The sequence below is a fragment of the Lycorma delicatula genome, chromosome 6 (genome assembly GCF_047948215.1).
Source record: "Lycorma delicatula isolate Av1 chromosome 6, ASM4794821v1, whole genome shotgun sequence".
Taxonomy (NCBI): domain Eukaryota; kingdom Metazoa; phylum Arthropoda; class Insecta; order Hemiptera; family Fulgoridae; genus Lycorma; species Lycorma delicatula.
The window spans coordinates 149,651,613-150,805,045 of NC_134460.1; the positions used below are offsets into that span (position 1 = coordinate 149,651,613).

General features: G+C 32.4%; 5 protein-coding genes and 1 long non-coding RNA gene across 13 annotated transcripts; 3 read left to right on the top strand and 3 right to left on the bottom strand.

Moving 5' to 3' along the window:
* The first annotated feature begins 53,498 nt into the window (after positions 1 to 53,498).
* LOC142326375 (ATP-binding cassette sub-family G member 4-like) lies at positions 53,499 to 169,464 on the top strand. Its single transcript, XM_075368832.1, has 13 exons — positions 53,499 to 53,685; positions 103,958 to 104,108; positions 117,883 to 118,037; positions 119,769 to 119,886; positions 127,792 to 127,981; positions 135,738 to 135,883; positions 144,652 to 144,890; positions 149,215 to 149,364; positions 152,667 to 152,824; positions 155,738 to 155,906; positions 158,387 to 158,487; positions 163,467 to 163,622; positions 167,030 to 169,464. Exons 2-13 carry the CDS (start codon positions 104,023 to 104,025, stop codon positions 167,372 to 167,374), a joined length of 2,013 nt encoding a protein of 670 aa, XP_075224947.1. The 5' UTR covers positions 53,499 to 53,685; positions 103,958 to 104,022; the 3' UTR covers positions 167,375 to 169,464.
* On the bottom strand, positions 139,461 to 148,106 carry LOC142326376 (uncharacterized). Of its 2 annotated transcripts, none has more exons than XR_012756766.1 (3): positions 147,587 to 148,106; positions 144,185 to 144,463; positions 139,461 to 139,918 (listed from the first exon to the last, which is right to left on the bottom strand). It is a non-coding gene; the product is annotated as an uncharacterized LOC142326376 (long non-coding RNA). The 2 variants fall into 2 exon arrangements; XR_012756765.1 differs by lacking the exon at positions 139,461 to 139,918 and adding an exon at positions 139,992 to 140,900 and having other exon boundaries at positions 147,587 to 148,105.
* Positions 169,465 to 239,987: 70,523 nt separating the features above from the next.
* On the top strand, positions 239,988 to 939,216 carry LOC142326377 (uncharacterized). Its single transcript, XM_075368833.1, has 6 exons — positions 239,988 to 240,623; positions 727,659 to 727,773; positions 803,827 to 804,065; positions 915,790 to 915,959; positions 919,878 to 920,009; positions 924,245 to 939,216. The coding sequence occupies exons 1-6, from the start codon at positions 240,129 to 240,131 to the stop codon at positions 924,360 to 924,362; spliced, it is 1,269 nt and encodes a 422-aa protein (XP_075224948.1). The 5' UTR covers positions 239,988 to 240,128; the 3' UTR covers positions 924,363 to 939,216.
* Positions 939,217 to 942,991: 3,775 nt separating this feature from the next.
* LOC142326957 (uncharacterized) lies at positions 942,992 to 1,029,555 on the bottom strand. The gene is made up of 29 exons (XM_075369690.1): positions 1,029,515 to 1,029,555; positions 1,028,815 to 1,028,977; positions 1,021,884 to 1,022,272; positions 1,016,041 to 1,016,191; positions 1,012,020 to 1,013,059; positions 1,005,153 to 1,005,365; positions 1,003,060 to 1,003,149; positions 995,068 to 995,189; positions 992,560 to 992,662; positions 990,010 to 990,167; positions 988,746 to 988,898; positions 984,876 to 985,023; positions 979,729 to 979,821; positions 976,542 to 976,751; positions 975,702 to 975,813; positions 974,011 to 974,135; positions 973,762 to 973,882; positions 971,048 to 971,149; positions 968,528 to 968,675; positions 967,402 to 967,751; positions 962,669 to 962,820; positions 961,426 to 961,535; positions 960,816 to 960,945; positions 957,961 to 958,209; positions 957,551 to 957,691; positions 955,708 to 955,826; positions 951,550 to 951,658; positions 947,328 to 947,467; positions 942,992 to 944,024 (listed from the first exon to the last, which is right to left on the bottom strand). Exons 2-29 carry the CDS (start codon positions 1,028,957 to 1,028,959, stop codon positions 942,992 to 942,994), a joined length of 6,156 nt encoding a protein of 2,051 aa, XP_075225805.1. The 5' UTR covers positions 1,028,960 to 1,028,977; positions 1,029,515 to 1,029,555.
* Positions 1,029,556 to 1,036,160: 6,605 nt separating this feature from the next.
* Positions 1,036,161 to 1,124,528, bottom strand: LOC142326378 (mitochondrial thiamine pyrophosphate carrier-like). Of its 7 annotated transcripts, none has more exons than XM_075368838.1 (9): positions 1,124,193 to 1,124,348; positions 1,086,564 to 1,086,640; positions 1,070,772 to 1,070,915; positions 1,054,407 to 1,054,562; positions 1,053,605 to 1,053,787; positions 1,050,311 to 1,050,470; positions 1,045,373 to 1,045,551; positions 1,042,168 to 1,042,379; positions 1,036,161 to 1,039,018 (listed from the first exon to the last, which is right to left on the bottom strand). In XM_075368838.1, exons 3-8 carry the CDS (start codon positions 1,070,901 to 1,070,903, stop codon positions 1,042,203 to 1,042,205), a joined length of 987 nt encoding a protein of 328 aa, XP_075224953.1. In that variant the 5' UTR covers positions 1,070,904 to 1,070,915; positions 1,086,564 to 1,086,640; positions 1,124,193 to 1,124,348; the 3' UTR covers positions 1,036,161 to 1,039,018; positions 1,042,168 to 1,042,202. The 7 variants fall into 7 exon arrangements, with proteins under 7 accessions (XP_075224953.1, XP_075224952.1, XP_075224954.1 ...); XM_075368837.1 differs by having other exon boundaries at positions 1,086,558 to 1,086,640; XM_075368839.1 differs by lacking the exon at positions 1,086,564 to 1,086,640 and adding an exon at positions 1,093,229 to 1,093,386.
* LOC142326958 (hatching enzyme 1.2-like) lies at positions 1,076,553 to 1,116,360 on the top strand. Its single transcript, XM_075369691.1, has 7 exons — positions 1,076,553 to 1,076,679; positions 1,083,215 to 1,083,315; positions 1,086,053 to 1,086,149; positions 1,090,760 to 1,090,889; positions 1,110,719 to 1,110,915; positions 1,114,045 to 1,114,144; positions 1,116,115 to 1,116,360. Exons 1-7 carry the CDS (start codon positions 1,076,553 to 1,076,555, stop codon positions 1,116,287 to 1,116,289), a joined length of 927 nt encoding a protein of 308 aa, XP_075225806.1. The 3' UTR covers positions 1,116,290 to 1,116,360.
* Positions 1,124,529 to 1,153,433: the final 28,905 nt, after the last annotated feature.

Here is a 1,153,433-nt window from a genome sequence, read left to right on the forward strand (position 1 = left end):
GTACAGAATTCTAATCAAATTTTATGTATCCTGCATTATCGATACAATTTCCATGCATCATCTAATCCTAAATCTTCCGTAAGAAAGTCACGTTGTATGCTACTCCTTAGTTTCAACTAAACGTGTCATGAAGTATACCTTGCGTATTTACAATAGTTGTAGATGCGCGGGAAATAAATTTCTGAGTGCAATTTATTTTATTACCTCTAAAATTATTGCGCACACCCGCGCAGGTTAGGCGGAACTACGCTCAAGATCCAATACATGCAACCTTTTCAGTCGTCTCACATCCTCACTGTTATCCGGTAAATTAACAGACGATTTTCATACGCGTTAAGCTTAAATATGTACTTTGAGCTTAACCGGTGATCCCTAGGTAATCGTGGATCTTCTTGTTCTTCGCAAACCACGGCGCTTCCGATATGTTCCTCAGCACTTTTTTCTAGAACTTTTAAATGGTGTCGATATTACTATTGCTCGCCGTACCCCAAATTTGTATCCCGCAGGCCCATATCGATCTTAAAAACCCCTTATACAACAACAGTTTATTACTTAACAACACGGACCTCCTTGCTAGTAAGCAGTTCAACCACCTAAGCTTGATGTTTAATTGCTTTCTCTTCTCTCTCCTTGTGATTTTTCCTTGTTAGTGAAGTCCTAGGTATCGTATGTTGTCCGAATGAGGAATGTGAACTCCATCTAGGTTGACTCGTCGGCAGACTCCACTCTTCATTGTAAAAATAAATTAAAAGATCGATAAAAACTGCCAGATCCTTGTCGGGAATCGAATATAAGATCAGTCGATTTAAAGGTTAACATTCTGTTACACTAACAAATAACAAATATAATCGGCCGACCGGTAGAGTTTGATCAATTATTTTATCACTTCTATGCCTCTCGGTTAAAATTAAAGTGTTGCATCCGTTCTTATCAGCGCAATTTATTATTTTTATTTTCAAATTATATCGGCCGTTCCCGATAAGTCTCATAATGTTAATTTTTCATATTTACTGCATTTGCGATCGATGTAATTAATCCTTTATTACCGTAACACCTCTTTAAAATAGATGCGTAGAATTTTTATTGAAACGTGTTATTATTTTTCATCAGATTTTCTATTTCAACTCCATTCCATATTTTAAGCCGATAACATTTTAACTGCTTGTTAAAAAATACCCGAATTGCTTTAAGAATTAATTGAAATGTTACATACATGCTTTATCGTATTCGGTACTTTTATTTAATAATAAAAACTTAAATACGTATTTATTATAAAAAAGGTTTAACTGAAATTTATAAATCCATTTAACTGCGTCTTGTTTTGCGACGAGGTCAAGAAACTTCCACATATTTTTCAATAGAGACTTCCGGTTAGTTTAGGTAATTTAAGTTATTTTTTATTCCTTAGATTGCATAACTGTATATATACTATATTTATCTTATTATAGCCTGTAGTAGTTTAGCTGTGTTCAATTAAAGTATATAAAAAAACCGTTGAAAACAAATTAAAATTGTAACATCAATTTGAAAGGATTGTGAGAAGGCACGTGTGTGATTTACTTTTAAAAAAAGTAATAAAAAAGATTTATTCTACTTTAAAAAAAAAAAAACTCACAAATTAAATTTCCTAATCGTAAAAATTAACAACATAAAAAAACTTTCTATAAACACAAATTGAGAAATTACAATACTACAGTGATATTTTACAGACTTGAAACAGTAAATCTGACCGTCCCAGAAAATTTTATCAAAATCGAGACGAAATCCTTAGTAGAATCTATGGTCCCAGATAAAGAGTAAAACTAAAATAAAATAAGAAAATTTTTTAAACCGATTTGTAAATTACAAGTAAAAATAGAAGATTACATTTTCTCGAACAGATTATCCGAATGAATTCATAAAGAGTTACTAAACAAATTTTCGAAAAACTTTGGAAATTAAAAACCCAAATAGAATACGTAAAACGGATGAAACAAGAATTTCAAAACCCATAAATAAGAGAAAGACTGTTTAAATAGAATAAAGTTTAGAGAAATAATCTATAACTCAAAGATTCTTTGGCTGAAGGATGAAATAGTACCAGAAGAAAATGGACAGATGAAAAAAAAACTGGTGCGATTTGAAAAAATAAAATACGGAAAATAAAAAAAACAGATAATATTGGTGTGGTCCCTAGTAGACAGTTGCGGAAGTTCAGAAGCCGTTACCGAAAATATTTTGAGCGCATATTTATATAGTATTTATACCTAATTCAGTGACCTTATAGAGTTGAAGTTAACAAACTGCGCGTAAGATTGTTCAGGAGGCCGATTCACAAGCATCTCAAAATTGAACACGAGAACAAAAGAGCCATCGTATGAAAAGATGAAGGGTTTTAATAGAACCGAAAAACCTAATATTATAGATCTATAAACGTTTGATTACACGAGTATATGACTAATTAATTATACGGTGATTATAGAGTAATGATTATTGTGTTGTGTATAGATACAGCCGCGTTGTGAATCGGCACCGATACAAGGGACGTCACACCAGAAACATGATGAAATCACTATCACAAACCCAACGTTTGTTTGTTTTTCACTCTGCAACCTAAGCAAATACAGTATAGGAATTCACCTAGATGGTTGTCTAACATGGAAGATTTGAATTAAGGAAAAAAGGAAACAACTAGATATCAAATTTAAAGAGCTATAATGAATATTAATGAGGAAATCGCAACTAGTCCTATTTAACAAGCTACTTTTTATAAAGTGATTCTAAAACCGGTTCGGACATAAGGAATCGATTCTGGGTTACCGGCAGTACAGATATTATTTTGCGTTTCCAGAACAAATTTGCGAGATGTATCACACAGGCGCCATGATTCGTGTGGAATAACGAATTTCACGAGTACGTAAGATTACCGTGTGTTCGAGTGGAAGTGGATGATCGTTTGGCAACTAAGTACAAAATAAAACTTAACGACCACGTAAACTGTCTAGCTGTTAACCCCTTTGACAACGCGGAAAATGTACGGTGATGAAAGCGGATGTTTTGGATCTTGGAACCTAATAGTGTTACTCAGAACTGGAAATTATTATTATTTCTAGTTCATTTCTAGCTGGACTTTATCAATGCTTACGCTTTTCTTTTTCCTGTTTAGCCTCCGGTAATTACCGTTCAGATAATACTTCAGAGGATGAATGAGGATGATATGTAGAATGAGTATAAACGAAGTGTAGTCTTGTACAGTCTCAGTTTGACCGTTCCTGAGATGTGTGGTTAATTGAAACCCAACCACCAAAGAACACCGCTATCCACGATCTAGTATTCAAATCCGTGTAAAAATTACTGACTTTACTAGGACTTAAACGCTGGAACTCTTGACTTCCAAATCGGTAGATTTGCTAAGACGCGTTCACCACTAGACCAACACGGTGGGTTCACAATAGTGACTTAGCATACACATTCGCACCAATAAAAATTGTACTGGTACCAGAGTATTTTAGGAGTTTATCCCAGATCCGTGCAAAATCCTAGCATTCGCTTCCAGGAATGCGTTCGTTCGAATGGCCATCATCGTGTGGATATGTTTTTTAGAAATTGAAATTTTTTGTGTCGGTACACTTAACGGTATGTAATTTACTTTGTGTTTTCAACAATAAAACTTCTAAATTCATATTTTTTACTTCTGTGAGAGTTACTTTAAAATGTCCCGTTTCCTTGTGTCGCACAAGAATAAGTTAAGGTATCTATTTTTTAAATATCAATCTATTCTAATCGCACTTTAATGCGAGATGCCAGATAATGATCTGACAGACATATTTTGTACCTGAAAAAGTTGTTGTGATTTTCTGAGAGAGTCGTTCCACGAGATATCATTTTATTTTATACGAGAATATATATGTAGACATAATAAATATTTAATAATTATGACAAGCTTAGCGTTTTATTCTATATGCAGGCGCTACAGAGCAAAACAGTACGGTTTGATTCTGTGACAAATAATATAAATTTTATAATTTCACGAGAATTTGTCATCTAATAAAACACCTAGAAATTTCGCTTTGCGAGTAACAGAAATAGTATCGTTATAATTAATCCGATTTCTATCCACGCGATCAGCGATATTATGTCTATCAGAGAAGCACAATAAAAACTTTAGGCGTTTAATGTAATATACAATTATGAACTCATACGTGGATAATTACAAATACGGTAATAAATTATGATAGCTGTGTATTATTATTTTCATTTATTAAATTTGATTGTAATGTTAATTACTCATCGAGCTGTTTTATACGTAATGATATACTTTTCATATTATTCCTAATTATAATTATTTTATGATTACGAGGAATACATATTTTCATATCGCGATTATTAGATTACTTTTTAAAATTTTATCTAATTTACTTGATCTTTACAGGCCTTTATTAGGCTTTTCTTATAAGCAAGAAAAGCTACGAAGAGCTTTAAGCGGGAACGTTTTCTTCATTTTTGAACGCATTAAAGATACCCTATTGTCTTGATTAAAATCTCGGTACTTTTTCGTTTTACGCCTCCACTTTTTTCGCATTTTTCTCGTAAAAATTACTTAATATAGTGTATTTTATAACAATCGATGAATAAAACATAAGAGAAATACCGTAGTAACACTGTAACTCTAAAATAACCGATAATGCATTAAAGAAAACATACTAACATACTGTTTTATACCGGTCATTTTAAACATTCTCCGCATTAACATATTTTACAAATTAAAAATATAAGCATTATTGGTTTAATTATAAATATAATCAAACCAAACTTAATCTACCCTCGCATCGCTCGCTAACCTTAACTAATTAACAGTAATGTTTTGATTATGTAAATAATAAGTAATTGCAATAATTATTGAATTTATTATTTACATAATCGAAACGTTACTGTTAATTAATCAAGGTTACGCGAGTGAAGCGAGGGTAGGTTAAGTTTGCATAGATTATATTTATAATCTCTTTGTAAATACCCACCGATTTGGAAGAATTCTATCTCTGTTGTATTTTCTTTTTGAAAATAAGGACTCGTCTATTTCTACCATCATTTCTGGACCAGCTACCTTCTTTGGAGTTTTAATAAACGAACAGCACACACCTCTCTCAGATATATTTTCCGATCCGTATCGCTTCACTTCACGTTTGCAATTCTCTCGTACAAAACTTAGTCGTCGTTTACAAACCGTAAACAGCACGATGTGCTGTTTACATACATGTTTCCTTGCTTCGTAACATGCGATACTTGATTTTAATTTGTTTTTTGATGCTGAAAACGAATATGAACTCAGAATCTTTCTATCGCCCACCATTTTTGGAAAAAACGTTTAATTTTAATTAAAGGAACTTTTACATTTTTCAATGTATAGTTAGCATTTTAAGCTCCTATATTGTATTTTGTTCGCTCATTTTTTATCGTTTAATTTTGTTAACGTAATTTGTAAACTATAATAAACAATACTAGACAAAGAATTAAATCATGTCATAATCACATATTATGATATCATATCTAATACTTAAGAGGGAGCCTTCATGGACAAGATTAATCATGTCTGTGCAAGTCAAAGCATGTAGATGAAAACACAGCTGTGCTGTATGTATTAAACACTGGATTTAGGAATGAATTAATTTTGTTCAGTCTTAAGTTTGTTAACAGTGCAGTGTCATAATACCTCGAAATTGTGTAAATGATGTGGATGTCTGAGGCTATTTTACTGTAAAATCAAATAGAAAAAACATTACCCTTTAATTAAAAAAGCATATCATTTGTACTTTCAGTGTTAAATTGGTGTTTAGGAAAAGACGTGGGCTCCTCATGTAGTATGCATTAATTGTTCTGTATATTTAAGAGGATGGCTGAAAGGTACACGGAAGGCTTTGCCATTTGGTATACCTATGGTTTGGCGTGAACCAAAAGATCATGTAATAAATTTTTACTTTTGTGTGTCTGAAATTTCTAAAATATCTAAACATACTGTAAAATATCCTTCGTTGTAATCTACAATCAGGCCTGTACCTTACAGTGAAATTATTCCGGTTCCTGAGTCACCTGTAAATGTACGTTTCGAAAGCAACGTTGAAGAATCAGGCAATACTGAAGAATACAACTACGATTTTAATTTTGAATTATTTTCCAATAAGTCGCATCTTATATCACAAGGTGAATTAAATTACTCGGTTAGGGATTTAAATTTATCAAAAAATCAAGCTGAACTGACAGGATCAAGACTGCAAGGTAGGAATTTACTTCAAAAACATAAAAAAGATTCGGACTTTCGAAGCCGACAAAAAGAACTTTCTCAGTACTTTATTGATGAAAATAATTTGGTTTATTGCACAAATTTTGATGAGCTTACGTTGCACTTAGGACAAGCTTATAAACCTGAGGACTTGCGCCTTATCATAGATTCATCCAAGTATAGTTTAGAAGCGGTACTAATACACAACGGTAACAAATATCCTTCGATACCGGTCGCGTATGCTATTAATTTCCAAGTGATATACGATGTGATGAAAGACGTTCTTGAAAAAACAAATTATAAAAAACATAGCTGGAACATATGCGGTGACTTGAAAGTTAAGACTATTTTGTTTGGCATGCAGTTAGGCTATACAAGTACATGTTTTTTTTTTGCGAATGGGACAGCCGAGCTAGGGATAAACATTATCTTATCAAGAGTAGAAGGAACGAGACAACTTAACTCCAAACGGGAAAAATATAATTCATGAGCCCTTATTTGAATCCAAAAAGAATATCTTTACCCCTTTTCCATATCAAGCTGGGGCTAATGAAAAGTTTTGTAAAACAATGAAGAAGTATAGTCCCGGATTTTTGTACATCAGGCAGAAATTTCCGAATATAAGTGAAGGAAAAATTAAAGAAGGAATATTTGTTAGTCCTCAAATAAGAGAGAGTCTGTCAGAGATGATGTATTTAAATCATATTAAATAATGTAGAAAGTGCAGCTTGGGCTTCATTTAAAGACGTTTGCAAAAACTTTATCGGCAAACAAAAATCCGACAATTTTCAAGATATTATTAATCAACATTTTACTTAATACAGAGCTATGAGATGTAATATGCTTAAAAAACATTTCCTCCACTCGCATCTGGATTTTTTCCCGGACAACCTCAGAGACGTAAGTGGCGAACACGGTGAACGTTTCCACCAAGGTATTTGGGTGATGGAAAGCCACTATAAAGGAAAATGGAATACTAACATGCTAGCCGATTACTGTTGGACGTTAATTCGGGGTGTGCCTGAGGTTATTTATAAAAGAAAAGCATCAGCGAAGTCATTTTAACACAGGTATGGCCATGCAAATTTAAAAATTTTACAGATTTCAAACGTATTTTCCCTTAATTTTTTTTTGAAGCGTAATTTATTTAATACTAAGAGCAATTGAAAAATTGTATTTACAGATCTGTAATATACACAAAAAAGCAATTCAAGAAATGGTATCACACTTTGAGAAACAGTAATTTTTTTTTTATCAGTGTTATTAATTAAATAAAATTTTATGTACTCTTCATTTTAAAAAAATGTGTATTTTAATAAGCATACAAGGAAGTCATGTGGTGTCCACATCAGATTTTTTAGATGCAGCGGATAACTTTACTACATTTTTATTCTTATACGTTTTCCCTAAACGCAACCGTTCAGTCTGATCTTCACCGTACCTACTAATAATATGTATGTAATCTTATAGACTGAACCTAAATCCAAAGTACTGTAATTCGACTCTTTTGTTGTTTCAATAGAGTTTATTATTTTTATTTATAACTTTTCATTTAACATTTTTACACTTTAAATCAGCGGTCCAAATTCTTTATTAATTTTTTATTCTTAACATTTCTAAATTCTGCATTATAAAATATTATTATTATTTATCATCGAAAAAATAAAAATACAAAATTTAAATACATTATTAAGAATAAATTATTGTAATTCTGTTAAAAATACAATAAATTTAAAAAACTAGAACTAAATAATTTCGTCACAGTTACCGTAACACAATAACTATTTCTTATTGAAATTGGTTATAAAAAAGGAGTTAAGATGTATTGAATTTCATTTTCAAGGTTATTTGAAGGTTATAATGTATTAAGTTTCTATAATAATTGTAATTTTTTCCCCAGATTTTGTTTTTTTTTTTTTTGCGTTATTTTATGTTAATGTAATTTTTTATCATTACTACTCTGTATTTATTATTGTAGATCTGTTATTTCTTTGTTAATAAGACTTAATATTAAGATTTTGTTTGGAACTTTTAAGGAGAGGGTTTTTCTTTCTTTCTTTTGTTAACGATTCAATGTTTTTTAATCGTGGTATCTTTTCATTCTTTAAAATTTTTATTGCGTTTTTTTAAACTTCGTTAAAATTATAAGATATTCATTTTCACGATCGCGTGTAGAGCGGAGTAATATAATAGATTCTGTTAATTTGTCGAGATAAATCAAATTTTTATGTATTTTCTCACTTCATCATAATATGTTCAGTCGTTTATTTTTTTTAAATTTATTTACAATGGAGTGATATTTCACTAAAATAAATAAATATATTTATCGACCTTTATGACGATCACAAAGAATTGTTTATTACATACCTTTAATTCGTAGAACCGATTGGAAGATTAGTTTTGAACGGTTTTGAAAGAGTAGTACTTCATGCACTACTAAAAATTAGCGAATCTCTAGGCTGTATTTCTGACGTCGATGCGGTTTTTTATCTCTCATTGAATTTCTGTATAAAGAAAAATGAAATCCTTGTAAACCTCGAACGAACACAAAGGATATCTTTTTATCCTTTTCCTTATTTTTTCTTTCCTTTTTCTGTTATATCTCTTCTAGTTAATTAATAATTCTTATTTACGATTTAAATTTTTATATTTATTTCTGATTTGTCTAAATGAAAATTTACTAATTTTTAAGTAATATTTTTGTAGAAAAAAAATATATATATACAGTGTATATCGTTTATAGTGACCTCCAAGGAACCGACGATTTTAGGTCATTATAACCGATGTTTAGGTAGCTTAGTGGTACTATTGTATGTCATCTACACGTGTATTGTAAAACAATAATCATTAAAAATAATAATAATTTATTTCCGTAATAAAATAATATAAAATAACAAAATAACATTATGCAAAAAAATATATATAAATATATAAATATAATAACATTATGCAAAAATTAATGCAAATACAGTAGAGTAAAAGAAGAGAGCGAAAAATTGTAAAAAATAACTTTATCTCCAAAAACTCGGTTATTTTGCTTTGTTTAGAACATTTCGTGTTGTAATAAAGTTTTTGAAGGTTCTTTACTAAATCAAAACAAACAGTCTTTGTTTCTTCATTAGCAATTTCTGTAAAACTGAGAAACCGGCAAACGGTTTTCATTACCGCTAAAACTTTTGGAAGATTTGGCCGGTTGATGTCTTCATCGTTACCTTCGCCCTCGTCTATCTCTGCTGATACTGAAGCCACTACATTACCATCTGTTACAGTTTCATGCGTTTCTAAATCTTTGTTGACGATTGGTTTTGTACACTATTGCCCCGTTCTGCTAAAGATTCTTCTTCGCATACGACCTCAGTAACTTCGCCAGCCTACAGCAACAATCCTGCTTATCGAAAGCAATGTTTTACTAATGTTTTTATTAGGGCCAGTAATAGGGATATCACTAGTCGTCTGGTATTTAAACAATTTTAGCAGCGCTTGGTCTACATCATTATATTGACTAGGCCGTAATTCTTTTGATTTCATAGAATTTGTTTCAAAATTGTATTTAATTTTTTCACGGTTCTTCCATATCACCGATATTGTTGAATGACCTACGCCTAATTCTTAGGCAATGTCCTTATTAGTTTCACCATTTTGTAACCGCGTAATAATATGCGTCTTTTCATATACCGTGAATGTTTTTCGCGAAGTCATAATTAAATGAATTACACAGGATACGTAAAATAAAATACTGTATCCGCACGATATGATACGCTCACAGCAAAATATTAATAACAAATGAATGCGGCTGCTTCAGCTTACAATAATCTGGTACAGGAAGAAGACTATAGTACATCAGTAGTGTAAAAACCTTTCATTTAAACTTCACTTTGCTTTCTATGAAAGTAATATTCTGAAGTTTAAATGTGTGGTCATGTTTTCCAGGATGAATATGTGTTTCTAGTTAAATTTACAAGCTGAAAGAGTGGATTTACTGCAAAATACATAGTAAAACACGGGTTTGAGATGACCCCAAAATTATAACAAATAATCAATAATCAAATGAAGTTTGAATGTAAGGGTCTCTTTTCACTGGTTTATTCGATACATTAAAGAACGACTACTCACAATGATGAATGTGTATTCACGTTATAAAATAACAGCGTATATCGAAAACTGTCCGTCCTAGACGATTTTTAACGTGATTTTGAAAGGCTTACTCGAAAAGCAACTTTCCATCTTCCTGGAACGATAGCTGCTAATTTCATGCGTCTAGGTCCAACCGTTCTCGAGATACTAGTACGAGCGAAATTCGCATATATCAATTAACCTCAAACCTACTTTTCGCTATCAATTTTTCAATAAATCTACTCCTTCATCTTATAAATTTAAGAAAAATTATAATGAGGTTCTGCATCAATCGGTCATCATTACTTTCAGCGAAAACGGGGTACAAACATCTGATTCTTTATTGTATATGTTCCTTCAGATTTTCGAGACTAAAATAATTTCATATAAAACCGCAAAATACAGTAAATTTATCGATGAAACACCTTCTACATCACAATTCGTAGTTTGTTATAAATGTATTTTATTATAACATACTATAGACTGTCTATGACGTCAGGGGATTCCCTAAAGATGCTGTAATTATTCATAATTAGTTGTTTTTTTTATATATTGGTTTAGGTAGATATTACAATAGCATTGATTTTTAATTTCTACTTAATGTAAATTACAATTTTTCTACGCATGCGTAGTAGCATATGAATCTATGTATGTTACGAACAAATAAAAGAAAACTATTCATATGGTATTTTCACCGATTTTAAGCTAATTGTCTATTTAAATATGGTTTTTTTTTTAATACAATAAAATTATGTCAAAATGCTGGGAAACAAAAGATAAGTTGAATAAAAAAAAGAAAAGTTATAAAAATTGGAATTTTATTTAGAAACAGTACACGTTACTACATTTGTGAGAAAATTATTTATTTAATGTAAAAAAAAAAAAACAAATCCTTTTCTGGTGACGTGAAAAATTTGTTAAAACAAAACTTATTGTTAAAAATTGTTGTTAAAAAATTAAAAAAAAAAAAAAACTAAAAATTACTCAACAATTGTAAAATAGAAATAAATAAATAAAGATTTCTTAGATAATATTTTTTTTTGTTAACGACAGACATACGTAAATTATTTGAAAAGTTATTATTTCAAAGTCGGCAATAAAATAACAGCTGATCAACAATGCGCAATACTGTATTAGTGTTTAAATAATTCTGTGAGGTACATTAAGTATATCGGGTACTGTAAACTGGGCTGTGGTTACGGTTTTCATTTTGGGTGTGTGTAATGTTACAGCTGCTGTAGTAGAATATGATATGCGTTTTCCGAATGGCAGGATTCCAGATCTCAAAACGATTAGCGCGACTTTTCTCATCTTCGGGAAACAGGTTCATTATCTAGTATTCGTACCTACGACGATCTGTCCAACACGACGCTGTTGTAGATGAAATTATTATCGATGCAGTTCAGCGCAGTCCAGGCGTCAGTACACGACGTCTTTCTAAGCGGATCGGAGTTTCGCATTCAATGTTCGGGAGGATAATTAAAAAGCACAAGTTTTATCCTTACTATAAACAGTCACTTCAACATCTAAACCCAGGAGACATCTCCTAGGAGAAAGAGGAGGGCTTCGCTTGGAGTTCTGCAACCGGTGAGATACAAATCAACATCTGTACAATTTGTTTATTGTTTTCTACATTTTGTTTATCGTAGTGATAAATATTACTCGAGATTGCGTCATCAGATTACGCAATGAGCAGAAATAAATCCTCAAGAAACGGTGGAAGCCAATTTTCAACATCGATTTAGCGTCAACGTATGCGGTCTTCTTCACAGTCAGCTGTTTGGATCGTTGATATTACCTGGCCGCTTAAATTCTTAGGTCTCCTTGCACTTTCTTCAAGAAGAATTACCACAGCTGCTTGAAAATGTTCCTCTAGCGCTGAGACACAAAGTATACTTCCAGAACAATAGCCTTCCCGCTTCTCTTGTGCCGTTTCCATTCACTTAAATCATTATTTCCTGGAGAAATGGATCGGTCGTGGAGATCAACATTCCTGGCCACCAAGATCGTCTGATCTAACAGCTTTAGAATTTTCCGTCTGGGGATGGATGAAAAATATTGTATACAAAAAAAAAGAAGTGTATTCTCGTGAGGAATTAATTGTCCGTATTATGGTTGCGGCTGTGCAACCTAAGAACAGGAGTGAAGAACTAAAAATAGCAACGAAATCAGTACAGAAGCGTACCAAGTAATGTGTTGAAAACGGCGGGCTCATTTTTGAACATTTATTATAAACCGGTACGTATAATGCGCTTTGGTCTGGTGTACTGTCTGTAAATAAAATTGAAATTATTCTAACTTTTCTTTGTTTTATTTAGCTTATCATACGCCATTTTGTTCAGAATTAAATTCTCTATAAGGTTTTACGTGTGTAATAACCGTTTAACAAAATGATTGTACGTCAAACATAAATAACAGGGCTTTTTAACCCGGTTTATTGGTTTCATAACAGATTTCTCAAAAAATACTGCAGATCATTCGATGATTTGGACCGATTTTATTCAACTTCTCAAATAATTAGCTATTGGAAATCACTAATTCTAACACTTATTTAACGTCCTAAAAGTTTCAGTACTACTTTATTTTATCCGAGCGAAATATTTCACTAGCCGTAACTCGCAAACGAAGCGTTTTAAGACATGTATTTGTATTAATATGTTCCGTTATTTTCACGAGTAAAATAGGTTATGAAAGTCCCGGGAGAACTTCGTGGTACACTCTGTATATAGATCTATTTTAATTACACGTAAGGATCATTAACCAGTTCTAAACGACTTATACGTACCTGTCTATTTTAATTACAGGCGAAATATTCATGACGATAATAATAGTCGTAAAAATAAAACCAATAATAACCTCTATTCTACTTTAAAGGTAAATAACTCGTGCATAGCCTATCTAAATGAAAATGTGTTATTAAAACTACTGGTAAATAGATTTTAATAACAGTATAGGTCGTTTAACAACCTCTTCCAAGTACATGTAGTCGTATAGGTTACAACTTAAAATTAGTGTAATTTTTATTTTCTTTGTTTTTATTTTTTTATTATTATAAAATAAATACTCAGATTGAAAATATTGCCGACAGATCGTAAAATACAAATAAAAATTAAATTAAAAAAAAATTGAATAAATTGAAGGACATTTTTTGTATGTTATTATTATTTTCGTTTTATTTTTAAATGTAAAACCTGCTCATCTTATGCCTAAATTTTAAACTACTCTTAAATTATTTTTTTTATACGCATGTTGATTGTCATTATCTGTATTTAGTAACACTATTTAAATTTTAACGTTTTCGAAGTAATGATTTTAGATATACATCCAAGAAATATCCATTACATGTATGCTATGTTTATATTTTTCATCACTTAACGTTTTTTTTCTCTTTTTTTTTTCAATGGCATTTCTCCCGCCACCACCACATTCGGTCACCTAAAGTAAACGACCAAATGTCTGTGCCAGAAACGGCTAGTGAGCCTCGAACAGCTTAGCGACCAGTATCCTAACATAGCTCTTAGAGATTACCTAACTGCGTGAGCGGACTAAGCGCGGTGCCATACACCACCGGCTTACGTGCCCCAACCGCTCACTTGTCATATATTTGCTGAAATGGGTAGGCGCACCTCGTCAACTACTAAAAATATATATGACATCCATAATAAAATTTATATCGTCTAGGCAGCAATTCGCTGCCACACCTAGATCGCTGAAAGCCAGCGAGTACCTGTCCACCATATTAAAGAGCTTGGAGCCTTAATTACTTAACGTTTAGTATTTTTGTATAATATTATATATAATGATTATTATTATTATTACTTCCGATCTCGGTGGTGTAGTGGTAAAATCTCAGCCTTTCACACGGCAATTCCAGATTCGAGCTTCGGTCAGACGTAGTATTTTTCACACTGTACTGTATTCAGTTAGTTTGTAGAGTGAAACCCACAGGGTTGGTCTAGTGGTGAACGCGTCTTCGCCAATCAGCTGATTTCGAAGTCGAGAGTCCTATGGTTCAAATCCTAGTAAAGGTAGTTGCTTTTATACGGATTTGAATACTAGATCTAAATATTAAATATATGAAAAGTGAGCTTTTGGAACACGTACTGGTGGTGTATGGCACCGCGCTTAGTCCGCTCACGCTGGTAGGTAAGCTCTAGGAGCTATGTTAGGACACTGGTCGCTGAACTGTTTAGAGGCTCAGTAGCCGTTTGTGGCACAGACATTCGTCTTATGCGTTAGGGCGACCGAATGGGATGGTGGCGGGAGAAAAGCCAAGCAAACCAATTTCCTTCAAGAAACCTTTTTTACTTTATTAGCACTTCCATTGGGGCGTCCTTATTAAATCACCAGTCAGGAATAATTTCCAATCATTTATTATTGAAATAATCTGAATATCTTAAAAAAATAACCTAACAAGACGGTCTAATCAAATTAAACTAAATTCATTGCTATAAAATGAATGTTTTAAAATTCGAATTAATTCCTTAATTTAACTTTAACACTATATCTCTGTTCAAATTCATTAAATATTTTAATCTATATCTAAAAGATTTTTTCTGTTTCTCTAAAATAATCCTTGCTAATAGAAAGAAGCTGACAAAATCGTTGTAAGACTTTCCCGTCATGCGGCCAAAACCGAGTTTCGGAAAGTTCTAACACTGTGGGTCGTTTCTGATGCACGGCTTACACGCACAACTTAATTTAAAATATTTATCATTTTATTTAAATACAATATTTATTGTTTATTTAATTCAGTGATTCTATCTAACGCGCGCGCATACCGTATTCAATTCACGCGGTATGGCGGTACTAGCGGCGACGGTCGACATTAACTAAATTAATATAATTTCAGAACTTGCATAGAAACCTGTACGGTCGGCAGACCGGTGTAGCCGCGAGGCTTAATGCACCAGGTACCGAGTCGACCAGGCGATCGAGTTCGAGACCCGGCCAGACCGAGTTACATCTTTACGCTTTAGATATTACTCATTTATTTAATTCTACCACGCACCTGTGATGTCACAATACAGCAGACAACTGCATTTTTTGGGGTGGATAGCTATTTTGCAAAATTTTTTTTACAAATATAATTATTTTTTAATCGTTAACATATGTGCCTAAGAAAAATATGATTTTAATTAGGAGAAATCTTGAGACATTGAGGATGACCTTTTTGTTTCCCCCCTACTCCCTCGGGCCGGTTATCCATTTAGGTATACGCAGCCCGAGGAAGTGTCCTTTTACTCAAAGGAGGCCTCCCCACCCACCGACTGTATGTCCGGCACGGTAGGTCAGCCCCCCCGGTCGGATCTTTTCTTTTTGTTTTCTCTACATTACCTGCCTCAAATCCCCAGGGCAGGAACCGAGTCCGACTATGCCGTCCCCAACCCCAGCTCCGGGAACCGGGTCTCGGTCTTTTGGTGTTGCCTGCCTCTAACCCCGCAGAAGGTAGGCCAGGCCCGACTATGTCGTTCCCAACCACCAACTACGAAGCCGGGTTTCGGTCTTTACATTCCCAGTCCGATCTCGTAACGCCTACTCGCGGTCGTAGGTTTCATAAAGAGACAATACTCATGAATATCCTAGTTCTACAATTACTTCAGTCTTTATTAGTACCCCATACATCTTTCAGTATCATTTTTCTCTTTTAAAACTAAAAAGGAGAATTTTTCAAAATTATTCCAATTTTGTCTAGAACTCAATATGAAGCCGATTAGTTCCTCGGGTGTGAGATTCTGTATTCCCGTGCGAAACCTATGTGTTGTCCATTTATCGCATTCAAATATTGTATGCTCAGCTGTGTCACGCGTTCGCAGTACCGACAACGTGGAGAGCTTCTTTTGCCAAAGCGGTATAAATATTGCTCGAAATTACCATGTCCAGAGAACATCTGAGAGACATAGTAGCTGACCTCGCCATGCTTTCGTCTGACCCATTGGCTAATGTCTGAGATCAACCTTTTTGTCCACATAGCCCCCTCATGTTGACTCCATCTACGCTGCCATGCCTGCATAACCACTTCAGAAGCATCATCCCGTTCCATGCCCTGAAAGCGAAGCCAGCGTTCCAAGACCTGGAGTTCTATGGGTTTTGTGGTCGCCAGAACGCACGCCGTCTCATAAGATATTGTGCGGTATCCAAACATCACCCCAACTAGAGCCTGTCTGTGTAGACTCCTCAATCGTTTAGCATTCCTTTGCATGAATATGGCTCTATACCAAACAGGTGCAGCATACAATAAAGCCGAGGTGCATACGGAGACTAAAACCCTACGTTTAGATGATCTTGGGGTATCTCGGCCAGCTAATAGCCTTATGAGGTCTTGTAGTAATCCTTCGACTCTCTCGCATATATATACTATATGAGCACTAAAGCTCAAGGTTTTATCAATTATCACTCCCAGATATTTAGCCTGATTGACACGTTCAAGCCTATGTTCCCCTATCTTAAGTTCAAGATCTCGCAGCCGTCTCCTTCCCGCCAACATAATATATTGACTTTTATCTACTGAAAGTGTTAATCCTTTGTCGGTTAGCCAGTTCATCATTGCTCCTTTGTTCGAGGACATCTTCTGATCTCGCAGAGGTGAGTATCGCTAAATCATCAGCATAGGCCACTATTTCCGTCTCTTCAGGTAGCTGTAGTCGTAATACATCATCAATGACTTCATATTGTGTGAATCGACCTGCATCGCATTCAACCAGCTCCGATAGACCCGATTCAGCCACCGGAAAAAGTGTTCTCAATTGTATACCAGCAGACTCAGCTGTAAGGACAGGCAAACGTCTATCCAGTCTTCCCATGATGATCTGAAAAGGACGTCCCCACGGGTCCGAGTCCAGCTCCAAGCATAACTCCTTCCAACGTGCTCTCTTGCTAGATTTTATTAGGTAATTTAGTAACCGCCTGGCATCAGCAAACATATTTACAGCATGCTCATACACAGCACCTACGGAGTCTAAATTTTCTCCTTCGCCTGTACTGCAGAATCCGTCTTTGGTCCGCAATCTCCGCAGTCCACCAGTAAGCGGGTTGATACCCCCTGATATTTTGGGGAATCCTCGCTATCTCCGTGACTATTAATTCCTGCAGAACAAAAGGCGTAACCTCTCTGCCATCCATGAGCTTGCGAGCAACTTTGTCAACCGCTACTTCTACCTGTCTTTTAGTCAATCTCAGCGGCTTTGATGAACTCCCGATCACCGGTCGTATACCGTCAAAAGAAAATAACGTGGCAAAGTGATCACTAGCAGTTTCTGACCTCAAAACTGTCCATTGATAGAGCGAAGGATCCCAACTATTGTCAACCAATGTCAGGTCTAATACAGATCTATGACCTCTGGCTTCAAATGTATAAGAGTCGTCATTTAGACAGATCATATCAGTCGGCATCATCGTTTCTGTAAAGATTTGCCCTCTTCTGCTAGTATAACTGCTACCAGCAATCGTGGCCTTGCAGTTAAAATCACCCATAACCACGGCTCTTTTCGGTGACTGTAAGATGACCCGTTGTATTTCGTCAATGTAAAGTTCATACTCAGCAATTCCAATATTAGGACTCACGTATCCAGCCACAAGGACAAAATTCGCCAAAATAATCGCTAAAATCCCCTCTCCTCTATGATGCAACTGCCATCCGATCCTATTACTGATGTTTGTTATAGCGACATCACCAACAGCATCAGCCAGCCAGTCATGACGAGCAGCAGTACCAAGTTCGGCTCAGTAGTAATCACGATGTCAACATTCAATTCCCTGGCGGTCTCTCCCACTAAATCATGGGACAGAATACTCCTGTTGGCATTGGACAATATTATACTAATCATTTCTGGCTTTGCCGCACTTTACGCCTCCGGTGCGATGGTCAGTCCCATTACAATCGAGGCATTTGGACGCCGCTTTACAATCACGTATGAAGTGGCCTGTACCCCCACAGTTGTAGCACAAAGCCGACCTATCAGGACCTCTGCACTCAAAACTGGTGTGTCCCAGCGCCCAACATTTATGACATTTGACAGGATCCGTTCTGACGTATGAGCGGCAGTGCACCCAGCCAACTCTTAGTCTTGATGCAATAAGTTTTACTGCATTCTTTTGTGTGGTAACCACCGTGGCGTTCATTGTGTTTCCATACGCTGCCCTGAGAGATGTAATCTGAAAACTTTCCCCCGTACCCAATACTTTTTCTACTGCCTCCTTGACCTCACATTCCTTGGTGTCGCACAGCATATCCTTTACATGAACCACCGTTCTGCGGTCCCCCTTTGTTCTAATATTAACTTGTAGGTCCTCTGCTCTATTTTTTAGTAGGGAGGAAAATTCCCCCGCTTTCTGCGATCCATTTATTCTGACTTCAAGCTGCTGATCTCTACCCTTCCTGATAGACAATATTTCACCAGCTTCCTCCACCTTGACCTTCTCTTTCATTGTCTTCAGGAGGTCAGCATAAGATTTTTCCGGAGCCTTAACTATCACAGTTTTACTTTCTATAACCGGTGGGGTTCCCCTTCTCGCTGAAGCAGACCTGGACCTCGCTCTTCCGTGATCTCCCAGATTAGGGAGTATCATTCTAGGTAGTGTCTTATTTTTCCTCATAAGGTATATAACAATTTTTCTAACCAGAACACCCGACGGTCCAGTGGGCACGACGAAAACCGCTGACTCAGTCCTTCCCACCACTCTTCGAAGAGCTTTTATGATGTGAGAGGCCATAGCCTTCTCACCCTCGCTGGAGTCGTAAATCACCACATATTTTGTAGCATTAGTAGTAATTTTCTCTTCCTCAAGGATCGTAGATTCTTGTAACACCATTGCTCCCGGTGTAGTCCCAGCATACTGGCTGTTCGGCCTCAGTCCATTCAAGTCTACGAAGATGCAGTTATCATCTCCCGGTTTCAAAGTATTTTTTTGGGTGAGTCGATTCATCACCCAAGTTGACCATCGAGTGGGCAGTCTTTCTATTATCTGTTCGTCTGATAAGTCAACGTCCAATATATCCGACATCTCATTCCTATGATAGCCCTCGGTTTGTGTACCCTGGAAATTCGTGTCAGGTGCTTCCTCACTTATCCTTTGTAGTTCCTTGTAAATCTCTGTAAGTTCTCTCTCATGGGCCTTTATCGCTGTGGCACTTGCCTTGCCGGTCAAATGTCTTAGTTGCAACAGTGCATTTCCCAATCTATAGGTGACGTCTTTTAGATTAGGAGGGGCCTCCTCTTCTTCAGACGATCCCGCTCTTGCTCTCTTGGCACCTCTACCCTCTATTGTCTTCCATTTGGCCTTGTCTTGGCTGAGTGTTGTGGTCTCCATGTCTTCTGTACCCTCAGTAACGCTCTCCCTCCTTCCAGAACTTCTCCGCGAGTGCCCAGCCACTTGTGAGGCTGTATCTTCCACGGGAAGTGAGCTACGTCTCCTCATTGTATGGATTCAGAATCAGGGGACGATTCCGAATCCAACGACGCCCCACACGGGCAGGTGCCCCCCAAAATAATTTGCGGGGGGGGATAAGTAAAATGTATCTGTCGAAATCTGAGGTCCAAAAATTTGGGGGGGGGATTGGGTCAAAGGGTAGGTAATCTTTGGGTTCGGAAAGAATTTAAGGAATTTTTCTTCTATTGTATAAACTGTAGGAGATATAGAGGAAAAGGAATTGCCCGAATAAAGTGCTTCCAAACACTTAGAAAAATTCTGACAGTATACTATAAAGTTTGTGAAAATTCTCCAAGTCCTTGTTTACTAGCTTGCCGATGACGTAACGAGCAAGACAAAGCTTGTCGTTCGACTTCTAAAATTTTCACTCTATATAAGCTAATATATGTAGACTTAAAACACTAAAAAAAACTTATTTAGAATGTTTTTTAACTCACTCTACAAGTATGAATTGACTTGTTATTACTCTTACCAGCAATTCCACTACACTACGGTCCTTCGCTGTTATCCAAAAATTCTACAGCACTGTAAAATCACTTCACTATTCTCGAAACTTTGTTTTTTAAGAAAAAAAAGTCTAATAACTTAATTAATCCGTGACCAAAACTCAAAATATTTCACACATATGTCCGTTAACCATACCACTAAAGATTCCAATGTCCAAATCCAATAATATATCCAAAAATACCAGTCAAAAAGCATAAAAACGCAGAGCTAAGAACACACGTCTGTACTCAGTGCCGTCCAGAACTCGACAATTGAGGATGACCTTGCTGTAGAGCAAGGTCACCCTGAGACTGTATAGCCTCACCCCCTTAACCTTTTAAAAACATAATGAACTTTCGAAAACTTAATGGCATCAATGCCCCATATACAGAGGTAATCTGATTAGTTTGGTCAAAATCGGTCCAGTTATTCTAAAGATATAAGTTGATTTAGAGGCCGACACCAACACGCGCGCGCACACACACACACCCAAATACGAACATTAACATCCGGAAAATTTCCATTCGATTTTTTGGGGTTTTTTTTGGATAGGCGGCGGTGAGGTCCCAATTTCGCGGATTAAAAAAAAACAAAAAAAAAAAAAAAATCAATTCTCCGGGTCAAAATAAAAACGACCGAGTCCCGGCCGTGGGGGGAGCCCCGGAACAGCATACCTGGGTCTGGCCACCCCTGCCCCATCGGTTAGAGACAGGCAAGATATGAGGAAAAAAGACCCAGAACCGGCGGGAAGAATTGCCATGCCGAATGTACAGCCGATAGGTGAGAAGTCCCATTAGAGTGAAAAGGACACACCCTCAGACACCCCGTCGGAACGACTAATGCTTGAGTGCCGAACCGTCTTGGAGAGGAGGTAGAAGGAAAAAAAAGAAAAAAGTATATAAACAGCACGATGTTTTGTAGCGATAGTTTACTATCCGCGAACCGCGTGTTTTTTCTCAAACCAAATTCTTCTCTGCATGATTTTTTCTTACGCATCCGACACGAATGTTTTAAATGAAATTTCAGTTTCATTTGAGGTTTTTTTTACCGATTCTTACATTATGTATTATTTTTTTTTATTGCAAAAATTTCGCTGCACTCTTGGTCATTTATATCGGGAATAAGAGAAATAAAAGTGTGTGATAGTTCCATGACGTTTATGTTTACACTGATCTAATAACATAAAAAAATATTATTTTTATTGAGTTATTGGGTTACTACGGTATTTCTCTGATATTTTATTCATCAATGATTATAGAACCCGGTATATAAGTAATTTTTATGTGAAAAAAGTGGGGGTGTAAAACGAAAATGTACCAAAGAAATAATAATGTAAATTAAAAAAAAAAAAAAATACTAATAACTTTTCAATATTTTTTAACAAGTTTACTAAATTTATCTTTATGAAGTACATACATTTGCACTATACTTAAGTGAAGCAGCGATGGATACTTATTCGCTGAAGTAAATATATTTTAATTAGACTGAAGCGCAAGTGTATACAAAATTTTAAACAGCACTTAAATTATGAATAATATTTTTAATAAAATTTTGCATTACCGAAATAATGTTTGATACGAGATTTAAGATTGCAGAATATCGAATAGAAGATTCAAATTATCGATGATATAGTTAGAATCTGGATTTAAAACCTACCGATGTGAGTAATGATTCATTACTATTTGGAGGAATTGAAATAACATAATGAATATTTACTTAAAACGAGCTTAGAATAAAAGGAAGTTGTGGGATAACTTTATACAACGAAGTCGTGAATCGGGAAATTTTACGTTAATAATACAGAAGATTATCTTGGATTATCTCATCTTACAGATGAGAATAATGGAAACAACGTTTCATTAAAGCTATCTGAAGGAAGTAATTGTTTTCAAAGGATGCTTGTATTGATGTAGTTGCCTCACTCAAACAAATGAATCATTATTATTGACGATTACACTTAATTCTAGCGGTAAAAGAATTCTAATTAGGCAGTTGGAATTCAATTAATTTTTTTTTTTAAATAAGTGTTTTTATGTGTTTTTAGGGATATTGAAATCCCTAACTAAATTGAGCATCTGAATTAAAATTACAGTCTTTGAAAAGAACAATTAAATATAGCATAACCCATAACAGTTATTTTTGGAATTTATATAAACAAACCGTTTTGTGGAGGTTTGAGTCAGAAAACTCATACATACCCTGACCGATAAACCACGGTACGCATTGTTAGGTGTCAGTAATGAAACGCGTACGTGAATACAAGAGATTTATAAATAAACTAGCAAATACCCCGTTTGAATTTGAAAATCGGAAGATCGAAGATATAACAACATTTCTGAATAACAGTAATCTGTTACACCGAGAGTGTACCTGATGCACGCAAAAGTTAACCTTCAACCTACTAATAAATACCCGTTTGAATTTTGAAAATCAGACGATTTGCAGAGATATTATAAGAGCATCCCATTACACCTCCCAAAATACCGCCGCAGGGGCACTCCGATTGTTACCGGTTAATGTTGATGATTGTTCTAGCCTCGCACAAGGTTCTCGCATCACTCTAGCCTCACACGCAGTCCGTCATAGGAAGCCCATTATTATTAAACAGAATTTTATTTAATGTAAATTTAATTGTATTATTTTTGTAATATTACTAATTCGATCGATTCGAATCATTCAGTTCAAACCCGGCTCACACAGTGGTAGAGGTTCACAGTTCACAGTTCATTAATGTTTGTACTTCAACCGGTAAATCTCCTAGAGATTTAAAACTTCTCATTTATGTCAAAATTTGGTTGCGATCGATCGAATAGTTTTTTTCCGAACAAACACCCTCTTCTTTTTTTTTTTGTTTTTTTTTTTTTTTTTACTTTTAAGGCCGCAAAGGACCACTTTAGTCACAATAATTCAAGTCTTTTTTGCCGACCTTTTGGCCTTTAAGTTCTTAGCTTTTACTTTCTTCCAATATTTTGTCATTTTTAATGATCTTGCTTTACGATCCTCTTCTGAATAAACCCTTTTTGTATAATTAAAAGTTCTTACTTTAAAGTTGGTATTCGGACCTTTAATAACAAATTTTAATCTTTCGGATTTATTAAGTAAATCTTCGTAAGTCAAATTTAATTCTTGCACGTCTTCTTTAATTTCTTTGATCCATAATGGCGGATTTTTTAAAGATCAAAATCGATCGATAATTCTCTTAGTAATCCTATCCTGCGGTAATCTTAACAAGGGTACGAAGAAAGAAATTCGCTTCTTTTCATAGTATCAATTAAGGATTCCAAGTTTTCGTACAGAAATTTATTAGGCAATAATAATCTGTACTGATTTTCGTGTTTATTTTTTTTTGTTTATGCAGGTTCTAAGAATCCTGCGTTCAACTTTAAGCAAAGGTTCAGTCCTATTTTTCTGATTGAATGTAAATAAAGTCTCGCTCGCGTAAGTAATTACTGGTTTAACCATAATTTTGTAATGTCTAATTTTAGTGTTAATCGAGAGCGATTTTTTGTTTTAAGTATTTTTGGTTACTTGTAGCACTTTAAATAATTTATTAAGTCTTTCGGTCCAATTTTGTTTTTCGTTACAATTACAAGTAATGATCTCTCCAAGATATTTAAATTCTTCTACAAGTTCTACTTTGTTTCCGTTAATATTCACAGAATTAACTAAAGGATCTATAGCCATCATTTTAGTCTTTTCGTAAGAAATTTTAATTCCAATTTTATTCGCAAGTTCTTCTATACTTGTTATTTGTATTCTGGCTTCTGCGATATTATTAGCTAATAAAGCCAAGTCGTCGTCAAATCCTACGCAATTTAAATTTAAGTTATCTCTTTTGTATCCTATGTGAATATTTTTTGGATTAATTTTAAACCGTTCGCTCATGAGAAATTCTACTGCACAATTAAATAATAAAGGCGAAAGTTCGTCGCCTTGTCTCAGTCCGGATTTTATGTAAAAAGGTTCGGAAAATTCGCCACGAAACTTCACTTTAGATTTTGTATTTGTCAGTGTTAAACCGATCATATTTACCAATTTAGGATCCAATCCGAGATTTCTCAGAATTTAAAACTTTATATAATAGTAATGGTAAAGATATATAATCTTTATGTAATAGTATAAGTCTATTATAGTATAGTCTATTGTGTATCTTTATATAATAGTAAAGCTATGCAAATAAATATGTTTTATGTTACTTCAAAGTCAATAAATTCTAAATTTTACGCTTATCCGTGAGTTTCTTTCAGGTTAAAAAAAATATTCAGATTATTTTATTTTGCTTGATGCATCTTATTCAGTTTGCTAATTCATCCACTCGGATAACATTGAAGTCATTTTTTTTTTAATCTACCGTTTCATTCTTGAGTATTTAACTCGGTAGTTTGTTTAGCTTGAAAGTTCTTTATTTTTTAATCGTCAGATGTTATTAAAGTTAATGTAATAAAAATACATTATCTGATAGCATTAATAATTAAAATGTGGAATTCATGGAGTTAGAGTTAATACCTTTTATGGCTAAGGTAGCCGTAAAAAGGTAACAAAAAAAAATCATGTGAAATGTGTTTTTATTTTAAAAAATTACTCCCCAGGTGATTTTGTAAAAGACTTAGCGGACTAAGTAGTAACAAAACTAAATCGTTGCTTTCCCGAGTATAGCGATGTATGCTGTTGTGGCAACTACGGCTGTAACGTTGAAGTACATAGATCGGTCAAAATTAATCTTAAAAAACTGCTCCTTTTTTATGGAGACATTTAAACAAATTTTAACAAAAAAATACATTTAAATAAATAGTGATTAATCTGTGAAAAACTATTTTATTCCAGCGCTCCCCAGTCTAAAAAAATCATTGTTGTCAGACGGAAATGTTTGTGCGTATTACGTATGTATGTTTGCCTGTTTTTGGTTGGCTCAGGAGCCCGTCGGCCGATTTTTTTCAAACTACGTAGACAAGTACTACCTTCTACAGGAAATAATATATTACATTGAAACATTGGAAAAAGAGGTCGGGAGTCGAGGTGTTATGGCCAAAATTGAATTTCAATTCTTAACCGGGATAATTTAGCGTAAAATTGTTCTTACAAAAGTTTAATTTTTTTTATCGAGGTCACAAATTACCAAAATTTTTATTTAATATTCACTCCCGTCTCCAAAAAATGACTTATATATATATATATATATATATATATATATATATTAGCTACATCTTGCTTCAGAAAAGGAGTTAATGAAAGTTCTTAGCACCTATATTCTCTACATCGATAGGACTTCAAATGGTTATAAAAACGTTTTGTCCGTCCCACTCCAATGAGCTGCGGTACAAAAACTATTTTTAATCTAAAAGCATTTTTAAAAAAATTAAATCCATTTCGCAAATACGCATTGCACTTAAAATGTAAAAATCGTAATTTTTTTATAACCTTACTGTTTAATATTTCTTGAAAAAAAAAATGAGCCAAAACTTTTCACCCTTTCCAAGAGAATTAAAAGTTTGTTTATTTAGAACTATGACTGTATTTTCTAAACGATTTTAACACGTGTTTTTTATTAAATTTATTATCACCGCCTATGGTTCTTAAAAGTTAATTTTACCCAAAAGCTTATTGAGTATAAATCTCAAAAAAAAAAATTTACAATTTCAAAATCTAAATGCTCAATACTTATTTTGTTAAACAATTAAAATATCTAATTACCCCCTCCCTTAATGGGAGGAGAGCTTCAAAGGTTTAAAAAAAAAATCGATAATTTTTAAAAAAAATTATTTTAAATCAATTTTAGTAAATATTTTTAATCATTTAAAAAAGCCTCCTGATGCATGAGCCCCCAAATTTTCAAAAAGTCGAAAACATATTTTTCGAAATTGTGATAGTATACTAATATTAAACATTTTGGTTATTTCTTATTTTGTTAAACATTTCGACTTCAAAAATTAAAATTAAAAGATCTAAATATTATCAAACAAGTAGTTTATTAACCTACCGGGTTGGTCTAGCTGTAAACTCGTGTTAAATCAGCTGATTTAGAAGTAGAGAGTTCTCATGTTCGAATCTTAATAATGGTAAAAAGCTTTTATTCGAATTTGAATACTAGATTGTGGATACCGGCGTTCTTTGGTGATTGGGTTTCAATTAGCCACACGTCTCAGGAACGGTCGGCCTTGTGTCTGTACAGGACTACACATTAACCTGTACATTATACAGATAAGTCGCTAATGATTTTAACTGTTGATGCGACTATAACTATTTTTTGTTATTTTTTTAATTCCGTGGGCTTCAAAACGAATATCGCTGGTTTTTCAAGCTATATAATATTTCTCAAGTTTTACATGCAGAGTGTTTCACGTACACATTAATTATACGTAAAATGAAAGACCAACGCAAACAGTTTTAGCTGTGCACAAGCTCATAAACATTTTCTTTCCGCTTGAAAGCGCTAGTAGCAAAGTTGACGAACCCCCAACAGAAAGCGTTCTGTGTTTTGCAATTTGTAAAGTGTGAATCTGTAATTACCGCTCAACGTGCGTTCTGTTTGAAGTTCCGTTGTGATGCCTGAATGACATTAACATTCGAAGATGGTGCAAACAGTTTGAAACTACCGGCTGTATTTATAAAGGAAAGAGTACAGGATGACCGAGTGTGTCCGAAGACAATGTTGAACGTGTAAGAGAGTCTTTTGTGCGTAATCCTAGGAAATTCGTTAGCAAGACTAGCCGCGAATTAGCGATTCCAATAACGTGTGGAAGAGTTTTAAGGAAACGCTTACAACTACGTCCATATCGTTTACAGCTGCTACAAGCTTTAAAGTTTACAGATTACGGTGTGCGTGCTAACTTCGCAAATGAAGTGATGCACCGTGACTATAAAGACTTCATTTATCGCGTCGTATTCAGTGACGAATCAACATTTCATGTTAATGGAAAAGTAATCACTCATAATGTGCGTATCTAGGAATCAGAAAATTCTCACGAAATATTGCAGCGTGAACGAGACTCCCTAAAACCGAATATTTCTCGTGCAGTATCCCGAAAGCAAGTTTACGGGCCGTTCTTTTTTTTCGCGGACGCACTTGCTTCCGCGAAAAACAACATATCGAGAATAAACTATATCGATATGCTACAACTACGAGTCTTTCCTCTACTGTAATACAAACCACAGAAGTTCTTTGGGAACAAGATGGTGCGCCTCCTCACCGGCATAATGCTGCACGTGATCGGCTGAATGAAATTCACCCCGACCGCTAGATCGGTCGCCGGGGACCAGATGACAGGGCTTGTTAGCCGTTGCCTCCACGTTCGCCCGATCCGACCCAGTGCGATTTTATTCTTTGAAGGTTTATAAAGGATCAAGTGTATGCGCCACCGTTACCGGCTGATCTACCCGACTTCAGAAACAGGATTGCGGCTAAAACTTAATAAATATTACATAAATTTAATACCCCGTTATTCATTTTAAAATACACGGTGTACCGATCAAAAATCACTGACGCTGGCTGCCTGAATATTTTTGGTTCTGCAGTTACTTGCTGTATACCTTTAGTCTCTGTAAACGTTTGGAAAAGAACAAGAACACAACAAAATAGTTCCACCTTTCAACTTTTATTAAATCCTCCATAAGTATACAAATAATCACTCTTTTTGTATTTAATTATACATAATAGAAATAAATATTTTTACATAAAAAATGCGAAAAAAGTTCATAATTTTGGTTATTATTTTCAATAAAAAGGAATTATTTTATCTTAAAGATACTAATAGATCTTAAAACGGTTGAATTAAAAACTGAATTATGCGATTCATCGCCGGCTTTTTTATCGCATTGAATGAATTTTAATCTTAAAAAGTTTATACGAACTTCCCACGGCGAATAATTTATTCTTTAATGTAAAAAATGAGAATTTCTTTGAATTTCATTTTCGTCAAAGCCATTAAATCTTTCCGTCGGTTTTCCCGATTTATCGATGTCGGTTAAACGACTAACCGGATAAGGACGAATCATCATCTACGGTGGATAAATGTTAACATTTGAAAATGAGGATAAAAACTCATGAATGTGAATAAACCTTTATTTCCCTTGTACAAAAAAATAATTACAATATATAATTAGTAAACAGGATCTCAGCTATTATCCGCTTTATATAATATTTATAAAAATGAAAACTATTTTTAAAATAAATAATAGAAACTAAAGGTTCCTACATAAATAAGTTCTTAGAAACAAAAGCTTAATCGTTAAAGATTGAGATCGATTAAAATTATTCTTATTACCTTAGAAAAACGACGAAAGATTAAAAAAAAATTTGAACATAATAATATTATAACAAATGAATAGATTGCATTTAAGTGCGTGCATTAAAGTTCGACATTATAGATTTAACAATATCAAGAAGATAAAGAATATAAGATGATTTATATTGTACTCTTTTGCGATTAGTATATTGTATAAACTGGAGTAAAATGGATATTGTCATAATTATTTCTTGTTAACACTACTTTCTAACAGTATAAAATACTACAAAGTAATGATAAATAATTTTAGTATTAATTTTATGAATGTAATTATAATTATAAATTTATCCTTAATAATTTTGTCTTCCTTAATTTGGATTAGCTCCATTAAACGATTTGATATAAAAAAATCCAACGTTATTAACATTGATTTAAAAAATTAACTGATTACGTATCATTTAGACAGGATAGCAAGAACATTTTTAGAATATCGGTTAGTAAACATTATTTGTCATTATCCACTGATCTATTTCTTTAAGAAGTTTTTTTATTCGGTCTGCTATAAATAAATTTAGCAGGAATAAGATTAATTAATTTAGCAGAAATATACACGACATGTCTTCTGCAGACCGATCGGTCGTTTGTGGTATTATAAAGGTGATAGTAGATGGTCTCAGATTATATGATGAAAGCCACCGGGTTGGTCTAGTGGTGAACGCGTCTTCCCAAATCAGCTGATTTGGAAGTCGAGAGTTCCAGCGTTCAAGTCCTAGGAAAGACAGTTATTTTTACACAGATTTGAATACTAGGTCGTGGATACCGGTGTTCTTTGGTGGTTGGGTTTCAATTAACCACACATCTCAGCTACGGTCGAACTGAGAATGTACAAGACTATACTTCATTCACAGTCATACATATCATCCTCATTCATCCTCTGAAGTATTATCTAAACGGTAGTTACCGGAGGCTAAACAGGAAAAAGAAAGAAGATTATATCATGAATCGCTGATATTACAGAGGTTTGTATTTTTGTTAATAAGTGAAACGATGCTTTTGACGTAGAGCTGTCTCATTGTTAACACTCTAATTCCCGGAACAGGTCAGCCGTAGGTAGGGTAAAGTCTGGGCCTATTTAAGGCTGTTTTTTTAAAAGTTTTGTTGAAACGCATACGCTTTATTAAAAATCACGTTTCTTCTCCACCCCACGAACCTATTCCATACTGCAATATCGATTGAGCATACGCAAAATATACCAATCTAGCGATACTGTTATCTTTTCGTTTACTAATTTGGCTTAATTTAAGGATTAATTGTTTAATTTTTTTGCACGTATTAATATGCGCGTCCCATTTAAGGTGAGGGTCTACCCAGACGCTAAGATATTTTATTTTATTTACTTTTTCTAGTTCGGGATCAGACACGGAGTAAAAGTTGGCCTTTTGCAGTTTATTAAATGCACGGTTAAATTATTTAGGTTAGGAGTCGATTACCGTAATTCGTATAAAAGTCATAAACACGCTTTTTTAATTTATATAATTTTTAACTTTATATAATTTTCTAAAACAAATCTTTCACGCGATTAAAAGATCTGATTTTTTGTTACGTATCTAGATAAAGAATTTTGTATAGATCTAATACGGTTAACGTTAACCGCGATTGAATTTTTTTTACACAGAAAAAAATTATACTTATTTAAAAGAATATTAACGGTTTATAGAACGATAAATAATCGCGAGTAACGGGAAGCTTTGCGATAAGCATTTTTATTGAGCTTAAGGATACCGCTCTTCAATAATAATCGGACATAACCGATGGGTTTTATGCGTATTATATAAATATGAGGGACGATAAATACCGCTCGTCACAAAATGTTCTCATCGCACAAGCTTTTGTGCCGTTTCCCGAAAGACGGTGACCGTGCAGACAGTTAAAAATTTAAAAAAAAAAATTATCTGCGTATTACAATAACTTATTCGATAATTAAATATTTTTATTAAATTAAGTTCAACCGAACTTATGCCACGGTGTCCCATATAAAACGCAACCCATCAATCACTCATCCATGAAATTTCAAAAGTCAAGCTTACTCCCTTACTCGTTACTGAAATGGACTCGTCCAACATCTGAACATCGCGGCGACGCAGTAGAACACTACCGATAGTAACAACAATGCAATCATAACGTGTAGTGTATTGTTAGAGACAAGATGGTGTTTTCGCTAGATGAACGTGTTTTCATTGTCGAGTCGTACTTCAGTACGAAATCAGTGGTTGCAGTGCAAGATTTGTTTCGCCATGTGTACCCAGATAAACCAGCTCTTAACAAAACATCAGTATTTAGGTCAGTTGCAAAATTTAGAGAGACTGGTTCTGTTAATAACAAGGAACACAAAAGATCTGCGTCGGTGTTGAATACAGATACAGTCGCTGAAATCAAAGACCGATTACTCGCCTCGCCAAATAAATTGATCAGACGTTTGTCTGCTGAAATTAATTTGTCTAAATCAACCGTTCATCGGGCGACCAAACAATTACAATTACGACCTTATACATTCAAACGGTTCATCGACTTCTTGAGCCCGACAACGAAAAACGGCTACAATATTGTCAACGGTTCCGTCGATTTCTGCGTGAGGGAATTAATATTATGGATTCGTTATTTTTCACAGATGAAGCACGGTTTCATTTGGATGGCTACGTAAACAGCCAAAACATTAGAATTTGGAGTGCTGAACTGACGGTGCGACATCGCACTACGCGGTTTCAACTTCTGATTTCGTCTAGGAATTCTTTGGTAATCGTGTTATCGGTCGAGGCTTGTGGCCACCAAGATCTCCAGATTTATCTGTGGCGGATTTTTTTCTACGGGGTTACCTCAAAGAAAAAGCCTACGGCAACAAACCACGAACACCTGAAAGTCAATATTGAACAAGCTGTATTAAATATCCAGCCACAAACTTTTTGAAAAATGTTGCAAGAAACGCTGTAAAAAGAATTGAAGCTTGTATTCAAGAAGATGGCAGCCACTTCCAACATTTACTCTAAATTTAAGGTAATGGTTGGTAGTAATAAAAATTGCATTTACATTTACACATGCCTTTTTATTATTTCAATACCTACCAATATAAGGTTGGGTTGCGTTTTATATGGGACACTCTGTAGTTTGTTTTTTTGTTTTGTTTTATTAACTATTAGAATAAACAACCAAATACAAATCGATAGTTTATTTCATTTTTACAGTAAGTAATTTATACTGTATTTCTGTAATTAATACTCGTAAGTAATGGGGACATCGTACCGAATTTTTATCTATACTATTTTTATTGTCTTAAAGAGACCTTTAAAATGATGTATCATACAAAAGGTGTTACCATATAAAACATTTGAGTTAAAACCGCAGGGCCACCACCCCCCTCACCACAAAGTGGTTGAAATTTTTATTTTTCGTTAAAAGGTAAAGTAGTTAATCGATACCTTATCCTGTATACTATCTGAAACGGGTTCTGAAGTAGTTGAGGGGTTTTAATATTTTTGACTCGCTCTGTATAATACTTTCACAGTTATTCTTAAAATACTGTAACGTAATAACAGTAAATAAAATAAAACAATATTAAAGCTCTTTTTTTCACTTTTTTCTTCATTTTTTTCGGAGGGAGGGGCGGAAACAAACTTATTGTTGTATTATAAGAATTCTGGGAACGAATCTTTATAGCTTTTATAAAGTGCATAGTGTTAAAGTGTATCGACACAGCTGAGTACATCGACTAGATGTTATGATTATAACCGGCTAGATAACTTTCTAACCGGGCGATAGGCTGGACGCACCTATTGTATGTACCTGAAAGTTTCTTCTTACCCGGCACTCCTCCGAACAGTCTATTTTAACACCGTAGTTTTTTTATTTGAATTTATATTAACTCTACATCGGAGAGTCGAAGCCGACCGATGAGGCGAATATTACGAATATTCGCCTCATCGGTCTATAATATATATTATATTAGAGATAGGACGAATGAAAATTACAAAATAAGTAGCTATGATCGTAATAAGAGTTCATTGCTCTCGCATAACTTGTTCTTCTTCCTTTAGACTGGCCTTCGACGATTCGTGAGCCTTGAAATTTAAAGAACTCTTCCTTATTAACAGAAGAAAAACATAGTCTTATTTGAGATTCACTTATTTTTTAAATCTGGGCGCTTCCAATCCGAAAATATACCCTCCTACTACACATCTTCTGATACTTAGCGGCTTATCCAACAATTTTATTAACGATTGTTCTACAGTATACGTTTTCATGAAAGGTATACTGCTAGGTTTCCGATCTGACAAAATAATCTAGCGTACAGAATTGTAATTTTGCAAGAAAACCTTGTAGAATTTAACAGGGATCGCTTCCATTTTGTTCAAGAAAATCTTAGATAATTTTTTTTTTTTACCGCAGCGTTTAATTTAAAATCTGATGCCAGTTTAACGGAACCGTAAATAAATTTGAATGTAAAATAAAATTAGTGCAGTGAGCGGTTTCCACTGAAATCTTTCAAAGAGCTGTATATGCGTATGTATTTTATGCAGTGTAAATAAATATGTATTAAACAACAATTAGTACGTACAATTTGGACGCGAATCGATCAAATTCAAAGTTCCGAACAATAAAAGCTAAGAAAACACCAAAAAAAATAGTTTTATCAAACACAGAAAGAACTGATCAAATAAATAAACGGTGAAACGAATCAAAGAACCGACAAAAGTAAGCGGCGAAAAGAAATGAAGAATTTTGACGATGTACAACACCCTAGGGTAGCCGACTCGCCTCAAATCTAGGAGAACTTACAGATTTACTATATGCAGTCACTTTATGTGCCTTACGTCCCCGCTGTTACCCATAAGATTAACCGCGAATCAGTTTATATGTTTGTTACTCATTTTGTATATTGTACCAAATCGCCGTATCTAATCTCGAAAGGTTGGTAATCCCAAATAATCGTCTGTTTCAGTGTTTTTCGCGAACCACGGCGTTTAAAGGCTTCTATTACACCTCGGTCTAAAGGATGGATGAGTGCTGTCGTTTGTGCGGCTAAAAATCTTACAAAGAAATCACCGTCACTCAAGTCATCTGCATCTGGATTCCAAGGAGTATTGTCGATAAATAAAACAGCTTTTTGTAGTAGCTCTTCTTCTTTTACAAATCTTCTCATGTGAGTGATGAAGAATGAAGAAAACCGGTCTTTAAATATTTCGCAAGACACCCATTTTTGTGACCTGTATACGCATGGAGATGCATTCAAATTACTAATATTATGCAGTACTTGAGGCTTAATCGATACTTGTATCACAAGAAGTGGGAGTTTCAACTTTCCTGAAGCATTACTGCGTAAAAGAATCGTCACCCTTTGTTATAAACTTTATGCCTCTTAGCAGCAGAATCCAATTCTGAGGCGAGAGTTTTTTTAGATAGCATTTTAAAAATCAATCCCGTCTCATCGCACTGTAATTCTGAGATGGTGATAAATCCTCATCTTTTATAAATTTCGAAAAAGTAATTTTATAATTTTCGCTAGCAGAATGATCCCCTGATAAACTTTCCTCTGATATACTGAGCTGTATTCCGTAGCGAGCCTTCCACCTATCTAACCAACCTGATCTTGCTGTGAATGACGGATCACCACCTAATTTGTCATTTAAAATTAAAGCCTTAGATTGTAAAGTAGCACTTGATATAGGAACACCGTGCTCCCTCTCTTGAGTAAGCCACATGAATAAACCTTCGTCTAGCTGACTATTTTTTACCGTTATGATAGTCGTCTTATTGCTTCAACTATCTTTAGCCACCATTTTTAAACAGAAATCTTCAATCACTTTTCTGTATTTTTTCCAGTGCGAAACAGTTTGGTTTCGTACACCAAATTCATCACAATTTTTTTTTACAGATTCCCTTTATCTATACGAAATAGCGCATTAAGTTTTTCTTCCATGGAAATTACTATCTCTTTCGTTTAGTTGCCATTCCACTAAGTTACACCGCGCAGAACACAAAATTTCAATCACGATCATTACTGTATCAAACTGCACCTTATGATTACAACGTTCAAAAAATACTGGTACCATACTGCTTTTCTGAGTATTAGTACAGGCAATTTGTCATCAAAATAGGCTGTATTTGAAAATCCTTACCTACCGATTGATCTTTTGTCCATGCGTTAGGGATGATGAGGGAAGCTTTACTCCAGATTTTTAACATCACTCCTCCCATAGATTTTTGAAAAACTCAAAAGGTTTTTGAAATGCGTTTTTCGCTGAATCTATGAATTTTAGAGATAAGTTTTTCAAACAGAAAATGTAGAGGACATTTTTCTCTATAATTAATGTCTTTGAAGTTATGCCGTATAATTTGAGATTGAAATGCTAGGTGGCGCTGAAGTTGTAAAAACGTGTGTGTTTTTTCGGTTTTTTCACCGGAAATAATTGTTTTTCCTCTGTATTGCATTTGAAAAAGTTGTTAATCTCAAAAAACAGACAACTTTTATTTAAACAATTTTCTTGTACGACTTAGCATTCAAGAGTTATAGTGGTACAATGGCAACGCAACGGTCCTATTGTTACTGTAGCCGGGAAGATCGGCATTGTTCAGAGACTAGACCGGTTTCGAACATGTACCCAATTCACAACATTTTCACACTTTCACAAGCTACAGTTCCAAAACGGTAAGTCGTACAAGAAAACTGTTTAAATAAAAGTTGTCTGTTTTTTTGAGATGATATATACATTATATAACATGATATATACATTATATATATATTATTTACCTAGTCTATTCGGCAGACCTGTTATTTACATAGGATTTACTAATTATTCAATTTTTTTTTAGTTCGTGTCTATTTTATAAAAAAAATAGCGTTTATCAGATATTAAGTGTAAAAGTATATCTAATAATTAACAAACTTAATACCTTAATTAAGAAGAAATAAAAGCAACCTCAGGTAACATGAAACAAGCAGCGATGTGAAATTTATGGGACAGAGCAAAACAGTATATAGAAAATGGTTTAAACGTTTGGTTGATACGTTATTTCAAAATTGATGTTAGTCAATAAAGGGAATTAAAAAATACATACTTCCCTTAATAGTCACAGTATCGAACCGGATTAAAGTTGTCGATAGTCCTTTAAACATTACCTAAAACCTTTATACGTGAAAAAAGTTTTGATATGACCAACCTTTACGGCAAGGATGACCAAAATTTTGCTGGAATTGTACGAAGATGGGGCTTGTCGTATGCTGAACATGTGAAACGTTTTTTCACATGCAACCATTGTCGTTTTGAGTAAATTTAAAGTTTTTCTTAATTTTAACCTTTTTTCCCCTAATTAGCACCGTTGAAATCTAACTCCGCCTTCCGGCGTGCCGAAAGAGATATTTTTGTTGTTGTAATTATACAACAACACCACCCAAGAATGCAGAGACAACTAAAACATTTTACATAGAAATGTTATCATTGTGGCAAACTATTTTAAAAGAGCACTGAAAAAATATTTTGATGCAAAAAAATGTATTACAACGCAAACTAAATGGTGACAATTATTCATAGCACGTTCAAAATGTGTCTTTATTTATTTTTCAGGTAAAGCACGTATCCACCCTGAATTCTATTACCGCTTAATCTAATACAACAAGAAATTGTTAGATTTTATGACAAAAATAAACTTCCCTATCCAGGTAACAAGTAATTTTAAGTCCTAAAATTACAAGCGAAAAAATATTTTTGCAACAAATAATATAATCTCAGAATATTGTATACAAATATATAATGCTTTAAATACTTCATTTATATGTTTTTTTATAATAGTGCAATTTGTTGAAAATCTTTTTTCATTTTTCCCATACTACAAAAAAAAGAGTTGGGCTCTTCTTCACGTCGTTCGGTACAATGACGCCGGGTAGTGTTTAACCGATGGCGGAAACACCGAAGACATATGTACTCTGACCAACTCGCAAATCGACATTTCAAAATTTTTAACATTGTTTAAAAGATAATAATTTTGATGAAATAAATTTTACATTCATGCCGGACACTTAGTTTTGTCTGTATGATTTCTAGTCTTGATAATTTTATAAAAATTCTCCTACATGATATATATATATACAAACTGGTTTGTATATATATATACAAACTGGTTTGTATATATATACAAACTGGTTTGTACATATATGTACAAACCAATCATCTTTGATCGCAAAAATGCCCTAACTTGTATAATTTATACGAGTATAATAATAATAATTCTTTCCTTATTTAAATATATGCGGATTCTGAATTAACTTAATTCAGAACTATAATTAGGCCTAAATATTTAACGGGATTAGTTTTTCGTGTACATTCACAGCCACAAAGAGTGTTACAGGGCACTTTACAGAGATGTACTTCCTCCCTATGTAGGAGATTGAAAAAAATTAGGTTTATTTGTGTTAATAACTAATTTATTATTGTAGAATCGATTTTTGATAATAATGAGATCTTCCATCTGTATTTTTATATCTTTCCAGTTATCGCAGCTATATTTATAGCAGTATCATCCGCAAAGAGTCATTTTCCTCTGAAATTTTCATTGCGGAAGTTATTAATGAATATTTAAAACGGAACAACGAAGCGGAAAGTAGCCAGAAGAGTGTCACATGATACTACAGTCCAATCGCTTAAATTGTCACCCGTTCTGACACGTTGTAGACGATTTGACAGATAAGATCCAAACCGGGTTAATACTACACCCTAAGCCCTACTTTCTCCATTTTAGATAGGAGGATTTTCTGATTAACTCTTGTATCAAATGCTATTTGGTATAAATAATTAATTAATAATAAAGATTGTAAGACAAACTGAGATTTTTTTCCTTACATTTATGCGCTTATGTACGTCTTTAAATAGTTCGCTTAGTAACATTTCGGAACTTTTATTCTTTATGAATCCAAATTGATTCTTGTTAGAAAAATTATTTTTACAGAGAATATTAATTAAGCTTTCTTTCACGATTCGTTCTCTTATTTTGGATAAGACAGAGGCCAAAGATATCGGTCAGTAGTTTTCCATCTCTCTTGAATCATCTTTTTTGAAAACCGGGATGACTATAGATATTTTGAGCGCTTGCGGAAAATACCGGTTTCAAGATTTTTATTAATAATAAATTCCAATATATGCACAATATTTTTGACACATTTTTTATAGAATTCGATGGATACGTTACCATGCCTCCTTGATTTTTTATTTGTATAGGATTGAAAACCCCTTTCAGTCTCCTATTTACTGATCGGAGATATAAAAAAAGATCCACAGATCGGTTTTATCCTATCGCCGACTTTATAATTACGCCGTAAATTTTAGATATTAATCTGGTATTACCGCAAAATATTCACCGAATACATGAGCTATTTTCGCTAAAACTATATATATATAATTTTCAGATAAATATTTTTAATTATCGTGAACCAAGATTTCATCCAATAAAACAGCCTTTGATGTATTTTTGAAGGACGGCAATAAGAAATAACAAAAGTCGAGAAGTATTTAAGCAGTCCGTGACTGCGATAATTACATAAGAAGTAGAGGGAAGTGACCTTATTACGATCTCGTCATCCTTTTATTAAGCGTGAAAGAAACCGCTTTGTTCATTCATATATTTTATTCAACTGTTGAAACTGAACGCAGGTCTCCACGATTAGCTTAACTGGGAGAAATTAACTCTTCATGTTGTTTTTACTTCTATTTTTTTTTTCAAAGTTAGATTGTAGTTAAGAAATGTTAAATAACAGACTAAATGTTTAATTCGTTAACGCTTGAATTGTTTTAATTTTGTAATTAAATTCGACTGTGAATAATTTGTTTAAATATAAGAATTTTAGTCAGATTACTTTTTTCCAACACGAAAAGTTATCTCTTGTAAGAGCTTTGCTCATTTATGCCAGCTCTCTGTAGTTTTGTAATAATATTCACTATAGGACGTTCTATCAGTGCTAAATTACACAGTCGGACTCGTCTTAAACATGTAAGCGTATAATCAAAACCTGTTTCGTTGATTTGATCTAATCATCAAAATACACCGGTTTCACGGGTACAAACATTTAATTACAGGTAGTTGTACTTAAAATCGAATTTGAATCTTTAGTCCGTTGTATTAAATGACTGTAGTGAATAACCGAACATAATATTATAAAAATCGGTGTCACTGTTAAACCGACCGGCAAAATAGGTAAGTTTTCTTTCTTTATAAAGTTAGAAATTAAATATTAAAGGTAAATATTTGAAGACAAAATAACGTTCGAGTTACGGCAAAGATCGAAGTGATTTTCAGTGTTCGGATAATTTTTTACATTTTAATTTAACTAAAAATTACGCGGAAACCGCTTCCCGGATGTCTTGTCGGTATTAACGCGATTGAAAGGGAGTTTATCCTTCCCCTGAACACCGCAGATTAAAAATTCCTTCGGTGAACCATTAACTTAAGTTAATGGTGAAAGAAGTTTATTTAATGCAAGTAAGTGTTAACCCAAATGTAGTAAACGGATGATGACAAGAGGCATTTTTAATGTCGATGGCCCGATAAAGAATCATTCGAGTGCCTGAACGTTCATCAGCGGTGCTGATGCTTACTTTAATCGGTTTATTCAAGAAAAAGTAATTTTGTTTTTTAAATTTTGGCTCGCCATCTAGCGAGTAAAAATCATCGTAGTCGCCAAAATCATCGGGGTCAAGCGCCCGACATTCTGTGCATCCAGGTTCTTCCGCGTCTTTCTTTCCAAAGGCGCAACGCTTTATCGTGCAGGAAACTGTTCGACCGGCTGAACTCCTCCGACGGGAGATTCCTAATTCGCTGATTCGGGCTACGGCATCAATCAGAATCATAATTATTCTCGCTTATTGCCGTAATAATCTACCGCACATCATCTGTCAAAATAACGAGATTTCCAAACGCCTGCGTCGATTAGTCGATAGAACGAACAGTAATTTTATGATATCAGCAGCCGTAGCAAATACTTCTTCGGCACCTTCATTCCTCGTATGAAATTTAGGAGACCACCAGACATACAATCCCAACGATTTTACCGTGAAACTAGGACCCGAAGAAAAACTTTCGTTCTTCTACGATCGTTTTACTTAAGATGAACTCTGATACCGAGTGAATACGTAGAGCATTTATTTCGGAACAGAAAGAGGTGCATTAATTTGTTAACTCGTACTTTTTATCTCAGACTTTCGTATACCTTTGATAAATGTAAACAATCTCAGATATTAAAGGCGCCAGTTAGAGTTGCTTTCTTTGAGAACAATGATGTTTTTATACAGCCCGTATCACTTTGAGCAAATTGTAGGTCGTACCGAGTAAACTAAGCGTGATGTTATACAACTGTACATTTCGCTTATCGAATATGACGAAACAAAACTACTTCTCTCTTCATTTTATCTTGTTAATTTGGTTTGAAATTTTGTTACGCTTGGAAATGGAGTTGTAATTTTTGTTTGTGTATCCTGTCTCATATCCGATCGGCTACAACAGTTTTCTTATAATTTTGCAAATAAAGTAAAATTTAATTTGAATACTTTCATTAAATAATATTTACATTATTTCTTCGGTAATCAAAATGAACCGTCTGTTTTTTTTAAGGAAATAGATTTTTTTAAGTTTACAACAAACAGAAAACGGGATAATATTTTTTTTTAAATCTGATGTAGACACCACATAACTTCCTTGTATGCTTATTAAATTACATGTACACATTTTTTGCTGCACTTCATATAAACTTATTTCATTTGAAAGTGAGATACGATCCTCCAGTTCTTTAATAACGTAGAAAATTACTTAATTGCTGAAACTAGAGAAGGTGTACACAAATTAAGATCAGAAGAATTATATCAAACCAAAGAGCGATTAAATGATTGGCAATAAAAAACAAATAATCGAAATGATGATCAACTCCGACTTAAGGAGAATATCGTCCGACAATATCAGAGGAGTAATGAACTAAAAGATAAGAATTTTTTTCAATTCATTAAAGATCGGGCATGTATGCCCCGGTGTATATGTTGTTCTTGTGAGGGTCTGTTTTTCAGTCACTCTGTAGTTAACTTTAATGTAGATAAAATTGAACAGAAATTCCAGTATAATTAAACAAGAAAATCAAAAAATAATACGATTCTAAATTATAATTTTCAATTCACCGATTTCGAATCCCGGTCAGGTATGGCATTTTTACACGCTACAAAAAATGTCATTCATCTCATCCTCTGAAGAAATACCGGAGGTTAAAGGTTTCCGGAGGTTAAAAAAAAAAAAAAAAAAAATTCAATTAGTATTAAATAATCAGATGTTTCACCAAATCTGTTACATACACAAATATGTAATAATAACTAAAATTATTACATATACACACTTTTAAAAGTATATAAAATTTTATTTCACTAATAACTTCTGATTTTTTTCATTTTTTAAAATTTTATTGTTATTATTGAATTATTAGTTAGAGTAAAACATTTTTTTTTAATCGCAGGTTAATAATTATTAATAAATCAGTATATTTAAATTAAAAAAAGCTAAAAAAAATAAATTAAAAAAAAAGTAAATGAAGTCTGATTCGAACTGGTGTGTGTCTTCCCTTGTAAAATCCAAATATTACATTAATGAAAATTTTATTTGGCTATAACTCTGGAAACAATGAAAATAAGTACCATTTATGATACGAGTATATCGTTGAAAAACTTTCAATGAGGGCTTATTACTGCAGTTAAGAATATATCCAAAGTCCAAAAAAAAAATTGGATTTTGGGCTTTTTGAACACTTTTGGTTCAGTCGATACAAAATTTCAACATCCTACGGCTAATCGTTTTTGAGTTATGCAAGATATACATATACGTACATACAGACGTCACGCCGAAACTAGTCAAAATGGATTCAGGGATGGTCAAAATGGATATTTCCGTTGAAATCTGGAAACTGAATTTTTTTGCGATCACAATACTTCCTTTACTTCGTACAAATAAGTAATTATTAGATTAAAATAACTAATGCGCGCGCGCGTGTGAGTGTGTAAATAATTGAAGTTAATACTGAACGCGGAAACAAAAATGAAGTAATCTTATATGCATAATAGGAATTTTCCACAATTATTTTCTTTAAACGCGATTTCAAATTTTCTCCAGTAAGTTTTTTTTATTATATTTTTAATAATTTTACAAATACTAAGCCCAAGTAAGTCGAATGTATTTTCTTCCCGATAATTTAGAATTGATGAAATAGTTTTGTAGTTGAATTGTACTTTTAGTAAAATCTGAGAAAAATAGTTCTGTATAAAAATACAGTATAGTAAGTAATTTGTATATAATTTTACATTAATATCACAGATTTATATAATGTTTAAATGCAAATAAATAGGTAAATCTATCGAAGCTTCAAAAAACTGTTAAAGATATCATAATTGGGCGAAGAGTTAAGAGTTAAGAGTTAACTGTGAAAATATTCGAGATAGATACCTCATCTTATACGATTACCAAATAAAATAATTTTTGTGGAATTCGATGTAGTAATATCGCTATAGATAAACACTCAGAAGTTATGTTTCTTTACATATTACACATTTTAGATTTCTCTCGCTTTCTCAGTCTATTTTTTTATCATAGTAAATCAGTAGTTCTAATATAAACATGAAAAAAATATTTATATATATTAAAAAAAATAATTTTATATGCTTAGCGGTTCTGATATTAGTAATGTAATGGTGTAAAAAGTAAATATTGAGTAACTTGTTTTGATGTCCCTCTTTAGATATACTTCTGCTTTCTTCTGGTAGTTACCTTGTTTTAAATACTTACATAACTTTCACTTTTTAAAAAGGATTTCGCTACTATTCTAACATTAAAATACACTTCCTGGAAGTTAAAGTAATACAAAAGATTATAAAACGTTTACTTCTGAATTATAATATTAAATATAAATAACATTTTATATTTACTCTTAATTTTTTTTGGACCTACTTATTTTTTTTTTATTTATTATTACAATATTTTATTGTACGTATTATTTTACTATGAAGCATTCATTGTTTTTATTTTAGGCTTATAAAGGAACAAGAGCTGAAATCCGAAAAAAAAATTAATAACTTGAACGTTTTAAGACATTTGACCTATCAAAACTCATTCCAACAAAGAAATAAAACGCTTGTTTTTTCTTTTACTTTCCCGTCTAGATAGCGCTGTAGCTCTAAAAGGGAAAGTATTGTAATCGGTCCGATTTGGGTATAAGCGGTTTTCACCGGATCTTGACATTTTTACATTTAAAAAACCCAAAAAACTGGATGGAAATTTTCTTATGCGCGCGCGCGCGTGTGTGTGTGTGTTTTTTGGTCTTTTTGACCAAACTTGGTCAGATTACTTTTAAATATGAGGATGCCATTAAATTTTCAACTTAAAAGGTCAAGGGGATGAGGCTGTAGAGCAAGGTCACCCTCAGTATCTCGAAATTTTGACTAATTAAGGTCATAACCTTTCTTAAGCGCATTTGTTTAGATTAAAAAATAACAATATTACAGCGAATTTTTTTTTTTGTAAAATCGCACCCTCACCCAAAAAATGCTCTAAACTACTGCTATGTTCTGACGTCACAGGAGAGCGGTAGAATTAAATAACTGTATAATATCTAAAGCGTAAAGAAGTAACTCGGTCTGGCCTGGTCTCGAACTCGATCGCCCGGTCGACTCGGTACCTGGTGCATTAAGCCTCGCGGCTACACCGGTCTGCCGATCGTACAAGAGAAATTTGTTCTTTGTTCTATGTAAATTATGAAATTACATTAGTTTAGTTAGTGCCGACCATCGCCGCTAGTACCGCTACATCCGTGCGAATTAAATACGATAAGCGCGCGCGCTTTAATTTTAATCATTGAATTAAATAAACTAAAAAATTTTATATTTAAATAAAACGATAAATATTTTAAATCAAGTTGTGTGTGTAAGCCGTGCATCAGAAACAACCCACAACTGTGTTTTTTGCAAAAGTAAATTTATAATATCCATAAATAAATTATTGATTTCATAAATAAATGACTGAAAGTAGTTTTTTTATGTACGTATTAGGTCACATAATCATTAAGGTTGTAGGCGACCTGAATAAATCACAAATCACTATGAAATATTTATTTAATTTTGAAGATAAACATTTCACGCTACGATTTCTAAGGAAAGCGAAGAGTGAAGCAATTCCTTTTTTCTTTTTTTAACCGACAAACATGTATAAAAGGCCCACCGAAATTCTAGAAAAACTGGCAATTTGTGGAAAACATTAAAAATGATTATTTAATAAGTTAAAAATCGCTAATTAATTAGAGAATATAATTATTCTCGGACAAAGCAGCTCTGAAAAGTAACCCACAGGGTTGGCCTAGTGGTTAAACTCGTCATCGCAAATCAGATGATTTCGAAATCGAGAGTTCTGAGGTTCAAATCCTAGTGAAGACAGTTAATTTTATATGGATTTGAATACTAGATTGTGTATACCGGTGTTCTTTGGTGATTGGGTCTCAATTAACCACACATCTCAGAAATGGTCGACCTGAGACTGTGCAAGACTATACTTCATTTACATTCATATATATCATCCTCTGAAGTAATATCTTACGGTGGTTTTGGTGGCTAAACGGAAAAAGAAAGAGGTGAGATACAACATGACTTGTAAAGTCAGCAGATACTGACTTTACCATAGACATAGGAAGGACTGAAACAAGTGGTGCAGAGCAATTAATTAGTCTTCCATCAAGAAATAATAATAACAACTTATACTCTACTCGGTAGGGGAATGTTCTGACAACAGGTACATCGTTGCTACGTAACGTCTATAGCTACTGTCGCGTGTTCGCGATTCAATATTTAGAGACTGACAAATGTAAAATTTTTTATAAATACAGTTTAATAGTTTATAAAATATATAATAAAGTGTAACAATAAAAATAATAAATATTTAACGTATAAAACAATAATTCAAATTAAAAACAAAACTGATTTAATGATAATTAAATTATAACTACCAAGATACAGTCCGGTTTACTAAACGCTTTTGAATTTTCAATTAACAATTCACCTTCTGCATTATTCACTTTTTCTGTTTACCTTTATAAATGAATAGAATACTTTCACTTTCACTCTTAATTACAAATAACCAACGAACAACTTCTTGTTTGCAACCGCTGTCCAAAATGAAATGCTAGTGACGCAGTTTTCACCCTATGTTATCGAAAACTTACTGTTATTGCTTTTATCTCACGCTTCAGCGAACTCGAACTGGCAAAACTATTGATTCTGTCCGCCGTTCACGGTAGTGTTTATACCTCCTGGCCTGCGGAACCGGTACCCGACCCGTCCGCTTGATTGTTCAAGTGTAATATTTTTTATCGTCCGCACCTTCTACGTTTTAAATATATGATATCTTATTATAATTATTATTAACGTACAGGGTGTCCCATATAAAACGCAACCCATCAATCACTCATCCATGAAATTTAAAAAGTCAAGCTTACTCCCCTACTCGTTACTGAAATGGACTCGTCCAACATCTGAACATCGCGGCGACGCAGTAGAACACTACCGATAGTAACAACAATGCAATCATAACGTTCAGTGTATTGCTAGAGACAAGATGGTATTTTCGCTAGATGAACGTGTTTTCATTGTTGAGTTGTACTTCAGTACGAAATCAGCGGTTGCAGTGCAAGATTTGTTCTGCCATAAGTACCCAGATAAACCAGCTCCTAACAAAACATCAGTATTAAGGTTAGTTACAAAATTTAGAGAAACCGGGTCTGTTAATAACAAAAAACACAAAAGATCTGCATCAGTGTTGAATACAGATACAGTCACTGAAATCAAAGACCGATTACTCGCCTCGTCAAATAAATCGATCACACGTTTGTCTGCTGAAATTAATTTGTCTAAATCAACTGTTCATCTGGCGACCAAACAATTACAATTACGACCTTATCGCATTCAAACGGTTCATCGACTTCTTGTCGATGACCCGCAGAAGTTGGGCGTGTGGTGCGCGATATCGCGGAAGAAAATAATCGGTCCTATTTTTTTCGAGTACACCATTAATGCAAAACGATATCAGGATATTTTATTTCAGTTCATCGCACTCTTGGAAGAGGAAGACAGACACTGCTAGCTACAACATGACGGTGCGACATCGCACTACGCAGGTTTAACTTCTGATTTCGTTGAGAAATTCTTTGGTAATCGTGTTATCGGTCGAGGCTTGTGGCCACCAAGATCTCCAGATTTGACTGCGGCGGATTTTTTTCTACGGGGTTACCTCAAAGAAAAAGCCTACAGCGACAAACCACGAACACTTTGAACGATTTAAAGTCAATATTTAACAAACTGTATTAAATATCCAGCCACAAACTTTGAAAAAAGTTGCAAGAAACGCTGTAAAAAGAATTGAAGCTTGTATTCAAGAAGATGGCGGCCACTTCCAACATTTACTCTAAATTTAAGGTAATGGTTGGTAGTAATAAAAATTACATTTACATTTACACATGCCTTTTTATTATTTCAATACCTACCAATATAAGGTTGGGTTGCGTTTTATATGGGACACTCTGAATTTGATTAATTTATTATTTGTAGTATTTTTTAAAACAACTTTTCAATTCCTAGACTAAATGGAGTGTATTCATTTTTTATATATAGTTTTTCCTTTTAATCTGGTAATAATTTTATATTGTTAGTTGTATTAATTTTATTATTTATTTTGTCGCTTAATTTAATTATAGTGTTAATATTAATAACTATTAGTAATAGCAATAGTTTTTATTATTTCTATTTCTTTATTTAAAGAAACTTTATCACGATTGAGATAATGTATGGTTCTATATAACAGTGAATTAAAAACTGCCATCTTTTGGGACCACGGACGAAATGAATTGTAATTAATTAAAAAAAGTAAATCCACATATAAGAAATATGTTAAAATTAAGTTAATAAATAATATAGCACATATAGTCAAAACTGATAAAACAGGTACACCCGTTATTATACATAAAACATTATATTGAAAAAATTAAGCAATTTATTAACGATAATAATTTTACAAAAATAAAACCCTCATAAATATTGATATAAAAATATTTAAAATTTTAATCAATAAAACTAAATATGTAATACCGAATGATAAAATAAAAAATTAATTTAACAAAAAATTTTAATACATATACACCATATATGAAAACTTTACCAAAAATACATCAAATTAATACGCCAATAAGCCCATTAGTTGATTTTATTCGTTCACCAACATATTTTTTAAGTAAATTTTTAGCAAATACATTAAAAAATTAAATTAAATTAAACAATACATACACTTTAAAAAACGGTTATAATATTCTAGATCTTTTACATAAAATAACATAAATAATAGTTCAAAATGTATATCTTTAGATATTTGCAATATGTACTGTAATGTAGACGTAAATAAAACTTTAACAATCGTTAAAAAACAATAAAGATTTAAATATCCATTATATAAACGAATTAATTGACATGATAAAATTGTGTTGCGATTGTAATTTTTTAACTTTCAATAACCTTCGGTTTGGCGATGGGTGAACCGTTATCGGCAATTATGGCAGAAATATACCTACAATTTTTAGAAGATACTGATTAATAATATCCTAAACCGACATGATATTATGTTATACAAACGTTATGTTGATGACACCGTAATCGTATATAATGAAAATGAATCGGATACAATATTAGATAAATTTAATAAAATTGATAAACACATAAAAGTTACCGTGGAAATAGAAAATTACACTCGTTTAATTTATTTTAGAATACACGGATAGTATAAAAAAAAATAAACCAGAAAATTCTAACTGCTAAATATATAATAGATAATGGTCATCCGTACAACCCAAATACTTTTATGAAAATTTTAGACAAATTATTATAATATATCTAATTCAGAAAAATATCACATTTACAATAAACATAAAAATTTAATTAATGAGAAAAAATTCTTTAAAGATGATAAATTGTTTAAACACGCCCTATATAGATATAAAGAAATAATAATTCAAATAAAATATCATTCTTACAACACGGTTTTCGTTGGTTTTATTTTAATCCACCAGATTACAATGTACATTTCAATCAGTATACTGATGACTAGCTATCAGTCACGACTGTTTAATATTTTAATTCTTTAACTGTATTTTATAATGATATTTGACGACGGTCTAAGGACTGAAAGATCTCGAGAAGTCAAAATTAATCGCTTGTAAGGTGGATTTGCACTTTTTAATAATATATTTTTCTTTATATCCGACTATTCTTGAATTCGATATTAACCAAAGTGGATCATTTTTACTCCGAATATGTCGATCTGTTATTTCATTTCATTTTTTGGTGTTATTTTTTAAAGCTTGATCGAAGTAGTTTGATTGGAGATATGAGTTCTATTAGGATCTGTCCATAACGGAAAACGTAATTTCAGTATTTTTATTGATTTCAGTTTCAAGGTAATATTTTCTTTCGTGCACGAGTGTATTTTAAGCGAGCTGAGTTGAAGAAATCGTTTTCTGAAAAACAAAACAGCTTTTTTATTACACATTCACAAGAAAGTTGAACTCCACGGTGATGTGAAAACGTCTCTATTTTTCAACCGGAAGGTTTTAGGTTCGGGTCCCGGTAAAACATAAAATCCATACTTCATAAAATTCCACAAATTCTTTTCTCACGTAATTTATTATTTTAAATTATTAAATTAATGGAGGATATAGGAATTAAAAGAAAAACTATTAAAAAATTGCTATAAAAAAGCTCTTGGTTGATCATTTCTTCGATTTTCCCGGCTGGGATCACGTCAAGCAACATTTGTATTTCTCTTTCCTGGTCTTCCAATAGTGCTTCACTCTTTCGCTTTTTTTTGCATTCTCTCTTATGACCAGACGTTATTGGTTTCCTTTCTTCTCCTTCTCTTGGAAAACGTTGAAATCTAGTGCTTTTCTTAAAGTCGTTTTACCTTGTACTCTTTCTTTATCTTTAGACATTTTCATTTATTTTCGATCTTTTTTAAGCGATGAGGTCCATTGATTTCAGTTGTTTATGTGGTAAATCTGGTTGAAGATTTATTTTGTCAGCCTGTTATTAAGGTGGCGTTATTAGATTGGCTCTTCTTTTTCTGATGGAATGTAACAATTTCTCAGTTTCATTGTATTGTACAGATCTTTATTATCTATGAAATTGTATTCGTTTTAGCCTATTTCGCTAGTCCTAGGATTTATATCAAGACATTTCTATCCTTTTTTTCTATTTCATTTAGTTGCCTAAACTGAAGATGCATACTGATGCTTACAGGCTTTCTAGTTTTATTATTGTACTAGCCGACCGTCTAGCCAGAACCTGGATCCTCGAGGCTCAGGTCGGCCCAGGCGAATCCCGGAGCCAACTCAAAGGCTACTCGGGGCCTCCCGCGTCCAAGGAACCTACCCCGTAGCCTTAGAGCTCGCTTTGCCCATCATTCCCAATTTTCCAGGAGGATCGGCGCTCTGGACACCCGCAGAGCTTGCTTTGGTCGCCATTCCCATCTATCTTGAGGGCTCCAGCCCCTGGACCCTCGCACCGTCGTTATCCTCACCGTTGTGAGAATAATACTGATAAATAATAATTATATTATTCAGGCTTTATAGAAACCTAAAAAATTAACTGAATTACAAAAGAGAGAATAATAATAACTATGATAGCTAAAGTACACACAGCTTTGACTACGAAAAATTCAAAGCATTTCTTTGCCAAGGTAGTTGAATATAATAATGAAGTAGAAGGATTAATCTATTTTTTCCTTAATGGATATCTTTGATTCACAACTTCACCCTCCTTAAGGAAGAAGAAATAATGAATATTTTTAATATCTTAACCTTCAAGGGAGCTGGAGCCTCGGTTGATGGCTTAAAACCTTCCCTGGAATAACACAAACGTATCCTGCAAATTTGAAAGTAGTCTGTCGGTCGGTTCCCGCGTGATGCAAACAAATAGACAAACTTTATATATATATAAATTTCCGAATAACATATTGAGAGTGTACCTGATGCATACAAAAGTTAGCCTTCAACCTACTAACAAATATCCCGTTTCAGTTTTGAAAATCAGACGATTGTTTGCAGAGATATTATAAGAGCACCCCATTGCACCTCCCAAAACAGCGCCCCAGGGGCAACCCGTTTGTTACCGGTCGATGGTGATGATCGGTCTAGTTTCTCACGAGGTGCTCGCATATCTCACCACTCTAGCCTCACAAGAAGTCCCAGGTTCAGTTCCAACCCAGCTCGCACAGAGAGAGACTCACAGTTGAAGTTCATTAAAATTTGTAATATATATTACAAATATATATTTTTTTTTCGAGATAATATATCTAAAAGCCTTCTCAGTTATGCCAAGAAACATGTGTAAAAATTTGGTTGCGATTGATAAACTCTCTTCCTCTTTATATAATAGTATAGATTGATTTTGGCTTTTATTGTTGACTGTGTGTTTGTTCAGTTGTTGAGTAACCACGTCTGAAGCCGAACTGATGGTTAGCAATAACATCCCCTTGCCTCAAAATCGGCCGTAACCTCAGAAGAAGTAGTTTTTCAAACACCTTTTATAGAATAGGTAACAGGGTATGAAGCTACATCACGAGAATAAAATACTGTTAACACAATATTTACGCAATTTATAATATTATTTATACTCGCAATTTAAACATTACAAATTCATTTATAAAAATATCATTACGTAAAAAAAAATATATAAATAATTTATCGTAAAACTGTATTGTTTTTTGAACAACTGAAGCTAATAAATATCAGTAGAAAGTTTTCTATCGGATTTACGCATGATAGTTATATTGCAGAAAGTTCAGTGGTCCGTATTATACGCACGCCTTCTTAATATTGCGATAATGTTTTGTTGTGGAATGTTTACAAATGTAAACATTGAATGAAACAATTTTTTTTTTTTTTTTTTAAGAAATACTGAAATATTCTTTTTCCTTTTTTTTAGTTTCAAAATAAAAATGTTAGTAAAATTTATTTTTTGTAATTGCACATTTTTAATGTGTATGTACACATTTTTATTACATTACAACACATTGAAGTTATAGTAATCAAAACGTACGTATGTAATGTATAAGTTTTTTTTGTAGGTAGGGAGGGTTGCAAGAGTTGTACTGTAACTTTTCAATTACAACTTTTTATAACTCGTATCTTAAAAATATTTGTTATTTTGCGAAAGGTTATGTTTAATTATTTATTAAATATTATAAAATATGCAAAATGATATCGTTCTAATTTAGATTTCCACCCGATCAGACGCTTTTAAGAATACTGAAGAACCGAAATCAGTTGATAGATTAGTTACGGTTTCAGGTGAATAGCTTTTACACCCGTTTCTGAAATATGATCATATCTGTTCGCGTAACTTATCTGAAAGCAATCAATTTTACAGAATACTTATCATAAAATTTCGTATCTTTTGTAGATTTACATGAAGATAATGAAATTTATCAAAAACGTTTAATATTTCACCGATGAAAAGGTGTACAATTGTTTACACTGCTACAGAATAAACATCAGATTCTAAAGAAAACAAGTGACGTGACTGAAAATTTCTTGATATATATTATTTTTTGGGATTCAATTAACAGAATTATCACAGGATTAGTTAGTACCGGTACAAGTTCTACGCTATACGTGTGTCAACATTCTTCTCATTTAAGCTGATGTAAAATATTGACAATATATTGTACGTTCGTTTTCTCAAAAATGTAAATGAAAGAAGATATATCGTACGGTTTTCCTCCCGATCTTCATGTGAATATGTAATTCCGAATTTAAAGGTTTAGATGGATTTTGATTTTTTTTTAAACCCGGCCTTTTTTTAAATTTTTTTGTAACAAATGAAGATATCAACTTGATTTTTGGTGTGGGTAATTTTCATATAAATATCTAAAGACCGGCCTCCGTGGCGCGAGTGATAGTGTCTCGGCCTTTCATCCGGAGGTCCCGGGTTCGAATCCCTGTCAGGCATAGCATTTTCACACGCTACTTGTCATTCATCTCATCCTCTGAAGCAATACCTAACGGTGGTCCCGGAGGATAAAAAAAATCTAAAAACCAATCGCCAGATTTTCGAAATTTGACCTTGAAAGGGGTAAAGAAAGGTAAAAAAATTGAATAACTGCAAATTTTCACCGTTTCCGATTATACTAAACGAGATAACGATAGACTGTAACGATACTAACGCTAGACTGATAACGCTATACTAACTAGATAACGTTAGACTGGGGCTCGTAAATACTCTTCAGATAAATATCTAAAAACCATTTTCGGCTTTTTTTTAATTTCGATTTCTTAAAGGGTGCAAAGTTGTATGTAATGTAAGGGCTGCTTAACCGACACCCACTGCTATTGCATGTGCAACGCGACTGGCTGCAGCTGCCTTCGGTTACTCGACTAAAGAACATAAAATAAAAATATTTAAAAGATTTTTTTAAAAAATGAGAAGTGAAATTCGGTCACTTTCTAGCGGTGTTTGTCGGGTAACGCTAAGAACCGGGCAAAATACATTTTTACCCTACGAAGGACGAGTAGACTTTCCTTTCTTGTGAAAGTCCTTTCCCTTCTGATGCGCGGTTTCCACACAGAACTTAATTTAAGATACTTATTTTATTTAATTCAATAATTCTGACTAAAATACGCGAGCATACCATATTTAGTTCGCGTGGGTGTGGCAGTACTGGCGGCGACAGTCGGCACTAACTATTTAACGTAATTTCACAACAACAAATTTCACTTGTACCGTCGAAAGACTGGTGTAGCTGCGAGGCTTAACGCACCAGGCACTGAATTGACTGGGCGGTCGTGTTCGTGATCCGGCCAGACCGAGTTATTTTTTTACACTTAAAATATTAATAATTTATCTAATTCTGCCGCTCGCCTGTGACGTCACAATATACCAGTTTTTTTGCAAATATTGTTATTTTTTAATCGTTAATAAATATGCCTAAGAAAAATATCACATTAACATTAACCTTAACATCCAGAAAATTTCCATCCGGTTTTTTTTGTTCCTTACGTGTCAAAACGTCAAGATCCGGTGCAAACTGCATACGCCCAAATTTGACCGATTACAATACTTTCCCTTCCAGAATTATAGCGCTATCTAAATGGGAAAGTTAAAAAAAGAAAAATTAAGTTAATAAAATTAATTAAATTAAACTTGTTATTGCTTTTTACATGTATAACACTATTTGTAATATATTATTGTATTATATTATATGTATTATGTATGCATTATTATTATTATCTTTTTATATGTATTACTATATTTTTATGTGTACGCGCTCGCGTGTGCGTGTGTGTGTTTTTAACTATTTAAAAGATAAAAGATAAAAAATTAGCTAGCAAAACTTTTTTATTTACTTCTTGGTCCAGATGTTTAGCTCCAGAGACGTCTCTGTAAAATACGCTGACCCATTACCTGACACAAAGATTTAATGCGCCTGTGCACGTTTCTACCAAAACGATGCGGTTACGTGTCAACGCATGCCCCACCTTCTTTTATACAATAAAAGATGCTTTTCATACGTCATGTATGTCATAATGATTCATTAACGGCTTACATTTTTATTAAACTACATTAAATGTAATCTAATCGTATTTTGCTTATTATTAATTTATTGTTTTACTAATTGTTTAAACATCGACTTGTTTATTTATTTTTTAATTAAAAAAGCAAATTATTAGGTAATTAAAAATAATTATTTTAATTTTTTATATATGTATATATTAATAATAATATTATGTCAACGTCACAAAAAAAATCACAAAAGATGGAATGTGGTGGGGGATGTTGTTTCTCTCCCGAGAAGAAATCGATTCGCGACTCCAGCTCTAGTGCTTCGGAATCAGGTGCACGGAGCACTAAGGTCGTCAGTCCCGTGTCAAACGAGCGTGAAGTGGACCTTAACGTTAAACACTCTCTTGTTCTCCGTATCGTATCATGTTTATTCATAGTTAAGGAATCGTTAGTTTTCGGACGATTTATTAATTTAAATAATCTGTTTATACCGAACACCCTACTACGTTTAATTCTTTTTAACGACAACGTGAGTATATCGTATACGACTACTTTGTATGCAAATAATTCATCTGTATTATTAGCTGTATCGAGATATAGCTTTAATTAATTAATAAAATTAACTTAATTCTAGCCTATTTTACTTCTATTATTCTATAATGCATTTTAAAAAATAATTTTTATCGTAATTTTCCTACTGTTATATTTTCGATTAAAAAAGAGTTGTTTCTTATTTATTTCTTATAAAAAATTAAATTACGATTTAACTTTTATAGTCGTTTAGCTAATTTTAAAGTTATTTAATTACTATTTATAATGGGTACGAGTCGAATGTAATAATTATGTCGTTTGATTCGAAACTGATAAAATAAGTAATAAAAATTAGTTTTTAACTCGTTAAAGAGTTAAAGGTTTTTTTTATATTTTACGAGAAAAATTATTAATATTGAGATAAAGATCGTTTAAAATTTAAGACGCGGTGTAAATTTTCTTTTTCTTTCTTTCATAGCTTCTGTTTAAAATTTTAAAAAACCCAAATTTTATTTTTTTGAGTAATATAAAAAATAAAAAATTGATTATTAGAATAATTTTACCTTATATTTTGATGTGAATATTAATATAGTTTTACGTTGATTTATATGAAACAGCGTAACTGAAAGCAAAGAAAAAACTAGTTTCGTAAATCTTTAAGAAAAATTCGTTTCCAGCGTTTAATATTTATAAACGGACTTTATCATATCTTCAACTACCGACTGCTGTCGTAGAAAAAATTACTTAATTTAATTTATCTAGCTTGAATTATTTCAAAATAAATAATAAATTTGTTTTAAAGCCGCTTTAAGTTTTACATTTAAATCGTTTTGAAAAAGAAAACATAACGCTCAGAAAAACTAGAAATATTTAGCATTAAATGGTAAAAATAAATTGTTACGTAGAATATTAAGATGTTAATAATTAAAACTTGTAAAATCAACTATAACCCCTTCCGTGTTCGTAAACTTGTATACTACTGCACCCAGTCGTTATTAAATGTTCAATAAAAGACCCATTCTGTAATAATTGAAAAGTAAAATCTAAAACCGACCGATTTTTGTTTAAAATAAATGGACCGATTAAATTTTTTAAACGATTTTTAATAAACGTTCCTTTATTCGTTCTAAAACATTAATCAAATTTATCTTGATGGTTTTTTGCCGTACAATTAATTCACACCGTGGTAAATCCTTCGATATAAACTAGTATTCGAAGTAAATTAATAATTAATAAAGTAAATTAATAATAAACTTTAGTCATTGGTATGCGGCTGTCGCATTACATAGTTGCCACGAATAAATTTTATCAAGAACTGAATACATTTTTCCTCTTTTTTATTGTAATATGATCATATGAAAACCGATAGTCAGTTCTATATATGTATTTAATGTAACACAAAATTTATAGGTAATGTTTTACTTCGATCAATCTATGAATTTTTTTCCTATTATTAATAAAATTGACTGCTCATTAGTCACTAATAAACGTGATCAGTATGTAATGAAACTACAGCCGCTTGAATGATCTCCCTGATTTATTAAATGCAGCAGCAAATTGGCTGTTGGTATTTAATAATTTCTCTCAGCTTTAATTTTAAGGTGAAGTATTTCATAAAAAAACTAGCCGACCCGTCTAGGCAGAACCTGAACCCTCGGTGCTCAGGTCAGCGCAAGCGAATCCCGAAGCCAACTCACGGGTTCCTCGAGGCCTTCCGGGGCCTAAAAAGACCCAAAGCTCGCTTGGCTGGCCATTCTCATCTTCCCAAACGGCTCCATCCTCTGAACACCTGCACTCTACGTTATCCTCACGGTTGTGAGAATAATACCGATAAATAATAATTACAGTATTCAGGCTTTATAGAAACCTGAAAAAGATAGTAAATTTAATAGTAATTATGGTAACTAAAGTACACGCACCTTTGATGACAAATTCATAACATATCTTTGCCTTGGTGGCAGAAATATAATAATTAAGTAAAAGGGAATCATTTATCTTTTCTTTAATGAATAGGGCCACAGTCGATGGCTTAAAACCTTCCCTGCGGTAACACGAAAGTATCCTGCAAATTTGAAAGTAATCGTCAGTTGCTTCTCGCTGATCCGATAACGTACTACTACTTACATATAAATATATATATATATTTATATATACATTTCCGTATGTGATCTGTTAGATCGGGAGTGTAGCTGATGCGTTCAAAATTTCGCCTTCAACCTGCTAATAAATACCCCGTTTTGAAAATCGGACGATTGTTTGCAGAAATATTGTAAGAATATCCCATTGCACCTACCAAAACAGCGTCCCAAAGGAACCCCGTTCGTTACCAGTTAATGGTGATGATAACTTCCCACGAGGTGTTTGCATACTTCACCACTCTCGTCTCGCACGCATTCCCCACGGGAAGCCCATTATTGCTAAACAGAAATTTCTTTAATTTATTTAATATTATTTTATTTAACGTAAATTTAATTAGATTATTTTTGTAATATTATTCATTCGGTTGATTCAGTTCAAACCCGGCTCACACAGTGATAAAGATTCACAGTTCATTAATTCAATTCACTAAAGTTTGTGCTTCAACCGGAAAACCTCCGCTGCTACTTATATACATTTTTTTTCGAGTACCTTATGTTTTGCCAAGAAACATTGGAAAAATTTGATTATGATAGAGTAGTTTTTTTTTACCTCGAATAAATAAAAACCCTCTCCCTCTTTGTATAATAATGTAGATTTCCAGGTGTAAGTAAATCATTAATTTTTTAGGAATGCTACTTATTTATTTAGCTTTTTTAGATCTTGTTTAGATCAATGAGAGTTACAGCGTTCAAATCCTAGTAAAGCCAGTTATTTTTACACGGATTTGAATACTAGATCGTGGATACCGGTGTTCTTTGGTGGTTGGGTTCCAATTAACCACATATCTCAGGAATGGTCGAACTGAGAATGTACAAGACTACACTTCATTTACACTCATACATATCATCCTCATTCATCCTCTGAAGAATTATCTAAACGGTAGTTACCGGAGGCTAAACAGGAAAAGAAAGAAAAGAAAGATCAATTCGAAAGAAAATGTTTACCGTTTTGTTATATTTAAATCCCGATTATGTAATTCTATACCCTTTTGATTTTATTACTTAATTTAAAAATAATATACAGTCCCTAAATAGAACGTACAGGCATATGTTTTAGCGTATCAAGTAGTCTTCTTTCATTCTAATCTTTTTTTGTTATTAGATTTTACTTAAATTAATCAAATATTTTGAATTAATTTTGAAATGTCAACAATTGGTGTTTCCCTCTCCTACAATCACGGTAAAACCTGTAGGAAGATGTGTAAATAGAACATTTTAATATAAAGCGTTTTTTTTTTTTTTTAGTAAATATTTATTTATTTTAGCGAAAAAATTCATCAAATTATTTATTGGAAAGCGAAGAAGTAAAGTTTTTAAGTAAGTTGGTATCAAATGATAGGATATGAGGGGATTTACGTAGAATAACTTTATATCTATCAGATATCATATCTATAATGAGGGTAGAAGACCGTGAAAAGTAAGCTGCGATTCGGAAAGCAGTGAAACAAGGATATCGTCTGTCTCCTTTGTTCTTCAGCTTCTATTTACTAAAAGCTATAAAAAAATTATTTTTGAACATAATACCGACCTAACAAAGGAAAATAAAGATAATCGAATTTACCGGATGTACTTTTATTTTACAGAAAACTAAAAATGCAGTAATTTTTTTTTTTAACAGGATTATGTAAATCCGCAATCTGTCCCTCGAAACAACGAATAGATGTGACGAACGTCTATAATTAATCGACTTTAAGGAGAGAAAACCCAGCAGCAATTAGTTGCTGTATATTCTATTTACAGAGTTTTCATAAAAGAACGCTGGGGGTTTGAACGTAAATTAAATTAACACAAAAATACTTACAGTCGATGTTGTTTATTTATCGAATTTCTCATCTGAAACAGTTTTTTTACATAACTAATAAATTTCAATATGCGTATCATTAATCGCTCGGCAGATGTCCAATCGATCTCGGTTTCTGCTTATACCCGAATTAACATATCTTCTTTTACGGTTATGGTCGCTTCATTAATCCTTTCCTTTAAGTGACGTAGGCTGCGTATTTTATGCGAATAAACGATATTTTTAATATATCCCCACAAGAAAAAATCGCAAGGGTCAGGTTGGACTTCTTGGAGGCTAGGGTATAGGCCTATCCATCAGCGTTCAAATTTTCCGTTCAAAGCCTTGCTGTCGAATGTATTAAAGCGCTGGGACGCGCCATCTCGTTAGAAATGAATTCGTTGTATGTTTTCGAGTTCATCCCGGTCGATGAAAGCGATAACCGTTTAACATCTCGAGGTAAACGTTTCCATTAATAATCTTTTCAGCGAAGAAAAAAGGCCGGATTACACGATTTTTCATCACACCACACTAAACATTAACGGTGGTGGGGGGGGGTTCCAAATCCTCAGTATTCGTGAATCGTGTCTGTTAACGCACCCGTTTATACGGAATTTTGCTTCAAACGTAAAAAATACATCGTCTAAAAATAATTAGTTTTCATTCATTTTGCGGATAATTTTCAACAGGGAAATCGAAAGGTTTTACTCCATCATCAGTTTCAATTCATGCAGTAGCTGGATTTTATGTGCGTGTAATTTCAATCTTTTGTGGAAAATTTTGTGAATTTTTGTTTTCGGAGTATCTAATCCGAAGTTTCAACGAGATATGGATTTGTTAGGACTTCTGATCGCAAATTGTTTAATACTAGCGGTCTGCCGGTTGATTTTTACTTCACAACCTTCGGATGAAAGGTAGAGATGCTGCTAATCCACCGCGAAGATCGGAACAATAATTTAAAAAAAGAAAAAAAAAAGCAAAGACATCGGTAAAAAGAAGAACATTAATTATAAAATAAATAAAAATAAAATCTGATAAATCGGTGAAGTGGTAGTATCTCGGCCTTTCATCCGGGGATCCCGTATTCGAATCCCGGTCAGGTATGTCATTTTACATACGCTACGAAATCCTATACTCTTACGTAGAAGCTTGTCTGTAAGCTTCTACGGTCAATAATTCATCAAACAAAAAAATATAGAAATCTTGAATTTTCTTATCTAGGCCGTAAAATTGGTAAAAATAAAACGTTTGTAAGAAGATATAAAAATCAATTTACGACAAGCACGAACAGCTTTCTTTCAGAAAAGAAAATGTTAAAATATTTTTATGTCACTCGTAATATTCGTATCTTGTTTGTAAATGTAAACGTCAGTTAATTCTTTTATAACTGCAAATTTTATTGACGTATAAAGGTTTTAAACATAAATTTATTTAGTTAACGCCCTTACTTGGTGTGTAGTAATGTTTAACATAACAGTCGGTTTTCATATTTGTTTGGAGCTGGTTTACGCTTCTCTCCTTAGTTACTAGTAATTTCTTGATTGCTGTTTATTTTTTTTTAAAATACATTTTTATTCTTTTTCAACTGTTAAAGATTTTATATCCAGTTCGGTTTCATTCATTCGTTAAGTTTTATCTGCACGTTTCTTTTTTTTTTCTTTTTTAACTTTGGTTTTTTATCTTTACTTTAAAATGAAAAACATATTGGATGCGAGTCATTGTGCCGTTTCGGTTCTTCAAGCAATAGCAATCTTTTTACTCCCTTGTACGAAGTAAAGGAAATATTGTGATCGCAAAAAATTTCGGTTTTCAGATTTCAATCGAAATATCCATTTTGACCATCCCTAAAATCCATTTTGACTAGTTTCGGCGTGACAACTGTTACGTCCGTACGTATGTATCTCGCATAACTCAAAAACGATTAGCCGTACAATGTTGAAATTTTGGATTTGGGACTGTTTTATCATCTAGTTGTGCACTTTCCCTTTTGATTGCCATCGACTAGACCAAAAGTGTCCAAAAAAACCAAAAATCCAAAAACATTTTGATTTTGGACTTTTTCTTAACTACAGGAATCAGCACTCATTGAGAGCTTTTCAACGATATACTATCATAAATGGTAGTTATTTTCATTGGTTCCAGAGTTATAGCCAAATCAAATTTTAATTAATGAAATATTTGGATCGTACAAGTGGAAGGCGCATCGGTTCGAATCCGACTTCGTTTCTTTTTTTAACTTTTTTTTTAATTTAAATATATGGATTTATTAATAATTATTAACCTCTGATTATAAACAAAATTTTTTAACTTTTTTAAGTAAAATTTTTTTAACTTTTTTGAAGCTAAAATTTAATTTCACTTTAAACTTAAAATTTAATTATTAAGAGAGTATAATAGGGCATCAAGTTGTTGTTTCTAGAGAAAATAAATAAATAGTTTATTAAGTTAGGCGAACAGTTTTCGTAAACTACATGCTGTGTACTTGACGTTTTGACACCTAAGGAACCCTAAAACCCCAAAAACCGGATGGAAGTTTTACAGATGTTAATGTTCGTATGTGCGCGCGTGTGTGTTCGATGTCGGCCTCTAAATCACCTTATATCTCCATAACTACAGAACCAATTTTGGCCAAACTCGGTAAAATTACTTCTATGTTTCGGGCACTGATGCCATTAAATTTTCAACTTAACAGGTCTAATGGGGTGAGACTGTAGAGCAAGGTCACCCTCAGAATCTCGAGATTTCGCCTAATTAAGGTCATATTTTTCTTAGTCATTTGTTAACAATTAAAAAATAAATAATTTTTTTGAGAAAAACATCCCCATCCCAAAAAATTCTGCTGTAGTCGTTTGCTGTGTTATGACGTCGCAGGTGAGCGGTAGAATTAAATGAATAATATTTAAAGTTTTAAAAGTAACTCGGACTGGCCAGGTCCCGGTCGACTCGATACCTGGTGCGTTAAGCCTCTCAGCTACACCAGCTGCCGACCGTATAAACGAAATATATTCTATGTAAGTTGTTAAATTACATTATTTTACTTAGTGTCCACCACCGCCGCTAGTACCGCCACACCCGCGCGAATTAAATACGGTACGTGCGCGCGCTTTAGTTGGAATCATTTAATTAAATAAAGAAAAAATATTATATTTAAATAAAATGATAAATAATTTAAATTAAGTTGTGCGTGTATGTGTGTGTGAGAACCGTGCATCACAAAACACCCCACAGTTGTCAGGTTTTTTCTCGTTATTTTTGCGTACCTTACAAAAGTTATGCGAAAACGTTTTCTTTTTCTTTTCAGTTTGTGTTATTATCATGTTTGTGTCTGTTTTTCTCGTAGTACGGAAATACTTATTTACAAAGAAAACCTGGTTTTACCGAAATTGGAGAATAAACTGTTGTTAAGCTAATAGTAATTTAACTATTAAAGAATTATCTGCCCGTTGACTTGATTTAAAATGTTTAAAAGGGATTATCTCCTCATGATCAAAAATTTTTGTTTGAAATTTAAATAAGGGGAAGTCTAATGTAAATTATAAATAAGGGATTTTCCCTTTTTATTTTATTTTTTTTTATTAACAGGGTTAGATTGATGGAGCTAAACGAAAATAATGTTTGAATCGACTTTCTGAGAAAGTTTTCTTTCGTATTTCGGAGAACGTGTGTTTCAGTCTACTTTAAGAAAAATTGTTTTGAAAATTTAAAATAAAGTTTTAGCAACTTTCCTACAAAATACTTTTGAAATTTCAAGGTTCTAAGAAGTTCTAAGGATCTTCTAAGAAGGTTTTTGTGATTTACATAGAGCTGTATTTCAAAAAATTATTTTAGAAGCAAGATTAAACATAAAATAAATTTTTAAACAATTTTTTTACCAAACTGTTTTTTCCCAGCGGTTCCCCTTTCGGTTAGCAGATAAGATATCATACTCGAAAATAGTTTAGCCGATTAAACTCGTCAAATCTATATTATTTATTAAAATTCAAATTCAAATTCTTTTATTTCTTTCACTTTTACAGAATTAATAATTAATGGATAATCCTATAATTATACTCTAAGGTTATCTATTCATAGGTTAGAACCAATATTAACATTATTGTATAATACAATTTAATATTCATTACTTAACTTAACTTAATCATACATAATTTATAATCGGAAGTGAATTTAGTAAAAGATGAAAGATTAGGTGTCCACAAGGGTCTTACCCGTTTTGTGGCACCATCCCTTTTATATTAATCTGTTTAGTTAGAGTAAGGGAACAAAAAGGAAAGTTTTATCTTATATAGGAGAATTAGGTTTGGTTCAATTCATGATTTACTCTGACGGAAACTTATCTTTTTTGCAGTTAAGTATAGAGAAGATCAATCGTCGTCAAGTATTTATGTATACTAATAAAACTTTCATCCAGCGCTACTCATTAAGTTATATATGTAAAAAATTGATTACTATGTTAAGACCAATAGTATAAAAAGCATTATCATTAATTATATATATAATCATAAATCATGTAATTATATGGAACATACAAAATGGCATCCCCGTCACGATTTCGCCCGCGCTCGCGCGATACGGTTAATTGCGTTTCCTGTTGCGGTCATCTTTCTTTTATTTTATATTTTTTAGTTAAGTAATCGGAGGCTGGTGCAGCAAGTCGCGTCACACGTACTGCTGTGTCGGTCGAGCCACCGCACCGTACACCGTCGCCCCCGCAAAAAAATCAAAATTAAAAAAACCGAAAATAATTTTTAGATATCTATCTGAAGAGTATTTACAAGACCAAATCTACTAAAATCTCTTTTGGTGTAGTCAAGAACGGAGAAAATTTGCAGTCATCGTTAAAAACCTTTTTACCTTTCTTCGCTCCTTTCGAATTTTAAAAATCTAGAAATTGGATTTTAGATATTCATATGAAGATTACACAAACCGAAAATCAAGTTGATATTTTCATTTATTACCGAGAAATTAAAAAAATAGTCTGGTTTAAAAAAAAAACAAAAAATCAATTTTAACTCTAAATTTCAAAAACTCCTTTCATCGTTTGCACTTACCGCCAGAAGAACATTTATACAAATTTTTATCAATTTATCTCCAGTAATTTTTTTAGTGTATATATATATATATATATAAAAGTTTTTTTTAGTGTGTGTGTGTATATATATATATATATATATATATACACACACTAAAAAAAAACTTATATATATATATATATATATACACTAAAAAAAAACTTTTAAAAAATTTGTTAATTTTAGCAATTTATGGTAGTTAAACTTGGACAAAGGAAAGTTCAAGAGAAAAGGAAACGAATAGAGACTGTTGAATTGTAATTTTACAGAATAATATTAAAATGAATTTAGATACGGTAGATAAATGTGAATTGAAAAAGAGAAATTTATGAAGAATTTCATGAAAAACTTGATTTGTTTGGATCAAGTTTTAGGTCATTTAGAATTAGAATATGTCTTACTAAAGATAAAATCAAATCACTGAGATAATTTAACGTAAAATGTATTTTAATATTAATAAATATTTTTTAGATTAAATGATAAACCCGGAACAAAGAAGAATGGAGAACTGAATAAAATTAACAATTGACTTTAACTATTAACGCAGACGTTAGAGAATAATAGTAATAGATTATACTATAATAGAATAGAATAGAATAATAGTAATCATAATAATATTTATTTTAATTCTCAACTGTTTTTATTTCCTTATTATTTTTTTTTGATTTACTTACACATGTTATATCTGTCATGTATTTATAGAGAACTCGGAAAAAGGCGCGAAAACGTTACACGGTTTATGTTTCATTACACGTGATTTTGTTAAATGTTTTTGCCAATTGTAACTAAATAACCTTCACGAATTTAGCGTACTAACAACAACAAGTTTTACAACGAAAGCTTCAAAATCCTAAACATTTTTAGCTGTTTCTTGAGTTGTGATTTTTAACACAGCTCTAATCCTATGTTTCCTTTTTTGTTATCCTCAAAACACAAATATAATTTTAGACATTCGTTCGAACGAATGAATAGTTCGTGCGCTGCGCGCAACCGCCCGGCGAATCACCAATGGTTCGCTCTGCGCCAATAGCAGCTAAAATAAAAATGTGTGCCCACACAACAAACGATCAAATGAATCTGAATCATCCTTTTTATGGGAAAGGTTATGGTACTGATCAGTTTAATTTCAATTATTTACTGTAAATAGACTGCATCTTTATTAATGTTATCTAAAATTAATCTCATTAACGATTTTATTTATTTATGTTTTTTGTCTATTCTACTTGGTACCAGGCCTTCTTTGAACACAAACGTACCCGGAAGGAAAATCTGGGATAATTTACCCCTGTACTTCTTCCGTCATCTGTGTGCAGATGGTTCTGACCAACGCATGCCATGCCCGTCCAGTCAACAGCATAGTCTCCAAAATGTTATCGAGGGTATGCTAAATAATCGAATCCTCTCCAGCATTTTTCCCTGAGGCGCAAGTACCGTCCCCACACGAAACCGTATGTTCCGCGGCGTCTTATATAATCTTCGATATACTCTTCGTTCATAAGTCTCCTACCGCTTGCTGTAGGAAGCTACCCTCGAGAAATGGCTGGCTTCAATATTGCTCCAAGCGCTATAATATGGTGGAAAGATACTTGCTGGCATTCAGCGATCTAGGCGTGCCTAGTCCTTTGGACAGAAATTTGCTGTCCTTGACGAAATAAATTTTAATTTATTGACAAATCATTTATTTTAGTATGTAGACGATGTCCGCCTACCAATTTTAGTAATATATGACATGTTAACGGTGGGACACGCAAGCGAACAGTGTAGGGTACCACGCTTATTCCGCTCATGCAGTACGGTAAACTCTAGGAGCTAATTAGGATATTGGTCGCTAAACCGTTTTGAGGAACAGTAGCCGTATGTGGTATGCACATTCGGTCTTATGCTTTAGGGCGACCGAACGGTGGGAGAAATGCCAGACAAACCGTACTCTTCGATATGCCTCTCTATTATCGAGGGTATGCTAAATAATCGAATCCTCTCCAGTATTTTTCCCTGAGGCGCAAGTACCGTCCCCACACGAACACCGTATGTTCCGCGGCGTCTTATATAATCTTCGATATACTCTTCGTTCATAAGTCTCCTACCGCTTGCTGTAGGAAGCTACCCTCGAGAAATGGCTGGAGCTACCCTCGAGAAATGCATGCCTCTCTCTTCCGAAAGAGAAGGTCTAGAAGTGTAAGTCCAGTTACTACCCCGGCGGCATTGCCGGAGATGGTTTTGTAACCTCTCAGTATACTCAAAAGGAACCAGTTCTGTACACCCGGATAAGGGTTCCACGGGCTCTCTCCCTTTTTCAGGGCGAAAGATCAGACTGTGCTCGGTTTTTTTTTATTAGCTGAACGATTTAGTGGTTGTGTTTTAGCTGTTAGTTCATTTTATTTTGTTAATTTTGTCCTTTAATTTGTACCCAGCCCATCCTAAAAGCAAGTTAACTAAAATAATGGTGCTTTCAAATTAAATTGTACTTTAGATGGTGTTTCTTTTTACTTCATTGTACGAAGTAAAGAAAGTATTGTTATCACGAGAAAATCTCGGTTTTCAGATTTCAACGGAAATATCCATTCTGACCATTCCTGAATCCATTTTGACTAGTTTTGGCGTGACGTCTGTAAGTAGGTACGTACGTACGTTTGTATCTCAAAAACGATTAGCTGTAGGATGTTGAAATTTTTGATTTAGGACTGTTGTAATATCTAGTTATGCACCTTCCCTTTCGATTGCAATCGGCGTGACCAAAAATGTCCAAAACAGCCCAAAATACAAAACATTTAGATTTTGAAACTTTTCTTCAGTGCAGTAATAAGCCCTCATTGAGGGCTTTTCAATGATATATCGTAAGTGGTACTTATTTTCATTAGTTTCAGAGTTGTAGTCAAATAAGATTTTAAATAATGAAATATCTGAATCATACAAGGGGAAGGCACATCGGTTCGAATTCGGCTTCATCTTCTTATTCTTTTTTTTTGTCTTCAGTCATTTGAATGGTTTGATGCACCACTCCAAGATTCCCTATCTAGTGCTAGTCGTTTCATTTCGGTATACCCCCTACATCCTACATCCCTAACAATTTGTTTTACATATTCCAAACGTGGCCTGCCTACACAATTTTTTCCTTCAACCTGCCCTTCCAATATTAAAGCGACTATTCCAGGACGCCTTAATATGTGGCCTATAAGTCTGTTTCTTCGTTTAGCTATATTTTTCCAAATGCTTCTTTCTTCATCTATTTTCCGCAACACCTCTTTATTTGTCACTTTATCCACCCATCTGATTTTTATCATTCTCCTATAGCACCGCATTTCAAAAGCTTCTAATCTTTTCTTCTCAGATACTCCGATCGTCCAAGTTTCATTTCCATATAAAGTGACGCTCCAAACATATACTTTCAAAAATCTTTTCCTGACATTTAAATTAATTTTTGATGTAAACAAATTACATTTCTGACTGAACGCTCGTTTCGCCTGTGCTATTCGGCATTTTATATCGCTCCTGCTTCGTCCATCTTTAGTAATTCTACTTCCCAAATAACAAAATTCTTCTACTTTCATAATCTTTTCTCCTCCTATTTTTACATTCAGTGGTCCATCTTTGTTATTTCTACTACATTTCATTACTTTTGTTTTGTCCTGGTTTATTTTCATGCGATAGTTCTTGCGTAGGACTTCATCCGTGTCATTCATTTTTTCTTCTAAATCCTTTTTACTCTCAGCTAGAATTACTATATCATTAGCAAATCGTAGCATCTTTAACTTTTCACCTTGTACTGTTACTCCGATTCTAAATTGTTCTTTAACATCATTAATTTTTTATTAACTTAGATATATTGATTTATTAATTATATTATTTGTTAATTAAATATGTTGATTATTAACCTCTGATCGTAAAAATTCAATAACATTAAATATATATATATTGGAGAGGCGAGGAGATTTGTCAGGGATTCAACGTTTTGTGCTTCACTCATCTTTACTATTACAAGTGGAGAATATATAAGATTATAATAAAGTTCAATTAATAAAATGAGCAGACAACTCGCACAATGAAACAATTACAAATGATAACCATCACTCATCAATAACTCAGTAGTACACGAACCATAATATAAGACTAATTCAATTTAGAATTCAAATAATATTAAAACAACTTGCGATAGACCGAGGCTCAGGGAAATAACGAATTCGCGACCACCAGGACGTCTGTTCGATCTGGGTTCCAAAGCAAGACTACCCTTTCACCATATTCTCAAATAATATACCTACTGCATATTTCCTTTTCCTTATTAATTTTATGATACCCCTATCGTCCTGGGATCCCGACTACGTTGACAACCATGTGCCTACCTAGGCCTAAGCCTACCGCAATAAAACAATTTAAACCTTATTTTACAAAATATTACAAGTAATAGTACATTTCTTAAAACTACTAAAAATACCGATATTCTAAAGAATATTCTCATCGTTTTGTCGGAAGATACTCCACTGTACTTTATTCTCCGACATATATATATATATATATGAAAAAATATCAGAAGTGTTTCATATACTTTTGAAAATGTGTATATCTAGTTTAATAGGTGTAAAAGGAAGTTATGTGGTGTCCACATCAGATTTTTTTGTATATGATTATACTATACTAGTAGTGTTTTATATTTGTGTTGATGAATTTTAAGATTAATATAATTTGCATAACTGTAAAACATGGAGGGTGATAATGTATGATTCTTCTTTTCTTTTAACATATTTAAATTTTTATTGATATTTTCCTTCTAAAACTGAAGAGTAAAAATCTCTTAATTTTAAACAATTTTTTTTCATCTCGCTGCCGTCAATTTACACCAACGTTTTTTTTTATTATTATCCAGTTAATGGCAATTTTGAAAGATATGAGTTATTAATCGCTACTGCAATCGGGTTATTTTTAAAGATTCTATTGACGTTCTAATTAAAATATATTACTTATTTATTAATTCAGTCGAAAGCTGATGCCTAATTATATAGTTATTAATTATAGCGTGGATGATATATCTAGGATGGATGGTATTTATAGCGTGTGAAAACTGAAATGTCTAACCGGAACTCGAACCCAGAACTGCCATGAAAGGTTAAGGAGTCGTTTATCAGTCCGCTACAAAGATCGACGGAATTGTGAAATGTATGCAATGAAAAAATAAAAAACAAACTATTATTTGGTCACGGATAAAGAGTGTGATATTTCTAAATAAAAAAAATCGATCAAATATTTCATTACAATGCCGGCTATCTACTGTCACTTTTACAAGATAACTTACCTGGCGTTTTGTCTCGTGAATAGCTACTAATTATATTTATTATGTAATATTTGAAATAGTTATCTTGCCGCAGCAGTTAATTTGGTCGTTATTTTAAACGAATTTTTTCGAATACCGTTCAGGTCTGTTCGTAATAGCGATTTCTTTTAGTTACAATACGCATTATTCGGATTACCAAAACCAAAAAAACATTTTTAAACCTTCTAGTTTGAAACAGCTACTTCTTGAAAAATAGATAACTGTTGTACCAAAAATATCAAAACTTGTCGAAGACAATGTGAAAAAATCGGTTGCCAGAAAATCAATAGTTTCAAATTGCTTTAAAAAATAGTCAAAATTTTTATTTAGATTTTTTAAGAACATTTTCTGTAATTTTCCGACTAGGGCTTTCATCCGGAGGTCCTGGGTTCGAATCCCGGTCAGGCATAGCATTTTTCATACTCTAAAAAATCCCATTTCCATTCCCACGCACAAGCTTCAAGTTTATTTGGCGAGATCAAGCAAAAAAAAATAAATAAATAAAATACTACGACTCGAGATTTTTATCTTAAATATGACGACTATGTACTTCTTTTCATATGAAACTTACAAATTTTGTAAAACAACGGATAATATTATCAATAAAATAAATTATGATGAACTTAAATCTAGCTTAGATAAAGAAAGGTGGAACGATATATGCAATAATAACACTGATACTATAGATACATTAGTAACGAATTTTATTGATAAACTTACTGATTACTTAAACATTAACAGATTATTAAAATGTCACATAAGAATAAACCACTAAAACAACGGGTCACTCCCAGCATGGTAGCTGCTATGAAAAGAAGAGATAAAGCGCACCGTAAATTACTAAAACAACCTTTTAACACAAAACTAAAAGATTATTAAAAGAAATACAGGAACGCATTAAACAACACAATAAAGAAAACAAAAATTGATTATTTTAAAATCAAATAAAAACAACGTTAAGAAAACCGGGAATGTATTAATGAAATATTAGATATGAAAAAAGAAATTACACAACCGAAAATTGAACCTAATAAATTAAATAAATACTTTATAAATGTAGGGGAAAATTACCTCTTTCGTTAACCCCACCTTCTAATAATAGCCTGTTTCTCAACCCAACAAATATTACGTGTAATAAAAAATTTTTTAAATAACTCGTCGACTGAGATCGATAGCTTTAATGCTTCTAACTACACAGCAAAACCACTTGAACACATAATAAATGGATATTTCATTGAAGGATATTTCCCTACTAAATTTAAAATAGTCAAAATAATCGCAATACACAAATCGGAGATAAAAACAACCCGGCAAATTACAGACCTGTAAGTCTGTTAAGTAACTTTTCCAAAATAATTAAAAAAACGAATAATAAAGTTTCGTTATTAAGTTTGTTCATAAAAATCAGTACGATTTTCAAGCTGGAAAATCAGCAAAAGATGCGGTTTTACATTTAAATAGAATAATTAACAATAATTTTAATAAAAATAATAAGACTATAGTAATATTCCTCGCATTTGACACGATTCCTCACAAAATTTTAATACATAAACTAAATAACTGCGGTATACAAGGACCAGTAAAAGAACTGTTTAAAAACTACCTTGAGGGTAGAACTCAGATTCTGATCTTAAATAATGTCAGTGATCACAGAAAATCCTCAAAATATTACAAATATACGTCAACGATCTTTTAAAACTGAACCTTCCTAACGGCCCCGTAGTATCTTTCGCTGATGACATATCACAACCCCGTAGGAGGAAGGCTCTCAACCCCGTAGGGGAAGACACCCATCTAGTGATGCTTCAGGGCGCCACACCATGTCCTCCGTTCCGAGCCCTGAGGGGCTTTACCGGCGTTCGTCTTTAGACCCTCTAACTGATTACACCTCACAGTCATCAGCCAGGCCACAGTCGGGATGCCACTGATGTAAATGCCTCGGCAGACATTTGCATCGATAAAATACAAATCAAATTTTCCCTTCGCTGATGACACAGCTTTGGTTTTTCGGGCGAGACGTGGGATGCAGTATTTAACAGCGCTACCCGTGGATTGGTTATGGTAAAATCTTTGTTTGAAAGCCATATTCTTACGCTCAACCTAAATAAGACAAAACATATGTCATTCTCGCCCACTGAAACCGGCAAGCCCCTCGTTAATTTCAACTAAAACTGCATACCTATTCGATAAATAATAACGAATCGATAAGCAGTAACTGCCGTTGTCAATCAGATGAAGTCAAGTCAATAAAATATCTGGAATAATATTGGACGATCGATGAAGTAGAATGTCCACCTACAATATTTAACGTTAAGACTAAAATACCTTATTCATACTTTTTACAAAATAAACAAAATTAAAAGATCTTGAAATAATAAAAATTATATATTTTGCATAGGCTCATTCGCTTTTTCAATATGGAATCGTGATAGGGGGAGGAACATATGATACCCATCTTAATAAAATATTTACGTTTCAGAAATATTTAATTAAAGCTTGGTAGACCAAGGTTATATCCCGTTACACGCTTATTTGAAGAATTTAAAGTACCTACTTTGAGACGAATATATGTCAAGAAAGTAATACCACACGTAAACAAATATATAAACGAATTTTAATTTAAAAATACGCAGTACAATACTCGTTTAGCAGAACAAATACTTATATCGCATTCTTTTCAAAATTAACTGTTTTCAAACGTCAATTTTCGTATTACGCCAGTATATTTTCTAACAAACTCCCCGATCATTTTAACTTCCAAATAATAAATAGTAATCTAATCAAAGAAATAGATGAATGGGTGAAAGACAATATATATTTTAAATTACCAAATTGAAACACAAAAATAATCCACATTAATAACAAATTTAACATATTATTATAATAAATAACATAAAAAATAAATTAATATGCTACTTAAAATTAAAGAATCTACATACACAAAACGGTGGATCTTTAAGTGAATGCTAAGGCAGTATAAATTCATAATAGTATTCAGTTGTTCTATCTTAATATTTCTTGTTGAAAATTATTTTTTTCTCATTTTTTTTTCAGATTATGAATTTATTTTATTTGATTTTAATGATAATTGAGCCTTCAGCCCGTTCTTAAGAACGTTGGTTTCCAGCAACCCGCTTTGCCTTCTGCTCATTAACAACCTCCAGCACGACGCCATTTTTCCTTGTTTTCATGACCCCGGAAATCTGGAATCTTTCTTTCCTCCGGTCCAGGACCTTTTTCAGAGTTAGCTCAGCCATTGCTAACGAAGCCTCCGGACCAGGTGTGATCGGGACTACCTTGACAGTAGCCCTCTTAATTTTGGCAGCTGGAACCTGGACTGGCAGCGGTGGACTAGGCCACTTAGGCCCAGGAGCGTCAGTTATCGCGGTAAAGGAGATACCCTTCTCCACCACCCGTTTAATGGTTTTGTGAAGTTCGCCAAGAGCTTTACCCGTCACCGGCTTGAAACCCCTGACCTTCCACCACCTGGTCGACTTTTCCCTAGAGCTTTGACACAACCTTATCAAGGGCCCGGTTGGCGTCTTGGAGGCTTTCGCACTTTCAAGCCGGCTCAGCAACCATCAAACTGCACTCGGACAGGTAGGAGTCGACTGTCTGCCGACCCTCCACCGAAATCCGGAACTCCTTCTTTGAGGAGAATTTAGTCCATGCAAACCGCATCTCCTCGATCCTCTCCAAACCATCAGCCCCAGAGCTAGAGCTCCCTATAGAAGGCTTCGCCCCAGAGACCTCCGGCTTAGGGCCGACCACCGCTCCACTGTCTTTCATTATCCTTGACTTCGTGAGGAGGCGCCCTTCAGATTGATTGCTCCTTCCACAGACTAGCTCCCCCTGTACGGTTCCGACCGAGGTTTTTCTTGCAGAACTCGACGCTGAGACTTCGGCAGGAGTTTTTGTGCAATCCGCCGGTGCACAAGGACGCTCCACTACCCTTGTGGAAACCTCCGATATCCCTTTCGGAATACCGGGGTCTCGGTGAAGACCTGCCGATCGACCTTCTCTCCTTAAAGGGGTCATCGGCCACCAAGTTCTTGGCAAAACCGTCCAAGTCGTCCAAGCAACCTCCTCCGGATTGCTCCATCGTCGCTTAAAAGAATGAAACACCGACTGTAACGTCAGGCACTATTTTAACAGCCTGAATGAATCTATCACCTAACAACACAATACCAGGTGAGCGTTCACAATTTCTTCTTCGAGAAAAGCCATCCGTTCTCACACAACCCGCTCGAGAAGTCAAAAGCTAAAAGATCCTAATGTAGACCACCGGCGAGGTCGGAGCGAAATCGCTTCCCGAACCTGCCAGAAGATCTGAAAAATTCCTTGGCCTCACGAACTACGATATTGAGGACACCGAAGTACAAAAGGACTTATTTAGCCGACGGTGGCACTACTGCAACACACTATGCCGCTGTTTTGTATAACACTCCGCAGCAACGTAGGTTGACTAACCGCCACCGATCGTTGTACAGCTACAACCACGAGAACGTAGAATAGTGCTCTTACTGAAAAAGGAACCAGTAATGCAATGCAAGTTTGTAGTACGGGGCCAGAGGCCGAGAAGCGATCAATTATAGCCTAATTAAGTTATGATTTTCTTTGATGTGGCGTAGTTATTTACGAAAATAATTTTTAAATAGCACGTACGCAATACAAAAGTTTGTTTGTATTGTTTGGAATACTACTTTTGTAGTATTCCTCATACCGTGTTTAAGGTGGATGGTTAGAAGAGGCAAGTAAGTAGAGGCAGCTTGCAGAGGGGAACCGCCTTTACATTTCACATACACTGTAATAAGCTATTGTGATATTACAGATTAAAAATTGATCAGATTTTAATCGATAGATTTATTTTAATTAAATTTTACAGGATAATATTTCCTTTTGTTCCCCTTGACATAATAATTATAAAATTTATTTTCAATGAATTTATATAATACGATTAAAGTGTGAAACTAAGTAAATTAATTACTCTGTTTAGGAAAGCTAAAAAAAAAAAAATATTAGTGTCGGTGACAGCCTGAAGAAATTTTTTATGCCCACGTAACAATAGTTTTATTTTTCTAACATATTTTTTCATCGTATTTCTTTTTAAAGCAGTTAAAAAAAATAAATAAGAAACGGTTATTTGTAAGTGCCTGTCTAATCACGCATAACGTGACGTAACGAGAAAAAATCATACGACTTGCGAATTGGTTCCGTATAAAGAAGATAATTAATTGTAAAAGTAATGAAGTAAGCCGTCTCCTTTTAAATGAATGCCTTCAAAGAACAAAAATTGTTGATTAGACTACATTAAAGTACAGTTAGTCTCTTTTTTTATTACTCCTTTTTTTTTTAAAACGCAGTTTTGAAGATAAGTAACCATTTTTTTCGGACAGCCGTGTTTAAAAAGAAACAGCTTTTTAATAAAATCATTAAAGGACGACTATTAATAAAATGAATTTGGTCTGATTTATACCGATAAAACAATAATCAGACGTTTTATACCGATAAAATAATAAACCTGGGTTAAAATTTTGTTGTAAAATTATATTGTATTGGTGAAAAACTGTCGTAAAAGTGAGTCACACCATTTAAGGTTTGTTTTCTTTGTAGACTTACATTTTATAGACCTCGCATTTTATTTCTTTTTATCTTTAGATTCTTTCTTTCCCGTCTAGATAGCGCTATAGCAGACCTACACCTCTAGAAGGTAAAGTATTGTAATCGTTACGATTTGGGCTTATGCGGTTTTCACTGGATCTTCTCGTTTTGATACCTGAGTAACCCCCAAAAAACCGGATGGAAATTTTCCGGATGTTAATGTACGTGTGTGTGTTCGGTGTCGGACTCTAAATCACCTTATATCTTCAGAAGTATTGAACCGATTTTTACCAAACTCGATCAGATTACTTCAATATATGGGGCGTTCATGTCACCAAATTTTCACCTTAAAAGGAGGTGAGGCTGTAGAGTTAGGTCACCACCATTAAGATCATATTTTTCTTAGGCGCATTTATTAACGTTTAAAAAATAACAATATATTTCAAAAAACCTTTTTGCAAAATTACACCCCATCCCAAAAAATACTGTTGTAGTCGTTTGCTATGTTGTGACGTCACAGGTGAGCGGTAAAATGAAATAAATAAATAATATTTAGTGTAAAAAAGTAACTCGATCTGGCTGGGTCTCGAACTCGATCACCCGGTTGATTTTGTACCTGGTGCGTTAAGCCTCGTGGCTACACCGGTCTGGCGACCGTACAAGCGAAATTTGTTCTGTGTAAGTTGTGAAATTACGTTAATTTAGAAGTGCTGACCGTCCCCTGAAAAGGAGAGAAAACCCGACAGCAATTTACTTTCCCTATATTCCGTTTTATTCTGTGGCCTTTCCAGTAGATTATAGACATTCAACACGTCTATTTATTGTTCTAAAGGAACAAGCATATTGTATAAATTTAACCGCGTCCAAAAACCGGCTCCAAAAAATTATAATAAATAAAATAAACTAAAACAGAAATTGAACTGAAAAGGAAAAATTAATTTTTCCACTACGTCCGCGACTCAATCTTTGGGGAACTTATTTTTTTAAATCGGCGCCGTATTTTAAACGCATTACGAGTACACGATAACGGATTACGAAAATATATTTAGCCGTTTTGAAATTATAGTTCAACTTTTTAAAAAAATATGAACATAGTTACGACTCGAATTAAAACGTGATAACACTCTTATTTAAACTATTTTCAGATAAATGTAAACTTTTGTTCCGAAGGCCTTTCTAACCGTTTATCGGTTAGCTCGATTAGAGATAATTCTACGTAATAGAGTATCCGGTAACATTCTCGGTGTAGCACAAGCCGTTGACAACAATACTAGCAGTTATGCCTCTGCAGAAGCCGACAGTTAGCTGCGAAAAGCCTTTGAAAGAAAAATTTCCACTAATTTCAAAGCGAATTGTTTAATTCTAAATGATTTTATATAGTCATGAATTTCCTGGATGGTACCTAGAAAAGTAATGTACCGATGCGGTTTATTTTTGACGCGAATCATATACTCGATCGAGTACGGAAAGATATATATATATATATATATATATATATATGTGTGTGTGTGTGTGTGTGTGTGTGTGTGTGTGTGTGTGTGTGTATGTGATTATGTGTGTGTGTGTGTATGTATATATATATATATATATATATATGTGTGTGTGTGTGTGTGTGTGTGTGTGTGTGTGTGTGTATATATATGTGTATGTGTATATATATATCTGTGTGTGTGTGTGTGTGTGTGTGTGTGTGTATTTCAGTTTTTTCAGAAGGTTTGAATTCTACTTACAAATAGTTTTGTACTTTTAAGTAAAAAAAAAATTAAAATTAAACATTAACTAAAAATTTAATAAAGGTAAACCTTTGAAAAAAGAACAGATTTTTCTGTAAATAGACCCTTTTCTTCACCTTTGAAAAAAATTTGATTTATCGAAGAATAAGAATTTCCTTAATTTTCATTATAATAATAATAATTGATTTGATATTTTGATTTTGATACAATAGAACATTGACATACCTCGGGCATATACTAGTATAGCTAAAAAATCTTTACAACACAACCTTACAATTCTTCACGTATTTTCATCGACCTACATAAATCGTTATCAAAAAAGACATTCAGGTACAATTTTGTAATTCATCTTCGTCTTTTATTTAAAATTTATCATTCGATCATAAATCGGAATCGGCGAGGAAAAGGTATACTCCCTTCTTAAAGACTCTCGACACTATTTAACAACACTATTCAACGAGTTAAGATGTTACACATTTTATTAAATGTTTCTCTAGACATCTCGCCGAAGGAGCTAGCCGACTGCGCTGAAATAAATTAAAATTTTCTGTTAGACACCTGATGTACCCTATAACAACGCTCGAATTATCAATTTCTAAATATTTATGAACAGACTCGTAAGCAAATATCACATCCTGAAGTGAAGCTCTCTTCTTGCCTTAAGATCATGATAATGCATGTCAGAGAACTGTTAAAAAATATTATTTTCTTTTACGCAGCACAAACGCTGGAGAAAAGCCCTAAGCTTAACCAAGGCATGGCGGTTAACATAGGAAGTTATAGATCAAATATTTCAGCGCTGTACTGGCAACTGTTCAGTTCAGAAGCGATGTACTTCCTCATCGATGTGTGAGTATCCATAATTACAGACTTCTGCAAGATACGCAGGTGAAACACTTATGTTTTGTGACCCGTGAAGAGTGTTTGGTATTTCACCTATCGCATCGGTAATTACGGCTACTACTTCATCTTATTTCGACTCCAGATCCCCGTGATCTCATTTTCTGAATAATTTGGACATTTTTTAGAATGTTTTTATAATTATTATTATTATTCTAGTTTATCGTTATAAGAACTTTGGAGTAAATTATAGAAATTGGAAAGCATAAGAAAGCATACTTTACATTAAAGATATCTTGTTAAACTTAAAAATAATATTTAATGTGATTACCAAAGTTTAATTTGCATACTTGTCGATTTGTTTAGTGTTCATCAGTCACTCGATGGACTGACTGACAAGTCTATCTAATCAAATAGACCTCACATCGCGTCACATCAATCAGTCACAACCAACCACATAAACACCTCACAGGCAATTGAACACTACAGCATACCTCACGAGTCACCATCGGATGCGGCAGCTGAGCACCCACGACCTCATCGCACCCTTGCGATCCCCACACGTACGGGAAACCCCCTAGGCTTTCAGCCGTGCGCCTGTCCGCCTCCGCATCCTCCTCCGACCCCTTCTTGGCTTACTATTTTCCTCGATGGTGCGTAGTTTCGGCATCACCGCTCTTGCAAATCCGGAGACGGCAGACCAATATTCTTCACCATACAGCATAATCCCCATTAGTTCCTCTGGTTCAAATATTACGTCTCTTCCAATGGCATCTAGACTCTTCTTTTTTCTTTCTTTTTCCTGTTTAGACTCCGGTAATTACTTTTCAGATAATACTTCAGAGGATTATATGTATGAGTGTTAATGAAGTGTAGTCTTGTACAGTCTCAGTTCGACCGTACCAGAGATGTGTGGTTAATTGAAACCCAACCACCAAAGAACACCGGTATCCACGATCTAGTATTGAAATCCGTGTAAAAATAACCGACTTTACTAGGACTTGAACGATGGAACTCTCGACTTCCAAATCAGCTGATTTAGGAAGACGCGTTCACCACTAGACCAACCCGGTGGGTTACGTTTAGATAGACTGGACGCACATTAATCCACAGATACAAGGACCATATTCTAGCACCTAAAAACAGAAAATAAAACCAAATTTTATAAATACACAAACACACACACACACACACACACACACACACGTATATATTATAATTTTAATATTTTCGAAATGGGTGCCATTTAATAGTAACACAATTAAACATTTAATCACTAGGCTAATTAAATAATTCTGAACAATCTTTGGTATAAAATTTCCAGTATATTAAATCGAGTTTTTTTAATGTAATTTTAAATACAGATTATCTTTATATTCCACCGACTTCCATGGCGAAAGGGTACATATCCCGATTTCATCAGGAAATTCTAATCCCAGTAAGACATGAAATAGAAATGGTTCAAATTTTTCTCACGCGCTAAAAATAAAAAATAAAAATATAAGGAAACCTTATTTTAAGTGAATGGTATTTTATTTACCCCTTATATCTCAAATCGTAAAGAAAATTCGTTCCCCCCTACTCACACCATGTGACCAAAAACAAGAGATAAGTATTAAAAATTAAAAAGCACGACTGCTGGAAAAAAAACATCGCTGACAAACATTGCTGTTTTTGTTCTGGTTTGATTCCAACGTGATTTTGTATTATACTAGCAAATACACCGTTTGAATATTGAAAATCGGAAGACCGGTTGCAAAGATTTCCGAATAACCGCGGATCGGATAGATCAAGAGTGTACTTGATGCGTGCAAAAGTTAGCCTTCAACTAAGTAACAAATACTCCGTTGAATTTTGAAAATCGAACCTATTGTTTGCAGAGATATTATAAGAGCATTCCAACGCACCTCTCCAAACACACCCCCAGGGGCACCTCGTTTGCCACCGGTCAATGGTGTTGATCGGTCTAGCCTCACCTCACCGCTCTAGCGTCACACGGAAAACCCGTTATTTTCAAACAGATTTTTTTTTAAATTTATTTAATATTTTATAACTTTAATCTATTATGTTTTTAATATTATTCATTCGATCGATTGGAATCATTCAGTTCAAACCCGGCTCACACAGCGATAGAGGCTCACAGTTCATTAATTCGATTCATTAGAGTTCGCGCTTCAACCGGCAAATCTCCACTACTACATAAATATATATACACTTATTTATATAGCTTATGACACTCCCGATAACGTAAGGATTGCAACGCATCTCATACACCTGAATCTGTTCAGCCGCTGAGTTGCTGGTGGAACAAACTACATCCTAAATACATTACACTTCTTTTCCAGCAGTCGTCTAATAATAACGTACTTTTCTTCGAAAAGTCGGTAAAAGCCGATTTTCTTCATCGGGTACTGTTTTATTGTTACTGGTTTTTTTTTTGTTTTTTTTTTTTGTTATTAATCCGCTTTCTATAAGCCAAATCGAGGTCAATGATTTATTATAGTAACTTTTACTTTTTTCTTTTTTTATAATTAATCAATCGGTTTCAGTATATGATGCCATATAACTGTTTATTTACTCGTACGTAGTACGCTCTAATTTACCTTCCGTATTGCATCCGTTCAATTAATATAGGCTATATTTTAAAATAGACTGTATAAACGCGTATACCGTCGGCCCTGAAATATTATTCACCCTACAATTACACAATGAGTATCGTATAAGAGACGTTGTGAATAGCTCGAGTAACACTACGTACTTCCTCTAACGTTAGACCGTCACTTGTCCGTTGTTTGCTCGTTTCCGCTATTAACAGAAAATGCGTGACTAAATAATAAAACTATTCAGGTACGCTGTTATCGTTATTATATAACGTTACTTGCTTAATTTCGTATAATAAATAAAATCATATTTTTTGTTAAGCTATACTTACATTCCATCAAACGAGCAACACATTAGTTAAAGTTATCGTTTGTATGTTTGTTTCTTAAAATAAGGTAATTTTTATAAACAATTTATTATAGGCTAAATTAAATATATGTTTGAAAGCCGATAATTGGACTTTATTTTATACATTAGTCTTGATTTTTTTTTGAGCTTAGCTTAAAAAAAAAGTTTAGCGATCGCTAAAATTTTGGGTATCGATATTTTGGGCGGAGATATTCAACATTATCTGTACTGTTTTTATCTCGAATCTTTAAAACTTGTAAACCAAATAAATTAAAATTTAGCTACAAATGTATTTCTGCTTTGCCCTGATCTTCGATCACAACGGAAATTTTTTTTGTGAAAAACGTTTTCGCATTATCGCTAGCAAAATCGTATAAAAAAACCTAAAACTAGATTAAAGCACCCGGATACATATAAATATTTAAAAAGAACGATTAAAGCTAAACAACAATAATGTAAAAACACGGCGTAGATGGAAAGAGCCGTGACGTATGTTAAAAGCGAAATAAAACCGCAATAAATACAACGTAAAAAAGTAAATTAAATGAACCAGATTAATATCAGGCATTCGTCAAACGGTACACACAGACGATAAAGACCGTATGAATAATCAATTTTTTTAATCAAGATACACGGCCTTGTAAATCGCAAGACATTCGATAACATCTTTATGTCGTTTCCCGACGTACTTCGCATATTGGTTTGCTTGGAATTTTTTCCGGCCACTATCCCATTCGGTCGCTCTAAAGTATAAGACCGAATGTTTGTGCCGCAAACAACTGAGCCTTGAACAGTTTAGCGACCGGTATCCTAACATAGCTCCTAGAGCTTACTTAACAGCGTGGGCGGACTAAGCGCGGTGCCATACACCACCGGCTTACGTGTCCCAATCGCTCACTTGTCATATATCTACTAATACGGGTAGATGCACCCCGTCAACTACTAAAAATGTATATGACATCCATAATAAAATTTATTTCGTCTAGGCAGCAATTCGGTGCCACGACTAGGTTGCTGAATGCCAGCAAGTGCCTGTCCACCATTTTATAGCGCTTGGAGCAATAATAATTGGCTAGCGGTCAGCCTTACTCAGGATTAGCTTCCCACGGCAATGAGGTAAGAGTCTTTCCCTTAAGCAAACTACGGATGCCGGTTGAACAAAGCAACCGCATCTAGATACTCCCACACGGTCCGACAATGCGGCTCTCGCCACATTGACTCGCCGCTACATATTTTGCATGTCAGCCCCTAGTATAAACTTGCGACGCGATGCCGCAAAACAGATACAATTCACAAGAATGCGGTGAAAGGTTAGTTTTCACTCACAGCGAGCACAAACTACTGCTTCTGTTTAGCCACCAGGTACCGTGAGTGAGCCGAGTGTCCTCTACTATTTGCAAACGTCAAATAATAACCTGCTCACGACGGTAATTTCTGAACGAAGAGCTCCAGGGTGACGCAGTTCCCTTACTCGGTCGAAGTTTATTATTGACGGTAGCATTCCGTTCAACCTGCCCCTCATCATGAACCACACTCTTCAGAAAACCGACGAGATCGTTCGATACAACGCGATCGGTAAAAGAAGGCTAAAAACAAGCCTCTTTTGCCCCACGATCAATGCGCTCATCGCTTTGCGAAATAACACGCTGAATCTCACAGCCCCCTTGTCTGCTGGGGGGCATCATCATACCCGTATTTACTGTTTTTTAATAAATTATAAATTTTTCTTTGCTTAGTCGAATAACAAGTAGAACCAAAACGGGACGATTTATTGAAGTAAATAATTACTTCGATAAATAAATTTTAAGCTCTAAAAAAACAAGGGGCTAAACGGGACCTGTATTAGAAATAGCAAAGACTGAAAATGCAATTATATTAAGTATTAATGTAGACAAGGGACTTTTTTTCTTTAAAAAAAAAGAATGGGTCCCACGAGACCCGACATAAAAATTAAAAAACGTTTGATTTTTTTTATAATCTTTGATACTTGGCTGTCATTAAAAACGCTATACGAGGCAAATGTCGAGCAAAAAGATCTAACAGGACCCAGATTTTTTTTTTTAAACGGAAAGAAAAGTTAACAAACGAGGTTTATTATCAATTTTTTTCTTATTTAAAAATATCTTCAGATATTGTAGTGTACGACATGATAGTCAAATGATACAATTCTACGCTATAAAAACAGCGTAATTATTTTTATTATTAACATAATTTTTTAAGCTACATAAGAAGTATAAACATATATGATTACTTAATAGCTAACGCAAAGGTACTTCCCGCATTTGTTACTCATATTATGCAGGAATAGATTTTTACTGCCAATTTTTTAATCGTGGTCCTTTTTTACTTCCTTGTACAAAGTAAAGGAAATATTGTGATCGCGGAAAATTTCGGTTTTCAGATTTCAACAGAAATATTCATTTTAACCATCCCTGAATCCATTTTTATTAATTTCGGCGTGACATTTCCACGTACGTCACGCCGTGAACTCAAAAATGATTAGCCACAGGATGTTGACATTTTGGATTTAGGACTGTTGTAACATCTAGTTGTGCACCTCCCTTTTTGATTGCAATCGATTAAACCAAAAGCGTCCTAGAATTTTATCGACTGAAAATCCACGTTTGTTACACGAAAACATCTTACGCTATCAGAAAATGGGAGTGTGAAATTACAGAAAGTAAAATAGATGTACAAAAAATTGAAGTTAGTAATTTTTTTTAGAAAATCGGCAGCCGATTCTTAAATTTTCTCGCCAAATGTATGCGTATCAATATTGAATAAGAAACACATCGTATCAGAAAAAAAACGAATGAAGCTAGATTTCAAAAGAGGTGAAAACCTGTACACGTCCCGTCTAATCTCCCGACCCGTCTCTATCACTCCTCCTACTTTTTTAAGATCCTGACTTTGATAAAACTAATACTCTTTAAAACTTTGAAAAGATTAATACTCTATACATAGAAGTGTGGCGATGCCATCGATCTTCTGCAGTTATTATCTGTTTTCCGTTTTGAATCCAAAAAAAAATCATATTATATGTAAAGGTGATTTTAATACGACTACTGTACTTTTACCTTGTTATATACTTTTTATGTCATTTACTACGCGATAAGAAGGAAAACTAAACAGGTAATCCGGATTAAATCAAAATGAAAAAAGTAAATAGCAATTCGAGCCGCTGATTGCACTGTTGAATTTTAGCTGTAGTATAACGTTAACTATGATTGTGTGTGTGTGTGTGTGTGTGTGTGTGTGTGTGTGTGTGTGTGTGTGTGTGTGTGTGTGCGTGTGTGTGTGTGTGTGTGCGTGCGTGTGTGTGTGTGTGTGTGTGTGTGTGTGTGTGTGTGTGTGTGTGTGTGTGTGTGTGTGTGTGTGTGTGTGTGTTACGCACTTTCAATGTAGTGTTCAGCATTAATAAAACGAGTTAATTTCTGGCTTAAACTGTGTAAGTTACTTTAATTTTAATAATTTAAACGCTATTTGGTTGAAAACAATTTTATTTATATCTGTCCTTCAGAAGCACGAAGGAGTTGTTTACCTTTTAAAAAAACTATTCTTCTTTTTCCAAGAGATTTTTATTGAATTATATTTAGAAATGTACCGTTACTTTTTATTATTTGTTAATAAATGTTCGTATTTCTGCAAGAACAACGATTTTTAGCGTAAAGTTATTACGCATATTATTACGTCATATGGCTTAGTATAAATATATGAGCAATAACTGACATTTGTTAGCACTCATAAATCAATTTTGCGCTTAGAATTAACTATTAAATTACAATAGAAATAGTAAAAATCAGCTCGGGAATAGTTTTATCCGGCTGAAATTTTTATCAAAATAATACGATACCAACTTTTTGAAGTAAAGTACGATATTACTTTTGATCACACGGTGTGTATGTCGTGGCGGGGGATGAGATGGAATTTTCTTTACGTTTAGATACTGATGTTCAAAGAAGTCGCTACTTCATCGACGGTAACTCGCCTATTCGCCAGAACCATCTCTCGAGCTTGCTGAATCTTGTCCGTAGTGGTGAAAGTCACCGGGCGTCCTGCTCCCACTTCGCGCGTCACACACGTCCGGTCACTTATAAATTTCTCAATCTACAAAAAAACACTTTTACGTGATAAAGCTCTGTCACTGGATTAATCAATCCTTGGTGTAAACCGCTAGCCGAGCGGACATGTTTACAATGAAATAGCCGGAAAGATAAATGACGCACTCGTGACGCACCTTACCAAATCTAAGGACGCATGTCCAGAAGGCAGTATGACATTCCGACCCCGCCCCCTAGGGGAAGACAGCCGCCTTGTGATAAGATTCCGGTAGCCACAACTCTCTCCATTCCTAACCAGGATTGGCATTACCGGAGGTCGGCTTTTGAACCTGATAACAATACAGCCATCAGTTTGGTCTCTGTCAGGATTCCACCGATATAAACGCCTCAGCAGGCGTTTGTTACAACCCTCAGTTATCAAATTAACCGATTCGTGGAAGCGTGTTCCCCGCGCCTTCCTCTAGCAGCGAAGGAATTATGTCAAGTAATCCGGTTGCCAGCTTTTTAATCGATTATTTCTATTTTACAAGGGCGAGTCAAAAGTTTCATCATTATCAAAGTAAAATGTTGAGTTTTTGAGCGACAAAGGAAAAATGTTCATACAAAATTAATGTAGTGGCTTCTAGATCAGCCGGTCTTAACTTTTAAACCTGACACGTATTCATCGTTCACGTTAATTCTAAACATTTTACAACATTTTTTGGACGTTTCTTTCATTAATTACATTATCAACGTACACACCAAGATTTAAAAAGATTTGACGAGATCAAAGAGCTTTTGGTTTTCACCATCTTCTGATCAACTAAACCGCTTTCATATTCCTTCCACCGAATAAAACGGAAAACGGAACAAACAAAGAATATTCCATATTCGGTAAAGTAAAAAAAAAACTTCGATCAGCTCGCCAGGACCGGTACTGCGGGAGCGACAGTGCTCTCTCTCCTTTTCATGTAGCTTCCTATATGCGGATGCGTACATAACCAAATAATACGACGCTGGAACTGTGAAGCGCATAGTTCCATTTTTGTATCTTTTTCATAAACTGGATGATGTCTACTGATATTAAACTTAAGGTTATATATTGTACAAGTATAAAAAAAGAATTAATGGAAAATATTTATCGATAATATCAAGGAGAAATACAGAGTGCTCCAGTGTTACAGTGCCTATATGCGAAAAACCGCTGCTTTTGATATCGAACGAGTCAAAAAATTCCTATAACATAAGCAGCGTTTCATTACCAGTACGAAACATTGCATTATCATGCTATAACCGAAATTCTCGTTCATGTAAATCTACCACGACGATAAACTGTTTGCCTATATATTCCCCTACACCTTTTATTGTATTTCTCAGTCTGCGGGGGTACAACAGGACCTCCAGTAAAGCACATTTGGGGCTGTTTAGGGGGGGGGGGAGGCGAGGCGACCGAAATAGTCAAATGGGGTATCTTCCCCTTATTCGGGATCAAGAAATCCAAATATTAAAAACTTTAGGCCAGATCAGTAACCATAACTGAAATTATCGATTAATTCATTTTGATATAAGTAAAAATTGTACACTGTATATAAAAATAATAATTAAAGAAGTAATATTAAAATTTTTATAAATACTGTTTCATAGCAACAGTTCAAAACGGATAACTAAAATAAATTTCATATTTCGTTCTTAGAGCTTGTCGATGGGTGGTTTGTGCCATGGAACCATGACACGCCAATGAGTGGCTGGGCACCAGTTGAGACACTGGGTTCATAATCCTCGGCTCTCTGAGACGAGGACGCCATTAGGTGACAAGCAGCATGTTTCCAGTTTTTGACAAGTTGTTGGTTGCCAGAGAATATGACTAGTGATAGTTTGAAAGCCGCATTAGATTTAAGTTCTAAAATATTATTATTTAATTAATCTTCGACAACGACGAACAAAGGCTTGTATTTACTTCCTCGCTATCACCGACTGGGAAACAACTTCTTGTCAGGAACTGGTTTCATGCTCTTTGTCAACGGGTGACAAGCCTAAAATGAGAATAATAATAATTAAAACTACGGTTGGTTGAGCCTCGGCTCACCCACAGATTAGCGACAAATATTTTATTTTTAAGATAAAATGTTTAAAATGATTGGTGAAAAATATGGAACCCTTGTCACGGATTAAATCTAAGTCCAGATGACTTAGAAGCCTATATATATATATACACACACACGAGGTGAAATACGGAATGCTGCAGTTGCACAGGTCCTATACGCGCACCACCAATGATGATAAAGAACTAGAATCGAACGAACAATATAATATCGTTGGTATTTAATCGAATATCGTAGGTGTTTTAATAACAACTTGCTTTCACTGAAAGTACATTTCTTTTTTAATTCTCCTTAATTCTAAAATCATTTCTTTATTTTGTAATAGACGTAACCCATATTATGCCAAACTGTCAAGAAATTATTCTAAAATTATTTTAAAACAAAAAAAGTAAAATAATTACGCTCTCTCTCTCTCTCTATTTGTATGTGTGTGGTAAATATACACAGGGTGGTATATATATATATATAAAATAATTATTCTCTTCTCACTGTCTCTCTTTCTCACTCTCTCTCTCGTTCACTCTCTGTGTGTGTGTTTATGTACGCGTGTATATACATATATATATATAATATATATATGTAATAATTTTGGGTGATTTAGACCCTACTTTGCACATTCTACGGGTGTACTTATTTGTGACTTACGTGCAATCATGTAGCGGTCCTTTTAGAACAATCTTGTTTTTATTTTGTTTTTTTTTAATTTTTGAAGTAAACCCTAAGGCGCATGATAGTGCGTTCAGCCGCATGAAATTCTGAAATTCTCCGACAGATGTTTTTTTTAATGTCATTTATTTTAATAAATATTATTTATTTTTAAACTGAATTATATTTCTCAATAATTACATGTAAAATGTCTCTTTCAACTAAAATTATGTGCTAACATCATCAATTTACATGTAACAATTTATCATGTTTTATAAATAAAACAACATAATATTACAACAATATAATACATTTTGTGAATATAACATTCTATTCGGGTTAGATTGAATTTTATGAAATACACAGGCTATTATTATTGAGGTCAGCGACCTAATTCGATTATTACACTAATTCTCGTCAGTGTACCTCAGCAAATTAACATCGGACATATAAGCGGATGAAGGGACTGTCTATTTACATCATCCGCTGTTATTGTGATTTTCTTTTGTCGTCTTTGAAAAGGATATCCAGACGTAAAATAAATTTGCCAAATCGACCTCAGAAAAATTTAGATAAACGGACGTGAAATTATGAGAAAAATACGTACGAAAGCCAAATATAACTAACACGAACCCAGAGTTTTCGTTTGATTTGTTTTACATTAGGCTTAGTATATTTATTTTGTTCCCTGCGTTACTCGGGCATCGATTTCAAAGGTCATTAGCCCTTCTCATATTCCTTTAAAAAAGAGATTAAATCACCAGAAGGATCATCAGATTTAAGGGTGTATAGAACCCTTACGTTTAATTAAAACACTATAAATAAACATAACATGAAACATTTAAACAAACAAAACACACACATATAACACTTACATGGTATAAAGTGCCTGACATTTATATAAAAACGTTAAAAAATAAATAAAACTAAACGCGCAATGAAATAAAATAAACAAAATATTTTGACGAAATCGTGAAAATTCACAACTTTATAATCGCATTTAATTTCGTATTTAGACTTCTCCATTTAAATTATATAACCGTTAAATGAGATCTCAAAATTAAATTTTTATACATCTTTCATAGCTGCTGATGATCGGCGAAAATTCCTCTTGGGAAAATAGTGCCGGTTTCTCTTATCCGTAAGAGAGATTCAATCTTTTGCTTACACCTGGTAAAACAGATGGAGGTATTTCTCTCGTAGAAATCGCTAAGTATTCGGTAAAGCGATTCGGTGTTTCGTTGCCGATTCACGTATTCTGACCGGTCCGGAATAGGTAGCGCTATGTTCACGTATTGCAGCCAAAAGATTGTTATTAAAGTTTTATACTTTATACGGATAGGAAAGGGATATTTTGAAAAGACATGCGTAGAGATATTTGCCGCATATCTTAATGTACTGTCACATGCCGAATTCAGACACTCACCGGGCGCGTACGGAAAGCGCATGCGGCATATTTGATTCCGTTATTATGTATTACGTCTAACTTTCTTAGATGCGACTTTCTAGCCGGCTGAATATGCAATATAATCGTAATCGAGCTTCGATTGAACCAATTCTTTATATGTCTCTATATGAGCCCCGATATTCGATCCGACCCGCAAATAGGATTGTCAGCATCGAAGTCCACCCGGATCTAAGGGAACCCGGGTTCCCTTAATCAGCCGCCTCCCGCAGATTTAACCCGGGCCGGAGAGTCAGTTGCTGGCTGGCCCGTTATACCATCATAACAAGACTGCACGTAGCAGTAAGGACTCCGATACCCCTCCCCGTGGGACATCCCGGCCGATGGCCGAAGCGAGTGACTCACGCTGAGCGGCGCAAGTTTCGGTACAGCAAGCTCACATCAGCACACCTTCAACTGGTTTCCACCACAGGGAGGAAAGATGAGCACTCCACGTCCGCACTCCGCCCAGTATCGGCGAAAAACAGATCACGGTCATACCTCCCGCGCCGTCGCAAATAAATTACAAAAGTCTTGCCGGTAAGAGTTTTGTAATATATTTTTTTCTATTTTTTTACTTATTATATGGAACGCTTAAACAATATTTATTACCTATTATTGTATATCTACTATCTATTACAAATATTTAACATGTATTTTCTTTTTTTAAATTCTAAATTAATAACAGATTTTGATAATAGAAATGTAGTGTGTTATATTTTTTAATATGAGTATCGTTTTGTTAAAAAGTTTTATTTATATTACAGAAAATTTTGTTTTTTGAACGGAAGAAATGATATCTGCGAGACTTACCGTGCGGTTTACAATTTCATTGTATTTTTTTTGGATATCACTGCGTTTTTTTATATTATTTTTTTATTTTTTTTTTATGAATTACTGATTGTCATCTTATGGATTTATTATTAAAATTTATCGCCTTTCTAGAACAATGAAATATACATTTTTTGAATTTCACGGCCAATTTTTTGTTTTTTTTTGATAGTAATATTCACTTCATACCATATTTTTCCTTTCTTAATGAAACTAGTATATAATGACCTTCACGAATCGAAGATCCGTGATGTAAAATTGCACTTATTACTTTGTAAGTGTAACACCCTCGGATTGTTATCGTATTCGTAGAAACACTTTTTATATTATTATTATTAAATGAACTTTTTTTATTTCTCCATCAATTAGTTCAAATAGTTCTGATTGTAGAATAAAAATTTTACCGATCGAATTTATTTCTGTTTTACGAAACAAATCTTTGTTGCCACATTTGCAACCGGTTTCCTACTGTTCGCATTATTTGTGTTTTATTAGCAGCTATAATCTCTTGTAAACTAACACTTTTTTTTCTTATTTTAATGAAGTGATGGGAATTAAAAAATATTGTTTCAACTTCAGTATATTCATTTACATAAGAGCATTTACAATTAAAACAAGCTGTAGAATATTTTCTTTCATATTTTATATTTAAAGTACATTATCAAATTTTCGTACGCTACCTAGTACTATCAAGTACTGCTACCTAGCGGCGCGATTCGTAAACACACCTTTTTGAGGAAAGACTGACATATTCGAGTCCCACGGTTCATCAAATGGAAGAATAAAAATCTAACAAAATTCTAGATATATTTTGAAAGTATTCTTATTACAAATCTAACTGAACTGAAATATAATTTTTCATGCTTATTTTTTAATTTTTTTTTTCCATTTTCATTTCACTTTTAGGTTAGGTCATGTTTAGAACTGTAAGCATAGTTCGTTGACTTCGCCGTGTCGTCCAGTTCTGCGGACTCTTAACGATGAAGTACTAACGAATTTCTTGATTAACTGTACGTATTTGTCAAACGCATCTAATAATCCTATATTACGTTAACTACTCTCTTTTTCACTCCTGTAACATTCCCTTTCTATTCTTTTATATATTTTATTATTTTTACTCAATTTACCAATTTTTTTATTTTATTTTTTTTAGTCAAGTAACCGGAGGCAGGTGCAGCCAGTCACACACACACAGTAACGGTGTCAGTGGCTGCGTCGGTTGAGCCACAGTGCCGTATACATTCGCACCCCTTAAAAAAAATCGGAATTCAAAAAACCTGAAAATAAAACCTGAAAGTATTTCTAAGCCCAGATCTGCTGAATATTTCGTTTAGTGTATCGGGGATTTGGAAAATTTACAATCGTTTTTCATAATTTTTAACTTTCTTCTCCGCCTTTCAAGGTCGAATTTCAGAAACCTAGAAATTTAGTTATTAATATGAAGATTACACTCACGAAATGAGGTTGATTTCTTCATTCTCTACCGAGAAATCAAAAAAGTAAGCAGGGTTTCAAAGAAATTCAAAAATCCATAAACCTTGAAATAGAGGGTTTTAGATAACCCTTGAAATTCGGATTTCAAAAAATCTAGAAATTTGTTTTTAGATATTCACATGAAGATTACACACACTAAATTCAAGCTGATATCTTCATTCGTTACCGAGGAATTAATAAATAGTAAATCTCATTGTTACTCCATTTTATCTATTTAAACTCGGAATTTAAAAAATCCTTTCTTAGTGTGCAGTTACTCCGTAAGAAGAACATGGATACAAATTTTCATCGCTTCTTCAGTAGTTTATGCTTGGCGTTAATTACGAAATAAGATCTCTATTGAAATATATCTAGCGAAAAATATCTTGGGAGTGACTCGTTGTAAGAAAGAAGCAAGAAAATTTAGCAGCTCGCCATATAGCGACCCGAATGAGAAATGACAAGTGCAGCACCGTAACGGATTATTTATTATTTACAAGTTTTAGTAAATATATTTTCATTTTTAGATAATATTTCCAAATAACCGTGATCTGTTAGATCGAGAGTGTATCTGATGGGTGCAAAACTTAGCCTTCAACCTAGTAATAAATACCCCGTTTGAATTTTGAAAATCGGATAATTTTTTGCATAGATATTATAAGACCACCCCATTGCATATCCCGAAACAGCGCCCCAAGGGGATCCCATTTGTTACCAGTTGATGGTGACGATAGGTCTAACCTCCCACGAGGTCTCGTATACCTCATCGCTCTAGCCTCACACACATTCCCAATGGGAAGCCCATTATTGTTAAACAGAAATTTTTTTAATTATTTAATATTTTATTTAACGTAAATTTAATTCTATTATTTTTGTAATATTATTCATTCGAATTATTCAGTTCAAACCCAGCTCACACAGTGATAGAGACTCACAGTTCACAGTTCGTTTATTAAAGTTGATGCTTCAACCGGAAAATCTCCACTACTATATTCTATATATTCGAGATGAAATGTATCTAAACCCTTCTCAGTTATGGGTACCAAGATGGGTAAAAATTTGGTTGCGATTGATCTTTTTTTGTTTATTCCGAACACACAAAAGCCCTCTTCCTCTTTATATAATAGTATAGAACAGTGTTTCTCAGCCCGCGGGGAGTGCCCTCATAGGAGAGCGTAAAACATTAAATGGGGGGGCGCTAGCATATAAAAAAAGAAAATGTTATTTAAAAAAATTATTAATTTACTGAAAGGAAAGCAAAACACAATACATTCTAACATAATCTTCTGTATTCATATATATATATATATATATATATATATATATATATATATAAATGAATGTTTGCTTGTTTGTCCAGTTTGCGTTCTTATACCATTCATCCGATTGCAATGAAACTTTGACGAGTTGTTGCGCACACGCCCGCGAAAGTTTCTAAATTAGTTTGGTCCCGCTCGGTGGACTTAGGGTTGTGATATTTAAAAAATTGCATTTATGGTCCGATCTGGCTCATATTGAGAATAAAGATTAGTTACGTGAAAAGAAATATTTTTTTTGAAAAATGAATCAGGTAGGTGGCGCTGGTGTCGAGATATTTACGAAACAAATACACAAACAAACTTTCTTCTTCTATATATATATATATATATAAATTTCCTCTCCTGTATTAAGCATTGCAGTGCTTCAGAGATATTTACGTCGAGATATTTACGAAACAAAGAAATATACAAACAGACTTTTTTCTTCTATATATATATATATATATATATATATATATATATATATATATAAAAGACAATGTTCGTATGTGTGTCCGTTATAAACTAAAAAGCCACTGGGCCGATTTAGGCGTTGGTTTTTGCAAACCGCGTTGTCCGGAGAAGATTTAAAGCTAATCAAATCCTTGATCTGACCAGTAGAAAGAAATTTGGGTATTTTGAACCGATTACTGTGTTTAGAGAGTAGTTTAAATTAAATCCGATAGGTAGTGCTGTTATGACAATTGGATTTATTTACATTTTGACTTCTGTGAAGTGGAAGGTTAAATTTTGTGAAGTTCCATAATGCTGATTTTGTTATTATTTGATCAAACTTTCAATTGTGTTAATTAATTAATATATATATATATATATATATATAATCTATCGATAGCGAAGCAGTGCCGGATCTGCTAGTAAATAATAAAATACACATTTATAATTATATAATACACTTATAAATAGGATTGTACCAATACTCCACAATGTATTTAATAATTAATTTATGGACGTACTAAATTAAAAACAAGTTTAATAATTATTACTGACTCCCTTGGGCCTGCTTGTCTTCCAGGGCAAAGTTTTCCGAAGGAAGGTGTAATATTAGAAACAGACACTAAATTCTTTTTTTTATATTTAGCTGAGATGTATATTTTGTCTTCAAAGCAGCCACCGCAAAATATCCGGTTTCGCAAAAGTAGGACGTTGAAAACGGTAATATACGAAATGCTCTTGTTTACAGTGCAGAAAACTCATCATCTATCCCTACCCAAAAATGCAATTTATTACTAAAGTGTCTTTTGATTTTGCCACTTGCCGTGAAGTCTATGAAGATTTCTTCTTCGGCAGTTGAGACCCTTTCGGGAGCATTTTGATATGGATCTTTAACCCGCTCGGAACTTTCTACCGAGTTGTCAGCAAGAAAATACTTTTTTAAATTCTTTGTCGGCATGGCTGAATGATGTTCTCTGAAACAGATGTTTTGGGGTTTTTTCACGACAAACGGCACCGGATACTTGGTTCCTGTTCAAGTCATGATGAATTCAACCGAGTACATATAAATATTACGACGTAGAATCGTTCCATTCTTGCAAACCTTTGACGGGACATTTCAACACGACTTGGCCCCTCGTCATAATTCAAAACCAATCGATACTTTCACGCTGGAAAATCAATTTAATGTGCTCAATCGGCCTGGTAGTTCATCAGAGTTAAATCCCTTTGAGATCTTGTGAAATATTTTGAAGAGACGTTTAGGTGAGATGGATGTATGACAAAAGAACGCATGATAACTAACGCTATAAAAGTGCGGTTCCACGATGATGAAGTCAAGAACGTGGCCCTAATCCAGTGGATTCGATGCCAAAATGTCTTCAAGAGGTCATTTCTGCTAAAGGAGGGACACTTCATACTAATGTATGTATTTGGCAGTGTATATAAAGGCGTAGAATTAATAAAAACGTAGTTTTTTGAAAAAGAGCGTTTGGTTTACTTTGTCCTAATTAATTTTCACAGTATAGTAGATAAACATGATTACTATATATTTAAGTACGCATGGATATAAATAAACGGAACCAGACAAACCTTTATCTGATACGAATACATATTTATAAAAAGATTTTGATTAGAGCGATTAATCTGATTAAAGAAAACGCAATTAATTATAAAATAAATAATATAAACCGTTAACAAAGCCCATATTTATAGCTTAAAATATAAATAAAAGAAATAATACTAAATTAAAATACTGTATGTGAAGATTCACTCTAGTACAGTCAATTTGTATTTTTATTTAAAAAACCTTACCTACCGATTGATGTTTTTTCCGTATGTTTGTGGTGATGAGGGAAGCTTAACTCCAGATTTTTAACATCCTCCCTCCCATAGATTTTTGAAAAACTCAAAAAGTTTTTGAAATGCGTTTTTCTCTGAATCTATACATTTTAGAGAATCATTTTTCAAACAAAAAATGTAGAAGACAATCTCCTCTACAATTAATGTCTTTGAAGTTATGCCGTATAATTTGAAATTGAAATACTAGATGGCGCTGAAGTTGTAGAAAACGTGTTTTTTCGGTTTTTTTCACCGGAAAAAATTGTTTTTCGTCTGTATTGCATTTGGAAAAGTTGTTAATCTCAAAAAAACAGACAAATTTTATTTAAACAATGTTCTTGTACGACTTACCGTTTTGGAGCTGTAGCTTGTGAAAGTGTGAAAATTTTGTGAATTGGGCACGTGTTCGAAACCGGTCTAGTCGTTTATAACTTCAGCGCCACCTAGTATTTCAATTTCAAATTATACGGCATAACTTCAAAAACATTAATTGTAGAGGAGAATGTCCTCTACATTTTTTGTTTGAAAAACTTTTCCCTAAAATGCATAGATTCAGAGAAAACGCATTTCAAAAACATTTTGAGTTTTTCAAAAATCTATGGGAGGGGGGTGTTAAAAATCTAGAGTTAAGCTTCCCTCATCACCCCTAACGCATGGACAAAAGATCAATCGGTAGGTAAGGATTTTCAAATACAGCCTATTTTGATGACAAATTACCTGTACTACTCTATTGTGAAGATATAAGTGAAAATGATGTACTCATCAGAGGTGCAAAAAACTAATGGTTTACAGGCTTTTTTCTATAATTTTTTAGTAGGTGTTTATTAAAAAATAGTTGAAAGAGCAATACTGTTTCTCTAAAAGAAAATATTTATTGTATAAAAAATACATTTTATTTTAAATAGATCGGTGGGAAAATATTGATATATTGGTCAGTTATTTGTTAATAAAAAGACTGATGATTTAACCGTAACAAAGATCTTTCTCAAAAACCTAATTATTGTTGTTTGATTATTACTGTTTATTAAAATAGTTTGATAGAGGCAGAAACTATTATATTTAAGAATAGGTGGTTATTGTTTTTAACTCTAAACTATAAGAGCACAGAATGCTTAAAATTTTCCGAGAGAAATTGTTGATTTTAGAAGGGAATAGAAAACTCTTCCCGATCTATTCAGAAATCAATTTTACTAAAATTCTCGGGAATCATAGCTTACTAAAGTTTTAGTAGTTGCATTAAAAACTTCATTTTATTTTTTAAAGTTTTAGTTGTATTACAAAGTTTTACAGAAATTCAATTTTTTTGTTGTTGAGTAATTTTAAAATATTTTTTTTAAACCATTCATTATGAACTCTGTTCATAATCAGTACAAATCTTTGTACTGATTTTCCTTTTGTCTATGATCTTCACAAAATTGTTAGAAAGATTATAAAAAATTAACTTTGTCACTGTTTAAAAATAGTTACTGCAGTAGAGCTGCAGAGCTCCCGCAGTTAAAAACCACTCCTTGACTTCCGATAATGTGAATGGAAAGTCAGAGACAAAAGAACAAATTTTTAAGCGTGAAACACAAATTATCTATGCGATTTTAAAATCGTAGTTTTATATTTATATTTTATTAATAACATCACACTTTAAAAGGTTGAAAATTTTACACTATTCTCCTACAAAAAAAACTTTTCCATTTTTTTTTTTCTTTTCAATGAATATAATCTATTTCATTCTATCTGAAACTCTGTTTAATTTTAATAAAAAAATAATAATAAATAAGGAGTAGATTTGTACCTGAAAGCATTTTAGTGAGAGAGACGTAAAGCGGTGCCTCAAAAAAAGATAAATCTAGCGAAGATATAATTACATCACACTGAATCATTTTTATGTAATCGCTTATGTAATTATCTGTTTACTACAGAAACAGCATATGTGAATCGTATGATTTACCGCAGTTCACAGATCATTCTATATCAAGAGCATTCTAATATCATTCTTAATCGGCTGTTTGATGATATCGTACACAGTATACGGAGGGAAAAAATGAGAAGACAATTCTTTCCCTTCCCTCCATTTCTTTTGGTTTCTAGATTACGTGTTCTTGTTAATATGTTTAGCAACGCTGTGTAATAGTTTTATAGTCATTCTAAAAATTAGCAATGCCTAGCGGTAGAGAGTCAGAAAGTTAAGTAGAGTTGAGTAAAAAAATAAAAGGAGTTTCAAATGTACAACAATATCACAAAAATGTAATTCGTACTGTTAAAGTTAAAGGGTTATCGCACAAATCGTATAAGGAAAGAGAAGTTTCTGCGAAAGTTCAGAGTAGTTATGCGTGAAAATGCGCTGAAAAATGTTTTTCTTTATGACTAAAACTACTCGTAATATTCGGGGAATAATTTCTAGTTTTTACCGAATAAAGATGCCCAGAAATGCTACTTGTAGAACTTGATGTAAAAAGGTTAGGGGATGTAAAGCAACATTGTAAAAGAAAGCAGTCCGCAAGTACTAACCGTGCCGGCGCAGTCGATGTGCCTTGTGTTTACACGAATAAAAAAAATAATTTTTTTTAATTATAATGTTAAGGTTGATGGAAGATTTCAGCAAGTTCATAAAAATGAATTCATCTATTATTTTCGTATTAGTAACAGAAGAGTACCCCGCTTATGCCAGTTACTGATATCTGACAAGAACCCTGAACATTTACGTGGGAAAAATCGTAGTGTCAGTGTCAAACCGGTTAAATCACTTGTCAAAATCCCGATCATATTTCAAAATATTAAGTTGGGAAACCCGTTACGGAAGGTCAAAAACCATAAAAGATCATCAATTCTACCCCTTAACGTCCTAAAAATTTCAGTACAACCTCATTTCCGGGAAGAGCGAAATCTTTCACTAGCTGTAATTCGCAAACAAAGCATTGTAGGACATTTGTTTGTAAGAACTTTCTCCTTTATTTTCACGAGTAGAATAGGTTATGAAAGACCCGGTAAAACTTAGTGATGCACTCGGTATAAGAACTCTTGTCAAAGTATTAATTGCTTATCTAAGATTTTAACTTTTTTTTGTCTTCAGTCATTTGACTGGTTTGATGCAGCACTCCAATCGTCTCTATCAAGTGCCAGTCGTTTCATTTCAGTATATCCCCTACTTCCTACATTCCTAACAATTTGTTTTCCATATTCCAAGTGTTTCCTGCTTGCACAATTTGTCCATCTACCCGTCCCTCCAATATCAAAGTGACTATTCCAGGATGCCTTAAGATGTGGCCTATAAGTCTGTCTCTTCGTTTAGTTATATTTTTCCAAATCCTTCTTTCTTCATCTATTTGCCGCAACACCTCTTCATTTGTCACTTTATCCACCCATCTGATTTTTAACATTCTCCTATAGCAACAACGTATAACAAGAATTAAAAGTTTGTAAGTTCAGTTTTTATATATTTCTAACATCCATCATATTTTATTCAGTGTTGGACTTTTGATTAGGTTACATTGATTATTCTTCTGTATTATTCTGCCAGTTCTGTTATCTTTTTCAGTATTTGTTAAACAGTTCATCAATCGGGTTATTGATAGCTGTTCCATGATACAGCAAAATTCAGGTGTCTCTTCTTTTAACTACATATTTCCAAATGCTTCTTTCTTCATTGATTAGCCGCAACACCTCTTCATTTGTCACTTTATCCACTCATCTGATTTTTAACATTCTCCTATAGTACCGCATTTCAAAATTTTCTCTGACCATCCAAGTTTCATCTCCATATACAGCTATGCTCCAAACATGTACTTTCAAAGATGATTTCCTGACATTTAAATTAATTTTTAATGTAAAAAATTTATATTTCTGACTGAAAGCTTGTTTTGCCTGTGCTATTCAGCAATTTATATTGCTCTCGTCTTGCTTTGTCAATCTTTAGTAATACTTCTTCGCAAATAACAAAATTTTTCTACTTCCATAAGAATTTAACCATAACAATTTAACTACTGGCTTCCACAAAAAGCCAGTATACGAACATTAATTAAGACTATTTACAAGTACAAAAATCAAATAAATTTTTTAAGTTAATATTTCAAATTATCGAGATTTTTTTCTTAATTCTAAAGCTAGACCTTGGACAAAAGGTAAATTGCATTTCCATGTGACCTGATAATTTCACAACACCAGAATACATCACAGTAAGCACTATAATGTGTAAAAGAGGAAATTCCAACGACTGATTAATGAATTGGTTCCTGCATATTTTGAAAGTTAATCGATGCTGTTCTCTTGGCAGAGTGGTGTGGTAGTGTCTAAGTCTTTTATCTAGAAGATTCTGGTTTTGAATCCTACTAAGGTTTATCCCATTTTTCATGCTTCACAAAATTAATCTCATGAAGTATTTGTGATTGGGTGTAAGCCTATTGCTGCGTCGAGAATAAATAAATACTGTATGTGGTTTTGTTGCATGTTTTTATAAATAATTGTAGCAATTGAGCCGCTAAATAATTGAGTAAAAATTTATGAGTAAAAAGTTATGATCAATGCTAGACTGTTTTTGAATCTAGTTATTCACACATACAATGCTGATATACTTTCTTTTTTTTTTTTTGTCTTCAGTCATTTGACTGGTTTGATGCAGCTCTCCAAGATTCCCTATCTAGTGCTAGTCGTTTCATTTCAGTATACCCTCTACATCCTACATCCCCAACAATTTGTTTTACATACTCCAAACATGGCCTGCCTACACAATTTTTCCCTTCTATCTGTCCTTCCAATATTAAAGCGACTATTCCAGGATGCCTTAGTATGTGGCCTATAAGTCTGTCTCTTCTTTTAACTATATTTTTCCAAATGCTTCTTTCTTCATCTATTTGCCGCAATACCTCTTCATTTGTCACTTTATCCACCCATCTGATTTTTAACATTCTCCTATAGCACCACATTTCAAAAGCTTCTAATCTTTTCTTCTCAGATACTCTGATTGTCCAAGTTTCACTTCCATATAAAGCGACACTCCAAACATACACTTTCAAAAATCTTTTCCTGACATTTAAATTAATTTTTAATGTAAACAAATTATATTTCTTACTGAAGGCTCGTTTAGCTTGTGCTATTCGGCATTTTATATCGCTTCTGCTTCGTCCATCTTTAGTAATTTTACTTCCCAAATAACAAAATTCTTCTACCTCCATAATCTTTTCTCCTCCTATTTTCACATTCAGCGGTCCATCTTTGTTATTTCTACTACATTTCATTACTTTTGTTTTGTCCTGGTTTATTTTCATGCGATAGTTCTTGCGTAGGACTTCATCTATGCCGTTCATTGTTTCTTCTAAATCCTTTTTACTCTCGGCTAGAATTACTATATCATCAGCAAATCGTAGCATCTTTATCTTTTCACCTTGTACTGTTACTCCGAATCTAAATTGTTCTTTAACATCATTAACTGCTAGTTCCATGTAAAGATTAAAAAGTAACGGAGATAGGGAACATCCTTGTCGGACTCCCTTTCTTATTAGGGCTTCTTTCTTATGTTCTTCAATTGTTATTGTTGCTGTTTGGTTCCTGTACATGTTAGCAATTGTTCTTCTATCTCTGTATTTGAACCCTAATTTTTTTAAAATGCTGAACATTTTATTCCAGTCTACGTTATCGAAAGCCTTTTCTAGGTCTATAAACGCCAAGTATGTCGGTTTGTTTTTCTTTAATCTTCCTTCTACTATTAATCTGAGGCCTAAAATTGCTTCCCTTGTCCCTATACTTTTCCTGAAACCAAATTGGTCTTCTCCTAACACTTCTTCCACTCTCCTCTCAATTCTTCTGTATAAAATTCTAGTTAAGATTTTTGATGCATGACTAGTTAAACTAATTGTTCTATATTCTTCACATTTATCTGCCCCTGCTTTCTTTGGTATCATAACTATAACACTTTTTTTGAAGTCTGACGGAAATTCCCCTTTTTCATAAATATTACACACCAGTTTGTATAATCTATCAATCGCTTCCTCACCTGCACTGCGCAGTAATTCTACAGGTATTCCGTCTATTCCAGGAGCCTTCCTGCCATTTAAATCTTTTAATGCTCTCTTAAATTCAGATCTCAGTATTGTTTCTCCCATTTCATCCTCCTCAACTTCCTCTTCTTCCTCTATAACACCATTTTCTAATTCATTTCCTCCGTATAACTCTTCAATATATTCCACCCATGTATCGACTTTACCTTTCATATTATATATTGGTGTACCATCTTTGTTTAACACATTATTAGATTTTAATTTATGTACCCCAAAATTTTCCTTAACATTCCTGTATGCTTCGTCTATTTTACCAATGTTCATTTCTCTTTCCACTTCTGAACACTTTTCTTTAATCCACTCTTCTTTCACCAGTTTGCACTTCCAGTTTATAGCATTTCTTAATTGCCGATAGTTCCTTTACTTTCTTCATCATTAGCATTCTTATATTTTCTATGTTCATCCATCAGCTGCAATATATCGTCTGAAACCCAAGGTTTTCTACCAGTTCTCTTTATTCCGCCTAAGTTTGTTTCTGCTGATTTAAGAATTTCCTTTTTAACATTCTCCCATTCTTCTTCTACATTTTCTGCCTTATCTTTTTTACTCAGACCTCTTGCGATGTCCTCCTCAAAAATCTTCTTTACCTCCTCTTCCTCAAGCTTCTATAAATTCCACCGATTCATCTGACAACTTTTCTTCAGGTTTTTAAACCCCAATCTACATTTCATTACCACCAAATTATGGTCGCTATCAATGTCTGCTCCAGGGTAAGTTTTGCAGTCAACGAGTTGATTTCTAATTCTTTGCTTAACCATGATATAATCTATCTGATACCTTGCAGTATCGCCTGGCTTTTTCCAAGTGTATATTCTTCTATTATGATTTTTAAATTGGGTGTTGGCAATTACTAAATTATACTTCATGCAAAACTCTATAAGTCGGTTCCCTCTTTCATTACTTTTGCCCAGCCCGTATTCACCCACTATATTTCCTTCCTTGCCTTTTCCAATGCTTGCATTCCAATCTCCAACTCTTATTAAATTTTCATCTCCTTTTACGTATTTAATTGCTTCATCAATCTCTTCGTATACACACTCTACCTCATCATCATCATGGGCGCTTGTAGGCATATAGACGTTAACAATCGTTGTCGGTTTAGGTTTTGATTTTATCTTTATTACAATGATTCTATCACTATAAGTTTTGAAATACTCCACTCTCCTCCCTATCTTCTTGTTCATCACGAAAACCTACTCCTGCCTCCCCATTATTTGACGCTGAGTTAATTACTCTAAAATCACCTGACCAAAAGTCGCCTTCCTCTTCCCACCGAACCGAACTAATTCCTACTATATCCACATTTGTCCTACCCATTTCCCTTTTTAAATTTTCTAGCCTACCAACCTTTTTTAAGCTTCTAACATTCCACGCTCCGACTCGTAGAATGTTATTTTTTAATTTTCTGGTGACCCCTTCCTTAGTAGTCACCACCTGGAGATCCGAACGGGGGACTATTTTTCCTCCGGAATATTTTACCAAGGAAGGCGCCTCTATTATTGTTGCTATGTGAAAATGCAGAGAGCCACATTTTCTTGGAAAAAAAGCAGCTGTAGTTTTCCATTGCTTTCAGCTGCGCAGTACTCAGAGGACTGAGTGATGTTGATACGGCCGTTTAAGTCATTGTGACTCATGCCCCTAACAACTACTGAAAGAGTTGCTGCCCTCTTTCAGAAATCATTCCTTAGTCTGGCTCTCAACAGATACCTCTCCAATATGGTTGCACCTTCGGTCCAGCTACTCTGTATCCCTGAGCACTCAAGCCCCCTCACCAACGGCAAGGTCTCATGATTCATAGAGGAGGGCTGATATACTCTGAATCACTAATTTTAAGACATCATCAAGTTAGATAAAAATCCAGTAACATTCTATTCAGATAATTATTATATTATACTTTTCATTGATCTAAACTATACTGCTTGCAGAAGTTAGAAAAAACAATGGACCAATGAGTAGCCAAGTAGACTATTGTAATGTTCATTTACTCGTGCATGAAGTTAGCAAGCAACATATAGAATAGGATAACTAGTTACGTTAGATAATTAGTTTATTCATTTCTTTTCCAGCTAGCAAGCGCATTCATGCAGATACACCCACACACACACATACACACAAATACATATCTCTAGTGTTATATAAAGAGGAAAACGGTTTTTGTTTGTTCGAGATAAACAACAAAAACTACCCAATCAATCACAACCAAATGTTTACCCACGTTTCTTGGCATAACTGAGACGATTTTTAGATATGCGTATAATTGATTTCAAAAATTTGCTGGTTGAGGCACAAACTTTAATGAATTAAATTAATGAACTGTGAACTGAAACTATGAACTGTGAACAAGTTCTCAAAGGGATTTAACTCTGGTGAATTTCCATGTATGCATGCGTGTATGCGTGCGCGCGTGTGTGTGTAATCTTGAAATTTTAAGGTTATTGTTTCACGTAGTCTACTAGTTGTAATAGTGTGGATTTTTACCCAGTATAGTGTTTGTTTTTTTTTTAACTTTTTACTTTAAAATGCCTAAACTTTTTTTTAAATTGAAGAAATTACTGCTAATTAAATACTTCTGAAGATTTAATTACAACTGTAGAAAGACTGTCTTCAGAACATAAAGAGTCTGAACAAGAGGACATTATTGAAAATGATGAGATCTAAGAATGATCTTAAGTAAAATCCCAATGATGTTTTATCTTTGGTAAAATTGCTGGAACAATGTTGTTAAATGCTGCAGGGATTAATAAATTTATTACATGGACATTTTGTAATGTAGCTTGAGGGAATTTAAAACAAAAGAGATTTGGTTTTCTCCATGAGCTTGGAATTCAACTAGCCATACCTTTTATGAAACAAAGATTGATTACCAAAACTTTAAGACTTACACTTTGACAAAAGATTGAAATGCTGCCAATGGAAAAAGGAAGGCTTCCAAAATCTGAAGAAAGGGAAGAATGGCAGTGAAAAGGAGGACCCAAACAAGGAAGATGTACACGGTGTAAACAAAGTGACAAAAAGTATGCAGTTAAGTGCTCAAATTGCCATCATTTTGTTTGTGGTGAACATAGTGATATAATTTGTAATAGATGTAAATAATTGTCAATAAATCACATGTACTTACATAATCATTTCTGTCCTTGATAAACAATTTGAACCATTGGTTCATTTTTATTGTGACAAAAATTTAACTCTTTTTAGAATAATAGTTTGTCATTTGATTTTTTTAAAACATTTTCCCATTATTTCTTTATAAAATAAACATTTCTTAAAATTTTTTTTTTTATAAAATTTACTGTTTTTTCCTTTTAATTAACCAATAGGAATTTTCACCCTGTATAATAACCAATGGGGTAAAATAAGGTCTAATATTAAAGGGTTAATGTTTGTTGTCATTCTATTAAAAATTTATGTAGAATTGGATAATTTTAGTAAATATCTTATCTTTTGCTTTTAGTTTTTGTACAACAACCCTTCTGCCTACTCAACCTCTAAAATTAAAGAAAAAAATGAAGCTTTTTAAATAAACTTAACTAGTAATAAGCCATAAACTAGTGATCCCAACTTTAGCTGTAGACCATGATCTCGATCTTTTTCACACATCTGTTTTTAAATGCACAAATAATAATTTTACACAAGTATAAAATTAAAAATTTTAAAAACCCATGAAGCCATTTTGAAGAAATATATCTACTACTGCAGCATCCCTGGTGACTTATAACTGTAAAACTAATCTAAGAATCTGCTCTGAGGTGACACCTATATAATGCAATGAGGTGAGGTGATACCTGTGTAATGCATTAAAATCGGCCCAAACATTTTAGAGAAACACATCTACTGCAGCGCACCCTGGTGGTGGCTTATAATCTTTAGACATCTATTATCTCTATTCTATTATGTGGTTTTTTGCATACACAGGTATGCAAAATACCACATCAAAATTGGTCCAGTTGTTTTGAGAAAAATAGTAACAGAATACACGCATACACACACACACAACCTCTAATCCCAAACACATACATCGTGCATAAACAGTGTTAAGAAGGTAAGTAAAAGTAAGATTTTGAGTCACAAAATTTTAACACATTAAGATTTTATTTTCTGTGATTTTTTTTATCAGAATAGGACATTTGAATATTAATTAATTACTGTAACACAATCATTGGCTCTTTTCTAGAGAGTTTTTTTTTGCTTTACAGAACCTGAAAAAAGTAACCTAAACTGAAAAAACAAAAGTAAACAAGTAGCATAAAAATAAATTTAACAAACAATTTACCTCTGCTGAATTGTTTCTTATGTAGAGACAAAGGCAGTATAACCAACAGATCCTATTGTTTCATAGAATTTACAGCTGTATAAGTTTTGTTTGATATTAAATTTCATACCTATCTTGTTGTAAACATAATATTTTTTAATCATTTCATTAATTTATCAAGGGCACAGAGAGTAGCGAACATATCCTTTCCATAGATAAGGTTGAGAGTATAATCCGAGGTGAAGCGGTTTTTAAACACTACCTGCTCCTTGGTACCATTACCCATTTATCAGTTTATTGTTAGGTTCTAATTAACGATACATTGAGGTACGGTAATTCAGACCTTTAACCAGGCATACTCAGCATACAAATAAGGGTTACAGCTACTAACACTATTGATTCAACGAAGTATGAATTCTTTTTGTTTTTTTTTACAGAATAATTTACTTCATAAAGATGGTATAAAGAAAAACATAAATACAATATCATCTTATTCTGGAACATGGCAGATAATCCGAATTGCCATGTTGACATGGAAGATCAGCCCAAAAGCAGCGAGAACAATGGAAATTCAGCAGGAAAACAAAGGTAGGCAAAATTTTTATGTACATTTCTAGTTACTTGTAAATTCTATTAAAGGATCTGTTGTATGGAATTATAAAGTCTCAACAAGGTATTTTTTTTGTCATCAGTCATTTGACTGGTTTGATGCAGCTCTCCAAGACTCCCTATCTAGTGCTAGTCGTTTCATTTCGGTATACCCCCTACATCCTACATCCCTAACAATTTGTTTTACATATTCCAAACGTGGCCTGCCTACACAATTTTTTCCTTCTACCTGTCCTTCCAATATTAAAGCGACTATTCCAGGATGCCTTAGTATGTGGCCTATAAGTCTGTCTCTTCGTTTAGTTATATTTTTCCAAATCCTTCTTTCTTCATCTATTTGCCGCAACACCTCTTCATTTGTCACTTTATCCACCCATCTGATTTTTAACATTCTCCAATAGCAACAACGTATAACAAGAATTAAAAGTTTGTAAGTTCAGTTTTTATATATTTCTAACATCCATCATATTTTATTCATTGTTGGACTTTTGATTAGGTTACATTGATTATTCTTCTGTATTATTCTGCCAGTTCTGTTATCTTTTTCAGTATTTGTTAAACAGTTCATCAATCGGGTTATTGATAGCTGTTCCATGATACAGCAAAATTCAGGTTTAAGTCCATCGTAAGATATAAATTCAATTTAATTACATCACATCTCAGTAGTTATGTTGTTATTGTAATACACTGCTAGAGTTTACTTGATATTACAATAGCGTTAATTACAATTCAATGTGAATTAGGCTAACAAATGTTTTTGAGATAGTATAATCAGAATCATAACTAAATCAATCATTTATAAAGAATAGGGAAAGACATAATTGCATAAGTCATTTATGTAAATTAAAAAATATTTAAATGTTTTAAAATCAGCATTCAAACATCATTTTTTTTTTTTAATTAATTCTTGGATTGTCCAGTTTTTAAATTTAAACTTACTTAAAATTATCTGCTCAGAACATGTGTCCAAATGTTTAATTTTCTGTTTATTAAAGGGAATTAACAAATGAAAACTGTATGGTAAAATTATACATACACTTAACTTTCATCAAAGTTTCATTTTTTACGATAGTCAACAAAATTAGAAAACAATTGCAAATTTTTAATATTAATAATGACTGTAGAAATCAATAAACCATTAATTGTATGGTTACAATTATATTATTTGGTGTTACATTACCAGAATGATCACATTTCACAGAATTGTTTTTTTCAAATTTTATTTCTGATGACTATATTTTCAACAAGAAAATATTTTATCTTCTCTTCAGTATATGTGCAAAGTTATAATTTTATCTTCAAATTTATTACATTCAAATAATAATAACAATATAAAAAAATATTTAATACTTATATGTTTAAAATAATATGACAAAATTCTGTGTTCTTTCATTATAAATTCTCTAAACAAATAAAATATAAAATATTTTATTTTTTCCCTGGAAACAAATTCGTTATAATTCTGAATTATGTATTGCTAATGTTTTTTGAATACCTTTTCTTTGTAGGGCAAAATACACTATTTATCAATTGTTTAATAATCATTTACAAAAGAAGATTGATACTATAACAGAGATATAGTGTGTTAAATTTGTTGAACCTGGGTAAGACAGTAAACTATTCCAATCTGCCTGATGGGTACATCATCTTTTCTCAATACCCATATCATCCAAGATTTCAACTTCCATCAGGTCTAACTGTGCTAGATTCATCATGCTGACGGTGCCACCAGAATCTAAGAACCAGTGCATCCTCGCTATCTAATAGAGTGTTGCCTATGGGTGAACTTTGGAGAAACTGGAGACTCTGTTTCTTGTCTGATAACCATACAAAAGCTTAATGGCAGAGAGTGTATATTAGATAAAACGACATCTTTCTAGTTCCAAAAAATATTTAAAAAATCATTCCTCTCTAACAAAACAGGATTTTGAGGCTAAAGTCTACACCCAAGAATAGCCTACAATAGAATTATACTAAATTGATCGACAAAGATAATTTTATACATTTAAATTTATTCATCAATATACAGATATTTTTTGTTTAACTAATCAAAGGTTATTTATCATAAGACATTTTTAGAGTAATGCAGAATATAACTTCAGTTATTATGCAGCTAAATGTAAGATTTAAATAATATCTTATTACATTTCTTAAATGTCTCGTAATTAGAAAAAAAATTATATATTTAATTTTTTTATATTTCTTGGTTTAAAGTTGGTAAATTATTTTAAAATATTTTACCTGATTTTTTATTCGATAAACTATCAATTAGAGGATTTTTATTGATTCATGGTAATGTATAATTCAGAGTATTTGGAAAGTTGCTGTGCAGTAGACATTATAATTATGTAGTGCATTTTGTTCTTTAGGTATTAGGTTGGTTGCTCTGTGGGTTCGTTTGGCATTGCTCAATAATAAACCAATACATCAATTGTGTTGAATTGTGATTGAACATGCTTTATTTTGTTTCGTGGTAGTTCGTTTATAGGAATCAATAGTTGGGAGAAACATAATGGTTCTTTCAGTAGAGGACACATTTTTCTCATTGACATGTCTTTCGTGAAGGTGACATTTATTCTGATTTAGTGAACCACAGGTTTTCTAAAAGGTTTCCAAATACTTTTGTTCCACACTGCGATGCAGTTTAAATTGTTATCAAAACATTTCAGGCAACAGGCTCTATTGCAGATAGTAATAGAAGTAGAAGATCACCTAAACTAAATGAAAAGAAGCTACTTGATAACTGAGATGCTACGACCGAAAGTCCATCAAAGTCGATGCGAAAACTAGTACAGCAGCAAGATATTGGACTTGCTACCACACATATAAGTGTCAGAAAAGAATTGAAACTTTTTTCCTACAAAGTAATGTGCGTTTAAGAACTGAAACCCACAGAACATGCAAAAAAACTAAATTATTGTCAACAGTTTAAACATTTTATCGACCAGAATTGCATAGGTATCCTTGATATGATATATTTTACAGATGAAGTGTGGTTTCATCTGGAAGGGTTTATTAAGTCACAAAATATACAACTGTAATCGACAACTAACCTCCATAAATTATACGAACAATCTTTACACAAAGTGAAAACTGGAGTCTGGTGTATGTAGAATGTACATTATGAGTCCAATCTTTTTTTAAAATAGTTATTGTGCTGTTTTAACAAACTTCATTAGATGATTAACGAAAATGGAAGTCAATCACGGTCAGTTCCATCAATGACACCACAGCACACACAATGACTTTTTTATTAAATATCTTTGGTGAATGAATCATTTTGAAGGATTTGTGGCTTGCATGATCGCCCAATCTGACTTCCCTAGATTACTTTCTATGAGGGGCAGTGAAACTTACGAGACATTCCAGTACATGAGCTGATTAAAATGTTTGAAAATAAATTGAAACATATGTAGTTCTATTAATGTTGGATAAGGTCATTTTCAACACCTTTTATAAATCATTCAGATTATTGTAATATCCATTTCTATAAAATAATGAAATAACAATACAAAGTAATAATTAAGAAAGTCTCATCATTACACTTCCATAATTCCAGTGCCCGGCAACTTTACAAACTCACTGTATTATAGTATTATGTCAAACTGTACCCCTTCAACTTCATATCCTCAGCGTTCTGCTGTATATAAACATCTGATCTTTTAAAGTATCACGGGTTGGAAACTCATTTTTAGTCTGAAATTAAATGAATAATTATCTTAGAAATTTGCAGATCAAAGAAAATGAAATTAAATGGAAAAATTAAAATGGAATTAAAGAAAGTTCAAATAAATATGAATAACGGTATTTTACTTAATGTTTTTAACTTAATCGTATATAATATCTTTTTTATTAAAATATACATAAAATCAACAAGATTTTCCAGAGAAATCATTTTTTTTTCAACAGGGGTGCGTTCACTGATAATTGTCAAAAGCTAGGTGCATATTTTATTGAACACACGTCGTCATTACATAACGGGAAACTTAGTATGCATAAATATAACTTAAAAAACAAAACTTATAAAGAATGTATAAAATAAATCGGTTACAAAAGAAATATTTACAGTATGCACACTTTTTCTGTAAATACCCAACCAAGAAAAAAAGAAAGGGAACAATCTACCCGCATCCTGAGCCCGAAGGCAAGACACTCTCTGTATCTAGCACTGAGGGACTTTACCGGAGGTCATCTTCAATACTTCAGCAACAGACATCTTTTAGTCTCAAATGCCTCAGTCAGGATGCCACCGATGCGATGCCGCAAATAACATTTCCATCGGTGTACTACCGCTAACCTAATTAACTACGAGGGTTATTTTTTTTCAAGGTTCGATCGCTCATGAAATTAAAATCATAGTGAAAATAAAATATATTTTATTTGTAACAAGTAATTACATAGTTACGCTATTTCTCTACATAGTCGCCACGCCATTTAGACATTCATCGTAGCGTGGTACCAACTTTCCAATACCGTCATCATTGTACGAAGCCGCCTGTGTTTTCAGCCATGTTTCTACGCTTGTCTGCAGCTCGATGTCTGTGTCAAACTGTTGTCCTCCTAGCCAGCGTTTCATGTGAGCAAAGAGGTGAAAATCGGATGGAGCCAAGTCCGGGCTGTACGGTGGGTGATCAAATACTTCCCAACGAAAACGTTGACACTCGCTTCCTTCCCTGACCGCCTGCATCATAAACATCTGTACGTCCTGCTTTCAAGTTCCTGCACCATTGTCGCACTTTGCTGTTAATCATTGAAGTTTCACCGTACACATTACTTATTCGTCGATGAATTTCAGCTGCATTACACCCCTCAGCCTGAAGAAATTGAATTACCGCACGCACTTCACACTTGGCGGGAGATACTATTGTAGACACGGCGTGATTGACGGCCATACTAGAGACGCTGCGCAACACATATGCGCAAAAATTCATCCGATTTTTGCGCGGGTTTTTATTTCGCGACCGATCGGACCTTGAAAAAAAATAACCCTCGTACATTTCAACGGTCTTAAGCAAGACCGTACCGTTCGAGCTGAACTAGTCCTAGACCCTTTTCTTTGTTTTTAACAAAGAAAACACAAAACTTGAAGAACGGTAAAATAACAAACGCTAAAACTAATCTAAAGAAAGCAAACAAGAAAACAAAAACTCTAGCGATCGCTATCGCTAAAACTAACCAAAACAAAAGGAGAAACACAGAACGCTAAACAAAGTTAAATATAAAAATAAAAACGTCAACTGTCGATCATCAAACAACAAAACGTAAACATGCAGTAAACATACAAGTTAACGTAAACACAAAAAAAAGTAAAAACACAAACACAAACTAATAAACCCGAAAATATTAAATAGTCTTGAAAAACAATCTACCCTCAGAGGGACAGCCTCTGATGTGCAGGTGTAGTACTTCATTCTATCCAGGCTAAGTATTTAATTGTTGTATGATGTTGAAGAACCCAGCTTTACTTGTTACGAGCCTCAGCCATAAGCCGGGACTACATCTCCTTGAATGGAAATGCTTCCCGTAAAAGCTCAAAGGTAGAGTCCCCCATCATTAAGTTTCAGTAAAGAAACTGTCAGAAGAGCTACTTCCTTATCGGTAGAGGGAGCGGTAGCCTTCTCAGCTTTGCATCAGGAGCCGGTACGGTCGTTCCTGAAGCTCATCCTCCAGGAAAGAATGACTCAAACAAAAGGAATGGGGATATACAGATCGAGAGTTTCGTAGGACTGCGGAAGTTAAAGTTGTTTTCCTAGGATGAAAACTGTGCCTTACAGCACAGCCGAAGATTATTTCTGTAATTTATGTAGGTGGTGGTACCAATGAATTCTATCGGTAACATTTTTATTTTTTTTATATTTTTTATAAAGAAATGAGAAGTGCAGAAGATCGATCTGTTCTGAATTTATTTTGTAGGTACTTAAGTTATAGAAAAATATATGAATGTCGTACTTTGTGTGCTCTAATAATGGTAGCTAAACTTATGAGAAAGTTTGTCAAATTTTACCGGACAGATTTTTTCCTTCTTGATGTTTCTTCTGAGTGTACAACTTTGTATTACTAATCGTAGATTTAATGCAAAACTGTATTGTTTTGTTATAAATATGAATAAAACAAAATCTTTAAACTATAGCACATAGATTAGAGATTAGCATCATTATTGACCGACTATAACAGTTATTGTTTACGCTTCGATGTATAAGTTCAGAACTTAAATTGTCCGGTAATTTAATTAAAATTAAATTACCAAATTAACTGGTTGTTTTAAATGTACGTATTCAATCGATAACTCTGCATCCATAATAGCTACCCTGAACCTGAAAGTCTTTAAACCGAGTTCGGTAAACTATTCCGTTTTTAACAAAAACTATATTATTACATTAAACTGTTTGGAGACTGTTACTGAAAAAAAAAGTTCTGAAGGTGTTTTTGTAATTATTACAATAAGAGAAATAGCCGTAAAATGTCTTCCATTGCGATTAATTTTTTTAATATTTCTTCAACGTACTTTCTCATCTGTCAAAAAACGAGGAAAAGCATAATTACAATTCGACATCAGCCTGCTCTTTCTGAATAAATAAATAGTTACTTAACTTTACTGAAGCTCAAACCGTTACGTGTAGATCGTTTGTTTTAGTACGAATTATTAACTGATTGAAAATTCAGTCGATTCTAAACGATATGAATAAGTAAACACATTTTTACGGTAACGATAATTGAACGTTTAAAAATCACCGACTTAAAAAAATAAATAGTTAAATTACTGAAATTTTTTAAGACTCAACTTTTAAGTATTCAACTCTTGAACAAAACGAAAAGACTTCTTTATTTCTGAACATCAATGTAATTTATTTAGTCGAAGATGAAGAAGCTTGACCTCGATTCAGTAACTTCTCCTTTTTTCTCTCTCCCGCTCTAATTCTCTTTTCTATACTTAAATAAAAGGATTCCGCTTCAGTAGAAGGAATTCATTTAGGAACCTTCTTATAAAACTACGATTGCATTTAACGATGACGTTCAACAGTTTTGTTTTTCTGCTATAAACTATAAATATAAAATAAAAAATCCACACGCGCATTCGCTTCTTAATTAGTATCTTTATATATTAAATTTTTTCCCTATAATTTTTTTTTCTAAATAAGTAACTCGGTTAAACAAATTTTATAAAAGTTGTAAAAAAATTACGAATGCAATAAAAATGATATCGTATTAAAATCAAAATAATTTTATTTTTGAGCGTTATATTGAGGTACACAAAAATAACTTGTTTAGAACCAAAGTAACATAAAAGAATATATTATATTTAATTATGTATTTACAGTAAATAAATAATAATAAACTGGATTTTTGCTTAACTGACAGTGTAAGTTCATAAAATATGTAAAAAATTGATCCTTAGTAAAACGATCCCATAATACCTGGAAAATCTCAGCGAATGTTAATATCAAAAGTCCTCTTTAATAAACTGACTTCTACAATAATAAAAATTAATCAACATGTATCGGCGTTTAACGCGCGCCGCTCATATTTAAATAGCGGCTATCGATGATAGGAGGAGTCGACTTAAAATTTAATGTCATCGAATTAATAACTACAGTTTTATTTAAGCAGATCGTTCTTATTTTTATTAGTAGGAAACTTTAATCGTGATAATATCGTATATTACAAACGTATTTCAAAATTCATCTTTTAAGTTTGTGAAAGAAGAGTCCAGCCGATTAGCGCCTTCCAGATTAAAAAATTGATAATTGAAAACTCACGAAAGACTTTGACACCGACATCTATCCGATACCGTCTCTGTTTGTCGTTCTGTTACGTTCTAATTAACAAAATATCCTTGTCTGACGATCCATTAATGAAACAACTTAAAGTAATACTCATTAGATGAAGGAATCCGGCCGCCTATGTTACCCCGATCAACAAAGATGTACTAATTATGCAGAGACATCTAGATTGTTAAAGAAATCTAGTTTTAAAAATTCAAGCGATCTTTTTACAATCATGAGATATACACACATACACATACATGATATATATACACACACACACACATACAAAATTCTGTTATAAATCTCATTCCTTTGTGTCGCTTATGAGTTTTTTAGTGTACATGTTCAATGCAATTCTATCATTCCAAACTTAACAACAATCCTATTAGAATAGAAACTATAAATCCCACCGAGTTGTAAGTTACATTTTATTAATACGAAAAAACTGAAACGATACCGATTTAATTAACGGATCAAGATGTAATTTGGTGGTGAATTAAATTACTCGATTAATGAAATTACATGATTTTCATGCCATGCCCCTTTCTAAACAAATACCAAATCTAGTATCGTTAATTTAATAATTAAAAATTGACGTTAAAGTAAGCATTGAAAAATACGATTAATCTTGTGGGATTCGGCTCAAATTAACGTTATTAACTTCTCTTAGAAGATATTATCACTAAAGAACTTCGATAACAATATAGGTCTGAACGAAAATGAAGGTACGTATGAACATTACACGTATAGATAAGTAATCGGTCTCGCGTAATAAAGTAGTTTCTGTTTAATTCTTGCGTAGAGTTGATATATTTAGATTATCGTTTCGTGAAGTTCCTTTTACGGTAATGCTCACCTCTACGGAGGAACAGTAGCATCTTTGTCTTTCATCGGAAAGATTCAGGATAGGTCGCTTTTCATTTAGATATTTCGTACGCTAAAGAGAATTCACTCGTCACAAAAATATTGGATAACAGTAATCGAATATCGTGCTTCTAGATGTTTATAATTCTGTACGTAAATTAAGTATTCTTTTTAGTATTTTTTATAATATATTTAACTATTTTTATCAAATTCTATTTGTTACGTAACATTCTCTAACTCAAATCGTTCAGTTCAGTAATCCAAACTACCCTTTCACCGGTCACTACGGATTAACAAAGTTAAATGGTAATGTATTTTGTACTGCAATAGCCGATAATCATTGTTTATTCATATCGCCTATTCGAACCGTGTCGGTATATTATGCCGTTACTAATCGTATAAATTGCGTGACCGATCCCCATTTAACAAGGCAGGAGGTAACCGCCTAATTCGTGCGAAATGAGATAAAAATATATAAAGTTTCATACCTTGGTTACTTTTTTAAGGAAGAGGCTTATAATCGAATAGGCCGTGATTCTACCGCTCCGCCGATCTCCGTGACGAAGCGGTAGCAAATCAGCCTTTTATCTGGAGATTCTGGGTTCAGATCGCAGTTGAGCGTGGCATTTACATTTATAATGCGCGCAAATCATTACATCTGCAGCTAAATCGTGCACGGCAAGCCGGTAATAGTAACTGCATTTGTCTATACACTCACCCGGACCCGGCTACGGATAGTAACTGGAAAACTTGTTGGAGAAAACGTAACAATTTGTATACGGAAATAATAAAAAGCTTTTTTCTATTTGTGAAGACTTTTCAAGTAACGTAAAATCTTATGAAAAAAATTGCGTTCCTATTTTATTTTAGATCGGCATACATTAACGATTCAACGTTTGACTACCGTTTCGGTTATCGAATATAAAATGCTTCAATATTATGCAGAAACATTTAATCGCATTTCATTAGCAGCAGTAGTTTTTTTATCGATATTTTATTTAATTATTAAATAAAATATCGATAAAAAAATACAGTACCTTTTCTGTAATGAATTTTAAGCGTGCATGTACTTTTATGTTGCGTACAACGTATACGTTTATGTTGTTTTAACGTAAAAAGCTTGTTTTAAAAAAGTAGGAAGTAAACTTACCGACATGTAAAATAAATTTTTGGCTAAAAATAAAACTCTGTACATTTTAATAAAAGCCAACATTTGTCTCCAATTATAAGGTATAAATGTAAACTTTTAGCATCACCTACTTTTTTCCGTATTATTCATACGATTTTCAAAGGTCATATATTAACTTGATTAACATATGATACGTTTATTTATGAAAGATTTTCTGATGCTGTAGTGTAAAATAAAAATGTTAGCAAATAAATCTTTCATAAAGGATATGCTATGCCGCTTGTAACACGTAGTGTATGCTACGTGTGTCGTTATCACTGAAACGGTTAATTTTTAATGTAATAATTGTAAACCACATAACACTGTAACTATTACCTAATTATACGCATCGAGTAACAATAATTAAGTGTTTATTTCATCATAAAATTATATACAGAATGATATTTGAGTATGAAAACGGCTTCCATACTTAAGATATATTATTCAATATGGCGGACCCAAGACTGCCGACAACAATTTTAAACACACCATAAAGTAGTAACTTTTGTAACTATGTAGGTCCGCACTTGTTACCTACTAACATCCCTGGGTTTTGAAATACGAAGCCGTTTCCGTACTTTATTATCGTTCTTTATAAATTATTATATTTTATAGATTATTTTCAAGTATCATTCTGATGATAGATAAAAAAATTATGAAATTAGAATGAGTTTTGAAATTTAATGTGCTTTTGTTCAAGAATACTCTAGCAAAACCGTGGTTTTTTATTCTATTGGAAAAAATAGAGAATTTTCTTATTTAGGTAAAGGATGAAATAAATAACGCGTAATAAAAAAGTCTGCTGCTATCAAATTTAGATTTAAAAACTGAAAAGATAAACTTCCGAAATATTTACGTGGAGTATATGTATAGTGAAACACGGACGATATGAAAAACAGGAAGGAAAAAATGGAGGGTTTTGAAATATCAAGTTACAAGAATGATTTTTTGAAGACTTGATGAAATTTAAAATGAAGAGTTCTTAAGACAATTAAGGGAAACAATTTGTGACAAAATCTGGCAAAGAGACAATTATTGGTCTCTAGGTCGGTAGGGATTTATTGAGACATCTGGATGTCTGGGTTGTCTACATCTGGATGTAGGCAATTCGATAACAGGAGGGATATGAAGTAGAACGTAAGAAGAACTGTAGAGGAAGACTACAATTAGTATACAAGTGAAACAGACAGTAGAGTGTGTACATAATGAGGTTAAAAGATTAGTAGCAAACAGAAAGGAATGTAGAACGATATCAAATCGGTCAATTACCCGAGAAGTAAAAAAAATGATATTAAGTGTACGAGTAAAAAAAAAAACTAACTTGTTAATACAGTAAAAAAAAACTCACAGCACAGTTGTTCTGATGCATGGCTTACACACACAACTTAATTAAAAATATTTATCATTTTAATTAAATATAATATTTTTTCATTTATTTAATTCATTGATTCTAAGTAAAGCGCGCGCGCATTCCGTATTTCATTCGCGCGGGTGTGGCAGTACTAGCGGTGACAGTCGGCACCGACTAAACTAATGTAATTTCACAACTTACATAGAAAAAATTTCGCTTGTATGGTCGGCAGCCGTGGAGCTTTACGCAGCAGGTACGGTCAACCGGGCGATCGACATAGAGACCCGGCCAGACCGACTTACTTTTTTACGCTTTACATATTATTCATTTATTTAATTCTACCGCTCACCTGTGACGTCACAACATAGCAGCTGCCTACAACAGCTTTTTTTTGAAAGGGGTGCGAGTTTGAAAAATCTTTTTTTGCAAATATTGTTACTTTTTAATCGTTAACAAATGAGCTTAAGAATAACGAATGACCTCGATCAGTTCAGATATTGAGGGTGAACTTGCTCTACAGCCTCACCCCCTTGACCTTCTAAGTTGAAAATTTAACGGCATTAGTGCCCCATATATAGAAATAATCTGACCGAGTTTGGTCAAAATCGGTCTAGTAGTTCCGGAGATAAAATATGATTTAGAGGCCGACACCGATATACACACGCGTACATATGAAGATTAACATCTGATATTCTGGGTTCCTTAGGTGATAAAACGTCAAGATCCGGTGAAATCGCCATATGCCCAAATCGGACCGATTACAATACTTTCCCTTCTAGAGCTGCATCTTTGCTATAGCGTTATCTATATAGGAAAGTAAAATAAATGAATACGGATCGATTTGTTTTTTAAAAATGCTTTAAGGATACAATTTTAACAGTTAAGAATGTTTAATTTGACTGTAATATAATCAAAAACGTGTATTATATATCTGGTCGTTAGAATACGTAATCGACAAGGAAAATATAAATTTTATTGTTTTATTCTTAACTTTTATTAGCTTGTAATAAAATTTTAATCGTAAACTTCTTAAAAATAGTCATATTAAATGCGAGTTCAATTTTAATGTAGACTGTCGGTTGAATTATACTAACTTTAATCGCGGTAAAATTTGTGTAAATTTTATGTACTACTACAAATTACAGTACTTCATTCATTATCGATGGAAGGCCAGATGACAGCACGTTATTTTATTTTATGCAAACTTGGATATGCATTTAGATTTACTGGATGTCTAAAAGTACGATAAAAATATATCTTTATCGCACATTAACTTTCTTTTTTGAGCAGAGAATATCAATACAATTTTACAAGAACTACACAAATGTTTATAGAAATTCAGTTAACTTAAATTAACATTTTAATTTATTAATATAATAATTTTATAATTAATTATATTGCACAGTCATCGGTTAGGTCTCTATCAGGACGCCACCGATGCAAGTATCTCGGCAGATATACCCATCAGCTTATTTACACAACCTATTATCGCCTTCGTACGTACTCTTTCGACCACGACCACCTATAACTTACGCGTACAACCCTCAACTATCAAATTGACCGACTCGTGGAAGCGCGATCCCTGCGCCTTCCACTAATACCGAAGTTTCACACAAAAACTCTTTTGTTTTTAAGAAAACAAGTGTTGATTGTGACAACCACAATTTTGTCCTACAATTCAGTTTACTCAAGACATACAATAAACATTTAAAAGTAACAACAGTGTAAAGCCAACATTTTCTAACTACATCGTTGACAGAGATTCATCAATATTAAGCACAGCCTTGATATGCTACACCTCAGAAAAATGACCGTTTCTTAACACCCTTGAACATTATGAAATATGTAAAAGCAGTTAGCAATGATATGCTAAACGAACACACACTTTCATCCGCATTCTTAAATTGTTACTTAACAATCACCAGCTGAAATTTCAACTGACATGACTGTGAAAACAGCAAAACCGATCGTTAACGATGATCAAAAAAGGAACTGAAATTGTTATGAACTAAATTATTTTAAGATATTTTATTTTACCGTTTGGTACTTTTTTGTGTCATAAAAAAAAAATTTGAATTTCAAATTATCAATAAAGTAGTGAAAAAAAGTAAAGACCGTTTACAAAATATTGTTATTTATTGAAACGTGTTATTAATTTTCACTCCTGAATAAAAGTTAATTTTAATTGAAGAGTGATTACTTTTGTTTCGTTTTGGTTGCTCTGTTTTTTTAATTTTTTGGCTCAGGTTACTAATTTTTAATTTACCGCATGATAATTTTGGTATATTGAAGCTACAGAAATATATACGCTATATAGAAAGCCGTAATCTTAACAGTCTTTCTCGTGATATGTTTTTATTTTACATTCTTTATTTATTAATAATGTAAAATAAATAACAGAGAAGCTGAAAGCAATACGCATTGTACTGACTCCACCTATTCATACCATTTCATCTTGAGGTTATATTGTAATAAAATACTTTGATGTTAGTTAAACCATGTCTGTTTTGGCTGGTGTTTTTTATAGCGATTTTATTCACAATAAAACTATTCTTACTATGTTTTTAGAACTTAATTTCTTTTAATGTATTTTTTTTCTTTCAGAGTAATTGAACTGTTTCATATATCTGGGGCTCAAAATTCATTGGGAAGTAAAGATAGTATTTCAATATGTCCTCTAAAACATCTTCCAAAACGGCCTGCAGTCGACATAGAATTTTCTGATGTAAATTATTCCGTTTACGATGGAAGAATAAAAGGTAATAATTAGTATTTTAAAAAGTAATTTTGATTCTATTTATTTAAAGCTCATTTTTGTTTGTAAAAAAGTAGCTTTAAATATGCAAGGAGTTTACTTTCAGATGACCTCTTCGGAAATGTGATGCAGTTCCTTCCTTAAGGTACCGATTGTCTTAAAGCAGTTAGTAAACCCGAACTAAATCTAGGTTTCTTACTGTGATTTAAATAAATATTACATTTTACTGCTTTAACATTTTTTTATAAAAGTCAAACGTACATTTAATTATTCTCATCTACTAGAAGACGCATTAAGAAATTATTTTTTATACAACCTGATAACCAAAGAGTAGAAATGATCCCAAAGAATAAAATAACAGTAGACTGCTGAATGATGTGCGTGTAAAATAATATAATGATTGTTAGAATATATGTAATCCGATTAAAAATAAAAATAATATTGAAGAGATAGAACGACTTAAATTTATGTCAGTTTTGTACTGAATATAATTTAAAGCAATACATTAAGGTGTTTTATCAAACGATTCGATTAACGAATTTTATCATCGAGTCATCGAGTACTCAAAAGTATTATTGTGAGTAGTACAATAAATGAAAAAGGGAAACTAGAAATAAGAACGGGCACCTACCTTACTCAGAGAGCACTTTAATCACTAATTCAGCTTTTAAGGCATATAGGGGTCACAACTTCATCAACCTCCAATAAAAAGAAAGAAGTAAAAGTGTTACGGGAAAGGAAGAAGAAAATCATTGATTATAAAGGGGGCTACTTCTACGGAAGCTCATCGAGCTATACTATTTATGAGATTTTTAATAAATATTTTTCCATTTTTTTGAAAGTTAAAGATTTTTCAATTTTTTACAACTTATAAATTTGTTACAAAGTTACATTTGTATATAAAAATAATAATAGTTATACTTGTGAATAATTATGTATTTTATACAAATTAAATAAAAAAATTAAAATATTTAAGTCAAATATTCAGTAATTTTATTTTAATTTTGTTTGTATATTAATGTAAAAATCATAATAAAATCGACTTTAAATTGATATTACATTTAAAACTATAAATCATCAATATGTGAGTAAACGTTATATCTAAATCCTCTATTTTTTTTCCTGAATTATCTTTTCATCTGGTAATTTAAAAGAGTATTTCTTTTGATGATCCTTTTTCAACGAACATGTCTGTTCACACTGTGCTTCACCATAAGCTGTGTTTCACCACCGCGCTAACACAGTGGCAACACAGCATGGCGAACCACCGTGCTTCACTTCAGTGGCTGTTATCTGCAATCAATTTTTTTTTGGTTTAGTGAAAACTATTAAAGCAATTCTAAAAATCTTATTTTATTCTATATATATATATTTATATAAATATATATATATACACATATTTTGGAGATATATATGTGTGTGTGTGTATAAAAACATGTAAAATAGATTTATAGAAAATAAGATTTTTAGAATTTTTTCTAAAAAATGTTTATCATACTGAAAGCTAAATATCTATATAGAAACCCAAATTATCAACCTATGCTACAAATAAGGAAACATAATTTCATAATACATAACCTTACATCTGTATGGACATACTCGGTTAAATTCATTGTAAATTTTTACCTTTTTTTATTATTCTATTAGGAAGAATTTATTCTATTAATAATAATTCATGAAACTAATCTAATTTATGTAAATTTAATTATTAAATCGTTATCTCTTTGTTGTTTAGGAAACAAAACGATATTACGTAATTTAAAAGGGAAATTCAAATCTGGTGAACTTGTCGGTATTATGGGGCCTTCAGGTGCAGGAAAGAGTACACTCATGGATGTTTTAGCCGGATACAAGTAAATACGATCGATTATGTTATTTTATTTCTAGTTATTCTTAATAAAATAATCTATAATATATATTTTTACGTTTTTTTATATCGATTAATTTTTCAGCACCATTTCATTCAGGAATAATTTAAATTATATTAAAAATTGTTAAATTATACATTTAAATTCTATTAATTTACCAAGTACAGAAAATTGAGATTAGATGACTGTACCCGAGAAAGTGTCTCCAACACGAACACGGAACGTTCGGTAATTTAAGAAACCCCGAATAAAAGCAAGCATATTGCCCTTGACTCCCCATTCTTTGAGGGCGTTTAGAATGCCATGTTGCCAGGCCGTATCGTACGCCATTCTGATATCAAAGAAGATAGCGACGAGGCGCTGGCGAAGAAGGAAAGCGTTTTGAATAGCTGTTTCCAATTATACTAATTTGTCAACGGAAGATCGTCCTTGTCGGAAACCACACTGTTCTGAAGCCTGCGGTTCACCATTCTCTCTTATCACTTTGCATAAAACGCTTGTCAAGAAGATAGGGCGGTAGCTTGAGGGGTTTTCTTCGTCTTTACCAGGTTTAAGTACCGGTACGACAATGGCTTCTGACCACCGGGTGGGAAGACTTGTTCGGCCAATAAACCATTATATATGTTCAGTAGATATAGCGCCGAATTAGGAAGGTGTGACAGCATAGAGGCGAATGTTGTCAGGTCCAGGGGAAGTGTCACGTGAGTTTTTAAGTGCGTGTGACAACTCATTGAATACGAATAGGGCGTTTAATTCGCCAATCGTATCACTAATGTTTAACGATAATACTTCCATCTGCATCTTGTACCCATGAAACTCATTATTATATGATGAAGTGAGAGACACTGAGTGGAAGAATTTGCTAAGATATTTGCCACTGAAGAAGATGAAGAAAGGAGTTCTCCTTCATGAATAAGACCGAGAATAGATTGTTTCGGTGATCTGCAAATTGCACGGATCTTTTTCCACGAAGCGGGAGTAGTGCGTGAGATAGTGTTCACGTATTTCGTCCATGCCTTCCTCTTAGCGTCCAAGTATACTCGAAAGCATACCGCTTTAGCTGTGCGGTATAAATTTAGATGTTCAGTTGTAGGCCTGCGTTTAAATTTGCGTACTGCCTGCCGTCGGTTACTAATAGCATTTTGGTAATCATCATTCCACCGTGGAACGGAAGGACGTCTAGGTTTACCCGATGTTTGTAGGATATATCTGTCAGCATTTTCAAGTATCATGGACGTAAAAGAGGAAAGTTGATTAAGGATGTCTGCGTCATCGTCATACTGATGGGAAGGCTTTATCATAATCGTTCCGCGTTTTCAACAATCCATCTCCGTGGCCTTTTTTCCCACCTCGCGGTCGACACCAAAAGCAATAATTAATTTGTGATCACTGCCGTGAAAGTCATCACAAACAGACCGATTAAGATGAGGGAGTAAACTCGGTGAGCGTACGGAGAGGTCGATGTTGGACAATGTACCAGATGATAAGGACATGCATGTGTGTGACCCATCATTCATTAGACAAAGGTCCAAGTTTTGTTTACTCTTATTATATTTCCTCGAGAGGAGCAGAAAGATGAGCATCAGTAAATACGGTAGGCATTGAAGTCTCCTACTATTAACGACGGCGATGGGATTTGCGCAAGAAGATTTGACATTTCTAGAGAATTGAACTCAAGAGTTTGGTGACAGATACAAATTGCAGATATGCAATTTGAAGGGAATGGAGACCTTCACAGCAACAGAAGGAATAAGGGTGGCTAGTGGAATCCTTGTAGCCGACACTTTCTTCATGAAAATAGCAATTCCACCACTCTCTCTAGTGTCTACTAGACAGTCGTATCTCTCACTAGAATTGCCTCTGAATGTTAGTTACTGTATCCTGTTGTAGAAGATGTGTTTCTTGGCAACACATGATTAGTGGTTCATGTGCGCGCGCCAACACTCTAATATCCTCAATGCGGGACCGAAGACCTCTAAAGTTCCACTGAATAATGTTCATAAGTGAAGGTAGTTATAAATAATTTCAGGAAAATATAAAAGTTAGTTGTATGCGATTCGGTTTTTCTTTTTCAAATTTTAGGAAACTCCGATGCCCTGGGATCGGGCGGTTTCTCTACCATATCCTCCAGTAAACGTGGTGTTGGAGGGGGAGATTTTTAAAAATGGGACCTTGCACACATCCCAGGGGTGGTGGTTGTATGAGCTCCTTTAATAGGAAGCTTATTTGGTATTTTACCACCAGCGGTATTTACCCCTGTCCGAGGTTTTAAAGGTAAACTTCAGGGACAGGAGCTTTCAGAGGGATTGCACTGTTGGTTTCACTGGTCGTAATTATCGACTTTTTATTCATCTTAGTAAACTCTGAAATAGTGGCTGTAAGTGATGAAATTTGATCAGATAACATCTGAAAGTTTTTTGGCCCGCTGCAGGATTCGCATTGTTGGTTACCTGCTCTTATTGGTGCTAAATGTTGCGACGGCGAAAGAAAAAATATCAGGTTTAAAAAAGTTATATTAGTTTATTAATTTTTTATATTTTCTTCGTGCAGCTGGAAATGATAGTTTTTGTTCCGTACAGATTCTGAGAATTGCCTTCTCGAGAACGAGCTGTATGTGAACCACTGCAGTTAGCACATTTTTCATCTTCTTGGCCTTTCTTTGCACATTGTGCACAGATCTCTGTTTTCGAGCAAGATGTTGGAGTGTGACCATACCCTTGACATTTAAAACATCGTCGTTAGTTGGGAATGAAAGGTCGTGCACGAACTGAAAGATAATGAATTTTTATTTTTAAAGGTCAGTACAAGAGAAGGTATGGGTTCTTCCATTCCGCTCTGCCTTTCCGTTATTCGCTTCAGTTCTACATCTTGGGGACGAAGCTCACTAGCTAGCTATTTCAGTGAAATTCATATCCAAAAGATCTCGGCAAAAAATTACCCCCCCCCCCCCCGTCGGGTTGTATTTAGGGTTTTACGGCATTCTGCACTTATATTTATACCACCCATATTAGTCAGACGTAACAGAGATCGACTCTGCTCGTCATTATGTGTTTCGATCAGAATCAATCCGACTCGTAACTTCTTAATGTTCTTTGGGGAACCACCTAAACCCGTTACTACTTTGTTAATTAGGAAAGGCGAGACTTTATGAAGGGAGCCGCCCTCCTGACTATTTCTAAGAACTACAAATCTGATGTTCTTGCATTGCAGACTTGATTTGTCACCATTTAAATTAACACTGTGTTCTGGACTGTTATCCTCGTCAGACAACGCCGAGCGATGTCTTTTCACTAGACTGTTTTTTTCAGATAGACCACCAACCATCATAGGATTTTTTTGTACACTTTGAATTTTGTTCCCACGAGTACCGTAAACTCTACATGTGGTAGAGAGTTCAAAGTCGAATGACGTCGCAGGTCGATATAGAGATATTGCCTCGGGCAAATGACGTCAGAAGTGTATTGGATCGAAGCGGTCGATCTATTTAGACGTGATCGATGGGTCCGATGGAAGCGCAATTCGATGCCATATGACGTCACGAGGTGTGATGGGCTAAGGCCGGGGTCCGGTGGTTTCATTGAATTGATGTTGGGAAGAAGCGAAATATTCATTTTATATTTATTTTTACTTTCTGGGGTCGTGAAGCTAAAAAGATTGAGAATCATTGACCTAAACGGATCGACTGCACCGACGCATCCCCAACTTCTGACGTCACACGCCCGAGGCAACATTTATTCACCAACCTGTAGCTTCATATGACCTTGAACTGCGCATGAACCTCCGTATATTATCTACTGTAACAGCTTCTAATTGTGAATTATATTGTAGTAATTTTTTATATCCATTATTTCATGTGTTTGTATTTAAATAACTAATATCCACTTTAAACACTTCTATTTTTTATCTAATAATTATTTTTTATATTTATAATTTATTTTATACTGAAATGGTCTGTATAATGTATTTTTAAGTACCTGTCAGAATTCATTTAAATATTTTTTATTTAAATAATTATTGTTTCTTTTGTGGTAATAATGATTATTTCAAAAATTAAGGAAGTAAAATATTTTTTTTAAATTTAGCCCAATGATTTTCAATTAAAAACTGATCACTGAACCATTAGCGGCACTGATCCAGGAGACTGGGTTTTATTATTGATACATATTTTTGACAGACATTATTTTTCTTCTGTGTTATAAAAATTGTGCACTTACTAACTTTTTAATCACTATACAGAGTAATTCATGAAGTCTTGTCCCTACACCTGGAGATCATTATTAGGGGTATTTGAATCAAACAGTACGCCTGGAAATTTTACTTATTTCTTTCAGTTAAGGGCTAGTGAGGATTTTCTACTCCATTTCTGCTCCAAAGGTTAATTAATACTAATTCTTGGGAAACAAATTACGAAGGCAAAGTCTGTGGTTTATATATAACTTTTACCTAAAAAATTAAAAAAATTATTATAAGCTCAAAAAAATTATAGTAAAAAACCTTTTGGTTTGAAGCAAATTAATTTTGTTAAATTGCCAAAACATATTATGAAAAGATTTTTAGATAATTTAATTCTGAAAAAACCTTATATAATCAGTCAATCATAAAAAATACAAGTTTAAGAAATATGTAAAACAAGGAAAACACATGGCATGCTTGAAAATTATGATTCAAACCAAACCAAAACCCAACATTACTATTGAATAAACTTTACTAAACGTATGATTGATTTACCTTATACTGTTTAAACTAAATTCTCTGACTGTCTATGTAAAACCCATTGTAACAACAACACTACAGTACACACATAATTATTCTAAGTATAGTTTGTTCAAAAAGTAACACGCTTATTATACAATAGTACAACAATATTTAATATCAATTACCTTTAGGTAGTTACTGGAAATTGTCTCCTTGAACATCCAATTATATCTTCAAGCGTTTCTTCTTGTTCTTGAAGACTCTCACAAGTTGTTCATGTGGAAAGTTCTAGATGAAATCAGGAATAGCAGTTTGAAGTTCCTGGAGGCTGTAGGGGTTACCTCGATAAACATTACTTTTTGCAAAACCCCAGCAGTATAAATCTGCTGGGATAAGTCTGAAGAATAAGATGGTCACAGGCCATTAGAAATGATTCCATCTATGAAAACCTCTTGCAGTAATTTCATGCACTGTCTGCACAGTTACGCCCTTGTTTAATCCAAACATTATTAATTTCATCCTTGGTTAGCAGTCCCATGAACCGTTGAATGATTTTACAATAATAACCTGAATTTATAGTTTCTGTGAAGAAAATTAAGCCAATTATTCTTCTCCTCTCTTTTTTCTGTTTCACCTCTGGAACCTCCGTAAGGTATTACTTCAGAGGATGAATATAAATGAAGTGTAGTCTTGAACAGTCTCAGGTGGACCATTCCTGAGATGTGTGGTTAATTGAAACCCAACACCAGTATCCATGATCTAGTAGTCAAATTTGTATAAAAGTAACTGCCTTTACTAGGAATTGAACCTTAGAACTCTCAACTTTGAAATCTGCTGATTTGTGATTGACGAGTTAATCATTAGACCAGCCAAGTGGGCTAATTATTCTTCTCCTGGACATTGCAATCCACACGCCTAACATTTTGGTCATGTAGAGGATTTCTTATACAGAATGTGGGTTTTTGGCAGACGATAAACACGAGTTCAACACTTGCACATACCCTGATAAACAGAATCATGTCTCATCAATATAGAAAACATAGTCAAAAATATTATCAGAATTATCCACTAGAAACTGTTACCACTCACAGTTTGCTTTTCATCACTTTGCTTTCCACTGTCTGTAGCCAATAAATTTTGCACTGCTTTCACTTTACATGGAAATGATTCTTACGAACTGTCTTGTGTGCAATTGTTTTTATTGTTGGACTAATTTTTGTATGACTTGACAGGACTATGTCACATATCAATGAATATGTCTTGCAGTTTTTCTTCATCATTAACTAATGGTTTACTGCTTTGCTCATAGTCCTTTACCAAATCCTGTCTCCCTAATTACATGATTATATCTCTTGCACTATGTCAATTAGAAACCGGTGTACCTGGAAACAAAAAACAGGTCTTTCACTGTGAATCACGGAAAGACATGCTCTCAATTACTCAGAGGCGATGAACATACTATTAACAACAAAGTACTAACACATCTTCTCATCACAAGGTAACAGGCATCACCAATCTGCGGAAACAAACTGCACGTAATGCAAAATTCTATATCTATACTTTAGCAGAAAATATTACTAGCAGCGCACAGAGAATACAAGATGACGCTGTGGTTCAATTATTCTTAAATAAGTGCAAATGCTTGCAAATACTGGTAATATTATTTTCTTACATCTTGATTGACCTTACTGATAGTAATTTATCAATATTAAATATTAAGTAAATTTAATAAAATATGTATAGTACAGTAATTACTTGAATTTTTGTTTCAAATGTATCCCAAGAATGTGCTCCTAGGGTTGAGGTAAAATTTCATGACTCACGCACATGTTGTATAATAAGTGTTATCAATTTTATTAAAAAGCTTTTTAAAAAATTGACTACAATATAATTTTCTAAGAATTTTATAAGTTTCATTTAAAAAAAATTACTGTAGTGTTTATGTCATGGATATCAAACTAAATTCAAACTTACTTACTGTTCAGTGTTGTAGCCCATGAAAGACCTTGGCCTCTTGCCCTACACTCAAACATCCCAGTCCTTAGCTATCATCCACAGTCTCTTATTCTTATAGTAATTTCCTTACTCCCATCTTTCTCAAATCATCTATCTCCCTCTCGAGCTTCCTCTCCTTCTTACATTTGGTTTTTCACTAAAAACTTTTCTTCATGTTCTATCCTCCTGTATTCTTAGGACATGTCAGACTCATTTAATTGTTCCTTGCTTCACCAGATATTCTAATATCTGAAGGATAAAGTTGTATTGCAGGAAAATGACTTGATAGATTCAGAACTTTCTAATACCTGTGTTCTCATATACCAGATGACAGAGTAATGGAATGGAAAATTATACAGTATAAGCCTATGGAAAGAACTGGAATGAGGGTTTGGTATGTAACACAAGCATCTGGTATTAGGAAAATACAAATAGTGGTTATAATGTTTGACTGAAACCTGGTTTGTTTATGTTGTGCCTTCTTCTGATCTTCCTTGGTGTTTTAACCACACCTTTTTTCTCTGGAGTATCCTAAACATTTGGCCTCTTATTCTGATTAAGCTACTATTTTTTTAATCTAACCTCATTTCATTTTTCTCTTCAGTTTTCACCTTTTACGACCACTTTTACCAGCATTTCAAATACCTCTAGTCCTTCTTTCACTTTTTTTCTTAATGTCTATATTGCATCAGTTCAGAAGTACAGTGTACATGTAAAATTATGTACTTTATGCAAAAAATATAATGTATTAAAAGGTTAATAGGTTAAAGGTTAAGTGATTTAATCGTATCTTCTTTTTGATTACATTTGCAGTACTATTAAATGCTATTTAATATAAAGAATCTTCTTCAGCTGACATCAATTCTTGCTTCTTAATTAATTCTTAGTTTGGCATATGATGCCTTTATTACATGGTTATTATTGTTATTCAGTTATGGAAGAATCTATTCTTAAAATGACCTACATTTAATAATACTGGGTAAAAATTTCTTATTGATATTTATCTTGCTACTATCTTATCAGGATGTATTTAAATTGGGAAACAAAATTACACTCCCAAAACCATGTGGAGGAAATTTGAATAATTAGATAATTCCAAGAAACTTTTGTAGCATAATATTGTTCTAGTTACTTTAACAACTATTTAACATATGTAATTAAAACATGTTTAATAAACAATCTGACATTGTTCTTTCTTAGAACTAGTGGCCTAACTGGAACAGTGATGATCAATAAAAAAATACGTAACTTAAGACCATTCCGTAAAATTTCGTGTTACATAATGCAAGCCGGTCAATTACTGCCACAACTCTCAGTTTTTGAAGCGATGACTGTTGCTGCAAACTTAAAGCTGGGAAAGTCAATATCAACCAAACAAAAAAAACTTGTGGTAAGTTTTAATATCCAAATATTTTCATTATTTGATTATTTAAAAATAGTTTTATTCTAAAATTAAATCTAAGTTAACCCATATACAGCTGAAGTTGAAATAAAACAACATAATTTGTTTTGCATTATTACATAATATTTGTTTACTGTTTTAATAACAATTATAATAAATATTATTATAATAATTATAAAAAAAAAACATTTTTGTTGGTAATAAGTATTTTATGTTATTGTTCACTAAGTTTAATAATTTTTTTGCTTCTTCTGAGATGACCTATACATAATTAATGTATGAATAAACTTCAATGTACAATATTATTTTAACTGATTATCACGTACTCAAAAAGAGAGATAGTTTTTCTACGTAAACTTATCTTATCATCAATTATTTATTACATCTATATTTAGACTGAAAAAAATTAATTTTGCGTTTTCGCAATTTCAGCAGCAATGAATATTATTAAGGAAAGCCATGAACCACCAGCAGTATGGAGATATAAAAAGAAATTTACATTTGGCTGACAATATGTTAAATACTACAAACAAGTTTTCTAAAGAGCAGCCTTCTTCTGAATAAAAACTTTGGCAAATACAGTGTTTTTGTTCAACATAATATTTGGATGTTTAATATGCAATCCATGTGAGGAAGGTTGTGTTTATGTAGGCTCTGATAATTTGTTTTACAAAAAACATTATTCAATAGCAACTTTATAATTTTAATAATTAGTGATTACTAGGGTTAGATTTCATTGGTTTTGTTTTTGTTCAGAGTTTTTATTGTACCATTACTTATTTTCATTTACCTAACTGCATAGGCTGCCAGCCTCCGTGGTGCAAGTGGTAGTGTCTCGTCCTTTCATTCAGAGGTCCCGGGTTCGAATCCCAGTCAGGCATGGCATTTTCACATGCTACAAAAATTGTCATTCATCTCATCCTCGGAAGTAAATACCTAACAGTGGCCCCAGAGGTTAAGAAAAGGTAGCCTAACAGTCTTTCTAGGTTACCTTGGTGGGTGGTTTGACTTCTTTAAAACCAATCTCCGGGTGCAATTACAGTTTCTTCTGTTGTTTTGATGTTGGTTATATTATTTTGTGGTCTGTTCAGTTTCTGACATTTATTTATTTTTAATTTTATCTTAATTAGTGTTTTAGTGGTTGTTGTCATTGGCAACCACCTGGTTTAGGTGCAAGTGACTTGCTACTGGCCGATTGTTTTTCATTGGTCTATAAACAAGCATGTTATTGGTCAGTTAACATTTATATTAAAACATTTATTTATGTTAAACATAACATTTATATTTATATTTTCTTAGTTGAGTTTTTTTTTTAGTGTTAAGTGTAAATGTCAGATACTGTGGGAAAGAGGGCTGGTAGGCCCAGGCATGGTAATCTTCCTCAGCCTATTGCAGAGGTGGGGCTCAGCTACTCCTGTGCCTCTTCTGGAGAGGATGAGTCTAGACCAGGGATCTCAGGAACCTCTCAGACTGGTGGAGTATGAATAATATTAATGAATTGAACGTGGCGGCTGGGAAGGTCACAGGATCAGTTGCATTAGTCTTTGAGGAAAAGTAAGGGAAATTGATGCAATTCCTTGAAAACCCAAAGACTACCTTGTCAACGATGAAAGGTTCCATCCATAATTAAGGATTTTAAGTATTGTTGTTGCTCTGGCTAGTGGGTACAAAAAGTTGGCTACTAAGCCTTTTGAGATTAGAAAAGCTGTAGTGAAAGAGACTGTTTCCATCTCCATTCTGGTTTCACAGCCAGTGCGGTCTCAGCGGAAAAGTTACAGAGATGTTAAAAGAGAAAAGGGAGGCCAGTCTGTCCCAAAAACAGCCAAAGGTTGTGTTGGTCAACTTCAAGGAATGTATAACTGAGAAAACCAATACAGAGGACCCAATGAGGGACGGATTTCAGGTCATCCTTCATCAGAAGAGGTCGAGCCTGAAAATTCATGATAAAAAGGGCTTAGTTGTCATCGCCGATTACAAAGAGACTATAAAGGTAATCTTTGGCTCCTTCAAGGTCGGTAAAACTGGCATGAAAATCGCCCAAAAAGGAAGAGGTGTCCCAGGGTCATTGTTTATGACATCGATCGGCGATTGTCCGAGGAGGAATTAATGACTTTCAAGAGTGTAAAATACTCAGAAGATTGAAGTGGCATTTAAAGATGAATGTCAGTTATTTAAATTGGGTAGGCGCAAGGCTGAGAACTACCATGGTGTGTTTGAAGTTACTTCTGATCTTTTCAAAAGCTTCATTTCAGAAAGTAGATTGTTCATTGACTTCTCTTCGTGCAAGGTCAAAGAGTATTTAGATGTTCAGTGATGTTTCAAATTCTTCTACCAGTATAGACATAGGGCAAAGTTATGTAAACAGTCTGTGGCAGTGTGTTCTCATTGTGGGAATGAGGGACATAAATGAAATGAGTGTCCCAAAAAGTCAAAAGTTTCGACTTGTGCCAATTGTAATCGTCTTCGGAAGGATTCCGAGAACTCTCAATAGTAAAGACTGTGAGCTGTCTTTATGTACTTGACCTCATTAACATTAAATGGTTAAATTCAGGCAGTTAAATGCACAGGGTGTTTATATAGTTCAAATTGAGCTCTGTGAGTTTGCTCTACATATAGGGTTGGATGTTGTTTTATTGCAGCATCCATAAGTTGTGTCTGGTGAACTGCCAGGTTTCTCTGTTTGGAAGAGTTCTTTTGTAGCTCTGAAAACATAGTGTATCTTCATTCGACAGCTTTCAGATAATCATGTTTTTGTCAGTATGGATGTTCAGAACTTGCATCTATATGCTGCAAGTCCTCCTGAATGTCATCTTCAGATCTGGGATAAACTCCTACAATACTCTGGTACCAGTCCAATCTTTATTGGTGCGATTGTGAATGATAAGTCACTATTGTGAACCCATCGGGTTGGTCTAGTGGTGGGTTGGTCTTCGCAAATCAGCTGATTTGGCAGTCAAGAGTTCCAGCGTTCAAGTCCTAATAAAGGCAGTTACTTTTATACAGATTTGAATACTAGATCGTGGATACTGGTGTTCTTTGATGGTTGGGTTTCAATCAATCACACATCTCAGAAATGGTCGACTTGAGACTGTACAAGATTACATTTCACTTACACTCATACATATCATCCTCATTCATCTTCTGAAGTAATACATGACAGTAATTACCGCAGGCTAAACAGGAAAAGGAAGTCATTATTGTGGCATAGCGGTTTCACTGATGATTGCGCGGTGAATTAATAGAGGGCTTTTTAGCCCAATATGATAGATATACAGGTATTTAATGTACCTGGTATGATAGATGGGCATTGACTGTTTGGTGGAACAAACATCGATGTTACCATTGGTAGGTTTTTATTCCTGCCAATGTTTGTGATTGAAAGGTGGTGGACGACTGCTTAAGCAATCATCAATTGAATGTTTATGAGATTATTGGTGGTTCGAGTGAACGCTACTGATGTAACTTTCCAGTTCTGCGGGAACGTTTTCTGTACAGGCATGCAGACTGGTGAAAATTTGTTAACTTTCTATCGCTCAGACTTTGAGTTTTGGATCGGAGTCTTTGAATTTGGAGGACCTGGCAGATAGTCAGCAGCTTTCATTGATGCTGCTGAGTGTTCGATTCCCCGCAGTTCAGGTCAAGAGAGGCTGGCCTCATGGTGGTGTAGGGAACTGTCAGCTTTGAAACAGGCTGTTTGTCTCTTAACGAGAGCGTCTCAGTGTAAGGGTGATCCTGAGCAGCAGGCAATCCTTGTAGCAGTATATAGAGATTGTAAGTCACAGTACTTTGTGTCTGCAAAGCAATTATCCTATATGCGAAGCCAGTCTGGGCGGATAGGCTAAAATTCAAAAGATATCAGCATATATTGTTGAGGACTCAATGCCTGATATTGTTAACAGTAGTGGTTGGCTACCGCATGATTTCATGGGAAGTGATCTTGGTGATTGCCAGACATGAAACTGATACTGCTTGCATCAGAGAGCAACAGTGTTGTGTTGCCAAGAAGTTATGCGAGTTAATTTCTGCAAAAATCTGTGAAATTGAACATGGTAATGCTTTGTGGCAGACCAGATGGGATGAGGCAGGGAGCGGACGTTATACCCATGGTCTCTTTCCAGATGTTGGTAGTTTACAGGGTGCCTCTTGGGTAAACCTGAATAAGTACATAGTGCAATATCTTTCTGGACACGGCGCTTTTAGGGACAGGCTGCAGAGGTTTGGTCTGATGGACTCTGGAATGTGTGTGCAATGCAGATAGTTGGATGACGTTCATCATGTTTTGTATGAATGCTCCAAGTACAAGTCGGCATTAGATCTTTGTGTTAATTGGCAAAACCAAGCCAAATAGATCTCGGTGGAGATTTTCATAAATTACTTGTCAAAAAAAAAGGATTGCTGAGGGGGTCTAGAGTGCCTAAGCTTGGGCTTTCCCGCTTTCTGTTTTTTTTTGTTACGTTTTTTTTTTTTATGTTTGTTGTTCTCGTATTCTTTATTATTGTGTGCTGAACTCGACCCTTTATCTTTCGGGTAGGTAGTGGATTTTATTTCCTTTTTTGTTATTCATTCTTGTCTGAGACTTAGTTTAGGTGTGTTTTGTTTTCTTTCCTTGAGAGTTTCTAATGATATTAGTACACTGATGGGAATGTCACATGTGGCATTTGCATCAGTGGCATCCTGACTGAGGCAAGAACAAGCCTGAGAAACAAGATTTTGAGGATGACCTCCTGTAAAGTTCATAAGGGCTAGGTATGGAGAGGGCGGCATGGAGACTGAAACTGCCACATGGAGGGCGTCTTCCCCGATGGAGTATTTTGTTCCCATCTTTCAATAGATGATCAGATAATACTGTACTTTGGTCACCATTCTCGTAAAATGTTTATGAAAGGAAAATCTGTGTGCTTTGACTACAAGGTGTGGTGTTTATGTTCTTCACAAAGCTAACTTTTCAACTTTTCTCTTTATCAAAGAAAAGAAACAGAAGTAGATTCTAACCTTGGATTAGGTGTTTCAGTTGTTCAACATTTATTGCACATTGTAGACAATCCTGAAAAGCACAGCATTTACTTTGATAGATGTTTTAGTTCGCATAAATTAAGTTACTAAAGAAGGAAGGCTTTCTTGCAAATGGAACAGTCAATGAAAATAAAATTCAAAACTGCCCTTTAGAAGATTCTTGTTCTTTGTGTAAGGAACCTCACTGGACACACGATTATCAATTTGAAACCAATTCAATTTTATTACAAAATGGAACAACTCTCCCATTACTCTCTCTATTAATTTTCAGTCTCCCTCTAAATAATGTCAAAAGATATTCTAAGGTGAAAAAACTGAAGATTTCATCCAACAGCACGATCTCATCAAGCAATACAATCGCTAAACGAGTGGGGCTGATTCACCGAACAATGGTGTCAGCAACTATCGAATAACAATTAAAAGAAAAAAGTGGTGGTGGGCCTTTGTTTTCAAACTTTCTTGATGTAGCTTCAGTAAATTCATGGAAGCTTTATCAATACATTCACAAACAACAAATTGAGCAACTCAAATTTTGAAAACTTGTAGTTGTCACATTATTATCGTCAAGGAGAATAACACGGAAGAAACTGCTATTTATTCCACAAATGCACAACCCAGTGTTTTCAACTGCAACAACTCAGACTCTCACTTGATAAACATCTGCCTGAAAAAATGTAAATAATAGAAGAATCCACTGCCAAAAAATGTAAAATGTAAAATACAATGGAATTTTTGTGTAATAAGTGTAAGGTTGGACTTCACCCAAGATGTTTCATTCATTACCATAAAAAATAAACTTTATATATTCACTGTACACTGAAATAATGAAAATATATACATTTCATTTATATTTGTTATGTTCCACTTTTGCTGTCGAGTGCTGCTACCTAGCAAGGGCTAGAGCTCTCCGGCAAGCTATGGTCATATGATGATCATACTATGTCCTAAGTCATAATACCGCAAGGAGTGGTCATTATGATGTAGTGACTTCTATTCATTCGGTGCCAGAATCTGACCCAGAGCGGTCATGTTGTATATTCAGTCTGGATGGACGCGCATAATAATGTTCGGATGAACGCTATTTTATTTGTATACTTATATGTTATTAAGATCAATTATATGTTACGTTATAAGTTAGATGTTCAAGAAATTAAATAACAATTTAATAAGCAACAAGGCATTGTTTCAATTCATCACCTATGCATCTATAGTTCATACTCGCTCTAAAACCCACAAAGGTTTATTTTATGGTTTAAGGTTTATTATATTTTATGGTCATCCACATCGCAAGGGATCTAACAATATTGTATCCTAATTTCTGATCTGTTTACTTTTTATTTAGAATCATAAAAATATAATAAAATATTAAGCTAAATCAATTTGTGTTAATTTAAACACCCTTTCCTATTGAAGTTGCATTTTCGCAATATTTCATAAATTGATAAACATACCTGAGGATCAAAAATCATACATACTCGTATGATTCAGAAGCATCTATAAACCTAAGAATCATTTTACGACTAGTGCTTCAGAGCACAGAAAAATATGGGTTAATATTTAGGGTAAATAGTAGTAGAGTACAATTAAAAAAATTATATCGTCCAGAGTCCTGAACAAGACATAAAACTCTACATCAGAGGCAGTTCCTCCAATCATCTTGATAGTTTCTACTTTCTACTTACTTTATTCCTTCTTCTTTACATAATTTCAAACTGGACCAGCTCAAAAAATCTTAGATCTAATAAAATATAATTAAATTTTTAATTTTCCTTATTAACTGACTATACTTTGAATTTCTCATCCAAGAGCTTTATCAGCGACCACATCAAATACTTGATTTTTCTGTATTAAAAACACAAAATTTAAAAAATTTTAAATAGAGAAATCTATATAACAATGTATACTATGAAAACACTGCCAGAACATACAAAAATTTATTCAATGTTATAACGTACATTTTTTAATTTATTACCTAATTCTGCTGCTAGGTTACATTTTAATATACTACCGATGTAAATAAGGTGATACCTATGGAAATAAAATTTACCCTAAAACTACATGCTTTGTTATGTTAAAATAACCTGAGTATTGTTCAATTTTAGATCTGTGAACATTGATTTCACAAAAAGAAAATCACCTAAAAAATTATCTTTATGTCAACCTGCAACTATGCTGCTGTTAAGTGTTATATGATTATAAGACTTAAGTGGAAGTACTTTATTGAATCAAATAAAATATTTCTTTCTTATATCTGAGATATATTCCCAGACTTAGTTTCAACCGATTCAGTAGTAATTAGGTTGTATATATCAATAAAACACTGAAAGTTTCTAGTAAAACAAACTTTGGTTGATTTATTGTTAGGACTCCTTTGCTTTGATTAATTTTTAAAGTACAGATTTATATCAGATTACTATTGTGAATGTGGTAAGAATGTATGGTAAAATTTTAGAAATTTTCAATAAAATTTTGTTATTTCTTATATGGCATTAGTGCTTAATTATTTTGCTACAATATATAATCATCTTACAAAAGGAAAACATTTTACTGTTCTTGGAGGTAACTTAAATTACTATTTAAATGTCATATTAATGTTCATTTTTAAATAATTAGTAAGTTTTGTCATTGGAAATAAGACAAATAATTGTTTTTAGAATTGTTTATAACATAATGTAATTTAATCAGTTCAAGAATGGAAAATTTATCTCAAAATAAAATTTTTTCTTTCTAGATTGATGAAATTTTAGAAACGTTGGGATTAACAGATTGTATGCATACTCGTTGTTGTCATCTTTCCGGTGGCCAAAAGAAGAGAGTTTCGATCGCTTTAGAACTTGTGAATAACCCTCCAGTAATGTTCCTTGATGAACCGACTAGGTGTGTATTTTGAATTTTACATATTTGCTTTAAAGTTAGTATTTCTGTTAATTTGTCATTAAATGGAAAGAAATCAATATGATTCAAAGTTAATTCTATATTTATATAATGATATGTTATAATTTATGGATGAATATATGAAATATAAACACACTAAATTATATTGAAGGTGAGAAACTGGAACATAATGGAATACAAATATGTCAGGGATATGTTATCGCCCTCCTTAGAGACTGCAAAGACTAGACATTTACATTTTGCCAAAACGAGGTGGTTTTTAGGATGGTGGTTGTGTGTTTTATCATGACTGGTACTCATGATTATTTAATGGACATAAGGTAGGATTGTGTTCCAATCCTAGTTTATAGATCTTTTTGAGATGCAAGGAGGGTCGTGTCTGCTGGGTGTTGCATAATTGCATCATTTCAGTCCAATCTCTGAAAGCTATAACAGTGTACTAAGACTGAGGTTGGTCTAGCAGGATTGTGCCTGGGGTTCCTAGTTCTGGCTGTTTATACATTCTTTATATGATGGCTGATGGCTAATAATTGCTACAGTTTGGTGGATTGGTTAGGTAAACTAGAAAAAAATTCTTGTCTTCAAGTGTAGGTTGGACAAGTCTTCCTGTTTCTTAGGTTGTTTTTTTCTGTGGGAAAAAGTATGAACTGTTCAGATATGAAATTAATAAAAAAGCAACAAAAATGAATTGAATAAATGTGTAAGAAAACATAATACACTAAAATTTTCAGAATTTCATTATTTACAGGTAACATTAATAATAAAGTTGAAAAGACATCAAAGGAGACTGGTATAAACTTCATACCAATTTTGGAAAATCTATGAATATTATAGAATGTAAGGGTTCACTCTGAAATTTTTCCAGAAAAATTTATAAAGTCAGGAAGGCTAAACCGACAAAAATTAAGTAATTTTAGGATTTTATGATTCGTAAACCATAACTCTTTTTGATTATGAGCATCATAAAAAACATTCACGATGCATACATCAAAAATACAAGTTGTTTAAGTTAATTTTAAAGTAGAAGTTTTAAGTGATAAAACTATAAAGGAAGAACTGCAAAAATAGGATTAGGTGAATCAAATACCTAACCCAAGATATGTGATATAATAAATATTTTGTACTGAAGAGAAATCATACTGTAAAAAGGAAAGGAAAATACCAACAAATCAGAATTGAGAATGACTGATAAAATAAAATCATGTACACTAGTGAAAGAAAATTTAAACAATTTTCTAAATAAACTAAATTTAATGTTACTTTGAATAAAGAACTTAAGTTCCATTATTCTGATATATTTTTACATTTTCAAAAATTAAATATGTACTTAAGGATTTTATTTTTTATGATATTACCAAAGTGCTTTCAATGAAGTGAGCTATCATACACGAAGGTAAATAATCGATTTTATATTCCTATGATCTGTTATAGTGAAATTTAAATATTTTTGATACTAAACACTCATTGCTATATCTATAGTAAGCGCAATTTTTCTTGAAATATAAACCTCCAAAATACAATAATTAGACAAGTTAAAATATCCTATTAATTTCCAATAACTAGTTTCACAGTATCCCACATCCTCTTTTGGTATATTAATTCTTAATTGTTTTTATTTTTTGTTATCTTTTATGATCGCACAGGATCACTTTAGTCAGTCCATTATCAAAGTCTCCTTGATGGTACTGTTTGGGCATTGCCGTCCTCCCAGTATATTTTCATACGTTCTGATCTTTGTACCCTTTCTAGTGTTCAAAATGTTCGTGTTCTGAGTTTTTCTCTTGTGAGTGTGTTTGTTACTGTTTAATTTTATCTTATCTGCAGTATCTTCTGGTGTTAGGCCAATTTCCTTCAGATCCTCTTATTTCTCTGATCCACCTGCATCCTGTTTTGTTGTTTTTCAAGTCGAGATTGTACTTTACTAGTTCTTTTAAGAAGTTATGAATCTTGCATCCTCTTGATATGTTCAAAGAATCCTAGTCTCCTCTTGCGCACGGTATCAGTAATGGGATCTTAACTCTTTGTACATGACTGTCAGGCACGATCCACCACTACCCATTTTTTTGGTACTTTTTATTAATCCATGTTCTTCAAATTCTTTTGATTTTCTGGAGTCTGTCTGTCTTTGATTACTCATCCAGGTAGAAGAGTGTTTCTGCTGCATAAGCAGCTTTTGGTTTTATAACTATGTTGTAGTGTCTTATTTTTGCATTTATTGACAGGCAATTTTTACTGTAAGTGTACCAGGTTAATTTTTCAGCTTTAGCTAGTTTGTTTCTTATTTGGATCAAGGTTTTTTTCATTTAGGTAGTTTGTTATTATTTCTCTCTGTTATTATTTAAATTGGGTTATTATTTTGATTTTATTACTGTTTACTTCTTTTAATCGTGTTGGTTTTTGAGGATAATTTCAGTTTTTTCGAATGACATTTTGGGGCCAACTTTATTTGCAATGTTTTGAAGTTCTAATATCTGTGATTTAGCTTTGTTGATGTCGTTTGCTAACAATGCCAAGTCATAGGCAAACCAAGACTGTTTGTTTTGATTTTTCTGCCTATTTTTACTTTTAGGGGGCATTTTTTAAACCAATCCCTCATTACCATTTCTAGAGAACAGTTAAATAATATCAGTGAGAACCCATTGCCTTGGTGTAGTCCTGTTTTTATCTCAAATGGTTTTGAGAGCTTGCCTCTGAACTTCACCTTCAACTTAGTTTATGAGAGTCAGTATAAAGTTCATTAATTTGGTATGTAGTCCAAGGTATCTTAGAATTTTTAGTAGGGATTTTCTGTGGTTGCAGTCATAAGCTTTCTTGAAATCTACAAATGTTATCACCATGTCTGTTTCTTTGGTTCAGCCAGTGGAGTATTCCTTAAAAGATCTTTCATGATTGACAATCAAGGGGTCACCTGTGGTGGGACTAGCTCCCGAGTTACAACTCTAGATGCAATTAATGAGGTGTGATTTGATGATAAATCTATGAAGTTTGTTTAGATTCAGTTCACCAGACAAACTTCTACTTGTTTCGGATATATCCAGGCACACCACGTGGAAGCTCAATCCAACATTTGTTAAAGTGGACATTTTGGAGAAAAGTTACAAAGTCTGATTCTAAACATTACACCCAATATTATATCTATTATATTAATCCAAATTATTTTAACTTTTTGTCATTTTATTTGAAATTATCTAATACGTTTGAATATATTAATTTGAATATCTTGTATCATGTATCTTTTAATTTCTTTGTTTATCTTTATTTGAATATGTTTTAATGTAATAGATATAGAATTTAATACCAACTATAGATGCAGGATACTATAAAAACTAGTTGGAATTGGAAATTAATATGGTAATATTAATATTTAATTGCTGTGTTTTGGTGTTATTTCATATAATATTAAATTATATTAACACAGTGGACAATATGTCAAATTATTTGCATATTCAAAAATATATATATATATATAATTTTTTACATATTTAGTTATATACTTATTTTCTTGTATACGTTTCTCAATTACAATTGCATGATATGATTACACTGATATACATAATTTTTGTTTCCTAACATGTGATAATCTGTTTTTTTATGCTGAAAATGAATATGAACTCACAATCTTTCTATCACCCACCATTTTTGAAAAATTTTTAAATTTTAAAAGATTTTTCATTTTTCAACATACAGTTAGCATTTTAAGCTCCTATATTATATTTTGTTAGCTTATTTTTTATTGTTTAATTTTTTTAACATAATTTGTAAGCTCTAAATAAACAATACTAGACAAAAAATTAAATCATATCATAGTCACATATTACTGAAGAGTGAGCCTTCATGGACAAGATTAATCAGGTCTGAACAGGTCAAAATACGTAGCTGAAAACACAGCTGTGGTGTTTGTATTAAGCACTGGATTTAGGAATGAGTTAATTTTGTTCAGTCTTACTGCTGTCTTAAATTTATTAACAGTGCAGTGCAATGATGTGGATGCCTTTTGTTATGTATGTGGTGAGTTTACTGTAAAATCAAACAGAAGAAACAATACACTTGTTGGGTAAAATTACAAAATAAAATGACACACAGCTCATATTTGCCAAAAGAAATTGGACTTTAATTAGAAAGAGAACAACTTTTTCTTAAATCATAACCTTAAAAAATTAAATGAAATTACAAAATAAACTTAACTTAATCCTAAACAGAACTTATACAAGAAATATCAGCTGAATCAACATATGAATTATAATATTAAATGAGAAATACATAAATATACATTTTTCAGATAAATGTTTTGAGAATATACAATTTAACAAAGCCTGAAAACAAAACAAATTAAAAATACCTTTTTTTTTACAAATATATACTTAAAACATAGTGTAACTGGAAAGCTGTCGCATTACTGACATATTCTGTAATAATGAAAATTAGCAAAGAACAAATGTCATTAACTTAGGAAAATAAACTACAGTAATTCTTATCATTGGCACTGGCATTTTCTGAATTATGAACATCATCATACTTAGCATTAAATAATTAAAACATGTAATTCTAGTTAGTTGTAGAAAAAAGGCCAGGATAATATTCCAGTATAAAAAAGAGTTAATTACAATATAATCAAATTGTGCTAAGTAATCATATAAAAAGAGTTCATTTAGTACGCAAGCTTTCTTGAAAATATTAAGTTTCTTAGCCATTCTCATGTTAATGACTTCTTTTTTCTAATTTGTAAAAATAATATAATACTTGATTGAGCAAAACAATATTTAACATTGATTAAAATTATTAACAACAGCAAGAAGCTAAAATATTGAAATTATGTGAAATATAAGAAGTTTGAATAGCAAATTTTAGTACTTAAAATAAATAAAGAAATAAAATTATAAATAATTGTTATCAAATGACTATAACTGTCTCATTAAAATTGTTATTTTCCAAATTAAGTCAAGAGGTTGTGCAGTTACAAGAGTCAATGGAGTACAATAGAAAACATTCTTGAAAGTTGCTAAAATGTATATAAAATGTTATTAATCAACACATTCATGTTCATTAATGTTTGTGACATACATATTTTTATAATTCTGAAGTGGTATTTAATTACAAGTAGATTTGATAATAACAATAGTTGGCAATAATAGCAGATAAAATATGCTACACATGAAAAATACTAACATAACCTTTATCTAAGCCAACTTGCATGACTATACTTGAGTGAAAAAATGGTTTTTAAACCAATCTTGAATTTTAAATTCATAAAGTACAATTAGTTGCGTATTTCACTAATTTTACTAAAAACATATCTGTATAATATAAATTAATAATCTGAATTTGCCTTAATTACACATAAATACAAACAGTTTATCCTTGGCGTAGTCTTCAATGGCGTATCAAAAAAATACAGAGGTAAAACTTTGTTTAGAAATTGAGTAATACGGAGCGTCTCAGATTTGTAGTAATGAGTTTGGAGAGAATTCTGCATCGATAAAATTGGCTGGTTTGTAGCAACTGAACCACTTTCAATACTAGACGATATCTACTGAATTTGAAAATTAACTTAACAAAGAAACAAGGCAAAACAAAACATAGAAATCGGTGAAATCACGAAACACTGACGAGTAGAACAAGAAGAATATGGCAACAGAGAATTACCAACGTTTATGAAGGCACGAAGATGATGAGAGTATTAACACATTAAGCGAGAGAACCGCAATCTGGTCCTCCGGGCCGGAGGACCAGCCCGTGCATCCAAACAACATGAAGATCTGAACTAGAATGAACAAAGCTGCGTGGTGAGAAGTAGGGGAAGCGAACAAGGCAATGGACAGAAGAGAGTGTGTGTTGACAACAAGAGTAGTGTTTAAGTGTTAGTATGAGAACGATTAGGGAAAACGTGTGGAATTTGGGAACGATGACAAAACAAAAATAATTCACAAGTAGTACAACAATTCACAGTACGCACAAGTAGAAGAATGACATCATAGCACACAAAGAGAATTAGACTTCTAGGAACTATGACAATATTAAAATTGGTGAGAACAAAAAACACTTAAGACTAATTTGGCTAAATAAATGAGTGAAGAAATATGCTGACACTATTTAAGATGACGCAACAGTCAATCAAGCTGGAGCCGAGAGAAATTGATAACGAAAACAACAAACCAACAACCTATTTTAAAAGTACACATAAGATAAGCCTTACAAAAATGCAAAATAAATTTACCAAGCCTGTAATAACTACAAGACTCAACCATAATCTCGAATTTATTGGAATAAAACTACTTTACGCATTGGCGTAAACAACACTTTTAATTAAAAAGACATATCACTTGTACTTTCAGTGTAAATTGGTGATCAGGAAAAGACATGGGCTCCTCATATAGCATTCATTAATTGTTCTGTATATTTAAGATGATGGCTGAAAGGTACATGGAAGGCTTTGCCATTTGGTGTACCTATGGTTTGGCGTGAACCAAAGGATCATGTAACCAATTGTTACTTTTTTTAACAAGTGTGTTTGTAATATCTAAACAATCTGTAAAATATCCTTCATTGCAATCTGCAAACAGGTCTGAACTTCACAGTGAAATTATTCCAGTTCCTGAGCCACCTGTGAATGTATGTTTCGAAAGCAAGGATGAAGAATCATGCAGTACTGAAGAAGACAGAATGATTTTGATTTTGAATTATCTTCTAATAAGCCATATCTTATATCACAAGGTAAATTAAATTCTAACTTGGTTAGGAATTTAAATTTATGAAAAATCAAGCTGAATTGTTAATCAAGAATTGTTGATCAAGACTGCAAGGTTGGAATTTACTTAAAAAAAAATAAAATTGCAGGATTTCAAAGTCTACAAAAAGAACTTTCTCAGTATTTCATTAATGAAAATAATTTGGTTTACTGCACGAATATTGATGACCTTAGGTTGCACTTAGGACAAGTTCATAAACCTGAGGACTTGCGCCTTTTCATAGATTCATCCAAGTATATTTTAAAAGTGGTTCTATTACACAACATTAACAAATATCCTTTGATGCCAGTCGCTTATGGTATTAATTTGAAAGAGAATATGATGTGATGAAAGACATTCTTGAAAAAATAAATTATAAAAAACATAGCTGGAACATATATGGTGATTTGAAAGTTATAGCTACCTATTTTGTTAGGCATGCAGTTAGGCTATACTAAGTACATGTGTTTTTTTTTGCAAATGGGACAGTCAAGCTAGGGATAAAAATTATGTTACCAAAGAGTGGAAGAAAGGAGACAACTTAATACCAGATGGGACAAATATTATTTATGAGCCCTTAGTTGAACCCAAAAAAATATGTTTACCCCCTCTCAATATCAAGCTAGGACTAATGAAAAATGTTGTAAAAGCAATTAAGAAAGACAGTCCCCGATTTTTGTATATCAAGCAGAAATTTGTGAATGTAAGTGAAGGAAAAATTAAAGAAGGAATATTTGTTGGTCCTCAAATAAAAGAATTGGTCAAAGATGATATATTTAACTCAAGGTTAAATAATGTTGAAAGGTGCATGTTGAGCTTCATTTAAAGACGTTTGCAAAAACTTTCTTGCCAAACAGAAATCTGACAATTACCATGATATTGTTAATCAACTTCTTACTTCATACAGAGGTATGGGATGTAATATGTCTTTGAAATACATTTCCTCCACTCAACCTTGGAGACGTAAGTGACAAACACTGTGAATGTTTCCATAAAGACGATTCGGTGATGGAAACCCTCAGCATAAAGGGAAATGGATTACTAACATGCTAGCCGATTACTGTAGAACATTAATTTGGGATAGACCTTAGGCTACTTATAAAAGAAAAGCATCAGTGAAATTATTCTAACACAGGCATGGCCATGCATTTTAATTAACCATACATCTCAGGAATGGTCGAACTGAAACTGTACAAGACTACACTTCATTTACACTTATACATATCATCCTCTGAAGTATTATCTAAACGGTAGTTACCAGAGGCTAAACAGGAAAAAGAAAGAAAGAAAGGTATGGCCATGCAAAATTATACATTTTATAGATTTTAACTATATTTTCCCTTAATTTTTTTTTAAACTTTATTTATTTAAAACTAAGGGTGAAATAAAAATTGTACTTACAGGTCTGTAATGTATACAAAAAAGAATTCAAGAAATTGTATCATACTTAGAAAAATTTTTTTTTTTTGTCTATAAGTGTTAATACAATATTATATTTACATACAGTAAAATAAATTTCTTTAATGGAAAAAACCAAATATAGTACATTTTTACTTACATCCAAAAATTGTCAACTGCTATCACACTCTTCACCAATGTCAGTCACTGCAAATGAGATTGCAATTTTTCATTTAAATTTACCATTTTGTGAAATTTTTACCGCTAATCACTTTGGAAAAGAGTATCATCATACTATTTTTATTACTAAGTTTGTTTTGAGTGACTTTTTTTTAATATTCCACAGTATGTTTGATTTTCATGTTCTACGTGAGCATCTCTTGTTCATGTAATAAATTAAAATCTCACTATTCTGAAGCTCTAAACAAGTAAATAAGATCTGTAAAACAAAAAAATCAAGAATAATTTTATAATCTTAAAATTACAGTACCATATGTTAAAAAAGGTAACAAACATATGTACTTAATTTTTTTAGTAATATTTTTATATTAAAATAAACTAATATTATTATTTATAAATTTATTGTATTATATTTAAAAAATAAATTTTAGATTGTTTGTATTTCAGCGGTTTAGATAGTTCATCATGTTTTCAATGTTTAACTCTATTAAAGTCGCTGTCACATGGCGGTCGCACAATTATTTGTACAATTCATCAGCCAAGTGCTAGATTATTTGAAATGTTTGACCAAATATATACATTGTCTAGTGGACAATGCATTTACCAAGGACCAGTGCACTGTTTAGTACCATTTCTTGGATCTCTTGGACTTCAATGTCCTAGTTTTCATAATCCTGCAGACTTCAGTAAGTTTTTATTTTTTTATTTGTTGTAGTAGTAAGGTTTTCTTGAAGTTTTGTTTGACATATATGTACTTACTGTTCTTATTGACTACCATTATTTATTTTTTATGAATTTTAAGATGAAAACATCAATTTATATTTATAGAGCCTAATTAATGTTAAAACATTTTACAGAAAAAAATAAAGATTTTAATAAATGTTATTTAAAAAATATATAAAGGTACTGAGTACGTTCAAATAAAGAATATAGAGTTTTATGTACTCATGAAAAATAACTGATATAAATGAAAATACAATCCACAATTTAACTTTAGTTTATAAAACTACTTTGTGAAACAGTGTGATTAAATCATTTAGCTCAAACAGAGATTTTTTTAGCCACCAGACCACCACCATTAGGTATTGCTTAAGAAGCCCAAATAAAGTTACATAAAAATGTCTATTTTTTCTGTACCAAAACTAAATTTAAATAAAATTATAACAATCCATTTACATATGTAAATTTATATATATCTTCTTACAGGTTGTGTCATAAAGAGCACCCTGGTTTAAAATATTTTGCCAAATTCATCTCACCTCCCAGAAAAACTGGGTGACAAAAATTTTAGAAAAAAGTTACACATATGTTATTTTGCGTATTCTATGTTATTAAATATACTTGTCTTGCAGAATATGTGCTAGAATACTCAATAATTAACCTTTACATTAATCCATAAAAAAATACCAAATAGGTGTAATATAAGAACACTTGTTCTTTAACACATAATATAAGAACACATCTTTGACATGTTTAGCTTTACTTACTTATTAAATCTTTCTAATCCTTCATAGTGAATAAGTATGATCTATAAGAGTTCTGGGATGGAAAATAGTTTTTTTTTATAAATATCTAAAAAATTATTGATTTTACAAAGATGTTATCTATTAGAACTTCTTCAAAGATTATAAAATTCCCTGAAATTGGCTTTTTGGGTCCTTAATGATAAAAAATTATCAATTTTTGACACATTAAGCTTTTTTGTATTTTTAACCTTTTATGAAAGACTTTTTTTCAAGTCTTCAATAATAATTTTATCACTAAATATCTAATTAATTAGAAGTTTTAGAAAAATTATTTTCCTACAGATTGTGACCTCATTCTTTGTAACACCTTCAAAGTTGGTTGAGATAAGGACAAAATTTGAAGAAACAAATAATCTCTGAAAAGATATGTTTTCTGTGGTTAACACCTCAGTTATGTAAGTTTAGAAAAAAAATCCATATGGTGTTCATTCATTTTTAAATAAGGAATAAGATTATGCTTTTTTTAAATATATTAATATGTGTATTACTTATATAGTGTAAAATTAAGAATCATGAAAATATAATTAATAATTTTTTTACAGATTACATTTGACTCATCTATTTAGGCAATTGCAATACTGCCAATGTGAGAGTTGTTATGTATGTTTGATATTGCTGTGAACAACAATTTAATATTAAAATTTAATTGTACAGCTTTTTCTATGTACAGTTTTTGTACATATTCTTTTTATATTTGTATAACAATACTAGAATTTTTTGTTAAATTTAGATGCATAATGGAAAATTCTTTAGGCATTTAATACTTTAAATTCAGAGAACAGTGACCATAATGAAGTAATGTAATGTAATGTGAAATCAGTTTCTTTTTATAAAATATGAGCACTATTTTTTAGTACAAAGGATAAAATTATTGTCTAGATAATAAGTTATAACATATTCTGAAAGGAAAGTCTCTCTTCTGTCAAAGTTTATATTAAGTTGTTCATAAATACTTCTATCAATGTAAAATTATCCTTTTATAAGTGACAAAAATAAGTGTAGAAACTCTATTTTTAAGGGCAACAGTGTGTAAAAATTCAAACAGTTAATTTCAACATACAGAATTCAAAGGAAACCCAAATTAATGAAAATTTTAATGAATTTTTCGTCCCAAAGTTGGCATAACTATATTCATTAACATTTCTAGGCTTCTCGGCACATGGTGGTCCATCTGAACTGGGCAATTTAGACTGGTTTAAAAAAATTTATATTTGTAATATTTCGTTACATGAGTTTTATCACCCGAAAGAAAAAACTATGCAGATTTGTTCTATGTAAAAAAAAAGGCAAATATGAGTTCCCAGAGTTTGTAATGTTGAAATTTCCCTTTCAAACACAGAAAAAAATAGGTTCACTTACTATTTTTTTAATTATTATATGTATTTTAAGTTATTTATACCGCATATAACACATTTTTAGAAACATACTCTTTCGATACAATATAAATTCATTTAGATATCACTTTGGAGTGAATGGTTATAACACTTGAAAAAAACGTTTTTTTAGTAAAATATAGCACAAAACCAGAGTCTGTCTGATGTTTTACTTCCACTGAATACTAGTTTTACACTTTAATTATTTACACTTGAGAACTAGGTATAGATAGGAACATTATTATTCTTAAAAAACTATTTTATAATAAAAAATAAATAATAATTATAAGAGTTGTCACAATGTTACGAAAGTGTAATTGAGAGTGTAATATTGCCGATAACAGAAGATGAAGTTGAAAGTAAGCCTAAAGCTAATTTGGTACAAATAAGAATTCTCAGCAGAAATGGAATTTCAGAAGAAAAACCAAAAATAATAGCACTATTAAGCCTAGAAGTAGAATCGTTAGAAATAATATCACTTACCAAAGGTTCAGTTACAGAAACAACTTTTTTTATTTTTGAATGCCGGTGGTCATAATTATCATTCGATGAATAAAAATCATGATAATAAAAAAAAGATCTTTGTACGTCAGGTCCCTATCATCACCATCTAGTTTCCCTACATTAATCAGTTATGTACAACAAACACAATCTCAATTTATTCATCAGAATTAAAATTTTCTCCATCGCTATCATCCAAGATATTGTACAATTCAACTAATTTAGGTTCATAAATAATACTCATTATGTTAATTTTTAAACAATAACAACAAAAATAATTTTGTCAATAGAATAAATACAGAAAATAAATCAACACACACGGCACGTATACATACTTGCGCCACAAATATCATTTCACTGAAACTAACGCTTCCAAAATTATCCAATAGATAGCGAAAACAACTTCATATATGAATTCAGTAAGAAACACTGAATATCTACAATCAACAAAAGATGACCTGGAATCGTCTTAAAAACAAGGACGACATATACTTGTCCATCGTTCAACTGAGCGATTTTGGTCGGACGATATACTCATCAATCGTATACAATGTGTTATTAATGATACGCATTGCATTCAGCCATGCAAGAGAATTCATAATTGAATTTTTTTCACTTTTTGAGTTTAGTGCATTGTTAGACATCAGAATTAAGCCAAGCTCAATCAAATGCATATCTCTTCAGTGATTTAGATTCTAGTTGGCAGTAGAAGATTTGGCTTTACCAGATAAGCAATTCTGCAGTTCTTCGGGTTATTTTTAGACAACCACATGATGGTAAGTAGAGTTAAGGGATAATATTTATAGGTTCATTAAGGGTCCCTCGAATGATTTGGAATGAAATATTAGTAAATGTAAAAGGGGATGATTAACAACTCACAAAGGAATTACCTTTGATTAAGGTTGATCATACTGATTATATAGGGATTATCAAATTAAGTACATAATAACTTTTATTATTTTTTAAGAAGACAATTCTTAACCAATTTCTCTTGTACCTCAGGTGCATTAAATATACTTCAGCCAATGAAATATTAAAACAGATTATGTAAAGCAATGAATTGATGAAATGTTGTTTATTTAAAAATATAAAACTTTTAACTACCAAAACAAATTTTATAATATAATACAATCATGACTGATTGGTACCAGTAAGTTTGACGTATTGTTTACATCAAAATTTCTTCAGTCATATTCAGTGACTATTATTTGAAAAAAGTTATTAACTCGCTGATGAGCTATTTTTTTAACACATGTAATTTTTGTCCAGTACAAGTCACGATGTCTGGTATTTGTAATGACATGATACAAAGGCTTTATATATATAAAGATCCCTTTTATTAACACTTCATAAATAAAAAAGTAAAAATATAAAAAAATAATGCTTATCCATCAGAGCAAAAAAGCCATTGCGAAATAGATTGGTGATGATAGGGACTTTAGTATAAAATCTGATTGCCTTAACTTTCAATGTACCTGTGTATTCCAAATTTTCACTAATATTAACAGAATTTCATCTAATTTCATAAAAAGTGGCATTGTACTTTTGTTATAGTTCTTTAAAATTACATTGGATATTGCATTTATTTATTTTTTTTGTTATTCTTTTAGTGATGGAAGTGGCAAGTGGTGAACATGGGTGTGTTCAAACGACACTTGCTGCTGCTGTAACAAATTCACCGATTTTAAAAGCTGGAGTAATCAACAATGATGGACCAATAAACAACTCAGTAAATATTCCAAATGGAATTTGCAACTCAGGTTTGAAGATTTTCTTCACTTTATATTAATTACACTTTTTTAAATCATTGTTTCTTTTCAGTTAATTATTTTTAAAATTGTTTAAAGCCAGAATATTTAATGAATTTGAAAAAAGTGCTAAATTTAATGGTTCAATGAAGGATAATAACAACTGTAAATACTTATAAGCAAAATTTGTTTAGATTATTATTGGTGTTCCTTGTAGATTGCACTTCATTGATTAACACTGTTTTAGAGGAACATTTTCTAGTCTGAAATCAGAGATCATTATTTGTATTTATTAATCTATTAAAATGAAAGAGCACACAATTAATGACTCATTTAAGAACATTTATAATGCTAGTTTCAATCTGTTCTAACTTTTACTTCACAATTTCCTTGCTATTTGTAGTAATACGATGTGTTGCCTTTGACCTTTTTTTAGTTGTTCATGAAATGGCTTTAAATGATTGTATATCCTACATCCTCATAATTAAATGAATTTTATACTTATTTGATTTAATAAGTTACTTTTGTTTTGGACCTTTTTAACCACTCAGGGGCAAACGGTAATCACCTAGAAGACGCTGCCTCAGTCGGCCCTGAGTGACGTGGCTGCAGATTAACCTACCCTGTGTATGCAGCTAATTGCTGTCCTACCCATCGGGGGTCCCTCCTGGTTCATTGAGACATCATGACTACAACTTCTGGTTGCTACGACGCTCCTACACAGAAAGGCTACCCTTCCTGTCCCTATAATAATAAGTTACTGGACCTAATTTAAATATTTCTAGAGATTTAATTTATTTGAGTATGTTATAGTTCTGAAAGCATTTGGGTAACCTCATTTCTGAAAATATTGATTATTTTACAGAAATAATGGTAATTTATTATATGATAAGATTTTTTGACAATGAATGTTTTTTTTTTATAATGTATCTTAAGATTTTGTGGTACCTTCAGGTACCAAATGTATCTTGTTGAATTAAGTACCAAACAACAGCATGTCATTTTGTATTTTATTATGTAGAATCCTTGGTTGTAGTCTTTAGTAGGTACGAATAACTACATTAGCTCACTGTTAAAAATCTAAAAGAAAGTCTGAATATTTTTATTGTATCATCGGTTAGATTTGTTGTATATACATATTTGTTGAAGTTTGCTTTGTATTTTGTGAGATCACATCTTTCTTTAACTTCTCCATACTAAAAGCATCACATTACTAACAGAATTTTAGCTGAAATGGTAGTTCATTGAAGAAAGTTTACTGCTGAAACATGGGATTAAGTTAAGTTTTTGAACAAATGAAAATCAGATGGGACGAGGTCTGGGCTGTAAGAAGGATATGGTAATACCTCCCAACCCAACTTCTCAAGCATTTCCCCCGTTCTCTGAGCAATGTGGAGGCATGCGTTGTTATGCAAGAGAATCACACCTTTTGAGAGAGCGCCCTGATGTTTTCGCCTAATTACAGGTCTCACTTTATGTTGAAGCATGTTAGAATAGTACTCACTGTTCACAGTATGTTGTTCTTCTAAATTGTCACTAAAAATTAGGCCTTGTGCGTCCCAGAAGAATGTCAACATCACTTTACTGGCTGACACGTGAGTTTTGAATTTTTTTTGGTGGGTGAATCTGGATATTTCCACTCAAGACTTTGCCGTTTGGATTAGGGCTTGAAATAGTGTACCCACATTTCTTACATTGAAAATCATTAGCTTCCACTTCAAACCGTTCTTTGAGCTCAGAACAAATACGAATCAAGGTGTCTTTATGGGCTAGATTCGACTGTTTTGGAACCTATCTCAAACATGTTTTGCAATAATTCAGCACATCATGATTGATTGAATGCATGGTTCCAACATTCATATTACACATACTAGCAATTTGGGAAATTTTGGCTCACCTGTCTTCACAGATAAGATCATTTATGCGATTTTGCAGTGCAGTGGTCTAAACCTAAACCATTCTTCCTGAGCGATGGAGATTAGTCACACTTGTTTTGCTTGAATTAAACTGTTCTACCCAGTTATACTCGCTACAGCAGTTTAAACAAATTTCACCATATTGTTTCAACATTGTTGAGTAAATTTCTGCTGGCTGCACACCTTCTGATAGCAAAAATCTTATCACTATATGTTGCTCTTCCAGCACAAACATTTCAAGCGGAGCTGACATTCTGAAATCCACAAAAAAGGTTATGTTTAGATTAATTATGATCAAACAGCTGATTAAATTTTTTCCCAAGGTTGCCAAGTGGCCTTCAAAACATTTCAGTGTCATTGAATGAACTGTTTTTTCTATACATCAATTTATCTCAATTATTGAACATCCCTCATATATTATTATATAACACAAAATGCAATTTAAAAAGTCTATAATCTTTTATTCTTTATCTTCCACATACTTCTAGTTTCCTCTTTAGCCAATATTCTTGTGCAGAATATTCATGATTCTATTCAGTTACATCTTCAGCCCAAAATATTGGTTATAACTTTTCAATAATAAAGATAAAAAATACATTGTTCATAAGTAATACACAATGTTAAGAATGATAAGACCGTTTATTGAAATTGGAAAAGGAATTTTTTTTTATACAAAAATGTCAGAAATTATCTTTATTTACAATGTTTTGATGTTGCTTCAATTTTTGCTTAGTTGACATCAAATAGCATTTAATTTCAATCCAAACAAGTTCAATAATCTCCTGGACAATTATTGCAATTACATCATTTTGAATCAATTTGTTTAACGTTTAACCTCTTGTGATAACTTTATGCACAGTAATGTTAAGAATTAGAAGATTTAAAGATTTCAACAAGAAAGACATTTTCCAAGATTTTTCAGACAACTCACAAATGTTCTTTCCTTTACTAATTTTAAACCATCGAGGTGATTTCCTTCGTCTGTACTCTATTTTTTTTTTTTTAATTTATTTTACATAACATAATTGGTATATTATGACATACTATCCAATGTAAGCTCAGTCAAATAACATTAGAGAGCTAATTTCTCATATCATGCTTAGTTTGATCTTAGACCCTAATGACTGATTTGGATTCTGCATAAAACTGTATAAGATTATATTATATGCCTTCTCCTGAATTGCTGAATATGAAAAATCTTGTTACACATCAACATGTTCATGAACACTCAGTTGATACAAAAAGAAAACAATCTATACCTTTTGCCATGATGATGGTTAGTTAACTTGGTTGTGAATAAAATACAGAATATAACATCATGCTAAATAAATAAAATAATATAAGAAAATCAAAAGAATTTTGATCATAAAAGAGAATTTTTTTTTATCCATTTTATAGTAAAACGCACTTCTGTAATATCACCTATGTCTCCAACTACTCTCTTTCTGCAGTCAAATGACAGTCTAAGTCCAGCAGTACCTGATGTAACACCATCAACTCTCTTTCAATTTACTATTTTACTGAAAAGAACACTTCTTTCTACATCAAGAGACCAAGTAAGTACAGCTTATCTTTTAACTTATTAATCTTATATTTGAAAACAATTATTAGTGTAGTTAGTTATTTTTTACAGCTCTGTACCAGTAAATAACTCTGTACCAGAAGTTGCAACTCACTGTAAAACATTAAGATAATCTTGTTTATGATCTTTACATTGATTTTAAATTACAACCTTGATGCAATGCTCTTCAATAAAAAATCTATAGTATACAGCTGTTAATATGTTCATTTGATTCTAACTTGTGAAGATGTTTACTAATGAAGAAAGAGCTTTTGCTTTAAAAACCTGGTACAAAGTGGGTATAATTTAATAATGAGTAGAATTATCATTTCTACACTCTTCCACCAACATGGAAGGCTGTCTACAATTTGCAAAAACATTTTGAGAGAAATGCAACTGCAGCAGACTGCCCCATGTCGGGTAGGCCATCATTAAGTGATGAAACTAAACTTAAAGTTTTACAAGCATTTATCCAGAGCCCTAAAAATTCTACTCATAGGCTATCTCTCTAACACAATATTTCAGAATTTTTCAGGCTAAATTCAAACATTACATACCTCGTCTCATACATGGTCTATCGAAAGATGATCGTGATTGCAGGTTTCAATTTTGGGAGACAATGTTAAATGAAGTAAGAGAAGGTGATAATGAGTTGTTTTCTAAGATAATTTTAAGTGATGATCGGACTTTCAAATTAACAGACCTTGTCAACACACACAACTGTACCTATTGTTATTCAGAGAACCATAGAAATGTTTTTGAGAGGCAGAGGCAGCTAAATCATCCTAGTGTTATCATTTGGGGTGGTATCTCATTTTGTGGAGTAATTGGACCTTTTTTTGATGGAATAGGAACTGGAGAGAAGTACCTGGCAATGTTGGCAACCTATGCCATTCAGGGGCTACAAATGATTTACGACACTCTAAACTTACTTTATTTTCAATATGATGGAGCCCCACCCCATTATGCAAAGTACATTGATGAGTTATTTGATGGGAAAGTTATTGGATAGCGAGGGGCAATAAAAATGCCACCCAGATCTCCAGACCGTACACCCATGGAATTTTTCTTTTGGGGAATTGTTAAAGGTAAAGTCTATGCTACAAAACCGCAAACAATTGAGGACTTGAAGGATGCTATTCAAAACACTTTTGAAGAAATGTATTTCAATACACCACTGTGCTAAGAAGTATGCTTAAGCATCCCAGTTGTCTGCAGAAATGTATCGACAAAAATGAAAAAACAATTCAAGAAACAATATATAGATAATCATCTAGCTTCAATAAAGGATTAGTTACAAATTCAATTTGTTTTTGTTTTGTATTTAAATAATGATCTTTATAACAGGTAGTGACTTTTGGCCCACCTCTGGTATAAAGATGGTTATACCAAGGAATTAAATGAGGTTTATAGATGAATCTATGGCAGCTGATTTTATTCAGTACTTTTTTCTATATTTTTATGTTACTATTCTAAAGAAGTAACCCGCATTCAGCATTTTCTAACATCATGAAACATTCTGTTATATCATAAAACAGAGCAGGAGTTACTTAACATTTTACACAATTTTGTACTGTTAACCAAGTAAATATCAGGACAATATTTTTTTCTAATACTCTTATTTCGAATTGTTAGACATGTATAATGCGTTGTACTTTCTGCAAGAATACAGTGCAATATTTTAAATAAAATTCTTCAAATTTTAAGTACCTATTTAACATTTAAAAAGAAAAGAATATTTGTACTTTAAATCATATTTCACATTGTCATTTCACCATTAAATTAGGTATTTATTTATCTGATTATTAGGCAACTAATTTTTTTCATTCATTGCTTATGAATCTCCATACATTACGTTCATTGAATATTTGTTTTTTAGTTATTATTCATTAATTTTTTATTAGGTTTCCTCTTCATTTCAGAATGCTGTAAACATATGATTAGAATTGGGTAAGTACCTTGAAAATTGTACCTGCTTTTATTTCAATATGTTTAAACAAATTTGGGTTAGAATGCCTTGAAAATTTCACTTGAATAAGTCATTCTAATTCTACTGAACTACGACCATCCAAGAACTGCTTATGATCTGGAATTGTAATAAGTACCGTATAAGTAAAGCAGATCTTAGAGGGCAAGTCATATTATGACCTTCCAGATAACTTCGGCAGTAATGAATGATGGTGATACAATCTGCTGAAGAGAATAGATATTATAAACATCACAGCACCGACTGTGTTTATTACTTGAACTTGTTTTTTTATTATTTCATTTTACATTTTTTTATTAAGTTTCTTTTTTCACTTTTGTCATAGAACTCTGCTATTTTATTATATATCTTTATAATGGGCTGTTGTAAATATGAACAAACTAAGCATGTCTAAGTATTAAATATTTATTATGTCTATGTATATTTCCATTTAAGATATAACATCATCTCTTGGAAGTCTCTCAAATAGTCATGTGAGTTTTTAAACTACAAAACTGGGTTGTCAGACCATTATCTAGCACCCATAATTATAAAATTGTAGATCGATAAATAGAAAATTAAATATGTTAAATATTTAAATATTTAAATTAAATATTTTAAATATTTAAATTCTTTTGCCAAAAAGAATAGTCACTTTCATATTATGATAATAGTCACTAGGCATTATCATAAAATCAAACAAGTAGTTGAGATTTTATTATAAAAATTAAGGGTTTATTATACAAAATTTTTAATAAAAAAAAAATGTCAGTCACTGACATTCAAATGTCATGATATTGGCATTATGACATATATAAAAGTATTTTCTGTGCTTTAATTAACTATTAACTAATTTTTTACAGGATATGAATGTTAAAATTTTTATATTTTATTCTTATAATTTACTTTTCAGCTGACATTTTGCATTTTCATTTTTTTCAGACTCTTACACAGCTTCGTATAGTATCACATGTTCTGGTAGGCCTACTAATTGGAATGTTATATTATAAGATTGGTGATGAAGCTTCAAATGTGTCAAACAATGCAGGATGCCTATTTTTTACAGTACTTTTTCTTATGTTCTCTTCAATGATGCCAACAATATTAACATGTTAGTAAATTTAGTTCATATTTATAATAATTTATAGGTCAAGAAATTTCAAATAAAGATTACAGGAAAAGTAATAAATAGGTAACATATTACTGGTAGCTATGATTTTTAATTTTAAAACACTCTCCTTTAACAGATATACTTAGAGAATAATATACGCACTCACATAAGTTGTTGATAATACAACCTTATTGTTCTAAGACAAGTAAAATGCTCATTATCCATAAGTATTAAATTAACAAAATTCACCACAAACTAAATTTTACAGCTGAAAATAAATATAGTAAACAAACTTTTTTCCTTGACCTCATCATCATAAAAAACTATCCACAAAAACACACTTTTAGTAGATACTCTCATTCATAATATCACAAACCACCCAACCTCACAAAAGTTATTTGTATACACCCATATCACCTTAAGACCATGTGGACACACAAATAGATACAAAAGTACATTCATTTAACATACTTCTATAAAAATAAAAGTAAAATAAACAACACAAACTACTATATCCATGGGTAATAAATTTCAAGATTTACTTAATAATTCAAGTACTTAAAGCATACCAAGGATATAGGTTAATGCAGGATAAATCAGACTAAGAGTCTTGATAATTAATGCAATTTTAATAAAAACTAAAATTATTTCTTCACATCTGAAGAAATTTTCTTGAATTTTTCTTCAAATCTGTAAGTAATTCCCAATATATTCAGTTATTTTAAAAAGATATCAATCATATTTCTTTGTTAGATACTGATCACATTCAAATTAAAATGCACAGAGATACATCAACACAGCTCACAGTACCAAATATACTTAATATACCTTACAAAATGATATAAACACTAATGCAGTATTGCACATTGTTGATCAGCTGCTGTTATTTTATCGCCAACTTTGAAATAATTTTTCACTTAATTTATTGTATTTGTCACCGATAAAAAAATTATCTCAGTAATTTTTATTTATTTTTTACTTTACAATTGTTACATAATTTCCAGTTTTTTAAATTTTTATAAAAATTTTTAACAGTAAATTTTGTTTTTACAAATTTTTACATCGCTAAAAGAATTTTGTTTTTGTTTACGATAAATAAGTTCTTTTCTGACAAATGTAGTAATGTATTGTTTTTAAATAAAACTCTAATTTTTCTAACTTTTCTTTGTTTTATTCAAATTATCTTACACCATTTTATTCAAAATTAAATTCTGTATAAATTTAATTTAAAAGTTTTACGTGTTTACTAGCCACTTAACAGAGTTATTGTATGTCAAACATAAAAAAACAGGGATTTGTACCCCAATTTATTGCTTTTTACTCCAGATTTCTCAAAAACTACTGCAGATACAGTTTGGGATTCAATTTTTCAGCTCAAAAACCATAATAAATCACTAATTCTGCTCCTTAATTAATGTCCTAAAAATTTCAGTACTTCCTCATTTCACCAGGGTAGCTGAAATCTGAGTAAAATCTTTCACTAGCCATAACTCACAAACAGAGCACTTTAGGAAATATGTTTATATGAACTTTTTCCATTATTTTAATGATTAGAGTAGGCTGTGAAAGTCCCAGGAGAACTTCGTAATATATTCTGTATATTTAATTTTATTAAATATAATATACAAAAATAACATTGAATTAACTTAACGGTTAATAAAATTGTTTTTAAAATTCAAGTTTTATTATTAATGCACATGTTAAACATAATTTTTGATATTTTTATGTATTTATATTAGTAGATTATTTGTATATTTATTAGAAAATTGTTTATATAAACCATCTTTACCACACTAGACAAATATTTTTAAATTTTTTTGCTTATTTTTTTTTTTTAATCAAACTACATAATTTTTATGTTTAATTATGATGCTAAATTGTATAAATTAGATAGAGAAGACCAACTAGTTTAAGAAATAGAGATAACTGGAAAGGGCAGGCATGAAACTATGGAAACACTGGGAGAACTCAAATAAATATGCTACCTCACCATCTATATAACCCAGAATTAAGAAATAGAGCTAACTGGAAAGAGCAGACATGAAACTATGGAAACACTGGGAGAACTCAAATAAATATGCTACCCCATCCTCTATATAACCCAGAATTAGCATTATCATCTGTTAGGCCCACTGAAGTATTCTTTTAAGAGAAGAAATTTAACATGAATAAGGCCACCTAAAAACTAATTCTCTTCCAGGCTCAAGAAGTTTTCTGATTGTTGGAATAAGTGCATTGCAGTAGCTGAAGAGATTACATTGAGAAATAGGTATCACATCATTATAATCAATAAATAAATTGTAGCTCTGAAATTCTTATATTTTAATCGACTTCATAAAATTGACAGTCATTGTCGCCACTCTTGGCTATGACAATGATAACCAATAGTTTGTTTTTTTAAATTAACCTGCTACAAATCTTGTTTAGTCATTTGTTTAACCAGTATTACATTCAAAATATTATTTAATAATTTGTTTTAGTTCCAATGGAGATGGCTGTGTTTATTCGAGAACATCTCAACCACTGGTACTCTCTGAAGTCTTTCTATTTGGCTAAAACATCAGCAGATATACCATTTCAGGTAATACATACTAACTTTTCAGTTATTTATTTTATTAATTAAAATGTGCTTTTCTTATAATAGTAATAATACCCTGAGGTAGATAATCACCACATCCAGAACATACAATCTACATTACACATCCTGGGCAGTAACAGCTGTACGTAGTACAATATGTGTAGCTGGCTAACATGGCTCCGAGTATTTATTGGACATGTAATCATTAGTGATAACAAACATTCCTACTCTTTTGAACTTCAGGTCACTATAGAACTGAATCTTTTGGTCACCAGATCATCCACATTTGCCGACCTCCATGGCATGAGTGGTAGAGTCTCGGCCTTTCATCTGAAGGTCCCGGGTTCAAAGCATTTTCACATGTAGCATGTGAAAATGCAAGTCAGATGTTGCATTTTCACATGCTACAAATTTCCATTTCATCTCATCCTCTGAAGCAATACCTGGAGACTAAAAGAAAGATTTGGATACTTGGACTTTAACCTCTTTAGAGCTGGCAATGTGGCAGCCGAGGTCATCTGATCGCAGGTGTAACAGAGATCATTGTGTTGTCTACATGCCCTCTGCAATGGCAAGTATGTAGTAAGGTGGCCATGTGCATCACCCTGAAAGCTTCGGTGAGTAAGGGCCTGGAGTCAGCGCAGAAATTCTGCATTTGCTCTCTACCGGGAGATATGCTGGTTACTTAGGAGTACTGGGTTGAACCTCCAAGGTTAGTAGCCATGAAGTGAAGCTTGCTTTGCTACGGAAGGGATCAACATTCATGCAGAATCTTTAACAAATAAATGTGGCAGATTGTATATAAACATCCTCGTCTAGGAACAGCTGATTCACCAGAAGCGAAGAGGGAACGAAGTAAGGATATTGATAAACGTAGAAAAGAGTTGAGAAGTCTACAAGCATTTTTAGCAGTAGTGTGCCCAGAACCAAGGGATCTTGTGATTACGAGAGAGAATGGCAACTTTCAGAAAGTTAGCTGATTATTGTTTGCTCGGGAGATAACAAACTGTGCTGGTGGTACTGTCAAGGAAATACGTAAGACTTTCAACGGTATGTACATCAAAACCGTAAATAACAGTCAAACCCAAAAAGTTCAAGCCTAAAAGTTCCCTAAGTTTGTCCAACCTCATAGCATTCACTGAAAGGAGTTGTTGCTGGCCACAGTCTTCTTTATTACATGGAAGAAGAAATAGTGGAGGAATTGTCAAGTTAAGCAGTGACTCAATACTACAGGTTGATCATGAGGAGAAATGGTGAGGTTCTTTCTTTTGATTTGCATGTAAAAAATTCAACAGACCTTTCTTGCCCAATAAAGTATGTATTAGCATACATCATGTAGATGTACGAGCTTTCATTCTACAACCTTGTTAAGAACCAGCCGTGTCACAGAAGTGAAACAGAAGAAGAGTAATGAGTCAGGAAGAATATGACATGAGGAAGAATATGAAGAGTCTGCAGAGAGCTGTCTTCACGGACAGATCACCCAGACATAAGTATCTGGTAATTGTGAAAGATGATAAGTCATTTTCTTATCGATAGTGAAATAACTAATTGTGCTGGAGGCCCAGTAAATAAAATAACAGAAAACTTTCAACAGTCTTTACTCGACCGAAAGAAAATAGGTGAATTTGCTGTAGGTGTAGATCCTCACAGCATTTTCAATACATCAAAGGGTGTTGTTTGTCGAGAGATCTACACATTGTTTTGAGCAAGATTGTGGAGGAGTGGTCACCACAGCGCAAAATAGTGCCAAAGGCTAAACATGATAAGGAATGGTGAAGTTCTACCTCCACCTCATTTCGCATGTCTTTATCATGATCTCATGTTCTCACTTTTAATGTGTACTGGTATATACCGTCTAGATGTGCAAGCTTTTGTGCCGTAACCCACGTGATGCTTCAGGTGCCAGCAATATGGCAACACCACGATTCAATGTGAGAGACTGCAAATATGCATGTGTGGTGAACAGGCTCATGAAGAGGAACCACGCACGGATCCTTCTGTCTGTGTCAGCAGCAAAGGAGAGCATTCATGTCGGTCAGAACTACTCTTTTTACAAAGATGAAAGAAAAGTTAAAACCTTACAGGTCAGTTATCTTGAAACTAAAAAAATTTTAAACAGCCGTAAACCTAGAGCAACAACAACTTATGCTCAGGCACCAGCTACTGTTTCTACTGCAACTTTGGTGCAAATCAGTTCCTAATGGCCTTACTCATCTTTGAATACTGTGATAGAGATAATCATCAGCAATAGAATGAAGTTGCTCTTTCAAAAAGAAGCTATAAGACCATTCAAGCCACCAGATAATGCATAGACTAAAAATAAAAGTCCATCTTAGTAGAACAAGAAAGAAAATAGATATGAGGTTCATGTTCGTCTACATAGTCTGTCAGATGACCCTGTCAAGAGGATGATTGCTTCAGAAACCTCTAAGCAGATTCTGAAGCCTTGTTCCTAATAGCTCCTGGAGCTAACCCAACTGCGTGAACGGTATAAGCATGGTCTATTACACCAGCTGATTTTCTGTCCAGCCATGCACATGTCATATATTTTCTAAATGGGTAGACGCACCCCGTCTGACAATAAAATATATGAACCTTATAAATTAAAAATTTATCACTTCAGAATCAATGAATAAATAAATAAGGATAGCAAATCGCTGTCACCCCTACGTCACTGTATGTCAGCAAGTAGCTGCCCATTATAGCTGATTTGAGCTAACAATTGATGGCCGATCGTTACTCAAGGATACCTTCTTCCAGCAATGCAGTCAGAGTCTTCCCTTAAGTAAATTACTGATGCCGGTTGAACAACACAACTGTATCAAGGAACTCCACACGGTCTGACAGTGTGATTCATGTCACACTGACTCGCCATTAATGTGGCCAATCTTTCCCTTGCCCTCTCTAAGTTCCATGATGGCCCGAGCTCTACCCTCTCCCCCAAGAGCAGGGCAGTCATACGTAATATATACATTCGACTGGAACTTTTACACACATCAGTTGCCAGGCGGAACCTGAACAGATAGTGTTTCAAATTTACATGTCTGTATAAAATTATACTAAGATCTTCCCTTAGTCGTGGTGTTCCACTCAAGCTGCTATTCCATCATGAGGGTCTGAAGCCTCATCCACAAGCAGGAGATGGGCAACTATATGACATTTAGATCCGGTGTATTGTGATCACCATTCTGCTTCTGTATATGTCGGGCTCAAAACCACATGCCAAATACCTCAGCCAACCAGCCTCTTCGCAACTTCCACATGGCTGCTCAAACTTTCACCACTTAATTGATTGGGAGAGCCTTTCCTAATAAGATAGTCTTGTAGGAGGTTGTTTTTAAAACATAATTCATACAATTAAGGCTCTGGGGTTCATGATGCTGCTCAAAACTAAGAAGATGGGATTCAACAACATTAAGGTTGTACCACATTTATGCTTCCTCCAGGGGTGTTGTTGTGTGTAGGGACTTGCTAAACTGCACAGAGTTGCAGTTGCACAAGTTGCTAAACTTGCTAAACTAAAGTCGTCAAGGAGCTTCATCAACAGGGAGTTGTTGCAAATCATCGATTAAACACACAATGGAGAAGTCTTACATTCCACGTCACATGACCTGACTTTTAATAAACCTAAGTGTGTGGAAAACGTAAAGGCTGGATGTTTGTCTGGTCATCCCGACACCGTTACGGTGTTTTGGATCTCCGAAATTCAAACGTACAGTAGTGCAATGAACGAGAAAACAAAACTGTGCTTGTGATGACTTGTTACACTTGGATGACCCATACAGTGATTCGCAGATTTGTATCAACTGCAATGAAAATCACAATGCATGATCACGTACGTAACTGTCCAACCTATAAGGAAGAAGTGGCAGTACAGGTGGTAAAGACCATTCAAAATGTCAGCTACTTCGAAACCAGTTTAGCAGTTCGCCAAAGATCACATCATCTTACGCAAAGGTTGTTGCTGCACCTGCAGCGTCCTTTAAACCGAGAATGTGATCTCTAAACTGGCACCAGCCTTAGCAAATATAGTCAATGCATCATTAATCAGAAATTGAAAAATCAACCTTTAAAGGACAGCAGCCTGAAGCCATCAAAGATAGAAACAGATATGATTAAACAAAAGAGTTCGTCTCCACTGAAGAATGAGCCTTTGACCAGTTCCAAGGTGAAGGAAAGTGAAATCTAAATTCAGAAGCCTGAAGCCGAAGTAAAGATTGAAAAAATCCCCATTCAGGGAACTGAGCAGAAAGAGATTAAAATATTCTAATAAAGGATATTGGATGACCAACAGTGGAGCCCTTGAAAGCACGGAGGTCTTTAAGCGAGAGAGTGAGCTTTTCATCCACCTTACATGCTTTGCTGGGGAGTCCATTGAGCCTCGACTCTGATGCATTGCTCACCACACCATCTGAGCCAGTATCATCTGATAGCGGCAGCAACATCCTCCATAATTTACAGCAGAGGATCAGAAGTTTCCACTAGACCTAGGCAGTAGGAATTAAGAATATAATAGTTTTACGAGCTTTTGACAAATTTAATGAAAGAGTGAGTTTTTTTAACAATTGTACGATTTAGCAACTTTAGAAAGATCTGAAATTTCTTTAAAAATGGATTGAAGTTCCCATATAAATGCATTATTTTGCCCTAGCTATTAAATGGAATACCTTCTATTCCGTTTTCATCTTGTTCTTTTACTGATGTCAAGAGTCCTTGAAACCAATGCCTATGATATTGCTTATATGTGAAGATTATTTTTTTGACTGACTAAACCTTCCAGTGTCAATTACAATTAGGAATCTCATTTTGTACTTTAATTTTTTCTTTATTAAATCAATTATATTGTAGAATTAGATTGATAAACTCAGAACAAAGTGAATGACGTTACTTATTTGAATATATTATAAAATATTTACTGTTAATTTGAAGAAAATTTATTCTTTAATGCTTAAATGATTTTATCAATTTTTATTGAGCAGGTGGTATTCACTGTTGTATATGTTTGTATTGTATACTGGATGACCAACCAGCCACGTGATATGAATCGTTTCTCAATGTTCCTAATAATAACAATACTGACCGCACTTGTTGCTCAGAGTGTGGGTTTGCTAGTAGGAGCTGCAATGTCTGTTGAGGTTAGTTTTTTAAATGTTTTATTTTATTTTTGATATTATGCTTGTCATATTCTACCCAAAAAAAGCTTTCTTTTTACTTTTGTGATCTATTTTGAAACTTTAATATTCACCAATTATTATTCATGTAAAATCAGTTATAATAATTAGAATAAGGTAAATTAATAGTGGTATAATGTGGCTCAGTATTAAAAATTGAGTTTTTCATAATAATTTGCTTGTAAAGTTTTTGTTACTTGACATGATATAATTTGCAATACCAGATTGCAGGATCTTCCAGCAGTCTGAGGATAGAGCTGATACATTCCTCTAAGAATGAGTAGTTTTACTAAAAATTTACAAATTTAAGAATAACTAAGTTGCAGCGTAAAACTAAGATAACAAAACCATTATGCCAAGAAAAATTCCTCGGTTTGGTAACTGCCTGTAAGAATCCTACATTCTTTTTACAACTTTTACACAGTGCTGGTTGTTCAGGCAATTCTTGTTAGTGTAAAATGTCTACAACAAAGCAGTAATCGACCAAAACATATATTTGAACATATCCAAAAATAATGTCTGAAATGGTTTTTCATAAAAATAGATGAAGTCTACTTACTTAATGTAAAAATCATGCAAAAGCAATGGAATTCTGTTTTCATATGAAATAAAAAATTAAATCTTCATTGTACAGATTCCTTCATTTGTATATTGTACATTGGGGCGCAAAATTGAGGGAATCAAGATGGCAGATAAGTAACAAATTATCTTAAAAGTCCACTGAAATGTAACCAATTTTTTTTTCAAGAAAAATTAGCCCCAAATGCACTGACTAAGGCAGTAAAAAACTCAACATGAGCTAGTGCTTGACCTCTACTTCTCTGAGAAGTACTTGATAAGATTCACTCTAAAACTTTTGGATATGCAGATTAAGTAGTTTCTTAAACAACTATGAGTGCTGTCCAGAAAGTAACTTATGTTTTGAAGTAAAAAAGCAACCAAATAAAAAAAAGAAATTTTATTATATATATTTGAAAGAGACAATTTTAAACTATTTTTCTACATAGTCGCCATTTAAGTAGAGACACTTATCATAATGATGATCACAAGCTTTTCAATTCCTCTCTGTAAAAGTCTGCCACTTTAGATTTTTGGCACCCATCTTGCACAAAAATTATGATAACCAAGCTTCCCCGACACAATTTCACTTTATGAAATTTGGGGGAAATGAAGTGAGAGTTCTGTAATCGTAATGTGGTGATTTTCACAAATTTTATCACTGATTTTCATCATCAGTTCATCAGTCACAAGGCTAGGCCGACCCCTGTGGTCCTCATCATGACAATCGGTGCAGCCATTTTAAAACTGAATGCACAATTGCCTCACTCCACCTTCACTCATTATTACATCTCCGTACACCTCACAAAGTTGTCAATGAATTTCAACTGGTTTGAGGTTTTTTCCAGTAAAAACCTAATCACTGAACGCACCTCACAACTCGCAGGATTTTCTATTGAACCACACATTTCAGTAATTCACAATGAACAAAGCATAAAAATCACAGTCCACATGCTACGACAGCTTGATGCATACTGAGTGTTGAAACATTTTGATATCAAGATGGCGGCTCTATTCCCATCCATCTTCATGCTAGGCAAAACATAACTTCCTTTCTGGACCGCCCTCATATTATTCGTTATTTTTTAAAATAAATACATTATTATCAATTATTGTTGTTGCTGTATTATTTTAACATTATTCTAAGTATTATTGACTGCTTCTGGTATATTTCAAGTAACAGTAAAAGTAGCATTTTAAGTTGCAGTTAAATAAACCAAAATTGCACTGGATTTTACCCAGCTTTCTTAACCTGAGTGAGAATTATAGGAAATGGTTCAATTAACATCACGTTGCTTTTGATATTTTACTTTACTTCACAACCTTCAGTTTCTATGATACCCTCTGAAACATTCAGGTATTATGAAAACATCAGGTTATAAGGAATAGTTTATCATCTTTCACACAATTTCACAATAGTTTTCATTCATTATTCTTTTTTTTAACAATAAGTAATAACAATAATAATAAAAAATAACATATTCTTTATTAAATTTTTAAATGATACTTATTATATAAATATAATTTTATATTCTTCTTAACCTATTTGTTAAGTTAAACTTAATTATCTGATTATTATAATTTTACTGTAAGCTTTAGGGGAAAATATAAAATATTATACAATAAGCAACACTCAAAAAGATAAAAATGAATAAATGAGTGCTGCTTCAAATTGATTTCTAATTGGTTACAGAATTAAATTGGTTTGCCATAGCAACAATCAACAACAGGCACGTCAGCAACTTATAAATGCTTATATATTGAATTTTTATATAGATGCCCATATATAAGTTTGTATATTTTATGTTGAAATGCTTTGGGATGTAGATTTCTAGGTTATTGTTTATGTTGGTAAATTATTGTGGCTTTTTTTTATGTGATCACCATCTCAACCAGCTGATATGTTGATAAATAACTTTACAATGAAAATGGACCTACTTTTGTAGCAGTTTCTGTGGAACTACCTGTGTTCTCCATGTCACATCCACGGCCATCCTATTCAACAGACTTCATTTCTTGAATCCTTAACTCTTTTCTCTTGATTAAAATTAGATTTAACTTAAATGATACAAATAATCTTTATTCTAATTGTTATTTAAAATAACTTCAGCTTAAATCCAGACAATCACAGCTAAACAACTTAAAGCATTCTATGAATGAAATGAAAATGTAAATTAAATTATATTCTGCATTTATATTAACAAAAGTTTACTGTTCAAATTGAATGCCCTGTGCAGTGATTACTTTTATGCCTGAGTATCATATTGAGATCAACTGATGCAAAATATTATTGTCAATTTTTTCCTTCAGTTGATCGATAGCATGGAAATTTAATCACATATAGACAAATCTGGGAAATGTGGAGGCCATTGCTTTGCTAACAGTTTGTTCTGTAAAAGTCACATGAACGCTGACTAGTGTGACTCTTTGTTGTACCATGCTCAGTCTTGTTGAAGCCATACTTTACACCGCTTTGTTATGATACCTGATACATAGATTTTTTCCAGACTAACAGAAATTCTTCTTTGTATATCAATTACAGCCTCTGGAATCCTAATGGAAGTTGCCTATTTAATTTTGCATTTTAGACTGACATTAAACATCATTTTTTAACCAAATCATGTATGCTATTCTTTGATGGGAAATTTTTCTGTGATTACTTGATGAATTTTGTTAAAGGATCCAGAAATGCACATAAGCAACATATAGCAACCCTTTCCTCAATCAAATAAGGTACTTTAGAATAACATAACTGCAAAGAACAGTTATTCTTATATTTACTAAACTATTATGAAAATTACATTATGTTTCAGAATGGAACTTATTTTGGACCGGTGACTGCTATACCTTGTGTTTTATTTTCTGGATTTTTTGTAACATTAAACGCAATTCCATCATATCTTCAGTGGTTATCGTATCTTTCATATATAAGGTTTGGTTATGAAGGGTGTATGCTTGCCGTTTATGGTTTCAATAGAGCCAGATTAAAATGTTCAGAACCGTATTGTCATTTTCGTAATCCAGAAAAATACCTTGAAGAATTAGATATGGCTGATACATTATTTTGGGTAGATGTTGTCGTTTTAATAATTTTTTTTGTAGTATTACGTATTGTAACATATGTTGTTTTAAGATGGAAAATTCATTCTTGGACATGAAATGTTGATTAACTGTATTAAAAATTAAACTATCAGTTACTATCATTTGCTGTGCAAATGACATATTCAGTGAAATCTGTCACATAAATCAGGAAATATTCATTATATGAATACCGATGAAATGGTTGTAACCGACAGATTTTTTTTCTGTAAATACCATACTTTGATTTCATTTGTAATTCATGTATTAGTTAAAAAATTTCACATAAATAATTTTATTTATTAACTTTATTTTTAAAAATTTATTTATCAATAACACACATAAGGTTTATTAAACCTTATTAATAATGCAATTTCTTTTGGAAACATTGCATTACATTTGTTCTAATCAATTTTTGGAATTTTATAATTATATAACATTCTGGCTACTTTTCTCTCTACACTTGAAACATGTTCTGTTTAATACAGATTGTTCTATTCATATTTTGAAGCTGGATTGTTGTGGATTAATTATGGTGAATAAATAAAATATATATTCAATACCAACAAATATATAACATGAAAAAGTGGTTATCTGTAGAAATTTGTATTCTCTGTGCAACCTGATGGTCTAACTTTTAAACAAGATACATTAGTTTATTAGATGCATTCTATTATAACTGTATTTTTGTGATATAAAAAAACAACATATGAATTAGTACTTTGTGAAACTAATAAGTTCAGTTTTAATTATAGATTTATTATTTAATAATGTCTAATGCATTAATACTATTATTATTATAAATGTGTTTTTATGTGTTAGTGAATGATTCATAGAAATAATAGTGAAATATTAAATTAAAAATAATGTTAAGTAATCCTAGATACCAGTTAACATTACATAATATTTTGCTGGAGTTTGTGCGATGAAGACTCAGTGTTTAAATGTGCCCTATCATTCAGATAGTGAGGAATCTCTCATTCAGTCAGATGAATACAATTAAAATTATTGTAATTGAGTGTAAAGTAGGTTTAGTAAGTTAAAAATAATATATTAAAAGAATCTTGTTCATGCTGTATAATTTACATAGATTCTTTTAGCCTGTTATTCAATAGGTACACAGAATTCAATAAAGTGTAGGTATGCACAGAGTCATATAAAACTTTCATTTTATTAAAAAAGGAAAAGAATTTGTTAATATTTACATTTTGCAAAATATGTCCACATGCATGTCATAAAATGTGTGCAAAAAGATTAAAAAATAATTTCTGAATTTTATAAGTTATAAAACTGGTAGGGCACAGTTTTCAATTCTTTTTTAAAAGGAAAGATAAATGTATATGTAGGTTTATAAGTTTTTAAAAATGTTTAACTTTATTTTATTATTATACATTTTCATCAATTTATTTGTAACTTTGATGTTTTTATTGCTAAGATTGATACCATTACAATTATGTAAATATTTTTTAAGTTGTTCCTAGCAGTACAGTAAGAACCTGTTTATCCTGTTTGATAGGCCAGGACATATGGCCCACCAGGCTGGTCTATCGGTTAACTCATCATCACAGATCAGTTGAATTCGAAGTTGAGAGTTCTAAGGTTCAAATCCTAGTAAAGGATACCTTTATACAGATTTGAATACTAAATCATGGATACAGATGTTCTTTGGTGGTCAGCTTTCACTTACCTGTACCATCTGAGGTGCGGTATACCTGAAACCGTGTAAGATTACATTTACATTCATACATATCATCTTCATTCATCCTCTGAAGTAGTACCTTACGGTGGTTCCGGAGGCTAAACAGAAAAAGAGAAAGGCCAAGACATATTTGGCTTGACCACGATATGGTAAAGTAAAAGTGCATTAAATATATAAAAAGTTTTTTATAGATGATTACATGACTTCATTAATATAAAATAACAAATAATAATTTTAGTAGAACATGTTTCTAAAAGTTAAACATGGAAGAGGCTTACAATCTTTTAACAGTACATAATATAAAAGATAATCACTCAGTTTTAAACGTTACAAGAAATAGATATATTGACTTAAATTATATCCACAAACACATTGTGTGTGTGTGTGTGTGTGTGTGTGTGTGTGTGTGTGTGTGTGTGTGTGTGTGTGTGTGTGTGTGTGTGTGTGTGTGTGTGTGTGTGTGTGTGTGTGTGTGTGTGTGTGTGTGTGTGTGTGTGTGTGTGTGTGTGTGTGTGTGTGTGTGTGTGTGTGTGTGTGTGTGTGTGTGTGTGTGTGTGTGTGTGTGTGTGTGTGTGTGTGTGTGTGTGTGTGTGTGTGTGTGTGTGTGTGTGTGTGTGTGTGTGTGTGTGTGTGTGTGTGTGTGTGTGTGTGTGTGTGTGTGTGTGTGTGTGTGTGTGTGTGTACATGCAAACATGTAATAAAAGTTTTTAACTTTTGGAAGGGTTAACAATAGTATAATAGCTGAAGAGCACACTGCTCTTCAGCACAGGTTAGGCACACTGCCTAACCTGTTGAAAAAGCTCTTTTGTGTTCAAAATGCATGTATTGTACGTTTAGAGATATAGTAAATGAGTTGTTATTCAGTGGTAGGCACTTGTTAATGGACAACAATGTTCATAAGTACATAGGTGCTAACACAGACAAGTAGTTTATTACAAAGTTCTATTTACTTTATAAATTTATTAATTTCTACCTGTGTCCTGTGCTACCACATAGGACATTATTATCCCACAAGAGATCTCCTGTTTCAGAGACAGTCTTTCATTATAGCTCCCAAATTTTTATCATAAAAATATTAAGTTCCAAAATGGCGATGATCCATAACTTCTGAAACCCTGTTGATCTTCTAATTTTAATTAATTTAACAGATTTATATGATATGTAAACATTTTTCTTGTTTATCAATTTTTTTTCTGTTTTGGTGCATTTTACAAATCAAAATGATTAAATACATCCACAAATATTACCAATTACTTTATTCAGCATGACAAGAATTACTTTTTCATATATTTCTATGTTTATATAGATATAATTTTATGTGTAACTTTATATAGATTACAGATAAAAAAAATATCTTGCAGAGATGTTATTGTACAATGTACAGAATACTGGCAGAAGATTTTTTAATTTGTGTAATTCAGGAATTCTTACTTGGATAAACTGGTTATTAACTGTATTTAATTTTTTATAAAACAACCATATAATTCTGGGAAAATTTACATCCTAATCCGTTTTAATTCTATACCCCAGAAGTATAATTATGGTGAATGGTTACAATTCCAAAATCGTTTATTATTATCATTCTGAAAAAGTTTAATATTTTTGAAGTTTCAGTTTAGATAGGTTTTGATTTTGTTTTTTTTAGTAACAATTTAATTTTTATGCCAATATTCTTCTTGCGATTAATAAACATAGTATTAACATGTAACAAATTTTCATGTTTGTTAAATAAATTTCTGAAAATAGGTAGGTTTATGTAATGTACAAGTTAATATATTCTAGTATGTTAATGCTAGTTATAATTACATTTTTGTAAATATTTTAATATATTTGTGATAACATTTTTAAAGGTAATTAAATGTTTTTAATTATCTATTGCTTGTTTATACAACTGAAATAAAAAATTATAAAAATTTGTTACTTTTATACTAGTGAGCTGAAATAAAAAAAAATTTGGTATTTTGTAAGTAAAAATTTATTTATCTATTTTTTGTGTATTTTTACAATTTTAATATTTAACATAGAAATAACATATTTTTAAAAGAAATTATTTTTGTGATAATTTTATGATAAAATATTTTTCAATTATGCTAAGTTTTAATTATGATGATACATATTATTTTAAAGACTGCACTATTCACATTAAAAAAATATATATATATATTTATATTTATAGATGTATATAATTATTTTAAATACTAAATTATATTATTAATTTTTTCTTTAAGAATTAATCGTTTATTTTTATACTTATTCAATAAATTTAGTCTAGCAACTGCAATATCAATTTGTGAATCATTATTATTTACTGTTATCTATATTAATGTGTTTGTATAAAGTGTGTATAAATGTATATGAAATATATTCATTACACACAATTTTATGTAGTTATATATAAAACGTTTTCTTTATTTTAGAGTTATACTATATTAAACCCTTACTATTGTAAAAACTAAGTCTAGCTAAAGATTAAACTTACTGGTGAGACATTTTAACACCATAATTTGCAGATATTCATAATTTTGTAAAATTATAAAAGAATTTTTTGTAAGCTTCTTATAAAATATTTTAAACCTGGCAACACAAATTAACAGTGTTAATTGTGAGATTACTGCTCTTCTACCACAAGAAGAAGCTGGAATTTCAAAGAATTACTCCTGATTAAAATGAAAATTCAAAGAATTGCTCCTGATTGAAATGAAAATAATCTTTAATAAATCAACTAGACCAGAAGCCTCTTGTCCTTTAAAAAAGAATTTCCACTGATATAGTCTGATTTAAGTTAAAAGTCTGATTTAAGTTATTTATTGTATATTAGAAAATTTTGGAAACTGTTAAATAACTAAAATTTATATTTATAATAAAAAGAACAATCTGGTTATAGTCACGAGGGAAAAGAAATGTCCAAGATGGCGGACTGTGACACTAGTGCCTCAGATACTGAGGGTGACCTTGCTCTACAGCCTTACCCCCTTGACCTTTTTTGTCAAAAATTTAATAGCATCAATGCCCCATATATATAAGTAATCTAATAAAGTTTAGTCAAAATCAATTTGCTAGTTGTGTAGATGCAACCTGAAAATTTCCAGCCGTTTTTTGAGTTCCTTAGATGTCAAAACATCAAGATCCAGTGAAAACCGCATATGCCCAAATTGGAATGATTACAATACTTTCCCTTCTAGAGCTACAGTGCTGTCTAAACAGGAAAGTAAAATTATTAAAAAATCATTTGTATAATAAAAAATAATCAAAATCATTAATAAAATATGTGTATAATAAAAAATATTGTTTAATAAAAAAAAAATCATTAAATAATTCAAATAGGCAAAATTATGACTAAAAAAATTTTGCCATAATTGACATTTTACCTGCTTGGAAAAAGTGATCAAGTTCTGCTAGGTAGTAGATCACAAAATACAAATTTAGTAATGAAATGCCTACTTAATTTTGTTTTTATAAGTGTTCATGTTGCTAATTCATTAATTATTCCTGGTGATGTATATTAATGAAAATAAAGAAACTAGTATTTACCTGTAATACTTCCCCACTAACTCTTGGTTGGTAATGACAAATTCTCCAGTATACTAAAAGGTTTTTTGCATCAATACTTTACTAATGTTCATGTCCATTCTTCTATTTAATTTAACAAAAAATAACTTTTCAAATGTGCTTTAAAGAAAGTAAAAAAGCTTTAAATATTTTCACCCATAATATAAAACTTTGCACTTGGTAAAAATTCCCCCCAAAAAAAAATTAAAAGTTTTATGATGATACACACTGTTAAAATTCTCAAGTTTGACAGAGATTTTACTCTCTCTCTTTCACCTCCTATAAAGTTTGTAAATTCTTAACATCCTGGTATTGATAGAAATTAACAAAAGTTACAAAAATATATAAAACTCAGTGGTACAGAGCAACTTATTTACATTCAACAAAAAATAAAAATACTAATTCACAGATGTTATTCCCAATGAATTTCAAGATAAGACCTTATCAAATAGCTACCCAGTCCATAAAACAACTTTTACAAAAATTTAATAGAATTAATTACAATATACAATCCTCAATACCAAACCATACGACTAAGTAAAATGATTCACAAGATCCGAAAGCATCTTAGATATATATAGATATCAATATAGATGTCATAATATAAGTGTTATTCAAAAAGAAGAAGCAGATTTTTTAAATATTTATTTCTAATGAACAACAATAGATAGAGAGACTTATGTTAACTCCTCTGAATAGAGAAAAGTTCAAAGTTTTTAAGTATTAGTTCCATTCAATCCCTACAGCAGCACTGTAGTTTGTTTATGAGAAAATAGAGCAGGAAAAGTCGTTTTGTGTGCTGCAGTAAGCAAAAAGTGGATCCATTGTTTCAGTGCAGCATGCATTTCAACAACGAGCCACCTTGTCATAAACAGACTTATAGTTGGTACAAGAAATTCGTAGAAGATGGTCACATAAGCGAAGGGAAAAGCATTGGTCATCTTCACATGTCAGATGAAAATGTTGAGTGTATCTGAACTGCTTTCAAAGATTTAGATTACACTTTTCTGAAAGGCTAATTTTTTCCGATGAAACAATATTTCATATCTCCAGTAAAATGAATTGTCACAACGTCAGAATTTAGGGGACTGAAACTCCTGGCATAGTCATCGAACATGAAAGAGACTCTCCGAAGTTGAATGTATTTTGCACCATTACTGTCAACAAAATTTTATGGCCATTTCTTTTTTACAGAGGGAACTATGACTGGAATTACATATCTGGACTTGCTCAAAATTGGCTGTTTCCACAAATTCAACAAGATCAGGATGGTTTTATCTTCATCCAAGACGGCGCTCCAACCTTCTTCTAACCTGGGATATGGTAGTATCTGAATTTCACAATTATATGATGGATTGGAAAAGGTGGGCAACATGATCTTGTTCATCTAGGTCACCAGATCTTATCCCTTGCGAAATTTATCTGTGGGGGTTTTATCTGTGGGCAAATTTTACCTATGCCTGCTACTGTTCTCTGCAAAATCGAATTGTTACAGCAGTGAATTCAATAACCAGGAACCAGTTAATTCATGTGTGGCAAGAAATGGACTATTGATTTGACATCTGTCGCATAACAAATGGTGTTCATGTTGAAGCATAAATAAAACTTTGAACTTTCCTCTATTCAGTGATGTATGATATGTGTCTATCTACTGGCCATTCATTAGAAATAAATATTTAAAATCTGCTACTTCTTTTTGAATAACTACATATATATATATATATATATGCAGTTATTCACACACACACTCTCTCTCTCTCTCTCTTTCAATATTTATAGATGTGGAGACTTCAAAATTTACAAAAAATCTGGGAACAGACAAGAATGTAGAACTTAACATCAAAAATTTCTGATGTAAAAGAAAAGAATTTGATTTTGATTTTAGGAAAAGATTTTTGAAAGAATATGTTTGGAGCATAGCTTTATATGGAAGTGAAACTTGGACAATCTGAGTACTTGAGAAGAAAAGATTAGAAGCTTTTGAAATGTGGTGCTACAAGAGAATGTTAAAAATCAGATGGGTGAATAAAGTGACAAATGAAGTGTTGTGGCAAATTGATGAAGAAAGAAGCATTTGCAAAAATATAGTTAGAAGAAGAGACAGACTTACAGGTCACATATTACGGCATCCTGGAATAGTCGCTTTAATATTGGTCGGACAGGTAAAAGGAAAAAATTGTGCAGGCAGGCAACGTTTGAAATATGTAAACCAAATTGTTAGGGATGCAGGATGTAGGGGGTATACTGAAATGAAATGACTAGCACTAGATATGGAATCTTGGGCTCTCCAAGATTCCCTGCATTAAACCAGTCAAATGACTGGAAAAGACCATGGAAAAGAAGGTAGAAAATTTAAATAAGTTTGTAATTTTTAGGAAGTAATCATTATAAATTATTAATGACTTAATGATTACATTATTAGGAAGTAATTATTTTATTAATTATTAAAAGATAATAAACAAAATTTAGGCTTAAGATAAAATTCTTGAACAGTTGGAAACATACCAAAAAGAAAACTATTGAAACAACATGACCAAAAATTTAAGATATATTGGAAAAATAAATTCTATAAAATATATGAGGTTATGCAGAAACTATAATTTTTGTTTTTCAGATTCCAGAGGGCCTAAGATGTGTTAATATTACAAGAAAAGGAACTTATATTTAATTAAAAGGTGAACAAAATGGTGACATATGCTAACTGTAAATACTGGCTATAAAAGTTCTGCCTTAATAGAAATGGAAAACAACAGTTTGACGAGGAAGAGAGAAAACTTTTCCTGATTTGATACAAAGTAAACCAAAATTAGCTTCCTTTTGTATTACATCTATTATTAATACTGAGTGTTTTCTGGTTTATAAATTATGGTAATAGTACACTTTATTACTTGATGTTTCAAATGTTCCAAGCTGATATCTTTCCCAATTATCTTAGTCCCTATTCTATTCCTAATATTTTTTTTAATAATTATGTTCCACATATGTATTTAATAGCTTTATACACTTTACATTACATAAGAATGTTTTTATTTCAAGCATTTATTATTTTTATTCAATTTTTTTAAATAAAATTTTACTTAAGTCTACTCTCCAATTAGTAATATTTATATTCAATCAAATTAAGAAAAAGAAATAAATAAGATTTTCTTCTTAATTGAAATTATCAAAAATCTCTATTTATACTACAATAATTTTAAAAGAGTAATTATTATTTGATTTAGAATCTGAGATATAGTATTTAGTGTATCTTTTTTCGGGTATGTTTATAATAAGATGTGGTGAAACTGATAACAAAAACTAAACTTTTGGAGACAATAATTATGTGGTACATTGACGATTCACATATTTATTAATCATGTAACTAAAATGTACATTTCTTTACTGAAGCAGCAAAAATATTTTATGTATTATGTTATTGATATTGTAATAAAAGGTTTTTTCAATTTTTATTACACATAGTCATCCGTACTCATGTTGGACAAAGTGAAGATTATGAATTATAGTAAAACAATACAAAAATATTTAGTTCAAATTTGAAAAAATAACAATACTGTATATTAACAAAAGTTTATGGATAAATAGAAATACAGTGATTTATACAAGCCAGCTGGTAAATATGAAGAAATATATTTCATAAAGTATGTATATTATGCAAACGTTTTTTTTACAATAAACTATAAGTACAAAATTAAAAAAAAAATTACAATTAACAAAGCTAAAAATAAGTTTCAGGAGCGTTGATTCTGGTTTTAAACTGCTTGGTAAAAAAAACTTTTTTTTTGTAGGCAAATTATTCAGTATATAAGCATTAAGTTTTTGCTTGAGCATATGATATGGAAAACTTGTAGTTTATAGATGACTATGCCTTATTGGAATTTAAAATTTGGGACTATTTAGATGAAATGCTAAGATGCTATCGCTCTGTAGTAATCATGGCTTTGAAATGGAGTTTCGTAAGTTATTTTCATGAAGGATGAGTAAGGTATGATTTTGACCTGTGATTTGTCTGTATAAAGTATCCTTTGGTTTTAATATGATAGTTTTCTGTAGTAGCTAGTGAATAAACATGTAATTGCATCCGTCTCAATGAGCAGTGTAATTTATTATATTGAGTTAATCTTTGAAATAATCTTTAGTCATAAAGATGACAGTGAGGTAGTGTAAAAGAAGTAAGATAACAAACTTGGCTCTTTTGACAAAGGTGATTTGTGTTCTAAGGGTTGCTTTGATGTGTTGTGTTTGATAGAACTTATGATTTTGGGTTTTCAGTAAATGAAATAACGATTTGTTATCCTTTCTGTAATTAATAAGAATTATTACATTAATATAAATAAGTTGTTATATATAAATTTTACTAAAGATACAGTGTTTCAAAAAAATATATACACACTTTGAACTGTTATAGAAAGTTTATTTTCTTACCTTCAAGGTTAAATTTCTTGGAAACGTAAGACTAGAATCAAATTTGAAAAATAAGTATACTTTCTAGTCAGACTGAATGGAGACGTGTATGGGACTGATCCACCTTCTATGAGAAAAATTTGAGGTCCATGGAACAGTATGTGATGTGCAGAAAGGCCGATCAGAGCAACGTCACTCAGCTGCAAGTGATTAATCTCCAGGTGCTGGAACTGTTTCAGCGTTCACCACAAAAATTTGTAAGGCAGGGGTCACATGACAGCAGTGTAGGTTTTAATAGTGTGCGATATATTTTGAAGAAAGCTAAGTTGTGTGTGTACATTTCCAAGGCTAGTGAAATAGCTAAGTAACAATGACTCAAATCACAGGGTTCAATTTTTTTGAATGGATTCAGGGGATGGTTACACATAAACCAGGATTTATGGGTAGATTGATTGATCGGATGAAGTGCAATTCAAACTTAATGTAACTATCAATAAGCATAATTGCATGTACAGGGCTGAAGATAATCCCCACATTACTGTTGAAAAGCTGTGAATTTTCCTTGTGTGAATCATTGGGCCTTTCTGTTTTGAAGATACTATAAGAATATATTGAAAATAACTGTAACAATGCTTGCTGGTTTCATTTTCCATTCCATTCAATGTAAAGTAATGACAGGTGTTATTACCAACAAGATGGTACCCCTTGGTTGCAAGCATACCTTCATCAAAATGTACCAGGCCAGTGGATAGGATGCTGGGGACCAATCGACTTTCCTGCAAGCTCTCTCCAGACCTTACACAGCTTTATGGGGGAACAGTAAAAGAAGTAAATCCTCATAAACCATGTAACTGGACACACTTTTGGATGAGATTCAAGCGGTGAGTACAAAAGTTTCATTGGAAACTTTGGTGGAAGCTACAGAATCAGTCGTGACTTGTTATATTGATGCTGAGGCCACCATTTCAAACATGCAGAAAGTTCTATTTTTCAAATTGGACTGTAGCCTTATTTTTCCTGGAAATTTAACCTTGTAAGTAAGAAAATAAATTTTCTATGACAGTTCAAAGTATTAATACTATTAATACATTTTTTTGCATCACCTGTATATAAAGATTGTTTCATATGTATAAAATTGATATATATAATTGAAATACTTCAGTTAATTAATTTTTCGATTAGCCAGATTTCAGTTCACCAAGTTTAAGAAAGTTGAGTTAAATTATATTCCTCAAAATTTTAGGGAAACCTTGGCAAAATTTTACATTTATAACAGTCTTAATCATTTTTCAAGTTCTTTGTTCATAAAACATTAAAAAATTTTATAAAAATGAAAATTAATTAAAAAATTAATATTATTAAATTTACATAAGTTACATTACTTTTTTTTTAAATTTATATTAAATATTATTTTTTTTTTGTCTTAAGTCATTGGTTTGATGCAGTTCTCTAAGATTCCCTATCTAGTGCTAGTCATTTCATTTCGGTATACCCCCTACATCCTACATCCCTAACAATTTGTTTTACATATTCCAAACGTGGCCTGCCAACACAATTTTTTCCTTCTACCTGTCCTTCCAATATTAAAGCGACTATTCCAGGATGCCTTAATATGTGGCCTATAAGTCTGTCTCTTCATTTAGCTATATTTTTCCAAGTGCTTCTTTCTTCATCTATTTGCCGCAACAACACCTCTTCATTTGTCACTTTATCCACCCATCTGATTTTTAACATTCTCCTATAGCACCACATTTCAGAAGCTTCTAATCTTTTCTTCTCCAATTGTCCGTTTCACTTCCATATAAAGTGACACTCCAAACATATGCTTTCAAAAATCTTTTCCTGACATTTAAATTAATTTTTGGTGTAAACAAATTATATTTCTGACTGAAGGCTCATTTTGCCTGTGCTATTCGGCATTTTATATCACTCCTGCTTCGTCCATCTTTAATAATTCTACTTCAAATAACAAAATTCTTCTACCTCCATAATCTTTTCTCCTCGTATTTTCACATTCAGTGGTCCATCTTTGTTATTTCTACTACATTTCATTACTTTTATTTTGTCCTTGTTTATTTTCATGCGATAGTTCTTGCGTAGGACTTCATCCATGCCATTCATTGTTTCTTCTAAATCTATTTTACTCTCAGCTAGAATTACTGTATAATCAGCAAATCGTAGCAACTTTATCTTTTCACCTTGTACTGTTACTTCGAATCTAAATTGTTATTTAACATCATTAACTGCTAGTTCCATGTAAAGATTAAAAAGTAACGGTGATAGGAAACATCCTTGTCGAACTCCCTTTCTTATTACGGCTTCTTTCTTATGTTCTTCAATTATTACTGTTCCTGTTTGGTTCCTGTAAATGTTAGCAATTGTTCTTCTATCTCTGTGTTTGAACCCTAATTTTTTTTAAATGCTGAACTATTGAAATATTTATTTATTATGATAAAATATTTAATAAAAATCTTTTCTACTAATAGATTTGTGAAAATTAACAATTAAAATTGTGTTGAATACAACATATAATTTTGTTTCCACCACACTTTTATCTAGCTAAATAAGTTATGTTTTGAGCAGTTATTCAGAACATAGTGGAGTTTAATTAATTCTGCAATGTAAATATATATATATATTTTTGTATTTTTTTTTTTTATATCGTCAATAATAAATAAAATCATGTACAAGTTTAATCGAGGAGGAAGAACAGGGCAATACAAATAATTTTTGGCCAAAAAAACTTTGCTAGTCGCAAAACCTTTTTACAGCATTTGAAGTTAGCAATGGATAGAGTTACTGATGCAATAAATCAGCCTTTCAACTGATGATCATACATGTATTCATTTATATTTATGCTGTAAATTAAAATAATATGATATAAAAATTATTGATCATTTTTTATCTTTACTGTATAAAATTAAAAATTAAATATTTTTTTTAATAAGAAATGCAGTTCTGCATAATGCTTAGTTCTTTATCTATCAATGGACTTGAAATATTATAACACAGAGGTAAAAAAAGCAATACTATGTACACACCCTACACACACTTTCTGATAATTTACTTTCAATGAAATTAAATGTATTTTTTAATTAAATAAACTTCTATTACTAGTAAATAATTAATGGAATTGTTAATAATAAGAATATATAGAAGTCTCTGGGATAGTTGGTTCCTACAAGTAGGAACAAAGGTTGTATTCCTTGTTTATAAAGTACCCAGGTGTAGGTAATTGTATTCCATTAATTGTGTTTCTCAGGCCAAGATGCACTGGTAATTCAAACCTAACAATAATGGCAATAGCAAAACAACAGAGGAACAGTTTTAAGTTATGATCTTTCATAACAAATAAAAATGTCTTTAAGTTACATTGATCTTTCATGGAAAATGGGAAGCACTTAAAATTCAATGAGACTGATAAGAAAAAATAAAAATAAGCTGTAATAAGGTTACTGTTCAGGTTACCTTGCCAGTTTTGCTACTTCATGTATTATACTTTTTGGCTTCTCAAAGTATTTTTGATTGTGTTATAAAGATAAAAATAAGTTGTTTAAGAGTGTTAAATTAATTAAGAACTTTTCCTCACTTTTTTCTTTTTTGGTAAATTTAAAGTATAATCGATAATTAAAAGTACTATCGATTGGTACAATTGATGGATTTATAATTGATAGCTCATAATAAATGACAACATGTAGAAAATTTACACAACTTTGATAATCTGCAGAACTAGTCATTAAATAAATGTATCCTTGGCTGTGGAATTTTATCTTAATTCACAACATTCATTTTGCTCTACAGTTTTTGTATAGATAAACTCTTGGCCAGTATCAGATACACATCTGCAATTTGTTAACAAAAGTAAGGAAAAAATAGAAATGGATCCAGTAAGACCTTCAATAAAATTTCCAGTCAGTAGTTGAAACGATAAAACAAAACAGTAAATTATTTCCTATTAATTATATTCTTTCACCACTATTCTCTAATATTCTGCATAATTAGAGAGCTGAAGAATTCAGTAATAAATGAGTAAACATTAGTGAAACTGTGCATCCAAAGATAATTCTCACCTCTTCAATATTCGATCAATGAAATCACATCGATTTTTATGTTTCATTACTACTGAAGACTGTCTTACCACGTGCAGTTCTCCTGCTGGGATGTACAAGTTCAATCTTTTCCTATAAATACTCTACCTTAGTAGACAAACCAAAACATCCTGTCAGCTCCTGACTTCCTTTGCTGGATTTGTGGTAAGCAGTAGCAAAGCATATAGCCCACTGGGCTGGTCTAATGGTTAACTCGTCATCGCAAATCAACCAATTTAGAAGTCGATAGTTCTAGGTTCACATTCTAGTAAAGGGTTACTTTTATACAGATTTGAATTCTATATCGTGGATACCATTGTTCTTTGATGGTTGGGTTTCAATTAACCACACATCTTAGTAGTGGTCGAACTGAGACATTAATACATATCATCCTCTTAAGTAATACCTAATTGCGGTTTCGAAGGCTAAACAGAAAAAAAAGTGTTGCAACGCGTATCACTCCTGACAACCTAACCTTTAAAAATCGCTTCCGCCTCACCGCTTTCTCAAATACGAGAAAAAAAGGCAAAAGAGAGTTGTTTTAATTATTAATTTTTTACACTTTAATGGATTTTATTCTGTAAAACTATCAGCAATTTGTTTTATAAACTTTTATTGTAATGGTAATGGATTTTATTCTGTAAAACTATCAGCAATTTGTTTTATAAACTTTTATCGTAATGGAGATGAATTTTAAAAATTACTGCTGTTAATTTATGTTTATTTTATTTACCACCAGGTAGTGTTTAAGTCGGTCAGCTATAAAGTAATTCGTGTGGTATGTTTTGAACATGTTAATGAATTTTGTGTGATTTTCTTATTAGACGTTCGAAGCTTAAAGAACTAATAGGTAAATATTAATTTTAATATTTGACTATTATTTTAACTAAAACCAGTTAAATCCAAGTTATATCTTTTGTGCACTTGTGAATCGTTGCATGTTTTTAACCTAGATTAACATTTTACTAAATTTGAAGTTTACTATAAATATTTTTGATATAGTATTTTTACTAATATTAGGTTTTAATTAAATGTTAGGAAATTATTCGTGTAGATCTGTTATTCTTTTATAAGGATTTAAATAGTTGATCGTGTATACCGGTGTACTTTGGTGGTTTGGTTTCCGTTAACCACCATACTTCTCAGGAATGTCGCCGAGACTGTGCAAGACTAACACTACATTTATATTCATGCATATCATCCTCATTCATTCTCTGAAGTAATACCTTACGGTGGTTCCAGAGACTAAACGGAAAAAAGATCTGTTAATGAATCGTCACTGCTAGTGTTTGTAGATGGTAATCACAGCACGTGGGGTAGGCAAATTTTTATAGCTGGTTGAATCCTAACAGCCACGGAGGCCGGATGGCCAGCCTCCATGGCACGAGTGGTAGCGTTTCGGCCTTTCATCCAGAGATCCCGGATTCTAATCCCGGTAACGCATGGAATTTTTTACTCACGCTAAAATCATTTTATCCTCTGAAGCAATGCCTAACGGTTGTCCCGCAGGTTAAAAAAAACAGCTCGTTGAAGTTCGTTCCGTTTAACAGACAACATAACATCTCAACAATTTATTCTCTATGTAACAAAATATTTATCTTCTAATTATAACATTCTTTACATCAATTGATATTTGACAATATTTTCTCCTTTTTTATTATTACTATTATTTTGCTTCATTTAAATTAATTGGTTAATTTAATTAATTTTTTATACTTATGAAACATTTAAAACAACTATTTGAAAATAAATAAAATTACATAATTAATCTAAATAATTAAAATGCTGTAATGAGTAATTCATTGTTTAATTTTATATTCAGAACAGTTAAATTTTTTAGCATGTTGCAATCATGAAAGAATTATTGTATGTTATATCAATTATTTATTAAACATTTTAAAATTATTATTATGTACCATTTGTAAATAAATTAATTACTAAACAACATAGTTAAAAGCTAATAGATATTTAAATTTTCTAACTTACAAACTAATTTTTTTAAAAAGAATATCAAGAATTAGTTATTAACTTGTAAGAGGCAATTATTATTAAGTTTGAATACCCATAAAGCTGAATGATAGTGTTTTTGTCTGAACACAGAGATCTTGGGTTCAATTTCTACCTATTGTTTTCCCATGTATTTTATTTCTGTTTAGCAATGTTATAAAAATTTACCCACCCTTTATTATAACCTTTTTATATTATTGTTGTTTTAAAATAATTATTATGTATATATCATTGAATTATTTGTAGAGGTGGCTTATTAAATGAAGCTTATTTTTGCTTCATGGAAAGATAATGTTATTGTATAACATTATTTTGTAGAGTAGGCAAGATTTAAGTATTAAAATTATGTAACTGGAACAGACACTATGTTCCTAATAATGGAATATAAAGAAGGAAAGTAAATCTTTTATTTAATGAAAATGAAAAATACAATGACAAAATTAAATTCATTCAGGCAATCATTAATATAAGCAATGCAATTTTACTCAGAAATTTAACTCCATCATTTTCCTTTTTTTAATCTGATTTTAAAATGTTGCATTTAAATTTGTGTTCTTCCAACAATTTTAAAGATTAAAATCAACTTAATAACATGACAATTGGTTTAAAAAAACAGATATTTTGTCTTTATTAATATAATAGTTACAGAATAACTTCCAGCGCATGCGCACACACACACAAACACACATGCTAGGTACACTTCTGCTGTTATGACCATCAAAGGAATTGTAGAACAGCAGCATTTTCATAATTAACAAAAAAAATAATGAGATATGCAATAGACAACAATAATCACCTCATAATAGAGATAGGAAAAGTAACAGTAACTTCATAATTAATAAATTAAAAAAATTATAAAATATTAAGATTACTGATTATTAACTAGCGAAAAATAACAATTACAAAAACAGCAATAACTTCCAATTAGCAAATTATAATAAATATGAATTAATAATTACAAAACTGGCAAAATGTAATTAATACAGTAAAACAATATGTTTGGAATTATTTTATCAAAAATTAATGTCAAGTACAACAAATAACAATTAGTTTGTAATTAACAAAAATCAGTGGGAAAGATAAAAATATAAGTTCATAAAAAATGAGTAATTAAATGAAAAAAGTCTCCTCTAACAGTCAAGCTGTTATTTCAAACTAAACCTGCAACATAATGTTTTCTGTCACCATTTATTCAAATTCAATTCATCTATCTGTAGAGTTTCTCAAGTATAATATTGAACACTGAACTCGTGCAGCACTAGATAAAATGTTTTACAACCTCTTCTTTTCCCATTTTATCCAAAGAACAAAAGTCAGAGGTTCCGTGGGTTATTATTTAGATAAAATAGCCCTGCTCTTGCTCTAAAGTATCAGTTTATTAAATTACAATTTTCCTCATTAAACATAATTTACATTTAAATCAAGTTCCTTAAATATTGAACTGAGGCTATTAGTTAACATTATTTTGAAATGAGATTTTTATTTGTTCTTGATTAATTCTAAAATTTTTTTTCTATTTTAAAATCTGGGTATAAATAATTGTTTTTTTTATTGTTCAAACTACAGAGATCGTTCCACTCTTCAAATATGTAAGATGTTTTTTTCTATGATAAAATGTGTAGATAAGTGGAAGTAGACAGTTTCAAACAACGTTGCATAAAATTCAAATTAAATTTTTAACTGAATATAAATAAATTGGTTACAGTCTTGTTTCAAGATAAAAACAATAAGTTGCTGCATTACGGCACAAATTGAATATTTCTTTTTTTAAAGAAATGCTGCAAACATTTTCTACCTTATTGTACATCTTGTGTTCCTTGTACTTGAATATCAAGTGCTAATCTAGAAACCGTATTAAAAGTATTGATTGTCACACTTAATGTCATTGTTATGCATTATGTTATTAAAAATATTCAAAGCAGATTTTGCTACAGATAATTTTTACTTTAAAACCAGGAAGTATTATGTAATATGTTTTTGCAGAAAAAATTAATATTTTTAAAAGTATAATTTTTTTGGATGTCCAGTTTATTCATTTAACACAGGTCGCTAAGTTATACTGTTGGAAGATGAAAAGATTTCTCATCAGATAAGGGAAGAAATTCTTCAATATTATGTACGTAGTCTGTTTCATTTCTAGATTGTTCTAGCATTGTCAGATTAAATGGTGGTATGGATACAGATATCTTCTCTTCCTGTGGTACCAGCTTTAGAATTAAGGATACATCTGCATGTTTTACAAACTTTCTATTTTTGAATGAAAATCCAAATATATTTCTCAAACAAAAGTAGCAGTCGGTGAAGCGATCCTTAGGTTCATGACAAACCAGCAGTATAGCAAACGGCATGGCTCGTCATTTCCCCTTCAACCATTAACCTGGTTATTGAGCATGATATGCAGATAACATGAGGCGCCTGAGTGCATAATGAAAATAAAATTTATAAGCTGTTTTTATCGATTAACAAATAGTCCTTCTTTGAGATTTAGGCGTAAATTTACCACAGACTTAACAAAAAGTGTCATGATTTGAATATCCATGAATTATATTGCAGAAACCATGTTGTAACAAATAAAAACAAGAAAATTTACTTTTGTATTATAAAGTATCGATGAAAATGTAGCAAAACACTAATAACTGTGAAACACAACACAAGTATAGACAACCAAGACCGAATAAGATTTTAAGCTCTGCGGTAGGCAACAACTAGATATCATGTTTGTACTTGTCTACTTCCCACGATACAGTGTGCGTATTTATTTATTTTCCTTTATTAAGCTTGTATGCGTATTGCTTAAAAGTAAAAATGCAGAAACTATTCTTAATTGTAACCAGTAGTTGATCAAAATGAGTTTATAATAAAATGTTTACAAATTTACAATTTACATAAAACGTTTACGTGGTAACAATTTCAATAGCATATTTGAAATCAGCACCCAAATTACAGTGAAAAAAGTGGTGTAAAATGTTAGAACAACATAAATTTTATGCGACTAGTGTAATCAACTTGAAAGGTAAATAAACAAAACACAGATTTATTATTATCGTGGGAAATATTACTGCATTATGATACTTATTGCAATGTATTTTATTCCTTAAAAAAGGTTTCTGAATTTCAGGCTTAATTGCATGAAACATTATTGTTTTTTTTCCTTCAGCCATTTGACTGGTGTGATGCAGCTCTCCAAGCTCTTCCCTCTCTAGTGCTAGACGTTTAATTTTGGTATATCCACTACATCGTACATCCCTAAGAATTATTGTTAGCAAAATTAATTAAATGTTATTTCCCATAAGTTAAAAAAAAAAGTTCAAACTATAGTAAGTTAAAAATTTTCCGTAAAAAAAAAGTTTGACATAATAAGCTATTTATTTCCAGATTATAGTTATCAAAACGTCCTTATATAAAATCAAATTTCTTTATTTTTTTACCTTTACTTTTAACAGAGGAAAAATAACAATATCTGGTATTACAGAAAAGATGTATGAGAATCAACTACCGCATTATTAATTCATTTGCTTGTATTCATGTTCAGAATTACTCTGTATTAGTCATATGCTATCCGTAGCATGTATTTGAAGATTAACAACTCCCTATATCTGTATTATTATACATGTACTATATGATAGTATGTTAATACTATAGTATTATGTTAGTATAACGTGAAATTGGTATGCTTGTTTGTTTGTTCATGGTAATCTCAAGAACTAATAAAAAATGCCAACACTGTTTTAAAGCTTACACATCCCGAGTGTAATAGAGTATACAACAGTTACATAATATAACTCCTCAATATTTTTCCCCCCTATTGGTATACCTTTAAGAATTAATAACAGATAAAAAATAAAGTCTCATCTTGTGAATTTCATTATATATCCAGCAAACTTTGGAATCAGAAACATATCATCGCTTTTTGAAATGATTTTAAATTGCTGTAACCCCTTCAGATAAATGAGTAATATTTAAGTGTAAAAAAGTAACTCGCTCGTCCGGTCAACTCGGTACCGGTGCGTTAAGCTTCGCGGCTACACCGGTCTGCCGACCGTACAAGCGAAGTTGTGAAATTAGATTAGTTTAGTTAGTGCTTATCGTCGCCGCTGGTACCGCCACAACCGCGCGATTTATATATGGTATGTGTGCGCGCTTAAGTTAGAATCATTGAATTAAATAAACGAAAATATATTATATTTAATTAAAATGATAAATATTTTAAATTAAGTTGTATGAGTAAGCCGTGCATCAGAAACAACTGTGTTTCAGCTGTTTTAAATGGTCTATCGTAAGAAAGTAAATTAAAATACGTAATGATAATTAACAGTTTCTCGCTCCCTTACCCCGTCTCGCATGCCTTTAACCCTCGGCGTCTTAAATTAGTTAAATGAAATATCGCAATATTTCAACCTTTTATATTTCTTCAAAATATGTTTTATCATTAGAAAAAAAAATAAAATCAATATCTGAGTTTGTCACCGTCGACCACCTTTCTTCCTGAAGGCCTCTAGCCTTCTAGACCTCCCTGTAAAATAAAAATAATTAAAATGTTGTGTCATCCAAGAGTATCAAGCTGTTTTATCTAAAACGCCTCTCAATTAATAAAACTTGAAAAATTTGAAATTTTTTTTCAAAATTTGTTTTGTCATAAGAAAGAAAAAAAAAATAAATAATTTAATCTTGTTCAAGAGGTTTTGGCATCCCTGCCCCTCTCCCATGTATCTCTGTCCTTTAGCCCCATAAATTTAACAAACATTGATTTATTGAATTATTTGAACTGTTTTTTTTTTTAAATGTAATGTACCTTAAAAAAAAATGTTAAACTATTTAGGAAAATAAATAGTTCGCGCCTTTCTACCGTTTAAATAAACTTTATAAAATAGTGTCCTTCTTTTTTAAAATGTGCTATACATTCAAAAAAAAAAAAATCACTAATTCAATACTGAAAGTTTGGATGTATAAGCTCATATTTTTCGAAGAGTTATGTTTCTTGGAGGTTAGTAAAAACTTCATGAAATTGAAAGTTTCGACACTGTTGTTCATCCAACTGTTCTTTAGTTCTTATAGCCGTCTGTTAGCAAATGAAGGAATCGTGTGATATTCTACATTCGTTTTCAAATTACTTCATCATCAAGGATCCCTTTGCATTTTAAGCATTCATTTATATAAATTTAATAATTAATAAATTTTATTATTCGCTTCAGGTGATGAAAATAAATATTCTTCCACGGTTCTAATCATTCTTATTCAATATTTCTATTTTTAGTGCAGTAAAAGATTCAATCGTGTCGATTATTCTGATCCTCCTCGGGTTCCCTCAGCACTCTCCAATTATGGAAACTCAATCGGCGTAGGAGTTAAAGTTATAAAAATAACGTTTGAAAAAATTATTGTTAATAAACTTTCGTATACGTGTTCTCATTAATGTTTAAAAAATACCCAGTGCAAAGTACATATTGGTACTTAACCTTTTGGTAATCTTGCAGATCTGGTAATCTGCTTGGTAATCAGCAGATCTTGTTTTACTTTCTATAGCGATGTATGCTGCTGCAGAAGCTTTAGTTTTAGCTGCAAAGTGTGTGGATCAGTAAAAAAAAAATCTAAAAAAAGAATTGCATTTGGTCTTTTATACATCGATAGGCCTTCAGACTACAATAGAGAGGTTTTGACCGTTTCGCTCCAACGGTCTGTAATAACAAAAAATATTTTTTTTTATTAAATAAATTTTTTGTTTATTTATTTTAAATTTAAATCCATCTGGGAAGTTAGCCTTTGCATTTAAAATCGTAATTTTTTGTTAATTGGTTTTTTGATTCGGCTACGAGGCCGAGGTATTTGGAATTTGGTTTCGAGCCGGGCCTATATATCGGAGCGAAACGGTGATAAATTTCAATGCACCGGTTCTAAATTTCGAACAGTTGCCCATCTCCCGCCTCACGATGGAAGCATGGCAGCAAGAATGGCACGCCACGACCAAGGGAAGATCCATGTATAGATTTATACAGGATCTGGGGGATGGTATATCTCTCCTTCGTTTTTAAGGGCAACGGGAGCCCGAGTGATCCCCAACCATGTAAATTTAAACCGATATTTGTTTCGGTTCCACCTTTTTTCGAGGAATTGGTTTGCTTGGCATTTCTCCCGCCACCACCCCATTCGGTTGCCCTAAAGCATACGACCGAAAATCTGTGCCACAAACGGCTACTGAACGACGAAAATAGTTTAGCGACCATTGTCCGAACTAGCTCTTAGAGCTAACCAAAAAGCGTGAGCGGAATACCATGCACTGAGTACCATGCGTGAGTGGTACCATACACTACTCGCTTGCGTGTCCCATCCTACTTGTCATATATCACTAAAATGGGTAGGCGCATCCCCTCACCTACTAAAACATATGACTGACTATCAATATTTAATTTATCTTGTCAAAGACAGCAAATAGCTGCCACGCCTAGGCGTGGCAGCACAATATCAACAAGTACTTGTCCACCATTAAAGCGCTTGGAGCCTTAATCTGACTGGTAACCAGCCATATCTCTTGGTTAGCTTCCTACAGCAGCGCGGTAGGATTCTTTTCCCTTAGATGAACTACTAATGTCGGTTGAACATAGCAACCGCATCAAGGAACTCCCGGATGGTCTGACAATGCGGTTCTCGCCACATTGACTCGCCGCTTGTGAGTGGCCAATTTTCCCCTTGACCTCTTAAGTTCCAGGGTGGCCCGGTCTCTGGCCTCTCCTAAGAGCAGGACAGTCAAACATCAGGTGCTCATTTGACTGGACCTACCCGCAGACCTTTTGTTATCAGTTACAGGAATATAACAGAATAATTATTTCTTTCTATGTTATCACGTCACGTTATTCAAACCGCTGAATAACGATTTGTTATCAGTTACAGAAATATAACTAAATATTTCTTTTTATCTTATTACGTTTTTATACAAAGTTGCAATTAAAAAATAACATTTAATTGATAAGTTTTAACGGACGTGTATACAGAGATAACACGTTTTAATAAAATAATTATATCTTTGATATCATATGCAATATTTTTTTCTTTCTCACAGTGATAGTAGTAATTAAAATTATTTTTTTATTATCATATGTATTTTCTCTCTCTTTCTCTCTCTCTCTCTCTCTCTCTCTCAGTGATAATAATTAGATTTATTTATTATCGTGGTTACACAATTGCAATTAAACCCGCGTAATTGTTATAACACTACAATTAAAACTGCATATACTCTCTCTCTCTCTTTTCTGTTTAGCCTCCGGGAATTACCGTTCAGGCATTACTTCAGAGGATGATATGTATGAGTGTAAATGAAGTGTAGTCTTGTACGGTCTCAGTTCGACCGTTCCTGAGATGTGTTGTTAATTGAAACACAACCACCAAAGAACACCGGTATCCACAGACTAGTACTCAAATCCGTGTAAAAATAACTAGCTTTACTAGGACTTGAACGCTGGAACTCTCGACTTCCAAATCGGCTGATTTGGGAAGATGCATTCACCACTAGACCAATCCGGTGGGTAAAACTGCATATACTAAAAATTGGTAACAAAACAGCCAAGTTGTTATCATACACTGCAATTAAAACAACAGTTTTTTTTGTTATCACACTGCAGTTAACTTAGTATTGAGCTATATATATATATATATATATATATATATATATATATACATAAAATATATATCTTATAAATATCGTTCTATCATTCTCTCTTACTATTTCTCATGATTACACCTACAGTGGAGCGTGTTTTTACGATGGCAGCGTCTACTGTGGAGCCATGTATTTATGGCTGCGTTCCGTGATTTCTTTGAGATAAGGGAACGTGTATTACGTTCGATCAACAAGAGGTTGAATACGCCACAAATGATCTTATGATGGCGATAATGCCCACAAGACGTCGGTCTTTACGTTTTCTGTTTAGGCTATAATGACCGTATGGAATAGTGTCGATTTTGTTTTCTAATTGTAACATTTGTCGTCGTATGGTGAAAGCGATTTTTTAGACTGCTTCATGGAATAGATATTGTACAGAGTGCTTATGATTCCGTACGTGCTTGTAAACGTAACGGAATCATTAAAAATACTTTTTTTTAAAGGTTGTGCCTAAGATCTTTAGCAATGGATACTCTAGGAATACCCTTTGCTACATTTGTCTTGTTCTTATTAAAGTCGAGAATGCTATACATCTTGGCACGAAGACCAATAAATTCACGAATAACTTTTCCATTCATTTCGTCTTTGAACTTTCCAAGCCGTTTCTCATTGGTATTACTAAAACATTTATGGTCGCTGGGGTAATCTGAAGTGTCGAATCGATCGATATCGTGTAAACGTTATAGGTCACGATATGATACATCAAACTATCCGTATCGGTCATTAGAAGCTTTATGTTATGATCGTACTTTTCCATCATGTAATCATGATGGAATTCGTACATGATCATTTTACTAATGTCCAATACGGCGAATCCGATGTATATAGGACGATTGAGAAATATTTCCGTGTGCAACTTACTCCGATCACCACCGGGGTATAGACATACCAATCCTTAACTCTCGGTTTTGCAATCACCGTACACCGCGTTATTCATCAACTTAAAAAGGTCCTTTACAAAACTTTCGTGCTTGTGCACGCTTTTCAGTATTAAAGTCGATGTACCGTTTAAGCCAAGGCGACAAATTCCAGAACTCTGTGAACCTTTTTCACTTTCAAACCAAGTCGGGTGTACAACTTGAGGTTGTGTAATTCTTTCGTATACTCAAGATCCACTTCCAAGATAGCCCTTTTCACCGCGATCGTCTACAATGTTAATGTCGAGACGTCAATCTCATCAACCTCAACCACCTAATGTTGCCATGGGGTAAGGCTCAACCATGGCTGATCTATATAAGTTGTTGCAGTCATAATATTGAAGCCAGGACGTGGGTTTTGATGGGTCATACTGGTCTGGAATAATTGGGTTGTTCGCCTTGGCGTATCGGATAGATGCCTTTACGGATTAAACAATCCCTTTTATCGGGTAGCGGGAAGCAAGAGGTGAGTGTTTTAAATACGGCGTCTTTATCTTGACAATGTTTTACCAGATTCTACAAGTTTTTCGAGAGACGATGAAAGAAAATAGTATCAAAGAACTTCAACGGACCGACAGACAGTGACTGCAATCACTCGGACGTGTTGACGATGTAGTTTATCTTTTTCATCGCCCTTGTATTTTCCCAAAGCTTGAACTATATGATGGTTATCGTAGCCGCGGATGTTATGAAAAAATACCGAAATATGCTCGATGCGTTTACAATTTTTATTGCACTCGTTATGACACGCACCAAGAAACCGCCCTGTTGTATGCGAGTGATGTACCTGATCGTCGTTCAACTCGCAATGACATAGAAAACACTCGGTAGCCCTGTGAAATGTTTCAGTGTCTTCGGGCGTCATCACTATCGGTTTTTCGGTAATCATAATTTTGTACAATCTATTGGCGTGACCGAGCAATTCATTTAACATCTTTTCAACGATTTTTTTTATCACTAGTTTTCGCTCGGTAGACTACAAGACCTTCACATATCTGCCATTCCTCATCGACGATTACGTAGGCGTAACCGGACGGAAGATGTTGGGCTACCTTATCAGTAAAACAAGTGTTGGGTTTAGGGGTGCCAGTGTCCATCGGATGTACAAATGATTCAAAATCTGCATACACCGCATAAGGCGTAGTGTGGACGAGTAGTCCCTGAACTTCATCACACATTCCTTTTCTTTACTGGGATTGGGTAACCTTATCCGTTGTGCACCGTGGTGTCGCTTACATTCCACCAGATGTTTGTTTAAATTTTATCTAGCAACAAGTGGATCCGATGAACCGAAGGGGTGCAAGCAGTACGGACAGTATTGACTGCTACAGTGAGTCTTTGTGAGACCCGTAAGGAAGCGAGATAACCCGTTTTTACCAGGTTTGGAATTAATAAGGCAATAACGAAATTTATCCATCCATTACCCATCCACTGCCGTTGTTGATGAACTTTGTCAGCGTCTCTACGATTTTCTCCATAGATTCGATCCAAAGTTCATCCACGACGACGATGTTTTCCTCCAAATTGATCACCGTCCTGGTTTTTCCGTGCAAATACAGATTTGTGAATGATGTTTCTACTCCGTCTTCGAGACGCGTCTGCTTCATCAGTTCGATATTTGCGGCAATATACCTGTAGAAACGAAAGAAAACTAATGTTAGTACATATTGTATTTTTTTTCTTTATAACTGAAAAAAGAGATTTTTAATAACACATACCATCTTCGTACACATAATGAATAGTAATTTAAGTAACATATTTATAATAGTTACCATTTTACGTTGCCGTCAAACGCCTACCTTCTTCCTTCAAACGGTTCAGGATGTTGGTCTGATACCGTAGAAGGATTGAGTGAAGGTATAGCTCCTCAAAGTTAGACAGATCCCATCAAAGATGGGATCGCGTCGGTCTGTCGATTCTTCAGTCGAGCGCCGCATCCCGCACGGTAAACATCCCGCGACATTGTTGTTTATTGCTCGGATAACTGCCGGTGATGCCATTTCTATTTTTATGGTAATATCTGAAACAAATTAAAATATATTGTAACATTGCTTTTTTTCAATAAAAACATGGTAATTATTTTATGTTTGTGTGAGTGTTTCAGGTGGTGGTGGTAAATGAAGATATATTTTTTCTATTGAATTGTTTGATTTATTTTGTTGTTTTTTTCTATTTAATTTTTTATATTCATATTATTTATTATTTTTAAAATTTTTTTTATTATATACTAATTTTTTTTAATAATTAAAGTATTTTTTTTTAATTTTTATTTGTTTGAAAGTTATTTAATAAAACCGTCACATTTTAAATTAAAACTTACCTTGCTAATTAAGATGAAATCGCGTTTAGCAATTGACGTGAATACATGAATCGATGTATTCACGTTCACCGTCAGATTGCGAATGATGAAATCGCGCAAAGTTTTTCACTTATATCCAGACACGGCTGGTTTTAACCGGATCAACCACACCCATCCAGTCCAAAGTGTGTGTGTGTGTGTGTTTGTAGGCGAAACGATAAACACGCAATCTACTTTGTTGTCACGACCTGTCGAACAGGATTAAACATGCTAATTTCCTGTTACGATTGTCATCCGTCGCTCTGTCTGCGCAAGCGCGGCAGAGGAACGGGTTCGAGGCGCGCGCGCGCCACCGACCCCTCTCTAACGGGTTGGTCACACGTTAGTCAAGCACCGCTTCTCGCATGGTGAACATCGTCGCTCCGCGCCACGGGACGAGCGCGCCACGACGACTAGGATCATCCTCGAGGTACGTCTTCGGCAGGGCCGTCGTCGCTGCAGCCGCCGCCGCGCTCTCTAGGTATGTCTATTTTTGGGGGTATCCTGTCAAACAGGATTAAACATATTCATTTCCACCACCGTCCCGTCGGTCGACGCGCCGCACGCACGCGCAGCCGCCGCGACCAGGCCTCCAGCAGGGCGTGGCCGGCCTCCCGGATGACGACGAGATCTTCGCTGTGACGTCCGCGTCGGTCTGTCGATTCTTCAGTCGAGCGCCGCATCCCGCACGGTAAACATCCCGCACCGCTCCGCCGACGCACGCATGTGAACAGCCATCGCCTCCCGGTGCGATCGCCTCGACGACAAGGAACATCCTCGGCGTCTAAATATTTACTCACACAAAAACACACACACACACACACACAGACTAGTGTGACGTTAAAACTCAACGTCAGTGACTGCAGCGGCGGTTACAGGTACTAACATCTCGATTCCCCCCGAGGGGAGAAGATCCCAACCTCGTAGCGTGTCAGGTCGCTACACCACCCCCTCCGTTCCTAGCCAGTAGTGGCTTTAACGAAGGACATCTTCTTGCCCTCAAACTGCTACACATTCCACAGTGTACAGCCCGGCCACGGGGAGATGCCACCGATGCAGATGCCCCGAGGGACATCTACATCGGTAATTCGTCACGAGAGATAGTATGAGCTCCGACTTCCAAAGAAGACGGCTGACACCTAACGCTACCACGTTGCCCTCAAGAACTAAGTAAAAGCCTAAGAAAACCACGGAGGAGAAGACCCCGCGCCTACCACAATCAGCTAATCTATTCCACCCCGCTACAGGTACTAACAGCAAAAATTTTTAAATCATTTCACCGCTTATGTAGAACAAATTTCACTCACTCTACCGATCATCCGCCGTAACCGAACGTCTAAGGCGTCTGTCAACTACTCACACAACCAACCGTCCCCAGTTCGAAACCTAGCCGATCCATATTTTTTTCACTTTAAATATTATTCGTTTATTTTAATTCTACCGCTCAACTTTGACGTCACAAATAACTGCTGTTCAACAGTGCTACCAACCTTTGAAATATTACTTTAATCATTTATATTTAATACAAAATATATAACCACGTTGGCAACTCTGAGGCTACGGGCGCTACTGAAGTCACAATCCAAGATCCACCGCCATCTTGTATTCGTGACGTCAATGATTTGGCGCTCGTATGCTTATTTCCTTACTACTGCTAAATAGGTGTTGAAAATTCCATTCCTCCGTTTCATTAGGATTTACTCCTTTTTATGTATGCTCATTGCGCAAGTTGTTGATGCCATCTCGAGTGAACTTTGCCTCGTCGATTAACAAAACATACTTGTAATGTTGTCGATTTGTATTCCTTCAGTGACAGAACTCCAGGTGAAGTGGACCGTCTCCTGGTGTAGATGTTGAACTGACTGTTTGTAGTAAGTTACTGATTGTTGATAAGGGTAAAACTTAAGCGAAAGACGTGTACTAACGCCTGGACGGCGCTGAACTGCATCGATAACAATTTAGTCAGTAACAGCGTCGTTTTGGACAGATCCTTCTTAAGTGTTAAGCATAAGATGTAGTGAACCTGTTTCCCGAAAATTGCGAAAAGTCGTACTAATTGTTTTGGAATCTGAAATCCTGCGATTTTGAAAATATATCTCATGTTCACTGCAGTAGCTGTAGCATTTCCATTACACACACCCAAAATAAATACCGTATCATCGTATTCCTCTGTTGTAAATAAGTTCGGCATTACTTCAGTGGCAAACCGGGTTCAAAATAAAATTCACGGAAAACCTTCATAACGACAGCGCAGTTCACATTATCCGATAAACTTAATGCCTTACAGAATGATTTAAACACTAATATTGTATTGCGCATTGTTGATCTGCTGTTATTTTATAGCCAGTTTTGAAAGAATTTTTCAAATAATTTTTTGAATTTCAGTCATTAATAACAAATTATTTTCTAAGTCATTTTTATTTCACGATTCTGGTGCAATTTAGTTTTTTTTAATAGCGATTTAAAAAAAAATCTTTTACAGATTTTTCATATCACCAAAAAAGAATTTGGTTTTTGTTTACATTAAGTTTTCTGGTAATTGTTGTAATTACTGTTTTCTAAACAAAATTCAAAAACCTGAAGATTCAACAAAAGGTTTAAAAACCTGAAGAAAAGGTGTCAGATGAATCGGTGGAATTTAGAGAAGCTTGAGGAAGAGGAGGTAAAGAAGATTTTTGAGGAGGACATCGCAAGAGGTCTGAGTAAAAAAGATAAGGTAGAAAATGTAGAAGAAGAATGGGAGAATGTTAAAAAGGAAATTCTTAAATCAGCAGAAGCAAATTTAGGCGGAATAAAGAGAACCGGTAGAAAACCTTGGGTTTCAGACGATATATTGCAGCTGATGGATGAACGTAGAAAATATAAGAATGCTAGTGATGAAGAAAGTAAAAGGAACTATCGGAAATTAAGAAATGCTATAAACAGGAAGTGCAAACTGGTGAAAGAAGAGTGGATTAAAGAAAAGTGTTCAGAAGTGGAAAGAGAAATGAACATTGGTAAAATAGACGGAGCATACAGGAAAGTTAAGGAAAATTTTGGGGTACATAAATTAAAATCTAATAATGTGTTAAACAAAGATGGTACACCAATATATAATACGAAAGGTAAAGTCGATAGATGGCTGGAATATATTGAAGAGTTATACGGAGGAAATGAATTAGAAAATGGTGTTATAGAGGAAGAAGAGGAAGTTGAGGAGGATGAAATGGGAGAAACAATACTGAGATCTGAATTTAAGAGAGCATTAAAAGATTTAAATGGCAGAAAGGCTCCTGGAATAGACGGAATACCTGTAGAATTACTGCGCAGTGCAGGTGAGGAAGCGATTGATAGATTATACAAACTGGTGTGTAATATTTATGAAAATGGGGAATTTCCATCAGACTTCAAAAAAAGTGTTATAGTTATGATACCAAAGAAAGCAGGGGCAGATAAATGTGAAGAATACAGAACAATTAGTTTAACTAGTCATGCATCAAAAATCTTAACTAGAATTTTATACAGAAGAATTGAGAGGAGAGTGGAAGAAGTGTTAGGAGAAGACCAATTTGGTTTCAGGAAAAGTATAGGGACAATGGAAGCAATTTTAGGCCTCAGATTAATAGTAGAAGGAAGATTAAAGAAAAACAATCCAACATACTTGGCGTTTATAGACCTAGAAAAGGCTTTCGATAACGTAGACTGGAATAAAATGTTCAGCATTTTAAAAAAATTAGGGTTCAAATACAGAGATAGAAGAACAATTGCTAACATGTACAGGAACCAAACAGCAACAATAACAATTGAAGAACACAAGAAAGAAGCCCTAATAAGAAAGGGAGTCCGACAAGGATGTTCCCTATCTCCGTTACTTTTTAATCTTTACATGGAACTAGCAGTTAATGATGTTAAAGAACAATTTAGATTCGGAGTAACAGTACAAGGTGAAAAGATAAAGATGCTACGATTTGCTGATGATATAGTAATTCTAGCCGAGAGTAAAAAGGATTTAGAAGAAACAATGAACGGCATAGATGAAGTCCTACGCAAGAACCATCGCGTGAAAATAAACAAGAACAAAACAAAAGTAATGAAATGTAGTAGAAATAACAAAGATGGACCGCTGAATGTGAAAATAGGAGGAGAAAAGATTATGGAGGTAGAAGAATTTTGTTATTTGGGAAGTACAATTACTAAAGATGGACGAAGCAGGAGCGATATAAAATGCCGAATAGCACAAGCTAAACGAGCCTTCAGTAAGAAATATAATTTGTTTACATCAAAAATTAATTTAAATGTCAGGAAAAGATTTTTGAAAGTGTATGTTTGGAGTGTCGCTTTATATGGAAGTGAAACTTGGACGATCGGAGTATCGTGAGAAGAAAAGATTAGAAGCTTTTGAAATGTGGTGCTATAGGAGAATGTTAAAAATCAGATGGGTGGATAAAGTGACAAATGAAGAGGTATTGCGGCAAATAGATGAAGAAAGAAGCATTTGGAAAAATATAGTTAAAAGAAGAGACAGACTTATAGGCACATACTAAGGCATCCTGGAATAGTCGCTTTAATATTGGAAGGACAGGTAGAAGGGAAAAATTTTGTAGGCAGGCCACGTTTGGAGTATGTAAAACAAATTGTTGGGGATGTAGGATGTAGAGGGTATACTGAAATGAAACGACTAGCACTAGATAGGGAATCTTGGAGAGCTGCATCAAACCAGTCAAATGACTGAAGACAAAAAAAAACAAAAAAACAAAATTCGAAATTTTCCAACTTTTTGTTGTTTTAATTTAACTAACCCCAATTTGTTCTGAGTTAAATTCTCTACAAGTTTTGTTTAAAAGTTTTATTTGTTTTAATAAAGTTATTATACGTCAAACATAGAAAACAGGTTTTTTCCCACTATTTAGTGGTTTCCACTCCAGATTTCTCGAAAACTACTTATGGTTCTCTGACCTATTTTATTCGATTTTCCGTGCCAAAAAACTATAAGAAATCACTAATTTTGCTCCTTAATTAACGCCCTAAAAATTTCAGTAAGACCTCACTTTACCGGGATAGCTGAAATCCGAGGTAAAGCTTTCACTAGCCGTAACTCGCATACAAAGCATTTTAGGACATATGTTTATGTGAACGTTTTATATTATTTTCACGAGTAGAATAAGTTACAGTCGCGGGAGAATGTCGTGATTCATTCTGTATAAATGCAAAAGATTGTGGGATCTGTCTATTTGCAACACCACCACGCGAGCTCCCGTGGTTTCTCGAGAACCAACCGACCGATTGCTTTCATTCAAGTTTTCAGGATACATTCGTGTTATTCCAGTGAAGGTTTTAAGCCGTATATTGAGGCTGTAGTTCCCTTGAGGGCTAAGATATTAAAAATATTGTATATGACGTAAAATGATTAATAATTTTTTCTTCAATGAATATTTAAAATACTTAATATTCTTACAACCGTGAGGATAACAAGCACGTCGGAGGTCCAAGCAGCGGCGCCCCCTGGCTAGACGTTCAGGCAGGCGCAGAGAGCCCTGACCGGCTAGTATATGGTGTAATATAAATTAATTATTCTGTAGCACCGTAGTCATTTGTTTTAATTCACATAAAAATAAATTTATTTATTGTACATTATGAAATGAATCAGGATATTTCACCCTAAATTATGTCAAATCTTCTTCCCCTAACATGACTCACACACTAGAAGGGTACATATATTGCAAAAGGGCGAACGTTATTGCATTTGCGATTCTACTTTTCAGGAAACAGTATCGATCGGTCGGGCGTAAATTCTATTAACCTTTCGGTTTCATTTGTAAATTGCGTTTTCATTGATGTCAAATGAGCTAGCTAGATTTGTTTTTATATCAGATTACAGATTTTTTCCTTTAGGCTATGCATTCGTAAAAACCTCCAGTTTGTTTGGTAATGTTTTCTATGATCGTCAGTATTTCCACATTGCACCTATCTCTACCGATATTCTACAAAATTTAGATATTACTGGAAAAGTATTCTCACCCAAGAGTTACGTTGTATTTGCCAGTTCCATTCATCGATCGAAGCATATAAGTTTTATCGAACGATCGGTATGTTACCCTCTCTCACCATGTTCTGACTGATACACCCGTATCGTTATTCGTTGAAACTCCCTAGAACTGTTAAATTCACTTCGTATATTTTGATAGTAACCGCACAAAAGCTGTACTTATTTCACATGCTAGGTTGCAGGTGACCTGACACGAGTTACAAGTCGTTCTCAAAACTGGCATAGCCATCTTCATGAGTAATAAGCATGCTATGAAACCCTTGAAAAAAGTTGTTACCTGTTATCTTTTTGTCGCTTTTTCACAAATCCCAATGTAGACTTAACACGCGAAACCTAAGGAAATGCAGGTGATATTCAGTCTTGAAAGGGACAATCACTCTGTTCAGTAAACATCATTACTTTCAAAGATAGCAGATCTGACCGTGTCTCTCGTACTTGAAGCGCTTTACATGCGCCACCAGTTGTATGAAAGATTCCCTGTACAGGATAAAGTATTATTATTGCTTCCTTAATTGGTACTCACACTTGAATCTAAAAGATGAGTATCAGTTTGTACCTTTCATTCATAATTTTTCAGCGTATTATGATCCGACGATATGTTGTATCGTACCGTAAGTTAAATGTGATGTTTTGATAATAAGGCGTATATCAACGAGCAAGCCAACATTGATAGGCCATTTTCTCTCTACAAGTCAGTTTACTTCGGTTGCTTCACATCATTTATGAATTTTAATTATATTTTTATTTTACGTAATTAATTGTTGTTTCCTAAGAGTCGAATTTTTTCAATTTATTGTTTTTTTAATTACCGTTTTCTGTCACCGTAGAGCAAAATTATGTGGAAAAAAATGAATATTTCATTGACATTTGTATAAGAAATGTACGTACTGCTTCGGAATCGAAGTACTCAAATCTTTCAGTAAAGGTTTTATTGGGAAGAAATAAGCTCTGGAACGAAAAACAGCGGTAGATGATTGTTTTTCTATCCGCTCTAAATTGGGAAAAAGTGGAAGTGAAAAAAGTATTGCGACTGGAAAAGGTGAGTAAATAAATTTAAAGGGTCAGCGGAATAAAGATTTTATGTGACAAAAGTAAAGTAACGAGCTCCAAGTTTAGCTTTTTTCTTATGTAAGAGGTCTGTTAAGAGAATAACCGAACCTTTTTAATTACGTGCCAACTGAGATATTTTGTGACATGCGGTTGGCAACTAAATCTTCTTCCGCATAACCCTCCTCTGTAACGACATGTTCTTGGATTGTTAATGTCTCGTTTAGTTTTCGTGAGTAACGATAAAACGAACATTTTGCGTGAAACCGGAGAAAACTTTCCCTGATACGGTTCAACTTTTGAAATAAGCTTACGGAGGTGCTGGGTCGTACGCAATGTTACGGATAGTTTTCACGATTTTAAAGTGATCGAAAAAATAGAAGATAACTCTCGACCAGGAGGAACTTCGACTTCAACTTATGAACCCGGGAAAATCAACTATCTGTTGCGTGTAAATCGTCGGTTGACTGTCAGCGAACTTACAGAAGAGGTTAGAATCTCGATTGGATCGTGCCGTGACAGTTTGTTTGAAAAATTAAACGCGCATCGAGTTGCAGCAAAGTTTGTTCCTCGTTTGATGACCGAATAGCAGAAACAAGATCGAATGGTCGTTTTTCGGCGACTTCTTGAATAAGCCAATATGAAACATTCATGCAAAGGATCATAACGGGAGACGAAATTTGGGTTACGACTACGACATCGAGACAAAGGTTCAGTCATCACAATGGATCGGCAAAGGATCTCCACGCCCCAAGAAAGCAAGTCAATTTCCATCCAGTGTAAAAGTGATGCTCTTTGTTCTTTCGATTTAATGGAAACGTGCATTTTACGTTCTTGCTTTAAGGTGAAACAGTGAACCGTGCGTACTATCTAGGCGTTTTACAATGATTACATGAGAAATCTGCAAAAAGAGACCGGAGTTGTAGCGACACGACTTACGGTTTCTTCACTACGACGATGCGCCTGCACACTCAGCCTTGTCAATTCGTCAGTTTTGTGCCAAAAATCAAATGACTGTCCTCGTTAGCCTCCCTACTTTTCAGATCTGGCTCCTTGCGATTATTTTTTTATTTCCGAAATTAAAATCGGCGATGAAAAGATGCCGTTTTCAGACTATTGAAGACATTAAAGCAAATTCGTCACGGATCTTAAACGCAATTTCAAGTAAAGATATCCAGAACTTATTTCGCGTCGGTCTAGTGATTGACTCGTCACTCCAGATCATCTGATTTCTAAGGTTCTCCTAGTAAAGGCATTTCCTTTTATACGGATTTGAATACTAGATGGTGGATACCGGTGTTCTTTAGTGGTCGGGTTTCAATTAACCAAACATCTCAGGAATGGTCGATCTGAAACTATACAAGACTACACTTCATTTACATTGATACATATCATCTTCTGAAAAAAATACCTTACGGTGGTTCCGGAGGCTCAACAGAAAAGAATGAGGACTTGTTTTGCGAAGTGGAAATACCGCTGGGAAAAGATTGTGAATAGGGGAGGGGAGTACTTTGAAGGATTCAAGCACCAACAATCTGTAACATTAATAATAAAGATTAAAAAAACAAAATTTGGTTATTTTCTAAACAGACTTCATATATCTTTAACAATCATTTTTGTTTTAACTAGCTGTGGTTTTGGTATGAGAACGACTGTAGTAAAAGAAAATTGTCATATTAAACACAGCAGGTATTCAAAACATATCGTTTTGTGCGACTTTTATTCTCCAGTTAACGTTAAATTTGTTCTGGTTTGCGTTAAATTTCAGCCGTCCGTCGTATTTTAAGTGAATATTGGATAAAAATGCAAGAAGCCGCTACTAATTGCAAAGACTAACTCATTTTTGTACTCTTAAACGAACCGAGTATATATTCGGACGGCTAACTGATACAGGTTGTTTTAAAATAAAACTATTTAATGATTCGTTATAAAAATATGAACTAATGATAAAGAGGAAAAATCTCGCATTCACTTTTCAGTTTGTCGCAGGTGATACAGCTAAAAAAAAAAAAATATGAATGGTATGATACGAACTACAGAAAATGTATATCCATCTCAACATGTCTCCGTGTCGCTTTATTGTTTGCGAATGAGATCGGGGATGATGATGATGCAGATGGGTTGTACCGTAATAATTTGTTAAGTATAATACGGCTTATGTAGGTAAAGACGGTTTGAGGAAGGGAAGATGATTGTTTAAATAGTCTGTTTTATTATAGATCGTTTGATGAATCATTGATTTTTGATACGATGATATGTAGATTTAATACAGCAGTAAGAGGTAACTGTTCAAGTTTATTTTAGTACAGTTTATAATAATGTACGCCTTTTTTTTATATAACCGATTGAAAGAGGCGTAGATGATAAGCGGATTGAAAGACGTTTCATTCATTCCTGCCTAATCCTTGAAGTTGCTCGTTATCATTGTATCAGTAGATTTCTATGCCATGTAGTCCTTAAGCCTAAGAGATGATGGCATAAAAGACGGCTATTCTCTCATTACACTTTCTTTATTTCTATTCGCTGACAGTGACGATGTTATTGAAAACGCTGTTTGTACGATCCGAATTTCTTGAGCAAGATATCCTAATTCGTTAATGTTATATTTGTTTCTCGACTATTTATTAAGCCGATAGATTATGCATTGTACGCGGATAGGCTGTTACATGTCCTGAAATTGTCAGTCCTCTACTCGTAAAAACAGAAAGCATTATCGAAATAATTCTGAAAATGTTAAAAATTGGCGCTGGTATTGTCGAATCTCTTTATCATCTATGTTATGTTATGGTCAGTAAAATATTAAAATCTGCGCACGGAAGTAACGTTTGAGTATCCCTCGCCGTAAGAATAATTTCAAAATGTTAAAATTAAAATAACTGATTATACAGGGTCATTCACGGGAACCGGATGTTTTTGAAGTGGGTTGTACTCGGGCGTTCGTGGTGGTAGGGGCACGTGGCTGGTGTCTGACATTTCCTTTGTTCATAGCATTTACATTTTAGTCGTTGAGATGCTCCATCTCAACGTGATGGCCATCAACGAGATGGCGTTGGTCTAGCGTCCACGCCTCCCGTGGACGCTAGACCAACGTCTGTACGCGTATGACAGTTTTGTGCGAAATGACGAATCCGTAACTGCTGTTCAGCGAGATTTCCGTCGTCAGTTTAATATCCATCGTAATGCAAGTGTCCCTTCTCGTAACACAATATCGCGACGGGTAAACAACCTTCGAACAAGCGGTTCAATATTGAAGAAAAAACCACCTGGTCCCCGACGAACTGCTAGCACTCCGGAGAACATATAACGAGTAAGGGAAGCCATTGTCAGAAGCCCACGCCGCTCTATTCAGAGGCATTCAGCAGCCCTTCAAATGAGCATAAGTACGGTAAGACGTGTCTGCATACAGACCTGCATTTTCATCCTTACAAGATAGCCGTCGTGCAGCAGTTAAACGAGCAAGATTTCACGCAGCGATTACAATTTTGTCGACAAATGCTTACCGTTTTTGAAGAAAATGAAAATTTGTTATTGTTAATGAGTGACGAAGCCCATTTTCATCTGAATGGGTTCGTCAACAAACAGAATTGCCGGTATCGGGCAGAAAGAAATCCACATCAGCTTCACGAGAGACCACTTCATAGCCCAAAGGTGACTGACTGGTCGGTGTTATTGGACTATATTTTTTTGAAGAAAATGACGCTGCCGTAACTGTAACAGCCGATCGTTACATCGCGACGTTGAATACGTTTTTCATCCCTGAGTTACGAAACCGGGGAATCGATTTTCAAAATGCGTTATTCCAGCAGGATGGAGCTACAGCGCACACAGCGAGGGCAACGATGGCTGTTCTCCGTAACTTGTTTCCGGGACGGATCGTTTCCAGATTCGGCGACATTCCTTGGCCCCCTCGGTCCCCCGACTTGAGTAGTTGTGATTTTTTTCTGCGGGGGTTTCTGAAATCGCGTGTGTACGGCAATAAACCGCGGACATTGGAGGACCTAAAGATCGCAATTCGTCATCACGTCACCCTGATTGATGTAGACATGCTGCAAAGAATTGAGGCCGGTTACCGTGAAAGGCTACAACAATGTATTGCCGAAAATGGACATCACTTGCCGGACATAATTTTTCGTTTACGAGTAAGTAACAAATGCTTTGATTTAACAAGCGTTTCAGTTCCAATTTTTATGATTATTTACTTTTTTAGAGTAAATATTCAATTTTTTATGATTATTTTAAAAACATCCGGTTCCCGTGAACGATCCTGTATTATATCCTTATTTTCATCCGATAGAGAAACTTTTTTAATTTTTGTTTTCTTTAAATAAATGTAGCAAAATTGTACGCTATAGAATACCGGTGGAAAATATTTAAAATCTGTTTCTTTTCAGCTATCCAAAAAGAAACTTAGGTTTCGCTATTGTTCGCGAAGAAATAGGGATAGCGGAGCCATCTTTTGGTGGTCGTTGCTACCCTGACTGAGTACCTATGTAAAGGACCTGTACTATGTAAAGGTCTGTGACATGTCTTACTGATTTTGCACAAGCGTTTAAAATATGTGCCGATATAAAAAAAATCCCGCTACTTATAAAGTGAGATCGATTATTAGATTTCTTTTGGCAATAAACTACAAACCCGTTGAAATTTAAGATGCTATGAGTGAAGGTGCAGTGAGATGTACTTCGTGTTTAAAAATTACCGTTTAGATGTTTACGGTGAAGAACGATGTGGCCGGCCTAGTGTTCTGTCTGACGAACGGCGTTCCAAAACAAGCGATGTGCCGTGTTGACTTCTGGGATTTTCTTCATCCATGACAATGCTCGTCCGCACTCGGCTCGCCGTTCTCGAGAATTTTTCGGAAATTTTAGATCATCTTGCGTTCAGCCCAGATCTGGCACCTAGCTATTATCATTTGTTCCCTCGCGTGAAAAACTGGCCGGCAATGACAAAGAGAGGCTCCAGAAAGGTATCGCTGTGCGGCTGAAAAACCAGGAAGCAGAAGTTTTTGTTAAGGGATACAAAAACCCATCCGCAGGTATGACAAGTGTCTCGATTTACATGGCGATTTTCTACAAAAAGTTTAAGATTGTACTTCCAAATTGCATGTAATAATATATTCCAACAGCTGTTATTTTTTATACCAAAATTTAGGTTACTTTCTTGACAGTCCTCGTATTATAAACTGAAACAAACTGCTAATTTTGTTTATGCAATTAATTCTATAACTGATTTTCGTTATATTTCAGTTTTTAAGTTATTCGAATTTTTCTTTTGTAGTTACATAGAAAGTCATTTCAAATTTTTATTTGATAATAAAAAATAAAGTAAATTCGTTTCTGCCTTTATACCTACAGATTTTGTTTTGTACATAAAAGATTTTACTGATGTGACTTCAATCTGTGTTGTTTTGATAGAATTTAAGTTTATACATACACTAGCAGAAACCTGGACCCTCAGAGTCCAGGCGAATCCCAGAACCAACTCAGGGGCTTCTCGGGGCCTACCGCAGAGCTCGCTTCGCTCGCCATTCCCGTTTATCCAGAGGGCTTCGCCCCCTAGATCCCCGCACTGTTCGTTGTCCTCATGATTGTAAGAAAAATACTGATTAATAACAGTTAAAGTGTTCAGGGGGCTTCGCCCCCTAGATCCCCGCACTGTTCGTTGTCCTCATGATTGTGAGAATAATACTGATTAATAACAGTTAAAGTATTCAAGTGTTACGGATAGCTGAAAAAGAAACTAAATTACAGAGGACAGAATAATAGTAGCTATAATAACTAAAGTACACACACCTTTGACGACGAAAAATTAATAACTTATTTTTTTTGTCTCGGTGGCAGAAATTTAATATTGAAATAAAAAGATTCATTTTTTCCCTTAATGAATATCTTTAAGACTTCACCCTCCTTGGGGATAAAGAAGTAATGAATATTTTTAATATTTCAACCTTCAAGAGAGCTAGGGCCTCGGTCTGTGGTCTAAAACCTTCCACGGTATAATACAAACGTATCCGGAAAATTTGAAAGCAATCGATCGGTTTTTTCTCTGAGATTTTTTGAGATGAAATATAATCTAAAAATCTTCTAGAAACACGGGTAAAAATTTGGTTGCGATCGATCGAGTAGTTTTTCGTTTATCCCGAACAAACAAAAACCCTCTTCCTCTTTATATAGTAGTATAGATGTGAAAATGATCGCAAAATTTTGGACAGTTTATTTTTTAAAGAGACTATTTTGTTTAGCGTCGAATAACCACCAGTATAGCCCGTTCAAACTTTTAATTTTTCACGGATCTGTTTAATTTATTTCTCATTAGATTCTATTTATTCTTCTCAACGCTCTAACTTCTGAATTATCCCTCTTAATAATAAAAATAGATTTAATTATCTCGATGAGAATAATATCGATTAATGAATGATTTTGTATTGATGTGCATTAAATTTAACAGATTTTTTATGAATATTCTACTTAACTACTGTAACATTTATCTTACCTTTAAACGTTTACAACAAAAGCAATCGATACAAATAATTACATTCGTTTTAATTTTACTGATATTGGAAATCTAAAAGCACATCTCCTGAGAGTCAAGTGTCTCCCTCGGCTTATTTAACTCAGTTCTGTTTTATATACAGTAGAGTAACATTTAATCTAATAAGTAGGGTTTATACTCCGCTATAAAAAGTAAGTATCAGCAAAACAGTAGCAGATCCCTTCAAAAATTTAGGAAACTGCCAAACTAGCTGTACGTAGAAGATCTTTGAAAAAGGGAACATTTTGATAGAGTCGAAGAATACAATTTATTTTATGCTCAAAAAAATAAAATAAACACGCTCCAAATTTAAAAACGGGTTGATTTTATGAGCCGTAGAATACCTCTAAAGTTTTCCTTGCTCGTCTTAAGAGGCGATTAAAAGAAATGGAAGAATAAGACATAAATCAAAATAACGAAACATTCGACCCACATCGATACAAAAAAAATAATAGATCTTTTATTTTCAAACATAAACTCTGATATTACAAACAATCGGTTTGGAAGCTGTAAAGTGGCACTGAAATTTAAAAGAATAAAAGAAAACGGAGAAGTTACAGGAACGGAATTTAGGATTAAAAACTGAAAACATGTTTACGCGTTTCTTTTTGGTAGTGGGATATTAGAGAAAACTAAATAAAAAAAATCCCTTTCGGCACGCCAAAAAAATAGAGATAGATTTCACCAGTCCTAAGTAGGAAATAAAAAAGATTTCCAACTGAAAGTTAAGAAAAACTTCAAATTTACTCAATATAGCAACGGTTGCATGTGAAAAAAGTTTAACATGTTTAGCATTCGACAAGCCATCTTACAATTCCAGCAAAATTTTGGTCATCCCTTTCTGTAAGGGTTGGTCATATCAAAAAATTGTTTCCGACAAAAGTTTTAGGTAATATTTAGAGGACTAACAACCGCTTTAAAACGATTCGATACTGTGCCTATTAAGGGAGGTACGATGTTTTTTGTCTTCGAAACCCTGTGGGCCACCCCGTGAGCCAATGGTTGGTGATATCAAAAAACTTTACTGAAATAACTTTACTTTAAAGTTTTAGAAACAAATTTAATTTTTTATTTTACTTAATAAGAAAGTTATACCGATATTTTTTTTTGTACGAAAACTGACGGGGGTTTTGGGATCTGAGATGTGAAACGCAAAGATATGTCGAAATTTTCCGGAAATGAATGAATCATGGTACCCATTACAATAGGTAGCTTTCTTATGAAATCAATCAAAAAAATTAGACTCTCCAAAAATATAATGAAATTATATTGTAAATTATTTTGTAATTCGGGGGGTTTTACCCATTTACAACCCTTTAAAATTGGATAATTCATTCGGTTTGAAAAATACATATTTTACATAAAAATAAAAACAAATAATTTATTTTTAATTGTTTAAAGATCTTTTACTGATTTTGAATAAAATTTCATTTTAAACCATGACCTGGTTTATATTAGAGTAAACGTCGGACCTTTAATTATTTAATACGACGTTATAATTTTCAAATGATTTAGATATTAAATGATTCGTTGATATTAAGGTGTGAGCTGCCCTATCCTATTGTATTGTTTTATAATTAATATTAAATATAAACTTATATAAGCGTGTCATTACACGTGTATTATTCGTATTTTTTTAATAATTTTTCTTTTTTATAAATTAGGCATTTTTAATATTAAATGTTTACTATTTAATATTACCTTCTATGAAATGTTTTATCTCTAATTTTTAAATATTTTTTTTTTAATTAGTTGATATCGCCACGTATGTTTCCAGATACACGAAAAAATTGTTTTTTGTTGATTAGTGTAATTTATTCATAGTGAATGAACGGTTTTTGTATTGTAACGGAACATGCAGCCAAAAATATTTCTAAAAATGTAGAAACCATCTCTGTTAAAGAACACCTATAAAACTCATAAAGGTTTACAGTGCGAGACTAAAAAATACAAACTGATGAAAAGATTTTTAATATCGTATATTGCTTATTTCATACACGAACAAGAAAATTGTTCTGTTTATAAATGTAATAGTGAATCGGTTGTTAAAATTTTGTATCTGTCACAGTTTTATAAAGATGTATTTTATTTTTGGCCGGTATTTTAGTGTGAAAAAATAATAAAGATTTAGTTTTAACGAATTTGATTAGATAATTTAACGTGCGGAAGTTGTATTAAAAGTAGGTAAACGCTGAACAGACACGAGACGACAACAGATGATTTTCCGTATTTAGTAAGGGTGGACTTCCAAACACAAAAGGAAATAATCGCTGTTACTCTTTCTCTCTCTCTTTTGGTCTTTTGATCCGGTGTAAATATCGGCCATTACTACCGACGCACCCAGTGGCATATCATTAATGGGGGCAAAAACGATCTTTTTTTCTTTTTTTTTTATATATATATATTCTTAATAGCTCAGTTTTGAAATGTCAAGCGGACAGTAGGGTGGGACACTATTGATATTCTTTTCTCCGTTTCACTTTCCGACTTTTGCTGTTCCTGTAACTAAATGGAGCGTTCAGTACAGCGCACGGTATCGATATTACGATGACTAGTCGCAGTCTTGTAGCGGTAATACTAATACATGATTTAGAGGGGACGAGTTCTCTGCCCTCTCGGTCGACCGGAAAATTGATGGACCGTGATCACATTTTTAATAAATATACGGCTAGTATATGTTACTTATTTTGTACTGCGAATGAAACGTAAACGTTTTATCTAAAGGAAAAAACAACGTTTGTTGTTTAGAAAAAAAATAACTGTCTTTTTACTTTTTCGACAAAAACAAATCTATCGAAGAAAATTGATTCGTCTTTTAATGTGAAATATATTAAAGAAAAATAAGAACAAATTTTAAAGTAATATTCTTTTTTCTTAAATGACCTTTTCTTTAACCTATACATATTTTTACTTTCCCGTCTAGATAGCGCTATAGTAGAGTTCTAGAAGGAAAAGTACTGTAATCGGTTCAATTTGGGCATATCCGGTATTCATCGGATCTTCACGTTTTGATATTTAAGACACCCAAAAAACCGGATGGAAATTATGTGGATTTTTTTTTTGCGAATAAATCGTCACCGTATTACGCAGAGATCATTTTTTTAGTCCTCTTTCTTTCTTTCCAGAATTTCCTCGTCTGTTTGTTTTGATTCGGTGGTTTTTTCTTCAGTCCATTTCCTACAACTGGGCTTTTGTTTTTCTGTTGCGCAGGTATGTTTGCGCTGTAATTTATCTGTCTTTGAAGAAGATTGAATCTTTACATTTATATTTTCAAAATTTGATCCGAAATTTGTTTGTTCAGTTTCATTCGGGGTGAATTATTTATTAATTTGCTAAATTAAAATTTTTGCAAATACTTTACACCGTATTTCTTATTTTCAAGAAAAGTAAATTTAACCGGGAATATGAATAATTATTTTGATGTTTGGTGAGTAATGTGTTGTTAAAAATAGACGTGATATAATTTGAATCGTAGGGTTTTTGTTTATTCCGGATAAACAAAAAAAATAACTATTCCATCAGTCGCACGGAAACTTTTACCAATATTTCTTGACGTAATTGAGAAGGCTTTAAGATATATTTCATCTCGAAAGAATGTATATATATGTATGTAGTAGTGGAGATTTCCGGTTGAAGCACAAACTTTAACGAAATGAATTAATGAACTGTGAGTTTCTATCACTCTGTTAGCCGGGTTTAAACTGTGAATGATTGGAATCAGTCGAATGAATAATACTACAAAAATAATACAATTAAATTTACATTAAATAAATTTAAAAAAATTCTGTTTATTGATTGGTTTCCCGCGGGGACTGCATGTGAAGCTAGAACTTGGAAACTTAATCGCGTATAAAAGAGCACTCAAACTTTCAAATGCATTTTCTAAACTTTAAATCGGGTAATTAGGAGAATCTAGGGAATTTTTCGAACATCTTGCAATTTTTTTTTGCTTTATAACAAATTGAATATCCTCACGAATTTTTATCTAAATTCATTTTAAAAAGCACAAAAGTACTCTGGACGCTTCGTAAAAAAAAAAAAAGTTTCGATTCGTCTTACAAGACATCGATTCAAAAAAACAATTTGTTTGTTAAAAATGCTATTAAAAAACCACTTCATTACTGCACGCTGTTGACTGGCGCCTTAAACCGTTTGGCTTAACTGGCTTGGCGAGGTATCCGGTGAAAATTATCTTTCATATGTTGTAGGTATCTTTTACGAATAAATATATATACAGTGAATGTTAACAGCAATATCTTATGATCATTACAACTGTTGTATTATATGCGTTTGTTTTACCTTTAGATCCGCATCCCCATATACTCTGTTCCAAGTACGCAAAGAAAGACCGTCCCGAACGGCCGAGTTGTTTCACGCGGCTCGAGCGTCCTAAGGCTTAGTTCACACGATACGGTTTCGGTTCGGCGTTTTGCCTGATCGTTTATTTCGCCGAATCGAATGCTGAGTTCACACGATACGGTTTGGATTAGGTTTTTTGCCTGATCGTTTATTCAAACGATTGAATTCTGTGTTTTCCACACAGATCAGTTTTCCTTCATGCGTTCTTTATCCAGTCGTGATTTTAATATTGTAGAAGATGGATGTAAACAATATAAACATTTTTTTTCTTTAACTTACAATATTGTTGTCTTTGATTTTGCTCCATAGCCTGGAACCCTTCATTCAACGCCATACATATTGCCTGCCGAGCTGATTCTTTAATATGTTTGTCTTTATAGGATTCTAAAAACTTATCCCGTATTGCAGGTCGTTCTCGTAACAGATCAATCAATAATTCGGTATTTATATTATTAATATCTTCCATAATATAAAATGGACACTATTACACAAAACTAATGAAGCAGGAGTTATCAAACTGCATCAACACAATGCAAAACGGCTACTGGTCTGTCCTTGCCGTACAGTACAGAAACTGTGGTGTGAACAGCGCTACTGAGATACAAGCGCCACAATCAAACGATTCGGTTATTTTACCGAATCGGTGAATACGGTTTCTGTTGGCAAAACCGAGTGTTAATTCCACTGTATACAATGATTTTACCGTATTCAGTTAAAAACCGAATCGTGTGAACGTGCTCATGCTTAATACATGCGCCACTACTATAGACCGTGAAAAAACCTATACGAGAAAACTACCGAAACTGTATCGTGTGAACTAAGCCTAAGGGATCGTGGAACGGATAGAGTTCCAGCAAAGAAAGTTCACACTAAGTTACACGTCTTGTGAACACTTTAGAGCGCCGCGCCCATCGTAGAGGCGCTACAAACGCCAACCTAGAACGAGAGCGTGCAGTTTAGCGTATAGATCTACATCTATATAGATATATATGTCTCTTTTTATGTTTTATATATATATATATATTTTTTTTTTGTAATTATGTGTATATTATAAAAAATTATATCTAAATAGTGACCTTGTTCGTCATAACAAAATTAAAATATTATTTAAAAAAATAAACGTTCTTTTAATCACAGCAGCATTTTTCAAGTTAAGATTCTTTATTTTATATGTTCCTGAAGATATGCGAGACTAAAATGATTTCATATAAAGTTGCAAAATACAGTAAACTTTATCGATCAGACAGTTTATACATTAAAAATCATAGTTTGTTGTTAACCGTATTTTATTATAACATATTATAGACTGTCTATGACGTTAGGGAATTCCCCGTAGTCATTCATGTCATTCATTCATTAAATGAAATAATAATTTTTTTTGTATATCGGTTTAGATAGATATTACAATGGCATTGATCTGTTTTCTATACTTAATGTAAATTACAGTTTTTCTACGCGTGCGCAGTTGCATATTAATCGATGTATGTTACAAATAGATAAAAAATAACTTTTCGTATGGTATTTTAACCGATTTTAAGCTAATTATCGATACAAATACGGTTTTTTTTAACGCTACAAAATTATGTCAAAATGGTTGGAAACAATTTAAAGCACAGTATCGTAAAGAAAAGAACAAAAAGAATTAATTGAATTTTACAATAATAAAGCCGATTCTCAGATTTTATGAGGTTAAAGGTGATAATAAAGAGGAAACAACTAAAATTATTACCTGTACGTATGTTTATAAAAAATTATTACTCGATATTGCTTCGTGGTTATCAAAATAGTTTTACGATAAATATTATGATACAACAAAAGATTATTTCATCAATGATTTTAACAAAGATTATAATGCTCGGTTACAAACTTGAAAATATTGTGCAAACATTACGAATAAAACACAATCAATTTGTACGTAAAAATTGAAATTGTATATTACAAAACGGTCAACTAAAGGATAAAGTGAAGGCGTTTAAAGATATAGCGGCGCCGTACCGCTAATGACAAGCAAAGGTAAACAGTCTTGTAATCGTGAATAAAGGTCGACCGAATGCTAGTTTTAAATATTACGCTGTTTTCGTGTAAATAAACATTGTCGGCGGCAAAACAATAAACTAAAGAAAAGATATCCCGATTATGACATTTTATACGAAAAATTAAAAGATCCGAACAGCGTAAAACTTTTCACAATCTCATCCAAAACAGCGTAAAATTTTTCAGTCTCATCTAAGAACGTTCTACTTTAAAAATAAATCTAATCGTTTTCACACAAGAATGAACGTTAACAGTTTAAGGTGTGAATTTGACAGTTTATTTGACACTTTATTTATTTATTTATTTTATTTGACACTTTAATTTGTAATGTGAAAAAATAAATCTTGTATACACGTTTTTTATTTATGTACACAGTGAAAATGAAAAATTTCTCTTTTTATTATAATAATTTAATTTTTCCATAAAATTTTTACAATAAACAGCAATAATTAACGACAATATTATCAGGGTTAATGATTCTTTAATGTATCTAAATTTAGGTGATGGGAAAAATCCAATAAATTTATCGAAAAAGAGATTATTTCGCGATTGATTTTACTAAACAGGTTGAAATATAAAATACACTATGTTTTATGCTATTTTAATTTTGTCATTTCGTTTTCCAACAATAGATATAATCTTGCGTTTGATCATCGTTTAAACAACAACGATAAAATTTATCGATACCGTTTCTATAGCGACCTTTATTTTTATCGATAATTGTAAAACTGTAATGGTTCGCGTTTTAAACATAACCGCACAATGATTTAAATCGTCAAAAGACATGTCAAAGTTTACATGTTCATTATAAATGTGTTGTAACTGTTGACCGTTTTGTCTGAGTAATATTAAAAAACGGTTGAATGCTGATCGAACGCAGCGTCTAACGCGAATCTTTTGAAATTTAATTTTTTTCTATGATTTATTATTATTATTATCGTTATGATATTCCTGAATATCATCATATTACCGATCTATCGTCTTTAAATTTGTTTTAATGAATGAAACTAGTGAAGCTGCAATTTTTGTACAATATAAACATACGCTATGACATATACAGTAATTTCTGCTCCGGACCGAATGCGGTTCAGTCAGGCCCGGATTACCGTGTTTCTAATGTACGGTTAATACGTGTTCATATAACAGCGCGTTAGGCTCTTACAAACGACTAGGTGCATATTGTTATCTGTTTAGTACGAATTAATTGTGAATCGCCTTTCTTCAAAAAAGGTATTTTTCATTATTTTAATTCGGCGAGAAACTTTCTCCTCTGATATCAGAGTTATTTTATTTTCCCTCGTCGTATAAATTCTTTTACAATGTCTCGCATAGTGTAGGAAAATTAAAAATAATTTGGTGAAAAGCGCAAAAACATTGTTTATAATTTATTTGCATTTTCCACATACGATTCGCTTACGTAATAACTAGCTTTTATTCGTCGTTATAATTTATTCTAATGCATTTGTCGATTCGATCATTATTTTGCGATCGTTTTATATTTTTCACGTTGGAAAAAGGAAAATAGTTCTTGACACGATAGTTTATAATTTACCTTGCCGTCGACGTTTTCATTCTGTTATTTATATACGATACTTAACTTTTGTTAAGTATTTGTCATCGAGTTTAATAATAAATAATATATTCTTTTGTTTAAAATAAAATAAAGATGACGTAACTCTTCAGTTAAATAAACGGAAAGTGAAATAAAATAGTAATTTTAATATCAATAAGCACTGACCTGAAATGCGAGATGAATCGTCAAACAAACAAAAAGCGCTAGACAAAATGAGATCCTTATATTTCTTGGAATCGTAGCGATTAACATTCCGGTATATATTATAATGAATCAAAGGACTTAAATTATGAAATTGAAATGCATGAATCATCGTCACCGCTGAAATTAAATTACCGTGAAATAACAAAACCTAAAATAAACTATAGAATAATAATAATGCGTTTGCGGTTATATCTATAGAGCGATTACACGACCAGCCTAGATGAATTTTACATAATAATTATTTTATCATATTAAAGCGTTTATCGAGAGGTGTGTACAAGAATAAGCTGTCTTACATTTAATTATGATTGAATATCCTCGGCCGAACAAGTTGCATTTTTTTTTTTTAAGGAGTCATTCACGCATCGCGTAGTGGAATTTTTATCGATTTTGTAGTACCGGCCTCCTAGTGATAAACCTTGATGTTTTCTTGCATTAAAGACTATTTATTTTTTTTAAATTTTGTTTTTAATAAAAAATAAAATTAATATTTTTCAAATTACGTAAAAAAAAAATCATTACAATTAGTCCAAATATATTTTAAAAACTGTGACAACTGTGAATTGTTCCTGATGCACGGCTTACACACACATAAAAGATTTATTTTTTTTTATTCATATATAATATTTTTTCGTTTATTTAACTCTGTGATTCTAACTAAAGCGCGCGCGCATACCGTGTTTAATTCGTGCGAGCGTAGCGGTACTAGCGGCGACGGTCGGCACTAACTAAACTAATGTAATTTCACAACTTCCATAGAATTAAAATACCTACATAAATTAAAGTAATAAAATTATCATCCGCTAGCAGCAAACGGCATGAATAACGCACCAGGTACCGGGCGATCCATTTCCAGACCCGGTCAGACCGAGTTACTTTTTTACACTCTTCAATATTATTCATTTATTTTATTCTACCTTTCATCTGTGACGTCACAACATAGACGTTTACAGCAGAATTTTTTTGGGGTGGGGATGCGATTTTGCAAAAACGTGTTTGAAAATATCGTTATCTTTTATTCGTTAACAAATGCGCATAAGAAAAATGACCTTACTCTACAGCCTCACCCCTTGACTTTTTAGGTTGAAAATTTTTCTGCATCATCGCCCCATATATAGAAGTAATGTGATAAATTTGGTCAAAATGGGTCCAGTAGGTCTGAACGTATAAGGCCATTTGGAGGCCGAGAGCGAACACACATGTACGTATGAACTTGAACATCTGAAAAATTTCCATCTGGTTTTTTGGGTTCTGAGTAAACGTCAAGATCCGGTGAAAATCGCATATGCCCAAATCAGAACGATTACAATACTTTCTAAAGTATTAATAAATGCAATTATTATTTATTATTTTTTTTAACGAAAAAGGGGTAAGTTATTGAACGTACTATTTTATACTACTTGTCCCAATTACTGTTGTAACTGTAACGCGCGTCAAGGTACGAGAGAAATTATTGAGGTATGGTATCGCTAAAAGTAACGTGTTCATTTTCAAGTATTTTATTCTGATCGGTGCGTATACGGGGATGATAAGGTTTGCTTCTTTACATGCTTGGATGAATTAACCGTGATGAAACCTTTATAAGAGCAATGTCACAAAATACAAAATTAATTATAATATAAAAAAATACAACCGATTTAAATCCGTAATAATGATTTAACGAAATAATGTTGAATTGAATGCACGAAGATACCAGATAAATAGATAAAAACGTTAAAAAATAATTATAATTTCAGAAAACGTTTCAAATGACCGACCGGGTATCTCTGTAAAGGAAAGATAACGGACGACCGAGAACGACTGAAGAAAGTCCTTCCTGCGTAATGCTAAAAAATCTGTTTAGAAGGCCGGTCGCGGCGGGTGATGACGGTGTGATATATTTTAAGGAAACGTTTACATATGCCTACCGATTACGCTGTGCGTGCCGACTTCGCCTTTACGGCCCGTTTCGTTTTCGTTGAAGCGATCGTAGCAGGAGTCACTTATTTGTTTGCGTTGAGAACATGGCTCCTTCCTCGACTGCTAGATGGACCGAAGAATTTTATTTTGTGACAAGACTGTACGATTCCTCACCAACGTAATTCCATACGAGATCGGTTGAATAAATCGCCGTGGACAGAGCTTGTTTGCGCGCCCTCCAAGATCGATCGAACCGACCCCGAGTGATTTTTTCCTTTGGAATTTTTATAAAGAATTTCGTGTATGCGCCTTCGCTATCTCTACTGATCTACCCGATTTCAGACCCAGGATTGAAGCTCCCCCTTTTATTCCAGACAAATCGGTTAAAGTATAGGACAAACTTTTCTACCGGTTGGATGTGTGCCACGTGACGACTGTGAAAAATTCAAGATAGTGTTTCGGGCGGTAAGAGGGATAGTGCTGTTGTGTACTATATAGTGGAGTGTGATAAGAAGATAAGAAAGGAGCTTGTTGAGGATTACGGTAGAGCATTCGTTGAGTTTCACTAATGTAAGGCTCTAGGGACCACTTACAGCTGAGTCGTTGCTTTAGATGTTTGGGGTTAGGTCATGCGGCCAAGTCTTGTAAAGGAAAGGAGCTATGTTCCTATTGCGGTACAAAGGGTCATCTCAAAAGAGTTCAGTACTGTTTTGATGATTAGTTTTGTTGTTGTTAGATATACGTTTTGTTGTCTGTGATGGTGCAGTTGTTCTAGATTCGTCTTATTTATTATTTTATTTATTGTTTGTAGGTAGTTATTCTGGGACCAGGTACATTACCGGTCTTACCTCGCATCTTTTGTGTTCTAGTTAGTGTTTTTGCGGTCGATGATCGTTTTGGTTGTGTAGTATTATGAATTTTTTTTTATTTCTGTTTATTTTTTGTCTCGTTTACATTCTTAACGTTCGGTTGTTGGGGTTTGTTTATTGTCGGTAATGTTTTACAGGCTAGTTTGATTTACTGGCATTTCACCAGCCACCACCGCGTTCGGTCGCCTAAAGCATGAGACCGAATGTCCGTGCCTCGAAGGGGTACAGTTTCTTGAAACAGTTTAAGCGACCTAGTTCCTAATAGCTCCTGGAGCTAACCTAATCGCGTGAACGGTATAAGCACGATCTATTACATCGGTTGCTTTTGTGTCCAGCCGTTCACATGTCATATATTTTCTAAACGGGTAGGCGCATCCTGTCTTACAATAAAATGTATGAACGTCGTAAATTAAAAATTTATCTCGTCAATGTAATTAAATAAAGATAGCAATTCGCTGCCGCACCTTGGTCGTTGTATGCCAGAAAATACCTGTCCGTCCTTTGGAGCTATAAATCGGTTAGAGTTCCCCCTTAAGTAGACTATTGATGCCGGTTGAACAATGCAGCTGCATCAAGGAACTCCCACACGGTCCGATATTACGGCTCACAACACACTGTCTCGCTGCTTATGAGTGGCCAATTTTCCCCTTAACCTCTAAGTTCCAGCGTGGTCCGAGCTCTGGCACCCCCAAGAGCGATGCCAGAGCTCGTACATCATATGTACATTCGACAGAACCTCTCGCAAACACACATCTCATCAGTTTACTTTCATCAGTTTAAAGACATTCCTTTAGATGTGGTGTTTCATTCAAGTTGCTGTGCTTCCATCGCGAGGCTCTGAAGCCTCTTCAAGCGGGAGATGGGCAAATGTACGAAATTTATATCCGGAGCATTGTGATCACCGTTACGCTCCAGTACATGCGCGGCTCGAAACCCCATCTCAAACACCTCCGCCTCCCGCCCTGTTCGCAATTTCCACATGGCTGGAACGTTTACCACTAGATCGATTGGCAGAGCCTTTCCCAATACGGTAGTAGCTTTGTAGGAGGTTGTTTAAAAAACAGTGTATACAGTGAGAACTCTTCCTGGGCATTCCTTAAATTTAGCATAAGTGCTCTATTTTTTTCCAACCTTTGCGCCCGTACGGGTCCGCGTAAGTGATCGTACTTTCAAAAACTTTTCGATACACCTTCTACAATTCGCGGCCCGACAGCTCATAGTCCCTTAAGCAATTTTCTTAAGCTTGTACATCACAGAGACGGCGTCCGCCGCTACTTGTTTGATATGGTTGCTGAACAGCAACTTTTCATCAAACGGTACACCTAGTCCTTGTGAACTCCTACTCAGCTGATTACACAGCCTTTATATTTAATGTGGAGGTTACGACTGTATGATAATTTGTCAGTACCCTTAAGAAGCATGTACTTCATCTTGAGCACAGAAATCTTTAAATTTTGATGTCAATCTAACCTTGCAGATGACAAGGCTGCTTGCGCTCTTTTTTTAGCTCCGGTCGGAATCGCCACGAACTAACAGCATACAGTCATCGGCGAAAGCTTGAACCGTGATCCCTTTTCGGAACGTCAATCCCAGAAATCTGTCAAAAGCGGGTTCCACAGCAGAGTACCAAGAACGGAACGCTGCGGGCTTCCCCTGGTCACGGAATTTTCCACAACTAAGCGCGCATCTTTAAACAGAGTCGTGCGGTTTGACAAATAGTCGCGCATAACGGCCTGTAGGAGTTCGGGAACATAGTTCCCGAAGCCCTACAAGCCCGAAGTCGGCGTTCCAACTTGTAGAGGACAGAACTCCAACACAAGGAAGGAAATACTACCTTCATGTCAGTAAAAATTGCCAAAATATATTTACAGTCTGAGCATTCCACCTCGGTAATAGCGTTTAAGATGCATCCTCGGTGCCAGCCCCTTCCATAAAGTCATATTAGCCTCAATTTAGAAAACCGTTCACATCGATGTTTTCCCAGAGCCGTTCCACAACCAGCCTTTCAAGCAACTTACCTAGAATTGGCAAGAGACTGTTGGGTCGATAATTGCCGACCTCAATAGTATCCTTTTCAGGTTTTAAGAGTACCCTTACCAAAACCACGTCCAAAACCAAGTCGTAAAGCAATCCCAGCTAAGGCACTTATGACAGGCAGCAAATGGTAAAAAATATTCGGTCAAGTTGGTCAACACAGGTGTCTTGACTACCAAACCCGCATCAAACACTGGTAGGAAGTGCAGTGGCTTTGGCCGGTAACATGATTTTGCGAGATAGTTAGAGATAGTAGAGATGATTTTACGGGATAGTTTGGTCAATAATGTTTTACGGGTTTGTTTAGTCGGTTTTTGTTTTCGTTCAAGTTTTTACGTCTTGAATTACGGTTTTGGTGTTAGCATGACGTGACGGGTTGACGTGTTGGACTTATCTTTGGGTAGGTAGTAGTCGGCTCGATCGGGACGGTCTTATTTGAGACTTTTGATTAACGTTTGTAGGATCCGTTTAGGTTTTAGTACACCGACGGGAACGTCACATGCGCCATTAACATCTGCGGCCAGACTACAAGATGTCTTGAGGCTTATAGAAGATGACCTCCGGTAAAGCCCCTAAGGGCTAGATACGGAGGGAGTGGTGCGACGGACGGATACGTTACGTGGCGGGTGTCTTCCCCTTCGAGGTTCAGATACTCGCATCGAACACAACACAAGTGTAAGAATTACTCGTCCATTTTATTTGATGCATTAATGTAAGGCCCAAAGTCGGATATTAAATATCTTTAAAACACCGACATTCTTTTTTATACATCTGTATATATTGTATAATTTTGTTATAACCTAAAAAAAAAATCGTTCGATAATTATATTTTCAACACAGTCGTGTTTCAGAATGTTTTAAACTTTCAAATTTAATACTTACAAATACGAAGATTGTCAAAATTATCTTGATTAGAATTAACGAGAAATTTATTAATTTCGTTTCAATAACAGACAGTATTCATTACTGTTAAGCGATATTTAAAATAATATTTACCGTTTATATTTTAAAAGGACTTGTATTATTTTTGAATAATTTAACTTCTTCCGTTAGATCGCTTTTAAATTAAATCGAAAACAAAATATAAAAAGTGAATAGCGTTTTATGTAATCTCTAACGTAAACATTTAATATATAATTAAAATAATTAGAAATTAGTTCTTCGTTGAATCGTAAAATATTTTTACTGTACCTTACTAGTTGAAACTTCAATTGCGTTCTTTTCTTTTTGATAATCGGATAATTTAATTTTTAAATACGTTACCTGAAATCGAAACTGAAACTTAACAATGAACAATGAACATTGTGATAACAATGGACAGTTGGATGGAAATACAGTACTAACTTATTAACATAAAATAATAAACCGTTCCTTCAGGTTAATTTGTCATTCGTTTAATATCATTATGTAAATGATTTAAATTAATTTTAATAAGAATTTTTATTTCCATAGTGAGTACATATTTAACAGTTATCATTTTTTTTTTCATCCTATTATAAATAGATCAAGGAGGTGGTCTGTATTCTTAATATTATTATTATTATTTGTACTAGTATGACTAAATCTGTAATCGTTGCTTCTTCATGAGTGAATCGCTTATGTATTTGTTCATCGCTAATTATTTTCATTACTATGACAGCTCAAATCTTACGTAAGAAAATGAAGTTATATTTTTAACTGTCATAAGGTTTTAATCTTGCTTTTATGTATTTACTTTACTCTTAAATAAGAAAGAAAGTTAGTTAAATGTTTAATTCGCCGATTTTTACGCTTTAACTTTTAGTATCGCTGAATCTTTTTCAACGAGCGATGGATTTTACACCGATTTCTAAAATTGTTTCGTTTAAGGGGCTCTCTGCTACACCAAACCGCTTGCAATTTAACGAGTGGTTAAATTGAACGAACAGTTTTTTCGATGCTGTTCGAATTAATCCTTTAATCTCGACGTATTCACTGTATCCTACGCACTTAATTTTTGTTTTACATACCGAATCTCCGAAAAAGAATTCCGATGTTTTAAATTAAATTTATTAATATAAAATTAAAAACATATGTATTTTATTACATGAAAGTACAAAATCTAAATTTTTTTTTTTATCTCTTAATGTCACGCGCAATAAGCAGAGTTTACAGCGCTGCATATGTGGAACCGCCTACCTCATTCCGCACTCTATAGAGTGTGTCTACAAAAATCGCTTCCACGATTTTTCTTATTCTTTGGACGAGTTTTTCGTGGTAAACGATGTCTTTTACGTAGCCGCTAAAGAAGAAATACTAAAGAAGAAGATTTGAAATTTTATTTCGGCTAAAACACTCTACCTCTTTTTTCAATTTTTTCGAAATTTTGATACATTCTTTCGTCTACCCCGAAGGTATTAACGTCTCCTTAAGGCACAAAAGTTAAAAAATACAAATTTTTACCTACCTGAAGTTTTTCCGTTATAACTATAGTAGCATTATCGCTATAGTCTTCTTTTTCTGTTTAGCCTCCTGAACCACCGTAAGATATTACTTCAGAGGATATGTATGAAGGTATATAAAGAGTAGGTCTTGTGTGGTTAATTGAAACCAGATCGACAAAAAACACCGGTATCCACGATTTAGTATTAAAATCTGTATAAAAGTAACTGCCTTTACTAGGATTTGAACCTTAGAAATCTCGACTTCGAAATCAGCTGATTTGCTTTGACGAGTTCATAGCTAGAACGAATCTGTTATTTCGCTAAGGACGGGAAAGTAAGAGGTAACGTTTTGTCGAGTTTGGTACGCGGATGTAATTTTGGATTAAGTAAAATTTAATGAAGGGTACTTTTTTCAATTTTTCTTTTGTTAGATTTTAAAGAAAAACTTCAATATTAAAATTAAAAAAAAAATAACTAACGGTAAAAATAATCAGAAATTAAATAAGATAAATCGGGTTTTATTTTTTACCTTTATGATGATGCTTTGATATAAATTAACAAAAAAAAGTACGTTTAAAACCACATTCCATTATTAATGGAGATGTAATTCCTTCATTATGAAAAACAATTTACCGCAATTTCTTACTGCAGTCAAAACAACGGAATCGAATAAGTTTTGTTCCGGTTATGTCTTGTCGCCTGTAAAATAGATAATCGGCGCCAGTCACAGTCAATTATATTATATATGAGCTAAAGACATGAAAATTTATATGGAAAATAAATTGCTGGCAACAGTCAAAAACAATGACTGATTAATTTTTGTTTATAGTTTTAATATTAATCGTGGGAATAAAATGTAAGTACTTCGACACGGATTAACGTAAGGCGAGCCATTCTTGGTACAAGCAATTTGTCATCAAAATAGGCTGTATTTGAAAATCCTTACCTACCGATTGATCTTTTGTCCATGCGTTAGGGGTGATGAGGGAAGCTAACTCCAGATTTTTAACATCCCCCTCTCATAGATTTTTGAAAAAGTCAAAAAGTTTTTGAAATGCGTTTTTCTCTGAATCTATGCATTTTAGAGAAAAGTTTTTCAAACCAAAAATGTAGAGGACATTCTCCTCTACAATTAATAACTGTGAGGTTATGCCGTATAATTTGAAATTGAAATACTAGGTGGCGCTGAAGTTGTAAAAAACGTGTTTTTTCCCGGTTTTTTCACCGGAAAATTTTGTTTTTTGTCTGTTTGCATTTGAAAAAGTTGTTAATAAAAAAAAAAAACATCGTAAAATAACCTAACAAGGGGAACGTAACCTCATTCCGGTCCGAGCGGGAACCGGGGACAACCCCGCACTCCTACCAGGTCCCATCATAAAGTCTCGCGCGGCATTACCAAGCACAATCAGGGACCGCCACGGGGGGAACGAAACCACGCCCCCGGCTGCACGGCCTACCATACCGCCCCCGCCAGTGGGAGCCCCAAATCGAATCATAAACGATACCAGTATAACCGGGGCACGATACCAATGCGCTTACCTCCAACCAACCCGCAGAAAAATATTCGCGTAACACCTAAAAGCCAAGCGGTGAGCCCAGACAGGTGGAGCATATAGCCTCACTGACACCTTTGTAAAGGATACGCATGGTACGGTAGTCAATCGAGATGATTGACTACTGATTCCATAAAAAGCATCAGCGACCTTTTTTGTTACATATTGTTCATGTTCCTTGAACTGAAAATTCTTATCAAGGATAACACCCAGGTACTTTTAAGCCGTAACGTACCGAATGGGGAGACCAGCCTTCCGAACCCGTTCAAGTCCTAGTAAAGCCAGTTATTTTTACACGGATTTGAATAGTAGATCGTGGATACCGGTGTTCTTTGGTGGTTGGGTTTCAATTAACCACACATCTCAGAAATGGTCGAACTGAGAATGTACAAGACTACACTTCATTTGGACTCATGCATATCATCCTCAGTCATCCTTTGAAGTATTATCTAAACGGTAGTTGCTGGAGGCTAAACAGGAAAAGAGAGAGCCTTCCGAACCCGGATTCGTGGGAAGCAGTCAATTGCCGTAAGCAACATCATTGTGGTTTTCTCTGGGCTGAAAATCATTTTATGTTGGAGACTCCACAGCCGGAGTGTCTCACAAGCATAAGCAGCTCAGAACTCTACTAAGTTACGCGAATCCCCTTCAATCAACAGCAGCGCGTCGTCAGCATACGCTATGACACGACAGCCACATGACAACCTGAAACGCAAATACGGAATCGATTCTTTAATCCAAAAAAGGGGACTCAGAACACTGTCCTGAAGACATCCTTTAGTTAGGGTCTTACTAACTTCCGAGCTGCCATCACGCAGGGAAACAGTCCGATAGCTGAAATAACTTGAGAGCACTTGTAATTCATTTCGTGTACATTTACGTTTTTGCATCTGAAACAGGGTCCAGAGGGCATAAGTTATTAAATGCCCCGGATATGCCTAGAAAAATCCCCAATATATATTTGCATGAACTAGAGGAAGCTATGTCCATCACCGTTAGTATGACATCCTCAGTGCTCTTGCCCGGTCGGAAACCATACTGGTTATCCATTAGCAAATGATCAGTGACCAATCTAACATTAATATGCAGATATAGGATCTTCTCAAAAACCTTCCAGTCACAGGCAAGAGCGTCAATGGACGGTAAGAAAAACTAACAGTAGGATCTTTGTCGCCACCTTTGAACAATAACTCGCTTCCAACGCTTCTGAAAAACGCTTCCAACGTCTCCACGCTTCCAACACGCCTGAAAATGGCCGGCGAGGAGCAACCTATTATAAATTCTAGTTAGAGGACCAAGAAGTACTGGAAGCGCTCGGACGAGGATATCCACTGTGGTACAGTCATATCCGAGGACCTTGTGTCGTGCCATACTGCAGAGATCACCTGACACACCTTTGCCTCATTGATCTCAGAAGATTGTAAGTTGGCCTCGAAAGCCGCGACTTTCCGTCTGACACGCCGGTGGTTTAAAACCTCACCCACCATAATCCGGAAGCAAATCATTCAGCAAAATATTAAGGACACGGTCCTTATCAATTATCACACCCTCGCGGGTCGACAAAGCTGACAAGAGGACATCTTACCTGCGCTTATGCCCAAGGGCTCTGTATACAACGCCCCAAGGATCTCTATTCCCTTGTTCCTGAACAAAGGAACGCCAGGAATTACTCTTGAAGGACCTAATGCTATGACAGTACCTAGCCCTCCTTCTGCGGTAATCCGCAGTTAGGGCCACACGCCAATCGGGATCTCCCTCTCGTTGCACAGCCCTTCTGTGTCGATTCACAGACTGTTTCATTGCTGTCAGATTCCGAGACCACCAACCAGATGTACTTTCCCTGCCAGTGCCTCTAGGAATAGCGGTTTCAGTCGCCGCCATCACCGCAGAACTGAAATGTCTAGTTTCGACGTCACGTTTATACGTACTTACGTATGTATCTCGCATAACTCAAAATGATTAGCCGTAGGATGTTGACATTTTGGATTTAGGACTGTTGTAACATCTAGTTGTGCACCTCCCTCTTTGATTGCATTCGAGTGAACCAAAAAAGTCTAAAATCAAAAAGTATTTGGATTTTGGACTTTTTCTTAACTGCAGCAATAAGCCCTCATTGACAGCTTTTCAGCAATATATCATAAGTGGTACTTATTTTCATTAGTTTCAGAGTTGTAGTCAAATAAAATTTTAATTAACGAAATATTTGGATCGTACTGAAGGCAACACGGTTCGAATCAGACTTCATCTTTTTTTTTTTTAACTTTTTTTTTTAATTTAAGTATATTGATTTATTGTAATTATTAAACTCTGATTGTAAAAAAATATTTACGACGAATAATAATTCAATAATAAAAAAAAAAATAAAACTTCAGAAGTTTTTAATAAAATAAAATTTTATGTACTTTTCATTTAAAAAAAAAAAAATGTGTAAATCTAACTTAATAGGCGTCATGTGAAGTCATGTGTTGTCCACATCAGATTTTTTTGATAAGAATGAAAATAACTTGATTTTTTAAGTGACATCACTTAAAAAAATGTTTATATGTCTTTACTTTACTATGTGTTTACATCGCCTGTACTTTAACAGGAAAGAAACTATATAGAAAGGAAAAAAATAAAAGTAGAAATCCAAAAAGTACTAAAATTTCTAAGAGTGCTTTTAATGCTACAGTTGTGAAAAAGAAAGATTACAGAGAAAGTGTTGAATTCGGGATAAAAGGAAAAAAAGCTCGGTGAAGCTAAACTCCTTACACTAAAAGCTACTATAAGAAGCTATACAGTAAGATCTAAATAACTTTTTATTCAAAAAATTTCTATTATCGTTGAAATAGTAACAATAACTATTTTCTTTCTGTAATAATTTTTTTTATTTACTTATTTATTCATTTTATTTTACTTTTAAATCGTTATTAAATATCCTGTGTTTAACCTATCTAATTTAAAATCTTGTGGTATTCTCTCACGGTATACAGATAAAATACAACCGGAAGTCGATATCATATTTTATTCTGGATCTTGAATACAAGCAAAGTATAAAATGATTCATCCTTCAGTCAGCGACTGTGTTAATTCCTATTATAAAATAAAAAGATAAGAAATTGCACAATTAGAAGTTAAAAATATATTAAAAGTGATATCGTACATATATATATATATATATATATATATATATATATATATATATATATATATATGTACATATATATATATGTGTATATGATATCACTTTTAATGGCATATATATATGCCATTTTATTTAAATATTTTATGTAACTAGAAGTAAAAACTTTTAGATATTATTATTAAGGTATCGTTACATCTTAATAGAATACCGTTAGAAGTGCTTAAAAATTTGGTTCTAATTTGTATTTTATAAACCCGTCTGATGCTTTTTTTTTTCATATTTAGATATTTGGTTCTCTTAACATAGAAGCAAAAATGAATTGTTTTACTTTTAGTTCATTCATTTTACTTTCCCGTCTAGATAGCAGTATAGCAGTTCTATGTAGCACTAGAAGGGAAAGTATTGTAATCGATCCGATTTCGGCATATGTGGTTTTCACCGGATATTGACGTTTTGTCACCAGGTATCCAACAAACCAAATTAAATTTTTCCAGATGTTAATGTTCATATGTAAGTGCGCGCGCGAGTGTTTTAGGTGTCGGTCTCTAAATCACCTTATGTCCCCAGAACTACTGGACCGATATTGACCAAACTTGGTCAAATTATTTCTATATGTGGGTTATTAATGCCGTTATATTTTCAACTTAAAAGCTCATGGGATGAGGCTGTAGGGCAGAGTCAACCTCAGTTATCTCGAGATTTCGCCTAATTAAGATCATACTTCTCTTAGGCGCATTTGTTAACGATGAAAAAATAACAGTATTTGCACAAGAAAATGTTTGCAAAATCGCATCCCCACCCAAAAAATGCTGTTTTAGTCCTGCTTTATTTTGACGTCACAGGTGAGCGATAAAATTAAATAAATTAATAATATTTAAAGTGTAAAAACGTAACTCGGTCTGGCCGGGTCTGAAACTCGATCGCCCCGTTGACTCGGTACCTTGTGCGTTAAGATTCGCGACTACACCGGTCTGCCAACCGTACAGGGGAAATTTGTTCTACGCAAGGCGTGAAATTACATTAGTTTAGTTAGTGCCGACCGTATCCGCTAGTACCGCCGCACCGGCGCGAATTAAATACGGTTCCTTAATATATTAATTAATTAATTCAATTATATTAATTAAGTAATATAATATTAATAAATTACTTCCTTAATATAGCATGTTTTATAATAATTTATGAATAAAACATTAGAGAAAACACACTAACATGCTGTTTTATACCGGTCATTTTAAACATTCTCCATATTGACGTATTTTACATATTAAAAGCACAACTAGAGTAAAAATTACTGAATTTTTTGTTTATAATAATCAAAACATTAAAAGTTAGCGAGCGCAGTTTAAGTTTGGTTATAGTATATCGATTCCGTGTACTGACGAATAGTACGTTTATCAACATAACCGAACCGAACATGTTTGGGTTAAACATAATAAGCACACTAACTTGCTAAACCGAAATATAAATAATGTATGTCAAACAAAGAATGTTCATTTCACTGGATAGGATTCACTAATGTATTTTAATATAGTATTAAATAAATTTTCATTTTTATGCCTAATACGCCATAAGAATTCGCATTAATGCGAATCTAACATTTTTCGACCGGTTCCATTTTCCCTCTTATTACGTTTTTTGGAACAAGCTTACAGATTTTTGATATTTTGTGAACGAATTCCAGTGATGGAATCGAAAAATTTTTTTGAGAGATTTACAGTATAATGTTGAAAATTATATCCATCCAAATAAGAAATACCATCATAGGATTTCCATTTATCAGACTTTATCCTTTTTCAGTGCTTGCTGTTATCATCTCGATTAATGTATTTATCTTTGGTACGATACGGAACAGCGTACGTGAAACAATCGTGCATTTCTCCGCAAATACGTACCTCCAAATAATCACCGATTTGGAAGAATTCTTCCCCCTATTGTACTTTCATTTTTGAAAATGAGAACTCTGTCTATTTCTACCGTCATTCCTAGACCACCTTTTTAGTTAATGATCATCACACACCTCTCTCAGGTGCATTTTCCAATCCGTTATCGCTTCACTTGACATTCTGTCGAACAAAACTTTGTATATTCATGAGTCGTTGTATATTAATGAGCTCGACAGTATATAAACAGCGCAATGTTTTGAAGCGATAATTTACTACCCGCAAGCCACGTGTTTTTTCTCAGACCAAATTCTTCTCTACACATCCGACGCGAATGTTTTAAATGAAATTTCAATTTCATTTGGTGATTTTTTTTTACAAATTCTTATAGTATGTATTACTTTTTGTTTATTGCAAAGGTTTCGCAGCACTCTCTTCGTTATTGATATCGCGAATAAGAAAAATAAAGGTGTATGATAGTTTGATAATGTCTATGTTTACACTGATCTCTAATAACACAAAATAGTATTATTTTTATCGAGTTGTAGGGTTATTGTGGTATTTCTCTAATGTTTTATTCATCGATTATTATAAAACATGATATTTATAAAAAAATTATAAAACAAAAAAAAAGTAATATTTTGTGAAAAAATACGAAAAAAGGAGGGTTTAAAACAAAAAAGTAACAAAATTAGTATTATTTAAATAAAATAGACCCGCTTACGTGTAAACCTGTTTAATTTTATTTTACTATTTTGCTAAATATTGTACCTATTTCTCATTTCACGTAAGAAAAAATACACGTGTCAACGAAAACTCGTTTGATTAAATTACATGTATTTCCAGTGTTTGGAATGAGGATTAGATATTTAAAAAAAAAGTGAATAAGCGTAAACCTAGGCATTCATCACTTTAAACTCGATGAAAGTTAATCCTTTCCTTAATGTTTTTCATAGAGTACGCTAACAAACATCTAATTTTCTCCAAACGTTTTTTAAATCAATCGAATGGAAACAAGAGTGATACATCGGAAGGACCGATCGTCGTGCAGTCAAATTTAGGAAGTGTAGTTCAAAATTATTGTTGGATTAGTGGAACAAGAAATCATTCTATATGTGTACTATTATGTAAAAAGAAAGAGGATTTTTCTTAGTTCGGAGTATACAAAAAAAAAAAAAAAAATACACGATTCATCGCAACCAAATTTCTAACCGTGTTTCTTTGCATTACTGAGAAGATTTTTAGGTAAATTTCGTCTCGAAAAAATATATATACATCGTAGTGAAGATTTGGTGGTTGAACCACTACCTTTAATGAACTGAATTAATAAACTGTAAACTGTAAGTCTCTATTACTGTATGAGCTGGGTTTGAACTGAATAATTCGAATGAATAATATTACAAAAATAATAGAATTAAATTTACGTTAAATAAAATAAAATAATTTAAAATAAATTTAAAAACTTCTGTCGAACATATCGAGCTTTCCGTGGGGAATGCATGTGAGGTTAGAGCGATGAGATAGGCGAGCAACTCGTGGGAAGCTAGACCGTTCATCACCATCAACCGGTAATAAACTGTGTGCCCCTGGGACTCTGATTTGGGTGGTGCTCTTATAATATCTCTGACATAATCGTCCGGTTTTCAAAATTCAAACGGGACATTTGTCCCGTAGGTTGAAGGCTAACTTTTGGGTAAATCAGGTACCCTCTCGATCTAACAGATCACGGTTATTCGGAAAAGTATATATTTAAAGTTGGTCTGTTTGTTAGTTATCGCATCACGCGAGAACCGACCGGCCGAGGCCGTAGTTCCCTTGAAGATTAAGATATTAAAAATGTTGTGAATCAAAGATACCCATTAAGGAAAAAATAGATTAATTCTTTTACTTCCTTATTATATTTCTCCCAGCGCAGCAAAGAAATAATAAGGGTACTTACGTATTAACGCCACCGTAGCTACAGCTGTATTTAAAAACAAAGTAGAAATAAATAGTAATTTATATTTATTTATTTTATAAATATAATTTAACCAAACTTAACCTACGCTCGCTTCGCTCGCTAACCTTGAATAATTAACAGGAGTATTTTGATTATTTAAATAATAAATAATTGCAATAATTACTGAATTTATTAAATAAATACTCAAAAAATTACGGTGTTAATTAGTCAAGGTTAGCGAGCGTAGGTTAAGTTTGCTTAAATTATATTTATAAAATAAATAAATATAAATAACCATTTATTAAAATTAATAAAGAGACTGTTCATTTTCCACCGAAATCCGATTGACTACTTTGTTTTTAAAAAAAGCTGCGGTGGCGTTAATACGTAAGTACCGAAATAGGTTATGAATTATTCGTCGTCAAAGACGTATGTACTTTACTTACCGTAGTTACTATTATTCTGTCTTTTATAATTTAGTTTTGTTTTCAGGTTTCTATAAAGCCTGAATATTATAATTATTATTTATCAGTATTATTGTCACGACCGTGAATATCACGTACAGTGCGGGGATCCAGGAGGTGGAGCCTTCTGGGTAGATGAGAACGGCGACCGAAGCATGCTCTGCGGGTTTCTACAGCGCCGATCATCCTGGAAAATCGGGAATGGCGAGCTCTGCGGCCATGGAGTAAGCCCCTCGGTCCAGGGAGACCCCGAGGAGCTCCTGGGTCGGCTCCGGAATTCGGTTGGACTGACCTGAGCCCCGAGGATCCAGGTAGACGGGCCGGCTAGTCGTTCATAAATATGTAATTATTAATTGTTTATATATTATCGATAAGTCGCCCCGCGCTTAAATAAAACAGTAGACGAATGCGGTAAAGAAAATATGTAGTTTTCATTCGTAGATGAATTTTATAAAAGAAATAATTTAATATTTTGATTTTATTAAATTTAAATCACGTTGTATTATCCCTTTTTTGTTCATTACTTTATTCAATTTAAATAAAAATTTATTTAAAAAATCTTTGTTTTTATTTTTTTGGAAGTTTAAACTTCCTGTGACTATATCCTTTTTACTATTAACAGAAAATAGAATTTTTTTTCTTTTTTATAGGTCTATCAATAAAATCTTTACAGGGCCAGTCGGACTTGAGTAATCGGTTCATCGGTAAACCGCAGAAATAAACTTTAAAAGTTTCAAATTTTGAACATTTTCCTATAAAAATAGGTTAACGATCTTGATTTATTTACAACCGCCGACTGTATACTATTTTCAAATATACAGCTCAGTTTTATCGAGTTGTTAAAAACCCATCGAGTTGTTTTACACCTCCTGTAACGTTTAAAACTGAAACATTTTCTTTCAACTCTTGCCGTATGGCAATCTGCCGGGTACCGCGTACACTGTCGTAATTTATCGCTTAATGTTTTTATTGTTCATCAACAGATTTCTTCCCGTTTGTTTTTTTGTTTTATATAACTCATAAATTTGTAAAACGATACTTTTGTATTTATTTAAAACAAGAAAAACTATATATTACAAAAAGGTCGTTAATTTAACAAACTAATTTACTTTTTTATTTATTTTAGTAATCGTAAATTTTTGTTAACTTTCTTTTAAAAATGAATGAAACTCTTCATCGAAAAAAATTGTCGTAATCGATTCTACGTTAAATATCTGAAATATTTGTAACGATTAAAAATAAATTACTCTATAACACGAAGTAATTTTATTCAAATCGGTGCGACAAAATAAGATGCCGGTATTCATTTTTATGCAAATATCGGTATATCGTCGTGAATATTTATTGCATTTTCTACCAGGAACAATATGTTGCGGTTAGTAAAACACGTAGTTAAATATAATTTACTTTAAATGAATGTTTCATTCTTATTTCTAAACGTGTAATCTATTTTTGACATAGATTTATTTATTTAACCGGTATATTTTCTTAATTTCAATTTACAGATTACTGGGTTAGAGTTTTTACAATTTTTTAGCTTAGCTGGGAATCGGCCACAGACTCGAATACGGGACTTTCAGTATTACAGACAAGTTTGATACCGTCTGTCTGTTTGAAACTGTGGGTGATGGAGAAATTCCGAATGCATATTTGAAAACAGGATAAAAACTGCATTAAGTACACCTAAGTGCTCGTGAGACAAAAATCGTGTTGACCAGTGTAATTAACAACACAACAACAAATTAAACGGCTATATCAACTGATATTATTTACTTTAAATATTACAATATTTATTTTAAACTTTAATAAAAAATATTTTCCACCGCAAATTACCAATCCAAAAAGTAATATCCGTTTATGACTTGTATCATCTCTGGTGCTAAAGGTTGATTCGTCGTCGATTATTCTTCTTCTCTATTCATCAATGTTTGCAGGTTTTGTTTTGTTGTAAACCTTGTATTTCAGGTACCCCCAAAAAATGTAATCCAGAACAGACAGGCTTGGGGACCAGGCATACCATTCTATAGCTTTTCTATAGCTGGATAGGTGGTAAAGAATTACGACCTATCCGGCGATTTGGAAATTGTTCATTTAAAATTTGCTTTGTTCTTAGATAACAATGAAGTGGTGCCCCGTCTTGTCGAAACCAAACGTTATTATTTAATTCTTGTCCATCATTTTTTCGGATATTTGGTTAAATCCTATCGGCTAACAAGTTGTAGTAAGAATATCCTGTAAGATTGTCATCTAAAATAAAAGGTCCTGCAATACAGTGATCGACGATTCCCGCCCAAATATTCAATTTCTGAGGGTGCTGTGTATGAGCTTCCGACATCTATGTAGGATTAGTTTCGCTCCGATAACGATAAATTTACTTAATCACATGTTATTTAACATAAAAGTCGCTTCATCAATAAACATTGAATTCGAAAAATTTGCGTTTATGTCAATTTTTTCACAGTACTCACACAAAACTCAACTCGGCAGTGAAAATCATCTTCCGAAAGTTCTTTCACCAGGTGGATCTTATAACGGTGAAATTTATTTCTTTTAAGAATTTTTTGAATTGAAAAATAACTGATGTCACGTTGGACAACAACTTTCCGAATCGATGAATTGAGGTTTCTTTGCAGACCATTCTTCCACAAAGGTCTTCTTTTTTCTTTTTTCCTGTTTAGCCTCCGGTAACTGCCGTTTAGATAATACTTCAGAGGATGAATGAGGAATATATGTATGAGTGTAAATGAAGTGTAGTCTTGTACATTCTCAGTTCGACTATTCCTGAGATGTGTGGTTAATTGAAACCCAACCACCAAAGAACACCGGTATCCACGATCTAGTATTCAAATCCGTGTAAAAATAATTGGCTTTACTAGGACTTGAACGCTGGAACTCTCGGCTTCCAAATCAGCTGATTTGGGAAGACGCGTTCACCACTAGACCAACCCGGTGGGTTCTTCCACAAAGATCTGGATTGCATCTAATGACTTCACATAGGTTGTGATAGTTTTCGGTCTAAGGGTGTGAGGATGATTCTTTATCGTACCGGTTTCTTACATCGTTGTACTGTCTTGATTACTTTTTATTTGCTTATCGATTTTACGTTTGGAAATCTATTATTAAATAAATCACATACCTCTTGTAAAGGTCGAACTCTATCACCGTACCCGTACGTCATCGACAAAGTTATTCTTTCGGTTTCAGTTAAAGAAGGCGTAGTTATTTGAAGATTTAATACTTAAGAAAACTAAATAAATGAACGAGGAAACTAATAAAACTTGCACCGAAAAACAAATTTGAACAGCTACGCCTACAACTTAATTTTTATTAGCGCTATAAAATTTTACAGTTACAAATATCTTGAAGTAAAAAGGTGAAATGAGGAGTTAATAACTCGCATTGTTTCAACGTAATAAAAACTACATCGTTCTAAATTAACAACCGATATTAACACTGGAAGTTAATTTTTATTTAAAAAATTACATCAGTTGATATAGCCGTTTAATTTATTGTTGTATTATTAATTATTAGTTGTTGTTTGTTATCAATATTATAGAGCTGTTTAAAGTTTTTATTGTACGCATTATGAATGTAAAATGGAATAAGATTGTTCATTCAGCGCGTTTGATTGTTAACACGATTTTTCCGTCGTTGCAACTTTGAATGCTTATAGCTCGATAACGAAGGCATTTGCAGAAAAACGGGTTTCACAGTTGTCTTTCCTTTATAATTTTAAACTGAAATCGCGTGTCACATGTCCACCTTATTATTTAAAAAGATTAAGTTTGATCCAATATGGCAGATCCAAGATGTACAAAAAAAATGGCAGATGTACAAAAATTAAAAACCCGTCATAATGCAAATTTTTTTGTTATTTGTGTGGAACCGTATTTCTTTCTTTCTCCCTCCAAATATCCCTTAGGTATGCAGTATAAAGCTGTATCCATATTCAAATATCACCCTATATATATATATATATATATATATATAATATAAATGATACAATGAATGATACAAATAAAATGAAAACACGTTCATCTAGCGAAAACACCATCTTGTCTCTATCACTACACTGAACGTTATGATTGCATTGTTGTTACTATCGTTAGTGTTCCACTGTGTCGCCGCGATGTTCAGATGTTGGACGAGTCCATTTCAGTAACGAGTAGGAGAGTAGCTTGACTTTTGAAATTTCATGGATGAGTGATTGATGGGTTGCGTTTTATATGGGACACCCTGTATATATATATATATATATATACGGATTATTTTTAATTTTTAATTTGGTGTTTTAATTTTTTCAGGATGAATTGCATGCACGAGAATTGAATTAATTTGCGAAAAAAAATGATATCTTCCAAATTAATTCCAAAGGTACGTATGAAATGGGTTAAATTTTCTTTTTTTCAAATAATAAATAAAGGTTTCAATCCAGTTTATTCTTATATATGGATTGTTTGTAATAATTACATAGTCGTTCGATTTTGTCTCGTGATTACGCCAGATTGGTTTACGCACTCGTTATTTATTAGATTATCTGTTTTAAATATAAATACATTAACAAATATGTAACCGCAACTTAATTGTTATATTTTTATTATTTAATTTCATAACAAAATCATTTAAATTTTAGAAAAATATCTCAAATCGAATTACATTTAAATTACATCTAGATTATAGAATTTTATCTCAGACTTTACGTTTCAAATAATCTTTCAGTTTAGCAATTTCACAAATGTAAAACTACGTCGGATTAATGAAATTTATGAACTTGTCTACTTTTATAAAAACTAATTTTATGAAGTGATTTTTCTCGTTTATTTGGAGAAAAATGAAAGTAATTTGTTAAATTCAGCCTTTTAGATTACTTAAACTTCCTGATTATTATTATTTTTTTTTTTTTTACTGTGTTGGATTGAATTTAACGTGACCGAATAATATTGTTTTAAATGGATTATTTAACTGCCATTACGCAGTTTTTCTAGCCTGCTAATTAGTTTAATTAATAAAAAAAGGGTATCAAATTTGAATTCTTCTACTACCAATTTATCTACTACCTTATGGAGTTAAATACCAGTTACCATTAAAAGGGAACATTTTATGGGAATTAGCTAGATAAACAAGCCTACTATTATTATTATTATTATTATTATTATTATTATTATCTTAGCATCCGGTAGCGTAAGTAAACTAAACTATACAGAAAGGTTATAAAAAAAATTTCTGGGTAAATAAAAAATAGCGCCTATTTAAAAGTCCCTGGCTGGGATAAAATACTGTTTAATCGACCGACTGGCTTTTACAGTAATAACCACGTTTAATAAAAGTTAACGATCTCTTAAGAGATGGAAAATCTTTGCCGTGGGCTGCAGTTTCATTGTTCAATTAAATATGGTTATAGCTTGTCCGTCTGATAAATATTCCAGTTATGTTACGAAACTTTTTAATTATTTTATTTTTATTGGTTAATTTCAACCGTTTCATAAATTCCCTTTATGGTTGTATTATTTATTGTAATCTTTTAACAAATAACTTCATTAATTTCGTTATACTTTATGTATCTCGGGTAAAAGTACAGGGCCGGATTAGCCGACAAACAAATAAGAAAATGTCTAGGAAATAAAGATATTTCTCGTGTACGGTGGGCAGACCGGTGTAGCCACTAGGCTTAACGCACCAGGTACCGAATCGACTGAGCGATCGAGTTCGACACCCGGCCAGAGCAAGTAACTTTTTAACACTTTAAATATTATTCATTTATTTAATTCTACCGCTCACCTGTGACATCATAACATAGCCGGTGACTGCAACAGCATTTTTTGGATTGGCGGTGCGATCTTGCACAAATTTTTCTTTGCAAATATCGTTATTTTTGTAATTGTTGCCTAACAAAAATATGACCTTAATTAGACGAAATCTCGAGTTACTGATCTTGCTCAGACCTTGCTCTACATCCTCACCCCCCTCAACTTTTAAGTTGAAAATTTAATGGCATCAATGCCCCCCCCATATATGTTGAAGTAGTCTGACCTAGTTTGAAAATTTTTCGTTTTAAATTCACGTCTCAAGGTGAAACGGTGAACCGAGGTGTTTTATATAACGGTTACATGAAAAAATCCGCAAAAAGAGATCGGAGTTAAGGCGAGACAACTCACAATTCCTTCACCACGACCATGCGCCCGAACACTGGGCTTTGTCCATTCGTCAGTTTTGTGCCAAAAATCAGATGACTGGCCTCCCACAGACTTCCTGCTCGCCAGACGTGGCTCCTTGCGATTTTTTTAATTTTAGAAATTAAAATCGGTGATGAAAAAACGCCGTTTTGAGACTGTTGATGACATTAAAGCGAATTCGTCACGGAACTTAAAGACCGTTTCAAATGAAGCTATTCAGGACTGCATCGCGAAGCGGAAACACCGCTAGGAAAAGTGTGCGAATAGGGGAGGGAAGTCTTTTGAAGGGGGTCAAAAACAATCTGTAAAATTAATAATAGAAATTTAAAAAATAAAGTTCGTTTATTTTCTTAACAGAACCCGTACGGTGGAAAATAAAGTGCCGGTACAAGGATGAAACGTTCGGGTTCACTCTCAAAAGGCGTAATTTTTCTACACGATTACTCCTTCCCCCGTTCCGCTCAAAAGACTCGTGAAACTATTCAAATATCGGATCGGCAGGTGTCGCATCCATTTTTATATAAAAAAAATGAAGTCCATTTTGTCGATTCATACTTTGTTAAAACGTATTAAAGCCTCGAAATAACTTATAAAAATGAATTAGTAATAAACAAACGGGAACGCAATTTTTTTTTAGGATGTGGGATAGATGAAATTCACCTAAGGAATCTGAATTTATGCTAATTAACGCAAAGAAGATATAGACTATATTATATCGGTTTGTTTATTAATTTGCTGTGTTACTGTAACCGCAAAACGGGTGTGTTGAGTTTTTTGCGGTAGGAATTAAACGATTAGTCACTATCACGCGAGTGAAACCGGAAATAACGTGAACGGGGAAATATTCGTTTCATTTTTATCTTTATTTTTTTCATTTATTTATTAAATTAAAAATATGAATATTTTAGTGGGAAACCGTCGTTTAGCCAATTTTAAAATCTGGCTAAGAAAAGTTTAGGCGAGATTAATTATAAATCGGTAAAAGAGCATTTTTTTACTGATTTCAAGCTCTTGTAAATTTGCGGTAAGTTACGAGATCGTAAAAGAAAGGACTTTCTATAAATTGTAATTTTTGAAGAAAACTTTAAATAATGAAAAAAAATTCATAGGTTCATAAAAATTAACGACGTGTTTTAATTTAAGCGAACGGAAAAATTTGAGTCGACTTTAATTTTACGTAGGATATTTGAAATTTCGATTGAAAAATTACAATTTAAAATACTTGTAAAAGATAATAAAAAAAAGAATTAAATAATAAACATAATGCGGATTATATTTGTGTTTTTTTTTTTAGAATTCGTGTAATTATTTTAAACTTTTATTTGCAGGTAATGAAATTTAATATAAAAAAATTGTTATTAAGAATGAATTATTTGTTAAATTTAATTAGGCGTAATATTTCATTTAAGCGTTAAGTTAACCGCGTACGTAGTGTAAGAGCGGTAACCGTTTCTATCTATTTAGTAGAATAGTGCAAGTACTTGGCACGTGCCTTCGGTAGGGGGAGTAGGGGATTGATGAGATGCGCTCGCTTGCCTATGTAACCGCCTGACTCGACTGCATTCAGTCGCTCGCAGACGGCCACAGCGAGAGCTAATCGTATGCGGTTTTGTCTGTACTGTGGTCGTTGTAGGTATATACTGCTGTTACGAATATCCGTTCGGATTTTTCAATAATATATATCTATAATTATTTAATTTTGATAGTTTTTAAGTTAATTTTTTTGGAGAAATTTCTTATTAAACTTACTTTTTATTATTAATTTTTTTTTAATAAAATATAGACATTTCTTAAGAGTTATATAAAATTTCTTTTAGATAGCCGTATTTAATTTCTGGGTTTTTTGTTTTAGCTTTTTTTTATACAAGAAATTTATTTCTAGCAGATTTTATGGAAATATTTTTTTAAATTTTTAATTCCTTTTTCAAAAAATTGTTCAAAAGATGATTATTTATTTATAATTAATAAACGTTAATTAGTATTTTTGTAATTCAAGTTTTAGATTTTTTCTAATAAAATTTATTTATTCGAAATTAGGTTATGTTTTAAGTGATTTATAAGTGTTGAAAAAATGTCGGTCAAATTTGTGTTTATTTTTGTTACATTTGTGTTATACATATTTTACGACAATACTATATCAGTGTCGACCCACAGTTTACACCGTAATCGCGGCCATCGTTATCAAAATCAGTATTATCGACACTCCCATAATCATAATCACCGTCTACAACAATTTGAATCTTATCAGCCGCCGCGGGCAAATAAAAGAGTGCGGACAGGTCTCGACGATTTAATAGATAAACTGAACGTAACCGATAATTATCACGTAAACGATAATAATCTCGATGCGATATTAGCCGCGGATCGGTTCGGTAAGAACGATAACGAGTCTGTTACCACGGAACGATGGAAACAGTCTTTGATTTGGCCTTCGGAAACCGAGAAACCGTACGAAGGTGACGGGTACGATGACGTCGACGATGATACCGATGATGATGATGATGATAACGACGAAGAGGATGAACCGGCGGCACCCATAAATTTTGACACTCAGGCCGATTCAGAGGTTAGTAATTTTTTTTTATTATCGATGGTATTTATAATAATTACGTACAATTATTTGCTCGATAACCGTATTTTTTTGTTTAATGATATCGCCGCGTAAGCTTCAAAGCTTGTGCGCGGGATATGCAAATTGAATTTTGTAGCGTATGAAAAATGCGCTGATGTCTTACATGGAGATCACTGGAAAATACCGTGCCTGACCGGGATTCGAACCCGTGACCTCTGGATGAAAGACCGATACGCTACGCTCCGCCACGGAGATCGGCATTTATTAATGTAATCTTAAACCGACGGTTTAATCGTAAAAGTATGAGAATTTTCTATTTGTAACTGGTTGAGCTTTTTTTTTCTATTTTACTGTGAAATTTTATTTCGTTGTTGATTTTTGTCTTAAAGAACTATAAATTCATTAAAAAGTAGTTTTTAACTACTTTTTAATGAATTTATCCCTTGTGGAACGTATTTACTTCCTCTTTGGTCTATGTTATTAATTAATATGTTCTCATTTTCCTTACGGAATTCTAGTGTTTTTCGATCACCCAAGTAATAATTATATTTAAAACCGGTGTGATTTTTAAGAATAAAAAAATGATTTTCGTCTTTTAATTATAAGATTCGTAAAGAAAACGTTATTGAAATAAAGATATTACTTGACGAATGAAGTTATATTTTTTTATTGGAAGAAATTATATATTTCGTCTACAGAAATTTTTGGAAGAAAATGATTAACCGGTACGTTATCTTACAGGATAACATTCTAGAACGGTAGTTTACAGTGCATGTTAGTATGTAGAAATTACAGTGCTTTTTTTTTTCCGCAACGATTTTATTATTTGTTAGATTTAGCGTCAAGCGCATCGTTAAAGATAAATAGAGCGACTCGTTAGACGCATGACCTTGAAATTTAAATGACAATAATGTTGAGGTTAAATAATATCCGCACTCTCATCGCTAGCGTTCCTTTAAGTAAGGTGTCTTATTTCACGAAGGGATGGGCCATTTTTTTTTGCCAATTCCTTTATAACGGTAATTAAAATAATCGGGTTCTATAAGTTCTATTCCGCATTGTACGATAGTTTATAACGCCTCAAACCTCTCTTATAACACAAGAAACCTGAAAACGTAAAGGTGTAAAGTAAAGATAAATCGATCTGTATGCATTTTTTTAGCGGCTGATTATTGTTATAATTTGTGAAATGTAAAAAAATAAATAAAAAAGTAGTTTATAAAAAAGAAATAATAATGTCTTATTATGTATATAAAAAGATAGATTCTTGGCAATAGACGCACATATTTAATCATGTCTCCTCCAATTCATAGAATGTTTATGTTTTTACATCATTTTTAGGTCATCGTGACAATTTCCTTATGCGATTGAGCTCGCACATTTTTTTCTTCAGTTAGTATCTAATTTTTACCACCCCCCGCACATACATTAGATTAGAAAAAAATAGAAATAATAATAATAATATATATATATAAAAAATATTAAAAAAAAAAACAATTCGATGAAAATATATTAAACACAAAGGTTAAAGTTCATTTAAATATTTATGTCGGCTAGCAAAGTATAGTTTTTTCTAACATTTTTTATCAAAAACATCAAACAGAACAATTAATTATATTTCATCTGTTAAATATGAGAAACATTTGGATATATTGTAAATTTAGTGACCCGTATCGTATTTTAATTTTAATGACGATGTTTGCAATCGATTGATGTTCATAAACGCTTGAATATTTATAACGCGATAAATACGAGTTAGTCCGATTAATGCTCTTGAATTATCTATTTTCACTTTTTTTGGGCGAATTTTTTCGCTTTCCTCTCTCCTGGACTTTCTTAATAACGTATTTTATTATAACTGTTTTTAATTTCAATATATTTAACGTCACGTCATATTGTTTGTTATATGTATAATATTATAAAGTAACGAATACATTTTTTAAGCCGCAGAATTTTTACGATAAAATTTCATTTTCTATTCTTAAAACACGCGTAATTGTAAATGTTATTTGTTTCATTTTGAAATGATAAATTAATGTATGTAAGGATTTTTTTTTGTCAAGTGATGTTCATTTAAGTAACCGTTTTCTAACGGTTAGTCACATTTTCTGAACCGTGTGTGTTATACGACATTGATTTCAAATTTGATATTTTTTTACGACGATACATTACCGATTATAAAATTATTTAAATATTTGAAACCGATTAGATTAACCGTCGAATTCTTTTTCAATATAGATTTTTTTACTTGCAAATGAAATCTTTTTTTTCGTTCGCCTGAAATAATTTTTTTTGTTTATTACAAGTTTTAAGTGAATTTTACATTGCAAGGTAAATTAATAATCACGATCGGATCGTACAAGATTAACATTTTACTTCCTTAAAATTATAATAGTAATAAAAACGCTTTGTTACGTTGAAAATCTTACAAAATAACATTTAACACATTAGCACATTTCTAACGGTCATACGAACATCTGAGAATTTTACTCTTTATATACGATCGTTATTTTCATTTCGATGATTTCAAAATCATTTTTTATTATTTTGTGTTTAGATTTTATGAAATATACATTGTACGTTTTTAATTTCCTGGCAATAGATTATCGATTTAACCGATAAGGTAATTTGGTTAATTTTATCAAAAAAAATCTTTATTTTTTTGGAGGGGCTCACAGGATCTTAAAACTTTTCACTTATAAAAATAATTTACAGTTAAATTCTTGTTGTCATCTTTGGCAAATAACTTAATAACGTAGAGATAATACACCGTATATTGATGCTATTTAAGTTGGAGTCGGGTGTTGTTTCAAACCTGTGTAATGATTGGTGGTCAGGGAGTTTTATCTTAGTTAGGGCTAGGCTTAATGAAGATTTTGTTTTACGAAATTGATCCCAGTAAGTAAAATGTTGTTGCCGATCAGGTATTGTACTATTTTCTTCATCACGTGCGCGCGCACACACACACACATTTATTCATTTATTAAGCTAAAAGATTAATAACTAAGGATTCGGTGACCAAAAATCTTCATCTAAATGTAAAAGTTGTAAGTCAACTATAATAAAATATGGGTAAGCGGCAGAAACTTACGTAAAGTAAAAACGTTTGATAGGAAAGGTTATCAACATCCTGTTTTTTTTTATAGCTACTGTAAATATATAAAAACCCTTAATGTAGATAAGTGAATTTTTGAGGGTGTAATGCTTTTTTAAGGGACACATTTTGGAAACCCACTTAATAAAGGGGTAAAATGGGTGGGGGGTAAATTTTAAACGAAGTTGTTACAGTCGTGAAAATTGGTATGTAGAATATTCTTTAAAAAATGCAAATTGACACGTCTTTCACTATTTTCAGTAATTCAATCTGGGGGTCTCAAAGGGGATGGACCAAAATTTTTATTAAAAATTATAAGTCTGATCAATATGTAAATGAATAATTAATGTAATGAATAATTAATTTGACGACTCCAGTCAACATCTTTCAGAGTTAAATATTACTTACTATTAATTATCGTTCGATTAAAATTTAGACCGATTTGAAGTAAATAAATCGATTTGCCGATACGCCCATTTATACAACAATCTAGAATTTTAACAAAAATCTACTGTTCCTTTTAAAAGCTTACTCTACATAAAAATCCAAAATTCAGGTGAGTGAAGCCGCGAGCATATCCGGTTTAAAAATAATTACGTTGAACTTATTATGTATGATTTTGGTATTTGAGATAATTCTTTTTTCCCAATGTGTATGTTGCAATCTGTTCAACTATTGAACAAATAAGCAACCCCCCTCAACCTCACTGCCCGATGAGATGAGGATGATAAGTATGACTGGTAAACAAACTAGTCTTGTACAGACTCAGGTCTCGTACCCGAGATGTGTGATTGATTGAACCCCGACCGCCAAAGTACACCCAGTATCTGCTGTCTGATATTCAAGCCCGTATAAAAGCGATAAAAAGTTTACTAGGATTTTAATCTCAGAACCTTCGACTTCAGCAGTTAAACAGGTGATTTTGCGACGATGCGTTTACCACTAGACCGACTCGGTGGGCTAGAGCAGCGATCTTCAAACTTTTTTTGATCGCGTAACCCTAAGACGAAAAATAATTATTACCACATATAATGTATATATGCGTGCGTGCGCTTGTAAGAAATAAAATTATTTGTTATTTATTTTTTTTGAACAATATACAACATTTAAATTAAATTATAAATTTATATTTTGAATTAGAATTTAACGTGAGCACTGTGATCGTATTTGTCGACTAATATCGGAAAAATCTGGTTTGATGTCCTCTGTTAAGGAAATTTTAAGATGGTTCTAACTTTAATTTATTTCTTTACTTGTCATTGCAGAAAACGTTACTTCACACCGGTGTGTAGAACCAAACGGTAAGATTGCATTCGTCGCTGCGCTTGCTAAATCGGAATATTCTGTTTTCAATCCCATCCACCATTTACGAAGAGATTTTTCTTTATATTCGGATTGTAACGTTGATCTTATTCTCGCGTCAAATATGTGTTCTCGAGCTGCAGTCGAAAGATGTTTATTTTTACATTTTCAGCAAACGGGTTCACGACCCGTTGAAAGTTTGTTTTAATACTAGAAAGATCTGTAAATAGGTTACAACATTTTGTCTCCGGGACGTGAAACCACGGACACTAGCGTCTGGGGAACTCCCATCACAAATGAACCGGCTTTAAAGAGATGCGCACGAAGATAGCAGTTTCTTGTCGAACATTCAGAGGTCTCTTCCCTCCAACGGCAGACCGCTTTGCTTTCCGTAAGTCTTCGTGTGCATGCACTTTAAATCCGGTGAATTTATGATGTTGAGTTCTCCAGACGCAGCGACCGTTGAGACTGCGCGTACTCAGGTGATACACGATCGTACACTTGCAAGAGATCGTTAGCGTGGCGTACCCAACTTTGGAGACCGCTGGATTTAGATCGTGTTTGGGCTAAGGTTTCATCGGGCATCTTTGCCCTGCGTATACTCGCATCTGCTCTTTAGATCTGTTGAAAATGGCCTACTACGGGCTAATATTTCCACACTTGTCCTACGGGATTCGAATTTGGGGATACTGTGGTCGGAGCTTGCTGAGAAGGGTGTTTTGGCTGCAGAAGAAAGCTGTTAGAGTGATTATGAAATTAAAATTCAGTCATCTAGGGACGCCTTCTCGGAGTGGGATTTCTGGCTTTGTCCTGTCTTTATATTTTGGATGTGTTGTGTTGCCGTTGGAAATAAAATTTAGTGCGGAACAGGGATGTACATCTTTACGATACCAGAGGAAGGAACAACTTGCGTGGCCAACAGCACAGAACAGTTGCTTTCGAACGTTTGCCGTCGCAGGTTGGTATTCGATAAATTATAGGCTCTCAGAGGATTTCAAACAAATTCCCATTCTGAGTCGATTGAAATCTCGACTAAGACGCCTTTTGGTGTCTAAGGCGTTCTACTCTGTTGACGAGTTCATGGATGGCCGCTGGGATAATTAATCAACATTTTATAAGAACAGAGCCTGATGTCAAAAGATGTGAATTGTGCATGAATGATACGTTTCTAACCGCATTTTCTAGTTATTGGTTGTTTACGATTTTGATGCGTATTATGATTGTGGTGTGTGTTGTAAATGAATCTAAATGTACCTTAGCCGGTTAATCACTTTGAAGTTGTGTCATTATAATTATTATTCAAACAGTGAGATGAAGTTTTAATTTTCTTCTTTCTGTTTCATCTAAAACTGGAGTATTGAGACGACTGTTTTTTAATGAACTGTATAGTATATGAAGTATATCAGATATTTTACGACAATATCGGTGAGTATTTTATTAGAAGTCTGCGACACGGATTCGCCTACACTATATGAACCGGTCGTGATGAATGGAATGCAATCGCATCGGTAACGGACCGGTTAGTACATGTATGTATTTACCATAACGCTTAACCATTAAACATATGACATATCAAACAAATCCAGTTTCTATTCTTTTTGTAGCTTTAAGCGTGTTAACGTTTTTTTTAATCGTTTATTTCTTTACTTTATTTATTCATTACGTAGACTTAAAGCCTGCGGGTGACAATTCGGAATTGTAATTTTTTGTAGCGTATGAAAATGCCACGATCGACCGGAATTGAAAACAAGGATCTTCCGGATGAAAAGTTGAGTCTCTGCCGCGAAAATCTTTGCGTTCTTTTGTTTACATATACCTATAATAAATGAGAGGTCAGCGGTGAAGGTTATTTAATAAAATTAATTTGCCGCCATCTAATTCCGTTGTCGGAAAATCGGGTTTAGATAATATGTGAATATCGCTGACGGTCTCGAATTAAAATTCTTTCGTTGTAATTATCGGCCGTCAGTTAAGTTAATAACAGTTTTTACTACTCCTAAAAAGTATAAAGGAATTTCATCGGTTAATTTGGTCGTTTACTGCAAACTGCCTTATTTCTCTTCGGGATATTAGCGCATCGGTTTTTATCTTAGCCCTAATTCAGATTTAGTTTATTCTGTATTTAAAAATAGGTCGGAAGGGTGTTAAAAGTTTTTAGAAGTGTTTTTAATCTAATTATTCCGTTTCTATAACGTCACGGTATACGGAATCTTCCGGGACCTATTTCCCGAACTTCAGGTACCGATTCAGGACACCAAAACGTGCAAAAAAGTTCATATCGACGTAACTCCTATTTTGCTTTGTTTTCCTTCTGGATGCCGTTTTATGATTTTCAATTCAAAATTTATTTCTCGGGAACGGTTAAACCTATTTCAATTAAATTCGGCAAATCTAAGACTAGCGTGTTATTCTACAAAATAACAAATAAAACAATAAAACGTAACCTTTAATAATTTAAAAAAACGGCGGCCATCGTAATATTTTACTCTTCAATATCTCTGTAATAATTTTTTCGATCAAATTTTGACGTGAAAAAGATTTTATTGAGCGTTTTATTTTGAACAAAATGACATCTTGTTTGTAAAATTCCGTTGGCAAACAAGAGTATTGCAAACAATTAACCCGGCAGTCCGCATGCGCACTGTAATGCAAGCTGATAGTTTTTTTTTAATTTAGTACTATTTTGTTTATTTTATTATTCTTATTTTTTATAAGTCATTATTTTGTTGAAAATCACAAAACGGCGTCCGTTTTGGCGTCCTGAATCGGGTACTGAAGTTTGGGGAATACGTCCCAGAACCCTTTCTATAATTAACACCAAAAATAAATAAAACACTCGTTTTATTTAATATGAGGAAGACCTGTATAAAATCGAATGATTTTTTGATGCCGGATTTAAGTAGACCGGTTTACGGGTGTCGGCGTACTACGTATGTTAAAAATAGTTATTTATGAGTTATTCATATTTTCTTTTCGTTTAAACGGTATTAATTTCACTCGCACGATCGATCGATTAGAATTTTTATACTTAATTTAAAATTTGAAATTTTTTAAAATAATCTCTCAAACTCTTTTTCTTTTGCATTTATTTCGTACAGGCTTTTTTTTATGATTTCGTCGTTTTATTCAAGAATTTTGAGCGTTTCATTCTAATAATAGACAAACAATCGAATAAACGCATTTATTAAATGCGTTAAATATAAAAAACCTGTTTTTTTTAAATTAAATGTGTTGTTTTTTTTATCGTTCAGCGATTAAAAAAATTGGAAACTTAGTAATATTAAAAGAAAATTAGTGATATATATGATAAAGCTAGTAATTCATTTCCCGATGACCACAATACACATGTGTGGCATAAGTTTATGTAAACAGATTATTAAATTGATTTTTTTATTCGGCCCTGTATAAAAATTTTATACAAATGGGCCGATGGAAAAAATGAAAAAAAAAAAACATTATGATTCGTGGACCACCCACAGCTGGGGCTTGACTTCATAATTTATTGATTTTATCATTGTCGAATTAAAAGTTCATAAATTAGTAATTTAATACAGTTCTATTCGAAGCTCTTTTCAATCGTTGTAGGGGGATTGTTAGAAATGTAAAGATTGTGAAGTTGGCGAACGGGTTGGTGTTTCTGTTTTGTTTTGTTTTTTTACTTTTATGGCATTACTTACAAAAGTATTTCATTCCTTTGGTACTGCTAAAACCGTTTGCGTTGTTTAATTTCGTATATCTCATGAATTGCAAGCGATTACAAGAAGAAATTTGGACCGAGGTCCTGTTAAGTGAGTAGTGATAATTTTACCGGTGGAGCTACAAATTTAGTTTTTCTCAAGAACAACAGACAAGATTATCGTTCGTTAAGGCTACAAATGCACTTTATCGATTTAAAACGCGCTTGGCGTTTTGATTTAATACGCTACGGCCAAGTATTTCGATTCTATCGATATTCGGTCGGGAAAACAAGTTTTGTTGCCCGATACGAGGTCTGCTCAGAAAATAACCGAACTTAATTTTATTAAAGTCTATTATTAATTATACAGATTATCGGTCCTCGTACCCTTCAAAGTACTCCTCTCCCTTATTCGCTCACTTTTCCCAGCGGTGTTTCCGCTTTGCAAAACAGCCCTGGACGGTTTCATTTGAAACGGCCGCGACGAATTCGCTTTGATGTCATCGATAGTCTCAAAATGACGTCCTTTCATCGCCGATTTCAATTTCTGAAAAAAGAAAAAATCGCAAAGAGCCAGTTCTGCCGAGTAGAGTATGAGAGAGACAGTCGTTTCTGATCTTTGATACAAAATTGACGAATCGATGGCGTACTCTGGTGGAGAAGGAACAGAGTGAGTTGTCTCGTTACAACTGTGTTCTCTTTTTGCGGATTTTTTTCGCGTAACCGTTGTAAAATGCCTCGATAGTTCGCACGGTTTACCGTTTCACCTCGAGACGGGAATTAATAACGCACGATTCCATTAAAATAAAATAAAAAATTTAAAAAAATCCTTCGCGTGAATGTTTCATCGCCATCTGTTTTTTGTTCACGAAGTCGCCGACAAACTTGCACTCGATGTTCTTTCTGCCGTTGGGTCCTCAAACGAGGAACAAACTTTGCTGCGACTCGATGCGCGTTCAATTTTTTAGTCGAAATGTCACGGCGAAGTCCGATCAAAAGATGGTAACCTCTTTTGCGAGTTCTCTGATAGTCGAACGGCGAGTTGCACCCGCCGAATCTTTGTTTTCCTGAACGCGGTTGTTATCGGTTGAAGTCGACGACCGATGGTCATCTTCGATCGACTGACGTCGCTTTTAAATCAATGAAAACCGTTGCGTACGACCCAGAGCATCATTTCCGTAAGTTTCAAAAGTTGAAACGTTTCTGTGAAGGTTTAACACAAAATTTTTAAGTCGTGTCGTCGCTCCCGAAAATTGCAATTACAAAAGTTGCTACTAACAGTTGTTAAACGCGTCGCACTGAATTAACAATTACAAAAACTAAACGAGATGTCAACGATCCAAGAACGTGGGGTTACATAGGTCGTTATACGGAACACTATGCCGCCGACCGCACGTCACCAGATATCTCTGTTAGCGCATAATTAAACATGTTCGGCTATTTTCTGAACAGAATCCTACGTTCGTCCTTTTTTATTTTAGATAAATTACGTATCGGATGAAAAAATTCAATTCTGATCGGGGTTTGAACTCAGAACCGTAATGATGAAAGGCTTAGTGCTACCGCTGCCCTACTATCGGTTCAATTTATTAAAATTGATCAAAATTTCAAAAATTGTATTTAGTCTTTCGGGGAACTCGGTGAAGCCGACTCTTCTTATGTTGTTATGTTTTTTTTTGGTTTTAAAAATTACTTACTTAATATAACTTTTTAATCGATTAATTTCTATTGGTACTCGAACGTAAAAACATAGTCGATTTAGATGGATTGTGAGAGTCTGTATTATTTTGAAAGTTTACGCTGAAATTAATATCGATAGAATTAAATAATTAACCGTGTATTTTCATTTAATCTTGTTAAAAGAAAAGATTTTTTTTTACCCTAAATATCGATAATATTATGATAAAAAATAATACTTAATTTCTTTTTTTCAAAGAAGATTTTGTTTTGTAACGGATCCTCTTTTTTTTTTAAAGAGAAAAATTTAATTGATTACTTTGATATATTTACCTTTAGGCAGGTTATCGGTTAGGTAGACCATGACTGGTCAGAAGTATGTAGTTGTATACTACATTGTATACTTCATTTAGTTGTATACTTCATTTAAGATCTGAATTGTCATATAAGTCGTCAAAGGCTTCGTTACCAAATTAAAAATCAATTTTATCATTGTCTAAAAATTCGTGAAACGTTTTCACATTATAAGACACGTAACAAACGTTTAACTAATTTAGTATTAAATATATATATATATATGTGCTTATAAGTATCAGGTTTATTACCGTAGTGCAAACTAACTTCGCAAAACAAATAAAATAACGCGACAAGAGTAAGAAATAAGCAAATGTAATTAATGCGGTGGTCTGTGTTGAAGTTTGAAACGACCCCTGGAGCTCGTCACGCAAAGTTTTTTTGATTTGAAAAATATGTGTTCGATATTTAATTATCTCCTGACAATTAGTCGTAAGAATACTGTAATATCTATTTTTTTGGGCTAATATTAAAAATAAATGTACGTCTGAACAGAGTACAGTAGATTAGATTTAGATTTTATATACTGCTTAGTACACGTTAAATGTATATATTTTAGCGAACATATAATTAATATAATTTTTCTTTGAATACAGTAATTTAAATGCAGGCTGATGTTTGTAACCGATATCATATCTTCTTAGAATCCGTTATCGTATTACATCAAAAGAATATAAAATAGCTATTCATACGGTTTCCAGTAAAAGCTTAATCGTTAACGTATTTTCTACTTTCTTCGTATTTGTTCTTAATATTTAATCGAAGGTCGGAATGTCGAATACATAAACCGTTAATAAATTTTTTATTGACTATTTTAAATAGATAATTTTATTTATTTAATATAGCGCGTTTTTTTTTTTTTAATAAATAGCCTAACTTGATCGGATATGTTTATTCAATCGATCCTTTGATTCGTACTTTAATTACAAAACTTGTTTTTTGCCTCCGGAATCCCGTAAGGTATTACTTCAGAGGATGATATATATGAATGTAAGGAATTGTTGTCTTGTACAGTCTCAGGTCGACCGTTACTGAGTTAATTGAAACCTGACCGCCAAAGAACAACAATATCTACTATGTAGTATTCAGATTCGTATAAAAGTTACTGCCTTTTACTAGGATTTGAACCTGAGCACTTTCGACTTCGAAATCGGCTGATTTGCGAAGACGAGTTCACCGCTAGACCGACCCGGTGGATACTACAAAACATCTAACCATGCTGATCGCGCAGTGCGGACTACGATTAGTCGGTTAGAAGTATTGAGCGATCGTTGTGAAGAAGGGCCTTGTCGGAAAGGTCTCGACTTGACAAAGAAAAGGCAGAATATTTCAGAAATTTTTTGTATATTTTTCTTTACAGTCGATTTGCGATTCGATACATTTACATCGACTGCTTTCCGACTTTTTGATACCCTATCCGATGTAGCCAGCCCTACAAAATAAGCGGTCGGCACAGCCTTGTCTCGTCATTTGAAGTGAATCTTTGTCCGGCGAGAACTTTATTTGGGTTTGAAAATAGGAAATAATCGCCGGGTGCCAAATCCGATGAATACAGCGCACGTGAAAGCGCTTCGAAGCGTAGGTCGTAAAGTTTTGCAGCATTAATCGGAGTGGTGTGTCCAAGCGCAATATCGTGGCGAATTTCTTTGCAAATTTTCTTTTTGACCGGATGTGTGGACGTTTAGGTTGGTTTATTTGGCATTGCTTTGTCTGGCTGACGTTTAGGCTGGTTGGGTTTTTTTTTTAGCCGATTGGTTTGCTTGGCATTTCTCCCGCCACCACCCCATTTGGACGCCCTAAAGTATAAGACCGAATGTCTGTGCCACAAACGGCTACTGAGCCGCGAAACAGTTTAACGACCGGTGTTCTAACTAGCTTCTAGAGCTAATGTAAAAGCCTCAGTGGAATAAGCGTGGTACCATACACCACTCGCTTGCGTATCCCACCGCTCAGTTGTCATATATCACTGAAACGGGTAGGCGCACCCCGTCAACTATTAAAACATATATGACTATCAATAATTAATTTATCTTGTCAAAGACAGCAATTCGCTACTACGCCTAGGTCGCTGAATGCCAGCAAGTACCTGTCCATCATTAAAGCGCTTGGAGCCTTAATCTGGCTGGTAGCCAGCCATATCTCTCGGTTAGCTTCCTACAGCAGCGCTGTAGGATTCTTTTCCCTTAGGTAAACATACCTAATATCGGTTGAACATAGCAACCGAATCAAGGAACTCCCACACGGTCCGACAGTGCAGCTCTCGCCACATTGACTCGCCGCTTGTTAGTGGCCAATTTTCTCCTCGATCTCTTAAGTTCCAGGGACGTTTAGGTCGAATAGCACCTTTCAATCGGTCCAGTAGTGATACTTTATATTCCTGCGGTGCTATAAGAGCACCGCATCTCGAAAATCCTCCCAGAAATACGTAGTCGTGATTTTTCCCACACCGTTTTTACTTTTTTTGATAGATATTTATCTGCTCGTTCCCATCGTTCGGTCCCAGGCGTGAAATGATGAATTTATGTGGCATATACTGTCGGAAAACACGGATAAAACTCAGCGTAATTGCGCTTAAATAGTCTACACGCCGGAGGGAAGTGTTCGGTCGAATGCGTTTTCGGTGAAAACGAAGCGGTTTTAGAATGTTCCGAGCGGTCATCATCTTGCATGTACCCACGACCGCGTTTAAATTCAGCAGCCCGCTTTTGTTGCCGTAGAAAACGAAGGGAAAGAATCTTTAAAGTGGAATCGTAATTCCTTTTTTTACGTTCCTCTGGTCAAACGTTTAAAAAGTTCTTTATAATACCTCGAACTTCAATTTTATTCGTTTTCATTAATGCTTTACTGCAGTTCCATATTATTAACGCGTACGACAAAAAAAGAAAACATTTCTTTTTTTATAACATTCATTATAACATCGGCATTTGTTTTAAGTTACATTGAGTAGAAATAATAGCAATAGGTTTTAATACAGAAAGGTTTTCTCTAAATTTGGAAATTACCGTTACAATTTATTTATTTATTCTATATTTAGTAACACTGGTTTTTAATTTCTGTCAAATACAGTTTTATTTCTCAACAAAGTCTCCTTTCAAGTCGATACACTTTTTTCAGCAATGCCTGATAATCTCTTTAACCCTTCCAAATAGTAGCCGGCGTCTTTCTCCGTAAAATAGGCATTTATGGATGCGATAACCTCTTTGTTCGATGAAGTATCTTTCTTCCAAGCGAAACTTAGAAGCGACCTTTTCTTGTTTCCTAAACAAAAGTTTAGGAAACAAGAAAAAGTCGCTTGGGGCCATCTCTGGTGAATGCGATGAGTGTTCGACCAATTCAAAGTGCAATTCGTGAATTTTAGCCATGGCGACCGTCGTGTGTGAACAGGCGAATTATCCTAATGGAAAAGCGCTTTCTCTTCTTCAAATGTGGTCATTTTTTTTGCAGTTTTTGCCTTCAACTTACTGTCCCGTTATTTTTTTACCTTTTCGAAGATAATGGATAAACAAAATTCCATTACTATCCCGATAAACAGTCACCAACACCTTTCCGGTCGTTGGAACTGTCTTCTTCTTTTTCGGAGCAGGTTCACGCTTTGCAGTCCACTGTTTTGAATGTGTTTCGTCTCAGGAGCGAAGTGTTGGATTTACGTTTCATCTACAGTTACGAATCGACGAAAAAGATATAACTCGTTTTGCTTAAACCTCTCCAGCAGGGCCTTGGAAATTCATTCGAATTAGTTTTCGGTCCAAAGTGTGCAAACGCGGCACCCAACACGCGGATAACTTACGCATATCCAATTCTTCAGTTAATATATCACAAACACGTTCTTTCGGTATGCCCGTAGTCTCTGCTATCTCTCTAACGTTAATTCGTGGTCGTACAGTACCATCTGTTGAACCTTTTCGACGATATCGGTGGTGGTTGCAGTTTTTGGCTGTTCCCGAACGTTCATTATCAACCAAGCTGGTACGACCGTGTTTCAATTAAACTACCCGTCTTTTCACGGTGGCAAATTATGGGACATAGTCCCTGTAAACAGTGTCCAACTCGGTTTTAATTTTCGTAGGCGTATTACCTTTCAAATGCAAGTATTTAATCGCAGCACGATATTCAATTTTTTACATTTTCACAAAACAGTCACAATGACGTGCTCAAACGATTATCAAACAACTGTGTACAAAACGGTTGAAATTTTAGTTAGCATCTTTCAACGCATGCACGAGTGCAATCTCTAACTTTTGTTGACGAGTACTGCCGCCTTCATGTCGAGCTCAAAACTTTTTAGACAACCTGTGTAATTCCAAATTTGGAATAACCTTGCCCTAAAATGTAAAAACAAATCTGTTTTTATAACCGACTAATTGTAGAAAAGTCGATGTACGTTTACTCGTTTTTCGATAGACTGTCGAGGGCTTGCGTGCGTTGGGTTGTCGATAAAAAACCTTATCGATATAAAATCATCGGTATTTAAAAGCGGTATTCCAGTTGCATCTTAACTAGACTCTACCTGTTTACTTCCCCTGTTAGATCAAGGTTCGCTATTCGAATCGAAGCGTAATAGTTGCCGACGGGTTTGATGCGTAACTCGCTTCCTATTAACAGTAAAAGAGATGCAAGGTGTCTTTATTTGATTATTCCCCCATAAATTCTGTATTAACATTACTGAAATTTCTCTTTCATTTTACACTTTTCTGTAGAAAAGTGATATTTCTTTTTATTGTAACATAAAATTTTATCGCTGTGTCAGACGCGCAAAAATTCTGAACATAATTATATTAATTATGTAATAATTAACCTTTCCTCATTATCCTCGCCCAATTTTGATCGGTGATGACAAACTTAACTTTATTAAAAAAAAATTTTAACAGTATGAAATAACTAATTTGGTCCGTAGGTTGGAAATGACAATTGATCATTTATTTACTACTTTTTTTATCCGAATGAATTAATTTTTATTTGTTTTCATAGGTTGGCATTATAGCCAATCGACTAATGTTTTGAGACAGCGTTTGAATAATCTTAATGACGGTTTGTTTATTGTATGAAGGTGTCCGTGAGATTCTGTATACGATTCAAAAAACAGTTTTTACAAAATTTAGTAAATTTAAAAAAAATACATAATGGATAACGATACAAACTTGTATTTATTTGAAGAGTACACGGAGATGATATTAATTTACGGTAAAGTAAACAAGATTGGTTTGTCTGAGGTTCAAGGATTCCGTGGTACTTATCCGCAACAAAGAGCACAGGTTCGCAAGACCTTTGAAGCTGTGGAGAGACGACTTAGCGAAACCGGCAGTTTTAAACCGAAACCAGTACATACTGGTCGTCAACGAAGCGCAAGAAACCATAATAATGAACAAGCAAAATAATAAATGGTGTACTTGTCTCCGACTGTAAGCGTCAGACGGGTACCACGGTATTTAAATATTTCACAAATAATCGTATGGCGGGTACTTCAAGTCGCACAGTTGTACCCGTTCCGTGTAACACGGGTAGAAGACTTATTACCGTAAGATCATAATAAACACAAGATATTCTGCCGACGGTTAACTAGAAAACGGGTAAGAAATCACAATTTTTCAATGTCATTTTACCTTGTTTTCAAAGTTAAATTATAACATTTTACGTTAAAATCTGTTACCTCGATATCGACCAAAGTAGTTATTTCATGGTTTAAATTTTTTTCACAATTCTGTCTGTTGTGTTTTTTAATGAAATTAAATTTCAATATCCTGTATTCAATTTTTTCAAAAGTCATTTACACGAATCTTTTCAGAATTAAATATGCAACTTAATTAACCATTTAATAAAGTTTTCTTACGTTAAACCCAAATACGTGTTATTTTTTTACCCCCAATTTTTGTGTTTTACGTCAGATATCTTTAAAACTATTGGAGATACAGTTCTGGGACCCGTTTTTGAATATTTTCAGCTTAAAATCCATAAGAAACGATTAAATTCGCACCTTAATTTACCTTCCCAAAGTTTCAGAAAGTCATCATTTCCGCGGGGAACCGAAATCTGGGCGAAATCTTTCGGTAGCCGTAACTCGCTAACGAAGCGTTTTCGGTCCTATGTTTATAATGAACATTTTCCTGCTTTTAGCCATAGAATCGACTTTCAAGAGATTGCCGTATAGTTTTGAATCGCTCTGCATATATGTATATATTTTAAATTACGCTACATTACTGGAGTGTAAAATAAAAAACTCTATAGTAACGATGTTGTCTTAATACTGTATGTAATGCGGATAATCATTTTGTTTCGGGGTATAATTGCTCGTGTTGCCAAAACAAGATAAGTAATCGCAATTTCCTATACAAATATTAATTAACGTGCGACTTTTCGATTGTTTTCAATTATTTTCATTTTCTTATCCAGTTTATCTAGTTAACACACTTAACCGGTTTTATTATTTACTTTTATTAATAACTGAATTAAGGATTACTTTGATAATGGCGAGTGGCTGGAATTTTGTTTATTTTATTTTTTGTAAATATCCTTAATCGTGTTAGGTCAATAAAAAAAGTTTAATTATTAAGCGACGAATAAGATATCTCTTTGAATGGGAGTAAATTGCCGTTAGGTTAAAAAACTAAATAATGAAGTACGTTTTCGATTCTTTGATTCGTTTAAAATCAAATTTCATTAATGAAATGAAATTGAAAAGATTAACAGATAAATGATTGAGGATCACTTATGACCACGTACTAATTTTTATCCTTATTTTAAACCGAGTTATGCTCTAACTCATCGGTAATTGTAATAATTATTAATAATTATTATTAAGCTAAGAAGTACTAAACATATACGCTATAGGAATGTTAGCATACAAGATAATCGTAACTATTATCTTAACAACTTCTGTATATTTCTGAATAGAAAATGTAAATCTATGTTTTTTATTATGATAATTTTTGAACGTTAGGCGACTATTAAAAGTTAATTCCTAGTACGATTATGAAAATAAAGTTGTTGGCAACCAGATATTGTTCATGATTCTAGTCTGTGTAGTAGTTAATAACTTACTCTATCTAATCAATTGCGTTTAATTTGTTTTTCCCATTAATTACATGACATTTTATTTTATTTTTCGTATCGCGTATGAAAATGTTTTTTTTTATTACAGTAAAATCAACGAAACGGCAATTTACTTGACAAAGATGAAAAATATATTCGTCCGGCGAAATGAAAAAACGTGATCGATTAATAGGATTTTATCAGTAAAAATTGTACTATTCAAGTATAAATGATCGTTTGTCTCTACAATGTTTTAGAGGAAATGGGTGTAATGTGACCGCAGAAAATAACATATTAAATAGGTCAGTTTAATCTTTGAACTTTAAACTTTCTTTTTTGTAACGAAGTTATTCTTTTAGTTTGTCTGCGAGTATAGAAAAAATATTTTTTATAATGTTGTATCTTATCGACGAGCGGAGATTTCTAAATGTAAAATTTTTCTTTATTTTATCGAAAACTGTAACTGCGAATTTTAACATATTTATTCAGATTATATTCTAATTTTTATTACAAATTATTGTGTGTAACGATACTAATTTACTATAAATATAATTTTAAATTAAATTAATTAATTCGTTTTATATTTCCATTAAATCTCGTTAATAGGAAGCAATGTTATCTACGCTTTCAAAGGGTATTCTTCGGCGGCTGTACATTTGCTTTTAAGGAAGGAATTTACGCTTCTATCACAACTTCTTAGAATTTTACTTTTTTCTCTCTCCCCCTTCACCATTCGCTTCCCTTTTTCACTTTCTCTGTGTGTGCGCGCGAACGAAAGAGTTTTTGTTTTTTAATTATTTATTTATATCTTGTTCAGTTATACTTATAGAGTTCAAATAGACTGCGCGTGCGAGTGTTTAGGCGGCCGATTCACAAGCATCTTCTATAAATCTTGATGCATATAAAAAAAAAACTACGCGACGTTAATATTCAGTAACCACGCGCTATGATATTTTACAAAAATGATACATATATATTTTAAATTTAAATAAATTATGACATTTTATTTGAGTTTTTTGTTATGAAATCGTCATTTGTCCGCAAACAGTAAAATTTCATTATTATCTTAAATTAAATTTCTATGGTAATCAACAAATGATAAATTCAATTCGGTTTTCGTCATCTGATTGGGAGAAATCCGTAACGCTGTCAGTATTCAGAGATACAACGGGGGTCTCAATCTTGTTTTCTATTACGTTATCCCGTTCCCAATAATTTGGTTCAATAGTATTCGTTACATGTTTTATAGTTTTTCCATTCCCGCCGGCCTCTTTTGTTGACGGCTTTTAACCGTAAATTTTTAACATCATATATTTTAAAAGCAGTATTTTCTGACGCTACGTAAGTTTTGATTCGAAATTAACTCGATCGGGTCGACTACACAACGGTAGGGAGATAATCGAAGCACGGTTTTACCAATGCATGTTGTTAACTCATCGTTTTTTTACACATTAAATAGACTTTTAATACGCGAAACCCTTTGCAATAATCGGACCTTAAGTTTAACTTCTTCAAAATCACTCCTTTTCAACTAATCCACATTTTGATATTCTTTTCCCAAGACGAGAGTGGAATTTTTTTTTTTTTTTACACGAATGATAAGGGACATTGTCTAAGACAACAACAGAATTATCTTCCAGAAGAAGTAACACATCTCTAAACCATTTTTCAGTAAATAAAATTCGTGTAGTTTTTTACGAATTGCGTTTTATTGAAATCTTCAACAACCTTTTCTTTAATTGATCTGCTGCGGGGTTTTGTTTTTTTTTTCTTTAGAAAACCGTAATTCATTAGTAGATTTACCCGCGAATCGCATTGTACAGTGAAGCAGCACAGCTTCTACTTAGCAGTTTATTAACATCTGAAATCAACGCCGTCGGATTATTTTGTAATTCACTTTTGTAATCGTTTAAAATTATGTGTTTTTTGCGGCCTTTTTTTCGGAGGAGGATATCAGTAATCGTGCACTATTATCGGCAGAATCGGTATCGGACACGGTTCAGAATAACTGTATAACTCAATTCGTTCAGACACAAATCTAGGAATACACTACACTAAAGTTCCAGTGAACTTAAACTAATGCATATATTAACTTCAAATAACATTAGAGTAAATAAATAAGTAACAGAAACACAAAAATCGAATGCGATAACAAAAGAGTGATCACATGAAAAGATCAAGGATTTTAATAGAACCGAGAATACATAACGTTATATAAATATAACGTTATATTTAGATTGCATCTACTATATGATAAATTAATTTGTACGGAGTCTACATATGAGTAATGATTGTAGTGATATGTGGATATGGATGCTTTGCGAACGGGAGCTGATGCAAGGGACGTGATTCAGCAGAATCATGACGAAATCACTAACCCTAACGTTTATTCTTCTTTCTATAAGGTAGTCGAATGCAATCTAGTAATTGATTTTTGCGTTAATTTTACGAGACGAGACTCGTAATTCGTTATTAATTCACGTGTTTGTGGATCGATTAATTAATTATCAAATACGTTTTCCTTTTTTGAAAAATTATGAAAATTTCTACTAAGATCCTTACTTTTTGAGTGAAACGACAATTTATATTTAAACAATCTTGATGTAATTTTCCGTTTCAAATCGGTGACTTTTAACCTTTGTAAAGAGTGTCGACCGGTGATTTGGTGACGCATTCACCAAATCGTGACCTGGCGGTTGCTCTTTGTACAAACTAATGTTAAAAAAAATTTAGAACCCAAAAAAAGTTTTACAGAAAAATAATATTGAGAATTGTACTTCTTCGACAGAGGAAATCAATGATGTTCGTTATTTTGGTATTATTTATAACAATAACATTACCGGTTCATGTGTGACGATCAATTACGATCGACAGTTACGTTTTGAAATTTATTCAGTTTTCTATTTTAATAATAGAACACTATCTGTTAAATACAGTAAAAAATAAACAAGCTCTACCGATCAAAACCGTATTAGCTATTTTTTGAGGGGTGATTAGGAAACGCGATGTTATACTACAGGTGCTTCAACGGACAGGTTTATCGTGAAACTTTTGTACAGGAAAGAGAATTACCGAGTCTTCCATAAATCGGTAATATCCCCTCCCTTTTCCAGGAATACACACATCGGTTCTACAATCGAAGTGTTAACATCTTCAACGTAAAAGGTCTAATAGGGTTAGAATTGTACTCAAAATAGAAAGGAGGAAATAGGAATAAAGAATCGAAAAGGGGTGGATGGTGAAAAAAGATAATCTATCCGTCAGGGTAGTTGACAGTCTTTACCAGGCCTAAACGTACACAGAAAGTTGTTCCGTTATTGTTAAATGATTAAACTGATTTTTTTTCATCCATCTTAATTCGTGCGGATCCATTCTTGTAATAATCCGTTATTGTTGTTTTTATTATATTTTTTTATGTATGCTGGTAATTGTAAAAAATATGTTTGTAAATTTTTGTCGTGTTTTTACATTTAAAAAAAGTTTTGATAGTACTTTTTCTACGCGTCTGCCCAAAAAGAAGTGAAAGTGTAATGTACTTAGGGTGTATGTATTTATATGTATGTTAGTTCCACCGTAGCAGCTCAACGCTTGAACCGATTTACATGTACGACCCGCGTTGGAATCCTTAACGGTACCGGAAGTGTCAGTATTTTTCGGGCAAAAGCATATCGAAAAACATTTTTACTGACGTAAAATTTGTAATCGGGTAGAACAACTGTCGTTTTTAGGAAGTCATGTAACGAAGGAATTTTTTCTTAATAGGTTAATTATAAATCCATCGTCTTTTTTGTACCGATTGTGAGTTACTTTTCGGTTTGTATATTTTCTGGTAGTCGTACAATATTTAAAAAAAGTTGAATTATATCCTTGCCGATAAAGTTAATTATTGTAGACGAAATTAATTTATAGCTTTCTAATAAAAGTTAATGTAAATTTCATTAATTTGAAACGTTTTGAGTTTCTAATTAAAAAAATACTTAAGTAAATAATAATATTTGTTATAAATATATAACGAATTTAATATTTGCGACCTTAAACTTAGTTATAAGTTTTAAATTGCTTATCTAGTATTACTTAGGAGACATTATCTTACGTGTGAATGAACTCCGTTCCTTAAAATCTTTACCGCGTATTATTTTTTTTAAGGTTTGGTTGTATGATTATGCGTTTCAGCGTTAGTGAACGTGTGAAGGTAGAATGTGAATCTTTATTTACTTATTTTAAGTAGCGCGGAATTTAAGAGGGTATTAAATATGATGTATTTCTCTCTCTCTCTCTCTTCTCCACCCTCTCTCTCTCTTTCTATATATATATATATATATATATATATATATATATAGAGAGAGAGAGAGAGAGAATGTGTTGTTTATATTCTATTCTATCCTATTCAATATTCTAATGTCATTCATCTATTATCAAACTACTTCATAAATTAGAAATTATATTTCTTAAGTTTGGAATATGCTTTGATAATCATGATTGTTCTCTCTCACGGTTCCTGATGTAATTTATTATGAGATTCTATTCCTTAATGGAATATCTGACAAGTTTACTTCGGTCTTTTTTTTTAATTCATTAAAATTATTTTTTTTTCATTTAATTCATTAATCTTCTTTACTACATTTTTATTTTTCTCGGTATGATTTCTTATAATACCTTTTTTTCTCAATAAAAAACAAAAAAATAGTATAATTTTTTATTTTTTTTTTATTTCCATAAGTCTTAATTTTATTAAATTTTGAATTTTTTATTTAGCATAGCCGTTATGAAATTATTTAAATTTATTATTTTACGGTTAAACTGAATGTTTTTTATTATGTGATCGTGAACTCCAAGAGAAGACAAAATGATCTCCAGCAATTATTATTCTTATAATTCCCGTTTTTACCAGTTTTCTTATATTAGTCGAATGAGATTCAGTTGGACTTATACGTTTCGTAGTTCTAATCTAACAGGAAAGGTAGTACGATAATTATTACTTTACCATCTAGGTAGCGTTTTAGCAGAGTTATAGCTCTAAAAGTCGTTTTGACACCTAAGGAACCCAAAAACCGGTTGGAAATTTTCCGGATGTTAATGTTCGCGCGCGCGTTAGCCTCAAAATCACCTTATATCTCCAGAACTACTGGACCGATTTTGATCAAACTTGATCAGATTACTTTTATTTGCGGGGGTTGATGTCGTTAAATTTTCAACGTAAATGATCAAGGAGGTGAGGTTGTAGTGCAAGATCACCCTCAGGATTTCAAGATTTCACCTTATCAAGGTCACATTTTTCTTAGGCGGATTTAAAAACTTAATATTTCCAAAAAACCTTTTTGTAAAATGCACCCCCACCCCAAAAAACATCTGTTGAAGTCGTCTGCCATATTGTGAGTCACAGATAAGCAATAGAATTAGAGCAATGAATAATATTTAACTTGTAAAAAACTAACTCGGTCTGGCCGGGTCTCGAACTCGATCGCTCGGTCGACTAGTACCTGATGCGTTAAGACTCGCGGTTATCCCAGTCTGCCGACCGTACAAGCGATATTTGTTCTATGTAAATTATGAAAATACATTAGTTTAGTTAGAGCCGACCGTCGCACACGCTGTCACTCACGCGGGCGCGAATTAAATACTGTATGCGCGCGCGCTTAAAATTAAATAAACGAAAAAATTATTATATTTAAAAAATTATAAATATTTTAAATTACGTTGTGTGTGTAAGCCGTACATCAGAAACAACCCACAGTTGTAGGACGCGGCTAAAGCCATGGAACGTGGCTTTAGCCGCGTTCAATAGAAAAAAATCCCGTTTTCCGTTTTTATCTAACCGTTAACTTTTTCTAACCGTTAAGCTTTTTTATCTAAAGAATTCCAACCGATCCGTTCTCCGAGATATTTAAATTATCGCTTTTTGTATTTTTTTATTATTTATACTAAGGAAATTCGAGCAGTTTTTATCATCGTTCAAAATTTTCGTTTTCTCTAACGCGATTTTTAGTCCCATTTTACCAGTTTGTATTTCTAATTATTTCATTTGTTTTTCGGCTTCGTTCCAGTTTTTAGCTAATTATGCCATCATCAGCGAAAGCTGAACAGTTAACCTTTAACCCTTTAGTTCCCAGTCTTATTCCAGTATATTTTTCTAAAATTTTGTTCCGTTCTCTTAGTACCTCTTCAAGAGCACAGTTAAAAAGTAGTGGAGAAAGTCCATTTCCTTGTCTTACGCCGGTTTCTATCAGATAATTCTCCCAAAAAATTTATTTTAAGAGTACGTGTTAGTTAATGTCGCTTCGATTAAGTTTGCCGTTTTGTTATATAAACCTAATGATATTAATGTTTAAAATAGTGATGTTCTATCTGCTGAATCGTTTAATGAAAGTTATAATTTACGTTCTATTTTGACATTTACAGTATTCCATAATATTTTTGAGATTTAAGGTGCGCTCTCCGCAAGATCTATTTTTTCAGAGTCCATTCTGATATTCACTCGGTCGTGGATCCGGTTGAGGTTCGGTTCGATTAAGAAGAGCTTTAGATGGAGTCTTGTATGTAACTCCCAAAGGCAAAATTCCCCTATAGTTACTCGGGTCTGTTTCGGATCCTTTTTTATGAAGCGGGCGGATAAGTGCACTCTTTCGATCTTCGGGAATTTTTTCGTTATTCCGTATTTCGCTAAAAATTATGACTAGGGATTCGTTTGCATTTACGTCGCCTTATCCCTAATTTCTGCTACAATTGAACTTTCCCCGGACGCTTCATTATTCTTAAGACCTTTAATCAAGTTTTTAATTTCATCCGATTCCGGAGGTGTGGAATTTTCTGCATTCTGATTGTTAATTTTGAAATTAAAAGTTTCTTTTGGTTTCTCTCAATTTAATAAATTTTAGAAATATTCGGCTAAGATTTTACCGTTGTCTGTGTTACGTCCTTTTTTACCGTCCTTACTTCCGACTGAAGACTAGACGGATTATGTTTAGTTAATTTTTCTTTAAATGTTTGATGGAAGTTGCGAGAATTATTTTTTATGATATTATTATACTTAAAAATGAAATAATAACGATTTTAATATTATTTTCTCCTAGAATGCGTACTTGTATTTTTATTGTTCGTGCGTTCTTCAACGCGGCAACAGTAATATTCAAACTATCGATTAATGTAGTTTGCTCGAAGGCGGTGAATTTTGTTAATTTTTCCCCGTCTGCGATCAGTCGTGTTGTAGATCGTGCATAAAACAGTTGTTAAATACTATGTCGGCTTATCTTCAAAGGTTTTATTCTATTTCTTTGTTCGCGAAAAGAAAAAAAAAATATTTTAGCGTTAGATCAATATTATTAAGACATCTTTTATTTTAATATCTTTAAATGTTATTTTTACATCGTTTATGCAACTTCTATGTAGTTAAAGAAAGGCGGAAAAATATGTTTCGTACACGGGATCGCTTCGTATTTTCAAAAAGAGGGGAAACTACGATATATATTAGTACCGTGACGTTAAAATTTTCTGACTATTTGGGTATCCTCATTCACGCTCTGAAGTAATACGGTGGTTCCGGAGGCTAAACAGAAAAGAAAGAAGACAATTTGTGTAAAATGCTGCCTTAAATTATTTTATATTCTGTGCTTAATTTCTTAGCGATAATCATTTAGATGACAGGTTTTTTTTTTATTACGGCTAACATATCTTGACGCACGCGTATTTGAACCGAGTTCGTATTAGGGGTAATTACCAACCCTAATTTAATTGTGCGTTTATGTTGTATGTTTACACACAATTCTGTATCTCTTGTATTGTGTACCGATGCGTGTGTGTGTTTTCGTTAATATAATAGCAGCAGTGATTTCCGTAACTAGACCTTTTTAGTTTACCCCCGAGGCGTCGGTTGTATAGCTGTAGCCGTTCCATCTGCTGTGTAAAACGATATTGTATGTCGGTCTAACCTAGCTTGTGTACAAAATGTTCGTTTTTGATTCAACGACCCTAAAGTTTCGGTAACTATCATCATTATGTTGTGAACTACATCGGTTATACGGCAGGTGGTGGCTGTTTTGAACTTAGGGTGAATTGTTGAAAACATCCCCCGTGCGTTCTTCCACCGTCGTGCCGTTTTTGAATATTCTAAAATCGTTAATATTATTTAAAAATAAGGTGAATAGTTTTTAGATTTTTCACTCGGTTTTGTTATTTTTTTTTAAATTTCAGGCGATCGATCAAAAATGATATAAAAAAAATGATATATATATATATATATATATATATATTTCTTAACGTTATAATTATTTACAGCTATATATAAGTATAAATTTCGGATAGGGTATTGTATAATAATATTACTGTTTACAATAACATTGTTACATAAACAGGAATTTCACGAATATATTTTTTTTTACGAATAGGGTATTTTGTCAATACAGAGATAAAAATAAAACTATATTTATTTATTTTCCGATGAGTCTAATGCGTAATAACTCGCTTCATAATTAGACTAAAAATTTACGGTTATCTTATTTTAATATTAGTTCGTTTTTTTTTTTTTAATTACTTAAAATCGTTTTGCATTAAAAAACTAAAACTAAATGCTTTCTTGTGACTTTTACTTAAATGTCATTCGATTTCGTATCCGGGTGATAAGCACAAAAAATTCTAATTATATATGTCCCGTAAAAATAAAAGCGCCCCGGTAAAGATTTGTTATTTTATTTCTACCGAAACATCCTCAACCCTTTTCCCAATAATTTAATACATTCATTCCCTTCGAAGGAAAGCTGCCCATCGAGTTTGAAAAAATCGATTGACGGGGTCCAGAGTTATAAGACTAAATACAGGCCGATGTGTACACGTATACACGCACACATTTCCGTTTCAGAAAAATAGATTTTTGGGGATTCGGAACATCAGAATAAAAAGTTTTATTTGCGGATTATTTACGATTTATTTCAATATATATATATTTTTAATTTATTTTAATGTCTTTTTAAGGCCCAAAACTTAAAAAAGACGATTATTTTTAGAATTCTTTTTGATTTATCCGTATACTTTACTGTACTCGATTCGCTTTAAGAGCTATCCTGCTGTAAACAACCTCCTGACGTCGTAATAGAATGTCTCGAAGGTGTGCATACGATTTGCACGTTCTGATGTTTTATGTTTGACTTACGATTTTATTTATGTTTTCATTTGGCACCGACCGAATCGGAGTTATTTATACTAATTAATTACTCGGCAGTTATATTGAAAATTATATCGCTGTTGGCAAAACCGCATAGACGATAAATTACATATTATTTAAATACCGGTGAGGACTAACTAATCGAGTCACCCGGTACAGTACATTCATTTTCTACTTAGCCTCCGGAACCACCGTAAGGTATTACTTCAGGGGATGAATGTAAATGAAATTTAGTTTTGTACTTTCTCAGGTCGGCCGTTCCTGAGAAGTGTGGTTAATTGAACCCCGACCGCCAACACCGGTATCCAATATCTAGTATTCAAATCCGTATTAAAGTAACTGTCTTTACTAGGATTTTAACCTTAGAACTCTCGACTTGGAAGTCACACGATTTGCGATGACGAGTTCACCGCTAGACCGATTCGGTGGGTACCCGGTACATTATTCTCTTCTTCCAGTTTAGTCTCCGGGAGCCGTTCAGGTATTACTTCAGAGGATGAATGAGGATGATATGTATGAGTGTAAATGAAGTGTAATCTTGTACAGTCTCAGTTCAACCATTCTTGAGATGTGTGGTTAATTGAAACCCAACCACCAAAGAACACGCTGGAACTCTCGACTTCCAAATCAGCCGATTTGGGTAGACGCGTTCAGCACTAGACCAACCCGGTACATTACTGCACTAACACAAACGCACACGCCACAATAAAATCTCACGCTATAAACAACAGCTACGATAGCAGTTACGCTGAACTTATACCGCTACAGCCGGGGAAAGAAAAAATATAACGTTTTGCCAGGTTTGAAACGCGGGTATAAATTTGGATTACTCAAGGAGGGTTCATAGATTTTAAAGAAAAAATGTTGGTGTTCTGGGGGTGCTTGCGCCCTTGGTGCTGGCACCTTTGGTTTGAGGCAAGGCATAATGACCGCGACCCGGTTCCTGGTTGGGGGGCGGGGAACGGCATAACCGGGCCCTGTTTCCCCCGCTGGGGATTAGAGGCAGGCACAAAAGATCCAGAACCGGGGGGGGTTGACCTGTCGTGCCGGATGTTAAGCCGGTGGATGGGGAGACCTCCTTAGAGTCGGAAGGACACGTCCCTAGGCCGAGTATACTTAATTGGATGTCCGGCCCAGGGAAAAAAAATCTGTTAAACTTGGGCGCCAGTCATATTCAGTTATATTATATATGAGTTAAACACGAAAATTTATATGGAAAACAAAACAAATTACTGGCAATCAGTCAAAAACTATGATGTGATTAATTTTTGTTAATATTGTTTAATTTATTAAATCGTAGGAATAGATTCTAAGTACTTCGACACGCATAGGTAAGGCGAGTCATTCTTGCGTCTACGAGTACATCTATCTCATAATTTGTGATATTTCTGTAGCGATCGAAGATTTGTGTCGATGATAAGGCTCTGTATCATTTGTGGTTGAAAAAATGCAACCGACATGTATCCATAAAACAGCCTGTACTGTTTGCTTGAAATATAATGGCTGACGCGCATTATGCGGCTGCGGCTGTCGTAGCCGCGCAACATGGATGTTATCGAGGTGACATCCATATCATCCCGTGTGTTTATGTGGATTTTTATGGTGTATTTGTGCATTTTTATGGTTGTGTATTTATATAATCGCTTCAAACGACAAGGGAAAATGTTTCGGGTACATCCCATTTTTCGAAATTGGTTTTCAGAAGGGAAATTTTATAATTTTTTTTTGATTTTCGTCACCAAGAAAATAAAGTTTATTTCACAAGAATCTCAGTCAAGAGTTTTGATAATTTATTAAATACAATTGTAGACAATTTAAGAGATATAAACACACCATCGCGTCTGCGCGTAGGAAGTTTTGTTGGAATATTCATCGGAAGAAGATCCAGTAAACTTTGTCTTTCCAAAATGAATTTTTCTGAATGGAAATCAATTTCCGACATTAGATCAGTATTTTTAAGGAAGAGTCATGAGAAGAAAACGATTGGAAAAATATTCGTTTGAACCTTTTTGCTAAAATACGCACACAAATTACAATTTAATAAAATTTTTCATACGTTTGCGCAAAACCGAACAGGTCGCTGTCTGATCGCATACTGGCCGCCTGGCATGCGCGTTGTCTCATTACAATTAATACAAATCTTGGCCGCAAGATTATGGTTGGTCGCGGCGGCCTGAACGACAAACCTCTGGCCGGATCGGCCGCTTGCGGGTTCATTAATACGAGTTCCATGCAATTGGCCGCTTGCCGCCAGCTGCTTTCCTGGCCGTGGCCGCCGCCGCGTCAGTGCGCGTTAGCCCTAAAAGTTATTTATCGATTAATACCTCATAAGGATGTAAACAGGATATTCCTTTATAAATAACCGAAATCTTTTTGATAATATCGTGTTTCACAAAGCTTTTTTAACATAAACATAGCCTCTGTTTTCGCATTTCTTGAGTCGAGTTATTGATGAAGCATTGCAACGCAGGCAAAAGATATGATTCTGCTGAATTATTCAATAAAATAATTCGGTATAAGTATATGTAAAAAGTATATTATATAATTTTAAGTATATTTATATGTAAAATTTGTATTTGAAATTTAAACTGATGTTTACATTCTTATGAAAATTTACGAATAAATAGTAGAGTAAAAGATCGTCGTAGTCGTACGTCTTCTGACAAGTAGTATAATAATTTTTATAAAACTTGAAAGAATTTTTCTTGAAAACGGTTAATGTGATTTCTCGCAAACAAATATTGATCGATCCATCATTTATTTATGGCAAAAAGGTAACATAATTTTTCAGACTGTTTTACGTATTCTGTCTCGCCACGCGTTACTGCATACATCGACTTGAAAAATAAATTGTTTCGAGCATTTTTCTAGGAATTTCTCTTGTCATTTTTATTATTTCCAGTCTTTTCCCGTCAGTGGCTTAATGTAATCGTGGAGTTATGTTATATTACAAATGAACAAAAGAGCGTTTGTTTGCGATTGAAAATTCGGAGAGATCAGCGCTATTATATAAATGATGATTATAATTTTTGAAGGTTGCGTATGTTTTCGTGTCGTTTAACGATACAAGTTTTCTTTTTTTTTTTTAGAGAAAATTTTCTGAAATTATTTTTAGATTTTGTAATCGTATTTTTTTATTCATCGAACATTTAATCTGTAATTTAAAAAAATAATAAAAAATAATATTAGTGGACCGTCCTAACAGACGAAACGGGACGAAACCGACACCACCAGAAAGAGTTAAGCAGATAGAACTGACATAAAGAAATTTTTAAACGGGTGGAGATGTCATTCTTTATGTATTATAATAAAAATTAGCCGAGTGAAGGTAGCTCTTGTTTTAGAATTTTTTACTTTTTCTTCTTGTGTTGGCGAAACACATTTCCCTAGTTTCATGAAATGTTACAGTAAGTTTCGTAGCTTTATTAGACGGAACTAGTGTTTTTTTTAATCAGAAGTTTAATTAAATGTTTATTGTTAAAATGAAAATGTATTGTTATTGTTTCGATTGTTAAATTAAATGTGTTTTTTTAAACAAAACGGCAGTCATTACAGATTTTGGAAAAGAGCACCTACTATTAGCCCTAACTTACCGAGTCACCTCCTTTCGGTTGCACTATGTTTAAGGTATTAAATTTTTATGCAGCGTAACTCTACAGTAAAATTTCCTTATTCGCGGGGGTTAGAGACTGTAAAAATGTCGCGAATACAGAACGGAACTAATACTCTTTTAAGAAAGAACGGTGGTTAGATTCTATGTAAAAAAAACAAAAAACATGCGTACTTACGGCGATGTTATTGATGAAATACAGACGACAACATTAATTATACTGGTTTTTTTTTTTCTTTCCCCGAGCCGGAGATCCAATTAACTATACTCGACTCGGGGAAGTGTCCTTTCCGGATCTTTTAATTGCCTGCCTCTAATCTCCAACGTAAGAACCAGTCCCGGCTATGCCGTTCCCAGCCCCCCGCCAGAGACCGGGTCTCGGTCTTTCCTTTTGCCAGCCTCAAACCGACGGCGCAGGAGCTGAAGCCGCCAAAGCGTATCGGGGAACCCACACCGCCGGCCGGGTCTCGGTTTTTTCATTCATTCGCACCTAACGGACCCCAGGAGTCCCCGCTTCATCACGGGAATCCACACACCAGGGCATGTGAGCCCTCAGGAACGGGGCTGTCCGCCCAGCTCTACTATAAACTACACCCCTCAGCATCCCAGTCGTCTTGCCTCATCTTCTTTTATTCTGATAACTGTTCTTGCAAATATTGCAAAATTATTCCAGTTTCCGGACATAGCCAAGAGCCACTTCGAGAGCTGCTCCGGTCGGGTATGCATCAGTCCTGCATTTATACGTTGTTCCTCCCATCGTTTGCACTCAAAAATAGTGTGTCGGCATCGTCAACCGCATCGCAGTAACAACAGATCGGTGACTCTCTCCTGCCAAACCTATGCAGGTATTGCTCAAACGTACCATGTCCCGACATGAGTTGCGTTGTGTGGTAATCTAATTCAACATGAGAGCGATCTAGCCGAGCATCCAGGTCCGGGATAATTCTTCTTGTCCATGCGGCCACTGCTGAACCCGCCCGTGCCACCTTCCATTGTTCTCGTATAATAGAACTGGCCTCATCTTTGGCTACACCGGACGCTTTTAGTTTTCGTCCTTTAATCTGCAATTCTATCGGGGGCACCGAAGAAAGCACGCACAGTGCATCGTACGATAACGTTCGGTACCCCAAAACTACCCCCAGAAGCGACTTCCTATGACTGCTAGTCAGTTTTCTTCTGTTGCGCTGGACATTAACCGCATCGGCCCATACCGGGGCGGCGTACAACATAGACGACGTTATCACCGAGGTGATAAGTCGCCTCTTCGACGCACGTGGAATTCCTTGTCTCGCAAAGAAACCTCGCATGGCACGGATTGTTGTTTCCATTCTGTCGCAGATCATGGCCACATGGCTGGAGTATTTGAGGTGTTTATCCAGTAACATCCCCTAGATATTTAGCCCTCTCCACCTCGACAATTGCCTCTCCTCTCAGGCGCAGATTTAATCTTCTGAGTATCCTCCTACCAATGAAGAGGATACCTTGCATTTGGAAGGAGAGACCTACAAACTGTTGTTGACGAGCCATTCATTCACTATTTCTAAGGTAATATTCCCCTTGTCCACCCCTTCATTTAAGGTACTGGCGTCTACTAGCAGCGAGATGTCGTCCGCGTATCCTACGACATTCAGCCCCGGCGGGAAATGAAGTCGGAAAATTTCATCATAGAAGATGTTCCAAAGTAGGGGTCCGAGTACAGACCACTGCGGGACTCCACCGAAGATCTGATGACTTACCACACCATCCACCGTATTGATTTCAGTTCGTCTCTCGAATAGATAGCTGGCTACTTGCGTCACTATGTACTCGCTTATATTTTTTCTTTGAAGTGCCCTCAATATAGCTGGCCAAGGTACCAATTATACTGGTTTAGTACAGTTCATAGGTACACTACACAAAAAATATTTAACGGAGTACAGTATATTTCCTAATTTACTCGTAACCACTTACGAACTGTTTGATTTAAAAACTTACTACATACAGTACGTAGAGTAGGTACTGTATTAGAAAACGGTATTATTTGTAATCGTACTCTGTAATCGCCTTAAAAAGTCAAGAAAACAACATTACAGTATTACGTACACTAAAACTAAAATTACTGTAAGGAAATTTACAAACTTAACCCGTTTACGAAATTTACCTATTAGATTGCATTTACAAATGTTTTTGTAAACATTTTACCTATTAGATTTTGTTACGTTTCCTTTTCTCGCTCTTGTTTTTAAATCCGTGTGAAGTAGTGTGTATTCTTGCACGGTAGCTTCTATTTTACGCCTTAAGATTAAGCTTCTATTCATAGATGGATCAGCTAATGTAAAAAACCGAATAAGATCACGGGGTTGTTTTAATACCTTCGGTAAGCGTTTTGAAATTTAACTGTTTTCCAGGGATCGTATCTTCTACCTGCGTCATTAAATCTTTTAATATTTTTATTTATCAATGTCACTGCATAATGTAATGTACGCGAATACGGAAAATTTTAACCCCGAATATGGAAAAGACATCGCAAAATATTTCACCGCGAATATGGAGATTTCACTTTATATACACAAATATATATATATATATATATATGTGTGTATATATTTGTATATTAGATATACTGTAGTTGAAAAATTTCAATAACGCAGTTTCTTATTTTAGTCGTGGTATTACAATGGAAGTACTTCCTCGACAGTCGTCAGTTACGTCCGGTGTCCTTGGAAACGTTTACCTTAGTGCGCTAATATACTTAGATTATTTTTTTTATCGGATAAACCCTCCGCGATAAATTATAATAGATTACATCATTTTTCGTCGTATTTAATTAATTAAATTTATATTTAGAGGTCTCTTTGTTAATTTCAATACAAAAGGACTCCAAGGGGGGTCAGCTGTTCATAGAAAATTACATTATTGTTAATATTACAACTTATCGCTTCGTACAATATTGAAAGGTTAAACCTTTATTTCCCTCGTACAAAATATGGCGTAAAAAATAATTACAATATACAGTTTGCAAACTTAATACGTGCAAAGAACAACCTATGTGTAGGTGTAAACCTCTTTATATAATTGTAAAACGGGAATATAGAAATTAAAACTATGTTTAAAATAAATGGTAGTAACTAATAGTTTCTACATAAATAAATAGAAGTCTTACAAAAAAAAAAACTTATCGTTAAGATTGACATCGATTAAAATTTGAACTTATTATCTTAGAAAAACGACGACAGAATAAAAAAAAATTGAATATAATACTATAACAAACGAATATGTTGCATTAAAGTTCAACATTTTACATTTAACGATTTCAAGAAGATAGCAGAATATAAGATGTAAAAAATATTGATAATGTTCCACACTTTTACGCTTAGTGTATTGTATATATAAATTGGAGTAAAATGGATAGTTATGCATCAAAAATCTTAACTAGAATTCTAAACAGAAGAATTGAGAGGTGAATGGAAGAAGTGTTAAGAGAAGACTAATTTGGTTTCAGGAAAAGTATAGGGGCAAGGGAAGCAATTTTAGGCCTCAGATTAATAGTAGAAGGAAGATTAAAGAAAAACAAACCGACATACTTGGCGTTTATAGACCTAGAATAGGCATTTGATAACGTAGACTGGAATAAAATGTTCAGCATTTAAAAAAAAATAGGGTTCAAATACAGAGATAGAAGAACAATTGCTAACATGTATAGGAACCAAACAGCAACAGTAATAATTGAAGAACATAAGAAAGAAGCCGTAATAAGAAAGGAGTCCGACAAGGGTGTTCCCTATCTCCGTTACTTTTTAATCTTTACATGGAACTAGCAGTTAATGATGTTAAAGAACAATTTAGATTCGGAGTAACAGTACAAGGTGAAAAGGTAAAGATGCTACGATTTGCTGATTATACAGTAATTCTAGCCGAGAGTAAAATGGATTTAGAAGAAACAATGAATGGCATGGAAGAAGTCCTACGCAAGAACTATTGCATGAAAATAAACAAGGACAAAATAAAAGTAATGAAATTTAGTAGAAATAACAAAGATGGACCACTGAATGTGAAAATACGAGGAGAAAAGATTACGGAGGTAGAAGAATTTTGTTATTTGGGAAGTAGAATTACTAAAGATGGACGAAGCAGGAGCGATATAAAATGCCGAATAGCACAGGCGAAACGAGCCTTCAGTAAAAAATATAATTTGTTTACATCAAAAATTAATTTAAATGTCAGGAAAAGATTTTTGGAAGTATATGTTTGGAGTGTCGCTTTATATGGAAGTGAAACTTGGACGATCGGAGTATCGTGAGAAGAAAAGATTAGAAGCTTTTGAAATGCGGTGGTATAGGAGAATGTTAAAAATCAGATGGGTGGATAAAGTGACAAATGAAGAGGTATTGCGGCAAATAGATGAAGAAAGAATCATTTGGAAAAAAATATAGTTAAAAGAAGAGACAGACTTATAGGCCACATACTAAGGCATCCTGGAATAGTCGCTTTAATATTGGAAGGACAGGTAGAAGGAAAAAATTGTGTAGGCAGGCCACAATTGGAATATGTAAAACAAATTGTTAGGGATGTAGGATTTAGAGGGTATACTGAAATGAAACGACTAGCACTAGATAGGAAATCTTGGAGAGCTGCATCAAGCCAGTCAAATGACTGAAGACAAAAAAAAAAAATCTTAATTATGATTATAATTATAAATTTACCCGTAATAAGTTTGCCTTCCTTAGTAAGGATTAACCCCGTTTTACGGTTTTATATGAAAAACCAAAATGTTATTACGTACGGATTAGAAAATTAACCGAATGCAATCATTTAAATAGGATGGCAGAAACATGTTTAGAATAGCGATTCGTACACGCTGTTTGTCATTATCCACTCATCTATTTCCTTAAGCGGTTTTTTGTTCGCTCTGCTATACTTAAATTTAGCAGGAATAAGATTTATTACTTTAGCAGAAATACGCGTGAAATATGTTCTGCAGACAGACAGGTCACTTCGAGGCATTATAAAGGTGATACTACACGGCCTCACATTATACGATGAATCACCGGTGTTAAAGAGATTTATATATTTGTTAATATATTAACTGCAGGGCGTCCCTACAGCCGCCTCCGCAGCTAGACCCTGCGGGCGGGTTGCACTGGCGAGCAGTATCTCGTAAAGTGTCCAAAATTAATTACCTCTTGTGTAAAAATATTTTTTTTTGATGATGAAAATAGATACGACGAAAGTTAAATTAGAAATTTAACTCTGGAAATTGATACTAACGAATTAGGATTTTCCATTCGTGATCGGTAAATATTATTTTATGAAGAAAAACAATCGCATAAATAAATAAAAATATATAAAAAACAAGTTTTAAAACATCTCTATTAAATTAAACGTGCTAAAAGGTAAATATAATTTTAGGACGGTATCTCAGATTGGATTTGAAAACAAGCTTTTGATGATATGTAAAATTATGTGAAAGTCATAGCTTCATGTTAAAAATTTGATGTTTTTGCCAGTTTTTTTATGCGTGTTTGCACCCTACTCTTTAAGCCATCATCAGCATGGCCTAAAGTTGAGGTTTTTTGAAATTTTTATAAATTATTATTATTCTTTTTTTTAACGGACAGTTTTTTTAACAGTAGAATTTACTATGTAGAAATAAAAATCGAACTCAGGCGTACAAAGAAATCAGTTACGGTATGTATTTTTGATGTAGGTTACGGGTATATGTATTTATGATGTAGGTGACAGGTATATATAAAGAACTATTTATTATTACATAATCTTGATTTATAGTTATTTCCAATAAATTTATCAGTAAACCGAACTGTTAGTCGTCGAATCGGTATGAGGCTTTTACTGACTAGTTATAATTAATTTTACGGTTAAATACATAATCGATACATAATCGATTTATACTGCGATTGTATTTTCTATTTAGTAGCGCTTAAGATTAAATAAATATTGTTTTTTCTTTCTTTACAAGATTTAAATTTCCCGTCTAGATAGCGCTATAGCAGAACTGTAGCTCTAGAAGGGAAAGTATTGTAATCGGTCCGATTTCGGCATATGCGGTTTTCATCCGATCTTGACGTTTTCACACCTAAGGAACTCAAAAAAAACCGGTTGTTAATGTTCTTATGTACGTGTATGTGTTCGGTATCGGCCTCTAAATCACCTTATATCTCTAGAACCGATTTTGTCAAAATGCGGTCAGATTACTTCTATATATGGAATATTGATGCCGTAAATTTTCAATTGAAATGGTGAGGAGGGATGACTCTGTAGAGCAAGGTCGCGCTCAGTATCTCGAGATTTCGTCTAATTAAGGTCATATTTTCCTTAGACAAATTTGTTAACTATTAAAAAATAACAATATTTACAAAAAAAAATTGTACAAAAACGCACCTCCACCACAAAAATTACTCTAAACTATTGGTATGTTGTGACGTCACCGGTGAGCGATATAATTAAATAAATGAATTATATTTGAAGGGTAAAAAAAGTAACTGTCTGACCGGGACGCGAACTCGATCGCCCGGTCGACTCGGTACCTGGTGCGTTAAGCGTCGCGGCTACACTACTCTGCCGACCATACAAGCGAAATTTTTTGTATGTAAGTTGTGTACATTAGCTTATTTTGTGCCGACCATCGCCGCCAGTCCCGCGTGAATTAAATACGGTATGCGCGCGCGCTTTTGTTGGAATCGTTGAATGAAATAAACGAAAAAGTATTAAATTTAAATAAAATTATAAATATTTTTAATTAAATTGTGCGTGTATACGTGTGTAAGCCGTGCACCAGAAACAACCCACAGTTGTAGGACAAGCGGCTTAAGTCCTACAATCGTGTTGTCAGCTTTTTTTTGATGAAGTTATGTTGATTTGTAACATACACAAAGCATTATTCAGCAAGTAATAAGTATTTAATCGTAGGAAAATTTCAGTTATAAAATCTACATCTATTATACCTGGTATATTTATGCGGTAAAAGTTTTTAACTTTTACATTATTGATAACTGTACAGATTCATTTGTTTTCATTATTGTTAAAATTATTAACGCGTGAATTTTCACTTTCCTTTAAAATGTTGAAGAAATAACATTACTAAATTCTATATCTGTTCTAGCTAGACAACATATTTAATATATGTTTAAAAATGTGAACTTAACTAAAAGTATGAAACTGTTGTAACATAATGTAATAATTAATTCGGTGTAAATTTAATGTAAGTAAAGGAAGCGCTTAACAATAGTTGGTTATCCGGCAATTCACTTAATGTATACAGTTAACCCAACCGACGAATTACTCCGCGGCTGGAATTGTATAATTACCGTTTAATATTTTTCTCACGATTTTAGTTCACGAATTAGACAAAATTCTTTTTGTACCGTATCGTTTCAGTGTTGTTATGTGTACATAGTTCTGACACTAGATTGTCTCTCGTATTACTCAACTTACACTGTTTTTCGTTTTATTGTTTTAATCATTTGTAAATAAATGCGATAACAATTTTGTTGATAAGCAGTCGGTGGTAAAATTAAGCGTTTAACCTTTCTCTAATAAGAAATTATTATTCTCGTAAGTTTTAATTTAAATATAATCTTTTTTTATCTGAATGATTACATTTTTTTTTCAATTTCGGGCGAAATTATAAAGAAAGTTTTTTAGTTTTGTTTCATTACTTCAACTCTTCTGGTTCCTTAACACTCCCGAAATGAAATTTAAACTGTTTAAAGACGTTTGTAAAGTACATCGATTGATAAAGTTGTAGATATCTATGTAGCTCGATATTACCTGTATGCTACCTGTAATGATATTACAGGTTGCCCGTTAGTGACCGATTTACAAGAAACTCCTAATCATCAGAGGGAAATCGAACGATGATTTTTTTTTCGAAATCGAAATGATATTGTAATCTTTCATTCGTTTCATACATCGCTGGTAATTATTTTTTTTTTTATTTGTTAGCCAACGTTTTCAATGTTAAATTTACATCGCTAATTCATTTATCTATTTATTTGTAGTAGATGTCGGATACGTATTTGTTACAAATTTTTTTTTAGTTTGTAAATAAATTAAACTTTATAATAGTTATTAGAAATAACGTTGGCAGCGAGTCGCAGTCAGAAATGTTTCAAAGTAAACAAATTGCACTGTTATCTCAACAAAAAATACAGTGTTCAAAAAGTGACGCAATCTTATGGGAAAACGAGTGCGTTACAACAGTTGAAAGCGATCTTCATTATGCGATTCACATAATTTAATTGAACACGACGCAGCACGCACTTAAACGCATGTTGTAACTTTGTTGAGCAATTGCAGCGACACATCGATCGATTTCGCTCTGCATTTCGGGAACGGGATGACGATGAGTTCTGTAAGCGGAATTTTTAAGGTATCACCGCAAGAAAAGGTCAGGAGGGGATAAATCAGAAGACCGGAGGGGGACCAAAACCCCTTCAAAATCACTTTTCCGTGAAAAAATTGATCCGAGAAAGTCATAGTGTTGTCGGCTGTATAAGCCGTAGAAATTTCTCCCTGAAACGACGTGTGCTCTCGCCGGTCGTGGGGGTCTGCAAATCGTTGCATCGTCTGTATGTAGCGCACACTGTTCACTGTGCCGTGAAAGAATGTCGTGAAGATTCGCCTACGTAAATGTACACCAAACGCTGACTTTTTGTCCGTTCAGCTGATGTGGATTTTTCGTACACCAAATGCGTGAATTTTGTGCGTTCGCGTATCAATCGATGCGGAACCGTGCCTCGTCAGACCGAAACCGATCGAGTTCTTCCCGATTTGGCGTTACAAATGACATCAACCGCTTACAGAAAGCTGCACGTTTCCCGGTGTCTGCAGGTTATTGGTGTCGTGAACGACACCAATTCTGTACGGATGGATCTGTAAACGCTTGCGCGATGCCGTGTGAGCACTACCGACGGAGAGACCAGACTAGACCGGCTAGATAGGCGTCTCACAGACTTCTTGTTACTGGCAGAATATGCAGCTTGCATGTCGATCAACCTTTCTGGTGTCAAAACTTTCGGTCGACCGCTTTTGGCTGTATTCTGCCACATTCCTTGTCTCTTGGAACTTGTCGTACAGCCGCTTGATGGAGAACTTGTTTAGTGCATCCGCACCGTACATTTTAGTTATTTTAACAATACATTTTTGTATCTGTAAGATCCTCAAAACCATCAGAAGTACCGTCCCGTATATCGACCCCATACTGTAAATTAGATTGCACAAAAGCAAAATATATCGTTCTGAAATAGTCAAATCCTATTATTTTGTTTATTTTATAAAATTTACAGATCGTAAATATAAGTTTCCTACATACAAATTTAATATGTCGGTTCCATTTCAAGTTTTTCATCCACCGTAACCACATCACAAAAACAAGAATATGAACTATGGGACTTCAAAATATTGCTCAAAGTGAATTACGAGAGAAGATAACATTTTTTTTTCTTATTATAGTTAAACATTATATAGTAAAAAAATAAAATCGAGCAATGTGATTTCACAGTAAAAATAATTTTTTTTTTTTGCAAATTTCTTCGGTTAAGAAGCATGATGCGTTGGTTTGCTGCGTGTGCTCACATTTTTATTTTGAATGAAGCGCTTCTACGCTAGATCGCAATCTATTAAAAGTAGGATTTATTAAATCTTTTTCTAAAATGTTTTACTACTTTTTTTTTATTTTAAATATTACGCTATTTTTCGTACCATGCTAACAAAAACGCTGAAATGCTGGCCGCGAAACGTTCAGGGGGCTGAACTCCCTAGTGTATACTAAATTTCACGATGATGCATTAAAAATTAGTGCGGTATCTTCAGCAAATTAAAAGAAACTTTACCATAATTGAAAGTTTTTGTTTTCCCAAAAATTACTTAGTTAAATAATGTTTGCGTGTTACGTCATAAACTTGCCGATCGGTTGAAAATTTTTCTTACTGCACTTTGTTATTAAAACTTGCACAGAAATCGTTAAAAAATATAGTTTTGATATTAGTATTGATAAAATTTTTTTTTTTTATTTAATAATAAATATTTTCTAGATTTTGTATATACCTAATAAATATCGTTAGTTTATTGTATTTATTCAATAGAAATTTTAGAGGTTAAATGTAAAATAATGGTAAATGATTTAACCTATTCGAAATTTTATGTTGTGCGTGACAAGCAATAGGTAAATTAATGGTATTATCATTTGAAATTTAAAATTTGAAATAATTTATTGGGCACGCCATAAATCATTGCATCCGTAGTTCGTCATAATAAAAAAAAAAATTAAACCTTTGGTGATTATCATTGAAGTTGGTGTCATTTCTGTTCGATGAAAATGTAGATTTAAAGCTTACCGTATTTATATTTTTGGGAAAAGGGATATTCTATCGGAAAATTTTCATTTCATTAAGACAAAAATCATTTGATGGTTTTAATTCTTACTACGTAATCACGAATTACCTTCTAGAAAACACTCGTGCTCGATCTTTCGTCCGTTCTAAAGTCGTTTGTTTTTTAACGTGCAGTTAAGCGCATTTGTCATACCTTTTGAAATAGCGTACGTAATACCTGAAGGCGGGTTCTTTGTACATTCCTTCCACTGCTGTTAACATCAATCGGCGACTTCTCACGCCAGCAGCCAAAAAATTAGTGTATTCCGAAAGTCGCATCAATTAATTTGCATCGACTTACGCCGTATCTAATTATGATGTCACTATTGTAGTAACGAAATAAGTTCTGGTAATTTGTTACTACAAATAAAACTATTTACGCCTAGTGTTTCGTTCAAGATAATATATGAAGTAATGTATTTATTTATTTCTTGAAAGTATATATTTTTTTCGAGTACGTTTAACCGTGGTTTTGCTATAAATAAACAGTAACGATGACGTAATGCGGTATTTTTGATTGATTTTCTTCGACGTGGCGTAGTTATTTACGGAAATTTTATTTTAAATAACTTGTACGCATTAAATTTGTGACGACCAGTAGCACATGTTCTGCATGCCGGGTTGTATGAGTTATTAACCACACATCTCAGAAACGGTCGACCTGAGACTGTACAAGACTACACTTTATTTACATTCATACATATCATCCTCTGAAGTAATACCTTACGGTGTTTACGGAGGATAAATAGATAAAGAGGGAGGTTTACAGGAGTTGGATAGAAGAGGCAGCTTGAAGGGAGGAGACCCCCTCCATTAGATTTTATATGTGCTATAGATTAGTTATTTCTCATCTTGTAACGGTATACATTTTTTTGTTAGCTTCAATTTCCCAGTAGTAGATCTCGCCCTACGATTATTTGAATCGTGTTAAGTTTCATTAATCTGAAAAAACTGCGGGAATGTTTCTTAATTTTTGTATTTGGTTCTATGAAAATTATATATGTGTGTAAGTTCGATGATTACAAAAGACGGTATCGTCGTTTAGCTATATGCTCTACGAACAAGAAAATGTTGACATCATTGATCTGATTTTCCTATTAGCTGTACAGGTCCGCCTCCTGGTATACAAAATCCCCAAATTATAACGGTACTTTTTTATTATAAGATACTTTTTTAAGAGACGTTGAATCTCCAGGTTATCAGAATATATTTTTCTCGCCGTCGAAATAAATTTTATTTACATTTCTCTAGTAAAGTATGTTAGATACCTAAATTTTTCAGAAGTATTGTAGTTTTATGATTACAGAAATTTTAATATTTTTTATCGTAGAAATAATTGACGAAACATAAAATAAATTTTAACAGCTTCGATTTGTGGTAAACGATAAGTTCTACGAGAATCAATTTTTTTAAAGATTGTTATCCAGATCTACACGTCACTCTTGATAATACGTTTGAGTTTTTAACATTGACCGTTTTTTTTTTTTTTTTTTTTTTTTTTGGTTTCCTCATAATCTTTAAAATTACTTGGAAATTATAAATAAAAATCAGTTTTATCTGCTTTAGCGAGATGCATTATGTAATAACAATATTCGCAATGATAGTATTAATTGTTTCCTTTTTTGGCATTTTAAATCAGTTATGATATAAAAACGTTCTTAAAATAACTGTTACAATAGTGAATTTCTTGGTAAAATCGATGTGTCATGTCAGTATCTCAGTAATTATTTTCCCCCCCTAATAATGAACTCTAGATATTCCAATTACTGAACGAAATAATTAATAAACAAATAATGTAAAAGATAGTTAAATATTGATAATTTTATTTTTCTTATTTTATTAGTTCACTTTGTTATTTATATTTAATTAAACGGTAAGTCTATTAGTAAAATAATTTCATACTGTCCGTCAAGATTTGAACCTCAACGGCAGTTTTCCACACACAAGGTGTTCCTTTAAATATATATATATATATATATATATATATATATATATATATATATAAATATAATTCTTTTATTAAAAAATAATCAGAGAAGATAGCATGCTAATCGCTAGTCTATTCTATTTCTGTTTTATAGAAGAATTTAATTTCGTAGATAATATTTTACGATAAAATTTATGAAATAGATTTTTAACGAATAATATTTTTATTTCTATAGGTCAATCTATTAATCTGTTGCACAATCTAATGGATATTTCATGTAATTAACGTACTCGTATTTTGTTTTTATATATTATTTAAAAGACATTCTATCGCTTACGATAGTAATAAAACATACTGAAAAAAATGTTACGCCGATTTAGTAAATATTCTTTTGTTTGTCTTACTTTTACCTAAACCGTGTCAAAACGTCACGGAAAAAAGGGACCGGGCTGAAAGAGTCGGCGCCAACCGTTATCATCGTAGCAGTAAACTGCTCTTTGATAAAATTATTATAACTAACCAAACCTTCTTTGTTTAAGCTTATAGAATAAGTAAAAAAATAAGTATGATCCTAACCTAGTTAAGGTTAGAAAAAGTAGTTTTTACCCTTTACCTATTTCAAATTGTAATCTACGGTTTAATCGTTATTTACTTAAGGTTTTATTCATGAAAACTCTTTCCAACTAAAGAGAAATGTTGTACTCTTTCCAGGTACATAAGTGAAGTAAATCAAAATGTGTATGTTTTTTTACTTTATTTTATGAAAAAATTATCTTTTCTTGAAAAAGTCAGGTGAGCCGATACGTTTAATACTTCGGAGGTTAAATATTTAAAAGAACTGAAATATAATTTTTCTAAAATTACTAAAAGATTTCATACATATTTTAATGAATAAGTAATTTAGTCTTATTTAGTTGTGTGTGTGTGTGTGTGTGTGTGTGTGTGTGTGTGTGTGTGTGTGTGTGTGCGAATTTCTGCAATTTCTTTGTACATTAGATCGTTTATCTTTTGTTTTTTTTTCTATTGCAGCACACTTTTTCTGTATATTTAATAAATCGCTATATATTTATTAAATTCTCCAACATTGAAGGCGATTAATCACATATATCGATTATTATGCATGATCACCGGATTAATCAAATTTATCGTAAAACACAGAAACGCGCATGCATATATATATATATATTTATTTATTATAATTCTGTGTAATTAATTACGAATATTTTTTTTTAATTATTTATTTTTATTAAACATAAAACCAATAATAATGAGCTGGCTTTTTAACATTGAAAAATAAGTTTGTGGTGTAGCAAAATTTATATGCCCTTCAATTTTATTTTTCAAGTTGCTAGAGATCCGTAATTATCTTATTAAATATTAATTTTACTATTAAGGGTTTTTTATATTCTATTTAACTAAAGTGTAAGAGTCATTCTTTTTTACTTATAAAATACAATTTTTTTATATAGTCCTACATAAAAAAAATAAATGGTTTGGGTCGATCATAAAATTTTAAGAGTAATTTTATTGAACGCTATTATTATTAATAATGATTTGTTACGAATTATTATTTCACTAATAATATTACTTTTTAAATATTTAAGTTATATATTTTTGTTTAAAAAATTAACCAGTCTGTCTACAAATAATTTTCTGCTAACCGCTTATACTTTGTTAATGTTTATCGAAAAAAATTCCGAATTATTGATGTTGTTAGCCAAGAGATTATTTATATTTTACTATACTATTGTTACGTAATTTCTTTATTAAATTTTTGAATAAGTTAAATCTATACGTTAATAATAAACGATTTAATTTTATTGCCGTCATTACAAAGTTAATAATTTACTCGTATCACTTTTTTTAATGTAATTTTATATTTATTTTCAAATTAACGGTTGTAGAATTTATCTTACATTAGTAATCGTTAAAATCAATTCTAATTACGATTAATTCGTAAACCGGTTTGGTTTGGTTTTACTTTTAATTTCTTTAATATCCGATTTTCGTACGGTTATAATTTAATTAAGATTTTAACGTAACTTCTGAGTATGCAAATAAAAAAAGGTACTAAGCCTTCGTGAAGTACTTAATTAGATGGTGATTTTTATTATTAACCGAGCTGTTATATCGCCGACCCGTATTTAATATTTACGTATCCTGTTAAATGTATATCATACAACTTATGTAATAATTAATTTTATTACGCGCTTAAATTACGAAATATCTTTTTCTCTCCCCCTTTCTATTTATCCACTTCGTCGATTCAGGATGATTCATCGGCAATACGCAAGTCTCTCTTCTGATTCTATAGCTAAAAATAGGAAAAGAATACATTAAACATATGTCCGAAAACGCTTCGTTAGCGAGTTACAGCTAGCGTAAGATTTCGCTCGAATTTCAACACCCCTGTGGTAATGAAGAATTTTTAAAATTCTGGGAAGGTCAATTAAGGGCGAATTTAATATTTTCTTGTGGGTTTTGACCGGCAAACATTTAAAAAATTCGTCTCAGAACTGTACTTCCATTTGTTTTAAAGATATCTGACGTAAAGCACAAAAATTTGGGGTAAAAAATAACCCATTTTTGGGTTTAACAAAACAAATCTTTGTTAAACGGTTAAGTTTGTATATTTTGTATTTAATTCTGAAAAGATTCACGGAAATTACTTTTGAAAAAATTGAATACAGGATATTGACATTTAACTTTATTATAAAACAAAACAGACTGAATTGTGAAAAAAATTTAAATATTTTATTTTTCAGTTAGAAATGTAAAACATATAATTCTGAAAACATTCATATAAATTACTTAACAAAAATTGAATATTAACGGCAACAAATTACTAATTTTGTCCACAGGTTACAAATAACAGCTGATCATTTATTTACTACTTTTTTATCAGAATGAATTAATTTGTTTTTGTAGGTTGACAATATAGCCGATCAGAAATAACGTTTTGAAACAGCATTTGAGTTATCTTAATGGTGGTTTTTGTATTGTACGAGGTGTGTAAGAAAAGTAATGAGACTGACTTTTTACTTACCAAAGTTTTTATTTTTTTCAAACAACAATATTATCCCCTTCAAAGTAATTCCCTTGGGCAACTATATATCGGCGGAGTCGTTGTTCCCACTCCTGGTAGCAGCGCTGGAAGACTGGTAGGGCTTTTAACCGGTCGGTCACAGTTGTTTGAATGTTCTCCAGAGTTCCAAAATGACGTCCTCTTAAGACTCGTTTCAATTTCGGGAAAAGGAAAAAGTGACAAGAACTCAAATCAGGCGAATAGGGATGGTTGAGGAACCGTAGGAGTAGGTTTTGTGGTCAAAAATTCCAAGATGGAAATGGCCGTGTAACACGGGGCATTGTCACGATGAAGCAACCACTTGTCTGCAGTGTCTGGTCCCATGCGAATCACTCTTTTCCTGATCCTTTCAAGGACACCTTTGTAAAACACTTGGTTTACAGTTTGTCCTGGAAGAACAGATTCTGTATGCACGATACCCCTACTGTGAAAAAAGCAAATCGGCACGGTTTTGATCTTTGATTGTAGCCAGCAGTGTCTGTCTTCCTCTTCCAAGAGTGCGATGAACCGAAATAAAATATCCTGATATCGTTCTGCATTAATGGTGTACTCGAAAAAAATAGGACCGATTATTTTCTTCCGTGATATCGCGCACCACACCCCCGACTTCTGCGGGTGTAATTGTTTTTTGTGATAAACGTGGGGATTTTCAGCGCTCCAAATTCTACTGTTTTGGCTGTTTACGTAGCCATCCGAATGAAACCGTGCTTCATCTGTGAAAAATAACGATTCCATAACGTTAATTCCCTCACGCAGAAATCGACGGAACCGTTGACAATATTGTAGCCGTTTTTCTTTGTCGGGTTCAAGAAGTCGATGAACCGCTTGAATGCGATAAGATCGTAATTGTAATCGTTTGGTCGCCCGATGAACAGTTGATTTAAACAAATTAATTTCAGCAGACAAACGTCTGATCGATTTATTTGGCGAGACGAGTAATCGGTCTTTAATTTCAGCGACTGTATCTGTATTCAACACTGACGCAGATCTTTTCTGTTCCTTGTTATGAACAGAACCGGTCTCTCTAAATTTTGCGACTAACCTTAATACTGATGTTTTATTAGGAGCCGGTTTATCTGGGTACTTATGGCGAAACAAATCTTGCACTGCGATCGCTGATTTCGTACTGAAGTACGACTCGACAATGAAAACACGTTCATCTAGCGAAAACACCATCTTGTCTGTAGCAATACACTGAACTTTATGATTGGATTATTATTACTATCGGTAGTGTTCTACTGCATCGCCGCGATGTTCAGATGTTGGACGAGTCCATTTCAGTAACGAGTAGGGGAGTAAGCTTGACTTTTGAAATTTCATGGATGAGTGATTTATGGGTTGCGTTTTATATGGGCACCTGTATAATAATATAACAAGTATACACTCGACCACCACGAGACATGTACTAATGAATCGGGATTTTCCGCTAGTGATCGGTATATCCAGGTGCTAAACTAACGGGGACGCACTCACAGACACACATACAAATGCCGTTTGGTAGGATAGGATTAATTGATAAAGTCAGGTCTGGTCATCATGAATTTCTGAAAGTTCTGATTTTTTAAATCAGACAGCCGTATACTAACATTTTCTGAAGTAATGTAGACATCAAAACGTCACGATCTGTCATATGCCCAAATTGGACGGATTACAATACTTTCCCTTCTAGTGTAGAGCTATAGCCTATCTAGACGGGAAAGTAAAAACCGTATGTTATATTGTTTTATACGAAGTAAGAAAAACCTTTCGATCATATAAAGAGAGCGATGTTATTTAATTTTTTCGAAAGAAAATTGTCCAGGATTTACGCTCTTGAAAACTCTAGGAAAGTATGGCCGAATGTAAATCAACATAAAACCCGACTCGATTAAATTTAATAAACAAAATGGATAACAGAAGAACTTGTACCAGTGGCAGCACTAGATCTTAAGATTGTATCTGATGTTATTTTTATGGAATTTTCGATAATTTAAAAAAAATTTAAACGGATTAAGTCAACAAAAATTAAATTCAAATCGTATGAATAATAAAAACACAATTTATTAAAAAAAAAAAAAAAAAAAATTGCAGGTAGCCAATTTAACGCAATATTTTATTACCCTATTTTTATAGATGCTAAGATGCAATTGAATGTCTAGTAAACTACTCCGTTTTGCGTTTTATGTTCTGTTAATCTGTTATAATTATGACGATTATTAAGACCCGCACATTAAGTCTGTGTGTAAAGGTAAAATTAAAAATTCTCCTTATAGTTTACAGTTATCTTTGAACAAATGTTTAATTCTTTTAAATGCGGCATTTATTGATTTTCTCCGTTAATCGATCAAAGCTTACTACACTAAGAAATCCACTTAAATCTATCGTTTTTGCGAAAAGAAAATTAAATCGAACAAGAAGGTTCAGTACAATATCTTTAAGGCTATTAATACACGTAGAAAACATTAATAAAAAGAATATATAAAGGTAAAAATAAAATAAAATAAAATAGAGTACAACATACGCGTGAAACTTAAACAAAACACAACAAATTTTACGTAAAAATATTGCTCGGTTCGATTACGAAAAATTAAAATCGAAACTAAAATTGTAATTAACTATAATATAAATTATTATATTATAAAGCGAGTGTTAAGTATCGTTAGGTTAAACAAAGCATTAATGAAGCGTCGTCAAAAAAAATTCAACTGAAACATTTCAATCCTTCATGCTTTTATTAAGGAACCACAATTTTATAAAATCTTTAAACTAAAGCAAATGGAAAAAGAGTATATGACGGTTCATAATCTAAATGATTTATAGCTACAATAAAATTTTATATAATTCATATATACACTGGTTTTTCCCGCTTAATGTCTCCAAGCGTTTCACACGATTCTCAACCGCCTTGAGGGCACACCACACTCATTCAATAACCGTTCTCTTATTCTAGACCAGACACTCTCAGGCTAATCCTTGTACACAGAGAATGTCTGTTTTTTCACGTTGTTCAAATCTATTAATAAGCGGGTTATGCTTCATTCATAAAAAAAAAAAACATGAATCTATTTTTTTCAATTTTTTCAATTTAGGATGATAAGCAAAACTATAAATACCAATAAGAAAAAAACAGCAACAGCCTCTTTAAATTGTTGTGGGAAATATTTTTTATTTTACGTAAAAATCGTTCAACTTCTACCCTACCGTTTTCACTTTATATATATTTACACTTTTGGACACTTTCAGATTCCCTGAGACCAAAGCGATTTACCATTTCCTTGACTGAAGATAAAATTTTTGGAAAATTGATAACAAACCGGTACCTTTTTAAATTCTTTTAGAAGGAACGTATACTTTTAACTCGTTTTGAAACGTAAAGGTTTTCAAAAAGTCCATCGAAGAAAAAGACTGATTTCTGGAATTTATATATAAAAACGCAACGAATTGCATATAATCAAAACTAAATTAATAAAAAAAATTCGGTTTCCGCAAAAAAAGGACCACTGTTAACAGAAGCATCGAACTTACACTTCGGCAATAGAAATTAAAATCAACGTAGTGTAGTAAAATTTAACCCGGGATAGCTTACAAGAACCTTTTGAGGAAACTATCTATTTTCGGGCACAAGAAACCTCCAGGCGACCCAAAGATATTAAACGGAAAAGAAAGGATTGTGAATCGTTTTAAAGGGCGATTAAAAACAAAACTTTTGACGTAAAAATCTTCGAGCTCCGATGTCCGTGACCAAACTAATAACATGTAATATTTTTTACAACTATTTTAAAAAATAAAGGTTTCTGATGTCACTTATATTATCTCTGATAAACTGAGTCGTGGTGGGGGTAAAATCTACGCTTCCACCCGACCGTAACAAGATACTAGATTTCGATCGACTGCTCTACCTTTCTTTCTTTTTCCTGTTTAGCCTCCGGTAACTACCGTTTAGATAATTCTTCAGAGGATGAATAAGGACGATATGTATGAGTGTAAATGAAGTGTAGTCTTGTACATTCTCAGTTCGACCATTCCTGATGTGTGGTTAATTGAAACCCAACCACCAAAGAGCACCGGTATCCACGATCTAGTATTCAAATCCGTGTAAAAATAACTGGGTTTACTAGGACTTGAACGCTGTAACTCTCGACTTCCAAATCAGCTGATTTGGGAAGACGCGTTAACCACTAGACCAACCCGGTGGGTTTTGACTGCTCTACCTAGGCAGATAGACCGTCTCGAGGCACCCCGCCTGTGACCACACTTGTGGCAGGCTGAGGCGTCTGGGCCTTCGCGCATGCACACTGAACAGGCGCCTGCAACCTCACGCATGCGCAGTGAGTAGGAGCCGTGGATGAATCCCTCTTTTTCTTACCTACTCTAGTAAAGCATTACTTCAGAGGATGATATGTATAAACGAAAATGAAGTGTATTCTTGTAAAGTATCAGGTCGACCGTTCCTGAGATATCCGGTTAGCTGAAACCCAACCGCCAAAGAACACCGTATCCGCAATCTAATATTTAAGTCCTTATAAAAGTAGCTGCCTTCACTAGCATTTCAACCTTAGAACTGTCGACTTCGAAATCAGCTGATTTGTGATGAGTTCACCACTAGACCGACCCGTGGGTATTTTCAATTACCTTTTTGATTATTCTATCAAAAGAAGTAAATTGCTTTAAGCGTACAATCGAGCAACTCGAAGCAAAATCACTTTTTAGAAATATTATTACGGGTAGAAATAAATACCCTGATCTTTCAAGGGATTATGAAGTTGTGAGAACAATAGATACGACCGGAAGGAACGGTAAGTCCTCCTCATGATTTTTTTTTTTTTTGCTTTCTTGTTTGCGATTTGTTTGAGAGCAGATCCTGCTTTTGTCAGTGAACACCAATGTATTACCCTACCTATGACCATTTCTCATCGACGGTTTTACACATGAATTTTGGCTACACAACCTGGAACGGTTTCAATATAATGTAACTAACCGCATTAAAAAAAAAAGTAAATAAATAAAATACTTAATACGATTTTTATTGATTTATAGAAATTGTTTAACGCTTTAATGTTAAACTATTATTAAATATACGCTTACTAATGAGATCATAAGTATTTTAATCTGCTCCTGTTGTTAATAACTTGGTCTAGTTTTAAATGCCGCTTTCTCTTTCTTAAAATTGATTTATTGCCAAAATTACAATCAGCTTACCTCTACAATCTTATTAATTAGTTTATTGAATAATCTTATTATAATAAAAGGAGCTAACGACAAACTGTTAAAACCGTTTTATCGAAAAAATATGTACACGTTTAATGATGTATATCAAACAAGAATAAACGATGCATACTACAACTGCGTAAGTAATTAGTTTTACTTACTATATATAATTTCTACATTTTTTCCTACATTTTAATATTTTCAAGGTTTATAATATATTACGTACGTATAATAAATCGGTTGTAGAATCTAATTATGAAATTTAACTATTATCGAATATAAAATAGCGGTATATGTTAGACAAATATAATTACAATAAAACATCAAAATCTTTAGATACGAATAAAATATATTTACAATTAATTATAATATATATATATATATAAGTTGGTTACATCATTTATTTAGTTAGTTGTATGAACTTATAATGCAGCTAAAGAAAAAGATGACAAAAAACCTTGAATTATATCGTATACACATACGAATAGAAACCGGTCATTATTTATGACATAAAAATTTACAATAATTTTAATAGCCGCTGATGATTACGAATACAATAAAAATTAACGTATTATTATGAATATTATTACGATTAACTTATATTAATGATTTAATGAAAAATTAAAATAAATCTGAACATAAAAACCTTAAAGAGCTTCACAATTACAATTATTATTAATTATAGAGTATTATAATATAATTAATATAAACATGTCCCTTTCCGCGCGTGCATACACATACACAACAGTTTTTTGAAGATTGTAAAAGCGTTTGTTTCAAAATTTATCGTGTAATTATTTAGCAATTTATAAGATTAACATTTCTATTCCATTCGTAGATTTTTTCTTTTTCCCCAAAAAGAAGGTATTTACTCGTGCATTAATAAACTGTAAAAAAAAAGACAACGTAAAGAAAATAGAAATATAATGCAGAAAAATATACGTAAACTCGCTAAAGTTCTATTCGCTTACGTTTTACAAAATAAAAGTTGACAGAAGTAATTTAGACAGCCGTAAATTATTATGTATTTTTAATTATCGGTAATAAATTGTAGGATAAGAGAAATTCATTTAAATATTACGTATATTTAAATAAAAAATTTCGTTTAAAACATAATAAATAAACATGATTTTGAAGTTGAAGGGAGACCTTCAACTTCAAAATCTGACGAAAACGTTGAGCGCGTGAGGGTTCTTGTACGATCAGACCGTCGTTTATCAATAAGGATGATAAGTAAATGGTTAAATTTGAACGCTTTCACCGTACATCAAATTTTGATAGACGATTTGGACATGCGAAAGGTTTGTGCGAAATCGATGCCGAAATACCTCACAAAGGAACAGAAGGGCGATCGAAGAAACGTGTGAGTTGATCTTCTTAAGAGGATTGACAACGACCAAGAATTCTTAAATCGTGTGATCACAGGTGATGAAACCTCGATATTTGAGTACGATCCTGAAACAAAGCGGCAAAGCGAAGAGTGGCACACTCCATCAACTACACGGTGCGACATCGCACTACGCGGGTTCAACTTCTGATTTCGTTGAGGAATTCTTTGGTAATCGTGTTATCGGTCGAGGTTTGTGGCCACCAAGATCTCCAGATTTGACTGCGGCGGATTTTTTTCTACGGGGTTACCTCAAAGAAAAAGCCTACAGCAATAAACCACGAACACTTGAACGATTGAAAGTCAATATTAAACAAGCTGTATTAAATATCCAGCCACAAACTTTGAAAAAAGTTGCAAGAAACGCTGTAAAAATAATTGAAGCTTGTATTCAAGAAGATGGCGGCCACTTCCAACATTTACTCTAAATGTAAGGTAATGGATGGTAATAATAAAAATTACATTTACATTTACACATGCCTTTTTATTATTTCAATACCTACCAATATAAGGTTGGATTGCGTTTTATATGGGAAATCCTGTATATCGATATACCGAATATATATATATCGATATATATGTGAAGTACATATCAAAGGTTTTGGGAAAATTTAGTACTTTTTTTAACCGGATTCGAATTATTGGACGAAAAACGCAAATATCTCAAAAACGGTTGGTCCTAGCGCTCTGAAAATTTGTTCGATCCCGCGAAGTTTCGGGGTGGGGGGAGGGTCGCGGGGTTCCTAGTGGTCCCCGTCGAAATGTAATATTTTCATCTGCTTCCGGGGCGCCGTTCAAAAATTTGTGAGGTGATGCAAGGGGTGCTACCGTAATATCTCGACAACCGCTCCTTCGATTTTCACGATTCAAACGGTGTATGTATCAGCAAGTCGAGCGCTAACTGTTTAATGCACGGGGTACACTCTTGATCGACCGGATCTTGGATATCCGGAAATAAATCGTTTTGTCGTTTGTTTTGATTGCACTCGCCCAGCATAAAACTTACCGAACATATCTTTCGCTAAATACGCTCAAACCTGTGCGCTAGCGCCGCTGTAAAGTATGACCTTATGAAGACTAAAAAGCAGAAAATAAGAAATATATAATTTTTTTTCTTTTTGGGTGGTGCAACGGTACCCTACTCTTTAGGCCATTCATCACGCATACAAAATATTGGCAAAAACATACAATTTTTAATTTGAAGCTTATGGCTTTCACGTAATATCACCATCAAAGCTTGTTGTCAAATCCATTCTGTGATACTGTCCTAGAATTATTTCTTGATATTTTAGTGCGTTTAATTTATTAGCGGTGTTTTAAAACATTTTTTTTGTTTATGTGATAGTTTTTCTTCATAAAATAATGAACTATAACCAAAAAGTAGGCATCGATCACTAGCGGAGATTCCCGATTCATTAGTTTCAATTTTTAGAGTTAAATTTCTTATTTAACTTTTTTATATCACTTTTCATCAATTAAAAAAAAATATATTTTTACACAAGAGGAAATCAATTTTGCACTACTTATAATCCCATTCCGAGACGCCGCCCGCCAGGGCAACCCGTCTGGAGGGCCTAGCTGTGGAGGCGTATGACATTTTCGTGATAGTGGGGCAGCCACTTTGCCACTATCAGCGGATATTTAGTTTACTAGTGGTTATTACCTATTATGCGGTGTGTATTATATGTTAAACTGTGTTTTGATGTTTAACAAAAAATCACACGAGTTCGGAGTACGAGACGATTAACGATTATTTATTTATTAAGCTTTATTTGTACGAGTTCACATCTCACTCTTCACCACGTGGTGAACCTAAGTTTAATTTTGTTTATAGTACTATAAGTGCATATATTTTTATTTAGAATATATATAAGCATCATTTCTGAGTGATAAAAATATTAAGAATAATAAGATTAAATTAAAATATTTTATTTAAATTCAGAGGTTAAAACTAGGCCTGTTAACGTCCGCTTGATTTGGCGCGTAAACAACCACGTTACAAGAAGTTAGGTTAATTAACACTGATAGGTTAGTTCACTTGGCTGGTAGCATGTGTAGTTTACGAGCGTTATAAATCTCCATTTTATATTCCTAAGGTACCGACTGCGAGGTTCTACGGTAAATTAATCGTCGAATAAGTGATTAATATAAGCCGGATTCCGACAAATGCCGTTATGATTTTCAGTTAAAACAGTTTTAAAGTTATTCGACTACAAATTTTAAAATAAATTTTACCGGGTACTTTTAATCTCGTAAAGTGCACGAACAATAATTGTTTACGCTTATTGGTTTGGTCTATTTTGAAGCCGCTTCTTTACAATACAAAGGGTACTTCATTTTTTAAAAGAAAAGGTATAAGCGTGCCGATTTGGCACGCTTATAAAAATTTTTCTTTTTTTTAATTGTGGTAGCTTTAATTGAGGTGTTCTTTTGAAACTCTCTCCTAATCCTAAATCTTTCAGCTCCTTAATCGTTAAGTGCTAAATAAAACTTCTGAATTACGAATACAGAGACGGTACATCACTTTTATTTATAGGTTATAGATATTTAATTGCCAAGGTCTTCTTGTACATATCTTGTCTAAGATCGTCTTCGTTTATCTTACAAGGTTACGTCGAGTTATTTTAAGCCGCATCGATAATAATTTAATTTCTTTAAATAATTATACCGACAGATATTTAAAGACATGTTAATCTACTGCGTGAATCTGCTGAAGGAGAGATTAAAATACGTGGACTACGTACTAATTATTATACTACTTATTTACGCGATGTCTGTTTTTATTTTAAAAATTTATCAAGATATGTTCTTTGTGATGAATCCGTAATTACCAAACAATCTACGCACCTTTCTTTGTGTGGAATATTCAACTTCTAATTTGAATTTAGATTTGTATGTATATATATTTCAAAGGCCATTCGTAGGGTGTTTATGACTACAGTTTAAGACTTTAGAAATCATAAAATCGGAGTATGTAAAGCGAATATATTTCGTTGTTCAGACGGGATGGGAAACGGAAAAAAGTTACTATCTTATGATTCAACTAGAAATGAAGTTCTCTATATTAAATTACTGATATATTTAGGAAAAAAATATCGAATGGATAATCGATCGGGCGTAAAGTAGGGTGAAATATGACCGACATTGAAAACATATGGTTTTGCTGCGGAAATTAATTAAATAAAAAAGCTACGGGCATAATTCTCTTGAACGGAAATATTACTACTTGTTATCGTTCTCAAGGGAAGATGCCGCTGTTATAACCGCTTATCGTTTGTATAAAATCTATATTTAAAGGACGTTTTATATGACGCAAAAGAAATAATTCGGGTCAAATCAAATAACGGTCATGAGTTTATTTTAATGCCGTGGGGCGGTAGTCCAGGAGAATTAAGGTTCAGAAATCTTTTACATTTCTTTTGTTGCATTTCAAACGTTTAGGTGGCATTATTGACGATATTTTGTAACAAATATGATACCTGTTTTGTTGTTATGAAAGAGCGGGCAGCAACAGCTTTGGTCGTTAACCCGATGGAAATCGGTAGCGTATGAAAAGATGCCGTCTCTGACCGGGATTCTAACCCGCGACCTCCGCACGAAGTGTGCAGTCGCTACCTTTTTTCTTTCTTTTATGTTAAGCCTCCGGAACCACCGTAAGGTGTTAGATGATAAATGAGGATTTTTTTAGCCGATTGGTTTGCTTGGCATTTCACCCGCCACCATCCCATTCGGTCGCCCTAAAGCATAAGACCGAATGTCTGTGCCACAAACGGCTACTGAGCCTCGAACGGTTTAGCGACCAGTATCCTAACATAGCTCCTAGAGCTTACCTACCAGCGTTAGCGAACTAAGCGCGGTGCCATACACCACTTTTTGGACACGCTTGGTTTGGACACGTTTGGACAAACCGCTCACTTTTCATATATTTGCTAAAATGGGTAGGTGCATCCCGTCAACTACTAAAAATATATATGACATCCATAATAAAATTTATTTCGTCTAGGCAGCAATTTGCCGCCACACCTAGGTCGTTGAGTGCCAGCAAATACCTGTCCACCATTTTATAGCGCTTGAAGCCATAATAATTGGCTGGTGATCAGCCGTATTCAGGGTTAGCTTTCCACGGTAATGCGGTAAGAGTCTTTCCCTTAAGTAAACTACGGATGCCGGTTGAACAAGGCAACCGCATCTAGGAACTCCCACACAGTCCGACAGTACGGCTCTCGTCACATTGACTCGCCGCTTGTGAGTGGTCAATTTTCCCCTTGACCTCTAAGTTCCAGGGCGGTCCGATCTCTGCGTTCCCCAAGAGCAGGGCAGTCAAACATGAGGTGTTCATTTGACTTTTTTTTAGATTTTCATTAAATTTGTATCAAAACTTTACAATAAACTAAGCAAAAATATTTATTTATACCGTATTTGTAATTTCTATACGAATGAGATTGTAGCTAATGTTATTATTTAGGCTCTCCCCTAATATTTAATATTTATTAATTATTTTAATATTTATTTTAATATTTTCCCGTTCTCTTGTTTCAAAAAAAGGATCGTGCCACTGTACGAATAAACAGGGTATTTTCAACGAACAGTTTTTGCTTTCCATTCTAGATAGCGCTATAGCAGAGCTATAGCTTTCTCTAGAAGGGAAAGTATTATAACCGGTCTAATTTGGGCATATACGGTTTTCATCGGATCTTGACGTTTTGTCTCTTGAGGATGCTCAAAATACCGGATGGAAATTTATCGGATGTTAATGTTCGTACGTACATACGTGTGTTCAGTGTTTGCTTCTAAATCACCTTATGTCTCCAGAACTACTGGACCGTTTTTGAGCAAGCTCTGTCTGATTACTTTTATATATGGTGCATTGATGTCATTTAGGTTACTAAATTTTCAATTTAAAAGGTAAAGGGGGTGAGGTTGTAGAGCAAGGTCACCCTAATTACGGGCATGTTTTTGTTAGGTACGTTTGTTAACAATTAAAAATAACAATGTTCGCATTCCCATCTCAAAAATGCTCTAAACTAATGGCTAAATGGGTATACTGCGTCAATAGTATTCTCTGTCACCAGAAGATCTTGGAATTTGAATCTCGTCATCTTGGAATTTCGTCGTTTCCCTGTTGGAAATTCTCTTTTCCCTCGTCCTCTTGGACCTGAAGATTTGAAATTACACAGGTTTGGCTCCCAAATTATTTTCTTCGCCATAAATATTAATTATTTTTTATAATTTTATTTAGTTAATATTTCAGTGCTTGGTAGCACTGACGTACAACTGTTGTTGTCATCTGCTATGTTGTGAAGTCACAGATGAGCTGCGGAATTAAATAAACGAATATTTAAAGCGTAAAAAGTAACTCGGTGTGGCCAGGTCTCGGAACTCGATCGCCCGGTCGACTCGGTGTCTGGTACGTTAAGCCTCGCGGCTACATCGGCTGTCGACCGTAGAAACGAAATTTGATCTATACAACTCGTGAAATTACATCAGTTTAGTTAGTCCGACCGTCGCCGCTAGTACCGCCACACCCGCGGGAATTAAATACGATATGCGCGCGCGCGCTTTAGTTAGAATTATTAAATTAAATAAACGAAAAATTATATCTAAGTAAAATGATAAATATTTTAAATTAACTTGTGTGCAAGCCGTGCATTAGAAACAACCACATTTGTAGGACTTTCGCGAAACTTTAGTCGCGTGACGGGAAAGCCCTACAACCGTGTTGGTTTTTTAAAATGTTTGTTATATTACTTTTATTTTGTACATTATTTACAGTGTTCAGTGCACGGTTATAATAGTGTAATTTAAAGCTTGATCAGCCTACTTTTCTATGAAGTTTTAATGTAAATGAATGATATAAAAATTAAATCATAATTTTTCATTAATCATCACTTTTGTTACTCATGAATTTATAATTGTAATTAATCTCGACATTTTTATCCAGTTGACACCATTTAATTTATTAATTATTATTATTATTTTTACACATGACGTCTATAGATAATATATAATAATTTTAATTCTTATGTACGTATTAAAGAAAGATTTATTTATTTTTATTTTAATTATTATTAATATAATTATTGTTACTTTTTAACCTTATTTATCATCTATTAAATTAGGTTTAAAATTCTATCTTTCGATAACCTTTTATTTTTGTGTTATCTTATTTATTTATATATTTTCTTTATAGGTCTATAGGTACAAAAAAAAAAAAAATAGAATATATTTGAAAGTAGTATTTCGGTGTTATTGTAAGTAATAAAAAACAATATTGTGCTTTGCATATTCGTGATTGTTAGGTGAGGTTAGTGATATTTATTATTATAATTATAAATTCGGTTTATGTGTATAATAAATAATTTAATTTTTAAATAGCAGGTTGCTATAATGGAACAACTTTTACGTTGGTATTTATTCGTTATTTTAAAATAATATTAATATCCGAACGAAAATATTAAATAGGTTTAATATTTACAAGGTATACATATTTATTCCAAGGTATATCTTGGAATTATTGTAACGGTCTTTTTTTGTCGCTGTATTCTTATTACAATTATATCAGTTATTTAATAATTAATTAAGTATATTTCCCTTTAATATATTAATGTAGCTTCCTTCATTTTTCTTTAATAAAAAAAAACCTCGCCCAAATTTAATATTTTTGTTATATTATTGTTTTAATATTAAGATCAAGTTTAATAAATACGAATAAAAATTTGTCCTCCGAAAAAATCCTATGGTCCTTTTCCATTATTTATTTAACCACATTTTATCAATAATTTTATTCTTTATTTTAATTATTTATCTTTGTTTTTAAATAAATCAGTGAAACAACCATTCCATTCACAAAAATAAATTTTTACTTATTGCTTTGTTGTGTGTACGTCTAATATTTTGATTATGATATATCTAATTATTCATCTTCTTAATGTCGCTTATTTAGAAAGGATTTTCTGCGGAATTGTCCTTGTAGTATATTATTTCTTATGAAAAAAAAATTGAAAAAAGATTTTTATTTGTTAATTAAAAAAAAGTTAACGACACAGTTGTTTCTGATGCACGGCTTACACACAAAACTTAATTTAAAATATTTACCATTTTATTTAAATATAATGTTTTTTCCTTAATTTAATTCGATGATACTAACAAAAGGGCGCGCGCATGCCGTATTTAATTCGCGCGGATGTGGCGGTACTAGCGACGACGGTCGGACTAACTAAACTAATGTAATTTCACGAGTTACGTAGAACAAATTTTTACGGTCGGCAGATCGGTGTAGCCGCGAGGCTTAACGCACCAGATACAGAGTCGACCGGGCGATCAAGTTCAAGACCCGGCCAGACCGAGTTACTTTTTTTTCACTTAGAATTAAATACTGTGACGTCACAAGATAGCAGTAAATTAGAGCATTGCTTGGGGGGGGGGGTGCGAATTTACAAATTTTTTTTTGCAAATATTGTTTTTTTTTTAATCGTTAACAAACTTCCCTAAGTAAAATATGTTCTTAATTAGGCGAAATCTCAAAATACTGAATGAAGGTGACCTTTCACTACAACTTCACCTAGTTGACCTTTTAAGTTGAAAATTTAATGGCATCAATGCCCTTAGTTGTTCTGGAGTATAAAAGGTGATTTATACGCCAAAACCGAACACACACTCGTACATAGAATATTAACATCCGGAGAAAACTTTAAACCGGTTTTTCGGATTTCTTAAATGTCAAAACATCAAGATCCGGTGAAATCGGTTGTGCCTAAATTGGACCGATTACAATGATTTCCCTTCTAGAGCCGTAGCCCTGCTACAGCGCTATCTAGACGGGAAAGTAAAAAGCTGACAAGGTTTTAATACTTTTTTCACGGGATTGGTTATTTATCCTTATATAGTGGAAAAATAATGATACATGAAAAAAGTTACCTAATTTTTCCCGAGAGGGTAATTTTTTATGATGTTTTATTGTAAAATTATCATTATATGTTTAAATAAACCAAATAAAGTTAAAACATTTTTAAATATTTTTTTCTGTTCCCTTCAAGAAAGTTTGTTCGATTTTTCTACGTTTACTTTGTTAAATGGAAGAAATTAAAAAAATTTCGCTGATAACTTTGTTCCGAGACACAACAAAAAAAAATTAATTTAAAACTTCTTTTTTGGAGATGGAGGGAGTTTTGATGAAATTTTCTTTTAATATTAGATTTATTATTTAAAGTTTATATATAAAGTTTATTTAAACTTTTAATATTTAAATTTTAAGTAAACCAAAAAACGTATTAAAAAAATTCAAAAAATTGAAATTTTTATTCATCGATCGGCTTCCCCCACCCATAATATTCCCTCCAAAGTACTTTTTTTGGGGTCACCTGCTTTACTACTATGCCTAGGAAGACGTAAACAAAATTCGGTTAAGAAATATGCGATGAATAAAAAAATAACTTTAATTTTTATGGAGAAAGGGAAATTTTGGTGCAAAATCTTTTTAAAAACGGAACTTAAGCACGCACTCAAGCGCTGTGCGTAATATAAAGTTTGTTTATGTTTGCAAAATTTTGATAAAATTGATTCCAATAAACTTTCTACCCCACCTGCTGGCGATATTGGCCCCAAAAGTTTACCAAGAAATTTCCCCATGTACACAAGTCTACAAAATTTCATCAATATCGGTTAATCCAGTCGAACGTTAAGCTTCAACCACGCCAACACACGTACGTACGAATATTACCCCCAATTTTTGTTTTTTGGGGTCTGTGGGTCTATGAAAAGTCGAGAAATTCAGGAAAGATCATATTTCATTTCTTGATCGATTACTATACTTTTCTTCTTGCCAGGAAAGTAAACATTTTTGGGGTTTCTATGATACCGTGTATCAATGAGGAGTCGAAGAACAAAAACAGATTGCATCGAAGGGGATCGTTCAGTAAGTCGGAAAAAAATGCTTGCTATTCAGTTTTATATTTAAGGTTACTGTAATATATGTATATATATATATATATATATATATATATTCCTCAGATTAGGCACGATAGGTAGTCGGTCAGGGATGTCCTCCTCCCGTAGGAATTAAGAAGATGTATGACTAAGCCTTTTTTTTTAAAACTAAATGTTATATTAGGAATATAAATATAATACACCCATCGTTTGTCTGGTATGACTGCCTGTATAGATATTAAGGAACAGAACCTTTTTCGAAGGTACATTTTAAACCTTAATGACACAATATAATGTCAGAAGCTCGCCCCTCGATTCAATTAGCCGGACTGCGGTTATCCCTTGTATTCTCTTTATCGAACGAAAAGAGCAAATATTTTATAATTTTATTACGAAGGTATTCCAGATGTGAAATATAACCTTCCGGTCGTATCTGACGTAAATATAATTCAAAACTGAGATAAAAATTTCTCATTACTTTTGGAACTGTTAAAAAATAGCGGCACTATAAGAATAATTAATTTATTATTATAATTATCCATAGCAATTATCCATTAGTTATTATTCATAATTTTAAGTTTATAAATTTTAAAACACGATATATTTGAATGTTTTTTTTTTGTTTTACTTTAAAAATTAGAATAAAATTGTTTTTAAATTTCTGATTAATTTTATGCGTGGAATGTGAATTGAAAAAAAATTGTTCTTCTCCTTTCTCTACTGTACTATGAAAATAATTAAAAGAATATTAATAAAATATAATAGTTGAATAAAAGTTTATCAAAAATTAATATTTGTTTTACAAATTATTTATTAAGTGTTGCTGCTGGTGGCATTGTTTTGATTATGTCAATGAAAACAATTAAATTCATTAATTTAAATAAAATATTTCAATCGTATTAAATGAACGGGAAAATTTTTTTTCTTTCTGTTATCCGGTTTGGTAAAGATACATGTTGTTATAAGTCGCTAATCTATTAACAAAAATTGTACATCGTAAGTTTAAACGCAAAGATAAGTTAACGTATCTAATTTTCTAAATATCGGTCCATACGATCATACTTATAGACGCCAAGGATCTTTTTGTGGGAGCCGCAAGAGATGATGACATTATTAAAACGGGTGTACGAATATACTCGTATGTAGACGTAAAAACCGATCACGGATGACGGACAAATCTTTTAGAAAAAATTGACTGTGTTGCTGGCTTACAAAAATTATCGCGAAGGATTTTTGTTTCCTTGACGTGTTGAACTCTTCCTACTCTAAAAAAAAGTCATAATAAATCCTTAGTAAGGGAATCGAGTATACAACGAATCCACCTTCTCTTTTCTTATATAATATGTAGCAAACGGGAAGCAGGGTGTATAATATATATAGAACATAGTTACTCATGTGCAGAAATGGTTTCGGGGATAAATATTAAACCGTTAAACTGCAGCCCGTTACTTACTAAATACTCTAATTTATGATACGGGGGCTTAGCTCAGCCGCAGATTATGTTACACGAACGTGAAGCATGTCTGTGTGTGTGTGTGTGTGTGTGTTTGTGGCGTGGCCGCTGTTCGGCTTTTATCTTTTGTCTGGAATAATTTAATTTTTAAGTAATTTTGTGCACTACGGAGTTCGTTTTTATTCTGTTATTGTTTAAATCAGAATTTTCAAGGGTAATGGGGAAACTCACTGGGTGCTATACATAGATATAGTGAATTTCACCAAAATCACTCTTCCGTAGTTTTTAGGTCTTAAAAAAATTATAGTATTACCAAATGAAATCAAATTTTTTTAAAAAAAGTTTCATAAAACTTCTTATACGAAAAATATACAGAAAAAAAATATTTAAAGAATATAAAAAAAAATGATTTTCTAAATTGACATTTCAGGACTGAACAGTTTTAAATACGACGGTTATTTTTTTTCAACGTCCGATCGGTCGCGAAATAAAAACCCTCGCAAAAATCGGATAAACATTTGCGCATATGTGTTGCGCAGCGTCTCTAGTATGGCCTTCAATCACGCCGCGTCACTTCGTTTAGTTTTGAACACGCAGCTAACACGTAAACATGTCTACAACAATAGCATCTCCCGCCAAGTGTGAAGTGCGTGCGGTAATTCGATTTCTTCAGGCTGAGGGGTGTAATGCGGCTGAAATTCATCGACGAATAAGTAATTTGTACGGTGAAACTTCAATGAGTGACAGCAAAGTGAGACGATGGTGCAGGAACTTTAAAACAGGACGTACAGATGTTCATGATGCAGCCGGTCAGGGAAGGAAGCGAGTGTCAACCGATGATCTCTTTGAGCGAGTGGATGAGGCGATTCAAGAAAATCGTCGGTTCACAATTTCTGTATTGAGCGATTCGTTTCCTGAAATTTCAAGGTCAGCTCTCTACACTATTGTGAGTGAGAGACTTCAGTATCGCAAACTGTGTGGGAGATGGGTTCCCAAGATGCTGTCCGACCATTCACACTGTCCGAGTTCTCTTGATGGAATTCATGGAACGTGGCACGACCATCACTGCAGCCTCATACTGCGTGACTCTTCAACATCTACGAAGGGCAATTCAGAATAAGCGGAGAGCAACGTTGTCATCAGGCATTGTCTTACTCCATGACAATGGTCGGCCGCCCACTGCAGCTGTAACAAAGAAGCTCCTGCAGCGTTTTCGTTGGGAAGTGTTTGATCACCACCATACAGCCCAAACATGGCTCATCTGAATTTCACATCTTTGTTCACATGAAACGCTGGCTAGGAGGACAACACTTTGGCACAGACAACGAGCTGCAGACCAGCGTAGAAATGGCTGAAAACACAAGCGGCTCCGTTCTATGACGAGGGTATTGGAAAGTTGGTACCACGCTACGACAAATGTCGGAGTGGCTACTATGTAGAGAAATAGCATAACTATGCAAGTAGTTACATAGTGTTACTATGTATCTATGTAAGTTAGAAATAACAATTTTTTTATTTTCACTGTGGTTTTAATTTCGTAACCGATCGGACATTGAAAAAAATAACAACCCGCGTATCATAAGATGAAAGTAATTCTTATCATTATCAGGCACAAAATTCCAACCAATCGTATTTTATGTTTTTTAACCAATCATATGTGCGAGAAATTCTTAGGCACAAAATTCCAACCAGTCGTATTCTTTGTTTTTTATCCAATCATAAGGTGAGTAACACTTATCAGTATGAGTCACAAAATTAAAACCAATCGTATTTTTTAGTTTCTTAACCTAGTAAAATTCTTATCAAACTGATCGGAGATTTTTAAAACTCACTTTAATAATCGCAGTCGTTTTTTAATTATCTATACTTCATCTCATTCTGTTTTATTAACAAATGTGGAATACTTTTCTAACTTTATACTTTGAATGGTCGGTGGAGGGGGTAATAAATCCATCTTTTCACGATCAATTGTGATATATATATATATATATTTTTTTTCAAGTTAGTATAATTAATGATATGTGATGTAAATAATTATAATCCATCAATGTTTCTGAGGATGGATTACTAATCCGAAAGCGCTCGAACATACTATTAAAGGTTGCTGATAAGTGGAAACTATTATATAAATAATATTTATATTTTTGGAGATGAAATATATGTAAAAATCTTCTCAGTTATGCCAAGAAACACGGATATAAATTGGTTGCGATTGATCGAGTAGTTTTTTGTTCATCCCGAACGAACAAAAACCTTCCTCTTTATATAACAGTATAGATATAGATAGTTGTGGAAATCATATGGCCGTTTATCGTAAGCGGAATTATCGTGTTAATTATACGAAAATAATTTCACGATTTGGTTTGTTAGAGGTGCATATTTTTTTTACGAATAAACGAATGTTGATTTTGGCAAAGATTGTACATTCAGATATATAAATTCAAGGGTAAATTAACATATGTAGGTATACGAGGTTCACACGTACGAGCGCCAAGCAACGATCTGAGAATTCGCGTATCATATAAACTAATTTTGATTCTTTAATTGTCAGAGTTTCTTCGTAGCCTTAAGCGTATGACATTTTATTTTAGAGAGGAGTGTACGAGGCATAATAATAAATATTTAATAATGATGAGAAGCCTTACAGTTTCATTAAGGCGCTTTAAATAAAAAAAGTACAGTTTTACCTTGTTACAAACGAAATCCGTTTCATTATCCCGAAAGAACTTGTCTTCTAATCTGATGTCAAGTATCTGAAGAAAGTAAAACCGCTTTTTTACGGTATCTTAAAGCGGAGTAGCTTATCTGTGTATAGTTTTATTTATTGTTTTTCTTTAGTTAATCTAGAATTTCGTAATGATTCATCTACATCATCGGTAGTTATTTTATTATCTTTTTTTCAGCCTATGAAAAGAAAGAAAAAAGGCGAATAATTTTACAATACAAATAGAAAGCCAATTTCCGAACATTAAATGGGGTTTACCTATATTTTCTGTTATCTCTATCTACGTAAATGATAATTAAAATTATCAAATTAGTTTTTTAAGACGTTTTTAATGGAAGCCTATACTAAGAAGTATGCCACAACTAAATAAATATTATAACTGAATGAAAATAAATGAAAATAACGTTAAAAATATTTATTAGATCTTTTTAGGCCTCAAGCGGAAGGTCATTAACATTTCTATCATTTCGAAAGAAATAATAATAATCAATAATTAAACACTTTGATCAGTTATTATTAACTAGTATTATTAATTACCCGATTATCTAATTAGTGTAATTTTCTTCATAGCGTTGCATAATTTTGTTTCTCTATTGTTATTATTAGTAATGTATTTTTGAAAAATAATTATTTAATCGTATATGTTTATAAGTAATTAACAATTTATCAAAAAAATTGATGAAAATTTGTATTGTTGAATAATGTTTAGTTAGTTTTTCATTTTCTTAATTTAAATTCCGTAATACGAGTATGACACTAATATGAGTCGATGCATATATAAACTTTTAAGGTACGGTAAGCACCGGTAAAAGTTGTAATCTCTTCCTAATTATCTATTTTGAGCTGAATGACGATGTTGCTTATAGGCCTGAATATCGTTGCGGTCTTGCAGTAAATGAATATATTCAATTCGGCAACAGGAACCCGCTTAATGACTTATCTTAGTCGTCTGAGGAAAATAGAGATGTTGTTTTTTTACTAGACTGGATTGAGTTTTCCCAAGTTATTTTCAATTATTGTAAACGCCATCTTTTATAAAAAAAAAATTAAATATTCTACGAAAGTTTTATTTCTGTATCTGTAATGGTTTTCCGGTATTTTTTTTTGAGGGGGGGAGGTTAAATGAGTGGATCTGAGACTGTTTTTTGTTCGAGTATGGCAGAAGAGCGGAGACTGTTAGTCCTGGTTATCTGAGTTCACCGCCTAGATGATCCTTTTTTTTTGTTTTTCTTTTTACATATGAGGTCTGTTCAGAAAATAACCGAACTTTATTTTTTTAATCTTTATTATTAATTGTACAGATTATCGGCTCCTCTTCCCCTTCAAAATACTACCCTCCCTTATTCACAGACTTTTTCCAGCGGTGTTTCCACCTCCTGAAGCAGTCCTGGATAGCTTCACTTGAAATAGTCTTTAAGTTAGTGACAAATTCGCTTTAATGTCTTCAATAGTCTCAAAACGGAGGCGTCCTTTCATCGGTAATTTTAATTTCAGAAATAAGAAAAAAACGCAAGGAACCAGGTCTGAAGAGAAGGGAGGCTGTGGGAGGATAGTCATCTGATTTTTGGCACAAAACTGACGAATTGACAAAGCCGAGTGAACGAACGCATCGTCGTGGTGAAGGAATCGTGAATTGTATCGCCCCAATTCTGGTTTCTGTTTCGAGATTTTTCACGAAACCGTTGTTAAACGTCTTGATCGTACGCACTGTTCACTGTTTCATGTGGAGGCAAGAATTCAAAATGCACAATTCCATTAAAATCGAAAAAAACAGAGAGCATCGGATCGAGACTGACATGGTTTCTTGAAGTGTGGGGTTCCTTTGCCGATTGAACTTTTCGTCTCGATGTAGCCGTAAACCCGGCTTTCCTGTCCCGTTATGATCCTTTGCCTGATTGTTTCATCGTTATCGGCTTGTTCAAGTAGTTGCCGAAAATGTCCACTCGATATTCTTTTTGCTGTTCGGTCGTCAAACGAGGAACAAACTTTGTTGCGACTCGATGCGTGTTCAGTTTTTCAGTCAAAATGTCACAGACGATCCAATCGTGATGCTAACCTCTTCTGCAAGTTCTATGACAGTCGATCGGAGATTTGCACGCACCAGATCGTTGATGGTCTGAACGCGGGTGTCATCGGTTAAAATAGAAAGCCTTCCTGGTCGAGGGTCATCTTCGATCGACTGACGACCACTTTTAAATTGTGAAAACCGTTTGTAACATTGCGTACGACCCAGAGCGTCATTTCCGTAAGCCGGTTTCCAAAATTGAAACGTTCTGTGAAAGTTTTCCCCAGTTTCACGTAAAATTTTACACGTTCGTTGCTTCCGAAAATCGTACTTTAAAAAAATAGCTACTTACATGTAATCGCGTTGGTCTCAAATAACAAAACAAGTAAACTATCAGGAAGTTGCGCGGAACACCATGCTACCAACCTCATGTCACTAAATATCTCCTTTGGCGGGTAATTAAAAACGTTCGGTTATTTTCTGAACAGACCTCGTATGTACACTTTCCTCGATCGAATCTAGCGTTTTAAAAAAAGACAACTCCAAAGAACAAAATTATACTGCAGTAAAGCACGGACAGTTTACAATTGACAACAATAGACGAGAGAAGTGTAAAATACACGGCCAATATTAACACTAGTAGTAGTAGTAGTAGCAGCAGCAGCAGCAGCAAGAGCAGCATGGTAAAGGTGGTACGGTGCAGTCGCCGCCAAGTAACGACGAGCTTGGTGTGTCGACGATTACTAGCCAACGTAAAAGCATGTTCCTCGCTCTAAGTAATCCCCTTACCAAATAATTGTTTATTTTTAACAAATGAATACAACAATTTTGAAATGAAATACAATCGTCTAATTCTGTACTGTACATTTTAAAATGTAATAAAGGATGACAAAATATTACACGGTAAATATTACGATAGATGGTTATTACTGTAATTTTAATTACTTACTGAAAAATGAATTATCCGTTTAATTCCTGAGGTATAACGTTCTCCTTAATGTCATCAGTATCTTCAGTGTAATTTTCGCTATTATCACTATTACTTCATAAAGAGACGATGAAAGATGATGTCGGAGAATCTATTAAGGATTCTTGGCTCCATGTCATCTTCAATTGACTGTTTTAAACTTTTCACAGTAAGGTTTACAGTATTTATCTCTCATCTAATTCATTTTATCTTAATCGTTATGTTGTGGTTCGCATTGTGTCGTTTTACCTCTGACCTTACCATCTCGATTGCATTTAAATCAGGACGGTACGATGGAAGCCGCAAAACTTCTTTCAAGATATCTGTCAAATTGTTGTCGTTTTCTGTTACTTTTGTAGTTTAAGCATTTGAGACGAAAATGGAACATGATGTTTCTATAATCAATCAGTTTTCAATCACGTTTTTCAGAAAGGGTATTATGATACGGAGCATTGTCGATAACTTACAGACTCAAGAGGAAGGTTAGGAACTAATTTTTCTTCAGCCCGTTTCAAATAATTTTTAGTATTCATGCTATCATAGTAGTCGTCGCTTTTCGATTGGGCTGTCCAAGTTAACAATTCGTATGTAATAAAGCCCATTTCACCTCCGACGTGAATTATAATTAAGCGGTTACCTTTATTTGTTGTCAGACTATGATACAATGTAGGATTCATCTAAGTATACGAACGCCCGGTTACATTTCCCCAAATCACTGATTGCCTGCAAATATGAAATCCTTTTCTGCCTAATATTATTTTTTTTTTACAGTTTTTATTTCGTTTTGCGCCAATTAAAACCTAATTCTTTTAAAATTCTTCTTAAACCGGTTTCACTGCCGTTAAAATTAATTTTAACGTCAATTCTTTACAGAGTTTGTTAACTGTTGGCAGCTCCCCTATCTTTCAGTGAAATTCAATCGTAGTTCGTCTACCTACACCGTTATCAAAATCATCCAATCCGGTAAACCGTTTGGAAGGTTTCTTTTTCATTTTTGGGGTGATCAACAAACATTGTGACCCGTCGGATCGAAGAAGTTCTGTTTTTTCTTTTCTTAGGGTTTGAACCTGAGTCCTGGAAACGCCACAGACGGCTGCAGTTCTCTCTACACTTTTGTATAACGATTAAATGTTTGTTATTTTTTAATTTACCAACAGCTAAAATTTTTCTTAGTCAAATCATACGCGTTGTTTAAAATTTCGCGCCCTGTCTTCGACGTTTTTTATCTTTCACAACAGACTTAAATTCAGCCGTAACTATTCGCACGTGAACGAACTACTTTAAAAAGTTTGAATCAAAAACCGCGATAATAACCTTTTGCTAAATATTACCACAGAACTGGAATTTATTTACCTGGAAAAGCAAAAACGCATCAAAAATAAAATAAAAATAATTTTTTTGCATTTGAAATACGATGTCGCTTTCTTAATACTGTAAACACAAAGAATCCATCGCTTCTTAAGCAATAATTGCTAATATAAATGAATTATTATCTATTACTCAGTAATTCGCTTTTGTAAGCGTTTTAAATGTTTTTTTCCGCACCACTTAAGGGGTTTTTTCGGAGGGAATATTATCGATAATCGTACGCTATTATCTGTGGAATCGGTATCAAATGGTGTCAAAATATAGGTGTAACTCAACTCGTACAGACACAAATTTAGAACCCACCGGGTTGGTCTAGTGGTGAACGCGTCTTCCCAAATCAGCTGATTTGGAAGTCGAGAGTTCCAGCGTCCAAGTCCTAGTAAAGCCAGTTATTTTTACACGGATTTGAATACTAGATCGTGGATACCGGTTTTCGTTGGTGGTTGGGTTTCAATTAACCACACTTCTCAGGATTGGTCGAACTGAGAATGTACAAGACTACACTTCATTTATACTCATACATATTATCCTCATTCATCCTCTTAAAAATTATCTAAACGGTAGTTACCGGAGGCTAAACAGTAAAGAAAGAAGAAAGAAGAAAACACAAATTTAGAGCCAAACTACACTCACATTCCAGTAAGCTTTAAAAAAATTACATTATATTTAGTAAATAAGTTAAAGAAACACAGAATTTAAAGACGAGAACAAAAGAGTATCGTATGAAAACATCAAGGGCTTTAATAGAATCGAACGTTATATAGCGTGTAATGTTTATAACGTTATATAAACATTTGATTACATCGAGTACTAATCGACAAATTAATTTTAAGGTGGCTAATAAATGAATAACTTTTATAGTGTTGTATATAGATATGGCCGCGTTGTGAATCGGCATTGATGCAAGGGACATGACAAATTAACTCACACAAACGCAGCGTTTGTTTATTCTTCACTCTACAAGTTAACTGAATACAGTAGAGTATTATTATTATTTGATCAGTGTCCAGGCAGTGCTTCGCTAAATCCGGATTTCTCTGGTCTTTAATAATAATTATAATGAGCGAATTGCAGCTTCATTTAGTGTGTTCTACATATCCTAAATTACAGTTGTTGTCTTTAGAGATTCGATTAATAAATCCCCTCCCGTACACAGATTTAATTTTATCTTATGCTTTTCCGAGGATATAAAATAGGTACTAAAATATAAGGTTATCATAAAAGAATGGTGCGGTTTTGAACATGGTTTAAATTAAAACAGAATTACTTACAGTTTATGTTTTTTATTTTTCAAATTTGTCGTCTCAAACATTTTTTTACATAATTAATAAATTTCAATATGTGCGCCCTTAGTCGCTCGACAAATGTTCAAACGATACTCAACTTCTCTCCAAACATTAGTTAACATTTCTTCGTTAACGGTGGTCATCGCTTCATTAATCCTGTTTTTTAACTGGTTTAGGTCGCGAATTTTTTTGTGTATAAACAACGCTTTTGATGTACCCCCACAAGAAAAAATCGCAAGTTGTCAGGTCTGGACTCCTTGGAGGCCAAAGTACGGGTCCTTGCCGGCCTATCCATCGATCTCCAAATTTTTTATTCAAAGCGTCCGTGACCAATGCATTGCAGTTTGGGGGAGCTCCATCTTGTTGGAAATGAAGTTGATGAATGTTTTCGAGTTCATCCGGCTGAGGAAAGCAATAATCGGTTAACACGTCAAGATACGCGACTCCATTAATTGTTTTTTCAGCAAAGAAGAAAGACCCTATTACACGATTTTTCATCACACCACACCAAACATTAACTTTAGGCGAATCGCGTTGTTTCTCAATAATTGCGTGTGGGTTTTCAGAGCCCCATATTGGTGAATTGTGTCTGTTAACACATCCATTCACACGGAATGTAGCTTGTCTGTAAAAATTACATCATCTAAAAATGATTCGTTTTCACTTATTCTGTCCAATATTTAAACAGCGAAATTGTAACATTTTACACCATCATCGGGTTTCAATTCATGCAGTATCTGGATTTTATAAGCGTGTAATTTCAGTTTTTTATGTAAAACTTTGTCAACTGTTGATTTTGGAATACCTAATTCGACGCTTAGACGGGGGATGGACTTCCCAGGACTTCTAATTGCTGATTGTCTAATTATATAATTAGACAACCTAATTATATAATTAGATAATTATATATATAGACGACAATTATAATTAGTATAACCGTTTCGTCTGGTACACTTGGTCTACCGGTTGATTTCTGTTTCTTAACTGATCCGGTTTCTTCGAATTGTTTGAACCAACGTGTTATGTTATTTTTGTGTGGTGGATCTCTTCGGAATTCACGTCGAAACGAACGTTGAACTAAAATTACGGATTTTGATTCAGCCATCAATAAAACACTTTGCTTTGTCTTTATCCGAGAACATAGTAACTCACTAAACTCACCGCAACAACAATACAAGAACTCACGTTGTGGTTACAACTGCTGATAAACAAACTTTTGGGTTGGAGGCTTTCAGGGATACCTATATAACATCTAGAAATTTCCCTACAATCTCCCTATGAATTACTGAAACCGCACCATTCTTTTATGATAACCTGTATTTTATTTCAGAATAACAGTGGACAAACAGGATAGAATAACGCGTGGAAAAAACTGCATATCGTCTGTTTTATAAGCGATAAAGTAAAAAATATTTTTGCCAAAAAAGTCACAACCTCTAAGTTACCGTAGTTTCATTTAGGAAATCGGGCTACAGTACTGGTAAAGGTGTTTACCAGTACGCGTGTATGTAAACCGCGTCTTATATTACGACAGAAGGGACACGTTTAATCGTCTCTCTAACTGGAATAAATTAAAAAAAAATTAGATTTAACATTTATTGTTTTTAATAAAATAAAACATTTTGAGTTGTAAATAATCAAGAAAAAGGAATTTTGTAAATTTATATTAACATAAACACGGGCTCATAAAATAAGCTTTCACAATTTTTAACACCTACATATTTACTGTTCATTCATGTATATAATTTTCTTATTTGAATACTTCTATTTAAATTTGCATACAACAGTAAATTTTAAAGTAATGTAAAACTATTTTATATTTTATTTCGTAGTTTGTGAAAAGCGATATGTAAGTTTATTTTAAAAGATTAGCGCGATTAAATGTCATAGATAAAATAAAAATTATAAACTGTGCATAACTGGTCTGTATTCTATTATTTTAATTTTCTGAGCTAACATCACATTCGATGATAAATTTTATTACGTCGTTCTCATAGACCGGTGTGGGTTTTCTTATTATAATATGCAATTTCGATGTCGATGTCCTCTACGTTAAGCCGTAAGAGGTTGTCGATTCACTAAAATTACCATGATTTGTAATTTCACGGCGGACATTTAACTTATTGCAAATTGTCATATTTTATTTTTAATTTATCATGATATATTGCGGTTTTTGTGTAGGGAGGGTTCCAAGAACTTTCGCTGAAATCAGAAGCAGGCCTACAGGAAATTTGCCGAAGACTTCTGAATCGATCTCGACGACAGGGGAATAACGTTTTTGCGTACAATAGTCTTATTACGATGAAGCACGGCCATCTGTACAGCTTCCCTGTACAATCTAAATTTAACCCCCTGCGATTTCTTATTGTTTGGGGGCACCGAAGGAAGTACCGGGAGGACTTTGATCACAGAGCGAAAACGAAGTAGAGATGTTCGCGCGCGATTGGCTCGTGAAGCGGCCTCAAACTTTTTATTAAGAAAGGATTTACAAGCTACCCGTTCGTTGGGAAAATTGTGTAGTACTTCAGGAAGACTAAAGCGATAATTATATTTCGTGTTTTTATTTTGTATTAACAAATGTTAAAAACATAAAAGTCCGGTATTTATTTGACCGACTTGACTTAATATTGTAAACGATTAAGTTTGAACGTAGATTATCTCCGAAATAAATCGTTAGATTTTCATAAAATGTAGATAAATATTTAATCTGTTTACGATTGTCGATTATCTTTAAAAAATTTCAGCCGTTTCTAGTCGATATGTTTTGTAACGTTAATCGACAAAATAGTCCGTTTTAAGAGCCATGATTCTGAAGGCTTATTTTGGGATTAGCCGTATAAATATAGAAGAAATCCATTTAAGTGATACCAGAGATCGTCTAAAATCTTAATAGTTTTTATATCGAAATGCCGAATCTCAAATTAATTTTTATTTTTCTGCAAACTGATACGGGAAACACTATACCAATTTCGTAACTAATTAAATGTTTTAAATAAAAGATTTGTTGAAGACAGTGTAACTGGCAATCTGCATCGTCAAAACGTACTAAAAGAGAAATACTATGTATTAAAAAAAAAAGTTTTGACATTATAAAATTTAAATACAAACAGATGAACTTAAAAAAATAATAAATTATAAATTCACTGATCGTGAATATTTATTGTATAATTAGATGTATTAAATGTTTATAATATATACACATATTAAATTTATTTACATTTAAAAAATGTTATTTCAAACAAGATTTTTTGTGAACTTTTCCATTTGAGTTGCACATGAAATATCAATTTGTTGACGATTCATAAAAATGTCTTATAATTTCTCCGGTTGTTTTACGTCATATCTACCTCCCGTAATGATTTTGAATATTTGGACCTATCTTCAACGTTATTATTATCAAATGTTTTATATTTATGTTAAAAGATTTTTAAAAAAAAAAGCAGATTCAAAATCCCGTGCTTTCTTTTACTTGAAAAGATTAAAGATTTTACAGAGTTCTTAAAGAGTAGATATCTGAAATACGAGTATATTTACCGCCGAAATAAAATTACGAAAAGCGATATGAACATGTTAAGTAAAGTCACGCTTGAGTTGGGGAATTTTCAAAATCAGTATGATACGTTTAATTTCTCGATTACATATCTGTCATTTGAAAGTCAGTATCTACACAAAAAGTGTTAAATTTTTTTTATCCTTTAATTTTCTTAGAAATATTAGGGTAAAAACTTAATATTGCTGCCTAAAAATCCGTTGATAAACAGTAGAGTTATTGCAGACAATTAACCCGGTAGTACCCTTGCGCACCGTAATACGAACTGATAATTTTTACAATTTTTTAATATTATTTATTATTAATAATTTTTATTGCATTTAGCAGAGGAAATATGAACAGATAAAAAATTATCAGCTTGCATTGCGGTGCGCAAGCGTACTGCAGGATTAATTGTCTGCAATAACTAGGTTGGTTGGCAACGGATTTTTACCGATAAGATGTCATTCGGTTCAAAATAAAATTCTCAATAAATTTTATAATAAGTAAAAATTCGATCAAACAAATAATTACAAAGATATTGAAGATTAAAAAAACTAAGATGGCCGCCGTTTTGAAATTTTTGAAGATGACGTTTTCAACATTTTTTATGTTGTAGAATAAGACGCTAGTCGATTTTAATTTGTCAAATTTAATTAAAGGTTTACCCGTTCGTAGGAAAAAAATTTTTGTTGATAATCACAAAATGGCGTCCAGAAGGAAAACAAAGCGAAGTAGGACTTATGTCGATATGAACGTTTTTGTGTCCTGAATCGGTACCTGAAGTTCGGGGAGTACGTCCCGTAAAACTCTGTATGTATTCTTAGAAGGAATATTCCGTAGTCCTCCTGTAATGTAGACCCTAGAAAATATTTTTGGACTTGCCGGTTGAAATAATAGGCTTTTCGTTTCAATTTGTCGAACAAAGTATTATCTACATAATTTTTTTATGAACTACATCGCTAAAATAATCCTGGTAAACGTCAGTCTTATTTAGAAATACGATGTAAAATATTTCGACAGGATAAATTTGTTGTAGGCGCAATTAATTAATCGAATATTTTGTTGTCTTTCATTACGCGAATAAGACGTAATATTTAGATGTATACCCGGTGGCATTTCTTTGTCAGCCGAATCTTTTTATTAAAGTTCCCAGCTGAACAAGACGTTAATTAACTTTTATTATTATCCTTAGTCTATAATCAATGCTACTGCTGCCTCTCTTTGCCGCCCGGATAAGCTGTACGTAGCACCTTTAAAATTTCCTATAAAGTATACCTTAAATATTTTTTTAAAAATTAATGGTTTAGAATGGACGTTGGGGGTAATATTGTGTTGTTTTTACTCTCGAAGGGAGTAATTTATTTTTAAAAAAATCATCCCGTTAAATGTGTATACTATTAGAAATATAATTATTTACCTTTTGTTTTTAATTAATATTTGCAGTGAATTAAGTTTTAACATTTTTTGATGTAATTACATTACCAAATATTTAATATAAACGCCTGAACTTAAGTAGTAATTATTTATCCTAATTTCTAACTTAGAATACTAATTGCAAGACATGTCTTTCTTAAAAAAGATTCATCGCAAGATGCAACCGCTTATAATTATTTTCAACAAACAATAATAATTGTTGTTGTAAATGTTTTAGGCGCTACAGAATCATTAATTAGTAATATATGTTGTCGGCAGCCGCTGTTTAGTAAAAGTCATTCTTCCATCTAGATTTAATTGTTATTCTGGTATTGCGGATCCTCTTTTGATAAGCGGTCCTTATCCTTGATATCCCTACTTCCCACTTTCTCTTCGGTGGATGTAGATAAAAATCCTATTAAATCGACTTTGAGGATGTCGAAACCTGTAGAACCGGTGTTGTCATCGATAAAATCAGGTAGAGGGTATCTATAGAACTGTTCAGGAATTGAATTTTAAGAGATAACATAAAATAAACGGAACCTTCTTATCGAAACGTTTATTAAAAATAATTTTTTCAAAAAAAAAAAAAAAAAAAAGCTGACAACACAGTTGTAGGACTTTGTCGTCACGCGGATAAAGCCGCGATCCGGGAAAGTCATAAAACTGTGGGTTATTTCTGATGAACTGCATATACATACGTAACTTAATTTAAAATACTTATCGTTTTATTTAAATATATTATTTTTTCGTTTAATTCAATGTTTTTAAACAAACCGCGCAAGCATACCGTATTTAATTCGCGTGGGTGTGGCGGTACTAGCGGTGACGGTTCGCCCTAACTTAACTAATGTGATTCACGACTTACATAGAGCAAATCTCGCTTACACAGTCGGCAGACTGGTGTAGCCGCAAGGCTTAAAGATCAGATATCGAGTCGACCGGACGATCGAGCCCTGGTCAGATCGAGTTACTTTTTTACAGTTTAAATATTATTTATTTATTTAATTATACCGCTCACCTTTGACGTCACAACATAGCAAACGACTACAACAGCTGTACGTCTGCTACCTATCTTCGAAATATTGATCAGATTAAATAAAATAATTAATATTTAAAGTGTACAAATACAATTTAGGTGGCAACCCTGTGGAATTTCAAATTTCCCGGCCAAATAGGACGAAGAAAAGGGGAAGTTCCCACAGGGAAAAAGGGAAATTCCAGTTAACGGACTGCGACACTAGTGCTCTTTGTGATGACATGACGTACTATTGACGTAGTATGCCCACTTAGCCGCCAGTTTGGAGCGTTTTTTGGGGTGCGGTTGCGATTTTGCAAAAAAGGCGAAATATTGAGATACTTAGGGTGAACTTTCTCTACAATCTCACCTGCTTGACCTTTTAAGTTGAAAATTTAATGGCATCGATGTCCGGTATATAGAAGTAATCTGACCAAGTTTGGTCAAAATCGGTCCAGTAGTTCTTAGGATATCAGGTGATTTAGAGACCATCACCGAACACAGACACGTACATACCAACATTAACATCCGAAAAATTTCAATTCGGTTTTTTGGGTTCCTTAGATATAAAAAGTCAAGATCTGATGAAAACCGCGTTTGCCCAAATTAGACCGATTACAATACTTCCCCTTCCAGAGATATAGCTCTGCTAAAGTGCTATCCAGACGGGAAAGTAGAAATGAGTGGTTGCAACGCCTGTAATGGTAAGACAAAGCTACTTAAATCAAAGTTGTAACTTAAATAATTTGGTGGTTATACTGATTCAAAACAACGTCAGCATTGTTGTTTTCATAGTATTCGACCTTGAATTCAGTGCATCATCTTATAGCGTCATTCGGAAAGTTGTAGGCCTGACTCGGAGATGCCAGAAGTATGATCAAACGATTATGACATAGGTCAAGTATGTTCCTTTAAATGCTGTGCTGCGAAATTTCAAACCTTGAGTTTAGTTTTTGTTTGTAGCGATCGAATAAAGCGAACAAGTTTTGCTTTTTCTGAAAAACGGATAAAATTGAAGTTCGAGAATTATGAAGTACTTTGTTTTGAAAAGTTCAAACCCGACGGACATACTAAAAGTTAGATTCATTTCCTTTAAAGGATTCTTCCACTTCGTTTTCGGCAGTTAAACAGTTGGGCTGCTACAATTTGGCCTACATCTCTCTCAAGATAATGAACGCTCGGGAAACAATCGACCGAAAACGCAATTAACTGAACAGTTATCAAGGTGTTAGACGACTTATTTAAAATCCGCTGTGTTTTTCGATGTTTTCTAATAATAGATGAAACGTGGAGTTTCCATTAAACGCCAGAGTTCAAACGGCGGTCCAAACTGCGGTTGGGAGTTTATAAAAGTACCCGAAAGAAAGCGAAAAGCGTTCTGTGTTTTTGCTTTCACGGAAAGGTCACGGCTACTGTTTATTAGGATTTTCGTGGTGTGGTGCTCATACACTTACAGGTTAAAAGAAAGCCCACGTCGGGGAATGTTACTCTTCCCAAATGTACTAATTAAACGGTGCTACTTCGGCAAAACGTTCACACCTAGCCAAACAGAAAGTGCTCTTTCACCACCAAAATGCGTGCCTACACATGCGTCTCGGATTGCTGCTGCAGAACTCCATGAGCTACGTTTTGAAGTTCTTCGCATGCACTGTAAACGCCGGATTTGGCTCCCGGCGATTCTCTTCTCGTACCTGAAGAAATTGCTCGCTAGACGAAAAGATTTACTTCAATTTATGAGATCGATCCGGAGATAACTGCTTATTTTGCAGAGTTGGACAAGTGCATTATATTGAGTATTTTAGAAAGTTGGAGACCGGTAGGGTCTAAATGTATAGAATTGCAAACTAAATGATTATTTGAAAATTAAAAATTTCTGTTTTTTTCGACAGGCCGAGAACTTTCCGAACGATTTTCGTTCTTAATTATTTGTTTAAAAGATGTTTCCCTGTTCAGTTCGGTGCCCCGTTCCACAAATTCGCCGTCTTATTACGTCTTTACTTGATTTCTTTGTAAATAAATAAAATAAATTTCCGTGGCTGTCCCGTGGGCCTAATGGTTAAATTTTGTAATTGGCTTCCAGTTACAAAACCGGTTCCAGTTTGTAAATTGCAATACAAATTAAATTAAACAAAAAAAATATGGAAAGTAAGCATAATGAAAGTTATTTGAATTTTTTATTTGTAGTAAGAAAACCCGACCCCTGTACAAGGTTATCGTCAAAGGTACAGCAATTTTTAAAAAATCATACCTCAGAAACCACTAGAGATAATCAAACAAGTAATTTTTTTTTTTTATTCACCAACTGATAGTTTTTTTTCTACATACCTTAGAATGTTTCAATATGAGGTCCGTCGGTCGCTCTGCAAACACCCAGACGATATGAACTTCTGCTCAGATCCGCTGGGTCATCGCAGGCGTAATTGTGGTAATAGCAGCGGTGATCCGTTGTCTTAAATGTTGTACATCCCTGATTTTTTCACTGTAAACAATGTTTTCAACGTATCCCCGTAAAAAAATCTAGGGTTATCAAATCTGGGCTTTTCGGAGGCCAAAGCACAGGACCGGCCTTAACAATTAAACGATTAGGGAATCTTTCATTGAGAGCGCGTCGAACACCTAGGCTAAAGTGTAGGGGCGCACCGTCTTCTTGAAATATTACAGCAACGTTACTTTCTTGTTTAATTTGGTCAACTTGCGGGAGAACGTACAATTGTAGCAAGTCTAAATAAACATCCCCTGTGATAATAAGACTCGTGAAAAAAGAACGGGCCGATCGCATCATCGGGCATCAAACCGCACCCCACTTTTATTTTTGGGGTATCTCTGACATACTAAATAATTTCATCGGGTTATTGAGATCCCCATGTCCTAAAATTATACCGGTTAACACAACCACTAATGTGGAAAGTCGCTTCATCTGGAAACATAACTCGTTTTAAAATTGTTTCGTTACCGTCGATGTTAATAAGCGTTTACTTACGAATTCATCACGTTTAGAACAATCCGTAGGTTTAATTTGATTTTTATATGTAAAAAAAACGTTTTTGAGTTCGTGAATTACAAAAAAAAAACACGTTTGATTATCTCTAGTAGTTTCTGAGATACGAATTTTTTAAATTGCTGCAACCATTTTCGATGACTGCTTAATTGACGATGAAGGCTGCAGATCGTAATTACAGTAAAAGAGATCCACGCAAGCAAAATAGCGTGTGTTCCTGTTTTATAACTGGTTGATACTTGGAGAAAATGTAATTGACAGATAAGGAATCCGAATTGTGGATAAGTCAACGTACATTGATATCAAGGATATTTTCTTATTTTTTAAATTATTGATTAAATTTATTTTTTTATATTGTTATCGGATAGGAAACTGTTAATTTATTAATATTCTTTTTTTTTATTCTGTATAATTTAAAAAGGAAATGATTTTTGTAACTTCTTACATTACCATTTTCATTTTATTTAACCCTCCTTGTAACTTTTAGTCCATTTCTGGTTTATTTATCTCATTTTTACTTTTAATTATTTTGTGCTTCCTCCTTCTGGCATTTAATCAGAAGGGTAAGTATTGCAATCGGTCTAGTTTGGGCGTATACGGTTTTCACCGGATCTTCACGTTTTGACACCTAAGGAACCCAAAATACCGGATGGAAATTTTACGGATATTAATGTTCATACGTACGTGTATGTGTTCGGTGTCGGCCTCTAAACCACCTTATATCTCCGGAACTACGGACCGATTTTGATCAAACTCTGTCTGATTACTTCTATATAAGGGACACTTATGCCGTTATATTTTCAACTGAAAAAAGGTCAAAGGGGTGAGGCTGTAGCGCAAATCACCCTCAGTTTCTCAAGATTTCACGTAATTAAGATCATATTTTTCTTAGGCGCATTTATTTACCATTAAAAAGAAAAAATATTTACAAAAAAAATTGCAAAATCGTATTCTACCCCAAAAATTGGTCTTGTAATCGTCTGCTATGTTGCGAGTCACAGGTGAGCGGTAGAATTAAATAAATGAATAATATTTAACGTGTAAAAAAGTCATTCGGTCTGACCGGGTGTCAAACTCGATCACCCGGTCGACTCATTACCTGATTCGTTAGGCCTCGCGATTACAGCAACCTGCCGACCGTGTAAGCGAAATTTGTTCTCTATAAGTTGTAAAATTACATTAGTTTAGAAGTAGAACTTTCCCGCTTGACGGGAAATTCCTACACTTGTGTTGTCTGCTTTTAATATCGACTGCTTAGATCGCATTACAATTTTAGGGGTGATAATCTAATAATCATCTAGATAATGTATCTAGGCCATTATAATCCTCTTGATTCCTTTCTGGACCGTCGGAAAAGGATGACATAGGAATAAATTTCGTTTTGTGCCCATCAAACCGGTTGCCTTTGAAACAAACAATTGCATTCGAAATAAATAAACTATATACTCGTATATATTTAAGAGTTTATAATATGACTTGGTGATTTTGCAGTTAACTTTCTTTTAAGATATCTTTACGTAATTATGCATATATTTTTATAACATCTATTAACTTTTTCAAGCGGTATACGTTGTCTGTCATTGAACTATTTACAACAGAGGTTCTAATTTATTATCTTATCTTACACCGTATGTTCTATTGCGTAAAATTATTTTCTTATAATTAATAAGTTTTCTTTTACTTTTTTATTTTAACGACTGCATTATTTAAAATGTAAAGAGTCCATTTTTGTAAAAATATTGTGTTTAGCAATTTTTATGCGTGCTAGATACATAAATTAAATTGTTCGTTATTTCACCCTATTTTATTATTTGTTAACGAACGGGCGACATTTGTAATCGCAAACTAATACCGACCTTTCAACAATTTGCAAAGGAATGACCTTTTCACAACGTATTTAGTGTTTTTTTTTCTGTAAATTCAAATTAAAGTTAATAGAATCTTAATTATATTGTTTTTAAGTAAAAAAAAGATATATGTGTAATAAGTAAAATAAAAGAGCTTCTATAACGAATATAAAAAAAAGTAATTAGCGTGTTTCGTGAAATTATTGTAATGGTAATATTAATAAGCAGCTTTCGCAAATTATAGTAATAATACAGTATTTTATTCTTTCTCTGAAGTGCATTTTTTAAAAGTGTTTATTCTTGCGACTAGATTTAGAAATGACTTCTATTTGTCTATTTATGAAAAATATATTAATCTATATTAAAGTTATTTGTTGAAATGAATCTTTTCGCTTTATGTATTACCTACTTACCTACCATTAGTAGAAAATTCAAGTATTTATCATTTCAAGAGAAAAAAAAGTTTATTAATTATACTAATGGACCTGAACGTAAATAAATTTCGATGCGTTTGAAATGTTTAGTCTATTTAAGTTAATTACATTTTGTACGTACTACCGTTTATTCAACTCGTTTAACGTTTACTCAAATCGCTAACCGATCAGGGCTCACTTCGCTCGCCCGACTGTCTAGCCAGGATTCTAGACGGGTATCCTCATGTTTGTTACAATATTAACTGTTTTACAGATAATCGCTAAAGAAATAACGAGAAGTAATTTTACTTAATGTATTTCTGTTGCCATGGTGATAAAAGTTTAATGAAGTAAAAGGATTAATACATTTACGTATTATATATAAGTATATATATATATTGCATCGTACGCATCAAGAAGCATGGTGCTTCTATAGTTATTTATTACTTGCTTGTACGAAGTAAAGGAAGTATTGTGATCGCGAAAAATGTCGGTTTTCAGATTTCAACGGAAATATCCATTTTGACTAGTTGCAGCGTGACGTCTGTATGTACGTATGTATCTCGCATAACTCAAAAATAATTAGCGGTAGGATGTTGAAATTTTGGATTTAGGACTGTTGTAACATCTAGTTGTACACCTCCCCTTCGATTGAAATCCACTTGAAAAAAGTTTCCAAAAAAGCCCAAAATCCAAAAAATTAGGGTTTTGGACTTTTTGTTAACTGCAGTAATAAGCTCTTGTTGAGAGATTTTCAACGATATATCTTAAGTATTACTTATTTTCACTGTTCCCAGAATTACAGCCAAATAAATTTTAATTAATGAAATATTTGGATCTTACACGGGGAAGGCACATCTGTTCAAATCCGACTTCATTTCCTTTTTTTTTTATTTAAATATATTGATTTATTAATAATTAATTATTAACCTCTGATTGTAAAAATTTTTTCGATAAATAATAATTCAATAATAATTATAAGAAGAACAAAATAAAATAATATCAGAAGTTAATAATGAAATAACATTTTATATACTTTAAAAACGGTATATATGTAATTTAATAGGCGTACAAGGAAGTCATTTGATGTCCACATCAGATTATTATTTAATTTGGTTTTTTAATAATAAATTCTTCTTATTTTTTTTATATTTTGTTGGACATAAGTTTTTGAAATTGTTTTATTTATGTGTATGTGTATATATATATATATATATATATATATATATATATATACACATACACATAATATGAAATGTATTTTCCTTTTACTTATTATATATCTGTTACCTTTGCAACAGAAATAAAATTAAGTTCTATAACTAATCTTTATTTCTTTTAACAATATCTGTAAAATACATAATATTTCCGCAGACGTGAGGATATAAACACATCGTGTTGACTGTCGGGAGAGTTAAGCGAGCCCTGACCGGCTAGTTTATAAAAAATTGAAATTAATTTATAGCTTATTAATAAAATTTAAATTAATTTTAATTCAGTTAAACAATTTTTCAATGAAAAAAAGTTCTTGTGATACAAAGGTAAATATAAGAACTATTAAAGTATATTTTATTGTGTAGAAATAAATAACTAAAATCGTTTTAAAAAAAGTGAAAAATATATTTTCAGACAGATTTTCTATTGTACGGTAACCTGAGAGCTGACGGAATATGAAACCTGTATTTTTATACTTAAAACAAATAATTCCTCTTTATAGACTTATTTAAATATTACAATTAATGTAATATAATAAAGATATTATTATAAGTAATGCTTTAATTTATTTATTTATTTTTTTGTAAGTAGCTTTCATTCATACTTGAATGAGGTGAGTGTTTTTACGAATATAATAGAAAATTAACTGATAATTTATTTGTCGTAGGCCTGGTAAACGTTTGCGATATATCAAATATTAAAAGAATTAATTTTAATTCTCTTAATTAAATTAGCGCATAAATATAATTTATTACTAAATTAATGTTATTTATTGTTTATTAAATAAACGTAAGTATTTGGCAATCGGAATACAAATATAATTAGTTCATTAATTGAATAATTAAAGAATAGAAGTTTCATTCATTAATTCTTAATTGCCGTCTCGCTACTACGGTGTCATATAAAAATCGCAAGTGAACGATGTAGACTGGAAGCAAAAAAACTCGTGATTGTGTTCAGTATTTCACCGGAATCGCTGTCATTGAAAACTAGTATAGATTTTTTTTTGTCTTCAATCGTTTGACTGGTTTGATGCAGCTCTCCAAGCAAGATTCCCTATCTAGTGCCAGTCGTTTTATTTAGGTATACCCCGTACATCCTACCAATTTGTCTTACACATCCCAAACGTTGCATGCCTGGACAATTTTTCCCTCCTTCCAGCATGCCTTAATACATTTTTCCAAATGCGTCTTTCTTCATCAGTTTGCCGCGTCACCTCTTCATTTGTCACTTTATCCATCCATCTGATTTTTAACATTCTCCTATAGCACCGCATTTCAAAAACTTCTAAACGTTTCTTCTCAAGTACTCCGATCGTCCAATTTTCACTTCCACGATACGCTCCAAACATATACTTTCAAAAGTGTTTAATGCGCAGTACTCAGCGTACATTGTTGTACATTGAGTACTGCGCATTGATGTTGATATGGGCGTTTAAGTCCTCCTGACGTACCCCTTTAACAACTAATGAAAGAGCTGCTATCCTCTTTCAGGATCATTCCTTAGTCTGGCTCTGAACAGATTCCTTTCCCGATATGGTTGCACATTCATTCCAGCTACTCCGTCTCACTGACCACTCAAGCCCCGTCACCATCGGCAAGGTTTCATGATTCATAGAGTCAGTCGTGTAGTTCATGTTTTTTTTTTATTTTGTTAATCGAATGTTTGAAATAACTTAATTTACTACTACTACCGACTTGTAGATTATTCGTAGTCGTCTTATTAGTTCATAAATTTATTTTTTTACGTTATTAAAAATTTGGTTTATTAAAAAATACCTTTATTTTATAAAACTTTCTTCTAGCACAAATCTATTATAGTAATTTTTACGTACTAAAAAAAAGGCTCAATACAAACATTTCTAATTTACAGAATAATAAATGTTTAATTACTCTTACCAGATATCAAGGATGACTTGGCTGCAATCTATATGATTAAAAATGTCGTATTATTTATTTAAATTAAAAAGAAATTAAGAGTTTATTTATCTGTTAAAGTAAAAAATCGATACAATAGTATCCAGTTGGATATTCGAAACTAAAGCATAAACTGATTACGAATAAACCACGCCTACCAGACGTTTCCGGATGACCAGAAACTTGCTTAATCATGAATCTCCTTTCGTTTTCTAAAACAGAAAATAATTATATTATTTTCGTAAAAATTATTTGTCAATGACATTCTTTTTTATTACATTCGTATTTATTACAAGGTTAGAGTATTTATCAGCGGTTCACAAGCCGCGTCTACTAGTTACTTAAGATGACCCGGGTGGAATATAATTAATCAAAATTACCATTTTATTTATCGAGATGTAAAAGAATAATAAATATTTTGATTGTTTCATTTAAAGTGGTATAACATTTAATGGATAAAAATAAATGAAATTTTGTTGGAATATTCACAGCAGTAATTGTGATTTACGTACTGCGTACTAACCCCGCCAACGACGTCTGCTAGTGAAAGCACACCGTGTATAAATTTGATCCATATTATCCCTTAGTAAAATGTAATTATATTTTTAAAGTGTTGCACGTGGTTTTGAAACTTTTAATTTAACATTAATCATCTGTATGCATATTTAAAAAAAAAAAAAATTATATAATGGAAATTTTAAGACGAATAATTAAAAGAAAACTGATAAAATACAATCATGATGATATTTCTAAGGAAATTACTTTTTAATTTATTAATGAATTTTAAGTTCATGGCAATTTTCTGCCACTCTTAGAATGGCTTAGATACTAATGGTAATTCATTAAATGGTAATTCAGCAATTATATATATTTTTTTTTTTCAAAGAAAAATGTAACTTTTTAAATGTTATGTATCGACTGAACTATAATTATTCAACCAAACCTTCACGGAAAGCAAAGTAAAATTCCTAAAACCTAATTTATACATGCCACTCCATTACCGGGATAGGCCAATATTTTTTTTTAATCCTGCGCCAGAACTTCCGCGTATAACCGATCTTGTGCCTTTGGTAGCCTGTTTACTTATTGCAATTTGATATCCGGATGAAAAATAGTTGAAGATTATGACTTGATCCATCATCGATTAAAAAAATTTGTGCTTTCATCCAGGTTAAAAAGTCCTGCTTTCGGGATAGATATTGTAAGTTACGTTTTAGAATGGGACCGTTTATTTGGTAAATACTCCGCGGGTAGATTGCTTTTTTATCACTGTATACTCCATTCAAACAGTATCGCATTACACAGTACCGACATTATATATTTTCATAAATTTTATCTCTTTTTCCACGTAATGTGAGAAATTTAGTAGATCAACGCTAAGGTTGCCGAGTCCAGTAGTGCTACTTTATCTTTGACGTTATCTGATGATTTTGTTTTCTGACATCGAGATTAATGAATGGAATGTCTAATCGAATATAGAAAAATTAAATTTAGCAAATGCTTCTACGTATCTCAAAACGGTCTATTTGTTCGATATGAGACCATCACACCCCTTAGGGTATGACTCTCACACCTCTCTTAGGAAAGGTCTTTGGGCTCTCAACTCGAAGATTTTAAATGGAAAAGCACTCGTTTAAAGGAAATTCTAAAAATACAATGTTTGACATTACCAAAATGGTGGCAGTTTAATATTTTTCATAGTTAATTTCAAAAATGGCATACAGTACTCTCCAACTAGTAACCTCGTACGTACCGAACAACAGTTCGCTTTGAAGTAGAATTATTTCCTCAATTTATTTTTTATTTTTTGGTTTTTCACTGTTATTTATAAGGAACTAAACAATTTTTGAAACCGATTGTGAAAAACGTTAGCCGTGTAGATAATTTTTTTGTAGCCCGATGATGTTTACATTAAAACTTTTGTGTTTCACCGGTCTGTAAAATGATGTATCAAATCATAATCTTTGTAGTTTAACATTTTTTGAGCCGGCCTTCATTGCATCATATGAAATTCAGCATCTGTTGAATTTCATATTTCTATGTTAAAATGTTAGAAAACTATTTAAGCCTTCTCATACTTTGTTAACACACTATTTATAATGTTTGTTAATACACTGAATATGTATATTTAAAATTGGAATGCAGGTAAAGCTCATAAATTTTGCAATGAATCGTTTTCAAAACATTTTTTAAATAAGATAAATCTATGTTTAGCGAAAGAAAATAGAAAGAAATTTAGGAAAAATTATTTTCCTGGATTTTCACCGGGAGACGTCTCCTGATAATAGATAAGGAAAATTTAAATGGATTTCCTCTAGTAATTCGTTTATAGAATATATAATACTGATGGATAAGTGTATAATTATAATAAGCTCAATTTTTAAATTCTAAAAATCGAATATAATTTTATTTTCATTCGACCACGAAGAATCAAGTTCTTCGTGGTCAAACAAACAACAAAATGAACTACAAAGTTTCATTGTTATGTATTTAATGAAATATTAATCGCGTTACTAATAATCATTGAGTATTAAATAATGTTGCGTAGAATAGACAAAAAGAAAAAGTAGTCTTAAGAAAAATGACTTACGAATGTAAATTTAATGACTTCCTTAAAGAGCTGACCGATTCAACAATTGATCAGTAGTCTCACGATAGACGACTTCATGGAACGGCAACTATCCTGTTGCTAATTTTGTATTATACAGTATGAATAATTTTAAAGAGTCACTTAGTTCCACTACTGTTACCTCTCATCCATATATATATAAATGGTTTCAATGAAGGGCTCGGTAGATATAAAATTTGAATGTGTTTGCTAGATTATTTATATTTGGCGATTTCTATTATAATTTTTATACAAATATTGTACCTATTTTAAGGTTTGAATTTTTTTGATTCTTTTATTAGTGTAAATTGGGAGTTAATAATTTAATTAAAAACGTTGATAACAGAGTTATCAACGTTTTGATAACTCTGATTATAATCCGGGAATGTCCTACAACTGTGGGTTGTTTCTGATGAACGACTTAATTTAATATTTATCGTTTTATTTAATTATAATATTTTTTCGTTTATTTAAATCTACGATTCTAACTAAAGCGCGCGCGCATAACGTACTTAATTCGCGCGGGTGTGTTCGGCATTAACTACACTAATGTAATTTCACTACTTACATAGAACAAATATCGCTTGCACGGTCGGTAGATCTGTGTAGCCGCAAGGGTTAACGCACCAGGTACCGAGTCGACCGAGCGATCGAGTTTGAGACCCGGCCAGACCGACGTACATTATTTCACTTTAAATATTATTAATTTATTTAATTCTACGGCTCTCCAGTGACGTCACAACACAGAGTCCACTACAACAGCTTTTGTTGGAATGGAGATGCGATTTTGTAAATATTGTTTTTTTTAATCGTTACCACGTGTGCCTAAGAAAATTATGCCCTTAATTAGGCGAAATCTCGAGATACTGAGAGTGACCTTGCTCTACAGCCTCATCTCTTTGATCTTTAACGTTGAAAATTTAATGGCATCAGTACTAGATAAATAGAAGTAATCCGATAAAAATTGGTCAAAATCGGTCCAGTAGTTCTGGAGATATAAGTTGATTTAGAGGTCGACACCAAAAACACACGTTCATACGAACATCAACATCCGGAAAATTTCCATCCGGTTTTTTTTGAGTTCCTTAGGTATCAAAACGTAAAGATCCGGTAAAAAAGCAGCATTCGCTTCAATCGAACCGTTTACAATACTTACCCTTCTAGAGCTGCAGGTCGAGCTACAGTCGACTATAGTGCTATTTAGACGGGAAAGTAAAAATTCAACACCATTTATAGCATTTTATACATTTCGTATGATTTATTATTTAATTTAAAGTAATATGTTCTAAGAATTTTTAGAATCGGCTATACGATATTATTGTTATTAATTAATCGAATCAAAAATGTAAGTGGTTTTTTTTCTGTTAATGTATGCGTTGCAATGTGTTCAACTTGTGAGCATAAGCAACCCCTTGGCCCAGTGAGATGAGGATGTGATAACTTTGTCGTGTATAATCTTGTACAGAATCAGATCGACCGTAACTGAGATGTGCGATAATTAAACCCGACTACCAGAGTACACCGGTATGCACTGTCTAGTATTCAAATTCCCATAAAAGTAACTTATCTTTATTACTATTTCGACCCTACAACCTTTGACTTTAAATATTTAGTTAATAAAAACAGCTGAAAAAAAAATAGATCGACCCGGTGGGTTAATAATGCGATAGGTATTTTATTATTTTTTGTATATATTAAAAAGTTATTTATTTTTTATTTATTAAATGCCCAACTTTACTTGTAAATACAGTAAATATGATGTTGCCGATGTCATAAATAACTAGTATGACATACTTCACGTATTACGGGAAAAACAAGCGAAGCTATTGTTTCTGCTTGCTTTTTTCAGCGAGCTGAATATAATGTTTGTCACTGCATACACCCATTCTACCGAAATAAGTTGGTGTTCAGCTCTACGAATGGCAAACAGGTTCATTCTTTATACAAGTAATACACGGAACCATTTTCTATAATGAATTATGAAAAAAAGGCATTCTGTAGACACGAGTTAATATGTAAATATTTTTTTGTTAATATATATCTACCACCATTCGTCGTAAACGGTTCTTAAGAAGTATATAGGGTCAAGATAAATTTATAATTCATCATTTATCTTTTAATTCTTTAATGAATTTAAAAATATATCGATTATTTTTTGCATAGTTCCGTGTTTTTTTTTTACCGCATTTTGGTACACGTATCAGCAACTAACTAATTGTTTTGCTTTTTTACAGAAAATTTTGTGTTCGTGCGATAACATAAGGTTATGCGCATCCGTGCTATATTTGATCCAGAAAGTTCACATAGATCGTTAGAGCTATTTGTTTATTTATTAATTTTTGAGGTTATGCGTAGTTTTTATCGTGATAACAGCAACCGATTTAATCGTTTGAATATTTTGTCAGAAATCGTTTCCTTTTATCTTTTTTCTAAAAATAGTAAGTTTTAAAATTCGAGTATACATTGAAATAAATTTTATATTGAATTGTAATATATCGAACGAATTTTAATATGTTGTTTCAAATTTTGGATCGATTAATTACAATAATTTTTCTAACACGATGCATTGTTGAAAAAAATTATGATTTAATTTCAGTTTTTTAATTGTTGTACAATACTTGTGGTTTTCTGTGGAATAATAATAATAATTATTATTTTCGATCTGTTATTTTTGTTCTTATTTTTAATCGTTGTAGATTTATATTATTTCTTGCTGAGGTGTAAAATCACCGAACGCGAAACAAGACCGTAGCAATGACGCTATTTTAAACTGTGCTTCTTTCTGGGTATTGTTTGCTACACGAATCTCAAATATTTAACGGTTAAAGGTATTTTAAAGTAGGCTTTTATATAGTTCGAAAAATCCACTCGTCCCTTGTTTTAATGATTCAAATAAGATGTCGTTTAAGTTTTTAAGTTTTTTTTTAATATTTTACCGTCAACGTACGATATAAAATTAATTACTTTAAAATAATTAGTCGATATTAAACGATATTTCAATAATAATTAAACGTTTGAAACTTGAAAGATTCGTAACAACAGAATTCGTCTTGTAATTTTTTATTCTGGTCGATGGTTTAAAAACCGTGGATAGAATCGGGTATGGTTTTTAATATTTAAACGGGGATAAGATGCTATTTTAAGTATGAAAAATCTTACTTACATAGCATGACAGAACATACATTAAAATTTAGTGGAAATATTCTCTATGTTCGCTCCATTCAAACGGAGCAGTAATTAACTTTCGCATCAGCCTGTCGGTTGTCCTCACGTACAGGTTTTCAAGGACATAAATCATCTTAATTTTTGTAGGTCATGGTTAGTTATTTATTAAATAAAACTCGTTAAATGCTTTCAGGACATCCTACAACACTCGTCTTTTTAACATATGTGATTCATATGACGGACTAAAATTAAACCCCCAACATAATGGAGATTTTTTTTTAACTATGTAGAACCCCATTTCTTTCCGCCTCCATATACCTCTCGGCTATGCAGTATAAAGCCGTTTCCTTACTTAAATATCATCCGGTATATGTAAGAGTAAAATGAAAATTTACGTTTAAAATAAGGTAAGTTATTGAATTAATACAGCTTCTCACAAGAAGTGAGCGAGCAACGTAAAACCAAACATGTACAGACCAAAACAGTTGTGTCATGTAACATCGTATGAATTGAATGTAAAAAAAAAAATTAATAAAAACTTAAATTCTTTATTTACATTAACAAAGTTTTATATATTTACCATATTTTTACATAAGATGGCGCAAAGTTGACGCCCTGCGCAGTGATGCACTTTTGGTGCTCTAGTTATCATACTGATAGTCACCGGACGAAAGACATTATAAAAGCGGTTAATTTCTTGTTGAATTTTCTCCTTCAGTCGATCGATATTGTGCGGATTTCATTCGTGAAATCCTATAATTCAGACAGACCGAAAAGAAAAACGCTGATAACACATTTGTAGGATTTTCCAGAACGCGGCTTTAACCTCGGGACAACTGTTAGTTTTTTTGATGCACGACTTACATATACGAGGTGCGACAATAAAGTAATGAGACTGATTTTTTTTTGCAAGATGTGGCAACCTTGCAGCTTGCGTAGGCACACCATCTTTGACCTTGGTCTATAAGCTACTTCTAGTCCAAGCGGCACATTGATGCAACTGCTCGGTCGTAAGTTGTGCTGTAATAAGTGAACACGTGTTTGTGTCTCTCGTCACAGAAATGAAACCGCAAAATATTGCGCAACGGTATGCCATTTCTTTTTCCGTTAAATCGGGTGAAAACGCAACAACTTATGGTAAGCTTCAGAAGGCTTTTGGAGAGGAGGTTATGTCGAGAGCTCAAGTTTTTCGGTGGCATAAAATTTTTAGTGAAGGCAGAACGAATGTTGAAGTTGAAGACCGCAGTGGACGAACATCAACCTCACGGACAGATGTCAACTTGACCATGGTGCGTGAAATCGTACGATCTGATCGAAGATTATCCGTGAAAATGATTGCAGAAGAACTCATCATCGATCGAGAAACGGTTCTTCTAATATTAACTGAAGATCTTGGTACGAGAAAGATTTGGGCAAAAATGGTCCCCAAAAATCTCACACAACAACAGCGAGAAACACAGAAATATGTAGCAGCCGATCTGTTAGAGCAAACGGAAATCAATCCAGATTTGTTGAGCCGTGTTATCACTGGCGATGAAGGTTGGTTTTTACAATACGATCCAGAGACAAAACACCAAAGTTCGCAACGGTGCTCAAAGGGATCACCCAGACCAAAAAAAGCTCGCATGTCAAAGTCAAAAGTGAAATGCATGCTTGCGTGCTTCTTCGATTCCAAGGGAATTGTTCATAAAGAGTGAGTGCCTCCTGGACAAACAGTTAACCGATATTCCTACAAAGAAATTTTAGAAAGACTTCGTAAACGAGTTCTTCGTGTCCATGCCAACATTGCTGACAATTGGATTCTGCATCACGATAATGCGCCATCCCATACTGCTCTGTCAGTACAGCAATTTTTAACCTCAAAACAAATTTCAGTACTACCACAGCCACCTTATTCACCAGATATCGCTCCGTGCGCCTTTTTTGTATTTCCAAGAGTCAAAATGGCGGTCAAGGGACACCATTTTCAAACAACACAAGATGTCCAAAAAGCTGTGACGAGGGTCTTGGAGGATATTACAGAAGATGAGTTCCAGAAATGTTACCATCAATGGAAGCGCTGGAATAAGTGTGTGCAATCAGTGGGGAACTACTTTGAAGGAGACAACACTAAACATGACTAAAACGGTAAGCAACATTTTCTTTCACATCAGTCTCATTACTTTATTACCTCGTATAAGTAACTGCATTTACTAGGATTTGAACCTTAGAACTCCGACTTCGAAATCGGCTGATTTGCGATGACGCGTTCACCGCTAGACCGATCCGGTGAGTTACAATTTTCCACATGTTAGTAGCAATATGACCAGTATAGTTATTTGTTTGTGTCGTACACTTTTTTTTACTGCGTAATATTTTTGGACTTTTCGATTTGTTGAATTTATGACGTAAATTATTTACATTAACCACTGTTTTTATTTCACTTTTTGTAATTGTTTGGGATAAATAAGGTGCCGTTTTTTAAAACGTTGTTCACATGTGATTGTAGTATTTAGGTTATGTTTCGGTCATAGATTATATGTATTGGTGATTATTGATACAAACATTTGCTTTTCTTTTTTTTTGTTTACGTTTGTTAAAAATTTTGTATGATTAGTTTATAAAGTAAATTATACTTCGGTACCGACAAAACAACGTCCTTCACAAAAATAAAATATAAGAGGACGAAAATAAAAACATTCAAATTATGAACGATAAACGTCTGGCAAAAAATCTAGTTGCTCTGGTACCTCCCGAGATTCAAGATTCCCTTCTCATGTAAGTACAGGTGATATTAGCGCAGAAAATGTTAGTATACGGCTGTCTGATTTTCAAAAATCAGAACTTTAAGATAGTCATGATGTACCTGATGTCATGATGTACCTGATTTATCGATTAATTACGTATTTAAAATGTTGTTTTATATTTTCCACGATTTTAAAACGCTAGAAACGCTAAAACGTTATAATAAAGTAAAATTTTACAAGTACTCTTTATAAGTAAATTTGTATGCGTGATATGAGTCTGTGGTGTGTAGAGAGGTCATCATTTTAAGATGACCTCTTATTCGCATGAAATTAAATAAAAAATAAAATATCAAGCAAACGTTATTATTTTTGTTAATTTTAGCCAAAAAGTTTTTTTCTGACAAGACTGAAAACTGGCAAACAAAAACTGTCTCTGCACATCACAAAGCAAAACTTTCTATGTATATCGGTTAAAGAATTAGGTTTCTAGGATAAATCGTATTTGAGTTAAAGCGTTTCTCGTAAATGATTATGTACCGCTTTCTCAAATTTAGGGGTTGTAAATTATATATGGGTATGATTTTTTGTAGAATAATTTTTATTGTGTATTCTCAGACCAGAAGAGCAAAAGAATCCCAAAAACTAAGACAAAAAAAATAACGCTTCACGAAGCAAAGCGATTTTAGTTAATTTTTTAAAAAAGTTCGTTTGGTAGTCCCGTTAAAACTTTTTTATCGAATAACTTCATTAAACGGAATGAATTTTTATTAAACAAAAAATTACATTTTCTATATAATCAATTTAAAAAGTAAACCACCGTAATTCTATTGTGATGTAAATATTTTAGGCCAAAAGCAACATTTTCTTTCACATCAGTCTCATTACTTTATTGTCGCACCTCGTACAACTTAATTTAAAATAATTATCATTTTATTTAAATATAATATTTTTTTGTCTATTTAATTCAACGATCTTAACTAAAGCGCACGCGCATACCATATTTATTTCGCGCGGGTAGGGCGGTACAAGCGGCGACGGTCGGCAGTAATTTAAGTATTGTAATTTCACAAATTACGTAGAACAGATTTCGATTGTAAGGTCGGCAAACTGGTGCAGCCGTGTTAGACCGAGTTACTTTTCTACACTTTAAATATTATTTATGTCGTTAATTTTGCCGCTCACCTGTGACTCGCAACATAGCAGACGACTACAACAGCATTTTTTGGAGCGGGTATGCAAATATTGTTGTTTGTTAATCGTTAAGAAACGTACCTAAGAGAAATACAATCTTAATTAGGCGAAATCTCGTGATACTGAGGGTGATTTTGCTCTGCAGCTTCACCCTCTTGACCTTTTAAGTTGAAAATTTAACGGCTTCAAAGCCCAATATATAGAAGTAATGTGATTCTGTTTGGTCAAATCGGTCCAGTAGTTCTCGAGATATAAGGTGATTCAGAGGCCGAAATCCAGCTACACACACGTACATACGAACATTAACATCGGAAAAATTTCCATTCTGTTTTTTTTTTATTTTTAGGGGTTCTTTAAGAGTCAAAACCTAAAGATCCGGTGATAATCGCATATGCCCGAATTAGTCTATAATACTTTCCCTTGTAGGGTTATAGCGCTATTTAGTCGGGAAAGTAGAAATGTTTGCTGACATAGTAGAATTTCAACGTTAAAATAGTAATTCGAGTTTATGAAAAGATTTTATCAGACAATTTAGGTGAAATGTGTTGAAAAATGGCGACTGGAAGCTTGTCCCATAACTGGATAATTTCGTGGTCATCTTCAATTAGAGATCCCTCGTGGAGGCAAGTTTACCGACCGTTCGTATGAAACCAAACCCGAATGAATTTAAAGATGTCTTTCTGTAATGGATTTTGGAAACGTTAAGTGAAATTTCAGATGTAATTTAAAGATTTTTTAAAAATACTGTTACGTTTCAAATTAAACTGTATTCGGTAAAAATCGCATGAAGTGGCGATGTCAGATTGATAAAGATTGATCGGTAAATAAAACTGATAACAGTGATAGTGGTACCGGTGATAAAAGGTTCTGATTACTTTCATAGGGACTAATAAATGTTTAAAGTAAATCAATCAAATTGCTACCGTATAATTATTTTAACAGTGTAATACTATCGGATTCTTTTTTATATATTTTCCCTTATCATATGCTCAAAAGAAGTACACCCTTTTAATCGAGGGTTTCCATTAAACGGATACATAAGTTTAATATTTGCAAAACGTATGAAGCATTACAAAGAAAAAACTTACCGGAACTTCCTTACGTAACAAAGATTTCAGTCTATGAATTCGACCTTACAAAGTAATTTGCATGTGTGCTGGCAAAAATATTAAAATATCATATTAAACTATTATTTTAAATTTCGTACGCGTTTTTACGAGGGAGTATTTATTGTTTACTTTTTATTTTTTATTTTTATACACCGGATGCCATATCGACAATTGATTTTCATTCGAGATTCAATTTAGATTTCGCATAAGATTAGGTAAGGTGCATTTTGTTTTCTCAATGAGGATTAGGAAGATAAAGAGGAAGAAGGAAGAAGAAATAAGATAAAAAGAACTAAAGGGAGATAACAACTGTAGAAATTACCTGGCCGTTTGCCACAGGGTCGCCGCGGTGTGTGACGACAGACGGTTGCAGTTTTATACCGATGATATCTGGTAATGGAATGCTGTACCGCCACAGCGAATCTAATGTTGTGTACCGTCTTATATTTGTTCGGTTTGTTGAACGAGAATTTCTCGTGAGACATTGTCTGAGTATCTTGATATACATACACACATATATATATGTAAACTTTCATTTTTTTTTTTTAAATTCTGCCCTCTTAAACGACTAGTAAATTATTACGAACCGAAGTTTTTATTTATACGAGTATAAGCGTTAACTAAAAACTTGTGGATTAAAATTCTTTCGCTCGTTACGAAAAAAAGTTTCCTTTTCATTAGTGCAAATAAGATTTTAAAATATTCAGATAGTTAAAATTCAATTTTTTATTTTATACGTTTTTGGTATTCTTAGATTTAAAAAATAATAATAATAAAAATCCAATGAAACAACAAAAAAAGCCAATTAGTAAAAGTCATTCAGTTAAAAAAATTTATCTTATTTAATTTTCATCTTTGTAACACGTTAAATAACTGGATTTTTCAACATTTCAGTCGATTAAAAGTACTGATATTAAATTGTTTTTCTTTATTAATCAACGGTGTATTTAAAAAGCATTAAAAAACCTTTAAATAAGTGTTTTTAAATTTAAAATCATTTTAATGTAACGGAAAGAAAAACACTAAATATAATAGATGGATTTTTTTTAGCGACAGAACTACTGGTAAAGCGTACACGATTTAATTAGTAAACAAATTTTTTGAAGTGTCTGAAACACCTAAATTTAAAAAACTGGTTGAACGAATCGTTTATCGGATCTAAACATCCATTCTTGTCGTAGCGTTCGCCATGTTTATACGTAAAAGAACTGCGGAGTTCAAACTAAATCGTGTGAAGAGTAAATTAAAAATTCCGTTACAGAACAAAAATTACATCGTCGATGAACTTTTACGTAATGCTAATTAATTAAAGCCCGACCGCTTTTCTTTTATGTATATGTATCTTCAAATAATTTTCATTTTAACCGTTCCGAAATTATTATTTTTATTTACTTCGATATACATTTAAATTACTATTATAAAAAACTTTAATTTCCTTTTTACTTAATATTATATTATATAGTTTGATTCCCTAATCAAAATCACCTTGATCCTTCCAAGTAAATAGTGTAGAAGTTATTTTTGTTATCTGTTGAGTAACACAGCCTATCTGAAGCGATTTACAGTTTCGTATAACGTATAAAAAATACGTTTTGTTTGAATAAAAATATAGGTTAGTCGTCGACATTCGAATGTTATCTTGATTAAAAAGTAACAAATTCGGTCAGCGATACGAAACCGTAGTTTTGCTTTCAGTAATTCAATCGAAAGAGAACTAGTAATCAAAGCGAGAACTTCAGTAATCGAAGCGAGAACTAGATTAATTTATTCCTAACTAGTGTACTGAACACTAAAATATTAGGTAAATATACTAACGTTACATTAAAAGTTTAATTCTCCAGTGAGGAGGTGCAGAAGAAGTGTTAATACTGTGGGGGGGGGGAGATCAAATCGTGTGTTCATCCGAAAGCGCAAATATTCGATAGCTTATTCTTTACGTAACGTTAATACTGTAAAGAACATTAGTTACAGGTCATTTTGCTAAAAAAAACAGCCCCATTCCTGAGGGCTCACATGCCCTGGCGTGTGGGTTCCCGTGATTGAGCGGGGACTCCTGGGGTCCGTGAATGAATGAAAAGACCGAGACCCGGCCGGCGGTGTGGGTTCCCGGATACGCTTTGGCGGCTTCGGCTCTTGCGCCGTCGGTTTGAGGCTGGCAAAAGGAAAGACCGAGACCCGGTTTCCGGCGGGGGGGCTGGGAACGGCATAGCCGGGCCTGGTTCTTCCGTTGGAGATTAGAAGCAGGCAATTAAAAGATCCGGAAAAGACACGTCCACGAATCGAGTATACTTAATTGGATCTCCGGCTCGGGGATGTAGGGCAAATAAAAAATAAAACAGGTCATTTTGTTATGAAATTATCTCTAGTTTCCCGCAAAGTTCAAATATCGGGCCTCTGTTGTTTTTACTATTTTTGAAGAATCTGCCCATTTTATTAAGTAGTTTCAACATCTACTACTTCCAAACGACGTAAAAGTTTTAATGAAAATAGTCTGTGCAAGGTTATGTAAACTCACAGAGCGGGCGATTAAAGAGTAGAATTGAATTTATCTGTAATGTTTAAAAACTATTAGATATTTAGTATCGTTTCGCGGTTAAAAATCTATTTATTATTTGTTCAACCGCTTCACTATATTTGATAAAAATATATACGATATATAAAGCCGATAAAGATTAATATTATTGGCGTAATTATTATTCATTTATTATTTATTAATTAATATAATAATTAATTACGGTTGTAAGCAGCATAGAGTGATTTGTGTTTTATATGTTTTCATAGATATACATGTTTAATCGAGATCCAAAGTTCAGTTCGGATTGCCAAACATCAGTTCTTAATCAGATGTTGTTAAGTTTAGATAAATAACAAAACTCTTGAGAAATGTGGGCTATTGTACCAAATTTATTTTCTTTTTTTTGGGGTATTTTACTCTTTCCTCCCTCAGAAATATACAGACTTAATTGTATGTAGTGGGCTGAAAGTGAAAGTAATTTTAATTATAAATACAATAAATATGGTGACAAATACACTATACTGTTAACTGTATGAAAATATTCTGTTATACTGTTAAAAATAAAGTAGAACAGATATACTGTTAAAAAAGCACTGTTGTTTTTATTTTTTTTTACGATTAATAAAATTTATTTTTTAGTCAACAAGGAAAATTCTAATATACTGGTGAAGATATTTGACCCGGTCATAGTGCATTCTGAATGAATCTGCATATGGCAGATAGACATCGTTAGATAATAATTACAATAAATAGAAAATAGAAACGTGATAACTTTCCTCGGTGTTAATATTTTTACGCTTCGCGCGTGTATATACATATATGTACTTGTATATTTAGGATTAAAAACAACTTTACTGCCACAATGATATATTGGCCTTGAACGATGTAATGCTGCATTCTACCATCGACTATCAATAACATTAACAAAAAGTATTTGTATTTCATACAGTTTTTAATGTATTTTTTTTTTTTGCAAAAGAATATGAGATGAATTTATACGATTATATATTGATATACGATCGATTAGATCATAAGTGTTTCTAAATAAGAACAATAATAAATAGAATGAAATCAAACGAATCTATTCGGCATGTTCCGAGTGATGCCAAAAGTTTGGCATCGGACATGTCGCCGGTGGCGAGAGGAGGTTTAGTCGGCTTGATCAACCCTGGTCGGCTTGGCTGGAATCCGACATGACCACATATGGGCGCATTGTGGTATCTGCGAGCAAAAGTTTTGGCCTCCTCCTACGTAACCCCCCCCCCCCCAAAAAAAAAGAGATACAACGGGAACGCATCTTGAGGAAGGGAGCTGAATCGAAAAAATGTAGCTGTCGATCCGAATGATTTTGACTGTCGATTCGGTACGAGTTGATCAGGTGCCCGTTAGTACGGATTTTAATGTTATAACTATTGTAAATTTATGTACGCTAACGTCTGATTTAGTTATAACAAAACCGCTATGGTTTATAATAATGAAAACTAATAAAGAAGGTTATAACATAAAATAAAAGTGCATATAAATGTTTTTGCTCGCCAAATAATTAAAAGTATCAAAACTTACATGTCGGTCTAGATACTTATGTGATTAAAGCAGGAAAAAAAATAACGGTAAAATTTAAACGTTACGGAGAGATTTTACAACCTAAGAGAATTTAATTTCTTCAAATATGATTTCAAACGAGTCAGAAAAATGGAATAGTATAATACCGCAGAGATTATTTTAAAAGAAGTGTCGGAAGACAGTGAGTTTCGGCAAAAAGCATGCAGTAAAGGAAACAAAGAAAATTCTACAACGATGAAGAAAGAGACGGTTCTTTAACCGTCTTTTAATCTACATTAAGTCGACCATAATAAATAAATAAATAATGGATTGACATATATTTATTTGTAAGATATTTATTTATATTGTTTACAATAATATATATATATATATATATATATATATATATATATAAACAAGTCCTCATATATTTTTATAATATAACATACGAGGTGTGTGACAAAACTAATGAAACTGACTTTTTACTTACCAAATTTTTTATTTTCTTCAAACAATATTATCCCCTTCAAAGTAGTTCCCTTGGGCAGCTATACACCGGCGGAGTCGTTGTTCCCACTCCTGGTTGCAGAGCTGAAAGGCTTCAACTGGTAGGGCTTTTAACTGGTCGGTCACAGTCTTTTGAATGTTCTCCAGAGTTCCAAAATGACGTCTTCTTTCAATTTCGGAAAAGGAAAAAGTCACAAGGACTCAAATCAGGTGACAGGGGGGGGGGGTTGAGGAACCGTAGGAATGCGTCTTGAGGTCAAAAATTCCCTGATGGAAATGGCCGTGTGACACGGGGCATTGTCATGATGAAGCATCCGCTTGTCAGCAATGTCTGGTCTCACGCGAATCACTCTTTTCCTGAGCCTATCAAGGACACCTTTGTAAAACACTTGGTTGACGGTTTCTCCCCGAGGAACAAATTCTTTATCCACGATACCCCTAGTGTAAAAAATCAAATCGACACGGTTTTGATCTTTGATTTGCTCATTCGACATTCGGTCGAGGAGATGACGGAGTGTACCACTCTTCGATTTGCCGCTTTGTTTCAAGATCGTACTCAAATATCCAGGATTCATCACCTGTGATCACACGATTGAAGAATTCTTTGTAATTGTCAATCCTCTCAAGAAGATCAACGCACACGTTTCTTCGATCGTCCTTCTGTTCCGTTGTGAGGTTTTTGGGCACCGATTTCTCACAATCCTTTCGCATGACCAAATCGTCTGTCAAAATTTGATGTACGGTGAAAGCGTTTGAATTTAACTGTTCACTCATCATCCTTATTATTAAACGACGGTCTGATCTCATATGATCCTCACACGCTCAACGTTTTCGTCAGATTTTGAATTCGAAGGTCACCCTCAGCGAGCTTGATCTTCAAAATGTGTTCTTGGCCTTCCAAAATGATTTGTGCCGGCGGAATACTTGCGCTTTTGATAAGCAGTGTTCCCCGTAGGTCAATTTCAACTTTTCAAAGGTCACACTTGCGGATTCCCCAAGTTTAACACAAAACGTGATCGCAGAACGTCGCTCTAAATTCCGACGCTCCATTTTCGTAACACACAACAAAAATGCAACTTTACTGATGGCGCTGTCAAAAATAATGTGTGCGCTGCACGGATTTGAAACTCGTACTGAGCATGTGGAAGGGATGAACAAACCGGTCTAGCACCGACCGGTAGACACAGCGTTGCCAGAACACTCGCAGTGTTACCAATCTCATTACTTTTCTCACACATCTCGTGTATTTATTATTTCTTACATTTTGTAGTAAAATTTTCTTTTTAATCATGCACTAGTAAAAAGACGGGCCGTAGACCCGCCTCAAAAATGTTACATCGTTTGTGTTGCATTATACATGATTTTTTTGTAAATATTTCACCGCACAAGCCTTACATGCAGTCCTCACGGGAAGCCCATCATTATTTATTAAACAAATTTTTTTTAATATAATATTATTTGATTTAATGTAAATTGAATTCTATTATATTGATTCGAATCGTTCAGTTCAAACCCAACTCGCACAGCCATAGAGGCTCGTAGTTTACAGTTCATTAATTGCTACGATTCATTTCATTTAAAATAAAAATGTGAGCGCATACAGCAAACAAACCGACGCACCGTGCTTCTTAATTTGGATGAATGATGATAAATAGAAAATTTTAGTACGATTTTTTTTTGTAAATTTAACTTCCCTTGTACACTAGTGATGTGATAAAAATTATTAAAATTCAAAACCAGAGGCTTAATATATAAAATAGAATATAAATAGTATATTTTTCACTTTAGTGTAAATACTTTGTCGAAGTTTAAATATGTCTATCCATTATTTATTTATTACGGTCGGTTTAATGTTCGCAAGTCAACAAAAAATATTACACGATAGGTTGTTAGACTGTTATGATTTTCTATTATGTTTTATACACTAGAATGAATAAGGTATTGAAATATTCCGTCCAGCTTTTAAACGAAACTAATATTTTGATTCATTTATTTGTATTCGTGATAAGTTTGCGCCTTCCCGTCTTATTTATGATTCAACCGAGTTGAAATAAAATCAAATAAAACAAAACAAAAACCAACGTTTACTACTACTTGTTCTGGCTTTGTCGTGACTAGTACAACAACGCTAGAATGCATTCTGGTTGCATTTTATTTATCATTTTTAATGTTGATGATATGTCTCGAGTAGGATGACCGCCCGGTTTATAAATCACATATGTGTAGTCGATGAACGTACCCGTATTTACATTAGTCAAAGCGAGTTTATTAAGGTAATTTTTAAAACTTAATCGTTAAACTGGCAATTTTCCACGCCCTTTTAATTTAATGAAATTTTTATATTTTGTGGTAATATTTGATATAATATGCGTATATTGCCCTCATCACAATAAATAATAACGTGTAGTAATTATTTCTCAACACTTTTAGAAGGTATTTTTTTCTTAACAATATGGTTTTTCCTTTTTTAAAGTATATGAATATTAATAAATCTTTTTGTCGGCTTCGGTCTTTGTTTTTATTCTTTGCCGCTTGAAGAGTTAAGTTTCTTGTATTTTACACTCATTCACGTACAAGTCTTCAGTCTTCTTTGTTTTATATAATTCTGACTGTCTGTCCAGTTGTCAAATCATAGAAAAGGATACGATGCGTATAGCAGCGCATAATGTGTGTGTTGCTCTCTACTTTTGTTGTTTATCGGCAATTAATTGAACGATTTCCATTATTTCTATTCTATTCGTTTATTTTACGTTGTATGTTTGTGTTATTATTTTTTGTTAATTATCGACTATTTATTTTTTATAACGACGTTATGAAGACGTTGAATTTTGAATATTCATTGCTGATATACGAGTATCTGTGTAAATAAATTATATCTGTCTTATTCCAACAATTTTTTCTTCTCTCTTTCTCTATTTATACTTTCCGGCTCGTTTAGCCCGAACGTGAACCCTCGGGGCCTAGGCCAACCCCGGAACTAACTCAGGATCGTAGAGTTTACTTCACCTGCCATTCCCGTGTTGCCGGTTCAGGGCGACCGGCGCGCGCCCTGGACGCCTACAAAGGTCGCTTCGGTCACCATTCGCGTCTGCTGTGAGGAATCCGCCTCCTAGACAACCGCACTATTCCTTATCTTCTTGGTTGTGAGAATAATACTGATAAATAACAATTAAAGTATTCAGGCTTTATAGAAATTTGAAAAAAAACTAAATTGCGAAAGTTAGTATAGAGACTTACTTTACTTTCTTTTCATGTTTAGCCTCCGGTAACTACCGTTTAGATAATTCTACAAAGGATGAATGAGGATGATATGTATGAGTGTAAATGAAGTGTAGTCTTGTACATTCTCAGTTCGACCGTTCCTGAGATGTGTGGTTAATTGAAACCCGACCACCAAAGAACACCGGTATCCACGATCTAGTATTCAAATCCGTGTAAAAATAACTGGCTACCATAACTAAAATACACCCACCTTTAATGACGAAAAATTTTTAATTTATTTCTTTGGTGTGGAGACGGATATATAATAATGAAATAAAAGAATTAGTATATTTTTCCTTAATGAATATGTTTAATTCACGACTTAACTCTCCTTGGGGGCGAAGAAATAATCAATGTTTTTATATCCTTATCTTCAAGGGAGTTAGGACCTCGGTCGATTGCTTAAAACCTTCCCTGGAGTAACACGAATGTATCCTGAAAATTTGAAAGCAATCGGTCGGTCAGTCTGTTCTGTCATGTCTTTCTGTTCTCGTATCACGCGAGAACAAACAGATGTAATTAATATATATATATACACACACAAACAGCGTGCGATGTGCTCGCATATTTCACTACTCTAGCCTCACACGCGGTCTGCACGGGAAGCTAATTATTGTTAAACAGGAATGTTTTAAATTTCTTTAATATTATTTTATTTAACGTAAATTTAATTCTATTTTTTTGTAACATATTCGTTAAATTGATACGAATCATTCAGTTCAAACCCAGCTCACACAGAGACTCACAATTCATTAATTCAATTCAATAAAGTTTGTGCTTCAACCGGCAAATCTCCACTACTACACATACGAGGTCTGTAAATAAAGTAATGAGACTGGTTTAGAAAATTTTTTCATTTACAATCCAATTTTACATAGACTCTATCACTTTCGAAATAGTTCCTTTGAGAAGTTACGCAATGCTTCAAACGGTTTTCCCACTCTTCATAGAAGTGTTGGAACTCAGAAACCTGAACATCCTTCGAATGGTCGGTTACATTTTTTAAAATGTTTTCTACTGTTCCAAAATAGTGTCCTTTGAGGTGGTTTTTGATTGTCGGGAACAGGAAAAAGTCGCAGGGACTCAAGTCAGGTGAATAGGGTGGTTGAGGAACTACAGGGATGTTTTTTTTTTTGCCAAAACCTCATTAATTGAGAGTAATTAATTACTCGTTAATTAAGATGCATTGTCATGATGGAGCATCCAGTTGTCTTTGATGGCTTGTCTCACGGGGGGGCAACTTTTTCCGCAGCCTTCCTAGAATTTCTCCGTAAACATATTGATTTACAGTCTGTTTTGTAGGCAACCCACCGGGTTGGTCTACTGGTGAACGCGTCTTCCCAAATCAGTTGATTTGGAAGTCGAGAGTTTCAGCGTTCAAGTCCTATTAAAACCAGTTATTTTTACACGGATTTGAATACTAAATCGTGGATACCGGTGTTCTTTGGTGGTTGGGTTTCAATTAACCACACATCTCAGGAAAGGTCGAACTGAGAATGTACAAGACTTCACTTCATTTACACTCATACATATCATCCTCATTCATCCTCTGAAGTATTATCTAAACGGTAGTTACCGGAGGCTAAACAGGAAAAATAAATAAAAAAAGTCTGTCCTGTAGGCAAAAACTCCTTATAGACATTGCCATTACTATCGAAGAAACAAATTAGCATGGTTTTGATTTTTGATTTGCTAATTTTTGCTTTTTTGGGACGTGGTGAGTTTGAGGAGTGCCACTTATTGCTCTCGCGATTTGTTTCTGGGTCGTACTCAAATGTCCAATATTCATCATTAGTAATAACTGTTTTTTTTTTGTTTTTTTTTTTAGAAAATCAGGATCAATTTCAATTCGCCGTAGAAGATCGTGGCGCACTTCCACCCTGTTGTTTTTCTGTTCAACACGGGTTTTTTGGGATCAATTTCGCATAAACCTTTTTCATGTCCAATTTATTTGTCAAAATTTGATGGACTGTGTTCAAATTCAGTTTTTCTGCAATGATTCTGACAGTTAATCGCCGGTCGTACCGTATCAAGTCTCTGATTCGCTCAACAATTATCGTCACTTTTTGACGTTAACGGTCTTCCAGAGCGTGGTTCGTGGATTCTCACCGAGTTTTAACACAAAACTTGATTGCTCATAATTAGTATCACACATTTTTGTAACGCACAATAAAAACTTGTTTCACGAAAAATTTGTTTATGTCTCAAGTGGCAACAATAGATTAAAAATATTAATACCTAACAAATCAGCTGTTCATATAACTATATGTTTACAAGTATCTTTACAGTGTTGCCACTTCGGCTGAAAAAAAAAACTAGTCTCAATACTTTATTGCAGACCTCATATATATATATATTATATATATATATGGGAAAATGTATCTATAATATAATTAATTTTTTAAATTATTCCATTTTTGTCAGAAATTTTTTATTTTTTTTATTTTGATTAGAGATCCTCATTTCTGTCTGGCCGAAAAAATGTTTTGTGATTTATTCTTTATTTAATAAATAAAACCAACTTACGGTATAAAAAAAAAATAATAGAAATAAAACCGATAATATATGTTTCTTTAGATTCTTTAATTGTCGTAATTCCAGACGTTTGCAAAGGTTTAAATTTGGAAATTTTAATTACCGGATATATATTTTAACTGTAAGTCTGCAAAACATTGGCGTTATGAAAATAAAGATGTTGGCAAAAAATATAAAAATCAAGAAACCTGTTTTTTATTTTAAAAATAATACTAGATCGTGGATACCGATGTTCTTTAGCGGTTTGGTTTAATAATTTTACTTATTGAAATCAGCCCATATTGTGTTATGGGCTGATTTCATATTGTGAAATCACAATATTGATTATATTTTGTTATAAAAATTAATTTCTGAGTAATGGTGACGCCAAATAATAATTTGGTGATGATAATTTCAAATTATGTATTCAGACCGTGTCTTTACCTTTCCTTTAAAAATCTTTAACGTCAGTTATTTGGAAAACTTGCTGGTAGGAAATTAGAGGAACTTCCTTTGTAAAATAAAAAAAAAAATTTCGAAATTAACAGTATTTAATAAAAATATAATGCTTAATTATTAACAGAGATTTTTTTGTGAATAGTGAAGAGTTTCAGTGCCTTTGAACGATTTCTAAGAGATTTTTGTGTCTTGAAATAGTATTTTAAAATTTTTCAATAGAAAAATTTTCTGAAATTTCCAACTAAGGGTTTTATAAATTTCCAATTAAGGGTTTTATATTCTTCCGATGGAAACCGGGTTTTATCTTTTAATTTGGAAATAATTTTTTTTTTAATTTTTAGGGACAAAATTTGGGATAAATAAAATTCGAAAATAAAAAGACTATCGGAAATATTTTCAGGTTTTTGACGTGCAGTGACTAAGAATTAATACCTTAAAGAACCCTGAATAATTAATCTACGGCTTCCGGATGAAAGGTGTTGCTCCATTAGCGCAGAAGTAGGCTTTTAATAATGTAATAACGACGTAGTGTTATGGGATCTGTAGTGTTATGGGATCTAAAATACGTTTTAAGCAAAGTATAGTCTGGTGAGGGATTAGCAGAAAATACGTATCTAGCAACATTTATTATTTGTTTCATATTCTGTTTATTTGACCATTTCGTGTTTTATTTATAGGCTAATTTAACCTTGTCTCCTTTGAAGTTTTACTTTCAATAGTTCCTTCTCTTATCAGATTAACTAACTGACTAACCACGTGTGCGCTAATATAAGTATCAACAAGTAGTTTTCTTTTATTCCATTTGTCTTTTATATGCGAGTACTACAAGTATTTCGTAAATTCTTTTTAGAATTTCTAAACATTCAGAAAGATTGCCAAATATTCGTAGAATTATTTTTTCTTGTTACTTCTGTTTTCGCGAAATATCCTGTTAAAAAATAATTGTTATTTACCGTCTAAAATACACATTTCTTAATAAATGATCTTTATGAATGATTTTTTTTTCATTATTATCATTTTATATTACATATTTTGTCTCTATTTCTTGACTGTTAGTTCATTTAAAGTTAAATTTCCCGTTCATACCGTTCGATAGTTTTTAAAAATTTTTTCTAAAACCTTCGCTTGTCATATTTTCTCTTTAATCACAGAATTTTAACGTTAGTTAGTATGCGGTTATTAGTTATAATTTTTTTACTTTCCCGTCTAGATAGCGCTATTGTACAGCTGCTATAATTGTAGAAGGGAAAGTATTGTAGTCGGTCCGATTTGGTCATATGCGATTTTCCCCGGATCTTGGCGTTTTGACACCTAAGGAACCCAAAAAACCGGATGGAAATTTTCCCCGTGTTAATGATGATATGTACATGTGTTCGGTGTCAGCCGCTAAATCACCTTATACCTCTAGAACTACTGCACCGATTTTGACCAAACTCTGTCAGATTAATTTTTTATGTGGGACGTATGACATTAAATTGTTAAAAGGTTAAGGGGTGAGGCTGTAGAGCAAAGTCACCCTCAGTATCTCGAGATTTTTCGCCTAATTAAGGTTATATTTTTTTAGGCACCTTTATTAACGACTAAAAAATTATAATAATTGCCAAAATGGTTTTTGTAAAATGGCATCCCCACCCCCCAAAAAAAGCTGTTGTAGTCGCCTGCTTTGTTGTGACGTCAGAGGTGAGCGGTAGAATTAAATAAATTAATAATATTTAAAGTGTAAAAGAGTAACTCTGTCTGGCCGGGTCTCGAACTCGATCGCACGGTTAACTCCGTACCTGCTGCGTTAAGCCTCGCGGCTGCACCAATTTGCCGATCGTGCAAGCGAAATTTGTTGCGCGTAAGTTGTGAGATTACATCAGTTTATTTAGTTCCGACCGTCGTCGATAGTACCGCCATACTCGCGCGAATTAAATACGGTATGCGCGCGCGCTTTAGTTAGACATCTTAAATTAAATAAACAAAAAAAATATTATATTTAAATAAAATGATAAATATTTTTAATTAAGTTGTGTGCGTATGTGTGTGACGGAAAAGTCTCAAACCGTGTCGTCAGCTTTTTATGTTTTAATGTTTTTCACGTTTTTTTTGTTGTTTTATTTACAGTCGCATCAGCAATTTATTACCGACTTATCAGTGTAATGTGTGTACCGGTAATTGTAGTCTTGAACAAACTCAGGCCGACCGTTCCAGAGACATGTGGTTAACTGAAATCCGACCGTCAAAGAACAACGGTATATTCGATCTAATATTCAAATCCGTATGAAAGAGTAATAATTTAAGAAATCCTAATACTTTATTAAGGGTTAAACTTGAGTACTCTCGTCTCCGAGAGTATACCACTAGACCGAATTGCTGGGTTACATTAAATTTATTCAAAATATTAAGGTCGATAAATTTTTTTTTATCAGAAAAAAGTGAAATACAATATTATAAATTTTTTCTGCTTCATAAATTAATTCTTCACAGAAGCTTGAAAAAGCTTGTACGTGGGAGTGTGCAAACCGTAGCAATTTTGTAGCGTCTGAAAAACGTGCCTGATCGGGATTCCAACCCGGGACCCAACGGATAAAATGCCGAGACGCTACTATTCCTTCACGGAGATCGGCATCTATTTGTCAGCGTGTATACTTGTTAATTACATATCTTAAAGATTAGTAAATTTATTATAGATCCTCCAAAATTAAATTGAAATTTGCATTTAACATTTTTGAATACACTTTTTTCTAACGTTTTCCACACGATTGTTTTATATGTAAAATATATTTTATTCCTTGATCTTTCTACAAATAATATTTGGTTTTTCTTCCGCTGTAACCAGAATTTCCCGAAAGTTTAGCGTTAATTAAATCGGTCACTTAATTTTTCAGCTTTTTGACTATCGAGCCTAACTCAGTTTTTTCAAGCTTTCTTGTCTTAGATAAATCATTTTTTCTATCGATTAGATCATCGGTAGATTTATTTGCTTTTATTCTCTTCTTTCTTCACATATTGAAGTCGGCTTTTGCTAATTTTTAAACTAGGCCGTTTTAAATTATTATTATATGTAATTATCTTCATTAGATCGTAAGTTTATTTCCGTAACCGTTTTTCAAAGTTTCATTCAAAAGATGCAGTATACGCTCCTTCTCGCCATTAATAGTTTTGAAGCCGTCGTCAACTGAAACACAAACAAAACAAGTAATCTAACGCTTATTTTTTTTGCGTAACATTATAATGTTCGTTACGTTAATGAGTCGTCTGTTCTGCGTGCTGTCATACTCCATTAATCCTGGACGTACGTAAATGTTTCGCACGTATCGATCTAACTTTTTCTTTATATTGTAATAATAAAACGATAAAACCCGTGCGCTCCGTACGACAACATGATCTCAACTAACCGGTTTTAGCACTGCTGTTCGGACAAACGTGCGGGGTGGAGAAAGACAAAGAAGCAGTTCATGCAATTGTCAGACGTGTACGTAAAATTTACGTTCGTTAGTATTCTAATGAACGATTTCCTTTAATACGCTCCATTATTAGTTATTTTTACTATTTCCGAAAAATAATTTAAAAAAGTTGTAGGTTTATTATTTTGTGAAATAATTTGAAAAATAAGCTAAAAAAATGGATGAATGGTTCTTAATATTCTCTTACGGATGCAACGATCGAATTTGTTGTTCCATTTTTTAAGCTCGTTAACATTTTATACTTTTGCTTGATGATAATTTTACAAAACGCTATTTTTTTTAGTTATTTTGATGCGATGTTTCTTTTACTTTCTACCAAATATAGAAACGAGCAAAATTTTCGTATTTTTGTACGAATTTTAAATTTACGGTGTTTTAAATTACACGTAATTTTAAAAATTTAAATACAACAATAACGTCAACGGTCTTTAAAGAACCGATAATTAATCTTAATTAAGTTTTGCCTTTTGATTTATAAATGATTTTTGTTAACAAAATGCGTAATCTAATTACATAAAATCGGAAAAAAAATTATCTGTCTCTAATATAATAAACGTAAAAATTAAGCGTACAGTTTTTACTTTGACCATCCGAGAGGTAGAAATGAAAGATTCTGGCCGCGGCCGATTTTGAATGATTTGAGATTACGTTTTTTTCCAACAATCGGCGATTGTTATGCATTTTACAGAGATAACTGTACTTTTAGAATACACTTTTTGTGTTAAAGATATATCTTTTACGAGTTATTCGTATGCTAGTTTGTCTTTCAGTAGTAGTATCTGTTTGAAAATACTGCAAACGTGCGCTGGTCTTTAGTTATCGTCGGCCCTTGTAAATAACTATGCGAAGTCGGATAAAAACCAAATTGCGGTCTTAATTCCGCTTCAACCCTTTTTCATTTCCTCGGAATTCGTTAAACAAAATTAATTTAATCGGTAATTATTTATTACTTCCTCAAAGATAATACAAATTTAAAATAGCCACGTTTCAAAAAGATAATAAAACTAAAAGAAATAATATTGCATTCGGGTTTATTCACTTCCGTCAAGCTCGTTAAGGATAATAAACAAAATAATTTAATTTACGTTTTCCTATCGGAATTGTAAACGATCGCCAACTTTCCAGGTACTCAGAAAGTTGGAGTGAATGAGGTTCGTTCTGAAAATAACCGAACGTTATTTTTTTAATCTTTATTACTAATTTTACAGATTATTTATCGGTCCTTGTCTCCTTCAAAGTATTCCCCTCCCATATTCACACGATTTTCCCAGCGGTGTTTCCACTTCGCGAAGCTGTCCTGGATAGCTTCATTTGAAACGGCCTTTCAGGTCCGGCATGAATTTGCTTTAAGGTCATTACAGCGAATTCATGGATATTCCCAAATTCATCGATAGTCCCAAAACGGCGTCCTTTCATCGCTGATTTTAATTTCTGAAATGAGAAAAAATGGCGAGGAGCCGGATCTGGCGTGTAGGAAGACTGAGAGAAGACAGTCATCTGATTTTTAGCACAAAACTGACGAATCGACAAAGCCGAGTATGTGGGCGCATCCCCTTGGTGAAAGAACCGTGAGTCGTCTTGCCACAACTCCGGTCTCATTTTTTGAATTTTTTTCACGTTACCGTTGTAAAACGCCTCGATAGTACACACAGTTCACTGTTTACCTCGAGGCAAGAATTCAAAACGAACAATTCCTTAAAATAGAAAAAAAAAAATCAGAGAGCATAACTTCGACATCGGATCGAGACTGACGCAGTTTCTTGGGGCGTGGAGATTCTTTACCGATCCGTTGTGATGGTTGAACTTTTGTCTCGACGTCGTAGCCGTACACCCGGCTTACGTCTCTCGTTATGATCCTTTGTGTGAATATTTCATCGTCACCGGCTTCTTAAAGAAGTCGCCCGATGTCGAACGTCCACTCGATGTCATTTGTGCTCTTCGGTCATCAGACGAGGAACAAACTTTTCTGCGACTCGATGCGTGTTCAATTTTTCAGTTAAAATGTCACGGCACGATCCTATCGAGATGCTAACCTGTTCTGCAAGTTTTCTTACAGTCGATCGGCGATTTGCACCAAACCAGATTGTTGATTTTCTGAACGCATTTGTCATCGCCTGGTCGACCGATGACCGCTTTTAAATCATGAAAACCATTCGTAACATTGCGTACGATCCGGATCATCATCTCCGCGAGTTTTTTAAAGGTTGAAACGTTTCTGTGAAAGTTTTCCTTCTTTTCACGCAAAATTTTACGATGTGCCGTTGCTACCGAAAATCGCTACTAATACTTAAACACGTTGCACGTAAATAACAACAACTCGAAAACTAAACTGGGTATCAACAATACAAGACCATGTCGTTACAGAGGAGATATGCGGAACCGCCAGTCGCACGTCACGAAATAACCCCGGTGGCGCGTAATCAAAAATGTTCGGTTAGTTTGTGAAGAGACCTTGTAAGAGGGGAGCGATTGAATGAGTGAGCGCGGCGAGAGATTATTAACTCAAATTCTTATTTAATATCTGATATAGTTTGCTTAAAATGGCTTAAGTTTACTTGAAATGACTAATTCTGCTCTAATCTGTTCCATATATCAGTATGATAAACCTTTCGACTTTTCAAAATTATAGATATTTCACTCAAATTCTGTCGGTAATTTGAGAGTTAAGTTTTGTTGAAATTATTATCTTAAATAGGTTGCTGCTCTTGGAATGATTTGACCCTAACTTATATTTCTCTGTAAAATGGTACAGAGTGATTTTTTAGTCCTGTTACCCAATTGTTAATGTCCGGTAATTTTTTTCTAAGAAAGGGAAATTTTGTTTTGTGACACGAAGTTGGTAGCGCTATTCAATTGGTATAGATACGGCAGTGTGAGTTAATTCGCCTTGAGCTGTGTAAACGTTTGTGCCGTTTCCGGTCGTGTTACGAACAGAATGTGTTTTGCCATAGAACAACGAGTTTTCATTCTTGGCCAATATTTTGCTACGAAATCGTACGCGAGTGTAAAAGAATCGTTAAATTTGTTGATGTTCCTCCGCGAGAAAAAATATCAATTTCTAGACTAGCAAACCGATTTCGAGAGACAGGTAGTATTTGCGACAGAAAACGTAGTGGTCGACCGACTCGCTTGACAGATGACGTTTTAGAGAATGTGAAAACAAGATTGCTCAATTCTCCACGGAAAAGTTTACGAAAACTTTCCACGCAAGTCGGTTTGTCATGTTCGTGTGTCCAGAAAGCCGCTAAAAAATTGAAATTCTATCCGTATCGCGTACGATAGTCCAAGAGCTTCAGCCTCTAGATTTAAACAAGCGATTGCAATATTGCCGTTGGTTTAGGTCTCTCGTAAACGATAACGGAATCAAATTTTTAAACACAGTGTTCCTTAGTGATGAAGCTAGGATCCATCTCGATGGTTATGAGAACAGTCAAACTGTCGAATTTGGGCGGTTGAAAATCCTAACGCTTTACAAGACAAATCTTTGCATCCTGAAAAAATTTGTGTGTGGTGTGCGATATCTCGTCGTCGTATAGTCGGACCCATATTCTTCGAACAGACAGTAAATGGTGAAGTATACAGGAATATTTTGCGCCAATTTGTGTCCCTCCTGGAACCTCAAGAACGGTATTACTGGTTTCAGCAAGACGGCGCTACATGCCACACGTCTCGAGAAACCGTGGATTTTCTGCAAGAGTTCTTTGATGATCGAATAATAAGCTAGAGCTTATGGCCTCCAAGGTCCCCAGACCTCACATCTGCTGACTGCTTTTTGTGGGGCTATATTAAGTCCGAGGCCTTCAAAAATAATCCTCACGCTATTGATGAACTTAAAGTCAATATTTCAGACTTAATCACGAATATTTCCAATGCAACTCTTAAAAAGGTTTCTGCTAATATGCTTTAAAGTGTACGTGCGTGATAACCTCAAGGCGTGGGCATTTTGAGCATATTCTTTAACAATTATGTAAGTAATAGCTTTTTATTAAATCTCTTTTGTAAGTTACAAATACAATTTTTTATTCCACCTAAATTTTCCTTTCTTAAATTACATTTAAAATTGGGTAACAGGACTAAAAAATCACTCTAGTAGCTTCTAGCACCATGTACGAGATAAGATAGTACAATCGACTGTTTTTCCGCTTTACTTACGCCAACGCGCTAAAAATCAGTTTAATAAAAATGAAAACGGATAATAATAGTAGGCGAAACTCTGTTTTTATCTTTAAATTTTCAGTAAGCATTAGAGGAAGTATTCAAATATCCTTTTTTATTAATAAAATTTTTGGTCACGATTTTTAAAGAGTTTTATCAATGAATAACTTAAGACCGTCGTCTTAAGTTATATGATCGTTTGGATTACAATTATATGATTTCTTTGGCGATACTCTAAAACGAAAAATTGGAGTGCGTGAAATCATATCGACGTAGTGGCCGTTCATTTCTTTCTCGGACGTGCTATTCCCGTTCAAGAAAAGTTGATCGAAATAGTCTCTAACTCTCTAGGGATTGAGAGCAACATGACGCTTCCCATCTTATTGCTAAGCGTAGGGACGGTTGACGTCAATCCTAGAGGTTGTGTAATAATTTACGGAATAATATTTCAAGATGCGAATCGCCTGTTACACTTACTTTATTGTGATCCGAGACCAAACCGTGTACATGAGGTTCCTTCTCTATAATTACACGAGTGTGATTATCAGACCGATGAACTCTATTATAATATTGTGCGTTTCAAAACGAATATCTGGTTTTAAAGTTAAGTAATTAAGCTTTACTTACATTGATAAATTATACGTGAAATGAATCAGCAAATCTAATAGTTTTTCCTGTAAGTGTTCAGTGCGAGCACCATTCGTCTCACGGTACACATCCAGCAGTTAAGAGAGTACTTTAATCAGCAAGTCTGGAGTAATTGATGCTACGGCTGAATCAATCCTGTGTCTCAAGTCTGGTAGGTCAGTCGGTAACGGGGGCGCATACACTTGATCCTTTAGAGACCTCCTAAGGAAAAATCGCATGGGGTCAGATCGGGCGAACGTGGAGGCCACGTCAAACAAGTCCTGTCATCTGGTCCCCAGCGATAAATCCGGCGGTCGGGAAGAATTTCATTCAACCGATCATGTACATCGTTATGCTAGTGAGTAGGCGCACCATCTAGTTGCCAAATAAAGTTGTGCGGTTCGTATTGCAGCCGAGGAAAGAACTGTAATTTTAAACTTGTCAAGTTGAAGTTCGTTCCAAAAACACTTGCTTGTGCAAAAAAGAACGGCCCGTAAACTTTCCATCGAGATACGACGCAAAAAAAAATTCAGATTTGGGGGGCTCTCGTTCAAACTGCAATATAGTCAGGATTTTCTAATCCCCAGATACGCATATTATGAGTAATTACTTTTCCATTAACGTGAAGTGTTGATTCGTCACTGAATACGATACGATAAAGAATGTCTTTATCGTCAAGGTGCATCATTTGGGGACACCGTCTTTGCTATTAGAGCTTTCAAGCGGAAGGTACAGGAAACAGTTTATGAACATGCCCTCAGCTAAAACTGATCGAGTTGTTTTTTTCATTTCATGAATAATGAATCATTGTACGTGAAACTTGAGAAATATTACATAGCTGTAAAACGTCCGATATTTATTTTGAAACAAACGGTAGTTTGCTCGTTCGCTCGGTTCACTGAGCTTAAGAAATGAGGATGTGCTTCGTAAAATAATAATCAATTTTTCAAAATATTCCACCCTTCCGTTAAAATTATCTCCATCGAATAAAGTAATTTTGAAATTATACGCTTCAGTTCCTTTTGAATCTTTTTATTTCTTGTTTAGCGTCCGGGAATCACCGTCAGGTATTACTTCAGAGAATGATATGTACGAGTGTAAATGAATTATAGTCTTGTACAGTTTCATGTCGATCGTTTCTGATATGTGTGGTTAATTGAAACCAAACCACCAAAGAACACCGGTATCCACGGTCTAGTATTCAAATCCGTATAAAAGCCTTTACTAGGATTTGAACGTTGGAGCTCTCGACTTCGAAATCAGCTGATTTGCGAAGACGCGTTCACGACTTCGCAAATTCGTTCCCGTTTATAGAACCCGGGTCTTTAAACTTATTCTCTTTCTTTTCTTTCTTTTCTTTTCCTGTTTAGCCTCCGGTAACTACCGTTCAGATAATACTTCAGAGGATGAATGAGGATGATATGTATGAGTGTAAATGAAGTGTAGTCTTGTACAATCTCAGTTCGACCATACCTGAGATGTGTGGTTAATTGAAACCCAACCACCAAAGAACACCGGTATCCACGATCTAGTATTCAAGTCCGTGTAAAAATAACTGGCTTTACTAGGACTTGAACGCTGGAACCCTCGACTTCCAAATCAGCTGATTTGGGAAGACGCGTTCACCACTAGACCAACCCGGTGGCTCCTTTAAACTTATTCTGGATATTTCCAACCTAACGGAAGCCTTTTTGGTCGGTGTTCAAGGACTCTTTATTAACGTCTTCGCGACAACCTTTTTGCGTAACTTATGCAAAGGTTGTTTTCTACAGTCGAACTAGTCTTAAACCCAATCTTGTAGCACCTTCAATATCTCCGGTATATTTAAGTCTTCGGATTGCTTAAGCAAATTTTAGCGGTAGAGGAAAATTAGGAAATTTTTGTATAATATTCTTCAAGAATTAAACAATTTCTTTATTACTTAATAAATATTATTCTCGGTAAAAATGAAAAACGAGTCTGATAAAAATTAATTAGCGATTATATTGCTGATTATTATTGCCGATTACGAAACCGAAATTTCCTGAACGTTACAGAATTTAAGTCTGCACGAAGGCAAAATAATGCTTTCGTATAGACTTAAAATGTGTTACTTGACTTTTAACAGACCGTTTAAGTTAACGAGTCGGATAACAACAAATAGTATTTTCGAGAAAATAAATATACTTTACGGATGAACACTACTAACATTTGTAAGCGTATAATTAGTGCGCCGGTTCAATATTTAACTAAATAACATGTCGATAATCTTCTCTTTCAGAAGATAAGCGATTGAAGTTCTTTTCATTCAGTCGAGAGAAATGCAAAATACAGTGTTTGCGCGCGTAATGAAATATTCTCCGAGAAAATTAACCTGTAGTATTTATTATTATTTTTTTTTGTTTAGACAGAAAATATCTGGATTAAATCTTTACAGTTTTTTCTACAATATACTTTTAAATTGCTGTACAATATTTTATTTTAGCAATAGGAAAATAAAGCGCTTTTATGATGTACAAAGGTTTAAGGAAATAAATATTTCTAAATAACCACTTATGTAATGCGCTTCTTGTTATTTTCTTTCGCCTCACCACTTCTACTTCTTTCTTGCATCAGACTCGAGATACAAAAAAGTATTTTTGTTTTACTTCAGAATACTAACATTGTTTAAAAGTAGGAAACAAAGAAAGTCGTGTGTAGTATCCGCTGATGTTAAGCTTACGACAAAATAATTTTGAATAGAATAAGTTGTTGGTTTTACTGCTTCATTTAAAAATATTATATAAATTATACATTTTTTTTGTGACCTCACAGATGAAACAAAGAAAATTCAGTATGTTTGAAATGTTAGCGTACAAATAATTTTAAAAAGAATTCTTTCATTACTAAAGGAATTTTAGGAATAATAATTGAAATTTGTCATCTGTCTGTAGTACAGTACTAAAATAATGAAGTAATATCTTTTTTTTTAAATAAAAAATAAGATTTAAATTCGAAAAAATATTTGGGTTCTATCAATGAGGATACACATATAACAATGTAATTTGTGCCAACCCCTTTCGTGAAGCCATACTGGCCTCGATTTAGAAAACAATTCATCTCGATGCTTTCCAGAGCCGTTCCACAACCAGCCAAGTAACTTGCCGATTACCGGCAAGAGACTGATAATTACCGACCTCACTAGGATCCTTTCCCGGTGTTAAGGGCAACCTCACCAAAGCCACTTTCCAGCTAGTCGGGATGCAGCCCCAGCTAAGGCACACCGGGAACAGCCTGCGAAGCGGCCCTCTTATGACAGGCAGCAGATGAAATAATATATCCGGGTCAAGTTGGTTAATCCGTCGTGCCTTTTTCAGTGCCATTCGAGAAACCACTCGGTCTATATCAACGGGATCCACAGTCCGTACGCCAGTGAAGGCCATAGCTCTAACGCCGACCTCTCCTTCACCCTCCGGAGCATCTAAAAACAGAGTATCCAGGAACGCCTGGTAAGTCGCCACAGAGGTCACCACGGCTCCAGGCACTCCTCCGATCAGCGAACTGGCCACTACCATTGCCGAGGCAGCCGTAGGACCCTATTGCAGCCAATCTTGATGGCCCGGCCGAATTGTTCAGCCATTAATTCCACCTCCTTCCTGTGCTCCATGCGCCATTCCAATCCCTGCAAGGCAGCTGCGCACTCGCACCGCAGCCTGCCCTGATCCAGACCCTTAGGTTATAGCGACCCGAATCTGGAGATCTTAGACCGCCTCCGTAAACGATCTCATAGGTAATGAGCCTCTGATCACACTATGCTCACACTGGCTAGGTCGCCCGTCATCAAATTGACGTCGATGTAACTTTCCCCCGGTTCGCAAGAGAAAGTTGACGGTTCTGCGTCATTAATCAAGTAGAGGTTTCTGGCTTCAACGAACTATTCAAGACCAGCGCCTCTGGGGGTCAGTGAGTGGTGAACCCCAGGCGATCGGGAAGTTTATAGTACGTTGGCATTTTAACCGTGTCTTATTGGCAAAAGGCCTTCACGGATCTTATGGCAACGATCCGAAATTTAGAGACTTCTCACTTCTACGTTACACCGTCTTGAAATGATCTGCACCGGCCGGACATCCTATTTTTTTTCTTTCGGAGTCTTGTTTTTTTAAATTTATAATAGCTTTATAACGCGTTCAGTAATACGAAAATAAATAATAAGACTACAGATAGAAGGGTATAAGTATATTTTTTAATTATTTACCCTTTTAAATTATTTTCTTGTATTTATGTTTTCATTCGGTTTTTTTTTTACTTTCTGATTAATTTTTTTCGCATTAGTCTTCCGTTTTTTTTATCAGGATGAAGAGGTCACCGTATAACCACCTTATGATATCTATTTTTGAATATATTCCTTTTCTCGTCTTAAGTTGTTATCTATGAGTTTTTCTCCAAGGTTCTTTTTCAGCTCTCCACAAAATATTTACATTATGGTTTCTTATAATTTACACGCTATAGAAACGTTTTTCCCGCTTTTAATGAGTGTGTATGGTTTTTCGCTCATTAATTCCCTCTCCACAAAAACTTATCCGATTTATTTAATTTTAATGTTTTATTTGATATAAAAAAAAAAAATTCGTAGATTATTTTAATCAAAATTACATCATTTTTTGTGAATTTTATCATACTTATGTTCTGACAAATCAAAAATGTTATAACAAAAATATGATCGTTTTTTTTTTCATTAAGTTATAAATATTAAAATGACTTATACTTAAATTATTCATATATTACTAACTTTGATGTTTCTTGGAAAATATATGTAGTCATTCCTTATTATTCTGCAATATATAACTGTATAACTTTTAACCTCATTATCTTTTTTTTCATAATTAAAGCTTATTGACCTCATTTTGGTCATAATTTTTGTTAACAAAAAAAATGTTATTAATGTATTATTTGACGATTCGTTTTAATTAAACAAACAAATATGTTTTGTTTAAAGTTTTAAATTATTACTTTATATACGGCAGGTTAACCTAATATATTACTGAATTGCCGATCAACAAATATCTATAGGCAGTATAATAAACATATATTTATTCAAGAAGTATATTCGTGAACTATGTTATCACATCGTAAAAGGCTATTCTTTCGTTTGGTTGTTTATTATTATTATTTTTTTGTACGCGTTTAAAAATCTCATCTTCTCAAGAAATCTATTTATGCCCGTAGGAAATTATCGTTCTAATAAAGCTATTAGAAAAAAAACCTTGGTTTACATTGCATCTTTAACCTTTTTTCTGCCTATTTAGATTTTAAAATATTGAAAAAAAAAATCAAACGTTTATCTACGGTGTGTATATGTGTGTTCACACACATACACACCTAAAAATAACTAGTTTTATGATTTCATAAAAATAAAAATAAAACAAAGGAAATTTTTTTAACCGTTTCATTTTTTAACCTTCAGAAAGTTACGTTTTGTTTGTGAATAGTTTTTTTACGAGTGAAATCTGTTGTATCAAAAATTATTTTTTTTTTTTAGATTTTTATTTGGGAATATTCTTATACACCGAATCTGTTTTTATTTATCTTTAAATTATGCACGTAAATGTAGTTCAAAGTTAAGGTTGTAAATTTTAGTTGTGTAATATTTGTTTAGGATACAATATACGATAGTACTTTTTATACGTATAATATTTTCCATACGATAGCACCGTTTTAGCATTTCTATTCCTTTTTCTACATATAGGTATTTAGTAAAGCGTTTAAGTATTTAGTATACAGAGTGTACCATGAAGTTCTGCCAGGACATTCATAACCTATTCAGCTCGGAAAAATAACGGAAAAAGTTCACATAAACATACGTCCTAATATGCTTCGTTTGCCGGTTACGGCTAGTGAAATATTTCGCTCTAATTTCAGCCGCATCGGTGATATGAAGTCGTACTGAAATTTTAGGACGTTAATTAAGGGGCAGAATTAGTGATTTCTTATGTATCCACTGTAGCAACCCTTTCCTTGATCGAATAAAGTATTTCTGAATAATACAACTGCAAAGAAAGAAACCGTACTTCGCTGAAACGTAAACGGTTTTCCGTTAGCAATAGACGACACCCGAAACATACCCGACCGATAGCGTTTCAGTAGTAGCGATGTTAAAGATGATACTCAAACAGCTGTAGTTGTAGCCGGCTAGGTTCGTTTTTTAGTCCCTCATCCTGTATTTTAAATTAAAATTTGGGTATTTTTTTCGGAATCCGGCAGCCACGTTTTTTCAATTTTACCTTCTAGATCAGTATCTATTGTATTTACAGAGGTATTTGCAGAGAAATTATAAATATAATCTAACCAAACTTAACCTACGCTCGATAACCTTGACTAGCAAGCGTAGATTACATTTATAATTATAAGCGTAATGCTTATATTGGGCCTCTCTCAAATACATTTGGAAGACTGTGTTTGAATAAAATCGACGAGTAGAAATTAAAAAAAAAAAAAAAATAGGTTAGCGAGCGTAGTTAAGTTTGGTTAGATTAAAATTATAATTTTTCTGCAAATACCGTGAAATATCCACTGATTTGGAAGAAAAAAGTGGTGACTGTCGGATTCTGAAAAAGAATCAGAATTCGTAATGAAAATATGTTTGTTAGAACGGGATAAATTTAATGTTTAGATTGTTTTGTTATTAATATTCACCGTATGATTATATTTCTTTAATATTAGTTTTATGTAAAACTATAATCACTCATTAAATAAGTTTATTGAAAAAAAGTATTATACACTCGATAGTCTGTCGATCTGTCTGTCTGTCTGTCTGTTAATTTTAGTTTGATAATAATCGGACGTTATCGATTCGAATTACATTCAGTTATCGAGACACTGGACGGTCCGTTTATCGGTTTGCGTATGGTCACAGTTGTTTTGTAGAGTCGAGTTGATATGATGAATTGTGATCTGTTACGGACGCAACCGAATTTACACGAGGCCTTCCGATTACTTATTTGTACACGTGTTTAACGTCGAACGCGTAGTCGAACATTGAACAGGTTTAACATATGAAAAGCAAATTATCTGTGTTTTACGAGTACATTATCATTTGAATTACACAAATATTACTACACTCTTTAAAACTAGGTAAGTCTTATTTCCCAATTTTATCTGACACGGCATTTATTTTATAATTTATCTTTACATCTTTATCCGTTATTACATTTATATTTTGAATCGCTGATTCTTTATCAAGACACTTTATGAAGTGTTTACTTATTCTTAAATTAATTTCAATAAAATCAGTAATTGTTGATACAAAATTTGATCATTATATTAATTAGGATGGTCAGTAACATTGTTTGTATAATAACAAAAAAAAAATTGCACGAGGAGGTTACGTCAAAATAAATTGGCGTAGTTATTTATGAAAATTATAACAAATGATTTATACTATTAGTTTAGTTTGACTTATTTTCTGAAATTCTTAATACAGTATTTGGTAATTATGTACAATTGTGTACATAATTACCTCCGATTTTCATGAAATTTTGAAAGTAATTTGTTACAACCTAATCATTGTCCCTCGTATATTATACTATAATCACCAAATATTTTTTAATTCAGCACCGTACAAGTTTAAATACACTAGTTAAAACATGTGACATCTAAAAATCAAGTTTTTTTTTGTATTCGGCCTTCTTCAAACTATTTAAAACTGTTTTGTGGTCGATGTTTAGTTCGGAGTTCTCCGGAGTATTGCTCAATTTTTCCCGCTGATTTCATCGACTTTTTAAGCCATTGAGCGACCGGAGAGGGTTGTATCATCGATGTAAAAATTTCCAGATATAAAACAGTTTTGTAGCATCACATACTAATAAACATTGCAAATTTTTTTTAGCAGCTTAAGTAACATTTTTCCGTTTTTAACCGATTGCGTAGGTAGGTAATTTACTTAGTGGTAACTGTTTTTTACCTTCTGTAGCTTTACAGATCTAACCGATTAGAACCGACTTTTGGGTAGTAACAGGTCTTCGGTCTGGAAATAACGTGAGTTACCTTAACCAAAAAGGGGAAGGGCGGCTACACTAGCAGACACAATTAAAAAAAAATTACTCTATTTTCCAATTATAAGGATAGTATTCCATTAAACGATAAAAAAACACTTCTGCCTGTTGTGTGTTTTTAGAAAAATTCATCGTTCTCTAGATATAAGCGAAAAATGTTCTCGGCAAAAGACAGTAGGAGTGCATCGCTTAAAAAATTAACTGCCCTTTTGTGTCAAGGACAAACATTTTTTTATATTGTAATTAATTTCTTGTTTACACTTAATTTTTTTTTTTTTTTTTTTTGCTAGAATATCTTGTTTTGACATTTTAAGGTATCTTTTTTTTAAATTCCGCGATATTAATTAATTTTTATTGAACTAACTATAACTTTTTGTAGTTTTAATTAAAGATACAAAAAAATCTTTTTTGTTTGAATATTTATTTAAAGTATTGTAATAAAAAAATAAAAAATAAACAAAAAAACATGTAAAAAATCTGATAAATAAGCTCTTGAGTCGAACATCAGCTTGAGATAATGTGTTTGAAAGTAAAAAGGAAAAAAAAATACCAAGTTCAACGATTACGTTTCTAAATCGGGTTAAGAGGATTTAACGAGGATATAATAAAATATATGTGTATAGTATACGGTAAGTTGAAAGTTTCGCATATTTATTATTACTAGTTATATAATGACATACTAGGGGGGGCTTAACTTTGTTTTTATTTTTAAAAAGAGATTAAACGAATGAGGCTGGCGCTTATTTTATACATAATTATTTCCAGATAATTTTTATGTTAAAGCTACAGGAAGAATTGATTTTCTATGTAATATGTTCTTTTTTCTTGTTTGTTAATATACAAAGGAATCATTTGTCTAAGTTGTTCACGATTTAGTTTATTCTATTCTGAATTTTATATTTTAAATTCTTATAGATACGATTTGCAAACGCGATAAAACTTATACTAAAGAAAGGTATTTACGATTTGCTTCGTTCATAAACAAATTAGATTATAAGTTTTGAATTTTAAATCATAAAAACAACGGGCCAAGTTCTCTACATCGATAAGAGATATCCGTGTTTAGATTTGAATCGTTTCTAGTCGAGGTTGAAGTTCGTATACCCGTATTTCTTTTAAATTGCGATATGTATTTCATTTTGGTGCTGTTATGATACTGAACTTAAGAAACTGAAGGACGTTTATTGCTCGTTTATTTCTTCACTTCTTCCGATCTCTTTCTAAATTAACTCCCTTGTAATCTATGCAGAAGTTGTATAAGACTTCAACTCTATATGATTACATTTGCTATAAATATTGTGAGGGCGGAATAGAGCCGAACTAGAGATTGCTATTAACGATTTTGAACTGCGTTTTACTAACTACGAGTATAAATCCCAGGATTATTTTTTGTACGTGTAACGTTTTTATTGCTCCGTTTGCAAGTAACCGATCGAATGATAAAAGGGAATATCTTGTACAAAAGTAGAAACGGGTAAAAATAAGAATTGTATTTGTTGTATTCTTATACAGAGTGATTCAAAACTATATGGCAATTTCTAGGGAGATGATTCTTTAGTAAAAAATAGGAAAAAGGTTCGTATAAACATAGATCCGAAAACGCTTCTTTAGCGAGTTACTGCTAGTGAAAGATTTAGCCCCCGGATTTTGGTTTCCCAGGGAAAATGAGGACTTCTTGAAATTATGGGAAGGTAAATAAAGAGCGAATCTAGTTTTCCCTTACGGTTTTGACCTGAAAATATTAAAAAAATGGGCCCCACTTCTATACCTAAATATATATATATATATATATAGTAGTGGAGATTTGCCGGTTGAAATACAAACGTTAATGAATTGCGAACTTTGAACGGGATTTGAAGTGAACGATTCGAATCAATCGAATGAATAATATTACAAAAATAATAGAATTAAATAAAATAATATTAAATAAATTTCTGTTTAACAATAATAAGTCTCCCGTGGGGATTGCGTGAGAGGCTACAGTAGTAGGTACGCGAACATGTCGTGGGAGATTAGACCGATTTTCACCATCAACCGGTACCAAACGGGGTGCCCCTCGGGCGCTGTTTTGGGAGATGCAATGGAGTGCTCTTATAATAATTCTGCAGTCGTCCGATTTTTAAAATTCAAACGGCATATTTGTTAGTAGGTTGTAGGCTAACTTTTGCAGACATCAGGTACACTCACGACCTACAAGATCACGGTTATTCGGAAATGTGTGTTTGTTTGTATATATATAAAGTTTGTCTGTTTGTTTGTTATCGCATCACGCGACAACCAACCGACCGATTACTTTCAAATTTTCACTATACAGCTGTGTTATCCCAGTGAAGGTTTTAAGTCATCGACCGAGACCCTAGCTCCCTTGAAAGTTAACGTATTGAAAATATTTATTGTTTCTTCCCGCAAGGAAGTTGTGAAGTTGTAATTAAAGATATTCATGAAGGAAAAAAATCGATTTCATTATTATGTTTCTGCCGCGCACAGCAAAGAAATAAGTTATGAATTTTTCATCGTCAAAGGTGTGTGTACTTCAGTTACCATAGTTACTATTATTCCGTCAATTGTAATGTAGTTTTTTTTTCGGGTTTCTATAAAGCCTGAATACTATAATTATTATTTATTAGTATTATTCTCACAAATATCAGGATAATGCACAGAGCGGGGTCCAGGGGATGGAGCCCTCTGGGTAGATGGAATCTCCGACCGAAGTGAGCTCTGCGGCTCCTTGGGCCCGGGAGGTCCTGAGGATCCCGTCAGTTTGCTCCGGGATTCGCCTGGGCTGACCTGAGCCCCGAGGGTCCACGTTCTAGCTAGGCTAGTATATTTATATAAATAAATTTTTCCTACCCTGTCATGTGGTGTTTGACAAATTTATGAATTCCCCGCTGAAGAAAGCTAACATTATTATTTAAAGATTACTTTAATCTATTGAACTTTTTCAAAAAGTTTCATTTTATTGAATAAATGGTGGTTATATACAGTTTACATATTATCTTATTTAAATTTATTTATTGTTAAAAATTACACCTTTTCACCATTTTTATGATAGTTTTAAATTTGTCAGTTTGTTAAAAAATTACATTACAGAGAATTAATCCTTTAAAAGATTTGTATTGGAATCGTAATTTGTGCATCGAAGATATGTCGTTGGCTTAATGAAATTCACGATTTCATGTTTTTGTAAACGCAGATCGTAATGACTCAATCTTTATCAGTTAGTCGCTGTTAACAATCGCTTAAGAATTTCAAAAGAAAGTTGCAGAACGATCGTAAAATTATATTCCAACGAAATATTCAAAGCTTCTGTAGTTATTATGCGAGTTGCAATCACAGTGATGCGTATAAGATTTGAAAAAATATATTTTGTGGTGCCAATATGCATATAGAAAAACCTGATGGAACGAAAACTCTGTAAAATAAAGATAAGCTAATCTCTTAATCATCGTTACTGAAGCAAGATATTACTGTTGGGAACGTGAGAAGATACAATTGAAGGGAATATTCCTGATAAAAAATTTAACTCAAATTTCAGGGTAGGAAGACACACGCCCTTTTAAAAAAAGATAGATTTTTTGTAAATAACATGTTTTGAAATATTAGTGAAAGGAAAACTTAGGAATCTCTGCCATCAATTTCAACGTATGAAATTCAAAGTAAATCTTTTATTTTATTCGTTAATTTCATCAGTCCTTGAATAAAAAAATAAAAATAAGTTGGCTTAGTTAATATTTCATACTAATCGGTTAGGGGGCTAAAGACAAGAGTATAGTAGTAACTAAAGTATACAGACTTTTGACGAGTAAAAATTCACAACTTCACCCCCAACGCCTCAATTAATTGCGCTTCAATTGAGCAATTGAGGTCTCAATTGCTTGGGCCTCAATCTACGGCTTAAAAACCTTCCCTAGGATAACCCGAACGCACCCTGATAATTTGAAAATATCGGTCGGTCGGTTCTCGCTTGATGCTGTTGCAAACGGACGGAACCCGACACAAACTTTCGCATTTATATATTAGATAATCATTATTTACAATATCGATAATAATTGAGGATTTTCAGGACCTTTTTATATAAATTAAAAATAAGAAAATAAACGCGCATTTCAATCGTTTTACGATCATCTTCAGTAGTTGTAAGAGAATTAATAAACACGTTGAATAAATCGTTGGAAAAAAATTGAAGCTGTACGTTTATTTTCACTGCATTACGAATAAAGGTGTTTACGATAATGTTCATAAAAAATTAGAAAGAAGTACTAGAGAAATCTAGCTACCAGCAGTCCAACCTCGTAACTTCGTGTGGTTGTTTTTCTTTCTGTTTTTTTATAACAAAATTATTTTATTATTTATCCTTTTCGCCGTAAAGATCAACTTTGTTTTTTCAACCTCCACGACCACCGTTAGGTATTGCTTCAGAGGATGAAATGAATGATTTGTAGCGTGTGTGAGAATGCCATGCCTGACCGGGATTCGAACCCGGGACCTCCGGATGAAAGGCGGAGACGCTACCACTCGCGCCATGAAGGCCGACATATAAAGATCAACTTAGGTAAATCTTACTAAACGGAACTTAGATACCTAGAAATTTTTAGAAGGTGGCTAAACCGCCCTCGGAGCAGAAACATATTCTAGCAACGACTATATTGTCTAATTTTCGTGCATTTCTTAAAACCTGTCGGGGTTCTCCTTTAAACTACTTAGTTTTACGACTAAATAAAAATAATATTTTTTATTTTATTTTATTTTTTTTATTAAGACCGCGGAAATACTAAACGCATATTTAACATCGGTTTATTTGTACTGCACTTCAATAAATTTTTGGTTTAATTTATTTCGTTAGAAATATATTCAAGTTTCCGTCATTATAAGAAAATGAATAGCCGGAGTTCGTTTCAATAACGTATGATTATACGACTATAGGGCCGCACCGCACCGCAACGCTCGTCACGGCAACAGATGCGATCTTCCTTATTGTCCTGCAGGAATAGGATGAGCTACAATGGGAACGGTGATGAGGAGGTAGATTGAATGAAAATCATGACAGGAAATCGTTTCTGGGGATTACAAGCCGGTCTCCGTTGATTTACAAGCGGCCTTCAACTCGGACAATTGACCGTCCTTTTGTGATTTAGTAACGCAGTTTTGGTGCGAACCAAAGAGAATTAATAGAACGTGTGCGATCTGATGTGTTTATATATCCTGTATATGAGAACGATTTATTATAGTGCGGATTTGTTTAAATTGACGGGTAGGTCTTAAATTTCATCTTATTTAATTATTAAATATTCATTACGTATACATTTTTTTAATTTTAAGTCCTATTTTGAAACGAACCGTTATTGGATTTTTTTTTATACCAAACTGCAAACCGTTATCGGTTTAATTTCTGTATTTCACGCCCTCGCGTGCATGTCTTTAAATCCTTGAATATATAACGTTATTCGCTAGCAGGGTAAAAATTGAATAATCATAGCTTGTTCACGTGTATTTTTAACAGCAATATTTGAACTAATTATGTATTTCTAAGTATATTTTTAAAATAATTTGTTTTAACGGTTTTTTACGTTTCCTTTCATTATTATTATCGTCATAAAATATGAATTTTTTTTTTCTGCGACGTATTGAAATGCAAATTTTTTTTGAACGAGAATATGTTTATCCTAACAATTTCTTCATTTTATAAAATTGCCCGCTGTTTTTTTGTAATAATATTTTATAGATTTTGCCGATAGTAGCAGCGTACATGGTGTAACGAATTTATTATTTTTTGAATACCTTCGTAAATGCGGTATAATATGTTACAAAACGTGATAAAAAATATTCTAAATCGGTTTATAAAAATATTTTTTTTACAAGACCAAAGAGTTGTGTTTCAAAATCCCACGTTTTGTCTATAAGTTGATGTGATGAACGTCAACATTCTGTTTGCAATAACGAAAAGGTATAGTTTTTTATTAATTTCTGTAATAGGCTAGATTTCGAGGTTGAGCCGTTTAAGTAATACGGCTGAAGTAACGACAAGAAATTTTTAAATATGAAAAATTTGAAATGTTTTCTATTATAGCGACCGAATAACGTTACAGTTTTGTTACAGAATAATCTATCCGGAGTAATTTAATCGTATTATTAGGTTGAATCTTAATTGAAACTATTTTTTAGCGTATAGGAAATGTTAATGTGATTACGTTATTGTGCTAAGTTCATATAATTTACGTACGCAGATGTTTGTTTAGTTTTACCGTTAAAAAAGACTATTTTAGGTTCGAACTCGATTAATTATTAGTACGTACTTAATCAAACGGACGCCGCTTCCTATTTTTTTCTACTTGCAAGAAGTACTTTGTATTTTCTACCGACTTGAATGCAGAAGTATGAGAAAATAAAAAATTTGTCACCCTGCATGTCTTATAAATATCTCAGTACTGCGCCTGATTTAACTAAATTAATATTTAAGCCTAAAATTGTGCACGCTAGCGATATTAATATGTAAATGGAGTTATTTTTTTACATTTTGTAACATTTAAATGTTTAATTATCTTGGTAGTATGTAATTTAACAAACGCTATTAATTACCTTGTCGTTTAATTTATCGCTTGAAATAGGTATCTATGTAAGGAAGTGTGCGTACAGGCATACAGATGTATATAAATTAATCTTTTATTTGTTTTCATCGACTAAGTGTGTTTTTCGTTATTATTTGTTTATTTATTTATTAATTTTTTTTAAGTATCGGTTTATTGCGATATTACGACCTTTCACCGAAGAAAAACGGTGAATATAATTTTAATACGTCGCTTTTCCTGAAATTAATGATGATATTATATAGTTAATCGGTACGATGAGCAGAGATAAATTATTTCTTAGAGGATTGACTGTCGTCTGTATTTCGGTGGACAGCATAGCATATCGGCTCTGCGGCGACATAAAACGATTTTATTTCTCAGTACCGTGGAACGGGACTGTTGTTTTTGTGATCGACTGTTTTATATAAAACTAGCTCCCCGTCCCGGATTCGCCCGTGCTATATGGTTACTTGCGTTTCCCGATTGCGTGTCAATGTTTTTTAGTCGAGTAACCGCAGGCAGGTGCAGTCGGTCACACATACACTAACGGTGGCAGTGGCGTGTCGGTTGAGCCACAGCGCTGTATATCTTCGCATCCTTTAAAAAAATCGGAATTCAAAAAACCCACCGGGTTGGTCTAGTGGTGAACGCGTCTAGAATACGGATTTGAATTCTAGATCGTAGATACCGGTGTTCTATGGTGGTTGAGTTTCAATTAACCACACATCTCAGGAACGGTCGAACTGAGACCGTACAAGACTTCACTTCATTTACACTCATACATATCATCCTCTGAAGTATTATCTGAAAGGTAATTACCGGAGGCTAAACAGGAAAAAAGAAAGGAATTAAAAATAAACCGAAAATGACATTTAAATATTTATTAGAAAAGTATTTGCAAGCCCGGTTTTACCGAATATCTCGTTTAGCATAGTCGGGATTAGGAAAATTTACAATCGTTATTGAATATTTTTTTTACCTTTCTTCATCACCTTTCAAGATCGAAATTAAAAAATCCAGAAATCGGTTTACTGACGTGAAGATTACACTCGCCAAAAATCAAGTTGATTTCTTCATTTGTTACCGGGAAATTAAAAAAAAATTGCAGAGTTTCAAAAATAAATCAAACATTCATTTTACCCCTTGTACCTCGGAATCTCAAAAATCTAGAATTGGTTTTTAGTTATTCACATGAAGATTACACACACAAAAAAATCAAGCTGATACCTTCATGTGTTACCGAGAAGTTAAAAAAAAAATAGTAATTTTTATTGTTACTTCATTTTGAACCTTTAAACTAGAAATTGAAAAAAAATCGTTTCTTACTGTGCAGTTACACCGTAAAAAGAACATACATACAAATGTTCATCGATTTATTTATTTTCAGTAGTTTTTGCTCCGTGTTGATTATGAATCGCTCAAGATATCTTTTCTTTGATTTAAATAAGACCTCTCTTGCAAATATCTCTACTGAAAAATATTTTGAGCGCGGTCGCCACCTAGCGGCCCGAATGAGGGGTGCGGCACCGTAACGGATTATTTACTATTTACACGTTGTAATAAATAATTTCTCATTTTTAGATAACGTTTCCGAATAACTGTGATCTGTTAGATCGAAATTGCACCTGACGCATGCAAAAGATAGCCTTCAATCTACTAACAAAACCCCGTTTGAATTTTGAAAATCTGAGATTGTTTGCAGAGATATTATAAGAGCGTCCCATTTAACCTCCAAAAACAGCCCTCAGGCGCACTTTGTTACCAGTCGATTGTGATGATAGGTCTAGCCTTCCACGAGGTACCTCACCACTCTAGCCTAACGCGCAGTTCCTACGGGTAGCCCATTATTATTAAAAAGATTTTTTTTGAAATTTGCGTGGTAATATTTTAATATTACCACACAGCGATACAGACTCACAGTCCATTAATTCAATTCATTAAAGTTTGTGCACGACCGACAAATCTCCCCACTACTAAAAGATTTTTTGTGTTTTTCATTATATTTAATCGTTTTAGCTGACCGTCATTTAGTCGGTCATGACTTTTGAACGGTAAAAAAGTGAGCTACACTCCACAGTAATTTTTTTGCAGAATTTTCGTAAGATGAAAGCTCAACTTTCTTGTACCAACGTGTTTTTAATCAATAGTTTACATATTTAAAATGTTTTTTTCTATTATTTTAAATATAAGTTAGCCGTTATTACATTAATGCATCGGTATTAATATAGCAGCTATTTAGTTTATAAGAAAAATGACTACTTCGATTTTCAATAAAGATAGAAAAGATTTTTTTTCAGTGAAGTATTTTCATTAACCATACCATACGGTGTATTTAAATCGAACAATAAGCAACGCCCCTGTATGGCTCAATGAGATGACAATGATATGTATGACATGTAAATGAGGTGTAGTCTTGTACAGACTCATAACATTCGTTCCTCAGATGTGTGCCTAACCTCCAAAGTACACGGTATCCTCTGCCTAGCATTCAAATCCGAATAAAACGACTAACTTTTAGTAATATTTGATCCACAAAACCTTTGACTTCGAAAATCAGTTGTTTATGTTGAGTTTACGACAAGACAAGCCCGTTGGGGTGAAAGGTCTCTATAAATTATTTAAATTTAAACTCGTAAAAATGAATTTGAAAATTCATTTGATTTTTTAATTCTGGTATTGAAAATTATTTTTAATTAGTACTAGGTGGTTATCGTTTAACCAGAGGACTCCACCCCCTGGACACTCGACGCCTTTGTATCCTTATGTTTGTTAGAATATTAAGTATTTTACAAATATACATTAAAGGAAGAAATCTGATGTGGACACGACTTGGACACTTCCTTGTACGCCTATTAGATTACGTATATACACTTTTATTTAAATGAAAAGTACATAAAAATTTATTTCATTAATAACTTCCGAAATTTCTTCAAATTTTTTTTATTGTTATTATTGAATTATTATTTATCGTAATTTTTTTTACAATCAGAGGTTAATAATCATTAATAAATCAATATATTTAAATTAAAAAAAAAAAAAAAGATTAAAAAAAGGAGATGAGGTCTGATTCGAACCGATGTGCCATCCGGTTGTAAGAACCAAATAGTACATGAATTAAAATTTCATTTGTCTGTAACTGTGAAACCAATGAAAATAAGTTCCACGTATGATATATTGTTGAAAAGCACAGTGAGGGCTTATTACTGCAATTAAGAAAAAGTCCAAAATCCAAATTTTGTTTGGATTTTGGGCTTTTTTCAGATTCTTTTGGTTCAGTCGATTGCGATCAAAAGGGAAGCTGCACAGCTAGATGCTACAACAATCCTAAATCTAACATTTCAACATCTTGCGGCTAATCGTTTTTGAGTTATGCGCGAGATACACACATACGTACGTACAGAAGTCACGCCGCAAGTAGTCAAAATGGCTTCAGGGATAGTAAAAATGGATATTTCCGGTGAAATCTGAAAACCGACATTTTTCGCTATCACAGTTCCTTAACTTCGTAAAAATAGGTAAAAAAATTAGTAATTTTCTCAATTGTAATTTTGTTGCCATGGTGACAGAAATATAATGAAGTAAAAGGATAAATACATATACATATTATACATACACATCGTTTGTATCAAGAATCATATTGCTTATATACTTATTTATTTTTATAAAAAAATGTATAAAAAAAGCTTGTTCACAAGTTTTTTTTTAACAAAATGTAGAAAAATATTAAGTATAATATATTTTAATGTAAACTACGTACTGTATATAGAAACAATACAATTTATTATACAGTTGTTAATTTATTTTTTCCGCTAGATGTTACCGTTCAACAATGGTGCGCGCAGCCGCCCGGCGCACCACGTGGTCCGCCTGCGCCAATAGCAGCTAAAATAAAAATGCAAGCACATACCACAAACAAACCAATGCCCTATGTGTTTTTTTGAGACATTTTTTTATTAATTTTTTTAATTTTAACTTCTTTATTACTTCTTTGTACGAAGTAAAGGAAGTATTGTAATGGCGAATAATTTCGGTTTTCAGATTTCAACGGAAATATCCATTTTGACTATCCCTCAATCCATTTTAACTAGTTTCAGCGTGATGTCTCTACGTACGTATTATGTATGTATCTCGCATAACTCAAAAACGATTAACGATTAACGATATTTGGATTTTGGACTTTTTCTTAACTGCAGTAATAAACCCTCGTTGTGAGTAAAAAAATTTGTTACGATAAATAATATTCAATAACAAAAAAATAAAAATAAATAATCAGAAATTATTCGTGAAATATAATTTTATGTACTTTTCAGTTTAAAAAATGTGTATACGTAATCTAATAGGCGTACAAGGAAGACATGTGGTGTCCACATCACATTTTTTTTAATTAGGATTATTAGAAATTCATCAACAAGGTAACATTGTTTCCGTAAAAAAATCTTTTAATTGTATTTTTCAATCAATTGGCGGTAAGATTTTTCAAACGGTTCGGTAATTTATTAATTTATATAAGCTGAATAATTTATATTTGTAGCTGAAGTATTTTCTTTAATTATACGAAACGAATTTATTTGTCTGGTTTGTTAAAAATGAATGTATTATTTTTTTAAAGTGGCCGTTCTATTTAATAAATATTATTTGTAAATTATTAAATATAAACATCAAATCAAAACAATACGGCTCGATTTTGAGTACAAACGAAATCAATTTGATCATTCCCCGAGAACTTATCAATATAAATAAATCGTCTTTCGTTTAAGAACACGGCTGTTCTTTCTATTCCGCTTTTGCGTAAAACTTAATATAGAGAAAATTCGTACTTCTATTACAGGAGGTATATCTTTATGACTTGTCTTTTTTATAATTACTCTTTTTATTATACATTATTATTTATTTACTTTTTTTTTTATTTGCCGGCGATAACCAAGATAAATGAATTTTTTCTCTCGTCACATGTAGTTCTCACTTTTAACCGTGTAATGCGTACATTCGTTCACCGTGTTGATATCATATTTCAAAGTTTGCATCTCCTGAATACCTAATGAACTAAGCTGTTAAATTAATAGATAGATCTATTTCTCATTTTACACGGTTCTAATTTTAAATCGTCCTTTATCCTTCTCGATGCGTAAAGGATGAGTCGAAGCGAAGTAGGATAAGAGAAGAGAAGAATGGAGAAGGGTGTTTACCCGTCTTTCTGCCAAACTAATGGATTTGAAACTGAACTTCCATTAATTCTCAACATTTATATCTTCACGATTATAGAATGTATAACTAATGTTTGTTTTTTTCGTATTATTTTTATATATATTGGTAATGTAGCCGACTGTAAATGATATAAGTATGGGTACAGAAAAAAATTTTAAAATTTTTTATTAAGTTTATAAAATACGTCAATTATTATAATTTACGTTCGGTTTCTATCAGATTCATAAATGTATAAAAAGATTTAAAAGGAAAGAGAATGCTTCCTTCTAACTCATTATTATTTATAAGCAGGTTTCAATTACTGATGCAGTGATATGAAGACGAACACGATGTAAACAAACGGAATGGAAATCGCAGTATTTCTGATTCGGTTTTTAGTTATCGTAATCGACTTCACCTGCGGTGCCAGAAGCCATCCGTCTACCTATTTTTTTGCTTCCTATTATTACCTCGATGGGTTTTGTATACTCGTATATATAAATTTATTTCATAATATTATCTCCTAATTAAAAACAGATCGGCTAATATATTATCTTTTTTTTTTCTTTGTTTAAAGACATCCGAAACCAGATGATTCTGTGTTCAGAACGAATAATAAGTTTCGTTAAAACAATTTTTTTTATTTATTTTAATAAAAACGAGAAGACCTGCTTTCTAAATATATGTAATTGTGCTTTCAGAATACCTTTGCGATATTATTATGCATTGCCTTCGTCATTTATTTAGCACATAGCAATCTTTTTAATGATGTTCATCGTTTAGCAATTAGATCCTTCTAGTATTCTTCCTAGTATTAATATTATCCTTCTAAGTAAAAGTTGAATAGTACGTCGCTCTTCGTTATTTTTATTGACATAATACGAATGAATTAATTTGTCAGTTGTCGTAAGTTGATTTAATGAATGAACTTTTATTTCCCTTATACAAAATACGATATAAAAAAGAATCACAATTTATAATTAGTAAACAAACCTATGCGCAGGTGTGAGCCATTTTATATAAAAGGAAATATAAGAATTAAAAGTAATTTTAAAATAAATCCTAGTAACTAGAAGTTCCTACATAAAAGTTCTCGGAAACTAAAACTTAATTGTTCAAGAATAAGATCGATTAAAATTTAAAGTTATTGTCTTTGAAAAACGACGGAAGAAAAAAAATTGAATATGATAATACTATAATAAATGAACACAGTACCCGTGCATTGTAAATTTAGTAATATCAAAAAGATTAGAAGAATAGGAAGATGATGTCAATAATATTTATATTGTTATAAATTTTATCCTTAGTATATTGTATACATTGGAGTAAAATGAATATTGCGACGTCTGTTATGTCGGTAATACAATTTTGTATCGATACAAAATAATCGTAGCATTAATATTATCACTATAATTATAAATTTACCTTTAATAAGTTTGCCTTCCTTTGTTTGGATTACCTCCGTTATAGGATTTTATATAAAAAACCAAAACGTTATTATGATCGGATTAGAAAATTAACAGATTACGACAGGAAGGCAAAAACATGTTTAGAAGAGCGATTCGTACACAATGTTCGTCATTATCCACTCATCTATTTCTTAAGATGTGTTTTGTTTTCTCGTCTATACATAAATTTAGCAGGAATAAGATTTATTACTTTAGCAGAATTATACATGAAATGTCTTCTGTAGACTGGTCGATCGTTTCGGGGTATTATAAAGGTGATATTAGATGGCCTTAGATTATATAATGAATCATCGGTATTAAAGAGGTTTAAATCTTTGTTAATAAATGAAACGACGGTTTTGACATAGAGCTGTCTCATTGTTATCACGATATATTACCGGAAAAAGGTCAGCTGTAGGATAAAATCTGGGCCTATAAATTGCACGTTTGTTGCCCCTCCTCGTGAACCTATTCTGTATTGCATTATCGATCGAGCGTATGCAGAACTAGTTTAGCGATACTGTTATTTTTTTATTTTACTAATTTCCGGGAATTTAAGCATGTTAATGCGCTCGTCCCGTTTAAGTTGAGGGTTATTAATTGAATTTCATATTATTTAAGCGTGTTACTGTCTTGTGCTGTATAAAATGTTTACGTAATTTATGGTCGATACAAAAATGTAATACATTAAAAAATATGTTAAATTTTTATTCTCAACAGAAAAGCGATACGTCAAATTCCATTTCACTTCTTATTTCATTCCTCTTACGGTTGTGAGCTTGTAAAACTTACGCGGTACTGATGATACTAATCCGAACGTCACCTGAAAGTAGTAATGATCGTTATACCCGCTCCGTCTCATTTGGTGAAAAATAATTAAGATATCACTTACACGGCTGATTTAAATGTGAATTTCGACGGCCTAAGTATCTTGAGAAATGTTGGAAAAGAAGGCGATACCAGTCGAATGGAGTGACTCTATCATGTTAAGTCGTTTACTTTTAAGTCATTATTGTTATGACATCTATATATACGAGGTGTGAGAAAAGTAATGAGATTGGTAACACTGCGAGCCATCTGGCAACGCTGTGTCTATCGGTCTCTGCTAGACCGGTTTGTTCATCCCTTCCACATGCTCGGTACGAGTTTCAACTCCGTTCAGCCAACACGTTATTTTTGACAGCGCCATCAGTGAAGTTGTGTTTTTTTGTGTGTTACGAAACTGGAGCATCGAAATGTAAAGCGACGTTGTGCGATCACGTTTTGTGTTAAACTTGGGGAATCCACGAGTGTGACCTTTTAAAAGTTGAAACAGGCCTACGGGAAACATTGCTTATCAAGAGCACAAGTTTTCCGCCGGCACAAATCATTTTTGGAAGGCCGAGAACACGTTGAAGATCAACCTCGCTCAGAAAGACCTTCGACTTCAAAATCTGACGAAAACGTTGAGCATGTGAGGGTTCTTGTGAGATCAGACCGTCGTTTAACAATTAGGACGATGAGTGAACAGTTAACTTTAAACACTTTCACTGTACATCAAATTTTGACAGACGATTTGGACATGCGAAAGGTTTGTGCGAAATCGGTGCGGAAAAACCGCACAACGGAACATAAGGACAATCGAAGAAACGTGCGCGTTGATCTTCTTGAGAGGATTGACAATTACAAAGAATTCTTCAATCGTGGGATCACAGGTGATGAATCCTGGATATTTGAGTACGATCTTGAAACAAAGCGGCAAATCGAAGAGTGGTACACTCCGTCATCTCCTCGACCGAATGTCGAATGAGCAAATCAAAGATCAAAACCGTGTCGATTTGATTTTTTACACTAGGGGTATCGTGGATAAAGAATTTGTTCCTCGGGGAGAAACCGTCAACCAAGTGTTTTACAAAGGTGTCCTTGATAGGCTCAGGAAAAGAGTGATTCGCGTGAGACCAGACATTGCAGACAAGCGGGTGCTTCATCATGACAATGCCCCGTGTCACACGGCCATTTCCATCAGGGAATTTTTGACGTCAAAACGCATTCCTACGGTTCCTCAACACCCCTATTCGCCTGATTTGAGTCCTTGTGACTTTTTCTTTTCCCGATATTGAAACGTGTGTTAAGAGGACGTCATTTTGGAACTCCAGAACATTCAAAAGACTGTGACCGATTAGTTAAATGCCCTACCAGTTGAAGCCTTCCAGCGCTGCTAACAGGAGTGGGAACAACGACTCCGCCGGTGTATAGCTGCCGAAGGGAACTACTTTGAAGGGGATAATATTTTTGCTTGAAAAAAATAACAACTTTGGTAAGTAGAAAGTCAGTCTCATTACTTTTCTCACACACCTCGTAAATACGTAGTGACGAAATTATTTCAGTCATTTAAGAACTATCAAGAAACCCAATTTGTGTTAACAGTGAGAGAGAGGGATTTACCTCTTATAAGTTCTTTAGGAACGATAGGAAGGACTACTCTGCTAACGTTTTAAACATTGTATTTATATATTTAAACGTTTACTCACAACTAGTGCGGTTTTATGAAATTTACTTTCAAAACCTAAACAGATATTTATACAGGTGGCCCACAAAGAAACAGAGAAACTTTCAGAACATATTCACTGGAGAAAATAATGAAAACATCCATATAAACGTCAGATAAACTTAGATCTGGAAATGCCTTGTTTTTTAATTACGGTTAGCGAAAACTTTCGCCCGAATTTCAGCTCTTCTAATATAAAAATGCCCTACTGTAATTTTTGGGAACAAAATTAAGGGGTAACGTCGGTGGATTCTTATGTAATTTGAGCTGGAAATAGGATGAAACAGGTCCCACAACTGTAACTTCAGTAGCTTTTTTTACGATATCCGATGTAAAACACAAAATTCGGCGTTCAAACACAAGTTTTTTTAAGGTTTGGTACAATAGATTTGTCAAATGAAGAATAAATGCAGAAGATTTCATAACAAAACTTGTACTGAATTTAATTCTGAGAAAATTAATGTAAATAAAAACTTTTAAAAATCGGTATTTTATTGAAATTTACACCCAAAAGAATCCCTAGCGATTAAACTTCTGTCATTAGCTTCTAGACAACGCTAATCAATTTTATTTACTGATGCACCCACTTTTACGAGAAGCTTATTCTTCAATTCGCAAAATAGTCGTTTATGGAGCGAAGAACAAATCCACATGGTACTGTGGAAACTAGTTCCTAACATAGATATCACATTAATGATTGGTGTGGCGTTATTTATGACAAAATTCTGAGATCGTTTGTTTTCAATGAAAAATTTACGGGAGATGCATTCCTTCATTTCTTGAAAAAATAATTTTCCGGATCTTTTGAAAGTTGTACCTTTACAAACTGCATTGTAAATGATTTTCCATGTGGTGCAATGCCACATTTTTCTTCAGTATCTAGAAATCACTTAAATACTATTGGACGCGGTGGACCGATCGATTGGTCACCACAGTCACCTGACTTAACGCCGCTATATTACTTTATTCGGGACCTAAACGCTAGTATACCAACAAAATGTTAATACTAAAGAAGAATTACTTATTAAAAGTAAGCTGTTGAATTTATACGAAACGATCCTGAGATGATACAGAAAGCCATCGGAAATATTTTTCCGTCAGGCAGAATCGTCGGGAATTTCGGACAATTACTGTAACTGAGGTTTATTATTCTGTTAAAATTTATCATTTCTTGGAGTTCATTTTTTTATTTTGTTATATTAATTATAATGTTTATTAGGTACAGAAAGAATAAATACCATTTTCTGTCTGTTTTTCTTCTTTTTGGCTTGAATAAAAAAGCGTTTCTCAAAGTTTTTATTTACATTTGTCGGTTGTATTTGAATAAAGTTCTCTAAAGGTTTAGTTACTAAATCTTCCGCATTTATTAGTCATTTAACAAAGCTGTTGTACTAAAAACCTGAAAAAACTTTTTTTTCGACACTGATTTTGTATTACTTTGAATATATTAAAAACTACTGGAGTTGAAGTTCTGGGACCTGTTTTATTCTTTTTCCCAACTCAAATTACATAAGAAACTTTCCACTTTACTCCTTAATTTGGGTCCCAAAAGTTACAGTAGGGCTTTATTAGAAGAGCTGAAATCTGGGCGAAATATTTCGCTATCCGTAACTCGAAAACAAAGCGTTTCGATAGCCACTTTTATATGAACTATTTTCATTATTTTCACCAGTTGAACGTATGAAAGTTTCTTCGTGAGATACCTGCATATATTGGGATTGAATAAAACTGTCTTCATATTTTCACCGGTCGTGGTTTTAGGCTGGAATAACTAGGGTAATATTATTCAAATCTGTCAATATTTTCGTGCTTTTAAAAGGCGACATGTGGATTGATATTTTTGATAGGTTAAGATTACATTAGTTTATTTATTTAAAAGTTATTCAGTCTTGAGAATAAATGAAAATAAAAACGTAAATAAAAAACGATTCATTTTGAAATTTATTACAAAAAAGAAATCTAATGTGGACAGCACATGACTTACTTGAACGCCTATTAAATTACATTGACGCATTTTTTTTGCTGCGCTTCATTTAAACTTACTTCATTTGAAAGTGAGATACGATCCTCCAATTCTTCAACAGTTACACAGTTGCTGAAATATTAGTTTTTATTAACATCAAATATTTATACGATTATTAATTCAACAATCTTACATGAAATATTACGATAGAGTAAAAATCCCTTTTTTACTCGTATTACTAGATCAGTATTATTCGAATCTTCGTTAGTTGTTGATTAACAAAAATTTCAGATTGCTGGTGTGTCGGATAAATAAAAGCTAATTATAAACTATTCCGTTTAGTGAACTCCTGTATACCGGTTACAAATATTAATTTCGACCTAACGGTTTGGTTTAGTTTACTTGGCATTTCTACCGCCACCACTCCATTCGCTGGCCCTAAAGCATAAGACCGAATGTCTGTGCCGCAAACGGCTGCTGAGCCTCGTAACAGTTTAGCGACCAATGTCCTAACTAGCTCCTAGAGCTAACCTAAAAGCGTGAGCGGAATAAGTTGCTTATTCCGCTCACGCCTTTAGGTGGTGTATAGTACGCTTGTGTGGTGTATTGTACCATACACCACTCACTTCAGGGATAGTCAAAATGGATATTTCCGTTGAAATCTGAAAACCGAAATTTTTCGCGATCACAATACTTCCTCTACTTCGAACAAGGAAATAAAAAGGAAGATTGCGATTCTGGCTGCTGAAAAAATTTATAATGTTTATGGACTGTACGTAGTGTTAGTATGCATTGGTTCAAGCGTTTTTAATTTTAATATTTTAGTGTCAATGGTGTACCCCAATCGGCCGGTGACTGAAAAATTCAATGAAATTATTAAAAAAATAATGAGATCAGTAGCGAACCAAACATTAACCAAAGCATTTCAAATGTTTTGAAGAAGGCCGGATAAAAAAATAACTCGATGTTTTGATGCCGCATTATTTAATAATTACAAATTTATTGGATCAGATTTTCATTTTCGAATTGTTGCTAAAACAGAACGAAATCGAACCGTTTTTATAACGGCTCATTACGGGGGAATAAAAATTGATCCCTTACGAAAATAATGTACGGTCGAAGCACGATGAAGCGCCGTAATCTGTGGGAAAGATCAGAATTGTCCGAAAAACTAAAACTGTGTCTGCGGTAGCGTCGTAAAGGAATTGTTAATTATACGTGCAAATTGATGCCGCCCGGTTATTCGATCGATTCTAACCTTAACTGTTTTTTCCCTACATCCCTGGGCCGGACATCCAATTAAGTATACTCGGCTCTTAACTGTTAACCCCGGGAAAGATTACGCCAAGCGATCGAAGAGAAACGACCGATCGATCAATAGGATATGTGTCGCCCGCCAGACACCATACGTCTTTAATCACGGTTCAAAAATTCAGCCATGTTGGCCGAAAATTTTCGGTGCATCCGCCGTATAGTTCTGATCCTGTTCGCCGTAAGACTACCGTTCGTTTCGGTCCTTTTATCCGTATAAAGCTGGCTTCAAAAGAAGCCTGTGAAAATAACGTCAAATATTTTGTCCAAAAGTTTGTTTATACTGTGACGGAATTATATTTAATCTCAAAAATGGGGGAAAGGTGATCGATTAAAACAAATCGGTTAAATAAACTTCATTCGAAATATTAAAAGGAAACTTATTTTCACTTTTACATTAAAATACTAAGAGAATTATTTCCAACCCGTTATGTCTGTAGTTTTTTCCTTATCAATTTTTTCGATTAACGATTTATGCCGTTTATGTTTTAGGCAGACAGTAATAATTAAAATCGAATAACCGGTATTATGACTGTATTCATTTTTTAAAATACGTTTCCGTGCAAAAAAATCATCAGAATCCAAAATATACAGCCGATGTAACGAGTCAAAGATTTATTTCTGTGGGGTGTGCCCTGCTACGTTAAATTATATAAATTTAACATAAATGAAGTGAATGCGTATTTTTATCCGATATGTTTTAGTAGCAACAGAGCAGGGTGATTTACAAAACAGTGTAATATGTTTACAGTAATATTTTTTAGTTGATTTAAAAATAGATCTAAGGTCTTAGGTGGCATAATGTATACCTTCTTCTCCGTCATGTCGTTTTTGTTGAGATGAAAGAAGTATTAGTCATTTTTTTTACTTTACTGTAATTTATTTGTAATTACGTACGATGTAGTTTTTTTTTTAATTTAATTATTTTAATTCGTTTTATAAATTAGAAGTAAAAAAATAATATACCGGTGGTATGTTAGGTTTATAATCTCATTTCATAAGATAATAGAATTATCGAATAATTATGAATAATAATAATTCTCAATAATATATTCAAACGTTTGAGGTTCGTGCTTTTATAATTGCGCACGTTTTGAAATAGCTTATATCTATAATTCATTCTATATCTTCTCTCGTGCTCTGTGTATTTTCTTTTTTTACGTATTTCCTTTGTACATAGCTCTTTAGTTAAATTTATTTACTTTTATTGTACATCTCTTATATTCATTTTCCTCATGCAATCAGCTTTGAAATATTTGCTTAATACTTTTCTCTCGCTGTTCAACTACTTCTCTCCAGCATTTTCATTCTTTAACATCTATTTTTTTTTATATTTTTTAATTTTGTTTCTTATATACTCGAGGGAATTTTGTCACCTCGAGCGTAATAGAATACAAAGAAATTCACCGTCACAGTCCTGAAATTCTTTCTTTTTTTGAATTGCTAAAATAATTTCATCGGTTCTCAGCGTACTCTTCATATCTTATATGAATAATATCCTATTTGAATATCCTATAAGAATATCCTTGGTGAATATCCTATTTGTGAGAAAGTGTCAGAAAATTCCATCCAGTAATAAAATTCAGTGTAAGTTTAGTTTCTCTCGCACAGCAAAATTTACTTAACCCACCGGGTTGGTCTGGTGGTGAACGCGTCTTCCCGAATCAGATGATTTGGAAGTCGAGAGTTCCAGCGTTTAAGTCCTAGTAAAGCCAGTTATTTTTACACGGATTTGAATACTAGATCGTGGATACCGGTGTTCTTTGGTGGTTGAGTTTCAATTAACCACACATCTCAGGAATGGTCAAACTGAGATTGTACAAGACTGCACTTCATTTACACTCATAGATATCATCCTCATTCATCCTCTGAAGTATTATCTAAACGGTAGTTACCGGAGGCTAAACAGGAAAAGAGAGAGCAAAATTTACTTACCGACCTAGTAGCCGTTTAATATAAATTATATCGTGCATTTTCTTAACCTATGTATGTGTAATATTATATAAGAAGAAGGTGTTTGTTTGTTCGGAATAAAAAAAAATTGATGTGGACACTAAATGACTTCCTTGTACGCCTCTTAAATGACATATATACTTTTTTAAAAAAAATTAAAAGTACATAAAATTTTATTTTGTTAATAACTTATTATTTTTTTTATTGTTATTAATAAATTATTATTTATTGTACTTTTTTTTAAATCAGAGGTTAATAATTATTAATAAATCAATATGTTTAAATTAAAAAAAAAACAGTTAAAAAAATGAATAAGAAAAGTTAAAATGGAGATGAAGTTTGATTCGAACCGATGTGCCTTCCCTTGTAAGATCCAAATATTTAATTAAAATTTTATTGGGTAGAAACAATGAAAATAAGTACCACTTATGATATATCGTTAAAATGCTCTCAGTGAGGGCTTATAACTGCGGTTAAGAAAAGTTCAAAATCCAATTTTTGGGGGATTTCGGGATTTTTTGGACACTTTTGGCTCGGTCAATTGCAATCAAAAGGGGCGGAGCACAATTACATGTTACAACAGTTCTAAATTCAAAATTTCAACATCCTACGGCTAATCGTTTTGCAGTTAAGCAAGATACATACGTACGTACGTACAGATGTCACGCCGAAACTAATCAAAATGGATTCAGGATTGTAAAAATGGATATTTCTGTTGAAATCTGAAAACCTAAATTTTTCGCGATCTACAACACTTCCTTTATTTCATACAAGGAAATAAAAACCTACTCGATCAATCACAACCAAATTTTTAGCCATGTTTCTTGGCACAAATAAGAAACATTTTAAATATATTTATTTTCCAAAAATCTCTAACATATGTATATATGTGTATATGCGGTAGTGGAGATTTGCCGGTTGAAGCACAAAGTTTAATGAATTAACGAACTGTGAGTTCTCTCTATCATTGTTCAGCTGGGTTTAAATTGAATGATTCGAATCAATCGATGGAATAATATTACAAAAATAAAAGAGTTAGATTTACGTTTAATAAAATATTATATTTAAAACAAATTCTGTTTAACAGTAATATGTTTTCCGTGGGGGTTGCATGTGAGGCTAGAGTAGTAGGTACGCGAGCATCTCGTGGGAGACTAGACCGATCATCACGAACAAACGGGGTGCCCATCGGGCGCTGTTTTGGGAGATGCAATGGGGTGCTCTTATAATATCTCTGCAAACAGTCGTCCGATTTTTAAAATTCAATTGGCGTATTTGTTAGTTAATACCCAAAACAAAAGGCTAACTTTTGCATGCATAAAGTACACTCTCGATCTTACAGATCACGGTTATTCGGAAATTTGTTGCATCTTCGCAACCAATTTTTTGTTTGTTTGTATGTTAGAAAAAACCTCAAAAACCGCTAAACTACTAGCTCCCAAATTTTAACAGTAGCTTCATTATGTAATCCGAAGCGCCATTGGCTTCATTAATATGAAAAATTATTTATTAAAACTTGTAAATAATAGATAATCTGTAACGGTGCTTCAAGGAAGGTTTTAGCCGTAGACCGAAGTCCTAGCTGAGGTTGATGTGTGAATTAAAAATATTCAAAGATTAATCCTTTTACTTCATTATTATATTTCTGCCATCTTTGTAAAAATAGATCTGTGTACTTTAGTTACCACTTCTATTCTGTTTATTGTAATTTAGTTTCTTTTTCTTAGTTTTTTCCTATATAAGGCCTAAATACTACAATTATTATTTATCTGTATTATTCTCACAACCATAAGGATAACGTCAGGTGGTGGAGCCCTCTGTGTAGATGGCGACTGAAGCAAGCTCTGTGGTTGTCCAGAACGCCGTTCCCGTTGGCAAATTGGGAAATGTTGAGCGAAGCGAACTGTGCAGCTATGGGGTAGACCCCTTGGCTCCGGGAGGCCCCGAGGACCTCATGAGTTGTCCGGGATTCGTCTGGGTTAATCAGGGCTTCGAGGGTCCAGGTTCTGTCTAGTCTTGAAATAATTTCACTGTTACGATTAAACTGACAGTTTTAACTTAAATTTTTACATAAAAAGTAGTAATACTCGATAATCGATTTTTTCCAAATTTTTAACAGATCTTATTTATTACTTAAACGGAAAACCTCAATCAAAATTCTAAATATTGTTTAGTAGGAAAATTGTTTCAAAAATTATTGGCTTTACTTATTTTTAAATTGAAATCTTTTCCAAATATTCATCCTCGGTGTTACAATTACAAAGAATAAAAAAAAAAGATAAAGCTTTTCCCCACAAGAAAGGAGTAAATACCACGTTTTAAATTTTAAAACAATTTAAAAAATTGTTTCTAGAGAAGTTTTATATCGCGGTTTTTTTTTCTGAAATACATCGTGAACGCGGGTAAACAAAAAAAAAAGAAGGCTTTTTGTGTTAATTCTTTGTCTTATTTCTTATTATCATATATTTTTTTTCAATAGGGTGTCTCGAATAAACGCAAAGAAAGATTATTATTAGGATCGACCGATGATAAATATTTAGATACTCTTGTAATGTTAAGGGTGTAAATTATTAAATAAATTACAATAAATCCATATTGTAATTACAATAAATCCATTCTTCAAGTTTCGATAAAATAGGTTACTCGTGTTTCGTATGGAACTAATTTTTGTAAGGAACGCAAAGACAGCGTAAAAATAAACCGTATAATAATTATATATATTACTGAATTTTAATTAACTATACGTAGGCGTTGATAGCGTTCGCTATGACGCGTAACGTCGTCTTCCACCTTAAAAAAATAAAATGTTCTGTTAAGTACTTTGTGTCAATGATATTATTTACCAGATTTTCAATAAATTAAATACCAAACTAATTTTTTTTTTTTAATTTAACGTCTTACAGAATGTGATTTAGTAGAGACTTAGTGTTTTCGTCTTGCTTACCTAATAATGATGTCATATGAAGTATTATAATTTCAATAAAATTGTAAGTTATCATTCATTTCGGTGAGCGGTTCAAAGTGAACGTACTTTATTCATTCCGATCTAGATCCAGAATTCCGATCTTTCTCTCTTTCTTTGAGAGTACGTGTGTCCGGATAAACTTAAAACTTGGGTACATAAATATTAATTAACAGAAAATTACAAATATTTTACGTATAAGTAAACTTTAACGATTAAAAATTGGCCTACTTCGGTGAAAACATGACAGGTACTTTTTATGTATATTTTTTTTAATTCGGCGTGAAAGATAATAATTTATATCTGAAACTTATTTTCGAAGAACCACTTCAAAAGCTGTTTTGTTATAATTTAGAAGATATTTGCATATTTATTTGTAAAAATAATCAACATATTTAAGGTTTAGATTACTTGCTTTCCAATTAGCAAATACAATTTTCTTGAATATCATGGAAGCTTACCGATCGGTTACCGGCTTAATTTGTATCTAGAGTTACAAAAATATCAGTTAAATTTAAATTTAAAAATGCAGACCAAAAATTTAGCTGTATCAGATTATGGAATTTCTCTATTTTTATAATTATTGAACGACGTGGATTTGTTAAACGTAATGGTTACATGTATAATATCTCGTTCGTTTGATTTTTTTTTGCCGTCTAGACAGAATTATAGCTTCAAAGGGAAAGGTATTGTAACAGGCCCGATTTGGGCAATTGGGTTTTCACCGGATCTTGATGTTTTTCGCCTAAGAAATCCAAAAGACCGGATGGAAACTTTACGGATGTTAATGTTCGTAACATCTCTATGTTAAGTGTTGTACTCCTTATGCGTCCAGAACTATTGAATAGAATTTGACCAAACGTCTGGTCAGATTACTTCTATGTATGGAGCAAAATTTTGCAAAATTGCACTCCCCACCCTAAAAAAATGCTTTTGTTTGCTATATTGGGACGTCACAAGTAAGCGGTGGAATTAAATTCATGAATAATATTTAAAATGTAAAATGTAACTCGGTCTGGTCTGGTCACAAACTCGATCGCCCGGTCTTTTCGGTACGTGTTGCGTTAATCCTCGCGGCTAAACCGGTCTGCCGACAGTACAAGCGAAGTTTGGTCCTCGTAAGTTGGGAAATTACATTATTTTACTTTGTACCGATCATCGCCGCAAGTACCGGAACACTCGCGCGAATTAAATACGGTGTGCGCGCGCGCTTTAGTTAGAATCATTGAAATGAATAAACGAAAAAAAATATTATGTAAATAAAATTATAAATATTTTAAATTAAGTTATGTGTGTATGTCGTGAATAAGAAACAACCTTCAGTTCAGTTTCTTTTTTACTTTTTGATTGATCGGCTGATCGGTAGTGAATAGCGCACGTATAATTCCACCGATTATTTTTACAAATCATTATGATATTCTTTCAGCTTCCAGTTAAAATAGTGTGTACAGCATTTTTCCACGACAAACAGGGGTACATTGATTTGGGTGTTTAATCAAACTATCTCTTTCTATACCAGTCTTTTGTACGGTTGTGGTGCATTAAAGCGCTTGAGACGCATGAGGCATCGGTCTTGTACGACTGAAAAGAGATCTTCAGTATAATATAGATGATATTCATAGCGAGTCGACTGGAGGTTTCGCTTTTTAAGGTTAAATATCACCTGTTTTTAAGTGGCTTGGCGTCGTACTGTTTACTGTTACGCGATCGTACACTTAGTTCACTGAAGGCGACGGGAAACCACCACTTCTCACATTCTGTAGGGTAGCCGTCGATTTTTTTTCTTGAGCTGGTTGCGACTCATAATAAAATCGTAACGGTTTATCATTCTTTAACGTACGTGTATTAATAAATTTGATGTTTTTTGTATTTTATTGTAGTACTTCAATTTTTCCCCAGCAACTGCATGCAGTGTTAGGATGCAATATCCACCGTAAAAGTAGTTTCTATTCTTTATATCCAACAAAAAAGGAAAATAATTCCTTATATGTTGAATTTTTCACTACTGAAAACTTCAGTCGTTAATATTACATAGATTTATGACATTTTGTATTCTGATTAGCCCGGAACCGGTTTTATTTCTGGCTAATTAAAATATTTATTTAAAATTCCCTATTATATTATCCCTACTAGGTGTATTAAATTTTTCTAAAAATTACAATAAAATTTTACGCGGATAGACTACTAAGCGATTAAAAAAACAAGTTACGAAATAATTATTTTTAAAATTCAAACGATATTAAGTTAAAATATTACGTTGTTTTTTTACTTTACTGAACTTTCCATAAAATCTTCTGCACCTTAATTCGTTAACATTTAAAATACTCGGATCGCGCTGATACAGATCGATTGTAATTAATAGATTAAATTATAAGTTAAAAATTGAATTTTTGCTCTTTCTGTAGTGCTAACATAATAAAGTAAATTATAAAATAAAAATTTCACTCCATAAAAAAGGATGGTACGTGAGTTTGATTGTTTTTTGTATGCGCTCACATTTTTATTTTAGCTGCTATTGGCGCAGAGCGGACCCTCCCCCATGGTTGTGCGCCAGGCGGCTGCGCGCAGCGCACGAACGATTCATTCGTTCGAACGATTTCTTCTTCTTGCTACGAACGATTTATCTAAAATTATATTTTTGTTTTGGGGTTAAAAAACGAGGACATCGTGAGTAAAAATTTTAGATCGAGAAACAGCTAAAAATATTCTGGATTTGAAGCTTTTCGTTTTAAAGGTTTTTGTTGCTGTCAGTACGCTAAATTAATGAACGTTGTTTAGTTTGACTGGCAAAAACATTTAAAAAAGTCGTGTGTAATGAAACATAAACCGTGTAACATTTTCGTAGCGGGCCGTAGGCCCGCTTTTTTCGTATACTATAAAATTAAAACATTAAAATGATGCGATTAAAACAGATTTTAAACTCGTCGAGCCAAAATATTGTTTGAAAATAAATTCGCGACATTGGTGTTAAACGTTTTCTGCAAAGGATCGTTTTATTCTTTTTAACTCCTCACCTCTTAGAGATCTTTTACTCCATTCTTCATTGTCAATCCCCGTTTTCATAGAAGTGATCCAAATTCGAAAATTTTGGTCCGATTTGGAGTTATTAATCCTGTTAAGACTCTAACACTCATGTATAAGCGCGCGCGCGCACACATCCATGCATACGTACATGAGAACCGATAGAAATTATCACCGTTTTTTATTTATTGACTTGTTGTAAACACCTGTGCCCGATGACAGGGAGGAAAAAATCAGTGGAAACATGATTTTCAATAAGATTGTCATACTTTTTCCGCGTTTTTGTATATACATCTGACATTAAAAGTAGGCTTAATGTTACAGAATATAAGTAATTATCTTACCGTGGCATTTTCATGGGAAAAACCTCACAAATAGTTTTACTTCGTTATAAAAGTATACCGCTATAAATATATTTAAAATTTAAAAACCTTTAGTTTATATTTATTTGTCACTTGATTTTCATATGTGGAATAAAAGTCAAATCTGAAAATTAATCATTAGTTCTGATAAATTATTTATTTATTTTTACAGACCGTGCGTTTCTATGAATGAATAGATAAAAATTTTAGAATTAAAGATGATAATAAAAATGAGCCGGAAATGTTATGACTGTACACTTTTTTTTTTACGTTGAAAAATTCAAGTGGCATTCGATGCTGTTAAGACGTGGATGAATAACACTTCTGTTCGGTGATACAAGTATGATCGTTCTCGCTTATTCTTTCTATTTGTTTTTATACTCACCAATAAAAATAAAGTGAATGTCATTTACAAACAAGGTAAAGTAGGTTTATGAATAATATTTTAAATAAAAAATGTTATGTTGCAATCATTTTTTCCTTTAGTTTATTTATATGTTTTATTTAACTGTACTTAGTCATTAAATAAGCATGGGAATTTTTTTTATGAAATCCTCAGTTAAGATATCTTAAAGTCAATTTAACTTGTTCACTCATTTCCGTTATTGTTAAATTGATTTTACTTGTTGTAAATATGTTGTATAAAGACTACTGTGTGTTACATACAAATATCAATTACTTTCACTGAAAAAACAACCGTTCAAATCGTACGCCAGTAAAAACAGAATTTATCAATTTACCGTTATCAGCATTGTATTAAATCAAATGACCGTGCATTGTAGTATTAAGTTACGACATTATACGGTTCCACATTTATCAAATTGTACATGTTTATTGTGACTTACTAATTTAAATACGGTTGACTGTAACTTAATGTAATTTTGTTTCTGACGGAACGGTTTGTAGTTCCACATGATTCTAGGCGCGGGCAAATACGAGGTCAGTTCGGCAAATAACCGAACTTTATTTTTTTAATCTTTATTATTAATTTTACAAATCCTTGTCCCCTCCAAATAGGGGTTCTTGTCCCCTTAAAATTACTCCCCGTTCCTATTCGCACGCTTTTCCCAGCGGTGTTTCCGCTTCGCAAAGCAGTCCTGGATAGCTTCATTTGAAACGGCCTTTAAGATCCCTGAAGAATTCGCTTTAATATCATTAATAATCTCAAAACGGCGTCTTTTCATCGTCGATTTTAATTTCAGAAATAAGAAAAGTCGCAAGAAGCCAGGTCTAGAAAGTAGGGAGTCTGACGGAGGAAAGTCGTCTGATTTTTGGCACAAAATAGAAGAATCGAGAAAGCCGAGTGTGCGGGCGCATCGTCGTGATGAAGGAACTGTGAGTCTTTTTTTGCGGATTTTTTGTAAAACGCCACGGTAGTACGCACGGTTCAATTTTTCACCTAAAGGAAAGAATTCAAAACGAACGATTCCATTAAAATCGAAAAAACATAGTGCATCAGTTTGACATCGGATCGAGACTGACGCGCATTCTTGGGGCGCGGTGATCCTTTGCCGATCCGTTGTGATGATTGAACTTTTGTCTTGATGTCGTAGCCGTAAACTCGGCTTTCATCTCCCGTAATGATCCTTAGCGTGAACGTTTCAACGTCATCAGCTTGTTCAAGAAATCGCCGGCAAACGTCCACTCGATGTTCTTTCTGCCGTTCGGTCGTCAAACGAGGAACAACCTTGCTGCGACTCGATGAGCATTCAGTTCTTCAATCAAAATATCACGGCACGATTCGATCGAAATTCTAACCTCTTCTGTAAGTTCTCTGACAGCCGATCTTCGCTTTGCTCATACCAGATCGTTTATTTTCTTAACACGGGTGTCATCGGTTGAAGTCGAAGGCCTTCCCGGTCGTGGATCATCTTTCATCGACTGACGACCGCTTTCATATCGTGAAAAACTTTTCGTAACCTTGCGTACGACCCAGAGCATCATCTTCGTAAGGTTATGTCAAAAGTTGAAACGTTTCTGTGAAAGTTTTCAACCGGTTACACGCAAAATTTTACGACGTATCGTCGCTCACGAAAATCGAGCCTTACAAAAATCGCTGTTGACACTAAAATACGTTGCACAAAAATAACAATAACACGAAAATTAAACGAGTTGTCAACAATCCAAGAAAATACGGTTACAGAGGAGTCTATGCGGAACACAATGCTGCCAATCGATCGTCACTAAATATCTCCGTTGGCGCGTAATTAAAAATGATTGTTTATTTTATGAACAGACCTCGTATGTACTTTGAGGAACTCGGTACCTATTCTCCGGTGGCTTCTAAACTCTTTTTTGAGAAAAAAGCTTTTCTGTAGCATATATTTCACGTAATAATAGTAGATTAGTTGATATATTTAATTTTTACTATTTTACTTTCACTTACTATCTTATTTTGTGTGTGTTTTTTCTGTCGTTTCTGATGTTTGCATTTGTATGCTAAGCCGCTTTTCTGATGTCTTTGTTGCGAATAAGTATGTAAGCCACATAATTAAACATTATGATTTCATTACGTATGTTGGAGACATTAGAAAGATTAAAAACAGGCAATTTGGCGAAGAAAATTGCAATCGATTTTAGGGTTGATGAGCAACAGTTAAAAACTGGCAAAAGAACAGTCAAGTCTAGTCTTTAATTTAAACTTTTGAGGCATTTTACATTCTCGTTATACGCTAAAGATAAGTAATTTGGTTGATGTGTTGGCTGTAGTTTTCGCACGGAGAAATTTAGGGATCTTACTAGTAATCTTATAAAAGAAAAAACTTTTACATTTAAATCGTGCACTCGTTAAAAGTTTTATACGCTTAGTTACAGATGGTTAACGAGCTGGAACAAAGACACGGGTCTACTTCTTACACATTAAGTGTGAAAAATATGTTTGAAGTCGATTCATTTAAAAATATCTATTACCTAATCACGTAAAATTAAAAATCTCAATCGACGGTTTTAATAGGACGCACCCTATACTAATTATGTAGGCTGTACCGGTACGTATATGTTTTGGAGGTTATCATTTGTAGCTTGAATTTCGTAAAATACGTAAAAATAAATTTTTTTTATTGAATTTGCGGTTACGTAATAATGAGGAAGAAATGAACCGGCCAATAAAATCTTAAATTTTTATCGTACTAATTCTGTTTAATAAAGAGTAGGCTTTTTAAAACAGGTATTTGTATCGTTACACGAAAGTTTAACCGACTTTTGAGTCGACGAACAGACATAAGCTAACTACAATCCCGATTAGAAATCGGTTTATTTTGTCTTAATAATAGGAAGTTTGTAGTCGTTTGGACTTTTGTTTATACCGTTACATGTTTTTATATTTGAAAATATTACACGTATTATGTTAAACTATGCGTTCATAAGTTCTATTTATTCGAGAGAATAACCAATTTCTGATTATAATATTATGCTCAGTCGATTCATGTTTTAAGATACCTTAATTAAGCTCGTCTGTAAGAATACAATTACATCATTATTTATAATATTAAGGTATTTACTGGGATTAAAAATATACGATTTGCATTATTTTGTCGATGTATTAAATTTAAATAGGGGTGGACGGTTATGATTTGTTTTTTTTAAATCGAAGTTTACGATATCAGTAAAGATCATTTGAAGCGTGGGATCTTCGATCGCCTTGATAACTCGGTTTGTAATCCCGGATTCGATTCTTGTGATTGATTTTCCCGATCGTAATTAATTTTATTTTCGTAATATAAGGTATAAATTTTTTTAAAATTGACCTTTAAAAAAGTTATCGATTAATGATTCTACTCGCAACCTTACTTCAGATTTTGATATGTTATGTTACGAATAAAAATAATTGTAGACGAGAGCTACATAATGAACGAGTGATTCGTTACAAAAAGTAGTATATAAATTTTTGCGTACATTTTCGATTCTATTCTTCATTATTGTTGTGACACGTAAAATACTGCGGTATAAAATCGTAATTTATTTCTCTGAGAGTATTGATGTTTACTATATATTAAGTATTTGTAGAACACAGAACGTCGTTAATATATGTAGCTACTTAATATCGCTTTCATTTTCGGAGCTCCAGTTTTATGCTATTCTTTTCTTTTCAGAGATGGAAACAACGGAAAACCATTCCACCCCTCAATTAAAAAACTTGCTAACGGTACTACGTTATTAAAATATTACTATTTTTGAAGACGGTTATCCTTCTTTCTTTTTCCTGTTTAGCCTCCGGTAACTACCGTTTAGATAATTCTTCAGAGGATGAATGAGGATGATATGTATGAGTGTAAATGAAGTGTAGTCTTGTACATTCTCAGTTGGAACCATTCCTGAGATGTGTGGTTAATTGAAACCCAACCACCAAAGAAGACCGGTATCCACGATCTAGTATTCAAATCCGTGTAAAAATAACTGGCTTTACTAGGACTTGAACGCTGGAACTCTCGACTTCCAAATCAGCTGTTTTGGGAACACGCGTTAACCACTAGACCAACCCGGTGGGTTGAAGGCGGTTATCCTAAGTTAAATTATTTTCTACGTGTGTACTTGTATGCGCGCGTTTTATCAGAGCTATAACTGCGAGTTTATAGTATTTAATACACGTACACTCACAAATAGTAAAATAATTATAAAATAAACAAAGAATTGTTAAATTGTTAAATACGAATAACTTAACAGATGAAAGTACAACAATCCACAAAATAAGTGTGGTATTTTTAGATTAACCTCTGGCTGGCCGTTACAAACAAACCGATTTTCTTAGCAATTTAGCGCATGCGCAGTAGATATCAGAAGCTTAAATAACGTCACATATACCATCACTCCCTAGTTTGTTCAGCACCGGTCGAGTAGTTTTGTAGTGAAATATGGAGGCGATATTATGGATTCCACTTTCCGCCAGTTGCGTGATACGAAGAAGAGTCATTCATTTTCGCAAGCTGAATGAACATCTGCAGTCGATATCCTCCGTCTGTTGTGCCTGATTTACGGTAATAATGTATTAGGTTATAAATCTGTGAGAAATTAGTATACAGGAAATTCAGGGAAAGGCGAACTAATTGTATACGACGAGAAAGGAAGAGGGCGGGCGACATTCCACTGTGAGCGATGAACTCGTTGAAAATATTGAACCTACCGTTTTTGATAAAAGCCGAAGCTTTTATCAAAAAAATTAGTAAAAAACATTTTCTTAAATCTCTAGGCATAGTCTTTACGAAACGCTACAGACAGATTGGATTTTCTTAAATACGTTACCGAAACAAGTTACAGCTACCTATAAAAACGAAAAAAAAAAATGGGAATGACATTGACTTTTCTTCAGCGATACCAAAGTAAAGGAAGTAGATTACTTGAGAGTACTGTAACTAGGAAAGACACGTGGATACGGTTCAATAATATTGAGACGATAGAACAATCCAAATAGTGGGTGCCGAACAAGCCCCAAAAAATTATGGCTATCGTCTTTTGAAACCGTAAAGGAATTTGTTAGCAGATTTTGTGTAGCCAACGGGTACGAAAATAATCGCATACGTATATTTTGAACTGTTGACAATGCTTAGAAAGCGATAAAAAATAAACGGCGGGGGTTGCTGACAAAAACGATCGTATTGTTGCACGACCTCTTACTGCTGCTAGCTGTAAAGGTGTACTAAACAAGTCGAAGTGGCAACTTTTTTACCATCGTCCTCGCACTCCTGATTCGGGACCGTCTGATTTTCATTTACTGTATTTACAAAAAGGGAGAATAGTTGGCTACTCTATACTTCCAGAAGTATTGATGAACTCACAGGTTGAGTCGACAAAACGACGGGTGCTTTGGCGGCGCCGTTCTTTGAAAAAGGGATAGAGAAGCTGGTGGACGTGACACGACTAGAACTTCAATTTGAGCGGACACTATGTCTAGAAGTTAAGTATGTATGTAACGTTTGCATATAGCAAATTTGTTGCTATTTATTTTTGTTAATTTTTTTCTCGACCAGAGGTTAATTTGTAAATTATATATATTCGTTGCAATCTGTTCAACTAGTAAACAATAAGCAACTTTGGCCCAACGAGATGAGTATGAAATGTAATTAAGGTGTAGTCTTGTATAAACTCAGGTTGACCTTTCCTGAGATGTGTGGTTAATTGAACCCCAACCACCAACGTACACCGGCATCCACTGTCTAGTATTCCAATCCCTATAAAAGAAACTAGATTCTACTAGGATTCAAATTTCAGAACCCTCAACTTCCAAAATCAGCTGTTAAACAACTGATTTCTGACGACGAGTTAACTACTTGACCGTTTGAATTGTCGAGCTAACTTTTAAATAACCCTCGTATTTCTAAATATATTTCAGATTATTGGTTTTATTGATTTGTGCAAAATATAAATGTTTACAATCAGTAGTATTACGTTAAAAGCTAATTTACGAAGCACAAAAATAGTCATTTTTATGTATTAAAATAATAATAATACTAACAATAATTTTTACATAACCATATAATTGCAACGTTACATCTGTACTTTATATGCTGTACTAGCCGGCCCGCGTAGCCAGAATCTGGACCCTCGGGGCTCAAGTCAACCCAAGCGAACCCCAGAGCCAACTCAGGGACTCCTCGGGGCCTCCCGGAGACTACCCCTGCCGCAGAGCTCGCTTCGCTCGACATTCTCTATTTGCCAGCAGGACCGGCGTTTTGGACACCCGCAGAACTTACTTCTGTCGCTATTCCCATCTACCCAGAGGGCTCTACCTCCTGGATCCCTGCACCGTACGTTATCCTCATGGTTGTGAGAATAGTACTGATAATAATAATTATAGTACTTAGACTTTATAGAAACCTGCAAAAGAAACTAAATTACAAAAGATATAATAATAGTAACTACGGTAACTAAAGTACACACACCTTTGACTACGAAAAATTCATAACTTGCCGTAGTGGCAGAAATATACGAGTAATAATGAAGTAAAATGATTAATCTAATTTTTCTTTAATGAATATCTTTAATTCAGGACTTCATTCTTCTTGAGGGCGAAGAAATAATGAATATTTTTAATATTTTAACCATCAAGGGAGCTAGGACCTGGGTCGATGGCTTAAAACCTTCCCAGGGATAACAGGAATGCATCGTTCAATTTGAAAGTAATCGGTGGATCGGTTCTCTTGTGATGCGCGATAATAAACAAACATATAAACTTTATATGTGCTCGTAATATACGTTTCCGAATAACCGTGACCTGGTAGATCGAGAATGCACCCTGTTGCGTGCGAATGTTAACCTTCAGCCTACTGACAAATAACCCCGTTTGAATTTTGAAAATCGGACGATTGCTTGCATAGATATTGCAAGAGCACCCTACTGCACCTCCTATAACAGCGCCCTAGGGGCAACCCGTTTGTTACCGGTTGATGGTGATGATCGGTGTAGACTCCCACGAAGTGCTCCCATACCTCATCATTCTAGCTTCACACGCATTCTCCTCGGGAAGTCCATTATTGTTAATCAAAAATTTTTCAAATTTATTTAATATTATTTTATTTAACGTAAATTCAATTCTATTGTTTTTTTTTAATTTCATTCGTTCGATTGATTCAAGTCATTCATTTCAAATCGAGCTCACATAGTGATAGAGAGTCACATTTCATTAATTTAATTCATTAAAATTTATTCTTCAACCGGCAAATCTCCAGTACTACGTATACACACACACACACACACACACACACACACACACACACACACACACACACACACACACACACACACACACACACACACACACACACACATATATATATATATATATATATATATATATATATTTAATTTTTGAGATGAAATATATCTAAAAACCTTCTAAGTTATACCATGAAACACTGGTAAATATTTGGTTTAGATTGATCGAGTAGTTTTTTGTTTATTTAAGAAACAAAAACTCTTCCTCTTTATGTAATAATATAGATTAAAAGAAAAAAAAATAGTTAAACAACTGAAATTGCGTTGCGAATAATTTTTACTGATGAAGAAAATTCAGTTGTGAATGTAATCGGTTAACGATACCAATCGAAGTTCGTAAACCGAATTAATGAAGAAATAAATGAAGGATAGTAACTGTAGTATATAACGAAAGTGGAATTACGAGAAAAAAAGAAGATACGAAAGAAAATAAGTGAAATAATGTTGAAGAAAATGTACCGCTAAGATTCGATGTGACCAGAAAAGCATCTGCGATTTAATCGTTGTATAAAAAAACCCATGATAATAATGTGACGTACAAAAACATTGACTTAAGTTTACAAAAATTTTAAAGCAAAATATTTTTATGTATAGTACTAATAATTTTTTTTTGTTTTTCCTTTTTCAGGTAATTACTGTCGATTTTATTTTATTGCTTATAATTCGATATAAAACAAGAAAGAAGGTAAGTATTATTTTATTTTTATACTAGTAGAATATTACAATATCATTACGGGTTTTTTAAAATTAACTTTTTACTCTCATTAATTACTTGTTATTTCAAACTCTTATTAAAACAAATAATTACACCTACGTTCTTAGTTAAAACGTTAATGATACATTGAATTAAATATTTCACTTTTACTAATTATTCTTTTTCTTTCTTTCTTTCTTTTTTTTAATACCTCATTCTATATTCGGTACACTGAGGCTTGAAAACGTGTAATTAGAGATTAAAAATAATACCGTTGTAAATATTCATTTAGCTCCTCTTCATATAAGAAATTGGTCTGTGGGTGCATAACACCAAAACTAAAAACAACTTCATGCGTCTTCCTATACGAAGAAAAGACAATGCCTATATAATTACGTAGCATTAGATTAATTATTAATAACTTTTAACCACGCCTTATATACTAAATTACAATTCCAGTAATAACCTTAAGCTAAAAAATAAAATAAAAATCGTAATATAATTTCAGCGAATATTTCATTTAAATTGATACAAAAAAAATTGTTGTAATTTTCATTCATATTCTAGAGCGATTATTTTTTGTGTGTATTCTTTTATTCATCGATTTACAATTCTTCCGTATTCATCGGTGAAAGTTTGAACGAATCTGTGAAACAGTCATATATAATATTTTAGAGAATGCTGATTTAATTATCGAATCGAAATAAAATTCTATGAATAATTTATAAATAGAAAATTTGAAATTAAGACAATTTTAAGTGCAAAATCGTGATAAAATGCTATTTTACTGTTGTTAAAATGTTGCGCAACGAAAGTTATTCGTTCTCTTCAAATAAAACATTCATTTCAACGTTTCAAAACATGATGATTAATTCGTCATTTAAATTCATATGTATCTTATTTACATGAAATAAAACATTTTTGAAAAAATTAAATGGCTCCATAACGAAAAAAAATCCTTTTTGAAGTCGCCGCCAAATTTTAAAGGAATTAAAAAAAAAATACGTTTTCTCGATTGCTTCTTAGTCGATTTCTTTTACTGAATAAAATTATATATCGTAATATCTTCCGTGATTATTATTCAATAATCAATGTAAGGTAACATAAATTTCGTAAACCGTATCTTGTGCGTTCATTCGTTAAAAATTTGGCGCCGATTTCAAAAAGTAAGTTTCAAAGATTGTTTTGTGGAAATTTTTTTTCTTCTTAGTGCAGTATTTAGTTTGTTTTTTTATATTTAAAAATTATTTTTGGAGTCGGTTCAATTTTTTCAAAAATGTTTTATATTTGTTACATCATCGAAGCGGAAATACAGGCAGAGATTGCTCGTAACAGAAAATAACGTTCTCTTGAAACCGACAGGCCCGTACACACACACATGCGCACGCGCGCGTGTGTGTCCTACTTTCTATACATAATAGTGTATCAAATTATCAATTGCTCCATAATTTGTTTCCGAAGATTACAGTTCATTCTCACTTATCATCGGGGCAGAAATGAGGATAAAATTTTTCGCAATAGTAAATTGGAAATAAAGCTTTCCTGGAACTTATTTTTACACGAACAAAGTAATACGCGCCTATAAAGTGTGGAACATACTTTATACAGAGCAAATAACTTATATACAATTTAAAAACTAATTTCTGTTTAATGCATTTAATATTTAATAGCCTTTATTGAAAGGTTAACATTAACCGCTTCAACTGCGTCGGTACTCATAAAATTACGTAATAAGAATGTTTCTTCATGAAAATGATAGTATTTCAATAATTAATTATTTTATTTTGTAAAATTTATGAAATTATGATAATCGTAACATAATTTCTCATTAATATTCAATACAATTAATATTAATGAATACTAATGAGAATCTATTACAATATTATTAGTTACAATTAGCTTGTGGTAGGTAAAAGATTAACATGAGTACTCTTATTGAAATTAACATTACCATTTTGTTTAATTTTGGGTTGGTTTATACCGATTTGATGCTTTATGCTACCTATCCAGTTCTTTCTTATATCTGTATCGTATATATATATATAGCATCTGAGGTTGAGAGATACAAAATAGCGTTGCCTTCTCTGAGAGTAATGATGCCTACTATTAACGCTAAATTTCGCTGCGTGAGAAAGGTAACGGAAAACAGCTTAACGCCTTACTTTCTGTAGTAATCTTGGGATGAGTTGCTTAATATTTTTGAGAATGGCTGTGTAAACTTTGCGAACGAGGTGTTACTCGAGTCAGGTTGCTTATAAACATTGTGGTTATGGTTGTTATCTTTGATGAATTTATGTCGACTAAAGAAAACTAAGTATTCATTAACCGGTCATAAAAACCGTCAGTTTTTTGTTTCTTTGTTTAAACTCACGTCAATTTGTATATCTGAATTAGAATTAGTTGTATAATGAAGTTTCTTTAATCCGATATCTATGTACGGCAGAAATTCAATATATAGATAATTAACATAAAACTGCGTATTAGTGAATTAAGTAAAGGCAGATAAATCCCAAGCGTATTTTGACGCTCACTGTGGAGCAAGCTAACGAATCAATACGTTACGTTACGGGTGATGTCAACCGTCGAAGTTCATTTGCGTCGTAACATATTTCTTTATTCCTCAGTTCGGGTGAATGTCATCTAAAAGAAATTTTACATATTCATTTACGACTAGAAAAGTTTATAATTTATGACGTTCGTATTTGAATACTATTACACGCGTGATACAATGAACGTTGGGGTTATGTCTGTTAACAGGGTGTGGTTATTTTTTAGGGACGGGGACGTCCAATGCTCGCTTATTAGTTACATATTTAATTAGGTTACAGACCGCATGGAAATAATTTGTGTGTAATACTTAGATTTTGTTTCACGAAAAACAATATGATGATTCTAATTTAGTTTAATTTACGGCAGTATATCCGAGAAAAAACACTTCTCCTTACTTAATCGTAAAAATGAAATAAAAATAACTTGTAATTAAAAAATTAGAAATTTGTGATAAAATTATGTATTTATCTTCAAAATATTAACTTTATCGTTATATTAAAATTTCATCAAGTAAAACAGCAAAAGATATTTGTTACCTCAATGCATCTCTTCAATACCCAACAAGCTGCTGTTTGTTGAACTATTGGCATAGTTTCCTAAATTTATGACAATATTGTCGCATTTTCGCGGCTCGATCAGGATATTCAGATTGACAGTTGGAAACGTTTTTATAATTACAACGTATTAGTTAAAGAACATAAGTAAAACAAGACAAATCAATAATAATGACAATAATAATCAAAATAACTCACAATAATAATTAGAATAATGACAATAATAAATAAAGAAATAACGATTGTAGTAATCATAACCACAATAATAATGTCAATAATAATAATAAATAGTGATTACATACTAAACAGAATTTAAAGTAATCCTCAGGATTTATTCATAGGTAGGTAAATAATGAAAACCAGAATTCAGTTCCGTTGACAAAAGACATTAGCATGACCGCTAGTCTTATCAGTTTTAACCACTAATCTTGTATTAACAACAATAGTAAAATGGATAAGACAAGTATAAAGTTCTTTCACTGCAAATACCTTTGCTGTTCACGAGTAAAAATTACACTAACAATTTATGAGTGAAATTTAGTACATTATCTCTTTCACTTATAGTCTTACAGTAATTCACCGAACCATTTCTTGTTTTCGTGTACTGGAATATTATTTGTGAGGTCACCTTAATTGCGTCGAATTCGCATAACTCCTTTACCGTAGCACTCTCATACTCTTCTCGAAGACTGACATCATAACGTCTCGCTTGGACTGTTTCGTAGAACTCATTTCAACTGGTCTTCCCCGGAGTATTTATACTATCTTCTACCGTGAGAAAGATCGACCGAGTCCTTTCGTTTCCATGCATTCCTAATCTGAGTCCAGTAACTCTTCTCACGGAAGAACATCTGTTTAATGCGTGTCAGCGGGCAGTATTAGAAAAGACGATTGTTGAACGGACCTGTTACCTTTGCTAAAAAGGTTCCTTTTATCCCCTTTCTGGATTACTCCCAGTATTAAATTTTCTACCGCTTTTTTCTTAACTGGTAGGAATCCGTTACTCAGGTCCGTTATATCGGTCTTGTTACAATATCTTCAGTAATATTTTCCTTCAAACTGTCCGCTTCCTGTGTTTTTTCTTTAATTACATGTTGTTCCCTTATCTTTAATTACATGTTGAGCACAATTTTTCCAAGCATTTGAAACTACTCTATTAAACCTATCAATATTTTTTTTACATCATTTAACTTAAATGTTGTGTTATTACTCCCAATCTAGCCTTTGACTTGCGCCCATGTCAATTCTGTGTGATTAAAATTGCAGTGGTTTGGAGGAAGAAGCAACAAGACAATTTTTTAATTTTGCTATTTCATCTATCTTATAACGAATATATTTTTGTTTAACTAATTTTACTTATCTTATAAGTTCTACATACAACATGTATTTTGTGTACGTGATTTTCTTCGATTTTAACAGTTCGGAAATTTCCATTTTCGGATCGAAGCGTTTGCAATTTTTTCAATTTTCAGGCAATGGTTTACGGCGCATTATCCATTACTATGACGGATCCTTCAACAATAAACCGTTGCGTAAAATTGTCACTATTCATTCATTTCATCGTGATACTTTTGGGAAGATCTGGATTCAAATACCCGTAAACCACCGTTCCCTTTCTACGAGCGTTAGTATTAATCGTTTACATTTTCCAGCAGAGTTTTCAAACCGGTCGACAAACATTTTATAAAAGCGTCTTTTGCGCTCTTTATTTGTTTATCCAGTCATGCCTTTTCCCGTATATTTCCCGCATTAACCCAAGTTTCAGCTAGATAATAAACTATCTTATCCTCTTCACGAAATAGTTTAATTTCTGTTAAATATTCCCTAGCCGTGAAATTATCTTCGCGTTCAGTCGATAAAGAAATTTTTTCTGGACATGAAACGAAAATTCATCGATTTCACAACACGATATAATGTACTGTTAGATAAATACGGTAGTTCACAATCTGTATTCGCGGCATTTAATATTTTATTCAAATTAGGAAGCTCGTTATTGAAATAAAACGAATGAACTGTTTTTCTGGTAACGGTTCTAGTAAAATCGTCAAATTTTTCAATCGTCAAATGCTTTGGAGTCTTTTTAGAGTTACCATGTTTGCGATAAGTTTTATGTTTATTTTTTTTCTTTTCGAATAGCCCATTTAGAGGGCACGCTTATTCAACTTTTTAGCCCATGCTTCTTTCATTTTTCTAGAGTGGTGTTCTTTGTCTTCTTGAGTTCATTTTCTCTCTCTTCTACAAGTGAATTTTTCCTCTCCTGAAACTCTTAATTTCTGTATTCTTTTTCTGAATGTTGCTCTGTCTTTTAAAATGTCTGAGTCTATTGAATCGTTTACCAGGTCATCGTCTATTTCTTTAAGCCAGGTTATCTTGTTCTTGTGAGTGTTTAGTAGGTAAAGATGTATTTTGTTAGTTTGGTGTTCTCCATTCTGTATATGTGTCCATAGAGTTGCAGTCTTCTTTTCCTGATCACATCCGTTATTTTTTCTATTTTGGAATATAGCTCTTGGTTTGATCTTTGTTTATAATCTAGTCCTGTGTTGTTTTTCGGGCCTAATATTTTCCGTAAGATTCTTCTCTCTATTTGCTCTATTCTCTTTACGTCCTGTACTTTATGTAGTTTCAGCGTTTCTGCCGCATGTAGTACTTCTGGTCTAACTACCATTTGGTAGCGTCTTAGTTTGGTGTTCCAGGAAAGGGATTTCTTGTTGTAGCTATTCTTCGTGATATTGTATGCTTTTTCTGTTTTCTAGAGCTATTTTTTCACTATTGTTTTGCGTTATCCATTCTCCTAGGTATTTAAACCTGTCAATTCTGGCTATTTTATTTCTGTTTATTTTAAGATGTTGTGGCGCGTTCTTGATGTTTATATTATTTATGTTTATTTATTATATTGCAAATCGGTCTTTCGCTAACGCCAGTCGCACTACCTGCTTTCCGAATCATGTCTTATCTAGTTTTAAATTTATATATACGTTATTGGGTTTTTTCCCGAATATACTTACGGATTTTCCCGGTTTTTGTTTCTCGACTGAATCCTTAATTTTTAAAATCCGATTGGCCCCACAGCTGAATAAATTAAAATTAATGGAAATAACAGGAAATAAACTGTTTTAACTGGAAAACTGTATCATACCGTTTGGAGTAACGCGATAACACGGACTGAAATACTTTTGTTTTGCTCATCTGAATAACGATGTGAAGCATTACAAACGCGCTAATGGTATCGTTATTTTACATCAATAACAAAGACTAAACAAAATTTTTTGATCCCTTATCATCGGCATGTCACGGCGCCGTACCATGTTACGGTACCTTATTATGCGCGTAAAACAATAATTGTACTTGCACGTGGAAGTGACAGAATGATACAACCTATATCTTTTTCAGTTATCGTGTAGAGTTGAAGTAAATAAACTGCGCGTACGAGTGTTCTGGCATCTCAAAATTGAGCACGAGAACAAAAAAGTGATCATATGTAAAACAGGCTGATTCAAAGAAACGGGAAATTTAAAAAATTAAATAACGTTAATGAAAAATTCTTTTAGAAAATGAATTTTATTTCATGTAATTGTACAAATGTTGCCATTTTAGGATACATACATTTTAGTTTATTTTTTAAAGATGACATCTTCCAGGTGACCTCTTCTTCTACGTAAACACTCACGAAGTCTCTTCGTTAAATTGTTCGTGGTTTGACGTAACATCTTGACTGGAATTTCCGCAATCGCTTCTCGGATCTTTGCCTTCAGTTCTTCCGTTGTAGCAGGTCTACTGTGGAACACTTTACTTTTAAGGTGACCCCACAAAAAGTAATCGCAAGGTGAGAGATCAGGCGATCTGGGAGGCCATCTAATGTCACCGTTTCGTGAAATGACACGTTGTCCAAACAATCGGCGTACAGCTGCCATCGATATTCGTGAAGTATGTGACGTTGCTCCGTCTTGTTGAAACCAGGCTGTGTTAAGAATCGGTGGAAATCTGTTTTGTTGTTCCACAACAAAGGTTTCAAGCACGGCTACGTAACGAGCCGACGTCACTGTAATCGCAAGACCGTTGTCATCCTCAAAAAAATAGGGCCTATAACACCGTAAGATGACATAGCCCACCACACGGTCACATTCTGACTGTGCAACGGACGCTGGTGTAGCTGCGTAGGATTTTCTTGTGCCCGGTATCTGAAATTTTGCTTGTTAACAAATCCACTGAGGCGGAAATGCGCTTCGTCTGACATCCACAGTTCGTGAACAAACTCTTCGTTATCAATTATCTTCTGAAGCATTACATTACAGAATTGTGCTCGCACAACTGCATCGTTCGGTTTCAGTTCCTGGGCGATCTGCAACTTGTACGGATGGTATTTCAAGTCCTTCTTCACTAACATTCTCTTCAAACGCTTGAACTATGCGACTGTAAAGATGCTGAGAGACGACGGATTGACCGATGTGGACTTCGTGTGACAGCATCTTGTAAAACTTGAACATTCTGTGGTGTACGGACGGTTTGCTCACGGCCTGGAGGTTTCTTTTTCATTGCCGAACCGGTTTCCTCAAAATTAGATATCCATGTTTTAATTGCACGTGCTGATGGAACACGGTCGTGCCGTTCCAGATTAAAATGACGGCGAAATTCTCTACGCGTTCCCTCCACACTGTTATTGTTTTTGTAAAACGCTTTGATAGCAAATGCACGTTGCGCACCGCTCCAAGGATCCATGACAACTAAATAGCAGGTTAGGTTAGAGAGGCTGGCCCCACTTATCAAGTGGTACCAATCGCCCATGGCTACCAACACAACTTTCAAAATTTCCCGTTTCTTTGAATCAACCTGTATAAAGATGAGAAGGATTTTAGTAGAATTAAGAAGACGTAATATTATAAATGTATAAACGTTTGGTTACACGAGTACTATATAAGTAATTAATTATACGGCGACTATATAAACAATGATCGCGTTGTATATAGATACGGCCGCGTTGTGAATCGGCACCGATACAAGGGACGTGACTCAGCAGAAACATAATGAAATCACTAACACAAACGAAACGTTTGTTCTTCACTCTATAAGCTAACTGAATACAGTATAAACTACTGAGATATAACTCGTACATGCTAAATTCATATTTTTATCTATTGCACCGTTTCGTGACACAAGGATTAATTTTTACTACGTATTTGATTTGAAAAAAATTTATTTTTGGGTTGAGACGACTTTTTTTGTCAATTTATTTAAAATTCAGCGTAGCAGTAGGTGTATGAATTCAATAATATGTTAATTAGTTGTTTATATAACATAGCAGATTTTTAAGTAGCTCTGATCGGCATATATGATTTTTATTTATATCCGTGTGCAAAATTATACATAATTGGTATATGTTTTTTTTTTTTGTTTTTGTGCTGCTTTGAGCAGGAGAAGTTTCAGTAAATATCTCTTTTACGAATAAGATATTTTTTGTTCGTATCAAAAATATTTTCTAAATATTTGAATAATTATATATATAAAAGAGATGATTGAGTATAAAACTAAATTAATTAATAGATAATTAGTCGGTTTTTATTCTTGTTTTATGTACGTTATCTTAAAGTTAAAGATTATTTTAAAATAAAGCTAAAAAAAAAAAAAAAAAATTTATAAAAGGAGATAAATTTCATTATGTACTAACCCTAAAAGTTGTTCCATTAATTATATCTAACAGTCGACAAGAATTTATTATAAAAGTTGATCGTGTAGTTTTGTATGAACGGAAGCCATTAAGATTTTTTTTAATCGAAAGAAAAAGTAAAAAAAGAAAAAAAGATTAGAGAAGATTACCGACAGCGAAGTATCTTGAATAAAATACACTAAATTGCAACGCGACATCGCAAAACCCGTGCTTTGAAAAACATTGCATCGGAGTGCAATTATATACTGCACAAGCATCCACCTGCTTTGTACAATCTCTTTCAAGTTACTATAGACCAAAATTAAACTGGTTATTTTTATTTCGGCTATCAGCGTTTTTCTGGACGATTTATCTCAATTTAATTTTGTTACTGTGATCGGTTTGATTTTGGAAAACGGATTATTTCATTATTTACCTGTAATCACAGTGCGTAGTATTAACCTGCAATTAAAACATTTTTATGTTAATTAATAATTCGTACGCAAAAAAAAAATTTCTTTTCAATAATTTTATATAAAGTAAAATTTACAACCCGATTTATCCTTGTTAGTTGCAACTAAATGAAGTTACAAAGAAACCCCATATGTGGTGACACGTAGGGGTTTATTTTAACGTCCACTTCTTTCCGAATGAAAGTGCATCTCATTTAATGTTCGTGTAATTTTCTGTATTGAAAGAGATAAGGTAGGTTAAAATAAAAGTACGAAATTCCTTTAACTCTTAATAAATTGTAAGAATGTCGGTATCGGTCAATTAAGTGTTTTAGAATAGTCACATATCTTACATTAATTATGCGCACTCTCATTTATTCTTTATTATTTTGAGTTTATATAATAGATCGTTTTTCGATGGAAAGGAATACATTAATTTATTGACTTATACGATCTGTCTCTCTTTGTAATGACTCATGAGTCTACAAAACCTGTAGTGCAAGAGGTTCTACCTTTTCTCATCCTCTACGTATAGCATGTAAAATATTAGACTTATACGTAAATATAAATTTTACTTTTCGTCTAGATTGCGGTATAGCAGATCTGTGTAGCACTAGAACGGAAAGTATTCTAATCGGTCTGATTTGGGCATATGCGGTTTTCATCGGATCTTGTTGTTTTGACACCTAAGTAACAATAAAAATCGGATGGAAATTTTCCTGATGTTAATGTTTGTGTGTATGTTCGATTTCGGACTTTAAATCACTGTCTCCAGAACTACTGGACCGATTTTCACCAAACTTGGTCAGATTACTTCTATATACGGAGCATTGTTGATGCGTTTACGTTTTCGACTTAAAAGGTCAGGGGAGTGCGGCTGTAGAGCAAGGTCATCCTCAGTATCACGAGATGTCTAGTTAAGGACCTTTTTCTTAGGCATATTTGTTAATAATTAAGAAATAATATTTTCAAGAACAAATTTTCCAAATTCTACCCCCTCACAAAAAAACGAATGCTGTTGTAATAGCTTGCTATGTTGCGACGCACAGGTGAGCGGTAGAATTAAATAAATGAATAATAATATTTAAAGCGTAAAAAAATAATACTGTCTACCTGGGTCTCGACTCGATCGCCCGGTAGACTTGGTTCCTGGTGCGTTAATTCCCGTGGCTACAGCAGTCTGCCGGCAGTACTAGCGAAATTTGTTCTATATAAGTCGTGAAATTACATTAGTTTAGTTAGTGCCGACCGACCCGCAGGTACCGTCACACCTGCGCGAATTAAATACTGTATACGCGCGCGTTTTGGTTAAAATCACTGAATTAAATAAACGAAAAAATATTATTTTTAAATAAAATAAGTATTTTAAATGATGTTATGTGTATGTAAACTGTGTATCATAAACAGCCGTCACCTTTTTTTTTCTTACTTTTGATTTGTTTCATTTTCTTCTACGATGATCTCCGTTTTAACAAGTATATAGGAAATTCATTTTAAAATTATACTCAAAATATTTAAGAATATGGAGTGGCTTGTTTATCACCCCACTTGACATAAAATTAACTGTTCGGCTGATAGTGAAAACATTGAACACAGATTGTGTTAGCAACAGAATATTAATTTTATATCGGTGTGAGATGTTATACAATCTCCGTATTTTGAAGTTATTTTACGAGTTTTTATTTTTTAGGGCGGATGATACCATGGAAAAAATCTTTTCCCCTCTTACATTATAAATTCCTCGTTTTGCAGATATAGTCTACATAAAATTACTATTTTTTTTTTTTAATGCGTATATTCTTTGGACATTCTTTACAATTGTGGTAGGGGATGAAACGTCCCTTATAATTATTATGATTGTTTTCTGGTATTTAAATACACAGAAAACAACCACAAATTTTTTAATTTACAAATAAATACAGTTGTAAAAAATATGTAGTTTGTGTGCGTATATGATGTACGCACGCGTTATGGCTACTATTTATTTTAGGTTTAAAAAACCGTTAAATTTGTTGGCATACAAATTGATTTATTTAGAAAAAATAATAAACAAACGTGAACATTTTATTTCACAATTTCCTAAATGTATAATTTATTTCCTGTTACAAACGTTCTTCTTTAATATTATTAAAATTGAAAATTAGTTTAACCGGGTAACAGGTGCTGTTTAATAGGGATTGAGATCGATCCGTAACGACCGGCCAGAACACCACGTGGAATCCAGCGACTGGCCACTTAATGCTCGCTATTTTTATCGTAGAGTTTAGTAGTAGTGTGGCTAAGGGCTTTTCAAAAGATATTAAACTTCCGTTTGTCTATTTACCGCTACTTTCTCTTAGGCATTTAATTTTAATGTTTTGTACACCTTTCATTAATTTTTCTTTAAATCGTTCTTTGGTTTATATATTTTCTCTTAGGCTTTTTAATAAAGAAATTGACATAGTAATTTTCTTAATATAAAGTAGTAAATTTAGCTTAGCTATATTTACGACGACTTAGCTTTATTAGCTAATAGTATCGCAGAAGCCAGAATACAAATAACAAGTATAGAAGAACTTGCGAATAAAATTGGACTTAAAATTTCTTACAAAAAAGACTAAAATGATGGCTATAGATCCTTTAGTTATTAATTCTGTGAATATTAACGGAAACAAAGTAGAACTTGTAGAAAAATTTAAATATCTTGGAGAGATCATTACTTGTAATTGTAACGAAAAACAAAATTGGACCGAAAGATTTAATAAAATTATTTAAAGTGCTACAAGTAACCAAAAATACTTACGACAAAAAATCGTTCTCGATTAACACTAAAATTAGACATTACAAAACTATGGTTAAACCAGTAATTACTTAAGCGAGCGAGACTTTATTTAGATTAAATCAGAAAAATAGGACTGAACCTTTGCTTAAAGTTAAACTCAGGATTCTTAGAACCTGCATAAACAAAAAATATAAACGCGAAAATCAATACAGATTATCGCCTAATAAATATCTGTACGAAAACTTGGAATCCTTAATTGATACTACGAAAAAGAAGCGAATTTCTTTCTGCGCACACTTGTTAAGATTACCGCAGGATAGGATTACTAAGAGAATTATCGATCGATTTTGGTCTTTAAAAAATCCGCCATTATGGATCAAAGAAATTAAAGACGTGCAAGAATTAAATTTGACTTACGAAGATTTACTTAATAAACCCAAAAAATCAAAATTTGTTATTAAAGATCCGAATACCAACTTTATATTTTTTTTTGTCTTTAGTCATTTGACTGGTTTGATGCAGCTCTCCAAGATTCCCTATCTAGTGCTAGTCGTTTCATTTCAGTATACCCCCTACGTCGTACATCCCCTAAGTTCTTTAAAGTAAGAACTTTAATTATACATAAAGGGTTTATTCAGAAGAGGATCGTAAAGCAAGATCATTAAGAATGACTAAATATTGGGAGAAAGTAAAAGCTAAGAACTTAAAAACCAAAAAATTGGCAAAAAATACTTGAATTATTCTGACTAAAGTGGTCCTTTGCGACCTTAAAAGTAAAAAAAAAAAAAAAACAAGTAGTAAATTTACATTTAGATTCGTAATAAATTTGACGTTTTTAATTTTCTTTCGTAATTTTCTCTTGCTTACTATAATTTTTTTTTTAATAAGTCGATTCTCATTTTTTCCGTTTATTAAAATGGTATTTTAAAAAGTAAAGAAAAAATATGAATTATTCAATAAAATTATTTTAATTATACATTGAGACAGTTATATACTTAAAAAAAGCTTAGCCGGGATTAAACGAGAATAGAGATGGACATGCACATCGGATCTGGCTCGATCATCTGTATTCGTATCGAAACCGTTATAGTTATGAATTGCAAGTCACTCCCGTAAATGTAACCGTTTTCAAGAATATCAAGTTTCTCACGGTAAACTTACTAAGGAAGTGAAAATTGAAATAATGTCACGTTACCTTTACAGAGCCGAATATACAAATATACACGACACCCAAACCGATAGATATATGAGGTGTTTCTATAAGGTGGGCTGGTTATACTTTTTCGGATTCTACTTGTAAAACTAAACAAAAAATATCCTTGGGAAAAATGGTAGTTTTTCCTTCGTTCTCTCCTTGTCCACCTTTTTGTTTTTATATAATAATTTATATCTAAAGTTCGGATAAACGAATCACATTAATATTTGGTAAGCGTCTTGGTAAGTTTTAAAATTAGCAAAAAATCAGGACTTAAATACTTTCACAAATTATAAAATGGCGGCTATGTTTTTTTTTTCAATCCGTTATATCTCCATAAATATTAGTTTCATCAAAATGTATGTTACATGCTAAAATATTAGGTCTTTTATTTTGAACAAAATCACATTTTATTTTCTAAAATAGTTTAACAAATAGCCGAGTTATGGCAGAAAATGAATGTTGTAATTTTGCCTCTGTTTTCATGTCCTCCGCTTTACGTTCAGTTCGATTAAACATTAATTATTAATTCTAGTTATATAAATTAGTATCAAATTAAGTAATAACTTTCTCATAATAATTAAAAAAATAAAACTAGCTGTGATAAAATCTTACGTTATTTGTAGAACTTTAGGTGTTATACGAGATGTTCAAAGTTTCCACCGTTTTAAATTACACAAGTATCCAATCATTTTCGGAGAGATTGTTTTAACCGTTCAAAAATTTCGGGAGTATTCCTAATTTCTTGAAATTCATTTTGGATCCTTTGTTGAAGTTCCTCTATGTTGAGTATTGTTTTTTTTGTCTTCAGTTATTTGACTGGTTTGATGCAGCTCTCCAAGATTCCCTATCTAGTGCTAGTCGTTTCATTTCAGTATACCCTCTACATCCTACATCCCTAACAATTTTTTTTACATATTCCAAACGTTGCCTGCCTACACAATTTTTCCCTTCTACCTGTTCTTCCAATATTAAAGCGACTATTCCAGGATGCCTTAGTATGTGGCCTATAAGTCTGTCTCTTCTTTTTATATTTTTCCAAACGCTTCTTTCTTCATCTATTTGCCGCAATACCTCTTCATTTGTCACTTTATCCACCCATCTGATTTTTAACATTCTCCTATAGCACCACATTTCAAAAGCTTCTAATCTTTTCTTCTCAGATACTCCGATTGTCCAAGTTTCACTTCCATATAAAGCGACACTCCAAACATACACTTTCAAAAATCTTTTCCTGACATTTAAATTAATTTTTGATGTAAACAAATTATATTTCTTACTGAAGGCTCGTTTCGCTTGTGCTATTCGGCATTTTATATCGCTCCTGCTTCGTCCATCTTTAGTAATTCTACTTCCCAAATAACAAAATTGTTCTACCTCCGTAATCTTTTCTCCTCCTATTTTCACATTCAGTGGTCCATCTTTGTTATTTCTACTACATTTCATTACTTTTGTTTTGTTCTTGTTTATTTTCACGCGATAGTTCTTGCGTGGGACTTCATCTATGCCGTTCATTGTTTCTTCTAAATCCTTTTTACTCTCGGCTAGAATTACTATATCATCAGCAAATCGTAGCATCTTTATCTTTTCACCTTGTACTGTTACTCCGAATCTAAATTGTTCTTTAACATCATTAACTGCTAGTTCCATGTAAAGATTAAAAGGTAACGTAGATAGGGAACATCCTTGTCGGGTTGAGTATTGAAGTTGAATAAACAATTTGTTTCAAACGGTCCCGCAGGTAGAAGTCAAGAGGGTTTAAGTCACGCAATCGGGTAGGCCAGGACACTGACCCTTCGTGGCTTATCCATCTCTCATCGAAAGTTTCATGCAGGAAATCTGATACCGACTGACTGAAATATGCTGGAGCTTCATCGTGGTGAAACCACATATTTCATCTTAATTGTAGAGGTAGCTCTTCCAAAATATGTGGAAGATTTTCAAATGAGCTACATAATTTTCTCCATTTAAACGATTTGGTAGAATAACAGGACCCAAATGATGGTAATTAAAAAGACCTGCCCGTATGTTGAGGGAAAATCTTTGTTGATGGCTACTTTGGAAGGTACCGTGAGGATTCTCGTCGCTTCAGATGTGCTGGTTGTGATAGTTCGAACACCATTTCCGTTGAATGAAGCTTCGTCTGTGAACAGAATCTTTGTCGAAATAAAGGGTCTTCAATTGACGTTCTTCGAAACCAGTTAAAGAAAGCCGGTCTATGTGGAAAATCATCGGCAGTCAGTCCTTGTACGCGCGGCAAGTGAAAGGATAAAGACAGTTGCACCTTCTCGTATTGCCAGACAGTCATCATTCTCTGGTGTAAATGAACCTGTTTCCCGAAGAGGTATGTGAAATCTTTTAAAGGTTTTTTCATTTGATACACGTCTATCAGGAAACCTGTTTTCATACAGTCTTTTTCCTTCTGTCCTGTTGCAGTTTGCTAAACCGTACATTGAATGCATGTCACTCCCATGATGATAAAACATAACTTAAAAATTAAACCGATGACACTGAATGTTGAACAAACACACACAAGTAAACAATGAATTTAAATTACTTTAAAATCATATGGTTTTATTTTTAAATAATATGCGTTGCATTTTTATATTGTTAACATGATCAGCAGTAATAGTCGCTGTGTAAAATTATTCAAAAGTGAAAAATTATCAGTTGGTTTATTATTATTTAATACTAAATTTTTTATGAAAAAATTATTACTTAATCTGATACTAATTTACAATACTAGAATTAACAATCGATAAAAACAATTAATATTTAATCGAATTGAACGTAAATTTGCCGATATGCAAACAAACACAAAATTATAACATTAATTTTCTGCCGTAACTCGGCTATTTGTTAACCGATTTAAAAAAAATAAAATGTCATTTGTTCAAAATAAAGGCTTATTACTTTAGAAAACATAGATTTTGATAAAACTAATATTTATGGAGATATAACGGATTGAAAAATAAACATGGCTGCCATTTTATAATAAGCGAAGGTATTTAAGTCCTGAATTTTTGCTAATTTTAAAACTTATCAAGACGTTTACCAAATATTAATCCGAACTTGAGATATAGATTTTTTTTTATATAAAAAGAACAAAATGGTGGACGTGGGGAGTACGAAGGAGAAACTGACATTTTTCGTAGGACATTTTTTGTTTAGTTTTACAGGTAGAATCCGAAAAAGTATAGCCAACCCACCATTTTAGAAACACTCTGTATATGTTACACTAACCCGTAAAAGTGACAACTTCATTTTTGCGTTCTACATAACAGGCTTTATGAAGAACGTTATTTTTCTCAAGAAAAGGCAAGACTAAGCCCGGAATTACGCCTCTTGTACTGCACGTTCTTTTAAGCCGTAAAAAAGCTGACAACACAGTTGTTTCTGATGCACGGCTTACACGAACAACTTAATTTAAAATATTTATCATTTTATTTAAATATAATATTATTTCGATCATTTAATTTAATGATTCTAAATAAAGCGCGTGCGCATACCCTACGGTATGTGCATTGCGTGGGTGTGGCGGTACTAGCGGCGACGGTCGGCACTATCCAAAATCATGTAATTTTACATCTTGCCTAGAACAAATTTCGCGTGTAATGTCGACGGAATAGTGTAGCCGCGTGAGCGCTCCAGGTATCGGATCGTCCGGGCAATCGAGTTTGAGCTCCGGCCAGACCGAGTTACCTGTTTACGCTTTAAATGTTATTTATTTAATTCTACCGATCACGTGTGTTGTCACAACATAGCAGTCGACTACAACGGCTGTACGTCAGTGCTACCAACCTTTAAAATATTAAATAAATTTAATCAAATACATAATTAATATTTAAATTGTAAAAAAAAATTGTTGGCTGTCCTGTTGAATTTAAAATTTTCCGTTCCAAGAGGACAAGGGAAGAGGGAATTTTCCACAGGGAAATTGGGAAATTTTTAATTTACTTTTTATTGACCATAATTACACTAATTTTCTCAAAATTAATTCTTTATTAATTTCTTACTAAATTTTCCGCATTTATTAGTCATTTAACAAAGGTTATTGCACTTTAAACTTAAAAAAACGTGGTTTTCGATACCGAATTTTGTGTTTTATGTCGGATATCTTAAAAACTACTGCAGTACAGTCCTGGGATTAATTTTATCCTATTTCCTAGCTCAAATTACATAAGAAACCACCAACTTTACTGTTTAATTTTGGTCCCAAAAATTACAGTAGGGTTCTATTTTTTGGAAGTGCTGAAATTCGGACGAAATTTTTGATTAGCCGTAACTCGAAAATAAAGCGTTTCCAAGTCTATGTTTATATTTACTTTTTTAATTAGTTTCACCAGTAGAACCCGAAAGTTTCCCCGTTCCTTCGTGGAACATTCTGTATATGCTTTTTTTTTGCTAGTTTGACTCGCTTCTTTCATTACTATTTTGTGCTGATTTTTTTGGCGCAAAGTATTTCTTAGATGCTCTTAAATCATTTTCAATTATATTTTTCACCTATTATTATTTACCGTTTTATATTATATATTATTTATTAACCGTTTTTATTTTCTACACTTTCTTGGTTCCTTTTAAAATCAATTCCTCCGAGCTTGAATGGCGTGGTGTAATGGTCCACCATCATTATCCTTTAATTTTTTCCAGATATACTCTCACATTAGACAAACTACTCCCAGTACCGTGTATTCGACTACTAATAGGTAAATCCCACGGATCTTAATCATACTCAAAATTAATTTCGATCGAAGGCGGTAGAACAGAAGTAGATCTAGTAAAGTTCTCGTCGAAATTTACAGTCGGTAAATGAAAAAATAAAAATAGAACACCGAATTTATTACTTCCTCACTATTCTAAGTACATTCATCGCCGCATTATAATTACTTACTCTGGCTAACCACCGACTTGATTCTGCAATAAATAACAGATATTCGCGGCTTCACCACTTAAACCTATGAAACCACGTCAAATTGTTGCTGTTTCTCTTCTGCGGAACGTAGCCCCTAGCCGCTTGTGTTCTCCCTTGGATGAATTCAAATAGATTACTTTCCGCTAATTACTTAACCTCTAGAAAAACCATAACAGCATGCCGTTCATTATCTTCACAGTTCTCGAGTAATTTAACACGTCTGTCACCAACGCTTCTATAAAATCCGTGACTATCGACTTTTTAGGTAATCTTGAAAAAGTTTGAGAAGAATGAGGTGACGCGTAAACCCACAATCAAGAGCAGCGTTTCACTTTTCATGCGTGCTTTCATTTCCCTATTCTGTTATTTCGATTATTCCTATCTAATTTTCACAATTCATCGTAAATAAATGTACGTAAGATCGATCGGGAAAATCCTGATAATACGTGTAGCTTATCGCTAAACAAAACCCATAAATATATGCGTTTTCCCCGTAAATTAACACTATTTATGTAATTATTACAACGTCACGTTCGAGTTGTTAATGAGTATCGACAGTAGAAATGCTCTCTGGAAAATAGATCCAAGAATCGATTTATTAAAACTTAAAGTTTCACCGCTAGACCGCTATCCGATTGGTTTTCCACACGGAGTGACGGTTTATCAACCTGTTTTTCATCCCGACGCTGTTTGAATATTAAAATATTAATTACACTTATATTTCACCCTGATCAATCTCACCGTTACTAGTGTATATATAATGTTATAATTCTAATATACTAAATTGTGTACTATATACATATATATAATAGTAATGAAAAAATTTTTTTTTTGTGGATTTAGGCTATTGTATGAACCATATGAAGACATTTTACATATGATTTTTAATCTTTTTACTCCAGTAATTTTTCTTTTTTTTTGTGAATGGAGCTGTTTTCTCTTCTCGGACAACGTCAAGTTGTTCTTAACTTTCTTTGTTGGTTCATGAAATCCACTGAAATTGTGGATTTTGTCTCGAAATGTGATCGGTCTCGTGTTTCTTCATCGGTGATGTTTATTTCTTGTATCTTTATGGATATCGTCGATCCATCTCACGAGTTTCGTGAGTGTTTTTAGATTTACTGGCATTTCTTTTGCCACCACCCCGTTCGGTCGCTCTAAAGCATGATAACGAATGTTCGTCCATCGAAGTGCTACTGTACCTTGAAACAGTTTAAGCGACATAGTTCTTAATCGCGTAAACGGTATAAGCACGGTCTATTATACCAGATACTTTTGTGTTTAGCTGTTCACATATCATATATTTTCTAAACGAGTAGGCGCACCCCGTCTTTATAATAAAATATATGAGCGTCATAAATTAAAAATTTATCTCCACGATTTAATTAAATAAGAGTAGAAGCTAGCGGTCCGACAGTCAACAGTCCTTTCGAGCAATATACCTAAGCTTGTGCATCACAGAAACGGCGTCCGCCGCTACTTGTTTGATATGTTTGCTAAACAGTAACTTTTCATCAAACATTACAACTTAGGAACTTGTGAACTCTCACTCGGCTGATACACAGCTTTTATACTTAATGCAGGGGTTATGGCTGTATGATAATCTGTCTGCACTCTTCAGAAGTATATACTTCGTCTTGGGTGCAGAAATCTTTTTAATTTTGACCGTCCATCCAGCCCTCTGCAGTTGACAAAGCTGCTTGCGCTCTTCTAGCTTCGGTCGTGAATCACCACGAACTAATAGGAGATAGTCGTCGGTGAAAGCCTGACCGTGACCTCTTCTGGGAACGTGAATTCCAGAAATCCGTCAAAAGCAGGTTCCGCAGCAGAGGATCAAGGACGGAACGCTGCGGGCTTCCCCTGGTCACGGACTTTTCCACAACTAGGCGCGCATCCTTAAACAGAGCCGTGTGGTTAGACAAAATAAAAGTAGCTTGGTCTAGCTGGGTCTCGAACTCAATCGAGACCCTGGTTGACTCGGCACCTGGTGCGTTAAGCCTTGCGGCTACACCAGTCTGCCGACCGTACAAGCGGAATTTTTTCTATGTAAATTCTGAAATTATATGTTTAGTGCCGACCGTCGCCACTCGTACCACCACACCCGCGCGAATTAAATTCGGTATGCGCGCTCGCGCTTTAGTTAGAATAATTGAATTAAATAAACGAAAAAAATATTGTATTTAAATAAAATGATGAGTATTTTAGAATTAAGTTGTGCGTGTATTCCGTGCGTCAGAAACAAACCACAGTCGTATATCTTTGTCGTCTTTTTTTGTTTAATTTGCTGGAAAACGTCATTTTGTATTTAAATTATAAAAGCTGCCTTTCATATACAATATTTATTTCTTTAGATACTTTTTAAATTTCTAATTATAATTATTATTGATATTATTGTTATCTCTATTCCACATCGCTTCATCTTCAAAGCGGTGAATTATATAAAATATCTTCTTGATAAACCGTACAAGTTTATAACCGAGTCAATACGTTTTCCTTTCAAATGAATTAATTGACTCCAAAATCAATTTGGAAGTTATAATTCTTCTATTGTTTTGTTTTGCATTTACAAATACAAATAATGGACATTCATGGTTGTTTGGAATTATATATATATATATTTGTTCGTTGTTTGTGTTACTGTGTAAAACAGAGAACAAACTTGATAATATTCTGTTGCTGTTTTACAGGAACGGATACGAGTAGCCCATAAACAACGAAAATATCTTCTAACGTGCAATATAGATAATATAATATACAAAAAAAAAAAAAAACATGTGTCATCGAACTTTAAAGCAGTCTTGAGTAGGCGCAACGTGCATCCACATCGTTCCTAGAAGAACACGTTATTCCTTCTTTCCTTAACGTATCCTTTACTGTCAGATCTTCCATTTATTATTAATATCATTTTTATGGCACAGGTAATCAATAAAAAGTATGCGTAAATGTCTCCAGCTATATAGTAGCGCATGAATTTTTAATTTATTTGACGACTTATATCTAGTTATTTCAGATTTAATGTTTAAATTTTTCGTTGCGGATATCCTTTATGCAGGATATAATAATTTATAGTGATCACTGTTATTTTAACGCTCTTTTTCCCTTAATCAATATCCTTGATTGAATGTATGTATGTATGTATATATATACTTTTTTTTTATAAATATTTTACTCTGGTTATATTATTTCCTGAATTACAAAATTTTTAAGATGTTACCCTAATGTTTCTAAGGAAATGAAAATATTCTGTTAAGTAAATAACTATATCAGATGAACAGTTTATGATTTTTTTACGTGAATTGAATTTACATAATTTTAAATCAAAATTATCTGTAAGTTTTTTTTTTTTTTTTATTAAAATGTGTTTTCTTTTTTGATTCGTTTACTGGGACCTCTACAGTTTATTGATTTTTTCTTAAATTGAATAAATAACAGAAAAAGTAAAAGCGTTTACAACTAATAAAAATCCATACGAATGGATTTCGTATGTTTGTTTCTGTAACTAAAATATCATTTTCAGTCGATAGGAAATTAAGGTAAATAAACTATAAAATAGTGAAACTTTAAGTAAAAGGAATGAAAAAGAAAAAAAAGAACAATATTTATGAAATTGAAATAAACATTTAACGATAATTCTGCAAAACGAGTATTCGACATTTTTATTCGTAAAATAAATATTTTAAAAACAAATATTGATTAAAAGCTATATTATACACTTTATACAGCACAAATTTAAGCGTTAGAGTTAGCTTAAAACAACTTAGATTTATAACGATAACCCACCGGGTTGGTCTAGTGGTGAACGCGTCTTCCCAAATCAGCTGATTTGGAAGTCGAGAGTTCCAGCGTTCAAGTCCCAGTAAAGTCAGTTATTTTTATACGGATTTGATTACTAGATCGTGGATACCGGTGTTGTTTGGTGGTTGGGTTTCGATTAAACACACATCTCAGGAACGGTCGAACTGAGACTGTACAAGACCACACTTCATTTACATTCATACCTGAACGGTAATTCCCGGAGGCTAAACATGAAAAAGAAAAAGCTTTATAACGCTACTATTAACAGCACTTCCCAGGTCCAGACATAACTGTGAAATCGAAATGCGCGACACATTTTAGATTTTTATCGATATTAATTTTATTGTTTTAATAAACAATGAGTTTATTTAGATAACATTAGCACAGTTCTCTCCTTGAATAAAATCTGTGATAAATTAGATCGAATCAAATTTTAAATTCTAATCGGCTGGATTATTATAAATAAGCTACTTTATTTACGTTAAAGTTATCCGATTAGTATGTGTAGGGTTCGTGGACCAACGTACATTTAAACAAAACTACTTACGGCTGAAAACTATTCACTAACTAGCCGGCCCGTCTTGCCAGAACCTGGACCCACAGGGCCCAGGCGTATCCCGGACCAACTAAGGGGCTCCTCAGGGCCACAGCCCTTAACCTAGGGCCTCAGAGGTCGCTTCGTTCCCTATTCCCTTGTTGCAGAGACACGGCGCTTTGGATACCCGCAGAGCTCGCTTCGGTCGCCATTCCCGTCTACCCAGAGGGCTCCGCCTCCTGGACCCCCGCACTGTTCGTTATCCTCATGATTCTGAGAATTATAGTGATAAATAACAATTAAACTATTGACGCTTTGTAGAGACCTGAAAAAGGAATTAAATTACAAAAGACAGAATAATAGTATCCGTAACTAAAGCACATACATCTTTGACGACGAAATATTCATAACGTATATTTTTGCCGCGGAGGTGGTAGAAATATAACAATTGATGTAAAAGGCTTAATATTTTCTTTCCTTTTCACCCTCCTTGTGGGTGAAGATATAACGAATTTTTTTCATATTTTAACCTTCATGGGAGCTAGGGTCTCGGTCGACGGCTTAAAACCTTCCGTGGTGCAATACGAATGAATCCTGAAAATTTGAAGGCAATCGTTCGGTTTCTTCTTCGAGATGAAATATATCTGAAAACCTTCTCGGTTATCCCTGGTTAAATATTTGGTTGCGATTGATCGAGTTGGTTTTCTGTTTATCCCGAACAGATAAAAACACTCTACGTCTTTTTAAAATAGTATATATCAATAGATACCGCGTTAGTAAGTCTCATGCGAAATCTTAGCAGTAATTTAAAATAAAATTATCTGGTTCGCTTCAGATGTTAATATTTACAGCATACTCTGACAGTCCTATAAAACGAGTAATTGAAGTCGCAAAGATTTTAGTTGTGGTTGTGTGAGGGATTTACCTGGTAACAATTTTTAATTTTTTAAAGGCGTTGCGTTAAACACCTCAAATAAGTTTATTTATTTATTATTTTTTTTGGTTTATTATATGCTAATAAGTTTATGTATTTTTTTAACCAACATTTTTGTTAAAAAGTGATAAAACAGTTTTAGAAAAAGAAAAAAGAAATTGAATATTTTGGTTTTAAATTCGTTTCTTAAATTAACCGTGACAATTCACTTTACAATACGGAAAATTGCTAAAAAAAAAAGTAGCGTAAATATGATATTTTTCTTTGATTTTGGGTTTTTTGAAATAATGGATCTGGCAAAGGATGTGTATAGAAAATATTTTTCACAATGAAAAATACAAAACACATTAAATTTTTTTTAAATATAATATTAGTAATTGATAATCTGAGTTTTTTGAGGGTCCGTCAAATTAAATCATTTTTTTAAAGCGTTCTAGGCTGCCCATTCCCGTAAATGTAAATGTAAATCGGCTCACCCTCTATTGTTTTTGTTTTTTTTTATTTTTCAGTCCGGTTTACGTTGTATTTTATAACGATGCTTCAAACACGTAAAGGTTTCCGTCATATTATTGTATATAATTCGCCAAATATTCTTGAGGATTACCAGGTAGGTTGATCGTTCATTATTAAGGCTTCTTTTTTTCACATTCAATGATTTATAACGATTTCTGAAGAATATAATAAATATATCGCTGCTTGATAATAAAACTGGCTACTATTCGCCATCAGTTGAACAGTCCTCTTAAAATACTCACAGATATTTCGTAACACCAACATTTCTGGAAACGTTCCACAGTACGCTAACTTAAGGTGGACATGTTCAGCGGTCCGAATCGAAAAAACTTCTCGACAGAGCCAAAGAAAACTAAATTTAAAAATAATTTTTAACGTAAGAAATTGTAAATTGAATTTATTTTTAATGTACGTTTTATAATAATCTCGACAAGAGTAAAAAAAATTGATTTATTGAGAATCATTATGTAAAAATTGAATATCGTCTTTGTTAAAAAATAAAAAAAAACTTTTTTATTATTGTCATCTCGACAAATAAATTCCGCAGGTTCTGGTATTATGTTCACTTAATCATCATTCTTCTTTTTCGTCATACCTTATTATTGCCTTTGTGTTTTATTTTAAAAATCTATCTCTCTTCGTACAATAAATTTTTCTTTTCATCTAAAGCCAAAATAATATTTTATTTAGCGAATCGAAACAGAGTACAAAAACTTAACAATGTACGGAAATAAAAACCCGGTATTTTAGTCAGATTTTATCAAATTATTTCTGCATGTCTTCATTAAATCGGGTGTTTTTTTTTACAAATTTTTAAAACGAGGGGTTCTTAATTCGATTTGAATTTTTTTATGTTAAAGGTTTAATAAACCCAATATTTGACTACAAAAAAATTTATTCCATTCATTGATTCGTTAAAATCTGGTTTTATTGTGATACAGATACTTTGCAGGTCGTTCCTAGTTGAAATTTACTCTTTTTAAGCAAAAATTTGTCGATTTTTAATAATTTATTTCTCGAGTTTCAATAGTGATAAGTAGTTCTTTTAGAACACTTTTTAAAGCTTATTTTGGCTTTTTTTAGTACATTTTTCCCACCTTTCTTTTCTTTTCTGTTTAGTGTTCGGAACCACCGTAAGGTATTACTTCAGAGGAGGATATGCATGACTGTAAATGAAGTGTAGTCTTGTACGGTCTCAGTTCGACCGTTCCTGAGATGTGTGGTTAATTGAAAACCAACCGCAAAAGAACACCGGTATCCGCGATCTAGTATTCAAATCCGTATACGAGGCGCGACAATAAAGTAATGAGACTGATTTTTATTTGCAAGATGTGGCAACCCTGCAGCTTGCATAGGCACACCATCTTTGATCTTAGTTTATAAGCTACTTCTAGTCCAAGCGGCACATTGATGCAACTGCTCAGTCGTGAGTTGTGCTGTAATAAGTGAACACGTGTTTGTGTCTCTCGTCACAGAAACGAAACCGCAAAATATTGCGCAACGGTATGCCATTTCTTTTTGCGTTAAATCGGGTGAAAACGCGATGACAACTTACGGTAAGCTTCAGAAGGCTTTCGGAGAGGAGGTTATGTCAAGAGCTCAAGTTTTTCGGCGGCATAAAATTTTTAGTGAAGGCAGAACGAATGTTGAAGTTGAAGACCGCAGTGGACGACCATCAACCTCACGGACAGATGTCAACTTGACCATGGTGCGTGAAATCGTACGATCTGATCGAAGATTATCCGTGAAAATGATTGCAGAAGAACTCATCATCGATCGAGAAACGGTTCGTCTAATATTAACTGAAGATCTTGGTACGAGAAAGATTTGTGAAAAAATAGTCCCCAAAAATCTCACACAACAACAGCGAGAAACACGGAAAAATGTGGCAGCCGATCTGTTAGAGCAAACGGAAATCAATCCAGATTTGTTGAGCCGTGTTATCACTGGTGATGAAGGTTGGTTTTTTCAATACGATCCAGAGACAAAACGCCAAAGTTCGCAACGGTGCTCAAAGGGATCACCCAGACCAAAAAAAGCTCGCATGTCAAATCAAAAGTGAAATGAATGCTTGTGTGCTTCTTCGATTCCAAGGGAATTGTTCATAAAGAGCGGGTGCCTCCTGGACAAACAGTTAACCGATATTTCTACAAAGAAATTTTAGAAAGTCTTCGTAAACGAGTTCTTCGTGTCCGTGCCAACATCGCTGATAATTGGATTCTGCATCACGAAAATGCGCCATCCCATACTGCTCTGTCAGTACACCAATTTTTAACCTCAAAACAAATATCAGTACTACCACAGCCACCTTATTCACCAGATATCGCTCCGTGCGACTTTGTTCTATTTCCAAGAGTCAAAATGGCGGTCAAGGGACACCATTTTGAAGCAACACAAGATGTCCAAAAAGCTATGACGAGGGTCTTGGAGGATATTACAGAAGATGAGTTCCAGAAATGTTACCATCAATGGCAGAAGCGCTGAAATAAGTGTGTGCAATCAGAGAGGAACTACTCTGAAGGAGACAACACTAAACATGACTAAAACGGTAAGCAAAATTTTTTTTCACATCAGTCTCATTACTTTATTACCTCGTATAAGTAACTGCATTTACTAGGATTTGAACCTTAGAACTCCGACTTCGAAATCGGCTGCTTTGCGATGACGCGTTCACCACTAGATCGATCCGGTGAGTTACAATTTTCCACATGTTAGCAGCAATATGACCAGTATAGTTATTTGTTTGTGTCGTACACTTTTGTTTACTGCGTAATATTTTCGGACTTTTCGATTTGGTGAATTTATGACGTAAATTATTTACATTAATCACTGTTTTTATTTCACTTTTTGTAATTGTTTGGGATAAATAAGGTGCCGTTTTTTAAAACGTTGTTCACATGTGATTGTAGTATTTAGGTTATGTTTCGGTCATAGATTATATGTATTGGTGATTATTGATACAAACATTTGCTTTTCTTTTTTTTGTTTACGTTTGTTAAAAATTTTGTATGATTAGTTTATAAAGTAAATTATACTTCGGTACCGACAAAACAACGTCCTTCACAAAAATAAAATATAAGAGGACGAAAATAAAAAAATTCAAATTATGAACGATAAACGTCTGGCAAAAAATCTAGTTGCTCTGGTACCTCCTGAGATTCAAGATTCCCTTCTCATGTAAGTAAGTACAGGTGATATTAGCCCAGAAAATGTTAGTATACGGCTGTCTGATTTTCAAAAATCAGAACTTTAAGATAGTCATGATGTACCTGATTTATCGATTAATTACGTATTTAAAATGTTGTTTTATATTTTCCACGATTTTAAAACGCTAGAAACTCTAAAACGTTATAATAAAATAAAATTTTACAAGTACTCTTTATAAGTAAATTTGTATGCGTGATATGAGTCTGTGGTGTGTAGAGAGGTCATCTTAAAATAATTCGCATGAAATTAAATAAAAAATAAAATATCAAGCAAACGTTATTATTTTTGTTAATTTTAGCCAGAAAGTTTTTTTCTGACAAGACTGAAAACTGGCAAACAAAAACTGTCTCTGCACATCACAAAGCAAAACTTTCTATTTATATCGGTTAAAGAATTAGGTTTCTAGGATAAATCGTATTTGAGTTAAAGCGTTTCTCGTAAATGATTATGTACCGCTTTCTCAAATTTAGGGGTTGTAAATTAAATATGGGTATGATTTTTTGTAGAATAATTTTTATTGTGTATTCTCAGACCAGAAGAGCAAAAGAATCCCAAAAACTAAGACAAAAAAATAACGCTTCACGAAGCAAAGTGATTTTAGTTAATTTTTTAAAAAAGTTCGTTTGGTAGTCCCGTTATACCTTTTTTATCGAATAAATTCATTAAACGGAATGAATTTTTATTAAACAAAAAATTACATTTTCTATATAATCAATTTAAAAAGTAAACCACCGTAATTCTATTGTGATGTAAATATTTTAGGCCAAAAATTAAAAAAAAAAATTAGTTGTTTAAAGTATATTAAACAGTTTTTTGAATTTCTAGGGATATGGTTTATTCAGCATATCATTCTTAACAGTCTTATCTCATACTCAGTATGGTCTCTACATTTGTTTTAATGTCGTTGTTCTATTTTTTTTTTCTATTTTGAAGGTAACGTATGTCTTTTCATGTTGGCCGATGTATGAAAACTGACACTCGTAATACTTTAAAGATTGGATTTTCCTTTCAAGCAATGTTTTTCAGAAATTACGTAATTATGACCTTAAATTACAATGCACTTAAAAAAAAATAAAGAAATAAAAATTTCCTTAATAGTTATTGTGGAGGCTAATGATCGCCATTGTCTTTCAGGAATTGTTGAAATAATTTGGGAACTCGATAGCAGTGACACCAAATAAACTCAACGACATACGATCAAGCAGTGTTGGTGCGGCAGTAGATTTTATTCCGTTGTTCGGACCTCCACGTACTTTCTATCGTTTACAACGACAGAAAGTACGTGTGAATAATAAAATGTATCGTTATATTTAACGTTTAAAAACCGTAAGACAAAAAATATAAAATTATAATGAAAAATAATTTCTTGATGCTTAACGGAAAGGATATAGTAATGCTTTTTTAATTTATTTATAAAGTTTATTTTCCTGAAATGGAAATTAAAAATGCGTAATCTATTGGTAAATATTTTTATATTTTTTTATTGGTAAATGTTTTCGCACACAGTTTACAAAACTTCGAAATCGATTTACTGAAAAAATAAAATTTCATTATTTATAAACTATAGACAAACAGAGAGAACAAGTGCAGGGGTTTTAAAAGAACAATCTCGCCCATCTCTGGCATTACATAGCATCAGTAGTCTCGAACGGAAATATGGGAAAATATGTAAGTTACAATAGCAGTTGAAAGGGACTTCGATTATGGAATTCACGTAATTGAATACGATGTTGCATGACCTTAAACACATGTTGTAACGTTTGTTGAGGAATTGCAGCGACACATCTTTCGATTTCGCTCAGCAATTCGGGAACGGTGTGAAAATGAGTTTTGTAAGCGGGATCCTGAAGGTATCCCCTCAAGAAAACGTCAGGAGGTGATAAAATAATGATCAGGACATAATCTGGGTATAAATAATAATCAGGAGATCGAGGGGGCTACAATCCCTTCGGAATCACTTGTCCATGGAAGCACTATTCCAAGAAAATCATAGTGTTGTTGGTTATATGAGCCGTAGCATTTTCATACTGAAACCACGTGTACTCTTGTCGATTTGCAGGTATAGTGTTTTGATTGCTTTGCATGGCATTTCGCCATCCACCACCCCATTCAGTCGCCCTAAAGCATAAGACCGAATGTCTGTGCCACAAACGGCTACTGAGCCTCCAATCAGTTTAGCGATCGGTGTCCTAACTAGCTCCTAGAGCTAACCTAATTGCGTGAGCGAACTAAGCATTGTGCCACACACCACTTGCTTCGTGTCCCACCGCTCACTTTTCATATATTCTAAAATGGATAGGCGCACCCCGTCAACTACTAAAATATATATGACATTCAATAAATTAAATTTATCTCGTCAAGATAGCGATTCGCTGCCACGCCTAGGTCGCTGAATGCCAGCAAGTATCTGTCCCCCAATAGTAAAGCGCTTGGAGCTTTAATTGGAGGTATAGTGTTTCCAAATTGTTGCTCCATTTGTACGTAGCGCTCACTGTTCACTGTGACATTAAAGAATTTCATGCAGATGCGCCTGCGCGTCATCGCACACCGAACACCCACTTTTTTCCGTGCAGTTGATGTGGATTTTCCGTACATCATATGCGTGAATTCTATGCATTCACGTATCTTCTGGTGGAACCGTCCTTTGTCAAACCGAAACCGATCGTCTAGTTTTTCCCCGTCTGGCGATACAGGTAACATGAATCGCCGACAAAAAGCTACAAGTTTTCCAGTGTCTGCATGTAAGAACTCCTCAACAACACGAATTCTGTACAAATGCATCTTTAAACGCTTGCGCGATGCCGTGTGGGCACTACCGACTGAAAAACCAGACCGGCAAATAGACGTCACCGGATAGATAGATGTCTTGGGACTAAGAGAATATGTTACTTGCACATCGATCAACTTTTCTGGTGTCCAACATTTGGTCGACCACTTCTGGCTGCATCTGTCACATTCTTTGTCAGCAGCTTGATGGAGGGCTTGTTTGGTGATCCAGACCGTATCTTTCTGTTAAGGTATTCTAAATCTGGGCATAACTTGCACATCTAACGTATTGGGAGACAATGAGTATTCTCTGCCATATTGCGTATCCCATTTTCCTTAATTGACAAACAAAATAAGGAAAAATTCTTCCTTAAGGTTGAGTCACTTTTTGAACACTGTATTACGTTTGTAGTAAATCTCTTTCTTATTGAAAATGATAAAATATTATTTTTTTTAATTTTATTTATCTTCAGATTCTAAATTTATTATTTTCCATTCTAATTACATATTATTATGTACTATTGCCGGGTAGTTATTTGTATTTTCTTCATATAGTGTTCTAACATTAATCTGTAGATTAAAATTGTTTCTTGTGTGGTAATTCTTTACTTAAAACATGTAAATATTTCATTCGTTGCGATTTGATTGCAAAAACAAATAACCACTTTACTTGGAAAAAAGCCTATCCGATTTTATTTCATTTTTTTCGGAATTATAAATTTCTCGTAAATTGGATCTCTTAAATAGATTTTCATCTTTCATTTTTTTTCTAATTTTGTTGAAAACACTGAACGTAATCACTTTTTTTTTTAAACGAGAGAATATACTTAATGAATGAAGTAGAGCAAGAATTTTTTTTTCAAATGAATACAATACAAGGATTAAGAGAAATTCTGTTGTGGTACATAACAAGAGAAGATTTTTTATTCTTTTTATAATATTTTTATTTCCAGATAAACACAGAATATTGTTTAACGCCTCGGCCCAGTTATGTTTTTTCTGTGATGTATACAGGCTCTTTATTTTTACCACGGTATTTTTTATTCATTCCGATTCCATTCATAAATTTTTACTTACTTGTCTTCCCACTTCCCCTTCTCCTAAAAAACAATAAATAAATAAAAAAATATTATAAGATGTGTAAACTCCTTTACATATATTCATTTATAATGTATTTATAAAGTTAGAGAAAAAAAAAGAAAGGAGACATAAAACAACAGGAATGACGTTCTCTGTTATGTCTAGACTTGACGTCGCCAATTCACATTATCGCTCATGCTAGAAATAAGAATTCATTTATTTATTTATATAGTCTGTATTAAAAAATAAAGTGCACTTTTGAAAGTAGTTTTAAATCGGTCCTAGAATAAAAGAAAATATCATAAATAAATAAAACTAAACGTTTAAGTGTTAGTTATCGGTCAGAATCTGATTTGATAAACACATTAGTTTAAAAGTGTAACGTAAAGAGAATAGCACGTATAAATCGATCTCTTTGTTAATGTTGTATGTACTAATATCCACCGATCGGAACAGTTTTTATTTGTTTATCTATACTGTACTACCTTCCGCTCAGGTAAATAAAATACTATAGAAATTTTTTTTGTCATTGTACGTTTTTCTCTCGATTGATTTGATGCATATCTCCAGTCTTTTCTATTTCGTGCAAATATTTTTTTTTGGACGTAGTGTGTCACTAAAATTTTACTTTTTATTTAGAATTTTGTTATAACTTCTCGCTTCTCTAATTCTTCTTAAAACATGGTTCCCGCAGGCTAGAAAAGTCAAAAAATGTTAGCTTAGTCGAGTAAAATTGCAAAAAAATTTCAGAAAATTGTTTTTTCAGGGGTGGCTTTTCCATTAACAAATCTCTTGGGGAGAATTTGCAGGAATAGATAATGATTTATCAACTAAAAGGTTTTATGCGATTGTAGATGCTGGGGGCAAAGAGAATGTTTTCATTACAAAAAAAGCTCGCTGCAGCGAGAAGCTCTAGAAGACGACATGAAGAATGTCTTGTAGAAAAAAGGAAACGGAATAAAGCCTTGAAAAGGAAGACGCAAGCGGAGATTAAAAAAAAACTGTAGGAAGAAAGGAAAAAGTTGAAAGCTGTAATCTTGGCAGAAGAAGAACAGATAGCCGCCAAAAGTTAAACTTTTAGAAAAGGGGCAAACCATTAGAAACACAAAGATATTGAAGAAACGTTGTCCTGTGTTTTATACGTATGTAAGGAGCTCTCATGTTATTATTATGTTTTATTTTTAGATGTACGTTAGAAAAATAATGACAAAATATTGTTTGCTTTCTGTACAAAGTAAGATGTTTTGTTCTAGTTTTCTTATCTGCATTACTTTTAGTCACAGTGATTTCGTTTTTCCTTTAAGTTGTGATCTTTGTTAAATTGAAATCTGTGTTTATTAGCATTTTTATGCAAACCGAGTTATTAAATGTTGTTTTTCGTTACTTTGCTAAATAATGTAGGCTAGGTTTTGTGAAAAAATCTTTAAACAATCTTAGGTGCGAGCCAATTATTTTTAAAAATTGTTTTAGTTTTTACTTATTATCTGTGTTACTTTTAGTGGAAGCTAAATATATATATATATACTTTGTAGAGTAAATGGCAGTAGTATAAGGTCAGGAAAAACTACGAACCCTTAAAATTCTGTGGGAACCTTGTTAAAAAGTTAAATTTAAAAAATTTTTTTTTTATTCAGTTGACTGTTTCGATTCCCGAAGTAATACATTAAATAAAAATATTTTAAAAGATTTCAATCCTTAAACTATATTTGGTAGTATCAAACGTATTTCTCCTTTTTTTCGTTAAAGTTCTCCTGGCTTTGTGCCAAGTCAGCTTTTGACCTGGGTCTCAGAGACAGCCCCGTCTCTGAGAGCCTTGGTGTGCGGGTTTCAATGAGGGGACGGGGACTCCGGAGGAGAAATCGCGGGAAAAGAAAAGACCTAGACCCGGCCGGCTGGGCTGGTTCGGCGCGTGCGTGCACCCCTTGTGCTGGTCACGCCGGTTAGAGGCGGAAAGACATAAAGACCGAGACCCAGTTCCTGTCGGGATTGGTAACGGCATAGCCGGGCTTGGCCCCCTTGGCGGGGATTAGAGGCAGGCAAATAAAAGATCTGTACCGGGGCGGTTGACCTGTCGTACCGGGTGTTAAACCGGCGGGTGGGAAGACCGCCTTAGAGTCAGAGACACGTCCCTGGGCCGAGTATACTTAACTGGATGTCCGGCTCAGGGATGTAGGAAAAAAAAAGAAAAAGTCAGCTTTTGATACTTTCTTTACTTCGTCCATCTTTTAGGTAGATTTTATAAGAAAGCTACCTATTTTAATGGGTGCCATGACTCGACTTCCCGAAAATTTCGACATATCTTCGCATTCCACATCCCCCAGACCCCAAACCACCGTCAATTCAAAAGTTTGTATATGGACAAATAACTGTGGACACGATAACTGCCGTAATCTTGCGCCAATCACTTTCAAATCGATACGTAAAATATAACGACCCAAAATCTTGGTCGAGTTTGTTAATGTGCAAATTCGGACGTGGGGGTGGAAATGGAAGGGCTTTTTCGAAAAAAACAAAATATCGCTATAACTTTCTTAAGTAAAATATCGAATTTCTTTAAAGTTTCTACTATTCTTTGGATATGGGCCTAAAACTTATTTCGGTAAAGTTTTTTAATATCACCAATCGTCGGCCCAGGGGATGGAAAAAATAGGGTTTTGAAGACAAAAAACGTTGTAACTTCCTTAATAGGCACAGTATCGAATCGTTTTAAAGTGGTCGTTAGTCCTCTAAATATTACCTAAAATCTTTGTCTGAAACAATTTTTGATATGACCAACCCTTACGGCAAGGGATGATCAAAATTTTGCTGGAATTATAAGAAGATGGCTTATTTTATGCTAAACATTTTTCACATGCAGCCATTGTCATATCGAGTAAATTTGAAATTTTTCTTAAGTTTAAGGTGGAAATATTTTTTATCCCATACTTAGCATCGTGAAATCTACCTCGGCACGCCGGAAAGCGTGCTGAAAGGGATTTTTCCCTTCAGTACTGGAATTTACTATGACAAAACTCCTCCTTATGCTTCGTTCTATAGCTGTAACAGTTTTTTAACCTTGTTTATATTAACTAGAAAAGAATATTACGTTCTGTAGAAGTAATTTGTTTTATATAGGAATAACGTATTAAATAAATAGTAGGAGGTATAAGTGGACTAGAAACTGTGGCATCCTCTCATATTAATAACGTTTATTGTGCAGCCGGTCACTGTAATGAATAGAATGTATGTAACACTTACATAGATGAATTTCATCAAAGATGTAGCACGATGAACAAATCGGCGGGAAATTATTTACGATCTCAGTTTCGCATTTAAACCCGTGAATGTGATTGCTAATATTATTGATAAAGGAATTCAGTATTCCGGAGCGGTCGAGGTCTTAAATCTGATCTCTGAAAACCGGTTTTGTTGTGGTATCTAGCGTGTGCAATACATTAAACAATCTATAAAGTATGTATTTATATTAATATTTTATTTAAATTACTGAACCAGAATTACAGATCTTTGTTATTGTGTATTTTTTTTCGTTTTAACATCCAGTCGTGTTTGGTAATATTCTATTTTATCTTAAGATGATAAAGTTGCAAACAGACTGTTGAGGAAGTCGGTTCTATAACGAAATAAGTTAAACTGCAATTAAATATTTAGTCGTTAGATGATGGGTTCCCTGGTTGCAGTAACGGTTACGTAATACTAATCATCATTTTCTTAAAATCTTATTGGTTCGCTGCATTTTTTTACCTTATCACTTTTTATACATGTTAGAGGTAATAAAGATACGAAGGACTACCTAGGTAGTCGGGCCGTGTACTTTTTATACATTTCGGGTAATTAATTAATTTTTTTTTGTTGCGTTCTAACTCTTTTCAAAGTAATCTTCCCGCGCGTTTTGTGTCAGAGTAATCTTATTCAGTGGAGGAAAATAAAAATCAAGACATCTTGTGCGTGTTCTCCGTCGGCTTCCAACCCCTAATCTAATATTATAACCTGTTGTGAGTAATATTTTCTTAAAATATTATCGGTAGGCTTAATTTTATTCATCCTATCATTTTCTTCGATTTTCATATTAATTATTACCTTTTTATTATCGTATTGGTTTATAAGCGCCCGATAAACTATTTAAGTCTGAATTCGTTATTTCAAATGTTGCGGATTAAATTTAGTTTTTACTTTAATTAATGAAAAAATTTCCAAAAATAATTGTAATTAATGCGCTTTGTCACACTTTCCGCACCAAAATACGCATTCTACTATCGGAATAAAAAATAACAGACGGAAAATTATAACTAGGTATCTAGGTTATTGATCGCTACAGACGGTCGGTTGGTTTTATAATGTTGCGTATTGTTTTATTTAAATTGTTACTTTCCCGTGTAGATATCGCTATAGCAGTGCGCAGCTCTAGAAGGGAAAGTATTGTCCGATTTGGACGTATGCGGTTTCCAGCGGATGTTGATGTTTTGACACCTAAGAAACTCAAAAAAACAGACGGTAATTTTGCTGATGTTAATATTCGGGTGTGTTCGGCGTCGGCCTCTAAATATATTTCCCGAACTACTGAACCGATTTTGATGAAACTCGTCGGTCTACTTCTATATATGGGTCATTGATGCCGTTAAATTTTCAACTTTAAGGTCAAAAGGGGTGAGGCTGTAGAGCAAGGATACCGTCAGTATCTCGAGATTTCGCTTAATTAAGGTCGTATTTTTCTTAGGCGGATTTGTTAACGATTAAAAAATAACGATATTTGCAAAGAGAAATTTTGCAAAATCGCACCTGTACCGCAAAAAATCTTCTAAACTGCGGCTGCTATGTTGTGTGTTGTCAGGTGGGTTTCGAATTAAGTAAATTAATATTATTTCATGTGTGAAATTGTAACTCGGTCTGGTCGGGTCAATCTTCATCGCCCGGTCGACTCGGTACCTGGTGCGTTAAGCCTCGCGTCTATACCAGTCTGCCGACTATTCAAGCGAAATTTGTTGTATGTAAGTTGTGAAATTACATTAGTTTAGGTGTGCCGACCGTCGCTGCTAGTACCGCCCCACCCGCGCGAATTAAATACGGCATGTGCGTGCGCTTTATTTACATTCGTTGAAAAATATTATATTTAAATAAAACGATAAACGTTTTAAATTAAGTTGTGTCTGTAAGCCGTGCGTCAGAAACAACTGTGTAGTCATATTTTAATTTTTTCATAGCCGTTGACAAAAAGATTTTCCGAGGCAGTAAATCGGTTGAAATTTCGACTATCGTGAATTCATATATTTTTATATTCCATCGATTCTTATCCGAAAATAAAGTTTTCATGCGCATTATTTATCGAAATAAAATATAACGGTAGAAATCTTAATTCAGAGCTCTGCTTGCCTATAATTTGTGGTAGAAAAAATATTCTATTCAAAATGTTTTTAAATACAATCTTATTAGCTTTTTTCAGTTTATCCCAGTCTGTCGTTTTCAATAGATTTTCCGAGTTAATTATCGCTATTTTTAAAATTCCTGCGACGCAAGAAGAGGTATATCTATGGAAATAATTTTTTTCAGAGCTTTGCTATGTTTTTAAATGAAATATTTTCTTAACTGCGCTATTACATTATTTGGTCGTAGACTATTACATTGTTGAAAAGTTTTTAACAAGACTTTAGTTTATTTTCAGTTAAATAGAAATTTAAAAATTTACGGCTCGAGTTAATTATTTTTTAATTTTTCACTTTATTTAAAAAAAGTGCTTTACTAAAAGAATGCTTACGCCAAAATGTTTTTAACTTTATTTTTAATTTACGCACGTGTTCTAACTGAAGTAGCGAGTAGGAGTTAGTATTATTTACTCGTTGAAACAGTCAGCAACCATAAAAACGGCTACGTAAACATATGTTATCTGCAACTCTTCGCCGATCTGTAACAAAAGTCATTCGCGATTAGTTTATTTAAGAATAGTTTTCCGTTTACCATATACATCAAGCAGTTCATTATCAATCACATCTAATATAAATTGTTAAAAAAACATTTTCCAATTTTTTTTATGAACGATGAAAGCTTTATTTGAAATTTTCAAATTTCAATTGAATTGTTTTAGTATTAATTTTCAGTTTATCGATCGCTTATAGAATCATTCCAAGTTCGACTCTGTTTAACGTGATATATTTTTAGAATTTTTATTTTGTACGTAAATAAATTTCATACTAAAATATTTCCTTTCAATAATATGATGAAACTGTTTTTTTAAGAATTTACGTTAAATTATGAAGATAATGATTATTTGTACTTAAAATTCAACTCTATTTCTTATGCGACCGCATATTGTTTAAATTTGCAACCGTCCGCTAAAAGTTCTTTACGCAAAAAAATTAAAAGTTATGTTTATGTACGTTTCGTGTACGAAAGGAAGCGATATAATAATCGTAACTTATATAATGGTATCCTTAAGGTAGACAAGAATTATCGCTAGTAAATTATTATGAGGGTAGCAGTAGACGCGGTTCGTTTTATTACGAAACAGGTGAAGGGAAACGTTATAAATTCTTGCTGTAAACGCGTGGGCAGGAACATGTTATAAATGTGGCGGGGAAGTAACTGAATTGTCGTCCGTTATTGTCGTTCGCAAATACCATGTGAACGATCGATGCGGTCTGCCGCATTAAATTGCACGTATGCATTCTTATAAAATTACGTGTACATACGCATTAATCGATCGATTTCTATTTAAAAATTAAAATAAGCGTAGTTTCGCAGTAATTATTAGGCCCTTTAAAAATTAACTGATTTCGGATAATAGATGATACGTTGAACTGTAAGAATATACAGGTTAAGTTAATTAATTATTAACGGCAGACGTTGCTCGTTTCGTACTTTCTTTCGTTTTCCTGTTTAGCCTCCGGTAACTACCGTTTAGATAATTCTTCAGAGGATGAATGAGGATGATATGTATGAGTGTAAATGAAGTGTAATCTTGTACATTCTCAGTTAAACCGTTCCTGAGATGTGCGGTTAATTGAAACCCAACCACCAAAGAACACCGGTATCCACGATCTAGTATTCAAATCCTGTAAAAATAACTGGCTTAAAAGCAAATAATCTTAATAGTATTTGCTGGTACAAACTTAAACTGTCGGGACTTTTAAGTTTGACGGTTTTAATTAAGAAGAAATTAAAAATTTTAATTTGAGGTGTGTGTTCGCTATTTCATTGTTAAAAATTCTTATATCTTATTCTTAATGTGCATAAATTACAAATATTTTCTCATTTTCCAATTTACAAAAACTGTAATAAATAAGTTCATTAGAAAAGGTGAAAGGGAAGAAGGGGGAGAGTTCACATAACTCTCGCCATTTCATCTCTTTCGACGATTTAATCTCGTAGTTCAGAACGCGTCTCGCATTGACATAACTAACAAGAATGCAACAAGTTGCAAACCGAAAATGCAACTCTTTTGGTGACAATTAATAGACTCAAATATTAACAAGTATTACCAATACGTAATAATAAGATCGTTTTCCAGAGACGCTGGACGTCACTGACGTGTAGTACATTTAGTATATTGCCTCTTTTTTTTTCTAAATTTGTCACACTTTATTAAGACGGAGTTAATATTTACTAAATATTATGTACAGGGACCATCTGTGTGACGGAGGAGACGGTGGCCGACAGTCGGCGCTGTTCCGAAATACTGCCGCCTTTTAAAATGGAACATTTTTCATTATTTTGACAGGGTAAAACAAGACGCTACTTTATCTCCGTCTTTTGATAATTCATCTGTTTGGACGGCATTACAACCAAATGCTATTACACCGACCAAAATACATTACAAATACGTTAACGTTAGTGTTAGTATACGATATTTCATCTAAATTTGTCATTAAAATCAGGAAAAGCATTCGGTTGTATTTGCGTCCAAATACAAGAGATTTTGTTAAAGTAGCATCTTGCTTTATTCCGTCAAAAAGATTGATAAGTTTAAACTTTCGCTCGCTTTGTGTTGTTACGTGAAATATATACAAATAAATTAATTTCCTTTTTGAATTTTTTGATTTAAAGATTATTAATTTTACTTCTCACGGACATCATTTTTGATTAAAAATTGATGGACGAAGATAAGTTTTCTTCCCGTATTTATACTGTAAAATTTCCCAATATCGGACACGGCTCGGGAACAACAATGTCCGATAATTAGAGGGGTCCGCTATTCAGAAAAATGCGAATACAGTATTATGTTCCGTTATTGTATAGAAAAAAAAATACTTTGAATAGAACGATAGTATTGCTTATTTATTTAATGTAAAAAAAAAAAAAATAGTTGCTAATTAAAATGACAAAAATTCAATTTTTTTTTTTACTAAAATGGAATAAAAAGCAATGTACGCTACAAAAATATTAATCAAAAACTGCAGTATACAAGAATATTAAAACACATGTAAAAAAAATAATGTAAAAATAAAAAAAAACAAATACGTATACGTACAATTTATTTCTATGTAGATGGTTTAAAATAGCTGTCTGTTTTAGTTTGAACTGGTACGTATTTTTTTCAGCAAGTGACTGCGCTTCCGATATTAAAACAACGCCTTCTGGTAATCGTTTTTGAAAGAAATATCGCTTTAATATTCTAACATCTTCTGTCGCATCCTTACTCGTGATTGTAGAAACGGGTTCATCGTCATTATCATATGAGTACTTAAAACTGCATCCAACACATTAATGCTTTTAGAAAGTACATCGGCATCCGTAACTTTATTCGCTGTTGAAACTAAGTACCGTAACACCTTTTTTTCTGAACTGAATTTTGAAGTCCTGAATGATGCCCTGATGAAGCGGTTGACATACTGCAGTAGTATTTAGGGAAGGAAATATCAATTTCGTATTTTGTAAGCTAATCTTAGGGTGGAATTTTGCATTGTCCAAAAATAGTATGACTTTCCTATTTTGCCTTCCCTAGTCATCCAAGATTTTTTATTTTTCTCCCTAGTCATCCAAGATTTTTTATTCGAATACCGTTCAATTTCTTATGAATTTATGTTTACGCCCTTAAAACATCGCGGCTTTGCAGATTTGCCGATTATTAATGGTTTTTCAAATTCACCTTACATATTCATAGCTGACATAACAGTCGGTCTTTCTTTTGATTTTTCCCTCTTCCCATTTTTCTTCTTTCAACATCTTTTACCGGGCAAAGACCGGAAAAAGACCGCTCTCATCACGAAAAAAAATTTTTCTATCATCGCCCGCGTATTTCATTTAACTTTTTCTTCCACTCAGACACCAAATTCTCATCTACAGTCGCAGACATTTCATCGGAAACGTTTTTAAATGAAACGTTACGTCTAATTCGGAGTTTATCTAACCGACCTCCAGATGCTTTAAACTCACGGTAACCGAGTTCTTTAGCAATTTCTAGGGCTTTCTCAAGTATTAAAGATCTAGAGACCGGAATGTTATTAGCACGAACTCTACAAAACCACTCCTAAGTCAATTGTCTACCGCTACGCTTGGCGTTTTAGGAATTGCCCGATGGCTTAACCGATTGTCGTTTTCAGTTCACGTGTTTAGGATATCAATTTGATTTTTAAGATGTAGCTTATCCAAGTTTTCCCGACATCAAAACGTTTTCCCGGTATTGAGTTTTTTTTCGTAGACGTTTACGACTGCTACTTTTTCTTTTAACTTCAAGCGTTTACAATTTTGATACGATTTAAGTTGCGGTAACGGAGGTTGTAACAATTTTTATAAAATAAACAAAATTGAATGTACAGTAAACGTACGTATGGAACATTTAGTACCATAAAAATACAGTATTATACCTTACAAATGTTCAATTTACAGTATACATTCTTACGGTAACTGATGATGAATCACGTTAGATGATGATGAAATCATAACTACAGCGTCTAGGCGAGAAGGGATGCAATTCACAACAGATAAATTAGTCACCAAGTATAAAGAAGACAAGAAAAATTACAAATTTGATTCCTGCTGTCTGTTTTTCAGAACCGATTTAACAATTTGAAAAATATTTTTACCATTAACACCGACAAAACTGCCTTGAAAACTAAAGGTGTCCGGTATTACGAGGACTCCGTTTTTGGGAAGTATCCGTTAAGCGAAGTTTCACTGTATATATTTACGAGGGTTATTTTTTTTTTCAAGGTTCGATCGGTCACGAAATTAAAACCACAGTAAAAATAAAATTTTTTTTATTTGTAACAAGTACTTATATAGTTACGCTATTTCTCTACATAGTCGCCACTGCGATTTAGACATTTTTCGTAGCGTGGTACCAAATTTCCAGTACCCTCGTCATAGAACGGAGACGCCTGTGTTTTCAACCATGTTTCTACGCTGGTCTGCAGCTCGATCTCTATGCCAAAATGTTGTCCTCCTAGCCAGCAAATTGGTGAAAATCGGATGGAGTCAAGTCCAGGCTGTATGGTGGGTGATCAAACAGTTCCCAACAAAATCGCTGCAGGAGTTTCTTTGTTACAGCTGCAGTGTGCGGCCGAGCATTGTCATTGAGAAAGACAATGACTGATAACAACATTCCTCTCCGCTTATTCTGAATTGCCCTTCGTAGACGTTGAAGAGTCACGCAGTATGAGGCTGCAGTGATGGTCGTGCCACGTTGCATGAATTCCACCAAGAAAACTGCATTACGGTTCCAGAACGCAGTAGCCATACGCTTTCTGTTGGAGAAGGTTCGCTTGAACTTCTTTGGTTTACTGGGAGAATGCGAATGCATCCACTGTTTGGATTGTTATTTTGTTTCTTCAGTTTTGAAATGGACCCATGTCTCGCCCCATGTGACAGTTTTGTTCAAAAAATCTTCTCCTGCATTGTGGTAGCGCTGGAGAAGATGAGAATCTTCTCATTGCTTTGTGATTGTGATCGGCCAGCATCTTGGGAACCCATCTCGCACACAGTTTGCGGTACTTAAGTCTCTCACTCACAACGGTGTAGAGAGCTAACCTTGAAATTTCAGGAAACGAATCACTCAATACAGAAATTGTGAACCGACGATTTTCTCGAATCGCCTCATCCACTCGCTCAACGAGATCATCGGTTGACACTCGCTTCCTTCCCTGACCGCCTGCATCATGATCATCTTCACGTCTTGCTTTAAAGTTCCTGCACCATTGTCGCACTTTGCTGGTACTCATTGAAGTTTCACTGTTCACATTACTTATTCGTCGATGAATTTCAGCTGCATTACACCCCTCAGACTGAAGAAATCAAATTACCGCACGGACTTCACACTTGGTGGGAGATGCTATTGTTGTAGACATGTTTACGTGCTCAGAACTATACGAAGTGACACAGCGTGATTGAAGACTATACTAGAGACGCTGCGCAACACATATGCGCAAAGGTTCATCCGATTTTTGCGCGGGTTTTTTATTTCGCGACCGATCGGACCTTGAAAAAAAAATAACCCTAGTATTATGAACGTTTTTTTTAAATTTTCAATATATTACTTCCTACACATCCTCGTTTTATATATAACCCAGTCGTTCTCTTCCTCTACAATTTTTTTTTACCTTTTTCAGGTCCTATTTTTATCAAATTATTTAAATCTGGTAGATTTAATTCACGGCCTAGCACTTATTTCGTCTCTTCATAAAATTCTGCGGCTAATTTTTGCTCATCTCTTATTCGTCTTAAGACATTTCATATCGAATTTGATCGAACTTTCAAATTCTAATCATCATCATCCTGCAAATTCACATCTAAGGTTTACCTATATTTGTGTTACGCCGTCTTAAAGCTCTGCGTTCTACATAAATATTTTCAAGAATTACTTTATAATTGTTAGATCTATTCTCGATACTGTTGGTTTTTTTTTGTTGTAAGAAATGCTCTTCTCAATTGTGCCGATCGGCATTACTTCGTTCTTTTTTTTATTTCGCTGTTTGCGTAACAAAATTCTACAACTTAACGTCATTATGTATTCTTATGTTATTATTAATTTCTCATATCTATTATATTTCTTTCACGTCTGTTCTAGTATTGTTATTTTACAGCGTACCAGTATTCTGATTGCATTCGGTCTAAGTCCAACATAACGTGATAGACTTGGAGCAGAGGTGTTTAATAAAAAAAAAGCGATAGAAACAAATTCACACGTACACAGAAGTTGACGTATGTGTCGATGCCAAAAATTTTAAAGCGATCACGGAATGAATTTTAAATTAATAAAATTTTAAGCAGTCTATTACCAAATAACCTAACACAAAAAGGTCGTAGTACTTTCACGGTTAGATGAGACTTCATACTTACGGAGGAATTAAAATTGCTTGGTAACTTGGGTGTGGTTGTGACGTCTGATCGGGAACGGTGTGCGGTTTGTATCTCTTCGACCGTTGTTAATTACAGTATCAGTAAACAACTGTTATTTATTAAAAGTATATATTTTTTTCTATACGTTCGAGTTTTACTATTCGTAAATTTTTACTCTTCACCGGTTCTGATGATTCTGTTTTTGTTATGCGCTGGAAACACTATCGGTCCGGTTGTAATTTTTTCCTATATACATTATAACTTCCGTACGATTAAATAAAAAATTATGGTGTCATCCTAGACGATTTGAAGATATTTAAAAATTTTTTAATCGTCGATTTGTTTAATATTAATATTAAATTAGTTTCATTCAAATATACGAGAAAAGTAATTAGAAAGCTTAGAGTAAAAAATTAAATATTTATTTCTTCATTGTAAGTTTCATTCCGTATATTTCTGTCCGTTGCCAGAGATCCTTACTCGTGCTAGTTAGTAGTCCGTTTACCTCATAACTCGGCTTTCCTTTCTTCTTTTTTTTTTTTTTTTGTTTGAAGACGCTGATTTCTTTGAATGTCTTTTACACCACTGCCCAAAATGTAAGATAATGTACCTTAAGTACTGGGAGTATCATATGCTATATAAATGTGTATGTATAATAGTGGTAGTAAAGGCAGTTACTTTTATGCGGATTTCAATACTAGATCGTTGATACCGATGTTCTTTGTTGGTCGGGTTTCAATTAACCGTACATCTCAGAACCGGTCGACCTGAGACTGTACAAGACTACACTTCATTTACACTCATTCGTATCATCCTTTGAAGTATACCTAAAGGTGGTTCCAGAAGCTAAACAGAAAAAGAAAGGATTGTAATAGTGGAGAAACCGGCAACCTTTAATGAACTGTGTAACCCTCTCTCACTATATGAACCGGATTGGAACTGAACGTTTTGAATCAATCGAATAAATAATATTACAAAAATAATAAAATGAGATTTACGTTAAACAAAATAAATTAATCTTAAATAAATTCAAAAAGTTTCTGTTTAATACCCATGGGCTGGCTTCTTTCGGCGAGTGCGTGTGAGGCTAGAATAGTGAGGTTGTGTGAGCACCTCGTGCGAGGCTAGATCAGTCGTCATTTGATAGCAAACGGGTGCCCCTGGGACGCTGTTTCGGGAAATGCAATGGGGTGTTCTTATAATATCTCTGCAAACCATCGTCCGATTTTTAAAATTCAAACGGGGTATTTTTTATTAGGTTGTAGGCTAACCTTTTCACGCATCTGGTACAGTCTCGATCTAACAGATCACGGTTATTCGGAAATGTTGTTATATCTTCGCAACCGATGTTCCGAGTTTCAAAATTCAAGCGGGATTTTGTATAATTTATTTGTTCCATCGTGATTATGTATTATACATAATGATGATGGAACAAAACCAGAACAAAGATTGTGCTTGTCAGTAATGTTTTTTCGGCAGTTATGTTTTTTAATTTTTAATAATTATTTAATCTTTAGTTCGACCTGCAAAACCGCTGTCCATATGAAAAAAGGGTGGAACTTAATATTAAATCATAATATTTTTTTTTTTATTCGAATGAAATAAAAATAATATAATTGAAAGAGGTGTAATGTAATCTTAAAAATAATATTTATTCGATTTTTTTTTAATTTCGAATTTTTTAACTTGATACCAAATTAGAGGCTATTAATTTGGTTATATTTTTACTTGTACGAATTGAAGAAAGTATTGTGATCGCGAAAAATTTCGGTTTCCAGATTTCAACGGAAATATCCATTTTGATCATCCCTGAATCTATTTTGACTAGTTTCGGCGTGACGTATGTATGTATATGTGTGTATGTACACATGTATCTCGCATAACTAAAAAAACGATTAGCCGTAGGATATTGACATTTTGGATTTAGGACTGTTGTAACATCAAGTTGTGCGCCTCCCCTTTCGATTGCAATCGACTGAACCAAAAGTGTCCAAAAAAGTCCAAAATAAAAAAAAAATTGGATTTTGAACTGCAGTAATAAGCTCCTTATTTATAACGTTTATACGATGTATCATATATGTGGTATTTATTTTCATTGATTCCAGAGTTATAGCCAAATAAAATTTTAATTAATGAAATATTTGATCTTAGGGGAAGGCTTAATATCGGTTCGAATCAGACTTCATAATTTTTTTTTTTAATTTAAGTATGCTGATTTATTAATAATTATTAACTTCTCATTGTAAAAACATTTCTACGATGAATAATAATAATAATAATAATAATTCAATAACAAAAAAGAAAAACTAAAAATTATCAGACTCTGTAATGAAATAGAATTTTATGTACTTTTCATTTAAAAAATGTGGTAAATGTAATATAATAGGCGTACAAGAAAATAATGTTTTGTCCATATCAGATTTTTCAATTTGATTTTTTTTTTGTTTTTTAATTTCGTATCGACTTAGAAAGTTGAAATTTAAAAATGAATATAATTATTATTTTTTATTTTATAATGAAGTCTGTACGTCAGCTAGTTAATGTTTGTAAGATTATCTATAAACAATGAGATCAGTTGTCCGAGAAATAACTGAGATAAGTCAGTGTTTAATATATTGTGGTATTTTCCGTGTTGAAAACCGCTATTCAGTTTCGTTATGAAAGGTTATTAAAAAATAGGTTTTTTTTAACGTATCATATTTTGTTTACAAAATATGTACCGAATTGTTTATAATTCTGAATATGACGCCGTCAGTTGTTATATTTTAAATTGTATATATTTTTATAATAATGAAGCTTTACTTACCGTTAATTTTTCATTTGTATCTCATCAGCGGTTCTTAAAGTGTAGCATTACAAACGTGCAGAAATCCTAAAAAGAAAGCTGCAAATCATCTGTGAACGATGAGATTGTAAAATAAAATACGAAAAACCAAACAATGTTATTATGTAGTAAGTGTGTATTTTGTTTTTATATGTATAAAAAATCATTTATTTATTTTATCGACGGTTGGAAGAAGAGATAAAACACCGATTTTACTACGTTTTTCGTACGCGAGTAAAAAGTATTTTTATATGAAGCGGATTCATTGGAAAAAAACAAAATTTTCAAGATAAGTCTTAAAAAATTCTGGACATAATGAATCCGTGATGTATAGGGAGTAATTAGGCTACTTTGTGTTATGAAGGCGATTTATACTATTTGAAGGATTACTATTTTTTTTTATTCATTGTACGGTTTTTTTTATTGTTCTCTGCGATAAAATAATTCGCCCACCTGAGTTACTTGCACTGCAATGAAGTAAAATTATCCAAGTACATCACTTACTTCTTTAAGGCTTTTTAGCCGGTCTAATGTTTGGGGTATAACCTTTTTTTCAGTTTGCCGACGTACATGAACTTTTTTTATCGTTTACATGAACAAACAAAATTTTTACATTTTATAACGGTAAAAAGTATTTGAGGTAAATTTACAATAAAAGCACTGGTTTTAATATGCGTTTAATATAATATTAAAATTAAACGAGCAAGATCTGTGAATTACATTGAAGTTTAATGAGTGCAGAAAATAGCGAATGTAAATTGATTTTTTAGTTGCCAAATAGTCAATTTTTGGTAGGGCGCACAATAATCAATAAAGGGGTTAATTTATTAATTTTAGTTAAAAAAAAAATTGAGAATGTGTAAAAAAAAGAATTTAATTAAGAAACAACAAAATAATAAAAATACGTATACATTTAAATTTATTTACTAGCTGCTGGGAGTGCTTACGGCACCTCTCCTCAGCTAGGCCCTCCGAGGGGGTTGCCCTGGCGGGCGGCGTCTCGGAATGGAATCATTATGTGTAAAAAAATTTAAAAAAAATATATATATTTTTTTTAATGTGAAAATTGGTGTAACGAAAGTTAAATTATAAATTTAACTCTAGAAAGATACTAACGAATCAGGATTTTCCGTTAGTGATCGGTACATTCCGGTGCCTAATTTTTGGTTAAAGTTCATTATTTTATGAGGAAAAACAATCACATAAATAAGTTTAAAAGAGTGTAAAAACAGTTTTCATAACACCACTATTAAATTAAACGCGCTAAAATGTAAAAAATAATTTTAGGATGGTATCACAGAATCGATTTGACAAGCTTTGATGGTGGTACGTAAGATTATGTGAAAGTCATAGCTTGAAATTAAACATTTTATATTTTTGCTAATTTTTTTGTCTTTAGTCTATTCACGCTTATGAAAAAATTGGCAAAACATCAGATTTTTAATTTGAACTGTGACTTTCACATAGTCGTACGTATCACCATCAAATTTGTTATCAAGTCCATTCTGAGGTACCGTCCAAACATTATTTTTTTACCTTTAAGGGCTATTAATTTAAGAGTTGTGTTTAAAACAATTTTTTTACATACTTTTTAGTCTTCATTAGTTTATAATTTAAAGCTCCGCTAGCGCACAGGTTTGATAGTATTTAGCGAAAGATTGGTTCGGTACATTTTACGGCGAGTTCAATAAAAACATACGCCTAAACGATTTAATTTCCGGATAACAAAGATTCGGTCGATCAAGAGATTACTCGATGCCTTAAACAATTAGCGCTCGACCTGTTGATACATACGCCGTTTGAATCGTGAAAATCGGACGAGCGGTTGCCGAGATATTAGATGGCATCCCATCACATCTCCTCCCCAGTTTTTTTACGACGTCCTGGGGCCATGTGAAAATATTATCATCCGACGGGTACCACTGAAATCGAATGGAGTTCCGTCGAGGGGGTCGAAAACATTTTTCAGAGCGCTAGGATCGATCGTTTTGGAGATATTTGCGATTTTCGTCCGAAAATTCTGATTCGGTTAAAAAGTACTAAAATTTTCCAAAACTTCGATGTATATTTCGCATATATATATATATATCGATATATATATATATATATATATACGGTATATTGATGTATAATAGTATAACAAGTATGCACCTGACCACCGAGAGACATTTACTACTTACTAATCGGGTTTTTCCGCAAGTATTCGGTACATTTCGCTGCTAAGCTAAGGGGAACGCACACAGAGACACACATGCAAATGTATTTTAGTAGGGTAGGATTTAAAAAAATGTTTTTAGTTATCGGAGAAAAGAATTATTACATTCGTTGTTGTATAACACCGCTTTTATTTATTTATTTATTTTTTTAAGTTGAATAAAACATTGCGATACAAATTCCGTTACTCTTTTCCAGTTCCTCGTTATATCCCCCTTTTATTCTTTCTATTCCTCTTAGTAGAAATTGACTGAATTGTTTTCAGTTATAAAGAAAAAAATATTGGATGCCGATAAGAATTTATTGCAAAAAAAAATCATTAAAACTTGTAACGCATATTTCGGTTTTGCGATATAAGATTTAAGTCGGTCTATTTATATAACAAACTACAGAACAATGGAAATAATTCCTGAAATTAACATAAAACGTGTAATACTTTTAACACGTCCGGTGATCAAACCTCGGTTAGCTGTAACTTGGGTAAACATTACTTTCAAGTGGCATCTCACGTTATATTGTCTTGATATTGGCAACTTTGGAGGTAAAATATGTTTACGCTAAAGAAAATAATAATAATAATGAAAACAAACAAAAGAAACAAAAATTCCAATAAAGTGTAATGTTATTGAGAATATAACAAAAGCGACTGAACGGACGTTTGTTTCGCCGTTTTCAGTACGTAAATTTAATATGAACATTTATTCATTGTTTGGAAAGCGTAATTTAATGAGATATATTGTTTGGTTTTAAATTTAAGTCGGGTAATATATTATTAGTTTATATATTAGTACTTTGAAACAGGTAATGTAGATTCGTTTGCTTGTGTGCGCGCGCGCGTGTACATACGTGTATGAATGTAAAGGGGAAATTAAAATAACAATGCCTTAATAATTTTCTCATACTTTTGTTTAAAATAAAGCCTAATCTGGAAAAAAAAACATTAATTTTTATATCGTTATTTTTATTTACCGTTATTTCCCAGAACAATTTTTTCTTGTATTATTCTTGTTTTATAGATTTTTCTATAAGGTAAACTATTTCTTCCATTCATGGGTGAGACGAGTGTTTGGTTGAACGGTTAATATAAAATACTAATGTAGGAAAAGTGCACTGTCTCCGCTTACTAACACTCGTAGCTTAAATTTTAGAAGATTGTATCTTATTTTAACGAATTTCTGGTAAATATATTTTCATTTTGTTTCTATTTTGTTCTGACGTTATTAAAGTTAGACCGTGGATAATCTATTTAGATCGTAATTATAAAAAGAACAAAACATTCTCACCTTAAAGATAAAACAAAAATAAATTTTTACATATTTTTTTTTTTAGGTTAAACATGAAAAAGTTATTACAACCAAACTGACAAAACAGTTGTAGGAAATGTAACTAATGTTTTCACAACTTACATTGAATGACTCGCTTGTGCGGTCGGCAGACTGGTGTAGCCGCGAGGCGTAAAGCACGAGATACTGAGTCGACCGGGCGATCGAATTTGTAACCTAGCCAGATCAACTTATTTTTTTTACGTCTTAAATATTATTAATTTATTTAATTTTACCTTTTACCTGTGACGTCACAACATTCCCGTAGTTTACAGCATTTTTTGGGGCGAGGGTAGGATTTTTAAAATATTTTTATATCTTAATTGTTAACAAATAACAAATGCGCCTAAAAAAAATATGACCTTAATTAGGCAAAATCTCGAGATGCTGTGAGTGATTTTGCTCTACAGGCTCACCCCCTAGCTCTTTTAAGTTAAAAATTTAACGGTATCAATGCCCCATATATAGAAGTAATCTGTTCGACTTTCAAAATCGGTCCAGTAGTTGTCGAGTAATAAGGAAATTTAGCGGCCGACACCGAAAAAATACACTTAATACATTAACATACACTTAACATTAACATCCGGAAAATTTCCATATAGTTTTTTTTTGGTTCCTAAGGTGTCAAAACGTGAAGATCGTCATATGTCTGAATCGGATCGATTACAATACTTTAGTTTCTAGAGATATTTCTCTTAGTACAGGCAATTTGTCATCAAAATAGGCTGTATTTGAAAATCCTTACCTACCGATTGACCTTTTGTCCATGCGTTAGGAGTGATGAGGGAAGCTTAACTCCAGATTTTTAACATCCCCCTCCGTAATTTTCAAAAAACTCAAAACGTTTTTGAAATGCGTTTTTCTCTGAATTTATGCATTTTAGAGAAACGTTTTTCAAACAAAAAATGTAGAGGACATTCTCCTCTACAATTAATGACTTTGAAGTTATGTCGTATAATTTGAAATTGAAATACTAGGTGGCGCTGAAGTTGTAAAAAATGTTGTAAACGAGTAGACCGGTTTCGAACGCGTGCCCAATTCACAACATTTTCACACTTTTACAAGCTACAGCTCCAAAACGGTAAGTCGTACAAGAAAACTGTTTAAATAAAAGTTGTCTGTTTTTTTTTTTGATTAACAACTTTTCTAAATGCAATACAGACGAAAAACAATTTTTTCCGGTGAAAAACCTGAAAAAACACGTTTTTACAACTTCAGCGCCACCTAGTATTTCAGTTTCAAATTATACAGCATAACTTCAAAGACATTAATTGTAGAGGAGGACATTAATTGTACAGGATATTAATAAAACTGTCCTGTACATTTTTTGTTTTCAAAACGTTTCTCTAAAATGCATAGATTCAGAGAAAAACGCATTTTAAAAACTTTTTGAGTTTTTCAAAAATCTATGGCAGGGGGATGTTAAAAATCTGGAGTTAAGCTTCCCTCATCACCCCTAACATATGGAAAAAACATCAATCGGTAGGTAAGGATTTTCAAATAAAAATACAAATTGAATGTACTATCCTCTGTAGCGCTATCTAGACGGAAATGTAAAATTTATCGAAAAATAAATAAACATTTTACGAAGGAAATTTAAAATTCACGATTGCGCCAAAAAGTAGTACTAAAAGAAAAAAAAATCGACGAGTGAACGTAGCTTGAAGATAACTTAAGCGATGCTATCTGGAAACTTAAGGGCTAGAAAAGTATTTGCCTGTGCGAGTTAAAGGATTATAATAAATTTTTTCTCCGTTATGACTTTTTTTTTAAGACGGGTGTTTTGATTACTTTTGGTAGAGGAGAAACTGAAATCATGAGCAAGTAATCTGTTCTTTAATCAAAAATCGATTAAGCAAATTCATCTCAAACTAGTCTTGAAATTAGTTATTCTAATTTTAATTTCTAATTCTAATAAACCTGCAAACCGATTCAAACTTCATAGATAAAATTGATGATCCTTCCTATCGCTTGTATTATTACAGAATAAATTTTGATGGTAATCAGTAAAATCGGTTACACGTGAAAACAATGATTTATCAATCCAATTTTAATATTCGCCTATTAAAATCAGAAAAATAAAAACAGGCGTAAAAAAGAAACGGGGAAAAATTTAATTCCGCTTAGTGTGTTTACGTATACAAGCTCACGACATGCGACACGGTTAGTTTCTCTGCGTCGAGTTTAAAGTAGTTGACCACCGGAGCGCGTTTGGGGTCGCTGATTTTATCTCCATCATGAAACCACCCCAAGACAGCTTGTGTTATAGGTTGTTTGTATTTATTTTTCTTTAATTCTATTTTAAATAAATTATCAGTATTTGATTAAATATATCTCATTTTACGTCTATCCGTGTAAGACTTTTTGTACCTTCCAGTAATTTTTGTGCGATGTAAGAGGCTTAATGTGAATTAATTAAGAGAGTATTATTTTGAATTTATTAATTAAACTTTTGTCATGACACAACGAACCTGAATTGTGCAAAAAACCGAATTTTTTTTTTTTTAAAAAACCTTATTTTGAAAGTTTCCACATTTATCGTTGCCATCATCCTTAGCGACTATAAGTATTATTAAAATACCTCTTGATTCTAGAGGTATTATGGTGTTTTGTCCTTTACTAACTACATAATAATCTATATCGGTCAGACGGAAAGCGGTTTCAACTAGAACAGTGAGCCCTCTAGAGTAACATTAAATGCGTTCATCACCTCGTGAACACTAATTACAAATCTACCGTCACTAATAAATAACCCTGAATTTTACATACACGTAAAAAAAAATCTTTTTAACGAAATTAATTATCATGAAACACTAGAAAATGGCGCCGCGAGAATGCTACACTGTTATGTTTCATTATACATAGTTTTGTTAAATGTCTTCGTCGATCGTAACTAAATAACGTTCATGGATTTAGCGTACTAAAAACAAAAAAAACTTTTACAACGAAAAGCTTCAAAATCCTGAACATTTTTATCAGTTTTTTGAGTTGTGATTTTTTAGCACGGCTCTAACCCCAATGTTTTCCTTTTTTATCCCCAAAACACAAATATAATTTTTGGTAAGTAGTTCGTATCGAGAAGTATAAATCGTTCTAACGACAGCGTGCATGACTGTCGCACGCTGTCCGTTCTGTGCCAGTAGCAGCTAAAATAAAAACGTAAGCGCATACAAGAAACAAAAAAAACCATGCACCATCCTTTTTTATGGAGTGATGTAAAAAAAAAAAAAAAAAAAAAAAAAAACAACGTACAAAAAAACACTCTATACCATATGCACCAAAGGATAAAAGGATATACTCTTCGACTGCATTCTTAATACGTGTCTTAATTAAAAAGATTATCATCGGTTGCCAAGAGGCAACGTTTTTGCGATATTTGATTATAAGTGGGGAAAGTATTTTATGTGTCGCTAATCCATAATTCTGCCGTTTTTTCAAGCAAGTAGAAAACTGAAACCGCGATAAAGTTATTCCTTAAGGTCGCTTTAGGAATATTTCAACAAAAATTATTTCTTTTAACAACGTTTAAGATATTAAGTACTGAAAACTTGAAAGCAAGCAGGGATTTACGTGTTTATTTGATATCTTATTCACCTGAAAGAGATGAAAAAAATGTACAGACACTACTTTATAGAGTAAGCTTATGTCGAGGGACAACCCTGGAGAAGTCGTAACAACTTAGACCGTATTACTATCCCGAACAGTGTTAAATAGAATTAACGTTCCGATCTTTTCAACCTATTGGGATAGAAAGTTGTAATTAAGCGGAAATAGATTACTGCCTCATTTTTACAATAAAATTTTAATTAATTTTACAATAATTGCTTGCGTACCTTTCATATCAAATTATAGTAGTAGTTAAAGTAATTCTTACAATACCTTTAAGAATAGATAAATATTAAATGGCTGCCATTTTGGTTAGAATTGTAGTACTTCGAAGACTTATAAAGTTCATGTTTTTCATTGTCCTTGAAATGAATAAATTTTTGTTTATATATATTTCGAGGTTAGAGAATTTACTCCAATCCCGATCTATTTTGATATGAGACCGTTGCTCTTCAAACATTCTTAGGGCTTCCAAAGGGAAGCATCTTAAAAACTTTAAACGGAAAAAGTAGAGTTGTGACACAAAATGTTTAATTTCCCGTCTAGTTGGCTCTATAACTCTAGAAGGGAAAGTATTGTTATCGGTCAAATCTGAGCATATACGGTTTTCACCGGATCTTGACGTTTTGTCACCTAAGGAACCCAAAACACCGGATGTTGATGTTCGTATGTACGTGTATGTTATCGGTGTCGGCCGCTAATTCATTTTATATCTCCGCAACCACTGGATCGAATTTTATCAAACTCGGTCAGATTACTTTTATATATGAGGTATTGATCCCATTAAATTTTCAACTAGAGCAAGGTCACCCTCAGTATCTTGAGATTACACATAATTAAGGTCATATTTTTCTTAGGCACGTATGTTAACGATTAAAAAATAACAATATTTGCAAAATCGCACCCTCACCTCAGAAATGCTCTAAACTAATGTCTAAGCGGGCATACTGCGTCAATAGTACCTTCTATCATCAAAAGGATCGCTAGTCTCGCAATCCGCCATCTTCGAATTTCTCTTTTTCCATATTGGAAATTCCTATTTTCGTCCTCCTCTTCGTCCGGAAAATTTGAAATGCCACAGGGTTGACAGCCAAATTATTTTTTACACTTTAAATATTAATTATTTTTATTATTTAATAAAGTTAATATTTTAAAGGTCGGTAGCACCGACGTTCAGTTGTTGTAGTCGCCTGCTATTTTCTGACGTCACAAGAGAGCGGTAGAATTAAATAAATGAATAATATTTAATGTGTAAAAATGTAACTCGGTGAGTACCGCCACACCCGTGTGAATTAAATACATTATTTTTACACGCTTTAGTTAGAATCATTTAAATAAATAAACGAAAAAACGTTAAATCTAAATAAAAAGATATATATTTTGAATTAAGTTGTGTGTGTAAGCCGTGAATCAGAAACAACCCACAGTTGTAGGACTTTCCCAAGCCGCGTTCCAGAAAAGTATTACAACTTATGAAAGGTCAATGAAAATCAAAAACTTTGAAGTTAAAGCCTCCGAGTTACGTCAACTGTAACCAGAATGGCGACCATTTAATATTCTTCATAACTAGTTTTAAAATTGTTCTACAATACTCGTACATCTTAAGTAAGTGATCTCATACGGAAAAGTAGTTAATTTTAAGCAGTAGCATTTGCTATATTTTTTTTTTTTTAAGGACGCATTTTGGTTAGGGTTGTCGTAATACGAAGTTTTTACATCAAAATCTTTTCTTTTCAAAACAGTTAAAAGGTTTTGTTACCTCCTATCGGGGCCGAAGGGTTGTTTGGTTGTAGTAGTCTGTAATCGAGAAATAGATCGTTTCGAGGTAAGAGCATTTCCTAATTTTCGTGAGTATGTATGTTGAATCTAAACTATAGTAAATTTGAAATTCTGTGAAAAGTATTTCGGAATTTTCGTTAAAAAAAGTAAATTTACATGTCATTTCTTTTGATGTAATATATAAATAAATAATGTAACAATATTATATAATATAAATATATAAAGAAAGAACTTAATTATTTACTATTCTCCTATTTTATAATTTAAAAGAGAAGTTTTTGCATAACTATTCCTAAAAGTCACTTTAAAAAAAATTAAGCAAATATTTCCATAACAAATTTAAAAATTCACTATTTTCCAGTGCGAAGAGCATTGTTTATTTAAACGGTAAATAATAAAAATAAAAATAACTCTAGGAATAATTATACACACATTTTTTTTTTGTTTTTATTTTTTTTTTAATAATATTAAAAAGTTTTGGGTTACGAGATTGTTTTGCGTGATGGTTTTGCGTTACACAGATAATCGTAAAAATACTCTACCGTATATCATACTCCTTTCGCATCTTGAAATGTGTTCGTTATCGTCTTCTAGGCGATCAGTTCTTTCATAATTTAATGGATTTTAAATTGGAAAAGGATGCGACCTACATTTTATTTATTAGAATTCATATGTAATATTTTTACATCAATCAACTTCCAATTAAGTTAATAAATAAATATATAAATAGCTTATATATCTGTTACCATATGAACGACAGTTCTTGTATTAGTCGTTTAGCTTAATTCATGAATTGAATAAATTCAAAATACTTACTTGAAAAAAATTGTCGGTTACCGGAATAAATCCACTCATTTTAAATATTAAAAATTGAGAAAGGAAGTTAAGTTTCGGGAAATCTTATTTCCAGATTTTACTGCAATATAAGTTAAGAAGTTAGAAAGTTATCAAAGCAGATAACGTTTATTCAGTGTTCCGTTTTCTTTTATTCAGTTTATTAAACCATTTTAATTTCGAAGTAAAATAAATAATTTTATTCGTAAAACACATGTATATGATATTTTATTACCTTTGCTGGAGAACCAAGTAGATCAAATATTAAATGAATTTAACAAATATCATAAAGAAATTCCACACTTTTATCACAGTCCACCTTCACTTATGAAGTTGGAATGCGATAAAAGTCTATAGAATTTCTTGATATGACCGTATCCCGTCGGAACGGGAAAATATGCGCGAGTCGGTTCGCTAAAAATACTTCTTCGGGTATGCACTTAAACTATCTGTCGGCTCAGCCCTTGTTATGTAAAAAATCTCTAATAAAACACCGTTAGCTGCTTAGGATGAGATGAATGATTTGTAATGTGTGTGAAAATGCCATGCCTGACTGAGATTCGAACCCGGGACCTCCGGATGAAAGGCCGAGACGCTGCCATTCGCGCCACCGAGGCCGGCGTAATAAAACAATTATCAACGAGAGTTCTAACGTTTACTAATCCGATAGACGGAAAGAAAATAATTAGGGAAACAAAAAGTTTTTTATTAAAAACTGATTATCCTACAAAATAAGTTAACAGTATTTACCGTGGTAGGTTTTACGAAATATGCCAATTCAGTGGCAGCTCGTAGCTGAAATTGGTGGGGGTGCTGCTCCAGAAAGTTTTTTTCTGGGCCTTTTCACGACCATGCTTAAAGTTTTCTGTAAAATAAAAGAACCGAAAAAATGAATTAAATAGAATATCTGGATTCAGATTAATAATCTAATTCTACACTTTATGGAATTCACGGATATGGTACACGGTTTTTAAGCACATTCTGCTTAAATACCGTATTCGGTTTAACCGAAAAAGTAATAAAATGTCAATACAGATAATATTTTTTAACATTATTAGATAACTTAATAAAATATTCGCTTAAAAACACTATAGTCCAACGGTGCTTAATTCAAATTTCTATGTACACTGAAACAAATACGTAATTAATTTTTACTAATTATCTACTCTTTTGACCTTCCAGCTTGTTTTTGGACAGATTTGGCAATCAAAAAGCCCTTGCTTTCCGCCATCTTCTGATCGCTACTGAAAAAATAAATAAAAAACCGCCTTCATAATCTTTCCACCGACTGAATTAGAAAAGGGAACGAACAAGAAATGTTCCACACACACGCGGAGTAAAACAAAAAAATTACTTTCCACCAGCTCGCCAGGGTCGGCACTGCGGTAGTGACAGTGCTGTTCTCTTCCTCGAAGCCTCCCGTGCTGCTTCGTATGTTCGCAAGTGCACAATAGCACACCACGCCGCTGGAAGGTTTTTGTTTCTATTTTTGTTTTTTCATGAACTGGGGAATGGCTACTGACATTAAGCTTAAGAATTATATATTGTACAAGTATAAAGAAAGAATTAAAGAAAAATGGACTCATTATATTTAATATTATCGATAATATCGAATGCAAGTAGGGGATGCTGGAGTTCCACAATGGCCTATGCGCGAGCTGCCACTGATGAATTTCTAAAGATAACAACAACAGCGACATCATAGAAGTTACTGTGTATAATGAAAACTATTATAACTATTCCTTATATCCAGAATCCGTCAAAAAACTTGAAATATTTTAAAACAAAAATTCAAAGTGATGTTTAAAAATTTCAGCAATTTTAGTCACTTTTTCTCAAGATTGAAATCGCCGATTGATAAACTTAAACAGTCTTAATATATCAAGTATTCAATGGTAATGATCGCCAGGGACAGTATATAGGGCAAACCTTGCAATATTTAAAAAATCGGATGTGGACAACACGTAACTTCCTTGTACGCTTATTAAATTACATACATACGTTTTTTTTTTAAAAATAAAAATACAAACAAATTTATTTCATTAAAAACTTCTGATATTTTTTCATAATTTTTTTCGTTATTATTGAATTACTATTCATTGTAAAACTTTTGTTTCAAACAGAGGTTAAAAATAATTATTAATACATCAGTATATTTAAATTTAAAAAAAAAGTTAAAAAAAAGGATATGACGTTGATTCAAACCGATGTTCCTTCCCCCAAGATCCAAATATTTCATTAATGAAAATTTTATTTGGCTATAACTTTGGAAGCAATGAAAATAAATACCACTTAGGATGCTATATCATTGGAAAGCTCTCAATGAGGGCTTATTACTGCAGTTAAGAAAAAGTCCTAAATCCAAGTTTTTTGATTTTCAGTTTTTTTGGCCACTTTTGGTTCAGTCGATTGCACTCAAAAGGTGAGGTGCGCAACTTGATGTTACCACGGTCCTTAATCCGATATTTCAACATCATACGGCTAATGGTTTTTTAGTTATGCGAGATACATACGTACGTACTTACGTCACGCCGAAACTAGTCAAAACGCCTATTTCCGTTTAAATCTGGAAACTGAAATTTTTCGTGATCGCAATATTTCCTTTATTTCGTACAACGAAGTAAAACGCGTTCGGAGGCGCATAAGTACCGGAAACATGAGGTTTATTGCCTTATCCAAACGCGAAAAAGAAAATAAACAGTTATTAGCAAGTAAAGATTTTAGATTACAATGTAAATAATATTGGGAGGTTCAAAATTGAAACGACTGATATTATCAAATGTTAACAACAGAACGGATAAAAATAGATAAACCGGAGTTGCTAGTATAATTTAATATATTATATCTGATTTAAATGGAGTGATAAACGATTAATATGTAGAATTTAATATTATTCTGTAAAAGAATTGCTATTTGGGTATTTATATATGATGCATTATTATTATTATTATGTTATCGAATTTCCAGTTTAGCTGAATAATAATAATAAGTTGAAGGTTATTAACCAGTATTGTTCATCATGTCATTAAGTAGGTTATGTTTTCCAGTTGTACTTGAGAAAGCTTCGAATTTAAAGCGAAACCTCGTGTTATTTTTTTGAATTATATGATATTATTGTAAAATGGTTGTGCTACCTGAAGATTTATAAAACTAAATATTTGTTGTCTACATATACTTATGTATATACACATATATATTAAATCATTCGGATATTGGTGTGATACTGTACGTCGAATCCTACTTTTAAGAGGTATTTGTTAGTTTGAATTGTGTAATTTTTACTGTTGTTAAGAAAAATCTATTTTAAGTTCTATTAAAAACTCACGAGGTAAAAAATCTGCTTCTTCTTGAAAATGTTGATTTGCTGTTATTATTTAAATAAAAATTCCAACGATAAGGTTATTCCCTTAATGAAACATGAAGAAGTACTCTCTACACCTTGCCCCAGTGAACAAGATCTTTTAGCGGAAAGATTTAGAATCAAATGTAACGTCTCGATCTTGAATAAGTGACGTGGAGATTAAAATTTTATTCATCGTTACAGAATTTCGAACAGCAACTAACACGTGTTTTCCCTTCTCCTTGCCGCAGTGGCTGATGGATAAGAGAATCAAAGGAAAATACATTGATCGTGCCTTCATATACTTTCGGGTATTTTCCGGTGACTTCTACGCTCCTATTTCATAAAACGAGTAAAGAAATTCTCAGAAGTTGCGATATGAGAAATTACTTTTCCTTCTTCCGGTAAGAAAATACCGTGAAGGAGTTATATTCTATTTACTCCAAGCGGACGACTGGGATTTGTTACTGAAAATTTGGGGACGGAAAGACGGTAATACTGCCTGTAATACTGCTGCTGTCGGTAATACAAACGTCGTTACAACGGTGATATTACAGAGAAATCCAAAAGTCGCCCGCATCAAAGTATTAAAAAAATAATACATCAAGTAATAATATTTAAAGACCGTTTTATTTTCGCAGCGTATGCTCAAAACGGCTGCCTCAGTAATGCACGTACGAACTCTTTTTACCGCGTTTTTCTTTACGCGCTTTTCTTTATCCGGTTCCTTCAATTCCTGAATACTGCGAACGTTATATGCACGAAAGCGTAACCGCTTCATCGCTCTCTGAGCTCTTCCATGTGAAATCTGAGACCGCGCTAATAATTCTCTTGCTATTTGAAGGCGAACGCCGCATCACATTCCTCACCTCAGCCGGTTTAGCATCACTCAAAATGTCCGGTCTTCCGGTTCTCTTCTTGTCTGCAACTGATCCGCATTCTCTAAAAAGGGTGAGTGATCTCGTTACGGTCGAATCGTTAGGCGCTGCCGCATCCGGATATTTCCCACAAAATTCGTCTACGACACGCGCATAAGAACGACTGGAAAAATAATGTTTATCAATGAAAACTTGTTGTTATCGGGGAACGGACATGTTTACCAAACGATAAAGCAGTACTGCAACCGTCATGTGATCAATACATATCTCAACGGCGTTTAGGTTAGTTGTTATTAATACCCGTGGTGCTGTTTTGCGGTAGCAGATACAACTTTTTCGACAATACCGCTATTAATAAACGCTTTAATTTTGATGTGAGCGACTTTTGGATCTGTCTGTACGTTACCCTGCACAGAAAGTATCGCTCATGGGAAAAATGAATGGAGTTGTCCTTGTAGTTGGTGCTTTCTAGATAAACCATTATAAACCCGCTCTGCTAGTGAACTCGTCATCGCAAATCCAGAATTCTAACATTCAAATCCTAGTAAAGGCAGTTACTTTTATATAGATTTGAATATTACATTGTGGATAGCCGTGTTCTTTAGCGGTTGAGTTTCAATTAATCGCACATCTCGGGAACGGTCGATTTGAGACCGTACAAGACTACACTTCATTTACATTCATACATATCATCCTCATTTATCGTTTGAAGTAATACCTTACGATTGTTCCTGAGACTAAACATAAAATTGAAAAAAAAACAAAAAAACAAGGCATTATAACAGAATAAACGGCAGTCCGTTCAGATTGTCCTCATTCCTTTATACGTTCTCTCCTCTCCCCAATTATCTCCTACTATCGACGATGTGTAAATTGCGAACTCCATAATCCTGAGTTTATGAACAACCAATCTTTTTCTTTTTTTCATAAAAGTATAGTTTATTTAATTAAATGCTTATGTTTCCTTTGCTGTAATAATAATAACAATAATTAACGACAGAATTATATTAATTTTATTTTTAATTGATTAGTTTGGAATGGTAAAACGTTTTTTCCCCAAATCAGCAGATTTGGAAGTCGAGAGTTACAGCGTTCAAGTCCTAGTAAAGCTAGTTATTTTTACACAGATTTGAATATTAGATCGTGGATACCGGTGTTCTTTGGTGGTTGGGTTTCAATTAACCACAAATCTCAGGAATGGTTGAACTGAGAATGTACAAGAAGACTACACTTCATTTACACTCATACATATCATCCTCATTCATCCTCTGAAGAATTATCTAAACGGTAGTTACCGGAGGCTAAACAGGAAAAATAGAGATGTAGATGTATGCGCTCCTGTATCTTCCAGGCTCAGTCTATTCATCTTTTGAGAAGTTAGCTTGTTTTCAGTACATGTTTTTTTTTTTACCTGATTTTGTAAATACAGATCGTCTCAAAATAAATCATATATATTAATAATCGGATTTTTTGTGTTTTTTTTTTCTATGTGTTCGGTTTGTGTGACAAATATGGTATTAATAATCCATTCTTGAGGGGTGAGAATTTCCTATATTATTTTTATTTATTTTTTAATGAATAGCAAAAATATTTTCTTTCCATATATTATGTTTAAATATTTATTTAGCTTAAGTAATTTATTATTTATTCAGTATTTTTCACAATAAATTAAACGGTAATTACTCGTAAATTAGTGTTGTTGATTTTTTTTTTAATGCATTTAATCTTGATTATTTATAATGTGAATATTTAAAGTATTTTTTTAAAAGAAAAACATAAATTTATTAAAAAAATAAAAAATAAATAATACTGAGAAAATTATTATTATTTTAGACGTTGAAAATATGCGATTGAAGCGATTCCAGTCTGTCCATTTTCTCTAATCGCTTTGGCCAGCATCCAAGATCCTTCGATAGTCACAGTTAACCGGCTAAGAAAGTAAAACTATTATTATTATCGTAACATGTCCACTCGTGTGACGCCTTTAATGATTCTTATAAAATATGGAGAGACTTAAATAAAAAATAAATATGTTGTAATAAATAATAAATTAAAAAAATCCGTGTGAATTATTTTATTACCTTAGTAATTTATTTATTATAAATCTTTTGTTTAAACTTAAGCAGTTTTAAACCGCTTATACGTATTTTAACAAGATTTAATCTTTTGTAATTCTATAATCCTATTTATAAATTGACTTTAAAACTTTCGGAAGCGTGAAATTAATTAAAATCTAGAAACATTAAATTTGTAACTGTTTGAAAGATGTTTAATTTTTCCTATTATTGAAAAAAAAGAGTTGTTTCTCTGAATTAGTTACAAGTAAGCGAATGTTTTTTTTTTCTAAAAACGTATTTTCTTGTTCTTTCAGAAAATATTTTATTGAAGGTCAGTTTTTTTTTGTGTTTATTTTTTAAAAAGCCTAATTAACTGAATATTTTTTAAAAGATTTTCTTTTTCTTTTTATTAAAGATAATAAAGTTAAGCGACAACAAAATAAATGAATACTCTAAGAAATAAATATTTAAAATCTGTTATGTTTTATTTTATGGTCTAAATGCTGCATACATGGATTGTAGCCAGTAGCCATATTCTCATTCAAACGATCAAAATACTATTCTTTCAACAAAAATCGTTACGTAATATAAAAAAATAAAATCATTTTACGTTAACTAATTTATAGAACAAATGTATATTCAGACCATTAGTTTTGTTCCTATCTATTCTCTAGTTTTGAAGCTTATTGTAAACACAAAATATATATAGTTAATATAGAAGTTGATTTGATGTTACGGTGGTACTGAAATCTTGGTAATCTAATCTAAAAATCATTATTTCATTCAAATTTTTCTTTATTTAAAAAATTAAAATGAGTATTTAAAAAAAATCATTTCCTTAGTGTCCGCGGAATGTACAGAATGGCGCACAGAAACGGGAAAAGTAATTATAAAAAATGAATTTAAGTTACTAAATCTTTATTTGATGTTGAAAATCTTTTCTACAAGAATGGTAATTTCAATATACATTACTTTTTAAAAATTATTTCAATTAAGTGCTATTCATTTCTGCGTACACGTTCAGTAAGTTCGATTTTGAAACTTTTGCCTAGCGCGGCGCAATTTGTTCTCCGGGATTTTGGCGATTTCCTCCTCCATCTATGATTTGAGCCGGGCAAGGTTCTCGGTCTACTCCGGTACATAACGCTTTTCAGATTTCCCCGTAAAAAGAAGTCGCAGAGCGATGTAAAAAGAAGGTCTGGAGCTATGTTAGCAGTCCTTGAAATTATGCGATCCCCAAACAAACGTCTCAGTGGTGCCGTAGACTGTCGGGAGGTATGGTGAGATTCTTCCGTCCTGTTGAAACCGGGTTTGCTGAAGTTCAAGATTTGGAAGAGAATGGAGCCCTAGGAGCCAAAAATGTCTGTAGCATGTCGACATAGCGTTGAGACGTTACAGTGACAACAGAGCCCTCTTCATCTTCAAAGAAGTAAGGACCTTTCACTCAACGAAACGAAACTGCACATCAAACAGTAAGTTGAGTACTGTGTCACGGACGCGGGTGACGCTAAACAGGATTTGTTTGTCCACAATAACGGTAATTCTGCTTATTCACGTATCCACTTAAGCGAAAACGGGCTTCATCTGATATCCACAGATTTTCAAAGTTAGCATTCACATTGATTTTAGACTTCAGTTTTTTTACAAATTGCAGACGTAGTATACTATCGTTAGGTTTTGATTCTTGGACAGTCTGAATCTTGTAAAGATGAAATTTCGGATTATGGATTATTCTTTGCACGCTCCGACGTCCGAGCTGCAATGACGAGTCAGTTTTGTACACCGAACGACGAGGACTCCTTACCGCTACAGCTTTCACGGCATCGATGTTTTCTGGCATACGTTCAGACGATACACGCTCACTAGGTTTTTTCAAACCCGAACCGGTTTGTTCAAAGTTACGAATCCAAGTTTTGATTGCATGTGAAGAAGGAACTTGATCGCGAGGCGGATCTCGTAGCGACTCTGAAAAACACTCTTTGTGCAGCTGTTAGCACTGTCACCATGTCGATAAAAAGCCCTTACGTGCCGAAGAAGGTGGTTCATGATGAGTGCCAAAGTGAATGGGATGCTACCGTGAACAACAAACTTCCCCCGATTAAGAAAACTGTTTCACCGTGAGCTCCTCATGCAGAATTAAACGTCGAAAGGAGGTTATTATTTGCCGTTTGCGAATGGGGCACACTCATGGATATCTGATGACTCAAACAGATGCACCAGTTTGTGCTCACTGCGACTGCCGGCTGACAGTGCATCACATTCTTGTGGATTGTATCAGTTATGCGGCATATCGCGTCGCATGTTTAAGCTTGGGGGCTAGCATTCGAACTATACTAGGGGATAATGAAACGCTTTTATTTTACGTTTTCGGTTTCTTAGGGCTGTCCGTTTATACTCTACAATTTAAATTAATGTACTGTCAGTTGCCGTATAGCAGTTTAAAATTTAAGTATTTTCATCTAGACATAAAATGCGATTTATGTTTGTTTAATGCAACAAACATGTCGTGGCCGGGCGATAATAACGCCGAAGCATTTTTCGCCCAGAAAAAAACAAAACATTACTGCTCTGCAGTTTAACCTCTTTTCCACTTACGGTATACCTGCAGGGCTGCCAACATCAAATTCAAAACCTCTCCTTTCTCTTCGCCGATCCGAATAATCCACTGTTTTCTATGAAACTAGTATACAAATTTACGTCTTTACAGAGTATATCCCAATATAATAATAGTGTAATATCATTTTGTCACATCTGACAACAAATATAAATCACAGTTGCATTTTCTAATATTAATAACGTTGACGATTAGTAGAGTAATAACTGTCGTCACTTGTGTGACCGTAAATCCACCTTTATTTCGAAGGGATACAAATGTATACGGTAATTCATTAAATTAAAATTTAGTTTTTTACTTCAGGATGTAGAACCTAGAACGCAGAGTACCGCAGGGAATTGTTCTCGGTCCCTTCCTTTTTTTTATTGTTTATTAATGATCTTCCTTAAACGCATGAGGCATTCCTTATAACCCTTCTCGCATACTACAAAACTGTATCTATATCTGAAGATAATTCGTTAAAAGGAAGAATAGAAAATTTTACCGTCTCACTTCAAAATACATTGGATGGACTAAAAGCGTATAAATTAAAATACGAATAAAAATGTCACGTTTTGATTCTCAGGTGGACGTAATATTGCTGTTAGCGTAGGTAGAATTCTGTTACTGATAACGTTAATATTTCTGTAGCCCAAAAATCTACATTTTTGAATGTTTTAGACGATAAATTCTTGTGGGATGATCGAAAGAGAAACACATTTTCGTCTCTGGGCATGGTACCTTTCGGGCGAGTTCGGCTAGGTTTCGTTTGGTTGATTCAAGTCAATGCCCGGATTGTGGGACTGATGATACAGTGGACCACGTCCTCTATGTCTGTCTCCCATACGAGATCGAACGTTCACGGGCTGTTAGGGAACTTGAGATTACATTCCTTTCTGGATGAGTATTAGCTGGATGATCCGCGAGGAACGGTCTATAGTAGCTGGTTTTCTTCTCGCCCTTGCGGTGTGTAGGTCTGCAGAGAGAGTTTAGTCGAGTTATTCGATCGTGGTAGGATCCCGGGTGGCTAGGATTCAGACTTAGGCATTGAATTGGTTGGAGGTCTGCGTTTCTGCCTAGGTTCGTTCGTTTTCTGAGGCATTCACAGTCACGAACGGTGCTGTCAAATATAGACTAGGCGCGGGGTGCGTGCTTTCCGTGGTTTCGGTCAGTTAGTTGGAGGTTGGATGTGGAAATGTCCTTTTGAGCCTACGTGAAGGCGAAATTTGATTTGTATCTTACTGATGCAAATGTCTGCCGAGGCATTAACATCGGTGGCATCCCGACCTCGAGACCTGGCTGATTGTGATATGTAATTGTTAGAGGGTCTACAGACGACCTCGGTAAAGCCCCTCAGGGCTTGAAACGGTGGGGTGGTATAGTGACCGGTAACGTCACAAGGTGGGTGTTTTCCCCTACGGGGTTCGGATCTGGGATTATCGAATCGATTTCGTTTGTAACAAATCTAACTATTTATTTTGCTATGAAGCGCCTTAATAGAACACTAAGCTTCTTATTAATATTAAATATTTATTATGCCTACATATATTCTCGTATAAAGTATAATGCCACCTCTTATTTATGGGTTGGGTTCGGCAAAAAGTCAGAACGAGTTTTTAAGATACATAAATGAGCTAGAAAATCATTTATCTGTCGCCCGTAAGTATGAGTCGTGTAGATCTATATTTGAAAATTTTGCTAAAAATAATATTCACCTTTACCAAACCAGACGACAACTGTATTCGTATAACACAATACAATACGAGGTTTACAAGAAAGGGTTTTATAAACGTGTACTTGAATAAGTGCTAAAAATAGTTTTCGATAGGAAAATGATTTCCAACTTTATTATCATTATCGCCCACGTCTGTGATAGGGACTCTACCTTTCCCTAGTACGTGTATGTTTACTTGTATAGGTATGTTTTATAGAACCCACCGGGTCGGTCTAGCGGTTAACGCGTCTTTCCAAATCGGCTGATTTGGAAGTCGAGAGTTACAGGGTACAAGTCCTAGTAAAGCCAGTTATTTTTACACGGATTTGAATACTAGATCGTGGATACCGGTGTTCTTTGGTGGTTGGGTTTCAATTAACCACAAATCTCAGGAACGGTCGAACTGAGAATGTACAAGACTACACTTCATTCACACTCATACATATCATCCTTATTCATCCTCTGAAGAATTATCTAAACGGTAGTTACCGGAGGCTAAACAGGAAAAAGAAAAAAAGGTATGTTTTATAGAGTCTTTACCTTACCGTATATGTTTTTATGTACGGGATGAGAATAATTTTTTATTAATTCTTTATCTTAATATATAATTACGGCAAAAGAATATTATTACGAAATATATTTAATATCTAATTTGGAAATGATTGCGATTCATTAATTATTTGTTTTTCCACGACCGCACAAAAAGGAGTTATTGTATTTAGGTTGTACGTATGTATGTTTGTTCCACGGTAGCAGCTGTACGACGGAACCGAATTAGATGTATGACCCCGCGTTGGAATCCTACGTTACCGGGATTATCGTAGTGTGTGTGTGTGTGTTTGTGTTAGTGGAGATGTGCCGGTTGTAGCACAAACATTAATGAATTGAATTAATGAACTGTTTGAACTCAATTGTGAGCCCCGTATCACTGTGTTACCTGGGTTTGAATCGAATGATTCGAATCGGTCGGATGAATAATTACAGAAATAATGGAATTAGATTTACGTTAAAAGAAAATAAACTAATATTAAATAAATTTTTAAAAAATTATCTTTAATAATAAGAGGCTTCTCGTGGAATCTGCGCGTGAGGTTAGAGTGCTGAGGTGATGCGAGCACGTCGTGCGAGGCGAGACCGATCAACACCAACTGGTAACAAACGGGTTGCCCCTGGAGCGCTGTTTTGGGAGGTGCAATGGGATACTCTTATAATATTTCTGCAAACAGTCGTACGATTTTCAAAATTCTAACGGGGCTGTTAGTAGGTTGAACCTTTGCACGCATCAAGTACAAAAATCACGATGGAACCAAACCTGAAGAAAAATTAACTGATATCCTGATAAAAATCGAGTAGCCTGCGCTACGCTGACACCGTCTTGACCCCGGCGAACTCCCGCACATGGTCTTTGTAGGATTTGATGACAGTACAATTACAGTTAATACTATCGGCATCGGATCGAAGATTGAGCGAAGAGGTCGAAGTAGAATGGCGTATGCTGCCAATATTGTGTTGGGCTGTGACGATGCATAAACTACAAGGGACAACCCTAGATAGAGCTGTCGTAGATCTGAGCACCGTATCTTTGCCAAGGGCCAGGTTTACGTAGCACTGAGGCATGAGACGATCGGAGAGTTTATCCGTCGGTTGTTTGGATTTCAGAAAATTGCTGTTTGATCTGCACGGTAAAGCGTCTCTCGAGTAACTCAATCGCTCGAGAAATTTCTGAGTTTAGTTAGGTATGCACCAATTAGAGAAATAAATAAAAATGTTTTCCTAGTGTGGCTCGGTACGTTATATCCATAAGTTTTCGAATCGTGAATTTTTCTCGATGATCATTAAAAAGTATTAAATAATAAAAACAATCATAAAAATTGAAAAACACGACTGCCAAAAAATAAATAAATTCAACTAAAAAAATTAATCGAAATAAAATAAAGAAAACAAGGTACGGAAATAAAGGACTGAACATCGTTATGCAGTATTTAATTAAATAAAATAATGGGTGAACGATCAACTTTCAGACAGTTTTAATCTGTTTCAAGAATTTTTCATATTGTAGAAATAGCAGGCATTTAAGGTTGTCTAATAATCAAGTTCTCACCAGGTCTTACCAGTAAGAAAATTTTGTCCTTTAACAAGAATATTTAAATGAGCCAGTTGGTGGTGGGAGGGGGGCTAGAGTAGTAATTGTCCTATATCAAAGAGCTCCCTAATAGCATTTTTAAATGTATATAAAACGTATTTAAAAAAATTATCTCAGGACTTTTAAATCGTCTTTGCAATGTTTCTCAATAATTAATGCTGCGATTGTCATTCTGGTGACAATTGATTTGGAGGATTTTTTTAATAAGATGTAAATTAAGATATATTATGAAATTTGTTTTTTTTTTTAAATCAGCAGATACCAGTGTGAAAAGGGAGGAGCTCTAGTCATTGAAGGGTAGGTGGTGGTAAAGATCGACCGAAAACATTTTCAAATAGACCTTTAAAAAAGTTTTTTATCAATTTATTTTCTATTTGTCGTTAAGAAATTAAAAAAAAATTAAATTGGTAATTATCGCCGACCGGCTTCCGGTTATTTTTGTTTATTCTGTTTACGAACATACCTATTTCTTGAATAATTTCGCATTTATTAAAATGCAAGTAATAATTAAAAATAAGTTTACCCGTATTTAATAGTTGATGAGCGTTTAACGATAATTTACTACTTATATTCCTGTTTTCAATTATTTCTTTATTTTATTAGATCTTTTGATTTATGAAAGAACATAGCGTGTTCAGAACTCTTTTTATTTTGAAATAAATGCTCTATTAAGGAGTCTTATTACCATATAATGCTTTACTTAAACCCTTTCATTGAATTATATTATAAAATACCCAAACAGCCCTATATCACACTTCTTTTGTTCGATCGTGACTAGTTGTCAGTTGTACTTGATGCGCAGGTCAAGAATTTTTTTTTCTTTGGGTAAAACCCCTAGTTTTTCCAAAAACAATTAATTTTTTTTTTCGTTTTTATTTTAAATAAGTTGAGCGTTCTTGTTTCCAGAAAACAACTATTTCGATCTTGAAAAATTTTATAATTTCAAAACTTTTTTGTTCCTTTTTTCATATTAAAAAATAAAAGTGTAGCCAGAAAATAATTAACCTGTTAATTTTACTGTTTATTTTGTAGGTATTCATGCGATCTTGTTGCAAGTTTTTACGTACTTATTTACGCTCCAGTTTAACCTTACCGTAAATATACATACATATATACTGATTTTATTATTAACAGTATATAAACATATATAATTTAATTGGAATTTATATTTTATGCTATAGTTTTATTCATATTTTTAATTTTGCCAATTTATGATTTATTGAATTCAATTTGATTCTTTCCTTTAGTTTTAACTGCTGGAAATTATTTTTCTTAAGAGAGAGAAAAGCGTAGAATCGATAAAATATCTTTGTATAAATACAATAGAAACTTGTAGTGTTTCTTTAAGAGTCAAAAACTGGAATGAAGTGATAACAGATGAGATTGAATTCCTATGCGTAGAATATAACAACGGTTTTGTTATCTCGTTAAGGGGACCTAGTACACTGTTTTTTTTATTATTTCAAATGTTATATAAAATAATAAAATAAGAAAAACAAATTTTTTTTCCGACGTTTAAAGGGTTTCTAAAGATTTTTTTTGTTAGCACTGTTTAGTTATTATGAAAGGGAAATTTAGCGTTTATACAGGGAAATTTTGTCAATTTTTGATAAATTGGAGATTTTTGTAGTATTGAGAAGCGGATGGGCTCACGATCACGAAAATTCCGTGGACACTTGAAGAATGTTGTGTTTGAAGATAGTAAAACCATTTCAGGAAAGGGTCGACCGAGACATAAACTTATCGATGAAATTCAGGGCTACTATGGTGTCGCTATAAGAAAAATACACCTAGCGTAGAAGACTTGAAACGTGCAATACGAGCTGTTATTTTCATAAAATCTCGAAAGATGAAAACCCTTCACGCGGGCTTTGTCCGAATAATGAAAATACGTGGTGTAAATATAACCTAGATAAAATAATTCAAAAACAGTAGTTATATAAATAACCTAAACCGATCGCCACAGCAATAAAACCAATTTTTCGAAGTCTTGCTGATAATACTCTTCTAAGAAAATATGGCACTTGCCGTCGCCGTTTGTGTAGAAGTGCACAGTCTCGCGCAGAATCCCACTGAATCTTATAACGATATGTTTTACGGTCCAGAATACCAAAACGTGTTTTTGTCCGATCGAAAGCTTTATGTTGTGGTGTTTATGATGCTACCTTACAATGATAGGAACGAAGGACACGTTAAAGTTATTCAAAAGTTTGGAATTGAATCGGGTGAAAACATGTTTTGCGCGTTAAAAATAATTATAGAATGAAAAGTGAGGCTAAGGAAGTAAAAATTGTTTATATGAAACCGAAAAACAGTTAAAGTATTTGACCGGAATGTAAGGAGGATGAGGAAGAAAATTCAGACGATGCAGAGTATGGTGCTGGGGTGCACTGACCTGTGGTAAGTGATGTTTTTAATCGTTTACCGAAAATTTGCATATTTTTTTAATTATAAGACCCGTTATCTCATGAACCTCTTAAAGTAGGAAAATGAAATTTTTACAGAGTGTTTGTGTATGTAAGACACGGTTACAGATTTTTTTTAAAAACCTTATAATTTGTATTTTCTAACATTCATAAGTTTTAGTGCAAAAATCACTTTCAAAAATAGGAAAATTGAATAAAAATGTTTGTAGTAAAAGTATAAAAAAACCTTAAAACAACTTTACAAAATTTGACTGCTGAATTCCTATTGTGTCCTGAGATAATGGGTCTTAAGTTAGAAAAAATAACATTACCCAGATACAAGTTAGTAAATGCCCTTAAGCGTTGAGGGAACAGCGAAGTGTATGTTTATAGACATTATGTATCATTATGTTGTATAATTAGGTTTTTTTTTTTTCACTGCAATTTGTTATGTTATTTTTCATTTATTATTTGATAGTGAGCGATATCATTTTTATCACGGGAAATTTATTTTCAAAATTGGTAATGTAAACTGTCGGTTTCGTAGGTTAAATTGTGAAAACTTTTATCCGATGATTGTACTTGCTTTCTTTATCCTGTTTAGCCTCCTGTAAATACGTATCAGATAATACTTCGGAGGATGAATGAGGATTATATGTATGAGTGTAAATGAAGTGTAGTCTTGTACAGTCTCGACTATTACTGAGATGTGTGGTTGTTAATTGAAACCCAACCCATCAAAGAACACCGGTATCAACGATCTAGTATTCAAATCCGTATAAAAATAACCGACTTTACTAGGAGTTGAACGCTGGAACTCTCGACTTCCAAATCAGCTGATTTGGGAAGAAGGCTCGTTTACCACTAGACCAACTCGGTGGGTTAACCGGTGATTGTACTAATCTTACGTAGTGTAACCTAAAATAAAAAAAAAATATTTTATCAAGTCTTGCAGAGTTTGAAAATATTTTTTACATATATAATACCATTTTTTTTTTGTTTTTTTTTTAGAATAAACTGTAATGATGAAAATTAATTGAAATAAAACTAACATAAAACAATTTAAGCAATACGAACAATCCAATCTTTTATTATTATTAATTAAAATATTCTAAATTCTGTTCCATTTAAATAAAAAAATAGAATTATCAATTTATTTTTACATTTTAATGTCGAACTATTTTTTGGAACGTTTTATTCTACCAAAAAAAAAACTATTAAAACAAAATTATATACAGATAAAAATCCAAATCAAAAGTTTAAATTTATTTTATTTTAGAATGTACACATAAACGAAAGCCTTCATTCCAAGGATATACTGGTGCCCGTGCGCGTCCACAGTGTGGTATTCGAACAAATAAAACGCATCACGATTTTTATCTTTTACCAGATGCCTCTGCAGTTGACATTATCTTGGTCCAATAGTATTAATTAATTTTATCGTATGTTAGCACATTATTTGCGCTATTTCAACATATGGTTTTAACAACACTTAAATATTTGATACCAAATGAACGTTTTTTTTTCTCTCTCTCTCTCTCTCTCTCTCTCTCATTTATTGTGCATATTAATGTACGTATATTTTTTAGCCGGTAATTTGTTCACAGAGAATGCAGTGCGTCAGACAGACAGTTATCTGTTTTTGCGTTGAAATTAAATATGTCTGGAACGAGAAGTGCATTATTTAAAAATAAAAAAACTTTACAAAATATCGATAAGATATTAAAGTATTGCGTTTATAAATCACACTCCGAATGATAGTTTTGATTCTCATTCAGCGGTATGGTGTCAAGTTATATAAAAAGCCATAGCTGCATTGACATCTCCGGCGTGGTGTGCTAGTACTGTTGTTCGTAAGGTCGAATGAACGGATCCGTTTTCCCTTCGACAGCAAACGACTAAGTGGAGGGAATAATGTATACGCTAGATAAAAATCAGTTCTATCTTGAATTAAAGTAATTATTAAATTTCTTCTCCAACATCGTCCAAGAATAGACTTAACCTTTCACTGGAAGTCCGTTGCGAACCGTTCGTAATCGACTTAAATAATCTATTCTTCAGGCTTCCGAAAAGAAAGGAATCTCTTTTTTCTTTTAAAAGCCTGAATCTGTAACCATACGACTTTGGATTTTTTTGTAGTTGTATCTTATAGCATTTATTATTTAGCGGTTACTAGGTGTATTAAAGCAATTATACTGCTTACTGTTCAAAATGTTCCCCAGTATCAGAGTTAGCAGTTCACAAATTTATACGAGTATTTAAACTAGTAGTGTGGTCGTGCGGAAATTTAGCTTACGGCGCAGCTAAACTTTCAGTGACTACACAAGCGGAACGTTTTCGATTAAAATTCCTAAGTCTTATAACAGAAGTTTCTTGTACGTATCCCACAGAACGTTACAACGTGACTTGTATTTTAAATTACGTTAACGACAGGTTTGAAAGTTTCAAAAATTGAACGGATGGTAAACGCCTCTGGAAATAATATTTCAATCCCGTTTCAAAATTTATCAAATTGATTTTCTTTATTATGATGGATGCCGTTACTGGGTGGCATTCGATTTTATTTCACTCGCGTGATTTTATAGTGTAAATAATATTTTTAACACGTGTTACATTTCAGTTATAAAATGAAATAAAATTGAAATTAAAAAAATCAAGACGAGAAGGTTTGTTCTCTGTAGAAAGCAATTTTTTTACGATTTTCTTGGAACGGATTTAATGCACTTAACCGATAATTTCAGGAGACAGACATTAATAAAATTTGGACTGACTATTCTAACGATTATTTTTCTGAGGGCTTTTATCCTTTATTATAGAACTAATAATCAGTCGAACATCATTATCAGGTAATTTAATTAATTACACGATGCTTCATAATAAATAACGGTACAGTCTGTAGGTTTGCTTTGTGAAAACCTGAAGTAATGTGAGGATTCATCCCCGGTATTGTAAGATAATGGATTATGCAAGTCGATTATGAACTGTTAAAACAGATAAAGGTGAGGTGTATCCTCGATCAATGCTGCTAAATACTATTATTCAAAATAGAGCCGAGATGTATTCTATTTAGCGTATACAGTATTCTCCACACTAAGTTACCCGTATTTTCTGAAGAAGGAAAAAAGGATCTCATCATTCAACCGTACGAACAAACGAACTAGCGCTGCTGCTATGGCCTTTTATATATCGGCTAAGACTCAGATTATCAATCGGGCTGTAGTACTTCAAATATCTTATCGATAAATTATGTATCGCAACAATATCCTTTCCGTTTAAGATTTTTAGTTTCTCTTCCAGACGAGTGCGGGTGTAGTAGTCTTATCCCAAAAAATAATTGTTTCTAGGTAGGAGCAATAGTTAAAATTTTTTTTAGCGTTCCACTATCGATTTTCTCCAATAAAAAATCACGTTGCGTTGTTGTATGTGTTCCCATCTTGCGGAAAAATTGAACTAACAACTGTGTAATAAATATTTATAATTTATTGTTAAATTTAAATTACAGATTAACGATTCTTATTTATACTAGTATTTTAATTAATTATTTAAACTTATTAATAAAAAAAGGGATTATTTGCTAACATTTAGCAGTAAAAAAAGGGTTTTTTATTTAAAGAATTATTTAAAAGAACGTTACAACGGACTGTGGGATAGAAAGACAAAGACAGCACAGGGAGTGGAAGAGAGTCGGCAGTGCGCAGGCGCCCGGCGCACACGTGGTGTCTGGCCTGCGTCAATAGCAGCAGAGTAAGGAGGAACAACTGGCACGGCAACTAACACAACCTCACACGAACACACACAACACTAAACGAAGAAGACGGCTTCCCCAATCCGACTCCCTGTTACCAATATGGCTAGCGTTAAATATTATATTTGACCCTCTAGTAGTTACACAGGTACTGTAAACCGCTTTTAAAATTAGCGTGTAAAACAATAAATTGCTTGCGTTTTGGTTATCGGTGTATGAAGATTTTTACTAAAAAGGTTTTGTTTTTCAATGCCCTTTAAAACTACTTGTCACAGTTCTATACTTTCCATTTAAAAGTTTTGCGTTGCTTCCCGTATGGGACCGCTGGATTCCTGGCGGATGTTTTAGTCTTATACAAAAAAAACGAAAAACAAATCGCCTCTAGGTAGGAGGACTTAATAATTTTAATTTTTCTATGTTTAACCGTTGAAAATCTCTGGTTAAGAGTTGCTACGTTGTGTGTATGTGAGTTTATAAATTATGACAATCCTTAAATAAATTTTCACCGGTTAAAATTATAAAACCGATTCTTACCTTTTATTCTGTTAAGCATGTGTTCGGATGAAACATTACTTTAGATGGCTGAAACACGGTTAGGCGGTTTACTGAAAAAGCAAATATATAGACTGTATATAATACAGGCTGTGTCAAAAACAATGGACAGATATCAAAATCATACACTTGTACAACCACGACCACGGTCAGTGAATAAAATGTCCACCGTGTAAAAATGCGCATCCTAGAGTTTAAAATACCGGCCGCCAGATTGCAACACTAGCGCTCAAACATACGGTAACCTAGTCGTAAACCACGCGACGTCTATGAAAGAGAAGCCGTTTTGTGTTGCACAATTTAGCGAGACAGAGTCCGATATAACGTATCGACAGCGTTTCAGGATCTTGTCGCTACCGGTTAAGAACATTCTTCGCTGGTATAAACAACTTTGAAGAATCGGGGTGTTTATTTAAAGGGAGATTCCAGGGCGACCGCGCACTTCGGATGAAAATGTACAACGAATTCATAAGGATTTACAGCGAAGCTCGATAAAGTCCACTACGTCACGCTAGCCGAAAACTTGCGATCCCTCATATGAATGTGTGGCGCGCGTTAAGACGACGCTTACATTTCAGGCAGTACCGATTACAACCGGTACAAGCTGTTCGTGTAAATGACAAAAGCAAACGTAACAATATCTGTGATATGCTCTTAATCTACGCGGATGAAACTAGGTTCTTACCGCGGTTAATTTTTAGCGATGAAGAAAAAACATTTCATTTTAGCGGTTAAGTTTTACGTTAAAATGTTCGGGGACTTTAGGATCCGTATGAGATTATACAGCAGAAGCGAGAAACAGCAGACGTTATGGCTGCTTGGGCGGTTTCGTTTACAAAAAAATTGTAACCTTATCTTTTGGAAGGAAACACAAAAACGCATAATACAGTGTTTCTTATCTTGAGATGCTTCAGAACTGACTTTTTCCACGACCGAATGAAGGTTCATGATGAATTCATTTTTCAACAAGTCGGGACCCAACCACATCGGCGCAACCGATTTAGTCGGCTTTTAAATGAAACGTCGCCTTAACGTCGGATAGGGCGTACATGAACCCAAGACTACTTTACTGTAGGTCTCCGAGATCCGCAGACCATACCTTGTGACTTTTTCGCGGGGATGTGTGAAACAAATTATTTACGTGTCACCGTTACTTGTCTATTTGGACGAACTGAAAATTAGGATTCTCTGCAACGCGTTGCGAAAGAATTCAGCTTCATGGTATGTGTAGCAGATTGAGGGAATGTAGACAATGTATAACTTATAACACAATGTATAATTTTAACGCATTTCTCGAAATATATCGGTTTTAAATTGGTTCGTTCTTTTTGATACGCCTCTGTATTTAACTTATTTTAAAGTATCGTAAAATTCCGTGTATCTGTGTACGCGCGCTTGTTATTAAATAAAGACAGTATTCTAATATTATTTTGGAATTAACATTCATTTACTACGGCTAGACTAAAATAAATTTATTACTGGATGTAAAACGGGTACAGTCTTGAAAACTTATTATAGTCGTAGTAGAATGATTTTCTCCATTTTGCTAGTAAAGTAATGTCGACTACTAGCTAACATGTTACAATCGGATGAATTTACGGTATTGTACTCGATCATTTTATTTTATGGCTACTTTAAGAATCAGGAAGTTTAATTTTCAATACTGCTGAATAAAAACAAGTAAAGTTTATATTTTATTATTTATTGTTTTTTTACCCGTAGAACTGGCGTGTTTACTACCAGTTATGCCCATAAATAGGAAAAATACGCTAGGTTAATACAAAAGTATTATTTTTATTTATTATTATTTTTTTTTTTTTTAATACGTGAAACGAAAAATAGATACCATATATTAAACGCTAAATAAATAAATATTTTCATATAGCGATTAGAATTTGTTTGCGTGTTTGTTTTATTAAACCGTCCTTTAAAATTACTTAAAATATAATCCTACTGACCAGGTTACCGATTGAAAACATTTATAATATTACAAGGAAATAAATTCGTATAACTTTAGTTATGTGTATTATAGTTAATTATTGTGTTTATTTATTGTAAACGGAACAACGATTCCCGTCTTGCCAGAACCTGGACCCTCGGGGCTCAGGTCAGCCCCGGCGAATCCTGGAGGCAGGTCAAGCCCACGAGGGGCCAAGGGGCCTACCCCATGGCCGCTGAGCTCGCTTCGTTCGCCATTCCCAATTTGTCAGGAGAATCGACACCCTGGACCCTCGCAGAACTTACTTCCGCGCGCTGTACGTTACTTTCATGGTTGTGAGAATAATACTGATAAATAATAATTATAGTATTCAGACTTTATAGAAATCTTAAAAAGAGACTAAATTACAAAATGTAGAATAATAGTAACTGAAGTACATACACCTTTGATTACGAAAAATTCATAATTTTGTCTTTGCCGCGGTGGCAGAAATATATTGATGAATTAAAAAGATTAAATCTTCCTTTTTTTCGTAATGAATATCTTTAATTCACATCTTCACCCCCCTCGGGGGCGAAGAAATAATAAATATTTTTTGTATCTTAACGTTCAAGGGAGGTAGGGCTCGTTCGAAGGCTTAAAACCTTTTCTGGGATAACAGGAATGTAACCTGCAAATTTAAAAGTAATCGGTCGGTCGATTCTTGCGTGATGCGATAACAAAAGAATTTTATATATATATTTCAGAATAAACATGATCGAGGGTGTACCTGGTGCGTGCAAAAGTTACGTATTCAACCTACTACTAACAAATAACCCGTTTGAATTTTGATAATCAGACCATTTTTTGCAGAGATATTATTAGAGCACCCCATTGCACCTCCCAAAACAGCGTCCCAGTGGCAACCCATTTGTTACCGGTCGATAGTGATAATCGGTGTAGCTTCCTACCAGCTCGCATGCCTCACCACTCTAGACTCATACGCAGCCTCACGAGAAGCCATTATTGTTAAACATAAATTTATTTAATATTATTTTACTTAACGTAATTTAATTCTGTGATTTTTGTAATATTATTCATCGGATTGATTCGAATCATTCAGTTCAAACCCAGCTCACACAGTGGTAGTCACTCACAGCTCACGGTACATTATTTCAATTCTTAAAATTTGTGTTCCAAGCGGCACATCTTTTTTTTTCTAGATGAATATATTTAAAAACCTTGTAGGTTATGCCAAGAAACATGGGTAAAAATTTTGTTGCGATTGATCGAGTAATTTATTCCGAAAAACAAAATACCCTCTTCCTCTTTTTGCAGCATAATGCATACTATTACGAGAACTTACTTTTGCTTATTAGAACTATTAATAAAAATTTTTCTTATTAAATGTTTAAAATCTAAATGAAACCCCTGGGAAATCTCAAATTCCACGGGAATCAAATTCATTATTTGATGCATTTAGAATAAACGAAACTGTAATTCGTTGATTTGCGAAAGTTGAAATTTACTACTTGTAAAAATTGTAAGTAGATTAATCAATTCAAAATGCAACCGATAAAATATGGTGTAAAAATATACATAAAATAAAAAATAATAAACAAAGTTATTTTTATGTAACGCATCAAATCTTTATTAACTTTCAGATTCTAGAAACATAATCACAATTTGTTCAATGCACCTCTATCACCTGATGAATTCAACATTATATATAAAGTATGTAGTTTGACCAAATGTTTACTTACTTATCTTTAGGTACCGTTGTAGGTCCTGCAGTATTTTCAATACTAACTTTACTTATTTTTTTTATTTTATTTAAATTTACTTACTTATACATTTCATTTTTTTTTTTTTTTTTTGTTTGTGGGCGGAAAACGCCTGGGCGTTATCATCTCCCGGAATTTTATTAATAAAAGGGTAAAATAAGTCCAAAATAATATGGTTTATAATGTGTAAAAGTAATATTAATCATATAATAAAAATTTATTAAAACAAGTCAAGAAGGCAAAATAAAACTCAAAACTAATAACACAGACGAAGTCGTTAAAATATGAAAGTTAAAATAATCGAATAAAGAAACTATATAAAACTCACCTAATTCCAATGGGTTGTGCAAAAGGTTCCCTCCCCGAATAGTAAAATTAAATACATAGAACCAAAAAAATCAAAATTGAAAGTAAAGGTTAAAAATTATTAAAATAACTCGTCTAGCATAAAAATATATATGATAATATTAAATTTTTTGCAGTAACCTGGTACTATGCAAAAAGAGAAACATCCGGTTCAAAATTTCGTTATTATTGTACAAGATATCACGGATGTTTCTAGGTAGATTAAACTTACGACGCAACGCCGCATAACATATAGAATGTGGTGCAGTCATGCGGCCGTTGCACCGTGTGCATAGGGGTGGGCCTTCTCCTGACATTAGGTATTCGTGTGTGATCCTCGTATGTCCTAACCGTAACCGGCAGAGGACCACTTCCTCACGACGAGATTTTCTGCAAGAGGAGCCCCATGGCAACACTGAATCTTTAATCCGTCGGAGTTTATTATCGACGGTACTTGCCCGGTCACTTTGCCACCTTGCTCTCTGTGATTGTTTTATACGATTGATAAAATAAAAGGTAGTAGTAACTCGTGCGGTGAAAGGAAGTTGAATGCACGCTTCTTTGGCAGCATAATCTGCTCTTTCGTTACCTAGAATCCCTACGTGGCTAGGGATCCAGCAAAAACTTACCGCTGTGTTGCGATTATCTAACTCAGCGATCGCATCGTAAACGACAGGATGTTTGGAATAAAAGTTTTGTAACGCCTGGAGAGCACTACACGAGTCACTGCAAATAAGAATGTTTCTATATTTAGGGCTAACGATATTTAAAGCCCTATTTATAGCGAGTAGTTCTGCGGTGAACACACTCGTAATACCGGGCAGGCCAAACATATAAGTCCTGTCATTGACAACAAAAGGACAACCAAAGGTACCGTCCTGTTTCGACTCATCAGTATATATAAACGCGTCTGGGTTCGTCTTGGTGAGAATATATTGAAACATTTGCCGGAAAACAGTAGGTGGTGTTGATCGTTTATCGTATGTTGTAAGGTCAAATGTAAAATTTACAAGGTTTATTCTCCACGGTCATGATGGAAGAACACGGTCATGGACATGATGGAAAGAACAAGGGAGTGTCAACATTTAAATACATTAAATAGAGATATACATTAAATGAATCTATATTAGTTTTAACGTGATGTATTCTATTTTTGAATTTAGACACTTTTATTTCTTTATGGTAGTTGTTTTAAAATCGTTCTGTTATCTATAAATTGCTGTTATTACTACAAAATAATAAATTTCAGTTAATTTATTAATCGACAATTAAATAAAAATTACCTCATAATATAAAAATCAATTTTAGATAAAGATTTTATTTATTACAATAATTTTGGTAATGTACTGTGTAATGACGGATCGCGGCTTAGGCCGCGTGACGGGAAATTCCTGCAACTGTAAGTTTTTCTGGTGGACGGCTTACACACACATATATAGACAACTTAATTTAAAATATTTATCATCTAATTTAAATATAATGTTCTCATGATTTAATTCAATGAGCGTAGCTAAAGCGCGCGCGCACATACGGTATTTAATTTGTGGCGGTACTAGCGGTGACGGTCGGCACTAACTAAACTAATGTAATTTAAAAACTTATATAGAACAAATCCCGCTTGTACGATCGGCTCACCGGTGTAGCTGAGAGGCTTAACGCATCAGGTACCGAATCGACCGGGCGATCGAGTTCGAAATCCGGCAACGCCGAGTTAATTTTTTACATTTTTAATATTATTCATTTATTTGATTCTACCGCTCTCCTTTGACGTCACAACATATCAGACGACAACAGCATTTTGTGAGGTAGGGGTGCGACTTATCAAATTTTTTGTTCAATTTTTTTTATTGTTATTTTGTAATCTTTAACAACTGTTCCTAAGAAAAATATTACCTTAATTAGGCGAAATCTCGAGATATTGAGGGTGTGATCTTGCTCTACAGCCTTACCCCTTTGACATTTTATGTTGAAAATTTAATGGAATTAATGTTCCATATATCGAAATAATCTGACCGAGTTTGGTCAAAATTTGACCGGTAGCTCTTGAGATATAAGGTGATTTAGAGGCCGACACCCAACACACACTCGTACATACGAATATTAACATCCATATCTGGTTCCTTAGGGAGGAAACGTCAATGGAGGAAACGTATGCGGGGAAAACCGCATACGCCCAAATCGAATTACATTACTTTCCTTTCTAGAACTATAGCTTTGCTATTGCGCTATCTATACAGGAAATTAAAAGTAGGTTCGATTAATTAAAAGCCTGTCCTTTGTAAAATTTAAAGACGTAAGTTAATTTAAGATTATAGTAATACATATATTGTTGTTAGCATAAACCGGTAACGTTTTATAATTCATTTAATTTTCTTTCGATCTAAGATTTTTATATAATCTAGAATTTATTTGGAAAGATATACGTATTTTCTGTCATATTAAAAATTATTTGTTATTCTCTGTAGTCTTCAATCCAGATATCGTAATCCCCCCTATTCTTAGGGGTTTTGATGTCTTTTCGTCAAGTTAATCTTTTGTTTCTTATTTTATGATTCCTTTATCTTCAATTTTATTACTTTGCTCTTGTTTTATTGTACGTATTTAATTCTTTAAGTCGAGTTGGTTTTATATATTTATTATACGAATTGTTCCTAACCTAAGTAAAAGAAATCTGTTTAGTTTTAACTTCCTTAGATTTCTTATTTTATTTTTTAAATATAAATTATTTTAGTTTTAATTATCAAGTTAGAACTTCTGCTATTAATACGCTTAAGAATTTGTTCGGAAATTTATTTTTAAATTTCCAATCGTTATTCGTTTCTTAAAAAAATTACAAATATTAAACATTTATGGTTTTTTTCTACGGATTTATAAAAAATTTTAATTTTTATCCGACTATACCAGAAGAACGCTTTATGCGTTAAGGTGGTAAATATGTACCGTGTAACTCCAAAGCCGTGTCATCTATTTTAATAAAATAGGTAAACCTCTGGATCTTATAACTGACACTTTCTAAGCGCGTATAAAGAATCTGATTTGTTTTTAATTATACCGTTTACAGTGTTTAATTTTGTAAACGATCTTTTAAATAATGATTACTTAAAGTACGGATAGTGTCGTAAAAAAGTTTTGTCCTTAAAATAACAGTTTGCAAGAAATACGATGAATAGAAACCTGTCTCCGAATAAAAATAAAAAAGGAAGGCAGAAACGATGACGGCAGGTTGCTGCTGACACTCAAGATTAAATTAGGCTTTCTAAAATGTGACAAATACACAAACACATCGATCGCAAAAAAAAACGCATGGAAAATATCTTCAGGTAGTTTGAGAACAATTTATTTTTTGTTTATTGTTACTTCGGTATCACCAGAGAGCAATCTCCTCTGCAAAAAAATAAAATCAGAATAATCGAAATTCGTTTTTGGTGAAGTGTAAGCCGTATTGTTTTGTTTTGAACATATTATTAAACAATAGATGAACTGCGAACTTCCTTCTTTTATTAAAAGCCGTTACTGAGCAATTTATTCAAAATATTCTTTTATTTTATTCGTTAGTCATTCATTTTTTCACAAATAAAAAAAAAAATTATATAAATATTACCTTTTAAAATATATATGTTTACTAAATTTTTTAAAGATCCTCTTGTTAGATATTTATGCCGTCACTTTGAGCCCCACCTGTTATTTGTTGTTCCTTGATGAGGACTAATAATAACTTTAAAAAAAGGTACAGTTATTTTATTTTTTTTTTTTGTAACGGATGTATCCATTAAAAAAAAAAAAAATATATATATAGGTGATATTTCTATGCAAAACAGTATAACAAAAGGTTTAGATATTTATTTAAAATATATATCTATATAAATGTCACGTTTACAGCCCGTGTAGTATACAAATATATGCATACGATTTTTTTTTTTTTTAACTTATGATAACATTGTGTCGAGGTAATGCAGCTTCTTTCGGCTTTGGATTACTCGAAGACAATGGGACATTTTCTTTTATTTTTGTTATAACTTGCAGTTGTTGATGGGCGGAACGGAAACGGACGATGCAGAATCGGCTAAGAGAGTGAAAAATCATACCGTCACGTATTACAACGTTACGTGCCTGAAAAAAAAAGACTCGACACATAGTGTTATAAGTGCAAATTTATATTCGAACAGCTCACTGTAATACCACTGAGTACCCCTTAAGTCCATCGAGGAAATAAATGAAGAATGGTAATATATAATGACGTTACACCTTTTTCAACCGATAAAAAACGCGCATATAGCTTTGGTTTCTTTGGGTGCATTTTTATATTTTTTGTAGGCCTTGATTACGCCTAATAAAAGGCATTGTTATCGCCTCATCTCTCTCTATATTATTTTATGTAGTGTGCCAGCCGATCGGGGCAGCTTCTCCCGCCCGGGTCCAGGTCGGCCCAGGCAATCCACGGGGCCTACCTAAACACCGCGGTGCTCGCTTCGCTCGCCGTTACCGTTTGGCCAGGGGCTCCGTTCCGTGGACCCTCGTAGAGCTCGTTTTTCGGTCGCCGTTCCCGTGTAGCCGGAGGGCCAACAATCCGGCTAGATCCTCACGGTTGTAAGAATAATACTGATAAACAATAATTATAGTATTCAGGCTTTATAGAAGCCTGAAAAATTAAATTACAACAGACAGAATAGTAGCAACTGCGGTAACTAAAATACACACACTTAGAGCAACAACGAAAAATTCATAACTAATTTCTGTTGTGCGGTGGCAGAAATCTAATAATGAAGTAAGAGGATTATTTATTTTTTAAAAATAAATATCTTTAATTCACAATTTCATCCCCAAGGGAGCTGGGGCCTCGATCTATAGCTTAAAACGATTCGTTGGTATAACATTAATGTACCCTACAAATTTGATAGTAGTCAGTCGGTCGGTTCTCGTGTGATTGAGTTACAAACAAACTTTCAGGTTTATATATATATATATGTATAAAGTGAACCATCGTTTTTCTGTTGTCTTCTTATCCGTGATCTTGTTTTACTGAGGGGAGCAATGAATTAAATCGCCAACTCCTGGTTAAATGCGAATAATAGTTCTTTCATAGAATAACAACATCTTGGGGAATTTATTTTTTTTAATTCTAAATTATTTATTGTAGTAATGATTTTTGATGAATTACGTATTTGAAAATAAGCTATGAAAACTTTTCAAGACAAAATTCTGAGTTTTAAATTTAATTTCTTGTTTTATAATAATGAAAAAAAAAATTGTTGACTGTCTTTCTTTACTCCACAAACCAATGAACCATGTTACGTTCTCTTGTTATTATAAACTCAAAAGTGTCCTTTTTTAACAAACCTTTTAATTTAATTCGAATTTTTTACTTCCTGAAATAGGAAAAAATATTGTTTAAAATTTTTTTTAATAATTTCTCCCAATTTGAGCATTTTTAGACCGAACGATTTTTCAGTTATCTCTGTAATTTTTCAAATATTTATATATTTTTTGTCGATAAAATTTTAAAAATCGATTTCTTATAAGATGAGCAAAAATTGTAAGCGCTAGTTTAAAAATAACTAGAAACGTTATTAAATAGTTATTCCATTACACCTTCGACGCATAAGGGGGATGTGGTGGCCAGGGAATCGGTCCATCACGGCCGATCCGACGTCGAGGAAATCGTTCATGTAGATTCTTAACATGTAAACCCCAGTGTGGTGGTGCGCCTTCTTGTTGAAAATTAACGCATACTCCTTGTGGTACCGCATACTTCTGTAACATGTCTAGATAACTAGCGCTAGGCGAAAAGTCTGTCTTTGTACCCGTCAACTCGACGAAAAATTACGGTCCTAGCGCATAAGTCAACGACACTAAATGTTAATTTTCGGGCTACACGTTTTATTCCCGTCACGCGGATAAGGCGCGTTCCGGGAACGTCCTACAGCTGTGGATAGTTTCTGATGCACGGCTTACAGACACGTACACAAAAAAAAATTAATTTAAAATACCTATTTTATTTAAATACGTTTTTCCGTTTATTTAATTCGGTGATTTTAACTAAAGCGCGCGCGCATACCGTATTTAATTCGCGCGGGTATGGCGGTACAGGCGGCAACGGTTGGTACTAATTTCACAAGTTCCATAGAATAAATTTCGCCTGTACGGTCGAAAGACCGGTGTAGCCGCGAGGTTTAGCGTACCAGGTACCGAGTCGAGCGGGCGGTCGAGACCGAGCTATTTTTTTAAACTTTAAATATTATTAATTTATTAAATTCTACCGCTCAGCTGTGACATCACAACATAGCAGACGACTACAATACCTTTTTTGAGGTATGAGTGCGATTTACAAATTTTTTTTTGATAATATTTTTATTTTTCGTCAACAAATGTCCCTAAGAAAAATATGGTCTTTAATTAGGCGAAATTTAGATACTGAGGGTGATCTTGCTCTACAGCTTCACCCCCTTGATGTTTTAAGTTGAAAATGTAACGGCATCATTGCCCCATTTATAGAAGTAATCTGGTAAAATTCGGTCCAGTAGTTCTGGAGATATAAGGTGATTTTAGGCCAACACCGAACACACGTACATACGAAGATAAACATCCGGAAAATTTCCGTCCGGTATTTTTTTGTTGGTTCCTTAGGTGTCAAATTGTCAAGATCCGGTGAAAATTCGCATTTGTGCAAATTGCACCGATTAAAATACTTTGTCTTCTAGAGTTATAGCGCTATCAAGACGAGAAAGTAATAGAATAATTGTAATAGCTCGATTTTTTTTATTGTTATTTATATTTTTTATTCGTTTAATAATGGATTATTTTATTGATATAGTCGTATTACTTTTATTCTACAGGAATCAGGCAGCTGATTTCTACAGGCGTTTTTTTTTTTTTTTTTTTTTTTTTTTCAGTGAAACTCGATTTAAATGAATGATTAATGATAATTTAATACATTACTGCCGGTTTGCCTAGCAAAAATGAAATATTTTGTAATTCATTTATTTTAACGAATTGCAAGTATATTTTTTAAAATGAATTAAACGTCATTTGAAAGAAAATTATGTGAAAAATGAAAAAAAAAAATGGTTGCCATCTCTCAGTCAGCCGCAACCTCCAAGTTGCCAGCGGTAAACAGGTATGTTATTGTTAATTATTTAACCCTCATTGTGTTTTTCAAAAATGTTATGTGCTAATTTGGAGTTTAATTTTTTCTGTACTCGATAACACATGGTTTTTTTTGTAAAAAATGGCCGCAAGTAGTGGTTGCCATTATTTGAAATAATTACTTTCAGTCTGCATGAGTGTGAACGGGACAGAAGGAATGCCACAGAAAGAATTCATTTAAATCGAATTTCATTAAAAAAAAAACAAACAGATACCTGCAGGAATCAGCTGCTGGATCTCAGACTATTATGAAGGTTCAAATTCATCGGGGCTAACTTATTTATAAGAGCACTTAGTGTTAATGATGAATATTTTACATAGAAGGTTTACCAGTATACCGATTCATCACTGCAAAAATACATCTACATAAATGCAATGTCTTTTTTCGTACGCTTTTTGAATAGAGTAATAAAATATCTTCATTTATTTCAAAAATATGTCATTTTTGTTTTTATATTTATATTAATGTCATACTTACTTTAAGCATACGAAAAAGACATTGAATTTATTGTATTTTTGCAGTGATGAATCGGTTTACTGGTAAACCTTCTGTGTAAAATATTCATCATTAACACTAAGTGCTCTTATAAATAAGTTAGCCCCGATGAATTTGAACCTTCATAATAGCCTAAGATCCGGTAGTTGATTTCTGCAGGTATCTGCAGTATGATATATGTTTTAGGTATCTGTAATATATATCAGCATGATGTATATTACAGATATATACTGTATGTATTATTGTGTATCAGTATGATGTCCCGTTTAAATCTATGCTGTGTAATAATTCACATCTCCAAATTTCCTTCCGTTCCATGCTTCTAAATCATGTATGTTCCTCCTGATCCACTCTGCCGCCCCTCTTGCTCACCACCTGTTCTTCCATTCGGTGATCAATCATTCTTGCCTTGTGCTATGTCTACTCTTTCATTCACTCGCAACTCGATTGGCGCGACCGAGGCAAAAACGCATAATGCTTCTTACGAAACTGTCCGGTAGGCAGAAACTACTCCTATTAGGGCTCTTGTACACGTGTACACGTGTGTACACTATTCACACGTGATAGGTCTCTTTTAACTCGTAAGGCTTTCCCCCACACTGATGCTGTGTATAATTACCTGGTAGATTAGATTAAGTTTTCTTAACCCGAACAATCGATTTGTTTGGCTTCTACAAAAAACCGGAACGAAATTTCCCGATCAGCATTTAAATTTAAACGTAAAGGAATGACGTTTTTAATGATTTTCGTTGCTGCGAAATATTTTTAATTTAAATGTCATATCGAAATTTATAATATACGGTATAATTGTTTACGTCGATCTTCTTACGTCTTGCTCATTACCCTTTGAAATGAAATGAAAGGAAATCCAAAACCGGCATTGATATTGCTAAATGTCAATTTGGAAGATATAATAAACCGTATTAATATTGCGTTTTTTCTTTTTTGTAACTATGATTTTTATGTAGCGATACGAAAAAGATTATAATATAGCAGCGTAAAGTTTTTAAACAGCAGCTACAGTTCTAGAAACCCACCGGGTTGGTCTAGTGGTTAACGCGTCTTCCCAAATCAGCTGATTTCGAAGTCGAGAGTTACAGCGTTCAAGTCCTAGTAAAGCCAGATATTTTTACATGGATTTGAATACTAGATCGTAGATACCGGTGTTCTTTGGTGGTCGGGTTTCAATTAACCACACATCTCAGGAACGGTCGAACTGAGAATGTACAAGACTACACTTCATTTACACTCATACATATCATCCTCTGAAGAATTATGTAAACGGTAGTTGCTGGAGGCTAAACAGAAAAAAGAAAGAAGTAGAAGCTACAGTTCTAGAAGAAAAAAAAATTGAAAGCATCCAGGTTAACTTTTAGTCCTTACTTGCGTACAATAAAATATAATATATGAAGACTTATTATTAAACATTATTTACTGTTCGTTGCAAGGTTAACCGGTAGCTGAATAAGCAGAAAAAAATTAGATAATTTATTTAAAATATTGTGATGTGTATACTCGTACATGTGGCAGAATCGTAAAAGTGATGACGAAAACCTGAAATAATTTTATTATTCGTATTAAATTATTTTAATGTAGTTGTTTATTTTTCTGTTAACTGAAGCAGATTTATTGACGTACTTAAGTTTTTCTCAGTAGATTTTATCTAATTTTGCACTTTGTTTTCTAAATTAAATCTTATCAATTTGTAACAATTAAGTATAAAATTAATTGCGTTCTGATACTCAGTTGAACGTTAGTAAAAACATCGTCTCGTTCTCTTGATAATATCTGTCCCGTTAATTTCAATTTTCATAATTAAATATTTACCCCGTTTCTGAAGCAGTGTTAATTTATATCATCACTTTTAATTTGACGTTATTTTCTTAAAAAACCTGTTAATTTAACCTTTAAATTTTAACGATCGCGTATTGTAACGATTCTCAACACGTAATATTTGGTTTGAATGCGCATATATATTGAAGATTCATTTATATCATTTGAAAAAAAAGATTCAGATTCTTTTTCCATCATTCAAATATTATTTTTAAATATTTACGTATAATAACGGGTTCAAAAAGGACGCAACCCCTTTTTTTGACGTGAATGTATTAAAAAAATACTGATGTTGATAAAAAGTACTTATACAACAATATTCAAATTACCTTCAATAACTTTACAGTAGATATTCGAAGATTTCCTATTATCCCGGTACGGGTTCTTACACGTTTCATAACCTTTGCAGCGGCCTTTCGTAATGTTTACTTAGTAATTTTTTAAATCTCTCTTTCAATATTAGCCTTCGATTCGACAAGCGTAGGATTGTTTTAAAAACTACGCTTTTTAAATATCCCCGAAGGAAAATGTCTGCCGGTGTAATATATGGGTATCTTGAAGGGCATAGCGCTTTGATATCAGACGATGGCCAAAACATTCTCGTAACAAATCTGGCGTTTCATTAGCGGTATGACGCGTTGTGTTATCCTGCTGGAACCGAAATTCTCGTTCGTATAAATCTAACGCGGCGATAAACCGCACCGTCTATAGATTTGTCAAAAAATAAAGGCCCTACGACGAATAAAGGCTCACGGAAGATCGCACACCAAACACCGTACGTGTAGTGATGGTTCGTGAAACGCATGATTTTCAACGCTCCCTACTTGGCAGTTTTGGCTGTTAATTTACCCATCTGAGTGTAACCGTGCGTCGTTGCTGAAATAAACACGATCTAAAATTTCAATACATTTGTCATCAACGGGTGAACGAAACCGACGTCGATATTGTAACCGTTTTCTGTTCTGTTCCACTTCTTCGGTTCTTTTACAACACCGATGCGGTAAGCATGCGATAATTTTTTAGTAGCCCTGAAAGCTCGGTCTGTGAAGATAACTTTGTAAACGGTAATGGAATGGAATGCAAAAGTGGCGGGAGTTTCACAAATTCTCCCTTCGAATCGCAGAGCCTGGACAGTGTCCCTTGCTGCTGTATGATTCTGTAATCGGGCGTGTTTAAGGGTTTATTTTAATGACGGGTCTAAGTTTTAAGTTTTATTATATTTTATGGACGGATTTATGATTAGCGTTCCATATCTGTTTGGACCAGTGTTCTCAAACCCATTTCTGGGTCCGACCGCGGAAGGCCAGGCTTTTAAAACCTGTGCCCCCGACGTAATTCCCCATCAGACCGTCCGCTGAAGTCCTTTCGGTGCTAGAGCTTCATAGGCTGGCAGGAATACGCCACAAAGGGGCCCTAGTTTTGGAGGGAGCAATGCGCCCCCTTTTCCGGAGGAAGTCGCAGTTGCTAGTTTAATTTAATTAATTGTAAGTATTGAAAAAATTTACTAAATTAATATTTGTCTTTTTAATCTTACTGATTAAACGTTATTAAGAAATCATTTCATCAGCAAAAAGAATCATTAAATTCCATTTCCACTATAAAAACAAATCATGTTGCAAGACATTGTTTCGTAAACATTTGTTTTTAAATTTTATCGTTAAAAATTCTGCTTTGAAAAAACTAAAACAGCGTCAAAAATTCTTTTATAATAAGTTTTAATATATTCTTTTCTAGCTCTCCTTTTCATTCAATATGATTATATAGCGAATGACGGGAACATCTCGATTCCCCCCCCCCCCCCGAGGGAGAAGAACCCGCCTCGTAGCGTGTCCGGTCGCTACACCACCCCCCGTTCCTAGCCAGTAGTGGCTTTAACGGAGGACATCTTCTCGCCCTCAAACTGATTGCACACAACAGCGTTTAGTTCAGGCCCCGCAGAGATGCCACCGATGCAAATGCCTCGAGGGACATCTGCATCGGTAAAATTCACCCCGAGATAGTTTTAAATGTATGCCTTCAGAAGAAGACAACGGACACCTGCAGCTACCACGTTGCCCTCAGGAACTAAGCTAGAAGCCTAACCGCGGAATGAAGACCCTGCGCCTAGTTCTAACCATTAATCAGCAATTCCATTGAATGTCTCGGATTCGAGGCAAAATAACCACTACAACAACTTTCCCACTAAAAGTATTATTCACAGCGAAATTTGGTCCTAGTTCTCTTAAAGAACCCCGCTAAATTAACTCAACATGAGTGCAAAACTAACAGACTTCTTTCCGGTCTACCGGTGAGAGGAGAAGGAACGCCTACTCCCACTCAGCTCCAACGCGGAGTCCCGCGTGACATTCACCATCTTTCGTTAACCGCCGTCGAAACGCCGCTGCATACCACCGAAGCGGCACCCAGCCACGTCGTGTGCTCATAAAACGCGCCCATCGAAGCGCGACCGCACCCCCCGGGACAAGGAATAATACCATGTCCGTTGGCAGCAACCGCAACTCCGCCGACAGAATTACAAAATCAAAATGACACCTCTTAAATCTAACCGAGGTACGCTGCCTTAAGCGCCTACCTTCGGCCAGTCAACTGCCCAGGCGGTCCCTAGCCACCCAGGTTCCTGTCACCTACTAAATCTCTTCGGCAGTCCTGCTCAGGGCGAGGAAGCGAAGGAAGCCAGCAACTATTGTCCACTCTCTGCGAGTCCTCCGGTTGACTCGCAGATCCAAAACGGAGTTAACTCTCTCGAGTTCCCTAGTAACTCTGGTACGCTCAGCTTCGTACCTGGGACAGATGTGTAGGACATGGTCCACAGTGTCATCGACCCTACAGTCCGGACATAAGCCGGAATCAACTAACCTAAACCTATCCAATTTCTCCCTAAAGGCACCATGTCCGGAGATAAACTGCGTCGTGTGCCGATTGGGGGATACGCAGCTAACCGCTCGCAACTCTCTAACATTGGGAAATATACCATGCGTATAACGACCTGTAGAAGAATCGTTCCACCTATCTTGCCAAAAGTCAAAACCTTGGTCTTCGATCTCACGCATACGCCCTGATGTAAGAAGGCCTCCCTTATTTGCAACATACAGCTGGCTACGTTCCGTAGCCGAAATATCCAGGGGCTTGATGCCTGCAATCACAGTTACTGCCTCTCGCGAGACAGTCCTGTAACCGCCGACAACCGCTAATAAAAGAAGACGCTGGGCTCTTAATAGAATATCCCTATAACATTGGTACCGCCTGACCTTCACCGTGATTTATTAGCTAAAGAGATTTTAAAATCGATGGAAGTTTTTAGAATTTCTTGCATATGAAAAGCCAGGACTTCAAATAACTAATAAACTTAATAGGTAATCGTATGCGTAAAAAACAAACAAGTTTTCGGGATGCTTTTACGTTTTCGGTTTCTATTTTCGCCCTACGTAATAATAGACGGAATGTATCAAACTATCTCCGTTCTGCTGTTTCGCAATCTGTTAGAAACCACAATTCAGTTCGTGATACTTCAGTACAAACGCAATTTAGTACAGACATTTCACACAGCGATGAAGTACACAGCGGGAACAGATCCAGGGCGAATAACATTAAATAAAAAATTATTGTTCGCTTGAAGTAGTTGGTAATGTAAACGATTCTGTAACTTTAAAACATGTTTATCCCTTTGATCTGTACAGACTTAGGCTGAGAAAAGTGAAACACGTTTAATAACAATATGTTTTACAAATTCTTGTTACGTTTTGGAAAACCTAACTTTTACGTTTGTATAAAATTAAGTTTCGCGTTTCTGTTTGCATTTTACGCACTGTATAAGTTGGAAAAATTCCTGTAAATTTAGTTAACATATATATTAAAATATAGACTTTTCTTTATTCTTATCAAATTTTGGACCAGTCTGTAATTATTTCAGCGAAAATTAACGTTTAATAAACATAATTAATATTCCATTACTCGTAACGAAGTAATTATTTAACAATAGTAAGCAGTTTTTTAAAAGAAATAAAAAAGTGATCGTCTAAAAGTTGGAATCATATTTTTAAAGAATTTTGAAAATATATTTTTTTAAATTTCGTTTATCTCTGACGTACGCGTGAGGGAGTGTTTCTAATATGCTCCGCAGTTATGTGTACTGTAGATTAATATTATAAATTTCAGTAGCCTTAAGCCAATATTCAGCTATTGTTTGAAACTATAAATATTTCAAATCGCTTATTATAAGACGGTATTTATCGATAAAATTAATATATCTCGCCTGAAAGCTAAGAATTGAAACAGATTAAAAGTATTTTTAGTAGTAACTTAAGTTACATTTATTGCCGGGGTTTACTTCAGTCGCACTGCAATGCTGTTACAGTAAATTTATGTAGGTATAAATTTGTTTGAAATCGTTGCATAAATGTTTGTTCTGTTGTACAGAAATATTGTATTTAATTCATTTTGTGTTATGATTGCAATGAGCCTTCGACAAATAAAATAAACATTTTGTTTTGCGATGAAGTTATTTCAGTTTTAATATAATATAAACGTTAGAGTACAGGATTAGCGATATGTGATAAAACCGGGAGTAATTTTTCATTCGCATTGTAATAATACAAATTAATTTCCTAATTAAATTTTCGTATAATCTTGAACTGACTAATAAATTTTCATAAAGAAACAATATTAAGCCTAATCCATAGCGATATTAAATCAACGTTTCCCATAGGTGAAAGTGTAAATTTATTTCTTTACTCTACCACTAAAAATAATTCTTAATTACTCATTTAAAACAACCTGAGGTACGTGGCACTAACAAGACTTGCTTTCCCTGAGAGTTATGATGTTCATTATAGCGCTGCTCCTCTTTTGTATATCATTGAAAACACCGAAGTATGTTTTACACTGTTATTAGTAAGCCCGGCATATGATGTAATTATTTTACTTTCCCCTAGATAGCGCATAGAAGAACTATAGCTGTAGAAGGGAAAGTATTATAATCGGACCGATTTGAGCACATGCGGTTTTCACCGGATCTTGACGTAAGGAACAAAAAAAACCGGATGTTTATGTTCGTCTGTACGTGCATGTGTCAGGTTTCGGCCTCTAAATCGCCTTATATATCCAGAACTACTGGACCGATTTTGACGAAACTTGGTCAGGCTACTTCTGTATGTAACGTATTGATGGCATTAAATAAAAGGGATGAGGCTGCAGAGCAAGATCACCCTCAATATCTCGAGATTTTGCCTAATTAAGGTCATATTTTTCAAGGCACGTTTGTTAACAATTAAAAAATAACAATATTTGCAAGGAAACTTTTGCAAACGCACACCCTCCACAAAAAATGCTCAAAATACTGCCACACTCGGCGAATTAAATACGGTATGGACGCGTGCGTTTTAGTTAGAATCATTGACTTAAATAAACGAAATAATAACAGGTGAACGTAAAATCGAACCTATAATAAAACCGTTATCCAACAGTATTTATGAAAGACTCTCACACATCTAGCGCGACTATTTGATGTAAATGTTACTACTGATTGTTGCTGCCGTTTGTCAGGTGGTTACATATCAGTGCAATATACGTTTTGTTGTAGTGCAGTATTGTGAGAGCAGTTGTGTTTGTGTAACCCACCGGGTTGTTCTAGTAGTGAACGCGTCTTCCCAAATCAGCTGATTTGGAAGTCGAGAGTTCCAGCATTCAAGTCCTAATAAAGACCTCACTTTTATACGGATTTGAATACTAGATCGTGGATACCGGTGTTCTTTGGTGGTTAGGTTTCAGTTAACTACATATCTTAGGAATGGTCGAACTGAGACTGTACAAGATTACACTTCATTTACACTCATACATATCATCCTCATTCATACTCCGAAGTAATATTCCCGGAGGCTAAATAGGAAAAAAGAAGAGTTGTGTTTGTGTAAAATGCTTTATTCAATCCAGGAGAGGGTATCTATAGTTGTGGCCTATATTCGTTCTGGATAGTTTGAAAAATCACGTCAAGCATTCGTAGAAAAATTTCCGAATGCCTGTATCCCAGCGAACAGTAGCATACAGGATTTAGTGAAAAAATGGCGTACAGCAGGTTCGGTTTCAAATGCAAAACAAACTAGGCAACCTTCCGTTAGGACTTCGCAGGCCATCGTCGATATTGAAAGGAGAATTACTGCCGGTTCAAAAAAATCACTACGCAAGTTATCCCAACAATCTGATGTTAAATACACATCTTGTCGTAAAATTCTGTACGAATTAAAATTGAAACTGTACCGCTTTACAACTGTGCAGCAACTGAAGGATACATACAAACCAAAACGACATGATTATTGCAACTGACTTCTCAAAAACATTGTTGGTGACCGATAGACCCGATGTCGTATTTCACGTCAGACTAGGCTCGGTTTCATTTATCCGGTCATGTTGATTCGCAGAACACCAGGTATTGGTTGGTTGGAGAGGAATCCTGACGAGATATTCGAGCGTCCGCTTAACGATGAGAAAATTGGTGTTTGCTGTGCAGTATCCAGTAATCGTATAGTGGGACCAATATTTTTTGACTGGACTGTCAATCCACAGGTTTATCTCACAATTTTCGGAGAATTCTATGCGCAATTAACTGATAAAGAAAAAGACTACTTCCAACAAGACGGAGCAACGTGTCACACATCAAACATTTCACTGAATCGCGTTCCTGCAGATTTCACTAATGAACTAGTTGTCAGCAGAGGTCGGTAGTCCCCACGTCCCCCAGAGTTGTCTACTTGCGATTTTTTCTTTTGGGGCTACCTGAAGGAGGGAGTTTATACGTCCAATTTCCACAATATTGAGGAACTGATGGTGAACATTCAACGGGAAATCCTAATTGACAACAACGTTTTGCGTCAGACGACTCTCAGTATGATCGGTCGAGCACAAAAGTGCATGGATGCTTAGCGTGAACATTTTGAACATCTTTTGTATTTAATTTATCCGTATCATTCATAAAATTTCATTCCAACGTAACCTAGCGATTCTGCAGCGGTTGTTACGTTATGGGTTCGGTTTTATGTTGCTCATCCTGTATTATATTTAAATAAAACAACAATTATTTTAAATTAAGTTTTGCGTGTAAGCCGTGCATCGTAAACAACCCGCAGTTGTAGGACTTCACCGGCACGCGCGTCTTTAGTCCCTTGACGGAAAAGTCCTACAACTGTGTTGTCAGGTTTTTAAATACAACCGTGACGAATTTGTAATCTTGGGGAAATAAAAGGTCGACTTTTTTGAAATAGTAAATTAAAAAAAATAATTCAGTCAATTGAACTTGAATCTTATACATCGGATATTTGGGATTAGTTTAAATTTTAAATGGCTTTTTTTTCTAAGAACTATTTATTTCATCGGTATGTTTTATAAACTTTGCCTGCATGTTTTAAAAATATATGTGAAATAATTAGTTTTTTCATACATAATAAATCCACCTAATTAATTCTATTAATTAAAATTGCCGTCGGTTAAAAAATTATAAAAACAGTATTAATCATTTATCGCTTTTGAAGAATTGCTCGCTGTTGCTGATAATATTTTTGCAGTATACATATTCGCGAAAATAACTTATTTGGTATTGAGTGGAAATTCTTCGAGCAAGTTATACTTAAACAAAAATTTCATTCAAGAGCGTGGAAAAAAAATCGATGATTGCCGAGTTGTTGTCAAGATTCAAGAGTTATGACAATTAGCGACTTTTTTAGCACTATTATCCAAATTTAAAAATATAAAACAAAAAATTTAATATGTATATAGTCCTAAGAAAATTGTACCAATTTACGAAAAACACCCTAAAGGAATCGTGTATGTAAAAAAGTAAGATAATTTAATTTTATCCAGTCGGTTAATGGAACACAATAATATATTTATTTATTATTTTATGCTTTTTTTCTCAGTCATCAATTAAATACAAAAATATTTATATACTTCTCTATTTTGAGATGCAGTTCGTAGTTTTGATTCATAGTTATTATTACTTTTATCATCATCTGTTCATCGTTTGTCCTTCCATCCCATTAATTGTATTTTTGTATATTATATTTCAAGTAGTAATTTCCCTTGAACTAATATATATATATAACTATTCCGTCATTGAACTTAATTTCTGTGCTAAAATTTCTTTTTATTTTTAAACGCTTATTTCGATTTAAGCCTAACTAAACTCGAAATGACTTCATATTTCTAACCGGTTATTAAAGTTTAACCTTCCTAATCCCAATTTTTTCTAATATTAATTTTCTGCTGCAGTTATAATTAGCCGTCGTTTTCACGATCTTTTAATTAACGTTGCATTTTTTTGCGACTATTTTTTTTTTTTAAAGAAACATTTGGTTGTAATGAGTGAATTTTTAGTAGGAATTTGCGACCTAGAAGTTTAATAATGTCTCGGAAATAATATCCTTTTAATCCGATCTACGTTAGACGTTTCTCATTGTAGAAATTATTTATATTATTTATTAGAAAAGTAAAAAATAATTTTTGAATTCGGCTGACAAATTCTGTAACATCATTCTCTGTATTTTTTTCTTCTATTTATCTTATCCTTTTTTTAATGAGACGTAGATTATGATATTAAATTTAGTTAATTTTTAAAACAGATTATCAATTTTGAAATAATGCACGTCTTCGTGAGACTAGTAAAGGAAACGAACCGGGTTCTCGGAAACGCTTACGATTAAATTAAACCATCGACATTTATAAATCGATTTGTGCAGGCAATAATTGTTATTTACTAAACGTCGGATTTTGCGAATCGGCTCCTGATATTTCCCTTTATATCCGAATATCTTAATTAAGTATTCACATTTCTACGCCGTCGTACAACTTAAAGACCGTTGTAATTCAGATATGAAGAATGCTGTAGATTTCACGGATGCAAAATATTGAGAACGAAGATTTTGTAGATGTTTGAATAAAGAGCGGATCGATAGCAACCGTAATAAAAATCCGAGCAACCTAAATAATACGAGCGCTGCGGCCGATTTTTCAGTCGCAACCGCTTCGCTTAAAAACTAATTTCCGCGAAGTTAAAGTGAAAAGCAACCGATTTCCACGTGAACGTAGCGTGTCGAGGTAATTTGGTATAGCGTTTCCGTTCTGTTTGAAAAAATAGTTCTTCTACTTTTCTATTATCAATATTCTACTACTTTGGTTTGCTATTTCCTGCATTTCCATTTAAGAGCACATAATTTTCCTTTTCGACTCGTATATATGCGCTTTAAAACTGAATTTCTTCCCTTGCGATTGATCGATACAGTTTATTACTCCTTTTTACTCGTTCAATATTTGAAACGATAAAGAACCTTATAATCAAATCGTTTATCCTAGTATAGTACAATTTTTTTTTTTATCGTTATTTATTAGAAAACGCATTTTACGAATATATTCGTTCTGATGCTCCAGAAATTTCGTTTAACGCAAAAATAATTGTACCGTATGTATGTAATCTTTTGTGGGAAAATTTAGTTTAAAACTAGTTTTATATCAGACTGTAAAGCTCATTATGTATAGTCGCATAAGTAGCCTATTTAATTTATTTTTTAATAATAAGTTAATTTTATTAATTTAATTTATAACTTATACTTTATTTATATGTGCGCGTGTTAATATTTAATCGAACGAATGGATTAGACGTTTTTGTTTTAATTTTACTATAATTATTAATTTTAAATAATTTTAATGTGTTAAACTCGTGTGAGAGTAGGTGTGGTGATTATACAGTGAAGATAAAAAAATTATAATTGAATACTATTATTAGTAAATAGAAGTTATGATATATTGCGTAGTCTTCAACCCTCAGGCCAGCAATATGTTCTGTAAACTAAACGTAATGCATACAACTCGTATATTTAAAACTTAAATTTGTACGGGGAAAAAAATCGTCTAACCCGAATAAAGGAACTACGATAACTATTATTTAATTACTTGAACGATCATTTTCTAAATAGTATTTAATAAGAAAAACTTTTTTCTTAAAAATATTATATTTATTTTCATCCCCGTTAAAAAGGCTATTTTTATAAAAGTAACTAAAATTTAAGCGATAAGATTTTAATTACTACCTTTTTTTGTTTGGTTTTTGTACTTCAGGTAAAATTATGTGTTTCTTAAATTTTTCAAACAATACATATTTTACGTTACCTTTCCCGAATTTTTATCATTTTTGAAACCGTTATTCCTCGTAATTCATGAATTTAATGATTATTTTAATGATTTTTAATAAAGGCTTTACATAATAACTAATAACCTGAAAAAGCTAAATTTTTACGCAACGGGAACAAATTTCCTTTTGTAGCGTTAGCATACGCAACAACCGTGAAAGAAACATCACAATATGAAAAAAAACCTATTAGAAATGTTTGTAAATTTGTTAATAAATTACCAAATGCGATTTAAAAGTTATAGCGTAATTAGTGAGTTTCCAGGTCGGCTACGCTAAATTTCGTGTTTAATTTTTTTGTCCGAATGAGAAGGAATGGACAACACATATTGCATGAAGAAGGAATGGCCCAAAGCGTGAAGCATTGAACGCCTAGATAGATTACTTTTATACATCTTCCACTAGTATTCAACCTCCACTTCAAGGAAAATTAGGGCTTTTCAAAGATTTGGAAGAAAAAATTGAAAAAAGTGGCTGTTGAAAAAAATGCCGACTCCCGGTTCATTACAAAGCAGTTCTAACCCTTAATAAAGATACAAAAGTAAATTCTTTTCACGGATTATTGTTTGGTTTTTAAATTTTACGATTCAATATATTATTGACAGTTAGTTACGTTTTTTACTATTCCTTTAGTCTTTTATTTTATCTTAGTAACACAAATAACTTTGATTTTTTCTTTTGGAAGTTTTTTTACCGAATTATAAATTATTTTTGCGGTGTTGATATTTTATTACATAAAAAAAATTAAGCCGGTATCATTGATTTAACTCCTTGTACAATTTGTTGAATCACGAAACTTTACACCCGATTGTTCTTCGGTACCAGGTAAATCTCACCGCAGTAGTTATTGTTATAACAACTTCCAAAGATTTTATCGTACTTGTATTATAACGTCGGTACAGTATAATATGAATAAACACACAGAGAGAGAGACAGACTAACCGTACCATTGTTTATTCGTGTAACAATACCTTCGGTAAATGACAATGTCTTTCTTCCTTCCATTGATTTTTTATGCCTGGAAAATTACACTATTTGTTCTTATTACGAGCTTAAAATTACTTCAGTGTAATAGAATTACGTTTATTTAAAGATTAGATTTATTATACAAGTATCTTTAGTGTTAATATATATTTTTGTCTTGAATAAGTAAGTTTGCTTTCAATGAAGATTAAACCTGATAACTTTATTAGAGTATCATTGTATAGTACGCAAATGTGTCTGAATAAAATAACTTTTATTAGTTATTTTAACATAGTTGTTAATTTTAGGGTATGACAATCCTTATTTGAGATAGATTATATAACATATTTATTGTGTTTACGTGTGCTACTATTTACATGGATTTAAAATATATATATAAGTAGATATATTTTTGAAAAAAAAAAATTATTAATTTATTTATAACACTTTTATTATTTAGTTTGCGATATACCTCGGTATTCATACTCGTAAAATTAGCTGTGACATTGGATTATAGTATTTTTAGAAAGGTCAAATTATAGATATTTCAACAGACGAATGAATTTATATCGACTGAAACAGATAGTTCTCAGAATCCCATTAGCGGTTTCAACCTGAGACCTTTATGCACTTAAGAGTATGCATTTCGTATCGATTTCATTTTCATCTAGATGTATTCAAATAATTTTTTTTTATTTTAATAATAATAATAAATGAGTAAAAATTAATATAGATTCGTTTACTTTTAAAAAATCGTAACGAAATAACAGTAATAAAATAGTGTTTATTAACCGGCAAAAAAGGGCTTTTTAATATTATTGTCGGCCTTTTAATAAAAACATCATTTTATAGGATACATTTTTACTTTCACGTCTAGACAGCGAAGTAGACAGCGAAGACAGAAGTAGAGGAACAAGCGCCTTGTTAGAACGGCTCTGCTATACGTGTGTGTGTTCGGTTTTGGCCTTTAAATCGACTTATATCTCCAGAAATACTGGACCGATTTTAACAATACTTGGTCAGATTACATATGAGGCATTGATGCCATTAAATTTTCAACTTAATAGGTCAAGGAGATGAGACTGTAGAACAAAGTCACTCCCGCAGTATCTCCTGATTTCGCGTTTAAGTTCATATTTTTCATAGGCGCATTTCTTAACGATTATAAAATAACAATATCTAGAAAATATCACCACCATTCCAAAAAAAATTCTGTTGTAATAATAGTCTGTATATTGTGACACCGCAGGTAAGCGGTCGAATTAAATAAATTAATAATATTTAAAGTGTAAAAATGTAACTCGGTCTGGCCAGATCTCCAACTGGATCGCCCGGTCGACTCGGTACCTAGTGCGTTAAACCTCGTGGCTACACCACAGTGCCGACCGTATAGGCGAAATTTGTTCTTTGTTCTATGTAAATTATGAAATTACATTAGTTTAGTTAGTGCCGACCATCGTCGTTAGTACCGCCTTCCCGCGCGAATTAAATATTGTATGCGCGCGCGCGCTTTAGTTAGAATCAATGAATTAAACGACAAAATAATATATTTAAATTAAATGATAAATATTTGGAATTGTTTTGTGTGTAAGCCGTGCATCAGAAACAATCCACAGTTGTTACAACTGTATTGTCAACTTTTTACATTAGAAAGTCAGTTTTTTCCTTTTTGTGATTTTATTTAAGTTGGCTGTTAGTAAACGCTAAAGACGCACATGCCTATATATGTATACGTGTCTTTAGTTTTTGCAAATACATATAAAATTGAAGTAAGTAAAACGTACATAGAAGTAATGGTAGTGTATCCTCCATCCAGATGGATCGGGGTTTAATTCACGGGTTGGTCAAGTGGTGAATGCGTCTTTCCAAATCAGCCGGTTTGGTAGTCGAGAGTTACAGCGTTCAAGTCTAGTAAAGGCATTTATTTTTATATTGATTTGAATACTAAATCGTGGATACCGGTGTTCTTTGGCGGTTGGGTTTCAATTAACCACACATCTCAGGAATGGTCGAACTGAAACTGTACAAAACTACACTTCATTTACACTCTTACGCATCATCCTTATTCCTTCTCTGAATTATCTGAACGGTAATTCCCGGTTTGTAAACAGGAAAACGTGGATCGTGGTTTGAATTCTGGTAAAGCATAACCTTTTTCACACACAAGAAATTTCTACTATAAATTTTTTTTGGAAAGGCATCCGAAATTAAAAATATTCCTTTCATTTTATTCCAGAAATTTTTTTTTAAATTGAAAAAATGTTTTAAATGGGTTTTAGTTTTCTGTAATTATCGTTTTAAAAATAAGATATCTATTTTCAACATGAAAATAGAAAACAAAATAATTTGGTATTTACTTTTAATTAAACAAAATTTTCACCATTTCCTTTTAGAAGAGTTTTTATGAATGTAAATTCTGTAGTAAATAAATAGATTTTATTGATTTTTCTAGGATTATTGTTTATTGAGTATAATTCACGGTAGTGAGAGAATAGAAACACACTGAATTATTTACGTGAACACATTTATACTTTTTTCCAATCGTCAGTAAATATTTAAGTTTGGAACTTTATACAAAAAATATATTAGATGACAGAATAATAATATTCTGTATAAAGTTCGTTTTATATTCTTTAGAAAGGCAGTATTAATAATCTAAATACTGCGGAAAACAAATTAGCTACATGTTTCTTTTCTCCTTATAAAACTTTTTTATTTAGACCTCTTTCCTGCAATCGATTTCGCTGTTTCTAACATCCTTTTCAGTTATTCTACATTGTAAATTGATCACCATAAAACCTATGATTATCAAATTTAAAAAAAATTTCTTTAAATATTTATTCAGTTTTTTCCTCTAAAGAAAAGTAGTAAGCTTATTTCTTGTTCGGTATTCTGATGTAGCGGTTCTTAAGCGTACCTCTCTCTACATTATACTCTGTGAAATAAGAATACTAGCCGGCCTGTCTAGCCAGAACCTGCACTCTCGGGGCTCAGATCAGCCCGGAGCACACTCAGGAGCTCGTCGGGACCTTCCGGGGCCAAGGAACCTACCCGTGGACCCAGAGCTCGCTTTGTTCGCCATTTCCATCTACCCAAAGAATGGCTCCACTTCCTGGACCCCGTTAACCTCATAGTTGTGAAAATTATATTAATAATTATAGTATTCAGGCTTTATAGAAACCTGAAAAAGAAACTAAATAACCAAAGATAGAATAATAGTAACTAAAATACACAACTTTGACGACGAAATATTTATAATTTTATTTTTGCCGCGGTGGCAGAATTATATTAATGAATTAAAAGGATTAATCTAATTTTTCCTTAATTAATATCTTTAATTCACAAATTCACCCTCCTTGGGGACGAAGAAGTAAGAAATATTTTTAATATCTTAACATCCAACGGAGTTAGGACCTTGGTCGATGGCTTAAAAGCTTCCTTAGGATAAAACGAATGTATCCTGCAAATTTGAAAGTATTCGGTCGGTCGCTTCTCGCGTGATGGGATGACAAACAGACAAACTGTGTATATACTTTTCCGAATAACCTTGATGTACTAGATCTCGAATGTACCTATCGTTTGCAAAAGTTATCCTTCAACCTATTAACAAATACCCCGTTTGAATTTTGAAAATCGACGATTGTTTGCAGAGGTATTATAAGAGCACCCCATTTATTACCGGTTGATTGTGATGATGATTGGTCTATCTTCCCACGAGGTGCTCCCATAACTCATCCGCAGACCTCACAGGAAGCCCATTATTGTTAAAGAGAAACTTTTTAAATTTATTTAATATTATTTTATTTAACGTAAATTTACTTGTGTTATATTTGTAATATTATTCATTCGATCGATTCGACCATGCAGGGTTAGAAGCTCATAGTTCACAGTTCTTTAATTCATTTCATTAAATTTTTTACTTCAACCGGCAAATCTCCACTACTATATATATATATATATATATATATATATATAAAGTCTCTGTATAAGTCTTTCTTTTCGTAGACATACATTATCCATTTTTATCTGTTCTCATGTTTTTATACTTTCTTTTGGTTCTTCTTTTTACGCTTCAAACTTTAATAATTTTTCCTTTAACTTGAAAAATAGTGTTAAATAAACTTAATGGCAGAAGATCTCTTTTCTTTTTATACTCATTTAAATTTCCTCTTTCACAGTCCAAAAATCATACTGCGGTACGTTCTGGAAATAACATAATGAAAACTGTGATCTTTTTTAAATCAAATAATCCATTACGGTACATTTATACTTCTACTATCCACACATCACTCTTTGTTTTTTAAATTTAAAATTCGTTCGTTCCTATCATTTGTTGTTTTAATTTTGGAATTTATTTCTTTTTATTTTGTAGTATCTAATTTGACATTTGGATTTACTATTTCATTTTTTTTTTTATCAGCTGTCATCGCTTTTCTTTACTTTTATTTATCCAAGTCCGTGTCAGCTTTTCTTCAATTTCAAACAGCACATTTTTCAAAAATTTTACATTTTTTATCAATAAAATATGTTATTTAATATCTTGCTATCTGCTATACTGCCTTATGTCCCTGTCTTGGCTTTTTTCCAGCACAATATTTACTCCACCTCGTCATCATTTTTCTGTAGAAGAAAAACAGCAATATTCATTCTCGTCATAGATCTCTTCCAAGCTCAACGTTATCTATCCTTTCATCTCTCCCCCCTTTTATTGCTTTTTTATGCTTCAGATATATACTATTTGTTTTTATCCTTTCGTAAAATGTATAGTTAATTATTTTAGTAATATTAACAATTTATTAAGATTAATCTTGATAAAAAAAATTTATCTGTTGTTTAACCGTTATTTGTCCGGCATTTTCAAAATGATTTTGATAATTGAAATCAAAATTTGTGATACGTGCTTTTTTTATAATTTTATTATAAATACCTTTATTTTTATTTGATATTTGGGTTACAAATTTGATTAAACTCTACTGTTTTGTAAGTATTCAGTTCGATTGGAAATCTTTTAATGATAATATTATTATTCTAGCATCGAATTACGCGTTTTTAGAAGGTACCTTCATCATCAGTATATGTCACGTCAAATGTTTGCAGTTAGGAGTACACGTAAATTATATTGTAAACATTTGACTTAGGAACATAGCTTTTTTGGAGGGCTCATGAGACCTGTAACATTTAATATAGTTCGTGAAAAAATTGTGCATATAAGTTCCTCTTCATAAAATTTCTTTAGTATGAAGTAATATATATTTGAGATTAGAATATCTTCCTGATATCTTAATGTTTAGGTCAGTATTAATTTAAATAGAAATAAGCTTTTTTTTTAAATACTTATTTCCAGTGATATTCTTGGCCAAATTTAATGATTCTTTTTACCAAAAGTATACTTTCTACGTTTATTTTTGAAAAAAAAAGCCGAGTATTTTTTTATTTTTAAATTTAATTTTATAAATGTCTCCCGAGGAAGACTGCTGTTCCACGTGAATATTGTTATGTTTGTCACAAGTAATATGATGTTTTTTTCACTTATGTTCGTTCATAACGGATGCTGTTATCGCTGAGTAAACGTAATGTTCTACATTTTAAACTTGTTTTTTTATTTTTGAAAACAGAATTTCGAAAAATAGTGTCAGTACCGTTAATTTTGAAATAATTGTACGTTAAACTACCGACAAAACTTTCCTCCTAACTCTGGTGTTACTCGTCAAAGTCTGAAAACCGTCAACGCATACGTGATGAGCAGGTTTTCTATCCTGGGTAGCTGACGTATTGTCGCGCAGCCGATAGTGCGGTGGACCTCAAAGGTAACAAGAAGCCAGTCACCCGTCTAGGAATCCATCTCCATCTTACGCGTTAAACTAAGTTTTTTAAACTTATAACGATAAATATAAGATCGAGAAAATGATATAAAGTGATTATTCGGGGCAGCCGTTGAATTCGGGCAGTTATGTAAAAACAGAAACATTTTGGTACGATTCATATAAAATTACGCCAGTTTAATAGCTCAAATATCCGCTTATAAGGTCTTTTGTTTCACGTCGAACTTTATTTTACTCGTAAAGTAACACAAGTTTATTACTGATGTAAGTAATTTAACCGTTGTTTAAACGCTATAAGAAGTGAGGGAGGAGTAACATTCAAATTGAGTTTTTGCCACCAAATACCGCAAGTTTAATTCAACCACTTTTTCACATGAAAATAATAAAACAAAATTAAAATCTATTTACCGAAGTTAACAGTTAAGCTACATTTTGCAAGATATTAAAGGAAATACGTTGACTTCTCCCGCTACAGTTAAAGATGTCTTTGCACGTCTCGATTTCTTTGCAGAAAATTCAGTTTATAACCGATAGTTGGGAAGAAGTAAAATGTAGCACAATCAATGTGGCAGAAATCGCTTTGCCAGTTGTGGATTAAAAGTCGCTATAATAGTCGATGCCGAATACGATGCGTATTTATTGTAGCAGCAGGTTTAAAATTATGATGATTTCATGAAAATCGACGAAAACAGAAAGCTACGTTGAAAATGAAACCGGCGATGATGAAATAATAAAAAAAGATTACTCGTAAACTGGACGAACTTGAAGATGAAAAAGACGAATGCCGTACGCAAACGCGTATCTACGCAAGATACAAAAGAACCTTTTGTCGGAATTCAGCAACATTTATGCAAAAAGGTTAGCCCGCTAACAGAATTGTAAGTGTGTACCAAATTTGTAGAACGCCAGGTAATGAAATTGAGAAGACAGAACAATTGAAGAATTTTTTCCAAGAATTTTAACCGAGAAAGAGACATAAATTTGACGATTTTTAAATGATATTTTCTCTTTACTGACCATAAAAGCGACTTATTTTATTTATCAAGCTTTTTTTTTATTAATGATGTAAGACTACAAAACAGTTTAATAATGTTGTTTATACTACTTTAATGCTGTATTAGAAATAAAATAGACTTTAAATCGCATTTAAACATTAGTATGTACTGTATTTGTGTATACCTTTTTTTCGTTGTATCGCTTAATAGGCCCGTATGATCCGGTCCGATTATCCGGAATCCATTGTAATATCAAAAAAATTCCACGAGTAAATCCGCATTATTTTTAATGTTATTCGTTGTTTTTCACTAAGGTGCACTTATTTTAAAACTTTTTTGCGAAAGTAAAAAAGTAAGAATTCAAAAACTGAAAATATATTTTTTACTTAATTTATTATTAAGTACGATTTAATCGGGGCACACTTTCTTTTACTATATTTATGTATGTAATAAATCAATGTTATGTCGTGTCATAAGCGTATACGCGTTCAGTATTCGTTGAAATAAATCATCAAATTCTTTGAACTTTATATCTAATACGTAACAAAATATTTCGCTGTTCGTATGCCATAATACTTTTTTAAGATGAGTTGCCGGTATTTTATTTTAAGTAATCTGCTAATACGATCGTACCGCTATACAAAATAAGCCTGTTAATTTGTCATAATTAGAATTTTTTTAAAAGTGATTTATTATTTTTCATCTTAAGAGTATAAATTAAAGTTTTAGTCTGTATAATTTATTAACTTGACGTATTTATTTATGTAGCGTAAAAAATATCACGGTGTTGATCGAATCAAAATGCACGTATGTTGGTATTTTATTTGTTTATGCATCTTATACGATATTAAAGCGAATGATTGTTATTGAATGGAGAAAGGATAAAAAAAAAAAGATGAAATTAAAAAAAAGTGTGAATGAATTAGAATAAAATAAAATAGTAATAATAAAAAAGAATGAAATAAAGATTTGTAGATATGAAAGGTAGTTAAATAATGTATAGTAAAAAGATACATCTTTAGCGGTTTTTTTTTTGTTTGTGTCCCTTTTATTTGTTACTTCGTATTCCTCCTAACTCTTTCTCTTTATCCGTCTGATTAATGTGATTTGTCAGGCGTCAACTAAAAGGTTTTAATATATTCTTCTTGTAGCTTATTACTACTAATCGCCGAAACCAATTTAAAATAAATAACAATCCGTCCATCCATCCCTTGTAAATGCACATACAATGATGATCGTTGTTAAAACCTTTTCATTCATTCATTATACATTTAATAATAGTCATTGTCTGTTATTATTTTGTATATTAATTTATCATTATATAGGGTACATAGTTTGTGTATATATAAAACTAAAGATATATCGGCAGGTTTTTTTTAATTTTATTATTTTTTAGTAGTTACACGTACATTTTTTTATTGTGTAATTGAAAGCTTGAGGCTATTTTTTTAAAGTTGTGTAACAGGTACGCGGGTAATAATAATAATAATAATAATAATAATTTACAATTAAATACCGTTTCTTCATTTTTATATCACAAATTAAATCCCCTCACTAATAAAGTTACGTATTTAATATTGGTCCACCTGTTACCTAAAATTTATGAAAAGAACCTAAAACTGTATTACGTAAAATCTGTTGCGAGAAGGTACTGTTATTCGAAATGTGCAAAATAAGTAAAATGAGTATTACATACGTAGTCATTCCTCACTTTTTTTTGAATACTTGTGTAATATTCTTTTAATTGATGAATTATATTTTGGCGGCAATATACAGCGTTATCATAAAAGAATGGTTTTGAACATGGCTTAAATTAAAACAGAATTACTTACTTAAGTTTATGATTTTTTATTTTTAAAATTTGTCGTCTGAAAAATTTTTTACATAATTAATAAATTTCAATATTTGCGCCCTTAGTCGCTCAACAAATGTCCAAACGATACTCAAATTCTCTCCAAACATTAGTTAACAATTCTTCGTTAACGGTTGTCATTGCTTCATTAATCCTGTTTTTTAAGCGGTTTAGGTCGGGAATTTATTTGTGTATAAACAACGCTTTTGATGTTACCCCACAAGAAAAAATCGCAAGGTGTCAGGTCTGGACTCCTTGGAGGCCAAAGTATGGTCCCTTGCCGGCCTATCCATCGATCTCCAAATTTTTCGTTTAAAGCGTCCGTGACCGATGCATTGAAGTGCGGGGGAGCACCATCTTGTTGGAAATGAAGTCGATGAATGTTTTCGAGCTCATCCGGCTGAGGAAAGCAATAATCGGTTAACATGTCAAGATATACAACACCATTTATTGTTTTTTCAGCAAAGAAGAAAGGCCCTATTACACGATTTTTCATCACACCACACCAGACATTAACTTTAGGCGAATCCCGTTGTTTCTCAACAATTGCGTGCGGGTTTTCAGAGCCCCATATTCGTGAATTGTGTCTGTTAACGCATCCATTCATATGGAATGCAGCTTTGTTTGTAAAATTTATATCATCTAAAAATGATTCGTTTTCACTTATTCTGTCCGACATTTCAACAGCGAAATTGTAACGTTTTACACCATCATCGGGTTTCAATTCCTGTAGTATCTGGATTTTATAAGCCTGTAATTTTAGTTGATTTTGGAATACCTAATTCGACGCTTCGAATTTGTTAGATCAAAAAAGATAAATAAAAAAAGTAGTTTCGGTGATTTAACGTTGTTCCCGCAGGCGGGAAAAATCACGAAATATAAATTTAGTCAGAAAAAATCAGGAATTGCAAAAAAATTTCAGAGAATCGTATTTTTTGTACCGAATTAAGATTACGTTATTAATAAAGTATTTTTTAAATAATGCCAAAACGCGTTTGATTTACAATGTTCGATGTTGCCGACATCGGGAAGTGGCTACTCCAGCGGCCATTAACGTGATCTGTTCTTACATCGCCTAATTATTCTTTCATATTAAAGGAGGAATATTCAAAATTGTAATTAATCTTTTCACCGGTGAAATTTTAACAAAAGTTACCGTTGTAAAATTTAAAGGTTGTTAAGTGTTTTCTTGGAATTTCTCAGTCGAATGACCGGTGACTAAATATAAACTTACACCCGGAATTCATTCAGTCGAGAAGAGGTAGAGATGTGTATCTCGCTTGTGATGCGTGTAAAAAATTTTTTGAAGCGGGTAATACAGGCCGAAAAGCAATGATTTAGCACAGTAAAGAGGCTGAATGAAATAATTAAGATAAGGAATTCTCAAAAATTTGTTATTCCTTCACTGAAAAATTTGTTATTTCCCAGCGGTACGTCGGCTGGGTAGAGTAGAACTTTGATCGACAGTTGTGAGAACTTTGTGCATTTCAGCTCCAAATGATGCGTTTAAATCCTCGACTTCATTTACGCAAAATGACATCACAATTACTTCTTTTTTTATAAAGACGATGTTTTTAAGGCGGAGTTTATGCGGTTTCTCGATGGTAAACAAAATAAATTATCCTTAAGTTTATGCGAGACGTCGGTGCTACTTTTAAAATAATCTTTCCTGATAGTTGAATAGCGTCAAAATTCCAGCTTGGAGCTACTAAATGCTCTTACGTCGTTAATCGTGGTCTTACACCCGTACTTTCTGCAAATTCGTTAGAATCATAACGTTTAAATGTTAACATTGTTAGTAACGTTTGTTTTCTGTACAAAATAAGGTCTTCTGTTGTAATTTTCTTATCTGTAACACTTTTAATCACAGTGATTCCTTGTTAAATTGAAAGCTGTGTTTCTTAGCATTTTTCTGCAAACCTAGTTATTAAGTGTTGTTTTTTGTATACTTTGCAGAATAATGGAGGCTTCTTTTTGTAAAAAAAAATTTAGCAACCTTAGTTACGAGCCACTTATTTTTAAAAATTGCTTTGTTAGTTTTTATTTCTTATCTGTGTTACTTTTAGTTACCGTGATGTTCATTTTTATGCAAGAAACTTATTAAAGATTGTGTTTTTTTTTGCTTTAATTTGTTATGTAATTTACTGAAAAAACTTTTTCAAAAAAAATAGCCTAATTTTAAATGTAAATTGTCAGAAATATCCTTAAAAAGTTAACTTTAAAAATGAGAGTAATAATAAATAATAAAAAAAGGCTTGATGGTAGCGCAGTATCTATGAGGATGGCGGAGGCTGAAAGAAATAAAATAACAATATATTTTGCGTAGTAAACAGCAATAGCATAACATTAAGAGAGTCAGGAAATTTTTACTAAATTGGTCAGGAAAAACAAATCTTAAAATTCGGTGGGAACCCTGTTAAAAATGTCCCTTGAGTCCTGTGTAGAAATTTGTTTATATCGATTTAATGTATATTAAGAGTTTCCAGGATATATTTAGATTACAAAAACTACTTTTTACGTTTTGTATATATTTTTTTAAAATAGTTTCCTTGAGCAGTTACATACTTTTTAAGCTTTTAGAATAATTACATAAAATTCATATTTAGAAACTTTCTTCAGGTTTTGTTGTGATGATGTTCTTGTATCGATTTTATTTTTAGAGCATTATTTTAAGCGATGTAAAAGATAAAAAGTCAACAACATATCGAGAAAATACGGTTTTACGCTGTGGAAAGTATTCCTTGATCAGTACAATCTATATAAAAGTATTGAAAAACAATTTTTTTTTTTTTTTTTTTTTTTTTTTTTTTTTTTTTTTTTTTTTTAGTGTGAAGAATATTGCGGCCCTTCATATTTGTATTCTACATTTTGACACTATATATTTTCTTCCTCATGTCAAACACATTCGGTGTTTTATCACGTATTGGGATTGGGTTAGACGGTGACATCTGATTCCCACAAAATTATCGAAAGTAATACGGCTTTTGTATAAATCGTTGTCCCACTCCTTGATTCGTGTTCGTATTTTCACCGTACGTATTTTTGCAAGCCCACATTATTTTCTCTGACGGCACTTTTTAATGCAAAATAAGAAATTTACTTAAGTTCGTTGTTCCTTGATTCCGATGTTGTTAGACGTATACAGTTAGAAAAAAATCAAAGCTCTTTCGCTTTTCCTGGGAAGAAATCAAGCGCACAGTCAATTTATGAATATTAGTAAGTTAATAAGATCGATTGTCAACGGTGTTTTTTCTTTACTGACCTGCAGTATGCGTTCATAATTTTTATTTTAATATTTAAATTGTAGGAGTGTAGAATTTCTTCCGAAATTGATACATCGGTCCGCGACTTTTTTAAAATTTACCTCAAATATAAGCAATAAAATTATTTGTTTTTCAGGTATTTTGCGTAGGATTTAGCATTCCGGGAAAAAGTAATGACAAATTACCCGCTCGGTTAGAAAGTTTAATCGAATAAAAAAAAAAACAATTATCCGTAAACTGGCCCTTGACCTTTGTATATCGATTATAATTAAGAGACTGTCCTATAGTTGCGGGAAATTTTTATTACATTTTCCAGTTTATTTTTATTTTTATTTGATTTAACGAGAGAACGAAGCGACTCACGGAACGAAAGGATTTGTAAATTATATATTTAAATCTCATCAAAGCGGTAACATTTTTTTTAAATTCTGTTTTGGAATTTGACATTTTAAAGAAATTGTAGTAATTTTGCAAAAACTGATTGCATATTCTATTAACGTGTGCGAAAGTATTGAGTTGCAGAACAAATAAACATTTGAAATTTTATCAAAATTGTACGAACTGGTTTTTTAAGAAATTCAGCTGTGAAATTTTGCAAAAATACGTAGAAAAAAAATTAAAAAATTACGTAGAAGTACAATTTTTACTTTTTTATTATTACATAACGCGCCCTTATTATTAATATCCCGCTTTGCTTCTAGATTACAAGATGGCGGCATCAATCAGAAGGTAGCGTCCCATGATGTTTTCCTGATCAACCTATCTGACGCAGCAAGATCTATCAAACGGAATGCTGAATATTTTTGTCCGGCCGATTTGTCGAATTTTTTCTTTTAACTGATGATTAATACCGCCGTCTTTAGTCGTGTTTTCTTTTTATTTTATCAATATCATCGTCGACCAAACGATTTCTATTTATAGTATTTTATACCATTTTACGTAATTTAAGTGTCATTATTGAGCTATTTATAATGGAAGTCGTCGATTACGAGTATATTGATTTGTGATTAAGCAGATAATATACCATCATGCTTGCATACATTTCAACAGTTTCAAAAGGGTACTGAACTTACAACACTGGTTTTTGAAAGATGCCTTTTGTTTCAAGCAAACAATTTTCAGACTATAATTATTTCTGAAGAAGGATAGGTAAGCCGATTTATTTTTTCTTTTGTAATACGATTTCTAAAAAATCCGTGAATTTCCAAAATATTTTGCTTATATCCTCTCTCAAATTCTTGGAAGAGTACTCATTGAAATTTGATTTTATTTTTATGCTTTTCAACATTCATACAGCGCTGCATAGATATTGCGGCAGACATTTTCCAATCTGAAAACCTGTAAAGTGTTTTACGGTTTGTCTCTTAAAGAAATCGACCTTAGCGTTGAATTTTAACGTCTGGGTTTGCGGTAAACCGGAGTGTTTGCTGGCTTTTCAAGTTTTGAAATTTTATTTTGTTATTAAAACGCTAATTGAACGCTGAACGTTAGACGTTTGACCCGTTTTCGCTGGACGAAGACTCGATCAATGCTAACTGTGATTAATCTCGGCCTTTCACCCGAAGGTCCCGGGTTCGAATCCCGGTCAGGCATGGCATTTTTTACACACGCTACAAATCATTCATCTCATCCTCTGTACAGTAATGCTTAACTGCGGCCCCGGAGGTTAAACAAAAACAAAAAAAAAAAAAAACTGTGATTAATGAACAGTATATTATATAAATTATTTGCATTGAATTTTATGAGGCTGTGTAATACTATTTTTACTTTTCGGTGATGCATCATAAGCCGTAACAATTTAATTTTATGGTATGATAAAGAAAAACAACACCTGTTCAAATCGTTTTGTGTAATTTTTCGTTTATGTATGTTCTACTTACTTGGAATAAATGAAATTTCATCCGTAATTAATGTAATCTTCAAAATCGATCCATTTGGTAAATAGTATGACTTGAAAATTGAAAAAAATATATATACATATTTTCTAAAACGTGCTTTACTTAACTAAAAAAAAATAAATTACCAATTCTTGCTAATTTTGTTTTCAAAAAAATAATTAAAAAAAAATTACTTTAAAGAAAATTAGTTCAAAAAAATGTTCTTTTTATGCATGAGTAGAAAGAAAAACACGGAGCATGTTCTAATTATAAAGTCGTATGTGAGACACCCCTCACGCTTTTCTTTTAATCATTCTCAAATATAACATTTAAAAAATAATTCTCTTGAAAACAAAAATTAATAGTAATTGTTCTTTTTGTTTTTGTTATCCATGGATTTTTCTTTAAAGAAAACTTGTTTAAAAAAAAAATGTAAAAATAAAATTCTATTTATTTCCTCCACAAAACTGAATTGTTTGAAATCATATTTGAATAAATTAAATTTTCTTAAATTATGTAATCTCTTCATAAAGTGTTAATTTTATCTTTTTTTTGTGTAAGTATTTAAACTGATAAGTAAGTTTTTACTTTTGGTTGTTTTAATGCTTTAGTAAACAAAAAAAAAATATTTGAACCAGTTTTATTTTATATTATAATCTGGAGGATTAGTTTCCAATATTATCCTTTCCCGTAAAAAAGATTGTGCTGGTTTGTTTGTTGGTTTGATGTACGCGCTCACATTTTTACTGTTCAAGGAAGTATTGTAATCGAAAAAAAATTTACACTAGTTATATTAAAATCCGCTTCAATAGCCACCTTAATTAGTCGTACTTAATCGACGGTCAAAATCAGTCGCATCGATAGCTACATCTTATTTTTCCTTCCTCAAGTTGTTCCCCTTGTATGCCGTCGGAAAATGAGTTTAATTAAGTATAAAAGATTTGAGGACAAGGTTGAGCCATTTTGAGTTATAGAAAAGCATTTAACAAAAATTTTGTTTCGTAAAAATTCCGCTTCAATGTCATTACCATTTTTGCTAATTTGATAGAAAATTTCACGTAGAAATTTTGCGCCATTCTATTTTTCGTTTTGTTTTGTTATTTATTCTAATAAACTTCTATAGAATCATATTTTACATAAATAAAAAAAATCTCACAATTAAAAAAAAGGACTATACAAGATATTGTGTGTTGTTATAGAATATAACACGAGTTAATAAGAATTGTTAATTTTATTTAAGGTTATTTAAATTTATTCAGTTAATCTTAACTAATTGTGATTTCTACAGTATGTCTGAAAATTTGTTTGCATATGCTTTTACATACTTAATTACAATATACAAGCTAATCCATAATTTGCAATTTATTTCCTTTATATGTCTAATCCGTGTACCGTAGCCTAAGATTTAGTAGGAATTTGTATTTTAATTTTCATCTTAGAATGAAATATATGTTTGTATTTCCCGTTTGTACATAAGTAATTTAAACAATTTTTTATACACTCGGCATGTCAGATTTACTCGTTGGCTATTTGCCATTGCAACCGATTGCGGGTAATGATAAAATCTATTACTAGAATTTAAAATAAATGGACAAGTTTTTTTTTAAATTTTATTTGAATTGTAATTAGATATGGAACGGCTTAGTAATTGGCTTGATAATAATTGTGTAGTTATGGATTTGATTTTGTTCATTTATGGTATTTCAGTGTAAATTATATGAATAATTGATCGCATGAACCGGTTAAAAAATACGTGTATGGCAGGTTGTTTTTATTTAATTAATTTTTCCAGTCGATAGTCATATATAAAGTTTTAATATGTTTGAAACACCTATTATTCAATATTTATATATTGATGATATGGCCTGAAAATAATCCGTCAAAATATAATGATTTTTAAAGAATTACTATATGTAAACGCGTGTGAGATGTGAGGCACGGGTGGTTTCTGTAGCAATTTCAAGAGAAATTTACACAGTGTATATAAAGTACCTCTTTTTTAACAGAAGCACCGTTTTGCCACTGGATTTTGTTAATTCATCCATTTTATACCCATTAAAGTTACTTTTAATACGCGAAAATCTTTGCAATCATCGGGCCTTAAGTCCATCCTCTTCAAAAATGTTCTTTTGAAACTAAGTCGCATTTTCATATTTCATATTCTTTTTCAGACATGGCTGGAATTCTTTCCTTTTTACATAAAATGATAAGGGATGTTGTCTAAGACAATACTCGAATTATCTTCCAGATGAGATAACACATCGCAAAACCGTTTCTCAATAAATAAAATTCGCATACCTTTTTACGAATCTTATTTTTATCGAAATAATCAACTTTTTCTGTAATTGACCTGCGGGGTTTTGTTTTTTTTAGAAAACGTTATTCTTTAGTAGATTCGTACTCGCATTGTACACTGAAGCAGCACAACTTCTATCTACGTTAGCAGTATATTAACGCATCCGAAATCAACCCCATCGGAGTACTGTGTAATTCGCTTTTGTGACCGTTTAAAATGTGTTTTTCCATACGAGTTAAGGACTTTTTACGCGGTCTTTTTTTCGGAGGGGATATCAGTAATCGTGCACTATTATCAGTTGAATTCGTATCAGTCGCGATGTAAAATAACGGTATAACTTAAGTCGTAGAGACAGAAGTATAAGAATACACTTCACTCACGTTCCAGAAAACTAAAAAAGAAATGCATTATATTAACTTTAAATAACTAAAGAGTAAATAAATAGCAGAAACACAAATATTGAACACGAAAACAAAGGAGTGATGGTATGAAAAGATCGAGGGTTTTAATAGAACCGAGAAGACATATCATTATATAAACTTTTGATTACGATAACTACTGTATGATAAATTAATTGCACGGCGACTAATGATTATAGTGTTTTATGTAGATATGGCCGCGTTGTGAATCGGCACTGATACACGGGATGTGACTCAGCAGAATCATACGAAATCACTAACCCAAACCCAATGTTTGTTTATTCGTCACTCTATAAGCTAACTGAATTCAGTACAGACATTTTTAAACATATCTTGTTTGTTTGAAAATCATTAGTTTGACGTGTAAAATAGTAGATTTATGTAACTTTTGAAAATTAAAAAAAATAAAATAATTAATGAACTGAGTTTTAAGGACTGGATCGGGCGATTTAATTTTTTTTTTATATGTATGTGACAATTTACGTGATTTTATTTTCTATGTGTAGCGAGACAAAAACAAAAAAAAAGAAGAAAATAAAAGAAACTATAATAAATAATTTATCGTTTTTATTCGTTATCCTTTTTTCGAAGTTTCCTATTAATAGGTAAAAATTTGGATTAATCTATTCGAAAAAGTTAATTTTGAAAAAAATTAATTACTACATTTGAAAATATTTAGTAAATCGATTATGAGATTTGTCTCGGGTACAGAATCATATTTTTGTTTCGTTCTTGTTTATTTGGTAATAATTGCACTCGAGTAAGGTGTATTCTTGGAAAAAATTAAAAACTATTTTTTTAATTTTTGTATAGGTAAGAAAAAATAATAAAAATGTTTGTTCAAAAAGAAGTGTTTCAAATTGGATTAACTAGAAAGTTTTTCCGATTAATTTTGATTATTATAATTCTCGGTTATCTATTTAGTTTAATTACGATTCTTTTTGTATTATTAATACGCGTCAGAGATTTAAAATCATATTCAATTTTCGTGTGTTATTTACGACATAAATATTATCTTTGGAGAATGAAATTTTAACAATAATCTAAATTAATTATCGGGTCTAGTGAAAAAATTGTTACGGTCATCGAACCTAGCTTGCGGTATACTAATTTATCAGCTACATATATAACGCAAAAAAACAAGTCTGGAGTTCATATTTTAAAATAACTGTTAACATTGTTTCACTATTAATAAATCACTTATTAATGTCGCATGTCAATTTTTATTGTTATAAGATGTAGTATTTAGGGTAATTGTTTTTGTCTTTTAACGTTTCATATCTGATTAATAGTAAATTAAAATAATTAATTATATTACGTTATGTGTCGGCAATTAATTTTTTAGTACTGAAACTTTTATCACAAAATAATGCACCCTGAATTTTTTTTATAAGATAATAGTAAAACGAACTATTTCGTTAAAAATATTTTATGTTTTAAATAACAGCCGTAAATAAATTAATTTTTCCACGATTTTGTTAGCTTTTAATAATTTATGTTTTATTACGTATTAAGAAAACAACTAAGTAGTCATTAAAAATTAACATTATAATTTCTTTGTAATTTAAATTAGTGTTAGAAATAAAAGTGAGTATTCTTTAGATTGTAGTAGAATAAATATTTTTTCATTTACTTCTTTGATACTGATTAAAAAATAACAATGATTTTTTTTTTAATCGATTAGAAAGTATTTTTAAATGCTAACAATACATTTCTTTAAATAATGAGCTTTTCTGAAAGTTTATTAAAATAAAATAATAAAAAACATACTTTACCGTTTACTAAAATTTAAAAATCTGTAATTATTAGAAGTCCTTTTCGATAATCTAGCGTTTCGATCATCAATAATAATTCGGAAATCAATAATAATTAACGCTTGCGTAAACAAACCTGTTTACTTGTATTTATAAGTAAAATAATATCACTGCGTAAAAGTTCAAGTCGATAGAAAAAATATTAGATTGAAATGATGAATATACCCTCTGAACTCCTGACGGACCGACATCAGTCAGTCCAAATCGACTCCCGACTGTCCTGTGCGTGTCTATACTATAGACACACGTCTATAGTACAAGGTTAAAGATAGATGTTAAGAAAGACTGATACCAAAAGCTTCAAACCACAGAAATATCTCTTACCTGAGCGTAATTAAGAATACAAACTTTAATTGATCTTTTAATAGGAGAAAAATTTTACAGAAATAGAGCAATATTCTAAATTAAAATAAATAAAAAAATATTTATATATAATACATTAGTTACTATTAGTAATAAATATAAAAATAAGTTAAGTAATAAAGTAGTTAAGTAAAAGGTAGTAGTAATAAAAAAAGTTAATTTTTTTATTATTACTATTATTAATGAAATTTTCAAATTAATTAGCTTTTATTACAGAGATTAAAAAAAGGTTATTCGTCCGTGTATACATAAAAGAATATTAAAAATTAATTTAGTTTGTAACGAGTTTAATTTATTATTATTCTAGGTTACAAGCATTACGGACCTTAACTCAGTTTTTTACTGATCGTTACGATACGAAAATAATAAGAATTCGTTCTGACTGTGTAAAAAAATTTTAAAGATAAGAAAATTTATTCTAGTTTCGTTAATTTTCCCGTGTGTGTTGTACATTCAATTATTAGTTATAATAATTATTGTATTGTTTGGTCGGCATAAAACCTGGAATGGATTTCGTGAAAATCTAAAAACTTACGGGTAATATAAAAAAGCTGACAACTCAAGTGTAGGACTTTCCCGTCACACGGCTAAAGCCGCGTTCCACACACATCTTAGTTTAAAATATTTTTCATATTATTTAAATGTAATTTTTTTTCGTTTATTTAATTAAATGATTCTAACTAAAGCGCGCGCGCATACCGTATTTAATACGCGCGGGGGTGGCGGTACTAGCGGCGATGTTCGGCACTGACTAAACTAATGTAATTCCACAACTTACATAGAATAAATTTCGCTTGTTCGGTCGGCAGAAGCGTCTAGCCGCGAGACTTTAACTTACCAGGTACCGAGTCAATCAGGCGATGGAGTACGAGACCCAGCCAGACCTAGTTATTTTTTTACACTTTAACTATTATTCATTTATTTAATTCTGCCGCTCGTCTGTGACTTCATAACATATCAGACAACAACAGCATTTTCGGGGTGGGAACGCGATTTTGCAAATATTGTTATTTTATAATCGTTAACAAATGTACCTAAGAAAAATATGACCTTAATTAGGCGAAATCTCAAGATACTGAGGGTGACCTTGCTGTAGATCCTCACCCCCTTGACCTTTTAAACTGAAAATTTAATGCCATCAGTGCCCCGTACATAGAATCTGACCAATTTGGTCAAAATCTTGTGATTTCGTTAATAAACTTATAAAAGTAGCGGTATGGATTTAATCCTAAGAAAAGAAGCAAGATAACACTGGATGTATATACTCATGTGACTCAAAGACGGATAGCAGCAGTTAGGTTAGTATAAGTGTAGTTAATAAGATAATTAGACAAACTCTTAAGACGGGTACAATTTTACCCCGATCAAAAGATCGCTGTGGAAGGAAACGTTAAACCAGCTTAAAAGATGATAGAATTTTACGTAGAAGTAAAATTAATTCTCAGAAAAAGAGTTTTGAGTTACTAAAAGATATAGAATCAGCCGGTGAGAAAATACACGATTCCAAGGCAGTAAGGCCTATAAGAAAACAACTTCTTACGGACCCCACGAGCTTCTTTGGGCCAAAAAATAAGAAAATCGAGTGCTCAGATTCGGAGAAAAGTCCTTTTGTATGATGGGAGTCATTTTCTAGTTCAGGGTCTAAGCGTGTTACATGTGCAAAGCGATTACAAGCGGGTTTCGCCAAAACACATCAAACAAGTCGTAAAGCGTCCTTTATAGAAGATATTTTGGGGATGCTTTGGCTACTTTGACCAAAAAATTTAGTACCCATTTCTGGGATGATGAACAGTGAAAAGTACATCCTTTATTGTAAGATAAAGAACTCTACCAGAACTTCATAAAATATTTACTTGGAGTCGAAAACGCTATTTTTCAACAATATTTGGTCCCCTGCCACTCATCAAAGAAACTTAAGCTTTTCACGTCTCGAAAAGGAATTCAGTGTTTGAACCGGCCTGGAAATTCACCAGACGTGAACCAGATTGAAATTTTGTGGGCAATCGTGAAGAAAAGATTGAGAAAAATGGACTGCATTACCAAAGAGAAGATGATTTCTGCTGTGATAAAGGTGTGCTTTCACGATCAAGAAATTGGAGAAATATGTAAAAAACGTATAGATTCAATGCATAGAGGAATTGAAATGATTATTAAGAAATACTGTTATAAACACTGTAAATTCTTTATGAAATTTGATTATGTTTGAAAATATGCTTTGTTTCACATTAATGTGCACAAGACTTGATAATTTCCGAATTAATTTTTTAAAATGGTTATTAGGCGTCCTAAATATAATTTAATTTTGATGTAGTTGGGTAAATATTTTTTTTTAAATTTAAATAAATATTAGGAATGTATGATTGTATTTTTTTAATGAAAATTTTTTCATAGGTATTAATATTATATTCCTGGTTACAATATGCCAGTACAGACAATTACTATTAGTTATTGAAAAAGCTAAACATTAAACGTGCGTATGGATAAGCCTACGGTTGAATACATTGCTAGAATTCAAATTATGTTTCTACAGTTTTATATTCATCTCATAAATTCAAACCAGTTTTATGATTATATGTACATCCGAGTACATATTTACATCGAAGACATACAATGAATACTTTGATAAGGTTCATATATTAAAGCGTTATTTCAAATGCAGTTCTTTTTCTTAAGAGTTGAATCGTATAAATGAGTATTCTGATGACGAGTTTATATACATTTATTTATATTGCTAGATGATTTTTGTCGCCTTAAAAGACATAGTTTCTCGTTTTCTGTTACAAAATAAAGAATATTTTACTGTTATATATTATTCCTGTCTTATTATACTGCCTTATGTTAGAAATAATGTTTAAGCAATGAAATCTATCAATCTGACGTATGAGTATAGGTTATTGTAGTTTAAATATTCTCACGAGTAATTTATTTGTTATTGTTTTATTTAATTCAATATGGAACTTCATTGAAATGCACGTTTCGGAATTTAAATATATATATATATATACATATGAAAAAAATAGTATTAAATTTTATGTTATAAGAAGACACAACATACCAGAAATGGGAACATTTTATAATTTAGGTTGTAAAATTGTAAAGAATGGAGAAAGTAATACAAATATCAGAGGTAGATGGCACAACCAAGAATAGAAAGAAAAAATAAAGGCTAATTCAGAAAAAATAAATTTTTTTAGAGAAATCCTTGAAAATATTTGCATGGAGTGTGTAAGCATGTAATGGAAGTAAAATGTAGCCTATATGTAAAACAGAAAATAAAATAATAAAAGGCTTTGAATTGTTTTGCAGAAGGATTTTGAAAATTAAGTGGGTTGGTAGAATTCTAAATAAGAACAAATAAGCAAAGATAAATTCGAAGGTCGTTCGGAAAGATTTCGGTCTGTCAAAAGAAACTCAAGATTATTCAGAAATTTATTATGTATTTTTCAATTTGGTCACCTTGCACATCGATATATTTAAACCAACGATTTTACAACTTTTTAATACCATCAGCGTAATGCGATTTGTCTAACTCTGCAAAATAACCGATTATCTCAGCTGTGACCTCATCATTTGAAGTGGATATTATTCGTCTAGGGTGCCATTTCACAGCTAGGAACCCGGTCCGAAAAATACGGTGCAAATGAAAGCACTTTAAAACAACTACTTGGGAGTTTTACAGGAACTATCCGATACTTGTGTGGGTGTGCATCATCATGCCGAAAGAGCAGTTTCTTTTTGATCAAATGTGGAAATTTAGCCCGAATAGCATGCTTTAATCGGTCCAGCAGTGAAGCTCAGTACTTCCCGGTGATTGTGTTGCTTCATCCAGGTGATATATGAGAACCCCACCGCGAGAATCCCCAAAAAACTGTAGCCGTGATACTTGCTGCAGATAGAACCGTTTTCCCAACACCCACCGTCGGTCTAGTGGTGAAAACGTCTTCGCAAATCTACTGATTTCGAAGTCGAGAATTCCAACGTTCAAATTCTAGTAAAGGCCGTTACTTTTATTCGGATTTGAATACTAGATCGTGGATACCGGTGTTCTTTGGTGGTTGGGTTTCAATTAACCACATATCTCAGAAATGGTCGACCTGAGACTGTACAAGACTACACTTCATTTACATTCGTACATAACATCCCCATTCATTTTTTGAAGTAATACCTGACGGCGATTCCCGGAGGCTAAACAGGGTAAATAAGAAACCGTTTTCCCGGCTTTTTTCGGCGCACTTTCAAATTCTTCCACTCTCTGTTCTCAATGCTGTTTGGTCTGTGGCGTGTAATGATGAATGTATGTTTCATCTACTGTCATGAAACTTCGAAGGAACTAAGTGGAATCGCGTTTTATAAGTTTTATACAATCTTTAGTTGTTTTGATTCGATTATGTTTCGGCCGACTGTTAACAAACACGGTTTCAGCAAGCTCCAGCTCCTGCAGTTGGCGATCATTTAATAAGGCACTGTGGATTCGGTTGTAACGGTTTTTGGGCGTCCCGAGCGTTTATTACCTTCCACGGATGTACGATCAGGTTTTAAATTCAGCATCCCAATTTTTTGCTGTCGAATCGTAGGGGAACATCCTTTAAAATAGAATTTAATTTTTTATATATCTTCGTCGGGGTAAAACCTTTTTAAAACAAATTATTTTATTATAAAATTTCAATTTTATTTATTTATTTTATTTTTTTTCAGAAAATGTCAAAACTTGTTTGCTTTACTCGATTGCCACAAATAGGTAACTAAACTCTCGCGTCTGAAACTTCTCACCACGCTTTCTGAAGGATCATAGTTGGCAAATATCATAGTCATTGATCAAATGACTATGATATTAACTATGACTATGATATGAACGGGGCAAGTAGACCATACTTGCCCCGTTTCTGTGTCAGGCAGAGAACTTTCCCAAAGATCTAGTAGTAGGAAAAAGAAAAATTCGATATAAAATCTTGAAAATGGACATACCAGATTGTCGACGATATTTAAAATGATCAAGATTAGTTAAATTTTCTGTTGAAGGGATGTCGTAAAGAAAACTAAATACAGGAATAAAAGAGGTTTGCTAGGTATGAAACAGAATTTTTAGGATGTAGGATCTGATTCTTATGTTGAAGATTATCAAAAAACGAAAGGAATGAACAAACGTCAACTGACGACTAAAAAAAATTTTATATTTTGTATTAATCTTTCGTAAATTTATTTATAAAGAAAGTATTAATTATAGATGGTATAATTAATGTTAGGGTATTGCTTCATACAGTTCAATTCTAATTTATTTATATTTCACGAATGATTGAATGAAAAATAATATATATGAATTTTTCTTTTAATTGCTGAATTTGTTGTAAATCTTGAATCACATGTTAAGAGAGAAGTATTGTGATAATATTTTAGGAAATAAGTTTACCGCCTTTATAATGTGAAGAATTTTTTTTTGTTATAATGCTATTCCATCCGGGAGATTATAAGACGTACATGAAAATAAAATTTTTCTTTTGTCATTCTTTCTGTAATCGCCATCGGGTCATTTCTTTTGTATAAAGCTGCTTACTGAAATCGTAAAATTAAACAGACGTTATAATAACTTCTTTTTATCTGTGTATACCACGTATTAGTTATTCTAAAATGCAGTATTGTATGAATGAAAAGAATTATTTCTTATATTTATAGTCTCTTTTAAACCCTTTTTATTACAAATATTGGTCGATATGAGTTCTATTTAATTAGTTGTAAACTCCCATTTTATGAATATTGTTCGGTTGTGTTGAGTTGATAGCAATAACCTAGAATGGCTTGAATCGGGATTATATTATACACTTTCTTTATGTAAGGGAGTGGTTCTAATTATATAATAATACGAGTATTAACAAGACCTGATATTCGAGGTTGTTTTTTTGTGGACGAGCATAAAGAGGTTTTTTTCCCTGTTACTCCTCCTTTAATATGAACACTGTTCCAAGAGTGCCACTGTGGGGGGGGGGATTATTCAACCCTTCCCTTTTTCCGTCATCTTCGTGTCAATAATCTTGACAGATATCGATCGGACAGTGTGCCACGTCCGTTCGGTCCGCAGCATAGTCCTTTTGATGTTATTTGCGGAAAGCACGCCGAATATCCTCCACCTTATGCTGCAGGAATATATCTCATACGAACACCGTCTGTTCTGCGATGGAGGGTGTCAACGTCCGTGCGCATAGATATTATGCTATCCTTTGAACGACCGGTAAGAAACAGGGTCGATCGCATCCCATTTTCTCGTGTTTGCGGTCCAGCCAGCTCTAAGTCCGGGATCAGCCCGGACTTTTTTTTCTGCACTTCTTCAGCCACCTACAGACATAACAAAAATAAGTTATTTTATTCGTGAATCATATTATAAAGTTTAATTTCGTAGAGTAATGCGGGTAAATTGTATACTTGTAGAACAGTCTAAATAAATCCTTGAACCCTACGATTATCAGTAGAAATCTCAAAATAAAATTACCTAAACGGTATAATTACCGATGAAATTTGTTTTTATTAATAAATTTATTAAAAATTTAGCAATATAGCGACATCATGATGAATCTGTCTGTTCTCGTATTTTCGATATTGGAATCGCAAATTAACGTACTGTACTGAAATGAATTAAATGAAAAATTTTTGTTTTTAAAAAAGCAAGACCCAAAAGAATTCAACAAATTAAATATATATTGTTGCTGTACGGAGTGTTCGGGGACGTATTCCCCGAACTTCAGGTACCAATTCAGGACATCAAATTGAGCAAAAAGATCAAATCGACGTAAATCCTATTTTGCTTTGTTTTCCTTCTGGACGCTATTTTGTGATTTTCAACATAAAATAATTTCTCAGATATGGGTAAACTTACTAAAGTAATTAAATTTGGCAAATATAAGATTGACGTCTTATTCTACAAACTAAAAAATTTTTTAAATGTCCCTTCATAAATTTCAAGATGGCGATCATATTAATTTTAGATACATTTCATAAGAAAGCTACCTACTGTAACTGGTATCGTGATTAAACTTCCGGAAAATAGCGACATATCTTCGCGTTTCACATCCGCCAGACCCCAAAACCACCGTCGGTTCTAAAGTTTATATATATTTCACTTTCTTGTGGACACGATAACTGCCGTAATTTTGCGCCAATCACTTTCAATTTAATACATAAAATACAACGACCCAAAATCTCGGTCGACTTCGTTATTGGGTAAAATTGGACCGTTGGGGTGGAAATTGGGGGCGCTGTTTCGAAAAAAACAAAATATCGCTGTAACTTTCTTATTAAGCAAAATATCGAATTCGTTTAAAGTTCCCACTATTATTCGGATAAAGGCCTAAAATCTATCTAAATAAAGCATTTTGATATCATCAACCGTTGGCCCAAGGGCGTGGTTTCGAAGACTGAAAAAATCATAGCTCTCTTAATAGTCACTGTACCGAATCGGTTTAAAGTGGTCGTTAGTCCTTTACACATTACCTAAAACTTTTGTCTGAAACAATTTTTGATGGAATTGTTGCTGTAATAGTAAGAAAATCGGGCTTGTCATATGCTAAACACGTGAATCATTTTTCACATGCAACCATTGTCGTATCGAGTAAATTTGAAGTTTTTCTTAACTTTACGGTGGAAATCTTTTATATCCCCTACTTAGCACCGGTGTAATCTACCTCCGCTTTCCGGCATGCCGAAAGGGATTTTTTTAATCTTCCATATCGTTATAATTATTTGTTTGCTCAAATTTTTACTCGTTACAAAATTTTATAATTATTAGTCGTTACAAAAATTTATTTAGAATTTTATTTTGAACAAAATAACACCTCATTTGAAAAAAATCCGTTGACAAACTGTCGAGTTATTGAAGTCAATTTACCCGGTAGTACCGTTGGGCAACGTAATGCAAGCTGATAATTTTTGTCCGTTTTTATTTTCTCCACTATGTGTAATAAAAGTTGTTAATAATAAATAATATTAAAGTAATAAAAATTATGTTGTTGAAAATTACAAAATGGCGTCCAGAAGGAAAACAAAGCAAAATAGCTTACGTCTTTATGAATTTTTTTGCTCATTTTGGTGTCCTGAATCGGTACCTGAAGTTTTTCGATACGTCCCGGAACCCTCTATGTAAATTTAACAGGTTTTTAATTGGAAATAATGGTATATAATAATAGTTTCATCAAACCAATGTTTATTTTTTAGATGTTGTTTTGAATTATCCAAATTTATTTCTTAAAATATTGAATAATTTTTATGCCACCGTAAAGTTAGTATTTTATGTATAAAGATTAATAAAAATAACCGCTACTTCTAAGGTGCCTGCAGTAAATTATATTAATTTTATATATATTTGTAGTTTTTCTTTTAATTTTTTTAACGTACTATATTGCTTAATTATACATAATTTTAAAGACAAATTTAACTCGGTTATATTTTTATGCCGTACATACCATTAAATCTTATAATTTAAGATAGAGGTTATTGATATATATTTTTACGTCTACTAAAACTTTTTACTTCAAGTTCTTCGCTGCTGGAAACTATTTATGAGGCGTTACCAAACGGTTTCATGTCAACTTTTATATTTTATGTATATTCTAAATAATATTTTTACATTTTATATGCTTTGTTTGCATAAATAAAAGAAAAATAGAATTTTTCGTTGCAGCTAGTTTATATAAAATGATGGATAGATACTTTTAAAATTATTGCAAATAATATTTTTTAGTTAACATAGGTGATTTATACCTAGGGCTAAATATTTTCAAAAGATAAATACGTCTTAGCGAATATATGGCTTTCAAAAATTATTAAAAAAAAAACATATTTATGTATTATTTTCTGCTTTTAATTAAACGTTTTGCATGTTTACCGGTTAAAATCTTTTGATTATATTTTGAAGTCGTTTAAAATTTTTTATTTTTATTTCCTTATTTATCAGGACAAATTTAGCCATGTAACGACATCGAATTAATAAAATGAAAATTAAATTTAAGTAAGTAACGGAATCGTCCGCTGTAATTGATTGTGAAAGGTTTAGCCAGTGCCAAAATTAATCATATTGCATTTAAAATATGATCATAAGCATCGCTTCCAGCGACACGGCATCTATATCATTCGGGTCGGTCGTTATATATATATTATATTACGTTATATATTATATATTATGGGTTGTAGAGATATATATTATTTATTATATTACTTATACTACTACATTTTAATATTATATTAAAATGTGTACGTTGCAATCTGTTCTACTAGTGAACAATAAGCAGTCCCCGCGGCCCAATCAGATGACGATGTGTATGACACGTAAATGAGATATGGTGTTGTACAGTCTCAGGACGACCCGTTCCTGAGATGTGTGGTTAATTGAACTTCAATCACCGTACAACACCGGTATCCGCTGTTTAGTATCCGTATAAAAGCAACTAACTTTCACTACGAATTGAACCTCAGAACTTTCGACTTCGAAAATCACCACATGCGTTTTAACAACTGATTTGCGTCTACGAGTTAACCACTAAACTGGCTGTGTGTGTGCGTGCGTGTATAAGAGGGGTCCAAAAAAAGTACTCGCTGTTTGCAAGTTGATATCTCATGACAAATTTGACTTGACCTGAAAATTTTTTGCAGTGAGAGGGTATGTGTTCGAAATAACCACCAGCACCTTTTACACAACGTTCATGGCGCCGAACTGCACTCCGAACTACGGCTGTTAGTGTATGTGGCGTAATGGCAGCACATAACTACGATGTTTTCACGTAGCTCGTCGGTTTTTGCTGGTTTTTGTCGATGCACATCATTCTTGACGGTCCCGTAGAGTTAGAAGTCCAGGGGTGTCAAATCAGGAGACCGAGATGGATATTCTACAGTACTTGTTCGACCCACCCGCTGTCTGGATAGAGTTTTATCGAGGTACAATCTGACATCTCGATGGTAGTGAGGCGGGGCTCCGTCTTGTTGCGCGTAAAAAATTTCATTATCGTACAGGGTTTGGATGGCAGGCAAAATACTTGTCTGATACGCCTTACCGGTTACGGTACCTTTAAAGAAGAAACGACCGATCAAATTGCATACTGATAAACCACACCGCACATCAACCCCCGGTAGATTCACTGCTCTGTCCGCATGAACGTGAGGAATTTCAGGAGGCCGGTAAACACAATTTTGACGGTTCACAGCACCGTTAACATCGAATCGCGCCTCGTCAGTCCACACACACTTCCCTGCAAATTGCTCATCCTCGCCGACCGTGTGCTGAAACCGTTCACAGTACTCGGACCTGCTTTCTGGGTCGTCCTCGTTCATCGCGGGTAGCAGTCTCGGAATGCACACTTTCTATTTCGCGCTCTTTAGAATGCGTCTTACACTTGACCGGCTCACCCTCTTTCGTGCGCCTCCTGGTTCACTGATTTTTGCGGGGGTCGGGTGAAATGTTGCAACACCGCAGCACTGGACGCCGGACTTGTAGCTGTTCGTGATCGGCGGACTTGTTCCAACTTCTCTCTTGCACTACCTTGTACCTCGTGAATGTTCTCGTATTTCCAGTACGTATTTACGTTCAACCGACGATAAGCGAACCTCAGCTATTGTTACTACTCGACTGTCTTCTGCTGCACTGGCTAATACGACTGGCTCGTTCCACCACCAATCACCCGCGCATGCGCGGCATAAATTGCCAGCTCCTCACCTCGACAAATGTAATATTTGCAATACACGTCACATTAGTGAGTGTATCTTTTTGTTTAGATTTTATTTAATTACAATCCTTTTTTTGGACCCCTCTGTATATATATGTATATATATATATATATATATATATATATATATATATATATATATAGTTTTCGCCCCGAATTTAGTTCCCGCGGTAAAATGAGGTCGTACTGAAATTTTCAGAACGTTAATTGAGGAGCGAAATTAATTGTTTCATCTGGTTTTTAGCCTGAAAAGTTGAATAAAATAGGTTCCAGAAATGTATCTCCTATAGTTTTCATGTTATCCGAAGTAAAACTGAAACATTTGTTGTTTGAAAGTCGTTTTTTTTATGTTTGCAATACAAGAAATTTATTAAATGACTAAGAAATCGTAACATTTATTAACAAAGCTAGTAGGGAATTTAATTATAAAAATAGTGACGTAAATAAGTCCAAAAAAATCAAATAAACGTTTTAAAAAATCAAATTATATTGAAGAAGAAACAGAACAAGAAATAAATGAAATTACTTATTCTTGAAATTTTTGCACTTCATTAATTTATTTGTTTAAAATGTCAATTAATAACAGTCAAATAGTTTAGAATTTAGTTAATTAAATATTTAGTAAACAGTTTTACAACATTCTAAAAAAACAGGATTTCAAGAATACTGAATTAATTAAATTTATTTTAAGTTTATCGAAAACCTGAAGTTGGGAACACCTTTTCAGAAACAAAATTTTAATCGAAGTTATTATACAGCTGTTCAACAATAATTAACTTATTTATTATTAATCACAACTAGTCTCTTGTTTGCAATTTGTGTAGTGTACGTGCGCATTTTATAATTTGAATAAAATATTCGTGCTTTGTTAAAAAAGTGAGATGCCCATTCAAATTTTGAAATTAAGAATATGCAGATATTCGTTTTCGTTTACGGTTTTCCTAATGGAAATAGGAAAACTTACAAAACGTGAATATCCGGTCAACTGAAAATCCGAATCCGATTAAAAAGAGTCAAACTTTCAAACCGATTTTCGATAAATGTATGGTGTAGTATAATTGGAGACTGATTAACCGGACCATGTATTTTTCAAAATCGCCTTTCCGATATCTTGGACAAAGATTTTTTTACAAAAAAATTTCCAATTCTGTTAGATTTACTTCTTGCAAAAAGGCAGCAAATGTTATTTCAACATATCGGTGAACCACCTCACCATTCAAAAGACGTTGGAAATCATTTAAACTCAAGTTTTGCGGGCATATGAATCGGTCGAGGTGGTCCAATTAATCGACCTCCTAGGTCTCCCAATTTTATCACTTGGATTTATTACCTTTGGGATCATTTGAAGATCTTGTTTGCTCATAAAAAGTTAATTCCGAAGAGGAATTACAGAACCGAATTTTAAACGTTTTGGAACATCTTAAGAACGACCGTGATACTATTAGAAAAGCTTCCTTTGATGTTATACGTCGCGCTAGATTTTGCTTAACTTATCAAGGAGATCATTTTGAACAGTACTTGTAAGGTATGAAGATCAAAATAACAAAACAAAATTAAATTTATTTTTTTGAATATAGTGAAAGTAAGCCTTTCATTTATTTTTTGTTGTGTTTCTTCTTCAGTAAAGTCTGAATTTTTAAAACCTTTTTTTTGTTTTTATTGGACTGGATTTACATCACTGTTTTTAAAATTAAATTCTCCACAAGTTTTATTAATAAATTTTACACATTTATTAGTCGTTTACCAGTTACGGTAAATATTATAAAATAAATAAATTAAAATTATAATGAATATTTACAAGTTATTGTATTGCAAACTTAAAAAAATCAGATGTGGACACCTCATGACTTCCTTGTACGCCTTTTAAACTACATATACACATTTTTTTTTTAAATGAAAACTTCATAAAATTTTATTTCACTAATAACTTCTGATTTTTTTTTTATTGTTATTATTGAAATATTATTTATTGTAAAATCTTTTTTACTATCAGAGGTTAATAAATCAATATATTTAAATAAAAACAAAGCTAAAAAAAAGGAGATGAAGCCGGGTTCGAACCGATGTGCCTTCTCTTTGTAAGATCTAAATATTTCATTGATTGAAATTTAATTTTGCTATAACTCTGGAACCGATGAAAATAAGTAACACTTATGATATATCGTTGAAAAGCTTTCAATGAGTGCTTATTACTTCAGTTAAGAAAAAGTCCAAAATCCAAATTTTTTGGACACTTTTGGTCCACATCTAGATGTTAGAGCAATCCTAAATCCAAAATTTCAACATTCTACGGATAATGTTTTTCAATTATGCAAGATACGTACGTACATACGTCACGCCGAAAGTAGTCAAAATGGATTCAGGGACGGTGAAAATGGATATTTCCGATGAAACCTAAAAACGGGACTATTTTGCGATCACAACCACAATTTTCGCGACTGTTTTTTACTTCCTTTACTTTGTACAAGGAAGTAAAAAAAAAAAAACTGTTTTCAGAAAGCAAATTTTTCAGTTTTACTTCGGCTATCGTAAAAAACTACTGCAGAAACATTTTTTCTCCTATTTTATTAATTTTTTAAGTCTAAAACCATAGGAAACCTTTAACTTTGCCTATTAGTTAACTTCCCAAAAATTTCATTAAGACCTTATTTGATCAGTGAAGTAGAATTCAGGGAGAAATCTTTCGCCGGCCGTAACTCGCTAAAGAACCGTTTCCAGATCTGCGTTTACGTAAACTTTTTTCATTATTTTGTTGACAGGAATATGTTAGCCGTCGTTTTGAATTGAAAGGTTTATGAATAAAATTTTATATATACACATTGTTAAACCCGATAAAAGGAACAATTTTTAAAATTTCAAAAAATTAGTAGATCAGCTTAAATTTTTAAATACGTCACAACCAAGACAGACGAAGTACCGAAAATCAAATTAAAAGATGATCTCGCTTTCTACAATAGAAAAAAAAATATTTATTTTATTTTTATGGCTAAGATCTTCTGTCCATTGCAGCCTTCTTAGTATCTGGCTATAATTAAAAATAAATAAATATATATATACGAGGTGCGACAATAAAGTAATGAAACTGATGTAAAAAAAAATGTTGCTTACCGTTTTAGTCATGTTTAGTGGTCTCCTTCAAAGTAGTTCCCCTCTGATTGCACACACTTATTCCAGCGCTTCTGCCATTGATGTTAACATTCCTGGAACTCATCTTCTGTAATATCCTCCAAGACCATCGTCACAGCTTTTTGGACATCTTGTGTTGTTTGAAAATGGTGTTTCTTGACCGCCATTTTGACTCTTGGAAATAGAAAAAAGTCGCACGGAGCGATATCTGGTGAATAAGATGGCTGTGGTAGTACTGACATTTGTTTTGAGGTTAAAAATTGCTGTACTGACAGAGCAGTATGGGATGGCGCATTATCGTGATGCGGAATCCAATTATCAGCAATGTTGGCACGGACACGAAGAACTCGTTTACGAAGTTTTTTCTAAAATTTCTTTGTAGAAATATCGGTTAACTGTTTGTCCAGGAGGCACCCACTTTTTATGAACAATTCCCTTGGAATCGAAGAAGCGCACAAGCATGCATTTCACTTTTGACTTTGACATGCGAGCTTTTTTTGGTCAGGGTGATCCCTTTGAGCACCGTTGCGAACTTTGGCGTTTTGTCTCTGGATCGTATTGAAAAAACCAACCTTCATCACCAGTGATAACACAGCTCAACAAATTTGGATTGATTTCCGTTTGCTCTAACAGATCGCCTGCCACATTTTTCCGTGTTTCACGCTGTTGTGTGAGATTTTTGGGGACCATTTTTGCACAAATCTTTCTCATTCCTCTCCAAAAAGCCTTCTGAAGCTTACCGTAAGTTGTCGTCGCGTTTTCACCCGATTTAACGCAAAAAGAAATGGCGTATCGTTGCGCAATATTTTGCGGTTTCATTTCTGTGACGAGAGACACAAACACGTGTTCACTTATTACGGCACAACTCACGACTGAGCAGTTGCATCAATGTGCCGCTTGGACCAGAAGTAGCTTATAGACCAAGGTTAAAGATGGTGTGCCTACGCAAGCTGCAGGGTTGCCCCATCTTGCAAAGACAAATCAGTCTCATTACATTATTGTCGCACCTCGTATATATATTTATACCTTCCGTCACCTTGAACAAAGTTCTTCAACATTATTTCTTAATGGAGAATAAATCAAATGTTTGCAAATCTTACGTCACGAGAATTCCTCTTTTCCTCGCTGCGCTCTCTTAATCGCAGCTTCTGTTTTCCGACCCTAAATGAATAAGCGCCTTAAATTAACGGATATGCAAATATTATTCGAATAAAGTAATCTGATTTAATTGAAAGCAGTGTTACTTATTAGTTAAATTTGTAATATACTTTTTCCAAATTAACGGAAGAAAAAAGTTGTTAATTATTATTAAATAAAAAAATATATTAAATTATAATATATAATTATTCAGTGATGAATTTAATAACACTGTATCGTGCACATTTTAACTTAATCAAGGAGAAAATTATTCCTTTCATGTTTCGTTTGATTATGATAAACAGAAATGTTATGGTAACCACCGTGTAAGATCGGGCATAATCGCGCCATAGTACAAGCGTGACTTCGTGTACCTTTTAGGAAGCATCGTTTCCTAAAATATTAAACCGATTATCAGCCACAAATTAATATAAAATATATTTGAACTGAGTAATTAATAATCGTTGGTTGCACCGGAAACCACCCGCTAGAAGATAAACTCTCCTCATCGCGTAAGTCCCTTTTCCCCATTTTCTGAACATCTAATACTTCTTTCGTCCGTACCACAACTAGTTTTCATTATTATTGCTTCTATTTACGTGCTTTTAAACTAGTTATGAAATTAAATCATCCGGTCTAATAGTTTAGATAAAATATGCGTACGACACACGTTTTAGCATACCGTACTGTCTTTTATAATAAAATGATGAGGAACTAGTGAACGTATTTCAAAACCGTGTGTAAAATGAATTTTGACGGTATTTTCTTTTTTTTTGCATTTTTAAAAATCTACTGCATTCGAAATTTAATAAAATGTATTCAAAATGAATGTGTAGCGGCAAAACCTGTTGATTTTTTTTTTTTTAATCTAGTTTAGCTAGGATATAAAATGTGTGGAAGAGATCAAATTTTTCTAGATCGGATTACCATAACCAGAACGATGTTAAATGATAGGCAATACAAGAACACAAAACGGTTGTCCATATTTAAAAAAAATCCATTAATTCCTATTCCTTACCGGTTTAGAGTACGAGCTTGTAGTAGTAGTTATCTCCACGCGACTGTTCCAAATACCATATTGTAATCAACAGAAGTTGTCTGATATCTATATTCTTAATATTAGTAAATGATCCATATTTTTCGTAGCTGTTTACATTGTACCATTACATTCTGTTTCCAATAGGTTAACTGTTAATGCTGATTGCAATGTAAGTTTCGTTTCGCTAAATGTTTAATATAAAGAAGAAAAAACAAGCTGGTGTCTGTTTTTCCTATTATTTCTCTTTTACGCACCATTAATTTTATTCTACAGAAAGAAAACAAGTACATGCACACACCGCAACTTAAGCGTCTTAATATCAGTAATCTCAAAACTTTTATTTATTTATATTTTAGTGCCGATAACGTATTCTGTACGCACATCATTATTAAAATCCAATAGCCATTATATGTTGGAATTAAGTTATTTAAATTGTAAGTAGATGCAAACATTCTTGGCTTTACTTTCCCGATTATTATGCTAATCAAGCCTACATAGACTAAGGGGTGAAAGTAGGAAAAGAAGATTATTCCCTCAGGTTCCTTTTGTGTATCCTAAAATTTCGATGTCGTATATACAAAAAAGGTTTTTTCTGTTGCAATTCGTCTTTTACTAGTTCGGCACTTATGAACTTCGGATTCTATGTCGTATTATCACGGAAATGGTTTATTCTATATCAAAAAATTATAATGGAAGATTAAAAATTAGGGTCACGATTACATTTATTTTAAAATTAGATGAGGAATAAAAAAAATATTGAGAGTGGTATATCTCAAATTTGTTAAATAGACGGATTTTATAGGCGAGAGGATTTTGAAAAATAAAAATTTCACAATTATTAATAAAAAAAAAATCATAATGAAATTTACAAAAGCCCTCAACAACTAACAGTTTTTATTTGAATACGTTTCAAAATTATTTGTATTAAAATAAGTTTTTTGTAAAAAAATTTACTATTTTAATTTATCGAAATGGATTTTTAAGATTCTTTTATTTTTAAGTTTGCATTTTTCAAGTGTAAATAATTATAAATGTTTTCCCCATCTAGACTAAAAAGTTATTTTTAATCTGAACTTCACTTCCAATTTAATATTTTTTTACCAATATTTTTTTTGAAAATCAGGACGGTTTGACCCCCGCGTTTTTTTAAACAATTGTTTTTATAATAATTTTCATAATTCAATAAAAAATAATTAGAACTTTTTAAATTTTTATTAGCCCTTTTTAATAAGGAAAATAATATAGATTTAAAAAATCCTTAAAAAATCAATGTTGTACGAGTTTACTTCTTCGGAAGGATAATTATTTTTACATATTTGTACAAATTAAAGGAAGTATTGTGATGACGAAAAATTTTGATAACGAGATTTGTACGGAAATATTCATTTTGACCATCCCTGAATCCATTTTGACTAGTTTCGGCGTGACGTCTGTACGTATGTATGTATCTCGCATAACTCAAAAACTATTAGCCGTAGGGTGTTGAAATTTTGGATTTAGGACTGTTGTAACATCTAGTTGTTCACCTCCCCTTTTGATTGCAATCGATTGAATGAAAAGTGTCGAAAAAAGGCCAAAATCCAAAAAAATTGGGATTTTTGCCTTTTTGTTAACTGCAGTAATAAGCTCTCATTTAAGAGCTTTTCAACGGTTTTTTTTTTTTTTTGAAAATAGTACTTATTTTCATTGTTTCCGTAGCTATAGCCAAATAAAGCTTTAATGAATGAAATATTTGGATTTTGGGGAAGACACATCGGTTCGAATCAGATTTCATCTCCTTTTTGGATAAAAAAAAAAAAAAAATTTTTTTTCATCGTAAAAAAAATTTACGATGAATAATAATTCAATAATAAGAAAAAAAATATCAGAAGTTTTTAATGAAATAAAATTTTATGTACTTGTCATTTTAAAAAAGTGTGTAAATGTTATTTAATAGGCGTACAAGTAAGTCATGTATTGTCCACATCAGATTTTTTCTTTATAACGTAACTGAACGTAGAATAAATTATAAGTACGTCATAAATATAAGTTTATATCCTTGTATCAACTCTTTTTTTTTTACATCCATTTTATTTGCATATGTGGGTAACTGTTATTTGTTTTTCTTTTACACCTAATAAATTTTGTATACTGTCCTGCAGAGTAATGTTGTTCCTATATATAACATTATTTATCACTTTTTGTTTTTCCTAAAATATCTGTTCTGCGGAAAATTTAAGTTTTTATTTTATTTATTTCAGTGTTTCTTATCGTTGATACAATATGTTTTATTATTTCTTATGCGTTTTCATTATTGTTGATGAAAAGCTAGTACGATAATGAGATTAACTAAAAGATTAGACGTAAAAATTGCTAACTTTTATTGTGCGTTAAACAAATTTTCTTTCTTCCTTAGTTTCTAAGATTTATTTTACGTTGTAGTTTTATTAATAAAAACGCTTCTCTCTTTAATATCTGCGCGTGTGTATATCTATTTTTAATATTTTCGTTTTCCGTTATTATTTATTATTTTATTCTTTTGTGCATATTTTGATAATTTTTCACGGATTTATTTTTCTCTTTATTATTTACTTTCTTACGTTTAACGAAATAGATGATACTTGTGAAAGAAATTTTTATAAACAAATATTCTTCGTAAAAAAATATTAATCGCAAATTTTATGATGTAAAATTCTTTACAAATTCTTTTAAATAATTACAAAGTAACTCAGAGTGTACATTAAAGAAAGTTTTTAACAAAAATTATCCGTTTAGTAAAATATTTATCAGGTTCAGCCGAATACTAGTGATTATAATTTGCACGGAAAATACTAAAAACTTTAACCTAAAAAAATATTGTTTAACATGAAATATGTACGTTCAGGATTTTTTTTGTGGCTCTTATATAACCGTTTTTTGAAGGATTGATTTACATGGCATTTCCCCCGCCACCGTCCCATTCGTTGGCCCTAAAGCACAAGACCGAATGTCTGCTACAAACGGTAACTGAACCTCGAACAGTTAAACGACCGTAAATAAATCATTCATACCATACGTTTTATATAAATATCGTGAATTCAATTATTTCAATTTACGAGCACTATAGGGTTTATTAATATCACACACACATACACATATTTTGTTAAATTTAAATTATTGATCGTTATAAAACTTTGGTGTGACGGTGTATAAATACGAACCTTTTATTCCCGTTGTTTAATTTTCATCTCGTATCAAAACGTTCTGGCAAATATTCGTTATAGGGGTATGCTAACTTAAGGTTTGGAGTCCCCTGGTGGTTAAAAGTGTAAATTAACTAAACTAAAACAAAATTTAACTTTCAGCTTTCCTCTTAATGAAAATATGAATTAATAATCGTGAATAATAACGCGGTTGGGTTACGTATTTTAAAATTTAAACTAAACTTATTTACCGTTTATTTATATTATTCTTGTATCGTTGGAGTTTAATTCTTAAAATTTCCCTTCTTAAAAAGTGTAAAATATCGATGAATTTTGTATTTTAAACCGTACTAGTTTTCTGTTAATCTAATTTCCGATTTAATTTCACGAATAATAATTTTTTTCTTCAAAGGCAGCTTAAGAATAACCAAAAAAACCTAATTTTTTTTACTACTACTTTATAACCTTTTTCAAATTTATGCCGGTTTGAAACTAATAAAAAATCTTACTCCATAATATTCTATTAAGTACGTAAAAACTAATCTTTTATTTATACCTTCGTCAGTGTTAGGCGATATTGATAAAACGAGGAAGAAACATTTTATTTTTTATGTTATTTTTGAAATTCTGTATTTATAAAAAAAAAAATTGGTATAGCAAATAAAAGTAACCGTTATTATATTATTTTGTTGAAATGATAAAAATAAAATAAATACTCCTTTGAAATAATTGCTGTAGAGAAGAAAGGAAAGTAACATTTATATTTTAATATAATATGCATAACTGTTACTTTGGATTGTGAGTGGAACCGCTGATAAGTCATTTTATTTCGAAATTACTGTACAACCCTTATTAAAACGAATTATTTAATCGCATATTTTTTTATTTTCTAATATCATTTCATTCTGCGATGTAATATTTATTATTATAATTAAATGTAATAATTACAATTTTCTGTTAAAAATATTGTTCTCGATAAAAAAAAAAAATTCATTTTTGTGACTCAAGTGAAAAGCGGTCAATAAGCATAAAATAATTGGTCCAAAAATGTCCTTGTTAAGCCAGGAGAAAATATTTGTAGGGTTTGATTTTGTTACTAACGAAATCAATTTGATCATCCCGCGAAAAATTATCTAATAAAACAAACAGAAATTTCGCTTTGAGAGCAATAGAAATAGTATCGTTATCGTTATTGGTAATTCTGAACACGAGATCGATACGTCTTATCTGAGAAACGCAATCAAGGGTTTTATCTACATTTAGAGTTAATTGGTTACAACAATTCATCCGGCGAATAATTCTTTGAGCTGCTATCGTACAATTTTCAACTACTTTTTAATAATTATCTTTATATAGAGTTGGTCGCCTACAAAAACGATTACGATGAATGGCTTAAGGTTTTGAGGCAGGTTATTATTAAACAATAAAAACAGAAAGGACCGAGAACATTTCATGAGGCACTCGGCTTTGTACATATTGAAGTACAGACCTAAAATTTTACATATGTACTCTAATCGAAGATGAAATTTCTGCTACTTATAAACGGTGGGTAACGGGTGACTAACCGGTTGTATGCAGTTCCTCTGATTCCATAGTAACTCGGTTTCGTCGACAAGAAATATAAAACTAAATTCAACGTTTTACCGAAATTGCAAAATGTTGAAAATGAAATCTTTTTTTATCCGTGGAATTTAAAACATTTGTAAAACGCTGGTCAAAAATTATCTACGCATTTCGTTTCGAAAATTTATTTACACATAGATAGGGGTTCAACTAGTACATAATGTTTCTACATAGTCACCTCCCTTATCAGTGCACTTGGTTCAAAGGTCCACTAGCTTCCGTATTCCTTCCAAGAAGAAGGTTTTCTGTCGGTCGCGAAGCCACTTTTGTCCTGTTAACTGCACGTATAAATCTGAGAAAAATCGGCGTCCTCGCAAAACATTCTTGAGCGGCCCAAACAGATGAAATTCAGAGGGAGCAAGATCATGTGAGCTGCGGAAGGGTTTTGGTTTGCTTGGCATTTCTCCCTCCACACACCATTCGGCCGCTCTAAAACATAAGACCGATTTTCTGTGCCACAAACGGCTACTGAGCCTCGAAACAGATTAGCGCCCTAATTGGCTGGTGGTCAGCCATATATCTCAAGGTTAGCTTCCCACAGCAGTGCGTTAGGAGTCTTTCTCTTAAGTAAACTACTGTTGTCGGTTGAAGGTAGTAACCGCATCAAGGAACTCCCACACGGTCCGACAATGCGGCTCTCGCCACATTGACTCGCCGCTTGTGAGTGGCCAATTATCCCCTTGACCTCTAAGTTCCAGGGTGGTTCGGTCTCTGATCTCCGCCAGGAGCAGGGCAGACAAACATCAGGTGTTCATTTGACTGGACCTCCCCGCAGACGCACAGCTCATCAGCTGCCAAGTGGAACCGAAACAGATATTGTTTTAAATCAACATGGTTCGTGAGCACCTTGACACCCGTTGCCCTACAAAAAGGAAGGGTGTCCAGTCCCTCAAAATTCAACTTGTTGACGGTTGAACGATGTGGCGAGCCGTTTGTGAAGGGTTCTGTCCCGGTACCCGTCGGGCACAGAGATTAGCAGCTCGTGGTGGATGATTTGACGGGCAGAACTGAAACCGATGTTCAAAGAAGACGCAACCTCATCGACGGTAACTCGCCTATTTGCCAGAACCATCTCTCGAACCCGCCGAATCTTGTCTTCGTGTGCCGCAATCGTCCGGCCACTTTTAAACTTCTCGAGCAGAAAAAGCACTTTTACGTGATAAAATATCTTCTCCGTATCTTGATAAACTCTTCAATGAATTTCAGCCTGTTTCATACCCTACGATTAAAGAAATCGGTTCACAACTAGTTCCTCCTCGAGGTGGAAACTGCTAGCGGAGCGGACGAGTTTACCCTTCGAAATCGGAAGGAAAATGACTCGATCGGGATCAAATTTCGCACGCGTCACTGCTGTCTTCTTATCCACGCATGCACCGACGGCATGATGACGAACTTGTAGGTGTGTTACGGTAGAAGTGTAAATAATTTTTGTTTCGGTTTCGTAATAATATAAGATTTCGTCGATATTTTAGCGATAGTATAAAGCGCGTTAGGTTTTGAACATTAATACTGATCAACGTGACTTGTATAAATAGGATTTTTATATATATATATATATATATTTCTTTTTTTGCACTGTACATTGTTAGAAATGTAAGAATGCTGTATTAAGTGGTAGTATAAATCTCCATCTGTCGTTCGATTATTTATAGATCAATCTTACGCAGCGTATTATTAAATATCCTTGCTATTGTAATATTATATTATTATTTTTAGTACTAGTATATGTACTATTATTATTTATCGGCAACATTAAACAAATTTAATACAGAGGCCCAATACATTCATGCTTTATATACGTATATATAAAATACAACTGGTATAAAGACTGCTACTGCTGTCATTCAATAATTGATCCGACATCAGTTATTGCATTAATTTAACTCCGCTTCTACTAATTAAAATAAGTTTTGGTTTGTTTTTGATGTTCTATTGAAAAGTATCAGCATTATCGTGTATCGTGTTCGAAACGCCTCAAGCTACTAACCTCCCCAGTTCGCTAACCTGTTCTTATTTCTTGAATGTATCGATGTATTGGGAATTCTGATCGTGTTTTCCACCTTTGTAATAGATTTTAATGAGATTTATTCAGTAGTTTTCGTAATTTTTTTTCTTTTAGAGTTGTTATCGAGTAGTTTTGTTAATTAATTAATTTATCGGTTACGCATAGGCTTAACGGGTAAAATATGCTGTATAACGATGACTAAACAATTTAATCTATTTAATAATAACTTGATCGAGTAATGAAATGGAGAGTGATAATTAAAAAATATTAAATCTTCTCCTCCTACCCTAAATAATTTCTATATTGAAAAATTGTCTTTATTGTATATTATTTTTGCATTATGAAAGTTTATATTCATTTTTATTTTGTGAAACCCTTTTTCACAACCCACTATTGAAGTGATTACCAAATTGTGCATGTCAGGCTTTTAGATTAAAAATTGTTTAATTAAATTTAAATTTAGAACATTTTTTTTAGTTTTCAGTTTTTCTTATTTGATTAATAGTTGCACTATGATGTTTTCAACAATAGTAGATGGTGTTACTTGCACGTGGCACAGACGCTTTTACTATCCCGTCTAAATTGCGCCATAGCAAAGCTATAGATCTAGAAGGGAATGTATTGTAATCGATCCGATTTGGACATATGCTATTTTCACCGAATATAGGTTTGACACCTAAGGAACAAAAAAAAACCGTATGGAAATTTTACAGGTATTGATTTTTTTATGTAGGCGCGCGCGCGTGTGTTTTCGGTGTTGGCCTCTAAATCGCCTTATATCTCCAGAAATACTGGACCGGGTTGGTCAGGTTACATCTATGCATGGAAATTGATAACATTAAATTTTCTACTTAAAAAGTCAAGGAGTGAGCTTGTAGAACAAGGTCACCCTCAGTATATCCAGATTTTGCCTAACGAGGGTCATACTTTTCTTACTCATATTTGTTAACAATTAAAAAATTACAATATTTGTAAAAATATTGTTTTCAAAATCGCTCTTCTCCACAAACATAATAAAATTTAAAGTATAAAAAATAAAGTTTACAGAAAATGGAAGTTTGTTTCTATCAAAACCCCGATTAAGTATACTAACATTATCTTGTTAAATAGAGGTAATAAAATACTGTTAATTAAATAATAATTTTTTCGCTTTAATTTTTTAATTTAATATTATCTGTATCAAATATATATATGTAAATATAAATTAGCTTCTGGTGTGTGTGTGTGTGTGTGTGTGTGTGTGTGTGTGTGTGTGTGTGTGTGTGTGCCCTCGCGCTCTATAATGCACACAGAAAGAGAGAGACAAAGCCTGTAGTTTTAAAACAATGCCTTATTGTGTTATCCGTTTCTTAATTGACGCTAATTTTACTATCTTACTTACTTCTAGGTGTTTTGTTTGATGAGAAGTTTCTTTTTAGCAACCACCTTAGGTAAGTAGCGACGGAAGCCGTCTCAGTGATGCACAAACTAAGCAGGATTTCTCGGATGGGCTGTCAAATGTACATGGTATACCGAGGTGGTTTCGAAAGCATGAATTCTTACGCGGCGCCCGTTTGGGCACATAAGTTGGAAATGAATAGATTACTTGTTCAAAATTTAAGGAGTGCCCAGCGCAGAGCTTTAATTGTATGCACTGGTGTTTTTAAAACAACCTCCTACGAGGCTACCACCGTACTGGGAAAGGGCTTTCCCAATCGATTTATTGGTGAAAGTTCAGGCAGACATGTGGAGATTGCGAAGAGGCCGGTAGGCCGAGGCATTTGGGATACGGTTTCCAGCCGGGCCAATACCAGAACGGAACGATTATCGCAATGCACCGGATCTAAATTTCGTTCAGTTGCCCATCTTCCGCCTGCGGAAGAGGCTGCAGTGCCTCGTGATGGAACAATGGCAGCTCGAATGGTACACCACGACTAAGGGGAGATCCCTTAGTTTATACGGGTTCTGGGGAAATGGTGTTTCTTGAGTTCACTTTTAAGAGCAACGGGTGGCCAGGGGCTCACCAATAATGTTATTTAAGTTATCTGTTTCGGTGCCGTCTGGCAGCTGATGAGCTGTGCTTCTGCGGGGAGCTCCAGTCAAATGAACGCCTGATGTTTGACTGCCCTGCTCTTGAGGAGGGGTCACTGACCGGGCCACCTTGGAACTTAGATGTCAAAGGGAAAACCGGTCACTCACAAGCGGCAAGTCAGTGTGGCGAGAGCCGCATTGTCGGACCGTGTGGGAATTCCTTAATGTAGTTTACTTAAGGGAAAGACTCCTACCGCACTGCTGTGGGAAACTAACCTAGAGATATATGGCTGAGCACCAGCTAATTAAGGCTCCAAGCGCTTTAATATGGTTGGCAGGTACTTTCTGGCATTCAATAACCTAGGCGTGGCAGCGAATTGCTGTCTGGACGAAGTGAATTTTAATTTATGGATGTCAGAGAAATTTTTAGTAGTTGATGGGTTGAGCCTTTCTATTTTAGTAAATATATGACAAGTGAGCGGTTGGGACACGTAAGCCGGTGGTGTATGGCACCGCGCTTAGTCTGCTCACACTATTAGATAAGCTCTAGGAGCTATTTTGGACACTGTTCGCTAAACTGTTTCGAGGTTCAATAGCCGTTTGTGGCACAGACATTCAGTTTTATGCTGTACGGCGACCTAATGTGCGGGTGAAGGGAGAAATTCCAAGCGAACCGATTCTCGCTACTTTCAAAATTAGTTTTATGTGATTTTTTTTCGTTACAAATTTAAATGTTCTATTTTCAATGTAGCATTATTCCGTGGTTCTTTTGGTAATAACAACCTCTGTGGTTGTTCGACTTGTTTAAAAAACAATGCCACTGAACAGGAAACAATGTCCGAATCGGGCTGTAGACAGAGTTGACCTTACCAAATCATATAAATATAACAAGAACGAAACAACTCTTGTTCTTCGTGCTTAAAATTGATTGTGAGCGTCTGTCCGAACCCACAGAATACAGTATAAATTAAGGACGAAATTGAAGGAGAAGAACTCGCAATTTCTTATTGCTTTCATTACTGATTCGTTATTCCTGTTATAGATCGGAATTTCTAGCTCATTAATATTCTGTCCTACGTTTAACACTTTCGCTCGGTTTACTAAAGGTACGTATTAGCTGCATAATGAATTTCATAATTCTGGTGTCTTATGTGCTTTATAAACGTCAATCATTAGATTGCTTGGACATACTTAGTGTTCCGGGACGTATTCCCCGAGCTTCACGTACTGATTCAGGACACCAAAATGAGCAAAAAAATTCACATCGGCATAAGTCCTATTTTCTTTGTTTCCTACTGGGTGCCATTTTGTGATTTTCAAAAAAAAAATATTTATCAGGAACGGATAAACTTTAATTATATCTGGCAAATGTAAGACTAGTGTCTTATTCTGCGAAATAAAAAAAAAATATTGAAACTATAAACTTTAACGATTTCAAAATGACGGCCATCTTAACTTTTTAATCTTAAATATTTTAGTAATTATTTGTTTGATCACATTTTTACTTGTACGAAATTTATTAAGCATTTTATGGTGAACGAAATGACACCTTATTTGTAAAATTCCAATGCAGACAATAACCCTGCAGTACGCTTGCGCACCGTAATGCAAGGTGATAATTTTTATTAATTTACTTTTGTTTGTTATTAATAATTTTTATTACATTTAGTGGAGGAAATAAAAACAGACAAAAAGTTACAAAATCGGATCGGTCAAGTACGGTCAATGTCCCGTATATTTTCGATTGAAAATAGAACTAGTAACGATACGGGTTAGTCTGTCGATTCCATTTTTTTCTACAGGGTTACCATTTAATACGAGACATATCATTTTTATCCTTCCAACGAATTCTCCAGTATGAATTAATAAGTAAGATACGAAATACTATTAAGAATACCATGTAAAAATAAGTTGCGATACATTTTGTTCATCGCATCGCTTTCCTCGAGATCTAGTTTATGAACGGTTTGAAAAAACCTTAGCTTAACGTAAATATGTTTAGGTAGTGAGTTGTACGTAGAAAAAATCTTATATTGAAATAAAAAATGATACTGTTTAGAAAGAAAATGATCAAATGAAAGTTTAAACTTCACAGAATGTATTTTCCATTCCCATTTTTTCGATTCCATTTTTCGAATAGAGCTGAAGATGGGAATTTTCCATACAGTTTTACGTAGAATTAATAAATACGTCTTTTTGAGTTGAAAAAGAAACTTATGTAGTAGGCAGATTATCTAATGAAAGTTTAATCCGCAAAGTAATGCGTACCATAAAGCCGTACTTGCTCATAAATAATCCTTTTCTGTAAAAAAAAAAATCACTTATTTTGAAAATAAATTTGGAGACAAATTTCTGTTTTGAAAATGTATGATTGTATGCGCTAACAGTCTTCAATATAAAAATTAAATAAATCGTGAAAAATACTTGACAGGATGTGTTTTATATGTATCGTATATTTGCCTGCATATAAAATTTTGAGGCTCAAAAATCTCCAAACTACATCAGTTTCATTGAAATTTATATATGCATGTTAAAATTTGTTGTAAATTGATCGAATCGTTGTTAACCGATCAGTGTAAATTGATCTCAGTGGGACCACTTTTGAAGTCTGAATATTTTTACAGTAGTTACTTTAGGACTTTAATGCGCCCCAATAAAAAAAACAATAATACTAATCGAAAAACTGTTTTTTGTGGAATAAAATATTTTTATTCAGGATTCTTAAATACGATTCATATATCAAAAATCATTTTTTTTTATTTAATAAAATGAATTTTGAAGGTACGGAAATGTGGAAAAACCCTATTTTAAAGATTATAGATGTAGTTTCGGCGTCTCTCTGTCAAGTTGTCGTACTTTCCAGAAGGGGCGCTAGTGAAGCCCCTCGATATTTTAGATTTATTTGTAATTATAATCTTCATATGGTTTTGGAGTGAACTGGCGATTTAGAAGTGTTTAGTTTATATTTTTCGCATGGAATATTAACTAGGTCGCCCTGTAATTGTTTTCTCTTAGTTTTTTAATGATACCCGCCGGGTTGGTTAACTGGTCATCGAAAATCAGTTGATTTCGAAGTCGAGAGTTCTAAGGTTCAAATCCTAGTAAAGGCAGTTGTTTTCATACGGATTTGAATGCTATATGTAGATACCGGTGTTATTTCGCAGTCGGTTTTCGGTTAACCTCGCATCTTGGAAACGGTCGACCTGATATTGTATAAGACTACGCTTCGCTTACATTCATACATATCATCCTCTCAAGTAATACCTTGCGGTGGTTCCGGAGACTAAACAGAAAAAGAAAGCTTGTAGAGTGAAGAATAAGCCGTTGCATTTGTGTTTTAGAGTTCGTCATGATTCTGTGAGCCACGTCCCTTGTAGCAGTGCCGATTCACAACGCGGCCGTATATACTATATACAGCTCAATCATTACGCATATATAGGCACCGTATAATTAATTTGTCATATAGTAGTCGATATAATGAAAAGTTTATATAGCGTTATGTATTTTCAGTTCTATTTAACCCTTGATCTTTTCATACGATTGCCCTTTTGTTCTCGTGTTCAATTTTGAGATGCTTGTAAATCGTTGCCTGAATACTCGTACGCGCCGTTTGTTTACTTCAACTCTAAGCTAACCGAATGCGATATGGTAATTTTTTTATTAGCCCCGCTTGCTATTTTTACAAGGAATAATACGATTTCAACGAACTTCAATTCGTAATGGGATTAATTATTTACATCGTCTGCACTCCTTGTAATTTAAAAATTCTGACCGGATTCGGATAGACCATTAAAAGATTGTAGAAACGGTACTTCATTTTTTGATATCGAATCGGGAAGTTGTTCAAAACGGCGGTTAAATGTTACGTATATATGTTTGCGTGTCGGACAACATTGTACAATGTTAACTGAAGTTCATTTTTGTAGTATAAGCTTGTGTATATTCTTTACCGGTTTTAATTTAGAATATTAGCCCTGAACGCGATTGTGAATCCTTAAAACTCTTGTTTCTTATTTTTCCAGTATATTTCTGTTTTTCTATAGACAATTTAGACGATTTCAATTTAAACGCCTCGAATCGCATTAAAAGTTACTTATTGCGCTAAAAATAATGCGATGAAGTCAGGAGGTGTGGTCTACAATTATTATCTCGTATTCGATCCGTGAGAATTGTTTTTATATCGCTTAAACCAAATAGGAAAACTGTAAAAACCTACGTCAGTATATTTCTTCCGGGTTTTGATGTTTTATAGCTTTAATGAGCGACATGCGTAATTAAAATTTATGTCGTTTTGTTATTCGTAAGACAATGTAATGATAAATTATTATCTCCTACTTATATGAAAGCCTGAATGTTCGAGAAGAATTCTAATAAAATAATTAATTTACGTCAAAATAATGGAATATTTAATAATTTATTCGTAAGTATATAAACAAGGACATAAAGAAATGAGTTACGTCATCCGAGTATTTTAATCTTCGTGGAATAACATCGGGAACTATGTGTTGCAGCTTATAATTATGTCACAGGAAATGCGATATTTTTTCCCTGCATATTTCTTTCTACGTTCACGTAATCGCATCGCTATTTGACAAACATTTACTGTTCTGTCCGGTTAAAAACACAAAAAAAGCAACCAAGATTAGGAATACTTATATTTTAATGCTGTAATCTGTAGAAAAGTATAGAAAATTGTTTTAAAATTACTCTTATTACTATTTTATCTATAAAAACTTTTCAAAAGAGATCTGTATCAAAAAATAAATGTATAACAACACGCGCGCGCGCACATGCATATAATATCATATTAATGCTCTATAATTACGTTAGTGCAGAGTAATTTCTATGATGCCGTGTAAGATATTTTATTCTCCACTCGTTTTTCTAATTATAATTAATTTAAAAGTACGCATCCTAGCAACGATACAAATTATATTATAATTTACATAAGTAATGCACTTCTCAATATCTTTTATTATTTTTTTTTAAATTTAATCTTATGAATTATCTTTGAACTGTATTCCGGTTGAGATTTAATAAATAAATAAATATTTATTTGTAATCTGTTCTTAATAATAGACAATATGTATTATTATCATCTCGTCTACAGTCAGGGATGTTATTCCTGGGATATTAATCAAATTCCCATATTATAATCGGCGACCCCAAATTGTGCACAAGTTGGCTTTAAGTCATTACACGAACCGCGCACTGTCTCCTAGATTTTGTTTTATAACCGACGAATTGAGCACTTTTTACCTGAGTTAAATAAATAAATAATAATGTAGGTTAAGTTAGGTTTTATTCTAATACGAAAACGCTTATTAAAAAAGATACTTTTTCGTTTTACGTCCCCCCAATTTTTTCACATTAAAATTATTTATATAGGTTGTTTTATAATAATTGACGAATAAAACATTAGAAAGAACACACTAACTTCCTGTTTTATACCGGTCATTTTAAACATTCTCCATATTAACGTATTTTACATATTAGATATTGCTTATAATTATAAATATAATCTAACCGAACTTAACCTACGCTCGCTAATCTTAATATACGCTTTATTCCCTAATATATTAATATGTAAAATATGTTAATATATTTAAAATGGCCGGTATAAAACAGCATGTTACTGTGTTTTCTTAAAATTGATTTAACTTGGGTGGGCCTTGTAAAATTTTCCATTAAATCTTGAGTGAAACGATTCCCAGCAGTTCGTTATTCTTTCTAAATTACAGTAGCTGTGAAACCGACGCATGGGTAAAGGTAACACTGCGTTTTTAGATATTTGGGTATCGATCAAATTATTCGAATTTAGTTTTCATCTTTTATCGTGTAGTTGTTCGATTAACTAAATCGAAAATAAAATAAACAGATACTTCAGAAGGTTCCAAAAACGGTAAACCGTTCTTCCGCTTTACTTTTAGTAGTTTTTTACTTCGTTACCGAATCCAGCTCCTGAAATTTTCTGCTCCGACTCTGGCCAATAGTAAAACGACAACCGGTTAATAGCATAGCATTTCAGGCCAAACTGATAACGAGTTGTGAATACGTTTTTCGAAATCGACTGCTGCTATTTAGGATGTGACTCAAAATTTAAATTTAAAAATTTAGTTTTTAATATATGAAATACATCTTGTTAGGTCTTTTGCAAATTTATCTCGTCTTTTTTCTGTTTAGCCTCCGGAACCACCGTAAGGTATTATCTGAAAATAAATGAGGATGATATGTATGAATATAAATGAAGTGTATGTAGGCTTCGTGTTTAATCAATTAATCTGACAAGGAGTAAAATTAATAACACTTCGCGCCCGTTTAGTATTACATGCAAAGTAAATAACTGTGTGAAACAATTCAAATCACAACGTACCGTCTAAATAAATATCGTATCGCATAAAACTTCCAAATTATTTTCGCAAGAAAAGCAATTATAAAAAGGTAAAATATTAATATTTTTCAGGTGATAACGGTATGATGTTCCGTGGTAGGCTCAGCGACAAAACAATATTTTCTTCGTAAATAAAATCTTATAATTTTATTTTAAATAAAGTGGTGGAAATATCTTTTGATCGGTTTAGTAAAAACTGGGAAAGAAAGGACCTTTCATTTAAATCGAGATGTTTTGTTCAGTTATATAAAAACAGATATTGTCTGGTTTGATCGACGTGACTGATCGAAATTTAAACTTGGCAAATAAAGGCATTTTAATTAATTACGGAAGTATTGATTAAATAATACATATTTAGAAAAAAATATATATAATTTCAAAAGAATCGCATTTTAAAACTTTTCTGGGTTAAAGCGATTATTTAAATATTTTTTAGTCGAATTTGTAAACTACATGTTATTTTTGCATTATAATCAAAATTTATCGCAATTTGTATTATTCGAAATTAATTTTCTCAAAAAGGTAAAAAGGAATAATAAACAATTTTATTTTTATCGCTAATTAAATCCTGTTTTACGGAACGTTTCCTAAAATCTTCAAGTTATTACCGCAAAATTGTCGGAAACAAAACATGTTCTAATTTGAAAGCCGTTAGAAAATCTGTCAGTTTTAGAAAAAAATATTGTATGGAAGTACTTCATCTTGATGCGATGTTGAGTTCTTAATACAAAAATAATTATTTTTTCAGTCGCTTTTTTATCACACAAAATGTTGTTTTGTACGGTATGCCCCACGAATATAGCGGGTTGGGTATCCAACTGTCTGTTTTGCACGTGTTAATTTTTAATAATAGATGAAAATAAATTTAAAAAATTTCCACAAATTAAATTTTTAATTTGTTCAGTTTGATATTCTTCTATCTTTTGTGTAAAAGAATTTCAAGTCATATATTCATATATATAAAATAATAAAGATTAAACTTTTTTCCGTGTATATATATACACATATAGGTGTGTGTGTGTGTGTGTGTGTGTGTGTGTGTTTTTACAAACTGTAACAAGAAGTTCTCCCAAGACTAATATAAACTATTTAACTAGTGAAAATAATAGATAAAGTTTATATAAACAAATATCCTAAAATGCTTTGTTTGCAGGTTACGGTAGTGAAAGATTTCTCTAGAATATCAGCTACCCCGGTGAAATGAGGTAGAACTGAAATTTTTAGGTTTTAATTAAGGGGCAGAATTAGTGATTACTTATAGTTTTTTACCTGAAAAATCGAATAAAACAGATTCCAGAAGCTGTCTTCAGTAGTTTTTGAGAAATTTAGGGTGAAAAATTATTAAATAGGTGATAAACACATAAAGCATTTAAACTAACCACTACTACCTGTTGAAAATTTAATTTTGAACAAATTGGTTTAAGATAAGTTAAATAAAACAAAGAAAAGAGTTTTATTTTGAAAGAGTACATTACTGCAGTTGTCAGAAAAGCACTTATTTAAATTAAACAAAATCCAGATTCGGTTTTGGTGATGTGAAAAATTTGTAAAAACAAAATTTACTGTTAAAAATGAAAAAAAAACCCTGAATTACATAACAATTTTCAAACAAAAATTATATAAATAATAATGTTTTTATTAATGACAGAAATACAGTAGATTATTTAAAAAAATTTTTTTAAAAGTTGGAAGTAAAACAATAACAGCTAATCAACAATGCTGTTTTAGTGTATAAATCATTCTGTAATGTATATTAAGTATATCGGGTACAATGAATTATGCTGTCGTTAGCGAAGGTTTTCTGTGAATTTTATTTTGAACGTGATCGGTTTGTCATCGAAGTAATGCCGTACTTATTTACAGCAGAGGAATAAGCTGATATAGTCTTCATTTTCGGTGTCTGTAATGGTATTACTACTGTTGCTAGATTAGAATATGAAATAATTTTTTTTTTTTTAATCGTAGGACTACAGCACGCCACCCCGCTTCGCTTCTGCCGTTTCCGCTCGCTTAAATCATTATCCTGAGAATTGGATCGGTCGTAGAGGTCCTAATTCTTGGCCACCAACATTTCCTGATCTAACGCCTTTAGATTTTTGCGTCTGCGGATGGTTGGAAAAAATTGCACGCAAAAGAAAAATACATTCTCGTGAGGAATTAACTGTGCGCATTATGGATGCGGCTGAGCAACGTAAGGTTAGCCCTCAAGAACTGAAATGAGCAACAAAAGCAGTTCAAAAGCGTGTCAAAATCTGTTGAAAATAGCAGGCTCATTTTTAAACATATTTTAAAAACTGGTAGAATACACGTGCAATGAGTTCTACGTACAATGCACTTTGGTGTAATATACTGTTTCTAAATAAAATTCGAATTTTTCTTACTTTTCTTTGTTTTAATCAACCTTATCATCATATAGACCAATTTGGCCAGAATTAGATTCTGTACAGCTTTATTTGTTGGATTTACGTGTTTATTACCCGTTTAACAAAGTTATTGTATGTCAGATATGTAAAACAGGGTTTCTTACTCCAATTTATTGAATTTCACCCCAGATTTCTCAAAAAATTATGTGGATATTGTTCTGGGAGCTATTTTATTCGAGTTTTCAGGTTAAAAACCGTAAGGTATCACTAATTCTGCTCCTGAAGTAACAACCTAAAAATTTCCGTACGATGTCGTTTCACCGGGGTTGCTGAAATCCAAGCGAAATATTCCACTAGCCGTAACTCGCAAGCGAAGCAGTTTAGGAAGTATGTTTATATTCACTTTTTCCATTACTTTCACGAGTAGAATTGGTTTTGAAAGTCCGGGGAAAAATTCGTGGTATACCTGTATTGAATTGTATTTGAATTGTCAGAAATTCATTGCCGGCTTTTTTGTGTTCATTAAAAGGACATTTTGTAATTTCTTCCTTGTTTTATCCTGGCAAAAAAAGAAATAAGAAAAAATCGTGCTTTTATTATAAAACGATATATTTTAGAAATCAATTAACCTATAATTTTTATATTAATTTTTCATCCCCTAATTCGTAGAAAATATATTCTTTCTTTTACGATTTATAATAATTTAAATAATAGTCATTAAAGTCTTATCAACACAAAACAAAGGAAATAATAAATTGCGTGATTTGAATATCTTTATCTATTGTAAGCAATGCAAGGTTCAAGTTTTATTTATATCTTGAGTGAGTTTAAAGTAATCATAAAATTATTCTTATATTATTTTTTAGGATGTGTGAAATTTTTATATTATATATATTTTTTTTTAAATTAAAGCTAAATTTAGGTAAATTTAGGTTCTATGTCTTTTGTTCATGTTAAGTATATTTGCCCGATTCTTTTCAAATTTCAGCATTATCCTAGTCATATTAATCTGTAAATATATATATTTACACGTTTTTAAATTATTAAGCAAGGAGAAGCCCCTAAGGAACTTAGGAACTAAGAAACTAAGAAAACAGAGTATGAGACGTCCTTGGCGTACAGTGATGTAGGATAGTTACGACGTTCCTTCCCACCTCAGACATATACATACCTATTTATGATTCATGCATTGGCAAATTAACAAAAATCATCGTAATAGTTTTATGATCTATACTATGATACAAACGCAAAGATAGTTATTGTTTGTCTAACAAAACTACTCGATCAATCGCAACTAAATATTTATCCATGTTTCAACTTTTAACGAATTGAATTAATGAACTGTGAGTCTCTATCAGTGTGTGAACTGAATAATTCGAATCGATCGAATGATTAATATTACAAAAATAATAAAATTAAATGTACGTTAAATAAAATAATATTAATTAGATTTAGGACATGTCTGTTTAATAATAATGGGATCCCGCGGGGACATCGTGTGAGACTAGAGCGGTGAGTATGCGAGCAACTCCTTCGAGGCTACACTGATTATCACCATCAACCGGGGGTTACAAACGGGGTCCCCCTGGAGCGCTGTTATAATATCTCTACAAACAATCGTCCGATTTACAAAATTCAAACGGGGTATTTGTAAGTAGGTTGAAGGGTAACTTTGGCACGGATCAGGTACACTCTCGATCTAAAGATCACGGGGTATATATATATAGAGCTTGTCTGTTGGTTACCGAATCACGCGATAACCGGCCGACCGCCCGAAAAATATTCATGATTTGTTCGCTCCCAAGGATGGTGAAGTTATGAATTAAAGATACTCCATATGGAAAAAATCGATTAATTTTTACTTCGTTATTGTATTTCTGCCATTATGGCAAAGAAACAAGATATGAGTTTCCCGTTGTCAAAGCTATATTTACTTTATTTACCGTAGTTACTGTTATTCTATCTTTTGTAATTTATTTTTTTTTTAACTTTTTTTAGTTGTTTACTACGTATAACTATTATTTATCATCATTAAACTCACAACCGTGAGGGTAACGTACAGTGCGAGGGTCCAGGGGGAGAAGGCCTCTGAGCAGATGGGAATGGTGACCGAAGCAAGCCCTACAGATGTCCAGGGTGTCGGTCCCCTTGGAAAATTGGGAATGGCGAGCGAAGCGAGCTCTGCGGCCATGGGGGAGGTCCCTGAGTTGGCTCCAGGATTCGTCTTGGCTGACCTGAGTTCCGAGGATCCAGGTTCTGGCTAGATGGGCCGGCCAGTTGTTTCATAATTTTATTACTCCAATCAAAATTTACGTTATTCCAGCCCAAAAAGTTTTTAATCATAAAATAATACATTTTTAACAATTTTGAGATTAAAACCGTGTAACTCTCCAGGATTTTGGATATGTCGTCGGTTGGAAAGCTCGTTAAATTCTAATGTTTTGGTTGCTAAATAACGTGGCAGATTATGAGTTGTATTAGATACAAAATCAAAATCTAGATTGACATTACCAGCCAATGATTGTTGTATTAACCATACGTCTCAGTAGTGTTCGTCTGAGTCTGTACAAGACTACATATTTAGCTGTTTTTTTATACATATTAAACGCCAGACTATTCACAGATGCGTTAGCATCTCTGCAGAACACTATTGACATCATGTCGATGTGATGTTACTCTGTAACCTGGTATATATAAATAAAATAAATAAATATATCTTTAGTTTGACCTGGTCATCAGTAATTATCAAAATTGGATCATTTTTATAATTAGACTACGGAATTAATAACTGTTAAGTTTTGAATTTAATAGTTGGAAATCAGTAATATAATTATTGTAGATGTGGAATCTCGTCGTGAGAAGTATTTACAGAAATTACTAGTTAAGGGTCGCATAAACTTTCCCCGTTTTGCCTTTGAAAGACCTTTATTTCAAATACGTAATAATTTTAATTTTCGTACATAAATGACTATTATTTTTTACTGAAAACTGAAAACAATTTTTGACATCAATTTTAGATAATAAATTTAGTAAAATATTTGTTTCTACAAGATTTTGGTGAAGATTCTGGAGATATTTCATCAGCTATATCGATTGTATCCATGTTATCTGTAAAGATGAATAACTGGTATGTTTCCTTTGTAAGGAAACATTTTAGTAAAATTTCGCGCGTTAATATAAAATCTGTTTATGATATTAGAAGTAAACTTCTACATATGAAATCGGGTTTCACCTTATTTGTTTGTCTGTAGGGGTACAGACTGGGAATTATGTAGAAAATGACAATTTTATATATGTTTTCACGCGTAATTTTGCGATCCACTTTAATAATTTCAGTCATATCAATAGATCTGAATAAGTAAGTCGTCATTCGCAATTTTGGAATTTTCAAAGGTAAAAGGTAGGCTGTAAGTTTTTCTTTTAATTCCGGATGTTTCGAGTTTTTGCGCCGAAATTCTGTCATTTTTGTCGGTTACGAGAAATTTGTATTCTTTCATTCGGTTCTCATGAACGGAGGACTCTGCTATACCAAAATTTCTGCTTGTAGCACTATTTCCATGTTATTTGTGTACGTAATTTTTCTTCGACAATAAATGAACGTAGTCTTTTTTCATTCGTTCTGTAGTTTTACTGTACACGAAAGCTTTACGTACCGAACGGTGGTTGTCAAACAAAAACCGGTCTTAAAATGATTATAAAGTTATCGATAAAAATATTTTCGTATGAAATATTCATAGCCGAGTTTTTTGTTTCATTTCAATCACTTTATTTTACTGGATGTAGGTCCGTATTCAAATCAAAGCGGTTTGTATTATATTTCTGTATGGAGTTTATCGATTACATGTCCATCAATGTGAAACCTTTGAATCCATATACGACGAGCTGGCTATTTTTGCAACATCATTCCGGATAAAATGGTGTGTGTGGTACATATGTGTAAACGGTAGCTTATTTGTTATATCTGCTAATATTTTTGGGTAGTACAGAATGTAGAGTACAAATTAATCTTATTTTTAAACTTTTATTTGACATCGAGAGTGAAAAAAAAAGTTACTATCATAACGTAGACGTTTTTGTTTTGCTGAAAATGTTACTCGGCCAAAGTATAGTGGTACAATGAATAAAAAAACTTACTTGCATGAGGCAGACAGTCGCTGTGCAGGCCATTCCACAAACCGAGTATCCTGCAATACAGGACGTTTAATTATTTTCACTAATAGCAAAAATTCTTAACACCATTAGAATTTATTATAATTTTTTTTAATTTCAGGCAATAATCTCTTTAAAAATACTTAGCGTACTTAAAAATATTTCTTACTGCATGCAGTACAAAAACGAATAGTTTATTCTAGTATTATAAATTATTATTATATTATTTTCATCAGGTTAGTCATAAAATGAATTACCACTTCATACGAATAAAGAATACTACGTAATACTACGTTGGAGTTATATTTATATGAAATTGTTGTAAAGGGTATTAGTACTGTTGATAATGTGTATAAAAATAAACGTTATCATTAAATTTTTGTATTATAATAAAAAAATTATAATAATTTATTAATAGCTTAACCATTTTGTAAGTATGCATAGAATAAATAGCTAAATAAACGTTTTTGGCATTGTTGACTAATATTCAATACTAATGTTTACATTTCATTTTCAGTAAACAGATTTAGTTAAATTCTTGACGTGTCCCGGTACGAATGGTATAGTTGTTCCTTCTTTATTCTGTGGCTTGTGAGTTAACTTTTTGTGTGTATTAATGAATTTGTATGTTTTCTGCGGTTTTTGTTAGTGAATTTTTCTTTACAACGGCAGAAATTAAAATTTATACTTAACAATAAAAAGTTCCGTACCCAAGCTTGTGGAATAGTTAAAAATATTTATGATTTTATAAAGAAAGAAGCTATAAAGTTAGGAAAATTAAAAGACGAGAAACATTTAATACCCATTCAAAAGGCGGTGACTATCACGAAAGCGTCAACAACAACAATTTCATGAAGTGGGCATCTGAAAAATTAATTTCTGGTCTTCCCCCAGTCAGTGGTTGTTATCGACAACGCGCCATATCACAATTCACTTATAGAAAAGCCTTCAAATTGAAATGATAGGAAAAACGGCACGATTAATTGATCGGAAAAGAACAATATTCCGTTTAATAAAGCAAAGTTAAAATTACATTTGTACGGCATAATTAAATCGCATAGAAATTAAACGTACCGTTTTGATGACCTATTAAAAAAACACGGGCATAAGGTTGTACGTTTTCCACCTTATCATCCCGATCTAAATCGATCGAGATTGTTCGGTCGGTCTGAAAAGATATATTGGTTGTAATAATTCAACTCTTTTAATGTAAGCTATTAAAAAAATAAGCTAAGGAAAAAATGAATGAAATGAATACGGATGATTGGAGACTATATTGCGAACACGTAAAAGAAATTTTGAAACTGTCTATAAGAGACGGAACCGCTAATCGATGAAATACGTTTTTGAGTTCTGCGAGATACATACGTACGTACAGACTTCACGCCAGAACTAGTCAAAATGGATGTTTCCATTGAAATCTGAAAACCAAAGTTTTTCGCGATCATAATAGTTCTTTTTAGTTCGTACAAGGAAGTAATAATAAGTATAATAAATGTTAATGTAAACAAGTTACTATCACCGTACAATTTATTATACAGTTGTTCGTTTAATTTTTTCCGCTAGATGGTAGCGCTCAGTAACGGCTGCGCGCAGTCGCCCGGCGCACCACGTGGTCCGCTCTGCGCCAGTAGCAGCTAAAATAAAAATGTGAGCATGTACTGTACAAAAAACAAACCAAGGCACCATATGTTTTTTTGTTGTAGACTAGAAAAAAGGCGGACCATAGGGTTTATGTTTCTGTTTTCATGGTTTATGTTTCATTATACATTATTTTGCTAATTGTGGCTAAGTTGCGTTCATGAATTTAGCGTCCTAACAACAACAAACTTTTACTATGAAAAGCTTCAAAATCCTGAACATTTTTAGGTGTTTCTTGATTTGTTATTTTTTAACACAGCTGTAACTACAATATTTTCCTTTTTATCTTCAAAACACAAATATAATATTAGATAAATCGTTCGTATCAAGAAGTATAAATTGTTCGTGCGCTTTGCGCAGCCGCTCGGCGCATCACCATCGGTTGCTCTGCGCCAATAGCAGCTAAAATAAGAACGTGAGCACATACATTAAACAAACAAAACCAACTCACGCACCATCCTTTTTTTATGGAGAAGTAGATGGAGAGAGAAAACATGGAAACGGTGACAAATTAAACGTGCATAAATAAAAGTATAACGAACGATTAATATATTTTTCCTTTTAGATGGATGTAAATTTTTTCAGGTTCGGTAGTAATGTACTCTCGTTCTTCTACAGCGCAAACTTTTATTTTCATTGTACGCACTGTAGTCCCTCATTTATGATAATTTCTGAACGCTGTAAAATTTAAAAAAATTAGTTTTTACGTGTTCGTTAGTCTTACTGATGAACTTTTTTTTATTTATCTCGAATTATTTCTGGACATTTTTATAAGACAAGTAAATCCTGTCTTTTAATAACAGACAGGTAAATATGTAAATCTGTAATGTATCTTTTTTTTATTCAAAAATGTTTTAACAGAGATACATTTTTAGTTTTTTTATGTTTACCAATATGTTATATTGAGCTGAACTTAATCTTTTTTTCATACTAATTATTTTTCTATCTGTTTTTATCTTTTACCAATGAATATATAATTTTGTTTGGATTTTGTAATTCTTAGAATTCACACTGTTGGGTGTGACAAGTTTTGATTTAATTTTATTCATTGACCTAAATGATATTACAGCAAAACGTGCGAAGGATAAAATGTTTGTTTTATTACTTCTATTATTTTCTTTTATGTTTTAAAGTTTCATTCCGGTTAGAAATTGATTTTCTATACGACCGAAATTTTTTGTTATCTGTGGACTAAAGCAATTATTTTGAATATATGTGGAATTTTTATTTTATGTAATTTTTTACATATGTAATTACTGTGGTAATATTTTTTTTTTAATTTTCCGTGTTTAAGTGTAAAAAAGCTTACTCTGTTAAAATTGAAATGTTTTGCTAACTTATTTTTTATTTCTTGTAATATTTATAAATATCTTTAATTCCCTCTTTGAAAATAATTTCACGCGAATAAGAATATATGTTCGTTTAGTTTACTTATTAAAGTTCAATTTAAATTATATTATCAAAATGTCTTCATTTTTATGACTTTGTGAGGAACGTTTTCTGAAACAAGATTTCTACTCGGTTTTCTTAAATAATGTGTAGTATAAAGTTTACCCATATCTATAAAATAATTTGCGTTTCAATATTTTATCTTGGATTCCCGAATGTCTATAAAAAAAAGGTAATTGAGCTAATCATATCTACACTTTGGATGTTTGTTTTTATTGTAACTTTCTTTTATTGTTCCACTTTATTTTTTATTCTAATTATATATAACCCTTGGGACCCCACTGCGTTCATTAAACTCTCAAGCTTGTCAGAATAGTAATGATAAATAAAATTTAAGCCTGTTCAATTTATAAAAAAAAATATCAATTAATTCTAATTTTTTCGAAGTAACAATTTGGTTAGTACAGCACCTGAAACTGTGCGCAATCTTAGAATGTGGGTTTCAAAACAGTCGGCCTCCATCTTAAAAGTATTAGTTATAACCGGTTACTTGTATTTCGCACGGGTAAAAAAAGTATATTGCCCCGTTATTCGCGTTACCCGACAAACGTCGTTTGGAGGTGACCGTACTTCGTTTGTCATTTTTTTAAATGTTTTAATTACCTTTATTTTATGTTTTTTAGTCAACCGGAGACAGATGCTGCCTGTCGCGTCGCACATACAACAGTGGCAGCGGCTATGTACGTTGAGACGCCGCTTCGTACACCGTCTCACCCTTTAAAAAATCGAAATTAAAAAAAAACCTGAGAATGGTTTTTAGATATTTATGTGAAGAGTATTTTCAAGCCCCAATCTAGTGAATATCTCTTTTTTATAGTCTAAAATTGGGAAAATTTAGTGCATTTTTAAAATTCGTTTTTATCTTCTTCACCTCTTTCAAGGTGTTGAATTTCGAAGAACTTAGAAATTGATTTTTAAATATTTACATGAAAATTACACTTGCCAAAATCAAGTTGATATCTTCATTTGTTACCGAGAAATTAAAGAAATAGTAAATTTCATCGTTACTCCATTTTAACCCTTTAAACTCGGAATTTCAAAGAATTTTCTCGTAGTATGCACTTATACTATAACAAATAAACAAATTTTCATCAATTTATCTTTAGTAGATTTTGCTGAATCAGACAGTCAGAACAAGTTGCTTTATAGGTACAGATATGTATGTAAGTTTACCCGCAAAGTTTCGAATAGTAAAATCATTATATTGAAATTATTAAAAGTTAAACGCAGAAGTAAATAGTCTTTAAGATATCTTTTTTCAAATTATTAAAAAATAAAAGAAAAGTTTTGAAGTATAAAAACTTATAAAATAATAAGTATTAAATAAAGAAGAGCAAAGTAGGTTCTTATTAATGTGAAACAGATCGAATTTATGATTTTTCAAATCCCTATTTTTTTCAAATTCCCATCAAATTTTTATCAAATCTGATTAAATTTGAAAATATAATAATAATATATTTGTAAATAGAATCTAAATCGAGCAGTATACAAAATAAGTTCAACTTTATAAGATTCAGAATTTTGGAAAGCTCATTTTAGGTCACTTATTGAAAAAAAAAAAATTATATTTTGTAATTTCGATGTATCAAAGGGAACTGTGTTTGGAAAAATTTTCTTTGAGGTTTGAAAGTTGTCATTCTTTGTTTAATCATTCTTCGCCTGGCTTTTTCCAAGTGTATATTCTTCTATTATGATTTTTAAAATGGGTGTTGGCAATTACTAAATTATACTTCGTGCAAAACTCTATAAGTCGTTCCCCTCTTTCATTCCTTTTGCCCAGCCCGTATTCACCCACTATATTTCCTTCCTTGCCTTTTCCAATGCTTGCATTCCAATCTCCAACTATTATTAAATTTTCATCTCCTTTTACGTGTTTAATTGCTTCATCAATCTCTTCGTATACACACTCTACCTCATCATCATCATGGGCGCTTGTAGGCATATAGACGTTAACAATCGTTGTCGGTTTAGGTTTAAAATGTTTACGTTTAAACAATATTAATGAATCTTTAATTTTTACAATTACCTTTTAATTTTTTTTTTTTTAAAGTCGTATCGAAATTGATTCATACTTTCAAAGGTTATTGGTGTAGGGTAGAAAAAATAAATAAGTATTTTGAGAGAAGACAAATGGAGCTATAATACGCTTAGTTAATTGTTAACTATTGTTAATACGCTTAAGTATGCCTAATTGGTCGGGTATTCTATGAGTACCTGAGAAGAAAATATTCTTTTCTTAATTTAATTTCGCTAATTTTTAACGTAAACAAATTATTTATGGCTGAAAACTCGTTTTGCCTGAAACTCGTTTTCAGTATTTTTTATCGCTCCTGCTCTGTCCATCTTTAGTAATTCTGCTTTCGAAGTAACAAAATTCTTCTACCTTTATAGTCTTGTTTCGTTGTAGTTTTATATTCAGTGATCCATCTTCTTTATTTTTACTACAATTCATTACTTTCGTTTTGTTCGTGTTTATTTTCATGCGGTAGTTCGTGCGTAGGACTTAATCCATGCTGTTCATTGTTTCTTCCCAATCTTCTTTACTCTCGGCTAGAATTACTATATCATCAGAAAATCGTAGAATCTTTTTACCGTGCACTGTATCTGAATTGTTTTTTAACATTATTACCTGCTAGTTCTTCTTAAAGATTAAAATATAACGGGGATAGGGAACATCCTTGTCTGACTCCCTTTTTTATTGCCGTTTCTTTCTTATGTTCTTCGTGTATTACAGTTGCAATTTAATTCCTGTAAATGTTAGCAATTGTTCGTCTATCTCTATATTTGAACCCTAGATTTTTAAAAATGCTGAACAATTTATTCCAGTCCACGTTATCAAATGCCTTTTCTAAGCCTGTAAATGCCACGTATGCAGGTTTGTTTTTCTTTAATCTTCCTTCTACTGTTAATCTGAATGCTAAAATTGCTTTCCTTGTCCCTATACTTTTTCTGAAACCAAATTGCTCTTTTCCTAACAAGTCTTCCGTTCTCTTCTCAATTCTTCTGTACATAATCTAGTTAAAATGTTTGATGCATGAATAGTTAGGCTAATTGTTCGGTATTTTTCACATTTATCTGCTCCTGCTTTCTATGGTATCATGACGACAAGTCTGACGGAACTTTCCTTTTTCCGTAATTATTACACACCAGTTTGTATAATCTATCTGTCGCTTCTTCACCTGTCTATCCCGTCTATCAATATATCCAATGTATCATATATATATATATATATATATATATATATCATGAGCGATTCATAATCAACGCCTAACAATAACTGCTGGAAATAAATTGATGAAAATTTCTATACATCTTATTACGGTGTAACTGTACAGTAAGAAAGGATTTTTTGAAATTCCGTGTTTAAAGGGTTAAAATAAAGTAACAATGAAATTTATTATTTTTTCTATTTCTGGGTAACAAATGAAAACAACAGCTTGATTTTTTGTGTGTTATCTTCATGTGTATATCAAAAAAAAATTTCTAGATTTTTGAAATTCTGAGTTTCTAGGATAAAATCGATTTTTTAATTTTTTTAGGAAACCCGCTATTTTTTTTAATTTCTCGGTAACAAGTGAAGGAATGAAGCTGATTTTTGGTGTAATCTTTGTTTAAATAAACCAATTTCTAGATGTTTGAAATTCGACCTTGAAAGGACGGTGAAGAAAGATAAAAATTATTTCGAACGATGATTGTAAATTTTCTCAATCCCGACCGTACTAAACAAAATATCAATAGATTTGGGGTTCGAATTGTTCTTCAAATAAATATCTAAAAACCATTTTTGAGTTTTTTTTAATTCTGATTTTTTTAAGGGGTGTGGCGGTATACGGCGCGGCGGCTCAACCGATTCGGCCACTGTTACCGTTCTGTACGTGTGACTCGCTGCACTGCCTCCGGTTACTTGACTAAAAAACATAAAATAAAAGAAAAACCTTACAGCGCGAAGCTGCGACGGGGAGCTAATATATATATATATATATATATATATATATCAATAATTATACGTCGTCTGTTTCTTGTTAGTAAATAAATAAGAAACGGTAAAAGGTATTCTATTCGTGAATACATCAGCCGTATGTATATTTAATACGTATATCTACAATAATGTGCAGGTAAGAGTTGTATGAAGCGTAATAAATTTTATTTTATATTTAATCCTTATATATACTAGTAATATATATATATATATATTGCATTCCTTGAAGTAAATAATTATAGACAGTTCCTTAATTGCTATGCGTTCTTAATTGCACTATCAGTTATTATTTTTTATTTTATAAATCCTTGCTGGATAAAGAATAAAGGATTGCATTAGTCGATTGTTCTTAGACGTTATTTATTTATATATCCACTCAAGGTTAAACTGAAATTTCTACCCGTTATTTATTTTTATGCAAATGAAAAATTAGCCTTTACATGTAAAAAATCGTTTCTTTGATTATTTTGAAATAAGTTTTAATAGCCCCTGAATGTCATAAAACTCCTATAAATAAAATCTTTAAATATAATTTAAAAAGTTGGCTACTATTTAGACATCGTTAATACGTAAGGTTTTTACTTTATTAAAATAAAACGGAAAAGTTTTAAAAATGTAGTAAAAATTCTTCCCCCAAAAACTGTATTTGAATTACTTATCATATAAATTATTTGGGCAACATGGGCATCTAATTTATAGCCCATATCTCACTTTTACATTCTTTCTGGATGATATTTTTCTGTTTTATAGAAATTAATTGATTAGTCGCAATTATTTTTGTAAAAGAACAGCTTTTAATTAATTTTTCTAAGATAGCTTGGACCTTTTCTAATCTTAGTAAAAGAAAAGGATTAATGACAATTAAAAGTAGAGGTAATTTACACTTGTGATAACGATTAGGAATCGTGTCTTCATCTGAAGGTTAAAATGAAATCTATAGCCTTCTCCCTCTTCCGTACGAATTATCCACTGATCAGCAGCCGCATCGATTATAATCGACGGGTTTGTTTAAACGTATCTCGTTTATCTCCGTCTCGACACCTTCAAGCAATAAAAAAAAGATTAAAAAAATCTGCGATCAATTTGTGAAAAATTGATCTCGTTTTATTATATCGTATATCAACACAAAACAATGCAAAATCAGTTCTAATACGTCATTATAACATTTCTTTATAATCTTTAAATTATTTATTTTATTTTTAAAACAAACATTTTCGCTATAATTAATCGAGAAATTTTGTAATAATGTAGGTATTATATATATCAGATGCGGGTAAAATCCGAACGTAATCGAAATCGATACAATATGAACAAATAAAAAAACGAAGAAACTGGTTTACGGTCAGGCAAATAAAAATGTACATCAAATAAAGAACGAAATAGGTTGAGTATAATTTTGCGGTTGAAAGTGAGAATAACTGTTTGAAACGGTTCTATTTATACTTTTTTTTTGTAGTTTTAGAAGTGCTACATTTTAACGATAAAGATCAACATTAAAATCATTAAAAAGAAAAAAAAATGTTGATACACAAATCTCGGTTATAAAGAGGGTTTGTTTATATCTTAGCAAAAATTTCAAACGTGTAAGTAATAAATAGTCCATTATAGCACTGCACTTCTCATTTGGGCTGATATGTGGCGAGACGCTCCCAAGATATTTTTCAATACAGTTATTGAAATTGAAGTCCACAAAATATCGTGATCGTTTCATAATTAAAGCTCAGCAAAAACTACTGAAAATAAATCGATGAAAATTTGTGTACACGTTCTTCTTACGCGGTGTAAGTGTACTCTAAGAAAGGATTTTTTGAAATTCCGAGTTTAAAAGGTAAAATTCATTGTGATATTTTTGGAGGGACGTTTGCTAAATTTATTTTTTATTTTTTACTGTTCAGTTATTTAAGAGGTACTGTAGACTATTCTTTACTAGTTTTATAAAACATTAAATTGGGACCGTTCTGGTCGGAATAGTCGAAGCCCGATATTTGTTAAGTTAAAGTGATTTTTTCAATGCCCTTTTAAATGATATGACACACTCCTTTTTTTCTGTTTAGCCTGCGGGAATCACCGTCAGGTATTACTTCTGAGGATGATATATTTGAGTGTAAATGAAGTGTAATCTTATACAATCTCAGTTCATTCCTGAGATGTGTGCTTAATTGAAACGCAACCACCAAAGAACACCGGTATCCACGATCTAGTATTCAAATCCGTATTAAAGTACCTTTATTAGGGCTTGAACGTTGGAACTCTCGACTTTGCGAAGACGCATTCACCACTAGCCAATCCGGTGGGTCATGTTACACTCCTAACCTTTCCAAATAAAACTATTAGGTTGCACCTCGTGGGCACTAGGGTGTGGTCTCATTTTGCAAAGTAGATGGTTCGAGGTGCATTTGCTAAATTTAATTTTTCTATATTTAACTGTTGAAAAAGTATTTCATAGTTCCTATACTTTGTTACCATTCTGTTACTACATTTATTTATATATATGTATATATATATATATATATATATATATATATATAACTTTATTATATATAGAACATTATTTGTCCAAGATGAAATTATTACAACTTCAGCGCCACCTAGTATTTTAATTTCAAAATATACCGCATAACTTCAAAGACATTAATTGTAGAGGAGAATGTCCTCTACATTTTTTGTTTGTAAAACTTTTCTCTAAAATTCATAGATTCAGAGAAAAACGCATTTCAAAAATTTTTGAGTATTTCAAGTTTTTCAAAAATCTATGGGAGGGGAACGCATGGACAAAAGATCAATCGGTAGGTAAAGATTTTCAAATACAGCCTATTTTGATGACAAATTGCCTAGATAAATAAACATCTCATTTCATATACTTCTGTATTGCGTCATTGTTATTGTTTATTGATAGCAAAACATTAGTTTAACATACTTAAAAAAAATATATTCTGCGAAGCAATGAATAAATTACTTCATATACAAAATATTAGACCTGATTAATTTTATTTGTCACAAAAAACTACCACAACGTATTTCGTTACTACAATAGTAACGTCATAATTGGATACGGTGCAGATCTTTGAAAGTTAATTGATGGGACTTTTGGAATACACTACTTTGGCTACTGGTTTGAGAAGTCGCTGAATTAAGAACAGTGGAGGGGATGCCACTGCGCACTACTGACCCATCTTCAGATATTACTTACACTAGAATATGTGGTCCTCCATTTTTTATGTCCATAAAAGTCTTAATCTCTTTCTTAAAAATAGCTTTTAATTATTTTTTCCAGTTTCGATTCTTTGACCATTATCATTGTTTCTGGTTTAATGGTTGCGTTATAGTATGTAAATTGTTAAAATTTAAAAGAGAGGAATTTTTTATTGTATATTTTTTCTAATTTTTTATTGACGATTTTTTTTATATTTATTCTTATTTAAACAAAAATTATTTAATTTAAATATTTTTAATTTGGTACAACAGTTTGTTTTTCATATAAATAACATTCTTAAATTTACTTCTATGTTTATAGCAAAAAATGAACATTTGGTATAAGCGCTGAGTTTCAGTAAGCACGAAATTTAAACAATTTCTCACATGTTTAAGTTGCAGATCAATCTGTCAGTGCAATGAAAGTCTCTTTGTTCAACTGACATTTTAGTTTACAAATCCTGAAATAGATAATAAAAAACTGTTAAATAACAATTTATTATTTAAACTTTGAATCTTTTATGTTCTACAATTTTTATAGTACTTTACAAATTAAATGATAATTCCAAAATGGTGCGAACGTGTTAAAATATTCAAACGATTAAATATTTTTGTTTGTCTGTTTGATATATTGAACTACTAATTTAATAAAGACTTTTCAGTGTAGTATTAATTGATTTTTAACCGTGTTTGTTACTTCATATCCAATTACATGAGATTAATTTTGTAGAAAGCATAGTTAATTTATGTCGAAAACAATTTATTCCAATTATTTGGTCTGATTTTTTAAATGCTTAATTTAGCGGTGTTTTGTTGTTCAGTAAGGTTTGTTTTAAATGAATTATGCGTTTATTTATTGTTTGTCTGATTTATTGCTTGAATAATACATTTGTTCGATTTTTGCCAACCGATTATAGGATCTTGACAAGTAGTCCGCTACATGTTTTATTTTTTCTGTCTTCACTGTAATTAATAATTAAAAATATTGTTATTTATTATTAATCGATCTATTTCGTTGTAATCGTGTTCAAGAAATGAAAATATTAAAAAAAAATGTTAGCGTTGAATTTAATTTTACGTATCTTTAATAAATTAAATGCGAGAAAAAAATATTCTTCTGATTTTTAGTACAGTCAATTTGTATTTTTATTTGAAAATCCTTACCTACCGATTGATATTTTTCTCCATATGTTATGGGTGATGAGCTTAACTCCAGATTTTTAACTTCCCCCTCACATAGATTTTTGAAAAACTCAAAAAGTTATTGAAATGTGTTTTTCTCTGAATCTATGCGTTTTAGAGAAACGTTTTTCAAACAAAAAATGTACAAGACATTTTAATTAATGTCCTCTACAATTAATGTCTTTGAAGTTATGCCGTATAATTTTAAATTGAAATACTAGGTGGCGCTGAAGTTGTAAAAAACATGTTTTTTGGGTTTTTCACTGTAAAAAATTGTTTTTCGTCTGTATTTCAGTTGGAAAAGTTGTTAATCTCAAAAAAACAGACAACATTTATTTATACAATTTTCTTGTACGACTTACCGTTTTGAAGCTGTAGCTTGTGAAAGTGTGAAAATGTTGTGAATTGGGCACGTGTTCGAAACCGGTCTAGTCGCTGAACAATGCCGATCTCCCCGGCTACAGTAACAATAGGAGCGCTGTGTTGCCATTGTACCGCTATAACTCTGGAATGCTAAGTCGTACAAGAAAATTGTTTGAATAAAAGTTGTCTGTTTTTTTTAGATTAACAACTTTTCCAAATGCAATACAGACTAAAAACAATTTTTTCCGGTGAAAAAACCGAAAAAAGACGTTTTTTACAACTTCAGCGCCACCTAGTATTTCAATTTCAAATTATACGGCATAACTTTAAAGACATTAATTGTAGAGGAGAATGTCCTCTACATTTTTTGTTGAGAAAAACGTTTCTCTAAAATGCATAGATTCAGAGAAAAACGCATTTCAAAAACTTTTTGAGTTTTTCAAAACTGTATGGGAGGGGGATGTTAAAAATCTAGAGTTAAGCTTCCCTCATCTCCCCTAACGCATGGACAAAAGATCAATCGGTAGGTAAGGATTTTCAAATACAGCCTGTTTTAATGATAAATTGCCTGTACTATTTCTTTTTTTTAAAGAATTTATTAATGAATTGAAATGAGAAGATTGGTTATTAAAAAAACAAATTTGAACGAGTTTGGGAATCGAACTAGAAACCTTTTAAATCCGATGTTCAGTCATCAGGGTTGTTGAATAAATTACTGTAAATTTTTTTTTTTTTATGAAATAATGTAAACTGAAATAAAACCACATGTTCATTATGTTATCTTCTTTCATCAAAGTTTTCTAACCAAAATATTTTAAGCGATAGAAAAACATAAATTTTATACTTTCTTTTTTTAAATCGTTCACATTTTTCCTTTTACAAAAAATTATTTTGTTTTCAAAGTGTATCACGAAGTTCTCCCGGGACTATCATAACCTAATCTACTCGTGAAAATAATGGAAAAAATTCACATAAACATGTGTCCCAAAATGCTTCGTTAGCGAGTTACGGGTAATGAAAGATTTCGCTCGGCTATCAGCTAACACAATGAAATTAGGTCTTACTGAAATTTTTAGGACGTTAATTAAGGGCAGAATTAGCGATTCGTTTGGTTTTTAATATGTAAAGTTGAAAAACTGGCTCCCAGAACCGGTAAATGCAGTAATTTTTGAGAAATCTGGGGGTGAAAACCAATAAATTGGGGATAAAAGACCCTGTTTTTTTATGTTTGACGTACAATAACTTTGGTAAACGGGTAGTAAACACATAAAACTTTTAAAGAATTTAATTCTGAACAAATTGGTGAAACATAAGTTGATTAAAATAAAGAAAATTTAGAAAAATTTGAATTTTATTTACAATAGACCAAAGTGCATTATAGGTGCCAGTTTATAATAAATGTTCAAAAATAAGCCTGCCATTTTAAACAGATTTCTTGACACGCTTCGGTACCGCTTTTGTTGCGTTTTTTAGTCCTTCATTTTTGTCCTAAGTTGCTCAACCGCATCCATAATGCGGACAATTAATTCCTCACGAGAATGCATTTTTGTTTTATATACAATATTTTTCATCTATACTCAAACGCAAAAATCGAAGGTGTTAGATCAGACGATCCTGATGGCCAGGAATTAGGACCTCACGACCGATCCATTTTTAAGCTAGTGGAATCGCTGCAAGAGAAGCTGGGAGACGCGCCATCGTGCTGGAAGTATACTTTGCGTTTCAGCGCTAGAGGAACATCTTCAAGCTGCTGCGGCAATTATTCTCGAAGAAAGTACAAGTAGACCTCATTATTTAAGCGGCCGGTTAATATAAACGGTCCAAACAGCTGATTGTGAAGAAGGCCGTACCGTACATTGACGGTAAACCGGTTTTGAATGTTGCCTTACACCGTATCATGAGGATTTTCTTCTGGCCATGTATGCTCGTGACATATGTTGTTGACCATTTCAAGTGAAATTTGCCTCGTCGGTAAAATAAAAAATATATATTTATATTGAATTGGTTGTTTATGATAAGGATAAAACTTGTTTTGTTTTAAACCTTCGCTAACGAAGCGCAGTTCGCAGTACCCGATATACTTAATGTACCTCACAGAACGATTTAAACACTAATACAGTATTGCGCATTGTTGACCACTTGTTATTTTATTGTCGACTTTGAAATAATAAGTTTTCAAATAATTTATTGTATTTTTGCAATTAATAAAAAAAATCATTAAGTTATTTTTATTCTATAATTGTTGTGTTGTGTTTTAACAGTAAATTTCGTTTTCCACAAATTTTTTACATCGGCAAAAAAGAATTTGGTTTTTGTTTACATTAAATAAGTACTTTTCCAGTAAATGTAGTAATATACTGTTTCTAAATAAAATTGGAATTCTTTCAACCTTTCTTTGTTTTATTCAGCTTATCTTTAACCATTTTGTTAAGAATTAAATTCTCTACAAGTTTTTTTTTTGTTTAACTTTTTTTTTTACGTCAAACGTAAAAAAATATTTTTACCCCAAATTTTTATTGGTTTTCACCCCAAATTTCTCAAAAAATACTGCAGATAAGGTTCTGGGACCTATTTTATTCGATTTTTCAGGTCAAAATTCAGATGTTTATCGCTAATTCTGTCTTTTAATTAACGTCCTAAAAATTTGAGTACGACCTCATTTTCACCGGGGTAGCTGAAATCCGTGCGAAACGTTTATTAGCTGTAATTCGCAAACGAAGCATTTGATAAAATATGAAGTTTTTACATATGAAGTATACGATATATGAAGTTTTCCATTATTTTCACGAGTAAAATAGGTTATAGAAGTCCCAGGAGAACGTCGTGATACATTCTGTGTAAATAAAGAGATAGGCCTATTATATATTTTAGTTACCCAAAGTAGCATTTTTCTTTTTTTTCATTTCATTCTAATTTTTTTAATTATTTCTTATTTTTACTTATGTCTTAAAAATGAAAGATATGTTATTGTGATGATCCGAATGTTTTTCTTACATTTTTGCCATCTTCACGTGAAAATTTATTAAATGCTATAAATCTGTTTTTTTTTTGTTGCTTTTTTTAAACAAGTGCGTACATTACAGAGAAAGATTCTTTGGTCTTATAATAATATTTTTTGAGTTTATCTATAATACATTCATCTACTCGGAAATTTGTTTGATTTTGTTATCGTTATCATAAGGCACTATATCTTCTCAAAGTACAGTTAGAGATTTTTATCGGCAAGAATATTAACAATCGCGTTCCGATTAATATTTTTCTACCGAAAACGTTCGAGTTATTTATTTAGCGTCTTAGATTGACGAACCTTAAAACGGGAAAGTCTCAATTTCTGAACCGAGTCGCTTTTTAGTCATCAAAATTTATATACGAAAGATCATAATGCTAAAAAGTAATTTAAAATTTTCCTTATGTCGATTAATAAATTCCGATCAGGTTTTCTATAAATGAATCGATTTGTTTTGTAGAATAATAATAAATATTGAAGACAGATCTTATATACTTAAGCAGTCAAATAAAATTAAACGATCGCTTTTTATGTTTAAATGTTTTATTTATAAGATAAAGCAAAACGGGAATCTTAGATGATTAAATCAAAATTAGCTCGTAGTTCTGTAGAATTCCCGCTTTGATCTGTCTATGAGTATTTGTGAAATGCGTGATGCTGAAAATAAAGCTTTTATTTTTGTCTTTATTAGTAGCGTTTATATTAAAAAAAGGTTTGAAATTTGATTATCATTCTTTATTTCATTTTTTTCTTCTTTTTTTATGTAGTTATAATTTTAGCGTTTAAAATGTGAACATTAGTGTCGTTTCAATAAAAATCTTAAAAGATAATTTTACTTGGGTACTATATGTAGTTAGAGTTACCGCAACAATTGTTTAAGCAGTAATTCGAATTTATCAGTTTTGAAAACGGTTTACGTGATTGCCTATTAATTATTTCAGTTGTTCTTTAATATGGGATAATTTACGTTTGAATCCGGCCGTTTGTTATTAAATTCTGTTTGTTTGTTTGTGCTACCGATGTACTACAGTCGTTTTAGTTAATTTAACCGTAATATTAATAAGCTTATAAACTACTGAACCGAGTTAACTGTCGGTTAGATTGAAGATTTTAATAGAATCGACTTAAATTTATTCTAAAAGTTGAAATCTGTTCTAACATTGAAAATATATTTACGGTCTTCTTTTAGTTGGTAAAACCAAATTAATTAAGGATTTATAAAAAAATTAAAGGTTTTTATTTTTTATATAATTTTATTAATAATAAAATAACAGTGTATTTTTTTATTATTTCTCATTAATAATAAAGATTTAAAACTGAATTATTAAAATTAAATAATTAAAAACGAAAAGCTATTATTATTAACATAATAGATTCTTAAAAAAAAAAATATATATATATATATATATACTTGATAGTTAGCAGTTGTACTTAAAGGTTTCATTATTTAAACAAGCGTTAATTATTATTATATAAAATGATCCGTTAAGTTGATAATATATGTATAAAATATTTTTAAAAATCCAAATATTAAAAAATAATACATATGTATCCTGATTGTATGGATTATATAGATTGTAATTAGGAGCTATATCTTTAACGAACCGTAGAGAATTTCTCCATTAGATCCTTCGTATATCCTGAAGGATAATATCCTTTAATTAACGAAAAGAGACGTTTCAAACAATATTCATTTCAGCGACTGAAACGGAATATTAATTAGAGTGATATAATTCCTTTTATAATATGTTGTATTATGTAATCAGACCGTACACATCAGTCTTCTTATAAACCGTGTTTTATTCCGTGATATATATAAACATTTTCTCTTTTATTGTTATATAATACAAAAATTTCACGCAACTTTTCTCCCCTTTTTTGTATATTGTAACGTAGAATAAACTACCCTCTAATGTTGTTGTATTGTTATGCTTAAAGCTGTTTCTTTTTTTTTTAAATTCCATTATAACAAAATACTCCTCGTACCGTTGCTGGAATTCGTTTCATTTTTTTGTTTACATACCATTACATTGATTGTAGCCGGCAATGTATTTAAATACTAAGGCGTTCTTTTACCCCGACAGATTCCAGTCGAGGTTATTTGGTGAAGAGTGAATTATCGACCGAGTTTATTTTCTACACTTATATAACACCATTACAATTATATATATGTATATTTTATTTGTAGTTTTATATTAAATAGTTATTTTGTTGATAAATTATTTTATAAAAGAATTCCTTATGTTATCTAAATTGATTTGCTAATTTATTTACGTATGATTTTAATAAGATAATATACATTTACCATAATAAATGTTTTAAGTAAGTGTAATTAATAGTAGATTTCTGTACTTTTTTCTTGATTAAAAGCTGTGATAATTATAAATTATTAAAGGACTTCATCATTAGTTAACAGAAAGAATCTGAACATCTGTTCAGATTTTGAATAATTTTATTATCTTGATTTCAAAGCAAGTTCTTTTACACGACTGCTCAAAAAGGAGTGTAATGTATTTAGGGTATATGTATGTTCTACTCAACGGCTGAACCGATTTATATTTATGTTCCCGCGCTGGAATCCTTACGTTACCGGGAGTGTCATAGTCTATATAAATATATATAAATTAATACGCGTTTAAATAAATTCAAAAAATTATACTACAGATTGTTCATTAAAAATGGTTGGTTTTAAACATGGATTTTATGAAAACAAAATTACTTACAGCTGATGTTGTTTATTTACCGAATTTGTCACATCAAACATGTTTTATTACCTAACTAATAAATTTCAATATTCGCTCGGCAGATGTCCAATCGATACTAGGTTTCTGTCCGTACCCGAATCAACATATTTTCTGTTATGGTTACAATCGCTTCATTAATATTTTCCTTTAAGTAACATAGGTCGCGTATTTTTCGCGAATAAATAATGTGTTACCACAAGGAAAAATGGCAAGGTGTCAGGTGTGGACTCCTTGGAGACCAGGCTATAAATCCTTTCTGAAGTATTATCTGAAAGGTAATTACCGGAGGCTGAACAGGAAGAAGAAAGCTCTAAAGGGTATAGATCCTTGCCGGCCTATCCATCGATGTCCAAATTTTCTATTCAAAGCCTGGCTTACGAATGCATTGAAGTTCAGGGGTGCGCCATCTTGTCGGAAATGAAATCGTTGTATGTTTTCGAGTTTATCCGGTTGAAAAGCAGTAGTCCTTTATCTAGATAAACATTTCCATTAATAGTCTTTTCGGCGAAGAAAAAATTCCCGATTTCACGATTATTCATTACACCACACCAAACATTAACTTTAGGCGTGCCACGTTGTTTCTCGAAAATTACATATGGGTTTTCAGATCGCCGTAATTGTGAATCGTGTCTGTTATAACACCCATAAATATGGAATGTGGCTTCATCCGTAAAAATTATATCGTCTAAAAATGGTTCTTTTTCATTAATTTTGTGAAAAAATTTCAATAGCGAAATTGAAACTGTTTCTTCACCAGATTTCAATTCCTGCAGTTGCTGGATTTTACTACATGCTTGTCATTTCAGTCTTGTGTAAACCTTTGTGAATTGTTGTTTTCGTAATATATAACTCGAGGCTTCGACGGGAGATAGATTTGTTAGAACTTCTGATCGTGATTACAAATTGTCTAATTCGTTCGATAGTTTCGTGTGATACTCGAAGTCTGCCGGTTGTTTTTTCCTTGAGAACAGATCCAGTTTCTTCGAACCGTTTGATCCTACATCTATATTACTTTCATGCGGTGACTGTTTTTCACGTTCAAGTCGAAATAAACGTTGAACTAAAATTAAGGACTCTAATTCGGCCTGCCACAAAACGCACTTTGCTTTTTCTTGAACAGTGAACATAGTAACGATCTAAACACACCTCAGCAACAATACAGAAACCGGTGTGGTGGTTTGAACTGTTGTTACACAAATCTTTGAATCGTAGGGTATCAGGGTTACCAACATAACTCCTCAAAATTTCCCTACTGCCTTGATATGAATTATAGAAACACCACCGTTCTTTTAAGAAGACTCCGTATATACAAATCCTATATATTAAATTGTCACCCGCACGCTCTTTAATTATCCTATATTAAAGAGTAATTTTTGAAACGCAAGCTCAAGTTGTTGCAAATGATGAGGGTTATGAGGACGAGTGTGGCGATTTACTTTATATGTACGAGAGTGAAATCGTTACAACTAGTATAATACCGATTGGCACAGATGTACGAAATATGATGTTTCCGACGACCGTCCGATACCAGTTGATCAGTTGAAGCGGTAAAACAGCTTCTCCCGTATATAGCGATATGAGAGAACAAAGGACAGAGAAATTGCCCTTCTTCACCTTTTGATGCGTAATATTCGAGGGATTCAATCGTATTGGCATAAAGCATTAACGGATCTAATGGCAACGCTCCGAAAGTTAGGGGCTACGGATTTCTACATTACACTGTCGTGTAATGATCTGCACTGACCGTACATCCTATTTTTTGGGGGAGTTCTTTATTCGTGTTTTTTTAATTTTTAACAGATTTGAAACCTATTTTAATAAATCAATTTCTTTAGAAAGAAAACTTCAGATGTATTTGTTTAAAAGAATAATCCTGAAGAATCTAATTTTTTTTTTTGTCTTCAGTCATTTGACTGGTTTGATGCAGCTCTCCAAGATTCCCTATTCAGTGCTAGTCGTTTCATTTCAGTATACTCTCTACATCCTACATCCCTAAGAATTTGTTTTACATATTCCAAACGTGGCCTGCCTACACAATTTTTCCCTTCTACCTGTCCTTCCAATATTAAAGCGACTATTCCAGGATGCCTTAGTATGTGGCCTATAAGTCTGTCTCTTCTTTTAACTGTATTTTTCCAAATGCTTCTTTCTTCATCTATTTGCCGCAATACCTCTTCATTTGTCACTTTATCCACCCATCTGATTTTTAACATTCTCCTATAGCACCGCATTTCAAAAGCTTCTAATCTTTTCTTCTCAGATACTCCGATTGTCCAAGTTTCACTTCCATATAAAGCGACACTCCAAACATACACTTTCAAAAATCTTTTTCTGACATTTAAATTAATTTTTGATGTAAATAAATTATATTTCTGACTGAAGGCTCGTTTCGCCTGTGCTATTCGGCATTTTATATCGCTCCTGCTTCGTCCATCTTTAGTAATTCTACTTCCCAAATAACAAAATTCTTCTACCTCCATAATCTTTTCTCCTCCTATTTTCGCATTCAGTGGTCCATCTTTGTTATTTCTACTACATCTAATTTATATGCGGTTATTTTATTTTTGGCTGTTTTGGTGTATAACAAACGAATATCCCCTTTTATTGTTGCTACCTTTCAAAAAAATTTAGAACCACGTACTGTATAGAATGTATTATTAATTTCTTTATCAGAGCCGAAGAAATCCGTTAGATTATTTCTGTTTTACTACCGGATGTACAACTAAGACGAACGGAGCCGGTTTGGTTTTCAACTTTAACGCTCATACCGTCATTACTAGTGTATGGTAATGCATTATTTATTGTTATCATCTGTAAACTGTTCGTCTTTCATTAAAGTTGTTGAAAAGAACATTCGTTATTTGGAGTTGTTGTCGAAGCAAAGATTTGGTAGTAACTTATGTGCGTTCTGAATCCTTTCAAGAAACGGATGAAATATTCACGGAAAGATTTCCGAATCCCAATATCTCAGCCAGGGTCGTATCCAGCTTAAAACAGAAGGCGAGCGGCTTTCCGAATTTGTTTGTAATTTCTTTCGTGGCGGAACGTAGTTGATGAGAGGGTTGCTATGCAATAATACACAATAACAAAAGGAAGAATAAAGATTTATTTTTTTAAAAAATTCTGTAATTTTGTAACAATAGTTTGCTAGGATCAGATGCAAGTTGTCTAACTACAGCATCTCGTTACCGAATGTTGTCGGTGAATGCTTAACATAGGTAACCCGTTTAACCTGTTTACACTAATGGTGCTTTTTAGCGGTATTTTATTTCGATGAAGGGAATTAAATGAACGCCTGAATAGTACTTTTGCAGGGCCCAGTAGAATCTGAAAGCAATATCAGTAGAGCCTTTCCAATAGTTACGAAAAACGATTCACTTTTTATTAAAGCTTCAGTTACGTTTGGCTTTCCTGTACTTCATTCCACATTTTGAACCAGAATTTCCTTTCTCCTTCAATGCCTTGTAAAGTTGCGGAAGACGAAATACTTTCACTCCATTCCTTCAAAGAAACACACCGCTCGTGTTACTCGGTTGAAAATTTTTCGATGATAATTCAGGCGATTTGTTTGCAGAAAATATGTCTTCCCAAATGTTTCTAGTCGCGATTTATTTTTGTGGTGTTATGTGAATTTGAGAATTGCAGGACGCTCATTTCGATTATCTTTTGTAAAAATATGATAAATATAATCGTATATAAAGTAAATTGAATTTAATCCAATTTACGGTTTTATTTTTTTCAGTCTGCTGAGCCATAACCTTTGATAGAATCATGAAATTTGATCCGGTTGCTTGCATTGTAAAAATATGGAGTTTAATTATTTATTTTTAGTTTTTTTTTATCCGATTTAGACCTAATACCGACTTTTGTATCGTTGACAATAAATATTTTGTTTGCATAGTTTAAGCGAACAAAAAAAAAAATTTCCAACGTAGAATTTATGAATACAGTATTAAAAAGACTAATAATTAGACGTAAAATAGAAATACCAACTTAAGAAACAAAAAAAAAAATAATAATTGAAAAAAATTATCTATCCAGTCCCTTTCAATTTCAACTTCTTGAAGTCAACTCAAAATTTGAAACCGCTATCGATAACTTAACCGATCCTTAATTTGACGGAAAGTTCATATAGTGGAGATTAGAAAAACTGAAGACAATATATTCACTTTTTTGTGCGAATTTTGAGATTGTTTATTAATATTTTTTTTATTTTTTCACTTATAACGAAATCTCTACATTTGTTTATGTAATAAAAGTTAATACCGGAGTCTGTTTTCACGTATCATAATAAAATGAGGTATCAATTTCTTAGACGATAAAATCTTTTTTCCTTTAAGTTTTTTTTTAATAGTTTTCAAAAATCCTGCATTACAACTTTTATATTTTAATGAAAATATGTTTTTAAGAAGTTTAATGAAGCAACTCGTACAGTACACACATTTTCACATTTGATAAACCAACAAAATCGTTGAAAGAAAATTGTATTACAAACCCTATAGAACCAGAGAAATAATATTAAATAGGAATTATGTAAATAAATTATCAGTTCACAAAAAATAATATTAAATAAAATACCGCGATATTAATTTAATAATTAAAAAAATCAATTAAATAATTCAAAAAATAATTAAACCGTTTGTAAAATGTAACAAAAAAGGAAATGGATTTAAACAAAAATTATAAGAAAAAAATTGATGTGGACACCACGTGACTTCCTTGTACGCCTATAAATTACGTATACTCATTTTTTTTTAAATGACAAGTACATTAAATTTTATTTCATTAATAACTTACGATATTTTTTCATATATATATATATATATATATATATATATATATTGTAATTGTTATTATTTATTGTAATGTTTTTTTACACTCAGAGGTTAATAGTAATTAATAAAAAAATATGTAAATTAAAAAAAAGTATAAAAAAGGAGATTAAGTCAGATTCGAACCGATGTGCCTTCCCCGTGTAAGGTCCAAATATTTCATTAATTAAACTTTTATTTGGCTATAACTGTGGAACCAATGAAAATAAGTAGTACATCATATATGGTTGAAAAGCTCTCAATAAGGGCTTATTTTCATAAGCCCTCATTTGTTAAAAAGTTTTTTTGATAAAGGAAGAGGGCTTTTTTGGCTCAACTAGATGTTACAACAGTCCTAAATCCAAAATTTCAACGTTTTCCGGCTAATCGTTTTTTGAGTTATGCGAGATACATACGTACGAACGTACATACATTCGTACTTATGTACAGATGTCACGCCGAAACTAATCAAAATGGATTCAGGGATGGTGAAAAAGGATATTTTCGTTGAAATTTGAAAACCGAAATTTTTCGCGATCACAATACTTCCTTTACTTCGACCAAGGAAGTAAAAATAGTATAACTTAAGAAAATGTATGTAAAGTTAAATCGAAACCAATAAATAAGTCGGTTCAAGACAGAAAACAAAGCTGATAACACATTTGTACGACTTTACTGGAGTTTTATCCGCGTACCGGGAAAATCCTACAGCTGAGGGTTGTTTCCGATGCACGGCTTACATACGCATACCCACACACAATTAAAAATATTTTTCATTTTATTTATATATAATAGTTTTTCGGTTATTTAATTCAATGATTGTAACTATAGCGCGAGTGCTTACCGTATTTAATTCGCACGGGTGTGGCAGTACTAGGGGCGTCGGTCGGCACCAATTAAACTAATGTAATTTCACAACTTACAGTCGGCAGACCGATGTAGCCGCGAGGCTTAACGCACCAGGTACTGGGCCATCGATTTCGAGATACGGCCATACCGAGATACTTTTTAACGCTTAAATATTATTCATTTATTTAATTCTACCGCTCAACTGTGACGTCATAGGGCAGCAGTATTTTTTGGGGTAGGATTGCGATTTTACAGATACCTATTATTTTTTTAATTATTAAAAAATGCACCTAACAAAAATATGACCTTATTTAGGCGAAATCTCGAGGTACCCAGGGTGACCTTGCTCTACAGCCTCACCCGCTTGATCTCTTTAAGTTGAAAATTTAATGACATCGATACCCCATGTATAGAAGCATTCCTGACCAAGTTTGGTCAAATTTCAGTCCAGTAATTTTGGATATATCAGGTGATTTAGAGGCCGACACCGAACACGTACTCAGCTACATACGAACATGAACATCCAGAAAATTTACATATTGTTTTTGGGTTTCTAATGGGGTCAAAACCTAAAGATCGGATGAAAACCGCGATGCCCAAATCGGACCGATTACAATAATTTCCCTTCTAGAGCTATAGCACTAGCCAAGAAAGTAAAAAACCGTTAATTTGTTAACGAACTTAATTTACTGTAACATTAATTATTATTTGTATCAAGATATAGATATCCGTGACCCGAATTTTTCGATGAATCAGAAAAGGCACTGTACTCAAGAATACAGCGCCTTCAGAATATAAAAAAAAGTGTTATGTTTAAAATTAAATGCACACATATACGCACTCGTTCCTTGTAAATACATATAAAATTATTTTAATTGAGATTTATCTGTGACTATCATTTACAAGGTCAACCCCTATTGCTACTTATTAACCCGTATTATCAAACCCTATTTATTTTTAAAACGCCGCACATCACATACAATAAATTAAATCATTGCAGACATAGTTATAGAGTACTATTTAACCGTTAAAAATATCTCTGGGAATATGACTCATTAGATGTTGCGTGTGTCGGTTAACAGATTATACTCGTATGCAATGTAAAGGTGGTGTGTCGTTGCCGGTCGGAGAGGGGGTGGGTCTTCCGGTGAGATCAGCTACAGTGATGTCATCACTTACGGTAGTTGCCAAGGTGTTAACATTGTACTTGTAATACATATATAACCTAACTATTCTTTTAAAAGTAAAGAATCCATTTACGAATAGAAAAAAAAGAACGCCGGTCATTTATTTATTTTTTTTTTTTTTGTGTGTTTACGGTATTTATGTACTATAATATCAAGAATTATTTTCTTGTTTTCTCTTATCTATTTTGATACGTCTCAAATTTCTTATCGTTTTTAATCTTATTATTTACTCTAGGATAGGCCTTTGTTTATTACACGTAAAACGTTGTATAAGCGACTTGCTTGCGGCGTTGTATAACATGTATTCTTCCTAATCTTGTGTGTATCCCTTGGTAATTGGTACGTGCAGTATTATTTATGTTTTCCCTTATAGTTCAAAATGACGTTTACTAATTTATAATAAATAAAAAAATTGTAATTTCGTTGAAAAATATAACGAAATAAATTAGCAAAACAACCCTGGGATAACGTTAGAACGGTCAGGTGTTAGTTTATTTATTCGACGGTCTGAATTCGGCTGTTGTCTTAGACAACGCCCCTTATCATTCATGTAAAACGGAAAGAATTTCTGCCGTGGAAAAAGAATATCAAAATGCGGCTTAGTTCAATAGGAATTACTTTTGAAGAAGGTGTGCTTAATATCTGATTATCGCAAAGGGTTACCCGTGTTAAAAGTAATTTTAATGTCTATAAAATTGATGAGTTAATAAGATCGAGTGGTAAAACCGTGCTTCGATTATCTCCCTATCGTTGTGAACTCGACTCGATCGTATTAATTTGGAGACAAATCAAAAGTTACGTAGCGTCAGAAAATGCTAGTTATAAAATATCCGATGTTAAAAATGTACGCTTAAAAGTCATCGATAGAACGGGCCAGCAGGAATACATAAAATGTACTAATATAAAACATGTAAAGGGTACTGTTGAATCGAAATATTGGGAATCGGATAATATAATAGAAAACAAAATTCAGCCTCCCGTTGTATCTCTTAATACTTACAGCACTATGAATTTCTCGCAATCAGATGACGAAAACCAAATTGAATTAATTATTTGGTTATTATCATAGAAATTTAATCTAAGATAATAGTGAGCTTTTACTGTTAGCGGACAATTGACTACCTCATAACTCAAGTCTTGATTTATTTAAATTTAAAATATATGAATTTTTTGTATAACATAATAGCGCTTGGTTATTTAATATAAACGTCGCTTAGTTTCTTTATGTACTTCAGGATTTACAGAAGATGCTTCTGAATCGGCCGCCTGACCACTCGTACGCGCAGTCTATTTAAACTCTAACTGAATTAGGTATAGAATCTGAAGATTTTTAACTATTTATAATGAGCGGCGAAAAAAAAATGCTCTGTCACTCGAAGGTTGCAGTGTAAGATTAGTATATCGGTTATACTCGTGTACTTTCAGTATTCCTTTTAAAACATCGATAGACGGAAGGTTTATTTTATGCGTGAACAACGAGAACAACGGAGTTTTATTACCGCTTGATAAATAAATGCAATAAAATTTGTATTACTTGTTACTTATAAATAAGAAATATTAAAAAGCTATCGAGTAACTTAATATTAAAATTTTAACGGAAAACTCTACGCGAACCTTCACAAACGAATGATACTACCAAAACGTGTATCAGAATTAAGCATTATTAATTACATTTTTTTCACGAAATTTTTTCTGTTCGACTATTAATAACTATGTCTTTGATCGGTTCACAAATTAACTGCTCAACTTCTTAATAGAATGAAGATTTTTTTTTTTTTAAATCGAATTAAATTCGTTTAAATATCTTTAATAAAAAAATAAATTCTCCCTTACATAAGCCACGTGGTATGCTCTCGCTTACTGTACCTAAGGTACCGTATTTGATTAACGGTTACGTACGAAAACATTTTACCGGATCAACCTTGATCCCCGATGTCTCAAACTTGTTGATCGTTGAAATGAAATGATTAGGAACGGGTTTATAAATTTTTTTCGTAACTGTTTATACTAAATGACTAATTATTATATTATTACATGAATTAGTTTTATAAAAAGAATTTAATCACTTTCGTTATACATATATGCGTATCAGATATGATATTTTCTATATATTTATAGAGTAATTAAGGATATAATTAAATCTTTATTTGTTATCGTCACTCGTAAATTGTTATGTTCTATTTTTTAAAACAAAAATTATCTGAAGCGAATTAAAATAATTAAATTTAGCATTCAAAAGAAATTTTAAAACTGGATTTTAAATATTTTTGGGAATAATTGTTTAACTGTATGTTTATGGCCACTCAACATCACGTAATATTAATTTACATACTTTTTAATTCTTAACCTTGGCCGTTTTATATATATATGTGTGTTTTGTTTAACATTTAAATAGATCTACTATAACAAATTTTAAAAAAAATTATTTTTTTAAATCATCAACTAGTGCGTTTAATTAAATTACTGCAATAACCTTGTTGTGTATATTATCTTAGACGGCTTGTTTAAAAAGTTCCGATAAACGTGCATTCTATGTTCTCTCGGCTATTCGGTTATCAAACGAAGAACAAACTTTGCTGCGACTCGATACGTGTTTAATTTTTTTCAGTTAAAATGCAACGGCTTGATGCGATCGAGATTCTAACTTCTTCTGCAAGTTCTCTGACAGTCGATCGGCGATTTCAACGCACCACATAGTTTATTTTCTGAACGCGGGTGTCATCGGTTGAAGTAGAATGCCTTTCCGGTCAAGGGCCATCTTCGATCGACTGATGACTGCTTTTAACTCGTGAAAACCAGTCGTAACCTTGCGTGTACGACCCAAAGTATCGTCTCCGTAAACTTGTTTCAAAAGTCAGAACGTTTTTGTGAAAGTTTTTCCCAGTTTCACGCAAAACTTTACGTTGTATCGTCGCTCCCGAAAATCGCATATTACAAAAATCGTTACTAACATTAAAACACTTTGTACTCAAATAACAATAATACGAAAATTAAACGAGTTATCAACAATTCAAGAACATGTGGTTACCGATGAGGGTATGCGGAACACAGTGCTGCCAACGGCTTGTCACTAAATATCTCCCTTAGCGCGTAAAGTTATTTTCTAAACAGACCTTGTGTGTATATATACGAGGTGTGATCAAAAATACGGTGAATAATTTTTTATTAAAAAAAGTAATAAGGTTACACAGAATTCGATTTAATCTCCTTCAAAGTACTGTCCTTGGCTAGCAATGCACTTATCCCAACGTTGACTCTATGACTGGAGGCATTTCTGGTAGGCGTCTTTCGGAAGGGCTTTCAGCTGCTCGGTCGTGGCCCTCTCAGTGTCAGCAATGGTGTCAAAACGTTTTCCTTTAAGCACAGTTTTAATTTTTGGGAAGAGCCAAAAGTCGCATGGTGCTAAATCCGGTGATTATGGCGGATGTGGACAGACAGGAACACTTTTTTCGGCCAAAAACTCGCGAATGAGAAGCGAGATGTGACACGGCGGTCGCTTTTCTTTCTTTTTCTGGTCGCTTTCTTCGTACGTCGTTTCGCAAATGTTGCAGTACACCCTTATAAAATTCAGAGTTTACAGTTGTTCCCCTAGGAACGAAATCTCATCGTACTATGTCCTCACTATTGAAAAAAAACGAGCATGACCTTGATGTTGGATTTTGACTGACGTGCCTTTTTAGGGCGAGGAGATGAACTGGTTTTCCATTGGGAACTCTGCATTTTGGTCTCCGGGTCGTAGCCGTAGACCCAACTTTCATCTCCAGTTACAATTTTGGCCATGAAGTCCGGATCTGCATGAAGACGACCCTTCAACTCCGTGCAAATTGACACACGATTTTCCTTCTGTTCATCACTCAAAAGTTTGGGAACAAATTTTGCACTCGCTCGTCTCATTTGCAATTCATTAGTTAAAATGCTTTGAACGGATCCGTACGAGATGTTAAGGTCTTCCGATAGCTCTCGAATAGTCATTCGCCTGTTTGAATGAACCATTGTTTCCACTTTTTGCACGCTTTCAACTGTTTTTTGAGGTTACTGGACATCCCGCACGCTGCTCGTCTTCAACAGACTCATTTCCGTTTTTAAATCGGTCATACCACTTGTACACAGTCTTAAAAGTTACATTATCGCCGTACACCGATTCTAACATTTCGTGAGCTTCTTTGGCACTGTTTTGCAACTTAAAACAAAACTTAATGTTAATGCGTTGTTCAAAATCCATGTTGCGCGACAGACACGATAAACACAACTTCACTTTAGCGGCTCTGGCAGCTGACCGGCAAGCTCGAAAGTGTTACAACTTGTTCCTGTCTGTCTCAGTTATTGGACGCTATTGGACGAATTACAGCATATGGATGTAGCGTCGGCAGTTGTCGCTATAAAAATTCATTCACCGTATTTTTTGATCACACCTCGTATATATATGGAAAATACATTTTAAGTAAATTGTATTTTAGTACTCGTATTTCAAAACGTGAAATTTAATTTTTTAAAGGGGTGAAATTAAATTTTACCCCCCTCAATCCCACCGTGCGACCGAAAGTAATACTGTAAAATTTGAAAAATCGGTAAAAATACAGAACTTGTTTCAAATAATAACGGGTTTATTGTGCATTAAAAATATGATGTTTTTGATTTCTTCATTTTTTTCATTTATAAGCAGATGTACTTATCAGTGTTACACGATGGTCATTTATATTTAATATTTCTTAAGAATCGTTTAATTTTATCTTTACCTTTAAATTTTATTTTAAAATAAAAACTTTACCTAAGCCCCTTTAATTCTTTGACTGTTGTTTAGGAAAACGTTTGTAGTTACATGATATAGATCTATATAATATAATCTTATTTTGATTTTATTTATGAATCGTAAAATATTAAGCATCGTCAGAGGGTTTATTGAAAAAGTTATTTTTAAATTTTACTGTTGTTCACAGCTGGATGAAATCATTCCCTCTCGATACAACGAAATTGATTATAGCTTCTATTCAAAACATAACATCCTTGACAAAAAGCAATAACCCTTCCGTAATCACGCTCTTCATTATTATTATTGTTATTATTACGGATATTATGTTATTTATTGATGTAGGGTGATTTATTTAGAATGATTCTTCAGGCCCTGGTTTATCCAAAAATATAATTCTTTATTCTTAGATTATATTACAAGTGAAAAATTCAACATAATATTAGCTTAACCGTTATACTAATGTATGCAGTAGTTTCTAATATAAACGATTACAAACTCTTAACGGTTTTCATAGTATTAAAAATACAAATAGTTACAATTAATCTAGTTAAACATTTTAATATAGTTTTCTACGCTCCCTGACAGTTATAAGTATTTCGATTTCCTTTTTATTTAAATAAATAAATTCCGCAACAAGAAATTAGTTTTAAAGATAACAGTCACCTAACACGTATGAAGTATCATAAAAAAAGCTGACAACACAGTTGTAGGACTTTCCCGTCACGCGGCTAATGTCGCCTTCCTGGAATTTCCTACAGCTGTGATTTTTTGTGATGCACGACTTATTATATACACAACTTAATTAAAAATATTCATCATTTTATTTAAACGTAATACTTTTTCGTTTATTTAATTTACCGATTCTAACTAAAGCGCGCGCGCATACCGTATTGTAATTCACTCGGGTGTGGCGGTACTAGCAGTGACGATCGGCACTGACTGAAGTAATCTAAATAAACTATTGGCTAAGTGGGTACAGTGTGTCATTAGTACCCCCTCTGAACATAAGGAGCGCTAGTGTAGCACTGACGTACAACTCTTCTAATCGTCTTTCTTTTTCTGTAGCCTCCGACACCGGCTATTTTGTAACGTCACAGGTGAATTAAATAAGAAAATATAGAATTAAATAAGTGAATAATATTTAAAGAGTAAATAATTTTACGTGGCTGCTATTACCGCCACACCCGCGTGAATGAAATTTGGTATGCGCGCGCCCTTTAGTTGGAATCATTGAAGTAAATAAAAAAAAAAATAAATAAATAAATAAAATGGTAAATATTTAAAATTAAGTTGTGTGTGTTAGCCGTGCGTCAGAAAAAGCCGCGTGGCAAGAAAATCCTACAGCTGTGTTGTCAGCTTTTTTTGTGTTGTTGATCCTATTGGTGTTCGAATTTTGAAAAAACCGGAAATATCTTTTTAAATATAAATTTGAAGAAAATTCCTCGAAAAATCAAATTCATATCTCAATTCGTTGCCGAGAAATGCGTAAAATTGTAAAATATAAAAAAAATATTTACCACCTTTCATCCCGCCGCGCCTTGCACGAGCTCTATGGTTGCTTGCGTATCCCGTCGCGTTCAGGGGATATTTAGCCGGTTATAGTTCGCTTCGCTCTCCCTTCCCGTCTAGCCAGAAGGTTTTGCCCCTTGGACTCACTCCTCTGTGTTCCTTAAAGTCATGCTTGTAAGAATAGTATATTGTTAAATAAAAATTAAAGCCCGTTCAGTTTATAAAAATCTCGGTGTATTGTAATTTCTTCTTCAAAGCGCTATTTGGTCCGTATAGGACCCGAAACTTTAGTGATTTACGAATGTGGGTTTTAGAAGATCTTAAAATTACTAAACATCCATCTTAAAAATACTAGTCATAACTGGCTACCCGTACTTCGTATGTATAAAAATATATTTTGCCCGGTTCTAGCATTACAGCACTAGGAGATGACCGTAGCTCGTTTTTTTTATTTTTTAATTACTTTTATGTTTTTTGATAAAGTAACCGGATGCAAGTGCAGACAGCCAGTCCCATCTTACTTATAATAACAGTGGGTATGTTGTTGCGTCGCCGCGCCTTCCATCGTCACACCCCTTAAAAAGTCGGAATTAAAAACAAAAACTGTTTTTAGAATATTTATCTGAAGAATATTTGCAAGCCTCAATCTAATAATATCTCGTTTAGATTAGTCGGAAACGGGGAAAATTGCAATCATTCTACAATTTTTTTCTTTTCTTCATCCTTTCACGGTCTAATTTCGAAAAATCTACTAATTTGTTTTTAGACATTTACTTGAAAATTACACACACCTAAAATCAAGCGGATATCTTTGTTTGTTACCGAGAAATTAAAAAAAAATAATAATTTCATTGTTACTCCATTTTAACCCGTTAATTTCGGAACTTCAAAACTTCGTGTGTATTTAGACTTTAAGGAGAACCAGTACACAAATTTTTATAACTTTATAATTTGCTGGTTTTTATAACTAATTTTTGCTGGTCATTGATTAATCAGTCAGGACGAGTTACTTTATAGGTATAGATATACTATGTACATTTATGTTGATTATGATAACTGAATGAAAGAATGTATGTAGGAAGAATTCGATATAATGAAAATACTATTTTCAGGAGAAGTTGGTAATTATGTTAAAATTGACGAAAACCTTTATGTACTCCTTAAAAAAATAATTTAGAGAGAAAATTGCCCCAGCAATGAATTTTTAGCGAGATTTCCCGATAAACAGATTAATCTGTAAAGGTTTTGAAACAAATTGCAGTAATTCTGATACCGATAACCAAGGAAATTTAGGTTCGGTAAGATTATTTATTGTAACTGTAAAATTCGTATCAAAATCTATGGTAAAAAAAAGTACGAGCACTATACAGAAAATCAGTAATCGTAAATTTTTGGTTCTAATCTCTACTCTTAATACATACAATCAAATGAGCGGAGGTAGTAAATGGTCCGGTTAAATGTGGTAATTAAAAATTAAAAGAAAGATGTCCAAGGCTAGATTTTTATTCGGTCAAATGTATGTGGAGACAACAGTAGTCATTCATTTATTAGTATTTTACGTAACATTAAAAAATGTCAAGAATCGTTTATTAATGAAGGTAATCATAATTTTTATAAAAAAATATATATTACTGTTTTGTTTTATGTAATAAAAACATTAAATCTTTTATTTCATATTTTGATGATGATGATGGTGGTGCTGATAATACAGCAGTTTTTGAATTAATTATGTTTAACTCCGTTTATGTTGAATAAATGATAAAATGCTTTGTTACCCGTTACATAATTTTCGTATACCGATGTCGGTGGATGGGGATGTAAATTACATGTATATAAATAAACTTTATCTTGTTGGAAGTCTCACGGCCCGCTATTTCTACTTCATGAATGACGAATTATAGCTGATCGATAGTGATCGGTTATCACTTCATTTTCATTTTTATCATTATTTAATTATTTAAATTTATATTTTATTGCTCTCTCCCCCCCCCTGTGTATTTACTAAATTTGTGGAAAAATGGAAGTAGCTATTAAAATCTTATGTAACTGTAAATAGTTCTAATTGAGTTACATTTTTAAAAATATTTTAATTTACTTAAAAAATTAATTTTATTTTTTTATTCAACTTTTACTTTTATTTTTACAGGTAGGTGTGTTTTCAAGCAATTTTCTTCATCATTAATCGATTTCTGTGAGTACTGTTTTGCATTTAACATTAATATTCTTATTCTATAGTCAACGTTACTTACTGTGTTCAACGCAAGAGCTATCCTAGCTGTTGTTTGTAGTAGTGAGATTTTATTGCAGCGTGTGCGATTGTGTTAGTGCAGTAATACGCCGGTTGACTCGATTTTTTAGTTCACACCAGTATTTAAATAATAATTTTATCGTATATCTGTTTTTGTCAACCCACCGGGTCGGTCTAGTGCTGAAGTCGTCATCGCAAATAAGCTGATTTCGAACTCGACAGTTCTAAGGTTCAAATTCTAGTAAAGGCAGTTATTTTTATACGAATTTGAATACTAGATCGTGGATACCGGTGTGTGTTAACGATCTGGTTTCAGTTAACCACACATCTCAGGAACGGTTGACCTGAACTGTACAAGGCTACACTTCATTTACGTTCATACATATCATCCTCTGAAGTAATACTTTACGGTGGCTCCGGAAGCTAAACAGAAAAAGAAAAATCGTGTTTTTGTCAACAGCGATATAACTTTAAAAATATATCTGCCGTGAAATTAATTCCTATATAACTTTGATTAATCAGTCGGCGCGAAATATCAATGATATAAGGGATCATAAATCAAATATAAATCCTCAAAAGTAATTTATAATTGTAACTTTAGGGTCAGTCTATTATAACGTCGGGCGGTTTATACACAACTTTAGCTGTTTAAAATGAATCGAGTAAACCTACATAGTGTTCTAGATCTGTGTGACTCATGGATCTCAAGGTCTCAGTCACCTGGAATAATTAATTTTGCATGTTAGTTTATCCAGTACTAGTTTTCAAACTCTGAAATAGATCTTAATAAAATGATTTAAAAAGTAATTTTTTAAGTAGATAATAATCCTAGTTGTATTGTTATTGTTATTCATTTGATAAGTTTTTCTTCCGATTATTCCTTTCCGTTTATTCAATAAATACAATTATTGATTAAACAATATACGTCCATTGTTCATTATACTGGGTGTATCATGAATTTATCCTGCTATTTTCAGAACCATTCTACTTGTGAAAATAATGGAAAAGGTTTATATAAACATGTGTCCTAAAATGCTTCGAATTCTGCTAACCCGGTGAAATTAAGACGTACTGAAATTTTTAGGACGTTAATTAAGGATAAAAATTAGTGACTTCTGGTTTTTCACCTGAAAAATTTAATAAAATAGGTCCGGAACCGTATCTGCATTAGGTTTCGAGTGAAAATTGAAGTAAAAAATACTGTTTTTTATGTTTGACATACAATAACTTTGTCAAAAGGGAAATAAACGCATACTGGAAAAATTTATTATTATATTAAGATTTAGCAAGTATAGATTTATTTATAGATTTTTAAAACGCCGTTTTGAAAGAATCGTTTAGTGTAAGAATACAAAATATTTGTGTAGTTTAATGTAAATAAAAAATATATGCTACTACTTAAGCTTACTAGATTAATTCACCTCTAATATCACAATGTAAATGCAGGTGTCTGTCATTTCAACTGAAAGCAAGCAAATTATGCGACCGTAATGCAGCGATGTTTACTCGCGCTAATTCAAGTCGAAAGGTAATGTTACCTTGAAATCCGTAGACGTCTTCATTTTCCTATTTATTAATATGTTACAAATATTTAATCTTTATTACGTAATAATAAACATTTTAAGATTTATATTCGTATTAAGAATACCTCTGAATGCGAATTGGTAGTATTTTATAATTTATTTACGTTATTTATCTAATTATCAGCTTACTTATTCAGTATATATACAATTATTAAAATTATATATATATATATAATATATATATATATATTATATATATATATATAATATATATATATATATATATATATAGGATTATCCTTTTGTTTTACTGAAGATAAATAACGAAAAAATGTCAAATCCTTGGTAGGAATCATACCCGCCAATCGGTTGAAATCGTATTCTTTACGTTTGAGGTCTTTTCATTGCTCTAATACCTCTTTCTTTATATGTTAAGTTTTCGTGTTAAATTATGTTATTCGGAAAACATTACCGATAATTTTGTTGTATAATTTGGATTCATAATTGTGCGTAACTGTACTCTTTAGTGATAAATTACATTACTACTGTGAACTTTATTACACACGTGTTTTTGTTTTAGGTATTGTTTACCTCGATGACTTCCTTTTTTTATCTTGACGTTTTGTTTGTTCTACGGTTTTTCTTGTAATCGTTTCCTTGATAACTAATCGTAGTTCTGGATGAAATGAATAGTTATTCTTCTATAAAATTAGAAATCGATTATCCGAGTCCCGTCCTTCAATATTATCTTAATCGCTTGACTTGGAATCGTAAACGACAGACCTAACGGCTTAAAATAAAGGTTTACATTGTAAACGTGAGATAACATAACTTAAATGCAATAGGTCGTAGTATTTTCCATAGAATAAAAAGAATTTTTTACTGAATTTCATAACGTTTGTTACAAAGTTTAAATATAGAATAGCGTTTGATATTTCTATCTTCTTTGTTTAATTTTTTTTTTCATCGACAACTTGTCATGAGGTTAGTTTTGCTTCATAAGAATTTATTATGATGGTTCATGTTCCTGGTTAATATTACCGACAACTAAAAAGTATGAAAAATAATTTATTTATAGTTATATAAATATGTTTTACGTGGTGTATTTACATTCCCGTTCAATCGCGTAAAATATTCTTTAATAATAATATATAATTAATAGTTTATAACTGATTCATTTTTTTTTAATGATATAAAGAAAATCTTAAATAACAGGAAGTGTTTGTCAGAAAGTAATTTGAAAGCGTTCCTGCTTAACCGAGGCAAAGCTTGTTTTACTCAATTTTTGTCTTAGTCTTTGTTTTTCAATTGCCGTCCAACCCTTTTTTCGATTTTTTATTTAATTTTGTAATAATAACATTCCGTACTTATTGGTGGAACGATATATGTTAATTTTTTTTTAATGAATTTTATTATTTTAAAACGGCGGCTGCTCTCTCTCTTAGATTTGGTGGATGGATGGTCTAGCGGTGGGGAAGTTTCTTCCCCACCGCTCCTATCTTCATATACTGTTTTTGTCTTTTAGCGGCCGTAGGTTAGATACTTCATTCTTTAACGTTTTATTTCACTTATTAATCTAACGGCTGTCCGAAATTCTTCTGCTACTACTATGCTATGCAAATTAAACGGGACAAAGCAAAAAAAAAAAAAAAAAAATACTTTCAAAAACGATTTCTTTTATTCATTCTCTGCCTTTACATTTGCTGATAAATACATGTATTAGTTCGAAGTATGTTTCCGTTAGAAAAAATAACCACTTGAAGACATTTTGGCATCGATTCTACTAGATTAGGACACGTATTCTTGACTTCATCGTCGTGAAACCACGCTTTTACACCGTTAGTTGTAACGGGTTCTTTTGTATACCTAAACATCTCTTCAAAATATTCCACAAGTTGTCAAGGGGATTTAAGTCTGGTGAATTTCCAATCCGGTCGAGCACATTAATTTGATTTTAGCTTCACAGCTGAAGCTAAGGTGACTACTTCACTTTTAAAGCCGGTCAAACTGCTGTTTTATTGTCAAGGTCGAACAGCCGTACCACCTCAAGGCAGATAAAATCGGTTTAAGGCGGTTTCAGACATAACTGGCTATCGCTTAGCAATTTAGAGAAAAAATAGTTTGTCCCAATTAATGTGCACAATATGGTACTACTGTATTGTTCCTTTATTAGGGCATCATTAATAAATGTGTAATATTTCTTATTTACTTTTGAAAAAATTGAAAGTTGTAAAAAAAATTAAAATACGTTTAAAAATACCTTCTACAGTATCGTCAATCGGAAAGAAAATAAAACAAGGATATGTAAAAAAAAAAAAAAAAAACAGTAAAATCTTGTGATTTGGAGATGTGGTACATATAAAACATTTCAAATATCTTATTTTGGTGAATGCCGCCCGTAAGGAAACTATACGATTGCATCATACTATGGACGTACAGTACCTGAGGTAATACGTATTAAATTTGAAGCTAACGGAAGTCAAATTGGATAAAAGTAGAGTTTAATTAAATAGTAATAAAAATAGAAGTAATAGTTATTTTAAATGGTTTTGTGATAAAAAGAATCGTAGATATCAGGTTCTTTAAAGTTTTTGTGGCATTCAGTAATGCATCTTTACTAATATAGGGTTCGGAAAAATACAAGGAACTGATTCTTTATATCGCATGATAATTGATTACTACAGCGAATAGATGGAATCGATTGGTTGATTTATTAATACAGCTTCTCAACTTTTATAGCAGTTGTATGATCCTACTGAACACAGTCAAACTTAGCGTAATTAGATATAAATTAACTTCAGTTTCTATATTTTTGGATAATCACTACAGTTGTCTTAGTATTATCGTTGAAAAAGAAACGGAGAAAACCAACTGCTGTACTAGCCGGCATATAGCCCGTTAAAAGAAAATATAATTATGAATATAACCATCTTTTTGTCAGTTTATTAAAATTGCCTAGCATATTAAATGTAAATAGGTATTGTATCTCGGTTACTTGATAAATACCAGGTCTGTTCAGAAAATAACCGAACTGTAGTTTTTTAATCTTTATTATTAATTTTACAGATTATTGGTCCTTTTCTCCTTCAAAGTACTTCCTTCCCCTATTCACACACTTTTCCCAGCGGTGTTTCAACTTCGCGAAGCAGTCCTGGATAACTTCATTTGAAATAGCCTTTAAGGTTTTTGGCGAATTCGCTTTAATGTCATCGATAGTCTCAAATCGGCGTACTTTCATCACCGATTTTAATTTCGGAAACGAGAAAAAATCGCAAGGAGCCAGGTCTGGTGAGCAGTAAGGCTGAGGGAGGACACATTTCACTCAAATAGCAATAATACGAAAACTAAACGAGATATCAACGATCCATGAACACGTGGTTACAGAGGTGGTTATGCGGAACACAAAACGTCACTAAATATCTCAGTTGGCGCGTAATTAAAAATGTTCGGTTATTTTCTGAACAGACTTCTTATATGTTATGTCACTCTTAAAAAAGCGCCCCAGTTATTCTGAGGTATAATCATGTATAGTTCGCAGTCTTAGTAGAAAGTAAGGAGGGAAGTGGTTTCCCGTTTCCTTAATCACAGAGTTAAAAATACTAATGCATATCAAGATGCCAAGTTTCTATATTGCGAGAAGTCGTATTCAGTCTTACAAGCGACATATTCGATATGTTAGCTTAGGAGTTGACCGTATAATTAACATCTCTACTCTTGTAGATAGAAAGTTTACTTAATGCTATTTATACTTTAAACGGTACGCATATAATGCATTACAATAAACATTAAAAGATTTCCGTGCGAAGCAACAGATTATTGAGTTTCTTTGTGTGGGAAACAAACGGCACTTAGTACGAAATTCACATCGTTCCCACTCTGTTATTATTTAAGTATCGCTTAAATAATAGATAGAAAGTATTACTATTATTTAAGCAGTACTTCACGAAGATCGTTTTGATGTTTTCATTTATATTTTATTGTTATTATTAAATGTTATATAATTGCTAGAGTATGTTTTTAATTATATATACTTTCATCACCTAATTTAAAACGGTTTGTTTGCGTGTTTCACTTAAAGAGCGTGACTTGTATAACATTATATATTATATCAGATAAATGTCGTTATTTATTTTTATCGTGTAATTTTGCTGAATTGTGTTTAATGTATTAGGCTGTCATTATTTTATATTTTCAGTTATTCTTAAAGCTTCTAAAATTAAAAAAAAAAAAAAAACAAAAAAAACCCTTATTTAATATTATTTCCGCACCGAGAATTCAAATAGCTTGATCAGGAACATTTTTTTTTCATTTTATTTTCTTTTTAAATAGTTGTTAATCTCCCGACAGTTAAATAAAGCTCGAAGTTTTAACGTTATCACGAAATAATAAAGTTGAAACATTCTTACTCTTTAATTTTTTTTATTTAAGAGAAGTAAATAAAAATGGCCTAAAGTTTTTCTCAAAAATAATTAAAAAATAGGAGAAAATAATTTTTCCTTCCTTGTACGAAGTAAAGAAAGTATTGTGATCCTGAAAAATTTCGGTTTTAAGATTTCAACGGAAATATCCATCTGGGCCATCCCTGAATCTATTTTGACTAGATTCGGTGTGACGTCTGTACGTATGTCTGTATCTCGCATAAGTAAAAAACGATTAGCCGTAGGATGTTGAAATTTTGGATTTAGGACTACTGTAACATCTAGATGTGCACCTATCCTTTTGATTGCAATCGACTGAACCAAGACTGCCCAAAAAAAGCCCAAAATCCAAAAAATCTGGATTTTGGACTTTTTGGTAACTGTAGTTAATCTGCCCACATCGACAGATTATCGATATATCATGTACTACTTATTTCCATTGGTTCCAGAGTTATAGCCAAATAAAATTATAATTAATGAAATATTTGGATCTTACAAGGGGAAAGCACATCGATTCGAATCCGATTTAATCTCCTTTTTTAATTTTTTTTTTTTAATTTACATATATTGATTTATTAATAATTATTAACCTCTGATTGTAAAAAAAATTACGATAAATAATAATTCAATAATAACAATAAAAAATGAAAATAGATCAGAAATTATTAATAAATTTTTATGTACTTTTTATTTAAAAAAAAAAAAAAGTTTATATGTAATTTAATAGGCGTTCAAGGAAGTCATGTAATGTCCACAGTAGATTTTTTAGTCAGATCATTGGAGGCAGGTGCAGCCAGTCGCGTCGCACAGTAACAGTGGCAGTGACTTTGCGTAAGATGAGCCGCTGCGCCTTGGCACCGTTTGCATAAACTCCATGGCACCGTTTAAAAAATTGAAACCTGAAGAGTATTTGCGAGCCCAAATTTAGTGAATATCTCGTTTAGTATAGTCGGAAATTGGAAAATTAGCATTCATCTTTCTAATTTTTTTTACCCCTTTCGATTCTTCATCCCTTTCAAGGTCGAATTTCGAAAAATCCAGAAATTTCAAATTGATATCTTAGTTTGTTTCCGATAAATTAAAAAAATAGCCGGGTTACAAAAAGAAACATTTAAATCCATTTTAACACTTAGCTCGGAATTTCAAAAAGTTCTTTGTTGGTGTGCATTTACAGCGTAAGAACAACTTTTATACAAATGTTCGATTTATTTTCAGTGGTTTCTGCTAGGCGTTGATTACCTATCGATCAAGACATGTTCTTTTATTTATATATATAGATCAGCCTTCTTCATTTTTACAATTTTTTATACAATTTTACTGAGTTGAAAGTTTTTAATTTGAGTGCATAATTTTAGTTACATAATTTTGTGAAAACATTCCTTTTAGGAGTTTCAATTCTCTGTTGGAACGATTTCTTATTTATAAAGAAAAATATTTTTATTTTTTATTTTTTTGTAAAATACTTAACTTTCTCGACGAAAAATTATTTATAAACATTGACGGGATCGTCTATCATTCATATCAATCAAAAAACCTTTGATACCTTTTTTTCTAATGTTGCAGATATTCTGTCTATCATTTGTTATTTTCTTCTCCTTTCTTATCCCTCCATTTTTTCTTCATAACATTTATCTTGATCCTTGCCGAGAAAAAAAATACTTTATGGAAGAATGCGGTCTCTATTATCAACTGATTGATGTGAACGGTTGGAGGGGGGGGGGGGTAGACCTGTTAAAGGATTGTTTTCTATTCGACGGTAACTCAGTAAGCCTTATAAATGTCTATACAGTAAATTTAAACCTAATACAACTTTTGAAAGCAGAACATACATTTATTTTTATTTTAAATTATTGTAACGTTTAAAGAATAATTCAACATAAATACGAGAAAATAATATACACGAGGAACATAAGTAGAAATAATTAAAAAAAAAAAAAAAACGAAATAAAGCCAGATTGTAAATGATAGTTACGGTAGCTAAATATTGCGTGTAAAAATGTCTACCCTTTATCCATGCGCTTATTCGTATATAATACAAACAACTAATTTTATTTATTTATAAAACATGCGATAAAACATCCTTGTAAATTTCACTCTGACATATTGGAACAATTTGTTAACGGTGTTTTAAAAAATATTTATAAATACTAACTCAGGATGGTAATAATTTGTTTCTATTTGGGTCTTTAAGTTTACTGGTTGTTGCCAAAAAGCCCATTTCTATAATATGTTTGCACACATTTACCGTATAATTATATCCCTGAAAAACAAACTTTCTTGTTATTCGTACTTTGCGTTTCTTTACGTAATAACAAATAATATGGAACTTCTTTTATTATTATAAAAAACCGGAAATCCTGCTGTTATTTTGCTTAACTTGCTTTGTTTATATTTTAAACAAAAACAAGTCGATGTATCAAATTTTTTCCTAGCTCGGTTTTTTGCAGATTATTTTTATGTAGAAACAAAATGGTTTTCTAACACGATGTAGAACCGTAATCGAAATTAATATTAATCAGAAATTACTGAGAGCATCAGTTATTATATTTTTTTGATTTTGATAAAGATGCTTTACTTGTTAAAAGAGCCGAAGAAATTAAAAAGAGAGTAGCCTATTTTAATAGATTAATTTGTGTGAAGTAATGGAAATCTGCAAACATCTAGGTCCAACTTTCTCGGTTCAGAGCTTAGAATGTTGAAAAATATTGAATTTTAGTGGAGCAGATCATATCGGATTTTCAAGTTTGCTAACCCCCCCCCCACACACACACATAATATAATATGTATGTGTATGTATATATACACACACACACACACACACACACTATTATATAAGGAAGAAAAGGGTTATTGTTTGTTTAGATAAACAAAAAAAACTACCCCATCAATCACAACCAAATCTTACCCCATGCTTCTCAGCATAACTGAGAAGGTTGTTAGATGTATTTTATCTTGAAAAATCTCAAAGAACAACCGATCGAGTGCTTTCAAATTTTCTGGACACATTTGTATTATACCATAAAGGTTTTAAGCTACGGATCAGAGGCCCTAGCTCCGTTGAAGGTTAAAATGTTAAAAATGTTCATTATTTCTTCACCCTCAAGGAGGGTGAAGTTGTAAATTAAAAATATTCATCAAGGAAAAAATAGAGAGATTAATATAATTACTTAGTAATTATATTTCTACCAGCGTGGCAAAGAAATAAGTTATGAATTTTTCGGCGTCAAAGATATGTGTACTTTAGTTACCGTAGCTACTGTTATTATATCTTTTGTAATTTAGTTTCAGGTTTCTGAATACTTTGATTGTTACGTATCAGTATTACTCTGACGGTCATGAGGATAATGCCAGTACGGAGGTCCAGGGAGCGAAGCCCTCTGGGTAAACGGGATTGGCGACCGAAGCGAGCTCTGCGGCCCTGGGATAGGTCCCTGAGGGTCCAGGTTCTGACCAGGCGGGCCGGCTAATGTGTGTCTGTGTGTGCAATATTTACCCGTCGTTGAATCGTAATGGATTAATACAAAATCGTCGTGTGTTGTATATAGCAATTTGTTATATAACATTTTTCATTATAGCATTTCGTTCCCTCCACAAAATACAGACTCGGTTAGTTCAATGGCCTATAAACTTGAATGTAACGTTGCGTAAATATAATGGTTCTGTTAAATATTAGGGATCAGCAGTTATTATTTTTTTAATTTTTTTTCTAATAGTATATTTAAATAACAATTTAGTCTTTTAACATCTTGCTTTAATTTTTATTTTACGAATTTAAAGAAAAAAACATTATTTTGTTATTCTTTTAAGTAGTAAATCATTTGACTTATTTGTTTAATATATATATATTTTTTTTAAGAAGTTCACATTTTCTTAAGGAAGTTATTTTTAATAAGTACTTCATGAATTGTTTATACTTAGAATGTAGGTTTCAAAATATTCTATTAATTATTTTTCGGAATTAGCTATTCATTTTTAAGTTACGGAAAGTTAGAAAACAATTTTAGTTACCGCTAAAATTTATTTTCCGATTGAAAACTGTCATGAGCATTATAAAATGATATTTAATGTTATTTTTTTTAAATCTTACTAGCCTAGTCTATCCAGAACCTGGACCAGGGCCCAGATCGGCCCACGCGAACTGCGGAGCCAGCTGAGGGGCTTTAATTTACACTTAATGTAAATTAAAGATACCTGGGGGTGAAGAAATAATGAATATTTTTAATATTTTAACCTTCAACGGAGCTAGGGCCTTGATATGTGGCTTATAACTTTCCATGGTATAATACGAATGTGTCCTGAAATTTTGAAAGTAATCGATCGATTGGTTCTTCGAGATTTCTTGAGGTGAAATATATCTAAAAACCTTCTCAGTTATGCCGAGAAACACGGGTAAAGATTTGGTTGCGATTGATTAATTTTTTTTTTTAATACTGAACAAACAAAAATCTACTTCCTCTTTATAGATATAGATTGATTTATTCAAACAATAATATTGTAACGTAATTTTATACATCTTTTGATATATTATAATCAGATATAAAATCCGGCAATAAATTTGTATAGGAGACATAAGTTTGCAGCCTATGTTCAAAAATTTTGTATTATAACAAAAGAAAAGAAAAATTTTATTTTCTAAATTTTGAAGGTTTCACAGTCAACTCTCTCTCTCTCTCTCTCTCTATCTATCTATCTATCTATCTATCTATCTATCTGTGTGTGCGTGTATGCGCACGCGCGTGTGCACGTGTGCGATTAACAAATATAGGATACTGTAGGCTGCCATTGTGATCTGGAGGTTTGCTAAATAACTGTTCGAGTTTACTGGCGACTATGTGTTTCTACATTAATACTTCATTTAATATCAGTAAAATTGATAATTGTATCAGTTAATTAGGTTTTTATCACAGATAAGGAAAATGTAACCGGTACTACACAGCATAACAATCGACTTGAAATACCTTTACGTGTAAGCCTACCGTCAAGTAAGTCAAAACGGGTCATTCGACTGCTATAGGTCTACTAATATCGATTACGTGAGAGTGAAGTATCGAATTGTGAAACGAATGTAAAAGGTAGTTCAAATGTAAATCAATCACTCGATTATCAATTTATTCCATTGCACGTTGTAATAATTTTTATATTCCCACAAACAGCGTATGCAGCTGCTACCTACTATGTGTTTAAGACGTTTTTACCTCTCGGAGAAAATTAAATACGGTTAAAATATGGATTTTCAAAACATAAAAAAAATTATAAATCATAATATATTTTGAAAATTACATGATATCAATTAAAAAAGGTTCTCCTATCATTTTAATTCAGCGAAGTTATTAATTAAGAAAATAAACGAGGTATTACATAAATTATAATTTTAATTGACGATAAAATAAATCTCCCACTACTCTTTTACTTCTCCATACCAGTTCAGTAGAACTGCTGTGGTATTTTTTTTATATAACATACTCGTACATGAAAACACATATATGAAAATAAAGTTATTTAATTTTATGAAATAAATAAGTACGAAATAATTTCGTAAGTCTTCCCAAATCAGCTGATTTGGAAGTCGAGAGTACCAGCGTTCAAGTCCTAGTAAAGCCAGTTATTTTTACATGGATTTGAATACTAAATCGTGGATACCGGTGTTCTTTGGTGGTTGGGTTTCAATTAACCGCACATCTCAGGAACGGTCAAACTGAGAATGTACAAGACTACACTTCATTTACATTCATACATATTATCCTCATTCATACTTTGAAGTATTATCTGAACGGTAGTTACTGGAGGCTAAACAGGAAAAAGGAAAAGAAAGGCAATCATCAATCAACCATACAAAGAACACGCAGAACAAAACAACACGTAACAACAATTATCAAGAGAATGATAACAACCAAGAACGATGTCATTAAGTTTTCAACTTTAAGAGATAAAGTGGGTGAGGCTGTAGAGCAAAGTCACCCTCAGTATCTCGAGATTTCTTGAGATAAAAATAACAATATTTGCAAAATCCACACACTCCATAAAATACTGTTGTAGTCGCCTGTATGTTATGACGTCACAATTGAGCGGTAGAATTAAATAAATGAATAATATTTAAAGTGTAAAAAAGTAACTCGGTCTGGCAGGGTCTAGAACTCGATCGCCTGGTCGACTAGGTACCTGGTGCGTTAAACCTCGCGGCTATACCAATCTGCCGACCGTACAAGCGGCATTTTTTCTATGAAAGTTGTGAAATTACAAATTACATTAGTTTCGTTAGTGCCGACCGATGCCTCTAGTACCGTCACATCCGCGCGACTTAAATACGGTACACGCGTGCGCTTTAGTTAGAATCATCGAATTAAATGAAAAAATATATATTGTATTTAAATAAAACTATGTATATTTTAAATTAAGTTGTTTGAGTAGGCCGTGATCAGAAATAACCCGTGTTCCGGGAAAGTCCTATTACTGTTGTCAGCTATTTTTTAATGTGTAAGAATTAAATTTATTACTGGTTTGTACACCTGGCCAAAGCATATTCATTTTCAACTTTTTGTTAGGTTTATTCTTGTTGTCGCCGAACCAAATTATGCAACTAAAACTCATAAAAATCTGTTGCATTAATTGAGAAAGAAAGAATCTTGCGCATTTTGTAAAAAGACATCGAACGGCCCCTAACTTTTGTCGTGGTAACTATATATATACAAAATAGATCCCGTTGCAGCTTCGCCCGCGCTATATGGTTACTTGCATTTTCCGTCGCGATCATTTTTTTTTTATTTTACGTTCTTTCGTAAAGTAACCGGAGGCAGGTGCAGCCAGTCGCACATCCAGTAATAATGTCAGTGGCTGTGTTGGTTGCGAATACCCCATTTGAATTTTGAAAATCGGACGATTTTATTTCGGCAGATTTATTTATTATCAGGTCACCTTATCCCATCTTCCAAAACAGCGTTTTTGCCGGTTGACGGTGATGATTGGTGTAGCCTCCCACGAGGTGCTCGTATACCTCACCAGTCTAGTATCACGCGGAGCCCCCACGGAAAGCCCATTACTGTTAAACAGAATTTTTTTAAATTTAATTCTATTATTTTTGTAATATTATTCATTCGATTGATTCGAATCATTTAGTTCAAACACAGCTCACACAGCGATAGAGACTCATAGTTGATTCCCGGTAATTCAATTCATTAAAGCGTGTGCTTCAACCGGCAAATCTCCACTGCTAGATGTATTTTTTTTTCGAAATTAAATATATGTGAAAACCTTTTCAGTTATACCAAAAAACGAGGGGTAAAAATTTGGTTGCAACTGATCGAGTAGTTTTTGTTTATCCCTAACAAAAAAAAGACCTCTTCCTCATTATATATGAAATTTAAAATTGTCTACAATGATTTTGTAAGTTTTTTAGCGTTCATATTCCGTAAGTATTCATAAAAATAATTTGAACTACACTGGTTTCCGTCCGAATAAGATATTGGGGGATACCATGCAATTGATATTATTTATTTTCTTATTCATAAGTTATTAATTTATAAATTTTGCTACGATCTTATAATGGGTGGTATAAATTCTAATTTCAGGAGAGATTCTTAATATTATTATAAGAAAGTCCGAGGGAACATTTGATTTCGTACAGAATAAGGTTTCTATTATAGTAACCAATGTTCACTTATCCTGACCGTACGCAGAAGGGGAATCACAAGATTTTCGTAAACAAAATTTGTCAAAATTTACTACTTGTTCAATTTTTTTCTGGCTTCTATGTTTTTATGAAATCGTAACAAAAAGAAACTATGTCTATGTAAAACGTTAGGAAATTTTACTGGTTTCAAGTTAATTTGTTATCGGGAAGTTTTTATTAAATACAACTGAAGTTTTTGTATGCATCTTCGTTAACATTTCATCTCTCACTCATATATAATTTTGACTGCAGTTATTTTACTCTGTTGCTGTATTTTTTAAAATCACCGTATTATAATCTAAAGGAAGATTACGAGAGTTTATATTTCAAGAAAAAGAAGTCTGTACTTTTTTGTATTAAAACATATACTTAAATAGAGGGAAATATTCCAACGTTTGTTTAATAAATGAAAATAAAACCGTATAACGTAATCGGTTAATAATTTGTAATTCATATATGTATATACATTTATTCTTCGCTTTCTATTGATTTAAATAAATGTACGAGGCAGTACAAGAAATAATGATACCTTAGATTACACAGGAGTCAGCGTCTTTAGAATACTAACGTGTTTTTCGTTCTTTGTTTGTTTGTAAATTCTACAAGTAGGCTACATAATCTTTTCGGTGCGATTATTTCACGTTCGTTGCTTTGCGTAGTTCTTATATTGTACGATACATTATTTTATAAATTATTTTGAGAGATTTTGTCTGTATATCGAAATACATTTTACTTACCGTTTTAAGGTCTTGTTTTTAAAATTTTATCGTATAATAGTGTTTCATCACATAGTCTATAGCATTTTTTTCTTCTCTCTTTCTGGTTTTTTTTCTACAAGTAATAAAGGTGGTCATCAGATTTTGATGAAATTTTCGCTGGCGGAAAACAGTTTTTTTTGCTTCTGTTTGTTATTATAAATGTACGATCTTTGTAACACTGGTTACTTATTTTTTTTGAAAATAACTATATCCACATTTACCAAACCAGACAAACTTTCTTTCTTTTTTCTGATTAGCCTCCGGTAATTACCTTTCAGGTAATACCTAACAGGATGATATGTATGAGTAAATGAAGTGTAGTGTACAGTGTCACTTCGACCATTCCGGAAATGTGTGGTTAATTGAAACCCAACCACCAAAGATCACCGGTATCCACGAGCTACTATTCAAATCCGTATAAAAATAACTTACTTTACTAGACTTGATCGCTGGAACCTCTCGATTTCCTAATCAGCTGATTTGGGAAGACGCGTTCACCGCTAGACCAACCCGGTGGGCTACCAAACCAGACAACTATTTTCGTTTAACTCAACGCACTTCTACGAGGCTTACGAGAAACGGCTGTAAATGTTTTCGTTGCCATTTTCAATTAATTGCTTACCTTTTTGAAAATACTTCTCACCGATTTATTTAAAATACAATTAAAATATTTTTGTTTACGGAAACAGTATTACGCTATTGTTGAATTTTTTAAATAATACTAATTAAAACAAAAAGCACGCTATTTCCATATCCCGTTCAACGTGAATATGTGTTGAAAGTATTTTTCATAGTCTGAATTGTAGATTATTTATTGTAATGTTTTATATTTAATGAATTTACTACATATTTCTATTTAAATAATTATTGTGGACTTTAAATACATCTACTTTTTATCTTATATGTTTTATATCTAGCAGATCAGGGCTCACAATCTAGACGAGGGACTTCACCTTCTGGACCCCTGACGCGTTCGTTATCCTTATGGTTGTGGAAATATTAAATATTTTACAGATATTCATTAAAGAAGAAAAAAAGTAGTCATTTTTCTTCATTATAGTTCTGTCGCCTTGGTCACAGAAATATAACCTAATAAAGGATACAAATATTAATTTACGGTTATTTAATGAATTTCTAGCATCCGCGCCTCGGTAAGGGTATATTTAGCCGGTTATGGCTCGCTTCCGCTCGCCCTTCCCGTCAAGCCAGAAGGTTCTGCCCCTTGAACCTGCTGTGTTCATTAAACTCATGCTCTCTTCTTTCTTTTTAGCCTCCGGAATCACCGTAAGCTATTACTTCAGAGGATGATATGTATGATGTTAATGAAGTGTAGTCTTGTACGCTTTCAGATCGAACGTACTGGAGACGTGTAGTTAATTGCCAATGAATATCGGTATCCACAATCTAGTATTCATATCCGTATAAAAGTAACTGCCTTTACTAGGCTTTGAACTTTAGAACTCTTGTGAGAATAATAATGATAAATAAAAATTAAAACCTGTTCACCTTATAAAATGTATCAGTGGATTGCAATTTCTTCAGAGCAGCAGTTAGTATAGGACCCGAAACGTTTGATCGAAGAATATATGTTTCAAAACAGCCGGGCTCCATCTTAAAAATATTACTTATAACTGGTTACCCGTACTTGGTATGTGTAAAAATGTATTTTTCCGGGTTTCTAAAAATATTAAAAATCTATTTTAACGTTTTAGACTCGGAATTTTAAAGAATCTAGAATTTAATTTTTAGATCTTCACATGCAGTTATACACAAAAAAATCAAACTGATATCTTCATTTGTTACAGAGAATTTAAAAAAAATAGTAAATCTCATTATTACTCCATTTTCACTCTTTAAACTTGGAATTTCGAAAAATCCTTTTTTTAGTGTACACTTACACCGTAAGGAGAACGAGCATACCGATTTTCATGAAACTATGTTCATTAGATTTTGCTGGGCGTTGATAAATCGGTCAGGACATGTTTTTTTATACTCGTAGGTGCAGATTTATCTTAATCGACATAATTTTTATAGAATTACGTTGGGATCACAGTAAAGATTTGTTTAATATCAGTTAAGTAATATTTCAGAAATATGCCTGGAACGTCACTCTCCTACGCAGTTCTTAGTGAAAAACGGTTTTTGCCGTTTTCCCAATACCTGCAATTTTAATTTTTGTTTGAAGCATATTAAAATCTCAAAATGAATCTTCCCCTCTCACGGGAATATCAACTTTTTTATTATTTTTTTCCTCATAATTTACTTATTCAAAAATTTATTAGGAAAAAAAAATTAAAGCCTACATTTTTTCAACACATCTTGCGTAACAAGAAAACGTTTTAATATTGCTTGGGAATTTAGTCCTGTAAATGATAACAAAGTCGTTTTTGTTTATTATTTTTTTTAAGAGGTGGAGGAACCCCATTTACGAGCTCCTAGGTATTGTTGGGCTTGCTTAGAGGTTCCGCAAGATGTTATTAAATGCGTATGTGTTCCTGCGCACTACCGACTAAACCTCCACTCCTGGCTACCCACTCTTCTTGGTACAGCTGGTGTTCATTACTTCAGGAAGGGGGAATACACACGCATTCAGACTCCAGTCAACGGACACCGACCTCACATCACAAGATACCAAACATCAGACTAAAATGTCACCACACACTCCACGATATCCAAACATCAGTCAGAATACATACCTCACGCCGCACACTCCACACATCACATCAAATCACATAATCGCTTTGGTCTCTTTTAACTTCGAATAACTTTTTCGCCTTTTTCTAACAAAATCTTGGACAATATTATTTCCTATGTAATTGTTGACTGGAAAAAACGTTTTAAAGTTTTCCAGATTTTATTATTATTTAAAACAATTTTGGAAATACTAGTTTTTTTAAGATGTAAATTATTAACATTCTTGCTGTCATGAGTGCTTCTTATGTTAGTTATTTTTCGGAGTAAATTTTACCTTTACGCTAACTATTTTCACAAAAGTTCTTTAATCAATATATAATTTTTATTTATTAATTTTTCTTGATGATGGTCTTTCGATATGTTCTTAAATCAGACACAATGTTACAAAGAACTTTGTTTCAACCCCGAAGTGCATAAAAAGGAGTTAGATTCTACATTAAAGAATTATTCCCCTTCGTTTTCGACGGTAAAAAATAGTGCGCTGCTGAATTTAAACGTGGTCGTACATCTATTGAAGATGATGAACGCCCGGGGGGCGCCCACAAACCGTTAGTGACGAAACCACCACCAAAATCCACAATGTCGTATTAAATGATCGCCGATTGATTCTACGGGAGCTTGCTGACTGCATATATCAGTTAGATCTTGTTCACTTTACGGCGATTCGAAATTGCACGGAAATCTCTCGGGAAATGATTCTACAGCCAAAAATAAGGACAAAAGTTGACGTAAACAAAAGTCAGAAAACTGTTCGTTATCGAGTTTCGGCTTGTGATACATCTAGCCTGCTTTCTGCTCCCTCTGTAAAATTAAATCGTACTAAAATTATTGGGGTACAAATTTGATGTTTCTTTATGGTTTTTGATGTAAAAAATTGAATAAAGGTTATCCAGGACCTCTAACTCGCTTAGGTTTTAAATAAAAACACGAAAACGTTTTGTCGGAAAATACACTTTTTAGGTTCGGAATAAAGTCATTTTGTTTATCTATAAACAAATTAAGATTATCTTTGTAGAGAATATAACGTTGAGAAAATTTATTAAGTATCGTGTATTAAAATTAAACAAAATTCGACAAGTTCAACTTTAATTAAACAAAACACACAGATCTGATCGGAAAAGTAATACGATTTTAAACGGAATAATTTACTTACAAATGTTCAAAATTTTGAAAATCATCCTTCTAAAACGTAATAAAACTTTTTTTTCATAGGTTAGCAATGGCAGTTTATCAAAAATAAAGTTTAGCGTCTAGAATTTGAATATTCATTTAAACGGTGTGTGTGCTGTTATTAGCGACACAAAAGACGAACTTTGTTTGTCGGAACCGCTTCTTGTCTCATCTCTTCCGAGCAAAGAAGACTGGTTATGCGGCGAAATTTTAATTCCAAAACTTTTGATGACGCGACAAGAAAATCTCAGCCCCGGGATCAGAACTACCTTACCGCCGTCTGACGTTCTCTAAATCGCTACGAAGGGTGTGACGAGGTGCAAAACAAACATAGCTGAACGGAGGGTTCATCGAGGGGGACACAAGATGTCGGTGCGGAAGGAATCGGAACTACGAACACCTTTTTTTTTTAGCCTCCCGGACCACCGTTAGGTATTGCTTCAGAGGATGAAATGAAATTTTATACTCGTTATTGCAGTTTTATTTTTGTGTGAAAATGCCATTCCTGATCGGGATTTGAACCCGGGACCTCCGGATGAAAGGCCGAGAAGCTACTACCACTCGCGCCGCGGCGGCCAGCACGAACACTTCCTGGTATGCTGCCAGATGATACATTCCTGCTCTACGACTAGCTGATATAAAACGACGAAAAATATATCTACGTAGCCGAGTATTGGAAGAATCAAAGTAATCCGCTTTGCGGATACGGAAACAGAACATATTTTAACGAGAAACGGAATAAATTTGTACCAGGAAACCCATAAGAAGTCGTTATTTAATATTATTTTTCGTGTATTGTCTTTGTACACTATAGTTTCCATAGATACTTTACATTTTGATCTTGTTCTAAAAAATATTTTGCTTTATTTCTCTATTTAAAAATTTAAGTAAAATTAAATAATACTTTCTGGAATAAAAGAAAGAAAAGATAAATGTATATCGCGTAGAGGTTTTAAACAATAGTACAGTGCAAAAAAAATATATTAGATGCGCTTATTCTATCATTAATTTTTCGCACACTAAATTTTATAATTTATGTTTAGTGATTATTGTTACTGTAATAAAAATATTCTTTATCGGTTTCGTGAGTAATATATTTTTACCTACGGTATATTTAAAAAATTGCAAAGAATATGAAAATGAATTATCGGAACATCTTCCTCGGTACATTACCGCCTAATACTTTATATATAAAACTGGATTAACAGATATATGGTTTCGAGAATGTAGCGTATAAAATACAAGGTTATATTAACCTTTTTTTAATATTATTTATTTAAGTATCACTCCTTTAGTAGGATAATAATTCACATTATCCGAATCCTATTATGTTGTATGTATATTACATATTCTCTCATTCCGTATTCATTTATAGTCGTGCAAATCATGCGGGTAACTTGTTCTATAATCTCCCTTAATTTATTCCGCAATTTATTAAATATAATATAAATTTTATTTTACCTATTCTTTGATAATAAATATTATAAAAATATCGTTTTTAAATTTTACGATTGTGTTTTTTTTTAGATTGATTATTTACGAATGTCTGTTTTCATTCTAACGGTAGGATTACGATAAATTTTGTATGTGTATTTGTATTTTAAAGGTTATTACTAAGCCCCAGGTGTTCAGCGATAAAGTTCACTAATTGCTCCTAACATATCGCATCAAAACTACACCGGTTCTGAACATCCTGGTTTCGTAAGCGTGATTTTAACGGTGATCTGGCAAACCTAAAGATTACTCGATAGGAAAGAATGGATTCAAGGTTACGAAAAATAGGAAAACGGTGAGAAAGGACGACCTTGGAAAAATTGTAATGCGAGACCGGCGCCTAAGTTTGAAGTTCATTCTAGATATCCAGATATTTTTCCTGAATCAAAGTAGGGGCATTTTTATCCAAAATCTAAAGCATCGACGTGGTTAACTATTTCGTTGTCGTCTGGGTTAAGTGTATGCTGTGAAAAAATGTTTTTCTTCCATCGGTTAAATAGATCTAAAAGAAATGGATATTTCCTGAACTAATACCTTTGTTCATGCGTGGAATTTGCAAGTATCGGATTGAACAAAACTGAAGAAAATTTACTATTTGTTGATGGACAAATTTATGGATCATGTTTTTTTTTACTATTCCGTCGGAATTATGTTGATAAATCTTTATCGGTTGCTATAATTGTACAGTTATATGCGACTCGATATGAATCGAGCTATTACTGAAATCGCCTTTACACTATCAAGAATAATACGATTTTTTTGGTAGGATTACTAAGGAAAATAAGAGGGCAGTGGTTTCCGATCGCCTTATCAACGGAATGATAATACGGTATATATTGCTGCATATTAGCTAGCCGATACCATTTACATCTAATTCAGTTAGCTTATAGAGTTGAACTAAAGTAGTTGCGCGTACGAATGTTGAGGCGGCTGATTCACAAGCATCTCCTGTAAATCCTGATGCATATTGTTACCACATATATGCGTAATTTAATATCGGCGGGCGAACACGGTAGCAACAATGTGAGCACACAGTATACGTACGTGCTATACAAGCATCACTACCTCCGCGTAGATGACCGCGCAGTTCTCTTACCATAGCGGCACTACAGCCCCACCACTCTCAGCTCCAATAAAACAGTGTGCACGAGAGTGAATTTTCAAATCAACGTCGACCACCGCCTGGAGAAGATCAAGAAGACAGAAGAACTTCCCTGGCCGCCTTAACGTGGGACCTCGCGGCGGATGCCAACATCCTTTCTGGAGCAGCAGGCCTGGCCAGCACGCCGAGGAAGCCGCTGGACGCGGACGCTACCTTCCCGCTCCAGCTCGCCGGGCTTCAATCGCCCTGGTCGGCGGAATCAGCAGCAGTAGCCGGCCCAGCGTGGGATCGCTCGGGGAGAACCGAACCGAACCGGCGAAGGTCGACCGACACTGTGGGGCTCTGGGGGCCACCGCTGCCACGCTGTATTGGGTACCCCTGCCGATGAGGGAAAGCGGTAACTTTAATGGAGAAGCCGCAACTCCCCGACTTCGCCGGAGACCAGCTTCCGGACCCAACATCTCTTTTCAGAGCTAACGAAAAAGACGGCCCTTTTCAGGGCCACCACAAGTTTATGAATTACGAGCTGTGGAAGCCATTCGACAACAGCCTTCTCAGGGCTACCATAAGTTTGTGACTACAACAAGCTATCGATGCCAATCGATGACACAGACGGCCCTTTTCAGGGCTACCATAAGGTTAGTAAGTGTCACGTGCGGTCGAAGCCATTCGGTAACAACATATATATGAATATATATGAGGGATTGATGGCATTAAAATCTGGAAAGTTTGAAAATTTTTCCCTTTGGAAATTAAAAAGTTGTGGCATGTAAAATTCTTTTATCATTAATAGTTCCGCAAATGTTATTTTTATCGAAATATATTTTTTTTAAATACAATATTAAATCGTTTATTGTAAACAAAATGATACCTCATTTATTCAAATCCATTGTTAAATAGCTGCAATATGGCTGAAATTGTTACAGTAGAACACCAAAAATATGCTACGTAATCTAAATGTTAAAAAAAATTGTCAAAATGCATGATTTCCATTCGCATCTCTATAAATTTGAAGATATCGGATTTTACGTTTAGTAGTTTTCTTCTAATACATTAAAAAGATCTTATGTTAATGCTCTACATTTAATTAAAATGTCTCCTTGTAATACAAATAATAATTTAGTAGTTTAGTATTGTTTTAATGAATTCAAATGTTCTTGACAATATAACCGTATTGCTCCACTAGCTTATCAAAAATACAGTAGCCCTGAAAAATCTGAACCCCGGGTAATGTGAACTCAAAAAAATATTAAAAAAATTAATTTTACATTGGTATTTTCCAAATTTACAAGAAGCCGTGTGTTTATTACGTTCCTCTCTATCCTTTGCGCTAACATTACTGGTAATCATAAATTACAACTTTTGTAAAGTAAAGCTAAAAATCAAAGGGCGTTTAGAAATTTTTTATCGCCGATCAAATATACAAATCAAGTAAATGCTTAGATGAATGTTCGCATTTAAAATCCATAAATTTGGAAGAAAAAGCTCTGTTAATTGATAATTATCCAGGACATCCGAACCTGGAACAGGGTTGACTAGTGAAGATGGAAAAACAACCGCTTTGTTCTTGCTAACAGATTGCAGTCACTTTAAAACCGACGGACCAAAACGTGATCCAATCGATTAAAATTAAATACAGAAAAGACCTTTTCCAACTCATTTCCCAAAATGATAACATAGTAGCATATTAAAAAAATTAATCGGAAAAATGTTGTGATTTCTCTTGCTGTTGTTTGGGATTCCATTGACAAGGAATTTGAGCGTCATGGGAAAACTTTTACCTACTACGACTAAAGGTAATGAAAATGTAGACACTAGTCTCAGTAAACAAATAGAAAGCGTGGTAGAAGTGACTACAACTGTTAACCTTGAACCGGAATAAGAAAAGAAGATATTACGAAACGGAGTAACGTAGACGCGAAAAGATGTTTCCGAATTAAATCCGACGATGACACAATGAATCGGTACGACAAGGGCTAGGTGAAAATTTTGAAAATGATGACGATGAAATTGAAATAGTAGCGAAGAGCGTAAAGCATGAAGAAGCAGTAAAATATTTAACACTTGTACTCAGTGGGGAACAGAAAATAACATTCCACCGCACAAATACTTTCATCGGCTCAAATAAGAAAAGACGCGGTAACTTCAATGAAACAGACAGAAATCACAGACTTTTTAAAGAAACAATACTAAATCCATTTTTCCAATGTAAATATCAATACAGTAAGAAAACAAAAGCGTTATTTGTATACTAAGAAAGAATTTCAGCACTTATTTCGACTTCCAAAATAACAGATAACCTGTCCTGTACATTTTAAGTTGAACCCTCGATAAACCGAATTTTTCGTAATCTGAACAGCCACGGATTTTTATAAGTTCGGATTTTTCAGTGGCTTCTGCAATTCAAGGAAGAATGGAACATAAAATAGCAATTTCTAAGCTCTGTTCATGTAATTGTAAAATAGACAAACATGGACGTTCTCTCTTTTCTTCTTGTCCGTTGTAATCGACATATGTTAGCGGAAAGATCACAGTTACGTATACAGCGATTTGTTATTAATTAAACTTTTTAGAAATAAGGTTTATAAGGTTTTAGAAATAAGGTTCATTCTCAACTGGTTTTGAGAATGAACCGCACGCTCTTGAACTTGGTATTTGATTACTCGGTACTTGAATACAACCGCATTTAATTTCGGCCGATTGAAATAAGTTCTAAGTATATAAAAATCACTGTTAACTGATCATCTCAAATTTAACAAAGTGATGATAATTGGATATCCCAACTTTTTTGCGATCTGAATACAAAAATAGAATGGTGGTTGTTGACAAATAATTTTTGTGTGCAATGAAAAATCTTACAAACAAGTGTTTTGACTCTATGATAACAGATTTTGAAACATGCGTGTACTATTTTATCCCACAATCAAAACCAGCAAGTAGGCGATGATAATTCAAACTCAACTCCACTGCGGATAGTAAAAAAAAAAACAAAAAAAATCAAATATTCATGTAGAAAAGTTAGCGGAACCATTTTATGGGATTAATCAGAGGAATTTCTTCAGATTTTTTATAGGATAAAGAACTACCTGTATACTCTATACTCTGGTACTCAGAGAGCAGAACTTGGCTCTGCACTGCTACTCTTTTATTTTAAGCGTAGTGAAAAGTCCAACTTGTAATTCCTTCCAAAAGTAATCCATATTTTATACTTATTTCTTCTCGGAAATAATGCTTGCCCTTTTTTATTTTTTGACTTCATTCATTTGCTTAGTTTGATACAGCGCCCCAAAATTCCCTATCTAGTGCCAGTCATTTCATTTCGGTATACATCCTACATCTCTAACAATTTGTTTTACATATGCCAAACGTTGCCTGTCTGCACAATTTTTTTCATTTCCAATATCAATACGAATATTCCAGAATGCCTTATTATTTGGCTTTTAAGTATTATCTCTTTTAACTATATATTTCCAAATGCTTCTTTCTTCATCAATTTACCGCAACAACTCTTTACTTGTCACGTTATCCACCTATCTAATTTTTGACATTCTCCTATAGCACCGCATTTCAAAAGCTTCTAATCTTTTCTTCTCAGGTACTCCGATCGTCCAAGTTTCACTTCCGTATAAAGCTACGCTCCAAACATATTCTTTCAAAAATCGTTTCCTGACAATTAAATTAATTTTTGATGTAATTGAAATATATTACTGACTGAAAGCTCATTTCGCCTGTGTTATTCGGCGTTTTATATCACTCCTGCTTCATCCTTCTCTAGTAATTCTACTTCCCAAATAACAAAATTCTTCTACCTCCATAATCTTCATTTCATTTTTCATTTTTATATTCAGTGGTTCATCTACATTATTCCTATTATATATCATTACTTTCGTTTTGTTCTTGTTTATTTTCATGCGATAGTTCTTGCGTAGGACTTCATCCATACCGTTCATTGTTTGTTCTAAATCTTTTTTACTTTCAACTAGAATTACTATGTCATCAGCAAATCGAAGCATCTTTATCTTTTCATCTTGTACTGTTACTTCGGATCTAAATTGTTCTTTAACATCATTAATTGCTAGATCTATGTAAAGATTAAAAAGTAACAGGGATAGGGAACATCCTTGTCGGACTCCCTTTCTTATTACGGCTTCATCCTTATGTTCTTCGATTATTACTGTTGCTGTTTGGTTCCTGTAAATGTTAGTAATTATTCTTTTATCTCTGTCTTTGAACCCTAACTTTTTTAAAATGCTGAACATTTTATTCCAGTCTACCGTATCGAATGCTTTTCTAGGTCTATAAATGCCAAGTATGTAGGTTTGTTTTTGTTTAATCTTACTTCTAATATTAATCTGAGACCTAAAATTGCTTCCTTTGTCCCTATAGTTTTCCTGAACCAAACTGGTCTTCTAAAACTACTTCCACTTTGCTTCTATATAGAATTCTAGTTAAGATTTGTTAAGCCAATTGTTCTGTGTTCTTCACATTTATGTGCTCCTCCTTTCTTTGGTATTATGACAATAACACTCTTTTTGAAATCTGACGGAACTTTCCCTTTTTCGTAAATATTACACGCCAGTTTGTATAATTTATATCGCCTCCTCGCATGCACTACGCAGTGATTCTGCAGGTATCCTACCTTCTATTCCACCGATTCATTTCACACCTTTTCTTCAGGTATTTAAACTCCAATCTACATTTCATTATCACTAAATTATGATCACTATCAATGTCTACTCCTGGATGTTCTTTGCAGTCGAGGAGTTGATTTATAAATCTTTGTTTAACAATGATATCTACCTGATACCTTGCAGTATTACCAGTTTTTCCACGTATATATTCTTCTATTATGATTTTTAAACTGGGTGTTGGCAATTACTAAATTATATTTCGTGCAGAATTCAATAAGTCGGTCCTCTCTTTCATTACTTTTGTCCAACCCGTATTCACTCGCAATATTTCCTTCCTTGATTCATAGAGGGAAGCTTGCCCTTTAACGAAATGAAAACAAAGGCTGCAAGACGTCTAAAAGACATCTTTTCTTTTGTGATCTAGAAGTGTATGATTTCTGTAACAAGGGGATCGCACAAGTAGATGATTACATTGAGAATTACGCATTTTATAATTATAAAATTTTCCTTTTCTTCCTGGCATATTTTTAAGGGGTATGCAAATCCGCTAGAATAAATTTATTTCAGACGTTCAGTCTTATTTCTACTTACAGATGTTTCTTCGTTCAGAATGTAATGTTCCCCTTCGTTTGAAACATGAAGTCAAATGTATTCTACAATTTAATAGAACTTACTTGTAGTTTTATACTCGCTGTAAATTAATAGTTTTATTTACCTAGAAAATACTTCACTTAACACTTTATGATAAATTATTTTTTTTAAATTATTATTGTTACTTTCTCAGCGGTGTATTTAAAAATGATTTTTTTTTTAACTGTTTTAAATCGTAATGTAGTTAAATTACTTTTTAACACCTCCAGCGTATTTATTTGCGCCTAGATATTTGGGACGTTGCCACTTATTCCATTTGCATCCGTTAAACTTAGTGACAAAACTTATTTTATGTGTTTTATTCATTACTTTGTACGTTGATTATCTCATTCAAATTATTTTAAACGATTTATTTAGGTGTTCTTTAAAAACCTTAGCGACGAATCGTCCTATTTATCGAATTGAGCACCAGTTCGATGAAAGCTAGTAGTAAAATTAATTACTTATAACACCGCCTCGGTACGTAACCGTTTTTTTATCTCTCTCTCTCTCTCTCTTACAATTGAATTTCTATATTTATCGATGTTCTCACAATCTAATCTGGTACAGAGTTTATAATATTATTCGTTTCAAAATCTTTTCCTTCAAAAAACGTATAACCTACGTCTTAATTTCATTTACTGGAACTATTAATATGCTGTATAAAATAAACGAATATGTTTACTATGCACATTAATATTTTTCACGGATTGTTTAATTATATACCGCGTATTTTCCGTCATAATGTAGCTCAAATGCAATAAAAATAGGTATTTTATCTTAGACTACTACGCCTCCCTGTCTACTTAATTTAATTAATTTAACGTTCATTCCACTGAAGTCCCTCCTCCAATAGTTTCTTGCATCACTCTGTAATTTAAATATCTTGGCAAACCAGCCCGATTGTATCTGAGTTGATCATTTTTTATTTTCGGGTATGTAAAATTTTACACTTACTGCTTTTATTTTTTCCTCAGAATTGACTAGTTTCAAGATCATCGGAAAATGTTTTTATAAAAATTTAATAAAATAGTTATAATACAGGTCATCGAAAAAGTTTACAGCAGTTTAAAAAATCGTACCTCAGAAACTACTAGTGACAATCAAACGAGTATTTTTTTTTTAGAGATTCACCAACTCGGAACGTTTTATTTACATACCTTAATGTTTTAATATGAGCTCCGTGGGTCCGTCTGCAAACATCTATCCGGTAATCGACTTCTGCCCATCGTACGCGTAACTGTGGCAATAGCGGCGGTGATCCGTTCTCTTAAATGTTGTACATCCCTGATTTTTTCACTGTACGCAATGTTTTTAACATGATCCTATAAAAAAAAGGCTAGGGATGTCAAAGCTTGGTATCTCGGAGGCCAAAACACAGGACCGGCCCTATCGATCCAACGATTAGGGAATCTTAAATTAGGGAATCTTCATGGAGAGCGCGTCAAACGCCTAGCTAAAGTGCGGGGTTGCACCATCTTGTTGAAGCATTATTGTTTAATTGTTGTATACGGAGATTTCCCCGACTGGAGCAGCTCAATAAAAATAATTTAGTTTGTCAAAGATTCCCAAAAAATAAACGTGTGGTGCAGTTTTATGTCCGATCGTATGATCGGCCCATTCATGAGCCTACTATCACAGGGAATATTTATTTAGGGATGTTATAACCGCGTGTATTCCCGCAAGTTAACCAAATTGAACAAGAAAGTAACGTTGCTGTAACGTTTCAATAAGATGGTGCGTCCCCACAATTTAGCCTAGGCGTTCGACATGCTTTCCATGAAAGATTCCTTAATCGTTGGATCGATAGGGCCGGTCCTGTGTTTTGGCCTCCGAGAAGCCAAAATTTGATATCCCCACACCTTTTGTGTAGGGTTACGTTAAAAATTTTGTCTACAGTGAAAAAACTGGGATATACAGCATTATGACGACGGATCACCGCTGCTATTGCCACAGTTACGGCTGCCTGTGATAATGCAGCAGACCTGGTCAGAAGTCGCTTATAGGTTGGATGTTTGCAGAGAAACCATCGTAGCTCGTATTGAAACATTGTAAGCTACGTAAAAAAACTTTTTAAGTTGGTGAATTTAAAAAAAGAAATACTTGTTTGATTATCTGTTGTAGTTTCTCTCTGAGGTACGATTCTTTTGAATTGCTGCAAGTTTTTCCGATGACACTATATAAAGGAACATTAAAAAATTTAATTTTAAATAATCGTAAAAATAAAACAATTAATTTACATTTAGATAAATAATAATTTCTAATCGTTTTAAATTATATTGCCGTCACGTATAATTTCGGGAGTCGTCTTATGCGGGTTAAACACGTAAAACAGTTATTGGCGAGATGTATAAAAATTCTAGACAAGCTACGAGACCTTAGCAATATCAAGGGGGGAGCTGACCGATCATGTATTACGTTTTTTTTATTATTCTTTAGGTCGGTCCCGTTTGGATTATGGTTTTATCGTCTACTCTTGAGCGCGTCATGTCGTATTTAAGATGCTTGATTTTATACGCTATTTTATTCTTCGTCTTGTCACTGGTCGGTTTAGATCAAGTCCTTTTCTTTCTTTTTCCTGTTTAGCCTCAGGTAACTACCGTTTAGATAATTCTTCAGAGAATGAATGAGGATAATATGTATGAGTGTAAATGAAGTGTAGTCTTGTACATTCTCAGTTCGACCGTTCCTGAGATGTGTGGTTAATTGAAACCCAACCACCAAAGAACACCGGTATCCACGATCTAGTATTCAAATCCGTGTAAAAATAACCGGCTTTACTAGGACTTGAACGCTGTAACTCTCGACTTCCAAATTAGCTGATTTGGGAAGGAGCGTTAACCACTAGACCAACCCGGTGACTTTAGATCAAGCCCTGTCGCAAGCGTACTTGTTGATTGCGGAGAGCCATCGCTTTGGGATGGGTGGGACCAGCTGCTGGGATCTTCCTTTGCCCGTCTTAAAGGACAACCAAATCGCCCGGTTCTTAAAGTGATCCTCGCAAACCCTGATTTCCAACGGTTTTAAAACCATCCGTGTAACACAGCACCGATGAGTGTCAGTACCCGGTTTTTAATGTACCCTTTAAATTTTGACACGCGTTCTATTTTCCTCAACCTATCCCAGTTCATATCTTCCTTGGAGACTCGACCCCGTAAATTTTAATTATAACCTCACCGTATATAATAAAAAAATTAACTCCTCTCATCTTTCAGCAAATATTTTACCGTTTTCTATTTGAGATAAATTCCGACGCATTATTATACGCAGATGGGTGAAGCAGAATGATACCGCTTTAGCTTGGATGCGCTTTTGTTGTAAACGACAGAAATTATGTGTTTGGTCTACTTGGTATTCTAAGTGTCTACAATGCTAAACTGTACGCCATCAATACGGCTTTAAATATCATTAAATCAAAACGTCTTCGTTTCTGTAGCGATTCAGCGATTCGTGTAGTGCTCTCCGAGCTTTAGAGGATTTGTATTCTAGACATAGTATGGTCACCGTGTTTCATAATACTATCGGTCGCTGAATCGAATCGTCACAACACCCGAGTGAATTTCTGCTACATCCCTAGCTATGCGGGAATCCTGGGTAATGAACGTGAGGATTACGCTGCTAAAGGTGCATTTAGCCGACCGTCTTTCATCACTTGAGTTGCAACTACCGATTTTATTAATTCTATTAATTATACGCTTCGGAGAAATTGGCCAGGTGACTGGATCGCTACAGCGGATAATAAACCGCGAAAAATCAAAGATTCTGTATTACTATGGGAATCTTCATACAAAAATATTCGCTGAGAGGAAGCTATCATGTGCCGATTACCAAAGGGACATACCAGAACTACTCATGGATACCTGATGTTGACAGAAAGGCAGAAAACGCACCACTATGCGTACGATACGATTGCCGCTTGACTGTGCGCCGCATCCTTGTGGACTTCATATGTTATGCGGCCTTACGTCGAAAATTCAAATTATCGATGTTATTCGGCCCTTCCTAGGAAATAAGAATATACTAGAAGGGGTGTTGTTACTTCTAAGAAGAATCAATATACTTCATAAGATTTAATGATAAGCAATCAAAAATGTTATTTTTTCCTGTCACATGTTTTATCCTAGGGTTACGTTTCTTTTATTATTTTAGTTTTAATTTTGTTACTATCTTAGTTTTCATCTTAGTCCTGACCTTAGTTAGTATTTTAACATTTGAGAAAAGGCTTTTTTTGTTACTTTCTGACCCGGGCGATGATAACGCAAAAGCGTTTTCCCTCTCCGAAAAAAAAAATGGAAGTGTCTTAAGTCTTGATAGTCGTTACTTGACACTATCAGTACTCGAGTATTGATAGTCTCAATACTCAAAGTATTGATAGTAAAGACTATGAATACTCAAGTATTGATAGTCTTTAGAGTCTTAATAGAGTAGAGTAGAGTCTTATGTTTGATAGCCTTGAGATGGGGTTCTTGTGTCTTAAATCAAAACGCGCAATAACAGTGATGTAACGTAATTGTTATATTTAATATTTCTTAGAGAGCAATATAGAATAAAATTCAGAGATAAAAATTGCAAAACATAATCTATAAAAAAATACGCTTTCAGTAATATTTAGAATCAATATAAAAAAAAAATTAAATTAAATTACGCTGATCGTTTTAGCGATAGTAAATACGTGTTTTCAATTATCGAAAACCTGCTTATAATAAAAACCAGTAGGAAAAGATTTAATTCCCTTACGTTTGAAAAATATACTTGATTAAAAAACAGCGTAAATTTAATTAATGACCAGCTGAAATATGAATATGAGTGGCCTTGATAAATTTAGTTTAATTTATAATTAATTAAAAATGTGTTTTAATGGAGCAGAAATTTTTAGTTAAGTTTACGAGGTTAGTCCTCGACATTGAGTCATACATTGACCTCCTCGACATTGAGTCGACGTAGTTGTTCTACATTGTCGAGAAAAGGTACAAAATTAATTTTATTAATATTCTGTTGCTAAGATAAAATTTTATTATCTATTTATTATGTGCATTACATTAAAAAAAAAATCGTTTATATTAGATGTACACACACTTCATTTATTTGAGCTTGTCAAATAACCCCGCTTATGTATCATCATCCTATTTTTGTCTTAACCTCTTAATCAGCTAGTAAAACGATGTGCAATTCTAATGATTCCCCTCTCGTTTTCTTACATTTCACTTATTTCTTATGACGTAATATAAGTCATATGGATTTTATTTAATCTAATTGAATGTAAATTACATTTGTAATTTATATTTATAATTTTACATTATAAATGTAAATTACAGTTGAAACCATTAAGTAAAATAAAAAAAGGAAGTAATATATTTTCATTATTACATAATTTAAATCTGCAATACTCCTATTCAATTATTTGTTTAATAACATTTTTTCCGAATTTGTCCAGATAAAGGACTGCATACCAACTTTTATTCATTTTTTAGTATTTCTCGAATTTTATTCCTGAAGAGCCTAAAAAAAATTGTGAATTATTGGAACAAATGAATCTTATTATTCATAATCAAATGTAAAAAAAGAACTTCGGTTTAGTCCCTTTTCGTTATTTTCTGTCCGGTTTTATCCTGGAGATTGTTTTTCTGGCGTTAATTTCATCTATCCGTTCTCTTCAGGGCACGACTTATTTATTTTTTTATCGCTAATTTTTCTGGTATAGATTCTACATAAGATTCAGTCTGTGCTAAATGAAAACGTCAAATAATAAATGAATCGTCCTTAGATTATTTACTTATTTATACGCGTATCTTTCGAGACGGTCTATTATAACGCTACGCGGTTTGTTTATAATAGGGTAGATCTTAAAGTGAATCGAGTAGCAATAAAGTTTAAAAACCGATCGCAGATAACTTCTGCATATTTGTCCGTAAGTGGCAGATATGCTAAAAAAAAAAATTGTGGGGCTTACACGGTGTCAATGATTTCAATTTAAAAGTTATTTTAAATCGCTGTCGTTATTAAAATGCCAGGAAGACTTTTTTTGTTTCTTTTCCTCGACAAAACGTTTCCGATAAGTAGATAATTTCATTCAAAGACGCCGGTTTTAGAGTAACCGACAGTGTATATGAACAAAAACTGTACGGCCGGCCAACAGTTTTAAATCACGAAAATTTAGAAGTCCTTACATTCTTCAACGATCGCCTAGAAAGTCAGTAGAGAACATTATATCAGCAGATCAAAATATGACACAGGATTGCCCGACTCCGGAAGAATTATATGTAATGGTTTATGCGTTTTGTTCGCGGCAGTATTCGGGTCTCGGACATTTTCTTTAGTGACGAGCACGGTTTTGTTTTAAGGGTGACTATGTGAACAACCAGAACAACCGATGTTGGAGTGTAGAGAAGCCTCACTTTTTCCTCGATATTACATCGCATTCAAGAAAGATCGGAGTTCGGTATGCAATTTCTCAGAAAATAATAGGTGGTCCAATATTTTTTACGGAAACGGTGGCATCTGAACGCTACCAGCAGTTTATAACCGATTTCATAGCGCTGATTAGAAGAAGATGAACGCAATTGCTGATCGTATCAAGACGAGCAAAGCCCGCATAGGGAATAAACAATGTTGCTGCTCATGAGACCTTCGAGGAAAGGGATTCCTGCGGTCTATGGCCACCTAGGTCACCGGAGTTATATTCCGTGGATTTTTTGTATGTTTAGGATATTATTAAACTTTTAAGTGAATCATTTTCAACAAATTAATGAATTTTAGTAGCACCTAAAGTAGTCTATATTCGTATATATTAGAATAATATTCTAATATCTATTAGAATAATATACGACAAATATAAGAATATTACTCGTATATATTTTTTTATTAGACTGGTATACCATATTGCAGTGTCTAATAATACATGGTATATATATATTGGTATATATACAGATCTAATTAGGTTGCTGCAATTTAAAAAACTCGTATCTCAGAAAGTACTAGAGATAATCAAAACGTTTTTTTTTTTACATACCTTAGAATGTTTCATTCAATATTCTCCGTCGGTCGATCTGCAAACATCCAGCAGATAATCGACTTCTGCCCAGGTCCCTTGGATCATCGCAGGCTTAACTATGGCGATAGCAGTGATGATCCATGTTTCTAACTACCTTGAAGCAAGGAAAAAATAGTAAAATCAAGAACATGAGCATAAAAACATAAGAAAAAAATTAAACACCAAAAAACAATTCAGTAATAAAATATTATACTTAAATAAGGCTCGAAATTGTTACGTTAATTGTGAGGATGGGTCATATTTACCTTTTTGACAAATGCGCGCGTTTAGTTCCCACCACGGTCACCGCTCGATTGATTTCTTTTCAAACACGTTTAGAACACAGCGTTGGCTCCAGCTACTGAGAAGAATGGCAACGTCGCGCGCGTACGTAAAAATATATTTGAATTTTTAAACACACTGGGTCATTTTGATCCAACCTCAATGACGCCGAGTTAAAACGCGTTTTGATTATGTCTAGTAGTTTCTGAAATACGATTTTTTTAATCTGCTGCAACCTTTTTTCGATGATCTGTATAATCCGTAAATATCATCCATTGTGAGCGCCCTTCGTTGCCAAGGTTCTTTTTCTGAAGTCATGCCTTCCATTTCAAGAACTATTCATTAGAGAAAAAAGGTCCTTTTTACTTCCTTGTACGACGTAAAGGAAGCACTGTGATCGCGAAAAATTTCGGTTTTCAGATTTCAACGGAAATATTCATTTTGACCATCCCTGAAATCCATTTTGACTAGTTTCCACGTGACATCTATATACGTATGTATCTCGCATAACTCAAAAAAAGTTAGCCATAGGATGTTGAAATTTTGAATTTAGGACTGTTGTAACATCTAGTTGTGCACCTCCCCTTTTGATTGCAATCGACTGGACCAAAAATGTCAAAAAAAAAGTCTCGACTCTTTTTTAACTGCAGTAATAAGCCTTGTAGTTAGAAATGAGGTCTTTTGTCACGATTATATTTAGATCCATCATTCGTAGTACACAATGTGTGTATAAAGAAATAAACTTTAGTCCAGTTTATATCGTGGTCAGCGAAGGTATTTGGATAGCGTTTTTGTGCGGTCATATTATTTTATAATTATTCATTGTTTTTTGCAATTTTTTTTTAATATGTTATTTTTTGTTTTATTTTTGTTCATGTGATATTAGTGCGGTTTTTATGGCAGAATTTTAATCCGTAGTTCAGAAAAAAATTTATAAGTCAACCACGTGAAGTTTTCAATAATGTTTATGATTTTATGAAAAAAGTAGCTCTAAAAGTAGTTAAATTAACTGACGACAAATATATAATTAGCATTCAAAAATGCGAAGAAATAACTGCTGCTGCTTGTGGGATATCAAGAACACAGGTTCAAAAACTTAGAAGAGAAAAAATACATGATTCTTCAATCAGCATCCCAATCGTGTTCTTTCAGCACGCCGAAAAAGTGTAAATGACGTTCGAAACCTGTCAGTGGAGTGGACAGTTTTGATTTAGGTGCAGTTAAAAGAACAGTTAATGAATTTCATTCATAGAAGAATGGATTACCTATTTAAAAAAAAAATAAGACAAGAACTTAAGTCATCTGTTGATTTTTAAAGGTAGTGAATCAACTTTAGCTGTTATTTTGAAAGAGTTACGTTTCAAATGGCGTAAATTGACAATAACAGAAAACCTATCATTCAGAAATCCGATATCAGATGGAAGAGAATTAATAGTTGCAGGCAGTGGCTAAGTACAGACAAAGCAATACTACAATTGTTTTTTTTGGATTAAACTTATGTTTTAAGTTCGCATTGTTCGATGAAGTCGTGGTCTAATGGTATTGTTGAGGGGTACCGATTAATAAAGGTGACCGTTTAATAGTATTTCATGCTGGAGGATAAATCGGTTTTATTCCGAACGCATTACTAACTTGGAGGGCCGCTTCGAAAAGTGGCGACTACCATGACAACATGAATACAGAAAAATCGAATCGTTAAAAATCGATTTCAAATCTTCCACCAATGTCAGTAGTAGCTGTTGATAACGCCCCTTATCAACAGCATGATGCCTTTATCAATACAGGCATTGATAAAGCACCAATTCCTAACTTCAAAAGAAAAAATTGGCTGGAGAACCCATATTCCTTCTTTTTTTTTGTCTTCAGTCATTTGACTGGTTTGATGCAGCTCTCCAAGATTCCCTATCTGGTGCTAGTCGTTTCATTTCAGTATACCCTTCATCCTACATCCCTAACAATTTGTTTTACATATTCCAAACGTGGCCTGCCTACACAATTTTTCCCTTCTACTAGTCCTTCCAATATCAAAGCGACTATTCCAGGATGCCTTAGTATGTGGCCTATAAGTCTGTCTCTTCTTTTAACTATATTTTTCCAAACGCTTCTTTCTTCATCTATTTGCCGCAATACCTCTTCATTTGTCACTTTATCCACCCATCTGATTTTTAACATTCTCCTATAGCACCGCATTTCAAAAGTTTCTAATCTTTTCTTCTCAGATACTCCGATCGTCCAAGTTTCACTTCCATATAAAGCGACACTCCAAACATACACTTTCAAAAATCTTTTCCTGACATTTAAATTAATTTTTGATGTAAACAAATTATATTTCTTACTGAAGGCTCGTTTCGCTTGTGCTATTCGGCATTTTATATCGCTCCTGCTTCGTCCATCTTTAGTAATTCTACTTCCAAAATAACAAATTCTTCTACCTCCATAATCGTTTCTCCTCCTATTTTCACATTCAGTGGTCCATCTTTGTTATTTGTACTATATTTCATTACTTTTGTTTTGTTCTTGTTTATTTTCATGCGATAGTTCTTGCGTAGGACTTCATCTATGCCGTTCATTGTTTCTTCTAAATCCTTTTTACTCTCGGCTAGAATTACTATATCATCAGCAAATCGTAGCATCTTTATCTTTTCACCTTGTACTGTTACTCCGAAACTAAATTGTTCTTTAACATCATTAACTGCTAGTTCCATGTAAAGATTAAAAAGTAACGGAGATATTCCTTATAGTTAAAAAATTCTGAAACCACAGTTATATGAATCAGTAAAGTTACATAAAAATAAAATACAAAAATACTACTTGGATGAACTTTTGAAAAAACATGGGCATCGTGTTCTTAGACTCCCACCGTACTATTTTGATTTGAATCCGATCGACGTGGTATGGTCAGCCGTATAAATAAATGTGGCTAGTAATAACACAACATCTTCTTTCATAAATGTTGGACATTTAACTACGGAGAAAATTAATCCCATGAATGAAGATGACTGGCAAAATTGTGAAAAAGTAAAACATATTGAAAAAGAATATGAAAAACTGGAACCACTGATAGATGAAATGACAGAACGTTATATTATATGTGTAGACTCTGATAGTGAAAGTGACAGTGATTCGTTTAGCGAGGATGGTGAACTTGCTAGAAGTTTGAATTAGATGCATAAAGAAAATTCAAGTAAGCTTCTGTTCATTATTAAACATCAATAATTTTGTTCAAATAAAGGTTGTAAAAGAATTAATTACTTATTTTTTATAATTAGTAAATGTAAATATGATAGTTATTACCGCCTACAATATGATAATAAGTAATACTTCGATATGATACTCAGAGTTGATGTTTTCAGGTCGAGTAGTAATACGCAGTCTGCTCGTGACGTCACAAGCTCCTACATAGGCTGGGCCAAGTATATCAAAATGGTATTTATTTTCATTGGTTCCAGAGATATACCCAAATAAAATTTTAATTAATGAAATATTTGGATCTTACAAGGGTAAGGCACATCGGTTCGAATCAGACTTAATTTCCTTCTTTTTTTTAATTTAAATATATCGATTTATAATAATTATTAACCTCTTGATTGTAAAATATTTTTACGATAAATAATAATTTAATAAAAACAATGAAAAAATGAAAAAATCAGAATTTTTAATGAAATAAAATTTTATGTACTTTTCATTTTTAATAAAATGTGTATATGTAATTTAATAGTCGTACAGGGAAGTCATGTAGTGTCCACATCAAATTATTTTATATTTTTTTATGTTTTGGGTTTGGTTGTGTACAGTTGGTAGGTCAATTGTTCAATGGATATATGCCAAAATTATCTCATTATTTTTTATTATATTCTACCGAGTTCTCGTGTAGTAAATTTATGAAGGGTAAATTTTTTAAAAATAGACAGTTTTTTATTTCAGCCTTTAATCACCTGTTTAATGCCATAAAAATAGCGCGATATGCTGCTCTATAATAGCTAATTATTATGATTAATGTTGATTATGTTCTTTGTAGTGATGAAAATTTATATCACGATAAATTTGTATATATGTTAATGAACTTTTTGTTATTAATACATTAAATCTAATTTCGTTATTTTATACAATTCTAAAATATCCAGACACGTTATGGAAATATTAATACGATCTAAAGAAAATTTTTCTTTGAAATGTGTTTGTTTTTATTTTGGAAATTTTTACATAGCCATTTAATCGTGTTTTATAGAAACAAATTCATTTAAATATTAACAACAAAAATTATAAACTGCGCTTCTGCTGCCGCTGCTACAAAAGAAAGTTCTAATTTATTGTTGATATATCCAAATTTAAATCAAGCTTCTTTGATGTACTTTCCAAACATAATATCGATACGGTAAAAATGCATATACATTTACTTTTTGCATAAACTTAGCTTCTTTTCTTAACTAAAATTTTTTTTCTTAATCTATTAATGTACAAAGTTTTGTAGTTCTAATTTTGTTATTCCGAATTCAAAATTCAATAAATTCAGGAATTTATTACTTTTTTTTAATTAAAGAAGAATTCGCGCGATTCAGTTTAATTTGTTAATTATTTGTTAAACATTTGGCACATTTGTAACATTTAAACATTTTTTATGTATTAAAAAATTGAAGAGGAGAAAATAATTACAATCAAACTCCCATGTAGCAAACGTTAAAATTGCGAATTTTTCCGTTTAGCGAAACTTTTTGGAGAACGGGAAAATTTGGCATATTACATTAAAAATTTGTCTACTTAGCGAATTCGAATTTCTACATAACGAAGTTTTTTGTTGTAAATAATGTATGTTTACTGAGTATAATAAATGAAAATGACAAAAAAATTATTCGGATAAAAATAACCAATAAGTACTGTATTTTGTTTATATAGACCTACATTATTTTTTGTCAATTAGTGTACTGTATGAACGACAGGAAGTTGGCAGCGACGGTACGTCGGCAGCTAAAATTGTTTCGTAATTCCTTTTTTTTTTTAATATTGCTTCCTCCAGTGTATGTAGGTATGTGTTTGGTGTTTTTCTGGATATATCCGGGGCTTTCAATAGCTTATGGTGGCCCTCTGCCTTGTTTCAAATGCAAAAACATTGTTGTACGTGAATGAAATAAAGATTCTCTCAAGTTACTTCAGCCATCAAACCGTCGCCCTCTGTGATGGCAGCTCGGAAGTAGGGAAGACCCTACCAAAGGGTGCCCGTAGGGCAGTGTATTGAGTCTCCTTTGGATAATTGAGTTCGATTCTATGTTACGGTTGAGGTTGCCTAGTGGTGTCCGCATTATTGCTTATGCGGATGATGGGCTATCGCTTCGTTGCCAGGAAGGCTGTTTCTGCCTTTTTTTGGAATTCGCAGAGTTATCCGTCGCGATTGGGGGTTATTCCGTCGCCGTACCATACGTTCCCTCTACAAGGGTGTCAGTAATGCTATTGTATTATACGCTGCGCCTGCCTGGGCCCATCGCATATTCTTTAGGTGTTACAGGGACATTCTTTTGAGAGCCCAGCTTCTCTTTCTGTTGGCAGTTGTCGGTGGTTACAGGACTGTGTCGCGGGAGGCAGACCGTGTTATAGGTGGCATTAAGCCGATAGATATTCTTGCCGTAGAACGTAAGGACCGTTATATTTCCAAACAGGATGGTCTTCTTACTTCGGAACTATAAGAGAAATTGAAGACCAGGTGGGATGACTCCCTTGTTGGTCGTTACACGCACGGTATACTTCCAATTGTGTCTGATTTGTGCGTGGTTAGGTGGATTTTCCCCTCACCCGGCAGGGGGGGTGACTGCGCTACCGAGGATATGGTTATCCTTATAGCTGTGAGGTGTTACTTAGTCGGTGGTAGAGGCATTTACAGTCAAAAGCATCTGTATTAAAATTGTAGTAGGCGCGGGGTTCACGTTTCCGCTGACTCGGTTAGCTAGTTCAGAGGGTGATATTGTAGGAAAAGAATAGTGAATATGTCCGAAGGAAGCCTAAAGCAAAGGCGGTGGCTAAGATAATAATTTTTACTAACTTAAATGTCTACCGAGGCATTTCCATCGGTTGCACCGGACTGAGGACTGGCTGATGACTGTGAGATGTAATTAGTTAGAGGGTCTAAAGCCGACCTCCGGAAAAGCCCTTTGTGGTTTCAAACGGAGGGGGGTGGTGGGAGACTGGAATAGCCACAAGGTGGGTATCTTCCCCTACGGGATTGGGATTCCTTTCTTACCTTTGTCTTTTGCTACTGAAAAAGTAAGCCTAGTGCGTAAGCGAATTGCTATTTAGTATTCAGTCCTGACCCACCGGGTTGGTCTAGTGGTTAACGCGTCTTCCCAAATCAGCTGATTTGGAAGTCGAGAGTTACAGCGTACAAGTCCTAGTAAAGCCAGTTATTTTTACACGGATTTGAATACTAGATCGTGGATACCGGTGTTCTTTGGTGGTTGGGTTTCAATTAACCACACATCTCAGGAATGGTCGAACTGAGAATGTACAAGACTACACTTCATTTACACTCATACATATCATCCTCTGAAGAATTATCTAAACGGTAGTTACCGGAGGCTAAACAGGAAAAAGTAAGAAAGTATTCAGTCCTAATTTTCATACTGTACGATACAGATGTAATAGTTTTGTTTTGTTCCAGTAGTGTTTCTGGGTGATTTTGTTTTTCTTACTGTGCGTACAGTAGTAGTATATTGCATTTTTTTTTGTTTTGAGTACCGTATTTCCCCGGGTTGTTTTTTGTGTTGTACAGTTGTTGGTGTTATCGTGTATGTTATTAAAAATTTCCAAAAAAATGCAAATAATCGATGAATTTAAAAAAAGGAGGTAAGAAAAAAGATTGCAATTCTTTTCGGTAAACTGACGAATTGTCGTTCCACAACATTAGAAAATAAAGCTTCTATTAAAAAACACTAAATTTTTCTGATTTTCAAGTTAGTACCGGTCGACTTGAGTTTAAATTTCGGCTGCTCTTGTACAAAAGTTTTATGCGGCGAGGGTGCCGATTTGAAAGAGGAATGTATAACACGGAATGAAAACATCTTGCGTACCCTGGTGCTTGAATACAATGAAAATGATATTTTTAACACCAATGAGACTGGGTTGTTTTTTAAACGCCTTTCAAACAAAACGTTAGCTTTTAAGAATGAAAAATATTTCGGTGGAAAGTACAACAAAGAGAAGGTTACTGCAACGGTAAGTTCCCAACGACCGCCACTGAGAAGCTCAAACTTTAGTAATCGGAAAGTCTCAGGACCTCCTTGATTTAAAGGCATCAGTTCGTTAGAGATAGATTACGATTGCAACAGAAAAACTTAGATGACGGCTGAAATTTATACAAAATGGTTATCAAAATTTGATGTTGAGACGTCAAGACAAAACCTATAATTCTGTTATTTATTTATAACTGCCCGGCCCGTCCCCGGCGTGTAAATGTAAACATAAAATCTGTAACTGTCGCTTACTTTCCGCTAGGTATGGCTTCAAAACTACAACCGATAGACCAAGGTATAATTAAAAGTTTAAAAGTTCACTACAGAAAACGAATTCTAATGAAGGTTTTTAAAGCTATCGATGACAATATTCCGGCTAAAAATTTAATAACTTTAAAAGAATGTACTGCTGAAATATTTAAAGCGCGGTCTCATGATGCAACCCCGAAACGATTTCAAAAAGCCGGGTTAAGTAAGAACGAGACAGTAACAGCCACCAGTAACAATTTTACAACTGAAGGTGTAAATGAATTTGAAATTCCAGAATCTGTTGCTTATAACCGGAGTAAATTACAAAGCAACACGGAATTAAAATTGTAGTTTGATGAATATCTAATGATCGATGAGTAGCAGAGTGTCGTAACGATGAGAGAATAATCAGAGACGTAGTTACAAAAAAACTAGTAGACCCGCATTGGAAGATGACGTAGATGAAACGGATGTTTTATCGACCGTTAAGCCTACAAATGATGAGTTATTGCGATCGTTCGATACGATAAGAAGTGGCCTTCATTAATTTGAAAATTTACCGGATATTATGTTTAATTGCTTGAATAACTGAAGAATCTTTTTTTGAAAATGAAATTATCTTAGGACTAAACAGTTCAAACAAAAATTACAGACTTCTTTTTAGTAAGTTGTTTTACCGACTTTTAAACATATTGTACTCATTAATTTAACGTTTTTATTAATTTTTTTCATTTTATTGTCAATTAAAAAGGAATTATTGGATTAATATAACTACATTTTTTATTAATAACAACTGATAAAATTAAAAATTTTTCAAAACCCACGAAGCCGTTTTGAATAAACATATCTACTGCAGCGCCCCCTGGCAGCTTATAACCGTAAAACTAATCTAAGAACCTGCTATGAGATGATACCTATGTAACGCAAAAAGCCGCATCAAAATCGGCCAAACTGTTTTAGAGAAACACATGTACTGCAGCGCTCCCTGGTGGCCTGTAACCGTAAAACATGTTTTAAAGTGATACCTACTCGTATTTAATACAAAACACCGAATCGAAATCGGTCCAGTAATTTTTGAGAAAAACACACTCTTACCTTAAATGCCTTATACCGTTACCAATCTGTCTTGGGTAAAAAAAAGAAAGACAATTACAGTACAGTACTTAAATATAGAACTTATAACTTAGTTTTTATATACAGTACATGTTTATTGAAGATTTCTTAATTTTAATAAAATTACAGTGTTACTACTGTTAACACTGTAATTTCAATTTTACGAATTTTCCATTTAACGAACTTTTTAGCGGGTTCCGTGGTATTTCGTCATTCAGAAGTTCGACTGTTTATAAACTTTATTTCTTTTGTTACAAAAGGCATAATTTTTTTTCTTTCATTGTTCAAAAGTAGTGTAACTGTCCTCCTACTGACTGGAAACTGTTATCAATAAGTACGTTTATTTTTACACTACTTGTCTTAGTTTCTTTTTTACGGCTGTGATACATTATAAACACGAGAAAGAGGCACGAGTCGCAGTTCCTTTATCGGAAAGTATTAATTTTCAATGTACAACTAGTCCCTCTGGTGAACAGAGTGAAGGTGTCGTGTAGAACTGAATGTAGTCTGTATTTACATGAGCTTGGCGTGCTGATATTTAACAGTGCATTCGATTCAATAAAGAAAGCAACGGGAAACCGCTTCAATCATCAATTTTCTACTAAAAGCATAGGATTACTTGAAATTGTTGTCATTTTTTGGAGTGACTTTTCTTTAATATGAGATCGCCCCAACAATCGGTATTACATTTTAAAAAAAAGCCGACAACACAGTTGTAAACCTTTCCCACACGCGGCTTTGGTTAAAGCCGCATTCTGGGAAAGTCCTACAACTGTGATGTTAAATTACATATTTTTATATTTATCAAACCGAATTATATAGCTTTAAAGCGTTTTAAATGAAGCTTGAAGCCAGTTATCATTAGTGAGATTTATTATTATTATTTGTGTAAAAACTATTACATCATGGGGCTATTTCAAAAGTCAGAACGAGATTTCAAGATAAAAAATGAGCTGTCATTTGTTTGATCTGCGTTTAATTTCAGTAAACATGACTCATGTTGGTCGTTTTCTATTAAATTTAAAATTTTAACATTTTCATCGATATATATATTTTCTCTCTCTCTCTCTCTCTCTCTCTATATATATATATATATATAGAGAGAGAGAGAGAGAGAGAGAGAGAGATAGTGTGGGAGAAAAATTACGTCTATATTCAAAAATACATAAAATTTAACGTATGTAACATCAAAGAACAGATTTTTCATGTTAGTACAGCAATTATATTGTACTATGGTCTACAAGAAATGACCTTACATGCATCGTTATTTGATATTCTACATTACATTACCTTGATCAAATAATTTATTTAATTTAAAATTTAGATATCTGCTTTTTAAGAAACAGTATAACTCTGATGTGAGTTTTAAAAAATATTTTAATCATGTAAACCTGAATTTTATGCGTACACTCGTTCAACTGTTACTTAAGTAACAATTGTCGAGTTAAAATTGATAAAATTCCGTGTCGATTTCATCTCTTTATCTTGACGTACATTCAGAACTGTTCTTTCGTAAAATTGTTATTTATATATTTTAATGTAGATTACGTAAAGTGTCTATTTATTGTATCGTATTAGTCGTAAATAATATGTAAAATTACTACGATGAATTCTTCCGTCTTTGTTACCCGTCAAGTTATTAATTGCAACTAAACCGTCTTTTAATGCGTGAAATACTCTATACGAGCGTACAGAACAAATATACGTTATGAAAAACACGACTTTTAATAATAATAATAATAGCTTATATTTTCACTGCGAAGTGCAGTTATAATTATTTAATTACTCACGGTATAGCATATGTTTTTTAAATTATAAATTAAAGAAGTTTCATTTTCGTAAAACTAATGTAATTAAAATTAAAAACGTACTTTAATTAATTAGAAAATAAATTTAATGGTCTTTTAAAAAAGTATTACATTCATTATGACCATGTTTATTCTTAATATAGATTTTAAGGGTGTGGACTAAATCGACTAGGGTTATTGTTGTCGGCGAATGCCGGATATCACTCTGTAACTGCCGGAAGACAAAATCTGTCGAGGCAGTATAAACTTCAGGCTACAGTAATGTGTATTAATGCAGTCTACATTTATACATAGTTGTTATAGAAACGAAGTATTTAGTTAAAATACTGTAGAGATTGTTGACGGCGTAAAAAAAAATATGTTTTTATTCTTACACGCTTTATTGTCTTTATATATTCTATCGTGACATCATCCCCTATTTAATGTTATGAATTATAATATTACATCTCATCTAAAGCCCTATAAATTAATTAAGAATTTAAATTAACGATAGCTTTACGAGCGTTAAAAGCCGTGTAAAAATGTTTTATGACCGATAAAATATTGGCTAAATATAGCGGGGAAATAAAAATAAATTAACTTTAATTCAGCTTCGAACGGGTCATTCCTCAGCCTCCAAAAGAAGCGATGCGTCCTACAACATTTTTTAAAAATAAAATTAAGCCGTAATTTAATTACGTATAATCACAGTAATAGCTTTAAAAAAGTTTAGTAAAATCGTATACAACGTTTGTATGTGAAGATAAATGGTGGATGAAGTGACAGATGAACATAATCTAGGTACACGAAAAAATCGATGAGTTTGTATGAAAAAACCCTGACAACACGTAGGATTTTCGCGCAGGTGTGGCGGTAACAGCGGCGACGGTTAACACTAACTAAACTAATGTGACTTCACAAGTTACATAGAACAAATTAAGCTTGTACGCTCGGCAGACTGGTGTAGCCGCGAGACTTACCGCACCAGGTACCGAGTCGACCGGGCGATCGAGTTGGAGACCCGGCCAGACCGAGTTACTTTTTTACACTTTAAATATTATTTAATTGCCGTGTCTGCTATGATGTGACGTAATATAGCAGATGACTACAACAGCTGTACGTCAGTGTTACCAACCTTTGAAATATTAATTAATTTAAATAAAATACATAGTTAATATTTAAAGTAGAAAATAATTCGGTCGGTTGGTAATCCTGTTGAATTCAAATTTCCCGTTCCATGACACGAGGGAAAGAGAATTTCCCAAAGGGAAAAAGAGGAAAAAGGAAATTACGATATGATGGCCGACTCCGCCACTAGTGCTCCTTGTGGTAACAAGGGGTACTGTTGAAGCGCATGTTCACTTTGCCCCAAGTGTAGAACATTTTTTGGTGTGGGGGTTCGATTTTACTGTTTGCAAGTATTGTTATTCTTTAGTTGTTAAGAAATGCGCCTGCGAAAAATATGATCTTAATTAGGCGAAATCTGGGGATACTGAGAGTGATCTTGCTCTACAACCTCAACCCCTTGACGTTTTAAGTTGAAAATTTAATGGCATCAATGCCCCATATATAGAAGTACACCGACCTAGTTAAGATCCAGTAAAAACCCCATATAGCGAAATCGGACCGATTACAATACTTTCCCTTCTAGAACTATAGCTCTGCTATAGCGCTATCTAAACGGGAAAGTAAAACACCCGAAATAAATAAAAATTTAGAAAATAACATAGAAATATTAAAATAACTTCAAATAGCCCTTTAGAATATCTAGCATATTAAGCTTATATTTATTTTTTACAGCATTATTTTATTTATTAACGTTCAAACTCGATGACCAAACAGCAGCAATGGTTAATGATAATATTTTTTTTCAGTTGTGCTGTTACCTCCCGGCTAGGTGGTGGTTTGATAGACGTCGGATTATAAATAATAAATAGTAAGAAAAAATATGTAAATTCGTTAGCTGTAAAAAAAGAGTAAAAATTTACTTTACAAAATCTATCTTGAAAATAGGAGTGAAAATTGACGTAAGACCAGTAATCGTAGTCTTGATGGCAGCGTTTTTTATGGGTTTTTGTTTACATATTCTCTATTTACTTAAGTAAAAGTAACCGAAAAATGTTCAAATTTATGAAATTTTGGAAAACATTTTTACAAAATATTTGAAGGTAGAAAATGGTTTAAAAATAATTTTTAACCAAAAAATTATGGGAGCTTTGGCTTAGTAAAAAAATAAAACAAGAATTATTGAATAACGGAAAAGACTGTTGTGTTGCCTCCTTCATAGTTTGCATTTGCCGTAATAGCGCGGGGGTGTATGTTATATATGTATACATTTTGGGTGTAACATACACTCGTAAACTGCATACCTTCGGAAGTGATTCAGGGAATTAAAGTGGAAAAGACATAGTTTTTGAAAATGGTTTTTTATTTCGTCTGTTGTTTTATACGTACTAATACAACAAACTATAGTATTTTACAAAAATCTGAAGTTTTTTTGGAAATTCATTTCAATTTTTTAGTTTGTGTTTTACGTTTCCATAGTTTGAGAATGTTTTGACGTTTCAAATTGTAGATCGTTAATATTTCTGTAACTTTCATTCCGGCCAAAATACATTCGTATTTTATTATTGTTGTAACCTGAAGGACTTTTCTTTTCTTTCTTTTTCCTGTTTAGCCTCCGGTAACTACCGTTTAGATAATTCTTCAGAGAATGAATGAGAATGATATGTATCAGTGTAAATGAAATATAGTCTTGTACATTCTCAGTTCGACCGTTCCTGAGATGTGTGGGTAATTGAAACCCAACCACCAAAGAACACCGGTATCCACGATCTAGTATTCAAATCCGTGTAAAAATAACTGGCTTTACTAGGACTTGAACGCTGGAACTCTCGACTTCCAAATCAGCTGATTTGGGAAGACGCGTTAACCACTAGGTACCAACCCGGTGGGTTAACCTGAAGGACTTGTATTTGAACAAAATCACGCTTCCGTTTTTCAAATGCCGTTTTAATAAACGGTTATTTTGTCATTCTGTTTTATATATATATATATATATATATATATATATATAAAAGCTTCAAATTTTATCTTTTAAATTACGGTGGATTTAACTAACCAGAACCAAAATTGAAACGGCTGTAGTTTAATTGCTTCTAATTTTTAAAACCCGCGAGATTAAACATTTATTAAGTAAAAATTAAAAAAAATCGAGATTAAAATAAACAACGAATTTTAGTTGTACAAATATAAGAAAGTATACAATTTGAGAACGAAACATTGGTGATACTCGTATGTTATTAAAACTTTCTCGGTCATTTTAATATCCGGAATTAAGCCGTGGGAATTTATATAGTAACTTTTCTTGTTATGTAGTAAAGGTTTTACTGTATTTCATTCACAGTAATAATTTTTTTTTTTTGTTTTCAGGTAATTATGTTAACACGATAATCAAGATAGATTAGAATGAAATTGAAAACGGAAGGTAAAATATAAACCGTTCGGTAAGTTTACTTTATTAATTAATCTTTAATTATAATTTTTTTTACATTACAATTACTTTTTCCTTTTTCTCTAGAGGTAGACATTAATAATTGCGAGAGAATATTCACATATATTCTCACTATACGTGTGATGCACAGATCTGTAGTTAAAATGGCGGTTGAGCTCGACCCTTGTTGATTTAAAAGGAACTGAAAATCGCTTTTACAGTGGAATTATAAGTTATTGTATTTGCGTAGTCTGGACACCGAAATTAGATAAGCTGGAAGAGGTAGGCTATTATTTAAAAATGACAATTCAGCAAACGAATAAAAGTAATTTGTTCGTTTTGTTTTTGTTGTTTTACAAAAAAAAAGAAAAGTAAAACCACGTAAAAATCATTTACATGGTTTTTCTTGAAGTCTTTAAACTTTCTTTATTTATTCACGTAATAAAAAAGATTGCTTGTACACATAATGTTACAGATTGTGATCTAAAATTCTAAGTTATGAGCCATGGGCAAAGACACTTACAGTTAAATTTTATTAAAATTATTTTTTTAAAGAAATTTACGTTTTATAATTTAAAAAAAAAAAAAAATTGAAATAGGTACTATGAAGGAGTTGAGGATTAATTAAATCTGGCTTGACTATTCGTAACAGAGGTGATGTGTGAAATATCACTACGTAAGATCGCTGGCAGAAATTTGTAGATTTTGTAAAACTGAATCAAAATAAAATTACTTTAATTATCGTAAATGTTTTACGGAATTATGATGTACATAAGGTTAATCTGACTGAATTTACGTATAGTAAAAGGTTAAAAAATTTACATATAGTAAAAAATTAAAAACGAATTGCGGTCAGTCGTGCACAATTCAATATCTTTATGTATACTGTATATATGGAGGGATTTTGTTTATTCGGGATAAACAGAAAAACAACTCGATCAAACGCAACCAAATTTTTACCCGTGTTTCTTTGCATAACTAGAAAGATGTTAAGATATAATTCATCACGAAAAAAAAAATACATTAAAGCATAAACTTTAATGAGTTAATTAATTATGATTTGTCTTTCGCTACTGATTCAAATCAATCGATTGAATAATATTACGAAAATTATAAAATTAAATTTACGTTTAATAAAATATTAAATGAATTTAAAAAAATTATTTACCCCTGGAAAATTGGGAATGATGAGCGAAGCGAACTTTGCGGCAATAGAGTAGGCCCGCGTAGGCCCCGAGGAACCCCTGAGTTGTTTCCTGGGCTGACCTGAGCCCCGAGGATCCAGGTTCTGACTAGACGGGCCGGCTAGTTTATAAATGTTTTTGTTTCTTTTTCTTATAAAAAAAATATTTACAGGTGACCCAAATACTGGTGATGAGCGTTGTTTGCGTGTGTCTAGTGATTGAAGGGTAGTGTTTTATTATTATATAAATAACGTATTAATTTTTTATTTCGGATTTTCTTCTTTATTTGTGAGTTATGGGTAAAATTAACTACTATAAACTATGTGATATTTATCGTAATATTTTTACAGATGTCAAAAATACCGTACTCTTATATTCATTGACAATAATAAAACGAATTTTTCAAAAGGGTTGATGTCTTAATTTTCACAGACGAACATGCCCGCCCACAGATTATTTAATTAAGGATTTATTTTTGTTTTGTTTATATTATGTTAACCACTTATCTAAGCCATTTATCAGCCAGCCTAAAACCGGACGAGATCACTGCCAAACTGTAGTTTGATACACAGGCTGTCTTGAATCCGTGTAATCTTAAAATAAAATAGTTTAATATCCCCTTCTCTTTCTTCTTTCTCAAAACACGCAGAAATATATATTACTCAAATTCGAAAAGACAAACTTTCAAATTGTCATTTTCCTACGGGTAAAGTAATTAAATACGTCAAATTACACGCGTTAATACTTCAATTTAATAATAATTAGAGTAAAAACGTATTTTTTTGTAAAATATTAACTTAATTAATTTAAAACTGTTTACTACTAATCTACTGTTTAAAAACTGTTTACTAATCTACATTGAAGATATTGCTTTTTATGAAGACGCCATGTTTCTATACAATAATTTCATATATTCTCAAATAATCCACTTGAAAGATTATCCAGTAATTACATCTTGAGAAGAACGAATATTACGAGGGTGATTTTTTTTATTCAAGGTCCGATCGGTCAGGAAATTAAAACCACAGAGTAAATAAGAAATTTGTTATTTGTAGAAAGTACTTACATAGTTACGCTATTTCTCTATATAGTCGCGACTCCGATTTAGACATTTGTCGTAGGGTGGTACCAACTTTCCAATACCCTCGTCATAGAATGGGGCCACCTGTGTTTTCAGTCACGTTTCTACGCTGGTCTGCAACTCGATGTCTGTACCAAAACTTTGCCCTCCTAGCCAACGTTTCATGTGAGCAAAGAGGTGAAAATCGGATGGAGCCAAATCCAAGTGATGTATGGTGAGTGATGAAACACTTCCCAACGAAAACGCTGCAGGCGCTTCTTTGTTACAGCTGTAGTGTGCTGCCGAAGATTGTCATGGAGAAAGACATTGCCTGATGACCACATTTTTCTCCTCTTATCTTATTTGAATAAGAATAAGCGAAAGATGAAACGTTGGCTATGAGGACGTCAACATTTTTGGACCTAACATTTTGACATCGAGCTGTAGACCAGCGTTGAAACATAGCTGAAAACACAGGCGGCTCCGTTCTATGACGAGGGTATTGGAAAGTTGGTACCACGCTACGACAAACGTCTAAATCGGAGTGGCGACTATGTAGAGAAATAGCGTAACTATGTTACTATATGTTACAAATAAATTTTTTTTTTATTTTCACTGTGGTTTTAATTTCGTGACCGGTCGGACCTTGAAAAAAAAATAACCTTCGTATATCTTGAGAATTATATCTGTAAGAAGTACGATTATAAGTTGCTGTGTATATTACTGTTATAAAAAAAACCTTACAATACAATTTAGGACTTTCCCGTCGCGTTCTTGGAAAGGTCTACAATTGCGGTTTGTTTCTGATGCACGGATTACAAACGCAACTTAACTTAAAATGTTTTTCTTGTATTTAATTCAGTTATTCTAACTAAAGCGCGCGCGCATACCATATTTAATTCGCGCGGGTGTGACGGTACTAGCGGTGACGGTCAACACTAAACAATGTGTTTTCACAACTTAAATAGAACAAATTTCGCTTGTACGGTCGGCAGACTGGCGTAGCCGCGAGGCTTAACGCGCCAAGTACTGAGTCGAACGGGCGATCTAGTTGGAGACGCAGCTAGATGGAGTTACTTTTTTACACTAAATGTTATTAATTCTTTTCATTATACCGCTCACCTGTGACGTCACAACACAGCAGACGACTGCAACAGCATATTTTGGAGTAGGGGTATGATTTTGCAAAAAAAGGTTTTTGCAAATACGGTTTTTTTAATAGTTAACAAATGCGCCTAAGAAAAATACGACCTTAATGACGAATTCTCGAGATACTGAAGGTGACCTTGCTCTACAGCCTCATCCCGTTAACCTTTTAAGTTGAAAATTTAACGGCATCAATGCCTAATGTATAGAATTAATCTGACCGTTCCAATAGTTCTGGAGGTGTAAGGTGATTTAGAGGCCGACAGCGAACACGGTTTTTTGTGTTCCTTACGTGAAAAAACGTCAAGATACGGTGAACACTGCATATGCCCAAAATGTTAAATGTTAAAATCAGACCGATTTTAACACTTAAAGAGCTATAGATTTGCTATAGTGCTCTCTAGACGGGTAAGTAAAACAGTATCAATCTATTAAGTTAATTATTTACTTATTTAAGGTTTTAATTTTTTTAAGGTTTATCTATGGTGTTTTGGAGGCGCATAACTTGGTTTATTACCTCTCAGATGTAAACTATGAGTACATAATCAAGCTAATTAGATTATACAAACAGATCTGCAGTGTTAAAAAAAAATACATAAAAAAATGCATGTTAGACTGGAGCAATCGATATTGGAACCTTTCCAAAAATATACTCCGAGCAAACAAATTCTATAACATTTTAAAAAGTTTTTGACAGTTGTGGCAGCCACGTGTCTATCTCTTATTTCCATCTTTTTTCTGTTTTTTTTTTTTGAATTTATTATTTGATGTTTAGAAATTTTAACGAATCTACAAAAAAAATATATATATATAATATACGCCCTTTCATTTACTAAAGAAAAAAAGTACTGTGTGTGTGTCAAGTAAAATTAAATTCTTTCCTTTTTTGTCACGTGAGGTTTTTTTAAATAAACTTAAAATTTAAATAATATATTTATTATTGAAAACTTTGTAGATAAAATGATGTCATTAACTGCGTTTTTTTCTGTGTGTTAACCAGTCGATTTGATTGCCGATAAAAATGTGTTGGGTTTTAGTATTATGTTACCGATTTACATGCTCCTCTCATTCATAATTTCGTATTTATTATATAATTCAAGCATGTGCATTTCATTCATCCGTTAAATTTATGTAATATTTTTCGTGTTTATTAAAACTTTTGCGATTAAAATTTGGTTGTTTTTTATTGACTATAAACGTGTGTGATACATTGTTAAACTTATAATAAAATTCTAAAAGTAATAATGTTATATAATACTTAATTATTATAGTACTGCTACTGCTATTCGTATGAATCGGTCAAGGTCATCAATGATTTTGCTTTCTCTTTTTGCATTCGTATTATTAGCCATCCGATTTTGTTTTCTATTATGCTTAATTTATTGAACACCTAACACGCTGCTAGGCCCTCCGGGCGGGTTGCCCTGGAAAGCAACGTCTCGGAATGGAAAAATTGATTACCTCTTGTGTAAAAATATTTTTTTTTTTTGAACGCTTGACCGGAGGTCGTCGTCAGATCCTCTAACTGATTACATCTCACAGTCATCAACCAGGTCTCGTTCGGGATGCCACCGATATAAATACCTCGGCAGACATTTGCATCAGGAAAATACAAATCGAATTTTTTTTTCACGTAGTCCCCAAACGGACATCTTCACATCCAACCGTTGACTAACACATCCAGCGTAGAGTAACGCCCATCCTGTCTGATCCCCCATCGGAGTCTCTTCTGAATCATAAGAGCACCCCAACTCCCTCTTTTGGATGGCTGAGATGCCCTTCCCAACAAGGCTTCCCGCGGTGGATATGTTGCATCCAGGTAACTTTACTTTTTATGTAGTATATTGGCTCTCCGCTAGGTGACGGATATGTTGTGATAAATTCAGTCTACGTAATCAGAAGAGCGTACGTTGCCGATAATTTTTAATTATTGAATACGACGAATTTTAATTCGTTAGGTGATAAATATTTGATTATTCAAATTTACAAAATTAAATAAATAAAATTAATAAATAATAAGTAAATAAAAATATAAATTAAAATAATCTACGCTTAGAAATTAAATAAAATAATCTGTAAATTAATTGACAACGGAGTGCTTCTAACGGGAGTTAGCGTAAAGTAAAGCTTAACTTTTAGCGAGGAGTGAGCCGTGTGCAGCCGCTCGGCGCATCCCCATTGGTCCGCTTTGCGCCAATAGCAGCTTAAATAAAAATGTGAGCATATACGACAAACAAACCCATGCCCATAATTTTTTATACAGAATTATTTTGACGGTATTTGTTAAGCGATAAATATGTGAGTATTCAAATTTTATTTCTTTGTCTTTTTGGCGGTATTTGTTGAGTCCTTTTTCTCGTGGACATTTATACGCTGGACTTTCCAGAATTGGTAATTCCAAAAGTCAGACGTAGATATCAACTTAATTTTTGGTGTGTGTAATCTTAATATGAATATATAAACATTGATTCCTACATTCTTTTGAAATTCAGAGATTAAAAGTGTTAAAATGAAATTTTGATTTTTTTTTTAAACCTTGATTGGTGAGTGTAATCTTCATGTCGATAAACCGATTTTTGAAATTCAGCCTTGAAAAGGGATGAAGAATGGTAAATAAAATTTTGAACAATGATTGTACATTTTCCCAATCCCGACTATAGTAAACTAGATATTCAGTAGATTTGAGCTTGCAAACATTCTTCAGATGAATATTTAAAAGCCATTTTAGGGTTTTTTTAATTCCGATTTTTTAAGGGGTGCGAATATATACGGCGCTGTGGTTCAACCAACACAGCCACTGCCACCGTAACTGTATGTGTGACCGGTTGCACCTATCAACGGTTACTTGAATAAAGAACAGAAAATAAAAGAATTGACTGTTACGAGAAATGCAAGTACCTATGTATCGCAGGCGAAGCTGCGATGGGGAGGTTGTATATATATAAGTAGGCCAACATAGATACAAAAACATTTTTCTAACTGGATTTTTTTAGTGTTTCTTGATTCTGCAGTACCTCAAAATATTGAAATATCTATAAAACTGAATGAATAATTTTTATACTTAACAATACTCAATCGAGCTGTAATGGAAGTCAATTTGAACTAGTGAATTTAAATTAGTAAACTTTTTAAATTAGTTAACGGAGGAAATTTTTATTACGGTTCTACGTAATTTTTTTACGTAGATTCATGCCTATTTATGAAGATTGTAACTTAATTAAAAAAGGATAAATGTCAAAAAGTATTTAAAATTTAAACAGTTTTTTTTTAATTAACAGCCGATTCTTATTACCTAAATCAATATTATTTTTAATCGGTTTGATCTAGTAAGTTATTTCATTTTATAATACGTAGAATTTTATCAAGATTTGAATATATAAACTAAATCACGTCCAGGTATTTTTTTAAATCGTCAAATACAAGAAAGATTTGTAATGTCAATCGATTAGTCTTTTTTTAAATATTACAATGAAGGCCGGCCGGATTTACAGTGACACAGTTGGCAAGTTTATTTCTTGGCTAACAACTTGTTTCTTTGATAGATAGTTAACAAAGTAACGGCGTGACAGTGTGACAGCTTTTGTGCGTTTATATCGCTTATAGTGTACGCCGATATTAATTACTGTTTGGTTTTATTGTTTTCTATTATAATTTTGTAACGGTTTATTTTTGTAACGTTTTACTTTCCCGTCTAGACAGCGCTATAGTTCTAGAAGGGAAAATATTATAATCGGTCCGATGTGGGCGGGTGCGGTTTTCACCGGATCTTGACTTTTGACATCTAAGGAACCAAAAAACCGGATGGAAATTTTCCGAATGTTAATGTTCGTATATACACGTGTGTGCGTTCGGTGTCGGTCTCTAAATCATCTTATATCTCAAGAACTACTGGACCGATTTTGACCAAACTCGGTCAGATTCCGTCTGTATATAAAAGTGTAAAAATGTAATTCGGTCTGGCCGGATCCCGAACTCGATCGCTCGGTCGACTCGGTATCTGGTGTGTTAAGCCTTGCGGCTACGCCGTTCTGTCGACCTACAAGCGGAATTTGTAGGTTTCTCACAACAATTTCAGCTACAAGTCGTGACATAACATTAGTTTAGTTAGTCCCGATCATCGCCTCTGGTACCACCACACCCGCGCGAATTAAATACGCTATGCGCGCGCGCTTTATTTAGAATCATTCAACTGAATAAGTGAAAAAATATATTTAAATAAAACGATAAATACTTCAAGTTAAGTTTTGTGTGGTGTGTGTAAGCTCTGCGTCAGAAACAAAAAATATGTAGAAATTTCCAGAAAATGTATGGTTGGCCTGCATTTTCATTAATATCTCGGGAATGGCTCAAGGAATATTCATTGTAATGGGAATTGATGATATTAGATTTTGTATAAAATTATAAAAGGCGAAGGGATAGTGTTAGCGATTGTAGAAAATTGAGTTTTAGTAATGAAAATACTTTGGTTATTGAAATTTCCGAAGTTTTAAGTCGATCGGATTTAGGAACGGGAAGGATATTAAGCGTTAGTTGTAAGCAGTTTTCACGTTATATCTCGAAAACCCGTTGACCAATTTAAAATTTAATGCAAATGTTAGCTGTATAATCCCAACTTTGGCCTGATTTTAGACCCCATCTGACAAGGGGATATCACGATAGCCATATTTTTGTTTTAGTAAACTATAATTTTTTAACCTTGTCCACTTAATCGAAATAAGAAATTAATGCGATAAACTTTTTAGCACCAAAAAACAAGGGGCTTAATGGGACTTGTACTTAAAATATCAATTTTTTTAACTTAATTTGCAGTATTAAAAATTCTATCGTATGTATAGTGCGTTCGGTTAGCTTGTAGAGTGAAGAATCACGTTAGTGATTTCGTCATGTTTCTTCCGAATCACGTCCCGTGTATCAGCGCCGATTCACAACGCGGCCGTATCTATATCCAACACAATAATCAGTACTTTATAAGTTATTATTTCTTTATTAGCATAGAAATTTTATCTAAAATAATAGTGAACTATTACTGTTAGTGGACAATTGACAATTTCATAACTTTTAAGAAACTTGGTAACAATAAACAATTTTAAGGAATAAAATATTCACGGGTTATCAGATGTGCTGAACAAGGTAAAAAATATTTATTTGACATGTCTAAATTTATTTAAATTTAAAATATATGTGTAATGTTTGTAAAATATGATAGCGCGTGGTTATTGAATATTAAGGTCCCGTAGTTTTTTTTATACTACGCATCAGGATTTACAGGGATGCTTGTGAATTGTCCGCCTGAATACTCGTACGTACAGTTACTTTACTTCAGTTCTACGAGCTAACCCACCGGGTTGTCTAGTGGTGAACGCGTCTTCCCAAATCAGCTGATTTGGAAGTCGAGAGTTCCAGCGTTCAAGTCCTAGTAAAGCCAGCTATTTTTACACGGACTTGAATACTTCTTTGGTGGTTGGGTTTCAATTAACCACAAATCTCAGGAACGGTCGAACTGAGAATGTACAAGACTACACTTCATTTACACTCATACATATCATCCTCATTCATCCTCTGAAGTATTATCTAAAACGGTAGTTACCGGAGGCTAAACAGGAAAAAGAAAGAAAGAAAAAGCTCTACGAGCTAAGCGAGTAACATATATAATTAACATGGACGCATGGGAATTAAAAACTGCTTTTAAAAAGAAGTCCTCTCGTGGAACCCCGATTAAGAATTTAAAAACGTTTTTGAATTTTTTATTATTTCTGATACTTTTGAGGGTATCATTATAAATGTTATATGATGACGTAGTTGTGAAGCAAAGGAATAGACTGGAACCGGGAAAGTTACGCAATCTTTTGCCGGCTTTTTTTTATCGATTCAAATTCCATGTTGTAAATTTTGACCGGTTCGATTAACAGTTAGGTTTCGTTACTGAAACGATGAGAACTTATTATTTAACGGTAAATAAATGTTAGGAACTTTCTTAAAGCGGTGTAGATCACTTTTCTAAAAAATTCAAATCTTACTGTATTATACGTTTAGATTATTCGACTGTTACCATGTGTTAAGGTATAATTTCTTTTTTTAATTATGAGTTTACTATTAAATATATATTTACTATTTTATATTTTAAGTTTCTTATTTATAGAAACGTGTATGCATGTATGTATGTGTGTATGAATCCCGTATTTAATAATACGCAATGAAAAACACAAGTTATATCTGAGAAGAACAGCTGAAGTTTCGAGTAATTACTGAAAAAAAACCTTGAGGCATAAAGAATTCTTAAATTGAAAATATTGGAAAATGTCCAAATGAGAAGTTACAGTGTAGAATTAACAAATAGTTTCTCAAAAGCGCATTTTAAAATAATTCAGATTAAGAAAAATAAATGAACACTAATTCTTGTTTTTTTATTGTGTGTATATATATGTTTCTAAAATGATGGGCTGGCTATACTTTTTCGGATTCTGCTTGTAAAACTAAACAAAAAATATCCTTGCGAAAAATGGTAATTTCTCCTTCGTTCTCCCCTTGTCTGCCTTTTTGTTTTAATATAATAATTTATATCTCATGTTCGGATAGACGAATCACATTATTGTTTAGTAAGCGTCTTGAAGATAAAATTTTAAAATTAGTAAAAAATCAGGACTTAAATAACTTCGCAGATTACAAAATGGCGGCCATGTTTATTTTTCAAAACGTGATATCTCCATAAATATTAATTTGATCAAAATCTACGTTATTATCTAAAATAATAAGCCTTTTATTTTGAAAAAAAAAAGACTTTTTTTTAACAAATAGTCGAGTTATGGGGAATAAATTGATGTAATTTTGTGTTATAATAAATAGGTCTATTATTGTGAGAAAATTATTACTTAATTTGATACTAATTTACAATACTAGAATTAACAATAAATAAAAACAGTATTTAATCGAATTGAACGTAAAGTGGTGGACATGAACACAGACACAAAATTACAACATATATATACGAGGTGCGACAATAAAGTAATGAGACTGATTTTTCTTTGCAAGATGTGGCAACCCTGCAGCTTGCGTAGGCACACCATCTCTGACCTTGATCTATAAGCTACTTCTAGTCCAAGCGTCACATTGACGCAACTGCTCCAGTCGTGAGTTGTGCTGTAATAAGTGAACACGTGTTTGTGTCGCTCGTCACAGAAATGAAACCGCAAAATATTGCGCAACGGTATGCCATTTCTTTTTGCGTTAAATCGGGTGAAAACGAGACGACAACTTACGGTAAGCTTCAGAAGGCTTTTGGGGAGAAGGTTATGTCAAGAGCTCAAGTTTTTCGGTGGCATAAAATTTTTAGTGAAGGCAGAACGAATGTTGAAGATGAAGATCGCAGTGGACGACCATCAACCTCACGGACAGATGTCAACTTGACCAAAGATTGATCGTACGTGAAATCTTACGATCTGATCGAAGATTATCCGTGAAAATGATTGCAGAAGAACTCATCATCAATCGAGAAACGGTTCGTCTAATACCGAGTATTAACTGAAGATCTTGGTATGAGAAAGATTTGTGCAAAAGTGGTCTTCAAAAATCTCACACAACAGCGAAAAACACGGAAAAATGTGGCAGCCGATCAGTTAGAGCAAACGGAAATCAATCCAGATTTGCTGAGCCGTGTTATCACTGGTGATGAAGGTTGGTTTTCCCAATACGATCCAGTGACAAAACGCCAAAGTTCGCAATGGTGCTCAAAGGGATCACCCAGACCAAAAAAAGCTCGCATGTCAAAGTCAAAAGTGAAATGCATGCTTGTGCTTCTTAGATTCCAAGGGAATTGTTCATAAAGAGTGGGTGCCTCCTGGACAAACAGTTAACCAATATTTCTACAAAGAAATTTTGGAAAGACTTCGTAAACTAGTTCTTCGTGTCCGTGCCAACATTGCTGATAATTGGATTCTGCATCACGATAATGCGCAATGCCATACTGCTCTGTCAGTACAGCAATTTTTAACCTCAAAACAAATTTCAGTACTACCACAGCCACCTTATTCACCAGATATCGCTCCGTGGGACTTTTTTCTATTTCCAAGAGTCAAAATGGCGGTCAAGGGACACCATTTTGAAACAACATAAGATGTCCAAAAAGCTGTGACGAGGGTCTTGGAGGATATTACAGAAGATGAGTTCCAGAAATGTTACCATCAATGGCAGAAGCGCTGGAATAAGTGTGTGCAATAAGAGGGGAACTACTTTGAAGTAGGCAACACTAAACATGACAAAAACGGTAAGCAACATTTTTTTTCACATCAGTCTCATTACTTTATTGTCGCATCTCGTATATATATATATATATATATATATATATATATATGTTACAGTCAAAGGCCGATTTACAGTCATTCCTAGGTTTGACTAGTCAAACCTGCAGATTAACTAAGCTTCGTAGTCAAAGCTGAAAACAGACTTTCTCTTTCGGCCTTTGGCTAAAATGCTTTTAGGCAATCCTAGGAGCGACCAAATCGACCAGTCAAAGTTGAAAACTCATCAGGCAATCAGCTTTGTCATTAAATACTTAACTGACAATGTGTTTTTTTGTCTTAATTTCACATGTTTTATTGTTGAATCAATATAATTTTTTATTTCATAGATCTCCTGGTATAAAATTAAAAGAATAAATGTAAAAAATTGTTAGTATCATTTATTCGACAAAATTTTGTTTCTGTGTTAGTACAATCATACTGTACTAACTAATTATTTTGAATATAATAAATTCACTTTATTCAATAATAAATTTCATTTTTGTTGTATTTGTTCGAACAATTAAATATCCGAGCAGTTACAAATATTTTGAAAAAATATATTAGGTTGGAAAAATTGGAGAGCTCATGAAAATATATTTGAATTAAAAAGAAATGTCACATTCCCAGTAAAAAATAATCAGGCGTTTTTTGGGGAATATAACTTCACTCTTATATCTGCCACCAGAAACAATGTATAGTGAATGTTGCCCGAAAGTTTCCTCTATTGGCTCATATAAAGGCGAGCTTTAATCAGTCGATTACATTTTATTAGGAATTTTAAAGGCAGAATTTAATTTGTTGTATTTGTTACAGTCAAAGGCCGATTTTTACATTTATTCTTTCATGAAGTTAGAAGCTATTTATAGTCACTTAGACCCGAGAGGGTCAGAAAAATATATTTCACTTACTGATCCAAAATGAAAAGACAAATTCTAGAAAATGTTTTAAAGGGATTCAACGCGAATCGCTTCAATTAATCACTTTATATAAGTAACAGTTTTCGGTAGGTTACAGATGTAAAAGAATGCTTAATTCGTTTAATTTGTTTGTACTTATAACACAACTTCTTAAAATAGTTATGTATTATCATTATATGTTAAGCGTTAAAAGGTGGCACTCAAATGACTGCAGTTGGAGCCGGCTCCGTTCGGTTTTAAATTTCTACTTTGTTACTACGTCGAACGTAATACTTTATTAAATCGGTGTAGTTTGGTTTTATTAAATAAACATAAATTCTGAAAGAAGAGGTGTTGCGGTAAATCGATGGAGATAGAAGGATAGAAGGATTTGGAAAAATATAGCTAAAAGAAGAGACAGACTTATAGTCATCCTGGAATAGTCGCTTTGATATTGGAGGGATAGGTAGATGGAAAAAATTGGGCAGGCAAGAAACGTTTGGAATATGTAAAACAGATTTTTAGGGATGTAGGATGTAGGGAGTGTACCGAAATGTAACGACTGGCACTAGATAGGGAATCTTGGAGTACTGCATCAAACCAGTCAAATGATTAAAGACAAAAACTCTTATAACGATTGTCAACATGAAATGTATAATGGAGAAGAATATATATATAGAGAATAACTAAATAGAGAGAGAAAAAATATTTTTTTCTTTTTTTAATTTTTTTGCAAAGAATGCAGAACCGTATTCTAATAATAATAGTAAAACTCTTTGGTTCGTTGAACCTGTGGGAGTATAAACAGCTTTTCGTTTCTTTAGAATCGGTTGTATGTATCACCTAACTGATTTATTCCTGCACTATCCATTTAACCACGGCCAATATCTGGCAATTGACCAGCCTAATACCTGCTGGCGTTGAATAGTCCAGTAGTTAATAATGCGTAAGTATTGTGCTCCAACATCTCACTGCCAGCTCGTTCGAGACAGCCACGATTAATAGCTTAGGTCCTTAGGTTGTGATCGCGATGCGAAATGTTTATTCAATAAAGACTACGCTTAACGTTTCATCGTACATAAATTATTACACACCCGGATCAGCGGTACCTCTACAGAATTCTTTCATAACGTTTATAATATTATATTACTTAAATAAATAATGGTTTATCCAAATTTAATATCAGCTGTTACTTTTTTAATGAGGTCTATCTTTATGATCGATTCGTTGTATAAATTATGATAATGAACTTTACATCAATATTTTTTTGTTTATTATTATTTTTTATTAATAAATGTATAAAGCTGCAATTGAAATTAAAAAAAATACTTATTGAGCACGGATCACCATTATAAAATATAATATTTATTCATTTTTTGTGGCGAATCTTAATTTACGTACAATTTTGTAACCTTCATGCGAGGCTGTTCGGAAAGTTTGCGGCCTGAAGAAAACCCAAGATTTTTCAACAATTTTTATTTTTCATTTTGCAACGTAGTCGCTTTGCAATTCGATGCGTTTCGACTTTGCAACTTTTTAATATCAACAATTGTCTATTTATGCAAAATAAGCGATCGTCTCAACTTTGATCACGTGATTTAAATAAATTTAACCGTCAGACAGTGATTGCCAGAATAAAGCGATATTACTCAATAAATAAATAGTAATAACAATATAATATATCTATGCAAATATTTATACGGTCTACCTAAAGACATTATTAATTTCTATAGGCTTAACTTAAATTTTAAATTAATTAAAACAAATAGTAAATAAACACGATAAAATCTTCTGTAATAAATTCGTTTGTATCTATCTATCAACGTACTTGACTTGTAATCAGATTTATATTTATTTTATAACTTTTATCTCGCCGATTGAAGTAAGAATTATTATGCCGAGACGTAGAAGAATGAAGATACTTGAAGTTTAATGACGGTTGATATCTTGATGAAAACCAGGATTTCTTCAGTACAGTGGTCAGCCGACACGTGGGAGTAGTCGACACGACTTAATGACATGAAACGGCGCATTACTGATATCAGTCGAAATTCTCAATGGATTCTGTTTAAAGTAAAGTTCAGAATTACATTCTCTTATACTGTACACCGTTCAAAATTAGTTTTATTTTTCATAAATGACATCCCCAGCGCCGAATGCATACAAGCATTCTCTACAAGTAGAGATCATTATTTTGTAAAACAATGCCTTGACATTAGAAATTTATTATTAACAATTTTGTTGGTCTATGAGGAAAGCAGTTTGTTTGAGTTGAAAAAATAAATGTGTAAACTCCGACAAAGACATTCTATTATGTATATAGAATAGAAATACGAATAGAAAAATAAAATGTGTATATATCTGAATCCAGTGGCGGCCCGTAGCTAAAATTAGTGGGGGTTCTGTTCCAGGAAGTTTTTTCTGGACCTTTTCAAGGCACGGTTAAAGTTTTCTGTAAAATAAAAGAACTGAAAAAAATGAATCAAATAGAATAGATGGAAGCAGGATAATAATATTATCGCATTCAAGAATAAGCAAATTGCCGTGTACTTTTTTAAGCACATTTTTTTCAAAAACCATATTCCGTTTAATCGAATAAATGATAAAGTGTCAATACAGATAATATTTTTTAGTATTATTACATAATAACTTAATAAAATGTCCGCTTAAAAAACACTATTGTGCAACGGCGCTTAGTTAAAATTTTTATGTACACAGAACAAATACATGATTAGTTTTTACCAATTACTTTCCCTTTCGCTATTCCAGTGTACAGATTTCGCAATCAATTTGCTTTCCTCCATCTTCTGATCGCTACTGATAAGACAACTATACTGCTTTCATATACCTTCCATCGGCTAAAGGGAACGAACAAGGATCGTTAATACACACGCGGAGAAAAAAAAAGAACTACCTTCCACCAGTAGGTAGTAGTTCAGGGTCGGCACTGCGGGAGCAACAGTGTTCTTTCTCTCTCGCACCTCGCGTGCAGCTTCCTATGTGTGAATGCGCTCAGTAGCCTAGTACGGAAGCGGTGAGTTCCGTACAAAAATTTTTGTGTGTTTTTCATAAACCGGGGAATGGCTACTGGCATTAAGCTTAAGGATTATGTATTGTACAAGTATAAAGAAAGAATTAAAGAAAAAAGGCTCATCGTATTAATTGTTATCGATCATATCAAGCGGAATAGGGGCTGCTGCAATTCCACAGTGCCTATACGGTAGCCGCCACTGTCTAAATCTTTTGTAGTTGTTATGTAGTTACCGGTGTATTGATGTTTAATTATAATTAATGTATCCCACCCCTTTAAGGAATGTTTTCTTAAATTGAAATATTGTTTGAATAATTAATCGTTCGTGATTTGACAGGTATAGCATCGATCGACAAGTAAATTCTTTAACTACAAACAGGTTCCCGTATTGTGAATACGGTTACAAATATGCTATTGTACTTAACGTATATTTTTTCAAGAACATATATTGTTATAGCGAAAAAAATTCGTAAATTTTACAAACTTAAACGTTTTATTTAAAAGTGTGTTCATTATGATGTAGCAATACGTAAGTGTGTCAGTATTTACGTAGAACGTTGTTTGTGCATATTTTTTAAGCTAAGATGATTATTAAAAATAACGAGTATTTCTGAAATATTACTTTTCGTTTACGTTTATTAAAATTAAAAATAACTACTACTAGTTAGTTTTTAAAAAATTAAACTTACTGGTATTTTATTTTATTAAATTATTACGTAGGTCGATGCGGTAATTATTCTAATGGCTTTTAAATGGAGGCTAGTTATAAGTATGCACTTTATTTTATATTCATTTATTTAAAGAGTCCATGAATATTAGATGTAATATAAATCTAGTCGGTCCTTAATTTATATGTATCTTATATATTTTTATCCTAAGGATATACATTACAGACACGTTACCCGTAACTTAAATATTATTACTATTATTATACGATAACAAATTAAGCAATTATTCATTTTTAATTGGTATCATACATAAACACGTTTAAAGTGTTTTCTATATAAAATTATTTTAATAAATACGATAAGTTTTTAATGGTAGTTAAATTTAAAATTTAAATTTCTTTTCGGCATTTATTTCTGTAATGGTGTGTAAAAGCCGTTGTCACCTTATAGTACAAATATATTCAAAACCTGTGTATCAATTATGCTGTATAAATTAAAAAAAAAAAAAAATTGTATTGATAGCAATTTAAAAGTTGCTTATTGTGAAGTCTGTTTATCGGCCGACGGTTAACGTAATTAAACCGTTGACGTACGAGTAACACGTCGTAAATACTAGTGCTATTCTTCTTGGAAGAATTAGTCTACTTTCGCTTCACATCTTCAACGATTCGAATCGTTACAAAAATAATAAAATTAAATTTACGTTAAATAAATTTAAAAGATATCTGTTTTAGCAATAACGGGCTTCCCGTAAGGACTGCATGTGAGGCTAGAGTGGTGAGATATGCGAGCACCTCGTGGGAGGCTAAACCGATCATTACCGTCGACTGGTAACAAACGCGGTGCCCCTGGGGCGCTGTTTTGATAAGGTCAATTGTGTGCTCTTCTAATATCTCTGGAAACAGTCGTCCGATTTTCAACCTGAAATTCAACCGGAGCAATTGTTAGTAGGTTGAAGGCTAACTTTTGCACGCATCAAGTTCTCTCTCGACCTTACAGATCACGGTTATTCGGAAATGTTATATAAAATGAAAATTTTATTTACACGTTCTTTATACGGTGTAATTGCACACTAAGAAAGGGTCCTTTGAAATTCCGAGTTTGAAAGGATAAAATGGAGTAAGAAGAGATTTAATTTTTTTTTTAATTCGGTAACAATTGCAGATATCAGCTTGATCTTTTGTGTGTGTAATCTTCATGTGAATATCTAAAAACACGAGTTTCAAGGGTTAAAATAATGGATTTTGATTATCTTTTTTGAAACGGCTATATTTTATTTTATCGGTAAAAAATGAAGAAATCAACTTGATTTTGTGAGTGTAATCTTCATGTGAATAAACCGATTTGTAGATTTTTTAAATTTGACCTTGAAAGGAGGTTAAGAAAGTTAAAAAAATTTATGAAGTGTGATCGTAAATTTTCCCAAACCCGACTATACTAAACGAGTATTTAGTAGATTTTGGCCTGTAAATACTGTTCAGATAAATATTTAAAAATCATTTTCGGTTGTTTTTTAATTCCGATTTTTTAAGTGATGCGAAGGGTAAACGGCGCTGTGGATCAACCAACACAGCCGCTGCACCTTCCTCCGGTTACTTGACTAGAAAACATAAAACAAAAAGATTGACCGCTACGGGAAACGGAAGTAACCATATAGCGCAGGCAAACTTGAGACAGGGAGGTAGTATAAATATATTTGCTGTAATTTTAAATGAAAAGAAAATATCGCGATTAAGAAAAAATCTATTTTTTGTGTAGACAAGAATCGTTAAGTGAAATTCATTTGTACGTGACAGTTCAAGATACTAGATTTTTAATTATATTCTTAACGATTAATTTATAATTTAATTTTGGTTCATTGAAAGTCTTATGATTAGTTTTTTAATGTTTTTTTTTTCTCAATTTTATGAGAATAATTTTAAATTACTACAATAACTAACTTTTTTGGTCACAGTTTATTATTGTCATTTGTTTTTATCATTGAATTCATTAGCAGTAATGAAAATATTCAATTAAATATTGTAAAACCGCAGTGTTTTAATTCGAATATAATTGTGTAATACTTTTTTGTCAATAGTGCATAATAGATTTTTTTTTTATACTATCAAGTACCGATAATTAGGGTCAAATATTCCATACCAGGAAATGTCATCGAATTGTCAAAGCGATAATTATAGCGTTAATCGTTGCGTTGTGCATGCTTGTTTACTTAAAATATTCAATTACTAAGTAAATTTAACACCAATAATTCTACCATACATCATTTCTGATTTAAAATTAGTAAATAGATAAATAAATAAAAAATAAAATAATTTTATTGACCTATTTAATTTTTTAATTAATTGTTGTGTAGTTTAATGCTTAACCTACAACATTTAATTATTTTTTTTATACTGCTTTTGCGTCAATCTTTCATTTTTATCGAAATATCTTTATGTAATGTTTATTATTTAAATAAATTAGAGTAATACTAAACAAAGGCTGCTAGTATATATATATATATATATATATATATAAAACGGATAGTAGGAATAAAAATTGTAATTTTCCTTGTTTTATTTTATACTCGGTGCGTCTGATTCGCTTATCTATTGTGAATCGCATCACTTCCCGCCAAGACGTTGATGTTATGATTTCAATTAATAAATCATTATCCAGCGTGATTTGTCTTCAGCTGCTGTGCAATTGCATACTGTACATAAGTGAACAGTATGCCGCGCCCCCTAGGACCTGGCAGCTCGCCCGTTAGGAGGGACATGATTACACTAAAGCATAACGAAAAAAGATAAATACACATTTAGTAATAAGTAAGATACGCATTTACACTTGCAGGATTGTACCAATACTGCACAATGTATTTAATAAATAACATATCGATACTAAATTAAAAACAAGTTTATTAATTATTGGTGACTCCTTGGGCCTGTCTTACAAAATAAAGTTTTGCGAAGGAAGGTTTAATATTAGAAATAGACACTCTGAGTTCTTTTTCTGTATTAACTGAGATCTGTATTTTGTCTTCAAAGCGTCATCGCAGAAAATTCAGCTTCGCATAGGTAGGATGTTGAAAACGATAATAGTATACAAAACGCTCTTGCTTTCAGTGCACAAAACTCATCATCCACCGCTGCCTAAAATTCAAAAAGCGATTTATTACTAAATTGTCTTTTGATCGCCACTTGCCGTGAAGTCGATGAAGATTTCTTCTTCGGAATTTGAGAGCTCTTTAGGATTATATTGACATGAATCCCTAACCCACTCGTAACTTGCTACCAGGAGTTGTCGTCAGCAAGAAAATACTTCTTAAATTTTTTTGCCGGCATGGCTAAATGATTTTCAACGGTTACAAAAACAACTTTCACAGGTTGTTCTTCAGCCTTGTAGGTTTTAACACATTCATCCATGTTTACACACATTTTTTGGATCTTATCACGTGGGAAATTTTTGCAATGTGTTTATGAATAAAGAGTTGAAATGGCCTTATTTTGAGAAGAGGAAAACGGACTGGAAGCCGAGAAGTTTCGAGATGGTTTATTTGTGATGGAATTGAGCTACTTGGTCAACATATTCGAAAAATTCAATACCTTGAATCTTCAACCTCCAGGAGCAAATACACATATTGTTGGTTAACTGGTATTTCTCCTGCCACCACCCCATTCGGTCGCCCTAGAGCATATACTAAATGTCAGTGCCAAGAAACGGCTACTGTGCCTCTAAAACGATTTAGCAACCTAATGCCTAGAAGCTCCTAGTGAGCTACCTATCAGCGTGAGCGGATTAAGCAGGGTGATACACACCACCCGCTTACGTGTCCTAGCCGCTCACTTGTCAGTAGTAAAACTAAATCGGGGACGCGCACCCCTGGAGCGCTTGGAGCTTATATCTGGCTGTTGGCCAGCTATTATCTCAAGAAAGACTTCCCACAGCGGCGCCATAGGAATCAATATAACCAAAATAAATTTACCTTAAATCTAACGATGACGGTTGAACATCGCAACCTCATCGAGGAACTCCCACACGGTCCGACAATGCGGCTCTCGCCACACTGACTCGCCGCTAGTGAGTGGTTAAGTTTCTCCCTGACCTCTAAGTTCCAGGGGGGCTCGGTCTCGCCCCCCCCCCCCCAAAGAGCGAGGCAGTCGAAAATCATAAGCTCATTCGACTGGACCTCCCCGCAGACACGCAACTCATTAGTCGCTAGGCGGAACCGAAACAGATATTGCTCTAATTAAATCCACATGGTTGGTGAGCACCTGGGCACCCGCTGCCCTTAAGCTTGATCCTTTTAAGTGGCACACTGTAAAGTTTCAGACGCTTGCGTTTAGTTGTTTATTTGTGGCGATTGAGTAAATGAAGTATTTTTTAAAGTATAAAAGGTTTAACTCCGACGTTCATACAAAAAGAGATAGATTCCACTTCAAAGGGTGTTTTACCCCTTCGCTTACGACGGTAAAAAAGCGGGTTGCTGAATTTAAAAGTGGGTTTAGACCCTTTCAAGGTAATAAAACCGCTACATCCGGCGAAATCACCAAAAAAAGGCCACAACGCCGACTTACATGATCGCCGAAATAAGTTATTGGAGTTTGCGACATTACAAACATCTCGGTACATTTTACACGATGTTTTGGGTTAAAAACAAGCTTTCCTCTTGAGTTATCGGCATGGTTTTTTTTTAATGGGTTCTCTTGGTGTGTTGCTACATAAATTATTTCGTTAAAGGCACGACGAGGAATATAACGCTTCACTACTAGACCTATTGAAGGCTGGAGGCTGAATGTCCGCATTTACAATCTTAATGTACTGGGTATTTAAAATTTGGAAAATTGTTGGTCTAAATGTCGAAAAATGTCTAAAAAATCTTGTGTTCTCTTGTCAGGTCGAGAAATTTCCGTGCTGCGTATAAGAAAACTGATTAATATTTTATTATAATACTAACCGGTGAAAATTAATATTTGGTTTATTACATTATTAATAGTAGGCTATGTTACGAGATACGATCGTTCCTTTAGTTATAGTTCCTCACGAATGATTAACCGCAAAAAGTTATAGTTTTATATTTTGTATAGTACTTAAATTTAGAATGATAGGAAATAAATTCATTGTATCGTTTGTTATTTTGCGGGTTGACGATTTGGTTTAGTATTGTATAATTCACACACGAGTTGTCATATCATTCGGTCAGTCGATTGACGAATGCACTTTGTACATGAATACTTGTATGTGTGTGTCCGTACAGTCGATATATCTGCGTGTGGTTCTTTTCTTTATTTTGTGTGTACAGGTGTTTGGATACGTCTAACTATAAATATAGTTATAGTTACAACTGTCTTCAGATATAGACAGCAGTTGTGTTTGTCATCCGTCGATTGTGTAATAACAAACGAATCAAGTAGTCTGTCATAATACGCCACCTTTCATTCCACGTCAAAGATATCCTATGTGGTATCCGCTGTAAATAAATAAATAACTTAGTAAATAAATAAATAGTACTAACGAGTTCGTCACATGGTTTGAATACTTGGTTAAACAAAATTAAATACCTTACCGAACAGTATTACAAATGTTTATTTAGCAAATTGTAAAAAGAAAAAAGAATTGAAACCAAAAGATCAAATAAAAAAGTACATAAATTGTGTTACCGCGCTGAAGAAGATAGGAAAAAAATGTATTTCTTTGCATATTTTGTAAAATTTATTGAATAATAGGTAATTAAAGCTCACTGGATAGATCTAGTGGTGAACTCGTCGGCGCAAATCACTTAATTTCGAAGTCGAGAGTTCTAATGTTCAAATTCTAGTATATAAACGTAACTACTTTTATACAGATTTGAATACTAGATCGTGGATACCGATGTTCTTTAGCGATCGGGTTTCAATTAACCACACATCTCAGGAACGGTCGACCTGAGACTGTACAAAATACATTTCATTTACATTCATACATATCATCGTTTGAAGTTATACCTTAGTGTGGTTACAAAGGATAAACAGAAAAAGCGAAAGAGATAGGTTTATTACAAAATTGTCGCCTTTTAAGAAACGGAAGAGTTTGAGATATATGTTATATGTGATGCCGGAGTTATAATTTCCTTTCTATGGCCTTTTTTCAAGTATAACAAATATGCTATGCCAGGCTTACTATAAAAAAATGGTTTATCTTTATTAAAATTAAAATTTCAATTACGCTTTTCTATCCTAATGAAAAACGTGTAATATATTTAAATTATGTTTCCAAAGACAATAGTTTTATTATTTATAAACAGTTTGTAATAGCAGCAGAATATTCGTTTGAAGCGTTTCTGAAAATGATACTAGACCGATAAATTAAGTAGCAAATTACATTAAATAATTAAGTTTAACGCATTTAAGTATTACACAGTAAAAAAATAATACTTATGCCCTCTTTTATGTAGGTGCATACACTTGAATAATTAATTTAAACGTGATATTTCATCAAATTCATGTCCGGGTATTTGGTCTTATACAATTATTCTCGGTATACTTTAAGCCTTATAATTTTTTCCTCTACCTTTAGGTACATCAAACTAAAGAGAAATATTTAAAGTTAGGTTAATAAACTTAATAAATGACTGTCGACGCTGGATGTTTTAAAAAAGGAATACCATATTAAATTTCTTGTTGAGGTATATCAAATATCATGTTTTATTTAAAATTAAGGAATAGTTAGTTACACTACGACCTGATAAAAAAAAAAGAAACCGGTTATTTTATGTTCTATATCTATACTATTAACAATCAGCTTACTTTAATTGTTCATCCGTGCTTGTTTCTATTTTATTTACTTTTTTATCTATTTATTAATGGAATTTTAAAAAAGTAACAAAAGATTAGACTAAAAAAATAATAATATTCAGACTATATAAAGAGAGCTTTAAAATGGTAATTATTTCTTTTTTATATAGTTAATTGATTTCATTAATCTACAATAAATTAGATATAGTATTGCTTCTGCAGCTTTTAATTATATGAAATTCTAATTATTGTAGTGAAAGCTATTAAATAAATAATATTTAATAGTATTAAATGTTTTATTGACGTTAAATTGATTGATTGATTGACAAAATAAATTAAATTACAGGACTATTTTTCTTTATCGACAATATTCTCATTAATTTTACTTGCGTGCTATTAATGTAATAATTAATTATAGCTTGCTCGGTCGCCTCCAATTACTTAGATTTGATTATCAACAAGATTTGGTTGTTTTTGTATCGATTATAAATACGTAATGTAATCCTATTTTAAAATCTCACGGCCTAATAACAGCACAAACCACCATTCTTGTTTTAGTACGGGTGAATTAAATTAATTTTTATTCAGACTAAATTTGAACTCATATTCGTTGGGATTCGTCTAAAGGCGCTGTTTCGGAAATAACTTAATCTTGGAAAACATTAAAATAAATTAATATTTTATTCTGCTTAATATTCTTAATAAATTTCACAGATGTGGGTGGGTCTTCAACAATTATATTCCTTTATTAGCTCGTCTATTCCACGGATATCAAAAGAAATGCTTCAAAGGATTAAGAAAATTATGGAAAAACGTTGACAAAGATTCTTTTGGTTTAAAATTAATTAATTAGTCATTGGGATTGCTGTATTTATCTCGCTTGTGAAGTATTTTTCGCTACTTTATTTTATTTTCTTAAGCATCCTTGGGATTAATATAAACTCATTTAAAAGGTCTCTTTAAAAATAAGTTGATAATGCGGTTTTAGGACTTCCCGTCACGCGGCTATCCGGGAAAGTCCTACAACTGTCGGTTGTGTCTGATGAACGGCTTACCCACACAGTTTATTTAAAAATATTTATCATTTTATTTAAATATAATATCTTTTCGTTTATTTAATTCAGTGGTTCTAAGTAAAACGCTCGCGCACACCGTAATTAATTCGCGCGGGTGTGGCAGTAATAGCGGCGCCGATCGCCGATCGCACTCACTAAACGTAATGTAATTTCACAACTTACATAGAACAAATTTCGCTTGTACGGCTGGGAGACCGATGTAGCCGCCAGGCTTAACTCACCAGATACCGAGTCGACCGGGCGATCGAGTTCCAGACCCGGCTAGATCGAGCTACTTTTTTACACTTGTGATGTCACAACATAGACTATTACAAAAGCATTTTTTGCGATGGGGAGTGCAATTTTGGAAAGATTTTTATTTGCAAATATTATTATTTTTAAATTTTTAACAAATGCGCGTAAGAAAAATGTGACCTTAATTAGGCGAAATCTCGATATACTGAGGGTGATCTTGCTCTACAGGTTCACTCCCTTGATCTTTTTAGTTGAAAATTTAACGGCATCAAATATGTAGAAGTAATCTGGTCAAAATCGGTTCAGCCGTTCTGGAGGTGATTTAGAGGTCAACACCGAACACACAGGTACATACGAACATTAACATCCGGAAAATTTCCATTCGGTTATTTTGGGTTCCGTACGTGTCAAAACGTCAAGATCCGGTGAAAACCGCATATCCCCAAATTGGACTGATTGATTTGTCTTTCCCCTCTAGAGCTATAGCGCTATCTAGACGGGAAAGTAAAAGTCGTTTGAATTTATTCGGTAGGCTACAGCCCTTAAATCAGTTTTTTTATGTTTCTATGCAATTCCCTTAATTGCCAAATTCATAGTAACTTTTTCAAAATTTGAACTTATAAATTTGACGAACAAGAAACTTCCCATTAATATTATTTTTTTTATAATTTTTTGTACTTTTTTTATATTTCATGTTACTGTGTTTTTTATACGGATTATTTTTCTTAATTGTAAGTTGCAGGCAGCATACGGCTGTTAGTCGTCTTTATGTTAAGTTCCTGCGTACTTCACTGAACATATTTGTATTGTGTTATATATTCTAGCTTGATGCGTTGGATAATTCGAACGTTGATTTACTGTGTATCCGTGGGCAGGAAACAAACGTCCACAGGCAAGTCATATCAAGAATAAATAGTTATAAAAAAAGAATGAATAAAGAATATGTGTCGTCATCCTAATCGTGAATCTATAGTAGGTTACCAGATAGTAGGAAAGAACCAAGGATTAAGAGAAATTGATAAACGAATTGATGGAGAGATATTATGGCATAAGCTCAGAGAATGTGAAACAAAAAACTTTACCCGCAGAAAGTTCGTCGTCTCGAGGTAGCGAACGATTATCAGGGCATTTTTGTACAGGTTGTGAACACATTAACGATTTATCCGTAGCTTGTTGAATATATGCTGCAATAAAACCATTTTTTCGTCTACGAATTAAAGTGCCTTTGGAGAATGTATATAAGATTCTAAAAGGAACAAAATCGGAAGGCATAAAGTCTCCAATGAATTATAAACCGTTCTGCCAGACGGGAGATCATCGTTTGATAATTTCGGTTATTTGTGGGAAATGTTTTATCGAACATTATTTTTAGCTGCTGGTTTATTAATTTTCTTTAAGATAATAAGTGTGAACAATTGGAGGATGTCATCCTTTACCACTTATTTTTTTATAAATTCTATTACTTAAGACGTTCTGAAAAGCAGTTATAGAAGAGTGAACAGTTAGTTATTCATCGTAAATAAACATTTTAACATTCAGGTTTTGAAAGGAAATAAATGTTAAATTCTAAATTATCGATATACCATAATTATAATATACGAATTTATTAATTATTACCTTATATAGTATTTACTGTAATAAATTGATGTATTTTTGGAAAAAAAACTTGTTTAAGTTAATTTATGTACAAAAGTTTCTTCTTAATCGTGTGTAAAATTTTACAGGAGAACGTAATGTAACGAGATAGAATTAAATTAAAACAGGTATGGTTAATTTTTAATTATCTTATCGAAATATTTAAGCTTGCTTTACCGACACAGTGGATATATATATATATATATATATATATATATATTAATTTAGCGATCTTGTTTGTTTTATTTATTTTAAAAAAGAGTATACTGAACGCTTTGTTTCTTTTTTTAATTATAGCAATTTACATTATTAATATGGTGATATAATCAACGATCGATTAAAATCGCCATTTTATTCAGTTACTATAATCAATTTGCATTACTTTATTACGTACAATTAAGTGGCTCAATCATTAATTAAAATTAAACTGTTTGTTAATTAACAGTACAAAAAAAAAACTTCTGATATATGAAAATTAATATTTTATAGAAACGTAAAATTAAAATGCCTAATTATTTTATTTAATCCTTATTTATTATTATATATTTATTATTATTATTATATATATATATATATATATATATATATATATATATATACTTTTAAATTATTAACATAATCTACCTAACGTTATTAATTATTTCTAATGTACTTTATTTGTAGTATCAACTTTCCCGTCTAGATAGCGCTGCTAGCAGGCTGCATACTTTATTGTTAAGGGTTTAATGTAATATAATCGATTTAATATAGGGTTTTACAATATAAGCGTCTTTTAATTAAATTCCTCCGTTTAAATGCATCTTTGCGGGATTATTTTGTACGAAGATCTTATTGCTGATCTTTAAAATTATTAAAGCTGGCAAATTAAAGGCCAAATGTTGTTTAAAGTAAAATTACGGAAATAGATCAAAGTTCATTTAAACTAGACTAAATAAACTGAAATTCCTTTATTGGCCGGATTAGATCTTTTATTGACTATAGTAACGTTATATATGTATATATATATATATATATATATATATAAAACCCGACCGCCACTACTACTATTATAAAATAGATTTACAATTCTTCACGGCTGTATTCTCTCTGTTTAACAACGGTAGCCTTAACAACCTAAACATCTAACCGACAAAATGACGTGAAAATCAAACGAATTGTTATGTAAATTGTGGATAAACTCGTTCTGTACATTAAATGACAGCGAAGCCACTCGCTAATTCATTCACTCGTTTCATATTATCTTGTTATTTAATGTGTTTACTCTACTCATTACTGGGATTGGATTTTGCATATCTGTTGAATATATCTTGCATATGAATGAGACAAGATGAAACAGCAGTTTTACATTTTGAATGTAACCTCATAATTATTAAATGCGACATTTACCGTTCCACACACATATATATATATTTCTTCATCTCCTTTAAAACATTCTTCTACAAAAAGAAATTGCATTCAGTGATGTTTAAGTTCTATTTTGGGCTTAAAATTAATTCAAGGTTATAAAATTTTTGTTCCTTTTATAAAAAAATACAAAATTTTATGACGTATAATAACAATAATTCTTCCATTTGTCTAAGTTCTTGTCATTCCATTCACTGATTTTTGGCAGCTAATTTAGTCTTTATTATTATGAACTTAGGAAGTTTTTTTTTTATTTTTAAGAAAATTTAAGATCGATTCTTAGAATGAAATGTTATTATCAAAAGATTTAATTAATATTTCGTGTTGTTCGGTTTATTTGTTTGTCGAATGTAATCTGTACTTAATAAAAAAAATATACTGCACGAGCTCTGTTTAGAAAATTTATTTTTTTAATTTTTATTATTAATTTTACAGATTATCGGTCCTTGTCCTCTTCAAAGGACTTCCATTCCCTATTCACACGCTTTTCCCAACGGTGTTTCCACTTCGGAAAACAGTCCTGGGTAGCTTTATTTATGATGACCTTTAAGGTCAGTGATGAATTTGTTCGACGAATGTGCTTTGATGATTGTTTCAAAACGGCCTCTTTTCGTCACTGATTTTAATTTAGAAAATTAGAAAAAACGCAAGGCGCCTGGGCGGTAGGCCAACTACCTACTGCCAGCTTCCTGGGCGAGTAGGGAGGCTGAGGCAGTACAGTCATCTGATTTTTGGTACAAAACTGACGCGTTGTCAAAGCTGAGTTTGCGGGCGCATAGTCGTGGTGAAGGAACCGTGAGTTATCTCGCCACAACTCCGATCTTTTTTTGCGGGATTTTTCACGTAATCGTTGTAAAACGCCCTGATCGTACGCACAGCAAACCGTTTCACCTTGAAGAATAATTCAAAACGCACAATTCCATTAAGATCGAGAAAAACAGACAGCATCACTTTGATATCAGATCGAGACCGACGTTCTTTCTTGGGGCGTGGAGATCCTTTGCCGATCCATCGTGATGATTTTTTGTCTCGATGTCTTAGCCATAAATCCGGCTTTCGTCTCCCGTAATGAGGCTTTGCACGATTATTTAATCGTCATCAAACTTTGCTGCGACTCGATGCGCGTTCAGTTTTTCAATCAAAATGTAACGACACGATCCGATCGAGACGCTAACTATTCTGTAAGTTCTCTGACGTTTAATCGGCGATTTTCGCGCACCAGATCGTTGATTTTCTGAACGCCGGTATCATCGGTTAAAGTCTAAGGCCTTGGTCGAGGGTCATCTTCGATCGACTGACGGCCGCTTTTAAATCGTAAAAACCATTCGTATCATTGCGTACGGCCCAGAGCATCATCTACATAAGCTTGTATCAAAAGACAAAACGTTTCTGTGAAAGTTTTTCCCGTTTCACGCAAAATTTTACGCTATATCGTGGCTCCCGAAAGTCGCACATTACAAAAATCGCTACTAACACTTAAACACGTTGCACTCAAATAAAAATAATACGGGAACTAAACGAGATATTAACATTCTAAGAACATGTGGTCACAGAGAAGTTATGCGAAACGCAATCCTGTCAACCACATTTCACTTAATATCTCTGTTAGCGCGTAATTAAAAATGTCCAGTTATTTTCTGAACAGACCTCGTAGTTCTGTTGCAGTAAAAGAATTTTCTTTTCGCTTTTACTGAGTATAAGTACTTCATTTGATGGTTCAATTTTATTTTACTCTTCAAGTTTAGAAATAAATCCGTAACATAGTAGATTTTCCTTTCATTTTTTTAATTTTCATAGACTATTTGTAACCACTAAATGGAGGGATGTCCGTATTTTAGGGTAGAGTTACAGTCGGTACAGCAGTATCCCTCGCCCTAACATATCGTGCTAGCTGGCAATAATGGTAGTGTTTTTCTTTCTGGAATCATCTTTTTTTACTTACTCAGTTAGCGATTTTTTTTTTTTTCACTAAAAGAAAAGAATCGAAGCCGTTCGTTATATAACTTAATTATCTTCTTTTTTATATATTTATTTTTTATATTATTTTCGTACTAGTAAGGTTAAATTATATTGTTAGCATGAAATCGTCCATCTGAAGATCCTAATGTGCAATTGATAAAGTAAACTGTCATTATAATCATTAGCTATATAATTATTGAGATCAAAAATTAAATTGGTAAGTAACTTAAGTAAATGTACTTAAGTATATAAAAATCTTCATAAAATATTAAAATAAAACACGTAAATGAGACAAAAGAAACGCTGTGTTTGTGTGTTCGTTATCTGATTACAATAATAATAATAATATTGTTTAAATATTTAACGATACATAAATGCATAAAGAAGGTATGTAAAACTTATGCTAAGTCGCAAAAGTACGAATACGATTTACAGTATTTATGGTAGTAAACCCAAATAAAAGATCAGTTGAGTTTTATGAGACCTTAAAAAAAGGACAAGATTTTGAATTCCACCAGAAAATATTCTTATTCGATGTATATCAGCTTGAGTTTTACCAAATGGGTCGATTTTTAACTGCTTATTTACCGTATATTCCCCTGTGATGGTCGGTTGCGCAGTTTTATCCAGGTAATGTAATCGATAGATTTCTTTAAAAAATGTACACGTTTTAGTTTAAAGATGTGTAGCCTGACGTCATTTTGATATTCGTAATATTTTTTATTGAGAAAATTTAACAAAAGTAATTGGAAAATTTAAATTAAAAAGATTACATTACGTATCCAGATATCTCAATTATAACCCACCGGGTTGGTCTAATGGTGAACGCGTCTTCTCAAATCAGCTGATTTGGAAGTCGAGAGTTCCAGCGTTCAAGTCCTAGTAGGCAGTTACTTTTGTACGGATTTGATTACTAGATCGTGGATAGATGTTCTTTGGTAGTTGGGTTTCAATTAACCACACATCTCAGGAATGGTCGAACTGAGACTGCACTAAGACTATCATTTACACTCATACATATCATCCTCATTCATCCTCTTAAGTATTATCTGAACGGTAATTACCGGAGGCTAAATAGAAAAAAGAAAAAAAGAGAAGATATCTCAATTATAAAAAAGATTAGAGAGGGTGTGAGTTACTTTTCGACCCATCCGGTGTATATGTATGATTCCATTTTGTAAAGTAAGAAAACTATTTTCTAGTAATTTTCCGTGAAAGTATAAAAAATATTCAACAATATACATGTTAGTAAAAGTAAAGTTTTCCTTTTTAGTAAGAAAAAAGATTTTTTAATTTAATTTATATCAACTCTCTTGTCGTGCATCGTTGGATCTATATCTGTATACACATTAGAAATCGCAGTATGACAAAGTTGTCGGATATTCATTTTATTCGAGTAGTAAAATTAATTCTCTTAATTTACGATCCATATTTTTTATTACCTAATAATTTTTTATTATACTGTGTTACATTTCATTACTGAAACAGATTTCACACTTAATTTACAGACAACTGCAATTAATAATACAATGCTATTACATAAGAAGAGCTGTACGATTTGGCCCGTTGTAAACGACTGCTCCTATTTTATAGTAGTTAATTAAGCATTTATAGCCTTAAAACCAGTCCGATTCTAGATATAGTAAATGTAATATTTAAGGAATACAGTAGTCATCGCTGTAAATAAGCCTGTTCGCTTTTAAGTAAATAATAATAGTGATCATTTTTAGTATAACTGGTTTTTTCTCCTTTATTTTACGGTTCTCCTTTACTTTATGCTTATCTTTTCTTTTTTCGTTGTAATTTTATTTTAACGTATCTTTTAATATTTGACGAGCTTATGAGGTTAAACGTCTTTGTAAATTATTTATTAACTGTTTCTAACCGTAAATGATCTCTGATTTCATTTTGTCATTCGGTTTTTTACAGTACCTATATAAATGTCCGCGCGCGGAGAGTGTATTCTGACAACTGACAAATGAAATATTCTACTAAGAATTTACACAAAAATATCGTTTTGAATTCCATTAATGTTACTTGATTATAATTTCATACGGTTTGTTTTGCGTTCGTTCAACCTTTTAAAACGAATTTTTTAGATAATTTATACCCGAGTCCGCGTTTGGTTATGAATTGCGCTTTCTTTTTTTTTGAAGCAAAGAAAAAGTGAAAACTGAATTATGCATTCGAAAGAAAAAAAGTCCAAAACTGAAAAAATTCCATTTATGAGATTGCTTTCCTGTATTATAAATAGAACATTGTTGGTTAGATAATAAACTTTCAGTTTCAGTTACGTAATCCTAAAAAGAGGCCTCATCGCTTAGTTTGGTGTATATATAATAGTTTATTGGCAAACGCCTACATTAAAATTTACAGGTGTTGAAAATGATGCCCACCATTTTTACGCAGTTGTCAGCACGTTTGATCGTATTCCTGGCTACTCTAATTAGCTGTGGATTCTTTTCATATTTAATGAATATAATTTTATCTTTTAATGAATTTAATTCATATCCTTTAATATTTTTTTTAAAGTTAAACACTTCGTCCGTTTTAGAAATCGAAGAATAATTGTTTAATGCGGTGTAGAATAAATTAATGTTGCATATGATACGATGCATAAAACCGACCGACTAGTTTAGATAAACGTCCAGTTAATCGATTATTTTAATAATAGCTCTGTGAAAAGACATAATTCTCCATTTGTGTTCTAAATTTAACAAATTGACATGTATAATAGAATCGAATTAACAGTGTAAATTTAAATAAACAAGAGTTTTTCGATTGTAATTGATAGCGCATAAATCTTTATTGATACTAGAAAAAATGACCCACCGCAAAAGTATTACATGGTTCAAAAACTTTTACAACGAAAGTTTCAAAATCCTGAACATTTTAAATTGTTTCTCGAGTCGTGATTTTTTTTTTAACACAGCCCTAACCTCAATGTTTTCCTTTTTTATCCCCAAAACAAAAATATAATTTTTGATAAATCATTCATATCAAGAAATACAGGATGATTCAACGAAACGGGAAATTAAAAAAATTAAATAACGTTAATGAAAATTTTTTTTTAGAAAATTAATTTTATTTCATGTAATTGTACAAATTTGCCATTTTAGGATACATACATTTTAGTTTATTTTATAAAGATGGCATCTTGCAGGTGACCTCCTCTTCTACGTAAACACTCACGAAGTCTCTTCGTTAAATTGTTCATGGTGTGACGTAACATCTCAACTGGAATTTCCGCAATTGCTTCTCGGATCTTTGCCTTCAGTTCTTCCGTTGTAGCAGGTCTACTGTAGAACACTGCTTTTAAGGTGACCCCACAAAAAGTAATCGCAAGCGGAGAGATCAGGCGATCTGGGAGGCCATCTAATGTCACCATTTAGTGAAATGACACGTTGTCCAAACAATCGGCGTACAGCTGCCATCGACATTCGTGCAGTATATGACGTTGCTCCGTCTTGTTGAAACCAGGCTGTGCTAAGAATCGGTGGAAATCTCTTTTGTTGTTCCACAACAAAAGTTTCAAGCACGGCTACGTAACGAGCCGACGTCACTGTAATCGCAAGACCGTTGTCATCCTCAAAAAAATAAGGACTATAACACCGTAAGATGACATAGCACACAACACGGTCACTTTCTGGTTGTGCAACGGACGCTGGTGTAGCTGCGTAGGATTTTCTTGAGCCCAGTATCTGAAATTTTGCTGGTTAACAAGTCCATTGAGGTGGAAATGCGCTTCGTCTGACATCCACAGTTCATGAACAAACTCTTCGTTATCATTTATCTTCTGAAGCATTACATTACAGAATTGTGCTCGCACAACTGCATCGTTCGGTTTCAGTTCCTGGACGATCTGCAACTTGTACGGATGGTATTGCAAGTCCTTCACTAACATTCTTCGAACACTTGAACTATGCGATCGTAAAGATGCTGAGAGCAACGGATTGACCGATGTGGACTTCGTGTGACAGCATCTTGTAAAGCTTGAACATTCTGCGGTATACGGATGGTTCGCTCACGGCCTGGAGGTTTCTTTTTCATTGCCGAACCGGTTTCCTCAAAATTAGATATCCATGTTTTAATTGCACGTGCTGATGGAACACGGTCGTGTCGTCCCAGATTAAAATGACGGCGAAATTCTCTACGCGCTCCCTCCACACTGTCATTGATTTTGTAAAACACTTTGATAGCAAATGCACGTTGCGCACCGCTCCAAGGATCCATGACAACTAAATGGCAGGTTAGGTTGGAGAGGCTACCCACCGGGTTGGTCTAGTGGTGAACGCGTCTTCCCAAATCAGCTGATTTGGAAGTCGAGAGTTCCTGCGTTCAAGTCCTAGTAAAGCCAGATATTTTTACACGGATTTGAATACTAGATCGTGGATACCGGTGTTCTTTGGTGGCTGGGTTTCAATTAACCACACATCTCAGGAACGGTCGAACTGAGAATGTACAAGACTACACTTCATTTACACTCATACATATCATCCTCATTCATCCTCTGAAGTATTATCTAAACGGTACTTATCGGAGGCTAAACAGTAAAGAAAGAAGGTTAGAGAGGCTGGCGCCACTTATCAAGTGGTACCAATCGCGCACGGCTACCAACATAACTTTCAAAATTTCCCGTTTCTTTGAATCACTCTGTATAAATCGTTCGAACGAATGAATCGCAGCCGCCTGGCGTACCACCACTGGTCCGGTCTGCCCCAATAGCAACTAAAATAAAAATGTCAGCGTATACAACAAACAAACCCACGCACCATCGTTTTTTTTTTTTGAAGAGTGAATATCGGAAGTTGTGTTTTGAGGAACACCCGACATTTTTTATCGATGATCATTACAAAAGAAATACTTCCATTACATCTCAGTGGAATATCCCTTTTCTTTTAATATGTATCTAATATCTACAGTTACAGTGTATTTAAGGGGGGGGGGGACTCGATGAGTGATGTTTTCGACCGTAACTCCACACAAACACATTTAATAAAGAAATTAAAAAAGGTCGAGTTAAGTTAACATTTTGAGACTTTTCTCGGTGCTGAAAATATACAAAAATTATTTGTAGCTGCTAAGTTCTTTGCGTGTGGCGGTAAAGGGAGCTGAAACCGTTATCGAACATTATATTAACTTATTTCGTGAACCCATTTTTTCTTAGTTCAATCCAGCGGGTTATAAAATAACGCATGCATTGCAAAGAAAAATATTATGTAAACCAGTGTTTAAAATAATATTATATTACATTGTGTTGGATCTGGCTGATTTCAATATATTCTGTGCGTATTATTCCTATAACTGCGTCATTATAATAATAATAATTTTCCTTTTCTGTCTATGTAATTAAACGAGTAAATAGAATAAATTTTCTGAATTTATAACATACATCAACCCAAAAAAATAAATGCGTATTTACATTTTTTACTTAATTTTATTTTTACGTAATGTAGTTTAGCGGATGTCTAATAGAGTTAACCCAAACTGTAAAAAAATAAAACAAAGAATCATTAAAAACTGAATTTCTTAAATATAAGTTTCCATAGTTTTTATAATTTGTTAAAATTTGTTATTTTTTAATATATTTTTTCTTTTTAGAATTAATTTTCTGAAGTTTTGTTAATAATACGAGTTATCGTCTTTTACCTTTTTTTCTGTTTTATTTCTATTTATCTTTCTATTAAAATAACATTGTTAACTGAGAAAAGAATTTTTTTTTAAATTATAGCTTATCAAATTTATTATGTTCATTCTAGGGGACGAATTATAGGAGATGATTTTACCGGTGACTATTATCGAGTTTATAAGATAATATGTTTATTTACATGCAGAATACATAGCCTATTTATTATTATTTTATTTTTTTTGTTTTTAATTCTATTAAGTTAATTTAAAAGCTGACTAATATAATAACTAAAATACAAGCCGTTTATAAACGATCAGTTATTATTAAAAAAAAAAAAAAACAAAAAAAAAACAAAAAAAACGTACGCTTAAATTATTATGTAGTGATGGTACTCCCGCGAGTTCATTATTTTTTAAGTAAAGTAATCGGTTATAAGCTCTTATTTTTTTATCTTATTTTATCGTAGTGTATCTGTATTGTATTGTCGATATAGGCGTGTCGTTGAATTATCTTTGATATGAGATGTTATAAACGTCTAATTACTAGTATGAGAGTTTTGCATTAATTTTATTTTGTACCGTCGATGCATCTAACTTCACATAACTTTCACTCTCCTGTCATTTTAAATTTAAGGTCGGTTTAGATCTCATTTATTGAGTTTAAGATAGTTTACATACCTGAAACAGAAGCCGATTGATCTATGTACTTGGATCAGGTGTTATTTAATGCGGGTAAATTCGGTTTGAAAATATCTGTCACTGTATTAACTTAATAAATAAAAAGAGGAATTATATTGTTGATGAAGATGTTACATTTTCATTTAAAAATGGTTTATTATTGTTATTATTAATTTATATTTCAATGTTGAATAAGTAATGTATTATATTTTTCTGTATACGGTACTTACTAACCGATTACAAAAATGGCACAGGTATTTTCAAAAATAACGTAGAAGATTTAACAGGAGAAATAAGGATTTAACTTTCCTAGTGGCTATCTATTTTGTGCACGTGTAGGTTTAGATATGCTGAGTACGTACTAAAGGCACTAATAAACTAGTGAGAAAGAAATATAACAAATCTGACAACACAGTTGTTTCTGATGCACGGCTTACACACGCAACGTAATTTAAAATATTATTATGAAAAAAATATTACATTTAAATAAAAGAATAAATATTTTAAATTACGTTGTGTGTGTAAAACAGGCACGGGGTCTTCGGTTCGCGGTTAGGCTTCTAGCTTAGTTCCTGAGGGCGACGTGGTAGCTGCAGGTGTCCGTTGTCTTCATTCTGAAGGCATAAACACGAAAAACTATCTCGGGGTGAACTTTACCGATGCAGATGTCCTTCGGGGCATCTGCATCGGTGGCATCTCTGCGGGGCCTGGACTGAAAGCTGTGGTGCGCAATCAGTTTGAGGGCGAGATGTCCTCCGTTAAAGCCACTACTGGCTAGGAACGGAGGGGGTTTTGTAGCGACCGGACACGCTACGAGGTGGGATCTTCTCCCCTCGGAAGGGGAATCGAGATGTGTGTGTTAAAAAACTGTGTCGTCAGACTTTTTATTTTTTTTTCTCACTAGTTTAAATGTAATATTTTTCGTTTATTTTATTCAATGATTCTAACCAAAACGCGCGCGCATACCGTATTTAATTAGCGCGGGTGTGGCGGTAATTGCGGCAACGGTTAGCATTAGCTAAGCTAATGTAATTTCACAACTTAAAACAAATTTCGCTTTTACGGTCGGTGTAGCCGCAAAGCTTAACGCCCCAAGTACCGAGTCGACCGGACGATCGCGTTCGAGACGCAGCCAGACCGTTTACACTTTAATTATACATTTATTTAATTCTACCACTCACCTGTGATGTCACAACATAGCAGACGATTACAACAGCTGTACGTCAGTGTTACCAATTTTTGAAATATTAACTAATTAAAATAAATACTAATATTCAAAGTAAAATATAATTTGATAGGTAACGCTGTGGAATTTCAAATTTTCCGTTCCAAAAGGGCGAGGGAAAACGAAATTTCCTGCAGGGAAAAAAATAAATTCCGATGAAATTTCTCACAGGGAAAAAGTAAATTTCAATTTGGCTGACTGCGACACTAGCACTCCTTGTGGTGACATGGGGTACTATTGACGCAGTATGCCCACTTAACCATTGGTTTAGAGCTTTTTTTTGTGAAGGTGCGATTTTGCAAAAAACCTTTTGCAAATATTGTTTTTTAATCGTTAACAATTTGCCTAAAAAGATATGACATTAATTAGGCGAAATCTCGGAATACATAAAGTGACCTTTTCCTTGACCTTTCAATTTGAAATTTTAATGCATCAATGCCCCATGCATAGAAGTACGTCTCGTAACTTATTCCATTACTATTTTCCAGCCGAAATGCGCAATTAATTTTTGAGATTATTTATTTTTTTCACGTATTATTTCGAAAGCAGAATCGGTTGATTAAATTATCTAGATGGTTTTTTTTAACTTTCTACAGTAATTACCAGATTCTATCGAGATTGTCAGGGTTTATTTGGGTTTTTATTAACTACAAGAGTCGTTTTATAAGTTAACATTCGATTGTTTGCAATCGAAATGGCCATCTAGGTTTAGACTTTGTCAAGTTTTTGTGAACTGCTTATATTTTATTTAACGACTGTTAAATAAGAAGACATAGTTAATGTACGGGATAATAAAGGGGAATCGTTCAATAATTACTTAGGTAAATGGCTGTAAAAATATTATACATGAAAACTAACGCTAGTTTTCAACATAAAATCATATGAAAGTTACTTGTAGTTATGTTGTATCACTGATTCCAGATGTAGTACAGCTGTTTACCCCCATTTCAAGTATTGCCTGAACATTTCTCGTTTGTTTGGAGAGGTTATGCTTATCGCTTGCTTATTTTATTTTGGTTTCTTATAGTGTAAGTGATCTTGTTACATTAATTAATTTACAAGTAGCAAAAATTTTTTGAGTTAAAAAATTACTTGGAATCAGCCGGTGTGTAAATTCACGATTCTATTGTACGCAGAAGAATTCTGGAAAGCGGTTGCAAGGCAAGAAGGCCTGTAAGAAAACGTTTCTTTGGGCCAAAAAATACAAAAAATGGATTACTGAGACCGGAAAGTGAGTCCTTTTGCCTGACGATAGTCATTTTCTAGTTCAGGGCGTAAGCGTGTTACATGTTCGAAGAAGCGAAGCGATGATGAGCGGGTTTCGCCTAAACACTTCAAATAAGTTGTAAAGTATTTTTTGATGTTTTGGGGACGCTTCAACTACTTTGGATCTAAAATTTCAGTACCCTTTTCTGGGATGTTAAAAACTGAAAAGTACATCCCGTTATTGGAAAATGGGGCCCTATACTCTTGTTCACATTAATTTGCTCAAGACTGTAATCCCCGGCTCCCATCTTCCATCTTTCTTACTCCATTAGTAAAACTTTATTTACCTTAGTGTCCAAGACTTTCTTATATCGCATTCTTGACCAATTCTTTGTTGCCAAACCGGGTGCCGTGTAAAAACTCTTCGACCAAATAAACAAATGTGATGATGTGAAATTGGGACTATAAGTTGGATCTGGCATCACCCTCAACCAGACTTTTGAGTACAGAGTTGTATGGAGCAAGCGTTATCCATCAGAAGAATTAAACATTTTTTTAAAAGAACCAGGAAGTTTACTTCTTATTACTCAACAGCCCTCGCTAATCAGCATAAATCGGGCGATGAAGTAATGTTAGCATCTCTTTTCCGGCTGCACGTATGTTTTTAATTTTTTCTTGGAGACGAACTCAGAAATTTTCATTGCGTATTAAAAGTTATGCGATCTAAAAAAGTATTAGCTTTCGCTAAAAATCGTTGTAAGTTTCGTACAAATGTGAATTCGAGTGTGTTTGAGATTTTGAGGCGACCGTTTTGGAACCCTATGGTAATTCAGTTTATCGTGGATATTGAAGGATAGTGCCGATGTTCACGCTTTACCAAATTTTTATGCGTCTGTCCTCACGAATAAGATGATTAATTAATATTTGGCTAAGCGTCAATCAAAAGATCCACCGGTGGTCGGCTACGATGAAAATCGGTAACACTTGTTCTGCCCAGTTTAAACTGTTATATCCGCCTAAAACAATTTTCAATGTTAATATTATTTCTATCTTATTTTAACATCAGCGAGTGAATTTTGACCGTTTACACGTTCAGAAAATAAAAAATCTTATCACTGTACGCTGTTCTTTCACGGTACAAGTTTCAAGCGGAGCCGAAATTTTGACATTAAAAAAATTATAATAGTAATCCTTTTTCGGATAGCTGATATTTTACATATCAGGGGTGCTGACTTGAACGTCAAGCGGTTTCAGTTTATTCTATTTAGTAGTTTACCGCTGTTGCCAATTTTCAATTTAATTATTCAACCACCATATTTAAAAATTTAAAGGATTATAGTTCTTTTAAATTTTTAATGAAGGGACTGTTTTCAATTTACATTTAAAAAAATATTATTCTTATCGTTTAGTAAAAATAATTACCGTAAAAAAAAATCAACGCTGCTTTTATTCAGAAGAAAGTATCAGTCGATTGTGTACGATTAAAACTCGTATGAATTACTAGAGAAGTTGCCCAAAAAGCGACAAATTTATTTCCTCAATTTCTTAAGAAACGTTAAATTAAATATTTACGCATAGGAAATGATTACATACGATAATATTAAAAGTTATTTAATGATTTTTTAATTTAATAAATTGTTTGACGTAAAATAATTTACGATTGATTTATAATTAATAATGAAATGAAAATTAGCGAATAAACAGATGATGATAATAATTAATTTACATTTAATTCGATCGTGAAATCTTGTGGGTAAATATGACATTGAAAATGTTTTCTTTTTGTATTGAAGACAATTACAGTAATTTGATAGAACTTGAAATCGATTTAAAAAAACTACAGCATCCGTGATCGTAAGGCAAGGTTAACCTTTTTCTTTTCTTTAAGATGAGAATACCTTTAACAAGTTAGCTTTCGTTTATTTACAAATTCCCACACCGATATTTTAAATATGCTTAATTAATTTTACATTCACAAATAACTAATTCGCTTTCATAATGCATTTAACGTTATTAACGAGTATCTTCTGTATTTAGCATATAGAATTATAATTACTGTATAAACGACGGTAGGTATGTCCTTTGACAATATTATTATTTATTTTTTTTTAATTATCATATTCAGTCGCTTATAAATAAAATTATTTTCTTTGCAGTTGTGTTATCCACAATATTATTCTATGCTGCATAACAAATAGCAGCCGGCTTTGTACGCCGTTCGCATGAATTTTCCGAGATATTCGCATTAGAATTTCAGGTAATTTACTATTATAAACATCAGACCTTGTCACTGTACCCTTTATATAACTTGCATTATTCAGGTGTGTTAAATAATTGCGTTATAAATTTTCTCTACATCTACGCCACACACTTTTCACTTTTAAATAGTTTTTATAGTAATCAATTTATACTACACTTATATTGTAATCTAGCAAACAACATTTCTTTAATTAAAAGTAAAATAGTATAAATAGCTACTTAATTTAAATATGTGGAAACGCATATTTTATGTAAATTAGAAATTCATTAGCATCCGCTTCCTGCTCGAAATGTTTTGGTTAGACGATGACCTTGTGAACAAAACCCGATATGGAACTTTTTTGTCAATAGGTATGCGGGAATATGAATATTTTTTTTATTAGAAGGGAAAAGCTGTTTGACGTCCAGTCTTCATTTTGATTTTGCTCCGTTTTAAAACTAGAGCGATGATAAAACAATTTCCGCTGAAAACTGTTTCCTGATTTCTTATCTTTGTGTTATCGTATTTCTTTGAATAATTTGAATTTAAATGACCACTATTTTGGAATTTTGAGATTTAATGTATCAATATGTAATTATATAAATGTAGAAAGAGAAAAGACAATGAAAAGAAACATACAAAATATCAAGCGTTTATAGATCATCTTAGCTTAATTTAATGCCAAGAAAGATTTCTTGAAGTCTTAACAGTTTATTCCTGTTAAATTCAGTATAATTGATAGCTAATTTATGTTGTCAGTACTAATACTGGCTAAAATGAAACGTTCTTTTTTAATTTACTTATCATGTGATCTGCCAAATAATATAAATTGAGTATGGTATACATTTTATCAGTTATTGGGAGTTTAAATTGACTAGAGAAAAATATAGCCTATTTCTTTAATAAAAAACAACTAAATTAATTTAATTTCAATAAAATGATATATTAAAATCGCAGCTGATTTTCTTTCATGTTAGTCCGCCAAGAATTTAACCTTTTTTAATTTTTTTTAATCTTCGTTGACATGCGTTTCACAGAATACTTTTCTCATGTCGGTATTAACTTGTCTTAAGGACGTATCAAAATACGTTCATTTGTTTTTTCTGTGATTATTTTTTATTTTACTTTTATCTCCCCTCACCTTAAAAAATTACGATGTATTGATAACGTACAAGGTCTTCAAAGAATGGGGGAGTTTTGAACACGGATTAAAGGAAAACAAAATTACTTACAGTCGATGTTGTTTATTTTTCGAATTTGTCACCTCAAATAGTTGTTTTATATAATTAATCAATTTCAATACGTGCACCATTAGTCGCTCGGCAACTGTCCAATCGATTCTGTCCGTACCCGAATTAACATATCTTCTGTTACGGTTACAATTTTTTCCTTTAAGTAACGTAGGTCACGTATTTTTTGCGAATAAACAATATTTTTTATATACCCTCACAAGAAAAAATCGCAAGATGTCAGGGTCTGGATTCCTTGGAGGCCATGTTGTAGGTGTTTGTCCGCCTATCCACTGATGCCCAAATTTTCCGTTTAAACCTGGCTGGTGAACGCATTAAAGTTCGGGGGTGCGCCATCTTGTTGTAAATGAATTCGTGTATGTTTTCGAGTTCATTCGGTCGAGGAAAGCAGTAATCCTTTAACATATAGAGATAAATATTTCCATTAATAATCTTTTAAACGAAGCAAAAAGGCCGGTTTACATGATTTTTTAAATACATCACATCAAAAATTAACTTCAGGCGTGTCGCTTCGTTTTTCATTTATTTTTTAGACGTAAAAATTATATCGTCTAAAAATGACTCATTTTCATTAATTTTGTAGAAAATTTCAACAACGAACTCGAAACGTATTTCATGATTATCAGGTTTCAGTTCCTATAGTATCTAGTTTTTATATGCGTGTAATTTCAGTCTTTCGTGTAAAACTTTGTTAATTGTTGTTTTCGTATTATCTAATTCGAAGCTTTGACGAAGAGATGGATTTGTTAGGACCTCTGATGGCAGATGTCTAATTCCAGCAACAGTTTCGTCTGATACTCGTGGTTTGTCGGTTGATTTTCCGTGAGAATAGATCCGGATTCTTTGAACCGTTTGATTCAAAGTCGTATATTATTTTCATGTAGTGGCTGTTTTCCATATTCTCGACGAAATGCACGTCTTACTAAAATTACGGACTTTAATTCCGCCTTTCTTAAAACCACTTTGCTTTTTCTTGAACGGTAATTATACGAGGTCTGTAAATAAAGTAATGAGAAAACCTTTACAATTCAATTATGCATGGACTCTATCACCTTCGAAATAGTTCCCTTGGAAAGCCACGCAATGCTTCAAACAGTTTTTCCATTCTTCATAGCAGTGTTGGAACTCAGAAACCGGAATATCCTTCATACGGTCGGTTATATTTTTTAAATGTTTTCTACTGTTCCAAAACGGTATCCTTTGAGATGTTTTTTAATGTCGGGAACAGGGAAAAGTCGCAGGGACTCAAGTCAGGTGAATATGGTGGTTCAGGAACTACAGGAATGTTTTCCTTTGACAAAAACTCATTAATTGAGAGTGCAGTGTGGCAAGGTGCATTTTCATGATGCAACATCATGAATCATTTCAAAACCATGCTAATTTGTTTCTTTGGTAGTAATGGCATTGTAAATAAGGAGTTTTTGCACTGAGGACAGACTGTAAATCAATATGTTTACCGAGGAATTCTTGAAAGACTTCGGAAAAGAGTTGCCCGCGTGAGACCAGCTGATGTAAAGAAGGCCGCACCATTCATTGACGTTAATCGGCGTTAAAAATTGCCTTCCACCGTTTCATGAGGGTTTACTTCTGCCCATATATGTTCACTGCGTAGAGTAATCGATTTGTATTTTACCTGTTGCAGAACTCCAAGAGAAGCGGGCCGTCGCTGGGTGTAGATGTTAAACTGGCTGTTTACGATAAGAATAAAACTTGTTCGGTATAAGTGTCCTCAAAACCATCGAAAGCGAGATTCCGACCCGCTTAGAAAGACATCTTGTTGTGATCTGCATCGATAATAATTTCATCAGTAACATCGTCTTGTTGGACATATCGTTCATAGCTCGTAGTGAACCGATTTTCTGAAGATTGCGAAAAGTCGTGCTAATTGCTTTAGGAATCCTGCGATTTGGAAAACATATTTCATATCCTATTCCGGTAGCTGTAGCATTACTGTTACGCACACCCAAAATGACAACCACATCTGTTGTAAGTAACAACGGGGCATTACTTCGATTTATATCGATCACGTTCAAATTAAAATTCTCAGAAAACATTCGCTAACAACAACACAGTTCACAGTGCCCGATTTACTTAATGTAACTTACAGCATGATTTACAATTAACAATACAATACAGTATTGCGTATTGTTGATCAGCTGTTGTTTCTTTTATTTCTAACTTTGAAATAATATTTTTTTAAATAATTTATTGTACTCCTGTCATTAATAAAAAAAAATTAATTTTACAATCGTTGCATAATTTCAGTTTATTTTTCCTAACAGTAAATTTTGTTCTTACAAGTTTTTTCAAATCACAAAAAAGAGTTTGGATTTGTTATCATTAAGTAGTTTTCTGACAAATGTAGTAATGCACTGTTTCTAAATAAAATTCGGATTTTTTTTAACTTTGTTTTATCCAACGTATCTTGCACCTCTCTATATCTTTTGTTTTGAAGCATTATAGGACTTACCTTTTATATGAACGTTTTCCGTTATTTTTACGAGTTGAATAGGTTATGAAAGAGTCCCGCGAGAATTTTCTGATACGCTCTGTGCAGTTAAAAATAACTCGATTTGAATGTTATTTTCTGCCGTTCCTAGCATTGTTACTCTTACTTCGTAATCGATGCGCCTTTCGGAGTACCTCCATTCTCAAAATTACTTTTAACGTCGACTACGAAATTAAGATTGACAATGCTAGTAAGGGCAAAAAATAAAACTTAAATCATTTATGGTAATCCTAGCGGAGATATGTAATATTGTGAAAATTAGAAATAAATCTGTAAGTTACAGATGAAGATACGGTACTCTGAATATAGTTTTCTATTTGTTAATTAAATTTTATTTTAATTTTTGTATTTATTAGAAATTCACCTTGGATTGGGCTAATTGAATAACTTGTTTAACTAACAAAATTTTGAAATTATTAGATTTCAATTTAGTGACTGGTAAGTTCAGATATATATGTATTGACAAATAAATAAATATAATTGACCGACCTACATAAATAAAATATTTATTGATTTTGTGATATTTCAACTCGATGTCGATGTAGCCGTAATTTTTTCTCACGAAGAAGATCGGCGTTTTATTATCGCTTGACTTTGTACAAAATATTAACGTATGTTGAATCGATATTGATTGTATGCATCAAATATAAATATTCGTTGTGATATCGGAGATATAGTGACGGTTTGACGGCTGAGTTTATCAGTTAACTAATAAATTCCTGGATCGGATTAACCGGCCTATATAACACACCCCAGGTCAGTTACTTAACGTCGACTTAATCGAAATTCAAAACCGATCCCCTTTTGATAAAGAAAACGAGTTAAGTTTAAACCGCAAGAAAATATGATGACTGTCTTTAAAATATTTGAAAGACTTGATTTCTTGAAGAAATTGGTTTTGACACGTAGCGAGCGGATGACGTTAAAGAAGGTTGAAATAAAACATTTCTGGCGTACTATGAGAAAATTTTAATACCAGAACAGGTCGTTGTCCTGTTGTTACATCAAACTCGTACGCATAATTTGTTCAAACCGCAAGATCCACCCGGTTTTTGTCAACTTTCTATCTCAAAAGGGATTAAAGTTGCTGTATCTTAAATAAAACTTTAATGTTGTTTTAAATATTTTTATATTTTTGCGTTTCATATAACTGTTAATGATAAAATATAAATGACGGGAAAAAATAAGAAAAAGGAGGAATTATAGCGTACGATTATTAATATATCACTAATTCTATAATATTTTTTATTTAATCTAAGAAATATTCACTTTTTATGTTAACCTTTTTTTTAAAATGTAGTTATTTGGAGTCGGTTGTTCGGTTTTTAATGTCAAAATATTTCAATAATTATTTTTTATCGAATTAAATTTAATATATATTAATATAATTTAATAAATTAATAAAAAATAATTTGTAATTGAAGACATGAATTAGTGTAGTCGTTGAACTGTTCACACAATCTTTCGATATACAACATACAGTGTACCAGATGAAGCAACCACCCCCTCCGAGACTGAAATCGAGAAAGGGATTTTTGAACTCTACATCTAACGAGCCCCCTCCATGGTTCCCAAAAAGTGCTCCAACACCTCCAGGACGTGACCTGGAATGGCAAACGTGGGTAACTTTAAACCGGCTTCGAACTGGGGTTGCACCAACCAGGGTTAACCGCGCTAGATGGCGTCAAATAGAGCCTAAGGACCTGAACTGCCAGTGCGGTGAGATTCAGGACTCTGAACATCTCCTAAAATGCAGCCTTTGCCCGACCAAATGCACGCTAGAAGATCTGTGGCAAAGGAATGCTTCTGGTGTTTCGGTGGCACAATACTGGTCGCGAAGATTTTAATGTCTCATCGCTCGGACACGAAAAAGTAAAGTAAGTGTAGTCGTTCAGATTTGATTTCTATGTTAAGGGTGACTTTTATTTTTTCTCAAAATTACGCAATCGTTTAAATAAGAAATTATTTTCGGGAGCCAACTTAATGATTTTATCAACAAGATTACGGTAAAACAAGTTTAAATCTGTTAAGAATTGAAAAAAAAACACGACTGTCAAAAGAAAAAAAAAAATAGGATGTCCGACCGGTGCAGGTCATTACACGATACTATAATGTACAAGTGCAAAGCCCCGTAAATTTTTGGACCGTTACCATTAGATCCGTGAAGGCTTTATGTCAATATGATTGAGTCCCGCGTATATTACGCCTTCCACGGTGAACGTTTTGAACATTATTACGCTCGACTCTAGTTTGACGTAAGCGACCCCAAAAACAAAACATTTTGCTCAGATTTATGTATCTCTACGTTTAAGAGGGCGTAAAACAGATACTTATCGGTTTGTAATCTCCTTTAGTTACTAATTACCCTTGATCGAAAGCAGTCGAGTGTAGTTACGGGCACTGACCGGCATTCTCTCAACCCGAATGTACCGTATGCAAACAGTTTGATCCGTGTGAGAACGCTTTGTTCTCTTATAACGCTGATGGAAGGAGCTGTTTTTTACGCTTCAACTTATGAATAGATATCGAACAGTCGTCGATAACACCAAATATTTAAATAAATTTTAAACAGGAAAAAAAAAAAATATATATATAGCCTGTGAGACTGCCGGAAACGTAAGGATTCCATCGCCGGGTCATACATCTAAATCGGTTCAGCTTTTAAGCTGAACATACTCACACCTTAAATACATCATTACATTGCTTTTTGGGCAGTCGTGTTATAACACCTGACTTAAGTACTGATCGATGTAAGTCGCTCTCGCTGAACTAATTACGGCTTAATAGAGATATAAATGGACGGAAAGAAACCTAATCTTATGTACAGTCTTACGATGTAAAAATATTTTATTTTTATTTTACTGATCCAAAATCAACTAGAATACTTTTATAAGCGTGTTTTATATTTCTATAAATTATTACTAACATATACTGAATAATAATAGTTAGAAATTTTGTTTCTCTTCATTTAATAGTAGATATATGATTGTAAATAGGTTTTTAACATATTTATCGCCTTATAAAACAATAATTTTAATCTTCTTCACTCTCAATTTCTTCTCGATCTGATTTGTTTCGGAAGGACAAAAATTATGATTGTTTTACGAAGTCGTAGTTTTTTATCGAATCAAATTATATGTATATTTGATTTAATTTAATAAGACGTAATACTTAAAGTAATGAATTAATATAGCAGTTTAAATTTGATTTCTACGTTAAGGGTAACTTTTATTACTTTTATTCTCAAGAATATATTGATTATATTTATATTTTAAAAAAACTATCTATATACTATAAGAACTATCCTATATCTTATTCAGTCAGTTTACAGGGTTGAAGTAATAAACAGACTGCGCGTACGAGTGTTTAGGCGGCCGACTCAGAAGCGACTCCTGTAAATCCTGACGCCTAATAAAAAAACTACTAAATTTAATAAAAATTAAATTTAAACAAATTAAGACATTTCGAGTTTTTTAACGGTTATGAAAACGTAAATTGTTCCCAAACAGTAAAATTGCACTAATATCGTAGATTAAATTTATATAATAATAAACAAATAATAAATTCAATTCGGTTTACGTCATCCGGTTGTGAGAAATCTGTAATGCTGTCAGTAGTAAAAGAAACAACGGGAGGCTCGATTTTTTTTTCTATTATATTACCCAATTCTCAGTAATTTGTTTCAATAAAATAGTATCCGATACATGTTTCATACGGTTTTTCCATTCTGGCTGCCCCGTTTTATCGATGGCTTTTAAGTATAAATCTTTAACTTCAGATATTTTAAAAGCAATATTTTGTGACGATACTTAACTTTTGATTTGCCCCAAATTAACGCGATCGGATCGAGCACACAACGATAGGGAGTCAATCGAAGCGCGGTTTTGTCACTGGAACTTGCTAACTCATCAATTTTATACGTTTTGAAATTATTTTAATAAGCGTAACTCTTTGCAATAATTGTACCTTAAGTTACATAATTTATGTACATTTGTAATTAGATTAATTTCTTTTTGTTATAATCCAATAATATCAGGAGAACAAAACTTATAAATTCTTCCTTAAAATAATAAAAACCAGACGAATGATGTTTCCATGTTAAAGTAAATTTATTTTGATGATGTTTCGATGGAATTTAAATAATTTTACACATATCTCTTTACTAATGTCAGACAAGTTTAAATATTAACAAAATCATTAAAAACTGTTTTTTATCATACATGTAAGAAAACATGAAATATATGTTTTACGGTTCTGATTTAAACATAACTAATTTACATAATTATTACTTAAGCTGACAGATTGATGTATATTTGTTTATATATAATCACATTTAATTTTTTTTGACAGACTTATTCAAATATTACATCTATGTAATGGGATTAATCGTTTGATAAAACGTAAAATAAATCTTCGCGTATATTTAAATTAAACTATTCTGATTAGTTGATTTTGAAAAAGGTTGTTTTAATATTTCAGCACACAAATTAATTAGAATATGATGATTGATTTTATTTATTAGTAATATAAATATAAAATCGACCTATATTAAAAGTAGCTGTTCATCACGTTATAAATTTCAGCAGTATTTATTCAAAAACTGTTTGTAAAAGCGTTAATGTTACTCATTCTATTAAGTTAATTCCTTCTCTCTGAGCAAAACCAAATTATGTTTAAGTGATAAGAAAATAGATAAAATTTCAAATTGAGGAAAATTCCAGTTAGAAAATGCTTTTTTAGTCCTGTTCTTTTTTCTCCAAGCATAATTAAGATATTAAATACCTTATCTCCGGGTCCGCAGTCTCTCAGTCAAGCAATTTTTTTCCGCAGAGGATGAAATGAGTGTTTTGCAGCGTGTGTGAAAAATTCCATGCCTGACCAGGATTCGACCCCAAGAACCTCCGGGTGAAAGGCCGAGACGCTACTACTCGTGTCAGGGAGGCCGGCAAATATTAAACACCTATTTTAATTAAAAGCCACATTATTATGTCAGGAGGACACTTGACTATATCACCATCGAATGCAACGGCAGATAACTTATAACTAGCCTTCACAACAGTTGAGAACTACTTTATACTATTACTATTGCATTAATATTATTTTAATAATGTAAATTTAACTCTATTATTTTTGTCGTATAATTATTCATTCGATGTAAAACCATTTCACACAGGGATAGAGACTCACAGTTCATTAAAGTTTGTGCTTCAACCGGAAAATCTGCAAGAATTTTGTTGTGATTGATAGAGTAGTTTTTTGTTTATCCCGAAAAAACAAAAACCGTCTTCCTTTTTGTATAACAGTAAGTGCGATCTCAGCACCGAATGGTAAAAACCAGACCTGAAGAATGCAGCGCTAGATGTCACGTTTTCAGGTTACATCCTCAGTAGTAAAACTTAATCTTAAGTTATTTTAATATGTTAATAATTTATTAATCATATGATTAATACTTTTGTTTGGACATTTTTCCTTTTTTTCTAGTCAGGAGGAATCGGGAAAGTATTCTGGGGTTTCTCATACTCCTCATTGGTATGGCATGATTCTTATATAAATAAATCCTCCTCTTATAATTCTACATGATTGCGTTAAAAAATGAATAAAAAAATATAATATAGGAAACAATAATTGCATTGTAAAAAAATGAAAAGATAATTGTGTATTGCAAGTCTTAATCGACGACTAATCATCTGAATATAATGAAAAATAGAATGGCGCTGACTGGTTAAGATGTATTTATTTTACAGATTTTTCCTAAAATAAAGGTGCAGCTAGACAAACTATACAATGGTATAGAGCAGTGACTTTCGTCAGTGTAACAAAGCAAAGAAGAAGTAAGGAAATCATATCTATTCATATATACTCGTGTGTGTGTGTGTGTGTGTATTTAATAAAACTAAAACAAAGTCAACATTAACATAATAAACTGAAAAAAAGGAAAACTAAAATCAAAAGAGTCTTACTAAATAGTAAATAATTATTAATTGGAGGAATCCAGAAAGGAACGAAAAGGGATTGTAAAAAATAGGTCCGTTTTACAATCGTCTTTTGTTATACTGCCCGCTAACGCACAATAAACACGTGTTGTACGCTGAGAAGAAACCAGGTTTGGAATTCATGGGAACAAAAGCCTCGGTTGACTGTTTTTACGCTTTGACTTGGGTCCGGTCCGGCAGGTAAAGAGACTAGCAGTATAAATAGCTCTGGGAAGACCAGATAAAGATCAGTTTGTTCTACTAGACGTTACTGGCATCAGTTCAGCGAGGAGAGGAGGCTGCGAGTTGTGTGGTTTCGGCGGAGTTCTATTAGAACCAGTCTGCGAGGCGTTACGATGTCAGTCCTGCAAGGGCAGTTCTGTGAGGAGAGGCTGCGAGTTGTGTGGAGTCGTGTGAATTCGGCGGAGTTCTGCGAGACGTTACAACTACGGTCCAGCGAGGAGAGTTACAAGTGTGAGTCTGTGAGATGAGAGTGCTAGGCGTCAGTCCAGCGAGGAGAGTCTTGAATCCAGTTCGATACGTGTAAGATGACGCCACAAGTAATTCCAGTAAACCAGAAATACTATCGGTGAGTTACAGTAAAACTTTAAGCGTATAAGTGAAAGAACTAATGCAATAAACTTCATTCATGAACTCTTAGGGTAGATAGCAAAGGTATTTGCAAGTGAACACTATACGATTGTTTGTTAATACAAGACTTGTGGTTAAAAAGGGTTAAGACCAGCGGCTTCTTTTGTTAATGGGCCTAGTTTTCTGTTTATCTACCTGAAATAATAACGAACAATTATTTTTTTTGTCTGTCTTATGTATGATCTGTATTTATTATTTACTATTGACATTTCATCACTATTTGATGCGTAATATTTCGATTGCTATTCTTCGTTTATTACGCTCTGTTTTTTATACCGTATTTACTGTTTTAATTATGTTATGTGTTATGTCATGTACTATAATATGTATTAATTGTTTGATTTGTTTTTATTAACGTGTAATATTAATATCGATTAATACTATTATCCTGCCGGTAACGGGTGAAGCTCTTGGCGAACTTCACAAAACCATTAAACGAAACTTCACAAAACCATTGGAGGAGAAGGTTACGAAGTCTATCTCCTTTGCCATGTTAACTGCCGGTCCTGGACCTAATCGTCCTTGTCCACCGCTGCCAGTCCAGGTTCCGGCTGCCAAAATTAAAAGGGCCACTCTGAAGGTGGTCCCGATCACAGCTGGTCCGGGGGCTTCGTCAGCAATGACTGAGCTAACCCTGAATAAGGTCCTGGAACCGAGAAAAGAAAGGCTCCAGATTTCCCAAGTCACGAAAACAAGGGATAATGGCGTCATTCTGGTGTCTGTAAATGAGCAGCAGGCAAAACGGCTGCTGGAAGCCGACGTTCTTAAGAAGAACGGGCTGAAGGCTCAGTTTCTGGCCGAGCGGAGGTCGCAAATACTGGTCTTTGATTTGCCGAGGACAATGAGGGTAGAGGAACCGGAAATCCTCCAAGCCGTCCATAGACAATGTTCTTGGTTGGATATGGTTGTCGAGGACTTCCTCAAGGTGACCAGGATGGTCCGGCAGTTGGGGCGGAAAGAGGCTCCAAAGAGTCGCTGGATAATTGAAACCTTTCCAAAGATCGGACTGGCTACTACCCAAGGGTCCGTCCATTGGCCGAGGCTGCCGTAGGACCCTATCGCAACCAGTCTTGATGGCCCGGCCGAATTGTTCAGCCATCAATTCCACCTTCTCCATGTGCTCCATGCGCCATTCCAATCCCTGTAAAACAGCCGCACACTCGCGCCGAAGCCTGTCCTGATCCAGGCCCCTTAGGTTATAACGACCCGAATCTGGAACTCTTGGATCGCCACCGTAAGCGATCTCATAGGTTATAAGCCTATGAACATTCACAACTCATCGGGTCAAACAGTCCAACTGCTTGTACACCTAAGCAGATCGCCCGTCACCATGGTGACGTCGATGTGACTTTCCCCCAGTTCGGAAGAGTCGGCGGTTGTTCTGCCTCATTTGGCAAGTAAAGGTTCCTGTCTTCAACGAACTGTGCGAGACCAGCGCCTCTCGGGTCAGTGAGTGGTGAAAACCTAGGCGGAAGACTTGGCGTTAGCGTCCAGAGCAACCAGCAATCTGATGGCCGCGAGACCGTCCAGAATTCGCCCCAACTTCGCCACAAGTCATCGATACCAGTACGACATCGAGCATATCCCTCGCGACTCGCACAACGGTGAACTGCTCGTCAAAAAATTGGAGCATCCAGAAGATACCCAACGAGACCGAGCCGACCATGATCGCAGAGAGCGGCCGTCCCCCACGAGATTGAATAACATCAACTCCGTGGAAGCCGAGCACCCTATCCCAGAACGTGTATGGCTCCTGGACCTAGATGACCTCTAGGTCGTACTTTTCAAGGATCCTCATGGCTTCATGGGTGGTCGTCCGGGAATGATGCAGATTTAACTGCCCCAGGCGCATGCGTTCGATCTGATGACGACCGTCCTCGAAAGCTTCCCCCAATTCAGGCGTAACCATACGCCGTATTGTTCACGATCTTTGCCCGGCTATGTCATACGGTCATGCGATCTGCATTGTTGGTCCCTGACCCGGTGTCCGGCAATAAAGCCTTTTACCAAGGCAAGGAGCGCACTTTGCAGGCACGGTATTATTAGGGCAGTAACTGCCGTGTTTCGAGTAAGGGCGCAATGACCACACATCTCCGACTGTGATCTTCAATGGAGAGAGGTCTTATGCTTTACGGTGACCGAATGGGATGGTGGCGGGAGAAATGCCAAGCAAACCAATATCGTTCACGTTTTGTAATTCATATTTTACTGTATTTATAAGTTTCATTTATTAGGGATCGATTTATTTTCTATTATTTTTTTGTTAATGTTATTTTAAATCGTGTATATACTGTTACTTGAAAATATTCTTACGAGAAACCAATTCTTAATAAACCATACCTTCAGTAACATTTAACTTGTTCGATATAATTTCGGTTTTGTTTTGAGAAATTGTAGATTTTTTCTTTGCTTTATTTATAGTTGTCTATTTTTTTTAAGTGCATGTTTGATGATTGCAAGTTGGAAAAAAGAACAGTGATTAAAATAGTTTGATTCAATTTCTTTAAAGATTAATAGCTCATTGATACCTAGTGGTGAAAGAACTGAAGCGAAGGTTTTTAATTATTATGCGTATATATATATATATATATATATATATATATATATATATAAAAAAAATAAACGCATAACAACTGACACTGTTGATCAAAAATTAGTATCAGTCCCAACTGAAGTTTGTTATGCACATTCCCCCTGTATATTTAGAAATCTTCCCAGTACGCCTTTCTATGCCAGCTGTTGTCGATAAAAATAAAGAATAAATGTGCAAACTCATACATGTTAGATATAAAATTAAATGAGTAGGTGAGCGGAGTGTTGAAAAGGTAACCTCGATGTAGATTATACAGTGTCTGCATATCACTACGCAATGCGTGACGGCTGCACACATCTCCATCATATAATCTACGCACATTATATAAATTGAGAACAAGCCGGGTCGATTCAAAAGCAACGGTCCAGTGATTTTCATATCTAGTTTATTATTAAATCAATCTTTTGATTTCGGAACACACACAACGCTCTGTGTTCTAATCCAAACTATTTTTATTAGTATTTTTTTTTATTTAGGCTGCATCATGACAAACTGGTTTCTAATAAATCTTTTCATAATTTTTGTTAACATATTTTTTTAAATAATTTACATATTTTTATACATTACAAGTTTTTTAAATACTTAAAAATTTAATATCCTTCCTCTTGTTTAGTTTTAAACAAAATATTTCGTGAAATTATTTTATTAATTTTTTTTAAGTTTTAGGGACATCTATACTTAAAAAACACTTAAACAGGTTAAACACTTAAGAATTCTAACCACTTCTAAAAAAAAAAAAATATGTTGTCATTACTATGAAAATGTCAATGTCAAACAAAAGAAATTAAATTATCTTCTTTTAATTAAAATTATTCAAAAGTTCATAAAAACCTTTTTCGTGCGTTAATTCTATCGCTTAGGTTTTCCGTTAGGCCATCCTTTCTTTCTTCGTTTTTCCATCTTCCTGAAAGTTTCGATGTGGAATTCCAAGGTATCTGAGGCCTCGGGGATGGAGTCTTGTGATTAAATGATACTGGGTCCGACGGTGCGGTCAACTGCGGCTAGATGCACTCCCCGTTAAAGCGTACGGAACAACTTTAGTGCTCACCCTCTCACCTAAAGGCCTCCGTGCTTTCGGAGGCTCCATTGTCGGTCGTTCGAAACCTTCCTTTTTTAAAATCTTTACTTCTGGTTTCGCGGGTCCCTGAGTGGGGATTTTTTCGACCTGTACTTTAGCTTCAATCTTCATTTTGGTTTCGCTTTTCTTCGCCTTTGACCGGTGGAAGATACATTCTTCGTTTGTATAAGAGGTTTTTTCATAGAGACATCCGCTACTTTCTTCATCGTCTTCGGATTACTTTTTCTAATCGGTCGAATCTTCAATTTTCGATCGATGATACATTCGACCGTGTTTGCTAATGCCGGTGCAGTTCAGAAATTACTCATTTGATTTAAAAGAAGCTGCAGCAACCTGAGCATAGGACGGTAAGCTTCGGTGAGCTCAATTTATCTGGCTTCGATGTAGATGACCTTTTGAATGGTCGTTACCTCCTGCATTGCATCTAGCAGTATATAAAAAAGTATTGAAACGATTATTCAGTTAATAATTTTTTCAATTTAAAAAAAAACAAATTGGTTCATAATTTGGATTTTTGTTTAACCGATCAGTTTGTTAGTTGTTGAATTAAAACTTACAAAAAATATACGTGATGGACATCCTGTAAAAATGTATTCTTTGCGTAAAAATATATTATTTTTGTCTGAATATTAAATTATTAATAACGACTATTCAATTAAACAATTTTTTTTATTTTTGTTAGACACGTCCAATTCACGTTTTCATAAGTAGCCCAAATTATTTTTGTCCTTCATGAAAATTATACTTTCATCACTCTTTTTCTCCAAACGACTGTTTCAATTTTTGTTACTTTACTCTCATTCTTAATTCTTTAAGTTAGGTGTTTAAAAAAAAAATTTTTTCATAATAAAAAACGACGATCATAAAATAAAATTTTACTTATTCTTTTATCAACATAATCGGTGGTTAATTTTACAAAAAAAACGGAGTAGCATATGTTTTAAATCAGATTATGTATTAGAAATGAGTTTTAAATTGTGAATTTCTTTTAATACAGCAATCTTATTTATTTATTTAAGAGGAACCACTGAAATAAAAATACAATATTTTTCGTAAGTAGATATTTTACATCGCCTGTCACTCGCTTTCGAAAATTAAAAAAAAAGGCGTCCTTTACCTTGATCTGATATCTTGTTTAAAAATGAATTAATAAAGCTGACAACTGTGGGTCGATTTTGGTGCACGACTTACACAAACAATTTAATTTAAAATATTTATCATTTTATTTAATTATTATATATTTCATTTACTTAATTCAATGGTTTTAACTAAAGGGCACGTGCATACCGTTATTAATTTGCGCGGGTATGGCGGTGCTAGGGCGACTACCGGCACTAACTGAACTAATTTAATGTCACAACTTAAAAATTTCGCTGTACGGTTGGCAGTCCGGTATAGCCGGGAGGTTTAACGCACCAAGTATCAAGTCATCCGGGCGATTGAATTTTAGATCCGGCCAGATCGATTTACTTTTTTACGCTTTAAATATTATTCATTTATTTAATTCTACCATCACCTGTGGTTTCAAAATATAGCAGACGACTTCAACAGCATTATTTTTTTAGCAATTTTGCTAAAAAAAAATTTTTCCAGATGTTATTTTATAATTGTTACCAAATGTGCCTACGAAAAATATGACCTTAATTAGGCTAAATACTGAGGGTACTACTTCTTCACTTCCTTGACCTTTTAAGTTGAAAATTTAGTGGCTTCAGTACTCATATATAGAACTAGTCTGACCGAGTTTGGTCAAGATCGGTCCAGTAGTTCTGGTGATATAAGGTAATTTAGGAGGCCGACACTGAGCACGCGCGCGTGCGCTCACACACATACGACCATTAACATCCAAAAAATTTCCATCCGGTTTTTTGGGTTCCTTAGGTGTGAAAACGTCAAGATCCAGTAAAAACCGCATATTCCCAAATTGGACCGATTACAATACTTTCCCTTCTAGAGCTATAGTTCTGCAGTTGTAGTGCTCTCTATAAGGGAAAGTAAAAACGATTTGGCTTCATATTTATTGGACCAGTCTTTATTTCATTTCGATAAAGATAGATTGTAGTATATCTTATTTTGGTTTTGCAGTTCGAGCAGCAGAGACCGTTGGACAGTACAAAATAGCGTTAAGGAATAATGTTGTTAAAGAATTGCCATATCTTTGTGGTAACTTACAATAAAATATAAAAAGTTGTAGAAAAATCTAAATGTCGTACAGATTTTCTAACGGTTAAAAACTGTAGAGTAGTTTAGATTTTCTTTAAAATAATATTTTCACTAATTTAATAAATTTTGTTTCATTAATGATATTTTTCTTTTAAAGATCAATGAAAAACTAAAAGAAAAGTTTTTTTTTATTTTACTTAATTTGAATTTACGTCCGTGTGAAACCTCATAAAAAACTGTCGTATTAAATTAATTTTCTCATTTTTTTTATCCATTTGGATAATTTTTCATTAAGTTTTCCAGTTCAGGTTATATTCATGAAAAATAAAAAATTATTTTTCGTTTTCATATGCTGATTTAGAAAATCTGTACGGTAATTACAGTATTTTTCTTTCCACACCGGCTCTTTTAGAATACTTTTTCTCTAATTACAAATTACTTACAAATTTTTAAGCATTCCTCTTTATTAACTTCTGAATTTGGCATTGTCAACTTGTAGTTTTCAAATCTTTACGCAGAGTTAGAGGAACATTTTTATTTCCTTTACATATATTTTCGTACGTATAATATAAAATACCTTTAAAAATCTTTCACCTATTTTTTAGATAGGTAAGATAAGACACAAAACGAAGTTTTTGTTTTATTTTTATTAGTTTAAAAAATCATTCAAGCTCGATGTTGTTATTTCTTTGTGTTATAAATAAATAAGAAAATAGTAACCAGCGTCATAATTTAAATATAATTTTCAGATTTTTATTAGAAAGAAAAAGGTTCAAATTTTAAGCTCTATTAAATGCTGGGAAAGTTAAACAAAACCATTTCCAGCTTCTTTTAAAATTATCTACTGTACTTTGGTAGTTTTAATTTAATATGATTAGTGTAAAAAAATAACTAAAATACGTATTTTATTATAAAAGTCTGTGTGTTTGTGTGTGTTTATGCGTGATTGTGAATTTATCTTCATCAGCATATGTTTAATATACTGGGCGTGATGTAGACTTATAGTCGCTATAGATTAACTGTTGATAAGACCATATTTCTTGTTTCGTTTTAAAAGAAAATATAGCAGCTGTTCAATACTGAATACTCTGCCTGAGCGCGCGTGTTTTTGTGTTTGTTGTGTACAAAAGACTTAGTATTAAAGGAGGGTAAATTGAGTTTCTGAATAAAATTCCATTTTATATTTGTAAAAGATAATAAACTACCGTAATAATCCAGATTTGTAATTTGTTTTGAATAATCTCGCGCTAAAAGGAAACTTTCTAAATTTTTTCACAGATATGTAGAAGATAAAATTATAAAAAAATTAATTTAAATTATCAAAACTCTGTTAAGAAAAGAAGAAATTGTACAAAGTGCAAACCGTCTTTAACATGACAAGTAATCTGTATAATTAAAAATTCTGCACAAGAATCAAATAAGTGTGATCAGAGAAACCGAAGAAATTCAAGATTCTATTTCAGAAAGGAAAGAGACAAGAATGTCGTTGCTCTCCCGTCATTTCTTATTTTCTATGTAGATGAAACGATAATGTTAAAGGATTAAACTTGTACAAACTCAATAAGAGAAATAAACTTGTTCAATTTTGATGGAAGTCGTAATAGACTAAGTATACGGCACGGAAGACAATTTATATTTAAAGATAAATAAGAATGCAATAAACCTAGTGAAACGTGACAGTCAGGAAGATAAAAGCTTAAAAAACAATGTGTTACAGGATTTTGTTATTCACATAATCAAACGGACAATGTAAGGGAGGGACCGAAAGCAGACCCTTAAGGTCGCAGTGATAATAGAGGAGAACGTATTGATGAGGTGCTCTATGCCGCTTTAGTCGTACTGGACGAGACAAGAATGTCGGTAATATTTTAATTTTAATCACGATGTGGGACGCTAGCGATGATAGCGACAAGATGTCAGCAATAAACTGAAGCGGTGATTAACAACTACCTTAAGTTACCGTAGGTTTTCTGCTGCCGATCCGATTAAAAAATAATCGGGTAAATATCATTTTTTTTCACGGAAATCGGAGCCGAACAGACAGATTTCAATCGTACTTGAGAATGACGCCGGAAACATTTTCGTATATTTTTATTTTCTCAAACCCAAAATCAAATAAATATGTTATATTGTAATTTGCGCGCCAAAGAAAAAATTCTCCTATAATCGTGACGCTGCAACAGAAATGGAAAACGAATCTGTAGGAAAATGTGATCTTGTTCGAACCGATCGCAGGCTGGGTTTAAATAAGGCCGGCGATGTAAAATCAAGCTAGTTTGATATTCGAAGTCATCGCGCTAGACCTTCATGTAAACTTTCAAAAATCTTGTATTATTAATAATTTTTTATGAATAATACATAACCATCTCTTTCTTCAGGCGACACGTAATTTCTAAATATCGGAATTCCTGTAATTTCTTAGATGATTCTAGATGCTGGTGATAGTAATATTTGGTGGCTCTCCATCCATTTTTATTATAGAAATTTATCGCCCATATGTACAGACTAAATTTGTCTGTAATGAACTAAGTTTTTACACAACTGCTCAAAAAGGAGTGTAATGTATTTAGGGTGTATGCATGTATGTTTCACCGTAACAGCTGGACGGCCCAACCGATTTAGATGTATGACTGCGTTGGAATCCTTACGTTACCGGGAGTGTCATCGGCTATATATATGAGATTGCTGGTTGAAGCACACAACTTTAATTTAAGCTTAAAGTTTAAGCTTTTAAGCTTAAACTTTAAGCTCACAAACTGTGAGCTTTGACTGTCTACACCACTGTGTGAGCTGGGTTTGAACTGAATGATTAGAATCGATCGAACGAATAATATTACAAAACAGTAGAATTAAAATTACGTTAAATAAAATAACATTAAATAAATTTTTAAATAAAAATTAAATTAATTTTTCTCGATCATCACTAAAAATTAAAAAATTATAAAAATTAAATAAATACGACTGCCTAAAAAATTAAATAAACTAAAAAAAGACCATAAATCGAACTAAAAAAAGAAACTATATTAAAATAAATTTTTAAATATCGTTAAGCAGTATTTAATGAAATAAAATAATTGATGATCGATCAACTTTCAGACAGTTTTAATTTTTTTAAATATATTTTTCACGTTGTAGAAATAGCAGATATTTAAGGCTGTCCGATGATTAACTTGATTAAGTCACCAGGTCTTACATCGATAAGAAAGTTTTTCGAACGAAAATATTTAAATGCAATCGGCTCTTTTAATATTGAATAATTTCTGTTCAGAGCTCTTTAATGTAGGACAGTTACAATTCAGAGCCCCCCTCCCCCAACGACAGCATTTAAATATTTTCATTGAAGGACAAAATTTTAAGGTATACTACATAAAATATGTATTTAAACAAATTAAAACTGTCTGAAAGTTGATCTGTCACAAATTGTTTTATTTAATTAAATATTGCTTAATGATGTTTAATCCTTTATTTCCACGGCTTGTTTTCTTTTGTTTAGTTCGATTTATTGTAGTTTTCTTAGGTCAGTTGGTGTATTTTTTTTTCAGTCCTGTCTTTTAATTTTTACTTCGTTGTACGAAGTAAAGAAAGTATTGTGATCGCGAAAAATTTCCGTTTTCAGATTTCAACGTAAGTATCCATTCTGACCATCCCTGAATCCATTTTGACTAGTTTCGGCGTGATGTCTGTACGTACGTATGTATCTCGCATAACTCAAAAAGGGTTAGCCGTAATATATTGAAATTTTAGATTTAGGACTGTGGTAACATCTAGTTGTGCACCTCCCCTTTTTATATCAATCGATTGAACGAACCAAGAGTGTCCAGAAAAGGCAATCAAAAAAAATATAGGATTTGGGACTTTTTCTTAACTGCAGTAATAAGCCCTCTCTGAGAGCTTTTCAACGATATGTCATAAGTGGTACTTATTTTAATTGGTTCCAACGTTATAGCCAAATAAAATTTTAATTAATGAAATATTTGAATCTTACAAGGAAAGACACGTCAGACTTCATGTTCTTTTTTTAACTTTTTTTTTAGTTTAAATATTATTAACCCTTGGTTGTAAAAACGTTTTATAATAAATAAAAATTCAATAATAATAATAAAAAAATTATTAAAAAATCAGAAGTTATTAGTGAAATAAAGTTTTATGTACTACAAATGTGTATTTGTAATTTAATAGGCATTATTACATATGTGTATACGTAATAGATTAGGTGAAACATTTTATTATTTAATATTAATTGAAAATGATAATTTAGAATCGTATTTTTTTGTTTGCATTTTCTAGTTTAATTTGTTTAATTTTATTTAATTATTCTGGAATTTCTGTTTGATTTTATCTAAATTAAAGTTAACTACTGAGTGACTGAAAAATAGAGTCTCACAAGAACATCATATACACTCTGGAATATATGCCCGATCTTTAATAAAATTCAACATATTCTTATCTTTTAGTTCATTTCTTCTCTGATGTTGTCGGACAATATTCTCCTTAAGTCGTAGTTGATCATTTCTTTTATTTTTTGTTGCCAATCATTTAATCGCTCTTTGGTTTGATATTATTCTTCTAATATTAATTATGTACAAGTTCTCAAGTTTTTAAATGTTCTCTCTTAATATTCATCATCCTTTCTGTTTACCCTTTTATTCTTTCTTTGGTCTTAACGTTTACTTCCTCGTTGTATTTATAATCAATCTTCTCTTAATGTTTTTATTCTTTCTTTGTTTGCTACATTTTCTTCCTGTTTATTTATTTATTTTATTTTTTATTTTTTTGGTTTGCAACATTTCTTCTTTTTTATTCTTTCATTGGTTTTAACATTTCCTTCCTCTGTATATTTATCATCTTTTACTGTTTTTATTCTTTCTTTGGTTTTAACATTTTCTTCCTCTTTCTATTTACCATCTTCTCTTAATTTCTTCCTCTTCATATTCAATTTCTTGTCCTTTTATTGAGATATACTTTTATCTTCATGTTATCTCTTTTCTCCTGTATGATTGTTTCTTTTTCATTTTTGATTATTCACAAAATAATTCAAAAAAAAAAATTAATTACACCGTAAGGTGGAAATTAAAATTTGTAACCAGTATACAGGAGTTCACTGAACGGAATAATTAATTATTAACTTTTATTTATATGACACAACAGAAACTAAAAATTTTTATTAATCACCAACTCACGAAGATACGAATATTACTGATCTAGTAATACGAGTAATAAAGGAACTTTTACACGGTCCTAATATTTCATGATTGTTGAATTAATAATTGTATAAATATTTGATGTTAATAAAAACTAATATTTCAGCAATTGTTACTGTCCATTTAATTAAAGAAATGGAGGATCGTATCTCACTTTCAAGTGAAATAAGTTTAAATGAAGTTGAAAAGTAATTTAATAGGCGTACCAGGAAGTCATGTGGTGTCCGCATTAGAATTTTATAATCGTTTTTGTTATATTTATTAAAAAACCCGTATTCAACAATTCTTTTTAATACATTCTGAAAATAATTTTCTAGCTCTACAGTTTTTTTTTCTTCAGTAAACAGTAAAAATTTAGCTTTATTTAATGGATTATCAGCCAAACTATAATTTTTACTTTACCTATATATTATATTATATATATATCTATGGAGAAATAATTTTATTAAAAAAAAAGACGGGCTGTGTGGACTTTATATTTGACATACGCGTTTAAATTTATCTTTGGAGTATAACAACTAGCTGACATTCCTTTACGGGTCAGTTTTTCCAAAAATGAGTACAGGTTAAATTTTGTTTAAACAGTTTGTGTATTCTGTAGACTTTATCTTTCTTTTTCTTTTTTCTTTTTAGCCTCTGGAACCATCGAAAGGTATTAGTTGAGAGGATGAATAACAATAATGTGAATGAAGTGTAATCTTGTAATCACAGGTCGACCATTTCCAGCGTTCAAGTCCTAGTAAATAACTGGCTTTACTAGGAAATCGAGAGTTTCCAGCGATCAAGTCTAGTAAAGTAAGTTATTTTTACACGGATTTGAATACTAGATCATGGATACCGGTGTTCTTTGGTGGGTTGGGTTTCAATTAACCACACATCTCAGGAATGGTCGAACTGAGACTGTACAAGACTACACTTCATTTACACTCATACATATCATCCTCATTCATCCTCTGAAGTATTATCTGAACGGTAGTTACCGGAGGTTAAACAGGAAAAAGAAAGAAAGGTCGACCATTTCTGAGTGTTGTGGTTAATTGAAACCCAACCACCAAAGAACATCGGTATCCACGATCTAGTATTCAAATCCGTATAAAAATAACTTTACTCAAGGATTTGAACCGTAGAACTCTCGACTTCGAAATCAGCTGATTTGCCAAGACACGTTCACCGCTAAACCAATCAGTTTGGTTACTGAGACTTTGTCTAAATATTTAAAATTTTACGGTTAAGATTCTGTAGTTATTAAACAATTTTAATTCAAATATTCTTTTAAAATTGATTTTGGGATTTTATTATTATTATACCTGGTCAAAAATACGTCTTTTAAATTGTTATTGCTTTTACTAAACGCGGGATATATGTAGCCCCAATGCTTTAATTATATAAACATATGTATAAGTTAATGAATAATACGACAAGAATTTGTTATTTACGAGTCGGGTGTTTTTCTTCATTTTTAGTGTGTTGATTTAAGTGAATAATTTTTTTTAAATTTTAAATAGTTTTTATTTTAAAAAAGAAGCGTTGACATATTTATAAAACGTGAAAAATTTAAGCTTTAGAAATTTTGTATTTTAATATTTTCTTCACAACAGAAAATTTGATTCCTTTTATTGTTGCATCCATTACGTTTTCTGGCTCGGAACGAGAACAGAAGACGGAAGTACTTTTATTAGCACCTGTTATTGCGGAAGTGTGCGATCGTGTAGATAACGACTGCTATTTTTAATTTTAGAGTTTTCAGATAAATTCTTCCTTAAATATATATTATATTTTACACTTGTTCGTTTTCCTTTACTGATCGGCAAAATTTATTTTAAAAAAGATTTTTTTTCTCAGAAATTCATCTCGCGGTATTTTTCTCTTAAAACATTATGAAAAGAAAGTTGTAATTATTATTTAGGCGTTTATAAAGTATATTTTAGAGTGAAGACTCCATGTGAATTCTTAATTCCAGTTTCTTGTATAACACGTACAGAACGCATGCGACTATAATTTATTCACCTCTGAGGTCTTAACAAAAAATATACATCTTTTAATAAGAGAAAAACTTTCACTATAAACAACATATATCTACGTTGTGAGCCTAAATGTTTTTAATAATAAAATTTTATTCGGCTACGATTCGAATTTCGCATCATTTCCTGTCACTGTATGTTCGTGCTCCGCCACGGAAGAAGTATTTATTTAAGCACTGCTTTATTTATTTTAAATCCGTCCTCTATTTTTAAACGACCTTAAAAGAAGAAGCTTTATATGGAAGTGAAACTTGGACGATCGGAGTATCTGAGAAGAAAAGATTAGAAGCTTTTGAAATGTGGTGCTATAGGAGAATGTTAAAAATCAGACGGGTGGATAAAGTGACAAAGGAAGAGGTATTGCGGAAAATAGATGAAGAAAGAAGCATTTGGAAACATACAGTTAAAAGAAGAGACAGACTTATAGGCCACATACTAAGGCATCCTGGAATAGTCGCTTTAATATTGGAAGGACAGGTAGAAGGAAAAAATTGTGTAGGCAGGCCACGTTTGGAATATGTAAAACAAATTGTTAGGGATGTAGGATGTAGAGGGTATACTGAAATGAAAGGACTAGCACTAGATAGGGAATCTTGGAAAGCTGCACCAAACCAGTCAAATGACTGAAGACAAAAAAAAAGAAGAAAAAAAGACGTTTACATATACATTCAAAATTGCGCTACTGGTTTCCAGGAAACTTTTCATTGTAATTTTCTTAATATTAATAAAAGATTTTTTAAATGTAAAATACTTCATGTCGATCTATTATAATTTTGTTGCCATTATCATCGCTTAATATTGGATTGTTATAACTTAATGGTGCATTAACAGCATCAAATCTCTATCTATTTCGATATATTTTCACAGGAAAATTCATATGCAGAGTGTTTCCGGTACGTATTCCGTGAACTTCAGGTGCTGATTCACGACACCAAAAGGAGCGAAAAAGTTCGTTCATCGACGTTAAGTCCTATTTTGCTTTGTTTTCCTTCTGGACGCCAATTTGTGATTTTAAACAGAATATTTATTTATCAGGAACGGGTAAACCTACTTTAATTAAATTTTTTAAATCTAAGACTAGTATCGTGTTCTATAAAATGAAAAATTTTGTAATGGTCACCTTCAAAGATTTTAAAATGGCGGCCGTTTCAATTTTTTAATCTCAACATCTTTGTAATTATTCGTTCGATCAGATTTTTATCCGTTACAAAACTTATTAAGCATTTTATCTTGAACAAAATACACCTCATTTGTAAAATTCCGTTGACAAACAATCGAGTTACTGCAGATAATTAACCCGGCAGTAGGCTTGCGTACCGCAGTGCAAGCTGATAATTTTTTGCCTATTTTTTATTTCCTCCACGAAATGTAATAAAAATTGTTAAGAAGTGAATAATAAGAATTGTTAAAAAAAGAATAAGAAATGATGAAATAGTTAATTAATAAAAATTATTGCGCCAGCGTACTGCCGAGTTAATTGTCTGCAATAACTAATGAAGTGGTAGATCGTGTAAAAATACAAATTAAAATTATATATTTTTTTTTTTTTTTGTTAAATAAAATGAACAGTTATATTCAAAGTCCAAAAACAATTTATAAATGATTAATTATGCGTTACAAAGGAGGGGAGTTCTACTAGTTATTAGGGGGCAACATTTTAATCGTTATTATTATAGAGATCGATTCCAAAAATCGTTGTCTGCTTGAGCTTAGGAGATTTGTTTTTTACTACTATGTTACATATTATATTTTCCAAATCACAATTCCTCATTGAAATGTTTACCAGAGATTGTTTTATGACTGTAATCGTTTATTTGTGTATTCTAAAAATACGTTGTATCTATTTTTAAAATATGATATGAAATTTTGCAAAAAATAAAACCTATGTAAAAATTTGTAAATTTTTTTGAATAAAATTCTTTGTAATTTTATTCAAAATATATTATAACCATTAGCCCATTAGGGCCGGTCTAGTGGTTAACTCGACGTCACAAATCAGTTGTTTAATCCTAGTGAAAGTTAATTGGTTTTATACGGATTTGAATAATAGATAGTAGATAACCGGTGTATTTTAATGGTTGAGGCTCAATTAACCCCAAGTCTCAGGAATGGTCAGACTGAATCAATACAAAGCCCATTATTATTAAACAGAAATTTCTTAAATTTTGTTTAATATTTTATTTAAAGTAAATTTAATTCTATTAATTTTGTAATACTATTCATTCGATTGATTTGAATCGTTTAGTTTTAAACCTAGTTCACACAGTGTTACGAGACTTTAAATTCATTAAAGTTTGTGCTTCAGCCGGCAAATCTCAATATAGCCTATGACTCTCCTGATAACGTACGAATTTCAACGCGGAGTCAAACATCTAAATCGGTTCAGCCGTCGAGCTGCTACATTAGAAGAAACATACGAATATATTTACACCCTAAACACATTTACTCCTTTTTGGCCAGTTCTTTAATATATATATATATTTTAATTTATTAGCCTCTTTTCTTGTTTTCTCGAACTGTGTGTAATATGTAACAGAGAGAAATTACTACTGTCGGTAAAAAAATAACCCTTCAGATTTTTGTATTTCATGACGTTTTGAGATCTCAATTTAAATATATAGTAGAAACTAGGTTAACAAATTCTATATGCAGGGATAGATGCGTGCACACGCCTACGTGTTGGCTCAAATACGACTTTTAACTCAGGAGTAGTTTATTTTGTAATTAGGAAATTTGTTGTATTTCATGCGTTAAGAGGAAAATAAGTAAGAAAATAATAAAAAAAAGTAACAACTGTATTTGTTGTTTTTCTTTTTTTAAATTCTATTTCATTTATTTTGAAAACAATTGCAAAAAAACCTATATCTACGCAGTATGGCCAAATATACCTTAATTGTTTTTATTTTGTTATTTGTTTACTAAGCGATCAAATACAGCAAAACTGTCACATAACATGCCATCTAAAACACGTAAGGATAATGTGATTTTTTTTTCAAAGTCGACATTTACAAGTTTCCCAGATGATATTTCTCTGTCATATAAAAAATGTGTTTTCTTCTACAATAAACGTGTACGATCGTCTTGTCTATTTTTTGTGCAAATAAAAAGATTGCTCTACGTCCATTCCAAATAGAATTAAATTAATTGGGCAGTGTAATCTCATTTATACAAATTAACATCAACTATTAATATTGATTGATTATATTGGCCCATATTTAGGTCTAAAGTAATCGGTAATATATCCATGTGATTATAATTTTCATTAACTATAGATTGAATATCATTTTTCAGTAATTATTATTTATTTTTTTAAAGAAAATTTGTTTTATAAGTGTGCATAACTGCTTAAACCAAAAAAAATTCTTTCTGTTGATATATTTGTTTCTTACTTTGTTAAGGTATTAAACTTATATTTTAGACGTTAGTCATATTCATTGCTTATTTATTTGTTTTCTGTTTTAATTTTTTAACCGTTCTGTTCTAATGAAATAGTCCGTAAAGTGTGATACACGTACAGTATGTTCAACTTAAAAGAGGCCCCTTCGGTTAGTTTATTACATAAATAATATTTTATCGGCAAATACTTTCATAATAATTTACAGAAGATGTTGAAAATTATGTCCATCCATTTCTATGCACTTGTCAGTACGTTTGACCAAATTTCTAGCTACTCTGCTTAGCTGTACGCTGCTATTTCCTGGATGGCATCGGTAATGTATGTCTTCAGTTCCTGCTGGGTGTGTGGATTGCTCCTATAAACAACTTCTTTAAGTATTCCCGCAGAAAGAAGTCTGGACAAGTCAGATCAAGGGATGTCGGTGGCCACAATCTTTTAGCTATGATTCTTCAATCGAAAAAATCCTGTAGCATCTTCACAGTAGAACGAATATACGGTGAGTAAGGGCTGTACCGTTCGTCTTCAAATTTCAACGAAAATAACCATTTTGATCGTCCTTGAATCCATTTTGACTAGTTTCGGCTTGACGTCTGTACATACGTATGTATATCGCGTAACTCAAAAACGATTAGCCGTAGGATGTTTAAATTTTGAATTTAGGATTGTTGTAACATCCAATTGTGTACCTCCCGTTTTGATTGCGATCGACTGGACCAAAAGTGCCCAAAAAAGACCAAAATCAAAACAAATTTTGATTTTAGACTTTTTCGTAACTGTATTAATAATAAGCCTTCATTGAGAGATTTCAAAGGTTATATCATAAGCGTTACTTATTTTCACTGGTTCCAGAATTATAGTCAAATGAAATTTTTCATTACAGAAATATTTGGATCTTACAAGAGGAAGACACATCGGTTCGAATCAGACTTCATTTCCCTTTTTTTAGCTTTATTTTTTTAAATTTAAATAGTTTATAATTATTAACCTCCGATCGTAAAAAAAATTACAATAAACAGATAGGCAGTACGCAAATGTACAAGCTATAAAGTATTCGTGTTTACACATAAGTTGGGAGAGGATTGGGCTAAGTATAGTTAGTTGGGCTAGTATGTATAGTTTGTGTATGAAGGTATTTGTTACGGCGTTGGAAAGCGCTTCGTTGGAGAGTGTGCCGAAAATGTCCTAAAGTTACTCATGTTAATGTAATATATATATAATCTCAAAATTAAGTATAATATGTTTCAAGAAATTTTGCTAATGTGAAATCAGTGTGCTCCTGTTACTACCAAAAAATAGAATAAATAATTCGGTAAAAAGATGTGTGTGTGTGTGTGTGTGTGTGTGTGTGTTTGCGCGCGTGTGTATATATATATATACTTACAGTATGTAAGAGAATTTTTTATGATGTGTATTGTCACCTGAGGAAGATTAGAGAATTATAAGTGAAACGTAGTGAATTTAATTTATAAGTTTGTAGAGTTGATTAGTTAACCCAAGAGTTTAATAAAGATAATAATTTTAAGTAAAATATGTCTTATTTTATTTATATATATATATTGCTTAATTTGTATAATATTAAATTACTCGTATGAAGTTAGACATATTTCTACCCGAACTAAATATGTGAGTGTAGAACTTTTAAATTAAGTAATAAATTTTGACTAATATTTTCGGTTTTGTATAATGAAAAAAAAAAAATACGGCTTTAATTTTATTTGTATTTACAGTAAATGACAGTTAACAAAAAAATAACTGCACCATACCTACACAATTTTCAAAACTTTTTATTTTGTGCGTAAGTTCTGCTTAACACATACGGATGATAAAATAAATCAGAATTAAAAGAACCATTTAATAACGTTTGCCGGCAACTTAAATTTTAATTATTAAAATAACAATAATTTATCACATAAATAACAAATGTAAACGAATCGTGTTTGATCTGAGTTACAATAGAACATTAAAAATAATGTTGGAATTCCTTATGCGGATTCTTTTTACTACAACGGATTCATATGTTGGTATTATATATCACGATTAAATAAATTACTTCTCCGGAAATGAAAGAATAAAATCAGGAAGTCAAGGAAAAGAATTAAAATTTGGACTCTTCTTCTTAAAAGCTGTTGTAATAGTTAATGTAAATTTATGGCCCTCCTGCCAAGATTAATTGTGACTTATTGCTGCTGCATTTACTTATACGTTTGTTCTATTTTGGGCAACGTAGTTGACAAGAAACATCGACCTAAAGGATCCAAGAGATATTCTCATCATCTCGCCTTTACATTACTCACTGTAACGTTAATATTTTACCGGTTAATATGTTTTTTGTTTTGGATTTGATGATATCACCGCATAAGCTTAAAGCTTGTGCGTGGGATATGGAAATGGAATATTGTAGCGTATGAAAAAATGCCAAGTCTCACCGGTATTCGAACCCAGGACCTCCGGATGTTAGGCCGAGACGCTACCACTCTGCTACGGATCGATTCATAAATAAACAAAATCTCTCTGTATCTAAAAAAAAAGAAAGGAAAAATAGTCTCATTTATCCAAAGTGATGTGAACCAACTTTAAAAGGTCGTCGACTTCTACTACACAACGCCGATATCGATTGCTTTATCTATCGATATTTCGGGAATATTTACACAATAATCTATTGAAAGATTGCTGTTGGAATGATTTTTAATATGTACTATGTACATTCTAATTTTTTTTGTTTTCTCCAACCAGTTTTCCAGCTACTACCGGGTCTAGATGTTGTGTGTATATATATATATATGGTGTGTGTGTGTGTGTGTGTGTGTGTGTGTGTGTGTGTGTGTGTGTGTGTGTGTGTGTGTGTGTGTGTGTGTGTGTGTGTGTGTGTGTGTGTAGATTAGCAACTGCAGTCACCGCTTTCGGCTTCTTACAAAGCCTGAAGTAGCTGCACACGAAAGAAAGTGTAAATGTTAACGTGCCCTTGAACAAATTAAGGTGGACTGCTTCTGAAATTTGGTTGATTGAAACCCAACCACCAAAGAACAGCGCTCTCCACGATGTAGCATTTAAATCCGTAGTAAAGCGACTGCCTTTACAAAGATTTGAACCTTAGAACTCTGGATTTCAAAAATCAACTGGTTTTGCGATTACAAGTTTAACCGCTAGACTAAACCAGCGGGTTGTACTTACTGATTTTATCAACATATAAACTGAAGTTTAAGTTTACAGAAAACCGATCGAGGAAAAGTAAGAGCATCTTGGATTTTTATTTCAGTTACAAAGCGATATATAATACATGTAGGAGTGACGGATAAAATGTTTCCTTTTTTTCATTTCGGTCAATTACGGACAACTTTATACATTTTTCTTATCTCTTTCTTGCAGTATTTTTTAAGTTTCTCACTGGCTTTTTACCTGAAATCTTTTTTTTCTACTATTTTTTATTACGGAGCTATTTCTTCATAAAATCGTCTTCCCTAGATTTGTTTCAGTTAATTCCCGATGTTGTAAGTCCGGGATTTCTATTCCTGCTAAAAATTTTCTTGCTATTTTAGTTTTTCTATTTCGATAAAAATTGAGAACTTTCTCGGGATTTCTATTATCAAACATCCTTACAATGTGAATCTTCTCTCGTGCTTTAAATGACATTATTTCTCTTCATTTATGATAAACCATCTTGAAGGGGTGGAGTTTATAAGGGTTTAAAATACCAAATATTTTCTTCAGTAACAAATATTTTACTAAAGAATTCCTTTCTTTCTTTTATTTTCATTTTTGTTTTTATTCAACACCATTTGTTGAAGAAGCATTTGCACATTCAGTGTTTCTGGATGAAGTGTTATATTCAAACGTCTTCTTTTACATTTGTACCGTTTTCCTCTTGAAGTTTTTGTTTTTTAAGTTGCAGATAACTTTTTCTATCTAAAAAGGGATCTTTTAGTGTATTTAATTGCAATCTGTTGTAAATTTTACAATATATATTCTTATATTAATATTCGGGTGTGATGATATTATATCGAACAGTTTTTTGAACCTTAAAGAAATTAATTTTCAACCTTAATTTATATTAATGTTCCCTCCCCCCTTGGTGCTCATCTTTTATATAACATATAACTGGTCGTTTATTTTATAAAAAGGTGAATTGTATCTTCGTTAAATTTGATAATTATTTTAACCTACCTAACTCGAAAGTTCAATGATCTTTGCCAGTACTTTTTCTTTCACTCATTCATTATATTGCAAAATATTCAACCACTTTTGTTTGTTGAAAGATGCGTTTCCGATATTTTAACAATTTTTATAAACATTAAACTGTTAAAAAAATTTCACTGTCAGTAACACTTTCACGTCTATTTTTGTAATAAACTTACAGATGTTTTGACATGTGTTTGAAATTTTTATTACGTTTCCTGATCTCTTAAGATTTTTTATTTTTCTGTTCGTCACAGATTTCATTTTAGTTATGATTGTGTATAGTAATTATTTTAAAAACAGTTGTAGTTGATTTTGTCTTGATATATTTTTGAGGTCGATATAAAACAGATTTAACTTTATCTTATATTTATTTTAATTTAAATAAATCTTTTTCTGTGTGTTTCACTGAATTCTTATATTGCATTGTAATTATAAAAATATCTGCAGTATTTTATTCCTGCTTGTCTTTTGTAATTTGATATTCGTAGATAATAATAAACCCCACTTTTATCCACCGAATGCTCTCGTATTAGTTACTTTGCCAAAAGATCGATTATAAAACTTAATAGCAATTCTAGCTAATAATTTTCTCATTCATATATACTTTTGTTTTATTTATATTTTCCGAAACATTAATACTCTTATATTTTAGTCCAGCTAAACGGACAGGTTATTTTATTACGCGCTTCGTAATGAAATTTTTAATTTTTCTTTATAATTTTTTTATTTGGTCAAAAGCATCGCAAGTGTAGTTTATCACCCACGATTTTTAATAAAATCGCTGGTAATTAATTCTTACTTAGTGTCAAACAACTAAAAATTCTCCAGGAATGTAGAGTAAATCGGTCATATTCTGGACTTAATGAGAAAATTTGTTTAAGATCGTATCACTTCTATAAGACGACGTACCTTTTTAAGTTATTTATTTTTCTGATTATTTCCCAACTGTTATTGTTAATCTTATTCATTTTTTAAAATTAAATGTTAGTTGTTACTTTCCCGTTTAGATAGCGTGCTATACCTGTGGAAGGGAAATTAATGTAATCGGTCCGATTTGAGTATATGCGGTTTTCACCGGTGTCATTTTAACACTTAATTTTCCGGATAACCCTCCTTATATCTCTAAAACTACTGGACCGATTTTTATCAGATTACCTTATAAGATTACTTCTATATACAAAGCATTGATGCCTTTAAAGTTCAACTTGAAAGGTCAACGTGGTGAAGCTGTAGAGCAAGGTTCATGTCAGTATCTCGAGATTTCGCGTAATTAAGGTCGTATTTTTCTTATGAAATTTATGAACGATTAAAAAATAATATTTAAAAAAGAATTTTTGAAAAGTTGCAGCCACACTCAAAAAAAAAAATGTTATAGTCGTTTATGTTGTGATGTCACTGGTGAGCGGTAGAATCTAATAATTTAATAATATTTAACGTGAAAAAAAGTTAGTTGGTCTGGCCATATCTCGAACTCGTTCGCCCGGTCGACTCTGTACTTTGTGCGTTAAGCCTTGCCGCTACACCAGTCTGTCGACCGTGCAAGCGAATTTGTTCTGTATAAGTTGTGAAACTACTTTAGTTTATTTAGTGCCGACCATCGCTGTTAGTACAGCTACACCCGCGCGAATTAAGTAAGATATGCTCGCGCGCTTTAGTTAGAATAATTGAATTAAGTAACCGAAATAATATTCTACTTAAATAAAGTGATAAATATTTTTAATTCAGTTGTCTGTATAAGCCGTGCATCAGAAGCAACCCACAGTTGTCGGACTTTCTCGGAACGTGACTGCTTTTTTTTCAGCTCGTAAATATGTAAAATGTTATACGTCGTTACTCCTTCCTGTCATCGTTGCCGTAAAATAGAATTGGCTGATCGTTTATAACGACCATTACAAAGATTTTATTGAAAACAAACCCAGGTAGTATTTTTGGTCAGTACGATCCTAAAATTAGTAATTATCAAAAAGCATTAAATTTTTTAACCGAGTTGAAACCTTATCAAATGTATTTTTTTTCGTATCCGAGAAACGGTTGGAAAAAGAGATATGGTATGGATTTGTAAATCAGATAAATTAACGAGTATCATTGAAGGGTGTTATATATCGGAGAAAGTTTAATTTAATTAAAATTTTATCAGTTCGCGTTTTTAACTTATTTAAAAAATAGGTTTTACCAAAAATAATATTTAGAAATGATATTTTACTATTAATAAATGGAACGCCTATAAATTATGTCCGTGTAGAATTAACGTTTTTAAAAAGCGGTTTTGATTTTTATTCCAAGTCAGGGCATTATCAGCTCATAAATCATTTTCTGTGGTTTGTAAAAATTGGTAAAAAAAAATTCTCAAAAAATGGTCTAAGTTTGTTTTAAAAAAATAGAATATTTTATGTTACTATCTTAAAATTATTTTGTATTTAAAAAAATGTTTCCTAAAACTATACCTTGAGAATAATCAGGTAAAATTAAAATAAAAGGTTTTTTTTCAGTAAAAAGCGTAAAATTATTTTTAAATTTAAATCGCCAATAAATAAGTAAAATGTTTGCTACCATATTTTCTACAGAATTTGATGAAATATATATATATATATATATATATAGAAAGTATATTCATTGTATTTTCCTAAAAATCTAAAAGAAGAATGCATTTCTTGCTGTTTAAACTAGTTCTCAGTTATAAGAAACAAAATTTTGCTTTAGAAACGATTTTTATAGGGGCTAGGAGTCTAATAAAAGGACAAAAAAATCTAAACGGGAAGAGTTTTAATTTCAAAGAAAGGAGAATTTAAATGTTTTATTGGATTTTTTAAGTCCGCTGGTTCTTTAAATTTTGAACTCATTTCTGTACTAATATTAATTTTAAGATGGTTTGTTATTAAGTTTCTATAAAAGTTTCTATGTAGGCTTAACATTTTCCTATAATTCCAATCTGGCCCGTAAATGTATGTAGAGACATTTTCAGAATAAATTTACTTAGTATTAATAAATAACGTCTCAGTATAAATTTTTGTAATTAATACACAAAGAAGTAATTTTCACAACTACACTTACTTTTTTGTTTAAAAAACAGCTGACAATACAGAGAAAGTCCTACAACTGTAGGTTGTTTCTGATGCACGGCTTACACACACAATTTAATTAAAAATATTTATAATTTTATTTAAATATAATATTCTTTCGTTTATTTAATTCAATAACTCTAACTAACGCTCGCGCATACCGTATCTAGTACGCGCGAGTGTGGTAGTAGCAGCGACGGTCGGCACTAACCTTCTCTATTTTGACCAGATGTTTGGTTTCATTTTTTTCCTTTTTTTTGGAAACCCTTGAAATCTTGTACTACTTTTTTGAACGTCGTTCTATGTTGTAATATTTCTTTTTGTTACAAGTATGGTGTTGAAGATCTTTTTTGTGTGCCTGTTATAGTCATAAGGTGGCGTGACATTTTCTATTTCGTTATATTTGTAAACATTTTTATTTCTTGTCAATTTTCATCTTTTTGTTTATCCGAATAGTTTTCTCAAGTTGCCCTTTCTTTTTTCTGTCGCATTTATTTCATTTAAATTCAAAATGAAGATGCATTCTAATATCTGTACAGGCCTTCTTGTTTGATTACCGTATTGTAATACCTGATTTTGGCTTTTAGTAGTTTTTTTGTAAATATATTTGTTAATTTGTCGGTCAATTCTGCTTTTCTTGTTCTAGTTTGATCGGCTTCATTATCCAAAAAATTAATTTGGATTATTTCTCTTATAGACTAGTTTTATTTACATATCGTTAGTTTTATTATTTGTATATCATAGAATTGTTTTACAATCGATTAATATATAGAATTCTGCCTGATTATTTGAAGTTACTTTTGATATCTTTTACTGGATGGTATGGTGATATTTTGAATTTTATTTTTAAATATTAAAATAATAAAAATTAATAGTTTTTTTTTTAATTCTGAATATGTGATTAATTAGTCGAAATTATTTTAAAATATTTAAGTAGTTGTTGTGGACGCAAAAATTTAATCATTAAGGCTTCTTCGGTAATAGCAGCATTAGTCACAGTAATGCTAGATAGATAAGTCCATTATTGCAGGCTATTTAATTGTTTATTAAGTAACTATGTCGTTAAAGGACTAGGGTTTTTTACGCAAGATACTTTAAAGGATAGCCTTCGACCAGTGACCTTCCAGATTGTAGTAGATTATTAGTATAATACAACCCATAAGTTTTATTTTTTAGTTTGTATAACCGGATAATAGAATAAGCGTAGATTTTATTTTATCTTTTAAATTTACTTAATGTTTAGTTTTATTCTAGCTATTGATACAATTAATAACGAAAAAAAAATTCCTTCCATTTCACAGTTAAAACTGGCAACACCTTACATTATTAGCCGGCTGATTTACATGTGTTCTGCACTTCTATTTAGACTTAAATTCTATGATGTAATAAAAATATACATCTTTAAAGCAATTAAGTTATTTCCTAACCTAAATCATATTTATTATTTAGTATTTCTAATTTGATCTTTATTTTTTAACAATTTATTAAAATGAAAGCGCTGAATATTAATAACAATATTTATTATTATTATATTAGCTGATCTACGTGGCGGATTAGTTACGTCTTTTATTCAAAAGTTTATGAATGTGAATACTTGTCGCGTTTGGTATTTTTCACTTAGTAAATAATTAAATTTTTTATATCGTAAAAAAGTAACTGTAATGGAACGTCACACAAAAGTAGGTTTATTATGTAAACAAATAGTGTGACGTTTTTACTTATAACAGATAATTGTACCGTATTGTTTTGCTTATATTTTTCTAATTAAAATCCCCATTTAGAGGTGCCGTAATGTTTGTATGTATACAATGCATTATTTATCAACAGAAAGGGGGATACATTAATTTGCTATAGTAAGTATATTAAGTTCTCTCTTTTTCTGTTTAGTCTCCTGAACCACCTAAATTATTACTTCGCAGGATAATATATGTAAATGAACTGTAATCTTGTACTCTCAGGTCGACCGTTCCTGATACATATGATTAATAAAAACCTAACCGCCAAAGAACACCCGTATCCACGATCGAAGTGGAGAGTTGGGCTAAGTATATTAAGTCGGTATACGCTGTCTGTATCCCTTCTTTCAAAATTTTTATTATGCACGTAAAACACATGAAATACAAAAGGTACACTAGCCGGAATTGCAGCTTTTTCTCAAGAGTAATGATTTTTATTATACACACATTCCCTGTTGTTAGTAGAATGGAAGTGTTACTAGATAAACGAATATCGCTTCCATTTGGGAGATGGTGGCTAGTATGCAGCTAATATATTCGGCTGGGGAAGAAAGGAACGAACGAGAAAATAGTCTAGGACGAAAGGCCGAACGCTACCGCTCGACCATGGAGATCAGCTGTCCGTGATTTCAGACCGCCTAGATTATGGTTTTGACAGTTAACATAGCACAAAAAGAAACCTGCACAATCGAGGTGCTAGTTGAAGGATTGTAATGCTGTACCTTATATAATCGGTGTTTGAACTAGTTGCAGTAATGATTAATAACTGCACGCATTAGTACTAACTCTTACTATTTGTTGGTGGATACTCATTAAAACACTAGATTATTTCTTAGTTCACTCTAAACCAGCAATGTATATCTGAATCGTGTATTGTAAGGAAATATAACTTCTACATTCCGATACCTGTAGATTTTGGTATACGTCCGATTTCGAATCGACTGTAACAATAATAAAGTATTGTAATGAATGCGTTAAAGGTACTATTAGATCTGTTAGTATCTCAACCATTAGCACCTTTAACGCATGCGTTATAAAAAAATATTTTTTACAGTTTAACCGATACTGGACTTAATAAGAGGTACTAACAGGTCTTTTTTGTAATTTCCCCGCCACTCGTGTTTTAGATTTATATTTTAATCATTATCGTATTTATCCGATTGCATTCTTGTTCAAACAAATTTTCTTTTGTTATCGGTGACATTTTGTTTACTTTTTGTATCAAGTCTCGTACTTATAATTTTTTGATTATTTTATAGTAGCTTGCTTTATTAGCGTTTACTTGTTTATAATTACGGGAGAAGGACAATGACCTCGTTTGAACTTGCAGAGAAAGATAACTCTAAAGAAAATGCGGTACGATAATTTCAGCAATGCGGAATTCTACATCGCGAAAGTACGTAACCGACGACCGTCAAGTGGTTATGCCATTAAGTAAACGGTTCGATACTTAATGTAGGCCGGATTTATCCTTTTCAGTGGGTGTTCGGAGTTATTTACAGTGAAGCGAGTGAGTATTTCTTATACGCTATGCCAGATCGATGTGCGGGAATATTCGCAACGGCCATCACAATACAACCATTACATCTGACCGATGGAAGGCGTACCAGGGAATACGAAGTAAGCCTGGAATGCGGTACGAATAAAAGGATTGAATCTCTTTGGGCTGCTGCAAAACGTAGGAACAATCGAGAATACAGGACAAACAGAGTAGATTCTTATTTAGACGAATTTACACAGAGAACCCGTCACAAAAGTGTGAATCTGCTTGAATAAATGCTTTCCTACAGCCTTTATAATTTACAGGTGTGTGGTATGTTCGATTACGCCGTTAGTAACAGTTTTACCAGTTGCGAGGAAATTGCATAAAAGGATCCATACTAAGAGTTTTCAGCATTGTTTTTTTTTCATTGATATTTTTAATGCTTCGTAGAAGGTTTTGAGCTCTTCTTATATTTTCATAGATTTCATAAACATTCCTGAAAAATTTAATTTTTGCAAACGAAGTCGATCACGAGATCGAACTGTATTATTGGTGACCAAAAACACACATTTAATTGCGACTCGTGCAGGAAATAAATGTAAGAAATAACGTGTACTGGCTGTTGAATGTTTTAATTCGAATAACAGTCGAAATTTATTTTTTTGACCGTAAAATTTATTTTTTTATTTAAGAAGACCGTTTCTTTCCCGGATAAATTTTATAATTTCAGAATTTTTATGTGTGTTTTACGTTGTTTGCGAGTTTCTTTATCTTACAGTACGTAAAGTTGAGTTTCTGATTCGTGAAATTTATCTTCCATCTTGGAACACAATCGTCTACTACAAATACGAGGAGTATTTTCCTTGTAACCTTACAGTCTATTAAATTATATTTAATCGATAAATTTAAGATAAAGCTGAACTAAAGTAGTCAAAAACCGAAAAACATTAAATCTTTTCTTGTAGTTTTCGTCCCGTTTACATCATCTCTTAAATGCAATTGTTGAAAAACAAAAATTGCCTGTGTGATAGGATTGTTTATTCATTAAATTTAATTTTTTTTCTGTACTCATAATGTACAGTATGTTTTATTTTAATGAATTTATGGTGACAAAGTTAGAAAAGATTACAAACAGAGGGCTGCGGATTACTGTAAACGGCTGATGTAATTTATAAAATTTCATTACATATGTGGAATTTGACCGTGTAATCTGTATGCATCCTTTTTTCATTAAGCTTTAATAAAAGAATGATATTTTCATACTTTGTATTAAAAAAAAAAAGCCTTAACAGTTAGGTTCTGTAACAAAAATATTTAAGAAGTGTGTGGGTTGAGAAATACATGAAAAAATGTATGAAAGACAGGCAACTTCTTCTGGAAATCGTAACCCTCATCCGATTTTACTATACAGGTTCTCAGAAACTACTGAAGATAATCAATCAAACGTTAATCAGTTTCAACGGGTTGCTGAGATCCCCATATCATACAATTATGCCGAAACATGTACACAGTTACGTCTGCGATGATCCAGCGGACCTGGGCAGAAGTCGATTATCGGCTGGATGTTTACAGAGTGACGGACCGAACTCATATTGAAACATTATAGGGCATGTATAAAAACCTTTTGAGTCGGTGAATTTAAAAAAAAAAAAATACTTGTTTGATTATCTCTAATAATTTCTGAGATATGATTTTTTTTAATTTCCGCAACCTTATTCGACGACTCTGTATAATAAACCGCAAAGTCAGATTGTTCATTGGAGTCCAGTTTTACAACTATGCACCTGTAGACTACAATGAAATCTTATGTGGGTTCATCGGATAACTGCCTTGTAACGGTGCATCACATTCTTTTTGAATGTGTATATTATGCGACATTGCATCGAAGATTCAAATTAGTACAAATAATTAAGTGATAAAATTGATTTTTCAATTAAATTTACAATCGGTATTTACTTATTAGCGGGGCCCTTTATACTTTTATATAATTTTTACTTTACGTGTGCATTGTTTACGTCTCAGGAACGGTCGGCGGTTTCAGTTTGTTCAAGACTACAACACATCTACATGTATATATATCGTCCTCAATCTCATCGGGCCATGAAGTTGCTTATTGTTCACAAGTAAAACAGATTGCAACGTACATAATAATTATTTTAATGATCTTTTAGTTTTTACTTTCTTATGCCCGTGAGGTCTATTTACAACGGTTTACTTTTTGTTTTCTTTTGTGTACGTTGCTGTTTGAAAAATTTCATTCGGTGAAGAATCTTTGTCGATATTTTCTGTTTTTTGCATCAGTTCTTTTTTCCATTAATTATTATTATTATCATCATCTAAGATGATATAAGAATGCTAGTGATGAAGAAAGTAAAAAGAATTATAGACAATTAAGAAATACTATAAACAGGAAGTGCAAACTAGCGAAAGAAGAGTGGATTAAAGGAACGTGTTCAGAAACGGAAAGAGAAATGAACATTGGTGAAATAGACCGGAGCATACAGGAAAGTTAAGGAAAATTTTGGTGTACATAAATTAAAATCTAATAATGTGTTAAACAAAGATGGTACACCGATTTATAATATGAAAGGTAAAATCAATAGGTGGGTGGAATATATTGAAGAGTTATACGGAGGAAATGATTTAGAAAATGGTGTTATAGAGGAAGAAGAGGAAGTCGAAGAGGATGAAAGGGGAGAAACAATACTGAAATCTGAATTTAAGACAGCATTAAAAGATTTGAATGGCAGAAAGGCTCCTGCAATAGACGGTATACCTGTAGAATTACTGCGCAGTGCAGGTGAGGAAGCGATTGATAGATTATACAAACTGGTGTGTAATATTTATGAAAAAGGGGAAGTTCCGTCAGACTTCAAAAAGAGTGTTATAATCATGATAACAAAGAAAGCAGGAGCAGATAAATGTGAAGAATACAGAACAATTAAGCTTAACTAGCCATGCATCAAAAATCTTAACTAGAATTCTGTACAGAAGAATTGAGAGTAGAGTGGAAGAAGTGTTAGGAGAAAACCAATTTGGTTTCAGAAAAAGTATAGGGACAAGGGAAGCAATTTTAGGCCTAAGAGAAGGAAGATCAAAGAAAACAAACCAACATACATGGCATTTATAGACCTAGAAAAGGCATTTGATAACGTAGATTGGAATAAAATGTTCAGCATTTTAAAAAAATTAGGGTTCAAATACAGAGATAGAAGAACGATTGATAACATGTACAGGAACCAAACAGCAACAGTAATAATTGAAGAACATAAGAAAGAAGCCGTAATAAGAAAGGGAGTCCGACAAGGATGTTCCCTATCCCCGTTACCTTTTAATCTTTACATAGAACTAGCAGTTAATGATGTTAAAGAGCGATTTAGATTCGGAGTAACAGTATAAGGTGAAAAGATAAAGATGCTACGATTTGCTGATGATATAGTAATTCTAGCCGAGAGTAAAAAGGATTTAGAAGAAACAATGAACGGGATAGATGAAGTCCTACGCAAGAACAACCGTATGAAAATAAACAAGAACAAAATGAAAGTAACGAAATGTAGTAGAAATAACGAAGATGGACCACTGAATGTGAAAATAGGAAGAGAAAGATTATAGAGGTAGAAGAATTTTGTTATTTGGGAAGCAGAATTATTAAAGATGGGCGAAGCAGGAACGATATAAAATGCCGAATAGCACAGGTGAAACGAGCCTTTAGTCAGAAATATAATTTGTTTACATCAAAAATTAATTTAAATGTCAGGAAAAGATTTTTGAAAGTATATGTTTGGAGCGTCAATTTATATGGAAGTGAAACTTGGACGATCGGAGTACCTGAGAAGAAAATATCAGAAGCTTTTGAAATGTGGTGCTATAGGAGAATATTAAAAATCGATGAAGAAAGAAGCATTTGGAAAAATATAGTTAAAAGAAGAGACATACTTACATGCCACATATTAAGGCATCCTGGAATAGTCGTTTTAATATTAGAGGGTCAGGTAGAAGCAAAAAAAATTGCAAGCAGGCGACGTTTGGAATATGTAAAACAAATTGTTAGGGATATCCCTAACAATTGTATACCATCTACATCCTATATAGGATGTAGATGGTATACCGAAATGATACGAATAGCACTAGATAGGGAATCTTGGAGAGCTGCATCAAACCAGTCAAGTGACTGAAGACAAAGAGAAAACAATTATCATCATCATCCAACTTTCTTCTTTTTTTTTCATGAAAAAGTTACATCCGCAAATATAGTGATGTACTGAAAAAGAACTGTAGTGTGTTAAGAAAATTTTAATATAAAAAAAAAGTGAAGAGCAAGACATAAGGAAGCGTGTAGAGCTACGGTTTAAATAAAGAATCGAAATCAGCACACCCAGCAAAGAATTCTGCTTATTGCTTAACCTCAGACAAGGCAAGAAGGAAAGCAATAATTAATTTTTCATTTTAAGTCGTTGGTATTTAGATTTCTTGGAATAATTTAAATGAACCCGTATATAAAATATATTAATTTAATTCTTTTATTTAATAAATTAGAAGTTGTGTAAAAGAGAAAGACTGTATTAAATATTCTCTGTAACGATTCTTGTAATAACATGTATCTTAATAAAATGAAATCATAGGTTCTTGACCCGAATTAAACCTTTAGTATTAAAATAGAAACCTTTACGCTACGACAGTAAATAAATATTCATATTTCCTATAAATTGAATCGTATTCTGGGAATATAGTTGATTAACGTATTTCATACAGTGCACAGGTTACTTGGAAATAACTTCTCTATATCTTTGACCTAGCTTTAAAAACAAATATTAACACTTTTAATCCCAGGGAATCTTTAATGTTTTTGTTTTAATTTACTTGTAAATCTGCCAATTAAAAATATGAATTTTTATTGCGATTGATGTTTCTTAAATATCTTCTTTTTATTAATTTACCTTAATTTCTGAATAAACGGCTGCGTTAAATATATATTTATATTGTATTTACTAAGTGTTTAAATATAGAACGTAAAAAAAAAAAACAAAAAAAACTGCGACATACATTTAATTTCAATTTGACTCAAGTCGCAGGGGAAAAAATGTTTTTCATTTCTTCACACGTACGAGTACATAATCGTTCTGTATTTTAACATAGACTTGTCTACACAGTTCAAGTGTGGTGATGTCGCTAAAGGTCCCAAGACGGGAGCGCAGTTCCCTTTGATTTATAGCTCTTTTTTTTTTTGTTAACAATGAATTAACTTCGTTAGTTTTTTACAATGACAAATAGCCCTCTGTCAGTTTTTAATTTATTCATACGGCGCCAGTATTTTGTGTTGTGCTTTACATATCTTCTGTAGTTTTTTTGTTTTCCTATTCATTTATTTGTAAAGCATCTTCTTGCATTACTCTTTCACGCGTACAATTTGTTATAACTAAAATCGTTTCTGGTTTTGTTTCTCTTTTTTACTTTTTTCTTTTCGGTCACTAGATTTTTTTAACATTTAATCTTTCATTTACGCGAGCGCACGCACACACGTTTTACCCTCTTTTAATAGTAAAGTTAAGTTATTCAGTTCCGTTACTGTAAAAACAGAGTGTAAAAGAAAATTAAAATTGTAATTTTTCTTTTAAATACGGATGCAAAAATAAACTTTGATAAATCTAAACAAATTTTGTTGTTGTTTTCAGCCGAATTAAACATAGTAATCATTTATTTATTTCGAGATAAGATATTGCCGTTTTCAATTGAAAATCTGGTCTGTAATATAAATATTGCGTAATTTTTTTCCACTCCGCCGGATAAAGGAAATCCAATAGAGGAGAGAGAAGATAACGAAACTCTTAACGGAAACGGACGTTTCCATTAAGAAACGTTTCTCTAATAAATTTATTTATTATTGGGTGACAAAAAATTATGTAATATGTTATTCGATTTTTTTGTTTGACTAATTTATTTATTTATAGATTGAAATCTGCAGTTTAACAACAGTTAATAATAATTTTTAATTTTTATTTATTTTGATTAAAAGAGAATAAAATTAGATTTGGTCCGGACATCTTTTCGACGGTCTTCTGCGTTACTGCTTTTGAATTTTCTCTGTACGGTTAGTTTACGGACTATATGGAAGCATATCGCGGACAACCTCCTCTGTATAACCAGCACGTTTATAATCGAGTTGTTTGTCTTTCATTCCGTCCGCGCGACGCTGAGCATTCTTCTGTAGGCCCGCATTTCGAACGCACCGATTCTCATCCGGTCCGTGTCTCAACCAGGAAGTCTAGTACCTGCAGGAGTCTCAGCTTTGTATTCCTCGTGATCGCCTTATCCTTCCAAATAGCTGTCGACTTCGTAAATGCCTTCTTCGCATTTTGGCCGACGAGCCCCCATCTTTACCTGCTGTGGATCCTACATATACGAAACGGTCCACCTTTTCGAAATCACACAGCCCATCCTGACTTAAAGATCGTTTGCCCTGTCTGCGATCATAACTTTTGTTTTTTTTTTATATGTTTAACTTCAGCCTTTTAGCGCCTCTCTTTCTTGCTGAAATCGGTCGAAGATCTCTTCATTTCAACTTCAGAGCCTGCGAACAAGGTTGTTAAGTCGGTTATTCACGGCCTCCTCATTGTACACCGCCGTGCCGTTTTTTAGGCTCTTTTGCACGATATATTTACCGAAGAAATTCATTTTAGAAAAAGTTTTAAAATATAGGTTAAATAGAATTACAGAGAATATAATTTTTTCTGGTTTTCAACAGTTTTTGGGTGTTTAAATAAGAACTTTTTCTTATCTGTTGTTCGTCAAGTCATTCAGTTATAATCGTAATTCAGTTAACCGTAGTTAAAATGTACAAAAATATTAATATTTAGATAAAAAAAAATTTTTGTTGATACTAATAAGTGTAAGGTGTTTATGAATTACTAAAATATTTTAAACCTTTTTTGAAAAATTAATTTTGTTCAAAAGAGGAGTTTTTTGTTAAATTTGTTTCTTATGTAATCGATGAATCTTATAATTACTTACAAAATTAAGATGATGAAGTAAGTATAAAATTAAAATGCAGATCTACATATATTTTTAATTAATTTCAATAACGAGTACAACAGTAAATCTAGATTCATTGTTTCGTCGTTACGTATTACTTTTAATGATATATTTAAAATTTAATTTAGGACTATGTTTCGTTCAAAGATTTCCCAGAAACAACCTTTTGTGACTTCTTAATTGAATATTTATAATAAAGAGGAATTCCTTTGAATAAGCGTTTATTTCTAACCTCTTTAAATTATAGAGGTTTTGTTCTACAAGAGAATTTCGGAAATTACGGTTACCTTTATTTTTGTTTCCTTAGCGTACCTAATGGATCCATTGTTTTTTTTTCTCTTTGAATATTAAAGTTAAAAATAACATCCTGTCTCAAAAACTCGCCGCTGCTGAATAATTAAGATTTTACGTAGGGGGTACTGCTTCGAGTTTTCTTTCTTAAGCGATTTCTTTTTAAATTAATATCATTTGCGCATATCTACATTACTAAAGTAAAGCTCCAACGAACATAAAAGTGATCACTAATCGCTTACATTTATTTATTAATTATATGATTGCACAGTACTGTGTATAGTTAACAAATATAAATATTGATACCCGACCGTTAACTTTTATCCGTTGTTTTAAATGAACGTTTCAAGATCGCGACCGTGGCATTATTATTACGAGTAAATAGAATTAAATCAACGGATTTAGATAATTGATTCTGGCTGTTGGGTTATGGTTATTTTCAGTTGTAATTCACTAATATCACTTATGTTACCTCCTACTTACTGATTTATTTACAGACAAGGAGTCTGATGGCAGAATCGATCCTGATTAAGTCTCCTCCTCAACCTGTCATAATTAAGTGTACCTATTATTATTAAGGCGGCTAATAAAAACCTATTTTTTACCTGAGTTTTACGCTTTGCCATTAGATGACTGAAATTAATTCAGGAAATCAAATACTTTTAATTCATTTGCAGTCGTTTACATTTAATATAGAAAATATCAGATATATAAATATTGGTGCAGTCGCTTTTGCAGTGTAATGCAATTTAATATTAATTACCGATTTGGATCGGTCTAGCAATCTTGTCGATGAAGAAAGGCCTTGAATGTATTTAGGATTTCCTCCTGAATTTTTAATTACAAGGAGAACGGTTGAACATTAAAGTGTCGATTGTCTTGACCGTCTCTTGGCAGATAAAATATTCTTCAGCGATAGGCTAAACCTCCTACAATAATATTGGTTGAAATCGACATAGCTGCCACCGGACTCGGATTTTTAATCCTTCCGTGAATCCTTCCGAAATCTGGTATTAATTCGTATAAGAATCTGTCATCCTTGTATTAAATGTTTCACTTCTATCCTTATGGTCCAAAATGAGTTTTTATTTTCCCCTTCAGTGCAAGATACGACAACGAACGGAATTTAAGTTGTCTTCAACATCAGCAGTACAGTTGCCTGCGGCTAGTATCCTGTCACATGCCGAATAAATCATATCTTCCTGGAAATTTCCACACGGAGTCTACTCTTATTAACAATTTCGTAGGCAGAGCCTTTTATCGTGATCTAACAGATCCTCGTAGGACACCAACTTTTCAGTCATTCCTTTATAAGGTCTAGATTGGTCGGTGGTGTTTCTATTCCTGATTAGTAATTTATCGTGCGAGTAGTGCGCTCTGGAATAACGGAAACATAAATTGTCGCACAAAGCGATAGGTGCTGCGATCTTGTTTCATTCCTTTACTGCTAACATTACAAATCTCGTTAATGACCCGCGTCCTCTCATTTTCTGACAACCGCCATTGTTAAGGAATCGAGTATTCCTCCTACGCCAACTCGTCTAAAAAAAACGTTCAGAGATTGAATTTTTAATACGGAAAAAGTAAGTGCTAGCGACTTTTTTAACGGAACGTAAGTGTTAATATTTTGAAGTAACGTTTTCTTCTTTCTACGATTTTATCTCTTTTTATTTCCGAGTTAAATATTACATTTCAACTATCCCTCGTAATTTTTTATCTGATTTATATGTCTCTGTCTACTTGATGTAATTCAGAAATACTCTCTTTTAAAAAGTACCAGAAAGAACCCGGTAATAGTGTTGCTCGATGTGAGAAATGCGTTTAATACCGTTAACCGCAGTCACTTTTCCAGGCCATGAGGGTGAAGGGCAATAAATGAAATGGTCCAGAGGTAACTGGAGAACAGATACCTGATTTACCCACCGGGAACGGCTAAACTTGAGCTTCGGACCGCAGGCAGGGAACCCGTGGGCACCCTATTGTGGAATCTGGTGTATAATGTTGTGCTTGGACTTGATTTCCTAGAAGGCTTACACCGATAGCATTTGTTGACGACCTCGCTGTTCAGAAAACAAAGATGGTGGTTATGGCTGGAAGGAGAAGAATTAATCCGATTCAGCTCCAGGTGGTAGTTGCCCTGTGCACTCGCTGAATGCAGCCAAGTATCTCCGTATACGGTTCGACCATAGACGTTCTTTCATGTCCAAATGAGAGAAACATGTAAGAAGGCCGAACAGACGATCAAATACTTTTGCAGACTTCTTGGTAACGTGACCGGACCGCGCACGGTCCGAGTGTCTGAGTGTATGGTGTCCCAGTGTTGTATCGTGCACTTGAATCGGGGCGCAGTAGACGCTTGTTGAAGGGAATGCAGAGAACAATTGTTCTGAGTGGCATGTTTCAGACGATACTGAGTGTCGCCGAGTGATGAACACGATATGCCTGAACACGTGGTCATCTGTCGAAGGAAGATCCAGTAAACCTTGGCCGTGAGGATTGTACGGGGCCAATTAACACTGATATGATATCAAAATACATAAAAAAGATATTATAGTGACAGGAACGGGTTGGCGAGGGGGTGAAGGACAGCCTCGCGTGGAGCTGTCGTTCGTCCGTGCTTGCATGGATGGGCGGCGGTGAGTAAGTGTGGGGACTCCGGATCCCCTAAGTTAGTTCAACGTCCATGACAGTCTGGGGGCTGGGTTATGTCTCAAGACAGGTTCAGCTCTTTGATGGAGGTAGGTTCGACTCCCACACACCCGGAGGCGACAACATCTGTTGCCATGGAGAAGCGATGACATTCGACACTCTACCGCTTCGGGATGGGCGGCCGGCATGCCATGGTGGTGGTTCGTCGTCTGCGCACGGTAAATTAAACAATATATATATATAGCTATTAACCAATACACCGTTTGAATTGAATGTTTGCAAGATATTGTAAGAGCACCCCATTGCACCTCCCAAAACAGCGTCCCAGGGGCAGCCTGTTTGTTACCGGTTTATGATGATATCGGTTTAGCCTCCCACGAGGTGCTCGAATACCTCATCACTCTACCCTCACGCGCAGACCCCACGGGAAGACCATTATTGCTAAATAGACATTTTTTAAATTTAATTATTTTTGTAATATTATTCATTCGATTGATTCGAATCAAGCAGTTCAAACCCAGCTCACACAGACATAGAGGCTCACAGTTAATAGTTCATTAATTCAATTCATTAAAGTTTATGTTTCATCCGGCAAATCTCTACTACAGCATATATATATATATATCTCTTTGACCAGACTGTTTTATTGCAGTTGGCCCACCCACTATACCTTTTTTTTTTATATATCGATTACTCCTACTTTGAATCCTAAATTATTATTCTAAATTTAGTAGTCTATTAGTATCCTCTGTGATATGTCAGTATTTATTTATGAGAGAATTATTTATTATTTCTCGGTAAGAATTATTTAACATCGAAATCAACTTTATGTTGTTTAAAGCTGCCATAAAATTAAATTTCATTACGGCATACAGGAATTTAAATGTTAAAACCAAAATGTTCCATTACGAAAATAAATGTTTGATATCATTTATTGTAATTATATATATATATATATATATATATATATCATTTATATTTTTTTTTACAAAATTTTACTTCGGTTGTTAGTAAATATATATGCCATACATTATCTTTAGGTTAGATTATAAAGGCAATGTTTTATTTACAGCTGTTTTTTATCTTATAATGTGAAAATACTTTCGTTCGTCTGTTATATAAACTCTTAACGAATTATTATTGTCTTTGTATTTAAGCATCCATTAATACCAATTTAAAAGTATAAAAGAGAAAAGATTAAAAAACTGATTAACTTGAAAATTTTATTTTTGTGAGAGGGGGTTTTATTTATTAATGGCCTTTCCCGAATTCTGTATGTAAAAAAAATTCAGTGATTTCTAAAAGGCCCTCCAACGTAAGTATAGAGTAGAAGGTTTAGCGAAAGACGGGGCCGTTCGAAACCAGCAGGATTATGTATATTTGAACGATCTCGGCTAACCGATACTGTTCGGATTTGTACTGATGATTTTTAATTAAAATCCCATCCTGACCTAGCATTCCAGAGATGCTACAAAACAATTAGATTGGCCTAACGAATAGGGAATGCGACTGTCTATAAATCCTAATTATTTCAGAAAAAATGCACAAAATACGGAAGAGACTTCGGTAATAACATGACAAATATGATAACAAGTTGAAAGTTTAAATTTTAATACACCGGCATTCTTAGTTAAAATGTAAGCAAAATAATAAACCCATTTATTATAAGTGGAGGGATGGAACTTCTTAAAATTGAAAAAGGTTCTGTCGCCGCATCAAACAGTACGTAGTAAACTCTCAGTGTCAAAATTTGTAGTTACTAAAAACTAGTTGGATTCGGCTCCAGCCTTCAACGTGAGGGTAATATTTGCCTACTGCCTTCTGTCTCATTACTTCAGCCCGGCTATTAGTTGTTTCTAGTGCGAGTTCAGATAATATTTTTGGTACTATATATTTCATATTCAGTACCACGTAACGTAGTTAAATTATATTATGCCGTTCCCAGAACGCCATAATTTTCAAGAAATGATTAACCAAAGCTTGGGAGTAAATTAATTCGTGATTTTTTTTTTTTTTTTACCAATTCTAATGGAAACAATTCAATGTTTTCTAATAGAAACATTAAGGGGTTAAAAACCCCCTTTCGGCACGCCGGAAGGCGGAGGTAGATTTCACCGGTGCTAAGTAGGGGATAAAAAATATTTCCACCTTAAAGTAAAGAAAAACTTCAAATTTACTCGATACGACAGTGGTTGTATGTGAAAAAGAGTTTCACATGTTTTGCATACAACAAGCTCCATCTTACAATTCCAGCAATATTTTGGTCATCTCTTGCTGGTAATCTTTAGGGACTAACGACCACTTAAACCGATTCGGTACTGTGCCTATTAAGGGAGGTATGATTTTTTTTGTAATTGAAACCTCATTTTTTCCACCCCCTGGGCCAATGGTTGGTGATATCTGAAGACTTCCTATGACATTTGACGACATTCTTTCTGTAATTTTTATAGAAAGGTTTTATTTCATAAAAGTTTCTTCGTGAAGTATTTTTTTTTTTATATTACTAGCATAAAAAAATGTTAATTGTACTATAATTACGTAATTTTATGTTCTCTTACTATATATAGATCTACGTCTTATATTAATAACTGGTTATTTGCCGTTTGTTAAAAACTGTGTGGGTGAACAATACAATGTTGCATGCATTCACAAGTACGTTTTTTTTTTCTTAAGTCGTAACGCGTAGCCGTTTTTAAAATTCAATCACTTTTAAATTGTTCATTGAAATTCAGTTCATGTTCAGGTTAGATGATTACCGAGTCAAGCGCCAACAGTTTTAACATTTCGGCTTCTTTTTATATATTTATCGTCTTTATTTAATCTGATATTTTTTAAACAGTTTATTTAAAACGGTTTAATTTTTATTACTTTTTACATTGTTACGCTCGATTTATGAATGTAGATTTTTTTTAAATTTATGCATAAATATAAACCTAAAAATTACTGTTAATTTTTTAACTGAATAGTAAATATCCTTAATTTCTTTATTTTTAATTCTTCTTCATAATTTTAAACATATTTTTTGCTTTCATTAAAATAATTAGTGTAAATTATTTAATTTATTTTTATACTGAATAAATCAGTTGTTTTTATTACTCTATCTTTTATTATTTAAAAAATAATAATTTTCACAATTTACATCGATTTATTCAGAAAATAATTCAAGTTTTTTTTTCCGCAGGCAAATATTATTACAAAATAATTTATGAAATTTCACGGTTAATAGAGGAACATAGATCTGTTATTTATATCCCAAATTGCTTAATTTAAAAGATTAAAACATTATTTTAAAAAAAGGATATATAATTCATGTATGAAATTTCACGCACAGTGAATGAAATTAATTTTGTAGAACAATAAAAAACTACAAATCATAACCCTGACAAAATTTTCATTTTTTGAATTTATTTAAAAAAAAAAAATATAAAATTATGTAAAAAAAGATGACTACACAGTTGTAGAAGTCCCGTCATGCGGCTAAAGCCGCGTTCCAGGAAACTCCTACAACTTTGGGTTGTTTCTGATGCACTGCTTACACACACAACTTAATTAAAAATATTTATCATTTTATTTAAACGTAATAGGTTTTGTTGATTTAATTCAAATAAAGCGCGCGCGCACACCGTATTTAATTCGCGCGGACATGACGTTACTAGCGGCTACAATCGGCACTAATTAAACTATTATAATTTCACAACTTACACAGGACAAATTTCGCTCGAACGGTCGGCAGACTGGTGTAGCCGCGATTTTATCCGTGATAATAATGATGTATTATCCTTTTTCGATATATAATTTAAACCTTTCTGATAGATAAATTATGCTTAAACAAAAAACCTTGTATATAATGAAACCTAAAATTCGTTATATTTGTTTCGATTATTAAAACTGCTGAAAATAGTTTCTATAAATAATAATTTATGTCCTCTTTTGTTATGAAAGAACGGCCATTAACACCAACGGTTATTAGCCCGGTAGAAATTTGTAACCCATGAATAGATGCCATTCCTAACCGGGATTCGAACCCAGGACCTCCGCACGAAACGCTACCCACTTAGCCACAAGATCGGCAAAATTATTATTTTATGACAAATTAAACCGATTGTAATAAAAATAAATTTGAGTACGTAAAAGAAATTTAAACATTTTTCAGGTTCATGAGAGTCAACTACCTTCAACAGTAACTAGCGTGCGTGCGGGTATTCCGAGCCATCTTGCTGGACGGGAATGGCGAGCAAAGCGAGCTCTGTGTCCCTTTGTGGCCTCGGGGGGCCCGTGGGAGTCTCTGGTCAACCTGGGTCCCGTGGTTGCAGCGGGCGGAGCCCCGACCGCCTAGTATATATATTTTTTTTACTTGTGTAAATAATTTTATTTTATTTGGTCCGCGTAAAATAAAAACACAACGCTAGCAGTTATTTGAAATATTTTAGAAGTCAAAATGGTGTAACTCGGTAAAAATTTACCTACGTTTTTAAGGAATTTCCTTTTTCTTTCGAAACGAAATAGTAATTATTAATCACACTGATTTTAATTGTTATTTTTTTATCATTTGTAAACTCTTTGAATAATTATTTTCAGATTAAAGTTATAATGAATTCAATTTTTTTTGTTTTTATTTCAGAATGGCTATCGTGGTACTCTGAGCGAACGTAAATGGAAAACGATGTCAAGCCGAGCAGATCTAGACAAATACTTTGAAGCGTATAAATCCGGTGCTCATTTCAGACAACCTGAAAGTAAGTATTTAGTAAGGTGAGGGTAAATATATTTTTAATTTATTAGTTTTATTACTTAATTTACTGTTTTATACACAATTATAAAAATTCGCGCTACTGGAATAAGTTTCAGTAATCTAATGAATATGTAATATATCGTCAATAAAACAGATTTTATTTACTAAAAATTAAGGTGTACTAAAAAATATCCTTGATATTTTTAATCTTTCTTTCTCTCGAAAAAAAAATGTTTTCATTATATCCACAGATTTTTTTTCATTATACCTCTTTTATTGGCACCTTAACGGACTCTTCTAAACGACTGAATTTTAAATCTGCTTATTAGTTCATTAAAAAAGAAATAGCTATCTATAATGGCGACTATAAATAAAAAGAGAAAAAAATTACGACACTAATTCTCCAACTAACAAGCGCGCTGTCATTTCCACCTACTCGTTCATGGTCTGTGAACTATTATTAATTTTTTAAATTATATTTGACAAGTTTTTTTTATTTTGAACCTTTGACCTATTTCTTTATTATTTACTAATAAATATGTTTGAAAAATTTATAGTATTTTTTTTTAAATTTTATTATTTTTAATAATTTCACATAATAAATGATATCTGCAGTTATAGTAAACAGCTACATACTTTAATGAAAAAATAGTATTTTCCGAGTTAGCTAAGATTATTTTTTTTACTAATTATTCTCATTTAATGTTTGAAGAATAAAATTTAAGTTAGTTTAGCAATTTTTGTTGTGACGAAAATATGTTCTACTTATTACAAGTTCTTATTTACGATACTGTAAAATTTCACAGCCGGTTACTGAAAACTATGTGATGACATGAACGTAACGATTTTTAACTCTTTTAAACTGTTAAAACTATAATTGTATTTAATCGCTGTCGAAATCTTTGTCCAATTGACTCCACAATGGACCACCTACGCGAACAGATCTTTGAGAAACGGTTAAGGTTTATGACCTTTCACTGCGTAGATTACGTAAAAACATTTGGGGAACGAAAATCAGCACTTCCTTGACACCTTCTAACCTATTTTTTTTCTAAGCTCACAATACTAACGATGTAATTATAAAATTATCTCTAAATTATTATTTACTTTTTATCTGATCAAAACTGTTATTAATAAACACTATATATTACATGTTTCGATGTAGCAAGATTAAAAAAAAATCATTGAATCTTCAATACCCTTCGACCAAGGCTGACATAATTTTCCAAACACCACTTCCGTATAATCAATTGCAAGAATCGACGGCTGAATTTGTTTAAATAATTTCTGAACAAAAAATTTAAATTGCATCTTGACGTTTTTACATCTAAGGAACCTAAAAAACCCTGATAGAAAGTTTCCCGATGTTAATGTACGTATGTGTGTTCGGTATTAGTCTCTATTAGTTAGTGCCGACCGTCACCGCTAGTACCGCCACACCCGTGCGAATCAAAAATGGTATGCGCACGCGCTTTAGTTAGAATAGTTGAATTAAATTAACGAAAAAGTATATTTAAATAAAATGATAAATATTTTAAATGAAATTGTGTGTTTATGTACGCGTAAGCAAAGCATCACAAACAAGTGTGTTAGCTCTTTTTTGGTATGTACAAAATATCGATGATTTCAGAGGGACGAGAATTGTGTTTCTTTTTCCTGTTTAGCTTCCGGGAATTACCGAACACCGGTATCTACGATCTAATATTCAAATGTGCATAAAAGTATCTGCCTCTACTAGGACTTGAACGCTGGAACTCTCGACTTCCAAAATCAGCTAATTAGGGAAGACGTGTTCACCACTAGATCAATCCAATGGGTTTAGATCAGCCACTCTAAGGAACACTTGATAACCCACCGGGTTGGTCTAGTGGTTAACGCGTCTTCCCAAATCAGCTTATTTGGAAGTCGAGAGTTATAGCGTTCAAGTCCTAGCAAAGTCAGTTATTTTTACACAGATTTGAATATTAGATCGTGGATACCGGTGTTCTTTGGTGGTTGGGTTTCAATTAACCCCACATCTCAGGAATGGTCAAACTGAGAATGTACAAGACTACACTTTATTCACACTCATACATATCATCCTCATTCATCCTCTGAAGAATTATCTAAACGGTAGTTACCGGAGGCTAAACAGGAAAAGAAAGGAACACTTGATAATTTTTATCTTAATAAATTATTATTTACTTGTAATTTACGAATTATTTTAAGAAATTAAGCTTATGTCTTCTACAGCACAAATTTCAATCATATTTTGTTTAAGTTAAATTAATTGTTCTGATGAATTTTCTAAAATAACGTTAATGATTTTTTGATCGGTATATGTTTACTTTTTAATATTTTTTTAACAATTAAGAGTTAACATTGTTGATTTTTCTGTATACATGAAACTATCATAGACTGTGTTTTATTTTTTCTCTTCGAAACGAATGAGTATTTTTTAGTTTTATTTTTAAAATCTATTTCACCACGTATTATTATTATTTTTTATTGTTTTAGGTTTGTAGAGGAAGTCTACATATATTTATTTTTTTCCATCTTACTAAAAAATGTTTACAACGTTTTACTTAACGCATTAAAACATAAATAAGTATTCGTGTTGTTTTTTATCGTGTTTCTTCAAACATTGTTTGAGCTGTTTTATGATTTTGTAAGTCATTCCGGTTAACTTTTTATTTACGATTTGTTATGAATAGATGGAAGAAAGGTCAGGGTATATAGGTTTAGTTCATGTAATCTCGTGGAATATTACTACTTAAATTTGTATGAAGTGTTTTAACCAAGTGTCGACTAATTGAGTTCAAGTTCTTTTGTTTTTAACCCAATATTTAGCTTCGAAATTATCAACTCTGTCGTATAACCATTTTTCTCGGGAACGGGTAAACCTACTTCGTTGACAAACTATCGACAATAACTTTTTGCCATTTTTTATTTCCTCCAATAAATGTAATAAAAATTATCGGCTTACTGTGGCGACACCATAGTACTGAAGCCCGGGTTCGTAACAGCTTGGCCTATGCAATAGTCTAACGCAACTGCTGTCGGACAGAAATGTAGAGTTCTTTTTCAGACAGCTTATATATACGTGCATGGGTGTGTGTGTGTGTGTGTGTGTGTGTGTATTTAGTTGTACGGGTGATGGTTTGGGACAACCATCTAAACTTTCCTTTAAAATAATATTGCATTCAGTGTTCCCATCTCTTTCTTCCACTTTGAATTCTTTTAAAATATGGTACCGGGTTGGTCTAGCGGTCAACTCGTCATCGCAAATCAGCTGATTTCGAATTCGAGAGTTCTAAGGTCCAAATCCTAGTAAAGGCAGTTACTTTTATACGGATTTAATAACTAGGTCGTGGATACCGTTGTTCTTTGTGGTTGGGTTTCAATTAATTACACATCTCAGGAACGGTCGACCTGAGACCGTACAAGACTAGACTTCATTTACATTCGTACATATTATCCTCTGAAGTAGTACCTTTAAGGTGGTTCCGGAGGCGTACCCTTTACTCTAAACAGATCTTAACATCAGTCTGTTTTCCAGGCAGTGATTACATTAATTTATTCGATAACTTCTTTCAAATTTTTTATTGTTGATATCTTAGTTCTTAGACACACCAACCCCGTTTCCAAAAAATTATAAACTCGTAAAACATATATCTCAGAACAATTAAATAACTGTTTCAAATAATTAAAAAATTGTCCTGACTTTTTAATTAACTACCAGTTTTCAACTACTTAAATAATTACGTAATATCATGTAATTATTATTTCCACTTCTAAACGCTCCGACTACGATAAATTTTTAGAGAACCGTGATAAACAAATAAAATATTTTTTCTAGATTTATTGAGGGTAGAATAAATATAATTTTAACTGCATTTCTGAGGGAACGTACGATTATAAATGTAAATTGACGTTAGGGGAGATGATTTTATGTGTATTTGCACGGCGCTTGCAATATTACAAAAACGAGGAGATTTATTGCAAACCGAAAAATTGTTACCAAATTTATTTAAAAATTCTATAGCAAGATTTCTCTGTCTATTAAATCTAAATCTGATGCGCAGTTTTTTTAATAATCCTTTCCCAAGCCGTGATGGTTGGAAGACGTGCAGGATAATTTTTTCTCGTATATCTTTGTTTAGTTATAGATAAAGAAGTATTATAATCGGAAAATATTGATTATTTTGTTACAGTATTTATTCATCTTTGAGTTACAGCAAAAAATTTAATGCTGGATCGATTTTGATCACTACGTGAATTATAGTTGTCCTTTAATTTGTAATTTTAATTTGTAATTTGTAATTTTTAAATTTGTAATTTTTAATTTCACAGAAATAAGTTCTGAGGAATAAATGTAGTAATTTCTAATAAATTTATTATTAACAATTATAATAATATGGTTATTATTATATTATTCTTTCAATACAATTTACAACACGTTGACCGTATTTTAATTCGTTGATATAAGAAACAAAAAAAAAGTTTGGAAACGATATCGAAGCAATTAATGTAATCACTGCTTGGAAAACAGATTGGTGTTAAGATTTCTTTTAAGGTAAACGATATGGTTTTAATGGAGTAAAATAGAATTCAAAATAGAAAGAAGAAGAAGATGCGACACCAAAGGCCAAATTATATTAAGAGAAAGATGTTAGCTTAAAATCATCACCCTTACTGCTTATTTGTGCTGGTCAATACATATCTTCTGAACTGCCGGCGGGGTAGATATCCACTTTCTGGAAAGGCTTTTTAAATCTGTTATTAAGTCGGAGCGTTTGTCTCATTTTAACTAGCGATCGTATTATTTTTTCCGTCCTGTGTTATGTTCTGTAGATATTTTCTTAACATTTTCTGAATGTGAGCTAAGGACGTAGAATTCTGCGTTATCCTTTGTATTTGTACGGTTTTCTAGAGGTGATTTTTCGTATGCTCCAATTCAACAACCGTTTCAGTCCTGTTGTTTCGGAAAAAATCCCAACGTAGGACTGAAATGTTTATTAGCTAAATCCGGCTTTTTAATTCCTGCAGCGGGTAATTATTATTATCATAATATTTCTGTTCAGCCAGATGCTTTTGGCAATATCGACCTTAACATTTTAGGGTGCTACAGTAGACCCCGAGTGAATAGGTACAATTGTCTAGTAAGGGTTGAGCATCAGGCTCAGAAATTAATAGGCGGATAAAAAATTCCCGGGATGAACTAATGAAGTTCTAAAAAGGATTTCATTAATTCAGATTTTGAAGGGAACATTAAGAACCGGTGGAGGTATTGTGTGAGAAGCAAATTACGCACCGGCAACTGGACTGGGTTACGTACTGATGAAAATTTTATTTATTTTACCACATTATGCTTAATTTACTATCGGCGGAAGAACGCGGTAGCAAATCAGATGTGAGCTGGAACACAGTATACGTAACACAGATAACCGCGCAGTTCTCCCACCATAGCGTCGCTGCGGCCCCACCATTCTCTGACTCCAATAAAAAAGCGTGCATTATAGAGAATTTTCAATTCATCGTCAACCACCACCTGGAGAAGACCAAGAAGAAGATGGATGAAGAGAGAAGAAGTTCCCCGGCCGGCTCAACGTTGGACCTCCCGCCGGAGCAGCAAGCCTGGATGGCCCGCCGAGGAAGCCGCTAGACTCGGACGCTACCTTCCCGCCCCAGCTCGCCGGGCTTCAATCGCCCTGGCCGGCGGACTCGGCAACAATAGCCGGCCCAGTGTGGGATCGCTCTGGGAGAACCGCGCCGGCAAAGGACGACCGACGCCGATCTGACTCTGCGGGGCTCTGGGGGCTACCTCTGCCACGCTGTAGTGGGGTTCCAACTGCCGTTGAGGGGAAGCCTGGTCTGACTTCACTGGACGAGCTGCAACTCTCCGACTTCGCCGGAGACCAGCTAACGCAAAAAACAGTCCTTTTCAGGGTCACCACAAGGTTATGAATCACGAGCCGTCGAAGCCATTCGACGACAACAGCCCTACCCGGGGCTACGTAGGCTAGTAAGGCTAGTAATTACAACGAGCTGTCGAAGCCAATCGACGACAAAAACGTATCTTTTCAGGGCTACCATAAAGTTAGTTGATTCTGTAAGGAATAAGAAGAATCCAGTGTAACACAAGGTAATTTTTGTTTGTTTAAAAGATGACATCACAGTTGTAGGACATTCCGGTCACGAGGCTAAGGCAGCGTTCCGGGAAAGTTCGGCAACTATGGGTTCACTAACACGTCCAACTTAACTTAAAATATTTTATTTAAAAATAATATTTTTTCGTTATTTAATTCATTGATTCTAACTAAAGCGCGCGCGCATGCCGTATTTAATTCGCGCGAGTGTGACGGTATTAGCGGTGACGGTCGGCACTAACTAAACTAATGTACTTTCACAACTACAGAGAACAAATTTTGCTTGCACGGTCGGCAAACTGATGTTGCTTAACGCAACAACCGAATGAACCGAACGATCCAGTTGCAGACCCGGCCTGATTCAGTTACTTTTTTATTGGAAATATAAGGTGATTTAGAGGCCAACACCTAACACATGTACATACGAACAGTAACATCCGGAAGATTTCCATCCGGCTTTTGGGGTTCGTTTGGTGTCAAAACGTCAGGATTCGGTGAAAACGCATGTGCTCAAATTGGATCGTTTAATACTTTTCCTTGTAGAACTATTGCTCTGCTATAGCGCTATCTAGATGAGAAAGTAAATTATATATATATCTTGTTCTAGTGAATCTATGAAGCAGTTGTATTTCGAAAACGTAGTTTTGAATCCCCACATAATTCATTCTCCACAAATCCGTATTGGAAAACAATTATTTAATACTTAACCAAACCTAAATTATAATCATCTGAATTATATAAATAGATTTTTGATGTTCATCCAACTGAGAATCGGAGAAGGATTACAAAAGGATTCTATTAATTGAAGAATGAAGAAATCTAAAAGCGGGTGTGAAAATTTATCACTTTGAATAAAGAACAAAAAAGATATATATACGGTATGAAAAATATATGTACAAGTGCAAGAAGTATATATGTACAGAGTACAGGAAAAATACTTAAAAATAGGAAAAATTACTTATAAACATAGGCCCGAAAACGCTTCGTTAGCGAGTTGCGGCTAGCGAAAGATATCTGTCAATTTCGGTTCCCCCGGGAAAATAAAGACTTCCTGAAATTCTGAGAAGGTAAATTAAGGGACGAATTTAGTTATTTCTTATTGATTTTGACCTAAAAATATTTAAAAAAAGTTCCAGAACTCTGTCACCATTAGTTTTAAGGAGATTCGAAGTAAAACACAAAAATTGGGGGTAAAAAATAACAGGTTTTTGGGTTTAACGTTACAAAGTTATATTTTTTCTCAATTAGCAATGTAGAAAATTTAATTCTGAAAAGATTCGTTTAAATTATTTAAGAAAAATTTAAATACGGAATATCGAAATTTAACTTTATTAAAAAACAAAAGAAAATTTTAACAGCATAAATAACTAATTTTGTCCGTAGATTGGAAACAGTTTTTAACATAAAATGTAATAGCGCGTCTCATAACGTTGAGTATCCTTAATAGTTTCTGCATCTTCTATTATGCGATTCCTTAGTTCCTCTTGTGTGTTAATCCGTTTCGAATAAACAATTGACTTCAACCACTACTTAGAAAAAAGTCTGACGGTGTGAGGTCGGGAGATCACGGTCGCCATTTCACTGGTTTGTTTCCAACCGATCCATTGTCTACCGTAAGTATTATTTAAATGATTCTTTACATTATTATAAAAATGCGGAGATGCCCCATCGATGCATGAGCCACATCTCTAATCCGTTTTTATAAGAAATATCTTCCAAGGGAGTGGGTAGGTTAGTTTCCAAAAAGTTTAAGTTTAAGTAAGTCTTCTCGGTAAGAAAAATGGATCGATCATTTTATCACCTAGAACACCAAATCGTGCATTAATTGAAAATATATGGTGGAAATGTTTTGTCGTAGTTTCATGGGGTTTTCATCCGCCCAGATACAGATGTTACGAAAAATTACTATTACATTTTTTGTAAAGCATGATTTATCAGTTACCAGAAAACGACGAAGGAAATTGCGATTTCATAACCGTTTTCTAGTTAACCGTCGGCAGAAGATCCTCCGTTTTTTATGATCTTGCGGTAATTAGTCCATGTACCAGTGTTACATGGAACGGATACAATTGTGCCTCGTCAAGTGAAGCACATACGCTTGATTGTGAAATATTTAAATGCCGTGATACCCGTCTGGTGCTTGTAGTCGGCGTTAATTATACAGCATTCATTAGTGTTTGTGCATTGTTACTGTTCGATGCGGATAAGTATCACGATCCTCTTGAGCTGCAGCCAAACCAATCTTGTTTACTTTACCGTAAATTAATATCATGTCCGTACCTTAATACAACACAAATACCACCATCAAGATTACAGCTGATATGGTTAACCTATGAAAACAAATTAATCCATTCTGTTAAAAATTTTTATGTGGACACCACTTGACTTCCTTGTACCTCTATTAAATTACATAAACGCGTCTTTGTTGCGCTTCATTTAAACTTATTTAATTTGAAAGTGAGATACGATCCACCAGTTCTTTAATAAAAGTGGACAGTTACACGATTGCTGAAATATTAGTTTTCATTAACGGCAAATATTTATACAATTATTAATTCAACAATTTTACCTGAAATATTAGGTTAGAGTAAAAGTTCCTTGATTACTCTTTAAATAAACCGCTTACAAAATAATCCGGTATAGAATAATAAAAATTTATTATTCTATACCGTACGGTCAAAATTAATATTTGTAACCAGTACAGAGGAGTTAACTAAACGGAATAGTAATTATTTTTAACTTTTATTTATACGACATACCAGAAATCTTGTGCGTATTACGCACAAATGAATCAGCAATCACTTTAAACTGAATATAATTCAAAAATGTATTTTATTTTTCTGTCAGAGAAAATTCAAAAATACGATTCTAAATTATAATTTTCGATTATTATTAAATAATCAGATGCGTCACAAAATATATTAAATATACACGCATACAATGCCTATTAAATTACTTTTACACATTTAAAAGTACATAAAATTTTATTTCACTAATAAATTTTTTATTTTTTTTAACAACATTTAAATAAAAAAACAAAAGTAAATGGTTTGATTCGAACCGATGTGCCTTCACGCCTCTTAAGATCCAAGTATTTCATTAATTAAAATTGTTGTTTTAATTTCGATTGCAATCAAAAAGGGATGTTAAAACAGTCCTGAATCCAAAATTTCAACATCCTACGGCTAATCGTTTTTGAGCTATACGAGATACATGCACATACGAACATATACACATTTAAAAGTACATAAAATTTTATTTCACTAATAATTTTTTTTATTTTTTTTAACAACATTTAAATAAAAAAACAAAAGTAAATGGTTTGATTCGAACCGATGTGCCTTCACGCCTCTTAAGATCCAAATATTTCATTAATTAAAATTGTTGTTTTAATTTCGATTGCAATCAAAAAGGGATGTCGTATATATGTCATATATATATATATATATGTTCGTACAGACGTCACGGCGAAACTAGTCAAAATAGATTCAGGGATGGTCAAAATGGATATTTCCGTTGAAATATGAAAACCGAAATGTTTCACGATCACAATACTTCATTTACTTCGTACAAGGAAGTAAAAAGTAGTAAATAAATTCTCAGCTGATTTACAACCTATGAAAAAAATGTAGTTTTTTCATGCGGTTTAAATTTTTTTTTCACAGTTCAGCGTGTATTGTTTTTACTACACTTAAATTTCAATATTCCGTGTTTTTTATTTTCTTAGTAATTAGTAATTTGTATGAATCTTTTCAGAATTAAATTTTGTACATTTCTAATTAAAAAAAAAAAAAAAAATTCAAATTTACCATTTAACAAAGTTATCTTACGTTAAAACCATAAACCTGTTGTTTTTTTTACCGCCAATTTTTGTGTTTTATTTCAGATATCTGTAAAACGAATGAAGGTACAATTCTGAGACCCGTTTTTTTTTTTTATATTTTCAAGTCAAAAAGCATAAGAAACAAATAAATTCGCCTCTTAATTTACATTCTCAGAATTTCAGGAAGTCTTGATTTTCCCGGGGAACCGAAATTCAGGCGAAATTTTTCGCTAGCCGTAACTCTCTACTAAAAAAGCTTTTTCGGGCCTGTGAACTTTTATGTGAACTTTTTTCATAGAATTCATGTTATAGTTTTAACTTGAATTACACCATCATTTATAGTTTATTTTGTGAGCTAATTTATATTTCCCAGTTTAGTCGTACACAATTAAAAAAAATATGTTGCATCCTTATGTGGCACAGTTATCTTAAGGAGCGTGTACCGATGTAAAATTAGAAGATGAATTTTGAATACGGTTAATAAGTTTGAATAACGCGTATCTCCTGCTGTTGATAATTTCATCTATACTCGGCTAATCATATACATACAGTAATTTATTTTTAAACTGAATTTCGCATATGGACTTCATAAGCAGAAGGAGGTACACGGAACCAATTTTTCATTTCAAATTAAAATTGGTTGGCTAGAAGGAGAGCCAGTAAATTAAAATCATTTAATTTAAATCGAGTAGATAACTTTTTGTTACATTTTATTTTTTTATTATTATGACGGTTGAACATTGGAAATTACAAATGATGTTGCACCAGGGATGAAGTATCAGCGATTTAAAAATTTCATGAGCGGTGCAAATATATCATTCTGATGCAGTAATAACAATAAATCAACGACAACAGGAGTTTACTTTTTCCATTAAATATTGAAGTGTATGAAGTAATTTCGTTTAGACTATCGTTTTGATCTTAGAATTGTTTAACGTATATTGTGATTTTAATATTCAGTGTTATACGTTTTATTTTATATATTCAAATTTTTGCTGAATTTTTAAATAATGTTTTAATTTAAAATTGTTGTAATGAAGTAATTTCGCTCCTTATTAGTATATAATTTAGCAATACAATAATATGATACCATTATTTTCCTGGATACATGTATTATGTAAATTTAATTGATAAATTCGTATGTTAAACACATTATATATATAATTTATTACGTTTTTATTACGCGTAAATTGTGATAATTAATCAGATAAAGCGTAATTATCTATCATTATTATTATTATTAGCAGTTAATTCTTTTTTCTGTTTTTTAATAAATTTATAGAATTATTCTCGCAGTTTATGGTGATGTAATTTTTATTAAATATATTCGTCTTATTATTATTCATAGCTATAATTACATCATTTACTACTAATTTTTTTGATTGATTTCATTTTTAATGACTTTTTTTTGGTTTTCTTTACGTTTCATTTTAGAAAAATCATCGTCTCTTGCGACCAATTTACAGTAGTATAACCATTAATAAAAATAAATAAAAAAGTAATCAATTCTAGCAGTATGGTTTACTTTTAAGTATGTTTAAACGTTAATACGTTAATCTTACGTTATCAATTACAATGATATTTTCTTTAATTTGTAGTAAAAATTATTTTGTGGTTCTGTAATAAAATTTTTCCCAGCTTAAATCAGCTGAAGATCTTCAAAATGAAAAACCACTCTGTGGAAAGCCTTATAAACGATTTTAAGATATTTCTAAACTTCATGAAAATCTGCCTTTTAGTTTTATATATATATAACTAGCTGACTCGGCAATGCCCGCTATTGCTTGATTGAGTTTATATATATATATATTAAATGAACACAATTCAAAAGTTTGATATCAATTATTGTATTTAGTTAAAATTCAATATTTTCACATATACATTATTATTTTTATGTTTTGGATTACAAATTGTAATTACTTTTTATTCAACAGCATCACCTATTGGATTTAATTCAAACCACTCTCTAAACACAGTAATTGGTGGAAAATAATTTTTTAACGAAAAGAGATACGGATGAAAAATCATCCAATTAATACTGAACACTAAGAACCTTACAAAAAATACCGAAGGTTAAAATTTAACCTTTCACTTTAGAAAAGTCAGAATATAAATAAATCCAAAAGTCAAAACAACAGCACTACGTATCGGATTCAATTGCAACTACTCTCTAAACACAGTAGTCGGTTCAAAATACTCCTAACTTTCTTTTCATTGGTCAGATCGAGGATTTCAATAGCTTCAGATCTTCTCCGGACAACGCGGACCATTTTGCATCTTTACCTACGTGAAAAATGTCAAATTCGTTGCATATTTGATCCATTAACATATTGAACGGTATTTATTTTAATACCAAACGAAAAAATTAACTTTGAATATTAGACACGGTGTATAGTAATTACTACGTTAAAAAACATGTGGGAGGGGGTGAATATTATTTATGAAAGCAGAAATGTGTAGGGTACTATAGTATTATGTATCCTACACTCGCCGATTTAATTTCAATTTTAATAAAGGTGTGGCCGAACTATTTATAATTAAATTCGATATTACGATATCCGACAAAATTTCGAGACTGAGCAAAAAGTTATTTTTGGATTTTTATAGCGGGTGTTTATGAAGATTTCTAGTTTTTAGAATAGAAGCGAATTTTGTTACTGCATATATTTGAATAAGGAAGCGCACGATCGTTAATCAATAATTCACTGCTCTAATCTAGCTAACCATTTCTAATCTTTAAAAGGATTGCGGGCGTGATGATGTTCGCTGTCGGGAGGGAAGCTTGAATTTTTACCTATACTGTATTCAATTAGCTTATCAGGTGAAGAATAAACAAACGTTGCCTTTATGTTAGTGATTTTGTTAGGATTCTGCTGAGTCACGTCTCTTGTATCAGTGCCGATTCACTAAGTGGCCATACCGATACAATACTATAATTATTACTCGTATTTGTTACTGTATAATTAATCTGACATATCTAATGTAGAGTAATGAATGTAATCAAAGGTTTATATGACTTTATGTCTAGTTCTATTAAAACCCTTGATCTTTTCATATATCACTCTTTTGTTCTCGCGATCAATTTTTGTGTTTCTATAATTTATTTTTTTACTCTAATGTTACTTAAAGTTAAAGTACTTGTAGAGTTGTCGGACTCCACTAGTTACTGAACTACAAGCAAAGTGGACCGACTCCTAGTTGGAAATGTTGAACTGGCTGTTTATGATAACGGTAAATTTATTTCTTATCTTAATGGTTAACTTGTTTTGTAAACGTCCCTCAAATCATCGAGGCGAAACTCCGATCCGCTGAGAAAGAGGTGTACTGACGCCTGGACTGCGCTGAACTGCATCTATAATAATTTCATAATAAATTTAAGTACGGCATTACTTCAACGGTAAGCCAATCACGTTCAAACTAAAATTCACAGAATACCTTCGCTAACGACAGCACAGTTCACGGTACCTGATTTATTTAGTGCACTTACAGAATGATTAACACTTTACAATAGTGCGCATCGTTGATCAGCTGTTTTTGTTTTCCATTTTTATGTGTTTATTACCCATTTAACAAACGTATTTGTACAAAAAACATAAAACGTAGGGTTTTGCATCCCAGATTTATCAAAACTACTGGGGATACGGTTTTGCAACCTATTTCATTAGATTTTCAGGTCAAAAACGGTAAGAAATCACTAATTGTGCTCCTTAATTAACGTCCTAAATATTACAGTATTACCTCATTTCACCGGGGTAGCTTAAATCAGTGAGAATTCTTTCATTAGATGTAACTCGCAAACGAGTCGTTTTAGGATTAATGTTTATATGTTGCACTTTTTTCATTATTTTCACGAGTTAGAATAGGTTATGAAAGTCCCAGGAGAACTTCGTGAAACATTCTGTATTTTTTTCTAATTATTGCAGATTGTTGTCAGCAGCTTATTTTATTAACGTAAAAATGCCTATAAAAATCGAGTGAAATACAATACGTAGTGATTGCTATCAACACAGAATAATTAAAATATTTTATAAAAAACAAATCTGTGCGCGCGTTTTTTCCCGCTACAACATTTCGTTAAGAATTATTTTATTATAAATGTTATTTAATAATTAATAAATCTTTTCATCAGGTTTTAACTTTTTTTTAAATTATTTTAGGTTTAAATATTTTCCGCTTCAACTCTGTTAACTGTAAAAAATTACTTAAATATTGTAGTCATTCGTAGCGCTATTATTTTTGTTCGTGTATTCATATTGAGACTGCTGTGTATGTTTAAAAAATTTATACGTAAGCTTTAGTAGGAAACGAAAAGTCTAATCTTGGCGTGTGTATGACATTGACTCATCAGTCGGTGAATGTGTATAACTAGATGTTCGTATGTTGTGATGACAGACAGTAAGACAGACCGCTCTCTAACCTTATGTTTACGATGGTCGGTTTAAATGCCAGTTTTAAACAATCTCTCATTATATTTTACAAGCATTTATAAAAATAGTGAGCGCATTTTTTTTATCTGTCTGCTGCATTTTTTTATTTATTTAAAATTATCCTACTATGTAATATCACTAAGACGGTTTTGTATTATAATGTTTTTGAATAAAATTATTATTTTTTGCTAAACCGCATTTGCAAATATAATAACAGAAAAAAGTGTGCGTTGCGGGTTAACCATTTGTGTTCTATCGAATGTAAATTTCGCTGAACCAAGACGCGTCACTTTTAGCTTATGAAATCACTCTGAAACGAATGTCATATTATATTTGGACAGAATGATAATCATCCTCCACTGCGTGTGAGGTGAATTTCATTAAAATTCGTCGCGTCGAAACTACTTCATTAACAAACATCGTCGTACAAATGTCTTGTCGTTTACATTCGGGTATTACCTTATACCGAACATCCTATATGGGGTGCACGGGTGTGTTTTTTATACGTGGATAATTATGTATGTACATATATACATAATTCTGTTGAATACGAATTATGTACATGAACAACAACATAAGTTTCTTACATACTGCCAAATTTTAGTTGTCCACATAAATTCTAGTGGTCGTGTCAGCATGCTTACACGAATAAAATGAACTTCGCTCTACGGAAACAATAGATACGGTGACGAAATACGAACGCCACATCCTTCCAGACACGTGTTTTATTTTAATTTATATTCATATCTCTTTTCTTATTTTTTTAATAAATATAATATGTCCTACTAAAAGTTATGGATTTCATCTGAGTTTTCGTTTTCTAAAAAAAAAACCTTTTTTTAGCTGTAGTGCGACACAGGGAAATAGTTATTACAGTTTGATGTGGTGACCTGATTTATGAATTGTAAGATAATTTGAAATGATATGAATCTATTATTATATTTTTTATTTACTTAATTTTTTAGTGGAAGTTATAAATGGATTTATTTAACTGTTACGAAGAAAAAGTATATTTGTTGAATTAATTTATTCAACGGATAATCCGTGAAAATAATGGAAAAGGTTCATATAAACATGTTGATGAGCTGTTTCATTACAACTTCGAAATAATTTTTCAAATACTTTATTGTATTTATTTCATTAATAAAACCATTATTATCCGACTAATTTTCATTTATTTATTTTTTATTACGTAATTTCCAGTTTTTTAATAAAAATTAATAAAAATTTAGCATTACATTTTGTTTTAAAAATTTCTTACATTAAAAAAGAATTTGGTTTTTGTTTAGATACCTTTAGGGAAAGCACGCACTATGCGGCTGCGGCCGCATTACACACGGCCGACAAGCAGCCAGCAAGGAGGCCGCGCTTATTATCCGATTAATTTTTATTTATTTTTTTATTGTATAATTTCCAGTTTTTAAAAAAAATTATTTTTTATTGTGCAATTTCCAGTTTTTAAAACAAAATTTAGTAGTAAATTTTGTTTTACAAATTTCACACATCAAAAAATAATTTGGTTTTTGTTTAGAATAAAATATTATTTTCTGACAAACGTAGTAATGTAGTGTTACCTTTAGGGAAAGCGTGCACTATGTGGCTGCGGCCGCATTACACACGGCCGACAAGCAGCATGCAAGGTGACCACTCTTATTATTGACTAATTTTTATTTATTTTTGTTTTACAAATTTCTCATTTTGGTTTAGAATATGGTTTTTGTTTAGAATAAAATATTGGTTTTTGTTAACAATTAAATATTATTTTCTGACAAACGTAGTAATGTGGTGTTACCTTTAGGGAAAGCGACGCACTATACGGCTGTGGCCGCATTGCACACAGCCGACAAGCAGCCAGCAAGGTGGCCGCGCTTCGGCCGTCCAGTAGCAAAATGAACTTAACCGAAACAGCTGCAGTTGTGTATTTACATAATAATTGAAACGGCAAAGAAATAAGTATTGGTTGCATCCTATTTTACGAAGTCGTTTTTCAAATTTATAACTTTTTTCTGATCTGCGTCAACATGAAAAAAAAAATTCAATTTCACAAGAATTTCAGTCTAGCGTTTTTAATGATTTATTACCGGGAAACATAAGAGATATACACATATCAATACGTCTGTGCATAGGATATTTTTGTTGGAATATTCACCGGAACACAGTTCGCATAAACTTGGTCTTTCTTTAACTTCACAAACGAATTTTTCTTTAACGAAATCTATTTCCGACATTATATTAATATTTTTAAAAAAGTCAAGATAAAAAAGGAATAAGAAACTCATCATAATTTTTCACTTTTTTGCTAAATTACGCACTAAAATTACAATTTAATACAATTTTGCATATGTTTGCTCTAAACTGAACAGGTTGCTGTCTGATGGCGTGCATCTGGATGGTTGATGTCCTGGCGTGCGCGTTGTCCCATTACAATTAATTCAGATTTTGGCAGCAAGATTTCCGTTGATCGTTGCGACTAGAACGACTTCTGGCCGCAGCGGCTAGTTGGTCGCACCGGTCACCGGCCACATGTGCGTTTATTCATAAGCGGCCAGCTGCTTTCCTGGCCGTGGCCGCAGTCACGTAAGTGCGCGTTTGCCCTAACAACTTTGTATCTGTTCAGACTTGGTTCGTTAAAGTATTTACTAGTTATCTGTTTATAGGCTATATTTAAATCGGTCAATCTAAAATATTTTTAAATATTACGCTAACATCTGCGTTAAAATATACCCATCTCTGGATGGATTGTGGGCGGGTTGGACTTCCTGGATGTGAGATCTTCAACTCTGATTTGGGTATGGATTTGTCTTATCTAATGGTTTTTTCGGGCTAGATCGTCCTTTCTCAACCCCATTTTGATATCTTTTCACTCCATTTTTGGTTCGGAGAGTGTAGGTCAGATCCGTGCCGAGACTTGCGTAGCTGGTGGTGGATCGGGCTACCTGTGGAACGAGCCGAGGATTTTACTTCTCCGGCGGGTACATACATAACAGACCTATTGACGAAACGTATCCAGAAATCGAGCGAAACCAGATCGGCTAATAGATTTAGCCAGCCTTTGTTAGTAGGTTTATTGAATATTTGAAGAATTCACTTTTAACTCATTTATATAGTTTTTATTTAAATATCAACAGGGGCAAATCAAAAAATAATCTTAAAAATGAAATTATATTCATAATTGCGTGTACGTAAATTTCACGTTTGCGAAATTGACGCTTAATCGTCTGAAATACCTATTTGATAAATTCGGATGTACTCCTCCTAAAAATACAAAAAAAAATATATATATATATATACAAATGTATGAATAAAATAATAAACTGGCATTTATAATCTCGTTTTCAGTTTCTTTCTATGACCCTTTATGTAGTTCTATGACAGGTAATTGTGAAAAACTTCACTAATATCATGGTATACCTACAAAATGTTGAAACAATTGTACTGGGAACTTACCGATTGATTTGAAGTGGAAAGAATCCTGTATCCTTTTTGCTTGGCGATTTGTTTTGATAGTTTTAAGGGAGATAATGACTGAAAGTTTGTCAACTGAACTTATCGTTCCAAGTTTAAAAACGAAAACATATATTTAGAAGATTTTGAAATAGGACATAGTAGTAGATCTTGTTAGAAATTAAAATTTTCGTTTTAATTACTATTTATAAAAATTTATATGCAGAACTATAAAATTCATAACTAATCAGTAAATCCTGATGATGGAGGAATAATCCGAAAGCGCTTGGATAATCAATACTCACAATTTTTTATAAATGGATTCTCTATTTTTATAGAAATGAAAATGTCCGTCAATTTTTCTTTGGCAAAAATACTGCTGTAGTAAGTTTCTCTTAAAAAATAACACGATCTCTTTAAAAGCACGCTAAGGCTGATATTGATAAATGTTGGTAAAAGTCATTTTTACAGTTATAAGAAAAAAAAATATATATATATACAATAAAATGATGGGTAAGATCCATGTTTGATAAAATTATTATAAACGATTAGACTTTCAAGTTTAATAGGTGAAGGAAAATAAGGACAATATTTCAACCGTGGAAGCAACTTAAAATAAACCAGTACCCTTTTAATCATTTAAATTACAGCCTTGCTTTTTTCTGTAGAATCTGTGAATGCATGTTGATGGCGTATAGCGGCTAACTGTCTGCTGGAGATTTATTTACTCTAAAAAATTCTTTCTTACCTTTTTTCATTTAATGTCCATGTGCTTTGAATTATGTTATTTTAACATTTTTATTTTGCACAAAAAAATTATATATATTTTCCGATTAGAGAATCGTTTCGACCAGAAAATTATTCATCCATTAAATTTTCCTTTAGTTTTTGGATATATTTCTCTCCACAATCATTCTAGTCGTTATCTCTATCCCGAAAATAATAGATGTACTGGAATCCCGTGAAAACGCAGGCTACCTTTTTTATTTAATAGAGTTAGTTTAAAAATTTCATTCGCTCTCAAAGTTCAATTAATAAGTTATTACAATTCTTTAACTTTGATTTGCTTCCTTAAAATGTAATACTAGCTCTTATTCAATACTTTTATATTTAATTCATCAACCTCAGTGTTATCGTCTCGGCCATACGTACGGAAGGTCTCGGGTTTGAATCCCAGTTAGACGTTTATCTGTCATTTACAATATTTCCATTCCATATTCCTACGCGTAAGCTTTTTTCGATGCTTATGTGATTGTCCATGATGTAGCTTCATTCAAGCCGATAAGCCTATATTACCTATTCTATCGAAGGTATTTGAAATTATTACTTCTTCTGACGCTATGGCAGATTTTGGAGGAAGGGCGTGTTACTCCTGACCATCAGCCTGAGTGGCTTCTGGCGTAGTCAGTCGATAATCGAACTCACACAGACGATTGTCAACGTTGCAGCAAGTGCCTGGAAGAGAAGATTTATTGCTCTTTTTTGGATGTCCAGCAGGCCTTTGATGAGGTTTGGCATCCCCTGGCCTATTGTATAAATTGAAAAGATGCCTTCCTCATCAATATTGATTCTACACAGTTACCTGGACGGACGTTTTTCCCAGGTGAGGTAAAATCAAGATTTGTCTGTATTATTTGATAACGGGTGGGATGTTCCTCAAGGCTCAGTTCCGGTTCTATAGTTGATCTTTAGTGCGGACCTCCCGACACCGGAGAACAACACAGTTGCATCGTTTTAAGATATTGATTTGCGTGGCATTTCTCCCGCCACCCTAAAGCTGCTTCGGTCGCCCTAAAGCATAAGATCGAATGTCTGCGCCACAAACGGCTACTGAGCCTCAAATCAGTTTGGCGACCAGTGTCCTACCTAGCTCTTCTAACCTAATTGCGTGAGCGAACTAAGCACGGTGCCACACACCACTTGTTTGGTGTCCTACCCCTCCTTGTCATATATTCTAAAATGGATAGGCGCCCCCTATCAACTACCAAAATATATATGACATTCAATAAATTAAATTTATCACGTTAAGACAGCAATTCTCTGCCACGCCTAAGTAGCTGAATGCCAGCAAGTACCAGTCCACCAATATTAAAGCGCTTGGAGCTTTAATTGGCTGATGGCCAGCCATCACTCTCGGGTAGCTTCCTACAGCATTGAGGTAGGAATCTTTTCCTTAAATAAACTACTTATGCCGATTGAGCAAAGCAACGGCATCAAGGAACGCCCACACTGTCCGATCATTTAATTAACAGTTTAATACACAATAAAACACAATTTAATACAATTTTGCATACGTTTGCTCAAAACTGAACTGTTGTCTGATCGCATAGTGGCCGTCACATAAGCAGCAGCATAAGGCCATCGCATTAGCGGTGAGTCAATGCGGCTCACGCCACATTGACTCGCCGCTTATGAGTGGCCAATTTTCTCCTTGACCTCTAAGTTCCAGGGTGGTTCCTGAGTTCTGCCCCCCCCCCACCCCAAGAACTGGATATGGGGAGTGGACCTCCCCGCAGACGCACAGCTCACAGCTGCCAGGCGGAACCGAAACAAATATTGGTTCAAGTTTACGTAGTTGGAGAACACCTGGGCACCCGTTGCCTTTAAAAACGAGGAGAGGCATACCATCCCCCCAAAAAAAGTCCTGTATAAATCTATACAAGGACCTTCCCTTAGTCGTAGTGTTCCATTCTTGCTGCCATACATACATCACGAGGCTGTAAAGCCTCCTTCTCAAGCGGGAAATTTAAAACCGGTGCATTGTGATCGCCGTTCCGCTCCGGTACTGGCCCGTTTCGAAACCGCATCCCAAATACCTCGATTTCCCTGCCTCTTTGCAACTTACACATGGCCGCTCGAACCTTCACCGCTAAATCGATTGAGACAGCCTTTCCCAATACGGTGGTAGCCTCGTAGCAGGTTGTTTTAAAAACACCAATGCATAACACCAATGCTCTGCGATGGGCACTCCTTAAATTCTGAATAATTGCTCTATTTCTGTCCAACCTATGCGTCCAAACGGACGCAGCATGAGAGGCCATACTTTCGATGATACCTCGGTACAACATGTATAAATGACGGCCCGACAGATGATCCTTTCGAACAATCCTCCTAAGCTTGCGCATCACAGAGACGGCGTCCTAATATGGTTGCTAAATAGCAATTTCTCATCAAACAAAACACCTAGGTACTTATGAATCGTAACTCGGCTGTTCACACAGCCTTTATACTTAATACTGGAGTCGCACCGTTTGCGGACGACGTGGCAATCCTCGCTGTTGATGCTGACCCTATCGTAGCTAAGGTCATTTAGTTTAACGTAATGGCGTCTTCCTATCAGCGTGCGATACCTAGAACTGCATCTGGATCGCCGTCTGATGTATAGGATTCATATCAGGAAGTAAAGGACGTAGCTTAACGTTAAGAGAGATGTAGTGGTTGCCGGGCAGGATGACGCAACTGCCATTATCAAACAAGGAATTGCTCGAAGTCGTACAGGGATTACAGAAAAAATTATTGAGAAATATAACAAAAAGCAAAAACACTGAAATATATGATTATCTCCGCTTGCCAACCGTTCGAGTGGAAATATGGTAATTCGGTACAAATACAAAATGAGGCTGAATAAATATGAGAACTGGCTCGTCGTTAACCTCCTGGATAACAGCGAGAACGTTAAGTGCCTAAAGCGACTGCATATATTAGATATACAAGTTCTCCAAAATTTGAGGCGAATCAGCTTCCTAGGTAGGGTGTTGCGCATCGTCAAAATCCTTCATTTTGTTTCGCCACTTAACTTTTGTTGTTTCTTTGATTTTTAAGCTGGTTTTTTTTTATAAGACTATTTTTGGGTGTTTTGTTTGTCTTTTGTCAGTTCTGAACTTGATTTATGTTAATTATATATTTATCTATACCATGTATGATAAAAACACCATTTTTATTACCATTTTTAGACTTTTGTATACGTATGCAGTTGTTTGAGGAATTTCAATGGAAATCCCTCTCTGAGAAAGTCATTTTTTTTGTATTCAAATTTATTTATAATTCTAGTAAATTGGAACCGATTGTTAATTAAATACTGCGGCAAACAAATATGTTGCTGTTTTATATTCAGGTAGAAAAAAAAACGTTATTGATATTGTCCCATCAAATTTGAAATCAAAAGTATAAGAATTAAGAAAAATATTTGCCTAATAGTTATAAATAAATTTTGGTATTATTTAATATATATACTTTCGTTATAATTTTAACAGTCTATATTTTTAAATATGAATTCTATGTATTATCGAATAAAATTCCAGACCTACATTTGAGTTTTATTTTCAATTAGAAGCTAAAGGTTAATAACCTGTGCAATTTTTTATGAACATAAAAATAGGTTGTTAAGTGGAAATAATAACCAGAAATGAATGAAGTTAAGATTATTATAATGACTCGACCATAATATTTAACATTTTAGAATACATGCGATAACAAAAATTACTGAATTGTTTTTTATTCATTGCCAAACATGTACATGTATCATTATGGTAATGTTCCTTAAACAACTTCAAATAAGATGTAAATATTTCAGGAAATCTCATTACAAATTTTATATATATATATATATATATATATATATATGCTTATATAAACTTTCTATTTTAAGATATAGTTGATTCGATAACATACAGTCGGCATAAAAAAAATTTCTGGTAGAATTCTTTTAATGTATTCTAACATTCTTTTGGTTAATGTCATTCCATAATTTAAAAGTCTTACTACAATAAATTTTTGTAAATAGTTTATTTACATATTCTGAACGAGATGAAAAAACTCTATGTGTACCGAAATACGAGTGTGTCAATTTTTTGTGAAACGAACGTATTAAGATACGAATTAAATCAGTTGGATCTTAAGCTGTTTGTATTATTATTATTATTATTATTATAAACTACCTGCCCGTCAAGCCAGAACCTGGACCCTCGGGGCTCAGCCCCGCCGAATCCCGGACCAACTAAGGGGCCCCAAGGGGTCTACCCCATGGCCGCAGAGCTCGCTTCGCTCGCCATTTTCAATTTTTCAGTGGGACTGGCACCCTCAACACCCGCAGAGCTTGCTTCGGTCGTCATCCCATCTACCCAGAGGGTTCCATCCCCTGGACCCCTCATCACTGTTCGTTATTCTCACGGTTGTAAGAATAATACTGAAAAATAATTATACTATTCAGGCTTACAGAAACCTGCGAAAGAAACTAGATTGCAAAAGATAGAATAATAGAAACTACGGTAACTGAAGTATACACACTTTTGACGACGAAAAATTCATAATTTATTTCTTTGCCACGGTGGCAGAAATATTATAACGAAGTAAAAGAATTAATCTATTTTTTCCTTAATGAATATCTTTACGTCACAACTTCACCCTTCTTGTTGGCGAAGAAATAATGAATATTTTTAATATCTTAACCTTGAAGGAAGCTTGGTCCTCGGTCAATAGCTTAAAACCTTCCCAGGGATAACACGAATGTATCCTGCAAATTTGAAAGTATTCGGTCGAATTGTTTGTAGAGATATAAAAGAATGGGATTATCTTATAAAAATAGCGCCCCAGGGACTGGTTTGTTATCAGTTGTTAGTGATGACTGGTCTAGCATCCCACGAGGAGCACCTTACCAATCTAGCCTCACATGTACTCCTCACGGGAAACCAATTATTGTTAAACAAAAACTTTTAAATTTATTTAATATTATTTTTATTTAACGTAAATTAAATTCTATTTTTTTTTGTAACATTATTCATTTGATTGATTCGAATCATTCAATTCACAAACCCAGCACACACACGCTGATAGAGACTCACAATTCATTAAAGCTTGTGATTCAGCCGGCAAATCTCCAGTACTACATATAGATGTTCGAGATTTTTCGAGATGAAATATATTTAAAAAGATTCTCCGTTATGCCAAGAAATAGGTAAAAATTTGATTGTGATTGATCGAGTAGGTTTTTTGTTTATCCCGAACAAACAAAAACCCTCTTCCTGTTTATACTCGTATTGTAGTGTAGATAATGATTAGCCAGTAAAACAAACACAATTATTAAATACTCTGACTTTGAATGAATAGACATTATAAATAATTGAAAATATATATCTTAAAAAGTTTTTAGAAGGAAAATTATAGACCTATTCTTGGAGAAAATTATACGTGACGAATGTTTCTTTTTGTTTAAAACCAGTAGTTTATAGCCTTTACTTTAAAAAAAATAATGGATGAAAAATTAGGCGTATATTCAAAGTATAAAATGAGTGAAAACTTAATTATCGTTTCGATAGATAAAAATTGTGATTTAAGAATAGGTGCTTTTGAGTGGGAATTTATATTTGATAATATAACGTTTTAGTCGTATAATAGCAAATATATTATAAATAGGATCTAATATTATTTTTGTAGTTGTGTTGAATATTTACTTCCTTGTACGAAGTAAAGGAAGTACGAGTATTTGATCGAAAAAATTCTCACTTTTTAAATTTTAACGGAAGTATCCATTTAGACCACACCTGAATCCATTTTAACTAGTTTCGGCCTGATGTATGTACGTACGTAGTACGTGCGTATGTATCTCGCATATCTCAAAACGATTAGCCGAAATCGAAATTTTGATTAATTAAAACTGATTATTTGCTTGTGGATGTTGAAATTTTGGATTTAGGGCTATTGTAACATCTAGTTGTGCACCTCCCCTTTTGATTTCAATCGACTGGACCAAAAGTGTTTAAAAAAAATCCAAAACCTCAAAAATTTGGATTTTTTTCTTAACTGCAGTAATAAGCCCTCATTGAGAGCTTTTAACGATATATCGTAAGTGGTAATTATTTTCATTGGTTCCATAGTTATTATAGCCAAATAAAATTTGAATTAATGAAATATTTTGATCTTACAAGAGTAAGGCACATCGGTTCGAATCGGATTTCACTCCTTTTTTATTTTATTTAAATGTATTGATTTATTGAATTGTTTTATTTATTGAATTGAAATGTTTTATTGAATTATTAACCTCAACAAAAAAAAAATCAGAAGTTATTACTGAAATAAGATTTTATGTACTATTCATTTAAACAAAAGAAAATTGTATACGTATTTTAATAGGTGAACAAGGAAGTCATGTGGTATCAACATCAGATTTTTTTTAATACTTTCTTGAATTTTTGGATGGCTTATAATAAATTTTAAGTATAAAAATTGGGTTATTTGTAATTTTTTTCGGCTGAAATTGAAGATATTGGGAGCATGTCACTGCCATACGCTGGTTTTGTAGAAGGTAAATAATTCGGATAACATGTTATATAATTTATAATAAGTAGCGTATGTCAGGTGTATAACTAAAATGTTTGTAGATGACTACAAACAGCTTTAGCCGTCACGCGGCTAAAGCTGCGTTCCGGGGAAGTCCTACAACTATGGGTTGTTTCTTACGTACGGCTTACACACACAGCTTAATTAAAAGTATTTATAATTTTATTTAAAAATAATTTTCTTTCGTTTATTTAATTCAGTGATTTTAACTGAAGCGCACGCACATACCGTATTTAATTCGCGCGGGTGTGGCGGTACTAGAGGCGACGGTCGGCACTGACTAAACTAATGTAATTTCACAACATATGTAGAACAAATTTGCTTGTATTGTCGACAGACCGGTGCAGCCTCGAGGCATAACGCACCAGGAACAGAGTCTACTGGGCGATCGAGTTACTTTTGTACGGTTTAAGTGTTAATCATTTATTTAATTCTACACTCATATGTGGCGACACAACATAGACTAGTTCAACAGCATTTTTGGGGTGGGGGTGCGATTTTACAAAAAACGTTTTTTCCAGATATTTTTTAATCGTTAACAAATATGTCTAAGAAAAATATTACTTTAATCAGGCGAAATCTTGAGATACTGACGGTGACCTTCCTCTACAGCCTCACATCCTTGTCAATTTTGAAAATTTAATAACATCAATATTCCATCCATCCATTGTTACGCAAAATATTGTACTGTTTTTGAAAGTATATCTGCAAAAAAATTTAGATTCAGATCTCGGTTTCAACCAAAAATACGTATTTAGTGACAGCAATAAAAAAAAGTAATGTTCAGTGGTTTTTTTTTTTTTTAATTTTATTATATATAGTTTTTTTTAAATTTCTTTAAATTACTAACAACTGTAACAACCTTTGATAATGCTTCACACAAGGTTTTTGAAAATTTAGAATAATTTTTTTTTTAACGTAACTGCAAATTTAAGTTTTACGAATGTTTTTTGAGATTTAATTTTTTAATCACTCTTTTTTTGTTTACAAATCTAACCTCGTTATATAGAAGATATATAATGATATATAATGTTTTATAAAAATTAAAAATCCATTGAATCTTCATCAAAGAAAGAAAATCAAATCAAAAACAAATAAATAAAAAAGGCTATGTATAGGTAATGAGATATTTATAGAGGATTTTATTTATTTATATTTTGAAAGCATCCTTTGACAGGAATAATAAACCGGTACGATTTGTCGAGGGTATTATTCTGACATTGATTAATAGAGTAGTTATAGGCGCTGCTTGATATTATAATAATGAGTACAAAATGGTAGCGTCTAACGACCCCTCTTTTTCTTTAAAATCAATTTTAAATTTATTGTTTATGTTTATCAAAAATATTACAAAGTACACAGTTAGAAAAAAAGACAGCGTTCCTGTACGGGTCTGCTTGTATACGTGTTAAAAATATAATATAAAGTCACAGTTTAATGCGGTGATATTTAAATGAATTTCATATAAAACGAACACAACACAGGCTCTTTTAATTGTATCAAATGTACGCGGAATTCTTTGTCGTATTTTTACAGATATTAAAAATTTACTTTGAGTATGCCCATTAAATTATGATAAATATACGGTGTTGAAAGTAAAAATTAAATTAAAATATTTTTTGTTGTTGTAATTTTAGAAAATCAACGATACAAGAGATTTCTCAAGTTTGGATGTAAGTAAATTTATGAATTTTACTGGTCATCGCATACCATTTCATTTGGACATTTAAATCGGTTATATCTTATATTATAATATCTGTTAGACTAATTACTTTTTAATAAACTAAATAACCCACCTTAACCAGTAACCCACCGGGCACGTCTACGGTTAACTCATTGCAAAATCAATTATTCAACAGCTGATTTTCGAAAATCAAATTGTAATAAAAGTTGTTACATTCTTGCAAATTTGATTACTAGACAGTGGATGCCGGTGTACTTTAGCGGTTGGGCTTCATTTAACCAGTCTCAGGAACTGAGACAGGGTTCCTGGGGCCGACCCAGGAACGGTCGGCCTGAGTCTGTACAAAACTACACCTCATTTAGATATCATCGTAATCTCATTGGTCCCCACCGGCGGGGGGGGGGGATCTTCTTTTTTTGTTCTCTAGTTGAACAGATTGCGACGTACACATAAGGAATATAAAATATAAACTGGTATTATGTAACGGTAATAATAAACTATTGTTTTTCTTCCATCAAGACTTAAAAATAATATGTTAATACCTTAACAATGGTTTAAATGTATAAATTTAAGAGTACAAAAGAAGTTTGTTGATCCCATACTTGCTTTTATTTGAAGTTTTTAAGTTTCATTATATTGTTAGTCGAGTGGTTTTCCTGTTTTGATTGTAATATTCCTGTATCGATTGTAGTATTGCAGTTCAGTACAAAAAAAAATCGCTAAATAATCTTTGATGTAAAAATCGTGTGCTTTATCCTATTCCACATGTTTGTTTTAGAAATCGTATGCAAGTCTTGGAGGATGTATGTATCTTTCTTTACGTTCAGCGTTAAAGAATTAAAGAGAGCTTTTCAGAAATTTACTTCCATTTAAATATTGGTTTTGATAAGACAACTTTATACATTCACTAAAAATTTCATTTTAATGCCAGATGTAATAATAAATATATTTTTCCTTTAACTACACTCTTTATTTAAAGTATATGAAGTATGAACTAAAAAGAGAAAAATTAGGTCGTTTAATTTCTTTGTAAAAACGTGCATCTCTGCTAATGAAAATTGCATTTGTAATGACTTATAAAAATCATCTAGGTTCGTAAAAACAAGGGATTAAATAATTTCCTTTACTATATTAATATGTGTTAATATAAAGAAGCTTTTGAATAGTTTTCTTTACAGTATTAATGTGCAATTTCATCTCACGAATAATTAAATCGAGGAGCCTCCAAGTAATCAAATGTAATGATAGGAATCCATCTTCAAAACTAAGGAGCCTTCCTCATAAATTTGACGTAAGTTTAAAATTAGAATTATTTACACAAAATACACCTGCTTAAATACTACCTATTTATGTTCATTTCTCAATTTTTTCTGTTTTGCTAAATATGTGATGATTTCACTAAGAAAGTCATTTAATATTTAATTTCAATTACCGTAAATGAATTTTATGACGAAAATGATTTAATATTTTGTTTCCATTACATTTCAACATTTTTTTTTTTTGCTGCGTATTTTATTTTCTACATTTAAATAAAAGTGTTTTCAAAGAAATTAAAAAAAAATTCTTTTAAATTTTTTAGTCACGATTTCGTGATATGAATAAAAATTATTCAATTAAAGAATGATTTTATACCAAACATTTTGTGATCGGTCACAACGTAACCCTAAAATATACAAACGGTTATAATTATCTGTTTGTAAATAAAATTTTTGAATTAAACGATAATTTTTCAACAGCAAATAAGAAAGAGATCAAAAACGACTAGAAAAAATGAATAATGAAAGTTTTGAAAAAACAAACAATACTAAGAAAACGAAGAATTAAAAGAGAATAAAGTGAATAACACGAGAATAGATATAAAAATTCAAGACATTGTTTTGCAGAAAAAGTAACTTCAAATTCAAAACAGCATTGTAACGTAGATTAAATCGTGATCGTTTGCATCACTCACAACTAAGACTAGCAGACGCATCGGAACAACAAGAAAATAGAACGAACGCGCAATCTTTTTCATCATTTACAAAGAAGTCTGAACGTTCTGTAAAGTTCATTTCAGATAAACTGTTTGGAGAACTTTTCAAAAAAAGAATGAACTTATTAACCTCAGGTTGAGGTTATATATGGAACTTAAGCGGCTTACCTGGCATAGGACCGCTAATATCGTTGACACAAAGAGCTGCTATGGAACTTTTTCGCTGATATAGAGCCGACTTAAATGTAACAACAGGAATCAAACAAATCAACGAAGCAGAAAAAGCATCTTACCGGACTACACATTCTCTGATTCTCCTAGCCGATTTCGATTATATACATTTGACATTGAAAAAAGTTTTGAAAAAATCGTTGAAAAAAATTAATTTTCTATTGAAAACAGTCAATTTATTTTCTTAAAAAAAAGGTTTTACATCGCATGGCATTTTCATTCGTAATGAATTTCTATGAACCTTATTAGCTCGTTTTCTTATCGTTAAGAACGTTAAAAATCGAGGCAGCGTTTTGACTATCCCGGCACAGTCACGAAGAGTGATGTTAAATAAAAGTTCGTAAAAATAAAAATCCTTTTTACCACCGCTTTGACATTACAGTAAATAAATAAAACATCTAAAAACTAATAATCAAATTTTTGAACAGTTTGATTTATGTAAATTGTTTTCGCGATTCACTTTTTTTACGATGAGTGGATATATTTTTCATCTATGATAAAGATTACCTCCTTCCTCTACTCATGGGTTTCAATAAAGGTTTACACCCTTCTTTTCCATTTCCGATTACGATTTCATTGTCCCCATGAGAAACTGAGGTAAAAATGAAGCAACGGGTAGACGATAACTTGAGAAGTCTGATGTGGAATACAGTGAAGTCCATTAAAAAAAATGATTAGGTAAATCATTAAGTTTAATCTCAACGGTAAAATACAGGTCGAATATTATAAATTGGTATAAGTATTTAAAGAAAAAAAATTCAAGTTGTGACATGTTTGTTTAATATTTATATGCATTAATTTTTCTACTTTAATGTATTTATTCGTACATTTTTAAATCCTTTTAACAGGTATAATTATAATGGAAAAATTCATGAGGGAAGGGAAAGCACGAGGATAACCTAGTTTCTCTTCAACGTACTACTTCATTTCTAATTTACTATTTATATCTTAAATCTTATATATATATATGTTTTGTCTTCAGTTATTTGACTGGTTTGATGCAGCTCTCCAAAATTCCCTATCTATTTGTTTTACATATTCCAAATGTTGCCTGCCTACACAATTTTTTCCTTCTACCTTACTCTCTAATATTAAAGCGGCTATTCCAGGATGCCTTAATATGTGGCCTGTAAGTCTGTCTCTTCTTTTAACTATATTTTTCCAAATGCTTCTTCCTTCATCGATTTGCCGCAACACCTCTTCATTTGTCACTTTATCCACCCATCTGATTTTTAACATTTTCCTATAGCACCGCATTTCAAAAGCTTCTAATCTTTTCTTCTCAGATACTCCGATCGTCCAAGTTTCACTTCCATATAAAGCGACACTCCAAACATACACTTTCAAAAATCTTTTCCTAACATTTAAATTAATTTTTGATGTAAACAAATTATATTTCCGACTGAAAGCTCGTTTCGCCTGTGTTATTCAGCGTTTTATATCGCTCCTGCTTCGTCCATCTCTAGTAATTCTACTTCCCAAATAACAAAATTCTTCTACCTCCATAATCTTTTCTCTTTCTATTTTCACATTCAGTGGTCCATCTTCATTATTTCTACTACATTTCATTACTTTCGTTCTCTTCTTGTTTGTTTTCTTGCGATAGTTCTATATATATATATATATATATATATATATAAAAGTGATTTTTGCTTGTCCCATATGCGTTCGTATACCATTCATCTGATTGCGATGAAACTTACATGAGTTGTAAGTTTCCCGTGAAAGTTTCCGAATTAGTTTGGACCCGCTAGATGGCGCTGGGGTAAGCCCACCGGGTTGGTCTAGTGGTGAACGCGTCTTCCCAAATCAGCTGATTTGTAAGTCGAGAGTTCCAGCGTTCAAGTCCTAGTAAAGCCAGCTATTTTTACACGGACTTGAATACTAGATCGTGAAAACCGGTGTTCTTTGGTGGTTGGGTTTCAATTAACCACACATCTCAGGAACGGTCGAACTGAGAATGTACAAGACTACACTTCATTTACACTCATACATATCATCCTCATTCATCCTCTGAAGTATTATATAAACGGTAGTTACCGGAGGCTAAACAGGAAAAAGTAAGGAAGATGTCGCTGGGGTCGAGGTATTTGAAAAATTGAATTTACGGTCCGATTTGGCTCATATTCAGCATATTTTTTATTTACACGGAAAGAAATACCCCTGCAAAAAATGGACCCGTTGCATGGCACTGGGGTTGAGATGTTTAGAAAAATTGCACTTTTGGCCTGATTTGGCTCATATCCAGAATATTTATTATTTACGTCAAAAGAAAAGTTTTTGCAAAAACTATACCCGCTAGGTGGCGCCGTGTCATGATATTTACGAAACAAATATACAAACAGACTTTCTTCTTCTTTGTATATATAAAAGACAATGCTCGTATGTGTGTCCGCTGTAGACAAAAAATTACTAGACCGATTTACGCTTTGGAAAAAAGGGAGAAAGGTAAAATGGGGAAAAAAAAACGAAAAGGGGAGAAGAGGAAAACGGGAAATGTTCAATTTTGTGAAGTTCCGTAATGTTCAGTTTTTAATGTTTTATAAAACTATAATTTGTTATTTAATCTATATATATATATATATATATATATACTCAAATCTAGTAATAGCGAAGCATTGTCGGGTCTGGGAGTAATTTTATAAAAATTATTTTAAAATAATAATCTCATTAGTGTGTATTTATATTAATTAAATTACTGATACATACATTATATTGGTTAATTTATTTCCTATACTAATATTAATCTGAATTTAGCAATTTTTTATATTCTTATTAATTTATTTTTAAATGAAAATATTTTATTAAACAATTACACGTTTGAATTTTTGCCAGTTATTCAGGATTTAATTGATGTGATTAATTGTAATACATCTACGTGAAATATGTAAAAAAAATTTATTTGTTTATTTAATGGTTTCCATGTTATAACTTGTACAGATTGCATGAACTCTTACCTTATACAAATTTATTCAAATTATTACGTTAGAAAATGCGTGAAGTTTATTTATGGTTATTATTATTTGGTTTTTTTTTTCAATGATTAAGCTTGTTTATAAATTTTAATAATGAAGTAATTATGCACGAATCGTTAGAAAAAGGTCATAACTATTTATTTATTTATTTTTTATTCGTGTCAATGATTTCTACTTATTTTAATGCAAATTAATAATGAAATAATAATGAGGCGTATTGAATCAAAAGTTATATAGGAAGTGGAAAAACTGAGGATTGTTAGAAATCGAAATAAATAATATTTTAAAATGATATTTCCTTCAGAGTTAAGGCAAGAGTATATACAGAAAGGGACTGATTTTTGTTATTAGTGTATGTAGTATCTGAAGGCGGGACAGTAGTATGCTGTGGCATCCCCACCACTGCTCTTAATATCACACAATGACTTACACCGGCAGCCAAAGTAATGTATTTCAAAAGTCACATCAATTAATTTGCAATAACTTGCATCGTATCTAATTATGACTTCACTATTATAGTAACGAAATATGTTCTGATAATTTGTTATTAAAAATAAAATTACACTGATAAACATAATTTTTGTTTCCTAACATGCGATACATAATTTTAATTTGTTTTTTTATGCTGGATACGTCTTTCTTACATCCACTATTTTTGAAAAATTTTAATTAAAGGATTTTTTTCATTTTTCAACGTATAGTTAGCATTTTAAGCTCCTATATAGTTTATTGTTAGGTAATTTTTTATTGTTTAACTTTGTTAACATAATTTGTAAGCTATAAATCAGAGGTTCCCAAACTTATTTTTCTCATAGACCACTTTCAAAATTTTGCTGGTTCCGGTGGACCCCCTGCAGCTACATTTCGTTGTACTGAATATGGAATATGCAAGTTTTTACAAGTAACAGTCGCTGAGCTTCTAAAAACATTATCTGCCTAGATTGATACGCAAAGTCAAGCCAACATTTTAGTTCTTCACTATCGAAACCAGATGAATTTTCGTGGACCCCCGCTTATGAAATGTGAACTCCCATTTTTTTGTCACGCCAACGTAGACCCCGTCGAGTCTCCCGTGGACCCCTGTGGGGTCCACCTGGACCACTTTGGGAATCAATGCTATAAATAAACAATACTAGACGAAGAATTAAATCGTATTATTGTCACATATTATGACATCGTATCTAATACTGAAGAGTGAGCCTTCGAAGACAAGATTAATCATGTCTATGGAGGTCAAAACATGTAGCTGAAAACACAGCTGTGTTGTTTGTATTAAGCACTGGATTTAGTAATGAATTAATTTTGTTCAGTCTTATTGCTGTCTTAAGTTTGTTAACAGTGCAATGTCATAATGCCTCGAAATTGTGTAAATGATATGGATGCCTTTTGTTATGTGAGTTTACCGTAAAACCAAGTAGAAAAAACATTACACCTTTAACTAAAAAAACATATCATTAGTACTTTCAGTGTAAAATTGGTGATCAGGATAAGATGTGGGCTTCTCATATAGTATGCACTGATTGTTCTGTATATTTAAGAGGATGGCTGAAAGGTACACGGAAGGCTTTGCCATTTGGTGTACCTATGGTTTGACGTGAGCCAAAGGCTCATGTAACTGATTGTTACTTTAGTTTAACAAGTGTGTCTGGAATTTTTAAAATATCTAAACGTACTGTAAAATATCCTTCATTGCAATCTGCAATCAGGCCTGTACCTCACAGTGAAATTATTCCAGTTCCTGAGCCGCCTGTGAATATATGTTCCGAAAGCAGCGATGAAGAATCAGGCAGTACTGAAGAAGACAACATTGATTTTGATTTTGAATTATCTTCCAATAAACCACATCTTATATCACAAGGTGAATTAAATGACTTGGTTAGCGATTTAAATTTATCAAAAAATCAAGCTTAGCTTGATTTAATCAAGAATTTACTTCAAAAAAATAAACAGTTTCGGGGTTTCGAAATCGACAAAAAGAAGTTTGTCAGTACTTAACTGATGAAAATAATTTGGTTTATTGCACTGAGAGCAAGTTCATAAACCTGTGGACTGGTGCCTTTTCATAGTTTCGTCAAAGTATAGTTTAAAAGTGGTTCCACTGCACAACGGTAACAAATATCCTTCGTTACCGATCGCTTATGGTATTAATTTGAAAGGGACGTACGATGTGATGAAACACGTTCTTGAAAAAATAAATTATAAAAAACGTAGCTGGAACATATGTGGCGATTTGAAAGTTGAACCTATTTTTTTAGGCATGCAGCTAGGCTGTACTAGGTACATGTGTTTTCTTTGCTAATGGGACAGCCGAGCTAAGGATAAACATTATGAGAGTGGAAGAAACGAGACAACTTAACTCCGAATGGGAATATTCATGAGCCCTAAGTTTAACCAAAAAAAAAATAATATTTTTACCCTCTCCATATCAAGCTAGGACTAATAAAAAATTTTGTAAAAGCAATGAAGAAGGATAGTATATCTGCAGAAATTTTCGAATGTAAGTGAAGGAAATGATGTTAAATAATGTAGAAAGTGCAGCTTGGCCTTCATTTAAAGACGTTTGCAAATGTTTTCTCGGCAAACAAAAATCCAACAATTACCATGATATTGTTAATCAACTTCTTACTTTATACATAGCTGTGGGATGTAATATGTCTTTGAGAATACGTTTCCTCCACTCGCATTTTTTCACAGACATTCTCAGAGACGAACACGGTGAACGTTTTCACAAAAATATTTCGGCGAATGAAAGCCGCTATAAAGGGAAATAGAATACTAACATGCCAGCCAATTACTGTTGGGGATTAATTCGAGATGTGCCTGTGGCTATTTATAAAAGAAAAGCATCAGCGAAATCATTCTAACACAGGTATGGCCATGCAAAAGTATAAATTTTACAGATTTTAACTATATTTTTCCTTAATATTTTTGAAATGTAATTTACTTAAAACTAAGGGTGATAGAAAAACTGTATTTACAGATGTGTAATGTACGCAAAAAAGCAATTCAAGAAATGGTAGGTTCACACAAATTTAAAAAAACTTTTTGTTTATCAGTGTTATTCATGCCTAGTATTTTGTTCAAGATTTATGTGAAGTAATTTATTTCTTACTAGAAAGCATTTTTCTTATTTTTTTTAACTACGTTAAAGTTAGGTTTTGCTAAAAATAAATAGAAACGGTGACGTAATACAAAAGTATACGAACTGAGTTGTTTATTTATTATAATATAATGTTATGATTTTTTGACGTAGCGTAATTATTTACGAAATTAATTTCTAAATAACACGTACGCACCAATAACTAACATTCTTTCTACAAAACTACAAAATAAAAATATTAAATTGTGCAAAAAAACATAAATAAAGCGACAAGAAACTCGAGTAACTTAATATAATTATAATCATTATTAAATTTATTCTAAAATAATTAGGAATATGATGGAGATAAGTTCGTACATAATAAACGTAAACCCATAAAATGATTTCGCGCAAAATAATTGTTGTTGCTCAAATAAATAAATACAGTAGAATAAATAAATAACAGATGAAATAAATTATTAATAATTAAAGGGCAAATTTAAATAAAAAATAATAGCCAAACTAAATGAATATGGTAGAATAAACAATTGTAAAAAAAAAAAAATTATAAATACAAGTCTATCATTTTGAGGTCTTATTTTTGACGCAACCAGTAGTAAGTGTTCTGCACCCCGAGTTATAGGAGTGGAATGGAGGAGGCAAGTAGAGGCAGCTTAACCCATCGGGTTGGACTATGGTGAACGTGTCTTCCCAAATCAGCTGTTTTGGAAGTCGACAGTTCCAGTGTACGAGTCCTATTAAACTCAGTTATTTTTACACGAATTTAAATACTAAATCGTGGATACCGTTGTTCTTTGGTGGTTGGTTTTCAATTAACCACACATCTCAGGAACGGTTGAACTGAGAAGGTACAAGACTACACTTCATTTACACTCATACATATCATCTTCATTCATCCTCTGAAGTATTATCTGAAAGGTAATTACCGGAGGCTAAACAGGAAAAAGAAAAACGTAGAGGCAGCTTGTAGGGAGGACCCGGCTTTAGATTTTACGTAGAGTGTAATTTCTTGCTTTTCTTTATCTGTCTCTTATCTTCCTTATAACTGTGAAATGTATATTAAGTGAGTAATAAGCTTGGGCTGAAATGATTGTTATTTTTTCTACTATTTTCGGGAGCGTGATTTACGTTTCAGATCAGATTCTCTACAACCGTTAAGTTATGACATATATCAATATACACGTTGATGTAATACGGTATCGACTTTGTTGTTTTTTTTTCGTCCGGACTAGGATCACGTTTGCACAGTAGTTTGGAAATTCTTTTGTTTTCCCAATATTTTGTTATTTTTTCAGTCTGTTGTTTTTTTTAATTTTTTTCTGTATTTTTATAAATTTCTGTTTACTTTTTTGTTTATACATTCCCTCCTGGTAGTCTATTTCTTTTTTTTTTTTTTCAAAAGGTCTTTATTCGAAAACATTTTGCAGCTGTATAACGCTTCCGGAAGAATAACAGTTTTGGAGTTTACCGTTATAATATCGAAGTTTTTATCATTATGCGAAAGCGATTTTTTGTTATATAAATTTCGCGTTAAGTTGAATAATGACGTTTTTTTACGTTCGCTCTTTTAGAGATTCCTTTTTTAAGAGTGTTTGGCGTTATTACTTCTTCGAGATATTTAAATTTTGTTACTCTTTTATTTTCCTGATTTTCGATAACTTTTAGTGTTTATAATTTATATTTTTTTCATCGTAGAACCGTTTTTTTTTCGAAAGAAATTTGTAAGCCTATTTTATTTGCACATTCGCCTAATTTCTGGACTTTAATTCGAGTCTCGTTCGTATCTTCTGCAAATATCGCGATATCATTTGTGAAGGCTAATAAGCTTGTGTTTTTAAATTTGTTTTTATATCCCGTTTTAACTTTTCTGCAATATTTATTTTTGGGAGTCCTTTCTTCTATTCTCTTATTACTTTTTCTAGAGTGCAGTAGAAGTGGATCTGAGAAAGTCTGTCTGCTTGTCTGACTTCTGTTTTTATTTTAAACGGCCCAAAAAGGTCTTCATCTTACAATTTCTTCGAGATATTTAGTCTGTTTACCGTTTTCTATATTTTCATATCTAGTTAGAAAATTGTAAATTTATGTTATTATTTTCAATTTTTTTTAATAATTTTTTATTTGTGCGTAGTTTATATTTTTTGCTTTTACTTTAATGTAGGTTAATTTTTTCTTCTGTTTGTGGGATTCTCTGTGATCTCATTATTTTACTGGATTCCGTACTTAAAAATATTTGTCCTCTTATTTAATATAATTTTCCTTCAAAGGATCATAATTATTTTTTGGTTTGCTACAATATGGCGTTGTTCGTTTATCTCGGCAGGTACAGGGTGTCCCATATAAAACGCAACCCATCAATCACTCACCCATGAACTTTCAAAAGTCTAGCTTACTCCGTTACTCGTTACTGAAATGGACTCGTCCAACATATGGACCCCTACTCGTTACTGAAATGGACTCGTCCAACATCTGAACATCGCGGCGACGCAGTAGAACACTACCGATAGTAACAACAATGCAATCATAACGTTCAGTGTATCGCTAGAGACAAGATGGTGTATTCGCTTGATGAACGTGTTTTCATTGTTGAGTCGTACTTCAGTACGAAATCAGCGGTTGCAGTGCAAGATTAGTTTCGCCATAAGTACCCAGATAAACCGGCTCCTAACAAAACATCAGTATTAAGGTTAGTTACAAAATTTAGAGAGACCGGCGGTTCTGTTAATGACAAGGAACACAAAAGATCTGCGTCAGTGTTGAATACAGATACAGTCACTGAAATCAAAGACCGATTACTCGCCTCGCCAAATAAATCGATCGGAAGTTTGTCTGCTGAAATTAATTTGTCTAAATCAACTGTTCATCGGGCGACCAAATAATTACAATTACTACCTTATCGCATTCAAACGGTTCATCGACTTCTTGAGCCCGACAAAGAAAAACGGCTACAATATTGTCAACGGTTCCGTCGATTTCTGCGCGAAGGAATTAACGTTATGGATTCGTTATTTTTCACAGATGAAGCACGGTTTCATTCGGATGGCTACGTAAACAGCCAAAACAGTAGAATTTGGAGGGCTGAAAATTCCCACGTTTATCACGAAAAACAATTACACCCGCAGAAGTCGGGCGTGTGGTGCGCGATATCGCGGAAGAAAATAATCGGTCCTATTTTTTCGAGTACACCATTAATGCAGAACGATATCAGGATATTTTATTTCGGTTCATCGCACTCTTGGAAGAGGAAGACAGACACTGCCGGCTACAACATGACGGTGCGACATCGCACTACGCAGGTTCAACTTCTGATTTCGTCGAGGAATTCTTTGGTAATCGTGTTATCGGTCGAGGCTTGTGGCCACCAAGATCTCCAGATTTGACTGCGGCGGATTTTTTTCTACCCGGTTAGTCAAAGAAAAAGCCTACAGCAGCAAACCACGAACACTTGAACGATTGAAAGTAAATATTGAACAAGCTGTATTAAATATCCAGCCACAAACTTTGAAAAAAGTTGCAAGAAACGCTGTAAATAGAATTGAAGCTTGCATTCAAGAAGATGGAGGCCACTTCCAACATTTACTCTAAATATAAGGTAGTGGATGGTGGTAATAATAAAAATTACATTTACATTTACACATGCCTTTTTATTATTTCAATACCTACCAATATAAGGTTGGGTTGCGTTTTATATGGGACACTCTGTAATAATCTACCGTTTTTTTTCTTTTGTTTTACTATGTTAATGATTAAATTAACAGATTGAAAAAGTTTTTTTGAATACTTCCGCATTGCTGAAACCAACATGTCGCGTATCTTTTTGTATAAAAAAAAGTAAAAAACCACGGCAGTGTAGCTTTGACACGTGATCGCTTCCTTGTTAGTTGTTAGAAGAATTAAAAATTAAGCGTATAATTCATTTTCTGCGTCCTATATTACATTATAAATAAGTAAATGTCTGGCACCATTCATACAGTCACGGTATATCGTTAGCAATGCAACGACTAACGCCAAGTAAGTTTGGTAATGATTCAAAGTGGCGAAATATAATATAATGACTAAACTAATTAATTTTCTCCTAACGGGGCTAAACTGTACGATCAGAATATCAAAATTAAGTGCGGAGATGAAAAATGTTAGTCTACTTTAATTAAGCATTAATCCTGTCCAATATTTAATTTCAAATACACACTTGTATTTGGGTGCGCACACACAAACAAGTACATTTTGTAAAAGGTGTATATCACTCATTACTTTAAGTATTATATCCTCTTTAAGTGCATTGTAAATTGTTAGATAAATACTGTACACTCTGAGTAAATAAAGACATTTATAAACTATTATGACATGTTGATTTGTGAGATGAAGTTACGATATACGATTATTCCACTCTTTATAAAACTTTTTTTTTATAAAGTTTTTAACTTTAAAAATTATATAGTATTTTAATAATTAAAGGGTGTAACTATTTAAACCGATTAGCGTTTAATTATTACGCGGTATGCAAGCTTAATGTCATGAATTAATGTTAATAAACATTTAAATATTAAATACATAAAATATTAAAAAATAGGACTGCCAAAAAAAAACCGATTTTCTTTAATCTAGGTTAATTACTAATATAGAATAATTAAAGAGTGTGCGGGTGACAATTTTCTATATAGCAGTTGTATATTGTATTTTTTTTAAATTTATTTAAAGATATATATATATATATATATATATATATATATATATATATAGACTGACACTCCCGATAACGTAAGGATTCCAACGCCGGGTCATACATTTAAATCGGTTCAGCCGTTGAGCTGCTAAGATAAACAAACAAACATACATACTAAATACATTACACACCTTTTTGGACAGTCGAGTAATAACAAAATTATTTTATTTAAGAAACTAAAAAAAAAAATAAACTAAGCTAAATTAGATAAAAGTTATTGGGGAATTTAATTTTGTGCTCGTAAATTTAACTGCAGAACTTTTAACAAGTCAAGCTTATTAACAATACTTATTATATATTGATGGTTTCGTAAAGTAATTATTTCGGGTTCGATTCACGGAACTTTTTAATTTTTTCATTATTCCATCATCGACGTAATTTTAATTACAACCGGTTTGTTGTTTTAGTTATATCATCTACTTGTTGTGAGATAATGTCATCGATTGAAATGATTTTATTTTTAACTATTTTATAAAGTGAGGAGATTCGGTTCGAATTATATGTATATTGTACGATTTACGTATTGCATATTATACGTTTGTCGGCTTCGCTTCAGCAAACAACATTAATAATAATATTGCCTCGAGGTAGATAATCCCCACGTCTGGGACATGCTATCTATCTACGTTCCACATCCAGAGCAGTAACCGCTGTACGTAAGTGTAATACATAAAGCTATCTAATAGGGCTCCGAATGTTTTCCTAAGAAATGTTAATTTTCTTTTGACTTGATATCCATCTACAGATCGCCATAAGGGCTGGATTTTTCGGCCACCTGCAGATCATCTAGGATTGAAACGATTTTGGATACGAACTTATATCATCTTTAGAGCACTCAGTTTGGTAGCCGGGGTCGATGTGATCGCAGGTGTAACAGAGACCCTTCCGTCGTCCACATCCCTCCCGCATGCAAAGGCCAATGCATGTCGGTGGATGGGAGCCTTGAAAGCTTCAATGAGTAGGGGCTTGGAGTCGGTGCAGAGATTGCGCATCCGCTCTCTGCCTGTTCCACCGGAGTACCGGATCGGACCTCCAGGGTTGACATCTCTGGGGTGGGGGTGAAACCCGACGGCTAGCCTTGCTACAGAAGGGATTAACTGATCGTGCACGTCGAACAATCTATCGTGACAGAGGCTTCACGTAAACGCCCTAGTTTAAAAAATTACCTAAACAAAAGTTACTAGGATTGAAGGGGGAACCTCATGGTGACCTTGGATTTGACATTGACCGTAATTTCCAGGTTAACACGATTTTTTCAAATGGAATGACCTATTTTTTTTTTACCTCCCCGATGAAAACAGAGCGAAATTTTACATTTGAATGTGTAGTCACGCATATGACCTTGGACTTTTTTGAAAGGCATTACAGCTAACCATCAGAGATAGCTTAAAGTAATTTTTAAGCTCATCCCATAGTTTGTGAGATAAATAGCCTGGAAAATAAATATTCCCGACCTTCAAAAACGTGTAACTCGTATAACTATCTCTGTATAATAGTATTTACGATGGTTAGCCATATGACCTTTATAAAAGGTCCAGGGTCATATTTTGACTACATATTCCAATGTAAAATTTTCTGCTCTTTTCATTGGTGGAGTGAAAAATAGGTAATGTCACTAAAAAAAAATCGTTTTAACCTCAAGATCAAATTCAAGGTCATCGTGTGTTATCCCTCCGATCTGAGTAACTTTTGTTTAGATTTTTTTTTTGTTTTGTGCATAGTTTACGAGAAAATCGCCTGGGATGATTAAAGTGATATACCTATATGTAGTCTAAAATGGAATAAGATACGAGGTATAAATAAATTATTTATACCGTTATATATTATTTATGTAGCCGTAATAATGGATTATATAAAATAGCAACTTAGGTTTTAACTATATGCAAAATATTCTTGTTTTTTCAAGCAAAAATAGAATTTTTACGATGTTATTGGTAGATATGACATTGAGAAATCGTATAAAATTTTCAAAGTGTTACCTTTCACCGGATGAGCAAATCATGAGTTGTTAGATCTGCAGGCAGAATTACCGTGCCTTTAACGGAGGAATTTATTATTTTTAATTTTAAATGCCGTTATTTCTTGAATTTCTTTATTTAATTTATGAAAACTTATAGTTAGTTGTTAAAGAGAATTAATAAATAATTTAAAAATTATTTTAACTTTATCGCAATTTTCTACAATGAAAAATTTCAAAAAAATCCTTAATTTTTCAAATAAAAATAAATTCATGAAATATCCAGAAACTATCAATCTATTGTAAGCATACTGAAATATGATTTTTTATTTACGCAATTAATTACAGTTTAAAAAAAATAATAAATAAATTTGTAAAGAACGATTTTATTTACGCATTAAATTTTAAAGATTACAGAATAATTTGTATTACTTGAACAAAAATAAAAGCGTGGGGTACTCATTTTGAAGAGTGAGATGGATTGTTAACATCTTTTTAACTATTACGGTTTATTTGTAATGGTGAATGCCCCACACTTTTATATTTGTTTCATAAAATCAGGATCATTGTAACAGCTTAAAAAATATGTTATTTAATATATATATATATATATATATATATTTTTTTTTTTAAATAAAATATGTTCTATAATTTTGGATTCACAAATTCCATAATAATCAAATTATATGTTTATTAAACGTATAAAATCCCTATGACACCACACTTGAAAAGTATATTGTGTACTCTAATATTAAAATTTAATTTAAATTTTATTAATGACTAATTAATCAAGGATTGTAATGAGTTATTAAAGTTTTGTCACCAAAATGGTTAATGGTAATTGGATAAAAAATTGATTATAAAATTTGATCCGGAAGGATAGACAGTGGTTTTTAAATTAATTATATATATATGTGAATAGTAACTTAAATGTAATTTATTTAAGTTTATTTTCTTCTTGATTGGATAAAATTAAATATAATAAGACATATTTTACCTAAAAATATTCTTTTATAATCAACTATCAAAAATAAATTAAACACACAACGCTTCACTTCCAATCCTCTAAGTTTCCTCAGGTGACAATACACATTTATATACACATCATATTAAAAGATATGTAGATGTCATTTCAGTATCTGCACATGAACAGGATATTGATTTAATATTAAAAGAATTTAATCTATTTAATGAAAACAACATTTTACAAAGGAAGTTGAAATTAGCAATAGTATAAACTTTTTGGATTTAAAAATAACTCATTTCGAAAAATATTTTCATATAATTCATTTCGAAAAGAAAATATCAACAAAATGGTATATAAAACCAACATCTTCAGGCATTTAACAGATATAAATTTCCTATTAACACAACCAATATCATTAAAAAAATCAGTAGTCAAGAATCATGCAAACGGAGTAATAATATTTACAAATCCCGAAGATAGACCAGAATTTATAAAAAAAGCAAAAAATCTATTAATATAATAATAATTAAACGGTAAATATCGTAAGTACAATTTATAAACGCTATAATAACATATCTGCCAACCATCCTAATAAAAATAATAAGAGTGAGAATTATGTTGCATTACCATATGTCGCAGATCTTTCTTTCTTCAACAACAATTACAGCCATTATTTGAAGATGTTCCTTTTGCAACACGACGCCAGATATACTTCCAGAACGATTGCGCGTCTCCACTTTTCTCTTGTATTGTTCCCGCCTAGTTAAATCAGCAATTCCTAGATAAATGGATCGGTCGAAACGGTTCACAATCCTAGCCATCCATGAATTTTTGTGTATCCTTGTGTCGATGAATTTTTGTGTATGGGGTTGGATGAAGCGTAATGTTTAAAGTTGAAAGTAAATAGCCGAGACTTATTGACGGTGGTTACTTGACCGTGTTACGAATGCTTTTGCGCTGTTAAAGAACAGCCCTGATGAACTGAATACAGCAACACGAACGATCCGCAAACGTACAGCAAAGTGCATCGAAATAAATGTAAACTTTTCGAAAATCTATTGTAGATTTTATGAAATCTTTACGTTAAAATATATTTTCAAGTTATATTTATTTTTGTTTTGCTCTAAATAAAATTTCATTTTATTTAACTGTTATTAATTTTCTGTTTAGAATTAAACTTTCTTCAAGTTTTATTAATTAGTTTTCTCTTTATTGGCAATTTAACAAAGTTATTACTGCTACAAGCCAAACGTAAAAAAGTGCGTTGTTTTTCAAATACAGTTTTTTGCGTTTTTCGTTGGTTTTCTAAAAGATACAGAAGTTACAGTTCTCGGACTCATTTTGATTAATTTGTCAAACTGAATTTCATATGAAACCGTCAAATTAGCTTACATTTTTACATCCCAAGAATTTCTGTACGGCTTCATTTTACTGGAGGAGATGAAAACCTAGACGAAATTTTTCAACGAAGCGTTTCCAGACGTATGTTTATGGATTTTGTTTTTATTTTTATATGTAGAATGAGTTCCCATATCTGCATAACGTGGTAAATCATCCTATATATATATATATATATATATATATATATATATACGAGTAAATATCTCAAAGATATAGAATAAAAAATACTTTTTTATATATATATATTCTTTAATGTTGCTTTTAAATGGTGATTCGTTTATAGTCAACTTTTAAATGAATGTTCTCCAATTATATTTTATATTTTAATATCTCGTAACTCCTCTCGAATATTTATTTACTGATTAACAACAAGCCGGACGCCGAATTAATGTTATCTTTCCCGATTTTTTATTTTAATTTTTTGTTTTTACGAGGTGGATGAGAGGTGGTTTTTCTAACGTATGCAAAATGTCAACGCTGACCTAAATTCGAACGATATAAATGTAAATATAGAAACGATTAAGCGTAAACTATCTGGCATACGCGTTACTAAAATATGTGACCGGATATATGTTAATAATAGATGTTAATAATATATGTTACTAATAGAGACCGGATGTAGAGTAAGACTTTTGAAAATATATGTAAGTATAACGTTTCTTATCAAACTTAGAATTTCTTTTTCTTTTCTAAATTAGTTCATTATAATGAGAAAACAAACAATCTACTTAAACAAAAATCCTCATGGAATTAAATTCGCGATCGGTAGAATAGGAACTGGAATTAATTTTTTATTACGTTGTCAGCACTCTGTGAAAACGGTCATACCATAACAAGATAAATTACTATCAAGGATAATACGTTACGCCCTTATAATCTGCTTGAAAATAGAAGAGGTAAAAAATAATTTTTCCTGATTTATTAATATTTAATTATTTATGTAAGTAATGCTGCTGATGGTAATCTCTAACTGAATCTGTCTATTTTAAAACGTATTAAATAGAGAATAGAATAATATTCTATCGGCTAAATATAAAATTTTATGTATTTATCCGCAATTATGGTAAAACATAAAACTTAATTTTAACATTTATGGTTTTAATAAGATAAATCAAGGATAGCTGGATTTAATAATAATATTAATATATTAATAATTAAAATAATCTTAACCGATCAGCTTTAAATGTAATGTAATAATATTAATTATAAATAACAAGAATTTAAATTGGAAAGTTTAATTCTCGTAAAATATTCATCGGTAAATATAAATTATTTACTAAATATTATTATTATATTATTTTTAAATGTCCAATTATACGTTTAAAGGGATTTAAAACTAGTATAAAATTAATTAAGACGTATTATAATTTAAACAGTTATACCTAATATATTTTAATCTTTATTAAAATTAGTATAATTAATTATAGGGTGTACGTATTATATTATTTATTAACCTAAAATAAAATAGCGAATGAATTGTGTTTAGTAAAATTTTGGATCTTTTTTTTAAATCTTTCTTTGTTCTTTAATTATGATAAATTATATTAGATATTTGTTCCTTTTTATAATTTCGTATTTTAATTTAAATTCAAGATACGTATAACGAGTTAAATTCATGTAAGTAATAATATGCAGTTTTATCTTGCGCGTGATAAAAAATCTGTAAAAAACAAAATAAAATTTTATTTTATTATTATTTTAGGGGACTTAGATTCGTTGACGTTTCAAGGAAAACCACAATATAATAAACTGATAAATTTTTTGCATGTACGATTAATATATAAGTATATAGGAAAACTATTTTTATTTATTTTTTTTATTATTTTGTTTTGCGATAAATTGATTTTATTCTGTAATTAAAATTATAGACCTTTGTGGCTGATAAGGTAGCGTCTCAGCATTTCGTGTGGAGGTCCAGGGTTCGAATCTCGTTCAGACATGGCATCTTTTCATACGCTATCACTATCAATTCAGTTTCCAACCGGCTTCGTGGAAAAGATAAAAAAATTTCCTTTAAGATAAAAAAGATAGATGAGTAACATTTTGTATGAGTTTTAAATTCTCCCTTTTTTCTTTATTTGAAGATTCTTTTTTTAAGATCTCAGTAACTTCAATTAATTTAATTTTCTTCAGCCGATTAATTTAACTGGATTTATTTTTTGTTTCCTGTAAATTTTGCTCGGTCCAGCTCACGAGCTGACGTCAAATTTATGAATGAATCCTCTCTCAGAAATTGTTTTCCCCTCACAGAAAAGGGGTATTTCCATAAAATGTTTACGTATTACACCTTTATACTTTATGACCGTTTTAACTTTAATTTAACCGCTTTAATTTTTAACTTGTTACTTATTAACTATATATGTACTTATTAGGAGAGATTAAAAAACCAAAAATCTCCCGTACCTATTATAAGTAATATCAAATCACATGTCGTTAGGAAAACTCCTACGACTGTTTGGCCAAATTTCAAATTTATTGAGGTAGGGTTGTAGTTAATGGAAAAGGATTAAACGGTAACACCCTTCCCGCATCTGTGCATTAAATTCTACCACTTCCCTCGAGATATCAGGGTTTTTTTTTAATAGAATTAAATTTTCACGTTACTGATGCGTTAATAACGTATGAAATGCAACAAATCTTTCAAGAACGTACTAAAGAGAAACCGGAATCAAAACTTCTTTGAGAGAAACGCTTGACCGTTATCAGAAATTAGCGGCATTAGAATCATCCGATCGTAAATGAATCGGCAATCGTTTGCCAAACCTTTACTGGAGTTATCAGCTATTTACAGAATTAACAAAATAAAAAACACACAAATAACAAAAAAACAAATAACAATCGAATAAAAAAATCATTGTCTACTTGACATCTTTCGCATTGACAGTAAATATTTATCGTCTCCTGTAAGTAGAACTTATAATAGGACAAAAGAAGTCAAAATATTATAATTACTTTTAGATAAATTGCTCGATATTTTATTTCGGAAAGAGTAGTTTGTACATTTGTTTTTTACGAAAATGGCATTTAATGGAGAATAGAAGAAAATCCATTTCTGATTTAGAAATGCGGCGCCCTTATTTAGGGCAGCACAGTCCAACCAAAACCTAAATGGAACCTTCATGTTTCATTAAAATATCGGGTAAACGATGCTCTATCGATAGACAGACTTTTAGTTATGTATACACACACGTATTTACCTTGTTTTGTACTGTTTGATGGCTTACATCCATCTACATTTCATTTTTTTTTTTTTTTATTTGCAACCCTGAATTTTTTCTGTTTGTTGTATGTTGTGCATAAAAACATTTGGTTTGGTTTTCATTAAATTCATTTCGTTACTCTTTTTCTGAAAGTCGTTGTATTGAAGTTCATTTGTGTTACGGAGTAGTAGCGTTGAAACCCAGTTGTGCGTCCCTATAAAGGAAACCCGTTATAATATTGCAAAAGAAATCAATATTAGTCCTTTAGTTCACAAAAAAGAGGTAGATTCAGCTTTGTAAATCACGCAAGACAGATTACAGAATATCCTTTTTTTATCGGATTTAGATTTATTTAATGTGTGTGACGATATTTTCTGGTCGGTTATGTTTTCATTAGAGGCTTATTCAATTCATGAATTTTTTTCTTGATTTTTAATTAAATCAAGAGAACTTTGAATAAATTGAATTGTAGGACAAACGTTTTGTTGCTGCGATCAACACTTGTTCTCTCGGTATATGAATAGTATTTTTGGTGTTTATTTGACTCGATCCGAGTGCGTAGTCTAATTGAAGCTAGATACGGGAAGATGTTTTGTGTGAAACCTTCGGAGGAAGGCGCGGGGATAGCGCTTCCGCGAGTGGGCAAATGTGATTGTTTAGGGTTGTAAGTTATGCACTGGTCTTGGTTAGAAGAAGCTTTATGAAGTCGATAGTAGGTTGTGTAAATAAACCCACCGGGTTGGTTTAGTGGTGAACGCGTCTTCCCTAATCAGCTGATTTGGAAGTCGAGAGTCCCAGCGTTCAAGTCCTAGTAAAGCCAGTTATTTTTACACGGATTTGAATACTAGATCGTGGATACTGGTGTTCTTTGGTGGTTGGATTTCAATTAACCACACATTTCAGATATGGTCGAACTGAGACTGTACAAGACTACACTTCATTTACACTCATATATATCATCCTCATTCATCCTCTGAAGTATTATCTGAAAGGTAATTACCGGAGGCTAAACAGGAAAAAGAAAGAAAAAAAGGAGATGAAGTCTGATTCAAACCGACGTGCCTTCCCCTTTTAAGATCCAAATGTTTCATTAATTAAAAGATTATTTGGCTATAACTCTAACCGATGAAAATAAGTACTACTTATGATATATAGTTGAAAAGCTCTCAATGAAGGGTTATTACTGCAGTTAAGAAAAAGTCCAAAATATTACTTTCAATTTCAGGGTACATTTGTGTTATCCCAGAAAAGGTTTTAACCATCGACCGAAGCCCTGTCTCCCTTGAAGGTTAAGATATTAAAAATATTAATTATTTATTCGCCCCCTAGGAGGGTGAAGTTGTGAATAAAAGATATTCATTAAGGAAAAAATAGCATAATCCTTTTACTTCATTATTATATTTCTGCCTCCGCGGCAAAGAAATAAGTATTGAATTTTTCATCGTCAAATGTGTGTGTACTTTAGTTGCAACAGTTATTATTATTTTATCTTTTGTAATTTAACTTCTTTTTCGGGTTTCTATAAAGTTTGAATACTATAATTATTATTTATCGGAATTATTCTCACGACCGTGAGGATAATGTACAGTGCGGGGGGTTCAAGATGTGGAGCCCTGTAGGTTGATGGGAATGGCGACGGAAGCGAGCTCTGCAGGTGTCCAGGACGTCGGTCGCCCTGGCAAATTGGGAATGGCGAACAAAGTGAGTTCTACGGCCATAGGGTAGGCCTCCAAGAGCCCTGAGTTGGCTCCGGGATTCGCCTGGGCTGACCTGAGCCCGGAGGGTCTTCTGGCTAGACGGGGCGGCTAATAGTGTATATATATATTTTTGTGTATCTTCAAGCCTTACTTTTGACCAAATGTTTCTTCTAAATACTAAATTTCTCCTGATCCCATAATTAAGTTTTTCAAATAACTTAAATGAAATTTTTTTTTACGTAAATTTAATTACATTTTTTATGGAGAAGATTTATTTCATCTTTATACTGGATTATTATTATAACTTAGGCCGTTTGTCATTGTGGTTTGTAATATACTTATTCTGAAAGATTTAAGAACGTTAATTATGAAACAAATGTTAAAGCACAATCTTAATCACGCTCGGTAGCAGCCTTTACACGTTGTTTTTCTGTATTAGTGTGGATTTCTTGCGAACGGTTGTTTTTAATATGAATACAATTTTTATATCTTTTTGTCTTACTACTCGTATTTAAATAAAGATAAATGTAAAAAATGTAAACTAAAATAAACGTTACAAGAAATAAATCTGAATTAAAACATTGAAACTTAACACTTGAAATCGTTTCGACTTTTGAAGTCAATTTTTAAAAAAATTGAAAACTTGTAATTTTTTTAATTTTTGTACGATTCAGTTTTACTTATTTCTTTGCAAAGTTTATTTTATTTATTTTGGGATTGAAATAGTTCACAACATTCTGTATTCTCGGTTGTTGTTAAACGTCTTATCCGGTGTTTTGAATTCTTAAATACATCGTCATGGATATTCTCAATTCGGTTAAAGGTTCTGTAGCTTTACATTCATCATGAACTAGAAATGTACCGACTTCCTAAAGAATCAGTTAAAAAGTGTATGCTTTTTGGTTAATATTGTAACCATCCAACCATCGTTAAGCTTCTATTAAAAATAAGAAAACTCACTTCTTTTAGGCTTAGTAATAGAAATTATTATCAGGTTTAACTTCATTTTATATAAAAATGTGAGAATTAATCGCACGTATATGTTTAGTTAATAAGTTATTTTAGAGTTGATCTTCTCTCAATGAATTTGTTAAATATATTGAACCATTAGACAGGAAGAAAGATTTGTGTTAACCAGTGGCACGCGTTAGTGTATGTTGAATCAATAAACAGTATAAGAAGACTGCCACTCCTGTTACTACTACTATACTATTAGATAAAAGTAAAAGTACGCTTATTTATATTCACGCATTCATTCAACTTACAGTCTGTTTATTTGTTTGTCCACGTCTCTTACTCTAAATACACTCACCTTGAATGTAATTTTTCCCCTTAACTAAGTTTAATTCTGTTGAGATATTTCTTATCGATTTCCTTACTCTTTAATTTGGAATTTGTTTTTTTTTATTCGTTTAAAATAGTTCAACTTTGACGAATAGTTTACTCGGTTGGGATAAATTAATTTGTTAATGTTATTGCAATTTTAACTTTTTTTTCTTTAATGTAAAATTGTATCTTTCTTCTTTATATGTATAATTAATTTATCAGATATTTTGTCAGAAAATGTATAGCATAAATCAAATTACTTATCCCGTAGTTTTTGCGGGTTCACTATTCGCGGTGGGAAGAATTCAAATAACATTTCTTAAAAAAATACGATTTTCAAATAAAAAAAATTAAAAAAAAATTATGCACTGCGCATGAATACGCGGTGTTCCATTTGAAATGACCTATTTTCATTTAAGTATTTTACCCAAAATATTACACATATCGACACGAAACTAAAACTAATTTAAAGCTTATCTTATTAAGTTATAACAAAAAATCACATCGTTTCTACATGTGCCCCACCAGCCACGCAAAGAATTTCCAGCCGATAGGCGATTTCTTGCCGAGTTCGTTGAACTACCTGTGGCGACGGGTTATGTCTACCGATTTGGGTGGCCGTGGAATTAAACCATCTCTTCCAATTCACTTATCAGAAATTTTGATATGTTGGAGCATTTTACGTTCTCATAAACTGAACATAAGCATCCTAATATCCTCTTCCAGCAAGATGAGGCTCCCTCGCATTCGCTCCTTGAGGTAAGGGAAAGGCTGGATGAAACGTTTCCTGGAAGGTGGATTGAAAGAGATGGTTCAATTCCCTGACCGCTCAGATCGCCGCACATAATGCCTCTGGACTTCTGAGGTTATATCAAAGACATGGTGTATACGACAAAAGTAGCAAACATCCAGGAGCCGCGTGAGAGCGTTCGGAATGCCATTTCAACCATCACACTAGAAATTCTTCGATGAACCTGGCAAGAAATCGCCTATCGGCTGGATATTCTTCTTGTGACTAGTGGGGCACACGTGGAAGCGATGTGATTTTTTGTTATAACTTGGTAAGACCAGGCTTTTATTTAATTTTTGTTTAATGACGACATGTGTAATATTATAGGATATATAGTTACATAAAAATAGGGCATTTCAGATTGGACACCGTGTACAGTGATAGCGTTTTATCGAAATTCGTATGTAAATCCTTCAAGCCAAGAGTTTTTAAAGGGAGAGGATAAGAATTGTTTACCAGTTTTATGGAAATACAGTAAAAAGATTTCGCTAATAGCAGCCCTTTTTGCAATGAGTAGTTTTTTAATTTTTTTATAAAAGAATTGCAACTTTATTTTGGAAGTCTAAGTTTTACTTTTGAAGTCTAAATCATTGTTTCTTAAAGTGCATGCTCAGAATAGATAATTATTACTGGGACATCCCAACTCCGTAAGGGAAGACACACCCGCCTAGCATTATGCTCTTTTGTAACGTTAGTAATTTTTTCTTCAATACTATTTTTGGGTCTTTTCTGTTTTCCCCCGCAATGTTTTTTTTACTTTACGTATTATATTTCAGACAATCAGTGGGTATTTGGAGATATTTGCAGAGAAATTATAAATATAATTAACCAAACTTAACCTACGCTCGCTATTCAAGGTTAGCTAGGAAGTGAGCGTAGGTTAAGTTTGGTAAGTTTATTTTTATAATTTCTCTGCTAATTCCTCGAAATAATCATAAATTTGGAAGAAAAAGTATAAAATATAATACGTACCGTAAAAGAAATCATTGTGGGGCAAAACAGAAAAAACCCCTATGTTTTTGTATTGTCATAGGAAATTTTTTCTTAATTATTTTTTCTCCTATGAATTATATTTACTTTTTCATAATTTTAATCTGCAAAAGCTACAGAAATTTTCTTTTTCATTAAAATGTGCGATCGTCTTTTTTCAATTTATTGAATTCAGTTTTACTTTCCCGTCAACGTAGCATTATAGCAGAGCTATAGCTGTAGAAATATAAGTATTGTAATCGGTAAAATTTGGTGCTATACACGCTTTTCACCGGGTCTTGAGGTTTTGACACCTGAGGAACCCAAAAAACCGGATGGAAATTTTCCGGTTGTTGTCATGTTCGTATGTACGTGTGCGTTCGGTGTTAGTCTATAATCACCTTATATCTCCAGAACTATTGGACTGATTTTGACCAAGCTTGGTCAGATAACTTCTATGCGTGGCGCAATGTTGCCATTTAATTTTCAGCTTAAAAACTGAAAGGGGGTGAGGCTGTAGAGCTAGGTCATCCCAGCATCTCGAGATTTCGCCTAATTATGGTCGTATTTTTCTTGGGCTTATTTGTTAAAGATTAATATAACAATATCTGTAAAAACAAGTTTTTGCAAAATCTTGCCCTCACCCCAAAACATCCTGTTAAAGTCATCTGCTGTGTTGTGACGTCACAGTTGAGCGGTAGAATTAAGTAAATGAATAATATTTGAAGCGTGAAAAAGTTATTCGATCTGGCTGGGTCTCGAACTCGATCCCACGGTCGACTCGGTACCTGGTGTATTAAGCCTCGTGGCTACGTCGGTCTTCCGACTGTACAAGCGAAATTTTTTTAGCGTAAGTTTTGAAATTACATTAGTTTAGGTAGTGTCGACCGTCACCAGTACCGCCACGCCCGCGCGATTTAAATGCGGTTTGCGCGCGCATTTTTTGAATTAAGTAAAAAAAAAATATTATATTTAAGTAAAATGGTAAATATTTAAATTAAATTGTGTGTGTTATACGTGCATCAGAAAGAACCCACGGTTGTAGTACTTTAACCCGCTGGGTTGATCTAGTGGTTAAACTCGTCATCGCAAGTCAGCTGGTTTCGAAGTCAAGAGTTCTAAGGTTCAAATCCTAGTAAAGGCAGTTATTTTTATACGGATCTGAATACTAGATCGTTGATACCGGTGTTCTTTGGTGGTTGGGTTTCATTAACCACACATCTCAGGAACGGTCGACCTGAGACCGTACAAGACTACACTTCATTTGCACTCATACATATCATCCTCATTCATCCTCTGAAGTAATACGTTACCGTCGTTCCGGAGACTAAACAGAAAAAGAGAGACTTGTAGGGCTTTGCGGAACGCGGGTTAGCCGCGTGACGGAAATGTCTTACAACTGTGTTCTTACAATCGACAATATGTAATCAAAAATTCCTGTGTATAAAATGGAGCAAATGCTACATCTTTTACCGGAAATACTGTGAAGAAGATTTGTGTTTCAGTTGTTCGAAGTGTAAATTATTATTATTACACTTAGTGATTTCCCTTCTTAAATGTCTTTTCTTATTTTAAGACCGTTAATTGAAGATTAAAAGAAAATATTTACGTATTTAAAGCTTTAAATGCAAATAAATAAATTGATTTTGATAAAAACAAGATGAATAGAAAAAGATGTTATTATGCGATTAAAACCGCCCATTGAATTACAATTTACAATGCATACAATAAACAAATTTTAATTAGTTCTTTAATGAAATTCATATTCAGTATTATAATCGGTGATTTAAATTAATAAATAAATAAATCTCTATACAGTTTAGATTAATCAATATAAACAAAAATAATTGAACTTTCCCTTGTTAATATGTTTTCCTTTAATTTCAACATACTAACTAACACCTGTCAGTTTGAATTAACATTTGATATAACTCGTTTAATTATTTATCTTTTCTTATATTGATCAGATTATCTGTATATATATGCTGTATTGAAAAAGTAATATAAAGATTATGGTTGTTTAAAAATTAATTAATTTTATTTTTAAAAAAATTAATATTAGATTGGAGGTTGAATAAAAGGAATGTAGATTATAAATGGTGTTCTATTTCTCTTATCTGTTATTTTATCAGATGTCTGGTAATGAACCGTACGATTGACCTTAAATTTTTGATTTATCATTTTTTATTACTATATTTAGTAATTAAGTGTTATGTGTTAGCTACACCTATGTTAATTAGATTGGAATTGGCTAGTTTTAGAAATGATCGGTTGTAATTTTTCTGCTTATTTCCACGTCTACATGAACTTATGATAAGTAAATATTACATTTAGAAATAACGTTTTAGTTATAAATTAAAAAGTTCTTTGTTCGTCCAATAAGTTTTCTTTACATTAATAACAGAAAACGGCTTGTTGGTTTGTTGTTTTTACACTACCTTAGACTTTTAGGTAGATTTAATTAGAAAGCTACCTATTGTAATGGGTACCATGATTCGACTTCCGGAAAATTTCGACATAACTTCGCGTTTCACATCCTCCAGACCCGAAAACTACCGTCAATTCAAAAATTTATATATATATATTTCATTTTCTTGTGGACACGATAACTGCCGGAATTTTGCGCCAATCACTTTCAAATTGTTCCTTAAAAATCACTCGTCCGAAATTCTCGGTCGAGTTCGTTAACGGCCAAAATCGGACCATGGAGGTAGAAATGGGGGGCTTTTTCGAAAAAAAAATATCGCTATAACTTCCTTATTAAGTAAAATATCGAATTCCTTTAAAGTTCCTACTATTCTTTGGATAAGAGCGTAAAATTTATGTAAGGTAAGTTTTTTGATATCCCCGACCATTGGCCCAGAGGGTGGAAAAAGTGGAGTTTTGTAGACAAAAAAAAAATCATACCTCCCTTAATAGGCATAGTATCAAATCGGTTTCAAGTGGTCGTTAGTCCTCTAAACATTGCCTAAAAGTTTTGTCTGAAACAATTTTTGATACGACCAACCCTTATGGCAAGGGGTGACCGAAGTGCTACTAGATTTGTGAGAAGCTGGGGCTTGTCGTAGGGTAAACGTGTGAAACTTTTTTTCACATCCAACCATTGTCGAATTGAGTAAATTTGAAGTTTTTCTTAACTTTAAGGTGGACATTTTTTTTATCTCCTAATTAGAACCGGTGAAATCTACCTCCGCCTTCCGGCGTGCCGAAAGGGATTTTTTTATATTGCTGAGTAGTACGTAAAATTAAGATATAAGAGGCTAATCATAATTTCCTTTCTCTAAAAATAATGTTTTTCTTTATTATTTTCAGCCGGTTGTTGTGATGAATAGAGCAAAGGTGTGTGTCCTCTTAGTGCTAAATATCAATTTCGATCAGTTTCTTCTGCTTTTATGTTTGGATCTGTAAACAACGGGAAAGCACATGATTCCTCTTTTTCTATAAAAGCTGCCACAATATTATGTTTATACTTGAGAATCGCTGTGACATTTTTTTAAAATGACTTGTGATTCATGTCAGGTCGTCTCTCTTTTTCTATTTAGTTTCCGGAACCACCGTAAGGTATTACTTCAGAGGATGATATGTATGAATATGAAGTGTACAGTCTTAAGTCGACCGTTCCCGAGAAGTGTGGTTAATTGAAACTCGCCTACCAAAGAACACCGGTATCCATTATTGAAATCCGTATAAAAGTACCTGCCTTCACTAGGATTTGAACCTTAGCAACTCTCGACTTCGATATCGACTGATTTGCGATGACGAGTTCACAACTAGACCGACCCGGTGGGTATGTCAGACCGTCTACAACTGTTTCGATTCCGTTCATATCTTATGAATTTCAAATTATATTTTTCTTAATAATCATCTAAAAAAATAATAAGTTAATTCTGTTTATTTTTATTTTGTCCCGAGATTCTGAGAATATCAAGTAATGAAAAAGAAAAAAATCATTACACAACAATATCAGTTAAATTTTTCTTTATTATTTTAGAATTAGTACATTTATTTGAATGGCGGGGGGAATATAAGGAAAACTTGCTCTGATATTCATATTCCGCTTATCAACTTACAACTTATTAAAAGAGTGTTGCATCGAGGAGAGTATTGCCAATTTTTTATCTGTTTATTTAAATAAATATTTATTTTGCTCATTTTTTTATCAATAGTTTAACTGGCTTAATGCTGTTTTCCGTTCCTTTCTCTTCTGCGCCAATCTTAATGTTCTTCGAAGTACTGTAGCCGCCAGGTAACGGCAAGCTTGGATGTGCAGCTCGCACGTCACTGCATTACTACTGTACTCTGAAACTACTGTTCTTCTATAAACTTTTATAGTTTATTATATATGCTTCATATTTATAATAGCGCATGATTTATTCGATAGTAATCGTAGCCATTTCGAGCTCGCTGTTGCTTGGCGGCGACTGTACATATTATACAACTTACTCTTATTCTTACCTGTACCAAATACCAAAACGAATGTGGTTGTAGAAAACCTGATATGAGATATGGTTTCTGATTAAAATTGCTAATTTTAGCAAGCCACGATAATAAAAAAACCAAGATGGTCGCAATATCGGTTAAAACCTCTTTTTTGCAATAACTCTGTTGTTTGTCGTCGGAATTTTACGACTAAGGTGTTGTTTTGTCCACAAAAAAAAGCTTCATAATTTTTATAATACAACGCAATTTGATACATCTAATAATTCCTAACATATTTAAGATTAAAAAATTAAAACGACCGCGATTTTGAAATTTATCAAAGAAGAGTATCGACTTTTTTCCTATTAAAAAATGGTAGTTTAAAATAAACTAAAAGATTTTATTGCGTTATCTCCAACTGCTCTTGAAAATTAATTTTTTAAAAAATTCAAAATTGCAGGCAGACAGAAAAATATGTGTTTTCGAACTTATGTTCACTGGACATTTTTCCTTCAGTATTTTAAGTAGAATCACTTCGTACAGTTTGGCCTCACCTTTAAAGGACACTCTGTATAAAGAGGAATAGAGTTTTTGTTTGTTCGGGATACAAAAAAAAACTACTCGATCAATTGCAATCAAATTTTTTCCCATGTTTCTTGGCATGACCGAGGTGTTTTTTATGTATATTTCATCTCTAAAAATCACGAAAAAAATATAAATATAAAATAAATAAATACATATACATATCAGAAATTTTCATTAACTTTAATTAATTAAAATTTTCATTTAGTTTTTATTTTTTAAATGGTAATAGCAAATTACAATTAATTATACCAAACTATCTAAAGTTAAAAAGTATAAAACAATTCTGTGTCGGTAATCTAATGGTTTATTTTTACTGGATAATATTCCGGTATCATGACTTCAATTCCAAGTATTTAATTGAAGAAATTTAAAAAGATCTTTCAAATATCGAATATGAATACCCTTAAAAAATGATTTTTTTTTAGTTTTTAGATCACGAATCAGAAGGTAAGATTAGTTTCTTATATTCGTGTTATTTTTTTATGAATAAACTTTATGGTAACGTAAAATTATAGTAGCTTAATTAATTCTTTATAGTTTACATTTATTTCGGGAATTGTATTTAGTACATAAAAATTAATCGTATTTATTTATTAGTTCTGAATATTAAATAAAAACATTTGTTTTGTATATTTTGTTTATCTATTGATTACCCTTTTAAAGATTAAATGTATATTATTATAAACTCAGATGTATGTGATAACTAGAGACGACCGGATTATATGCAACATAAAAAGCTTGAAATATGCATCAAAAATGCTTAAAATATGCATGAAAAGTGTCAAAATATCCAACTTTAAATAATAAAAAAGTAGTAATTTTTAGTTTTTTTTTATTTAAAAATACGCGTACAATTAGTAAGTAGTTGAATAACATCGATAAATTCCATAATTAACAATTAGTTAACTTTTTGTTACTTTTGTAAACGTAAACAATCAGGTACTGTTCCAAATGTTCGGTAGTAAGATTGTGTCTTCGATCACTCAAAATATTTGTATAAGTTGAAAAAGATCGCTCCATATCCACTAAGGTATCTGGGCAGTATTTGAATTTGGCTGCTATGTTAGCACCTAAAAGTTCACCCGTCCCGTTAATAAAATTATCGGTTTGACACAAAGGTTCAAAGCCTAGGTTATTCAAAATGTTTTCAAATTTTTCTTTAAGTTTACACGGGAATATCTCTGGTAACGCAGTTCATTTGGTGGATTTTATTCGTTAACCGAATAGATTCAGTCAATGCCAAACCTTGAGTTTCAAGCTTTTGAATAGTCGCAGGTTTGTGGGAAAAATGAGTACAGCTATGTTTCTTTTTATACTAGAATCGTTAAATGCTTCCATGGACTGAAAAACTGCCATATCCTCTGCACTATCGAAGTCGTTTACTACACCTTTGATGACCTCGAAATGTTCATTGTACTTCAATCCAGGTTCCCCATCGAGTAACCACTGGTTCGGGAGGTAAAGGTACATTTGGTAGTTTTTCTTTATAAGCCTTATCTCCGGCAGGTGCCTTAAGAAACACTTTCTTTGTTGATGAAATCAGTTTATTTACATTCCCAAACGTGGATCGTACACCTTCAGCGTGTCTATGTACTCCGTAAGCAAAGCACGTCACATGAATCAAATTGGGATAAAATACTTGGATGGTTTTTGAGGCCTTGATAATGTAGGGAACAGCATCTGAGAAAAATATAAACACTCTTTCATCTGCAGAACATTCAGGAAATATTTTTTTAATACTCTAATTCACAAATCTGGCGATCGTAGAATAATTTTTCATTTCAAAGTCTTTGCAGGCCACCAAATAGGAAGAAGAAGGCTCTAATTTTAATGCACCGACAATTAAATCTGTACTGTAATGGCCACAACTGTCGGTAGTTTCGTCAGTTGAAATCCAAATAATGCTATCCTTCAGTTCATTGGGTATTTCTTTAAGAACATGTAGGTAAACTGTTGATATATAATTTTTACGCAATGTTGATTAATCTGGTATTGATTCAAACAATATTTTCGCATAACATTTTTGAAGGTAGGATCTGCAAGTTTTTTTGTAGAGTATTACTTGTAAGCAACGCTTCATGTAAATCCATGCTGTGCTTTTTGAAATAACTGCTACTTGCCGCTGTTATAAGTTGTCGTGGACCTTTCTTTTGCAATCCTGCATTATGAAGAATTATCTTGATATGCTGGTCTATTTGAAACTTTATTGTGCACGAAATATTTTTCTCGTAAACTCGACAATATAAAACATTTCCGTCGTATGTAAATGTTCCAGGATAGTTAGCTATCGACGGAGACAATTCTTTTTTTCAGGAGGCACGGTTCACATTAAACTTTGCAGAAATAAATAAAAAGCTAAACTGATGCAATGAGCGCGTCAACAAAACATGCGTAATTTAATTTCCTAGTGGGAGGAGAGCTGCAGTAGGCGTTCGCGACGCAGAACGGTATCGTCCGTCGTTGTCTCGGGTGAATCCGTGTTTTACTTAGCCTCATAATATATTTTTTCCTGTTTAGCCTCCGGGAATTACCCGGAGGATGAATGAGGATGATATGTATGAGTGTAAGTATAGTGTAGTCTTGTACAGTTGAAACCCAACCACCAAAGAACACCGGTACCCACGATCTAGTATTCAAATCCGTATAAAAGTAAGTACCTTTACTAGGATTTCAACGTTGGAACTCTCGACTTCGAAATCAGCTGATTTGCAAAGACGCATTCACCACTAGACCAAACCGGTGGGTTTCTCATAATAATATTATCCTACCAAAACACAATAGACGCGCGGCTGCTAAGTGTGCTCTAAGAGCCGTGCGGCTAATAGGTTTGACCGGCTACAACGTAAGATTTCATTTATTAACTAGCTACCGAAAAATATAGTAAATATAGCAAAAATATGCATCATCACTAGATTTCAACGAAAAAATGTAATAACCGGTGAAAATGGACTTAATATGCAAATGCATATAATCCGGTCTCTAGTGATAACTTAATGTAATTTTACTTACGGTAAAACAATATTTTAAAATAAAATGTGTTTTATTTATTTATTTTTTTTTAAATTATGTATGTCTTGCAAAAATGACATATTATACATTATTATGTACGGTATAATAAGATTTGAAACTTTTTACGTCTGGTTATAAATTTTGATGAATAAATCGCATTACTCCTAATGTAAATCAAGGTAATACGTGATACGTTTACTATTGGATTGTTTTCTGATATTAATTTATTCAATCTTATAATCTAAAAAATATATTCTTAACTCGGGAATTTTTTGTTTTTACGAATACAGTTTTTCTTTTAATATTTATTGAACTTTTACTTGCATATTGTTATAATTCCCGTGTTTCCATTTCTTTTAAAGGAAATTATATGGATAAGGCAAGTATCACTATTTAATAACCAGTGGAGTCGAACAGATCGATGCTTCAGCATTATTTTGTACCGTGTTTAGTAATACGTAATAAAGATTCAGTTCCATTTTAGCTAGATATCAGATGCTTTAGTCTTTGTTACGTAAGCTGTGTTACAATTTATTTCCATTTAAAACTTGCGAAACGTCTCTTTGGTGCTACAATTAAACTTTGTGTTCTTCTTTCTTCACTCCATTCTCCTCTGTTGTATTTTCTTTTCACCTACAAGACCTTTTAATTCAAAAGTTTTCTTTCTGTATTCTTTTCGATGTAGAAAAACTTTTTTCTGTAATGTTGAAAATTATGAGCTCTTCTTTCATCTCTAACGTAGCCACCTTGAGCTTTTTAATTCCAGAGTTTATCGAGTATCTATCTTTGTTTAGCCTTGATCGGTTCATTCGTCTTTCCATCTTGACTAGATTCTATTCCAGTTAAATTTGTAGTTTTCATTCCGTAAAAGATGACTGGTCTTACAACTGTGCTATAATGCCTTAATTTTGCGTTTAGGCTCTTTTTATTGTAAATATATATATATATATATGTTTTTTTTTGTAAAAGTTAAAGCTGTTCCACAGAGTGAGCGGGAAGTCCCTTTACGCTTGTTATGAAATTATTAGGATAGGTGCAGCTTATCTTCTACGGGTGTAAAATGTCTATGTGGGTTCCACCCTGTTCAAAGCACAGCTATATGCGCTGTCCGGTTGTTCATCCGCAGCAGCATAACGGGGGTGATCGTTTCAAAAGCCGATTGAACAGCGTCTTGGTTCTGCTCGTTGTTGATGTGTCACGTGTGGTAAGATGAGGCCTTATTGCTCCTAGTCGAGGCGATGGAGCCTAACTCTCTGTCCCGCGTCCGATCCAGCGATTCGGGGAAAATTCTCATTGAGGCGTCTGCATACATTTAAAGAAAAATTCGATGGAGCACCGTCTCGCTGAAACGTATTCGTTTCGGCGATCCTTTTTTCTGTTAATTTTGGAAGCAACCTCTCGTCGATCGTTCTCAGAAAACTGTGTCGGTTAACTGCGTTATCGAAAAAATAAGGATCAAGGAGAGATGTTTAGCTGTCATTCTAACCAAAATCATAACATTAGGGGGATGGTATTCGATTTCCTCAAAAAAGTGAGGGTTGTCTTTCGTCCAGAAAAAACATTTCGATTACGAAAGCTTCGATAAATCTTATACTCGTCTGAGAACATGACTTTTTCGTTTGCTCTCGGAAAGCGTTTAAGTAATAACTGACATGCATAAACATGTCGATCAAGGTCATTGTCACACTCGATTCAATAACTGTGGACGGACGAAAACAGTTAACTTTCAAGACCTTCCGAATACGGTCTTGCATTGTTGATGTTGGCGTGCCTAACACTGCAGCACGTTTGCACGTTGATTTCTATGCCGTGGAATCGATGGCTCCACAGCAGCACACGTCTCAGTTCTAGTTCTCGTCCTCCCACTGCGTGTCTCATCATGAACACTTTCCGTTGCAAAAGCCTTCTCCTCCCATGTCAATAACATTTTCCGTGATGGTGGCGATTTCCCAAAACGCGCAAGGAAGTCATTCCTTAATGTTCTCCAATGTTTTACTGGTATGTGGGCGTTCGCGGACCCCACAGAAGCTAACAAAACGCTCTTTGACTGTGAACGCACTAGTATCCGCCATCGTTCCACACTCGAATAAGATCATCCCACCACGAATGAACACACAGGACGATCCCCACCACGGCTTATCCTCCCTATCCTTTCTAGTGGCGGTAGAGCCTGATTAAGCCGGATTTATTAGTGTAAATGTACTTGCCGCCCGCATAATAGATATTTGGTTACTATTTTATTTGTCCGTTTCTACTAATTATTTCTCTTTATTTTCTTATATTTAAAGTGGTCCGGGATCTTAATTTTGCCATGCGTTGTTTTAATTGTCTTTTTGGGATATTTACTGGCACTTGTCATCATTTCTGTTTTTAAAAGGAGATCTGCAAGCCTGTTTTTTCAGCTGCCAAAGAGTGATAAGTCGTCGGCAAAAGCTAGACATTCAATCTTCACGTTCTGATTGTTTGTTCCTATTTTTGCACTTGAGTCATTGTTCTTTCAAGAATGATTTCCTCCCTTTATCTAAAACCAAGTTGAAAAGCGTCAGTGAAAGACCATCGCCTTGATTGAGTCCTGTTTTTATTTGGAATTGTTCGCTGGTTTTACCTTTTTTGTTCAACCTCCGGGTCCGTAGTTAAGTATTTTTTTCCGCAGAGGATGAAATGAATGTTTTGTAGCGTGTATGAAAAATGCCGTGTCTGACCGGGATTCGAACCCAGGATCTCCGGGTGAAAGGCCGAGACGCTACGCTCGTGCCACAGAGGCCGGCTCGCTGGTTTTACCTAGCAAATTGATTTTAATACAGTGTTGGTTAAAGTGAATTTAATTAAATTTATGGTTATTTATGTTTATGTATTAATAAAATTTATTTTTTATTCCTAAATCTAGATTTGATACCATTTCTTTACAATATAATGATTCTTCTGGCTTTTACTCTCCTGTTTTTATCTTTTTTATCCTCTATTTCATCTGTACTGTGTAATTTTGATACCTAAATAACGAAATTATTCGTCTTCGTTTACATTATATTTTACCATAATGTTTGATAAATTTTGTTGAACAAATATTGTTTTGCAGTATTATACTGTATAAGAAAAGCCCATTTTTTATCTTAAAAACTCGTTCTGATTTTTTAAGGAACCACAAGAAATGGAATTACACTTTAAACTGGAATATACTTAGGCATGATAAATATTAATTATTTACCAAGTTTAAATTGTAAAATACGAATTAGAAAAATATGAGGCTGTAACAAAAAAGGAACATAAAATCTTTATAAATTAATCACGGCTTTATGATTTTGTCGTCTGGATTTATTCTTCAGTTTTTCAGTTGAAAAAATCGTTCGCTTACAGTTGTTTTTATCCTTCCAATATCTTTTATAAATAACAAATACTGATTTAAAGTCTTCCGGACTTGCTTGCAATCTGTTCTTTCAACTTCATTAATTTTTTTATGGTGTTTATTCCTCAATTAAAATTTATTTTAGTTTTTTCAAATAAAAATGTTCTAATACCGCCATTTTGACTAGTTACTCTACCATTTAATTCAGTAAATATGTTGATATGAACTATCATGCATATTAATATGTATAACAAACACAAATATATAAAATACATAACACTATTTTTATTAAAAATTAAAGTTTCCTTCATTGAACGTGAACAACGGTTGTACTTTATCGGGTAGTTTTTGAAGTAACGCCTGCTGAAAATGTCTGATAATAATCACCTAAGAGTACATATAATAATGATGATCACTTCTATGCTACTCATCGATATCCAGTTTAATGTATAACAGAGTCGTCGAAGACGTTGCAACAATTCCAAAATATCGTATATCAGAAACTACTAGAGATAATTAAACGAGTATTTATTTATTTTTTTTAATTTACCTACGGAAAAGGTTTTTTTACATACCTTTGAATGTTTTAGTATGAGTTCCGTCGGTCGTTCTGCAAACATACAGAGATAATCGACTTCTCCCCAGGTCCGCTGGATCTTCGCAGGCGTAACTGAGGCTACCGCCTCAGTTACGCAGCGGTGATCGGTCGTCTTAAATGTTGTACATCCCTGATTTTTTCAGTGTAGAGAATGTTTTTAATGTGTAGAAAAAAAATCTAGGGTGTCAAATTTGGGCTTCTCGGTGGCCAAAGCATAGGACCGGCCCTACCGATTCAACGATTAGGGAATCTTTTTCATTAGAGCGCGTCAAACGCCTAGGCTAATGTGTTGGGGCGCACCATCTTACACCAACGTTACTTTTTTGTTCAATTTGATCAACTTGCGGGAAAACGTACAGTTGTAGCTCGTTTCTAAATAAACATTCCCTATGGGAGTAGGCTCATGAATAATGAACGGGTCGATCACACGATCGGACATCAAACCACATCGCACGTTTATTTTTGGGGATTCTCTGACATACCGGATTACAGAGATTTCCATATCCTTCAGTTATGCCAAAACATTTAAGACAACGGATCACCGCTGCTATCGCCATAGTTATGCCTGCGATGATCCAGTGGACTGAACAGAAGTCGATTATCGGCTGGATGTTTGCAGAGCGACCGACGGAGCTCATACTGAAACATAAGATGTAAAAAAAAACTTTTTGATCGATGAATTTTCAAAAAAAAAAAAATACTCGTTTGATTATCTCTAGTAGTTTCTGAGATACGATTCTTTTAAATTGCTACAAACCTTTTCGATGACCGTGTATTATTGTAATTAGCTTTGTCGTGTCATTTAAATTATGGTTTTATTAAAGCGAGTAAAAGTTTCATATTATCAGATGTTTTCAGTAAAATATTATTTTTTTCACAAGTTTTAAGTTTCAAAAATGATTCAAATATAAAATCTTACAAAATTACTATTGACAAAAAGGGTGTGCTTTTTAGTATATAATTAAAATATTGTAATGTGCAGTTATGAATTAAAAAAGCTGGCCGGATAATCGTTGATATTTTACCTTAGTTTTGTTTGGTTATGTCACCAAACAAAACTATTGATTTATTGAATGTTACTGCTATTTTTAAATTGTGTTTAAAAAAGGTTTTTTTCGTATACGATTTCTTTTTTGAATTCTTTATATTTTTATCGAAAAACTTTAAACCGAATAAGATAAAAAAATGATTAAAACTTAAAAAATATTTGTTGAATTTCACTTAGCGTAATCTCTTTGTCCGATTTTTGTTTCCGTTTCAGAAGTTATATTAGTTTTCTATTTTACTCTTGACTCTGTGTTTGATAAATAACTCTAGACATCTTTATTTATGTTTTCTTTTTCAAGAGAAGCACTCAGCTCGTTTCCATTTGCTAGATTCTAGTCTTTTTATTTTAAGTTTGTTTCATTTCCATTACGTGTTCCAGTATTCCAGAAAGTGGATTACACATCGATGTCAAGTAACTATTTTAAAACTTGTTTTGTTGATGTTAGCTAAGAGTTAACACTGCGTGAAACGTGCGATCCTTCTAACAGCGAAGGAATTTTAATCGTTTTCTTTATTAATGAGATTTAAAAATATAAATACCTGCATTCATACGTAGTAATATTTATTTTATTTTCCTAACGTGTACTTAGACTAGTGAACAAATCAACATCCCCTCTTCACCGCCGATGAGATGAAGACGGTATATAAATGAGGTGTAGTGGTGTATAGACTCAAGCCGACCATTTCTGAGACGAGTAGTTAATTGAGCCCCAACCACCGAGGTATACCTATAACCACTGTAAAATAATCAAATTCGTATAACGGCAACTAACTTCTACTAGGGTTCGAACCTTCGACTTTGAAAATCAGCTGTTATAACTGATTTGCGACGACGCGTAACCGGCAGGCTAATTATTTAATGAATTACTAAATTACTCGTATAATTCAAGGTGATTACAAATGATTTGTCGGATTTTAAAAATCTATTTAAAAAAGTAGTAAACATAAAATTATGAATGATTCCTGAAAATAAACAATATATGAATGAATGATTAAAAATTAATTGAATTTATTATTAATTTAAGGAATATTCTTAAAATTTGAAAAATAACGATTTTTTTTACCCGTTCTTTGTGTAAATTATTTGAACTTTTTATCAGTTGTACTATTTTATCATTTATTTTAAAAGATAAAAAGTTGTATTAAAAACAATGTTACATCCAGTAAAAACTTAACTTTGATTTTTTTTTGTGGGGGGTGAATTTTAAAGAAACGTAACGGTAATGTTATTATTAAAAGTTTAAATAAACCAAAAATATTTTAAACAATTCCAAAAATCGATATTTTTAAACTTTGATCGGCTCCCCTACTTCGTAAATATGTGCATCGAATATAAATATAACTTTTTTCGATTTTGTGAGAAGGGGAGAATTTGGGGCCAGTTTTTTTTCTTTTAAATAGTGAAGTGATATGCATGTACTGAGCTTAATATAAAGTGGGGTTACGTTTGCAAATGTTTGAAAAAATTGACCCCGACGAAACTCTACCCCGCTCCCTGGTGATGTTGACTCCAAACTTTTACCGACAAATTGCTCCATATATACGACGAGTCTGTGTGCCAAATTTCATCAAAATCGGTGTTTCCAGTCAAAAGTTATTAAGCTTAAAACATGTCAACACACATAGTTCGCATGAAAATTACCTCACCACTTTCTTCTGTTTTTTGGGTCTCTGGGTCGAAATGACAAGAAATGCAAATGCATACCCCATTTTTTGACCGATTGCCACTCTTTCCTTCTTGCAGTATAGCTCTAGAGCCGCTATGTCCAACCCGCGGTCCAGTTGTTCCTTTGTGAAGCCCTTACGGATTTTACATAGATACTTTTTTATGCATTAAAAAAATCCAACAAAAATTATAATTTATTTTATACAATTAACTAAACATCTATGTATATCGGCTATAACTGCTGAAAAGCGTTATACAGTTTTCATGGCTATTCTTTATGTTAAATTATTTACAACATTCTAGATGGCTGTTATATATTAAGGTTTTTTATATTATGACGCGAAAGATACACACTGCAAAAGAATTTTATTTTTGAAATAATTCATTTAAAAATAAAGTCCTTATGTTTTAAATGAAAATTAAAAAAAAAGAAAATATGTGAGAAACAAAATATAAATAAGTTTATTTAGATTTGGTTTAGTTTTTTTAATTTGATAAAAATACTATATTAAAAAAAAAAATTGTTTTATTACACTGAAAACTATCTAATAAACTTATCGTAGGTGACCGGCCCTTTTTTATTGGTATTCCTAGGAATTTTTTTGGCCCGGTAACGATTTTGGGTTGGACTTAGCTGCTCTAGAGCTAAACTCACCAGGTTGGTCTACTGGTGAACACCTCATCGCAATGAAGTCGAGAGTTCTAAGGTTCAAATCCCAGGAAAGGCAGTTACATTTATTCGGATTTGAATACTAGATCGTGGATACCGGTGTTCTTTAGTGTTTGGGTTTCAATTAACTGTACATCTCAGGAACGGTCGACCTGAGACCGTACAAGACTACACTTCACTTACACTCATATCCTCATCTTCCTCATTGATCCTCTGAAGTAACACTGTACCAAGTGTGCAACAACTGAAGGAGACAGAAGAACCGAAAGGACTTAATTATTTCAACCGGCTTCCCGAAAACATTTTTGGTGGACAGATAGACCCGATGTCGTATTTCATGTCAAGCGAGACACGGTTTTATTTATCCGGCCATGTTAATTCGCAGAACAGGAGGTATTGGATGGCGAGGAATCCTCACGAAATATTCGAGCGTCCACTTCACGATGAGAAAATTGGTTTTGGTGTGACGTTTCGGGTACTCGTACACTGGAACCAATATTTTTTGACGGGACTGTCAATAAACACGTTTACCTGACAATCTTCAAAGAATTCTATGCTCAATTAACTGATAATGAAAAAGAATATAGCTTCTTCGGAGCAACATGTCACACGTTAAACGTTTCACTGAATCCCGTTGATGCAGCTTTCACAAATAAACGAGCTGTCGGCAAAGAACGGTGCCCTCCACGTTCTCCAGAGTTGTCTGTTTGCAATTTTTTCCTTTGGGGCTACTTAAAGGAGAGAGTTTATGCATCTAATTCCCACAATACTTATGAACTGAACGTGAACATTCAACGAGAAATCAATGCAATTGACAACAACGTTTTGCGTCAGACGACTCTCAATATGATCAGTCGAGCACATAAGTGCATCAATGCCCAGGATGGTCATTTTGAACATCTTTTGTAACAATAAGGTAAATAAATGCAACATTTAAATCACGTCTAATGTTTTTCTTATTTAATTTATCCGTTTCATTCATAAAATTCGTTTCAATATAACCTAGAGATTCTACAGCGGTTACGTTATGGGTTCGGTTTTATGTTGCTCACTCTGTGTACAGCCTATGTCACTTCCGCCCTAACGTAATGATTCCAATGCGAGTTATACATCTAAATCGGTTTAGCCCTTGAGTTGCTTCGTTGGAAAAAACAATATACATACATACAAACACACTAATACATTTCACTTCATTCGTCTAGCCTCGCACGAGGTGCTCGCATCACCTTACCGCTCTAGCCTCACATGTCCGCACGGGAAGCCCGTTATTATTTAATTTTATTTTATGTAAATTTAATTCTATTATTTTTTTTAATATCATTCATTCTGTCGATTCGAATAATTCATTTTTAACCCGGCTTACACAGTTCACTAATTCAATTCATTAAAGTTTTTGCTTCAATCGGCAAATCTTCACTACTACATACACATTAATAAATAAATAAATATATATGTATACACAAATTTATGTAACCTGTCACACTCTCGATAACATAAGGATTCCAACGCAGGGTCATACATTTAAATCGGTTCAGTCTTTGAGCTTCTACGGAGGAACAAACATACACCTTAAATACATCACTCTCCTTTTTGGAATTTGATCGGCATGGCATTTTTTAAATTGTTTTACTGCAAGTTCAAATCTTAATCTCCTCCTAATGAATTGATTTGGATGATTTTGTTTTTTATTTTGTTTGGGAATTTTACTCTTATGGTCTTTTAAACTTTTTCCACGTGACTTAAGCGGAAAATATTTGTAAACGAAAACTTAGTTGTCTTGTCAAAGGTAAATTTGTGATATTTTCATTTTCAATGTATTTTCTTGAAAAAAATTAATGAAAGTTGATTGAAAACAGAGTAAAAAATTTATTTCAACCGCATTACAGAAAGTCTTATTTACATAGGAAACAATTTCTTTTATTACTTCCTCGTACGAAGTAAAGGAAGTATTGCGATCGCGAAAAATTTCAGATTTCAACCCATTTTTGACCATCCCTGAATCCATTTTGACTTGTTTCGGCATTACGTCTGTACGTAAGTACATAACTCGATACCTCGCATAACTCAAAAACGATTAGCCGTAGTATGTTGAAATTTTGGATTTAGGAATGTTGTAACATCTATTTGTGCACTCCCCCTTTTGATTGCAATCGACTGAAGCAAAGGTGTCCAAAAATTCCAAACTTAAAAAAAAATAGGATTTGGATTTTTTCTTAACTGCAGTAATAAGCCCTCATTGAGAGATTTTCAACGATATATCACAAGTGGTACTTATTTTCTTGGTTCCCCCGTTATAATCAAATAAAATGTTAATTAATGAAATATTTGGATCTTACAAGTGGAAGGCACATCGATTGGAATCAGTCTTCATTTCCTTTTTTTTCAACTTTTTTAATTTAAATATATTGATTTATTAATAATTATTAACCTCTGATTTTTTAAAAAACATTAACGGTAAATAATAATTCAATAATAACAACAAAAAAATATCAAAATTTATTAATGAAATAAAATTTTATAAGCTTTTCATTTAAAAAAAAATGTGTATATGTAATTTAATAGGCGTACAAGGAAGTCATGTGGTGTCGATATCAATTTTTTTTTAATTGGTCAACGTAGTTTTTTTTTACAAATTTTGCATAAAAATTCCATCTTTTATCATCTTTTCTTTGACAAATTGCAAAAGGGAACTAGGCATTTTTCAAAATTGAAATCTTTAAATATATTCAAACATTTGTTTTATTTAATTTTTTCTATTACGATTTTATATTATACAATGAAAATTGAAAGTGGTCTTTACAGAGATACATATGATAATGTCACCGTACAGAATAGTCGTTGTTAAATTAGTTTTCTTTTGGAAAACTCGGATCTGTTTCATTTTTATTGATTTTAACGTAACGCGACCACGTTGTTAAAAAAGTCTTTCTGCTCCTGTTACTCAAACCGGATAAATGTAATTTACTGAATATATTATGCCGTAAGCATGAAACTGAAGTAGATATACTTTTTAATGAGTAACGTTTTTCTGGTCATTTTAACTTAGGCCTAAGCTGAAAAAAATTGCTAAAATATTTAATTTCCTGTTAATATATTCAGTAAATGCTTTTTTTTCCCAGGTCACTCCTAATTTTAATTCGTTTCATGTATTTTTGATATAAAATCTATCTGTAATAATTTGTAAACTAGTTCTACTTTAAAAAAAATCTAGTTCCATCTTTATTAACTAGAAAACTAACTTTATGTTTTGTTTTTATTCTCTAATTTGACGATATGCTGTACACTTGTTTATTTTTAATATATCTTATCTTTATGTTTTTCGGTGTTTACATCTGATACAGTTTAATCCTGTACCCAAAAATTAGAGGCAGAAATAATAATAATGAATTTAAATTTTCAAGCTCGACTGGCCTGTTTGATCACCTTTTATCCGGGTGGGGCAAACCCGTTCGTGAGTTTCTTTATTTGCTTTTTACATTAAAAATTAACTTTTTTTTATATTATCTGACTAAAATAGAAAAATAATGTAGTAGATTCTATTATGTAATCCATAAAAAACCAGTTTTAGGCGAATACTTCTTTTTTTTTACTGTAGGTGAAATTCCATTCAAATGTTTATTATTATATTTATGAATGAATTTATTAGTTTCTTAAAGAAAAAAATGTGTGTATGTGTTTTATAAAGAAGCATATCTTTTTTTAACGTTAAAATAGTAAAAGTTCAAAGAAAGTTTTTTTTTCACAAAAGGTTCTTTTAATTTGACCTCTCTTCTCATTCGTTTGTTTCAGTATATTTAATTATTTTCAGTTATTTATGATTGCTTTTCTTTTCTTTTTTATTTTTAACATATATTTTTTAGAGATATTGCATAAAAATTATTCTGTTTAGGGTTTATTTTTTTTTTTGTCTTCAATCATTTAACTGGTTTGATACAGCTCTCCAAGATTCCTTATATGTTGACAATCGTTTAGCTTTCTTAAATGGGGTTTTGATAATTCAAAAATTCACTTTGAAACCATTTCATTATTTCGATGTAAAAAAAAGCTGACAACACAGTTGTAGGACTTTACCGTCACGCGCGCACACATGCAACACTTAATTTAGCACGTCATTGCTACATTAGTGCTCCTTGAGGTGACAGGGGGTACTATTGACGCAGTATACCCGCTTAGCCATTATCTTAGAGCACAATTTGGGGTGAGCATTCGATTTTGCGAAAACATTTTTTCAAATATTATTATTTTTTAATCGTTAACAAACGCGCCTAAGAAAAGTAAGACCTTAATTAGGCGAAAATTGGAGATACTAAGGAAGATCTTTCTCTACAGCCTCACCCCCTTGACCTTTTAAGTTGAAAATTTAATGGCATCAATGCCCCAGATATAGAAGTAATCTGCCCGAGTTTGGTGAAAATCGGTCCAGTAGTTCTTGAGATATAAGGTGATTTAGAAAACACACACGATCATTACCATTCGGAAAATATCCATCCGGTCTTCTAGTTTCGTTAGGTGTCAACGCCAAGATACGGTGAAAACCACAATTGCCCAAATTTGACGGATTACAATACTTGTACAGCTTTACCTCTGCTATAACGGTAAACGGGAAAGTAATATTACACCTTGAATATGTACAAAATAATTCTTTTTGTTCTTAAATTCACAAGTATTAAACCTGAGGTGTGTTTTCTTAAAACTATTTAAGATGTATAATTTCAAATTTCAGTAGTTTTTTCTTTAATAACACGAATTTTAGGTTTTCATAAAGAGAATGGTTTAAAAAAATTAGAAGAAAAATTGTATATATATTCATATAAAAAATTTAAAATGATTATATTTCTTAAAAGAATGAATTTTAAAGACCGTATATTTTTTAATTATTTGATAAAAACTAGCTAAATTATATACTAGTACCTTGTATAATATTTAATATAACTATTTATATACCACTAAATTGATAAAGGCAAATCCGTACCGTTATGAAATTTTATTGATTTCAATACACAATGTATTATGAATTTGATTCGTGAAACGTGTAGTTACAAAATTGCATTGACCTTAAAAAAATCTTTCGTACTTTAATCATATTGATGTTTACAGGTAACCTGGCATATAAAACACGATAGATTTCCCTGATGTACGGGATTATAAAATGGCACAACCTGTATACGCCATTGTGACCTTTTAACTTGTATAATTAATGAAAACATTCATTATACGTGGATGTCTATTCATTTAAAATAAAATAATAACGATAAAAACCTTTTATGATCGAAGTATTCAATTTGTATTTTCCTTCTTTTATATAAAATTTAATTCGATTACATTTTTTCAGCCCTTAATTCTTTCTTAGTTTTTTTAATTTATATTTTCAATTTATCGCTCAATAGTTCCTATAAAAGAATCGTAATATCATTTTAATATAATTCTACAATTAAAAGAGTTTTTCTTTCCTATATTTTTACGTTAATTTAGTTAAGTATAATAAAGAAGGGAACAAATAAGTGGGTGCCACCATCTGTTAAATGTTTCCGGTAACATAACTTTTAATTTTCATCGCTACAATAATGTATAAAGAATTATGTTGCTTCTTACTGTGTAGATGTCGTTGATATTGTTTATAACATACAAGTGTTAGTAGTTTTATTTTTTCTTTGTCTACTGATAATTATGTTTATTTCTCAAATTGCTTATAATATAGCTCGTTTATATTGACGGTCTTAAATCAATTACCGTGTAATGAAATTGGTATTTTGTAGCCCCAGTAAAATACAGACTCTCTACTTAAGTTCAATGCAGTATAAAAGAGATTATCACGAAGTTCTTCCAGGTTTTTCATAATCTATTTTACTCCTGAAAATAATGGAAAAAGTTCACATAAACGTAACTTCTAAAATAAATCAATGCGCAAGGTGGATTTTTTTGCTTCTTGTACTTCGGGGTTTGCAGATAAGTTAAAATTTATTATCATTAGTGTAACGGATTGGCGTTCAGCATTAACGTTTCCCTTCTCGTAAGACTAGTTGACAGTTTTACGCCTAGTAGGATCATGTATATATTTACGCTAATGCGCCCTCGATACTATCGCCAGTCCACAATTTTACTGTTTGTTTCTAATTAATGACATAGGGCCAAAATATCAGCAAATGATATTTTATAGAGTGCAAGAACTCAATGTTCGTGTGCATTAACAACATAAAGATTAATCTCCTTACCGATTAGTTGCTAATTTTATGCGAGTGTTTAAGGATGTTTTTAATTCCTTAGTAGAGAGTGGCCCAAAATTTCGTAAATTCTTTGAACCTTTACTATTTTTTATTTGGCCCGGTATCATTTTCGAGACATCTTCGAATCATTGGTAGTAAAAAATTAGGGATTATCTGACATTCAAAAATTTCACTATTTGTTGTCTGCACTTCGTGGGGAAGCGCATGGGTTAATAAAAAACATTCCTATCACTGATGCAAATTTAAAAAATGCTTATCGGATCATTTGTGAGAGATGCAATAACAAAAGAATTATAGTCACAAGTCACGTTAAATCGCTATTGAATTTACCTTCAGCCATCCGTTGTCCTTCATTGTTTACCTTCAGCGATCCATTGTCACGGCGCTCAGGTCAGCCCAGGCGAATCCCGGAGCCGACTCAGGAACTCCTCGCGACCTTCCGGGGCCAAGGGGCCTACCCCATGGCCGTAGAGCTCACTTCGGTCGTCATTCCCATCTACCCGAGAGGGCTCCATCCCTTGGTCCTCCAAGGAGGGTATATTATCCTCACGGTTGTGAGAATAATACTGATAAACAATAATTACAGTATTCATGTTCTATAGACACCTGAAGAGGAACTAGATTACAAAAGCTAGAGCAATAGTAACTACGGTAACTAAAGTACACACACCTTTGACGATGAAAAATTCATAACTGATTTCTTTGCCGGAGTAACAGAAATATGATAACGAAGTAAAAAGATTAATATATTTTTCCTTAATGCATATTTTTAAGTCACAATTTCAGCCTCCTTGGGGGCGAAGAAATAATGAATATTTTCAATATCTTAACCTTCAAGGGAGCTAGGGCCTCAGTCGATGGCTTAAAACCTTCCCTGGAAAACTAATGTATCCTGCAAATTTTAAAATAATAGGTCGGTTGATAATAGACAAACACACAAAATTTATGTGTATATACGAGTTTATACATTTTTGAATAACCGTGATCCGTTAGATCAAGAGTGTACCTACCTGATGCCTCCAAAATTTAGCCTTCAACCTCCTAACAAATAACCCGTTTGAATTTTGAAAATAGGACGAATAGGATATAAGAGCACCCCATTGCATCTCCCAAAACAGCTCCCCAGAGGCACCCCTTTGTTCCCGGCTGGTGGTGATGATCGGTCTAGCCTCCCACGAGGTTCTCACCACTCTATTCTCAATGCAGTCCGCAGGGGAAGCCCGTTATTGTTAAACAGATTTAAAAAAAAAAAATTATTCATTCGATTGAATCGAATCATTCAGTTCAAACCCAGCTCTCACAGTGATAGAGACTCACAGTTCACAATTCATTAATTCTCAGTTAATTAAAGTTTGTGGTTCAACACAAAAATCTCTACTACTACATATATATATATATATATATATATATATATATATATATATATTCGAGATGAAATATATATAAAAATCTTCTCAGTTATGCCAAGAAACACGGGTAAAAATTTGGCTGCGATTGATCGAGCAATTTTTTTGTTTATTCTAACTAAACAAAAACCTCTGTAAGCAAAATTCCTCTGTATGCAATAGATAGAGGAAAAATTTAAATATAAATTTTATTAATTAATGATAATTGTCAATTTATTATTCATTTTTACTTCTTAATTGTAAATTTTTCTCATTATCGCAGGTAAAATACGTTAACATGTCTTTTGTGTACTTTAATATATGATACAAAAATTTGTAAAAGATAAATAAATAATTTAACGATTCACAAATCTATATATCATTCGTACATATAAATAATGTTTTAACAAAAATATTTCATTCTCGAGTTTGACAAGAAGTAATCCTTTTGTTTTATAATCGACCGCATTAATAGTATTTATATAATAACTCTAGCTAAATTGCACGCCGTTACATTTGTTTATAAGCGCTGTAAACTTATTCCCGAACAATCTGTAATAAATCTGTTTAATAATCTGTAATAAATTTCAACAAAATTTATAGGAAGATATTTCCGTTTATTATCTGCCATCTAGGAAAAATGATATTTTTTGATATGCATAATTTCCTAATTTTTATAATTACTTCATTTCATAATCGGTTTAATGTAAAAAATTAATTTGTAGAAGGTAAAAAAATAATCCGATTTCTTATATTCCTAAATAAAATGTTTATCATTTTTGCTACTAGTTTTAAAAATGAGTTAGAAATTACATCTTGGTGAAACCTAAAATATTTGTACTTCTGTAACTTATTTTTATTATATCAGGATCTTGGTACGTTTATATTTATGTTAATGTGTTGTTTTAAAAATGATTTTATTTTAATCTTATAAAAATTAATGTACGTATCATTTTTTTTTTCAGAGGAATCGTCAATAGATCTAAGTGAAGCGTTAAAACATAGCATGCGAATGTCGCGGGAAATAACTTGTAAAGTTCCTCGACCAAAAGTTATTAAGGTGGCCGATCACTATCCGGGTACCGGGAAACATTACGTTCCAGCGTGTACAGTATTGCACCAATGCAACGAAGATTCAGGTTGTTGTACCGATACTCAAAAATGTGCTCCTAAGAAAACGCAGCAAGTTGTGTTATACTTTTATGTAAGTAATAATGTTTTACCAAATTTATTTTATTATTTGATTTGTAACTTAATAGGTTTTATATTGTAATAGGCCTGTTTGGAACCAGAAGAACTCACTTCCTTACTAGCCAACACCCGACCTTGGCTGTCGAGCCATTTCGCGAAGCGCTGACCAATATCGACGAGCTTCTGTGAAGTCCGGGCTCTCATCCAGCGGGGTGTGGTCCAGGGCCGGATATTCTCTCAGATGAACAGCATCCATTGTCCCGCAACCGCATATCTGACACTCAGGAGACGGCAGCACATGGATGCGGTGAAGGTGACAAGCGAGATATTCGCCAGTCTTTAGTTGGAAGGCAGCTACGCCGACAGCACGTGGTAGGCAGGGGTTGATAGGACCGTCAGTGATCGAAGTCTTCCATCTCCTACCCGCAGCCGTCTGGGAGAGGCACTGTTCGTTCCATCTGTCTACCACCGCGTCGACCAGTGCCTTGGATGAACGCAGGGACTCGGGGCAACTAGGTTGGGGTAGAGTCGTTCCTAACTTGGCCAGTTTATCGGCCTCCTCATTTCCATGTATGTTGACATGACTGGGTATCACTGAAACATCAGTGTCAACCCGCGATTTCTCAGGCTTTCCAGTCTTCTTCTACACTCAACCGTCCTCCGGCAGTCCGTTTGGGTGTTGCGCGATAGATTATGTATGGCGGCTTGGGAGTTGACAAAAAACATTGCTTTCAAAGTGAAAACTACCTTATTTAATTCGGCCGCAACGGCGTGCATTGCTCCAACTTCGCCATCATAGTTGCTGAGGGCGGCATCTACGGCTATATTCCCTAGAAAAGACGGCAGTAGTACCCAACTCCTCGTTTTCCACTGTCTGAAATTGAAATCCGTTAGTGTAGACGTGAATCCATTCGTCCTCCAGAAATTCCTCGTGGATGGTTTGTAGGGCTAACTGCTTCAATTCATATTGTACGGAGGCGTATTTCGGTGTCGAATGGTCTTCGTGTTTTTAGCGTGCTCGATGTTGAAGAAGTCCTGGCTCGTGCACAGGGGTGCCGTGTCCACGGGAGGAATATCATATTTCCTTATAAGTTTGGAACCAAAGGTTAGCTACACAACTTCAAAAATTTTGAGCGATAATACTTTTTTTGATATATACACTTAGAGATGTGAGGAATCAGTCGATCTTTTAGTTAGCGATTCTTGCGGTATTTTCGTATCACAAATTGAAGTCGTTTAAAATGTCATACATTTCTCTCGAAATCCGCATGTTCATACTTTATAATTTACCTTTAATAAAATACTCGGTGAATTAATCGCTTAATATGTTTCTTTCAAATTTTCGTATCCATTCATCGTTTGTATGTATATAAGGCATATAAAGATTATGCATTATTTTTTTGCAATTAATTATAAAAAAAATTATGTTACTCGTAAAAATTTACAAAGTTTAGTTTACGAGCAAGGTGAATTGTTGGACCGCTGGGAGATATGAAGAATATCAATACAAGCGCACGCTGAACACGAGTGTGCTGTTCAGCGAATATGAGTTTTCCGTTACCGTTGCAAAATTGTTTTTTGTGTTTTTTTTAATGCTATTTAAAAATAAGTAATAGACATAAGTTATTAATGAAACGTAAAGAAGTATATAAATTTTTTTCAAATAATGAAAACAAGTTTTTATCCTTTTATTGAATACTAGCTGCAGGGCGTGCCGTAGGCACGCCTCCGCTGCTAGGCCGTCCGAGCGGGTTGCCCTGGTGGGCGGCGTCTCTGAATGAGATTATTAGGTTCTCAAATAGTAATAGGTTAATAGGTACCATGAATTGTAAAAATATTTTTTTTTGAATGAAAAAATTGATGTAACGAAAGTTAAATTAGAAATTTAACTCTAGAAATTGATTCTAACGAATCGGTATTTTACGCTAGTGGTCGGTACACTCCGGTACCTACTAACCGTTGTAGTTCTTTATACTATGAAGAAAAACAATCACATAAATAAATAAAAAATATGTAAAAAAATTTTAAAACACCACTCTTAAATTAAGCGCACTAAAGGTAAAAAATAATTTTAGGAAGGTATCTCAGAATGAAGTTAAAAACAAGCTTTGATGGTGATATGTAAGTTTATGTGAAATCATAGCTTCAAATGAAAAATTTTATGGTTTTGCCAATTTTTTCATGTGGGTGATGAATGGCTTAAAGAGTGGGGTGCCGCCGTTAACCCACTCTTTAAGTGAAAAAAAAACCTTTTAATATATTTTTTATTTTCTACTATTTAGTGCATTTAAAATTAGTTTTTTTTTTTAAGTAATATATCTTTTATTTTGTACTTTTTAGTTTTCATAATTTTATATTTTACAGCTGCGCTAGCGCACAGGTGTGAACGTATTTAGCGAAACATCGGATTGGTACGTTTTACGGTGGGTGAATGCAGTCAAACATAGGGCAAAACCAAATTTTCCCAAAACTTCGGTATTTCGCATATGTATCGATATATATGCGGTATATCTGTATATAATAATATAAAAAGTATACACTTGACCACCTCAAGACATGTACTAACGAATTGGGATTATCCGCTAGCGATCAGTATATTCCGGTGCTAAGCTAAGGGCTACGCGTGCGCCCACACACACACACACACACACACACACACAAATGCCGTTTAGTAGGGTTGAGTTATCGTTTAAAACTATTATATAAACAGTTTACATTTAAATATCTTTGTACTTTTTCGGATCCGACAGCTAATTTATTATTTTTTTTAACAAATACAAAATACAGCTCTTTTTTCAGTCATTAAACAGAAACAAATTCACTAATATGTTGAAGCATTACTTCAAAAAGATCTTCATTTCTGTATGTATGTATCCTTAAAAATTCATGTAAATAGGAATCCATTAATTTTATGCATGTTTCTTTTTCCTTTTTATTTCGTTGTTCGGCACACATCCACAAATTGTCAATATTTTGTGTAAGTGCGCCCCTGTCTTACGATCGACAAAATTCTCAGAATGGTTCGCGTTCAGGTGTTGAAAGATGTAGTCTTCGGAGTGAGAAATTTAGTCGTAAGATTTCCGTTTATCAGATATAATTATCGAACCTTTTTCGATACAAGCGTTAATTATAATTACTAAAGGGTCTTTCGTACGATCCGGAACGTCATACGTAAAACACTATTTCGTTTCTCTACAGATTCCACAGAATTTTTCTATTGTATTTTCGTTTTGAGAAGGAAGATTCGTCGATCTTCACTGTCATGGCGGAACGCCGAATTTTATCGTGTTTTTCAGTAGGTTATCTGTAGAAACCTCAAGCAAACAGTTCTTTCCCAGACCTGGGTGGTTGGCTAGATCGCTCTCATGGCGAATTAGATTACCACACAACGCAATTCATATCGGGACATGGTGCGTTTGAACAATACCTACATAGGTTTGGCAGGACAGAGTCACCCATCTGCTGTTACTGCGATGCGGTTGACGATGCCGAACACACTATTTTCGTGTGCAGACGATGGGAGGAACATCGTATAAATGCAGGACTGATGCATACCCACCGGAGCAGTTCTCGGAGTAGCTCTTGGCTACGTCCGGAAACTGGCATAATTTTGCTATATTTGCAAGAGCAGTACTCAGAAGACGATGAAAGACGATTGGGATACTGAGGGTTGTAGTTTATAGCAGGGCTGGGCGGACAGCCCCATTCCTGAGGGCTCACATGCCCTCGTGTGTGGGTTCCCGTGATAGAGCGGGGACTCCTGGGGTCCGTTAGATGTGAGTGAATGAAAAGACCGCGACCCGGCCGGCGGTGTGGGTTCCCGGATACGCTTTGGCGGCTTCGGCTCCTGCGCCGTCGGTTTGAGGCTGGCGAGAGGAAAGACCGAGACCCGGTCTCCGGCGGGCGGCTGGGACCATAGCCGGGCCTGGTTTCTTCCGTCGGAGATTAGAGGCAGGCAATTAAAAGATCCGGAAAGGATACGTCCCCGAGTCGAGTATACTTAATTGGATTTCCGGCTCGGGGATGTAGGGAAAAAAAAAGGCAAACAGTTCTTCCGATCAGCGATACTTTCAGTTAGCGCGTTCAATTCTTTGAAACAGAATTTAGTCGCGTAATCGTTAACCCGGCATTAAATAAACAAAATAACTTTTTTAATTGCCGCCTTCTAATCTGCATCTCTTTTTACATGTATATTTTGGCGACATGATCGCACAACCGATGAATACTGTTTGCATTGTAATTTAATTTAATTTCGTGTTTTTTTTTTTTTTTTTTTTTTTTTTACAATAAATTACAGCGTATAATATATTTCTTGCAGAAATATTAACTGGTATTTCAGGACTATTAACATCTCGAACGATTAAAGCAAAAGTGAACGGAGTCATTCTATTCAGCGATAAAATAACATGACAATTTTAAAAAGCGAAATTAAAAACAAAGAAAATACTAATAACTCTTTATAACTTGTAAATTTGCTACCGACTTCAAGAAGTTTAAGTTATTTTTACTAAGGTTTGAAGCAGCTTTATTATTTATTTGTTTTGTATCTTGTTTGTTTTTCATCTCATAAATGATATAAATTTTGTTTTTATTTTTTGTATAGCTTTAGAATTTCGTTAAATAAATCTTTCATTACAGACGGTAATTTTATTTTAATGGTAATTCTATGTTATATTTTTGCTCAAGCGATATCAATACTGACAGTATCCTCAATAAAGTGATAAATAATTTTATTTGATGTATATTTCACGCTTGTAAAATATTATCGTCTTATCCGATCAGAATTATCGTTTATAAGAAATGCATTTCTATTGTTTTAATGAGTAGGCGTTAACAATACCGCGCGATATCTGATTGTGAACATGAATCTACTTCGAACAAAGCAACGCTGGAGATAAAAAATGGTTCTTATACGGTTGTAATAGGCGGGTGAAGTAAGTAATTATTAAATTGTGTAACTTCAATTTTGCACCTTTTGTTTTTCCACTAGAAATTGAAGGAGAGTGTATCACGATAAAAGAAAGATGTGATACTTAGAAAAACGTTCATAAAACTCAGGATTAAAAAATAAATAAAAAACAAACGCATCACAAAATGTATTTATTAAAGTCATTTATTAAATTTCTTTATAAATAAGTCATTACACCGATAAGAATTTTACCTTGTTTCAGTAACATATTTTTTTTAAGTTAAAGTTCGATAATTTGTTTAGAATTACCGTTTTCACTTCCTGACCTAAATTTTTTTCTTTATTAATATTTTGTTTCCAAATGTGCGTAATCAAGAGTGAACAGGCTTATCGATCTTTATAAAGAGAATTTTTAAAGGAGGTAACAAAATATATTACGTCAACTCATACGAAGTCTGTTCAGAAAATAACCGAACATTTTTAATTACGCGCTAACGGAGATATTTAGTGACGTGCGGTCGGCAGCATCGTATTCCGCATAGCATTCTCTGTAACCTAAGGTTCTTGGGTTGTTGATATCTCGTTTACTTTTCGTGTTGTTATTTACCGTGTTTAAGAACGGGTAGTAGCGATTTTTGTAATGTGCGATTTTCGGGAGCGACGTAATATTTTGCGTGAAACCGGGGAAAATGTTCACAGAAACGTTTCAAATTTTAAACAAACTTACGGAGATGATGCTCTGAGTCGTACGAAGGGTGAGAAATGGTTTTCACGATTTAAAAGCGGTCTTCATTCGATCGAAGGTAACCCTCGACTAGGAAGGTTTTCGACTTCAACCGATGACACCTGCGTTCAAAAAATGAACGATCTGGTGCGTTAAAATCGCCGATCGACTGTCAGAGAACTTTCAGAAGAGGTTAGCGTCTCCAACGGATCATGTCCTGACATTTTGACTGAAAAATTAAAAAAAAAATTGAAAAAATTCAAAAGCGGGAACTTCTGTATCACAGTCCGTAGTTTAATTATAGTATATGGTATCATGTGCGCGGTAAAATGATCGCTGTGTTTATATTTTCAAGTCTTTTGTTTTAACAAAAATTTAATTAAATTTATTTATTGATCGACACTTACATTGATTTCAGTTAAAATGGGGAAGATGATTTTGGTTGTAACAGGAAATGATCGTGATATATTTATACCAAAAACGCTAGTTAATTAAAATATCAATTATATTTATATTTTCAAACTAGGTTATCAATTTTACAAATATTTTACGAAACTGATTTACATTCAAAAACTTAAGGAAGTAATAAAATTGATCGAAATCTGAGCTGACACTTAAAAACATCATCTGAATGGAATTTTATATATAAATTTACATGTCTCAGTATTTTTTTTTATGTAAATTCTACGGTATAGATATATCTTTTTCTAAAAAAAATTCGTGACGTGTGATGAATGTTATGCGTAATTAACACGCGCTACTTAATTTTTTTTTTAATAATTATGTCAAAAATTTTTTACATTCCAAATGTTTTTTCTTTTTTTGTTTGTTTTTTGAATTAATTTAGTATGCTAAATTTCTCGTTTACATCGATTTTCATCTATTCTCTACGCGATAAAATCTTTAGATAAAAGATTAGCATACTGTAAAAGTTATAATGGATTTTTTTCTTAATATTCTTTTTAAATCGCTAATTAAAAACGTTATAGAATTTTAATTAATTTGGCTACCTTTATTTCGTACAACTAAAGATTAACGGGAAAGAAAGATGCTGTTATAGTTTTTTTTTTCAAACAAATGATAGCAAGATTTGTTGTATGTTAGCTTTTTATTATACGTTTACTCTTTGATGTTTCCTCTGCGTTTATCAACAGTTGACTTATTCTTGTTGTCTTCTTATACATCTATACTGTTATACTGGTATGTTAAAAGTCTTGCGTTCAACGTCTATTATTGTTTGTAAAGTTTATTGCTATTGTCTGAAAAATATCTTTAGTGTGCTCTTTATGTTACGATAAAGGGCTTTAATTTTTGTGCGAGTAGAGTCGACAGTTTTCATTTATGTAAAACCTTTTTTCTTTAAAAAAAATTATAAAAATTGTGTACCAATTTATGAAATAAGTTACAAAAAAAAAAATTGATGATAAATTGTTATTGAAATAAGTTGAAAAAAAAATTTGTTTAAATTGTTTTCTAAAAATCTAAAACTGAACGGTCATTTTGATTATTAAATATTTATTTTAAGTAGATAGCTAGGAAAATTATATGAAAATAATAATAATAATAAACGAATAATATTAATAAATTAAATTAAAATAAGAAGTAATAAATATTGGTAGAAAAACAATGCTTCCAAAATATTGTTGTTTTCTCCAACAAGTTTTCCAGCTGCTGACGGGTCTAGGTGTGTGTGTGTGTGTGTGTGTGTGTGTGTGTGTGTGTGTGTGTGTGTGTGTGTGTGTGTGTGTGTGTGTGTGTGTGTGTGTGTGTGTGTGTGTGTGTGTGTGTGTGTGTGTGTGTGTGTGTGTGTGTGTGTGTGTGTGTGTGTGTTAGGCAAGTGCAATTACTGCTACCGGCTTGCCAGATTTGACGTAGCTGCAGTGTAAGTGTAAATGTACTGGTAAACATGCATTTTGGAACAGATCGATCATTCCTGAGACGTGTGGTTAATTGAAACCCAACTACCGGAAAAGAACACCGGAAATCACAATCATTATACCCACAAATATAAAAACAATTATTTGTAATCTAAATACTTATGTTAGAAATACAACTTTATTACTTCTTCGGTTATTTTAATTTATTTATTTAATCTTTTTTTTAAATGTATATTAGAGTCGTTTATAAAGTTCCCGACTTAAAGAAAATACAAGATTTTCCAGAAATTTGATTTTTATTTTTCAACATAGTCACTTTTTAAATCGATACATGTAGATCAGAGTTTCCTTTAACTTTTTTCAGAGCTGCGTGTACAAAAATCAAATGTAGCTAAAAAAAACAAATTATTCAAAAATTAATTTGTGCAAAATTTGTTATTGTTATTATAATATTAATATGTTATTATTATTCATAATGTATGAATTATACAACACATTCATATATATATATATACGAAAACAGTTAGGTAACTTGGTAACTTATTTTACTTTTAACATTTTTTTTTTTTTAACTTATTAAACTTTTTGTCTTCTGTCTTTCATAGAAATTCATTCTTTGTAAAGTTCGTTCGTTTGTATTTATTTCTTGACCGTTGGCTAAACGTAATTTATTCTCTTAAGGTCACACAAGAGTTCATTTTCGAATCTATTTCGGTAATTTTTTTTATGGAATTCGTAACGGAAAGTCCATGTTCGCAGTCAGCGCTGGATTCTTGAAAAGTTCCCATAATGTTATATAGAAAGGAAAGGTTAGATAGAAAATTCAGAGTTACTTTGGATAAAGATTAATATATCGCCAAAAGTCTTGAAGAATCCTAGTTTATTTTTCTGTAGAGTTATAAATTTCAATTTCGAATATTTTATTATATCAACGTTTTTATTTGCCATAAATTCTGAATAACTTTTTGGAAAGCTGAATTATATCTTGCTTTCCGAAATCAAAATTGTTTCCTAAATGTATAATATCATTATCAAATGCTTGCCCATCTTTTAATTCTTCATTTGGAAATACGCTCTCTAAGTGATTTTACCCTTAAAAATCGAATTATAGCTGATGAATCTATATCATTTATCTATATCTTTTTGAAGTTCCGATAATATTTCTCTTATAGTGTCACTCCAAAAGATTTCGTGTTCTTAATATTGAGTTTTTAGTTTGTTAATTATAATTTTTACACACCGCTGATCATCAATAACTGTTAAATCACTTTTTTGTTAATATTTGAATGAGGATGTAACCTCGTCTAATACTTTCAGAACAAATATTGCTACTCAATATTGTGAATCGGTCAGAATTTTTTCACAATATCTACAAATGGGGTTGTTGCATTCTGTAATCTGACTTTTACAATATTCAAAGTATCGTGTACCAACTGCGAAATACCTGGATAACTATGCAATAAACGGTTTTTTGTTTAACGGTTTAAATGATGTAACATCATGCTCTAACACTTTGGTTAATTCTTTAAAATTTATCTTTTTGTTGCTAGATCGATGAACATTGTGTACACAGTTGTAATCAAATTTTCTATATCCTGCATAATAGATATATTTTTCCATGCGTCATCTAATCCTAAATGTTCCCTATGCGCTACTCAGTGTTGTTCAGTTAAATGTGATATTTCTCTTTTGAGAATTGTTGCTACCCTATTTTTCTTCCCGAGTATAACACTGCTTCCATAACTTGTAAAGATTAAAATTTTTTGTGCGATGAACTGCCGATAACTGAATAGAATGTTTTTATTGTGAATAGTAGTTTTAAACTACCGTAAAAAAATTACGGTGTAAGCTACTCCGTAGTCTTGACTAAACCGGTCATCGAGTACATCTTACATATTTACAATAGATAATTGTGTAGGTACGTGGGAAATAAATTTCTGCGTGCAATTTACTGTTATAACTTTAAAATGATTGCGCGGCCGCACATCTTTGAGGGAACTACGATTTAGACCTACGACTTTCTGACTTTTTATTATTCTTACTAAGATGCGATTTATCCAACTCTGCTAAGTAAGCGGTTGTCTCAGTTTTCACCTCTCATTGTTTGAGGTGAATCTTCGTCCGGCGAGTTACTTATTCAGGTTTGGGAACAAAAAGTAATCTTTGGAATCCAAATACGGCGATTGTGGAAGCGATTCGAAAAGCTGCCTAAAACCGTCCAAATTCTATTCCAGATATTTGAAATAAAATACGACTCAAATCAGATTTCCTTTCTATTTGGTGTGTGTAAATCTATAATTTAAAAGGAAAAAAATAATTTCGTAACAAGATTTTATCGTTTTATTCCTATACGGATGATTATTTTATTTATTAATATGAAAATTTTATCACTTTGTTAAATTAAATTTAAAATATAGATTACGATACAAAATTATTTTCCTTTGTTTAAAGTAAAAGGAAGCCGGTTGTAAGAGATCAGTTATACAAGGAAAGGACAATTATAAGAAGTAGAAAACAGAAAGTGAGATTTACCACAGAAAATCAATAGTTTTTAAAATGATATTTTAATTAAGAACAGGTAAGTAAAACGGGTACCCCATCGAATTTTAATATTCGTTTTTCCTGACTTTTATTGACTTTTTCTGACCAATTTAGTAAAAATTTGTTGACTTTCATTCTGTTATGTCCCTGCCGCTTACTCTGCAAAATACATACATATTTTATTTTTTTGTAGCCTCTACCATCCCCATAGCTGCCCGACTCACGCCTTTTTTATTATTATTTATTACATTCATTTTTAAAGTTTATTTCTTAATGATTTTTTTACTAATTACATTTAAAATTTTTCTATTTGTTATGATAAATAGTTTCAGTAAATTACACTGCAAAGTACAAAAAAAAGCAATAATACTTAAGTTTGTTGCATAAAAATAAACGTCACGGTAACTAAAATTAACACAGATAAGAAATAAAAACTAAAGCAATTTTTAAAAATAATTGGATCGCATCTAACATTCTTTAAATATTTCTCATAAAAAAGCCTACATTATTTTGGAAAGTAAACAAAAAACAACATTTAATAACTTGGTTTACATAAAAATGCTAAGAAACACAAATTTCAATTTAACAAAGAATATCTGTACGATCACAACTTAAACGAAAACTAAAAATTAATACAGATAAGAAAACCTTATTTTGTATCAAATACAAACATTATTAACATTTACTTGAAAAATATTTTGTCATTATGATTCTAACCTATACCAAAAAATTAAAAAAATAATCATGAGATCTTATTACATACGTATTATTATGAACGTATAAAACAAAGGGAAACTTTTTTTCATTATATTAAGTTCCTAATGGTTTGCCCCTATCTAAAGTTTAATTTTGGCGGCTATCTGTTCTTCAGTCAAGATTGTAGCTCTCAACTTTTTCCTTTCTTCTTCAATTAAAATTTTTGCTGGCATTTTCCTTATAGGTCTCAGTTCTATTCTTCTTGAAAGAAGTTTTGTCTTCTAGAGCTTCATTGTAGTGAGCATTTTGTTTTTGTAATGAAAAGATTCTCCTTGCCTCCAGCATCTATAATCGCATAAAAACCTTTCATTGATAGATTATTGTCTCTTCGTGCAAATTCTCAACAAGAAGAGATTTGTTAATGGAAAAGCCACCTCTAAAAATGCAATTCTCTAAAATATTTTGCAATTTTCCCTGACGTTTTCTAGTTTTTCTAAGAATTCCTGATTTTTCTAAGTTTATATTTCCTGACCTTTCCTGCCTGTGGGAACCATGTTAAATGTTTTTATTTCTGCGTAAAAAATTCTAGTTATTTAAAATTGCGAACTTCGAAGACTGTAGAATAAAAGATGATAACGTTAATTAAATTTGTTTGCGGTATTATTTTATTTTTATGCTTTATAATTTTGTTATCTACTACGCAGAACGTAGATAAATTCCATTTTAGTATTATTTTTATATTCTATTTTTACATAGATAAAATTTACAAGATTTTTTTCTTTAAATTAGATTAAGGTAATAAAATAGAAACTTTTAACTGAAAGTTACGAATATTTATGTGTTTTCAAAAAAATAATTTTCCATATAATAAAATAATTTGGGATAAAAACCGGTTTTTCCTGTTGACCTATATATTTATCGCTTAAACTTAAAATAATTAATGAACATATGAAGTAACAAAAGTCGTAAATTGTTTAAATTTATCTCGCTAAATCCTGGATACATGTTAAATATATTTTTAATTTCCTATGGATTTTTTCTTCTCCTTTTTCAAAATACCGTGAGTTGTTTTTAACATTCGTTTCTATGAATCGATATGAAACGAAAAGAAGTTTGGTTTACTTATTCGATGTGTTATAAAATCTTATAACTTACCATTTTATCTGAAATTTTTACAAGAAAAAAAGTTGTGAAGATTGACCAGAGCAGAATGTTGTGTATATACATTTTAAATAGTAGAAAAGAATAAGTAAGAAACACGTTGCGAACGAATCGTGACATAGCCTAATGGACTGACATTAAGCACTACTTGACTAGAGAACTATTTCATCAACCCACACACATACAAGTCTTTTTTTAACTCATGCGGAGTCCTTAATGAAGAATGCGCTTTGTAACTTTTATTAGTTAGTAGACGTATTTGTATGTTGTAAATCGTAAGATTTACTTTAAAACTGATCCGTTTTCATTATACAGTACCTTTTCTCGTAGAAATTAATTTATTTTTAATAATTTTTTTATTGCAATAAAATCTGTAAATTTCAGAAACTTCTCAAGGATGAATATTTTTGTTTTGATTTTTATTGAAAATAAACCTTACAAGAATATATATATATATATATCCCTGAACGTTGTGATCAATATTGATTTTAGAAAATAAAATATTTTTACTGAAGTTTTTTACTTCACTTTTGTCGTAATTGTTTAGGATGTATGAATGACATCTTACTTATTGAAGAAGGATTAAAATGTCATATAGGACAAGTGTGTAATCTGCTTTAGAGTGATTTTTTTATATTATTTTTTAACGGGACATTAAGATCTGAGTGGACGTCGTAAGATGATCATGTGAAAGGGGGCGATGCATCACTTATTCTCAAATTTGCTTGATAAAATGTTTAATAAAAGTGTTTAATTTTCGTTGATAAGTTGGTTTTTCGTCGTCTTCCTCCCAGAACACTATTCTGTATCGATATGCCGTTCCTCCCAAATACAGACAATATTCAACCTTACAAGTGACACCATTAATGAATACCATTAATTTCAGAGAAAGCAACTAAAAACCGATAATACTTGCATCTCAGATGTTGTACAATCCAGTACAGCCAGGACGTTAGTTTAAAGTAGTTTAAACGTATGAAATGTGCCGACCTCCTTGGCGTGAGTGATAGCGTCTCGGCCTTTCATCCAGAGGTTCCGGGTTCGAATCCCGGTGAGACATGGAATTTGAATATACACGCTACAAATCATACATCTCATTCTCTGAAGCAATCAATACCTAACGGTAATATTTATTTTATCAATCGTTTTATTTATTTTGTGTGTTTTTTTTTTTAACTTTAAAATCCGGAAAAGTTTCATCAAATTTTGTTTTTTGGGTTTTTTAGGCGTCAAAACATTAAAATCCGGTGAAAACCGCATATGCCCAAATTGAACCGGTTACAATGCTTTACTATCTAGAGCTGTAGGTCTGTTATAGCGCTATCTAGAAACTAATATGGCGCGGAATTTGTTATAAAAAAGAAAACGTTGCCGTCAATTTGTGACTATGATAAGGTATATAGTAATGACTAATTTTTTTAAGATGATATTTATATAAATCTACTTTTAACCCTGGTTCTTACGTTAATCGACTGCTATGCATAGAGATTGTAATTTTATTTTACTATTGTTGTTCTTTGTTAACCCTTCATTATTTTATATAGGCAGTCACTGTAACTTTTATTTCTTTAATAAATTCCATAATTTTTTATTCTTTACTTTGCACTTAAAATATAAATTACTAAATGAAATTGTTTTTTATATATTCGTATGTTTAAACACAATTTTTTTTCTATCGGTAAGTATAACGTTTTACTAACCGGTAAATTAATATACAAAGTACTTTTATAGGCGAAGCTGTATAATAAAATACTCGTACACATTATTTTAACGGTGATGCAAGTAGCAAATTGCATTCGGATTGTAAAAGAAAATACATTATCCTGTTGTATATTAACTTCAATGACTTAACGTTAGTACTGTGTTTTGCCTTCCCGTCCGGTTTCTCAAATGCTCGATTAATTCTTTATGCTACCGCGCGCTCGTGGAATAACATATCGGTTTAACATAGCTCAGCTAGCACCCTTTGCGATGCAATTATACTTGAATTCATGTACGCATGCTTATCTCAAGATCGTGAAGCAGGTTTTTAAAACAAACGTCTATCGGTATTTTCTATTCGCTTCATTCTAAAAGCTTCTTTCTCTCTTAATGCTACTAGATGATACATCTTGTTCAGATATGTTGAAATAAAGGTATAATTGACTACCGGCTGAAATAAAAGTATTTATCGATTAAACATTTTTTATCAATTTATCCATTAATTTTGCCGTCATGATAATCTGGATTTATGTGTAAACCAATCTTTAATTTTACTGAAATACAGTAACACTGTTTAACCGGACTCCATTCAACCGGATGTCCGGATTATCCGGACCGATTTCGGGAAAGGTATTTAAAATTTTCCAAAATGAAATATGTATTACAGTAATACTGTAGTATGTTGTAAATTAAAATCTTTTAAATAAATTAAATTTAAAAAATACAGAATTAGGCCTACTGTATAATGTATCTATTTTATTGGCAGTTAGTTTGTATCACAGTTTTTACGATCTGTAGTACTTATTATAACTATTTACGTATTCGGTTTTAGATTACTCATTGGCTGCTTACTGTAAACATTCATTTACTTTTTCTGAGGATAGAGTTGTACGATATTTTCCTTCAGTACTTGTTATAATGACTCTCGCGCCGAAAATGTTTGTTTTCAAACATGACCATCCTGCCATCGCTGTATCACTCATTCTGAGAATAGGGTGACGCATTGTTAATGAATATATATAGGCTTATGCACTCTGTCGTGGCCACTATCACAACGGAAAAAAATAGTCAGCTGCATGAAATTTTATTTATGTGGTTTACCCGAGAAAGGGAGCATGAGGTTCTATATCATGTGTAGTTTTACAATCTAAGGCTTTAATTTTAAATGACAAGTTAGGTGGTGATCCGTCATTCACAGCAAGTTCAGGTTGGTCAGATAGGTGGAAGGATCGCCACGAAATACGGTAGCTCAGTGTATCAGGGGAGAGTTTACCCGGGGATCATGCTGCTAGCGAAAATTATAAAACGACGTTTTCGAAATTTATAAAAGAAGTAAATTTATCTGAGATTTTCAGTGCGATGAGACGGGATTATTTTTTGTAATTCTACCTAAAAAAAAAACTCTGGCTTCAAAACTGGACTTTGCTTGCCGCTCAAGTTTACAAACTATAAAGTTTGTAAGCATAAGGTAACAATTCTTTTATGTAGTAATGCGTCAGGCAAGTTGAAATTCCCACTTCTTGTCACAGTAAAATCGGCAGAACCTTCAGCACTGAAGAATATTAGTAATTTGAATGCATTTCCATGCGAATGCAGCAAAAAAATTACGATGCACAAAATTCACAATCGATGCATAGTGCACAAAAATCAGCATATCTTGCGAAATATTTAAAGAATGATTTTCTTCATTCTTCGTCCCTGAAGCGAGGAGATTTCTAAAACAAGACAAGCTACCACAGAAAGCTGTATTTTTTATCTACAATGCTCCCTGTCATCCAGATGCTGATGACTTGAGAGTCGGTGACATTTTTGTAAAATTTTTAGCCGCACAAACGACAGCACTCATACAACCTTTAAACCGAGGTGTAATAGAAGCCTTCAAACGACATTACAAAAAAAAAATAGTTACAAAAGTTATTGAAAGAAATAGTGAGGAAGAAATATTTTAGATTTAAACACTGACTGAGACGACTGCTGAAATAAACAAAAGTTCCTTAAAACAATTTATTAAGAAGACTTATTTAGAAGATTCATGTGCTGTCGAAGATGAAGACGTAGCTGAATGTGCTACGTAAATGATGTAGATCACCAGCGTCTAAACGATGATGATATCTTGTTAGCGTGTTCTTCAAATTCACATCCCGATATCGGAAACACAGAAGACAGTTCAGGTAACGAATTCCTCAAGGAAGAAACGCAAGTGATCTCTCACGAAGAAGCTATAGATATACTTGGAAAGCTGATGTATTTTGAAAATCAAAATTTAATGTCTGTCCATCAACTGCTTACCCTAAAGTTTTTTACAAGATCGAGCAGCAAATAACCGAGCATCATTATTAAAGCAAAAAACTAGGCAGGATTTTTTTTGAAGGTAAATAAATAAACGTTGATGTAACTGTAAGTGAAGTTTGAATTTGTATTTCACATATTGTATTTCAGTTACTATACAAGTTATTCGTTAATATATACTAAGTTGATTTTAAATTTCAACAACTTGTATTAATACTGTAGTGATTTCATTAAGTACGTAAATTATACATTTCCGGATTATCCGAACAATGTCCGTTTCCATCTAGTCCGGTTAAACGAGGTTGTACTGTATTATAAATTAAAAAGTAACTTACAATTACGTCTTTTTTTTATTTATTAAAAATTGCATAAATTATTACTTTAATTATTTTAACAAAATAAAAACAAATTAACCTTTTATCAGAGTTAATGGGAGTTATCGCATCTATATTCTCTACGTCAGTAGAGCCTATAAACCACTATAAATGCCCGTTCCATTTTAATGATCGGCGGTATGAAAAAATATTTTTTTAATTTTTAAAAATTTATCTTAAATTTAAATTCATCTCGCAAGTTACCGATCTCTTTTAAAATTTAAAAATGTTAATTTTTTGATAGGCCTTACTTTCTAGCGTTTCTTGAAAAAAAAAGTCAAAGATTTTCACCCCTTTCCTAGAAAATAAGTTGTACTTTTCTGTTGTTTATTTAAAATGACGGCTGTTCTTTTGTATTTTTTAAAATAATTTAAAAAGTTATTTTTTTTCAATTTATTAAAATTAGGGATTATTTTCGAAAAAAAACTAATTTTACTCGAAGAATATGGAAGTCTTCGTTTTATGGAAAATACTGTTATCGTGAAAGTTTTTGAAAAATGAATTGTGCAATTGGACCGGCATAGCCGGTTAATTTGACCCATGGGTTGATCTAGTGGTGAACGCGTCTTCCCAAATCAGCTGATTTGGAAAGCCGAGAGTTCCAGCGTTCAAGTCCTAGTAAAGCCAGTTATTTTTATACAGATTTGAATACTAGATCGTGGATACCGGTGTTCTTTGGCGGTTAGGTTTCAATTAACCACACATCTCAGGAACGGTCAAACTGAGAATGTACACTTTATTCACACTCATACATATCATCCTCATTCATCCTCTGAAGTATTATCTAAACGGTAGTTACCGGAGGCTAAACAGGAAAAGAGAGAGCCGGTTAATTTAATGGAATTCATCGCCAGATTTTTTTTAGGTTGAATAATTAGAATTGATTTTAATGTGCATTACAAGTAATTTTTTCGTAAATTAAAGCTTTTTCAAATTTTTCTTTATTTAAACGTTTACTATAATTATTTACTTGCAGTTCAATATATTTCTATTACTATGGAACATAATTATAATTATAGTTATAATAGTAATAAACATTTTGATATTACTATATAAATTGGAAGATTAACAACTTATGATAGCTTTATACTTATACGACGTCGTTAATCAGTAATTAAAATTACGCATTACGGTACATATTAGCAGATTATACATCTTAAATTTGTTTTTGTTTTATTATGGTCGTTGGTTAATAATGTTGAAATCACATTAACACGTAAATAAATAAATAGGGTAAAGGCTTAGTCTGTTCGTTGCGTAATTAACATTATAAATAGCACAATCGCGACGTTACAGGTGTGCCCCGCAGTAATGACAAATAATAAAGTGATTTTTAACGACCTCAATGTAGAATGAACGTTCTGAAATTGGCACATATCTTTGAATACCCGTCATTTTCATCGATGAATCAGGAATGTTTAGGTCGATGAAATTAGTCTTCTGACAATATCTTTTTTACTTCTGATAATTGATAAAAAAATATACCGTTTTCTTTTACGATTTTAGATCGATTTCTACTAGTAACGACCAACCGTTCTGAATCTACACCCGTAAAATTACGTTCAAAAAGTCCAACTATAATATCGAAAACTAAACTTTGTGTACCGTAATCGACTGCGTTCCAATAAGTCAGTTTAGGTAGTGAAGTATTAACCCACCGGGTTGGTCTAGTGGTTAACGCGTCTTCCCAAATCAGCTGATTTGGAAGTCGAGAATTACAGCGTTCAAGTCCTAGTAAAGCCAGATATTTTTACATGGATTTGAATACTAGATCGTGGATACCGGTGTTCTTTGGTGGTTAGGTTTCAATTAACCACACATCTCAGGCACGGTCGAACTGAGAATGTACAAGACTACACTTCATTTACACTCATACATATCATCCTCTGAAGAATTATCTAAACGGTAGTTACCGGAGGCTAAACAGGAAAAAGAAAGGTAGTGAAGTATTATACATATCGTGTGGCTTTCATTATAATTCTTTACAAAAATACAAATATGGACGTATCCTATGTATGTATCCTAAAATTACTTTGTTTTCAAAATTTTAGATTTTATTTTGTGTTGCAGTGGTTAGTCTGATTTCTTTTTAAGTTTGTTTAAATGTTCTTCCCGTCAGGCCGATGTAATTGTTTCCCCTTGTTAAGTTTACTAGCGTATTTTATTATTGTATGATGTGACTTACTATAATAATCAATAAATAATAAATAGTTTCAAATGTGTGTTTTGTGTATAAGTATTAGCGTGCATGTGATTGTGTGTTTTATTAATAATATAAGGAAGTATTTTCTTAAAGGTCCAATAAATAAAATATGTATATAAAACGGGTGTCTCAAAAGTCGCTTGACCGAGAAATACAATACTTGTGTCTTTAAATCAACAATAAATTTTTTGTTCGTAGTACAATTTATTAATCATTTTTTTAAATCGCGCAAGAGTTGCTCAAAATGCTGCCCATGTACTTCAATAAATTTTTCATAGCGGTTTTTTGTAACCAATTTTTTTTTTAGAAATTTTTGTTTGCGTTTAACGCTTTAAATTCAACTTTGATTAGTTTACAACCGTCGCAAATCTCTAGGTTTACGGGAGAAATCATTATTTATCAAAATTCCTCAAACTGAAACGTCTAACGGTGTAAGATCACACGATCTTGGTAGCCGGTCGGTTGTACCGCCTTTTCCGATCCACTCGTCAAAGTTACTCTCCATACATTTTCTTTACCGATAAACTGTAACGCGGTGGAGCACCGTCTTGCTGCTAAATTAAATTAATATTTTAAAACAAAGGATTATTTTTTAGCTCAGGTAAAACTATTTCTTGTAACATCTCAAGGTAATAACCGCAGATTACAGTGCCGTGGAAACAGTATGGACTGACACAATGCCACCGCTCCGTACGCCAGCCTACACATTGATGCTTGGAACATGTAGTTTTTACTGAAGTACTGTTTTTTTCTTCGGGAGGAGTGAAAATCTGCTTTAAGACGCCCAGCAGTCCCTACTACTGGGTGTGTGAGGGGTCCCGCCAAAAACACGCTTAGCGGGGACTCGCTAAAAATCCTTCGACTAAAAAACAACAGGCCTAGGTACACGCCTTGAAATCATTACCAGGGACATGCTACTGTCATCACGGAAAACAGTAATGGGCCCGCAGAAGGGGTGGGTAATCGCTGACCTTTAGGAGTCTCGCACAACTCATCACCGAATAAACGACAACCCGCGAGTGCGGACTACCACCGGCTCCGCGTACCAGCGGTACACCAACTTACGCTCCCGACGCCTTGCGACGGATAATTTTGTTCATAAGGCGGGAGATGACGTTCCATGTCCGCTCATTCCCTAGCATCCTTGAAATTATGTTCTCAGGCGTCAAGAGACCGAACTGAGCGTAGTCCCTGCTCATGTTCTCCTATTTATGGCATTGGAACACCGCACGCTCTGCATCATCCAGTTCCCCGCAGTATCGGCACAAGCTGTCGTCCGCTCTTCTGTAGCGAAACAAGTACTATCGGAAGTAGCCATGGCCCATCAAAAACTGCGTGAGTTCGTAGTTGAGCTCGCCAAACCTCCTGGTGTTCCAAGGGCCCACTTCCAGAATCAATCGTCGAGTTCAAGGGTCCGTCGTAGCGGTGTTCCATTGTACCTGCCACCTCTCCAATAGAATATCATATGCAGCCTGCCTGTCTGTTCCTGCGTATATTTCACATCTCATCTGCGCTAGCAACCCAACGGGTGGCGTCCCAGCGACAAGGAAGGCAGCTTCAGCGATGACGGTCCTGTACGCAGCGCAGATCCTTAACGCATCCGCCTCTGCACACTCTAATAGGCGCCGACGTCTCGCTGCATTTAAGGTCTTGCACCATACCGGCACTCCGTACAATAGGATAGAGGACACAACGTGGGAGTATATCTTACGCTTAGCGACATTGTCAATTAGTCGGCTCAGACTTAGAACAGTCCTCTCAGCCCGCTACGCAACATGGCGGAAATGCGCGGAGAAAGAGCGCCGCCGGTCTAGCCAGACGCTCAAGTACTTAGTTTCGGCATCCGGGACGATGACATGTCTCTTAACCGTAAAGCGGATTGGTGCGAAACGCCTTCATCCAGCCAATATCACCGCCTTGGGCTTTTAAGGGGCCAGGCACAGACCATGCTTAGAGAGCCAGGCGTCAACCACGGCAATCGACCGGTTGGTCCGAAGCATGACATCCGCCTTCGTCTTGGCAACGACAGCAAGCGCCAAGTCATCAGCGAAGGCGACGGACGAAACCCCTGCAGGGTACTGTAATCTTAATACCTCATCGTACACAATATTTCACAACAAAAAGGGCCAACAACATAACCCTTTGTAACCCCACTCCAAACGTCAAAAAGCCGTCTGCAACCATCCAGCTTGTAGACGACCTTTCTGTCCTGCAGTTACGTATCATTCTTTTCAGGAATGACGAGATACCCCTTTCATCGAGTGCTCTAAAAACAGATGTCCAACTCACAGTGTTAAATGCGTTTTTAACATCAAACAGTAACGTAACAGGGATACTCCTGGAACGATAAGTGCCGTCAGCTGCTCTTTCCGCCAAACGCATTACGAAGTCGACTGCGTTAATCGTAGAATGACCCGCTCGAAACCCAAACTGTCGGTCACTCAACCCATCTCCAGCATCCAACTCACATTGTAGTCGCTGCATCAGTAGCTTTTCGCATATCGTATTTATTCGAGTACCCCCCGCCACCGAATAAGCCCCGCACCACTATTTTCCGGATCGAAAATCTAAATAAAAAAATAGAGTATATACCGGTATTTTAAAGTGCAACAGATATGATAAAAAAATACGTAAATACGAAAATATTCAGAAATTAAGTCATTTATTTCGTTAATTTAAATTACAATATTAATGTTACATTAACGATTAATTACCGTAAGTACTAATTTATTTCAGAATCAGTAGATCAGTAAAACGAAAAGAAAGAATCATGTTGAAAAGGATCATTTCAATACACTTTTTAACATGGTATTTTATTTTTAATGATTCACTGTCGCAGTCAAAGTCTGTAGAAGGGTAGTCTCCACGTCGCGCTGCGAAACGTGATCGTCTTCACTACCATCAAGTTCATTAGCTATTCCGCATTTTTTTAAACTTTTCCTTACTAATTCCGTGGAAATACCTTCCCAACCATCGTTTATCCGAACACAAATCCGGTTAAAATCTGGACGTTTGATTCTTCCTGTAGGCGTGAGAAAGATCCATTTACCTGTACGGTAAGAAGAGTTTTTCTTTTAAAAACAATGTACGGAGGTAATTTTGATCCATCAGAAGTAATGAAAAGCATAACACTACATTTTTGTTTTTCATTACCACCAGTGCGAATCGTAACACTTGTTTCACCTTTTTTGTTTAAATTTTGTCAAATTGGATTTCAAAATATACGGGGGTTTGTTCAGCTTTTCCTATTTGAGAAGGCAAATACCCTTTATATTTTCTAAGATTTATTATGTATTTGTGTAAATGTATTATGTTTGTTCATAAGCGTTTGGAAGTCGTTGAGAAACGGTCGTTTTTCGTCTTATTGACAAATCATTTCGTGCAAAAAATCGTGTTATCCATCCACGGCTTGCTTTAAAATCAACTTTATTCAACGATTTAATGATTTCACGAGCATATAGTTGACACATTTCTGTCGTGACAGCATAACCGCATTTCCTTTTTTCCATAAAGTCATCAAATTTTTTTCTGTCTGTATATTTTGGTTTTAATCCACGAAAAGCCCTTTTATTACCAGTGCTTTTCACCAGAAGTTATTTCTTCTTATTCTAGTCTCGAATGCAGCTTTCATCTACGGCAAATTTTCTTCCTGCCGCCCGATTTCCAAGTTATTCAGCCTCTTCTATAACGCGGAGTTTTTCATTTACTGTAAAAGATCGTAGACGCTGTCCTTTTGTACTCATTTTAATACTGTAATTAAAATAAATCACAGTATTAAACTGTACAAGATAAACTTAACAGATAAATGCACATAACCGTTCACATATACAAACAGTACAATGATTATGGCGAATAGACTAGGCGACGATGTGTATGTAACATACTGTAACTGTAGTGTTATTAGAACCGGACGCAGCCTATACAGAATGAATCAGTTTTATAAAATTACCGTAACTTCGTTCCTATCGATAATATGAACAGGATTTTAATAATTAAGTATGAATTCTGTATAAACGGCATCCGGTATCGATAAAGCCTAATGTAACTATATTTATGTGATTGAATCTAAGTACTTCTAAGAAAATTTTTACTTTATATAAATTATCCTAAAGGCTAAGTTTTAAGTAAATGCCGCACCCTTATTTTTTCTCTCCAATTCCAAGAAATATAATGCGGTCGGTATTCGAATAAATACGGTAACTTGCAAAAGTTGTTTGTCAAACATAGCCGGCGGTACGCAGGAGCATCTCCAGGGGCTTCACCCTTTTGGGTGAAAACAAGCCGGGAAAGCTTCCAGCCTGCATACTCACGTACTTGGTGCGGATTTGTGTTACTCCTGTACACACAGTTATTACAACCGGACCATTCGTTTAGTTTAAAATTAGTTTCATCCGTCCACAAAATGCTATTATAAAGTTACGCTCTGCGTTACAACTTATTACAAACCTTTCACAGGTCTCAAGACGCCTGTGAAGTCATCCACTATTAAACTTTGATGCAGCTGCGGACGAAACGCGTTTAGTTTCGATGCTTTCAACATACGATGCACGCTACTGCGAGCGATATCCCGCTCGGCAGATTCTTTCGAATAGATTTCTTTGGACTCTGATTAACCGATTCGTCAGTGGTTTTTAGGTTATCTTCACTTGCAATAGTGTATGACACCGCGTTCACGCTGTTAGGAAAGCTCTAGGAGCTATGTTAGGAATGGTGGTCGCTAAACTGTTTCGATGTTCAGTAGCCGTTTGTGGTACAGACATTCGCTCTTATACTTTATGGTGACCGAATGGGGTGGTGGCGGGAGAAATGTCAAGCAAACCAATCTTCATTTGCGACAATTTTAGGTCTCCAACTCCTTGGAAAATTACCTCATATCGTTTTTTCAGGTTGTAGATCGCTTGCTTGGATGGTTCTGGAGAAAAGTTTTCTTCAAACTGATTAACGACTTCATCACTATTTTTGTTGTTCTACCAAAATTGTAAGATAAAATACGTTGTTCGGTTGTTAGTTTACGGTTCACGGTTAATTTACAGATCAACACCGGTGAACATGAACAAGGAACCACTCAATAGTTCGAAAAAAATGAAAATGTAAGTAGTAAACCAGAAAATATGAAACCTTTTAAAAAACATTAGTCATGTGACATTTGTATTTCTCGGTCAAGCGACTTTTGGATTATGTATACTATTATATAAAGAAGAAGATTTTTGCTTGTTCGAGATAAACTAAAAACCACTAAATCAATCGCAACCAAATTTTTACCCGTATTTGTTGGCATAACTAACAAGGATTTTAGATATATTTATTATTATATATTATTGCTATATGCAATTGTTATTACAACTATCTTAATGTATCTTCCATACATACATACACATACACACACGTGCGCGCGCGCGCACGTACAGTTTTTTATATATTTTAATATTCCTATTAAATTAAAACATTTTACGCAATTTATTACAACTATCTTAACGCACCTTAGTTATAAAAACTGGTTTTTGTTTATACAGTACGTTAAATTAAAATAAAAATCCAGTTTTATAAAAATGTTATCAAATATTACAATCGGTTAATTTAAGTAATTACTTTTTATTAAGATAATATTGCACTTTATTTATTACTTTCCATCCGAAATTAGTCATTCTATTTCAAATTCAGAATCTTCTTGCTGCTTTTATTTAACGTGCAGTTATTTTTCAGTCCATTACACGTGCGGTTACATTAATTTATTACATTCTTATTTTGGCGTACTTTCAACCGGAAAGAATTTATTTTACATACCAGATATACTGTTTTTTATATATGCTTTTTTTATTTATTTCAGGAAATTATAAAAGGAAATTCCGGTTTTTTTTTGTTATTTCAATTATCCATACAATAAAGTATTTATCAAATAACAATCTATTATATTATATCACATATTTTATTCATTATTGCTTAAAAGTCTTATCTTTTCTATATATTTGACTTAATTTAAATACAAAGCATTTTTTATCTGTATAAAATATAAAATTAATTTAAATACATCATAAACTAAAAATTCAGACAGTAGAATGAAAAAAAAAACGATTTACACCCTTAACAAAGGATACTTTGTTGAATGTTCATAAATATTCTTGATTTAAATGGTTTTTAATATATATATATATATATTTGTTTTCATAAGAAAAAAAAAGAGCAATAACTATGTTATTGTTATCATAACTGTTTTACCTTATTTGCAAGTTGAATAAGTTAAGATTACAGGATTTTGTATTTTTTTTTTTTAAATAAAATAATTTATTATAATAAATTTTTTATCCACGAGTTGGTAATTTTTTCCCGTGAAAGAACTGAGGAATGGATTAATGTTTAGAAGAATATTTATGGATCTTCAACCCAGTTTATTTTATGTTAATCTAATTATTTCTATTCCATCGTTGGTTTAAAAGTGTTACTGGAATGTCAGAAAATGTGGAGGTTGGATAAATTAGTCGGCTTGATATTAATAGGTAGTCTGTAAAACATCTTGCGTAGTTTTATTAATTTCTGGTGAATGGTTTTTTTTTCAAAATTAGGTCCTTCTGTGCAGTAATTGGTTTTTTTTTACTTGATAAATCCATTCACTATATAAACTTGAAGCTTGTATTAGATTGGAAATTTTCTATTGTTTGAAAAATACTTCGCCTGACGGGATTTAAGCCCGAGACCTTCAGATAAAAGGCGACGTTACTGCTTCACCACGTAGATCGGCATTGGTATTTATTTCGTTATTTATATTTTTTGTGGGTTATATTTAAATAATAATTGAAATACTTTTTATATATTTAAATGAGATTAAATCAAAACGGGTCAAAAAAAGCTGTCAACGCAGTTGTAGGACTTTCCCGGAACGCGGCTAAAGATACACGCACAACAAAATATTTAAAATATTTATGGTTTCACTTAAATATAATATCGAACACGATAGGCTTATTAATACTGTACTTTCTGCAGGGGTATGGTAGCCCGTGGGACCGGGTGCGATCCCTCATTGTGACTTGATTTGGAAATTCCACGCGAGACTCTATGATAGGACCGGTGTGAGTGCGGAGTTTGTTCCCGGCTCCTGCGCGGACCGGAATGGGTTTACGTTCCCCTAGTTAGGTGACCTAATTTGGTCGTCTTATTTGGGTGTAGGTCTGAATTTCTATATTGCGTAAAAAATAGTTTTGATTGGTATCAGTGTAGCACTGACGTAACAACTCGTTCGTTTTCTGAGGCATTCACAGTCACAAACGGTGTTGCCAAATTTAGACTGGGCGGGATCCGCGCTTACGCGGTCTCGGGTAGTTAGTTTGAGGGAATCATATAAGGATGGATGTGAAGATGTCCGTTTGAGGCCTACGTGAAGCAAAATTTGATTTGTATTTTACCGATGCAAACGTCTGCCCGGGACATTTACATCGGTTGCATCCCGACCGAGGCCTGACTGATAACTGTGAGATGTAATCAGTTAGAGGGTCTAAAGACGACCTACGGTAAAGCCCCTCAGGGCTCGGAACGAAGAGGGTGGTGTGGCGACCGTAACGTCACAAGGTAGGTGTCTTCCCCTACGGGGTTGGGATTCGGTTTTCCTCAAGGAAAGGTCTTTTACACTCGAATATTATGTCCCCTAATCGATTAAACAATATTCTAAGTTTATTTACCAATTGTAGTTTGACGTTCCTGTCGTTACTCATGCACGGCTTCCACACAACTTAATTAAAAATATTTATAATTTTATTTAAATATAATATTTTTCCGGTTATTTAATTCAATGATTCTATCTAAAGCGCGCGCGTATACCGCGTTTAATTCGTGCGGATGTGGCGGTACTGGCGGCGACGGTCGGCACTAACAAAACTAATATAGTTTCACAATTTACATGTGACGTCATAACATAGACGACTACAACAGCATTTTTTTGGCATGGGAGTGCGATTTTGCAAAATGGTTTCTTTTTGAAACGTTTTTAATCGTCAACAAATGTGCCTAAGAAAAATATGACCTTAATTAGGCGAAATACTGAGGGTACCTTGACCTTTTAAGTTGAAAATTTAATGGTATCAAAGCCTTACATATAAAAGTAATCCGACCGAGTATGATCAAAATCGGTGCTGTAGTTCTGGAAATATAAAATGATTTAGTGGGCGACACCGAACATACAGATACACACGTTCATACGAATATTAAAATCCGGAAAATTTCCATCCGTTTTTTTGTTTTCCTTAGGTGTCAAAATGTCAAGATCCGGTGAAAACCTCCTATGCCCAAATTGTACCGATTACAATACTTTCCCTTCTAGAGTTACAGCGCTGTCAAAATGGGAAAGTAAAAGGTATTCGGAAATAAATTTCAGATTATGGGTATCTTAGAACGTTGAAATTGATGTTTATATAGAATTTATTTATGTTTTTTAACTTACAACATAAAATATTAATCATAATCCAAGAAAGTCTATGTAGCAGCTAGATATAAGAAAAACAAACAGAATTAATTCTAACTTGCAATTAAAAAAAAAACATGCTACGTTATTTTTCTGTTTTTTGTACTTAATATTTAAAAAATCTATTTTTGTTTCATTAAGTTTAATCTGAAAATTTAGATTTCCAATGTTATACGTCTTGTTTGTCACCTTTGGTTTCGGTTCTGGTAAACTTAATACGCGTTTTTCTCTCATGAATGTGATTAAAAAAGTTCATGTAAACATATGTCTGAAATCGCTTTGTTTCCAAAATTACGGCGACTGAATGATTTTGTCTAAATTTCTGTTCTAGAAGTCTAAATAATGCTGCTGTATTAAAACTTTACTCAGACTTAATTACAGGAACATAATTAGTCATTTTGTGTGCACGCCTGAGAAAAAAATTGATCTTTAGTAGTTTCCGAAAAAAAAATTGTTGTAAAATCCAAAAATTAGGAGTTTAATTTTAAAGATGTTTTTTAAGATTTGGCTAAGATTTAATTTCTTAATTGCCAATAACCAAATAAATCTTAAAATACAATTTTTACAAAATTTGATTTCTACAAACTTGTAATTAAAAACCGAATACTTTTTAAAAATCAATTTTTTTGAAAACCGATCACGATGAAATCTTTTTTAAAAATGTTGCACTAAAATCAGTAAAAAATTCTTTCTATTATACTGTTTTTAATTTTTTATGTTTTCAAAATATGACAGAAACTTCCTGAGTATTCTGTTTGTGTTTGTATACACACACACACACACACACACACATATATATATATATATATATATATATATATATATATATATATATATACATACACATATTACTAGCCGGTTTAGCCAGAACCTGAACCCTGAGGGGTTAATCAGCCCAGGCGACAGCTGGGCCTTCCGGGGCCAAGGGACGTACTCCATGGCCACAGAGTTCGCATCGCTCGTCATTCCCGATTTGCAAGGGGGACCAGCGGCCTGGACACTGGCAGAGCTTGCTTCGGACGCCATTCACATCTATTCTCATAGTTGTGAGAATAATAATTACAGTATTCTGGCTTCCTACCTGAAAACGAAACTAAATTACTAAAGGTAAAATAATAGCAACTATGGTAACTAAAGTACACACACCTTTGACGTCGAAAAATTCATTATTTTTTTTTTTATACTGGCCAGAAATTTAATAATAAAGTAAAAGGAGTATTTTTTCCATAATGAATAATTTACAACTTCTTCCTCCTTGGAGGCGAATAAATAATGAATATTTTTAATATGTTAATCTTCAAGGGGGCTAGGGCCTCGGTCGATGGCTTAAAACCTTCCCTGTGATAACACAAACCTATCGTGCAGATTTGAAAGTAGTCTGTCGGTTAGTTCTCGCGTGTTACGATAACAAGCAAACAGACAAATTTCATATATATATATATATATATATATATACATTTCTGAATAACCATGATCTGTTAGATCGAGACTGTACTTGATGTATGAAAACGTTAGCCTTCAACCTAGTAACAAATACCCCGTTTGAATTTTGAAAATCGGAGGATTGTTTGCACAGATATTATAAGAGCATTTCATTGCACCTACCAGAACAGCGCCCCAGGGGCAATCCGTTTGTTACCGGTTGATGGTAGTGATCGGTCTAGCCTCTCACGGGGTGCTCGCATACCACCCACACCACTTTATCCTCGCACGCAGCCTCCATGGAAAGCTTATTATTGTTAAACAGAAATTTTATTAATTTTTATAGTATTATTTTATTTAACGTAAATTTAGTTTTATTTTTTTTTTTGTAATATTATTCATTCGATTGATTCAAATCAATCAATTCAAACTCCGTGGTAGAGACTTAGAGTTCATTAATTCAATTCATTATGGTTTTTGCTTCAATCGGCAAATTTCTACTACTACTACTACTGCTACTATTATATATATATATTTGAGATGAATCCAAAAATCTTTTTAGTGATAACAAGAAAATGTATAAAAATTTGGTTTCGATTGATCGAGTAGTTTTTTTGTTTATCCCGAACAAACAATAACCTTCTTCTTCTTTGTATAATAGTGCAGATGTATGTATGTGGTATTTCTTTTCAGCAGGATACAAATAATTTTCATCGTAGTATTCTTTGCTTTCGTCGATTTTTTAAGATTCTTCAAAATTTTAACCTGCTACCGCAAAAAAAAAGTGTTAGCATCATCTTTCTGTTTCGGTATCATCGTCGGAATTGACTTTTAAATCGCATTTGGTTGAGCGATTTCCGGTCGTGATATTTTTTATTTCTAACTATCGGCTATGAAATGAATTGCTTGCCACAAATTGACGAGTGCTCTGACATCTTTAGGGCTGAAAAATTCAACATATTTTCTTCAATTTCTTGTAAAAATATAGCTTATTAGTTTAGTTCGGCAAACAAATACTCGTATTAATTTTTTATTATTTCCGTGTCGAGTAGTCGAACGAAACTCGTTGTATTCGGCGGCAAAACTCAATTTGAATGTTTTGTAAATCTACAGTCAGATGCGCCGCACAGATATCAAGGGGAACCTTTCTTGATTATTCCGTAATCATAACGGAAAATTACCGTCATCCACGCTTGTTTGTTTTTTGCCAGCGGTTAAGTAGAAGTCACCTCCCGATATCGTTTCAAATTACTTACATCACAAATAAAATTTTGTTATTTTATAAATATATATATTTTTATATAAATAAAATAAACAAACGTACGAACTAGTGCACCTTATAAACTGCATTTTGGGCCTTTAAAACGATTTTAATGAATAATACCAATATGTTTTTGTTGTTACAAAACTGCTTCAATTAAACCTCTGTGCTGAATAACCGTTGGTCCTATTAACCGAAATCCTCTGTATTTATTGTAGATTGTTATTGTATACATCGCTTATAGTAATTTTTTGGGAAGTTTAGTCGGTACTAAAAACAGTCTTACTTTATTACAGCAGAGGATTTTAAACGCTGTTTCCTCAGACATCGGTTATCACATACTGACGACGGTAGAGAAGATATTTTCCTTTACATTCCGTAAGTCTTGAGAAGTAATAAAGAATAAGTTTATCGGGAACTAAAGGTACGATTTGTTATTAAATAATGCACCGAAAAATGCATAATTCGATACAGTAATAGAAGAACGGTCTCGAAGTCAAACGTTAGGCTTAAAAATGATGTTAAAAATGAACAGCGATGTACCTTAAGGCGTAGCCGTTTAGAGACATACGAAATGGCGGTGACTTCTTACGTGATGATTGAAAGGGAAGTAAGTGTTGAAAGTTTTTCCCCCACACATCTCAGCATCTCTGAGAAAAAAAAATTAGCAGCCGCATGTAGAAAATGAAAATTTGTTGTTAATTAGTCGTACCTAATAAAAAAATTAACTGCAATAAAATAAAAATGTAAAAACAAATTGAAAAACACTTTTGGCTGTAACTGGGGGTCTATGAACAGACAAAACCTCGCTTTGCTCGGTTTATTGGTTTTTATTAATAATTTTACATGTTGCGACTCTTAACAGCAGATGAAAAGAATCCGAATCGGTATTATGCATAGTTAGGATTAATAATAAGTAATAATTAATTAATTTCTTGCTCTTTAAAACTTTCATATTTCGGCTTGAGAAAATTTGTGCCGACTGTCTATTTTTTTTTCCAAATTTTCTTATATCTAAGCGATTGAAAAGGATAAACATAAAAATTGTGTTAAAAGTACAGAAAATTATAAAGAAATATTTTCAAAAATTGTGCGGTGCAAACAAAAGTTAAACAAACATGTAATTTATCTGGCAGTAAATCTGTTGGGACTACAACGATTTAGTCAGGCGACTAAAACGTTTCTGTGTGCTGAACGTAGGAAATTTAACTACAAGAGCGACCTGGAGAAGAAACCAAGGGTTGGGAATTCAGGACTCTATCGTTGTGAATTAAACGTCAATTTGCTAGCCTACAAATTACAAGTATTTCTGTTATCGACGAATATTTGTTTTATTTAAGATTTTGTTTTCACGGTTTTATTCCTAGATTTATTTCTGGTTAAGTATTGAACTTTATTCGGACCGTTTATACGTACAAGTGTTTTTCCTACATATGAGGTGTTGAACCTTTGTATGCATTTTGGGGTTTCGTCGGGGACCTCTATTCACATGATTATCGTGACTCAAATTTACTTACGGTCCCCTTTGAGGTACCGATTGTAAATGCTAACAGATGGACAACAAAAAATAATCCGATCGACAAATAAAAATATTAACATTAATTTTTACTTCCTTGTGAAATATTGTGATCGCGAAAAATTTCGGTTTTCAGATTTCAACGGAACTGTACATTTTGACCATCCCTTAATCAATTTTGACTAGTTTCGGCGTGCCGTACGTATCTCGCATTACTTAAAAAACTATTAGGATGTTGAGATTTTGGATTTAGAACTGTTGTAATATCTAGTTGTGCACCTCCGCTTTTGATTGCAATCGACTCCGCCAAAAAAAAAGATATTTTTTTTTTTAACTGCAGTAATAAGCCTTCATTGAGAGCTTTTCAGCGAGATATCATAAGTGGTACTTATTTTCATCGGTTGCAGAGTTATAGCCAAATAAAATTTTAATTAATGAAATATTTAGATCTTACGAGGGGAAGACACATCGGTTCGAATTAGATTTCATCTCCTTTTTTTCACATTTTTCTAATTTAAATATATTGATTTATTAATAATCGCTAAACTCTGATTGTAAAAACAAAATTACGATAAATAATAAGTCAATAACAATTTAAAAAAAAAAAATATATGAAAAAGTATCAGAAGTTATTAATGAAATCAAATTTTATGTACTTTTCATTTTAAAAATAATGTGTATATGTAATTTAATAGGCGTACAAGGAAGTCATGCGGTCTCCACGTCAGATTTTTATGCTTAATCTTTATTTATAAAATTATGTTCGGTTAATAGGTTCATTTAATAGACGTTCATATTACTTATCATCTACAGTAATTGTTTGACCTGTTCATCAACCTCACTACTTGCTGAATATGTTTATTTATTAAAAAAAAAAAAACAAAAAAAAACAGTGAGTATAATAATTTTCCTAATTTTCCTTATTAGCTTTCAAAATTAAATTGAATAGAATTAGCATTTAGGGTACAGGTCTATATTAACTCATAAGAAAATAAAAATTATTAGAATAAATGCAAAAAAGAAATGAATTAGTAGAACATTTTAAGGATGAACGCTATTTCTATTGAATTTTTAACCGATGTTACTTAGTTATTTTTTTGCTTAAATTGAATACTAAATGTACGAAGAGAAGAAAAGAAGCGTGTTAGAGAGATGATCGGGATTGTAACGTCTGAAAAAAGGATCGACGAAATTAGTAAATTGTAATTTCTTTGACGACCGCTGCTTCCAGTTTAGACCGACTGATATCCAAAGAACATTCGAATTGCATGCAGATATGTCAGGCATATTGTAAAAAATTATCGCCGGCCACCGGTTAGGTTTGTGTTGGCAAGTGTACGTGGCTGCGAGTTGGTCAAGCGTATCTACAGCACCTTTGATAGTGTTATAATCTAAGATTATTTGTGGTTTTTTTTTGCCAGTTCTCGTGCTTGTCGTTACTCCAGTATGTAAAATACTCGTAAGTAAAACTCTTTTGGAACATACTTGACTATTGTTATGTTATTATTAAAAAAAAGAAAATTTTTCACCAGCAATTCTTTCATTTTTTTTTTACGGTACCATACATAGTTATTTTTCGCCTTAGAAGAAGCTGCCCTAAATTGTAAGATGTAAATAAGTTATCTGTTGTAACATTTTGACCTCTGTGGTTACTAGTCAAATCCTACACAACTCTTCTTCCGCTGATTCTTCTCCGGCTGGCCAGCTGGTTCTTTTCTGTTATAAACCTGCATTTTCAGCCCGTAAGAAGTACTATCGTATAATGTCTATACGTATACGAATATCTTTATACCGTACGCTCAGACTTTCTGGGAATACATGTATATTGTTCGAAAGGGCAAAGGCTACGAAAATCAACTAATTGCTCATCGATTGTTACATTTTCATCAGGACAATATACAACTTCTATCCGCTTTTCGCGGACTTCACGCACAGCAGTTAATTTATATGTACACCTTCCTTCGTGACGTGTCGATATATTATTAAAACTTAAAACTCGACTTATTGAACAAAACATTTGTAGGGACGTAGTCGCTCGGAATATGGGACGACCAGTTTCTCGATCGTGTAACCTTTTTGTTGTTTTCCCGTGATATTTGTAAACCTCGCCAGTAACAATAATCCACAGTATGCCTGATATGAGATGTTTAAATTTTTCTTCTTTACTCGAGACGTCTCAATGTTAGTCATTTTTCTCACTTCATCTTCTACAAAATTATAAACGAACTCACCATTATAAAACTCACGTTTTTGACAGCTTCTTGTTGTCTGTGTTGTGGAGACTCCTCAACCTTCCTCTTAATCTCTCTATCTTTAGAAAGAATATTCGTACTTGCAGTTAAATTTCTTTGCCCTGCTCCACTATTTTCATCAGGGTCGTCACGATCACTATCGTTCTCGTCAATTATATGATTTTCATAGTCCGAGACGTCTTCACTATCGGAAACCGATATGTTTTCATGAAATTCGCTCTGTTCTATTTGATTTACCGCCATACTCGTAATGTACTGTACTATATAAAACAATGAAATGATATCGAATTGACTGAATTGTTTGAAGCTATATTTATAGTATCGTGCCTGTAAAACGTGTAAAGTACTTCTCCAGACGTGACAAAAATTCGCGTGAGACCTCGCACAATTACAACCGTCATGTAAAATTTGTAAACCTACTCGGTTATATAATGCTTGTTTTCTTTTTATTTATGAATCATTTGTTTGATTTGAATAGTTTTTCAAGATTGATGATGTACGTACGTACAAATTGAGACTTGTCAAACTGCCAAGCAAACGCGGACATTATTCTGTACGCACGCAACCACGTATTCCCAACCCACCTCGTACAAAGTAGGTAAAACTACGTAATGTAATATAAATACGTTTCGGGTCGTATATTGACCCGAACAGAATAGCAGGGTTTAAGGTTATTCATAGAACTGTTACTTTTATCTAAAAAGTGTATGTTAATTAAAAATATTTTAAAAGATTTTTTTTTGGTATTTACGTGAACACGGTGTGTAAAAAATTAGCAGTTAAATTTTAACAAGCTATATGAGTTAAGAAATAAAACACTATATACTCATATAAATAAGAAAGAATTTATATTTTAGATGAACGACTCTTAAAAATCTTCAGAATAATGTAGTGTTATTTTCTTCCGAAATAGAATTATGTAGTGCTTTCTTGAGAATGTTTTTCAACAGTGCTCGAATTATGTCTTATTTTTATTAATCTCAGTATACTAACGTAGATTCCAAATTTACACCCAACTTTATTTTTTCTGTTATTTTATCACGTATAACTCTTTAATTTTGTTTGTAGGTACACTTTACGGTACTTTAAAACAGATGAACTAGTTTTAATCGAATTCTATAGCAACTGGTTTTTTAACATAAAACTATAACAGTAGATCGATCGTTGAATCGTGATAAGATTTAATAATACATAAATTAAAAATGTTTTTTGTGAAATTTTTTTTTATTATAATTTATTTTCTACTCGTATAAATTGTATGCTGCGTACAAATTTTGCTATTAAATTTGTAATAAATCGTATGTGCAATATTATTTGATATTTTAATTATAATTACATAACTGAACGGGATATGATTTAGGAACCGTTTATAAACTAATAAAAATACGTTCATAACGGGCATTTAGAAATAAATTTTCAAGTTGAGTATTTAAATAGCTTCGTTAAACTAAAAGAAGTTCAAATTAATATATTATGTTTAATAATTTTGTTTTAATTAAATTATTTTTAAATCTAAGGGACATTACTCACAGCGAGAGTCGCGCGCATTGGTGATAGTTGTGGCAACATAAACAGGAGAAAAGTTTTGAAAGTTACTGCGCGTTATCAAGAACTTAATTAAACCATTTACATAGTGTACACGTGTAATTTGGGATACACATAACGTTATTTTTAAGGTATTTTTTGAATATAACTGTAAATTATTTGTTCTCCTAATTTGTACGTTGCAGTCTGTTCAACTATTGAACAATAAGCAACACCCATTCACCGGTCTATTGAGATGAAAATGTGTCTTATATATAGACTCAAGCCGACCGTTCCTGAAGTGGTTAATTAAACCCCAACTCTAAAGTACACCGGTATTCACGGTCTAGTATCCACATCCGTATAAAAGCAACCAACGTTTTACTAGGATTCGAACCTGAGAACCTTCGACTTCGACAAATAAACAAATAAATAATTTACGATGAATTTACCACTAGACCGGCTCGGTGGGACGTAACACCTCTCTGGTTCTAGGTATGTAATGACCATCCGACCTAAGTTTCGGATAATTTTCCTTGTCTTTTGAGCGGTATGAGAAGACGAGGCCGTTTTCTTTCTACGGTTGGCTTCACTTTCCATTGTAGTAGTACTCACTATTGATCGTACTTTATTAGTTTCCCGTCTACATAGCGCTGTAGCATAGCTATAGCTCTAGAAGAGAAAGTGTTGCAATCGGTCCGATTTGGGCATCTGCAGTTTTCACCGGATCTTGACGTTTTGACACCTAAGGTACCCAAAAAGCCGGATGGAAATTTCCCGGATGTTAATATTTGTATGTACGTGTGTGAGTTCGGTGTCGGCCTCTAAATCACCTTATATCTCCAGAACTACTGGACCGATTTTGAGCAAACTCGATCAGATTGTTTCTATATATTGATGCCATTAAATTTTCAACCTAAAAGGTCAAAAGGGAGAGGCTGTCGAGTAGGGTCACCCTCAGTATCTTGAGATTTCGCTTAATTAAGGTTGTATTTTTCTTAGACAAATTTGTTAACGATGAAAAATAAAAATAAGTGCAAAAATGTTTTTTTTGTTGCAAAATCGCACCCCCACCCCAAAAAATGTTACAAACTAGTGGCTTAGTGAGCATACTGCGTCAATAGTATTCCCTGTCAGCACAAGGAGTGCTAGTGTCGCAGTTCGCCATCTTGGAATTTTCCTTTTTCCCTGTTGGAAAATCCCTTTTCCCTTGTCCTCTTGGACGGGAAAATTTGAAATTCTACAGGGTTGCCAACCAAATTAGTCTTTTACACTTTTAAGGCTGAGATGCTACCATCCCGCAGTGGAGTGGTAGCGTCTCAGTCTTTCATGCGGAGCCTCACCTGGATTTCACCACGCCTAACCTGGGTTCGAGTCCCGGTCAGGCATAGCGTTTTTCATTCGTTACAAAATTACAATTCCAAATCCCACGTACAAGCGTCAAGCTTATATGGCGGTATCATCAAGCAAAAAAAAAAAAAAAAAATTATTTATTTCATTTACTTTAGTAAATATTTCAAAGGTTGGTAGCACTGACGTACAACTTTTGTAGTCATCTGCTAAGATGTGACATCACAGTTGCGCGGTATAATTAAATAAATGAATAATATTTAAGCTGTAAAAAAGTAACTCGTTCTCTGGCCGGGTATCGAACTCGATCGATCGCCCGGTCGACTCGGTACCTGGTGCGTCAAGCTTCGAGGCTAACCAGTCTGCTGACCGTATAAGAGAAATTTATTCTACGAAAGTTGTGAAATTACATTAGTATAGTTAGTGTCGAATAGTAATGTCACACCCAATCCACCTGGTCTAGTGGTGAACGCGTCTTCCCAAATCAGCTGATTTGGAAGTCGAGTTTTCCTAGTAAAGTCCTAATGAAGGGAGTTACTTTTATAGGGATTTGAATACTAGAGCGTTGATACCGCTGGTGTTTTTTGGTGGTTGCGTTTCAATTAACCACACATCTCATCAATGGCCGAACTGAGGCTGTACAAGAAGACTACACTTCACTTACATTCATACATATCATCCTCATTCATCCTCTGAAGTATTATTTAAATTCCCGGAGACGAAACAAAAAAAAGAAAGAAAAACTACTGTCATACCTGCGCGAATTATATAAGGTATGCCCGCGCGCACTTTTGCTAGAATCATTGAATTAAATAAACGAAAGATATTATATTAGTGTGTATATTATAAGTAAAGTTAAGTTGTGTGTTTATATGTGGTAATCCGTGCATTAGAAACAACTCACAGTTGTATGACTTTCCCCTCTTTTTCACCTGTGAGCGGAAAATCTTACAGCTGTGTTGGCGGCCTCTTTTTTGCAAACAAACGCAACAAATTAGGCTTTATAGTCCGTAACACCGTTAGCATTACTTTACCGGCTGACCAATAGATTTTGAATACTTTGGTATTAAGCGAATTCGGGGTTCTGTGCGATTTTGAATCGACCATCTCAAAAACCCCTTTGAATACGTTTTCCGAAAATTCACTTTATCGTGTATAATGGAATAGTTAGTACCGATACTCGCATTACAAATTTCAGCCATTTTCCAAATTTTTATGAACTGTCCTTGCGAATAATACGAATATATTATTATTAATGTAATTTTGTAAAGCGTTTTGAAAATCGGTGATACCTGTTGTACGTCGGATTTTAGCGGTTCCATCCGCTTACAAAACTTTGCATGGTTAATACATTCTTTGTCATACGTTTTTTAACATCCGCATGTGAATTTCGGCCGGTTTTAACATCTTCAAAAATCTTATCACAGCTCACTGTATTTCCACATTATAAATACAAACGGACCGACATTTTGTTATGTACATACGAGGTTACAGTATGGAAATTCTTTTTAAAAAACTGTTATTTACTATTTCAGTAGTGCCAGTTTGAACAGACAGTTTCATTTTAATTTATTAAGCGGTTTTTCCACTTTTATCATTTGTCTCTTAAATTATTCAACGACCCTTGTATTTGTATTTAGGTCTGTGAAAATGGTTGGTGTGGATTCAAATGAATCCATTGCTGTTTTATATATCAACTAGCCGATCCGTCTAGCCGGAACATCCGCAGACTCGTTTCGGTTGCCATTCCCGTCTACTCAGAGGGCTTAGCCCCTTGGATCCCTGCATTTTTCGTTATCCCATGATTTGAGAATAACACTGATAACAATTAAAGCGTTTAGGCTTTATAAAAACCCGAAAAAGAAACAAATACAAAAGACAATAACGGTAGCTATGGTAAAAGTACAGACCGTTTTGACGACGAAAATTTCATATCTTATTTCTTTGTCGATGGCAGAAATACAATAATGAAGTAAACGGATCAATCTATTTTTTCCTTATGAAAATGTAAATGTGTTTAATTCACAACTTCACCCTCCATAGTGGTGAAAAAATAATGAGTATTTTTAATATTTTAACCTTCAAGGGAGCTAGGGCCTCGGTCTGTGGCTTAAAACTTAACACGGTTTAATACGAATGTATCCTGAAAATTTAAAAGCAATCGATCGGTTGCTTCTTCGAGATGAAATAAATCTGTAAACCTCAGTGACGCCAGGAAACACGGGTAAAAATTTGTTTGCGATTTATCGCGTAGTTTTTTTTTATTTATTCCGAACACAAATCATCTTCCTCTTTATGTAATAGTATAGATAAAGCAATATCTATCAAAGCGATTATTTATTAAAAAATCATGTGAGCCCCCAGAATTTTTATCGTATAATTGATAATTTTTAAAGTAACAGCTGCCACAACTTAAAATTATTAATACTAATTAAATTATTGGTTGTATGTTTATATTCATTACGGTATGGAATGTGTGAGATATTGTTGCTTCTTCATAGGAGTCCTATTTGAATTAAAAAGTTTGGTTGTCGAATTAAATGTATTATTAATTAATGTCGATATACTAGTATAACCGATGTTTCAAGTTCCTTTCTATTAATGCGAGTATAATTACACGATGATGTAACAATTCTTCTCATGTATATGTATATAAAAAGTAAATTATATTTCACGGACATTTATACGGGCTGTATTAAATTTATTATTTTGTTACCAGGAATTAATTACTGACAACGAGCTAATAATAAATATTATGAAATATTTCCGCGCGTTGTGTGTGTGTGTGTGTGTGTGAGTATGTGTATTCTGCCATAGTAGCATCCCGAGAAAAGCCTATAACAGGAAAGTTTCAAGAAATATTACGTTAGTTTTTAGCTGTATTACGAAAATTTTACAGCATAAAGGATTGATGTTTAGGTTTTGGTTTTCGTTAGTGAAGAGAGCGCTACAGCAGAGCTACAGCTCTAGAAGGGAAATTATTGTAATCGGTCCGATTTAGGTATATGCGGTTTTCACCGGGTCTTGACGTTTTGACACCAAGGGACCCAAAAAACCGAATTTAAATTTTCCGGATTTAATGTTCATATTTACGCGTGTTCTTCGGTGTCGGCCTCTAAATCACCTTGTATATCCAGACCTACTGAACCGATTTTACCAAACTTGGTCAGATTACTTCTATATAAGGGGCATTGATGCCATTAAATATTCAACTTAACAGGTCAAGGGGGTAAGACTGTAGAGCAAGGTAACCCTCAGTTTCTCGAGATTTCGATTAATTAAGATCTTATTTTTCTTATTCCCATTTGTTAACGATTAAAATATAATTTGAAAAAACGTTTTTGCAAGATCGCACTCCTACCCAAAAAATGTTGTAGTCGACCGCTAGGTTGTGACGTCACTGGTGATCGGTAGAATTAAATAAATGAATTAACTTTTCAAAATTTTTTTTTTTAATGATAATAAAATAACTCGGTCTGGACGAGTCTCGAAGTCGATCGCCCGGTCCTTTGGATGCCCGGTGCGTTAAGCCTTACAGCTACGCCAGTCTGCCGACCGTAGCAGGAAATTTGTTATATTTAATTTGTGAAATTACATCGGTTTAGTTAGTGCCGACCGTCACCGCTAGTACCACCATACCCGCACGATTTAAATAAGATGTGCGCGCGCTTTAGTTAGAATCATTGAATTAAATAAACGAGAAAATATTATATTTAAATAAAACGATAAGTATTTTAAATTGAGATGTGTGTCTAAGCCGTGCATCAAAAACTACCCACATTTGTCAGCTTTTTTTTTCTTATATTAATCTACTGTTCGTATTTTTGAAACTTTTTTTAAAATTATTGCTTCATTTACGAATCTCTCTGTTGTAAGTACAATCTTACTTGTATAAATTAATATTATATAATGACGTTAGCATAATTATATGAATTTTTAAAACTCTTTCAGTAGTACTTCAATTATTGACTGTATTAATCAAAATAACTTTTACTATTATAAATTGATTAAAATTCCGTAATTATTGATCGTGGGCAGAAAGATTCCTCTTCCAAACTACCTTTTAAAATAATCAGATTCAACGTTGGCTTAATTGGATAATTTGTTGTTTGTATAAGGAAACAGTATAATTATAAGATGACGTAAGCACAGTAATTTTTACGTTTATAATGTAAACACAAGCGGTAATTATTTATAAATTAATTTATAATTACTTTTTATTAAAAAATCATAAATACGTGGTTTATTTTTTAGACCTAGTTAACGAACGGAATATAATAAAATAAAAAATTAAATCTTTCCTAACGTAATCCGTAACGTAGAAAGGGTTAAAAAAAATGATATCTTAATATTATATTTTCATCTCGATTAAAACATCTTTATCATGATAAGAATAAATAAATCATCGGACACGCCTCTGTTTGATAGCCAGTGGCAACGTATGTTTGTGACTGTTCTGTTTCACGGTTAGTTTTTATAATAATGTACGAGTAAATAACAGTTTTACTCCCTCAGACCCTTTTCTTTCACCCTTTAATAATAAAATATTACAAAGTAACCGATAAATTTAATAGAACTGTAATAATTTTATCATATATTTACCTTTAGGTTAAAATATTCTGTTCCGCATTATTGTTATACTTTATCGTTATTATTACTACATAGTTAATACGTAATAAAAGTAAAACGTTGATATTTCAAAATATTTAACTTGGAGAGAGGATTCTTTTATATTCCGTTATTTCAATGATACTCGTGTTATAAATATTTTTACTTACACGTTCAGAATAATGTGAACGAATTAGTGAATATTTTTAACCGTTAAATTTATATTCTACATTCTAGACGTCTTATCTTTCAGTAACTAACAGAACTACATAAATTATTATAACACAATAAGAAAAACATAACGGTGGCTATTCATCTCGTTTATATTTTGTTAGGTTTAAATTATTACCTCGTTAATTCTTTTTACCTCATGAATTTTTTTTTTTAAGCAGGTAAGAAAGTATGAATTTATTTATAACACAATTTTATGTATGTTCATACGGTATTATAATTGTTTACATTATATTATAATGTATTTATATGTTTTTGTTTATTTATTTAATTTTTTTTTTTTTTAATAAAATTGTTTATACTGCATATGATGCAGCGTGTTCCACGTAGAGGTAAACGCTCGTGATTTAATATCAGTCGCTCATTCCCTCACTGATTCTATTAAAACTTTACAGACCTTTCAAGGAAGGTTCTAAAACTGTTCTTTGAAATTTTCAACCTTCTAGGATTTATAAAAACCAAATGGCGGCTTTCAAATAAAAACATCAATTTCAGATAAACCACATTTGTTATTCTTAAAAATAGCTGGTAAAAATAATTAAAAATAGATTATGTATTATTAAAACAGCTGTTCAAATTAAGTAAAAGAATTTATTAAATAGTCATAACCGTGACTAATTATGTAACTGTCTGTAATTATTCTAGTTTTCATTATCGTCTCTTTTTAATCATTTTTACCATCTATTTTGTAATAAATAAAAAATGTAGTTTATCTGAAACCGATGTTTTTATTTGTATACCGCCATTTTCTTTCTATAAATCCTAGAAGGTTGAAAATTTCAAAGAACATTTTTAGAACCTTACTTGAAAGGTCTGTAAAGTTTTAATAGAATCTTTGAGGGAATGAGCGACTAATATTAAATCAAAAGCGTTTACCTCTTCGTGGAAAACCTTTATATATATATATTATACAGTGTCCCATGTAAGAACGCAACCCAACATTACATTGGTAGGTATTGAAATAATAAAAAGACATGTGTAAATGTAAATGTAATTTTTATTATTACCATCCATTACCTTACATTTAGAGTAAATGTTGGAAGTGGCCGCCATCTTCTTGAATACAAGCTTCAATTCTTTTTACAGCGTTTCTTGCAACTTTTTTCAAAGTTTGTGGCTGGATATTTAATACAGCTTGTTCAATATTGACTTTGAATCGTTCAAGCGTTCGTGGTTTGTTGCTGTAGGCTATTTCTTTGAGGTAACTCCGTAGTAAAAAATCAGCCGTAGTCAAATCTGGAGATCTTGGTGGCCACAAGCCTCGACCGATAACACGATTACCGAAGAATTCCTCGACGAAATCAGAAGTTGAACCTGCGTAGTGCGATGTCGCACCGTCATGTTGTAGCCGGCAGTGTCTATCTTCCTCTTCCAAGAGTGCGATGAACTGAAATAAAATATCCTGATATCGTTCTAAATTAATGGTCTACTCGAAAAAAATACGACCGATTATTTTCTTCCGCGATATCGCGCACCACACGCCCAACTTCTGCGGGTGTAATTGTTTTTCGTGATAAACGTGGGGATTTTCAGCACTCCAAATTCTACTGTTTTGGCAGTTTACGTAGCTATCCGAATGAAACCGTGCTTCATCTGTGAAAAATAACGAATCCATAACATTAATTCCCTCACGCAGAAATCGACGGAACCGTTGACAATATTGTAGCCGTTTTTCTTTGTCGGGCTAAGAAGTCGATGAACCGTTTGAATGCGATAATGTCGTAATTGTAATTGTTTGGTCGCCCAACGAACAGTTGATTTAGACAAATTAACTTCAGCAGACAAACGTCTGATCGATTTATTTGGCGAGGCAAGTAATCGGTCTTTGATTTCAGTGACTGTATCTGTATTCAACACTGACGCAGATCTTTGGTGTTCCTTGTTATTAACAGAACCGGTCTCTCTAAATTTTGCGACTAACCTTAATACTGCTGTTTTGTTAGGAGCTGGTTTATCTGGGTACTTATGGCGAGACAAATCTTGCACTGCAACCGCTGATTTCGTACTGAAGTACGACTCGACCATGAAAACACGTACATCTAGCGAAAACACCATCTTGTCTCTAGCAATACACTGAACGTTATGATTGCATTGTTGTTACTATCGGTAGTGTTCTACTGCGTCGTCGCGATGTTCAGAAGTTGGACGAGTCCATTTGAGTAACTAGTAGGGAGTAAGCTTGACTTTTGAAATTTCACGGATGAGTGATTGATGGGTTGCGTTTTATATGGGACACCTGTTTTATATATATATATACACTATAAGGTTTTATTTAACTGGATTTTCGTGGCAGTTGTTCTGTCGGCGGTGCAGTGGTCAAAACTTTGCCGTCGATTTTTAACCTACGTAACGATAATCTAGGAAGCTCAAAATTTTCATATAAACTCATTGTGGATGACAGTGCAATGTAGTGCTAAGATTTTCAGGAATAGATTGTTTTCAATAGAAAATATTGTTTCCAAGGTAAACGATTTAAAACATATATACTCGAAGTTGAGAGAGAGAGAGAGAGAGAGAGAGAGAGAGAGAGAGAGAGAGAGAGTGTGTGTGTGTGTGTGTGTGTGTGTGTGTGTGTGTGTGTGTGTGTGTGTGCATGTTGTACTGTCTGAAAACATGCTTCTTCTGCTACTGTGTTAATTTTTCGTCTTTTTAAGTCGAACCCGTCTAAGCGGGAGTTTCATAGCAGTTCTTCTTGGTGTCAGTGATGTATTAATGCTCGGTAACTTACTTAAATTGGATACATTACGTGAACCTTCTTCCCTTTTCTTTTTCCTGTTTAGCCTCGGGTAACTACCGTTTAGATAATTCTTCAGAGGATAAATGAGGATGATATGTATGAGTGTAAATGAATTGTAGTCTTGTACATTCTCAGTTCGACCATTGCTGAGATGTGTGGTTAATTGAAACCCAACCACCAAAGAACACCGGTATCCACGATCTAGTATTCAAATCCGTGTAAAAATATCTGGCTTTACTAGAACTTGAACGCTGTAACTCTCGACTTCCAAATCAGCTGATTTGGGAAGACGCGTTCACCACTAGACCAACCCGGTGGGTTACATTACGTGAACCTGAGGTTGATAAATCTTACTTTTGCTGAAAAATTATTTTCCAGATAAATTCAATTTTATCATTCCGTATGTTAATTCATTACAATTCTGTATGTTAATAAAAAGAAAGCTTTGAATAATTTTCTTTACAATATTCATCTACAATCTCATTTCACGAATATTAAAACGTGGGGCACCCTTAATTGTAACTAAATAATGCTAAAATTCTTAATTAAGTTAGAAATTAAATTAATACCTTAATTATATAGGTAATTATTAATACATTTATATATAACAGTAGATTTTACGTACACTAATCCAAAAATAATTCTGAACAACGTTTTCAAAATGTTATTGCACGACGATTGATTGCCTTTCCGATGTATTCGATTCTTTCCATTTCGTTGAAGCAGTTTCCAAATTTATAAGATGGCTTGTACTTTTGGATACTCCCCCGACGGTCAATAAATTTCGCTATTTGAGCCTTTTTATATTATACGTAAAATGAATATTGTACGTATTCAATACTTGTAATAATTATTCAATAACTTGTAATAATATTGTATTAAATATTCAAAACTTGTTTCTATAAATGTAGATTAATAATTTTGTGAAGAAAATTATTTAATCTCTGTTTCCTTGAATCTAGATAATTTCTGTAAAGAAAGTCTTTTCGTATTAAATTTTCTGTTCTGTTAAATTTAAATTTCATTATTTTTGTCTTCTTAGTCTACATTTTAAATAGAAGAGTATAAAAGCTTTCCCATTTTTTTAAATCCCGATCATCAGTTTGGCTTTCGTTGCGGTCACTCCACCTGTTGAGCAGATAGATAGACTTGTTAACACCACAAGCAACTCCCTTGAGGAGAAGTACTGTTCTGCTGCCTTTCTGGATGTCCAACAGGCCTTTGATAAGGTACGGCTGCCTGGCGAACTATACAAGTTAATACAAAGTTAAATACGGCTTCCTCCTCAACCGTATTATCTAGTTCTTCGTAGCTATGTATGATTTTCCCAGGTAAAATACGGTCGGGAACCGTCTACATTTTTCACTAAAACAAGGATCCCTTAAGGCTCGGTCACGGGACTTGTGCTATGTTCCATCTTCACTGCAGGCTACATTATCAGTGCTTCTTTTGCTGACGACACGGCTATTCTGGTCGTATTTGTGGACCCGGCTGTGGCCCCCGCTATTTTCAAATTTGAATCGGATTAAGTCAACCGGTGGCTAGGGAAATGGAGGATAAGAGTCGACCGAGCGAAGTCGAGTCACATGACGATACCATAAGGAGAGAGACTGTCCGTGGGTAAGCTTGAATGGCATTTTGATCCCGCATACTGACAACGTCGTAAAATACCGTGACCTTTACCTAGATCATCGCCTGACGTGAAAGGTTCATGTTCGGGAAAAGAGGAAGCGATTTAACGTCAAGCTTAAGGAAATGTACCGGTTACTCGGTAGTTCTGAGACCCGTTTGTATTTATAGTATTGAACTGTCGGAAACAACAAACAAAAGCGACGGGATATTACAGCAGTTAACAGAAAACGTTGGCAAGGTGTATCACAAAGACGCCGTGATTTACGAGAAATATTGAGATCCATGAATATATGGGTTTACGTTTCGTCCGGGAAGAGATAAAACAACTGTTCTGTTGTATGCATGAACTACTCCTAAACAACCGCATGAATCCCTTGGCCATTAACCTCTTGGACAACGGTGGGGACTTTAGCAGGCTTAAACGCCTCCACGTACTTGATCTTAGTGACTACATATAATTTATTATTATTTGATTTGTTATACGATTATAAAAGCGATGATGACTGTGATATTGGCTGCATTACGATTACCTGATTTACGATGTATTTATGTGATTTACGTTAACACACCTTGTTGAGTGTTCTATTTCTGTTAACTGTTTATGTTTTTTCGTTGCTATTACAAGCAACACATGTGCCATTACAGTGTATATGAACTGTTTTTACAAATGTTGAAGTTTCGATGGGAACTTACAATCAAGGATGAAGTAAGTCTAATCATACGATTTAGACTTATTTAAGCTTTTCTACGATGTAACTGGTAATAAATAAAATTTGAAACTAAAAAAAATTAAATATTCTTTTTCAAAAACGTTTGTACAATATATTATTAAATTTAAAAACCGTTAACTTCTTTGTGGACATTCAAAGTTGAAAGTAAAAGGTTTATTATTTTATAATACAGTCTAAATCACGTAAACGCTTACAGATTCTTTGACGGTCGGGTTTCAATTAACCGTACACCTCAGGAACCGTCAACCTGCGACTGTACAAGACTACACTTCATTTACATTCATACGAATCCTCTGCAGTAATACCTTACGGTGGTTCCGGTGGCTTAACAGAAAAAGAGAGAGAGAGAGAGATGATAATCTGTGTGCAGTGTACAGCTTAATTGTGTAGAAAGTACATATAAGAAAGAGTATGAATGTATCAATCGAGCACTAGTTCTTTCTGATCGATTTTTATTTTTATTATTTCGATTGAGTAGTTGTGGTTAAAGGGCACTGCATTAAATATGTACGTGATACATTTAAAGGTGGTTTAGACTTTTTCTTTCATCATAATTTTTTTAAAACGATATTGTTTCATGTTTCAGTTAATGGTTGTACTTATTTTTTAGGAAATCATATAGAACTACTTTTATATTGTTCGATACTATTCTTTATTTCTCACGTTGTGTTTCTTTATACTTATTTATTTTAAGTTTCTTTTTGAATTTATATGTTTACTATTCCTCTGCATTCCATCGAAAATTAATGTTTTAACAATCAAAATGAACTTATAGTTTTTCTGATAGTTCTCGAACGTTTTCTGTTTTAAATTTTATTATTGGTATATCTGCCTTTTATCCGGAGGAGGATTCGCGTTTGAGTTCGTGTCAGGCAACATCTTTCCCGCATTAAACAATTCATTATCATCCGTCATTATCGGGTGTTAGCCTGTTGTTAATATATAAGTAAATTGTTAATCGATTCTTTAAAATTATCAGTATTTTATTTCAAAATTATGTTAATCGAAGAAATTTAGTTAAAATGGAGAATAGAACAAAAGTTAAAATGTACCTTATTTACCTAGGTGCGTTGAACTGTACTTTTATTATTTATTCTTGGCAGTATTGACTGTAAGTGCTTGTAAAGAAAATAAAAATGTGAATTTCAATTACATATATAAACACGTACGTACATATAAAAATTTATTTTTATAAGTTATAAGTTTATATTTATATTTATAAGTTTTATTTATATTTGTAAGTTTTATATTTATAAGTTATTATTCATTAAAGATGGTTATAGTAGAAAAACAAATTTATAAATCATTAGGTACAGTCTTTAAGATATTAATAAAAATAATTACCGATCTCCGCGGCGTAACGGTAGCGTCTCAGCCTTTCGTGCGGAAGTTCTGGATTCGAGTCTCAGTCACGCGTGACATTTTTCAAACGCTACAATAAAGATCATTTCATTGTCAGATATTCTGTTTCTGCAGGTGCCAGTCAAAATTAAAAAGAAAGAGCTATAATTGTTGTCGGGATTCTATTCTTCGTCAGATATAGAGACATTCGACACATTTATTTTCATTGTCGAGGAAATTTTTAGTAATACAGAATGAATTTCAACCGAGTGCCTTGAAATTCTTTCAAGAAATACCTGAAAATCGATACTGAAAAAAAAGAAAAGAAAAACTACACGATATAATAAAAATATTGGAGACATTTATTTTACAACTTAAAAATTAATAAATAAATATAAAATTAAATAAAAATTAATAATTAATTAAGTTAAAAAGGTAAATTAATAAACGTATAAATTTCGCAAAAAGCAGAATTTAAAAAAAAAATTAATACAAAATAAGTAAAGACACCGAACTATTAGCGTATTATTTAATATTTGTGAAGCTCATGTAATTAATTACTGGATTAGAGGTTTGCGTACGACGAGAAATCTTTTTTCAGTTTGTTTAGTATCGCTTACCTTTCTTAGCTTCATTATTTTATTACTTGCTGACGCGTTCTGGAACCGTTCCGTTGAACTGGTACTTTTAAATTTCTGTTAATATTTTCAGTAAATTGAGGTTCTTAAAAAGGACAACCTAATTTATTGAAAACAGGAAATAGATAAATAAAATTAAAAGATAAATATAACCGTTAATAACAAATAAACAAGAAGTCCAGAAAAGGATGATGTAAACGCAGGGAGGGGCGTTGACTAAACGCTATATAAAGATTAACAGAAATTTAAAAGTACCAATACAATAAGTTTTGACAATGGAGTTATTCCGAAACGCCTCAACATGTGGTACAATAAAGAAGCTAAGAAAGGTAGGCAGTACTAAACGTAGAAACTGTACTGATCTTAACAGAAATGATGATGGTAAATAGTATTTTAACAAGAACAATCTTTTTTCACATTAAATGTAATTTAATTTACGTTAACGTTTACTTCTCTTTTTTTATGAAAGAGCGGGCATCAACAACTATGTGGAATCATGAAAAATCGCCCGTGGAAGTGTGAAAAAATGCCATGCTTCACCGGGATTCGAACCCAGGATCTCCGGTTGAAATGCCGAGACGCTACCTACTCGGCCATGTTAAATTTAGTTTTAAGTCGGCTTGTGTTATTTTGAGGTCGGCTTGTTAGATTCAATTTTTTATTTGATCAGAAATAACCGATCGCTAAAATATTGCACCAATAAAATCGGTAATTATTGCAACGTTTAAAGTACAAATTTTTATTTATTATACTTATGTTGTTCAGGCTTATTTGATTATTACAATTTAAAGTAGAAAAAAAGAATATAATATAAATTGAAATTTATTAAAATTCCTTCTACTAAATGGACAACATGATGAAACCAAAGCGATTTTTTTAAAATTAATGTTTTATAATATTATATTTTAATAGTTATTAAAATAAAATTATATTAAATATATATATATATATATATATATATATATATATATATATATATATATATAATCTGTTTCTTAATTTGTCTGAATTCCTACACGTCATGTATGTTTAAAGTGCATAATGTAATGCGTCGATACAAATTACTTTCATATTATTTGATGAATAGCCGTGATAAAAAGAGCACCATTAGCTTAGTTTTTTAACCCGTTTTTGTTTGCCGTTTACTACTGTGCATATAAAACGTTTATTATCGTTTAGCGTGTTAGCGCTCATTTAAATAGATTTAAGTTAATTTTTTCCATTTAACTATTTATTTTTATTTTCTTTAATTATACTACGTAAAACGAATTAAATCACGTTCATTTGTATACGACTTAATAGGTTTTAGATAACATTTGTGTGATACATTAAATTTGTAGGTAAGTAAAGTACCCAGAAATATTTAAAGTAAATTCTCAGAAATATTTAGTAGAAAATGTTATTGCATACAGGTTGTTTTTATATTTAAAAATTAAATATCCTCAGCTTCTACGTAGAACGTTTTTCCAAATAACTGAATTGCTTGATGATAATTCGTCAAAGATATTTTTAATTTAGAGTTTCATAACTTATTATAGTAAAATGAATGAATCCCCGAAAATGTTAAAAATCATGAACAGATTAGTTTTTTGTTAAGTATTATACGTATTTTATGTGTTAAAATAATAAAATAATAATTACAAACCCTTTTATTAAATCAATAATTCTTACAGTAACATTTAAACCGATCAGGTTAACTAATCTATAATTATTGAAAACCCTTTTTTTTATAATTGCATTTTGTTATTTTACCCCTGCTGATCATTGATGATTCATTTCTTTGACAGTGAAATACTCATTAGCTATATGTACGCCATAATATTACTGAATCTCTCAAGTACTTTTTGTTTGTAAGATAATAACCTAGTGCTTATAGGCAACCTCACGCAAAATATAAGTCGTTCCCGAAGACGGTAATTCTAATGTCAGGCTAATCGGGTAAAATGAGAAGCGATATTTTTCATCTTTGTTTAACCCTTAGCACTGTTATACTTGTTTATACACTTGACACCGTTTGGACAGGAGATGGCAGTCGTGTTGTCGCCGTTCCTCCCAGAGGACCGTATACGGCACCATGATCGTCTAAACGGTGTCAAGGATGATATTCGTCGTGCCGCTTTTACACGTACCGTGTATATTTGTTCCGTACAAGTTGTAAATGTTTTGCTTCTTTTTTTTTTTTTAATATCGAGTCGGTCTACACTTTATAAAGTTTATTAAAAGTATTTATTTTCAGCGGTAACTGAATTATCATGAATAATGTCTGGCGTATTTAGACGTGAGATTATTTAATAACGCTAGTTTGAAAAATGGTCAGTTATATGGGACAAGACATTATCGTTGTAACAAAGATAGTTTAGAAACCAATAAAGCTAGGAAAGAAGTATCTTTACTGTTCCGCAGTGATTTTGAGGAACTGGAAAACGATGAAAAAAATTATTTTGGTAAATTCTATTAGAAATGAATTATATATTACGAATAATATTTTTTCACAGAGGATTCGATATAGACACAGTTATAAAATTTTTTATTAAAAAAAAATTATATTTTCGACAGTTGTTTTTTTGTAGACCCCATATTTGTGTCGAAGTAATTGCGTAAGATGTTTCTCACGTTAGTTGTAGTTCCCTCGCTCGGTGCATTTTGTTTACTATCATCTTTAAATACAATTATAGTAATTGTACCCTTTACCTCCTAACCTTCTCTTTCCCGGACAAAATTACGCGAGACCGCACAAGCTATTTGACAATGCGGACATTAAAATCGGATTCCAAATTTATAGACGATGAAAAATTCTCCATTTACCGAGTGTACCGAACGCGCATTCGATATATCTTCGAGTTGTACGTAGACGGTAATTTAAAATTCTCAATTTCAAATAAAGAAATAAGGTGTCTTAGAATGTAACGTTCCTGAAAGACATCTTTCTTCAGGAAATTGTATGCGATTATTTTTTATCGACTTCCAGACTGAACGATTCTCAAAAATGACTTCATATTTATCGGGTCGACCCGTTGAAGTCTATTCCTCTTTCCTCCTTCGTGTTTTTAATCGCCAAAATAAAAACATCATCTCTGTAATGAATTCGCGTTCCACGTAAATAATAAAATATGACTAACGAGTACGGACCGTCGGTGTATGGAAAAGCGCGTATACACGGCAATATCGTGTAAACGGCGCCGCGTTCACGGCTGCCGTGCATGTGTGAAACAAGCTTTACATATCAGCATGTCAAATTGATCGAAATTAAAATGATATTTAGCCAGGAATCTGCATTTGATTAGCGTAGCTTGTACCGCAGATGCTTCGTTCCCGTAATAATGACTGGAATCGATAATGAAAAAAATTCGTGATTTTCAGCAGTTGAATAATGGGAAAGTGTACTTCTTTTTGAACGGTAGATTCCATTACTACTTCACAAAATTTCTTCCGAACAGTTTGTACTTTTTTAATAAAATTTCTACTTTTATATATGCAAAATATTATATTTTTTTGCTTATCGATTTTCATAAAATTATTAAAAATTTACTTCATAGAAATTATAAATTTCAAATTTTAATTTATATAATTTTTGTGAAATATTCATTTTTTTATGAAAGTTTTACGTATGTTATTAGAATCTACATTCAAAATTTCTTGAAATGAAATAATCTTTTTTAATTTAAGTACTTTTGCAGCCATATAGATAAATTTGTCGAAGAAGCTTTACATAAGGGATAAGTTGATTCTATAACTGCCTATAAAAAAATAAAAAGTGTGAAAGCGATCAAAAAGGTTTGTTCGTAGATGAAAACGTATTCAAAAGATCCTCGTTCACCTTAAAGTAATTTGAAAATAATTTTATTCTATATAGATTACAGTTTATATAAAGTACAATTTTTGCGATTGTAGGTTCCAAAGTACGACCGTTAGCGTCTACGTTTCTCTGAACCGGATTTAGGAATCATTATCGGCAAACTGATATTAACAAAATTTTATTTTATTCTACTGCTGGAATAAAATGTTTTGGATTTTAAAAAAATTAGGGTTCAAATACACAGATAAAAGAACGATTGCTAATATTTACAGGAACCATACAGCAACAGTAATAATTGAAGAACGTAAGAAAGAAGCCGTAATAAGAAAGGGAGTCCGACAAGGATGTTCCCTATCCCCGTTGCTTTTTAATCTTTACATGGAACTAGCAGTTAATGATGTTAAAGAACAATTTAGATTCGGAGTAACAGTGCAAGGTGAAAAGTTAAAGATGCTACGATTTGCTGATGATATAGTAATTCTAGCAGAGAGTAAAAAGGATTTAGAAGAAACAATGAATGGCATGGATGAAGTCCTACACAAGAATTACCGCATGAAAATAAACAAGAACAAAACGAAAGTAATGAAATGTAGTAGAAATAACGAAGATGGACCACTGAATTTAAAAATAGGAGTAGAAAAGATTATGGAGGTAGAAGAATTTTGTTATTTGGGAAGTAGAATTACTAAAGATGGACGAAGCAGGAGCGATATAAAGTGCCGAATAGCACAGGCGAAACGAGCCTTCAGTCAGAAATATAATTTGTTTACATCAAAAATTAATTTAAACGTCAGGAAAAGATTTTTGAAAGTGTATGTTTGGAGCGTCGCTTTATATGGATGTGAAACTTGGACGATCGGAGTATCTGAGAAGAAAAGATTAGAAGCTTTTGAAACGCGGTGTTATAGGAGAATGTTAAAAATCAGACGGGTGGATAAAGTGACAAATGAAGAGGTGTTGCCGCAAATAGATGAAGAAAGAAGCATTTGGAAAAATATAGTTAAAAGAAGAGACAGACTTATAGGCCATATATTAAGGCATCCTGGAATAGTCGCTTTAATATTGTAGGGACAAATTTTTCAGTATGCAGGATGTAGGGGGTATACCGAAATGAAACGACTAGCACTAGATAGGTAATCTTGGCCCGCTGCATCAAACCAGTCAAATGACTGAAGATATAAAAAAAAATTCAACTCCTCTCGATCTCTCATCCTTCTACATGGAACCGCATCTTTCTACCTCATACTACTTAAAGATTTTGTGCCGATCTCTGTTGTGTAGTGGTAGTGGTCTTTCGGAAGGTTCAGAATTCGAATCCCAGTCAAGGTTGGCATTTTTTCCACCCTACGAAAATCATTACTCAAGAGAGCATGTTAGGTAGCCACAATTGGAGGTACGCCTGTTGTTGCCGGAGTGTGAAATAAGCAATTATATTTTATAGAAAAGAAATCTACTGTATATTAATTATACAGAATGTTCGAAAAAAACTCGGCGGTTAAAAATTAAACTTGCTTCATTACATTTAGAATTACAAATGTATGCATTTCATTACTTCAAAAACTAAAACCGTTTACAGTCCTGCAGTCGTCAAACCGATAATCCACACGTCAGCGAGAATGTCTGCAGGAATGACTTCTGCGGCTGCTGTTTTTCTTTCGTGTAGGTGGTCGAGTGATTCGTTTTTTCTTGGTATACGATATTTTTTATGTGGCCCCAAAAAAAAGAGATCATCGGCGTCAAATCGATATTTCGCGGTAACCAAGCGATGGGGAATTTTTCTTTCTGTCCGGGAACCTATTCCTGAATGCAATCCTTCTTCTTTTTCCTATTTAGCCTCCGGAAATTACCGTTCAGGTATTACTTCAGAGGATGATATGTATGAGTGTAAATGAAGTGTAGTCTTGTACAGCCTCAGTACGACCATTCCTGAGATTTGTAGTTAATTAACACCCGTCTATCAAAAAACACTGGTATCCACGATCTAGTATTCAAATACGTTTAAAAGTAACTGCTTTTACTAGGACTTCAACGCTGAACCTCTCGACTTCCAAATCAACTGATTTGCGAAGACGCGTTCACCACTAGACTAACTCGGTGGTTCCCTGAATGCAATCCGCACAACCTCTGTACGATATGGAGGGGCTGCATGGTTGCGGACGATTTCCACCGGTTCGTGGTGAGCCCCGTTACTCGACAATTGCCGATTTGGGACTGCAACGTGAAATGTTGCTTTATTAAAAAATAAAATACGCTGCAGGAAGTTTACATCAGCAGAAATGAAGTCTAACGTGGTTGTTACGAATTGGATTCTTTGTGGCTCTCGTTAGGTTTAATTTGATTAGCTGCGGTGCACAAAGTTCCAGTAAGCACATCATGGACATTACCTTTAAATGTTTTTTGACGAGTAACATTACGTACTTGTAAAGAATATAAAGAAGTCGTCTGCGGTTGATTTAATTTTCTAACAGATTGGACTTTGTTTGTTGCGTTATCCGTAAAATTTTATTTTTATTTTACCGTTATGTGATTTTTTTATAATGAAACATTGTAAAACGTGATCGTAAATATTTTTCATAATGAATTATCTATTCTTGATATATTTATTTATTGAATAACATTTTCTAACTGATGTTTATTATTAACAATAATTATCGTATAAGAACAAATTTTTAATTTTTTAAATTATATTCGCTTTCACTTAGTGTTCAATACATTTATCTACGATATATTTTTGTTATTACTGATTTTATTTTGTTTGATCTTATACTCGTATAAAAGTTTCGTACTACGTATCTCAGCAGGGGAAGTCAGCTTTATTATTTTTATACATTGTTCTGGCATAGTCCGCTGTAATATTAATACTATTAATTGAGTATATGAATTAATCAACCACGAATGATAATGCAATTTAATATCATTGTTAGATACAATAAATGAATGGATAATTAAAAAATTAATTTTAAATGATTAATTAAGATGTTTCAGTAGTTGTAACTTTACTTCTTTTTTTTAACATTTAACCTTGACCCCTGACGCTGTGAATATTATTTGGACTTCATATATATATACAGATTGTGTTTATAAAGTATGGCAACTCTTAAATAACCTTTAAACCATTAAACATAGAAATATGAAATTAAGAAATTTAGCAAGTGCTTCTAACTCGAAATGATCTATTTTTCGCTATGAGACTACCATATCTGTAGCTCAATGATAGTCATGAGGAGAACAACTGAAATAGTTTAATTGGAATGAGTGGGTTTTATGTATCGTTTTAAAGAACATTAAAAAACAAAATTTTTATTTAAGTATAAATAATGCTTTTCATGACTAGTTTTGAAATTGTATTATAGTACACATCCTGATAGGATATAATCCCGAAAAATAAATCTTTTTTGATAGCGAATTTTTATTTTTTTAGTGTTTCACTGAACAGTTATTTAAGGGGTATTGTAGACCGCTTTTGAAACTAGATGTGAAAAATCAATTTGGTTAGAATTAACCGTTTTGATAAGAATTGTAGCAGCCAAATATTGTTTTACCAGAAAAGTTTATTCTTTCGACGCCCTTTAAAATGATGATGATGATGATGATGATGTGTCAACAGTTATGCCCTTTCCATTTTAAATTTACAAATTTTCCCCCACAGGGCTTTGATATATATTGTTACCACTTGTATGCCTAATTTAATATCGGCGGACGAACACGGTGGCAACTCAGATGTGACCTGGCGCATAGTATACGGACGCGCTGATACAAGCATCACTACCGCCGCACAGATAACCGGGCAGTTCTCCCACCATAGCGGCGCTGCGGCCCCACCACGCTTGAGGCTCCAATAAAAGAGCATACACGAGAGTGAATTTTCAATTCATCGTCGACCACCACCTGGAGAAGACCAATGTAGAAGAAGAAGAAGAAGAAGAAGACCAAAGAAGTTCCCTGGCCGGCTGAACGTTGGACCTCCCGCCGGAGCAGCAGGCCTGGCTGGCCCACCGTGGGAGCCGCTATACGCGGATGATACCTTCCCGCTCCGCTCCAGCTTCAGCTCGCCGGGCTTCAATCGCCCTGGCCGGCGGACTGAGCAGCAGTAGCCGGCTCAGCGTGGGATAGTTTGGGGAGAACCGCCTCGGCCGCGCCGACGAAGGACGACCGATGCCGACCCGACTCTGCGGAGCTCTGGGGACCACCACTGCCACGCTACAGTGGGGACCCAACTGCCGCTGAAGGTAAGCCCGGTCTGACTTCAATGGATGAGACGCAACTTCCCGCCTTCGCCGGACACCAGCTTCCGGAAACAACAGCATTTCTCAGTGCTAACGCTAAAAAACGGCCCTTTTCAGCGCCACCACAAGGTTAAAAATTACGAGCCGTTGAAGCCATTCGGCGACGATATATATAAATTTTAATTACAATAAAAATTAATCTAGCTAACAACACAGTTGTAGAACTACAACAGTGGGCTGTTTCAGATGCACGGCTTACTCATACACACCCAGTTTAATTAAAAATATTTATCATTCTATTTAAATATAATATTTCTTCGTTTATTTAATTCAGTAATTCTAGATAACGTGAGAACTAAGATAACTTAGAACTAATTTCTCTTGTGCGATCAGAAGATTTGTGTAGCCGCGAGGCTTAACGCACCAGGTACCGAGTCAACCTGGCGATCGATTCGAGACCCGGCGAGACTATAATATTATTAATTTATTTAATTCTACTGCTCACCTGTGACGTCTCAACATAGCTGTAGTTTAAAGTATTCTTTTGGGTGGAGGTGCGATTTCGCAAACATTTATTTTTTGCAGATATTGTTTTGATTAATAACAATAAAGCAAAGGTTTCTATAAAGCCCGAATACTATAATTATTATTCATCAGTATTCTCACAACCGTGACGATAACGTACAGTGCGGGTGTCCATAGGGGGAGAGCCCACTGGGTGGGTAGATGGGAATGGCGACCGAAAAAAGCTCTGCATGTGTCTAGGGCGTCGGTCCTCTAGGAGGAACCCCTGATTCGTCTCCGGATTCGCGTGGGTTACCTGATCCCTGAGGGCCCAAGTTCGGCTACACGGGCCGGCTAGTGTATGTATGAATGAACTTTTTATCGAATATCGATCTATGAAAATTCTTCGTAACCGAAATTATTTTAGAGACGATGAAACCACAAATATGTTAAGTAAATTAATGTTTTGTACTCGATGAATATTTTATCGACTACGAACGATACCAAATTATATAGTTCAAGTAAAATGTTTTTAGTGTCCTTTGCATGTTAATTTTAATTTGTTATATGTCAATGACTTTAAATTAGCCTTGGCATTGGAATCGGCTACCTGCTGTCATATATTCTGTTAAAAATAGCGAACGGAAAGAGTAAACTTTATTATATAAACGAAAAATAAGTTTAATAAAGAATTGGAGTCCAGCCAGTGTTTACCGCAAGCCGTTTTTTTAACCTTTTAAATAAATAAAAATATAAACGTATTGCGATCGACTCATAACAATCGGTTGATTAGAAAGGAATTATATAATTGTACCTTTTTTATAACCTGTGTATGTAGAATAAATATTTATTACGTTGTCTAAGGTTTATTTCCCGATAAACTTATTATATACGGCATCAGATAAGAGATAGGATTAAATTCTTTGTTTCAAGCGCACTCCACTAGGAGTATATCGTTACTAAAACAAGGTTACATATTTCCGACGTGATTTGAAGTGCAAGGTTAAACCCTTGAAAAACGAAGTTAATTTTAAATTAATTATTCATATATTTTTTAATGTCTTCAAATGTAAAAAAATTATTGTATTTAATTTTTATTATTAATATTTATTATTTTATTAATTTTATTATTAATGTATTGCTTCTAATTATATCATAAAACGATAGAATCTGATTGTTCAAACTGAAAAAATACGGGCGGTACGTGTACGTGACCGGCGGTTTTAAGTTTTTTTAAACAAGTTATGTTATTGAAACGTACGTAACTATATATTTATGTATGCATGTTTGTAGATATATATGCACATTAATTATGAACAAATGTTTTCTACGTGAATAAAGGGTAATTACATTGTGTACGGTAATTACCTTGGATTTTTTTTATGTCTTGCAATATACGTTATTTCCATTCTTAGTAACTCATTTCAGCCGGTTTTAAGTCCCGTTTGCGTTATTTAACAGAAGCTTTCGCATTAAAATACAAATCAACATATGTCTTGTGCATTCTTATTAGATGTTTTCTTGTTATTATATAATTGCACCGTTAAATTAGTGAATGAAATAATAATTCGTAGACTGTTTAGGAAAATCAAACAACAAAATGTCGTTTAACAGGAAAAAAGCAATTCCGTATTAATTACGGTTAAAACGAATCGTATATATAAAGTGAAAGCGTCCTGCATTTACGGTTACAATCTCATAAGTCTGCTGCTCATAATAGAGATTTAAAATACATATGGTATTTGATCAAACGTATAATCGATCGGTTCTTGATATATGCGGTAGATGATAGCCTTATGTTTTGCCGTATAAAAAAAAAACTGAGAAATTCAAAAGTCTTCCGGCCAATTTATGTAATATAAAATGATTTTGATTTGTAGAACAGCATTATTCTGCCCGTAAATGTTTAATACCTTTTACTAACTAAAAACAAGAATAATAAACCCCCCCCTGAATTTATTGAACCCTCATTTAGATAAATACTTTTTACATTATCGTCTTTTTAATTTTTTAAAACTATTTGTGTGGAACTAAATCGTTTGCATTACATGTATATACATTTAAATACGTACTAACAGACTATTCACAAGAGATAATAATAAGAATAAAAAAAACGCGACTGTCAAGAAAAACATTGCTCTTTATATAGGATAATTAAAGAGCCTGTGGGTGATAAAATTTTGTATATATTTGTATATAGTATAATCTTTTAAACTTATTTAAACGTCTCTCTCTCTCTCTCTCTCTCTCTCTCTATATATATATATATATATATATATATATCCTATGACACTCCCGGTAACGTAAGGATTCCAACGCGGGTCATACATCTAAATCGGTTTGGCCGTTGAGCTGCTACGGTGAAACAAATACATATACTTATACTTTTTGGGCAGTCGTATAATAAAGTATGGCAACATTTAAGTAGTTAGACGTAAAAAAAAATAAAATTTAGAAAATGTTTCTACTTTGAAACAATCTATTTTTTAGCGTGAGATCACAAAATCTGAAGCTCCCGAGGAAATCTCTCAAGCGGGAAGCGACTCAAAAAACTAAAATATTAGTTAGGCTATGATGTCACTTTAAAGCCCATTAAAAACAAAAATTTTGACATAAATAACGTAGAGCAACTCTAACCAAAATGGCCATCATATAATATTTTTTACAACTATTTTCGAAAGTGTAGAGATAAATTGTAAACATAAACAAGAAATAGATATACTTTTTTGAAATTTTTTTTGTTGTATACATTTTATCGGGGTTTTTGAAAGAAAATTAATTATGTTCGTGCTATAGCAATTTACTGATAGTAAATTAAGTTATATTTTGGTACCGTATTAATTTGTTCCAAATTCAAAATTGCATCTAACGATATATTCAAGTATAATACTAAAATTATAATTCCATTTTATATAAGTAGATTGCAATATCGAAGAAATAGTTCATTTTATTTCAATTTCTGTTATTTCTATCTTGAAATTCTACCTATAAATGTTCCCGTATCCTATACATTAATGCCTAGATTCACTTGGGTTTTCAATTTAAAAAATTATATGTAAAAAAAAATAAAAATATTATAATTATGGGTCCCGTTCGATCCTATATTGTTTTGCACTGAATAGTTTATTTATCTGAGTTATTATTTACTTCAGTAAAACGGCCGATTCGATTCGACGGTTATTTATAACAGGGCTAAGAAAAATTAGAATTTACCCAAATACGGGTACTGTGATGTCTCCTTGTCCGATGGGGTCGAAAATCAGGCCAAAGCTGGGATGAATGTATAGTCAAATATTTGTGCTAAATTTTAAGTATTTCATTGTACTAAACCTTACTTTTTGGGGACCGCTGTACAAAAATTAAAAATGGTGAAAATGTTTCCATCCCTTTTTTAATTTTATCAAAAATTTAACGCCGTCTATGCCGTCCCGTGTTTGGAAGTTTTTCAGCTAGTCCGGACGTACGAGTATTAATCAAAATACACAAGACAGCACACGTACTTACGTTCATGCAGTATCTTCCCGAAATTTCTATAATTTATTTTTTATTACGGGAGTCTTGAAACAACGAAATTTGAAAATTTTTCGATATCTAAAACTTTGGCCATTTCCTATACATTTCGTTTACAGCAGCATGAGAATCGGGAAAATGATTTTTCTTTCTTTCCAATTTTGCTATTAATACCCGCTTCGGAATTTTCTGTAGTAAAAAGTGATGTATCTTTTACTTTCCCGTCTAGCGCTATAGCTCTAGAAGGTAAAGCACTGTAATCGGTCCGATTTGGGCATATGCGGTTTTCACCGCATCTTGATGTTTTGATACCTAAGGAACCCAAAAAACCGGATAAAAATTTTCCGGATGTTAATGTTCGTATGTACGCGTCTGTGTTCGGGGTCGGCCTCTAAATCACCTTATATCTCCAGATCTACTGAACCAATTTTGACTAAACTTGGGTCTAAAAACTTCTATATATGGGGCATTGATGCCATTAAATTTTCAACTTAACAGGTCAAGGGTGTGATGCTGTAGAGCAAAGTCACCCTTAGTATCTCGAGATTTTGCCGTAGTTTTCTTTAGCGCATTTGTTAACAATTAAAAAATAATATTTGCAAAAAAGATTTTGCATAATCGTACCCCCACCCCAAAAAATGCTGTTGTATTTACTATGTTGTGACGTCATAGGTGAGCGGTAGATTTAAATAAATGAATAACATTTAAAGTTTAAAAATGTAACTCGTCGGTCTGGCCGAGTCTCAAACTAGATCGCCTGGTCGACTCGATACCTAGTGCGTTAAGCCTCGCGACTACACCAGTCTGCCGATCGTACTAGCGAAATTTGTTCTGTACTTAAGTCGTGGAATTACATTAGTTTAATTAATGACGACTGTCGCCGCAAGTATCGCCACACCCGTGCGAATTAAATACGGTATGAGCGCACGCTTTAGTTAAAATTATTAAATTAAAAAAAAAACAAAAAATTTTATATTTAAATAAAATGGTAAATATTTTAAATTAAGTTGTTTGTGTAAGCCGTGCATCAGAAACAAGACACAGATGTCGTAGGACAAGTCCTCCAACTGTGTTTCATTTGTTTTTTTGCCATCGATTCAACATAAATTGGACATTTTTTGTAGCCCTCTGCTTTGCTTCAATCGTTCCATCAATTAAAACTAATGAATATCTTTCGTTTGCTATCTAATTCTGTGCCGAATTGAATACCTATAACGATTGATATTTCAAAAGTAGTGTTAACCTATAAATTCATTAATAATCAAGCAAAATACCAGAAATCATTTCGAAATAATTGTTAGGGTATGTTTAAAAATGTAATGATTTTGTTTTGTGAAAATTCTTTATCGGGTTTGTAAGTCCCTGTGGAATTTGTTTTTCAGTTATCGAACAAAGTAGCAATTTTATTTTAGTGGATATTCTTACGCATAATCAGGTATATCGTAGTTGTAATTACGGGGAAATATGTTTCTACGGTTATTAATTTAAGAGTTTAATGTTAATATTTACCCAAAACAATGCGGGCGAGATTCAAAATTTCCTAATATTAATACTAATAATGATAATAACGAATAGTGTAGATATGAAAAAAAATTGAGGTGAATTCCTTATTCTATATAAATACCTATTACAGCAGTGGTGTCTCGTAGCTAAAGTTAGTGGTGATCCAGAAAATGTTTTTTCCGGGCCTTTTCAAGGCGATGGTTAAAGTTCTCTGCAAAGTAAAAGAAACGAAAAGATGAATAAAATAGAGTAGCTGAAAGCAGGATAATAATAATCTAATTCTACACTTTATCACATTCAAGAATATAGTACACGTATCCGGTTTAACCGAATAAATAATAAAATGCCAAAAAAAGGTAATATTTTTTAGTATTATTAGATACATAACAATTTAATAAAATGTCCGCTTAAAAACACTATAGTCCAATGGCGCTTAATTTAAATTTCTATGTACACAGAAACAAATAAATAGTTAGTTTTTGCTGATTACCCTCCTTTCGCCCTTCCATCGTATTTTTGAATAGGTTTGGCAATCAAAGAGCCCTTGTTTTTCGCCATATTCTGATCGCCACTGATAAAACAACTAAACCGCTTTCATATTCCTTTCACCGACTAAACTAGAAAGGGAAACGAACAAGGAAAATTCCATAGACAAGCGGAGTAAAAAAAAAACTACTTTCCACCAGCATGATAGGGTCGGAACTGCGGGAGCGACACTGCTCTCTCACCCTTGCAGCCTCGCGTGCAGCTTTCTATGTGCGCATGCGCACAAAAGCCAAACACCACGCCGCTGGAACTGTGAAGCGTACAGTTCCATACAAATATTTTTGTATTTTTTCATAAACTGCGGTTGACTACTGACTTAAGGATTACATATTGTACAAGTATAAGAAAGAATTAAAGAAAAAAGGACTCGTTAAATTGTTATGGATATCAAGCGGAAGTAGGTGGTGCTGCAGTTTCACAGCGCCTATACGCGAGCCGCCACTGTATTACAACTAAGTCTTTTACCGATCCTGGCAAAAGATAATACTGAAAACTTTTTACAGTCGATATTTATGCTTAACCTTTATACAAAAAAGTTTCTAAAAGTTTTTGGCGTGTAGGTTTGTAACTACAATTATTTTAGCTTAAACAAAAATATTTTTAGGTTTATTCTTTTAGAATTTGGACATTATCGAAGGTATAACAGTATTTTTTTTTTAATGATTTATGAGAATCGTTTGGATGATTTCCATGATTTTAGCGTGAACATGTTTTAAGGACTGACTGACGCATACCGACTTGTTTTTTTGTACATTCTTTATACTAAGGGCCTACTAATTCTTTTACTTCTTCCTATTTATTTTCTGTTGTTAAATATTAAAACCTAAGGATAGAAAAAAAAGGTTAAGTGTATGCAACAATTTCTTGATGTTTCAGATTCATAAAGATTAAAATGATCTCGTATATTCGAACATCTGCAGGTCTTTTTTTATCATTTAAAATGTACTTTTTTTATTTATGTACACATAAGAAAAATGAATAAATTCTTTTTGTATAAGAAGAATTCTTTTTCTTAATTAATTCTCACAATATTCAGGTTACAAATTGATTATCCAAAATTTTTTGTTTAACGTTTAGTATTTTAAAGAGCCACGTATAAAAATACTTTTACCTCAAAAAAATTGTTTTCGTTGTTTTTTCATTCTGTTAACTGTATCGCTGATAAAGAATTTTGTAAGTCCTATTTTGGACTCTTATGTTATCGATATACATTTATAAACATGTGAACGGCCAAAAGAAAAGAACAATCGATGTCCAAAAGTTCATGTAACAAGTTCGTGTGTTTTATTAGTATAAAAAATACAAAAATACCCCTTTCTGGAATTTAATGTATGTCGCTCGCTAATATGTTAAATAAAAACGGTTCGGTTTACGATTTTATTTTGCGTATAAGTGGTTAACGGTTATTTCTTTTCTTCAAAAATATTAACATTAATCATTAAATTATTGCATTTAAGGAGAGAAAAGGATGTAAGAGATTATTTTAGTATACGTGCTATGAAAAGAAGGGTAGTTAAAAGAATGCCGTGCCATCTCGGATTTTTAGCATACCTTAATTCCATGTCAGCACATTATCTTTGAATTTTTTCCCTCGCATTTCATTCCCAAAATGATATTTTAAGTTCAGATCTATAACATTATTTATTACAACCTTTGTAAATTTTTAGTTTCATCGTTACGTTTGCTATATAGTATTCGTATTTATTAATTCTAATCAAAAAATTTAACCGTTATCTCGTCGAATATACTAGAATCCGTATTCAAATAGTATAATAAATTAATAATGCGGCAAATCGTTTTTTTAACAAAGTTTTCTTTTTTACATTTTAACTACCGTCGATTTTAATTATGATACTGACTTGTGAATTTTCGATTGTACACAATTCTGGTCGTTTACAAATTTCTGGTCCGTAGATATTTCACACATATTAATCGATATTACAATATTATTTTCATTAGGGTATCTTCGGATTAATTTTGATTTATGCCTTCGGTCGGTTATGACTCGTATTACGTCATTCGGGGATAACCTTAAGGCTCTAATAAAATATGGACGATTCAGTTGCGTACGTAAAAGCATTTGGGAAATTTTTATGAAGTTATCTGTATCGAAAGATAAATTAAAATTAAAAGAATTTATATCGAAAGATAAATTAAAAAATAAATTTGTAAATTTTTTTTAGTCTTCAGTCATTTGACTGGTTTGATGCAGCTCTCCAAGATTCCCTGTCAAGTGCTAGTCGTTTCATTTCGGTATACCTCCTACATCCTACATTCCTATCAATTTCCTTTACAAATTCCAAACGTTGCCTGCCTGCACAATTTTTCCTTCTACCTGTCTTCCAGTATTAAAGCGACTATTCCAGGATGCTTTAATATGTGGCCTATAAGTCTGTCCCTTCTTTTAACTATATTTTTCCAAGTGCTTCTTTCTTTATCGATTTGCCGCAACACCTCTTCATTTGTCACACCCACCTGATTTTTAACATTCTCCTACAGCACCGGATTTCCAAATCTTCATATCTCTTCTTCTCAGGTACTCTGATCGTCCAAGTTTCCATATAAAGCGGGACACCAAACATATACTACCCAAATTTCTTTTCCTGACGTTGAAATTAATTTTTGATGTAAACAAATTATATTTGTGACTGAAGGCTCGTTTCGCCTATGCTATTCGGCATTTTATATTTCTCCTGATTCGTCCATCTTTAGTAATTCTACTTCCCTAATTACAAAACTCTTCTACCTCTATTATCTTTTCTCCTCCTATTTTCACATTCAGTGGTCCATCTTCGTTATTTCTACTACATTTCATTACTTTCGTTTTGTACCTTGTACTGTTACTCCGAATCTAAATCGCTCTTTAACATCATTAACTGCTAGTTCTACGTAAAGATTAAAAGGTAACGGGGATAGGGAACATCCTTGTCGGACTACCTTTCTTATTACGGTTTCTTTCTTATATTCTTCAATTATTACTGTTGCTGTTTGGTTCCTGTAAATGTTAGCGATCGTTCTTCTATCTCTGTATTTGAACCCTAATTTTTTTAAAATGCTGAACATTTTATTCCAATCTACGTTATCGAATGCCTTTTCTAGGTCTATAAATGCCAAGTATGTTGGTTTGTTTTTCTTTGATCTTCCTTCTCTTTGGCCTAAAATTGCTTCCCTTGTCCCTATACTTTTTCTGAAACCAAATTGGTCTTCTCCTAACATTTCTTCCACTCTCCTCTCAATTCATCTGTATAGAATTCTAATTAAGATTTTCGATGCATGACTAGGTAAGCTAATTGTTGTGTATTCTTCACATTTATCTGCTCCTGCTTTCTTTGGTATCGTGACTATAAAACTCTTTTTGTAGTCTGACGGAAATTCCCCTTTTTCATAAATAATACACACCAGTTTGTATAATCTATCAATCGCTTTCTCACCTGCACTGCGCAGTAATTCTACTGGTATTCCGTCTATTCCAGGAGCCTTTCTGCCATTCAAATCTTTTAATGCTGTCTTAAATTCAGATCTCAGTATTGATTCTCCCCTTTCATCCTCTTCAACTTCCTCTTCTTCCTCTGTAACACCATTTTCTAATTCATTTCCTCTGTATAACTCTTCAGTATATTCCACCCACATATCGACTTTGCCTTTCTTATTATAAATTGGTGTACAGTCTTAATTTTCCTTAACTTTCCTGTATTTTCCGTCCATTTTACTAAGGTTCATTTCTCTTTCCACTTCTGAACACTTTTGTCTAATCCACTCTTCTTTCGCTAGTTTGCACTTCCTGTTTATAGTATTTCTTAATTGTCTATAGTTCCTTTTACTTTCTTCATCACTAGCATTCTTATATTTTATACATTCATCCATCAGCTGCAATATATCGTCTGAAACCCAAGGTTTTCTACCAGTTTTCTTTGTTCCGCCTAAGTTCGCTTCTGCTGATAGTAAAGTATAATTCCGAAAAAAAGTGAAATATCCCGAATTTAAAGATGTTAAAATCGTTATGGAAGTCTACTCAACCTGTTTATAACATCTTGTCACAAAATATATCGACTATCTTAGTTTAGAAGAGAGTCTGTTTTTCTATACTATCGGGAATTTGTAAAGAATAAAATTTATTAATGAACAAGTAGATTAGTTTGGTAATTAACAGTATTTATCGAAGTTAAAACAAATGCAGTTCGACTTGTAAGTGATGAAATAAAGAGTAATGTCTAAAATATAACAAATTTTCAAAATTTTACCAAGTTTACGAATGTTAAACAGTGGGAATGCGATTAGAAGCTAGAATCGACTGCGCGTTCTAGAACTAAGTGTCCTTAGAGTCTTAATGTGTCTATAGTAAACTCGGATGTGAGTATCGTGCATTATCTGTTCGATTCTTTATTTTTTACAACTCCTTACCACGTGATTTGGGAAGCAGATCAATTTTACTAAAGGTTTATGTAAATTTAACCTATTTTAAATAAGCTTTGAGACGATAAAATAAAAACTTTTCTTGTTTTATCGTTGATGTGATTAATATATAACAGTTTTTAGTTCATGTATGTCTGCTCCAGTGGTAAAATCTTCGCCTGATATCAGTTGTTATTAACAACTAAATATTCGATTTCAAACGTTCTGACGTTCAAATTCTAATAAAGGTAAGTTACTTTTATGCGGGTTTGAATACTAGACAGTGGTTACTGTTATACTTTGTTGTCTTTAATTAACCACACATTTAACGAATGGACGGCCTGAGTTCGTACAAAACTAAACCTTATTTACATCATATCATTTGGCTGTGGAGTTTACAAGTTGAACAGACTGCAACGTACACATTAAGAATAGAAATAAAAACAATATATATATATATATATATATATATATATATATATATATATATATATTTGGGGGTGTGTATATAGAACCATAATAGAACCTCTTTCAACGAGAAAAACCTGGAAGATCACCAGACACAATATATGGATGCTGCAAAAAAAAAAAACAACATCCAATTCTCTACGCAGTGAAATTTCTCAAACTCAAACAGCAACGTAAGCACCCTGTGCATTTGACCAAATCTAGTCGTTTAACGAAATACAATTATAATACATATCGAGAGAGCTCTGATAACACCCACAATCCTTACTGTTCACAGAGTGCTTATGATCCTTCCGAAGACGTTTGCAATTAACACAAGTCGGACCCTCCGACTTCTTTGGATAATCCTTACGCATGTGTACTTCATCACCACCACAATGAACGCTTGTGGCACGCTAGATGGGATGAGACAGAGAGTAGATGTTATACGCGTGATCTCTTTCCAAATGTTATTGGTTTGCGGGACGCCTCTTGGGTACACCCTAATAAATGTGTGACACTATTTCTTTCCGGCCGTGATACTTTTAGGGACAGATTGCAAAAATTCGGCTTGGTTTATTCCGGGATGGGATGTGTCCTCAGTGTGGACAATTGGATGACACCTACCGTGTTTTTTATGAGTGCTCGTACCAGTTAATGCGCGCGGTGACCAGGCTTGATCTTATCGAGTCGGCGTTGGATCTCCGTGTAAACTGGAGGAGCCAGGTCGTATCGACAATAGTGGAAAGTTTTGTAGATTACTTGGCGAAGGAGATCTAGAGCCCTGCTTGGATTTCTTTTGTATTATGTTTTTGTTGTTGTTTTGTTATATAAATTACGTTTTTGTCCTTCGTTTTGTTTCAATATTACTGTGTTGTTCCGTGTAAGATTTTTATGTTTCATGTTGGTGTGCTAACTCGCTTACTTTCTGCGGGTAGGTAGTTCAGTTCCTTTGTTTATTTAAGTCCTTTCAGTCTTACTTAAGAATCGGTGAGATACCGTTTGTTTTTAGTTCATTAAATAAATAGTACATCAACGGGACTGTGACTCGTGGCATACATATATACGCCAACGGATAATTAAAATTAGTAGATGAATTTAGTTACAAATCTTGGTACTTACGTATTAACGCTACCGCAGCTACAGCTTTATTTAAAAACAAAGTAGTCAATCGGATTTCGGTGGAAAATGGACCGATATAGTTTAACATAGATTCAAAACAGTCTCTTTATTAATTTTAATAAATGGTTATTTATATTTATTTATTTTATAATTTAACCAAACTTAACCTACGCTCGCTAACCTTGACTAATTAATACCGTAATGTTTTGAGTATGTATTTAATAAATTCAGTAATTATTGCAATTATTTATTATTTAAATAATCAAAACACTCCTGTTAATTAGTTCACTACTTTGTTTTTAAATAAAGCTGTAGCTGCGGTGGCGTTAATTCGTAAGTACCCAAATCTTCTGCAAATCCAGTCTTTAAGGATTCGGAGTTCTCAAATAATGTAAAATATTTAAATCATTTTAACAATTTATACCGTTAATTTTGCGTCTGAATGCAAAGTGATATTTTATTACGATTACATTCCTTAAATTTTTTTCATAATTGATGTCTTTGTCGTTAATATTTCTAACAAACTTTTACCGTTCATGACAAAAAAAAAATCACTCGTCAGATCTTTTTCTTCTTATATGAAATATTAGATGATATCATTTTACTTAATCGGTTAGGCAGGGGCTTTAATGAATCGAGTAACATAAATATTCCAATTACATAAATTATTATTATTTAGATTGAAACTTTAATTAATGGGTTCATTTACTTCTGTCCGCGTTATTAAAGTTTATTGTTTTTTATTATAATGCAGTAATAATGTTGTATTTAAATATTTTTCGTCAAAATATGTGCCTGTATATATTTAATAAAACAGCGCATCTGTTAACATTTATTGAACTTTATATATTTTTTTGTTTCCATTTCATTCTTCTTTTCAGAAACATTTCTGACAAGAAATCATTTCTATAAATAGCAACAGTGTAATTCGTATCAAAAAATGTTGATCCCAAAATCTTGTTTTTCTTCACCCTAAGAATGTCTTGCGTTTTATATCGGAGATAATTTTTTTTATTAAAACTTATATTCAGTTTATTTGTATATACTCGTATTAATGCGATCTTTAGTTTTTTCTATTCTTGAATAAAGGGTTATGTCATTTTATCTTCTAATTCTTCATTTCTTTATCTTTAATAGACATTATCATTTACTCCATTAAGAAATTTTTTTTTAATTTAGCGAGATCAGTGCGGTAGTTTGACTTTTCACATTAATGTTACTATATTTTGTTCATTAAAACAATATATATATTTTGTCCGAGAAAAAACTAATTTAAAGCGTATGAATAAAATAAGTGTAATATTCTAAAATATATTTACTTGATTCACCGTACATTGATAAAAACCTGCAGTTGTATCGCTATAAGCGTGAGAAATCAAATTATTATTTTTATTGGTAACGATGTTAACTCATTTACCGTTGTAGCGTGCGTGCTTTTTTTTTAATACTAGGATGCTGGAAATTATTTAAATTTAAAAAAAAATTAGAAACATTTTATAATTAATAAAAAATAAGTAAAATATTAATATTTCTTAAAAATATAGATTATTTCACGAAAAATTGGAAAATATTTCGGGACATGCTGGTGAAAATAATGAAAAACCTTTATATAAATATACATCTGCAATCTTTATTTTCGAGTTACAGCTAGCGAAAGATTTCGCCTGGATTTCAGCCCTTCTAATAAAAAGAAATCCTGCTGTAATTTTTGAGACCCAAATTAAGGAGTAAAGTTAGTGGTTTCTCTTGTGTAACTTGAGTCGGGAAATAGGATCAAACAGGTCCCAGTACTATAACTCCAGATGTTTTTAAGATATCTGACGTAAAACAAAAAATTCGGTATTAAAAAAACAATTTTTTTTTTCTTTTCAGGTTTGTAGTACAATAGCTTTGTTAAATGACTAATAAATGCGTAAGATTTAGTAATAAAACTTGTAGAGAATTTAATTATGAGAAAATTAATGTAAATAAAACCAATAAAAAGCAAATAAAAACTTTCAAAAGTCGGTTTGTTATTGAACCAAAACAGACGAAAAATTGAAAGTAAGTTTATGAAAAATCATGCTGAGATTAGTGGAGTAAATTAAGAGTTATGCTTTCATTTTATTTGCGATTCATTACTGTAACTCAAAGTTACAGATATTAAGCATCTTTAAAATCTCTTTTTATATATTTTTTACTTCCTATATTTTAGTTTGTCGGCAATTTATTAGTATGTTTCCTTACTAATGGTTAATTTAACCAGTTTATTACTGTAATTATAAAATTGATTTTTTTTGTTGAAAGTACTCGGACATCTTCTTTTATAAAAAATAAATGCTTGAGTAAATGCATTAATGTAATTAAATTAATAATCCAATATATTTAGTTAATAAATAATTGAATCTGAGAAAATAATTGCACGGACAGTATTAATGTAATATCTTAAATGCGCTGCAACGTTATCATTCCAACTTATGCAACAAATACAATAAATTATGTTCAGAATGCAAGGCATTCAATTTTAATGAATCTATATAGACTTCTTGATCTTAAGTACCCGTAATTTATTGTATGTTTATCGTCATATAATGTTCAAATAACAGCATCATTTATATTAACACCGACAAATCTGTCGGACCTTAAACCATGCCATTCATTTAATTTAGTTTTATCGCATTTATTTTTGATTGAATTTAATAGCTGTTTTAGTTACTGTTTTGTTTCAATTTGATCGTAGCCGTTATTACTTTTAAATTATTAAATGCAATTTTAATATTATCACAGTTCATTTCATTTATACCAGTTAAATTTATTTTTATTTTTTGATAATATGTACAGTAAAATCACATTTTACGGTGCATTTCATATATCGTAATTCTATAACATTAATTCATTCATTTTACGCGTTTGTAAAACGATCGATAAAAAATAGTCGGTGTTTTTTAAGTATACATTTCACAATCGTATAATTGAAATAAAATATTTTATTACTGTTGGTCTATATTAATAAATTTTGATGTAAATGTAATATTATGGGCGAGCACGCATTGTGGAACATTGACAAATATCCTTTTTTCATTACTTGTTAACATTTTAAAAACGTTTGCTATTTTTTCATTTTTCAAACGTTTTATTTATAACGCACATATATATTACTTTCCCGTCTAGATACAGGGTGTCCCATATAAAACGCAACCAATCAATCACTCATCCATGAAATTTCAAAAGTCAAGCTTATTCCCCTACTCGTTACCGAAATGGACTCGTCCAACCTCTGAACATCGCGGCGACGCAGTAGAACACTGCCGATAGTAACAACAATGCAATAATAACGTTCAGTGTATTGCTAGAGACAAGATGGTGTTTTCGCTAGATGAACGTGTTTTCATTGTTCAGTCGTACTTCAGTACGAAATCAGCGGTTGCAGTGCAAGATTTGTTTCGCCATAAGTACCCAGATAAACCAGCTCCTAACAAAACATCAGTATTAAGGTTAGTCGCAAAATTTAGAGAGACTGGGTCTGTTAATAACAAGGAACACAAAAGATCTGCGTCAGTGTTGAATACAGATACAGTCGCTGAAATCAGAGACCGATTACTGGCATCGCCAAATAAATCGATCAGACGTTTATCTGCTGAAATTAATTTGTCTAAATCGTCTGTTCATCGGGCGACCAAACAATTACAATTACGACCTTATCGCATTCAAACGGTCATCGACTTCTTGAGCCCGACAAAGAAAAACGGCTACAATATTGTCAACGGTTCCGTCGATTTCTGCGCGAAGGAATTAACGTTATGGATTCGTTATTTTTCACAGATGAAGCACGATTTCATTTGGATGGCTACGTAAACAGCCAAAACAGTAGAATTTGGAGTGCTGAAAATCCCCACGTTTATCACGAAAAAAAACTTACATCCGCAGAAGTCGGGCGTGAGGTGCGCGATATCGCGGAAGAAAATAATAGGTCCTATTTTTTTCGAGTACACCATTAATGCAGAACGATATCAGGATATTTTATTTCAGTTCATCGTACTCTTGGAAGAGGAAGACAGACATTGCTGGCTACAACATGACGGTGCGACATCGCACTACGCAGGTTCAACTTCTGATTTCGTCGAGGAATTCTTTGGTAATCGTGTTATCGGTCGAGGCTTGTGGTCACCAAGAACTCCAGATTTGACTGGCGGATTTTTTTCTACGGGGTTACCTCAAAGAAAAAGCCTACAGCAACAAACCACGAACAGTGAACGATTGAAAGTCAATATTGAACAAGCTGTATTAAATATCCAGCCACAAACTTTGAAAAAAGTTGCAAAAAACGCTGTAAAAAGAATTGAAGCTTGTATTCAAGAAGATGGCGGTTACTTCCAACATTTACTCTAAATGTAAGGTAATGGATGGTAATAATAAAAATTGCATTTACACATGCTTTTTTATTATTTCAATACCTACCAATATAAGGTTGGGTTGTGTTTTATATGGGATACCCTGTAGCTCTTGAAGGGAAAGTATTGTATTCGGTTCGATTTTGGCATTTGCGGTTTTCACCGGATCTTGACGTTTTGACACCTCTCTCTATTCCTTATAGCCTCCGGAACTACCGTAAGATATTACTACAGAGGATAATATGTATGAGTGTAAATGAAGTAGTTTTCAACGGTCTCAGGTCGACCGTTCCAGAGATGTGTGGTTAATTGCAACCCGACGACCAAAGAACACCGTTATCCACGATCTAGTATTCACCCCTCTCTTTTTCCTGTTTAGTCTCTGGTAGCTACCATTTAGATAATTCCTCAGATGATGAATGAGGATGATATGTATGAGTGTAAATAAAGTAACTTGTACATTCTCAGTTCGACCATTCCTGACACGTGGAGTTAATTGAAACCCAACCACCAAAGAACACCGGTATCCACGATCTAGTATTCAAATCCGTGTAAAAATAACTGGCTTTACTAGGACTTGAACGCTGTAATTCTCGACTTCCAAATCAGCTGATTTGGGAAGACGCGTTAACCACTAGACCAACCCGGTGGGTACGATCTAGTATTCAAATCCGTATAAACATAACTGCTTTTACTAGGATTTGAACCTTAGAACTCTTGACTTCGAAATCAGCTGATTTGCGATTACGAGTAATTATCACTAGACCAAGGTGTCAATCGTACCAGCTCGGTACGATTTGACACCCTAGATACTCAAAAAAATAAATAGAAATTTTCCGGATATTAATATTCGTTTGTATTTGTGTGTGTTCGGTGTCGGCCTCTAAATCACCTTATATCTTCACAACTACTGGACCGATTTTGAGCAAACTTGGTCAGATTACTTCTATATATATATATATATATATATATATAGGGCATTAATGTCATTAAAATTTCAGCGTAAAAGATCAAGGGGGTGAGACGGTAGAACAAGGTCACCCTCAGCATATCGAGATTTCGCCTAATTAACGTATATATTTTTCTTGGCACATTTGTTAAAAATTAAAACATCTGTTGAAAATTCAGGGAATGCTTGCAAACATACCCTTAGTCGGTGGACTTGACTTCCTTGTGCGCCTATTAAATTACATTTATACATATTTTTTTTTAAAATTAAATGTACATAAAATTCTATTTCATTACAAATTTCTCATATTTATTCATATATATATATATTGTTATTATTCATCGTAAAAGTATTTTTCAATGAGAGGTTAATCATTATTAATATATCAATATGTTTAAATTAAAAAAAAAGAAGAAAATAAGACGGATTCGAACGGATGTGCCTTCCCCTTGTAAGATCCAAATATTTCATTAATTAAAATTTATTTGGCGATAACTCTGGAACCAATGAAAATAAGTACCACTTATGATATTTCGTTGAAAATCTCTTAATGAGGGCTTGTTACTACAGTTAAGAAAAAGTCCAAAATCCAATTTTTTTGATCTTGTGCTTTTTTGGACGCTTGGGATCAGTCGATTGCAATCAAAAGGGAAGGTGTACACCTATATGTTACAACAGTACTAAATCAAAAATTTCAGCATGCTAGGTAAATCGTTTTTAAATTATACGAGATAGTTACATACATACGCACATACAGACGTCATGCCGAAACTAGTCAAAATGGATTCAGGGATGGTCAAAATGGATATTTCTGTTGAAATCTGGAAACCGAAATTTTTCGCTAACACAGTACTTCCTTTACTTCGTACAAGGAAGTAAAAAGGCTATCAAATCTTTTCTCGATGGATTAAAGAAAATTTTGTTATATGATTTGATCGGAGCAGCGTCACAAAATACACGATCAGGTATGAAATAAAAAAGTAGAAGTAATTAAAAACATATATGAAATCCTTTAAAGATTGCAAATAAATGAAATAGTTAAATAGTAAATAACATTTTAGGAATTAATGAAAATTATGTGAGTACGTATACCGGGCGATTCAAAAAGGACTGTAAAACTTTAAAAGCATATAAAAATTTGTTAAGATAACTTGCAGATTGGGTTGAGGTCTCACTTCATAGAAAAAAAATAGACGTTTTGACGTACATAACTCATTAGTACCGAATTCGGCCACCAGCGCTGTCATCAGTGTGTTAAAAATGGATACATTTACTGGTGCGGAACGTGCTCACGTGCACGTTTCGTTTTGGTTTCACGATTTGCCATCAAAAACTGCAGTATAATTTACTGCAGTATAATAGGCGTATAATTTACTTTTTCACCGACTTTCGTTGAGACAGGTTGTTCTGTTGAAGATACAAAACCACCGGGACGCCCATGCAACCTTGAATCTGCTGTGGAAAAACTCGGAGAAAGCTTTGAACGCAATCCGAAGAAATCAACTCAACGTGCGTCTCGTGAGACTGGCATTCCACAAACGACTTTTTGGTGCGTATTACGTAAACGGTTGCACGAAGTCATAGAAATTAACCGCGGTTCAACACATTACAGATGATGACAAAGTTGTTTGATTGCAGTTTTTATGTGAAAATGGTAAATAGAATTTTAGACGACGATACGTTTTTAGACAATGTAATTTCTAATAATGAGTTAATGTTTCACGTCAGTGGCAAGATAAACACCCGTATATGCCGAATACGGGATAGCCGAAACCCTGAAACGCCCTATGGTCGATATTTTTTGTGTCTAAGCAAACTGAGACTGAACGGTCTGTTCTGTTTCCAGGATGCAACCGTAAACGGTATCGTTTATCTGGACACGCTTCAAAAGTTTTTAATTCTCAATTAGACGAGGATGGCCGACATGGACGCCGTTACTGACGGGGCACCAGCCGTCTTGCTACCTTCTAGAGAAAATACTCGATTTCCAGGTCGGTGGATCGGTCGTGAAGGTCCATTCTTACGGCCACATCACTCTCCAGATTGACCCCGCTAGATATTTTCTTTGGGGTTTCATTAATGATCGGGTTTATGTACCGTCTTTGCCTACTGATCTAGTCGAGCTAAGACTTGGAAGTAACGCCGCAGCCGCAAAGGTAACGCCTGACTTGCTGACTACAGTCTAGAATGAAATCGACCTTAGGTGGAATTTATGTCGCATTAAAAATAAAAGTCATATCGAACCAAAGTGAATGCCGGGTAACAAAATTGATGTGTTTTTTTTTTTTTGAAATGAGACCTCAATCGAATTTGTAAGTTCTGTCAATAAATGTTTTTGTGCTTTTAAAGTTGTGAAGTCCTTTTTGTATCAGCCGATATTACGTGCACCTTTTACGAAGGTGTAGGGTTATTTCAATCGTAAAGAACGTTATTTATGCTAATATTATTTAAATACATCAAGAGAATAATCTTCAATTTCTCAAACATGATTACCGCTGATATATTAATAAATTATTAAATATTATTAAAAAGTACGAATTCACCTTACCAGCAATTAATTTTTAACTTCTCAAGGTCTTTCAGTCCTTAGACCATCGTCAAAAGATTAAAATATATTATAATATAAAGTTAAAAAATTGAAATATTAAACAGTCATGACCGATTACTAGTTATCAGTATACTAATAAATAGAATAATCTTTTTTTTTAAAGAAAATCTTTTAATTTTCTTTAAAAATGAGTCAGAAAGTACGACCCGTTCAGTTTATTTAACTTAAATATCAATTACATGCTCACCGGGCAGAAAGAATTGGACGCTGTCGAGAAATATATTGTGAAGTTAGCGAAAAGAGAGAAGATAGATCACCGTAAATGGAATGAAGACTAGATCTTGGACAGGTGTCGAAGCCCTGAAGGAAATTTCCCCCATCGACCGTGGAGGTTAAGTAGAACAATACAAAGTCCTCTGAGGGAGGCAGAAGAACATGACCGGTTGGCGAGGGGGTGGAGGAGGACAGCTTCCTGAGGAGCGTCGTTGGTCTGCGCTTGCGCGGATCGACGACTGTGATGAGGCACGGAGACTCTGATTCCCCTGAACCCGATGGCACCCTCTCGGGGTCGCGAGATGCTTAACTGCCGACCCAGGGAGTGGAGGGTCGGTGAGAGAGGTGAGTTACACACGCACTCTTAATAACATCTTGATCTTGCGGAACCTGTTAGCGAGTCCGACACTCGGTACATAAATGGTATTCCTCCGACTCACCGAAAAAAAAATCAAAATCAACTTAAATGTTTATTTTTTTTAACTTTTGAAATTTAAATTTTTAATAACGAACGGTGTCCCGGTTAAAGTGAACGTTATTTGTGTTCCGGTATATAAATATATTTTTCGTTATAGAAAATGAAATACGAAAACTTATAAATTATGCATCAGATGCATTATTATGACAACCGTGTTGTGCTGACGTCATTAAAGGATTAATCATTCATTCAGTCGTGCGGTATCACTCCAGATGTGTCGTAGTCATCCTAATCTTGTTTAAATATAACCACCGAAGTCGATTTACAAAATCAATCTTCTTCATTTTATTAAAAGCTTATTTCCTTTCGATTCATTCATCATCCACTCAAACAAAATATATATATAGCTTCCTGCCTGTTTGTTTTGTTAATGAATCTCTACCATATTGTTGTGGTCTTGATATTCAGCACCCTATCTTTAAATCCTTGTTCTGTCTCATCCATTTTAGAGTAATGTTTGTGTAAATTTGTTATGTATACACACGCATGGATGAATGCACATGCTTATTTATTGTTTGTGTGTGGGGTGTCTGAAGTTCTGTAACCTCTTTATTTACTTAGTTTTTAATCTTATAATAAATTAATTTTTGTGACATCCGTTTTTTTTTACTTATATTTTGGTATTAGAAATTTTATTTTTCAAAATATTTCAGAATTAATCGAATCGAAAACATACGCGGACCAGGAGATAATTTTAAAAAGGACGGAGTATATGAAAAAGTTGAAAAAAAATGTTTATATTTGTTTACATTTTTTCTTCACTTTTTTTTCCCTACTTTTAAGACCGCAAAGGACCACTTTAGTCAGAATAATTCAAGTCTTTTTTGCCGATCTTTTGGCCTTTAAGTTCTTAGCTTTTACTTTTTCCCAATATTTAGTCGTTCTTAATGATTTTGTTTTACGATCCTCTTCTGAATAAACCCTTTTTTGTATAATTAAAAGTTCTTACTTTAAAGTCGGTATTCGGATCTTTAATAACAAATTTTAATTTTTCGGATTTATTAAGTATATCTTCGTAAGTCAAATTTAATTCTTGCACGTCTTCTTTAATATCTTTCATCAATAATGACGGATTTTTTAAAGACCAAAATTGATCGATAATTCTCTTAGTAATCCTATCCTGCGGTAATCTTAACAAGTGTGCGCAGAAAGAAATTGGCTTCTTTTTCGTAGTATCGATTAAGGATTCCAAGTTTTCGTACAGAAATTTATTAGGCAATAATCTGTACTGATTTTCGTGTTTATATTTTTTGTTTATGCAGGTTCTAAGAATCCTGCGTTCAACTTTAAGCAAAGGTTCAGTCCTATTTTTCTGATTTAATCTAAATAAAGTCTCGCTCGCGTAAGTTTAACCTGGTTTAACCACAGTTCTGTAATGCCTAATTTTAGTGTTAATCGAGAGCGGTTTTGTGTTGTAAGTATTTTTGGTTACTTGTAGCACTTCTGTTTTATGTATGAATTTTTTTTTTGGTAATATGATATTGGTGCAGTAAACTAATTTTACTAAAATTTCATAACCTAGTTCTGTGTTCATTAATAAGATTCTAAGTACTCTCGACATTCTCTTTTGGCGCCGATCCGTTTGATGGTTTCACCCGGTTTCATCATTTATAATTCATGATTTTTGTTAAGAATTGCCGTAGAAAAATTCGGAAAATTCATTTTGAAACCTTAGTTGGCTACTGGATTATTATTTTTTATTTTGTTATCTATGAACATCTTCGAGTATATATTGTGATATAAAGTTGCCGGTATGCTCGATCCACGTTCCCTTCAATTTCGTGCAAGTTCATTAAATATTTCCCTTCGCATTCATTCTTCACATTAATACCGAGCATTGCCATCTGTGAATTTCAACCGGTAATGTATTTCGAAATTCCAAAAATGTATCGCTACCCGAATTTCATAGTCGACGACGAAGACATATTTATTTATTTTTATTTTTTGTTCTTAGAAAGGTGCAAAAAACAATATCAAACAAATAATTCACCTTGATTTGCGCAGTTATACCGGCTCAACAGAAATTACTAGGGTCGATATTTGCGAGATAGCTGATAAATTTTCTTTCTTCCTTCGCTTTAACTCAACGTAAATTATTATCCGTCAAAGGTTAGAAAGCGTAACGCATAAATGCGTATTAGCTCTGTCTGGGATATCTGAAATACTGTGGCAGTGTTAATTGTACGCGTGAAGAGGATAGCGTTATAGTTAGTAAGAATTCAGTCGCCGGTCGAATAAACCATCCCCACTCTGCGCGTCAACTGAGCTTTTTAAACTTTGACGAGTAATACGTTTTCCTAAATCAAGAAGAACATAATAAAGTGTGGTGGCGTACAATATGCATAGAAAGGAAAATTTATATTTTTATTTAAAGTAAAAAAGAAATGTATAGTACGTAAAAAAATTGTAAAAAATAAAGTAAAATAGGCCGGATTAATTACTGTAGACACGAATTCAGGAACTAGATGAATTCTAGATGTGGGATTTTATTGATACTAGCCGGTCAGGGGCTTGTTGTCACGGTGACAGAAATATAATAATGAAGTAAAAGGGTACTTTTTTTTCTTTAATCAATATCTTTAATTCTCACATTCACTTCCGAGGGGATTAGGGCCTCGATCTGTAGCTTAAAACCCTCCCTGGGATAACACAGATGTATCCTGAAAATTTAAAAGTAATCTGTCGGCTGGTTCTCGCATGATAATGTTGCAAACAAACAAACTTTGCATTTATATATTTATAAGATTTTTAAGTTGTGATTTGCGAAAATCACACTCCAAGCGAGCGAAAATGATCACAGTCCAAGCGAGATGAACTGGCACAAGTCACATCGATAGCTGAATCCCATCAAAAAATATCACGCTGTCAAGTCGATGGGTTTAAAAAGGCGTTGTGTATTAAAGGCGTTATTTTCAGCTGCTTTCAAGGAAGCAAACGATTAAGATGTTAAATATCAACAACTAATGGAACGCAGGAAGCAGAAACAAAATTCCGGTCAGATTTGGCAAATTGCAAACAAATTGTGTTTCTCCAAGACGAACAAGTATTACTACGGTAACTCGTGGAAAATTTATGGAGCTTGGTCGTAAAGTTATATCACATTCCCTGTATAGCCCTGGACTTCCACCATCAGATCTTCATTAAAATATTCATTTCGAAATAAATGATTTCGAAGTTTACAAAACTCTTTGAACGGTAAAACTTTCATTAATGATGATTTCATGAAATCACACTCGGTTCATTTTTTTTCTGGTAAGTATCAGAAGTTCTATGAGCGCGGAATCGTGGAGTTCCCAGAAATTTGGCACGTTATCGGATAAAATGGAAAATATATAATTGATTAAAGTTCATTCATTGTATAAAAACAATTTGAACTTTATTTCACCCTACAAAACCTTCTCTTGGCTAATACCCAATATATCAAAACACAAACCGTGGATCGAATTTTTTAAAAGTTTATATTATCAGATATTTTTCTCATCAGTGCAGTGCTTTTTTACAGACTATACATAAATCGTTTGAGCTTAAAGTCCAATTTAATAAAAAATTCTTTGTTAGTTAAAATTTCCAACGATTTTGATTTAGTTTTGCTAAAATTACTACAATATTAATATTATTTCTAATATAAAATACTATATGAAGTATGGGAAATTATCCATATATTTATTTATTCTTTTATCAAAGCAACATCTTCATTTTCTGGTTTTCATTAATGGATGTACGCGTGAAAAACCCCTAAATTTAAGATTAAATATATTAAACCCGTGGTAGGCTTAAGTTTCAAACTTCATTCTGATTTTTTTTTGTCATTGTTATTTAATTAATATAAAATATTATTTTCTTTTAAATAAAATATTTTGCGAAATGCGAAATTTAATCATCTAATTAGTGTTACATTTAATTAATTTATTTGTGGCTTCCGATTTTTTCGTTAATATACAAAGTAAATGATATCCTTGAAACGAGTGAAAACTTTTATCTCTCCTGTGTATTTAAAACAATTTTCCCTTTTATTTGGGATTACTTGTAAAATATTTGTTTTTGTTATAAACATATTTCTCAAATTGTTTGACAGATTTCATTTTAAAAATAAGAATTCTGTCTTCTACCTACTCGTACCTGAATACAATCACAACGGTGTACGGAATTAAAACCTGTTTTTTTAAGAAAGGCAATTCAACATCAACCACCTTATTAACTATGGAATTTTTTATTTATTTTAATTTTGTTAATTTTAAAAACGTATAGTCTATCTTGACATTTATCTTAATAAACGACTTAATTTGGTTATCTAAAGATTTTCTGATTTCTATTTCGTACCATTTGGTTAATTTTTTTAAGTTTAAAAATTGTGATCGGCTTAATAAATATTCAGATTATCTTTTACGAATCAAAAACTTAAATAAAAATGTTATTAGCTATGTACAGTGTCACAAAAACATATTTTATGTAAATAAAAAATTGTGAATGAGAAAAACAGCAAATAGTGTTTATTTACTTTTTTTTAAAAAAATAGAATGAAAAAATTTAAGTATATATGAAAATTAAATATTTTTCTAATTAGTTAATGTAGACTACCATGCTTAGGTTTTGATATCTTATCTGATCTGTGAAGTGAATTAAAACTCATTTCCTGGGATTTCCATATAGCTTAATTTTAAACCTTTTCCCCGTGAATTTTTTATGTTTTAAGTATTTCAAACAGGGTTGAAAAACCTTAAAACAGAATATTTTTGGCGATTAAAAAAACAAGTTTTTTGTATTTAAGACCTTTATTTTTTCATGCTACTACAGAATTTATCTCCTATAAAAATGCATAGTTACTGTAAAAGTTCACAGCTATTATAACTTTAATACATTGAAACGGTAAAAAGTTATAAACTTTATTAAGGTGGATTATTTTACCTCTACCCCATTTTATGATGAAAGATGAATGAACATTCATCTTTTCCTGTACTTTGTCCTAAAAAAAATCCTTACTTTTTTAAAAATTAATCAAGTCGATAAGTTTAAAAACATTTTTCATACATGTGTATGCGATAACGTTTTATTTTTTATTAATATTTTATAAAGGTTTGAGATGAGATCAGTACTAGTCAGCGGTTGATATTTACTATTTACCTGCATTTTCAAACTTGAAATTGAGTTTAGTTTGATTGATGATGCAGTCTAAACGGAATTACAAAGACCTCGGTTAATCACATAAATGTGAAAATAAAGTATAATAATTATAAAAACATAGCCTACCGGGTTGCGGGCATCGTTCTTACGGTACCCGCATAACCTGAATTAAGTATTATCAGTTTTCATCTTCCCTAAGCAATGATTAAAAACGTTAATATCTGGTACACATTTGTTCAGTGAATGGTTTAGGAAATCTCTGAGAAATGATTGGAATGACACGATGCTTAGATAAATGGGAGCTAGCGTTACGTTTTTTTTACCACGTTTCCATTATTTTTTTATAAATTTAGCAATTCCGTTATCGTACTTAGCTTCTTCTTAAAAAAATTACGCGTTTTTTAGATTATTTGGAACACATTTTGTACTTCAGTCTGTAATTAGATTTCTCATAACGAAAGAAATTTAGAATTGAAATCATCATCGGCGTACTAAAGAAAATAATTTTACAGTTTACGAAATTTAGTTTATCAAAGTGAGGTACCGTTTAACAGTGCCGGTTCATAAATATTGTCGTACATTACCTGCAACGTAAAGAACTCCTCGGTATTTTACCTGCTACCTACCTTGATGATATTTTATATGAATAGAATACATCACCCTTATAGAAGAAATTTTCAAATGATAGTAAAATGTCAATCTTGAGATCAATTCATAGTTATTTATTTAGATTATGTTTTGATAGGTTAGGTCGTCCGTTATAATTCAACACTACCTCATGAATTCACTGAAAGTCTAATAGTTTTTCTTTCAAAATTCCCTCGTACTCTGATTTTCTGCGGTTAATTAAAGGTGGTGAATACGAAAAGAATACATATAAATATATTTATACTTTAGCCGTATTGAATGTTGTATAAAATAAATCCCTTTCGGCACGCTGGAAGATTTGACCGTGCTAAGTAGGGGATAAAAAAGATTTCCACCTTTAAGTTAAGAAAAATTTCAAATTTACTCGATACGACAGTGGTTGCATGTGAAAAAAGTTTCAGATGTTTAACATACGACAAGCCCCATCTTACAATTCCATCAATATTTTGGTCATCCCTTCCCGTCATGGATGGTCATATTTCAAATTGTTTCAGACAAAAGGTTTAGGTAATGTTTAGAGGACTAACGAGACCTCTTCAAACCGATTTGATACTGTGCCTATTAAGGGAGGGGATTTTTTTTTTGTCTTCAAAACTCCATTTTTTCCAACCCTGGGCCCATGGTTGGTGATATCGAAAAATTTTACAAACATAAGTTTTAGTCCCTTATCCAAAGGATAGTAAGAACTGTAAACGAATTCGATATTCTACATAATAAGGAAGCTATAGCGATATTTTTTTTCCCGAAAAAGCCTCCCCATTTCCACCCCCACGGTCCGATTTTAGCCCATAAAGAACTCGACGGACATTTTTGGACGAGTTATTTTTAAGAAAAAATTTGAAACTGATTGGCGCAAAATTACGGCAGTTATCGTATCCACAAGAAAGTGAAATATATAAATAAATATATATATATATATATATAAATAAACTTTTGAACTGAATGTGGTTTTGGGGTTTGAGGCATGTAAAACGTGAAAATATTTTGAAATTTTCCGGAAGTCGAATAATGGTACCCATTACATAGGTAGTTTTGTTATGAAATTTACCTAATAAACCCGTTTAAAGAAATTTAAATATTTAGGGTCATCCATCGTTCGTAGTATCAGACAAAATAGAATGCTGAATAAATTTAGAACGGATCATCAGAACTTTGATATAATTAAGTCCATAACATAGAAAGAATGTCATTATCTACTGTAGGCTAGCTACTTGTTATTCTTAGAAATTTAAATCATTCATGTTGAAAAAATTTAATGCCGATTTAATTTGGATAGATAAATTATTATATCAGGTTGATTAGCATTAAAACAAATTCATTGTATTACATTTTTATAATATGTTTATATATATATATATACATATATAAAATTAAAATGCTTTCAAAACACGCCAAGTTATTTATAAAACTAGGGTAAATATTTGAATTCAAATATAAAAATATATTAATACTTTAATATTATGTATGTTACATTTAAAATTAATTGATGTAGGTTGGTCACATAAATAATAGTTCACAGTATCTATTGTTAAATAGAACCTACCAAATTTAGTGTACGTGATTTAACATTGAATATAACAATATTCTTTTGAAACTCGCCGCGCTTGAACCTTTGATAGAACTTGTAACGGTTATACTTATCTCCACGTGGGTGAGAGTTTGTTGGCACTTGACTCACCTGAATATCAATTAAAATGTGCCAACTCTATGCCCCACCCTTTATCAAAAATAATTATAATTATAAAAATTTATTACTTAATCAAATATACATTGTTAAAATAAATATTTTGAGATTTAATAACTCATACGTAATTATTTAAAAAGTAGCTAGTTTAAAATGAACGACTTGTTCCTGTTAATTAGAGTTGTTTCGTTGGTGTAATATGCGTACAATTTATTTAAATTATATTTTATAATATATATAATCAATTTTCCTTTAAAAGAATTCAAATAATACTTTAGTAGGATGTTTACAATAAAATCTTTTATCGAATTATGTTAAAGTGTCTAATGAAGATATAAATAATTATTTCTATTATAAGAGAAAAAAATAAAACCTTATAATTTTTGATGGTATTTTTAGCAGGGACACAGTTATTTTTCGTTAAATTACCTAATAATGTTATTTATACATTTCTTGTTCTATTACATAATATTCATATGATGTATGTTTAAATTACTATCGTTAACGTTTTCGCAATAAATAATACCTATGATTTTTTAACTTATAGCTATATTTTTATGTCTATTATTGTTAGGAAATTCTGTAAGAATATGCTATAGATTCATTCCCGAATTAATCGTCGTAGTTGTAAATTTTGGGTAAGTAGTAAACAATTGTTATTAACAAACTATCCATATTACGATAAATTCGGCATATTCATTTGTCTGAAATTGAAAGAATTAAGAACCCCCGCTTTATCCGATAAGTACCTCAGTTCTAAGTTTGGCTTTTTGTACGTACATTAGATAGCAATGAAAGAGATCCCGGTGAAGCTGTTGTTTGTAGTATTGAGATTTTACTGTAAGTCTGTGCGATTGTGTTAGCGTAATATTTTATAATACCGCACGACTCAATTTGTTATTGTCCTCACCAGTATTATTATACCGGGTGATTAAAAAAGGACTTCACAAATTTAAAAGCGTATAAAAATTTATTCAGATAACTTATAGGTTCGATTGAGGTCTCATTTCAAAAAAAAAAAAAAATAACACTTCAAGTTTGTCACCCGGCATTCACTTTGGTTCGATATGACTTTTATTTTTAATGCAACATAAATTCCACTTGAGGTCGATTTCATTCTAGACTGTAGTCAGCAAGTCAGGCGTTACCTCTGCAGCTGCGGCGTTACTTCGAAGTCTTGGCTCGACTTGATCAGTAGGCAAAGGCGGTACATAAATTAACCCGATCATTAATGAAACCCCATAGAAAATATCTACCGGGGTCAAATCTGGGGAGCGAGGTGGCAATGAAATCGGACCTTCAAGACCGATCCACCGACCTGGAAATCGAGTATTTTCTCTAGAAGGTAGCAAGAGAGTGGTGCCCCGTCAGAAATGGCATCCATGTTGGCCATCCCATCTAATTGAGAATTAGAAAATTTTTAAGCGCATCCAGGTAAAGGATACCATTTACCGTTTCACCCTGGAAAACAAACAGGCCGTACAATCTTCATTTGCTTAGGGCACAAAAAATATTGGCATCAGAGCTATCAGGGTTTTCGCTACCCCGAATTCTGCAGTTATGGACACTATGAGTATTTATGGGCAGTTATGGGCGTATTCGGCAGTTAAGGCGAACACCTTGTCGCTGATGAAAAACGTTGACTCATCGTTAAAAATTACATCGTCTAAAAATGCATCGTTGCCTACAATTCTGTCCATTTTCACATAAAACTGCAGTCGAGCAACTTTGTTGCCGTATGTAGTGCGCTGAATCACGGTTAGTTTTTAGGGCTTAAAGCGCAATCGTTTACGTAATACGCGCCAAACAATCGTCTGTGTAATGCCAGTCTTTGACGTGACGCACGTGGAGTTGATTTCTTCGGACCGCGTGCAAAGCTTTCTATGAGTTCTACAGCAGCTTCAGGGACGCGTGGGCGTCCTGGTGATTTTTATATTTAACAGAACAACCTGTCTCGACGAAAGACTGGTGCCAAGGTAAATTGTATGCTTACTAGGAGGCTCCCTAACCCACCGGGTGGTCTAGTGGTGAACGCGTTTTTCCAAATCGACTGATTTGGAAGTCGATAGTTCCAGCGTTCAAGTCCTAGTAAAGCCAGTTATTTTTACACGGATTTGAATACTAGATCGTGGATACCGGTGTTCTTTGGTGGTTGGGTTGCTATTAACCACACATTTCAGGAACGGTCGAACTGAAAATGTACAAGACTACACATCATTTACACTGATATATATCCTCATTCATCCTTTGAAGTATTATCTGAACGGTAATTATCGGAGGCTAAACTGGAAAAAGAAAGAAAGGAGGCTCCCTATCTTAATCTCTACGAAATTACACGTTGCTGACTGCAAATTATGAAACACAGCGAGCACACTACCGCACCAGTAAATGTATTCATTTTAACAAAATGTTTATTTTTTAACAAAACTAGCGACAGAAATCTGTACTAATGAACTACGTAAGTCAAAACTCGATGTGTTTTGCTGTGAAATGAGACCTCAACTGAATCGTAAATTAACTGAATAAATTTTTATATGCTTTTAAAATTGTGAATTACTTTTTGAATCGCGCATTATTTTTTCAACAGTAATTTCGTGTATAGTTTCGATCGTGTTTTCTTCGTGTTTTTTCAACAATGATAATTTTAAGTATAGCTGGCATGTAATTAGCCCATCGGGCTGGTCTAGTGGTTAACTCGTCATCACAATCAGCTGATTTCAAAGTTAAGAGTTCAACGGTTCAAATCCTAGTAAAGGCAGTTCTTTATACAGATTTGAATACTAGGTCGTGGATATCAGTGTTCTTTGTTGGGTGGGGTTCAATTAACCACATATCTCAGGAACGGTCGACCTGAGACTGTACTTCATTTGCATACATACCATCCTCATTCATCCTCTGATGTAATAACTTACGGTTATTCCAAAAGCTAAACAGCAAAAAGAGAGAGCTGGCATGTAATTAATAAGCGACCCGATTTAGTCGGCGCCAAATGAAAACATCACTAGAGTTAGAATACAAAACTAGATTTTTAAAAAGATAATTACAATTCTGGAGAGGATAGCTTGCTGACTGACTTGATGTTTGTCGATGACAGTGACGTGTTCGCTGATAGTGATGCTGAGGCCACTGATATACTGTGTGTGATATCTCCCGCATTGTCCAATCTTATGCCCTGAAAGTAAATGCGGAGAAGACACGTGTACTGTTACAACAGACGATTAGTCTTTCCGGCACTGATCCTGCCAATTTTACGCTATGGAGCAGAAACGTGGACACAACTTAAAACAGACCTGAGCAAATACGACGCCTATACCAGATCATCACTTCGGCATCGCATCGTAAATGAGGATATCCGCCATCGCTGCGAACAACAACCGACAATCGAGGAAGAGATTCAGAAACGAAGACTGCGATGGTTTGGCCATGTCTGCAGAATGAGTGTAAATCGACTACTATCCAAACTCCTCTGGTATGAACGACCTAACGGTTGTAGAGTCCAACGAACAGCTCCAAAGAAAACGTGGATCAAGCAGATCGATGATAATATAAAAAACTGCAGGCTAAATCTTATTGAGGCCAGAACAACGGCCGTGGATCGGCATGCAGGGAAGCGTTTCGTTAATGAAATAAGACAACCATAGGTACCCACAGTAACGTAGGGTTTAGGTGTCGATCAAATCCAAACGCAAGTTAGGGATCAAAAGAAATAAGAAGAATCACAATATTCAGTTTTTCAAACAATGTTTCTTGTACGGTACCGATTTTTTATTTTAAGAAACTGAAATATTGTAAAAGATTCCTCGTAGATCTTAAGTATCTGCAAAAGTTTCTTCTTATAAATTTCCACTCCCAAAATGTTAAAAAATTGTTTTGGTAGGTTTAACGAGTTTAATTAATCTCACTACTTAAAATAGTAAAAAAAAAAAAAAAAAAAAATTATAACTAGTGCATCGTTGTGTGCACACTACGGAAGCGAAGCTTCTTATGCAATATTATATGAATTATTAATGGTGCAAAATAACGCATACGTAATATATACAAATTATAAAAATTTATATTAATAAGAAATATTTAAGAGTGGATTAAAGAAAAGTGTTCAAAAGTGGAAAGAGAAATGAACATTGGTGAAATAGACGGAGCATACAGGAAAGTTAAGGAAAATTTTGGGGTACATAAATTAAAATCTAATAATGTGTTAAACAAAGATAGTACACCGATTTATAATACGAAAGGTAAAGTCGATAGGTGGGTAGAATATATTGAAGGAATGAAGAAATCATACGGATGAAATGAATTAGAAAATGGTGTTATAGAGGAAGAAGAGGATGAAATGGGAGAAACAATACTGAGATCTGAATTTAAGAGAGCATTAAAAGATTTAAATGGCAGAAAGGCTCCTGGTGAAGTTAAACTAGTTAAACTAATTGTTCTGTATTATTTACATTTATCTGCCCCTGCTTTCTTTGGTATCATGACTACAACACTTTTTTTGAAGTCTGAAGGAACTTCCCCTTTTTCATAAATATTACACACCAATTTGTATAATCTATCAATCGCTTCCTCACCTGCACTGCGCAGTAATTCTACAGGTATTCCGTCTATTCCAGGAGCCTTTCTGCCATTTAAATCTTTTAATGCTCTCTTAAATTCAGATCTCAGTATTGTTTCTCCCGTTTCATCCTCCTCAACTTCCTCTTCTTCCTCTATAACACCATTTTCTAATTCATTTCCTCCGTATAACTCTTCAATATATTCCACCCGTCTATCGACTTTACCTTTCGTATTATATATTGGTGTATCATCTTTATTTAACACATTATTAGATTTTAATTTATGTACCCCAAAATTTTCCTTAACTTTCCTGTATGCTCCGACTATTTTACCTATGTTCATTTCTCTTTCGCAAGAACAACCACGTGAAAATAAACAAGAACAAAACGAAAGTAATGATATGTAGTAGAAATAACAAAGATGGACCACTGAATGTGAAAATAGGAGTAGAAAAGATTATGAAGGTAGAAGAATTTTGTTATTTGGGAAGTAGAATTACTAAAGATGGACGAAGCAGAAGCGATATAAAATTCCGAATAGCACAGGCGAAACGAGCCTTCAGTCAGAAATATAATTTGTTTATATCAAAAATTAATTTAAACGTCAGGAAAAGATTTTTGAAAGTAATGTTTGGAGTGCCGCTTTATATGGAAGTGAAACTTGGACGATCGGAGTATCTGAGAAGAAAAGATTAGAAGTTTTTGAATTGCGGTGCTATAGTAGACTGTTAAAAATCAGATGGGTGGATAAAGTGACAAATGAAGAGGTAATGCGGCAAATAGATGAAAAAAGAAGCATTTGGAAAAATATAGCTAAACGAAGAGATAGACTTATAGGTCACATATTAAGGCATCCTGGAATAGTCGCTTTAATATTGGAAGGACAGGTAGAAGGAAAAAATTGTGTAGGCAGGCCACGTTTGGAATATGTAAATCAAATTGTTAGGGATATAGGATGTAGGGGGTATACCGAAATGAAACGACTAGCATTAGATATGGAATCTTGGAGAGCTGCATCAAACCAGTCAAATGACTGAAGACAAAAAAAAAATATTTAAATGTGAAATCCAACCTTTTAACTCTGTCAGCGAATGATCAAAAACCGTTCATAAAATACTAACAGCATCATTCTTTGAACACGATTCTTGAATGAACTGTGTTATCAGTTAGCGCGTGACATTTTTTCGTGACGCTCGTTTTTTCTCAGTGGACTCCCCATCCCGAAGCCTGCGTTAAGGAGCTGCTTCAATAAAAAATATTTCTGTCACTGTTATATATTGAAAAATCATTTCAAATTTATGATCGTAGAACTAACTGGTAGTTCTACAAATGAAAATATTCCAATTATACTTCAAATTAATGTAGTTATTACGCTATCGTTTTGTTTCCGCGGATATGTTTTAACTTATTAGACATATCACATATACATTTATATATTATTTTATACATTTTTTTTAGATTAATTTTGTAAATTCCAACAATTCGAAAATTTCTTCATTAACTTAAAAAAGTACATTTATTGGAAATAAGCTAAAAGAATAAAATGTTATGCAAAAAAAAAGCTAAAAAATAAGTTCCTTCTTATTTTTTTAATGTTTATTAGATTTCATAGCGATGAAGTAAATAATTTATGTAATTTTAATGTTTATTAAAATTTTCATTAACATATATTTGTTTAATGGAAATTACTAATGTAAAAATTGCACTCCATATCTTTATCCTTTAAGCGATCAATTTTGATAATTTCACATTCAGAAACTCCGAGCAGATTTAATATTAGTTTTGTTATACGCGGCAAGAGTACAAAAATTAATAAACGGAGTAAGAGGAAATTAAATTACGTCCGTTTGTATTCTGTATATTTATTATTTAGTCTATGTTGCTAGCTAGCAATTCTCTCGGTAGTCAATTTAAAATTTGCTTAAGGGGATTTTTATATTTTACGTACAGCGCGGCTCTTTCTATTCATCTTTATAACATTTTCAAATTGATTATTAATTTTAATATAGATTGCATGTAAAGCTTTATAAATTTTAATATTATTATTATTATTATTACTTTAATACCGATGAATAATTTAATTTATCTGTACTAATTCTGTTTTATTAATTAATTATTTGTGTTTAATGTTTTCTGTTATAATTTTCTGGAATTTTGTAGACTAAAATTTTATTACTCTCCTTGGTACTGAGATTAAAAGTTTCTATCCTTACGGTTTTACTTAATTTCTAATCTAAATTTTGATTTACCGGTACGTAAAAAAGTTCAAGACTGATTTAATAAATCGTAGAAAGTTTCAGAAAAAAATCCATAAGTCTTCTATTCTGGGATAAAATACCAGAAATATTATAATTGAATGTTTTGCATTATTGAAATAAAAAAATATCCTTTTCCCTCGCAAGGGCTTATTTCCATTATAAGAAATTCCCTCCCTTAATGTAACACAACAAATGAATTAGAAAAAAATTAAAGAAAGAAATTTTTAAAATTTTTAAGCGATTTTTAAAATTATTAGACACTTAAGGTTTTTTAATTTGAAGTCTTTATTTTTCAAAATTCATCAATTTTGATGATTTTTTCGTAAAGGAAAATCTTCTAGTGATTATGTCGTAAGTTTTCCAGTTTTATTAAGTGGAAGATATTTTAAACACGGTTTTCACAGATGATGGAAGGTATTTTTCATTTTTTTATCATCAAAATTGTGTAGAATAACATATTCAAATGTAGTGGTTTATAACTTCATATCGTATTGCTGTTCATTACATAAATTTAAATCGATAGATTTAATAATAAATATAAGGTAATAAATATTCGAGCAAAAGGTTCATCGTGTTATCCAGATAGATAGGTGGCTTTAGAATCGCATATCTATGATAATAAAGGGTGATTCAAAGGAACGGGAAATTTTGAAAGTTGTGTTGGTTGCCGTGGGCGATTGGTACCACTTGATAAGTGGCGCCAACCTCTCTTACCTAACCTGCCATTTATTTATCATGGATTCTTCGAGTGGGGCGCAACGTGCATTTGCTATCAAAGCGTTTTACAAAAACAATGACAGTGTGGTGGGAGCGCGTAGAGAATTTCGCCGTCATTTTAATCTGGGACGGTAAGACCGTGTCCTACCAGCACATGCAATTAAAACATGGATATCTAATTTTGAGGATACCGGTTCGGCAGTGAAAAAGAAACCTCCAGGCCGTGAGCGAACCGTCCGTACACCACAGAATGTTCAAGCTTTACAAGATGCTGTCTCACGAAGTCCACATCGGTCAATCCGTCGTCTCTCAGCGTCTTTACAATCGCATAGTTCAAGTGTTCGAAGAATGTTAGCGAAGGACTTGCAATATTATGCGTACAAGTTGCAGATCGTCCAGGAACTGAAACCGAACGATGCGGTTGTGCGAGCACAATTCTGTAATGTAATGCTTCAGAAGATAAATGATAACGAAGAGTTTGTTCATGAACTGTGGATGTCAGACGAAGCGCATTTCCACCTCAATGAACCTGTTAACAAGCAAAATTTCAGATACCGGGCACAAGAAAATCCTACACAGTTACACCAGCATCCGTTGCACAGCCAGAAACTGACCGTGTGGTGTGCTATGTCATCTTACGGTGTTATAGGTCCTTATTTTTTTTAGGATGACAACGGTCTTGCGATTACAGTGACGTCGGCTCGTTACGTAGCCGTGCTTGAAACCTTTGTTGTGGAACAACAAAAGAGATTTCCACCGATTCTTCACGCAGCCTGGTTTCAACAAGACGGAGCAACGTCACATACTTCACGAATATCGATGGCAGCTGTACGCCGATTGTTTTGACAACGTGTCGTTTCACGAAATGGTAACATTAGATGGCCTCCCAGATCGCCTGATCTCTCAGCTTGCGATTACTTTTTGTGGGGTCACCTTAAAAGCAAAGTGTTCCACAGTAGACCTGCTACAACGGAAGAACTGAAGGCAAAGATCCGAGAAGCAATCGCGGAAATTCCAGTCCAAATGTTACGTCAAACCATGAACAATTTAACGAAGAGACTTCGTGAGTCTTTACGTAGAAGAGGAGGTCACCTGGAAGATGTCATCTTTAAAAAATAAACTAAAATGTATGTATCCTAAAATGGCAACATTTGTACAATTACATGAAATAAAATTCATTTTCTAAAAAATTTTTCATTAACGTTATTTAATTTTTTAAATTTCCCGTTTCTTTGAATCACTGTATTAATCCAATCTGTCAACACCTGCGTGCTTTTGAAAGGTCAGGTATTACTGATTTTTAATAAGTTATTTATTAATTAATTTATTTAAATGTTATTTCGTCTTCAAACTGAGTGGAAATAACAAAGTAGATACCTTTTTCAATTTTACTATAAAATTTTACCCCTTTTTCTGTAATCTGTTAATAAGTCTAACGTAAATAATAAGTTGTCGTTTATATTTTAGGGAGAATAAATATTATTATAATATACGAGGTCTGTTCAAAAAATGGAACTTTTTTTTAAATTTTTGTTTAAATTTTACAAATTGTTGATCCTTGTCTCCTTCAAAGTACTCCCCTCTCCTATTCGCACGCTTTTCCCAGCGGTATTTACACTTCGTATTCCTGGATAGCTTCATTTGAAATGGCTTTTAAGGGCCGCTTTAATATCAATCATCATGAGTTGTCACGCCACAACTCCGGTCCCTTTATGCGAATTTTTGTAAAATGCCTGGATAGTACAGTACGCAAGGTTCATTGTTTCATCTAGAGGCAAAAATTCAAAACGCACGATTCCATTAAAAAGGAAAAAACAAAGAGCATCACTTCGACATCGGATCGAGACTGACGTGCTTTCTTGGGGCGTGGAAATCCTTTGCCGATCCATTGTGATGACTGAACTTTTTTCCCGATGTTGTAGCCGTAAACCGGACTTTCGTCTCCCTTTATGGCCCTTTGCGTGAATGTTTTATCGTTATCGGCTTGTTCAAGAATTCGCTGACAAACGTTCACTCGATGTTCTTTCTGCCATTCGGTCGTCAAACGAGGAACAAACTTTGTTGCGACTCGATGCGCGTTCAATTTTTCAGTCAAAATCTTACGGTATGGTCCAATCGAGATGCTAACCTCTTCTACAAATTTTCTGAAAGTCAATCGGCGATTTCCACGCATTGATAAATCGTGAATACAATTGGTAACATTGCGTACGACCCGAGCATCATCTCCGTACGCTTGTTTCAAACGTTGAACATCTCTGTGAAGGTTTTCCCCGTTTTTCACGCAAAATTTTACGTTGTATCGTCGTTCCCAAAAAATTGCACGTTATAAAAATCGCTACTAACACATAACAAGTTGCACTCAAATAACAATTACACGAAAAGTAAACGATATGTCGACGATCTAAGAACATCTGGTTACAGAAGAGGTTATGCAAAATACAGTTCTACGGACCGCATGCACATCTCCGTTGGCACGTAATTAAAAATGTTCGGTTATTTTCTGAGCAGACATGGAATGTTCTTTTTTTGGTTTTGATAATCGAAGAACGTTCTAAGGAATGCGTATTTAATCTTTACCGATAATATTAAGGTTATTTTTGTTTATATATTTTCAATTTTTTTCTTTATTCTTATGATGATCACCGATATAGAGAAGTGGCGGTAGCATCTCTACCTTTCATCTGGAACGTTCTGAATTCGAATTCCGGTTAGGCTTGCTGTTTTTCACGCATTCCAACATTAATCTTTTATTATAAAGAATCGAACGGGTAGTCAATTGAACTCGGACAAAATCTACTTAGGGGATTGTAGGGCGTTTAATTAAACAACAGGTTCCCTTCACTGATATCGAAATAAATATTTCAGATTAATAACTCGTTTTATAAAATACATTTAAAAATTAATTATTCGTAAATTTAAAATTCTGTTTATCAAGTAAGGAAATAATAATATCTATGATCTTAGATTTTAAGGTTTGTTTATTGGTGGAAGAAATCCTTGTGCAAGTGTAACGATAAATATACATTCTATGACATCTATTTCATCACTGTTATAATTTGTTTTCTGTTAGAATGACTTTATTATAAATAGCTAAATTTATTTAAATTGTTTCCAGATGAATTATATTTTTTCTATATATATGATGTGTGTGTATATATATATATATATATATATATATATATATATATATATAATGTATAAGAATATTTTAATATTAAACAATAATACATTATAAATCTTCTTCAACTTTAAATGTATTTTTTATTCAATAAATGTTTAGTATTCATTCAAAAATTAAATTCGTGAACAAGTGATAGTTTTCTTAAAGAACAAAATAAAAAGTAAAATAGTAAAATATAAACATGGCAAGAAAGATTATATACAGATGATCTTTTAGTCCTGCTAGAATTATTATAAAATGCATACACACGTACTTTGTATATCATTTATTCCAGCTGAGTCCCATTTAAAACGCAGTATTGTGTGGGTGGTATTGGGTGACCTAAAACCTAAAGTTATTTCAGCCACCGCCTTACGGATTATGTCGTTGAATTTTTGTATGATTATAGTTATTATGTGATCTTAGAATTAAAAATTATCTTACGAAGTAACATCGTAATCATTGATACCGAACAGTCATTCACATCTTGCATCCGAGTGTCATTACTCTTTCTTTATTTCATAAATTATATAATAAACTTTAATAAACAATAAAAAAGAATGGTAAAAAAAAATAATGATAGAAATAAACTTAAATTATAGGTATATGAATTAAAAAAATATTTTGTCGGCTATTTCATGAAGATGATGCGATTCTAACAAAGACGAGACGAGATTCTAACCTGTGACACTCCGGAAAAGAGGCTGAGATGTTGCTACTTCGTGACGACATATTACATTTTTAATATTATGATATATAATATTTTTTTATATCGCCAAATAAGCTTGAAACTTACGCGTGGGACATGGAAATGGAATTTTGTAACGTATGAAGAATGCCATGCCTGATCGGGATTTGAACCCGCGACGTTCAGATGAAAGGCCGAGACGCTACCACTTCTTACGTAATTTAAAATAAATTTAAATTGAATGGAAATTCTTTCGCGAAATAGCTCAAAATTTATTATTTGTTTATTAACTTTTTAAAACGATCGTTCGCTAACCGCCCGATTACAGCCGGCGATGAGAAATTAATTTTTTATTTTGTGAAATACGTGAAGCTTGACTGGGCAAATCCAGCACCCACCTGGTGAAAATCAGGGAAGATACCATTCAGCTACAGAAGTTGACAAATTAGCTATGAAAAAAGCATATAATTAATAATAATAATAATAATAATAATAATAATAATGATAAAAAGACTGACTTGCAGATTTCTTTTGAGAAAGCCAAATTTATGACTAATATAAAAACCTCACAAAGAATTTTCAGCGAAAAATACGCAATTTTTCTGTAGAGTAAAAAAAAAATTAAATATGTGGGCGAAATAATCCAGAAAAATGGACTGGGCAAAGAAGCTACCAAAATCGTAGCTAGTAAAATGGAACTCGCTTTTCAGTTGACAAAGGATATGTACTCTTACTGTAAAAAAAAAAAAAAAAAAAAAAAAAAAAAAAAAAAAAAAAAACATTTGCAGTGTAGTTATTAAATCTGGATGCTTCTATATATAACGTAATCTTTATCCTTAACGAGGAAAGGAAAAATAGGGTAATTGGAAAAGAAAGAAAGGAAAATTCTGAGAAAGAGCTTGAAACCTAAAAAGAAGAGGATATAGAAAAAAGTAACAAAGAAATTTATTTTTGGAAAATGAAATGCTATCAGATATAATTAGAAAAGAAAATGTTTTGTGACCATTTAATTCGGATGCGTTATTACAGATTATTTATGAAAATATTTGAACATTTCAGTTGTAATCCCGAGACAGCCAACAAATGGATAAAAGAATATATAGATGAAACGGGTATTAAAAAGACATATGTTATGAAAAGGAAAACGTTTACAGGAAAAATTAAAAAATTTAAGGGTTTCCAGGAGGTAGAAAGAAAAAGATCAAGATACTTGATCGGAAGAAAGAAAGAATGAATTTAATGAAAGAATGAAAAAATACTGGTGGAAGAGAAAAGAAGAGAAGAAATCGCAGTTATTTCACATAATCGAAAATAGCCAAATCGGTTATAGAAGAAGATAGATGGATAATCTTTAAAAAAGACAACAGGTTTAAATGTAATCAACATCATTCCCGTAAAAAAAGGATGCTGCGTGGGTTTCTTTGTTTCTTGTATGTGTTCATATTTTTATTTTAGCTGCTATTGGCGCAGAGCGGACCAATTCGGTTGCACGCAGCGCATAAATGATTCATAGTTCTTGATACGAACGATTTATCTAAAATTATATTTGTCTTTTGGTGATAAAAAAAGGAAAACATTGGGATTAGAGCTGTGCTAAAATTCATAATTTAAGAAACAGCTAAAAATGTTCAGGAATTTGAAGCTTTTCGTTGTAAACGTTTTTGTTGTTAGTACGCTAAATTCATGAACCTTATTTAGTTACAAGCAGCAAAAACATTCAACAAAATCATATGTAATGAAACATAAACCGTGTAACATTTTCGCGGCGGGCTGTAAGCCTTTCTTTCTTTTACTGTTCAGCCTCCGGAACCACCGTACGGTATTACTTCAGAGGATGATATGCACAAATGTAAGTGAAATGTAGTCTTGTACAGTCTCAGGTGGACCGTTCCTGAGATGTGTGGTTAATTGAAACCCAACTGCCAAAGAACACCGGAATCCACGGTCTAGTATTCAAATACGTATAGCCTTTACTAGGATTTGAACTTTAGAACTTTCGATTTCGAAATTGCAGCTGATTTGCGATGACGAGTTTACCACTAGACCAATCCGTGGGTTGGGCCGTAGGCCCGCCATTTTTCTAGTTAACTAATAAATATGATTGAAATATTGATATTTTTAACAATGTAAGTCCTTGTCTAAGTCTATGAATAAAATCGGGTACAAATTAAGTTTTTTTTCATTTTAATCCTCGCCTTCAGAAAGCAGTAGTTATATTTTTTTCCACTTTCTTCATAATAGATCAAGTTGTATTTATTTAATTCAGTAAAGACATACTTTAGTATTTAATTCTCTAGTGAATTAGATTTTTCTGTTCATTTTTAGGTACATTTTAGTAACCGTCACCAAAATTGTACCGTTATTAAAAATAATATATAAAATTAAACTGTTATTCATTCGTTTTTGAGGTATTCCTTTTGTTCGAATAAAAATATTATAAATGTTACACTTGTCGATGACTAGCTCGCTTTATAATAATGGTAAAAATTTTGGCAGATCTTGTTTTATTCCTTAATAAATACCTAACAACTTAGGCAGTTTCATTTCATTATTAAAATTTATATTAAAAATCTGAACAAAAACTAAAGAAAAAACCCGTTTTTGCCTACTCTATAAGCTGATACAACATTACTTTGGCGTTAAGCGCCCAAATTTTTATAATATACTTTATTAAATTTATATTAGTATTTTGTATTGTAACTTTTCTCTTTGTCTTCATCAAATTTTAACGTTTGAAGACGATCGGGTTTTCCAGTGAACACTTCAATCAAACCTATTTATACATAAAGATATAAATAAAGTACTTACATGGATATAGAAAGTTCATACATACAAACACACTCGCGCTGAACAAGACCACAGGTACAAGAGTTCACCAAGGACTAATGAAAAACAAAAAAAAAATCTACACCGTCATTACAAAATAGACTAAGACAAACAAACGAATTAATTTCAATACATACTTTTTCAGTATATAGAAAGACGCTAATCACATATGTGATTCCACCCACCCAAACCGTGTATAATTTCAATGTTAGTCTTTCTATCGAACCCCGTAGCTCTACACTATACGTCCAAATCGGTTTCATAATCACTGTACATATAAAAAGTTTTTTGAACAGCGACAAGTGTGGTGAATTCCTATCTAACAACCAATAAAGCTTCTTTTCGTAACCAATAAAGCTACAATTCGTGTTAAACTCTTTCCTTTTTTGTCTTGCGTGGTACTTCCACGTCAAACAACATCAATTACGTGGAGTCTAAGGTACCATACGGGGTCAAAGTGTGGAATAAAAATATCGTCTAGGTGGACTCGGGGGTTTTTATTCACCATTTAGTTAACCGTACGTCGATCAAGTCTATATCGTTTGGAGCTTCGGTGATTATAGGATAAATTTCAGACTAATTATTTTCTCGTGAAAGTTACTGTACATCGCCGGCATCGAAGCGAAATAGTTTCATAAGCTTATTTACTAATTACATCAATTCATCTACGATGTAAGATAATTGTTGTTTTTTTTAATTAATATTCACGTTTTCTTACTCAGATTATTTAAACGAACAGACTAGATTTTTTTTTTTAATTATTAAATAAAAAATTGTTGTTCTGATAGGTACAGTTACTTATAAATTATAGATATGTGCTACTCTGCGGATAAAAATAGGAACTGCCTCAGCATTTTCCTGGATGCATTACGGAAAACGATAAAATCTTTATCAGAACAGTATCACAAAATACAGTCTTAAAATAACGGTTCTTGAATAAAACATTTATTTGTTTAAAAACGGGCCGATAACTTTTCAGCGGTGAACAACTAACCCGTTCAGTTAAAACCGCCTAGGAGGACGGTGAAAAATATTAATCGGGTAATTTTTGGAATCTTTTTGCGTGTTTCACATATGTTGATCCTTTTTTCACTTACGCATTACGTTGATTTAAAAAACCCACAAAAAACTGTTAAAAAGTAGTTAAAAAAACAGTTGGTTAAAAGAAAAAAAACAAGTTGGGAATAATTAAGATAAACCTCGATCCATCTTGTGTGGTTCTAGGACTGAAGCGTATTATTAAGTTGTTAAAGTTATTGGAAAAATTATAGCCCGTCAATTATAATTTTGTTGTATAAAAAAAAAATTAGAAAATGTGATGAACTTTTATCAACATTTGGGGAAAAATTTGTAAAAAAAAATTCCCCAAAATTTATGTACAGATATTTTCGGAGCTTTTGCAGTGGTGATGAAAGCTTTTTTTAGCGTTTATTTCCGGTAATTAGGAAAGTGGTTTTTGTATTTATCAGTTAATACTACGTTAACCCACCGGGTTGGTGTAGGTGAACGCGTCTTCCCAAATCAGCTGATTTGGAAGTCGGAAAGTTGCAACGTTCAAGTCCTAGTAAAAGCAGTTACTTTTATACGGATTTATTTGATTACTAGATCGTGGATACCGGTGTTTTTTGGTGGTTGGGTTTCAATTAACCACTCATCTCAGGAATAGTCGACCTGAGACTGTACTACACTTCATTTACACTCAAAAGTAAACCTCTGAAGTAATACCTGAACGGTAATTCCCGGAGGCTAAACGGGGTAAAAGAAAACGTTAGTACTGCATTAAAGCGAGACTGAATTTATATCGATATAAGTTAAATAAACTTGAAATAGTGATGAATATTTGTTTACAAAGAAAGTTTCGTATCGGACACTGACAATCTTGAATAAATCGTTAATTTTAATAAAACATGTCCAAGATAAAGAAAACTCGTGATAAATATATATTTTTTTGGTTTATTTATTGATTCAGAAGTTTTAACGAGTTGCATTTGCCACCTAGTGTACGGCATATGTATCCCGAATTTTGAAAAATTTCACGTTTCAATCTCAATGACGGAAATTATTTTACAATTTTTTGTTTTACTTTCCCGTCTAGATAGCACTATAGAATATGTATAGCTTTACAAAGAGAAGTATTGTATTCGGTCCAATTTGGGCATATGCGGGATCAGATTACTTTTACATACGAGGCATTATAGCCATTAAATTTTCAACTTATAAGGTGAGGCTGTAGAGCAAGGTCACCTTCAGTATTTTGAGATTTCGCCTATTTAAGGTCATATTTTTCATAGGCGCATTTGTTAACGATTAAAAATAAGAATATTTATAAAAAAAGATTATTAAAAAATCGCATCCCCACCCCAAAAGTGTAAAAACGTAACTCTGGCTGGTCTCGAACTCTATCGACCAGTCGACTCGGTAACTGGTGCGTTAAGCCTCGCGGCTACACCGGTCTGCCCAATGTACAAGAGAAATTTGTTCTTTGTTCTATATAAATTATGAAATTACATTAGTTTATTTAGTGCCGACCGTTACCGCTAGTATCCCTACATCCGAGCGAGTTAAATACGGTATGCGCGCGCGCTTTATTTAGAACCATTGAATTAAAAAAAACTAAAAAATATATTTAAATAAAATGATTAATAAATTTAAATTAAGCTGTGTGTGTAAGCCGTGCATCAGAAACAATTGTATTATCAGATATTTTACATACTTTAAAAATAGTTTGTTAGAATTTTTGTATTTTTTTGTGACTAATTTATGTACTTTGTGCATAAATTAATTAATTAATTGTGCATAAAAATGGTTATCTTAGAAAGAAAGTGTTGCATTATATTACTTTATGTTTATAAATAAAGAATATTCGAGACAAAAGGAAAAAAAGAATAGAGAAAGATTAACATATTCTTTAAATCCTTTAACTGTATGAAAGTTAGATCGTCAAAGGTAATCATCAAAAGCAAAGAGGATGTAATACAGAAAAGAATTATGATCTAAGTACTGATATTGTTTGTTAAGTACACGTACTCGTTTATTTGTTGCGGTTAGAAAATTAAAGTCGAACGTTAGTGAATCATACCTCGTAAATCTGATTATTATTTCTCCGAATACGATACGTTTTCGGGTATTAATAATAGTGTACTGCAATATATTTTGATTTTATCTTAATTAGAAAAGTTTTAGGTTCTAAACAAAGTTAGTACAGTTTCAGTTAGCGATTTCATCAAGAAAATCTTCTTGTAATCTACTTGTTATAAATATATTAGGCGATTCATTATTCATTATTTGGTTGTAAGCGTACCGTAATTGAGAATCTCCTCTGTCTTCCAGATAATACAATTATCGCTAGTTAGAGATGATATGTCTATCGTGACTCTTATAATTTAATTAAAAAAAGAAGTTTCCAAATTGTTCGGTTTATTTATTTGTTATCGTAAAATTATAATGATGTTTTTAATTTATCAAAAAAGAAATTATAACGATTAATTTGGTATCCGGCCAAAAACGGCAACGGACAACGGTTGCATTCGTAATTCACGTATCGTTAACCGCATTACTCAACCGATTTTATGTTTGTTTAGTTTTAACGCCTAAAGTAAACCGACTGTATATACTACAGTATATTGCTTTTTATATTTTGAATTTGCGTCAAAAGAAACTTTTGCATTCCGTGCCAAATGCATTTCATTTCGACTAAGCGACTAGCCCCTCATCTTTCTTGCAGGACTGTTACACATTTTTTAACGCTTTAAAATCTTTTTATTGTAAATTAAATTATCTAATTAAAAAATTATTTTTATGTCGTCTTTTTATGTTACAATGCGGTTTGTATGTTATAATTTTTAGAGAACAAAAATATTCTAACCGTTTATCGCTCTATTTAAAATAGATAATTTTCCACTCGCTGTTACGGTAATTGATTTTTAAATATAGGAAAATCGAGTTCAAAAGTGCAAAATGCAAATTATCTTTTTTATCACCTGCTGCTAGATGTATAACAAAAGTAAATACTGCATAGATAATTTGCATAAAGATGTTAACGAAGTTCTTTCATAAATAAAGTAAAAATACTTCGTTGCACTATAATGTAAATTTCTTTACGTCGTAACGCAAATCGTTGCCATCGCTACTTTATTTCTTAAATAACACAAATGTTTCCTTTTTCACCCCTCATCCATTAATCCAATATTTCACTAGTCTACTCTCTTTTTTTAAACGTAAAAATATCATTCCTGAATACTTCATGACCTAAATAATATAGTGCATTGATGTACTGCATTAAATTTTGTTTTAAACTATCGGTTTTTTAAAATACTAAAACTTTTTGTTTTTAAAATAAAAGCAAGCGGTAATTTTAAAATAATGTGTGAAAGGACGAAAAGCTTTTTTTTGTGTTTTTTATATACTGCGGTAAATCCGTCAAACAGTTGCATAATTTTCTCAGGCTTTGCCGAATTTATGCAACCGGCAAAGCCTTCGACAGACTGTTTGTAAAGAATTAAATTTAAAAAAAATAATAATTCTACTCTTTCAGAAAAATATTTGAGATACGTGATCCGTGGTGGTCGTATCTTTCAAGTCGCATTTCCAGACCGACTTACGTTCTATGTACGCGCTGTAAGTTTTTCTTCTATTTCCGTCGAAATGTTTAATTTTGATATCGACTACGAGAAATTCGTTTTTTTTTTCTTTCGCCACTCACGAATTCAGGATTCTGTTACATCAAATTGTCTGCCTTTAGAGCGATTTCCATGCTCCTTTGTGGAGCAAAAACAGGTAAATTTTCTGTATCGGTGAATGAACGCAGTTTTTTTCACTTATATTCTGTAGTTCTAAAAAAAACACGCGTAATCTTTATATACTGAACAGTGGTTGTCCCAAAGAAAACTAACCGTAAAATGACCACAAAATTATCAATAAAATGTTTTTGTTTGAAATAATTACCTATGTGTATGAAAAATTCAGGGCAACTTCGATAAATCTGGCGCCACGTCTTTGGTAAGATACCGGTAATTACTCGTAGCCAAGTTTCTATCTGAATCATTGTATTTCACCGCATGTAGGTTCGTAGTCAAAACAAAACGATCCGATTTTGTTCGGCTTAATTAACGATTGAATTTAATCAAGATTAAAAAAAAGATTAAAATCAAGATTGAATTTTTAAAGATTAATTGATACGGCTTGATATACACTCTGCTATCAGTAATCCGACACTTTTCGTCTAACTGCCGGGGCAATCGTATAATGCCACTATTTTTACTTCCGACTTTTATGCGCTCCGTCAGAACTGATTAAACAGAGAGACGCCTCGGCTAAGCAGTGAATATGACGTTTTAAGTGAGTAGGTAGGCCGTAGTTACGTGAATACTCTTGTATAATACGGCTTGTTCATTACCGGAGTCTGCAGACGGCATTAAACTTCTTACAGTAACTTACTACACGTCTCAGTGTCGAACGATCGTTTGCCGTGTTTATTTGTCATATTAGTTTTAACCTGTCTAGCTTTCCATACCTTGAAGCGTCCAGTTTTCCGTATCTTAAACGGTTTCTGAACTTCGTTATTTTAGTTTTAAAGATGTCGAAACCACAAAAAAATAAGCACATCGCGGTAAGTTTATTTCAAAAAACCAGAAATTTTTTTCGATTTCCCAGCTCAAAAACCATAAGAAACGATTGAATTTGCCCCTTAATTGACCTTCCCAGAATTTCAGAAAGCCTTAATTTACCCGGAGGAACTGAAACTCGGGCGAAATCTTTCACTCTGTATAACTCGCTAACGAAGCGTTTTCGGACCTATGTTTATATGAACTTTTTTTCTTATTTTTAGCCTCTAGAATGAGTTGTCAAAGTATTTCCCTATCCTCCTGAATCACCCGGTATATCGCACAGATAGTTTTTTTAACCGTCATTCGGAGAAAATGTACGCGTTTTACACGGAGTGTGTACGTTAGTGTCATTTAGTAATTATGTCGATCAGAAACCAAAATTATTTCGGTAGTTGGTTTTTGTTTAATGCAATACACACCGAAAGTAAACTTTTTATATTGATTCATACAAAACGTTTTCTTAGTTTGATATTTTTAATACGTAAATAATATACTATAAAAATTGTCGGTAACGTATTTAGTATCTAAATATTTTTCTCATGACGCCATAAACTAACTTTTATTTCTTTTTTTTAATGTCTGTTGCTACTATGACCTACCCGACCTTGAATAAATAGTAATAAACAAGAATAACAGATTATAAAATTTAACTGTGTTACACCAAGGTATGTATCCTTATGCAGTTAATTTAAACAACTATCTACCTATTACATATTATTCAACTGCAAACACCTTGGTAGTTGTATCTTGTTTGTTGCACTTGATTTTTCTTTTATCCTTATAATAGTCATTAATATAATTTTTTTATACTTTGCGAAATTATAATTATTTCCTAGATATTTAGCCATTATTTTTTATTTTACGACTACAAATTAAATTTTAGACGAACATTATTATTTAATAATCCTCTCCTAAGTTAGTGTTTTCATTTTTTATTATTGCAATTTTACTTTAACTGACATTGTTAATAAATAAAAAAAAACATAACGTATACAAAACGTAGACTTCAGTTTTATTAATCATTGTAAATTTTTTTCCTTCATAATACATTCAAATATTTGATACTTCGTTTTATATCTACCCCTTTTTCGTTTTTTTTTCACATAAAAATGACTTAATATAACATATTTTAAAATGATTGATGAATAAAACTTTGAGAAATACTGTAGTAATAACTCGGTAGAAATAACTCTACAGTACATTAAAGAAAACACACTAACATGCTGTTTTATACCGGTCGTTTTAAACATTCTCCATATTAACATATTTTACAATATTAGATATTGCTTGTAATTATAAATATCTAACCAAACTTAATCTACGCTCGCTTCGTTCGCTAACCTTGACTAATTAACAGTAATGATTTGATTATTTATATAATCAGTAATTGCAATAATTACCGAATTTATTATTTAAATCAAAACAGTACTGTCAATTAGTCAATGTTAGTCAGTGTAGGCTAAGTTTGGCTAGATTATATTTATACTATATCGTGGATACCGGTGTTCTTTGGTGGTTAGGTTTCAATTAACCACAAATCTCAGGAACGGTCGACTTGAGACTGTATAAGACTACACCTCATTTACATTCATACGTATCATCCTCTGAAGTAATTCCTTACCACGGTTCTGGAGGCTAAACAGAAAAAGATTATATTTATAATTTCTCTGCAAATACCCATTGATTTCGAAGAGTGCTGGCTCTTATACTTGGTTTTGAAAACAATTACCCGTCATTCGTGAACCGCCTACCTTTTTTGGGTTTTTTAATAAATTATCAATACATACATCTCTCCCAGGTGCATTTTTCAATCCGTTTTTCTTTCACTTGACATTAACCTAAGCTTGACATTAATGTAAATGATTTGTCTGTAAAACTCCAGATTAGATCGGTTTTGAGCGAGTGGATGTATTCTTTTTATATAAAAAAGTGCATCGCATAAAAGATCTGCAATATTTCTATGGAAATTGCCAGTGCGAGGCTGTAACCGTAAAGAAGTCGTCCTTTGCTCTTTGCGTCTGGAACGTACCTAATTAACGCATGAGCTGGTGATGAACCGATATATTTCCTAGATTGCGTCACGTAATGGTTTCTCACGGTCCTCTCGATTGCGTACGATATACGGTCTGAGGGGAACATTCAAAGTACAGCATGAAATCGGTGGCACAATTATAGCGTAATAAATTTACATGGCCGAAATTGACAAATTATTTCAAGTTTTAATTATAAGAATTTCCTGGAAACGAGCATGTGTTGTAGTTGTTACTACATATATCTCCAGTTTGGATGTATGCCCTTTACGCTCCAACTGAATGTATAATTATATTATATTATATATAATATATTATGTAATGTATATATATAATCATGATATGTATAATTATATTCTTCTCACTTTTTGTCGGTTTGAGGAATCGCAATAACATTTGGTAAATAAATTTATGCCGACTTTGTTTAATAAATAAAAAAATGACTGTGTAAACACTTTAAAAAATTATAGTTAATATATAAAAAGTTATTTAAAGGAATCCGTTTTAGATATGGTTTTATTTTTTATCTTAAGTTATTGAGGCTATCGCTGACTTATGTCATGAACTGTGTGTTTCAAAGGATATTTGTAATCCTACTTTGGCTGCTTGTCTTTAAAATTCTGCGATTTGTTTTTATACATTTTCAAGCGAGTCTGTAATTAATATATTGAAGCTAGGAGATCCACCGTGAGCTTATTTAAGTTCCTTCTAAGTTTTATGCTCTGGTATTTATGAATTTTCTCCATTCTCTAACAGTCTTCTTTAATGAAAAATTGAAAAGGAGGGCGATAAACCATCTCTTTGACTTATATCTGATGTTATTTAAAAATTTTCCGCGAGTTCCCCTATAAATCTTACCTTAGATGATGTGTTTGTTAAGAGCTTTAATTATTTCAATTGTTTTATTGCCTAGTCCCGATTCAGTTAGAGCGTTTCTATCGATTAAATCGTACGCCTTTTTAAAATCTACAATAGTCACCGCATATTTTAAGCGCCCGATTTTTCTAATTTCTAAGATTTTTTTACGTTTGTAATTTGTTGTGCAGAGGACCTACCTTCCTAATCCTTGTTGATACTCTCCTAATTGTGGGTTGACCACATTTTCAGATCGGTTTTAGAATGCTTTGATTATACGTCACTGGTAAGAGGGATCTCTGTAGCTTACTAGAATATGTTTTGTCTCTTTGTATTCAGCGGATTTATTAATTCAGGTGTCCATCTTGATGGAAGAATGTTTGTTTGCCAGATTTCTTGGATTATTCCTGTCGGATACTTAATCACGTTCTCACTAGAGGGTTTCCATATCTCTGCAGTTACGCTGTCTTCTCCAAACGTTTTGTTTTAAGTTGCTTTATGGTATTTTTAATTTCTTCAAAAGTTAGTGACTTTGTATTTGCTTGACTTGGAATGGTGTTTTACAAATTTAAGTTTTCTTATGGAAGGTCGCAGTCGTATAGTTTTTTGAAGTATTCTGCAATTTTCTGTGTTAAATGCAGATTGAGTGTTTCTTGATTTTTAAAATGTAAACTTGATGGTGAGTATTAGTTTTGAATGTTAAGTAAAAGTTTCTTGTATTGTTCTTGATGAAGTCCGATTCTATTGAATTATGATGCTCAGTGTCTCTCCATAAAAAATCCGATGCGAACATCACATGACTTTCTTGTACACCTATTAAATTACATATACACATTTTAAAAAAAATGAAAAGTATATAAAATTTTAATACGATTCTAAATTATAATTTTCAATTAATATTAAATAATCAGATGTTTCACTTAATCTGATGTGGACTACATATGACTTCCTTGTACGCTTACTAAATTACATATATTCGTTTTTAAAGTACATAAAATTTTATTTCACTAATAACTTCTTCTTCTTACAATCAAAAGTTAATAATTATTAATAAATCAATATATTTAAATTAAAAAAAATAAAATGAAGTCGCATCGAACCGATATGCCTTCCCCTTGTAAGATCCAAATATTTCATTAATTAAAATTTTATTTGGTTATAACTCTGGAACCAATGGAAATAAGTACCACTTATGATATATCGTTGAAAAGCTGTCAATGAGGTTTGATTACTACAGTTAAGAAAAGGTCCAAAATCCAATTTTCTTTTGGTTTTTGGTCTTTTTTGGACACTTTTGGTCCAGTCGATTGAAATTAAAGAGGAGGTGCACAACTAGGTGTTATAACAGTCCTAAATCAAAAATTTTAACAGTCCACGACTAATCGTTTTTCGAGATACAAACGTCACGCCGAAACTAGTCAAAATGAATTCAGGGATGGTAAAAATGGATATTTCCGTTGAAATCTGAAAACAAACATTTTTGGCGATCGCAATACTTACTTTAATTCGTACAATGAAGTAAAAATAATGGTGCGTGGGTTTGTTGTATGCGCTCACATTTTTATTTTAACTGCTATTAGCGCAGAGCGGACCAATGGCGGCTGTGCACAGGCGCATTAACGAACGATTCATTCGTTCGAACGATTTTTCTATAATTATACTGTGTTTTGGGTATAGAGAAGGAAAACATGGGGTTAAAGCTGTGTTAAAAAATCACAACTCAAGAAACAACTAAAAATGTTCGTGATTTTGAAGCTTTTCGTTGTAATAAAAGTTTTTGTTGTTTTTAGTACGCTAAATTCGTGATCGTTATTTAGTAACGCGTTGGCTAAAACTTTTATGTTTGGCAATAAAATCATGTGTAATGAAACATTAACCATGTAACATTTTCGCGGCGAGCCGTGGGCCCGCCTTTTTCCTAGTAAAGATAAATTTATATCTTTATACATGTTGTTTATACTATTTTTATTTATCAAAAGGATTTAAAATATAACTTGATTTTTAAATATACACTTCTGGTAGAACCTATTAATTTAGAAAACTTATTTTGTGCCAGTGATTTATATTATATGTCACGTGCAAATTAATAAACCGAAAGAGTTTTTTCTTTGAATGTTATATAATTTTAATTGTTGGACTATACAGTTTTTATTGCAATAACAAGTTAGCTTGTTTCGAAAAGCAACAAGTTAGCTTCTCACATTTTAATGCTTACTGTAGGTTTAACATCTACTGAATATATACGATGAACGTTAAAAAGCAATGTTTAGAATATTTTATTGTAGTCGTATAATGAAGGGTGTTTTTTAATATTACTTAAAATAAGTATCTTCATATTAATTTAAATAAATGTTACTAGCGATTTTACCTTTGAAAAAATAAGAGCGATAAATATTTTTAACGTTGTTGAACCCATCAAATACAAATCTAAAAACCGTAGTTCATTGAAGAGCCTTGTTTATCTGTTTATTTATACGAATGGCTATCGTTAGTGGTTTAGCGATTTCCTTTTGAGTTAAAAAAAAAATTATGGTACATTGCACTTTAGCTTCAAGCCTATCGGTAAAACTTTTAAAAGAGTTGAGTATTCTGAACGTAAGATATAATTTCTTTACTTAGGGGCCTGCCTATAAAATCAGAAATCTTTTACTGCGAAACACTTTCGGTTGTTTATCTTAAGTGAAATTTCTTCTTTTTACAACGCTTTTAATTTTTATTTTCTAATAAAAAAATAAACTATTAAGCTATAAAAATAGAATATGATAAAAAAACTTCCTTTAATCTTCAATAACTATATATTTATGGTCCAATCGAAGAAAAAAGGATAGAGAGAGAGAGCGTGAGTCACTTTTTCACTCGCACGAACGCAATCACAGTTTGTAAATTTTTATACAATATTTATTATACTAGTAATGGTCAAACATTAACATTGGTCTTATTTTATTCATTATATAAATTTGTCTTTAAAACATCGAGTAAACTAGAGAAAAGTACATTTTTGACGTTTTGTTTTATTTTGAACAAAATGAGAATGAGACCTCATTTGTAAAAATCCGTTGACAAACATTCGAGTTATTGCAGACAATTAACCCGGCAGTACGCTTGGGCAATAATTTTTTATTAATTTACTATTATTATTTATTACTGATAATTTTTATTAAATTTAGTAGAGGAAATAAAAACAGGCTAGAAATTACCAGCTTGCATTACGGTGCGCAAGCGTACTGTCGGGTAAATTGTCTTTCTTCTTCTTCTTTCTTTCTTTTTCCTGTTTAGCCTCCGGTAACTACCGTTTAGATAACACTTCAGAGGATGAATGAGGATGATATGTATGAGTGTAAATGAAGTGTAGTCTTGTACATTCTCAGTTCGACCGTTCCTGAGATGTGTGGTTAATTGAAACCCAACCGCCAAAAAACACCGGTATCCATGATCTAGTATTCAAATCCGTGTAAAAATATCTGGCTTTACTAGGACTTGAACGCTGGAACTTTCGACTTCCAAATCAGCTGATTTGGGAAGACGCGTTCACTACTAGACCAACCCGGTGGTTCGGGTAAATTGTCTATAATAACTCGATTGTTTGTTAATGGATTTTTACAAATGAGATCTCATTTTTTTCAAAATAAAATTCTTAATAAGTTTTATAAAGGTAAAAATTTGATCAAACAAATAATTACAAAGATATTGAAAATTACAAAATTAAGATGGCCGCCATTTTGAAATTTTTAAAGGTAACGTTTTAAAATTTTATTTATTTTGTAGAATAAGACACTAGCCTTAGCTTTCCCAAATTTCATTTAAGTAAGTTTACCCGTTCCTGAGAAATAGTTTTTTTGTTGAAAATCACAAAATGGCGCCCAGAAGGAAACAAAGCAAAATAGGACTTATGTCGATATGTACTTTTTTGCTCATTTTGGTGTCCTGCATCAGTACCTGAAGTTCGGAGAATATGTCGTGGAACACTTTGTATATAAGAAAACCTCAATTTAAGTGCATTCACTTAAATTGAGGTTTCCTCAGTTACCATTGTAATTACCAACAATTATTATTGTTGAAAATACCATTATATTTTTGTCCTTCTCATACCTAAAAAGTAAAGAAACTCATTTTCACCCTCTACTCCCACCATGCGACCGAAAGAAATAGTGTATTTTTATTGGAAAAGTCACAAAAATTGAAGAAAATTGGAAAATTTGTTTTGATAAGCTGAATAAAAATGTGTGTAATGATGAAAATCAGCCACCATTGAGAAAATGAAATTTGTATGTAAAACTTCAATTAAATATTCTATTTCAGTCAGGAATGATTATAATCATAACTGAAATAACTATTACCTGAAAAATTATCATTAAATAAAAGAAAAATATAGTGGATGAAAAATTGTAGTAAATGTTTTGCTGTAATGAGGAATGCAATTGTAATATTTTGTCTTGTTAACTCTTATTTCACGCTTATTTTATGCCATTAATGTAAACTAATAGTTTAATTTTGCTTCTATTTTTCATGAATGGATAATTCTGCTGTTTTTTATTTATGATCATCAATAATGAAAATTATTTAAAACTATAAAATTTATTTGTAAGCCGTCATTTACTGAAAATGGTCACAGAAGTAACAAAAAAATGTTATGATATAAGTTTTTGAAGATTATTTTATTTAATTTAGCTCAGTTTGTTGTTGAAATAAATTAGTTTTGAATGATTAATTCGGGTGAGAGTTAATAAATCTTGTATTTTAATTTATCGGTTTTTGCATTTCAGGCAGCTTCATATGTATACAGAGGACACAATCAACGATCAGCTACTACTGTTGAAAAATTGAAATTTTTTAATCATACTGAATGCGAGTGTATTGATCACCGAGATGAAGAAATGCCACGAGATTCTGAGATGCCTCGTGAACTTCAACGTTTGAATTCGCCTGAAAACAAGTAATATTTCTATTTTGCTGTTAAATTTTTTTTTTAGATTAGCACTTATTTAAAACTATACTAAGAGTTTTAAAACCTTTCTGTATTTTCTGCCTTTTAACTGCTTAGCCATGGGTTAAATGATACGTACCTTGTGTCTGGGAGCACCACACCAGTGTTATCAGGCCCTTGAAGAATTACACTGCAAGGATATCCGGTCAATTGATCCCATTCATGAGATCCTCAATGGTTTCAAAACACTGGGTAACTGACCAGACCATTTTAATAGAGGTGGCACTTATTAGTAATCAAGTCCAGGTTGAAACTCTTGTTACCTCTTGTAGTTTTCAGTTGGGTTTTGGTCTTTCTTTTAATCTTCAATCATCATATTTATTTGTACGTCCCCTAAGAATTTATGGCAACAATCGCTCTCAGTTCCGTCACTCGTAACATTATTACATTAAAGATTACATTATTGTTTATGGATCCAGTAGTTTCTTGTGTTCTTTTACTTCCAAGAAGCTTATCGTGTATTCACCTCACAAATTATATAAGTGTCAGTGATAAGTTCCTAGTTTTTTTATCGCCGCTTTGTCATCGCTAAATAGAACTGGTGGCTTTTCTGATCATATGCTATGTTGCTTTAGTGATCAGTTCATTTTTAACAGCCAATAGAAAATCAAATTTGGTATAATTCCTTTTATAAGTGTGATACATAAGTTTCTTTTAGTTCAGCAATTGTATTAACTGAAACGGTCCATCAGGATATTACATTCAGGTTATATGATGTATGATTCCTCCTTCTACTTCATGGCTATAAAGATTTTTTTCAAATTAGTAATTTATTTTCTCTCATCAGTCAAAAACTATACCCTTACGTTCGTGAACTTAGATTGGAGAATATCATCTGGATCTAACTAAAAAAATAAAGTATATACGGTATTCAATAAAATAGAAAAAAATAAAAATCTGTTGTCAACATGAAAAACAGATCTGAGAATCTAATCCTGTCAAGCATTTTTCAAATCGGCTGCAAATGTAAATAAGTTTTGGTGAACTAAGAAACTTGTATCCAATCTTCTGGAACTGGCATTGAATCACATTTGTAGTGGTAAAAAAAAATGAAAAATCGAAAACTAAATTAGATTTAGTATTCTAATTTTCATAACTATTATTTACGATAACTCATTGACTACTTTACTGTAGTAAAGTACATTCATTTAAAAAAAAATAAATTACCGTTCATTTAAACAATTCATTTGATAAATATTAATCTGATGTCCATTACGTTGTGGAATGCACTGTTCATATTTAATCAATGAATCATTGATTTTTACTATCATTCATTACCTTTTTTCATGGTTTAAGTAATGTAAAATTAAAACAAAAATTTTTCTTAGAAAGAATAATTTTAGATATGATGCACATCTTGTCTTCTTTTATGTAGATTCCTGCTCAAAGGTTATATAAACAATTCCTGTATTATTGGCACTACTAACCATTCTTTTAATTTAAGTATTCCTGTTTATATCTCTTAGAATATTATAAAAATTTGGTATACAAACTTATAGAACTGAATTGCTATTTTGATTTTTATAATAATTGTTATTCAGTAAAATAATATGTAGTGCATAAATGAACACAGTACATAATATAGAACAAGATTAAATTACTTTAGTATATATAAACTACATTTTATTATTTATATAAGTAAAACAAAGTAAATAATACAACTTATCCTTGATATTTTTTTAGGAATTTTACAGATTTTTTTTTTTGGAATAAATAATTCTAGTGTTTATATAATAAATACATAATAATAACAGCCATTTATTTACTTATAACTTGTTTTTTTAAGTAAATGTGATTTATAAACATTGAAAATGACTTCTTAAAACTAATGTCAAGGTAATAAATATAATTTTATTTTTTATCATGTCATTTATAATATTATGATACTTTTAATGATATGTTATTAACTTTAATCTATTTTTCTTTTATTATATTTTGTTAAGTAAGTACATGTTCACAATTCACGTTAAAAACTATAAAATTGTTACTGAAATATAATATTACTTTTAATAAATATTATATTAATATAAAGTATGGATAATGCCACTATATTAATATCATACAATTTAATGTAATTTACAAAATTATTTAATTGAATAAAATATTGCATACTGTATTTAATATCTGATGACATTCTATAACAAATAAAATTATAATAATTGTATTTTACACCAAATGATATTTTTTAGTTTTCATTTTTTTAAATTTGAGTTAAATAACATTTTCATTTTTTAAATAACATGCTTCCTTTAGAAATATTTGCCTTCATATACAAACTTATAGAACTGAATATACAATTGCTATTTTGATTTTTATAATAATTATGGATATTAACACACCCTTCTGCAGTGGGAGGATATTTGAATGTATTTTGAATGAATTACATAAAAAAATTTTAAGATTTTAAACAGTTATATCATATTGTTTTGAAATATGTGTAGATAATTATGAAAATGTAACTGTAGCATTGAAAATAAATATTGTTATCTTTAAAACATTTTTATTTCATTTAAACTTTTTTTTACCCCGGTCTGGTTCATAATTATTTTAAAAGTATTACAAAAAAAGAAAGCATTTTGTACAAGTATATTGTTTTACATACGTATTTATAATTTTCATAATAAATGCTAAAGTAAATAATTAATGAAAACAAACAAATGTGCTGTAACTAGGCATAGCATAGACTCAGCATTTGGCCAAATTGCAGCTGTTGCGATGATTTGATTGTTAATGAAGAAATTAAATGAGTGTAGTTGCTGGTTCGGTATCAAAAATTTATAAAATCAAATGTGAATGTTATCAAAAAATTTGTATTATACAGTGGTGCAGAGAAATGGGAAATTTTGAATTTGGTGTTGGCAGCCCTGTAGGTGTACTGTAAGTGGGAGAAAGATGTTAAACTGTAGAGAAATAATAAAAATTTAGTTGTGATGGAGCAGTGAAGTGGTGTAGAGCTTGTGGTTGCTGAAATGGTGTTTTACTGACATGGTGACAGCTGCACAAAGAATGTTTTGGTGACACAATGAGATCCTGCCCGGTGGTCAAGTTCCTTGTTCACATGCAATCAAAACTTGGGTTCGTAACTTTGAAGAGGCTGGTTCAGCTTTGAAAAAAAATCTAGTGGGCATGTGTTGTCTGTACATATACCAGAAAACATTGATGCCATGAAAACTGTAGCGGTAAGAAGGAGTCCTTGTAGTTCGGTGCGGAAAATTGCCTTGTCATCAGAGTTCAAACGTCAGAGTGTGCAAAGATGATTCATAACCTGAAATTTCATTTGTACAAGATTCAAATTGTTCGAAAAGTGAAATTTAATGATTGTGTATTGTGTTTGCGCAATTTTGTGAAAAACTGTTGTCTAAAATCGTTGAGAATGCTAACTTTATTGAAAATCTTTGGATGTCAGATGAATCCTGTTTTCACTTAAGTGGATATGTGAATAAACAGAACTTGCGTTTGTGGGTACAAACAAACCCTGCTCAGTTATATTATATAACCGTAATATATATCAGATAAAATCAAATTTTATTACACTCATGGTAAGGTTGGGGCCATTATATAGAAAGTGTAGAATTGTGTATTATTGTGAGTGAAACCATAATAACTCCACATAAGCTTTGCAGCAGATCAAGGAGTATGTAGGGACACAGCTCTATGCATACACAGATTCATTGAACAAATAATTTGTAAATACAAATGTCATATAAAATGTTTAAAATTTGTACTAAGTCCACAATGTATATTTGTGTAAAGGTAAGAGACTTCTCGAACACTCTGTATATTAATTTAAATAGTGTAAAATACGATTTCCTTTCTTCTAGTGTCATACTATCGCATAAAGTTTTTATTGCCGTTAATATTTTTCAGTTGCCGATGTCCAAGTGAATATACAGTAAGGCACCTTGCTAATGGATCCTGCATGTGTGATTGTTTTGATAAGCAGAGAGATTGTATCAAATACAAAAAAGGGAGAGAGTACTTTAATCACCATGATCGATTGTAAGTAAAAAATAAAGATATAATAATTGTTTAAATTAGGTGTAATTATACTATACTATGATTTTTAATACTTTTTACAGTTGAATTTACAGACAACTCGAAATAACTAGTGAAAACATGAAAAATTTCTTGCTTATTGAAGGAATTTAGTAATTAGATAGAATATGATATACTTTACTTGAATTTTTTTCTTATGTGTATATGTTGAAAATTTAATTGTTGCATGTTTAGTATAACAAAATTGCTATTGGACTTATTTGCTGCTTATGGCTATTTAAAGAAATTGAAATCTCAGTATCATACGATTTGTTAATATAAACCTTAAACTGTGCCATTAATGATGCAGTTTGTAGTTTCTGTATCTTACATAATGCATTTATTATACATTATGAAAAATACACTTCATTTTAGATAGTGTCTGATACTGATTAATTGATGAAAAGTTTTCATATTTTACATAAACAAAAAAACTACTCAATCAATTGCAACCAAATATGCTTCTTGGTATAACTAAGGTTTTTACCTATATTTCATCTTGAAAAAAAATCTAGTAGTGAAGATTTGCCGGTTGAAGTACAAACTTTAATGAATTGTGAGTCTCTATCACTGTGTGAGCTGGGTTTGAGCTGAATGATTTGAATTTAATAGAATAAATAATATTACAAAAATAATAGAATTAAATTTATGTTAAATAAAATAATATTAAATAAATTTTTGTTTAACTATAATGGGTTTCCTATGAGGACTGTGAGTGAAGTTGGAGTGTTGAGGTATGCGAGCACCTCATGGGAAGCTAGACAAATCATCACCATCAACTGGTAACAAACAATGTGCCTATGGGGCATTTTTATAAGTACAATGGGGTGCTCTTATAATATATCTGCAAACAATCATCTGATTTGCAAAATTTAACAGGGTATTGTTAGTAAATTGAAGCCTAACTTTTGCATGCATCAGTTTCACTCTCGATCTAACAGATCACACTTATTCAGAACTGTGCATGTGTGTGTGTGTGTGTGTGTGTATATATGTATAAAGTTTTTCTGTTTCTTTGTCGTCATATCAAGAGAGAACCAATCAATCATTTATCTACTTTCAAATTTGCAGGATACATTCATGTTACCCCAGGGAAGGTTTTAAGTTATTGATTGAGGCCCTAGCTTCCTTGTACATAGTTACTAATATTCTGTGTTTTGTAATTTTGTTTCTTTTTCAGATTTCTATAAAGCCTGAATACTATAATTATTATTTATCAGTGTTATTCTTACAACCAGGAGGATAATGTATAGTGCAGAGGTCCAGGGTTTGAGACCTGTGGGTAGATGGGAATAGTGACTGCAGGTGTCCAGGGCACCAGTTCCCATGGCAAATTGAGACTGGCAAGTGAAGCTAGCTCTGCGGCCATGGAGTTGGCCCCTTGGTGCCAGGAGCCCATGAGTTGGCTTCGGGATTTGCCTGGGCTGACCTGAGAGGTTCTGGCTAGACAGGTTCTGCTAGTTATATAATATTTTGTGTTCTGTCAGCTGAAAGTATCCTTAATTTTTTTTGTTATGTCTTATGCTATTTACTATCGTACTTACTTGTTACATTAAAATAGCAACATATTATTGGCCATGGAAATAAGATTTTATGGGAAAAATCAGAGGTGGGTACTATATTCTCTATAATTACCATATTTTTTCCCCCATCAATCTAGTTCCAATGAAAACTTGCCATAACTTCCTTTTTTCACTTTATTAATTTTTAAAACTTTTTCATCTTAAATTTCATCAAACAAGTTATTTTTTATCACTTTTCATAATATTATATTTTAACAAGTCTACTTTTTACCAATTTGGCATTCTTAATCATTCATGATTTGTTGGCCAAAAGTACTGTGTTCATAAAAATCTATTAAAAAAAAACTTTCTTAAACAGTCTCTTTTAACACATAAATATATTACATTTTATATAACTGTTTTTTCTTTACATGTGCCTTTTCATTAAGTAATCCCCTACCTAAAATCTTGACATCAGTTGATCTTGCATCACTAATTTACATCACTTCTAAAATCAATATACCCACTTTTTTGTATTGTACAATTTGTTGTAATTATATAGTACTGTATAAGAGATAAAAATTAACTGTAAAAACCAGTGCAGTGTAAAAATTAAGTGAGATCTCTTATTAAGTTAATATTCAGACTTGATTTGAAATGCACTGTTGGTATAATACAATTGGAATTACGTACTACATTGTTCTATAACACATCAATTTACCATACACTGTTACTGATTACCCTTTCAGCATTTCATGCTCCAAGTAATGAAATTTTGAAAGGGTAATAAGGGAGCTCATATTTTCTAATGAATTCCTTGAGTAAAATAGTTCCAAACTAGAAATCCAAATTACGTTTTTGGCTTACTCCTAATGATCTTATGTCATAGGCAGATTGAAAAATCACAGTTATTGTAAAGAGTCTACAACATTTTGCAGTGTGCCCAACAAATTGGAAAATTATTTAGCAATTTTTAATGAGCCTGATATTTTTCAGGCTTATTGTGATGAGCCCATACAACTTTAGGGTAATTAGAAAATGTGCAGTTGTTTGCACACTTTTTATTCCAAATCAGTGGGTATCTGGAGGTATTTGCAGAAAAATTATCGAACCATTAATCTAACCAATTACCAAATAAAAATATGGTATTAATGTAACCAAAAACCTACACTCGCTAACCTTGACTAGCAAGTGTAGGTTAAGTTTGGTTTGATTATATTTATAATTAAGTAATAATGCTTATATTGGACCTCTATTTATCTTAATGAGCAAACACTTTTTACTGACACAGTTTTAAGGAATTCTGTTACTTGTAATTCTGAGTTAATGATAGCAGTCAGTAGCTCTTGTCGATAATAAGGTTTAAATGCCTGAATAACTCCTTGGTCTAATGGTTGTATCAAAGATGTGGTGTTCTTGGGTGAAAAAATTGCAATTATTTTCCCACCTTTAAATTTCAGGAAGTCAGTAGGTGGATGAGCAGGGCATTTGTCAAGAAGTAATAAAGCTTTTTCTTACAATTTTCGAACTCTTAAATAATTTTTAACGCAAGGCACAAATTCGTACTTATCGTTTTTAAACCATATTAGAAAAATATTACACGTTATCCAAGCATTTTTACTATTTTTAAAAATAACCGGTAATGAATTCATATTAACGTTTTTGATGCAACATGGGCTGGCGTATCTTGCTAACGAGCAACGGCTTAAGTTTATGATTTCCTGACTTATTGGCCCACAAAAGAAAAGTTACCTTTTCTTTGTTCATTTGCATACCAGACTTTTTTGGTGCCCGCTTCATATCTAATGTTTTTGTTGGCAGTAGTTTATAATACAAAGCAGTTTCATCACTGAAGTTATTCTCTTCTATCACTGATTGTAATATTGTTTGTGAAAAATGTTTGGCTGCCATCGCATTTGCTGAACGAGATTCTCCTTCGATATTTACTTGGTCTATGCCATGATGGATTTTTATTAAAGGACCTTTTATCATTGTATTTTCTTGTGATCTTGACACCTTACCATACTTCTTGAAATTGGAATGATGGTTTTCCAAGGAACATCTTCTGGACATATTTAATTACATTATAAATGACTAATATCTTCTTTTAAGGTAACAATAACTAAAGTGTTATTTATTTTTCATTGAATCATTTGTAAAACTTTTTTAAAATAAATAACAATTTACTGTTTTTAAATATTTGTCTTTTTGATTCATTAAAAATCAATTAACTAGAAAAAAGGCCCACTGCGATAATGTTACATGGTTTATACTTTATTACACATGATTTTGTTAAATGTTTTTGCCAATTGTAACTAAATAACATTCATGAATTTAGCATACTAACAACAAAAACTTTTAAAATGAAAGCTTCAAAATCCTGAACGTTTTTAGCAGTTTCTTCTGTAGTGATTTTTTAACACATGATTAACTAAAAAGTAAGTATGAACTAGACTAATCAGAATAGCACATCTGTTGTCAGAAGTTGAAAAACCCTCTGACAACAGATCTGTTTATTAACCACTATCTGTATACTGGTTAGTATATTGTAGCCACCATGTTTTTTTTATTCTGGATGTCAGATGTCAAGGCTTCTCAGTTATTTTTTCATGTTTAATTGAAACATCCCTGATAAAACGATATACTTTATAAATTAACAGTGAAATGAAATAAGAAAATATTTTTGTATTGTTTCAGATGTATTGAAATGGAAACATGTTTGCAACCCTCTTGTGATTTTGGAGTGTATAATCGACGATCTGGAAGATGTCCAAGAAAGCATGAAAAGTTAAGAACATGGTCAAGATTTACATAAACAAAAACTTTTTTTATTTTGTTTAAATTTCATGTAATCAAAAAGAAGACTTACCTTTTTTGTATTTTTCATTGCAATCTGATAAATATTCGAAGTAAAATATTAACATATTAAGTAAAATTAGTTCATGATGTTTTGTATGCAAATATTGTATCAGATTGTTATGAGGAGCTTCAAAAATTCAGTTGTTAGATAAACGACATGGAAAATTATATTTGCAATATTATTACATTGAATACATGCTGTAGTGATACATATGATTTTCTTTTAAAAAAAAAATGTATAAATTTCATTTTTAATTCCTAGGTTTAAATTGAGAAAGTTTTAAAGCTTTTTGAAATATGGGAACCGAAGGAATAAATAGATTTCAGAAGTTAGTAACATAAAATTAGATCCTTCATCTTTAAAAGGTGTGAGGCACATTAAATTTTTTCATTAATTTGAAAATATCACTACATAGTAGAACTTATGTGTAGAGTTCTCCATTTGTTAAAAAGCACAGCATCGATATTTAGATTTGATGATAAGCATATTTATCTTGTCAGCATGTTGATTAACTGCAGAACAGATTTCAAATGTATAATCTTGGTGTTGATTGTGTGTAATCAGACCTAATGAATTTTAATACTTCTTGTAGCAACAACCACCTACTCAACTGAACCTATATTAGTTAGTATGCCTTGGCCTACATCAAGTGATAGCTTTTCTTGTGCATTTGAACTTATCTACTCACTCAAAGATATCTGAAGTATATATTCCATTACTTTCTCTCTCTCTCTCTCTCTCTCATACATATATATATGTAGAGAGAGAGAGAAAGAGAAAGAAAGAGAGAGTGAGAATATCTATATGTACGGTCAAACCTCTATATAACAAAATCGAGAATCCTGGGAAAAATTCATTAAATAGAGGTTTTCGTTATACATTTATTTTTCTTAAGAGTGCTACAAAAAAAAAATGTTAATGTATTTTTTTATGTTAGGCAATACATATTAATCTAACACATTGTATGTAATGTATAAGAAGTATGTATCTTGAATAATGACTTACCTCGTACTTGGAATGGATGTAGGCTATACTTAAAAGCTTGTTGTACTCAGTTGTAGGTTGACACATTGTATTTTTATTTCTAGCAATAATTTTTCCACAACAATAACAAAAATGAATACACATTTTTTTTTAAATCGATTAAAAATCCACTAGTCCTAATGCATTCTTTATTTTTTGATAAGATATCAATAGGTAATGTTTACAGTGTATAATTTTTAATATAGTATTAATTTATTACTTGAAAAAGTGAGTAATTTTCTGTTGTTTTCAGTGTTGAAATAAGGTACTATGTTCAAAAAAACATTTATTTAAATACTTAAAAATACTGTCAGATACTTCATCTTTGAGTTGTAGTCTAAACCTAATTGTTTTAAATGACTGTAAAATCTTTTAGTTGGTAGGTTTTCTCTCCTCCTGCTGGTCTTCACAATTTTTGTCATCATCATCTTCTACTGGTTCAGAGGAATTAACATACGAAATATGTCGTCATCTGGAAAGTTAGAAACCGTAACCTGTTCATCAGCAATGATGAAATCTTCCAGTATAACTTCGTTACTCACATTTCCAGTTGTTTGGAAAAAATTCCAGTGACTTTTTAACTGTACTAGTGTCATATCATCTTCATTCCATTCTGTCGTGGTGGTAGAGAAACCAGCTTTACAAAAACAATGGAACACTGATTCATCACTAACATCATTGGTCGATACTTTTCATAATTCAGAAATGCACTGCCGGAGGTCAACAATATTAACAGGGCCAGTCTCATTGTTCTCTACAATAATTGTAATTTTTTTTGTGCTTTTTTTTTAGTGCAGTTTAAGATTTTTAATTACCCCCTGATCCATCAATTGTATAATTTATTAACTTTTATGTTATTTAATAGAGAATTAATGTCTTGAGGATGTCTCGTACGATTTTCAAAAAAAAGTACAATTTTTCTTTTTTGTCTTGTAATCTGTTAATCTGTTTGTCCAGCTCTTTTACTTTATCTTTAAAAATGTCAGTAGTCATCCACACCTTTCTGTTAAATGTGTAGACCTCTAGAGATTTAACTGCTTGAAAACAACATAGAGTTTTAGTTTTGCCAATTACCAGCATTTTAAGTCTTTCAGTCCCTAGAATATTTGCAGCCAGTAACACTGTAACTCTTAGTTTATTATGTTTATCACCAAAGCACAGATCATTTTTAAAAGTTAACATTTTGTCAGGTAAACATTTGAAAAATAGACCTGTCTTGTCCATGTTGAAAATGTCTTTTCATGGATATTCTTCTAAAATCAGTTTTAAGACAGTGCTTCCAAGTTTCACAGTCACTTACGCTGGCACTGTACTTTCTCCAGAAATTACTTTATGAATAACACAATGTCTTTTTTAAACCTCACTAACCACCCGTTGCTAGCGTAGAAAAATTTGTATCCTAATACAGCTCCAAATTCCAGGGATCTTTTATGCGCTGCCTTTTAATTTTTTCTCACCAGATTTTGTTTATCCCGGTTTAGTTCTTGCAGTCACACATCCTGATTTTTTAAATTGTTTACAATGAACTCGGTAGGATTCTAAATTTTTGTGTGATATTTTTATAACACCTTTGTCAACTTCATGTATAATGCTAATTTTTTCTGAAACACGATGGCACTTCCGTTTGATATTGTATATGTCACACTAAAAAAACAGTATAGTACAGTACTGTATAATGTGAGTAACATAATCCAAAGACAGCGACTGCCTGAATTAATCCCAGGAAAAGTTATTGCTGAACTGTACGTATGAACTGAACAATAGAGGGAGTATATGTTAAATGTTTTCTAAGAATTCTATTTATGTCTATCTACTGTGGACAAATGTCTCTTTTAGATAAAAGTATACACAGTAATTTTAGTGCTTTGCATTAGTTAATTGATTTGGGAATTGCACTATTTTAATGTATAGGCAGGCAATAACTGCAGAACACGGGTTTAAATCTTTTATTAGAATTTTACTGTCAATGTGTTATAAGAGAATGTTGGGAATTTTCACTTTACCTGTTCAATAAAAATAACCTGTCATTCTTGACTGTTGTCAAGAATAGTTTGTGTTTGTATACAGGTACATTTACGTATGGAAATCAAAAACAACTACCTTAAACTCACAGAGATGTCCAAAACACTAAATTTTATGTCATTATTTAAAAAAAAAACATTTTGTAAAAGTTACTGAATGTTACTACATACTGTATTATGTTAATATACAGTGTCACAATTTTATTATAAAGAGGAATACATTATTTATACATAGTTTTATTAAAATTTCACGGTGCAGTAAACAAATTTGTAAAATCAAAGTTTTTGTAATATCGAGGTTCATTATATAGAGGTTCGACCATATATGAAATGTGTAATAAAATGCAGCTGTACATGTGAATTTTTTATTAAATATGAAATTTCTATATATAGACAGTTGTTAAATAAGTATTTTAACAATTATTCAATTACAACATAAGTTATTTTTTGGAACTGATACTTTGCGAGTTGTGTATTTGACCTGTTGGAGTAACAATACTTATAATGTAGTGACAATAAGTCATTATGCCAAAAAACAAGTGGGTAAGTAAATTAGTTAAAAATAAAACTTGTTTTCTGCACATAGCATTGAGATTTGTACGTTGTTGGTTGCTTCAGCCATGTCACATCAGTACATCAGATGGATCATACCTTGTACATGCTATTTTCCCTTTTGCATGCCAGTATATTTTTGTTTATTATAACATAAATTGTAGTTGAAAATATTTTAGCTCAAAAAACAACTAAAAAATCTGCCTTAAGGTTGACTTTTATGAATTTGAGCCTTCAATCAATATGCTAAATGAATTTCAATAAAAACTATTTACATTATGTTAACACAATTTGGAATGGTAATAAAATAATTATGTAAATGATCTTTTTCATAGCGGTTTAGTAATTATTGTTAAATGGTTTCAATGTTATTTAAATTTCATAAAATAGAAATTAAGTATTATTTTAAAAATTATAAATATTTAGTTGATTTCTGTAGAATATACAGATTACATACGTTTAATGTCATAGAATAAATAAAATAATACAAGTTAGTTTTATTAAATATTTATCACTCTATGAAAACTTGTAAAAATAATTGCATGCTTAAAAAATATTTCATATTTACTTAATTTAGCTTATTAATTCATTACAATAATTAATTAGTAGTTATATATTCTAGATTTTCAATGATACATATGCATTAAAAATAGTACAAAGGTTTTATTATAAGTTAAGCAATAGTAAAAAATGAAAATGGAAAATATCTGAGCATAGTTGCTGCTTGAACATGAACATGTTTTCAACAAAAATATATACGTGAAATAAATGTACATCCAAACAGCATTTCATTTCCTTAGGATATCATTTAAAAAAACTATCTATCTTGTAGCTACTGTCACTGCACTAATGTTGTTTAATTGGTTTGCGTTATATAGGTATATTGGTGGCATTGTTTGTTTTATAGTCCTTTTACCAAAAAATAAAAAAAATAAACTTAAATATTTTCTCATTCGAAATTTAGCACTAAGAATAAGGACAGATGTTTAGGTAAATGTATATATAATTTTTCAAAATATAATTCTAGGTTAAGATCAGCAATGATGTGGTATATGATGTGTGAATATTTTATTAGGTAGATACTGTTTTAGAATTTTGCTTTAATTTTTTAATGCATCACTTTCTTGTTACTATACCATTTATTTCTTTTAGAAATTTATTCTTTCAATGCCTTTAATACATGAAAAAATAAAATTTAATTGTATTTTGAAGGAATATTTGTACTGTAATCTGCTTTATAGAATCTGGTTTTATTTCTCTGTGCCTAAATTTTCAGTAATTCATTTAAGAACACAATAAAATTTTATTTTGAAATAATGCAGAAAATATTATTTAAAAAAAATTATGTAATTATAATTTTTATTTATATTTTTAAAGTTTAATAGCTCACTTTCAAAATTATGCTATTAATATTTTCTGGAATTTCAGTGTTTTTATTAATTGTGGTCATTCTTTACTCAGTTAAGTAAATAAAAATATTTTAAATTTAAAAGATTTTATTTATTTTTTGTCCGATAATAATTATGAAAGATAGAGATTTTAAAGTAGGGTGATACAAGATCTGAATAGAAATTTATAATTAATTTTAACCCCAAATCATTATTTTCTATAGATAACTCAAGAATTTACAGCGATTAAAAACTAATGTTTTATTGAATCTTGATAATACAAGGAACATTCAATAATTAATGAGAAAAATTGATGTAGAAAAAACTATTTATTCATTGACAATGAAACTTACACTACTTTTCAACATAGTCTCCAGCAACATTTAGATACTTGTCTCACTTTTCTGTGAGGATTCTGATTCCTGCAGCATAGAAGTATCTACTTTGCTGTTTGAACCATTTGTGTACTGCTTTTTTGACCACTTCATTGTTAATGAACTTCTTGTCATGTAAAAAGTCTTTGAGCGGGCCGAACAAATGAAAATTGGTTGGGGTGAGGTCTGGGCTGTAAGAAGGATGTAGCAACAAATGCGAATCCAGGTGTCTTTATGGGTTTGAGCCAACTGTCTTGGAACCTTACTTGAACATGTTTTGTGATAATTTAGCACATCATAAATGATCGAATGCACAGTTCCCAACACTAATATTACAGAAACTAGCAATTTGGGAAATTCTGACTCGCTTGTTGCGCAAATAAGATAATTTATGCAATTTTGCAGCGTGGTAGTCGACACTTCAACCAGTCTTCCAAAGCGATGGAGATCAGTCACACTTGTTCTGGCCGAATTAAACTGTTCCACCCAGTTATACACATTACTACTGTTTAAAGTCTTTTCACCATACTATTTCAACATTCTTGAGTAAATTTTTGCTGGTTTCACACCTGATAGCAAACATCGTATCAGTGAATGTTGTTACTCTTCTGGTGTACACGTTTCAAGCAAAGTTGAATCTTGAAATCAACAAAGGAGGTTATGTCTTGATTAATTATGATCAAAAATCCAATTAAATGTGTTCCCAAGGTTGCCGACTTGACCCTCAAAAAGTTTCATTGTCATTGAATGAAACGCTTTTTTTCTATATCAGTTTGTCCCGTTAATTATCACTGAACGTCCCTTGTAATTAAGGCTAATTAAGTAATTTTATATATATGATGGATTTTAAAATTTTTTGTCTTATTCATGTTTCTTAGTACACCCCACTAAAATTTATTTTATATAAACGATATACACGCTGCAAGTTGCTGATCTTTGTACTAGAATATTTATGTAGATGTATTTATTATATATTTAGATTTCTTTCACAATCTAAATTTTATCATATCAGTGAAAATGTGTTCATTATTTCTAGTATCAATCAAATCTAGAATCGCTTAGTTTCAAACTAAAAAGAAAATTCTGAAATTTAGAAGAAAAAAATTCTAAAAATTTTTAATACTGCTTGATGGAACTGATTGAAAATTTAAATATCTGTTACATTATAAATATTTTTTTTTTATCGACTAGTTTAACTATAATATTTTATAAACTGTATAAAAATCCATACACACAGTCATTAAATAAAATTAAAAGTATAGTCTGTGAATTAGTGCAGCTGTACTTGGTTTCATAGTTAATGAATGTCATCAGGAAGTAAAAAATATATACATATATATATATATTTTAACATCATAAGGAGACATTTAAAATGCTCATACTGTTAATAATACTGTCATTAATAATAATCAATAGATATTGCTTTTAATTGTGGTCAGTAGTAACATAAACTTAGTAGTATATAAACTTTACAATTTTTATCAGATTTAGACTGTAGCTTAGTATTTATTAGATATGTAAAAATTTTAATTAAATAAAACAGTTCTTTTGTTAAATTTATCTATTACTATTAAATAATTTTTAATTGAATTAGTTGATAATATTGTATTAATTTATTAATCTTTTTAATGGAGCAACACTGCCAGTATGGAACTTTTTGTATAAATATACAAAAAGTTGTACCATTCTACTTCTGTTTACTACTTTGGTTCTTAATATTTTCAATGTTCAATTTAATTATTATATAAGAGTAATTAATATTATTGTTACTACTAATAATTTTTATTGAACTACAAAAAGTGATTATTTTTCTCGTAGTTATTTGAAAATTTTTTTTTTTTTAATTACTCCTAAATTAAGGAATAAACATATAGTGGAGGTTCCCAATTTTTTAGAATATGCCTAAAAATATCTGGAGTTCTGAATGCGTTGGTTACTGGCTATGGTGATATAAGCTGTAGTAGCAGCTTGTAACTGAAAAGTATGTAGAACAGTAAAAAAATAAAAATCTAAAAAATCTGTCTTTTGAAGTTTCGTGCCTTAAGAAGACATTAAAAAAAACTTAATAAAAAAAATAGATTTATGTAAACTGTAAATAATCTGTGAAATTTTTTTTATTGCAGTGCTTTCAAGTCCAAAAATCTATTTTTGTCAGACATATGTTTCTGCATTGTATGTTGGCCTTATACCTCTGAATTGATTTTCTTCAAATTTGGTAGACAAAGTACTACCTTCAGGGAGAAACAATGTATTATCTTTGCAAAAATTGGAAAAAGGGGTGAGGTGTTTTGGCTGAAAAAAATTTCATATCTTTTAGTTATATCTTGCTTCAGAAAAGGAGTTAATGAGAGTTTTTGCATCTATATTTTCTACATCAATACGTCTGCATGCCACTATAAAAAAAATTTTTATCTCATTTCCAATTGTCTACGGTAACAATAAGTATTTTTTTTAAATTGTGTTTTAAATTTAATCTCACAACTTACCTGTTGTGTTGAAAATATAAAAATATTAATTTTTTAAAAAATTTTAAACTAAATTTTAAAAACATTTAAACAAATTTAAATTTTTTTAAAAACAACTTTATACCAACTCCCGATGAAAAACCATCTACCTGATAGTTCCGATAGTCCAGAACACTATCCATTAAAATTTTATTTACAAAATAAAAATGTTACGCAATTCATTGCCAGTTTTTTTCCTCCAGTAGGAATTATCTACCCATTTTTTTTATCATTGTCGGTGGGTGATGGTCATGCTCTACTCACTTGTTTTATTAATAAAAAAAAAAAAAAATTGAAGTAAAACACATTGTGAACTGCCACAAACAGATAAACATGTTCAATAATAGATTTTGCTTTTTTAATTACGTTCTTTAACGAATTAATTTTTATTTATTGTTTAGAACTTTATTATATTCGAAAAATGAAAATAATTAATTGAATCCAGGTTTCGAAGAACCAAAAACAACTAGATTGATGACTCAAAGAATTTAGAAACTGGTAATTCAGAAAAAAATAGATGGTTAATGATATATTCAACAGTAATTTAAATTTTATTAAGATAATAAGTATTTATTATTTAAAGTTGAATTTTCAGGTATAAAATACTTCAGGAAATTATTTTTTTTGTATTAAAATACACAAGGGTTATCATCAGCAAACTCTACATTCTTCATGATTAAAATACAGCTGTGAGGCTGTACCAGATACATTTCTGCAGCAGAAGTTCCATAATAGTTTTTTTGTAAGTTCTTTTATCTAAAATAACAGTCATGTATGCTTCTCTTCTGCTTTAAATTCTGAAGTACCTAGGTCTTAATGAGTCGGTTAAACTTTTAATCTTATTTCAGAACCTGCTTTTTCATGTTTATTATCGATGCTGATGTCTAATACTTAGTTTTTTATCATCTTGATGTAATCACAACCACAATAATACTAATTCTTCCTGGATATGGGCTGCAATAGTTTCTATGATATAATGAAAGTTAAGTTCTAGAGATATACGTTTTTAGAATATGAAAATGCATGGTTTTTATACGGTGAACTAATGAACAGAGATTTTGGGGTTTCTTAATATCAATAACCCTAAATGTATTTTTCATATCCATCATTGTAGGCGATGAAATGCTTTCAAGGATATTAAAATGCATATTAATAAAATAATGCATAGCAAAAATAATAATTTATCAGCGTTCATTTCAGCTTATAAACATTCCATTTGAATGTAGTTTGTAGGTCTCTACCTAAAACCTTTACACACTTTCTACATAAATTGTGGATAAATCCTTTTAAAAAAAAAAATATTTATAAAACAGACATAAAATAATAACACTGTCAATAGTTCAAATATTAATTTATAGAGTTGTGCCTGGATTACGTCACAAAATTTACCTTGTAAATTTTATTTTCTAATATAAAATATACAAATGGACTGTTTGAATCAATATTTATTAAATATGCATATGTTTCTTTACATTGAAATATGAATCTGTTTTACTTTTTTTTTAACATTCAGCAAAAATTGGAAATTTTTATACTGTTTTTCTTAATGTTTGTAGTATTTAAAAACAACCAATATAAAAAATTAAATACAGCTTTAATAATTTCATTCAAAATATAGTTTTTGAATACTTAGTACTTATGTAAATGGTAATGCGTTATTGTCCATAATCAAAAGTTACTATTTTGAGTAGTGATCAACTATGCAGAGACCAGCATCAACGTCCTCCATTTCTTCATGAAGACTTCATTATGTCTGCAGTGATATATATATATATTACTCAAATTTAAAAAGTTTTAAATGTGTTAAAACTTGTAACGCTTTTAAAACTAAATGTTCTTATATTTTTAGGTTTCAAATGAAACAAAAAATATAAAAACTCAATGCAACAGGAAAAAAAGAAGTTTAAAATTTAGCAATCATTCTTTTATCGTACTTTTAAAATTTTTATTTTATTAAGTCTCTTGATTTCTTTTTATTATAGAGTTCAACTCCATAAATTCAGCTTCTTTTTTCTTTTTTATCGTCCGATGATTTTCATGAACATTTTATTTATACTTACTTGTGTATTACATTAATTCTGTTAAGCAAAGGTTTTTCAAGCAAACCTTTTTTTACAAGACACCCTTTTCTTATGAGAATTTTTTTAAGACAATTCATTAATTGTTAATCTAAACCCGATCTTGTACACCATTTTATTAAATATTTTAATGCGTAAATAATATCTTAGTTTGCTGTGTTATATTTACTATTGATCAAACTATGAAAGAAATGTTTCTTAATAGGTAACAAAATTTCTTTTAAAAATTTTAGTAAGAAAATAATTAAAAATCACATACTCTTTCAAATGAGTGATGAATTACTAAGGGATATGAATTCCTTCTGTATTGAATTACGACTGCAAAAAATTCATTTACTTCCGTACTTACAAAATATAAAAGTTTTAAAAATCGAGGAATAAATTAGAAAAGTTTTGTTGAAGTACAAATAAGTTCTGTTTATTCAAATTATTTCTGTTTCAAGTTTTGTTCTTATTGCAACAAACTTACAGGCATCGCAACTTATTGCGATGCCTGTTTTTGCGATTACTATTATTAGGAAAAAACTTTGCGATTACTCCCATTTACTCCAAAAATGACTGCTGAATTCTCATTTGCGCCACAGTAAGGAGATAGGTGTGACTTATCAAAGAAGAGTCATTTAAAAGAACACAATTACTTTTATACAAAATTTTCAAAGGTACCAAAAAATTAAAATTTTTGTGTTTACACAACACAGCCCCTTTTTGTAGGAAAATTCAATATAAAGGAACTATTTTCGGTTTTTTAAGAAATTACTTGTACCGATACTAAATGTGCTAGGTGAACAATTTTGCTTACTTTGCATTGTAAAATTTAAGAATAATTAATTATTACATTTAATTAAAATAATATTCCGTGAATTTATTTGAGTTTACTATTTCGTACAATATTAAAAAGGTATACGCCGACTGAATTAGAACCAAAATTAATTTGCATTGGATAGGGATCGAGTGACTTGAAGATTGTAATTTACTCTGTCACGTTCTTAGTGTACTCTTCAGTATTCAGTTAGCTTGTCGAGTGAAGAATAATCTAACGTTGGGTTTGTGTTAACGAATTCATCATGATTCTGCTGAGTCATGTTCCTTGTATCGGTGCCCGTTCGCAACGCGGCCGTATCTATATACAACACTATAATCATTAGCGGGCATATAATTAATTTGTCATACAGTAGTCGTAATCAAAATATAATGTTACGTCTTATCAATTCTATTAAAACAAAAGAGTGATCTTTCCATACAATCGGTTTGTTATTAGTAAGTTTCGTGTATTAAAAGTAATTTTATTGTGTATAAAACTGACGAATTGGCAAGATGCAGTGACAAAACCGTGCTTCGATTACCTCCCTATCATTGTGTACCCAACCCATTAAGAGTTAAAATTAAAAGTTACGTAGCGTCAGAACATACCGCTTTTATAATATTTGATGATAAAAATTTACGCTTGAAACATCATCGATAAAACAGGCCAGCAGGAATGGGAAACCCGTGTAAAACATGTCAGGGAACCGAATTATTGGTAATCGGATAATATAATAGAAAAAAATATCGAACTTCCCGTTGTAGCTCTCAATACTGACAGCACTACGGATTTCTCTCTGTCAGATGACGAAAACTGAATTCAATTTACGATTTGTTTATTATCATATAAATTTAATCAAGATATTAGTGAAATTTTATTGTTTGTGGACAACTCGCTTTTTCATAACTCTTAAAAAGATCAAATAAAATGTCTTAATTTCTTTAAATTTAAAACGTATATATAATTTTTGTAAAATATAACAACGCGTGGTTGCTGAATAGTAGTTTATTTTAGCATCAGGATTTACAGGAGTTGCTTGTGAATCGGTCGCCTGAACGGTCGTACGCGCATTCTGTTTACTTTGTAAACACTATATGCCGACCGATTAAGATATAAACACATCGGTGGTCGGTATTAATGAATTAGTTGTAACGCGTTTTATAAGAAAACCCTGAGACAGAGGTAAGAAATTTTTTTAAATATATGTTCGATCCATTGGAAGTAGACTCCAGAAAAAAATGATTGTTTTTATAAAAGTATTACTTCGAGAAATCGACCGATAAAACTTTCAGCAATACGACTGGCATTTATAATATTCCATAAAAAAAATTCAGGGGGACTTTCAGACTCTTTTAATAACAAATATTTCTTTCGATTATCTTTGACTGTACGAATATTTTCTACATAGATGTAGATAAAATCATATTTATACATTATTATAATTAGTAGATTTGTAGACGGCTTCTTGATATTATAATTTTTTTTAAGATTTGAAAACAAAAAATAATGAGTATTAAATGTAATGGTTTTATACGTAATATTGTATATTAATTTTATTTATAAAATTTTCATTATAAATAATTATTGTAAGTTTAGTATATTAAAAACTAATACATAATTTAGTTAAGTTAGAATTAGTGTTGAAAGGCCATATTTAAAGAATTTAGTTATATTTATATTAACAATTAATATTAAATTATCAAGTAATCATTTTAAATTTACGGGCAGTACATAGGAATCGCTCGTATTCTGTTACCAATGATAAATATTGATATTATTATTATTATTATTATTATTACAATTATAATTATATTCTGTGTTCATATATTAAAAAATATATACATATTATTATTATTATTATTATTATTATTATTATTATTATTATTATAAATTCTTATTAAAATAATTTAAAATGCACTTAAATTTAATATTATTAAGCTTTAAACCATTAATTATTTAAATGTAATAAATGTAATCATATATAATTCATATTAGTTGTATAACGTTAAATTATAAATTAAATGTATGTTGTTATTTGTATCCGTAATTATTAATGTCTTAAGATTATATTTTAAGTTATTATTTATTTTATGTAATATTATGAGCACAAGGCTGTTTTACTAACAACGAGTCATCATTTTGTACCGGTTTTAATATTAAAAATAATACCCTTATCAACACGACTTTACATTTGAGACGCACAAAAAAAAGTTATTTTTTCTAAAAAATGAAAGTTACAATAGTTTTATACGCATTTAGACATCTTTGAAATATTGCTGCTAATACAGTGCGGCACGAGGAAATGGGAAATCTTGAAGTAACTCTCACAAAAGTAAAAAAAAATGAATTTACAAATTTTATTGTTGAAAAAAAAAAAGAGGTAAATTACGTACCGTTAAGTGTCCCGACACAAAAGATTTCAATTTCTAAAAACGATGCCATAAGATAATGGTAATTCAAACGTATGCATTCCTGGAAGCGAACGCCGAGATTTGTACGGTACTTTGAAACACTTCCACGGGAATTCATGGGACCGCGTATTCTGACGGTTTAAGTTCCTGTACAACTCGAATTTTGTAAGGGTTAAACTTCAAATCGCCGTGGAATATTCGGCGATCGGTCGTTCGGTTTAGGTTCAATGCTGCTGCGAGTTTCCTTGCCGATTGTCACGGGCTCTTTCCGATCAAGACCCGAACTTCGATGTTTTCTGAAGTCCGTCGAACTCGTCGACCGTCGATGAACTAACTAGTTGTCGTCGACGGTGGTTTCTTTTTGAGAACCGAAACCGTCTCCTCGAAATTCTCAACCCGTGTCTTGATGGCGTGGTAAGATGGAACGCGACCCTTACATCCTAAATTGTAATGGCGTCAGAATTCCAGTTGAACAGCAGTCACACCGTCACCGTTCTTGTAAAATGCCTTCACGGCAAACGCACGTCGGGAACCGGTCCACCGGTCCATGATTACTAAACGGGCGGGTAGTTGTGTGCACAGAAGGATGCCGCTCCAACCTTTCTATCAGCTTCTCAGGACTGCCACTGCTACTTTCAAAATTTCCCGTTTTCCTGTGCCACTCTGTATAAAATAAATGTAATTTTGAAATAATTGACTAATTTTTCATACGGATGTAGTAATAACTTTTTTCTTTTCTTTTTTATCCTACGGGACCACAGTTAGGGGCACTGCTTCAGAGGATGAGATGAATGACAATTTTTGTAGCGAGTGAAAATGCCATGCTTGACCGGGATTCGAACCCGGGCCCTCCGGATGAAAGGCCGAGACGCTACCACTCGCGAATTATGATTCTTGATCGATGACATCTGCACGGGTGTAGTTAGAAGATTCTTACAATTTGTTATTGTAAAATCTTTCTACCGTCAATCTGCTCATAACCCTCATTTGATCTATGCACCGCTTCCTTGGTCCTTCCTTCACGCCTTGTTTCTGCCATTTCTTTCTCGATCCATGTTCTATAAGGTCTGTTGCGACGAACCGTTTTACATAAACAACTCAGTTGCATTTAAATTGAAACTTAGTGATCCTTTTGTTTATTACTTTTTGATCTGCGAGTTCATCAAATCTTATCCTGTATCGTTGTTTTCAAGAAGTTCGTTTATTAATAATAAAATAAAGGCGGAACAATGAATAGAGATTAGTTTTCAATTTTGCTTAGTTAAATATGTTATGACATTAATTTCTTTTTATTCTATTGAAGAGAAATTAAAAACAAACCTGCAAAACCGACAGCATAACTTGAAAACAATTCAACAACACAAATACGTACTCTCAGATATGTGAAGATAAATAAAATTTCAATTTAGTATTACTCTTTTTTTATACTCGTTTAATAAGCAGCCAATATTAAAAGCAATTACGAATGTATTCCTTAATGCGTAAGAAATATATTAAGCATACTGTGAGATATGTAATTGAACTTAAGTTATATTATTATTATTATTTGTAAATTGATGTAAATTATTGTCTTGTACAGTGAATTGGAAATAAGTGTTAATGTGTATTTATAAATAAATTTATCATTTCACCGTCTACTTGTTGGACCGTAAAGTATTCTTAGTAAAAAATTACTTCTATTTTTTTTTCTTCCCAAAATTGAAATTTATCACATCTGATTTTAAAAAAAATTGTAAACGCAAAAATGAGAAATTGCAAAACAAAAAAGTGCAAAAATAAAAAAAAAAATAAAAATTCCTTCACGATTTTTCTTTTTCAATTTACTTTTATGAAAAAATAATAATGATTTTTTTTTTATATATGCCCACGTACTCGCATACCGTCTATAAACCTTACTCAAAGGTCAGGGGGAAAAATTAGAATGTGAATCGTATCTTAAGTTATTCTGCAACAATTCTTGCAAAATCTGTTGAAAGATTGTTAGAATTAACAATTTATTTATAAAATACAAACTAATTAATTCATTCTTATAACATTATTAAAATGGGGTAAGATTCATATACTGCAAATTTTTCCTGGAAAAGTTGTCGAACTGAATTTTGTGTCGATCACATGTAAAAGCTCTCGCTGAAGAACAAAAGAGTACTATGAAGGAAGCAATGATAATTGGGAGCGGGAAGTAGCCTCATAAGGGTGATCAAAGATACTAGTAGTTTTAGTTTAGTCTCGGTTGCCAACTATTTCAAAGATGGAAATTTTTTCAGAATCGTGCAAATTATGGTTTGTGAAACAGTGCCTTCCTTGTTCAAACATTTCTACTTTAATTCACCCATTACATAAGAAGGGCGATAGGACAGACGTAAACAACTACAGAGGAATTTCCTTTTTACCGGTCGCATACAAAATCCTATCATCCTGCCTCTTAACTAGAACACAAGAACACCATATCTATCAGAATATCAAGCAGGCTTTAGACCTAACAGGTCATGCCCCGAACAGATCTTCAGCCTGAAAACTATAATCAAAATTAAAAATAACAGAAGCAAACTCATGATCTGCACATTTGTAGATTTCAGAAAAGCCTACGACTCTGTAGACAGGCAATCTCTTTTCCAAATTCTAGAACAGAGGACTACATCAGAAAACTCTAAGATTTAATAGAACAAACATTAACTGGAACTAAATCTAAAATAAAATTTATGGGCAAAATCTCAGAACCCCTTGAAATTAAGACAGGAGTGAGACAAAGGGATGGACTCTCCCCCCTGCTAGTTAACATCACATTGAACAAAGTGATGAATGATTGGGAAGATACACTCAAACAACAAAAATACTGGAAACCGATTTCATTGGGATTTACGAAATTAAATTTAAGTATCCCTTACCTGGTATTAGCAGATGATTTGACAATCCTTGAGAAAGATGAACGGAATGCAATAAAACAAATAGAAACACTCAAGGAATGTGCAGAAAAGTGGGAGTACAAATTTCGTTTGAAAAAACAGTGTTCATCTGCTCCAGAATAGAAATCCCAAATTTGAACACAAAAATAAAGTCCCTCACTTGGAGAATTTATTACGCCAAACAGCTCTGAGAAACCAAGTCAATTGGACCGTCTGCAGAAGCTCAGGAAAGCTCTAGGTTTAGTGCAAAATTTCTACAACAAGAAATCCCTCTTGTGTGAAAGGAAAATCCGGCGTTACAACACAGTTATTAAACCCACAGCATTATATTCCAGTGAAACATTGACCTTAAATAAGAAAACTGAAATAGAAGAAATAATGAAACAGGAAAGAAAGATTATAAGGAAAATATTGGAACCAAGACAAACTGAAGAAGGATACAGATTACAACCGAACAAAATTGTTGGAACATACTCTAATATCGAAACTGACATAAGGAAAAGACAAATGAAATTCTTCAGCCACCTTTGCAGGCTGCCGGAAAACAGACTGACCAAAAGAATAATCGCATACTTAACATCATCATTAAAGGTTACAATCCCTTGGCTTGCAGAAACACGAAAAGATTTAGAACACGCCGGAATTACGCTGGAGGGGATCATAGACAGAAACACATGCAGAAATAAAATAGATAAATGGGAAGTTAAACCAAAGTACCGAATCCTAAACAACATTGTCCGAAATGGTCTGAAGAAAGAAAGAAGGCCTTTTCTAAAAGAATTAAAGAATTTTAGAGGGAAAAGAAGAATGCCAAGCGAAATAAATATGAATCATGAATGCTTAACGGCTTCCATTGGAAGTTCTCGACTTCCAATATAGTTCTCGACTATATATATATATATTATATGAATGTTAACTTAAATGTTATTTTAGTTTATTTTCCTCTTGAGTAGATAGAATTAAATATAAATGACAAGACATATTTTACTTAAAAATATTTTCTTTATTAATCTCTTGGGTTAAGCAATCAGCTATACAACTTATCAATTAAATTCGCTTTGCTTCACTTAGAATTCTCTAAGTTTTCTCAGGTGACAATACACATTCATACTTAATGTTGTATGAATACTTGTCATACTCAACGTATGAATGTGTATTGTCACCTGAGGAAGCTTAGAGAATTCTAAGTGAAGCAAAATGAATTTAATTGATAAGTTTGTATACCTGATTGCTTAACCGAAGAGATTAATAAAGATAATATTTTTAAGTAAAATATGTCTTGTCATTTATATTTAATTCTATCTACTCAAGAGGAAAATAAACTAAAATTCTAAGTGAAATGTAGTGTGTTTAATTTATAAGTTTGTACAGCTGACTGGTTAACCCAACAGATTAATAAAGATAACATTTTTAAGTAAAATACGTCTATATGTATATATTTATTTTATATATTAATATTTCAAGAATATTATTTTGCAAAAAAACACATTCCTGTTTTAAAAGTTATCAATAACATCAATGAACTGAAAATGTGTATTATATCCAATATATTTTTCTACGCAAATTCAATAAAAGAATTGTAGAATAGCAGGATTTTTAGGTTTTCAGATTGGCAACATGCACATCTGATCTGAGTATGGCTGAGCACTTAGGGCTGTTGACAAGTCTAGTTAAGGTTACAGAGAAGTATTAAGATCTTTTACAATAGGAATTTCATAAACTTGAGACAAATGATGAGTTCTTCATGTGAATAATTCAGACTGAAATAGCAAAATTATAAGGCTCAGCCATTCTCTTTGTTTAATTTATTTCTTATGATGTTACCAGAGAATTTCTAAAAAGCCAAATTGTACTGGTACATTGGTTTGCTTCACAATGATCAGATTAATGTGGAACATCAAAGAAGGTTAAGTTACAGATAGTTAATTGTTGTGGGGAATGTTGCTTATTAGAAAGACATATTCCATTTTTACATAACTGAGAGAGAAGGATCATAAAAAACAAAATAAATCTTATTAACTTTGGGATTACAGTTCACAAAATAAAATACTTTTATTATTTCATTATGCCATTATCCAATGTATCCAATTAATAACATATATGTTATGAATTAATACTTTTTTAACTGTAACAAATTTGCAGCGAAGGTTTTCTTGTATCAACCAATTGTGTACGTCCAATCGCGTGGCTACTGTCTTACTGCTTGAGTTCATTAAAATATTAGTGAATATTTGTTAATGACTGATAGATGATAGTTACTAAAAGAAATAAACGTAATTGCATTAAAATAAAATCTATTTTTTTATAAATATACATTTGTTTACAAAATGATTGAATAACTAAAAAGTATGTTTTTAAACAATTTACATGCAAAATATTATATTTATAATGTTTTAAATTATACATAAAGTGTGCGTTTGTAGTATTATAAATTATAGCACTAAAATAGTATCTTTTTTTATAGCTGAATGCTATAAATACGCATATGAAATGTACATACATTAACCGTTAAGAACTTCCGGATTCAATTAGTTTTCAGCATGGTAAACAAAAGGTATCTGAGACATATTTTTTCTAGCATTTAGAATGAATTGCAGAGCAGATTCACCGATTAATATCGTTCTGTTAGCCTCAGCTCCAACCGACCAAATAGATGTTTCTTGGAAAGACTGATAATCTAGATCGCTAGGCCTATGGAGATGTTTTTCACAAACTATAGGAATAACAGCTATTTTGTACATGTTTAAAATAATTTGATCAAGAACTTTATGAAGCGGCTGTGAAGCTGGTAGGCATTTTAATCCGGCAGAAATCGGACATTCGGTTCGTACACAAGGATCCTGTGTCGAACAAGTAACGTGAGCTGAAACAGCACCAGAAGCACCAGCAAATATAGTGTTTAGCTTGGCACTTGAGAAAACAGAAACTAGTGTAGGAGTTCCAGTAAAAGATGTTCTATTATTTACTGATGCACGAAGTATATTGAATCTAGTAGACAGTGAAGGTGATGTGAGATGAACATCAGAAGATTTTCCAAAACCACCAACTCCTTGATTTTTAACAACTTTATTACTATTGCTGAGAGAGCTGACTCCTGAATAAGTAGTATTACTATTAGAAATTTTTACTACACTTTTACGTGGAGCAGCCTCGATCTCGTGTAATCGTTTCAAACCCATTCTTCTAGGTGAATCTTTTAATGAAGCAGATTTCCTTAAATGTTCAGCTGCCAAAGCATCTTTTTTAATAACTGGATAAACATTTTTAAAATGATGAGGCATACCTCGTTTATTTTTTAAATCTTCTTTCAATTCTGAAATATTAATTACACTACTGTTATATTTATTAACAATATTTTCCTTTATTCTAGATGGTTTTTCATTGTAACCAACTTCATCATCAGAATTATCAAATTCAAGTTCTGTATCTTTTAATTTATCATCTTGTTTTGGCATTTGATCAATAATTGTATCTTCAGATTTTACTTTATTTTTATTACTATTTTCATTCTTTTCATTATCCATTTCATCACTGACAAAATTTAATTTTAAATCATCAAAGCTGTGAAAAAAATGTTTGTTTTATTCATAATTAATTATTAACTAACTAATAGAACATAGTTAACTAACTAATAAAACATAGTCAAACTTCTCTTAACTCAGATTTTCTATAGTTCAAAGAGTTTAATCGTGAAAAATATCTACAGAAAAATAAATAAGGAAAAAGTCTTTAAAATATAAATGAATAAATAAATATTTTATTTAGACTTAAATACGTAATTTACTTATTACATCAAGAATGTTTTAAGTGCTCTACTCCCAGAAAAAAAAAGAAGAAACTGCCCAAAAATATATACTAATAATAAAAAAGAGAAGAGAATTAAATATTAAAAAATAATCGATATATGAAATAATAGTAATGAAGCAACGGATAAAATCCATTTCCCCTCCACACGTCTGGGGTGGGCAACGACATTATACTTTGGTACTTTCACTTATGTCACTTTGTGTCGGCCAACGGGGGCAATGCTATTACTCAGGAGCTCCCTGTGAAGTACGGGACTGGCGGTCCCGAAATGTCCAAGTTGGGCATTTTTGCGGTTCGATATGTCGCGGTGGTGCTTCTCGGCTTCGCAGCCCGCAGCAGTGGCAGAAGGCTCTACTGGGATGGTCTGTTTTTGCCGGCGTTGGGCGGACTGCGGATGGGGAATCCTTATCCGTATATTGATTGAGGGATTTCTTAAAGGAGATAAGATAGACTGAAAAAATTTTTAATTAAAGGATTCTTTTTCATTTTTCAACATACAGTTAGCATTTTAGGCTCCTATATAGTATTTTGTTAGCTCATTTTTTATTGTTTAACTTTGTTAACGTAATTTGTAAGCTATAAATAAACAATACTAGACAAAGAATTAAATCATATCATAGTCACATATGAAATCATATCCAATACTGAGTGAGCCTTCTTGGACAAGATTAATCATGTCTGTGCAGGTCAAAACGTGTAGCTGACAATGCAGCTGTGTTGTTTGTATTAAGCACTGGATTTAAAATGAATTAATTTTGTTCAGTCTTATTGCTGTCTTAAGTTTGTTAACAGTGCAGTGTCATAATGCCTCAAAATTGTGTAAATGATCAGGATGCCTTTTGTTATGTATGTGGTTAGTTTACCTTAAATCATATAGAAAAAACATTACACCTTTAATTAAAAAAGCATATTATTTGTACTTTCAGCGTAAAATTGGTGAGCAGGATAAGACATGGGCTCCTCATATAGTATGCACTAATTGTTCTGTATATTTAGGAGGATAGTTGAAAGGTACAGGAAGGTCAAATCTTCCTGTACCTTTCAACCATCCTCCTATGGTGATGTACCTATGGTTTGGCGTGAACCAAAGGATCATGTAAACGATTGTTACTTTTGTTTAACAAATGTGTCTGGAATTTCTAAAAGATCTAAATATACTGTAAAATATCCATTGCAATCTGCAATCAGGCCTGTACCTCACAGTGAAATTATTCCAATTCTTGAGCCACCTGTGAATATATGTTTTGAAAGCAGCGATGAAGAATCAGGCAGTACTGAAGAAAATAATAATGATTTTGATTTTGAATTATCTTCCAATAAACCACATCTTAAATCACAAGGTGAATTAAATGACTTAGTTAGGGATTTAAATCTTAAAAATTTAGAAAACACAACACTCTTAACAACCATAAAATTTTTAACTACAACACAACTATACTCTCATTATTGGATATTTTATTTTCAGGTTTTCTGTTTGACCTGTTTATTGGAATTCGCTTTTTTAAGTTTTTTTGTTACTGTGTTTGGTGGTTAAGTGTTGTTTTTTGAATTTTATTAGCACAGTGGTTAATATGTTGATAAAGTGTTTGAATTTATATATATACGTACATATATATTGCAATTTTCAATGATTATTATCTAACAATTATTTCAACATTGATTTATTGACTTAATTTAGTTTACATTATTTTGCTGTATATGATGCTTCATGTATCGTGGATCAAAAACCATTGGTTTGGCTAAGTTCAGGATGATTTGAATTTTTGCATATTGTTGTATTGCTTTCAATTGTAATTTTTTACTAAACCTATGTATACACCTAGGAAATCTAACATTATATTCTTGTTTTGACTATGTATGTAATTGTTAATTTATTTATTTTTATTTAGTATTACAGCAAATTCATGTTTTATCGTAGGATTGTAAAAGACACTTATATCAACAACATATCATAATAGTTCTTCATTTCTGTACACTGTCCTTTTAATAATCTCAATTTTTCTTCATACCCACATTTCATTTTTCTGCTGTTTTTTCTTTCTTCCTTTGTTTTGTATTAATGTTTCACAACCATATAGAAGTAGTTAACCAAGTAGAAGTAGTTTCATAAGATGCTTAGAGTCTAATTTCACCTAGCTACATAATAAATCTTTGTACTTATTAAATTACTATTAAGTTTTAATTTAATTTTCAAGTTTGCAATTAATTTACCATGGTACCTAAGTATCGATAATTTATTATTTATTTAATTCTTCTTTTTTTTGTATAAATATAAATCATTGACTCTTATTTATTACCTCTTGTCCTTATTACATTTGTTTTCTTAAAATTCATTCTCATACTGTAAATTATTATAGTTTTATCATTTTAAAATCTGTTACACATCCTATAAAAAATGTAGCTCGCTATCTTCATGTCTATACAATTTATTTTCTTTCCCCTTAGGCTAACCTCTTTGTCTTCTAAGGAATTTCTTAACATAACATAAAAACATATTAAACAAAGCTAGGAATAAGCAGCAACCTTCAGTATCTTGCAGTACTTTCCCAACCTACTATTCCTTATTTCTGTGAAATGAAGTTGTAGATAATATATATATAGGCAGCATGCTATGAGTATTTACATCAATACTAGGATTAACACTGTGATAATATAAACCAGTAATTTAATTATTAAATATATATATATATATATATATATATATATATATATATATATATATACATATGGTTAAAAACAATCATCAGTAAATAGCTTATTAGAAAATTACCCCAAAATTCTTAAAAGTATTTAAGAGTACTTCATGGTTTTTAAGATATTAACTCTGAAAGAGTAAAACTTCATTAAATACAATTAATTATTACATGAATTTATATGATACATATTCTTATAATGGTTTTGAAGCTCCAGCCTTGTAATCATTTATTCTAATTAGAAATTATTATGTTCTAGATTTTTAGAATTTGCAAGTGGCAGTATTCAGTCACAGAACTTTAATTTTTTTTAGAGTAAAGAATATAAATAAGATAAAAAATAAAAATTGAGTGTCCAACATACTTCATAATATTTGGAAATTCATCGGTTAAAGTATTAATGTCACAAGCTGTTGGCTTCTCTACACATCTTGGTAGCGTTTCATTGCATCTTCTGACAGCATCAGGTTTTTCTTCCTCACAACAATACCTGTCTTTCAATATCTGTAATTTATTTTTTAAAAATTAGCTCTCACTAAAACTAAATTTTTATATACACGTACATTCAGAAAGAGCACAGGTTCAACGATATTTCAACCCTCACATTAATTTCTGAATTTATTTCTCATATTATTTGTAGATCCTGTCAGATCATCTGATAATGTAAAACAGAATAATATCCAATTAAATATGAGGAAAGTACAATTACTTATAATCTGTGCAGTCACAAAAGTAAAGAGAAGGTAAAGAAAGGTTAGACATAATTCAGAAAGCCGTGAGACAAGGATGTAACCTGTTCATTTATTTTTCAACATGTATATAAAAGAAGCGATTCAGGAATGTAGAGAAAATTTGAGAGTAGAAAACTATCTGAGAAAAAATAAGAATATTGACGTGACATTCTTTGGAAAAACTGAACACGAATCAAATAAATATTGAACAGGGAGAATTTTTCCCTGGGCGAAAAACGTTTTCATGTTATCAATGCCTGGACACGATGTAAAAAAACTAGATGTTAAAAATTCACAATTAAAAATTTATTAAAATCTAAAATCCAGCAATATAAAATACATCTTAAAATGAAAAAACCTGTAGCTAAAATCGAAATAAAAACACGATATATTACACTATATATCTCAATTAAGATAATTAAATTTGCTGTGTTTTACAGCAAATGGCAAAAATAGCTGAAACACACTACAGTAATTCAAATATCTGAATATAAACAGACGACCCAAAGAAATCGTAAAATATTAGATAACTTCATTTCACTATCCCCTAGAATAGTTTGCATATTAGCCCCTAGTTTATATTTGCGATGCAATGCCGCATAACAGGTACAATCCACAAGGATGTGGTGCATTTGTTATCACAGTGAGCACAAAGGGGTGCATCTGCGTGTGTCATCAGATATACATGAGTGAGCCTTGTGTGCCATATTCATAAACAGCTGATAATGACCTCCTCTCGATGGTTGTTGTTTTTGCAGGAACTACCATGGTTGTTTCTGAGGAGCTACATAGTGAAACAGCATTCTTCATCGGGTGAAGTTCATTGTTCATGGTATTATCACATTCACTTTGTCACTCATTGTGAACTACCCTCTACAGGAAACAAACAAGATTGTTAGAAGCAATGCGATTGGTAAAAGTAGGCTGAAAACAAGCCTCTTCTGCCGCACACTATCTGCGCGCTCATTACCTGAAATTCCCATATGGCTGGGGATCCAGCAGAAGCTGACTGTTGTATTACATATAGTCATTTATGAAATAACACACTGAATCTCACAAACAACAGGGTGTCTGGAGTACACGTCACTAATTGTCTGTAAGGCACTTGTAGAATATGAGCAAACAAGAACATGTCAAAATTTTGGGAGAGAAATCTAGTTTAAAAATAAGTAAAACTAAAACAAAGGTACCAAACAAAGAGAGAAAGAAAAATGTGGAATGAAATATTAAGATGATATGAAAACACAAAATACCAAAAATGGGAGAATTTTTGTTATTTGGATAGTAAAATTCCAAAGGATGACATGGAATAAATTAGGAGAGCTTTAATGTAAATAAAGAAGTCTGCTAGTGGCAATTATATAAGAATTAAAAATATGTTCTTAAAAATATTTGTGTATAGTGCAACATTTTATAGTAATAAAATATGGTCACAGGAAAGGAAAAGAACAAAAGCTTTTGAAAAGAAATTTTACAAAAGCATGTTGATAATAATTATATAGGTAGATAAAACTGTCATTTGTTAATACAAAAGTAGAAGAGGAGAGAAATCTGTGGCAGATGAGCAGATGAACTTGATAAACATTCAGATATACAGATGTTAAAAACAGAACAAAAAATAAATGAGTATGTATGTATACAAACTCACTTTGAAAAAAAAAGTGATTAAGAGATTAGCAGTGAACAAGAAGTAGTAGAAAATATCAAATCAGTCAACTGAAAGATGACATATAATTTATGATGGAATGAATTACATGTCAACAAAACAGACATCCCTAAACAAATTTACAAATAAATATGATTTGAATAATGGCAGAATCTTAAGCAGTATGATTTTTTTGGTTTAATCAAAATGACATAACTGATACTCAATTAAAGAAATTTGTCATTAGTTAAAAAAAAAAAACTTGTTAAGCAATAGAAAATAGTTTTTAAACAAGTAACGTAAAAATATTCTATTCTTGGAACTCATTAATCAAATTATATTGAAATATAAAAATAATATATCTGATTTTGCTAAATATATTTATTGTGAGTATCACTTTCTTTATTGTATAATAACAGTAATGTATTTATTTTCTTGTTTTTTATGAAGATTCCTTTTTTTTTACTATTGATTTTATAAAGTTAAGACACAATGATTAAGGTATTGTGCTATTTTAAATAATTAATAACCAATTCACATAATTCCAGTCGTATGTTATTTTAAAAAAATCAATATTACAGGTAATACTTTCCAGTTTTCTTTCAATTTTGTCCCTTAGAACCCAGCAACAAATGATAGAACTAACCACTAGCAGCAATTTAATAATGCTTAATTTGGTATCGATATCAAAAATAGAAATCTAAAGAAGAATTAAGAAAATATTATTTTTTTTTTAGTTAGGTTTTTAAAGGTTAAATTTATTCTATATTTTTATTTAAACCTTTTTAAGGTTTAAAGTACAATACCTTCATCATTGTGTGTTAACTTTATAAAATCAATAGTAAAAAAAAGGAATCTTCATAAAAAACAAAAAAATAAATACATTACTGTTATTATCCAATAAAGAAAGTGATACTCACAATAAATATATTTAACAAAATCAGATATATTATTTTTATATTCCAATATAATTTGATTAATGATAATTTAAAGTAATTAGAATTACTTCCAAGAAATGCACAAAAATGATATTGCTACAGAGTATGAGCGCAACAATGTGTATTATTTTTTACTGAATTCTGAGAACATAACAAAAGTAGAATGAATGGTAGACTGTTACTGAAATAAGTCTATCATAACTTATATACATAAGTACAGCTTTATAAGTTATAGTACCTTCCAGGAATACAAGAACATGTATTATGTTTTTTCCCTAAGTCTTCCAACTAATTTTTTTGAATTTATATTTCAATTAAAGTGCTTTAAATATGAGAATGATATCAGTTTACATATGATGTAATAATTCAATATTATACAATGTACAATGATGTTAAAAAAAACATTTAAATAAAAAGTGTGATTTCTCATTACAAAATTGCACGTTATCTGAGAAAAACTTATTTCAGGTAAGGATGAACAGAAGAAGTTTTCTTTGAAAAAATAAATAACTCCAATTTAGAATTACCTACTTTTTACAGAGAAAATAAAGTAAAAAAATTACATAGAAGTTTAATTGAAAGCCATTGAAAAGGCATTAAAAAAACTTACAGAAGTCTTACTTATATTTTACTACTTAAGTGAATTCATTGACTTGAATCTTATTAAATATAAAAAAAATGGTATTCATAATAAACATCAAATAAGTATCATTTTAAAATATGTTAGGCACATATTTGTGAGACTAAAGAAATGTCATGTCTGATAAAGGAAATGGTGATAATAAAAATTTACCGAGGATGTGGATCAATAATTTCAATTTGTACTTATTTTAATTTTCACCATTAATTCAGTTTCAATTTAATGCTTAATTTTTAAGTCTATTGTTCAGAGAGAATATGAGTTTTTGTAGTACATACTAGAATAGTTCTTTTATATAGAACCTAATGTCAACTGGTTAATTCTCAAAATCCAATTGAAAGTCAGTTTTGTATTAATTTTACATTAATATAAAAAAAAATACAGCAGTATTATAATAAAAATATTTTGTACATTTTTGTTTGCCTAATAGCAAGAAAAACTTTACTGTAAAATTCCATTACAAAAAATAGACTGTTTATTCGGTTGTAAATTAAAACTAAAATCAATATCATGTAGATTTAAAAAAAAAAGTTCCTATTCAATATATAAATAATATATTGTAATATTTAAAATCCTAATTCCTTTCAACTAGAACAATATCAAAATTAAAGTAAATTATATAGTAGTTTTACCTCATTACGTAAACTACTTGGATCCCGTGTTCTCATGCACAGTACAGCACGATATCTGAGTTCTTCTTTTCCCACCCAGATACATTCAGACCATGATCCAACCCACCATCTGAAATTATATGATACATCAATCATTCTCATACTAATCATTTTTAAGAAAAACTTTATTCGATACGCTTGTATAAAGCTATTAAAAATAATTCCCACAACTAATATAAAAAAAGCTATATAATAAAATAAAAATTGCTGATCCCTGCTTGGGGTGTTATTAGTATAACTTATGGCAGTATGTTATTACTCATAAGTTCTGCCTTTTACTTTAATATTGATTGTTGTTAAAGATATTTCTTCCTCAGAATCCAACATAATTAACAAATGGATAAACAGTGTAGCATAAAAATTTAGTTACCTATTGGTGTACTTTCAAATTAGCCACTGCTTGCTAACTATTAAATCAAATTAAAATCAAAGTAAAAAAACAGCTGATACATTAACCAATATCCGTCTCTGATTGGTCAGTGGTTGAAAAGAGTAGGCTTTTGAATGGTTAAACACCTGAAACATAACGACCCCCATTATAGTACAGGTTCTAGCCATGTAATTCAAATGTTATATTACAGCTGTAGAAAAAAAAAAAAAATGCAAAAAAAGGATGTACATGCATAATACATACAAAACAAATAGGGCTATTATAGTTCCTGTATGAATTACCCAATGATCTGGAAATTTTTCAATTAAAATTTACCATGTCCTTATATAATAGTGAGTGATGTTTCATCTCGCTGAAATCTTCATTTCTTTTGGAATCTGTTTTTTAAATTTTTTTTTTTAATTTTTAATTCATCAAAGATGAAATATGAGCATGCCTTCAAAACAGACTGCTCGTAAGAGAAAAGTACATTCTATTGTAACAAAACAAAATCATTTTTTGTCCGATACTTTTTCCATTGGTCTAATAGAATTAACAAATGGAATGGGACCACCGTTAGCAACTTATTTAACATTTAAAAAAGAATGAAAATTTGATTCTATCAAAAGTTATGCTCAGACAAATATAAAAAAGTATACAAATACGAATTGAATTGATAATCTACTCCTTTTTGAATTGAATTAAAACTGACAGAAATTTTGTGTACTACATACTGAAAGTATAATATTGTTGCGATTAACAAATCTTGGGGAGCCGCTACATACGGGAGAAAACCACCATGATGTAATTACAATTGACGTCAACAATTGTGGTGGTCTTCTTTTTTTTTTACATGCAGTAAAATTAGCTAAGAGGTGGCAACTAATGTTGTGTCATAAGATGTCAGTGACATTTTTGTAACAGAGCTGTGGGTAAAGTCAAGAAGTTCAAATGGCCAATTTTTATAAGAGACCAGTTAGAAGATGGAGAACACAGCCAGATGGTGTTTTAATTCAATTAGATGACAAAACCGTAAAGTAATCGTGTGAAAAATGCAGATGATTATGATTGCACCTGTCAGTTTAACATTTCATGCTACTAAAGGAGAACCATTAATCCTTTAATAAATTAATTCCTTTAAACTGGACCGTGACAATAGAAAAATTACAAGGGACTAAACTCAATTAAGGCAAAAACGTTTTTCGAAAGGCCAACTTTATGTTGCTGTAAGTCGAGTAGAGCAGCTTACAAGGTTTAGCTTTCTGTAATTTGGAACTAAAAAAGTACTAAATAAACCACATAATGATAAATCACTGGCAGAGAGATAGATATTATACACATACTGCTGAATTTCTAGAAAGAGGGAAACATTCCTTTTCAGAAAAAAAGGAATGGTTTAAATATATCTAGCTGTCATAAAATTATACATGAACATCGCTAAAAAATATCATATAATCATAGATATGGGTCAAATTGAGAACCTCTTCCATTTTTTGATGTCTGTTAAAAAACATTTTTCCACTAGTGCATAGACAGAGTGTATTTGCACTTTAATAATGTGTTGTTTTTCACAAAATACAGGTATATTATTTTATTGATTTATGCTATTCACCTTAGTCATTCTTACTGTTTATGATGATGCATTCAACGGTAGTCACACTTGTTTTAGTACCTCCCATGTGAATTAAACGATCAGTAGCACACACCTCTGAACTATTAAATATGTCAATAGGATAGTGTGTAGTCATTAGTGTATAGAGTTATATCTCAGAATGGTAAATCAATAAATAAAATTACTACCTCTCTTGAAAGTATACTGTATTCATTTATTTGATAAAAAAATCATGTATTATAATTTTTTTATTAATTACAAATTTTTTAATAACTTTTTGCAAAAACATTTACTTCCTTTATAAAGAAATGTTACAATATACAGTGCTTATAAAAGAACTCAGTTCCAAAAAAATCATAATGGAATAACGGAATCTGTTAAAAACAACTTGTTTTCATATTTATGTTCATTATATTATTAAGTATTTAATCGAAAATATTTATCGCGGTTGGTACCGCTGTGTGGCCTTTACTGCGTACCTGGTTGGCAGTCTCACTTTCAGTCATGATGACACCACAGCAGAAAGCTCAGTGTATGATTTGGTTTATCAAAATAAGATCGGCTATCACAGTTCAGTGTAGTTATCAATGTGAATATAGCAGTACTGAGCCTTTGAATAAAATGGTACTCAATTGGTTTAATCAATTTAAGCAAACCGGCAGTGTCTTAAAGGGGAAGTCACCTGGCAGGCCATTTGTATCTGAACAGAATGTGGAGTGAATCTGAGCATCTTGTATGTGTAGATCTGTGTATTATTGTATATATAGATATGTGTATTATTCACAGATGCCCTTCTGTATATACATATAAGAAAAGTGATGATTTACATAATTGCAAAATTACTACTTAATTGATATGGAAAAATTGAATTAGTAATAAAACAAGGTGAAATGTTCCATTGTAAGTTTTTTATTTTCTACTTCCTTGATAACAGACTTTAGATATCTAATGTTGTAATTAATTGTTCAAACACTAATAATAAAAGCCTTCACAATAATAAATAACACTGACAGTAATAATAATAATAGTTTTAAACACAACTACAAATTAAATAGGTAAACTGATATTCATTTACTTTTATCGCAATATTTAATTTTAAAATTTAATAATTATTTTCAGTGATGAATTTAATACAACATATTTTGAAATCATACAATTCTACAAGAAATGTTCAAAATGTTTTCCATCTTCAGCTTGGAAGTGCACTGAACCTAAGTAATATCTGTTTTTAACTAGTAACATCTTAGGTGGTGATATATGTACAGATTGTCAATTCAGTTTTATTATTTTTGGTTTACTTGCTAGTTTGTTATATTTTTTCCACTTCCATATTGTCAACTTTACATTGAACTTCACTGGAACTTTATTGAATTTTCTGCAAACTCTCCTTCTTACATGTCAGATAATTAGGGTCTACTACTAAAAACTATAATTTGACTGTAGTGTGATTATAACTTTAGTGATCAAACCAGATTTTTTATCTTGTTTTAAATCTGATACCATGACTTCAGTTGTTGTTATCCAACTTTATTTCACATACTTCAATTTTCAGAATGGTCCTCCATGACATTGTAGGTGTTGTGAAACCAAGTTGGACAACAAGATTTGGATTGGACTTATTCAAAAAAAGAATCTTTACCAAATAACAAACTGAAGTAAATGAAATTTATTATCTTATAAACCATCTATATTAATATAGTATTTTTGGCCAAGATTTTTGTTATTGTACATTATGAGACTGAAAACATATCTATTTACTGTACCCAAACTACTATCAAAAATGTAGATTATGTACGAGTATGTAATAAAGAGACTTAAGTCCTGTTTACTAATAAAAATGTATTGTTCATTTATTAATATAATACTGAAATATTTTTATAATTTAAAATTATTATTTACATTCACAGTTAATTGTTAACACAAAGGCCTACATATTAATTCCTGAAGCTATTTCCTACCAAAGTTAAGAAAAACTAGAAAAAATAAGAGTAAAAAAAAATTATTATATTTTCTTTTATGGATGAAAACTGCAAATCTGTAGTGTTATACTTATGTGCTATTCATGCCTGCTTCTTGTATCCGTGGCCCAAGACGCTTGTTATTGACATAACATCTATATATCAAAATTTACACTTACTTGGGAAGGCATGGAAATTCATTACATGAACGAACAACATCATCTGGTTTTTTCAGGTCTTCACAATATACACTTTCAACAACACCACCTCTATCTTCTATACATCTTGGTCTTGCTTTCTAAATAGAAACAAATAAATTTAAATAATTTTTAAATAAAACAGGAACACTTTATTTACTTGTATTAATCTTTAGATAATTATGGACTGAACAATTTCTGCCATACGGACTGAAGAAAAAAATTGTATGGACAAATTAACTGCTTTCAATGAATCAACAGTTCATTACTGAATTCAATATATATATATATATATATATATATATATAATGTGTGTGTGTGTGTGTGTGTGTGTGTGTGTGTGTGTGTGTGTGTGTGTGTGTGTGTGTGTGTGTGTGTGTGAACACTTTTTCTCTAAGATTGTGATTTTGATTTCAGATTTGGATTAAGCATCGTTAAAGGATTACAAAAAATACACAAATGGCTGCTTTGTCTGTCGGGTTCACCTTCTCCTTACCAAAATTAAAATTTTGTTATAATCATTACACAATAATGGTGTAAACAATTAAAAGAACTATTTTCAGTGATATGCAAGTCATACACTGTGTCTCATGAATACATTTTTTATTTAGTATCGCTCGCTCATTCCCCTATTGATTCTATTGAAACTTTACAGACCTTTTAATGAAAGTTCTAAAATTTTTTTGTGGAAATTTCCATCTTCTAGGATTTATAAAAACAAAATGGTGGCTTTCAAATAAAAACAAAGTAGCTAATAAAAATCATTAAAAACAGATGATTTTATTATTAAACAGCTGTTCAAAGTGAATAACACAAGTTAATAATTTAGTCGTAACCGTGACTAATTATGTAACTGTTTTTAATTATTCTATTTCTATTTACCATTTGTTTTTAATCATACCAGCTATTTGGTAATAACTGTATATATCTGCAACATTTGAATATATCTATTTGAGCATGTATTTGTGCTATTTGTTTGTAGGTTGGTTAGTACCAAAAATTAATGGAAGCATGAGTAGTATCCATTTCACTCTTTATAATGGAAAAGAAACAAATTATACTGTTGTAAGTCACCAGTTTCATTTCGCTAAAAGAGACTGCAACTAGTGCCTCTATTGAATCACAGACATAAGAAAAAAATTAGTCAGTTAATGTAAAGTGTAAATTAATGTATGCCTTTTCATCACAAACTAGTGCAACATTATACACACACTCAACAAAATGATTATATTTTATGTACAACTTATTAACTCCTATTATTATACGATGATTATTTACACCACAATATTTTAAAAGAATAGCACTTTTAAAGTCATCTGTCACAGTCAGTTAACATTTCTATTTTTCATTAAATAAAATATTAAAAACATTGTTTTGATCATTTTAATAAATATGGCTCAGGCATTTGAAGATTGTTATACTTTAATTGTTGCCAAATTTTTGCATCAGCCTGGAGGCAGTTTTCATAAAATTGAAAAAAACAACTTTTTTACTTTAAAATACTTGAAAACATAAATTTTTTAATACTGGTTATAATAAATAAATTCACAGGGGTTTTGTTAATTATAAAGAAGTTCTGCTGTTCACACACACACACACACACACACTCACTCACTTGCTCACTCACTCACTCACTCACTCATACATGTATAAAAAGTTAACAAGTATTGTGCATAGACTCATTTCATTCTTTCCAATATGTAATTTGCCTTTACTTTTCTACCACTATTAAACCTAGCTGATCAAATCTTTAAAAGGAAAAAAAATTTCCAGAAATATTTTTATACACATCATGGATATATAAATAAATTTGTATTAGACTTACCTGCTGTCCACCACCGCAAGCATCTGAACATTTATCCCACTCAGTAAACTGCCATGAATATGTTGGTATATAACATGGATTGACTTCAGGTAAAGAAAATTGGTAACGAATTCCAAAATTTTTATCTCTGTTAAATTTTGCCTAAAAAAAAACATAAATACATAATTATTTAAAATAATTTTGGGATTCCACCTCTTCCACCAAGATTACAAACTAAACATATATTTTTGGAGACTTCAATATTTAAAAAAAATCAGATACAAAAAAATATGATCATAAATTGCAACATGAGGAATATCATCATTGTAGTTCAGTAAGGTTTTAGTGATTTTTAAATAATTATTTATTCCTGATATTACTATCATCTATGCGGCTGTCCAACTTTCTTTTCTCCTTGCTAAGTATAATACTAAACCTTTTATGGAGTCTTTCATTTTGATATCCTTTCTAAATGATGCTGCTAACTGATTGGAGTAATCTGTGATTCTCTTGTCTAATCTATAAATATTTAAATCAGCACGTACATCTGCACTGTGTAAACTGACCTGATTGTTAGCAGTCTTTAACTTTCTCTGCAAAATCTTGACTCTGCCACTTGGATACTTCCACTCTGCTCCTTTGTAGTAACAAATTACTTCTACACAAATTAATAGGAACACCTATAGGTTTACAGAATTTAATTTTCATATCTGGTGATAATCTTGATTGGCAGATGATTTGGTGATTTTTGTAAATTTTGTAAATGATCTTTAAAGATTGGTATACACAAATAAATTGTGGATAGAATATAACTTTAAGATTTTTACTCATATAACAAAAATTATGATATTACAGGTAAATATCCTAATCAATCAAAGATTGTACTCAATAACAAGTCTTAGACAAGATATCTCACTTTCATTACCTATGGTGTAATGTTAGTTTCAATTTGGAGGAAACGTAAAGAAGTTAAAAATGATTTTGACAATATTGTTTATATTATTTTCATCTTAACAATGTAATTCTATATAATAAACACCACACATCTAGACTATCATTCCTCTTTAACAATATTACCTCTGAATGAAAGGTCTTGTAAGAACTTTCCTTTTCTATCTTATATAAAATACTCCCTCTGTAAGCAGTAACATCTCTTTCTGATTTGATATTCAGGCATAACTACAAATCCTAGAGTAATAACGAACTGAAGTTTCTAATTAACAAACTTTACGTTTTGTTCACATCTCAAGATAAATAAGATTTATTTTCATTAGTACTTAATTTCTGAAATACAGAATATTGGGAAACACAATAAATATAGCTAATACTGTCCCACCTTTCTAGCAAAATATGCCAATAACATCAAAGTAGATAAGTCCAATAACATTAGAGAACTCCTCATGGTTATAAAAATGTCCAGCAGTGATATTCAAACGAGGATGATATACCTTAGGGTTTGAAGAATGGGCTATTATCTTACATTCAGATGTTACTGGAAATATATAACAAGATCCATGAAAAGGAAAGGAACAAATACCAGATTAGTTTTAAGCACTACATTGTGTAAAAAAGGTTTCTCTATGATATTGCAAATTATCAAGGCATCTCATTCAGTAATACCACGGGAAGCAGTTTTCTGGAGTGTTGCTGGATAACATTATTAGTTTGTTGTGTGAATAATCAAAATTAAGTATGAAATGAGGTAAACTTATTAGTGGTTTAGATAAAATACAAATTAATACAAAGTATCATTTCACAAAGAAAAATCTTAGGATCTGGTATTAATAATTTCTTGATTAACCTAAAGGCATCATCATGAAATTTGATTGCAATACCCCAAGCACATTCTCAGGCTGTGACATTTGTGCTTCCTAAAACTCAATCGGACATAACAGTAGAATATGAATATAGGTTATGTTACATTTGTTAGGTTATGTAAATGATTTTTATGGCAGTAATTGCAGGTCATTTGTGAATTAAACACAATTATTAAAATAAAATAACTAATTAATGTATTATAGCAATTACATTATTTTAATATAATTGCTGATAGTTTACACATTTTTAAATAAATAAACACCAATTATGAAATAATAAACAATATAAGACAATTGCAATACCTGCTATTAGTTGACTAAAAAATGCAGAAAGTTCCGCAACTGATTCTTCAATAATATAAATGGATGTTATGAGAAAATGAAATAAAAATTTTTAATTATCCCCATTTTGTTAAATGACGTACATATTCATTAACTGATAACAAAAGCTAAATAATATTGAAAATCCTAGGAAGTTAGAAGCAAAACAATTTACCTATTTCCCTTTAAAGCTGTGATTAAAAGATGCAGATCTACAAAACTGTCTGTACACAATTTTCCCAGAAAAAAGGATGGTGCAAGAGTTTGTTTTTTATGTATTCACATTTTTATTTTAGCTGCTACTGGTGCAGAGCGGACTAATGGTGGTGCACCAAGCAGCTGCATGCAGCACACGAACTATTCATTCATTCTAATGAATGAATGAATAGTTCAGTACTTCTTGATAAGAACGATTTATCTAAAATTACATTTGTGTTTTGAGGATGAAAAAGGAAAATATTGAGTTAGAGCTGTGTTAAAAAAATCACAACTCAAGAAACAGCTAAAAATGTTCAGGATTTTGAAACTTTTCATTGTAAAAGTTTTTGTTGTTAGTACTCTAAATTTATGAACATTATTTAGTTACAATTGGAAAAACATCTCCATGGCAAGCCATAGGCCCAAGTTTTTCCTAGTATATATTAATATTCATCTTATTTTTATTATACATAAAATAAATCCATCAGGGACTTTCTACTTTTCAAGGATTGTTGAATGTCACCCAAATATCTCCCATACATCCAGAAAGTATGTAGGATTCAATGGAACATCTAAACATCAAGGATATTCAGGATATCCTGATGCCAATGGTTGTCACTGTTATAATTTTAAAAATCCGGGACTGATTCACTGGAACTCCTAAATATGATACCAGTACTTATTTCATAAAGGATGACTACTTTTTTAAACCCAATAAAGTTTGTTTTTACCAACTCATAATTCAATTAACCAACAGACTTCATACCCCCATTCTGTAGATCAGTCACTTACGTAAAAACACATATCCACAAAGTTAATATTTTTTTCCCAGTTGTATATTGACCATAATTTCTAGTTAGCTAGAAATGGTAGATAAACGTCAGTGGGAAAGTATTTATGAATAAGCTAAGTGATAATAATTTGAAATATTTTAAAGGAATGAGCCTTACATAAAATATAAGATCTTCATCTGTTGGTCCCGGAATAAAAATTCTTTCCATATTTGCTATAAGACTATAAAATCCACGAGTACTTCCATAATCTTTATCACCACTTCTTGGTTTTTTAGCTCCTCTTTCACTATTTAAAAAATAAATACATGTATAAATATTAACTAAAATTAAGTATATTCCCTTTAGCATTTTCTTTTTTTTTTTAATTTAAATGTCTCTAATCTATCTTCTGATAATTTTTATTTAAATTAAACTTTTTCATAAGTTTAATATTTCTTAGTGTAATGTTGTAAAATATTTATGTGTTCAAAATGTCATGTACAGAAAAAAAAATCCTATACAATCATTCTGATCATTTCAAAGTAATAATCATACTCAATGTTATGTTTAACTTATCATATTTACAGCATACTTAATATGATTTGAATAGATTGTACAAGCTAAAACGGTACAGATCCATAAGTATAAGTATACAAAGACCAAAATAAAATATATATAAATACCTTGTAATTTTATGAAAAACACATTAAAGACCTCTACAGCTTTCATTGAATGTAAAACACAAATCCCCATAAATGTCTATATTTATATATTTATTTATAATTACCACTGAATAGCAGTAGGTTCATTATTATCATTTGTTTCATATGACAGATTGTTCATAAAAAAAAAGTTACAGTAAGCTATGCATTTCATATTGGCTGGTTTGTGAGTGTTCTACAAACAAGAAGTACATCAATACCACATCTTCGCGTATCAGTTCAGGTTGTGCAAGATATATAAACATATAAATAACAAAAAAATAAATAAATAAATAATAATAATAAGCTGGATTGTGTGAGCTGTATATTTTTTTTACTTTCAGTTTTACTTTTGTTTAAATTTTTTATATTAGTATTAATAAAGAGGATATATATATATATATATAAAATGGGTGTTTTTTTAGAGTGATAGAACTTTGAATTGAAATAAAGCACATAATAAAGTAAGTTTGAAGCCAATTTTGTTTTTATCTGAAAGGTAACTTTCAAGCTTTGTTACTAGCTTTGATGAACCGGATTTGATCATCCAATTTTCAACTACTTTTTCAAGTAATCAGAGATATATTTCGTTAATTACACAAGTTATGTTTACTTCCACAGCGTCAATTGATGCTGAGTTATCAGCATAAACCAGAGACTTCATATATTCCCGAAGAAAATAATCCACTGGTCACATGATCTTGAAGGCCAATTTACTGGACCATTTTGTGAAATAATTTTGTTGCTAAATTGTTGTTTCAATGAATTGATTGTTTTGGTAGCAGTATGAGATGTGGCACCATCCTGTTGAAATCAAAACTGTTGCAGGTCGATCTCATGCAAATTTGGAGACAAATAATCACTGATCATTGATCTGTAAACAGCACAATTGACAGTAACGTGCACTCCGGTCTCATTTTTAAAGAAATAAGAGCTGACAATGACTCCAGCATGTAACCCACACCACACAGTGCATTTTTTAGGATGAAATGGAGACTTGTAAATTTCCTGAGGATTGGTCTCACTCCATATATAGCAATTGTGCTGGTTGAGAGAACCATTTAACCAGAAATGAGCTTTGTCACTAAACAAAATTTTTTGTTAAAAAAGTGGATCAGATTCACCACACAAACGATGCTTATTATGGTCTTGTAGCTTCAGTTCTTGAACCAATTGCATCTTGTATGGGTGTAGACCAAGGTCTTTATGTAAAATTTTACATGTTGTAGAAGGACAAAGTCCAAGTTGTTGAGAACAGCAACGAATAGACACATTTGGATTTTCTTAAACACTATCATTGACAGTATCAATATTTTCATCTGTACGTACAGATCTTTGTCTTGTTGGGTTTTCATTGAGTAGAGAGAATGCTTTTTGAAATTTACCAATAGTTCGACGAATAAGTTGCTCTGATTGACAATTATGTGCAGCATAAAAATTATTACGTGCTCTATACGTTTGGCGAACAGAAAACATTGATTCTGGAAATACATTTCCACAATTTGTAAACACTGTTGCAGCGTCAGTTTTCCATGATCATTTGCCAGTGCTCACTAATCTTAAATGACAAAACAAAACAAATGACAGCTATCTCTATCAAAAGTTCTATCACTCTAAAAAAAAAACACCATAAAATAACATTATATGAAATGTAAAAACCAAAATACAATATTTAGATAAGTTTTAATTACCATATTAATTTCAATAATTGATGTTCACAGGATCCTGTACCTTTAGTTGGTATTGAATTCTATAATTACATATTTATAATTTCTCAATTTGTCAAAATTTTGAAAATTATTATGGATGTACATGAAAATTCTGCTGTCCAGTACTGGAAAGATGTAATATTTAAAACCTAGTATTTTCCTTTTTTCTATTATTATTGCCATTATTGTATTTCAATTATGTTTTTAATTAAATCATCATTTATATGGTTCATCATTTTATATTTGTAAGTGTAATATTTCTTGAATACATTCCTTCTTTTATCATTATTACAAACTTCCAAAATCTCTAAATTATTTTTGCAATCAGTAATATACTGTGATTTTATTAAATGATCAGCTACATTAGATATACTTCTTTTTTTGGTTTTGTATGCTGTGTAATGTTTTGTAAACCTTTTTTAAAACATCTAACTTACTGGTTTTATAAATACAAATATTATTACAATTGTTATATTTAATTTTATATATTCCTCTTAATTCCTATCATTTTTATTATTTTTTAAATATTTTATAATGTGATTATTTTGTCTGTATGCTTTTTTATATTTATTTTTATCATACGAGGTCTGTAAATAAAGTAATGAGACTGGTTCAGAAAAACTTTTTATTTACAATCCAATTATACATGGACTCTTATCACCTTCAAAATAGTTCCCTTGGAAAGCCATGCAACACTTCAAAACTAAACAGTTTTCCCACTCTTCACAGCAGTGTTGGAACATAGAAACTGGAATATCCTTCAGATGGTCGGTTACATTTTTAAAAATTATTTTCTCCTGTTCCAAAATGGTGTCCTTTGAAGTGTTTTTAAAGTCCAGAACAGGAAAAGGTCGCAAGGAATCAAGTCAGGTGAATAAGATGGTTGAGGAATTACAGGAATGTTTGTCTTCGCCAAAAATTCATTAATTGAGAGTGTAGTGTGACAAGGTGCAATGTCATGATGCAGCATCCAGTTGTCTTTAATGGCTGGTTTCATGTGGGCAACTCTTTTCCACAGTCTTTCAAGAATTTCTCAGTAAACATATTGATTAATAGTCTGTCCTGTAGGCAAAAACTCCTTATGCACAATGCCACTACTATCGAAGAAACAAATTACAAGTACCATAGTTTTGATTTTTAATTTGATCATTTTTACTTTTTTGGGACGTGGTGAGTTTGAAGTGTGTCACTCCTTGCTCTGGCTTTTTGTTTCTGGGTCGTATTCAAAAATCCCACATTCATCACCAGTAATAACATTTTTTAGAAAATTAGGATAAATTTCAATTCACTCTAGAAGATCATGGCACACTTCAACTCTGTTGTTTTTTCTGTTAGACAGTGAGATTTTTTGGGATCAATTTTGCACAACTTTTTTTCATGTTCAATTTGTTTGTCAAAATTTGATGGCTGTGGTGTGGTTCAAATTCAATTGTTCTGCAATCATTGTGACAGTTAATCACCAGATGTGCCATATCAAGTTTCTGATTCGCTCAACATTGTCGTCACTTTTTGATGTTAACTGTCTTCCAGAATGTGGATCATCTGCAACTGATTCCCGCCATCTGAAAATGCTTTAAACCACCTAAAAACTTGGGCTTGAGACTGAGCATCATCCCCATACATACTTTTCAATTTTGAAAAAGTTTCAGTAGCATTCTCACTCAGTTTAACACAAAACTTGATTTCACAACGTTGCTCATAATTAGTGTCACTCAGTTTTATAACGCACAACAAAAACTCATTTCACGAAAAGTTTGTTTACATCACAGGTGGCAACAATAGACTAAAAATATTAATATCTAATATAGCTCAGCCGTTCATATAACTATATGTTTACTAGTAACGTTACAGTGTTGCCACTTTAGCTGCCAAAAAAAACTAGTCTCATTACTTTATTTACAGACCTGATATTCATTAATAACTTTTTCTATTATTTTATCTGTGTAATTGTATTTTAGATATAAACTGTTATTTTTTCCTGTACTGCAATGTTTCTTATAATTTTATCATCAAAACCATTAAACATTGCTATTTGTTTTATTTCATCTACTTCTTTTACAAGCTTATTACTGTTTTTTGTATATTGAATATCTTTTAAATATCATGATTTTATATTTACTAATTTTTTGTGATCTTGGGTGTTAAAATCTACATGCATTGTAATATTATTTGTTGTGGATGTGGTGTTCCTATTATATTGTTTATGTTTATTTCTATTTCAGTACCAAAAAAATGTATTTTTCTGTTATTTTTCATTTTGTGTAAATTTAAAATTCTTACTGTAAATGTTAAGTTTATTTAAAATTATCAAATGCTTGTTATTTATAGTGGGGTTATATATGACTAAAATATCATCTACATAATATTTTTTATGTATTTTATATGCTACAAACTATTTTAAAAATCTTGTATAGATATTTCAGACATAATAGCAGATATATGTGATTCCACTGGTAAGCCCTCTGTGAATAAAAATTATTCTTATACTCAAAAGTAATTTTGTGGACAAATATTTCTTATAACAGAGAGGTTAATGCATCGGTGTATTCTGGGGTTTTATTTAATCTATTTTTTATTATTTCTATTGACTTGTCAATCGGTATGTTAGGGTACATGTTAGTGATATTGTAACTTATTATTTTTGTATTAAAATTAACTTTAATAGAATTTATTTTATTTATGACTTCATAACCATTTTTAACGTTACGTTTATAGCTAAGATTCATTTTCATTCTAAGTATTTTAGCTATGATATATGCAGGTGTTCTTTTAAAATTTATATAAGGTCTTATAGGATTATCCATTTTATGCAATTGTGGTAGTTCAGTGAGTTTTTGGGGGTGATGATGCTATACACCATTTGAAATTATGGCCTATGCCATAATTTCAAATGACAATTTAATTAACCAAATTAGATGTAGATTTATATTTAGATATTACTTTTTTTACAATTCTTAAATATTTGTTTGTCAGGTCTTTCATTTTTTAAATTTATTTTTTTCTATGTAATTATTCATTAGTACTTTGTATTTGTTTTTGTGTGCATAACAATTGGTATATTAGTTTTATCTGATTTTAATTTTACATCATTGTGAAGTTTATTTTTTATATTATGACTATATTTTATATTATTTTTATTTGATCTTTATCCAAATTATCCAATTCATTAATATTGCATTCAGTATAATTTGTAATATTCTTGATTTTATTATTCTTGTTACCAACAATTAAATGAAATTTGAAATCATTTTCTTTATTATCAAAAAATATATTTTTAAAATATAAAATAATTTTTAAAATTATTTAATTCTGTTTTTGATAATTATTATAATTATTGAAGGGTTTGGTGGATGGAGAGGTCATGTAACAAAATAGTAATGTTGAGTAATTAACGTTTTAAAGTTTTTGTTGCAGTTTTATTCTTGTCCATTTTTTAAATGAATTAAGTGCATGAAATTAGTCCTACTATATATATGTTTTAATGTATACATTTCTTGTAATAGTATATATATTTTTAAATGTATTGTATATATAACTTCATCCACTGGTGTTTATATTTTTTAGGAATTTTGTAAACTGGATGAAATAGTATGATGTAAAAAAATATATGAATCATTGCAATATTCTATATATTTGACATGAGTATTAAAGTAATTCAAATGAGTATTTGAATTAAATGAAAGTAAAACTGAAATTATAAAAGTCTACCATTTGTGATTAAACATAACTTTTGTTGTCACTCATTGATAAGCATGTCGTAGAACCACCTGTACTCTTCTGGAATGAATGGTAGCTGGTATTTAAGGTTCTTTTTTTCTTTAGATAGCTTACCACTCTTTTGAGACAATTGAGAAATGAAAATATTCCCTATACCTGCTTCCTGGTTCACATAACGCTTAATATTAACTTTTTTAAATGGTGTGTTAGGATCATATGACTCCTTGAATAAGTAAAAACCATATTCTTCTGCATGTATCCACTTTACATCATCCCTAAAACGTACACTTTCCCCTAAAAGATTTTTTTTTCTGTTAAAAAGTTTCATCTTTGTTAAAAGATAATCAGTTTTGCGGAAATGATTAGCCATATTTATAACTAGAACCTTCTTACTTGATTTGCTTATTATTTCATGATGCTGTTCAGGAATATATATGCAGTGATGCTTCCTTATTTGTTTTTCAATATGGCCAAAGTGCCTGTCACTGTTGAGGTAAGTATGTCCCACCTCAGGGAATTTATGAACAGTCACCTTAGATCTTCCTTTGCTTATCAAGTACTAGTAAAGACACACCATTAGGAAATTTTTATTTTGGCCAGAGCAAGAGTCGAACCAAATAATAATATGCTGTTTACCTTTCTGCTGCTCATCAAATTCAAAGGTTTTAAGCAATGAGCTTAGGATTTCAGAACTACCTTGGTTTGCCTGATCTTCAGGCCATGTACATAATATGGTCTTAGAACACTCTTTAGTCGCTATATGTATATCTAAGTTATAAAACCAAGCTAGATGAAGATAAAATGCCTTTGATGTGCTTAGGTGTGATAGAGGCATAGTTTGCTGCAAGTTGGTCGTTAAATAAGCAACTTTGCTATCTGACTCAGCCAGATTTCTATCAGATATCATTGCTTCAAAAGCAGCATGGTGCTTTTCTGTATGTTCCTCATCCCCCTTTTCTGCATCACATGTACTACATGTATCAGATCTAGGTTTGCCAAAAGACAAATTGAAATGTAACAAAAACATGACGGTAATAACTTGCTCTCAAGTTACAAAACTTCTTGGGGAGCTTATTTAATGTACATTATTCTATATAAAATTTTTGCATTTTTGATATAGACAGAAGTGGGGAGAGAGATATTTTATGTATATGTTGCATTTAGGGAATAATGTGACTTCTCTGCTGGAAATTTAGATACATGTTCAATGACAGACTCCTTAACATCTTCACTAATTTTGTGTAGTCTTATGTTCTGCTTGCCCCTCTTTATCAGGAGGAGGAGCTGATGCACCAGAAATGATCTTATTTTGTATAATTTATATCTTTTTCCTGCTTGTTTAGTATAAGTTAACCAAAGCTGTTTTACACATAGGTATTCTTTTACCTTCTGATATGACTTTAATTTATATGACGTCGACTTAAATTTTACAGCATTTTCTAGTTCTCTTTACGGGGACTTTTTCAATATTATTAAATAACAATGCATTTTTAGCATCAACATTTATTTCATAAAAAGATTTCAAAATAGATTTCCGTTTTTCATTGTCAAAATTATCTGTACACTTTAAACAGCAATTATTATGACATAAGATTCCAAGTTTTATATTTTTTCTGGAACCACAGCTTTCCCCTGTTTTTCTTCTAATTGCTGCTTTCTTCTTCTTCCATTTAGAAGGATTTCTTTTTTGGGAGGTTTCATAAAAAATTATTTTTGTTTTTTGTTTGGACTTGAGGGAAGTTCTTTTCTTTCAAGAGCAGACTCATTTAATAATGCCTCGTTAGATCCATCATTGTGGCTTAGGTCTAAGTCACTGTCACTGAGTTCACTGTGATCTGGCTCATACAGAACATTTGAGTGGTCTCCAAAAATATTGGCGCTATTGAGAGAACTGCTTTCCCAATTACAATCTGAAAAAACATTAAGTAAATTAGAACCATTTTATGGAAAGTAATCTTTGATTATAAAACATAAAATGTAGTCCTATACTTATAAGATTAATCTCAGTCTATTATAAGCTTTTTTTTAAGATTCAGGAAGTCCATTGTATCATAAGGAGGTTTTAATGATGAAGGTTTAATGATGGTTTTAAATGTATACCACAGTCCTTTGTTTGTTGGGCAAACAATAAAAATTGTTATATTCAAGCAAACAAATCTAACTGCAAGACTTTAACCTCAGTAAAAGATTTTCAATTTATTCTAGAAATATGAAAATAAAGTACAACTCATATAAAAAAACTATTAGTTTATAGAGTTCATTTTTAATTTTTGTAACATGTCTTAATTCTTATATTTCGTAACCCAATTGTTTCAAAATAATGTACTTTATGAAATAGACAAAAATAATCTAATAGATAAAAAGTATAATTTTCAAAATACTACATAATTTTATTTAATTTTCAATATCATTAAATGCATAAAATTTATTTCTGAATAACCAAAGTTTTAAGTTAACATACAAAATTAATGTGATACATATTAACTTAAATTTTAGGTTAATATATTTCAAAGGTATAATTTGATCCAGTTTATCTGTCTTAAAATTAATTATATATTTTACAACAATTTACTTACCATAATTATGTTTTTCTTCTTCAATAACTGAAGTTTTAGGTGAAGTCTGTGTTTCTTGTAGGTTAGTAGTTTCTAGTTTCTTCTGTTGATTTAGTTGTCAACATATTTAAAATTTTATAATTATTTAACGCTTGCAAAGCTAAAATAAGTAACACTTTTCCTCTAGAACTCATAATTGCATTACAAAAGATAATTATTTATGCTAAAACTCAAGTAAAACTGAAAAAATGTCAGGTAATGAAATCAAGCAACTTCACCAAACAATAAGCTCTTAGGTGGATGAAAGAGTTATGTAACAACTCAACTGTAAGCACAGTCCCTACTGGAAGGAGTTATAGGCACATGAATCCTTCAAATCTCTATGGCCATAGAGTAGATATGTTACATAGCTCCTCACCTTTTTCATACCAATGTTTCTGGATTTGTTTACATTGTTGTGGCCTTACCACATAAAAATTAGGTACATAATTAAGTTGGCGATAAATTTTGTTGAACTAGATTCCAATCTCACTGGAATCTAGCGCGACTTTTAAACAGTCAGAAAAACTTACAATTTTTTTTTGCTCGATGACTTTCCTTCCCTCAAAATTCTACTTTTTTTCTGGGAAAAAAGCAGGTTCAAAAAATATTACATAGAAAATTATGGCAGACCAAGAAAACATCAAAAACGTTACCAGTTACCGTAAAAACGACAAGATGAAAAAAATGACTAGGGGTACCAAACCTAGCAGGAGCTCCTCTGATTCAGAACCAGAACTATCAGCTCTAGATCTGGTGGCTACTAAAAGACGACAACCATGACAAGGCAAGAAGAAGTCAACTGCAGTATCTGCCCCGAAGGCAGGAGGGAAAAACGACCAGAATACGTCCAAATACATAATCACTAAGATTATAAACAAAACATTACCACGTGAGGAACTCAGCCTTAAAGTACCAGACAGGTGGGATGAGGACATCATGGACTGCAGTACAACCCACACTAAGACAAACCTCAAGAGGCAAAAATTGATGTCTCCAGTGGAACTATCCTCTGCTGGCAAGAGAAGACCAACAACAGACAAAGACACAAGCAGTGCTGATATGACATGCGACAAAGGAATATCTATGCAAACAGTAAAGAACAAGTCCTGCAAGGATCTCACTCCTGATAGACCAAACTTGACCTCAAGACCACAATACATGACTCTTGTATGAAAGCCAAGTGTCTGGATGCTCTCATACAACCGCAAAACATGCTCGAGAAATAATACATTTACAAATATAAAATGAGGAACCACCAGATCACGTTCAAAGATGATATAATTAAAAACACAATAGAAATGCAATAATGGGAATAATAATAAATAAACAAAGGAAAGTACTATGTTTTAAAAATTATATTCCACAATGGACAGCAGAATTTGCATATACGCCCATAATAATTTTCAAATATTTAAAAAGAAATAATCTTGACAAATTGAGAAATTATAAATATGTTTTAATGTAATTACAGAATTTAATATCAATTGAAGATGTGGGATCATGCTAAAATCAATTATTGGAATTAATATGTTAAGTATAATTTATCTAAATACTGAGTTTTGGTGGTTTATATTTTATATAATATTAAATTTTATTAAAATGATCAATGTGTAATCAATTATTTGAATTTTTAAAAAGTTATATTTACTGTAAAACTTACCTGGGTCCATTTAAATAAAATTCACCCGTGTTATAACTTGCAACAACAATATATAGATCCGAAGGGTTTAATTCTCTAGCATAAATCATTCCTGAGCCTCTTGGCACTTTCATAAATGGTACATACCCTACAAAAGGTAGCATTACATGATTACAAAATATTTAACATGGTATCATACAACAAACTTACATTAAAATGGTAAACCCCATAACCAAATAAATTAGTATTGATGAAGATAACCATCATGGTTTGGTACAAGCAAAAGAAGAAGGAATATAAACTTATACAATGTCTAAAGATGAAGGAAAAAAGCGTATAAAGTAAAATGGATCAATATGAAAGTTTACAAACGGATGCCACAGTTATGTACTATCTATCATCATTCATAATCAGCATCTGTGAAAATCAAAATGTAATTTTTTAAAATATCAATAAGATAGTGGTCTAGTTCAAAATATTAGTTAATACAGTAAATATTATCAAACATTAAGAAAAAAATGTTAGACGTTAGGAAAATAAGAAGCAGGCATTGTCCAATTTTTCACATTCACTACAAATAATTCATCTCATCCTCTGAACCAGTACCTAACGGTGGTCCTGGAGGTTAAACAAAAAGAAAAAAAAAAGGCATTGCCCAGTAGAGTCCTCAGTTACTAGTTTGATTTTTGTGCAGACTTCATCTCTATACAGGAAACAAAGTCTCTGATGAGTTCCACAGGCAGAGTTATAACCCTACAGAACTCCCAATAAAGATTAACAGCTGCCTATATATTTTTTTTATTTGGTTTTTCTGGGCGAAAAACGCTTTGGTGTTATCATCATCATTTAATTTGCATAACCCTTTTTATAAATTATTTTGGACATTCACCATTGTTAATGAAATAGAATATCTGATTTTTAGTTGATCTTTACTTATATTCCCTTTGAAGACAAAATTCAAGTACATGTAAAACATGCATTTATTTAAAACACACTTTAAAGAAGATATTTTTACCTAATTCTTGATTGCATCAAATAAGTCTTACATACAACAAGTTCAAGATGTTTAATGGTTAAAAGTTATCAATGTTTTTAAAATAATACATAAATTAATACTTTAAAGGTCAAAAAAGTAATTTATTTTCTTACAATTTACAAAAAAAAACTTGATTGTTTACATAATTTTATAATTGCGTAAACTAGCTAATTTATTTCTGTGTTTTTATGGAATCACATATAATAATCATTCAACTTAAATTACTTAAATGTTCTGTTCTTTTGAATGCTTATATTCAGGGCTCACTTTTTACTGTATCAGATTAGTGCTACCAAAGTTTACTGCTAACATGGTCATGACCAAACCATATGCAATCATGAGCACTGGTACATTCAACATTACTAAATTAAAAGAACCCTGACATGCATTAACTTTCTTAGTGCCAGTATCAGCATACGGAACAAGATGCATACAGAACAGTTATAACTAATGCTGTAATGTATGATTTTTTTTTTGCTTCCGGAACCACCGTAAGGTATTACTTCAAAGGATGATATGTATGAATATAAATTAAGTGTATTCTTGTACAATCTCAGGTCAAAAATTCCTGAGATATGTGGATACTTGAAACCCAACCACTGAAGAACACCAAATTCATATAAAAGAAACTGTCTACTAGGATTTGAACCTTAGAATCTCAAATTTGAAATCAGCTGATCTCGATTACGAGTTCACCACTAGACCAACCTGGTGGGTTGTAAAGTATGGTTTGAAAATTTAACTCCTAAATGAGAGTGGTCAGACTGGTATTAACAGGAACATCATCATATCGGAATTCAAGGGAATTAGGCCACAAATGAACCTGCAAGAAAAGCAGCAAAGGTGAAATAGACAATATTCCCATAAGAATTCACATTATGTTAGAAACCATAGTAAAACTAAAGTTGACTTAGGATGGCGATCCCTGATGACTTCTAATTAAATACGGTTAAAAACACTACACTCAAGTGAATAAGCGATGCTGTCCTCTCTCACAGAGAGCAAATCTCTTAAAGACACGCTTATGAATAGGTACATAAAATTTACATAAGTATAAATATTATCAGGTGGAGAAAGAACTATGTGTGCCAGTTGTGACACTCATTTTAAAACATGTAATAGGGGAGTGTTATAACCTATATCGACTTGAGACTGAGACTGAGCATGAAAAGCCAGCTTTCACATGATCTACAAAAAAAAAATTCCTTAGTTCCCTGTTTACAGGAAAGCAGATAGATAAGTATAGTTTGGTTGTTTGGTTGCTTTTACGAGCTATTTTATTTTTCTGTAATTTTTTAGCTGCATATTTTACAGCATGTTTACACCTTTGCATGTTTATATTTAACTTATTTGTTTGTAATATTGTCTGAAACTGCAAATGGTCTGTTACGCATTGATATTTTAATCAGTTTTAGTTTTAGTTTATTCTTTTATCAATGAGAATACATAAGGCCCTTTACACCTTATCATGCAGTGATGTTTCTTAAATATTTTGTAAGTTCCAAAATATTTTGAGTGATTGGGTGAGTGATCTTATAATGTATCTTGTCTTATATTTTGTGCAATATGTTTTCAACTAGAAAGTATTTAGCACTTGACATAGTACATAGACCTTGAAAAACCATCAAGGATTTTCTCAAGATTTGACAAGAACTTCTTTTTTTCAAATCAGAGCACTAGTTATAATAAAAACTATAAAGTAAAAATAACATTATTAATAATACCTGTATTATTTCTTTCAGTATATATTCCTTGTATTATTTTACATTCTGTTCCATTACCATGGCATATACCACAAGAATCAGTTATTGCACCTGAATTAATACCCCAATCACATCCTACCTCCTGAAAAAATGAATACAAATGTATTGTACATAAAAATCTAATTTTTTCTTTTTGATTGAACCTTTCAAAAGTTTTTTTCTTAAAAATAATGTATATGCAATTAATATAAAAACAAAAATTATTCTTACCATACATTTTCCAGCAATACAAGTATTTTTAGTACCAGGCTTACACCGAGTTCCATCAAGGGCAACTAACTGACGAACGGCAACGATTCCAGTTTCAGATTCACAAAGTAATGAACATTCAATATCTGGAAATAAAAATATGACTGAACTAATATTTCCTTATTGAATACATAGACCATGAGAAATAATTAAGGGAAGTAATTTTTAGGCAATGTTTTTAATACGATAGATGATATACTTGAAGAAGCGTAGATTTAAAATTTCTGCTGAAATCAGTATAGCTTTTAAATCATGCATCTTACCTACTCAGTATTATGGTCATTTCTTTCAGATACACATTTAATCCTTTTTTTAAAGGAAATATACTCAAAGAAAATCATTTATCAGGCATTACCTCAGTAAAATTGGTTTGTTGTATACAGAGAATTTTTTACTTTGATCAATAAGGGAACCAAGCCTAGTACGTAAGAAAATATCAAATACTTAACAGTTTTAAACTGACTATAATATACTTTATTTTAAGATGACAATTATGAAAATTTAATACACAAGTGATTTTATATGAGTAAGTTTATTTAATATATACTTTGTCATATTTATAAATTTATTTAAAGTAATAATACATATATAACTTAAAAATGACATTACACATAAATAACTTTTCAACAATTCCTAAAATAAATTTGTAATCATCATACAAATCAACAAACTGATTTTCCCAGTGCTTTTATGGACATCGTTAAACGTTTTCCTTCTGGCTGATACCTCATAAATCAATATAAGTCTCTTTTTCTCCAATCCCTGAATACTTTCCAAATATTGCTGTTGATGTTTCATTAAGAGATACTGATACATTGGCGGTGTACATGCAACCAGTACTAGTTACGTATGGTTCTATATGAGCATTTACGGTGAAGTGCCTATTCTTCCCTTGATTTCCCATCAGTGCAGCAAATGTACTTTTTATCTAATTTCCTGATTTATTTTTGTGTGTAATATTGAGTATTCTAAACAACAAATTTTAACATTAGAAGGATTAAATTAGTACCAGACCTGGGTGACAGTACCATACCATTTGAATATAAAAATTCACAAATAGTTCTACGAATGATAATGTTAGAAGAGGCGAAAGCTTACAAGGATTAGGTGTCCAGTAACACACCATTGAAAACCAGAGAATGGTGACTTAATTCACAAAAATTACATGTGTTAAAAAATACTGCAGCCAATATGTTAAAACAAATTCTGCATCACAATTGGGCACACCATTATTCAGTGACCAGTCACACTATATAGAAACTGCATTTCTGAAACCAAAATCTTTCTGGCTTTCTGATTCACTAAAACTCAATTCTCTGACCTGTAGAGAGCAATGAAAGCACAGTCACTGGTTAATATGATTTCAATAAGTTGGTCTTTCTTGTTTTGTCTAATGGGGAGTACTCCATCTTATTTATGGCATTTTATGCCATAAATTCCTAGAAATATATCTAATTTAGAGCCAATTTTCTAAAATTCTCCGATTGCCATGATAATCCTTAACATGAAATTTGTATCAACCAGAGCTTGCTGATAGAGATCCTACATTTTTATAATACCTATGAAAATTTCACGTATATTTTGTAATATACGAGAAATAATTTGACTAAATATTAAAAACTAAATTAAAACTATAAAAAATAGTAACTGACACTCAAAATTATGGTAAAATGCTTTCCATCCATAATACTGTCCTCTAAATGGAAACTCTTCTGTTTCTCTACACTGCACTTCACGAAAGCTCAAAGCATACTGATTACATACCTGAAATAAGTAAAAACAAAATTATTAATTTAAAAGAAATAGTAAATGAATATTAGATATATAAATATAATAAAAGACTGGAATTAATGTTATAGCACGTGATTTTCCGTTATATTTAAAAGTTAGAATCATGATCATCATCATCTGGTGTGTTCTGCCTGGTAGCAGGACCCTTATGCCAGTGCCTTCTCCATCCATTTCTGTCCCAAGCCTTTTCTTTCATCCCCTTATAGTTTCCAATCTTCACCTCATCCATTTTCTTCCTCACTTCCTTTCATCTTTGCGAAGGTACTTAAGAGAGTTAATTCTTTTCTAGATCTGAAAGTAAATTGGAAGATTTTTTTTCTGTTTTAGATAACCTTTCATTTTATGTTGTGTAACAAATTCTTCAAAAAAATCTTTAAATTCATCTGCAATGAATTGTGGACCATTCCTCATAAAAAAAAATTAATAATAATAACTGTTATTACATGGTAAAAAAATGCTGCTATCTACTGATTGACATAAAATATTCTTTTAATTTCCTTCCAAGGTAAACCAGGAAATTCCCATATATTGATTATATATATTTCTACTTGGAATAAAATTTTCCTAGCTTTTTTTTTAGAAATATACATTAACATGAGCTTCTTATATTAATTTGACTATTTTTGATTGTAAGATTGTAAACAACAATTTTATTACTTATTAAATACTTAATCAACAACAGTAAATAAAAATATACTAACATCAGTGTTACACATTCGATATCGTATTCTTTTACCAATGCAATATCGTCCACCATAAGATGGTGGTGGATTATTACAAAGCCTGGAAGACAGTTGTACACCACCACCACAGCTTCTAGAACAAGGACTCCATTGTCCCCAAGAATTCCACTCACCATTAATTGTATATGGGTAACGCCCCTCATTTACACAAAGACCTCTGATACACCACTGCAATAAAAAAATAAAATACTTCTAAATTTTTATATAGATAAATTAAATTTTTTTTGATTGGCATGAAAAGTGTGATAAAATTTCATTATTTCATTAACTTAAAATAACTTAAATTCAGAGTTGAATAGTTTTTGTATTACAAAACTACAGATCTTATATGGAAATACGTACAGGTTTTATTTAAATTTATTTCAAGTTGCAGCAATAACACGGCAAAGTGTACTATAAAACTCATATTTTTCTATTCAGGATTTTATGAGATACGACTAAAAAAAAATATTTCATTTCTGATAAGTAATGTAGTTAAAAGCCCATTTAGAATAATTAAGATATATTATAATTGGACATAGCTAATATACATTTAGGCAAAGAAAAGATGTAAGAAACTGTTCTTTAATCTGGCTCAGTCATTTCACTATTATAATCTACTTCTTTGTTCTTTTTTTATTGTGTACAAAACATTAAATATCAATGTATTTTTAGCAATCCTGTATCTTCAAATTTTTTGCTTCACTTACTTTAATGTTTACCTTCTGCATTTTATACATTCAACATATTACTATACCAGTTATTCCTGAGTACCTTAATATATGACTTAACTATCTAGAAAACTTTCTAAAGAATTTTTCATAGGGATCTTTCCTCCTTTATATATTAAAACCTTCTCATGTCATACTTTATCTACTAATTTTAAGTTGCCAACTAATTTTTAATATTCCTTTTTACATGATATTTCAAAAATCTTTTTACTTTCATAAGAGGAATGTATACAGCTTGAACAAAAAAAGAATCTAAAAAAATTAGTCTAAGTTTTGTACTTCAGAAGACATTTAATATTTTTTTTCTTTTTAACAAAAAAAAATATAGATTTATATAAATCGTAAATAATCTGCAAAATAACTTTCTTATTCCAATGATCCCAACTCCAAATCTATTTTTGTAAGATGGATGTTTGTGCGTATATATTTGTTTGTGTGTATATTATGTAAGTATGTTAGCCTGTATTTGGCCTTAACTTTGGACCCTATTGACTGCTTTTATTCGAATTTGATAGAAAGGTACTATTCTTTGCGGGGAAAGAATATATTAAATTTTTATAAAAACTGGAAAAAGAGGTGAGGGTGTTTTAGCCAAAATAATATTTCAAAACTTTACTGGGGTACTCTAGCAAAATTTTTTCTTACAAAGTTGTATTTTTTTTTATCAAGAACACAAATTACCAAAAATTTTTTATTTAATATTTACCCCTCTCTCCAAAGGTGACTATATTTTTTGTTTTTAGCTATATCTTGCTTTAGAAAAAGAGTTAATGAGGTAAAAATTTACCCCGTTCCTAGAGTATTACAACTTTGTTTATATAGAATTATGTCTATATATCTTTGTATGTTTTAAACAATTAAAAAAAATTCTTTTTATAAATTTATTACCATTTAGGGATTATTAACTAAATAAATTAAAAAAATTATTTATTTATTAAAAATTAATTTTATTTGAATGTTCCCCTTGAGTATGGGAGCCCCCAAAATGCAAAAAAAAAATGCTTTTTGGCAATTTCAGATTTTTTATGCTCAACCAACCAGGTTGGTCTAGTTGTAAACTCAACTGGTAAAGACAGATATAGCTTTGAATACGAGATCGTGGATACTGGTGTTCTTTGGTGATTGGGTTTCAGTTACCACATTTTTCAGGCATAGTCGACCTCAGACTGTACAAGACTATACTTCATTTACAATCATACATATCATCCTCTGAAGTAATAACTTACGATTTTTCTGGAGGCTAAACATAAAAAAAGAAAGATTTTTAATGCTTATAACAGATTTTGTTTAACAATAAATACACTCATTAAAATAATTTCATACTCTTTTCCTATAAAGGAACTTAAAATAATAAAATAGTGATGCTAAATATACTAATAAAAAATCTTGATGACTGCTTTATTTTGTTGAGGATCTTGGCTTCAAAAGTTAAAATTAAAAGATTTAAATGTAAATAAAATATATTCAATTCATTGCTGACTTTTTTCCTAAACATTATTGTAATGTTTAGGTTCATTAAGATCTACACCATACAAGTGGCAAATAGTGAGTTGTGTTAACTCCAGCCTAATATTTAAAAAAAGATTCTTTCTGAATACAAAATCTTATGTTAGATTAGACACTAGTTTTTCTTTAACAAGAAGCTTCTCTTTTGTTGGGCTACCATGTCTTTTGTACATCATTTATTACATACAATTTCACTGTTTAAACAAATAATTCTACAGATGCTAGTATATTACCTAATTCTACTTTAATATTTAACTCTACTACCTTTGTTTTACTTTTATTTATTTTCAAATCAAAATTTACCCTGGCCAAAAAAGTTTATTTATTTATTTAATCTTAGGCTGTTTGTGCAATTACCATTGATCTTTTTTTTGTATGATAGATGAGAAATGAGTTATTGAAGCGACTGAAAAAATGGCAAGAGTCTGACCAGGCTTTGAATCCTGTAAGAAACTGTTCTTTAATCTAGTTCAGTCATTTCACTGTTATAATCTACTTCTTTGTTCTTTTTTATTCTGTACAAATCACAATTTTTTATTCAGGTAATGCAATCTTCTGAATGAAAGGCATATATGCTATCCCATTCGCCATAGAGGTCGGATAGATAGAAGTATGATATAATCTGGTAAAACTTTCAAAAATTACACTTTCTCAATTATCACAATGTTAAGTGTCAGTGTAAAATAAATGCTATAAAATTAATCCTAGACCAGTGTAAACAAGTTTTATAAGTTTATAAAGAAAGTTAAATGGAATTCAGCTTTAAACTAGAAGGGAAAACTTATCTCATATACTAATACTACCCAGAATTCAACATTTTCTTCTAATTCAATAATTTCCCCTCACCTTTAATTTTTTTACACATTCTGACTTTTTTTTTAATACTATTTGAATAGTTTATAAACTAGCATAGAATAAAATCTACTAACCATATGTGCTGCACAAGGTGTCCCTTCAGCTGGGGGTGTCAACGTGCTGATGCACTGTTTATCATTAATTTGACAATACAAATGTTTACAAAACTGCAAATGATAAAATACAATTATTGTGCAAAATAAGATTGGGTTAAAAAAAAAATGTAAAATATATATTAATATTTTTTTTTTTTTTTTTTTTTAGATATTAAGTAATTTAAATTTTACTTTAATTCCATGGTCAAAACCATTTCTATGTTTCTCTCCAACAAAGAGGCATGGTGCACTGGTTTGCTTATTTACTGCATGTGCTCACATTTTTATTTTGAATGAAGTGCATGAATGATTCATTTGTTTGAGCGATTTATACTTCTCAAACAATTCATTTGTTCGAATGATTTATCCTTCTTGGTACAAACGATTTATCTAACATTATATTTGTGTTTTGGGAATAAAAAAGGAAAACACTGGGGTAAGAGCTGTGTTAAAAAAGGACAAGTTAAAAATCAAATATATAAATGCAAAAGTTTGTCTGTAACAGCAACACATGATAACCAGGTAACAGATTGCTTTCAAATTTTCTGGATACATTTGTGTTATCCCAGGGAAGCCACACATCAAGGCCCTAACCCCCTTGAAAGTGAATTTGTGAATTAAAGATATTCATTACAGAAAAAAGTATCCTTTTACTTCAGTATTACAGTCCTGCCACCATGGCAACAGAAATAAAATGACTGATTTTTTTTCTTTAATGAAACACTGTAAAATATTTAATATTCTAACAACCATGATGATAATGAAGGGGCAAGTCCCTTAAACCTCAACCTTAAACCTGATGATAAAAAAGTAACTTTTTTTCATCACAATACTAATAATTTTATTAACTTTTTATGATTACAAAACTTAATGGTAATTATTTTCATAATTACTTTTTTCGTCATAATGAACTTTTGAACACTTATTTTTAACATCACTTGCTCTTTAGAGCACCTGACAAAAACGTTATTCATCAGCACTGATTACGTAATTGTTTTATACATTTTAGATTATAGGCAAATATTCCAAATACATCGAAAGTCTAATTTCTTAATTTGTCTGTTGTGATTAGGAAATCTGCTGTAAGATTAACAAGTTCTGTGTTATTTTTAATACAGAGAATGTATTTTCAGAGTAAAGTTTCTTGATTTTTTTTGTGCTAAATCTACAAGGAAGTTTTGGTAGGTGAACCTATCCTGAAAATTTCAAGCAGGAAGTACACTGATGGGTATATCCATCCATGCAGGTTTGAAAATGTAATTTGTAAAAACAGCTTTTGTTAATCACATGCTAAATGTTGGGATGGCAAATAAAAAGTATCATGTTCTCAGATTTTTTTCTCTCTATTTCGGTTAGTTTTGTGTAAATTATTTATTGTAATATATTATGTAAATGCAAGACTTTTTGAGGCAACAATGCAGAGTGACATAACTGTAGTGATTGAGGTTAATTGACTAGTTGATGATACAACAAAATAAAGTTGAAACTAAATAAGTTTTCTTTTTTTAAATTAATTTTAACTGTGTAAATACTCATGTATTGAAAACTTGCTTATTTTGTGCATTTTTAATTTGCTTACCCAAAACAAAAAAATTAAATTTAACTTAAAATTTAAAAAATTTTCATAACAAATCAGGGAACACATTTTTAAATAAAACTTACAAAACAAAACATGGAGAAAACTATCTACAACAGTAAGTTTACTTCAAGGGAATATTTTAACTAAGCCCAGTTAGTTTATTTACTAATTATTATTTGTGGAATGTGATTTTTATGAAAAATAATGTCTTAAAACTCATCAGTTTCAGGTAAAATTGGAGTCTGAATGGGTCAAAAGTTTATAACGTTAATAAAATTCTAGCTGATTCTATTGTATAATATATACTGTTGGTTATTTTTGTATTTAAGTGTCACATATAATGTTTTGTCACAATTCAGGGATACAATGTTACAGACATATGCACAATTATCAAATCAAAGATTTATTAATATAATGGTATTAATATTTTAATTTAATATAGAATAAATTACATTTAGAATAATGATGTAATTTAAAAATTATGTTAATAAAAGTCATCAAATATTTAGAGACTGGGCTCGTTTGAATTTTTTTGCTTTAGGTAAACCAGAATGATGCCACTGCATGAACTATTGTTTCATCTCAGCAGGGACACATGAAATCCACATTTTTTCACCAGTAATGAGATGGAAAACAAGTTGTCTCCCTCATAGTTAAAGCAGTTGAGAAAAGCACGCAGATGCCATTCTGTGATCTTTGTGGGCAGTTGTCAACATTTTTGGCACCCATCATCTACATAATTTATGACAGCTTAAAATGTAGGTAAAAATTTTCAACAATATTGTCTTTGAAACTTCTGAAAATTCTAGAGAAAGATTGCTAATCGTAAAGTGATGATTTGCTTTCACTGTTCAACGAGATCGTCATCCGGACACTAAGCCTGCCACCTCTCTGCTCACTGTGAACATTTGACTGGTCTTTCTTAAACTCACAACATACTGCCTCACTTTTCCTTCACTCACTGTGGTAGGCCCATATGTTTCACACAATTGACAGTGAATTTCAGCAGCATTATGTCCTCTTGCATATTTAGAAATCTAATCACTGATCGACCTTCACAAATTTGTTATCACTGCACTCATTTTAACACAGTCTCGCAAAGGCAAACAACATTAAACTGGTGGCAATATGATGGTTACATGCCCAACAGACCACTTAAAGGTAATATGGATCTGCAAACTAATCAGTGTTGCTATTTATAACTCATCAGCCCTTTCTTTTGAATCACATTCAAAAGCTCTTTGTTGTTCACTCTCCTCATTACTTCTTCATTTTTCATTCTGTACATTATATTTTCTTCTCTCCTCCATACTGACATTTCAAAGTTTTTGGGGATTTGCTTTCCACTGTCTTAGTGATGATGTTACACAAAATAATTCTTTATAAGACGCTTCCCCAAATCTAACTCTATCTTAACTATATAATAATTATTTATTTCTGTTACACACCACTGAAGCTACAGAAGAATTTCTAGATTTAATTTTATTTTCATTTTTGCAATCTTTGTTAAAATTATACCTATGCACACATACAGTTTTACTAGTTTTATTTTATTATTTCTTTCATGCAGAAAATGACTTAGTGCTTCTTATTTTCTTAATCGTAAGTTTCCTAATAATCACTTTTATGTTATGCTCTGTCATAATGTCTTTTAATTTTGAAAATATCAACTGAATATACTTTGTTTTATCACCAAAAAATTCATGCAATATTTTTTCTATTCTACATACTTACTCCTTTAAATCTTTTATTTATACTTTACTTTTAGGAATAGTTATTTTTAGATCTAGTTATTAGTAATAGTTATTTAGATCAGGTTATTCGACTTCACCACCTTCTTTAATCCTTTTTTATTAAGAAGTTTTATCACTTCAATTGGCTGCTCGTACATCCCCATTGCTTTTTCATTTTTTATAACTTTTTTAACTTGTAAAACTTCTGATTTTAGGATTTCTGTTTCTATTTAATTCTTTTCCATTCATCCTGATACTCTGTTGGAAAATAAATTTGGCTTTCTACTGGACAGAATTAGTTTCTCCATATATTCCTTTCATCTTTACATATCTTTTCTTTTTAATGCAACATTAACCCATCTCTACTGGTAACTTCCTTACTACCTGAACTCTTCCCCTCTTTGTTTCATTATTTTTTTCTAATTTATTTATTAACATTCTTTTCCATTTAAATCTCTATTCAAGTATTTATCTGCAAGTCATTTTTTCTTTGTTTTTTGTACATTATTCAATTTACTATTAAATTGTCTACAAAACCTCTTACCTTCTAAATCTTTCATGTTCTTGTATTTTTTCTGTATTCCATTTTCCGATTATCTCTCTGGTAAATCATGGTTTCCTTATTCTTCTTCCCTTAATGAATCAAATTGTTCTGCTGTTTTTATGTAACCTTTCATATTCATCCAAAATTCATATACACTGTCGTCTTCTGTATTTTTTTGCTAAAATACTCAAGCTAGCTTCTCTTCTATTGCCTCTTTGTAAAATGTTTTTTTTATATGTTCAGATTCAATTTATCAACATTCTTTACTTAATTATACATTTAAACTTAATTATAGATTTGCATTGCCAAAAAATTACATATTATGTTTAAAAGAAGATAATAATATACAGAGTAAGCAACTAAAAACTTAACCGCTCCAAACTAAATATATTTGAGACATTTAACATTTTATGAATGAAATGAAAACATACTAATTTAAGTTCTGTATTTATATTAGCAAAAGTTTATACATTTATTATATTTTTATAAAAGATCTTTGAAGTCTACACTCTGTGCAGCAATGCACTTTTGAGCTCAAGTGAGCATATTGAGTCATGCGATGCAAAAAGTTGTCAATGATGTTGAATTCTTCTTAATTGTTTGCCTTCAGTTAACAACAGTGTGGGGATTTGATTCATAAACTTTGTCCTTTAATTAGCCCCAAGGGAAAAAATTGCAACTAGACAAATTTGGGGAACAAGAAGGTGGTGCCTTTTTTTGTAAAAACTTCATGAAAGCATGCTAATGAATCATCTGATGTGTGACAAGTTAACAGAGTGCAGAATTTTTTGAAAATTGAAATGTACACTTCTGACTTGTAACATAGCAACCAACAGTGATGGTAACAGCATTAAAGATGAGACTAAAATAGCTGCAGCTTGAGATGGCTAGGTTCATTTTTAAGTTGTCCAATAGTTAAAAATTTTAACTATGTTTTGATGGGCTATTGTTTTAACCTAAGTAAAAAAGAAAACGCTATCACAAGTTGTAATCATTAAATATGTTAACACATTTTCTATGTTTTACTATAATATAAATTTCAATCTGCTGTTTTACAACACAACAGTTTTGTTAGCTTTGGTAAAAGTTTTAGAATAAAATATCAAAAAAATTTTAGTTAAAAGAAATGAGTCCTCAACAATAATCTTTATAAAAAGCTTTTTGCTTGCAACATTAAAAATAAAGTCCATTTAGTAATGAATAACTTTAAAGAAAACAGAGTAATATAAAATTAAAAACATTATAAATACTTTGTATAACTTATACTCACATCGCCAGTGTAACAAGGTAACATTGGCATATGATAATTTAAACTACACTGTTGAACAGGGTTGTATATTTGACCAGGTAGCATTTGAATAGCCCAGTCAAAATCTAAGTCTATTGTTCCTTGTTTTAAACATTTGTAACCTTGAGTCCTACAGAAAAAAAATTAGGTATATGAAATTAGTTATTACTTAAGTGCATAGAGATTATATATGTTAAACACACTTCTGAATTAACTAATCATACCATACACAACAGATGGTGTTTTCTAAAACTTATCACAACTTACCAACTTCTTGGGAGTTAATTCCTCTTATTCTCTCAGCATTTTAATGAAAGTATGTTATAATCTTTATCTTCATTTATTTATAATGAGACACAGCATTCACATTTAAGTTCTTTCTAAGAATCTATTTACATATGGTTAATTCAGAGATACTTTCTATTCCCACCTGTTACTTAATTTATTTGCAATTTTTTTATTTTCCTAATATGTGTGTTGCAATCTGTTCAACTAGTGAACAATAAGCAATAATAGGAGGATGGTATACATGACATGATAGAATCATTGTAATCAGGATATAATTGAAACCTAAGCCGACGATTGTTGACGTTCTATATGCCTATAAGTGCCTGTGATGATGATGAGGTAGAGTGTGTATACAGACATTAACAAAAAGCAATTAAACACATAAAAGGGGATGCAAATTTAAGAACAGTTGCAGTTTGAAATGCAAGCATTGAAAAAGGCAAGGAAGGATAAATTGAGGGTGAATATGGACTGGGCAAAAGAAATGAAAGAGGGATCAACTTACTGAGTTCTACACGAATTATAATTTAGTAATTGCTAACACCCAGTTTAAAAACCATAACAGAAGAATATACAAAAGGAAAAAGCCAGGTGATACTGCAAGGTATGAGATTATATCATGTTTAAGCAAAAATTTAGAAATCAACTTGTCGACTACAAAGCATATCCAGCAGCAGACATCGATAGCGACCATAATTTAGTGATTAATTAATGTAGATTGAAGTTTAAAAACCTGAAGAAAAGGTGTCAGATGAATTGGTGGAATTTAGAGAAGCTTGAGGAAGAGGAGGTAAAGAAGATTTTAGAGGTGGACATTGCAAGAGTAAAGAAGATAAGGTAGAAAATATAGAAGAAGAATGGGAGAATGTTAAAAAGGAAATTTTTTAAATCAGCAGAAGTGAACTGAGGTGGAAAAAGAGAACTGGTAGATAATCTTAGATATCAAAGGATATATTGCAGCTGATGGATGAGCGTAAAAATAAGAACGCTAGTGAAGGAAAAGGTAAAAGGAACTAACGACAATTAAGAAATGCTATAAACAGTAAGTGCAAATTAGTGAAAGAAGAGTGGATTAAAGAAAAGTGTGCAAAAGTGGAAAGAGAAATTAGCATTAGTAAAATAGATGGAGCATATAGAAAAGTTAAGAAAATGTACTACAGGAATTTTGTGATACATACGTTAAAATCGAATAATGTTTTAAATAAATATAGTATACAGATTTATAATACAAAAGAGAAGGTTGATAGGTGGGTGGAATATATTGAACAGTTATAAGGAGTAAAATAATTAGAAGCCGGTGTTTTATAGAGGAAGAAGGGAAGTTGAAGAGAATGAAAAGGGAGATACAATACTGAGATCTGAATTTAATAGAGCATTGAAGGATTTGAATGGCAGAAAGTCTCCTGGGATAGACGGCATACCTGCAGAATAACTGTGCAGTGCAGGTGTGGAAGCTATAGATTATACAAACTGGTGAATAATATTTACGAAAAAGGTGAAGTTCATTCAGACTTCAAAAAGAGTATTATTGTGATGATACCAAAGAAAGCAGGAGCAGATAAATGTGAAGAATACAGAACAATTAGATTAACCACTTCTGCATCCAAAATTTAAATTAGAATTCTGTACAGAAAAATAGTTTTAGGAGAAGACCATTTTGCTTTCAAGAAAAGTATAGATGCAAGGGAAGCAATTTTAGTGCTCAGATTAATAGTAGAAGGAAGATTAAAGAAAAACAAACCAACATACATGGCATTTATAGAATTAGAAAAGGCATTTCATAATGTAGAGTGAAATAAGATATTCAGCACTTTAAAAACTTTAGGGTTCAAGTATAAAGATAGAAGAACAATTGCTAACATTTATAGGAACCAAACTGCAACAGTAATAATCAAAGAGCCTAAGAAAGAAGCAGTAATAAAAAAGGGAGTCAGACAAGGATGTTCCCTATCCCTGTTACTTTTTAATTTTTACATAGAACTAGCAGTTAATGATATTAAAGAACAGTTAGATCTGAAGTAACAGTGCAAGGTGAAAAGATAAAGATGCTACAATTTGCAGATACAGTAATTCTAGCCAAGAATAAAAAAAGACTTAGAAGAAACAATGAATGGCATGGATGAAGTCCTAAGCAAGAACTACAACATGAAAGTAAACAAGAACAAACAAAGGTACTGAATTGTAGTAGAAATAATGTAGATGGACCACTGAATATAAAAATAATAGGATGAGAAAAGACTAAAAGGTAGAAGAATTTTGTTATTTGGGAAGTAGAATTACTAAAAGTGGATGAAGCAGGAGCGATATAAAATACCCAACAGCACGGGTGAAACGAGCCTTCAGTCAGAACTATAATTTGTTTACATCAAAAATTAATTTAAACGTCAGGAAAAATCTTTTGAAAGTATATGTTTGAAGTGTAGCTTTACATGGAAGTGAAACTTAGATGACTGGAGTACCTGAGAAGAAAAGATTAGAAGCTTTTGAAACGTGGTGCTATAGGAAAGTGTTAAAAATATATGGGTGGATAATGTGACAAATGAAGAGGTGTTGCGGCAAATCGATGAAGAAAGAAACATTAGGAAAAATATAGCTAAAAGAAGAGATAGACTTATAGACCACATGTTAAGGCATCCTGGAATATTCGCTTTGATATTGGAGGGACAGGTAGGTGGGAAAAATTGTGCAGGCAGGCAGTGTTTGCAATATGTAAAAAATATTGTTAGGGATATAAGATGTAGGGGTATACTAAATTGAAATGACTACACTAGATAGGGAATCTTGGAGATCTGCATCAAACCAGTCAAATGTTTGAAGACAAAAAAATGTTGACATGTAAATGAAATGTAGTCCTGTAGAAGACTCAGGCTGACCATTCCTGAAACATGTGGTTAATTGAACACCACCAAAGTAGACTGGTATCTACTGTCTAGTATTCAAATCCACATAAAATCAACTAACTTTTACTAGGATTTGAACCTCTGAACCTTTGACTTTGAAAATCAGATGTTAAACAACTGATTTGCAGTGATGAGTTAACTACTTGTGGTGGGCAATTTATTTGTAATGACATTGCAAATAATTGAATTTTATATCAAATTAATATTTTTTAAATTTCTTTTATAAGAAAGCACAGATACTCAGTACTTACCATTATTATTCTTTTTAAATAAATTATTATATCTTTCTGAAAATAAATGTTTGATCCTTACAGAGATGATTTGAATAAGACAGTTACTCAATGAGTTTTTAACAATTAGCCTAAATAAACATTATAATAAAGTGCTTTGCCTCCAGATACTAAACAGCCAATAGAGAACAGGGTCAAACACATTAAGAAAACCTGCACCTATCCCGAGAATTGTGTGTCATGATGGAGGTGACCTACTGAAAAAATAAAACTATTAGCCAGGCCCTAAGGTTTAAAGTACATTGAAAATGCTAATAAGAAAGAGCAAAAATTGTGGTCACATTTAGATCATTGTCACTGATTTTTTACCATATTTCTATTTTGCTTTTTAATTATTTTATTATTATATACACTTTCAACTTTGAATTACTTACCGAATGAAATTTTTAATAGCCAGGGAACTGCATTTCGACCACTGAGTTGAATTTAATGTTATACTTGGTTCCATGTGACAGTGTGAGTTTCTTCCAAAGGCACCACAACAACCACTTTCCGCAGGACTTTTTGGATCATGTTCTGCTCCCAAGCTGTGTAACACATTTAGAATAGTAATTTTTTTCATATGTGAAAAAATATTAACAATTGACCAAAATTTTACTTCGGTGGTTGTGTGGAATGATGCATCATTCAACACGCAGCTTATTGTAATAAGCATATAACCCATGTAAATATGAATGCAGATTAATTATAATAATAGTAATAAGACTTTTGATTTTAGATCAAAGCAATCTTTTTTATCCAACTTCTTAAAGTAAATCTAATTTTTTTAATATTAAAGAAAGAAAAAAAAAATCATAAAAACTGTCTATTAATGTAGAAAAGATTTTTAAAAAATCAGAGTAAAACATACTTTATAATAAATACAACAAACTAAATATAATCTCAAATTCTAGAAACATCAAAGCTGTTTTTATCATCTGTGAATTGTCACGATTCCAGTTCACAACAAAGTCAAAACTATGTTTAAGTTAAAAGCCTAATTCCTTTATTGTCTATGTACCCTTGTACATTAACGGTATTGGCTCAAGAAAAGTACGCCTCAGATATAAACATGACCACTGTCAAATTATAATAGGGTCTACGTTCATTACAAGATGGTATAGCCACAACAGTATTTAAGTTCAGAATCCAATTTAAATTTCTCTACCAGTATTATGATTCTGTGGCTAAACCATTCCTAAAAAACTGACCAAGACATTTTATTTAAATCAAATAATTAGTCACACAATCTTCGAGGTTAGTGCTACATTCTAATGGTACAAAAACCATTGTTGCATGCTAGTCATGGTTTATAACAAAAACTAACATAATTCTTTAAAATTAAAAAAGAAATAAATATTAGCTAGTGTAAATACACTCACCCTAAAAATGTTTGCTCAAGATTTTTCTTTTATAACTGAGTGAAAAAATAATTGCTTATAAAGATTAAAATTTTGCAAATACAATTAATATTATCATAATAAAAAAATGTTCTTAAATATCAGTTTTTTCAATAGCACTGCAGATAAGAGGGATTGAGAGTAATTTCATTTAAAAAATCTTTTAAATCACAATATTATAGGGAATTATAAACTAAGTATAAAAGAAAGCAGAATTTAAGAGTGGATGATACAGAAAATATGCAGTAAAGTATACTACCTATGTCCAAGTTGATGAGTTATAATATTTCCAAGTAAAAGTCCTTCATCAAATGAAAGAATACATGACTTTTGACAATTACAAATACTAGATTGATGAGACATACCATATATGACATTAGTAATGCACGAACTGGAACTAAAATAAAAAAAATTGAGCTGAAAAAAAATTAAATTTTATAAATTACATTAAAAAAATTTGAAAGCCATGATTTGAATTCATTAATCCACTGAGTATTAACATTCCAAAATGGTATTTTCAACTTATCTTAACTATATATTGACTAACATCATTAATAAAAACAGTTAAAATACAACTGTAATGATGCTATATTGTTACAAAAACTGTAACAATGCAGTGGTGTATAAAATAAAAGTTGAATTCATGGCTCGTTTTAAAAATTGTAATTTTTCTAATTTATAATAGATAATAAAAATTTTCAGACAACTGTACAACTAAAATGTGGAAATTAAAAATTCCAATAATAAAGAAAAAGAGTAACCAATTTTTATTAGATTTCTCATATAAGTTAAATTTTGGACTAAGTAAGAATGACTCGTGCAATCTATGATTGAAAAAATTCCCTTTGAACAGATAGATGATACCTTGTAATTTTTTTTACTACATTAGCAAAGATTTAGCTCTGTTGTAAGAGAGTTCCAGAACATATAAAGTTTAAAAAAGAAATATTAGGAAAATATTTCTAATTTGTTATACAGGTGAGCAAAATGTTACTAATCTCATATGGTATTTCTTAAAACTCAAACCACATTTCTTAAAAAGTTTTATGAAATAAATAATAGTAATTAATCATAATTTACAGTAATTATAATAGATGTCTTAAATGTCCTCCATTGCAACTACACATACATCAAAAGGTCATGTTAGCAGCCAGGTTTTTAATGGTGTTAGCACTGATATGGGATATTTCAACTTCAATGATTTGTTTGGTATGATGAATTGTGTGAGGAATATTTCTGAATGCTTTTTCTTTCAATTAACCCCAAAGAAAAAATCCATGGGAGATAAATGTGGATACCCTACTCCTCAGGAAATTACTTTCTTAAAGAACTTGGATAACAGGAATATTGTGTTATTATCTGTGTGAGCTACGCATAGTCTTGTTGTTACAACCAGCAATCATATTCATCTTCTAGTAGCGCTATTAATTCAGTTATAATTTGCTGAGCATTCAGATGTTAACGTTTCTGTGAAAAAATATTTTACTCGCTATTCTATTCTGTTCTGAGAAATTGTGCTCTGAACTCCAATCTTTTCTGTATGTAATGCAGTCTTGTGGAAAATGTAAGGGTTCCTGCACTCCTATATGCTGTTCTGATTGTTTATGTAGTCACTTAAATGAAACCACACTTGTCACATTAGAAAATGGTATCCAAAATGCAAATGTTGCCGTAAACAAAAGGCATAAACCATTTGCAATAATTTAGCCTTTTTCTGTGATCTCATATTCGCAATTCCTACATGATGTAAACACAGTGCAGATGGAATTTTTATTTCTTTCTGCCTTTGTCCCTCTTGTGCCTCCCTATATCTGCTGATATAGCTTTCTTATTGGCTTTTTAGGTAATTGTTCAAAGGATACATTCTACAGATTCATCATTTAAAACTGTTAGCTGGAGGATTGTTTTCATTTATCTGCTTTATTTGTTTCACTAAAACAAATCAACTTTGCATGAAACTATTATCTTATCAGACATATTTTATAGAAGAAAAGCTACAGCAGTCTTCCTGACAATTTAAAATAACTCTTTAATTATAAATGCACATTTAGACTGTGTAAAATATTATGATAGTCTTTTTTATAGCATACCTGCCACTGACAGACAGAACAGGGAGAGAGATTACATAATTGTTGTGTATATGTTACTGCTACAAAGTCAAGCTTTAGACACCAATCTATAACTGCCAACCTAAAAACAATTTCCCACTTCAGGGAATCAATCAATTCATGTTTGTGTAACTTTGTGCTCATCCTAGACTTGTTTTATTAAGGAAGTAGAGAACTGGATGATATCTTAGTGAGTGGAATTTTATTTCATAAATTCAGTTGAAATATGAGAAAAGTGATAAGATTTGTTTTAAGTTTTTAAGAAGAGACAGTGGATAAACAATATGATGGGGATATGTATAAACTAGTTTTAGTATTGCTGACACCTATTGGCAGCTTGTAGCTAAAATTAGTTGGGGTGTTGCTCCAAAAAATTTTTTTCTCGGTTTTTTCAAGGTCATGTTTTCTGTCAAAAAAATAACCGCAAAAAAATGAATCAAATAGAATAGCTGGAAGCAGGATAATAATCTAATTCTACACTTTATCACATTCAAGAACATGGTACACAGTTTTTAAGCACATTGTGCTTAAAAACCGTGTTCAGTTTAATCAAATACATAATAAAATGTCAGTACAGATATTTTTTAGTATTATTAGATAACTTAATAAAATGCCCGCTAAAAAACTGTATAGTCCAATGGTGCTTAATTTAAATTTCTATGTACACAGAAACAAATACATAATTAGTTTTTACTAATTACCTTCTCTTTTGCCCTTCCAGCGTGTTTTTGGACAGATTTGGCAATCAAAGAGCCCTTGCTTTCCACAATCTTCTGATCAATCTTCGCGATCTTCTGATCACTACTGAAAAACTAAACCAGTTTCATATTCCTTCCACAGACTAAACTAGAGAAGGGAACGAACAAGGAATGTTCCATATGCATGCGGAGTAAAAAAAAACTACCTTCCACCAGCATGCCAAGTTGGCAATGCTCTCTCTCCCTCGCAGCCTCTCCTGAACCTTCTTATGTGCACATGCGCACTACAGCCAAACAACACGGCACTGGAATGGTGTAGTGCACAGTTCTATATAAAGATTTTTGAATCTTTTTCATAAACTGGGGGATGGCTACTGAGATTAAGCTTAAGGATTATATATTATACAAGTATAAAGAAAGAATTAAAGAAAAAAGGACTCATTATATTAAATGTTATTGATAATATCAAGTGGAAATAGGGGGTACTGCAGTTCCAAAGTGCTTATATACCACTGCCGACACCCATACAGATTTTTTTATTTTTCTGTTATACAAGGTCTGTTCAGAAAATAACTGAACTTTATTTTTTATCTTTATTATTAATTTTACAGATTATTTGTCCTTGTCCCCTTCATAGTACTCCTCTCCCCTATTCACACACTCTTCCCAACAGTGTTTTTACTTCACAAAGCAGTCCTAGATAGCTTCATCTGAAATGGCCTTTAAGGTCTATGATGAATTTGCTTTAATGTCATCATAGTCTCAAAACGGTGTCCTTTCATCACTGATTTTAATCTCAGAAATAAGAAAAAATCGCAAGGAGTCAGGTCTGGTGAATGGGGAGGCTGAGGGAGGGCAGGCATCTGATTTTTAGTACAAAACTGATGAATTGACAAAGTTGAGTGTGCAGGCTCATAGCCGCGGTGAAGGAAACATGAGTTTTCTTGCCACAACTCCGGTCTCTTTTTGTGGATTTTTTCACGTAACTATTGAAAAACGCTTTGATAGTATGCATGGTTCATTGTTTCACCTTGGGGCAAGAATTCAAAATGCACAACTCCATTACAATCGAAAAAATAGAGAGCATCACTTTGACATTGGATTGAAACTGACGTGCTTCGTGTAGTGATCCTTTCTCCAATCCATTGTGATAATTGAAATTTGTCTATGTCATAGCCATAACCCAACTTTCGTCTCCCGTTATGATCCTTTGAATAAATATTTCATAATCATCGGCTTGTTCAAGAAGTTGCCAACAAATGTCCACTTGATGTCCACTTGTTCGGTCATTGAACAAGGAACAAACTTTGCTGCAACTCGATGCATGTTCAATTTTTCAGTCAAGGTGTCACTGCATGATCCGTTCAGATGCTAACCTTTTCTGCAAGTTCTCTGACAGTCAATCGGTGATTAGCACGCACCAGATCATCAGGTGGATGTCAACAGGTGAAGTCAAAGACCTTCTTGGTCGAGAGTCATCTTCGATCGACTGACGACCACTTTTAAATTGTGAATATCATTCGTAACATTACTTACGACCCAGAGCATCATCTCTGTATGCTTGTTTCAAAAGTAGAAACGTTTCTGTGAAATATTTCCCGATTTTCATGAAAAATTTTATCTTGTATCGTTGCTCCTGAAAACCAAACATTACATAAATTGCTAATAACACAAACACATTGCACTCAAATAACAATAATATGATAACTAAACAACATATCAACAATGCAAGAACATGTGTTTACAGAGGAGGTTGAGGAACACAGGGCTACCAACCGCAGTCACTAAAAATCTCTAAAACACTAAAATATCTCTGTTGGTGCGTAATTAAAAATGCTCGGTTATTTTCTGAACAGACCTCTTACATGGCAGATTATTATTAATACATCTTATTATAATTAGTACTCAAACCAATAACCAGTCACATATTCAGTAATGGGATTGAGACTATGTTCAATAATTTATACTGAATATAAGTAATAATTATAATTCCTTTTTTATTATTATGCCTTGTACGTTTTATTATTCACAGAATTTTCACTGATATCACTACTAACTTGTCAAAGCATGTAGTCATGAACAAAGTACTGCATAAATATTGTATTACTTAAGAAGATCAAATGTATTTGATGCAATGCATAAAATAAAATCTATGGGTGGTACTTTTATCCTATAGTATAATTAGTATAAATAAATGAATGTATTATTTTTTTAATTCACAGATTTATTCAAAAGTTATCCTAATTATTCATTAACATTTTTTTTGTATTTAACTGATCAATAGTTATTCAATCCAGTGTTATGATGTTTAAATTAACTAATAGAGAAAATCATCTGAGTTTTGATATTTTACTAATCCTAATGAAAACTAATAACAGAAAAAACACTATAGAGGAAATACAATTATATTAAATAAAATATAAATCCTTACAAAACATTAATAAATTGTAATTTACATTAAAAAAATTAATAAATGATATTTTTTTTGTACAACAATATTTGGTGGTATACCTGACAATATAAATAGCAACATCATGATGATTTGGATGATCTGATTTGTATGGATTAATTCGGTACTGAAATAAACAAAAATTTTCAAACAACTCATCCAGTTTAACGATGTCTTCATCCAGCTGTAGATACATAAATAAATTCTTTAATTATTTATTCTATCTTATAATAAATAGTATTTTATCACAATAATATTTAAAAAGACATTTTTAAAATAACTGTTTTTACATCTGGACCAATACAAGCAGGTGGCCAGAGTTGCCTCAAGGTTGCTGTTGCCATGTTTCTAATGATGTCAATTTACTGCGCATATCAGTTGATTTTTAAAAAATAGTTTTTAAAGAGCTATATCAATCATCGATTCAGTAATAATGAGATGAGTTCATTTATTAGTATTTTAAACCCTACCAACATCCGGAGGTAAACTAGTCCCCCGTTTGGATCTATGGGTGGGGACAACTAAAGAAGAGGTCAGCAGAAAATTAAAAAATAACATTCTACAAGTTGGAGAATGGAATGTTAGAAGTCTAAAAAAGAGTTGGTAGGTTAGAAAATTTAAAGAGGGAAATGGATAGATTAAAAGTAGATATAGTAGGAATTAGCGAGTTATGATGGGAATAGAACGACTTTTGGTCAGGTGATTTTAGAATAATTAACACAGCTTCAAATAAAGGGCAGGCAAAAGTATGTTTCATAATGAACAAGAAGATAGGGAAGAGAGTAGAGTATTTCAAAATGCAAAGCGACAGAATCGTTGTAATAAGGATAAAATCAAAACCTAAGCTGACAACAATTGTTAATGTCTATATGCCTACAAGTGCCCACGATGATGATGAGGTAGAGTGTGTATACCAAGAAAATGACGAAGCAATTAAACACATAAAAGAAAATGAAAATTTAATAATAGTTGGAGATTGGAATGCAAGCATTGGAAAAGGCAAGGAATGAAATACCGTGGGTGAATTTGGTCTGGGCAAAAGAAATGAAAGAGGGAACCGACCTATAGAGTTTTGCACAAAGTATAATTTAGTAACTGCCAACACCAAGTTTAAAAATCATAATAGAAAAATATACACATGGAAAAAGCCAAGTGATACTGCAAGGTATCAGATAGATTATATTATGGTTAAGCAAAGATTTAGAAATCAACTCGTTGACTGCAAAGCTTACCCTGGAGCAGACATTGAGAGCGACTGTAATTTTGTGAAAATGAAATGTAGATTGGGGTTTAAAAACCTGAAGAAAAGGTGTCAGATGAATCGGTGGAATTTAGAGAAGCTTGAGGAAGAGGAGGTAAAGAAGATTTTAGAGGAGGACATAGCAAGAGGTCTGAGTAAAAAAGATATGTGGAAAATGAAGAAGATGAATGGGAATGTTAAAAAGGAAATTCTTAAATCAGCAGAATCAAACTTAGGCGGAACAAAGAGAACTGGTAGAAAACCTTGGATATCAAAGGATATATTGCAGCTGATGGATGAATGTAGAAACTATAAGAATGGTAGTGATGAAGTAAGTAAAAGGAACTATCGGCAATTAAGAAATAAATAGGAAGTGCAAACTAGCAAAGGAAGAGTGGATTAAAGAAAAGTGGAAAGAGAAATGATCGTTGGTAAAATAGATGAAGTATGTTAAGGAAAATTTTGTGGTACCTAAATTAAAATCTAATAATGGGTTATAATATGAAAGAAAAGGTTGGTAGGTGGGTGGAATATATTGAAGAGTCACATGGAAGAAATGAATTAGAAAATGGGGTTACAGAGGAAGAAGAGGAAGTCAAAAAGGATGAAAGGGGAGAAGCAATACTGAGATCTGAATTTAAGAGAGCATTAAAAGATTTGAATGGTAGAAAGGCTCCTGGGATAGATGGAATACCTGCAGAATTACTGGGCAGTGCAGGTGAGAAAGCAATAGATAGATTATACAAATTGCTGTATAATATTTACGAAAAAGGGAAAGTTTTGTCAAGACTTGAAAAAGAGTGTTGTAGTCATGATACCAAAGAAAGCAGGAGCATATAAATGTGAAGAATAAAGAACAATTAGCTTAACTAGAAATCTACACAGAAGAACTGAGAGGAGAGTGGATGAAGTGTTAGGAGAAGACCAATTTGGTTTCAGGAAAAGTGTAGGGACAAGGGAAGCAATTTTAGTGCTCAGATTAATAGCAGAAGAAAGATTAAAGAAAAAGAAACCAACATACTTGGCATTTATAGACCTATAAAAGGCATTCGATAACATAGACTGGAATAGAATGTTCAGCATTTTAAAAAAAATTGGGGTTCAAATACAGAGATAGAAGAACAATTGCTAACATTTACAGGAACCAAGCAGCAATAGTAATAAGTGAAGAAGACAAGAAAGAAGCTGTAATAAAGAAGGGAGTCCGACAAGGATGTTCCCTATCCTCATTACTTTTTAATCTTTACATAGAACTAGCAGTTAATGATGTTAAAGAACAATATAGATCTGGAGTAACAGTACAAGATGAAAAGATAAAGATACTACAATTTGCTGATGATATAGTAATTCTAGCTGAGAGTAAAAAATTGTAGAAGAAACAATGAATGGCATGGATGAAGTCGTACGCAAGAACTAAAATAAACAAGAACAAAGCAAAAGTAATGAAATGTAGTAGAAATAATGTAGATGAACCACTGAATACAAAAAAGGAAAAGATTACAGAGGTAGAGAAGAATTACTAAAGATGGACGAAGCAGGAGCGAAATAAAATGCTGAATAGCACAGATGAAACAAGCCTTCAATCAAAAATTACTTTAAACATCAGGAAAACATTTTTGAAAGTATATTTTTGGAGCGTAGCTTTATATGGAAGTGAAACTTAGACGATTGGAGTACCGTGAAGAAAAAATTAGAAGCTTTCGAAACGTAATGCTATAGTATAGTGTTAAAAATAGATGGGTGGATAATGTGACAAATGAAGAGATGTTGTGGCAAATTGATGAAGAAAAAGCATTTGAAAAATATAGTTAAAAGAAGAGACTTATAGACCACATATTAAGACATCCTGGAATGTTCGCTTTAATATTGGAGGGACAGGTATAACGGAAAAATTGTGCAGGCAGGCAACGTTTGGAATATGTAAAACAAATTGTTAGGGATATAGGATGTAGGAGTATACCAAAATGAAATGACTGGCACTAGACAGGGAATCTTGGAGAGCTGCGTCAAACCAGTCAAATGACTGAAGACAAAAAAAAATTTATTCTACCAATATCACAGTCAACTGTCAAAGTATGCAGCGTCATGAACACAGAAGTGTGCATTAATCATGTTGATTCTTTAATACAAGTATTAAACTGTATGTGATTGATTGCATGCAAAATAAGATACATGGGTACTGATTTGCGGTTTTTGGACGACAAAATAATAATGGTAATGAATTATTAGGGTTTATAATAACAGTAAATGAAATTTGGATATTTTACTGCATAACTGAGAATAAGCAATATAGTCCAGTGTTTGACAGTACAGTTGACAGACAATATAGTATTACATCAGAATTTTTTCAGACAACATCAATTTTCATGAAAATTTGTAATTAAGCTTATCTAACCCACTGTTTCAATATATGTCCCTGATCTGTGCTTTTTGCTTTTTGGGGTGAAAACCACCCCTTGTTAAAAAAATTCAAAAACCATAGATTTAAACGTTTCATAGATTGAAATCATGTTTAAATATGTAGAATAAACATTGTTTTATGTTGTGGAATATAATTTATGATGTTTTACTAGAAATCACCCCTTATGATGAAATTAAAAAAAAAAAATTAGTAACAGTTTGAAATGTTTTAATGGTTGCAATTTTTCAACCCTTAATAACCACCCCTTATGAAAAAAATTGTTAAAATTATAGATGTGTTTTATAGCTCAAAATCATTTGAATGAACAGAATAAACATTGTTCCATAATCTGAAACATTATTTATGATGTGTTACAATGTTGAGACCCTTAGAATCCACCCTAATGACAAAAAAAACTTAGTTTTCAACAGCTTAAAATGTTTTAGTGGTGCACTTATAATGAATTATAAACGTTTTACTGTTGTTAATGTAATTTATAATTTATTGCAACATCCAAAACCTTACAAACCGACCTTGTGATTAAAATTAACAATCCAATAATTTTTAAAATGTAATATTAACGAAGTGCACCACATGTTTATTCTTTTGGTTTTAGAAATGTACTGACTACACCAAATAAAAGAAATATACATTCACATAAATACATGTACAATATACCTATATACATCTTTGCTCATAAAGTTTTATCATCCATCAGCAGGTGTTCGCCTAAGGTGTGCTCCTTTACTTTCTTCTCCTACCTATACTTTCATCAAAAATATGTGTGTGTGTGTGTATATATATATATATATATGTGTATGAGGATATAGTTATACATATGTAGATACAGTTATATGTGTTCACAAGTATTCATAAATTCTCTCAAACTGTCAAGAATATAAAATTTTACATGCTCCAAATATTTCACTGAAAAAATGCAATTGGTTTTTCAATAATAACTACCTCAATTTTTAAGCTATGCAATCGCTCAAAAACCCATTTTGCAGGGAATTACAAGGACTACAGGACCAGTAAAGTTCAGATTCCTTGAGTCTTTCTTTTTTGAAATTTTTCAATTTAAAAGGCTTGGGGAAGGTGGTCCTTGCACTCAAATGCAAATTTCTAATGATGATATCTCAATAATTTTTATTCTACAGAAATAAAAAAAAAATAAAAATTGAATAAAAAAAACTAAATTTTTGTACTCTAGGACGCATTTTCTTTAGTTTTTGAATTATTGTGAAAAAAAGAAAATATTTTAAGAAATTTCAGAAACTTTTTCAAATTTGAATCAATCTTTTTTCAAATCTAGGCATTACAAACCGGTCAAACGTCTACAACATATTGTTAGTAAAGAATTACGTTCAATTCCAATTCTTGCGGTAAAGTCATTTGTTTCATTGCTTTTTTTTTTCTCTGAGAAAGCAAGACAACCATTTTATTTTCATCATAATTATGTTAGTCTTAATGCCAATGACTTTTACCAAAGCTAATTTTAAAGGTCTTTTCAAGTACTTTGAAAAAGATCTTATAAGTTTCCTTGAAAAATTTTCTGTTTTTCTGTTAATTAGCGTTGAAAGGTTCAACTTCAGTTTTCGGTGAACATAAAGTTACCTTCAACAAGGCATAACTCTGTTCATATTGCATCTACAGAAATAAAAAAAGAACTAATCTCTTCCTTACTTTATAAGCTTCATTTTTCATGCAGCTAATAATAATTTTTTCAATAAATTTTTTGAGTTATTCGTGAAATAACGTTCAATAGTTGAAGAAAAATCAACATTTTCAATCACAAACTCAAAAAATATTGGCTCTACAAAAAAGTTTTGTGCAAAATTTTTTGCTTAGAATTTATTCCTACATCGATTTCTGCAGTTATTTTCAATGTTAATAATTTCCACCCCTTGGGTAAAAGCACACATTGGCACTATATAACTTTTGTTCCTTGAGCTATTCCATTATTATTGTCCAAATTTCACATCAATCGGTTTTGTTCGAAAGAATTCTGAGTGAAAAACCGTCAAACACTGGACAATAATCTAAACAATGGCATCATGCTTCTCTCTAAATGAATTTGAAACCTTCAAGCAATTTCATTTAGATTTGAAAATTATGATCAAATTTATCTGGTATGGATAAAATCATTTTTTTGTACTATTCTTATCCAGCATGTCTACTGGATAAGAATAGGAATGTTTCAAAAACATACTGGCAAACACCGATTAGGATATGACATTCTAATCATCAGTGGAACATGAAATCATTGTTCAGTGTGTCTGTATTATGACAAAACAAGATTGCACATTGCATAACAAACAACATTCTTGGAGACATTTGATTAGAAAATAATGGTCATTCCTTTGTTTCTGTTAATGTAATTTAAGACTTTCACTGTAAGAGCTTTTAAGAAGCAAATGTCATGAAATGAAAAAAAATTTCCATAATAATATCTTTGAGCTCTAAGCCCAATGATATAAAAGAAGAAATATCAACAGATAAGAGGGAATAATACCTTGAAAAATGCTTTTTTATGGGGCCAATAAAAAAATAAACAGTTATTTATATTACACATTTAAATAAATATTATATGAATAAATAAATTTGTAAGAAAACAGCTCTTACTTTAAAAATGATGCTGATATGACAAAAATCCTACATAGTTATGAGAACTATTCATATTCTTGATAGTTTCATACCTATATTGTTTTTCAAATATATGCATCCTTTTTTATCTTTGTCTAAACATCACATACATACAGTGAATCATTTTACATGAACTTTAACAATTCCTTGAAAATTAAATATAATCTGTTTAGAATTATGTGGAAAATTTGAATATGCATATATAAAGTTGTTCCTATATTTTCGTAGTTTTAAGTTTCTCATCTTAAGGAATTAAAATAATAACTTGCATTAATAATAACTCAATCTGTTTCCAAGTATGACCCTTATGACAATTCAATTACCCTAGTGTTTTGTAAATAATTCAAAGCATTTCTGGAAGTTATGTTTTGGAATAGTTTTTACATGTTTTATCATATTTTTCATAATGTTCTCTTTGCTACAAAAAGTTAATCCTACAAATGGCATTTTCAACTTTGTTTAATAACCATAAATCAAAGGGACCCAATCTAGAGAATATTGTGCTAGGTGAACCTACAGAATAGCATATTTGCCAAACATTTCTGGTTTAGGTGCAAGGAAGAGGAAGAGGCAGAGTCTGTGCTCAAGATGGAATTCCCATTTCCATTTACAAAATTTACAAAAATGTGGGCACCACATACAACAAACAAACCCACGCATCATACTTTTTTATTATTGTAGAAGAAATGTAATAAATATATATGAGGTGCTACCCAAAAGTTCGGGGAATTTTACCATAAAAATAAAATAGCTTGCCATAACTTATCATTTTCACTCTCTCCTTCAAAGTAATCCCTTTGTGTATTGATACAGTGATCGCAGCATTTTCCTCATGATTCCATGCATCCCTGGAAGTCTGCAGGTGTAAGTGTTCGAAGCACCTTCTCTATTTCTTCCTGAATCTCCTCAATTGTGTTAATACGACGGCCTTTCAATTGAAATTTTATTTTCGGAAAGAGAAAAAAGTCGCTCGGGGCAAGGTCAGGCGAATAGGGTGGGTGAGGAATCACTACTGTCTTTTTTGAAGCCAAGAAATTTTGATCGGCTAGCGATGTGTGCGCGGGTGCATTGTTATGGTGCAGAACCCAGCTGTTGTTACCCCACAGATCTGAACGTTTGCGTCTAATGCTTTCACGTAACCGCTTCAAAACTTCACAGCAGTACATCCCATTGACAGTTTGACCAATAGGAACAAATTCCTTATGGATAATGCCTTTGATGTAGAAAAAAACAACCATCATGGACGACTGCTGCTTAGTTTCAGAGTCATACCCGTTCACCCATGTCTCATCACTGGTTATGATATTGGAGATGAAGTTAGTGAATTTTTCAATTCACTACAGACAGCTACGCGATTTTGTTTCTGGTCGCTGTTCAACAGTCTCGGTACGAATTTTGCAGCAATACGTCTCATGCTCAAATTGTCAGACAAGATGCGTTGCACGGGCCCATATGACATTTGTACGATTGCTCAAACATCATGGATTGTTTGTCTACGCTTTAACAAATTCTAAAATTATGTAAATAAGCGTTAAAAATATTATTTTTTAAGTAATTTACAAAAATTATTAAAAAATATACCAACACCTTTCTACATTATGCAGCATGTACAGCGTGCAAGAGTCGCGTATGATTCTGTACTGAATATGTGAGATCAATAAAAGTCAAACTTTTATCATCAAAATTATTAATGTATTTGTTACTCTATAAATCTAATCTAACAAGAAGTACCTTAATTTAATATAATTGTTTATAATAAAATAAAAGTACCTCTGGCATTTTATATTCAATAAATACCATCCTAACAAGTTTAATATTTAACATTATACCAATTGAGCCATCCTGGAAATTTCTGTTTACCTAAAAAAAAAATAATTATAAATTTTCAAAATATAAAATTAAACAAAGATTTAACTAAAAATAAAATAATATTTGTTAAAATTAACTGTTACTTATTTTTAAAAAAAAAAAAAGATATTCACCTCTAGTAAATGAGAAAACATAAGAACTGCTTTCATGTAACTCGGCTAAATATTCTGGAGTACAAGGAAAGGGGTCTATTATGAATCAATTTAGATGTATGACCCCTTCTGGTTTCAGTTATTTTTTTTATAGATTACCGACCAATTTAAACAATCTTTCCACAGATTTATGTAAAATAAAATTAAAAGATCTCTTTAAATTTAAACAATATACTGACAACAGTCCTTAGATAATTCTAATTAAAAAACTAAAAAACAAACCTGAATTCTTGCAGTTTCATTGAACAAATACATATTCTCAAGTAAATTTCACAAATGCCTTCAGAATTGTGTTTATTTAATATATTTACTATCGCTTCATATATTTACTTATATCTAAGGTGTTTATACTTTAAATTATTAACATGAACTTTAATCACAAATATATTTTGTTTTAAAAATAAATTTTAATATATTTTTTTATGTAAATATTTTGTTAATCGTGTACTATTACTTTTTGCAATGTTTTCCTTGATCCAACAAGGCAAATGACCTTTGCTTATCCACAAAGTTGTATACACATTCCTAAACATTATCTACACAATGCATTATTATGAATCAACCAATAAAAGATTTATTTATTTATATTTTTGGGCATATTAGGTAGACAGTGATCATACATTTAATCACTATTTATTGACTCATACTCTTGATTCCCTAATTGTGTAATCAAAATTCTCTGAAAATTGTAGGTGTTTATAGCACAAACTGCATATTCATGAGTTTAATTTATAATAGAGTAGCTTAAAAAATTATTACACACTATCTTTAAATGTATATTATATAAACATAAATAGATGTTGGACTCAGGCTCAAGTTTTACATTTGTTAATTACATTTACTCGAGTGCCAATGATTTTAGTGTAAAATGATCACTGAGATTTAATGACTGGTTCCTTATATTTGCAACAGCTGCTTCTAAAAGAGCAACAGTTTTCTTTCTAATTCCCTCATCTTTAAAAGACTCTAAACAGGTTTCATACTTCCTCATTCCTGCCGCAAATCTAATGGCTTCTTTTTTAGCCTAAAATATCTTGAGTTGAAAAGCAGTGAACTGACCCATAATGAAACCTTATTTAAAAGGTTTTCAAGTAAATCTAGACTCACAGTGTTTAAGTTAATATAATTTATGTTGAAAATAAAACTTAACGTACTAATTACATTTTTCTTTAAAATCAAATTTAAAATATCTAATACAATAGACAGAGGAAAATGTTATAAGATAGATTAAATCCTATATTGATTTCAGATACTGTATGAAGATTTGTTTCTTCTAGAATGAAAAATATTAATCTATTGCTTCATTCTATCTGGTCCAAACTTTCCTTACAGCTGCAATATTTTTTTTAAGTGTTCAAGGTGTAAATGACACTAATCACGTTTATTTTTTCTTAAAGTAATGATGTTTATTGTGGTTTTCAGGTTCATTGTGCTAGTCTTTGTGGTCAACAGAGTAAAAATGTATTTACAAGGATAAATTTCACTTGCATTTCAGCAGGCTTGGCATGCTGATATATTAAGTATATTAAACTCTCACAAGAAGATAACAGTAAACAAATCTGCTTCTCACTTCTTCCAACAAGCTTAGTGTAGAATATTTGTAATTCTTGAGAATAGGAAGGCCATTTTCAGAAGCAACTGTTTCTCAAGACAGTATATACTAAAACTCTATATTAGATTGTCCATGATAATATTGATAGTAACAAAACATACATAAATTAATAGGTAGGATTGTACTTTCTACCTCCTTTTATTGAAAATTTTCATAAAACTTTGATCGATTTAAAAATCAAATATTTAATTTGAGTAGAGGAAAAAAATATATTCCTCAGTATTACTTACCATATTAACAATAGTTAAAATAAATGTTTCAAGATCAATATCTTTATGACGTTGACCAAACAAGTATGATGCCACTATTGTTATTCTTACATCCCAAATGCACTCAGTTTTATTTTTACACTTCTCTGGTAAATTGCAACTCTGATATTCAATCTGTCGCCTTATTTTATTGTCAGAGTTAGTAGTTTTGTTACCCCTTTCTTGTTCAAACCACTAAAAGTAAAAACAGTTAATTTAAATTAATCTTTAGAATTACAAAAAACAAATCTAAGATCTCTTCTTGAAGACACAGTCAAATCTGATTAACAGACTATTGTTTAAAGAATATTTCAAATACTTGAGTCAAAATTATAGGTTCCAAACCGTTTCCATAAAAGTATAATTTTTTTTTTTATTCAATTACTAAATACTTGGAAATCTGCTTACAGAATAACTTTTCATAACGGTCTCACTTAGTGGAATTGTAATACCAGTGGGAAAGAACTGGATTATAGAACTAAAAGTCCTTCTGGAATGTTATTTTCAGGTTTTAGAAAGCGAGTAATGATTATTTTATTAAAGCGTAACTTCATTTCATCATGCTGATGCACAGGTAATTTTGGTTTACGGAATAATTTTAATTTTTTTTTCTATTTGAACAAATATTCTGTAATCTTTTACTTTTTCTATTGACATACAAGGCTTCAAGGAACTAAGATACTGCTACATCTATGTCTTCAAATGAAGCTATAATAATTTTGTAAGTATGCAGGCAAATTAACCGCATATGGACAATTAACAGTTCCAAAACAATACGTACCAGTGTTTCCTAAAGTTTTTAAGTTGTGACAAATTTGTTTACAAAAATTTATGTGTCCACCCGATACACACTTTGTTATGAATATATTTTTTAAATACATTTTACAATTACACTAAATCGTGCATACAAAAGCAAAACCTACAGAATGTTGCTACAGAAGTAAATGAAGGTGATCTTCTATAGTCAGGGGTTTTATATACAATGATTGAATGTTTTAGAAAATCTGACACAAAATAGTCAAAAGTTTTGAAATAGCATACACCTCAAAAAAGTTGAAGTGTACGCTGACTGATGTGTGGGCTGAAGGCTAGTAAAGATAGTAACTTTAATACAGATTTGAATATTAGATCGTAGATACTGGTGTTCTTTGGTGGTTGGGTTTCAATTAACCACACACATCTCAGGAATGGTTGACCTGAGACTGTACAAAACTATACTTCATTCACATTCATCCTCTGAAGTCACCTGATGGTGGTTCCAGAGGGAAAAATTCTCTAAGAATTTTCCTTAGGGATATTTTTTAACAATTAAAAAATGATATCTGTAATAAACCTTTTTTTTGCAAAATTGCATCCCCATCCAAAAAATGTTGTAGTCATGTGCTATGTTGTGACATCACAGGTGAGCAGTAGAATTAAATTAGTAAATAATATTTAAAATAAAAAAAGTATTTGGTCTGACCAGGTCTTGAACTCAATGACCCAGTTGACTCAATACCTGGTACATTAAGCCTCATGGCTATACCAGTCTGCCAACCATACAAGCGAAACTTGTTCTATGTAAGTTGTGAAATTACATTAGTTTAATTAGTGCTGACCGTCGCAGTTAGTACCGCCACACCCATGTGAATTAAATAAACAAGAAAATATTACATTTAAATAAAATGATAAATATTTTAAATTAAGTTGAATATGTAAGCTGTGTATCAGAAACAACGCACAGTTCTAAGAGTTTCCCGGAATGTGACTTTAGCTGTGTGACAGGAAAGTCCTACACTGTTTTGTCAACTTTTTATTTTTTTAATAAAGTAGCTGGTATGTTAAATTTTCAAAAGGAAAATATATATCATAAATTGGAAATTAAAAAAATTTAAATTATAGAAGAACATTCAAAGTTATTTTAAAAATAAATGTGTCACTACACAACAAATTACCAGTCAAATTATTTCTGTGGTTGTTGGCTTTACATTACTGATGAACAGATAATGTAATGGATATGCCATCAGTAAACAGAAATTTGTAAAAGTGAATTAGTGAAGACCAAAACTACTTTTTGAGATAACATAGTTAAACTGAATGGTCAATAACAGGATGGTACTGTTATAACAATAATATTGATTTGATAAGCAGGAATTTAGTTTGTGTATTAGAAAATTTTATAAAACTCCACACAAAAATTAGATAACTTGAAAAATGCTTACACCAGTTTCATTTTAATAGATTGGTTATTACTATGAACCTCTATCATTGTTGTTAATCTCTGTTATTGCTCTGAATAACATAGAATTACATTTTAGTGATAATGTATAACATTGCCACATAAAGAAATTCAAGGGGAAAGTCAAGGTTTTTCCACTAGTTTTCCCAATAAAACTAGTAGATCATTTAGGGCAAGGTTTGCAGAATATTTTAGGTTCTCCAATCTTGTAGATAATCAATAAAAATTCAATCACCGATTTGGATACAAATTTAAATATAGTAGAAATTGTAAAAGGGTGTGATAATAATAAAAATTAAATATTTTGGAAAAATATTATATATACAAGTATAGACAAAAATTTAATTTGATTAATGTTCAGACAAAATTTGATAATGACTTTTTTTTATCAAAGCCGCTTTAGATAGCAGCACATTTATATAATTTAAATAAATTCAAATAACTTCAGTACAGTACTGTATGTGTGGCTAGCCACATAATAAAAAAATTTAATTTTTTAATTTTGTATTCTTTAATATTTATGACTACATATTTTTGTTATAATTTTAATGGTTTGAATTTAATGTGTGATTTGGAAGAAAAAGTTTAACCGATGATGAGGGAAAACCTTGAAAGTGCTATTACAAAAAAATAATAAGGATAAGGTAAAAAGCATTATTACCAGATCGTATTCAAATATAATGATTTAATTAAAAATATAATAAAAATACAATCTAACAGAGTTGGTAATAATGACATTAGAACATAGGAGAATATTATGCTTTAAAGATTAAATCATTCCAGTACTGGACAGCAGAATTACATGTACACTCATAATATCATTCAAAATTTCACAATACAAAACATATTTTCGAATAAAATGACAAATCATTAAAAGAATATGTTTTAATGTAATAGATATAAAATTTAATACAAACTGAAGATGCGAAACTGAACTGAATTTAACTGATTCAGAACTAAAATATAAATATAAATATCATCAGTTTAATTAAATATTTCTATCATGACTGAGGAATTGTATGACTGAGGGATTGTACAAAATACTTTCATGGTAAAATTAAGGTAAGATATGTCTGATCTAACTATTCGTACCTGTTCATATCAAACACTTGCACCTGGGGCAGTTAAACCTGCATCCTTCCCAGGCGGTCACCAATGAAGCCATGAGGATTCTTGAGGAGTACAACCTCGAGGTCCTCTCGGTCCAGGAGCTGTACACAGTTGGGGATAGGGTGGTCAGATTCCACGGGGTTGATGTCATTCATTGTCATGGAGAACGGCCACTCTCTGCGATCGTAGTTGGCTCGATCTTGTTGGGTGTCTTCTGCATGCCTCAGTTTTCTCATTAGCAATTCATCGTCATGCAAGTCATGAGAGGTACATGTTGTACTGGTGTCAGGATACTTCCAGCTTGGATGGAGTATCAATGACTTGTTGGTAAAGTTGGGGTGGACTCTGGATGGTCTCTCGAGCATCAGAGTGCTGGCTGCTCTGGACAATAACGCTAAGTCTTCTGCCTGAGGTTCACCACTCACTGACCCGAGAGGTGCTGGTCTTGCACAGATTGTTGAAGCCAGGAACCTCTACTTGCTTAACGAGCCAGAACAACCGCTGACTTTCTCTTCTGAAGTGGGGGAAAGTTACATCGATGTCACCTTGGTGACAGGTGATTTGCTTAGGTGTACAAGTAATTGGACTGTCTGGCCTGAGGCCAGTGTGAGCAATCATAGAGTTATAACTTATGAGATAGTATACAGAGGTGGTCCAAGAGCTCTAGATTTGAGTCGCTATAACCTAAGGAACCTGGATCAGGACAGGCTGTGGCGTAAATGTGCGGCTACCTTACAGGGGTTGAAATGGTACATGGAGCACAGGGTGGAAGTGGAATTGATGGCTGAAAAATTCAGCCATGCTGTTATGCTGTTTGGGAATGATCCAGCATCATCCCCAAACGAGGATTATCGTTGATGACGTGCGCACTGAGGATCTGTGAATCTAGTGGCACACTTGTAATGAGTATGTTCATGTCATTAAGGAAGCCAAACTCAAAATTTGGCAAGACTCCAAAGACTCCAAAGCTGCAGCACAACCCCTGGCAGCTCGTGAAGTCATGTTACCGGCCAAAGCCATTGCAGATGCTGTCCAGTGTTCGATGCGGGTTTGGTGGTTGTGACCATACTTTAACATCTGTGGCGACTTACCAGGCCTTCCTGGATACTCTGTTTCCAGATGCTTCAGAGAGTAAAGCAGAAGTCTGTGTTAGGGCAGGTGAGACACCATCCCCTGGCATATGGGCTGTGGAACCCGTAGATATAGACAGAGTGGTTTCTCAAACCCTGAGAAAGGCACCGGGATTTGACCAACTTGACCCGGATATTTTCTATCATCTGCTGCCTGTCATAAGAGAGCCGCTTGGCAGGCTGTTCTCAAGGTGCCCTAAATTGGGGTTACTTTCCGACTTGTTGGAAGGTGGCTTTGGTGAGAGTGCTCTTAAAATCAGGAAAGGATCCGAGTGAGGTCAGCAGTTATCAACCCATCAGGTTGCTTGAAAGGCTAATTGTGGAATGGCTCTGGGAAAGGATTGACATGACTACTTCTAAATCGAGGCCAGTATGGCTTCATGAAAGGGATTGGCACTGAGGATTGCATCTTAAATGCTCTTGCCAAGGTAGAAAGCGCCGACTGTAAATATGTTTTGGGAATTTTTATTGACATAGAAGCAGCATTTCCTTCCTTATGTTGGAGTTCTGTCCTCTAAGAGTCTGAATGCCGAATGTTCCCGTAGCCCTGCAGGCCGTAGTATGTGACTACTTGTCTGATTGCATGGCTCTGTTTAAGGATGCGCACCTAGTTGTGGAAAAGTCTGTCACCAGGGGAAGTCGTTCTCGGTCCTTTGCTGTGGAACCTGGTATTCGACAGATTTTTGGGACTGACATTCCCAGAAGGAGTCACGGCCCAGGCTTTCGCCGATGACCGTCTCCTGTTAGTTCGTGGTAAATCACGACCACAGCTAAAAGACCAATCGCAGGCAGCTTTGTTAACCGCAGAGGGCTGGATAGTCATTCAAAATTTAAAGATTTCTATGCTCAAGATGAATTTTATGCTTCTCAAGGGTGCAGACAAATTAGCATGCAGTCATAACCCCTATATTATATAAAGGCTGTGTAATCAGCTGAGTTTGTTCATAATTACCTAGGTGTTTTGCATGATGAGAAGTTGCTGTTTAGCAACCACATTAGGCAAGTAGTGGCAGATGCTGTCCCTGTGATGCACAAGCTTAGGAGGATTGCTCGAAAGGATTATGGGCTGTTGGGCCATCATTTGTGTAGGGTGTACTGAGATGTCTTCGAAAGTATGACCTCTTATGCGGTGTCTGTTTGGGTACATAGGTTGGAAATAAATCGACCACTTATTCAAAATTTAAGGAGTGCCCAGTGTAGAGCCTTAATTGTATGTACTGGTGTTTTTAAAACAACTTCCTGTGAGGCTACCACTGTACTGGGAAAGGCTCATCCAATTGATTTATTGGTAAAAGTTCGAGCGGCCATGTAGAAATTGCAATGAGGCAGAGAGGCCAAGGTATTGAGATGTGGTTTCAAGCTGGGCCTGTAACGACACTGGTTCTAAATTTTGAACAGTTGCCCATCTCCCACCTGCAGAAGAGGCTTTTTTACAGCCTCACAATGAAAACACTAAGGGAAGGTCCTTGTATCGATTTATACAGGATCTGGAGGGATGGTATGCATCCTTTGGTTTTTAAGGGCAATGGGAGTCCAAGTGCTCTCCAGCCATGTAAATTTAAACCAATATTGTTTCGGTTCCGCCTGGCAGCTGATGGTCTGTACGGGGAGGTCCAGGCAAACGAACACATGATGTTCAACTGCACAGCTCTTGGGAGGACCAGAACTCAGGCCACCCTGGAACTTAGAGGCCAAGGGAAAATTGACCACTCACAAGCAGCGAGTCAATGTGGCAAGAGCTGCATTGTTGGACCGCGTGGTTGTTTTTGATGTGGTTGCTTTGTTCAATCAACATCAGTAGTTTTTCTAAGGGAAAAGACTCCTACTGTGCTGCTGTAGGAAGCTAACCAAGAGATATGGCTGGCTACCAGCCAGATTAAGGCTCCAAGCACTTTAATGGTGGACAGGTACTTGCTGGCATTCAGCGGCCTAGTCATGACAACAAATTGCTGTCTTTGACGAGATAAATTTAATTATTGATAGTCATATATGTTTTAGTAGTTGACGGGGTGCACCTACCCACTTTAGTGATATACGACAGTGGGCAGTAGGACATGCAAACAAGTTGTGTGTGGTACCATGCTCATTCCACTACGCTTTTAGGTTAGCTGTAGGAGCTAGTTAGGACACTGGTCGCTAAACTGTTTCGAGGTTCAGTAGGCGTTTGTGACAGAGACATTCGATCTTATGGTTTAGGGCAACCGAATGAGGTGGTGGCGGGAGAAATGTGAAGCAAACCAGTGTATTTGTTAACTCAATATTCTATACTAGGTGATTTATATTATTTAAAATATATTTATATATATATATATGTGTGTGTGTTTTATTTTTTATAAATAATAAAACATATGCCATAACAAAATAAATGAACACTGCTTTAGAAAACCTTACCTTTAAATCTGTAATAGTTTGTTTACTACTGGAGTTAAAATTTCCATACAATCTTCCATCATTATCATTTAAATTATTATTATCTTTAGTCAAAGCATCAGTATTGTCATAGTTATAGCCATTTATACGGTTATAATCATCATCATCAGGATAATACTTTTTAATGTTACCATATTTTTTAGATTTTGGGCTATGCATTATATTACATGAGCTGGTTTTCTTTTTACTGAATGAACAAAGTCTCTTATCATCTTTAAATAAACTATTATCAAATACTTTACCATCAGTATCAGTAGTTTTATTTTCTGTACTAATAAATATGTTTGTCGGTACATCTTTTACATCGTAAATTTTACTTTCTTCATCACGAACAATGTTTTTTGATAAACATTTTCCACGGTGTATTTTTTTATGTTTTTTATTACGATTAAAAACATATTTTTTATGTAAATGAGAAATTTGTCCATCATCATCATCACCTATTAGGTCAATTTTTTTAAACTTTTTATGAAATTTGTAAATTTTTGTGTTATCACTGTATCTGTTTTTATCATGACTGCCACTACATATTGTTCGATTACCTTTTACAACACAATTCCTACTTTTTGAAGTATCTTCAGTAGTTACTTCGGAATTTTCTAATTCTTGATCTTCATCTTCATCCTCATCATTATTTATATCTGTATGAAATTCAGTAGTCATTTCAATAGTTTTTAAGTAATTACTTCGATGAGGAGCATTATCGTTCACTTTTTGTTTCACTTTTGTTTTTTTTTTAAGTTTTGATGCTGAAGTAGAAGTATCTTGAATAATTTCCTTTGTTACTAAAACACCTTCCTCATCTTCAATATTTTCTGTTTGTCCTTCTTCTTCCTCTTCTACCTCCGGTTCTTCATCTTCAACTCCATCACTAGAATCATTAGGTAAACTCTGTTGCGACTGATCTATCGCTTCAGGTTCCGATTGTTCCCCTTCATTTCTGTTATCCATCTTATCATTAGTTTTTTCTTCTTGCTCCTTATTCATTTTACCTGGTTTAGCTGCAAAAAAAAAATAAAAATATTATGACGCAGCAACTTTGTGACATCGGGTGGTAGTCCAGTGAAAACTGCATTATTTAGTTATTGTATTATGTGTGTTGGTATCAATGTTATGTATGCTGCACGATTTTTATCGCATTTAAAATGAGTGATTTTCATGAATGATGAATTAATATGAAATATTGTTGGAAAAATCCTTTACAGAAACATTTTAAATGTTACAAACAGCTTACAGGGATGAGCTTTTAAGATGCACTTAAAAATTTGACTAATGGAAATGTTTCAAAGATGACCATGAAATTATTATACAAAATTTAGGCATGAGTCGCACTGCAGTGAAATTTGTGTCTTGCCTTCCAACTTATGCGCATAAACATTATATAGTTAATGTGAATTAAGAGCTTCTGAATTGAGCTAATGAAGAGAAAATTAAAAAAAAATGTATCATTACAGGAGATGAGATGAGTGTATAAATATGATGTTGAAACAAAATCTCAATTACCACAGAGACTATCGAAAGAGACCTCATGACTGAGAGCAAGTCATGCTAAGAGTTTTTTTTTTACTTTTTGTTCACTACTAATTTATTCCAGATGTCAATACAAAGAAAATGGAGTATTATCTTGAAGTAATACTTCATGAAATATCTTCATGAGACTTTATGAGGATTTAATTAGAAAAAGGGCTAGTGATATCAGATTCAAAATTAGTGAAAAAAGCTATATTTTTCATCAATTCAATGATGAAATTAAAAATCCTCTCATCACTTATGCACAAAAAACATTGAAAAAACTGTAGAGGAAATGGGTAAATTTTATCTGGGAAATAATGTGACATAGTAGTAGGAACATAGTAGTAGTAACTGAAATATTCATGAAATTCATTACATGTACAATAATAAAAAATAAGCTGAACTGTTGGTGTTAATAGTATTATGACTGAATTATACAATTCCTCCTCTCTTTCATGGAAAAAAAAAACTGATAGTAAAGTACAATTTTTTTCCAATATACTATGTTTTAAATATAAATTTAATTTTTTGAAATAAGTTTCATAATTTTTCACTGTTCTTATTTTTTCATGTACACATCTCTTAAAGTAACAAATTATGGAAGTTGTACAGCATATAAACAAACGTACAGACTATTGTATCCTTTTATGATAAAAAAAAGAACATTTAATAAATCCCAAAATGAAAATTTTACTTTTCTTGAGAACTGTGCCCACATTTACTCCCATTTTATACATGGAACCAAATTTTATTGATAGTTATACAATTTTTAAAATTTAATAAGTCACCAGAAGTAATTAATTCATTAAAATACGAAGATTCATTTATTCTCTTTTTTCTTAAATGCATGTCCTAAACTCATCCTGGTATATTTTATGACTGCATATGATCACTAGGGACTGTTTGGGCCTTGCAGTCCTCCCAGTACTTTTTCATACGTTCCGATCTTTGTGTCCTTTCTTGTGTAAAAAATGGGATGCAGAGGGGATAAATAAAATTGTCCCCAGATTTTGCATAATTAAGGTTATATTTTTTTTTTGATAATTTTTTGAATATTAATAAAGCAAACAACCTTTATAAAAAAAATCTTTTGCTAAATTTCACCCCACCCCTAAAATTTTAATTTTGGAGAGTAATAGAAGGAACTATAAACAAGGGGTAACTTTTGTTGCATTTTTTAAAAATATTTTTATAAGCAATTATAAAAAAAACACCTTTTATGTAAAAGTTTTTTTTCAAAATTGCACCTCCACTCCAGAAAAAAGGAATAATTTTGAAATGTTGTAAAGGGCAGAACAGTGGGATCTTTTTTGTTGCAGTTTTTTCTATTAGCATCTTGTTGGATTCATACAAATTTTTTTATCAATGTGTGGGGGGGTCTTAACCCAGCCGCAACCCCCCCCCTTCCTTAAACACCCAACATCCTGCTCAGTGGCCAGACTATTGCTGTAGTTGTCTGCTATGTTGTGACGTCACAGGTGAGTAGTAGAATTAAATAAATGAATAATATTTAAAGTGTAAAAATTTATTTAAAGTGGCCGCTAGTACCGCCACACCTATGTGAATGAAAATGTGTGCATGTGCTTTAGTTAGAATCATTGAATTAAATAAACAAAAAATATTATATCTAAATAAAATGATAAAACATTTTAAATTAAGTTGTGTGTGTAAGCCAAGCATCAGAAAAAAGCCATGTGATGGGAAAGTCCTACAAATATGGTGACACCTTTTTTTGTTTATTTTAATATTTTGAATCAGTTTCTAAAGTTTGGCTAACACCTTCTAGGACACCCTCTGAAGGAAATTTTACAAAATTAATTCTGCTACTTTACAAAGTATCCCACAACAAAAATTGAGATGTGGTTTTAAGAAAAGTTTTTTTTTTACAAAATTAGAAAATTTCATTATAATTATGTCAAACAGTTCTCTCTTTCTTGAAACAAATTATAATAAATGAAATTTTTAAAACTTTGACAATTAAAAAAAAAAAAAATTGTATTTATTATTTAAAATGTCCTTACAGACATTAAACTCATTTTGATGACAACAAAAAAATTAAGAGGGCAGTGCTCCCTAGTATATTTTTGAAATATTTTGTGTAGCCTAAGTTTGATCAGCTCTAAGATCAAATCAATCTTCTAGTTTTATTTGATTATGCTATTCAGGAATTAAAGTTATAAGAACAGTAAAAAAATATTTCATGCAGGACACAAAGGAGAATTTTAAGGTAAAAAACAAGAAAAAAAAGAAAATATTTCTAGTTTGCTCAAACAAGCAATATTAATTTCTTCTGAGTTTTTATCTCCGATTCTAACCAAAATTTTTATAATGCTAAAAATGATTTTTTAAGGAAACAGAAACACTTTTAAATCCTACCTATGCTTTAAAAATAGATATCTTTTGAATTAGCATAAAATTAAAACTAGCTCAATAATCTTTGAAAATTAAAAATATTAATTATATCAGTTACCTTTGACTCCACATGCACTTCCTTTTAAATCATCACGATTAAAATCCTTTCCCTTTCTGAAAATAATATGTCCATGAGATCCATCATGCGAATTAAAATGCGAAGTAGGTTCTATAATAAAATCGCCATCTTTTGATTTAATAAACCCTGCCTGTAATGAAAATTAATAATAAATAAGTCACATACAAATGTATTCAATCGCTGCAAACTTCAAGGTAATATCTTCCTCTCACTCCTGTGCAAAAAAGAAAAGAAGTACATTTAACTCTTTCACTATGAATTTTTTTTCTTTTCACATTTAAACATTGTAATTATTTAGCGTCAAAAGAATTTTGAAAAATCTTTGGTTAAATAAAGGCTAACTAATATTTTATCAATAGAATATTTTCACTGAACAGAACAATACACAAGTTTTTTTTAAAAAGCATCTGGCTAGTAATAGGACCAATCTATTATCTGAGTGAGCTCAGAATAATGAATAGACTTGAATAAGTGTCAAGAATAGACTTTCTTTTTCGCTTAGATGGCTTGGGGTTGTGTACTTTTATGGTAAAAAGCCACTGTCACCCTTAATGTATATTACAAATGGAACTGATCTGGACTGGAAGTGGATTGATATCAGGGAAGTGTCACATTATTCAAGTAAGTTGAGATCTTTATTTCATGTACTAGTGTAAAATGTTTTTTGTTGTTAATTTATTTACATGTGCATCTGTAATTTATTTACATGTGCATCTGTAATTTATTTACATGTGCATTTGGAAAAGTAAATTTGTGCTCAACGCCTGTTCTGTGAGTGTGATTATGTATCCAATCTTATTTAGAACACGGTGATGCAAATTTACTTACTCTTTGATTGTTGTGTTTACCAATATGTATTTTATTAGTTTTTCTGGTTTTTATTAGTTTGGACTGTGTATACTTTGCTCTATTTTGACGAACTACCCTTCTTTTATAAAATAGTATACATTTTGTAACACTTTTTGGTTAATGTATTTTCTATCAGAAGTTTTGCTTTGATTTATTCTCTATTTTAGGTAGCATGCTGTCCGTAAAAGTGGATTGGAAGTCATTATTCATTTTATTCTATTGAGGATTCTGTAATGAAATCTAGTGATCAGCAGATAAAGGCACATGGATTAGGTTATGCAAAATGTGTAAGAAAGTTTTATGTCTTATTTTGAAAGAATGGAGTTAAGGTAGCAAGTCATCTGTTATGTTCATATTCTGCAGTAAGATGTAAATTTGAGTATAAACAGATTCTGTTAACAGATCTAAGAAATGTGTGATGTTAACTTATGTTTCTCATGCTCAAGAGTACGATGTTATCAACATGGGTACCTCAGTAAACATTTTATTTGGGTTTCTTATTAACAGTTATTGGGTAGTTTGACAGTTTTCAGTGTGTTGTAAAAATACATAAAATCAGCAATTAAACTATCAAAATGCACTTATCAACAAGTATAGAAATTATATTTAATAACTACACTAATAAAACTGCATTAATGAAAGTGGACACAGATTAACTCATGAACATGTACAGACATTACATAAAACAAAATAAGTTCATTCTAAGAATGAACTTATAAAAATAGCACACACAAAAAACTTAATAAAATGTGTAAATGTTACACATAGAATATAAAAATGAAGATCTCAACATACTTTTAAAAATATGATTAACATTTTAAATCTATTATATAAAACTACATTATGTTAGTGATTTATATATATATATATATATTTATTACTTGGTTAACTTGCTGAAGAAATTTCATTTTAAATTGGTGCCAATTACAACAGGATATCTGAATCTCTATTATTATAGGAAAATGCTTTTAATTAAGTACACAAGACCTTTAGAAGAATAAAAAAGTTCCATTAATTAGAAATTGTCAAATATATATTTTTAATAAAAATTAGAATGGTATTGAAAAGTTGCATAAAAAAGACCTACTTTGTTACCATATACAAGGGCCATTCACATCAATCTGGGACTGGAGTGTAAATGGAGATTCCTGCGCATTCTGTTAGTTGTACACATAATGTACAAATATCAGCCATTACCATATTTTGGTTTGCTTGGCATATCTCCTGCCACCATCCCATTCGGTTGCCCTAAAGCATAAGACCAAATGTATGAGCCACAAATGGCTACTGAGCCACGAAACAGTTTAGTGACCAATGTCCTAACTAGCTCCTAGAGCTAACCTAAAAGCATGAGTGGAATAAGCATGGCACCGTAGACCACTCGCTTGTGTGTCCCACTGCCCACTTGTTATATATCACTAAAATGGGTAGGGCGACCCCGTCAACTACTAAAACATATATGACTATCAATAATTAAATTTATCTCGTCAAAGATAGCAATTTGCTGCCATGCCTAGGCTGCTGAATGCCAGCAAGTACCTATCATTAAAATGCTTGGAGACTTAATCTGGCTGGTAGCCAGCCAGATCTCTTGGTTAGCTTCCTACAGCAGTGTGGCAGGAGTCTTTTCCCTTAGGTAAACTATCGGTTGAACAAAGCAACCGCATCAAGGAACTCCCACACAGTCCAACAATGCGGCTCTCACCACATTGACTTGCCGCTTGTGAGTGGCCAATTTTCCCCTTGACCTCTAAGTTCCAGGGCGGCTGAGTTCTGACCCTCCCAAGAATTGGGCAGTTGAACATCATGTGTTTGTTTGACTGGCCCTCTCACAGACACACAGCTCATCAGCTGCCAGGTGGAACCAAAACAAACATCGATTTAAATTTACATGGTTGGAAAGTACTTGGGCTCCCGTTGCCCTTAAAAATGAAGGAGAGGCATACCATCCCCCCAGATCCTGTATAAATCTGTATAAATTGCAGCCATTACCATATGGCACACAGTCATGAAGCTACATTAAACAACAAGTCAGTTGTAAAAAACACGGCATCCATTGTAGTGATGGATATGAGGAACAGCATGTTGTAAATGAAATTTCTCGTGAATGAAGGTATAAAACTCAGGAAGATTTATTCGTGACTTCTTGCACAATATGGTGATGAGGTGGTTAATCTCAGTCAACATTTGAGTGGTGCAAACATTTTAAAGAAGGTCGTACATCAGTGAGTGACGATTCTGGTCAAAGTGGTTCAGAGCCAACAAAGTCATGGCCTCAGTGTTTTGGGATAAAAATGACATCATTCACATCGATTTTCTAACCCGTGGAGTCAATATTAACAGTGAGTACTACTGCAAAGTTCTTCAAGATGTGCACAATACTCTCAAGAAAAAATGACCAGGTGTGATCACTAAAAGCATTCTGTTTCTGCAGGACAATATACGACCGCATAAAGCCCATTGCATGACATGACAAGATCTTGGAGTTATTGCATCAGCCCCGTACAGTCCAGACTTCGCTCCCAGTGATTTTCACCTGTTCAGGCCTTTAAATAGTTTCTGGAAGGCCAGAATTTTAACAGCAATGATGAGGTGAAGCAGTTAGTCCTATATGGGTTTCAACATAACAACTGATCTTTCTACAATGTCGATATTAAGCACTAGTGAAAAGCTGGAATAAATGTAGCAGGGGGTTACAAAAGAAAATAAAAATATTTTTTACTACCAGTAAAGTATGTTCTACATTTACTAAAAATTAACAAACCCAGATTGATCTGAACGCTTCTCATACCGTGCTATGTAATTTAGTATCTACAATACATTGATGTGTAGTATATTTATTTAATTAAAACTTTTAAATAATTACGTAAAATACAGTATCACTAATTTAATGGAAAATTATTTAAGAATCCCTTAACTGGGAAGTAGGATGTGTTTTACACAGTGTTAAAGAATATGTAATAAAAAATGAAACAATATTAATAAATAAATAAATTTCATTGTATCATATATGCAATAATTTTTTTCCCATATCCTAAATATATATTTTTGCCTAATTAGAGCTACAAAAGCAAGTTCAACAAGCGTGAAAACAATAACATCAGTCACTCAAGGTAGTAAAAAAAATTATTAATAACTTATATAATATAAATAAATATGCTATATCGGGCAAGCAACTTAAAACCAAATTGCTACGAATTAAATACAGTTGTGGTATGCAACATTTATGAATGAAATGAAAATGAAGTTAAATTAAATTTTGTACTGTATATTAGCAAAAATTTACATATTTAACATATTTTTACAAAAGATGCTTGATGCGAGTGCTCTACATAGCAATAATTTTTGTGCTCTAGTGGTTTCTTGTGCCGTTGATTTCTTGTTGCATCTTTGCCTTCAGTTCATCAACAGTGTGGGGCTTTGATTTATAAATTCTATCTGTCAAACAGCCCTAAAGAAAAAAATCAAAACAATGCCATCAAAAAATATTGGGCGTACTACACAGTTACCAGAAACAGCACACCATACACCATGATTTCTCATCGTGAAGTGGACGCTCAAATATCTGTTGAAGAATTGCAGTTCACCATTACTTGGTCTTGTGTGTCAACATGCCCAAATAAATGAAATCATGCCTAGTCTGACATAAAATATAGTATCGGGTCTATTTATCCATCAACAATGTTTTAGAGAAACCAATACAATAATTAAGACATTTTGGTTTGTCTGTTCTATTAAGTTGTTGCACAGTTGTTACACGATACGGTTTCAAATTTAAATCGAGAAGAACCTTATAGGAAAATGTGAATTTTACACCACTTTCTTGTGATAACTTATATACTGATTTTTTAGACCAGCAAAAATTCTTCTTTGAATATCAGCTATAGGCCACGGAGTCCTAATGTAAAGTTATTTTGTTTTGCATTTGAAACTGATATTTTTAGCCATTTTTTAATCAAATTATGTAAGTTACTTTTTGCTGAAATACTGAGCATTCGGAAATTTTTCCACGAATATGTCATGCATTTTTTAAAGAGATTCAGATCACACATAAGCTTCCACAATAAAAATTCTTTCCTCGATCAAATAAGGCATTTAGAAACACAAATGCAAAGAATTAAATTATACTGCATAACATCTCTCAAGTGACTGTTAATCTCTGATGAGATTAGTAACATTCAAAACCATTGGTAGCAGTAGTAGTAACAACATTAATAAAGGTGACACTCAAATAATTGCTGTTCAAGCCAGCTCTGTTTGGTTTAAAGCTGCTCACCCAGTAAAATTACATTATATTACAAAATTTTGGTTCGGTTAGTATGCAAAATTTATATTATTAAATTAAAAGTAATTTATTAAATCTTTGTTAATATGTTCCATACTTTTTCAAAATAACATATACTGATAAAAGCATATATGTAAATGTAGAACTGTTTGGAGTTTAAAGATTGTTGTGGATTTTCAACAATGTCTAGGAATGAAATGATTGTACATCAGTTACTTTATTTAGGTACAACAGGTATTTTACTTCTAATGCCGCAATTGTCTTCTATTTTGGTGCTGGTGTGCATTTATGATAAAGTATAGTGTAATGTATTTAAGATGTAGTAGTTTATTTAAATAAAATATTTCTGTTGTTAATGTTTATGTACTTGTGATTTATTTCTAAGTGTAAACGCAAATATTGATTGTATGTTACTATGAACAAGTAATAAAGTCTACAGAGTTTAAACTTGATTCAATTAGTCATTAAAAATGAGTAATTTTCACCACTTTTCTTTTCTTTTTTTTTTAATGAACAAAACCACAGAAAATTTATGATAATTTTAAAAACTTCAAAAATAATATTTTAGACTGACAAAAGTGTACTCATTTAACACTTGAATAAATGATAAAAAATATATTTAGATAAAACATAAAAAAATAGATGAACTTCCAATAAATAATTTATATAAACAAGATAATGAACATACCAATCCTTGGCAAGTTGCTACAGCGACTTTAGAATTTGGATCATTTTGAACTACACCTTTATAATAACATCCTTTTCTTGGTGCTGTATTAAATTTTGATTTACCAACATTGAATTCACTATCAGCATGCTTATGTTCAACAAGTAATGATGGTCCAACTATATCATAGTTCGGCATTAAAGCTAATTTTAATATTTCACCATTATTCATTGGGACATGGTAATGTAATTCATCAGTTTCTTTAATTTGACGTTTCATTCCCCCTTTTTTAAAAAAATCAATATCATCATCAAAGAAATTAGTCACATTATGCGACAAAAATTTACCATTTTTCATCATTTTTTTTGGGTAAACCAAATCATAATGTGATACAGATTTTGTAAAATATCCTGAAAAATTAAATAATTTATGATTAATTCTAAAAGTAGTAATTAAAAAAATATCATGTTAATTATCATTGATTGATTATTATCCATATTTTTCAATCTGGAAAGCATTACAGGAATTTTATTTTAGGAGTGGTTATTCAATTTATGTGACAATAAGTACGCGGTTAATTATGAAGCCCCTAGTTAACAAACTGGTATATAGGAAGTTGTACCCTTCTTTAGATCACACCAGTAGCAGACTGGTTGTAGAATTCTGTCTCGGCAATGAGGTCAAAATCAGGAAGATTAAGTACAAGGAAAAGGAATAATCTACCCAAGGAGAAATTGCAAAAAGAGACCAGGTAATCAACTCATAAGATAGCTTCAAGCCTATTTTTCTAGATAGTGGGTGGCAATTACACCCCACCTTCATGAGACCTAAGGCATTTTTATCCAGGGTAAAAGTAGTAAAATTATTATTCTATGATTTTGCAGAGACAAATTTAAAAACATGCTGAAAAATGTTTCAATGAGCCTGTAATATTTATAAATTTTAAGAAATCTGTTTTTTATTTAGTTAAAATATAACAATTTCTACAATGTATATAATCAATAGATTGTTTCACAAGTGAGCAACTACGATAAGTATTGCCTATTGCCCGAAAATAAATAAACAAATAAATATATATATATATATTTATCACTGGAAAAAATATATGAAGTGAAAATGAAAAATTTATAAGTGAAATATAGCACTGCCCAAGAATTTAAATGGAAGATATCATGGAGATGCCATAAAAAACAGCATCAAAACAAGCCATTTGCTTCATTAATGGAAGAAAAATTAAAAAAATCTATGAATTACCAGAGGTGGAAAAATGAAAGACAGAATATAAGAACATGAAGGATGAAGAAGATAAGAGGCTCTACAGAAAACTTAATAAATTAAGGAGCGTTATTACTCTCCTTTGCTTTTAATACTCGTATATTTATTAGAAGGAAAGGAGAAATGTCTTACAAATATATGCTTAGACAAGAGATTCAGAAAGAAAAGAACAATATGAATTAATAAAAAGTAAAATCAATAACATAGAATAAATGGAGGAGGTCAGTATCAAAGAAATTGCCAAAAGAAATGGTTAAATGTTGGAATATTTGGAGAAACAATAACAAAAGTCATCTTGATCTCCCTCTACAAGATTTAATAGAATGGAGGAGGAAGTTACACAAGCAATAAAATAAGTGAATAATGGAAAAATTGAATGGACTGTCATTAAGAAATTAAGAAATTAATTATTAGAAATTAAATTAATTAAGAAATTAATTAGAGTCATTAAGAAATTAAGAAATTAAATTGAATAGCTGTCATTAAGAAACTCAATAAGGATTACAGGAGGTGATAAGATTGTATAATCTACTGTTTAAGTAGATGTGATGTGATGTGATCCACTGTGATGTGATGTGGCCAGATTTTCTTTAAACAACCAAAAAATCAATCCCCAAAAAGTTATGATAATAAACTGTAAAAATCACAGGAAAAATAATTTTGTATTCAATAAACATTCTTCTGTGAATTTTGAATAGACAGACTGGAAAAATGGAACAACGGATTACAGAAAAATAGAAATTTAGGAAGAAAAAGACACAAAGATAGTTACTGGGTTAATAAAAATTACTGGTGAAATATATATTCAGAAAAAGGTAAAGGAATATCTATAAGTTTTATAGATATAAAAATAGCATTTGATTATGTCAAATGGGATAAACTGACAGAAATGTTAAAAAAGCAAAATAGGCTGGAAAATTCCATTATGAAAATATGGGATGCACAAACCGAGTGGTTTCACTTAGGAAGAGAAATGATGCTACTTATCCTCAACTTTGTTCAATGTAAAATAAACAACTTTATTCATATAAAAGTAAAAAATGCTTAAGAGAATAGAAGAAATTCTGTACAGAAGAGAGAAAATCAGTTGTACAAGGTTCACATATATATGTGATGAATCAGATAATTTCAAAAATAAAAGGTATTATGACAGAAAATAAAATGAAAACAATTTTTAAGAAACAAATGAGACTAGAAGACAAGTAAAGGATTAAGTAAAACAATACAAGTACTTAATAGAACTTTACATAAATAAGTTTGCAATTACTAACTTACAAAAGTAAACTATTAAATTTATAAGTAAATTGATAATTTGGAAGTAATATTAATAACATAATTTGTAAATTTATAATTTTTTTTTATTATATTTACTTTTTGTTTGTTAACATTAACTGAGCCACTTTGGATAATACTCTCCAGTATGTTTCTCAACAATTTCTTTTGTGTAAATAAGTAAATTCATATGAATAATCAAATAAGGACAGACTCCAGAAAATTGAAAAAAGAAATTTGAAGAACCTGCATCAATAAAAAGTACCAGAAAGATGGGCAGTGGTGGATTGTGCCCAACAAAGTCATGTACCAAGAGTTAGAACCCATCACTGATCCATATGTAAGAGCAGACTAAGATTCTTTGGATATATCATGAGGATGCAAGATTCGAAGACTTCTGAAACAGCTAGTACAGTACAATCTCGACTTGAAAAACAACAAAACAGGATGCAGATGGATTAAAGAAATAGGGAGGATCTGAAGGAAATTGGCCTTATATCAGAAGACACCATAGGTAAGATAAAATTAAACAAGAAAATCAAAATTTCTGAGATTTGGATAATGGACTGACTAAAGTGATCGATCCTGTATAGTAATAAAATATAATAATAATAATGAATTCATAAACGAAAGAATATATATAAACTTTTAAACTAAGTGATCAATAAAATTACTATTATCTTCGATAAAAAAAATATACATAATTGCTACTTAGCAATGATACTTATCATATTTATGGTAAGCTTACTATCATTATGATAATCCATAAAATTAATTTATACCTAAATAGAGTAGAAGACATTGAAGCTTAACTTCTAAATATTTTAGACTGCTCCAATATCAAAACCCAAACAAAGTTGCCACATGGGAAATATTTTGTTGATAACATGTAAAGACCAAATAGAAATATCTAATTGATAATAAAACAATTAAGGTATGAAAAATTTCGAAGATAATATTTTTAAAAAATCAGATGAGTTAGGGAGATTTTGATATTTCTTGAAGTGAATTGGATATTATGAAAAAATTACTAATTACATTTTTAGCTATAAGCAAAATATTACAAAAAAATCAATAATGCTAGTCTCAGCTATTTTTATTTTCTTGTTCAAAGTAAAGGAAGTATTGTGATCGCAGAAATTTCGGTTTTCACATTTTAATGGATATATTCATTTTGACTAGTTTGGTGTGACATCTATATGTACATACAAGATGTGTTCAAAAAGTAAAGACAATTTTTGTTTTTTGGGAATAATTTTATTTATTTATCTACATTAATGTTATCCCCTTCAAAATAGTCCCAATTAGATATTATACAAATATGCCAGCGCTTTTTCCAATCCCCGAAACACTTCTAGAACTCGATCTTTGGAACGGTGTTTAGCTCTTTCAGCTATTTGCATTTAATCTCATCTAACGGCCTTTTAAGGTTCTCTTTATTTTTGGTAATAGAAAAAGTCACACAGGGCCATGTCTGGCAAATATGGCAGCTGGGGTATCATTACAGTGTTGTTTTTGGCTAAAAATTGACTAACAAGCAATGAAGTGTGAGCAGGCACATTATCGTGGTGCAAAAAACCATGAATTGTTTCACCACAAATCCAGCCGTTTTTTTTTGGATTGCTTTCCACAAACAATGTTGAAGTTGTAGGTAATACTCCTTATTGATTGTTTGACCTTGTGGCAAGAACTCATGATGCACTATGCCGTTAAAATCGAAGAACATGGTGAGCATAACATTCACATTCGACCGTAATTGAGCTTTTTTTGGTCTTTGTGATCCAGAATGCCTCCACTCGGAGGATTGAGCCTTAGTTTTGTCATCATATCCGTAAACCAATGTTTCATCACCATTTATGTTCAGTAGTTCTGCATCGTTGTTGACTTCATTTAGTGACTCCTGACCAACTTCCATTTGCCGCTGTTTTTGTTGAAAATTCAACAATTTTGAAAAAACTTTTTCTGTCACACGTTTCTTACCCAAAACATCTGAAAAACTTTCATGGCACGAGCCAAATGATATCCCACCATCATCAGCGACTTCTCTGATTGTGATTCGACGATCATTCATAATAATTTTTTTCCACTTTTTTCAAGTTTTCAATGGTTGTTGATGTGCTAGGGCGTCTGGGGTGCTTGCCATTCATCTTCAACATCATCATGACCTTCTTGGAGACACTTATACCACTCGTAAACCCTTGATTTATTCATAGCAGACAATACAAAAGCAATATTTAACATTTTTAAAACATTGCTACACTTTATTCCATTATTATAGCAAAATTTAATACAAATTCTCTGATCCATTACTTATATAAATAAAAAATCGCCAATCGTAGCAAAATAAGTATTATCCTTTTGACAGCTGACAACAGACTAAACATCCAATATGGCTAAAAATGTACAGATACTTTTCAGATATGTTTATCAACTCAACAACGAAAAAATTCTGAGAATCAGGCTAATACAACCTGCAAAATTTCAAAATTCTCATTTCTTTTTGAACACACCTCATACATATGTATTTCACGTAACTCAAAAATGATTAGTTGTAGGATGTTGAAATTTTGGATTTAGGACTGTTGTAACATCAAGTTGTACACCTCCCCATTTGATTGCAATCTGCTGAACCAAAAGTGCTCAAAAAAGCCCAAAATCCAAAAGAAATTTGGATTTTAGACTTTTTTAAACTACAGTAATAAGCCCTCATTGAGAGCTTTTCAATGATATATCATAAGTGGTACTTATTTTCATTCATTCCAGAGTTATAGTCAAATAAAATTTTAATTAATGAAATATTTGGATTTTACAAGGGAAAGGCACATCGGTTCAAATGACTTCATCTCCTTTTTTTAACTTTTTTTTTTTAATTGAAATATATTGATTAATTAATAATTATTAACCTCTGACTGTAAAATTACAATTAATTAAAATTACAATAAATAATAATTCAATAATAACACTAAAAAAAATGAAAAAAATAATATCAGAAGTTATTAATGAAATAAAATTTTATGTACTTTTAAAAATGTGTGTATGTAGTTTAATAAGCATACAAGGAAGTTATGTGGTGTCCACATCAGATTTTTAATTTATATTAATGGTTTAGATATAGTCGTCTTAACCATTATGCATCAACTATACATACGACAAAACCTTGAATTGAACCTCACTGCTACATTCAAATTCAATTAAAATTCATTTATTTAAAAAGATCTGAACTTATGTCCAATAGGATAAAAAACAATGATCACGAGACAATTTATAAATATTTGCAGAGGTAAAAATATAAAAACAATTCAGTCCCATAATATTTCACAACAATTAAGAAAAAAAATTATAATTATTAGCATAATTGGGAATTGATAGTCTAGTAAAAAATACAGCAAAGAAATTTAACTACCGGTACTGTTGCATATCAGTAAAGAGGTAATCAATTATTTTTAACTCTAAAGTATATTTTAATATTGTTTACAATTTCTTTTAACCATGTATGCACCTCAAAATAAACAAATGTGTCTGTAAACAAGACAATGCAACAATCCTCGCACAGGTAAGAATATAAAACCAATCCAGTCCCTTAATATTTTACAGCAATTAAAAAAAAATCATAATTACTAACATAATTGGAAATTGATAGTCTAGTAAAACATATAGCAAAAAATCTAACTACTGGTACTGAGTTAATTTTTAAATTTTAGAGTTAATTTTTAACTCTAAAGTATGTTTTAATATTATTTACAATTTCTTTTAAACTTGTATGCACCTCTAAAATAAACAAATGTCTGTAAACAAGTTTATTATTACTTTTCCGGCAAATATAGCTAATACCTATATTAAAGAACAAGGTATGGTGATCATGATTTTATTTTAAATGAAGTAAATATGATTTCTAATTTTACTTGAATTAAATTTAAAAGAAAAATGACTTAGGAAAATTGTTAAAATAACCATCTGTCATATTTATAATATTTTTCTTTTTAATTTTTGAAAACAAAAATCTGAATTTAATTTCATAAATAAAAATTAAACAAAATTATAATTTGAAGAAACAACTTTAAATTTTAAACATCTATAAAAAAAGTAATGTGCACTTCATAAAATTTAGTATAATAATTACACCTCAAGTCTTCAAGAGAAAATGGGAATTTTATTAAATTAAATTACTGCTTATCAATAAAAATATAAATAATAAAATGATAGTTCGGCAAATGCAGTTCAGTTATAGACTGGTATAAAAATAAGCATAAGTTCAGTTCTCAAAACAAAGAGTAGGATTATATTTTCACCTGTCAGTCAATAAACATTTTCCTAAAAATTAGATTACATTAAAACTGAAAGTAAGTTTAGCGCTTCAAAATTGTGAGGATTGCATCCCAGGTAAAATAAAATAAATGATACTAACCTTGAGAACTATTGAAAACATTTGTTGTATTCTCCCCAGTAGTGGAACATCTAACAAGAACTTTAATATTTAAAGATGATAAAAACAAAACTATTTTCAGTAAAACGTAAACCGGTCCCATACTACATAATGAATATAAAAGCATGAGCAAACTGTTATCATTCTGAAAATAAAAATATATAAAAATTATTTACAAATAAAATTAATAAAAACATAATTCAATCATTGTAATATGATTGAACAATTTCTTTCTTTTTAACACAAGTTTATTTCTTCTTACTCTTTTTTGTTTACTTATCAGTTTATAAAAAAAAACAAATTAACTTATCAATATTTTGCTGAAAAACCAAAAAAAATCTTTTGTAATAACTTTTAAGAAATGTAGTTAGAATTAAAATCTGTTATCAAAACTAACAATTATTATTTATCTGTAATTAAAGTAAACAAAAAAACTCCAATTACAATTCAAATAGTATTATTTCACTCGTGAAAAAAAAATTAATCAATTTTTTAAGGACTACACAAAATAGAGGTTTTGTAAAGAATAAGCAGAGAACTTATTAAAATAAAATTTTAAAAATTATCCTGATAACACACCACATCTCTGTTATTTATTACAGTAAAACAAATTAGATGTAAAGAAATACTTTTACAAAAAATTAAACACAATTTTAAAGATACAACAAAAATTAAACTTAACTGCAAAGCCACTACTTCATCTACAGCAGTTTAACATTTTTGAGGTTAGATGTTTGATCAGCTGAACTCCATACTCTTACGTAGACTAGATTTTTTTTATAGGAAGTTTAGATGAACTGCAGCAAACCAAGTTTTAATAAAAGAAATGTGATACAATAATTTCTGTCAACTATCTTAGACTGCACTCAAAATAAATATATAATAAAAGAACAATTCATTAGAGCAGTAAATAAGAAAAGTAGAGTACGGTTGAAATAAACAAATGAAGATTTTACCAAAGTGAAGATGTTTTAACCGATATGTTTTTAAACTCTTAAGTTGATTTCAACATTTATCATAGTAAAATGTTAATTTAAAAATATCCTCTCTTTCACTTTAGATGAAAATAAACTTATCGGATGAAAATAAATTTCTGAAAAATATTACTTCAGTTTTCCAAACAGATAAAAATAAATGGTCACAACTAACAGTGAGGTCATGTATTTCTGAAGCCACTCTCAATTTCTAGTTATAAAATCATAAATTAGGTGAGGACTATGTTACAAATTAAAGAAAACATTCATTCATTTTGGTATTTAACATAGAATTTTAATTTATTTCTGGTGTACCTTGCTATTGAAACTTAGTTCACAGAAAGATTTTATAAGTTAAGAAAAAGCCATTTAAATTGTTTTGATATTACTTTTTTGTGTTTTTTTTAGTAGTTCCATGTGGAAATTATACACTACCATGGAATTTCAGTTACCTATTATACACAAGATCCTCTCGAAAGTCTTGCTCACTTGACTAGATAAACAAATGGACCCATGCATACAAGAATATTAGATTAGGAAAAGTAGATCTTGTGCTGAACAGATTTTGAATCTAAAATCTATAATTAGAAAATATAGTGATAGTCTATGTGCATTTTATGAGGGCATGTGATTCCATTGACAGAATATCATTGTTCAACATACTCACAGAATTCGGTGCAGATGAAAAAACATTGAACCTTGGGCTAACCCTAACGGGAAGAATATCAAAAATTAAATTCAAAGGAGAAATCTTGCAGCCATTCAGCATTTAGGTAGGTGTAAGTCAAGGAGATGGCCTATCCTAGCCTCTTTTTAATGTGGTCTTGGAAAAGGTTATTAGGATATGAGAAAATTTGTGAAGAAAAAAAAATTAGATTAGGATATGCTAAAGAAAATCTGAACATAGATTGTGTCTTTTTTGCGGGTGAGACTGAAATCCTAACAGCAGACATACAAAAAGCGGAGAAACTATTGAACATTTTGATGGAAACGTCTGACAGAACAGGTCTAAAGATATCAATTGATAACATTAGGCATTTACCAAATTATTTAGTAACAAACCTTGGAAGAATTGGGAAGACTGGGAAATTCAAATAGCTTGAAGAAATAATATAACAAAATGAGTTAGATAGAGGCAAATAAAGCTATAATAAATAAACTGAAGAAGACCTTTACAAAAAATTTATTTAATAAAAAGGTGTCAAGGATGGGAAAGATTTGACATTATACCATTGTAGTTAGATTTGCAGTGCTGTATGTTACAGAGTGTGTAACTCTAAACAAAGGAGAGATTGATAAATTATAGTTGGTTGAAAGGAAAATACTAAAAAAGATACTTGAACCATGGAAAACTGATGAGGGTTGGAGGTTATGGAAGAACAAAAAACTCAACTTCCATACAGATAAACTCACAGATGCCATTTGAAACAGAAGATTGTCCTTCTACACGTACTCTGCTATAATTGATGAAAACAGATTGACAAAGATTTTCAACAAGACGGATAGAGGCAAAATGAACATTAAGTGGTTAACACATGTAAAAGAAGATCTCATGATTTCAGGGATAAATCCAACAGATGTAAGGTACAGAGATACATTAAGGAAGAAGATCCAAGTTTGTGAAAGTTTTCAAAAAGTAACTACAGAGCGTAGCAGTAAAAATGATCGTAAGAAAGGAACAAGGCTCTTCTCAGTAGAGCCTAAACTTTACTCCTAAAGATAATAGTTTCTTCACAATAAGCAGCTAGTCCAGACTTCTTAAAACTTGCTGTGCACCAGCCTTTGCATTTAAGACAACCTATTAATTCCCTAAAAAACCAGTCCAAAAACCTCTTCTGGTTTACATTCTTTTTAGGGGTAATTTGGTTGATACATTCAGCCATCATCCTAGATAACTTAGAAGCTGCATCATTAGTGTTAAGGGAGACATAAACAGATCTCCAGCCCATCTCTAATAAAATTAAATAAGCCTAAAAACTCACCTTTGTAAACATTAGGCACTTGAACTTTGCTGTCCTTAAAATAGTTCCATTTACATCAACCAATACAAAGTATCATGAGGAGCATCAGGTACAACAAAAAAACCTAAATATATACATACATCAGTATTACATATAACTAAATCGATTTGACTGCAACAGAAATATGATAATTAAATTAAAACAAATTATGATCATCCATAAAATCAAATAATAGTCTGCTGGTAAATGAGTGACCAGACCAATTCACCCCAGGAACACTAAAATCGCCAACTATGGACCTGAAATTTCCACAATTCACTCTACCAAACAGCGCAACTAGATAGTCATGAACTTCTGAACTGAAATAATGATTGCCAAATAGTAAGTTTGTACTGACTGTCCTTCAACTTAACTTCAACCCAGACTGCTCGGGAGTTTTAAGTCAACCCTCTGAAAGTCATTGAAAAAGTCTCAGTTATTGCAATGACATCAGTACTAGCGACACAATAATCAACATATTCCGACTTGGTTCTCAAACCTCTTACATTTTGGTACAGAACTCTTACCTTGGAATAGTCCATCACTTCTTTTCAACATTACCTTCCTCCTGATTTTTCCATAAAATGGCAAAACTAAATAACCTTTAGTTCAGACTTAAGGGGGAGGGTAACAATCTATCATACTCCTGAACAGGCACCTCCATGTGAAATGAGCTATACCCATCTCTCTTAGTTCGAGGCTTAGTACACAAAGGAAGACTCAACATTGGATTTCTTCTTAATGATCTATTCAGCATCCTCTGAGGAAGCAGACATGTCAGACCTTGTGGCAGAAACTAGAAAACTAAAACCCCATGCTGGTTTCCTAGACTATTAATTGTTTCTTCTGTGGATTGGATCCACCATCATGCTTAAGAGTAATAATTACCTTGCTCTAACTGTCTACAGGATCTACCCTCACTTGACCATTTTCCTTAAAGGCAAAGACTTTATCAATTGCTGGTGCAGGATCAAATGATAGTCGTGGTCATTGACATCACAGACTGCAGTAGCATAGCTTCGCTGTTTTTATTTTTCCTTTTTACTTGCCAAGCTCGCTTCATCACAGCTAGGAACACCAAAAGCCACATCAATAGGAGCTCGGACAAAATTACTCTCACGTGAGGCAGACAGCATTTCTTGAAGATATATTTTCTATTCTAATTTCAGTTGAGACCTCAACAACACTATCTAGTTGCTTCACCATTACCTCCATGTTCTTCTCAAGTTGAGAAACATTAAACAGTGCCAGAACTAGATTAGTACATCAACATTTGGTTTTAATAACTACTAGATAATCTTCATCAGATGTCATATTCTTGAAAAAAATACTAATTTTTTTTTAGTTATTTTGCTACCCAGGGCAACAGCCACAGGGGTAGCACCCCTGCTTGGGTGTATGAGAGTACTGCATACATACATATTTACTTGCCTCATTAACAACAAGCAAGAGGATAGGCTGTTTTTTTTTTTTGGTATATTCTTCATATTGGACCTTGTCACACGGTACATGAAAATATTCCAAGCAGAAGTTGCATGGTATTCTATGTTGCCTACTAAAATAAGGTTCATCATACACTTAACAGTTGAAAGCAATATGAGCCATCTTGTCAAAAACAAGCTATACTAGCACTAACTATACTAATACTAAACACCTAAAAAACAAAACCCTAATGAGAGTCAAAAAATATAAAAACTTCAGATGGCAGTTTCACTAGTATCTGTTACATAAAGCAGACTCAGCCTTCAGTCTAAGGTGAGAGGTGATATTGCTTCCCTGACCTGTCAGGGGATCTAAAGTTTGGCCTCTTGGCCTACCTTTAAAGGAGCAAAGATGATCATTACACCATCAGGGCCAGATGAAACATCCAAAGTAAAAGATTGAACGAGGTCAAACTGAAATGAACTGTTGGACTTTAGGCTGTAGAGAACAGCTGTGGTTCCCAGAGAGGGAACCACAGTCTGTTGTGGGTTCCAGAACAGTCAAGTCAAGAGACAAGTCCACTGCCCAGCTCAACTTTGAGGTAACACTGAAAGTGTAGATGGAGAATTACCATAGAATGTCGAAGTCAGAAGTAACAAAATAAGAAGCAAGTATAGCAGAGAGAAATCTAAGCTAGCTAGAAGGATACTTATACGATGGAAACTTATAATAACTATCATTATTTAACTTCTCGGTTTTCTAAAGGTACAAAAAAGAGCATTCAGAGCTTGAGGTTTTGAGCAGAAGCAATGATTAATATTGGATGATGATCTTAATTGACAATGAAGATAATTGATGATAACTGAAGATATGGATAATATATGATTTGATGATAATCTGATAATGATGATGAATGAATTTGATTATGATGACTGACTGATCTGGTGATGATGGTAAAAATTATGATTGATTTGATGGATGATAATTGTAAAGTGATTTGATTTGACAGTTGACAATACCAAAAATGCCAAAGCTACTTCCATTTGTGTTCTGATACTTTGAAATTAAATGTATCAATTTTTTTTTTTTTGTAATCTTAAGAGTAAATTGATTGGGATAAGGTAGATGATATGAATTAGTTGAAGCCCTTTCAAATGTTGGCTTGTGTAAATTTTCAGTGTATAGACCTTTGATGATATTGTTTGTGTGCATGTGTGAAAATGTAAATTTTTTACATTTTCATATGCATGAAAATGTAAAAGATTTACATGTGTAATAGGAACTTATGAGAGATGTTTTATAGTTTCATGCTATAATTTATTCATTATTATGCAGTACATAACTAATAATATTTAATGTTTAATTTGAAGTGACTTATAAATTTTTTATTTCCTTACCTTGAGGATTTTTCTTTAGTATTTAAGAGCTTCTCTAGGTGTGTATATGTTCATGCAGTATTTTTCACACACATATATATATATATATATATATATATATATATATATATATAAATGACTTCCTTTTATTATTTATTATTGCTATTATTAGTTTCATGTTTATCATTTATGATCGCGTACTGGATACTTGTCCGGATCTGGGAACCAGATCCCGCCTCACACCTCGCAGCCGAACAGCATGTCTGAATGTATCGGAGGTTCCGGAGCTGCTTTTCATTTTTTATGTTTCGGAGCTACATTCCATTTTTTATCTGTAATATTGTCATTTGTTCACCTTTTAGATGAATTATGACCTGTTATTCACTTTGAACAAAAGAATGTTTTATAAAAATGTATGTTAGCAAAGTAATAATAATATTAATAATAAATTTTTATATATTTTCATTTTTATAAAACATTCTTTTGTTCAAAGTGAATAACAGGTCATAATTCATCTAAAAGGTGAACAAATGACTATATTACAGATAAGCCAAAAGAAAAGAACATTTTCAGAAAAAAAGACTAATGGATTACATTGTACAGAAAAACAAGAGAATTTTTAAAAGGCTTATGTAAAACAAATAGAAACATAATTCAGGATTGTAACGGGACCCTCCATAAACAGAATGAATTAAATAAACCAAGATCAAGTGTAATCAATCAATCAGAGAAAAATTAGGTTAATATGAGAACAAAAAAACTTAAAACAAGAAAAATAATATTGACAATAATGTACACAAATACATATTTCTTCAAAAGAAGAAGACATACAGAAATATTCAAAAAATTCTCACATACAAACATACATTTTTAAACTCTAAATAAATAAATTTATATATATAAATTACATCTGAGGTGGTAGGAAAGAGTTCGTACTAAATTTGAATTACTTAAAATCATATTAAATCTTACAGTTTTAAAGAATTAAAAAAAATTTTCAATTTATTTCACATCATCCTCTAAAACTGTGATTTTAACCTATTTTTGTGATTGGCGCCCACTTGAAAAATGTGTTTTTATTTCTTTATTTAGGAAATTACACCTATTCTTTTTAGTTGCAAACTTCCTTCGTGGGTACATTGGTCTTTCATTGTCTAATGTAACTAGAACCCAGCAGAAACTTTGCATGCATTGCAGTTACAAGTAGGAAGTTACATGGATGTTCATTCTGATTAGTTATGGAGAGAAACTATATCAGTTAGTGCTCTAAGAGCATTTGCTGAATCATACCATATATGAACATGATGAAACCCATCTGTAATACGATGAAGAGCCATTAATAAAAATAAAAGATGTAAACAACCATAGTGTAAAATGTGTGTGTCATAAAAAATGTCATGGATAGGGTATTTCTCATTTTAAATAGGTAATTCAAGACATAGCTTAAGAAATGTATGCTTTGATAAACCAATGAGGATATTCAGTGGATACTCTATGAGATTTCAAAAAGTCCTATCCTTAAATAATTAAATGGCAGAAATAAATAGATGTACATATTTAAATATATATTTTTTTATTAATTAAATATGATTAATAAAATTTCTATATCATTAATATTTACAACAGTTTTTAACAATATTTTTAAAAAAAATACTAATATATGATATTAATATTAAATCTGTCTAATTAAGAAAATAGAAAATAATTATTTTCTATTTCAATAAAAATAGCATTAAAAAAAAAGAAAACACAAAAAAAAATGTTCAACAATTTACGCACTACAGTTTACACAGTAACTCTCTGTATACAAGATATCTTACAAGTAATGTGAAAAAAAAAAATTTAATTTCTAAATATTTTATGATGCTTGATTTGATGAGATCATTATTTCAGTCATGAACACTCACTATTATTACCTTTGTTCAAGGTACAAATTTAGTGAACACTTGTTATAGAAATTTCTCAGAAAATAAAAAAGTAGTTCAGGGTACATCAATATATTAATTTATACTGAACATTTATGTTATAAATAAATTTTAAATAATGAATTGTATAATAAATTTTATCATAATTACTCTTAAAAATTAAACTTTTTTTGTTAGATTGTAAATATAAATATAAACGGTATAAAAATAAAATTTGACAGTATAAAAATATAATAATTACATGAATTAAATAAAAAACTAATTTACAAATATCTATTACTCTTTATATTAACTGTAACTAAGAAAAAAGAGTTAAAAAGTATGTTTTCTTTCTGGTAAAATATCTTAAAATTTTTTTATTAATGTTAATACTTAGATAATAATAATGTTAATGTAATTAATAATATTTGTATTTATCTGTATTAATAATATAATTATTTGTATTTATAATAAAATAATTAAATAATTTAACGTGATGATTAATTTAATGTATAAGGTCTGTTCAGAAGATAACCGAACATTTTTAATTGCGAGCCAACGTAGTCATTTAGTGATGTGCAGTTGGCAGCATCATGCTCCGCATAACCTCCTCTGTAACCACATGTTCTTGGATTGTTGATATCTCATTTATATTTCTATTATTGTTATTTGAGTGCAACGTGTTTAAGTGACAGTAGTGACTTTTGTAATGTGCGATTTTTGAGAGCAAACATACAATGTAAAGTTTTGTGTGAAACCGGGGAACACTTTCACAGAAACATTTCAACTTTTGAAACAAGCTTATGGAGATAATACTCTGAGTCATATACAATGTTACGAATGGTTTTCACGATTTAAAAGTGGCCATCAGTCAATCAAAGATGACTCTCAACCAGGAAGGCCTTTGATTTCAGATGACATCCACGTCTAGAAAATCAACAATCTGGACAAAAGGTGGATTTATGACCATAACATTGAGACAAAAGTTTAATCATAAAAAAATCGCTATTACCACAAACATGTTGTACTCAAATAACAATAACACAAAAACTAAACGAGATATCAACAATCCAAGAACAAGCGGTTACAGAGGAGGTTATGCAGAACACAATGCTGCCAACCGTACATCACTAAATATCTCTGTTGGCGCGTAATTAAAATTTTGGGTTATTTTCTGAAAAAACCTCATACATGCTGTTCTAAAATGTCATTATGAGTTTATATAAAACTTTTTCACAGCATGAAATTGTATAACTTAAATATAAATAATATTATTAATGTAAAAAAAAATATTATTATGGTCAAAATTTAATGAATTTATAACAGAAGTTAATATTACTAATTCCTCCTGATTCTTAGTCTATAAAATTACAAAAACAACAATTACGTTTTATAATTATGTAATTATTGCTGCTGAAGAGATTGGTCACATCTGTATGCAGCCCGAATAGTAAAAACAAATAATATATAATATAAAGATAACTTAAATATATTCATATTTGCTTAAGTAATTGCAAAAGACTTTTTAATCTATTAAAGTTTATTTACAATCAAGTTTGTTAATTCCGAGTAGAAAGTTCCGCAAGAAAATTCGACATTATATACATAAGTTTCTTATACTATTTTTCAATTTGATTTTGGGTTTTATTTTTAAATGTTTTGCATTCATTTGGTGATTTATTAAAATACATATTGCAGAAAACAGATGATTCATTTCGCCTTTATTCAATGTGATTTTAGGTATTGTTAAGTTTTTATTTCTAGTAATAAATGTACTCATCTTAAATCTATTTGAATAAAAAAAATCTTTAATGGAGAGCAAGTGCTTCTAATGTATACTTTTCCTGTAAATTTAAGGGATTTAAAACTTTCATTACTTTACTATGTACATTATTCAGTACATTCAATACACTTTTATTACATCTCATCAATACGATACTAACTTACATTCTATAATTTAAACCATACATTACTGAATACAAGTTTTCTGGTGATATTTACTTTGCTTAATTTAATATATTTAAATATTTAGTTCTGTTTACCAGACTATTTACATGAACAATCCAACTGAGCTGTTTATCTACTATTATACCTAAATGTAAATAAATTATTATTAAATGTCTTGTCTACATTCAAAAACAATATGTTAAAATCTAACCAGTCTTTGACTTTATTTACTACAATTATTTAATTTATATTCTAACACAGACGTGGCATTATCACAGCACAACAGAGTACAGTATTATCAACATACAATACTACAATAAAAAGTTATTATAGTCTTGATTCAAACTGAATGTGTCATTTATATAAATACTAAACAGTACAGGACTAGACTTTGACCGGATAACACAGCAGTTTGCTTGCATGTTTCTTGTAAATATATACTTTAATACATAATACCGTGTTGTACATGCTTTTTGTATGTAAAACTGATGAAACGTAACTTGGATAATTTTCATCCTCTGATGATGCTGATACATAGATGCTGCGAAACACGTAGGAAATTCCTGCAACAAATGTATGGAAAGACAATAATTAAAATAATTATAAATTATGTTTTTAATAAAATATAATTAACAATAATGGGCCAAAGACAGGACCTGTGATACTCCAGTATTAAAGTAAATTCATGTTCTTTTACTGTATTTTACAATTTCCCTTCTATTTTGTAGGTAACTTTCAATTAATTTAAGTTTAAAGCCTTCTTATACCACAATTTTTCAATTTTTCTTTTAACAATTTATAATTTACAGCATCAAAAGCCTTGGCCAGGTCATGAAAAATTGAATCTACTGGTTTACTATGATCTAATTTATCAAACAGAAATTCTACAACTTTTGCAATCGCATCATAGATACCTTTACCTTTTTGGAACCCACACCGAGAATCTGAAATTAGATTGTATTTTTCTAAAAATCCTGATATCCTGGAGTATAATAATTTTTCAAACATTTTAGCAGTATTAAAAATTAATGATATCAATTTGAAATTGCTAGTATTTTTCTCCAGTTTTAAAACTGAGGGTAGCCTTAGCAAAGTGTTTTGAACATACACCAGTTTCAAAACATAAATTGGATATTTATACTAATGGTTCAGTAATTAGATCAGAGACAAATCTAAGATTTGTAGTATGTATGCCATTAATCCCATCTATTAATTCTCAAGAGTTTTTTTTTTTATCGCATGGGTAGTATGGTGCATGGGTGTTCACTGTCACACACCTGAATACTACACCTTCAATGCAATTTTATCTCATAAACTTCCATTAAAATTACTCTTCTACATTTGGATTCTTTTGTTATAATTCTCTTAGCGGAAAAGTTTAGTCTAAGGTACTGTCAAGCCTTAATAATAAAATAATCTTCATAAAAAGTGGCATTTCTTCATAGTTATGGATATACTTACTTAATTAAAAATTTGTTTGAATCTGCAATTATCATTGTAAATACTTTAATTTTACGGCCTCATTTGACCACTTTAGTCAATCTGTGACTGGTAATCTCTTTGATGAGCACACTGTTCTGTTCTTTTGAATTTCCTAATACCTCTTCATTTATTCTGATCTCGCCTTTCTTTCCCCATCCATAAATACCCTTTTCATTGTGTGTTTTCTGTTTTTGGCCTAGGTCTTATTTCCTTATCCTTAGTTTCTTGATGTTTTCTGACTTGTTTTGTAAATATTCCAGAATTAATCCCAGTTCTTCCATATCCTTCTTATCTCCTTGATCTTATCTTATCCCTTATCCATCGTACTCTACTTCCAATTTCAAAACTTCTTATTAATCTGAATTCTGATGTCCTCAAGAGATCCCCTTCTTACATATACTGTCTGTGATGGCCCTCTAGCTCCCTTTACACCCACTTTATTTGGAACTATCCATTATTGTCCTTCTCTTTGATGTTTTTGATGATTCTCTTTGATGATTTTTCCTTCTCTTTGACGATTCTTGCTATTCTTCTTTCCACTTTAGGCTCTTGTCAATTCTGTTCCTATCAGTGACCTTGAAGAGAGTTTCACTACTGTAAGTTACTTCTGGCTGAACTACCATTTTGTGGTGTTTTTATTTCATGTTGATGAGTAGGAATTTTTTGTTATATGTAAACCATTTAATTTTTGGGGTTTTATCATTTTGTTAGTTCTTTCATGCCAGACAGGTTTTTCATATAAACCCACCGGGTTGGTCTAGTGGTGAACACGTCCTCCCAAATCAGCTGATTTCGAAGTCGATAGTTCCAGCGTTCAAATCCTAGTAAAGTCAGTTATTTTAACATAGATTTGAATAACAGATCGTAGATACCGGTGTTCTTTGGTGGTTGGTTTTCAATTAACCACACATTTCAGGAATGGTTGAACTGGGACTGTACAAGACTATACACTTCATTTACACTAATACATATCATCCTCTGAAGTATTATCTGGAAGGTAACTACCGGAAGCTAAACAGGAAAAATAAAGAAAGGTTTTTCATTTAAGTTGTATGTTACAATCTCTCCTAGGTATTTAGATTGTTTTACTATTTTTTATTTCTATTGTTTACTGCTATAAATTTTATTACTAACAGATCCGCTATCATTATTTCTGTTTTTTCAAATGAAGAACCTTAATCTTTAAGCTATATTTTGAAGGTTAATTATTTGGATTTTGACTTCTTGGATGTTGTTTGCTTTATTAGTGCTAAGTTTCCCATAAATCCTAGGTACTTAATTTTATAAAGGCCGTTTTGGTTCTGATGTTTATGCTCTTAGGACTTTCCATATACCACTCTCTCATCACATACTACAGAGCACAGTTGAAGATCAGTGGTGATAAACTGTTTCCATACCTTAATCTTGTTTAACTTGTAAATGGCTCAGATAATTCTCTCCGAATTTTACTTTGGATTGGGTACTTGTTAGAGTTAATTCTATAATTCTTATTAATTTGGGGTGAAATTTTTAATTTCTTAAAATGTCTAATGTTGATGGTGAGGAAACATCACAGAATCAGCAATTACAAAAAAATCAGTAAAGAAAGCTGATAATCTGATGAAATTTGGTGTTTTTAATGCTAGGTAAAATATCAATCACTGAAAAGGAACTGTAAATTTTCAATAAAACTTTATGATGAGCAACGATTTCTAAAAATGTAGTAAACACAGAGGAAAAAAAGCAGTATGTGAAAAAAATAATTTTTTAAAATAATTATATTCTATCGCTAGGATGCAGTTTGCTAAACTACAAGTTAATTATCAGCATAATTAATCTGTGTAAGGCATAAGATCATAATGGTACTATCAAAAGTATCAATGTTTTGTATTTTAAGTTGAATTATGTTATAAATACCAAATGAGTTCATATAATTTTGTCTAATAAACTTTTTATTTTGTATTTGTAACATTTTCAAGACCATGAATTAAAAAAATACTAAAAAAAAAATTAACTAGGTTAATTATACATTAGGAATATTCTGCCTTTTGTTAGGAAATATTATTTCCTAATAATCTAGGAAAACTATATTTGTTTTATAAATAAAACAAGTATATGAACTATTTTGTGAAAATACCAGGCCTGACCACAATTTGAAGAAAGGTCCTTTTTTTAAGTAAAGATGATTCCATTATGGAGGTTGGTGAGCTATTTCATAATTATTACTTTTTTAAACAAAATGAAAACTTACCTTGTATTTTAAATATTTATAAAAATAATATTTATTCATCTTCTGTAATATTTATTTAAAAAATTCAATGTCTCTTCATAAATAGTAAAATGTACAGCAGAATAAAGGCCAGCTTTTATTAAGGAAGGAAAAAGTCCTTTGTACATTCCTCTAATCTTTTCTTTTTTATATGTTTCAACGAAACATGTTGTTAAACTAGAACACCAAAAATTCTAAAAAAAAACAAAAAAAAAACTTAAAATTAGTTAAGAAATTACACCTTATATGCTTTATATTATTTGAGATTTTTAAACCGATAATAGTAGAGTCAATGGAAGAAAAATGGTTGATTTTTCTAAAAAAACAATTTTTTGGGCTACCCCAGTTTAAAAAAAAATGGTCTCAATCCGTCCAAAATTTGTAGAGACAGAGAGATTTTTTTTCACTCTGCCGATCTGAAGTTACAAATTCAGCTTTATTTGCTTGCGACTGCTGCAAACTGCTTCCACCACCATGATTATTGTGACGTGCATGCTCTACTTTTTGCCCATTTTTACAAAGAGATTTAAACACGTTTTACATTAATTTTTGATCTAAAAATTTTCACCATTTGAAAATACAAGTCTTGAAGAACAGATCCCAATTGAAATGGACATGAAAGTCTTAAAGGCCAAAATAATTACAGTTGCCTGAAGTCTTTTATAAACAAATTACAATATCTCAGCAACGAATAAACCGATTTTCTTATGTAACTCTACTCATTGAATTCGGAATTCCAAGACCTAACTTTTAAAACAATAGAAAAGTTATTTTTGGAAAAAATATTGGCTTTGCAAAACACAACCATTTTTAATGGTTTTTCAGCTTTTCTGCAGTAACTACAAGGGCGGTCAAGAAAGTAACTTACGTTTATACCTAGCATGGGGATAGAGCTGCCATCTTGGCGTCAAAATGTTTTTACACTCAGTACGCATCAAGCTGTCGTAGTATGTGGACTGTGATTTTTCTATTCTGTTCATTGTGAATTATTGAAATGTGTGCTTTAATAGAAAATCCTGCAAGTTGTGAGATGCATTCAGTGATTAGGTTTTTACTGGCAAAAAACTTCAAACCGATTGAAATTCATCGGCAACTTTGTGAGGTGGTCACAGATGGAATAATGAGTGAAAGTAGAGTGAGGCAGTGATGCATTCAGTTTAAAAATGGCCACACCAGTGTTCATGATGAGGACCGCAGTGGTCGGCCTAGCCTTGTGATTGATCATGAAAATCAACGATAAAATTTGTGAAAATCGCCACATTACAATTATGGAATTCTTGCTTTATTTCCCCCAAATTTCATGAAATTTTACTGCATGAAATTGTTGCGATGGCGGCATTCATCATCCCCGAAGCCCAAAAAGTTTAAGTGAGAAAGTTCAATGAAAAAGCTTATGACTACGGTTTTTTGGGACGCTGAAGGGATATTGCTGATCAAATTTCTTGAATGTGGGTGACAATACATACTGTAAATGCTTAGATGTTCACTTCAAAACAAAAGGCTAAGTAAGGTAACCGATGGGATTTTGTTTCTCCACGATAACGTTCAACCTCACACAGCAAACAAAACCACTGAACAATTGCAAAGATTTTTGAGAAATCTTTGAACATCTGCCTTACAGACCAGATCTTGCACCAAGTGATTACCTTTTTCTCTCCATTTAAAACAATAGCTTGCATCACAGAACTTTAAGATGATGAAGAATTGCAAAACAGAGTAATTAATCAATTTAAATCACAGGTGGGAGAATTCTTCAGTAACAAAATAATGAAGCCAGTAAGCCGATATCAAAAATGTATTACAATGAATGGCGAATATGTAGAAAAACAGTATATATACCTATACATGAGGTCTGTTCAGAAAACAACCAAATATTTTTAATTATGTGCCAATGGAGATGTTTAGTGATGTGCGGTTGGTAGCATTGTGTTCTGCATAACCTCCTCATTTAACCATATGTTCTTGAATTGTTGATATCTTGTTTAGTTTAATGTTATTGTTATTTGAGTGCAACATGTTTAAGTGTTAGTAGCGATTTTTGTAATGTGCGATTTTCGAGACCAATTATACAATGTAAATTTTGCGTGAAGTTAGGGAAAAACTTTTGTAGAAATGTTTTAACTGTTGAAACAAGCTTACGGAGATGATGCTCTGGATCGTAAGCAATGTTACTAATGGTTTTCATGATTTAAACGTGGTCATCTGGCAATCAAAAATGACCCTCGACCAGGAAGCCCTTTAACTTTACCCAGATTCAGAAAATCGATGATCTGGTGTGTGCAAATTGCCGATTGACTGTCAGCAAACTTGAAAAAGAGGTATCTCACTTGGATCATGCCATGATATTTTGACTGACATTATGCATGTTCAATTTGAACATGCATAATGCCAGTCAAGAAACAATCATGCAAAGGATCATAGTGGGAGACAAAAACTGGTTTTACAGCTACGACATTGAGACAAAAGTTCAATCATCAAAAAATCACACATTACAAAAAATTGCTACTAACACTTAAACACATTGCACTCAGATAACAATAACAAGAAAACAAAATGAGATATCAACAATCCAAGAACATATGGTTACAGAGGAGGTTATGCGGAACACAATTCTGCCAACGGCATGTCACTAAATATTTCTGTTGGTGCATAATTAAAAATGTTCAGTTATTTTCTTAACAGATCTCGAATATATATATATATATATGTGTGTGTGTGTGTGTGTGTGTGTGTGTGTGTGTGTGCACGTGTGTGTGTGTGTATGCATGTGTAAGTTTATTTTGTTATATGTACCTACATCTTTCTATATGTATTTATACTTCACTTATTTCAATTTTTATAACAAAATGGTCCTTACTTAAAAAATATGCCTCATAATAAATAATAATAAATGCCAATAAATAAATTCCAATATTCAGGGAGCATAAATTCTTAGCTCTTAATCAAAACTTCCAAATTATGACAAAACAATTATTTAATCAAGTGAATCAGTCAACTGCAATGTTTTTCCCAGAAAGACCATAATGACATTAAATCAGGTTAAACAAAAAATGTTTTTAAATAAAGAAAAAATAAACTGATCTTTTTAAATCTGTAACAAAGTATACATAGTTTTACTCTTTATAGTTATGACATCGATTAATGGGAAGCCGATGCTAAATTATTTAAATAAAAATAATATACTTACTGAGCCATAACCAACTCTGGCATGTTGGAACTCTTGCATCTGCATTCTTTTACGAGCAAGATCAAATGGATACGTAGTAGTTTTAGCAGCAACTCCAGCTAATAAACCGGATACTAGATTACCAAAAGGATTTGTTTCTTTAGAAGATTCATAATCTTTACTTTTGGATGAAAACACCTCTGCAGACAAAATTCAGTTATTTTAATTATAATAAACCATAACATTATACATGATTAACAAATATTTACAAACATTAGCTTAACAAAACCCATTTGGTTGTAGATTATTATCCATATTATGCAACTTATGGATAAACTTATAATCTGTTACAAAACGGTTTACCACATTGACCAGCAAGTAGCAAGCAATTTCTAAACCGTCCTGCCTGCAGTAATAATTAAAGAAGCAAAATGTTTATAGGTCAAAAAAAGAAATTATTTTATTTTATCCAGTACATAATAAAAAATTACATAATGTCTTAACCAAACGCAAGTCCCATAGGGGGGGATGATTTTGGACTTTTTTGGACACTTTTGGTTCAGTCGATTGCAATCAAGAGAAGAGGTGCACAACTAGATGATACAACAGTCCTACACTCAAAATTTCAACATACTACGGCTAATCACTTCTGAGTTATGCGAGATACGTATGTACATACAGATACCGTGCCAAAACTAGTCAAAATGAATTCAGAGATGGTCAAAATGGATATTTTCAAACTGAAAACTGAAATTTTTCATTATCACAATACTTCCTTTACTTCGAACAAGGAAGTAAAATACATTCAATAGACTTCAAAATTGGTAAAGTTTGAAAAAATACTCATCGAAGATTCAGTGACTACTGCATTAACATTCATGAGAAACAAATGGAAGTGATAAGTTTCAATCTAAATAGAAAAAAATCTATACATAAGAGTGAAGAGTCCATATATAAAAGTTCTCACATGTGAAATTATCTTATCTTCAACTTCTTAAAGCTAGGTATCTACCTAGATCTAAAATCAATTCTTTAAAATTTCAATTTAATGTGTTGAGGTATATGATGAATCAGCATGCAGGTGTATTTTAACAAGAGAAAATTCAGTACAGAAAGCGATTAAAGAAATGAAGGATAAAAAATTGGCTGGAGTAGATGAACTTCCCGTAAAATTCTATAAATATTTAAAGGAAGAAGTGGAAGAAATAATTGTATTGTGCAATAGGATATACAGTACAGGCGATCAGCTAAACGCTGAGTGAAAACAGTAATGATATCTATTCCAAAAAAAACAACTACCAGAAAATGTAGAGAACACATATTAAGTTTAATAGTCCATGCTGCTAAAATATTGTTAAATAGTCCTAAATAGTCAGTAAGGATAATGGAAGAGAATGCAGGAGAGGAACAATTTGGCTTCAGGAAAGGGAAAGGACATTCCATTGGGCTACTAAGCATGGTTGAAGAGGGGATATTTAGAAAAAGGAAGAGGAATGAGTCTGTGTTTTGTAGATTTAAAGAAGGCATTTGATAAGAATCAAATGAGAGAAAATGATGCAGATTGTTAGAGGAAAAAGTAGAACAGAAATTAATTGAAGAACTATACACAAGATAAACAGCAGTGATGAAAGTAAATAGAAAATTACTGATTTTGTGGGTCTATGTTGAGGTGTTATGCAAGGACTGTCTCTCACAGATACTGTTCAACAATTACACTGAAGATATGACAAGGAATACATTAGAAAAAGGAAGATGGGAGAATGAAAAATAAAATTTATAAGCTTTGATGATGATATGGTAATTCTAGCCAGTGTCACACATGCGCTTCAAAGATTGTTAACTGTCCTGCAGGAAGTAATGAAGGGGAATAAATATAATAAAAGCTAATGTAAGAGAAGTAAAAAATTACAGAACAAAAAAGTAAAATGTTACAGATATTGTGGGGTTCTGTGGTGACAGAGGACTGGAAGAGTGCAATGACAATAAAAGGAAGGATGGTGATGGCAAAGGAAGCCTTCAGTAACAAGAGGGAATTACTATATACTAAAAATCAGGATTATGAGTTAAGTAATAGATTAACCAAATGTTATGTACGTCTTGTTGTACAAGAGTGCAGCACGAACAATAAGGAAGAAGGAGAGGAACTGGATTCGGGCTTCTGAGATGAGGAAATGGAGAAGAATGGAGTAAATAAGAAAGAGCCTTATGCAGGAAGTAAACAAAAGAAAAGGGAACCAGACATGCAGTTAGAAGCGGAATCTTGACGACTGCATTAGAAGGGTCAGTAGAAGAAGAAAGGAAGCAAGCAAGAAGGATGAAGTAATAGATGAGTTGAATTTTGGAAGCTGCAAAGGGATGAAGGAGAAGGTTTGAGATAGAAATGGATGGAGAAAGAGGTGGTGTAAGGTTGATGATGACCGATTGACATTCACCCACCCAAGCAGTCATATTCTTATTTACTTTCACTGTTGCTATTTATCTTGTGTATACTTCTCTAATTAATCTTCTTCTACCTTTCCATTCTACTTTTTCTCTAAGAATCTCCATAATTTTTTCCCATTTGACTCTTCTAAATCTAGCCTCTCCCATTAGCCTTCTCTAAATCAATGAAACACAGACTCATTCCATCAGTTGTTAACCAATGGCCAGAGTGTGTGGTGTGTGTGTGTGTGTGGATGTGTGAGCAGATCAAGTGCTTGATGCAGTTTCTACTTTGTGCATAATGATGTAATGTATTGAATAATGTTAGTGCATCTAGTTTTGCCAAAAATTTGATGAAACCCAAAGCAAAACATTTTGTAAGATTAAGCAGACTTCTAGGAATGAAGCTACGGGGGAGTTTACACAAATTGAAAAGTGATACAGGTAATGTCAAGATGGCTGAATATCAGTAGAAAAAAATCAGCACACCAATAGCAGTTGAGATGCATGACTTTTCAACTTCCCAATTATATATCCATAATATTCTTGTCCTTGATTTTTTAGTAAAGGTTCCTTTCGTCACAATATTTCTGATTCTTTCATTTCTTACTTTATCTATCTTTGCGATTCCCACACTACTCCTTGGCATTAAGTATTTCTGGCATTAATTTTGTTTAATTATTTTTATGTTTGCTCTCTAAGCTTTGATTTTCTTGTGATAAATCTTTTCCTTGTTTAATTTCTATAACAGCAGTGGAATGACAGTCAGACCAAAACAATCAATACAGACTAAATATTAGCTAATAAAACAGTAAAATTACTATAATATAGTCCTGTAATAAAGAACCCACCTGGTTGGTCTAGTGGTGAACGCGTCTTCCCAAATCAGCTGATTTGGAAGTCGCGAGTTTAGTGTTCAAGTCCTAGTAAAGGCAATTACTTTTATACAGATTTGAATATTAGATCGTAGATACTGGTGTTCTTTGGTGGTGGTTGGGTTTCAATTAACTACACATCTCAGGAATGGTCGAACTGAGACTGTACAAGACTACACTTCACTTACACTCATACAGTCATTGTCATTCATCCACTGAAGTAATACCTGAATGGTAATTCCTGGAGGCTAAACAGGAAAAGAAAGAAAAGTCCTGTAATAAGGAACTAATTAAAAGTATAATAAAATCTGGGAAAAATGTTTGTTTTTGACACAAAATTTAAAAAAAAAAAACTGAAGAATCTAAGCCCCTTCTTCTTCGAATTCTTCTTGGCCCTCAAAAAGTTTTTTTTCGCATTTTTTCATTATAAAGCTGAAAATTCAAAATAATTTTTAAATACTGTATCTCAGTCCATTTTAATCAAAAATGGGTTGTTTTTTTTTTTAATGATATTTTGCAAAATGTGAAGAATTGAATGCCTTATAACATTTATTTCAAAGATAGATATTCAATTATTTCTGAAGGAACAGGAACACTAAGAGCAATTATTTATAAAGGGGTGAAAGTGTCACTTCAATTTTTAACAACCACAACTTCATCAGTTTTTGTAATACAGATTCAAACAAAAACCGAAATTGTCAAGAACTGAAAGCACTACAACCTTAATTAAACATTTTTTGATTCAAAGTATTGTTAAAAAGTAATTTATTAAAATGATTGTAAGAATGTGATTTTTTTAAGGGCTAAGAAGGAAATAATATTTCAAATGACTATAACTTAGTTAAGTTTTTTAAACATGGCACAGTTGGTATATAATATTATTTATATATAAATAAAATGAAATTCAACCTTACCAACAATCCGTCCACATTTTCTTTTCTAGCACTTTTGCTCATTCAGCCATCCTCAGGAAAAGTTATTCTTCAATTTAAGATCATTAAAATTAAAGTATGTAAAATCCTGAGGACGGTTGAATGACTGAAAGTACTAGAAAGGAGAATGCGGACAAACTGTTGGTAAGGTTGAATTTCATTTTATTTATATATAAACAGACTATGACTTAACCAATATTGGCTGTAGAAAGCCACTTCTAAAACATTTTTGTCAGGAATATGATCTAAGGTCAGAAAAAAATATGTGGTATACTTGAGATTTATTATTTTTAAATAGTTCACGAAAAGCCCAATTTTTGACCTTTTAATCCTGAAAAAAAATGAACCACCCCACCCTTGACACTTGGGACCCTTTCTTTTTAAATTACATGCCAAAATTAACATTTACCCAGAGTTTTATTGTCTTTATAAGTTTCCCACTAAAAGTCTATTTTAATCTTTTTCTTTCAACTTGTACGGTCCAAGCTATTGCATTTCTGCATTTAATTTCTAATTTTCTTCTTTTTTTTTTATAAATCCAAAATCCAAATAGGAACACTTCTTCTGCCAGTGCTTTTATAAGTATTGAACTTTTTATGCTAATTACTTAGTTCTTATTTATATAATACTTTGCTTTTGTATTTGTAATTTGTCTTCTAATGATGATCGTTTTACAACTGAAACATGCAAAAGAAAACAAAAGTAGAAGAAAATTAGTGAGCATTATTTACCAATGTATACAACAGCAGTTTTAAAAAACTCATAGAAAGTAAACTGGAGACCAATATACGGTCCAGCAACTAGAAGTGAAGGTGAAAGTCCACGCCAGTAACTTAATAAGCCTTCTTGCTGGTAAATGCTTCTTAAACCATGAAAAATACCATTATATAACTGCAAAAAGGGAAATAAAAAAATAAATGCAGTGTGAATTTTATTCAATTTTAGACTTCACTTTTTTGAATTAATGACATACATGACTAAACATTCAATGACTTCCAAATTTACAGTAAAACAAATTACAAATCAATTATATTTAAAAATATATATATATATATATATATATATATATATCTTATAAATATATAAACAAGTTATTTAAATTCCAAGAAGTTTTTTGCAAGAGTTTGAAAACTACAGAGTATTAATGATGAAACTATCCATACACATAATTTAATATTCAAGATTTTAATCTTTTAAACTAAGTTCATATTTATTGTTTTAAGAAACAACAATATTAAGCAATGCAGTGATTTCATTAGGTTTAACTATAATGCAAGTTCTTGAGATAGTAAATTTTGCATCTTCTACAAGAGGAAAGGATGGGATATTCCTTAAAAAGCATTAATACATTAATGTATAATAAAGCAGAGTGCAATGAAAAATTCATCTACTACTAATTTCTGCTCTACATTGAATACACCGAACAATATATTTTTTTTCAGTGCATAACATGGTTTTTGATGTTCAATAGAATATGAAGGTAAGGGAAATGTCATAGATACTCAATGTGCATAGCACAAATCTTTATTACAAAATCCACAAACAAACATTACATGCTTGTATTCCTCATTAGAAAATTAAATAAATTTTTAAGCTGCAACATGGATAAACTATTTTATTTACTTCTATAATCTTACAAGATTATTTAAATATAATTTACAAAACTGAATCGTAGATAAGCTGTAAGTTAATACCGTCGACTTATGAAATTACGTTTTAAAACCAATTTGCAATAAAAAAGATAATACATAATCTTTTTATTAACGTTAAGTTAAAAATATCTACTAAACTTTTACTTAATTTTTACTTATTTTGAGATGATTTTGTTATCTGACCTTGGCTACAACTACAGGGAAGGCCACTGACCACGCTCTTCTACCACCTACCCCCCCAGTATATGTGACCGACAGTAGGATTTGTTCTAAGTAGACAATACATCTGAGCTCTATTGCAGTAAAGTTAAGTTTTAAAATGGAGTCGTATGTCATCATAAAATTCCTTGACTAACTTTGCAAAAATCTGCAATGGATTTGTTGAGGGAAGTTTAAGGCGTTAAGTACTACTGTGTACTTTGGTTTTTGACAGAGTTAAAAAATTTAAAGTAGGAAGAGAAGCTACTGAATATCACCTGCATCTCAGTTGTCCTTGTACATCAAAACAGATGCTAACATTCAAAAATGGTTAAAAAAAAATTATAATTTGAACATCTGAGCAGCTGTTGATTGGCTAACACTGACAAAGAAACTGTTTCACAGATTTTACTCAAAAAGTTTTAACACAAAGAAGTATGTAAAAAGATGATACCTGAACTCCTCACTCCTGAACAGAAAAAGCTAAAATGAATTTTTGCGTTTGCACTCTCAAAAACATTAAAATGGATCCTAATCTTTTACAATATGTAATAATGTGTAATAAATTATGATTTTTTTTTTTTATAAGATTGAGAAACTAAGCAACAATCCACTGCAATAGTTCCAGTTCACAAAGATAAAATAAAGGACAGATTAGCTCTATGATATAGTATTATGAGGAATATTATTAAACTTGTTTTATTTTAAGGCTTATTTCAAAATGTACATAAATAAAATAAGAATGACAAATGTTAACTTTCACTGTTAAAAAAATATATATACCCACTCTATCTACTGTATTTTTTAAACATAAATCACTTAAAATAAATTATAATCTATTAATTTTTTAAAAAATACTTTGAATTTCTCCCTCCAAAAAAAATAAAAACAAGAGACCATACATTGATGCATGGAGTGCGTTCAGGATTGAAAAGTCATGGGTTTCTTACCTGCTGTCCTGAAATGGAGAACACCTGATGAAGCTTATCCATTCCACTGCTCAAAAATATCTTCTTACTCATTACTATTATTACTATTATTTTTAAAGTTTATGTAAGTCATTTCCATATCTTTATTAAAACACGACACATTTCTGTAAGTTTTAAAAAACTGTCTGTGAATGACATTTTACAATATGTTACCTTCGCATATAAATTATCAATATTTTGAAAATATATTCCATTAATTATGGTTTATATTCCTTTTAAAAACTTTTTATACGATTTGTTAAAGACATGAAATTTTGATTTTACATAAGCTTTCAAGAAAGAAATAAAAAAAAATGTGTAAAAAAAACTTACGGGATAATTTATTTCACGTGTTGAAAATTATAAATATAAATGAAAAAAATTAATTTTAATTACTGATTAATCAGTAATTAAAATATGGACTTTTTTAAATAAAATTATAAACATATACTTTCTTATGTTGTAATAAGCAATAGATAAGAACAACAATTGAGAAAACACTAAAATTAAAAAATAAAAATTTTAACTTTTCTATAATTGTTTTACATATGAAAATAATTAAAAATTATAAATACAATTTAGATAAATAAATAAAAACAATTCCAGTCTTTTTGAATACAGGAAGAACATTATTGAAGGTTGAAAATTTCGTAAAAAAAGGCAACAAAAACAAAAATGTTAAGATAAATGAAAACACAGCAATTCACTACAGACTTCAGATTTCTGTAAAGTACTAAAAGGTGATCATCATCCTTAGCTGCTAACCATGTGCTGAACCCCATCAATAACAATAGAACAAGCAGTATATAATCACAAGCTTCAGCATGAGATGCATAATGGACATCTACTACATACTCATCCTTGATCAGCAACAAAAGCTAATTATAATAAAAATGGTACTTTGGTCCAATTAGTTCATCACTGTCACAATTTTTTTTTTTAATGAAACAATCATCTTTTTCGTTGTATTAATATTAAAAACTATGAGTTTATTTATAGATATAGCAAAGCTACATGTAATTTACAACACTGAGAAACAGACCATAAATTATCACCATATTAAAAAAAAATTATATTTATTATAATTATTTATAATACTTTTATATAAAAATAAATATTTATTTATCATATTTTTTTTATAATTTCGATGATTTAAATACAATAAATACAATCCATAACATAAATAAGTAATTAACATTAAACTTACCCTATTGTTGCCTTGTGCTATGAGTCGTGTACGTATAATATCAAAAGGGTAAGAAGTAATCGTAGCCAAACATCCAGCTGTGCCACCACATAAAAAATGAATACCAGAGGTTTTACTGATGTCATCTTTCTGTATTAAATTTAATTCACGAGCCTTGTTTTTTAATATCCCATACGTCTGAAACTTCAACATACAAAAATAGAATCAATTAAAATACATATTTTCATATTACATGATAAATTCATATAATTAAAAAACAATAATAATAAAATGCCATCATTAATCGTTACGTTTGTGATTAGCCACTATGTTCTAATATCCTGTAGTCACAATCAGTCACATCAATGAGATATCTTAAACCATCTAAGGAAATTTTAGAACATTATCTCAAACATAAGAGTTTATCTCACAGTCCTTGAGGATTACTTAAGATGACTTTCATATTTTCTGGCAATTTACGCTAATATAGTGACCAAAATATCTAATCAAATAAAGAGATATACAATTTTAAAATATTTAAACCGATCAGGGATTTGTGTAACATCCCAATCATTTTTATTTTTATTTTAAGCTTCTTTGATGTACTTTTAATACAGCGGTATCAAATTTCAAACAAAACTTTTTTACACTTTTGTTATCTATCATTTTATTCTATGAGAAACAAATATAGCAGACCGTGCGGTAAAAGATTAAAAATTAAAGACAGCAACACATAGTAGTGACCGAACCTTATAAAAATTAATAATCAACAAATATTGAAGATTAGTTGATAATATTTACTAAAAATTTAATTCAAAAATACCTGAACAACACCATAAGTAAAAGACAGTAGTTGTGCCGCAACATGACCTTTCCATAATGCATTTAACCCTTCTTCTTTCCAAATTACATGAAAAGCTTGTAAAGTACTTTTATACTTAGAATCCTTTGATTTTCTTGATATAGGCTCGGTTTGAAGCTTTGAAAGGAAAAAGAGTAACAAAAAATCAGTTCAAATATTAGTAACGTTAAAATAAAACTAACTATACATCACTCAAAATTAATAAAACTTCTAAAAATTCAATTAATGACCTATTGGTTCAACATTTATTTTTTCTAAATTTATATAACTCAAAAGGATTTTGGGAAATCCTACTTTTCAGTTCTGAATTTTTTCAGATATTATAATAAACATGACAATTAAAATTACAGGCATATTCAAAAGATGAACTGCGCAAAATGTCAAATAATGTTTTTTTTTTTAGCCAGAACAAAACTGATATTTGTTTGTAATGAACAAAGACAACGTATCTTAACATTGACTTTAATTTTACACTCTACTATTAAGGAGAATGGTTCTCATCATTTCAGTGATTTTAAAGTTGAACCTAGAAATATGATAAGGAGTTAACCATCATTCTATACTTAATGAGAAAATAGCCTTTAATATTTGCACGATTACTTTTTATACATATGTTATGGAAATTAACAAAAAATCAAAAATTAAAAAAAAGAAAGAAAAAGGTAAAAAAATTCCCCCTCATCAGACGTCATAAAAAAATTGTCATGTGTTTACTGCTTTGAAAGTTATCTTCTGATAATTTATTAATTAAAATATTCCGGAGGTAAAATAGTCCCCCGTTCAGATCTCTGGGTGGGAACTACTAAGGAAGGGGTCACCAGAAAACTAAAAAATAACATTCTACGAGTCGGAGCGTGGAAAGTTAGAAGCTTAAAAAAGGTTGGTAGGCTAGAAAATTTAAAAAGGGAAATGGATAGGATGAATGTGGATATAGTAGAAATTAGTGAGGTTCGGTGAGAAGAGGAAGGCGACTTTTGGTCAGGTGATTTTAGAGTAATTAATAAATAATGGGCAGGCAGGAGTAGGTTTCGTGATGAACAAGAAGATAGGGAGGAGAGTGGAGTATTTCAAGACGCATAGCGATAAAATCATTGTAACAAGGATAAAATCAAAACCTAAACCGACAACGATTGTTAACGTCTATATGCCTACAAGCGCCCATGATGATGATGAGGTAGAGTGTGTATACGAAGAGATTGATGAAGCAATTAAACACGTAAAAGGAGATGAAAATTTAATAATAGTTGGAGATTGGAATGCAAGCATTGGAAAAGGCAAGGAAGGAAATATAGTGGGTGAATACGGGCTGGGCAAAAGGAATGAAAGAGGGGACCGACTTATAGAGTTTTGCACGAAGTATAATTTAGTAATTGCCAACACCCAATTTAAAAATCATAATAGAAGAATAAACACTTGGAAAAAGCCAGGTGATACTGCAAGGTATCAGATAGATTATATCATGGTTAAGCAAAGATTTAGAAATCAACTCGTTGACTGCAAAACTTACCCTGGAGCAGACATTGATAGCAACCATAATTTGGTGATAATGAAATGTAGAGTGGGGTTTAAAAACCTGAAGAAAAGGTGTCAGATGAATCGGTGGAATTTAGAGAAGCTTGAGGAAGAGGAGGTAAAGAAGATTTTTGAGGAGGACATCGCAAGAGGTCTGAGTAAAAAAGATAAGGTAGAAAATGTAGAAGAAGAATGGGAGAATGTTAAAAAGGAAATTCTTAAATCAGCAGAAGCAAACTTAGGCGGAATAAAGAGAACTGGTAGAAAACCTTGGGTTTCAGACGATATATTGCAGCTGATGGATGAACGTAGAAAATATAAGAATGATAGTGATGAAGAAAGTAAAAGGAACTATCTGCAATTAAGAAATGCTATAAACAGGAAGTGCAAACTGGCGAAAGAAGAGTGGATTAAAGAAAAGTGTTCAGAAGTGGAAAGAGAAATGAACATTGGTAAAATAGACGGACCATACAGGAAAGTTAAGGAAAATTTTGGGGTACATAAATTAAAATCTAATAATGTGTTAAACAAAGATGGTACACCAATATATAATACGAAAGGTAAAGTCGATAGATGGGTGGAATATATTGAAGAGTTATACGGAGGAAATGAATTAGAAAATGGTGTTATAGAGGAAGAAGAGGAAGTTGAGGAGGATGAAATGGGAGAAACAATAATGAGATCGGAATTTAAGAGAGCATTAAAAGATTTAAATGGTAGAAAGGCTCCTGGAATAGACGGAATACCTGTAGAATTACTGCGTAGTGCAGGTAAGGAAGCGATTGATAGATTATACAAACTGGTGTGTAATATTTATGAAAAAGGGGAATTTCCGTCAGACTTCAAAAAAAGTGTTATAGTCATGATACCAAAGAAAGCAGGGGCAGATAAATGTGAAGAATACAGAACAATTAGTTTAACTAGTCATGCATCAAAAATCTTAACTAGAATTCCATACAGAAGAATTGAGAGGAGAGTGGAGGAAGTGTTAGGAGAAGACCAATTTGGTTTCAGGAAAAGTATAGGGACAAGGGAAGCAATTTTAGGCCTCAGAGAAGGAAAATCAAAGAAAAACAAACCTACATACTTGGTAATGTTACTTGTTTATTTGAAAGTTATCTCAATGTCTAGGCCAACGGTTGTATATAAAAAAAAGCTTCTCAAATTTTCACACATTCATATTGCGTTCTACTGTGTTACTGATCTGTCTGCTCAATTATCTTCATTATCATCATAATTGACTTCGTCTGTGTTATGCAGGTGAGAGCGAAACAATATTTTATTAATTGCACATCTACGGGACGTATGGCGGCGTCAATGGAGCGGCAAATCCGACGCTAAAACTGTGCAATAATTACGGAGCGTTTCTTTTCGACGAAATCCGGTACGAGATAGCGGCACAAGAAGTAGACAGGGTGAGAAACGTGTGAGTAACTTCTACTATGAAAAATGCTCTTTCGCTCAGGAATTCGGAAAAAGACGATATTTTCTCGTCGGGTTGGTCGTCAACCAGCGTACACTACATTCTTTCTGCCGGTGGCGGCTACATTAGCAGGTAATCCGGCAAGTTTAGCGTCATATTACCGCTAAAAATGCTCTTAGCATTTTTCGAGGACTACAACAGAATATTGCTGAACGTGAAACAAGAATTCGTCGTTCTTCGAGCTTCCACCGATAATAATGCGGTGATCGTTCCGGCTGGAAAAACATTCACTTTGCAGATTACAAAAATCGTATGGAAAATACCGTACGTGAATGTGTCAGATGAAAGGTGTTATCGCTTCTCAGACTCGTCGACAAAGACGAACCCACTTCCTAAGAGGGTTCGTCTTTGTCTTTGTAGTGTCTTTTCCGTTCAAAGACGAACATCAATTGTTTAAATCGCCTTTCGACTACTACGATATATTGCCTCAAGTTACTAAATCTAAAATACGGAATTTTCAAAAAGAAATAGGTCATAATTGGAATTCGGGATTCATTTCATATTTGAGGTTGTCATTCATCGTCAAACGTTTAGGACCCAATTTTACAATATATGTGAAAGTGAAGTCAAGAAGACTGTTAAATTATGTTTTAAGTGATAAGTGCTACAAGGTGGAAGATCTCGACGGATACGATTGTCCTCCCATCGATACGTTTGCATGTAAAACGGACAAAATCTGCCCTTTCGGCGAATATCATGACTGCGCTATGAAAAAAGCTATATGGATGTACATGTAGTGGAACAAGTACAGCAGATTCTACAGCATGCTGGAAAAGGTGGGAGATGCTATCACAAAAAGCGCAAGAATGCTATTTAAACAGTCCTGGACGAGAGGTTCTCCGCTACCTTTCCAAGCAATTCATCATCGATCATTACGGCTGGTACGTCCTCCCAAAGGTGCACGAAGATCTACCCGTCTACTTGCAACAAGATCATGAAATAGATTCAAACTCTGTTTCCCGAAGCAGCAAACACTGGAGTCAAGATTAAATATTTTTTTTATTGTATTTGTTATATATATATTTTTAATTTAACGCAAATCTGTTTGCACTATGATTTTTTTTTTGCAAGAAGAAATATGTATACAAACTGTAAAGTCGTTCCTGATGTATTTAGTTTTAGTTTTTAAAAGTCAATAAATCTTTTTCGTAAGAAGGAAAATATCGTTTTCATTTCTAGATTTAAACTCCCCTTCCCTTTATCAAGTAAGATCTCGAGGTATATTTAGTATGGGGTAAAGCGAGGTAAAGCGAATGGATTGAAATAATCTGTCTACAACCGAAAAACACTAAAGCGTGCTTTAGAAACACTAAAGATCGTGCTTGTCATAACCTTCTACGCGACAACTGCCGTCACTGTCGCAGACGTATTCGAACCCAATCAATTTCTATTAGACTTATGAGTTTCTGAAAGGAGATAACGCGAGCCTGACCAATGAAAAAGCGATTGAAGACGCCGTGAGGCTGTTTCAAGAATTTTTCCAGCTTCCTGCAAACGGGAAGTTTAACAACGCGACCGTTGTCCATCACCGATAGATTGAAATTTCTCTCCGAAACATTCAAGGGAGTGGATGCTATGAACATGCGACCGAATGGAGATATGGTAGTAATTACAGACCAAAGGCTGTATGTATTCAATCTCCATACGTAACAGCTAGTCGGCGGATACCCGAAGAGTGTTGTTCTCACTTTAACATCGCTCAGCACTATAAGATCAACGGAATTGTGAAAACGTACACAGGAAAAACGTTTATCATCTACAACTACGTGTCAGAGATAGAAGAATGTTTTTTACCGCAGTTAGAAGAGACCTCGTTTCTAATCTGTTTCCTGGAATACCAGCAGATATAGATGGAGTGGTACGTTTCAACAACGGGTTACTTTATTTTCTCAAGAAGGGAAACTACTACGAGTTCTTCAAAAAGTGAGGAAATTCGGAAAGAAAGATCACGAGCTTTTCGGACTACTGTTACATAATTTTAAAACAGTTCATCGAGTTCATCACAAAGTACCAGGAATATACCAAAAAAAATTTAATTTGTAAAATTATTTTTATTAATCAATAATTTTGTAATATTACATGTAACTTTTTTAAAAAATAGGAAAATATTATTCAACTACCAGTGTTTTTATTTAATCACCTTCATTTTTTACACAAAGCAAATAACCCATTCAATGTCTTTCTTCTTTTTTTAGGAAAATAGTTGGAAGAAGGAAAAGAATAATTCATTTTAACGTGAACGGTATTTTAATATTACATGCATAATAAATAATATATACATAGTGTTGATTTTATTTAAACTAATTAAATATTATTCAAAAAATAATTGCATATACTTAAAAATAAATGCGCACATTTAAATTTTATTTAAACAATGAAATGTATACATGGAAATTATTTAAGAAAAAAAATTATACATCTCTTTAAGGATCTCTAAAACAGTACCTACATGTCTTTTTCTTACAATAAAATTTTTCGATAACCAGTACGTATATTTAAATGGTGGACAAGTCGCTTATGCATAAAATCATACAAATTGATGGTAATCACTCGGAAAAGTCGGTTCACACTATTACGTTCATTCCGAGCTCTTGCAACACCGCTCTCCATGAAAATCTCTGTAAAGAAGGTATTTTATTACAAAATTAAAATTATGTTTATTTAAAACAATATTAATTTAAAATTATATACAATTGGTAGTAGACTACAAAATTCTATACAATTAACAATCTATGAGAGTAGACGACAAGTGGATGCGCTAAAATCGTATTCACAACTATAAATTACCAGTATTCTTTATAAAATATATATTTATGTGTGGTACTTGATAAATAATCAAACCACTCGTTTGAATTTATACTAATATAATATATTTTAACCGAATTTACATACCTTCGGTTAACTAAAATGTCTATAATATCGGCAAATAATTTTGTTGAGACTTAAATAAAGTACTGTCCTCCTCGTCGAATAAATATTTTTTCATCGGGTCAAAGCACACACCCATCTACCATATCGTTAATTGTAAACGTATTTAAATTAAAAAATATCTTAGCAAGGCAGAAGGATTAAGGATCCCTTCTTAAGTCATACTCGGTATACGCGTTCACTCTGAACTGCAATTTACTACCATTTATTATTGACATCAAATGCTTTAATACATCATCTAGCAACTAATTTACCATTTAAAATGTTCTTCACTACTGCAAAACACGATTACGCTAAAAGTGATAAGGGCTTCTTATGACTGAGAAGATGGTAATTGATTGAAATAAATCATATGACTGAGAAGATCTGAGATTGATCTGAAATAAACCATAATAAAGTGAAAAAATAAACGTTGTTCAAATTTTGCATTTAATAACCGAACGAAAATAATATATAACTTTACAGCATGACACTTTGAAATCGATTGCTCAATTCCAAAGGCGTATCTTTATGCCCGAACGCGATCGTATTAATTTCATCGACGGCTATCCTTTTATAATCATAATTACATATAGCCAACTTATTAATCGTAACTGTATGGATATGTTTTCTGATCGAATCATTTTCATCTTACGATATAAAGTTGACGCCGGTTCTTCTAAATAGGCATTAAATCGGCTAAAGCAATTTCGTTTTTTACTAAATTTTTCTTAACGCCTTGTGCTTTTTGCTACTTTTTCAGTTTCTGTCCTAAATGTATAAAGTTTAGCTTTTAAACCGATACATTCTACAATCGGCACACTTTTACATTCGTCTTTGAATTTACCAAGAACCTTTTTATTTGTAAGCGAATAAGAGCGATTTATCGTGTAATCTGACGTGTCAAAATATTGAATAAAACTTTCGTTTTGCATATCGCAATAAAAATCAAACGTTTCAATTTCATAAAAAAACTGTGTGTATCCATGTATAACAATTTTACGCGCGACCCATATTTAGTTTTCATAACATCATAGTGAAATTTACACATAACTGTTTTGCTTAAATCTAATACGGCTAGGCCTACGTAAATTGTTTTATCAAAATATATTTTCTCTTTAGAACACTGTACAGCGCCTAAGGTTTCATCATATATTATCCTGTCTACGAACGTAGGTTTGCATATAAGTTTGAAAATACGATGGGGACATATCGGTTAAGGGCTGGTTCGTTTTCTTACGTTTTTCAAACACCGCATTATTCATTAGTTTAAAAAATCGTTTTCAAATTCGTTTGAAGCAGCTTGTCTATTAGATGTATTCCTCGATATATGGTTTCAACCACCTTGCTTGTTCGAACTGAAGAATTCTGTGAACTTTAATCACTTTTAGACCGTGACATAAAGCCTGTTTCAAAACTTCATAATGGCAGATATAATTATTCTTTGTCTCTAAGGTGGCTAGTAACTTACATTGTTTAGAAAAAGGAGGCGGTTTATTTTCTGGAGAAACGGTAACTCGTTGTGGTCTAAATGTAGAGATACTCCGGGTATTCAACATCGACCTCGAAAAAACCCTATCAGAGATTCAACAGGAATACTATACACATCTTTTAGAATAATATTTATTAAATTGTCGCGGACCCACATAAAATTTTTGAATGGTAAATACCTACTTATGGCCCAGCTATATAAGTTGTTGGCGTCAATATAAGTAAGGCACTTCCGAGGGGAATGAGTCAAAACCGTCTTTTACATAAGGATTATTTGTGGAAGCACATTTCGTGATGCACATCGAAATCCCTCCTCGAATGCCTTTCTGTAAGAAAAGGACCATATCATAATCTGACAGGAGTTCAAGATTTACTTTCGTTTTGTACAGCATATCTTCAAGCGAAAAACCCAGCGCGGTTAGACAATGTGCACAATCCAATCCGTATTTTGTAAGACAGTGACCAAACGTTTTCAAATACCTCACCTAACAAAACATCACACTTAAGATATAGGTCGCTATAATCTCAGAGGGTGAAAACGCCGTCGTGTTAAGATTTAAAGTAATCCCACACAATTTTCGTACGGGCATAATCTTTATCATCTATATTCGAACCGATTAGGCTGCTATAAAACAATTCTTTGGATGGCAGCTCTCTATCGTCTAACACAGACAACGAGCTGGTATATTTATAAGGAAACACTCCTTTTCGCGTTACTAGCGTGAGTTCATTTTCAGTAAAGTATTTCCTGATACGATTTAATTTACATACAGGCAGATTCGAAACCAGAACCTCAAGACAGTCCGGCATAAACCGAAACGAATCCACGAATTGAACAGACAATTTTTTGATATTTTTTTTTGAAAACGAGATAAATTTTACAGCCGAATTCGGTATCGCATATATACTTTTCGAATCGTAACCTAACTGTCTTATAATAAAGTGCGAATCATAATTGGACGAATTAAGGATGAATACAGGAATTGTCACGCGGTTTTGTCTTAGCAGATTACATTTTCGACATAATGGAGACGATATCTGCCGGTAAGGTGACAGCGGCCGCGTTGCGGTTGTAAGTCACGTCTAAATTCCTTTTCGCACATTTGACAAGACTTAGCCGACTGAAAAGCATTCATATTGTTATCACTCATAATAAGAGGAATATTTTTATCTATCATCTAGGCTATTTTCTTAGCCATGTCTGTAAAATATTTCAAAACCTCTCGTCTGCATAAGGACCTCTATAAAGGATAAGCGGAACAGGGATTAAATCTAATTACGGGAGGTACAGTTTCATCAAACAAAATACAGACAGTAGCTCATCGGTATATGTAATTCTGATTCTAGAGTAAACGAACATTATCCAGATCGTAAACTAGTATGAATCGGTTTTAAAATGGATTCAAAGTCTGCATAAGCCACAATCGGAGCGGGAAATTTATGGTGATAATTTTTAAACTTTAAAACCGGCGCTATTCCATTTTCTTCCGCAGGAACTACAGCTTTAATAGACTGCCTTTTTACACAATACTAAGTGATCGCCATCTTACGAGCACTTTCAGAATCGTGTTAATAATGCATAAAACACCATTTACAAATGACTATTTTGTGACGTGTTTACTCAGTTTACAAGAAACAAAACGGGAAAAAACAATAGTGATTGGTATCTTTATGCTTTAGCAAAAGCAAATCGAAATGATCTGCCGACTCGGTGTCACACGCCTTAACAGGAAAGACTTGTTTCTCAACGTCTAACGCAAAAACGTTTACAGAAACGTTGTTTTTCTTTTCAAAACGGGTTATTTCGCGTAATAATGTAAAAATCAACATACTAAAATCATATCGGTCTGCGATTCTCCTATATCTTTTATCTACACGTTCGCGGTGCGGACCTTCTACGTATATACAAAGGATAGACCATTTAAAGTAGTATTTATCATTATTTTTAATATTTATAACCACCTTTAGCTTATATGACTTCGATAATCGAGGCCAGTATGGCTTCATGAAAGGGGTTGGCACCGAGGATTGCATCTTAAATGCTCTTGCCGAGGTGGAAAGCGCCGACTGCAAATATGTTTTGGCTATTTTTATCGATATAGAGGCAGCATTTCCTTCCTTGTGTTGGAGTTCTGTCCTCTATGCTTTGGAACGCCGCAATGTTCCCGAAGCCACACAGGCCGTGGTAAGAGACTATTTGTCTAACCGAACGGCTCTGTTTAAAGATGCGCACCTAGTTGTGGAAAAATCCGTCACCAGGGGAAGCCCGCAGGGTTCCGTTCTCGGTCCCCTGCTGTGGAACCTGGTGTTTGACGGATTTCTGGGATTGACTTTCCCAGAAGGAGTCACGGCCCAGGCTTTCGCCGATGACTGTCTCCTTTTATTTCGTGGAGATTCACGACCACAGCTAGAAAGCAGAGCGCAGGCGGCCTTGTCAACCGCCGAAGGCTGGATGGACATTCAAAATTTAAAAATTTCTGTGCCCAAAACGAAGTTTATGCTTCTAAAGGGCGCAGACAAATTATCATGCAGTCGAAACCCCCACATTAAATATAAAGGCTGTGTAATCAGCCGAGTAAGGGTTCATAAGTACCTAGGTGTTTTGTTTGATGATAAGTTGCTGTTTAGTAACCATATTAAGCAAGTTGCGGCGGACGCTGTCTCTGTGATGCACAAGCTTAGAAGGATTGCTCGGAAAGATTACGGGCTGTCGGGCCGCCAAATGTACTTGGTGTACCGAGGCGTCTTTGAAAGTATGATCGCATACGCGGCGCCGGTTTGGGCGCACAGGTTGGAAAGGAATAGAGCACTACTTCAAAATTTAAGGAGTGCCCAGCGCAGAGCCATGATAGTATGCACTGGTGTATTTAAAACAACCTCCTACGAGGCTACTACTGTATCGGGAAAGGCTCTCCCAATCGATTTAGTGGTGAAAATTCGGGCAGCCATGTGGAAGTTGCGAAGAGGTCGGGAGGCCGAGGCATTTGGGATGCGGTTTCGAGCCGGGCTAGAACCGGATCGGAACGGTGATCACAATGCACCGGAGCAAAATTTCGTCCAGTTGCCCATCTCCCGTCTGCGGAAAAGGCTACAAAGCCTCGCGATGGAGGCATGGCAGCTTGAATGGCACACCACGACTAAGGGTAGATCCTTGTATAATTTTATACAGGATTTGGGGGGATGGTATGCCTCGAGTTCCTTTTTAAGGGCGTCGGGTGCCCAGGTGCTCACCAACCATGTGAATCTAAACCAATATCTGTTTCGGTTTCGCCTGGTGGCTGATGAGTTGTGTGTCTGCGGGGAGGTCCAGTCTAATGTACATATGATGTACGACTGCCCGGCCCTTGGGGGAGGGCCAGAGACCGAGCCACCCTGGAACTTAGACGTCAGGGGGAAACCTGGCCGCTCACAAGCGGCGAGGCAGTGTGGCGAGAGCCGCACTGTCGGACCGTGTGGGAGTTCCTCGATGAGGTTGCTATGTTCAACCGTCATCGGTAAATTTAAGGGATTCTTAAATGTAATTGCATTTGGACTCCTAAAGCTTTGCTGCTGGAAACCAACCTTGGTAATAGGGCTGGCCATCAGCCAAATCAGCTCCAAGCGCTGTTAAATGGTGGACAGGTACTAGCTGGCATACAGCAACCGAGGCGTGGCAGCCAAAATTGCTGTCTTTCAAATTTTTTTGACGTATAGTTTTAAATTGTACAAGGGGTGCGCCTCCCCGATCTAGTTTTATGTTTGACAAGTGAGCGATTGGGACACTTCAGCGGGTGCTGTATGGCGCCCTGCTTGATTCGCTCACGCACGTTAGGTAGCTCACTAGGAGCTTTTAGGATTTGGGTCGCTAAACCGTTTTGAGGCTCAGTAGCCGTTCTTGGCACGGAACATTTGGTCTATGCTCTAGGGCGACCGAATGGGGTGGTGGTGGGAGAAATGCCAGTTAACCAAATGACTTCGATAATGGGAGATACAAGTGCTGTGCAACGAACGATATTTATTAATCTTACAAGAACAAGTTCGGCTACGTTATTTACATTGAGCACCTCTACATTTTTTGTTTTAAAACAAATATCTTTAGTCTAATTAAGCAATTCCTTACTATATGTACACTACTAATACATTAAATTTAATTGGGCCTACCATTGTTATTGCTTCCGAGAGTAATTCGATCATCTCACTTTTTAAATTCTCTAAATATTTCTAAATATCTTTTGCATTATCATTAGTGTTTTTATAATATGTTTGAAGATTACACGCAAACGCAATTTCAATCAATTGAAATCTGTCCGTTCTTATTTGCGTCAATCGGATACGTTTACATCTATTTGAATTTGCATACCTAAAAATCGAAAAGAATTTATAATACTATTAGCAATACTATAACTATTACCACTACTATTGCTAAAGGCTTACGAAGACAACCAGAAGCGGATCACTCTGAAAACGGCATCACTCTCTCTATCTTCCGTATGACTTTTGGATCCTTCATCCTTTTTTACTTTCTCGATATCCTTCAACATCAGGTCATCGAATATAGCAAGAGCCGCACTTCCTTTATCAACAACGAAGACGGCGTGGTTGAGACATTTCCATACCGTTCATTCCAATATTTACCTTCAATATCTGCTGTTTTGTACAATTCAATTTTCATTAGATATTTGCCAACGGTAGGGAGCGATGTTAGATCAACCTGAGTCATCTAACAACACGCGTATGTATTTTTCATACGACTGAGGAACGTTTTTCATTACCGTCCTCAAGTAAGGCCTCTTTCAAGGACCGTTTGGTTTCTCTCTGCGGTTGCATCATCGACCAGTTTTTCTACGTCGTCGTCGAATTTTTTATCGACTGCTAATGGGATATTTTTTACATTATCTATAAGGAAGGATATTGGCAGCGTCCGGCAGCTTTCATCGACGATCCTAATATGTTTGTCTTCTTCCAATGTGATCAATATAAGCCATTCAGACTTAATCGTTTTGAAAGCCGTGTTAACACATTCAAAAGCGAATTCGTATTATGAGTTAGATTTTTTATCGATTCTCGAAAACTTCTTCCCACTCGTTTAAGCAGAGCAGCCCCAAGGTATAACATTTTATTAGAATATCTAATAAGTTGAACTTTTTAGTCTCGTCAACGCCACCGGCATAGACGTTAAAGGAACCTCTGCAAATCTATAGCGAGGAGCTTCCACTGTTGGCTGACGACCGCGACCGCCCTTGTAAGTAGATGATATTTCATCATCTTTGACGAATAGGGGAAGAGGGCTCCTCGAGGTGGAAGGTATTTGACTATCTTCGACGAATACTACAGGACGAGATGACGCCTGTGGCGAAGTAGTAGGGGCTGTCGTTTTATCCTCAAATATAATTTCGTTTTCACCAGCCAATAAATCAGTGTTTGCTAATCCATCTGCAACAGACAGTTTCATTATTTCAATAAAACGGTTTTAAATTATTTTTTAGAAAGAGGTATAATAAATCCTACCTCTGTAAATATTTGTCCTGTTGGACAAATTCAATATCGCAGAACTTTATTGCCGCCGCACTATACATCCCAGCAATAGTAGTTACAGCAAATCTGTTGCTAGTTGCAATAACATAAATACTATTTATCAAATCGTAAGCTCTACACACGATTTCCTCCAGCCTGAGCTAGTATCTGCATTTTAAACGCAATACGATAAAAAAACTCATGCGGTGTAACAGGCGCTACCTGCTAATGCAACACATCGAGCACTCGCACCTCAAATTTGCGAATTTCTTCGCGGTGATATGCGTCCATCGTACATTCGAGTAGCTCACGGACCAGTATAGGATCAATTTCAAAATATTTAGAGGAGATCAACAAACACGTACATGCTAACAACTGTAGTTTGATCGTCTCTAATATTCTCTGTAAATCTAACGCGGTCGAAATTTTCAAAGCGTTATAAAATACCGAATGACGTTGCCGTTCAAGAAAACAAACTTTAAGCATCCACTGCGCTATTGCTTCACGTTTCTCATCATAAATCATTTCTGGTAGAACTTTGTGCCCTAACTGAGCAGACGCTAATAAAACTAATAATACTCTATCACTAGTTAAAATTTTATATGCTAACGCCTTGGTATGCTCCATTTGAAAAAAAACAATATTTTTTAAAATTATGTAATGTTTAAAATATGTATAAACGTAATAATAGCGATCTCTATTAATGCTTTTAAAAATAAATATCGAGACTTAATAAGTATTAAAATAAACTACATTAGTATTAATTTAAAAATATATATAAATACTTACTTTAAATGAAGAAGTATGAAAAATATAAGAAGTTTGAATTAAAATTATTTTATATATCCTGGAAAAGAAAAAAATAATTAGTTTTCTACTACTTAATAATTTTGAAAATAAAAAATAAATAAATGCATAAGAAATATATATATATATATATATATATATATATATATATATATATATATATACATATATATATAAATTAGTAAAATAATGTATCAGTATATGCAAAGAAAAAATAATTTTAAACAGAAACTTACTTTTAATCCGATATAAAAATGTAATTGCTTTAGATTTCGATTAATAGAAATAATATTATTTAATTTATATCCTGGAAAAGAAAAAATAATATGTAGTTTTCTAGTACACAATAATTTTTAAAATAAATAAACGACAAAGTAATATATATATATATATTTAAATCTTTTAAATCTAATAATTAATGTGTTAGTAATTATATTAATCAGATATGAAAATGTAACAAGTCTAAATTCAAACACCGTAGATTAAGAATTATTTAATTTATATCTCGGAAAAGAAAAAAATTATTTAGTTTTTTAATACTTATAAAATATATAATTTAATAAAATAGTGTATTAGTATACGTATTAAAAAGTATCATTTTAACAGATCTCAGTTTAAATATATGAATATTTATATACATACAGTAAAGAATAAAATACATATAAGCCTCATGAAACTGAATAGTGTCGCCCCGCATCCAGCGGCACCGGGCGACCCACATATTGCCCGGGTGACCCACATACTCTAACATTACTGCATTTCGCTGCATGCATTAAACTATTACAACTATAATACATATTTAAACATTTACATTGCTACAAATATTAATTTTATTTACTAATGTAATAAAATAGGTTTAAACAAAACCGATATTGATTTCTTAATTCAACAACTGTATATAATTATTGCCGGAATTAAACAAAGAATATTATTTTAAAGCTTGTAATAAGTTATACATTTTACAAGTACATATTTAATTATTATTAAATACATATTTAAACGAATTCATTTACACCGCTACAAATATTAATTTTATTTAATAATATAATAAAGTAGTCTTAAATAAAAACAATATTATTATTCTGTTACTTCTACAGCTGTATATAATTATTACTGGAATTAAACAAAAAAAAAATATATATATTTTTAAAGCGAGTATAATTATTTATATATTTTTAACTACATATATAGTTGTAATTATTGCTGGAATTAAACAAAGATAATATAATTTTATATTTTAATTATTAAAATATTGATGAGCTCACCTGAAAATATAATTGCAGAGTAACAGTACACAGTTGCACCGTAAGAACACAATATGAACATGTGAAAATTTAGAAAGCTTTTATATACAACCGTTGGCCTTGTCAGAGATAACTTTCAAATAAACTAGTAAACAAATATGACGCAAGTAAATTATCAGCAGATAACTTTCAAAGTGGTAAACAAAGTTAAACGAAAGTCGGTCAACACGTGGCAATTTTTTATATTTTTTGTGACGTCAGGGGAGGGGGATTTTTTTAACTTATCCCAGAATCGGCGTGACCTTTTGATCTTGTCCCAGAATCGTCACAAGTATACTACTACAATGGCTGTAAATTTTGTTGTAAAAACAGTTTATAAAAAAAAATTGCAATTATTTCTAAAGTACTGTAATGAAAATGATTAATTTGTTAATAATACTAGACAGAAGAATTTCACTATTTTTATTAAAATTAATAAAATATTTTCACTCGGTTTATTGCTTGAATTTTTTTTTAATTTCATTAACAATGGTATTATTATTCTCCTGTTAAAAGAAGTCTATCAGATAATCATTTTTGTAAAACAAGACCTGGCTAGTTTTTACAAACACTATGACTAATAACCGATTGATTTTTTTTAATAATATGAGAGATGTTTTTTAAATAAGAGCCATTTTGATATAACATTTCATAAGGGAAATAGAAAAAAACATTATTATAATGTATATACATATATTATACATATATTATACATATATTATATTATACATATGTATATACATATATATACATATAAGTTTAGTTTGTTATAATAAAATATACTGTATACATATCACCATCCTACCTCATCAAGAGCAGGTAATCTATGTAATATAATATAAAATACGCATTGGGTCATAGTGACCAGAACAGTACATTAGTACAAAACTAAAAAATAGGATAATAATATAAAAACAATCACGTGAGGAAATCCTTCGAAATAAAACTAATAACTAAGTTCTAAAAACCTGAAGTAAAATATTCAGCAGAAAAGAAATGACAGGACAAAAACTGTTTCAGGTCATATTGACATGAACTGAACAGCACAATCAAAAGCAATTCTAATAAAATTCCAGTCTCACTTTCATTAACACCTACTACAATTTTCTTGAATGACTAAACAGATCTTTTTCAACTAATTATTTTACAAGGAAAATTTTACTATATCTGTGCAGCATAATGTCTTGTATTACTTAATTTTGTAATCTCAAGCGATCGTTTATTTTTATTAGAAGTAGTATATCAAATTTAATAAATCAACAGTATGATTTTTTTATTAATTCTATTTTAGGACAGATTGACGCTGAAGCGTTTGCAAGTAAATACATGATTATTAGAAAAAAATAATACCTGAAATCTTATCTTGACAACATCTAATGGCTGACACAAACATCTGGTAACAACTCCACTCACTGCACCGGCTATACCATAATTAGGATTGTAGAGAATGTTCTCAGTAATATTGTCATCAGAATGAGGCATTATTATCAGCAACTAAAAAATGCAAAAAATAAATACAATTTCCAATCAACAGATGAGCACTACAATCACCCATAATTATTTTTAAAGATCTTATAATTAGCATCCACTTCTTTTACTATTAATAGTTGTTTTCATAAATAAACTGCTAAAAATAACGTTAAACATTCTATTTGAACTCTCATTCTCTATGAACAAGTCTCCAAGCAAGATGTTTGTTAATCCTTTATTTTGATTTTTAATTTACAAATAAATAATAATTATTATTATTATTATTATGTCTTCCAGTGTGACATGAGCACATTAGAAGACATATATCTTATGGTATAAACTGCTGCAATAACAGTTCTAACACAAAGTGGACAGCTCATACATCAAACAGACTGCAAAAGAAACAAAACAAAACCTAAATGGCAAATCAGGCTTGAAATCAAAATAAACAATATTAGAAAAGATATAGCAAGAATGACACAAAATTGTAGAGGAAACCGAAGAGCAGATATTTTAAAACAGTAAGACATATCATAAACAATGAGATGGTCAAAATAAATAAAAAATACCAAATATCCAATACCACAGGTCACAAAAAAAATTAAAGAATGGTTCAAAAAGAGATATAAACACGGACTATCTGGTATACTCAAATCAAAACTTAATGCCAGAAACATCATCAAGGCAATAAATATATATGCAGACCCGGCTCCAACATACAGACCCGGAAGATCTCAACCGGATCAATAGGACTAAACCAGCAATCTAAACTAACAGACAATCGTAAATTATATCCAAACTCATACATCGAAAGAATTACAACTAGCCAGAAAGGAGGAAGAGGACACACAGACCTAAATATTACACAACAAGCAAATAGAAATCCTAACATCTTATTTCAAGAACAAATCACATCACTCCACAAAGTGATATCATATAAATAGCTCACAATAAAACTGAAGGATTTGCACTAGCCATACAAGATAAACATAATAGCTATGAAAATCTACAGAATTACATAATGAAAGAGAACATAGAAAAGCAGACACAAGCAGTAAATGCCAGCAATTAAAAGAAACTATTGAACATGTAATAGGAAGTTGTAAAATACTTGCTAGAACAAACCAGACTGAAAGACATAACACAGTAGCAAAAATAATTCATCAAGAACTTGCAGTAAAATATGGACTTTTCACATCATACATGCCACACTATGAGGGCTATTTTTTAATACAAACAAAACTAGTAAACATATTGTCAAAAAACGTTTTTTATTTATTTCGCTCTTTACATTTTATGCTACTTTTCTACATCATTACCTTGTTCGTTTAAACATTTATCATAGCATTTTACTAAATTGTTTATGCTCGTGTCATAGAAATCAGTCGAATGTGAAGACAACCAGTGAACTGTTGTTTTCACTTCCTCATCGTTGTCAAACCACTGGCTGCTAAGAAACGCCTTCAGGTAGTGGAACAGGTGGTAATTGTTTTGTGCAAGATTGCATGGTGAGTGGTCCATTTGCTCCCATCCAAAAGATCTGATGGTCTTTTGGATCATCTTTTCAAACTCTAAGAGTTTGAGCAGCAGAATGAAGTCGTACATTGTCATGCAGCAACAACACTCCAGATGGCATTAGGCCATATTGCTTATTCCGTATAGCACATTGAAGCTTCTCTAAGATCTCACTGTAGGCAGCTGACTTTGTTATCCCTTTGAGCATAAAATCAACTAACAAGACATCATGTCTAAACCAAAACACCTTAATCTTGCGTGTTGAAATTGGCTGTTTGGCTTTCATTTTGACAGGAGATCTTGTGTTGCCATTCCACTAACTGCCGCTTTGATGCCAGAGTGATGTGAGAAACTTGTTTTGTCCCTTGTGACAGTGTGATCCAAAAGTTCATCTCCTTCCTCAGTGTATCGGGTCAAAAATGTTAATGCACTACCCATTCTACTTTTTTAATGTTCTTCAAAAAGCAGCCTGGGAATCCATTGCAAGGACAATTTTTTGAACTGCAAAACGATTTTGTATAGCACTATAACCTTGAATCTTGTGGGAATACCAAACGCAAAGTGGAAACCATGAATCTCCAGTCTTCAAAAATTTTTGCCTCAACTTCGTGCATCAAATATTCTGTAATTACAGAACGTCGGCCTAATTGCAATTCATCATGTACATTGACCTGCTCGTCCTTGAACAGTCTTAACTGCACTTTGCTGTCATTAATTTAATTAGGGTCATAAACCTCACAATCTGGTGATGAATGTCCGCTGCCGACACTTTCCTTGCAGCCAAAAATCGAATCACAGACTGTATTTCATAACTGAAATACAGGCAGCTCAATTATTTGAAACATTTCAACTTCATAATATAAATCATACTCACTGACACTATAACTGAAAATGGCGTCTGCATTTGTGTAAAGCATGCCAAGAGCCAGGGTGCATACGCATTTCGACAGCCTTGCAAAATTTACATAGCTACAGCCAATCGGACCTTACTTAAGTCTTTGCGTTCTCTAGTACACGTGAAAGTGTACTAGAGAACGCAAACTACAAACTCTACTGGGACAGATCAATACTCTCAGACAAAACATTTACATGCAATAGACCACACATCATATTAATCAAGAAATCAGAAGAACATACATACATAACAGATATTGCTATTCTGAAAAACAATAGTTTAATATTAAAAGAAAGAGAGAAAATAGAAAAATATATTCCCCTAGCAATAGAGCTGAAAGCAATCTGAAAACAGAACTTAATAACAACAGCAGAGATGATAATATCAATCACAGGCATAACAGCAAAAAAAAATGATGTGATATTTACAGAAATTAGATCTCTCAATACATATTCACACCAACATACAGAAAACCACAATTCTAAAAACAACTGCAATAGTCAGGAAGTTCGTGCAATAGAAAAATGTGTGACTTAGTACATACCAGTCACATGATCTGAATAATCACCACTACTGTGAGAAACTTCAAAATAATAATACTTATGTAAAAAAAAAAACCTAGAAATTTTTTTTTGTGATGAACATACAGTACGACAAACAATCTAAAATTTTGTTACACATCCATGTGATTACAATACACTGCTTGATACAACATGGTTGATGTCACGCACTTATAACTTTCACTCCCACTACAAGGAACACAGGGTGATCTTTCTTTTTTTTTTATACAAGCAGATTTTGGGAAAATCTGAAGATTTCAGGGTTACCAAAATTTCTGAGAAAGGAGGACATAGGGTACAAAGGAGGAACAAGTGGGTAATATCAAATTATAAGTGAACTCATTAAAAAAATTAAACAAATTGCACATGAAACACCATTTCAAGAATTCTGAACTTTTGAAAAATTTCCAAATTTTGAGAATGACTATGAAATATGATAGACAGGCTGGGTTCTGTGAGTCTTAAGACAAGATAGGTAAAAAAACAAATTACTGATGTCTTCAAAACTAAGAAATGATCACCAGGTTGACATTCCTGGAGTAAAACAATAATAAGAATCGTAAAACAACACTCAGCAAGAATTGCAACTGGAGAGAAAATATGTATATACAGTCCTAGGAATAGTCTTTAACAGTAAATAGTTACACATTCACCTAATGACCAAAAAAATTCTACTGCACATTACTAAAGTAAAAATGATGGCTACATTGTTTTGGGACTATAAGAGAATTTTTTGACACAATTTGAGAACCCTGAAACTTCAATAATATCCAAAGTTCCTAATGATCCTGATCAAAAGACTACCAATTCTTTCATTGAGATTAAGGTTTGGGTACCCAACAATGAGAAGCTCATAGATAGATAGATAGAGCTTAATTAAATACCCTGATAGCAGAATTCTTTGATGATGGTTAGCAAAAGCTAGCTGATATCAACAGTACAAATAGTATCTGAATGTGACTGGTAACTTTAAAATAATGCAGATATGTGAAGGAAATTTATGTTATACAATTTTTTCTCTTTTTTTTTCATTTTCTTGTTAATTGGAAGTTCCTTACATCATTTTGACTGTATTACTTAATTATCTTACGGTGAGTTCTGTTCAATTATTTTACACGATGATTTACTTAGTGATATTGTTTCACATGTGCACACACACACACACACACACACACACACACACACACACACAGAGAGAGAGAGAGAGAGAGAGAGAGAGAGAGAGAGAGAGAGAGAGAGAGAGAGAGAGACACACACACACACACACACACACACACATTAAATTCAAGAAAGCGCTTCTTTTGATTATGTAATGAAATAAAGGAAATCATCCTCTTTCAATTATCCTGAACTTGGTTGACCTATTAAATATAAGTTAACTTTTAGTTAATGTTTAAAATAAACATTAAAAATAAAATAAAATCTTCCTCTGAGCTAAAATGAAAAAAAAAACTATATAAAAATTTAAAAAAAATATAAGTGATTCAGAAACTTTAAAAACACATGTACAATATTGTCACTGAACGCAAAAAAAAATTATTCATTATTATTTATTCACCTATTTTTTTTTTCATTTATTTATTTACTTGAAAAATTTATTTTCACCAAATAACTAGTTACATGAAAGTGCAGAAAAAAATATATGAAAAAATTAACAAAAACTTAAATATTTGGCAAATAAAATTACATGAAAAAAATTATAAATAAAAAATATCATACATTAGAAATGCTGCTGATGAACTGGAATACAGTATGAAATATAAGGCAAAACTCAGCATTATAAATGTAAAATTATAATTCAACATATTCTTCAGTTAAGATGCATTCATTTAACATGAAAAGCTATGTAAGACATTAAAAAAAATATACATAACTTATTTACACCAAACACACACACACACACACACACACACACACATACACAAAGTTTGTGTATAAAACGTTATTTCATAATCTTCTCATTTGCGAGCATATGAATAAATAAATCGATACAAAAACACAAGACACACCTACTTCCATCCTAACAACCTAATTAGAATTCCATCAAGATAGCTTATATGCATTTAAAATAAGGTGTATGTACAGTAAAAGTAAACAAAGAGGTTATAAGTAGAAAAAAAAAAAAAAAAAAGAAGGAAGAAGAGAGGTTCAAGTGTTCAGCATAGTAAACTAAACAAGTGTGCACACCAAATAAAGAAAAAAGAATAAGGAGAAAAAGAAAGCAAGACACCCAATAAGGTGGGGCTAAGGCAAGGTCAATAACCTAGTGTAGTAGTATTACTGTAGGTATACCTTTAACAGTTAAAATTGTCTGTAAAACCAGATTCCAACCTCTTATTTTAACCCCAGCCAAAGAAGAACACAAGCTGATCACCATCAGATCAGATGGGAACGCGACACAATAAACAAGAATTAGTAAACCATTAGTATAGTCACATATCACAAATAAACTTACATTCACAGCATCAGTGTATATATACAAGTGGATCAACTCTACATAAAATAAAAATTATTATTTTTAAAAAACAAAAGTAATAATTAAACAATTATGGTATATTTGTTAAGTATTACATAAAAATATAATAATATTAATGTAATAATACAATTAAATTTTTTTTTGTGTAAAAAAAATTAAATTTTTGGTGCGATATATATTTTATTTTAATAAACAAATAGTGTTACAGAGTTATGATGAAATTATTAATTATAAAATTATGTGTAATAATTTTCAATACAGATATTAATTATGGAAGGAATGTACCAGCAATTAAAATACCATCAGTACCAGAAATTTATCAACCACCTTTACCTGATGATGGTAAGTTGCAACATTTTTTTGACTCTATTTATCAGCGATAAATCAAACGCTGACTAATGATTGACAGTTGTGAAATATAATGAAGGACAATTTTTTTTTTGGTGAATGAATTTTACTTAACAAATACGTTACTAGTTCACCATCATTTTTTTTTTTAGAAGAAACTGGCCACTATCGGTCTTTTTTCTTTAGCAATCCTTTCAAGAGTTACCTAGATTTTTTTAGTAGCTGATAACACACTAAAGATGACAAAATAACTGGAGTATAACATTTTGTACAAAATTCAATATATTTTATAAGGGGAAAAAATAAAATTATAAGGATGTGAAATACATTACTGAATCTTATAAATTTTTAATGAATACAATTGTTGGAATTCATCACTACTGTATAAATTTAAGCCTGATATGCTTATCTAATGATTTCAAAGTTTATTAAAGGAGCTTAGGCAGCACTGACAAAGTTTTAAACCTAACAGATAAAAGTGAATAAAAACAAGTGCACACGCACAATAACTCAGTGATTTATTAACTACATTCTGCTATTGCTTTTATGATAAAAGCATCACTGTAAGCTGTTTGAACCTTTATTCAATACATAATTTTTTTTTATAAATACTTTTTGTTAAATAGTTTCTTATATCTATTTTAAACCTTAAAGACTGCCCTCACTGGGGAAATATACAAATAGGTTTAGAGTTATTGAGTTCATTTCCTTTGCAGAAGTATTTGGTAATAATCCAGAAAAATCAATAAAAAAAAATATATCTGTTGTCCAGTGATTAACAATTGGAAATAAAACAGATCTCTCTAACATTATAAATCAGTACAAAACAATTATATAAGAAGAGAATTAATGTACCCATTATCAAACTCAGAAACTAGTGTGACCCTCACCACAAGAATGTAAAGCCTACACAGCACTGCAGAAGTGTGTTAGGCCAACAATATAAATTACCAGTTAGACCTTTAATCCTCAAGTTAACAAGCATCCATTTTGAAGTAGTGTTTTATATATTAGCCAGATAAATTATATAATAAAACTTGTTTCTGTATGTGTGAGTGTATATACACACACACATAGTTCCATCAATTTTTTTGTCCATAAATCAGCAGAGACCAAATCAAATTAAAGGAAAACTGTATGTCAAATATAAAGTTAGTTCTCGTTCAAATCTACTTCAACATTTAAATATTTCTATTTATAATTTCATTTTTATTCCCCACCTAAATTAAAACACATTTATAATCTAACAACTACAGAACAGTAATAAATGAAGTTACCCTTTTTAACTATAAAATTACAAATTACAAACTACAAATTTATTCCTAAGGCTAAGAAATTCAGGAATAAATTTATGTAATACAGTGTTCAACTTAAAAGAGATCCTGTCACTCAGTAGTTTATACTAATACATATTTTTGTTAAAATGCATAAATTGGTGCAAGATGGAAAAAGTAATGTGGAAAATGTTAGTATGACTTGAGCTGGAGTAGGGAGAACTATTTATTGCCTGCACATTTGAGAACTGCTAGTCAGTTTGTGTCGAGCATTGGCTTTTGAACAAGGTTAATCATCTGTTGTTAAAATGTGGTTAACTGTTAAAGAATTCATGATGCAAATTTATTTAGAGACAAAATCCCATGTTTGAGTCAATGAAAGTTAAGGGAGAAATTTGAAAAGGAAACACCAGTCAAAAGTGTTATTCAGAAGTTAGTTAAAAATTTCACAGGTTTGGTGTAAGAACAGAAATGTGCCCTACACAGGTTTTAACAATGAAGGTCATACAGGGCATTAAAGCAGCAGTTACAAAGTCTTCTCATAAATCTTTGTGGAGACTAATCCAGAAAAAGAACATTTCAATAGGTTCAACCCACACTACAATGAGGAGAACGCTGAAATGTTATCTGTATCGAATGTAGGTTTCCATGAGCTAACTAATGCTTATTATGTTAAAAAGGTTAACTACTGTCAACAGTTCAGGAACTTCATCAGGGGGCAGAATGGCATTTTAGAGCAAGTTTTTTTTTACAGATGAAGCGTGGTTTCACTTTGGTGAGTGTTAATAATAAAGAACTACCAGATCTGAGGTACTGAAAACCTGTACATTTTCTTTGAATCTCCTCTACACCCACAAAAAATAGGTGAATGGTGTGCGGTTTCAAGGTGCAAATAAATAGGACCCTTGTTTTTTGAAAAAAACTCTGAATGCTGCTGTCTACCAAGAAATTATACAACAGTTCATAACCTTACTGCACGAGGATGAGTATGAGAGCAACAGGACAACGCCACTAGCCATACAGCTCGTTCTACTATGAAGATGCTACAGTATTTTTTTGGTGGAAGCATCATTTCTAAAGGACTGTGGCCAACAAGATCCCCTAATCTGACAGTCCAGCCTTCTTTCTGTAGGGTTACTGAATGGTTAGCTTGATTAGAATTTAGATTCAGAATTTTACAGATGAACCTTTTCTTCTAAACTAAGCAAACAGTGTTAATATTTCTTATGAAATATGCTTTTAGTAACATCCTGACCCCGAAGGGGAAGACACCCACCATGTGACACCACCCCCACCATATCTAGCTCTGAGAGGCTTTACCAGAGATCATCTTCAAAGGCCTCAAGATATATTACCTTGCCTCGGTCAGGATGCTACCAATGCAAATGCAACATGCGACATTCCCATCAGTGTAAGATGCCTACACAGATCCTCCTGTTAACAGAAGTCTTAAACAAGACTTGACTGAGCTGATCCACGAAACCCACCCTAAGGTAGAGTGAGCCCAATACACAATGCCAACAAGCATGCAACAACTAAACAAGGCAAACACCAACTACACCAATAAAACAACAACTTAAAAACACCACACATTAACAAAAAAAACATAAACCCAAACAAAAACAAAACAACAAACTAATCACTAATAAACTACAAACTTATTCTATAACCCACATCAAAAACAAATCAGAACAGAAACCGATTGAAACCTAAACAATCATAAAACCACTAATCAAATCAAACAAGAAAACAATTCCAAAGGCCCCCAGCCTGTGACTACATAGATGCAAATCTAAAAATCAATTTTGCTATGCAACATATCCCACGCACGTACGTACACAGGATATTCATCTGATCTACATACATGTAATGCCAACTTCCCAACTTGAGAACAGTTAATATAGACTGCAGACTCCCCCTTTCTGCTTTGTTGGGCAATCCTTCCCTTATGACCCTCATCACCATAATAAGAACAAAGTTCCTATCCTTTACATACCTTAGCCACATGCCCAAAACCATCACATCGGTAATGGTTTACAACCATTTGTTTGTAATAAATAACATACACTAGTATTTCATTATTTAAACATTAATTCCAAATTTTGCCTTGGTTACCTTAATTTTCTACATATAAGAAAACGCTATGAAAAAAATGCCTTATATTCCAACTTTTACAAATATTTTGAACAAAATCTATATCAGTAAAAATTTATATCAATATACACTTTTATGTGATTGAAATGAATACTGAGTGATAAAAAAATATTTTATTAAAATCACTTCAACTGTAGTTGCACAATAAGAAAATAAATCAATATAAATAAAAATAATGGGGGGGAGCATTGCCTGTTTTTTTTTTTAAACACTAAGAAAAGAATAATAATTTAGATGACAATACGTATGCAAAAGTTCAGTTATGCTGATTTTCATTTTTTCAAATGCTAATTGTTTTAATAGTTTACTTAATGTTATTCATGAGACCTATTCCATTTTCAATAATTGAAGGGAATTTGGGAAAAGAGATCAAGCAGCTCTGACTGCTTTAATACATTTTTTTTTTTTTATTTACCTCCAAAAGCAGAAGAATTTTTTAAAGGAACAATTTGAATAACATAATTCTTCAGCTTTATTAATTGTGGAGAAAGGTGGCTGAGAATACAAGAGGGAATGGAAAGGGCCTCAACTTCTTAAATAACATAACTTTTTCACTTGCCCCTGATAATAGACAACATTTTAAAAAAGAATGTTACAAACACTGGTTGTATATCTCAACTCTTAACTGAGAAAAATATTAACCAGGGAAGGGATGCAAAGATGTTAAAATCAGACAAAATAGGTAGAATGATTATAAATCACCTAATGCACTTCTGAAGAAGTAATCTCCTAAAAAGCAGTATAATTTTTCAAATCCGCTTAGTATTTCTGGAAATTATCCCCAAACAATCTTCAACTCTTATGAATACTGAATCTCAATTAGTATTAATTTTATTCAGACAGATATTTTTTTTTTTTTGGAGGGAAAAACGCTTTCGTGTTACCATCGCTTAAACACAACATATTTGTTTAATTTTGAGTACAAACTGGTGCATCTGTTTGAGTCATCAGATAGTCATCAGTGAACCTGATGTGCTCTATTTGTAAACAGCAGATAATAACCTCCTCTTGACGGTTATTTCTGCATGAAGAGCTGCACAGCGACACAGTGTTCTTGATCGGGTGAAGTCATAGCATTCCATTCACTTCGCCACTTATCATGAACCACCCTTTTCAGGAAACAGACAAGATTGTTCAAAGTGAAGCGACTGGTGAAAGGAGGCTGGAAACTCTGCCGCACTATCAGCACACTCACTGCCTGAAATCCCAATATGGCTGGAGATCCAGGAGAAGCTTACAGTTGTATTACAGTGGTTCATTTGCAAAATAACACACTGAATCTCACAGACAACAGGATGTCTGGAGTACACGTCACTTATAAGGCACTCGTGGAATCAGATCAAACAAGTACATATCAAAATTTTGGGCTAATTATATTTAAAACCTTATTAATAGCAAAGAGCACAATGATGAAACTACTAGCGATGCTGGAAAGGCCAGACATGTATGTTCTGTTGCCAATTGCAAAAGCACAACTCACAGAGTAATCGTTTTTAGAGCAATCTGTATAAACTGTAGCATCAAGATTAAGGTTATTTATATTACAAAACTTTTTTGGAAAATAACCAGATTTGTGTTTTGTTTATTACCAGGTGTGTAAATATGAAACTGGAGTTTTTATATAGAAAATACACATTTATTGTATAAAAATGAAAAAAATGATTTTATTCTAAATACTGCCAATCGCTAGCTATACATTTTTCCCATCTCTGACAATTTATGAATGCCACACCAAAAAAAACTGTTGCTCTTTTCAGGCAAATCAGTCATTGAGCCATTTTCGTATATTTTCATAAGAAGTGAAGCACTGCTCAGCAAGTGCGTGTCCCATCGATGCAAATAAATAGTAGCCAGACAGAGCCAAGACTGGTGAGTAAGCCACATGTGAAAGTATTTCCCAACTGAATGCCTCAATCGTTTCCTTGACCGGTTTTGCTGTGTGTGATGGTGTATTACCATGAAGCAAAATCATTTTGTGTTGTTCATTTTTCACGCAATGCTTGATTTAAATCAATCATTTGTTGTCTGTAGCATTTACGGTTTTGCCAAGTTTAAGCAGCTCATAATAGATCACATCCTTCTGACCCCACCAAACAGAGAGCATTGTCTTCTTTCCATAGCGATTTGGTCTTGAAATTAATGTCGATGATTCACCTCGAGTTACCCATGATTTTTTACGCTTAGGATTCTCAAAATATATCCACTTTTCACCACCCGTCACAATTCGATGGAAAAATGACTTTCTTTTGTACCTGGCAACCAGCATTTCACAAGTGGTTTTTCAGTTTTCTTGCTGTCTTTTAGTCAGTTCATGTGGAACCCATTTTCCCATCTTCTGGATCTTTCCCATGGCTTTCAAATGTATAGAGACTTCTTGTGTTACATTTAATTGATCCATGAGTTGTTGTGTTTGAATGTCATCCTTATCCAATAATGCTTGCAATTCACAATTCACAATAATGTCAAAATCACTTCTGAATTTTTTAAACCACTCAAAGCATTGTGATTTACCAAGAGCATGCTCACTGTAAGCTTCGACAAGCATTTGATGCGATTCTGCAGTAGTTTTCTTTAAATGGTAATAGAAAATCAAAGCTGTCCGCAAATTGTAGTTTGTAGGTACAAAACTTGACATGTTCAATGCTAATTAAAACTATGCTGTAGTATGAAACTTGTGTTGTGAGTTGAAAATCTTTGTTAGCTGTCAAAGGAAAAAAAATGGTGGCAACGATGCGGTTTGATGGTAACTACATTGACAGCTAGGGCCACCTATGGGTAAATTCCGGTTTCATATTTACACACCTGGTATATTGACAAAAATCAAAGCAGTAATTAATGAAAAAAGGCCACCAAAAGGGATAACACGGATCAACAGTAAGGACTGTAGGTAAATGGATATTTAGACCTGGGGAAAGGGGGTGAGCTCTGATGCCAAGTGGAGCAGTAGAACTTGGCTGTTCTTGGTTTCAAATCTGATGTTGGTTAGAGAACACCGCATCAAAGATTGGACAATTTCTTATTTCTTTTGTAATAATATTAATTCTATTATCAATAAATTAATATAAATAAAAACAAAAATAACAATTTTTTTTCAATTTCAGTTGAACTAGATCCAGATAAATTAAAGATGTTAGAAGATACCGAACAAGATCCAGAAGTAACACCTGGATTATTTCAAGGTGATATGGCACTCAACAATGAGGTGCGTAATATACAAAGGTACTGTATTAAAAATATTAAACCTTGTTAGTAACATATAAACAAAAAAATACTGAGCTCAGTTTACAATAATGTTCTTTTTTTTTTTTTAATCATCAACATTATTAGATTTCTGTTCTTGCAATCAGACAGATCTTAATTTCTGAGGCAATATAACAAACCTTTTCAATTAAAAAAAAAATAACTATCCCTTGTTTTCAATACAGTTTATTGTGATTTATATTAAACTATGTAGACTACAACTCAATAAAATTTAGCAGAAAAAAAGTGATATTTCGATCATATATATTTTCAACTGTTTCTACATTTACTCATACGCTAATGCTTATGAAAGCAGCACAAGTTTGATGGAAAATGGGAAAGAAATGTTTACTCATATTCAGATTAATCAAATTATTTTGAATGTGAATATTTTTTAACTTACGATAATTCAAGGAATCAGGAAAGTAATGAAAATTAGGTTCTAAAAATTCTTTTGGATTTTATCTGAAGTAATAAAACCATTATAAATGCAGTTGATTTTTCAAACACTTTAATGTGGGGAAACAAACCAGAGAATGCGAATCAAGGGAAGTACAAAGACCCAAAGAAAGGTAAAATTAAAAACAAAAAATTCCTAAAGTTAAGAAAAACTTCAAATTTACTCAATATGACAATTGTTGCATGTGAAAAAAGTTTCACATGTTTAGCATACGACAAGCCCTATCTTCTTACAATTCCAGTAACATTTTGGTCATCCCTTGCTGTAAGGGTTGGTCATATCAAAAACTTGTTTCACAAAAAAGTTTTAGGTCATGTTTAGAGGACTAACGACCACTTTAAACCGATTCAATACTGTGTCTATTAAGGGAGCTATGATTTTTTTGTCTTCAAAACTCCATTGTTTCCACCGCTGGGCCAATGGTTGGTGATATAAAAAAATTTTACTTATATAAGTTTAGGTCCTTATCCAAAGAATAGTAGGAACTTTAAACGAATTCAATATTTTACTTAATAAGGAAGTTATAGCGATAACTTGGAAAAAGCTCACCCATTTCCACCCCATGGTCCAATTTTGGACGTTAACAAACTCGACTGAGATTCTAGGATGAGTTATTTTTAAGGAACAATTTGAAAGTGATTGGTGCAAAATTACGGTAGTTATCGTGTACACAAGAAAGTGAAATTATGTATATATACATATATACACAAGTTTTCAGCTGACAGAGGTTTTGGGTCTAGATGTAAAACGTGAAGGTATGTCAAAATTTTCCGGAAGTCCAACCATGGTACCCAACACATTAGGTAGCTTTCTTATGAAATCTACCTAAAAATAAATGAAAAAAATACAGATGACCTAAAAATGAACTAAATAATCTATCCAATCATGTACGAAGGTTGAAGTTTTTGTTTAAAAAGATTTCGGGTAATACAGGAACTAATAAATTTGAATTGTTTAAAAGCTTACTTCTTTCTGGGTGACGTGTGTAACATTGTTATGTCACCTACTTTATACTGGTGATAAAATGATTCGTATATTAATCAAACTGAATAGATCATCAGTTGGTTTGGTAGATGTTGAGTACCCCTGTGATTGCCCTAATTAAAATGTGGGAAAGTATTGTAAACATCTGAACTATTCTTCTTCCAGGATAACTATAGAATGTTATTAATAATATGAACACATTAAAAGACCTGATCTCTAGGTTTCTCGAAAAACTAAATTTGAAACATTCTGTGTAATATGAAACAGGTTTTTGCCCCCTCCCATAAGTTTATGAAAAAACTTTATGGTGATTTACTTATGTAAAAGTAATAAATAGTACTTTAAGTACTATATGTAATACTTACAACTGGAATTTTTAACAGACGTAAAACTTCATAAATTTTGAAGGAAACATGAATAATTTTGATTAAGGAACCATTTCTATCAATAATATAAGTAATTAAAAACTGAATCTTTGATTTGCACTGTATAATCGCGTAGTTTTTGAAATATTTCTGTTTGGTTTTAATTACTTTTATAAATATACTCTGATAATAGTGACATTTATCAGAGTATCATTTATCATTTTTTGAGCCATTCCCTCATTACCATTTCTAGAGCACAGTTGAATAATAATGGTAACAGCCCATTACCTTGGCACAGTCCAATATATATACGTATAATTCATCAGAATAAAACCCTTATAGTAGTGTTTAATAAATTAGAAGTTTAATGGAACACAAACAATTTAAATGGAACAACCTAAGGTATTTGGATTATAGAATACTTACAATTATTTATACAATAAGGCAAAGAAAAAGAACTTCCCACCACATCTAATGAGAATGTTTAACTTAAAAAAAATTATTCACAAACAGTATTTTATTTTTATATATTTTAGAAAGTAATGCTGCTGTTAAAATGACTTAATACTTGGTAGAAGTTCAACTCTGAAGGCAAATAATCATTAGAAAAAAGATGTTTGTGAAAAAATTGTACAGCTAATCAAACAAATTTTAACATGTCAAAAACCATTCCATATATTAAACAGTAATACATATCAAACAAAATTTAAAAAAAAGAAATAAATTAATTCAACAACAATAGTATTACAGTAAAAACAAAACTATTCTTCATAAACATACATATAAAATACAAATTTTAATACAAAAATTTGTGTAACTTTTCTTTAATATTCTTAAGCTCTTAATAAGTTTGATTTTATGAAAAACTTTTTTAAATTTAATTTTTACAGGCATATGATTACTGGCGAGTAGGCTTGAGGTGGGATGTATTTCCAAACAGATTATGGAAAAACAGAACAGTACCATATGTTATAAGTCCATTATATGGTAAGTTTAATATTAGCGATTAATGATTGTTAAGATATAAATCGATAATTTATTTTATAAAAGATGTTTATAATAAAAATTCAGCAATATTTAACCCTTATAAGCTAATTTTTTTAAATAGCAGCCAACAGTGAACAAAACTATGGCAATATATTACTAGCACACAGTTGTGTCACCATCCAAAGTACCCACTAGAACCCATCCGAAGCACCATTATCAAATAACAAGACTTTTTTGAAAGAATAACTCAACAACTTCTTGAAAGAATATCCACAACAAGGCTTAATTCATGCATTGCAACCAAACACCCGACCTTTGGTTTGTTAGTACATAATCATCTAACATCATTACTGTACAATTATTATCCAGTATATTGCACACCATAAAGGTCAACAGTTTAAAGCTAACCCAAACCAGTTATATTTTAATGTCATCAACTCCTGATTTGTGTATCCCGGCCACCACTTTGTTACAGGTTCAGATCAGGCAATCTAGCAACATAACAAACAACGAATATAATCAATATACAAACACAGGATACAGATACCTATGAATCTGATAATACAAAGTTATAGTTGAATAAAAAATCCAAATTTTCAAAATGTATGAATATCAGTGAGCAAAGATTGTTTCCACTGTAGCTACCAAGATTTTGACTCTCTAAGAAAAGATACTGTTTAATCTATTATTTTTTTTGAAATTTTAAATAAATTGAGTGGTTTTAAAATTCTAGTCTTACAAAAAATGTTTGGTTTTACTAATAATTTATCAAGAGAATTTTAACTGGAATTTGGTCAGGAACAAACCAAGATGTCATTAAGTTACATCGTGTGCTTGCACTGTGGGAATTAAACACTTTATAATAAGCTGGATGATTTTTCCACGAGAACTTACACTTGAGCAATATTCATATGGTAACTTGATTGAGATTTTCATGGCGTTTCATCAATTAACTGCTGTCAACATCTTAAATAATACAATAATTGGTAGAATGCTGGAATTAAAAAGTTAATTCAACATATGGAAACAATGATTTTGCTTAGATATAAATCGATGAGAAACTTGACTAAAAGCATTAGTTTTCCTTGAAATAAGAATCTATACATCAACCAGCCATTTTACAGACATCACAGTATACTGTTCACCATGTCCAAGGTCCATGCAATGGAGAACAACAAAGTTGTTTCAATAAGTTTTCAATTTGATCTTGAAAATCTTGTTAAGGATAGTGCTTAGCAAGTGGGCTGTAAATCGGTACGTTATTTTACTTGCTGTTCTTGTAAATTACTATTTTTTAATATATCATTCCATAATATTTTATGCAAAATGTGTGTATTTGTGTGCTTGCAACCATCTGGTATTTAATTGTTTATGTAGGATTTAAAATTTCTTTGGAAGTCTAAAATTTATTGATCATCATGAACCTTGGCATATAAGTCAAATCAGTATTTAAGTTGAAGTTCATTCTAATGATGATTGTTAATGAAAAATCGGCTTTGTAAATCAAACGTATTGATTGTACATTTAAATATACTAATTGCTTACTTAAATGATGCATCAATAGCAACAGGAAACAAATCGCACTGTAAACATTTATGAAAGCATAATCATACTGTCAAACTTTCCTACATCTAACTTAACTTTCCTATTCTGATTCCGCTGCAATTCTATTTTTCTGTTATTTTCTTTTTTGCTGAAGCCTAATGTAAGCTTTGGCATCTTCTACCACAGCTCTCCAAGTTCCTGTACCATCAAATAATTCTCAAACCTTTGTACCTCAACAACAAATCTTCAACCACCTAACCCTTCTACTCCTCCTTCATTGCCTCTTTTTTCCTAGTATTAAGCATTTTTGACTTTCTTGTACTGTTAATTCTACATACATGCCCTATTCATCTAACTCTTTGAGATGTCCCACCCATTAATTAGTACCTGAAGTTCGACATTTGCTCATAGTCTTTGTTCTTCAACAGCACAAAAATTCTTCATAGCACCTTCCTCGCAAACGTTCTCAAATTTTCTTTATGTGCCATAATTCAGTGCCCAGATTTTAGAATAATATGTTACTACCGGTCATGCCAAACTTTCGTACATTTTCAGTTTTGCAGATCTAGATGACTGTTTTTAAAAGTTTTATGTTATTGTAAAATACTTTACAATAACATAATAAGTTTCATGCTATTACTCATTCTATTTTCACATTTTACTTCTGTCCCAAGACAGCTTAAATTATTTATTCCCCGACAACATTGACAACATGTGTTGTAAAACTCTCTTGCCTGACCAGCAGATATTTGAGGTATCTTGTTTTTTCTTCAAATACCCAAAGTCCTGTCCTTTTTGTTTCTTTGTTGATTACAATATACTGTTCCTTACTGAATTGGTTTCTAGCAACCATGACTACATTACTTGATTCACACATTTAGTAATACTTACAAAAAACACCTCTCCCCTATATCAATGTTTTCTATAACATTATGTAATGTAACAGTTGTAAAAGTGCCTGCAGTTCATCAACCTGTTTTTCACTTGCATTTGAATTAAAAACAAAACTGCTTTTGCTGTTTCCTATATTTATTCTTATTTTCCTCTCCAGTATAATTCTTATAAGACTGATAAGATTCCTGCAAATATTTTCCATAGCTTCTTTATAGCATCATTAGTAAATGCTTATTTAAAATCTGTAAACAGTAAATAAAAATTAATGGCGTATTCAGAAAATGTTTTTGCTATTTAACTCAAGACAGAAATCAGGTTTGTTACAACACTATAAGGATAAAAACCGCACTAATATTCATCTAGTAACATTTCTGCACCAATTTTCATTTTTTCATTGACTTGAACATAATCTGTAAATGATACCAAGCAACACGGTGCTACCATAATTTCTGCATTCCATCTTATTAACTTTCTTGAAGATGGAGCAGGCAAGCCCTACATTCCAGTTAATAGCTTCCCTAATTTTTTGCTGAATCATATCCAACAACCTGTATATTATTCTGAATACTGCCTGCCCACCCACCATAATGAGTACAACAGGGACAATATTATTTTCATCGGGTACATTACTTGCTTTTAACTTCTTAATGGTGTTTTCAAATTACCTCAGTAAAGGTTATTGGTTAGTATTAAATTTTCTTTTTATAGAACATTTAAACAACGAATATTGTATGAAATTATTATTACTTTATTTTGAAAGATGTCAATTTTGGAAAATGTAAGTAATGGAAAACGAGAGTTAATCTGAAAGTTAATGAAAGGCTTTTTATGACCGACGAACAAAGGAAGACATTACTTCAAATGACTTGTTATTCAACAAGATAGCATAGTATAGTAGAACCAGATCACCAAATAAGTGCATGACAACTGACTGATTGGCATCTTATCAAAATATTTACACCTGTTAACATGGGTACAACTTTAATATTATTAATTTGGATGAACTTACACAGTTATACTCGGTTACTATGAGACCCAATAAAAATTGTATTTCTCAAGTGCCAAAATAAAGTATGTATTTATACGTGTATAAACTGAATATTATAATAAATGAACAATTGTTCACAATCAATAGATTTATAGTAAAGAAGAAGAAATAATAAAAAGAAAACTATATTTTGATTTACACAATAATGCTACAAACAATTGTATGAAATTATACTGTTTATTATTTGTCCTTTCTATTTCATTTTTAATTCTATATTGTTAAGAGCATTTATTGTCATCATAAAATTAATACACTAACATAGGAAACTAAAACATTTTTATTTAAACTTATCAGTACATAGTGACCCATTCTTTTTGAACTTTATTATAAGTTCCAAAATCTCAACTTAAATGTCAGGATTTATGATATATTATTTCAGTTAATGAATTGATGGATTACCTAATATCAGAGACCTTGATATTGACTTTGTCTAACGGATCCTCACAATTAATTATTTCTTATCTACGATTTTTTTATAAATATTCTTAAATAGTTTTTATTATTATTATTATTATATTGATGTTTAATACTCTTATGTACACACTTTTTTTGGTATAATTGCAACTTTTTTTTTTACGGATGTGGCTTTTTTATTTTTAAATATAAATATAAAAAATATGTATAAATTGTGTGTGCATACGCATGCACATTATAATAATAATAATAATCAATGTGAGCAATGGATGATTATAGATGTAATTGTTATTTCATATCTGTATATGATACTTTTTTTTTACTAAATTATAAAAAGATCACTGTTACACAAGATTCAATTCTAATTTACACTTAACTGCCTTTAAATTCTTGAAAATTGACCCTTCTATTGCATATCATACATTTACAATTAGCTCCTAAATTTCTAATGGGATTTGTAATCAATTTATGACTTTATTCATGTATCCAAACTGTACATTATTATAGTTTAATAGTTTTTTATTTATTTATGACTTGTCACAAAATGATACATTAGACTTCTATAAAATATATAATTGTATTAATTACGAAATTTATACTACTTATGAATAAAAATAATAAACCAAGGTCAGTAAAAAGCAAATTAATGTTTATGATTATGAGGAATTAACCGATTAATCACTAAAAATATCATAAATATTTTTTTCAGAGCCTGATAACTACATTACAATATACAGAGCGATAACAACAATTAACTTCATGACTTGTGTTAAATTTGTACCATGGAATGGTAAAAGTAAAGACTTCGTATTGATATGGCCTATCAAATTTCCAAAAGGGTAAGATACAAAAAATACTTTCATTATATACCATAATCTTAATGTAAGGCAATGCAAACAAAACGCTATTGCTTTTCACTTATTAAGAAATATATTTAAATACATTATTAGGTATATAACGGCATTATGCTTATACATTATTATTTCATACAGAGACTGATACATTCACTTTGTCAACAATCAGTTAACTTAGAAAATATTCCTGTAACACTATTACATAAAACAAAGTTTGCTAATTTGTCCAGGTCATAATCTAAAACACCAATGAACCAATTAGAAAAATTCCTACCTCTTTTAAAATTTACTCCTTTCCGATTATTACTAGCTGTTAGTAATTACGTCATATTACCTACTTTTGCTCCTTTTGATAATCTTACATAGAAATGTGATTAATAATACACGAATAAAAAATAAAATTTGACTGAGAAAACCATCCATCACACATCCACCAAACTTTAGAATTTGATCCACAAGACCAAAAGCACACCAAAAATTTGGATAAATGATCCTTTTTTAACTCTTATAACTCACATTTGACCTCCCTAATTTAATTTTGCAAACCCTTTTTAAAAAACTCAGGTTTTTAAACATAAAAAATTGAAAGATTGTGGTTCAAATTTTACTTTAAAAAAATCCATTCTACCTTCAGAAAAAATAAAAATACCAAGCAGGAGAAGAAATTTGGGCCTTCTTGCCATTTTGCAGGTCACTATTATTTCAGTCACACAAATTAATGAAAACTGAAATATTGTGATACTGAAACTTTTAAATATGTGTTCTATTTTCAAAACATTTAAAATAACATAGTTGAAGGGTTTGATGTCTTACTGCCTATTCAAATAACAAAACTTAAAATTTGTTATTCAAGACTTTTTTTAAATTCATTGTACCAAAGAGAATATTACAAAACTTTTTCAAAACTTGATTTATACTTTTTAGTCATACTTTAATCAAATTATTATCATACACTCAATAGTTTAATTAGTAGATTAATTTGGTTTTCAAAAGATAACACGATATATTGAAATTTCTAATATATTTATAAAATATCAAACAAATTTTCAATCAAACATTAACTAAACAAAGTAACTAAGTAGTAAAGTTTTTATTTCACTTACTTAATTAACTATCACAATTTCTGACAAATGTTTTTATGAATTTTTATAAAAGATATCTCATTCAATCCACTTCTGATAATGCATCATTATTGCAAGGTTTTCTTCCTGTTAATTTGGAGTTCTCCAATTTTTTGATCCAAAGTCCATCGAGAGATCTAACTTGGTTAAGGCTGGCATATGCTTGACCTTCAGCAAAGAGCTAACTATTAGATCTGTCATCTGCGACCCTAAAAATCCTGCATAGTCATTTTGCAGATTTTGCAATTTTTTACACCCGTACCCTTAATTTACCCCCGTATGGGGGGATGTTTGCAAATTGTGAAATATTGTACTGTCACCCGACCTTAGTAACTGTGCAAAATTTCATCAATAGGTTTTCTCAGGAAGTATGTTAAATTAAGGATGAAAGATTTGAGGATAAACATGAAATGAAACATTGTGAGTTAAAGAAAAGCAAGTAAATACATAATGATGCTCAAAATCTTTAAGGTTCAATGCCCTTTAGTCCTAAGTATTGTAATTATTTTAACTGTTTTTTCCTTTTATTCTTTTTTTTTTATAAATAAATTCATAAAGTCAACCTTCAATTGTTTAATGCCTTGACATTAAAAAAAATACACATAAATAGCTCATCAATGTTAGTCATCTCTGTACCTCCCTAAGCTCCTCTTCAACCTCAATTACAAAAATCTACTGGACCAATTTGCGTAAAATTATTATTTGAGAAAAACCAATAATTATTGTTAATATTTACATAATACAAACAGGGTTTTTCCTAAAAGTAATTGCGTTGGCTCTGGTGCATCAAGCAGGCATGGTGGATGGGGAAACTTGTAGTGGGATGTCTTAGTGGCCTTTTTACATCCAAGTGCTAGTGGCAAGACTTGTGTTTGAAAACACATAGTTTGCATCCGTCCTGAAATTTCTGACAGCTGAATCCTTCACCATGACAATATGTAAAGACACACTGTGTTGACGACAGAATTTCTGACCAACAAGAAAGTGTCAACGCTGCCACAGCTGCCCTACTACCCAACCTGTCTCCATTTAACTTCTTTTTGTTCCTCCAGCTGAAAAGAGACATGAAAGGACAGTTTACCCCTTATATAACGCCTTAAAAATTTCATTGTGGTCTTATCTCATTGGAGAGAATTGAATTTTTCGCTAGCCGTAACTCCATAAAAAAGCGTTTTCGAAAATCTATTTGTAGGAAATTTTTACCTTATTTCAAGCTCTAGAATCGGTTCCCAAATTATTTCCTTTCCTCCTGAATCACTGTCTACATAAATGCAGATCTCCGTGACGGAGCGGAAACGTCTCAGCCTTTCATCCGGAGGGCGCAGGTTCCAATCCCGAGCAGGCACGGCCTTTTTCATTCACTATAAAATTCATTTACCATTCATCTAGTAAGCCTGTTATTATTATGTAAATAAATAATTAAATATATATGTATATACATGTCTACAAAAAAAAACCAGGGCCGTAGAAAAAGAAAACAATTTGCAAGAGAAACAGAAATACGGAAACAAATTTCTTAATAAAAATTAGGATATTACAGAGAAACGCTGCAGGACGACCGATAAATGTACATAAGACTGAAATGTGGAATTTTACCATAATACCATAATTTTTTCAGTTAAATTGCTTTCATTTTCGCGCGAAATACTTGAATGTCAGAATAATATTATACTAAATATAATTACGATACAAAAATCCAATACTAAAGAACGATTAAAAAAATTAAAAATATCTTCAAATACTTTACGAAGACAAATCAGTTGCTTGCTACAAAACAAGTTTTTTAAAAGCGCTTAAAAAACTGGAGTAATGTTTCTAACTCCCAAAGTACTGAGTAATATATGTGCAAAAAAAAAGATCAAGAACTTTTCCTTTTTTGAAACAAAACCCATAAATAACTAAGGCTGTACATTGCATTAACAATTTTGTAGAATTTATTATCAGAAAACAAGTATATTTGGTAAAAAGATAATAGAAGATAACAAACAGATAAGCAAACTTCAGTAAGCGAAAAATTAAATATCTGCGTCTTATAATTAAATCTGGATATCTTTTGTAGTTCCACGAAGAAAGAAATTGTTTACTCTAATTAAAGTTTTTGTTTTCATATATTAATTTTCTCTCTCATACTTTCTCCATGTTATCAAAGCCTTTTAATACTTTTTTTTTAATCTCCGAGTCCACCGTTCGGTATTGCTACAGAGGATGAGATGAATGATTTGTAGCGTGTGTGAAAAGGACCATGCCCGACCGGGATTCGAACCGGGTCCTTTTAATACTAAACTTTAATAATCTTTGTTAATAAAAAATGGATTATATTTACAATACTATTTTTTAAAAAAGTAACATATTGAAATAAAGAACAACACTATCAATGTTTATATATTTTTAGTAATCGGTGTTGCAGGGGATAAGGTGGGGATTTAGGTGGGATATCGGTGTTCAGTTTACTGTCGATTCTACAATAAAAATAAATTCTAAATGAGTTTTATTTTAGCGATAAGCAATTTACAAGAAGAAATTAATTCTAAAGTAATTTATAAAAACAATTTTTACTGGGTAAGTAGTTGTTAATGTAGATATTTTTACTAAAATCCCCACACAAAACATACGGTCAAGGTAAAACAAAATGCAATCACGTGTATATTTTAAACAAGTTTTATGATATCGCAAATCTCCTGCTCAGGATTCAAATGAAAGTCACTAACAACCAAATGCCGACAACCTAATCGATCACAAACCTACAATTTTTTAGCTTAAATGTTCAATAAATACCGGGCGACTCAAAAAGGACTTCACATCTTTAAAAACATGTAAAAATTAATTTACATAACTTACAGATTCAGTTGAGGTCTCAGTTCATAGCAAAGCACATCAAGTTTTGACTCGCGTAGTTCATTAGTACCGAATTCGGCCACCAGTATTGTGAAAAATGGATACATTTACTGGTGCGGAACGAACTCGCTGTGCGTTTTGGTTTCAAGATTTGGAGTCAGCAACTGCAGTCCGACTAGATCTTCGTGGAAATTACGGTTGGGAGCCTCCTAGTTTACTCTTGTAAACTGCTAAATAACTCTTGTAAATAAAAAAAGTAGCATTCAAAAACTTATTCAATAACGCGTTATAAGAATAATTAAATAGATCGTTGCTGTATTTGAAGTATTTTATGCTTTGCCCTTTTTTTTCTCCTGGGTCTTGCGATCGAAGTTATCTCCTCGTCACGATAACAATTCAGAACTATTCGCACACCCTTTCGTTGTTGTTTGTTGTTCTTTTCTTCATTCCCGTGACATCCGCCGCGAAAAGATTTTATAGTAGCTCGGTCGTGCAATCATTTTTCCTACTTGTCCTTTCGACATGACTTTGTAGACGATCATTTTGGATCGATTCATCCCCACCACATTTTGGTGCTTCTCATCAGTCAGAGAAACCAATCGACCACTGCAAGGTTCATCCTCAATATTCGTTTTACCAGCTTCTGAAGCGTAAAATTTTATTTTGGCTTTTAGTTGACGATGAATGTTACTAATGCAACTTTTTTCGTTAATAAAAATTCAATCACTGGATGTTGTTTCATACGCTTTGACGTGGCTGGCTTCCAGTGTGCATTATATTGTAGCCGATACACAAGGTGTGTTCAGAAAATAACCGAACATTTTTAAATACTCGCCCACGGAGATATTCAGTGACTTGCGGTTAGCAGCACTGTGTTCCGCATAACCTAATCTTCTTGGATTGTTGATATCTTGTTTAGTTTTCGTGTTATTGTTATTTGAGTGCAACGTGTTGAAGTGTTAGTACCGATTTTTGTAACGTGCTAGTTTCGAAAGCGACGATACGATGTAAAATTTTGCCTGAAACTGGGGAAAAATTTCAACTTTTGAAAGAAGCTTACGAGATGATGCTCTGGGTCGTACGCATTTTTACAGATGGTTTCCACGATCTAAAAGTGGTCGTCTGTCGATCGAAGATGACCCTCGACCAGGAAGGCCTTCTACTTAACCGATGACACCCGCGTTCAGATGATCGACGATCTGGTGCGTGCAAGCCGCCGATCGACTGTCAGAGAACTTGTAGAAGAGGTAAACATCTCGATTGGATCGTGCCGTGATATTTTAACTGAAAACTTGAACAAGCATCGAGTCGTAGCAAAGTTTGTTCCTCGTTTGATGACCGAACAGAAGGAAGAACATCGAGTGGATGTTTGTCGGTAACTTCTTGAACAAGCCGATAACGATGAAACGTTAATGCAAACTATCATAACGGAAGACGAAAGGCGAGTTTACGGCAATGATATCGAGACAAAAGTTCAATCTCCACGCCCCAAAAAAGCACGTCGGTCTCGATCCGATGTCGAAGTGATGCTCTCCGTTTTTTTTTTTTTTTGTTTAATGGAACCGATCGTTTTGAATTCTTGCCTCGAGGTGAAACAGTGAACCGTGTACTATGACGCGTTTTACAACAGTTACATGAAAAAATTCGCAAAAAGAGAACAGAATTGTGGCGAGACAACTCATGGTTCCTTCACCACGACCATGCACCCGCACACACGGCTTTTGTCAATTCGTTAGTTTTATACTAAAAATCAAATGACTGTTCTCCCTCAGCTTCACTAGTTGCCAGACCTGGCTCATCGCCACTTTTTCTTATTTGCGAAACTAAAATCAGCGATGAAAGGACGCCGTTTTGAGACTATCGATGACATTAAAGCCTATTCGTCACGGACCTTAAAGTCATTTCAAATGAAGGTATGCTGGACTTCTTCGCGAAGTGGAAACACCGCTGGGAAAAGTGTGTGAATATGAGAAAGGAGTACTTTGAAGGGGACAAGCACCAATAATCTGTAAAATTAATATTAATAAAATAAAGTTCGGTTGGTTATTTTCAGAACAGACCTCGTCCAAACATATGCATCCCCCCACAAACACATACAGATATGTATACGCTAGTATATTCGTACATTTGTTAGCATTAAGAGAGAGAAATCTGTAAAAAAAATGTACAACTACACAACCGATTAGTTACAGATTACTAAAAAACTTCATGAATGTCCGACCGGATTAATTTTTCATTTTTTCTCTAAAATATTCATCTTACGTAATATATAGTGTAATTTAATGTAAATGCCAACACATCACAGGAAGTTGATTAATAAATAATGAACTTCATTAATATCTATCTTTCATCTGGAAGGTTAAAAATTCAAATACTGGTCGCGCATGACATTTTTCACACGTTACAAATTTTGATACTTCATTCTTTCTAGTCGGTTGGCATCAGTAAGGACATCAAGCCGTACACTAAATAACTCTTGTAAATAAAAAATAAAATGGCATTCAAAAAATTATTCAATAACGCATTATAAAAATAATTAAATAGATCGTTACATCGATGAAAATTAAATAAAGAGGTTCAGTAAAACAAAGGAAAAAATCAATCGCACGTTACCATCGCTTAGTTTTTATATTGGATAATTACAGAAATTTTTTAGATACTCGACAAAATAGTAAACCAGATCATCTCATGAAGTTACAGTTCACCATACATAGAAAAATCAGAACGATGCGATCAAAAAAAAAAATAAATAAATATATGAAAAGAATGTAAGAAGAAATAGAAAATTCTTAAGTCCAGGAGCATACAGAGAAGGTAAGGTAACATTTTCTCTGCGGATAAAAAAACAACCCCATATTGTTAAAATTTTGAGATATCATAAGTGTTGTGACACTGCATCGCCTACAACTTAAATACCAAACTCGGAAATTTAAATAACAGCCGTCGTTCACGTTACATAAAAATTTCAGTAAAAGAATGCAATGTTATATAATGAGCAGTATTTATAAAAAAAATGATAATTATATTGCGCATGTATTGATTGTATAATATGTTTTTTGATAACTTTACTAATAGTTTCTTATCTTGCTAATAGTAATAATGCAGGAGTAAATATTTTCATTTTTTTATCGATCTAAAAAATAAAACTGCTGATCAATAACACAGATAAAAACTTATTTAACAAATACATATTTAATTTTTAATTTTCTCATAAAATGATATAAAAATTCTCTATTAATATTAACTTTTCAAGCATTTACATAAAGCTTAAAATTTAACCTCCTCCTTCCTCAGTGATGGAGGAGGTTAAACGGAGGCTCAATGTGTGGGTTGAATTAATAAAATCCTAATAAAGTTATTTCTGATTTTTTAAAAACTGAATAAGATCAATTAATAATAAAATGGCAACACTAAATTTAATGACTACATTAAACCGTTCTGATATAAAGTGATACAGGCTGCAGGAGAAATTAAAAGGAAGAAAGAAAAAGGGCAAACGAAGAGAAAAATCAAATTTGGTATGAACCGAGTTAAATGTAGTCGTAGTTAATTAAATCTTAATTAAACAATAAACAGTAATAGTAGTAATAATTAAACATTAAATAAATAATAAACAGTTGAAATGATAATTAAATGTAGTTTTAGTTTCCCCTAAGCTGCGCGAGTGCGCGGCAGCGGAATAATTTTAGAGGAATTGAAATAAATTTCACAGAGAAATTTATTTCCCGCGCATCTGCAATCGGCTATTGTAAATACGCAAAGTATACTCCATGATACATTTAGTTGAGACTACAGAGTAGCATATAACGTGACTTTCTTAGGGAAGACTAAGGATTAGATGATGCGTGGAAAAATGTATCTATTACGCAGGATGTAGAAAATTTTATTAGAACTATTTACACAATGTTTCACCGATCTGGCATCAAAAAGAAAGATTTTAAGAAACAGCACAACTGTCAGAGCAGGATGTTATACCGTTTAAATCATTAAATGAAACTAGATGGTTATCCAGGTATTTTGCAGTCGGTGCTTCACTAAAATAATTACGATACATTAATTGAGTTTTGTAAAAGTCAGATTGCAGAATGCAATGATCCCTGTTTGTAAATACAGGTTATCATAAAAGAATGGTGCGCGGTTTCAGTAATTCATAGGAAGATTGTAGGGAAATTTCTAGTTATATTGGTATCCCTGAAAGCCTCCAACCCAAAAGTTTGTTCATCAGCAGTTGTAACCACAACGTCAGTTCTTGTATTGTTGTTGCGGTGCATTTAGTGAGTTACTATGTTCTCGGATAAAGACAAAGCAAAGTGTGTTTTATTGATGGCTGAATTAAAATCCGTAATTTTAGTTCGACGTGAATTCGGAAGAGATCCGCCACACAAAAATAACATAACACGTCGGTACAAACGATTCGAAGAAACCGGATCGGTTAAGAAACAGAAATCAACCGGCAGACCAAGTGTACCAGACGAAACGGTTGAACTAATTAAACGATCGGCAATTATAAGTCCTGGGAAGTCCATCCCCCGTCGAAGGGTCGAATTAGGTATTCCAAAATCAACAGTTCACAAAGTTTTACATAAAAAACTGAAATTACACGCTTATAAAATCCAGATACTGCAGGAATTGAAACCCGATGATGGTGTAAAACGTTACAATATCGCTGTTGAAATGTCAGACAGGATAAGTGAAAACGAATCATTTTTAGACGATATAATTTTTACAGACGAAGCTACATTCCATGTGAATGGATGTATTAACAGACACAATTCACGAATGTGGGGCTCTGAAAACCCACACGCAATTATTGAGAACCAACGCGATTCGCCTAAAGTTAATGTTTGGTGTGGTGCGATGAAAAATCGTGTAATAGGGCCTTTCTTCTTTGCTGAAAAAACAATTAATGGAGTCGTGTATTTTGACGTGTTAACCGATTATTGCTTTCCTCAGCCGGATGAACTCGAAAACATTCATCGACTTCATTTCCAACAAGATGGTGCTCCCTCGCATCTCAATGTATCGGTCACGAACGCTTTGAACGAAAAATTTGGAGATCGATGGATAGGCCGGCAAGAACCCGTACTTTGGCCTCCAAGGAGTTCAGACCTGACACCTTGCGATTTTTTTCTTGTGGGGGTACATCAAAACCGTTGTTTATACACAATAAATTCCCGACCTAAACCGCTTAAAAAACAGGATTAATGAAGCGATGACAACTGTTAACGAAGAAATGTTAACCGATGTTTGGAGAGAAGTTTAGTATCGATTGGACGAGCGACTAAATTTGTCGAGCGACTAAGGCCGCAAATATTGAAATTTATTAATTATGTAAAAAAATGTTTGAGACGACAAATTTGAAAAATAAAAAACATAAACTGTAAGTAATTCTGTTTTAATTTAGACCATGTTCAAAACCCCACCATTCTTTTATGATAACCCTGTATTGTGAAAAAATTCCGACCGATTCACAATATTGGGTAACAATTATTGGTCTGAAAGATGTATTAGACTCGTTTAAGCTGATATCTACAAAAAAGTGATTTAATAATTATCGACGCTCATCGGTATGTAAAAATTAAAATTAAAATTAATAAACTTAAACTCAATATTTGAGACACAAAATCTTTTGGAGTGACACTGTAAGAGAAATATTATCGGAAAGTCAAAACGATATCGATACATCAGCTATAATTCGATTTATTGAAAGTGTATTTCACTTAGAGATCAGATTTCCAGATGAAGAACTAAAAGATCGGCAAGCATTTGATAATGAAATTAGTATGCATTCAGGAAACAATTTTGATTTCGGAAAGAGAAATAAATACAGCTGTCCAGAAAATATTCAAAATTTATGAGAAACAAAAACGCTGATATACGAGTACATAAAATACGGAACGATTATTCAGAATTGAAATTTACAATTCTAGAGAAAACTAAACAAGAATTGTTCAAGAATTTTAAGCCATACATTAACCTTTGTCCAAAATAATCCTAAACTATCTAAACTTTCCTTCCTATATAACATTATGGAAACTTTTCAAGCATCCAGCGCCGACTGCGAACGTGGATTTTCCGTTATGAATTTCATAAAAACAAAATACCGAACGAGACTCGAAAATGAATACCTCGGTAATCTAATGAGAATTAAATTACGTTTAGAGAACGGTCAAAAATTAAACACAAATGAAGTTTACAAAGAATGGATTTCTATAAAGACAGAAGACAAAAAATTTAAAAAGTTAATCTAAAATAAAACAAGTTGCTTAATTGTTTTCGTTTAAATGCGTTTACATATTAATATATTGTACAATGGATATATACGAGGTTTGCTCAGAAAATAACCTTTTTAATTACGCGCCGACGGAGATATTCAGTGAAGTGCGGTTGACAGCATTGGGTTCCGCATAACCTCCTCTGTAACCATATGTTCTTGGAATGTTGATATCTCGTTTAGTTGTCGTGTTATTGTTATTTCAGTGCAAGGTATTTAAGTGTTAGTAGCGATTTTTGTAATGTGCGATATTCTGCAACAAAGATACACCGTAAAATTTTGCGTGAATACGGGGAAAACTTTGACAGAAACGTTTCAACTTTTGAAACAAGCTTATGGAAATGATGCTCTGTGTCGTACGAATTTTTATAAATAATTTTCACGATTTAAAAGTGGTCGTCAGTCGACTGAACATGACCCTCCACCAGGAAGGCCTTCTACTTCAACTTATGATACCCGCGTTCAGAAAATCGAACGATCTGGTGCGTGCAAATCCTCGATCGACTGTCGAAGAACTTGCAAAAGAGGTTAGCATCTCGATCGGATCGTGTCGTGACATTTTGACTGAAAAGTTGAAAAAGCATTAATATAATATTACACATATTGTGCAGTATAAAGTAGTAACCCATCGGATTGGCCTAGTGATGGACGCGTCTTCCCAAATCAGCTGATTTGGATGTCGAGAGTTACAGCGTTCAAGTCGGTTATTTATACACGGATTTGAATACTAGATCGTGGATACCGGTGTTCTTTGGTGGTCGGGTTTCAATTAACCACATATCTCAGGAACGGTCGAACTGAGACCGTACAAGACTACACTTCATTTACACTCATACATATCATCTTCATTCATCCTCTGAAGTATTATCTGAACGGTAGTTACCGGAAACTAAAACAGGAAAAAGAACACTACACTATAAAGTAGTGCATTATCTAATAATATTGTGCTACCGATTAATACTGCAGACATGAACAAAGAAAGTAAATGGATTTTATAAGTATATTTTAAGGTTACAATTCACACATAAGCTGCAGACTAATACCGTTGCAAATACCAAGGTCAAATTCAACTTTCAAACCGGAACATAAATTACAAGCCGGTTTTATTGCCCAGTAAATCGGTTATTTCTCTCTTTCTTTGGATTCGATTTGAATAAGATTTTTACTAAAGCTCTAACTAATTTACAAATTTTAATACATTTATTAAAAAGTAAGTAAGTAACTTACATCGGCAAGTTAACATACCGATGTTTTATTTAAGTATCTGCGCGCATTAAAAAAATATACACTATAATCCCATTAAAAAGTACACTAATTAAAAGATCGAACTTCTACTTCAAAAAAAAAAAAATTATACAGATTTCTGAAACAATATCTAAAGGAAATGACGTATTCTTAATGCCAAAAAAGAGTAAGAAAAATTGCTCAAAAACAATTTTTTTTCGATCTAAAAAATGAAAAAATAAAAGCAACTGACTTTAGCGATACTGAAACACCAAGGATTTTAATCGGCGAGATATCCTATAGAAGTAGGTTCTTCTTGGATTATCAAAATTTCCCGATTTCTTCACGGTTTCATTTATCCTACATAAGACATGTATTTACCTTTTGAGTTTTCGTATACCGTGTGAAATATTCATCAATTTCCCGATTTCTTGCTAATTAAAATCTTTGCATTTCAGAATCGCTAGTTTGCGTATAATGCTTATTTTTATATTTTTCAAAATTGTAATTTCACAGATTTAAAGAATTACAATATATAATTAGCAAACATAGGATCACCTGTGCACAGGTATAAACGGTGCACCGGTGCACTTTATATAAACGGGAATATAAAAATTATAGTAGTAACTAAAAGTTCCTACTAACAAAAACTTAATCGTTAAAGATTGACATCGATTAAAATTTATACTTACTACTAAAGAAAAGTGTTCAGAAATGGAACGAGAAATGAACATTGGTAAAATAGACGGAGCATACAGGAAAGTTAAGGAAAATTTTGGGGTAAATTAAAATCTAAATCTGTGTTAAACAAAGATGGTACACCAATATATAATACGAAAGGTAAAGTCGATAGATGGGTGGAATATATTGAAGAGGAGTTATACGGAGGAAATGAATTAGAAAATGGTGTTATAGAGGAAGAAGAGGAAGTTGAGGAGGATGAAACGGGAGAAACAATACTGAGATCTGAATTTAAGAGAGCATTAAAAGATTTAAATGGCAGAAAGGCTTCTGGAATAGACGGAATACCTGTAGAATTATTGCGCAGTGCAGGTGAGGAAGCGATTGATAAGATTATACAAACTTCTGTGTAATATTTATGAAAAAGGGGAATTTCCGTCAGACTTCAAAAAAAGTGTTATAGTCATGATACCAAAGAAAGCAGGGGCAGATAAATGTGAAGTATACAGAACAATTAGTTTAACCAGTCATGCATCAAAAATCTTATCTAGAATTCTATACAGAAGAATTGAGAGGTGAGTGGAGGAAGTGTTAGGAGAAGACCAATTTGATTTCAGGAAAAGTATAGGGACAAAGGAAGCAATTTTAGGCCTCAGATTAATAGTAGAAGGAAGATTAAAGAAAAATAAACCAACATACTTGGCGTTTATAGACCTAGAAAAGGCATTCGATAACGTAGACTGGAATAAAATGTTCAGCATTTTAAAAAAATTAGGGTTCAAATACAGAGATAGAAGAACAATTGCTAACATGTACAGGAACCAAAGAGCAACAGTAACAATTGAAGAACATAAGAAAGAAGCCGTAATAAAAAAGGGAGTCCGACAAGGATGTTCCCTATCTCCGTTATTTTTTAATCTTTACATGGAACTAGCAGTTAATGATGTTAAAGAACAATTTAGATTCATAGTAACAGTACAAGGTGAAAAGATAAAGATGCTACGATTTGCTGATGATATAGTAATTCTAGCCGAGAGTAAAAAGGATTTAGAAGAAACAATGAACGGCATAGATGAAGTCCTACGCAAGAACTATCGCATAAAAATAAACAAGAACAAAACAAAAGTAATGAAATGTAGTAGAAATAACAAAGATGGACCACTGAATGTGAAAATAGGAGGAGAAAAGATTATGGAGGTAGAAGAATTTTGTTATTTGGGAAGTAAAATTACTAAAGATGGACGAAGCAGGAGCGATATAAAATGCCGAATAGCACAAGCTAAACGAGCCTTCAGTAAGAAATATAATTTGTTTACATCAAAAATTAATTTAAATGTCAGGAAAAGATTTTTGAAAGTGTATGTTTGGAGCGTCGCTTTATATGGAAGTGAAACTTGGACGATCGGAGTATCTGAGAAGAAAAGATTAGAAGCTTTTGAAATGTGGTGCTATAGGAGAATGTTAAAAATCAGATGGGTGGATAAAGTGACAAATGAAGAGGTATTGCGGCAAATAGATGAAGAAAGAAGCGTTTGGAAAAATATAGCTAAAAGAAGAGACAGACTTATAGGCCACATACTAAGGCATCCTGGAATAGTCGCTTTAATATTGGAAGGACAGGTAGATGAAAAAAATTGTGTAGGCAGGCCACGTTTGTAATATGTAAAACAAATTGTTAGGGATGTAGGATGTAGAGGGTATACTGAAATGAAACGACTAGCACTAGATAGGGAATCTTGGAGAGCTGCATCAAACCAGTCAAATGACTGAAGACAGAAAAAAAAACACTTATTACCTTAGAAAACTCTTTAACAAATGAACACCCGCACCCGGGCATTAATTCAACATTGTAGATTTAGTAATATCAAGAAGATGCAAGAATATGATGATGTAAATAGTATTTATATTGTTTACTTTTATGCTTAATATATTGTATAAATTGGAGTAAAATAGATATAGTTATATTGATCTGTTATATTGTTAATACTATTTTGTAACGATACAAAATAATGCTAAATAAACTTAATTATGATTATAATTATAAATTTACCCTTAATAAGTTTGCCTTCCTTAGGTAATCTACTAATGAATTACGTTTCCTAAAAAAAAAAACAAAACCCCGCAGATCAACTTAAAAAAAATTTGACGTTTTCAATAAAAACGCGATTCTTAAAAAAGTATACGAAATTTATTTATTGATAAACGGTTTAACGATGTATTACTTGCTCTGAAAGATAATTCGGTTATTGTCTTAGACAACGCCCCTTGTCTTCCGTGTATAAAGGAAAGAATCTAGCTGCGTCTTGGAAAAAGAACGATATCAAAATGCGGTTTAGTTCAAAAGGAGTGATTTTTGAAGAGGATGAACTTAAAAGCCCGAATTATTGCGAAGATTTTCGCGTAATAAAAATAATTTTAATGCGTATAAAATCGACGAGTTAACAAGATCCAGCGACAAAACCGTGTTTCGGTTACCTCGCTATCATTTTGTACTCGACCCGATCGAGTTAATTTGGAGACAAATCAAAAGTTACGTACCGTTAGAAAATACCGCTTTTAAAATATCAGATGTTAAAAATTGATGCTTAAAAGCCATCCATAAAACAGGCCAGCAAGAATGGAAAAACTGTACAAAACATGTAACTGATACTTTGAAACAAATTATTGGGTATCTGTTAATACTGACAGCACCACGGATTTCTCGCAATCAGATGACCATAACGGAATTAAATTTATTATTTCTTTATTAAATTTATTATCATAGAAATTCACTAGAAATTAGAAATTGTCTAAGATATTAGTGAAATTTTACTGGTTGTGGGCAAATGACAATGTCATAAATCTTAAAAAACTTAAATAAAATGCCTTAATTTAAATTTAAAATTTAACTTTTGTAAAATATAATAACGCGTAGTTACTGAATATTAACGTCAAATAGTTTTTTTTTTTTTTTTATGTGCATCAGGATTTACAGGAATTATTGTTTTGGTAGGATAATATTATTATGAGAAATCCACCGGATCGGTCTAGTGGTGAATGCGTCTTTGCAAATCAGCTGACTTCTAAGTCGAGAGTTCTAAGGTTCAAATCCTAGTAAAGGTAGTTTACTTTTATACGGATTTGAATACCGGATCGTGGATACCGTTATTCTTTGGTGGGTGGATTTCAATTAACCACACTTTTCAGGAGCGGTCGACCTGAGACTGTACAAGACGACTACACTTCATTCACAGTCATATCATCCTGTGATGTAATACATTACGATGTTTCCAGAGGCTAAACAGTAAAAGAGAGGATTTAGAGGAGATGCATGTGAATCGGCCGCCGGAACACTCGTTCGTGCAGTTTGTTTACTCCAACTCTACAACTCTATAAGCTGACTGAATACGATATAGGAAGAATGCTTTTAAAAGTACACGTAAAAATAAAAAAGTGGAATTTTTTCAGGGTTGATGGAAAAATTGTGGACGGTGTTTCGTTGAACTAACCGCACGTGTGGCTCCTTTTGCGGTTGACAGTACGTTACATGATACAATTTTAACGGGTTAATTATGTGGTGCGCCGTTTACCGTAAGTAAAGATTAAAGGGGTAAGAGTCACAGAGTATACTCTTACCCCTAAGGTGTAGATAACGATAAACTTGTTAGTCACTGCGAGAGATGAAACCTTTTTATAATCTTAATAAACACAAAATCGGGATTTTCACCGTGGTGAAAGACCGAGTAGGGAATAGTGGTTTTTTTAAGGTAATAATACATAAATTGTAAATTCTTAAAAACATTTGGCAGTATTACCTAAACCACGGTTACGGTTCACACAGCACAGTAGGAGAGGGTTACAGATGCCAAAATCGCACAGAGTAGTGCGTGGTCTACGTTCTTCATAAAAAAAATTACATTCCAATTTCAACCAAACGAGCTGAAATACAAAGCAGTCCAAATATGGAGTATTAAGGATCTGAAAAGTCGGAATGATTTCAGCGCAACGTTTTAAATAAAGGCTGTCACCAGGAAGATGTTAGATATGTACGGTTGACGATGACGTGAAAATGAACGTTGTGCATTTTAAGGATAGGTGTAATAAATTGGAGAAATACATTTTTGTTAAATCTGTATTAAGTGATGATGAGGTAATTGAATTATGTGAATAGGTCTGGCCGGCATAGATCAGTGTGTTTTGTGCAGGAAGCGTTCGTTACGTTGTAGGAAACTGATGAATGAATTTAATCTGTAGTACTTGAAATACATGAAGTGCATTTCTAATTTTTTTTTAATTTTTGTCAGAAGTCGATTGGAAAAATAATATATGTTGAATGAAAGATATATTTGTAACGATTTATATTTTTGTTAGCGATAAAAACCTACATAACGATAACAAGTAATCAGAATAATAACGATTATGATTTTGATTATTATACAGTACGTCTGAAAAGTTCCCGAACTAAATTAAATAAAAATACAGATTTAAAGATAAACAAATTTACTCGCATCAACAATCTACACAGAACCCATCTCTAGTTATACACTCGTTGCAACGCCAGTAGAGCCCGTCAACGGTCTGGAAAAATCACTTTGTAGGATCCCGCTTCCACTGCTCGATGCAAGCCCTTCGGATGGCCGGAATGTCGTCGAAAATACGGCCTTTCATCTTCAACCTCAGTTTCGGGAACAGAAAATAGTCTGCCGGTGCCAACTCGGATGAGATAAGACGGTGATTTGATTTACGGCGTAATAACGTCTTAAAACTGTTTCCTTGTGTTCCGGGCCGTTGTCGTTCAAGAGAGTCCAACTGCCCGGATCCCGGTACCAGGGCCTTCTTTTTTCTGTTTAGCCTCCGGTAACTACCGTTTAGATAATACTTCAGAGGATGAATGAGGATGATGTGTATGAGTGTGAATGAAGTGTAGTCTTGAACATTCTCAGTTCGACTATACCTGAGATGTGTGGTTAATTGAAACCCTGAAACCCAACCGCCAAAGAACACCGGTATCCACGATCTAGTATTCAAATCCGTGTAAAAATAGCTGGCTTTAATAGGACTTGAACGCTGGAACTCACGACTTCCAAATCAGCTGATTTGGGAAGACGCGTTCACCACTAGACCAACCCGATGGCTTCGGTACCAGGGCCGGATTCGACGAATGCATCGCATCAGGCGTTTCATTACTTCCAAACAGAATTTAGAATTCACGGTTTGACCGATCGGGACAAATTCGTGATGAATCATGCCCTTTGAGTCGAAGAGCGCAATCAACATCGTTTTCACTCTTGATTTTTGCTGCCTCACTTTCGCCGGTCTTTGTGCTCCACGACACAACCAAGCAGCGGATTGACACTTCGTTTGCGGATCGTACATGAAGCTTTCATCCCCATTTACAATTGTTTGCAAAAAATTCGGGTCGCTATCGGCAATTTCAACGAAGTCTTGAGCGCAAGAAAGACGCATCTGTTTTTGTTCTTCGTTCAAGAAGTGTGGAACGAAACGAGAGCACACTTTTCGGCTGTTCATATTTTCTGTTAGAATTGTACGTACCGCGTGTTTACCGATGTTTAGCTCTTCTGCCACGGCCCAAAGGGTAAGATGAAATTGTTGGAGCAGGAGCGCGCACACTTTCGCAACGTTTTCGTCGTGAACAGCTGTATTCGCTACTAACATTTAAACACGTTGCACTCAAATAACAATAACACGAAAACTAAACGAGATATCAACACTCCAAGAATATTGGTTACAGAGGAGATTGTAATGCCGCACATCAATAAGTATTTCCGTTGGCGCGTAATTAAAAATATTCAGTTATTTTCTGAACAGACCTCGTAAATTTATAAAACTTTTATTACATTTAATAGAAATGGAAGCAAAATCTTCAAAGGTTCTTGCGTCATTTATATAGGTTTTTATTTAATTGAAAATAATTTTATTATTCTTGAGTTAATGTAATCGTAATAAAACAATAAGTTCTAATTTTTGCATTTTTAACTTTCTCATCGTTTAAATCAGGAATATTTTTATGCCTTTTTTTATCATGTATGTTCATCAAACTCTGTGTTTATATCAAAGTGGTTTAGTTATGTCCAGCCGAACGATTATGCTGGAAATATAGTAATTAAATGCAATACAAGGAGGAAGGATAATTTTATTTTTCATTTGATAATAGCAGGTAATTATTTATTGTATTTTATTATTTTGATTTATTCATTTTATACGGTTATTCGCTAAATAGAAATACACACTGTACAGTAAAATGTCGAACAAAAAGATTTTTTTTTGTTTCCTGCACGACTAGTGACGTAAAAATGTAAAGAAATACAAAGCGTTCATGAGGAATAATTTTTTAAGAACACCAATATCAATTTCCTTTTTGTTATATTGTAATGTACAGGAAAGTAAAACATATTATGGTACTTTTGCAATGGCAAAAGATAAATTAGATACAATAGATTTTGAAAAACTAAAACAGCAATATAATAGAATAGATAAACAAAGAGAACAAATATTACGGCTAATTCCCCAGTAACCTTAGTAAGGGAATATGATGTAAAAATCTTTTTAGTGTGTGAAATCGCCAAACCAAATCAGAATTTGAACCGGGGAACTGCTAGATGAAAGCTGAGATCTTATCATTCCAGTATTCCATCTGAAGGTTGGAAAATTATATCACAAATATTTGATTTATTCGCTATTAAAATAATTTTACCCCAAAATATTAAAAGTCAATATCGGACTCTGTGCAGTACAAAAGAAATGATTTGTACAAAAGCATAATTTATTTTTTACTTTCACGTCTATATAGCGTTATAGCAAACTATATCTCTAGAAGGGAAAGTACGTAATGTAATCGGTCTAATTTGGGCATACGCGTTTTTCACCGGATCTTGACGTTTCAACACCTAAGGAACCCAAAAAACCGGATGGAAATTTTCCGTATGTTAATGTTCGTATGTACGTGTGTGTTCGGTGTCGGCCTTATCACCTTATATCTCCAGAACTATTGGACCGATTTTGACCAAACTTTTGATCAGATTACTTCTATATATGGGACATCGATGCCATTCATTTTCAACTTAAAAGGTCAAGGGACGAGGCTGTAGAGCAACGTCACCTTCAGTATCTCGAGATTTCGCCTAATTAAGGTCATATTTTTCTTAAGCACATTTGTTAACGATTAAAAAATAACAGAATTTGAAAAAAAATTTTGCAAATTCGCACCCCCACCCCAACTACGGGTATCTAAACTACCGCTACGTTGTGACGTCACAGGTGAGCGATAGAATTAAATAAATGATTAAGATTCAAATTTAAAACAGTAACTCGTCTGGCTGGTCTCGAGCTCGTTCGACTCCGTACCTGAGGCGTTAAGCCTCGCGGCTACATCAGCTGGGGACCATACAAGCAAAGTTTGTTCGATGTAAGTTGTAAAACTACATTAGTTTAGTTAGTGACGGTCGCCGCTAGTACTACCACATCCACGCGAATTAAATACAGAATGCGCGCACGCTTTTAGTTAGAATCATTAAATTAAAGAAAAAAGGTTATATTTAAATAAAATGATAAATATTTTAAATTGTGTGTAAGCCGTGCATCAGAAACAACCCACAGTTGTAAGACAACTGTCTTATCTTTTTTTTTTTTTTATTAGGTCACAAAAGTCAATATAATTAATTTTTTTTTTTATGTGACAGTTGCTGGTCATTTGTTGGACGTTTTGGTGGACCACAGATAGTATCACTACAACCCCCGGATGCAAAAGGACCTAACTGTTTAGGAAATGAAGGACGTGCAATGCACGAATTACTTCACGCTTTAGGAATATTTCACGAACAATCAAGGGCTGACAGAGATAAATTTGTAAAGATTCACTTAGACAATGTTCTACCAGGTATTTTTATTATTACTTTTAAACAGCAATAAATTAAATCAACAGGTAATACATACATATATAAGTATGAAAAAACCAAAATTTCATTATTTGTAGTGCGAGTGTGAGGTAAAAATAAGAAATAGAAAAATGAAATTTCTTGTTTCTGTAAATGAAAATCGATGAGAATTATTTAAAACTACCATTTTAAACAACAGACTAAATCAAATCTCTTTAAAAATAGTAGTTTTATTCCATTTTAAGTGATGATTTTCACTCATCTTCAGTAATCTAAGAATGCTGCAAGAGCGACTGAAAAGATTACTAAGAAAGTATAAAAACTTTTAATTTAATATTTTCTTTTTTTTCTTGGCTTGCGGTTTAAAATATTTATAAGTTTTAATAAAATGAACTAAGAATATTTGAACTACAAAGGAAAATATAGACGAAAGCTTTTACCATTATGAACAGAAGTCGCTTCCCGTTTGTTCAGTATTTGAAAAACTGGTGAACAACCAAACTTTTAAAAACTTGAGTGCATCTTAAATCATTTGTTGAATGTAAAAAATATTATTAAAAAAAAAAAATCAACATATTAAGACCAAATTTTTAACTTAACCTCAATATTCTGTTACAATTTAGAAAAATTCATTCTTCACGAAGTAAAATCAAATCATCTTGAATAATTGTATGTTTTTCAATAGTAAAACTAAGGGCTAATATAAAATATGCATAAATTATAGAGAACTATATTCTAAAATTTTAGTTACATTTTACTCAGTAACGATTTTCAATAGTTACTAATCATTTTGGAAGGAGTGGGATACCAAATTTTAAAAAAAAAAATTCCAAGTTCAATGAAACCACGTATAGTACAGTCAATTTGTATTTTTATTTGAAAATCCTTACCTACCGATTGATGTTTTGTTCATATGTTAAGGGTGATGAGGGAAGCTTAACTCCAGATTTCTAACTCCCCTCCCATAGATTTTTGAAAAAAAGTTTTTGAAATGCGTTTTTCTCTGAATCAATGCATTTTAGAGAAAAGTTTTTCAAACAAATAAATGTAGAGGACATTCTCCTCTACAATTAGTGTATTTGAAGTTATGCTATATAATTTGAAATTGAAATAATAGGTGGCGCTGAAGTTGTAAAAAAACGTGTTTTTTTCGGTTTTTTCACCGGAAAAAATTGTTTTTCGTCTGTATTGCATTTGGAAAAGTTGTTAATCTCAAAAAACAGACAACTTTTATTTACACAATTTTCTTGTACGACTTACCGTTTTGGAGCTGTAGCTTGTGAAAGTGTGAAAATGTTGTGAATTCGGCACCGTTCGAAACCGGTCTAGTCGCTGAAGAATGCCGATCTCCCCGGCTACAGTAACAATAGGACCGCTGCGTTGCCATTGTACCGCTATAACTCTGGAATGCTAAGTCGTACAAGAAAATTGTTTGAATAAAAGTCGTCTGTTTTTTTGAGATTAACAACTTTTTTAAATGCAATACAGACGAAAAACAATTTTTTCTGGTGAAAAAACCGAAAAAAACACGTTTTTTACAACTTCAGCGTCACATAGTATTACAATTTCAAATTATACGGCATAACTTCAAAGACATTAATTGTACAAGAGAATATCGTCTACAATTACCTCTAACTTTTCTCTAAAATGCATAGATTCAGAGGAAAACGCATTTCAAAAACTTTTTGAGTTTTTCAAAAATCTATGGGAGGGGGGATGTTAAAAATCTAGAAATCTGGAGTTAACCTTCCCTCATCACCACTAACGCATGGACAAAAGATCAATCGGTAGGTAAGGATTTTCAAATACAGCTTATTTTGATGACAAATTACCTGTACTAGTACTTGTACGCGTATAAATTTCATTCTGAGTGTACTGTATAATCCACTTTTTACGTTGGTTTCGAACTATTGCCTACACATACATCTAAAACGGAAGTATTTAAAAAAAATTACAATAATTTACAATTGTAATCATAAATTAATAGATTTATGGTATTTCTGGAAATCAGATTCACTTTTCTCAAGAGTTCTGAGCTGTTGTCATCTCTCTAGGGTATTTAATTCGCATCACTGCAATGCACTCTACTTTTCAGACTTAAAAAATTGCTAAAATAAGTAAAAAAAAAAAAATGTTATAAGGAATATATAATAACATACTAACATTATCTAAATGTCTAAATTTTACCCAAAGGTAAATCGCTAATTATAATCTCAGAATTCTCAGATTTGTAGAACAACTCAACAATAACTCAAATTTATTCAAATAGTTTTATAAAAGAACTACTAAATTTCAAAATTTATATTTAACTCTTTAAGAAACATCAATAATTCTATTTTTTAATTGTGTTCAGTAAATTCAACAGTCTGAACGCGATACCACAGCAGAAATCGCAGAGAAAAATTTGTTCACCGAAATGAAATTAATTGTTAATCATCAAATACAACTTTTCCTATAAATATGGCGATAATGCGCCTTAAAATATGATGAACGTTGTAAAAAATTTAAAAAGAAAGTAGCCGAAAAGACCGTTCAGAGGTAGTAGATTGCAAACCCTTTATTATTTAATAGTTCCACAACTCTGGAATAACTAAGAAGTAGTATCCAGGAAATTAATGGAAGTGAAGGATAGATAAAATGTTTCTGGCTGAAGCCAAACTCAATAATAAATTGATACCCTGAAGATTAAAGTTAAACAACGCTGTACAATTTCACTCGCATCAATCGATTTCTGATAACAGTACTTGAACCGTTAAAATAACACTAATCATCCGATCGCTGAAGAATATATTAAAAGCCGATGTGAAATTATGATTACTACAACTATTTTTAATTAAAGCATATTGATGCTTTAATTAACGCATGTATTTCTAAATTTTAGACTAACTTATCATTTAATCGATGTAGCCCCTGACTATAAGCCTATTCTGTCTTTTAGTATATCTAATCTCTCATGGATTGATAAAAAAATGCCATAAAAAAGGAAAATAACCAGCTAACTTTAAATTTAATTTTTAAGACATTACGTAATAAATATCAATTACGGTACTCTTTTTAAATAGTTTAATTATATTTTTAAGAAAATTTAAACGTTTCAATAATCTGTAATAATTAACAATCATTACTTTCAGAATTTCGTAACAATTTTGATAAACAAAGTTTGGACAATACATCATATATATTTGAATACGACTACGACAGTATAATGCATTACGGCAAATATTTTTTCAGGTAAACTTTTATATATTTATTTATACTTTTACTTAATCTTACTTTATCTTATTAGAATAAAATAACTTTTACTGTTCCTAGTATACAAAAGCAAATAAAAAAAATCAACGCTAACGCGGCTGAAATTTCTTGGAATAATTTTTCTTTTACGTAGAAAGTTTTCAGTCAATTCTTTACATTGACTTATCGATGGGTTCAGAAAGCCGCTTAAGTATTAGTCATAACCGATTCTAACGCGCGCTCATATGAACATAACAATAATACCTGATGCTTTTTCGCGAACAAAGTTTGAATGGAAACAAAGAAATCTGAAAGAAATAGAAAATTCTCAACTAAAATTGTTATTTATAAATCTAGAAGTCATTCTGAGAAAATTTTTCTAAGAAAATTCTCATCCTTTAAATAGCTTTAAAAATCAAAGAAAGTAAAATTTCCATTAAAACATTTCCGGCCAGGATATGACCGATGATCCCCTCGATCAGCTTATCCCTTAGATTGATCCAAACGGAATTTATCCTCTTTTACCTTTCATGCTGTTTATTGACCCCCCCCCCCACCGTGAATCCATAAAACAAAAAACGTGATTTTAATGGTACAATTACCGTACCTTCCCCGTAATACGGTATACTAAAACTACCAGAAAAGTAAATTAGTAATGGTGACTGTTTCAGGTGCACAAATATAATAACAACGTACCAGAATCTATTTCAGAACAAATCTCAAAATTTTCAAATATAGCAATGAAAATCTGCAAGTCAATCTCCAACACTAAAAAGCTTCATTTTCATTCTATCTCCTACTATCCAAGACAGATATTGAACCTTTTTGGTAATCGGGTACCGTTTTTCTTTCTCTTCCAAATCAGTGGGTACTTGGAGGTATTTGCAGAGAAATTATAAATATAATCTAACCAAACTTAACCTACGCTCACTAGTCAAGATTAGCGAGCAAAGAGAACGTAGGTTAAATTTTATTAGATTACATTTATAATTATAAGCAATTATAATTATACTGGACCTCTCTCAGGTACATCTGAAGACCCGTGTTTGAATAAAATCAACGAGTAAAAATAAAAAAAAATATAGAATTCAAGATTGATTGTTAATATGGAAAACTGGTCCTTGTGTAAAAATGTTATTTGGTTATTGTTATATAAATGTAAACATGTGTGCTTTTACTGCTATTTTTGAGAAAAAAACAGGTGGTACCTGCTTACTGTAAAAGGTCAGAGATATCTTTCTTATACAGTTTTTCGTTATATGATTTTGGATTCAAAATCTTAGAATAGCGAATTGAGTAACAAAAAAAAAAATAATTGAAAAGCAGTAGCCCTGAACAAAGGATTACATAAATAAATGCATCATTATAAAACGAAGCTCTACGATAAGCACACGCAATTTATGTGCAGTGTATCCAGAACACAGATTGTAAACATAAAGTAGACATATTAATTACTTGATTATACAAGGACCAGACCTCATGATATTATCCCAATATTAAAATTACTGCCGCTGCAAAACAAAAAGTATTTAGAACATAATACATATTTAACTTTGGTAGAGATAGAACAAGTTTTTTATCCTAAAACCAGTGTTACTTGACTTAAGCCCCTTTTTCAAAGGGTTTAAAGACAGAGGATCTTTTTAAAATAAAAGCAAATCATTTATATTATAACAGTTTGATTATAACATTAAAAAATGAAACACGGGGAGTTAAATATCTACCGGTCTGTACTTTTCATACAAAAGATAAGTACAAGAAGAGTAAAATCAGTAAAATCTAGACTCACGTTCTGAATAATGTTGAAAGGATGACACAATGCTGAATATTTAACTTTACAAATATAATATTGTGTTCTTATTACTTCCTTTTGTAGAACAGAATACAAAATAACTCATAACTTGCAGAATACCTTTATCATTCAAACAATCTGTAACTAACAAAAGTAATTTTTTTCTTCTTTTTCACAGCGCCAACAAAAGTAAGCCAACAATAACAGCAAAATACCCAGGAGCCAAACTTGGACAGCGTAAAATGCTCAGTAAAACAGACTGTTTGAAAGTAAATCAACTTTACGGATGCTTAGACAAAACAAAAAAGTTACAAAGAAAATATTATAATATATGTAACTTCTTGGGGCTTTAAAATAATAATAGTAATAATTTTTTTAAAGTTTTTTCTGAAAATTTGTATACCGTTACTGTGATTTAAAATAGTTTATTTAGAAATTTCAACCTGTAAGCTCAATAAATGTAATACAATTTAACAAGTTTTTATTATGATAAATGTCAATAATATTATATAAAAAATGCAAAAATAACAGAAAACCCTGAATAAAGGATCATTTGAAGTGACCCAAAAAAAACATAAGCGATTGCTTGACTAATTAAAAAAAAATTGAAACTTACCATCTTGTTTCCGTGTTTCAGGACCTTAAAACTATTTTTATTTATTATTTTTTTTTTTTTTTTTTTTACTTAAGCGGTTTACCTGTAGTGGCTATTTTTGTTATGGTGCGCACACCTACTTTTTGAAAGGGTTTACGGGAAAAATCATAACTAAAAACTATTGGTACTGGAAGGATGAAACAAAGCAATTTAATCATATTTTCTCAAGGTAAAAGATCGGTTCAGCGGTTGATTTACTATCTCTCTTCTTTCTATGAGAAAATTACAAATAAAGTAAAACATGAAAAACAGCAAAATTACACTTTTGGTAATTTTTTTCAAGAGGCAGGGATGGCGCGTGCGCACAGTTTGAATTATTTTTTTATATCTAGATGTACGTTAGTAGTTTTACCATAAATAATATTAATGGTGATGTACTTACCCCTAAATGTTTATGAATTTTTGAAAACTAATTTTTTTTTAATTCCAATTTCGGCTTCAAATAACTTTGATGGGGGTGGTGATCAAAATCTCAAATTTGCCCAACTAACAGTGTTTTTGTAGATGTTTATGGCAAATAAAAAAGTTTCTTGTTTGTGTATTGTACTAAAAGTTATATCCTCTCAAAAATCATAAAAAACTGTTAAAAGCGATACTATTTTAACTTGACAGATAAATACTCCAAGGGGGTTTCTTGTCTTCTTTGCATTTTACATTTTTTATATATATATATTTTTTTTTTTATATTTAGTCCCTATGTTGTTGAAGTTCATGTTTCCAATATTTTTAAAATTATTAATGATAGGTCATAATTTAATAACTTAACCGTTACTAGTAACCTAATACATCCCAAATCAGCTGATTTGGAAGTCGAGATTTCCAGTATTCAAGTCCTAGTAAAGTCAGTTATTTTTACACAGATTTGAATACTAGATCGTGGATACCGGTGTTCTTTGGTGGTTGGGTTTCAATTAACCACACATCTCAGGAATGGTCAAACTGAGGCTGTAAAAGACTACACACACTTCATTTACACTCATACATATCATCCTCTGAAGTATAATCTGAACGATAATTACCGGAGACTAAACAGGAAAAGAAAGAGTGGAAAGACAGAGAGAGTAACCTAATACAATTTTGATTCAAAAATGTTTGTAAAACTTACCCAAACTGAGATTTCAATAAGTAGCCTACATCTTTTTTCAAGAATTCTACTGAGAAAAAGTACTTTTGAAACAGTTAACACAAAGAGACTTTCCAGGAACTAAATTTAAAATTGGAAATATGTATTCTTTAAGAGCTTGCTCTAATATTATTTGTCTCAAGTTTTTTTTAACTGTTTTTTTTTATGGGTTGTCAAAGAATCACAACAGAACTGTCCATACAGGTGACTGAATTTTGACAAAAACCTTTTTCATGATATTTACAAACACTAGTAACAAATATCTGAATTAACACATAAAAAAATAAGTTGCTAGTTTTCATCACTAAATTCACAGATTTTAATGAGTTCTTTTGGCACTGTACCATACAGTGTTATGACACTTTTCATTCACATAAATTCATGTGGAACATTGTTCTTCCACTGTTTTATGTGAAATTACTTGATAATGTAAAATTTTAAAATTTCCAAATATAATATTATTAAGTACAAATTATTTATTTAATAAACACTTCCAAACATAGGAAGAAATTTGAGACTGTAAATATGTGAACAAGTCACTGACTAATGTCAGACTGACCAGTCTGTAACTGCAAAGCTAAATGATGCAACAAGCATAAATGAGCATGTCGCAACATGAATTCTCCTGCCAACTAGAAATGACTTCAAGCACCTGTTATAACATGAACACTGCAGTTTAATGGTTCAAACAAGTCTATTTCAACTATAGTAATAAGTATAAAAATATGGTACTTACGTATTAACGCCACCGCAGCTACAACTGCTGTTTAGGTTATGTTGACTTCGTGTACTGACAAATCGTACGTACATCAAAATAACCTAACTAAATATAACCTACGCTTGCTAACCTCTTACGTATTAACACCACCGCAGCTACAGCTTTATTTATAAACAAAGTAGTCAATCGGATTTCGGTGGATTAACATTAATTGGATTTCGGTGCTATAACATTAAGGTTATATTATTAATAAGTTGTATATATTATGCACATTTAATGTTAATTATAAGAGGTTAGCAAGCGAAGCAAGCGTAGATTATATTTAGTTAGGTTATTTTGATATACATACGATTTGTCAGAACACGAAGTCAACATAACCTAAACAGCAGCTGTAGCTGCGGTGGCGTTAATATGTAAGTACCAAAAATATTAAAGTGCCAAGAAGATAAGAAACCCCCTTGGAACACTTATTTAGCGAGTCAAAACGTTGTCACTTTTAACAGGTTATTCAAGATTTTTGAGAGGATATAACTTTTTTATTAGTACAATACACAAGAAACTTTTTATTTGCCATAAACATCTACAAAAACACTGTAAGTTGTGCAAATTTGAGATTTTTATCACCATCCCCATCAGAGTTATTTGAAGCCAAAATTTGAATTAAAAAAAAAAAAAAAAAATTTTTTTTTTTAAATTCATAGACATTTAGGGGTAAGTATATCATTATTACCCCATTAATATTATTTATGGTAAAACTACTAACATACACCTAGATACAAAAACATACTTCAAACTGTTTATACCATCCCTGTCTCTTGAAAATATTACCAAAAGTGAAATTTCACCGTTTTTCATGTTCAACTTTATTGGTAATTTTCTCATAGAATGAACAAAGATAGGTAAATAAACCACTAGTTCAAACTTTTACCTTGAGAAAATATGAATAAATTGCTTTTTGTTTCATCCTTCTAGGACCAATAGTTTTTTAGATTTTTTCCATAAACCCTTACAATCACAAAAATAGGTGTGCACACTAACAAAAATGGCAGCCACAGGTAACCGCTTAAATAGAAAAAATTTTTAAAAAAAATAGTTTTAGGGTCCAAGACATGTAGGAAAAAATTGGGTTAGTTTTAATTTTTTTTTAATGGTCAAGCAACCACCCTTGGGTCACTTCAAATGGATTGACCCTAAAATCAAACATAAATATGTACTACACAAATCAATAAAATCTACCTTTATGAAAATTTTACACATTTAAAAAAAATGAAAAGTACATAAAATTTTATTTCATTAAAAACTTCTGATATTTTTCATATCTTTTTTTATTGTTATTATTGAATAATTTTATAAATATTCAAATAAAGTGTAATGCACCTGTTCATTTGAGATGTGTCTATTATTATCTTAGCAATCTCAAGCACTTGTATTACTATATCATGTTTTTTTTCAATAATCTTTGAAGTTATTAACCTTATTAACCTGTTTCAAACATTCAGTGTTTTTTACTTCCTTGTATGAAGTAAAGGAAGTATTGCGATCACAAAAAATTTCAGTTTCCAGATTTCAACAGAAATATCCATTTTGACCAATGACCATCCCTTACCATCCCACAAAATTCCATTTTGTGATTGAAATGCTAAATTGTTTCGGACAATATAATTTTTTTTAAGATGTTAATACATTATTTAAAGCCATTATTTCATAGTGATATCACTATGGCAGTGTACTATTTTTGAATAATTTTTTATTCATCATAAAATTTTTTTTACAATGAGAGGCTAAAAATTATTAATAAATCAATATATTTAAATTTAAAAAAAAAGATTATGTCTGATTTGAACCGATGTGCCTTCTTCTAAGATCCAAATATTTCATTAATTAAAATTTTATTTGGCTATAACTATGGAACCAATGAAAATAAGTACCACTTATGACATATCACTGAAAAGCTCTCAATGGAGCTTATTACTGCAGTTAAGAAAAAGTCCAAAATCTAATTTTTTTGGGGCTTTTTTGGACACTTTTGGTTCATTCAATTGGTTCAATCAAAAGGAGGATGCATAACTAGATGTTACAGCAGTCTTAAATCCAAAATTTCAACAACCTACACCTAATCATTTTTTAGTTATGCGAGATACATACATACAAACATCATGCTGAATCTAATCAAAATGAATTCAGGGATGGTCAAAATGGATATTTCTGTTGAAATCTGAAAACAGAAATTTTTTGTAATCACAATTCTTCCTTTCTTCATACAAGTAAGTAAAAAACACTGAATGTTCAAAACAGGCTAATAAGGTTATAATTTCAAAGATTATTGAAAAAAAAAACAAAAAAACATGATATGGTGACACAAGTGCTTGAGACTGCTAAGATAAAAATAGACACATCTCAAATGAACAGGTGTATCACATTTTATATGAACATATATAAATGATATTATTTTTTTATATGAATATTTTTACATATGTGAAAACAGATCCAAGATGGCCATTGTATTTATTCACAATAGGTCAAACATTTCTAGGCAAGGTTTTTCGACATAATCACAAGGAATTTTTCAAAGTCTCATACAAATGATGAACCTTGCATACAACACTACTAACCTGAAGTAAGTCAAAACATTGGGTTGCAGGGAAGGGAACTTGTTCCAAAGACAACAACTATTCCAACAGCAGCAAAGGTGATGGGTTCTATCTTTTGGGGTGTTCATGGCATATTACCTTCCTGGAGAACAGTAAAACAATAACACAACAGCAATGTTATTCATCTTTGCTGGTTCATCTAAATGAGAAAATAAAGAAAAAAATGACCTAATCCTGTGTAAAAAGAAGGTTGTATTTCTATAAGACATAAACCATTGAACTCTTTCTACAATTGCAACAAAAACATTGTTTGAATTATGCTATAAGTTTTTCTGCATCCTCACTTAGCACAATCATTTTATTACCTATTTCAATTGTGAAGAAGTGGCTTGGTGGAAAAAGATTAAACTTTCGTTGAGATATATTGTTCTTCCAGATAGAATAGCCTGTTCTTCTTCAAGGAGACAACTGTAAATGCTACCACTTATCTGAACATGCTTCAAAATTTTCTTACTCCTCAGTTAGATGATAGATGCCATTACTATCGGCAGGGGCACCCGATTTTCTTAATACTCAATTCCCAAGTCGGTGGATTGATCATGAAGTCCAACTACATGGCCACCTTGCGCCCTACATTTGACCCCACTAGATCTTTTCTTAAGGGGTTTCATTAAAAATAAGGTTTATGTACCACATTTGCCTGCTGATCTTGTTGAGCTAAACCTTTGAATTAACGCTGCAGCTGCAGAAGTAACAACTGAATTGCTGGCTACAGTCTGTAATTAAATCGACCTCAGGTGGGATGTATGTTGCATTACAAATGGAAGCCATATCAAACCAAAGTGAATGTTGGGTGACAAACTTGATATGTTTTTCTATGAAATGAGACCTCAACCGAATCTGAAAGTTATTTCAATACATTTTCATTCATATGCTGGTACTTATGTATTAATGGCACCGCAGCTACAGCTTTATTTAAGAACAAAGTAGTCAATTGGATTTCGGTGGAAAATGGGCCGATATAGAGTTTAACATAAATAAATACTTATTTTATAAATATAATTTAACCAAACTTAACCTATGCTCGCTAACCTTGACTAATTAACACCGTAATTTTTTGAGTATTTATTTAATAAATTCAGTAATTACAATTATTTTAAATTATCAAATTGCAATAATTACTTAATTTATTAAATAAATACTCAAAAAATTACGGTGTTAATTAGTCAAGGTTAGAGAGCGAAGTGAGCATAGGTTAAGTTTGATTAAATTATATTATAAAATAAATAAATATAAATAACCATTTATATTCTGTTTTGAATCTGTTTCGGCATTTTCCACCGATATCCGATTGACTACTTTGTTTTTAAATAAAGCTGTAGCTGCGGTGGCGTTAATATGTAAGTACCCATATGCTTTTAAATTTGTGAAGTCCTTTTTGAATCACCCAGTATAATGGAGTTCTTAATGAAAACTCATACTAGAATATAACAAACAGAAAACATCAGCAAACATTTTCAGAAGCCTACACAGATTCTGGAAAATATCAATGTAAAAACATCCGGCCTTTGAGTATTGCTCCAAAAAGACAATACTTGACTTCATACAGATTGATTAACCCAAAGAGATACAAATTACAATAGTAACTTCTTTAACAAGTACCTTACATCCCCAAGTCTTAATTCTGAGCAACTGTCAGCTGTTTAATCCCTTAACAACTAACCAGAGTTCCAATCATTTACAAATTATGAATGTGTTTAATTTGAGGTGAAAATATAGCTGAGACAGCAGCCTAAAGACTCTAATGTTATGGATTTTTGGATATGAATAAATATACAAATGATGGTGGAGATTATGTTGACAAATAAAAGTGGTTTTCAAGTAAGCATTATTGTGCTTTTAAAGAGCCATGTGACTGATTTATTAACCTTCCCTTATATTTTGTAATAAGCAGTCTTTTTAAAACAATGGAATTATTTACCTTTTAGACAAATTTTAGTCATTGTAATTAATTTTACATCAGACACTCTAAATCTCTTGATGTTCCTTACCAAGGTATATGGTTATCTGACAACAGGAATCAAAGGAAAATATGATACATAGCATCCTGTTGATTATAAAATGTTTCTTTAAAATTATAATTTGATATATTCTTATCAAAGTAAAAGAAATCAAAAAGTAGAGAAAAATAACAAAAATCTATTCAAATTGATCTAAACAAGTTATGATTAACTATCATAACCCAATACTAAGTCACAGATCCAAAGTAGAGACCTTATCAATTAAATCTAGTAATTTTAAAATACATAGATCACTAACACCAAATTTACATATTATTGTTACTTTATAAAACTTTATAACTCACACATAATAATTAAAATTAATAAGGCCTATTATAATCTAATACCTCCTATTGAATTATCTACTCAAAATGTTCTTCAGTAAATAAGTGAAGACGTCTTTCACAAATATTCAGTAAAGTCAAATAACCAGAAAATATTACATTGTTTTAATTTCAACATCTAACAATTTCAGATAAGCTATCAGGATCTATATTATTTTCTAAAATAAAAATTCTTGTTTTATAAGCTACTTATCCTATTTACACAGGAATAAACACAAAACAGTTTTTTAACAAGTTATTCAGTAAGTTAACACTTTGAATGAAGGTAGTATTTTAAATTACTGTTTACAAATGTTGTAGGCATCTTTTAATTAATTAAATTGACGAACGATATATCTGAAAACAAATCCATTTCTAGGATGAGATGAATATATGGTGACTTATATAATTCATTTTTTAACAGTTGAAAAAAATATATAACTGCTAATACAATTAACCTACTGAAAAGAACTAATCAGAATAATGACGATGGAAATTCTGTTAAGACTTAGTGACGATGTTAAGACTTAGGAATAACCTAAAACCAACTTTTTAAGCATATTGAAATTTTAGAGGTTATGTCAACTATGAATTACATTTAATTACATTATCAGCATTACACAAAACCGATATTACGTTAAAATCTATTAAAAAACACAACTAATATAAGATTTCATAAATAACGTATAAAGACAATATATTCTGTATTAACAACACTTATAACATAATTAAAGAAAAGTATATTTAGCTCAATCTTGAAATTACAACAAAGAGTGTTAAACTTACATGAATTCTTCAATGTTTTCTAACGCTTAATATAAACCTTCACCACATAAAATATAACTGAACCGTAATCGCATAATACAGAAGAGTATAAAAATAACCTAAAAGTGCCGCCAACTAATGGGAGCAAACATTACCAATCGTAAAAAACTAATTGAAAGTACAATAATAGAACATATACATTTACCAGAAAAAAATCATTAACTACTGAGTGAAGTAAGAACAAGCTGGCAGAAATGAGAGCATTTATTATGTTACAACGTTGCAAGTCATATTTTTAGAAGTAAAAAAATAATGAACACCTCTTTCGAAAAGTGACTGCTTATTCCGTATTCCTAATAACTAAAATCAATTTAACTTAATACAATAATAAGAGATTCAATTTAGGGGTTCATCATACTACGTGGGCACAAAGTTTCTTTTCATTTATAGAAATAAATATAAATTGTCTGTCATTAGTTTTTAAATTATTTTTAGACACATAATTTATTTTAAATTAAATTCTATGTGTTCTCTTTCACTGCCAGTTCATAATTTTATAACTCGCAAAGTTCGTTATAGTTATTTTCCGTGTAGAAGGATCAAAGTCGTAAAAACAGTCTCTGATAGCAGTTTTTAGTTCATCAACATCCATTAGTTGCAAATGAGGATTTTTTTCTTTGATTATGCCCCAAAGGGGTTGACGCAGGTTACATTTGGATTTCTAGAATGTCAATGAATTTTGAAGTCCCTACAGATCCACTGTCATTCAAGATTTTAATTTATTCTCACAGACTGAGAATATTAAGCTGGAGCTTCATCTTGCTGTAAAATAACAGTTAATTTCATATTAATCAACTGAATTGAGGAATAAAATAATGTTGAACTTTCTTCAAAGATGTATGGTCCTATCATACATTGCTTCCCACATCATTACATGTGGTGGGTGATTTCCTCATAAAACTGGGGAGAATTTTCTTTGAACTAAAAATTCATGTTCCGAGATGTTACTTGGGTAAATGGCACACTCATCGGAAATGAAAACTAGTTTCTGTGATTGAACTTCGGGAAAATGTTTTGCAATAAGTTTCCTTAAAGTCCTGTCCTGGTTAGAAAGCTTGAGTATAGCATGAGCAAGCTTAAAGGGTTTAAACCCAAGATTTTTTTTCACTATTTTCTGAAATGTTGAGAAGGGAATAGTTAGAATCTGAAGACCTTTTCTTAGTTGATTTAAGAGATCAAAAACAAGATTCATCAATAATATCAGAGCTGTTCAACTGAGTGAAAGGATATCAGATAGTTTCAATTCAAAAACTGACTTGGTAGAAATACTTTTTCCCACTCTTGGAAAGTTACTACTGATTTCATAGTAATCAGTTGATTGTAAAGCTAATCGAATTGAACGTAAAGTGGAGGATATAAAAACACAAAAAAGTTACAACATCAATTTTCTGCCATAACTCGGCTATTTGTTAATCGATTTAAAAAAATAAAATGTCATTTTGTTCAAAATAAAAGGCTTAATATTTTAGCGTTACAAAATATTAATGTGATTCCTCTATCTGAACTTGAGATATAAATTTTTATATAAAAATAACAAAATGGCAGACAGCAAAACGAAGGAGAAATTGCCTTTTTCCTAAGGATATTTTTTGATTAGTTTTACAAGTAGAATCAAAAAAATTGTATAGCCAGCCCACTATTTTAGAAACACTTTATAAATAAAAGCTGTGTTTGACTTTTTTAAGATTTTTATTTAGTATGTTATTTCTGTCAAATTTAGTATAACAAGTTAACAGTTTAAGAAGTTGACTGCCATGAAATATCAAATGGTGTTTCAGCCAATTATCCATTGTTGTTATGAGATCATTTGATGTCTCAGTTTTGCAATCCAATACTGCTATGAGACACCAAATAATGTCTCAGTATAACGTCACACTTAAGATGCAATATTATTTATTTTTATTTTTTGTATCAAATTACATATTATTTTAAAGATAAAATTCTGTATATTTTTGTGTTGTATGTAGCACCAAAGTTTATCTTTAAATTTGAAATTAAAGAATGTTTTTTTTGAAAATCACCAAATAAAAGCAATAATAACTGAGAAGTGTTGTACTAAAATGTGAATTAATTTTTGTTGTTTATTGACAAAGTTTAGTTAGATTTTAATATCAAGTACTCTTAAAAATACTAAATTCAAATTTTACTTTAAAAATCTTAATTCAGAGTATAATTATCATTAAAATGTGATTTTATTACAGAAGAGTGTGACTTAATAATTTGTTTAAAAAAAAGTATAAAAATTAATAAAAATAGTATTAAGACAATACAGGAGATATAGAATTAAAAATAAATACAATCAGTTGTTAGTATGTAAAATATATTATAATTCAATTAAAATATGTTAAACATTATGAGAATTAATTGGTATCTCGTTATCCACGGTTGCTAATAGATACAAATTGATGTCTCAACTTTATTTTTGAATATTTCAAAAAGTAAAGTTACAAAGTGAAATTGGTATCAAAGATTAGAAATAAGGTAACAAAACCATTATTGAAACTGAAAAAAAAAATGTCAGCACTGGTGGATATTTTTAGCAAAAATAAGAATAGCAGCCTTGGAAATGTTGCATTTTTCAGTGTGACAGTCAACCTGTTAAGCAAGTACACTTAAATTGTCACATAGAATTGAATCATACTAGTATTTAGAGCGTTATAATAAATAATTTAGTTTTCTAGTCATTTAGTACAGCTCAATGTTTTTTCTTTCTTTTTGTCAGTGTTATACATTATTATTATATGTGTATAATTTGTGAATTAGAATATTTATTATAAAATAATTGATGTGTGAAGCTATATACAAATGAAAAGTTTTAAAAACTATCATACAGAAAACAGAGCAAAACTACAATGACTAACTTTCTACTTTTACCTTTTAATTAAGTAAGCATAAAATCACAAAACCGTAAAATAATAAAGAAGTAATGTAATAATAAATAATTCAATAAAATGTATAAGCCTAAAATAAATTAATGAAACAAAGCAAAAAGAAACTCATTTCAGTACTCTTTTATTGCTGTGATTATGTTTTGTTTAATGTCAGCCTACTAGTTTCATGATCTCTAATCCTCTCTGTAGAGCTGAATATTCAAGCTGACATAACCATGTCATATGTCATGAAGACGTAACCATGTCTTCAGCAAATATAAATATGTAAATATTTTTTATTAAATATGTATTTATTCAAGACAACTTTAGAAGGATCTAAGAAGATGCTTGTTTTATTAAAACTGAATGCTTAAAGTTTAAGCATAAGTTTACGAATCTCCTAGTAGTTTCTTTAAATAGCTACTCACTTTGTTTACCTAATGCTTACATATTTATAAAATTATCATATTTGAAATAGCACATCTGTATGGTTTTATTTGAATTTTTAGGTAAGGAAATTGGTTAAAATTAACTGCTTGTACTGTTAAAAGTGCTTAGGAAATCCATCTAGCAAATGATCAATTGCTGATTCGTAGTCTGCCTTTTACACAGCAGATTCAAGGTTTGATCCAAACTGGAATTGGAATTTCCACACAGTACAGAATTAATTTTTCATAAAAAAAAGAAGTTTTATTGAACACAATTGTTATAATATGAATATATATAAATAAAAGCTATATTTGACTTTATTAAGATTTTTCATTTAATACAGAGTGTTCAAAAAGAAATACAACCATATGGAAGAATGTTTCCTCCTTCTTTTATTGCAGGTTTAATTGAGGAAAATTGAAGAAAAATGGGTTACACAATGCAGCAGGAATATTCATTGTCTCCCAAAACATTAGATGTTTCCAGACCCAGAATGCCTTCACAGAAAAGTATGGTGCGAGTTCACCAAACAAGTCCTCCATCAAGCGACTGAATGACAAGTTTGAAGAGACAGAAAATGTTGCAGATGCAGCCAAAAGTGGTCGACCAAAATTGCTAACACCTGAAAAGTTGATAGACATGCAAGCTCCATACTCTGTTAGTCCCAAGAAGACTGTGCGACACCTATCTAGCCAGTGTGGTCTCTCTGTTTGTACTGTTCACACAGTATCGCAAGCGTTTAAAGATGTATACGTACAGACTAACAAGTAACAACAGATGTGTTGTTACCTGCAGACCCTGGAAAACATGTACCTTCTATCAGCAGTTCATGTCATCTGTAATGCCAGATGGGGAAAGAACTCAATGACTGGTTTCGGTCTGATGAGGTATGAATGATTGGTTTCGGTCTGATTCCACCTTGATGGATAAGTGAATGCACAGAATTCATGCATTTGGTGTATGGAAAATACACATCATGAATCTCCTTTGCAGATAAAAAGTGGGTGCTTGGTGTGCAATGTCACGTAGGCGAATCTTCATGACATTCTTTCACAGCGCAGTGAACAGAGAGCGCTACATACAGATGGTGCATCGAAAACACTATACCTGCAGACTGGCTAGAGTACAGGTGGTTTCACCAGTACAATGCTACAGGTAACAACACTATGACTTTCTTGGATCAGTGTTTTCATGGACAAGTGATTTCGAAGGGTTTGTGGCTCCCTCAATCTCCTGATTTATCCTTTCTTGATGTTTTTTTGTGGGGATATCTTAAGGATACCGCTTACAAAACTCATCCTTTCACTACTCCCGAATTGCGGAGTGAAATTGAATGTTGTGTCACTGCAATTCCTAAACAAACATTACATGTGTTAAAGAGCATGGAACATCATATTCAATAATGTGAATCGCACGATGGAGGTCACTTTCAACAATTATTGTATTTTACTCATTTTCCCATAAGGTTGCATCACTTCTTGAACATTCTGTATCAACCATTTAAAATAGTACGTGTGTTGTGACCTTGATCAGTCATGATGATAGGTCTACTGTTAGGTCTATGATAGGTCTAAATTACATTCAAATTTGACTGTACAGTATATAAGAAATTTTTGTTTTTACTTTCATCCCAACCATTCCTTTAATAATGATATTTATTCTACCCTAACGAAACACACCAGTGACATGGAAATTAAAAAAAAAAAAACAAATAAGTAATGCATGTTTAACTATCTTTCATAAGAGATGATCGGTGATTATACCAACTACATACACAATTATTGAGTTGCTGATAAAAAGAAGAAACTAGAACAACATTCTACAATCTTTTTCAATAGTAAGTTCAAGAAGAACTTTGGACAGCTATACAAATTGACATCATTTAGATTTCAATTATATTTTAAAGATATTTTGTAGAGGTAGCGGTGCAATTTTTGCAAAGTTTAGCCTTAAGAAATTATGATTGTTAAATCTCAGATAAGTGATAATAGAATAGTAAAAAAATTAACAATAGAAAATAATAAAAAAACAATGTACAGATAGATAATAATTACTTCATTACATAATACAAAAACTATTATTACTTTTAAAAACAATTATTTTGTTACTCTTCTAAACCCCATTGTTCTTATAAAAATATGTTAGTGTGTAAGTATATATGTTAGCGTATAAGTATACACAAGTATACTTACAGTATACGTGTGTGTATCTGTAATATTTATACATACCTATATTTACAGAACTCTTACTCGCACACATTTACATATGAAGAGGATGCACTCTATGGAACGTCAGTTAAATTAACAGTTGACTGACTGTAATTATACTGTTTACTTTCCCTAACAGTGTGAAAAAAATAAGATGCAGTACTGTTTTTTTCCTTTAGTTATTATTATGTAAACAAAACTATAGAGGTTTATTCTAGATTTGACTTTATTTCTGAAAATAAATAATCTTTCATTTGTAAATTCTTCATGTAATAAATGTATGGTTATTGAGCACACTGATAATATCAGATACTTAAGTTTCACGTAGATTTTAAATCACTCTTGGAAATTACATATAAAGAATCTGAACGATTACATGATTTCAGTTTTAAGGAATTTCTGTGTCTGAAAAGTAATCATCCATCTTATTTGTTAAGAACTTTATACTTTTCAATCAGTCATTCAAAACCTCAGTGTGGGATTTTTTGCTGGGGTGCAACTTATTACTCCAATGTCAAATCAATTATCATCGCTCAGAAAAAAGTAGTATGGATAATTACTGGTGTTAAAAGATCTGAGCACGTATTCCCTTTCTTTTTACAATTTAATATTCTTCCTTTTAGACATTTGTATGTGTATAAAGTACTGAGAATTTTTTAATTCATTAGTGGGAATTTAGCAGGTAATTTAAATGTACATTCTAGTAGATTAAGGTTACAAAACCACGTCACTCAAATTCAAGTCAATAATGAAGCGTTCAGTTGTTTTTACACATGTTGTGCACCCAAAATTTTTATTCAATACCTACCTGTATTACGTCGTGTTCAATAGCGATACAATTTTTAAAAGCTCTTAAAGATTAGTTGTTCGCATTTGAAAATATTTAGTTTCTTTTGATTAATTTAAAATAATTTTTTTTGTTAGAGTAATTCAGAATATGTTCCTTTGAAAATCATCTTAACTAAGGTCTTATAATGAAGGCAATAAAGTGCATTAAGTTGATGATATGTTGTAATTTGTTGTAATCTATATAATTTACTTTAAATCATTAACCCTAAGCACTGGCACAATGTCTGTTCATTTATTTTTTGTGATGGTATCTCAAAGATTTAAATTTTTAGGAAGATATCTAACTACCTTTCCATTTATTGAATAAAAATTTAATTTTTCTTATTCTGCATTTATTAACTATGTCTATTACAACTTTGTATTATTTCTTAGAATGTGTACTATTTTTAAGAAATAGTACACGTTTGTACTTTAGTACTGTATACTTATTTATTTGTAATTTTTGTAAGAATTTATGGAAATGAATTAAATCGAAATAAATTAGTCAACAATTTTAAGTTTATTTCTGTTGTGTTTGTCCTGTTCATCTATAAATATCAGATGGTCTTGTATGCCATTAAAAAAATTTCCTTTTTTTACATTACATAGAATTACAAACACAAAATAATTAATTCCTGTAAAAGTTTCAGGTCAAATAGTATAAAAAAAGTAGTCATCACAGTTACATATATCCATTCTCATTCAACGATTAGATATGTAAAAATACGACAAATTACTAACTCAAATAAATAGTTATTTTCATTACTGGATATTTATCTTAGATAGAACAACTCAAATTTGAGGACAATATTTTCACAAAAATATTGTAATAGATTTGAGGTTAAATGTTACATTTAAGTGTATGTTAATCAACTCTTTCATTGAATTTTGCAGGTTACAGGATTTGATTCATCAGAGTGTTTTACAATTAGAATAAATAATAATTAGTTCAATAGGTTATCTTCTTCATGTAATATGATTACTATATAACAAAATTTCAGTTTTTTCGTCACCGGAACGTTCTGACCCTTCGGCTTTTAGAGGGCCCAAAACATTCCTTCGCATGAGGTCTTCCCTTCCCATCCTACATCTACACAAGGTCCGAGTATGCTCCTCATACATACCCCCTCGTCAGGTGCACCCTCCCCACATACCTTGAGGTCCCTAATGCTTCATCGAACGCCACAACTTTATTCACTCTTATGTGTGGTTAAAACCAAGACGCCCTCAGCAATAGGGCTGCCCCCTGGCCCTGCACGGTCCCACGTTTCGTTGTCCAAAAACCGGGGTATCCAGCCCAAGGTTTCCTTTCACACACACAATAAAATACATTATAACAAACAAAAGTAAGGTAACCATAGAAAAACATCTAATCCTATACTGTAGGCCATTCGTCAAATAACGAACCTTGTGAGTAACATTGCCAATGTCGTCAGTCCTGTCATTCAGGACCCCAAATTAGATGTACTGTCTCCAACTTAAAATTAGAACAAAAAAAACTATTTATCATTACACATAAATTGATTACTACAATCTATAAAAAAAAGTTAAATTATTAAGCATTTATTATTAATAAAATAATGAACAATAAAATACAGTAAGTATTACACGTTTTCAAAAATAATATATTAATTAATAATTTAGTGAAATAATTCATTTCAATGCAATAAATATTATAAAAAGTATACTTGTTAGTATACTATGGAATAAAAAAATGAAAAAAAAACAATCAAGATTTTTATGCAATATGTAATTATAATAATAATAACACTAATAACAATATTATGAATAATAATATAAACAGTAATTTGTAAAGTAAAATTGAAAATATTTCAGTAAATTTAAGTATTACATTATTTATGTCACAATAAATAAGAAATTAATATAATTAAAACATCTAAAAATTGTACACTAATTATTATTATGATTAATTATGTGATAAACAATAATATGATAATATTCAGCAAATTTTAAACAGATGAAAATATTTTTTTTCCTGTAAATATCTAGCAACATCTACCAATGTAAGTTTATATTATTTTAAATACAACTATATTCTCCATTTACAAAAAGACCTGTTTAATATTTCTTTTGCACATCGATTTTAAAATTTATTAATTTTTTATCACAAAATATTATAATTAATTGTGATATGAATGCACTGTCATAGTAATTATTTGAGCGCTGTCGAAGAATAATTTTTTTTTATTTATTCTTTTATAAACACAACACACTGGTCCCAACTAGATATATTTATATAATATTGTTCGGAATGAATTTGTTACCGTTCCTTTACTCAAACACGCGTTCACTTTTTAAATACACTTTTTACACTTTAATTTTTTTAAATTTTATTATCTATATTACTAACTATACTTAAAAAAACAAGTAATAACTAATTTATGTAATACATAAATAAAAGAAATTAATTTATTTACAAGTTATAAATGGTCTGGGCTGAGGAAGCTGTAAGGAATTGAAAAAAAAAATCATTAGTAAGAGCTACTTGGAAATTTGTAGCCAACCAATCTTTAGATTTAGCAGTACAAAATAAAAAATAAAAAGGGTTATTAAAAAAAAAAATTGTGTTAGATATCTTATAAAAAATTATCAAATTAATTACTATAAAAGATATACAAAATTCTAAAACAAATTTTATTGTAGAATTAACAATTAAAAATGTTTTAATGAAGTCATAATTACAAAACATGGTTAAAAAAAAACTTTAAAAAATGGTCTGTACAAAATTTCATTTTGAAGGGATTTACAAAACACTAAACGAATAAAATGTTTAATAATTTGGCCGTGAAAAGTGTTTGGCTTTTTTTGAGGACGTATTTGTATTAGGTGCCATGTAAATGTGTTACAGATTACATGAAACAAAGTCATTCTAAGGAAAAAAGACAGCCGTATTTTTCTTACTTTCTGTCATATTTTGGTCGAATTAAAATAAACATTTATTCTTAAATCTTGAAGGAAGACTTTGTTTTTTTAATGGTATATATTTTGAGTAACTTTAAAAATAAATAATTGTTGGCTGACTTATCTTACATTACTCTTTAGTTGAATAAAAATATAACCGTATATTTTTTTTTCAGCTTTAAAACTTACTGAAAAAAGGAGGAATCAGTCGAGATAGTTTGGTTGAATAATTATGGAGGATTGTGCAGGTTTCTTTATTTTAATAACGTGCGCCGTTTAATTTAAAAAGCAAGAAAAATTTATTATATATACAAATCGATTTCATAAATAAAGTTTTGAAATAACAGGGTTTAAATATGAACATGTCAAACTAACATTTCTTAGAAAATACTTTACATTTACACTTGTACTTAAGCTAAATATCTAATTAGAAAATAATACTGGATGTATTTATAATTGTCAGGAAAAAACAGTTTCGTTTCTTTAACTCTACTGTCACAGGTACTAATTGGAAATCCTGTTCGTGCCCCGACCGAATTCATTCCTGTTCTTCCTACCATGCGGTAATGAATTTTGGTTATACATCTGATTGTGGGCCAAGAGTATGGCCGATCTATCATCAATATTTATATAGCTGGTTACAGAAGACAATTACTGTTATGACCAGTAGGCGAGATAAAGCAGTGGCATTACCTTCAGTGGGCATCTACCTACTTTGGGTTGTAGACAAATATAAACGGTTAACACAAATTAATTAGCAATATTTACCGCGATAGCTTATATGAAATATGCAATTTTAAAGATAACAACAATATTATGGGTGTTACTGTGAGTGATAAAAACGAATATTAGCCCTATATAGTTCCATATATTCAAAATTTGTGTGAAAAACTTAAAAATGTTATGAAGAAGAATTCAAATTTGTATTTAAAAACTTCAACAATTTTAACCACCAATAGAAAAAGAAAATAAACCGTTTTAATTATGAACAAGTAAAAATTTTAGAGTATTATATAAAATACTAGGAGGTTGATACTTTAAACAATTCATGTTTTCAAATGTAAAAATTCTATCAACAGAACTATTAATGGTTTAAGTGTTATATATGATTGTATAATTTAATATAAATTATCTGATTTAAATGGAATGAACGATTAATATATAGTATTAGATTTTATTGTGTAAAAGAATTGCTACTTAGGTATAATTTTTAGGTACAATTTTTATTATTTATCAAGTTTCCAGCTTGGTTGAATAGTATGACTGGTCCAGTATTGTTTAACATATGATTAAGTAGCTTATGTTTTCAATTATATTTGAGAAAGCTTTGAATTTGGAGTGAAACGTCATTTTACTTTCTGTATTATAATATAATATAAAACAGTTATTACCTAAAGAGTTATAAAATAAAATATGTGTTAATAAAATATATATATATATACATTAAATGGTGCTGGTATCAGTTTACACTAAACAATATATCAGACAATAACAGATGAATCAAAATTGTATGATAAAAATATCTTTAAAAATTTACTGTTAAGTATTTCTAATTGCCTAGTGACTAACATTGTTGCTGAGGATGGTTGCAAATGACTGAAATATTATAATTTTCAGTCAGCGTAATCTTTTGAGAATAATAACAATAACAATTTTCAGAATTGTAATCTTGGTTTTTATTTGTCAACAAAAAGTTTAAATTTTAAATTGCCCTGATCATAACTGAGCATCATGGGTAATATCTAGCAAATTTTATGTAACTTCAAAATCTGAAAATCTTAGATAACAAGATTGATGTAATTTTTTTTGGCGTCTATAAAATGTTTTAACCAAAATATACGGCAGATGTTTGACAAATAAAACTTTATTACATTTATGTAGGTGTAGCTTATTCTAGTGCACAACAATGTATTATAGATTAATTTCTTTAAAATCTTTTATCTCAAAAAATAATATAAGTCAACAGCTTTTTGTGGCCAGACTATCAAATCCAAACTTAGAAGAAATATTCAAAATAAATATTACTTCCTTTTTCCTAGAATCGATAAAGTATTAATGATTTTATTAAAAGCATTTAGGAAGCTGGTCTAGGATTTTTATGAGGCAGTGCTGGCTGGACTTGAATGGCATAAGTAAGCATTGTAATTGTACAAGCATTTCTTTGTCTTAGTAAAATTAAAATACAGATCAAATTTTTAAACATTACTATTAGAAAATTTAAGGTGTAAAATTAGTAAATTATTTAAATTACTTATCAATAAGTTGATTATTATAAATTTTTTTATATACATGTAAAAAAAAAAATTAAAATGTAAGAAGAAAACAATAAAAATTATTTTTATGTAACTATTTTATTACTTCTCATTATTCTTTTAATTATGTATCACAATTTCATTTACAAAACACTCATTTTCAATCATTTCAACTTCTCAACTAGCAATATAAACTATAATGTATGAAAATCAGCTATAATGCAACATATATTAATGTTAATTTAATCTTAAAAATATTTATAGTAATAACAGTAATATAATAACAGTTAATGAGTAACATCATCGCTTGTATTATCTGATGTAAAAGGAATTAAACCTTATACGTTCAACATGTATTAAATAAAATAAAATCAAGCGATATATACTTGCAATATTAAATGAAAAAAGAAATTGTAAATAAAACTGTGTAACTACTGAAGAAAAATAAATGTTTAATAATAAAATTCAATGAAAAATAGAATGTATCCATTACATCAATAAATTTACATTCATGGTTGAATTAAATTTCCTGTCAACTGACCTAATAAAAGGCAATTTTTTATGCTCTGACAAAATTAAATAGATTAAAACTTAACAAATTATAACCAGTTGCAGAAGACTATAAATGTTGCTTCACGTTAAGTCATTATTTTCCTTTTGGTTGATGGCTGGTGTTATTTAATCTTCAGAGAAATTATTCACATCTACAAAAGTATTTTAATGGAGTACATACGAGATGCCAACAGCACGTCACTAAATATCCCCGTTGTCGCGTAATTAAAAAAGTTCGGTTATTTTTTGAACAGACTTCGTATATTTTTAATGATATAAAATAACTGTTTTTAGATTTTAATGACTGCATTATTCTTTTACCAAATCATTTCAAGTTATAAAAACCCTTGAAAAAAGAATTCCATTATTTTATTTTGTAAAATGTTTATAAACCATCAATTCTTCTAACTATTGGGGAGAAGCCCGACAGTAAAATAAGGAAGTGTTTAAAACCGAGGTGAAAATAATATGGGATGGATTTCTACAAAGACAAATGCATTAATAATTTTCTTAATCAACTTTCTTACTGGTACTTGTGTTTAGAAGCCTGGTGTTTTCTGGTAAAGATCTTTAGAAAAGACTTTCATCTATATTTGAGCTAATATTTGTCCTGTTTCATACATGACTTAAAAAAAATGTCAGTATTCAAGACAAAAAAAAAAACATGTAGAATGAATCCCTCTTGTTTGGTAGAAAACAAATTAACAGTAGTATAAAGTTTAACCTACTAGATGTGAAAGAGCGGTCACTGACCAGTATTGGTAATTTAGAGTGGGAGCCAGTCTGTAAACATATATTTAAAATTCATTCCCTTCTTATAAGTGCTTTTATACTATGGAGTCAGTGGATACTGTCTGTAAAATAAAAAATACTGTACATCTGTCTGTTAAATTTTAAGTCTGTAAGACCAAGGTTCATAAACTTCAGGATTCATCGAGTTTATGGTATCAGTTATTTATTTACAAATCTTACTGATCTTTATACTTTAATGAGACTTCTTTTCAAGAATATGATTTAAAGATTCCTGTTTTAATTTCAGTAATTCTAATGCTTCATTAAAAAAAAAGTTTCTAAAACATCTGGAAAAATGTTACCAGATCTTTTTGAAGTTGTTATTCAGCTTCAAAAATATCAGTGGTATTTGTTAAATATTAACTTTTAATAATCTTAATAAAAATATCATATTGAACAAACTCACCTCAGATTGAATATAAAATATTTGATCGCAATAAGGCAGTTTCCTAACTACCTTGAAACATCTGTCTTCATGTGAATGATAAATAAGTTCATCATTAGTGTTATAATAATTTTCATTGAGAATTAATTTATAAAAAATTATAAATTAATTGTAAAATCTTTGTTTTGTAAAATCTTTCAAAACTAAAAAAAAAAAAAACATTTTCAAGCTAATTAATCAAAACTTAATTAATGGCTGCTAAAATCTAACATTTCTATTTATATAAAAGTTGTGTGCATAAACTTAAATGATTTAGTCAAAACACAAAAGTAAAACCAATTTATGATGCATTTATTATTTACCTATTTTTCAGAAAATAGCTTTTTATTAAACTTCAAACTTTATTATTTTAGTAGAAAAGAATATTTACAGCATTTATTCACTTGTAGTATATAAATTCAATACTTTTAGTCTGCATACAAAAAATGGAATGACTGTCGAGAAATGTATAGTCATAAACTGACTCGATGACAAAAATGATGGTTTACCAGATCTAATTGGATCTGTATCCAATCTGATCACTCTCTGTTAAGTCTAATATCCATCCCGATCAGCCATGGCATTTTCATACACGATACAAATCATTCATCTCATCCTCTGAAGCAATACCTTACACTCCAGTGATCCTGGAGGTTAAACAAAAAAAAAAGAAAGTCTAATATTCATGATCTTTATTTCTTCTTATTAGTTAAATTCCTGCAACAGATTATTTAGCAGTTTTATTCGTAACTATTATATTTCATTTTATCGAAAAAGTTTTAAAATTCAATAAGTATACATTCAATAACTAAGAATATAAATTTTTAATTTGGTTCTTTGTAAATTAATTACATTTTTATTTACCTTTATTTTTTGTTAAATATTCAATCAGCATGCAAGACAGTTTTTAATCAGCAATAAACTAAGCTATTTTATCTATATATACATTTATTTCTCAAGACAGTAAAAGTTAAATGTATTAAATGACAGTAAAATTAATCTTATTATTCACCAAGAGAGCATTCTTTTGCTGTATTTAAAATTCAGTCTTGTTGAATATATTGTTTACATCATTCAAACCAAAAATTGTAATGTCATTAGAAAATTTAATTATTCTGACCTATATTCAGTAAAGTAAATTATCAATGAAGAAAAACACACCTAAAATTGAGCCATGGCCTCCTCTGCTAATGAATTTCTGTTTAGAATTGCAACTATTCTATTATCTACTACCAAATATGAAACCAGACCATTTTCTCATATCCCAAAAGCCTGGTTTGGTTGTAGCAAGTAAATGGTCAATGCAATCAGATGTTTTTGACTTAACCAAGACTTAACACCCTTTATATGAAGGTCTAGTTAGATTTGAGTCAGGTGACCCAACTGATTATTGTTTCAAGATAATATTACCTTCCAAGTAGTTATTTAATCGCTTCTATTCAACGATTTCAAAAATGTTTATTGTTAATAATTTAAATTATGTGACAAAATGTGAATGGATACTTTGTTTATTTAAAAATTGCTGTTTTAAGGTTGGCAATGCTGCAGGTATACAATGGAAGTGCCCTCTTTCACAGGTTAGTGATTACATTATTTTGCTAACTTTGTGCAAATTTAAAAAATAAATTGAATTAACTACATGTGAATCAAAAGTGTTCAATATGATTTAATAATGAATAAACTGAAGCTATTAAAATTGTAAAACTTCCCTTAGGTAGGAATAATGTATTTTTGGAGCTCTGCCTTCATCCCAGTTTCCAATTCTATATAGTGAAAATTGCATGTAAAAAATAAAAATTTAGATAAAATTGTCATTTACTACTGTACCAGATAAGCGTAAGAATGATGGCAATGATGAAAGTTCTGCCGACCAGCAAGTCTCAGCACACAGTCAGCCTTCTCAATCCTCCACTAGCATTTTTGCCTGTACTTTTCTTCTACCTTGATGTCATCATTTAGCTGAAACCTTTTCCTTTTTCCTCTTCATCTTAGCCAATAACCCAATCTATTCTCTTTCTGTTCTTTATTAAGTTAATTTCTGTCTGTTCTCTCTCTCTGTTCAACATTTCTTCATTTCTTATTTTATTGCCTTATTTTTTTTCATATCCACATTTTTTAAGACTAGTACACTTTTTTCATCTTATTTTCTCAGTCCATTTTCTATTTTACATATTTTTATGTCCCAGACAAAGCATTCTGCTAGATTTTTCTTCAGATCTTATACAGATGCCCACACTGGAATTTTTTTCATATTAAAAACTGTTTTACCGCTACAATTGTTGACTGAATTTTCACACTCCAGTAGAATTCATGCTGTCCAAATATTTGAAATGATGCACTTGTTTTATTCTTTATTCTTCTTGTACTATTATTTCTATGCTATAAGTGCTTTTATTATTTTTTTAATGCTTATTTTTATTTATATTTCTAACCTTTTTTTTTTCAAAATCTCTGTCATTCTATTTGCTTTTTCTTCACTCTCTGCTAATTATACCAAATCATCAGTGAAACATATATATCTGATACTTCTTCTACCAACAGTTAAACATCTTTTACCATCCAATCTTTTACTGACAATTTTCTCAAATGTATAAGAATATACAATTTAAAAATGTTATGGAAATTTACAATGCATTTTAATAATTTCACCATACTTTTACATAACATCTGTGATGTATATAATATTTATAAAATGGTAATCTGAGGATTGAGAGAAGAGTTTGAAAAATTCATTACTTCTAACTGTATGTAACAAAAGATAAGATACTCTTATAACATATAAGATATTTTCTTTTAGTAAGTACTACTGCTGAATATCACAGGATGGTTTACATGTATAAAATTTTACTGTTTATTTTTTAAAATTTATTTATGTAACGTTATTTTTAGCAGTATTATTATTCTTCTTTTACTTACAATGATAATTATGTATGAACTTGTAATTCAATCACACATCCATCACTTCTAACAGATCTGTATATAATCTAAACAAAATATTACAATATTCATTCAATCAGCAATGAAAATAGATGTATAACAGATATAAAAATCTAATATTTTGCTCAATATAGTACCATAATAAAATTTGCTAGTAACCTAAATACTGATGCATACATAAATATCTTATTCAGTTTAACTTTAAGTTTAATTACACTAAATTCAATGTGATCATTTTGTAAATATTTGAAATTAACGTTTCAAAAGAAATTCCCAATTATAAAAACTTTTCTAACTTTAAAATCACAATAGCTCCACATGTAACACCACTGAGGAGGAAATTCCATAAACATGTTTAAAAACTTTTCTGATATCTTGTTTTTTTTTTTTTTTGTCTTCAGTCATTTGACTGGTTTGATGCAGCTCTCCAAGATTCCCTATCTAGTGCTAGTCGTTTCATTTCAGTATACCCTCTACATCCTACATCCCCAACAATTTGTTTTACATACTCCAAACGTGGCCTGCCTACACAATTTTTCCCTTCTACCTGTCCTTCCAATATTAAAGCGACTATTCCAGGATGCCTTAGTATGTGGCCTATAAGTCTGTCTCTTCTTTTAACTATATTTTTCCAAATGCTTCTTTCTTCATCTATTTGCCACAATACCTCTTCATTTGTCACTTTATCCACCCATCTGATTTTTAACATTCTCCTATAGGACCACATTTCAAAAGCTTCTAATCTTTTCTTCTCAGATACTCCGATTGTCCAAGATTCACTTCCATATAAAGCGACACTCCAAACATACACTTTCAAAAATCTTTTCCTGAGATTTAAATTAATTTTTGATGTAAACAAATTATATTTCTTACTGAAGGCTCGTTTAGCTTGTGCTATTCGGCATTTTATATGGCTCCTGCTTCGTCCATCTTTAGTAATTTTACTTCCCAAATAACAAAATTCTTCTACCTCCATAATCTTTTCTCCTCCTATTTTCACATTCAGTGGTCCATCTTTGTTATTTCTACTACATTTCATTACTTTTGTTTTGTTCTTGTTTATTTTTATGCGATAGTTCTTGCGTAGGACTTCATCTATGCCGTTCATTGTTTCTTCTAAATCCTTTTTACTCTCGGCTAGAATTACTATATCATCAGCAAATCGTAGCATCTTTATCTTTTCACCTTGTACTGTTACTCCGAATCTAAATTGTTCTTTAACATCATTAACTGCTAGTTTCATGTAAAGATTAAAAAGTAACGGAGATAGGGAACATCCTTGTCGGACTCCCTTTCTTATTAGGGCTTCTTTCTTATGTTCTTCAATTGTTATTGTTGCTGTTTGGTTCCTGTACATGTTAGCAATTGTTCTTCTATCTCTGTATTTGAACCCTAATTTTTTTAAAATGCTGAACATTTTATTCCAATCTACGTTATCGAAAGCCTTTTCTAAGTCTATAAACGCCAAGTATGTTGGTTTGTTTTTCTTTAATCTTCCTTCTACTATTAATCTGAGGCCTAAAATTGCTTCCCTTGTCCCTATACTTTTCCTGAAACCAAATTGGTCTTCTCCTAACACTTCTTCCACTCTCCTCTCAATTCTTCTGTATAAAATTCTAGTTAAGATTTTTGATGCATGACTAGTTAAACTAATTGTTCTATATTCTTCACATTTATCTGCCCCTGCTTTCTTTGGTATCATAACTATAACACTTTTTTTGAAGTCTGACGGAAATTCCCCTTTTTCATAAATATTACACACCAGTTTGTATAATCTATCAATCGCTTCCTCACCTGCACATATCTTGTTTACAAGTATTTATTTACAGAGTCATATTAAATTAATTTCTTATAAAATTTGAAAACCACATCCATCGTGCTAATAATATACATATATATTAAATTTAGTATTCATGTTTCTTAATGTGAAATTGACATGCCTAATTAAGTATCCCAGTAAAAGTCTGATTGACCAGTCTATCTAGAGTTAATCTGATCACCATTTTGCACAAACTAACTCATAAAGTTATTATTATCAAATAATGTATGTTATATAGATATTATAAAAAAAAAAACCATTCTAGGTAATAAAGATATTAAAACCAATAAATTAATTACATCTTTTCTTGAAGTTTATTGTTAAGATAATAATTGTACAACCAGTTAAATTGCTGTATTTAATTCTAGTATTTGTGCTGACTTTACCAGGATTAGTTTTTTCTAGTATGAAAATATATGTTAGGTGCTACCTGTTTTACGAGCCATTTCATAACTAGATTTGCATTTTTGTGACAAACATAATCCATAATATGGTATGAGAAAGACTTAAAATCATAAAGAGACTTTAAATGTATAAAAATTGTAAAATAATATTAATAACTCATAAAAGTTAGAAAGAAAATATTTTCATTAAGCTAATACATGTTATTCTATCTTTCTAAATTAATAAAAATTATGAAAAAAGTATACTTTTATAAAATAATATTAAAAAAATTAACAAAATTAGGAAGGCAGTAAAATACTACCTTAACAACATTTTATTTTTTACAAAAAAAAAGAATTTTCTAAAAAATTGAGGCTAAGAAAGGATGAAACTTTTGATGAAATCGTAATTAAGTTGCAATGAATATTATATAAATTTTTTGTTAGATTGTCAAAATGAACATCAAGACTGGTTTATTTTTAGTTAGACAATAGATGATCACTAGGTGATTACATTTATCAAGCACAAGGAGGCAAATGATCATATACTTAATAGTTTCACACCTTCCAACTGAAATTTACTGCTTTGTTGCATATTTGGAAGAACAACAGACTATATCCAAGGTAATGGTATCAAAGGTGATCGTTAGATTCCTGATTTTAGCTTGATATTTATGTAAATAAACAGACTGGATTTGTAGGAAACCCTCATTAGAATACAGTGTATATACAAAATCATTTTTAATTAGAAAAACATGATGAAGACATGATGAAGAAATCTGATATGCAAATCTTGTACCAAGATTTATTTAAATAAACTACTGTATGTAATTCTATCTGGTACCTTTTGTTAATATTATATGCATAAAATATACCTTTTTATAAATTAATCTATTAACTATAAATAATGCTTAATTTATGACATGGAAAGTATTACAATTTAATTTTTTACTACTTTTCATTTTCTTTATTATTTTATATTTAATGTTATAAGAGCTCATCGGTAGTATGATTGCAAGAAACACACAGCTTTGTTTGCAAAGAAGCAGGAAAGATTAAAACAAAGTTCAGTAATCAGTGAACATTATTAAACAGAAAATTATATTAGAAGTTTTTTTATGCAGTTGTTTATCCTACGTTATCATTATTATTTATTAATGATTATTAACAGTTAATATCTTATATCGATAAGATTTTTAGTAAAATAATTTAAATTTAAAAATTCTATAATAAAGATGATATTCATATACATCAATATTTATTCTTTTTAACTAAAATAAGATGGAATATAACATCTTTATTCACATTACAATTTCATCAGTTTGAAAAAGTACAGTTTTCCATTTTATAAAGAAAACAATTTTTTACCTGAATTTGAGCTGAATGTAAAAAATATATTTATAAACGATGCTTAAAAAGTTATAATAATATTTATTTTTTAGGGATAAAAAAGGAAAACATTGGGATGAGAGATGTGTTAAAAAATCGGAACTCAAGAAACAGCTAACAATTTTCAGGATTTTGAAGCTTTATGTAGTAAAAGTTTTTGTTGTTGGTAGTATGCTAAATTCATGAACGTTATTTAGTTAACAATTGGCAAAAACATTTAACAAAATTATTTGTAATGAAACATAAACCAAGTAACATTTTTGAGGTGATTAATGAAGCTTAATCACGAGATTTGTATTTATAAATATAAACAAAACTTAAAATAGTTGAACATTACAAAAGAAATATTAGCTATTCAAAAAAAAAGAAAGAAAACAATACTTACAAAATACAACAAAAATTATATCAGTATTTATAAATTATAAAAATAAATTTTAAAAAAAACAATAGAATATCACTCTGATAATCAAATCAAGTTAGTCTTGGAGATGTATCTGGCATAGAAATCATTTTCAATGAAAAATCATACAAGGAAAATGGACAGAAAGAAAGGATGATGAAGAATTATTTATAAATGTTAGGAAAGCAAGAAGCAGTAAGGAAATGAAGGGAGATGAGAAAAAATGGAGAGCATTAGTTGAAAACTACTGAAAGATAGATTTACCAAAGAAAAAGAAATTCCCCAGTATCTAGTGGTGATGACTTTTACAATCAAAATGCACAACTATTTTTATATTTTTATTTTCTGTAAATATTCCTTGAAATTTTCTCTTATTGATTTTATTACATAAAATCTTCAATCATTTTGTGTTATTTTTATATCTGTTTAAACATCTATACTTTTTATCTGTTTAGCCAATCCCCTTTTTATATTTTTCCATTCAGTTTTTATATTTCTATGTTTAAGTTCTCTGAAAGATATTTTCTAAAAATTTAATGATGTTTTGAATGTATTCAAAATTTAATTAAGTTTTGTATTACATTCTTATTCGGCACTTATTACATCAGATTTTATTTACTTGTATATAGATTTCAAACGAATAACATTTACCAATCATTTTTTATGGTTTTATTTTAAAGTATTGCATACATTTTATTATACAAATTATCTACCTATTTTATTTAATACAGACATATTACTATTTCAAATTCAATAGACAATTGCCATTGCAGTCACTAATTTGGTCGTTGACAGAAATTTTACTGTTAACAAAGATTTAGTATACAATACTATTAATTTATATGCATTATTTTAAAATTCAAACACTAAAAATCATGAAAATACCAAAAATGTTCTAACTAGAAAAAATAACTTCTTAAAAATTTGACTTATTTCTGAATTTGATAGTTACGATTAAGTACTGTATATTACATACAATAATGTAATAATGGACTAAAGTGTCTGAAAAATTAATAATTTTCTTATATTTTATTCCTACAACACATAAACATACAACAATGTAATGCCAATAGTACAGTATTTCAATATACTTTAAATAATATATATATATGTTCTTATAACATTTACTTTAATACCAACAACTTTTCAATAAAAACATAAAGAAATTATAAAATATATGAAAACACAAATATGATAGAGTAATATACATAATATATCCGAAAGGAGGTTAATCTTTAAAATTTAACAAAGGTAACTTTCATCACTGCAGGTGATATCTATGTTTTTTAAATACTTTTATTTTTTTCAGTAATGAAAAAAATTAAAAAATCAATGGAATCTGCAATTAATTCAGAATAAAAAAGATAAAAAGAATTTTTTCATCATTCTTAATTTAATTTTTACTGCTGTGGAAAAGAAGTCATGGTTATTAACTTTTTTTTGAGAATATTAAGCTTAAATATCTATTTTAAAAAACTGATTGAGATAAAATATTGAACTTTTATTTATTTGTCTTTTAAACATCCAACCTTGAATTAAATGGTTCATAAATTGTTCAGCCTTTTTTAACACATGTTTTTACTTGCAACAAATATTTTACTGAAAGAACACAATTGTTTGAATCTTTGGTAAAACATATATAAATTTTATATGTATAACTTTTTGAATATTTAAATAATTTATAAAATTTTGACCACTGTGCTAATAAAATTTTAAATGATATGAAATATAAAATACCAAAACACAGTAATTAGATAAGCTAATGTTTGGTTATATTGTTTTAAAGATTAAGTAAAATGATAGGACTTGTGATGAAGTCCTATCATGGATGAAGTAGTTAAGGAAATAAAATTACAGTAAGATATGTTCCATATTGAAGTACAATTTACATCAGAATGAACTGATTCAATTGCTATAGGTTGTGGTACGGACTTTCTTAAATTTCCTTATAGAAATGCCTTATGAGCTTGATTGATTTTCTTGAGTTTCAAATGTGTGGAATTTTTTTTGTAATTTTAGATATTTAGAATAACAATTTTTATTCATTTCTCCTTCTAATATAACAACAATAGAGTTTTAAAAGGAAACTAACAAACAAATTGCAAATACTTCCTATTTATTTGTGATTTTTTATATTAATAAGTGTTTACATATAAAAACCATTACAGCAACTAATCTATTTTTTGTTAGAATTAGTAATGCTATATTTAGACTAACTGGTTTTAAACTACAACAGCATATGAAAAACAATATACTTTCTGAATATATTAAAAAAAACAAACCTCTTTTCCTTCTTGGAAATAACTATATAAGCATTATTGCTTGAACTTTATAAATACAAAAAAATTTTTCCACAACTAGATCTTCTGATTAAGACCGTGAACAATTCACGGTTGATGCGAGTAGTACCACGTCCTACGCGCTTCGAGCCTTGCTGCCAGAGGACGAGGAGCTCACAGATGGGGATTTCCATCGAAAGCTCAGTGGCGGTCCGGAACACGGATCGCTGCTCTGACCCTGTCGTGGATTTAAATCAGGTAAAACAGGAGGTTATCGCCTTACCTAAGGCGATAAGAATGCGGCGGGGGTAGACGGAATTACCGGTGACCTTGTCAAAAGAGCGTGGGGTAGATTGCGGGACTTCTTGGTCCGGCTTTATAATGACTGTTTACATAGGGGTGTATTTCCTTCGGAATGGAAAGTAGGCGATCTCCGGCTGATTCTTAAGTCTCTTGACTTGGACAGGGCAGTCGTGAGATCGTATAGACCGATAACGTTTCTTCCAGTGCTTGGAAAAGTGCTCGAGCGTCTGATTTCCAGCGTCTTGATGAGCTCTTCCGGCCTCGAGGGGCGTTCAGTGATCGGCAATTTGACCTTAGGCGCGGTGTTGGAACAGCGGACGCAATCAGCTTCGTTGTTGATAGGGTTCGGGGTAGTCGGTATAGAATGGTGCTAGGCATTAGCTTGGACATAAGGGGCGCGTTTGACAACGCCTGGTGGCCGTCTATCTTGGACGGCCTGCTAGGCGTTGGATGTCCGCGAGACATTTACGAGCTGATTATGGACTATTTTCAGGATAGGAAGGACCGGTTGACCATCAAAGGTGAAATGCTAGAAAAAGAGCCAACGAAGGGTTGTCCGCAGGGGTCTGTCCTTTGGCCGTTCTCCTGGAACGTGATTATCAATAAATTACTAACGTCGGATCTCGGTGAGGGATGCACAATCATGGCGTATGCGGATGATATATTCTTGCCTGTAGAAGGGGACACTAGAGCCGATATTGAGGCCAGGGCATGTAGTGCCCTAGACGTAGTCTCGAACTGGGGCTACGAGGCTAAGCTCCAGTTCTCACCCGAGAAAAGTTAATTGATTAGCCTAAAAAAGACAAAATCCCTTTCGGTGCGTCGGATCGTACAAATGGATGGTATTCCGATACCATACGCGAATAAAGTACAGTACCTTTGTATCTGGATTGGGGAGGAATGTAGCTTCTCCCTCAATGTAGAATATCTTTGTAATAACGCGGTTAGTTCCCTTACAAAATTGAAGAGTGTATGCAATAGAGAGTGGGGCCTGGGTGTCGGGTGATTTACCGTGCGGTAGTCGAAGCAATACTGACGTATGCGTCACACTGCTGGAGTGATTTAGCGGAGAAGAGGTTTCACCGGGAGAAGCTTTTGCGTGCCCAGCGCCTTGCTGTCCTTTAAAACGACAACAACGGCTTCATTGCCAGTTCTTTCTGGGGTAATCCCTGCTGACCTATTGGTCATTGAGCGTGCGGAGATATATAAGCGAATAAAGAGAGGTGAGGAAAAGCGCTCGGTTCGTAAGGAACAGCGAGAGCTGACACTACAAAACGTGGCAGGCTCGCTGGGATGTTGCGAACACCGGTCGAGTAACGTTTGGTTTTTTCCCTAACGTCGCGGAAAGAATGAAGTTGAAGAGACAGGATTGGGATCATTATACCTCCCAATTCCTCACCGGCCATGGAGACTTTAATAAGAAATTGTTTGACCTCGGTCTCAAAAAGAGCCCACTCTGCGTCGAATGCGGAGTCGATGAGTCTAGCGCCCATGTGCTATTTGACTGTGTGAAATATGGGTTGGTGAGAGAACACTCTCGTAGAAAATATAGCGGTATAGGAGTCAATTTCGGACAGACCCGTAATATGGTGGGCAGTAAGGCAGCGTGTAAAATCTTCACAAAGTTCGTACGCGAATTAGGTATCCTACGCAGTTGAGGGGCGAACCTGGCCTGTCTTCTCTTCTCACTAGTATGTAAATTAGGTTAAGTAACTAATATTTTTGCGATTCCTAGTTTTAGCATACCGCTGAGGCATGCGGGACGCAGGATGTTCCGAAGTGGGCGACAGGTTGGGTGTCCGCACTACAGACGACTTCTGGCCCTGGACGCTGAGGTGGTATGACATACCCACGTGGAACACACCTACATTTACTCGAACACGCTTAAACTATACTAGTCGGGCTAGTTCGCTAGTCCGATGATACTCCGCGTGGCTGACATTACACTCTTCTCCAGGCCAGACCAACACACGGAAAAAAAAATTGTAATTGCATGAACACCTAAATACACTTTACCGACCTGGTCACATTTACACATATTCTATTCTATACTTTCAAATTCTCTTCCTTCCTATCTTTTTTCTTTCTTTTTTCTTTTTCCTGTTTAGCCTCCGGTAACTACCGTTTAGATAATTCTTCAGAGGATGAATGAGGATGATATGTATGAGTGTAAATGAAGTGTAGTCTTGTACATTCTCAGTTCGACCGTACCTGAGATGTGTGGTTAATTGAAACCCAACCACCAAAGAACACCGGTATCCACGATCTAGTATTCAAATCCATGTAAAAATATCTGGCTTTACTAGGACTTGAACGCTGTAACTCTCGACTTCCAAATCAGCTGATTTGGGACTCCGAAGCTATACGTGCTTGCTCTCGAACGGGCTCGGCTAGTTAGGAGCCCCTGGAGAAGTTTTTCCAAGTTTCTGGTCATGCTGAGAGGTACCTCCTCGTGGTCTCCGCTGGGCAACGGCGTCTCTCTTCCTAGAGTAAGGTTAGGGCTCTATCTTTGTTTGTTGATTTTAGGCTGGCTACCACTTTCCAAGCCAGCCACGTAAATGTAAATTCACTTAGTTTTTGGTGGCGAGTATATCTTGCATTTTGTTTCGAGACGACGGCTAAACTTTGATGAAGCATGACCGGCGAATTGGTAGTGGCGCTCGCTGGATGGGGTGCCATACTTTCGGCCCAACGTGGGAGATGAGTTTCGTACTCAGGTACCCGCGGGTCGAGAGTGCGCACCGGGGTCATATGACTTGACCCCAGAGACGCTGGTCTCGAACAGTTCGTGGAAGCCAGAACCTCTACTTGTTTAAGATGCAGAACAACTGCCAACTTTCTCTTCCGAACTGGAGGAAAGTTACATCGACATCACTTTGCTGACGGGTGATTTGCTGCGAAGTACAAGTAGTTGGACTGTGTGACCCGAGGCCAGTGTAAGCGATCATAGTATTTAAACCTATGAAATCGCGTATGGAGGCGGTCTAAGAGCTTCAGATCCGGGTCGTTATAATCTAAAGAACCTGGAGCAGGAGACGCTGCGGGGCGAGTGCGCGGCTGCCTGTACACATTTATAAAAGGACCATCCCTTAGTCGTGGCGTGTCGTTCTTGCTACCATGCTTCCATCCCGAGGCTGTAAAGCATCCTCCGCAGGCGGGAGATAGGCAACTGTTCGAAATATAGAACCGATGCATTGAAGATCAGCGTTCAAGCCCGGCTCGAAATGGCACCCAAATACCTCGGCCTCCCTGCCTCTTCGCAATTTCCACATGGCCGCCTGAAGTTTCACCACTAAATCGATTGGGAGAGCCTTTCCCAATACAGTAGTAGCCTTGTAGGAGGTTGTTTTTAAAACACCAGTGCATAAAATTAAGGCTGTGCGCTGGGCACTCCTTAAATTTTGAATAAGTGCTCGATTTCTTTCCAACCCATGCGCCTAAACGGATGCCGCGTAAGATGTCGTACTTTCGAAGATACCTCGGTACACCATGTACAAATGACGGCCCGACAGTCCGTAATCCTTTCGAAAACATCCTCCTAAACTTGCGCATCACAGAGACGGCGTCCGTCGCTACTTGCCTAATGTGATTGCTAAACAACTTCTCATCAAACAAAACACCTAGGTACAAACGGCAAGTTGCTTGAAAGGCTGGTTGTGGAACGGCTCTGGGAAAGCATCGATATGAACTCATTTCTAATTTGAGACCAGTATGGCTTCATGAAAGGGGTTGGCACCGAGGATTGTATCTTAAATGCTCTTGCCGAGGTGGAAAGCACCGACTGTAAATATGTTTGGCAATTTTTATTGACATAGAGGCAGCATTTTCTTCCTTGTGTTAGAGTTCTGTCCTGTATGAGTTGGAACGCCGCAATCTTCCCGTAGCCCAGCAGACCGTAGTACGTGACTACTTGTCGGATCGCACGTCTCTGTTTAAGGATGTGCACCTAGTTGGGGGAAAATCCCGTTAACAGTGGAAGTCCGCAGGGCTCCGTTATCGGTCCCTTGCTGTGGAATTGGGTATTCGACGGATTTTTGGGATTGACATTCCCGGAAGGGGTCACGGTCCAGGCTTTCGCTGATGACTGTCTCCTGTTAGTTCGTGGTAATTTACGACAACAACTATAAGACCGAGCGCAGGCGGCTTTGTCAACCCCAGAAGGCTGGATGGACTTTCAAAATTTAAGAATTTCTGCGCCCAAGACGAAGTTTATGCTTCTCAAAGGTGCAGACAAATTATCGTACAGTCGTAACCCTTGTATTAAGTATAAAGGCTGTGTCATCAGCCGAGCTAAAGTTTATAAGTACCTAGGTGTTTTGTTTGATGAGAAGTTGCTGTTTAGCAACCACATTAGGCAAGCAGCGGCAGACACCGTCTCAGTGATACACAAGTTTAGGAGGATTGCTCGGAAGGATTACGGGCTGTCGTTTGTACATGGTGTACCGTGGTGTCTTTGAAATTCTGCGTCCAATTCGGTGCATAAATAGTTAGACAGAAATAGAGCACTTATTCAGAATTTAGGGAGAGCCCAGCATGCTCTCCAACCACGTGAACTTGAACCAATATTTGTTTCTGTTAAGGTTCCGCCTGGCAGCTGATGAGCTGTGCGTCTGCAGGGAGGTCCAGTCGAACGAACATATGATGTTTGACTGCCCAGCTCTTGAGGGTGGGGGGGCAGAACTTAGGCCACCCTGGAGTTTAGAGTTCAAGGGGAAAATTGCCTATTCATAAGCGGCGAGTCAATGTGGCGTGAGCCGAATTTTCAGACCGTGTGGGTGTTCCTTGATGCTGTTGCTTTTTTCAACCGGCATCAGTAGTTTATTTAAGGGAAAGACTCCTACCTCGCGCTGTGGGAAGCTACCAGACAGTTATGGCTGGCCATCAGCCAGTTAAAGCTCCATGAGCTTTAACATTGGTGGATGGGTAGCGTTCGGCGAATGCTAGCCGTGGCAGCGAATTGCTGTCTTGACGAGATAAATTTATTTTATTGAATGTCATATATATTTTAGTAGCTGACGGGGTGCAACTACCCATTTTAGAATATATGACAATAAAGCGGTGTGACACGAATCAAGTGGTGTGTGGCACCATCCTTAGTTTACTACACAGTTAGGTTAGCTCTAGGAGCTAGTTATGACACTGGTCAACTAAACTGATTCGAGGCTCAGTAGTCGTTTGTGGCACAGAAATTCGGTTTTATGCTTTAGGGCGTCCGAATGGACAGTGGCGGGAGAAATGCCATGCAAATTAATCATTACAGTAAACTAAATACTCATACTAGAAGAAGAAATTTTCAAACTCACACTGACTATCATGGAAAGCACTTATTTCAACATTGTGCTGCAATAGATTCCATCCTTTCAGTCACGATGCAATAATTTCTGCTTGATTCTTGGATAAGATCATGAACGAGATCATTTAATTCTGACTAATTAAGTGTGGTTCACTATTTGTATTTTCTAAAACGTCCTTTGTTCATCATCGGAATTGCAAATGTCATGTGACGAGATCAATTCAACCTACCAATCAACAGCATTCCACATGAATTACTCCTGTTAATCCTCCAATAGTGAATAGAAATACAAATCCTATAGATCAAATCATTTGGGGTGATTTTTTTTTTGTTATTCCTTGTATTGTGGCCATTCATCTGAAGATTTTAATTCCTGTTGGTACTGCAATAATTATGGTTGCGGAGGTGTATGCTCGTGTGTCAATATCTATACCTACAGTAAATATGTGGTGTGCTCATACAATAAATCCTAAAATACCAATTGCTAGCATCGCATAAATTATTCCTAGATGGCCGAATGTTATTATTTTTCCTCTTTCGTTAGTAATAATGTGGGAGATTAATCCGAATCCTGGAAGGATTAAAATATATACTTCTGGATGTCCAAAGAATCAGAATAAGTGTTGATATAGGATTGGGTCTCCACCTCCTGTGGGGTCAAAAAATGAGGTATTAAAGTTTCGGTCTGTTAGTAGTATTGTGATTGCTCCAGCTAGTACTGGTAATGATACTAGTAGTAGAACTGCTGTAATTAGGACAGATCAACAGAAAAGGGGTATTTTTTCTATAGTTATTCCTTTTGGTCGTATATTTATTGTTGTTGAAATAAAATTAATTGCTCCTATAATTGATCTTAATCCTGCGATGTGAAGAGAAAAAATAGTTAAGTCTACTGAAGGTCCTGAATGTGCGATTTGGGCTGAGAGAGGAGGGTAAACAGTTCATCCTGTTCCTGATCCTGAGCCCACAATTGATCTTGCAATTAAAAGTGTAATTGATGGTGGTAATAATCAAAATCTTATGTTATTTATTCGTGGAAATGCCATGTCTGGTGCACCAATTATTATAGGGACTAATCAGTTTTTCAAATCCTCCAATTATGATTGGTATTACCATAAAGAAA

Coding starts and splice junctions, on each gene's coding strand:
- LOC142326375 (XM_075368832.1), top strand. CDS start 104,023: ATGGCAGATAATCCGAATTGCCATGTTGACATGGAAGATCAGCCCAAA. Junction 127,982..135,737: donor CCAAACAAAAAAAACTTGTG/GTAAGTTTTAAT, acceptor TTTTCTTTCTAG/ATTGATGAAATTTTAGAAAC. Junction 163,623..167,029: donor GAGCTGCAATGTCTGTTGAG/GTTAGTTTTTTA, acceptor ATTATGTTTCAG/AATGGAACTTATTTTGGACC.
- LOC142326377 (XM_075368833.1), top strand. CDS start 240,129: ATGTCGGTCAAATTTGTGTTTATTTTTGTTACATTTGTGTTATACATA. Junction 240,624..727,658: donor ACACTCAGGCCGATTCAGAG/GTTAGTAATTTT, acceptor TTTTTATTTCAG/AATGGCTATCGTGGTACTCT. Junction 804,066..915,789: donor AAGTTGTGTTATACTTTTAT/GTAAGTAATAAT, acceptor TTTGCATTTCAG/GCAGCTTCATATGTATACAG.
- LOC142326957 (XM_075369690.1), bottom strand. CDS start 1,028,959: ATGCTTTTATATTCATTATGTAGTATGGGACCGGTTTACGTTTTACTG. Junction 973,883..974,010: donor GTATTGCTGGAAAATGTATG/GTAAGAATAATT, acceptor TCATTTTTTCAG/GAGGTAGGATGTGATTGGGG. Junction 968,676..971,047: donor TGTTGCAAGTTATAACACGG/GTGAATTTTATT, acceptor ATGTTTTTTCAG/ATTGTAATTGGGAAAGCAGT.
- LOC142326378 (XM_075368840.1), bottom strand. CDS start 1,070,903: ATGCCTCATTCTGATGACAATATTACTGAGAACATTCTCTACAATCCT. Junction 1,050,471..1,053,604: donor TAGCACAAGGCAACAATAGG/GTAAGTTTAATG, acceptor CCCTTTTTGCAG/TTATATAATGGTATTTTTCA. Junction 1,042,380..1,045,372: donor CCAGAGTTGGTTATGGCTCA/GTAAGTATATTA, acceptor GTTTTTTTTTAG/AATTTTTGGTGTTCTAGTTT.
- LOC142326958 (XM_075369691.1), top strand. CDS start 1,076,553: ATGAAATTATTAATTATAAAATTATGTGTAATAATTTTCAATACAGAT. Junction 1,086,150..1,090,759: donor TGTTATAAGTCCATTATATG/GTAAGTTTAATA, acceptor TATTTTTTTCAG/AGCCTGATAACTACATTACA. Junction 1,090,890..1,110,718: donor CCTATCAAATTTCCAAAAGG/GTAAGATACAAA, acceptor TTTATGTGACAG/TTGCTGGTCATTTGTTGGAC.